Source organism: Rhinolophus hipposideros (genome assembly GCF_964194185.1).
Source record: "Rhinolophus hipposideros genome assembly, chromosome: 20".
NCBI classification, from domain to species: Eukaryota; Metazoa; Chordata; class Mammalia; order Chiroptera; family Rhinolophidae; genus Rhinolophus; species Rhinolophus hipposideros.
This window is the reverse complement of record NC_138066.1, coordinates 8,364,659-9,518,091: the sequence shown is the minus strand read 5'-3', so window position 1 is coordinate 9,518,091 and position 1,153,433 is coordinate 8,364,659. Positions and strand designations below refer to the sequence as shown.

Genomic DNA, 1,153,433 nt, shown 5'->3' with positions numbered 1-1,153,433 from the left:
ATGGCTGCCACCCGTGCTGAGCTTGGAGGTGCCTCAAGAGGCCAAGCCACGAACTGAGGCCGGCTGTTACTAGTGCTGGGCTTAGGACTGCTCAGCCAGAGGTACAGGATATGTTGAAGCAAGATGCTGCTTGTTTGGGTTTTGTGAACCCTTAAGCAATTTTAGGAAATTCTGCAGCATGAGCCAAGGCAGGGCATTTGTACAGGAAAGCCACCAAAAGCAACTTGATTGTGTCCAAAAGATGGGCAGAGTCTCAAGGAATCACCAGGGCAGTGCAAATGAACCAAGTTAGCTAGGATGATGGAGACTCAGATAAGGCAGCTGCCTGTATATACACGCTAGGAGTGGGGAGCGCTCGACAAAGAAACAATGGCTTCCCTCAGCAACTCCGTCAGGGAGAAAGCTGCCCCTTCAGCCCTGACCCTGCAGCCAGACAATTCAGTTCCTCCCCATATGTCCCTGGTACCTTTCGAGCTGCTGCCCCAGCCCTGGACTCAGAGCGAGTGAGTCCATCAGTAAGTCCATGCATGAGCCCTGTAAGAGGAACGCCTGGGACTCTAGCTGCCCTCTCTCACTCAGCTGCAATCTACGCTGCTTTTCACAGCTAGAAGTTATAGAGATTTCTCTCCCAGGCACTAGAACCGTGAGCTGGGAAGCCTAATGTTGGTCTGGGACCCCTTACTCTACTGGAGGGGGTTACACAGCCAACAAATCCCTCCTGATTTTTAATGGTCATGGGTGGGTGTGGGACCAGCCTGTTCTGCATTTCCAACCCTCCTACCAATCTCGAGGTGGCTTCTTCTGTATGTCTTTTGTTGTAGGGCTTCGGTTCAGCTAAACTTCAGGTGATTCTCAGTGATGGATGTTCTGTAGTTTAGTTGTAATTTTGATGTGGCTGTGAGAGAAGGTAAGTACAGCACTTATCTACTCTGCCATGTTGACCAGAATCCCCAGAACTGCAATTTTAGGATGGGTAGCCATGGTAGGCCCCACTGAGGAGAAGACATCTGAGCCATTTGAGCCAAGACCTTAAGGAGGTGAGAGCAAATTCTGCACACAGGGAACAGCAAGTGCAAAGGCCATGAGGTGGGAGTGTGCCTTGAGTATTGGAGAAGGCTGGTGAGGCTGGAGAGGAATGAGCAAGGGAGAGGGTAGGAGATGAAGTCAGAGAGGTGATGGCAAGGGTGGTAGCTGATCATGGAGGACCTCATGGCTTCAGTAAGGACTTCGGCTTTTACTGTAAATGAAGTGGAAAGCAATTGGAATATTTAAGGGACTATTGGAGAAAATTATGAACAATATTTTAGATATTATTCAATCAGTATTCAAATTTATGGGTGTGATAATTCCTAATAAGTTGAAACAAATTCATAGGTGTCATTGTTCTTAGAAGAAACATGCTGAAGTATTTAAGCTGAAGGCATCATCATGGCTGCAACTTATTTTCAAATGATTAGGGAACAAAGGAAAAAAACCTAGCTATTTTTAATAGTTATCTATCACTGCATAGTAAATTACCTCAAACTTAGGTAATTCACACACATTAAATGAGGGATTCTGAGATTATCACTGTTCATTTTTCACTTCTTTATTTTCTTATACAGTATATTATTTCAATCTGTAATATTAATTGAGTTTCAAGCATGTTTAAGCTATAGTGTTCAGAATTGTAGAGACTTAAATATTAACATAGGTATTTCCATTAAAGAATGTATACTTCATTGATTTTATTCACCCAACAAACATTTAATGAGCACCTACAATGTAGCAGTCATTGCTCTGGACAACAAGGACACATCCCTGAATAAGACAGAAACTATTTTGGCTCTCATGGAGCTTAAATTATAATGGAGCTAGTTAACAATGAACAAATAAGAAAATTAGTGATAGGTGCTACCCTGTTTCCCCCAAAATAAGACCTACCTGGACAATCAGCTCTAAAGCGTCTTTTGGAGCAAAAATTAATATAAGACCTGGTCTTATTTTACTGTAATATAAAACTGGATCTTACATAATATAATATATTATATCAGCTCTAATGCATCTGTGGAGCAAAAATTAATGTAAGACCCAGTCTTTTATTAATTTTTGCTCCAAAAGACGCATTAGATCGGATTGTCCAGCTACGTCTTATTTTTGGGAAAACACACTATAAAAAATACAGTGGGCTTACATACTAGAGAGTGATCGGGTGGCTACTTTAGATTAGGTTATCAGCCAAGAAAGGGCTCTCTGAGAAAGTGAGGTGACAAAAAAAAAGAAACCTCACAATATTATCTCACACGATTTCCGAGGACCAGACTCCGTAGGCAGCTTAACTGGGTGATTCTGGCTCCAGATCTATGGTGAAGTGTAGTCAAGGTGTTGACCAAGGCTACTGAGGGCTTATCTAAGGGAGGAGGACCTTCTTCCAAGATGCAGTCACATGGCTCTGGCAGGTGGCCTCAGGTTTTTATCATATGGATTCTCCATAGGGGCTGCTTGAGTGTCCTTATGGCAATGTAGTTGGCATCGTGCAGGTTGAATGAACCCAGAGAGACAGAGAAAGGAGGAAGCCACCATGCTTTTTTATGACCTAGTCTTAGATGTCATATACCTTCCCTTCTGCCACATTCTATTCTTCAGAAGTGGGCACTAAGTCCAGTCCACACTCCAGACAGATGGGAATTAGTTCCACCTCTTTGAAGAGCAAAGTATCAAAGAATACTCTTTGTAAATGCTACACAAGATATGTTATTGTAATAATTATTATTATCAATATATTTAACTCTGCTGGTACCTCCGATGGAAGAGGGGCACTGCATAGACCTTCTTCTAACCAGTCCTCAACTCTCTCTCTCTGTGATTAGGGGCCTGAGGGCATATGCAGGAAAACGTTTGTGGGGTAGGAGAGAAAGCTGGGCAAAAAAACTTTGCGTTCGAACAACCCTTAACCTCTCCCTTCATCACATTTGCTGTGCCTCAGGAAGGAAGAGGACACCAGGAGTTCCTGTCAAATTTTCTGTGATTCCTCCCCGAAGGATGGCTTGTGCAGCAAGGTCAGGTGGGCTTCCGTGGTCTTTGGTATCCCTTCTCTGTTGCCTCGCATGTCACACCTGTGGGGACTGCAGACACTTGATAAATATTTGATGGTAATGATGTTGAAGACTCACACGTTTGCTGTTTGTTTATATGACTGGATCTTCCTACGTGTCTATGTATTCACTCCTGATGCTTGTTGATTAGTAAGAATCACGATTTTGATGAGAGACTGGCATCCTGATCCCAACCACTAGGCATCTCATGAGCAGAGTGGAACAGAATGGCAGCTTATGAATTCATTCAATCACTAGAATCACAGTGATAGAAAATTCTTCTCATGTCCCAGGTTCTGTTCTCAGTGATGTACATATATTTATGGATTTAACCCAGGGTCACAGAGTTCAGAGTCTGATTCCAAGAGTCTGCACTTAAAACTACTGTGCTAGATTGCCTCTTAAAAATGACACAATTTATTTTTTACATTTTAGGATATGTAAATAGAAGCAGCAGGTCGTACTTCCATAGTATATAAATAATTGAGAGTAAGATTTGGGGAACCAAAAGCCCAAGTATCCTAAAATGCTAAGCAAGCAGGAACCTAGGAAACACCTAAGCCAAAAGTTTTCCAACTGGATTCTGAAGAGTCCCAGGCTTTCTGAGTTGTTCCAGGATCTGCTTGTCAGGAGTGAGGGAACTCTGTGGACCCTCACCACCCCAATATAACCACAGCACCTGTCTTGGATCCGTTTCACATACTGTTCTTCTGTATATAAGGCCAGGTCTGCATGGACCACTGCAGCAGCTCCAGATTGTCAGCAAAATTTGTGAAAGGCTTTGAAATAGGCAAAAATAGTACTGTGTTTCCTTTCAGTGGTGGTAGCTCTAGAGGACCCTTCTAGTGTTATCTGATTCTATAGGGGTTTGCACCTTTCTTTTCTTTTTCTTTACCATTTTGCAGCTCTGTAGAGATGGAAGTTCACTTATGGAGGTGATGCAAATGATTTCTGTTCATAGAAATGCAAATGAATGCTGCACAAGGAAGATACAATTGAACTTCTGCCCTGTGGCAGAGATCATTTTTGCATCTATTAGCAAATTAACCTCAGCATTCCTGACTGTCTCTGTATGCACCTGTTCTCTGGGTTCTCCTTTGAACTGGGTTTTATGGCATATCAGTTCTCTCAACTGATGAGTTCAATAAAATCTTTAAGATGTGCCCATTCTATATGTATATGGCAGTCATAATTTTATTTTAAAACATTATCCTTTAGCAAAATGGCCTCCCTGAATCCACTCTGGCCTCCCTTCTTTTGGTACCCCATCCAATCCATTCACACAGGAGCTAGAACCATCTTTTTCAAGAGTAAATCTGACCGTGCTCCTCCCCGGCTTGAACCTGACATGCTGTGTAGACTGCTGACAGCAGTGCAGGTCTGGCTGCTTCTAAGACAACTGTGTGCCATCATCCTGAGTCTGGTACCTCACCTTGCAGGAAACAGCGGGACAACCCTGCAAGGGAGGCTCTTCATGTAGGGGGCAGAAGCCCTGAGCCCACCTGATTAAGCCCAGATTTCACCAGCAGCAGAGACTAGCCTTTTTTTAGCACAGGACAGAGAAGGTTTGTGAATTTTGCTTTGTTTTACTTTTTTCAGATGGAAAGATCTACTCCCTTTTCCCTTCCCTAAACTTCATTCCCCAGATCCTAGATTCTGTGCCAAATAGGGTTTCTAAGCCTGTCACTATAAAACAAAAACCAAATAAACTTCTACTCAGAGTTCAATCTTTAGTCCCTCCTCCTCCTTCTTCCTCTTCTTCTTTTCTCCTGCTTCTCCTTCTCCTCCCCCTCCTTCTCCCCCTTCCTTCTTTCTCCTTCTCCCCCTCCCTCTCCCTCTCCCTTTCCTTCTCCCTTTCCTATCCCCATCTTACACCTCCTCCTTCTTCTTTTTAAATCAAATCCTCTAGTGCTCTTCAGTCCCCTTAGAATAAATAAAACACAAGATCCTTGGAAACGGCTACCCAAAGGCCCCACCTTATCTAGCCCTGCCTAGCTCTGTCCAGTGACACCGGTCTTCTGATCCATCCCTGCCAGACCCTAGGTCTCCCATTTTGTGTTAGGACAGCCTTACACTCCTTCCTCCTTCTCCTCATTCTCCTTCTAATCACTGTCTGGCTAAAAAAATAAAACAACAAAAAAACACCACCCACTCATCCTATAAGTCTCTTCCTAAACATTACATAGCTTTCTCAGAAAGACTTGGTTTGTTCCCCATCTCCGTCGCCTTATCTCATCTCAGTGCCCAGCACTTCTTGACAGCCTTGGCTGAAAACCTTGTATATAAGACATGGGACCCTGGTCTGGAGTCTGGGATAGGGGTTGTGAGGGTAAAATCGTGAGAGGGTGGGGTCTGATTCCAAAGGCCAATAGCTAATCCCAATGAAGCCTCAACACTTTAGCTACTCCAGAGAGACAGATCATTTCAAAAAGCTTTCAATTCTCTATTCTAAGCCTGTCCTCACCAGCAGCTTTAGGACGTCAGTTGCTGTTTGGGGGGCTGTTTGTATGCTGTGGCATATGTGACAAACATGCGGCTGTCAGTCTACTTGGCTGCTTGCAGGCTGAGCTCTTTCACACCTTGAGGCCCTGTTCCTTCTCTTCCTCCCTCCCTCCCTCTCCTCCTTTCTATCAGGAAGAGCAAGCAGGTTTGATGAAGGAATGAGATGCTCTAGCTTTGAAAGTGAGTCCTTGAAAGTCTTGCCTCTCTTTACCCATAAAACACCCAGAGCCCCACTTCCTGCCTTTGCTGATGAGTACCATTCATTTCTGGAACCAATCAGTTATTTCTGCTTTAATAAGCTGGTATCTTTTCTTGCTGGGAAAACTCCAATCGGCCCTTAACTCTTCCTTTTCTTGGAACATGATCTCATACATCTGGGAGCCCAAATCTCTCTTGATTTGCAGCCTTCGGCTTCTTTCTGTGAGTCCAGGGCCCAGGGTGGACACGCTGAGGGACTGGGGAGGAGTGAGGGTCTGTCTGTGACCGCTGTCCACCCCCACTCCTCATGGGAAGCCCTCTTGCTCAGGCTTATGTGAATCCCTGTACCTTCTGGATTTGCTCTGCCCTGTTCTGTGGGCTTGGGAATGAGTGTGGATTTGTGCCTTTCCTTATAATCAAGAAATCTGCCTAGATCCACAGAATTTATTGTGCCCTATTCCTGGGCCCATTTTGAAGCCTAAAAAATGCAGTAGTATCAGAGTAAGTTATGCACATTTGTAAACATGTTGTGGGTTGGGATAAGCTTGTGTGTGATCACAGAAATCCTAAGTGCGACTCTACACAACTCATTTCCATCAAGCAGGAAACCTGACACGCAAGCTGAGGAGCCAAGAGGGAGAAAGGAGGGCAGGGGAGAGGGAAGGTCTCTGGCTCAGGACTGGAAAGGGGGTCGGCTGAGGGGGGCCTGGTCCTCCAAGAAAGTGTGTTCAGTCCTTACAGGTTGGACTTCTCAAACATCACCTTACAGATACAGCAGAAAATGGTGGGGGGGGGGGTTGTATGTTTAGGGGTTTGGGGGAACTGTCTGTCCTACACCCTCTCCTGCCTCCCAGAACACAGTCCAGGAGGCTCAAAGGTGAGGGGAAGCTATTTTAGAGAAACATCCTTCACCCACAAACCTATTTCTGCAAGGCCCTGACATCTCCTTCCAGTGAGAGACTGTACCCATTCCTCTCTGAGCACCACTCGCAGAACTTATCCCTCCTGGGTTTGTGAAATGCTCTCTGCCCTCCAACCCCTTCCAGAGAGAAGTCCCTTTGGCCATGGCCAGCTCCAAACCCCTATTCTTTTCCTCACCTGTGAAACAGAGATAATGACGCTGTAGATAATGACACTGTGGAGGCTTGGGGACATGGCACATTGGCTAAGCTGAACTATATTTCCCAGAACTTGTTTTCCTAGGTGTTTCCAAGGTGGTGGTGGTGGTGTGGGGGAGATGTCACAGAGACTCCTGTGGGAGGTTTGGAGGTGGCAGTGAAGCCGCAGCCACTTGGTAGCTCACACACGGTGTGCGGCTCAGCCCGCTCACCTCATCACCTCATCTCTGTGAGGCAGCAGCCTGGCGGTGCTACTCCACCCTCCCCCATCCTTCTTTAGCTGCACACATGGCCTGGTGTGTGTGCTCAGCTCCAAGATGAAGGGTCCTGTAGGACAGACATACCATCCAGCTAGGAAGCGAGAAGAACTGACTTAGGTTTCTGTCCTCTCCGTGGGCCCAGCTTGTGCATGTGGATTCGGACTCACTCTTGATCTCGCCCACTTTACATCCATAGTTCTTTCCCAACCACCTTCCCCTGTGAGCGTTAAGGTCAAGCATCAGAGGTGAAGACAACAGCTTTGTAGAAACTGCTTAACAACAGTGCCCCACGGCTGCCTAAGGTCAAATCCCTGTAACGAAGCCCTTTATATGCTCGTACATCTCTATCTATCGTCTGAGGTTCTACTTCTCCGACTGATACAGGTTATGACTGACACATATTACCTACCTCACACGGTAGGAGATGAAAGGCGTTCAGGTCCTTGAAAGTGCTTAGTTCACTATGAAGCAGTGGTTCTCAAACGTGAGCAAGCATCAGAAACACCTGGAGGGCTTGTTAAACTCTAGATGGCTGGGCCCCACCCAGAGTGTCTAATTCTCAGGTCTGGGGTGGGGCCTGAGAATTTGCATTTCTAATAAGTTCCCAGGTCCTGGTACTGCTGCTTGTCCAGGGGGCATGCTGAGAACCAGACAGGTGGGGGTACTGCTGCCCACAGCAGGATCCCAGCAGTGGAGGGTGCAGCAGCGCTGTCCCCTGAGGTAATGGGGATCCCGGCAGGCCCTCTGAGATCATGGGGCCAGCGAGGAAACAAAGAGCCTTGTTCGGGCCTGCTCCTCAGCCTGCTTTGGAGGGGAAAGCAGCAGTGCCTGTGCCTTCGGAGAGGGAGCCCCGGCTCAGGTCAGGCAGATCCAGGGGGAATCCTGACCCTGTCATCTGTAGCCAGTGTCCTTGGGTAAGTGGCCTGTTGGTCATGCAGGGACAGTGGTGCCACACAGAGTTTTCACTGGGATGTTGAATGTGAAGTGTTTGCTCAATGAATGCTGCTTCCTTGGTCCAGCCTCCGACCTGACTTTTGCCACTGGTGATTTAAAAACGTACAATTGCCTTTCTGACCCTGTAAGTGTAAGACTTTACATTTACCTCGTCTCCATTTAGTTTTGCTGGTTTTAAACTATCATCCCAGCCTGCTCAGATGCTGTTATTTGACTGCCTGCCTATTATTCCAATGTTAGCGTTGCTGACACCATATTATAGTTGTAGGGTTCACAGAGGGTGGGAGAGCAGGGCTTGCTCCGGTCAGGGAAGAGTTGGAATTCTGACTTGGGAAGCTGCCTTCATAGTTTCTAGTGACCCTCTGCACCCCAATTAGAAACACCAACTTAATTTTTTTTTTTAATGGTAGAGGGAAAAAGGGTCCCATGTACTCACCCTGCTCGTCTGCTGCCCATGTGAATAATGTGTGCAAATCCAAAGCCTGGGAGACACCAGACCTGAGATTTGGTTTTTATACCCCATGCAGCCTAAGTGACCAGCCTCAAGAGGGGGTGGTTTTGGGGGTTCTCCCCTCAGTGAACCCTCTTCTCCGTGAATAAACAACCAAAAAGAGAGAGAATGTAGGAACAAACTTCTTACAGAATTTAATGTTTTCAGGAATGGGGCAGACTCAATGTCGAGGGGAAAAACAGCAGGCTGTCTGGCGGTAGAAAGGCGCAGGGGTCCCAGGGGGCTGGACTTGGCTCACCAGACTGCAAGCTCACCGGGAACTTATTCTCTCTGTCTCTGTCTCAGAACACTGTGGAACCATAGCTGCTCCTTAAAACCGGATCTGCTGTTGGTCTTTTTTCTTCACCTCTGCCCAGAGGTCCGACAGGTCCTGGATAAACTGCTGGATCTAACAAGGCAAGGGGACCAGAGTTAACCCCACCCAGCGACAGACCACCGCATCCCAAAATGGAGCATGTCCAGGCATAAGCTGCAAGGAGTCACCGTTTTCCTGTGACTGACTTCTTAAGGCCACTTTCCCTCATTGGACAACTATTCTAGTTGAGATGGAGGATCAGACTTAGTAGACTAAAAGCAATAAGTAGGAATGGAGTTGGGAACTTAGAGGCAGATACAGGGACAGTAGGAAGAAGTACAGGCTGACCGTCTAACTAAAGGGAGAAGAGAGAGAGGACCCTGAGCAGACTGGGGACGGGAAACATTTAGCAGGCAGGGTCCAGCCAGCATTGGGGCAGACAGCTCGCCACAATTCAATAACCTTCACCTGAAACCCAGAACTGATGCTCCTTATGATAATCTTGATTCATCTAGGGAAGTTTAAATTCTATTCACTAGCTTCTGTTTTAAAGAACATGCAATCAGTATGACAGTGGAAAGAACGCTGCCTCACAAGTCCGAAGACCTGGGCTCCCGATGCAGCTCTGGGGAAATCCCTTCATCTTTCCGGCACTCAGTTTCTTCATCTTTAAAAATGGAAGAGGGAGAAAAGGTTGGCCTAGATGGCCTCTAACATCTCAGTTCTAAAATTTCTCCTTTTTAAGAGGGTTCCTGGAGATGGGACTACATAGCTTGTCCAAAACTCTCAGCAACTCTGTCAATCACTAATACTGTTATTTTTACTGATATAATTCCTATTTTGCAGAAAAGGAAACAAAGAGTCAATATCTTAAAGTAACTTTCCCAAGATTACAGAGAAGACAAGTCCAACATTTTCCAAACTATGTTCTTATAATAAGTAATCGCATACCTCCCCAAAGGGTTCTGTGGTCAAATAAGTTTTGGAAACGTTATCTGCTTCCAGAGTCTCAGAGCAGAATCATAGCAAAGACTCTGCAAAGTATTTGAAAACCATCTAAATTTGTTTAACTTTAGAGTTTTCTGAATTTATTAGTCCATGGAGTCCTTTGATTCCCCCATAGCTTGGGATTCTAGGATTTTCCAAGCACAGTTTGGAAAGTGCTGCTCCAGACAGTTTGGGCTTTATTCAGGGATAATTCGGGGCTTTCCATGGCACAGTATATTGAATTCAAATTGTCTTAGCCTTTTGCAAAACCACTTTTCCTAAGTTGTACTGTGTGTGGTACCATGAGCCCACAGAACCCTCCCCAGAACCCTCCCCAGCCCCCAGGTGATTCTGATCTTGTTAACATTTGAGAACCATGGCTCTATCCAGTTCATTGCTTGACTCGACCAATAGAGAACCATCTTGGCTCCGTAGACGCAGCCTGCCGGGCACCTGGGGCTCTTCTTACCATGTCCAGCTGTTTGTGCGTGTCCTCCAGGGACACATAGGTCATTTCCTTCAGCTGCTTGCTCACTATCTGGAAGAGATTCAGTGTTGCCATCTTAATTGTGCCCAGCAAGAGGGTCTTCTTGGCGGCGGTGTTCTGGATGTGTGCCCAGCGAGATTCCTAGGGAGGGGATGAGGGTCGGGCTTGAGCACACATAGAATGAGTGAGTGTGTGTGTGTGTGTGTGTGTGTGTGAGAGAGAGAGAGAGAGAGAGAGAGAGAGAGAGAGAGAGAGAGAGAGAGAGAGAGAGAGAGAGACCGAGGCCTTCCGTCACCCCCCCAGAAGCGCCCTGCCTGCCCCGGGCCCCTCACCCAGATGATGACATCACTGCGGGCGCGGTCGAAGCGCATCTGCAGGCGCGCCAGCTCGTTGTTGTGCTGCAGGATCTCATCGTCCTTCTCCTCCATGTAGTGTGCCAGCCGCGCCTTGGCACGCTCGATCTTCTCCTGGCCCTCCTGTGCGGACTGCATGAGGTCGTGGTGCATGCTTACCAGGGTCCGGTAGCGCGCCATCACCTCGTGGATCTCTTCGAACTGCATGGGGGGGGGCGGGTTCGGGTCACTGCACTGCCGCCCTGGCGGACCAGAGCAGCTGCCCCTGCCGCCCACCAACTCCTGGCTTCGATGCCTTGGCCTAACACAGAGGCCCTGGGCCAAGGTTAAGGGGCAAGAGGCCGTGAGGATGTTGCAGCTCGGCGGCTCGCTCCTTCTAGGTTGGTATGGGCCATGGGCCATGTGTTGGGGGCACGTGCCACTGGACCTGGGGTTCTCAATCTTGGCTGCATGTTGGAATCACCCGGGGAGCTTTAGAAAGGACACCTGGCAGGCTCCATCCCCAGAGATTTGGATTAATAAACAGGTCTGAGGTGGTCCCTGGCATCTGAATTTTGCAAAAGGCCACTCAGCTGATTCTAGGTTGAGAATTGCTGGTGGGGGTGGGAAAGGCATATGGGGAGGGTGCATTTTGAGATGTCTCCCGAGGCAATAATGATCCTAGTCAACAAGAATATATCAAGAACCACGTGGAAGTCAGGAACTATGCTAAATGCTAGGGACAGAGCAGGAGATAGGAAAGCCAGACTCTGCTCCTGTGAAGCCTATGGCTTGGGGTGGGGTGGAGGGAAAACAGACAAGTAAATAGTCCGTTACAGCACAGAGTGATAAGCCCTATCTATGACTGGGGCATGGGTCTGGATGGAGACTGCAGGGGTAATATCTTTAACATGGTGCTGTCTGGTATTTGTTCAACATTTGTTGAGATCTCTCTCCAGCAGGGGCTGGAGAGGGTACCAGTGGGGCCGGAGGCCTGCCAGGCTCAGCTGCCTCCTCCAACATGGTCCAGCGCCATGCAGCACTGACCCTAACATGCAGAAGAGAAGCCCTGAAACCCTCCCTCTTTAAAAGGCGGTGTGAGCACCAGTTCCACGATGCCAACTACCTCCCCAGGGGTTTATCAAAGTGTGCCTTCCACTCACCCAGGGGATACTCCCTGAGAACTTTGTTCATCTCATGACATTTCCAGTGATAGATTGGTGTTCTGGGAACTGCCCTGCTGGCCTTTCTCCAAAAATATGATACGGGTGTGATAATGGTATTGTGACTATGTTAAAAAAAGAGCTCTTCCCTTTTCGAGTTACATACTGTAATACTTATGGATAAAAAAATATTATTTGCTTCAAAATGGCAGAGGAGATATGGGGGATATGACCATGAGTTGATAATTATTGGAATTAGGTGATGAGTAATGGGCATTCAATAGACTATTTGCTCTACTTTTGTGTATGTTTGAAATTTTCCATAATAAAAAGGTTTTAAAAGATATTGATCAGAAAAAGCAAGTCACAACAGGACATGTACAATACTATTCATAGCTTATGGATATTAACTATATTACCAAAGCAATAAAAACAAGCATGTGAATAAGAAATTAGAATTTAGAAATTAGAAATTAGAATTATTAGAGATCTGGTTACCTCTGAGGAGAGCAGGAGAAGAATGAGGTCTGGAAGGGGGTCCCAGAAGGGGTTTCAATGACCTGTAGTGTTTCATTAAAGAAAAAAAAGTTGAGGGCCCATAGGGGGAAAGACTAAGACCTGACAAAGCCATGGTGAGTGATTGTGTGCTGTTATATATTTCTTTATACTTTTCAGTATGTTTAAAATATTTTGAAAGAAATAGAGAAGGAAAGAGAGAGAGAAAGAAAGAAAGAGAGGGGGATCACGCTGGACATCAAATGCTGGACAGGCTGGTGGCCAGGAATAGTGCAAAGCCCAATTCCAGATGAGGTGCGTTGGTGGTCTGGATGAGGAAGGGGCAGGGGACGGATTCCAGAAATACTTAGGAGTCAGAATAGACCAGAGCTGCTGATTGATGGCTGTGGGGAATGAGGGAGGAGGACGGGTCAAGGATGAGGCTGTTCTGGTGAGGCTGTGGGTGGGTGGGTGTTCCATTCACCAGCACCAGACACACCAGCAGCAGGCTGGTATGAGATGAGTTGTAGACTCAATAAATTAGACGCAGGGGCCTGAAGCTCAGGAGAGAGATATGCACCAGCGAGATACAGGCCCATCTCCTCAACTCTAAGACATACATTTTACCAGCTCTGAATTTGACTCATATCTTATAATTTAATGGCTGCTTTAATATAGCAGTCTTCCCTCACTCCCCCACCAAAAAAAACACAACCCAATTATTAATTGTACACAATTTATCATACAGTAAGTAGTACCTTAGATTGGGAGGAAATAACACAGATTTGGGACTCAGGCATCCATAAATTAGGTTAGTAGTTCTATGTGGAAATTGCTGGGACTTTAAAAAGCTCTGCATCCTTTGTCTCTCCGGGCCCCCCACAGGACATTGATCCACATCCAAGACAGCGTACCTCACTCTGCCCTGGTGAGGAGCCTTACCTGCTGCTGTCATCTGAGGGCATGGGGAAAACAGGGTGGAGAGCCTCTGATACAGGTGGTATCCATAGAAGGCCCAGGGAATCGACCAGAGAGAAAAGTGGAGGGTCTAGGACAAAGACCTGAGGAACGTTTAAGGAATGAGCTAGGAAGAGGAGGCCCCAGAAGAGTCTAAGGAGGAAGGGCCAGAGGTAGGAAGAAAGTAAGAGGGGTGGGGGGAGGAGTCCCAGAGGAAAGGACAAAGGTATGTTTAAAGGAGGAGCATCAACAGTGTCAAATACAGTTGACCTTTGTACAACTTGGGGGTTAGGAGCATTGATCCCCCATGCAGTGGAAAATCCACGTATAACTTTTTTGTTTTGTTTTATTAGTCAGTGAATCCAGAGCCTTTAAGTTTTACTAAGCCACAAAGCCCATGGGAACTTTCCAGGGTCACAATAATTTATTACTGGCTAAAGTCTACATATAACTTTTGACTCCCCCAAAACTTAACTACTAATAGCCTACTGCTGACTGGAAGCCTTACTGATTAACATAAAGTCAATTAACGCATACTTTGTATGTTATATACTGTGTTCTTACAATAAAATAAGCCAGAGAAAAGAAAATGCTATTAAGAAAATCCTAAGGAAAATGCATTTACAGTACTATACTGTAGTTATCAATCCTGTAAGTTTTTGTCTGTTTTAGACCACATGATTCATCTGTGAGTTTTCTCAAATTGTCTATTGAAAAATAATCTATGTATAAGAGGACCTGCACAGTTCAAACCTACGTTGTTCAAGGGTCAACTGTACTGACGGATGCAGGGTAGGAAGAGGGTGGAGAAGTTCTTTTAGCTCTGGCAACTAGGGGACTTTAGGAAGAGCAGTTGTCAGTGGCATTGTGAGGCCCACAGAAGAGTGGTCTGAAGCAAAGGCTCTGCCATTTACAGGCTGTGAGACCCTGAGCAGGTTACCTAACCTCTCTGAGCCTCCACTCCCTCCTCTGTAACAGGCAGATACGATGGATGGCTTTCCTCTGGGTGCTCGTGAGCAGACTGAGCGAAGTTACATATCTAGCCCAAGGCCCAGCACATGCTAAGCTCTCAAGCTCTGCATTAGGTTGAGTGTTTTTCAATTTCTCTCCCTTCCTCTCCTCATTTACTCTCAAGTAAACAAAAACACCAGGGAGGAGGGGAAGCGGGGATCTAAGTAGGGCACATCCTGACACAGACAAAGCTTATCGTTGGTGCTGCGAAAAGAAACCTCATTCCCCCAACAGACACAACACACCATCATACAGAGATTTTATACAGCTCACTCACAGACACCAAAATACACCACCTGGTCCCCAACCCCTACCAGGGGCCCCTTCTAGCTGCCCTCCAGGGCTGGAGGCACATCCTCAACGTAGTGACCATCCCTGCAGAGTGTCCCCAAGCCCCTCATAACGCCAGGACCTGGGGAAGGGGAGATGGGGTTGAGGAAGGCACTCCCGCCCCCACTCACCTCGGAGTTCTCCACCACCTTCTCCAGGTACTTGTTGAAGATGGAGTAGTCCTGCAGCTTGCTGCTCAACCGCTGGTGCTCCAGCCTCAGAACCGCCATCTCGTGCTTGGCCTTGGCCAGCTCATGCATGCGCTGCCTCTTGAGTTCTCGCTCCTTGGTGGCTTTCTTCAGGGCTCGGATTCGTTTCTGGTCATTCTCCTGGAGCCAGGGAAGGGGGTGCCTCTCAAGCACTTGCCCTGCCCTCCCTGGGCCCTGGCTATTTGTTTCCTGAGCTCGGGCCACCCTGTGGATGGGCAGGGATCACTGGGCCACCCATGTGGGCAAGGAGGCCCAAATTTTCTCCCAATTTGGTACTCAGTGCCTCAATTTCTCCAAATATAGAAATGAGAGGCAGTAGCCCCCCTCTTCCTTCCAAAAGCTGGAGCAATGGCGTTCGAGCTATAGGGAGGTGAGATAGGAGATGGGCCTGATCCCGAGGCCTGGCGGGGCAAGGCCTTTCATAGAGCATGTAGCTAGTAGCTCAGACTGGCCTCAGGCTCAGGCAGGCGGAGAAGGTGCAGGCAATTTGATGTCCAGAAAAAGACATGAGGCTCAACAACTGCAGTCTGGCCGACCCCCCTTCTCCTTTCTTCTGCAAATCCCTCTCCTCAAGATTAGGGGAAAAACCCAACCCTCACAATGAACTTGTGTGGCTTCTTTACCTATTCAGGGACTCCTGTGATGCCACTGGATGGGCATGTATGGTGGCAGCATTTGGAGTATACTTGCAAGCACATGGAGAAGGCGCAGGAAGGATTTGCACTGTGCCTGTAAGCCCAGGAAGAGTACGGGACCCTAAACCAGTGGTTTTCAATTTCAGCTGTGCACCACAATCCTCTGGGGAGCTTTTAAAAAATACAGTTGCTTGAGCCTGCTGAAAGCAACAAGAGAGGAGAGTCCCGGGGGACTCTGTAACAAGCTTTCAAAATTCTGACGCTGCTGGTCCTCTGGTAGCCATTTGGAGAACGCTTCACCCCCAAATCTCCTGCTGCCCCAACCACTCCACTGGCGTTTCTCTGGCCAGTAAAGAAGGACTGGCCCTCTGAAGAATATGCCTGGTCCATCAGCTTCTTTTCCCACCTAGTAGTTTAGGCACAGAGCAAGAGCAGGAGTCTCCTATAGCAGAGGCCAGCAATTACTCCCTGGAGCTGGGCCAGGCCTTTCCTCCCTGGAGAAATCTGCATTTTAAAATGGTTAACTCACTCTTCAAAGGACCAATTGAGAGGAGTTATCTCAGAATGGACTCCGGTGCTTGGTTCTTCAACCATCCCCTCCTTGGACCCTCAGTGCCAGGAGGGAGAGGTGGCGTGAGTTGGGGGGACTAAAATCCTGTCTGATTCATCTTTGTATATCCAAATGCCTAGCCCTGACTGCAGCATATTCATTCCTTCATCATCATCCATCCATTAATTCATTCATTAGATAAATTACATATACTGGGTATGGGCAAGGACATGGTCAAAAGCAATCACAGCAATCTGGAAGGGGCAGAGACTGACAGGTGAACAAGAAATTACCAACAGCAATAAGTGGGGACATAAAGGGAGAAGCCCAGGCATTACTGAGCACAGAAGAGACATCTAACCCAGGGTGAAGAGTCAGCAAAAGCAAGAAGGGGGAGGAGGGGAGAGCAGGGACCAGTGCGGGTGCCCCTGGCCTGCTGCAGCAGGCCACACCCCTTCATACCTGGATGAATTGCTCAAACTTCTGAATGTGAGCCTTCAGCTGGGTCTCCTTGATGCCCAGTTCCTCCCAGCGTAGGTTCAGGGTTTCCATTCTGCGCTGAAATGTCTTGGGGTGGGGGGAGCAGAGGTCAGGAGAGCCCCTGACATGGGGACCGAGGAAGGCCCTAGCATCCCCTGCTCCACTGCCTCTGTCACCAGGCCTCCCACTTTCCAGCCCATGCCTGGTTCAGAGAAGAGCATCCCAAGACACTGGTACCCCCAAGCTTGGATCGTTTCTGTCTCTGCAGAGGGAACACAGAACCACCACCCAGGACTCCTGGCTCTAGCCACCGCCACCCACAAAATGAAGGGCTGTCCTCAGACTCTCCCTGAGCCCTGTGGCCCTTCCTGCACTCCACGCCCTAATCCCCTACCTCTTTCTTCTGCAACATAGCATGGTGCATGACCTTGGCCTCCTTTTTCTTCTCTAGTAGCCGGATGGATGAGGACTCTGACTGCTCCTCAATGTTGGGGAACTTCCTGCTCGAGACATGGGCAAGAGGGGCCTGTGGACACCTGGGATAGGCTGGGACTGGGAGTAACCCATGGAGATACCCATGGGGGGCACGAGGATCCTGTCTCCAATCTGAGTGAAAGGAATGGTGTGTTGAGAGGGAGAGAGGGCTGTATTGGTGACTGGGAAGCAAGCTGAAGCAGGGTGAAAAGGGGTGGGGATCTGGGTGATGGGGGTGGGTTTGGTGCCAGGATGATTTGGGGCACTAGGCTATAGGAATCGGAGGGGACAGGTTGGAAGGTGGGGCAAGGGTGGGTGTTGGAGATCCCAAGCACAGAGAGGGTGGCCCAGACCCTCAGACACCCACTGCAGCAGTTGTAGCAGCCGCTCCCCATACTGCATCCGGAAGTACTCAGCCAGATCTTCCTCTTCCATTATGCCCAGGCTCATGGTGGCGGTGACCTAAAGGCTCAGGCAGCTGAATCTTCACAGTGAAACAGTGGGTGGTAGAGCCGCAGGTGGCTCAGGGGTGGTGGTTGGGCTCTCCCTTATCACTTCCTCTTGCTTTTCAGGGTCCACCAAGGGTGTGTCTGAGAGACTCAAGGGAAAATGGCTAGAGGCAAACCATCAGCACCTCAAGATGATGTGTTGGGGAGGTAAGGGTTGGTTACCTAGCAACAGGTCGCCTGGTTCTGTGGACCATGCATGGAACCCAGGCTTTGCCCTCTGATCCCTGTCCCCAATGACCCCACTGACCCCATTCTTGCTGGGGTCCCAATCTCTGCTCCTGCATTTACCCCTCAGGAACTTTGGGAAGAAAGTAGGACTGATTAGATGCTGGTACCCAGGGCTGGGAGGCAGGGTCTAGGTGTCATGGCTGAGAAATGGGGTTTTGGTAGAGGGGTGTCCTTGTGAGGGAGCCCTACCCTGGGTCTTCCCTCCCTCATTCACAGATGAGTGAGGGTGAGGGAGGAGACTGGACCTGGGACAGATGGGTAAGGAGAAAAAGACATAAGGAAGAGATATGCTTAGCTGAGGCAGGGTGGGGGTGGACAGAGAAGCCTGTAGCCTGTGGGAGGATGGAAGGAGGCCTGAAGTTGAGAACCCAGCTATGGGTGAAGAATGTGTAGGGATATGTGTGGGGGACAGGCAACAAGCCTGGGGACCAAAGAAGCTGCTCCCCATCCCTGGGAATATGAAGGAGGGTCCAGGGCAAGGATCCTTGGAAGATAACAGACACAGGGCCAGTGAGATGTTTTACGGTTGGCGGAATATTAAAATTTGAAGAAATGCCAAACCATGGTAACATAAATGTCATATATTTTATGTTTATGATGGCTTCCTTCCTAGATTCCATCAGAGCATTACACATAAGCTCATTTGGCTTGAGGTCTAGCGTCTAAATTGGAGACCCTGCGTGTCCAGCTGGCGCCTTGGTGTCCTGGCCTGGAGGTAACTGCCCTCCGTGACCTTGGGCGCTGCTGCCCTGCCCAGGCTCCCGTGCTCCGCTCTGCATTCTCCGCCTCCCCTCCCCACGTCACGTGCTAACTTGCTTCCCTCTGGGTCTTGTAGGGGGACCCAGGGTGGAGCGGAGGAGTCTCGAGCTGGGATGGCGTCCGGAGCTCAGCAAGCCCAACCCCGCAACATTGTCGGTCCTCTGGCGCCCCCTGCTGTCTACCAGATCCCCCTAAATCCTGGCCCCGGAGGAGGAGGAGGAGACTGGTGCGGGGAGCTGTCCACCCTCTCCCTCCTCCATTCTCACCCCTCAGCCTCCCCCGCTGAGCCGACCGCTTCTACCCGGCCCCGCAGGCTCAGCAGAGGCCGCACAACTGCCCCTGACCCTATCCAGAACACACCCCCTCCCCCACCATGCCCAGCCCACCCTAAGCCCCTTAACCAAAGATGGTTCTCCACCCGAAACACCCAGAAGAAACAGACCCAGCAAGGTGATAACAAGACCCCCCTGACGGTGAGCTCCTCCAGGGGTATGTTTCTCTCTTGTTTATCCTTAGAGCCTAGCATAGGCAATATGGCTGTGTAAATGCCAACCTTTGAGAAGAAGGCTCTTTATTTCTCAAATCACCTGTTTGCCCTGGCATATAGACACATGCTTGGTTGCATCTATGGAATTAGGTGGTCCAGGCCCAGGTTGGTGCATACAGGTAGCTGCTAAGACATCCTCTTCTCCTGCCTGTGTACCCCTCACATCTGGGAGTTTTTTTGTGTTTTTGTTTGTTTTCTGCTCCTTCCTCTGTACCTTGCATGAGAGTCATGAGAATCTTCATCCCTATCACCCACCACCATCCCTCTCTGGGGTGTCACTGTCTCCACAGGGGCTACTGGCTGTAATTCACAGAAGTCTTCTCCTCTGCCCTCCCCAAGTGAGCCCTGCTTTCTCCCCACCTCCTTTTCTATCTTGAGATTTACCTCTGAGGCATCTAGCAAAATCTCCTAATAAATTTAGGCTGTTGGAAACCAATAGCCATAATATTCTGTTTTCTGTCTTGTCCCACCCTCCCTCTGAGACAATTATCTGCTTAAAAGAGGGGAGGGGAAAACATCAGGAAAAAAAAAAAACTAGGTTAATATCTCAAAAAATTATTCTCCTACCATACAGACTAGTATAGTGCTGGGTACACAACAGAGTATTGGGTGTGAGGAAATCACTTTTGTCTGTTATATTCCACTCTATATGTGTCTTATATTTCATGTAAGTAGAGTCACGCAAGATAAATTATATTAAATACAGTCATGTATCACTTAACGACAGGGATTTGTTCCGAGCAATGCAATGTTAGGTGATTCTGTAGTTGTGTGAACATCATAGGGTGCACTTACACAAACCTAGATGGTAGAGCCCACTACCCACCTGGGCTATATGGGATAGCCTATTGCTCCTGGGCTACAAAGGTGCACAGCTTGCTGCTGTACTGAATACTGTAGGCAATTGGAACACAGTGGTATTTGTATTTTTTTACAGTGGTATTTTACATATTTAAACATATGTAAATAGAAAAGGTACAGTAAAAATTCAGTATAAAAGATGAAAAAGTATGCACCTGTATCGGGCACTTACCACGCATGGAGCTTGCAGGAGGCATGTTGCTCTGAGTGAGTGAGTGAGTGGAGAGTGAATGTGAAGGCCTAGGATATATGTGACTGTCCATTACTGCAGACTTTATAAGCATTGTACACTTAGGCTACGACATTTATAAAAACATTTTTCTTTCTTTTATAATAAATTACCTTTCGCTAATTGTAAGTTTTTTACTTGATAAAATTTTTAATATTTTTTCACTTTTAACTCTTTTTTTACTTTTCTACTGTTTTGTAATAACACTTAGCTTGAAACACATATTGTATAGCTGTACAAAAATATTCCCCTTTTTTATGTGCTTATTCTATAAGCTTATTTTTCACTTTAATTTTTTTAATTTTTAAAAAAGCTTTTGTTAAAAATTAAGATATAAACACACACATTAGCTTAGGCCTACAAAGGGTCAGAATCTCCACAACTTGTCCCATTGGAAAATCTTCAGGTGAAAAACTGACATGGAGTAGTTACCTCGGGTGATAACCAAGCTTTCTTCTGGAACAACGGACCTGTCTCAGGCTCTTCCTGAGGAGGTGTCACTCTTTTCAGAAATATGTCCATGGTGGTTTGCTTGACTGGTTTCTTTTTTCCATCATAGATTTGCTTATAAGCAGATAATGCACAATGAACATTCATTCCTTTCTATTAACGAAAACCTCTCAGTATTGGGGTCCATGTTTTCAAACTTTTTAGGGAGCTTGTTGAAGTCTGCAAAAGCTTCTGCTAACCCCTTCACTATATAATCTTAAGGGACCAATTATATTGTATTGTATTATATTGTATTGTATTGTATTGTATTGTATTGTATTGTATTGTATTGTATTGTATTGTATTGTATCCTAATAGTTGCTGTAACAAACAAGTCTCAATAGCTTAACAAGGTCCAATGTGAATTTTCCTAGTGGGGTAGCTCTCCTGGGAGATTTTCTTCCAAGCAGTGAAGGGTTTAAGCCCCTTCCATCGTGCAGCTTTGTGACCTCTATAGTTTCTGTGGAACGGGAGAGAAAGAAAAAAGACCCTTCTGCTCTGACCAAACTAATAATCACTTTTATTCACTGACCTTTGGTGGGAACCAGTCACATAGCTAGTTACGTTGCAAGGGGCTGGTGATGTGGTTTAGCTGTGTTCCCAGAAAGCAGAAACTGATTTGATAAGCATCAAACCAGTTTGTACTGTGCTCCTTTTGAGAATTAAAAGAATGTTTGGAAGTAAGCTGAAAGCAGAGCTTCATAAAGAAACTAATTGACAAAGAAAGAAAAAATAGGTCAATCACAATCTTATGTATGAAAATCTTAATGGTAACATTATCAAATTTAATTTAGTACAATATTAAAAGAAGAATTCAGCAGACCCATGAATACAAAAATGGTTTAATATTGGGAGATCTATTAATAAAATTAATGCTATCAGTATGTCTCAAGAGAAAAGACTTATTATCATTGTGATAGATGGCAACATGGCATTGAAAAAAATTCAACATTTATCTTGATTAAAAAACAAACTATTAGTATACAAAGGTACTTAATTAACGTGGTAAAATATATCTAAACCCTCCAGATAACATTAAAATTTGCATTAGAGATATTCTTGTTAAAGTTAGGGACATAAGCTTTCTTCTGTCACTAGAATCATTTAACACTGTTTTGGATACTCTAGCTATTGCAAAAAGATGATAAAATTGTTTTGTTTTTTTTACATAATGGCAGATGCTGTGATCGTGTACTGTGAAAATCCAAGAGAATGGTTAATTAATTAAAAACTTAGAATTTAATGTAATAGTATATAATTTACAAGAAGAGAGAGTTTGGTTTATATGCATAGACATGGAGAGGTATCTGTGATAAACTGCTTTGTGACAAAAGCAAGATTTAGAAGGAGTCTGTCTAGTGTGACCTAGTCAGGTGTGTGTGTGTGTGTGTGTGTGTGTGTGCATACATGCATGTGTGTATGATTAAGTATAAAAAAAGCTTTAGAAGGATATTACCATACTTCTGGGGAAGGAAATGACATTGGGGGAGGGTGGTTCTTTTACTTTTTCCTCTTTATAGTCCTGTATTGTTTATTTTTTTTATTATTATTATTGTTTACAACGTCTATACATGGCTAGAGTGGGTATCCTTGCCTTGTACTGGATCTTAGAGGAAAAGCTTTGTTTTTCCCCATGGATTATGATGTTAGCTATGGACTTTTCATAAATTGCTTTTATTGTGTTGAGGAAATGTCCTTTTACACCTGCTTTATTGAGAGTGTTTATCACAAATGCATGTTGAGTTTTTCAATTTTTTTCTGCATCTATTGAGATAATTATGTGGTTTTTATCTTTCATTCTGTTAATATGATGTATCTCATTGATTAATTTTTGTATGTTAAACCAACCTTGCATCCCAGGGATAAATCCCATTTGGTTGTGGTGTATAATCTTTTTGAAGAGCTGTTGTTGTACATTTGCTAGTATTTTACTGACGATTTTTGCAACTATGTTGATCAGAGATATTGGTCTGTAGTTTTCTTGTGGTGTCTTTGGCTGGTATCACGGTGATGCTTGCCTCATAAAATGAGTTTGGAAGTGTTCCCTCTTATTCTATTTTTTGGAAAAGTTTGAGAAGGATTGGTATTAATTCTTTGAATGCTTGGTAGAATTTAGCCATGAAGCCATCTGGTCCTGGGCTTTTCTTTGTTGGGAGGTTTTAGATTACAACTTTAATCTCCTTATTTGTTATTGGTCTGCTCAGGCGTTTTATTTCTTCTTGATTTAGTCTTGGTAAATTGTATGTTTCTAGGAATTTACTCATTTCTACCACCTAATCCTGTTTCCTAGAGGTGACCGTGCTTTCAACAAATATTTACGTTGAGTACCTGTGATGTGCCAGCCACTCTTCTAGGCTGGATACAGCAGTGAACAAAATAAGATTTCCACTATTACAGTAGTTGAAGGAGGAAACAGGAAATAAACTCTGGTGACTACATCTGGGGATGTTCTCTTCAGGGCGATGCCTTCACTATCAACATGAGTGACCATGAGTGGGGAAGGGTGGGGAGTTGCAACAAAGGAGCCAGTAGTGCCCACAGACACAGGCACCTCCCATAAAATCTCCCCAACTGGATAGTTTATCCTCTAGGCCTTGTGGGCACAAGGTCAAGGTCTATGAATTTTTCAAGAGCCTTGAAAGCCTGGAAATGATTATTGGCTTTAAAATACAGAAAGGAAACCACAAAATAAAGAATAAATGTTTAATTAAATGCATACAAAGGTAATATTCCAACTTCATGACTTGCTAACTTTAGCATTCATATATCATTTCACAGATTTGAAAGTAATCTGTGGATTTGATTTCCTCATTTCTTAAGAATTCCCAATTATGCACAGGTTTTGGGGGAAAAATCAAAGCAAATTGCAAATTAAATGAGTTACTTATAGACAAATAATTTCAAAAGCAAAATTATAAAAATTGGGGCCGGCCCGGTGGCTCAGGTGGTTGGAGCTCCATGCTCCTAACTCCAAAGGCTGCCGGTTTGATTCCCACATGGGCCAGTGGGCTCTCAACCATAAGGTTGCCGGTTCAACTCGACTCCCTCAAAGGATGGTGGGCTGCGCCCCCTGCAACTAAGATTGAACACGGCACCTGGAGCTGACGGCACCAGATGGCTCCGTTGGTTGGAGTGTGTCCTCTCAACCACAAGGTTGCCGGTTCGACCCCGGCAAGAGATGGTGGGCTACGCCCCCTGCAACTAGCAACTGGACCTGGAGCTGAGCTGCGCCCTCCACAACTAAGACTGAAAGGACAACAACTTGACTTGGAAAAAAGTCCTGGAAGTACACACTGTTCCCCAACAAAGTCCCGTTCCCCTTCCCCAATAAAATCTTTTAAAAAAAAATTACAAAAATCCTCACTTTTCCCCAAATTATATTTAGTGTCAACTAAATTATTATTTCCCCCCAAATTATATTTAGAGTGCATTTTAATTTGTTTGTTAATACAGGTCTAGAGCTCAGTTATTATGTTCTCTTACATGGTCAGGTTTCTAAAAATGGCCCAGGTGGGTTTTCACTGATAGAATTGTTTTCAGTGACAGAATTGTGCCACTTTTCACAGAATGATTCTGTTCCCATTTTGGTATTTTGTGGGGGCTGAGGATGACAGGCCTCTTTGTAAACAGTTTCAAGGGCCTTCTACAGGGAAAGAAAGAGGCAGAACCCTAGTTGTATTCATCTCACTGGTTAGTCATGGGCCAACTCTGATCTTGGAGCCTGGCCCCAAACTTCAGCCTGCTCCATGGCTTGTGCTTGAAATGTTAAATGACTCCTTGCTGTGTTTTGATGCCTGATTTCCCAATGCTGATATTTCCGAGAAGAGAATCCCACTGGTCCAAATGAATAGCTCTGCTAGGCAGTAGCTGAAATCATCCCTTTACTTTGACCTTGATGTTCTAGGAGGGTGGCCCTCTCCCTGCATCATCAGGAGGCCGACACTCTAAGTCCACCTATGAGAGGGAGCTCCTGCCAGTGACCTCACCTCGGGGAGTCCTAAATGGGCAGGAAGAAGCTTCTCATGCTCGGATCCAAGTTATGGTTTGCTATGTTAGAAGTATGCAATAATAAATTGAGAAGAAAGTATTGCATCTCCTCATGGTATTTGTCATTCTCACTTGCTGATTCTTCGTACTTCTTTTTTCCTGTGAACCTCTGCCAACGTCCTCCCTCTTCTCCTCGTTCCTCGAAATGTGATTGACATTCCTCCTTCTAAACTTGGCATCCATTCTTGCTAATAACTCTTTCTTGTTGGGTGTTTCCCATTATGTCTCTTTATCTCCTTGGAAACTGTAGTCTTAAAATATCTCAATGTCTATTACCTGCTGCCTCTTCATTTACCACATGGAATCATCGAATTTTAGAGCTAGAACAACTTGAGATCATTTCTTCCAAACTTCCTTATCTATCTATCTATCTATCTATCTATCTATCTATCTATCTATCTATCTATCTATCTAATATATTTATCATCTATCTCTATCTCTATCTCTATCATCTATATACATCTATATCATCTATACGTCTATCTATCTATCTACATATATATATAAAAGAGACTTGGGGATTTAACTTCATCTTCAGCAACAGGAAAGCTGGGATCCCAAATGAGACTAACTTCAGGTTTCCCACAAGATTCCAAACCAGGAGAGGCTCTTTGCTCCTGTCCCTGGAGATGGTGCAGAGGTGGGAGGGATCCTTGAACTAAACACAGAAACTAAGAGGAAACCCCTAGGGAGGCAGAAAGTGATTAGATGTCTCTCTCTCTCTGTAAATGGCAGTCTGGAGCAGAAGAGGGCCAGATACCAAGAATGAGGGTCAGACTGTGCCATTCCTTTCACATTGCTTTGGGAAGATTGCTGCACATATCCTATTGCCATGTGTGGTAAGAAAACTACATTGATCCAGTGCCAACTTAGTGCTAGCCCAGAGAAGTAGGATGAGAAAGTGGCAGCATTGGAGCAGATCAGGGGCACCCAGGTAAGTGCTCCTTCTTCCATGGAACAGGGAGTTACAAGAGGGAGGTAGCCCCTGGAAAAGGGCAATGTCTGGGGAGGAGATTCCAAAAGATTTAATGAGAAACAGTATTGCCTGTTTGGGAGAGGCCAAAGGGCAGTGGTTGTTCTCACACAGCAACACCAGAGGGTCTCTGACTGCCCAAGTACACATTGCCAGCAAGATAGTTGGTGAGGTCAAGGACATGTAAGTACATGATGAAAAACAACAGGAGATGCCTGAGGAATTCAACCATTATAAAAGTCAACAGACTGAAGAAACTGTACCAAAGGAAGCATCCTGTTTCCCCGAAAATAAGACCTAGCTGGACAATCAGCTCTAATGTGGCTTTTGGAGCAAAAATTAATGTGAGACCTGGCATTATATTATATATATTATATTATACTTGTATATTATATTATACACGGTCTTATAGTAGAATAAGACCAGGTCTTATTTTAATTTTTGTTCCAAAAGATGCATTAGAGATGATTGTCTGGCTAGGTCTTATTTTTGGGGAAACATGGTAATAGATCAAAGGAATAAGAATTTAAAATAAGTATAACAAATATCCTTCTAGAAATGAGAGAATATATTGGAAACATGAAGCCAGAAGCAAACAAAAATGATGAAGAAATTTGATGGACATACTAGATACAAAAACAGTGAAATAACTCCATTGATGCAGGATGGGTACAGAAAAAGGACAATCAGTGATTGGAAGACCGTTTTTAGGAACTCTTCCAGAGGCATCAGGAACAGATAAAGAAAGAATAAAAGCTAACCTACAAAGGATTGAAATAAAGAATAGAAAATCTAAATAATAGTGGAAATTTCATAAGAAGAAAAAAATGGAGAGGAATGGAATATTTGAAGAAAAATGGCCAAAATTTTCCAGAAGAGACCTCAATTTGAAAAAAAAAACTCTTCTCTAAGAAAAAACACTCACATGTAGACATAGTACAGTGAAATTTAAGAATATCAAAGACAAGTAGAAAAGTATTTTTAATTTAATTTTTAAATTTTGAACAGATAAATTATTCTTGTGGTTCAAAAAGTTCAAAAAAGAGGTGTACAGTGAAAAGTCTAACTTCCATCCCATCTTTCATCCACCTAGTTCCCACTCCTTCTCCAAATATTGCCACTTTCATTACTTTTTGTGTATTTTCCAGAGTTTCTTTATGCAAATACAAGCAGATATGAATATTCTTATTTTTCTCCCTTTCTATATAAAAGGTGGCATATAGACATTGTTCTGCCCCTTACTTTGAATTTGTTAATATATGTTAGGTATTTCTCCACATCAATATGTGAAGGGCTGCTTTTAATTGCATAATGTTCCATTATGTGGATATGTCACACTTTATTTAACTGGTGTCTTTGACGGACATTTGTGTTATTTCCATTTTTTTTTGTAATAAATATCATTTCAGTTACAGGCAGGTATATCTGTAGGATAAGTTTTAAGAAGTGGGATTTTTGGGTCAATCCATTTGTATTTCCTTTTCTATGAATTGCCCATCAGTTGATTGGGCTTGTTGGTCTTTTCCTTGCAGATTTGTCGGGAAAAAACCTTTTTGTACCACATCTTCTTTATCCAATCGTTTATTGATGGGCACTTAGGTTACTTATATATCTTGTCTATTGTAAATAGCATTTCAGTGAACATAGGGGTGCATATGTCTTTTTGAATTAGTGTTTTGGATTTCCTCAGATAAAATACCCAGAAGTGGAACTGCTAGATCATATAAGGTAGTTCTATTTTTAATTTCTCGAGGAACCTCCACACTGTTTTCCATAGTGGCTGCACTAATTTGCAATCCCACCCACAGAGCACAAGGGTGCCCTTTTTTCCTCATCCTCGCCAACACTTGTTTGTTGATCTGCTTCTATCATTTCTGATGAGGAGTCAGCTGTTAAAATCTTATTGAAACTCCCTGATACATGATAAATGGTTTTCCTTTTGCTGTCTTCAAGATTTTCTTTCTGTCTTTGACTTTCACCAGTTGGACTATGATGTGTATAGGTGTGGATTTCTTTGAATTATTCTACTTGGAGTTTGTTAAACTTCCTGGATGTGTAATTAATTGTTTTCAACAAATTTGGGAAGTTTTTAGTCACAATTTTTCCAAACAATCTTTATTCTCCCTATGTTTTCTTCTCCTTCTGGGACTTCTATTAGGTATATGTGGTATACTTGAAGGTAGCCTGTAGGTCTCTGAGGCTCTGTTTGTTTGTTTGTTTGTTTTAATTCTTTTCCTTAGACTGTATAATCTTTATTAACCCATCCCCAGTTTGCTGATTCTTTCTTCTGATAGTCCTAATTTGCTTAATGAATTTTTCAACTTCAACTCCAGAATTTCTATTTGATTCCTTTTTTGGTAATTTCTATTTTTGTCATTATTCTCTATTTGGTGAGACATTGTTGTCATACTTTAATTTTTTAGACATGGTACCCTTTAGTTTTTTAAATGTATTTATAATAGCTGATTTAAAGTCCTTGCCTACTAAATTAAACCTCTGTGCCCTCTCAGAGATATTTTTTGTTGACTGTTTATTTTACTGTGTATGTAGCATACTTTTATGTTTCTTTACATATCTTGTAAATTTTCGCCAAAAGTTAAACATTTAATTGGTATATTACAACAACTTGAAATCAGATTCCCTCTTCCTAGGTTTGTAGTTTTGTTGTATTATTATTATTATTACTACTACTGTTATTATTTTCTTGTTGCTGCTTATTTGTTTAGTGGCTTTCCTGAACTAATTCTATAGATTCTATATCCCCTGCAGTGTGCAGCCCTTGAGTCTTTTTTTAAGTTCCTATTTTTGAATCTGGTTTCCAAGGGTTCATTTCTAGTTCACTATAATTTAGTGGTGAGTTAGTGCTTGATCTGAGGATTTCCTTAAATGTCTTGTCTATATGTCTTCTACGCTTTGACAAGGGAAACTCTCTGAAGGCACACCTTCAAACTTCAGACAGTTTGAATGCCTGAACAGCCTTAGCTTTCATTTCCTGAGTGCACAGGGCTTGAAGGTCAGCCAGAGGTGAGTGACTGGGGCCTTCTAACTAAGGTCTTTCCCAAGCATGCATCTGTGTGCAGCCTTCTACATCCCCAAGAATATGTTGGAGCTTTTCAAAGTTCCCTGTGGTTTTTCAGTTCTCCAGGGCTTACTTTTAAACTTTTGTTGTAGTTGGCCATGTTCTTGTTTGCTCCAACCAAAATCACAGACTTAGGCAGCTGAGATATTGCCAGCAGATTGCTATTGTTTTTGGTAATGCCCTAGGGTAGTTACCCCGCCTGCCCCTCCCCAGCTGTGAGTCAAATCACATAGCCACAGCACCTTGGAATGGGTATTTTCCAGGTAGACGCTAATTTGGACAAAATATTGACTGTGCTCTAGGGATGGAGCTTTTAACAGAGCTCCAAAAGAGGTCAGTCTTCTCCTTTAGCTTTGAGACTGCTGACTTTTCATGGCTACTAGGCCACCAAAATGGGGAGGGAAAGAGGATGGGAATAGGCCCAAGTGAAAATTCCACAGACATCACTGTCTTATTGAAGTTCGGTAGTTTCTCTTGGATAGATGGTTTTCAGTTCATTCAGTGGCTTTGGTACATTTCCAGAGTTCTGAAATGGTTGATTTAAGTTGTTTTGCTAGTATTTTTGTTGTTTTTATGGGAGAGTGGTTCACCAAGATCCTCACTTCACCATTCCAGAAGTCGATCTCCCTTGAAAGTATTTTTAAAAGAGAAGAACCTCAGTAAGATGGGAAATGAATCCAGGTTGAAGAAATGAGGCATGTAAAGTAAAGGGGAAACCATATCTTAGAAAAGTGTAATGTTATTTAATAAGCAATGCTTATCCCCCGGGGGGAAAAATATATATATATATATATAAAATTGGGGGTGCCAAAAAATGTATACTCATGACTTGTATTCATCCTTTGTTATTGGTATGTAGTATTACAATTTTAATACAATTTTTTCCTTTCTTAAAATGTATATACATTTTTTTGGCACCCCCTGTGTATGTGTGCATATATTTGTCATATATGATATATATGACCATCCAGAAATAAAGTCATAGATTAGAAGCATGGCTGGGGAAGGAGAATAAGATAGGATACTGGTGGAAGGAGGAAAGACCGGAGGGATATAGAAGTATGCTAGGGTACTTGTCCTTTTTAAGGAAATATATAGATTTGTTAAGCTTAAGAAATTGACAGGGGAAAGAATAAACATAAGTAAGGGTCATAAGTTAGGGTTAACCATGAGGAGAGTATAAATGAAATGTATTATTTTCTACAGAATAATTTGATCTTGTCAGTAGAAAATAGAAAATCCAGACTTTTCATTTGAAGGAAGGAAATTCTGAACTAGTCCAAAGATATAAAAGAGTAGAAAGAAAGTATAACAAATAGAAAACACAAATGAGGTAGCAGAAAGAAGTCCTAAAATAACATTAATAAATATAAATGAGGATGAATTAAGTTCACAAATCAAAATACAGAGACTCTCTGATTGGCTATAAAGACAAGATGCAATAATATATGTTAGCAAGAGATCATTTTAGCAAAATAGCAAAATAAAAGGTTAAAAAGCTCTGGCACATTAAAAAAAGAAAGTACTTCAGGGCAGCAATCATAGCATCAGAAGAAAAAATGAATTTAAGGTAAAAAATGTAACATAAGGAACAAATACAAATGTTATATACTGATAAGGAATTACATACTAATCAAGAAGAAAAAATCATAAATGTGTATGCACCCATCAATGTAGCCTCAAAATATATAAAGCAACAAACAGCTAAAATGGGGGAAATGGATACATCAAAAATTATATTTGGAGATTTTAGCACAACTCTTTTAGAATAGGATACATCAATCAGACCCAAAATAAGTAGGATAGAATATTTGAATAATACAATCTTGAACTAAAATATGTGCACACAAACACCCGCACCTCTTAATACTTAACAAAGGAAATCTCCACAAATTACAAAGAACAATGTTGGTCACAATTTCCAACTATATTGAAATAAAGTTCGAATTTAATTTAAAAAGAACACTTAAAAATCCCCTTTTCCTGGAAAAAAATTACCTTTGGACTAAAGAGGAAATGACAAGGGAAATTATGAAATACTTAGAACTGAATTACAATGCCAAAGTTTGTACTGAATTACAATGTCAAGATTTTCACTAAAGTAATACATAAGGGAAATTAAAATTTTTTACTACATATATGAAAAAATGAGAAATAATGAGAACACATGAGGTAAGTGTGTAACTGAAGAAGTAAAAAAGAACAACAGAGCAAATCCACAAAAATAAGAAGGAAGTGAGTAAGAAAGATGATGACAGAAATGAAAAGAGAAAACAAAAACAATGCATAAAATTAACAAAACTAAAAACAGGCTCTTTGAAATTACTAAACACAAACGTTTGATCAGTGTAATACTCATATACAGTTTTCTTGTACAAAAGAAAACTTGTTCCTACTGACCTCCGGACACAATCAGTTTTACCATTTGTTGAACAGATAACTCTTAACTTATACAAGTTTTGCCATAAAATAGATAATTTAAAAGGTAGGGAAAGTGGCTTTACTTATTTTATGAGGCTAGTATAACTAAAATGACAAAACTGATTAAGAAAGTAAAAGGAAAGAAAACAAAGTGAACATTGATGAAAAAAATAAAAATGAAAAAATTATTGGCCAGCCAAATCCAATAGTATATTTTTAAAAATACAGTTTATCAGGATCAAATAGGGGCTATATAAGAATTCATGTTAGTTAAAAATCAAAAGATATTAATGTAAAATTCTCTACACAAATGGAATAGAGAAGAAAGATCACATGATCTCAATAGATGCAGGACATTTAATAAAGTTTAAGATGAAAATGTTATGAAAACTAGGAAGAAAAGAGAATTTCTTTTGTTTAATAAAACCTTCAGCAAACATCATGTTTAAAACTTTAGATGCATCTTTTTAAGGTTTGGAACAAAATAAAAATGGTTACTTTACCACTACGATTCTATATGGTATTAGATTTTAGAAGTGCTCACTAATACATTAAGATGGCTAACACCAACACCAGTAACAACAAAAGTAGCCAACAGGGTAAAGACAAAACGGTTATTATTTGCAGATGATATGCTCATTTACGTAGTAAACCCAACTGAGTCAAGAGACATAGACTTAAAAAAGAGTTTAGCAAGATAGATGGAGATTGTGCCCAGCACACAAAAAAACAATAGGGTCTTGTTTTTATTTTACAAGGAATTGTCAACAACCAATTAGAACATTTAAGAGAAAGTAAAATAGACTTTGTCAGTAGCATCAAAAACTATCAAGTATTTAGGACCTTATATAATGAAAACCACATAAGATCTTTATGGAGTAAAATTTAAAACTCTATGAAAGGACATAAAGAAGACTTGAATACATGGAAAGTTGTACTATATTCATTAATAAAGTGACTTAACATTGTAAAGATGCTAAATTCCTCCAAAATTCCAGACTTGATTGGGGGGGATGGTGACAAAATTATTCTAAAATTTACAAGAGAAAATAAAGCTTGAAAAATAAGAGCAAAGAACTCACCTTACCAAGCACTGAGACAGCAAAAACCAAGTGCTAAAAACAGTGTCACATCAGTGCAGGAACAAATAGATTAATGAAACTAAATAGAGAACTCCAAAGCAGACCTGGGTATACAGAGATAGTACCATAAAATAAGTGAGGTAGGTTATTTAGTTTATGGTATTTTAAAAAAAGGCTAAATGAGAAAGATAAAGGTGGATGTCTGTCTTAAGCATATGTGGAGGCAACCCCAAATAGATTAAAGACCTAAATGTAAGAGATTAAAACTATGCCTTGTGCGGAATTACAATGTCAAAATTTGCTATGTTCAAGATTATTGAAAAATGTAGAAGATATTTTGTAACTTGGGAGTGGGGCATAGTAAGAAAGATTCTTAAATAAGATCCTCAAAACATATTGGAAGGGGAAAAATGTAAAGGTTTGATTACATCAAAATCAAGGATTCCTGTTCAAAAAAGGATACCAGAGATAAAGTTAGCAGGCGGGGATGACAGACTGGAGAAAGATATTTCCAGCATGAAAATCCACACAGGATTAATATCTGAAATATGTAAGATACTTCTGCAGAACAACAAGAAAAGAAATGAAAAAACAGGAAACCTGACAGAAAACTGAACAAAGGATATTGTGGAAATATGAGCTTTCGGCTTCAAATGTTTTAACTTAACCTTGGTTAATTTAAAATTGTATTTGGAAACAAAGGTCACAAATCACAACTAGAAAATCTTGGGAGAAAAATACTTTTGAAAATGCAAGGCATTATCCTTGCTCACAAATCTAGAGAGACATCTAGCAGGGCTGTGAGTTCCCTGAAATTCCTTCATTTTCCAAACAGTTTAAATACTTTTGGGGTGAAGAAGACCATTCTCCTGGCCCTCCACTTGCTTAGGCCTTGCTAAGTCTTGGCCTAAGACTGAAGAGAGAAGTTAGCTGAAGAGAGAAGGAGTAGCTGTTTTGCTGAATGAAACATGCTCCTTCCCTCCTCCAGTGGAATCTCAACTTTTCTTAGCACTTAAAAGGTCAGGGATAGGAATCCTACTTCCCACTTCAGAACCCTCAGCTCCAAGAGTCAAACTCAGGCAGAGACAGATTCTATTTCTGTTAGGCCTGCCCTTTTTCATTGTAAAAATATTTTGTGGTAAAACACACATAAAATTTATCTTAACACATTTTAAAGTGTACAGTTCAGTAGTGTTAAATACATTCTCATCACTGTGCAACCAAATTTTCAGAATTCTTTTTATCTTGTAAAACTAAAACTCTATACCTAATTAAACAACTTCCCATTTCCCCCACCGCCCCAACCCCTGGCATACACCATTCTACTTTCTGTCTCTGAATTTGACTACTCTAGGGACGTCATGTAATGAAATCATACAGTGTTTGTCTTTTTGTGACTGGCTTATTTCATTTAGCATAGTGTTCTCAAGGTTCATCCATGTTGGAGCATGTGATAGGTTTCCTTCCTTTTTAAGGATTAATAATATTCTTTTCTATGTGTATACCACATTTGTTTATCCATTCATCTGTCAGTGGACACTTGGGTTGTTTCTACCTTTTGCCTATTGTGAATAATGCTGCTATGTACATGGTTATCCAAATATCTCTTCCGGACCCTGCTTCTAATTCTTTTGGGTATACACCAAAAGTAGTATTACTGGGTCACATAGTAGTTCTATTTTCCATTTTTTGAGTTACCTCCATCTGTTTTCCATTTGGCCGCACATCATTTTGCATTCCCTCCAACAGTGCACAAGGGTTACAATTTCTCCATATCTTTGTCAACACTTGTTATTTTCTATTTTTTTGTTTTGTTTTGTTTTAAATAGCCATCCTAATGGGTGTGAATTAATATCTCACTGTGGTTTTGTTTTGCATTTCTCTAATCATTAGCGACGCGGAGCATCTTTTTATGTGTTTGTTGGCCACTTGTATGTCTTCCTTGGAGGCATGTCTATTCAAGTCCTTTGCATTTTAAAACGTGGGATTGTTGGGGTTTTCTTGTTGTTAAGTTGTAGGAGTTCGTTATATATTCTGGATATTAACTCCTTGTCAGATGTATGATTGGCAAATATTTTCTCCCATTCTGTAGGTTGCCTTTTCACTCTGTTGATTGTGTCCTTTGATGCTAGACCTGCCTCTTTGCAGTCTTCGTCCCCCACCAGCGAACCCTATCACTCATTTCCTTTGGTGGAGGCCATGAAGGTGGTGGTGGGCCCAAATTTGAATGTAGTAGTGGCACCTGGTGGCGCTTCTCTCCCGGGTGGTCCCTCCTTAGATTCCTTTGGTTGCAATGAGACAAAGATTTTTAGGCACCAATTAACAAAGAGTTATTTTAAAAATTATTTTGTTTTCTAAATGCTGCTTCAGTCCCTATCTAAGACAATGCTAAGCAAAATTTAGATATTACCCACACTACCTTTGGCCTTCTGTGGAAGGCAGGATTTCTTCAAATGTGTAAACATCCAGATTCTTTGAGTTGGTCCAGCTCACGAATCCCAGGGACAGACACAGCCAGCTGTGTTTGCTGCTCACAGCTGGGCTCTGAGGGAAGGTGAGCAGCTATTGTGAAGGGGAAGACATTCAGATCTTTCTCACAACTTTCCTTCGAAATGGTGGACCCCTGGAGGCATCCATGCACAGCTCTCTGACTTCATTTAAGGCAGCTTCAGTGGCTCTCTCCCCTAATCCATCGTACTGAGGACAAGCTTCTCACTTCTCGCCAACAAAAACCTAGAAGGCCAGCCAATACAACCTCTAAGCAAAAGTACATGTTAGATTCTCTCCTTCCTGGAAGTATAGTTTCTTTTCTGGGAAAAGGGCACACAGATTTTGATTTAACTTGCCAAGAACAATAGAAAGATTGTTGATGCCATCGCTTCTTGAGAAAAGGAACACTTTGTAACATGGTGATATCAGAGGGTCTCAGGATTTTCTTGAAGGTCTCCTGTGACAAATCCTCTCATCTTTTCCCATTGGTAATGGGGGCCCAGTGAATGCATGGTGAGATCAGACTTATCTGTAAACACTCAGAGTCCTTCTCTGCAGGTACCCAGATATAAATTGATGAGACTTGGGCAGTCAAGGTTTAAGGGGATGCGGGCTGAGAAGCAGGAAGTGAGGATCTGTGAAACTGATATTTTTGTGGCTCTGCCCCACGTGGCACCTTATCAGTTCTAGGAAACTCAAGTGGAACATGCAGTCATTTCTCCTGTTTCTTTTACACCCACACCGACTCCCACCCACCCTGACCAAGACTTAAGTGGCATTAGGGTAGCCTGTCTCCTCGGGAAGAAATGCCTAGGGCTGCTCTGGGCTGACACGGCTGTTGGCACCTGTGCTTCTTACTGGCCAAATCCAGTGCAAAACTCTCTCAGCTGTCCCCTTTACCGAGGCCCCTCTCCTGGACAAACCTCTTATCTCTCACGCAAAGCCAGCTCAGCACTGGCACCTGATTCTTGGGTTTTTCTGTAGTTCCAGGCTCCAAGAATTGAAGGGTCTTCAGGGAGCCCACCTCGTCCTGAGCTGAAGTTTTGGGGAAGGGCACAGGACTGGGTTTGCCCAAGGAAGCCACTGGGGAGTTTTCCCAGTGTGTTTGCTGCCCCCTGGTGGAATACTTCTGAACTGCTGGTGGAATCTCTTCCTCCCTCCCACCCTCCTAGTCTTTGTTCTCAGAAGCCCTCTTCAGCTCCAGTTTATGGCGCTTCCACCCCACGTGGAGGTAGAAAATGGCTTCTCGGGCCTGAAGCATGCCCTCACCCCTTGCAAAGGGCAGAGGGGATGTAGGAGTCGCAAGTTGGATGCCACCAGGAATGAGTTCCCCGCACTAAAGATACCTATCCAAGCCTTCCTCTTCCTCCACAGACCCCACGCTGGAGTTTCCACCCACAGGCACGCAATCCCAGTCCCCACAGATTGACCCTCTGGTTCATCCCACCACCCCCTGGGCCCTGGCTTTGAGGGTAGGCGGGGCTAGCGGCTCTCTCTTTCCCCTTCCTCTGGGGCTTGGTGTTCAATATGGCCACACTGCACACTAGACCAGGGACTTAGTGCCAGGTTCAGGGAAGGAAATGAACATTCATTGTCCTCTCATCCCTCCTGTTCCAGGATGCCGTGCTATTCTGCCAGGTGAGACGGGCTGAGGTGGGCAGAGTGACAATGGCAGAATTAGGGTAACCTGTCTCCTCAGGAGGTAATACTCAGGGCTGCTCAAAGGAAAGAATCATGTCATAGTCAAGTGGCACAAACTTGGTAGATCAGGATGGAGGCCAAGGCCCTTGTTTTTCAGATATGGAAACTGAGACTCAGTGGGGTAAGTGATTTGCCCCAAGGGGTCATATCTTAAGCTTTACTCTGTAGCAGAAGACACCTCACCAAATCACGTTCCTTTCACAGACCACCGGCTCCCAGGTTTGAAAAGAACTTCAGTCCAACCTCATATCTCCAAGCTATTTCCAACCAGGCTTGAAAAGAAAGTGAAGTTTCAGAAAGGTGGCTATGAAAAGCTTCTGGATGTTGGGAATGTCTTCTGCTCTTTCCCATATCACCAAATAGTGATGTCCCTCGTCTCAGTGCCAGTTAGCGATTGTAGAAGGAAGCTAGCAGGATTATGAGTAATGTTTTTGCTGTATTGTCTTTAATTTTTATGATCTATGCATTGCTTTTCCGTCATTCTGAATTCTGCCATTTCTACAGACTTTCTCCTTCGTCACATGGGTTCAAAATTGCAAAATCATCCCCGATCCTTGTACCACCTTTTTCCTTAACCCTTCACCTCATTATTCAATCAAAAGCCAAGGGCTATATAATTGATTTCACCTCTGAAACTTCTTTGCACACTGTGTTAGTCTTCTCAGGCCACCATAAGAAAACACCACAGGCTGGGTGGTTTAAACAAGACATTTGTTTTATCACAGTTCTGGAGGCTGGGAGTTCATGATCGAGGTGCTGGTAAATTCAATTTCTGGTGAGGCCTCTCCCTGGCTTATAGACATCTTCCTTTTAATTGGTTCTCACATGGCCTTTCTTCTGTGCACTTACGGGGTGGGGTGGGGGGAGACAGAGAGAGAGAGAGAGAGAGAGAGAGAGAGAGAGAGAGAGAGAGAGAGAGAGAGAGAGAGAGAGAGAGAGAAAAGAGGTGGAGAGGAAGAATGTGCATGAGCACTGTCTGATGTCTCCTCCTCCTCTTATAAAGACACCAATATTATCGGAAGAGGGCCCCACCCTTATGACTTCTTCACCCTAATTACCTCCTAAAGGACCCACTAAATATTGGGGGTTAGAGCTTCAATGAATTTGGAGGGGACACAATTCAGTACATAGCACATACGGGGTCTGACAATTAAGTTCGTGAACTCATCCTAGAAAAAGTGCTACATATTTCATTGCTGAATATCACTGTGGGCACCTTCTAAGTACTCCCCTTGGGAAGCTATGCACCAATGCCAGTACCTAATCTATCCTTCAAAGCAATTTTGGAACTCTTTTTCTGGAATGGCCTTCAGAGCTGTCGTCATATTACCCTTGATGTCCTGAATGTCATCAAAATGTCTTCTTTTCAATATTTCCTTTATCCTCAGGGAAAGAAAGAAGTCATTGGGGGCCAGATCAGGTGAGTAGGGAGGGTGTACCAATGCAGTTAGTTGTTTACTGGCTAAAAACTCCCTCATAGACAGTGCCGTGTGAGCTGGTGCATTGTCGTGATGCGAGAGCCATGAATTGTTGGTGAAAAGTTCAGGTCGTTTTCGTCTAACTTTTGCAGCCTTTTCAGCACTTCCAAATAGTAACCTTGGTAACTATCTGTCCAGCTGGTACAAATTCATAACGAATAATTCTTCTGATATAAAAAGAGGTTAGCAACATGGTTGCAACGAGTTTGTGAACTTAAGTGTCAGTCCTTCATCCTTCGGACATTACCTTGTCATTAGATCCTCACACGCTTTTGAGATGCAGCCCCTTCCTGTCTGGACAGGTGCAATGGTCTGTCCAAAACAGAAGCTCCCCCAACTCAGACACATTATTCACAATGCAACTGGCAAGAGAGAGTAAAAACACTTTCAGTGCCTCTCCACTGGCTGGTAGAATCTTCACTTCCTAGAAGCAGCATGATATTTGGAGAAAGGACATGGGATTTGCAGTGGTCAGATCTGGGTTCAAGCCATGCTCTACCATCTAATGGTCATGACCCTGAACAGCTAAGTCAGTTAACGTCCTGCGCCTCAGTTTCCCCTGCTGTAAAATGAGCACTAGTGTGAGGATTATGAGCATTATCATATGCAGGTGTTAGGCACAGAGAAGGCAGGCATAATTCAACCTGTGTGAGTTCCCTTTCCCCTAGGGTGGCACTGAAGATGTGCAAATCTGATTACAGCCCACGTCTCCAACCTATTTTCCACGACTCCTCATACAAAACTCCACAAGCCACCCTAGTAACTCGTCCCCACCATGCCCCTACCACTGGTCATTACTCGCTACCCTGCTAGGAGTAGCCTCTTCATTTATCAGAATCAGTTTTTACATAGAGGTTGAGAGGATGGGCTCAAACATAACTGGTTTTGAACTTTACCCTTCCTGAACTTTAGTTACTTCACCTGTGAAATGAATTGATACTCTGACTTAATGAGATAAGCTTTGTCAAGTTCTTGGCAGGGATACCCACGCTTCTTGCCAGTTGGGGTGTGGTAGCCCAGATTTGTCAATGATCACCAACTCTGCTGAGTTGACAAGTCACACACAAAACCACCAATGTTGCTGTTTTCCAAGCTGTATTCTAGGGAATACTAGTTCTGCGAGGTAGTGGTCAGTGTAACCTGGAAGAAGGTTGTGATACCGGATGTATAAGAGGAATTACAGGTCCAACAGAGCTGGACGAGTGTTGACTACAGGGCGTTTCTGAGTCTTTAATTGCTAATATATATTGTAAGTTTAAGAGGTGACAATAATTTATATCATTTTCTAGCCACAGAATCTTTTTTTAATGCCCCTACCCCCATCCCACAGGGATTAAGTATTCTACAAAACTTATTTGGGAAATAATGGTTTAAGCAAGACTTAGAATAAAAGTTAATGACTCATTCAATATTTACTTTCCTTTTAGCTGGAACCAGGATATGGTAGAACTCAATATCTCTGATAGCCATAAGGTTGGGAGCTAAGAAATTTATTTACTTTTGAGTTTATGAAGCTTAACTGACCTACTGGCTAGTCAATAGAGTAAAAGTCACAACTCAAAGACCAAGTCTTTATGACCCAATCCTTCCTTCAATATGCAAGCCGACTTCATTATGTCCATTGAGGGTGTCTTCTGAATATCCCAGCCCTCAACCATCATACCTGTCCTAGACTTCGTGAAATACTCACTATTTGAACTTCTCACTTGACATTTAGCTGGTCCTGTCTTGTTCTGTTTGTGTACATGTTTTCTGTTAGAACTTCTGGCTCGTCTTTGCTCCTCCTGCCTGGGAGGTAGCCTCTACATCTTTGGAATTTTTCCGAGTTATAAGAATATCTTTATTCGTGGTGGGCCTCTCAGACCACACCTGTGTTTATGTGAACAAGGTGACTCAGAAAGGGGGCTGGCCATGCCAGAAAGACCAACCATGTGGTTAGAAATTTGGGGCTTTGAGCTATGTGATATCCTGATAGCCTGATTTCTGAGGAAGAGAGAGGGACTAAAGATTGAGTCATGGGCCAATGACTCAATGAATCATGCCTCTGTAATGAAGCCCCTATAAAAACCACAGACACCATAGTGTGTGTGTCTGTTTGTATATATATGTATATATCTATATTTATATCTATATAATATACATACCAATACGTATATATGTATATATGTAAATACAAGTATATATGTATGTATGTTAAAAACGTTTCAAATTTTATAATTGAAATATGCACATTTTCTTATATGTCAATAATATGTCAATAAAGCTGATCATTTTTTTTAAAGCTCAGTGCAGTCCTCACCTGTCATGACCCTGTCCAGAACCTTCCAGGTTTGCCCAAAGCCTACAGAATCAAGGTTTTCCATGATCTGTTCCTAAGCTATTTCTCCAGCCTTACCTTTCAGCATTCTCTCCATGAATCCTTTGCTCCAGCTAAGCTATATTTCTTGCTATTTTCCAAGTAGACCCCATGCTTTCCCACCTCTGTAAATTTGCTCATGCTATTCCCTCTGCCTAAAATGCCCTTCCTCGAGTTACCACCCTCTCTACCTATTAGGTTTACTATCCTTCAAGCTTAGTTTAAATGTAATTCCACAAAAATCTTCCTTGAGTTCTTGAGTCAGAAATGATCTGTCCCTTTTCTAAATTCCTGTAGTGCTTTTTTTTTTCATGGCATTTTTCACAGTGTCCTGTGCTTCCTTGTAAATGTGTGCATATGTGTTAGCTTCTTGAGAGTAGGGGCTATCCATTTTATTCATTCTTGCATTTCCCATGACAAATAACACAATTCTTTACAAATAGAGGCTAGTCAAATATTAAGTAGTCAAATCACAAATTTCTCAGCATCCTTCCCATAAAATCTTTTAGATCCTTAAACTATTATATTACTCATCTTGCCCTCCACCTCTGACTCCTCTTCCACCTCATGCTTCTCTTTCTCTACCCTTTTCTCTTCTTCAGGCTAAACCACACTTACTTTTAACTCTTTCCTTAAGCCAAGTCCTGTTCCTTCATCCTCTTGTTTATGTTTTGGGGACACACGTGTTTGTGTTTTGGTATCGTATGTTCTGTCTATATAGTAAATACTATCTACTATCCAGTAAATTTCAAGTGATGGCTGTCTTAAATCTTAACATGCAATTTCTCCTTTTTTCCTCCAATGCGTTAGCCATAGAGTATAGCAAACCTAAGAAGCCTATCCCCGGTGACACACACATTTGAGAGAAGAATGAAAACCTATTAACCTCCACCCTCTCTCCCCTGGACACATATTACATTTCCCATCATTTTCTCTTATTGGAAACTTAAGTACCTGGGGGTGAGTGTGAGCACCTGTATATCAGTGGGAGGAGACAGAGAAGAGTCTTGGTTTTCATTACAATTCTTACGTGCTCACAGCATGGCTTTACTAGCATCAGGCTTATGCCCTGCAGGACACAGGAATGTAGATGACTCAATCCAAGCCAACCACCCCCTCTGCAACCTGAATCCTGCAGGTCCCCACTGCCTTCCTGGCACTGCCAGTTTGATCTGAGCACTCCAGCCATGGCTGAAATCAGTGGCACCAGGTCAGTCCTAGTAGAGCCCTCGCAAACTTATACACCAAAATACGGAAAACACAAAGGGAACTATTTTTGTTTTTTAGCAAATGTATTTTTCCTCCATTATTTAAAAAAGACTGAACTGCAAAAAGTAAACTCCCCTTTTACTATAAAAGTAAAGTAAATCATACAATGAGATGATCCTGTGGGGTTTCTGCATAGACGTGCTTTCTCTCTCCCAAGGCTCCTTGTAGCCCCAGGAGGGACTCGTGGCTTTTGTCCTCAGCAGGCTGAGTTTTGCCCAATTCTTTGGCTCCTTCCCAGAGCTGCACATCTTGACTTTCTCTCAGCCCTTCCAGTCTGAGTGTTCCTCCCTCATGGCCTTCACAAGCCAGTCCCGTTCAGTCCCCTGCTCAGAGTCGCTTGTGTCACTCGCCTCCAGGGCCAGCAACTTCGAGTAGTTGATTTTCTGTTCCGGGGGCAGTTTCGGCTGGATGGACAGGAACAAGACCAGCCAGAGCAACAGGACCACACAGCTGGCCTGGTAGAGCACAGCCAGGCTGAAGTGCGTCACCACAAACCCCCCCACAAAGCTGCCCAGGCTGGCCCCGCCCCCGTAGAAGTGGCTTCGGAACACGGTACTCAGAGGTCTCTCCGTTCTGGGAGAGGCCAGGTCCTCTATTGAGGCCACCACTGCCCACCACAGAGCCCCATTGCTGATGGCGCTCAAGAGCTGAGCAGGAAGGACAGACCACCAGCTCCAGAGGAAAGAGTAGTACAGCAGCTGCCCCGAGAGGCAGCCCAGCCCCAGCCCCACCGTGCCCGCCCTGGACAGTTTTCTAAGCAACATTGTTTTGAACGGATGAAGTAGAATTTCCCCCAGTAAGCCCAGGGAGACCGAGAAACCCATGACCAGCTCGCTGCTCCCATGGTCTTCCATGTGCCAGAACAGAAAGTTCTGTACTGTGCTAGTAGCAGCTCCTATCAGAAAGACAGTGAAGGCGAGGAGAATGAGGCGGGGGTCGCCCCCTACCAGAGACAGTGCTTTGACCGTTTTGTGGCTGGGCTCCCGCCACCTGCAGGCGGGGATGGGAAATGCAATGCTCACCAGTAAAGCCAGGGTGCTGACCAGCGAGTAGCCATAGAAGTGTAGCACACCTCGGGGGCCACTTGGCATCAGGAAGCAGTCCAGCTGTTCCACCAAGGCTGCAATGCCACACACGCCGGCCGACATGCCCAGAAGCCTCCAGATCCACAGGTTTCTGTAACGGTCAGTGGCATCCACAAAATCCAGGTACTCATAAATGCTGTCATCCGCAACCCGCTCCAGAGGGGCTGCCAACAGCTCCCAGAACGCCATGGTCCCCAACGAGAGAAGGAGGGTCCATCGTAAGCCTTCCAAGGAGAGGTCAAGGGCCCCTGTGTTCCCCGTGGTTGCCGACACGTTGGCTGGACTTCCCAGCACTGTACTCTCAGGAAGCAAAGGGAGGGCAGTACTGACCACCTTAGAAGCACCTTCCCAGGGAGCATCTTTCACCCCTGAAGTGACAGGATGAACTCCGGATGTGGTCCTGGCTCCTCCAGCGGAGCTCACATGGTAGCTGGGTAGGTAACTGAAAGGTTCTCGGACACTTTCCCCAGGTCCTTTCCTGAAGCCAGAGGCGTTCCGGATCCCAGTACTCCTCCGGGCTGGGAGGCTGGGTGCCCCCGCGGGGGGGTTTGAGGCAGGCTCTGGGGCCAAGGTGAAGTCCACCGTTAGTGCGACCCCGGGGGGCCGGACTGTGCCGGTCCCGCTGCGGCTGCCGTTACAGGAGCGGTTCCCCACATCTTTGTCCAGCGGCGGCACCAGGACCATCAACAGGCTGGCGCCCACCGAGCCCAGCAGCGAGCCTATCAGAAGCGCCCTCCTCTTCTGGTAGCTTTTGGCCAGGAAGGCACAGAAGGGAGCCCAGAAGGCTGCGATCAGGTGCTTGGTTCCCATTAGGATGCCCACCCAGGGCGCGGCCAAGCCCAGGTGCCTCAGGTAGAGGGTCAGAAACGGGGTCACGCAGGCATCCCGGACCCCACACACCGAGTGGAAGAGCCTGGCCACTCCCAGCGCCCGGCTTATGTCCCACTGGGGGTTGGCGCTCATGGCTGCCGGGCTCCGTCAGACCCGGTCCGGCGGGGGGCGGAACTGGGCAGCGGGCGGGCGCGGCCGACGAGGGCGAGGCGGCATGTCCCCCCGGAGGGAGGTTCGGGCGGAGGAGCGAGCCAGCCGTGCCTGCAGCCTCGGGCCGCGCCGCAGTCACCGGGTCAACCGCCGCCCCCCGCCCCCACGTCCGGCCTCCGGCCCGGAAGTGGCCCCGCCCCAGGGCCAGTGCACCTGGGGGCGGGGCCGGCGCACCTGGGGGCGGGGCCGGCGCACCTGGGGGCGGGGCCGGCGCACCTGGGGGCGGGGCCCGCGCACCTGCCGGCTGCACCTGCCAAGGTCGGCGGCCGCCTCCGCCTGGGGCGAGGCGGGCGCTCTGCCCGACGTGTGCAGGTGCGCGAGGGTCGCGGCCTGTGGCCTGCAGGGTGCCCTCCAAACTGGGCCCTCGGGACCCGACGCTGCTTCGCGTCGCCCACGGACCTGAGTTAAATCCCTAACCTGCTTCAGGGGAGTAAAACTGTTTGGGGCAAGGGGCGGGAGGGTGGTAGTGAGAATGGAAGTCACGATATGAGCTCCCTCCCTCATCTTCTTCTGGTCTTAAATGCCCTCTCAACAAGGACCCCCGTGTTACTCTCAGGGGCCGTTCCTGTACACCCTTACTGACATACCAAATCCCAGCCCCTCCCCAGACTCGCGCACTCCCCTTCCCTGCTTTATTTTTCTCCATAGCAAGTATTACTCACTGTCCAACACACCACCGGTTTCTATTTCACGTGTTTATTTTATTTATTGTCTGCCTCCATCAGAATCAAAGCTCCAGCAAGGCAGCTATTTTTGTCCCCAGGGCCTAGAGCTGTTTCATTGGATGTGAGCTCCCCCTAGAAGGGGCATGACTTTAGGTGACACAATTTTCTTCAGCTGGCACAATCCCCAGAGAGGGCTGACAGCTGAGGGCTGCCTTGGAGTGTCACTCCAGCACTACATACAGGCCTCCATCCCAGACCCTGAAACAGAATGTATATATTGGGTAGTTTTAACCTACACCTAAATCGTCCAATTTGGGAATACACACTCCAGAGGTGGTTAGCTAACATTTAACAAGAAAGCCACACTGCAGAGGCAGCAAATACTAGCATTTCAATAATCTTAGAACAAAAGTGACTTTGTTAATTAGCATGGTAGATATTGGTAAAATTTCACTGGCAAAATATGTGGTGTCCAAGTCACATGGATTGGTTATAATTTTTTGGAGCATTTCTTCCCTAGGTGAACAGTCTAAATATTCCTGCAGTCCAAATCCTTTGGAATGGTGCCATAAACTTTATTCCAAGATGGTTCAGTGTCTAGCCAGCCACCTGTTCAGTGAACTTGCCATGCCAGGTTTGTTCAGAGCACCTAATTTGGCTGGGGTGAGGACTTGGGGGGGTGTATGTGTAACAGAATTTGGTCTAGGACTTGCTTTCATTGCAAGCTGGTAGAGAGATTATTGGGGGAGGAGGCCCAGAGCCCTCACCTACCTCTAACAACCAGTAAACCCTGTGAATGTTTACTTGAAGAACCTAGGAACTATGAATGCCCAAATTGAAATGAATCAGTTCACATCACCCAATGGCAGCAAAAAGAATCTAGCCACTTCCAGGTAAACTCACTTGTATTCGCTGATATCAGTCACTCTGCTTTAAAACCACCTCAGTTAGATTGAGGGCTGTCTCTAATCCCTCTCCTCCGTGGGTTTTGCAATGTCAGTGGAGGAGCTCACATCCATCTGCTCCTCTGTCTTCACCTGTCCAGGGCTGATCTCCACTGAAGGGGAGGCACTCCGCCATGTTGGTGACCATCATTTGGGATTCTGGTCTGTGGTCCCCACCACCACTCACAGCTGTACCTCTTTCCTTTTACCATCAGACCCTTTAGGCTTGTTTGCTTTCAATTACCAAGAAAAACCTCACCTGCTCTTCATGCCCATGGGGGCACAGGGACTCCCTCTAAGCCTGCCCTTTGGCCCATCCATCTAGACACCCAGGCAGCCCCTCTTACACTGTTCCCCTAGGCATTGAGAATGTGCCCTGGGACTTGCCACCATTCCTGGGCCAATGAGGCCAAAAGTGAAGTGCCCACTTCTTTACCCTGGGATCCCCAAATGCAAAAAGGATCCTTCCACCCCCGCCCCCGCCCCCACCCCCACGATACCTAGGGACTCCGCCCAGGTGATAGGGATGGGCTCATGTTAAGCCTTTATATGTTCTTTTCGTTATTTTCTTCCCCACCCCACCCCTGGTCCTGGGGGTGAAGGAACTGATTCTGTGTCACTGATTTTCCCTGTTTTACACGGGGGTGTAAGTTTTGGAGCTCAAAAGCTAAGAATTTTGATGTCTTTAATCCTGGTTCCTCTGAAAATAGCCTGCATTCCCACCTCTGTTTTGGGACAGTGCTTGTCAGGAATCCCTGAGTCAATGTGAATGAGAAGGGTTGGTAGGTAGACAGAACACACCAGTAAATACTTCACAAAACTCTTACCTGGCCTAAGCAAATTCATTAGGTTAGATTAAGTACCACCCCTAATCTCTATTAAAATACATATATTGCTGGGTATTAGATAAAAGCAGGAACACTTTAGTGTGCATTTATTGAATCTGACACTTTCCTCTCAACAAGGAGAGACACCTGCCTGGGAGTGGGTGAGGTGGGCAGAGGCCTGAGTGAGGGAAGGGAGCAGACTCGGGAGGAGGTGGTGTAATTGGATCTGCCTACTTCCCATATTCCCCCAGGCCACAGGGCCCTGGACAGAACAGCAGCTCTCACTTTGGTTTTAAGGGCTGGATGGGGAGCTTGAGTGGGAGAGGTGGGAACTGAAAATCAACGAAGGGGTGGACATTTGTACAAGGATCTGGGCTTTGTGTGTGCATAGCTTTGCCTGGGCCATCCTTGGGCCTTTGTGTGGGCCCTGCTCCATCACCCCCCACAGCCAGCCTCCTGGACTCTGGGCCCTCGCTGGCTCTTAGTGTATCCTTCCTCTGGGACCAGTGGCTTTCAGACTCAGCACCTCCACTGCCTCTTCAGGCTCACTGGACAATGCCGGAGAATGTGTTGATGGGCATTAGAAGGGGTTTGAGCTCGGCTTTGGTCCTTTCCATCTCCTTCTGCTGCTGTGAATTGAGCCATAGTGCCTTGGACTTTTCGGCCCCGGAACACGGTTCTGGGCAGGGAGCAACCTCGAATCTGTGGGTGGATAAAGGCCAGCTCAGGAGACCGATCTCAGAAAACCTGCTCAGGGATTTTAAAGGTAGCCCCTTTAGTGTAGGATATAGAGGAGGGGGCCCAACAGAGGGAAGAGGAAGGGTCAGGACAGGAAAGCGCACCCTGGGCCTAGAGCGAACACTGGGAGGGGTGGACATGCCTGCTTGGGTCACTGTGTATACCTTCCTTACCCAAATACACCTCCCCAGGGGAGACCCGTAAGGGTCATGTTAACTGGGCACAGCTGCCACATTAGGTCAGCCTGTGTTGGAGGGGCCACTGCCACCACTGGGGGTTGGATCAGGAGGGCTGCAGGCTTAGTATGCATAGAGGAATCTCAGGAAACTTTAAAATATCAGCTGCTGTCCAGGGTCAGCCCTTCATCTGTCCTTCTTCCTGTGTTCAAGTCATAGGGCAGTGGCCTAAGACCCTGCTCACTAGGGACACCTGCCTGGCACAGGATCTGCCTCTGGCCAGACGTCCTGGGCTAGAAGCAGGAGATGGCAGGGCTGGCTGCTGCTTAGGTTTGTCCCATGAAGCATGGAACGCTAGGGATGGCAGGCCCAGCCTCACCTGACCACATCCCTGAAAGTACGCCGATGGTCCTTGTCCAGCAACAGTGTCAGCAGCCGCTGGTCCTGGCTCTGGATCCGGATGCTGGCTGTCCGGAAAGTGTTTGTCACCATCTGCAACAAAGAGATAGCTCACGTGTCACCTTTGCGACAGATGGCCTGGCCAGTTTCTCCCATCCTAAACTGGTGTGTTTCTTCAGTTCAGCACATGGGGTCCCTGGCTCTCTTCCTGCAACTGACTTGGAGCAGTGACAGTCCTGCAGAAACTGCTTCTAGCCTGCTCTCGCCCCTGGGTCTCTCATTGTATCTGCAGTTTCCCCCCCCACCCCCCAATCTGTTGTCCTTAATTTTGAACACAAGCTGTGGCTAATGCTTGCCAGGTTATCAAGTAACCTGAGCACCTCCTAGATGATAGGCATATCATGGGTGGAATTTTGTAAGTCTTGACCCCAGTTCTATGTTGGGTTACATACAAAATTACTTACCTGTGTCAGAATCACGGTCTAGAAAGCAGCCACCTATCTGCATTACTCAGATCATGTCATATTAGTTTGTACCATGGAATTTTCTGGGGGCCAGATACAGGTGGAAGCAGTCCATCCTCTGCACAAGGAACTTGAAGCAAGGCATTCTAGCCTTCCACACCCCAAAACCCTGTGTGGCTTCTCTAGAAAGTACCTAGAGCCAAAGGAAAGCAGCTCCCAGGCAGCTCTCTAACCCCCGACCTGGGGAGCCTGGTCCTGAGGGGCCCTGTCCCACTGTTGGAGAATTGGAGCAGCCTGGGTTCCAGGTCGGGCTTTCAGAGGGCTTTTCCAGATTACTGGCCCAACCCACACGCAGATGGTCGCTTTAGATGACACACCACCGCAGGACACGAGGTGCTGGAACCTTACACTCCATCTCATCCAAATGTTCTCAACCCGGGCTGCTCGTAAGAATCATCTTTCAAAACATAAAACTAGAGGATCATTTAAGTGGTCTGGAGTCCATCCAGATATGGGCCTTTTAAAATTAGCTCCCTATTGTAGGCAGCGCTAAGAACCGCGGTGCTAACCTGCCTTTTCATTGTCACAGAGCAGAGGCACTGGCAGCAGCCTAAACTGGGAGTTAAGCATGTCCTGGCATTTCTGTTGCACTTTGGTGGGGTAGGGTAGGCCAGCCAGAAATCTACGGGCAGAGTGTGCAAGAATCTCCCAGGAGGAGGGTCAAAGCACAGACTCTACTGCCAGACTGCCCAGGTTCTAATCCGGGCTCTGCCACTTATTAGCTGTGGGACCTTGGACATATTTCTTAATCACTCTGTGCTTTTATTTCTCTCCTATTTAGAAAAATATCTGTGGTAATAATAGTAAGTACCTTGCAGGACTATTGTGAAGATTAAAAGACACAGTATACTCGTATGTTAAGTGCCTGGGACATGGTAAGCACTGTATCAGCGTTGGCTGTTTATTATTATTATTAATTATCATTTTCCAAGAAGAAGTTGGGCATGAATAGTGGCCTCAGCTGTCAGAGAAGAAGGGAATCCACTATGGATTCTTTCACTCTTTTAGCCTGTCTCCTAGCCCCAACCCCCTCCTACCATCATTCTATAGATTCATGTGAGTCTGGACTGGTGGGTTGTGAGTAAAGACAGAAAGATTTACCAAAACCTTTCTAAGACAGAGGGTAACATAAAGGGAGAGGGGACTTCTCCTTTCTGTGCAACAGAACCTGTGACAGCTTTGGAGCTCTCTCAGTCACGGTGGGCAGGTATGGCAGGGAGGGGGGCAGTGGAACCGAAAGGAAATGAGCCAGACAGGTAGCTAGGTGATCATGAGCATTCAGATGTCATCCATGACCTTCCAGAAATACCTGGAAAGACAGCAGAGAGGCTGGGGGCTGGGGGCAAGCCAGGGCATTCAGTTTATGGTACGGATGGTATTCCACCTGAAATGACCCAGCTGGTGAGGGAAACTCAAGGTTCCCACAGAGAAGACAGACATCCGGAAGGACTGACTGTCACCCATGGAAGGTGTCACAGTGGTAGGTGTGGGACCCAGCCCCCTGCCTCTCCAGTGTTCTTTACTGCATCAGGCTGCTCTTGGTGTCTCCTGGCAGGACCTGGGCCCTGCCCTTAGATAATCAGAGGCAATCTTGGGGCCTCCTCCCACCTGCCTGCCACGTAGGCAGATGCCTTCATTTCCCTTTTGTGGTATGCACTGCTAGACACAACTGATCTGCCTGGCTTTGGCCTGTGAGGACCGCAGGCGATTTCAGTCGATAAATGCATCCATGGAAGTCAGTGGCAAGGATCAGATGTAGAATTTGCAAAGGGCCCCGGTCTTAGCTCCTGAGGGGATAAGCAAAATGCTGCTGCTTGTTCTCCGCTGGTGGCTTCCTACCTTCCACACCCAAATTCTACCATTCTTCACTACTTTTCTACAGCAAAATTACAGTCCAGCCTACATAATGCTGTTGCTGCCCCTTACACTCACCGAGCCACAATACCCAAGCCCTGCTGTTCTGAGCCCAGAATACCTTCACTCTAGCTCACCATGAACTTCCCGTTGCTCAGTGTTTATCATCTGACCCATGTGGACAGAACATGCACATGCACCTACCTGTGTTCAAAGAGGAAAGCACAGCTACTGGAATTTCCCCCCGCAAGTCAGTGTAGGAGTAAAAGGGAACTCACAGGGGCAATAAGTTTACATTCTCAAAAAGCCCCCAACCAGATTGTTTGAAGAGGTCATTAAAAACTGAAACCATTATAAGGAACTGATTTTGAAAGAGGAACTATGTCAGGGTAGATAGGTCCACCTTGGAGCTTACAGGTTAAATACAGAGCTATCCTGTGGGAAGGCAGATTTCAGCTCAAGGCCGTAGACATCTCAGCTAATCAGAGCTCTCCTACGGTGGACAGGCTGCCTCAGAAAAGTGAGTTTCTGTTCGGGATGAGGTCCTGTGGGGATGGAGGATGGACTAGCCGACCCAGCAAACATCAGGTGCGGGCCAGACACCAGGCTGAGTGCTGGGGAGAATAGGGAGGATTCAGACAAGGGCCTGTGTGATGGGAGTCCATCGACACCAAAGATCACATCATTTATGGTGTTGCACATGGAAGCATTTGTGTCCCCAAGGCTCTATAGGATCACAGAGGTGGGTCACCTAGCTTAACAGGGAGTGGAGGGTGGGGTGGGGTGGAGAGCATGGAAGGAAAGGTGAAGAGCATCAGGACAGGCCTCCAGGGGGAGGTGACACCTGAGTTTCATCTTGAAGGAGAAAGAGGTGTTATGAAAGGAAGATGGGGAAGAGGAAGGGAGGAATGGGGTTTCAGGCTGAGCACAACACATGAGCAAAGGTACAGGGGTGTGACTGCGGGAACACTTCCAAATACCACCATGTAAAGGCCCTGCAGGGGTGGCTGGAGTTGTGGATGGACAGGAGGAGCCAAGCTGTGCAACACTGAAGGATGTTCTTCAAAAATCCAAAATAATGAATGAAAATGATTCCACCATGGCACATGCTGGTGACCCTTCAGAATCCTTTATGAAATGAAGTATCTAAAGCTGAGAGAGAGAGAGAGAGAGAGAGAGAGAGAGAGAGAAAGAGAGAGAGAGAGTCTTATACAAAGACTGAGCTTAAGAAGGCGTCTTATTTCACATCAGCAGGATCGGAAACTAAAAGAAACTTTGGGTTCAAACAGATAGAATTGACAAAATCAAAACCATAGCAGGAATGTTGACAAACCTCTCTCAATTTTGGACGATGAGGTGGACAAAAAACTTTAAAAGTTGTAGATTAGAGTAATAGGATGTGTTTGATTTGATCATTAAACATGACACTTTGCATTCTGTAGATAGAACACAAACATGTACTTTTTAGTTGTCTCAGGATATTAAAAAAATTGATCATGTGCCAGGCACTGAAGAAAATGTCAACAAATACCAAGCTCGAAAGTTGTGTTTGGCTGTCCCAGGGGAGTTTGCTAGTATCAGGAATCAAAGAGCTTGGGTTTCAACAGCCATGGGGGAATAGGAGACAAGGCCATGGACCCCCATGAAGCAGGAGTTTGAAACTGAGGTCCCCATTAAGGACTCTTGAAGGCTGTATAGTCTCAGTGAAAGACTTGATTCGGGAAAAGGCACAAGCAGCGATGGGAGATCACAGGGAAGCTTGTGCTATGAGTGAGGGCGAAAAGTCTCCCCTGGAAAATTCATAGCCACAAACCCGTCCTTGTGTGGATTTGGGGTACACATGTACGTTGTCTGCATGGTCTGGGAATTTATGAGCCAAGAAATTAATTTGAAATTAAAATCCTGGGCTCTTGGCAAGAACAAATACAGAATTTCTCTAGGAGGACAAGTTTTCCACCCAGGTTTCCCACAGACAAAACTCCAATAAATATGAGCTCACTATTGAGGAAACATACAAGAAATTAAGCTACCATGGGGGTCAGTGGACCCAATAAACAGAAGGATTATACTCCCAATAATTACACATGATGTAATTACAGAAATCTGACTATAAAATAAAAATGTTTAAAATGAGTAAAGAAACATGAGAGGGAATAAAAACCATGAGAAATATTTTAACATCCCTGAAATTAGGAAGTATTTTGCAACCAATGTGACAAGAAAGCATTGTTCACAGTGTAGGAAGTATTGTTTCTTTCCTACTGGTATGTAAAATTATGGTATGTCTTTAATTTGATGAAACATGGTGCTTGAAAAAGAATCAGACATATGTAATGTATAATCATACCAGAGGCAGAAATCATCAAAGGAAAACAATCCACAGATTTTGCTACTTCTAAAAAAAAATCATAAACAACATTAAACGACAAACTGAGGAAAGAATTTCTAAAATATATGACAAATAAGGGGTTAGTGTTCTCATATTATAAAATAGGGACACCACAGTATTAATATAGGATGAGACTATAAACAGGAAATACACAAATGAAAGAAATACAAATTGAAAAAAGAAATGAAAATTTTGACAATCCAATTTCCAAAGCTGAAAAAATTAGTTAATGTGTTAAATGTGCAGCGAAATTTGCATTCAAACACCAGAGTGGGATTTGGTATAGACTTACTGGATGGCAATGTGGCAAAAGATACCAAAAATCCTAACATATGGATGCTGTTTGAGAGTAATATTACTCCTAAGCATTTTTTTAAAAAGGCATAACAATGATTTTCAGGACATATTTAGCTCCAAGTATGTTCCTCACAGTATTGCTTATAATAGTGAAAAATGAGAACTTACTGAAATGTGTTATAAGAAATCAATTAAATAATTACACAGGCATATGTAGCCATCATGTAATAAATATTTCATAAAATATACCAGTATTTAATGACATATCTAATGACAGGTATTGCCAAGCCATATTTATAACGCTGTAATATATTTCTGAGTAAAAATGTCAAGTTACAGACCAGTAGATATGTAGCTATCAATTATGTATAAATACATAGAAAAAAAGGTGGGATAGTTATACTTAAAAATATTCATAGTCATCCTCTCTAGGTGATGGGACTACTAGTAGAGTTACTTCTTTGTGCCTTTTTTGTATTTCCCAAAATAAGTAACTAAACTTTTGTTTATAGGTTAAAACATTATTTTTAAAAGGGAGGCTAAAGAAATATATGGACTGAAAAGTGACCTTTGGTCTTGGTGACATGGAGGTGACTTTGCCACCATGGGGTGGGCTGTAAGCAGATGGCAGTGGGTAAGACAGTCATTGATAAGGCATTGGAAACTCCTTTAGAGGTATCTTTCAAGAAGCTTGACTGAGAAGGGAAGGAAGTGGTAGCTAGAGTTAGTTGGGTCATGGTAACGATTTTTCTTTTTAGGATGAAAAAGACTTGAGCATGTTTATAGGCTAAGATGAAAGAGCAGTAGCAAGGGCGAGGTCAAAGCTGAGAAAAGAGAACTGAAAACAGGTAGAAGAGCCTGGAGGAGATGGAAGAGAAAAGGGGTGAGTGATGTCAAAGATCTGGTTGAGGTGGGAGGTCATTAGTTTGCTGAGGCCCTAGTCTACATGGATGTTGGGTTTATTCCGGAAGCATCCAGCCATCTGAGCATACAGACTGGGGAGGCGGCGTGATCTAAAGTGAGGGTCTGCTTGGTAAGTGGTGTGGGGGAGTTGAGGGTATCTGAGAACGCTGTTCAGGTATAATCATGGGATCCAAGGCCCAGCTGAGTAGGGAAGTGAAATCCAAAGAGGCCATCAGACAGGGAAAAAATGGTGAGTCCTATGTGTGTATCAGTAAGGGAATCCATATCTATAAGTATCAATAAGGGCAAAGCAGAGGGCAAAGAGCAATGATGTTGAAAGAGCTGGTTGGATTTGGTCAAAGGTTGGGTGGTGGTGGTTGTTTAAGGAGTCTGGCTGTTGTGTAGTGCAGGGGGAAGCCAGAATGTGGGTGCATTTTGTAGTTATCTGGGTATGTCTTAGGTCTTCAGGCAGCCAGCAGGTGGAGGGAGGGCAAGGCCTCAACTCTTATAATGCCTTATTTATGCCAGCTGATGTTCAGTATTTCTAACCAACTGATTGGAAAACAGATTCTTTCCAATAGGAAGGCCCACTTCAATAGCAAAAGCTCACAAATCCCTTTCTCTGAACTCCATCCCCCGGGGCTCCCAGCCACCTCTCTGTTTGCATATCCTCAGTTCCCATTCTACCCAGTACTTACAGAGAAGGACCTTCCTGCCAAGTTGGATGACTTGACAACCTCCGTCAGGCTGACACGCAGGCACATGTGGTCTGTAAGGGAAGCAACAGTTGTGGGTGGGGCTTGCCACGGGGAAGAATGAAAAGGGGGTAGGAAGCTATGAATGGGCCTTCAGGAAAGTAGGAGAGTTTGAGATTCTAGGTCCTAAGAAGACTTCAATGAGGCCCTCTGGACCCCCTCCATTGTAATCCCGCCCCACACCCAGTTTAGTCCCCACTTCCTGATACCACCTTGGTCCTAGCCAAGTTTCAGTTTCTTCCTGATTATCCATCTCCTTTCCTTGGTGAATCCACAAAGCTTCTGAATCCTCAGGCATAGCAGCCATCACCAACCCAGATCTCTTTCTTCACCTCCTTCTGCACCCTCTTTTTCAACAGAAGAAACTCTGTTGAACTTCCCTGCAGTTACTGGCATGCTAAAAACAGAAAGAACACCTAGCCCAGGATGTTGAGTACGATAAAGGAAGGTTCTTAGATGTTTGTGCCTCTGAGGAGGGTTCTGGCATCAGTTCTAATAGGGTTTTGTGATGGAAAACTTGGAGGAGGCATCAGTTAGAGTGGGGGTGGGCGGGTGGGAGTCTTGTGAATTAAATAGAAGAAATACAATTTTTAGTAATAAGAGTTGACATTATAGTTTACTACGTGCACATAAATTAGTATCTTATCTCCATTTTAAAAGTAACCAAAACAGGTGAAGAAGTCACAAGTAACTTGCCCACGGTCACACAGTGGTAAGTGGGAAAGCTGGGCTTTGCAGCCTGCCCTTAAGTTTCTAAAATCTGCACTCTTGACCCATTCTATGATCATCTCTTCGTTAAGCGCTATTGCCAAAGTCACACATCTCCTTTGTGGTGTTCAAGACCTACAAGTAAAGAATGTCTCGCTGTGATAGAGTTTCATATGTCATCTACATATTTAACCCACCTGGAAGCCGCCATTTTATCAGGAAGTGAACAAATCAGTAATTTTTTCTTGAGTTTTTTCTTTGTGCCAGATGCCAAGAAAATTTAGGAACAATGATACTCATATATGAACACAAATGCTTTATGACAGACAGGTGTCATAGTTGGAATGCTAGCAAAACTGGAGAATTTTAGAGACAGAGTGATTACTCTGGTTGGACGGGAGAAGAGGAAGGATCAGAGATGGCTTCCTTGTAGGCATTCCAGCCTGGCTAATGTGTATTTTCATTCTGTGTTTCTTCTGGAATATTCCAGACTCATTAAAACAAATTTTTGAGTATAAAGTAGCATTTTATTTATTCAGCAAATATATTATCTACTATGTGCCAGAATATGTGGTAGGCACTAGGGGTAAGAGTGGTGAACAAGATACATCTCTACCTGGGTCAAGTTTCTTGTTTGCTCTGAAATGATCTTCTGCAAGCATCTGTGGGTCACATCCATTAAGTCTGATCTGTTGAGATTTGGCAATCACAGAGGAAATGGTAGGGCACACTGGTGAGGAACTTGTGTGAGACATCTGAGACATGACCTTGTGCAAATTATTAGTTTTTTATTTCAATTTCCTCTCCAGTAAAAAGTGGCTAATACTAATAGTACCTCTCTCATAGGGTTAATATGCTTAAAAGAATTAATATGTTTAACATAGAACATTACCTGGCCTATGACCAATATGTGCAATGGTTAGTAATCCACATTACCAACCTTTTCATTATTCCAGGAGACCAGGGAGCTAACAAGAACTCATATTTATAAATTATGCATATAACTATCTGCACATAGATAGGTATCTTTTATTACCTTCATTTGAATTTAGATAATTAGGTAACTATCTTATATATATATAGGTATTTACCGTGTTTCCTTGAAAATAAGACCTAGCTGGACCATCAGCTCTAATGCATCTTTTGGAGCAAAAATTAATATAAGACATAAGACCCAGTCTTATTTTACTATAACATATGACTGGGTATAATATAGTATAATCTAATCTAATCTAATCTAATCTAATCTAATCTATCCGGTCTTATATACTATAAGAGCCAGTCTTATATAATGTAATATATAAGACCGGGTCTTATATTAATTTTTGCTCCAAAAGACACATTAGAGCTGATGGTTCATCTAGGTCTTATTTTCGGGGAAACAGGGTAGATAATTAGCTAGAATTAGATAATTTGAACTTGTGATGCCTTTTTGTGAACTGGAGAGTACCTGCCCCATAGAACAACATTCAAAATAAAAAAATTCCAAACAAAACTCAGCTAGCTCTACAGGCCCAATGCAGAAGCGGGAAGCCAACTGCACCCCCTCCATGTGGCCCCTCCACCTTCCAGCTGGTGTCTCATCAGGCTGCAGAGGTGCAATCCAGCGCTAGAGCATGAGTTACTTAATGGTGAGCATCTGAGGGCAGGGACCGTGCTTCACCCCGGCAGCCTGGCACCCAGTCCTGGGCCCAGTATGAGTAGGAGCTCAGCCACACTCCGTGATCCCAGGGACGGGCTGGGAGGCCTCCTTCCCCCGGCTCACTGCATCTCCTGACCCTCAACCCTTTCTCCTTCTCTCCCCACCCCCAGATTTCCCCTTCTTGTCCTTTTTCTCTCTCTGCTCTGCTTTCCTAGCTCCTCACCTTCAGTGTCACTGGCTGGAAGGGCCTTCAGGACCAGTCCAGTGGCCCGCAGGGAAACAGTGACCTCTCGGGTACGGTGGCTGAGCAGGGCCTGGGGAGGGGGATGCAGGCACAGATGGGGGTCCTCAGGAAAACCTTGTCCCCACGCATCCTCACATCAACAGTCTTGCTTCCTGCCCCTGCCCCAAGAGCCTTTTCTGTGTCACTAATGTCCAATAGGGGTTAGGGCATTAGGGTTTAGAGCACTCTTAGACCCAGGTAGCATGTATAGCCTTCTAGACCAAAGAACTCTGTCTCCAATGCATCTGGTCAGCTAGTGAGAAAGGTATTTTTGAGCAAGGGGACAGCCCCCTTGTTCCTTAAATTACATGACCTTCTTGTCTAATGTAAAGCCAGTTGTAACCCTCCCATCCTGGCAAAACCCTCCGAAGGCTGGGAAATGGGGCAGTGCTGAGAAAAGGGCAGAAAGTTCCTCTGGCTCTGTCTGCTTTCCTCCCACAGGTTCCTAACACCTGCTTCCATTCAGCTGTACCTCCTGACCACCTCCTGACCATGCCCACACCACTGACCTTCTGGTAGCAAAGGGAGAGCTCGGCACCTGGGCCCTCTGCCACACCTCTCTTCCTGGGTGAGGAACAGTCTGAGGGAAGATGAGAACAGGCTGAAGGGGGGAGCCCCATCCCCACCCCAGCTTCCTCACCTCATTGAGGCTAAGCTGCAGAATTTTCTCAGCATCTCTTCCTAAATGGAAAGACAGCACCTCAGGAGTGCCAGGCTGCCCTTCAGTCTGGGTGAGCTTGGAGGGAGCTGAGGGCACTCCAGTGTTCAGGGGAGGTGAGATGGTGGGGGATCATTAAGTGAGAGATGGGAGGACCTTCTAGAAATGGGGCTTGAGGAAACTGAGTCAGGGTGAACTTTGGAAAGGGGGGAGCACATGCTCACCTTTGGGGAATTTGGAGTCTTGGATCTTCACCTTCAACTCAGTGAGGAAAATGTCCTCTGCAGGGTCTTGGCTCAGGTCACTGAAGAAGATCTGGAGAGAGGACGTGTGAGAGGGAGAGAGGGGGCTGGAGATGGCTGACTCTCTACCAGAGGCAGCTCCCACCTCTAACCCCCCAGAGCCCGAGGATATGGACAGTGGGGAGTGTTCAGAGGCAGGGAAGGGATCCTTAGAATATTACAATTAATATTCTAAGTTGCACCCAATGATTACTTGATCTGATCCTGTCTGTATATCTGTTCATATATCTACAGCCATATATTTATAAATAGTGGAGGAAACTATTATTGAAACCCAAACTACCTGTAACCACTACTAATGGGGATAGCAGGAGCAGGGGACAAAATTCACAGAAGGGAAGGTAATAAAACCTCTTGTAGATATGGGTAGGAGAGGATGAAAGGGAGAGGGCCAGAGAGGAGCACTTGGACCATCCTCGTCATGTGCAGGGAAGCTCTGGGCTGCATGAGAGAAGAGCTACTGAGAGCTGATTTGTTCTTGGTGAGACCTGGAGGAAATTTGGCAGGAGGAGTTGTTCCTGAAGGAAGAGGGACAGAGAAGAGAAGAGAGGCAAGGTGTGGATGGAGCAAGAGGGAGGGAGGGAGGACATGGGAACAACAGGAAAGAGTGACCACAGAATTTTTCAGAACAGGGATGGAGAGAGAAAAGTGGCTGCCAGAAGCTGGGAGCTGGCCTCGCACTCACAGCCAGGCCTTGGTGTTCTCCTGTTGACTGTAAGCAATCACATCTGAACAGAGGCAAAAAGGTGAACTCTGTGTAAGCCATATCCTCTATCCTCCCATCCTGGCAAATATAAGTGGCTCCTGCCTCTTAGAGTCAAAGAATGATGGTAAGAACTATGGAGATGCCCGGTCATAGAATCACTCCTGCTTCCTGACAGCATCTGATCCAGAGCAGAGTCCTACTTTTTGGAACTCTCTCCAAAATCACCCAACAGGAGCCCAAATCCTATACGTTCTTTCTAACAGCCTCTTCCTGAGATGCCTTATGGTTCTCCATGGTGTGTGTTCCCCCTCACTGCAGCAGGAAACCCAACTCTGTTCAGCTACATGTGCTCCTGGGGGCCGTTGGCTGAAGGGCAGTGACAGCTACCTAATCTTTAATTTTAAGTCATTTGCATTGCTGAGATGTTTACTCCCTTTACCAGGGAACTTTGAGAGGTTTTTTCCATTTGTTTGTTTTATGTTGTTTGGGTTTACATTTTGGAAATCAAGGAAAGGGCCTAAACCCCTCATTGAGATCAAAATCAGGAAGGTAATAAAGAAAAGATCTACCACAGGGATGCAGAGTGATAAACAAGAATTCAGTAAGACAGGAAGCTAGAAGCAGAGGCAGCCATGAGAAAGTAGTCTGTGGGCACTCACAGACATCCAGAGATTAAGAAGATAAAGTTAACAACCAAGAGTGTCTGGGTGAGTGTATGACTTGCACCCTGGTAACCTGTGTTTCCACGGAGCCAGGGTATTTCGATTGTGGGGTCCTGGGTCCAGGAGGGTGCCATGGTATCCTTGGAGCCCCAGGTGGACAGCTTACCTTGACTGTGTAGATCTGGAAATAGATGGGTTGGGTGCCCATGCGAACATAGTAGGTGATAACATCTAGGATGAAAGGGTCTACAGTCCGGGATGTATCCAAGGAAGGAGGCTATGAGGGAGACAGAGAATGTCTTCAGCCATCTGCCTCTATGCTACTGTGGGAGGTGCCACTTTCTTAACAGAGAAACTCCAAAGCCCCCAACATGCCTTCTGTGACTCATTAACCCAATTTGTCCTTCAGCACAGTTCAAGCCTTTCCCGCTATCCAGTTTCCACTCCTAGTCAAAATATACATGTCCAAAGCCCCATTTCCCCAGGGACTGATTCATTTCAATTGTACAAGGCATATTGGGCACCTCTATGTGTAAGGCACGGTGCTGGGTGCTTGAGGTAGATAAGATGCTTGAGAATATAACTAATGATAAAATAGTCTGGACTGGGTTCTAGGTTTAGATTAGCTACTCACTAGCCAGGTAACCTTGGACATGAGAGGTTGAACCAGAGGAGCTGATATCTCTTTTAGCTCTTGGGGAATCTGAATATATTAATAAACGAATTAATGTTTATTTGTTATTGGGAAAGAACTAATGCCATGTTCTACAGGCCTTCCTCAACCCTGTCTAGTTATAAAGCATAATCCTGGGGTTTTTTGGTAAACGGAACAGAATGTCTACATAGAATCTGATAGTGTCAGAAATGGAAAGAACTCAGAATTTATCTAATCTATCTCGTATCCAATCCTATATCTCTTCTGCTTCTCATATCTTGTTTATTGAAATACTGTTCCCTTAAAAAGGTCACGCTGAGAATCTATGAACTTATACTAATGATGCTGCCATTGCTCACACTGTTTCCTGTCTCTTCATCTGGAAATTTGTTTTTGGAGCAAGTGTAAGGGCCATACAAATGGTTATAAGTGGAAGGAGAACAGGGAAAAAACAAACTCCTACATGTGTCCTGGTAAGGAAAAAAAGCTACCAACAAAGGCACATAAATGAGACCTGCATCAGATGTTCCAAGTTTTGAGGGAAAGGTATTTTAATACCCAGCTAAACAGTCTTCCATGTCTATGCAAAGACACTTTTAGACAAGCCATAATTCAGAAAACATGCCTTTTCTCAACATCTTCATTAGAAGAAAATATATACGAAGGTACTCCAATCAATCAGGCAATATAGCAAAATGGAGAGCTCAGTAAAGTGGCAAGTTTAAAAACAAATATGTAAAAATCAATAGGTTCCTTTTATAGTAGCAGTAACTACTACCCAAGTATAATGGGAGAAAGATACCATCCACAACTGCAAGAAAATACTATCAAACATGAGGAGGAAATTTAGCAAGAAATTGGTAAGGGCTATATGATGAAAAATGTATAACTATCCAGATGAAAAAAAAATGTATATCCAGAGGGATATACAAGAAGACTTTAATAAATGTAGAGTTATTACCATGCTCCCAGAGAGGGTGACTTATTATGCTAAAGATGTTAATTCTCCTCCAAATTTAAATAAAATCCCAAGGGAATTAAAAATAATATGACAATAAAATTCTAAAACTTATTTGGAAGCAAACATAAATAGCATAGTCTGAAAAGTTTTGAAAAAGATGAGCAATGGGGTAGGCTTACCCTGACAGCTATTAAAATATAAAACTGCTAATTTGTACAGAGATGAATAGATCAATGAGAAAGAATAGGTATCCAGAAATAAACTGAAGTATATGTAAGAGTTTAGTAAATGGCAAAAGTGGCATTTCAGATTGATGGGGTAAGATAGTTTATGCAATAAATAGCTTAGAACAACTGGCTAAACACTTGGAAAAAATGAAATTACATATTTCACCCTAAACATTGAAATTAGTTGCTGATAGGTTATTTAAATGTAAAAATTGAGATATTAAAAGTGGTAAAGTTACAGTGAATATTTATTTAATCTTGGATATAATTTAATCAGTATAGAAGACTTTTCAAAGCATAAAAATGGTATGTATGACTATGAAAATATTAAACTTCTGAAGATCAAAAAACACTGCTTACATAATTGACAGGCAAATAACAAAGTGGAATAAAATGTCGGCAACACATATGATCTCAAAAAGGATAAGATTCTCTTAACATATGTGTAAAGGCCTTTTCAAATCAGTAAAAGACTAGCAGGGGTTAGGAAGCAGCACTATGGTTTTGCTCTGGAATCAAGGTGCCTGATTCCAGGTGGAACTCTGCCATTCATTTTCTTATTTTGGACAAGTTACCTAATCTCTTTGTGCCTCAGCTGTTTGATCTGTAAAATGGGGACATGGTGACAATAGCACCTGCCGACAAGAGTATATACTTGGTAGGAATGCTGTGTGTAAGTGCTTAGAACAGAGCCTGCCACATGGAAGTACTCTAGAAGCATAAGCTATTGGAATTAGTGAAATCACCACAGGAAACGCATAAAAGAAGGAATTTAATTGGCCTACACCCTTATGAAAGAATGTTTTACTTTATCTTTTCCACAATGGTCCTGTCCAAAGTACAGTTGTCCCTTGGTATCCCAGCACCCCCAACCCCCAAAATCCTCAGATGCTCAAGTCCCTTATGTAAAATGGTGTAGTATTTGCATATAATGCATGGCCTCCCATAGACTTTAAATTATCTCCGGATTACTTATAATACCTAGTACAATGGAAATGCTATGTAAATAGTTGTTATACTGTATTATTTAGGGAATAATGACTAGAAAAAAGGTCTGCACATGTTCAGTACAGACACAACCATCATAGGCCTAACTACATAGTACATGTCAGCAACAATATAATTTTTTTTTCCTGAATATTTTCCATCCTGGGTTGGTTGAATCCGCAGATGTAGAACCTGTGGATATGGAGGGCTGACTGTAGGTACCTGGTAAGTATTCCAAGTAAATTCCAACCACTACCTGGTTAGGGCTCCCCTCCTGTATTCCTTTCCTGCCTCCTCCCACCTGGGCTGACCCTTGAGGTCAAGGGTCAAGAGTAATATCTGAAATAGCTCCCACCCCCTTCACCTCTTCCTCCCCACCTCCTACCCTCGCTGCTCCTACCATCTCTGCCAGCTTGTGGATAGCCGGGCACAGGGTGTTGATGGTGCTCTCATACCACGGGTCTGCACGGCCCAGGAACGCAGCCAGCTCTCCCAGCTCCAAATGCCTGGATGATGTGGGCTTCTGGGGACAAGGGGTTGAAGCCCACCTGTCAGGCCCTCTCTCTGACACTCCTTTCCTGGCTGGAAGGTCCCCAGGCACCAGTCCTAGGCAAACTAGCTTTGGGAATGTAGTCAAATCATTTAACCTCTTAGAGCCATTTCCGCCCCATGTAAAAGCTGTTCTGTTTTATGCCTCAGATGAAGCTGGAATATCTTTCTCTGAGGCACTTGCCAGGGATGTTGAAAAATGATCATCAGTCTTAAAAGGGGAGAGACAAGTGTTGCTTTGAATTTAATGCTCCCAATAAGCGGCAGAATGGGCAACAGAAATGAAAAACTGCAAGTGGGACTTCATCTCCCCCAGTAGGTCAGTGGCTTCCACTGACTGAAATTCCAAGGAAGCACGTGTGTGCGTGAGCCCCCTGTTTGAAGAGAACCTTGCAATTAATTCCATTCGCAAAGCAAAACAAGAACCAGCAATCGGCAGGCTGCCACATGAGAGAACATCTCTCTGGCTACATTTAGTGCATAGGGCCTGTGTCTGTGGCTTCTGGAACATAAGACCTGAAGTCCCGCCCAGTTCCATATCCCAAGGAAGGGTGATCCCAGTTCCCAGAGTCAGGGGAGGCAAGGCTGCAGTGTGTCACTGCCCAGCCCCTAACCCAGAGCCCTGCTCCTGACACCCCTTCCATCCTCCCCTCCCCCCCCCCCATGTCCCTCTCCCATCCAGCTACCTCAGGTGTCAACACTGGGATGTAGTAGAGCTGCAGGCTGAGTCTAGGAGTGAGGCAGAACATCTGCGTCTCTCGTTTCCTGGCAAAGGGCAGCAGAGCACAGGGGTGAGGGCAGGGGTTTGGGCTTCAAACAGGCTTGGTTCACATCCTGGCTCTGCTCTTGATTATCTCTTGACTTTGGGCAATTTACCTAATCTCTCTGAGCCTCTGTTTTCTCATCTATGGAATGGGTACACTGTGCCTCCTCCTCCCCCATCCTATCCTGGCCTCTGCCTCCTGACCCTCCCTAGCCATTCCTTGACCCTCCACCAGCCCATGCCAGGTCCACCTGTGCCCCCACTCGCCCCCACCCTCAGCCATCTCTCTCAGGGCCCTACCTGAGAATGTGGTAGGCCCGGGCCAGGCGCCCCAGCATCCTGTCATCCCCCAGCACCAGCACCCGGGCCGTGTGCAGCCGGGAGACCCCGGGGAGCAGTTCCCCATCCCCACTTGGCCTGCCTGTCCTCCGGTGCAGCCCTGGGGGCCCATCCCAGCTGCTGGGCATCAAGATGTCCGGTAGCCACACCCGCTTCTTGATGCCCCCTTTGCGCTGCAGCGCAGTGCGCTCCGTTTCAGGGCTGCTGGGTGCAGGCAGCTCGTGAGCCCCTGGAGGAAGGTCTCGTTCGATGCCGCTGTCGGTGGACAGCATGGACACCCGGGCCAGCTCCCTGTCTGGCAGGAAGCCCTGCAAATCCAAGGCGTCCAAGTCAGCACTGAGGTGCAGCTGGGATTGTGGCTTCAGGAAGAACACCAATTCCTTCCCTGGAATGTGGAGAACAACGGGGGAGCGTCAGAGTGGAGGATACATGAGGCTGGCAGGGCCTCATCCTGGCAAGGCCTGAGGTTCCATGTTTCTCAAACACTGTTCAGCTGAACAGAAGCCCCACAAGATGCCCCATAAAAGAACTGAGGTTCTGTGGCCACAGAACTGAGAACCCCACACACGTCTGCCACCTCTTGTTGAATTCCATTAGTAAACATCTTAAAGGCTCTGAGAAGTCCTGCAGTAAAGAAATCTGTGGTCGCACAGCAGCCTAACCATCTGTCCCCTCGTGCCTATCCCTAAAGGAAGAAGAGTCTGTGAGACTGTTCTTTTCAGGGACTTTGCTTCACCTTTTTGCTTACACTTCATGTCTCTCTGTTTGGCCCCCAAAAGATAGTTGGTCAGCCAATGATGGGTAAGATTCCTCACGGGAGGAACAACCCAAGCCAGGCGGAACCATGTGGGGACCACCAGGAGAACTCACAGGGTCGATAGAGGTGGGCACAGCCCCCCCCCTTCCCCCGGCTAAGGAGAGCTTCTATGTGGCTACATTCCTTCCCACAATCTGCTTGGGAAGTGAGCCAATGATGTAATAACATCAGTTCTCCTTCCATTCTTAACAATAAGTTTTAGCATAAAGGATTTGTTCCTGGGGAGGCACATGTCATAATTGTTAAGACATCATGGGACTTTCTATTCCGGCTGTTTGTAGGCAAGGGTGATTGAATCAGTTTTCTGGTATGATGTATGAGACTCGCAGACCATGAAGAAAACAATACTACTTCCTTGTGTGTTCATCAATAAAAGCCAGAAGGCGGCCCGATTCGGGGCTCTCAGTCCTTTGGGGCTGGGAGACCCTTGGACTCCTGTTTCATAACTTTTTGGATTTCTGTTTCTTTCTTAACCCTTTGCCCCCCTTCTCGTTTTCTCACTGTCCTTGTTGCGCTGGACGCGACAGAAATCAGCTTAACCCAGTACCTCCTGACTCTAAGAGCCCTCTTTTTCACATTCACTCTTTAGCATCCTCCCATTCTCTGACTCCCTGTCACTTCCCCCTGTCAGCTTCCCCCGAGACACAGATAACAGACCATCATCTCCTAGAAAGACTTACAGGCTTTTCTAACCTACCTTCATTTTATTTCCCACAAGGAAACTGAGGCCCAGAGGGAAAACTGAGTGTCTAGGGTCAGCATGTGAAAGGAAGTGCCAGGACTTGACCCCACACTTCTACTAAAACCTGTACCTTTGTCTTCCCCTCTCCCTTGGCAAGAGCCAGGGGACAGTGCGGTGGGAACACTAGTGTGGTGGGGAAGTGTCAGGTAAACAGGTCTCTCTGGAAGGCCCCCTCCAGCTCCAGGAACCATTTGGTGACTGCCTTCTTCTTGGGGACACGCATTGTCTGGGGCATCATCATGGGCATGTGGCACTTTCCGGACATGTGAGGCCAGTGGCTAAAGCACTGAGCTATTCTGACATACAGAAAATGCGTCCTTCTTCCAGACGTGCAGAACAACTCAGGGTATAAGGAGCACACACACACAGCCATTCAACAGATGTACACACAGACATACAGACACAGCTACACCTCGGCACAGACATTGACACACACAGCAGATACACACACCGACACAATAGATATGCACAGGCACATATACATACACAGACACACCCAGGCACACGGACATACAAAGACACACAGACACATGTAGACACACACACGCATACACAGAGCACACAGACACACACATGCCAGTGCTTCTAGCTAGCTCCCACGGAGGAGGTCAAAGGCATGGCACTTACACAGCTGCTCCTCATCCGTCCACAGGCGGAAGGTGATGTGAGGGCTGGGCAGAGGGGTGCTTGGTGGCCGATCTGGGACAGGGTCACCTGAAGGAAGGAGCAAGCTGTGGAGACCACGAAGGAGAGGATTGTTGGATTTTCCTCAGCCCTCCCCAACCCACCCCCAGCTCCCGTATGGGGCCTCGAGGGGGTGGCAGAGACCCTGGCGCTCCCATATCTGGTTTTGTTCCATTTCTCTCCCTCTGCCACCATCAGCTCATTTGGGGCCTAACACTGCAGCAGTCTCCTCACTGCTCAGGAATGCTTAGAAGCTCCCTGTTTCCTGCAAACTTCCTAATTGAGCCTTTTGGAGTCTTCACAAAACAGCTCAGTGTCTTTCCCAATCTTTTCTCCTATTGTTGGTCCCTCCCCCAACTCCATGCTGCAGCCATGCTGCCTTTTTCATTGTTCTTAGATGCCCTGCCTACATGCAGAGGAGGTGGGAAAACGCTGCTGTATTTCTCAGGGTCTCATCCAACAGCTTGCATACAATAGACAATTAATGTTTGCTCCTGTGGGTGATGCTGAAGAGATCTCATCAGCCAAGGACTAAGGGCAGCAGGAAACCTGCCGACCAGGGCCTGGTAGAGACCAGGGCCTGCCCCTCCTCCTCTCCTTCTAGAAGCCTTCCTGACCACTCCAGCCCCAGCGGTCATTCCCTTCCCAGCAGACCTTACTGGCTGTACACTGGGCACACCTAAGTTCTACATAGCATGCCTCCCTTCCTAATGAGGCTGCAAGCTTCCTCAGGGGAGAGCAACCAGTGTTCACAGAACACTTACTACTGCCAGGCATTGTTCTCCTCACCTTGTACACACTGCCTTCATCTTACCAGATCCTGGCCAGTGACCCTGGGCCACAAGTAGTATCATTATTCTCACTACGGAGGAGCCGAGGGCATAGAGGGGTTAAGTAACTGGCCCAAGGTCACACAGTAAGTGGCAGAGCCAGAATTTGAGCCCAGGCAGCCCAACTTCGAAGTTGCATGCTCTCACCCAAGACACTGTGCTCATCATCACTGTCCCATGCTGTCCCTGTAGCAGCAGGGGCTCACAGGGGTGCTGGCTGGTCATTAAGATGTGCTGGACAAGTCAAGGTAGGAGACAGGTGCTGAATGTGGCTGGGATGGCGGGGGTGGCCCAGCTCAGACCTCATCCTGTCTATACAGAATTACTGCTGAGTTAGCAAGTGGTACCCAAGGAGAGCAAAGCCAGATTTGCCCCAGAGTATTTCCCAGCTTCAGGAAGAGGGAGGCTTCTTGAGCAGACCTTTCTATGTGGTTGTTAGAGGCACAGAGGTAACCAGCGATATAGAATATTACAGCAAAACAAAACACAGAAGACTGAGAGGATGGAGGAAGCCATTGGGGCGGGGGCATCCTGCCCGCCTCATTGTGACTTCTGCAGCCTCTGTCATCCCTGGGCTGACAGGGGATGACACACTGACCCCTGCCCGCGGTTTCTAGTCCTTAGGCCAGTGCCACGTACCTATGGGGGGGGGCACATTGTGTTCTGGGACACGCAGGCTGATGAATTCCATGGGCGACCATGAAATAGGAAATACATCAGAACCATTCTCTGGAAATACATGTTCCAGGACACTTCTCAGGGCTCTTTAGGGGTTCCCAATCCACACGGGCTTGCTTCCCATCAGTGTACGATATTGTCTTATAAAAATGCGACTAGAAAGGAAGTGTGTGGAACACAAATCGATGATACCAGATGTCAGTGATGTTGACCCGGCCCCTGGACCGTGACATCCTTTGATTAGTACAGTGGTTAAGAACCAGGCATCCTGGATTTGAATCTTACAGTTGTGTCATCTTGGGCAAGATGTATGGCCTCTTTATAACCCAGTTTTCTCCTCTTAAGACGGGGATAATACTTTCCCACCTCTTAAATTTACTATGAGGATGAATTGATTTAATACATGTTATATATTTGAATATATGTAAAGTGCTTAGAACAGCAACTGGGGTACAGTAGGTGCCCCGTGGGTGTCAGCTGTTATCATGACAAATTACCCACCGTCTTAGCCCAGGACCTTCCAAGTTCCTGCCACCCTCAGTTCCCCGGGCTCCTCGTTGGGGCCAAGGGTCCCACCCGGCCTCAGCCACGCAGTCTCTGAGCAGGGACAGCGCCGCGTTCTGGCTCTTCCTTCGGGGCCCCCGACCGCCGCCCACGGCGCCTGGCACCCGCCTCGGGGCCCGCGCCCGCCCGCCGGCCGCTTACCGCTGCAGCGCCCCCTGGAGGCCGCCGCCGGCCCCAGCAACGAGCGGTAAATCTCTTCCAGCCTGCTCAGGTGTCCCTCCCGGCTCGGGCTGGGCTCGCTGGCCACCTGCTCCACGGCTGTCACCACGGCGTGGAAATAGCGCTCCAGGGTGCGGCGGGGACTGGCCTGGCGGGGAGGAGCGTCAGAGCCTCGATCCAGCCCAGTGCCCACCCACCCCAGCTCCAAGGCCAAGTCCACAGGTGCACGGATTGCTCCATCTGGCACCTCCCCTCTGGGCTGGGGGCCGGGCGGAGCTTCCCTGCCCAGGCGTCTGCGCCCCACAGCCGGGGCGCCGCTCCTGATTCTCCACCGCTCTTGCCAGAAGCTGCCTGCACTGCAGGTCCCCTCTACCTGGTGTGGGGAGACAGCTGGTGCCCAGCAATGTCGGGAACCCAGGGGGACAGGAATGGCCTCTGGCGCCCACCACCCTTGGAGCATCACCAAGCACTCGGATCTGTAAACTCCAGGCATATTAGGGGTTTTGTCTGTTTTGTTTACAGCCGCATCCCAAGCACCTAGAACAGCTCCTGGCACGTAGTAGGTGTTCAAGAAATATTTGCTGAATATTTCCTAAACTGTCATTCCTATACTGCCTTGACATAGCACCTATACTGTTATTTACTCATTATTTTTATTTAAAGCATCTCACTGTTTTGGTTCAAAATTATTTTAAAAGGAAATTTTATATTGCCACTCTAAATAAAAAGGCTAGTGTCACCTGTAGTGAATAGAAAATAACTAAGATGATCACAAAGCATCACTAAATTCTAGCCAGGTACCATGGCCTGCCAAGGCTTTCAAGCTTGACGCTTGCTTTCTCTTTTTAAAAAGGGAGATTAGTAAGTGTTAAAGAGGTTACAGGTAAAGCACCAAGTTGAGCCTTTCATCTTAATAGAAACAGGTTTTGAAAGAGTTTCTCACGGTGCCATTCCATGCTCTTTAGTACGTGGCCTCCTGCCTCCAGCAGTACAGCTCTGACACCCTAAGAAGAACTGCCCTCGATCATGTTTTCTGGCTGTATTTCCTCACCCCACCCACCACCAACCAATACCATCTCATAACTGGAGTTGCAGGGTCCAAACAAGTGACATGGGCGGGTACAACAGGACTTGCTAATCTGTTCTGTGCTAGGGATGTGCTGAGCGGGGCCTTACCTTCCCGGGATAAGGGAGAGTGGGTCCTTCTGACTAGCTAGGGCTTTAATATTTATTGAATGAGCAACTGAATGAACAAAGGCAATTAGAGGGATGTGGAATCAGAGTTGGAAAGGGCCACAAGGAGCGTCTCATCTTGTTGCTTCATTTTATAAATTCATTATAAATAAATGAATTAAATATTTATCAAGCACCTATTATGTGCCAGGCACTGTTCTAGGTGCTGGGGTACAGCAGTGAACAAAACAGATAAAAAGTCCTGGCCTCATGGAGCTCATAGTGTGTCTCTGTGGGTGGTGGTAGTGGGGCGGGAGGAGATTGGGGGAGATAATAAACAAGGTAAGTGCAATTTATAGTATTGCAAATAACCATAAGTGCTGAAGAAAAAATAAAGCAAGAAAGGAGGATGTGAAATTTTGGGGCGGGGCTAAATTTTAGTGTGATCAGAGAAGTCTCACTGAAAGGTGACTTTTGAGTAAAGACCTAAAGGAAGTGAGTGAGTCACGTGGATATCTGAGAGAACATTCCCAGCATGGGGAACAGCAAGTGCAAGGACCCTGGGGTATAAGTGTGTCTGGCATGTTTGAGGAACGATAAGGAGGCCTGTGTAGCTGAAGCAGAGACAGAGGGAGAGTGTAGGAGACGGATCAATGATGGAAAGGAGGAAGTGGGGCAGACATTGAGGGTCTTGTAGACCATTGCAATGACTTTGGCTTTGACTCTGAGTCAGATGGTGCAATAAATACCATGGTGGCTCCCCCGATCCCCACTTTCAGGACTGAGGCATTCATTAACCTCGCTGCTGGAAGTGTTGGCAGCTGATAGCTCTCAACTGAGTCCCTCTCCAAAATTGCCCTCAGCTGAAGAAAGCCACCTCTCCAAGGTCATGCCCCTTCCCGAGGACAGTCCACATCTAATAACTAGTAGACACGGAAGTATAAAGGCCTGGTCTCCTCACCCCAATTTGGGACAACTCTGAAAGGCCAGCTAAGCTCCAGAGCCTCCTATAGAATCAGCTGCGGGTGAGCTCTTTCCGAAGCTCAGTAGAACAAAAAAATGAGAAAAATTAGACGTTGAGAATCTGTGGCTGGTTCACAGTCCTGCTGCCAACCCACCGAGAGGTGACTGTCAAAGCTGTGTCCCCAGACTCCTTCCTTGGCCTCATTCCCACGTCCTTCCAGAAATCCCTGGCTTCAAGGCTTTGCAAAGAAGCCTCCCCTGGTTCTTGCTACCCTGACCCCACATGTGGCAGCCCTAGCTGGAGACACCCAGCTGTAGCACCCAGAACACAGTGCAGAGAGTCAGAGAGATGGGTTGTCCCAAGCTGACCTCCCAGTCACAAGGCCTTGTCAGCTGATTCCCTAAACATGTGGGGAGACAGATGTACTTCCCACCTGGGCCTCAGACCAGGCCCTCAGCAGAAATGATGTGGGCTGGTGGTCAGATAAGGCTTACCCACCAGACTGGGACTGGCTGAGCCATCTCTCCCAGGCCCCACTTGTCCTCTAGCCAGCAGGTATGACTGGGAAGGGCATCCCTAAAGCTGCCCCAAGAGCCAGAATTCCAGATAAGGGGGCCGGAGGTCTCAGTAGGATGCGGAGTGGTCAACAGCCCAGGCCAGGCTGATATCTAGGAGCCCCAGCACCCAATAGGGGAGGATAGACGCCAGGGGATTGTTGAGGCCCCCTTAACTCTAAGCTTTTGAGGGTCTCTAACATGAGATCAATGATGCATTCCCTAAGTCTCTCCCTGCTCTTCTTTCTCCCTTTCCCCCAGTTCTCTATACACAACAATGAAGACTCAGAGCATTGGGCTCTGGATAACATGAGGTAGGGGGTAGAGTGCCTAATATCTTGAGTGTGCCTAAATACAGCCTTTACTTTCAGCATTTCTTTTTTCTATTGCAAAATAGTTTATGCAACAGACCTGCTAATTCCAGCCATGAGCCCCACTTTATTCTTGACCTGACATCTCCCAATCCCATCCCATTCCTGACACCCTCAAACCCAGCCTAGCCTCATTCCTAAGTCTACCCCTGAAGCCCTGCTGCACCCAACTGAGTGATGGAATGAGGCTTGGCATCGTCTATTCTCCACATCACTGAGAAACAAAAATTAATGTTCTTACTTGTTTGACTTGGTCCTGTCAAAATGGCACTATCACTATGGCCTGTTTGGTCAGCCAAAATGAGCCTCCAGAGCCACTGGAGGGGTGGTGGGGCTGCTGGGTCAGCAGACAAACTCTGGTCAGGAGGGCTCCTCCCCTCCCTACCTTTCCGAGAGCCATAGCCAATTGCAGGCAGAGGGGACAGTAGCCCACATAGGGGCCATAGAAAATCTGTGTTAGAACCAAAATGAGGTTTAGGTACGAGTTAGTGTGTATATGTGGAAATTCCTCCACAATGTGCTGTGTGTTCTGAACTCCCCAAAGGAGGTGTTGTAGAAGGAGAGATGTCAAAGTTTGGTGGGGTGGGGGGCAGTGAGTCAAGAACCTTCTACAGGCCCAAGCGGGTGGGCAACCACAAAAGAATGGTATTTTCAAGGTGTGAATGGTACTTTTAGAGGAAAGGAATGATATCAATGAAATCAACATGGTTTAAGGAGGGACCCAGCCATACATGAAACACACCCATCAAAGAAAGGACCCAAGATGGAATGCTCAGAGTGGAGATGATTCCAGATGGAAAACGAGAGAAGGAAGAGCAACACCTCCAGTGCGTTTTGATAGGCAAAGCAGGGTCTGAGACATGGATCGGCCAAAGGACTAGTACCCACTTTCTGGGGCAGGACAAGCAGGGGATAGCTGAGTCCTCATGGGCACCTTCCCTACTGGCACCTGCTCCCTCCTGCAGGGGCAGCACCACAGCCCTGAGTCCAAGCAGCTCAGAAACTTAGCCATTATTTAGTCCAGCCTTCCCGAAGGACACGTGCCTTTCCCTGCAAAAAGGTTGTTTCCAACAGTGCCCCGGGCAGCGTCTTCTCCCACCCAAGAAATCCAGCCCCTGGTACAACCCTTGGCCAGAGGATTTCCAACCTTCTGGAGCCTTGGCTGTGGATGGGGTCACAGCTGAGTCAGAGAGAAAGCTAGGGAATAAATGGGTAAGTGTTGGAAACAAACTAAATACCCGCAACAGGAACAGGCGAGTAGTTACACAAATAACAGCACCTTCACGAGAGAGAATATTTGCTTACTTCTAGTAAATATTTTCCAAGGAAAATATTTCCATGTGGCATATTTCCAATGGCATGGGAAAATGAAGATGATAAGTGTGCACATATATATACAGTATGTAACACTGTATGCAGAGTTTGACATCTCAATTTGTCAAAAAAGAGTGACAGGAGAGTGGAGCTAGGAGGCCACTGAACATAGGCTTGACGTCAGACAGATCTGAGTTCGAATCCTGACTCAGTGACCCTGCACATGTGACCACAAGTAGGTTATCCATTTCTCTGGGCCTTAGTTTTGATAAAGCTATCCATTTCACAATGTTGTGGTAAGAATTTTAAAATATGATACATCTGAGATGCTTAACAGTGCCTGGAACACAACAGGCATTCAGGACACAGTAGCTATTACAACTATCATTGTCATTATTATTAAGAAAATATACCAAAATGTTAACTGCTAACATGTCTGGGTAGAGGGGTGTGAGTGATTTTTATTTTCTTCTGTGACGTATCTGCAGTTTTTCCGATGTTGCTTACCGAAGGTGTTTTAATTTTTGATTTTGGGGGGGAGGGGGTTATGGCAACAGAGAAGGAGGAAGATGAGTAGAGTGAGAAACTGGTGTGGACGTGCAGGGCCCTGGGCTGGAACCAACATGGGCAGGGGCGGGGCAATTACCTGCAGCTTCCTTTGCAGAGCACCTGTGTGGCAGGCCTCCCCCAGGGCTGCCTGCAGGGCGTGGGAGACCACATGGCGCATGCAGGCCTCGGGTGTCTGCTGCACCTGGGCTGCCTCGATCTCCAGCAGCAGGGCACTGCACACCGAGGGAGAGATCAGCTCAGGATCCACGAAGAGGAACACTCTGAGGGCAGAAGCGGAGGGAAGGTGGTGCTGACAAGGATGACTATGGGGAGGGGAGCGACAGGAAGGGTACCCTCAGAACCATGCAGCACCCCCACCCCAGTTATTTAGCTCCAAAACCAGGAGCCACAAATTTAAAAATTCTATGGGGGGGGCAATAGGGAGTGGTGGGGACTGTGGCAAATAGGAGAATGAATGACCCTTCTACAGGGGCAGCTAGTCCGTCTCGTCCCTCTAGTTTCACATCTAGGTAACGTCTAACCTAAATCCTGCTCCCTCCCTCAGTGTCCTGGCTCATCGACCATATCCTCCAGGGGCCCTAAACCTTTCCTTCCGAAAATGGAGCTCTGAGCCCTGAGTGAGTCCCATCTTCTCTCATCACCCTTATCACACCAGAAAACCAACCTCACCCACCTTTTCCTCTTCACTCACCTGTGTCCTTCCAACCTCTCCAGTGCTTATTCCTAAGGATCCCTTCACCTCCCTGCACCCTCCCTGAACACAGAGCCTCAGAGGTATGTACCTGCAGAGGAGGAAGCTATGTACGCCCAACACCTTCAGTCCCTGTCCCGAACACAAACAGTGGACATTTCCTCAATCTTACCTAAAGGGTGAGGCACACACACAAAGCCTGCAGATTTCATGCTGTGACTGTGGCCTGAAGCCCTTCCATTATACAGATGTTCTGAGCTGCCTCTGGCTGCCTGGATGGTTGACTGCACCATGGCCAAGGGCAGGATGGAGGTGAAACAACAGAACTCCAGAGAGGCCAGTGGTCCTGCCCAACCTCTGCATGTGAGCAGGATAGCTCTGAATCCCGCCCCAGAAGAAAGACCTATCCTGCTTTCAGTGGTCTCCAGAGAAGCACATGCCCTGTCCACCTTGAAAACAGCCCCCACTGCTGGAAAAGCTCTGCTGGGGCTCCTCTCAATCCAGCCTCCTCTTTTGTCTTCCTGTCAGTGAGCAGTCACTCAGGGGGCGGAAGGCAGCACCTGGTCTGGGGCCACTCACCTCTCCTGGTACGGATACAGTTCACTCCCCAAGTTCTGCTCAGCAATGATCAGCCGTTGGTACAGGGTCCCTGCAAAGCCGACCACGTTAGCCAGCCCGCCCGAGTCTCTGACCCCTACTCCCCACCTTCCCAAAGGAGGTGCCAGGATTTTTTTGAGCTCCCCAGTCCTGGAGACAAACAAAAACCTTGGGCACAGCTGGAGTTGCAGTATGGGAGAGGCAGCTGCGCAGCTCCTACCTGGGACGGCCTTCTCTGTTTTGAGCCTCAGGGCGCAGTCCAGGGCAACCGTGCAGTAGGGGGCGGGCAGGGTCAGTGACCTCATGCAAAAGGCGTAGGTCCTCCGGTAGAGCTCCTCCGTGATGCCGGTGGCCTGGGCGAGAGGCAGGTGGGAGAGGAGGAAGGTAGGGCCTGGCAGCTGGATGTGGGCAGCTGGACCTGGGACACTTCCCAAATCTACACCTTCAGCCTCTTCCCCCAGCATCTGGAAGACATCACCTGTTTGACACCCTACTCAAACTTTCTAAGGGGGAAATTCATCCCATCCTGTTCCTCTAGCAAAGCATATCCTCTCCCAACCCCTTTGCTCGCTCCGGCCACACAGGACTCTACCGCCTCCACAGTTTTATCTTCATCTAAAAGGGAGAGGGCACAGCTAGTGCAGAGAAGCCCATTTGGGGCAGGCCATCCAAGAGTTTTTCTAGGCTCCTGCCTGGCCAAGAGTGGGTGTCCACTGAGGGGAGAGGACAGCATCCAGCCCAGGCACCCGTCGTGGGTCACCACGACCACCCGGACATTCACCCCTGCTCACCTTAGTGAGCACGTACATTAGAGTGTGCAGCAAGGGAATGATGACATGGCGGACGTCCTCCCTTTCTGCCTAGAAAACAGCGGATCAGAGACATTTACTGGGCTGGAGGTTGAGGGAGACTCACTACATCCTAGAAGGATGTAGTTTGGGGGGTAGAGGGGTGGGCAAGAGACAGGATGGAAGGCAGCGTGCCACCATGCCAGGGCCTACAGTCTGCCCTGGGAGAGGAGAAACGGGGTGTGGAGAGTGCACAGGTGTGGGAGTCTGAGTATGAGGGCGTGGGGGGAGGGGGGATGCAGGGAACTCCATGGGGGATGGGCAGCATTGACCCAGGGCAGGAGCTGGCAGCAAAGCAACAAGGAAGTCCCCAGCTTGGAAGCTCCTTTCAGTGCAGCGTTTCCCCAACAGTTGTATTCAGAGCATTGAGCGGTATAGAGGATAACCTTAGGGGGTACAAGGATAATTTTGAACATTTTTAATAGTTATGCATTTATGTTTATAGGTGTTTTCTGTTTCTATCGAGTGATATGGGTTTTCCATTGATGGTCATATTATGGTTTCTTTTTTAAATATGGTAGCTCAAGTTAAACAGTGTGAGTCTATATAAAGAAAACATTGCTTGTAGAAAAGTACAGGAGGGAGACGCATGTGGTAAAAATCATGCACAAAGGACCACAGTTGGAGGGATGCAGTGCTGCCGGGACATTGTCCCCAGTGGATTGGCTTCTCCTTCTCTAATCCCTGTTGGCCTCCCAAAGCCTGAGAACCCACCTTCTCCAGTTCTCTGAGCAGAATTCGGACCAGCGCCGGACTCTTACGAGGATCTCGCTCGACCTTCTTGTGCAGGGACCATCTCCACATACCTGGGCCAGGAGAAAGGGGAGCCCCGCACAACCAGGCGGGCCGGGCAGCTCTCAGAGGAGACGCGTCTGCGCGGGACTCTGAGTCGTGGAGCCCCAGACCACGATTTTGACCACAGGGCTGACGTCTCAGCTGGGTGCTTGGCTCCAGGTGCATATGGGTGGGCTTCTCATGTGTGGGGGAGCTCTGATCTGCTGCCCGTGGTGGACTGTCATTCCCAGGGTGGAAAGGAGGGGAGGTGGGACATTAGTGGGGAGGGGTGTGTGCGTGTGGTTTGTGGATCAGCAATGCTTCCTGATCAGCGCCTCATGCTATGTTCTGGAAGTCATGTGGCCTGGGGGGATCCAGGGGAGTGTTATTTGGAGATGGGGAAGGAGGTTAGGAAAGAGGGCTGTGGATCCCCTAAGTGCTCTGTCACAGTTGCTGGCAGAGTGAGTAGAGGGCAGAGAAGTCTTCTGGGTCCTTTGGGCTCCAAAGATTTCCAGCAGGATGGGGGCTTGGCTGGAAGCCCCTCACTCTGTGAGCTCCAAGCCCGGGCCTTTCCCAAGAATGTGTGGGAAGAGCTGGCTGGTGTGGGTGGGGGAGCAGTAGGGGCAGACAGGTGATGCCTATAGGCCCTTACCTTGGTACTTCTGTAGGGCCGGGGCCTGGGCACTGAGCTCCCGGAGCACGGCATGCACACTCCGCTGGAGGTCCAGCTCCACATCTGGGCAGCAGGGGTGGGGAGAGCTTTAGGCCAGGCGCTTTGGAACTCAGCCTCCCTGGCCTTATCCTCACTCCCACCTCCACTCTCCCTGAAAATGTCTTTAGCTCCTTCTATGAGCCTCAAGAGGTGCCCGGAGGTAATCACCTTAGAGCTGGCAGCCAGCATATGGGCCAGGGCTGGAATAGAGCTTTGCAATCAGCATCTCTGTTCTTTGCAAAATCAACATTTCCCAAAGTGCAGTGTGTATACCACCGGTGGCACACAAGCATTTCGGATGGTACACAAATGATCCTAAAATTTGGATGCAACTTTTTTTGATTTTGAATAATGGTGCACTCAATTTTATTTGTATTAGAAAAATATATATAACTAGTTCCTCAACCTATGAATGAAGATAAACTTAAAGTCAATTTAAAGAAACTTACCAGATAATACCAGGAAGTGACAAAGACTCTCCCTGACCAAACTTGACTCAGGCTCTTTAGAGCCCTCTTCTCCATCGGGCCCTGACCTTGGCCCTAGTCCTGTCTTTGGCTTGCCCAGCCCAGGTTTAGCAAGAATACTTCTGTCAGTTTATACAGAATCCACGACTTGATATTGATCAAGTTCTTCACCCCCCACCTTTGACGTATAAGTCCTTGACATGCCTCTAGCAAGAATCCTGTTAGGTCAGTTGAATAAGAATCCCCCCACCGTTGACATCTCTTCTTAACAATTGTCCATCCACTGGCCCCTGCACTCTGTTTGCTGGCTGTAAATCCCCAGCTATGTTCACCTTATTCAGAGTTGAGCCAATGTCTCTCCTGTATTGAAAAAGTCTGAATAAAGTCTTCCTTAGGGCTTTAACAAGTGTCAGAATAATTTTTTCTTTAACAGTGGTATGTTGACATGGCAAAACTGTGAAGGTGGTACAAAACTAAGTAACTCACATTTGGAAAGTGTGGTAGCTGTGAGAATGCACCCCTCATCTCCCACTACAAGAAGTTTAATGGACCAGGTTTGGGGAGCTTTGTGTTGCTGTGCTGTGAAATCCATCGTGTTGTGCCAGGGCCACACTTCCCAGCCAACACAGAGAGCAGCAGGGATTCTAAAGCAAGCTCATCCTGGGGGAGATGCAAGCCTCCTCTGATGATTGACTTTGGCTCAGGGATTCCCCAGCCACCCTGCTGAGCCTTTCTCTATTACCTGTCAGTCTAAGACATTTCCACCCAACCTTTCCTCCCTTTCTCCTTCATTCAGAGTCCTTTTGCATCACAGTTTGACAGCTTGCTCTCCCGCCTCTCCATTTTCTCTCCCACAGATGTTTCCCCACATACCATGTTTTCCTGAAAATAAGACCTACCCTGAAAATAAGCCCCAGTTAAGATCGTCAGCCATACAGACGCATTTAGTACGTTATGACGATGTTCCAGAAAAAGATGACATGACTGTATTTGAATAAATGTAAATTGTTGTACATGAAAAAATAAGACATCCCCTGAAAATATGCCCTAATGTGTCTCTTGGAGCAAAAATTAATATAAGACCAGGTCTTATTTTCGGGGAAATACGGTATAAGACCCGGTCTTATTTTCAGGGCAACACAGTAAATCTTTGCATATCTAATCTTGTCTTGGTATCTGCCTCTTGGAGGATCCAGCTATCACAGGAAGAACGGTAGACAGTACTCGTACCATAAATTCCCCATTATGATTAAAGCCAACCAAGAGTTTCACTTTATAGACAAGTGTGCATTCTCTGGTTGTCAGACAATACAAACCACATGCCTCAGGGGTTCCCTTTTTGCCTTAGCTGTCACGAAACTTACAGCCAAACTGCAGCCTAGCCTCAAAAATCACCTCATTTCTTCTTTGTTCCTCTTTGGTGTTCCTGCTTTATGTTCAACTTAACATGTGTCTTAATTGCCTCAGATACCTCGGGTGCCTCTGAAGTGGATAGGATAGAAATTACCGATTGAAAAAATCAACAGGTTGCCGTCCAGGAATCAAAATGTGTTTAGGCCAAGGCCCCCCGTGCCCTGGAGCAGACTGGCCCCTCCCTGGCTCTGGCATGGGCTTGTGCAAAGTGTGCCGGGGCCACCTGGCATCTTTGAAACCCACACTTTCCTCCTGCCTCTCACTTGTCCTCCTGGATCACGTCAAGACCTGATGCTAAGTCCCCTCCAGGCTGAGAGCAGGCAGCGAGTGGGCAGGCTGTTACAACTCACGTTTGCCCACCTGGCAACTCTGCTGGGCAGTGCAGCATCTCCCAAAACTGGACAGGAAATCATTTAGCCTGGCATGGAGGCTGGTCGCTAGCTCTCCTTCCATCTGCCCATCTCCACCTTGCACAAAACTTTAATAATGCAGAGTTAGTTATTAAAAAGTAATTGATGTCAAGTATCCCTTCCTTCCTTTCTTCCTTCCTTCCTTCCTTCCTTCCTGCCTTCCTGCCTTCCTGCCTTCCTTCCTTCTTTCTTTTTCTTCTTTCCTTCCTTTCTTCCTTCCTTCTTTCCTCCTCCCTCACCCCTCTATTCCTTCTCTCTCTCTCTCTCTCCCCCATCTCTATTTCTTTCTTTTCCTGTGGACTGCGCACAAAGACTTACAACTATGATGACGGTGATCTCCTCCCTGCCCCCTCACTAGAAGGGCAGACATGTTTTGTCCTCTGAGCTTTAGTTACCCCTGCTTTGCAAAGGGAGTTAAGTTTTTATGTTTCAGAGAAAAATAGAGAAGTTGCCAGTAGCCCTGGGAGACAGTCCCAAATAAACTTTGTTTTCGAAAGTCTGGGCAGCTGGAACAAGCTCTCAGGCTTTCGTCCACATCTGGCTTGCAGACATGTTTCGTTTGAGCTTGTACAGTGTCTTAAAAAATGAATTAGCAGCCAACATTTACAAATCAGGAGACTTTGCATTAAAGTTGGGGTTTTTGGCATCTCTTGAAAGTCTGCTGACACAGGACATGCATTCTTCTCCCATGTGACAATCAACGGGCTGGGAGCAGCTGCCCCTTTGAGATGGGTCACAGGTTCTCTAGTTCTTCTTAGTTCCCATTCTCCTTGTTTTACTCATCTGCATCCTCTCCCCAGGCCCAGGAGTTTGAGACTCCCGGCTATGTGATTGAGATAATTAACCCGGATTGTCTTAAGGGGATGGAGAGGAACTGCTGCCTTTAGTTAAAGAGGAAAGTGGAAACCCAAGAGTGTAAGGTTGGATTCCTCAAAGATTATGGGGTACAAGGGTTATGGGGATCCCGGGAATGAAAAAGACCTGGCTGGGACACAGCTTACTGGTGGTGGCAAATCTCACATGAGGGCAACTAAGCAACAAACTGTGCCCTTGAATGCCACTGCTATGGTCTCCTGGGCCACCTTTGCCAGAGCACAAGTGTGGGAACAGAGCCCCAGAGAGCAGTTCCCAGGCTCTCGGCCTCACATAGAAAGGTGCTGGCTCAGGTAGTAGATGGCCATCAACTGTGATTGGATGGCCATCAGCTATGGCTAGTTGGCTGTCAGCTGTAACCAGTGAGCCATTGGCCACTGATATAACTGCCGCGGCTACAGAGGGAAGCCAAGGAGAGTGGAGAAGAATGTAGAGTCGAGGAGAGTTGGTCGGTTGGCAGCAAAGCAGACAGCAGGTTGCATGTCGTGTAAACCCAGCCTCCAGTGAGACCATAGTGGTATGACTTTCCTACCTATGGCTCCGTGGGTGTTCCTTTTTGGCCTAGCCATATCCTGTGTTCTTGTGTGGGGAGCAGCTGCCTGAGAGCTGGACCCTGCAGGCTACCCGCATGACAAATGGCACAGAGAACAGGGTACGGTGCCGGCCAAAGCTTTCCGAAGGGCGGTGGAACAGTTTGTGCGTATGAACACTCAGTCTCAGGAAGACCAGGAGGAGCAGCTGCCAGAGAGCTGGACCCCCGTGGAGGGGTGGGAAGATGTAGACGGTTTCCCAACCAGCACAGGCCGGAGAAAGCCAAGGTCATTGCGGCCCTGTGAGCTGGGAAGTTCTTGCTGAGGCAGCCCAAATGCAGGATTTGTAGTCCCAGGAGGAAACGCTTGCTGAGTCCTCCGTGGGAGATGAGGGTGAGGTGAAGGTCATTCCTCACCCCCAGGACAGCCCTGGTGAATGACTATGGACTATGGGGAATTGCCTTCCATCCCTGATTTAATAGACTGCTTGACTGTTTGTTTGGGAACATACCACCATGTAGTGGAACTGGCGAATGTTTGCTTTTGTGTCTTGACCGGCCACCATTGAGAATATGTAAGCACCTTGACTGTGAGCCGCTGTTGTTCAAGCACGGTACCCCGAGAGGTCCAGAGAGAGTGGCAGTGCCCTGAGAGGCCCTGGCTGAGTCCAGGAAGTCTGGCTGTGCCCAGAAGAACTGGTGGTACCCTAAGAAGCCCAGTAAGTCTGGCTGTGCCCAGAAGGACTGGTGGTGCCCTGAGAAACCCTGGCTGTGTCTGGGGAGACTGGTGGTACCCTAAGAAGCCCAGGAAGTCTGGCTGTGTCCAGAAGTACTTGGTGGTGCCCTGAGAAACCTTGGCTGTGCCCAGAGAGCCTGGCTGTGTCCAAGATATTGCATTCACCTCCAGACTCCTCGCACAGGGCCACCTGCGGAAGACGCTTGTCGCTTAGATTGTGAGGCAAGGCCCTGTAGGGGTGGAGTGTGGGGACAGAACCCCAGAGAGCAGTTTCCAGGCTCTCAGCCTCACATGGAAAGGTGCTGGCTCAGGTAGTAAATGGACATCAACTGTGATTGGATGGCCATCAGCTGTGGCTAGTTGGCCGTCAGCTATAACCAGTGAGCCATTGGGCACTAATATAACTGCCATGGCTACGCTAGCAGAAAATGGGGGGTTAGCAAGAAGATGGTGGCTGAACCTGAAAGCGGTGCAGTGATTTGAGAATTGTGTAGCTCCTGTTTCCTGTTTCTCCAACCCAGCCACCAGCGAGAGTATAGTGGTATGACTCCCCAACTTATGGCTCCATGGGTGTTCCTTTTTGGCCTCACTGTGTCCTGTGTTTTTGTGTGGGGAGCAGCTGCCTGAGAGCTGGACCTCGCAGTCCGCCTGCACGACAAATGGTGCAGCGAGCAGGGTCTCCTGCATGACGCCCCCGCACAACAAGAATGTCCTCAAAGGAGCCCCCTCTCTCCTTATGGACCATGCAAGCCTGGCCAAGCTGTTCTGGGGGCTGCAGCCACAGTTGACTAAAGACCACAGACTTTTCTCACCATCCAGACTTACAAGTCCTGGGCTTTTCACATGCCTCCAAGTTGGGGGAGTCACCTCAAATAAATGACATTGGAATTCATACTAATTTTGGAAAATGAGAGCTTGAAGTTGGATTTGATTTGATTTAAGTAAAAGAAATGAACAGGATATTTCTTGTGCTTCAAGAGTCTCTGGATTGTTCATATATGATATGCATGTCTCACATCATTCTTGACTCAGAACCGTTGATAAATAAATGGCATTAATTATTATTATCCTCTCCTCCATCCAGGCATATAAAATACTACTATCAGGTATCCACATTGCCTAACATTAATACCTAACATTTAAATAGCACTTGAAAGGCATACACTCAGGGATTCTTACATACTTGTAGGTGTGGCAAGACGATATTATGTGTTCATCAAACCAATTTCATTTTTATCATCGGTAGATGGGAAGACTGCATTTCTGATTCCTCCAGAATCAGATAGGAGCCATATCACTGAATTCTGGCCTATGGAATGTGGTGGAAGTGATATATGCCACTTTCAGCCCTGGTCATAAAATCCTCTGCACTATCCTCCATATTCTCTCCAGCCATTCTGTGGTGACTTTGGAAGACGTGTTGAAGATGATGGCACCATGAGAGGGAAGAAGCCATAGTCACTGAAAGACTGTTTGGAGCTGAGGTTGGATGATGATATGAGAAATGAGCATTTGTTGTGTTAATCCTCTGATGTTGGGGTCCTTTGTTATAGCAGCTAGCTAGCATTCTCTAACTGACTCATGGTTATGTAAAGTGTTTTTTAACTTACGAGGTCTGACAGTTAGGTTTGTGAACTCATCCTAGAAAAAGTGCTACATACCTCATTGCTGAGTATCACTATGGTCACCTTCGAAGTACTCCCCTTGGGAAGCTATGCACCGATGCCAGTGCCTAGTCCACCCTTCAAAGCAATGTTGGAACTCTTTTTCTGGAATGGCCATCAGAGCTGTCATAGTATTACCCTTGATGTTCTGAATGTCATCAAAATGCCTTCCTTTCAATATTTCCTTTATCTTCGAGTAAAGAAAGAAGTCATTGGCGCCAGATCAGGTGAGCAGGGAGGGTGTTCCAATACAGTTATTTGTTTACTGGCTAAAAACTCCCTCGCAGACAGTGCTGTGTGAGCTGGTGCATTGTCGTGATGCAAAAGCCATGAATTGTTGGCGACAAGTTCACGTCGTCTAACTTTTTTATGCAGCCTTTTCAGCACCTCCAAATAGTAAACTTGGTTAACTGTCTGTCCAGTTGGTACAAATCCATAATGAATAATCCCTCTGATATCAAAAAAGGTTAGCAACATTGTTGCAACAAGTTCGTGAACTTAATTGTCAGAGCTTGGGGTTTGAATGCAGAAATAAATGCCCTGCTAAGTTGCCTGAAAAAAAATGTTCTCAGCTCTAAGACCAAGGTGGATGTCATTATAACTAAAGAAACAGCAGGGAAGGAAAGAGAAGAAAGGCCGACAAGGTGCTGACCTGGTAGCTCCCCCATAGTTCACTGTCCACTCCTTAGTTTCAGGTCACTGAAAGCTGTCCTAGGACTTGACAAAGGTGTCCATTGCCTTGTGATCCTAGACAGAGTCAAATCTCTCCCCAGCTCCCTCTTAGGATTGTTTGCATTTCTCCTAGTTGCAACCTTGGCTGCACAGCACCGGCAAAGCTTTAAAAATACCAATGCACAGCCCACCCCAAACCAATTAAATCAGATCTCTGAGGGTGGGGCCTAATAATCAATTTTTAAAAGAACTCCCCAGGAGAATCTAATGTACAGCCAGAAGGAGAATTACTGTCTTAGGTGATAAGCTTGGAATTGTGGATACTTGACCTGTTAGTCAAGGAAGGAGTCAAGTGACAAGATGCTCAGAGTTCACAGAAGACAGTCATCCCCAAATTAAGGATGAAGGTCACAGTGTCAGGACAGCCCCTCCTGGCAATGCTCCTGGCTATCATGGTTGTGGGAGGGATTTTTAAAAATAGAATTGGGGAAAGTTATTATTTATTTATTCATTCATTTATTTATTATTCATTTATTTATGTTGTTGTTCATTAGCTTACTTTGTAAAAGCTTTGTTCAGAAATGTAACCCTTGTAGATACCAGTGCTCTAATGCTCCTTGGGTGCAGCCATGACATTAATAAAATCTATGATTTTTTCCCAGCAGACCAGTTTTTGTCTTTTTGAAGTTATCTCATACCCACATGTGATGGTTAATTTTTATGTGTCAGATTGATTGGGCCACAGGGTGTCCATGAATTTGGTCAGACGTCATTGTGGGTGTGTCTGTGAGGATATTTTAGATGAGTTTAGCATTTAAATCAACAGACTGAGCAAAGCAGATTGCCCTCCCTAATGTTGGTGGGCGTCATCCAATCAATTGAAGGCCTAAATAGAACAAAAGGCTGACCCTCCCCCAAATAAGAGGAAACTCCTTCTGCCTAACTGCCTTCCAGCTGGGACATACTATTTTTTTTCCTGCCTTTGGACTTGAACTGAAATATTGGCTCTTCCTGAGTCTTGAGCCTGCTGGCCTTTGAACTAGATAGAGCGACCTCGTTGGCCTCCAGCTTGCAGATCTTGGGACTTGCCAGCTACCATAATCATGTGAGCTAGTTCCTTGTAATAAATTTCATTCTATATTTGTACATACATCTTGCTGGTTCTTCTCTGTGGAAACACCTTGACTAAAACACCCATAGAGGACTGTGGCATCAGTCCTCTGGGGAAAGCTGGTGGAACAATCAACTTAATCTATCCTCAGCCTTCCCCAGCTGAGGATTAGAGAGTGAGAAGGGTGGCCATCCAGGTGAAAGGATTCCAGGGACCCTCAGGTTATTTGGTATACCCGAAGTGATTGCCAAAGGAATTGAATTTGTAATTCCTAAGGAATATTTCCTTCAAACTAGGGTGTTGAGGAGAATTGTCCTATTCCACTTTCTGGATATCAGCCATCAGAACTAACACCCCCTCCCTGAAGTGGAAATGGAAAAGCCCCAATGAACCCTTTCCTGTCTACTTCTTTAAAAAAATCACTATAAAATCACTAACCCTGGGTCCCATTACCTCATGCCAGGTGAGCCTTAATACAATTGAGAAGATTATGGTTTGTTTATGTAATTCAGAATGGAGTTCCCATGGTAGGTTAGTTCTTTACAGGTAAATGTCATTCGGTACATGTTATATTTATTAGTTTTTATTTCAAAGGGTGACTTCCTGACTTTGACCCTTGAGCTGGTGTCCATCCTCCTGGAGCCCCTGGGTCCCCTTCCGCTGACCACCTGGACCTCACTGACTGCCTTTCCAACCAGGAGTAAGGACGTGTCTGAAAAACCCTTTGTGTGCAGACAGCTCCAGCTCAGCATCTCAGTGTGGGGACAGAGCCCCAGAGAGCAGTTTTTAGGCTCTTGCCCTCATGTGGAAAGGTGCTCACTCGGGTAGTAAATGGCCATCAACTGTGATTGGATGGCCATCAGCTGTGGCCAGTTGGCCATCAGCTGTAACCAATGAGCCATTGGCCACTAATATAACTGCTGTGGCTATGCTAGCAGCAAATGGGGGGCTAGCAAGAAGATGGTGGCTGAGCTAGCAAGTGCAGATTGCAGTTAGCATGGCAGATTGTGGCTAGCAAGTTGACAGAGAAGCGGACAGCAGGTTGCAGGTCATGTGGATCCTGCTTCCTGTGTCTCCAACCAAACTGCCAGCGAGACTATAGAGGTATGACTCCCCTATCTATAGCTCCATTGATGTTCCTTTTTGGCTTCACCATATCCTGTGTTCTTATGTGGGGAGTGGGAGCTGAGACCCCGCATGACACCCTGAATGACACCAGCTCAGCACCCAGATGCTCCAGTGACTAGAGCAACACGGCTCATGCTCCTCCTTCATCCCATGCCTAATCCTCTCTCAGCCCCTTCACTCTCAATGAGGAATAAAGGCTCAGATTGTTGTAAAAATGTTTGCAATCTTGCCCATGTTTGCAGGGATGGCAAAATAACAATACCTTTGGTGCCCTTGAGACACTGTTCTTTTGCATCCCTTAGAATAAATATCTTACGTTTCAGATGCCCCTCTTCTTAACTCTGGGGCTCTAAAAGCTATAGGAAGGTAGGGAAAGTTTTAAACAACAGGAAAACTACCCTTTAGAGCTCCCAAGGCAAACATGCTAATTTGGGGACATTTCTTTCACCTATTGGAATTGGGGGAGGGGGTGTCACTTGTTACATCTTTGGGAGTGGATGTCAGTGGTATCACCTGCCCAGCAGCCTTTCCTACCCACTATAGTCCTGATGAGGCTATGGCCCAGGTGCCCTGCTTTGCACTGGCCTTGGAGTGGGCACAGGACCAGGCCAGCTAGCAACTCTCTTTCCTTCTAGGCGAACCCTATGCTGATAATGGCCAAGAGGGAAGAACACCTGGAAAGCTCTCTGAGGTCGCTGTCTCCCTCTTCCTGTCCTGCTGGCAGATCCGCCCTGTTCCTTGCCCTTTCTGCTATCTAGTGCTTCAGCTGTTCCTTCAATGCTTGGCCACTTTTTAAAAAATTAAATTAGCCATGTGGGTTTTTATTGCCTGTATCTAAAGAACCTTTATGGGTACACCTCTCTTCCTAAAACACGGCATGATGTATGTTTATTGTTATAATTAAAGTGGGTGCAAAGTAAGTTGGCTTTGAAATGTTTGGGAGATTTTTGTAGCGCTGGCCTCATTGCTATGCTCCCAGTGCAAACCCCTGCCTGTTTGAGACAACCTGAGATATTGCAACACCAGGATTCACTGGGCTTGCCTCTGTCAGCTGGATCTTTGGACTGGGCGAAGCTCTCTGATGGTGAGTGGGGTGTGGAAAGGGTGTGTGTCTTAGGAGTGATAACCTGGGAGCTGTGCCTCCTTGGGGTGTCTTCTCTCCTTCCCCAGGACAGCACCCTTCAAGGGCACTAGAGTTGATGCCTGTGACCTGAGGAAAGTAGGCTCTGACTTGTTAGATGACCATTAGTTGATACACGTCTTGGGGGAAGGGTCATCTCCCCTTGTTGTCTTAGGTTGATATAGGGAGAAGAGTCTGGATTTTGGAATCAGCCAGACCTGGATTCCAAACCTGATTCTACCACTTACTAGCTTTGAATACATTACCTAACCTCTCTGAGTCTCCGCTTCCCTTTCAGTAAAATGACGATAATCATACTGATATCCCTCCCTCACAGAATCCTTCTGATGTTTGCATGAGGCAATCCACAGTGAAATCACTAAGAGCATGGATACTGGAGCTCGATGGTTGGGTTCAAATCCTGATTTGACCATACAGTATCTAGGTGACCTTGTGAATAATGCCTGTCTTCTTATACTTTCCCCTTCTCTAAAATGAGAGTAATGATAATATTTATCTTGTGAGGTCTTTATAAAGACTAAATGAGTTAATATTTGTTAAGTGCTTTTATTACTACTTGATATATTGTAAGCTCTATAGAGCTTTATAGAGCTATTTTGTTAAACAAATGCAAGTGTTTAGTAACACATTGGCCATTGTTGTCATTACTCCCAATGTCCAGCTCAGTGACCTGCAAACAGTTGAGGCTCATACAAGTGTGTGGATGTCCATCTCTCAAGATGTTTTCACATTTGGGAGCTGAGTTGGCATCTCACAGCCTGGCTAGGTGGTGGTGGTCCTGCCAACCCTCAGGTCACTCTCACCTGCAAGAGGGGCTTACCCCACAATGCAGCCAGGTGCACTGGACTCCTCTCCCCTGACCATACTGACCTGAGCTCTCCATGGGAGCCTGGGGTATGTGTGAGGAGGATGTGGTTGTCTCAGGCAGCAGAATGGAAAGTAAAATGGTTGTTTTTCTGCACAGAGGTAGTTCTGCAAAAAAAACAAAACAAAAAAAAAAGAGGCAGTCAGTGTAAATGATAGGAAGGCGCAGAAAATATATATGTATTAAATATATTATCATTACTCTCATTTTAGAGAAGGGGAAAGTATAAGAAGACAGGCATTATTCGCAAGGTCACCTAGATACTGTATGGTCAAATCGAGATTTGAACCCAACCATCGAGCTCCAGTATCCATGCTCTTGGGGAATGGAGAGGCTTCCAGGGGACCTAGGCTTTTAGCACACTGGAAGGAAGTCTAGATTTATTTAAGAAACATTTTTATGGTGCTTGCTATATGCCAAGCACTCTTCTAAGCACTTAAAAATGGTTAACTCCTTAATATTAATATTAGCCTTGTGAGGTAGGTGCTGTTTCCTCCCCATCTACAGATCGAGAAATTAAAGCACAGAGAGCTTAAATGACGATTCAAGGTCAAGGAAAGGAATGACCACTTGAACTCAGACCATCTGGCTCTAGAGGCCATGACCTCAATCATGACCCAGGCTGCCCCACTGTGACCCCAGTGGGAGGGGCTCCCAAAGTCTGCTTCCCAGAGCAACAAACTCCACAACTGAAAAGCAGAGGACTGAATGACTCCAAGACCTTGTTCCCTAAAGAAAAATAAATCACATAACACACACACACACACACACACACACACACACACACACACACAAGCTAATCAAAAGAAAAGAGAGAATGAGAACAAAGAGACAATATTAGGAATGAAAAATATCATATATATGATATATGTATCATATATATAAATATATAAATGCGTATATACATACACATATATATATTTATTCATATAAATATATATACAATATAAATATATATATACATATATACAATATAAAAAATATATATATACAACATAAATATATATATATGTATATATATATATATATATATATATGTATAATCTGAACCCTCTATGTCATACATAGTTTTCTAGGAAAATAAAAATGACTCAAAAAGCTCCAGAAGAATTAGAAAAACTGCGTATATTAGTAACCTGTGAGGAAATAGAGAAAGGTGTCAAAGAACTAGCTCTTAAAAAGTGGTGTCTGGCTCAGATGATTCCTGTCATAAGTTTTCTCAAACCTGCAAAGTAAAGAAATTTTCTGTGTTATTTAAACTGTCCCAAAGCATGAAGAAAGAAGGAAAGATTCTCTGAAGAAGCCAGCTTATCCTTGATACCAAAATCTAATAAAGACAGTTAAAAATAATAGATGAAGTATTTCACACCCATCAGAATATCTATTTTAAAAAGAAAACAACAGAAAATAAGTGTTGGCAAGGATGTGGAGACGTTAGAGCACTGGTACATTGTTGGTTATTATTTAAAATGGAGCAGCTGCTGTGGGAAACAGTATGGGAATTCCTCAAAAAGTTAAACATAGATTTCCCATATGACCCAGCAATTCCACTCCTAGGTGAATCAATACCCCCAAATAATTGAAAACAGATTCCAACAGATACTTGCGCACCAATGTTCATAGCAGCACTATTCAAAATAGCCTAAAGATGGAAACACTCCAAATACCCAACAGATGAATGAATAGACAGAATGTGATATATACATACAAAGGAAAATTATTCAGCCTTAAAAAGGAATGAAATTCTCATAACATGCTATAATGTAGATGAACCTTGAAAACTTCACGCTAAGTGAAACAAGTCAGACACAAAAGGACAAATATATGATTCCCCTCTCTGTGAGACACCTAGAATAGGCAAATTCACAGAGACAGAAAGTATAATAGAGATTACTAAGGGTGACGGGGAGGGAGGAATGGGGAGGTATTGTTGAATGAGTACGGAGTCCAGTTTAGGATGATGTTCTGGAAATGGACAGTGGTGATGGTGTACAACATTGTGAATATACTTAACGCCACTGAATTGTACATTTTAAAATAGTTAAAATGGTAAATTTTATGGTATTTTGCTACAATAAAATAAATAGATTAGGCTCACCTATAAATATAGATGTAAAAATTTTAAATATCAACGAATTGAATTCAGTGTATTCAAATTATAATGTACTCTGAAGAATTTTAGCCTATTGCTAATCATAGAAATGAATATTGAAATATGATACACCATTGGAAAAGACTAGAAAAGATAATAACATCAACTGTTGGTGAGGATACTCAGTTAATGAGAATGGAAATTGGTATAGCTTTTCTGGAGGGCAATTGGGCAATAAGTATCAAAATTCAAAATGTGCATACTTTTTGTCCAAGCAATCCCACTTTTAAGAATTTATCCTAAGGAAATAATTGGACTAGTGAATAAGGAGTGTGTACAACAATGTTCATTAAAATGTTGTTTATAATGAAGAAAAACCAGAAGAAACTTATAGAGTATCCATTAAGAAAATTGGAGTAATCTGTGCAATGGAATACTATACATACATAAAAATGATAATGTATATCTATAGTTACTGAATTGAAAAGATTTTTAGAAGTATTCATTTTAAACAATAATAAAACAGTGAACACATTTCTAACACATTAATTTTGAAAAATAGATTTCTAAATTTGCATATATACATTTAAAAAGTCAGGAAAAACTAAACATCAAAATGTGAGGCATTGGAGGTTCTCGACCTGGTTTAAATGGAGAAAGTACACTATACTTACTGTGTGACTCTCCCACTGAATGCAACTAAAAGCTCTCCGGATAACATGCATGAACAGCTATTTAAGTATTCTGGAAAGGAAATGGTAGCAGGCAGAATGGAAAAGGAAACCAGTACCTGAAGTAAGAACAATCTGGCAATGATTTTTTTTGCCCCCTCTCCCATCGTACCCTGAGCTGGACACAAATGCAGCCTGAAACTCAGAAGTGCACACTGATGGCAGAAAGAGCTAGAAGAAAAGCCTTCTTTTTCTGGCCTGAGGAGCAGAAACATGTTCCCTCAGGATTGGAGAGAAGGGGGGAGTTCCCTTTTTCTTTTCCATTTTCTCCCGCTCTAGCTTCCAGGCAGCAGTGGTGGCTGAGGTGGCCACGCAGGTACGTAAAACATGAGGGAGGGGAAGTCTTCCCTTTGACTAGAGCCAACTGTGTTCCCAAAGGCATGGGAAGAATCCTTATTGCTTTTTCCCCCTCTATCAGAGGAACAAAACCCAGAAATAACAAACAAAATGAATAATAAAATGATGTATCTAAATATCAATAATTACATTAAATGTCTAAACACCCATTAAAACACAGATTGTCAGCATAGATTAAAAAACAAAACCTTACCCAACTTTGTAAAGCTGTTTACAATAAATTCACTTTAAAATACCATAGATAAATTAAAAGTAAAAGAACAGAAAAAAATATACTATACAAACACTAATCAAAAGACAGCTGAGTGCTTATGTTAATATGTGAAAAGTAGATTTCAGAGCAAGGAAAATTACCAGGAATAAAGGGAGAGATTACATAATGATGAAAGGACCAATTCATGAAGAAGCTATAATAATCCTAAACAGGTATGCACCTAACAACAGGGATTCAAAATACATGAAGGAATAACTAATAAAACTAAAGGATAAGTAGACAAATCTTCAATTATAGTTGAAGATTTTAACAGTACTCTCTCAGTAATCGATAGAGCAAGCACACGGAAAATCGGCAAGGTTAGAGAAAAACTGAATCATACCTCGAACCAACTGAATTTTACTAGCATTTATAAAACACTACACACAACAATAGCAGAATATAAATTCCTTTCAAGTGTACATGAAACATTCACCCAGATAGGGTCATAAAACAAACTTTAACAAATTTAAAATAATTGAAGTTATACAAAGTAGGTTTGCTGATTATAATGAAATTAAACTTGAAATCAATAACATAAAGAAAACCAGACAACATCCAAATACTTGGATATTAAACAACACATTTCTAAATAATCCATGGACCCAGAAAATAAAAGAGGAGCAAGCACTTCCCAACTCATTTTATTATGAGTTCAGCATTATTCTTATACCAAAGATAGTACAAGAAAACAGACCAATATCCCTTATGAATGTATATGAAAAAATGTTCACCAAAATATTAGTAAACCAAGTCCAGCAAAATAGAAAAAGAACAATGCATAACAACATGATGGGGTTTATCCCAGGGATACAAGACTTATTCAATCTTAAAAAGTCAATCTATGTAAACCACCATATTAAAGACTAAAAAAGAAAAACCATGTGATCCTATCAATTGATGCAGTAAAAGCATTTGACAAAAATATCATTCATGATTAAAAACTTACAGCAAATTAGGAATATAAGAGAGTGTCATTAATCTGATAAAGGGCATCTACAAAGAAAAACAACCCCAACAAACCATAGTTAACATATGTAATAGTCAAAGACTAAATGTTTCCCCTCAGAGATTAGGAAAAGGCCAGACCACTCACTCTCACCATTCCAATTCAACAATTCAACATAATATTGGAAGCCTTAACAGGGTCAAAGAATATAATGTCAACATACATCAGTTGTGTTTCCATATGTTAAAAATGAACAATTGAAAACCAAAATTTAAAACACAATGCCATTGAAAATAGCTCCAAAAGAAAAAAACAGAAATATTTAGGTATAAATCTAACAAAACATGTAGGATCTCTATCATAAAAACTATAAAATGCTAGTGAAAGAAATCAAAGAAGACCTAATTAAAGGGAGACACACTCTGTGTTCATGATTTGGAAGACCCAATAAAGTGATGATGTCAATTCTCCCCAAATTGATTTATACATTTAATGTAATCAATTCTAATAAAAATACCAGCAGTATTTTTTGTAGATACAGATAAGCAAATTTTAAAATTTATAAGGAACTGAAACAGCCAAACAATTTTGAAAAAAAAAACAACCACATTTGAGTGCTCATTTCCTTATTTTAAGAATTACTATAAAGTTATCAGTGAAAACTAGACATAGATCGATGGAAAAGAATAATGTAAGTGGATGGCAAAGAAGCCCGATAAAACAATGTATGTTATTAGCCATTAGGGAAATGCAGATTAAAATCATGAGATACCACTAAATACTTATTAGCGTGACTAAAATTGAAAAGTGGACAATACCAAGTACTGGAGAGGATGTGGAGAAACTGGGACTCTCATCCATTACTGGTAGGAATGCAAAATAGCACAGCCATTCTGGAAAACAGTCTGGCAATTTATCATAAAGTTAAACATCACTTACTATATGATCCTGCAATCTCACTCTTAACTATTTCCTCTAGAGAAATGAAAACATTTCTTTTTGAGGTGGTCACTCAGAAGTGCCAGATAGAATGTCAGACAATTTCATGATAGTTTTGGTCAAGGGCTGGGTATGGAGTTCAGGGACCCAACACTCTGCTAAACAGAGGAATGTGTCTGTCAACATTCATGCTATTTGTTCTCTCTAAAAATGCTCCGTGGCATGTTTTTGTGGTAAGAGTACACATTGATATCTGAATAAACCATGAAAATTCAAATATAAAATTTAACTGTAAATCAAAGACTATGGTTGACCTTGGGGTGCTCCCAGCCTAGGGAGAGGAGCCACTACACAGGGCGGACAGGCAGTGGTGAGAGGGCAGATCTGTGTCCTGACCCTAAATCCAGTGGTGGAGGGAGGCCAAGGGAACCTTCCTAAATGGGACCCAGGAAGCCAGGTTACCAGGTCCCGCATATTTAGCTGTGTAGTTGTGAAGAATAATCTTAGTAACCTCTACTCCAACCCCACTGCCCCCACTGGGTCCAAGCCACCATCATCTCTTACTCAGATTATGGCAGTGTCCCCAGTGGGTCTCCCAGATTCCACTGTTCCCCCACAATTCAGTCCCAGACTAAAGCCCACCAATGGCTTCTATTAGATCTTACAGTGAACTCCACTGTAATCTGGCCCCAGTGTCCCTCTCCAGCCTCCCCTCTCCCTCTGGCTCATCAGGCTCTCACCTCATGGCTCTTTGTGCTGCTCCAACTTGCCAAGCTCAATCCTACCTCAGGGCCTTTGCACGCCTCTGCCTGGAGCACCTTTCTCCCAGCTTCCCCACAGCTGGCTCCTTCTCAATGTTCAGGACTCATTTCAAGTTGTCACCTCCTGTGAGGGGACTTTCCTGACTAATCTATCTAAAATAGCTCTCCCAGCCATGCTCTAGCACCCGCTTTAATTTTATTCATAGCATTTATCAGTGTCGGAAATTTTTGTGTGTAATGATTAATTTTCTTGGCTACTCGTTAGACTGTGAGCTCCACAAACACTGGGTCCTGATGTGTCTTATTTACTGCAGTGTGTCCAGCACCTATTGCAATATTGGCACCCAGTAGACAATAAATATGTATTTTGGAGAAATATGTGATGAATGAATGAAGGTCAAGTATCTTGCCAAAAGTCACATGGCCAATGAATGATAAAAACAGAGCTAGAGCTTAGATCTCAACATGAGGTGTACAATCATGGCCACCTCCCTTACCCTCTGCACCCCTCTTCCCCCCCTCCAAAACTCTGTCCTAGTGAAACAAAAGGAACACACAAGTGAACTTCTGTCTAGGTGGAACCAGCTAATAATGAACATCGAGCAGCCTCAAAGGAAAAGAAATAACAAAAATATAGATTAAAAGAGGAGTGTATGTCCTCTTTTACTGTGTAAAGTTAGGATGTTTCGGACTGATTTTTCATTGAAAGTAAAATTTTAAGAAGCATAGGCAGTCACTGTTAGAAAGCCTCCTTATTCATTTGTCTATTCAGCTGCTCATTCATTCATCAAACATTTATTCAGTGCGCATATATAGTTGTGCAGGTGCTAGGGATGCTTTGTGCCACCACTAACTCGCCCTCAGGGACCTCTGTAATCTATTTCCTGTCTTTGGGGGCTGCTGACCACACCAGTGTTGGGGGAGAGCTGTCAGGAGACAAGTTTACACCGAGACAGGAAATGGAAACAAGCAGAACATAGGTCATTCTCAAAAGGCATTAACATCTCATTTGTCTTCACTTCATGATGACACAAGTTTTTTAGGAAATAATAGTTGCCTGTTAAGCACCTCTGAAGGTTTTCTCACTGTACAGTGAGAATGGGAGCTAACTGCCTGTACCATGCCGTAACACAGTGAAAATCTCAGGAGCTGTTGGTCGGGAAAGGAAATCTCCGTCCTACACTGCATGGCTCCTACTTTCTGACTTCTCACATATGATTTCTGTTTTAGCAATGGGGGCTGCACTTTGCACATAGTGGGTGAATGGGGACTGCCATCCAGTCCACCATTTTATTGGCCTTTTGGTAATTTACCCAGCCAGGGAGGACGAGGTTTTGTAATTCATCCATCCAAAGAGACGCTTGTGGTAATTTGCTCAGAGGGATGCTTCTTTCTAATTTGCACACAGACCCCTCTGTGCTGGCAGTAGCCCTGTCCAAGCTGTCTCCGTTCTCCCACCCAACTGCCAGTTTGTGGAAGGCTGGGAAGCCAGAGGAGCACATGGGCTTGTCTCATACAAAACGAAGCCTGAGACACCGATCTATGCAAAGAGCATGAAATTTCCATCCATGGACCTAGATTTGGGCTGTTCAGAAGCCCTCTGGCTCTTTTCCTAGTTTCTGGCAGTGTTTTGATCAACTGGGGTTGCTGAGTAAATCAAAGAGCATCTGTGGAACACAGTCCATGTGGCAGAAAGTGTGTGGGGCCCGAGAGTTCAGACATAAATGAACAAGACACAGTCCTTGCCCTTAGGAGCTAGGGGCTTTACCAGCCTGTGACTTCTTACTGAATGCAGTGTGGCCCTGCTTGTCATGCTCCCATCCCATGACCAGCGCATCCCATTGGCAGTCTTACAGACCCGATGTTCAAAACATGCTCACAACACACAGATTCATACAGAGGAACTGGAGACGCATTCTGCCTGGTATATTGTTGAAATACACTTTTTACATAAAAACCATGCCTATGCTAAACATCTAAGAGATACCAGTGGCTTATACAGTGAAAAGCAAACCCATTCTCTGGTCCATCAGTTGCCTTCCCCCCAAAAAGCCATAAAGTTAGAAAATCTGAATCTGCAGCCAACATTTACAAATCATATTTCACATAAAAATAAAGATTCTCGTACTATTATGATTAAAACCACTATAAACATTCAAACAAAAAGATTCTCAGCTTTTATTTAAAGGAATAACCGGAAGACCTGGAGACACTGGGCCCACAATTCACACAGCAATGGGCGTTGAGATGCAGCTGCCCCTGGGGAAGGGCTATGTGCTCCCAAGGCCTCAGTACCCACCCTCCCTACTGCACCCATTACTATCACCTTGTCTGTACATCATTCGGGCACCCTGCTGGGCTCTTGGACGCAGACAAGTCTGAAATCTATGAGTTATACTGTGGCTCAAGTCCTAGTTCTCTAAGAGTGAGTTACAGAATGCCTGATGTGAGTTGGGCATTAGGGTTGCCCCATGGTGCCCATGTGAGTCATTTGACAAACATTTACAGGGCACCTCTCTAGTTCTCCACAGCACCTGACATATTGTGTTGTGTTTGTTAATTGCCTGATTGACTCCATTAGACTGCAAGCTCCATGAGGGCAGGACTCTGTTATGTTCACTGCTGTGTCACCATTACCTAACATAGTTTTATCACATCAAAGGCCCTTGATAAATATCACTGAATATTTACATGACTGGCAGGCACTCGTATAAAGACCAGATTGGATCAGTGTCCCCAAGCTGCACTGAGGCTGGGGAGCAGAAACAAGACTGTCGGACATGGCTGGTAGGACAACTGGCACGGGAAATAGATTATGTTGATGCATAGAGTATTGGCAAAGCAGACAGTAATCCCATGGGAAGGGGGGACACAGACACAGTGGTGAGGACATTGTGCTCTTCCACACTCACATGGCGGGCACCTCTGTCACCTCTGCACCGGGGTCTTTCTCATGCCCCATCTTGGACAATCTGGCTGCAATGTCCGACTGCTGCATTTGTGCCATTGACCAAGCAAATGGCACGTCAGAGCTCCGCTCACATATCCTGCCCTCTCCCAGTTCCTCCAGTCACATCACAGCAAGAATGTAACATCACAGGAAAGAAATATACCAGCCTCTGCCACCAGTTAGGACGATTCTGGCCTAGACAGCAGGGAAAGTGGCCAAGGGGCAAATTGCATCAACCTGGAAGAAGACACCTGGTCATCACCCTGTGGCCTCTTACCCTACACTGCCAGCAGCATTCATTCGTTTCATTTGTTCAATAGTTATTGAGCCTTATTATATGCTGGACACTGCCCTGCAGACACAATGGAGGAAAACTAGGTCTGCAATTGAAGACCAAATAAATGAATGGATGGGTTTATTCATCCTTTCAATGAATATTTATTGAGCCCTTTCCATATGTCAGACACTGTTCTAGGTCCTGGGGATATGGCAATAATTTAAAGTAGACAAAGACACCTGCTCTCATAAAGATTGCACTCTAGTGCAGTGTAGTGAGGATGGAGGACACAAACTCACTAATTAAATTGTATATTAGATGATGGTCAGTACTATAAGAATAAAGCTGAGGGAAGGGTCCAATGGTGGAGTAAATAAATGCTATGCTTGCCTCCTCCCATGACCACATTAAAATTATAACTAAATTTTAGAACAATTGACCTGGAGAACCATCTTAAGTCTAGCTGAACAAAAGTCCTATAACTGATGATATCAAGAAGAAGCCACGTCAAGAGTGGCAGAAAAGGCAAAAATGCAGAAGGAGTGTTCCCACACCTGCATGTGGCTGTTGAGAATCAGGAGGGATATCTCAGCCACAGAGTTCCCCCCCAGAGAAGTAAGGGACCCCAAACCCACATCGGGTTCCCTAGCACAAATTACTGGTGCCAGGAAGAGGAGCAGAGCCCCCACAACATCTGGCTGTGAAAAACAGTGGGGATTCCAACCATCTGGGTGAGACAGTGGCTGCAGGAAACCCAGATATCCTCTTAAAGGGCCCATGCACAAAGTCACTAGCTCACAGGCATTCACCCTGGGCTCCCGTGGAGGAATGGTTACTTGGGAGGAGTCAGAGACATATGGGGAGAGACTGAATTGTGTGGCTTCAGGGTGAGGACTGGAGGGACAGTCACCATTCTCCCTGTGTAGAATTCTTCCCCTGTGCAGCTGATAAGTGGGTGCCATCTTTCCTGTGTTGAGCCCTCCCCGACAAGGCCAAATCTGAATCTGCATTGGCCTGATGAACTCTGCTCACTCCACCCTGGTGACTCTTTGGGACCCCATCCCACCCAACTCACGCAATGCCAGAGGCACATTCTTGGCAAGCAGCTAGCCCCACCCATGTTGTACTCTTTCTTGGACAACTCTTGGGATTTCACAGGCGGGTGGCAGCTGGCTTCAGTATGCTCTGAGACTTTTGCTGAGTAGCTCCAGGCTCAGCACTGGCACCAAACCAGAATCTACGTTAATTTGGTGAGCACCACTCACCCCACCCTGGTGACGCCCTGAGATCCCACCTCACCCAACTCACATACCACACAAGACTCTATCAGCGGCTGAGCCTACAGGAGCTGGCAGGCAGCAGCAGGCCTCGAGTTGCCCTGGGCTTTTTGCAGAGCTATCCCAGACCTGGTACTGGTGGCAGTTTTCCCTGTTTCACAGGGTGGCCTCTTCCATGTGCCTCCAGGTCCCGCAGAGGGAGTGACAAACTGTGAATCACTTGTAGCTCCTACCAGGTAGTCACTCCCAGCTGGTCACAGGCAGTGGCTGACCTGGGCCTACACTGGACCCCCTCCCAAGAAGCCCCAGAACCAACCTACCTAGAGTTTAGCTTCAGACAATAGCAGATCAACACCCAATTAGCTCCAGAAGCAGCACACCTGAAAGGTGGTCTCAGCAGACCCACTGGGACAAATCCTGCTCCCTGGCGTAAGCCCCCTGCACAACAGCCTGTAAGCTGTGGACTTGGCCAAACAGAACAGCTGGTCAGCCTGCGGGTCAATCTCACCCACTGACATACCAATAGCAATCAAAGCTCAACTATAATAGAAGGGCACACACAAGGGACACTTCTGGAACACCCAGTACAGGTGACCATGGAGACTGCACCAGTGGGCCCCACAAGGCATCTACTAAATGAGGCCACCAGCCCAGACTGGAAGACAGACCTACCTAATACATAGAAACAAACACAGAGAGGCAGCCAAAATGAGGAAACAAAGAAATATGTCTCAAATGAAGGAACAGGAGAAAACTCCAGAAAAAGAACTAAATAAAATAGAGGCAAGCAAACTATCAGAGACAGAGTTTATAAGGATGCTCAATTAATTTAGAAGAATACATGAACTCAGTGAGAACTTCAACAAAGAGATAGGAAGCACAAAAAGGACATAGAAACCATAAAAAAGAACAAGTCAGAAGTGAAGAATACAATGATTGAAATGAAGAATGCACTGGAAGGAATCACCAGCAGATTAGAGGATTGAATCAGCAATTTGGAAGACAAGATAGCAGGAAACACCAAATCAGAAGAGCAAAGGAAAAAAGAATAAAAAAAAAACCATGAGAATAGTTTAAGGGACCTCAGTGTCTACATCAAGCATGACAACATTCATATCATAAGAGTACCAGAGGAGAAGAGAGAAAGCAAGATATCAAGAACCTATTCGAAGAAATAATGACTGAAAACTTTCCTAATCTGGTCAAGGAATTAGACATACAAGCCCAGGAAGTGCAGAGAGTCCCAAACAAGATGAACCCAAAAAGGCCCACATCAAGACACATTATAATTAAAATGGCAAAGGTTAAAGACAAAGAAAGAATCTTACAAGCAGCAAGAGAAAGGCAACTAGTTACTTAAAAGCAAGCTCCCATAAGATTGTCAACAGATTTCTCAACAGAAACTTTGCAAGCAAGAAGGGATTGGCACAAAATATGAAAAGTGATGGAAAAAAAGGACCTACAACCAAGACTACTCTACTCAGCGAGTCTATCATTTAAAATTGAAGGAGAGATAAAGAGCTTCCCAGACAAGAAAAATTTAAAGGAGTTTATCATCACCAAACCAGTAGTATAAGAAATGGTAAAGAGACTTCTTTAAAAAGAAGAGGAGGGGGAAAGAATATAAATATACATAATGAAATGGCATTAACTATGTATCTATCAATAACCACTTTAAATGTAAATTGATTAAAATCACCAATCAAAAGACATAGGGTAGCTGAATGGATAAGAAAACAAGACCCATCCGTATTCTGTCTATAAGAGACCCACTTCAGATCGAAAGACACACACAAACTAAAAGGATGGAAAAAGATATTTCATGCAAACAGAAAAAAGAAAGATGCTGGGGTAGCAATACCAGACAAAATAGAGTTTAAAACAAAGGCTATAATAAGAGACAAAGAGGAACATTACATAGTGATGAAGGGATCAATCCAACAAGAGTATAATCCTTGTAAACATCTATGTACCCAATATAGAAGCACCTAAACATGTAAGGCAAATGCTCACTGCCATAAAGGGAGAGACTGACAGTAATACAACAATAGTAGGGGACTTTAACACCACATTGACACCAGTGAATAGATCTTCCAGACAGAAAATCAACAAGGAAACAATGGCCTTAAATGACACACTAGACCAGATGGGTTTAATTGATATTTTTAGAGCATTTCACCTCAAAGTAACAGAATATACATTATTTTCAAGTGCACATGGAATATTTTCCAAGATAGACCATATGTTAGGCCTGAAAACAAGTCTCAGTAAATTTAAGAAGATTGAAATCATATCAAACGCCTTCCCTGACCACAATGGCGTGAAATGAGAAATCAATTACAAGAAGGGGGGGAAGGAAAGAAAAGAAAACACACCAGCACATGGAGGCTAAATAACATGCTACTAAATAATAAATGGGTCAATAACAAGATCAAGGAAGAAACCAAAAGATAACTCGAGACAAATAAAAATGAAAACACAAGCACCCCAAATCTATGAGACACAGCAAAAGCAGTCCTAAGAAGGAAATTCATCGCAATACAGACCTACCTCAAGAAAAAAAAAAGTTCAAATGAACAATCTAACTTTACACTTAAAAGAACTAGCGAAAAAACAGCAAAGCCCAAAGTGAGTAGAAGGAAGAAATAATAAAGATCAGAGTGGAACTAAACAAAATAGAGTCTTAAAAAAAAATACAAAAGATTAGTGAAACCAAGAGCTGGTTCTTTGAAAAGATAAACAAAATCAATAAATCTTTAATCAGATTCATCAAGAAAGAAATGAGAGAGGGTATCTCCCTTCAGGACAGTGGGCAGATTTATTTGCCACTCAATGTAGTAAATACAATGTCTCCTTCCAGGGCAAAGGTTGGGCTGGTTTGCTGGCAGCCCATTGTGATAACTGGGTTTCCTAAGCTCAGGGGTTCTGGGTTGTGACACATAGCATACACTTGGCTCCACCTCTGCACTGCTTTCATGGGACTTGAAGTCAAAGGGAACCAAAAAGCCTAACACTCATGTTGCTGGTTGTGCTTTGAGTAATAAAGTCCTTTGTCTCTGATCCTAGAGTCTCATGTTTTCTGCCAGAGTTCCTGAAACTGTGACAGGCTAACTTGTTAGTTACAAGTAGGGTAAAACCTTGGGCCTTTTATAGTTCTTGACAGAGGGACAAGACCGAAGAAAAAGATAATGAGTGAATGAATGAACTGGGATTCAGAGGGCATTCCTCCTAAAATACAGAACATTCACAATAAACATTTCTCAGGGCAGGTGCAAATACACATCTGGTCACTGCCTTGGGGTAAAGTAGGTCTCAGGACTGTCCACAGAACCACAGATGTGGTTCTTCGGCAGGAAAAAGCTGATGGGAATACTTTCACAGCTGCTGCTGCCCATAAGTTTGTGCAAGAAAACATGGTGAAGTCTTCCAGATAGAGGAAGAACTGAAGAACGCAGGATTTAGAGGATGTGAAATGGCCTGGCTCAGAGTCAATGCTTCATACGAAGATCTCAGGTTCTGACAATCCCCCACCCTCCCCAGCACCCCAATCGCCCATTGCTGGCTCCTAGGGCAGGCTGTTCAAACAGAAGAATCACCACCCAGACTTTCCTGTGGCCACCCCTCTCAGATTAAAACCTGGGAAGAAAGACACAGAGTTTCTGAGGACGGCACCTCTGATTCCCTCCTGTCCTCTACCCACCAGTCTGGCACAGAGAGAAGGAAACTTCTGAGCCTGCCACTTCTTGCTCCCCACATCGGTCCGCTTTCCTCTCCTCCCACGTGTGCTGCTTCAGACACTGCTCCCAATGTTTCAGGAGCAGATGCTATTTCCAGTACCTTTTCTCTCCATTGAGACAATCATACCTGCCCGACAACATACCTGGTTTTCCAGTTTAGAGCATGTGATTAGTGGACTCCCAGTGAGGGGGGAAGGGAGTGGAAACGTAGAGCTTGGGGTTCTGAGAAGGCTCCCTCAACCCTTAACCCTCATCCCAAGAGGCCCACTTGGGCTTTCCAGATCCTGAGAGGTCAGGGACATGAGGGCCCTGCTCCCCTGTGGATGGTGCAGGCCTATTTCCTCCTCTATGTCTGCCACTGGCTGGGAAGGAAACACTCGGATGTTGGAGAGCCAGACTGGGGTGGGGTGGGAAGGAGAGCATTGTTCCTGGGGGCAGGGAGCCTGGGAGGAATCTGATGGGGCCTGCATGCAGATCGGGAAGCCTAGGGGACAAGATGGTGATAACCAAAGCCTGGCATTCATGTGTACCACGTCAGCCCAGGAGCACTCTCGCAGAGAACAGAGGTGAGCAGCAGGCCCTGCAGAGAGGCTGTGTGGCAAAGTGGCCTGGGAGGTCGCATTTGGTGCTGGACTGCCTGGGTTCAACCCTCTGTTGCTACGGCAATTGGGCTAGTTGCTTAAAACCTTTATGCCTCAGTTTCCATATCTTTGAAGGAGACGTAATAACAGCACCTACCTCATAGAATTACTGTGAAGACTAGATGAAATGATATTCGAAAACCATTTAGAGCCAAACAAACGGAACAGTCTCATGCCTGTAACTCCTCCATAGACTCTCCACTTTAGCAGCCAAATTGAATCTAGAGCTGTTTTTCCTCTAATCCCAACTTTCACAACCACTTTCCTACTCCACGGGTTTGCACAGGGTTCCCCTCACCTGGATGTCTGTTGCCTCATGTTGGCACACAAACCATCCACCTGCCTCAAGGTTCAGGTGTACCTGTTGCAGAGCCCTCCCTGATCCTGCATCCAAAGGTCTCTCGCAGCCTTCCCACACTGCCTGACCCAGGGCCTTGGTACATTTTACTTTCTGGGTTAGTCATTTGTAGCCATGTCTCAACCCCCACACCAGCTGGTCAGCTTCTCAAGGATGGAGACCTGGCCTCGGTTGGCTTCTGGCACTGGCTGCACAGACAGAAAATGCTCAATCCAGTTATGTGGAAAGAAAGGCCAGTCCGGCACGACTGGCTCCGAATTCCCCAGGAGAGGAATAGAAAAATGATGTCCCAGAAGGGACGCAGAGGGAAACCCAGAAGGTTCATTCTGAGTCCTGAACCCGGATTATTCACGATGCAATCTTTGCAAGTTGCTTTATCTTTCTAAGTCTCAGTTTCCCAACCTATAAAATGGGCGTTAAAATACATATCCAGACTACCTCCAATTGCTCGTGAGAATCCAGTGGGATAATGAGTGCACTCTACAGCACCAGGCATGTGTAATTAGTCTTATTATTATTAGCATTTGCAGGATTCCGAGAAGAAAAGAGAGGACTTCTCACAGCGTCCTGTGTCCTTTCTTCTTGTGAAAATGGGCTGAACGATCTTAACTTGGCAGTGGTCTTTGTAGCCACCAGATCTGGGTAACCCTTCTCAGAAAGGCTGGGCCCTGTGTTTATAAGAGCTAGGGGTGTCTCAACCCTTCACAGGAGCCCCTTCCAGCATCCCTTCTTCAGGCACCCCCATCTGTTCTGCTCAGATCTGCCTCTTCTGGCTCCCTCCCTGGAGACCCCACACTAGCCAGTACCTACCTCGGTTCAGCAGCTGCAGCTCAGCTCCCCAAATCCGTCAGTTGATTAGCTCTCCACAGTCCTGCTTAGGGAGGCGGCCTGCCCCAGAGAATCTGATGTGTTAGAGGAGTCCACACTGGTGTTTTCAGTCTCAACTACAGACACCAGATCTGCAGAGAAAAGCCCAGTGTCGCACAGGCCTGGCTCTGTCCCCTCCTCTTCCTTCCCCTTCCCCAAGGGCCTCAAAGCTCCTCCCTGAACACATCCTGCTGTGAGGTTGCTCTTAGAGAAGCATCTGTGGTCACCCTGGTCACCGGAGGTTCTCCATTCTTATCAGGCAGGAGAGAAACATTTCCATAGTGTTCCCCTCTGATGCTGATGGGCAGTGATGCGGGGAACCCTGACTTCTCTCCGGAGCTCCAGACACACTAACCACCCCCACTTCTGGATATTGTCAGCCAGATGGCCCTCAATCACCTCCAACTCAATGTATATGAACCAACCTCATCATTTCCCCATCTAAACCCACTTTTCGGCACCTCTTCTCAGGATCAGAAGTATCATCCTTAAAACTTCTGTCTCCCTCACCTCTTACGTCTAAAGCACCAAGTCCAGTCACTATCTTGTAAATCGACCCCTTTTTCTCACTCATCACTGCTTCATCAGGCCACCATGGTCCTTCTCCTAAGTTACAGCAACAGCCTGATGTCATCATCTAATGCTGCCTCCACCTTGCAGCCAAAGGTCTCTTTCTAATAGTGAAACACAATCTGATCACTTTATCCCTTCAATGGCTCCCTATTACCTTTAAGAGAACTGCAAAGGTCCTTAGCAGGACTTGCAAGGACCTTCGTGATCTGGTCCTTCCTTAAATCTCCAATCTGAGGCTTTCTCTCCTCACTCTGACCCCACCCAAAAGTCCCAAACCACTGCAGCTCCCAGTGGTCCAGGCCTCCACCTATGCTGTGGGATTCTCTTCCCAACCCTTCTTCTGGCTCATCCCTACTTATCCTTCATTCAGCAGAGAAGAGCGAAAAAAGAGGAAGGAGGAAAAGTGAAATGCTGCACCAGCTGGGGGAGGAGAGAGTGTCAGGGAGATGACAGTCAGGGCTGCCAAAGATTGCAAAGAGAACAAGGTGTGGAGGATGAGAAAGCATCTGCTGACCTGGACAATTAGGAGAGAGCAGTGCTGGGGAGCAGATTCCCGCCAATGTGACATATTTGCTAGTTTGTCATATTCTTTCTTTTTCTCACGTTTTAAAGCCAAGCAATGTTTGGGGGAATCTCTAACACATTTCTAGACCTTTGTAAAGCTCGCAGGACTCTATGCTGTCATTGATTTGGCCTAATAGGTAAATGGAGAGAGACAGATGGCTGACAGTTTTGTTTGAACATCTGGATTCAGCTATGTCTGAAACCCTGATGACTAGATCTACTCTTAAATGGCTCAACCACGTGATCCAATAAATTTACCCCTTTTTAAAATTAAGCTTTGAGTTGGGTTTTTGTCACTTGCAACCAAAGGATAAGTCACTTTTTCTGCAAGGCCTTAAATGCATTCTGTTCTATCCCCTTATTTCCCAGAAGAGGACATTTGGGGGGAACAAAAAAAGGTCCAGAAATTTGAATCATTTACTCTGTGGCTCTGCTTCCCTCCCACGTGTACTTTTCTGTCCCCCTCATGTGACTGGAATCACGTTCTATCTTGCATCTTGGTATTAGAGTTCTTAGGTCACATATCTGCCTTGTCTCTCTGCCCTTGCACAATAAGTTCTCGGAAAGCAGAGAGTGGGGCTTTTTCATTAAGACAAGAGAATGTTAAGAGAATTCATGGCTCATTAAATAAAGCAAATTGATGAATGGGTGAATGGAGGAATGAGGGAAATGAACAAAGACCAAGAACTCAGCCTCCGTAGGATCAAGATTCAGCAATAGCTGGGCAGTATGGCCATCGTGGGCAGCCCCTCTCCTTATCAACTATGGCCTAACTGAATCGGAAATCACAAGCTGATGTTGCCTCTTGTGGCTGCCCTGCTCCTCTTATCAGCTGCTGTGTCCAAGAGGGCATTGGGTGTGGTAACCACGAAGGGGACAGCTCCAGAGCTGTCCCCTGCAAAGAGGAGCTGAGGCTTCTTCTCAGGTTCCTCTATCTCAGCCTGGGCACTGGGAAGTCTATTCAGTAACTCGCCTTGGGCTGTGAAGTTACTGATCTTTTCTGAAGACAATAGACTGTTCTGTTCCATCCTCATCCCTCTTTTCAGGAGAACAACCTCCAGCCCCCAGTCCCTTCTATTCAGAAAAATACTTCTTATCTATTTTCTTATCTATTACAAAGCACCTGAGAGCTTTAACCAAAAACTAAATCCTCTTGCAACTGTGAATAAAGCCATCAGGGCAGGGGGACCAGTGCTGGGATCTGAAGGACCAAGTTATTGGAGTCGGGCAAGAAATATTTGCTTTGGAAACAAGCAACCCAGGGTCACCTGTGTCCTTGCTCCAGCTCCATCTTCTCAGGGAGTCATCTCTGGGATCGTTCAGCAGCAGATGCAGAATGCATCATCTCTGAGTTTTCTAAGGAACCCACTCACAGAAAATAATAATAATAAATGTAGATTTTTATGGAAGATTCCATCAAGGGGATGGAAAAGGAGTGTACAAATCCTTTGTGGCTATTTTCATTGTCCGAACGGCCCCACTCCATGCCAGTGGACTGGTAGGTTGGGATAGGGTAAAGGGTTTTTTTCTTTATATTTTCTCCCCAAGTGACCCCCACCTCAACTCCTGGCTCCTCTCACCCAGATTTTTTCAGACATATCAACATCTTTTGAAGTGCATGCAGAGCACTTCAACTCCATTCTAATCCTTATCTCTGTTTTAATACCCCAAACTCATTAGCAATACCCCAAAACAAATGGCTCTCTGGCTGGAGGACCCATTCTCAGAAAGCTGGGTGAGGTAATAAACCAGAAAATGGCTGTTATCAAAACATATTTTACTTAATTTATGCCATCACCTCATTAGTTAAGGACAAATACGGAGATGGATAAACTGGGCTCACATAACCAGTGGTGGTAGAACTTGAACCAGGGACCGCCCCGTCCAGGGGCTTCCCACAGCATCGCTGGGAGGACCTGTGGGCTGAGCCGCCCTGAAGCATGGCCCACACTGCTCAGCTCTCAGCTCCACTCCAGGAAGACCCAGGCAGTGACATGACTGGTACCCGATGGGCACCTCTGCTTCTAGTGAATTCCTTCCAGCTCTCACATGCATGGCCCAGGGCAGAAGGGGCTGCAGGACAATATCATGCTCTAAACCAGTGGTTCACAAAGTGTGGTTCCCTGGACCAGCAGCATCAGCAATACCTGGGAACTTATTAGTGTAAGGGTGAACCTCAGTGGGCAGATCAATAATGTAATTAAACTTAGCTAGTTTGCAGGTTGATCCATCCTGATATTCAGCTGTTTGCTCTTTGTTTCTCCTCCCACTGATGAACAGAAGAACTCTGTTCCCTTTTGCAAGGCTACCCACACCTTTTAATTAACAAACATCCTAACCTGAAAAGAGCAGCTTCTTTAAGGACGGAGACCCAAGATCACTCACAACCCCCTTGCAGTTTTTCGGCTACAGGACAATGAGATTTAAGATAACATTGAGGCAGACCTGAGGCCTCAAAAGACCCCCAGAGATGACTTCTCTATTAGCCCTGAGGCCTGCTTTCCTTTGTTCTTTTCCACTTACCTGCCTATAAAGCCTCTTAGTCCTTTTTGGCTCCTGGGGAAAATGGTTTTTTAGACCGGAGTCTGCCATCTTCCCTAGCTGTCCGGCATCTAGAATAAAGGACGATTTTCTCCTCACCAACCCTTGTCACTCTAGTTTTTTGGACCATTCGGGCAATAAGCGTACCGAAGCTGAGTTTGGTAACATTAGCAACTAGTATTATTTGCTGTGGGTTTGGGCAGGAAGGGACCATGCACATGCTGGGAATTTTCCATCCTTTACTTCCAGCAGTGTTGTTCTGAGGGGTGTGCAAACATGCAGAATTAAGACTAATTGGGGTGACAGTCATGGGAAGCAGATTTCTGATTTATATCTATCCACTCACGCTTTTAGCCATTCTTCTCTTTTGGGGAGTTTTTATTTTAAACACCATCCACATTGTTCTTTTTAACTTCAGTGTTTAAACAAATTACACAAGTAATTCATAAGTACACTTCCATTGTAAAAACACTCAAACATTATAGCCATATATAGAGTAAAAAAGAGTCTCATCTTTCCCAGTTTTGTCAAAGACTGTTGCCCCCAATTCTAAGCCAACAGAAGTCTCCAATTTGGGGTGCGATAAACAGGGAGACAATTCAGTGAGAACAGCTCAATTGAGAAACAGCTCAGGCATGAAACAGCTTAGGCGAGGTGGCTCAGGGTTAGAACCCAGTTTGCAAACTGGAGAATGCAGCCAAGTGCTAAAAGGGGAGGCTAGCTAATATAAGCCCTTGTCCCTGGCCCTCATTGGTTCATTTTCATGCAGATGAAGAATCCAAATTCACACAGTTCTATTGGTCCAAATAGCACTGTCCTGACTGGTCAGCTCCACAAGTTCTAATTGGTCAGCAAGGATAAAAAAAATGAGGGTATAGTTATGCAGCTCTGATTGGATGGGGCAGGTCTTCAGCCCATTGGTTGAATTTCGATCCTAGGAGCTCTCTTATAAGGGTCAACTCAGCCAGTAGGAACACAGTGGAGGAGGCTGGCAGCTCAGTCTGTGCTGTTCCCCTCATATGCAGTGTACATGAGGGACCACTGTAAATAATGGCTATTAGACTCTGGTTATGAATTTGAGCCCAGTTAACCACAAGGAGTCTTTCTTGAGGGTATATTCTTTCTTGGGGTTGACAGTTTCTTTTCCCTCCTCACCCAATGGTAACTATAGTCAACAGCTGGGGGTGATTTATACAAACTGTTGTTCAACTGGCTTAGTTTCTTTGGACATCATTATGTATCAGTATGTAAGAATCTACCACATTCTTTCTTTAAATTTACGTGTCTGTATTTTCTGGACTAGTAATATATCTATATGGGTCAAGATGGGAAAGATACAGAGAAAACCAGCCCACTCCCTCTTCCTCAAGCCGCCCTTCAAGTTGGTGAAGAAAACCTTGTGACCCCCCCATCCCAGGCTTCTCTTTGCAGGTGCCCCTCCCAAACCCCTCCCAAACTCCTCATACCCTCAGGCCACTTTGGGACAGGGTGATTGGCTGAGAGAACTTGGGAATGCCATGGAGGGCGGAGTCTGATTGCTTACTTCTGTTCTCAGGTCAGCCTGATGAGGGAGGCCATGTGGACCCGCCTTCTTTGCCCCAGCCCCACATCTTTACTTCCCTAAAACCTAGATTCCTCCCAGAGCTGGAGGAGGTGAGCTTGAGAGGAGGTCTGCAAGCTTCCCAGAATTTGAAGGAAGTGCTGGAGCCTCTTGTCTGTGTAAAACATCCATCACAGTCACTGCTTCCTTCTTGTAAATGAATTCCCACTAAGAAAAAGGACTGGCCAGCAGGTCAAGAAGGCTAGGGGTTAGTGAAAAATTCAAAGACCTCCAACCCTTAATTACCTATGTAAATTGCCTAACACAGCCTTGCTCCATTGCACATTTGCGCGCGCGCGCGCGCGCGCGCGCACACACACACACACACACACACACACGACACACTCCAAAAGTGGGGACAAGTACCCTGGCAGGGTTCTCATCCTTGCAGCTTCTAGCTGCACAGGCCCTTTCTTCCTCCTCTCTGGGTCTCAGTTTCCTCATCTGTAACCAGAGGGATTGGAGAGGGTGTCTGCAAAGCCCTCGCCAGCTTTCTCGATCCCCAGACAATCTTGGTTCAGACCTCAGAACCAGGATTAGGTACAGTTTGCGCAGAGAAGGCCTCTGATACTTGTAACAAAAGGCCCCTTTGCTTGGGTATTGAGTAGGGGTTGGGGGTGGGGTAGAGCTGGTCCCCTCCCACTTCCTCATCTCCAGAGGTCCCAGGAGACCTCTTTGGGCCAGCTCTTGGGCTGGAGCAACATTCACCGGGGCTTCCTTCCTGCCTCCCCGCCTCAGCAGTGGACAGCACAGACCTGCCTGGAACACTGCCAATCCATTGCTGGCCCCAGCTTCCTTCTCCTCCTCCAACTCCTCCCCCTCTAAACACCTCCCCATCCCACCACCCCCACCACTCCTGGGGGGGTGGGGTGAAGAGTGTAACTTCCAGCTTAGTCAGAGCTCCTCCAGAATTCCATTAAAATGAAACCATCCTTCTCTGATATCTGTGTGAACTTTACCTTCCTGGGCCTCAGTTTCCCTACCACTCACATGAGGGGGTTGAGGCAGCAGCATAGCTTAAGGACTCTGGGGCCCCGCTGTCTGGGCTTGAATCCTGGCTTCCCCTTTTTGCTGTCTCTGTGAGCTTGGGCAAGCTCCTTACCTTCTCTGTCTCAATTTCCCCATGTAAAAATGGGGGCATAATAGCACCTGCCTCATGGGGCTGTTGGGAGGCATAAGTGATATGACATAAGCATGTAAAGCACTGTTGTGTGGCAGACCCTGCTCGCTGCACCATGTGTCATGCAGGCCGGCCTGTGGGGTCTCAGCTCCCGCTCCCCACATAAGAACGCAGGACATGGTGAGGCCAAAAGGAACACCCACAGAGCCATAGGTAGGGGAGTCATACCACTATATTCTCACTAGCAGCTGGGTTGGAGACACAGGAAACAGGAGCCACACGATCCACAACCCTCACTCTGCCGCTTGCTAGCTCAGCCACCACCTTCTTGCTAGCCCCCATTGTTTTGCTAGCGTAGCCACAGCAGTTATATTAGTGGCCAATGGCTCACTGGTTACAGCTGACGGCCAACTAGCCACAGCTGATGGCCATTTACTACCTGAGCCAGCACCTTTCTATGTGAGGGAGAGAGCCTGGAAACTGCACTCCTGGCTCTGTCCCCACAAGCACAGAGACAGCACGTGGCATGTGTGCAGTAAGTGCTGTAATGTTTGCTAATATCTGTTTGAAATAGCTTGACATTCAGTGGTGATTCCCTGGTCATGCTGCAGTGACATGTGAAGCTCAGCCTTCCAGCTCTAAATGTCTGAGATTCCCCAAATGGGCACTGTCTCTTCCCACTCACCCTGTGCAGAGAGAGGCACACTGTGGGGCCAGAGCCCCAGAGAGCAGTTTCCAGGCACTCGGCCTCATGGGGTGGGGGGGGGGTGTTGACTCGGGTAGTAGATGGCCATCGGTTGTGGCTAGTTGGCCATCAACTGTAACCATTGAGCCATTGGTCACTAATATAACTGTCGCGGCTGCGTTGGGGAGTGGAGTCAAGGGGAGTTGAGTCGGTCGGTTGGCAGCAAAGCGGACAGCAGGTCGCACGTCGTACGAACCCAGCCTCCAGTGAGACCACAGTGGTATGACTCCCCTACCTATGGCTCCATGGGTGTTCCTTGTTGGCCTAGCCACATCCTGTGTTCTTATGTGGGGAGCGGGAGCTGAGACCCCGCAGGCCGCCCCACATGACAAATGACGCAGAGAGCAGGGTGTGGTGCCGGCCGAAACTCACCGAAGGATGGTGGAGCAGTTTATGCGTGTGGAAGCTCAAGCTCCGGGAGACCCGCGAGGAGCGACGCCGGGAACAGGAGGCGCGGTCTGCCTGGGAGACTCGAGCCTCCACATGGCACACCTCCCTCTTGGCCATGGAGGCGTTGTCCTTTTGTTGATCTGCTTTTGCTGTTGGCTCCGAGGATTGTGGACATTATACACCGAGGCCACCACCCACTCAGACACCTGGCACGGTGAGTAGGATTCCTGCCAGGTAGGAATGGAGTCTGACTCTGGGCAGGATGTGTGGCCCCCACACAGTGTGTGGTGTCCGGTGGCCACTGTTCTTAGGAGTTGGACCCCCAAGGAGGGGTGGGAGGACATGGACGGCTCTCCGGCCAGCGTGGAGAGGGCCCTGCAGGCTCTGGCTGAGCGGTTGCCGGAGGAGGAGGAGGAGAAGGCTACAGCCGGCCACGTGGGCTGGATGTTCCTCAGGGCCTTGAGTCTCAACATGGAAAATGTGCTTAATGAAATGGCCCAGGTGCCGGACCAGGTGTCCTGGTTGGAAGCGCTGGAAGCTCGGGTCCGCCTGTTAGAAGAGGGGCCCCAAGGTGGAGACTCTGAGGCAGAGGCGGAGGCAGCGAGTGAAGACAATGTTGCTCCCAACCCCCAAGCCCGGCCAATCTAGAAGCAAAGGGTAAAACGTGAGCAACCTTTGGGCCCCGGGGGCGTTGCTGCCGGCAACCCAGCTGTGACTGAGTTCACGACCTACACCCCTTACACTCCCACTGAGTTTCAGGAGCTGGGGAGGCGGTACAGACAGCGCCCTGGAGAGCCAGTCTCCGCTTGGCTATTACGTTTATGGGATGAGGGAGCAGACAACATTCTCTGCTCCCAGGCGAGATGGAAAAGCTAGCCTTCGTGACAGTGCATTCGTCCCTGCGACAAAGGTTACAGAACTGCCATAGGTTGGCCCATGACCAGGGCAACCATTCTCTAATGGAGTGGCTCACTGCTGCGGTACGCACGGTATGGGGACAGGCTGGCGAGCTGCTAGACGCTGTGAGTCAATGGCAGTCATATACGGAACTTACGCAAATCATCCATGAAATGGGTCTGAGACATGCTATTTTCAACCCTAATATGCAGGGGCCGGATGACGAGCTTTTTACAGCCAGCATGAGAGATCTGGTTTTGGATACTGCACCTGCGAGTGCTTTTGGATCCTTGGTTGCCATTCTTACACCCTATGTGGGGCGACGGATCCATGAAGTTACAACTGCCATGGCCACCCTGGGGGATGTTGAAAGCCGGAGGCGAAGGAAGTTAAGAGAGGAGGTCCATGCAGTTGAGACCTGGAAGCCCAAATCAAAAGTAAAGGGGCGAGGTCGCGGGCCTCAGAGAGTAACATGCGCACAGATGTGGCGTGATCTCATGGCAACAGGGGTCGGTCAGGAGAAAATAGACTGACAACCCAATGCACTCCTGCTGGAACTTTGGAAACAGTTGTGTCCAGAACAGCAATTCTGGAGAAGCCTAAAGGAGAAGTCTGGGAAAGCGCGACCCGTGTCCCTCCAGGACTTCATGTGGCTGCTTGAGGCCGACTCCTTTCAGCTTGATTAAGGGCGGGGCCAAGGTACCCAGTCAGAGGGGACGAGCAGGGACCGGAGGCCCCACGTGGAACTGTCCATACATTGGTCACCTTCTAATGTGAAGAGGGTTTTGGCCCTAGTTGACACTGGCACAGAGTGCAGTCTTGTTTATGGGAACCCATAACTGTTCCCTGGACCAGCAATCTGCATTGATGGCTACAGGGGAAAGACTGTGACTGTAAAAGCCGTTTCCTTACCACTGGGTATAGGAAGGCTTCCCCCTCGTACCTACAAGGTTTATGTCTCCCCCGTTCCGGAGTATATTCTAGGGGTGGACGTGCTACATGGCCTCAGCTTACAGACGTCGGTAGGAGAGTTCCGTCTCAGGATCTGGGTGGTGAAAGTGGTGACACGCGGGCATGCTCACCACCCTCCTCAAGTGTTGCCACAACCCTGGCGTGTGGTTACAGTGCGACAGTACCGCCTGCCAGGAGGGCAGGAGGAGATTGGTGGTACCCTAAGAAGCCCAGGAAGTCTGGCTGTGCCCAGAAGTACTGGTGGTGCCCTGAGAAACCCTGGCTGTGCCCTGAGAGCCCTGGCTGTGTCCAGGATACTGCATTTACCTCCACGCTCCTCGCACAGGGACCCTCGAGGAAGATGCTTGTCGCATAGATTGTGAGGTGAGACCCTGTAGGGGTGGAGTGTGGGGACAGAGCCCCAGAGAGCAGTTTCCAGGCTCTCGGCCTCATGTAGCGGGGGGGTGCTGACTCGGGTAGTCGATGGCCATCGGTTGTGGCTAGTTGGTCATCAGCTGTAGCCAGTTAGACAATTGGTCCCTGATATAGCTGCCGCGGCTGCGCTGGTTGGTGAGTCGAGAGTGAGTCGAGTGGAGTTGATTGGATGGCAGGCAGAAAAGCGGATAGCAGTTCGCATGTCGTGTGACTCCAGCCTCCAGTGAGACTATAGTGGTATGACTCCCCTACCTATGGCTCCGTGGGTGTTCCTTTTTGGCCTAGCCACATCCTGTGTTCTTATGTGGGGAGTGGGAGCAGAGACCCCACAGGCCTCCCCGCACAACACACACTGTGGAGACAGAGCCAGGAGAGCAGTTTCCAGGCTCTCGGCCTCACATGGACAGGTGCTGTTTCAGGTAGTAGATGACTATCAGCTGTGACTAGTTGGCCACGAGCTGTTACCGGTTAGCCATTAGTCACTGATATAACTACTGTGGCTAAGCTAGCAAGCCCAGATTCCAGTAGCGTGGTGGGTTGCAGTTAGTAAGTGAGGTTGGTTGGCAGAGAAGCGGACGGCAGATTGCGGATCGTGTGGCTCCTGCTTCCTGTGTCTCCAGCCCAGCCGCCAGCGAGAATATAGTATGACTCCCCTACCTATGGCTCCGTGGGTGTTCCTTTTTGGCCTCACCATATCCTGTGTTCTTATGTGGGGAGCGGGAGCAGAGACCCCGCATGACGCCCTGTATGACACACACACATGGGCATGTGGCCACAGCCACCTTTCCAGGGACTACACACTCAGAATTGCTGGGTGTTACGGACTAAATATTTGTATTGCTAACCTAAAAATAAAACCAAAATGAGACTCAACAAGCATTTATTTGAGATCAAGAAGAACAGCTATTCTGGAAGCACTGATGTTCCAATCTGGAACAGTGTTCCAATCTGGAGATAAAGGCAAGGGGTGTGTCTGAGAAAGGGAAAGGGAACAATTACATCAATAGAAGGAAGGCATTTCTATTGACGCATGAGGTAACATAGTGACACTAATTCCAAACAATGTTTTTAATTTTCAGTCAGTCTAGTAGTCATAATGTCTGTTTTCTTGTTATCTTTGCAAACACTTGTTTGGGATACAATGCTGCTTTAGGCCCAGTCCCAACGGTTATTTTGCCCTATTTTAATATTCCAAAGATTTGAGGAATACGACTGCAAGGCAGTTCCTCTGGGATGGCAGCTCTAGCTCCATTTTAAAGTGGCTCTGTTTATATATACATATATATATATAAATATATATATATATATATATATATATTTATATATATATATGTTTTTTTTTTCACGTTGTCCTCCCAATATTCATATGTCGAACCACCAATGTGATGCTATTAGGAGGTGGGGCCTCTGGAGGTAATTAAATTTAGATGACATCATGAGGGTAGAGCTCCCATGATGGGATTCGTGTCCTTATAAGAAGAGGGAGAGACCAGAGCTTCCACTGTGTGATGACACAGTGAGAACGTGATTGTCTGCAAACAAGGAACAGAGCTCTCACCAGATACCTAACCTACCAGCACCTTGATCTTGGACCTCCCAGAGTCCAGAACTGTGAGAAATAAATGTCAGTTGTTTAAATCACCCAGTCTATGGTATTTTGTTATGGCAGCCTGAGCTAAGACACTGGGACTGTGGTCCAAGCAGGGACACAGGTGTGCCTGCTGAACGGAACAGAGAGAACCAAAATGGCACAGGTGGAGCAGTCTACCTCCTGTCTGTTGTCGACCTAAATAAAGAGGTAAACTCAGAAAAGCTCAAAATTGTCAAAAAGATGAATTTAGTCAGTGATCGCAGAAGAACTGCAATTCAGGACACGCAAACTGTACTAAGCTACAGGGGAGTTCGTTGAGGGTTTGGGATAGGCTGTATTTATCAGCAGGGGATGTGAAGAAGGGAGAGTTTAGCTATAGTCTGTTAAAATAAAAAACAAAGGGAGACCAGCCTTAAAAATTCCCCAAGCAGACAAAGTGAGTCCAGTCATACAAACAAAGCTCAATTCAGCTTATTTTGTGAGATTATCCCAACTGGGGTCATTTCTCTGGAAATGAAACTGGGTTCATACCTCTGGAAACCATAAGTAAAACTTCCTAAGGTTAATGTGAGAAAATTCCAGTATTATCAGTTTTCTGTAAATTAGGCATTTATGGGAAACCAATCTCTCAGTTCTTAAGTTTTATTTTCCTGACAGCATATGTGTGAGATTTTCCATTTCTTATCCTCTGGTTCCATTTTAGATTGAAATTCTATTACACTTCCTTTACCCCCAGAGGGGTTGGGGAGGGCATTCTTTCCCCAGGAGAACCCGATTTTATGGGTAGGGTTCGGTGAGGAAATAGAGGGATTCAGAAACTTGGGAAAGGAAGGAGCAGCTTCTTCCCCAAGAAAACCAAAAAGCCCTCTTTCGAGGTGACAGCTAACATCCCGATCCTGGAGGGTGTGGTGGGTGTGACAGTAGGGGACAGGATGTCTGAAGCCCTGGGGGAGGCTCTAAGCAGGGGGGAGTCCACACCCACCTCCTGTGTGTGTGAAGCTGCAGGGCCTGGAAACCTCTCTGATGCCCTAGCTTTGAGCAGACTGAGGAGACCTCGGGTGTTCCTTGCCCCAGGGGTTGTGGGAGAGCTGTTCCTTTGGAGAAGACATGACTTGAATGTCAGGGACCTCAGTGACAGGTGTGAGGATGGCAACAGACCACTATATTCTGGGTTCCAGAGGAAGCTCTGAGCTGCCATAAGAGAACAAATTGATAAGTTGGACTTCATTAAAATTAAAACCATCTGCTCTGCAAAAGGCACTGTTCAAAGAATGAAAAGAGAAGCCACAGACTGGGAGAAAATACTTGCAAAACATTTATCTGATAAAGGACTGGTATCCAAAACATATACAAAGAATACTTAAAATTCAACAATACGAAAGCAAACAATCCAATTTAAAAATGGGCAAAAGATCTGAACAGACACCTCACCACAGAAGATATATGCATGGAAAATAAACACATGAAAAGATGCTCAATATCATAATCATTAGGGAATTGCAAATTAAAAGAACAATGAGATTTCACCACGTGCCCATTAGAATGGATAAAACCCAAACGCTTGACAACACCAAATGCTGATGAATATGTGGAGCCACAGGAACTATCATCCCTTTGGTGAGAATGCAAAAGGAAGGCAGTTTAGCATTAAAAACAAAACAGAACAAAAAAACTAAACATAATTAACCCATGGGATTAAGTAATTGTACTTTTTGGTATTTATCCAAATGAATTGGAAACGTGTCCACATAAAAATCAGCACATGAATATTTATAGCAACATTATTCATAATTGCCAAAAATTGGCATCAACCAAGATGTCCTTCAGTAGGTGAATGAATAAACAAACGGGGATACCTCAATACAACGGACAATTATTCAGCAATAAAAACAAATGAGCTATGAAATCATGAAAACCATGGAGGAACCCGAAATGCATATTGCTAAGTGAAAGGAGTCAATCCAAAAAGGCACAGACTGTATGATTCCAACTATATCAAAATCCGGGAAATGTGTAACTATAGAGACAGTAAAAGGATGATTTGTTGCCAGTCTAACTAAGAAAATAATGGTTTTAATTTCTTTAATATATATTAGCCTACTCAGGATATCCATTTCTCCTGTCAATATCCATTTCTTCCGTCAAACTGACAAATTGTATTTTTAAGAAATTACTCCATTTTATCCAAATTGCCAAATTTATTGGTGAATATATAATAACCTTTTATTATCGTTTTAGTGTATGTAGGATCTGTAGAGATGTCTTTTTTTTCATTCATGATATTGATAATTTGTTCTGTCTCATCAGAACATCTCATCTAGGGGCTTATCAATCAGTACGTTGGTTTTTATATTCATTGTTTTCTGTTCTTACACATTATTTCCTTCCTTCTACTTTCGTTAGGATTAATCTACTCTTCTTTCTCCAGCTTTTTGCGACATAAATGTAAATAATTGGTTTTTAGCTTTTGCTCCATTCTAACATATGGTTTTTCATGGCAATAAATTTCCTCCTAAGCATTGTTTTAGCATCCCACGAGTTTCAATATCATATATTCATTATTAACCAGTTCAATATATTTTCTAGCTTCCATTTTTTATTTTATTTTTGACCTGTGAATTATTCAGAGATGTAGTGTTTAATTCCCAAGCAGCTGAGATTTTCTAGTAATCTTTTTGTTATTGATAATCTCATTGTAGTCAGAGAACACACTTTTTTAAAATTTCTATTATTTGAAGTTTGATATTCTACTTGTACTTAAAAATAATGTCCATTGTTGTAGGGCACAGTGTTCTATTTCAATGAGATCACATTTATTGTTTTGTCCAGCTCCTCCATATCACTAATGATTTTTTTGTCTATTTGTTCTATCAGCTATTGAGAGAGGTGCATTAACATCTTTCACTGTGGCTGTGGAGACATTAATTCTGTCACTTTTTGCTTTGTAGTTTAAATTTAAATGTATGCCATTGGGTTCACACAGATTCCTGATTATTTCTTTTTGTTGGTTTCATTCTTTGATCTTTAGAAAGTGTCCCTCTTTATCTTTTGGAATATTCCTGGCCTTAAAATCTTTGTCTGATTTTAGTGTACCACCACCAGCTTTTTGGGTCAGGTTTGCATGGTGTCATCCATTTGCGTTTAGCTTTTCTGTGTTTTTAGGTTTAAAATGTGTCTTGCGAGCAGTGTCTAATTTTTAAAAAAAACTATTGGAGAATTCTAGGTATAGAATTCTAAGTTGATGGAATTTTTTTCCCCCCATCACTTTGAAGGTGTCATTTTGCTGTCTTCTCGTTTCCATTGCTTCTGTTGAGAGGAAAGGTCTCAGTTGGTTGAGGCTTTGAAGAGAAAGTGTATTTTTTCCCCCTCAGTCTGTCTTTAAAATTTTTTCAATACCATCCCCCCATCAGGAGTTTGACAATGAGGTGTGTGTATGTGTTTTAAAACTAAACTCCACACTTCACTGGGATTTCACCGGTTTTTTCCTTTAATATCCTCTTTCTGTTTCAGGAACAAATCCAAGCTACTAAAGTGCATTCAGTTTTCAGGTTTCCTCAGTCTCCTTTGGTCTGAGTTTCTCAGTCCTTCCCTCCTTGTCATGACACTGAACGTCCAGAGTACTAGTCAGATTATCCTGTAAAATGTCCCGTAGTCTGAGTTCATCTGATACATTCCTCATGATCAGATGGGAGTAATGGGACTTTGAAAAGAATATCAGAAGTGAAGTGCTCTTCTCATGTAATTTTGTTTTTATCCTGTGTGATATTTGCTAGTTTACTGTATCTGTGGGGTTGATATACTTCCATCAATTTTAGACAATTGAATGGGAGAGGAGACACTGTACCGGTTTCAGGCCCAGGCCCCAGGAGGCATCATGTGTCTCTACTGACCTGTCTTGTGCTAGCATGCTGGCCCAAAGGGCCCGAGGGACCCACCAAGCAGCCCTGAACCCCACCTGCAGCTTGGAACCACGCCACTCTAAGCCCAACATAGATCAAGGGATCCCTAGATGTCCTATAGATACCTGAGCAAGAATAAATACATAATCATAGTTTTAGTCCACTGCGTGTTAGGTGTGCTTTATTGTTTGCATTAGCTAGCTGAGGTAGAGCTAGAGCGTCTCATGGTTCCTTCTTCCTCCATCCCAAGCAGTTGTGTTGGAGCCTACTTCTCCCAGGTCACAGGTGTCCTCCACCATCCCTTCACTTCCTCTTCTCTCCCTCTCTATGATCCAAGTCTAAAAACTGCTCCAGAGCCAGAGGGCCTTCCCTTCCCCTCAGCAGCATAATGAGGCTTAAATGAAACAGTGTCAGGGAAAATTTCAGCATAAATGTATTTTCTACAGAGAGAAAAATTACAAAAAGATAAATAAAACAATCGCCCAACAATCTGATTCCTGCGATATGTGCAATGATTTATGTGAACTGTCCAACAGGCAGTTGTCATGCAGAAAAATAACTCTAGATCATTAAATACAAGACTAATAAGTTTTATTTGACAATAATATTAAATTCTAGTCATTTATTCCTTGACACCTTTTGGGCACGTAGTAGGACAACCAGCTTATACGACAAAAAATATTGAAGGCATATATGGCTGACCACTCTTTGGAGCCTGGCCAGGACAGAGTAGGAAGGGCAATACTGGGTAGGAACTGGCTTTGTCCACTTCTCTCAAGTTGTGAGCACTCTGGGCTGTGGTTTCATGGGCTCCTTTAAGCCCAGAAACTTTGGAGCAGGATGAAGCAGGAGAAGGAGAGGAAGGAGGGGCTTGTGGGATACAGTTGTCCGCTTCCATGGCTCTCTTCCCCACTTCCACCCGTTCAAATCCTGGCCCCAAGCACTGACCACTACCCTACTGCCCTAGCCACATCTGTGCTTCAAACTTCTCAAATCACTCCAACTGGCAGTTTTACAGTTTTTGCTTTCATGTTCTATTACCCATTTCCCCCCAGTCAGGTTTTAAGCTCCATCCTCTACTCTGGGAAGCCCAAGGAGTGAGATGGAAGGGCAGCGGCGGGGGGCGGGGCAACCTGAGAGAGAGCAACCCTTCTCTCACCTTGACACAGGCAATTCCTCCTCCAGAGGGTAAAACTAATCATACCTTATCCCCTCAGTCTTGGTGAATTGGAAAGGAGTGAATGAAGAGCCTCCCAGAGGTCATGAGACACCCCAGTACCGGACAGGGGGGGTCACTATTTAGAGAGCACGGCCGCTGATCTTTACGTAGCATCAGCTGTGAGCCAGCCTAAGGGCCAGGCACTTTGCAATTCGGGAGGCTTTATTCCCCCGCAACCACACCCACTTTAGTGCTGATGAAAGGGAATTGCGAAGCCAATTCATTTCCTTCTAGTCATTTAGTCACAACTGAATATAAGCCCGACCTGTCTCCCAAGGACCTCAGATCCAGAAAGGGGCTCCAGAGAGAATCTGTACCAAGTCCTGACAGTAGATTGATAAAGTGTTAGTGCTGTTTTTCAGAAGACCCAGGGAACCTGAGAGAAAGAAAGCATGTATGTGTGTGTCCTTGTGTCTGTGAAGGGGGGAGGGGAAAGAAAGAGGGAAAGGAGGAGAGGGAGGAGGGGGAGGAGGAGGGAGAAAAGAAGAGGGGGACGGGGGGAGGGAGGAGAGGGAACGAGGGAGGACGAACAGGGAAGTGGGGTTGGGGGGATAGTACTAAAGGTCGGGAAAGAAGTCTCATCCACTTTCGAGAGTACAGGAGACTGTACTTCAGACACAAAGAGTTCCTCAGGTCTTTGACAAAGAAAAGGGGTAGGCCTGGCCACAGATTGGGAGAAGAGGCCTACACCACACTGCAGAGCACCACAGCCTCAGATCTTTCTGTTAGAAAGGATCCTAGACCAGGCTGGTGGCCAGGGCCTTTGGAGGCCAGTTCTCCTTTCTACCTTGAGGAAACTGAGGGGCTGTGTGGCCAGGCGCCTCTCTCCCTAATGCCTCTTTTTGCCCCAAACAGAGCCCTGAGGCCCTAGAAACCATCAACCCCTTGCCCCCTGCCCAGCACAGGGCCCACAGCAGGACCCTGACCCAGCACAGGACCATTTGTTTCTCCACAAGGAGTGAGGCCCTCACAGCCGACTGTCTGGGAAGGGGCTCAGAAGAAGCTGCTTCCAGGCTTTCTGTCCAAGTTGGTGCAGGGCCTTGCTAGGGCAGAGCTCCACTGAAAGTCATGATGGGCAGGCAGAGGAGGGAGCAGAGGTTGGGTGCAGCCTGGGCCATGGGGTGGGGGTGCCTCTGGGACTGAGGGCAGAGGCTGCTCTTCTCTGACTTGTAGCAAGGTGAGACCTCACACCTGTGGGACAAGGCAGGCATAAGGGCAGGCCTCTAGCAACCCCCGGGCCTCTGGGGGGGGGGGTGCAGAAACCGACCCCTTCTCTGGGATCCAACTTTGCTGAAGCCCCCTAGGAGACCCCCTTTTCTACCTGACCACACTCTGCAGGATCTTCCTCTCGTCCTGGTCCAGGCACACGGCAAAGGGGCAGCTGTTGGAGCCGATAATTTGCACCTTGTCCACTTTGATCTGCGACGTGCTAATCTGGAAGGAAGGCCCAGGTCAGCCTCCAGACCCCTGGCCACAGAGCTCCCAGTCCTTAGGGGTTCCTTCCCCTGGAATTGCCCAACCAGGTCTGCGGGGTGGGGGCGGGAGTTTGGCTGACAGCACTCGAAGGCTAATGGACAACTCCGGGGAGATGTCCTGAGGACCCCAGCAGGCCCTGGCTCCTCTCCAGCCTCTGCCCTTTCCTGAGCCTGGAAGAAGCAAGGGTCCGCAGAGGAATAACTGCACTACCCAGTGCCCTCACCGTGAGAGCCCTGGGGTTCCCTGACACAGCCCGCTGTGCCTCAGACTCAGGGCAGAACCTTTCCACATACACATATCCTCTCACAAGGGTGCCCCTTCCTCCCCGCTACCCCACAGCACCCCACACATGCGCATGCCCCTAAACCACACCCCTCACCCTGCTTCTCCTTTTACCCTCCTGTTCCCCCACAGCCCTTGGACACCCCTCCTCTCTCATACACACATGCATGCACATGTGCACACACAGGCACACACACTCACCCAGAAAGTCTCCTGAGAATGTGGCTGCAAGGAGAGGGAAGCCTTACCTGGTTAAAACCCTTCTTGGATTTCGGGTTTTGCCTTTTCACCACTTCTGTCAGGTTTAGCGTCAGGGCATCCATGCCGGAGTCTGAAGGGCAGGGGCGGCTCAGACCAGGCTCAGAACCCCTCCCCGCCACCACCCCCTGCGCCCTGCCCGCCCCAATCACCTAGCTCCTCCTGCTTCCGGCAGGCTTTGTTGAGGTTGACTGAGGTGCAGACCTTCTCCATGTTACTCCAGCGACTTCGTCCACTGATGGCCCCCTAGAAGTGTGGCAAAGCCAGACCCTCAGCCTGGAGGCCCCGGTGCCTGCTGCCTTCCCTTCAAAGAGGAGGCTCCAGATCACCAGGGGCAGGGAGCTGCCTGCAGGTAGCACCCCCAGGAAGCTCTCTCTCCACTCGAGTCTGCTGACTTCTTCCCCAAGAGCCCCAATCCCCGGATACACCTTGGTGACTCCCGAGAGGAGCATCAGGTCACTGGCTTGGTGCAATGGGTCAGCCTTGTGGCCAGGCCACAGGGCGCCTGAGCTGAGAGCACCTCAAGGGGCGGTCTTCGTGATCTGTTGAGCCCAGAGCAAGGAAGACAAGGGCCCAGAGGCCTGGAGTTCCCCGGCTGGACCAGGTCAGAACATCCTCTTTGGACCCTTGTGTGAATGTCTCTTTCCCCAGGGACCTCCGTGTGGCCACACCCAAGAGTGTTCCTCAATCCTTGATCAGTCTCAAGGTCAGCTTACGTGACCTTACAGGAGAATTTGATTCTGTTCACCCCTCTCCTCTCCTGGACTTCCTTGATGGTGCGTTCCTGGGTTCCCCACCACGTTTCTGGCTGGGACCTCTGCTCTGCGCGAACACCCTCCTCTCCCCGCTGTCACATCACTGTCTCAGGACCTTCTCCTGGGTCCTCTGCTCTCTGCATTCCTTCTTCCTCCAGGAGGGAATCTCACCCGCACCTTTCTTCCCAGATTACCTTTACACCCATCTTCATGTTTCACGTCTGAGTTCAGGCCTATCCATCCAACTGCCTGTTCTGACTTCCTCCTTTTACTTCTCAAGGGCACCTCAGACTCAACATGTCCCACCCACACTCATGATCTTCCCCCACCAGACCTGGGCGACTTCTGAAAAAGTGGTACTATTTGTCGCAGAAGACGGAAATCTGAGAGTCTGGGCCTCTCCTTTTCCAATGCATCCCTAAGCCCCTCTGTTCACATAATCCACATGTAGTTCCCATTTCTTTCCATCTCCACCACCACCAGTCTAATGCCACCCACATTTCTTTCCTGTAAAACCACGAGAGCCTCCTATTGGCCTTCCCACGTCCCCTATGGATCCCGCCGATCCATTCTCCATGGAGATGCCAGAGGGTGCTTCCAACCCTCAAATCTGATCATGCCACACACATTCCCAGCCCCACCCCAAACTTAAGCCCCTTCAAGGGATACCCATTGCTCTAAGGACAGAACAAAATTCCTTTCATTATAATGAAGGCCCTTAGTATTCTGGCCCCACCTATCTCTTAAGCCTCACCTCATCGTCACGTTCCCACACACTCTCAGCTCCTGCCCCTCCGGCCTTCCTTCAGTGCCCTCTGATGGTCATGTGCACTTTGACCTCAGGGCCTTTGCACATGCTGCCCTTCTGCCTGAAGTACACATCCTTCTCTTCTTAGCTTAGTTAATTAACTTCTGGTTTTCTTTCCAATATTGACTCAATCGCCCTTCTCTCAGAAGCCTTGTCTAGCTTTTCTGACTGGGTTGAACAATCCCCTTAGACGTTCTCACAGTAGCGTGTACCTCTCTTCATCTGTCTTTCACAGTAATTATACATCTGTAGGTTCATCGAACCAAGGCCTACCATCCCCTCTCGGCTGTAAGCACTTTGTTCACTCTTGCAAACATGCCTGTGCCTAGAATAATGTCTGGGACATAGTAGATGTTTAACAAACACTTGGCACATAGCTCTCAGGGTCGGTCCCTCCTGCCCACCGCCACGGCCACCACGTGGAGCAGCCCCATCATCACCATCCCATCAGCCTTTTATTGCCTTGTTATCACTCATCACTCTTTGACATTGTCTTGGCCATTTCCTTGTTTCCTTGTTTCTTATCTGTCTCCCTCTAAAAAAGCTAAAGGGAGGGCCTAATCCTCCCTGCTTACTGCATTTCCCCTTGCCCAGCACAGAGCCTGGCAGGAGCAGGTGCTAAATGAGTATCTTTGGAATGGCTGAAGGAAGGAAGAAAGAAAAGAAGGCAGGAAGGCTCCCATTGGCGAGGTTGAGCCTCCTGTGGCCTGTACCCCAGAGTGTGACATTCTCAGAGACTCCTGCCTTCTGGTGTGCTATGGGCGTCCTTTGAACCCCTACCTCACAAATATCCTCACTCCCTTTTCACGCCAATCCCACCTTCCGTGTACCCGACCAAGCACACCAGCCAACAGGTCCTGGCCGCTCCCTCACTCTGCCGCTGGAAGCCCCACCCGTGCCCCACTCTCAGCACCAGCCCTGTGGCAAGGCCCTGACACTTCATGGAAGCTGCTCAGCACTTCCAGGTGGGGGGAGAACACAAGGGTGGGAAGGCATTGCAGGTGGAGGGGGGAAAAGATGTCCACTCCCTCCTCTTCCCTCCTTCTCCCAGGGTCCAGGGGAACCTGGGGAGCCTTCTGCAGCCTTTCAGCTTAAAAACTGGGGCCCAAGAACCTAAGAGTCTGGCTTTGGGTGAGGGAGGATCAGGAACAGATCCCAGAAGGGCATGGGCCCTAGTTTTGATCTTACCTTGCTGTAAATAATCTGTAGTGTTAGAGGGACGGCCTCCCGGTCCCCATCGATGCCCAGCCTCTTGCTGCCAGGACCTGTGCCACACAGAGACATACCCTTCACTGTCTCTCAGTGCCTCTCACAGACCCGGCACTTCACCTACCCTACCCCATCACTGGCCTTGCCTGCTGGTGATCCCTCCTCTTCAGCGTCCCACTTTCCCAGGGCCCTGCCTCTCTCTGGCCCCACCTCACCACTTGTCTCCACAGGGACTCAGGCAGCACACACCTGAAGCCTTGATGGCACGTGTTGCAGCAGAGTGGCCCAGTTCCAGTGAATGGATGAAGATCTCTGTTGTCTTCTCCCCGGTGCTGAAGGTCAGCTGGAGAGGGCAGGACCAGGGCATCAGTGTGGACTTCCTGCAGGGACCCACCAGGCTCCTCTAGTACAGGGTTGGGGGCTGCTGTGGGGTAGGGGCCGGCCTTACAGGCCCAGCAGGGCACAGACTGGGACCTGGCAATGCCGAGGGAGGTCTGCCAGTGAGTGTGGGGGAAGGGGCAGCGTGGAGTGGCAGGTCAGGCCTTACCTCTGTCTGATAGACCTGCAGCAGTACCGGCCGTGCAGCGAAGCGGCAGTAATAGAGCAGCATGTCGGCCAGGATGGGCAGCTGGGAGGGGGAGCCCTCCAGGGGTCGGGAGTCAGCCCTCAGGGACTGCTGTGGGGTGGAGGGAGCCCGAGCCAGAGGGACAGGGGGAGAGAGAGAGAGAGAGAAAAGGAATACGAAAGAAGACAGAGGAACACACCCACACAGGAGGTACAGAGGCAGACAGCCAGGGACGCGCATGGTGAGATGGAAGCAGGAAAGAGAACGGTCAGGGGAGGACCCACAGCCTGGCCTCTCTACCCCCCCTCACCTGGCACATGGGCCTCCAGGAAGGCCCCTGGCCGAGCTGGACAAAGTTGAGAACTGAGGATGGTCCTTTGGATCTTTCTGAGGACTCACTGTCACCGTAGTGACCCAACCCCTGAACCCCCACGACCTCGGTTCAGGATCTGTCCTGCCTCTCACCTACCCTCCCTGCTCATTTCCAAGTGAGCCTTGGTCCTCCATAGAGGCCTCAGGCTGGATCTCCCCACACCAGGGCCTTCTAAGCAAGGCTGGGTGACTGCAGCCAGTGGGCCCTCTCCCCCAACCCCAGGGGCCACTTACCTGGCACAGGACTTCAGGGGGCAGGTGCATGAGGCCCAGTACATTGCGCTCATACCAGGGGTCGAGCATGCCGAGGTAGTGGGAGATGTCATTGGTACTCTCCTCCCATGGGGCTGTGCCTAGCTCCTGGGACAAGGGGCAGGAGTTATTCCCAGCTACACAGGGGCCTGCCATCATAGCTCCAGGGCCCTGAGTGGCACCTGCAGCCCCAATCTGAGTGTCTTCTTGCCATTGGGGAAATCTGACAACTTTCAGTCTGTGTCATATAGCAAAATGCCACACCCAAGTGCGAGGCAGAGATCACCCCTGGGAGGGAAGGCCAGGCAGGAGGAGGTGCCCTGTAAACACAGGTGATTGTTTTTGGTGACTTCCAACCATCCCCCTTCAGGGAACTAAAACATACTCATGTTTACTCTACTTTCCCACCCCATTTGGTCCAAGGCTGGGGACATACTGCAGGACTGGGGTGCCTCGGGGAGTCTGTGGGGACTGGGGGTGTCTGGCTCGGAGGGGCTGGGCAGGCACTGGAGCTGGTCCCCTGGCTTCGCTTCATAGGCACATAGAAGAACTGAAGCTTGAAGAACCGTGTGAGGAGTGGGCGATTGTTCTCCAGCCGCCTGGCAAGAAGAAGATGGTGAGAAGGAAGCTCCTTGGTCCTTCTCGGACCTAAGCCCCAAGCCCCAGATTCCTCCAGCACCACCAGCCTGCTCCCCAGGGCAGAGTGACGCCCCCAATTCCAGCTCTTACCGCAGGTTACTGTACGCCCGAGCCACCTTCCCCGAAATCCGATCAGAGCCGAAGACCACAACGCGTAGTGTAGAAGCCTTGGGTTCCTCATCCCCACTCAGGAAGGGGCGGCGGCGCTGATGGCGTGAGGCTGGGGCCAGGAGCCAGCTGGCCAGCTGGGCGCTGAGCTTGGGCTGGGGCAGAGAGAGGGAGCGCTGGGCGCGGGAAGGGGGCACTGCCTGGCCGTCCAGGGGGCTGCAGAGGCTCCCAGCCCGCCGCAGGGGCAGGGCCGTGTCCGAGTCCCTCCGCAGCATCAGCTGGCTGGTACTCTTGAAGAGTTTATAGATCCTGTGAAACTTTTGCCCGGGCCTGCGGTAGCCCCGGCGTTCCCGGCTGCCAGGCCTCTGGGGCCACTCAGAGGAGCTTTCCTCACTGTCCTCCACGTAGCCACTGTCCATGCCATCCGAGAGGCCCGAGACAAAGGAGGTCAGCAACTGGCGGGAGAGGGTGGCCCCCGCGGCCTGGGATGAGGCAAGGGACAGGGCGGAGTCATGGGAGGCCTCTGAGCTGGTGGAGAGCAGTGAGTCCCTCTTGGCACAATGCCCGTCTGTTTCCAAGTCTTCCTCCTCCTCCTCCTCCTCCTCCTCCTCCTCTTCCTCGTCCCCCAGGATCCCTGGCTGGAGCAGCTCCTGTTCCTTGAGCAGGATTTCCTCCAGGATGTCTGCAGGGAAGCAAGGGGAAGCACCATATGGGTGTCTGGATGCCTGGACTCCTCTTGCTCACCCTTAGGAGGGGGCACAGGCTCAGACGGAATGGGCTTGGAGGGCGTGGAAGGAGGGCCAAGGCCAGCCTAGGACTCAGCGCCCTGGCTGCTCTGCTAAGTGCCTGCTCAGGTGGGAAGGCTGCTGGAGTGTGGGGGCCGCTGCACAGACCGGGACCAGGAAGAGAGCCCAGGCAGTTTGGGAGGTGGGCAGCACAAGGGCCCCAGCCGGCTGCGTACCAAAGCTGTCCTGGTTCCAGTTGTAGGTGTAACATCTGGCGACAGGGATGCGGATAGTGTGCAGCTTACCGGGCGTTGCAGTGTCTGTAAGAACAGGGCAGGCACGGGGTGAGGCCTGGGAAGGGGCCTGCAGATTGGCCAGCCCCATCTTACAGACCAGAGTTGGCAGAGGACCGACACAGGCTATGCAGCAAGGTGAGCCAAGGCTGAGCTGGGATGCCTGGCTTGCAGCCAGAAGGCTTTCTTTCAAGGGCACCGTGTGCACACCATGCCATTGCATAAGCTATGAAACGTGGTCAAGTCACAACCTCTGAGCCTCATTTTACAGAGTCCAAATAGGAAAACAATAGCACCAAGTCACCGGGTGTTGGGAGGAATATTGTGTCTCTCTTGTTCGGTGACAGAGTTGTGGAGAGGAAGTTCCCCAGGTTGCTTGGGGCAAGGGGTGGCCATGTAACTAAAGCGGGCCAAGGGGATATGTGCAGATGTCATGTGTGTAACTTCTGCATTATCTTCAGTGTATAAAGGAAGCCCCTTGCCCTCGATCAACACTCTTGTCTTCTTCCCACAAGTCACCACATGATGGCAGCCCAACCCTGCCCCTGCGTATAGTAACAATGCCCCAAGGGATGGTGGAACAAGACGTTGAGAAATGTGGCTCCCTGAATGACGGTGGAACAGAACTAGCAGGCCAAGCTGGACTGCTCACCCCGAGAGCCAGGGCAGGCGATGGCAAAAGTGGGCCCCCCTCTCCCATGAGCCTCACCTAAGACACCAGCGAAGCAGGCTTTCTCTCCCACCGCCTGCAGCTTGGTCCTGAGCCACTGCCGGGCCTCGGCGGCATCCCCAATGCCAGACGCCAGCTCCTGTGCCTCTGCAGTCTCCGTGAAGATGTCCTCGAGCTCTGCCAGGGTCTTGGACTGAAATCCCAGGAGGAGACAGGCTTGCTCCTGTCCCATGGCCTGGTGGCCCGACTTCTCCATCTCCCAGGTCTCACTGAGGGCAGCAGTGACCAGTCCTCTCCCCAGCCTCATCACCCACCGTTACTCACAGCTGGCCAGGGAGCCAGCCTCCCCCAACCCCCTATTCTCAGGAAACAGTCATGAGAGGAAGGCCCAGAGCCACAGCACTGCAGAGCTGGGAGGGACTTCAGAGCTCACTTGCAGCCCAGAGAGGGGAAGGGGCTGTCCTGGGCCTCCCAACTGACCTGTCACAGAGCTAGAATCAGACCAGGTCTCCAGCTTCAATCTAAATCTTGTTCCTCTAAAGCTCTGTACCCAGCCCCACTGCTCAGGGAGCCACCCATCCTGGTCAGGACCCAGCACAACAGAAACCCCTCTTGACAAGGCCAGCTCTGCAGCCACTGCCCCACCATGTCACGTGGGGTGAGGGAGGCCAGTGTACCCTGGAGACTGCAGCACCGAGATGGAGCAGAGAGGGGACTCTGCTGGCAGGGGGCGGTGCTAAGCCCCAGGGCCCCAGACACATACCTGCAGCCTACAATGCAGACCTGGGAGGTCAAGGCGGGTCCCAAAGGTGGCTTGGAAGGCATGCAGGAGCAGGGTGACGTAGGTGCTGTGCGGGGAGTGCTCGGGCGCACTCAGCTTGTTGGCCACGGCGAGGAATTCGGCCTGCACCTCCACTGGGTTCAGCAGGAGGACGGTGCTGGGGGCACAGAGGAGTGGCTGTGGGCCCTGGTGGCACAACCACACACCTCACACTGGCACTGGGCCCCACGGAGGCCCGGGCCTCCTCACAGCGCAGGCAGGGTCGACGGCCAGCCGAGAGGGTAGGGGCTCAAGGGACCCAGTTCCAAGAGGAAAGTTTATGGTCTACTTTGGAGTGTTTTTTACATGGTGTTTTCAAAGGCCTTTAAAAAATGAAACTTAGTTTTCAAAAATAAATTTTACCTTAATTTTTACACATAAATATTTTTTCCTACAGGACATCTGCATGGGTGCAAGATTACTCAAAAGAGGATTGTATTATCGGTGAGGTGACTTGAAGCCATGGGATCGTTTTGGGGAGACGGCAGCAGGGCAGACACAAGCCCTCGTACACTGTGGCCTAAAATCTCCGCCTGTGCCCTCCTCCTCAAGCCAAGGGTTGTGGCGTGGGGTGGCATCTGCCAGGAGGAAGGGAAGCCAAGTCAGGGCTGCAACTGGGTCCTCCACTCTCAGGGGACACCTTTTCTAACTTGCCAAAGCCATCACAGGCTAGCCTAGGGATGGGGAGGGAGTGTGTGCCCAGCCAACTCCGCCTCTCCTCCCACTGCACCCTGAGCTCCTCCTTGGTGCATGTGTTGAAATTTGTTCCTTATGAAAATCTCAAACATACCCAAAGGTTAAGAGAATCGTGAACCCCGAGAGTGTCAATCACTCCGTTAACAGCAAACAAGACTGTTCTCACTTCGCCCACACCAACCCCTGTCACTGCATTTTCTCAAAATGTGTTTGAGCCATCATGGTACCATACCTGTAAATGCTTTTGTATGAACTGCTTACACTCACTCCTGCTCTCTCACAAATCTGTGCTGTTTAAACCCAGTGCAGAGAAGCACCAGGCAGATGGCCTTCCCTCCAGTCTCTGCGGAGATCTGTCCCAGAGCTGGGCCCTGGGCTCAGGACACAGGGACCAGACCAGGCTCCGTCAGAATCCCCATCATTTGGGGAGAAACTAGTTTTGATTTCTCCATTCATCAGAGAAAGGGGGCAGGCCCACATAAGCAGCCTCTAACTGAGCCCTCTCCTTCACTGAACGCTTGATCATTCCGTCCACCGACATGCGCTGAGCCCCACCGTGTGCAGAACCAGGCCAGCCACGCCGTGCCCTAGCCACCTGCAGGCTTTCTCTGCTGAAGAGCTTACCATTGTTCCCAACTTATAGATAACGAAAGTGTGACCATCTCTCAGCACTAATGTCTTTCTACTAACCTCTCTGCACCTCAGCTCTCTAAACTAAAAAATACCTTTTTCATAGGGCTAATTGGATGAGGTAGCGATGTTTAGGGTGGTGCCGGGATCGCAGTAAATGCCCAAAAGGTGTGGGTAATTATTCACCATCTGCCTGTTTCAGCCCCAGGGCGGTGTCTTATTTACTTACTAAACTAACATTTACTAAACATTTTTATGCCCTCTGTCTCTCTCAAAATCGACCACTGGCGTTTTCTTGTTTGTTTTTATCCAGGAGGGACTCAACAAATGTTCCTTAGTGGTGTCAATGTTCAGTGAACCCCTGGGGCGTGACTATAATTTTTGAGCTGATGGGGGCAGGGGTCTCTGGCTTCCAAATGTCTAGGTGAGACAGCATCCACATGCTTGGAGACCTGCCGAAGGTCTTCAGAATGGAGGCTTCTCTCGTGCCTGTCAAAGGGCAGGCTGGACCCATGAGTGGGTAGGCAAATCACAACCAGAACTGCCTTTTAAATGAAATGGAATAGAATGGGACAGAGCCCATCCTATGGGGTAAGGGTAAGTTTCATTTCCTGAAACTTGTTTCAGGTGTGAGTGAGTGTGTGTATGTGAGTGAGAGTGTGTGTGTGAGTGTGTGCGTGCGTGCATATGCACATGCACACCGGGCTGTCATATAAAATGAATTTGTTATTGTAGACTCGGGTCACAAAAGTTTGGAAAGTGCTGTTTTAGTAACAGTCAGAAAGACACTGTGGAAAGAGCATGTGAGAAAGACACTGTGGAAAGGCTTTTGAGTAAGACTGAGGTTCAAATCCTGGTTCAGATACTTACTAGCTGTGTGACCTTGGGAAAGTTACTTGGCCTCTCTGACTTCCAGTTTCCTCATCCGAAAAGTGGGGAAAAGTGAGATAATGTGTGGCCAGCACCTGGCACAATCAATGCAGATGTTTCTTAACGGTTTTTGTTTGTTTGTTTGTTTTTTAAGTCTCAGACTTGTTTAGGAATCTGATGAAAGACCCTCAGCCCAGAATAAGCAACCTGTGCACAAAACATGACCAGCAATTCCAGGAGGGTCCCGTTGAAGCCTATTTGTTGGTGGCTGGGGTGGTGCAGTGATAAAAGGAATTTCGGGTGCATGGGGGTGGGGTGGTGTAGGAATGGTGAAACAGTGGGGATGGGGGTCCCCCGCCCCCCTGCTTCTCCCTCCCCAAGAGCACTCACACAGTGGAGCTGCGGTGACTCCTAATGGGCAGGCCCTGCTCAGCCCTCACCAGTCGCTGGTAGGAGATTCCTGTGGCCAGAAAGAAGAAACAGAAAAAAGAACAGAGTGCACGGGTTTACCTGTTCCTTTAGAAGTCATGGCCCTGCACCACGAAGCCCGCCCAGCAGTGAACAATTCGGTTGGGAGTTCCTGGATGAAGTTCAGGACACGGGGAAGATTAGACCTGAGGACTCCAGGGCCTGTAACATGAGTCCCAGGCTGCACCATGCAAAGCTTTGCTCTTCAGAGACAGTGGGGCACTCTGGGAGGAGAACCGAGGCCTGATCTCCTGTTGTCCAGTTGTTCCTAGTTCCTGTCACTGTTCCCTACTCTCAGTCTTGGTGTCCTGCAGTGGGTGTACCAGGCACCACTTGGCCTATTCACTCAGTCTCAGCACCTTCCATAGGTCCCGACTTGCCCACGGCATCTCTGCCTGGCTCCCCACCCCTTCTCAGGTGGCCGTCAGGAGACTGTTCATCTCTAAGGTTGAGCCTCTGCACCGTGGGCCCCTCTCAACCTTCCTCTCTAGCCTCATCCACCTCTCCGTCTCCTCTGACTTCAAAAGCATGGAGAAGAAATAAGCCAAAAGTTTTTCCTTTTTTCCTGTAACTTGATTCAGTTCTGCAGCTGGAAAACGACCCTTCACAATATGTATTTACCTTCTGTATCAACCTTGGTGAGGAGATTAAACAATAGTTCCCTCTACTCACCAAAGAGGGAACAGAAGCAGGGTCTGGGGCTCAGCAGGGGAAAGGCAGCCTCCTTGTTAGAGCTTAGAAATTGGCATGGGGGTCCCTGTCTGGGGCAGGGCCACCCTGGACTGGGTGTGAGCTAGGAGCAGGAAAGCAACCCCCTCGGAAAGTGTAAAGCCAAGACTGGGGTTAGAGACAGCTGTACATGGCAGAAAATGACCAATTTATGCTATTCCAATCTAGGACCCGATTGCTTTGATTTGGGGCCTTTTGGTGGATGCTTCTTTTATGTAACTGTCACATGTTTAGAGGTAAAGTTATGTCTATTTTGAAAGGAAAGTCTCCGAAACAGTCGTCATTATTCTGAGGACTTAGAACATCATCTGGTAGCCGCTCGCATGCACAACATAGAAAAATTCCCCTCGTCATCCCCTTTAAGCCCCCAATAAAATACTGTAGTGGGCAGGAACACTCATCCCTCCACAGGCTCCCGGAAGCAGAACACGCAGACAAGCAGTATTCTCTTGACTCTTCTGCACTTTTCTTTTATTAAATAACAGGTAACCCACACCCTGCTGATCTTTCCTTCAATTCTGCCTCTGTTGACACAGGCCACACAGCTGGCCACATTCCTGGTGGTGGTGGTGGTGGGCAGCAGATGGTGAGGTCACTCTCCCTCCACATCAGGTGTCCTCCCAAACACCCACCATCAGTATCCTGTCCCACTGCCCTCCTGAAGTCACAAAGCCCAACGCCTCTACCTTATCACTGTTTTCTTTGAATTGTCTTTTTTTTTTGAATGTTTGATACTGTTGATCACTTTCTACTTCAAGCTTGCCCTTCTGCATTAGTCTCCATGTCAAGGAACATTCTTTCACATCTTATATTTCTGTACCTGTTTATTTGTCTTAGGATACCCTAATAGTCTCATTTGGGGATTGCAGTGCAGTTAGAGCTGGGAGCTGCTTCCTATCAGCTATACTGGCTCCAATGTAACCTTGCCGTTTGCTGCTGGGGGACTTTTAAGGGGACATCTGTGCCCCTAGGCATACCCTCACTCAGAGGGAGTTATTTCCAGAGCCGAATATCCTAGATACCAGCAGTTCCCGAGTGGAGCACAGAGCTTCAGCTGTAACTCCCTCCCTTCCTTCTCCTGCCACAAAGACATTTAAAAAGGTAATCCAGGGTTGTCACAGTGGTCCCATGAACATTCTGGACCAGGCTTCTCCCATCTTTCTGCTCCATCATCCTTAGCAGGAGACATCATCCTCAAGGTCACTTCATGGTCTAAGATGGCTGCTGCAGCTCTGGCCATCATGCCCTCATTCCACTTAACCGAATAAAGGAAGTGAAGGGGGTTGCAAAAAGTTTAAGGCCACTGTCATTTTGGGCACTGTGGTATAAGCAGCCAGCTCAGTTCCAGCTGATCACACCCTGTGATTTCTGAAACAGCTGCCTTCCACTCCTTTCCCTAAATCTTCCCCCGTGATATTGTGACATAATAAGAAATATATATATATGTGTGTATGTGTGTGTGTGTGTATGTATGTATTTATATTTGTATGTATGTATGTATTTATTCATTCATTTATTATTTATTCATTCATCTCCAGTTCCTGGGACAGAGCTCCTAAAATCCTTGTAGTTTTCTGATAGGGATGAGAGAGCATCTTTTGTTATTTATAACAAGCCCCTTTTAACTGGACTTGAGTTTATGCCAATGAGGTGACCCTTGGTGGGCCCCTAGATAGCTTCAGGATGGCGGCTGGTTGCCTTATGGAACCAACCATGTGATTGATTAGAGGGTTGGCACTTTCAGGGAGGGCAGAGAGGCTGGAGATTGAGTAAATCATGACTAGCCAACACTTAGCCAATCACACTTACTTAATAGAACCTCCATAAAACCCCTAGAGAATGGATTCAGAGAGCTTCTAGGTTGGTGAATGCATCCACATGCCAGGAGGGTGGTGCACCCCAAGTCCACAGGGACAGAAGCGCCTGCACTCAGGACCCTTCCAGACCTTGCCCGTTGTATTAGATTGGTACAAAAGTAACTGCAGTGTTTGCAATTGTTTTTAACCTTCGAAACCGCAATTACTTTTGCACCAACCTAATATCTCTTCATCTGGCTGTTCATCTGCATCTTTTACAATATTCTTTATAATAAACCAATAAATGGAAGTAATGTGCTTTCCTGGGCTCTGAGCCATTCTAGCAAATTATTAAATCTGAGGAGGGTATCATGAGAACCCCCGATTTGTAGCTGGTTGGTCGGAAGTAAGGAAGCCTCGACTCGTGATTGGCATCTGAAGTGGGGGGCAGGCTTGTGGGGATGCGCCCATAACCTGTGGGGTCTGTGCTAACTCCAGGTAGTTAGTGTCAGAATTGAAATGACTTGTTGGCTACCCAGCTGGTGTCTGGAGAGTTGGAGAGAACTGGTTGGTGTGAGGTGACAAAACCCTCATACAGCAGGTGTCAGAGTGTGTTCTGTGAGTGAAAATAGCATAGACCCTCACCGACTAGTCAATGTTGGTTGACTTTCCTTCAAGGGGTTTATACCTTTCACGCCATAATCAGAGACAAAAAGTAGAAAATGCAAATGTTTATGATCAGTAAAGTTCCAAGAGGAACTTATTACTACTAAAAAATATTCAGAATTCACCTGCTACCAGTTGATAGGCAAAACTAATCTAATCCAGGTTGGTTCCTGCTTTGACTGGAGGTCAAAGGTGGGAAGGCACTACATGAAAAGAAAAGGGGCAGAAGAATTTGCCCAAGGGGGGAAAGTGCTTGGCAGCCCAGGGACTTTTAGTCATGTGCAGTCACCTGCCCAGGCCTCTTGGTAGAAACACAGCTTTATGCAAACGTGAAAATGTGGTTTCTGGAGTCAAAGAATATGGTTTTTGGAATCAAGCAGACATGGGTTCGAGTGGTAGAGCTCTTGTTAGCTACGTGACCATGGGCAATCTCCTTAATTGTCTAGCTTTCAGTTTCATCATCTGAAAGATGGAAATGATAGTAACTATCCAGGGGTGTGTTCTGAGGACAGATGAGACCGACCTGTCGCAGTGTTTAATGCACCGTGAGCATACAGTTAATGCCATCATCACCACCACCATCATCATCAACAACAATAGTCCTACTTTTGACAAGGAGGCTAAGAGAACTTACATAACCTGTCCCAGGTCATCAGCTAATAAGTGACAAAGCATAGGTCATTGTCATACCAGGGCCCATGTTCCTTCTCTCATACTTGACTTTATAGCTCAGGCCAGAAACATTAAACTTCTCTGAGTCTTGGTTGTCTCATGGACCAAATGGGAATAATATTGCTTGTCCCTCTTATTCCATAGGGCTGTGATCTAGGTGAGATGCAGTCATTGAGGCTTTTGTGCTTTGGAGTGACTCACACATATGATGCCCACTGTCGTCCTTCAGGATTACAGATAAATTCTTTGCAGGCAAGTATTGTGGTCTGCACAGTTGTGCTGGCATAGAGTAAATACTGAACAAACATGAGCTGAACCCAAGAGGGCTGTGGTGGGCAGGACCCAGTAACACTAACGTGAGGTTTCCTGCCACCCCCAGAGAGGTGGCAGCAGGTACCCTATTGGGGGTGGAGTCAGGAAGAAGGGGATTGGCCCACAGGCTTCATAACCTGCCCACTTCCTCTGGCACCCAGCCACATCAAAGTAGAATAAACTGTTTCACTAATCTCCATGGCAACTGGCTCCCTAAGGCTGCTTGGGTGGAGGGCCCAGTTCTGCAGGTCCCTTGTCATCTTCTCCCTGTGACCTTGCCAGAACCTCTCTCTTAAGCTACTACCACCCCAGAACCCTACTGCCCCAGCAATGTGAAATCAATGTAGGTCAGCATTTATCCTCCCAAGCTGCTCTGAAAGGGAGATATTATTACACTCTCATTTTATAGATGAGGAAACTGAGGCTCCTCCAAAGGCCACACAGCTTTCCAGGATTTGGAACCACAGTGATCTAATGCCAAGAACTGGGAACCACTAAGCGGCTCAGCCTCTCCTCGGAGAGCTTATTCCCCAGTCTCCATTCTGGCTCCCTCCCTACTTCCTCCCATTGCCTCCCTCAGCTGGGCTTATTGAGAGGGGGGCACTCAGCAATAAGGCAAAAATATCACCACATGCCTTTACAAAAATCTCACTAAAGCATTTTCTAACAAACCCATTTAAGGCTCATGAAGAAGAAGGTAAGTTGGTCTAACTTAGGATTTGCTGTTGATAAAGGCTCAGGTTCTGTGAAATTAGAGGTTAACTTGTGGATGTGAGATTAGGGATTTTTGTTTGGTACAAAAGATAACCTCAAAGGTTACAGTTTTATTCCCCTAGATGATTTTAATTAACTTTGTTTCTGATTTTGCAATCTTATTCTAGCTTATATGAGGACCTTATTTCACTTTCAATACCCTCCTTTAAACCAGTTCTCCCATCTTGCTGGTGGTTTCCTCAATAATGAGTTGAACACATCTTTGACACAGGCTCACTATCTATTGGTATGAGAGTTAGGTTTTTTTAATTGTTTGAAAACATCTCTCTGACATGACAAAGAGGTAATGGTTTCCTGTTTCGGTTCTGCTTTCCCTGGAAGAGGAGAAGTTCCTAGCATGAGCAGCCTGGCCTGAGCACCCCACTCCAGTCATCTGCCTTCTCCGAAGTCACCAGCCTGTCTGAGGCCTCACACAGTCCCCAGGGCAAGGTCCAGGGGAGGCCCTCAGCAGCGAATGACAAGAGTTCCAAGGGTCTTCCCTGCTCTGAGTCCAAAGGACCCTCATTCCATTTGCGTCTCCAGTTGCTGCTCTGCCTAACTCTTGTCCCCAGGCTTAGACAGCCTTGTCCCAGAGCCTGGGCCTCCCCACAGCCTGCCCCTCTGCTCCACATCTGCTCGCAGGGCTGCTCAGAACAGAGTTCCTGCTCAGTTGCCCACAAAAATATTTCCAGGCATAGCGTGCATGCAGCGGAGGAGAGCCTGAGGGTTCCACTTGAAATTGGGAAGCAGTCTCCCCACAGGCAAGTGACCGCCCTCCCCCAACCCAACATCTGCCTTTCGTATTTTGAAGTAAGACATCTTTGGTGTAGACTAAAGGAGCTGCCAAGGTATTTGCATTTTAAATCTTTTCTGTCTAAATTACAGACAGGAAGAATAGCTTTGTATTCTTATTAAAGGAATTCTGGTCACCAGCAAGACGTGATCTAGGTCTGCTTGGGTTTTGTTTGTTTGTTTGTTTGTTTTGGGGGGGGCAGTGGGGAGGATGGGAATGAAAGAGATTAACCTTAAACTGGTTTGTTCTTTTCGGGTGCCTTGGAAAGTTAGGTTGGCAGTGTGTCGATTCATCATGTGCCCGAGCACCTTTCCTAGTTCAACACCTTCTCCTCAAGGTTTTCCTGGTTTCTTAATTCTTCCACCCAAGTCTCTCCCATGAAGTGAGGTCCATGCAATCGGTATGTGTAGACTCGGGGGATGGCCACCCTTAGCCTGCGCCTGCTCTGCTCCTTTGTAACGACAGATAGCTGATTGGTTGGGGGAAGGCAGATCAGCTGATTGATGGGGCCGACATTTCAGCTTATTGGTTGGGGGCAGACAAATCAGATGATAGGTTGGGGAAGGAATTTAAAGACAAAGCTTCAGTCCTGAGCTTTCTAGGGTTCACGAATTGTTGGGGGATAAGATTTGGTACTTCTGTCCTGTGTGTGTTTCATGTGTACAGTGAGAATTAAACACTATCATTACTAAATAGGACCTGGAACAAATATAGATTGTTTTTTCAAAATCAGGCCCCAAAATACTATACAACATGCATAGTATATATTTTGGGACCTGCCTTTATTTATTTATTTATTTATTTATTTATTTATTTATTTATTTTACTGTTACCTTATTAAGAACACTTCATATATTAATAGTTTCCCTATATTTGAGTGGTTTTGAATATCAGGAATGGACGTTGAATTTTATCAAGTGTTTTAGAGGCATCTATGAAGATGTTTACGTGACTTTATTCCTTTGAGCTACTGACGTGATGAATTATTCTAATATCAGGCCACCTTTCAGTAAATGATACTTGCTTACATTTTCTCTTGCTCTACAATAGTTTTCTTAGACCTCATTTTCATGTCTATTATAGAACCTGCAGTTTGTCAAGAATTCCTCCTTTTCAGACCCCGCATATGAGAGTTCAGACAGTACCAGACCCTTGTCCACACTTGTTATGTTGCCCATCCACCATTGGCCTGTCCATTCCTAACACCTACCACCTTCTCCCATCAGAACTGACTCTGTGTGCACATGCATTGTCTTATTTGCTCCTAAGGCAAAGAAAACAAGGGCCTCTTGACAATATAGTGGGAACTTTTCCTTCTGACCTGGGCAGCCTCAGAGACCCCTTGGATAGCCAGAGCAGAGGCAAAGGTCACATGGTGGGGTCCGCTTGCCCTGAAACCCTGCTCAGTTTCCCCTAAAAATTCCTCCTTGAGTCACCGCCTAGGTTCACTGCTTTCAGCCATCTGATGCTGGTGCACACAGCATTACGAAGAGGAAACTCCAAGGTTGTAAAGTAGGCCCATGGGGAGAGATGAGCTGAAGGATGAGAGGGGAGGAAGATCATAGCAAAAGAATAGTTTCAAAAGAGCTACAAACCTCTTGACTGCATGATCCCTGCTCCACGTGTCAACTGACTCAATATTTACCTGGGGCCTTGAGTTCAGCGTTGATGAAGGTAAGCAGTTCCTGGCAGATGCTGCAGTAAGGAACAGGCCACGTCAGGAATCGGTGGTAAGTTCTCGCTGCTTTCAGAAGGAGATCTGAGTCTGGTGGGAAGTGTGGTGTCTGGAATGGAGAGGGAGTGGTAAGCAGAGAAGTCTGGGTGAGAGAAAGCTCTCCGATATTCCAGAATAGAATCTGCTACTTTTCTGGAAAGTTCCACAAAGGGCACACATTTCTTGGCACCAGTAGGTCCAAGGACAAAGGCAGGAAGAATTGGAAGTAACCAACAGGGAGTGAGTTACAGATGGGCAAGATGGCACCCAGGGATGTCTCTACTGTACGGGACAGTTACAGTTTTTACCAAATGTAACACAGTGTACCCAATACATGAGAACACCTCTCTGAAAAGCTGTCACCTCAGAGATCATCTTAAATGGTACCATTGCTGCCTCTCATTTTGGGGAATGGTCTTCAATGCCTAAACCACATTTATCCTCACTAGAGGCGTATGTTTATTCGTTGAAGTGGATTGATTCAATGTACACGGAATCACTTGATACCACCAGACAAATACAGGGGGTGATTACATTCGGTGGAAGCAACCATTGGCGTTCAAAATGAGGTGGACATAACATCTCTTAACAGAATCTCTTTCATGGTTTGTGAACAGGCTGTGACAGCAGTTCCTCCATGGCTACCCAGACATGCCAGGTATTGTGGCATCCACATGGAGTTCCAGAGACCTCTCAAGATGGCTAATCTGAAGCCATCGGAGGGTTGACACCCATCTCAAGTGTCACTGCTTGACAGTTTCTCCCTCAGTATTTATCCTCAGAATTGTGAGGGCTATGCCCTCGATGGAGATTGTTCTTCCCTCCCCTCCCCCTGCCTCCCCCAGCCTGACCCACCCCAGAACTTACACAGAGGACAGTGGAGTAGAAGAGCAGGGCCAGGGGGGTGAGGAGGTCATAGGTACCCTTCTCTTGCACCTGTGAAAGGACAGGAGAGGAGCGGTGAGGCTCATTCACAAGGTGCAGAACAGAGCAGCACTTTCTTGTTCTAGTCTTTATTTTCTTAAGTGAAAAGCAATATAACCACCAAACAAAAATTTAAAAAGGAGTTAGAAAAAAAAAAAAGCACTCACAATAACCCCCTTCCAAACTCAACCACAGCTAATGGTTCAACATATTTCTCCTTACACCATTTTTCTCTATGTATTTTCCTCTGCAAAGTTGTAATCATAGTGGGTATACTTTTACTCTTAATGTCTATTCAATATAAATTATAAATGAGTTTCTGTTTTGCTACATGGTCTCCAAGACCACCTGTTTTCCCTCTCCTGGTTATGCATTTACCTGTTATTTGTATTGTAAATATTTTTTTTCAGTTTGTTGTTTGTCTTTTAAATTTATGGATTTATTTTATTTTATTTTATTGGGGAAGGGGAACAGGACTTTATTGGGGAACAGTGTGTACTTCCAGGCCTTTTTTTCCAAGTCGAGTTGTTGTCCTTTCAATCTTAGTTGTGGAGGGTGCCGTTCAACTTCAAGTTGTTGTCCTTTCAGTCTTAGTTGTGGAGGGTATAGCGCAGCGCCAGGTCTAGTTGCCAGTTTCTCGTTGCAGGGGGCGCTGCCCACCATCCCTTGTGGGAGTCGAGGAATCGAACTGACAACCTTGTGGTTGAGAGGATGCGCTCCAACCAATTGAGCCATCCAGGAGGCAGCTCAGCTCAAGGTGCCCTGTTCAATCTTAGTTTCAGGGGGCAGAGCCCACCATCCCTTGCGGGACTCGAGGAATTGAACTGACAACCTTGTGGTTGAGAGCGCACTGGCCCATGTGGGAATCAAACCGGCAGTCTTCGGAGTTAGGAGTATGGAGCTCCAACCGCCTGAGCCACCGGGCCGGCCCAAATTTATGGAATTTTTTGATGTACATAAATTACAAATGTTAATTTTTTCCTGTATGGATTTTTGCTCTGATATGCAAGAATCATGTAACTACTCATATATTTTCTTCTTTTCTTTGAAGCTTCATTTTCTTAAATTTAAATCTTCAATATACCTAGAATTCCATCTGCTATACAGTATGAAGTAGGCATCTCACTCTGTATTTTTCCAAATGTTTAATCAATTTCCCCTAAGCCATTTAATAAATATTACTGATACCATTATGTTACATATTAAATTTTGTTTATACACATTGATAATATCCATTATTTTTATTAGCTGCATAATATTCCTTCTGGAAGATATCCATAATTTATTAGTTAACTTGAGATTATTTATTGCTATTTAAATATTTTTGCAATGAAAACCTTTCAGTAAATTTCTTTTTCTGTGATTTGTTTTATGTATCTACAATAGAGTTCAAGAAGTAGAATTAATCAATCAAAGACTATAAATATATTTATGATCTTTGAAATATATTACCCAATTGCTTTCCAAAAGTATCTTGCCATTTATGGTATCTGGTGTGTATGAAAGTACCAGTTTCACCACACCCTTCTCTGTTTCATTTTTTGCTAATTTGCTACGCAAAGATTGTCTCATTATGGTTTTAATTTGCATTTATTTTATTATAGCTGGAGCAACCTCTTTTTCCTATTTGTTTATACATTCTAGTGATTCCTTTGTGCATTGTTTCTTTGCTAGAGGTCACTCACCACACCACATACACACATGATTTACAACTCTTTGGTCTCTCAGCTCATTCTAGAACTCATGGGGTTGAAGATGCAGAGAAAGCCCCACCTTGTTTGTTGTGTCTGGTGACCTCAGCAGGCTCAAATTTAGAATTCTTCTCTCTATCCTGACTAGACCATGTATCTTCTCTACCTACTGTTCGACCCCTTCTAGAAAACCCTCCCTTATCACTGCATAGTAGTTGATCCTTTATATTTGGGTTTGTAAGAGGTGGTTTAGCTCTTCTGAGTTGGTTTACTTGTGATCAGGGTATAAATGCACCATGTAAATGGTGGTGCCAGAGCTGGAACCTTGGGTGTCTTGATAAACCAAGACTTTCTTCTTATACCGTGTTTCCCCGAAAATAAGACCTAGCTGGACAGTCAGCTCTAATGCACCTTTTGGAGCAAAAATGAATAAGACCGGTATCATATCACATCACATCACATCATATTATATCATATCATATCGGACCCGGTCTTATAGTAAAATAAGACCAGGTCTTATATTAATTTTTGCTCCAAAAGACGCATTCGAGCTGATTGTCCGGTTAGGTCTTATTTTCGGGGAAACACGGTAGGTAAAGGGACAGCTAACTGAGAAAGTCAATCCAACTCAGTCATGTATTAAAAACAAACAAACAAAACACAAAACAAAACAACTTTTAAAGAGAATTCTTTTTTTTCTAAGCTCCTTTTTTTAATTAGTTTTTTTTCCAGTTACAGTTGACGTTCAATATTATTTTATATTGGCTTCAGGTGTACAGCATGGTGGTTAGACATTTATAGAGTTTATGCAGTGATCCCCCGATTAGTCTAGTACCCATCTGGCACTATTCATAGTTGTTGCAACATTATTGACTATATTCTCTATACTGTACTTTACATCCTTGTGACTATTTTGTAACTATTGATTTGTGTTTCTTAATACAGAGAACAAACAGATGGTTGCCAGAGGGGAGGGGGTTAGAGAGCTGGGTGAAAAAAGAGAATTCTTTATAAAAAAGAGCCAGAATCCTCTTTAGGGACTCACAGCTATTCTGGAACCCCAACCAAGCTCTGTGTTAAACACATTCTTCCTCTTAGTCATAAAAGCCTAGTTTCTGAACTGTTAGAGGAGGTCACAATTTTCCCCTCCGATCAGTTTTCTCTTTTGTGACTTTGTTTTTATGGATTTGAGTAAAGGAATTAAGTATGGCTTCCTCCCTCCTTTCTAGTCAATGCCTGGACTTACAAGCAATGCCTGTCTAAAGAAACAGCTTAAACCCAGGGCCCTGGCTCACATATCATATGTTCTCATTGAAAGGACCACATCCCTTCCCAGAAACCGTCAATCCACAAGCCATTGAAATGGAGAACTCACAGGTTCCCCATGCCTTTGCCAAGCCCCTTGGTGTTCCCGGCACCTCAGAAGTGACATTCTGTGGAGACCTCTTTCTCGAATGTATGAGGCCAAGCCCAGCTCTGCCCTTCAGTTCCTGGCCAGCCCTTACCTCTCGGGTTTTCTGCAGAATCTGTTCCAGGAGGATAAGGAAATGGCCCGGATCCCTGCTGACCAGCTCCTGTAGACTCCAGCAGTTCAGACACAGCCCAGCTGAAAAGGGACAGAGAGGCCAGTGGTCAGTTTGGGGATGGAGAGAAGTGGGAACGCCAGGAGCTGTACTGGGGATTCCTTTCTCAAGTGGTTCTCAGAAAATTCACACTTAACACTCAACCTTACCATACCCCATTAAACATAATGACAAGTTTTGTATTCCTGGAAGCTCATGAGACACAGAAAGGGGCTGGGATCCCCTTCAGAGGCCGATAAAGCAGTCATGATTCTGTATCCTGTGCCTCTGGAGAGCACCAGTTCCCTCGCCTGTCCCCGCCCTTCATACCCCCCCCCACACACACACACACTGCCCTGCCCTGGTTTCGGACAGTGGGTACTGGAACCTCTGAGATACAAGAAAAAGGCAGAGATTGCTGGAAGAATAAGGAGAGGAGCCCCGGTGACCATCCCCCAACCTTGCCCCGACATAAGGCTGAGTCTATGACAGCCATGGGACTTCCCAGGACTGCCTGGAATGGAGCCCAGGAAGGGGAAGCTACATTCATTTATATTTTGAAAGCAATAATGGGCACTTTGTCACTCTGTAACTTCCCCAGCCTTTTCTATTTTGTCAATCTGTTTCTCTGCAGTCAGCAAGGGTAAACCCCTAAAAATTAAAGGAGTGGTCATGGAGGAATGTGCGTGTGCGTGTGTGTATGTGTACTGAGAGCAGCAGGGGTGGAAGTGGCTTGACCATGAGTTCCCTACGGGCTCCTTTTAAAATGCTGAGGCCCCTAACAGTGTGTTCATATGGTCAGAGGTTTTTGTAAAATTTGCAAAAGTCAGATATTTTTGTATTCTTTTACTGAATGATGGCTCCCTCAATTCTATAAGCTTAAGCTCAAAATCTAGATAGGAGTCAAGAAGGAAAAACAAACAACCATGTATTGACCACCTATTATGTGCTAGGCCTTTGCATTTACTATCTCCATGAGTCTCCCCTCCTCCCTTCAGGAAAGTGGTTCCTGTTGGTATTATTCTCATTTTACAGACAAAACGGGTGAGGTCCTGAGAGGTTAACTGACTTGTACAAGTTTATACAGCCAGTGAGAGACAGTTTTAATCCAGATCTGTTAAACTCCAAAGGCTAAGAAAAGCCTCTCAGAGGTGACATTTGAGCTGAGGCCTGGACGACAAAAAGCCAACTCTGCACAGTTCTGAGGGAACCGTTCCAGGCAGCAAGTGCAAACGTCCTCAGGTAGGAAGGAACCAGGTATGTTCAAGAAGCGGTGGGTATCTATCTTGTGGGGTAATGAGGGAGGCAAGTGAGATACAGGATGTGAAAACCCTTTCCAAGCACAAGGAATTATTACAATTAGGCACCAGGCTGCAGGTACATCTGCCCTAGCCAGCAGATACCTCCATTTCTCAGTCCTGACGAACATGGACTATGGAGGCCTCCTGCTCCCCGAAGCTCTGCTGAGATTGTTCCTTATTCTATCATGAAACGAGGAGGATGGGGATGTGGAAGGAACTAGAAACCAAGTAAATAGAATTTGGGGGAGAGCTGTCTACGAATTCCCAGCTGCTCTTTCGGAATCAGCAGTTGTGGTATTTCTAAGTGGGTTCAATAACCGCTATGCTTCTAAGAAGCACATGCTTGGGAAGCAAGATCCAGGCCTAGGAAGGAGGAAGAAGATAGCACGGGAGAAAGGAGAAACTGCTGCCTACGGAGGGCCCACTCTCCATCAGGCGCTGTGCCCAGAACCTGCCCAGATAAGGTCCAGGGCTTTGCTCAAGTCACACAGAGTTGGAACTAAAACCTAACAGCTTCTGTGCCTGGTCCAGTGCTCACTGCAGCCCCTGAGGCTACTCTGGGCCCTAAGAGCACCTCCCCCGCTCCCTCAGCCCTACCTGACCAGGAGGTGGAGCGGCGGTTGAGGCTGAGCCCATGCAAGCAGCGTTCCAGGGCATGCTGGATGCGGTCCTCTGTGCACGTCGTGGCCCCAGGCTGCATCCTGAGTCATTGCCTGCGTGGGGGACAGACACCGGTCAGCCTCGAGACTCCCGAATTTGAGGAGCACATGACCTAGCAGGGCAGATGGCACAGACAAGGGGCATTCACAGCCCAGTGCCATCAATTTGCTATGGCTGGGGTGCTAGGGAAGCAGCATGCGGGGGCTTACAGGGCTAGAATGGCTGCTGGCGGTGCTGCTCTGTGTTGCATGAAGGAGCCCCCCTGCAGCCCAACAGCACAATGCCACAGGAAGCGAGGGGTCAGGGACAGGAACGGAGAGGTGCCTGCCCCATCCAGCAGTGGTGAGTGTCTCCAAGAGCGTGGGAGGAGCCCAGGAAGTGACCAGATCAGATTTTTAATCAGATCTGATCTGATCTGACCAGATCAGATTTTTAAATCTCAAATCTGATATTTGCTGGGCAGGTGGACTCCAAGGGAAAAGGGAGAATCACTGAGGGGACTTTTTCTGAATTTCCAGGCCTGCATGCCCCATGCCCCCAGGGATGGGTAGGGAGCCTGTTCCTGATGAAAAGACCACAGAGATCTTTAGTGCCCTGGGTGCTCCAATGCTGAGGCTTCGTGGGGGCTGTCTTCACATGTCCCTCCACCCCCACCCCAACCTACCCTCTGCTTGGGTGCCCAGGCCACAGGTGCTTGTTCCTTCTCTGCCCTCACCTCCACTTTTGCCATTTTTCTTTTCTTTCTCTGAGGTTTGGCAGTGTTACTAGTTATCCAAAGACCCTGCTTAGCATCCCTCCTTTGTCCTACTGAGGAGAGACCAGGGGTACTTCACTCAGGCTAGACTGTCTCTGCCGAGAGGATTTAAGAAGTAGATGGGGAACTGTGGAAAGTGCCAAATTCTGAGAGCCTCCAGCAGGATCAGCCCAGCTGCTTCGTTATGTGTGAGGGCCCCTGGGTCCCTGGGGAAGCCAAGACAGGTAATTTAGCACAGTGAATAAGCTTGGCCTCTGGTGTAAACAGACTTGGACTTAAATCTCAAATCTGATATTTGTTGGTCATGAGACTTTGGACAAATTTTTAAACTTTTCTGAGCCTCAGTTTAGTTGTCTATAAAATGGGATGAGGGTACTGATGCCATGAGGCTGCTGGGAAGATTAAATGCCATAGTGGATGTACTGAGTAAGATTTCAAGACATGAAAATGATCATGCCGCAGTCTTTGCCAAAATCACTCTTTCCCTCAGGAATTTCACTGCATTCACCCTTCCAGTCAGACCCTATTGATGGCCCATCAGGCCAGGTCATAGAAGGAAGCTGAGGAAACAGTGGTCCAGCTCTGTGGAACTGGGGATGGCCCGGGAAACCACAAGCAGAAGCAGAGAGCTCAGAGCTGAACCATGCAAACAACATGCAAAGAGCTATGAAATCCTAACTTGGACTCAGCTGCATGACGGGAGCATTTGGCTCACGGAGGGCCCAGTAGGCAAATCTTCCTACTCTCCCAACCTGGGAGGAACCACGTGCCCAGGGAAACACAAGCCCTTTGTGAGCGGTCCAGCATCACGTGACTTCAGTGATGACCCTGGGATGGTACAGAGGTGGGCACACAGGAAGCAGCACGCATGCATTTATTCTTTCATATATGCAGTGACCATTTACTATGTGTCAGGCACTAGTGACACAGCGGTGAATTTGCACTTGCCAGCAGTGAAGCAGGCAAGCTCCTTGTGAAGGACAGAGACATCAAACAACTTAACAGACCAAGAAAGAGGTCACTGCAGAAGGTCATCATGCCATGAAGAAAGAGATGGTGCTGGGAGGAGGCCAAAAGGGGAGCCCACTCAAGGTTGTAGGAGGTCAGGGAAGCGTCTCAGAAGGGACACTGAAGCCAAGTGAGGAAGCCAGGAGTGAAGTTAGGAGGAAGAATATTCCAGAAAGAGGAGACAGCATGTGCAAAGGTCTGGGCACAAGAACGAGCCTGGCAATGACTAAGACCCTGCAGCACAGACCAGACTTCCAGGTCCCACACCTTCCAGCTGCTAAGGTGGCAGATTGAGTTCAGGAAATCCCTCCCTGGTGATGCAGGACCATGGACCTTGGGCATTTCCATTGGTGGCACCTGGATTGCAAAGTTGTCTTTGGGCCCTTCTAGGGGGGGACTTTCACAGTCACCTTTGGGCCTTATGTCTATTGACTCTTCTTCAGGTAGTCCAGGCAGTGAGTCCACTGACCCTGAGCCAGGCTGGGCCGATTTCAGGCTTTTGGGCTTCTCCCTCACCTGGATTGTGCCAGTACTGACGTAGATGTGTGTCCCTGGGAATGAACACTTGTGATAAGGCCTCACCCTTCTGCCTTCAGCTGCAGCCCAAATACACAAGACCCTCTCAAGCCTGGTCCTATTCAGGCTCAGAGTTAACGGCACCTGCTGGAGAAGCTGGAAGACCTGGCACCTTCAAAAGGATGAGTTTGGAACATGAATGGTTGGCCTGGATGTCATCAACAGGCCTTTGTCTCCACAGGCTGATTTCTTCCCTTTAGCCCCAGGCTAGTTCTTGGAGAGAGCTCAGCGGTCAGCCCCCTGCAAGTCCTTCATGTCACAGAAGGGGAAGCTCATACCCAGAGAAGAGGAGGGGCAGCCTGGGGTGAGGCCAAACTGGGACGATCAACAAGGGTATCCACAGAAGGGCATCAAGTAGGACTTCCGTGTTCTCAAACTGCAGCCAACGCCCTCTGAGAGGACAAAAGCTTCCTGATGACCTACAGGCTGAAATTCTGAGGGGCACAGTGAGCTGTAAGGGATGGGGACAAGCAACCATGCCGTGGGTCTTGCTAGCAACCAGCACAGCTGCCCACCTGCCTGCATCAGTACAACAACACTGGGAAGAGAGGAGGGGTCATCGGCCAAGGGTACAGGGGCTTTAAGAGAATCCCTTATTTTGGCTGCCGGGGGGCGGGGACACTCCATTGTTCTCAGTTCACTCTACACAGCCAGCACTCCCCGTGAGCCATGGCAGAGCTGAGAGGAACAGCTGTGGGGCAGCTTGCAGGCCCACTGTTGGGTAAGCCAACAAGGTGGGCTGTGTGTGTGTGTGTGTGTGTGTGTGTGTGTGTGTGTGTGTGTTGAGGGGCGGTGCATACTAGGAACAAAAACTGGATTTAAGCTGTTTTGTTGATACTTCACCTGGAAGGGCCCCCAGCAGGTGAGGGAAGCTTAGCAGTAAGAAGCCACTACAGGTTGGACCATCTTTGGGGGAAGTTGCAGGGGGCTGGATAAAGAGCTGGGAAGTCTGTGGCACAGAGAAGTTAAACAACTGGTCTCCGGTCACACAGCTAGGAGGTGGCAAAGCCAGGGTATGAACCCAGGGAGTCTGGCTCTTGACCACTGTCACATACTGCTCCTCAGCACGGTCAAATGCAGTTACTGGAAGAAAAATAAAATCAATTCATGCTTCCACCCCATAAATGAAGACTCGATTAACTATAGCATGATCTTGTTTTAAGAGACCCACACTCCCAATAGCTGGGGATCTTGGGGCCACCATGTCTGTCTACACAGCTGCCCACACTCCAGAGAGAGGACCAGGGCTCACAGAAGCAGCACTCTTGGTTGACCTGGGCAATGACGATGGTGACTCATGGGGCCCTGGTGTCTCTAGTCTGGAGCAAGGGTTTTACCATGAGAACTGGGTTTAAAGACCCCTCCGCCCAGCTCTGCTGCAATGGACAAGTGTAAGGAGGTAGGAATGAGTCACTCTGCCCTATTGTGTCCCACTGTAACTGACATAAACCCAAGATGCAAATGAACAGTCTCAGCCAAAGCCCCTTCTGCCTCACCCCCATCCTTAGGGGGTCAGAACACAGTATCCTTCACAGAGACTCAAGGCTGCTCTCCACACGCCTCTAACACCTGCTGGACCATGTTTCTTCCCTTCTCCCAGCCCTTGCAACTTTCCCAACTCCTAGTCTCAGTGTCCCTGGCTGTTCACTGGAGGCAATCAAGGCCTTCTCTACAGATGGGCATTGTGCAGAGTTCCTGGTGTGCCAGCCTCCCTGGCATCCTGAGGCCATCTAGAGCTTGCCCCACTCTCCTCTGAGAGGCAGGACTTGCCCAAGGTGCTGGGCCCTGGGAGCCCCGGGGGGTGGGGGCCCAGCTGGGGATCCTCAGCTGAGCTACCCTGGAGGTTAACCCAGCTCACGGCCTGGTCCTTTGGCACGCTCACATCCGTTTGATGAGTCAATCTTCAGCCGTTTCTTGTGACTAGTCAGCATAACCCCAGGGGCTTTGGGGCGGAGATGACGGGGGAAGAAAGTGGCATCCCTCTCTCTCCAGGGATGATGCCTTTTTTCAAAGCCTTGGCAAGCAAGGCCTGGCTTCCCCCTGGCAGCCCACTCCTGGCTTCTGGGAATGGGAATGCCCTCCCCCATCCACGGGGGCTTGCCCCAACATCGGGGCTTGCCCCCATCTCCACGTTCCTCTTCTGACCCAGGAAGGATGAGTCTTTACTGGGGACTCTGAACAGGACAGTTTGGAGAGGCAGACCTCCGCTTGTAGACATGACCCCATGATGCAAAACGGGTCATCTTCGGCAACGTGCAGGACTAGTCAGAGGGTCAGGGTCCCGCTTCTGGAGGCAGCCCCACATGGGGCAGGGAGGAGGGCTTCTTTTCTTGGGGGACTTCTCAAACAGGGCAGAAAGGCAGAAGTGGAGGGCCCACACCTCATAGGAAGGGAAGCAGGGATCTCCAGGCTCTGGCGGGCTCTCCGCACTGCTTCTCTGGTGCTCTGGAACATCCCAAGCCCATGCGTTGAAGCCTTGGTCCCACAGGTGGGAATAATAGAGACACCAAGGCAAGTGGTCCTGCACGGACCTCACCTGCCTCAGTTCTGGGTCACTCTTCCCTTTCCCCCCTCCTATTGTCCCCTGTGGCTTAACCTCCCTTCCTGCCCACACTCTCCTTATGACTGCATAAGGCAGAATTTCTTCTGCGACCTAATTTTTAAAATTCTCATTTCCGATACAGGAAAGATACACCAGAAACTAAGGAGATTGGAGTGAGAAAGGGGTGGAGAGGAGAGGGGCGTGAGGTGGGGGGCAAGGATGAGGAGGAGCCACATTTCCCGGGAATTCCTGTATCATTTTGACTCTTAGAACCATAGCACCATGTTACATAACCCAAATTAAATACACGACTGGAATGAAACAGGATATTGGGGTGAGGGCAAAAATGGAATACAAACAATAAGAAATTAACCTAACTATATGATAAGTGATTAACATGACCACATCGAAAGGGATAGGGAGTGAAAGAACTACTCCGAGGAACTTTGGAAAATAGGATTTTGATTGGATACTATAAGGCTAAAGACAAAAAGAAGTATATACAAATATTGTTTTCTAGTTATTATACCTGTTTCTCACAGGGATGTGGGTTAAAAATCCTGAAACTTCTTTATGTGTATGCTAGGATTGAACAAATAAATAAATACATCATAGAGACAGAGCTAGTTTTTCACTGTTGGAGAAAGAAGTTACAGATAAGGAAAAGTGGGGAGGTCTAGAATGAATCAACCTTATGGTGTTGAACTGGAATTGGCGAAATCAATATGAACTCATGGTTTTTAAGGTATACACAGATATATATGCGTAGATGTAAAAAAAAGATTGTGTACGCATACATATAATTTCAAGCTCTGTCTGCTTTGAGAGCCTAGAAATAACAATGTCCCAGTAACAATGAGCATACCTGCTGCCCAGATCTTGATTTCTAAATACCGCTCTCCAATCGAAACAACCAAGTCTGTAGAGAAATGGCCGATTCTAGAACTGGGGTGGGAAATATACAAGATAAACGTGGAACATCTTGTAATGCCAGAATATGTCAATACTTGTACAAGGTTAGGGAGTGTCAAAAGGATATTAGGAGCTAGCTTGAAGGAGCTTTCAATGGCCAAAGGCAGGATAATTTGAAAAACTATGTAACAAAAGGGTTGGGTTATAATTCATAGGTTGAAGTAAACACCCATGATTCTATCCTACTGTTATAAATAATAAAATAAAATAAAAATAAATGGAGGAGAAGGAACGGTTCTCCTTTACAAAAGAATTTTAATTAATAAATGTGGGGAAAATGAGAGAAATACAAAATCACCGTTAGGTAAACACAATTGTAATAATTTGGCAGGCACGAGCCACCGATGAATGATAAAATCCGTAGGTGAAAATCTGAGAGCAAACAGGATATTTGCACAGTCCCAGAGTATTTTCCCTCAAGAAATTAATCAATTACAAAGGGGAAAATAATAACATTAGAGTGGAGAAACCCTGCACCAGCTTAACCTCAAGATCAAAGTTTAATATCACCAATTGTGAGACATATCACCATCATGTATCCCCTGATATGGTGCACTAAGAGGGACATGACATCACTTCTGTGGGATGCTTCCAAAAATGCATAACTACAATCTCACCATGAGAAAACATCATTCAAAACCCAACTGATACCTGTATCTATGAGTCTGTTTCTGTGTTGTTTGTTCACTTATTTTGTTGTTTATATTCCACATATAAGTGAGATCATATGCTATTTGTCTTTCTCTGTCTGAATTATTTCACTTAGCATAATACCCACTGTGTCCACCCATGTTGTCGCAAATGGTAAGATTTCATTCTTTTTTATGGCTGAGTAATATTCCATTGTATGTATGTACCACTTTTTCTTTATCCATTCGTCTATTGTTGGACACTTAGGTTGCTTGCATATCTGAGCTATTGTAAATAACACTGCAATGAACATAGGGGTGCATGTATCTTATGGAATTAGTGCTTTGGATTTCTTTGAATAAATACCTAAGAGTGGAATTGCTGGGTCATAAAGTAGTTCTATTTTTAATTTTTTGAAGAACCTCCATACTGTTTTCCAAAGTGGCTGCAACAATTTGCAACCCCAACAACAGTGCATGAGGGTTTCCTTTTCTCCACACTCTCGCCAACACTTGTTTGTTGATTTATTGATGATGGCCATTGTGACAGGTGTGAGGTGGTATCTCATTGTGGTTTTAATTTGCATTTCTCTGATGGTTACTAGATGAGAGGGAGGTTGGGAGGCTCAGTGAGAAAGGTGAAGGGATGAAGAAGTAGAAATTGGTAGCTACAAAATAGTCATAGGGATGTAAAGTACACTATGGGGAATATAGTCAATAATGTAAAAACTATGTATAGTGTCAGGTGGGTACTAGACTTATCAGGGGGATTACTCCATAAATTATATAAATGTCTAACTATTACATTGTACACCTGAAACTGATATAAAATACTACTGAATGCCAACTATAATTTAAAAAAAATAGTTGCAGGGATGTAAAGTACAGCATAGGGAATAGTCAATCATATTGTAATAACTATGCACAGTGTCAGATGGGTAATAGACTTATTGGAGTTACCACTTTGTGAGGTATATACATGTCTAATCACTATCCTTTTTTGTATACTGAAACTAATAATAATAATAATAATAATAACCAATTGAGAGAAATTCTTAAAATAAATTTCTTAAAATAATAACCAATTGAGAGAAATTCTTAAAATAAATTTCTTAAAATAATAACCAATTGAGAGAAATTCTTAAAATAAAACAAAATAATAAATGACCTCACAAAGTGTCAAGGTCATAAGAAATAAGGAAAGACTGAGGAACTGTCAGATTGAAGGAGACGGAGAGACACAAAAACTAAGTGCAATATGGGATCATGGACTGGATTCTGAAACTACAAGGGGACATCAGTGGGGAAACGGCTAAAATCCAAATAAAGTCTGTAGTTTAGTTTCTAGTATTATACCAGATGTACCTGGTTTTGATAACTGCACTGTGTTATGTAAGTTGTGAACATTAGGGGAAGCTGAGTGGAGGGCACGTACATAGCTCTCCAACCCTTTACACAGTTATATAATCTAACATAGCCTTTATATATCTTTCTAGGTGGCTATCCAATGCCTTGTCGCCCTTCATGAACTTGCTTAAAGTTGCTATTTCATGTGTAGTCACAGTTCCTAATTACTGGTGGGTGGACCAGTGTAGGGCTGGCTGTCTTAAAATCCCCTAACTCGATGTTTCTAAACTGAAGTTGAGAATCTCTGGGGTTCTTGGAGAGTTTCTGAGGGCTCTCTGTGAGAATGGTTGTGTTTTCATTTTGATGGCAATCTGGAAAGAGTTAGTAGTTAATATAGTCTGGAACATCTTGATGACACCTGTGACCAAATGTTACCATAAGGTGTTGACGTCCAGTTTGCATTTGTATCTATCATTGCTTTGGTGTCATCTAAAAGGACAGACCATGCCAGGTGTGTTTTGGGGGTCTGCAGGAACTGAAGGTGAGCAGAATGAGTTAATGTATGCAATAGTTTAGACTACTGTATGGCACATTATAAACCTTCAATAAATGCTATCTGTTAACTATCAGGGTATTTTCTTAACATACAAAATTCTGCTGTGCAACTCTAGATGCCTTTGAGATTGGGCTAAGAAATAAAGCACTCTCTGAATGCTTCTGATGCAGTCAGGTTTGGAAAGCAATGTTTCCTATTTTAGACACACACATATACAGACACGATATATATAAACCTAGACTATAGGTATACATTATACCTAGACTGTAAGACTAGGAGGACACCTTAGAGATCATTCAGTGCAGTGCTCTCATTCTACAGATAAAAAACGGAGGCTCTGAGCAGTGAGGGGACTTGCTCAGATTAGAAAGTGGCAAATTCATAACTAGAATCGGAGCCTAGAACCCCAGGATAGTCAGTCACAGCTCCTCCTACTTAGATGAGAACCAGCCTCTGTTGCCCACCAGTAAAGCACCTCAGCACTTCTCCTTAAGGTTATTGTTGGAATCCTTTTTCTAATTTCTTCTGGAGTTTTTGGGCTGTTCAGGTATTCAACATCCTCACGTGTCAATTTTGTGAATTTACATTTTTGTCAATATCATTCATTTTAATAAAACTTTAAAATTTTAGGAGCAAAGATTTAGATCTAAACTTCCTACATAATTTTAAAAATTATTTCTGAATGTGTGATTTTAGCCCTTCTTAATGTTGTAACATTATGTTTTCTTTTAAAACACAGGTCCGGATTTGTATTAAAGATTTTTACACAACATCTCAATTCTTTTAACAATTATTTTTGACATTTATAGTAAATGTGTAACTATAATAACAGCAATTGTTTGTTTGTTTTGGACAATGGCTTTAAATTTGATTTATTGCATTGCTCACTGTTCTGTGTGTTTTGTACCATTGCCATCCCTAGTTCTTTATTGTGATTCATTTCTTGATCAGCTGGGGTATTTTGAGTAACTTCAGGATGAGTGTGTGGGTGAGGTACTTTCTAAGACTTTATATGTCATATGTAATTCACAGAGGCTCACTATGAATTATAGCTCTGTGATGTGTAAAATTGGCATAATTCAGTTTTTTCACCCTCAAAATGTTTATAGAAACCCAAACTAATCAACTGAAAAATGGCTATAACAAAAAATAGAATTAGGTAAGGTGGTTGAGTACAAATTAAAATAGAAATTCAATTATATTTTCATTCAATTATACAAATGAAAAACAGAAATTACATTGGAAAAAGACCCCACATATAATAGCAACAACAACAACAAATAATAATAAGAGAAAGTAAACTTTAAAGATGTGCAAGATTTTAATGAAGAGGCAAAGAAACGGAAATGCATTCCCTGTTGTGAGACAGGAAAATTGAATTATCATAAAGAATTACTTCAAAATGGATCAGAGACTAAATGTAAAGAGCTTAAACTATAAAACTCTAAGTAAAAAACATAGAGACATAGAGGAAAAGCTTCATTACCTTAGATTTGTTAATGATTTCTTGGGCATGACACCAAAAGCACAGGCAACAAAAGAAAAAACAGATAAATTGGACTTCATCAAAATTTTAAACTCTGGGCATCAAAGGAAACAACAGAGTGAAATGGCAACCTACAGTAGAAGGGGAAAAATGTGCAAACTATCTGTCAGGTTCGGAGCTAATATCCAGAATATATAAAGAACTCCTATGAACTAAACAATGGCAAAAGCAAAACAATCCAATTTAAAAATGGACAAACGACTTGAATAAACATTTCTCCAAAGAAGATATACAAATGGCCAAGAAGCACATGAAAAGATGGTCAGCAACACTAATCATTAGGGAATGAAAATCAAAATCACAATGAGATACAATCTCACGCCCATTAGGATGGCTAGTATCAAACACAAAACAAAACAAAACAAAGTGTTAGCAAGGCTGTGAAGAAATTGGAACCTTTGGGCACTGTTGGTGGGAATGTAAAATGCTGCAGCCACTATGGAAAACAGTATGGTGATTCCTCAAAAAATTAAAAATAGACATATGATATGATCCACTAATTCTACTTCTGGGTATATGCCCAAAAGAATTGAAATGAGGTACTTGAACAGATACTGTACACTCCTGTTCATAGCAGCATTCTTTACAAGAACCAAAAGATAGAAGCAACCCAAGTGGCCATCGACAGATGAGTGGTTAAACACAATGGGTATATACATACAGTAGAGTATTATTTGGTCTTAAAAAGGAAAGAAATTCGGATACACGCTACAACATAGATGAACCTTGAGGACATTATGCTAAGTGAAATAAGCCAGTCACAAAAAGGAAAATACAGTTTGATTCCACTTATATGGGATACCTAGACAACTTAAATTCATAGAGCCAGAAAGTAGAATGGTGATTGCAGAAGCTGGCGCTGGTGGCGGGGGGCAGAGTGGAGGATGGGGAGTTATTGGTTAAGGCGTACAGAGTTCCAGTTTTCCAAGATGAAAAGTGTTTTGTAGATGGGTTGCACAATGTGAATGGACTTAACACTACTGAACTATACACTTAAAAATGGTTACGATGGTAAATTTTATGTCATGTATCTTACCACAATTTTTAAAAGGAGTTTAAAAAAAAATTAGCATCTTTGTTATGTTACATAGGAATGTCAATTGTCTATAAGTTTCAACCTAGAGAATGGGAAGGAAGGAAGGAAGGAAGGAAGGAAGGAAGGAAGGAAGGAAGGAAGGAAGGAAGGAAGAAAAGAAGGCAGGAAGGATGGGTGCACGCAGGCAGATTGGCTATTACTGAGTGGCTGCTCTACGTCAGGTACCATTCTGGGCACTTTCATTTGACTATCTAGTTTAATGATCATAATCACCCAGGGACATAATCATAGTTTTCCGCAATTCCTGTATTACAGGGAGAGTCAGCCATTTATTTGCCCAAGCTCCTGCAGCCATAGTTCCTATGGCCTGAGCTGGAAGCACATCCAAAGTTGGCTTGACTCCCGTAGCCCACGTTCTTTCCTATGCCGTCTTCACAGGAAATCATTTCTACTGTTTTCCAGACTCTCAAAGGACTAAGTATGCGGTTTCACCTCTGTGCTATAATTTGAAGCTTCCAGGGACAAAGTCTTGCCCCAAAAGTGCCTGAATTCTCATTGTCAGTGATTCATTCCCCATGAATTAGGGTTACTCATTTCCTCTGTTCTGACTTATTTTTCAAGATACAAGATTCCTGGAGGGACATTTAGCTAACAAATGAGTCTATTACGGCAGCGACAGTGGATAATGGGCAGAGGAAGGACTCCAGGGCCAGGAGAGGGAGAAAATATGAAAAGGTAGGTGGAGATGGTGTGTGGGTTGGGGGGTGCAGGGAGCAGGGAGGGAGCAGGATGAAGTGGAAGTGTGCCAAAAGGGAGAACCACTAAGGGAGCATAGATGAGCATTTGTCTACTTCCCAACTTTGCTCACGCTCTTCTTTTACCAAGGAAAGGGCCCAGAAATGCTCAGGAAGACAACGCTGTGGTTAAGACCAAGAAGTGAGATGAGGAATGGAGGAGGGAAGAGGAGACATGCTAACATGTATGCAGCCCTGACTGCCAGATACTGTGCTTAGGGCTTAAAGCACATGACCTCATTGATTCCGAACAACCCCTAAAACTCTGAATGTACAAGGATGAGGAAAGTGCAGCTTCCTGGCAGCTAAATGACTTTCCCAAGGTCACACGAGTAGCAAGTACCCTAGGCAGAATTTGAACCCAGGTCTACCTGACTCCCTTCTACCCAGGTAATCATCTAGAAGAGTACAGCAAGGAAAAGAGGAGGCATGATGCTGCCTTCACATATAATAATTATAATAATGGCAGCTAATGTTAATTGAGGGCTTATTATGTGCTGGGCACTGTTTCAAGTGCTTTCTATAAATTAACTCATCGCATCCACATGCGGTAGATACTCTCTTTTTCCCACAGTAAAGATAAAGACACTGAGGCACAGAATGTTCTCTTAGCTGGTAAGTGATGTATGTCCTTTCTTGGAGTGTCATAGGCAATTTAGCTTCTCTGTAACGGAGCTAGAGATGTGCAAACTGAAATTACTGAGAAGACGAGGAACCAGAGAAAGATTACAAGAATCTACCAAGTGTATAAACTCCAGGCAGCAACGAAATTCTCTGGACCCCTACGCTGAACCATGGGCATCTGGCCCTGGAGACTATTTAATGCTGCCACCTCTCAAATATACAGCCTGTCTGGTTTGCCAACAAGCAATTGCAGAGCAACAAAGCAACGAATGAATGTAAATGTAAAAACTCGGAAAGGGCAATTACACATATGTTGGTAGCTTTCTGGGTTTCCTGGATGTGGAAAAAGATTGTGGTTGTAACAAATTGCATTCATTATAGGCTGCGTGCGTTCTGCAGAGCCATTTCTAGTTTGTAAGACAGGCGTGAATGTTTCATAGTAGTTTGGGGCAAAGAAGATTGTATGGAGCATTGGGACTTCCAGATGCTTTACCAGTGAACAACATTGAGTACAGACTGGTCTAATCCATTCTCTCCTCTCTCCACCAGCTTGCCTTCACTCCCAGGTGAAAATCATTTCCCACCTCCATTATCTCTCTGTTCACACAACAGCACGTAATTGCTCTCAGACACCAGAATATCCATCTTTTTCAGTCTCCTATTCTCTTTAAACTCTTGCCCAATTATATAAGAAAAACAGCTCGCCTTTCCCCTCTCTATCCCATTCACAAATATGGTTTACTAGTGGAAGAGAAACTTCTCTAACAAAAATAGAAACCATCAATGTTTGTGGACAGAACTGAAATCAGACTTGCTTCCTGAGACTTGGCCAGGTGTGATTTTTACAACTTTTTGTGAAACAGACACTGATTTCAAGGGTCCCATTTAAAGCAGTCTAAAACTCTCTAGGACTCTACGGGGCTATTTACTATGACATTAGGACAGCATGCCTTGATATCATCTCTCCCAACTTCTTACTGAATACACTCATGAAGACTAGAAACAAGGAAGACATATGCACATAATCCAAACTGAAAACAAATTCTGACTGGCCAGAGTCGGGGATTGACATTATGTCTAAATCAGAGGGAAATGAGTTAAGGAAATCAAGACTTCGGTTCAGGCCAAAATCTCTACAGAAGATAAGCAGAGCTTGCATCATGGCTGATTAGTTTAACACCCAAATGGATGTGCCAGCTTTTCGGATATTTGATCCCCTCTGTTTAATTATCCACCCATTGAAGAACATCCGGGTTGTTTGCAGTTTGGGGCTATTCAGAATAAAGCTGCTAGAAACCTTCATGCACAGGTTTTTTGTGTGAATATAAATTTTCATTTCTCACAAAAGACATCTAAATGGTCAATAAACACATGAAAATACGCTTATGATTATTAGCCATTAGAAGAACTCAGATCTAAAACCACAATGAGCTTACATTACTAGAATAGCTAAAATTAAAAAGATGAACAATACCAATCTGGTGAGGATATGGAGCAACCACACATTATTGATGGAATCATAAAATGATGCGACCACTTTGAAAATCAGTTTGACAGTTTCATAAAGTTAGTAAATACCTATCATTTTGACCCAATAATTCTACTTCTTTACCCCAAATAAATGAAAACACATGTCGACAAAAAGACTTACGGAAAAATGTTCATGGCAGCTTTATTCACACTAACCTTAATTCTGGAAACAACCCAATCCATCAACAGGAGAATGGATAAACATATTTGGTATACTCATATAATACATTACTACTTAGCAATACAAGGAATGAAAAAAGAACAAACCACTAATGCATGTAACAACATGACTGATACCAAAAACATGCTGCACGAATGAAACTGGACACAAAATGATAGCTAATCTATGGTTCCATTTACAAGAAGTTCTAGACCAGGTAAAACTAATCTATGGTAAAATAAACCAAAATGGTAGTTGTCTCTGGATGGGTCAGGGAGAGTTGACCAGGAATGAGCATGAGGGAACTTCTTGGGATGATGGAAATATTCTGTATCTTGATAGGAGTACAGGTTACATGGGTGTATACAAGGTCGGACAATTAGGTTCGGGAACTCATCCTAGAAAAAGTACTATGTACATGCCTCATTGCTGAATATCACTACAGTCACTTTGGAAGTACTCCCCTTGGGAAGCTATGCACCAACGCCAGCGCCTAGTCCACCCTTCAAAGCAATTTTGGAACTCTTTTTCTGGAATGGCCATCAGAGCTGTCACCGTATTACCCTTGACGGCCTGAATGTCATCAAAATGTCTTCCTTTCAATATTTCCTTTATCTTTGAGTAAAGAAAGAAGTCATTGGGGGCCAGATCAGGTGAGTAGGGAGGGTGTTCCCGTTATTTGTTTACCGGCTAAAAACTCCCTCACAGACAGTGCTGTGTGAGCTGGTGCATTGTCGTGATGCAAGAGCCATGAATTGTTGGTGAAAAGTTCAGGTTGTCTAACTTTTTCATGCAGCCTTTTCAGCACTTCCAAATAGTAAACTTGGTTAACTGTTTGTCCAGTTGGTACAAGTTCATAATGAATAATCCCTATGATATCAAAAGAGGTTAACAACATCAACAAGTTCGTGAATTTCATTGTCAGACCTCATATATTTTCTGTAACTCATCAAACTGTATAGCAAAATTTGTGCATTTCACTGTACGTAAACCATACCTCAATAAAAATGTTTTTAACTTGTCATGCAATACTAAGTGTATAGAATAAGTCTTTAAGGTTTTATTTGCCTGACCATTTACCTGAGCTCCACTTTCCTTTTTCAAACACACACACATTCTCCACCTCAGTTTGGCCTTTTACCCTTCCAGTCCTTTTGAAGCATTTATATGCCCACATACACACCCACACACATGCAGTTTCCTCTTACACACATAAGATCATAGCATAGACATTGTTCTGTGTACAGTTGTCTATGAAAAAGCGCACCTGATTGTCATTTCCTCCCTGCCCCTTAAAGCTTTCTCTTGGTTTTCCAATGCCTTAGGACAAAGTTTGAAACCCTAACACGGTTTACACGACCCCAAGAAGTCTGAGCCCTTTCTCCCTGACCAGTCTAATACCTTCACCTTTTCTCTTCATAATGAACCTCTTCCTGAGTGTGCTCCCTCTGCCTGAAACATTCCCATCATCTTTCTCTGCTTTTGATGAGGCTCCTAATACGCATTTTTTTCTGTCTTCCATTTACAAGGTCACTTTTTCAGGGAAGGCCTCCTGACCCCCAGGCTGGGTTGGGCACCCATGACAACCTCTCTGCTTTCCTTATGCCTATGTTATAATTGTCTCCTCTACTGGACTTTCAGCTTTGATGACAGTGGCCTGTCCACCATGTGAACAACTCTAACTCCAGTGTCTAGCAGAGGACCCAGCCGGATTCTCCCTGGATAGTTACATGTGTGTGCAAACCAAACTCCCCACTCAAATTATGTGGCCATGATGTTATGACCATATAAGCAGTAGGGGAGATTCCTCAGGCCTTAAGGGGAAATCAAGTCTATTGTAACTTCCCAGTGAGTCAGTCCTCGAAGGTGTTGAACGAGTAGTTATTTTTGACCACCCACAGTGTGGGCAGGTTGACTGGGAGAACTGTTTCCTCCTATATTTCCTCTGCAAGAGGACAAAGGAAGTGTTTCAGGTCAGAACTCAAGCTTTCTAGGAGCTGTTCCTCAGGCCACAGAGTACGAATGCAGGACAATGTATAGTGCTATTAATTTCTTTCTTTCTGTATGTTGTTCTCTTCCCTCACTCTGTCCCTGTGCTACTAAGGCAACTACCTTGGGGAAGGTTTGTGGCAGAAAAATAAAAATCTCTGAGCTCGTGGACAGCTCCTGGCAGGGTGCATGGGGCTCAGAGCTGGATTTCAGTTGATGTAAGGAGATAAAGAAATGGTTATTTCTTTTTTACTTTTTATTAATTTTAAGTCTTAGAGCAGTTTTAGGTTTACAGAAAAATTGAACAGAAAGCAAAGACAGTTCTCATATACTCCTTCTGCCCCCACCCCACGCCTGCCCACAGTTTCCCTTACTATTAATATCTTCCATAGTGTGGTATATTTGTTAGAACTGCTGAACCAATATTGATCCAACAGTACTATTTAAAGCCCATGGCTTACGTTAGGGTTCACTCCTTGTGTTGTACAGTTCTGCGGGTTTTGCCAAATATTAAAAAAAAAGTAATGTATCCAACATTGCAGTATCACACAGAATAGTTTCTCTGCCCTAAAATCCCCTATGCTCTATCTGTTCATCCCTTTCCCTCTACACCCTCTGGCAACCCTTGATCTTTTTACTGTCTCTATAGTTTTGCCTTTTCTAGAATGTCAACAGTTGTCATTATACATTATGTACTTTTCAGGTTGGCTTCATTCACTTAGTAATATGCATTTAAGGCCCTTCCATGTCTTTCCATGGCTTCACAGCTCATTTCTTTCTATCACTAAATAATATTCCATTCTATGGATGGACTATGATTTGTTTATCCATTGACCTACTGTAGGACATCTTGGTTGCTTCTAATATTTGGCAACTATGAATAAAGCTGCTATAAACACTCGTATGCAGGTTTTGTGAGGAAATAAGTTTTCAGCTCATTTGGGTAAATACCTAGAAGCATGATTGCTGGATCATATGGCAAGATTTCCTAGCTTTCTAAGAAACTGCCCAACTGTCTTCTAAAGTGGCAGTGCCATTTTGCATTCCTACCAGTAATGAATCAGAGTTTCTATTGCTCCACCTCCTCATCAGCACTTGGTGGTGTCAATGTTTTGGATTTTAGCCATTCTAATAGGTGTGTAGTGGTATCTCATTGTTGTTTTAACTTCCAATCCCTAATGACCTATGATGTTGAGCATCTTTTTATATGCTTATTTGCCATACATGTCTTCTTTAGTGAATGATTCAGATCTTTTGCCTACTTTTTAAAATTGGATCGTTTGTTTTCTTACTGTTGAGTTTTAAGAATTCTTTGTATATTTTGGATACACGTTCTTCATCAGATAAATGTTTTGCAAATACTGTCTCCAAGTCTATGGCTGCTTATCTTTTCATTCTCTTAAACAGTGTCTTTTGAGGAGCAGTTTTTAATTTTAATGAAGTTCAACTCATTAAATTTTTCTTTCATGGATTACGCTTTTGGTGTTATAGCTAAAAACTCATTGTCGAACCCAAGGTCATCTAGGTTTTTCTCCTGTTATCTTCTAGGAATTTTATAGTTTTGCATTTTACCTTTAGCTTTGTGATCCATTTCGGGTTCATTTTTACGAAAGGTGTAAGGTGACTGTGTCAATTCACTGTTTTGCTGTGGATACCCAATTGTTCCAGTGCAGTTTGTTAAAAAAATATAAAATATATCTATGTATATATATATATATATATATATATATATATATATATATATATATATATATATATATATATATATATACACACACATAGATATACCTATAACTATACCTATATCTCCTTTCTCCATTGAATTGCCTTTGTTACTTTCTCAAAATCAGTTGCTTTTATTTGTGTAGGTCTATTTCTTGGCTCTCTATTCTGTTCCATTGATCTGTTTGCCTATTCTCTCACCTATATCACTATTTTGATGACTGTAGCTTTATAGTAAGTCTTGAAGTCAGGTAATAGCCATTCTCTAACTTTGTTCTTTTTCTTCAAGATTGTTTTGGCTATCCTGGGTCTTTTGACTTTCCATATAAACTTTAGAATCAGTTTGTTGATATAGACAAAGGAATTTGTTGGGCTTTGATTGGAATGCCATTGAATTTATAGATCAAGTTTAGAATCAGTTTGTTGATATAGACAAAGTAATTTGCTGGGCTTTGATTGGAATGCCATTGAATTTATAGATCAATTTAGGAAGAACTGGCACATTAACAATATTGAGTCCGCCTATCCATGAACATGGGATATCTTTCCACTTATTTAGATCTTCTTTTCAGTTTGTTAATCAGAGTTTTGAAGTATTCCTCATATAGATCTTGCACATATTTTGTTAGATTTATACCCAAGTATTTCATTTTTTGATGTTAATGTCAAATGATGTTGTATATTTTTTTTTATTTCAAATGCCAATAGCTCATTCTTGGTATATAGGAAGACAATAGATTTCTTTGTATAAATCTTGAATCCTGCAACCTTTCTATAATTGATTATTAGTTCCAGGAGATTTTTTGGTCAATTCTTTGGGATTTTTCAGTACAGACAATCATGTCTCCTGCAAAGATAATTTTATTTCTTTCTTCCCAATTCTTTTATTTCCTTTTCTTGTTTTATTTCATTAGTTATGACTTTTAGTACAATGTTGAATGGGACGAATGAGAGGGGACATCCTTACCTTGTTCCTAACCTTAGGGGAAAAGCCTAGTTTCTCACCATTATGTACGATGTTGGCTGTAGAGTTTTTGTAGATATTCTTTATCTAGTTGAGGAAGTTCCATCTCTATTCTTAGCTTGCTGAGAGATTTTATGATGAATGCATGTTGGATTTTGTCAAATATGTTTTCTGTATTAATTCATGATCATATGTTTTTTCTTCTTTATCCTGTTGATGTAATGGATTACACTAATTGATTTTCAGATGTTGAACCTGCCTGCAAACCTGGAATAAATCCCACTTAGTCATAGTGTGTAATTATTTTTATACTTTGTTGGATTCAGTTTGTTAACATTTTGTTGAGGATTTTTACATCTATGTTCATGAGAGATACTGGTTTTTAGTTTTCCTTTATTATAATATCTTTGGTGATTTTGGCATTAGAATAATGCAAGGCTCATATAATGATTAGGAAGTATTCCTTCTGCTTCTATTTTTTTGGAATACATTGTAGAGAATTGGTACCACTTGTTCCTTAAATATTTGGTAAAATTTACCAGTGAAACCATCTATCTGGTCGTTGTGCTTTCTGTTTTGGAAGCTTACTAATAATTAAAAAAATTTAATAGATACAGATATATGCAGATGATCTATCTTTGTGTGAGATTTGATAGATTGTGTCTTTCAAGAAATTGGTCCATTTCACCTAAGTTTTCAAATTTGTGGGCATAGATTTGCTCATAGTATTCCTTTGTTATGTCCATGGAATTGATAATGGTTTTTAACTTTTTAAAATTCAGATATAACTAATGTAACATGAAATTCACCATTGTAAAGTGCCCACTGCTATGATTTTTAGCGTATTCACTATCTTACACAACCATCACTACGACCTAAATCCAAAACATTTCCATGAACCCAAAAAGAAACCTCATACATATTAGCAGTCACTTTGCATTCTCCCTCCCCTTATCACCTGGCAACCACTGATATACTCTCTGTTTCTATGAATTTCCTTATTCTGGACATTTCATATAAATGGAATCATACAATATGTGGTCTTTGGCCTCTGGCTTTTTTCACTCAGCATGTTTTCTAGGTTCATCCATGCTGTAGCATGCAACAGTACTTTTTATGACTGAATAACGTTCCATTGTATGGATGTACCATAACTATTTCTTAAATAATTCAATTTATGTACCAAGAGTCACATTGGATACCTGAGGGCTACCTGCTCCCACCCCAGAGCCAAAAAAAAAAAAGAAAAAAAAGATGAGAGATTATCCCAGTATGCGTTTTACTGTCTGCGTTAGCGACAGTAAATAATGAACCTAGCCTGGAATTTCCTCTTTAATAAAAAATAATTCTGCTTGAGTCTCGTGGGCCTAAATAAACTGCTGTCACTGCCACAAGCTACTACCTATGATGAAGTTACCATGTCCTGCCAAGCACGGGACCAGACAGACACTTGTATATGGAACAGTCCTTCCAGGTAGACCTTTCACCCCCATTTACACATAAGGAAACTATGGCTCTGAGAGATAAAGCCACTTTCTCAGAGTCTGCAGCAAGGATGTCAGCTTAGGTGTGCCTAACACTAAAGCCCTCCTTAGCTGTCAATACCTAGAAGTCTTTACCTAATTGCTCTAGTAGCAGAAATTCCTAACTTTTTGTGTCCTAGACCCATTTGGCAATCTGGAGAAGTTTACAGACCCCTCTGAACAATATTGTTTTAAATGCATGAAGTAAAATACATAGGACTGCAAAGGAAGTGAATTACACTGAAATATAAACATCAATTTTTTTCAACAATCAGATTTGTGAAATGGTAATATATGTTCTCCTCATTAACCCATTAAATAACAAATTCCAGCAGTGGGTCTAATCACTGTTATCACTTTGAAGTATTAGGTTGGTGCAAAAGTAATAGTAAAAAGCATAAATGATCATTGAGGTACCTGCACAACTGCAAAGTGATATGAACACATCTGGATAAGGAAACATCTAGACCAAGTCACAGGTGTTAGTAATATGACTATGCTTTATTGCCTACATTCATAATAGGAGGAAATACTAAAGATCAGTTAGACGTGAGTACAAAAAAAAGACATCACGTGTTTCCCATCCAAGCCCATAGACCCCTGGGTGAGAGTCTCTGCTCCCCAGAGGAATGGGAAGATAGGCAGGGAAAAGAGGGTGCTCCCACCCCTCCCAGGGCCTGTTGGTGCCTCTGCATATCCACCATATTCAGGAGTCCTGGTGTGAGCAGGGGTCACCTTCCGGCTCACTCTCCCTCCCTAGTCCAGAATTCCTCAAACCCCCTTCTTCCCTGAGAAGCGCCCTAAATGGTGTTTTAATTTCTCATGATGGTCCCCATCTCAGTCTTAGTCTGACATATCCTCTCTGTCTCTCTGGACGGTTCAATGCCTTTTAAAACAGCCCCTCTGTGAGGTTTGGGGAGTTTCTCATCTCTCATATCAGACTTCTTGTATGACTTCAGAAGGGCAGTCCCTAAGGCGGTTCCCCTGGGAGAGGGGAGGCCCCAGCTGAAGGTGTGGTGCAGAGGCACTGAATGAAGACCCAAGGCACAGCCCAGCAACGGGGGGAACTGGGGGCACAGCAGGTCCTTGTGCAGAGAACCACGGGCCTTTACACCTCGTGGGGACCAGCTTGGGGAGAACAACTGGTTAAACCATGTAGCCTCTCTGGACCTCAGTTTCTTCACCCGTAAAATGGGAGATGGGCCTCCCCATAGTGGCACATTATGGGTTGGGAAATGGACAGCAAGAAGCCTTGACTACACCCCCAAAGCAATCATCAGAATGCTCAGAGTTCACCTCTGACAAGATAAGACCCAGGAAAAACTCGCCAAGAGGCATCAGGAAGCAGCAGCGCTTTCTGGCACGTTACTGAAGGCCCAATGCACAAAATAAACACAATCCCCCCCCCATCTCACCCGCAACCCTTGCCTCCAGCATTTCTGAGGCACAGCCAGGGAGGGGGTGATTTGGGGCAGAGCCAGAGCTTGGACTCAGACCTCTTTGCCCCCTTCCCGTTCTTCCTCTTTAATCAAGGCATCCAATAGGGGGCCCTCAGAGAGCCCCCCTCCTCTCTTGGCTTCAGTGTCTCCAAAGATGAAGTCACTTCTGAGGGCCCCTCCAGCTCCAGCTGACCCAGGAGGGATGAAGGATTTCCCTTTCCAGCCACATCACCCCTGTTTGTCAGCACCAGGACAGCTGCCCCAGCTATACCAGGTCCCAGGGTACAGAGACAACTCTGCTTCCGGTCTAACCACCGTGATAAAGGTGTGGGGAGCACAGGGGGAGGGAGCAGGGGGAGAATGACAGGTGTAGGGAAACCTGACCCACAGAAGCACATGCCCCACATTACATATGTCATCAGATTATGACACCTGTTGCCATGGTTCCCTAGATCTGCCCCCTCCCTCCATCAGTGATTGGGGTGGGGGGAGAAGGTGGCAGAGACAAGAGGGAGAGAGAACAGAGGGTGCATTAGAGGGAGTGGAATGATAAGGAGGAGGCTTGAAGGGCAAGGCAGGGCAGAAATACCCTTAAAACGTCCTGAGGCTGAGACAGATGAAAGGGGTTCAAAAACAAAAACAAAAAAATCAAGATGTACACCAGCAGCCCCAGTGTTTCCTGTTTTTCTAACAAATCACCAATGATTTCCAAGAAAAGTAAGCTGTACTGTGCTCAGCCCTGGGCACAGCTGCAGAATTTGCACATCTGGCCTGTGCTTCGAGAGCCTGTGGCAGGATGGGGCACATGATGTGGCAGTCCCCGAAAGTCTTCAGTTCAAGGAGGTGCAGGGGTACAGGCCAGGAGCACCCATGAGTCCAGCTGCTGCCTGCTCCCTCAGTCTCCTCAGGACCCCAGAGAAAGGAGGAAGATCCCTTGGTGCTTAGAGGACCCTTTCAGAGATTCACATGGGTGGGCTTCCCCAGGCCTGTCCGAATTCTCTGAGAATTTTCAGTGAGCAGGGTGTAGGAGTTCCAGGGGGGCCCAGTGGGGCCAGGTGTCCTGAGAGACTGGGAGCAGACAGCCCAAAGAGGACAAGACACCCTGCGCCTCCTCACAAATGGTCCCCTGGCCACCATCCCTCCCCACCCCATCTCAATTTCTCTCCCTCTTACTGCTAGAATCTCACAGGGTCCTTGGCTCTTTCAAAAGCCCCTGGAGGGATTGGCAGGTGCCCAAGCTGGGACTGAAGGTCATCAGTCACCTCAGCTCAGGACCTCCACCCCTTCTCACCTTGGCCACCTGCTCCTCTCACAGCCTCCTCAGGAGCCATACCCTGCCCCTGCCTGCCCAACCCCCTCCGGAAATACACAGCTGCCCCCTGAAAGCCCATCCCTGCCCCACCTCCATGCTTCTTCCCTCCACCATCAGCAACCAGAGCCACCTCAGTAATGCCTCTGCCCACTCCTGCTGCCTCACCGCAGCCTTCCCTGCCAGCTCTTCCAGGCAGGGAGTGAGGGGTTTGTCCGCACAGAAAATTGAGCTACCTTGCCTCGCCCACTCTGGCTGGGGGCAATTCAAGCCTATATAGAACTAGCTTGCTGAAGCCCCATGGAGCCACACCAGTACCACAACCTGGGGGGCAGAACCAGGAGCAAGCTATGGGTGGGAATCATGGATGGAAGCAAGGAAGAGAGAGCCCAGCCTCAATCTGCCTGCAGCCTTAATCCTATTTGGCTGCTACTCCAGCGGGCAGACTGAATCCTCACGTAAATACCCCCCACCCACCCCCTATCCCCCCCCACAGACACATTTTGCTGAACCATTTGAAAATAAGTTGCAGGTTGTGGACATCGTGACAAGTCACCCCTAAGTATTCGACTAAACCATATTAAATGCGAGCAGATATGAGCAAGTTTATGGTTCAGTCTCCTACTTCAGTATGCATCCCTTGAGAACAATGACTTTCTTCACCCTAGCACTATTATCACACTGAGCAAAAGAATAACAATTACACAGTGTCATCTTCTATGCCCCAGAGGTGTATGCACTCGCGCTGAGCGCCTGCTCCGTGCCTTACTACCCACCTTCCCCATGCCTCTGGGACTTCAACCATATGGGGGAAAGCAGTGGGAGGAGGGAGGCCACTGGTCCCAGCAACGATTTCACATTGAAAGTTTAGGATGGACAGGGTACAAAGCAGACACCGAAAAATAGACCCCAGTCCAGTGACAAGACAAAATGAGAATCCCTCGCTAGGGAAATAAAATAGAAGGTACATTATGAGATTGTATTTTCCAAAGGTGGTCACAACGTCTCCAATCCCACAGCTTCTCCTACAATGCAGCTTTGCCATGTCCCCATCGAGAGGTGGAATCCAATTCCTCTCCCCATAAACCTGGGTGGGCTTGTAACCGTTTCCACCAATAGATGACAGTGGAGGTAACACTGTGTGGCTTTCCAAGCTCGGTCATTAAGGCAATGAAGCTATTACCTCATTTATTAGGACACTTGTACTTGGAGCTCTGAGCCGTCCTGTAAGTAATCTGATTATCCATCTGGAGGTTGTCATGAGGTGAGGAAGCCCAAGCCACATGGAGAGGCCACTGCAGGCGCTCTGGTTCCAGTTCCCCAGCTGTTCAAGTCCCCCCAGCTGGGGATCCAAGCATCACTGAACACAGACAAGCCATCCCCATTGTGCCCTGCTCTAATTCCTGGCCCACAGAAACCATGAGCATACTAAAATAATTAGTCTTCTACCAGTACATTTTGGGTAGTTTGTTACACAGCAATAGTATCTGGATCATACATATCCGGTGTAGGCCCCAGACCTTGACAAAAACCAGGCCACATGGCCAGAAGCCACTGAACGTGCGTTCAGAAGAGCACAGATGGAACAGCTAGAGAGGAAGCTACTCAGAGATGGGTACCATCCACCCGGCAGCTAATAATCACAGCAACTCCACAGTGAAAGGACTCTTAGAGGTTGTCCAACCTAAATTCATTGACTCAAATAAAACGTTTCCTCCCTGAGGGAATATGAGCACAAGATACTTTGCTGGACATGTGGTAGATCCACTGCACTTCATTTCAGATTTTGAGCTCTGCTGATGCCAGCAGAGAAGTTGCCACATTTTGAGGACTAGAATGGCCGTAACAACACACCAGGCACTCTCTTGCCTTGGGACCTTTGCACTGGCTATTCCCTCTGCCTGGAGTGCTCTTTTCCCAGATGTCTACTTGGCTCAGTCTCTGACTTCTTTCCAGTCTTTATGTTATATTCTCAACAAGGGCTTCGGGCAAACTCCACCTCTGACACATTCTGCTTTATTTTTCTACTCCTCTTACCATCAATTGACACATAAAACACGTTACTTATTATCGATCATGCTTATTGTCCCTCTCCTCCAGCCCCGTTAGATTACAAACTCCACAAGGTCTTAGAAGAGTGCCTGGCACATATTTGCTGGATGAATGAAAGAATGAGTAAATGATACAGAGCTTTGAAGGAAGATAAAACAAGAGAGAGGCACATGGGATCACGCACACACATATTTAACTGAGATATGGATGCTGCTTTTCTCACGTGAATCATAAAACTCAAGCCAGCACGGCCTAAGGATGGAGCGTTTCATCTGGACAATAGTTAGAAGTCTCATTAGGTTAAAACAAAGTGGTCTGATAAACCCTTGCTCCTCTGATCACCTCATCTCTTGGAAGGTTGGGGAAGCAATGAGGAAAACTATTTAATCTTGTGTCTTTGATTCTGACCAAGAATAGTGGAAGGTTTTTAAAACAGGAATGAGAAGATAGGGAGAAAATGACCACATCAAAGTTTGGACTAATAATGGGAGAAAAGGCAAGGCATAGTCAGACACACATCTTAGACTGTAAGAAAGCAGATTTCTAAGAGTCCAGGAATCAGAGAGGGAAAGAAAACTCTGAAAATTAAATTCTGAAGGCACAGTCACAAAGTCTCATGAGAAGGTAGACGGGCTGGCGTGACTTCCTGGGGCATACACAAAAGATGGAAGCAAAGTTCTCAAATAAGAATGGACACCAAACACACAGAGTGAGCATGAAACGAAAGGAAGTCTTGAGAAAAACACTGAAGACATCAAAAGGGGCCCGTAAAGTTATTTTCAGAGCCTAAACTTGGAGAGATTAGGCAAACCACTCAGGACAGGTGAGGCAGTAGTCACAGATGCCTGAGAGAGAACAGAACTGCTCCACTGCTATTTCCTCCATCTTTTTGCTCAAAGAGGATGGTTACCCTACTGGAAAGCATGGATCAAAGATGGCTTATTTAGTCAAAAGTATGTTATTTGATGGGCTTTACTAGGGAGGTCCAGAAATCTCAAGGAGTTCCATGCCAGAGGGGAAGATGGGCACCTGTGAAGTCACCATACAAAGTGTTAGAAGCTACGACAAATATGAAATAGACAACCTGATAGGAATGGGCAAAAGACTTAAACAGACTCTTTACAAAAGAGGATATCTAAATGGCCAACACACATGAAACGATGCTCAATTGCATTAGTCATTAGGTAAATGCAAATCCAAACCACGATGCCATACCACTAAATACCCACCAGAATGGCTCAAATTACAAAGAGGAAAACATTGTTTATGAGGATGTGAAACACCTTGAACCCTCACAACTGCAGGTGGGAGTGTAAACTGGTACAGCCACTTTCCACATGGCAAACCGTTCAGCAGTACCCACTAAAGCACAAGCTAGGCATGCCCCATGAAACAGCACTTCCACTCCTCGAACGTACTCAAAGGACATGTACCAGAAAGTTCACAGCAGCACTATTCAAAATAACCTTCAAACCAGACACTACCCAATGGGTGAGGTGTCCCAGTGGAGTTTAATATCAGACATGTGCAATAGGAACTTGGAGGAGGGATATGGTCAACTAGCAAAGCTTTCCCAAGAGGGTAGCTCCGAGATAACTCTTCAGGAAGGAGAAGCTGCTTTGAGATTCAGGCATGGTGGTGGGAAAATGGACAGAGGAAAGAGATGTGAACCAGCACGATTCCTTCAGGGAATGGCTAAGTTTTTAGCCGCCACCCCCTGCAGGATAAAGTATGACATGGAGCATGCTGGCAGATAAAGCTGCACAGTCTGAGATGGCAGATTGCACATGGCCTTATACTCCAAGCTAAGTGCTTAAGGGTTGACTCAAGGGCCATGTGGAACCACTGCCAAATTTTCAACTGACTTAGTAGATTACACCAGCAAGGGGGTGGGAGGACCTTGGGGGAGAAGGGTCCGTCCGATACAGAGGGCTCTGAAGTCAAATAGGGAGTTGGTTGCTGAAAATGAGTTGAGGATTGCAGATGAGGATAAATACATCTCAGAGTCATAAAGAAACTTGAGGTTGTGAATGGGAGCTACTACTAATAATAATCTTTGAAGAAATTGAGAAAATGAAAGATGTATAAGAGAGACAGAGAGTGAGACAGAAAAATGGAGACAGGCACTAGAAAAGGCTGTCCCAATTTTGGAGAACATAAAGAAAGTAGAATCTTGGAAACTACTGTGTCTGAGCCCATCAACCCCCTGGTAACATTCTCTACACATAATTAAGCAGTTCATGAACAGTGAGCAGAGGATCTGGGGACCACCGGGGGCTAGAATGGATTCACTAACTAAATAGGTAATATGAGAAAATGCCACAAAAAGAGCATACCTGAATTTTAGGAAGTCCTGCTGTAGTCTCATGAAAATGTAGACAAATGTGAGCTGAATGGTAACACGAATGGTTTCAATACTGGCTTAATAACCTCACCCAAAGCGTGTTAAAGATCTTTATCTTAGGGACATCTCTCCTAAAATGTCAGAGAACTCTTGTTTTTGAATCGTTAGAGCACGCCATTTAAAAAATTGTGGCAAAATATAAATAAGATAAAATTTACCATTTTAATCATTTTCAATGTACAGTTCTATGGCATTAAGTACATTCACATTATTGTACAATTATCACCACCATCATCTCCAGAATTTTTTCATCTTCCTAAACTGAAACTCTATACCCATTAAACACTAATTCCCCATCCCCCCTCCTCCCAGCCCATGGTAACCACCATTCTATTTCTGTCTCTATGAGTTTGACTCATAGGTATCTAATATACGTGGAATCATACAGTATTTGTCCTTTCGTGTCTGGCTTATTACACTTAGCATAATAATGTCTTCAAGTTTCTTCCATATTGTAGCATGTATCAGAATTTCCTTCCTTTTTAAGGCTAAATAGTATTATTCCCTTGTACGTGTCGACCACATTCTGTTCACCCATTCATCCACCAGTGGACTTTTGGGTTGATTCCACCTTTGGGTATAGCATGCCATTTTTTTTATGAATGGTTTTTCAATAGGACTTAGAAGGCATGCTTACTGCACAACAGAAGGAATGAAGAACACTTATATGACAGTGAAGATTCAGAAAGATTTCAAACTAGTAAAGTTCAAATGTGGATGAGACTCATAATTGTCCTTCCGTATCCATTCTCCCTTCTTATATAGTAATATAATTTTTAGACATTTTAGATTATATTTCCCCAATTCTCTTACAGCTAAATTCTGGCCAATGGAATATGAGTAAACATTGATGACTGCAATTTCCAAATGTGTTTAAATGAAAGAGGCATGCCTTCTTTTTCTCTCCATTTCCTGCTAGCTGAAATCCAGATGAAATTGTAATTGCTAGAGCAGCCATCGTGGGTCATGAGATGAAAGCTACATATTGAGGAAGGAGAAGAAACAACATAGAAGAAGATGTCACATAAAGTCTGTATCACTTATTCTCAGACTGTTACATGAAAGAGAAATTAATCTCTATCTCGTTTAAGCCACTACTATTTTGGGTCTCTCTCCTGCAACAGACAAAACGCTATACTAATATCCCAGTCAATACTGAGTTAAATCTATGAAGCAAAATGATGTTTTTGTTTGTCTGTTACTATGTCATTTGGATGCATACAGCTTGTGAGATTTTCCCCAAATTTGTGGAGTGTGTTTTATGGTTTGACCTTAAATAGAGACCACATGGTCTACCCAAAATTCCCTTGTAGGGGAACATTTCCTAAAAGCTGAAGTCATCCTGTAGAGAAGCGACATATGCTTTCTATATGGCATGCCCACCCCTGTGTATCCTACTCTGGGGCAGCAACAGCAGAGATTAAGTTATTTAAAAGTCAGACATTCTTTGGAGCAAACTGGGGTGGCCAACTAGTGAAGCAATTCAAGCTGAGAGAGTACTGTTTTGGTAAAATAATTAGAGATAATCTCTTACTGGTCAATAAAATGGTACCATGAAAGTAAAGTAGGGGCATCACCAAACTTTTCCTCCTTAAACAAGATCAAATAGCTTAGTGAAAATAATGTTCCTACAGCAAAACTATGGAGACAAAAAAAGATCAATGATTGCCAGGGGCAGGGGCGAGAGAGATGTGAATAGGCAGAGCACAGAGAAATTTTAGGGCAGTGAAAATACGCTATGATATTATAATGATGGATACACGTCATTATAAATTTATCGAAACCCTTGGAATATACAACACCAAGAGTGAACCCTAAGGAAAACTATGGACTTTGGGTGGTTATGATGTGTCAATACAGGTTCATCCTTAGTAAAAAAAAATCTGTCATTTTGGTGAGTGATGTGGATAATGGAAGAGGCTATGTCTGCATGGGGACAGGGGATATATGGGAAATCTCTGTACCTTCCTCTCAATTTTATTGTAAACCTAAAACTGCTCTAAAAATTAAGTCTTTTATAAAAAAAATAATAATGATGCTCCCACCTCCATGTACTGAGCAGGTCGTAGGACTAACACAGCCAATAAAGAGTAATCCCTCATCTTTAAAAATGCTGGATGGGTTGAGAGAGGAGGGGGAACAGGACTCTGAGGGAACTGAGCTCTGGTCCCAAGGTGGAATTGAACTGTGGCCCCAACCTTTGATATTCCCTCATAGGAGGAGCCCTGGTGGGAACCCAGCGGAGCTAAGCCATGGCCCAAGAAGGGGTAGTCTCAGCCAGCTACATCCATCTCAGAGAAGAATGTTGATCATAACAGCACCTTGCCTCGGGCCAGTGATGGCAGAATAAGGGGAAGGGTACCTCCTTCTTTATCCATTGCATCCACTATATGGCCCTGTATTGAGGGCTCACTGCTATCAACTCCCACAGTTTCCATCATTGTTTTTCTAGTTGACTCAGGTACCTTCTCGAACAACCTCCCTTCCCGACCCCCAAACAGCTCAGATAACTTGGGCCTGAGCTCCTTAGCCTCACTAGTTCAGAAATGTGTTTTCTTGATGCCACACAAGGCTAGCTCTTGCTCAACCTCTCCTCACCCTCCTCAACCCCACCTCTCAGGCCAACCTCTCTCTCTCTCATATGTAGGAGGTTTTTTACTACCAGTTTCTCAAAAGGGCTGTGCCATTATTGTTTTCTTCCCTTGCACTTTATAGGGAACCTCCCTACCAAACCAACGTTATCACACCATGACCCACAGGGTAACATGTTAATGTCACAGGAGTCCTTTGCACCTCTGCCCTGCACCTGGGCAGTTCTTGTTCCGCATCCTTTCTCTAATGGGCCAGAGAAAGAATTAACCACAGAAAACAACCTCAGGCTATTAGAAGTCTGGTGGTAAGGGTGAGCCCCAACTTTGGAACACCCATTCTTGGATCATCCACTCATTAGAGAGGGAATATGGAATATTCCTGTTCCCAGGGCCAAGAGAGCCTGAGGCACTTTCCAAGATCTTTCTAGGTGCTTGTATAGGGGCCAGAGATACCAAGGGGCCCTGGACACAAGCTTGAGTTCTTGTGGTGCCATGGCAGTGTTTCCAGGCTGGTGGTGGGTGGGTGCCCCAGGGCTGCCATAGCCCTTTGAGGAAACAGAGACGCCAGTCTCAGCCTTCTCAGCTCATTTCTCAAGTGGGTATGGCAAGGGCATCACTCTCCATCTTGGATGAACTCTGAATCAGAATGGGAGGGTTCTCTCCCCTGGGGAGTCCTTTCCACCGCTCTCTCTCTACCCCAGAAAGTTCTCTTTCCTCTTCCCTTCAAACAAAACAAAACACACTGTCCTTGCTGACCCTGATCCATGCAGCCTGCTTGGGAGCCATAGAAGAGAGTGTCTTTTTGCTCTAAACAGTTCCACATTAGACTAGGAAGGCCACGTTGTGAACAACAGTTTGCAAGCTGTAAAGGGCAATATGCAAATTAAGAATAATTATTAGTAATATTTTATTTTCTCCCAATTTAAAAACTTGACTTCTACATCTTCCTTGACCTCCAGGGTCAGCATGGCCAGGCACCCCCTGGGATGTCTAAAGAATCCCCGGAAATCTTCCAAGCATTTCTTTGTCCCACTCCCCCCTGAAAACACAACACTTGATTGCCTCACAGCCTGCTGGGCAGGCGGGACAGGAAGCCCCTCTGCCTTGTAAACACCATGTTGCAAACAGATACTTCCCCAGTCTCCTATAAAGCAGAGGTCACCAGCCTGGGAGTGGCCTGTTTGGGGATAGTTCCCCAGATCTCCCCTCAGTCAGACTTAGAGAAAAACTCATCTTAAATCTGATTAACCTGGAGGGTGGGAAGAGGATTCCCAAGGGGTAGGGACTCAGTGTCTGCAGCTTCCCAGGAGCTCATGGGGTCTGAAGCAGCCTAGAGATGGACATCTGCCTTGTTCCATACTGGAGGGCAAAGACACATGGTTTTGCCCCTTCAGATGCCCACAGAAGTCCAGTGAGGTGCCTGCAGGGTGCAGTCCCTGAGGGGGGATGATGAACCCTACAAAGATCTTAGATTGGGGGTAGCGCAGCTATCTGAGGCTGAGGCCCAGGCCTCCTCTGTGCTGGTTGCTCAACCAAGAAATCTTTTATTCAGTAAACACTGACTGAGCACCCAACACTGGCTGTGCTAAGTGCTGGGGAGTCAGTGCTGAACAAAATGGTAGAGAAGTTTTCCTCATCAGGAAGGGGATGGGAGAGGCGGGTGCACACGTTAGGTCTTGGTACTGCATCAGGCAGTCTGGCAGGAAGCCAGGGTGGGGATTCAGGGAGGGGACTCGAAGAGTGGGACTCGACTTTGAAACTTGAACAACAGACCAAGGACTTTTGCCTTTCCCTCTGAGGTGGGGTAACAATTAAAGGCTTCTGAACATGGTGACGAAGCAGTTTTCATAAGACTCTCCTGGTAAAGTTGGGAAGAGACTGGCCCGGAAGGCCCATGAGCAGGCACATGGTGATGAAAGCTGGATTAGGTGGCAGAGAAAATGATGGGGAAGTGAGAGAAGCAAGAGCGCCGAGGGAAGGAAGCACCATTAACACTGACGGAAGGAGACCAGACTTTGGGTGGTGAGCACACAATGCCATGTACAGATGATGTGTTATAGAATTGTATACCTGAAACTTTATGATGTTATTAACCAATTCCTCCAATAAATTTAATTAAAAAGAAAAACTGGCTGCACAGTGGAGAATAGAAAGATGAAGGGCATTCTCAGAGATGACTCCAAAGTTTCAAGACTGGGAATCTGGTTTCACTAGAGAAAAAATGGGGAAGTCTGCAGAGGAAGGCTGCTTTGTGGATGAAGAGTTGGGCTTGGTGTGTGTGTTGTAAATGAAACAGTGAAAATAACCAGCACGGACTTGGAGACAAGAGTTTGGATGAGGAGACAAGCATACTGGGTATGGCAAAAACAGTAGGTGGTGTAAGTGGTAAGAAAAAAGGCTCCAGGCGAAAGCGTTGGGTATGAAATGCTACAGAAACTTCCAAGAGAGATGCAGGTTGGGAGGAGGCCATTACAAGGAATTTGCCATTAAAAAGCCACCAATGACCTTAGACGAAGCTATCCAATAGAGAAACATGGGCAGAGGAAGGCATGGCCCTACTGTGGTCTAAAGAAGGATTTGTAGTCACTGGGAGTCTTGCCATAAGGTGGGCACCAAGAGGGAAGGGGCAAGCCCCCTTTCTGCTCAGCTCATCAGAGCAGCTTCTATAAATCAACTCTTGAAGAGTAGACTTTGAAAACTCACAGAAAAAAACTAACCATTGTCACCCCAATAAACCTGAATTAAAAAACAAAAAAGATGCCTCGTGTCAGAGAAAAACGATCCAAGAATAAAAGGAAGGGTTGCCTCTGCATGAATGGGGGAAAACAGAAAAAGAAAACTCACAGAATGTTAGAACATTAGAGTCCATTTGATCCAGGAGGGAACCGACTCAGAGAGATGAGGAGGTAAGCAGGAGACAGCTATGACAAGAGATCACATCTCCTATTTCCATCCTGTTGTCTAAACATCACACCACAGCCTCCTGTGTTCTCTTAAGCACAATAACAGGTCAAGGAAAGCTCTGAGCCTTTAGTCTTCTCAAAAAAGCTCTGAACGTTTAGTCTTCTCAAAATGAAACTCCCAAGATGTCAGTACAGAAGTAAAAGCAAAATGCAAAGGCCTATGAAATGTTGGCTTGAAAACCCCATGAACAAGAGGCCATTAACTCCCAGCTCAACATGCAGGTTGGGTAGGTTGGGCCTGAGAACTTATCTAGGTCAGCCACATAGGAAGGTGATTCTGAGGCGGCACTCATCAGGTTTATTTCATCAGGTATCGGGAGGGACCAAGAACAAGAAACCTCAAGAACAGTCCAGCTCCAGCTTAGGATGTGGGCGAGGGTCACCATGTCCCGTGATGGCTCCAGGGTCTCTCACCACAGACGGCTATGATTTACTAACCACCCAACGGCTTGTGTTCTGGGGGAACAGGCTGTGAAGATGGGCTATGGGATTTGTGAGGGAACTTCTCAGCTTTGGGATTTGTTTATTCAAGGCCACTGAACTTCTTACATGCAAATTATGTTCTCAGAACAACCAGTTTTTATACAACCAGTCAGACACAGCCACTGTGATTTGGAGAACTAGAGACTCTTAGAAATGGATGATCTCAGTCTTCATTCTTACAGCTATCATTTCTCCATTTGACTTGTATTTTCCCTGAATATTTCCCTTGACAGAAATTAACTACCACAAGGCCACTTATTCCATTGTTGATCTGCTCTGTATTTCTCCAAGATCTTCCTTGTAGCAAGATGAAGTCTATTTCCTTACAATTTCCCTTCATTACTCCCTTTTTCTTCCTGGAGAAAGACCTCCACAGAGCAGGTCTTCGCCTTTTCCAAAGGATGCCGCCCTTCAAACATCCGAAGGTAGAAATTACTTCTTCCTTGTGTCCTTTTCTCAGATGAAATTTTCTCTACTTCTTTAATCATTTTGTATTATAGTATCACCATCTTGGTTACCTTTCTCTGGGGATAAAGTGTTTCATCAGCATCGACACTAAATGCAGCTCCTGGAGCTGAATTGCACTTCAGATGGCTCTAAGCAGCTCAGTGTGGAAATGGACCAAGAGAAGAAGATGGCTCTTAGGTGCTGGTTCTGGAGCACTGAGCTGACAGGCGTGTACCTGGGAGGACTGAGGAAGAAACAAGGAGAGAGGAATGCTTGGAGCATGGGAAACCAAGACTCTGGCAGCAGAGGACCTAAGGACCAGAGCCGTTCTCCCAACTTTCAAGGAACAGATCGCTCCCCTGCTGTATAAGCTGGCCCAGGGTGCAGGAGAAGATGAAACGTCTCCAACATCACTTTGCAAAGCCAGCACATCAAGACGTGACAACAATGGTAGGACAGAAGGGAAAACATGGGCCAGCCTTACTTATGAGGATAGATGTAAAAATCCTACAGAGAATGAGAGCAAATCAAACCCAGCTGTATTAAAATAATAAAACACTTTGACCAAATGGCGTTCATTCCAGAAGTGCAAGGAGGGTTCAACATCAGGAAATTAATGATACAATGCATCACATAAATCTATCTCTCGGTGAAGGAATACAAGAATTCCTTAGTAGATGCTTAAAGAAGTATTTGACAAACTTAACTTCCATTACTGCTTTTAAAAATCCTTAGAAATAAGGACGTGAAGCAAACTTGCTTCACATGTGGCACCTTCAGGCAGTGGTTCCAAAGAGCTGTGACCACATCAGAGAAACAAAGCCCCAAGCCTGTGCCAGACCCTGGGAACTTGGGAGGCTGGGAATATCTGTGGCAAAGAAACAGCAGTGGTGCCTCTCTGCCTCCCAGATTGTCTCTATTGATGTGAACAGCCACAGACATTCATTTTCTCTGATTCTCATTCTTGGCCTTAAATCTAGTTTTCTCGTTGCGGGTTGGGGGAGCAGAACAGAGGGCTTCTTGTAAGGACACCACTAGTGAAAGTAATGCTCTTTAGTCAACTTGGAAAGGGGCTGTACTCCAGACTTGATGAGAAGTCCAGAAAGCGTACACATGACGGTCGCTCAGTGAGTGGTTGGGGGGCTCAGCCCCCTGCACGCTGCCTGGAGATCTCACCAGTGAGGCACCAGGGCCTCCTCGGCACTTTTCAGCTTTCCTTTACCCATCATCACCCCAGCTTGCCTGTGACAACAGCTTATGCCAAGGTGGAGCTGTGCTTCGAGTCATCCAAAGAAACTGGAATAGACAAAATCCTGTTTTCTACAGCAGGGGGTATTAACCGTGGTGCTTCGGAGGACTGCAGAGGTCTCAGAAGACACTGACGTTTTATGCAAAACGTTGAAAAAGAGAGAGAGAGAAATCGTGTGTGCACATGCACACACATGTGCTTTCTGGGGGAGGGGGAGGAGATGATTTGTCATTTTTATCACTTTTCAAAGAGGCCCATTATCTAGAGAGAGTTCGAAACTCGCCTTGAAGAACTGCAGGTTTAGATGTGACCTAAGGCACCCAGCAAACACAAGAAGGAGGCGGGTCACCTCAGTCAGGCTGCGTGGAGGCAGCTGAGTGAAGATTTGCCTGACAAGAGTCAAAACCACCAAGCCATTCAAGAACAAACGCTCAAACGCAACACCCAGAGATACGTCTGCAGAGACTTCGTGGTTCTGGGGCAACAGCATTGGATGAAGAAGAAGGATGTGGGGGCTGAACAGGTGACTTCTTAGATGGTACAGAAAATCAAGGTTTCTTAACCCTGTAAGAAGAGCAGCTCCAGAGAGGGCGAAGGAGGGCCCACCAAACAACTCGGTGGTTTTCTATGGATTGGGATTCCCTTTGCTGTCGTCGATGGCCAGCAATGAAAACACACATGCAGAGGACTTCTGCATGTAGCCCATAGCACCAGCACTGAAATGTGCTCTTCGGTGATGAGCAGTAAAAGGCAAAGGGAGACACCCTGTAATAGCATGTGTGGCCCTACATGGTTAAGCTGGACCTTGGTGTATGGGGGAGGCAGGGCAGATGCAGGAGAGGAACAGGGGATGAGCCCCTGGTCTATGCCAGACAATGGGCAAGGTACTTGCCAGCAGTTATCTAATTCTCACAGGACAGGAAGTCTACGTACCCCACAGAATTGTTGAAAGGAATACCTCAGAGGGTGCTCCCAAAGAGCTCTTAACACGTGTCTGCTAAATTTTAGGTATTACTATTATTAGCGCTCTATTTTCTTTAGTTTGTGTCTCAAGTCTCAACTTAAATATGACTTCTTTAGGGAAGACTTTCCTGAACTCCCAAACGACATTGAGCTCCCTTGACAGAGTCTCACAGGACCCCATAATTCTCATGATTATAATTAAATGATACATGTGTCTAGTGTCTTGCCCACTAGACTGTAATTTCCACGAGGGCAGAAGCATTATATATCTCATTCAGGATCTGAGTTCAGCACATGCGTGGAATATAGGAGGTGTTCCATGCTAAAGGGCTGAGCCAATCATGGAATGCTGGAGGTTAGGAAGGGGCCACAGAAACATCTGGTGCCATGCTGCCATACAGACGGGGAAACTGACACCCAGAGAGATACATGGACTCACTCAAGGTCACATGGCTAGGAGTGGAGGACTCAGGCAGAAATGAGGCTCCTGGACTCCATGAGAGGCAAAAATCTGGAAGCCACTGTCAGCCCTCACACCCCAGCCCTGCCCCCCACAAGGAAACCACACAGGCTCATTTGTCTAGACCAACAACAGCAGTAAGAAGACTCTGGAAGACACAAAAATGAAAAGCACACTCCTTCCAGACCCCACCCTCCTGCCCTCTGAACCGTCCTGTGTTTGGGCAGCTTTCACTGTTGATGTGCGTGTGCTTCTTGCCTATGAGATCCCAGAGAGTTTCATGGTGACAGCTTAACAGCCACACTGAGCATTAGGAGGTTCTGGTGAGCAAGCCACGAAGTCACTGGTAGGAGTACATAACAGGCATGGTGAGGACAGAGGAGTGGGTGGTCAGTGCTATGGAGTGGGGAGGGGGGTGGGGAAGACTTCAAAAATGATGATGTTTGAGCTGGGCATCCACAGATGAATTCAAGGTCCACCAGGCACATAGAGAAAGTGAAGGGCAATGGGGGAAGAAGGAATAGCATGTGCAAAAGCACAGAGGTTTGCCTGAGCCCCAGAAGATGAAGCAGGTTGGGTGGCGCGAGGCCTTGCTAGTCATGCTAGGGCGCATTAACCTTCTCCGGAGGGCAATGGCAGCTCTGCAGGATTTGCAGTTGAAAAGCGACTTGCTCTGATTTGTTGCCTTACTCATCATGGCAGCAGGAGAGGGGCTGGACTAGGAGTGGGGGGAGGACAAAGGGGGAAGCTGGAGGCAGGAGTTTCTCACCAAGGCCAAACTCTAAAGCCCAAAGCCTGGTGCCCCAATTGGTAGACTTAATAGGCTTAAGAAGGACCCAGTGTCTGCTTTGTGCCACCAAAGTCACCCCCTTCTTCCTAGTCATTCCCCCCACCCTCTATAGGTATATCTGACTTATCCAGAAGTCACTTAACAGATAACCCCAACTATCCAGAACCTAGCTGCTAGTCTGGAAGCAGACAGAAAAGACCTGTGGACAGTCACATTCATGTCCCAAATGTGTTCAACAGGACATGCACTTCACACCCAAGGACACATGCAGGCTGCCACTCAGGCTTAATCATGTCTGGTCAAGAGTAGATGTCAGCCAGAGTTAGCCCAGTTCTGCCACTTTCTAGCCATATGGACGTGGCCCTCAGTTTCCGCATGCATGAAAAGGGGGCAGTCATTGTGGCTAGTTCAGAGTGTGGCTGTGAAGATTAAAGAACATGAAGTAGGGGGGGAAAGGGCTAAAAGATGAAAGAAAAAGGCAGAAAATGTGTCTTGAGCAGACCCAACATACAAAAGAGAATGGCAGGTAGAAGAGCCATGTGATATTTTTTAAGAACTTATTAAATCAGACTCAATGTGCTATTTTTATAAATGCAAGCAACATATTTTACAAAGATGTCCTTTAAAATTAGATAGACTGGAAAAATTAATGTACACAGATTTATGTATAGGAATGACATAATTCTGTGTATACCTGTGTACATCTAAAATGTCCCTCGAAATTTGTAAAACATATATCATGTTTAACAGAATCTAAGATGCCATCAGTTATAAGATGCACCATTATTTTGTGTGCCACTAAGAAATACTGCTATTACAATGGTAAGATGCCACAGATGGTAAGATACACCTTGACTTCAGCGTTGTTAAAATCGGAAGCATGTACATCTTCAAGTCAATGGAAATCCAAATAGGCAATATATGTTTGCTGTGAGAGTGTCTCATCTTCCCCTTGGGCAGAAGATATAGTCTTTCCTTCACCCCTCCTACTCCATTCTATGCCAGAGGCTCAAAAATCAAACTTAACACCTCTCCTTTGACCCTTTGATCACTTTATCCTGCCCTTCCAGTAGCTTCCTGTTTCAAGAAGCCGATGGAGGCTTTCAGCCCATGTAGAACTAATCAAACAAGTCTTCAGGTTCACAGGGGTCCCACAGAGCCACTAGCTCAGTCCCTTGGGGTGAGCCTCTTTGAACCAAGGCCAAGTTTACACAGCTTGAGTGCTCAGTTGAACCCAAACTAGGGCCTCTAGCTCTAGGCTGCCCAGGCAAAAAGGCTACTGGCTCTCCTCTTCTCCCACTTCTTAGCCAGCAGGCCCCGTGGTCAGTCATTAACCTGGGACTGTGGACAGCCTCCAACAGCCAGCCTCCTCCACGGCCTTCACTGCGGAGCCTCATCACCCCTCCAATAACCCCAAACATGCTTTTGCCCAGGTCCCCATATTACCTGGTATTATATTATATTATATTGTGTTTATTATATTATACCCGGTCTTACATTATATTAAAATAAGACCAGGTCTTACATTAATTTTTGCTCCAAAAGATGCATTAGAGCTGATGGTCCGGCTAGGTCTTATTTTTGGGGAAACAGGGTAGTCTTGAAAGAAACAAAAGGGGTGCATGGGAAGGAGGATGGGCAGGCAGAAGTGGCAGCTTCCACTGCAGCTTGGGGACAGAAGATATTAATCACCCCCCACATAAGCTAGAGATAAGGAGGAGGGATTTCTTAAAACCCCAATGAGGCCCAGCACACACAGACCCCGAGCCTTCCTGCCCCCACAGTTCTAGGCAGTTATGCTTCAAAAAGCAAGTGAAGGTATCCTAAAGCAGGAAGAGAGAGCTTGACCGTTCCACGCCATGGTGGCACACTGAGGAAGCAGGTAAACCCTTGACGCCCACTCTCTTCTTCTGCAAACACCCAGAGAGCAGCTCCCATGTGCAGCCACTCTCATCACAGTTTTCTCATTTAATTTTCCCACAGCCACGTAAGGTCACTAGTAGACCCCACATTACAGACAGGGAAACAGGCTGGGAGAGGGGCAGTAAGATGCCCAAGGTCACACAGCTGGGCCTGGCTGGAACTCAGGTCTCCTTTCCACATCCCCAAGCAATGGCTCCATTGTCATCAATGGAGTTCAAGGAGCTTATTCAAATTTTAGAATAATACAATTCCAGACCCCACTTCTGGAAAACTGTGCTGTAGGGGTAGGGCCTGGAGAATGTGTTTTAATAAGCTCTGGGAACTGGTGCCTTACCAGGTGGTCCCAGGCCAGGAGGAAAGAAAGCAAGGATGGCAAGAGCCCATTGGAGGGAGGAAAAGAAGGGCCATCCTGTAGGGGTCTTGGAGGGCAGACCTGGCCTACTTTTAACCTCCATTTTGCCTAAACCCACTCCTCTGCGCGGAGGCTTGTTAACTCACTAGATACCACATCCTGCTGCTGCTTTCATCTCGCCTTCCTTTTCCCTCTGAATAATCTCCTTCCTCCTACTGACCAGAACTTCTTGCTTAGGTATTTACCCGAGGCCGGGGATGGGCCAGCCTTCAGGCGCACGCGCAAACACATGCACACACAGTCAATCAAGGGACTACTAGGGTGTGAAGAGGAGCTTCTGACAGCGCCAAGCGTGCAATTCACTAGAACAGCAGCCGCCGTCTAGGGGCCCACGCTCGCTAGCTGGGGCGGGGCAGGCTAAGGCAGGCACTTCTATGACTCCCAGGTCCTGATGGCAAAGGATCCCGGGGGCTAACGCTCACCAAGAAAGTTTCCAGGCGGAGGGGAACAGACTCCTAGACCCTGCGACGCATGGCGGCCTGGGAAGGAGGCAGAAGCTTCGGCCCCACGCGGACTGCAGAGAGGCAGTCCAGCAGTGGCCGCCTAGATAACTGCTCGGTCTCCGGGATGTCCCTCTGTCTCCGGGATTAGTGAGAACGCGGGTGTGCGGACCCCGTACCCGGGCAGTGGCCCCTATCCACGGAGGGCCGGAAGACAGCAGGATCTGTCCAGTGGGTTCTCAGAGCCCACTGCACCCCGACGGTTCCCAGCCAACTCCCGCTCTGCCTAGAGCCCCGCGCATCCCCGCGGCGCCCCCCACCCACCCCCCCCCGCCTTGGCTGCCCGGTCTCGCACCTGCGGTCCCCGCCGGGCGCCGAGCCCCTCTCCAGCGACGACTCCCTGCGAATCAGGGTACTGCTGGGACCACCGCTCCAGGGCTGGAGTCGTGCGGCAGGTCCCAGCATCTGCCCAGGCTCCGCTTCTACGGTGGGCTGGGGGCGGGGCGGGGCCACGCCGAGGGGCGGGGTTAGCTTGGGGAGGGGCCTGGGGCGGGGCTGGTCGCCCAGCGGGCCTCTCACGCCACCTGGTGGCCGGACAGTGTCTGCGCAGTGCCTCCCTAGCCCAAGTTCCCGCAGAGCCGGGCCGCAGCACGCAGAGCTTCTGAGCAGCAGCCCCCAGCTCTGAGTTCGTCTGCCCTCGGAAGGAACAAGCCCTGGCGGGTGGGCGGCCATGGTCGGAGGGATACCAGCACCGAGCAGCAGCGTTGCCCCAGGAGTAAGGTGCGATTCCGCCAGGGGAACGGAAGGGAAGGTTTGGCCCTGCAGGAGAGGTGGGCGGAGCCAGAGACAGGCTTGGGGTGGGGGCTTCGGGGAAAGAGAAAGGGGAACCTCTGAGGAGCTGCTTCCTTCTCTCATTGCGACCTACACCCCACTTCCTCCTCCTACTTCTATTTTCTTTGGGTGCTCTTAACATTTAAAATGTCTGCATCCCTGCTGTGCAGACTGTGCCTTGACCCTCACCCTTCTGCAGAAGCCTTCCTAGAAATACCAGCCAATCCAGACTTTCAGCACTCCTGCTCCAGCCTCTGGTCTGACTTTCCCACCTTCCGTCACCACTGGCTCTCTTCAACCATTTCTCAAGCCCTGAAGCGGGAGAGGAGTCATCTCCATAGTCAAGGACCTCTTCTTGCCTCCTCTTCTCTCCCCACATATGATGGAGCAGACGTTGTTACATCAAGAGTTAGGTCACAGAATCCTGGAAGTCACTGCACATCCCTGTGCCTCAGTTTCCTCATTTACAAAGTAGGGGTAAGAAGGTTGGCCACTGTGTAGGCAGCCCTTGCAATGAAAGAATAGCACTTTATTTCAGAGTTAACAAAGGGCAGGGTTGAAATTTCCACTTCCACTATGAATGGGGCTCTGTCACAATATCTGTCAGAAGTGTTCAAAATTGGCCACAGCGTCATACGTTATTGTTGGTCAAAAGCCACAGCCCTACCTGAGGCTTTGAGAGATGTGAACACGAATGACTTTTCTTTTTCTGACTCTTAACACCAAGAAAAAGCAACTTCCTTAAAGGCACAGAACAGAAAGTACCCTTGGGTGAACACAGAGGACTAGTTGCAGCCTATAGTAAGAGGTGGAAAGGAGCCCAGAACCATCTAGTACTTCTCATCCACCACTGAAGCCCACAGTACCACCATTTTACAAATAAGGAATCAGAGCCACGAGAGACTATGAGAAGATATGCCTAATATCATAGGACTTGATGAGGGTGGACTCTAGTCTCCCAGCCCCTATTTTTCCACCACATAAAGGAGAAGGAGGGAAGGAGGAGATAGCCCTGAGGTGGCCAGAGTAGGGAGGAAGGGGTAGAACCTCTCTGGAATGAGGAATTGAGTAGCAAGAATGACGCGTTATGTACCAGATTGACATATTAGATTATGAGATCACTTTGAAAGCTAAAGAAAATGCTAGAGAGGTGATGGCATCCTTGATTTCTTCCATGACCTTCGCATTCCTAAAACTGAAGATGGAGGAAAGCTGAAGCAGAGTTGTCCATGAGGGCTCACTACCAGAAAGCTGAGCATCCCATGAAGCCCACTTGGTCTCTTCCTACATCCCCTCGAGGTGGGCATTCTCTTCTCCACCAGCAGGTGTGACCCAGATGTTGAGCTTGCATGTCATCCCAGACCCTCACTCAGCTTCACCTGTGTCTCCATGTCCCTAGGTCAGACCCCCAACCAGGAGATGTGATCAGCACCTGACACCTGTTGGCCAGCGCTTCAAACTTCAGCCACCAAGCCCTTTCCACCTTCTACCCCCACCTCCTCAATGCAGCTGGTAAGACTCAAGATACCTCTCTCACTCATGTGCATCTGATTTTGTCTACTTTGTACAGCTCTGTTGTTACTTTATTTAAAAATATATGTCTATTTGTTATCTCTCTCCTTCCTTTCATGGCCTTATGTTTTCAAAGGGGAGTCTACTCCTGTCTTCACTTCCTTATCTTACATTTACTCTTCAATGCTCTGAAAAAAATCACCAGGAAACCCCAAATGCCAAATCCAATGGCATCATTACCTCACTGCCATATTTGATGCTACCCCTCCTCCACTTCTGATCAATATTCTGTTTTCTTTTTCTGGCTTCATTTTCTTCATCATTTCTTAAATGCGGGGGTTGAGATTTTTATTTGAGGCTGATTCTCTTCTCCCTGGGCTCTCTCATCCATCCCCGTCATACTGATCCTTTCCAAATCTATAGCCCAGACTTCTTTCTTGAGCTCCAGCTCTAGAATTCCAAGTGCTTACTGCACATCTCCACCTGGATAGCCCAAAAGCAACTTAATCACTCCATATCCTGAAATGAATTTCTCATCTTTCCCCAACCTCCTCTTGTTTTCCCTATCTCAGTTAACACCTTGACTATCCACCCAGTTTCAACACTAGAAACCTGACTATACACATATCCAGAATATGTGAAGAACTCCTACAACTCAAAAATAAAAAAGACAAACAATCTAATTTTAAAATGGGCAAAAACTTGGACACATCACAAAAGACATACAAATGGCCAATAAGTGCATGAAAAGATGCTCAACATCATTAGTCAGTGGGGAAATTGAAATTAAAACCACAAGTTACCACTTTACAGCAATTAGAATAGCTACAATTGAGACTGACAACACCAAATGTTGGCAAGGATATGGAACATTTTTTTTCTTTTTTTTTGAAAAAAAATTTTTTTTTAACTGGGGAACAGTGTGTTTCTCCAGGGCCCATCAGCTCCAGGTCATTGTCCTTCAATCTAGTTGTGGAGGGCGCATCTCCAGCTCCAAGTCCAGTCGCTGTTTTCAATCTTAGTTTTAGGGGATGCACTCCACCATCCCATACGGGAATTGAACTGGCAACCTTGTTGTTGGGAGATCACACTCTAACCAACTGAGCTATCCAGCCGCCCCTCTGGCAGCTCAGCAGCATCTCATTGTCTTCAATCTAGTTGTGGAGGGCGTAGCTCACTGGCTCATGTAGGAATCAAACCGGCAACCCCGTTGTTCAGAGCTCGAGCTCTAACCAATTGAGCCATCTGGCCACCCCCACATATGTGCTTGTAGCAGGATAAAATTTCACAGCTACTTTAGAAAAGTGATTGGTAGCATCTAATAAAATTGACTATACATCTCCCTCTGACTCAACAATTCCACTCTTAGATATATACCCAAGATAAATGAATTCACATGTCCACACAGAAACGTATATGTGAATGACTGTACTAGCTTTATTCATAATAGCCCAAAACTGGAACAACCCAAATATCTATTAATAGTAGGATGGATAAAAAGCAGTTGTGGTATATTCATATAATGGAATGCTACTCAGCAATAAAAAAGGAAGAAATTACTGACACATATGTCAATGTGGATGAATTTCAAAAACACTATGTTGAGCAAAAGGATCCAGACCCAAAAGAAAATGTACTGTATGATTTCATTTATATGAAGTTTAAGAACCAGCAAACTAATCTATAATGATAAGCATCAGAATGGTGGTTATCTTGGCGGCAGGGGAGCAATTTCACTGGAAAAGGGACATGAGTGAACTTTCTGGGTTGATATGTGTATTTTCTATCTGTATCTGGGGGGTGGTCACACAGTGTGTACATACGAAAAAGTGATTGAGATGTTCACTTAAAAGTGAAAAGGGTTAACAGTATCCTAAGAGACATAGCAACATTATTTACCTCTTGATTTGATGCACCAAGGACAGCACAACACCATTTCTGTGGTATTCTTGTCAAACATGCCTTACCTCAGTCTAATCATGAGAAAACATTACACTAACCCAAATTGAGGGACATTCTATAAAATCTTCAACAGTGTAGAAGTCAGGAAACCCAAAGAAAGATTGAAGGGCTGTCATAGATTGTCACTCAGCAATTAAATGTGATGAGGGATTCTGAATTGGATCCTGGACCAGAAAGAAGGACATTAGTGGGACAAGTGGCAAAAGTTAAATAGTCTATAGATTCGTTAATAGTATTGTATCAATATTATTTCCTGATTTCAATAAACATACTATGTTTTAGGTACAATGCTAATATTTGGGGAGACTGGGTGAACATTTTATGAGAACCCTGTGCAACTTTTTTTGTCACTCCAAAATTATTTCGAAATATAAACTTAAAAAATTACAATGTAAGTGTTGCAAATCTTACTAACTTTTGAAGAACTTCCCATTTCATTTTCTGTGTTTCTGAAACTTAAAAACTACAGACCACTCTTCTCTATGATACAAATATAAAAATCTGAAATAAAATACGTGCAAATAGTATGCAGCTTTTAATTTAAATAGTGATATGCTATGAAAAAATACGGTTTATTCAAGGAATGCTGACATCCTGGATGAGCCTAAAGGGATTCAGACTTATTCAATCGCTCAGTTGGACTAGTTGCCCACAAGCACTGATGGTTGAAATTCAAGGGCCTGCAAGGAGGGGTTTATGGGTGGGCCCTGGGTTGCCAGATGAGGACTGGTCTCCAGTGGAAGCTCCAGAAGGTCGACATAGGAGGCTTAGATTCTGACTGCTCAGTCACCATTTAAAAATTTAGATTGTATGTTTTGGGAGGAGCTATTGGAGGGGAGCCAACCTTTATTTCCCTTACCCCTCCCAAGCCAGTCCTTTGGGGTTGCTACTGGTAGGGGTGTGGCCACTGTCCCAGGTCAGCCTCCCAGGTTGGCTTCCAAACCTTATGGAGGAAAGAGCTCAGGCAGCAGCAAAAGGAGCTATTTTCATTAGAGTCTTGAAGACCTGGGACACAGCAGCAGAACAACCAGGTTGCGGGGATGGGCAAGGGGAGCACACAATGTAGGAAGCTGGAGGACTGGAGCCGGGGTCAGAAACTCAGCTGTCTCTAAGAACCAAGCCTGTCAAACTCCTGGCCAGAATTGATGAGATGGTATTCACTTACTATATTACGACATTTTGGCAGCATTGTTTATACTCTTTACCTCCTGAAACAACCCCTGTTGTCCTTTTCCCCCCATTTCAATAAGGTTTTCTTTCTCCCCACTTTTCCATATTCTTTCCATATTCTTCTGATTTCAGGAAGCATTCTATGTTGTATTCTTTCAACAGGTACACTTTGTGTATTAAACATATAGGAAGATTCTTCACTTCCACCAATAAACATGCCATTTCTCTTGAAGCATATATCCCTACTGGCCTCTTCTATTTTTCCACATTTGCTAGAGACATGATTACAAGAAATATTTCATTTTCACCTAATTCCAATATAAGAAAAACCATTGCACAAATACAGAAACTGGCAACTGACCTTGACCTTGAACAACAGGGTATGGAGACAATAAGGTTTGGAAAGGATGTGAATGAGACCTCCAAAGGGGGCTCCCCTGGGGGCCTGGCTCCAGCCCACTGTGGAAATGCAGGGCTGGTGTGGTCAGATTTTATAATTTTTAAAGAAAACCAAAACTTGGAATTTTTCATCTGAAATCTGGTTTTTAAATGCTAAAAACTAATTCAAAGCAGTATTTTAAAACTCCTTGCAGGTCAAACCAGATATGACCCACTGACTTTCAGTTTGTGACCTCTGTTCCATATTGTTCAGGTGGGAGCTGCACCAGTGAGATATAAGTTGTTTCTGCTAACATGAGCTAATTTGTTCCCATGGCTCAGGAGACAGTTTATGCAAGGAGGGTCAATGTTAAAAGTTTATTAATGTCATTCATCATATGAATAGGACACAGGAGAAAAACTGCATAATTATCCTAATAAGATGCACCCTGATGAAAACTCTTAGGAACAAGGAATAAAAAGACTTTGTCAAGATGATAAATGTATATATCTCAATCCAACAGACAATATGATACCAAGTGATGACCTGGAATAGAGAGCAAATATAGTCCTTAATAACAAAGGCATTGATATGAAAACAAGGAACAAAACAAGGATGTCATGCTGTGAATGAGTAGTGTCAACAATATTCTGAAATTTAAGGAAAAACAATAAAAGAAGAAAAATAAATATGAGACATAAATTTGGGAAGGAAGAATCAAGCTTATTATTACTTGCAAAAGATATTTGTGTATCTGAGAAATCCTAACTAATCGATTGAGGAATGTTTAGAACTTATGAGAGAGTTCAGTTAAGTAGCTAGACTCAAAAATAAATATATGAAACTCAGTAGTTTTCTGTACAACCGTCAATGACCAAACAGAAAATAGAGCTCACTCACCTCAGCAACAAAACACCTAGGACTAGGAAATTCAAGGGACCCAGAATAGCCAAAACATCTTGCAAAAGAAGAACAAAATTAGAGAACTCAAACTCCGTGATTTCAAAACTTACCACAAAGCTACAGATAGACATACTACAGCCAGTGGAGTAAACTTGAGAGTCCAGAAATAAACGAAATGATTTTTTCAGTAAGGGCACCAAGACAATTCAAAGGGGAAAGAATTGTTTTTTCAAAAACGATGCTAAGATCATTAGATAGCCATATGAAAAAGAATGGATACACAGGTCATCAAAATGGCGGCGTGAGGTGAGCCTCTGTAAATATCCCCCAGAATTCACAACAAATGGAACAACTATAACACCACAAAGGACTCCCTGCACAGCAGACAGGCAAGATGAAGGGACCCACTACTGAATTCACCCCTTGAATTCAAGAGGCCCCTTACTGAATTAAAGGTGGGCAAATTGCGCGAGCAGGGGAGGACGGAAGGGAGAAGTGTGGAGACGGAGCTGCATGGGCGCAGGACACAGACCTAGCTCAGTGCTCCGAGCTCGCTGCATCCCGGAACTACCGCAGCTACAGGACAGGGAAGAACTCGGACTGCTAGGGCTCCGTTTATGGCCCACAGGGCTGAGGGAACAGCATATAACACGGCTGAACCCAATGCTCACGGCAGAGACCTTGGAGCAGAGACTGAGGGAAGAAGGCTGAAAACGGTGGTTTAAGGCCTCACTGCAGAGAAGGAAGCCTTAGGCACTGAGACTAGCCTCCCCCTCCCTACCCTCCCAGAGTTCACCCCGTCCCCACCTGCCCAGTGTTAGAAGCAGAACAATAGCAGTGTCAGGTCAAAGGAACAGAATATTTGCAGTTCTGAGAACTGTGGTCTGGAGACACAGATTCGCAGCCCAACTAGTTCCAGCAAAAGGAAGGAGCTGTGGAAACAGAACTGGCTGTGGTGGTGGTTGCTGCCGTTGCTCCGGGCCACCTTTCACAACTCACCCCGCCCCTGTCCCCACCTATCTGCAGGAGTAAATAGAACTGCTGAAACACGTGGGCTCTGAATCTGGTGCAGGAAGAGCTTTGGAACTTCAAAAGCTCTCCGCATCCCCACACGGACACTGTGCCCTGTGACCCAGGCGAACTGCTAACAGAAGAGAAGCCTGTCTCCCAGGGAATCCCCCCATTGTGTGAGAAGCTGGAATAGTGCAGAGAAAACATAGCACTACAGTGTGAGAGAGAAAAAAAGGCTGCAGTCAGAGAGAAAATAAAACATTCTACCAACAAGTACTGGAAAACAAAAGAAAAACCTCTTCCTATCAACCTGTTGCAGAAGCCACTCCTGTAGATGTCTAGGAAGAGAAATAATAAATCAGTAATTGCCATGAGTAACCAAGGCAACAAGACAGCTCAGACAGAAAGTGAAGAGTCTCCAGAAAATGAACTTAAAGATATGGAAATATGTGACTTAAATGACAGAGAATTCAAGATTGCAGTTCTGAAAAAACTCAATGAGATGCAAGAAAACATGAAAAGGCAGTTTAATGAACTCAGAAACACAATCAAAGAACAATATGAACATTTTACCAAAGAGATTGAAATTTTAAAAAAGAACCAAATAGAATTTCTGGAGATTAAGAACTCAATAGAAGGAATTAAGAATGAAATAGCCAGCTTAGGTAGTAGAGTTGACCAGATGGAAGAAAGAATCAGTGACATCAAAGATAGAAACCTGGAAATTACACAGATGGAAGAAGAAAGAGACTTGAGACTTACAAGAAATGAAAGAACTCTACAAGAACTCTCTGACTCCATCAGAAAGAGCAATATAAGAATAAAGGGCATACCAGAAGGAGAAGAAAGAGAGAAGGGAACAGAGAGTACATTCAAACAAATAGTCGATGAGAACTTCCCAAACTTGTGGAAAGAACTGGATCCTCGAATCCAAGAAGCAAATAGAACACCCAATTACCTCAATCCCAACAGACCTTCTCCAAGCAAGGAACATTGTATTAAAGCTGTCAAAAATCAACGACGAAGAAAGAATTCTCAGGCAGCCAGGGAAAAGAAGACAGTAACCTACAAAGGAAAGCTCATTAGATTATCATCAGATTTTTCTGCAGAAACTCTACAAGCCAGGAGGGAGTGGAAGCAAATATTCAAACTATTGAAAGAGAGAAATTATGAGCCAAGCATAATATAGCCAGCAAAGATATCTTTTAGATATGAAGGAGGAATAAAGACCTTTCCAGACATACAGAAGCTGAGGGAATTTTCTAATATACGACCTGCACTACAAGAAATATTAAAGGTTATTCGACCACCATCAACAGGGACAATTTGTGGCAACCAAAACATAAAAAGGGGGAGAGTAAAGGCCTGAACCGGAATATGGGAATGGAGAAGGTAAGCGTGCTGAAGAAAATGGAATACTCTAAATATGAAACTTTCTTTTACATAAACTTAAGGGTAACTACTAAAAAAAAAATCCAGAACTGAAATATATACTGTAATAAAAGAAGAAATAGAGGAAAACATCATAAAATACCACCACACAGAAATAACAGACAACAACAAAAAGGCAAAGAAACAATGGAGACACAGTCTTACCAGAAAACTAAAGATAGAATGACAGGAAATCCTCACATATCAATAATTACCCTAAATGTAAATGGACCGAAATCACCAATAAAAAGGCACAGTGTAGCAGATTGGATCAAAAAACTAAACCCAACCATATGCTGTCTCCAAGAGACACATCTCAGCTACAAGGACAAGCATAGACTCAAAGTGAAAGGGTGGAAATTGACACTCCAAGCAAATGGTACCCAGAGAAAATCAGGTGTAGCCATAATGATACCAGATGAAACAGACTTCAGGGTGAAAAAGGTAACAAGAGACAAAGATGGACATTTCATAATGGTAAACGGGACTATAAGACAAGAAGACATAACAGTTATCAATATTTACACCCCCAATCAGGGAGCACCGAAATATACCAAGCAACTACTAACAGAACTAAACGGAGAAATTGACCAAAACACAGTTATACTAGGGGACCTAAATACATCATTGACAGCTATGGATAGATCATACAAAGAGAAAATAAATAATGAAATAGCAGCCCTAAATGACACATTAGATGAAATGGACATAATTGACATTTACAGAGCACTTCATCCTAAAACATCAGACTATACGTTTTTTTCTATTGTACATGGAACATTCTCAAGGATAGACCATATATTGGGACATAAAATCAGCCTCAGCAAATTTAAGAAGATTGAAATCATACCAAGCATATTCTCTGATCACAAGGCTTTGAAATTCAATGTCAACTGCAAAAAGAAAGCAGGAAAAAACACAAATACATGGAGATTAAACAATATACTTTTAAAGAACGACTGGGTCAAAGAAGAAATTAGAGGAGAGATCAAAAGATACATAGAAACAAATGAGAATGAAAATACATCCTACCAAAATTTTTGGGATGCAGCGAAAGCAGTTTTAAGAGGGAAATTTATATCACTACAGGCCTATCTCAAGAAACAAGAAAAATCCCAAATAAATTGCCTCACGTTACACCTTGAAGAATTAGAAAAAAGAAGAACAAATGAAACCCAGGTCAGCAGAAGAAAGGAGATAATAAAAATCAGAGCAGAACTAAATGAAATAGAGAACAAAAAGACAACAGAAAAAATTAATCTGACAAAGAGCTGGTTCTTTGAAAAGATTAACAAAATTGACAAACCCTTGGCTAGATTACTAACATAAAAAGAGAGAAGACACTAATTAACAAAATCAGAAATGAAAAAGGGGAAGTTATCACGGACACCACAGAAATACAAAGGATCATCCAAGAATACTATGAAGGACTATATGCCACCAAATTCAATAACCTAGAAGAAATAGAAAAGTTCTTAGAAACATATAGCCTTCCTCGGCTGAACCATGAGTAATTGGAAAATCTAAACAGACCGATCACCAATAACAAAATTGAATCAGTCATCCAAAACCTTCCCAAAAGCAAAAGTCCGGGACCAGATGGCTTCACTAGTGAATTCTACCAAACCTTCAAAGAGAATATGATACGAATCCTACTCAAACTCTCCCAAAAAATTGAAGAAGAGACAGTACTCCCCAACTCATTTTATGAGGCCAACATTACCCTGATACCAAAACCTGGTAAGGACAACATAAAAGAGAAAACTACAGACCAATATCGCTAATGAATACAGATGCAAAAATCCTAAACAAAATTCTAGCAAATCGAATGCAACAATGCATTAAAAAGATTATTCATCACGATCAAGTGGGGTTCCTCCCCGGGGCACAAGGATGGTTCAACATCCGCAAATCCATCAATGTGATACATCACATAAACAAAATAAAAGACAAAAATCACATGATTATATCAATTGATGCAGAAAAAAGCATTTGACAAGATACAACATCCATTTATGATTAGAACACTTAAAAAAATAGGTATAGAAGGAAAATACCTTAATATAATAAAGGCCATATATGACAAACCCTCAGCTAATCTCATAATTAATGGTGAAAAACTGAAGCCCTTTGCTCTATGTTCAGGAACACGACAGGGCTGTCCCCTATCACCTCTGCTTTTCAACATAGGGTTGGAAGTCCTTGCCAGAGCAGTCAGGCAAGAGAAAGAGATAAAAGGTATCCAAATTGGGAATGAAGAAGTTAAATTGTCACTCTTTGCAGATGACATGATGCTATATATAGAAAACCCTAAAGACTCCACCAAAAAGCTATTAGAAACAATCAACGAATACAGTAAAGTTGCCGGCTATAAAATCAACCTACAAAAGTCCATTGCATTCCTATATACTAACAATGAAATCTCAGAAAAAGAAATTAAAAAAAACACACAATTCCTTTGGCAATTGCAGCAAAAAGAATAAAATACCTAGGAATAAACTTAACCAAGGGTGTGAAAGAGCTATATGCTGAAAACTATAAGACATTTTTAAAAGAAATTGAAGAAGACACAAAGAAATGGAAAGACATTCTGTGCTCATGGATTGGAAGAATCAACATAGTTAAAATGCCCATATTACCCAAAGCAATATACAGATTTAATGCAATCCCCATCAAAATCCCAATGGCATTTTTTAAAGAAATAGAACAAAAAATCATCAGATTTGTTTGGAACCACAAAAGACCCTTAATAGCCAAAACAATCTTAAGAAAAAAGAACAACACTGGAGGTATCGCACTCCCTGACTTTAGCTTGTACTACAGGTCTGCAATAATCAAAACAGCATGGTATTGGTAGAAAAACAGACACATAGACCAATGGAATAGGATTGAGAACCCAGAAATAAAACCACATAAATATGGACAGATAATTTTTGACAAAGAAAGAAAAAACATGCAATGGAGGAAAGACAGCCTCTTCAATAAATGGTGCTGGCAGAATTGGAAAGCCACGTAGAAAAGAATGAAATTGGACTGCTATCTCTCACCATGTACCAAAATTATTTCAAAATGGATCAAACACTTAAGCATAAGACCTGAAACAATAAACTGCATAGATGAAAACATAGGTACTAAACTTATGGACCTTGGATTCAAAGAGCATTTTATGAATTTGACTCCAAAGGCAATGGAACTAAAAGCTAAAATAAATGAATGGGACTATATCAAACTTAAAAGCTTCTGCACAGCAAAAGAAACCATTGACAAAATAAAGAGGCAACCAACTGAATGGGAGAAGATTTTTGCAAACAGTGCCTCCAATAAAGGACTAATATCCAAAATATTAAATAATATTAAATAATAATATAATAATAATATAATAATATATAATATTAATATAATATAATTATATTATATAATTAATATATATGATTAATATAATAATAATATATAATATTAAATAATAATATAATAATAATAATAATATTATTTAATATTTTACAAAATATACAAGGAACTCATGAAACTCAACAACAAAAAAACGAACAACCCAATTGAAAAATGGGCAGAGGACCTGAAGAGACATTCTCCAAAGAGGACATACAAATGGCAAATAGACATATGAAAAAATGCTCAACATCACTAATCATCAGAGAAATGCAAATAAAAACCACAATGAGATATCACCTCACCCCTGTTAGAATGGCTATCATCAACAAGACAAATAATAACAAGTGTTGGAGAGGCTGTGGAGAAAAAGGAACCCTCATACACTGTTGGTGGGAATGCAGACTGGTGTAGCAACTATGGAAGGCAGTGTGGAGGTTCCTCAAAAAATTACAAATAGAATTACCGTATGACCCAGTAATCCCTCTCCTGGGTATCTACTCCAAAAATCTGAAAACATTTATACATAAAGACACATGTGCTACAATGTTCATTGCAGCTTTATTTATGGTGGCCAAGACATGGAAACAACCAAACTGTCCTTTGATAGATGAATGGACAAAGAAGTTGTGGTACATATACACAATGGAATACTATTCGGCGGTGAGATGAAATAGGACCATTTGTGACAACATGGATGGATCTTGAGATTATAATGCTAAGCAAAATAAGTCAGAAAAAGCAGAGAACCCTATGGTTTCACTGATATGTGGTATGTAAACCAAAAACAACAAAAGAACAAGAGAAACAAATGAGAAACAAAAACTCATGGACAGAGAGAATAGTTTAGTGGTTACCAGAGGGTAAGGGGGAAGGGGAGTGGGAGATGAGGGAAAGGGGTATCAAATATATGGTGATGGAAGGAGAACTGACTGAGTGGGTTCTCACAATGGGATTTATAGAGGATGTAATACAGAATTGTACACCTGAAATCCATGTAATTTTACTAACAACTGTCACACCCCCCCAAAAAAGAAAAAGAATGAAGTTGTGTCCCTACCTCACATCACATGCAGAAATTAACTCAAAATTGATTAAAGACCTAAATGTAAAAGTTAAAACTATAAAAATCTTAGAAGAAAACACAGGTATAAATCTTTGTGACCTTGAATGAGACAATGGATTTTTACATATGACATCAAAATCACTAGCAACAAAAGAAAAAAACAAAATGCACATTGTCAAAATTAAAAACTTTTGTGCTTCAAGGACACCATCAAGAAACAAAGGACAACCCACAAAATGGGAGAAAATTTTTGCAAATCACATATATAATAGGGGATTTGAATCTAAAATATATAAAGAACTTCTATAACTCAATAGTAAAAAGACAAATAAATCAATTGAGAAATGGGCAAAGATATGAACAGATATTTCTCCAAAGAAGATATACAAATGATCAACAAGCATGTGAAAAAATGCTCAACATCATTACCCATCAGGGAAGTGCAAATCGAAACCATAGTGAAATAACACTTCATATCCCCTATGATAGAAAAGACAGATAATAACAAGTGTGGGCAAGGAATGTGGAGAATTTGGAACCCTCATATATACACTGCTAGTGGGAATATAAATGGTGCAGCTGCTTTGGAAAACAATTTGGCAGTTCCTCAAATGGTTGAACATAGAGTTACCACATGATCCAGCAATTCCACTCCTGGGTATATACCCAAGAGAAGTGAAAACATATGTGCACACAAAAACTTATATACAGATATCCATAGCAGCATTATTAAGAATGCCCCAAAGATGGAAACAAACCAAATGTCCATCAGCTGATGCATGGATAAGTAAAATGTGGTATATTTATACAATGGAATATTGTTTGACCATAAAGAGAAATGAGGTACTGATACATGTTACAACATGGATGAAACTTGAAAACATCTTACTAAGTGAATGAAGCTAATTACAAAGGATCGCATATTGTATGATTCCATTTATATGAAATGTTCAGAATAGGCAAATACATAGACAAAAAGTAGATTGGTGGTTGCCTAGGGCTGGAATGGCTGGAGGAAAGGGTGGAATGCTAATGGGTACGGGATTTCTTTTGGGGGTGGTTAAAATGTTCAAAAATTGACTGTGATGATGATTGCATAATTCTGAATATACTAAAAACATTTAATTGTATACTTTAACTGGGTGAGTTTTATGGTATGTGAATTATATCTCAAGCTGTTATTTAAAAACTATAAACTTTATTATGGGATACAAAAGAAGCCTTGCATAAATGGAAAACATTTAATGTTCTTGGATTGGAAAATGATATTATAAAAGATATTCATTTTTTCCCAATTCAGTATATTAATGTAACAGTTTCACTCAATAGCCAAATAAGGCCTTCTTTTTTTTTCTTTTGGAAGGAAGAAAATTGACAAAATGATTTTACATTTCATCATGAAAAATAACTGTGTGAAAAGAGCCAAGACACTCTTTCAAAGGTTTAGTAATGAGGGAAGAATTGTCATCTGAGATATGCAGATGTTCTGTAAACCCACAGAGCTAAAACACTATTGTACTGACATAGAAAGTATAACAAATCAGTGGGGCCAAATTGATCTGTCAGAAACAATCACAAGTATCTGAATTAATTCAATATTTGATAAAGGGGATAGGATCAATTATCCAATAAATGGGCTAGAACAACTGAATTGAATATGTAAAAGCAAAATAATTTCTGTACATGAAAAGTCACCATAAACATTAAATTAAAAGGCAAATGGCATACTAGGGCAAAACATTTGCAACAAATAACAAAGACACCATCCTTAATATGAAATATATTTTTACATTAATAAAATGGGGTCGCCAGTTAGCTCAGTTGGTCAGAGCGTGGAGCTAATAACACCTAGGTTGCCAATTCGATCCCCGCATGGGCCACTGTGAGCTGTGCACTCCTTAAAAATAAATAAATAAATAAAAATTACATACCCAAAAGAAAAGTGGCCTGAGCAGACAGATGACAATCCACCAAAGATATATAAGTCGTAAGTCTATAAAAGATTTTCAACTTTATAAGAAGAAATGTAAATTAAAACAATGAGCTATAAACTTCCATTTGACAACTAGGCAAAGATAAAATAAATTATGTTACACAGAATTTTTAAGCATTTGGAGACCCCAAATTCTCATGAAGTATTTTTGTTAAGTACAAATTTGGTATTGTGTATAGAAAACATAAAATACCTGTACTCTTTAACCCAGTAATTCTACTTCTAGGAATTTAGCTGAAGAAAAAAATAAATCATTCCTGTGTGTGCAGGAATATTAACCAACAGCTTGCTTATAATTATAAGCAGTGAAAAATTATAAGTAAAATTAATGCTTAAAAATTGGGAATTTGATTTAAAATATGGTTAATACATACAATAGTAAAATATTATGAGCAATTAAAAATATGTACATATTTTATATAAATATTATAGAAGAATACTTAATAACATTGCAAGATTTCCATGAAATATCAAGTTTAAAATGTAGTTTTAAAACAGTATATAACTTTTTGACCTAGAGATTCCATTTCTGGGAATTAATATTACAAATATGAGAGAGAGAGACAGAGAGAGAGAGAGAGAGAGAGAGAGAGAGAGAGAGAGAATACATACAGACAGTACTGATAAAGGAAATATTTTCTCTCTTTTTAATAATAAAGAAACACTGGATAAAATCGAACAGCAAACAATTTAAATACAAAGCCAAACTGAAAACCAATAAAGTGAAATCTCCCTGTCATGCGGGGTGTCAGGCGAGGTCTCAGCTCCCACTCCCCACATAAGAACGCAGGATATGGTGAGGCCAAAAAGGAACACCCACGGAGCCATTGGTAGGGGAGTCATATCACTATATTCTCGCTGGCGGCTGGATTGGAGACACTGGAAGCAGGAGCCACACTATCTGCAACCTGCCGTCCACTTCTCCACAATCCGCAACCCGCACTCCACCGTGGTAACTGCAATCCGCGCTTGCCAGCCACCATCTTCTTGCTAGCCACCATTTGCTGCTAGCGTAGCCACAGCAGTTATATTAGTGGCCAATGGCTCACTGGTTACAGCTGATGGCCAACTAGCCTGCAGTTTCCAGGCTGTCAGCTTCACGTGGAAAGGTGCTGGCTCGGGTAGTAAATGGCCATCAACTGTGATTGGATGGCCATCAGCTGTGGCTAGTTGGCTGTCAGCTGTAACCAGTGAGCCATTGGCCACTAATATAACTGCTGTGGCTATGCTAGCAGAAAAATGGGGGCTAGCAAGAAGATGGTGGCTGAGCTAGCAAGCGGCGGAGTGTGGATTGTGGATTGCAGAGAGGCGGATTGCAGCTAGCAAGTGAGGTTGTTTGGCAGAGAGAAATGGACGGCAGGTTGTGGATCGTGTGGTTCCTTCTTCCTGTGTCTCCAATCCAGCTGCCAGCAAGGCTATAGTGATATGACTTCCCTACCTATGGCTCCTTGGGTGTTCCTTTTTGGCCTCACCATGTCCTGAGTTCTTATGTGGGGAGCAGGAGCTGAGACCCCGCAGGCTACCCAGCACGACAGATAGTCACTGTATAAATTCACCAGCAGATAAAACAAATCTAAACATGTACAAAACTAATTTTAAAAATCTAGAACTATACAGAAAGCAATAATTAACAATACTACATTGAGAAATTGAGAAATCCACCATCATTGTGGAAGCTTTCAACAAGCCTCTCTAAATTATTAATACTTTGAAAGATAAAATATAGTAGTTATAAAAGATTTAATAAAAAATAATTAAACTGAATTGGATGAATATATGTACAACCATATATCCAATAATTGAAAAAATCATATTCTTCGCAAGCGCACACACAATAATGACTGAAATTAATCATATGCAAGACTACAAAGCAAGTCTTAACAAATTTCAAATAACTTTTGTCGTACAAGCTACATTCCCAGACCACAGTGCCATTAAGTTAGATGTCAGTAACAAACAAAAAAAGTTTAAAATTAACATAAAACTTGACCCTTCTGAATAGCCCCGGAGTCAAAGAAAAAATTCACAATGGAAAATTTTTTTAAATATTTAGAACTGAACAATAATGAAAAATATATGTCAAAACTTGGGGGATACAGTAAAAGTGGTAGATAGAAGGAAATTTATAGCCTCTTAAACCTTAATCTGAGAAAAGAAGAAAGGCTGAAAATTAGCTAAATGTCTAATTTAAGAAGTTAGGGGGGCCCGGCCCGGTGGCTCAGGCGGTTGGAACTCCGTGCATGCTCCTAACTCCAAAGGCTGCTGGTTCGAATCCCACATGGGCCAGTGGGCTCTCAACCACAAGGTTGCCGGTTCAACTCATCCAGTCCCACAAGGGATGGTGGGCTGCGCCCCCTGCAGCTAACAACGGCAACTGGACCTGGAGCTGAGCTGCGCCCTCCACAACTAAGACTGAAAGGACAACAACTTGAAGCTGAACAGCACCCTCCACAACTAAGATTGAAAGGACACCAACCTGACTTGAAGAAAAAAAAAAGTCCTGGAAGTACACACTGTTCCCCAATAAAGTACTGTTCCCCTACCCCAATTAAAAAAATTTTTTTAAAAAAGGAAGTTAGGGAAAGGACAGCAAAATAATTCCTCACACCACCACCTAAAAAGGAGATAAGACAAAATCAATGGAAAAAAACCCACAAATATTCAACAGAGAGAACCAAATAAAGCTAAAAGACAGTTCTTTAAAAAGGTAAACGTAAAGCAGCCAGTTAGCTCAGTTGGTTAGAGTGCGGTGCTCTTAACAAGGTTGCTGGTTTGATCCCCACATGTTTTCCTGTGAGTTGCTCCCTCCACAAACAGCTACTTGACTTGGAACTGATGGGTCCTGGAAAAACACACTCAAAATAAATAAAAGTTAAAAAAAAAAAGACAACACATATATGGCAAGATAGATAAGAAATAGAAAGTACAAGTAAATAATATTAGGGATTAAAAAGGAGACCTAAATACAAATAACAGTGAGGATTACGAAAAAATAATAGAATATGGTGAATAACTTTATGCTAATTAATTTTAAATCTTAGATGAAATGGGGATTTTTTTTCCTAAAAAAAAAAAAAAAGACTTAAAACCAATTCAAGAAGAAATAGAATTCCTACAATTCCATAATTTATTAAAACATTGAAGCAATAATTTAAAATCTTTTCACAAAAACAATTCCAGGACCAGGCCATTTTACAGGCAAATTCTAGCAGACTTCCAAGGAACAGATCATTCCAATCATATACTAACCCTTCCAGAGAACTGAAGAAGAAATAGTTCCTAACTCGTTTTTATGAGGGCACCATAACCTTGATATACAAACTCAAGAAAGATACTAAAAGAAGTTGGAGACCAATCTTATTTGTGAATCTAGATGCAGAGATATTAGAAGGCCAGAACAGATTATACATTATGATGACTTGGATTTATCCAAGGATTGCAAAGGTAATTTGATCTTAGAAAATTCTATGTGTCATTCATCATATTAATGGTGTAAAAGGAGAAACATTGTATGTTTAATTATCTGATTAGAAGCGAGAAGCCATTTGGTAAAATTTTCAATTTATGAAAAAAAAATCTCCTAGAAAACTAGGAGTAGGACTTCCTTAACCTGAAATAAGGCGTCTACCAAATACTTACAATAAACAAATAGTTTTAGTGAGGAAATATTGAAAGCAACTTCTTTAAAATCAGTCACAAGCTACGATATAGATGAACCCTGAAAATTTTTTTCCAAGTGAAAAAAGCCAGTTATAAGGGACCACATACTGGATGGTTCCATATATTATGAAATGTCCAGAAAAGGCAAGTCCATAGAGACAGAAAGTAAATTGATGGTTGCTTAGAGATGGGGTGATTCAGGGAGATGGGGAGTGACTGCTGAGGGATATGGGGTTTCTTTGGGCAGCGATGAAAATGTTGATTGTAGTAATGGTTGCACCACTCTAAATATACTGGAAACCATTTAATTGTATACTTTAAATGGGTGAGTTGTCTGATATGTGAATTTTATCTCAATAAAGCTGTTTTTAAAAGAACAGTTAATGAGCTGTGGGATGATGCCAAGAGCAGTGAATTTGGAATAAAAACATCTGGTTTCAAAAAAACAATCAGACACAGGACCAGGATGTGTAATATTACTACTTCTAGTCACCATTGTATCAGAGATCCTAGCCAGAACATGAAGGTAAAACAATACCGTGGGAAGGCACTGTAAAAGAAGAAAAATGGTCATTATTTACAGATTATATAATTGTCGACATAGAAAACTAAGAAAACACAGAGAAATTAATAAAAATGAGAATAGATGTTAACAAGCTACCTAGCTATAGGATCACTGTCCAAAAATGTATTTTGTTGCTATATACCAGCAACTAACAAAAGATGTATCTTTTTAAAAAAAAATTACAATAGCAACATAAGCAATAAGAATAAATATAAAACATGTGCCAGACAATATGCCAAATTTGTTATGTAAAAGTTCTCTGAAGGACACTTAAGAGGACCCAAAGTAGTTGGCAGGATATCCTACTTTCATGGATAAAAATTATTATGAAGGTATCAGTTCTCTCCAAACTAATCTATATTATTTAATGCAATCCAGAAGAAGCAATTCTAAAATAGCAGCGTAAAAACCTCCAAAATTCTGTTTCATAAAAGCAATAAGAACGCCGGGAAAAAGATTAGATAGATAGATAGATAGATAGATAGATAGATAGATAGATAGATAGATAGATAGATAGATAAAATAAAACTGTCAGAATCAACTTTTTCAGAAGTCTGGAAATTAAAGGTTAATTTTCAAATGTTGACAATCTGAGGAGCATTTTATTCAAGAAAAATGTCTGACTCTCAGTAATAACAACAAGCCTTGGGCATGTTGGGCATGTTTTAACTTGCATTTTTCTTATCCCCCTATCCCCAGGCTCTGGGTAGACTTGAAAAATCAGCATCCTTGAAACCATGGTAGCTGTGAAAACTAGCAGTCTTGTAGCCACCACGGGAGGCAGAATGGGTTTGGGACAGCCCTAAATGCCCCACCCTCAGAGAACTGTCACTGTTTGACATTTGAAATTAATTAGGAGGGAATTAAGGAGGATTACATGAACCTGGGAGAAAGCAAGGGTGGGATTGCATTACAGGGTAATTCACAAGATTATGTGCTCTCTTGAGGGTGGTTACCCTTCTGAGGAATCTGAAAAAGAGCCATTCCAAAGGTGTGTTAACTTAGATGCACAGAAACAATGGACAGGGCTTGCTTAAGGCAAAGAAAACCTTTTATTGGAGTGTGACTGCCCACCATGACCTGCCCTTTAAGGACTTTAAGGACTTTCAGTCACTGGACTTGTTAGATTTATTATAGACCAATTTTTGGTCCACATCTGTATATATTTTTCAGTGAAATGTCTGTTCAAATATTTTCTCCCAGCCCATAGCTTTCTATTTTCTTTTAACACATAATGGTTTATTATTGTTATTTTTAACAGTTTTTAAATTAATTTCAGGTGTACAAAACATTAGATATTTATATACCTCACAGAGTGATAACCCCAATAAGCCTATTACACATCTGACATTGTACATAGTTATAACAATATTATTGGCTATATTCCCTATGTTGTATTTTATATCCCCATAACTTTTTGTAGAGTTGACATTCAATATTATATTAGTTTCAGGTGTACAGTGTATTGATTAGACATTTATATAATTTTATGAAGTGGTCCTCCCAATAAGTCTAGTACTCCTTTGACATTATACAGTTTTTACAATATTATTGACTATGTTTCCTGTACTGTAGTTTACATTCCCATGACTATTTAGTAACTACCAATTTGTAGTTCTTAATCCCTTTACCTTTCTCAGCCAGCCCCCCAACACCTCCCATCTTGTAACCATCAGATTGTTCTCTGTATCTATGAGTCTGTTTCTGTATTATTTATTCATTTATTTTGTTCTTTATATTCCACATATAAGTGAGATTATATGGTATTTGTCTTTCTCAGTCTGACTTATTTCACTTAGCATAATACTCTCTAAGTCCATCCATGTTGTCACAAATGGTAAGATTTCATTCTTTTTTTGGCAGAGTAATATTCCATTGTATATACGTACCACCTCTTCTTTATCCAATCATCTATTGATGGGCATTTTGATTGTTTCCGTATCTTGGCTACTGTAAATAGTGCTGCAATGAACATAGGGGTGCATATATTTTTTCAAATTAGTGTTTTGGGTTTCTACGAGTAAATACCTAGGAGTGGAATTGCTGGGTCATAAGCTATTTTTAATTTTTTTGAGGAACCTTCATATTATTTTCTACAGTGGCTGCACCAATTTGCAATACCATCAGCAGTGCACAAGTGTTCCCTTTTCTCCACATCCTCGCCAACACTTGTTGTTTGTTGATTTATTGATGATGGCCATTCTGACATATGTGAGGTGGTATCTCATTGTGGTTTTAATTTACATTTCTCTGATGATTAGTGATGTTGAGCATCTTTTCATATGTCTATTGACCATGTGTGTATCCTCTTTGGAGAAATGTGTATTCAGGTCCTCTGCCCATTTATTAATTGGATTGTTTGTTTTTTTGGTGTTGAGTTGTATGAGGTTTTTATAAATTTTGGATATTAACGTCTTATCAGATGTATCATTGCCGAATATCTTCTCCCATTCAGTAGGGTGTCTTTTCATTTTGTTGATGGTTTTCTTTGTTGTGCAAAAACTTTTTAGTTTGATTTTTTTTATTTGTTTGTTTTCCTTGCTCAATACTCAAGGAAATACATCAGTAAAAACATTACTAAGGATAATGTCTGAGAATTTACTGCCCATGTGTTCTTCTAGGAGTTTTATGGTTTGGGTTCTTACATTTAAGTTTTTAATCTATTTTGAGTTTATTCTTGTATATGGAATAAGAAGGTGGTCCAGTTTCAGTTTTTTGCTTGTATATGTTTAGTTTTCCCAGCACCATTTATTGAATAGACTGTCTCTACCCCAGTGTATATTCTTGCTTCCTTTGTCATAAATTAAATGACCATATAGGTGTGGATTTATTTCTGGGCTCTCTGTTATGTTCCATTGACCTATGTGTCTGTTTTAATGCCAATACTATGATGTTTTGATTACTATGGCCTTGCAGTATAGCTCAATATTAGGTAGTGTGATACATCCAGCTTTGTTCTTTTTCAAGATTGCCATGGCTATTTGGGATCTTTCACGGTTCCATATAAATTTTAGGATTATGTTCTAGTTTGGTGAAAAATGTCATTGGTATTTTGATAGGGATTGTATTGAATCTACAGTTTGCTTTGGGTAGTATGGACATTTTAACTGTATTAATTCTTCCTATCCATGAGCATGGTGTATGCTTTCATTTATTTGTATCTAATTTCTCTCTTCAATGTCTTATAATTTTCTGAGTACAGGTGTTTTACTTCTGTGGTTAAGTTTATTCCTAGGTTTGTTTGTTTTTGATGCAACTGTAAATGGGATTGTTTTCTTAATTTCTATTTCTTCTGGTTAATTATTGGTGTATAAAAATGCAACTGATTTCTGAACTTTAATTTTATATCCTGCTACTTTACTAAATTAATTTATCAGTTCTAATAATTTTCTGGTGGAATCTTTGAGGTTCTCTGTCTATAATATCATGTCATCTGCAAATAATGACAGTTTTACTTCTTCCTTTCCAATTTGTATGCGTTTTATTTCTTTTTCTTGTCTGATTGCTGTGGCTAGAACTTCCAGAACTATGTTGAATAAAAGTGGTGAAGGTGGGTAACCTTGCCTTGTTCCTGATCTTAAGGAGAATGCTTTTAGCTTTCCCAGTTGAATATGATTTTAGCTGTGGGTTTGTCACGTATGGCCTTTATTATGTTGCAGTATTTTCCCTCTATTCCACTTCCCTGACAGTTTTTAGTCATAAATGGATGCTAGGTTTTTTCAAATAATTTTCCTGAAACTTATTGCTATGATCATATGATTTTTATTTTTCATTTTGTTTATATGGTGTATCACAGTCATTGATTTGCAAATATTGAACCAACATTGCATACCAGGAATAAATCTCTCTTGATTGTGGTGTATGATCTTTTTAATGTATTGTATTTGGTTTGATAATATTTTGTTGAGGAATTTTGCATCTATGTTAATCAGGGATCTCAGCCTATTGTTTTCTTTTTTTGTAATGTCTTTGTCTGGTTTTGGAATCAGGGTTGTGGTGGTGGACTCGTAGAATGAGCTTGGGAGCCTTCCCTCCCCTTGAATAGTTTGAGAAGAATTGGTGTTAATTCTTTTTTGAATGTTTGGTAAAATTCACCTGTGAAGCCATCTCTTCCAGGATTTTTGTTTTTGGGAGCTTGTTGATTAATGATTCGATTTTGTTAGTAATAATTGTTTGGTTCAGATTTTCTGTTTCTTCTTCATTCAACCTTAGAAGATTGTGTGCTTCAAGGAATTTATCCATTTCTTCCAGATTGTCCAATTTGTTGTCATATAACTGCTCGTAGTATTTTCTTAAATTTTCTGTGGTGTCTGTTGTCACTTTTTCCCTTTCATTTCTGATTTTATTTATTTGGGTCCTCTCTCTTCTTTTCTTGATGAGTCTAGCTAAAGGCTTATCAATTTTGTTTATCTTTTCAAAGAACCAGCTCTTGGTTTCATTGATCTTTTGTATTGTTTTTTAGGACTCTTTTGTTTAGTTCCACTCTGATCTTTATTATTTCTTTCCTTCTACTCACTTTGGGCTTTGTTTGCTAGTGGTTTTTGTTGTTGTTTTCTTTTGTTTTTTATCTTTTTATTTTTCTAGTTTTTTTAAGTGTAAGGTTAAATTGTTTATTTGAGATTTTTTTTGTTTCTTGAGATTGGCCTGTTTTCTATGAATTTCCCTCATAAGACTGCTTTCACTGCATCTCATAGATTTGGGGTCATTGTGTTTTCATTTTCATTTGTCTCTTTTGATTTCTTCTTTGATCTCATTGTAACCCATTCATTCTTTAATAGCATTTTGTTTAACCTCCATGTGTTTGTGTATTTTTCAGGTTTTTTTCTTCTAGTGTATTCTTCATTTCAGTTACTGTATCTTTATTTCTGAATGGTTCTTTTTTATGGTTTCTACATATTTCTTTATATTTACTATCTCTTTGTTGAAGTTTTGTCCAAGTTCCTTAAGCATTATTATAAGTAGTGTTTTAAACTCTGTCTCTGGTAGGTTGTTTGCCTCCATTTCATTTAGTTCTTTTTCTGGAGTTTTCTCCTGTTATTTTATTTGGGACATGCTTCTTTGTTTCCTCATTCTGGTTGCCTCTCTGTGTTTGTTTCTATGTATCAGGTAGATCTCCTATGTCTCTCAGTCTTTGCCAGGTAGCCTTATGGAGTAGGTGTCCTATGTGGTCCAGTGGTGCAGTCTTATTAATTACCTGTACATGTGTTCCAGGAGTGTCCCTTGTGTATTGTGTGTATTCTCCTCTTGTAGTTGAGCCTTGATTGCTTTTGGCATGTCAGTAGGTGGGACTGACTCTCAGGTTGACTGGCTGTGAGGATAGGCTACACCCACAGTGTATGAGCTGCTGTGTGGATGCTGACCCCTCAGTGGGGGGATTTGCCCCAGCGGGCTCTTCTGCCTGTTGAGATTATCTGGTGTGCCGCTTGTGGAGCTAATCAGGTAGTGCTCTGGTGTGGTCTGAGGCCAGCCTCTTGGTGTGTTGTTTCTGGTGTCTCTTGGGAGAGGCTCCCATGCAGGCCAATTTCAGCATTGCCTGTGACAGGGCTGGAGCTACATGGTAGGAGCTACAAAGCTATGTGCAGTGGGTTAGTACCCAAGCTGAAACTGACGGTGTGTGGGGCTGGAATCACTGGGAACCAAGGCCAGCTGCCACCAGTATCAGGCCTGTGGAAGCTTAGCAAAAGGCCCAGGGCTCCCCTACACCTGTTGCCAGTTGCCGGCTGCCCACAGGGCTCAACTACTGAAAGAGCCTACTTAGGTGCATGGGCTTGGCTGGTTGACCCCATGTTGACAATACCCCCCAGCAATGCCACCAAGTTGGGTGGGGAAGGGTCCTAGGGAGTCACAGAGTGTTACCAGTGGTTTTTACAAAGTTCATGCAGTTTTTGTTCTCACACCAGTGCTAAGCCTGTGGCCACCCCACAAAATGGCCCAAAAGCACCACAGCTAGCTGTTACTCGCCTCAGGCCTGCAGAACCCCAAGAGCTTCCCAAGAAAGGCTGTAGCACAAGCTGGTGCTGACTGCCTGCCACTGAAATTTTCCCAGGCCACTGTGGGCCATCACTGCTGTACAAGCCTCCACCGGCTTGTGGGGTGGGGCTGGCTGCACAGTAGCCAAGAGTGCTCCTGTCAATGCCATGCTAGCTGGGCGGGGTGGAGTCCTAGGGAGTTATGGGGTTTGGCCAGTGTTTTTCACAAAGTTAATGCAGGTTCATTTCTTTGCACCGGTCTTGAGCTTCTGGCCACTCTGCAAAATGCCCTGAGAGCACCAAGCCATCGACCGCTTGCCTTGGGCCCACAGATCCCCAAGAACAACCCAGAAAAGGCTGCAGTGCAAGCTAGAGCTGACAGCCTGCCACCAAAAGCTCCCCAGGCCACTGCGAGCCATCTGCGGCTGTAAAAGTCTTCCAAAGCTTGTGGGGCAGGGCTGGCCGCAGAGGAGCCAAGAGTGCTTCTAGCGATGCTGCACTAGCTGAGCAGGGCAGGGTTCCAGGGAATCATCAAGGTGGTACACGCCTGGATTTTACCAAACCAATGTGGTCTCAGGCTTGGCACTTTGGGAGAGGGTTCAACAGAGGAAATATGGCACCCTCCTGTAGGCTACATGTGAGGTGGGCTCCACAGAGGGATAATGGCAGCTGTCTCTCTAGCCCTCACTCTGAGCCACACAATTCAGTCTTTCCCTGTACATCTCTGGTGCCTCTCGAGGTGCCATCCTTCCAACGGGGCCCGGGTGAGTGTTTGCAAGCAAGTGAGTCTGTGACGGGCCCTTTAAGTGGATGTTCCAGCCACCTCCCTTCTCACCGGGACAGACGATGGGATTTTTGCTGATTTTCACTGCCAGATGTGGGGACTCCTCTTCCTGGCACAGGACCCCTAGACTGGGGAGCCCAGTCTGGGGCTGGGACCCCTCACTTTTCAGGAGGGACCCCCGCTGCCGAGGTGTCCCTCCCGGTGCTCGACCACTAGCGGGGTTTGGGGTCAGCACATTTTGTGTCTCCACCCCTCCTATCAGTCTCAATGTGGCCTCTTTTTTAAATCCTTAATTATAGGGTTTCGGTTCAGCTGATCTTCAGATGATTCTTAAGGTTGGTTATTCTATAATTTAGTTGTAATTTCAATGGGCTCTTGGGAGGCGGCAGGCATAGCATTTACCTAATCTGCCATCTTGGACTTTCTTCCAGTCCGTAGCTTTTCATTCTCTTATTAGTGTCTTTTCAAACACTAATATTGATGAAAGTTTTTAATATTAATGAAATCCAATTTATTAATTTTTTATTTTATAGAATTGTGCTTTTGGTGTCATATCTAAGATATGCATAACCTAAGATCACGAAGATTTTTCTCCTTTCTTCTAGAAGTTTTACAGTTTAGCATTTCAAATTTAGGTCTATGATCCATTTTCACTTATTTTTGTGAGGTATGGATCCAAAGTTCTGTTTTTTGTTAGTTTCGTTGTTGTTTCTACATATGAATATCCAGTTGTTCTAGCACAATTTCCTCTTTGTCAAAAATCAATTGACCATTTATGTGTTTGTCTATTTCTTGAGTCTCTCTTCTGTTTAATTAATCTATTTGTGTATCTTCATGCCAACACCACTCTGTCTTGACTACTGCAGTTTGATAATGTCTTGAATCAGGTATTGTAAATGTTCCCACTTCAAAGTTGTTTTGCTGTTCTATGTCCTTTACATTTCCAGATAAAGTTTAGAATCACTTTGTCAATTTACACCAAAAAGATGCCTACTGGGATTTCAATTGCGATTTTATTGAATCTGTAGCTCAATTTGGACAGAATTGATATCTTAAAGGCACTGAGTCTTTTGATCGTGAACATGATATATTTCTCCATTTGTTTAGGTCTTTTTCAATATCTCACAGTGATGTTTTATAGTTTTCAGTATATAGGTCTTTAATATTTTTATCAGATTTATCACTAGGTATTTCATATTTTCTGATGCTATTATAAAAAGCATTGTTTTTAGTTTCAATTTCCAGTTACTTGTTGGTAGTATGTAGAGATATAATTAATTTTTGCATGTTGCTCTTATATCCTGAAACATTGCTAAACTTATTTATTGGTGCTAGTAATTTTTTGGTACATTCTTTGGGATTTCCATGTAGACAATTATGTTGTCTGTGAATAAAGTCTATTTTACTTCTTATCTTTTTCTCCTCTGTGCTACAGCTGTCTATTTTCTGTTGAGCTGTGTTTGAGTTTACGAATCCTGTCTTCTGCTGTTAAATCCACGTGTTCTTAATTTCCATTATCTTATTTCTTAGTACTAGAATGCCCACTTGATTCTTCTTTAGATGCAATACTCCACTGAAATTTTCCATCTTTTCATCCATTTTGTCTGTCTTTCCCTTGGTTTCCTTTAACATGTAATAGTCATTTTAAAGTCTTTGTCTGCCTACTCCAACATCTGGATCACCTGCAAGTTGGCTGCTGTTGTCTATTTTTTTCTCTTGATTATTGGTCATCTTTTCCTGCCTCCATACTTGTCACATTAATTTTTCTTATAAGCTGGACAATGTTTATAAAAGAACCACAGAGATTAAAGTCAATGTTGTTTCCTTCAAGTGAAGGTTTGTCCTTTCCTCTGTTAGGTTTCCTCATAGAGTGAGGGGTTGACCATCTCAATCCAATCAGGAATCAGCTAGTACTGGAATAGGTCACAGCTCTAGTTCCACTCAGTCCACTTCCGCTTTCAAATGTCTCCTTGGCAAGACCTACCATGTATTTCTTATATGCCACTCTTTCCAGCAGGACTTTGACTTCTAAGCACTACAAGACTGCAGGAGAGTTCATTCTACATTTACAGCCCAGCTCCCCAGCCTCCATGCCACCCCAGCACTCAGCAAATATCCCATGGGGAAAATCAAGGTTCAGTTTGAGGACCCTCTAGATTCCAGACCATCATGCCAGCCCATGCCACCATTAAAAACATTGCTGATTTTTTTCCCCTCTTAGAAGTGCAAATGTCCTTTGGAAGAAAAGTTTGTTGATTTTGGCTCACCTAAAAGGGGTCTTCCTTTACTGAAATTTTAGTTAATCTAATTCTCTTTTGTTTCCACAGCTCTTTAATGTGTTTAAAAATATGATTTTTGTAACTTATCCAGTTGTTTCTAGTTATTGCAACAGGAGCTTACCACTACGTACTACATTCTACTTGGAACTAGAAGTCTTCATATGGATTAAACACTTAAATGTGAAAAACAAAACTTTAAAACTTTGAAAAGAAAATATAGGAGAATATCTTTATGACCATAGATTAAAGAAAGATTTCTTAAACACAATAGAAAGTCTTTATTATAAAATCAGGTTAAAAATATTTAAACCACCTTAAAATTAATATTTCTATTAATTAAAAGACACTATGAAGAAAGTGAAAAGACAGACTTCAAATTTAGAGAATATACTTTCAACACATATAATTGACAGTTAATATCCAAAATAGATAAGACACTATACTTCTATAAATCAATAACTTAAAGAAAACATCTGAGTAGAAAAGGAGCAAAAGACAAGAACTTGCATTTCACAGAAAAAAAAAACATAGCCAATAAACACATTAGAGAATGCACAATCTTATTAGTAGTCAGCACATTAAAATCACAAAAGTGGGGATAGTGGTTACCTCCAGGAAAGAGAGATGGTTATGATCAGAGAGAAGCCCATGGCAGGCTTATAGAGGGAGGGGGTAATATTTTATTCCTTGGTGGTAGTTACACATTTTAAAATTATTTATTAAACTGTGCACATATGCTATATGGCCTTTCCTGAATGTATGTTGCATTTCACAATAAAGAAGTTTTTTAAAGTTCTCTAAAGATAGACATCTTTTTTTCTTTATATCAATATACACAGAAGTGGTGTACTCTTCTTAAACCTGGAGGCCATTTTCTCTTCTTAAGGTAATTCTGCCTAGTTCTATTAGACTTAACTCTGTCTCACCATATTATCTGTTTTACTCAACAGGCAACCTCATTTCCTCCCAGTAGGGCACCTGGGAGGAGCCCTACTTCCACCCTCATGCACTAACACCAACAGGATTTGGAAATTCCAATTTTTGATATCTCAACTCAAACCATTGTGTCAACTGTGTATTGTCTAAGGCAAAACACTGTAGTTGTCACACTCCTCTCCTCCCTTCTCTCCTTGATCATGCCTGTCCTGAATTCCATACCTGCACCATGGGTCAGCACCCCCTAGCTAGATTACAGAAGAGGATATGATTAAATTGTCTCCTTCTAAAGCAGGGGTCCTTAACCATGTTTATGTCTTGGACCCCTTTGGCAACCCACTGAAGCCTATGGACCCTATTTCACAATAATGTTTCAAATTCATAAGATAAAACACTTAGGACTACAAAGGTAAATAATTATATCGAATTATGGCTTTAACATAACTAAAAACAAAGTAGAAATCCAGTAACATGTATTACATAACATGACCCAGTGGCAGATCTAACAGCTGGCATAATTTTGACATAGTGATAAATGTCAATGACATATCGAGTTATTTGCAACAACTAATGTGATATAAAAATACCTGTTAATTTATTGGTGGCAAAGTCACAGGTACTGTTTGTTGACACTACTGCGATTCGCTGCATACATTTATTATTAAAGGAGGTACTAAATTTCAGTTGGAGGTGAGTGAAAGTTAAGATGTATATTTTTCCTTTCCAAGTTCAGCGACTCTAGGTTAGCAATCCTGAAGTGTGAATGGAGACTTATTCCCACTAGGGGGCGCTGGTATTTTAGAAAGAGGACTTAACTTCTCTAGCGGAGGCAGAGTAAACCACCAATGATAGTCTCCAGCCTTTTTTTCTAGCTGGTCTCCGATCTCACGGCCCTAGACCATCTCCTCCTCGCCTCTACCCACCTACCTCACACGCACACCCTGTTGGCCGGAGAGATATGACTCTTGGTGTAATCATCTGTAACTCACACAGAGACATCCTGGTGGCAAATCATCTGCCAACCAGCACTCAGGGCAGTTTGCCAACATGGTGGGCACCACTCTCAAGGCTTCCCAGGTCTAGGCCCTTGACTTCCAGGTGAGTCAGTCCAGCAAGAATTCCAGGTGAGTCAGTCCAGCAAGAACTCACAGGAATATCACAGGCTCTGGTTCCAGGACAACTCCCTGGGCCCTTCCATCCTTCTGTTTGTGGCTGGTGGGGAGCCAGGGCACAAAGGGACAACTTCTGATGAAATCTCAGGAGGGCCACTAGCCTTCTGGAAAGTTCTCTCATATTTGGGGGCCCCTCAGGAGAGAGTAATGAGCTGCATGTTGCCTGCATCTTGAGTTGTGACGCTGTGAGAGAGCTGCCCATTGTTGCAGCTTGCCTAATTCCTCTCCGAATGAGAGTGGAAATAACTTCCTTTGGGGGCAGAGTTTGATTACGTTGCTGCTATCCTCCATATACAAAGCAGAGGAAAGGGTCAGCTCTCCCCACCTCATGCTCCCATTGGTAAGTGAGTTGGCTTTGAAATCACTTCAGAGGCAGTGTGATGGAGTAGTTAAGAAGCAGCCTCCAGACAACCTGAATCGGAAACTCTAGCCCTGCCACCACCTGCTAAACATGTGACTTTAGGTAAATTATTGAATCTCTGTGCCTCCATTTCCTCATCTCCAAAATGGAGATAATAATAGTCCTGACCTGATAAGGTCGTTATGTGGATTATGTGACATGCTACACAGAAAGCCATTAGAAGAGTGCCCAGATTACAGAAAATGTCAAATGAGATTTCGCTATTTTTAATAACAGGCATGAATTTTATAAAATAAATAAATAAAATACTTCAGCTATTTTTTCTCTCCTTAGCTCCACTTACCAAATATCCATTCCAATTTCTTCCTCCCTTCATGACTCTCTTTTTATTTGAGAAATTAGTCTTTTTTCCCCCCACTTTCTGAAGAGTTTATTCCTTTTTTATTCCTTTTTCCAAAACTTACCCCCCACAGGGAAAGCCCTGTGGCCTTTTTCTGGGGAGAGCAGTGGGACAAGCAATGGAGACAGCCCAGAGACCTGCTGCTGGTCCTACTTCTGTGCTTCTCCTTCCTGAGACTCAGCTAAATGTCCAGGGTTCCTTGGGTTAAAAGGTAAGTTTTATTATTATGGAGGTATGGTATGCTGAAAAAATAGTTTGTTATGCCATGCAGGGCCACTTGGGGAAGCACTGGGATAATCACGAGGCAGAAGAACAAAAACAAAATGTGGCAAGAGCCTCTGTTGTGGTTTTCATGGGAAAGGGTGAGCAGGCTCAGGACTGGCGAGTTTGAATCAGTTCAGCAGGCTCTGACGTGAAGGGGATGTCTCTAGTTGTCTGATAGGTGGCCCTGAGGTGATTAGTACTGGAGGGATAGGGGTCTAACCTGTGCAAACTTGGGTTTGGGTTCTGAATTGGTTGGTTTGCATATCAAAGGCATGCTCACAGGAAGTTGTTTGCTATCTCTAGGGATTAGCTAATCCTAGTCAACAAGGCTCCCGATGCCAGAGCATCAAGGATACAGAAAATAAGAAAATATAGTTGATTTACCCTTCTGCTGTGGATGTAGTTTTGTCAGTCTCTTTATATAACATGTCCAACATACATATTGATATTACTACCATGATCTTCACTGGGGACTCTGACATAGAGATTAAGGATACAAACTCTGGGAGTGATATCACCAACAGGGCAAAGTAGAAGACCCCAGCCTCTGTTCCCTGACAAAGACCCATAGTTAGATATCCACAAACAAAAATGGCTCTGGGAGAGTTCAGAAGTCCATTTAAGAAGCATCAGTCCCTTCACCCATCTACCTGCATATCACTAACCTTACTCCTTTCACCAGCCTCTACAGGTGTGTTCATGTCCAAGGTGAGACCCTCCAGTGCACACCTACAGCCAGGGTTCCCAAAACCACTAGCATGCTTGCATTTGACCCTGGCCCTTGCTGCTGGCTTTGGCCCCCACCATTGGGTGTGTCTGTAACTGGCCCCTACCACTACACAATCACCTATAGCTGGCCCCTACAGCCAATTGTATGCACACCACTGGCTCCAGAAACCACTGTTGCCTGTCCTGGTCCTTAACTTCTGGACCTGGAAGCATTGCTGAAGACTCCAACAGCCCTTGCAGCTACTGTGGAGGCCCCACAGCACTCGCCAAGAACCACAAAGTTGTTGATACTGTGGACCCCAGTGGACTGAGCTGACAAGACATCTTGGCCCCCTCAGACCCAGAGCCACCACATGCCCCTGCACTTGGTGCCCTGCACCACTAGACCCAGGGTCACAGCATGCTCCAGCATGTTCCAACCACAGTGAAAGTCTTTCCTGGTTGGAGTCAGTCTCTAAAGTCTGGAAGAGGTGATTGCTTCTTCAAACGTGCAGACATCTATGCAAGAGTACAGGGACCATGAGGAATTGGGAAAACATGACACCACCAAAGGAGCACAGTGTAGTCCCAATAACGGACCCTGGAGACAGGGAGATACGGGATTTGCCCAGCAAAGAGTTAGAAATAATTGTTCTAAAGATGCTGAGAGAGGTACAAGAGAACACAGATAAACTCTTTAATGAAATCAGAAAACAAAACGAGAACAAAATGAGAAGTGCAAAAATGAGATAGAAAACATAAAAAAGAACCAAACAGAAATATAGTGGCTGAAGAATACAATGACTGAACTGAAGAATTCAACAGAGCCCTACAACAGCAGACTGGACCAACCAGACGAAAGAATCAATAAGTTAGAAGACAGATCAATTTAAATTATCCAGTCAGAGGAGCAGAAAAAAAAAAAGAATGGAAAAGAATCTGATAAGGGTTAATATCCAAAATATACAAGGAACTTATACAACTCAATAGCAAACAAAACAAAAATAAAACAAACAAACACAACTCAAACAATCAGATTAAAAAATGAGCAGAGGACTTAAATAGACATTTCTCCAAAACAGACATACAAATGGCCAACAGGTACCTGAAAAGATGCTTAACATCACTAAATCACCAGGGAAATGCAAATCAAAACCACAATGAGATATCACCTCACACCTGTTAGAATGGCTATCATAAAAAAGACAGGAAATAACAAATGTTGAGGATGTGGAGTAAAGGAAACCCTTGTGTACTATTGGTGGTAATGTAAATAGGTGCAGCCACTATGGAAAATATTATGGAGGTTCCAAAAAAGTTAAAAATAGAACTATCATATGATCCAGCAATAGCACTTTTGGATATTTGTCTGAAGGAAATGAAATCACTACCTCAAAAAGATACACTCCCATGTTCATTGTAGCATTATTCACAATAGCCAAGACATGGAAACAACCTAAGTGTCCATTGACAGATGAGTGGATAAAGAAAATGTGAGATATATCTAGATCTAGAGATTTAGGTCTAGATTATCTATCTATCTATCTATCTATCTATCTATCTATCTATCTATCTATCTACCTACCTACCTATCTGTCTATCTATCATCTATCCATCCACCAGATCTGGCACCGTGCGATTTCTGGCTCTTCCCCAGTCAAAGTGACCACGAAAGGTAAACGTTTTGAATCAATTCAGTACATTGAAGCAGCCACGACAGCACAGGTAAAGAGGCTCACGAAAGAGGTCTTCCAGAACTGCTTCAGAAAGTGGCAAGAATTATGGCATAAGTGTGTTTAAAGCGAGAGGGTGTATTTTGAGAGGGATTAATGGAAATGTGTCTTTTACTGTAATAATTTTTTTCATTTAAACATTCACCATATGGTTTGATCACACCATATATATGCATATATGTATATGTAATTGTGAATATATATTACATTTATATATATATATATATATATATATATATATATATATATATTTTGTCCATAAAACAGGAGGAAATCCTGCCATTTGCAACAATATGGATGGACCTTGAGGGCATTATGCTAAGTGAAATGAGTCAGAAAGAGAAAGACAAATACTGTATGATCTCACTTAAATGTGGGATCTAAAGGAGCTTAATTGTTGCCGGGGGGTGGGGGAAATAGGAAGATGATGGTGAAAGGGTAAAGATTTTCAGTTATCAAATGAATAAGTTCTGGAGATGTAATGTACAGCATGGTGACTATAGTTAACAATAGTGTATTGTGTACTTGAAAGTTGCTATGAGAGTAGAGATTTAACGTTCTCACTATAACAAAAACAACAACAAAATGGTAATTATGTGAGGTGAAGCATTTGGTAACTAAACTTATTGGTGTGATCATTTCACAACATATTTTTGTATCAAATCATCACGTTGTATACCTTAAACTTGCACAATGTTACATGTCAATATATCTCAATAAAGCTGGGGAAAATTAATAAAAAAAGATATAGTCTCCAGAGTCAGATGAGCTGGGTGCAAATGCTGGTTCTGTCACTTTGTAGCTGTGGCACTTTGGGACAATTATTTAACCACTCTGTGCCTCCCTTTCTTCATTTGTAAAACGGGGCTGATAGTATCTTATTGCATAGCATTGTGGACATTAGAATAACTAATACTGTAAAGCTCTTAGAACAGGTTGGGCACATAGTGAGTGATCAATAAATGTCCACTATTATGATTTCTTGACCACATCAAACTGCCTTCTGACTTAGAGCCTTCACCTGTGCTGTTCCTGCCACTGGAAAGGCTCTCCCCCAGTCTCTTCACCTGGATAATAATACCTTCTCATCCCTCAGATTTCAACATAAATGTCCCTTCCTCCGTGATGCCAGTGTCCCAGCACCCCTTGCCCACTCCAGCCTTTGTTATAATCCCTCACAGGGCTCCTATATTCCTTGTAACACTCATCTTAGTTGCAATCACAGAGTTGTTTGTGTATTGTTTATTGAATGTCTGTCTTTCCCACTAGGCTGTAAACCCTATGAGAACAGGAACTGTGTCTACCCAGTTTCACTGTACCCATTGTGCCTGGCATACAGGAAGTGGTCAATAAATGTCTGTGCACTAGATAAGTTACACTGGCTTACAGCTGCAGGTGCATGGATGCCTGGGTGAGAAGCCATCTGGACTGTAGTGTAAAGAGCAAAAATACACAGAGTCACAGGCTTCTGACCCTTTTGTTTGATGATGGGAAGGCTTCTGGGTCCTTCAGCTGCCCTTTTTAGACCAGAGAATCTGGGAAGGAATTTCTGAGGTGTCAAAACCTGTGTTGTAGATGACCAGCTGGCCCTGAGACATCAATTGGCAGAAGAAATGGAATGTGTACAGAAACATGCATCTGCCCTGCTCAGGAAAGATCCAGTCTTGCTAAAGCAGCTGAATTCCAGGAATACCAGCGGGGGGGATTGGGTCATGTCATACCTGCCTCTCAGGACAAACAAGCTGAAAGTTGGGGCGGGGTAGGGGGGAGGTGCCATAACTACCAAGAGAAAGGAAGGACCAGATGCAGGGACCGGAAAAAGCCCCATAGCAGGTGGAGGTGGACATAATTAATGGAGCCCAGTGAGCGAGCCTGTACATGCCAACTTGTCAAAACCTTGTCCCAAGGAGTCCTGGTCTCACTAGTCCCCTCCCTGAGAGAGCAGAGCAGGAATAGCTTGAGATTGACATGCCAAGCAAACGGATGGCAGGAAATTCTCACAGGCTAGGGGTTTGCTCAGAGGCCCCGGCCCCTGTGGCTAAAATCAGGATTATGTCTATGCTGATTTACTTCTCAGTTGGGTTTTAGGAAAAGCCTCAAAAAGATCATTAAGTTATGCCTGAGATTGGCAGGTGAGGCCAGCCTCCCTTAGGCCTCCCCTTTCTGGACAAAGAGCTAACATGAAGGGAGACAGTCAGAGAAAAAGACCCCATCCCACAGCCTCCCTCTCTCTGGAACCCCCTTTGAATCCTAGCTCTAGTCCCAGACAAGTATATTTGTACAAACTAGAGTAAAGCAAATGCCCTTTACAACTAGAGCCTTTAGCAGACCCAGTGCCCTTTTGGCTAGAAATACCCATAGCAAATTTTCTCAATGGAGATGCTATTGTTCAGTTGAAAATTTGTGATGAAGGGGTTTGGCTGTCACAGTGATCAGCGAACACTACTACTATTTAACAGTCCGGTACCAGAGGTGCCAGACATCTGCAGTGCACATAAAAGACAGTCATGCACAGCGTGATTTCCCATGCAACTTTTGAAAGTCCCACTGGAGATTCATAAAGATGAAGAAGCATCCGTGCCTAGAATCTAACTTTATTTTGTCTGTGAGCACAAAGTTTTTGTTTCGTTGTGTCTTGACTCACAATTTTAACATGCACTAACATTTCCAGGAAAGCAACTTGACCAAGAACTGTTGGCCACCTAAGGAAATCATGTTGCTTAGTGCAACACCACTCAAGGTGTTTGAATCACCAGAACAGCACACCTCTATCAGACATCATTTGCTACTGTGGTCATCTTGGTAATTCTTCTTATAGATGGAAGCATTCAATTATTTCCTTATGTCATCTAATGTAGTTATGCCCAAGCCTTTACATAGTGAAACATTGATTTACTGTATGTGACTTTTTAAAAATTTCTTCCTTATATTACTGTCTTGGCATTATGTTGATATGGGGAGGAAATTGTTTATGTCAGAAACTATATTGTCTATAAATTTCATTTCAGGATAATCAGGGAGGGTGTTACAAAATATTTGTGATAAAAAGAAGAGGGTGCTGTGGGAAAATTCACACATGTGCTTCACTGCCTTGGTTGGATGGTAGAACATGAGTTGGTATGCACCTAACATTTTATCTAAACCACGCATCGTTTGTAGACATGCACTGGTTTCTCTGGAGTGCAGAAAACTTTTTCCAGTGAATGGCACTGATTAGAGAAATTTGCCGCATTATAGTGATTGTGTAATATATATAATATATACTATATAACATATGTAATCACTGTAATGCAGCAAATTTTTCTAACCAGTGCCATTCACTATATATAATATATTATTATATATTATATTATATGTATTTCATATATATACTGTAGTTGTATAATATATATACATATATAGTGGTATTATATATCTCACAGAAGGAACCACAACCACAGTGCTAGCAAACTATTTGCATGGTTTATGAAAGCCCAGAGTTAAGTGCAAGGGACCCAGGGGCCATTTTCGTTGCTCGAAGTGGTGCGCCTGCGCCACCTAGTGGAACATAGGAAAGTAGTAGGTCTGTGAGATAAGCATTTTAATTTGCAGATAGGTAACAATAATAACTAAATAATATTATCAGGTAACACTTATGGGGTGCCTACCGCAGGCTATCATTATATATATATATATATTAACTTATTTAATCCTCACACAATCATTATGACATAGGCACTGTTATCCCCATTTTGCACACGAGGAAACTGAGTCATAGAGAAGATAAGTGACTTGATAATGTTCAAGGCAGGGTTGGAATTAGAACCCTGGAGGTCTGGCTCCACAGTTGCTGTTCTTAGTCACTGTGCTATGGCCTTGTAAGGCTCCCCTTTTGGAAAACACTACTCTGAGAGTCAAAGACTATACTGAGTCTGTTGGGCTCCCTGCAGCCATTTCTTTCAGGGCAGGAGGATTGCCGAGAGAGAGGAAGAAGAATTAAAAGTTCATAATAAGAAGAATAGAAAGTTTTAGGACATGGGAAGATCCAGAAAATTCTTGTTTTTGTTTAGGCCTTGGAAATCTTTGTGCATAAGTGGAAGGAGTGTGTTTCATTCTTCAGCAGATTGTAGGGCCCTGAAATAAATGCCCAATTATACTATAAGCTTCTTGAGGGCAGAGCCCATGTCCCCTTATCCACTTGTGTATCACAGCACTTGATAAGTATTGAGTGCTTAATAAGTGGGGTTTTTTCCACATAACATCTGTATTGAGATAGAATTCACATACCATATAAAGTGAAAATACAATGGTTTTTCATATATTCACAGAGTTGTGCAACCATCACCACAATCAATTTTTATCACCCCAAAAAGAAAATCCAGTCTCAGTAACATTCATTTCTCATTTTCCCCAACCCCTAGCTCCAGCCCTAGGCAACCACTAATCTGCTTTCTGAATTTGCCTACTATGGGCATTTCATAATAAATGTAACCATACAATATGTGGCCTTTGGTGACTGGCTTTTTATTTTGCAAACTGTTTTCAAACCTCATCCAATGTATAGCATGTAGCAGTACTTTCATTCCTTTTCATGACTGAATTATATTGCATTATATGAATATGCCATATTTTATTTATCCATTCATCAGTTGATGAACATTTGGGTTTGTCTCCCTTTTTGGCTGTTATGAATAATGCTAATGCTACTAAAAAAATTTGGTGAACAGGCTTTTGTGTGTGTCATTTCTCTGGGGTATATACCTAGGAGTAGAGTTTCTGGGTCATATGGTAACTGTATGTTTAACCTTTTGAGGAACTGCCAGACTCCTCCAATGGCTGCACCATGTTTTTCCATACCCACCAGGAATGCATGAGGGTTCCAATATCTCCACATCCTTGCCAACACTTATGATCTGCCTTTTTTATTATCGCCACTCTAGTTGGTGTGAAGTGATATCTCCTTGTGGTGGGGCTGTTGCTTTTTCATCATAGGCTAATAGACTCCCAGATCGTTGGAGCTGGATGAGACAACAGCAATCATGTGGCCCATTTGTTCATTTTACAGGAGAAGCAGTTAAGATGGAGAAGGGACTAACTCAAGGTCACAATTAGTGAAGGAGGCAGTAAAAGAATCTATACATATATATATATATGTATGTATATATATACATTTATTTTCTTTTAAAAGGTAGAGAAAACTAAAGACAGGTGTCTAAAACAGGATCAAAGAGTCTGAATTATATTATTCTTTAAAATGTAGAAGTTTCTGCAACTATAAAAACCAGAAGACAATGAATCGATAACTAATAACTGATAGTCATAAATGGTTACATTCATGGATCCTCTATGTACCTTAGCCATAGAGCAAAGTAAGCACTTTCCATTCACTTCCATGTTTAATGCTGACAACATCTCTACCTTACACTGTAGTAAATGCAAATAGTTTGGGATTCTCCATCCTATAGGATTCTATATCTAACTAGTGTCTGCGAAATGTTCTTGGACATGCAAAGACTCAAAAAGTCCCATTATCTACATGCCCTTCCCCCAAGGGTTACTCAAAGTAGCATTTCAGTTGTGTGAGAAATTAATCAAAATAAGGAACTCGGGAATGAGGAAAATATTTATGTAAAAGAAAAGGCAGTAAACAACCAAGACAGAAAAACTGAGTTAACTATTACTGCAGTTTGAAATCTCAATACAAATGTATATATATATATATATATATATATATATATTTATATATGTATAATATGTACATATATATATATGTATATATATATATATATTTAAAGAGAAGACACATGGTGTAAGATTTTAATAATGGCCCGAATCATGATTTCTGCCGGCAACCCCCTGTAGCAGGTGAGCTGTGGGACGGTCCCAGGGGCCCGCCGTGCCTGTGGACACCCTATCCTGGGCTTGGAGTGGGCGCAAGGGAGACAGGCTTGCTCTAAGCTCTTCCCAGGCCGTCTCCTGCTTCTTGCTTGATGAATGTGCAGTTCCTTCACCCTTCCCTCGGGTCTTCTTAAACTTTTCTGTTTGAGGAATGTGAATGACACATTTCCCTAGTTTTCGGTGGCGACACTTCTCTATTTTATCTCTTCAGTCATTTCGGTGGTGTTGGGGGGGGAGGTGGCGTGTCACTCGCCATCTTGGGTCAAGGGCGAGAGGACCAGTTTAGCACGGACTTGAGGCGCTTCCTGAGGTGATGACAGTGGGGACACAATCGCACGTCCTTGAACAAGACTTCGCAACCCTCTTCTCCCCTTGTCCCCCTCCTCCAGCATCCGGCCAAGAAAATTGATTCCTCCATCTCCAGGCCAACCAAATCTAGCGTGGATAGGATGCCTGGCTTTCTCCTGGGCCTCCGTGTATCCCAAATGATACCCATCCTGTCCTCCTGAGCTTCTGTCTCGACTCCGCTGGAGCGGGCGCGGCAGGGCGAGCAGTGGGCGCGAGGGGCTGGGGTTCTGCCCGGGCCGGGCTGGGAAGCAGGGTGGCCGCGGGGTGAGGAGCCGCGAGGGCCGGGCGGGCCTGACACCACCTGGCGGAGTCCTGGGGAAGAGTCTTAAAGGCGCGCGCTCCTCGGCGCGCTGCGCACTCCGGCTGTAGCCGCGGAGATCTCGCCCCCCTGTTCCGACCGGCGCCCGGGGAGGTAAGTGCTGTCCATCAGCCGGAGTCCGGGTCCGGTGGGGGCGGCCCTGGGGGACCCCGCGCTCGCCAGGCTCCGGCTCGGGCTGTGGTTGGAGGGCGGCGCCCAAGTTTCTGAAGGCCTAGGAGCGCAGCTGGCGCGGTGCAGCGTAGGGGCGGGGATGGAGCGGGTGGCCGCGGACTGGGGCCGTCTGGGGGTGGCCGTGCCCCCGCGGGGCTTCGGCAAGAGGCACCCACGCGTGGCGCACGCCGGAGCCCCGGCCCCGCGCGCAGCGCACTTGGCGCGCTCTGGTCGCGGTCCGGGAGAGCCCCAGCCTGCCGGCGTGACCAGCCTGCCCCGCGCCTTCCTGCCCGCCGGGGTCCCCTTCCAGCCCGCTCGCCCCGCGGTCGCGCCCGGTCACGCCGGCCACGCCTGCCCCGGTCCCGCCGCGCCCGCGCCCGCGCCCGCGGCCACCCCTCCCGGCCTCTCGGCGCTGCGCCCCTCGCCTTCCCCATCTCCAGCCGCTCGCTATTTTCACACCTCCCTGTGCCCCGGCCCCGGCGCCTGATTCAGTGCTTAGTAATTAATTTGGCATTTCAGAATGGTCAGCGGGCTGGATAATGGGCGCATTCATCCCCCGGGCTAATCTGAACAGAGGTGGGAAGAAAGGCTTTCACAGACAGAAAATGCCATTCGCTGAGCGCTCAAAGGGGCTGTCACTCCCAGAATAAATCGCCGCCGCGCCCGCCGGCTTCTCGGGCCATTTCTAGACAGCCCCGGCCGCGCCGCGGACCCGCCGGCCTGGGCCCCGGCTCCCGGGAACCACTCACTCGAGCGCCTTCGACGGGAAAGTCGGGCGACAGAGACCGGGGCAGGGGACGAAAGGAAACGCGGAAGCACGGGGCTCCGGCTAAGGCCGCAGGGGACAAAGAGCTTGATTAGAAAATAAAATGCTAAACTGGAAGGAGGCGCAGCGCATTCAAGGCGCGGACGTTGGAGCTGCGGCCTGGGGAGCGTGCGCCCCAAACCCATCTTTTCGCAAAAAAGAAGGACCCGTGGCCCAGAGCCGTCCATAGTGTGCCTGTGGCCACACAGCAAGTTTCTAGATTTCCCAAATGGTTAAGTGGAATCCAATGCACAAGCGCAGATCGCAGACGCAGGGCCAAAAGGTGCAGTCCCGACCTTCACAGGCGTTTAATTCTGGGTTCTCTGAGATGTCAGCTCTTTCGCCCGCAGGGCTGGGGAGGTGACACCGTGCCCTCCAGCTCGCCACTCCTGCCCGCACCCTAGGGTCTGCCTGGGGCGTCAGCTGAGCTGGTGACGACGGCCGGCTTTATCCTCTGACCTCTTCTCATCCCGGAGTGTTGGGTGCAAATGGACTCAGGACTCTGAAAGCTGGGCCTTTCCCTGGCGGCGCCTCTGGCCCTCTGGCAAAGCCGGATGGTGCACTGCAGCCCTAACCCTGCGGACCAAGTAGCCTTGCGGGTGGGAGGGGGGCAAGGCCGGCGTGGCTCTATCCAGGGTGAAGTTCCAGGCACTTGATTTTCCTGCGGTGGGGGCTCACCATGTTTCCACCTCGCGGGGCCCAGTGGGACCCTCCCATCGGGGGAAGACAAGGAGCTGTGGTTCTAAGTTTGAAGCTCATTTGAGAGGCTGGAATAACAAGGGAAGCAGCTGGCCGGAAGGGGTGTTTCTGGAATGGCCAGATGGGTGTCCCAGGGTGTGTAAAGGATTGAATCCCATGCGATTCACCAGCTTCTGAATGGAAGTCACTCCTCCCTCGAATCTCAGTTTTCTTGCCTGCAAAGCAAGAATGAAATGAGATCACATTTGGCTCCAAAGGCACTGCACCGGCCCTCCGTAGAAGGATCCCACACACCATTCACACCTCCAGCTACCAATCCAGCGGCCCACGCCCCTGGCATCTCTCCAAGTCTTCACCAGTACCTCTCCTTGGAACTTTAGTGACTATCGATTTTTTTCTCACCCACCTTTGCGGCTCGTGTGTTTTGGTGTCCCCCTCTCCTTGAAACCACACATTGTAAGATCTGGGAGGGGCCCTTCAAAGATTCTAGGGCCATTGTACAGATGGTGATACTGAAACCTGAAGTGGCCTGCCAGTGTCACACAGCTAGTTAGTCATCTGGCTTGAACTAGAGTGGATTTCACAGCACAATAGTGAGTATCATACTCTGGGCAACAGCCCCTGGCCCTACCCCCAAAGAGAGCTTTCCTGGGCCTAGGGAGAGATCCCAAAAATTGCATTTTACACAAGCTGCCCAAAGCATTTTGATGTAATTGGTACAGGGACTATATTTAGAGAAATGCAGCCTAAACTGGGCTTTTCCCCCTGCAACTCCTTCCCTCCCAGGACCACAGACCCAGCTTGCTTTCTGTGGCTCATACTTTGATCAGCAGAACAGTCTTGACTGTCTCCTATTTCTATCGGAGGCTTGCAGTGGATGGAGTCTACCTCTAGGAGATACCTCTGGATTTCCTGAATGTGCAGCCTATGAGGGAGCCACTGTAGGTGAGCTGAGCACCCTGGCAGATGAGAAGTGGCCTAAATGGGCTGCAGACTCATTGGACAGTGAGCCCCAAATCTAGGGGCCTCCTCTTACCAAACACTCTTTGGCAGTTGGAGCTAACAGTGCACTGCAGGCCCCACACAAGTAGTACAAATGTGCCCAGAAGCTCCCTTCGCAAGGCAAACCCTGCCCACACCAGGGACAGAGCAGCCCACCATAGCCAATCCGAGCCAGCAATAACCCAGGTGCAGGCTGTGGCCCAGAATACCCAACACCTGTCCCTTTACCTCGCTGGGGCTCACAGGAGAGAAGGTATGCAGGGTGGGGGGTGGGAGGAGTAGGGAGAAGGTCTGGAAGAGTGGAAGAAAATGGGTGTGGGGAGGAAAAGCTGTTAGGAACAGAAAGGGGGCATGGGAGGGGACGAGTTCCTATTTATGTAAGCCATTTGTAGCTGTGGATTGTAAAACTAGGCAGGATTCTCTGGAGTAATTCATAGTGTTTGGACAAGACAAACATTGTTCTGCTTTAAACAAACCTCCAGAAAGGTCAGCCTGGTTCATCCCTTTGCTGCAAGTTGCTGAGACTATCCAGATGATGAGAAAATCAGATCTTAGCTGAGGGGGCCCGGGCAGGAGGCAGTTGTCTCGTGAGCCCTTTGGATCCAGGATGAGGGCACCCAGCCTAGGGAGGGTCCTTAGTTCCTGATGAAAGGGGCTGATTCTCACTCTGGAGCCAGGAGATGTGGTGTGCGTGTGTGCGTGCGTGCGTGCGTGTATCACAGACAATGAGATTTTGATGATGCCAAAGACCATCCAAGTTCTGGAGCAAGACCAACATGATCTGCAATGGGGTGAAGAATTGATGGGAGACAAAGTTTCATGGATTCAGAACCGAATTGGACCCACTAAACCCAAGCCCAGATATGTTCCTGGGCACCAAGAAATCTGTTCCTTACATATGGACACATTGGCTGGGTCCCTCTGTGTTCACTTAGCAAACATTTTTTTAAGTGCCTACTATGTGCTAGGTAGGTATGTGCTAGGTGTTGGACATGTAGTAATAAGCAACGAAGATGTCGCACCCAGTCATGGGACCTATAGTCTGGCTTAGCCTCTCCCTCCCTGTCTTCCCTAAGAAGAGAGACTTCTCATAATTTCACTTCTGGCCTCTCCACCATCACCATTGCCTCCATAAACCCCTTGGCTCAGATGTAAAATGTCAATTCCCAGACTGGGCCCGACAGCCAGGACAGTGTTCTGTAAGTGTGAGCTGCCATTGTGGTTGTGGTTGTGACTATGGTTGTGACTATGGCTGTGATTGTGATCATTGTGATTGTGATGATAATTGTGATTGTGGTTATGATTGTAGACTCTACTCTTGAGGGATCTAGCTGACCTCAAGCTGAAGCGAATACTTTTTATTGATACGTATTATTCATGCTCATTGACTAATTATTAATTAGTAAAGTATTATTAACACAATTCCAGTCTTTCTATACTGCTAGTTGTCACTGTCCTGTACATGATCTCCAATTGCCCAGGGCAGCTTGTCATCCTCTCAAGACAGTGGTGGCCCTGTGGTAACCATGGTGATGGTAGTGGCACTGAATTAGCTGGTTCCACATAACTTTATAAAAATTATATTTGTTTAGGGCTTTGGACACTTCAGAGTCTGTTGAGTATGCTTTTTTACTCAGTATTCCTGATATCCACAGAAGACTTGGATGGACGGGTGGATGGATGGATGGAATGAAGGGAAGGAAGGAAGGAAGAAAGGAAGGAAGGAAAGAAGGAAGGTAGGAAGGGGAGAGGAAGGAAGGAGATAGATAATATTACTATCCACATTTTTGAGAAGAGAAAATTGATGCTCAGAGAGGTAAAATGACTTGCCCACTCTCTTAGCTCAGGCTGCTATAACAGAATACCATAGACTGGGTGGCTTAAGCAACAAACATTTATTTCTCACAGTTCTAGAGGCTGGGAAGTCCAAGACCAAGGTGCCAGCAGATTTGGTTCCTGGTGAAGTCAGTCTTCCTGGTTTGCAGACAGCTGCCTTCTTGCTGTGTTCTCACATGGTGGAAAGAGAGATTATGTCTCTCATCTCTCTTCTTATAAGGGCACTAATCCCATCATTGGGGATTAGGGCTTCAACACATGAATTGGGAGGGGGGCACAATCGTTTAGTTCATAGCACCCAGTCTCAGAATTATAAAGGTCAGGGAGTGTGTGGGATTGGAGCACAATGCAAGCAATCTTTTTGGGCCTGCACTGTCCTGCAGACCACCTAAGGAACTCCCTGCAAACAGAGCTGGGGACCTGGGCTCCATGGGAGACCCCATAAACCAGGTGCCCAGCCAGAGCCTAGGAAGTAGCTTTCTAGGTTAGGTCATATCCATCCAGCCTGTGTGTGGTTTCTGGCATCATTCTGGGGCTAGCATGGTGGCACTCCTTGCCTGCTGTTAGCATCAGTGAAAGAGAGGTCCCCTCCTTCCACCCAAATCCTACTTTCCTTTAATACCTTATCATGGTTGAATAATTCATGTACTTAACCAATCTGTTTGGAATCAATGGTCCATGTCTGTTTTCATCCTTTACTACCTCTTGGAATTAAGCTCCCTAAATTTTTCCCTGTGTGATGTGCAGACCAGTAACGCCTCATTTTACTGACATTTGGGAAAAATGAGCTGTTCCACATAGTTGATTTTTGCAGTTAACAGAAGATTACTCCCTTAAGCCTAGAAATTTTTCATGAAAAGGATTTTTTCCATCAGAATCATAATTTTTCCCCCACCTAAGTCAGTAGGGCCAAATATAGGAGGTGTTCCCTAGGTGTGGTTGAATGTGTGACCACAATCTAGTTCTATAACTCACAGTCATCTTTGGGAACATCAGCTCCTCGGCAATTCGCTCAGCCTCCCTGCGTCAGTTTCCTCATTTGTAAACTGGGGAACACTGGATGGATGCTTTCTAAGGGCTGCTCCTATTCTCTAAGTCCACTGGGCTCTAATGCAGCAATGAATCTGGGTGGGACCTGCCCTGAGTCCCTGGGTGGTGGCTGGGGTAGAATCTACTGTCAGCTGTCACTTCTCAGTGTAACATGTTCAGCAGTCACCATTCCTCCAGGACCCTAATCCATGGTTCTCTATGACTCTGGGAGAACAGAAGATGCCTGGCCTGACGTCAGCTTACAAACGCTTCTAAGTGAAGACTCTCTGACTGAAGTCCCCTGATTCTGTGACTACTCTTCTCTCAAATGCTCAGGAGACTATTGACTTACTTCTGGAATGTGTTCTAAATCATAAAGGGTGCTGCAACTCTGTCCTCCAGAAAATGGGGTTTACAATATCTTCACACAAAGAGCAAGCACTTGGCAAGCTTACGTTGGAGGCACTGAACTCAGCATTGTGGGAGGTAAAGAACAGTGAGACGTGGTCTTCTACTCATGAGAAGAAGAACCAAAGGAAGACTTCACAAACATTTCAAGACCAGAGTGTTAGCATTCCCTCTTTTTTGTTCCTTTCCTTTACCCCAAGCTCATCTTTTAAGATTTGCAAGGGACCCTCTCAATTCTGGCATTTCTGGGATGTTGGTGTATTAGCTTCCCTAGGCCACTGTAACAAATTCCTATAAAGTTGGTGGCTTAAAACAATAAAAATGTATTCTCTCACAGTTCTGGAGGCCAGAAGTGCGAAATCACTATCACTGGATTGAAATCAAATGTTGTCTCCCTCCAGAGGCTCTGGAGGAGAATGAGTTCCTTGTGTCTTTCAGCTTCTGCTGGCTACTGATATTCCTTGGCTTGTGTCTGCACCACTCTAATTCCTGCCTCTGTCTTCACATGGCCTTCTATCTTGTCAGATCTCCCTCTGCTAATCTCTTATAAGGACACTTGTGATGGCATATCATCCATGATGATAGTCCCATCTCAAGATCCTTAATTTAATCACATCTACAAAGACCCTTTTCAGCAGTATAAGGTAACATTCATAGGTTCATTTTTAAGGAACATTTTTAAGCCTTCCATAGCTAGGCACCACCGTCAGTTATCTGTAATTCTGTGGTCTTTGACTAATTTTAATGTATGTTTTGTAGCGCATTCCTATTCTGTGTCAGGCAGTCTGTTAAACACTGGGTATTCAGAGGGAAAAGACACAGTTCCTTCTACAAGAAGCTCACGAACTAGTTAGGGAAACACTATGCTGTTAAGAGCTATGGGAAAAAGCAACTCCAGGGCGTTGGAGGCACCCAGGATGGATCCCTAAGAGTTCAAATTACTTATCAATGTCTGCAGTGCTCTGCATACCCTGGCTTGTGCCTGCCTCTGGGACCACACTTCCTATCACTCCCCATCTTGCTCACCAAGCCTCCATCAAGCTCTTCTTTCCTGTTCCTTATACAAGTCAAGCTCTGCCACAGGACTTTTGCACCTGCTGTGTCCTCTGCCTGGAATACACATTCTCCTACCACCCACCCCACCCACCCCCTTATCCTGCAGCTCCCTTCCTCACTTAACTCTGCTCTACTGGATCCTTCTCAGAGACCACCCTCCTCTTGTATCTTCTCTAAGTATCTTCTCTAAAATCTACCTCTCTTGGCATTCTCTGTCCCCTCTTCCGCTTTGTTTGTGTTTCCCACATTTATCACGATCCAGGTGGTCCTGTCTGGGCCATCTCTACCTCCATAAGTATTTTCAGATATGATGACTAGGATTTCCTAGAAGATCATACATAGATGCATCTTATTTTAATTTCCAGTACTCTTCCTGAGAATGTATTTAGCCTCTTTTGGCCTTATTAGCAAAATGGGCTACATTTCAAGTGGGTCAGGGTGGTGGGGTGGGCTCTTCCCGGGGGAATTTGTAAATATGAGAAGCCAATTTTCAGTTGTCATAATGACTGGTGTGTGTGTGGGGGGGATGGGACCTACTGGTATTTAGTGGACAGGGGTCAGAAATGTTAAATGTCCTCTAGTGGTCAGGACGGGTCTGCCCAGTAAGGATTTTCTGATCCTGAATGCCAATAGTATTTCTGTGGAGAAACAATCTCCACAGAAACAATCTCAAAAACCACAAGGTTGTATTTGAGTCCTAAAATAGTATTTTTCGACATTAACTGATAACCTTGCATCCAATAAGAGTATTTCAAATTATTTCTCACCGAATGCATCGCCTTCTGCCAAGCCGGTCTGTGTTCCACAGTCCATTCAAACACCCTCTTGAGACCCTCCCATTCACTCCGTTCCTCTTGGCATCACTCCGGTGTCACCTCTAAATTTTGAGGTTATACTGAAGGGACTCCCTCCTTCAGATTTTGTCTAAATATTCAGTGAATTGAGCCCCATCTCTGGGCTCAGAGGCCCCCTCCCCCTCACTATTTTCTCCACCTGGAGAACCGTCCTTTATTTGCATCCTTTGTTTCCTGCCTCGAAGGCCAGCCTTCCATCCATGACAAAACTTCCCCCCACAGTGCTCCATTTTCTTTATTTTAATAGCATTCAGGGTGGGACCTTGTCAAAAGCTTTTTGCAAATGAAAATAAATTACATCTGCTGGTTCCCCCTATCCACAGGCATTTCACCTCTTCAAAGAGCTCTGGTAGATTAAAGGATTTGCCAGATTTGGGGTTTGGATGGCTTCTATGCCCAACTCCTGAATCCTCAGCCAAGAAGCCTGCAATAGGGGAGGCCTGAGCTGAAGATGCAGATAAACAGCACTGAAGAAATGGGTACATTTCCGGCAATCCTACGCACTGTCCAGGCCTGCCGTCCCATGCTCTAAAACCTTTTCCAGAACAGTCACAGCTCCTGAAATCCTGTCCAGGGACCTGGGATGGATCCCTTGAGCCATCTCCATGAGGCTGATTAGGTGAGCCAGGCGCTAAAAGCCTTGAGATGAGAAGATGCCCCTAATTCTTCCAGGGTGAGGGATCTGGGAGCCAGATCTGAGGACTATGAGTATCAAACAAAAGCGCCTCTTCACTATCACATATTGCGCATCTACTCTGTTCCAGCTTCTTTCCTTTCAAATACATCTTTGTAAGCACCTAACAAACCTATAAGGTAAGTGTGATGTCCCCAATTTCACCGTGAGAAAACATGCTCAGATGGGTAAAGCAACTTGCTCAAGGTCATACAATCAGTCAATGGTGAATTGGAATCAAGCTTGGTCTAAGTTCTTTCCATTTCTGAAAGAAACAATCAATCTAGGACACATTCACCCCTTTGGAGAGGCCAGATGCTGGGATTACCTCAGCTGCTACAATTTCCAGCCTAAGTTGGGAGTCCTGGAAATCAAATCATTTAATGTCTGTCCTCTTAACTGAACCAGACATGCTCAGAAGCACAGTCGAGCCAGGTCACAGCTCATGCTTCTGGTAGACTTGACTCCCTTCTCCTGTCTGGAGATGGCTGAGACCCATTTGTGTCAGAGAGCTTATGGCAGCCAATCCTGTCTTGCTCCTAGGTGCTAAGAGCTCCAAACACTGGAACCAGGCCATTTTAGTTCAAATCCCTGCTCCTCTATTTACCAGAGATGTGATCTTCAGCAAATTCCTTCTCTGTGTCTCAGTTTCCTTCTCTGTAGAATGGAAATAATAGTACACCTATCTCATAAGATTATTATGAGTTAATGACTGATAAAATGCTTAGCAGAGTGCTTGGCACACAGTAAGCATTATATAAATGCTTGATGTAAAGACTAAAAACTTTAGTCACGCCCACGATGAAAGCCCCTCAGGTCATATCATTTCTCCTAAGCCCTTTCTCTCTTCCTGTCCTCCTTTCTCACAAACCATTAGCCTGTGCCATCTGGTGCCCCCATCCTTGGGCTAAGCCCTCCCCTGCATCCTCACCCTGCTCACTGATAGCTTACCTGCCTTCATGCTTACTCCACAGCCTTAATCCACGCACACTGCAACGCCCTTCAGTGGGGCTGCTCTTCTCCCACACCACACATACCAATGCCCTCGTGGGGGGCACTGTTGTCTTCCTCAGTCCCCAACATGCCTTCCATCTTCATTAAAAAAACAACAGAACCCTGCTCCTTAAAGGCCAGAACCACACAGCTCTTCTACCGTCCACAAGTCATCCTTGGAATCTCCTCTCCATCTAGGTCACTCCCCTTTCTTCGAAGACACCAGCACCGATTCAGTTTTCATCTCTGCCCCAAGCCCTGATGCTGCTCCCAAGTGTCTTTAGTACCCAGGGGGACAGCCTATTGGGTACCTTGACCTCCTGATCTCCAGTCACCTTCAGCTCTGCTTCCCAGCAGAAATCCCCCTCTTGCCCTCAGTGGGCCTTGTCATCACCCAGAGCAGTTCCACTTCTGGACTCCTCAATTCAGACATCTGATTTTGGACCCCAGTCTCCTTAGTTATCCCCCACCACACCTCGTCTTCTATTTTCCTGAATCTGCTAGACCATCTCTGTCTGATAGAACTTTCGATGATGATGGAAATGTTCTTTATTGGTGCCATCCAAATCATGGGCAATTGTGAAAGTGAGCTTTACATTTTATTTAATTTTAATTCATTCAAGTTGAAATTGAAACAGCTACATGTGGCTACTAGCTATTGTAGTGAACAGCAGAGGTCTAGACCTCTGGCTTCTCTATTCCTTCTTCTGGCCATGCCCTTCATTTCCTTCTCTCTTTAGCTTTGTCTTCATGGCCCATCACATCAGCCACCCTCTTCCCCTGTCCTTCTGTCCCACCTCCTGGAACAAACCCTCAACTCTAGATTAATCCAATTGTTCTGCTTTCTCTAGGTCTACACAGGGGGCTGCTGAACACTGCTGGGGGGAGGAGTCCAGTGACTTTGCTGGTTTGCATTCTTTCTCATAGATAATCGCCAACTTCAATAGGACCTTTATCTGCCCAGCAAACATTATCCTCTTTTCTGTAATGATCTCATCAAACCTTCTCCCCTGTCCCAAAGCTTCAATGCTCCCACCTGTTCTCTTACTCTCAGCAGGTGGTGTCACTTCCTATTCCACTGAAACAAGGTAAGCTTTCAGACCACCTGACCACCAATTTTACAAAGCTGGTTTTATCTGTCTTCAACCTTCTCCTTCTGCTCCTTCCTATCAACATTTAGGGCGTGTTTAAATAGCCTTATCTTATAAACAACAATAAAAAAATCCCAATCTTCCCTCAATCCCATGCCACCTTCCTGCTATCACCCTATCTCTTTCCTACCACTTGTTTTCACACTTCTTGGAAGTTGTCTACACTCACTATCTCCACTTTCTCACCTCCCATTCACTCCATAACCTGCGGCAGTCTGGCTTCTGTCCCCACCACTCTTTGACCACTGCCAGTCAAGGTCACCAATGGCTTCCTTGCAGTTTAATCCAAAGGACTCCTTTCAGATCTTATCTTGACCTTGAAGGCATGTGGCAGTGCTCACTGCCCCTCCTTCCTTGAAACTCGCCTGCTGGTTTCTAGGACACCGAGTCTCCTGTTTTCCTCCTCCTATTCTGGCTACTTCTGAGTTTTCTTGAATCTGCCACATTCTCCTCTTCCTCGGGTGATCCTCGGGCTTCAGGTAAGGCTGGGTGCCAAGAATGGCAGCTTCCTCTCCCAACACATTCCTGGAAGAAACACGTGGGCATTTACTTTCTCACCCAAGAGGCACACTGTTGTGTTCTGAACTCCACTTTGCATCATGCATCCCGCTGCTTAGAGCCTGACACGCCTTCGCGGGTGTGTATTTATAACCCCCACTTTGAGATGCTTTCACAACACTTGGACATCTGTTTTTTTCATTTGTCCCCTCAAAAGGCAGTATGTTTTAGGAAGGGACACTGACAAATTAGAGGGCATTGGGAGTCTGCAGAGTAGTGAGAAAACAATGGCTTATAAGAAATTTTTAAAAGAACCAGGAACATTTTGTCTAGCAAATACAAAACTGAGGGATGATAAGGAGCTGATTTCAAAGATTTGGAGAGGCAGAACCTTGGTCTGGGCTGCTGTGTCGGATTGGAATTGGAGCGACTGGGAGGTAGGTGGGTTTGAATGGAGGTAGAAAAGTTCTACTGTGTCCAGAATGTTCCAGACCTCCAAGATACAAGGTGAGACAGTCCTGTCCACCAGGAACTACTAAAGAAGATAAGCTTTGGCCTAAGTGACCACAATAAAAATTAAAAGCCCCTCCGCCGCCAACTCCCCTCAGCTCAGCTGGCAACGTAAAATGGCTGTATCCACGAAGGGCAATTTCAAACTTGCTGCCATGCAAGATCCATCAAAAGGTCTGTGGACAGAAACAGCAGCAGCAGGAGGAAGGCTTGGAAAGCACCCACTGATCCAGTCTTGCATACACCTCAAAATAGACCCAAGAGGGCTGGGTGGTGAGCAGGGTACCCCGATTGGCCTCTTTCAGCCCCCTCCTTGTCAGCGTGTCTTTTCCTGTGTTTTGGTGTGATGCCATCAGCTGGTATCGTGGGCCATCCCAGAAACCACTGCACAGAGCTAGCTCTCTGCTGTGACTGTTAAGGGGATGTTGCCAAGGGTTTTTGCTCGTTACTTCACACTGTGTTCCTTTTATGAGGCCCCCCAGGAGAAATTCCTGTCTGATTTTAGTACCAGAAATAGTTGTAATTCTCTTGAGTAATAGGTCTGTTTTCATCTCGTGGACACTGGGAATTGTGTAACTGACATGGTCTCCTTTTCACTTGGGCTGCGGGAAAGCTCTAGGGACAAATCTGTGACCCACCCACAGGAGGTGAATAGGGCATTCCTGGGTGCCTCTTAGCTTTACTCCCATCTCTATTTGGTCTTCCCTCTTGGTTTTCCTTTCTTCTCTTCGCTTTCCCTCTTATTTTACTATACAAAATTAAGAACACACAAGAAAAAAAAATCACCTCTAATCTCACTATCCAGAGATAACCACAATTAACAATATTGTCTGTATGCATACTTTTTGAAAAAAATAAAAATATCTGTGCATAGCGTTTTTTGGGGGTATAGTGTTTTGTAATTTGCTTTTTTCATTTTATAAGTTGACTAATTAAATGTATTTATGAAATAAATTAAAATTTCTATGAAGATCTAGCACTTTAATACTAAGAACTAACATTTCTGCATCCACTTACTCTGTGCCTGGCTTTATGTATATTTACATATACATATGTGTGAAAGTATACTCATGTAGGTTATGTAACATGCATATTACAAGCTCTAATATTGATATGTGTTAACTCATTTGATGCTCACAAGCCTATGAGGTAGGGATTATTGTACCTCTTTTACAAATGAGGAAAACAAGGCACACAAAGATGCAAAACTTGCCAGCATCACACTCTGGCTCCAAAGCATGTCCTACTAACCGCTGTGCTGCCTTACATATATCATCGGGATTTCACTTTCCACCGTGGTTAAACATTTCATTTATCTCCTTTCACCTCATTTTCTAATTTATTAATATGTTATCTTGCCATGTTTTAAGCACCCTTGTAAGTCACCTGAAATCCTCTCTGCCACAGGTAAGGCATAAATAACCAGTGTAGAGAGTGGTGATGGCACAAGAAGGCAGAGCTAAAAGCACTGCCCCAGGGAGAGGATGGATCCAGGCTGTCCTGCAATGGAATGGATTTATTTCCTTGGGCTGTGGGGAACTCCCTGCCTGGAAGAGCTGGTTTGGGGGGCTGTCTCTCACAGAGGCCAAGAAAGGCGTTCTTGCAAGGAAACTGAGCTGGGCCAGATGAACCTAGGCCCTTTCTCAGAGTCTCAGAGTTAATGAAAATGCCAATAAGACAAAATGAGGCACTTGATGGAGCTAATGCAGCAAGTCAGCCATTGGGCCAGAAACAGGACCGTGGGCTTTCAATCCAGACCTATTCCTAGCAGCAAATAAGTCAACAGAAATTTAGTTCCAAACCTTCAGTCCCATGCATTCTTTCCCCCAAAGCTCTTTGTAAGATGGTCAAAGGATGCTGTCACTGTCCTCAGTCCTTTTGTTAAGGTGGCAGAGAATGAGGCAAGAAGAAGCCTGGGTGGCCCCCAGAATGCTCCATGAGACTATAAGTGGGTGGGAATATCCATTTGACAAATGTGAGGAGAGGAAGGAGCCCAGGTTTCTATTCCTGGATTTGATGTTTGCTAGCTGGGAGATCTTGGGCAAGTTTCTTCACCTCCTGAGACCTCAGGATCATCTGCAAAAAGGAGTCAATAACCTGCTTTGCAAAGTTGTGGGGCTCCCATGAGATAGAATAGGGCATAGCACCCTTTAAAAAGTGAGCCAGGAAGAAGGACCTATAAGCCTGCCCGGGATCTGGGGAGGGCTGGGCTTCCCCCAGCCTAAGGCTCTGCAGACTTGTCTGGGAGGGGCGTTGGCCAGTGCCCAGGTGCTGTCCGGCTTCTTTCTCCTTTAGTCTCCCGTCCACCACAGCTTTCCCGGCATGAAAGGAGCCGCGTTTCCGACAGATAGGCCCAAGCGCGCACTGACAACTGCGGGGGGAAGGGGGACCCAGAGGAGCCGCCCCTTCTCGCCAGACCCGAGGGGCTTCGGGCAGGAGGGGTGAGAAGGCAGAGGTTACATCCTTCTCCCCTTCCTCATGACCCAGGGCTGTTTGCCCACAGGGGCACGGTCCTGTGCACGGTGCCACCGGGGCCATCAGGCTGGGTTAGAGGAAGGCCCGACCTCCGCGCAGCAAAGAAAACAAACACAGATGTGTTTGGTTGGGATCAGGAGGGAGAAAATTGTCCCCTCCCCCCACCCCCCGCGTGCGCGCTCCCCGAGGCGTGGGGCCGGCGGAAACCTGCGGGGCTCTCCGGGCGGCGCGGGGCCGGGGCGAGGCTGACAGTCCCCCGCCGGCCCCTCCTCCCTCCAGGGGGTGCGCGCGGGCCCAGCCCCCTCTCCGGGGTTTCCCCGGGCGCTCTTCTCGCTTTCTCTTTGTCTCTGCTTCTCTATCGGGCTCCCCGGTTCCCACCCGCTTGCGCTCTCGCTCTCTCCGTGTCCCGGGCCGGTTCCCTTTAACTTTCTTCTTTCCCGGGGTGAAAACTTGGCTCGCGAGCGGGCGGCTGCTCGCCGACGTTATTGGCCGGCGCCCCGCCCGGCGGCTCCGCCCCCCCGCCCCCGCGCTCCCCTCCGCCCCCCACTCCCGGAGCGAGCGGCGGCGGCGGCGGCAGAGCCCTCGGGGGCGTGCGTGCGTGTGTGTGAGTGCGCGCCAGCGAGCGTGAGTGTGTGTGCGCCCCGGGCGCGGGCTGGGCGGCTGTGCGACCGCGGCGGGAGCGGCGGGAGCCGGGCGGCCGCGGAGTCACTCGGGCGGGAGAGGCGGCGGCGGCTGCCGGGCCGGGCCGGGGCCGGGGCCGGGGCTGGGGCTGGGGCAGCGGCGGCCGCGCCGGGCATGGAGCTGGCAAGCCGGCGCTGAGGCGGGACGCGCCTGCCAGCAGCGAGCGAGAGGCTCCCGCCGTCCCGCGTGCGGGCTCCCCGGCCGGGGCTGGGCAAACTTTTCTTTCTCTTTTGCCCTTTCCAGAGGTAAAGTCCTGAACGCGGACTCCCCGGCGGGGACGCTCTCGGGGGCAGAGGAGCGGGTCCCCAGGCTGCGGGAGGCGGGGACGCGGGGCGTGTGGGGCTGGAGGACCCGGTGCTTTGCTGCGCCGGCGACTTGGGTGCTAGGCGGGCTGGCTGCGGACGGGCAGGCGGGCGCGGGCGTGCCCCGGGGGCGGCGTGGAGGCGGTGGTGGCTGGGGAGCCGAGCGTTGGTCCGCGGCCCCGGCTGGCCGCTCGCTCGGGGAGAGGCGCGGGCGTGCGGGCTTGGGGGCCCCGTGACTCGCCTGTGCCCGGGACTTGGGGAGCGAGGCGGGCAGTCAGCTGCCGGGTTGGTGTCGGGAACGCGGAGGGTGCGCCCGCGCCCCCGCTCTCCGCGCCGCCGGGGGGTGGAGGGCGCGGGGTGCGCCGGCTGAGCGCAGCTGCCCTCTCTCCGCAGGCGCCTGGTGCGGCGGGCGGACCGACTCCTCGGCGCGGCGGGGCCGGGGCAAGCTGGACGCGGCATGATGCGCGCAGTGTGGGAGGCGCTGGCGGCGCTGGCGGCGGTGGCTTGCCTGGTGGGCGCGGTGCGCGGCGGACCCGGGCTCAGTCTGTTCGCGGGCCAGGCGGCGCAGCCGGACCCCTGCGCGGACGAGAACGGCCACCCGCGCCGCTGCATCCCCGACTTTGTCAACGCGGCCTTCGGCCAGGACGTGCGCGTGTCCAGTACCTGCGGCCGGCCGCCGGCGCGCTACTGCGTGGTGAGCGAGCGCGGCGAGGAGCGGCTGCGCTCCTGCCACCTCTGCAACTCGTCGGACCCCAAGAAGGCGCATCCCCCCGCCTTCCTCACGGATCTCAACAACCCGCACAACCTGACGTGCTGGCAGTCCGAGAACTACCTGCAGTTCCCGCACAACGTCACGCTCACGCTGTCGCTCGGCAAGAAGTTCGAGGTGACCTACGTGAGCCTGCAGTTCTGCTCGCCGCGGCCCGAGTCCATGGCCATCTACAAGTCCATGGACTACGGGCGCACGTGGGTGCCCTTCCAGTTCTACTCCACGCAGTGCCGCAAGATGTACAACCGGCCGCACCGCGCGCCCATCACTAAGCAGAACGAGCAAGAGGCCGTGTGCACCGACTCGCACACCGACATGCGGCCGCTCGCGGGCGGCCTCATCGCCTTCAGCACGCTGGACGGGCGGCCCTCGGCTCACGACTTCGACAACTCCCCGGTGCTTCAGGACTGGGTCACGGCCACCGACATCCGCGTGGCCTTCAGCCGCCTTCACACGTTCGGCGACGAGAACGAGGACGACTCGGAGCTGGCGCGCGACTCCTACTTCTACGCGGTGTCGGACCTGCAGGTGGGCGGCCGCTGCAAGTGCAACGGCCACGCGGCCCGCTGCGTGCGCGACCGCGACGATAGCCTGGTGTGCGACTGCAGGCACAACACGGCGGGTCCCGAGTGCGACCGCTGCAAGCCCTTCCACTACGACCGGCCCTGGCAGCGCGCCACCGCCCGCGAGGCCAACGAGTGCGTGGGTGAGTGGGGCGCCGCGGGCACGCGGGAGGCGGGCGGGCACGCGGTCAGCTTCCCCCCGGCCTCGCAGCTCCGGGTTCTCCGGTGCGCGGGCGGCGGCTGCACCGAGTATCATCCGCTGCGGGAATGGTGGGAGGTGCGTTCCGGGATGTCCTGGACCCGGGAGGGCAGAGAGCAGCTCCACTCGCTTGCGTGGCGCTGGAGGTGGACGCTCGGCTTTGCTCCCAGTGCGCACTGCGAAGCCAAGAAACGGAAAATGCTGCGGGGAGACGGTTTCGCAGAAAATTTGCTGACTTGTCCCCCTAACTCCGGATCCAAATGCAAACACTCATTGCCTTCCCCTCCGTTTGGCGGGACCCTGGGATTCACCCCCCACCCCTTTCCTAGGGCTGCTGCTGGGCGCGCTGTTGGGGACCCCGGTCCGGTTCCCGGGAAGTTCCAGCCCCACTACCACAAATCCCTTGGGAGATGGCAAAAGGATTTGCAGTTTGGGGCCAGTTCAGTACCGGACGAATGTCATTCCTGTGCCCTTCATTTGTCTTTTATGGCTTGAAAAAAAACCTGTTTTTTCTTTTGGATAACGCGTTTGTGTTAGCAAAAGAATGATGTGATTTAAATTAATTACTATCTACAGATTACAAAGGAGAGTTCAGTAAGGATTTGAAACCAGTTCAATCCTGGTCCAAAAAAGAAGTATACCCGATTTTTTTTGTTAGTGTCAGGCTTTGGTGAAATTAAACAGTTTTGAATTAACTAAGGGTCCAGATTCTCGCCTTTTAATGGGGTTTAAGTTCCTGAAAGAGAAATCTGACAAAACCGGCACGGGTGAATATGTTGGCTCAGAAATGAGGCTTCAAAAAGGGATATGTTCTGTTTCTGAATCGTACAACTTTGCTGCGGTAGAAATTCTCAGGCATCAGTTTCGGGGTTGGGGGGGTTGACAGAGAAAAGGAGGGGGAGAGTAGTAAGACAATACTTTTCCAGTATGAGATGTAAATTTCCAGATCCCTCATTGTATTTTAATGAAAAGTATTTAGATCGTAAAGTGCCATTTGGTGTGCACTCTTTTGTGAACCGATAGATTTTTTTTTTCCTTCCCACCCCCAACCCCCCAAATAGCCACTGTGAGTCTCTTCACTAGCTTCACCCTTTGAGGCACATTGCAAAGTTTGCTGGTCCCCACAAACACACGTTTTGAGATCTGGTTCTGATTAATTGTGTCATGTTGTTGTCGAATAGTTTGTGCCTCATGACTGCGGATGCAGCCTTTTGAGCAAGCGAATGGAAAACATGTCTTGGAGAGCAGGGTGGGCACTGAGGCCCAGTCGAGCGTCCTGGTCTGCCTCCTGTTGCATGGCGGGGCCTCCATTTTTCAGTCAATGTGTCCCGCTTTTGCAGACCGAATTGTTCTTCCTCCTCCTTTAAGGGACAGAACTGGTTGCCAGTTTGAAGAGACCTTTCAGGATTGCGCAGTGAGATAGTCGTTACACCCGGGCTTAGTGTTCTTTGAGAATAAAATTCCTTTGATCTGCTGAATTCCTTCAGAAATGGTGGTTTCTCCCATCTCTTCCTTTCCCCCTTTCCTCTTTTTCTTCCTTTTGTGCGTGAAAACCCTGTATTGACATTCCAAGGGCCTCCCAGGGTTTTGCTATCAGTTTTAGTTTGTATGTGCATGTGAAAGATACCTTCAAATTGTCACCAGCAGGGTCTAATTGGATAAATACAAGTGAATAATCCATCGAGGCAAATAAACTGGATGTTGTGGTAACATTTTACTGGTTTGAAGATTTCTCTTAGCGTTAGTATTTTTCAGATACAGCAGCCACCCCTGTCTCTCCCTGACACTTTGGATGTGGAGGCGTAGCCCGCATTTGCTATAACAATGGCCATACACTTGAAATAACCTCTATAGTTTAGGATTTCGTATTTCGACTAAAGCACTAACTATGTGCACAAATTGGATTGACCATTTTTTTTAAAAGCCAAATTGAGCAATCAACATATTAACTAATGTAATTAGTAAGCCTTTTTGCTCAAGAAGTTTAATTAGGCCTAATAAGTACATAATCTACATGACAAATAATCGGCTGTTTTCTGGTTTTTACTGAAGTTATTTTAATTCTCAGTAGTTAAAGTATCGTTAAGTCTTGCCAATTATTCAGTCATCTTATAAAAACAAGCCAATTCAACTATGCTGAAGTTACTTAGTTTCCTTTTTGAATAGATGTTCTGATACCTTGTAGATACAGCCGAGAAAGTCATGTTTAAGTTCCCATAAAGTCTTAATTAAAGTCTTAGTGCTTTTTCCATCATTCTGTGAAAGAGAAAGCCAGCAAGGACAATTTAAAAGTGATTTACAATTAAAGGTCGAGCTTTTTATGAAAAGGTCCTGTAGTGGAGATATGTGAACGAATTAGTATTTGACAGGTGTTCTGAGACACTACAGAGCACTGTGCTAAGAAAAAGCATTAATAAATCCTTCAAACCGTAACTGTTGTACTATCAGCAGCTCAGATTTTTTTTCCCTCCAACGTAATCCCATCTTGTGAATCTCACACTGTTGACATATAAAGTCAAGCTACCCAGATTATTTACAACTACGGCAAAGTAGAGAGGTATATATTTTCTTATTCCAAAAAATCAGTCTTGATAAAAAAAATGAAACATTGTCACTGTGCTGTTCTGGTTTTGCCTTTATAAAACAACGAGACAATTTATAATCGACTAAAATGGCATCTTTCCCCAGGTTAACCACCTCCAACCCTAAAACTTTTAAAGAAAACTTGGATGTTATCCTTTGACTAAACAGTTCTTTTACATAGGGCCAAGGTACTTTCGGATTACTGAGAAATGCATATATCCTATAGGTCTTCTTTGGTCAAGCTTTCTTTTTGGTGTTGTTTCAAGGTTGAGTTCTCTACGGAATAAATGTGAACTTTTGTAAAGCCCAATTTTATTATACATGCAATTTTGGATTTCTTCCGGAAAAAAGAAAAACCCCAAAACCTCTCAAAACAATATGAAAGACAAGACTGTGTATAACGTTACAACCTCGACAGCTCTCAGTGGAATAACTAAATACTTTCTTCCGCTCATATGTATCAGCAGTGTTCACATGCTTTTATACACATGTGCACTTACAATCATGGTGTAAAGAAGCACGTACATGCATAGTGGGGGTGGGGCATGTGTACATTGAAGGGAAAATACACGAACAATTTTAAACCACCTGGGTTGCTAGGCCATTTTTGCCTTCCTTCCTTCCTTCTTTCCTTCCTTCCTTCCTTCCTTCCTTCCTTCCTTCCTTCCTTCCTTCCTTCCGTCCTTCCTTCCTTTTTCCTTTCTTTCAGCATCTGAAGACCATATTGTGTTTCATAAATTATTGACATCAGTTTTAATCAGTGTCCCCCTGACGTCGGAGCTGTGTTAGTATTTAGTGCCTGGCGAAGCATGCTGTTAAATCTTACTGTGGGGATGTATGTCAGCATGAACCCCTGACTGGTTTGTGACAGGGTGAGCTTATGAAAACTCGTTTTGCGACTCACTCTATGGCTTTGCATTGCCCAGCTGAAACCCAAAACCCACACAAAAGACGTCTCTGCAAGATGAGCACCATGCTGGGCTGGCCTCCTATGGTCATGGGTACCTGCAACATAATGCTCGTAATTGTTTAAACATGGCTTTGGGAGGGGGTTCCTCATGCTGTCAATGGCTCTGGTGTTTGGGCCTACCATCATCCCCTGGAAGAGAGGGAGGTTGTATTGATGATGTCGCCATGAGACATCTAATGCCCTGCTAAAGACTAGCAAAATCAGAAGACGAACACTATTTGCTGCCTAGTCCAGAGCCCGGCACATAGCTGTACATCAGTGAAGGTTTTTATAGGCACAGTAATTATTATAATTATTGTCATTATGACGATTAACTCTTGAGGGCTAATTTTTTGCCAAGCACTCACATTAATTTAGTCATTTAATCATGGTGACTATACTAATAATAGGCACTATTATTGTTTCTGTTTTACAGATGAGGAAACCATAACCTAGAGACATTAAATGGTTTACCCAAAGCCTACTAGCTATTCGTACGACATGCCTGTACGGATAATAAGTGGCAGAGCTGGGACTCCAGCCCGATGTTTATGCTTTGTTTTATTGCATCCTCTGTACTGCCTCCCCGTAGGATGGATGGATGGATGGATGGATGAACGGCAGTTACATATCCATGTATAGGAGAAAAGTTGGAACAACCTGTTACTTCTGGTTAGAACTGCACGTGGTTTCCATCTTATGTTATATACTATCTTATATTACATTACATTTATTCTATTCATACTTGCTTAAATATGAAATTATATATAAGAAGTTGTGCTTCATTTTGGCCATCAGGCTTGGTGGGAGCTGGGAGTTAAAAATGGAAGTAAAGAGGGTTCAAACACTTCCTTGTGGGTTCTCAGCATCCACAGGTGTTGTTAACGACCAAGTCTTTCTTGATTCCAGGGACTGTGATCTCTCTCAAAGGTGGTAGACTAGAGCTCGTAATCCAACAATCCTCTTTAAGGAAGCTTTCTGAAAATCTTCCTTAAGAAGGCCTTCTCCTTTCTCCTTCGTACCCAGAATCCCATTGCTTCTCTGGAACACATTGAAAAATTTCTTGGCAGTGTTGTCATTAAAGAGAGGAGTCTAATGGCATATACTCATCACTGACGTGGTGCTAGTAGGGGCAGCTAATGTGTGTCAGCCGCACGGGGCTGTCAGTTATCTCTGTTGGCCCCATGGCAGCGGGGGGGGGGAACGTCTTGCTGCGGTCCTCACTGGCATCTGGCGGGCAGGGAGGCTAGTCTCTATGCTCCCCCGAGAAGAGAGACAGAGTCGTGTCAGGGCAAACCTTGTGGGGCCGGTCTCTGCATTTCCAGGCTCTGCCCAGCTCTCCTTTGGCCCTGCCCAGACTTCTCTCTGACCTCCTCCTCCTCCTCCTACAGAAAAATGAGATCCTCGGAAAAGTATTTGAGACGTTATGTCCAGAGAAAATATTGGAAAGGCAGTGGGTTGAAATTCAAATGTTCCCTGGAAGGAATCCCCTCATTTTCTGCTCACAGCTGGTATCGATATTTCCTTCTTGAGATGAGTTGTGCTTTTCATTAAGTAAATTTTTTGTCTTGGGATTAAACCAACATTGTATTCTTAATAGACTTTTATGTTTACACTTCAAAAGTCCACTGGGTTGGTATTCGCGTTATCTTGATGGCTTGTATAGTGTCTGCTCTGCACACTGGCCTCACCAAAATAAATGGCTCTCCAGGGAACTGGATTATAAAACAACCTTATCTGTCATGCACGAGCACGGATATTTTGTGAACCAGTATTTTCTTCTTCCTTTATGGAGGTGATAATCTCACCTTGGGTTTCTGCAGTGCTTTTCATTAGAGGGAGACTGGAGGTGTAGGAAGACTTTTGAAATGCTCAGGATTTCAGCCTAATACTTGTAAAGAAGCCCTCAGCATTTTGCCTGTCATCTGGAAAGACACATATCAGCCGTTGTGGTCTCCATAGCCTCGAAAGGTGTGGCACTGGTTTGGGTGGCCGGGGAACTGCAGAGTTTAGAATGTCAGTCCAAGGTGGTTGTTAGGTTGCATTCTGAAAACAGACCACAAAACCCTACTAAATGCCAGGCATTGTACTGGGTGCTTTATGTGCGCTTTGCTTCCATTAATCAGATCGCCACAAGGAACCGAAACTTTGCAAAAACAGATGTCCCTGCCACCAAAGGGCAATTTTTACACAAACTGGTCTAAGTGTGGACAGGTCTGCAGGGTACATCTCGGCTTATTCAGTGACGCCACTGCGTACACAGAGAGCAGGGCGTATTAGCAGTGCTTGTTTTGAAGGCTGGTCACATAAAAACCATGTCCTATTACAACCAGCTCCAAGGCACGGTTGTTCTGAAATAAGTGAGCTGCCTGGGACAGTCCTCCAGACACAGGTCTCTTTGCCTCTGTAGTGCCTGCTGTCCTGAGGTTTGACTTGTACAGCACAACATAGTGCGTTCGGTATTGTTGTATTCCCCATTCTTATTCCAAAAATGTATCTCTATTGTAAACTCAGAATTGGATTGTAATCTGCCTTTGAAACATTGCATAATTCATGTGAAACACCCCGCCCCCCACCCCCACACACACATCAGAAGGCAGAGGCCCATTTCAGTTGTCAGTCCTCTGCCTATAGAGATAATGTTCCCTTCCCATCCCCAGCTCCTGGGAGACCTTAGGTAGGTGTGTGTTCAGCCCTGGCTACGTTATTTTGTGCTGGTTCTGCCTTCTGACAGAGAGAAGGGACTGTGGTCCTGTGATGGATGAGATGCAGAATGCCTCTACTCTGAGCTTTTCCCTTCCGACACACTTAAGTTCCTGCCCCCAGCCTCCTTTGCAATGGACATTTCTATCAGAGGCATCCGATGACACTCAGAGAACAAGGGAAGATGTCATCCGAGGGGACAGGTGTGCAGGAGTGCTTCCAAGGAATGGAGCAGTGTGCTCTGCCTCGACCTATGTTAGGGTCATCCCTGGACATCACTGACCCTTCTGCCATCAGGATTAGTATAGTAGCTACAGTTAAGTTGAAATGAATTCATGTTGCAGTACATTTATGTATTGCAGTACATTATGTACTATACATATATATATAAAGACCCAGAAGAAAGATGTCTGTAGGTATGGTGGACTTCCAAGTTTCTTTTTAGAGGTCAAAGAAACTCTGTTGGGTGAGGACCTTGAAAAGCAGAAAGTAACAGCCTGGTTTATTACATCAACTGATAACTAAAGAATCTTTCCAACTCAGCTAGTGCCTGGAAGGAGATGCTGGAAATCTCTCTCTGTGGAGGATTCAGGCCAGCCTAAGTGAAGTCTGAGCCCTCTTTCAGGTGGCTGAGTTTTAGCTGGGGGCCCATCCATGCTCCTTTCTGGCTAGTGCTATTGCTAGATTTTTCAGATTTTCCTCCAGTCCTTTTCTTCCTACAGATGAGAGATTATTGGTTGTTGTCCAATTTTCACACATTCCAGAAGCTCCACACCGAAGTCAGACAACCTGTAGGACTACAGCGACCTTTGAAGGAGCTGGATTTGAATAATTGAGTCCTGTGTAACAAGGAAATGAGATATCTCTTTTAGTTTCCTGGGGGCCTATTTGTTGTGCTATATTCCATGAGGTCCCAAAGTGATGGACACTTCCTGCTGGCCTGATTACCAGTGTCAGTGCTTATTTCATCTGTTCCTGCTTGGAGTGGCTGTGGTGAGTGTCTAGCAACGGTACCACCACTGTCCCATTCTGAACCCAGGGCAGACAGTGCTACTCAATCACAGCACTCTTTTTTCCTAAGTCCAGAAATGGTCGTAGGGTATTGGAATCCTTCTCAATATAATAACCTAGGCAGCCATTACTGCTTAGAATAGCCTAAGAGATGAAAGCCGTATGCTATTTTCAGTCTCAGAAGACCTTTCCCCGCTGCCCCACCCTGCAGACAGAGAAGTACCCTGTGGGGCGGCTGGATGGCTCAGTAGGTTAGAGCGTGAGCTCTGAACAACAGGGTTGCTGGTTCGATTCCCACATGGGTCAGTGTGCTGCGCCCTCCACAGCTAGATTGAAGGACAACGACGTGGAGCTGATGGGCCCTGGAGAAACACACTGTTCCCCAATATTCCAAAATTAAAATAAAGAAGGAAGTATCCTGTAAGTGGACATTTCTGGAGTGTTCAGTGGTCAGGTGGCTCTTGACTGGGATGGAAAGAGGAGTGAGGTGGATGCCCTACCTGCAGGTGAAATCCACTCTCATCGGGGAGGTCGTGCCTGTGGAAAGGTGAATACTTGTACACTTGCACTAATTGTAAACGTGGGAGGGCCCCCAAAGTGAGGAACTTTGCCACATGTCGTGCGCGCTGGGAGGTGCTGAGGGTCTCGAAGCAGGTTTCGGATTGGGCTCCTGTATCATGGAAGGATGAGAGTTTCGTCCAGTTCACTTTTCTTTCCTGCATTTGGTCCATCATGGTGTTTTCTTCCATGTCGAGATTTTTAGAAACTACAGTTCCCTGAAATGAGGGGACTTTCTAGGGGTGTCAGCTCTGAAGTTCTCCAGGCAGGTCCTCTGGACAGGGAGAGCTCCAGCAGAACTGCCTCAGGTTTTGAGGCAAAAGCTCACCACTGCCCCGAAACGTGAAGGAAATTACACTGCAACCTGGGTCAGTGTCCCCCATCCCCGTGGACCCTGCCCAGGTTGGGGTGTAATTCTTCCCACTGGAGAAGTTGGACCCTTGATCCCAAACCACATCTTCGTGGCCCTGAGAAACGAGGGCTCTTCACAGGCTACTTTCCTCAGTGCTTTGCTTACATTTGGGCCGGTGTGCAGAAAATGCCGAACAATAACAGTCCCAACCCCAGCATGAAAAAGGAAACACATTGTGTTTACAGATACAGAATTTGGCATCTGAAACATGAAAGTACCTTTGGGTTGGGCGCCTCAGGGCAGGGCTGTTGGACATTGGCCTCCCTGCTCTGAGTCCTGAAGCCAACTTGTTTCCTCTGCCGAAAGCCAGACCTCAGAGGTGGGCAGGTTCCTCTCAGCCAACTCTTTATTCCCAGACCCAGCCCTGTCTCACTTCATGGCTCAGACCTGGAGAGAATTCACGGTGAGAAAGTGTTCGGCCTTCCCAGCTGCCACAAGGGAGGAAATTGCTCCTCACTCCAACCCACAGAAATCAATCCTTTTTAAACCACATTTTCTGGTAGACTTGCCATCATGATACCCAGAAATGCTAGGGAAGAATGGACTGGGCATTCCCCTGTATTTTTCATCGTAGTTTATTGCTGGAACCAGGGATCGAGAGCTGGGTTTTTTGTTGTTGTTTTTGTTGTTTGTTTTTTAATCAAAGGTTTCTGAAGAAGAACATCCAGTGAAAGTGAAAAGCAAGTTCAGATTTTCCTGATCTGTAGAAAATATTTAGTTCTAAAATCAAGATCAGAGAGCACTGCATTTTATCTAATAATATATGAAATGCCAAGATGCATGTATTAGGGATTATAGTTGAAAGCGTCGCTCTAGTTTCAGAGATTAAGTCCATTCTACCTGCAGTGTGAGCTTGGGCACGTTATTTGGCTCTCTGGACTTTCAGTGTCTTAGTGTCTTGGGGGCTCCGCTCAAGACCATGTTGGTATGTGAGGAAGGATAGGGAGGGAGAAGCTGTCATGATTTGTCATGGAGGGGGTTCAGAGGGGCCATAGGAAGGACCCCCAGAGGCAAAGTGTTCATCTTAGACTTTGGACGTCTCCTTTCCACAAGCACAACACATTTCTGTAGCCCTTACTATTGCCATGCTCTGTTCTAAACACTTTGCAAATATACCTCATTTAGTCCTCATAATGGCCTTATGAGGTGGGTTCTGTTATTAGGTAAACTTCTCTATTGAAGTGTAACATACATGTGGAAAAGCACATGAATTATAAGTAAGCAGCTCAAAGACTTCTCATCATGTGACCATACCTGAATAACCAGCACCCGCATCAAGAACATACCAGCACCTCAGAAGCTGCTCTGTGCCCCCTTCCAGTCACTAGGCCCCCTGCCTGCCATACATTGGTTTTGAACTTTATATAAATGAATTGTATTCTGCACTCAGTAGTACATTTGTGGTATTTATCCATGGGTAGTTGTAGTTTTATTAGTTCTCATTGCTTTATTATTATTATTATTTTTTATTTGGGAATATCGGGGGGCCCATCAGCTCCAAGTCGTTGTCCTTCAGTGTAGTTGTGGAGGGCGCAGCTCACTGGCCCATGTGGGAACTGAACCGGCAACCCTGTTGTTCAGAGCTCGCGCTCTAACCAACTGAGCCGTCCGGCCGCTCTAGTTCTCATTGCTTTTTATAGTGATCTATGATATACATATATACATTTATTTATCTGCTTCATTTATGGTGGGCATTTGGGTTGTTTCCAGATTTTAGCTATTAAAAATAATGCTGCTGCGACTGTCCTTGTTCACGTCCCTTGATGCACATATAGATATACTTCTGTTGGGTGTGTATCTAGAAGTGGAATCACTGGGTCCTTGGGAAGGTATTTGTTCAGCTGTAGTAGATGGCAGTTACACATTGGTTGTACACTTTGTAGAAAGTTCTGTACACCATTTTACAGATGAAGAAATAGGGGCACACAGAGGATGCAGAACTTGCCCAAGGTCGCCTGGCTAGCTAGCAAGTGGTGGAGTTGGAATTAGAATCTAAGTGGTGTGGCTCTGGAGTCTTGCTGTTCAACCACTGTACCTTGTTGCCTCTTGTCTTTACTCTGTACATAACCTGTCAAAGAAAACTGTTAATACTGGGGGTCAGAGGTGACTTTAGGTAAGTCCCTGTACTTCTCTGGGCCTCATTTTTCTCTTCTGTGAAATGAGGGGTTGGGCCACAAAGACCATCTTTAGCTCTCATCTTCTGTGTTCCAGTGGAATGCATTTTCTTCCTGAGGACTTTTCTAATCTATCCATTCCCCTCCAATACCATCTCAACTGGAAGTAGCTCTACAACTTGAGTGATGTATTTCCTACCCTCTCCATTCCATTGGGGTTCTCTCAAAAGGCTGCGCAGGCTCTGATTGGGGGACCTCACTTAGGCTTGCTTTCCAAGACTACCAGGAATTTCCCCACCTCTCAGTCATCAGTGCTGCCATTTGGGGAGGTCCAGACATGGGACCTGTTCCTTCTTTGCCCTCTGGCATGTCAGCTAGCCAGTCTTTTCTCTTCAAATCATGTGTGTTCAGCTGGATGAATGTTCCCGAAGTCCACTCATCTGTGTAACTAGCTCAGTCAACAAGAAATAAAATATTTTCACAAGGCCCTCTTATGTCCTTTTCTCACACCAACTACCATCTTGATACCATAGATTTCGTTTTACCGGCTCTTAAACTACACATAAAGGAAATCATAGTGTATGTTCTTTTCAATACCTGTCTTCTTTTGCCCAGCATTGTTACCTTGTAAAGAATCTTAAACATAACTTATCCTGTAGTTCTTTTTAGTGTGACGGATGATCTTAATTTCTCTGGGGACTGATCCTTCTGCTTGTTTTGTCTGCTGATCTTTGCTCATGGTGAATGATTTCCTTGTGTGCTTTGTGCTATCTGACTATTAGCTTATCATTACTTGGGATTTTGTAGAAATCCCACTGGTCTTAGTTCTGGAAATGTTTCTATCAAGTGATTTTGCCAAACGTCCTAGAGTGATCATTGTCTTGGGACTGATTTTCCATTAATTAATCACCTTGGAAATTCCTGTATCACATTAGGAGAATGCATTTTGCCTCTGATCTCTAGCAAGTCTGAGGTTTAATTTTTCCTATTGAAGACTTTTTTTCCTTTACTCAAGAGTTTTGGGTAGAGACAAACTTTTGCTGTAACCTTAGGTTGATGGACAAAAATTTTTAGTCCCCTTGTCACTTAGGATACATTTGGAAGGTCCAGGCCTTTTGCCACCTGGATTACTGCTAGTTTTCTAATTGGTCTCCCTGCCTATATCCTTGTCCTTCAACCCCACAGTCTGTTCTTCTTGGTAGTTCGGTCTGTCCAGATATTCAGATGGATGCCTTTCTCAGTTCCTTCAAGTCTTTGATCAGTTGTCATTTCTCAGTGTAGCCTAGTTAATATCTTTGAACAGCTTCCTTATATCTATCTATCTATTTATCTATCTGTCTATCTATCTATCTATCTATCTATCTATCTATCTATCTATCTACCTATCATCTATCTATCTATCTATCTATCTATCTATCTATCTATCTATCTCTATCCCTCCCTCTCTCTCTCTCACACACACACACCACATATACACACACGCACACTCCTGATCACCTTTATCTTGCTCTACCAGTATTTTCTCTCCCCCCCCCATAACACTTACCACCTTCTAACATGCTATTTAATTTACTTATGTCTATTAACATCCTCCCATTTGTTCCATTCTAACACTTGTCAGGATGTCAGTTTATGTAAGGGCAGGAATCCTGATCTGTTTTGTTTACAGGAGGCCTGGCATATAGTAGATGCTCATGAAATACCTGATAAAGGAAAGAATGCAGGGTCTCATTTCTCACTCCTGGCACTATCTTATGTCTGTGGGTGGGTACTAAAACCCAAGCCTACAGCCATTAAGGCCTATTTCCACATCTAATAACCAATATTTCTTTCCACTTATCTCCTCCCTCCCTACTCATTCACACTTCATGATCACCATGGCCTCAGTGTTTCTTTTAATATTTTGGCTTTCATATTCTTAGTTCATTTAGTATCTGGGGTCCTTTTATTTCTTGTGTGAGCTGCTACACATTATATATTAATATTTTTAAGTTACATTTATCTAGTATTTATGGATGTTGGCAGTGGTAGAGATTCTGCATTAGCTCTGTCCCCCTTGTTGCCAGACCTCAAAGTCATATATTTTAATCTTTCATCCATCTGGAATTAATTGTGATATATGGTGTGAGGTAAGGATCTTCATTTTTTAATCAAAGATTTAGCCAGTTATTCAATGACAATTATTGAAAAAAATAATTCTTTCTCCCTGATTTGAGATGCCACGTTTATTAAGTGCTTAAGTATTATGTAAACTTGGATCTATTTTCTGGATTTTCCATTTTGTTTCCCTGATCTATTTTCCTGCCATTTCATATCTATTTGGATAGTGCCTTTCAAAAGCTGGTAGGCTCAGTATTTACTCATTTATTCTTTTTCATTGATTCTTTTTCAGTTAATCTCGTTGCTGTTTTTATTTATTTATACATAGGCTATAGATGAATTTGTCAAGTTTCAATACAAATACCATTGGTAATGTAATGGCAATATTGTTAAAATAAACTTGGTGATTATTGATAGTGTTACACTTTTTAGATTGTAACTATCAATACAACTGTTGTACTTAACGATTTGAATATTTAAGTGTTTCTACTAGGGTTGTTAGGATATCAAAAGGATAGGATGTAAGGCTAGATAAAAATCACAAATTGTGTGTTTCTCTTTGGTTCTTCCAGATAAATGTTAAAAACAAGTCTTATTGAATAATTGAAATTCAGTCAATTGCACATATTTAAAGAGTGTTATTTGGTAAGTTTGACGTGTGTATACCTATGACAGCATCATCACAATAAAGATAAAGAAAGTACCATTATCCCAAAATGTTTTCTAATGCTCTTTGACAGTTCCTCCCACATCTGCTCTTTTCCACCGTTGTACTTTCTGTCATGTTATATTAGTTTGCCATTTCCAGATTTTCATATAAATGGAATCATATAGTATATGTTCTTTTTTTGTCTGGTTTCTTTCAGTCTGCATGATTAGTTTGACATCCATTCATGATGTTATGTGCATGGATAGTTCACTCTATTTTATTTCTGGTAGTAGTCCGTTGTATGGCTGTATCACAGTTTATCTATTCATCTGCCAATGGACATTTAGGTTGTTTCCAGTGTTTGGCTATTACAGATAAAGCAGCTATGAACATTCCTAAACATCTTTTTACATGGACATATGCTTTCATCTCTCTTGAGTCAATACTTAGGAGTGGAATGACTGATGATGTGGTTGGTCTAAGTTTAACTTTTTAAGAAACGGCCAAACTGTTTTCCAAAGTGGTTGTACCATTTTACATTCATACCAACAGTGGATAAGAGTTCCAGTTTTCCCAATTCCATTCCTTCACCAGTATTTGATAAGGTCAGTCTTTTTAATTTTAGCCATTTCAATAGATATGCAGTAGGTACCTTTACAATTTTAAGTCTTACAAGCCAGAAGCATTGAACATTTCCATTTATTCATTTATTATATCTTCTTTTATAGAGTATGTAAGTTTGTTTAGGTTAGCCTCACACTTAAAAAAATATTTTTATGTATTTATAATTTTGATTGCTATTCTGAAATTTTGATTACTATTTTTCTTCTCATTTTGTTGCTGACGTGTAGGAAAGCTATTGATTTTTATGTAACTTTTGTAACCAGCAACTGTACTTAACTCTTTTAAAATTAGTTCTCAAAGTGTTTCAGTTAATTCTCCTTTTCTTGGACTTTTTTCATGTTCAGCTATAATTCACAAATCATGAATAGTTTAGCTCTTCTTTTCCAATACTTGTACTTTTATTATTCTTATCTTACTACATTGGATAGAACTTCCATCTAATAATGGGAAGATAAACCCTTGTGTTGATCCTGACTTGAGTGAGAATGTTCTAGAGTCTCATCATTATGTTGTTGGTTACTAGTTTCAGATAGATACTCTTTATTGTGCTCAGTGAAGTGATGTCTATTACTGGTTTAGCTGGCAGTTTTCTCTTTTTGTTGCTGTTGTTGATTTAAATCACGAATATGTGGAATGTTCTGTCAAGATGGTACAGTAGGTGAATACTGTGCTTGCCTCCTCTCATGACCACATCAAAATTACAGCCAAACTGCAGAACAGCCATCATCAAGAATCGCCTGAAGTCTAGATGAACAGAAGACCTATATCTAAGGATATACAGAAGAAGCCACATGGAAACTGGTAGGAGGGGCAGAGACATGGAAGGGGCTGGTCCCCATACCTGTATGTCGTGGTTAAAAATTGGGAGGGATATCTCAGCAGTGGAGGACCCCATGAGCAGTGAGGGGCCTTACACCAGGCTTAGCAGCTCAAAGTTCCAGTGCCAGGGAGAGAAGTCTCCATAACTTCTGGCTGTGAAAACCAGCAGACATTGTGGCCAGTGAGGGTGGCAGAATCCCAGGCAATCCTCTTAAGGGGCCTGCACACATACTTACTCACTGATAGGCTCACTCACTCTGAGCTCCAGCACTGGAGCAGCAGCTGGAAAGCATCAGGGACATAAAGGGAGGAACTGAATTATCTGGCTTCAGGGTGACTGCTGGAAGGGAAGCTTTCTTCCAGACAGAAGTGCTGACAGAAGGCCACTGTTCCTTTGTTGAGTCCTCCCTGCTCCCAGTATGCAGATGCAGGTGACCGCCATATCCGAGTCTCCATCAATCTGGCTAAGACTGTTTGCCCCACCCTGGTGATTCCCTGACACCCACCCCACCCAACTTGCGGGCTCATGCAAGTAGTTTTCAGTGGCTTTTCCACATAAACTAGTGCTGCGGACTTTCCAAAAATTTCTCAAAGGCTCACAAATCCCAATCAAGCATCCTCTGGCCTCAGCATGCCCTGTATCTTGTGCTGAACAGCCCCAAGCCCAGCACTAGCAGCAGCCAGCCTTGATTCTTAGCTTAACCTCTCCCAGGCACCTCCAGCCCAGTGCAGGTAGAAGACATCTGCAGATTGCTTTGGGGATCATACTAAGTGGCCCTGGGCATGGCACGGGTGGAGGCTGAACTTGGCCTCTGATAGGACTCCTCTTAGGAGGCCCTGGGACTCGTGTGCCTGGTGGCTGGCTTTTAATTTTCCAGAGCACCACCCAGCTGCCTCTGGGCAGGAACCAGAGCCCTGCTAAAGTGAGTCCTTCTCTGTAGGGTCAGCTGCTGCACAACAACTCCTCCACAGTAGTCACAACCAGTCCTTAAACCCAATCAGCCGGAGGGTCAATCCCTCCCATTGATGTGCCAAGATCATCCAAGACTCAACTACAATAGGAGAGCACACAGAAACCATATTAGGGACACACCTGAAGCACCCTGTTCAGGTCACCAGAGAGACTGTGCTACTGGGCGCCACAGCACACTTACTACATAAAGCCACTCTACCAAGACTGGGAAACATAGCAGCTCTACCTAATACAGAGAAACCAACACAGGGAGGCAGCCAAAATGAGGAGACAAAGAAACATGTCCTAAATAAGAGAGCAGAACAAAGCTCCAGGAAAAGAACTAAACAAAATGGAGACAAGTATCTACCAGATGCAGAGTTCAGAACACTGGTTATAAGGATGCTCAATGATCTCAGTGAAAACTTCAACACAGAGATAGGAAACACAAAAATGGAGATAGAAAACATAAAAGAGAACAAGTCAGAAATGAAGAATGCAGTAATTGAAATAAAGAATATATTACAAGGAATCAACAGTAGATTAGATGAAGTAGAAAATCGAATCAGCTATTTGGAAAATAAGGTGGCGGAAAACACCCAATCAGAACAGCAAAAAGAAAAAAGAACCTCCCACAAATGAGGATAGTTTAAGATGCCTTGGGAGAATATCAAGCATACCAACATTCGCATTATTGGAATTCCAGAAGGAGAAGAGTGCGAGCAGGAATTGAAAACGTATTTGAAGAAATAATGATAGAAAACTTCCCTAACCTGGCAAAGGAAATAGATATATGTACCCAGGAAGTGCAGACAGTCCCAAACAAGATGAACCCCAAAAGGCCCACACCAAGACACATCATAATTAAAATGCCAGACGTTAAAGACAAAGAGAGAATCTTAAAAGCAGCAAGAGAAAAGCAGTTTGTTACCTACAGGGGCACTCCCATAAGACTATTGACTGATTTCTCAACAGAAACTTTGCAGATCAGAATGGGTTGGCAGGAATAGTCAACATGATGAAAAGCAAGGACCTACAACTAAGATTATTCTACCCAGCAAAGCTATCATTTAGAATTGGAGGGCAGATAAAGGGCTTTCAGACAAGAAAAAAAACTAAAGGAGTTCATCGCCACCAAACAAGTATTACAAGAAATGTTAAAGGGACTTCTTTAAAAAGAAAGAAAAAAAAAGATCAAAATATGAATAATAAAGTAGCAATAACTACACATCTATCAATTACTTTCAATGTAATTGAACTAAATGCTCCAATCAAAAGATAGGGGAGCTGAATGGAAAAGAAAACCAGACCCTTACCTATGCTGCCTGCAAGAGACTCACTTCAGCTTGAAAGGCACACACAGACTGCAAGTAAAAGGATATTTCATGAAGATGGAAACGAACAAACAAAGCTGGGGTAGCAATATTTATACCAGACAAAATGGACTTTTAAACAAAGGCTATAACAAGAGACAAAGAAGAACCCAGTAATACCACCTCTGGGTATTTATCTGAAGAAACCCAAAACACTGCTTCGAAGGGACGTGTGCATCCATATGTTCATTGCAGCACTGTTTACAATGGCCAAGATGTGGAGACAACCTGGGTGCCCATCAACAAGTGAATGGGTAAAGCGGTGATACACACACACACACACACACACACACACAGGAATATAACTCAGCCATAAAAGAGTGAAATCTTGCCCTCTGCAACAACGTGGATAGATCTAAGGGGTATTACGCTGAGTGGAGTAAGTCAGACAGAGAAAGATGAATGCCCTATTATTTTATTTATATGTGGAATCTAAAGAACAAGATAAATGAACAAACAAAACAGAAACAAACTCACAAATACAGAGAACATTTTGATGGTTGCCTAGTGGGAGGGTGGTTGTGGGGGTGAAAAGGGGAAGGGATTAAGAAGTACAAATTGGTATTAACAAAATAGTTATGGGGATGTAAAGTATAGCATAAGGACTATAGTCAGTAATATTGTACTAACTATGTGTGGTGTCAGATGGGTACTAGATTTATCGAGGTGACCACCTCCCAAGTTATATAAATGTCTAATCACTATGTTGTATGCCTGAAACTAATATAATATTATACGTCAAGTGTAATAGAAAAAAATTATTTAAAAATATATGGAACGTTAATCCCTTTGATATTAATCGAAATGATCATACAGTACTTCTGCTTTGACTATTAATGTAATGAATCACTTTAATTGATTCCCTAATTTTTTAAAAAGCTTTATTGAAACATAACTCATATACCATACAATTTACCCATTTAAAGTGTGCAATTCAGTGGTTTCTAATATGTTTAGAATGGTACATCACTAAAATTAATCCTGGAACATTTTTCTCATCTTCAAAAGAAGCCTTGTACGAGAACTCAATAGTAGTCACTTCCCATTCACTCCTTTGTACTACCACCCAAGCTCTAGGCAACCACTAATCTATTTGATCTTTATGGATTTGCCTATTATGAACATTTTATATAAATAGAGTCATATAGTATGTGGCCTTTTGTGACTGACTTCTTTCAGTTAGCTTGATGTTTTAATTTTATTGTAGCACGTGTCAGTATTTCATTCTTTGTATGGCTGAATAATATTCCATTGCATGAATATGCCACATTTTATGTATTTATTCATCAGTTGATGAACATTTTCTACTTTTTGGCTATCATTAATAATGCTCCTGTAAACATTGATGTACAGTTTTTTGTGTGGATATGAGTTTTTATTTTTCTTGGATTTATACCTAGGAGTAGAATTATGGGTCACATGCTAACTCTGTGTTTAACCTTTTGAAGGACTGCCAGACTATTTTACAGCACAGCTGCACCTTTTTGCATTCCCACCAGCAACATACGAGGATTCCAGTTTCTCCATATCTTCATCAATACTTCTTCTCTGTCTTTTTGATTATAATTATTCCAGTGGGTGTGAAGTGGTATCTCATTGTGGTCATGTAAGTCCAAAGTATCCTAACAGTCTTGGAAGAAAGTATTTGGTGATATATTGTTTATTGGTAACATTTATTTTTTTAATTTTTCTATCTGTTTAAAAGTGAGATTTGTCTGAACTTTTTTCTTTTTGTTCATATTGCCTTTTGTATCAGGGCTGTTCTAACCTTATAAAATGAAGTGAGAAGTTTCTATTCTTTTCTGCGGTCTGGAATAATTTAAGTAGCATGAGAAATATCTGTTCCTTGAAGATTTGCTAGAATTAGCCCATCTGGGCCCTGTGCCATTTTTGAAAGTAGTTATTTGATAACCATTTCAATTTCATCCATGCTTGTATGTTTATGCAGGAATTTTTCAACTGATTTTTGAGTCAAATCTGGTAATTTCTCTTCCAAGAAAATAATCATTGACCCAGATTTTCATTTTTTAAGCATAGTTGTATATCGTAATCACTACAAACATGTTTAAAAATTTCCATATGTGGCCCTCTCACCTTTATAATTTTTAATACTGAATATTTATTCTCACTCTCTCTTTGCATAGGTTTGTATTTTTTGACATTTTTGAAAGTGATGATAATGACAGCTGATAATATTTATTGACCACTCACTGTGTGCCAGGCCCTGTGCTAACTAACTACTTTGTATGCACTGTCACATTTTTAAAATCTTTACAAGCCTGTGAGTTGTTTTTTATTCCTATTTTACAGGTGGTTGAGAAGTTTAGAAAATTAACTTGACAGATGTCACACAACTACAAAGCCCAGGGCTATCATTCAAGCTGCATATGTCTGTTCTCAGAGCAGGGGGTCTTATCTACTATTTTAGCCTCCCACTTGTTTTTGAACATTTTTAAATTGTTTTTCATTTTCTAATTTCTATTTTATCTTTATTAATTTCTTATTTAGGCTTTTGTGGTCCTCCTAATATTTTTAGTTGAATTTTCAGTTCAGCTAATACCATTGTTTTCTTACCTTTACTGGTTCGCAGTAACGCCATTTCGGGCAAGTACCTGTCCTTTCTAGAATAGCTTTGACCTCTTCCTATTAGTTTTGATTTGCACGGCTCTCATTGTCACTGTTTTGATAATGACTACAGCATTGTAGTTTTGATAGTCTTGTTTGCTCCTGGTGTTATTTATGAATTGGATTCTTATTTCCAGAAAGAATAGGTCCTCAAAAATATATATTTTGTTCTTATGTTCCAACTTTATTGTATTGCAGATGGTAAGGTTTTTAAAAAAATAATCTCGTGTGTAAGGACACTTTTTTTTTTTTAATGTTCTATGGGAACTGATAGAGAACTCTGTTTTTAGGGTACATACTTCACTATATTTATTACATCAATGTTATTGATTACATTCTTCAGATACTCTATCTCCTTGTTTTTAGTTTTGCGGGCTTGGAGCAAAAACACAGTATTGGTGGGAGTCTCTCGCATCTCACGCTCAGTATTTAAGAAATGGAGTGACTCAGTCATCCAACATTTTCAAATTGTGGGATGTGTAACAGCAAATAAGGCAAATGAATGCCAAGTAAAAGCATGGCTTACAAAATAGTATCTGAAGTGTAGTACTCAGAGAACACATTAGACAGGACAACGCTGGTTGTTTTATACTGATAGCAGCCCAAATTCACTGTGTCATGAACGTGAATGGATACCCCCGGGGCCTCGGGGAAAAGCAGGAATTGGACAGATGATTGCTCAGTCCCTTCCAGCGCTCCCATTCCGTGATGGTGGTTTTGGGGTTTCCTACCACCAGGGCCGGGGGAGGAATTAACTGCGAATCAGTATCAGAAGCAAAGAAAAGGACAGGATGACTCCGAGCTGAAACTGGAGCAGTGTGAGCTGACAGCTGGGGCTGAGTTTATTGCTTTGGCTCATTCCTGCCCTTACATGAGCATCTGCCTCATTGCCTCTTGGCCTGGCAAAGGAGACTTGCTGAAATAGAAGTCAGTCTGCAAGGACAAGATGGTGAGGCCACAAGAACTCACTGACATGGGGTGCCACCTCCTGTAATGAAATCTGACCCTGAATGGCTTCATTTGGCTCTGAAATATGCCAACATCACCCTCCAGGAGCTCTCAGCTCTCCAAAGGAGTGTTTCCATTGGTAGCTTCCTACAGAACAGGCAGGTTACTCAGCTCCATGGCTGCCTCTATTTCTCCTCATTCTCTTGCCAAGGGATGATTAATTCATGGAAGAAAGAGGGTTTGCTGAAGAGAGGCATGTGTTTCACAGGATACCAGAACCATGAGAAAGGCTGAAAATTAATGAGCTAAGTATCTAATTTAAGAAGTTAGAAAAAATGGGACAGAATAAGCCAGAAAAAAGGGGGTGGGGGGATAAAAAATAAGAGCAGAAGTCAATGAACTAGAAAAATATTCAACAGAGTGGATTGACCAAAGCCAAAATTTGGTTGTTTGGAAAGACTAATAAAATAAACAAATATCTGGAAAGATTGGTCAAGGAAAAAAAAGAGAAGGTACAAATAAACAACATTAAGAATGCAAAAGAGACATAACTAGAGATCTGGCAGAGACTTAAAAAAATATGAGGTAATACTATGAACCACTTTATGCTAATAAATTTTAAAAGTGTAACCTCTAGCATCTTGATCAAACCCTTGGAGTATTTCTCATAGAGCTGTCCATAGACGATCTACATCAAAATCTGTGGAACCAAATAAAAAACAGATAAATTGGACTTCATTAAAATTTAAAATGTGTGCTTCAAAGGACACTATCAAGGAAATGAAAACATCCACAGAATGGGAAATAATATTTACACATCATATATCTGATATGGGCTCAGAATATATAAAGAATATAACATATAAAAAATTCTTTCGAGGCAACAACAAAAAGGCAACCCGATTTGAAAACAGGCAAAGGACTTGAATAGACATTTCTCCAAAGAAGGTATACAAATGGCCAATAAGCATATGAACAAATGTCAACATAATTTTAGTCATCAGAGAAATGTAAAGTGATACCATAATGAGATACCACTTTATGCCCACTAAGATAGCTATAATAAAAGACAGGAACAAGTGTTAAAAAGAATGTGGAGAAATTGGAACCTTCATGCATACACTGCTGGTAGGAATGTAAAGTGACATAGTTGCTTTAGAAAATAGTTTCTCATAAGGTGAAACGTTGAGTTTCAGTATGACCCAGCAATTCCACTCCTGGTATGTCCTCAAGAGAAATGAAAATACATATCCACGTAAAAATCTGTACACAAATGTCCATATCAGCATTATTCTTAATAGCCCCAAAGTAGAAAGAACCCAAATATCTACCAAGTAATAAAAAGATAAATGAATTTTGATATATTCACACAGTGGAATATTATTCAGCCATATAAAGGAATGGAGCACTGCTACATGCTTAAACATGCTATGCCTTGAAAACTTTATGATAATTGAAAGCCAGTCACAGAAGACCTTAGACCGTATGATTCTGCTCACATGAAATGTCCAAAATAGGCAGATCCATACCGGAAACAGATTAGTGGTTGCCAGAGAATGAAGGGTGGGGTAAATGGGGAATGAACATTCAATGGGTGGAGGGTGTCTTTTTGAGATATGAAAATATTCTGGAATTTGGTAGTGTTGATGGAGAGCCGTGTGAATATACTGAAAACCATTAAATTGTACACTTTTGTCAACGTAAGAAACATCCAAACCTGTAGAGAATTTTTATGAGTTTATTTGAGCAAAATTGACGACAATTGCCGGGAAGCAAATTGAGAAAATGTTCCAGAGAACGGCAGTTTTGCAGCTTATTTTATACATTAGAATCAAAGGAAGAAAAAAAAAAAGAATCAAAGGAAGAGATATAAGAGGGTTACATGAAATCTGTTGGTGGTAGATTAAGGGGGCGGGAGAAAGCAATGTGGGGAAAATCTCTGGGATTGGATAAAAAGTAAAACGGAGAGACAGACACTACTTTTACATTGGCGGGTACAGGATAGCTAAAAATTAACATTTACAGCACATGGAGATGATATGCGAGAAACAAGATTATGAGGGACTCTGTGGTCTCCTGCTCTGCTGCAGTGGTTGGGCCCTGAGGGGTCTGGAAAAGGAGATGACTCTGACATTTCAAAGGTATGTTATGTGAGATGCAAAAAGACAATAGACAGGCTCACTTCAGGTAAAGACTGACCTTTGTCAAGGAAGCTACAGGCCTAAGATGTGACTACCCGCCATGACTTGCTTTTAGTTAGGAATTTTTCCGTTCAGACCATCCTATGTGGTTAATTTCAGTCTTTGAGTTTGTAGGGCCCACCATGCAGGCCTCCCCTGAGCTTGTCAGTTTCCGCCTGTGATCCTTTTTTGTTCACACTATTGAAGGGTAAATTGTGTGGTATGTGAATTATAACTTTAAAAAAAACCTCATGAGGAGTGGGAAATGCTTATTAAAATGTGTATTTCTGAGCCTTCCCCTGGCTTAATAAAGTCATGTCTCTGGGGGTAGGGCCTGGAAATCTGTACTTTGGTTAATACTTTAGATGAAACCCGTGCACAGAGACATTTAAGAACCACTGTCTACTTTTCCTTTTAGTAGAACTCCAATTAGTTAATGTAAAAAGAATGCTGGAAATAGGAAATCACTGTTTGGAAAAAACAAATCAAATCCCAGTAATAGTTATAGAGAATCACAATGTCTGCTAAAGTTAGTGGGTGAAAGTACAATGAGAAGTAGAAAATTTACGGAGTGTCAAAGTATCTCCCCACAATTTTCAAAAGGAAAAATCGCAGCTTTACAGTGAATGAACCAGGCAGAGATCACCTTAACCAAGTGATCAGAACTAATGTAACCAGTAACGGGATATACTGACATCATGGGTGACCTGATAGGATGCTCTAAGGAGGAAACAATGTCGCTTCTGTAGGCTCTTGCTAAAAATACGTAACCTGAATTTAATCATGAAGAAACATCAGGTAATCCCAAACAACAGATATTCTACAAAATAACTGGCCAGTACTCTTCAAGAGCATCAAGGTCATTAAAGACAGAGAAAAACTGAGCGACTGTCACAGACTGGAGGAGACAAAGGAGACATGAAACTAAATGCAATGTCTGATTCTGGATCAGAGACATCCTGGGCCAGAAAAGGACATTAGTGGGACAGTTGGAAAAATTTGAGGAAGTTTTGTACATTTCAGTTTGCTGGTTTTGATAATTGTTGGGTGGGTATGTAAGATACAAACATTTGTGGAAGCTGGGTGAAGGGTATACATTAATTCCTTGCACCATTTTGCAACTTTTTTTAAAGTCTAAAATTATCTCAAATTGAAAAATTAAAAAGAAATCAGTCACTATCCTAGAGTGTTGTGATTCCCATTTTGAAAACCATTGGTGTCGGAGAAAGAACTGACGTGGCTTTGAAATCAGACAAGCCTCAGGTGGCCACCTAGCTGTATCACCTACCAGCTAGACCTTGAGCCTCTCAGCCTCAGTTTGTCATATGTGGAATGGGATTAATCAAGTCTATGTCCTAGGATTGCTGGGGCTTAAATGAAACGATGTATATAAAACGCAGTGTCTATGTATATCAAGTTGCTCAGGAAATGCTAGTCCTCCCCAGCGGTTCATGCACTCAGTTATTCTCCCCACTCACCAACCTCAAGTCCCTCTCTCACCTCAGAGGGAGAGAATCAGTCCTCTGGGCTGAGCTGTTTTGTCCTGGCCAGGAGCCATCTGAGCCCCCTGGCCTGGCAGCTGAGAAAAGGTGCATCATGGGAGAAGGGGATTTGACCAAAGCTGAGATGGGGAAAGCAGCCTGGCCTGGGAGCTTTCTCAGGCTCTCCTTGGCAGGCTGCTTAAAGTTACACCAACTTTGAACAAAAAGAGTTTTTCAGACACAAAGAAGGGCTCAACCTGGCCAGTGCCAGGCTTGGCTTGGCATTTAAATTCAGAAATCCAAGTCCTCGGTGCTCACAGACAGCCCGACCATCCCGGAAGTTCTCCTGCCCCCACTCCAAGAATGCCAAGAAGCTATGGGGGTGCTCTCCTCCGGGCCTGCTCCAATTGTTGACCCTGGGTCCAAATTAATTAGAGTTAAATAAGAGCCAGTGCCCCCACGACGTTTGTTCTGCTGGTAGCTGAGACTAGGCGACAGGCCCAAAGGTGGTGGTCCTTCCACCTGCCTTCACTCCTAACTCCAACCCCCTTGTGGCATGTGGGTGGGTGTACGTGCTGGGATGGTTTTCTTAACTGATTATTTAATTGATTTATTTTTCCAGTTTTATTGAGAAATAATTGATGTACATCACTGTGTAAAGGTTAAGGTGTACAGCATGTTTGATTTACATGTAGTTTTGTGAAATGATTACCACGGTAGGTTTAGTTAACATCCATTATCTCAATATGGATACAATAAAAAGAAAAGAACATTTTCCTTGTGATGCGAAGTCTTAGAGTCGGCTCTCTTAACAATGTTCCTGTGTACCATGCGGCAGTGTTAACCACAGTCATCATGTTGTACATTAAATCTCTAGCACTTACGTATTTGTCTTATAACTGGAGGTTTGGACCTTTTGACCGCCTTCCTTTTATTTAAAACATAGCAGAGTGTTGGCTTCCCATGGGACCAGGTACTTTAGGTTTTGGATCGCATTTTTACACAGGCCCTTCCGTGTTCTGTCACGTGTCAAAACAAAATCATGCGTCATTCGTCACTGACACGCAGTGCTCTCCTGACCGTCCTCTTCATCTCTGTCCCTGTCACAGCTCCAGTGCATTGTAGGCCCTCACCTCATTCATTGCTTTAGCAATAGCATTGGTTTCAGGAAATTTGTTACTTAACTGAGTTTGCCATTATTATGTGGCTTATTGATTCAGTTCATTAAATTAATGAAGAACCAGGCCCAGAGTTGATTCTTTCTCAGTGCTGAACTGGACCATGTAATTGGCAAACTACAGCCTGTGGGCCACATTCTGCCTGTTGCCTATGTTGTAAGTAAACTCCTATTGGAGCACAGCCATGCCCATTTGTTTATGGATTGTCTGTGGCTGCTTTCCCTACAACAGCAGAGTTGAGCAGTTGCAACAGAGACCCTGTGGCCCGCAAAGCCTAAAATAGTTATTATCTGGCTTTGTACTGAAAGAGCTTGTTGAACCTTGTCCTAAACCCTCCTCCCAGACCAGCCCCATTTCTTCCCGTACATACCTGGGGGATATGGAAAGGAAGTGGCCCTTCCTGCTGCTACTGTATGTTATGACTCAGTGGGGTTTGGAAGAGCTGTCTGTGAAAGTCTAGACCAAAGGTTACTTTGTTATAAATTAATCATTAAGAAAGTAGTGGCATCACCTTGCCCCTCCAGCACACACAGCTCTATACCACTACCCCACTGATTGGAGGTGGCCTGTGGTCGTTAGCTCTAGCACTTCTGAAATGCTTGGGTTCCTAAGCCCCCCATCCTTTCAGCCCCCAGCAGTCTGGATTTCCCCAGAACAGGCCTGTAGGCGTTATCTTTGTGTCCTCAGGGCCTAGCAGAATGCCAGCACATAGAAGGTGCTTACGAAATACACAGTGGGTAAATACATCAGTGAAAAGTATTTTTAAAAAAATCGAGTCACCTTCAGTCTCTTGCCTCTGAGATGGCCTATTCAGAGAGTATCTGCCAGAAATTAAGGAAATTCATTTAGCTAAATGAAATGACCAGCTACACGAATGTGAAGCAAATGGTTCACGGGTTTACTGTTTTCTGGGTGACAAGGGGAATGTTTTGGCTCCCTGCACCAGGGCTGCTGAAGGTGGAAGGTGAGCTAGGTGTGGTGTGGAGCAGGCCCATCTTGCCATGAATACCTTGGCCCCACCAGGCCCCGGAACACACAGATCCATTGTGTTCTTCAAGGCTTCTGAGGTGCTTTTCCCAGGGATGGGGTACCTGGCCACCCTTTCCCTTTGGCAGGCAGGATGCCTGACGTCTGATTTTGAGGCCCCATTTAGGAAATGCGAGGCAGCCACGAGAAGGGAGAATCGGAATGATGGGGACAAAAGGGCAGACTCTCCCTCCCAGAGAACCTAGCAGCTGGGTTAGCACTTCCAGAAGTGTTTTTGTCTGATTCACAAGCTAATTTCAGCAGCAGCAGCAGCAGCAGCGTGATTATCTAGAACAATGTGCCACACAGAGTGACGTCCCTGACAAGCTGAAATGCTCACTTCAGGAGGAATCACTTATTCAGGCCTGGCTAAAGCATGGAAGCAGAAGAACCCTGCCCAAGTTTATCCCACCTGCTTTACGGGAAAATGGCTCCTGCTTTCTCTTTGCACAGGGCTGGAGGGCGAAGTAAGGGGGGTAGCAAGGGAAGGATTAACACCCCTGTTGTTCTGTAAAGGGGATATTCATCTTGCCTTGTGGAGGGGGTCTTTCATTGGAATGAAACGTTCCCTCATACAGTATTAATCAAAAGGTGCCCTCACGAGGTGGAAAGAAAGGGGGCGGGGGGCAGAGAAATTTTTCAGAACAAGAGTCGGAGAACGAGAATCCACACTAAATATCTGAAATGAGAGGGCAAGTTGAGTTTGGCGAGCGAAGAGGGAGATTATGCCAAGTGGCGGGGGTTTCAGAGGCCGCATTTCAGCCCGCGCATCTCGCCAGGCCCACAGCCCCTCCATCAAGAGCAGCCTCCAGCCGCGCAGCACCACAAGAGCTTTGGGATGCTAATGGCCCTTTAGGAATGCTAAATGGAGCATTTCTGTCACCACAAAGGGGCAAAATGAGGGGAGAAAGGAATTTTACTTTGGAGGTTTCCTTAGGGTAGGACCTAAACAATGGTGGTTTAAATGGACAGTGTAAAAGTTTTATCTGTGTTATGAGAAAGAAGAATAAAGTGCACATGCCCTCTTGGCAGCATCTTGGTGGGGTAAATGGGTACCAAAGCACATCAGTAGAACCTGGACTGGAGTTTGCTGGGTTTCAGCCCTCCCTGGGCAAAGGATAACAGATGGAGCTGAGGACCACTGAGTGGGTGCTTGCCTGATCTGAGAGACTATTACCTGCCTTTCTGCGTTCGTTTAAGCACTCACTCATTCGTGTACTCATTCATTCATTCATTCCATTTGTTCACTTATTCCTTGTCTCATTCATTTATTCATTCGTCCACTCATTCTATCAACAATCAGATGCTGGATACCTTCTGTGTCCAAGCAGAGTTCTGAATGCTGCAAATACCACAGTGGACAAGCCAGGTCTCTGCTCTCAGAAAGCCCATGTTTTTGGGGGAGACAGAAGTTAGAGGAGGAAAGGATGGGAGATAAGAGCAGGGAGTGCTTGGAGGGCAGTGTTAAACCAGGCACCAGGGGAGGCCTCTCTGAGGAGTAGTATTTGGGCTGAGACCAGCATGAGAAGGAGGAGCCACCCATGCTAAGGTAGGAGATAAGGCCATTCCATGTTGAGAACAAATGTGGAGGTCCTGATGCGGGAAGGAGCTTGCTGTGTTTGAAGAACAGAGAAAAGGTCAGTGGGAAGGAAGCGGGAAGGTGGGAGAGGCGGTGGAGAGGAAGGCGGGAGGGCTGCCCTCAGTACTGGCTTTGTGGGCTTGGTAAAAGGTTAGATTTTATTCTGAGGGCCATGGGAGGTCTGGGAGGGTTTCAGGTAGACTGGTGACTTGTTTGGCTGCTGGCGGATAACGCAAGGATGGGCTCTGGGCTGGACATCAGAGACACTGGCTACCCAGGGTGTCTGGCCTGCTGGCTCTGAACCACGGGCTGTCCAGCCTGAGGTGGAGAGTGTGAGGTGGTGAGTGATGGGCCGCGGCATTTTGGGGGCAGAGGAAGAGCATTCTGTGTCCATTAGCCCAGTTTATCGGGAACGTGCCTGTGGTCCTGCAGTGTGACACTCTAAAAGGTGAGCACTTAACGCAGCTTGCCCAGGCTCTGCTCAGAGTCCAGAAATAGGATTCCCCCCTCAAGAGATGAGGGGAAGGCAGCAGCAGCAGCAGGAGGCCCAGAGGCCCCAGGGTGAACTTGGTAAGAGCAGTTATCAAGCACTGATGGAAGGAACCCTGTGGCTGAAACCCTGAGGCCAGCCTGCAGCCCTGTCCCTTTTCTCTGGGTGTACTCACACCTCAGCAATTGTTTCTATCAGACATCCCCTGCCCTACAGTGAACCCCCACTGGCCAGTAGGGAGGGGCGAGGAGCATTTCATGGAGCCGCACAATGTAGCTTGGACATATTCTCTTCATTGTCGGGACAGGGAGCACCAGGGAGAAAGAAAACGATCAGCAAGCTGCGATGCGGGAGTACTCGGGAGCACCTCTCCCCTTGGCCCAGACCGTGGTTAATGAGTAAGCCCAGTCGGAGTGCCCTGAGACATTCTCTGAGGCCAGCGAGGACACTTTGAACCTTTGGGACATGGATGACATCAGGAAAGTGTGTCAGGGAGGTGAGCAGTGTGTGGCCACCAGCAGCAGGAAGGCTGTTGCTGGAATTCAGGAGGGAGATGCGGATGAGCCTAGAGTGGTGGCCGAGGGCGTGGGAAAGAAGCGAGTGGTCTTCTGAAGGAAGAACTGATGGTATCTGGGGCTGGTCCAATATCAAGGATGAAGAGAGAAGCCGGAGAAACAGTCAAGAGAACACACGGTACATGTGTGCTTGCTGCATTCTCTGCCCCTCGGCAGCCGAGCGGAGACCCTCTGTGATATGGAGGCCTTGCCTTCTTGCCCCACCTGCTTTTCAAATGCTCCTTATCCTCAAGATTCTTTTTTCATGCAAAATCTTATGTGGAAACTCAGTGGGGAAAACAGGTAAAAGTTGAGCTGCTTTGGCTGAAGGAGTCATTAGTGAACGGGGGTGGCTGGAGTGAGGCCTCTCTATGGGGGCCTCTCTCTATATGCCCCCCTCAGGCCATGTGGTCTCCACCTTCCCCCACCCTCCAAAGAACCAAAGGTCCCCTAGGGCTCCTGGGACACACTTTGTAAAGAGAGGCCTGGAACCAAGTTATACAACCTTTTATTTTTGACCTCATTGAATTTACTATGTAAACAACAAGCAATCGGGTATGTTGGCTGAAATAATTTCAACACTTAATTCTTAATTTGACGTATGACTGGCTGGTTGCACACAGATCCGGGTGACCCTCAGTCTGTTTCCTAGTGATTGCCCAGGGTTATCACTGTCTTGTTTGCTTTTGCTCTTCCAGCTGATCTGCTTTCCAGGGGCAAGAGTCTGACCTGTCCCTTCTTTCTTGGTGACCCCTTCTCCCTGCTGAATGTACCTTCTCTCCCTGTTTTCATTGATTTCTCAGTTATTTTCCATTCCATAATACTTTGGCTGCTGCTTCTTGTTTTTATAATTCATCTGCTGATTGCAGTTTACAAAACATCTCTGTAAAGCCGTCAGGAGGGAAGGTGGGATTGTTGACCCACAGTGCAGGCTCATTGACCGGCCAGCCAGGTTTAAGAGGTCCCACGTAAGAAAATTTTCCAGAAAATGACACACTGCTCCTTTAAGTGCAACACCATTTATATCATCTTAATCATTACGAATAACAATCTTCCTGAAATGCATTTTATACTTCTCTGCCTTTGTAAACAGAGCGCCCCAAACATAATCTAGCTTTCTCTTAATGACTCAGGTCAAATGTGTGAAGGTCATCAGTTACTGCGTAGAGCACAGAAGTGTGTAAGATTCTGTCCAGGCTCTGAATGGCTCCAGATGGCCAAGCAAGTCTTAAGAATTGGCATTGTATATTAAAAGCCTCACTTTTACTGTCCATACAATGGAGGTAATTATACCTATCTTATAGGATTTTGGTGGGGATTAGGACCTACAGAGGATACTTGACTTATGGTAGGCATTCAGAAAAGTAGCTTAAAGAAAAAGATGAAAAATGGCAATAGATGCTCAGGAGGCTAGATGTTTTCCATTGGGAGTTGTTTTACTGTGTTTGATCTCATTTTGTTTTTTGAGCCCCAGGTATCAGGAACCTCCCTTATAGCCTCCACCCCCATGTTTGCCTTTTAGGATTGAGCATGAGAGGCTGATGGTGTAGTGGTTTAAGAGCCCGTGTTTTGGAGTCAGACTGCCTGGGTTCTAATTCTGGCTCTGCCACTTCCTGGCCATGTGAATTTGAGCAAGTTCCTTAATTTCTCTGTGTCTCCATTTACTCATGAGGCTCGTAGCAAAATGCCTGGCACATAGTAAATCCTCTATATTATCACCCATTGAGGCTACTTACTATATGTGCTGGGCTTGGGTATAACATGAGGGTATAACATGAAAGTGTCTGAGGTTCTGTTCCAGTCCACAAATAAGCCTGGGGGGAAAATGGAACAGATATACATTGAGCAATTCATGTAGGCATCTCAAAAAGATAAACATAGAATTACCACATGACCCAGCAACACCACTCCTAGGTATATACCCAAAAGAATTGAAAACAAGGAATCAAACAGAATCTTGTACACCAGTGTTCATAGCATTATTTACAATAGCTGGAAAGGTGGAAACAACCGAAATGTCAGTCAATGGATAAATGAATAAACACAATATGGTATTAATATATTCATATAATGGAATATTGTTTAGCTGTAAAAAGGAATGAAGTACTGATACATGCTACAATGTGGATGAGCCATAAAAACATGCTAAGTGAAAGAAGATAGACACAGAAGGTCACATAGTGTATGTTCTGTTGTAGTGGTAGAACACTGCGGTCCAACCAGTGGAGCCCCACAGCTCATAGGGAGGTGGAGAAGACCTGGTAAGAGAGGTAGGGGAGGGCTCAGTGTGGGTTCCTGGGCTCCCTTTCCTAGGAAATAGAGGACTTGAATGGCAGTAAGAGAATGGGATGAGGAAGGTGGCTTATTCTAGGCAGATGAGTACAATATGTGATGATAGCCCAAAGGGACAGGGTGGAGCTGGCATTTTCGGGGAATGTCCAGTCAGTGAGAGAGTCTAGCTAGAACCTAGGCTTGGAGTGGGAGAGCATTAGGGGATGGCGAAAAGAGGTGGCACGGGCAAGATGGCGGCCAGGTTAATGAATGGGATTTATACAGGCAAGTAGTTGTCATATTTTAACATGCATCAGTCACAAATTGCTGCCCCCCCCCCCCCCCCCCCCCCCCGCCAGAGACTCAGTAAATTAGGGGTGGGGCCCCAGAATTTGCATTTCTAACAAGGTCCCAGGTGCTGCTGGTACTGCTGGTCTGGGGACCACACTTGGAGAACCACGAATAGGCCATGGGGAACCTGGACCAGATTTTAGTAGGGACAAGCCTGATGGAACGGTGCAAATGGTGGCCACTGGATGTGGTTGTGAGAGGAATAACTCGTTCAGTCAGGAGGTTTTGTTCCTCAATCAATTTCATACATCAATAGATCTTTAATCCTGAATGCTCAACCTGCTAACAAAAAATATTTGAGGCCATTGTTGTATTTTGACAATCACAGACATTCTTGGTATGACAGTTCCCCAACTCTAAATTAGGGGCCATAGCCTAACAAAAGATTTTTATGCCCCTTCCTTGGTTAGAGAAGCAATCTAGAAACATGTTGTTTCTGTTTCTAAAGTGTTGAGATATTCAGGATATTTTAATGAGTTATAAAGACATTGAACAGAATATTGAACTCAGATTCTTTCTGGAAATTTCAGGCTATATGATTATTGAGCCAGAATGTCTCTCAAGCTTTTTGACACATTTTTTGAGACCCTGTACCCAATATTCTCCTGCAGAAATATGTGCATTTAATACTTGCTTCTTTGCAGCCAGCCGAGTCGTTAGCTAAAGGAAAAAGCCCTCCTACCCTTGGTTTCAAAGGTTTTGAAATGCTAATTCACAGCCTTGAAGTATTCTGACAGCCTGAAATGTTATTCAGGGCAATCAGGTACCTTGATTGTTACAGAAGTGTGAAAGGTAAATTGCTGCTACCCAAGAAGTCACCCTGCTTTTCAAGAGAAAGCTCAGAAAAATAGTACATTAAATTATGTTCAGGCATTACATTTCATGTGTCATGTGATGAGGATAGCTGATATCCAGTGTATCCGTAGGTGTGACAATGTCAACTCATAGTAGACCTCTAACAGATTCGCCAACAGTGCCTTTATGTTAGGAGAAAAACATAAAGCGTTCCAAGATTTTCAGAATTCGTTACATGCCTATCTAAAATCTGAAAGCACACCATCTTAAACTTTGACTTTTCCATTTTTCACTGAGAAATCCTGCCCAGACATGAGACTATCAATACCCTTTTTTTTTTTTAAGGAAAGAATAATTTTTACCGATCCTGTAACCTTTTCTAGATGTCGTCAATGACTTTGAAGCCTTTGTTGTATTTTTGGCACAGTACTCACGAAGTGCTGTTCCTTCACAGCCCGAGCTCCAAGGCATGATTTACACCATAACCTGAAGGTTCCTTGCTATGAAGGGTGTCAGCACACGTGTTTAGCAGTGAAGCGTCTCTTTTGGCCAATACCACTCGCCTCGAGGAGGGAGCCATAGCCATAGCTTCTGGGACTGAGAGAAATCTATCTGGATCCCATTACCCAGGGTTCTTCAGTGTGATTTACCTACTTTATCAATCGTTAAGTAAGCAATACAGCACATACTAATTACCGGTCCCTTATTTGTTCACAATCTAGATTTAGATCTGTTGCTGTCCTTGGAGGAGTAAGAAAGAGGAGCTATACTGTCTTAGGGGGGTGTAGAAACCTAGTCTGTGGGAGGAAAATGTGTTTGAGTAAGTAGTCCTTATTCCTTTGCTGATTACAGTAACTGGTTCGGGCTGTTTGCATATACATCTGTACATCCATCCATTTCCTGCCCAGCCTCCTCTCCTGGCTGCTCCTTCTCTACCTGACCTTTATATTTAGGAGCTCACAGCAGAATTCTCTCCGCCCCTCCATCTGCACATGCTCTTTGTAGGTAAGCTCGTCGTTTCTCTTGACTTTTATACAAAGCCATGCAAAGCCTCTCAGCTTTACCTCTCTGGTCCTGACCTCTCTTCTGAGGTCCAAACCTCACACTTCCCTATTTCCCACCTCCACTGGGGTATCTAATAGAGACCTCAAACGACTCAGGCCAAATACCTAGGAGAGTTACCTTCCTTTCTCCATCACTGCCCTCCCCCCAAACAGTTCTTCACTGAGTCTGATCAGTACTATCCAAAATATTCCTAGTAAGTATTTCATGTCATTTCTCAAGCTACCACCAAAGCCTCTTCCTTGCCCTCCTGTTTTGATCCATTTCCGCAGCTGCAGGAGAGAAACGCAAACCCTCTGCTTTAAACCGAGTGGCTTCCGTGGTACTCCCTGCTGATCCATGCCAGCCTGCCTCTGAAGTGCATTCCCCCAGTGCAGCCACACTGGCCTCCCTTCTTCAGACTCACTGAGCTCCAGCCTGCTGAGCTCTCCCTCCAACCCCATCCCCCATTTCTCCGGTTTTGGCTCAGATGCCTTACTCAGAGAGACCTGCCCTGGCTAGTAGCGAACCCATACTTTCATAGCATCATATTGTCTTGTTTTCACCATCTGCAATTATCTGGTTTCCATATCTGTTCATTCATTTGATGCGTGTCTCCTGACACTAGACTGCAAGTGTCATTAGGGCAGGCACCGAGTTTGCTTTGACATCTGTGCCCCAGTCCCTGGACCCGTCCTGGGTACAGCCTGTGAGCACAGCAAAAACCTGCACTGAATGGAGCAAGGAAGACGTGATGACCACAAAGGGATGCTGTGCTGGGCTCCTAGCAAAGTGTGGGCTGTGTGCTAGTGTAAGGGAAGTGTGCGGAAATTTAAGCAACTGTACCATTTACCAGCTAGTTCTCAGGAAGGCAGGAAAGCCTAATTGAAACAAATTATTATAATGAACAGAGTTGACCATAAATGCACAAAATCCTCATTTGTCATTTTGCTAATCCTAGTTTGTCTGCAAGAATTATCTATCGTTAGCCTGAGATTCTATACACATGTGTGTGTCTGGACAAAGGTATAAAATATATGTATAATATATACATGTAGAAGAATATAGTAGAATGGACACCCTAATGTAGGTGTATTCATAAGACATTAAAAGATGGATCAAATGCAATAATATACGAGTATATCATTGTCTAATTAAGGAATTCACTAATTGTATTAAGACATCATAGGCTGGCATTGTTTGCCTTCAATGTGGGTCAAACAGGAAATTCAATAGCAGATATTCAGAATGGTTGAATTGAACTGTGTACGTAAATAGTATTGAAAATGGCATCGTTGGTAGGGATGCGACATGGCAGTGACTCTTCAGGATATTGAACACACCCTCAATAGAGTGTGGAAGTGGGCTATAGGGAAGGCATATGTGCTCTGAGATTTAGAGTAAGCCATAGAAAATAATAAATATTTTGAATCTTCGTTTCTTTGAGCTTCCTGCTACCATAGAATAACGGTTTCATGATAATAAATAACATTTGCCAGTGGAATAAGGTACATTTTATTTAACCACACTCTAGATACGTTCATTCACATGCCTGTTGTTCTTTGGCCTACTTGCCACCCAAGCTACTTTCTTCTGTGATTCTGATTCTTCATCCCTGTTGTTTTTAAAAGAATCAAGTCCAAACTCCTTCGCATGGAAGTCGAGGCTTTTCTCAGGCTGTCCCTAACTCCCATCTTTCTGAATTCTTCAGCCACCTCCATGTCCCATTAGGTTTGTGATGCACAAGTACCCTTGGTGCGCCTGGGTCTGGAGATCTTTTAGGCATCTCTGCCTGTCTAGCTCCTCAACAGGTGAGATGGGGGCTCCAGGCTTGGGGAATGAATGCCTCTTCCATCACTCCTCAGCCAGGGTGCTCCCTGCCCAGGTGCATCTTCGGGTGAAATTCAAAGAGCTTAGGTTGTGTTTCCCAGCACAGAGCCTTCGTGTCTCATTGGTGACACTTAATAAAGGTTTATTGTCTGGATAAATGAATAAATGGCCACGCTAAAAAGGGTCTGATGAGCTAATGAAGTACCTGGTTGGTGTGAATGGAGAATCAGATACTGTTCCCTAGTTAAGCCTGCCCCCACCCCGCTTTTTTTATAGGCCTTTTCTCACTTTAGGCCCTTGGGAGGGAACAGTGTGGTGTGTTAACCTCAGGTTTTCTGTGGGGGATAGAAGATGCAGAAGGGGGGTGGTTGGTTTCCAAATGACACGGCAGCAATATAAACTATCCCCTGAAAAAGAGGAACAGCTCTCTTCCTGGCTGATTCCCTGCATTCTGGACACACATGAACCCCTCTGTGAGTATAGGAATAAGCTTGTCTGCTTTTCAAAGTAGGACACTGACTTTTCCTGTCCTTGCACATGGCCGCTGGTTTCCCTGCCTGGCTTCTTCCACCATTTGTGAAGACCAAGCACCAAGAGACCACGCTGATGAATTTCACAATCCTGTGGGGATTGTGGGCTGTTAAGACACTTTTCTCAACTGTTAAATTTGAACCTCTTAGACACCAAGATCTCACTTTCCCTCCCAGGAATTTTCCTATTAAAACATTTTAAAGGTCTATTCAACTGCTTTATAGTTATGGGAATTAAAAAAAAAATGAGTGGAAATTAAGTTTTAGGAACATTTCTTTCTGGCCTTCTTTAAAAATCAGTTTAATTTCCACTTTATTGGCTTATTGTTGTTCCAAAGCAGAAGAATGAACACTTTTTCTTTCATATTGCATAATTAAAAGCCCTCAGCAGACTCTGCATATAAACTATTTTGGTTTGAAGATGGATTAATCACTTTCACTGCGTTAAAAAAAAAAAACACACAAAAAAAAACGGAGCCAAGAAAGTCATTTCATTTTCAAGAAGAGTTTGACTCTTCTGAGCAACATCCTTCCTTAAATGCCCCATGTTCTCCATGTTGGAGGCCTTGCCTCTTCTGGATCTCAGGGACCTAGCTTCTCAGGGATTTGGGGACAGAAGGGCCGACAGGTAGCTTGAAGTAAGAAAGTGAAAAGTCTGAGTGGAAGTGTCGTATGGGGCTTCCCATTGTTCCTACGGAAGAAAGACTGGCCAGGTTGACACCCCAAGTTAAGAAAATGTTTGAAGTTTTGATCCCCTGTTTGTGGCCCTGATATGTTCCATCTTTGCGTCCCTTGGTGAATGTGTCATGCCATAGACTGTTAAACTACCTAGCACCATCCTCCTAGGGAGAGATTGGTGGGTAATCCAGATACAAGCAGGCAGCCTTCCGGGAGAAAAGAGAAAGCTAGTCTAGCTGTGTTGCCAGGGCAGAGCACACTGGGAATCCTACATTTGCCTCTTAGGAGGCTGTGTAGTCTGGGGGCCTGAGAGGGGGGACTTCTGTGTCAGAGTGTCTAGGCTCAAACCCCACTTGTGTCATGTACTAGCTCTGTGCCATTGGACAGGTATCTTGGACACTCTGTGACTCAGGCTCTCTGTCTATCTATTGGGAGTCATAATGTCCCCCCCTGTGACTGCTGTGAGTTAAATGAGTTAATTCTAGTGCTCCGGACAGTATTTGGTTCATAGCAAGTACTAAATAAATGTTAGCTCTGAGCCTTTCTGGTTAGGTTTTACTTAAGCTGCTAGTTAGGAGGACTCAGAAAATTCCATCTGTGGTTCTTTCCCCCGACCCAGGGAGGAAGTTTTGTCTAAACTCACATCACTATTTAGAGAGGTCATAGAGACACAGGGAGTCGACACAGAGCAATCACGGCTCTTGTATGTAGTCTGACCGCCTGAGACTTTGGAACAGTGCAGTGTGAGGAAAAGATGGAATTAGAATCTACATTTCTTACCAGCTTGTTCAGCGCTTTTACCACTAATCTAAGCTGCCACTGATTTGGAGCTCACTGTTCGGAGACATGTGCTTTATGGGGTTAGACCCACAACTGGGGCTTCCCAAGAATTCTGTGATACTCTGTTTCCAAACATCCCTGTCATGCGTGACCGCCATGTTGCTTACTGTTAGAGCCCTTTTCTGGTCCCCAGCTTACCCCACTCCCCACAGACCTCAATTCCTCCAACCTCCTAGAACTTTCCACGTTGAGAGAATAGCCAGGAAGCCAGGAAGACTGTAGGGCTCACGAACCCAGCTCCTTTTTACCTCTGTCAGCTGCCTAAGGAGTCTGCTCTCTTGGGGGACACAGATCAAATTTTGATGTAACACGGATTGACTGAACACTGATGCCCTTGGAAACAGTGATTTCCTTTAGTATTTCTCAAGCTTTAAAGGGCAGTCTCTGGAACTGCCACGTTAAGCTCCTAACATGATCCAAGGCTTGCTCTAAGCCTGTTTTGATCACTTTTCTCATATAATATCTCTTCACATTCAGTAATTAGACTTTGTAATCCCTTTGTTCTACTCTGCTTGACCTTTATCTTAAATTAAATTTTTATATGAAGTTGGGGAAAAATGTGTTTGCAAAGACAAAAATGTATTAAAATGAATTATAGTTTCTACATCCGGCACTGTTGTGCCTCACGGAGGCCAAAGTACTTGGCTTAGCTGGGGGTCTAAGGGTGTGCCCACCTGCCTGCCTGGATGGAGGGAGACCCCGCCACACAAATGCGGTTCAGCCAACAGCCTGGAATGGAGGCCTGGGGACAATGTGGCAGTCACGCAGTGGACGATTTCACTTGAATTTCCCCTGCACCCTAGAAAAGGACTTAAACTGCAAACATATGTCTCCGAAGTCACGTCCAGGGTCTCATTTCCCTCCAGAATTCCTAAGACACTTTAAGTTCCAGCCTAAAGTCTGAATGGATGCTGGGTGAGACAGAGATGGGGGTGTGAGGAATTGCCTTATGTGACATGGTGGTCCCTGTGTGTCACAGCCCCGAGCAGATGCTGTAGTTTCAGCATTCCTGTGGAGGGGCCAGAGAACCCACATGAGCCTTTGAGGGGGTTCTGAGCAGACAGGCAACCCAGAGAGATGGGAAGGAAGCCAGGACCAGAAGCAGAACTGTCTGCCCTTCACAGAGCTGAGCCCTGCCAAGATGTCTCTGGGACCATTGCCCCAAGGGGAGCACCGTCCTGTGTGACCCATCATTTCCTGGGTGTCTACATGAAGTCCCTCACCCCAGCTTTCCAGCTTCCCACCAGTCCTCTTTCTGGTGGCCCTGGAGCCTGGGTTATTTGCTGTTTTTTCAAGCTAGCACCACACCCTTGGACTGTCTGCCAAGAAGGACCATTGTTCATGAAAATTCCTTGCTGGCTCCAGCTAACCCTTAGATGCACTATTCTGGGGTTGTGCCCTGAATTATCCCTTGTCTTTTTTTAAGACCTCCCCCCACCCCCTAACTTATTCTTGCCTTCTCTCAACTTGACCTTCTTATCAAGCTGATTTTTGTGGTCCAAAAGGCTTTGAGAGGTCGACGGGGGTGCAGACGTGAAGCCCTTCAGGGAAATCTCAAGTGGCTGTTTTTGACCTGGTCTCCAGAGCAGCTCTGCATCCTGGTCTCGGCCTCGGAGAGGAGGCTGGGAGGCCCCGGGCACAGGTAGAGAAGATGTCAGGTGACCTCAGCTGGGGGCGGGAGGTACAGAGTGCCATGGGAAACGAGTGGAGGTGGGGATGGGGGTGGGGTGGGAATAAGAGGGAGGCTAAAGAACAAAACCCAGTATCTCTCCCGCACCAGAACTGAGCTGATTAACCTGTAGAAATGGAGGCTCTGCCAAGCCCAACTTCCTTGTTTCCAGAAACCTTGGCACAGAGGCCCCATTTCTGGCAGAGGCCCGTCCTCATCAGGGGAACCAGCGAAGCAGCTGCTGTGATTTTCTTTTTCCTCTCATTTCTGGCAGTCCCGAATGGGACTGTTTACTTTTTTCTTCGCCTTTCCTTCCCCACCCTCTTGTAGCCGGGAGTTGGTTCTGGTTAATGCTGAAGATCATAACATGATTACCCCAAAGTCTCATGAAATTAAATCACTTCTCTTCAAAGAGAAAGGGGTGGGGGGACCGTCTGGCTGGTAGGCTAGCGCGGGACGAGCGGATATTGAAAGCAGCCTGGCAGCCACACTTCAGTGTGCCCGGTGGAGGCCTGGTGAGGAGGAGGCAGCCATGCAGGGCCCCAGCTTTGCAAACGGTGGCAGTGACAGTGGCTTGGAGGAGGCAGGGCTCCCACCTAGGCCCCGGACACCTGCCTCCTGAGTGCAGAGAATGGCAGTGGGAGCCCATGTTGGTGTATGCAGTGTGGTTCAGAGAGCAGAACCTGAAAGGGAGTCATCTGGGAAGAAACCGAACTCTTTAAGCAAGCCCTGTGAGAGTTCTCCATCGCCTTCTGCCCTGGGAGTTCACTAGGGCAGGGCACAATTTTAGGGCAGTTTTCCCACTGGAGTAGCCCGGAATGGAAATCTCAGTTTTCTCAAGGCAGGCGATAACCTCAGTGGTAGACTGGGGGCGTGTGTGCATGTATATCTTTCTTGGCATCAGATTTTCACAGACTCGTTAAATTTTAAGGGTGAGAGGACTCTAGAATTCTCCAGCATCTGACCTCCCACCCAGTGCAGGAATCCTCTTTACGCTTAACCCTGGCAAAGAATGCTCAGCCTCTGCTTCGTCCCCTCCAGTGGCGGCTGTGCAGTCTCTTGCAAGGCCAGTTCTTGGAGAGAGATGCTGGGAATTGCACCCGTTCATTCCAGGTGTGCCTTCCAGTACACAGAGAATAGTGGTCCAGCATGCCTGGTGCCTGGCCCGTAGTAGGTGCTTAGAAAGAGCTTGCTGTGAGCATGGCCCTTGCTGTCTCTTCTGTAGGTCAGCCCGTTGGGTCATCAGTTCTCCTTGGTGCAGCCGGTTCAGTACCCCTTCTCTGGGTGTTTTCCTGAGCTGGTTCCCCACCATTTTTCAATGGTCTCTCAAGGGAAACAGGAAAGAGGGAAGCCATTTGCAAACAGGACCTGGGAGATGCATGATTCTTATTGCCAGTGTCCCAGCACCCTGAGCTCTTTGGTGATAGAACCAACCTGGGAGGTGCAGGAACTGGTGGATATGTTGAATGAAGACTTCACGGAGTTGGTTTGCTGGCACCGAGAGCCAGAGGGCACCACTTAGGCAATGAAGAAAGCATCTGAGGGAAGGCAGTGGTGTCGGCTGCTGGCGGCATTGAAATCGAACCAGTGCAGGAACGAAACTTAGGTTGGTGAGGGTGGCAGCATTGTGAGTTCGGCAATTGCATTTCTCAGAAGGATCAGGGATGGGACGCAGCCAGCTCGCTCCGGTTGGAGCTCCATGCTGTGACTCACTCTCATCAAGGGTCACTGAGCGTCTCTCTGTGCGCGGCCTTGGGCTGAACTCCTCACCTGGCCAGCCTTCTCGAAAATGTGTGTCATTCCTTACAAGGCAGAGCCATGGAGCGGGTGAGCGAGTGTGCAAATCAGTGGAAATTCATCTCCACCATTGGAAAAATAACTCTCAAGTTCATGACTCGTTGCCTTCAGAGGTGTGACTATAAAGGATTGAGCCTACTTTTTTTGTTTTCACTAAACAGACCCCAGTTGACAGGTCCAGATGAGCGTCCCGTCCACTTCAGTAGCCACCCTGGGAGGAGAGACATTTCTTCCACTGGCCTGTAGAGCTGTTTTACCAGCCTCACGGGGGAAAGCCAGTTTCGTTCCTTTATGGTCATGGTTAGTTTTTATCCAATAACAACATAACCCAAGCTTGATCCTGGAGACTGGATTCACCATATGTGACACCCAAGGGTTGGGACTGGAGATAAATGTGCTGTCCAGATCCTGGCGTTGAGGAGCTGCCAACATCTGGGATATTCAGAAACCCCTGAGGGCAGCTCACTGAGACAAGTCCCAGAAATGTTTTGGGCGGTGGTGGCATTGTTGGATTAAATGAGCAGTCCACACCCCATCTTCCCCAATACCCAAGGGTCTTATTCAAAGGAATGTGTGGATGTGGGTGTAGAATATTCTGGATTGCTAAAAGGTCAATCTCACCATATTGTAGTCAGGCCTAGTTGGTTTGTGTACCAAGCATCCTCTTAAGAGACAGCATAGCACAGTGGTTAAGGGCATGGACTCTGGGCTCAGACTACCTGAGTTCAAATCCCAGCCTTATCACTTAGTGATGGTATGACCTTGGGCAAGTTGCCTACTTTCTCGGTGCCTCAGTGTTTCAACCTATAAAACACGGCTCTCTCTGTAAGAGTTTTATCTGATTAGTGTTAGGATGAATTGTCCTTGGTAGGTGACAGGAATGAAAGGGGAGGGCTTTTCATAGTCTAGTTCATTCTCGTTGCTTCCCTTGGCTGCCCTTGAAAGGAGGCTTTGGGATTCTCAGGGACTTCAACCCTGTGGCCTCAGGCTACGGTTGTGTGTGGCCCTGTTTTAGCCTGTAAAAATCCCGAGGTGTGGCCCCGAGACAGTCCCAGTACTGCAGGCGGGAGGCAGGACAGAGTCAGAGGAAAACACACTCCCCCAGCAGGGAAAACACCTTAAAATTGGTCGGTGGTTGGCAAACTCTTTTGGTGGACAAAATCCTGAATGGAACCTGAGTAGACAGAGCAAAAGAAAGCAGAGTGGCTTGGCTTGAAGATAGAGAGGCCCCATGGGCTGGGTCACCTCTTAAACTCAGAGGAGCCCTTGAGGTGATACCACCAATTCTGGGGCTCCTTGAGGTATGTTAGAAACTGCTGGTCAAGTAGATGAAGCGATTGCCCAAGGTCACTCACTTAGCTGGTGTCACTCACGGGAGCTGATTGGAGAGCCTCGCTCCATGGAGAATGCTCAACCCCACTGTGTCCTTTAAAACTCAGGACAACCACCACCTCCACTAACAAAAGGGGCCCCATGTCCAAGTGGAATGGACTTAACCCCAAGTGAGTATCGTGCAGGGTCCCCTGTCCACCCGATCCCCACACAAACTACCACAGTTGGGAATTTCTTCAAGGTATAGCGATGAGAATGCTTGGACACGTCCCCTTTCCTACTAGTTTCCAGTTTCTCACCCTTCAGCATGCCCAACCAATGATTAGAGTCCCAACTGAATACACAGAACTGTACATTTTGTGCTGTTATTGATGATTTAAGTATTTTGACAATTATTTTCACTCCTGTGTGATTCTGTCAACCACCCACCACCACTCAGGGTGGGACATCCCTAAGCTAGGACTCAGGTGTCCTAGCTCCACACTGTCAGAGGTGCTCTCTTGGTAGGGATCTCCCCTGCACTTATTCTAGGAAATCCAGTGTAGACCATCCGTGTATTCCTAAATGATGATGATTTAGAGTAATTTGTCTCTGAGTTTTGTTTCAAGAATATGAATCCGAGCATTTTGCTCACATTGCATAGGAGTCAGAGGGAAGGAAATGCATTTTTGAGGCTGATACCTTGGCCACACTGCTGATTTTCCCTCTCTTTCCTGGAAGTGCACCCTACCCTGTTCTGCAGCAAGTAATGGTCAGACAGTTGGGTGAACATAACTGTGTTGTCGTTTTCTTTCCTGTCTTGGCATCTCAGAATTAACAAAGGAAAAGACAGAAGAAAGAACTGATAACAGCTGGAGAGAAAATGTCTCCAAAATGTGGGCAATGGAAATGGAAATATTTTTTTTTTTTTAAAGAAAAGAAATGGAAGAAATGATGTAGTTTTTGGCCAGGAAGAAGGACAGAGTTTGGGGCTACATGTTGTTTGAGGAGTGGACCCAGGAGAACATAAGTTCAGATGCATTAGAGGTGAGAGGGAGGACATCCAGAGGCAACAGGATATCAGAGGTGGAGCACTGGGCTGGGAGTCAAAAGACTTGGTTTCCGATGCGGGCCATACCAGCAGCTCATTTGAGTGCTCTGAGCAAGTGCACCCTTCGGAGCCTCATTGTCCTTGCTGCAAAATGGAGCTAATAGTCCCCAGCTCCCTCACAAGGTGGCTGTGAAGAGTACATGAGCTGAGACAAAGATGGCATACTTTATTGTTAAGGTGCTATGTGAATAATAATAATTATGATGATGATGATTAATAATATAATGTATCTGGTAGAAATGAAGTGGGGAAAGTTTGGGAAGATGAATTTTAGCTGGATAGTAAAATATCCAGGAAGATTGGAAAGATTGGTGGAGAAGTCACTGAAGGAAATTTAAGGCAGAAGAAATGACGTTTAAAGCACCCATCTGTCTAATCTGAGACAAGGTATCCAAAATCTCAACCACACAGGAGAACTAAGAATCCCTCTGAGTGGGCGTGGCAGGGCTGAAGCTCCATCATTGTCTATTGGTCATCAGTATTTGGGGAGGCTTACGGGGCCCTGGGAATGTGAAGGTCAACCTAAAGAAGATGTTTTCCATAACAGGTTATATTATCAGTACTCGAGTTTTGTGTTCCCTTTCCCAGACAGTGGTTAAGCTCTCCTGTCCACACTGAGTATTGTTTGTTCTTTTGCCCCTCCCTCCCTCCCTCTATCCCTCCCTCTTATTTTACTTTCAGCCCTGTCTTTGGGGTACAGAGAAGCTGATTCAGCAGGCTGGGGCACATCCAGCTGGAAAGAAGTCACACATTCAGGGATGTTCCTGTTGCCTTCCATGGTCCTAATAGCTCCCTAACATTTCCCCCTCACACACATCAGCCTTGGGTCCTGGGGTAGGAGACCCATTGCAGGAAGCAGGGCCTGAAATGCAAAAGCAGCAGAGGCTCATTGGTACACAGCACCCAGAATCCTTTGTGTAGCCCAGAACTGAAGTCCTGATGAAAGCCCCGCCTCTGAAGACCTCCTTCGCCATGCTGTTGGAGTGCAACCCTGCTCCAGGATGGTGGGTGGTCGGTTTTTGGGGCAGCAGGTACCCAGGGGGTGAGCAGTAGTGGCTTGGCTTCATCTCCTCCAGCCTGGTTGCCTCTACAGTGTCTGAAACACTTCTTCCTGCGCTTTGGGCTTGTTGGCAGTCCACTTAAGAAAGTGTCTTGCATAATGAGGTGGGCTGGGAGGTTGACTTCTCCCCCACCCCCCATATTGATGGCTTCAGGGGTTAGCAATGTTTCTTTTTTCTTGAACACCATCCCCTTCCCCTAATACTCCTTCTAGCTGCTTCTGGCCCCTGAAGGAGTGGTCCCCCAGGCAGCCAGAATCCCTGGATCCCCACAGGCTCCCACAGTTTCTTCAGCATACCACTGAAACGTTTTAACTGAAGTAACCAAGGACCTTGGTAGCTAAATCCAGTGACCCTGCTTGACAGCCCTGAAGCACTTGGTCACACGGACCTCTTTCCATTTTGAAACTCTCCTCACCCTTGTCTTCATGAGCATGGGCTCTCCCCACATCTCTGCTCAGGCCTTGTCTCTCTTCTTCCTTGGCCTGCCCTCCTTCTCCAGCTCCTAAAATGTGGGTGTATTTTGAGGTGAGCCTTGCCTTCTATACTTCTTTTCTCAGTAACTCGATTTATCCTGAGAGGTGAGATGTAAATGGTTCCGAATTACCTGCGCTCTAGTCTTTCTTGAAACATCAAATACTGTTATCTCAAACTTAGAACATTTGAAATCTTACCTATAAACCAAAATGTACTTCTTCTGTGGTCTCCTCACTTAGGCCAAGGAGAGCCGCAGGAGCCCCATCTTGGTCTTCTTTGATTTCTCAACCAGTCACCCGGTCTTGTTGATTATCCCTTTGTAATGTCCCATCTGCACCTCTTCCTTTCCACTCTTAATTGCCAACATCCACATTCCCTCCACCTGGAGACTTGACTACCTTCCCAACTAGCCTCCGCACCTGCCCCCCTTCTTGCCCAATCCCACCTTTCCCACTGATCCACACTCCGTCTTAAAGTCCCTCCTTCCATCATGACATGACAACGAGGAAGCAGACCTCCTGGCACAGAGAGAATTCTAAGCTCACGCCTGACTTTCCCAACATTTATACTCCTTTGAGGAAAAGATTGATGACAGGTCGATAAAGTTATGAATGGCAGGAAGCTGGGGTGTGTGTGGGGTGGGATAGCCATAGGGGAAGCCCTTTAATGTCCCACAGTTGAAGGTAACAGTTGGCTGGATAATCAAATAAGTCAGATAAACATTTAAATATTTGATTTTAACTTAAGACATGTCAATGTACATCCATTTGCCAAGCTTTTGATGTAGGGCCAAGACATTTTCTTTGAGTTTGGGTCTGCTGGTTGGGTTCTGTGTTCTTTCTTGCATAAACCTTGCCTGTAATATGTTGTCTCTAGTCTCCAGTTTCATTAAAGTGAAGCAAATCCTCAGAGAAGCTTGTGAAGTTATCTGAGTTCAGAATCTTACATTTTTTTAATAACTTCTTTCCAGTCTTTTTCAGATATCTTCAGTTGACAGCATTTCTTTTGTAAATTTAGCGACTTGCTTTTGTTGAGTATTTCCAGTTTCATTTCTGTAGAAACAACAGCTCTTCTCATGCTGTTTTGAATGGGCGGGGAACCCACACAACTGCCTGGTCAGAGTGGCAGCACTCAAACACAGTGCAGAGAGCCTGGCAGCCATGAGCAGCACTTGCCTTGCCATGGACACTGGTCTGAGGGTTTCATAGAGAGACTAGAAAGTGAAAGTTACGCCGGTGAGTGCAGCGAGTGGTCATGAGAGACTGGCCATGAGAGATTAGGTTTTCTAAGTTTGGATGACAATCAACTGAGCCAACCTAATCAGATGAAAAATTAGGGGGCATAAATCTAAAATCTTTGCCATAGGTCCATTCCAGTGTGATGGATACTTATCAGAGGTAATTAAGGATTTTAGTTGATGGGAAGATTTATGAGTCAGCTATGGAATATGGCTGCCAAAGAAAGCCAATGTAATCTTTGATGACCGATTATTTCTCCAACATTTGTTCTACCCCCCCTTCTCCTCCTCTGCAAACAGCCATTTGGTTTTGGGGGCATTTTCTGTGATTTGTATAATCCAATCAGGATGACTCCATCTTTGCCATACAGCATTTACTTGGCTGCAGAAATTGGTTCAGGAATAGAGGTGTGACTTAATTTGATCTAAAGAGGAATAAGAGGACGTTGGCTGGAAGCTTTTGCAATAAGTTGCCTAACTTTTCTGGAGTAGATTCTGGAAGCCAGCCCTCTCTCTGTTACCTTGGATGGTGTGGTATGTGGATACCACGCCTGGAACTGCTGCATTCATTTGGCCACCATGAGCGAAACCCACCGTATGATAATACTTGTACCCCAGAGGCCTAGAGCACAGATAGAAGAAACCAAGTCCTTGAGGCCATCCTGAATGAAACCAGCGCTATCTCCAGACCTTTCAGTTAACCCACACCAGAAAATTGTCTTGGGCCATTTTGTGTTGAATTTCTGTTACTTGGCACATAGAGAATCTCAGTTGCCACACAGATAAGAGACCTTGTTTCCTCCTGTTCTTGGAACATTGCATTTGCTTCTGGGTCCTGGTCTTTTAGAGGTACAGTGAGGAACTGCAGAGTGGCTGACAAAGAGCTGCTAATCTGGGGAAGGGAAATTGAATCCAGGTTTAAAAACCATATACAATGGGGGTGATGATCCACTTTTATGTATAGATTCATAACAGCACTCCTTTAAATGGAAAGCTCACCACATACATTTTAAAAGGATAAGGTTTTGTAGGAACTTGGATTTGTTAACTCTTCAGGAGCACATGTATTGCATGAGATAAGATGTACTTGTAGCTTCCATGAACATGCCAGGAATACCAAGAGAACATTTTTATAAAGGTACAGGATGACTTGAATAAAAAGAAGCTGTTTTGTCTGGTCACTTTGTGGGAGGAAAACTCAGACCCCAAACTCATCATTCCAGTGTAGAAATAGCTACCAAGAGTATTGTTTTCACAAGAGGCTGTCACAGGATGGCCCTTGAGGGAATGTGTAATGAGTTGTTCAGGAGATTTCCATCTGGGGAGCAATATCCCTTGAGAGTTGGCTCTTCTTTCTGGCCTTACTACAAGTGTGGGTGGAAGGAGACCTGCAGACATGCTGCATCTCACTCCACAGCTTTCCTGTGGGCTTTGTCAGCTCTGGTTCAGTTCTTTGTACCTTTACTATTTCCTTCTGATACTTAGAGCAACAGGAACGAAGCCAGCAGCTTTTCTCCCTTGTATCAGGATGCTACGGAAACAAACAAAAGACATGAGTTGTGTGACTTGGGCAGGGACCTCCTGATTAGCTGTAGGCTGTTTCTATAACACAGAAACCTCAAAACACACTGGCTCAAGCAAAGTGTATGTTTACTTCTCTTTCGCTTAATAGCTCGCACGTAGGGGGTAAGCCAGGGTGAGGAGGTAGCTCTGCTCCATGATGTCATCCAGGACAGGACCCAGCCTCTGTCTTGTTATTCCACCACCTTCTGGGATGTTGTCCTCATCTTCATGAGAGAAGGTGTTTCCTCAGCACCCTCTGTTCATTCTAGCCTGCCAGAAGAGTGAAGAGATTGCAGTTTCCTTAAAAACAAAAACAGTTATGTAGAAGTTGCATGCTTCATTTCCATTCATCTTCTATTGCATCAAACTTTGTCATATGGTTACATATAGCTTCACGTTATACTAAGAAGTATGGTCTTTAGCTTGGTGACCCTGTGCCCCGTAACTAAAAGGAAGGGGCAGAATGGGTACTGGGGCAGTTAGCTTCTCTGCTATAGAGCCTCAGTTCCTGCTTTACAGAACAAGGTCCACAGGATCGTGAACAGCTCCTTCAGCCCTTGCCTCACCCCTCAGCACCTTCATCTGTAAAGTAGACTAGCAAAAGTGCCGACCTCCAGAGGATCCAAGATGGTGGAGTAGATAAACACTGTGCTTGCCTCCTTCTGAGACCAGATTAAAATTACAACTAAATTATAGCACAATTAACCTGGAGGACCATCTGAAGTCTAGCTGAACAGATGTTGTGTAACTAAGGATATAAAGAAGAAGCCACATTGAGACTGGTAGGAGGGGCTGAGATGCAGATTGGGAGGCCCCACACTTGTGTATGGCAGTTGAGAATTGGGAGGGATATATCAGCCACAGAGGTCCCCCCACCCCTGAGGAGCAAGAGACTCCAGTCCCACACTGGGCTCCCCAGCCCTGAGTACCAGGGCCAGGAAGAGGAGCCCGCACAACATCTGGCTGTGAAAAACAGTGAGGATACCTACCATCTGGGTGGGACTGAAGGCTATGGGAAAGCCAGATGTTCTCTTAAAGATCCCGCACACAAACTCACTCATTGCAAGCAATCATCCTGGGTTGTGGCAGAGGGACAGTGACTCTGGAAGTGTGAGAGACATACAGGGAAAGACTGAGTTATGTGGCTTCAGGGTGAAGACTAGAGAGACAGTTACCATTTTCCCTGTGTAGAACCCTCCTTATGTGCAGCCAGCAGGTGGGTGCCATCTGTCCTGTGTTGAGCTGCCCCTCACACAGCCAAATCTGAATCTGCATTGGTCTGGTGATTTCTGCTTTGTACATCCTCTCTCTCCTTGGTGATTTCCTGGGACCCTGCCCCACCCAACTTGCTCAATGCCTGAGGCACTTTCTTGGTGAACAGCAGCCCCACCCGCATTACACTCTTTCTTGGATAGCTCTCTGAGTGCTGCGGGCCCCAGGCAGGCAGCGACTGGCCTTGGTGTGCTCTGAACCTTTTACTGAGTAGCTCCACGCTTAGCACTGGCACCAAACCAGAATTTGCATTAACCTGGTGAACACTCTTCCCACCTTGGTGATTCCCTGAGACCCTGCCTCACCCAAATCACGTTCCACATGAGGTTCTATCAGTGACTGAGCCTTACAGGAGCCAACAGGCAGCAGCAGGCCTTGGGGTGACCTGGGCATTTTGCGGAGCTACCCCAGGCCCGGTTCTGATGGCAGACATCCTTAGTTCACAGTGTGGCCTCTTCTACTTGCCTCTAGTTCTAGCAAAGGCAGCAACCAACCATGGATCATTTTGTAACTCCTACCGGGTATTCCCCAGCCAGTCACAGGCAGTGGGTGACCTGGGCTGGCATTAGAGCCACTCCCAAGAGGCCCCAGAACCAACATACTTGAAGGTTGGCTTCAGACCACAGCAGAGCACCACCCAATTAGACCCAAAAGCAGCACACCCAAAGGGCAGTCTCAGCAGGGTACCAGAGCCCACTGGGGGGAATCCCACTTGTTGGGGTAAGCCCTCCACACAGCAGCCCATTAGCTGTGGACATGACCAAACCCACAGCCAGTCAACCTGAGGGGCAATCTCACCCACTGACATACTAACAGAATCAAGGCTCAGCTATAACAGGAGGACGCACACAATCCACACAAGGCATACTTGTGGAGCACCCAGTACAAGTGACCAAGGAGACTGTCTCACTGGATCCTATAGGGCACCTACTGCATAATGCCACCTGGCAAAGATTGGGAGACATAGCAGATCTACCCAATACATAGAAACAAACATAGAAACACAGCAAAAACGGAGAAACAAAGAACTATGTCCCACATGAAAGAACAGGAAAAAAAAAAAACAGAAAGTGAACTAAACAAAATGAAGGCATGCAACCTACCAGATACGGTGTTCAAGACAATGGTTATAAGGATAATCAACGAATTTAGTGAGAACTTCAGCAAAGAGATAGCAAGCATAAAAAAGTACATAGAAACCATAAAAAAGAAACAGTCAAAAGTGAAGACTACAATAACTAAAATGAAGAATTCAGTAGAAGAAATCACCAGCAGGCTAGATGAAGCACAGGATCGAATCAGTGATTTGGAAGACAAAGTAGCATAAAACACCCAGTTGAAACAGCGAAAAGAATTTTTAAAATATGAGGATAGTTTAAGAGACGTGTTGGACTACATCAAACATAACAACATTTGCATCGTAGGGGTACCAGAAGGAGAAAAGAGAAAGCAAGGGATCGAGAATCTATTTGAAGAACTACTGACTGAAAACTTTCTTAACCTTGTGAAGGAAATAGACATACAAGCCCAGGCAGTGCAGAGTCCCAAACAAGATAAACCCAAAGAGGCCAACACCAATACACATTATAATTAAAATGGTAAAGGTTAAAGGCAACGAAAGAAAGTTGTCTTTCTCCTAGTTATTTACAAGGAAGTTCTTGTGAGATTGTCAGCTGGTTTGTCAACTAAAACTTTGCAAGCTAGAAGGGATTGACACAAAATATTCAAAGTGATGAAAAGTCAGAACCTACAACCAAGACTACACAGCAAGACCATTATTTAAAATTGAAGGAGAGCTAAAGAGCTTCCCAGACCAAAAAACAAAACAAAACAAAAAGCTGAAGGAGTTCATCACCAAACCAGTATCACAAGAAATGTTAAAGGGACTTCTTTAACTGGGGGGGGGGGGGGAGAGATTGTAGGGGGGAAAGGAGGGCAGGAGAAGGACATAAAGATGAATAATAAAATGGAAATAATTATGTATCTATCAATAATCACTTTAAAGGTAAATGAATTAAATGCTCCAATCAAAAGACATAAGGCAGCTGAATGGATAAGAAAACAAGACCCATACATGTGTTGTCTACAAGAGACCCACTTCAGATTAACAGACACACACAGACTGAAAGTAAAGGGATGGAAAATTATATTTCATGTGAATGAAAAAGAAAAAAGTTGGGGCAGTAATACTTACATCACACAAAATAGAATTTAAAACAAATGCTATATGGTGTCCGCATGGCTCAGTTGGTTAGAGCGTGAGATCTGAACAACACAGTTGCCGGTTTGATTCCCACATGGGCCAGTGAGCTGCACCCTCCATAACTAGATTGAAGGCAACGAGCTGCCGCTGAGCTGCCAGAGGGGCGGCCGGATGGCTCAGTTGGTTAGAGTGTGAGCTCTCAATAACAAGGTTGCCTGTTCAATTCCCACATGGGATGGTGGGCTGCGCCCCCTGCAACTAAGATTGAAAATGGTGACTGGACTTGGAGCTGAGCTGCACCCTCCACAACCAGATTGAAGGACAACGACTTGGAGCTGTGGGCCCTGGAGAAACACACTGTTCCCCAATATTCCCCAATTAAATTAAAAAAATAAAATAGAACAAAAGCTATAATAGACAATGAGGGACATTACATGATGATAAACGGATCAATCGAACAAGGAGATACAACCCTTTTAAACATTTATGCACCCAACATACGAGCAGCTAAATATATAAAGCAAATATTGACTGGCATAAAGAGAGAGGTCAGAGGTAATAAAATCATAGTGGGGGATTTTAACACCCCATTGACAACAATGGACAGACCTTCCAGACAGAAAATCAGCAAGGAAACAGCAACCTTAAATAACACACTAGACCAGATGGATTTAATTGATATTTTAAAAGCATTTCATCTCAAGGCAGCAGAGTATGCATTCTTCTCAAGTGTACATGGAACAGTTTCCAAGATAGACCATATGTTAGGCCACAAAACAAGTCTCAATACATTTAAGAAGACTGAAATCATGTCAAGTATCTTCTCTAACCACAATGGTATGAAACTAGAAATCAATTACAAGAAAAAACTGAAAACACACAAACACATGGAGGCTAAATAACTTGCTACTAAAAATAAATGGATGAACAAGAAGATCAAGGAAGAAATTAAAAGATACCTTGAGACAAACAAAAATGAAAACACAGCAACCCCAAATTTATGGGATACAGCAAAAGCAGTCCTAAGAGGGAAATTCATAGCAATACAGGCCTACCTCAAGGAATAAGAAAAATCTCAAATGAACAGTGTAACCTTATACTTGAAGGCACTAGTAAAAGAATAGCAAACAGAGCCCAAAGTCAGTGGAAGGACAAAAATACTAAAGATCCGAGTGGAACTAAACAAAATAGAGTCTTAAGAAAACATACAAAACATCAATGAAACCAAGAGATGGTTCTTTGAAAAGATAAATAAAATTGATAAACCGTTAACCAAACTTGTCAGGAAAAAAGTAGAGACGACCCAAATAAATAAAATCAGAAATGAAAGAGAGAAATGACAACTGACACCACAGAAATACAAAGGATTATAAAAATATATTATGAACAATTATATGCCAACAAATTGGACAATGGATAAATACCCAGAAACATACAACCTTCCAAGGCTTAGTCAAGAAGAAACAGAAAATCTGAATTAACAGAGTACTACTAACAAAATTGAATCAGTAATAATCAGAAAACTCCCAACAAACGTCCTAGACCAGATGACATCACAGGTGAGTTGTACCAAACATTGAAAGAATTAGTACCTTTTTTAAACTATCACAAAAAATTCAAGAGGAAAGAAAGCTTCCAAGCTCATTTTACGAGGCCACCATTACTCTGATTCCAAAATCACAAAAAGACATTACAAAAAAGAAAGTTATAGGCTGATATCCCTGATTAACATAGATGTAAATATCCTCAACAAAAATTAGCAAACCGAATTCAGCAATCCATTAAAAAGATCATACACCATGATCAAGTGGGAATTATTCCTGAATATAATGTTGGTTCAGTATCCACAAATCAATTAACGTCATATAACACATGAAGAAAACAAAAGATAAAAATCATATCAGTAGATGCAAAGAAGGCATTTGACAAAATCCAGCATCAATTTATGATAAAAACTCTTAGCAAAGTGGGAATACAGGGAACATGTCTCAACATAAAGGTCATAATGACAAACCCACAGCTAATGTCATACTCAGTGGGGCAAAGCTAAAAGCATTCTTCCTAAGATCAGGAACAAGACAAGGATGTCCACTTTCACCACTTTTATTCAACCTAGTATTGGAAGTCCTAGCCAAAGCAGTCAGATAAGAAAAAGAAATAAAAGGCATCCAAACTGGTAAGGAAGTACAACTGTCATTATTGACAGATGACGTGATATTATATATAGGGAACCTGGGAGATTCCACCGGAAAACTATTAGAACTGATAAATGAGTTCAGTAAAGTAGCAGGATACAAAATTAATATTCACAAATTGGTTATATTTTTATACACCCATAATAGACTGTTAGAAAAAGAAGTTAAGAAAACAATCTCATTTATAATTGCATAAAAAAACATACCTAGAGATAAATTTAACCAAGGATGTAGAAAACCTGTACTCAGAAAACAATAGGACACTGAAAAAAGAAATTGAAGAAGATACGAGTACAAATAAATGGAATCATATGCCGTGCTCATGGATAGGAAGAATTAACATCGTTAAGTTGTCCATACAACCCAAAGCAATCTGTAGATTCAATGCAATCCCTATGCAAATACCAATAGCATTTTTCACAGAACTAGAACAAATAGTCTTAAAATTTATATGGAACCACAAAATCCCCCAAATAGCCACAGCAATCTTGAGAAAGTAGAACAAAATTGGAGGTATCATGCTACCTGCTATCAAACTATACTATAAGGCAATAGTAATCAAAACATCATGGCTCTGGCATAAAAAAAGACACATAGATCAATGGAACAGTATAGAGGGCCCAGAAGTAAACCCATGACTGTATGGTGATTCAGTCTATGACAAAGGAGGCAGGAACACACAGTGGGGTAAAGACGGTCTTTTCAATAAGTGATATTGGGAAAACTGGAGTGATACATGCAAAACAATGAAACTGGACCACCTTCTTACACCATATATACGAATAAACTCAAAATAGATTAGAGACCTAAATGTAAGACCCCAAACCATAAAACTCCTAGAAGAAAACATAGGCAGTAAACTCTTTGACATTACTCTTAGTGGTATTTTTTCGGATATACATGTATATCCTCGAGCAAGGGAAACAAAAGAAAAAATAAACATCAAACTAAAAAGGTTTTGCACAGCAAAGGAAACCATCAACAAAATGAAAAGATAGCCTAGTGAATAGGAGAAGATGTTCACCAATGATACATCTGATAAGAGGTTAATATCCAAAATTTATTAAAAACATGCAACTCAACACTAAAAAAATCTAAACAATCCAATTAATAAATGGACAGAGGACCCGAATAGACATTTCTCCAAAGAGGACATACACATGGCCAGTAGACAGATGAAAAGATGCTCAGTGTCACTAATCATCAGAGAAATGCAAATAAAAACTAAATAAGATATCACTTCACACGTGTCAGAATGGCCATCATCAATAAATCAACAAACAAATGTTGGCGAGGATTCAGAGAAAAAGGAACCCTTGTACACTGTTGGTGGAATTGCAAATTGGTGTCACCACAATGGAAAATGGTTTGGACGTTCCTCAGAAAATTAAAAGTAGGACTGTTTTATGGCCCACCAATTCCACTCCTAGTTATTAATCCATAGAAATCCAAAAGATTAATTTGAAAAGATATATTCACCCCTGTGTGCATTACAGCATTATTTACAATAGCCAAGATATGGAGATGGGTGTCCATCAACAGATGAATGGATAAAGAAGTGGTACATATATACAATGGAATATTTTTCTGCCATAAAGAATGAAATCTATTCACGACAACATGGATGGACCTAGAGGGTATTATGCTAAGTGAAATAAGTCAGACAGAGAAAGACAAATACCATCTGATCTCACTTATATGTGGAATCTAAAGAACAAAATAAATGAACAAACAAATTAGAAATAGACTCAGTACAGAGAATAAACTGGTTGCCAGAGGAGAGGAGGGTGGGGAACTGGGTGAAAAAGCTGAAGGGATTAGAAATACAAATTGGCAATTACAAAACAGTCATGGGGATGTGACTTACATCATAGAGAATATAGTCAATGTTGCAACAACTATATATAGTGCCAGGTGTACATTAGACTAATTGGGGGGAATCACTGCATAAATTATATAAGTGTATAACCACTATGCTGTACATCTGAAGCTAATATAAAATCATATTGAATGTCAACTGTAACTGAAAAAATAAGTTAAGAATAAAGAATTAAAGTATATATTCATAAAAAATGTGCCAACCTCAATGACACACAGGAAAGGACTTTGCCCAGCACCCACACATAGTTGGGTACTCAAATGGGAGCTGCCATTGTGGCTGTTCAGTCAAGCAACATGTAGGTTTTATGTTCAAGGTGCTGGAGATTCAGCAGTGAACAAACCAGCCTCAGTCCTTGGGGAACTTACATTCTAGTAGGGGACAGCAGTGCACACTTGGGGATAATTGTCAACTCTTCTGACCTTCCTGGCTCTCACTGTTACCAAACATGGGATTTCCAAGTTGGGCTGTTTGCAAGAGTCTTCCCGATGGATTCTTGCAGTTAGCAGTAAAGCCTAAACGAGATGCATTTCTGATGACTATTAAAGCCATTTACTAAAAACCAGGTAACACCCCACTTGTACTCATTTAAATCACTACTTTCCTTGTTTCTTTTATGAGGGTTTTTTTTTTTTAAATGGTAGCAAGTGGAAATAAGTGTAGGGAGATCAGTTGTCATGTTATCATCATAAATAAATCTAACGGACATTAAATCATTCAGCTATTATTTCTCAGGCATCTATCTCATTAGTCTCTGTGCTAAGTGATGGAAATAACAGTGGAGACCGCCATGTGTGTCCTGCCCTCAAGGGACTCGTACTCTGGAGGGATATGCAACACAGTAGAGTGATAAGTGCTGCTTAGGAGGGGTGAGAACAAGCACTGTTGAAGTAGGAAGAGGAAGTACCTGGTCTGTCTTGGGGCTGGATCAGGGAAGGCTCCCTGGGGTAAATCAAAGCATCATTTAACGAATCATTACAACCGCCACCTTCATTATCACCATCATTGTGATCCCCCTCCCCAGCACTGTCATCCTCACCATCCTCACCATCATCACTATCCTCATCACCACCATCACTGTTACCATCACCATCATCACATTCACTGTTACCATCACGTTCACCAGCATCACCACCACCATCAGGACCATCATCACTGTCCTCATCACCACTAGCATTTAATTGAGCACCTTCTTCGTGCCTACACTGGGAAACTCTTTGCATGCATTGTCTCATTTTCACCATGACCATATGAAATCAAATTATTCTCATTTCAGAGGTGAGGAAGATGAGGCTCATAAAGGTTAAGCAGCTTAACGAAGGTCACACAGTGAGTTTGTCTGTGTCAGACTCAGGATTCAAGCCTGGGCTGCCTGCTTCAGAGCCTTATTTTACTAGAAAGACAAATGGGAGTTGGTTGGGTAGGTTGGCGTCAGCAGCATTCCAGGGCGAGGGAGTCACAGGCTCAGGGCCCAGAGATGACAGAGAACTGGGGACAGTTGAGGACCCTAAGAGGCTCTTCGTGGCTGGAGTGCTGCATGTCAGGGGTGGAGAGATGAGGCTGGATGGTGGGCAGGGTCCAATCCACAAGTTCTTGTTGGCCACGTCTAGCATGTGGACTTTGTCTGATGAAAACAGGAGGAAGCTACTGAAGAGTTTTAAATGAGTTGGGGGGCTTGACTGGCTTTGTGCTGTGGAAGGATCACTCTGGTCACAAAGGGGACAGTGAAGCTGAGGAGGGCGAGACTGAGGCAGGGAGACAGCAGTTGGGGGAGAACCTGAAGTTGGCTGCCTTCCACATATGACAGTCCTGGGGCTGAAAGAGGAAGGACACCCCTCTGCATATGCAGTCATCCTTAGAGTTCCCTTGAGGTGCTCTTCCTTCAAACCCCTAGAGGAGAAATGAAGCTGGGGAAGCAGAGTTCACCCCTCTTTTTTTTCTCAGGAGAGCTGCTTCTCCCTTTGGGGCTCTGGGCCTGTGATGATTTGCCCAGTAGCTTTCAAATCAATTTGTGATCTGATAAAGAAAGCAATAACTCTGCCTTTTATATATTTCCTTTTTTGAAGGCTGAACAAAAGGTCCACATTAAGCCAGACTTGTGCTTCCTGAAGGGTTGACCCTTTTAAGGACTGTGACCTTGTAGAACACAGGAGAGGAAGATTTACATCTGGGTACTCCCCTGAGTGTTCCTATGCCATGGCTACTTGACCCTCAAACCTCGTCCTGGGGTCCAGGGAGAGTGTAGTATGTCTGAGCCACTCCTCTTAAGGCTAAGTCTGGCCCAGGAAGGTCAAGGCTTAGGAGTCCCTGAGGTCCCAGGGTAATAAAGATGGCTCCTTGGGTATCCTGCCCCAAGTTGCTTGTAATCTACTCAGAAGCAGATGTAGAAACACCAATTCCACCAGGAGGCTGAATGAAGCCACTTTGTCCTATGCTGCCAGCTGCTGTCCCCTCTTTCCCTGAAGCTGCAGCGTGGCTTTCAGTGACTTTCCTGGAGAATGGGGTTGCCATGTCCAGAGCTGAGGGCTGCACGTCTGGGCTGGGTGAGTGAGTCAGAGCCCCAACTTTACTAAGCTGGTGTTGGTGATGAACAGGTGGCCCTTAGTAGGACGGGCAGGAAGCAGGACGCAAGGGGAAGAGCTGAAGGCCATGCCCAGCTGTGCCCTACCTGGGGGCTCCCACGTAGGCATCCATCTGCAGGTCAGCCTCAAGAGTCCTTTGGCCACGTGTTCTAAGACTTGAAATTTCCCGTTGTCCTGCTTTTGAAAATCTGGAGAGATCCTTAGTGAGTTGGGGTCAGGAGTGGTGGGTCCCAGGCCCAGGTTAATCACCGGCTCACTGGGTAATGTTGGGCCAACCCTTCTTTTCCCTTCTCTAGGCCTCAATCTTGTTTGTAAGAAACAAGTGGTTAGCCTTAGAAATCCTCCATGGTCCCTCCCAGCTGAGAGACTGGATGGTTCTCTGGAGCTCTTAGCACTCTAGCAACCGAAGCTAAGTAGGGGCCCCAGATGGATGGGTGGATGGGCTCTAGGTCGGACTCTACACCTCTCTCGGTGGGTTGCGCTTTTGGGGACTGAGACCTTGGGCTGACCCGGAAGCGTGGAACATGTTCAGATGTCTCAGATGCAGGATATTTCTGCTTCAGTTATCTTCTTTGCAGGGGTTGGGGTTTCAGACAGCATTGGAAGCTTGGCGGAGCCACCGTAACTATTTCTGAGCTGGCTGGAAGCACGTGTGGAGGACCCATCATGGAACCCTCTCTCACACCTGTTCACCCTGCAAAGCATGATGTCTGAACTATTTAGATGGTTGGGTTGACTGATTAATCTCTCTGCAGTCACATGCCTGGACCTTGGGTGGCAGCCATCAGAACGGAGGTGACGGATGTGGAGTTGGATTGCCCAGCCCCAGGGTGGAGAGGGGCTCTTCTCCAGGCGCTGAGGAGCCTGATTTGCACTCTCGTTATTGTTAAATTAACATGTTTTGGTTACTCTCCAATTTTTACTTTTTATGTCTTGATAAACACATTGGAGCAGCGTTCTCGGTAATGATAATTTCTTTTCGAGAACAACCACCCCCATGAAAGTTTTGCCTAAGTCCTTCTGATGCTCTCTCTTCCAGGTCCCTGGTGGGTTTCTCGCTGCTGGTCGAACCTAAGTGTTAATTGCTCCTTCTGAGAACCTCTGCTCTGTCACCTTCCCTGCCCACCCGGACCCCCTGAGCCTTGATCCCTCAGCCACGCTGGGACCTTCTCCCTCTGCTCACCCCAAACACCTCAGCACTGGAGGCTGGGCTTGTGTTCACAGCTGCAGCTGCTTGTCCGTGATCATCTTTTTCCAGCCCAGGGTTTCATCTCCCCTTTAAAACCTGGCTCCCGCCACCAGCCTTCTGCAGTTTCTGGCGAGCACTTATTAGAATGGCCAAACAGATTTTTTTTTTTTAACACTAACAAAGCTATCTAGACGCAGCAGCATAATTACGTAGCAAAATTAACACTGCTCTCTGTACCAAGAAATCCTGAAGCCCATGTGTCCACCCATCCTTCGGAGGCCACTGGACAGGCCATGGGTTGTGAGCAGAGATGGTGTTAACACCTGCTTCCTCCCCACGTTAGGCGTTGTATCGTTTGGTGGGGACCAGGATCCAGTGCCCTAGGCTGCTGTCCATTCCTCTCACTTTCCCAAGCCATTAAGTTCTCCCCCTGTTTTAGTATATGTGCTGCCAAAGCGAGCACAAGTTCTCCCCCTGTGACACTGAGCAAGAAAGTCATTTAATGTCTCTGGCCATTGATGAGCAGAAAGATGGGTATATTGATGCTGGTTTATAAAGCTGAATGATGTGTGAGGCAGCTACTCTTGAGAACTTGCAGGGGCTGGCTTCTTGCTGCCTGCCTTCTCCGGCCATCTCTGCTCGGGTACAGAAACCAGGCCAAGTGCCTGGGGAACATTTCGCTTTTTTGTTGTGAGGAGGGGAGAATTAGAAAGTCAAATGCTACTATGGACTCTGAGCCAAGAGATGGGGGCAGGGAGGCTGGTGGGGCCTGGCAGAGGTTCAGCTACACTGGGGGTGCTATAGGGAGGGAGGGGGTGGCTGGAGGCCGGGAGGAGGCCCTGCTGCCCTAGCTATACTCTCCAATGGGACCCCTCAGTCCCCAGCCCAGCAGGGTGGAGCCGACCAAAAGGAGATGGATTAAAAAAGTGCCAGTTTGAGAAAGGCTCTGCATGCCAGGCGGAGGAGTCAGCAGTGCCAAGTGAAAGGTCTCTGGAGTGTTGGTTATGTCTCACTTTATACAATAACACCTCGTTTATTTGGCATTATCAGAGAATAAGCTGTTCTTCCTAAGTGACTTCTAAAGAACTGAAGTGCTTCCCCCAACCTTTAAAATGGAAGTATTTTGTGTGTCAAGCTTTTTTTTTAAATTGTGGTGAAGTACTCATAACATAAAAAAATTTACGATCTTAATCATTTTTAAGTTCAGTGGTGTTAAGTATATTTACAGTGTTGTGCAACTGTCACCACCATCTATTTCCATAACTTTTTTCAGCTTCCCAAACTGACATTTGTTCCCATTAAACCCTTTCCCCTCCCCTCAGCCCCTGGCACCCACCATTCTACTTTCTGTCTCTATGAATGTGACCCCTCTAGGTGCCTCATATAAGTGGAACCATACAGTGTTGTCCTTTTGTGACTGGCTTATTTCACTTCACATAATGTCCTCATGCTTCATCTACGTGTCAGAATTTCCTTTATTTTTAAGACATATTAATATCCTGTTATATGTATATACCACATTTTGTTTTTCCACTTGGGTTGCTTCCACCTCTTGGGTATTGTGAATAATGCCGCTATGAATATGGGTGTATACTTAAGCTTTCCTTTAGAAATAACCTTTTAAAAGCTGTTTTTTTCTTATGTCAGAAGTATATGCATTTAAAAACGTTTAAAAAATGTAGACAGATCAAAGGGGGGAAAGATCACCCATAATCTCGTTACTCAGGGAAACTGTGTATATATGTTTGCATTTTGATATACAAACTTCTGTTTCACTTATTAATGCATATATACATTCAATTTCTAAAAACAGGATTTTATAGTCAAACATACCCTATTTTGTAATTGGCTCTTTTAAACTTACCGATATCTTAACTCTGTTGATGTAACATAATTTTAATGATTGCTTGGCATTTTGGTACACGAATGTGCCACAAATCCTAACGAGTTTCCTTCCCACTACTTTTCCAGTTTTCTCCTATTACCAGCAGCACGTGAAGCATAGCTTTGGAGCTCAACCTCTGTGCACGTTTAGTTCTTTCTTTGGGTTCAATCAATTTTTTAATCTTTTGAGTCTTTTACACATGTTGGCAAATTGCTTGTCAGATGCATTATCTGTATTTTCATCAGCAGCACCAAAGGGTACTGCTCTCTCCATCCCCTCGTGGACACTGAGTCTTGTCATTTAAAAAAGTCCTTGCCAATTTGAATGGTAAGAAATAGCACCTTGTTTTAAAAAGTATGCATTTCTTTGAACATTTAAAAATATATTTGTTACTTGTCTGTATTCGTTCTTTTGGGCATTGCTTGTTCATTCCCCTTGTGTTTTTTTTCCATGGGGGAATTAATATTCTCTTATTTATTTGTAAGAAATCTTTGTATATCAAGAATGTGAATTGTTTGTTCCATCAGTTGCAGTTTTACCCCAGTTTGGCCTTTTCCTCTCAGTTTTGCTTCTAGTGCTTGTTGATATTAAAAAAAAAAAAAAAAAAAAAAAAGCCTTCATTTTCATGTAGAGACATTTCTGTGTTTTCTTTCTTTTTTTTTTTTTTTTTAAGATTTTTTTTAAAATGTGCTTTTCCAGGACCCATCAGCTCCAAGTCAAGTAGTTGTTTCAATCTAGTTGTGGAGGGAGCAGCTCATACTGCCCCATGTGGGAATCGGACTGACAAACTTGTTAAGAGCACCATGCTCTAACCAACTAAGCTAACCGGCCATCCCTAAGTGTTTTCCGTTTAACTTCTGCTTTCAGTGTCATTCCTAGCAACCATGCTTCTCCAAGACATTATAGACATTCACCTATGTTTTAGTTTATTCTAGTTCTTTCATACTTAAACTTTGAATCCTTTTCACACTTTTATCTTAAATCCATTTCTAAAATTATCTGATGTTTCATGTGAGGTAAAGAATCCAACCTTACGTTTTCCCAACGTCCTCCTACTGGGTCAAAATGCTCCCTTTGTTATGTGTTAATTCTCACATATTCTTGGTTCTGTTTCTGGAGTTCTTTCTGTCCAGTGATACGAATCTATGTTCTTTTGCCAGTTCCACGCTGTTTTAATATTTTAATTATTTTAGGGCATGAATCCCACAATTACAAAATTTCTTGGCTGTTCTTTTGCATTTTATTTCCAAATGAATTTTAGAATGATTTGGTCAACTTGGAAAAAAAATTCCTCTGATTCTGATTGAAATTGCATTAAGTTTATAGCTGAAGGTTGAGGGAATTGGAATCTTTATAATATTGGATCCACTAATCTGGAACCTAAGTATGTCCATCAGATGTCCACATGGTTTTCTCATATAAGGTTCCTGTAAATTTCTTAAGTTTACACTTGGGCATTTTGAATTGTTTGCAGCCAAGATGAATGGTTTCATTTGTAATGGTATATTTTCTAATTGTTCGCTGTTGGTCTGTATAAAATAAATTTATTTTCATGTATTTATTTAGAAGTTGGCTTGCTCACTGAACGAAGGGACTGTCTTCCTGGGTTTTATGGGTAGACCGTCACATTGTAGCATGTTCATAGCATCTTCTGTCTCTTTCCAGCATTTTTGCCGTTGGTTTTCTTTTATTGTCTTGTTGCACTGGCTACAACATCCAGAATAAATTAAAACAGTAAGGATGATAGCAGGCATCTTTGTATTAATTCTGACTTAAGTGGGAATATCTCTAGTGTTTCAAATGTCTCTGCTTAAAGAGCATTAACCTAATCTTATTTTGATGTTGCAGAAGTGTTTTTAGTATATAATTAAAAATCATTCTATAATATAGTAATTTGCCAGGAATCAATGGATCTTACATACCAATTTGACTGTGGGTCCCAAACTTCTATTTTATTCTCACTGTCATTCTTTCTCGCTTGCATTACTCACTTACTGAAACTTTCCTTGTATCTCTTGTCTTGTTCCCAAGCTGTTATCAATTATTTCCGCTGTCACTGCGGACTTCCAAAAGTTACCCTTCTCCCCTTCTTTCTTTTTTTAAACCATTGTTTTAATTGAAGTCATGATCTGTGTGGGTGGAAACATTTCAAGCACTATAAAAGCAAAATTCAAAAGCAAAAAAATTCAAACACTACATTGAAAAGTGTCTCCCTCTCACACCAAATGCTTGTTCACTCCGAGAAAGGCATCATTTTGTATCCTTCCAGATATGTTCCATACATATACAAGGATATATATGAATATATATCTTTGTGGGGTTTTTTACACAAGTAGAAGCACACTATTCACACAATTGCTTTTTTTTCACTTAATATATTGTGACAATCTTTCTAAATCTTGCACATACGGATTTCTTATTATGCCGTTGAAAGTAGGTAACATAATTTATTTGTACAGTCCCCAATGTACTGTTTGCTGTAGTGAAAACAGCTACAGTGAATACCTGTATAAATATAAGTCTTTGCTCTCCTTTTCTAATTTTCTGCTCTTAATCTACTCACTCTTTCCTCCCTCCCTCTTTATCTGTCAATCTATCTAGCTATCTAAAAATCTATAAGGAACATCCTAGATGTATATTTGTGTAAATTCATAATTTTCTTATAGTAAATTCCTAAAGGTGAAATTTCTGGGTCAATGGCTAAGCATATTTTAAATTAAATTTACTCTCCAAAAAGATCAAAGTAATGTTTCTCCCAGAAACATTTGAGAATTTTTCAAACTCTTGCCCACCATAGTTATTATTTTTTTAATTGCCTATTTGTTAGGTAAATTATCACATATCACATTTTAAAAAATTGAATTTTTTTTCACTGAATTTAAAATAATCTACATTAATTAATTAATTTGTGTTTATGAGTTGATTTGAGTTTATTTGAGCCAAGACAGAAGATACCAATGGAAGCAAGATCTCAGTAGACTGAGAAAAACGCTTCCTCTACATTATTTTTTAAAATTAAACAATGTAGAAAAAATAAGAAGAAAGTTTACTGAATAATCCTTTTTCCCCTAGAAATAATCACCACTAACATTTTGATTAAAGTCCTTCAAGACATCTTGCTATGTGTAATTGTGCACACATTTTACTCTGTCGTTTCTGCTCACTATCCTGTGTTTCTGCTCAGCAATGTGTCATAAATATCTGAACTAGTTAAGTAGATCTGTGTCATCATTTTATGGCTTATTATGTGGATTGCTAGAGTTCATGTAAACAACTTCTTTTGTCTACCTTATGATGAAAGTAATTTTTCCCAGAGTAGCATTTGCCTTTTAAATGATATTTGGGGTTTTTTTGTTTTTTTTGTTTTTTAATCCAGAGTTTAATTTTTATGTCATGTCAGTTAGTATCTTTCTTCATGGGTGTTGCCTTTGCCATCCTCCTGCCAAACTGAAACTTTGTATATAACCACCCTCTACTCCTCCAACCTATTTGTTCATGCTGCTGCCCCATCTGGAGGGCCTTCCCTACCAGTTAACAAGTGTTGAGATACTCCATCTGCTTTTCAGTCTCTCTCAAACTTCTCTTCCTCCATAAGCCTCCTTGATTCTCTATAACCAGACATTTTCTCTCCACTAAATTCGTGATGTCCTGCCTGCATTATGTTCATACCTAACTTAAGACATTTATCACATGTTCGTGTAGACTGTATGATTGTTGAGATGTAAGACCATGTTCCACGTCTGTGACCCTAGCCTCATCTAACTCAATGCTTGGCTCATAATAGGGCCTCACTAAATACTTGCTAGATTGAATCAAATTGTCTGGGTATACCAACAGATCAAATCTAGCTCAGGGAGTTGGTTGGCATGACTCTTAAGCAAGACCAGACATGAGTTACTCTCAGTCCTTTACTGATTGCGGAATTCTCCATATTTGTGGCTCGTTGTTCCTAAGAATTGCACTCTTGTATTTGTTGACTTTTCACATCAGCCAGTGCTGACCTAGTGGCATCTGCCACTCTTGGCAAAGGGCCTGGCCCTTGGGACACTGTTATGAGCAAACACTGATTGAGGAGCAGTGCTGCCAGTCGTGTCTAATCTAGCTCAGGGCCCATGACAGTCACCTGGCCAGGTGAGTGGAGGATTTAGCCTTATCTTACGTAACACAACTCAAGCCTGGATTCCATTATGAGCCCTGGCTGGATGGGAGGCTTGGAGACCCAGCCTTGCAAGACATTGAGATCCCTGCTGTGCTTTCTTGTTGGGAGGTTTGTGACCTGTCCCTAAACCATAAGAGTAAATAATAAATATGACGAGGTGCTCAACTTTACTAGTCATCAGAGAAATGCAAATTAAAGCCACAAGGTACTACCACTACATATCCACCAGAATGACTGAAATGAAAAAGAGACCATCAAGTATTGGTGAAATACTCTGCTGGCAGGAGTGTAAAGTGGTAAGCTGTTTGGCTTTATCTACTAAAGCTAATATGTGTATACCTGATGGCCCACCCGTTCTATTGCTAGGTATATGTACCTATCAGAAATGTGAACGTATGCTTACCAAGAGACATGTGTTAGAAAGTTCATAGCAGTACTACCTGTAATAGTCCCAAACTGGACACTAGTCATAAATGCCCATCAACAGTAGAACAGAAAAATAAATTGTGATGTTTCACACAGTGAATGCCGTACAAGAGGGAGTATGAGTAACCCACAACTACGTGCAAAGCGTGGCTGACCCTCACAAACATAATGTTGAATAAAAAAGCCAGACCCGGATTATATGATCCCACGTCTGTAAACTGTAAAAATAGGCAAAGCTAATGTATGCTGTTAGAAGTCAGAATACTGGTTACCTTGGCTGGGTGGAAGGCAGTAACTGTAGGACGGGGGCCCCATGAGGGGCTGTCTGGGGGCGGGTAACATCCTGGGTCTTGATCTGGGTGCTGATTACAAGGACTTGTTTAGGTTGTGAAAATTCCATTATCTGAGCAATTTTCTGACAAGTATTGTATGTCAAAAACAAGTTAGAAAGTAATTGACAGGGTATATACCCTAAAGAATTGAAAGCAGAGACTTAAATAGATATTTGTACCCCCATGTTCAGAGCAGCATTATTTACAATAGCCAAAAGGTGGAAGCAACCCAAGTGTCCATTGAGGGATGAATGGATAAACAAAATGTGGTGTATATATACAATGGGATATTATTCAGCCTTAAAAAGGAAGGAAATTCTGACACATGCTACAACATGGAGGAAACTTAAAGACATTATGCTAAGTAACATAAGCCAGACACAGGAGGGCAAATACTGTGTGATTCCACTTACATGAGGTCCACAGAGCAGTCAGATTCGTAGAGACAGAAAATAGAATGGTGGTTACCAGGGGCTGGGGGAGGGAGGGAATGTGAGGTTCTTGTTTAATGGGCAGGTAGTTTCAGTTTGGGAAGGTGAAAAAGTTCTGGAAGTGATGGTAGTGGTGGCTGCACAGCAGTGTAGATGTTCTCAATGCTACTGAACTGTAAATTAAAAAATGGTTAAGAAAGTAAATTTTATGTTATGTATACTTTACCATAATAAAAAAAAAATAGACGATTGCAAATGATGATTAACAGTACACAGCCTGCTCTGCTGAGGGGCCAGTGAGAAGCTCCGGCAGGAAGTGCTGCTGCTGAGCCCAGGATGGGAGTTCCTGAGGGCAGAGGGGCTCTGGAAAATGTTGCAAGGGGTAGGGAGGGCCCCACGTGACCTTGAGGTACAATAGGATCAGAACCACAGGCAAACAGGCCGACATGTTGAAACTGGCACATTTGAGGATGCGCATGCCAGCCGGAATGAAATTTCTCTCTCGCTGGCACATCTGGGCTGAATGTTTGCCCCCACAACACTCTGTGCTGGCTGTTTTCTGAACTTGATGGAGCATTCCCGTCAGGTCCTGGGAGGCTTGAGAGGAGGCGATTTGGCCTGTGGAAGGGCAGGATTTCCCATGTGGGCTTTATTCTGTGGAGTGAGAGGTTGGAACCACAGTCCTGACATGGCAGCCAGGGCGTGCTGCCCACAGGACATTTCAGAGTCAGGGCCGAATTCCTCCACACTACAGGGCTGTACTGTGCCAGGGCTGTACCAGATCACAGTGAGTGCCTCCAAGTGGGGCAGGGGTGGGATGACCCATCGCCAGGTCTCACTGTGGCAGCAGAGGCCCTGCTGACCATGTGCGCCTGGCAAGAGACCCAGCACCCAGGGTCCTGGGGAAGCACCCTGTACTTGGGACCCGTGGGGGGGCAGAACTCATGCTTTCTGTCTGGGCCAGAACCCTGGGGAGCTGTGTGGTCAGGTGATTTGTTTTGAGTGTCCACTTTGGAATGGGAAGGCCTGATGTTAACTCTCTTACCAGCAGGGCCAGGGTTCCCAGAAAAGCCGCCTCCTGACACCTGGAATTCTGGGGCCAGACCCGGCCAGTCAGCTCAGGCCACTTTGTCTGCCTTGTCCTAGGAAATTCGGCTTTTCCCTCTCCACTGCCCCACCCCGGGCTTGTCTTTTAAGCAGTCAGCTGCCTCTCCGGGCCTTTTCTGGAGGTATCTGGAGACTGGTGTGTGTGTGAATGGTGGCCCGGAAAGGCTTAAGAACATTTTTGGGCTGAGGAAAGAATGTTCCCAGCCGGCAGGTGGATGGATGTAGGAGGCATTAACTCAGAATAATTTTTCCTGCTGAGACAGTTTTGTTATAACTCTGTGGAGATATGGGAGTTCCTCAGTGTTCGTGATATGATCCCTGGCTTCTGCATGGAGAGAGGGGTGGGGGTATGTGCTCCATGCTAAAGAGAAACAGGATTTGCCCCTAAAAGGTTTTGTTTGGTTCCTTGGGATATGGTCTCTCTCTCTCTCTCTCTCTCTCCCCCCCCCCTTCCCCGTCCCCCTCCCTCCCTTCCCCGTCCCCCTCCCTCCCTTCCCCGTCCCCCTCCCTCCCTCCCTCCCTCCCTCCTTCTTTCCCCTTCACACTGTTGATGGAGAACAGCCAACCTACCTCTGGTACTTTAGGAACTGTGGGAACTCTCTTTCCCTTCCTCCCAATCCATGGGTGGGATAGAAAAGGAGGCAGCACAAAGATTGAGGGGAGTGGGTTGAAGAGAAGGAAAAAGAATGAATGAGTGGTGAGCAGACAAGCCCTAGTGTTCTGATCAAAGTATGCTAGTCTGGGGGTGGAGGAACCAAGAGACCTATTAGGCCAGTGGTTCCCAAAGTGAGGTCTCCGGATGCATCAGCTTTCCCTGGGAACTTGTTAGCAATGCAAATTATTGGGCCCCACCTCAGACCCACTGAATCAGAACCTGCATTTTAACAAGATTCTGCAGGTGATTCATATACACTTTGAAGTTTGAAAAGCACTAAATGGGCCACGCTTCCTGGCCCAGAGATGTGAAGTGGCTTGTCTGTGATCCCACAGGTGGTTAATTGCAGAGGTGGGACTTCCTACATGCTCTGTAGGTGAGATGGGGCAGTAATTAGTATCTGAGTCTTGGTACTAAGGCTTTGTGCCTGGGTGAATCCATTTGCATTTTGTATCTTGGGGACAGAAGTTTTGTGTGAGGTATTACCATGGTAAGATGGTAGAACTGTGAAGATGGAGACCTACTTCAGAGTTGACACAAAGAGCTGAATACCCTAAATGCTGTATGCTTGGTTCTGATCACTGATTTGCCATCTGGTCACTGACATTTCAAAACATGCTTTGTTCCACCACCACCACCACCACCACCACCACCACCACCACCACCACCACCACCACCAATCACAGCACTGAACTCTTCATTGAGGCTTTCTGGGATCTATGCCCTGTGCTTAACAAGCACAAGTCATCTCACTTGTCACATCAACCCCGTACTGATCTCATTTAAAGCACAGGAAATTGAGGCTCAGAAAGAGAACTGATGTGCTCACAGTCACTCATCTTGATAATAGAAAGGATGGAATTTCGACTGAGACCCATGTGACGCCACCATGACATTTACATTTGGGAGGTTAGGTAAAACTAATACATTTTGTATTTGTGACATTCTCCAAATTTTGTAATTCTGGGGCAGAAGTTATCCTGTAAGTGCCAATTCTGTTTAGTTATTATTACCATATGTTCAAATATATGAAGATATTTTATAGTATAAACACTAATGTCTGTATCAGTTTAAGTTTCCATATGCATTTTGATTGTATTTTAATTATAAACACTGAAATAGAAATTCTATATATCTCAGCCAGTTGAGAGAAATGAATCCTAAATGCTCAAATAAAGGTGATTTATGGTGTTGCCAAAAACAGAAAAAAAGAAGAAGTGAAGAACATGTGGGTACTATCTCCGTAGTTATGATTGTTTCCAGACTATACATTTGAAAAGTAAGAGAAAGTCAGGAGTGGGGAGGTGACCTGTGTAAACCTGGAGTCTTTGGATTAGATTTATGGCTCGTTCATCTGGGAACGGGACATAGGTGCCCAGGGGATGGCTGACTTCTCCCAAATTCTCCATAGCTTGTGGAGTCACTTTGGTGATTGGTTTATTGTATATTTAGCTTATGGTGGGGTGTGGTTGACAAACTGGTCCATGGGCAAAATCCAGCCAGTCACTTGTGTTTGTAAATAAAGTTTTATTGGAATACAGCCACAGTCACTTGTTTACATACCATCCATGGCTGCTTTCACACTATAATGGTGGAGTTGAGGCGTTGAGATAAAAACCGTATGGCTTGCAAAGCCAACAGTGTTTACTATCTGGTCCTTTACATTAAAAAAGTTTGCCAAACCCTGGCCTAATGTAATCTTTTTGGGGGATTTCCTAAGTTTTTGTTCTGCTGTATCTCATAAATGCTTGAAACTCATTCCTTCTCTGGTTCATTTATTTGTCAAACTTGTTTTTCTTTTTTATCATAATGGTAAAAAATATTAGTTGAGGGGCTGTAGACTCACAAGGAAAAAGATATAATCAAAGATCATAGGCTTGATAAAAACAAACATTCAGTGAACTTCCATTGGTCAGGGTTGTTACCTGCAAATTCCACTAACTGAAGCAGAAAGGGATTCTTTTAAGAGTTTAGATAACTCTCAGAATTGCTGAAGAAAAGACTCTAGGTGGACATATAGGAACAAAGTCCCCTAAACACCCCCAGAATAAGCCCCCAAGGGAGCTGCTGCCTCTGCCACAGTCAGGAAGTTGCAGAAACTGCCAGTGAAGACATTGTTGCCAGCTCTAGAACTAAATCTCCCACACAGCCCCTTCCATAAAGGACGCCCCACCATGCCTCTCTCCTTGCTGATTCACATGAAGGCCTAGTTGGCAAACAAAGCCCAAGTCACACGCAGCGGCTAGCTGCAAGGGAGTCTGACAAGCGTTTCCAGCTCTCCAGCTCCTGGTGTTGATCAGACAGACAATCCATAGCCACACAGCCACCACCATGGTTATTTTGCTTTGAAAGATAAATATAGAGTGTTAAACTCCTTTACTTCTGTATTAAAATTTGAGTATTTAAGACATTATTCAGTAAACATAGCAAATGAGACTGGCCTAGAATACCCAGGAGAGCAGGCATAGGTGGTATGGAAGTCATTCTCAGACCCATCTCCCAACCCTATCTTTCAAGGCTTCAGTGCCACCTCCGTTAGGAAGCCTTCCCAGGGTGGAAGTCTCTCTCCTCTCCATTCCCAGAACACTTTATCTGCCCACTCTCCAAGAACTTATGATACTCTTCTTCATATGATCGTTATGTGCTGACATGATTTTTCTTCCATATCTTTTTTAAACCGCTTCTTTAAAAATAAGAGAACATCGTTTGATACCTTTGAAACATCTTTCATTCTTTTTAGTTCCATTAAACGCCCTTCTTCCCAGTGACAAATAGTATAGTCAATTTATCTTTCCATATTTTTCAACTTTTACTACATATGCGTGTCTATGCACAATACAGTGTGTTGTTAATGAGTTTATCTAAATGCTGTCACACCAGATGTATCATTTTGTAACTTGCCATGTTTTTGAAATGGATCCATGTTGCTTCATCGGGCTTTACTTCATTCATTTTCAGGGTCATATGATATGACATTGTATAAACAAGCTACAATTCATTTATCCATTTCCTATTGATGGCCATTCAGACTGTCCCCCCCGCCCCCGTTTTCTCTTATTATAAACATTGCTGCAACCACCAGCTTTGTCTGTCCTTCCTGGGGCCATGTGTGAAATTTCTCTGGGATAGACACCTAGATCCCGTCAGATTACTGTCCAAGATGATTGCTCCAATTCCCACCAGCTCTGCATGGAAGTTTTCATTTCTCCCTGTTTTAGCTAACACTTGGTATTATCACACTTGTGTATTTTTGCCAATCCAGTGGGTGTATTGTTTAAATTTGCATTTGCATTGTTGTTTTAATTTGCATATGTCTTATTATTAGTGAGGTTGAGCTTCTTTTCATATGTTTATTGGCCATTCAGGTTTCCTTTTCTATAACATGCATATTCTGTGTGTGTGTGTGTTTGTGTGTGTGTGTGTGTGTGTGTGTGTGTGTGTGTCTTCTATTGGGTTGTCTTTTCTTTATTTATTTGTTGGAGTTATTTATATATTCTGGATACAGTCCTTTGTTATGTGTGGTGCCATTCTTTTCTTCCAGTCTGTCATTGTCGTTTTTCCCTTCTGTCCTTTGTATTCTCTGCGCTGGTTTTATTTCATGCAAATGCTTAAATGAAGGCAGGATGATACACCCCATGGCATGCCCCAACTTAGCACGTCAGCATCTATACCAGTGAGAATCCCTTCAGCTGCTACCTCCTGAGGTGGGAAGAGCAGAATTCCTTTCCCTTCTTCCCACCTCCTCCATCTTTCTGTATCTAGGTGTATTAGTTTCCTAGGACTTGTGTAAGAGAGTACCACAAACTGGGTGGCTTTGAACAACATAAATTTGTTTTCCCATAGTTCAGGGGACCAGAAGTCCAAAATCAAGATGTTGGCAGGGTTGGTTCCTTCTGGAAGCTCTAAGGGAGAATTCAGTCGATGCCTCTCTCCTACCTTTTGGTGGCTGCTGGCAACCCTTGGTATTCCTTGACTTGCAGATACATCATTCCTGTCTCTGCCTCTGTCTTCGCATGGCCTTTCCTTCTGTGTGTCTCTGTGTCTTCTCCTTTTCTGTTTTGTAAAAGGAGACCCGGCATTGGATTGAGAGCCCACCCTAAATCCAGGATGATCTCACATCAAGATCCTTAATTACATCTGCAAAGACCCTGTTTTTAAATGAAGTCACAGTCACATGCACTGTGAAGTAGGACATGGACATATCTTTTGCGGGCTATTGAATCCATTACTTTATGCAAACTCCCCAAATCCCAGAGAAGGACTAGGCTAAAAGAAGGGTATCTGTCCATGGCGGGGAAGGAGCGGGTGCAGTGTTGGGAGGGTGTAGAGGAGGAACAGTACATTCTGAGAGAAGCAGTATATTCTGTGAGGTGCCATCACCCCAGAGAGGAGTGTCTATGTGTTGGGCATGTAGTTTATCACATTTCCCATCTACTCAGAGTCCCAGAAAATAGGCAGTGGGAATAAAGGAAGGTTCCCCCTTGGGTGAGCAGGTGTATGCCAGGCAGAACCTTGGAAGTGGTCATCAACCTGTTCCCCACTGTGGAGCTGAACAGGTAACTCTATCCCTGCAAAAGCGGGCTGAAAAGGGACTTTCTAAGATATTAAACTTGTACAAATCCTGTCCTTTTGAAGATAATTATAGGAAAAACAAACAGGATCCATAGAGAAAATAGAGCAGAACCAAGGAAAAAAGAATAGTATTGAAGACCCGTGTTGTTTGTGGGGTCCGTATGTATGAATTTACCCATTCACTAACATTTATTTGTAAGTCCCAAAACAATGCTCGTGGCCCTTTCACGGTGATTATGGCATGAGCTGAGTGGTGAAGAATTTGTGTCACCTAATATGTGCATCTTCAGCTGAGGGAGAACAAGGTGACACTCTGCCTTCTTGTTTCAGCTCATACTGTAAACAAGTGTCTTTTCTGTGGTCTACTTGGTGCCACATTTTTTGAATTTTTGTTCTTTCTCTTGGCAATTTTGCTGTTTAAAATGGCCCCCAAGTAAAGTGCTGAAATGCTGTCTTGTGTCTCTAGGCACGAGACAGTTAAGATGTACCTGAGGGAGAAAGTACGGGTGTTAGACCAGCCTCCTTCAGGCATGAGCTGTAATGCTGTTGGCCATGAGTTCAATGTGAATGACTCAGCAACGTAGATCAAATAAGGTGTCTTTAGACAGGAACGCACATAAAACAAGGTTATTGTATTGATCGAGTTGTGAAAATGTGACCAGAGGCTTGCAGGAACCTAACTCTGTATTTCCCTTAGGAGCAGTCGTTCAGTATTTGCTGATTGAGTGTTCCCAGCAGCTTTATAGACTATAGCTACCATGAATAATGAGAACCAACTGAATCTGAAAGAGGCCACTTCTGAAAATGATTATACTGCAAGTTCCAAGTCCAAATGTCAGGAAATTGACACCCTCAAATTGTAAGAAGACACATTTTCTGTGCAACCGAAGCCAACATTCCTCAGGAGAGATCATGCTGGAATGAAAAGGCAACAGGATAAGATGGAAGTGGAGATGAAATGCAGGGAAAGATTACAAGAAACCCAAAAAGTTAATTGCAGGATCAAAATCCACGTAACACACAGTGAGGAACAAAAAGTGTGTCCAACAATAGATTAGTGAAATGAACGCTAATATAGCTATAAAGTGAAATGCGTATGATTCAGTTATTGAGACATTTGTACTTTTTGTTGAGTTAAAAGAAGTAAGGGGGGAAAAGTAGGATTTAAAATAGTAGGAGCATATAATATGTTTTTTTTTTATTTCTTTTTCTGAAAAATGTATACATGCTTACTTAGAGAAAGGTCTGGACGGCTATAATAAGATGTTTGAGGTGGGATACAGTTACTTTTAGTATTCAACGTGCATATGTTTCTGTGGTGTTTGATTCATTACAAAAAAATGTATTATTTGAGTTAAAAAAAAAAAGTAAAGAGCGAATAAGGAGGAAAAGGGTGTTACCGAAATAAACTATTGGGAAACACTTCCTCCTCTGGTCTTACCTGACTGGTAGCATTTATCACATTAGTGTCTGTGTCCATCTTCCTTTTCAGACTGTGAACCACCTGAGGGTAGTCTTTGTATTTCTAGAACCTGGCACTGTGGCAGATTGTGTGAGATACTCAGGGCATTTTCTTGGGGAGAGAAGTGGTGGGGGTGCAACACCCAGCCTTGGGTTGCGTCAAAAAGCTGTGTGCCCCCAGTCCTCCTATTCCTTGGGTCTGCCTCAATCCCTCTCCCCTCCTCTAGCCCAGGCTTCTTAAGGGTCGGAACTGGGGCACATGGAAGGGTCCGGTGAAAGTGGAAGAATGAAGAACTAACACACTTGAGCTCATTCATTTGGGTGGACCAGAAGGTGTGTTGAGACTGATTCAGGAAGTTCGAGGTTTTTGAGAAAACCTTTTGAGTTTTGGATGGGAGTGTAGGAGACTAAGGTAGTTCTACAGAGTTCTGCAAATATCTACTCTGATGGCGACATCTTAGCACATCGCCCCGGGGTTGGGCTCGGTACGCAGGCATCCTGCTGACCAGTTAAACGGTTTCCTTCTCAGAGCTTAAGTCAAGGAGAGACAGCCATGTTTCTACTGAAACGGTGTCCTTGTCCACAGAAGTTCCTGGAGCTGGACAGATCCCGGCTGAGATTGGAGGAGGATTTGATAAATGCTATAAATGCTCCCATTCGTGTGTGCCAGAGTTAATTTAAAAACCAGCTTTGCAGACACAATCAGGCGGCTTCAGAAGGAAAAAAGGCAGGCCAGAGTGAGGTCTGTGTACTGACTCATCTTTCCCCCAGGGGCGATGACACACGACTCTGACATTTTCTGAGGCCGCAGCCCCCAGAGACAACCCAACTGCGGTGAGGTCCCTGGAGGCGCTGGGGCAGCCTCAGATGCAGCTCACTGCTCTTGGCTGTCCCGTGTGCAGTGGAGGAGAGCCTGCGAAGCAAATAGGAGTGAGGTCCTCGCCGTCTCCTAAGCCTCGGAGGAAGGGACCTCATGTCTCACTTTTTGTGAACAGTCGGAGAATTTTTCCTCTCATAAACAAAACAAACATGAGCGGATGGGGTGGAGGCCCAAGAGACATGCTGGGTGGCCCTTTCTTCAACCTCTCTGCATTTGTTTCTCCAGGGGGCAGATGGTAGAAGCTTCTCAGAAGCTAGGAAAGCCGCCTGTGGGTCTCATCATCTTATTTGGTTAACCGAGCACATCTCCTCTTGGTGCTGGCGAGAGCTCTGTTGTTCTTGGAGAAGAGGCTGTGAGCCGGTTAGACCCTTGTCCACACAGGCGGGGGGCTCAGCAGAACCCAAATCCCAAAACGGTGAGCAGGTGCTCCTTCGTGAGGGCAGGCACATGGTGTGGTGGGCAGAGCCCCCATGGGGTCAGGAAGCAGCCCCCAATTTGGACCCACCCACCCACCAACTAACTGGGTGGCCTTCTGCCATTGGAAGTCCTCACTTTACTGGGCCTTCGCTGCCCCGTCTTTTGTTCCAGAAGGTCAAGCTGGATGGTTTCTAGAGTCTCTACTAGCCATTTGAGTCTGTGAACCATTGAAGGGACCACTGTGATGGTGGGGGCTTCCTGAGGCCCCTCCTCCCCTTCCCCCTTTCTCTTCCACATCTCTCTGACTTCCCCCTATTTTATTTCCAAAGCTGAAATCCCAGGCCTTTCTGTGGAGCTGAGGAAGATGGTGCTTGCCACAGCTTGAAAACTGGGGCCAGAAAACACGCCATCCATCACGTTCTCATTGTCACTTTAGAAGGTCCCAGAAGGTCAACTTCCAAATGCCTCTCAGTACAGAGTCTTGTTTGTATTGCTTGGGGACTGCCCTTTCACAGAACTCATGGAAAAACACCCCTTGTCCTCCCCAGAAGAGGTGATAAGGAATGTATTATTTTGAAGTAGACAAGAAGTAGAAGGTAGGAGAGTATTACGATATATGAAAATACAAGTGTGGGATATAAATATTTTTAAGCATTGAGTACATCCTATTTTATTTATCCTTGATTGAGGATATCTTGTCTACTTTTAAGAAGGATTTGTGGCTGAGGTACAAGAGATGGCTTTTGATATGAAAATGTGTATTGTGATTCCCTGAATGGGGTGTGGGAGAGGGGATGGGTTGGCCCCTGCTTGGCGGAGGAGGGGCCTCGGTGAGGGTCCAGCCCAGCCGGGAGCAACACCCGGGGAAGCCTCGAGGCGTGAAAGGGTGCTTTTAGGAAAGTCTGGATCAGACATGATGTTATAGGAAAAAATGCAGCGTCTAAGGAAATAGCGCATGAATAGAGAGAAAGCCGAGAGACGGGGCAGGGAGGCAGAGAGGACATAAAGCAGATTGTCATCAGGAGCCGGGGAAAGGGGCTGCCTGGCAGCAGGGTCCGTGTGCTGACTGAAGGGAAAATGGCAAAGGACGCTCTGCTTCCCGAGGAAAGGTTGAGCATTGGGGTGGAACAGTTGCAGAATGGCTGCTGATGCCAAGAGTCAGGCCTGTGCATTTCTGAAGCATGAGGACAGAGTCTCAGACAGAGCCACTGGCCCTTGATCTGTGTCCAGCGGGAGAAGCGTTGCCTGTGCAAGGCTTGTGTCCTCCCACCTTGACCCCCAAACCTTTGGGGTGGGGGACAGAGAGTTCACACAGTAGGGGAATGGAAGCCACCTTGTCCAAGACCCTGTTTGGAAAGGACTGAGAGGGGTGGAATCTGCCCCTATTTGCCCCCTCTGTGTTGCAGGTGAAGAGGTACAGGTGCCATATCTTGGGAGGCAAGCAGTTTCCAGCGGTGCTCGAGAGTGTGGACTGTGGGCCCACGCTGCCAGCTTCAAGTCCTGGCTCTGCCATTGTTCAAGAGACCTGGGGCAGGTTACCCTTTGTACCTCAGTTTCCTCACCTGTAAAAGGGGGTGAATGTCAGTGCCTACCTTAAGTGGATGTGAGGATTAGGTTAATTCTTTTTTTAAAAACAGCTTTATTGAGGTAGAATTCACATGCCATATAATGCACCCGTTTAAAATATACAGTTCGGTGTATTTCAGTATATTCAGAGTTGTGCAGTTGTCACCACAATCAATCTTTATCCCCCCCAAAAGAAATGCTGTACTCATTAGCTGTCTCTTCCCATTTTCACCCATCCAGCCACCCCCTTTCCCAGCCCTAGGCAACCACTAATCTACTTTCTGTCTCTAGATTTGCTATCCGAGCACTTCACATAGACAGAATCATATACTGCGTGGTCTTTTGTGACTGGCTCTTTCATTTATCACACTGATTTCCAGATTCATCCATGGAGTAGCATGTATTAGAACTTCATTCCTCTTTATAGGTGACTAATATTCCATTGTATGGCTGTACTGTATTTTATTTATCCAGCCATCAGTTGAAAGACATTTGGGTTGTTTTCACTTTTTTGACAATTATGAATAATGCTGCTGTGAACATTTGTGCATAGGTTTTTGTAAGGGCATGTATTTTCATTTCTCTTGGGTATATACCCAGGAATGGAATTGCTGGGTCATGTGGTAACTCTGTGTTTCACTGTTTTGCAGAACTGCCAGACTGTTTCCCAAAGTGGCCACACCATTTTACATTCCCACTAGGAATGCATGAGGGTTCCACTTTCTCCATATCCTCGCCAGCACTTGTTAGTATCTGCCTTTTCTGATTCTAGCCATCCTCGTAGGTATGCAGTGGTATCTCCTTGTGGTTTTGATTTGCATTTTCCTAATGGTTAGTGATATTAAGCTTTTTCTCATGTGCTTATCGGCCATTTGTGCATCTTCTCTGGAGAAATATCCGTTCCGATCCTTTGTCCATTTTAATTGGTAAGTTAGTTATTGGAAGTGTTTGCAGGAAGGCCTTGTGCCTGGGGAGAGCTGTGTACGTTACTGTTAGGGGGAGTCCCCAGGATTTGACATGCCCGATTTCTTGCCTACCTGTGCTAAGGATTGGTGTGGGGTGTTACGTTTTCTTCAAATATTCCCCCCGTTGGGGAGAGGCTGGAACATTTGCCACCTCACCACAGGCCAAATGCCCACCGGACTCTTTCTGATTGGGTTTTCCCCAAGTCCCTACGCGGGGCACCACCCGGCCCACACCTGGCTACCTTTGGTGATGACTTCAGTGCCGCTTAGGATTTAGATTCTGTTCACCCACAAGCCCCCAAGAGGCTGCTGGTGGGGCTGTTGGCTGGTCCATGCAGTGTTGGTGGGGCCCCATCAAGACGTCCCACGTCCTGCCCTATGCTGCTCCGTCTGTCACAGCGACTTCCTCCTGTGCCGTAGTTCGCTGGCTTACATCAGGGATGTCCAAACTTTTTTCAACGTTTTTCACCAAGGGCCATATGCGGTGAAATACACAAACAGCCGGGCCATTCACTCGAGGTAAAGTACATATTGCCTCACCTGGTTTATTTAAGTAAACTAAATATATTTTTGGAATTTGCTGCAGGCCAATTAACAATGGATTGCGGGCCACAGTTGGCCCGCGGGCCGCAGTTTGGACACCCCTGGCTTCCATCATCCCTGTGTTGTTTCATACCAGCTGATCGCTGCTCAGGTGGCCAGTTCGCTCAGTGTAGGCTTTCCTTTTCCTTTCCTTTTTGCTTAAAAATATCCAGGTTTTTCCATGAGTCGAGCAGTCTTTGGTGATGATTGATCAAAGGTTTGGTTTGATCAAGTACAGCAGGTCCTCAGATAAGGTCATTTTGTTCAGTATCATTATAATGTTGACCCCTGGCCAGGGCCACTGTCTGTGCAGGGTGTGCATGGTCTCCTCAAGTTGGCCTGGTTTTCTCCAGGGACTCCGGTTTCCTCCCACGTCCCAAAGCTGTGTCTGTAAGGTGGATTGGTGTGTCTGCACTGTCCCAGTGAGAATGAGGGTGTGTGTGTGAGTAGCTCTGCAATGGATGAGCCCCTGTGCAGGGTGGGGTTCCGCCTTGTCTGCTGAGCTGCCTGCCCGGATGAGATCTAGGCGATCGCAACCCTGACTTGGAATAAAAGGGTTGGAAAATAATCATCTTACTAGTTTTTATTCCCCTTTCTTAACATTTACTTCAGTGTTTACTACTGGAAGTGTTTTGAGTCTTTAGTAGAAGTTTGTGATGTTTCTGTGACCAGGAATGTACCGCAGAAACTTAACTCTTGTTTATATCAAGTAGCCTGTGGTAAACTTGGTTTTGTTCTATGTTGTTTCTCTTAAACTCGCAGTTTCCAAGCACCTCTTGTCTCTCCCTGTAGACCTGTTGTGAGCCTCGAGAGGAGCCGATCTGGAACCTTGAGGATTAAACCACCAGGCTATACATCCTGTCATGGGGGGTGGGACCAGGACAGAAGTTGGCCCTGTTTCAATACAGCGCCATGTAGGGTGAGGAAATATTAGGATGCAGGTGGTTCAGATGGACACGTTGGGAACATAGCTGGATGTGATAATTAAAACTCTCATGAGGGATGAGCTGGTCGTACAGTGAACCGGATTCCCACAGCCAGCTTGTTAATGACCCCACTGGTCATAAAACTCCTGTCTCCTCCCAAAGGGCAGTTTTCCCCTTCTTTTCCTAGAGGCCATTTATATTCAGGTTCTAGTTTCCTATGGCTTTCACTTTTTCCCCCTTGAGCTAGCATCTCCCTAGCTGCTCCCTCTGCTCCCTGTGCCTGGGGTAATTAATGTTTCCTTCCACAGTATAATATCTGGGGACTGTGCGTCATCCTATATTTGATTTCCTCCTCCCCCCCCCCCCCCCCCCGTCTTCTCTGTTCATCCATGCCTGTTCAAAGCGTGCGTCCTCTGTGATTTTCGTCCTCTCAGTTCAGGCGCTACTTTTTTCTTTGGGACCTCTCAGCATTTCTGTGCATACCTGGGATTATTATTATTCTGGGATAATTTGTGCTTGCTCTCATGTGCTCCGCAGAAGCTCTGCTGTCTCTCCACCCCTTCTGTACCCGGGAGGAATATGGTCAGCCACACCAACGCCCAGCCTAGGGTTGGCACCTCTGGTCAGGAACACATTTTCTCCCGAACACTACAGAACAGCTGATCTTCCACTTCCACAAAATGCCTTCCCCTCCACCACCCCAGGCTTTTCTTCCCCAGGCAATTGCACCTACTTCTTCAAAACAGTCCTCCTGTGACTATTTCCAGACCTCTCAATGTCTCTCAGTCACCTCCCCTGACACTCTCCAATGTGTCAGTGACCCTTTTCTGGATGTGGGAAAGCTGGAATAGGACCTGGTCAGTGGCAAGGCAGTATTGTCTTTCTCCGTCTGTATGCATTTGGGGTTCTATGGAGTTAGTCTCAAAATCACACTTGTTTTTTTTTTAGCAGCAACAACCCCCTCCTAATACTCTGAAGTCCTCTCAAGTTTGGTTCATAACTAGCAAATAGTGACTAGGATGACAGGCTTTGGGGTTGGGACAGTGGCGTTAATATCCCAGTGATGCTCCTGACCAGATGGGGCTGCTGTCAAGTTTGACCTGGAGAAAGCAAGTGAGTGTCAGGGAGTGTCATGCACCCGGGAGTGGGCAGGTTGTCAAGGCAGAACCCCAGCCCCCCAATCGTGTGCTTCTGTTTCTGATTAAACTTTTTCATTTTATTTCTCCTGTTACAAAGGTAATGCCTGTTGTAGAAAAAAAATAGATGATAATAGACTAGGGAAGAAAGGGGAAAATGCCAGTAACAGTTGATCCTACCAGGCGGAGTAACCGTGTTAACACCGGGGATCGATGGCTGGGTAGACCTTTTTCTATCTGTGTATGTTTCTATAACATGCAGTCACAGTACTTTTCACTCAATATGTTTTTGTCGTCCTTCCATGTTATCGACTAGTCTTCTACCCTGTACTTTGTGTGGCTGCGTAGTATTGCATCTGTGGGAGTGTACCATGCCTCAATTCATCAGCATTTAAAATTTGTACATTTGGGCTGTTTTAGGATTTTTTTGCTCTTTAACCTTTGCTGCGTTGAGTATCCTTCTAAGGTAACGTTTGTGCCATTCTCAGTGTTCCCTAAAGATAAATTCCTAGATGTGGGATTGCTAGGTTAAAGAATAAGCACATGTTTTAAGATTTTTGATACATGTTGTATCATTGCTCTCCCCCAAAATGTTTGTGGCTGTTTCATCATGTACTGGGCATTGGTTACTCTAAAAAATATTGGCCAACTTCAAAAACAAAAAGTGGTGTTTGGTTGTTTCAATTTGTATGTTTTTGAAAACTAACAAGGAAGGTTGAACATTTTTGAAAATTTGTATTTTGTGTATTACCTATTGGGGTATTCATACATTTTTCTAGTAAGAGTTCATTTTTTTATTAATGAATTCTTCATATATTAGAGATTATAACCTTTTGTCCACTTTTTGTCTTACAGATATTTCACGATGTTATTGATTTTATTATTATTGAAATTTTAAAATTTGTGGTGCTTTTTGACATGTAAAGTTTAAAATTGTCATATATTCAGATATGTTTGCAGTTTTTGCTTTTGGTGTCATCCTATAGAAAGGCCTTCTCAACCCCAGGATTATATAAATATTTACTTACATTTCCTTCCAGTAGCTTTTGCAGTTTCACTTTTTACATGTAAACTTTTAATCTGTCTGAAATATCTTGGTAGAAGGTATGAAAAAGTAGAGTATAACTACTATACTTCTTGAATGGTAAACCAGTTGCCTTAGCCCAACTTATTACTCAGCTTGTCCTTTTCTTCCCAATTTCCCCCCCATTTTATGAAATAAATAGGTCTCACTTTAGACTTTCTATTTTATTAAATTCTCTCTCTATTCTTATGCCAATTCACACTGTTTTGATTCTTGTGGTTGATGACACATTTTGAGACTTCCGTAAGCTTTGTGAATGGCACAACACCATGCAAAAAGCAAAGGATCATTCACATTGTTGTTCCAAGGCTTTGAATATTCTTACGATCATTGTCCTCCCTGGTGAAAGTAAATCTGTATCTTTTAAAGCTTTTCTTTAGGGATCCTGAGTATAGTGACTTTGTCATTTGAACCAGCAAGTGCGTAAGTCTTATTTGTAATGTCTGGCTTTTCCCCTGCTCCTAAGCCTCACACACTGCTTGGCACCCAGGAAAGATGGGTCTGTGTCAGCCGAGGTCCCTCAGTTCTACTGAATCTCATAATCACATCCATTTTTCTTAAAAATCAGCAGCCCCACTCTGCTGACTCATGTTCTCTGACTCCTCGACACTTTTCTTCCATAATTGGATGTGCCAGGAACAATCCTTGCTTTTTCCTTCCTGAGGTGGGGAGTTCAGGGTGGAAATGTGGTGGAGGACTCAGAGCTCCAGTGAGTTAGGGATGCCCCTTCCTCACTCCCGTTGCTGGGCTGTTGCCATGACGGTTGGACAGACATGTCCTGCCTGTGTTCTCCTCCCTCCAGTTTCTCTCTGATTCCACTTCCTGAACTTAGAGGGAACGTGTGGGTGGGAAGCCTGCTGGGTGGTCTGCCCAGACTTCCAAGGGATCCTTGGCCACACCCAGGGCCTAAGATGGGCCTGGGCCGCCCTCAGACCACACTCAGCTGTGCTTTCTCCTCCAGTGATGCCTACAGTGACGGTGACGGTGAGGAGGAGCCGGTGGTGGCCAGGTGGTGGAAATCCTGCAGAGGCCGCCTATTCACAGATCACAGTTGATTTCCTGAGCAGCTACCTGCTTTGTGCTCTACGTAATAGTAGATGCTGTGGGGAGTTAAAAGAAACCTGTTTTTCAGTGCTGGCCCTCATCCTGTTAGCCACGGCACTAGACAAGTGGTTGAGCTTCCAGCTTCCAGACCTAGGGACCTGACTGCCTCGGTTTGAACCCTGACTCTGCCACTGATTTGACACTTGGACGTATGACTTAACTTTTCTGTGCCTCAGTTTCCTCATCTGTCGAATGGGAATGATGCTTCCCAGGGTTGTTGTGAAGATTAAAGGAGTTAGTACTATATGTGAACATTTCACAGTACCTGGTGCATGCTATATGTTTGCAGTTATTATTATTATTGTTGTTGTTGTACCTGTCTTTCCTGTACTTCCGGTGGACCACAAGCCCCATGAGAGGCTTCTATCCTTTTTTCACCGTCACACAATCTTCCACAGAGTGGATGCTCAGTAAATATTCACTCATGTGAATTACTATTATCCCTTATTGCGCCGGGCTCTTTGTCACCATATCTGATCCAATCTTTACAGAGCCTTTAAATGAGGTGTTACGTCCATTTTACTGACGAGAAACTTGAAGCTCAGGGAAGTCTAAGTAACTTGGCAAAGTTGTCCAGACGGCAAGTAGCAGGGCCCAGAGTCACCCCAAGTCCACCTGATACCACAGTAGAGTCGGGATATGAATGGATGAGTGACAAATGGGGTGGGGACAAGGGAGACATATTTGAAAGAATTAGAGAACAATATAGCATTTAAGGAATTTCATTGGATCTAGTGATGTGGGTAACCTAGAGGTAACGGGCTAATGGGCAGTCGGGAAGGGAGATGAGTGCACGTCGCATCTTTGGGTTTGTGAAAGCAATGAAAAGCAAGGGGGTATGGAAAGCACTGGGCACATGAAGGGGCTTAGACACTCAGTTTGGCCCCCCAGGGGTGCTGTTGCCTGTTTCATTCTGGCTTGCCTGGCTCAGGGTCCTGGAGGTGTAAGGAGGGGTTCTGGGAAGGAGGAGGGCTTGGGGTTCAGCTCCTACAACTAACCGGTAGAAGGTCCCTGGTGCGAGGGTGCGGTGGGAGCCGTAGGAGGCTGGCACACACAGGGGACAGCCAGACACATCAGGAGCCATGGCTTCCAGGGCATCACACTGTGGTAGGCCGCAGACGCCCGCTGAGGGGGCTTGTGTTTAGGCAGTGGGGAGCCAGGATGGGTGTTTATGTGAGGAGCCATGGGCTCATTTTCACCTGGGGGGATGGGGCTGTGCCGCAGGCTGCCCTGTGTCCCATGGACATCCTGAAGAAGGGCCTGGGGAAGGCAGCCACGGGTGGAGCAAGAGGGAGGAAGAAGGCCCTGGGGAGATGGGAGCAGAGAGGTGGGCAGGGACTACATGTGGGAGGCCAGAGAGGGGGTGTGGGTTTTATTCCAAGTGTAAAGGGAAACTGAGGGTATGTGTGTTGAGCTAAGGCATAATATGATCCTATTTACGTTTTCATAAAATCACCCTGGCTGCTCTGTAGGAAGCAGGGGGAGGACCTGGGAGTTTCAGGTCAGAAATAATGGAGGCTTGGGCGTAGCCGTCTCCATTGGCAGAGAGAAGCAGGCACATTTAGGGTCCTTGTGGGAGGTGGTGCCATCAGAACTTGGTGAGCTACTCATGGGAACAAAAGGAAAAAAATGACCTCGAGCCCTTCTCAAGTGATCGTGCGACTCCAAAGCTTGGTGCCACTTGTTGGAGACACGGCTCCTGTGGTGAAGGGAGAGAGCAGTAGCTTCTGTGTCCCGTTTGTGGCCGTGGGGAGCATGGTACAGCTGGAGAGTGGGATGTTCAGAGCGGGTAGCAGATGCAGAGGAGAAGGGACCAGGCTCTATTGCCTGATTTCCCCGATGCACTCAGCCGGCCCTGGGCTTACTTGGCTTTAAAAACTACTGTGGGCTCAGGGGGCCACAGAGGCAATTACCAGGTACTTGTACCCCAGCCGTGGGGAATGGTGGAAAGTCTCCTGAGAAAGTGTGCCACCATCAATGATTTTATTAATGATACCAAAGGCTTAGGATGGAGTTAATCTTCCTGGGAATCAAGAAGAGAAAGTTCAAGTTCATCTAAGGGTATTCTAGGTTGCCCTGGCCTCTGCCGTCTGGGAGCAGGAGCTTCTGATTCAACCCACCCTTTCCCCTCCAGAACCTTCTTGTGGTTCACCAGTGAAATGGGAGGGTATTGAAGGATGGGCCATGAACACGGCGCTTCTGGCAGTCAGCCCTGGACCAAGGGAACCAGCTGGAGGGAGGTAGAGGTGGAAGTAGCTCCCTAAACTGACATCTGTACTTGGCCCATGAATTTCTTCTTGTCCCCACTGCACAGCGGGGATTCATCCTCTCCCCACCACCCCATCCTTGCCTCAGATTCCTGTTTTTAGGCTAATGTTCTTCTTCTAAACCTAAGGCTGCACCTGGATGTTTTCCTTGGATTCAGTTCTTGGGAGGAGGAAGAACCCAGGGTACTTACCATGGCTGTCCCTTTGGTATACTGCCAGGGAATCCTTTTACCCACTTCTCAAGGCCTCTCGAATGTTCCATCCCTGCCCCATTCACAGGGCTCCCTGGATGAAGTTCACCTAAACCGAGTGTAGAGTCTTGACCAAAATCAGAACCTGCCTGGAATTTCCAGGCACTGGGAGGACAGAAAGAAATAGTCCCTAGAGTTTAAAAATATCCCATGTGATGTTTATCAGAGGTGCTATGGAACAGAAGAAAGAGAATTTCAAGATGAAGCAAGGGGCCTGCAGCCCCATTTTGGACGCTGCCCTGAGTGACCCGGCCAGGGCCTCCTTCTTTGCTTGCAAAATCAGGGGGCTGGCTCTCATCTCCAGGCCCCTTTCGGCAGTAACACTATCCTGTGTAGTGCTTGTTTTCATTACCTAGTCCAGCAAAAAAGCGAGGGCTGAGATTAACACCCTCAGTTACGTCTTTGCAGAGCTCAGACCTGAGGAAATTGAAAAACACTCCAGCCAGCGTGGAACTGGGTTTACAGTGCGTCCATTGGAGACGCCAATGGGCCTCATTAAAAGGCACTTTGCCTGGAAGGCCCCAGAAAGCCGGTCTACTCGGAGGGAAGAGCAGTCAGACATGGAGGCAGACCCCCTGCACCTCCTGATGCAGTGGAAAGAATGCCAGACTGTGAGTTTCAGCTAAGTCTTCTGGTCTGACTGCTGCCACTCACTAGTTACGTTTACTCCCCTCATTGCTTTTCTTCTCTGGGAGGAAAGGGTCCCGTCAAGCACCAGCATTCTGAGTGACCTTGTGAATTTCATCACGTCTAAGGTTATTTTGAGCCTAAGGTTTGTGCATATGTTAAAAATGAGAGAAAAAAAAATCAATGAAATTAGGAATGTCCCCAAACCATGTCCCACTCACCATCTGCTTCCGAATCTCCATTGGCTCTGAGTTGTTGTTCATGTGTTTTTTGTACACTGTCCCTCCCACGCTGTAGGTTTAGGTGCTTGTGCAGCCAGTGACTCCTGAGCCTCCCCGGCTGCCTGGCCAACACTGGTTCCAGAGATGGCAAAATGTAGAAAAAGGTGCATCTCAGGATTGATGAAATCTCAGTCCAACAAAAGGAGTTTGAAAGTTGTGATCTCACAGTCTGGAGATTGTGTCTATGCCTCTTCCAGTGACCCAGCTGCTTGGGCATCAGTTCTAGAAAAAGGTGCCTTATTTGGGAACAGGCTCTTGCTATGCTGGTGCTCAGAATTCCTGAGATGTCTTTGGGCCTGAAAGCCATCAAGGGCTTGCTTGGACACCCCTGATAGGCGTCTGGTGACTCCTGGGTCAAGCTGGCCAATGGCTGTCTCTCCTGCTGTCTACCTTAACGTGAGTCAGCCAGCAAGTTTGGATTTCTCACTTCCAGGAGGCAGGTGGTGGGGTGAGAAGGGCAGAGCCTTTGAGGTGGGACATACATGAGTTTCCTCCCAGCTCTGCCATTCCCACAGGTCAGCTTTTCACGTGCTTGTCCCCCCAGCTATATGATGGAGGTGACCCTGAGGACTGAGGGAGGTGGCAGAGAGACCCCCCGCCCCCTTCCCTTTCCTAGATGCTAGGGGAGGTGATCAAAGATTGAGCAGGTGGTTCAATGCCTGCCCTCCAGGAATTTCTGATCTTGTTTTGAGAACTCTCTGTCCCCCAAAGCTGCAGCTGGTTGGCCAGCTGCCCAGGAGGAGACAGCTCCCACTGGCTACCCCTCAAATTCAACCTCCCAGGGCTGAATCTGTCTATTCTCCCAGACCTGCTCCCACTTGGGTTTCCCCTTTGGTCCCTGACATCTCTTAGATCCTGAATACCTCAGGGCATCCCAGATGGCTTCCAATTTTTCACATGCTAGTGTACGATCCTGGGTCTGCCTAACCACCCTTCCAGTGGGTTTCCTCTTCCTTTCCTCCTTACCCCACCCTGTTTCAGGCTCCCAGCCCACACCTGCCTGGCCTCCAAGCTCCACACTTTCCCACCGAAGTTTGCCATGCCTTGTGGCACAATGGTGGTTCTTTCCTTGTGAGCATTGTATCCTGTTTTTCTTAGTGTCTTGGACTCCATTTTCTCACTAATATTGAGGCTAGGCTTACATCCACTGTGGAGCTCTGTCTGTCCTCCTTCTGCCTGGGGCTGGGATAGGTGCCCCCCCCCTCTTCTGTCCCTGTCCTAATTCCCTGTATGTGTTACAGTTATGGTCTCCTGGCTATTTCCCCAAACTGCCAGGCACACTCTTGCCTCAGGACCTTTGCATTGGCTGTTTCTTCTCCTGAAACATTCTTCTCTATATCTACATGGCTCACACCTTAACTTTTTTAAGGCCTTTACTGACATGTCACCTACTCAATGAGGCCTCCGTGACTACCCTATTTAAAATCACAACATTCCTCTGACACACAGCACACCCTGTCCTCCTTTTCTGTCTTATTTTTTGCATAGCACTTATCATCCTCTTACACACCATACAATTTCCTTTGTGCCTTGTGGATTGTCTCTTTTCCATCACTGGTGACAGGGATTTTTGTCTGATTGTTCACTGCTGAATCCTCTGTGCCTGGCACAGTGCCTGGTGTGTAGGCTTTCAATAAATATTTGCTGAATGAATGAATAAAGTGCATTTACCCCATTTTTAAATGGCCCATTTTGGCCTCTTCTCCACTAGATTCTGGCCTCTGGAGGGCAGGGCCTTGTTGCTTGTCTTTGTTTCGGCCATAGTATTTCCTTGCTTCCTTTTTGATGAATGAATGATTGTCCCAGCCTCTGAATTCTCTCAGTAGAGATCTGAGCATGGCACTTTGGTCCTTGAAAGGCTTGCTTTTGGGGTGGTTTCTCTACAGCACCCACTCCATCCTTTATCCTCTAGCCATGTACACACTTTCCTCCTCTCCCCCAGTCCCTGACGCACATACTGTGGGCTCACTATTCTCTTCCTTTGTCCACTAACAAGTGACGTGCTTGTTATACATTATAGGTTCCCACCTCCAAGCCTTTGCCTCTGCTTTTCCACCTGCCTGGAATGCCCTTGGCCTCCTGGAAAACTCCTATGCATCCTTCACTTGCTTGGAACCCCTGTTCCCTGTGCACACGCTGTAGCCCCGCCCCTCTCACGGGGGACCCGCTCCCTAGGTCATGTCTACCTCCTGGGCTAGAATACGAACTTTTCAAGCCAGCTCCCACTTCCTGTGCCCCTTTGTGCCCCTTGGGCCTAGCACGGTGTCTGGCGTGAGGCTGACCTGTTGGTTTAGTGAATCAGCAAGGACACGAATGACAGGTCCACACAGATCATACCAAGCTCCATTTGACTGAGGGTCAGAGTGAGTGCAGTCTGGCCTGACAATGGAGTATTTTACGTGTCATTGGTTAGAGGTTGTGACCAAGCCCCTGCACAGACTGTAAATGCTCACAGTTTAAGATGAGCTCTCCTTCCCCCGTGATTGCTGACCATACGTTCACCGCCCAGAGCCATGCCAACATCTTCCAAGCCCTGGACAACTGTTTAGTTCCCTTCCTGTTTCCTCCAGGAGGCTGCACCTCTCCAGTGGAGAGGTCTGCGACCCCTGAGCGTGTCTGAGGGACTTAGCTAATTGCATCCCCTGGAGGCCTCTGGTAAGGCAGTGTAGGGCAGGCAACTCCAGGTGTCTCTCCACATCCTCTTTGCCCTTCAGAGGTGGTCTGGCTGCAGTCCTCACTCTCTGGACCTGTTGAGCCGTAGCCAGGAGGTCAGGTTCCCGCTTGAGGATGTGCTGCAGGAAGATCTGTGCAGCTCAGCACCAGTGGAGTCATCTCTCCTCCCTGTGCCTTGGCGTTTGGCTGGGTCTGAACCTAGACCTGTGCTGACCATGGGGTGTGTGAGCTGGGGCCCTTGCTTTGTTCTTGTTGGAACTGAAAAGCAAGTGGGCTGGCCGTGGCCTTTCATTCTGGAAAAGGGGCTTCCTAGTGAAAGTTTAAAAGCCCCACCAATCACGGAAATGGAGATCTCCCTAAACTAGGGACCTCTTTGTTACTGGGGCTGATAATAGCTCTCCTCTTGCCCTCGATTGACTGGTTTCTTGCCAGTTTCTTCTTAGTGATAACAGGGTGCACCCCCTGCTCCCCACATTCTTTGTACTTCTGGGGTTGCTACCACGTCTCCCTCAGAACAGTCTCTCTGCATGTCATTTGGAAAACAAAGGTTGGCTCCATGGGTGAGGTGGGGTGGGATCTCACTTCTTGTATATTAAAATTACCTGGGGAGCTTTCAAAACTGCCCACTTCAGAGTCTCACTTGGGCTAATTAATCAGATTAATTAATCCCCATTTGGGTGTAGGGAAACCACACTTGTTTTCTTTTTAAAGCTTTCCAGGTGAGTCTTCCATGTGGTAAGAGTGGAGAACCATCAGAATAACTGTTCAAACCAGTTGTTCCTTTTATGCAGCCCTGTGCTTTCAGACACCCGTTTGGCTGCAGATGCTCATGCTCATTGCCCTGCCTGGACCCGTCCAGGTGGAAGGTGAGCATGCAGATACAGCCCCTGCGTCACAGAGCTCAGAGTTGAAGCCCGAGGCCCGGGGTCTTTTTCATGGTGGCTGCTTGCTAGGTATTTGCAGACCTGAAATGAACCTCGCCAGGACTGCTTGATATTGAGTCCAGAGAGAGGTGAGCAAACTGGTTCCAGGACTTGATGGCCCAGTTCAGGAGGCTTGTCCCTTGGTTCCAGGCCCAGGGGGTGCCGCCTTCTGAATGGGCACCCCACACACATGCCCCCAGCACCTTTAACCCCCTTCCCCAAACCCAAATCCTCGAAGCTCTCTACCTAGAAACTGGCAACTGCATCCGTTCCGGGGGCCCAGTGAGACACAATGTCCCCCAACTTCTGACTCTCCCAGTTCCATCTTCTCTCTGTCTCTACTCCTTCAACTGAGATCTTCCTCTTTGTTCACCTTTTGCCAGGTCTTTGCATCTCCACCCTCGTCACCCCCCTGATCTGGTCTTTCTCTGCCACCAGAGTGTCACTGACCTGTGGATAGTGTGTGAGAACAGCTGCCATCTGGGTCTGAAAATGCCCCCGCTCCCCATACACGTTTGCCTACCTCTGTGAATCTCTCCAGCTGCCACCCTACGCTGTAGCCTTCCTGCTAACCAGACCACACTGATGTCGTTCTCATGCAAGGCTGCTTCTTGCCTCTAGGCCTTTGCACATCCTGCCCCCCTATTCTTAGAAGGCTCAGTTTGTCTCTTGCTCCCAGCAGTGTTAGTTCATTAGCCACACTCTGAGGGGGACTACTTAGTCCTTCATGCCCATCAGACTCTCTCCTGACCCCTGGAGCAGAGGATTGGGTTAAGACCCATGCTCTTGGAGCCCATCGACTTCCTCCCAAATTGTAAAGATCCCTCGTGTTGGTGGGTTCCGATGGTGTTTATGGAGCTCATTCTTTCTGTAGAGACTAGACTCTGACTCCTAGTCTTATTGACAGGTTGAGGTTCTGGAGTATTCTTGGTGGAGCCCTGGTCTTTAGACCACCCTGCACCAATCTGACTTGGCTTCCAGAGTTTACAGGGCATTGGACTGGCTTTGCTTTGGGGAGACCAGAGTTTGAGCCCCAGGCCTACTCATACCAGACTGAGAGTAACTGAATATTGACTGAGCCTGGCCCACACTCAGTGTCATGAACAGCCCCCGCCAAAACGTGTTCTGTGTTATAGCCCCATGCAAACACGCAAACATATGTGCACTCACATATGACACCTGTCCACCTTGCTCTCTGCTGCAAACTCTAGGCCTGTTTCCTCACATCTTTCTGGTGTTCTGAGCCATGCTGCTCTCTCGAGTCTTTCTAGAGTCAGTCCACACCGAGGAGAAGCTGTCATGGGCCGTGAAAGGGACAGCTTTCCCTGAAAGGAGTGGGCGGGAAGTTTTCCATCACCAGGCCAGCGGCCAGGGTCAGCGGACTGAGCTCTCACCTCTGTTCGTCAGTCTTTACCGAACCAAACCAAACTGAAATGTATTTTGTTCAAAATAATTAATAGGATAGTAACACAGTTTTAAAAGGACAGTGCCCACCCCCCAGCTTTATCACGGCAACATTATGCTTTATTTGGCGTCATCAGAAAGTGGGTGGAGTGAGGACAGAGGGAGGCCCTGATCGCTTTGGTATTCAAAAAGGAATGTACATGGATGAGAAAAAAAAAAAATGATTTCTCGTTCAGGCAGATTCTCTGCTTCAGGAGTCATGAGAGAGGCTGATGATCCAAACTCCTGTGGTCTCTATTTTTCCTACACCATTTCTTCTGCCTGGAATGCCTTTCTCCCCTCCCCCATATGCCCAGCTCCTATCTATTCTTCAAGACCTGGCTCAGATGACACCTCCTCTGTGCAGATTTCTCTGTCGAGCCCATCAAAAATGGGCTCTGCATTTTCTGAACCCTCCTTGCACATTATCAGTGCCTGGAATTTGAGTTATGTCTGTGCTTTGTCCTTCCTCCTACCAGACTGTAAATTCCCAGAGGCCAGTGACCGAGTCTCCTGTTCAGTTTTGTACTACCCAGGTCGGTGGGCACTCCATGAAGATGTGTTGAGTAAATGAATGAATGAACAAATGAATGAATACACACAGGGCCTTATTGTTGGGGCAAGCATGTCTCTACTAGTAAGAGTTGGGGAACATTCTGGGTATCCTGGGCAGGACCTGGAGCTTTCCCCGTGTCTGGTTCCAGGAAGGAGCTGGGTGTTTCAGGATGGCCAGGCCAGAAGCTGTGTCCTGCAGTTTGCTCAGGGCGGGCGCCACTGAAGTCCCACAAATCCCATCATGAAAAACCGTGAGCTATAAGACAGGCTGCACGTCCCTTCCCCAGCCAGCCTCCACAGCTCCCCACAATGAGGCCAGCAGCCTCCTAAAGCCACAGGGCCTGCTGGTTTGCAGGAATCCCGGTGTTTTTTTCCCCGGCGAGTGACTTTAAATCGTCTTAAAATGATTGCTCAACTTGAAAACTCCTGCAGGCGGTGTCTGGGGTGGTTTGGATGCTGCTTGGCATTTCATTCCTTTCCCTAAATTGTTCATTATTTCATTTGCATAAATTTTAGTGGTGAGATACTGCCCCAGGCGTAGGAAGCTCAAATAGGCCTCATAATGGGGCAACACAGACGAGGGGTAGGACTCGGGCTGGCTGAGGCGTGTGTGCCTGTGATTTTCTCAGCTCTGTCTTCTGCAAGAGCTCCTGCAAGGGTGGCTGCTGAGGAAGATAAGAATGTGCTGCTTCCAGGAGGCTCAGGACCCCAGCCCTGCCCGTCCCTGACCTCAGCCTGTCCCCTTCTCTCTGCATGTTGTCACCAAAGGCCCTTGCTCGGGTGGGAGACAGTGCCAGACAGACCCTCGCTCCCACCTGGGCTCCGGCATTCCCTTCCCATCCATCAATCCATCCGCACCGCCTTATTGAGCGCCACCGGGGGTACTGACAGCCAGGCGCTGGGTGCTGCCACGGGCAGGTGAAGAAGCGAAAGACACAAGGAAATCAGACTCTTATGCAGAGGCGGGGGTTGGGGGGCAGTGTGGACAAGACAAGGCAGCTGTGTAAGGTACCAGGCCAGGGGGACTGGCAGTCAGAGCTTTGGGGGTGGGATGTGGAGGAGAGAGTTTGGGACCTGAGGGCTGAAGAAGGGGACCTGAAGAGGATCTTGAAGGTTGGCCAGGAACCCCCAGGCGTGCCCCAGGCTGGCCCCTCAGGTGTGACTGAGTGTGCCATTCTTCGATGTGGTGTGTGGTGGAGGAGGTGGGGATGGCTGCTTCGGGTCAGCTCTGTGGATGTCATGCAGGAGGGGGTTTAGTCGGAGGGGTCTTTGAGGGAGAGTGAGCAGGTGGGCAGGGCTGGAGCACAGCTTGCAGTGGAGAGGAGTTGTAGGGGAGACACAAGAGATTGGGGAGATGCGAGGAGACTCAATGCCAAGTTGAGGAATCTAGATGTGTCCTTTAGGCTCTGTGGGGCCAGAGCAAGTTTCTGATCAGACAAGGGGCCTCATAAAAGAGACACTTTAGACCTGTCAATTGGGCAGTGGTTTGGGTACAAGAAGAAGGAGTGGGGCATGAGGCAGGAGCCCAGACCTGATGCCATGTGGGCGGGTAGTGGGCACAATAAGGGCAGAGGCAGCCCCTAGCAGGCAGCCCCAATTTCTCAAACCTGGCACCTGCCACCCACACTTATCAGCTTCCCCTGAGGCAGTACGGAGGAAATCCAATTTTCACCAAACCCTGGCTTCAGGGTCAAAGGTAAGGCTGTTTCAAGGACAGACTTGGCCTTCACCTGGCACGGCCCAGGGGGAGAGCTTGTTGAGGCCTAACAGATTTCATTTCCAAGATAAATGATTCCCTCACTCTCTCCAGAAACTCAGTCAATCCCATGTCTCTCAGTATTTGCCAAGAACCTCCTGTGCGCCCAGCATGCTTCTGTGTCCAGTAAGAGAAGAGGAGAGAAATAAAACATGGCCTTCGTCCTCAAGGACCAACCATAACCACATTCAGTGGAATTTAAATTAAACATTTTTGGACCATGACACACAGTGAAAATATATTTACCATTATGAATCATGACCTAGTACATCTGTCTGTCTATCTGTCTGTCCATCCGTCTGTCCATCTATCCGTCCATCCAAAATAAAAGTTTAACGAATGTGTGATCCACCCTGATATTTTCTGTTTGCTTCCTTTTTTTTTTTAATGCTGTGCCACAACTCACTAAACTGATCTTATGATTTGTTAAAGGGTTATTACCTTCAGTTTGTTAAGCGCTGGCCCCACTGGAGAATTGAAGCCAACATATGTACACCATAGTAGCAGGCAGTCTAGGAGAGCCGCATGCTGCTTACTTAAAGAATTGTCTGATAGTGTAGGCTCTTCATGTGATGGTTCACGGGAAAGGGAGGTCATTGCCATGGACCATAATAAAGAGCTGGAGTTCTGCACTTATGGTGGCATGGCGTCCAGCTGAATGTCTGCAGTCCCACTTCTGGCAGTATGGCAGAATGGATAGCCTGCCTCTGAAGACAATGGAAACAAACGATAGAATTAAATTTGAAAAATGAACAAAACCAGAAACTTAAAAAAAAATAATGATAATAATGCACCACTGTGCTGGCAAGAGAGTAAAGGCGTCTGTTGAAGACCACAAAATGAAAAGGAGAATTATGGAGATGAGCAAGAACGGGACTAGATTTGGATGTAAGGGTACCTGTCAAACACTTGTGACCTGGAGCTTCAGCTCTGTGGGACTCAGGGCCAGAGATAAAGGTAGGAAGTCTAACAGATGTCCACAGAAAGCTTAGACCCTAACGCACTACACTCTCAGTGTAAAGGCCCACGAGAAATAGACCTGTTGAGTAGAGGGGAGAGTGAGGAGACCAGCCTGTTTTGACCTTGTCACTGGATGGAAGGGAAAAGATGGTTTCTGGAGAATTCATAACCATGAGGCAGCTCTTGGATGGGTTTAAAACCCAAATTCATGACCCCTGTGCACGTCAAGGATGATGTGGGCTTGGACTAGAGAAAGATGTAATGGGATATGGGAGAGATTTTGGAATTTAAAAGTAAATAGGACTTGGTGATGGATTAGATAATAGGGTTGAGGAAGTGGGAGGTGACAAATGTGACTAGTACATTTCCAGCATGCACTTGTGGGTAGATGAAAGCATCGTGTCCTGGAAGCCAACTGGATTTGGGAGGGATTGTCATGACTTTGATCTTGCACCATGTTAAGTTTGAAGTGCATTTGAGAGATCTGAGATGTGGGGCAGGCAGTTGGATACACGTGTCAGAAGCTCAAAGAAGATTTCTGGACCAGAGATATCAATCTGGGAGTCATTTCTCCCCAAGAAGATGATAATTGAATTGGGTGATATTATCAAAGGAGAGAGTCAAGTGAGAGGAGAGAAGGCCCAAGTTCTCCTGGAAGAACTCCAGCTTTGATTAAGGGCAGGCATGGAAGGTAGACAGGGCCATGGGAGAAAAACCAGGCGCGTATACTGCTGTGAACATCAAAGGAAGAGAGGACTGCCGAGGAGATGTGGCAAACACTGTCAAAACTGCTGAGGTGTCTAATAGGGGAGATGGAAACGTTGATTGGATTTGCAGTATCGGGGTTGTGGGTGGCCTTAGCATGGGTGTTCTGATGGAATAATGGGACAAAGAAGGCTGGAGGTGAGGCCATGGAGAAGCTGAGCTGGGAGGCCAGGAGAAAGGGTGGCTGGGGGGAGATGTGGGATGGAGGGAGGGCTTTTAGAGAGGGGAGCAATTTGTGCAAAACTGCAAGTAGAATGAGAGGGTGAAGGGGAACAAAAGGGAGAGGCTGGGTACCTGAGGGAGAAGGGATAGGTGATGGTGTATTTTTCCTGAACAGGCAGAGGGGATAAGTCCAAGCCACAGTGGGGGGACTGGCTCTGCACAGCGGGAGGAAGCAGAGTGCTGGGCCTAATGAAGGAGGCTTCAAGGTTGGGAGCGGCTGGTTGTAGGAGCTCTTGGCTTCCATTTCCTCTGAAAAATAGGTGAGGCCAAAAACTGCAATTGTGGAGATGAGGAGGGAGATGGTAGGGGCTGGAGGTTTAAAGAGGGTGGGGAGTATTTGAAATAGGGAATCATTCCAGGGAGTAGGAGAGTTGACAAGTCTTAAGGACCCATTCATTCATACATTCATGTACCTGCTGTGTACCAGGCACTGTGGTGTAGGCTTTGAGGGTATATCAGTAAACAAAACATCCCAGAAAAGTCCTTGCCCTCATGGAGCTTACATTCTAGATGAGAAAAGCCTAGTAAATAAATGAGTATGTAAAGTATTATATGCTATAATATAATAAGCAAAATCAGTATGTAAAGTATGCGTATGCTGTAAGATGACGTGCTACAGAGAAAACTTAAACAGAGGAAAGGGGTGTGGGAGGGCTGTGGTGGGAGTTTATAAGTAGGATGTTCAGAGGAGGCCTCACTGAGAAGGGACAACTGAGCTAAGACCTGAAGGTGATGACGGAGTAAAGTGTGGCTGGAGAGATTCTCTGTGGCCATGGACTCATGGAAGTTTATCTGCCCTGTGGTGTGACTTCTCCAGATGGGCTGGCTGTCTGGATGGGAGCAGAGGAGAGAGGAAAAGGGCATGGTGAGAAAGGGATCACAGACCCAAGGGCCCTGGGCATTGACTTACTTGTTCGAGTGGATGCTGGTTTGCCCCAAGATTATGGTAGGGTGAGGAGTGGAGAGAAATCAGAGGTGTGGCCAGGTGACAGGGGGAGATGGACAGGCCTGACCTTTAGATGGGGGAAGAGATCCCCTGGAGGCTCCGTTTTCTTCCGTAAGGGTCATCTCTGAGACTCTATGGGTTTCACAACTCTGTGCTTAGCAGTTACTTTAGTTCCCCACAGCAGAAGCCCTGCTGAGGTGTTCTGGGGGGCTTCCCCCTCTTTGCTACCCTCACATTTCATGCTGTATTTAGTTCTTACCTTGCCTCTTGTTCTGTTTTCTACCTAAGATCATACTTCAGCTCCCCCTTTTTGCTGTGTTAGAATTCCATGGAAACAGAGTAAGGAGAATGTGGAGATGGCCCCTTCTGGGGATAAATAGCATCAATCTTAGTGGTGAAAACTGTTGACCTCTATTCGGGCTGCTGAGACTTTTTTCCCTTCTGTACTATTCTCGACTCTGTTCTAGATGGTTCAGGTTCTGGAAAGGAAAGATGGTCACCATGAGAATCCCTTAAAACTCTGGGCACAAACCGAGTCAGGTGAATGCTAGAAGAGTCACATCTTAAACCACGAGGGCTGGCCTTGCTTCCCCAGGGATGGAGGACTGTGGGGGTTAAGGGTCTCCCCTAATATTCCCCTGGCCAAGAATCCTGAGTGGATTGCTCTCTGCTTTTGTGTCTGTCTCCCCGTGAGGAAGCTATCCAGGGCACAGACCATCTCATCCTTGCAGCCAGGAGACCTTCTTCAGATGCCTGGAACTGTGTTGTCAGAATGATAATAGTAACTTCAGTTACTGGTCGTCTGTGTCAGCTGCTGTTAATGTTAACAGATGGGCACCATTATTGTCTCATTTCCAGATAAGGAAAGTAAGGCACAGAGAGGTTAACAGACACGCCCAAGGTCAGGTTCACTGAGCTAGTGTGACAGACTAGATTGAACTCCTGCATCCAGCTCCAGGCTTACCCTCTGCACTGTTATACTAGTCTTATCTCATCTGATAAAGGGCTGCTTGTAATTACTCTTTCTTTATAGGCCTAGAGAGGTCAAATGACCTGGCTCAGGTCATACAGGTGGAAGATTTAAACAGATTCTGGAGCCCCCTTTTGATATCTCGTGCTCCTGCCTCAGTGGCGTCTGCTGATAAAACAGACCAACAAATGGATAAAACCAAGTCCACACTTGGCCTAATGAATCCCGTTGTTACAGCTTGTTTGCATTTGTTAATTCATTTTCCAGACAGAACCACAGGCCAGTGTCCTTGCCTCCTTCCCAGTGTGCCTGGCCTCTGGGGGCCCTGACCTCCGCCCTGCGCCATCTTGAGGTCCGAGCTCTGGGCCCAAGGAGGAGAAGGGGCTGGCTGGCCAGGACGAGAGGCCGACCATGTGAACAGTGGTGCCTGGCCCGGCTGCTTGCTCCCTGGGTTGGGCAGGCGCATGAAATTTGAACTCTGGAGGGAAATTTACTGCACAATAAAGGAAGAATGGCCCGCTTTGGGGACAATTAAAGCCACATTATTGTGGAATTACAGAGGACGCCCGGGGAATTAGCCAAATTCAAAGCAGCCAGAAGCACCAGGGCCAAGACTTGTGGGACGTTCACATGTGGGTCCCCCCCCCAACTTGTACAAGGAACCTGTCTGGTTCCCAAAGCCCCTAATTTTAGGGCAAGAAAAGACATTTCCAAGGACTTTACCTGAGGGGAGCTATTGTCATAAAACAACCCCTGCGTGGCCCTGATGGGGAAGTAGTTTGTGCCTTAAATGGTTCTATTCTGGTTTCACAGTCAACCAAGTCACTGGTGGCCGTCCAGGGGGGAGGGCTAACCCCCACCGTTTCCAGGTGAGAAAGGAGGTGCAAGGATTCTGAGCCATCGCCGAGCAGGGAGGGTTCCAGTTCCAGTGACCCTTTGCGAGCTGTGTGAACTCAGCCCGCGGCCTTGCCGTCCTCACCTGTAAAATGGGCTTGGCGTGAGAATGTTGGGTGGATAAAATATATAAAAGTAGGTCCCTAGTGCCTCCATGTTTTAATTTTATGGCTTCCTTTGATGAGAAGAACATAAAACTGTACAGTGTGGGGTATTTAGAAGAACAAATGTGTTTGTACTAGTTTTCCATCTGTGCCTCCCGTGGAGAGGAAGCCGGCTAGGAGATTGTGTTTCTGAAGTCACGGGTTGGGGAGCTTCAGTTGTCGAGGGTTGGGAGCCCCCCTTGGGAGGCCTCCAGGGGCACCCTTTCACACACACCCCTCACTTATCTCCATGGCTTACCTTGAGGGCAATGTTGTGTGCTTCATGATGGGGAAACTGAGGAAGTGATGGGGGAGCAGCTTAGGAAGGTTTAAGGTGGGATGGCAGTGATCCCTGCTTCAGGGGGAGGTTCTGAAGCCGAGTAAATGTAATCGTGGGTGTCTGCTGCTCACCTCGGCGCCTGCACAGTGAAGACTCGAGGCAAGTCACCGGTCACTGTTATGGTGTCAAAGTGGGTCCAGATGGCCAGGTATAAGCTATTCCATCTTTCCGTACTGCCCTCACCTTCCGCCTTCGCCCTCTGTTCCCCACCGCTTGCCCACCTCATCCTTCAGGCCGTCTCCGGACATTTGTTTTCTGTCTTCCCTTTCTTAGAGCCCCCAGAGGTCCCTCAGCATAAAGCTGTACTGGTGCATTTTGGCAAAAGATTCTTCTGCCCTAAAGCCTTTGAAACCTCAGAAGACTGGCTGGTTTTGTAGCTAAGCCATGGCTATTGGAGCTGTCGCAGCACTGACTCTTCCCGGGGAGGAAGTGGTGACTGTCGTCTCTAGGCTGGGTTCCCTAGCTGTAGCTGATAACTTAGAACAAGGCTCCAGAAGGACCATTTGGTTTGTTTTCTGCAAATGAATCCCCCACATTTGCCCACAGGGAAGTTCTTCCTCTGTTTTCTTCCTACATACATAGTTCCTACCCCAAGGACTGAGGATCATTTATAGACTGGAAGACTTTTGAAGACTCCCCTTCCACTAACTCATGTATAAGATAGTAACAAGGCCAGTCCTAGCCTGAAACCTGGAATGGTCTCCCAGCCCAGAGGTAGAAAGCTGTATGAGTTGGAAGGACTTTTATCAGTCTAGTTCCTCAGAGCTGGAATTTCTGTACTGTGTCTCTCTGCTTGAATGCCTCCAGGAATGACAAGATCACTCTCTCAGGGGTGGCCCGTTTTGTTCTTGGTCAGCTACAATCTTCCTTTTCCTGTCACTTTCTTAATTCTGTGGCAGGCTACCCACATTCTTCAGTGATATGATGATGTTTAATTAAAATTTTTAATTGTAAAGTCATACACACTTTACTGGTATCTAAATAAATGTTACCTACTACTTTGATGAAAATAACTGGATTCAGAATTGGGGTTTAAAGTTTGATCAGTTCCACCACGAAGCATGTCCTGATGAAAATGGCTTTTTGGGGGTAAAGATTTTGGGCCATTCTGATCCTAATTACCTTCATCCTCCTGTTTCTCCCTAAACAGCAGCGTGATTCCAAATGGGGATCTTTGCATGTAGAATGGAGGCATTCTAGGTAATAGTGGGGCCCCTTGAGACCCCGGTGGGGGCAGTGAGGAGGCCTGTCTGCTCCTTACTGATGGTGTCAGCAGTCAGGAGAACACTTTTTGGGTCATTGGATGGGCAGGGTCTTTCCCTTCTCTCACGTCTCCACATGCTCTCTTTAGCAGATGGAGAAAGGGAAGTGATTAAGGAAGGATGAGAAGGCACTGACCAAAAAGGAAATGAAGACTTAGATAACCCTCGGGGTTCAGAAGGGCCTGACAGGCCTCTTTCCTGCTGGTCCTCTTGAATTGAGGGGCCTCTTAACCTTTTCTGGGACTCTCGTGTGCTGAGAAGCTCAGTTGCCTTTGATTAAAAACTGTCATGTAAAGTCACACATCTTAGGCAAAGCACACGTCTGGAAGGGGAAGCACACGTCTGGAAAGAGATAGCTACACTTGGACATACTTTTACTAAGAAGTATTTGTTGAAATTCCAATATAAGTGGGCCTCCTATTTTTTTAATTGCTAAGTCTGGCAGCCCTAGTTGGCGAATGAATTAGGAAAATGAGAAGGCACATTAGTGTTGGCCTGGAATAGCCCAGGGGCCCCTGGTTGCAGCTTGTCCCCATTCATGAGCAAGAACCTTGAACTATTGGGCTCACGTGGCCCTGTGTGCGGTGTTGTATTTCTGGAGCAGTCTAGGCTGCAGGTTCGGTTGGTCTCTGAGCTGAAAGCCCAAGTCAGGATTAACTGAAGAATTGAATTAAATAACTGGTCAAGTGCAGAGGGGCACTACCTGTGGGACAGTGGTGAAGGGAGTGGGAAAGGTGTCCTGGGAATTGCATGCTTTCCTGCCCGGTGTCGGGAACAAAATTGACTGCAAGTCATTACACCTCCCGCACCACCAGCCTCTCCCACTACCACTGGAGTCCACCTTGCATCTCCAGCCTGGCATGTGCCAGACTCGGTGATGGACCCATTACATATGGGAAATGACTCCAGGGAGCCAGGGGCCAGGCTTGGCCAGCGCGGCTGGCAAATCAGCCCTCATATGTCCATTTAATAAAGCACAGGGAGTGTGTGCACCACCTCTGGGGAAAAGGGTTGGAAGGAAGCCCTGTGCTGCCAGGCAGGCATCTGGGCAGGGTGGACGAGCCACAAGGCAAAGGAGTTCGTGGCAACCCAAGCTGCGGGGGGCAGCTTTGCTCAGACAACCTCTTCTACTTGGAAAATTCTCAGCCTTCAGAAATGAATTCCAGCAGCCACGGGGGTTTATCAAGCTTCTTTCTGCCTATGGCCGTGCCACCCTCACCGTGCAGGAGGTCTGGAAAGAGCCCCGAGTTAGGAGTACTCCCTAACTAGTTCCAGGTCTTTGGCAAGGTCGATTTGCCTGTTGGGGCCTCATTTTTCTCATCTCTTCCATGACAAGAGGGTAAACTAGGAAACCTTGGAAGCCCGCACCCGCCCCAAGAGCCTGTTTCTGCCCTTGGAGGACAACATGTCCTTCCTGTTTGATACTGGGTGTGGAGGGGAATAGAGTGTGGGTGTTCATACAAGATCCTGTCCTAAGGGGGAAACAAGACCCTTGTGGCTGGACATCTGTTTTTCAAACCAATACCCTTGAGGGCAAGAGAGTTTACACCTAGTAGTCAGTCAGTGGACAGCCACGGAAAGTTCCGGAACAGGGCAGTGACAAGATGAGAGGAGTGTTTGAAGAGGGATTTGAGGCAGAGGGCCAATTGGTGTTGGGAATGCCACACAGTGGGCCATGGCTGAAATCCCTGAGGGAGGTGACAAGGCCAGGCCCACCCTCTGTCTGGCCGTCTGGGGTGGGGCTTTGCGAAGGGAGGATCTGAGGAGCTATGCTGCAGACAAAGAAATGAAGACTGCTCCGGGCTTACCAAAGCCTCCGCGGCATTTCCTCCGCTGAGAGGGGCCTACACGTCAGGCAAAGAGGAGGATGTTTGTGCAGCAGGAGCCCTGAGTTTTTCCTTAGCAGTGAAAGGCCTGGGAGATGTTAGGAGGGGATTGTTTCAAAGTCTTCGGGAGGAGGCGCAGCCACCAAAAAAGGGCAGGGGAAAGAAAAGGCTAAGATGTTTACAGAGAAGAAAAGTCAGTGGAAAATATGATGGTGAGGTCAAGCTGATTTGGGGGATGGCCCTGCACAGTCAACTGGGGAGGGGCTGGTCGCCCCACACAGCGCGAAAGAAAGAAAGCCACCAGCCTGCTCCTGTGGCTGTGCTTTGGGAGATGAGCCTCTCCCCGGTGCCCTCAGCCCTGCCTGTGGCCCCTGATGCCAGCCCCATGAATGCCCTCTCCAGTCTGTTCGCCAGTCAGCCAGTCTCCCAACCCCGTTGGAGTCCACATGTCTGCTTGTAGGAAGCAAGCCTCACAGACCTCAGATTTATCCTCCTGCCCCCAGTCCCTTCTCCAGAAGCCCGAGGTTCTGGCTGGGTTGGGCAATGGCTTCCCACCAGCTCTTTTGTCTGACATCCTGACAAAGGGGCCCTGCTTTTCCCAAGCCCCACAGGTGTGAAGAGCTTGTTACCCTAGTGTTTGTTCAGCCCTATTAGTGGCCTGAAGGACTGTTGACAGAGGGTCTCTTTGTGTGCAGACTCGGCTAAAGCTCTCTAAGCCCTCGACAAACACAGGCCACTTATCTCCCGGGACTTTATCCGAAACCATCTAAAGCCCGCCTTGACCAAGGGAACTCCAGCCTCCTTGACTGACACCCCAGACTGGGTTTCCAAAGCATTTCCCAGTTGTTTTTCCCCCCATTTTTCCTATCACCTTGATCCACCTCATGTCGATTCTGTTTCTGATATCAGAGATAAAGTACAGGTCGGGGGTCAGGGATTTTGTGTTCAAGTTGGAGTTTTTAAAAACAATGTTGTGGCTTTGCAGGCCTCTGTTTCCCAAGAGGAAGTGCTGTCAGAGAGACTTTGAGAGAGGTCGGTGGGCTCCCCACTTTGAGAAGTTAGCTTCAGTGGCTTCCAGGTCCATTGGGGAAGTTCCCGTTTGCTAACTGCCCTCCTGGAAATCCTCTCACCAAGCTCCCCCCATGGGCCCTCCATATGCCCCCAAAGGGGACTACTTTTTTTCTCAGAATGGTTTCCTCTGCCCAGGACCCTGGAGAGTATCCTTGCCACACCCTCTCCTTCTGGAAGACCTAGGTGGTCACCAGTCCTGTCCACCACCCCCCTTCTGAGGCTGTTCCCCTGCTGAAGGCCCCCATCACCTCCACCTTGAGGGTGTGGAAGATTGCAGGATGTCCCCTCAGGGCCCCGGTATCATCATGCCCCATCACTGATCTACCCCAGCTGGGGGTGGTCTTACTGCTGGGCCCACCTGCCTGTGTACTCCCTCCCCTATGGCATGTTCACACCTGGAACTCTCCCCTCCTGAACTCTCAGGTACCGTCTGGAAGTTTCCTCCTGACACGAATCTGCCCCTTACCTCCCAGGAGTTTTGGTGTCCTGCAGCCATAGACTTTTAGAGCCAGAATAGAACTCAGAGATCATTAGACCCAATGTCCTCATTTTTCAGATGAGAACATGGAGGCTCAGGGAGGCCACATGGGCTTTCCAGGGTCACACACGTGGGTGAGGTGCAGGAACAGGACTAACGTCCAGCCCCAGCTCTCCCAAATCAGGCCCGCCTCTCTCTCCTCTCATCTTTGCTGCCTTTTGCTGTTGTATCAGTTGTGTACCGTTTGATTTTACTTAATAGTAACTACATCACGTATGGGTTCTCACTTGTCCTCAGACATCTTTTTTCTCCTCTGCATTGTCAGTGGTTATCATTACCAGTGGTTCTCAAAGTGTGGCCCTCGGACGGGCAATTTCACCTTACTTGGGAATTGTTAGCAGTGCAGATTCTCATGCCCCACTTACAATCTACTGATCAGAGACTTCTGGGGTTAAGGCTCCGCTCTCTGTGACTTGATAGGCAATTCCAGTGATTCCAGGTACCCGACTTTAAGAACCATTAAGTGTTGGGGTCTTGGGAGTTAGTGGCTATTTGAAAAACTGAGAGCAGGAAGATTGGGGACAAAGTTTTGAGTGAGCAAAGTGCAGAGGTGCTTCCTGACTCAGAGTCTGACATGTCGAAGGGCCTCCATTAATGATGAAGAAACAGATGAGCAGTCCTGCAGAAGCATGTCCTGTTGGGGATATCACGGGTGGCCCCATGTCATGTCTTGAGGTGTCACACCTTCCTTCATGTATTCTCTGGGACCTCCCAAGCGTCCCATAGAACATCTTAACCTCACCGGGACTCTGTCACATCCAGTATGGACTATGGACTCTATCCTTTCAGACAAACAAGTTGTCCAGTTCTCCTAGCCATGTCTAGGTGATGCTTTTCAATCGTTTATTTAAAATTAAAATTGATACAGGCACACTGCCAATGATTGCAAACCCTAGAGCCTTGACTGGAACCAAACTACTCCTGTGTGATGCTTCTCGTCTCTTAGCCGTTGCCCAGTCTCTTTGGTTCACTCTGCCTGGTCACCACTACAGTGTGTCTGGCCAGCTGATGTCTCCAGTGACAAGCTTTAAGCCCTGCGTTTGGGGTTGCCGGTGGGGGTGGACCTTGGTTCATGCAGCAGCATGAACCAGACTTTTATCACAGCAAGTATCTCCAAGACTGCAGGGACCACATCTGTCCTGCTCACTATTATGTCCCCAGCATCTTGCCTAGTGCTCAGTAAATATTTGTTGAATGAATAAATACATCCACGAGCTACCAGATTTGCCGTTAGTAAAGTGAAACCTACAGTCTGGGCTTTGATTATTTTGCAGATTTATCCACATGTATGATCGTTTCCCTTATGCCCAACTCACCTGTAGACACGAAAGGGGCTAGGCCCTGGAAGTGCTTGGGCCCGTCCTGCCTCAGCCCCTTTCCCAAAAGGAGCCTTTTGAGAGCCCAGCTCAGAGTGTTCCCCCAGTGCTGGCAGGAGCACATGGGGAGTGGGGAGCAGAGACTTTTCAGTCTGATCATTTTAGGAGAAGCTGAAAATTGGGCTCAGAGAAGACACCACTGGGGGCAGAATACTTAAAATTTATAAATAAGAGTCAAACAATTTCTAAATAAATGGTATAATATACCAAATAGAGTAACAAAGTAATAAATAAAAGGAAATACAAACTACCTCAAACTCTCAAAAATAACTCTCAAATAACTTTATTATTCTGCCACAATCATTTAACGAGACGTTTCTTTTAAAACCAGACCACTGCCCACCGCTCCATCGCACACTCCCCACTATAAACGCTCCCCTTTACCTTCCTGGGGATTCTTTCTGCAGAGAGTACCTTATATTCCGACTGATTTCTTTTCCATTTAGTTCCAGCTCCACCAACCTATACTGGTCTCCCAACCAGCGGCAGTAACATCACCTGGGTGCCTGTTGGAAATGCAGACTTTCAGGCCCCAGGCCAGACCACCTGAATCAGAATCTACATTTGAACCTGATGCCGGGGTGACCCCTAGCACGTTGCAGTTGGAACAGTGCTGATGAGACTATTCTGTGTTTGCTCGGATGCTCTTGTCAAGCCCCGTCCTCTCTACCATGTCCCCAGTAGAGCCCAGAAGAATGGTCTCCGGACTGTCAATCCCAATAGCACTCAGCACAGGTGGAAATTCGGGATCTGTTGTGTGGTACTAGAGTACTATCCACCTGGCCTCTTGAAGCAGAAACTCCCTGAGGGCAGGTCTCTCTCTGTGTTGTTGGCCTGTACTCATACCAGCAACTGGTCCTTTAAAGGCTTCAGTCAACATTTGTTGAAGTTGAGAACATCGTTCACTCTCTGGGCAGCAGTCAAGCTGCAGGGCTTGCACTTAGAGAACAGCATGTTAGACAGCAGTGACGGGTATAAAAATTCACATACTCTGGGGGTGGGGAAGTCACAATCTCTCTAACCCAGGGTTTCTCAAACATGGCACTGTTGACATATTGGGCTTGATGAGTCTGTTGTGGGGGGCTGTTCTGTGCATGGTTAGTGGTGTCCCCATCTCTATCCCCAAGGCCCCGTAGTATCTCCCTCCCCAGTTGTGATAACTGAAAGTATCTCTAGACATTGCCAAATGTCCGCTGGGGAGCAAAATCACCCCCAGTTGAGGACCACTACTCTAATCCCCACCCCACCCCCACCCAGAAGTTGTGAACACTGTGTGTGGTGAGTAGCCTCATGGTCCTTACCCAGCAGCCACAGATAAAATTAGCAACGGAGCTGGTGAGAAAAGCAGCACCCGCCCCCCAACCCCTCATCATGCCCCAACCTGCCCCTGTGGCCTAAACGCATGGGAGTGGGTTGCTAATCATGGCAGGTCTGAGAGTGGGTTGCTAATCACGGTGCACTGGAAGCCCAGGGCTGGGGTCTGGTTTCTTGCATACGAAGCCCTCAGCCTGCAGATATGCATACATGGGCCAGTTATTTTGGACAGTTCAACTACAACTATGTCAGTCCCAAATTCCCTGTTATGCTGCAGGAATAACATGGGGCAACCTTCTCAAAAGAATTGCCCTGGAAGGGAGGGAAGAATGTTTGGCGTGAGCCTGTGTGCTGGAAGGGCAGGGAGGGCCCTGGGCCAAGCACAGAGCCTCTGAGAAGGCCCATCGCCAATGGCCTTCCTGTTCCACTGAGAGACCCTGAGTCACAGGAAGTTTGGGGAAGCCAGGGCAAGACTTCTTGAGCGAAGGACCAGTATATGCCATAACTGTGTCCACTGGATTCTTTCTGGGCTTGGGATGGCCCTGGTGGGATTGGAAGTGAGTTCATCAGGGTCTTCTGGGAGAGGGCCAACACCTGTGTTTGGTAAACTCATCAAATTAATGGATGCAGATTCACTCCCTATTGTGTGCAAGCCCTCCTCCGGGTCTTGGGAGGAATCCAGGGCTAGATGTGGGTTCTTCTCCTTAAAATACTGCAGTTACTTGAACAGACAGAAGCTAAAATCAAGGGGTTAAGTACTTCAAAGCAACAATAAAAGAAATGTCACATATATCACAAGGCCATCCATCCACCCACCCGTTACCCACCCCCCATCCATCTACCCACCCACTTACCCACCCATCCATCCACCTACCCAACCATCTACTCATCCATCCACTCACCCATCCTTCATCCATCCATCCATCCATCCATCCATCCATCCATCCATCCATCCATCTTCTCTCTGACTTGCTCACTTTGCTCTCATTTATACGACAAAAACATATTGAGGTCTGCTCTAGGCTGGCACATATATAAGGGTGTACACTGCTCCTGCTCCTGCCCTCTAGGACCCAACACAATTGAGGAAAGCATGTGTCTCAGTTTATCTAACAGCTTACTGCCGAGAGAGTGCTCATCTGCCCCTCCACCCTGTCAAAAGGGCAGCCCTGGACAGTTCAGAGTATGTTGTCCATCCCTTTCTCCATCACGGCCTGTGGCACAGGGCATGGCATGTAGCTGAATTGCCTAAATGTGTGTTGAATTGAACTGGCCTGGGAGTAGTGAGGCCTTGGAGACTCCAGGTTGGTGGGAGAGGTTAAGAAATGGTGGTAACCAGCATATGTTAAAATAGTACTTAGAAGCATTTTTGATGGGCGAGGAAAACAGAACCCTATCTCTAGGGCCCCATTTCCTGTCAGGTTTGTGGTTGGGCAGTGTGTGTGTGGGGGGTTCGCCTCCTCCCTCCTGCCCCATGTTATGCCCCTGGGTCTGAACTGCAGCCACATGTGGTGTACCCTTCGTGATCCCCATATGACACCTGAGGGGGGCATAGAGCTCTGGGTATAGACCAGACCAGCTCTCTCTGGGAGACTGGGGGACCCCTGGACAGGATGCAGTGTCTCACAGGACAGCCTATGCAGGTTCCTCAGAAGTTACACTGCCCCTGCCCCCACCCTTATTCCCCCAGGCTGACCTGTCTGTTCTCACAAAGCTGCCCTTTCCTCCCGCCTTGAAATCTGATAATGAAACTAATACCCAATATTTTTGCCTCCAAGAGAGGCAGGAGATAAACAGGAAGGCGTGAGGGATTAAGGTGTCTCTCTGAGGCAGGGGCTGGGGACAGACTGGGAGTTGGGTGACATCTCTGTGTGGAGCCAAGGGACCCAGATGTGAGCTGCTTTGCCCAGTGCATTTTTCCATTTGTGCAGAGAAAATAAAACAAAGAGAAAAGAAAACAAGCTGTAAAATACTTTGCAGAAGGTTGAGCACGGGCAATTGCCACTTGATGTCCCCTGACAGCTCCAAAAGCAAGGGGGAGGGAAAGGAGCCCTGTCTTTTGATGTTTGGCCTCTCTCTGAGTTTTCTTTTGTGTGACCAGTTGTTTGGGAAGAAACTTTTGTTGGTGTAAGGTGCATATGGAAGAGAGATACCAACCCAAGTTTCCCCTTGGGCTGTGGGTTGGTGCTGAGCTTCCCGGAGGGGCTCAGAGGCTGGGACAGCCCTGTTGGGGGGCTGGGGATAGCTGGAACTGTCCTTACAGAGGAGGACACAGGATTAGCATCTGCCTCCAAGAAGGACCAAGGTGATCCTGCTACTAAGGCCTTAGCCAGTGAGAGAGTGGCCTGAGGAAGTGAGGCTTGGGTAAGCTTTCTAGATCCCTGTCCCCAGGCAGGTGTGTCAGGCCCTGTGACTTCTGTTAGTAGAAAAGATCCAAATTCCAGGCTGTGGTCTAGGCCCAGCTGTTCCTTCAGTGATGTGTGTCTTTTCCTCTGGGGCCATGGACCAGGAGCCAGAAGACCAGGATTCCAGTCCTGGGCCCCCCATTTACTGGCTCGGTGGTCCTGGACTGGAGGTCAGTTAACCCCTCTGAGCAGCCCCCTACCCACTTGATTGGCTGAATGAGTCCAAAGGGACCATGAACTTTCATATGCATGAGGGTCCCTGTGCTGATGGGCAGCTTCTTTCTTTGTACTTACCGTGTTTCCCCGAAAATAAGACCTAGCTGGACCATCAACTCTAATGCATCTTTTGGAGCAAAAATTAATGGACCTGGGCGTATTTTAATATAATATAAGACCGGGTATAACATAATAAATATAATATAATATAATATAACATAATATAATACCAGGTCTTATATTAATGTGTGCTCCAAAAAATGCATTAGAGCTGATGATCAGGCTAGGTCTTATCTTCCGGGAAACACGGTAGTTGAGCTCAGCCCCAAGAGCTGGAGGTGCTTAGGGATACTTGTAAGGCTCTCAGGAGTCATTCTCTGGCCCGATGTGATGTCCAGCTGCTTCCAGACTTAAGGTGTGAGCTGAGTCTTCTCTTGTCTCCCCACAGTACGTCCTCTAAAGCACTTGTCCATCTCTACTTGTAAATTGAGTGACTAATGGGTGTGTGACTTGGAGGGTTACTCCAGCAAGAACATTTAAAGAAGCTTATAACATCAGAGAGAAAAGTTAAAGAGGCAAATATTTTTTTAAATCACAAAAGTAATATATGAATAAGAAACTGGTAAAAATATTTGCAGCTTGTATGGTAGGAAAAATGAGTGGTATTTAATCCATTGTATGTAAGAGTGCTAGACCTTGTGGAAAAAAAAACAAACCACCTTATTTGAAAACTGGGCAAATGGTATGAACAGGCAATGCACAAAAAAAAAAGATATAAATAGAAAAACAAACACATGAAGAAACAGCCAACCTCACTGGTAATCAGAGACACGCAAATTAAAATCATGTGTGTGTGTGTTTTCCAGACAAATTGGCAAAGATTAAAAAAAAAAGAATGCTGATACCAAATGCATATTGTTATTCTTTTCAAGGGTGTGGCGAAATAGGAGCTCTCATATCCTGCTGATGGGAGTGTAAGCTAGGACAGCCTTTCTTCAGGGCAATTTGGCAATTTGGATCCTGAGTTAAAAACATGTAGACCCAAAATGTAACTACTACCTCTGTCTTGAGTAATTTACTGTACAAGAGCTATCACAGCAGAGCATAAATATGTATGTTCAAAGATGGTTACCACTGTGTTGTTAATAGTGAAAAACTGGAAACCTAACTCTATAACCCAGGGCGACTCTGCTTTTAAATGCACCCACTGCAGAACCAACAAGCCTATTGCATATATCCATACACTGGCAGACTAGACAACCTTTCAGAATTACGAAGAACGTTATCTGACACTAAAAGATATTCACCATGATGAGAAAATAGCCTACAAACATGAGATGTACAAGTGTGATCCATGTCTGTAGGAAAGAATTAAGTAGCTCCACAGTTCAGCAAATGTTAATTAAAGCCTGCAAGGAAGGACCCCTGTGTTAACAGCAGTTGGAGATGTGAGTGCAATTTTTTCCTTACTGCTTTTGTTTTTCAAGTGTCTGGCATTAAACACGTATTTCTTTAGAAATTACATAAAATGCAATTGAAAACAAGCTTAGCACCAAATCGGGACAAAAAGAAGAAAAAAGTTACAGAGTGAGCAAGATTAGGCCTGATCTAAGCTGGAGTTACCCTGGAGTTAGAGACCAAAGAAAGAAGGCAGGTATTCATAATAGGCGTCACAGTGTGATATAAAGAGGCCCATGTGATTTTCTGGGGCGCCTATAGCCCCAGTTCCTAAGCCAGGCTGGTGAGAGGTGAAAATGGGCCTGGAAGTGACATTGAAACCAAGACCTAGAGGATGAGAAGCATGCAGGCAGATGAGGGAGGAGGCATGGAGGAAGAGGGTCCTAGGAGTCAAGGAACAGCATACGCAAAGTCACAGAGGGGGCAGGCAGGGGTCCTCACACAGGGCAGGCCCTAGAGATTGACAAAAGGTTGTACAGCTGAAGCATGAGAGCGACAGAGGGAAGCAGGGTATCCAGAGTCCTGGAGGTTGTGTGAAGTGATTTCGATTTTATCCAGAGGAAAAACCGGGAGCTATTGAAAAGATTTTTAGTAGGCAACGGACATCCTCAGATTGGTGCTTGGAACTCCTGCTCTGGTTACAGTGTGGGGAACAGCCAAGAGGGCTCAGCTCCGGCGACAGAGGGGCCAAGGCCTGGCAGGATGGAGAGGAGTGAATGGATTTGGAGGCGGCACTGCTGGGTCCAAGTGGAGACCCCTAAGTGGAACCTGGAAATGCAGATTTGGGAGTCTGGAGTGCTGAGGTGGTCCTGCCGCTGTGAGGAGTGAACAAGGCCGACCTGGAGAGCATCAGAGCGGAAGGAAAGGGGTGCCGAGTCCTGAGGCGCATGTAGGGAACAGGCAGAGGGGAGCGGGAGGTGGTAAGAGGAACTAGAGAGAAGGACGCTGAGGGCCTTCTCCAGAGGACCCACCAGTCAGCAGTGTGGGCAGGAAGACGGTGCAGCAGGCCCCAGAGCCCTCAGTGGCAGAAGGAGGATAGCACAGGCTGGTGGCCACAGCTCAATGGCGTGGGGAGTGTGTGCAGGTAGAGGTCAGTGTCCTGAAGCATAGCCTGCTTGGGCCGCTGTGACAGAACAGCGCACACCCTCTGGGTTAACCAGCAGTCATTTATTTCTCAGTTCTGGAGGCTCCAAGTCTGAGATCAAGGTGTCGGCAAGGTTGGTTTCTCCTGAAGCCTCTGTCCTTGGCTTGCAGATGGCCACCTTCTTCCCTGTGTGCTCACTGGATCTTTCCTCTATGCGTGTGCACCCCTGGTGTGTCTCTGTGTCCAAATTTCCTCTTCTTATGAGGACACCAGTCAGATTGGATGAGGGCCCATGCTAATGACCTCATTTTAACGTAATTACCCCTTTCAAAGCCCTATCTTCAAATACAGTCACATTCTGAGGTCCTGGGGTTAGGGTTTCAGCATATGAATGGGGGTGTGTGAGGGTGGGGCCGTGGGGGACACAATTCAGTCCATTGCAAGCAGGATTTGGGCACAAGGAGCTTGCCAGCACCACCTCCCAACTCTGAGATGTGTGCCATGGGCCCGGGGTTGAGGGAAATAAACAGTCTCCACCTAAGAGGGAGCTGGAGCCTCAGCCATGGTTCAGGTAATGCCAGGTGCTAAGTGCTGATGGGCGCAAACAGGGAAGCCGAGGAGTTCTGGAGAAAAAAAACACCTCTCTGTCCTGCGGTGGAGAAGGATGGGGGAGTTGGGTGGGGGCACAGAGTCTCTTGGGCCCCCCCCCCTCCCGCCGAAGGTGCCCCTTTCCTGACACCTCTCCTGCCACCCCCACAGCCTGCAACTGCAACCTGCACGCCCGACGCTGCCGCTTCAACATGGAGCTCTACAAGCTTTCTGGACGCAAGAGCGGGGGCGTCTGCCTCAACTGCCGCCACAACACGGCTGGCCGCCACTGCCACTACTGCAAGGAGGGCTACTACCGGGACATGGGCAAGCCCATCACCCACCGGAAGGCCTGCAAAGGTAGGCGGTGGGGGCGGGGCCTTGGGGACACCATCCTCCCTCGCTTTTCTCTGTGTTTGTCCTTTTCCATTTCTTTTTTCTAGCCCCCTTACAAAAAGGCACAGACCGAGATAATCTCTCACACACACGCGCACACGCACGCACGACTTCCCTGGTATTTAGAGGTGTAAGCTGAAACAAAGGGGCGATGGAGGAGTGGCTCCAAGGAGAAGAAAGAAGAAGGTGTGATCTCTGAAGGTGCAGGGCTCCCGGCCCGTCGCCCCCCCCACCCTCACCCCCGCCCCCTCTCGGCTTCTCGTCCCTCTGCACAGGTGTGCCGCATACCACAGGGCGGGGGGTCATGTTCACCAGGCTTACCGTCGGCACAAAGGGCTCTCTTTTACCAAAACCAGGCAGACGGATTTCTTTGGATGTGTGTGCCTCCCGCCCGCCCCCCGGCCCCCCAACACTCACACAGACACAGACACACACAGTCACAGCTTCAGGGGCAGGGTCTCAGAAGGAACATTTAATCCACCTGCAAATAGCTTTACTTCTCAGGACAAAAAATGAAGGGGAGACAGGAGACTCTATTTTCGTTCACTGAAGCAAGCACTAATATTTTAACTTTCTGCTGTTTGTTTTCTCCCACTAACAAAAATGAAGCAATGGTGAGATGACTCAGAGACCCTGACGAGATGCCAGGGAATTTAGTGATGTTGGGCTGGGGGTGAAGAGGGGGAGAAGTGGGGCCCCCCACCCACATTAGCTTTTGGGAATTCCAGGAACCGGGGTTCTTCGGGTCCAAAATTTGGGTTTGGCGCCAGGGCTCTTGGTTCACAGTCCGGCATGGACGGGGTCCTGACACGGAAGAGACCCAGGCCATGGCAGACTCAGGCCCAGACAATGATAAATCCTTCTGTTGGGAAACTATCATCTTCTTAACAGGAAATCCACCAGATGTCAGGCACTTGTGCGCAGGACTGATGACACAATTTGCAGGCCTCAGTGTGAAGTGAAAATATGGGGCTTCTCGTTCAGGACTTACTAAGAATTTCAAAATGGCAACAGCAGAGCTTCGACCAAGCATGTGCCCTTATTGAATGTGGGGCCCATGAAGACAGCCTTGTGTGTATAGAACACTTTTCTCTGGACAAACAGGTTCCCAGGGATTTCCAGGAGAAATCCCTTCCATTCCAAATGAACAGGGTGGCTCCCAAAGACAGAAACAAGCTCTCCTAGATCTGTGGACTTAAGGCTGCCTCTGGTGGTTGTCAAGAGAAATTTAAGCTTTAAGGTAGTTAGGCTATTTCCACATCAGAAAAACAAAAAATCAAAAAAAACAACTGACCCAGGTGAGAATCCCCCAGGGGACTTTGAACAGTGACTGAGAAAGTAGCCTGGACAAAGGAACCCAAGAAGTCCCTACAGTGGCAGGAAAGCATGAGCAGCGACATGCCCAGGGAGCGAGGCCTTTGGGTTTTTAGAGGATGTCATTGGAAGATATCCAACTCCTTCGCCTGTGCCCAAGTCTTCATTGTCTTTCATTTACAGAAGAAATCGAAGCCGTGGTTTTATAAACAACTGGTTGCACATAGCTTTCTTGAGGATTTGGCTAAGAAGTTTTAAACAACAGGGGCCACTCAGGTGGATAGATGGAGAAGTCTGCTGGTAGGTGAGAAGGTCTGGGCTCTGCATGGAAGGGCAGTGGTCACGTACTACTGTGTCAGTTTCTGCTGTCAGAGCAGGAAAAATATGTCCGTTGGAGACAGAAAGGAGCAGAGCCTTGGCCATCTTGTCATTTGCCTCATCTCCCTCTCCTCTGTTGCAATGGGAAGAGACAAGGGCCATGTGTGGCCTCTCACCATTTTGGATATGTCAAGAAGCCATGCAGTTCTGGGAACCTGCAGATCATCTTATGGGGCTCTGCTACTCTGGTTAAATGGTGTGGGGACACCCAGCTTCCTTTGCTGGTTTCCAGGAGGGACAGATACAGGCAGACAAGGGAGTGGACCTGTCTTATTATTTCAAATGCTGTGGCCAGCCTTAGTGGCTGTGTCTTCCCTCCCAGCCCTAGACAGCAGCTGGCCCCGGCCTTGGTGGGAACCCTAGGAGAAGAACCCACAGAAGAGAAGAAATGTATGGATGGATTCTGCTCTGAAGGACATCTGCATATCCTCCTGTGGAAATGAGACAGGAGAGGATGAGACTCTCACTGCATCCTGATTCGTGAGGAAGGACAGTGCTTCCAGGATCCTGCCATCTGACTGATAAGGAAAAGCACTATCTGGCTGGTCCTAATACTGATTGGTGAGGAAAAGTATTGCCCGAAGGGCTCTGCTTCATGATTGGTGAGAAAAGACTGCCTGAAAGACCTGCTCTCTGGTGAGCAAGAAGAATGTGACCTGAAAGGTCCTGCCTTTTCATTGGTGAGGAAAGGCATCTCTTGAAAGTTCCAGATCTTTTCCTTCAGCTCTTTTTTTTTTTGATGTCACCTCCTTAGGGGATGTGGGAACTTTGAACCCTCAGTTCCCCCCAGGACAGTTCCTACCAACGAGAGACCCTAAGATCTTGGTGGGAATCAGCTGTAGGAGTTCAGATGCTGGCTGGGGTTTGTGTGCCTTGAGATCTTAAGACACAGGGATCTCCATCACTCCCGTGGACTCTGCCGTCTTGTCTTCCAGGGCGTGATGGTTTAAGGAAATGTTCCTTTGGCGGTTGCATTTGGCCCCAGTATTTTGATCTCTTGACAGTTTGCTCTCAGAGGCTTCCAAAATCTTGTAGGTGTGGAGCCACCCCCAGGCCCTGGCCTCCTGGGGTTGACCTCAGCAAGCCCCATCATAGCCCTCAGGTGAAGGCTGCATTTCTGCTCTGTTTCAGATGCATTTCACAGGGGAGCTGGGATAACTGGCAGTGGTTCTTGACTCAACTTTGCAGTTGATCTGAGGTTGGGAATGGCATCAGGGGCCTCTTTACCCCCTGACTTCCCAAGGCCTGGGAGGAGCCCTGTGCAGGGGGCCGAGGCCACCCATACACTGCTGGCGATTGGCTGACTCCCACCCTTGTTCAGTTTAGAGTAGGGGTGGGCCTAGACAAGAACAGCTTGGAGCAAGGGCATTAGATTCCAAACGTTATTATGCAGTCCCCCATTTGGGAAGTTTCATAGCAACAAATTTGTTGGGTTCTTTCTCCCCTCCCCTAGTTTAGAACCAACCCGGGGCTGGCAGGACTGGTGCATACAAAGGGCTGTAATAAACATGCCCAGGGAACAGGCGGCTGTACTCTCCTGCTATTCAGCCTAATTTCACAGCACTGGGAAGGCCTCATTATGGCATGGGCTGTTGTCCTATACAAAGTCAGATGAGATGAATTTCTCCCTTTTCTCCCCAGAATGGTTTGTGAATGATACTCATCCTGGAATCTGTCAAAAGATAGGCGGTTTTGTTTACCATTTGTCTTCTTTATGGACTGGGGAGCACTTTCTCTTTGGAGACAGCAAAGAAGACGTTGCCATTTAACATTTAAGCCATGCCTCCATTTAAATGATATTAATTTATCATCTTCCCAAACCATCTGTGATGGATAAAGACATTCCAGGAGTCTCCCGTGAACCGAATTGCGATGAGAATTAAGAAATTAACCAACACATCTAGCATCCCTGCACAAAGGGCTTTCGTTCCATCTCACTGAGCAGCCTGTTCCTTTCACTCATTGCCCTGCCCCCTTCAAGTTCACAGTCAACGTGGCTGAATGCAGGCTGCCAAGAAGGTGCCAAATCCTCAGAAGATGCAGGCGGTAGTGGAGCGGAGGGATGCGATGGTCCACACCATCTTGGCCAGTGCACACGTGCTGGCCCCATCCACCCCATTTCTTTCGGCAGCTCTGCCAGGGGTTGGGGAGTAAGTGAGCACCTCGGCGCACAGCCTCTGGCTCCCTGCCCACTGTGTGCGGCTTTCCGTGTCTTTTCTCGCTCTCGATTCTTCTCCTTCACTTCAGGGCATCGTCAGTACAGGAGGTTCTCGAATAACCTCATTTCATTCAACTCATTTTCTTGTAATGTGGACGAGCTGTCCTAAGAACTTAACTCTTGTTTTTATCAATTTTCCCATGGTAAAATTGGTTTTGTTATGCGTTCTTTTGCTTCACGTTGGGGAAGCTATTGACGATGTATCTGTGTCTTTGTCTGTAAATAGTGCAAAGGTTCTCACCTTTGGCTGCACTTTGGAATCACCTAGAAATTCAAGAATACTAACTCCTGGATCCCACCCCCAGAGATTCTGGTTTAATTCATGGGTCCAGGGAGGTTTAATTGGGAACCAGAAAAGCTCCCCAGATGGGTCAAATGTGTAGCCAAAGCTGAGAACCAGGGCAGTGGGAGACTAAGAAACAGGGACAGTGAGCTGCTCTTTTGTTGAGAAAGGTGGCTTAGGCCCCAGAGTTTATTCTTTGGAGGGGAGGGGCTTATTATCAATGAATTTAAATCTTTATGACTCTCTTGATGAAAATTGTGTGTGTGTGTGTATACGTGTGTGTGTGTGTCTAGATTAGATCATTTAGGGATTTAGTGACAGCATAGCTGAGAACCTAGGACCCTACCCCTTCCTGACTCTAAGGTAGTGTCCATGCAGCCCACAGAAGCCTGAAAGCCTCAGGAGTCCCCTCTCGCTTTGTGGGTCCCCTGTCACATTTGCATTTCCTATCATCATTTTAGAGAGTGCAGGGAAAAGTGTTGGTCACCTTAGGGAGGGTACTTAGTGGCTGGAGCAGCTCCCAGCTTAGAGGGCAGAGTGGACTCTATTCACATGCAATTAAGGCCAGCACCCCCCCCCCCAAACACACACACACAGAGGAAGTCAGAGCAGAGAAAATCCCCATGGAAGCTCAGCTCCAACTGTGGCCTTTGTGGGTGCGCCTTTTTCCTATTCCCTGAGGAACGGGGAAGGGGTGTCGGAAATCCTGATCTCCAGGTTTGGCTCTAGGTCCAAAGCCTGTACAGCAGCAGGCAAGTCACGTGACCTCCCTAGACCTCAGTCTCCTCATCTATGAATCATATTCAGATTTATGGTCTCTGAGTTCTGTTCAGTGTTGACATCCCACGTGTTTTTTTTAAATATTCGAAATTTTGTCAATCCCTGATTAGACCAGGACAATGTCTGGTATCAGTGAAGTGTGTGACTTGGAAACTTGGAAAAGCTGGCAGAAATCAGGCGGAGGTGGGTTTGTTCCAAGGTCTTTACAAATGAAGAGTCCCTTCTCTTGTGACTCGGCCCCCACGGTGCACCCACGGTGCCCTGCTCTGAAACAGGATCTTCAGGCCTGAAGATCTCATTTGTCTCATTCCTCTGGGCATCCCTGGCCACTTTCTTTACCTTCCTGGGTGCCAGTTTTCTGTCTCTGCAGCCTACTCTCTTCCCAATTCCACCTGGCCATTCTTGGAGGATCCTCAGGGGTTCCTGGTCTTGAGCAGAAACGCCTCCTGATTGTGAGCTGCCTGGTTAGTGGAGAGCATTTCACTTGGGAAGTAGCTCTTGTTACCAGCAGAGCAACAGGTGGGCCCCAGCCAACAGCCTTGGGATGAATGGCTTTTAAAAGCATGGATCTTGAGACCAGGGTTCAAGTTCCACCGCTGGGCAAGGTACGTACTCTTTGGTGCCTCAGTTTTCTCATCTGAAAATGGGGTTAATACTAGTTCCTCCTCCCTCCTAGGGTTATGGTGTGTATTAAATGGATGATGTACATGAGGTCCTTGGCACATGGCATCACTCCATACCTGTTAGCTGTTAGGATTGTTTGTACACGTAGAGGGAAATACAGTAACCAGAAGGCCCTGCCATTGCCAGCGAGGGCACAGAGTGGAGACGATCCCTTTGGCTCTCTGGTGGCCTTAGTCCTTTCAGTGGGTGGTGGTACTTGGCAGAACCGGCCCCTCTCACTTGAAAGGCTCAGCCTCGGTGTGGATTTTGAGGCCACTTCCCACAGGACAGGGCAGGGCCCCAGGGATTTGCCCTAATGCCGTTGTACACTCTCGATAAAGGATTTACACGCTTTGGGAGGAAAAATGACAAACGAGTTGAACAGCAGAGATAAGTGTCCGGCAGCTGCTCGTGGAGGCCCTGAGCAGAGACATGGGGACGGGCTGTTGCATAAATGTGGTTCTGGAGGTACCGCTAAGAAAGACCCTGCCGGCCCGCCTGAGCCTGTGCAACCCGTGTCTGTCTCTCTGTCTCTCTCCCTCTCCCCTTCTCTCCCCATTTTTCTCCCCCTCCCTCCCCCATCTCTCTCCCTCCCTCCCTCCCTCTTTCCTTCCTCCCCCCCTCTCTCTTTCCCCCCATCACCCCCCCCCCTCCCCGCCCTTCTGCAGGAGCTGTGCCTTTCTCATCAGCTGTAAATCAGGTACAGGAAGACTATAGTTAACTAGATCATGGAGGGTCAGATAACCCAGTTTGGGATTATGGGGCTCTCCTCCCCTTCTACTTCCTGCTGTCTGCACCTTGATCTGAAAGTTTCTAGGGAAAGGACAGGTCGTGCAACTTGAAACATTTATTCTTTTGTGCCTGGTTAGCAACTGCTGGGAGAAAGAAAAGCATTGCTGCGGAGGAGGTTGACACAGACAGCTGAGATGAAGTTTGTGGATTATCTGTGGATTTAAATGATCCTCGCTCCCTCTTCAGCATGGAGAATTTAGGAGCAGGGAGTGTCTGTAGTCAGGTTGCCACTGATCTAGGACGGGAGGGGATTATCTTCCCTGTTTGCCCCGCCTTCGTTCTTCCAGATTCACAGGGTAAATCAAATGGTCTTTCCCCACGGGGAGGGCTGCCCTGAGTTTGTTCATTGATTCAGCAAGTATTTATTGAGCACCTGCTGTATGCAGGAAGTGGGTCACAGTGGTTACCAAGACACGTTCCCTGAGAGTGTGCTTTCTAGAGGGAGATTGATGATAAGAAAGAAGGAATAAGCATAAGATTGTTATAGATTGTGGTGAGTTATTTGGAGGAAAACACAGGGTGGAAAGAGAGTGTATGTAGGGGGAGCCGCTCTGCAAGGTGGCCAGGGAAGACCTCTCTGAAGACAGGGCATTTGAGATGAGACCCTGGGTGTGAGGAGTAAGCAGCTGTGGGGAGGCTGAGGAAAGAGCAGCCTGGAAGCAGGAAGGGCCTTCTGGGCCCTTGGTCAGAAGGGAGGCGAGGGAGGGCAGGGTCAGCTCATGGGAGGATTTGCCCTAATGCCGTTGCCTGCTCCAACTTTTTTTGTGGATGGTGTCCAGATACACAGACCAGTCTTACTCAAAGCAGAGAACAACGTTTCACCCTAACCCAGTGCCACAGGCAGATACGGACCTTTGGCGTGACCTACAGGCCTTGGGGTCCCAGATGGCCTCAGGATTGGTGCTAGGGAGCAGCCCCATTCATCGATAGCAACATCCCAGAAGTCACGGCAAGGTTTCTCTGCCTGATGCACTCCCCTACACCTTGGAGGCCTTGTGAGTACCAGAACGGGTGTTTCCCCATCCGGCCTTGGCTGGGAAGGGAGCCTCCCCCACACCTGGTGTGCGGACACTTTCTTCTTAAGGACACTAGTTATATTGGATTAGGGCCCATCTGAATGACTCCATCTTAATCACTTCTTTAAAGACCCTATCTTGAAATACAGTCACATTCTGAGGTACCGGAGTTAGGTCTTCAACATTTGAATCCTGGGGTGAGGGTGTTGGGGGTGCATAAGTCAGTCCACAACGTGAGGTCAGGCCCGAAGCTATCCTTCACACCTGGCTGGTGGCCTGGGTGGCAGCTGTAATGACATCTGAAGTGAGGATCGGTGCTGTGGTTGTTGCGTCTCCCCACTCCTGTCAAGAGCTGCTCCAGGGGGGTCTGGGCACCAAGCCAGCTCCCCTCTCTTCCACAAGCATGTGCCCTGGGATCACTGCCATTTGAAGGTCCTGCCTGACCCCAAGGGCCCCTGGAGCCAGGTCCTCAGGAAAAGTAGCCAGTAACCTCAGAAAAGTAACCTTCTGTTAGGAGCCCAGGATGGAGTTCCAAATGCAACAGTGGGAGCTGCATTGAGGGGGGGCCAGCCTCAGTTGTGCATCTCCTCCTGACGAGGGCTGTTGGGCCCTTAGGGATCCAGGACAAAGAACATCAGAGGGAACAGGGAAAGGCAGCTGCTCGAGACCAGGAGCCTGGGATCAGAACTGTTTGCCGTCCAGGTCAGCTCTACCGGGGCTCTCAGAAACCCTGGGTGCACTTCTCTTCACTGACAGAGAAACCGAGTCTTGGCGAAGAGATCCCAATACGATGCAGCAATCAGAGGTGTCGGGCAGGGCGGTCAGTGGGTGTGGACGGAAGGCCTGATGTGTCTGGCAGCATGAGGGAGTGCTTTCCCTGCAGCCTTGGCCAGGACATTGCACTGAACGGCAGCAGTGGGGGTGATGGGCCAAGGGTCAGGCCGCCACCCCAGATCCTTGGAGCCATATAGACACCAAACCTTAGGCTGTTAGGTTGGAAGGGACTTTAGTGCGAGTGTAGACCGATGGCCTTACAGGTGAGCCACCTGAGGCCCAGAGCGAGCGAGGCCTCACACAGTGTTACTGGCAGGACAGGCCCAGACCTGGGTCTCCTACACCCATCTGAAACCATCTGTGTGCCCTGATCATCTGTCCCTGTCTGATGGCCCAGAGCAAGGACAGCCTGGCTTCTCTGCACCTGGAGACCCTCCAGCCTGCCTTGTTCGTGAGAAACCTAATCCTGCCGCCTTCTCAGGGCCCTGGGCTTCCGTCTGGTCTCACTTTCCCCTTGATGGAAAAACCCCAGGGTAGATTGTTTCCTATGACCAGGTGCTGCCTGCTCCGTGTAAATGGGGGTGACCTGCCCTGGAAGGGATTGACCTCCGCTGAAAAAAGTGGCTGACTTCCAGGGAAATGGGAGTCACCCAATGAGCTTCCTGTGGCGGAAGACATTCTGATCCGGACCGAGTTCTCCTTATCAGGGAGATTCTCGTGGTCCCCTCACCAGACCCCTGCTAAGGAGAAGACCTCCACTCAGCTGAATTCCTCGTTCTCCCTAACTCAGCCCCTCTCCTCCACTGGCCTCCCTCCCCACTGGGTGCGTGTGAGTCTGCATGTGTACGTGTGTGTCTCTGTGTGTCTGTGTTGACACCCAGGGTCCCTTTGGACCCTTTGGCTTTCTCTCCCTAAGGGCCAGGGCCTGGGGCTTCCTTTATAACTGGTGGGTGGCTCAGACCCTTTTTCTTTGAGACTGCTTGCCAGGTTCCCTTGTCCCAGACTGTAGAAGAACCCGCTGTAGAGGGCTGTCATCCATCAATTCTCTCCACACCTTGACGTTCACCCTTCTTTGCATAGAGCGATAATTTGGGCTTTCCTTATTCATGGGACTTGGGGGAAAGTCCTTAATTTGAGTGCAATGCAAGTCTGCCTGTGAGGATTGTATTTGGCCGCACATAACAGAAAACCCACCTAGCCTTGGTTTCAACAGGTTTAAGCACGCATTTCTGCTTGTAGAATGAGAAGTACACGGAGGGTGTCAGAAAGGATGTGGGCCTCGGAGATCAGTCCTTTCTATCTCTCACATGGCCTCCCTCTGCCTGCGATTTTTCATGCCAGTCCGTGGTCTCCTCCTCTGTGTAGTCGTGCCAATTTTGCAGGCTGCTGTGTGGAGCAGAGGGGACAACTGTATGAGAAGGTGGACACACTAAGGTGTCCCCAGGCGCCTGGGGGAGGTTTTCCGCGGGAGGAATGCCGTGCCTCTGGTGATGCTCCTGTTACCCTGCAGGTGACCGTACTAGCCTGCTGAGCTACCCCCACCCCCTGGCCCTGTGGGACCCGATGGCTTCCCTTCCTGGTAGCGTGATTTGCGTGGAGGCACAGTCAGCCTGCTGCTTCCATTAGACCAGGCCAAGGGGCCAGATGGTCAGTCTTTGCAGAATCTCGGGAGAAAGATTTGGAAACCAAGCAGTAAAGCACCTCCTTTAATCAAAGGGTGGACCCATAGGAAGTGCCAGCTCTACCAAGCAGGCACAGCTGTCCTGCCATCACCAAGAATGGCCCTTAGCTCCAGCGGCCTTTAGCTGGTGCCGGTGGCTTCTCCTCGGCAGCACGCCAACCCTTGTCAGCTGAGAGGTCTCCAGCTGTGAGGGGCCTTGGGGAAGGGACATGCAATCCTCCCACTGCTCCCCCCATGTCTGCCCCCTGGCCAGCGTCCTCCACTGTAAGGATGACCTGGACCGACAGAGGTGCCTATGGGTGACTTGGCTCTGACCCTCCCGTGACCTTCAGTCACCAAGCAGCCCTTGGTGCCCTTCCTCCACCCAAGTCCAAGGACCCTGAATGCACAGCTGTGTTCGATCAGCATCGAGGGGAGGACATCTTGGCTTGAAGCTTAGCATTACCAGAAAGCCTGTGAAGCAGGCCAAGGGATGTCAGCTGGCAGGATCCTCAGGAGTCCACATCGGACTGGTGCCCACAGCGGGGCTTGGGGTGGTAGGGCCCTGTGCTGTGCCCTCTGCTTTCATGTGGCCAACTTAGAGATGCTGCCCATGCTCGACTGCTCTCCTCATCAAAGCGATGGATGTAAGAGGCCAGAGGGAAAGGTCAGTGGTCTTCTTCAACCTTCCCCTCCTCCCATGATCATCTACAGCGTGTCAGCGTGATCAAGGCTGAGTCTCTTACTGAATAAAAAGAAAGGAAGAAAAAACCAAGGAATGGTCTTGAATTCAGGATAGATTTAAGAAGACAAGTTCCTAACAAAAGGATTTACTGCTGTCTACACGGGCAAGACTGGAACAGTCCATTTTCCTTCCGTGGCTTCTGCAATGAAAGAACCCCGCAGACAGTCTGCCAGGCTGCCTGCCTGCTTGGTGCCCTGGGCCTGTGTCCCTGCCCTCGTGTCAGGGAGCACCCCACAACCAGAACCCCCACTGTGAGAGTTTCCGGAAGTGCTCCCGTGTCCAGACACAACTTCAACAAACAATCTCTCACATTCCTCTCCTTTCTTCTCTCCCCTGCTCCCTCCTTCCCCTTTCTAAGTCTCCTCATTGGCCACTTCTGGGCCGAAGGCTAGCTGGGAGAAGCCATATCTTCATCCTCAGACTCATGCCCTCACGATGAGCAGTGCTGGCTGGAGAAATTCTAATTTAGTTCTTTTAGGAGCTTCTGCTCTCACTTATTTTCTTGGATACTTCTTTCCCATTTGGAGCAGAAATACATAGCGTCTGGCACCAATTGAAATTGCTGCAGGATGCCTTCCTGAAGACACACCACCTCCCACACACTGGGCTTCCCTTGAAGAGAGGGAGGGCGACTGGGGAGGAGAAGAGGCAGAATGTTTGCCTCCTCGTCTTCCCTTCCCCAGCCACACACTCCGAGTCCACTGCCTAGATTCAGGGAGGCAGGAGTCAGCAGGGGATTTAGGTGTCCTGATTCTTGGTGTAGCAGTTCTTGCCCAAGCGTCATGCTGTTGGTGGCTGTCTTGGTCAGCTTGGGCTGCGATAACAAAAAACCCCCACAGACTGGGAGGCTTAGACAACAAATATTTATTTCTCAGTTCTGGAGGCTGGGAAGTCCAGGATTAAGTGCCTGGAGACTCAGTTTCTGGTGACGACCTGCTTCCTGGTTTGCAGACAGCTGACTTCTTGCTATGTGCTTGTGGAGAGATCGCTTTCTCTCTTCCTCCTGCCTTTAGAATCCCATCATGAGCTCATCTAAACCTCATTATCTCCCGTGGGCCCCACCTCCTAATGTCATCACGTTGGGGGGTGAGGACTCCAACACATGAGTTTGGGGGGATACAAACATTCAGTCCACAGCAGTGGGGATGTCCCCACAATGGACTGGCCGTACCATCACTGGGATTTGGGTCTTAGAACACAGGGAGGAAGCTTCAGGATGCAGTGTGACAGAGTAGGCAACCCCAGCTCTCCAGCCCATTGCAAACCAGGAGGGGTGCGGGCCTGCTCTGTGGTGCAGCAGCCACTGACTGGCCTGAGAATGGGGGCCTCACTTCACTGCCCCGCTTGGCCATTCCTTCTGTGAGACCCTGGTGGTGGTGGCAGTGGTGGGGGTGCCTTCACCTCCCGGTCTTTGCACATTTCATCAGGTGTTCCAGTGACCACTGTGACTCTTCCCCGCTGCAGTTTATAGGTTTTGAGTGTCAGAAGCCTGAGCCTTGGACCGCCTGGCTGCAAATGAGGGTTGGTCGGCAGAGCATTTGGGGGACAGCAGCCGGTGGGGAGGGGGTCACACCTCCCTGGTGACTCCCACTGATCTGGCAAACCCCAGGCCTCGGTCAGTGAGGAAGCCTGGGGGCCAGGAGCTGGCAGGGGTGAGGGAGTGAGAATGCACAGACTTACCACTGAGGAAAGGTGCACCTCCAGATTCTGACTCCTCCACTCGTGATCAGACTTTGAATTCCTGAAAACATACTTGAACATGGTCTTCCCCTCAGCCTTTGGAAGGGCTCCCCAGCTTCACTTCCCTGCTGCCAAAACAGTGCTTTCAAGTCGGTCCATTCTGATTTTCATTCCCCATTTCCAGGTAGGCAGGTGGCCAAGTTATCAGCTTCTGGAATGTGTGTGAGCTTGGCTGGGCCTGCTCCCCCATTCCTGCTCTTCCCCTGAGGTGGGGTCCATGGGGTGCCTCTGGGTGGGGAGGGACCCCGGGGGAGGGTGTGCACTGGCCCCTTCCCTCCCTCTGAGTCTCCTGTTGTGTGTTCTCCACAGCCTGTGATTGCCATCCCGTGGGAGCCGCTGGCAAAACCTGCAACCAAACCACCGGCCAGTGTCCCTGCAAGGACGGCGTGACAGGCATCACCTGCAACCGCTGCGCCAAAGGCTACCAGCAGAGCCGCTCTCCCATCGCCCCCTGCATAAGTATGAGCAAGGCACCCTTTTCCTCGAGGCCCTGGCTTGGGTGTGGGGGTTTGCGGGGTCCTTTCCAGATGCTGGTCATTGATATCCAGTGGGTGTAGTGCTCCCAGCTGATCTGTGCTCAGTGGGGCCCCATGTGAGACCCCCCTCGAGCCTGTGGGGTTCTTGCTGAAGCAGCTGGGGACCTGCAGAGCCAACCTGTCTGTGGCTATCTGTCCTGACAAAGAGTGAGTCCCTTGCTCCTGGGCGGAAGCAAGCCTCCTCCTCGACCCAGGTCCGGCTGCCATATGCCACCTTGACCCTGAACCTGAGGGTCTGTACCAGGGGCCACCATTGCTGCTCTGGGAATTCCAACACAGCCTGTCCCTCAGACTCAGAACGGAAAGGATTGACACCACATGGCCTTTGAGGGAAGCTGGGCAGGGCTGCCACAGCGCTTATGAAGGACAGGAGCACCCCTGAGGGCCCTGAAGGCCCTGTCGGGCCAGCCATTAACCCCTTCGTTGCTGGAACTTGGGGAGGAAGTGAGCAAGGCTACAGGGGTCACTCAGGGGGCTTGGCTCAGCTAGGTTTTAATATCTTAAAACTGGTAGGATCACACAGGTGTCACGAGCAGAATTAGCCCTGGGTGGGAATCAAGCCTGGTTGAGAGCTGGCCACAGCCTTGGCCTCCCTGTGGAGGACTGGCCTAAACCCAGAAAGGACGATGGAAAAAGGAGCGGATCCCAGCTCACCGCTCAGGCCCTGGGACAAAGTCTGCTTCTTTAGAGTGGGGTTAGCACACCTGGACGAAGGGGTTGGCCCACTGCCTGGTTTTGTATGTCTCGGTGGCGTTTTGTTTGTTTGTTTGTTTTGTTACCTTTCTAAAATGATTGAAACAAAAATCGAAAGGATACTCTTTCCTGACTTGTGAAAATGATATGAAAGTTCCGTGTCCTTAGGTAAAGTCTTGTGGGAACGCAGCTGTGTCTGCTGTTCACACGCTGCCTATGGCTGCTTTTCAGCTCTGACGGCAGAATTGAGCCGTCACAACCGATACTGTGACCTGCAGAGCCTGAAACATTTACTAGCCGGTCCTTTACCAGAGAAGTCGGCCGACCCTGCTTTAGGGTGTCAGTGGACCCCAGCTCTGGGCGGGCACTGGCTTTTCCGGTCCGTCACGACGGACTTGGACCAACCTTAGACATAAGCAAGAGGCTAGGACCCCTCACCCCAGCAGCCCCTGGGGGTCCTTGGAGCAGTCCCCACTGACCTTGCACATCCATACTAGGTAGGAACCTTACATACACTGCACCTCACCTGCCTAAGCTGGGTGTGGTCTTCACTCTCAGAACACTTAGGGCTGCGTCGGTTCCAGCAGCTCTTCTGACCAGTTTCTAAATCAGGAGACATGTCCTCAGGGGTCCAGTAACAGCAGATAACCCAAATCTCAGTTTTGAGAGATTGAGCTCAGTGTCCATCCAGGGCAGAGCAAGGTGAAATGGTTTTCATGACAACCTGTAGTTGTCAGTCTAACAACTTGCAAAAATCCTTCTTTTCGGTCTGTCCAAAAAGCTGCAAAGTGAACATTTTTAAAGCTCTGGGAGGACATCAGTGCTGCCATCTGGGATTACGAAAACACGGGGGCAGGGGGAATGAGGTCTCCCTTATAAAGGGAGTTAGGCTACTCAGAAATGCCTGGAACCAACCATTTCCAGTCACCCAGGGGAAAGACCATGACATGGAGCTGATGTTTCAGAATCAGTGACAGAGAGCTGGGAAATGGGAGCTCTCGCTTCTCAACATGCTCTCTACCTTCTCCCGTCCTCTCACAAAGGGCAGGTTGAGCTGAGTGCCAGCATTCCCACCAACAACCTGAAGACCTGGGTCTCCATCCTGGGACTTCTGTGAGCTCTTCCTGAAGGCACCCAGCTACAGGTGCCCCGACAGAGGCTGGGGGACTTGTGCCCTGTTTTGTCACAGCTCTGGGAGCCACATGCCATCTGCATATACCCTGGTGCCAGGCCTAAGGCACTGGGGTAGAGAAGCCCGTATGGCTTTGTGGCCGCTGGCCTCAGCCTGATCCGTGGACTTGCAGGATTAGGCTGGACCGTTCGGAGGTTCCCTCTGGAATGTTTCTGCTGGGACCAAGCAGCTTATGAGGGCTAAGAGGAGGCCTAGTACCAGGTCCAGTTTCTTAATGCCTGTGTCACCTGCTGTGACAGAGCGCCTGTTGGTTGTTATTGCTGATAAAATCCCCCGAGAATAAGATTTGTCTCCAAATTGTGGGCTGGGTCCTCTGCCCATTCCTTCCTAGAGAGGCAAAGGCTGGCTTCTGAGGGAGGTTCTTAGGTTTGCTCCGAGGCTGGAGTATTCCATCTGTATCCACCAAGGTTCCAGCTTCAGCTGATCCAGAGTCTGGGGGTCCAAGGGAGGTCTTACCCCAAACAATCAGATGGTGACCAGAGTCTGTGGAGCTTGTGGAGTCCTCTGTGACCCCTGTATATGTGGTCTTCCATAAGGAGCAGCACCTCCCTGCCCCTCAGGGACTTCTGGTCCATGGTTTGGCTTCATTCAGAAGAAGGAAGCCGGAGCTGTGATATCTGGTCTTTCCTAGAGACTGGTTGACCCCTCACCTTTTCAGAGCACCAGGAGTTAGTAGGAACTCATTGCCATTCTAGGTAGAAAAGGAGTAACCCCAGTAAAATGCACGCTTCTACCAGGTCCCTCGATCCACTGTGTTGTCAGTCTGCTGTATCCACCGAGACAAAACCTTAGCCTGTGAGATGTGCCCATTGGGACCTGAGTCCGGGGTGTAGACCCCTCCCTGCCTGTGTAAGACACCTCCCAGCCCCCTCACATACCACACCTGCCATGGTGCCTTCTCCACCAATGGGTCAAGGTCAGAGGTGAGCAGGGCCGAGGCAGCCACAGGGTGATGAGCAGGGGCACCTGGGGAGGCCCCTCTCTACTGCCTCAGGCTGAGCCAAGTTGAAGACACACAGACAGGAGAACTGAAGCACATGCACCTGGCAGGCCCCCATTAGAGTCAAGCCAGCTCTCCGTGCTACCTGTTCTTTTGCCTCTCCCCACTCCGAACCCCTCCTCAACAACCAGGAGCACTGACATCCCTGCCAGGAGGAGGAACAGCTTCCACAGGAGAACAGGCTATGTGCCGGGCCCCCATGCCTGCTGGCTGGCTGGCTTTCTCCTCCTCCCTGGTGGTCCTTTTCTGGAGCTGGGGGGCTGGGGGTCCAGTCAGGAAGCGTGGGAGGGATCTGTGTGTTCTTTTCTAAGGTTCAAAAGTAATATCTTTCCTTGCTTGCTCTTCCTCCCATCCTGAACCTCACAGAAATCCCTGTGGCACCACCGACCACTGCCGCCAGCAGCGTGGAAGAGCCAGAAGGTAGGCTTTCCCCTTCCTGCTCATTTCTTGCTTTTGCTTTGGGGTGGGGTGGGAAGGGGTGGGAAAAGGAGGGTGACCAGAGGGACCAGAAACCTCTGAACCACCAATGGGGTGCTGCTCAATGTGAGGGGTACCTCTGGGGTGGATTGAGGAGGATGGAGCCACAGAGCATTTTTCTGTGATGCCTCCTCCAAGAATAAGAGGGAGGGGGCTTATGAGTGCCTGTGGGCTAGCCTCTGTCCCATGCCTAGGACCCTCAAAGCTGTACTCCTTCTCATCCACCAAGGATAAGAAGCTGCCCCATATCATCTGAGTGGTGGTGGGTGGGTGTAACTCCTTCCTGGGGCTGTGGAGGAGGAAGGAGATGGGTGATGGGGATGACAAAGGCATTCTTGAGCACGGAACGGAACAGGGGTCCACAAACAGCAAGCAGGGTGAAGGGGGCTGTGAACTGGGACAGGAAGAGAATCACATGTCACTATCCCTCCCTCACCTCTTACAGAAATGGAGCATATCCTCTGTCGCAAAGGTGAGCCACACGCCATAGCAGGGTCAGCAGCCCCGGTGACTTGGCCACCGGCAGAAATCACAGCTATTTTCACATCCTGTTAGAGTTGGTGCAGATAACGTGAAATATTGTTTAGGTTCCCGTTGCTTCAAAAGCACGGAAGTCACCAAACCCACAACTAGATCCTGATTTATAGTCATTAATAAAGAAGCACATACGTTACATAACTGGACCATAAATCTCATCTGGGTTTCGGAAAATATTTGGATAAGTATTTCAGTATTATTCGTTTCCTTTGTAGCCGTATGTATTTTATTTTTGGATTTAAAAATACCACATGCAGCTGTGAGAAAGGGTCCACAGGTATCACCAGTTCTTGGCACAAGAAAGGTTGCACAGGGCTCAGAGCCTGGCTGGATGGGGCACCACACGGAGCGCAGGCCAGGCCTGTACCCAGTGCCCTGATCCCGGGGTCACATGGGGCTTTTGTGTACTGGAACTTGGAGTAGGAGTGGGAATGGGGGCCAGAAAGAGTGACAGTGAGGCCCCTCATGGATACCAGTGTCAGCTCTGGGGGCCTCTTTCCTCCTCCCCAGATAGGACTGTTGGGAGGTGGGAGTAAGGCTTGCACAGCCATGCAGTTGCCCGAAAGTTTTAGAATAAAGGCTCTGAATTTGTTTCGTATTGGCAGTACACTAGGAGTTTGAGAGAAAACAGATTTCAAACTTGCATATATATGCACAGTCAACAAACAGCCCTCAAATAGCAAAGGAGAGAAAAACATTTCAGGGTGTGCTGAGGCCACACTGGGGAAAACCAAAGATATTCCGGTCTTGGGTTTTTGGGTAGAGTCTTTTAGTTACCTTTGGTTTAGCTGCAGGGGACACTTGCAGGAGAAATAATGATGCGACGGTCCTGGAGGAAGTAGCATCACGGGGACCTGGGAGGCAGGATGACAGAAGACAACATGGGGGCTGAAGAGGGTCTTTCTGTCAAGACAGAATTCAAAGGAACATCCCCAGGTAGTTAAGCTCTAGGGTAGAGCAGTTTTGAAGTGAATGGAGTCTGGACTCTTGCTTCCTTGCGAGCTCACGTGGACAAGCTCTTTGGGCTGTGCACACAGCTCATCCAAGGCCAAAGCCAACAGGTCTTTATTATCTCTCTCTTGCCTCTCATTTTTCTAGTCCTTGCAGCTTGACTTTAGGTTTCTTGCAGTAGTTTTTGGCTTTTACTCTTCCAAATCAGAAAGGGTCAAATAGGAAAAAAAAAAAAAAAAAAAAAAAGAGGGGAAAAGAAAAATAACTCACGAGATTTCTGTACAGGCCTCAAGAAGCTGGTATAAAGCATGCCACAGTCTCTGTTCAACCAGACAAAAGATTCCTGAGCGAGTACTTACAGAAACTTGCAGCATCCTACTTTGAAAAATCTTCCTTAGCAGTTCTTGATGAGTTAATTAACCTTCCTGACTCCTTTTGGTTTTGTTACTGTATGTTTCCTTTCTTCCTTCTTGAACCTTTAAAATCATGATGTAAATAGAAGCAAATAGTACAGAAACACCTTTACAAAGCGCTGGGTTCACAGAGGGACTAAGTGAGCAGGTGTGATGCCGGTCGCTTTGTCCAGACCCTTTTGGCCCTTCTCCAGTGGTCTGTGGGTGCCCAGGATCTCTGATGCCCACACTGGAGAACTCGGGCCATGCCACCCGAGAGAGGCCAGGCTCGCCTTGTCTCGGCAGGCAGGACGATGTGGGCAGGAGGCCAGGGGGCCCCCTGGGAAGCCAGGCCTGGGAGCTCAGCACTTCCAAGCCTGTTGATTCTTGCAGTGTTTAAATAGGAGAGGCCTCTGTGCCAGGATGCCTGAGAAAAGCTTATTTACTTTTGCCTGCATAACAGAGGAGAATTAATAAACCGAGAATTTGTCTTGAAAGCTGATGGACATAACCTCACCCTGAACCCATCCCCTTGCAAGGCCAGCTCACTCAGGGAATGCTATCCACCTGCTGTCTGAGCTGGCTGGGACCCCGTCATGGGGCAGGGAGGTGAGGAACGCACTGCCCGTGGGAGGTCTGGGGTTGGGGGCCCAGGAGGGAAACGGGCTGGAAGGGAGATAGGGACCACCCACTCCAAACCCACCTACTTCTGGTTGTGGAGACCTCCACCCCCATGGCTAAAAGAGGGCCCCCTGCCTTCCCTTGGCCTCCATCAGCTCCGCGGTAGTTGTATGTTGTTTGGGTTTGTGGAGGCCACTTGGGAGGAGCCCTGGTTTGGAGCCAGGCAATCTGGGGTTGATTCTCCATTGGCTGTGAGGCCTTGGACGTGCAAAGACTTCTCCTTTCTGCTTCCCTTGAAGAATGAAGGGGTGGGACCAGTGGTCCCTGGGGCCCTCCCTGCCTGCTTCTTGTGGTAGGAACGACCTCCTGCTGAGCTTTCTTTCTCTTCAGAAATACCTGCTTGCTCTCCTCTGCCTCTGATGATCAGCTTCTTCCACAGTCCCTTGCAGAGGTCCCCATGGGCAGAGACACTGGTTAGATAGTTAACACCTACCTGGGGCTGGGCCTGATTTCTAGCATTTGCCACTTTCCCAGGTGTAAACACTCCCTTATAGCTGGTTTCAGATCACCCCCACCTGAAGTCACTGAACATAGAGTTGGAAAGAGATACACACAACTGTCTCTCAGAGCCCACGTGAGCCGACTCCACCCGTCACTGCCCGTAGGATTCTCCTGGAAATGGAGGGCTAGAGGCTGTTGGTCTTTCTCTGGCCTTCTTGGTATGAAGGGGAACGGCTATCTTTTGAGTGGAAGCTGGACTCAGGATGGAGGTAGAAGAGCGGGGAGCCAACTCATGGTCTCCCCACCTCCCCATGGGATCTTGGGTCTCCTCTCCCAGCCCTGTCTCCTGATGGCAGTCACTTTGTTTGGGGCCCTACATGGTGCCTTCTGCTATGTGGCCCCAGCCTGCGGGTGGGTATGACGTTAGAGATGTTACACCTGGTGGCTTCTCAGCAGCTCTGTTTTTTTCATGGAAGAAAATTGGGTTTATATAGACCTGCAACCTGGATAAGCTTGGACTATTGTCATTTTAGACTTTCGTTTTCCAAGATAGGGAATAGGCCAGGTAAGTGTGGGAAATGAACTGATGAGACTTGAATGCATATTGGCCAGGTGTTGGGGGCAAGACTGGGGTGAGGAAAGGGCACTGTTTTGGCAGCCTGAGACCCGAGTTCTGTCAGATCTTGTTTTCTCCTCTACGAAACAGTGTAATGATAACCCTGCCTCGTAGGGTTGTTGTGGGGATTAAATGGGATGATCCAGGAAAAGCCTTTGATTCAGTGGTGGGCTTATCATAAGTGCTCAATAAAAAACCAATGGAACAATATGGAAAATACAAATACCACAGTGCACTGAGGGTGGGTTAAAGTCTCTGTCAGCTGCTCCTCATCGGGGAGGTGGGCTTTGCAGTGTGAGGTGTCAGCATGAGGACCAGTGTGGAGAGTCAGTTAGATGGAAAGCTCTTGAGGAGACCTGGGGAGGGAATAGGTGGGGCTGCTCAAGGCCAGGGCAGGTGAGGGAACTACTAGTGGCCTCGTCACAGCCTTCCCAGCAGCTGATATTAGATCCTGAATCCAACAGAGAGTTGAAGACTGGAAATCAATTAAAGGTCAAGTGCTTCCCTTCACGATAGCCCAAAGGTGGAAACAGCCTGAACGTCCATCAGTGGAAGAATGGGTAAACACAGTGTGGTATACCCAATAGAAAGTATTCAGTCATAAAAAGGAATGAAGTACTGACACATGCTACAACTTGGATGAATCTTGAAAACATTATGCTAAGTGAAGGAGGCCGGAAGCAAAAGGCCACACAGCGTATGATTTCCATTTATGTGAAATGCTCAGAATCAGCAAATCCAGAGACAGAAATGAAATCAGTGGTTGCCAGGAACTGGGAGGAGGGAGGAACAGGGAGTGATTGTTTGATGGGTACAGGATTTCCTTTTGGGGCAATGGAAAAATTCTGGCACTAGATAGTGGTGATGGGCTGTACATTATTGCGAATGTATTTAATGTCACTGAAAATGATTAAAATGGTCAACTTCATGATATGAGTATTTGCCACAATTTAAAAAACAGTCAAGTGCTTGAAGTCCAAGTCCGAGGGTGAAGTGAATCTGGCTTGTTGGGTTGGGGATAGTAGAGAGCAGGAAGCCTGGGGTCAGGGTGCTGGGGCCCGGGCAGCAATGGGAACATGCTTGCCTCCCTGTCCCCTTCGTCACTGGGAGACTTTTGAGGGTAGGAGATTTCTCTGAGCACCTTCCCACCCTGTCTCTAAGCAGGAATAGTCCAATCAACACAAGAAATGGGGGACGTTCTCTGTTGCCTTCCAGACATACAGCAAGTGGCCATATGGGCTGTGTTATGTAGAAAAGGTCTGGCCGCACAGCCTTTTGAAGTCATCTGAGCCCCAGGTAAGGGAGCCTTGGGTACTCTTGGCAAAAGAGGAAGGAACCTATGAGTCCATAGGAGGGCTGCTGGCTGGAGCTAGGATCTCTGACCATGCAGACAACCCAGGTCACTTATCAGAAGGAGGTCTGTTAATTGATGGAGGCCCTGGTTTTCAAAGGGTGGTGTGAAACAGGCTATTAGGCTGTCCAGGATCAGCTGTTTAGGAAATGCCCATCAGATAATTATTCTCCTCAGAAGAGATTGGACCAGACCCATGATGAAAGAGAAAGAGAGTTTGGCTAAATGGAGGAGGAAATGACATTGACATAATGCTTACTCTGCGCTAGGCACTCTGCTCAATATTTAACCATTTAATCATCTCTTCCACTCATATGAGGTAGGTACTGTCATTATCCCCATTTTACATAAGAGGAAACTGAGGCACAGAGAGGTTAGTGAGCACTAGTAAGTAGCTGGGATTTCAGTCAAAGACTCCTAGCCTCAGAGTCTGTGTGTGGCGTTGACTCCGTGTCATTCTGCCTCTTAGGCTGGTTGGTCAATTTGGGGTACATTTTTTATATTTCTGACTGTGTAATAACATCCTACCAAGAGAGAAGACAAGCTCACATATCCACAGGGGACCTGAAACCAAGGTAGAGATGGAGGGGCCGCCAATGAAAAGCCCCTGTTTTCTGCAGATGCCAGTTAAAGAGGCTCTTGGGAATGTGATTTGTTGGTGTGTATGGCTGGCATGGCTGAGGCCATAGGATCTGGCCATCGGAGAACCAGTTAGCAGAACTCTGTCCCTTTGGTCCTAAGGTGGCCTGAGTGAGACAGGGCAGATAAATTAGCATGTATCAGAAAATGGGGGAGGGAGGGAGGGCTCAGTGCCTTCCTCACACATAGGACAGTCCTTGCGTTGTAAAAACAGGCCTGCAGAGAATCAGCTGAAAATTGTTAAAACTGGTAAGAGCATTCTGCAGGGAGGCCATTACAAAATTAACACACACATTCAATGACCTTTCTTATATATCAGCAATAACTAGTTACAAAGCATTGTCACAGAGAGTGGAAAGCGCACAATGGGATGTCTGGCCTGTAGTAAGCGCTCAGTGAATGCACATCATTTTTATGATCATGGAAACAAAATCCCAATTAGAATAGCAATAAAAGGACAGAAAGTATATCTATATTTTAAAAAGGATAAAACTTTCCCTAGGGACACTAAAGACCAGAAAGAAATGGAAGGTCTTACTGTGTTCTGGGAAGGCCAGATGCAAATTGTAAAATGTCAATTCTCCATGAAAGAATCTATAAGTTTAGCATAGTTCTAGTTAAAATCTCAATTGGATAGGATATGATTCTTAAGTTCAGCTAGAAAAATAAATGAGTGAGAATAGCCCCTAATTTTTTTTTAAGAAACTAGAGTAATGAAGGGTGACTTGCTCTACCATATTTTTAAAATATTGTAAACAGAATATTTAAATTAGTGTGATACTGACATGGGAATAGAGAAATCATGAAAGCTGAGTAGAAAGTCCAGAAATACTCAAATATAAGCATAAGAGCTTAGTATGTGGCAAATCTGTGAGTATGAATCAGTGAAGAAAAGGATGAATCGATCAGTAAGTAGTGCTGGGAAAATTGGCTATTTTTTTAAAATAATAAAATTAAATTTCTACTTTATGCTGTAAACCTACATAAATCCCAATGGATTAAATATTTATATATATTTTAATGAATCTTTAAAGTTCTAGAATAAAACATATCAGTATCAATGTAATATTGGGGTGAGGGAAGCTTTCTAGACATGGTACAAAAGTCAGAAATCATAAAGCAAAAGATTTTAAGTAGATAAAAATAGAAAACTTGCGTACTTCAAAAAGCTCTGTGAGCAACATAAAAAGCAAGCTAAAAGCTGAGAAAAATATTTGTGACATGGATGACCAAAGGTTAATATCCTCAATAAATAAAGAGCTTTTACAATTCAATAAGAGGTCCTAATACAAAATTGGGCTGAGAAAATGAACTAGAAATTTAGAGAATTTGTATTATACAAATTGCAATAAGCTTCTTAAGTATTACAGTTTCTAGTAATAAAGAAATAACATTAACAAAGGTACCATCTTAAAAAACATTAAATTGATAACATTTAGAAAACAAAAAGTAATCCCTAGTGTTAAAAGCGTTGGGGAAATAGGCACTCATCTCCTCTGGTGATGACTTGGTACCACCTTTATGAAGGGTGGTTTGGCATCATGTATCAAAATGTATCTTTTTTCACTTCTAGGAATTTAAGCTAAGGAAATAGTGATGGGTGTCAAGATTTAGCTACAAGGTTGCATATTGCAGTGGTTGTTTATTATAACAAAAGAGGGAAACAACTAAATGTCTTTCAGTAGAGTTTTAGGTACTCAATTATGGAAGATCCATATAATTATGTCATAGGGATATTAAAATGAGAAATGTAAAGATACAGTAGATTGCCAAAGCAGATTACACAACACATGGAGGGTCAACTTTGGTGAAAAAACTGGTTTTCAGAGCATTTCAAATAAATTATTTCATTGTGCTCATACGAGGTGTGATCAACAAATATGGTGAATGTTTAAATTAAAAAATTATTACAGTAATAGACACATTGCTATTAATCCTCCTCAAAATACTCCCCCTCACTTCGAAGACACTCATCCCATCATTCTTGCCACTTTCCGAAGCAGTTCTGGAAGTCCTCTTTTGTGAGTGTCTTTAGTTGCGCTGTCGTGGCTGCCTCGATGTCCTGAATTGATTCAAAACATTTATCTTTCATGGTCATTTAGACTTTGGGGAAGAGCCAGAAGTCGCCTGGTGCCAGATCCGGTGAATAAGGTGGATGAGGACACAAATGTTTTCATTTGACAGAAGTTGCCATACCAGAAGCGATGTGTGACAAGGAGCATTGCCCATTTCATATTACTTTGTTGTTCATGACCCATGATTTACGGCACACTTTAAAACACACCTTCTCACACCCGACTGACTGCACCGAACAAGCTGAAACTTGTCACTCACTGTTACAAAGGTTCAATGTGCTGCCTCCCTTATTGAAGATCCCTGCCTTTCCGATGGATGGCACTCAGCAGCAGCCTTCACCGTATTGTCTGTTCACACCTCTTATATTTCTGTGGTTCTCAGCCAGTTGTCGCAATTGGGAGAAGGCTGCTACCGGCATCCAGTGAGCAGAGGCCAGAGATGCTGTTAAACATCCTACAATGCACAGGACCACCCAGCCACTACAAAGAATTATCTGGCCCCAAATGCTAATAGTGCTGAGGTTGAGATCCCTGTATGTAGGATAAAATCTATGTGTTTTCTCCAAAAGTATTAAGGAGCGGTGAAGCTGTATTCATAGATAACCAGCTCATTTGTTAGTTACACATCATATTGAAATGGATGTGGCTGAGGGTTTAGAAAGGTAAGTTTTTGGAAGTCAGCAAACATTTTCTGTGTGATCATAGGAAATGCTATGTTCACATAGGAAATATTTGCCTAGTCCTTTTTCTGTGGTAAAATTTAGCCCAACCTAAAATGAAATTTATCCCAAATTCTGAGTTTCACTATAAATTACTATATTTTGAGTTAATTTGATTTATCTAATTGTTAAATCTCTTATCAAAAATCTCAAAGGAGTGAAGAATGGTGGACACTCATGCCTAGACTTCACAATTGACATTTTGCCCCATTTGCTTCAACCGTTGTTTTGCTAAGATATTTTTAAAGAAAAGCTTAGGTATTTCGCCCCTAAACATTTCAGAATGCCATCTCTGAATCATAACATTCTCTTCCATCTTCTTAATAGCATCCTTGCATCCCACAAAATCAACATTTCTTGGATATCATCGGATAACCAGTCCATCTTCAAACTGTCTTGGTCATTCCCCAAATGCCTTTATGGCGGGTTTGCTTGGTGGTTAAATTCGTAAAGCATCAAGCGGTAATGTGCTTTACAAAGCATCATATTGAGAAGTGCTTCTGGGCCCCCAGGCATGGGTTGCTTTTGAGAATTTAATGCACACGGAGTGGCATAACAGATGAAAAGTGCTACTCACATGTTATATGTTGTCATCCTTCATCTCATGTTCTTAAAGAAGAGGCAGGGCCACGTGCCAAGTCCAGCCCGAACTTCAGCCCATCCTATGGCTTTGGTGGTCTGGGATGCAATTTCTGAGCTTCCTTCAGAAAGGGACCTTCCTTAGGAAGGGACACCTCCCCAGCACAAGAGAGGGAGACACCACAGTCAATCCGTGTCATGCTTCTCCATGGTGGGACAGAGGGAGTGGAAGCTGAAAGACTCAGCAGTGATTTAAGGTGCCCATCAAGGGTCTAAGCGGAGTTTCTCAGTTTCAGCCCTGGTAACAGTGGGGCTGCAGAATTCTGAGTTGGGGTGGCGGCCTGTGCTGTGCATTTGGCTTGTTGCACAGCTTCCCTGGCCTCTGCCTTCTGGACCACTGTGAAAATCACATGTCCCCTGGGTGAGAACCACGGAGTTAAACTCGGATTTCCTGACATCAGCCCAGTTCCCCAGAACGAACCAGGAAAGGAAACCAGAGACGGAGCCAAGGGAACGTGGGACATGGGACTAGGATCTGCTCATCCACCCTGGCAGAAGATTGGACTGATCCCATATGTATTAGGTTGGACTGAGTGGAATTGCCATTTCATTTGACCAGTTGTGACCCACAAAAATGGCAATTTCATTGGTGCAACGTACTGTTGACTTCCCCTAGGCCAGGAAACCCTGCTCCATGTTGCCGGCATGCAGCAGTTTCCCTTTCCTTCTATCTCACCCTCTGTCTCTTTCTCTGACTCTCCTTTTCTCTGTCTCTCTCTATGTCCTTCTCTCCCTCTGTCTTTCCTCTTCACTTGTCTCCACCACCTTCCTATTCCCTCACTTTCCCGGGCTCCTCTCTCCTCCCACTTTGGCTTTCCCCTTTTTGGGGCCTGCACAAAGGGCCCAGGGCAGAGGTCAGGATGGGGGTGGACAGGGCTGGGAGAGCTCTGATGCTCCCACCCCCTGTCAGGGGCCTCGGTCACCCTGGGGAGCACAAAGGAAGCCGTTTGCATTGTGGGTTTCAGGCCCCCCATTGTTTCCCTGTGTGTGGGGGGAGTAAGGGGAGGGGGCTTTGCAGGTGGAGCTGCCACCAGCCTCCAGGAGGATAAAGGGGAAGAGCTGGGAGGCCAGAGGAGCATGCTGGGGCAGAATATTTAGCCCTTTTTGGGAGCTCTTCCCAAGGGGGATAGCTGATGGGAATGGGATGAGTGACAGGTGTCAGTGAGAGAGAGGATCGGAATCCCCGGGCCCTGCTCCTGTGTCACACAAATGTCACAGGGTCGTTGTTGGCAGAGGCAGCAGTGTGAGGGAGGGGATAGGGTTCGCAGGCTGCAGAGCTAGACTGAGGCAGGGTGGATGCAGAGACATGCCCCCCCACCCCCCGCCTTAGGAGGGGATGGGCAGTAACCGGGCTGTGCCAGGCACGCTGGCCTGAGGCCCTCAGCACACAGTCCTCTTTCCCATCCGGATTGTTGTCAGGCTGTGCTGGGGAGAATCTCAACAGCCACTGGACTGGAGTAAAGAAAGTTCCCCTCAACCCTCAACCCCAGGGGTGGGGGTGGGGCAGCACCCACAGTGGTTGATTTCTTAAATACTCTGCCAGACTTAAAATGCAGTAGTCTGCTTGGGCTCCCAGAACAAAACACCGTAGACTATGTGGCTTAAACAACAGAAATTCATTTTCTCTCAGGTCTGGAGACTGGAAGTCTAAGATCAGGGTGCCAGAAGGGTTGAGTTCTGGGAGGACCCTCGTGCTGGTTTAAAGGCTGCTGACTTCTCTGTCCTCACATGGTGGGGAGAAAGCACTCTGGGTCTCCTCTTGCAGGGGCCCTAATTCCATCCTCATGGCCCCACCCCATGACCTCATCTAACCCTAATCACCTCCCAAAGGCCCCACCTCCAAATACCATCATACTGGGGTTAGGGCTTCAACATAGACATTTTGGTGGGACTGATTCAGTCCATAGCAAGTGGTTATAACAACAACCTTAAACACAATCATTTACTTAAGAGCATGACTTTTGAGTATTTCTTAATTCTCTCCCCACCCTAATTAAAGTGTCCTGCAGGCTGCTTGATAGCTTCAGGCTCAGTCTTAAGGAAATGAGGGAGTTGGGCTAAGTGATCGATTTGGCCCCCTCCCACGTCAGAATACCCCAGTTCCCAGCTGGTTAAGAGGATGATTGTGGTCGCAGGGCTGGTGGCCACAGAGTCCTTGCCATAGGACTCTGTGTTGAGGGAACTGTAGGGCTGTGTTGAGGGAACTGTAGGGGATTTGGACCAAGAAGTGTGCCCAGAACCAGGGGAGGGAAGGAGAAGAGGAGAATGGACTGGGGGCATCATCTGCCCATTTGCTGGGTGTCCTACCTGCTGTGGACAGGGACCTTCAGGATTGGAAGGACCAAGGACCAACATGGCCTTGCGGCTTGGGCGGCTACCAGCTATCTGGGATGGTGCTCAGCCTGTCCCCAATCTCACCCCCTACCTACTGTTGAACAGGACTCTGCTCTCTGTTGTGTTGTCCTTCTGCTCCTGAAGCTTTGGGTATGACCAGGTTAGACAAATCCCTGCTCTGTCCCGGGTGTGACCACACAGATCATGGTGCTTGTGTCTGTCTGCCCCGCAGGGTTTTCATTCAGTGAGAGCAGTGGCTCTGCGTCTCAGGAGGAGCAGTGGGGCATTGACCCCTTCCTGTTCCTTCCCCTGGATAGGCCAGCTTCTCCCGAGGGAAGAGTGTGGCAAATATCATTTTCACTTTTTTGTGGTCTCTGTATTGCAGAATTGAGGAAAGCAGAAAGCCTTTTTGTTTGCAGAGATTAGAAATGAATGAACCAGGGTCTGAAATTAATTTATTTTGTGCAGTGAGGTATCTGAAAATTAGTGGTGGGCTGGAGCTGGCAAGCACCTGGCTCCTGCGAGCTGACTGTGGGCATCTCTTCCCAGCTCTGCATTCAGGGCATCACGCTGGTGGTTTGACATTGGCCACGACAGGAATATTTACACCTTGAAAATTGGCACATGCTGTGGATCAAGGCTTTTGCTTCCCAGAAAGCTAGTTGTTAAATATTTCTCAGCATTTCTCCCAAAATGTATCCTGGGAGTGGGACTTTGGATCTTATTACCAGTAGGAAACTGAGAGGTGGATCATCCAATCTAGCTTCCACATGGGCGTCTTGACAGATAGGGAGACTGAGGCCCCGAAGAGGACAGGGATTGCCTTCGGGTTGATGGCAGAATCAAGGTGAGGACCCAAGTCTCCCAACTTTCCACTAACTGTAGCACCTCGAGCAAGCGTCCTTTCAGGGGGTAAGTTGTGGAGACACATCAGACCTGGCACTTGGGAAAGTCTCCTGATGAAGAGAGGTTGGAAAATCATGAGTGTTTGGGGCAACAGCTTTAGTGAAGCTGCTTTAAAATTTTCTTCAAGCCAAACTGGGTTAGGCTTCCGCCCACCGCCATCCTTCCTCCCTGCCCTGATTCCAAGCAGGTTAGGACACTTCCTTAGTTTCATGGCCAAGCATTCCTTCCGTCCCACGAGGCCACCTCCTTCAGCCCCAGGGTTGGGAAGTTGTACTTTAGCATCCAAAATCTCCGTGTGGGCCATGTCATCTTCACAGTAGTTTCCATCTTCATCAGATGGGGAGAACTCGGAGAAGGTGGTGATCTATTTTGGCCTGATAGTCTGGCATTGTCCTGGGTCTCGACTTCACCCCTCCTTCCTCTTTGTGGCAAATGTACTGCTGTGGATGGGACAAAAGGTGGAATTCTAGCCATTCATTAGGGTTACCAGGGGCCTCAAGTCAGGAATTCTTGTGCAGATGATTTGTTGAGGGGGTGTTCTCAGGAGAAACCAGCAAGGGAGTGATGGAAGCTGGACAGGGCAGGGGAAGAAGCTAGGAAAACGTGTCTTGTCTTGACATGATCCCATGGAGAGCTCTGGAGAGTGAATCCCATTGCAGAAGTCCTGCGTAAAAGCAAGAGGGCTGGGCAGTTACACCTGCCCATGTAGATGGCCACTGGCTATGGACTGCCTCCTGGGTAGTGATGCATGTAACCTCCCAAGTATTTCCAAGCAGAGCAGTTTTCATCGGCCAAGGGCAAGCCTTCAGAGAAAGTGCAAGTGTGAGCCATTAGCTGCCAGCACCTGCCACAGCTGGAGGTGGGTGTACTGGCCCAGTAAAGGGGCTCTGGGCAGGGCACCAGCCACATCTGTTCTACTTGGTAAGTTATTTGTGGGGAAGGAACATTTTATTGGGATTTGGGGACTATCTGGATTTCTGTTTTGTCCACTGTCCAACAGCCCTACACTGCAGAAAGACCTTGTGGTGGTTCTCTGGGGCCCTATGTCCTCCCTCTGATATCCAACCAGTCACTCAGTAATGACAGTCTTATGATATCTCTCGTATCTCTCTTCTCTACCATGCAAATCATTACTGCTGTCACTCCTAATTCAAACTCTCTTTTCTTCTCACCACCTCTGTATTGGTCAGGGCAGGCTACGTGCTGTAACAAGCAGCCCAACAGTCTGTCACAGATATTCCTAGATGGGCAGCTCCCTTCCGAGTAGTGAGTCAGATGCCAAGACTCCTCCCATCATGTTACTGTGCCATCCCTAGGGCCTTGGAGTCATTGCTGGCTTGTAAAGAGAGAGCATAGTGGAGCACATGGGACACTCTTCTGTACTAGGCCTGAAAGTGTCACTCATCACTTCTACCCATGTCCCACTGGCCAGAACTCTATCACATGACCACACCTAACTGCAAGTGGTACTGGGTAATGTAGTCTATAAGCCCCGGAGGAAAATGAAATGGTGTTTGGTAAGCACGTATAGTCTTCGCCATAGACCTTTTTGTTCACTCTGCTGATGTCACAGGCATCTGTGGCTGCCTCTCGTTATGGCGTCATACTTATTGTCATCAGAAAGTGGTGGTGAACTTTAGGGGCCTTTGCTCTGGGTAGGAAGCAGTTGGGCCTAGTCCTGGCCGAGGGATATGCACCCTGCGTGACAGCTGCCTAGGTTTGGGGTGTAGGCAACCAAGGGCAAAGGCCACACCAGCTTCCAAGGAATGACCTCATTGCCACTGGCTTAAGCAGCTGGACTAACCAGCCAACGAACCAGCTGGGAGGACACTACAGGGCTACGAGCATCCTTCTCTTTCATGACCTTCCCAGGGAGCCCCAGCTCAGCTTCCCCCTCCTCTGATCCGCTAAATCACCTTTTAGCGTTGACAGCAATTCTAGGCTGTGTCCACCGTTGGCTCTCACTGGAGAAGCGTATCGAGAGCCAACTGGATCCCCATTGGGACAGCTTTGTTTGCCCTGCTGAACACAAAATCCCCTGTTCGCTTGGAGAGCCGACAAGGAGACCCCGTGGGGCTGGCCCTGTGGGAGCAGATACCAGTGAATACAGCGTCCGAATGGCTTCAGCTTATTAAAGGCGAATACACAGGATAATGCTGCCCTCCGAGTGGGAGACAGAATGGAGGGCACAGAACTGTTACAGCGGATTAGCAGTCACAGACTGATGGAGGCAGGTGCAGCCTTTTCTGCAATTTGGAAGGGTTTATGAAATACGGATCCTGTGCTCTATAAATCCTTCCCTTGGCCTCTTCTGGGCTACAGGCTGAAAATGGGGATTTCTTGTTCAGCCAGGCTTGGTAGTGGTTTTGAGTAACCTCCACCCCCACCTCCCAGCATTCCGTGGGAATGCTGATCCGAGGATTTGTGCACTTGTCTGTTTGTTCATTTCCTCTTCATTCATTCATCGATTGCACGTTTACTGAGGGCCTGTGTTAGGTGCTGGGGTTACAGAAAAGCTAAAACATGGAGCCCTGAGTTCAAGGAAGCCTGGTTTACTATGCAAGAAAGATGCATAAATAGATTATGGTAATTCAGCCTGTTGCCTATGAGAGTGGACCCAGGTGTACACATATCAGCAGGTGCCCCAAGTGTACAGGTGGCCTCCTATGGGCCTGCCAGTGTCAGGCTTGGCTAAGAGCCTGCGGTGTCTGTTCTGCCCTCATCTAAAGTCTCAAGTCCAAGGTGGCTTGTCACTCCTCCAGATGGCACTGATAGTAGGCAAAGAGAACCAGTGGCATAGCTAGAAATAATTTGGGGTCCTCAAGCAAAACCTCTACAAAGTCCATCTTATGTGACAGAATTTTGCATCGTGAAAAAAGCATAGGGGGCTGTATTCCTCTGGCTCTGATGTAGATTTGGTCAGTATGTCTTTCTCTCATATAGCTGAGGACACCCCCATCTGCCTCAATCAGATACCCTTCATCCAGTTAGGCAGCACATCTTCAGCAAGCAGATGTCTGTACACCTTCTACCAGGGTTTACAGGGTGCCCAGGTAGCTGTTTCTCAGTTTCTAGTAGGAGCTGGTGCTTTTGGGTGCTGGGAATAGAGCTAAATGGTGTCTCCCCCGCATACGAGGGCCTCCTTTGTGGGTGAAAGCTGGTTAGTCCTTTGTCCACAAGAATTGCCCTGGAACTTCTCAGCGGCAGGTCAGGTACAGCACTTGGGGGAATGTGTGGGACCCACAGCCTTGCCTGAGCTCCTGAGACACATCCTTCTCTCATTCCAGTTTCCTTTGATCTGTGGGTGGTTGGTGGGAGTCAGGGAAACACAACTCTGAAGCTGTCCTCTAAGGCGGAGACAAATGAGGAGCACCAGTTGGAAATCCTGTGTCTGGGGAGTTCCTGGAGACAAAAGAGATGGTTAAGAAACGGAAGACTGGTATAAAAGATGAACTTAGCAATCTTGTTAAAGCTTAGATGTGTCCAGGTGAGGAGGGCAGGGCAGGGATGAAATCCTGGGTATCCACTGGCCTCTTGGTGACCGTTAGCCACTCTGCCGTGCAGTGGCTCTTGGGAAGGATAGCCAGGACTGCCTGAAATGTGAAGACTCCTCAAACCTTCTGCAGGGGTCACTTGGGTTTGTGGTTACCTGGAGTATATAGAGAATTCTTTACTTCCCAAAGCATAGTACCTTCGTTCTCCACATGAGAAGGTAGTGGAGTCTGGTCTTGACACGGAGGATTTCAATCTCTGCCACGGTTTTTGCATTATTACAGAATGAGTAGCCCCCATAAATATGGTTTTCAGACACCTGAGGTATAATTCATTGAAATGCCACGTACCTTGTTTTATTTTAACCATTTTGGATGAAAATCTTTCCCATATGTATCAGTAACTTTTCTACTTTATTAAGCCATGCACATGGGACATGATTTTACCTTTCAGGGTGATACAGCATTTCAAAAAAAGATGGTATTAATATAGTCGTAATCTCCAAGCATTTTCAGCTGTTTTAGGACTCTTTGCCTCTGTTCAAAATGGCCCTTAGGTATTGTATGTCTGCTTTTCATAGTTTCACAGTTTTCTGCCTCTTCTCTTGCCCTCTGTTTGCTAGCTGTTCTTTTTTCCTGCCAGTGGATCAATCTCTAATTTAAATATGTAGATCATAAGTACTCTGTTTTAGGATTGGTGATAACATTTATTATCAATGTTTGTAAGTAAAGGATAATTAAGCTATGAATGAAGACATGAAGGGAGTTCCTTTGTGATAGCAATTTGTCTGCTCAGACCTCTTCCTTCTTGGTTCTCACCTGTGTTCCAGAGACTGAGATACGCAGGTAAGTGACCTCCAGTTAAGTAGGATTTTATGCATACTCAACATAAATGTCCATAAAGTAAAGAGGAGACAGGATTAATCTCTTCAGTTCTCCACATCAGAGACCTGAGGAACAGAGAGGTTAAGAAGAGGGACCAGCATGAAAGAGGTTCTGAAAGACATGTTTTTAGAGTCTGAGGAACCAGGAAGGCTTGGGAGGGAGGGACACTTTCTCTAGAAGCCTTGAGGGCTGATCTATTGGTTAAGCAGGTGATGATAGGCTTGTGTGGGGCTGTTCCAGAAGGTGGAGCTAAGGCCATCTGGGAGGAGTTACAGAAACGGATGGGGCTGTCGGATGTCCTGTCCAACCCTGGGATCGCTGGTGAGGCAGATTCAGGCAGCAAAATGACAGGAGGAGGTGCAGGGCGGACTGACCTTCAAACACCCTTTCAGCTGGCAAATGACAGAAACCAGGGATGGTGAGAATGTGTCAGCTTTCCCACTGAGCAACTAGGAGCACCTTATTGAGTTCTGGGCTCCCTTGGGTGCTGACGTTGATTAGTAGTGTCTTCCATGAGCTTGGATGGGAAATCTGGTGACTAACTTTCTGTCTATTTGCTTTTTGGGCTTCCACACTTGCCCCCAGTCAGGGTCTTCCTGAAAACCCTCATTTTTTTTTTCTTCTGGAGATACTAAGTAGTTTATCATCACACCATTCAAACTAGGAAGCCCAAGTTTCATACCTGCTCCTTCCTTTCTCTGGAAGCCTGTGATCATAGCTGCATTTCCTAAGGGCTTGATGGTGGGAGGAGGGGCAGGGGCAACATGGTGGAAGCTGTTTCTTTGGGAAGAGGTGTGGCAGGATGGATGGATGGTGGGGGAACAGTTACACAGAGGTTCTTCCTGAGGACTGGAAGCTGAAGGAGGTCCCTTAAGAGGGGGAGCCCCTGCATCAGTGTCGGGGGAGGTTAAGGGTCATTGCTTAAAGGTCACCAGGTTACCCACAGCTCTGGGGACAAAGACCCCTCTGGATGGCCCTGACCTGGAGTATAGGGCAAAAGTGCCCCCACCGGCCGTTGACCTTGGACACTGATCATTCTGGGCTTCACTTTTCTCATGTGTGTAATGGAAATGGCAGTTCTAGTACTACTTCCGGACCACCTTATAGGTCCTTGTGCCGCCCAGATGGGGTTGTGTGTGGAAAGCTCTTTGGTGAAGGCTGCCCAGGTGTGGACTCATCACCATCCCAGGTGTTCATACTAGAGATGGGCTGAGCTCGAGCTGGGCCACGTGGATTGGACATGGTCTCCCCCTAAGGAGGCAGCGGGATCTGTAGGCAGGGAACAGGACGACCCCAACACCTATGGGGCTGGTGGCAGAACAGGGTCTGGGGCCATCTTCATGGTGGAATTCATCCCCCCAGCCTAGTTCACACCCGCTGGGGAGGACTGGGGAAGGAGGGCGGCCAAGGGTCAAGAGAAAATTCTGAATGTCCAGGAGCTGGTTCAGCCCACCAAGGTCTCCTGCCTCCAGTCAGGAGGGCTTTTTGCAACCCCAAAAGCTCTGGGCAAGAGGCTTTAATCTAATTACATGCTTTATTTGAGCCAATTTGTTTTCCAATCCATCTTGTTCAGCAAGAAGAAAGAGCGTGCTGGGGACTCACGGCACCCTCTTGTTCCAAATGGAGAAGAGGGGCTGCTCTCCCGCCTCCCATGGCCAGGGCAGCCCAGACCTCTCTCAGCCCTGGCACCCCACCCCCAAACCAGGCTGCAGGCTGCCCTGCCCCACAGGGAGGGGGGCTGGGAACGGTCAACCACTTGCATCAGCTATGGGAGAAAAAGCTTAGTTTGCTGGTCTCCCCTCCCTAAAACCCAGCCAAGTCTGCCTGTTCCTTTCTCTTCAAGGGTCCCAGTGTACCAGGCAGGACTGAAACAGCATGGGCTTCTAAGGCAGGGGACCTGGCAGGGGGTTGCTCATCCGCCCCCCACCCCCAGGTCGTCCCTGCTCAGAGCCTTCTTGGCTCTTCCTGTAAGAGCTGCCCTCCGCATCCTAGGCTCAGTATTTTAAGTCTGTAAATCTATTTTCATAATAATACTGCAGATTCAGAATCTGTGTTATTAAAGTCCAAACAAAACACCAAAGCTCTTCATATCTCCCTGGAGAGGGAAGATGTATCAGCTCCTGCTGAACTCCCCAGGCAAGGAACACACTCCCCAAGTGTCAGCTTATTGTTTGCAGCATTTTCCAAAACTGTCTTTTTCTGCCCTCTCTTCAGAATCCTGTTTAGGGACTCTGCTTTCCTGCGTTTACACAGACTTGCCCCTCTGTGCAGGTTGCCTTGCAGGACCCGGTGTCTTCTGCCCTTGGACTAGGGGAGTGAGGGAATTGTTGGGACCACAGGTCACTTTGTCAGACACAGGTGATGGCAGCTGAGCCCCCTTTTATTTACTCATTCAACAAATATTTATTGAGAGCTTGTATGTGTCCTGGGCCCTGGAGAGAGGCCCCTGTCTTCAGGGAGAGAGGCAAAAACTAAATCAAATTGGAAAATGTACGACGGTCTGGCAATCAAGTTCTCAAACTTGCTGCAACGATGTTGCTAACCTTTTTTGATATCAGAGGGATTATTCATTATGAATTTGTACCAACTGGACAAACAGCTAACCAAGTTTACTATTTGGAAGTGCTAAAAAGGCTGTGTGAAAAAGTTAACTGACCTGAACTTTTCACCAACAATTCATGGCTCTTGCATCACGACAATGCACCAGCTCCCCGGCACTGTCTGTGAGGGAGTTTTTAGCCAGTAAACAAATAACTGTATTGGAACACATTTCCTACTCATCTGATCTGGCCCCCAATGACTTCTTTCTTTACCCGAAGATAAAGGAAATATTGAAAGACAGTTTGATGGCATTCAGGACATCAAGGGTAATACGACAACAGCTCTGATGGCCATCCCAGAAAAAGAGTTCCAAAATTGCTTTGAAGGGTGGACTAGGCATTGGCGTTGGTGCATAGTTTCCTAAGGGGAGTACTTAGAAGGTGCCCGTAGTGATATTCAGCAATGAGGTATGCAGCACTTTTCCTAGGATGAGTTCGCGAACTTAATTGTCCGACCTTGTCTAATTGCGCTGTGTGACAGGTGCTGGGAAGGAACCAGATCCCCAAAGATGGCTTTGCTTTTCAGGACAGCCAAAGGTCAGTCAGTACACACTTGAGTGAGAAACTGAAAAAAATTTTTTTGAGTGTGCCAGGAATATGAGATTGATTTTCTTTTCATGACTCCTAAATTATAGTAAAAATAATGATAGCTAACATTTGTAGAGCTTATGTCAGGCTTCCTCTCACTAGAACTTCAGAGGATTACACACTCTTACCCCCATTTAATAAATGAGGAATAAGTTCAGAGAGGTACAATAATGCGCCAAAGGACACACAGCTTGAAAGTCACAGAGCCAGCCTTTTGAGTTCCTCCAAAGCCTATCTGCTAACTGCTGCCTGGTATCCTGCAGCCCTGAAGTTTATCACTATTCTAGTGAAGTTCATCACTAGACGACAGACCGTTCCCACCAGTGCAGTGGATTGTATCCTGCGTCCAGGTAGAGGCGATCTGTCCAGCAGACACTCCACACCCCGGAGCCAGCCAGCTCCGGCCTGCAGAAAAACCCTGAGATTCAGGACTCAGGGATGCCGCTTTTCCGATATCAGCTGTGCCTCCCAACATACGTGGCAGGGCCTCCTGATTTCTCGTGATTCTCCAGCCCTCTTCAGACCGAATCATGCCCTCTTTGCTGTCAGAGAACTTAGCAGGTTTAAATGATGGCTAAGCCCTTCACCTAGGCTTCCTCACAGGTGTCACCAGGATAATTACAAAGGGAGCTGACTGTCTAGTTCAGGGAGCCTGTATTCATGGGTTTGTTGGTCCAAACGGTCTTGGTATCTTACAGGAGCAACTGCATTCTGCTTATTTTGCACTGTCATGTTCATGGGCACACGGGGGGCAGAGTTCATGTTCCAGTGACCCACACTGTGCCAGACGCTGAGGCCAAGGTCCTAGTCACTGGGAGAGGAGGCAGACAGACAGTTCCAGACCCTAAGAGGGGCACTAAGAACGCAGAGGCGCCCAGCTGTGCGTGGGAGCAGAGAGAAAGGCCACACAGGGAAATGACACGGGAACGGGTTGCAAGGAAGGTTGCCAAGGGGAAAGGCATCGAGGGCCAAGGTGTGGTGGCTGAACATGTGAATGGCCCGCTGCGGAGTCTCTCTCGGCTTCTCCAATATCCTTGGGCTGTGATCCTGTTCTTTTCAGATATTCTGCAGATAATAGGATGCAGCCACCGTTCACTAGAATGGAGGAGACACGTGAACGGACTAAATGTCCCAAGGCCATAACCCTGGGCACAGACGAGGTCCTCATTGTGGCTCTGACGTCTTCTTCATCTGGGCACCTTCTCCGTCTGGCCTGCTGCCCAGCTCTGGGTCCACAGTTTAGCCCAGAAAAGAACCTGAAGGCGGATGTGCTCCTGTTGGGAGCTGCATTGCCTAGACGCCACCACACCAGCCGGCTTCATGCTTTGAGTCCGTTTTATAGTTTCTGCTGAGGACCTGGACCAGCTCACTCCGAGATCTGAGCTCCCCTCCTTGCCTCATGAGGCCCCCCGGTGGGGCCCCACCTTTCCTGCTGCTCCACCATCATTCACCTCTGTTTACCGCATTCAGCTGAGGTTGGCTTGAGCCCATCACACCCAGTTGGCAGCACCTTCTCACCGTCCAGGTCTCAGCTGAAAGGTCATGTCCAGAGACCATCTCTGACATGCGTATCCCCCTCACCGCACCATAGCTCTTTCCTCCTAAATCCTCTGAATGTTCAGGACACTTATTCTCATCATTACTACCTCATTTCACTGATGGGGAAACGGAGGCTCAGATGGTTAAGGGCCCCAGGTCGTAGGGTTGTACAAGAAACAACTGCTTTCTCTGGAGACCCTCTCAGGAAACTTCGACTTAACACCTTCAGGGCCAGACGTGGGGACCTGGACGTGGTGAGCTGCAAGGGTGTCTTTGAAGAAGAGTATTTGAAGTTGGAAATAGTGGGGTTTGCTATTTGGGAAGAAAGGAGTATGGATATTGGGGAGGCTGTGGCAGATCTGTCAGACTCAGGCCTGGTGACTGAGGCTGTCACAGTGGGTGGCTCTCCAGGGGAAACTAATGGAGAAAGGGGTCCTGGGTGTGCCTTGCACAGCGCACGCGCCCTGCGGGAGCCTCTCTCCTCCCTTGCAGGAGCAGTAAGGGGGACCTTCTGAGAAGCCCTGGGTGCAAGTGGCCATGCTTGAGAAAGAGCTAATAGAAAGGGCAGGGCTTCCCTGGGCAGCACTGGGCGGGGCTGGAGCAGCCCCTACTGCTCTAACCGGCTGAGCCCCCAGGCCCACAGTGGTGGGTGGGAAGAGGATCCAGTGCTTAATTCACCAGCATAAAGCACTCATACCCATATGTCTCCACCAGAATATATATGTGCAGTCTTTGAGAAAGAAGGAGAATCATGCAACAGAATTACAATTTAGGTTTCTAAGGCTCTTTGTAACTACAGTACAGAGTAGAGGTCATGTTTTGGTAACCTCAGGTCTGAGGTGGGCCTGGGCAGCCCAGGGACCCATCTCTGACAGCGAAAGGGTAAAAGCCTCCCTCAGCCCATGCAGCCAAAGACCCTGCACCCGGCAGCCCCAAGTGACCCAGGCCTGGCTAAAATCTTCTGGTGGCTTTGCATTCCATTTAAAATAGAATCCAAACTAGATGCAGCCCCCCACGGCCCTTCAGGCTGTGTGCCTCACTTCCCTGCTCGTCTCCTCTTTCACTCTGCAAGGCTCCCCAGCCTTCATTTAGTCGCTGGACCGTGCCAGGCTTGGTCCTGCCTCGGGGCCTTTGCACAGGCTGTTCTTCCTGCCTGTAACACTCTTGTCTCAGATCTTCTTGGCCCTGCGTCCTTCACACTGTTTGGGTCTCAGGCCTGTAGTACCTCCTCAGGGAGCTTTCCCCCACCACCCTAGCTAGGTGGTGGGAAAGGATGAAACTACACACACACACACACACACACACACACACACGTATGTAAGCACTTCTCAGCAGCAGAAGCCCCAAGTGTCACCTTGTTGAATATAGCTATCGTGTCGTTATAGGATTCACCCCACCATCCATTAGTAGTACATGGTCCCCGTCGTCACCGAAGAAGAGACTCGCCTCAGAATTTTTAACACAACATTGTATCCTCACTGCAGTAAAATGAAAACATAGGTAAGACAAAGTACAGTATAAAAACCATGGTCCCACCACTCAACATTTCATCCAAACACCTGCCGTGGTTGGCCACCCCCCAGGGACCCCCTGCAAACCATGCAGTCTCATCTCTGGCTCAGCCCCCCTCACCCGCTCCAGGCTTCCCTTCTTTTGGTTTCTCACACCTGCCCTGGGTGCTTCACAGGGCTGACTCTCTGTCATCTTTAATGTCACCTCAGATTGGCCTTTGTGTCTGAGGAATTCTCCACCACTCTTCCCCCCCCGTCCCCATTCTCTACCGGCTCATTGCCTTCATTTTAGCAGTGTCACTCTTTTCGATGCCAGTTGCACTCAGGAAAGTTTGTATTAATTTGTAACCCAACCACTTTGTATGTGTGTGTGTTTGCCTTTGCCAGACGGAAGTCCTATGTTCCTGTTGATTTAAGGTGCATTTCTCTGATTATTTGAGATTGAACATTTTTACTTCCCCTTATCCCCTTCTTTTCTCTTTTGTGAATTGCCTGCTCTCCTTTGAATTTTAGGTTGTCTTTTTTATTGATTCAGAAGAGCTCTTTATATATGAAAGACACTAATCCTTTGCCATCTATGTTGCAAACACTGGCCTTTTTCCCAGCCATTTGCCCCCATATGTTGCAAGGCACCTCACCCCCAGCTTCTCTGCCAGTATATTGCTAGAGGCTGCCTTATTTGGGGAGTCCTTGTCCACTGTTAAATGGGCACTATGCTGTCAAGGCAAGTAGGGCTTGGAGGTGATAGAATGGGTGGGCAGAACCAGCATGGGCTTGGAGCGACGTGTGGGCGCTCACAGCTGCTTGGACCCTGGCTCTCCCAGAGAGGGGGCTGTACCCTGGGCAAAGTGCTTGTGGGTGTGGGTACTGAAAAGGTGTACCTGCTAGGGGGAGAGTTGTTTAGTCACTTGTGTCCTAGGACCAAGAGGTGAGAGTTGGCTTCATAGGGAGTGCCTCCTCTGACCTCACCCTCCAATGGCTATTATGAAACCTGTGCACACCTGCAGTATCTTGAAAATTGGACTCCCTGGCCTGAGGAGTTCCAAGCAGCTCTGGCTTCAGGTCCGGTGGAGCCAAATCACACTCTCTCTGGGCAGACTGGCCTAACTTGTCTTTTGTCACCTACTGATGGGCAGAGTGGCCCAGCTAACATGGATGGAGCCAGCTGGGCACCCCTCCTAGCCCCAGCCCCTTGAACTGTTTCACCCCGGGCCAGGAGAGTGCCTCCCCTGCACCCAGCCAGAGGAGTCTGAAACTCACCCGGCTCTCCATGTCTCTGCCCTGGGATGGACTGCGGTGTCTGGGTGCTCCTCACTCATTACCCTTAGCCCCACCTTCACGAGCCCAACAGCCCAAAAGCAGAGAGTCAGGGGTGCTGCTGAGAGCGAGACCTTGGCCAGCTCCCCGCCCTGCTCCAAGGGAGGCACCAGATGCAGCGCCCCTGGCTCCAACCAGGGAACACTGGACCCGCCTGCCATATGCTCAGAGATGAGCTTCGATCTGCTGAGCAGGCCTGCCCAGCAGGGTTTTTGGCACCTGGGTACAGGAGGCAGACCAGAGGGGACAGCTACCCAAGGTGGAGGAAGAGGAGGGAGGGGCTCGGCCACTGGGATTGGGCCTGCAAGGCCCCCTCTTGGCTCTTGGCTGAGGGTTGGTTAGGGGAGCAGGTGGGGGGAATCAAAGGGAGGGTTGGCTGCTCCCAGGAGGAGTCAGGACGCCAGCCAGCCAGGATGGGCCTGCTGTGAGCTGCAGATGGCGGCCTCCAGGTCTCAGCAGCTCTCCCTGGGACAGAGCCGTCCTAGTAGGGAGCCAGGCGGTCCCTGTGTCTGTCCCTGGCAGCTCCCATCTTGTTGGGGAGGAGAGTGGGAGTGGAGGGTGACCCGGATGCAGGGGCCCTTGCAGACTTTCCAATATTTACCTGCATCCTTGAGTGGAGCCCCAGAAGGTTCCCTAAGAGAATGGGGGCAGGGAGCTTCCCGCTCACCTTTTCTCATTGCTTCCTAATGTTGTGTCTGTTTTCTCTCTTTTATTCATAATTAGACATGACAGTGTTTTGTCTTTTTTTTTTAATTTGTTGGTTTTGGGGCTTTACTGAGAATCAGTTCTTGGATGTATTTACTATAACTTTTGAGTTTTTCAGTATTCTACTTTATTAATTTCTACAGTTGAATACACTTCATTTATTTTTATTCTTTTTTGTTTAATAATGTGGTCAGGAAATGTGGCCTGTACAATTTTAGCTCCTTAGAATTAGTGTGGCATTCTTTTACTACTTATGTGTTTCTTTCTGTTCCTTTTTGTATTTTTCAGTTTTTGTTTAATATATTTCAATAACATATTTTTCCACACAAAACATTCTTTTTCTATTACTAGGTGAAATTCTTTGTTACCTTGTGACAAATGCACAACTTCTTTAAAGAAGCTTACAGCTTCTTTAAAAATCATACATTTAAAAAAAATTGCTTTATTTAGTTATGCTCTTCTGAAACAGTTGTTTAATATTTTGGATCAGTTTTTCAATAGAGTTGAATTCATTTATAGTCATTATTTTGTTTTTAGATAGTTGCTCTTTTATGATCTTAATTTATCACAATTGCTTTTTATGTATTCCATTTTTCTTTTCTTTTGGCATATTACCTATAATGTATTTTCTATCTTCTCTGGTGCTTGTGGTTATTGTGGGGTTTTTCAAAAGCACTATTTAATTTAATAGCTCTTATTTGTCAGAATAAAGCATGAAATAGCATCTTTTGTATTCTACCTACTAAGACAAAGAGTTGTATTCTCCACCTCATGCTACTTCTTAGTTTTTGTTAATGTGATGTAAAGTTTCAGACTAAATTTTTATAGTTATTTACACATCCATATACACAGTCTGATATTCCCTTTGAAACATTTTAGAATGATTTTGATATTTGCCTGCAGTTTTAGAACCAAATTTGAAATCTCTATGCTCACTGGTTTCAGTGTTCACTACCAATGTGCTCATACCATAACTCTTCCTCTTAAACTCATTTTTTATTCATTTCATAGTTGATTGGAAAACATTCTCAAGTATTTCTCTCATGAAGAATACATGGTTGGAATATTTTCAGAGCCCTTGCACCCTTGAGAATGCCTTTTATTTTTTTGTGGTCTGGGTATATATAAGACAGTCTAGCTAGGTATAAAATTCTTGGGTCACACACTTTTCCTCCTTTAAGACCTGTAGGCCTTGCTCCATGGTCGTCTGGACAGCTGCTTCTTGTTGATTTTCAATCTGTATGCATTTTTTCCTTATCCTGGTATTTCATTTGTTTTGCAAAGATGTGTCTGTTGGCTTCTTTTCCTTGATTTTCCCCCAAAACTCAGTGAGGCCTTTCCTTGTGCACATGTAGGTCTATCTTTAGCTCAGGAATCCTGTCTTTGATTCTTGTTTCTATTCCGTTTGGCCTCTGCTGCAATTCTCTCCCAATTATATGTCTCCTCTCCACTTTTTCTCTTGTCTGTATCATGTTCTCTTTCATAGTTTCCATGTCTCTATCCTTTTCCTCTAAATTTTGGGAGAGTTTCTGCAATTTATTCTTCATATTTCTGAACCAGTTTTCTACAGTATCGTTTCTTTTTACTGCTTCCAAAGTGGATTTTAATTGTGCTACTGAGTTTTTAGGTTTTGGTTTTGATTTTTGCTTTTCTAGCTCTTCTTTCTCTCATACATCACCCTTTTTTATGTCATCATATGACCTTTTCAGCTCAGCCTTGTCGTCCCTTATGGCTTTCTTCTATGTCGTAGAGGCTGTGTCTTTTTAGAATTTTTCTAGTCTGCCATGCCCAGTAAGTTACATATTGTCTATGGCTGTTTTCCAGCTATGGCAACAGAGTTTGGAGAGTTGTGATAGAGACTGTATGGCCTTCAAAGCTTAAAATATGTATTGTTTGGCATTTTGCAAAAAAAAAAAATAACCAAGAAAAAAAACCCACCACAACAAATCCCTGTACTAGTATGACAGCTGGATTCCCATCTCAGTTCCAAGCTGGATGGCAGGGGAAGGTATGCAACTCTATCTCCAATTCCTAGTTCTTACCAGCCTTTTCTCTTGATTCACTTTGCTCTGTGGAGGTGGTTTCCTTCTATTTCTACTGCCTGGTTTTCTCATTCTCTGCATCAATGATTTAGCTAAAAATGCAACTTTAAATATCCTCTGCAAACACTGTCCTTCCAGTCCCTACCCTTCTTTAAGATTCCCCTCCCTGGAGGAGGGCACTGCTACCGGTGCCCCCGCCCACTTCCTGCCCATTTGTTTTCTGGTTGTTCTCTCCCTGTCATTTTCTTTTTTTCAGGATCTTTCCATTTATCAGACAAAGAGCTGTGTCCGGAGGTAAAACCTGGACAGGTTTAGCTTGTTCCACCACCATCTGCCTTTAATTAATAGAGATTGCTCCCAGATTCCTACATTGGGTCATCTATCAGTTTAGTTTTTGGCATTAGTGTGAATTTTCTTTTTTTTTTTCTTCATTGTCTTTATAGCTATTTTGGAACAAAACAAGGAGAGGCTGCATGGGTGGCTGCCAAGTAGATGCCATTTTGAAGAAGTCCAAGCTGCATTTTAAAGCTGTGGTTTGTCCATCTTGAAGTAGTCTCTGTAGCTTTGTGTGTATTTGATAAAAGAAGAAAATACATGAACATTTTCCTTATCCAGGGACCACTTGTCCAATGACCTCAGCTCTCTGGAATACAACCAAAACAAAGAGTCCACAGGCAGCCAGAGAGCTGCCACAGTGTCCATGTTCTGGAGGTTATTCACTTTACCCAAAGGAGAGCATTTCAGTCTCTCATGCCAAGCCTGTTTACCCATGTTTTACATACAATCCTAGCTTGGTCTTCCTGTTCTCCTAGCTGACAACTAAATTGTAAGCAGCAAATCTGAAAGGAGTAGGGGACATTTTACAACAAGCACACTGATCTGACAAGAATTTCTGGCTGACAGAAAGGAAAGACATAGGACCCACCCACTCTCACACACACACAAAAATACAACTACAAATGTTCAGAGGCCGACACTGGTTTCTGTGGAGGCAACCAGCTTGAGTTTCTCTCTGTGAGCATTCACCTGTCTGGGCCTTTCCTCTGCCGAGCTGGGTGCTCTGTGCAAGTCATGGGTGCAGAGACCCTGTTCCCACCTCCCACAGCTAAAGTTGGTTCAGACAGTGATTTCTAACCCTGGCTGCATATTAGAATCACCTGGAGAACTTCAAAAATCTAGACTCTTAGGCTGCTCCCTTAACCAATGATATCAGAATGTCTTGGGGGGTGGGAATCAGGCATCAGTATTTTTTAAAAGCTTCCAGGTAATTCCACTGTATAGCCCAGGTTGGGAACCAGGGGGGTAAGAGTAGCGACTCTGTGGCCAGACTGCCTCATCCGTAAAATGGGGCTGATTGGCACAGTAGAGAGCGGTGCTGCATGCCTTGTTAGTACCATGTGAGTGGCCACGATTATTGAATTACAGACTCTTGATATTCATGGGGATGGCTGTAATTTGTTAAACAGGGTCTGGAGCTCAAGCTAATTAGGCAGTGATGGATGCCACACATTCTAGGATGATTTCTGTCCTAGGTGGATACTTGGCTCTGAAAAGAAGAGCTGTCGATATTACTGGGAGGGACAGTGATGGAAAGGGAAGGGAGGAAGCGAAAGACAAAGGTATAGGGGCAGGTTGTCACAGGACTTGGCCACCTTCCTTTCTGCTCTGCAGTGCAGAGTCCCCGGGAACCTCAGTCGTCTCTAGTTTCTTTGTCTTGAAGATGGAATTCGCAGTCCCTACCTTACGGGGTTGCTGTGAGGCTCTGAAGAGCAGACGTGCTACAAGACTAACTCTTGACCAGGGCTGTCAACCGTAGTGCTGCGTCGGAGGGATGTGTTTTGACCTACGCAGAAGAGGCAGGGCATAGGTTTCCCAACCAGAATGCAAGTACTAACATGGGCCGATGACTTTCATTAAACATAACAAAAAAGTGATGAGAGTGGATTCAAAGCTGTCCCTGTAATAACATCATCCAGCACCACTTGCATTCCAGTTCACTTCCCTAAGTGGAGAGAGCAGGGTGGGATTCCAGCCAGCTCACTCAGGACCACAAGGACTTATGCCCAACCTGGGGTTGGCCATAGCAGTGGCTTTGCTGTGAGTGTCATCTTCCTGAACTGGCAGACACGTGGCTGAGAGTGGCTGTTCCCAACAGTGAAGTGCAGTGCGATGATGATGGGGCCAATGCCATTGATCTGTGTGTTTGGGCCGCCATCACCTCGGAGCTCGACCGCTCGGGCTTGGCCACAGTAGAATGCAGGCCACTCTGGACGGCCCAGTCCCTGCATTTCAAGAGGTCCTTCCTCCAGTAACCAACCAGCCGTGTGGCTGCTAGGAGGGACTGATGCTATGGCCTCTGGTGTCCCTGGGCAGGGCGACCTGGCGTGGGGGCGTCCAAGGTCTGGGATCACAGGAGAGGAGGAAGGGGGAACTGTTTTATTCCCATTTCCTGAGACTGGTTCCTAACTGGGTGCCCCGGGAAGCTGGCTCGGGAGGCAGTAGGGCGCTGCCAGGCTGTGGCTGCCAGGGCAACGGGATGGAGCTGTTTTGACTTTAATTTAGGCACCAGTCAGTGCATCTTGGGAGCTTGAAGGAGGCAGCCACCTCCCATGGAGCCAGAGGCTGAGTCTGGGGTGATTTCTAAATATTCCCTGCAGATCTAAGCCATTGGTTGAGGGGGCAGGTGGCATTGGGAAGCCGACTTCATGCTCTGGCTTTGTTCTGTGCTCCCACAGAAATCACCCCTTAGCCCTAACTTGGCCTTGGTTTTCGCCTCTTCACAATGAGGAGTTAGCACCTGCTCCTGGGGCAGGAACTCTAGTGTCTGTGTGTGTGTGTGTGTCCCTGTCACTTGGCTAGTTCCCCTTCCCCACCCCTCACCAGGACACAAACCCAGCCCTTCCCATGCCATGCTGTCATCGCTCCTAGAACAGGCTGGGTCCTCCACAGCCCAGGCCAGCCTGGATGGTCTTCCCCACCAGCAGTCTGAGAGTTGCTGGAGGATGGGGTACTCATCATCCCCATTCTGAACTTAGCACCCCACTCACACTGAGGGGGAATCCATTAATGTTTACAGAGACACAGCATGGTATAACTAAGAGTGCAGTGATTTTAGCATCTCAGACCTGTGTTCAAGGCCTAGCCTAGCTAGCTGTCTGGGATGCATTGGGCAGGTGGCCTTAGTTTTCTTATCTGTAGAATGGGAGTAACTCCCACACATCAAAGAATGGGTGTAAGCATCGAACGAAATCCAGTATGTTGAGTAGTGGTCCAGGGCAGGCTGGAGTGATTAATTGGGCCTCTGTGCTGGGCCTGCCGTCGTGCTAAGAGTGTCACACACAGACCTGGTGAAGGAATTGTAGCATCTTGTCCAAAGAGCAGAAATAACTGGCAGGGAAAGGGGGCAATGGGCTGGGGTTGGAGGTGTGCATTTGGTGTGCTGCCACAGGCCACCCCCAGGAGAAGCAGGCCCAGTTGCTGGCCACAGGGCCCCCTACATCCTGGCCAGCTCACACTCGGGCTGTGGGAAGCCCCTGAAGTGATACCCAGTGGACTCAGGCTGGGCAGTCCTGCCTCTCAGCAGTAGGGCCCATTAGAACTGAACTCTTCTTCGGGGGGCATTTTATTTGCACACTCCAGTAGAGTGGACACCAAAGGGGTTTTCTAATGCTTCATGGGCTGCTAATTTCCTCCGTGACCTCTTTTGTTGGGGCCTGACCCCAGCCAGAGGCTCCGCGCCATGAAAGCCAGCGCCTGACACAGACCCAGGGCGCGGGGTGACAATGAGGCCTCCCTCAGCTTTAATCAGGCTTCACTTGCGTCTTAAGAACAGGGGAATTTGTGTGGCGCTCAGAAGCCCTGGGTGGCACAATACGGGAGCTCCCAGAGTTCCTCACAGAGGCCAAGGGGACTGCAGGCAGCGGCTAAAGGATTCGTCAGGCCGAGGGGGCGTGGGTCAGGCAAGAGCCTTTTGTCCCAAGTGCCTCTTTAGAAGCTGGGCCTGCCCTGAATGGCGGACTGCTTGGCCTGGCCCATGGCTATCACAGGCCTCTGGGTATTTAGGGAGGCGGTCTCCCGCTCACTGCCAGCCTATTCAGCACCATCCTAATTAGGTTTTGTCTGTGCTCTCCCCTCCCCTGCAGACTGTGATTCCTACTGCAAGGCCTCCAAAGGGAAGCTGAAGATTAACATGAAAAAGTACTGCAAGAAGGACTATGGTGAGTGAGAGACCCGTGAGAGTCCCCTTGTCTGGGGAGGTGAAAAGGGGGCCATGTGACCAGCGAGGAGCTGGGGTTAGGTACAAGTGGCCCTGAGTGGGTGTTGGTGAAGTCCCTGTGACTGGACAGGAGCCAAATTGGACAGATCCCACGCCCAGGAATTTCTCATCTCTTCCACTTTGGCCCTCAGAGGCAAGGGGCATGAGGGGCCATGGGGTTTACCGGGTTTACCCCTAGCTCTGCAGGGAGGCACCCAAGCCAGTGGGGCTGCGGGGACTCCCAGGCTAGCTTCTGTCTTCACTCTGAGCCCCGAGATGCTGTGTGTCCGCAGACCCGTCACTTTACCTCTCTGGTCTTCAGTGCCCTTATCAGTTCTGTGGACATTCAACCTGAGTCTCTGTTGCTCAAAGTGAGGTCCTCCAGGCATCAGGAAAGGGGGTGAGATCTCCATGGTTTGTTTAAAATGCAGATCACTAAAGTTTCTTCCTTCCAAGGGTTGATTCCATGAGGCTGAGGTAGATCAGGGAAATCTGCATTTTAAACTGCTTGCTGGTAATTCTGATGCACCTGAAGTTTGAATACCACCAAAGAGGGATCTCTGCAGACGTTTTCCATCCCTGGAAGCCTCCTCCAGAGATTCCCTGTCACCTGAGCCCTTGGTTCCCTAAACTGAGAAGAGGATGTCCTATTCCCCTACTCTCATTACACCCTGTTCTCCCCGATCCTGCAGACAGTGGACCCCTTCTCTGTCGAGCTCCCCTTTCCTGCCTCAGTGCTAAGAATCTCCGTGCACCAACCCTGTCCTGTGGGAGATGAGGAACTGGCCTTGTGGTTTCTGGTCCCTGAGAGTGTTTTTACTGGCCATATACCATGTGACACAGGGTCAAGGCCTGACTGTGGTCATGGTGTGTGGGAGGCCATTAGGGAGCCTGCAGGAGGAGAGGAAGCCATGTCTGCCCATGGGCAGGTGTGTGCAAATCACTGACAGGGCACTTCAGAGTGAGAGACGCAGACAGAAGTCCCGAGAGAATCATCCAGCCATCCACTGGTAGACGGAAGGCCCCTGTGTAGAGACTGGGACATCCACATGGGTGGCCGAGGCTGTGGTCACCCAGCCAGGAAGTAGCAACAGCCTGGACACAGGCCCAGGGGCTCTGAACCCAGGCCTGGAGCTTTCCACCGTGGGGCCCTCCTCCTGACCCAGTGAGCCTGGCTGATTCGGGCTAGGGCTGGTCCTCCTCTTCCCAGCCCCCAACATTCACTCTACCCACCTCCCCATTCTAGCTCCATGTTACCTGGTCTCACCTGGCCCTTCCCCAGCTGGCCCCCAGAGGCAGATTTCCCACCCAAGGCCTCAGTGGCCCTGCCGACCCCAGCCTCACTCTGGCTTCAGCTGGGAAAGTGGGCTGGCCTTTTTTTTCTCCCCAGTTTTCCAGGTCTGCCCTGATCATACTTCTCCTGTGGGACCTGGGGCGAGTCCAGTTGCTTATTTGAGCCTCAGTTTCCTTGTGTGTAACATGGAGGTAATGCACTTACCGTGCATGTTTGGAAGCACCCCGCAGAAGGCCCGATGTGTAAATGGCTCCCAGTATGGAATGGCCTTTACTAGTCCGCAGGAAGCTGAGTGGGAAGGGAGGAAGGAAGAAGCGGAGATGGAAGAAGTGGGGTGAGAAGGAAGGGCCCCCAGATGAAGCAGACTCATCATCCAGATCCATCCATCATGTGCTCCGTCCTCCTCACCCAAGGGGGTCTGGCAGTCTGGTCTTGGAAGCCTGGCCCTGTGGGGGTGCTAACTAGGCAGCTGTTTGAACCAAACAGAAGGATTTTTTTTTCTTTAATGAGGACAGTTGTTAGGACCTTTTAGCAGAATGAAATGAATGATGAGGCCCAAAGGAACCCAAAGGAATTTTAAGAACTTCTAAAACTTGCTCATTTTACTGTGTGTGTGTGCTCATACGCGTGTGCACATGCACACACCCCTCCCGACTCGCAGTGACGCAGCTACACTCCGCACCGGCAGTCTGACCTCCCGCAGGATGAAGCCAGAGCTACTGGCAGGTTTTGCGTGTCAATTCAGAAGTGGCCAGGCCTTGTACACCCCTGTTCAGACCCCTCTGAGGCCAACAGTAAGTTCCCAAACGCCCCTTTAAAGTGTTTGCGTCCCACCGTGGTGCAGAAACGTCTGGCTCCCACTGGAAAGCAAACAATTGATTTTGAAAACAAACTTAGGTGGTTTCAAGATAAAGGATGAGCTATGCCTGATCCAGGGTGACAGCCACAGGAAAGGCCCTAGTTGTTTTGGATGAAGCTTGTGTGACCCTAGCCTGCACTACATCCTCCCAGCTCTGGGCGTCTGTGTCTGCGAGAACAGTGAGGTGCCCTCCTGTGGAATGAGAACTTGGGCGTGAGGGCCTCAGGAGTCGCCCACATTCCCAGGCTGGGGGCCTAGAGGCCGAGCCCAGGATGTCCTCTCAGGACCAGAGAGCCCGGGGTCACACAGACTAGCCCTGTGCCTCTCGCCCTGCCTCCCCTCCTCCCTGTACCCTGCCCAGAACAGAGAGTGGAGGGAAAAGGATTACATGGGGAAGGGTTGTTTTCATTTCAGTCTTGAAGTATCCTTAAGTAGGCGCTGTGGAGAGCAGCTAGGAGAAGGGCAGAGCTGAGCAATCTTTCTGTAGGTGTTAACCTGAGCCTTCGTTCTGTTCTTCAAGTGAGAAAAAGGGGAAATTGGACTCATTTAAAAATTACCCAAACGGATCCCATTTGCCGCCCCGTTCTATTTGACTCACCATGTCTATTTGAGTTTCCCTCCCCTGATACTCCCGGGGATACTTTGGCCTCTCAGAGCTCTCCTGGCCTTCTCACTCACCAGCTGGCAGGTCCCCTTTTCTCTGCCGAAGGAGGCCTGATGCCCTCTTTTCATAGACCCAGAGCGGCCCCCAGGCTCTTCCCGAGCCCTCCCCCTGCTGGGTGCCCCCCTGGCAACGGGCTTCTCTGTGGACGGGGATTGGTGGGGTACAGCCTCTGGGTTCCATTTGACCTCTGCTCCCTGACTCAGCCCTTGCCTTCTCCCCATACCTGACTCCCTCATGGATTACCAGACTGAAGCAGGCGTCAGTGGTGGTGGACTTTAGTTCGTTCCTTCTTGTCACAGGTGGGACCCTGACCCAGCCGGCGAGGTGACTTGCCCAGCGGAGGCCCAGCCTCCTGCTCCTTCCACAGGTCCTTCCCTGGGTACCTCCCCCCAACATCCCATTTAGCCCCAGGGCCCTACCTGTCCAAGGACAAGAGGAACGAGGAACAGCCCACATGGCCACCTCTCCAGACTTCATCGAAACTACCTCTGCTCCTGCCCCCACACCCACTGCCAGGCACTGCCCAGTCGTCCACATTTCTGCTGCTGGGCAAGGCTTAAAGAGCAGCACATGCAGGAGAGAAAGTGGGGTGCCCCCTCAGGGAGCTGACAAAGTCTGAAGCTATTGTGCCATCAGCTTTAATATCCTCCTAACCATGCCCCACCCAGGCCTATTGCCTCAAGGCTAGACTGACACTGCCCCTTCCATTCCCCCAAAACATTAGGGGGTTTCTGGTCCCCGGGACTATCCCTGATACTCTTGGGGTTACCTAAAAGTTGGAGAACGTCCCTACCCAACTCAACATCTAGGCCTGTGTATTCAGGCAGGAGGCAGGACAAAGAAGTGTCAGGAAGGGGATTGCAGGGGCTCCTGGGGACGGCTTAAAGGAGCCCAGTACCTTGGGGTGCGGGGGTGGGGAGGCAGGGCCTCGGGGAGAGGCTTGTTAAGGAAGGAGTGAGTGGTACCCACAGGTTCTGGGCTGGGCCCATGGGCACAGCAGGAGGCCAGCCCAGCAGCAGCGGTAGACCTGGCTCTGAGGCTGGGGGGCCAGGTTTTGGCTATAGGACCTCGTGGAAAATATTCCCTATATCCTGTTGGGACCCTGGACCCCTGGCTGAAGTGTGAGTAGGGGTGTCCCTCCCACACCAGGGGCAGACCTGGGCCAGCCAGGGGGAAATGAGCAGGAAGAGGGCTAGGACGGCTCTGGCCTGGGGATGGGTGAGTAGGTGGGCTGGCCAGAGCAGGCCACTGCCAAGGAGGGCTTGGGCGGGGGAGGGGTGCTGCATAATCTCAGCTCTCTGACTGACACCCCAGCAGGGAGCCAATTAGGAAACACATTTCCTTCCCTTACAGCCAGGGCACTCTGATATTCCAGAAGCTGCTAATTAGAACCTCGGCTTTGCTGTCCCTGCTGGGTGATGAGCAGGCCCCTCCTGCCAGGCCAACTCATGAGGGTCTTAATGTCATGCTGTTGCAGAGCACAGATTTGGGTCTCCACTGACCTGGCCAGGGGACACAAGGCAGCGGGAAGCGGGGGCATGAGGAAGGCCCAGGGGCTGCTTCATTGTGCGGGTCCTGACCTGTGTTCTCTTGGGCTTATTGACCAACGAGAGAGGGCCCAGCCTGGGTAGGGTTGGAGTGGGCATCGAGCAGGACAAGAGGGAACTGGCGTCGGGGAGGGCCTTAGGGTCAAGTCCCACCGTGCTTCTCGTATCTGTCCAGAGAAACCCCAGGACACAGAGCAGTGGCCTGTTCCATTTCCTTCTGCAGCGAAAGGGGCACTGGCCCCAGAATCTGAGACATGGATTCCTAATTTGCTCTGTGACTTTAGACAGGGAGCCTCGAAGAGCCTGGACCTCAGTGTCCTTATCTTGGAATGGAGACGTGCTCAAGGGCGCGTGACCGCCATCTAGATAAGATGCATCACAGCCCCACCACGCCAGGCACCGTCTCCAAGGGCAGGGGTCCACAGCCAGGCCGTCACTGCCGTCCCACCTCTCCTGGGGCCACCTCAGTCCTCTGTTGCCCTCTAGGGGAATCCAGCTCACCTTGCAAATGCTTGAAAAAGCGTCGGTGAGAAAGCTAAATGTGGGACAGTCGTTCATGGAAGACAGTTTGATTATTTTCAAGTGTTTTAACAATTCCTGACAACTTTTCAGGCAACCCAGCCTTGGAGGGACCCGTCCTTTGTGTAAATGCTCCGAGTGAGTGTGCTTCTATGACAGTGTGTGTGCGTGCGCGCGAGTGTGTGCCTGTTCCCCACAAAGCCTGTATCCACCCACTCCGATACAGGCAGAGAACACGTCTGCTGGAGTCGCCTGCTCTGCGGCACGTGTACTGGGGGCCCAGACTCCAGATCCTCAGCCAGGCAAGGCGATGAGGATGGCAGAGTGACATTTGTTCTCAGGCCTCTATTAAATGGGGGGATGTTAGGCCCGGCCTGACCAGGGGCTGGCACCTGGGCTGCGGTGGGACACGCTCCCTTGTGGCCTCCCCACTCACCTGGTGTGTGAGGGGGCAGAAGGAGGCCTGACTTTCCCGCTCCCATGACCTTCCACAGTGATGCCCTCACCTCATCCAGACGGGGCCTTCCAGCCCACCCCGCCCCACAACGCCCCCCTCCACTCCTCCCCAGCCTGGGCCCTGCCCCTCAGCCTCCTGACTTTTCCTTTTCCCTTTATATCTGCCTTCCTCTTTACTCCATCTTGTCCCTGTGCTCCTTTGGAGGTGCCACTGTCCGATTTTCACTGTGTCCTGTTTGCACTGACTGCCCTCATCTCACAGCCGCTGTGCACAGGCACCCCCTCCCCAACACACACATACACACACATATAAGCACAGCAGTGCACAGCCCAAGAAGTCCTGCTTGCTCACACACCCATCCCCGCCCTCAGCCATTCCCTCCTTGCACATTCATTGAGTGTCCCATCCTGTTTTGGGTGCTAAGCTTACAGATGTGGAGGAGACACAGGCTTAGCCTCCAAGGAGCTTACAGTCTAGGAGGGCAACAGACACAGATAAGAACATCGAAGGCGGATGTGTGGCCAGGGTCCAGCCTCAGGTGGGCATAAGCAGGGCATAACCTGTCCTCCAGAGGGTGGGGAGGAGGGCTTCCTGGAGGAGGGAGCCCCAATAGCTAGTGTTCACTGGATAAAGCAGGGAGCCCAGGCAGAGGGAAAAAGGCTTCTAAGCACAGAAGTAGAAATAGGCTGGGGAAATGGGAGGAGAGCAAGTGTGGGATGCTGGGTCAGGGGCAGGGGCCAAGCAGAGGCTAGGTGGGCCTCAGCTGCCATGACCATGCCCAGGTCCAGAAACCACTCTGATCCCACTGAGAGCCAGTCTAGCTCATGGTACCTCCCAGGGCTCCTGCCCTCTCCCTGAGCCGTAGCCTCAGGTGGCCTGGGTGCTTCCCCCTGCCTCTTCCTTCTCCCTGAGTTTCAGAAACAGTGCGAAGACAGACAGCTCACATTCTGAAAGGTGAGATCATCTCACTTTTGCCAGTTCTTGGAAAAAGTATTCGTTCCCAGAAATGTTTATTAGTCACCCCTTTTGTTGAAAGACATTTTGGCACCACCAGATGGAAAAATCAAAATGCTTTTCACAAGATGATCTGTCTCAAGTATTCCTCCTAAGATCCCACAAGGATTGTTTCTGAGGATAGAACTCTAAGGGGAAGTTGTGTTGGCACCTGTGGGGAGAAGCTGGGTTTTTAAGCTATACGTGTACGTGTGTGCTTTCTTGGGGGCTCTGTGACAGACGTGGGCCTGGGGACCTAGGTGGAATTCCAATTTATAGCATAATATCCCTTTGTGCCCTTGGGGCAGTGGCAACCCAAGAGAAGAGCCTTGCTGGGCTGGTGACTCTTCCCTCCCCTGCAGGCCCTGGACCGGGCACCTCACAGGTTTCATTCTCATCCTTACTGAATCCTCAAAAGCAGCTGTGAGGTAGGAATTTGTTTCTGTCCATGGGATGTCAAGACTCAACAAGATGAATAACATGCTCAAGATCAGAGACCCCTAAGGTCAAAGTCTTTCTCCTCCCCTGTGCCAAGGCCCTGAGCCTCACAGTACCCTTGGCTGTCAGTTCTGGATAAGCCTCAGAGGAGAGGCCACATGGGGTTGGGGTGACTGGATGGTGGGGGGGCTGTTGGAGATGATGGAGCCGAGGTGATGGGCATTGTGGCAGGGATGTCAGTGATGGTGGCAGAGGTAGGGCTGGCACAACCGTTCTGGTGAGGGGCATGGCCGTGGGCGGAGAAAGGCCATGGGCAGATTCACGATGGAGGGTGGGGACACCAAGCCAGCAGTGGTGGTGGATGTGGTGGTGACCGTGGAGCTGACACGGGCTGGAGGGTGTGGTGCTGGTGGAGATGGCAGCGGATGCCTGGGTCTTGCCCGGCTCTTGTGATGGGGACAGTCGCACATTCAGACCTCTCTCTTCCCGAGGGCCAGGGACATGGGGCCTCTCAGCAAATGCTGGTTTCTCTCCCTCGTTACACCTCCTCCCCTTCCTTTTCTTGACCTTGGGGTCAATAGCTATTTCTGATCAGGATCAATCCCTTCAAGGGCAGAGAACCGGGTGATTATTGACTCAGTTTTAGGGACGCAGTTTCTGTGTCTACAGCATGCTGTGACTTTGGGGCTTGGGTGTAAGTCACATGTTAGAGGAGCGCTCTGTGGGGTGTCCCCCAAAGGGAGGGCCGCCTGGGGAGCCAGGCAGGTGGCAGGGCCCTGGCTGAGGCTGGGAGGCAGTTGGTGGTGGTGGCTGGGAGAGGCTAGCCCCCCACCCTCCAGCATCGCCCCGCGCTCCAGGGAGCAGGACACAGACCAGCAGTGCGTGGCGTAGTGTTGCAGAGGCTCACTGACCCTTCCCTGGGGGTCACTGGCCCCCTGGGGATCCTCCAATTTCCCAGCCAGATGTGCCCTCCCCTCCACCCCGGGGAGGGCCAGCCCCATATGGAGGCCAGATGTGGAGTTGGGTCCTCATGAGTCAGCCTAGGGTCGCGGAATGCAAGTGACCACCAGGTTGGGCAGGGAGGGCTGGTGGGCGAGGACAGTTTGACATAAAAGCCCCTGATCCCACAGGGTGCTGCACCGATGGGGCCCTCCTGCCATAGGTGGGTGGGGTGCACTACAGCCCTTCCCAGAATAGCGACTCCCCTTCCCACAGACAGGGGAGCCCAGAACTGGGCCTCCCAGCATTCCCTCTCCCAGCCAGCTACAGGGTGGTGGGCTCTAGAGAGGCCTGCCCTGGGGGTCTGGCAGCTCCGGGCCCTCATCTGTCCCCCTCCCTGGAGCTTTTGCCTATTCCTCATGCCATTTTCCCTCCTCTGAACATCTTATTTTTTAGGAAAGGTGGGGTAGGGAAGGCTTTAAGGGCCATAAAAAACATCTAATGAAAGGCATCTCCTCCCATTTCACAGATTGGGACACTGAGGTGCAGAGTGGGGCTGGGGGAGGTGGCGATCTGTCCTAAGGGCCTGGAGACATGCTGTAGTCGGGGCTGGGGAACGGGCCATGCTTCCCCGACAGACAGACAGACTTATCCGCTCCCCACTCCCCAGGGACCTGTCTCTGGAATCACAGCACTTCTCCCACCCATGCTGGGCTCACATGGGCATTTTTCCCAGTGGGGTGGATCTCGTGGGTCCCGATGACCCCCTGCCCCTGGGACTAGTGTTTTGGCACCGAGGACCCCAGCATTGCAGTTGCTGTCCCTGAGGCTTCCTCCACAAGACCTACCTGTAGTCTTCATACACCTGCCACCTGCCAGCTCCACCTGTGTGTGTGGGGCTCAGGCCTGAGATGCGACATGCGGGGTGGGCCCAGCCACCTCACCCGAGCAGCCTGCTGGAGCTGCAGAAGGCTGGCGTAAGATCAGGAACACCTTTTCAAGTACTAGGCACCTAAACTGATCCCCCCCAAGTGAGTGGTGAATGTGTCGGGCGGTGGCCTTCCCCAGCAGGGCTCGGTGACTGGTCTGAATCCTGCTTTGGTCCCTGTTTCTGGGCCTGAGGCCCTTTCTTTGGGTCTCCTTGGAGAGGCAGTTCCATCCTTTGGGGGTGATTTGACTCTTTTAAGCTTTTATTGGGGAAGGGGAACAGGACTTTATTGGGGAACAGTGTGTACTTCCAGGATTTTTTTCCAAGTCAAGTTGTTGTCCTTTCAGTCTTAGTTGTGAAGGCCGCAGCTCAGCTCCAGGTCCAGTTGCCATTGTTAGTTGCAGGGGTTGCTGCCCACCATCCCTTGAGGGACTCGAGGAGTTGAACCGGCAACCTTGTGGTTGAGAGCCCACTGGCCCATGTGGGAATCGAACCGGCAGCCTTCGGTGTTAGGAGCACGGAGCTCCAACCTCCTGAGCCACCAGGCCGGCCCTGGTTTGACTCTTAAAGCAAGAGCTGAGGGAGGTATTCAGAGGGCAAACAAGTAGCCCAGCCCTCCTTGGACAGGGTTCCACGCATGGTGTCCTGGGAGCAGGCTGGAAGTGCCAGCCCAGCTGGGGAGGAGCGGCTGCTCTTCATTCCTGCAAAGGGGCTCGCTGGAGGCCTCAGCCTTGCTGGGGAAATGGGTTGTGGACAGGACTGTTGGGGGTGCTCTCGGATGGACCACATTCCCCCTGTGGAGTGGGTATAACTTTGCAGCCACAGTGCCCTCTGCACCAGACTTTGTGTGAGTTCAGGAGCCCAAGGGTCCCTGAGGGATCTGGGGATGATGTGCGTGGACCTAGGCCACCCTGGGGAAGCTGGGCCCCTCACCTTCTCCTCCAGAGTCTATGACTCCACTGATGCCGAAGGAGGGGGGGGCACTCATTGCTTGGCCTTCCCAGCTGGGTGGTCCCCAGGGGCACAGCAGCTGGCCCTGCCCTCACTGTTGCCCTCTGTGTGTGTGCTGTGGGGTCTGGGCTGGGAGGCAGGTTACACTACTCCAGCCAGCCTGGGGAGGCAGGTGTGAGTAGCGGTACCTCCGAGAACCAGTACACTGTTGGCACAGGCTGTTCTTGCTGACTCTGGCCTCCGTGGACCTGGCCCTACGTTCCCTTCTCGCCTCTTGGAGTCACAGCCATCCCACAGTCATGAGGCCGTGTTAAGCTGTCCAGAAAGGGGAGCCTCAGCCATCCTCCAGGATGACACTCTGGCAGCTCTGGCCGTGCCCGTGGTGGGTGGGGGACAAGAACTGAATCAGGAGTCGCCAGGCTGTTTCAGTTCCTCCTGACTAGGAGAGGGAGGCAGCCTGAGGTGTCTTTCCTGGGTGGCGGGCGTTCCCTCCATTGGGCTGCTTTGTGGGAGGGACCAGCCCCAGGGATGAGGGCTCCCAGCTGGGGCAGTACAGGGCCCAGGTCCACTCTCCGACTGAGCCTCTTGCAAGGCAGGGTGGCCAGTCCCCCGATTTCTTCTCGCTTTCAAGCTGAGAGTGTAGGTGGCCAGACCATGACCATCTCCCAGGGAACAGGGCTGATGTCTTCCCGAGTTTGGCTCTCCCAGTCCCAGATCTCCTGATGTCCCTTACTCTGGGGATCCCCATGCAATCTCATGGTCTCTGGCACCTAGCCCCTCTCCCTTCCCAAGGACAGAGACTAAGCACCAAGACCTGGCATGGGAAACTGAGGCGGCCTCCCCAGTGCTATTGGTTCCCCGAGAGGGAGGCATACCATTCCTGCTTTGAGGATGAAAGCGGGGAAACCTTTAGCCAGCCCTAAGTTGTGTGTCCCCGCCTTATTCAAGTTCTGAGGTGGGGCTTTCGGGGTGTGGCAGGGGTTGGCAACCCTGGGATTCCTGGCGGGGTGGGGACAGCGGGGTCGGGGTGGCGAGAGCAGAGGGGAGAGGTAGGCTGTGGCTGGTGGCCTGGCCTGGCCTCAGCGAACCTCCAGCCCTTCACCTCATGTGATAAAAGCTGGGCAGGGGCTGCCATGACACTCTGTCTTGGATGTGTTGGCCCTGCCCTGTCACCCTGCACCCCAGCTCGGCACTCTCACTGCATGTGCTTGCCCAGCCATGAGGCAGGTTGGCTTCCCTGAGAACAGGACCTGGCCCTGCACAGCGGTTTCTACCTTCACAGGGGACTGGGAAACATGTGGTCAGAGCTGCATTTTATGAAAGCAGCTGCAACTCATGACACGCTTTCTGTGCTGGGAGATTTATGGGGCTGCATGGTTTTAATGGTTTCTGTGGGGTTAGTGTCCTCCCCCATTCATCCTGGCTGCTGTCTCTGAGGCAGATGGGTGACAAACCTTTCCTAGCTGGACTGGCCCAACAGGAAGGTATGGCTGGGCGGGGGGAGGCCAGGGGCTGACCACCCAAGCCTCCTTGGGAGGGGCAGCTGCTGGGAAGCCCCTGGGGGCCCACCCTGAGCAGCCCGTAAATCTAGGAGACCTCCAGGAGGCAGGGAGCCTCCCTGCAGAGGTGTCCCAGCGCTCAGGGCTTGTGGGGGTAGGATGACAGCTGGCACCCCCATCCTCCACCCCCTCGCCCTGCCTATGCCAGGGCCACTCCCCCTAGCCCAGCCCAGCAGGTTGGGCTTTGATTGCAGCTGGGACCTGCCTCCTGCCACTAACTGTCCAAGGTGGAGGCAATGCTGAGTCCTCAGAGGACCCAGAGATGACGGAGTCCAGGTCTCCTGGGCCAGGGCGGGCACTGGGGAGGAAGGATGACAGGCTTTGAATGAACGGGGCTGTGGACAGAGGTCAGAGCTGTCCCCCTTTGGAGGAACCCGAGTGTAGGATGGGACCTGGCGCTTCCCACTTCTCAGGTTGCCTTTCATGGCCTGATAATTTCCCAATGTTGGGACTCTGTTAGAGGTGGAGACACCCTGGGAAGGATGGCCAGAGGTCCGGTCCTATGGAAAGACCCCTGTCAGAGATGAGTGAACGGCAGCTAGGACCCCCAGTCTGTCCAGGACCTGCTGTTGAGCCCCCTGCCCCTCGGCCAGAACCAGTCCAAGGTTGGCACAGGCTGTTCTTGCTCACTCTGGCCTCCATGGACCTGGCCCTCAGTCCCCTCTCGATTCTTTGGAGTCACAGCCATCCCTCTAGAGCCAGGCGCAGGCTTCTGCCAAGGGACAGAGAGGCACTTGCCCCTGCCTGCCAGAGCAGCAGGCTTGAGTTAGAGCAGCGAAGTCCGTACTCAGAGCCCGGCTGGGGGCTGAGAAGGCTTCCTTGCATGAAAAGCCTTCCTGTGAACCCAGGAATTGCTGCGGGGGGCCGGCTGCTGTCTTGGCCTGCCTGCAGTCTTCCTAACAGCTCGCTTCAGGAAAGAAGCGTTTGCTGCGCAGATAACGGCAGCCCAGGGACTCCAAGGCCAGGAGACAAAGTGCAGCCTGGCTCCTGGGCCTGGAGACCTTGCTCTCTGGAACCTCTCCTTGCTTTTCTGTGTGTGTCTGCTCCATCCTGCAGACACACTTCCTCCACAGCTTGCTGGGGGGCAGCCCTGGTTGCCACAGCTCCATTGGGCTTTCTGGAGCCAGTGTCACCCCTCCCACCTCGTGGGCTCCAGTTCCCTCCCCCGATGCCTGCTTTTGTCTGCACCGAGAGCAGAGCACTGTGGAACAAGCACAGCAGCTCCCGTGCAGCAGCCACCCAGCCTGATCCTCACTAGCAGGCTGGGGGCCAGGGGCACCTTCCTGGCCAGCATCTGTCTCCCTTGTCTCCACTTCAGAGACGTCGACCCTGACTTTGCACTGGGACCCTCTTCCTGCAGACCAGTCTCTAATTTAAGGAGCCTCAGCGCGCCTCTTATCACGCTGGTCCGATCTCACGATTGGCCTTCCTGACGGTCCTCTCATCTCCCTCATTTCTGAATACAGGGTGTAGGATCCTTACCAGAGCCCCACGTTCTGGCCTCATTGAGGTCTATGTCGGACGACATCAGTGTGAGGACAGTGGGGGCTTAGGCGACCAGAGGTCCGAGACTAATTGGCCTGGAGTGAGTGTTGTGTGAGTGGAAGGGGCCCGCCCTGGGGGGCCGTGGTCCTGGGATGGGTGGAACTGCCCGCAGCCACTGTGCGCAGCCCCGGTTGGGTGATGCATGGCTCCCAGGAGACCGTGGTCACTCCTGGCTCCCAGCAGCGGGCCGTCAGAGGTGGCGGCAGTCCCGGCGCGGTACATGCTGAGCGCGCCTGGAGCGTGCTGAGCAGCTCTGCCTGAGGTCACTGTTTCAATGTGTATTTTGAATATTTTCAGCTGTATGTGCACTGCGGGGACTTGGCCCGTGCACTGCGTGTGCAGCTCATACTTGGTGGGCTGTGTAATGTGCAGAGGCGTTGCCAAGGGCAGCGGAAATGTGGATTTTTTTCCAGCGTAATCACACGAATCCTACCACCACCCTCCCGTCCCCCTGCCCCCGGGGGCCTGTGCTGTCTCATCTCATGGCCACGGAGCTGCTGGGAGCTGCTGGAGTGGTAGGAGGACAAAGCCAGGGCTTTGTCCCAACTGACTAATGTCCCCTGCTTTGACCCTTGGATTCTCTAGAACAGCAAGGTGTCAGGGGCGGGTACCCCTCTGGGCTGTGTCCTCAGTGTTAAGCGGGTCCCCTTCAGGGCATGCTTGGGGAAGTGGTGTGGGGGCCGCTTTGGATGCCAATCCTGGTGTTCCAGGACATTCCTTGAGGGAAGGGGGTTGCTCCAGACCAGGGAAGGTGAGGCAGGGGTTGAGTCCTCCTGCTGTGAAGGGTCATGTTCTTGAAAGTCCAGGGGGTGAGAAGGGCCCCTGAGGGCCTGGAGGGCCAGCCCAAAGCCTGACCTTGTCCAGCCAGCTCGTCTCAGCACGGCGGGGGGCCCTCCCCCGGTTTGCCTCCCACCTGGCCCTGAGCCGGGGGCCTAACATCCCGAGTAACTGATTCCAACTGTATTAGTTTTCTAGGGCTGCCGAAACCAAGCACCACAGACTGGGGTGCTTAAACAACAGACACTTATTTTTTCACAGTTCTGGAGGTTGGAATTACTAGATCAAGGTGAAGGCAGGGTTGGTTTCTTCTGAGGTTTCTCTTTGGCTTGCCTGTGCTGTCACATGTCACATTCTCACTGTGTCTTCACGTAATTGTTCCTCTGTGTGTGTCTGTGTCCTGATCTCTTCTCCATATGAGGATACCAGTCATATTGGATTAAAGGCCACCCTAATAACTTCATCTTAATTTAATTACCGCTTTAAAGGCTCTACCTCCAGCTACTGTCACATTCTCAAGTACTGGGAATTAGGACTTCAACATACGCATTTTGGGGGTCTCAATTCAGCCTATAACATCAATGGATGCTCAGTGCCTAGGATCAAAGCTGCATTCTCCAGCGGCCCCAGCCAGAGGCATCTTCTGCAGTATCCTCGGGCCACCCCTGCCCACTCCAGCTGGGGGACACTGTGGCTGGGCCAGGGTCTGAGGTCCCATGCAGGGAAACAGCCATGTCCTGAGGGAGGCTCATTCTGTATTCAGCTCAGTCCTGAGGAGAGGAAACAGGGGCTCTCAGGGAAGCCGGAGGTGGCTCCCCCTTTCTTAGCTAAGGGGCGCTCAGTTGCCACGGTGACCTCCGTCTGCTCAGTCAAACATACATGGCCCAGCCACTTCTCTGGGCTGGAGGGCTCCCCACCCCCCATCAGAGTTCACACTGAGTGTTGAGTCCCTTGGTGACAAAAACATGGAAACGGTTGCCATGGCAGCCATTCTTTGGAGCCCTCAGACTGGAGTGCAAAGTTCAGGATGCCCAGGAACAGCTGAAATGAAAATATGGGAAAATCTGCCACTTCCCTCAGCCCAGACGGATGAGTTGGATGGCGTTTGATGCTCCCCTGGGCCCAGTCTCCCCTGCCCCTCCCCATCACCCTGGGCACAGAAGGGGAGCAGGGAGGGCCTGGTGCTATAAGTGGGTAGGTGGTGACCAGTACGTATTCCCTGGGGACATGTCCTCGTGGCTGCTGGAGCCCCTGAGCCTGCCTGTGACTCATTTTCTTCACCTGTAATCTGGAGCGACCAACTACTGCTCCTTTCTCAGGAGAGCTCGAGTCTACTCAGCTGCCAGGGTGATCTTCAGTCCAGTCCAAGAGGGAAGGGTACAGGGCGTGCTGGGTGGGCTCAGCAAGGGGAAGGAGTCCTGTTCTGACCAAGGGGATGGGGATGGCCCTGGGCAGATGGACGTGGCCCAGTGTGCTGGGGGTGTGGTCCGTTCTTATAGACTTCCTCCAGCCCTTCTGGACCCTGGTAGACTAGGATCTGAGGCCTTGCATGGAGGTCATTGTGGCAGAGGCCTCTCAATTTATCCCCCGGACTGGGGGGAATGAATATGTGTTCCCCTACTAGAAGTTTCCCAAGTAGGCCCCATGAGGCTCCGGTGACCTAAAATGCACCAAAGAAAAGGCTCTGCAGTCAGGGTTGTTTGGGAAACCAACACGCATATGTGCACCTGCACACACACACATTTCATAGATTAAAGGCTCTGAAAAGTCCTGCAGTAAAGAAATCTCCTGACTTTGTTTAATCCAGTATTTCACAAAGGTATTTGAGCAAGGTCTCCCACTTTTTAAAAAAATCATTTCCGGGGGGAGGGGGGTTCACAGTATGAGGGATATAAATGATGAACGTCTAAGTATTACCTTGTTTTGTACACCTGAAACTAATAAATAATTAATAAAAAAAAAAAAAAAAAAAAATCATTTCCTCCAATTTTTAAAGTACTTCTTAATATCCTGCAGAAATAACATTTGGTAACATTTACTAGAGGGCACTGATTCTCCAAGTGTTCCCTGGATCAGCAGCCTCAGCAGCATTTGGGAATATGTGAAGTGCATATTCTGGGGCCCCATCCTAGATCTATTAGTCTGATGCATGCTCCAGTGTGAGAACCCCTATACTAGATGAAATGATAGCAGAGAATTGGGAAGAAGGGGAATGGCCTGGGAGTTTGAGAGGGGAGGAAGGGTGGGAGTCAGCCTGGCAGGGATGGGAGGTGGCCAGTACAAGGATCCTGAAGGGCAGGTTCAGGGTGCAGGGTACCCGGGCACTGAGATCCCATTACGGTTTTCTGAGATGGGGTCAAGAGCAAAGGTGGTGTTTCTGGAGGTGTCATGAGGTTTGGTTTTAAGTGACTGGGGCCTTTGGAAACGCCTGGGGTTCCACCTGAGGAATCCCCTCCGACCCCCAGCCCTGTGAGGAGTAGCCTGTACTGCTATGAGGCCATCTGCCCTGGGCACATGGACTCTACCCAGAGTGTTGGTGGAGGGGGGCGTGGGAGGGCCGTTCCTATAGGTTTCTTCTGGCCTTCTTGGATACTAAGAGGGAGCTTGTCTCCAAAGGTGCTGGTGTCATCTTCAAAATAGGCATGAGGTAAGGCTTGGTGAAGCCGTGGCCCTGTCCCTTTTTTCAGCAGGTGAGGTCCCAGGTTCTGCTTTGCCACTATCCATCCACTCCCCAGTGGGGTACCCTGTGCAGTCACTTCCCAGCTCCGAGTCTCCTTTCCTTCTCCATCAAATAGGCTGCCCCATCCTCAGCCTCGGAGAGGGTGGGGGCAGGCAGGGCTGACCTGGCCACAGGAGCTGGGGACGCAGGCGTCACTCCCCGCCTTGTGGCCCACTGCCTGTCTGTGCTTCCTTGCAGCTGTCCAGATCCACATCTTGAAGGCCGACAAGGCCGGGGACTGGTGGAAGTTCACGGTGAACATCATCTCCGTGTACAAGCAGGGCACGAGCCGCATCCGGCGCGGCGATCAGAGCCTGTGGATACGCTCGCGGGACATCGCCTGCAAATGCCCCAGAATCAAGCCCCTCAAAAAGTACCTGCTGCTGGGCAACGCGGAGGACTCGCCGGACCAGAGCGGCATCGTGGCGGACAAGAGCAGCCTGGTGATCCAGTGGCGGGACACGTGGGCGCGGCGACTGCGCAAGTTCCAGCAGCGCGAGAAGAAGGGCAAGTGCAAGAAGGCCTAGCGCGGAGGCAGCGGCGCGCCGGGCGCCGGCGGGCGGGCGGGGCGCGGGCCAGGCGAGCTAGAGCGGGGGGCGCGCCACCGCCGCGGCGTGGACTTGGCCCGTGAGGGCTTTCCCAGGTGGGGGGAGGGTGGGGGTGGGGTCGCAGCCGGCGCGGGGGCGGGGCCCTCGGCGGCCCCTCCCCTGGAGGCCCCACCCCCGACCCCACTCTGCGCGCCCCCGGGCGGGAGCCGCGCGCGGGGAGGGGTACGCAGCAGGCCAGGCCCTGAAGAAATGAGGACGAGACTTAGCTACCTCACGGGCTCCTTCCAGAGCAGGGACGGGCTTCCCTAGGGCCCGGCGGGGTCGCCGTGGCGGGGGCAGGGCAGCTCGACCTGGGCCCGAAGGACTGGCGCAGAGCCGCGCAATTGGGGCCGCACCTGCAGCGGCCAGTGGATGGTTATAGAGAGAAGGGGACGTGAGGAGAACTGTGACTTCTCAGGCCCGCAGTTGGGCAGGGGGCCAAGCGAGCCCGGCCAAACCACCACCCCAAACAGAAGACCGAAAATCCCCTCCCTTTTCCCCTGGCTCTTCTTTGTCACAGGACCCCTAGCTGGGACAACTTGGGCCCCATCTGAAGGGGCTGGGCAGGCCTTTAGGGACGGCAGAAGCAGCCTGTGCAACCAGCATTCCCCATGCAGGCTGTGAGCTCCATTGCCACCTGCCGAATTGGTGGTGGGGTGAGGGATTTACAATCTGTGGAGCCAGAGAAGCGGAAGCCCCTGCCCCTGCCCAGCTGGGGATTCTGTGCAGGCCAAGGATTCTGGCCCATGCAGAGGGCAGTGGACCCAAGGACACCCCTGAGAAGCCCAAGCCGGGTGGTCACTGCCTCAGACTGGAGCTGCCTGTTGGAGGAGGCTCTGCGAAGGCAAAACCTCCCAGAGAGTTTCCTTTTTGGAAACTTGGAACCGGCCTCTTTATGACATTTTCCAGGGGAGGGGAAAGGGGCACTAGCTGGGTTTATGGCAGTGACACTATTTGTGTAATGACATCAGCTCCCACAAGGCCCCTCAGCAGTGTCAACAGCTGGGAACGGCCTGGATGGGCATGGAATGCAAGCTGCAAAGGTGCTTAGGCCTGGCTGGGGGAAGGGGCTTGCTGGAGTCAGGACTCGGTTTGCTGGCCTAGTAAGGAGCCAGAGTGCCGACGCCATGGGCAGGCAGGGACAGGAATGACCAGGTTCCTGGATACCAAGGAAGCCATGACCACTTCCTGTTGCTGCCCTAATTCCTGGCTCCCCAAGGGAAGGGACAGAGGCTGCTAGGCCAAGAAAGCCTGCTGCAGCTGTCCCCACCCTGGGGCTGACCCCTGCAGATGTCTTGATTTAGCCTGGGCAGCATCTCACCCACACGGTTCTAGCTGCCCCGTTTGTGGAGGCCACCGATGCCGTAGGGTATGGCCAGACCCCCTTTCCAAAGCTTCCTAGAGAGACTGTTCCCAAGCAGGCAGCCCCAGACTGCTTTGGGTCTGATTGCGTAACACAGGGTCCATTCCTGTGCCCAGGGGCCTTCTGCCTCCCTGCCTCCTGAGCTCTCTGCGCTGCCCAGAGGCCTCTGGCCCATGTCCTCACACCCGGCACACTGACGTAGAGACCCGGCTCCCATCTCAGTCAGGAAGTTGGTTTCATTTCCCACCAGAGTCTGGCTGCTCAGAAGAGTCACACCAACTATGAAGTGTGGGCAAGTGCACGAAGTGGCCTGGCTCCCCTCTGCCGTCTCTGATTCGGCCCGCATCATGGCTGTCAGTTAGTGAGCACCTACTCTGTGCCTCGCACTTGCCCCACGTGATCTCCTGTGATCCTCATGACAACCCTGGGAGGCAGGGATTCTCACCCCCCACTCTCACCAGCGAGGAAAGTGAAGCACGTGTGCCCATGGGCACCAGGCAAATAAGTGGCAGAACTGGATTCACGCTCCAAAGCCAGGCTTCCTGACCGCAGGCCGTGCTGCTCCTCGCTCATTGCATGCTAGCTCTGTAGCCTACCCACTCAGCTCCTGTAGCAGGCTGTGAGGGCTGCTCGTAGGGGTGTGGCCACTGAGACACTGGCTCCGGTTACCGCCGTTGGCCTGAAGGAATAGACGTGTGTGTGTTGGGGGGGGCGGGGGGTACAATAACATCATTAGAGGTGGAGCAAGAGTGGTTGGGTGAGGCCTGTTGTGAACTCACCATGGGGCAGCCCCGGGAAGCCCCAGGTACCGGAAGGCAGGCCTTGGCTGATCTAAGATGTAATAGAAAGGGTGTTTGGCTGGCCGGGGGTGTTTGGAGGGATTCCAGAAGAGAAAGGCAGAGAGATGGGCAGGGAGAGGACAGAATGGCCCTGGGAAGAGGTTATTTGTCTTCCCCGAATCTAGGCCCGAGGCTGGGAGCGTACGGACCTGTCTCCTAGCAGTCGTCAGCCCTCCTGACTCCCCGTGTGGTTTGCTGAGCACCAGCAGCACCTCGGAGGCCTTGGCCTTTTCCTTCCAGCCCTTGGAAGGCACTCACTGCTCAGGCACATGTCCTGTTTCCATTGACATGAGTCTGACTTCCCTGCGCTGCCCAGAAGGGCCATCGTGGCCCATCACCTCTTACCCTGGGTGTGAGTCTCACCCCAGGTCCACGGAGGGGCCGGCACTGGTGATCTCCGAGGCCACCCAGCTCTGGAGGCAGCAGCTTGCCAAGCAGTAATGTCGCTTGCTTTAAATTCAACCAGCCTCCAGCCTCTCATCCTCTTGCTCAGCACCCCAAGGTCAAAGGCCATCCAGTCTACTCCGAGGGCTGGCTCCTGGTGAATGTGTCAGGGTGGGCACATCGGCCAGTTACTTCAGTCATCGCAGGTTGCCTTCCCCATCTCACCGACCCAGCCAGGACCCAGCCCTCTGCTCCTTTGAACCCAGCCACCAACTTCAGCAGTGAGGACCCCTCCTTGGGAAAGCACCCTCTTACACCCCCAGTCCCCGGGGAGGAGATGGAAATAGGAATTGAGGTGTGCCATTTTGTACAGTTAGGAAGGGATGTAAAATGGAACTAGATTTTGATTTTGAAGAGTGTATTAACCAGAATTGTGATATGTAGGTGTTTGATGAAAAACATACCAGATTAGTCTTTTAAAAAAAACAAAACCAAGGTTCCCCAGTTGTCCTTTTTCTTCCCTGCTGGGTGGTCTGGAGCCTGGCAGTGGAGTGCTTGCTTTACTGACACACAGTAAAGCTACAGCTTGGGGTGGAGGGAAGGGGAAAAGATTTGGGGCTGCCCCCGGATTGCCTGCCGGCTGTGGCTTCTGTCCTGAGAAAGCAGGGCAGGAGGGAGCATCTTCAGGTTCCAGGAAGTGGAGGGAGGGTCACCTTTGGTCCAAGCCAAGGAGGCTGTGAGTTGCCCCCAAAGCCTCTAGCAACCTCCTGAAATTCTGCCTCCATAGTGGCATGCAGAAAATGGGTCAAGATTTCCTTGGGTTTGCCCTAGGTTGGAGTGAGACTGAAATCAAGGACCTCCTGAGGGACTGGGAAATGGTCCCTCTAGGAAAATGACAAATGTTAGGGTCTCAACGCTTAAAGGAAGCCCCCCTCCCCATCCCATCCCACGAGAGAGACTGAGAGTGGACAAACTAGACTCATTGATGGAGTTACTGGGCCATGGTTCGTGGCTGTAGCCATGCCATGCCCTAGGGGTATCAAAATGTGTACTTGCGGGGCCTCGCCCCTGCCAAAACCAAGCAAGCCCCGCTCCTGGTGTCCTTGGACATCTCTTCCCATCCCTGCTCCCAGATGCACTTCCCATCCTCCCTCAACCCCCTCTTGCGTTTTGGAGTTCTGTTCACTCAGAATTGTAAATGTTTAGTTGTGACCATGACATATTGTTTGGGTCAGTGTTCCTTTCCAATGCATACTAATATATTATGGTTATTATATATGAATATATTTAATGACATGGGAAAAGTTGTGGATTTTCTTTTTTTTTAAAGGTTTTTCTTTCCTTTCTTTTTTTGGAGGGGGGGGTTAGAGTTGTAATGGACCCGGATGGAACTTGTAACGTGGGCCCCACATGATAGAACTAAATTCAGATATCAATTAAATAAACTCTTGTACACTGTTCTTTGTCTCCCAGTCTTTACCGGTGGTCTGAGTTATGGGTGGCGGGCATGTGGGGAGAGAGAAGGATGGAGGGTCTTCAGGCCACTTGACAGTATGGATTCTGGTCTAAGAACTCCCCAGCAAGACAGAGCCCTAGGTTTTTTCACGAAACCTAAGACAGAACTCCAACTACAAAAAAAAAAAAAAAAATCAAGAAAAGGGAAGTCCCAGGGGCTTGGAGTCCTAGGGCTTTGCTGGCTCTGAACTCGATTTTAAACTAAAAGGCTCTCAAATGCGGTAAGCTGTATTTCAGGCCCCAAGAACCATCCTTGGGATCCATCCTTGCCACCTCTTGGGGCTCCAGGTAGGGGGACTGCAGGGGACAGAGCTAAGAGGTGTCTTCCCACGTGCCCCATATTCAGCAGCAGGGCAGGACGCATCTTTGAACATCCCCCTCTGATTCAGAACCTTGTTTAGGTAGAGTTGTTGCCTTTTCATAGAACCAGGTACTACTAGTCAAAGCCAAGAGGAGACGCACAAGGAAAGACAACAGGGTTTTTTCCGAGCCATCGCTGACGGCTTTGTGCGGTGCAGGGACTGGGCCGTTGCCAGAGCCACGCAGCCATCAGGAGCTGAGCTCACTGGGTTTCTGAGAGGCTATATTTAAACCTCCAAATGGTTGTGATTTCTTTATTAAATAAACAATCCAGTCATTAGGAACATGTTGTGTTGCCATGCAGAGTGGAGCCGATTGTCACCAGGAAGCTATAATTTCTGCACCCAGCTGTTTCAAAGACACGTCTCAGCAATGGACTTGGTTTGGCCCCTCAGCGATGCTGATCCAACTGGCCCCTGGGAGGCAAGGAAGGCCCTTCCTCTGCAGCGTGAGGAGTTGGCTGAGGTGCTTTTAGCGTCTCCTCAGGAAGAAACAGGGCCAGCCCGGCCTCCTCAAGGAGTCCGGCTCTGAGGAACAGGAGCTGTGTTCTCAGAACCAGGGGTCAAAGCCAGGGCAGGGAGATCCAGGGGTGACCTCTGGTGTCCCAGTCAGTCTCAGGTGTAAGTCCCTGCTGGAATGGACCGGCGATGCCTGACCCTGGGTGGTCAGGGACAAAAGGCAGGTCTCAGGCCGCTGGACGGGCCAAGGAGAAAGAAAACGCTTTTTGCAGTCTCAGGCTCTCGCCAAGGTCAGTTCAGACCCAGCTGGATCATTTGCAGGATTTAAGGCCTGCTGAGAAATGGGGGCTAAGAGGTTTGTGCTGCCCTGGGAAATCTGTCAGCTTTGGTCATTCTTTTCAAGGGTCCAGTTCTCAAGGACTTTCATGATGTGGCTTTTTTCTGTCCTTCATGAAAAAGTGATCTGTGCCACCATCTCCTTTGGGACTCCACCGCTGCCTGGCCCTGTGCAGGCAGCTGCAGCCCCAGGCCCAAGAGACACATTAGAATGTGGATTGTAAGCAGCCTGCTGCCTCCCAGGGCCTCACTCTCTGGCCGGAGAGAGAAGGCATTGACAGCTACCAAACTCAATGCAGGAAATAATCTGGGTCTCTGCTAAGTACTGGCCCAAGGTGGTTGGAAAAGTTCATTTTAGAGATTGGAATGCTAAGGCACAAGGAAGCTGAGTTATCCCCATCAGGGACTCAGGTTCAGTGTAGTCCAGTTAAAAACCCGGATCGTGCGGGGTGAGAGGGCTTTCCAGGGTCTGCTGACTTCCAGGGAGGCACACTCATTGGTAAAATGCCCGCTCCACCCGTCGCCCTTCCCATAGACAGTGCCTTGCAATGGTGATTGCCTACGCATGGCAGAAACACCTCCAGATTTCAGATTTTGTTGCACAGACATCTCTTTCTATGCTCTTTTAAGACTAAATAAAGACATAGAATTATGCCAAGAAAAACTGGGAGTGAAAGGACGAACAGAGCCAGTGAGAAATACAGTATACGGATGGATTGACTCATGGTGTTATCAAACTGGAGACTCAAGAGGACAACAAGTCATTTATGGAAAGAGGTACATGCTTTTCGGTATGGGCACGGAGTCGGAAGTCTGAAGTTATACAAGACAGAGGAAAGATGAATCTTGGCCCCCTTTTTAAAATAAAGAGGGAAAAAAGCCCACTTAACTTCAGGGGGGCTAGGTTAGAAAACCCAACTAGATAAAAGATGATCTTTGGTCTATGCAAAGAGCTCTCCGTGTATCCCTGAAGCTGAAGAAGCAGGGAGTAAGGGTTCTAAGGAAGCCGAGGCCCGCTTTGCCAACTGGGAAGAAAAAGGCAGCTACAGGCTGGCCGGCAGTTCTCTGAGTGGAGTCAGGAGAGAACCTGCCAGTGTTTGGAGCAGAGGGACAGTTGGGAATCCTGCAGCAGCCTCGTGGAAGGAGGGTCCAGGGCCCTGTGGGTCTTGAAAGGAGCAGATCATCCTGGGGCTAATGAAAACTAAAGTCTAGTTACAGTTATTAATAATAATGAAGTTACAACAAAACAAAAGTACCAGTTGTAACCGGGTATCTGGATTTCTTTATATGGTATCCAGACTTAAAATGCTTACAATTAATAATCAGTTAAGTTAAACAATGCTTATACTGTTATTTTAATATTGTATTTTCGCTGAAAAAGCATCCCAGGCGATGGGTGCTAAAGCCCTGTCTTGCCTCTTTTCTTTATGCTCAGGGTAAGGTCTTACTCGCTCATCCGGCTGCTTCTGAGTACTGTGGGCCACCCCGGGCTGCAGCCCTGACACCTTTGAAGGGGAAAGGCAGGCCTTACCAAACCCAGGCAGAAAAAAAGGCCAGCTTCACGTTAGCCATGTTGCTCTAGGGTAGGTCTAGATGCAGCAGATCCCCAAAAGTGGTTCGGGTATGCCTTGCCACTTCCGGTCTGCCCTTCATTCAGAGTGGGGTGGGTGTGTCATTTGAGAAGCCTACCCCGAGGAGGCTAAGGAAAGGGGGAGCCTTCCTGTCTAGCACTGCCCCACCCTCTGGGCCCAGCAGTCCCCAAGGTTGGGATGGCAGGTCCTCGATGTCTAACCTGGTTAGCTCTTTAACCCCCCTCCCCTGCCTGCAGGTCCAGAGAAGTGAAGTCACTTGTCCAGGTCACCCAGCTAGCAGTGCCGGGCTGGGCCTTGAGCCCACTCGTCAAAAGAACAGAAGCTGCTGTGTGCAGACATCAGCTCAGTGTTTGGCTGGAAAAGGCCTTTCCGTGTGGCTGAGCCAGGACGCTGTGGCTCTGGTTCAAAGACGCCCCACGAGTTGCCGGGGCTCCGTGCTGAGCAAGTCAAGAGGAGGTGAGAAAGTCAAACAGACCTTCAATGCCACCTCCCAGGAGCCCCAAAGTGGGGGTGGGGTGGCTCCAAGGAGAAACTATTTATACAGATTGGGGGTTTTGCAGGACGACACCGAAAGACGTGGCTCTCCACCCAGATTCTTGATCTTCATTGGGTGATCCTTTAGCAACCACCCTGCTCCCACCCCACAAAGAAATCACATCCCAGGATGCCTTACCGTTCAAAAGCCCTTGGCCCCGTCCAGCATGGCTCCTCTCCTTTGGGAACACACCCATCTTGAAACACGCCTGTTTCCCTTTTCTCTCTTTCACTTTGCAATCCAGTTTCCTGACAGCATGGTTCATGCTCAGCTGACTCCGCTCCCTGCCCTCCATCCCTTTGCTACCTCCCAACTAAACACAGCTCGGCCATTCTGCTAAATCTGCGGCCAGGGCCTCACCATCCCAAGGCCTAGCCCGGGTCGCAGCCCTTGGAGGTCAGTGGGCAGTAGGGTCCAAACAGGAGAGCTTCACTCTGCCCTTGCTCACTCGCACATCCTCAAAACTGTGTGCTCTGTTGCCCTAGGTCGAAAGTGTGTGATAGAAACCGTGTGATAGAAAGCGTCTCCCTGAGTGTGGAGACCCTCTGGTCCAATGGGTTTAGACTTGCGTTAGAGGAAGAATCCTTTTTCAGTTGAGCCAAGCAGTGTGCTGCGTGCTTACCCGTACTAACTTACCGAATCCTCACAGCAACCCTCTGAGGCAAGAAATATTCTTTTCTCCACTTCCTAACGGAGGAAACGGAGACCCGTGCTCACATTGCTGGTCAGTGGTGTGGTTGTCAGTTGGGCCGTTCACCACCTAGTTCAGGCTCTGCCTTCTGGTCCCCTCATGGTTGAGCAGGGTCAGGTGACTGGTCCTGGCCAGTGAACTGTGAGCAGAGGTGATGGGTTCACTTCTGGGCAGAAAATCCCACTGTCAGTGTGAGGGTTTCGAGTCCCCTTTCCTCTGCCAGAGCCCACAGTGGCTATTCCATCAGCCCGGGTTCTGGGGAGAGGAGACGTCGTCAGAGCGCCCAGTTGATCTGCAATGGGCTCACAGTAGGAACAAGACACAGATGTCTGGGCAGATCCGGCCACTTTGATCTGGTGGTGAATGCAGCACCGTCCTGGCTGACACAGCAAAGTCCCGGTGTAAAACCACGCAGGGGAGAAAAGCATGTGTCACTGCCACAGGCACACACCAAACGGAAGCAGCACTGCTCAGGGGGAACAGGGCCAGGCGGGGTCTCGAGGTGACCCAACCCCTCTAGGGAAGAGCTTGCAGGAATAATGTCACCTACACTTTGCAGCAATTTACAACTTCCCAGGCATGGAAAGTCATGGTTCCCCTCTGACTACAGGCCCGGTGTCTGGACCCAGGTCTCTCCAGGTCTCAGGGTCCCAGGAAATACTATTGCACCAGGCTGCACCCCGCTTTTCCTCCTGTGTCCATCTCTGTCCACAGAAGGGTCAGGTCCCACCCTCTTGAGAAAAGTCACCGGTGGTATCTAGAAAATCCACAGGAACCTCCCACCCCCACCCCAGAACCCCCAACCACAGGCCCATTCTCTCCTTTTCCTCAGTGAAATTTTATGCTTCGGAAACCGCCCTGTCACCAACCTGAATTTTTCCCCCTTTGCCATGGACGGCAAAGCCAGGCCAGCCTGCTTTCTATACAGATAGGAGAGAGGGCACAAAGCTGCGCCTTCTGCACTCTAGCTAATCAGGAACTCACCGGCACTCCCAGGAGCCCGGGGTGCTCTGCAGGCCTGCCCTCCCTGTCTGCCCTTTTCCATGCGTGCATGCACACATGTATGGGGTACACTCACACGCTGGGTTGTCAGAGTCAGTTGTGGAGCCAAATAAAGGCACTGTCCTTCTGACTTAATAATCACACCTTTCTGACTCCTAAACAGTACTTTCCAGCCTGATCACCTCCCACCCCACCCACCTTATTCAACAGACTTGATTCTGGCTGCTTATAAAGACGTTTCAGCCTTGAAAAATGGGATTACTATCACCAAGGGAATGACAAAGAACATGCTTCCACGTCTGAGGGCAGTTCCCAAAAACAGCTCTCAGCAATGGCAGCGCCACTAGAAGGAGTGGTGAGCCTTGCACGGTGACTTGGGCAGGGTGGTGGTCATAGGCTCAGACACGTGCCGATGTCACAGCCCTCATGCCACTCCTTCTTCTCCGCCTGGACACCAGAGCCTTGAGTGTTCCCTTAGTTCCTACATGGACACGTGACTTGCCAAAGCAGACCAGGCATTCAAAGTAACAAACTGCCTGTTAATTCGCTATCATCCCCCAAGGTGCTCAGGACACTGCAGAGTAGTTGAAATTCACTGGCAGCCCTGGGGCAGGGACCACTTCAGGAACCTTGGGCTAGCCCCAAAAGGACCAAGGAAGGAACCAGGAGGGCCACACTGGGCCTGATCCTCCAGAGCTGCCATGCAATTTGCTTTTATTGAAGCAACGCAAATCAAGAGTGCAGAGCTTTTGGGGAATTTATTGAGAGCAGCTTTTGTGTATCAAAAGAGCACTGAGCTTTTCTCCATCATTGGCAGGTGTCACAGCTGGTGGTCCCTCTATTGCTACTACTTGGTAGGCCAGACTGCAACGACCACAATAGCCACGAGCAGCAATAAAATCACCATTATCATCCCTGAAAAACAAAAGCATAAAAAGACCCATGTGAATGATTCACACCAGAAGAGCACCACCCATCCCATTAAGAATCTTCCCCCAGAAGGCTCAGCTGGTTAGAGCGCAGTGCTTTTAACAACAAGGTTGCCGATTCGACCCCCACATGGGCCGAGCTGATGGGTCCTGGAAAAACACACTTAAATAAATAAAAGTTAAAAAAAAATCTTCAGAGAGCGGATGCAGTTCTCCGGTTCATCCTCCCTCAGAGACTTCAGTCTGTGACCCAGTGTGTATGGGGGGCTGTCAGCAGCCCCAAGAAACTGCCACTGCTCAACTCTGGCTTTGCAGGCTGGTGGGTGCAGAAAGGAGGGGATGGAGGGGCACTGGAGAGTTTTCACGCCACTGTCTCCAGAGCTGTGCCAGCAAAATTATATTAATTTTTGCTCCAAGAGACGCATGAGAGCTGATTGTCCGGCTAGGTCTTACTTTCAGGAAAACATGGTAGTAGCCACGCCCTGTCTCTGGTATATGCCAGGGCCATGCTGGCCTCAGGCGCCCGGCCGAGGTCAGCGCTCGTTACATACGGGATGAGTGTGGGCAATGGCGAGCTTACTGAGTGAAGGGGCTGTGTCCTCTTGGCTGCTTCATCAGCGTTGCAGAAATGGGCAATCCTAAGTCCAGGTGCATGAGTGAGGGAGGCGGGCGTGGCTGGCAGGCAGAGCTGGGCATGGGGAGCAGACTGGCTGGGGGTGGGGGTGGGCTGATGTTCTCCTTGGTCTTCCCCAGCCCCAAAATTTAGGAAATAAAACCAAAAAATACCAAATACGAAAAATTTATATATGAAGAAAAAGTCCCTCCATTAGATATTTTTGCAGATGGATGACATAAGTATCTTGTCTCAAGAAGAAAAGGCAAAGCCTGTGGATAGCGGAGAAAATGGGTTCTAGAATGAACTTTTTTGTAAGCTCTACAGCCCTTTGCTGTATTGATATCTCATCAATGCGAACAGAAAACAAGGCCAGGCTGCACACAGAAGGGGGCTGAGCGTGCACACCCCTCCTCGCCGAGTGCTACATGGGGAGGCCCTGCCCAGGTCCCCCAAGTCTTGCTGTCAGCACTCAATAAACGTTTGCTTACTGAAGGATCCCTGAGCTACTGAGGCCTCAGGAGGGGAGTGAGGAGTAGATGAGACAAAGTACCTGAAAATGCTCTGTAAAGCAACAGGTGAGTGAAACCCCAGGATCACGTGGTTGTTGGCCACCAGGCTGCCCACCTCAGACTGAGGAACTGTTTCTGGAAAGGTCAGGGGTCTTATTCTCTACTGGGAAGCCATTAACACATTACTGATCTTATTAGTTAGATAACTACTGGCCACATCTGGCTATTTAAATTTCAATTAATTAAAAAGAAATAAAGTTAAAAATTCGGTGTCTCAGTTGCACTCACCATATTTCAAGTAGTTAAGGGCCACTTGTGGCCAATGGCTACCATATTGGACAGAGACAATACAGAACATTTCCATCATCACAGAAAGTTCTTTTGGACAGGACTGACAGAATATAGAGTTCTGACTATTTCATTTACTGCTGCTCCCCCACCTCTATGACAGTGCCTGGTGTGGAGACTCAATGTGTATTTGTTGAATAAATGAATGAATGGCTGCTCCATGTCTTTTCAACACTCACTCTGCACTTGGATAGCGTCCCACATCGGGAATTCTGCTTTCCCTTCTTCTTGAGTCACTTTTGTTCAATTATATTTTTCTGGGAGATTGCCCATTTTTTCTGAGTATTCAGAAGTATTGGCATAAAACTGTTGATGATATTCTCTTATAATTTAAACACTACGAGTATGTTGTATCTACATTCTTCTTTTCATTTCGAATACCACTTACTGTATTCTTTTTTCTTGACTAGCCCTGCCATTAAGTGTGCCTTTTTATTAATCTTTTCCAAGAAGTTTTGACTGCTCTCTTATTTATTTTCTGTTTTATTAATTTCCTTCTGCACTTGTTTTTTTTATTAATCTTATTCACAGATCTTCTTTGGATTTACTTTGTTCTTTATCTAACTTCTTGAATTGAACTCACTTGTTTTCCATCTTGTTTTCTAAATATTACCCCTCGAAACCTACACATTTTGATATGAAATAACTGTTGTTAGTTTCTATAGTCTAAAAACTTAAATTTCAACAATTTCTTCTTTGGCTCAATAATTATTTACAAGTGTCTTTTAAAATTTTCAATTATACTGAAATATATATATATATATATATATACGTGTATATATATGCATATATATACATAACATACACATTTATATATTTTTAATTCTGAGATAATAATACATGTACTATATTTTGATGTGAAAATATCTGCGATTTTTATTGGTGACAAAGTCAGAAGTACTATTACTACTACTGTGGTGTGCTGACTACATTCTTAATTGAAGAAAATGCTAAATTTCAATTAGAGGTTAGTGAAAATAAGAATGCAATTAATTGGCTTTCTCCTTCAAGTTCACAGACTCCTTGAATTCTATTCATAGGTTCCTCAGGGTTCAATATAGTTTAGGTATAGTGTAAATTTAAAATCCAACCATGTAAGCACAGCATGTCCACAGTTGTAAATACTGAGGGATGACTTAAAAACATATGGCAAGCTTCCCTGTCACCTCCTGTGATCCAGTCTTTTGAGAGTACTCCCTTTTGGGGACCTGAGATTTTTTTCTCCTGTCTTCATGTGGACAGAAACCCACGCCTCTACATCACGAGTCACCAAACTGTGGCCCATCGGCCAAATCTGGCCTGTGGTCTGTTTTTGTACAACCTATAAGCTAAGAATGGTTTATGTATATTTAAAGGGTTGTCAAAAAGGGAAAAGATGACGATGTCACACTGTCTACAGTCGCAGAGCCTCACCTATTTATAATACTATCTGGCTTTCACAGAATTGTGCTGGCCCTGCTCTATATCACCATAGCTGATAATGACACAGCTGTAGCATCGGTTCATTCATTTAGGTTCTGGTTTCCATTGTCTCTCCATTTATTTTATCTGGAAATTGCCTTTCTTCCTTGTAAATTCAACTATGCATTAACATTTTCGGGGGTGTTGTAACATTTTATCTAGAATTTCAAGATGGGTGTAGTAAGGTGTGTGTGTGTACGTGTGTATGTGAATATTACCTCAGTCCACCTTCTTGCCAGAACCAGAACAAATCTCCTTTTCATTCATTTCTGTCTCCAGAAACATCTTTAGGTTGACCCTTAAAACTCCATCTGCGTAAGAATCCCACTACTTCTTGACTGAGGTGAAAGGTTTATATTGCACAATATGAAGAAAAAAATAATGGAAATGGGGGAAGCGGACAGACTGAGGTGGAGGTACCGGGGCAACTGCTGGCCCTCCAGAGCCCAGGCTTACCCTAAGACAAAGGGTGGGGGCTGAGTTTTTGAGGAAAGAAGAGAGATAAGAGTGGTGTCTCAGGAAGAAGTACTGTCTCTGATGCTCAGGCCGAATCAGAGCTGGGAGAGCCCTTGAGGCTGAGAAGTTCCGTGTGTAGCAAGGGTTCGGGACTGAGGCTGCAATGGCCCAAGGGCGAGGCCGAAAGAAGTGACCTTGAATTTTCGAATCAGGGTGATTATGAGAACAGCGGAACAAGTGATGAGAACAAAGAAATCAAGAAAAATAATGGGCCGGGAAGAAGAAACCATACATCCAAGTTTAGTTCATACACACAAAGCTTGCAGTCCAAGGGAAGAGGCCTCAAAGCATTATTAACTACCACCATCTCCTACTTGGGCCACTGCAGTGAACTTACCTGGTGCTCCTTCCACCCAATCCATTTTCCACAATTAGGCTGGAATTGGATCAGGTTACTTTCTGGCTGAAAACTCTCCAGATGCTTAAACTGAAATCCAAACTCTTCATGGTGGTCTAGGAGGCCCTGCTTCCCCTGAAGCCACACTCTGTTCCTCTGCTCCAACCATCTTGGCTGTGGGTTCCCAGCATGCCATGCTCCTTCCCGCCTCGCCTCCAAGCCTTACTCTCGCCATCCTTTCTGCCTGGAGGGCACTGCCTCTTCCTGGCCTACTTAATCCCTACTCATCCTCCAACACTCAGCATCAGCGTCCCTTCCTCAAGGATCTCCTTCTAGACCTCCAACTGACCGTGCTCTTGTTGTCCCGCTTTATCTCTGCAGTGACCCTTCTGAAATCATGATTCAGGTCCACAGTTACTATCTGTCTCCACCAGTGTCCCGTGAGCATCTGCGGCAAGGACTGTCCAGTCCACCACCAGCAACAGAGCCTGGCTCACAAAAGAGGCACAGCACATTCTTTCTTATATAACTGAATAAATACTTTGAATATCAGGAAGGGACCAGAAGAGCCATTAAGAAAGACACAGGAGGAATAGTCAATGGCAAGAGAGAAGTTGAGAAAATACGTCAAGGAGATCAAGAAAAGAGACAATTCAAAAAGTGGTCAATACCAAGTTACAAAGACTGCAGAAACACCGGGAAGACAGAGAAACAAGGTCTGGGTTTCCGAGCCCTTTAATAGTAGTTAGCAGAAGGGTGGGTGGGTCTATGGGAACTACTAGTAATACAGTGGTTCCTCTTTAAGCTACTAGTTATTCTGTTACAGAAACTGTGAATTACACAAATTGTGGCACTCAAGGTGTGACAGGGTACACAATGCCTGTGAAAAATGAAAATGCACTTCAGCTATTGACGCCAGAGATAGTGTCACTTGATAATATGTGATAAACTGGGTTCTTGCCCCAAGATGAAAAGGGGGCCTTTGAGAGCAACGGTAAATAAGACTTACATTTGAAACCCTTTCAGAACAAACAGGGGTCCTTTGGGGTAGGAAATTTTCAACAGGTTTAAGTAAACTGGTGTGCACTGAGGGTCAACTGAGGAAGTCATTTTTAGATGGCAAGTGACAGTGATAAGCAAAAGCCAACTGTAGCTTTTTGGATTCTTTTGGACAAAGAATAGGTGTTTACACACCTTATCACTGCAATCCTTTCTCTTTAAGAAGGGTGGTTTTCTTGGAATGTGATTACAGCTCTGCACCTTTCTTGAATGGAGGCTCTCTCCTTTGATGGATGTTTCAGAAAGAGTCACCAAGGATCTTCTGAAAGTCGGGAGAGCTAAGCTGAGTGTACATGGAATATTCACGCGCGCCCAGTTCTGCAGTGACTGACATGGGTGAATCGCCTCGCTGAATTCTCAGCAATAGATGACTCTCATCTCTGTTTTATATGTGAGGGAGCTGAGGTTCGGGGAGGCTCAGTCTCTCTTACCTAAGGCCCTACAGCTGGTAGAGGAAGAGCTAGAATTGGAACCCAGGTAGGACTGAACCTTCGGCCATGCTCTTAGCCTTTCTCTGCACCAGCGGGATCCTGTCCAGGGGATCCTGATTCCCAACAGTGTGGGGTTTATCCGGGAGAGACGCCCAGACTTCTTTGGGCTGCAACACTGGGATAAAGAGTTTCTTTTCTCTTTCCCCCCCCCCTCCTTTTCTTTCTCCTTCCTTCCTCCCTCCCTTCCTTCCTTCCTATAAACTTTTATGGTGGATAAATGTAAACAAATACAAAAGTGAATAGAAGAGTATAACTGTGATGAAGTCATCACTCAGATCAATTCATGGCCAGTCAGGTTTTATCTACACCCTCACCTGCTTCCTGATCCCAATGTATTATTTTGAGGCAAATCCCTGATATATTTCACCTACAAATACTTCAGTAAGTGTCATTAAAAGATAAGGCATCCTTAAAAAAACACACACAAACACCCCACCACCATCACACATTAAGTACAGACACCTCAGATATAGCAGAGCGGTTCCAGCTAGCAGATGCAGGAGACCATCCTGCCGAATGGCCATGAGAAGGACTTGACTAGCATTCAGTCACGTGTGAGAGAGAGAACTTCTTTCTTCTGCCTCAGAGCAGAGTTTAAACCTCAGGGGGTCTAGTCATCCATCCCCTGCTAAGGAAATGTTTGACATTTCTGAACGAGGAAAGACAGTTGAACTTCTGGGAACCTGCCAACTTCTCAAACAATGAATGCTCTTTGCCCCCAACCCTAGCACAAAAACACCTGGCGAGGCTCCTGACAACGGGATCGTTTTCTCTGCGCTTCACTCAGCTCCGTGCACTGGTAAGACTGGCACCTGGCAGGGCAGGTTTTCCTTGCCAATACCCAAGTGCCCCTTACAGGGGCAGGCATCGGATGCCAGAGTTACAGGAGTGGAAAAAAATGTCCATTTCCTTTGGTCAGTTTACCAGATGAGTATTACTCAGCCACTTAAACAATATTTATAAGTCCAGCTCATAGCAATTAAAAAAAGATGTAAGAAAACAAACTCCTTTTCAAACTGGGAAAGGATATGAAACACAGTCTCTCAGGAATAGTGTTGTGTTTTCTGAAGATTGTTCATCTGGATTAATGGTCTGTATTTTTTTTCCAGTGAAACACTGGAAACCTGCAAATTATGGAGGCTGTGCTGCCAGCACCTCTGCCACAGCTGAGAATAGGCAACCGCTCTTGGTCCTCACTCCTGAGGAGAAGCGGAGGAGGAAAGCACGGACCCTGGCTTTTCTTGAGACAGTGAGAGCGGACCTCTGTGTTGGCCACTTCTCCCCTTTAGCTGGAGGGAAATATGGGCTATAAGGATGGTGGGAGAGGAGGGGGTATGGAGGGAAGTAGGGGAATATGAAGGGCAATTTTATCTGGAAGACTTTTTACCTGGTTTTGTTTATCTCAAGGAAAGCCATACTGATTACCTGAGGTTGGCTCTTGTGAACCAAAATATGGATTCTCTGTCTGGCTGGTTCTTCACACTGCAAGAGTCAGAGGCAACAAACAACTCTCACAGAGCCAATAACTTCTAAAGAGCCACAGAGGACATTTATGAAAAGCTCCTGTAGTTGTTTTTCCTTCCAGTTGTGCCCCTCGATAGGTGACATTTGCTTATGTATTAACCAGGGGGTTCTCACTGATCAAACAGAGTTTTTGCAGCAGACTCCTGAGTGGAGGTGGGGAATGAGCAGGGAGAAGACAAAACTGGAAGATTTGTTTTTTCAAAAGTTCATGTAAATGTTCCCTTTAATCCCATTACTGGGCAAATAAGCCAAGAAAAGAGTAGACGCTGTGCAGAGAAGGTGAACGTATTTACATTTTGATTTTCAGATTGAATGGCTGGAGAATTGCAGTTACCCTTGAGATCACCCCTCGGCTAAGACCGGCTCACTCTGGAGCTGTGTTTGCTTTGCTGGTTGGCCGCAAGGTGTGGGCACTAAGCAACTCCCTCCAACCACCTAGAAGCTCAGCTGGGCTGGGGAAAGCTCTGTGGGCGCTTGGGTTTGCCCAGATGCGGGTGGTGGGGTGACATGCATCTAGTGTCCCTGTCAAATCTACTTCACACCGCAGTTCCATGTTTTAATTCCTCCAGTAGTGCTTTCAGCACAACACTGTGCACAAGTCTTCTCTGCTTTGCTGAGTTTGGTTTTGTTTTGACCTGGCATTCAGTCCATCCCTCCACGCTTTCCTTTCTCTGTTCGTGGGTAAACCTTTCTCTGCAGCTACACTGGGCTCCCCCCATGTCCTCAGCCAAGCGCACGTCCTCTCACCTCCTGTGTATACACCCTCATCCCTGTCTCACTTTTCCCCAGAGCCAAGGCCCTGAACATTCCGCTCAGATCCCACTTCCCCCAGGAAGACTGCTCGGCTTTCACTGAAGCACAGCTCCCTGGAGTCAGAGAAGCTTTTACAGCGAGGTTACTACTCTTAAACGACTGTCCTCTCTCTTTAAATCCTTACATTATTTATTAAGATTTCTTTCCCTAGGTCACAGGATCTCAAAGGACAGGGATCATACAATATGATACGGTGGAAGGGGCATTAATTTGGGGACTCAGGGAGACCTGACGTCAAACCTGCCACTTTCTAGCTTTGAGACGCTGGGGAGGTTCCTTGACACTGAATTCGGTTCCACCACCTGGAAAACAAGCCTAAAAATACTGACTTCGTAGGCTCCTGGTGAGGGTTCAGTAAGATGAAGTACATGAAACTTCTAGAACATAACTGGCACTCCATAAATAGTAGCGATGATGACAGTGACGACCACTGCTTGTGTTGCCCAAGAAGGGCACCTTGTGCAGGGCCGATGCTCCATCAACGGCCTCCGACAGAGCTGGTCTCTCACTTTCACAACAGGAATAAAATGTCATTCATTCCAAAAGAGAAGGAAGAAGAGCAAAAACAGAGGAACACCTGGGTGGCATTTGGTTTAGAAACACAGAGCCCAATTCTCACCGAGGCCTAGCGGTGATGACGGGCGTCCAGCAAAGGTTGGAAGTTCACAGTGGAATATCTGGCAGCATCCGCTTCAGTTATTAGCCACAGGAAGGGCAGCTGTATGAGGCGAGATGCTGGCTGAAGTCAAAAGGCAAGCAGGGCACAGCCAAGTGGACACCAGGTGAGGGAAGCTGTGAAAAACCGAAATGTGAAAGGCCTTTGAGGAAGGGAAGGTCAGGGCAAGGGCACAGGTTGAGGACGAGGTCATAGGCGAGAGAAGAGGGTTAAAGTGAACCCAAGGGGAACCTGGAAGGTCTGCAGGAAGTCGGTGAGTGCTCTGAGGTTGTGCCCAGCAGCACGATCTGCTCAGCTACATGGGAGGATGGGCAGAGAGGGACTCGGGCTGGGGACCTGGGCACTTCAGTGACAATGACAATGACAATAATAATAGCAGTGAAACAAGAACAAAAGTAAAAAGAATAAGAGCTACTGTTATGCCGTGAGATACATGTGATCAGAACATTTTACAGTGCTTACATTCTATACTATATTATATTACTCTCACCATAAGGCACATGGCTGCTGACTAAACACTGGCCCTGTTCTGAAAAGTACACGCTTACTGAAGAACCATGGTCTTCTCTAAAGTGACTCCTTGGAGTGGCAAGCCAGGTACCCCAAGTGTATCTGGGCTGGATTTGTGCTGAGAAGACACGGGGAGGAGAGAGGCACCTTTCTTACACTGGCAACCCGGCCCTGTCCTCTGAAGGCCCAGGCCCAACCTGGGGAAAATTCATCTCCTCCGTCCCTGGGCTGATAATCCGATTCAATGCAGAAAAGAGATCATACTCTGCACAAATCGAAAAACTTGAAAAGTATCAACTCTAAAGAGAAGGTAGCCAACTGTGGGAGAAGAGAGTGGTGTAGAGAGAGACATCTGGGGGCCAGAGAGAGGGAGAGCATTCCCAGCAGGAAGCAGGAATCAGGAAAGGTGACCTGAGAGGAGTGGGGGTTGGGATGAGGAAAAAAAAGGACTTGCCTAGAAACAGGAAATTAAAAGGAATTAAGACTGCAAGAGACGAGGCAGAGGAGCTGGATGGAGGCCTAGTGAAAGGCAGGTTCCCGGGACCCAGACATCAGGTGGCTCTGTCACAGCCACAGGGCGGCGAGGCCAATACTCAGTCAATGGAGACCCACCTCTGAGGTGAGAACTCATCTCACTAGCCCAGGGCATCTCAGGTTGTAATGAAGAGGTCAAGCTATCCCACTGGGCAGTTGACCGAGGCACTGTGCTGGGTAAAACTGGCCCGAGAGACTTTGATTTATCCATACTGGGACTGAACACAATGCGTGTTTACGGAGTGCCTACTGTGGGTCAGGGCCAAAGGTGCAAGGATACACCCTGGCTCTTTAAGGGCCTCCCAGTCTCAAGAGAGGGGCAGAAAATCAACCCATCCTGCCTCTGCAAAACATAACAAAAAAGTTCTGCAGATGATATCTTCCTTAGAGGCGGGCATGTAAAAACTCAGCCATTATTGCCGCTTCCTGCACAGAAAGTGCTGACTAGTCTCTAGGCCCTGTCCGTGTTCTTAAAGTGTTATTCATTTCCCTTCCCTGAAATAAGTTCAGCCCAGCGATCACCACAATTCAACAGCAGAATTCAATTGTAAATAGTTAATCCTTCATATCAGCAATCAAAAGCAGCTTATGATGAGTTGTCAAGCCAATAATTTAATGCCAATTCTCTGGCACATCAATATTTGCTAAGAAATATCCCTTCGTTGTGCTGCGTGTTACCCCTGGGAATGTGAATCTGTCTGGAGTCTGGCAGAAATTCAAGTGTCTTTGAAAAGACGGTCAGGAACTCTGTTATGGATATCTTGTTTTGACAATTCCCTCTTGACTAAGTGTCAAAGGATTTCTGGAAGGCTCCAGTCAGACTATGGATTCACCATTACAAACCCCTTCATTTGTGCTGTACGGGCTGGGAAACTTCACCTGGCATCAATTAGGGATGCTGGGCCAGGAGGCAGGAGGGCGCTGTTGCCCAAGTTCTAGCTCAGGTACAAAAAGGCAGGGCAGAGAGGTGCAGCCATTAGGAGAACGCTTTGTCAATATATCAAATGCTTATCCCTCTGATTTTTTTTTTTTTTTTTGCTAAAGCAAATCATTTAACCAAGATGCAAAGTATTAGGTTGGTGCAAAACTAATTGCGGTTTTTGCAATTATTTTTAACCTTTTAAACTGTAATTACTTTTGCACCAACCTAATAGATCTGAAATGAGTCTGAGTCCCAAACCTCAAAAAAACAAAACAAAACAAAACAAAAACCATATTATTGGGGCGAGGGGGAGGGGAGAGCAGTAGCCATGGCTGTTCAACTTGACCCTGCCTCCATATACATAGCTGAGGAGTCCGACGTGGATTCCAAGCAAGGCCGACCAGTCTCTCTTCTCCGGGGACTTTGGCTTTTGAACTAAACAGCATTGGGGCTCAGCCACAGTAACTGACATTCTAGAGGGGTGGTCCACAAACTCGGGCCGGAAGGTCCCAGGACTTGCTTTTGTTCCGACTCTTCTTGAGACGTGGCTGGCCTAATTATCCCTTAGATTCTTGCAAGTAACCCCACATCATTCAAATAAATTACATGTTCTTTAACCTAAATGAGCCAGAGTCATTTCCTCTTACTTGTAACCAAGATCTTTCAGTAAAGACACCATCAGCAAAAGTAAGTATTTGCCTCTAATTATTGGGAAAAATATAACAGTAACATGAGAACAATTTCGTTTTACCGGTTTAGTGTTGAAAGTGCAGTTCCAAAGGAGCTGTGCCCCTGAGTATAGTTTTGTGCTGCGTCCAGTACCTAACTGTGAACGGGCCGAAGTCCCAATTGAAATAGCTGTCACCAGTAAGAGGCCTTCTCAGATAAGAAACTCTTCTCTTCCCCGGTCACATATCCTACTATTTTACAAGTATTCTTTGATTAATGCAGTAGAGGTCCTGAAGCGTCAAAGTGAACAGGAAATGTACTGAAGTTCTGGCGCAAGTAGTATTTGGCACAAAGATCAGGGCAGGATGGTTCCCCTCTGTAAAGAGAGCTAACAAGCACGCTTTGGATGGGGTAAACTATTGCTTAGACCGTCCCGCTGGGGGATCCCTCCTCCCTCAGGGCACAGCACGTAGGGGCCTGTCAGGTGTCTGGGTTAAGCAGGTCCCAGGTGAACGCACATTGTTCCTGCCACCACAGTGCTTTTCATAAGATCCCTATCTGCCACCATTACTGGTGCCTGGCCCTTTATGTACGTCATACACCGAGCTGCTCAATAAATGTTTACTTAACAAATGAAACAGAAGGTCCTCACTCCTGAGGTGGTTAGGAAAGCAAAAACAATATGGATAACCTCTGGATTCTCCTCTATTGGCTTTTGATTCATTTAACAAATATTGCTTGAACATGTGCAGGGTCCCAGGCACTGTTCTAGACACTGGGGATTTAGCACTGAACAAAACTGACAAGAATCCCTCCCCTCAACCTCACTGAGTTGCTATTCATGTGTATGCGCATGTGCGCACGCGTGTGTGTGTGTGTGTGTGTGTGTGTGTGTGTGTGTGTGTTGAGGGGTGCAGTGGGTGACGACAAAAACCAAAATAAGAAAATTGTGCAGTGCCCTAGAAGGTCATCAGTGCCAAAAAGAAAAATACAGCGTTATCTCTTCCTGTTGTGAATGGCAGGTGGTACCTCAGAGGTACGCATCCCCTTTCCTTCGGGTTCTAGGAGCATAAAGGGGGAAGGAATGCTAATACTTTCCAGAAACTAGCATCTCACAGTGGGATTTGGAAACATATTGCGGGTAAGATTAGGGTGCCTTCCTACATCGCATCAGGAAACTGCCATCCCTGAATGTTAATAACATGTAAGCTTAGAAATAACACATTACGAAAGTCTGTTGGAATGAAGGGTGATGTAATGACAACTGGAAACAGAAAGGGGACTTATTATGGAGTGTAGAAAAGGGGAGTTGGAGAGGAAGAACTTGTCAATGGGTTTCCAGCACTTTCCAGGGCAGGGATGCCCTGGCCAGCAAACTCTATACCTGCTTGGTCCGTGAGGACATGGGACATGAAGAAGCAGCACACAGCAGCTATTCCTGTTTTGACAGTTCTATTCTCAAATGAAAAGTGTGCCTCTTAAACTGATGGCTGTTGCCTGTCTTGGGGGCTGTTTCACTTTATAATAACTTTGGCTGAGAGTCACCAAGGGCTGGCCACCAGCTGGTTGCGGAAATCGAACGGAAGCCAGGTTGTGGTGGTAGAAGCAGGATGAAATAGGAGACGCAAGATGTCACCAAAAGTTTGCAAGAATCCTGGTAAATGCATTTCAATTAAAGTGGGGATTGCTAGCACCATTTCTGGTACTTTGGGTGGAGAGCCACGCGTCATCTTGGAGGCCACATCTGCCCCCACCTAATCTCAGCATTCCTTTGGCCTCCAAGGTGACACGGACCATATATAACCAAGAACCACAGTGGGGAGGGCTGAAGAAAGATGGCTGTTAAGAGCTATGGGAGAAAAGAAAAATAAGGGCTGGAGAGAGCAGCCAGATGTGGTCCTTTCACTTTAAGAGCAGAGTCTTTTCCCAAATAACCAGAACATATGTCATGATCACTCAGTTTGGCTGTGAAGCCTATCCTCATCGTTGAAGCAGAAAAATTAGCTCTACTATGTTCAAAAGGTCACCCCTGCTTTCAAGTGGTCACCATTGAGCGATCATTAAGCTCTCTGTCCCGCTAACTTCCAGCACCATGCGTGTCACTTCGCAACTGTGTGGCAAAATGACGGAGGACAAGAACGTACGCAGGTATGCACGAATACAAGCTTTCCCTCTTTGGGAGACTGTCTAGTCTCCTAGTTTGATAACAACTAGGGTTGCATCACGAGCTGAGAAGCCAGATGGTTTGCATTCAAGTCACAGTGCTGTCATTTGGGTGAGGCACCCAATCCTCTGAGCCTAAAATCAGGGGAATACTACTAACCCTTAACTTCCACAGTTGTCATGGAGAAGAAACGAGGTCAAATGCTTAGTGGCGAGTATACTACCTGGCACACGCTACGATTCCCTGCTACAATTACTTACTAGAAAGTGTTCTTGCTACAAAAGTGACAATGACAATCATCAATCTTTGGATAGAAGACGTATAGATCTGCCCCCTCTCTGTGATCACCTTAAGTCTTCAACACCGCCCGTATCCTCCCCACTGCACAACACCAACAGTGCAAGAGAAAGGGACCTCTGAGGAGAACCCAGCCAGCCTCCCGCCCGTAGGCACAACTGCTCTCAGTGCAACCAATATGGCCACCATGCTTTTCTTGAAAACCTTCTCTACCTCACTCTTCAAAGACTGCGTCATGAAAACAGATTTTGAAATTTATGCTCATGCAAAATTCTCCCAACAGCCTGCATGCCTAAAGGTATAAAAACACCTAAATTAAGAGCACTTCCAAAAAATGCAATTCCTATTTGTTCTATCAGAAGGGAAGTGTATCTTGTACTCAAGAGTGTGCCAAAGGTCTCCTCTTTAGGCCTTGGGACACGAACTTAGTGACACTGTGGCCGTGTCGTGCTCTGTGGCAGGGATGGAGCGAAAAGTACCTGGCGCCCTGGCCAACTGCTAGTGTGTCGTTAGCAGCAGGAAGAGAGCCATCGGAGCTGCGAGCCCCGCGGGCGGCACCAAGATGGGTAGAGTGAGAACAAAAAAGAGACTTGGAAGCCGCTCTACCCTGGATCGTGGAAAAAGGGCCTCCTACCAGAAGCAGCACCAGGCTTGCAGTTTGATCTAGGAAATACACACGCGCAACAGGGAAAGCAGGCTGCAGAGCCCCGACACCAAGTACGTGGTGTCATTACAGGCGCGGTCACGCTGTAGAGCGAAGGAGTCCCTCCCTTCATTCGGGGAATGCTGCAACGATGTCACCTCCATGCGGTACTGGTCTCAAACACTTTTCACCGCCCCAAAAGACATCCTTCTATGAACAGCATATTATGGGAGGAGCCATGAAACTTGACCGTGGCAGAGGGAGGCTGCCACTTTTACTAGAGGTAGCTCTCAGGGTAGCAGCAAATGGTGGATGTTCCTAAGTGAAGACTTAGAGTGGAAACTGGGTGCCCTCCAGCCTCATCTGACATTGCGTCCAGATTCAACGACATCACCCATGAACCCACGGCAAACAAATGGACAAGATCCCTGGCTCTACATTTCAGAATATGACCGGCCTAAAAACTGTTGAGGAAGGAGGATCCTACTGGCAAGAAGGATGCCTAGAAGGATGTGAGGCCCAAGGATTCACTGCAGCAGAGCTGAAATGGCTGCACCTGAGGGAACCAGCCTGGAGGGCTGTCAGAAGAAATGTGGCTTGCATCACTTTCAAGGATAAGGCAACCCAGGTAGACGTTCTTCTCCTCTCCCTTCCTCTGAAGGCGGTCAGTGGGTAAGGGGCTTAAGCAGACCATAAACATACACCACAACTGAGGGTCATGGGTCACACATTAGCCTGTTCCAGCCAATGCCAGCTATTTGCCTATCACAGACCAGGCACAAAACCATACAATGTCTGCCTTTCCAAAGTGTGTTGTTAGTGCAAACAATAAAGGTGTTGGAGGATAATATGAAAATGATGTCATCAACTTCTTATCCACTCTTCTGGAAAACACAAGGAGGACAGACAATTCAAACTGTCAGATTTGGCTTTGAAATATTTGTTGGCTTACGTGGTCTGTCAGATATTTCAGAAATCATCTCAAAGGAAAATTAAAAGGTTGAATTATGACACATTCCCAATGAAACGATCCAGTTTCCCCGCCTTGGCCCCTCACTCCCACATGCCGTGCTCCCTCACACCTCTTCTCCTTGGCAAGGACTGTTCACACTTCTCCAGAGCACTGCCAGCTTCTACACCTCCAGCCTCCGCTCAGAAACGCTCCCTCCCCAGGGACACAGGTCTCTCAAGCCCAAGGCAGACAGCTTTGCCTTGGCTTCTTCTGCATACTGAACACAGACATGACAGAAGTGGACTTCTTACTTGGGAAAATTAACAATTGACTGGGTTCATGGTCTCCTTTCCCTGATAGTCTGTAAATTCTTTGAGAGGACAGACCATGCATTTCCACATCTGTGTCCCAGCGGGTTATTCCCAGGGGACCGGCACAGATGTCATTTCATAGACACTCAACATACATTTGTGATTTGGTTGATGGGACAGCAGCTCATCGTTTAGACTGGTATAATTTCATCATCAAACACTGCTTGGATATTAAGAGTCAGTAACATGGATTCCAAATGACATTTTTACTTGATGGTACTTAATGTGGAGACAGTCTATCAGCCAGAACAGTACTTGGCACATAGTAAGTGTTCAATAAATGTGTTCAAGAGTGAATGAACGAATGAGTGAACGAACGAAAGAGTATAAACTACTAATAAACAGGGTATTAAGGAGCAATGGTTCTATAAAAGGATGCTATAAAAGAACTATGAAAGGGGGTGGCTGGATGGCTCAGTGGTTAGAGCGAGGTGCTCATTACACCAAGGTCACCGGTTCGTTTCCCACATGGGCCAGTGAGCTACGCCCTTTCAATTTAGATTGAAAACAACAACTTGACTTGGAGTTGATGGGTTCTGGAAAAACACACTGTTCCCCAATAAAAAATTTTTAAAAAAATTCTAGGAGAATATATTCTATACGTATCTTTCAAATAAATGAACAGTTACATTTTAGTGAAATGGTGGGATTTTACCAGACACTCAAGGATTTCTTGTTAACACCGACAATTTATTCCGAATGAATGCTCTGCCAAGTGGACCCTTTTTTGTAACAAATCCCACAGCTCCAGTTCATGTTTCATTCATTCCCTGCAACTTTTTATCACCCTCTTTTCACAGATACTCCTGCGGTTATTACGAAAAAATACTCAGAAATGCCATGTTTATGTTTAGGGCAGTGCTACTCACAGTGTGACCTCAGGTACATCAGCATTACCGGAGAGCCGGTCAGAAATGCAACTTCAAGGGCCCCACCTCACACCTACTGAGTCTGAGGCTCTGGGGGTGGGGCCCAGGAAGCTGGGTGTTTGTTAACAAGCCCTCCATTTGATTCTTCTGGCATTAAAGTTTGAGAACCATTGGTTTAGAGGTTAGGATCAAAAGTTCTCTGCACCATAAAATCAAATATCATCTGTTAATGTGATAGGAAGAGCTGTGGCTTTCTCTGGGCACTGCATGAATAATGGGTCGGGGTTCCCAGCTGGGAGGAAGCACACTGTCTTGGGGGCAAAACAGGCACCCAGTAACTGCTCTTGCTGGAAACACACAGCCATGTGAGGAAGAGGAGCAGCCTGGGAAGTGTCTGACACACAAACTCGTTTGCTGTCACAATTCACCCCCAGTCCCACACCAATATTACCTCGGCCTCATTTCCTCTTGACAGAGAGAGTTCTGTTCTGAGGAGGTCTGCAGGATCACTGCAGCAGCTGGAAGGGCCAAAAGACTGCTCTCACTTAGAATAAAGAGAGACTCCATGAATCATCTCCACCAGATTGCCAGACTTTTCTATTTAGCATCAGCTTCAGCCAGATGGCCTTCGCTGCTAAGGACCTTTGACCTTCTTCTTCGTCACTGAAACCTAAGGAAGGGCCCAAGACAGGAAGAAGAACCTACGATGAGAACTACATGGCGGGAAGAAGCTGGTATGATTTCAGCTTCAAATGCGATTGCTGGATGCGAACGGGCCAGTGTGACATTTCTTTCCCCGCACCAGGGGTCCTGGCCTTGGCTACAATTTGTATTTGTAGCACACCTGAAGGACGACGATTAGGGATGCTAAAGCACTGAGTGCCAAATCAGTCCAAAGAAGGTGCTTTGTCCCTCACACACAACTAGCCACAGCTGCCTGCCATCCCAGAGGGTCCTCCAAAGCTAGCATACTGGAGACCTAGCTTTAAAACATGGGCAGACTCTCTGTTAACAGCCTCCTTTGAGCACTGTGGGTGAGGAAATGAGAGAGGGAATGTCTAATGATTAGTTCCTTATGGTCCTGACATTCTTCAAGCATACTCTTTACACCCGCTGGAACACTTCTGCATTCTTGATAGCAGGACTGCAATAGAAGTTCTTTCCTTTCAGAGCACTGTCTTTTATTGACACACTAAAATATCCTAGGAGCAAGCCTTGCCTCCCTTCCCTCCTCATGCCCCTCCTTCACCATGGCCACGCTCTCCACGCCATTTCTTGTTCTCTTTCTAAGAATGCAATAAACGTTTCAGCACAATCTTTTCAATCCACGTTATTTATAATATTCTGAACATCCATCCAGCCTGGCTAGCATGCTAAGTAATAAATCAAACTTAACAACAACAAAAAAGGAAGGGGGGAAAAATCACCCTTTGGCTAGGCTAAAGCCTGAGACATTTCATTCCCCAAAGGGTTTAGTTATGTTAGGAAAAGTGAGATGGAGATGAGACTCAAGGTTTAGAATGACATAGAGTCAGGAACTCAAATCTATAGGCATAATCATAACTTTGCAGAAATCTCAAACAAACTTACCTCTCAGGGGTGTCAGGAGGATAAATGAGATACGTGGGAAGCACTCTGAGTGCCTCAAATAAAAGCAACTGGAGCGCAGTGCTCCTTTCTGGGTCCAAAAGGTCATCGTGGAATGGAGAGAAAGAGCCCTCCTCCTCTCCTGGAGCTCCAGTCTTTGCTAATTAATTAACATCCCCTCTACAGGCCCAAATGTGGTGGGGGTGAGCCTTGAAGTGGGGCCCCGGGCAGGGCCCGGGCAGGCAGCGTGATTATGACAGCCTGGCCACGAGGTCCCTGCTCCGGTGGCCACCCTCGGTGGTGACCCTTCCCCACCCGCCAGTGAGGACCACGCCAGGCCACACACAGACAGAGGTCTCTCTACAGAATGATTCTGCTCCCGCCCGGGGGTGGGAAGTGGAACTTGCCCCACACCCATACTGTGTGGCGCTATGCAGGTTTATATAGTCTGACTTTCTCCTCACAAAGAGGGAATCTGGCTCAAGAGCTCACTGATGATTTCAAAATTTATCTAAACAAATGTGGGGGCCAGCATAGGCTATTGGCTAATTGCATAATTGGCCTGAGGCCTTCCTGCTTTGGCGACTTCCCCACTCATTCCGAATCTTATCCTGGAAATCCAAGCTGCTCAGCTTTGCCACGGAGCAGGCGTGTGTTTACGTGGCTAGACCTCAACTTAGCGGCTCCACTGGTGTATAGTCTGACATGCTCGGCAATCTGCTCTTAAGTGGTCCTTTTTGACAGTTTCCTGGATATGAGGTGCTGTTGCTTTTTCCATTCTTGCTGAATGGTATTGAATATAAGATTAGAGTAACTAAATCACAACCCATCATTTTATCATTACAGTCTCGCATCGGTTCTGGGGAAATGACCATAACTGGTTGGGTCATGAGACTTTTCTATAAGAAAGTCAGGCAAGAAAGTAACTTTTCTTGTTAAAAGGATGCCAACTAACCTAGCTTCACTACTCTACTATTCTGCATTTTAACCTAATTGGACAGATATGCCTTCCTTTTCAGATATGTCACCTGCTCGCTGGATTGGGTGGCAGTTAGGTCCCCACCGACATTCTAAAAGGGATTTGATACCAGCTCTGTCTTGTTCATCACTTCCACCAATAAGTGTCCAAAAAACAAATTTATGGATGATATCCACGTTTGTTTAAACAAAGTCTTCTAAAATACAACAATTTCTTTATAACGTCCCGAGGTCACAGGAACCACAAAAATCTTCATTGCTTGACTAGTACAGTTAATGGCCTGTTTACAACTTCCACTTCTCTTGCTTCTGATGACACACGCATCCTCTTTACTCCAGCCTATCACGACTGAGTGGTTTACCGAGACCTCTTGGGTTTCGTCCTCAGTATATTTCCACTCTCACTCCAAGCATCCACGGGGACTTCCTTAGCTCTTACCTCCCAAGCTGAACTCTACTCCCCTCGGAGCTTCCCCCATCACTCCTAAATAGAGGGCTGGCCCACCTGACACTGGGAGACCACCACTGCTCTCTGCCTCTTCCTTTAGTTCCCTTTTCCCTGGTCATTCTACCTTCCCCGCCTTGACCTACTTACATACACTATCTTCCTGTCTTTATTCGTACAGTGTCAGTGACTTGTAAGGAATGGTTACGCCCATAACTTTAGAGACAGACTGCTTTGGTTCTAATCCTGGCTACCCCACTTCCCATCTCTGTGATTACCGGCAAGCTACTTAACCTGTCTGGGCCTTACTGGTAAAATGGGGTAACAGTAGTATATATACAATGTACTGGGAATAGTATCTGTAACACAGTAAGTGCTCAATAAACATTCACTTTTCTTATTACTAAGGCTTTACCAGACATGTCTCATGGGGTGCCTATAGTCCCTTCAAATGGGATCTGTTTTGACCAGGGCTTTGGTTGAGGGGTGAGCCAAGGCAGCTGTGGTTTACACCCCATGATCCCAAGCATCAAGCCACGGTGACTTGGGTGACAGGGAGGTCAGCCAATCCACAGGCTGGCCAGAGCCTCTGACACATTTTAGCCCAGCTCATGCAACTGAGTTTGGTAAACAGGTTCTTTTCTCTGGAGTTGAACTAGGAAATGAGGAGCAATGCAGGCGTGCCACGTCTGCCTTGTTTCCTAACAGTGGTAACATGGGTCCTCATAATAAACCCACCTTTATTATGATAATGTGAGTGGTTCTGTTTTTTTCTGCCCAACCAAAAAATCTCCCAAAGAACAAACGTTTAATGAATATATTATCTCATGCTACAAATATATGAACTTTAAACAAAGGACAGAGGTCAACTAAAGGAATAAATTTCTAGTTGCAAAATTTTGGGTCATTAGCAAGATGGTTGGAAGGCTTTCTGTCACTTTTGAGATAGATTTTTTTAGTCAACGGGATGTCGAAGACATGAACAAAACAGGTTTTAGTCAGAGTCACCTTTTAACATCCACTCCCATTTCAAATCCAGATTTTACAGTGTCTGCAGGTATAATCAGGATGAAAGTCTTCACAACTTATGGTGAGTAAAGAGGAAACTCTTTTCTGGTTAACTTCCTTGTCACTCTGGAGAATGTCCTCACCACTACATCTCAAATGAGAAGTACTGAAGCTTTCTGAAGCACAGGGTATGGGTGGAGCTACAAGAGAAAGAACAGCTGGAAACGATAGCTGGGGAAGGTTAGAGAGGGCAGGACTTAAATGGCTCACGATGGGGTCTAGGCTGAGTAGAGAGATGAGAAGCCAGTCATTCTCCACCTATTCTGTGCTGGGTACCATGCGAGACACTGGGAATAGAATGGTGGCCAAGATGGAAATGACACCTGGCCCCAAGGGTGACAGACACCCAAATAATCACACAATGAAATAATTACAGATCACAGATTAAGTGCAAAGGAAACAAGCAAAGTGCTATGAAATGAGCTATGTGAATGGAGTGGTCAGATATGGCCTTCTGAGGAGGTGATAAGTTGGGACCTAAAAGTTAAGGACTCAGTCACAAGAAAACCTGGGCAAAGACCATTCCAGCTGGAGGGAGTAGTAAGCACGGAGTACTTGGGGATTTCATGGAATGGAAGGACAGCCATGGTGGCTAGAATTGGCCAATGAGAAAGGTGACAGAGCCAGGAACTAATTTCTGGAGGCCATGGTGAGGTGATGGACTTTATTCAAGTACAAGGGAAGCTACGGATGGGCTTGAGAAGGGAACAGCAGCATCTCATTTGTTATCCAGACATTTGTGCCACTGGATAACAGTGGAGACTAAACTGGACGGTACAGTCTCCAGGGACTAGTAAAATCAACAAGACCTCGAGAACTATCACAGCATCCAGGCAAGAGGGTGGGATGGGATGGGGTGGTGGCTGTGGAGATGAAGGGGCTCAAAATATGTCTTAGAATAGAATTACCAGGCCTTCCTTCTGGATGAGAAAGGGGGCTGTGGCGATAGGAGAGGGAACAAGATTTCTACCTTGAAAAATTGGGTCAATGGTGACGTTTACTGAAACAGAGAAAACTAGGGGGTTCTGGCTACGCGGCCGAGGGATTCAAGCTGAGATATCAAATAGGCAGTTGAATGAGCTGCAGAACGCTGACGCTCAGCAGAGAGGCCTGGCTTGGCATGGCAGTGATGGTTACAGACCAAAAGGCCAAAGAGCTGAGAGATGAACGATCATGGGAGGCGCAGAGAAGTCAGGACGGGAGAGGAGCAGCAGCAAAGAGGAGGTTGGGATGGGGTGGGCGGAGGGAGGGAACTCCGAGTTTAGGGACTTCCAAGATGAGGACCAAGCGTTGGTGAAGGGAGACTGAAACGCTAGTCTGGCTCTGCCGCCATCTGATGAGGATAGCAGTAGCAGGTACAGCTGGCACTTCCTGAGGGTGCCAAGCACGGTGCTTTCCGTCTCACACACATCATCTCTGATCCCCGTAAAAATCCTGCAAACTGACATTATTGTCTGACAATGATAGGATGAGGATGAGGATGAAACCCTAAGCTCAAAGCTCTTCAATGTTAGGCCTGCGATATGAGCCCAAGTCTGACCAACTCAAACAGTCATAGTCAAACATTTGCAATGGCGTTAAGAATATATATATAATTTATATATATAATAAATTTATGTATATATATTTTATAAATTTTATAATATAAAATGTATATATATATTCCAAAACACAGCTTCCAAATCATCTTCTCTGCTTCCACAGCCAGTGCCCTTTTCTAGAGTAAACTACGATGGACTCTGTCTTCCTCACCACAGAACAACCCAGTGTCAACAGCTCTCCCTTTTGCCGCCCAAGTCAACCCCCTCCTTCAATGTGAATTCAAAGCCTAGCCACATCTATTCCTTGGCTTCCCTTCAAGAACTAAAGGAGAGAGAATTGTTACTTGCAGATAATGAGAATGCCTAACCTGCAAATAACAAAATAGACAACAGAAAACCTATTTGAACTAAAGAGGCCAGTTAACAAATACATTGATAAATTCCAACCCCTTTCCTGTGGATCAGTCATAATCACTTACAAAATACAATTTTAAAAGTTCATTAATAACTAAACTAATGAACAGAGAACAAAGGAAATAATAAAAATGGATAGTGCTGGTATTTTGAAAACCCCGTAACTTTATTGAGGGACATAAAGGGAAATTTGAATCAAGAGCGAGACATACCATGTTTCTGGATGGGAAGATCCTATACCGTGTGCATGGTCAGTTCTCTCCAAATTAATATAAACATTTAATTTGGTTATAATAAAAATAGTAACAGGATGCTTTAGGAACCTGACAAATTACTGTGAGGCATAGGATTATTTCCATTTTGCTGATAGGGAAACCAGGGCTCAGAAAGGTAAAGGCACAATTACCTTGTCTTGTACACCTGAAACTAATAAAAAAAAAAAGAAAAGAAAGGTAAAGGCACAAAACAGTAATTCCATGACATTTGCTGCAGAGTTGTGTGTGGGCAGGAGATAAGAAGAAGAGTGGGCCCTGAGAGTTGTCACAAGGAGTTTGGGCAATGGGGAGTCTCTGAAAGCTTTTGTTTAGAGGGGAGAAGTGGTGGTAGAGGGGAAGGGTTCCTAAGAAGCCAATCCATGTTTTCCAAAGCTCCCCCGGCTTCAGTGTAGAGAATGGATCAGGAAGGAGCAGAACTGGAGACGGGGAGATGAGTTAGGAAACAATGGTAATCCAGCAATCTGAAGGAAAGGACAGAAATGTATGATTCCCACAGACACTAAGGAGGAAGAATCTACAATAGGCATGAGAGTGGATGTGGGGCCGAGTGAGAGGTAAGTGCCAGGAACGAGTCCTGAGCATTTGGCTTGAGACACTGAGTGGTTGGTGGTCTTGCTCATCAAAATAGAAAATAGACAAAGAAGAGCAGTGCTGGAGAAGATCATGAGTCCACTTTTGGACATCTTGGGTATTATTTCAAGCAAGTTTTGACAGCACAATATTTGCTTTTCTTCCGGTGGGATTATATAGAACTTGTCTGTTCGGCTAGCAAGCCACTGAGGAAAATCTCCTATTCTGGTGAGGGGGGGGTTGGGGACAGATCCACATCTACTTTAAGTATCCTAAATGTGAAGCAGATACAGTCCTTGGAGCAGTTATAAAAGTGGTAAAAGGCTCAGGTATGGGTACAGCATCTAGCGGGGAGAGGCCACCCTGGCAAGGCCTGCTTTGGGGTCTTCCTCCCACACTCCCATCAGAGGCTAAGTGTGATGCCAACTCTATTTTCTCCCCTCTACCCCAAGACTCCCCGACACTTGTTTTATGGTTTTGAACATTTTATAATGCCTTGGTTGGTACTTGATGATATTTTCTTACTATAATCCCTCCTCTTTGACATCCTAGAGTGGACTCCTTCATTCATTATACTCCTTCAAACATTATATTGTTTTAAAGGATGGTAGGAAAGTTTTCAAGAGAAAGGCATGTAATTGGAAGCCATGCTTTTTATTAATGAAGGATTAGTGCCTCTAGGGATCTGTTTTCTTAACTTATAATGATCTGCATCGCTCTGATCCTTAGACTTCTTTATCATAGTTTGAGAAGAGGTCAGCCAAAGGAAAGCTAGCCGTTTGCTCTATTCGAGACTCTGCTGGAAACCAAGAACAGAACTGAGATTCTTTGCTCACCTGTGGCAGCATACTCAACTAAAATAAAGATGCTGAGAGGAAATATCCAGGCAAGAGCTAAAGCTGCAAATCTGCATACATGAAATGAGCAAGTAGCTCTCTGGGGATGCATTTTTTTTTCTTTACCCAAAATGAAGAACTGCATGTGCCTGTCCTCTAGCAAGTGGGTATCTAAGACCTCAGCACAGGTTGAAGCAAGAAAGTTTGTGTGCCTTTTGTGGAACCTAGGTAGGGGGACCAGGGGGTAAGAGAGTGCTGGACATTGGACAAGTATCTTCACTAGGAAAAATGGGGGTTCACAATGATAGACCCCCAAACTGAATGTGACCCCGGGTGATCAGCATTTGAAAGAATGTATTTTATGAAGCTCATGAAACTGCCCAGAGTAACTTCTGAACCCTTTGTCATCAAATAATATCTTTTACTCTGACAAATGGTTGTGGAGAATTAGAAATTACTTTTCTTAAATGAAGGAGGTTTTTTCCTTTCTATAAATATTCAACCTTCTGTGTTTGAAATAGAATTCTGAGAGTGTTCATTTCATGGAGTTAAAGTATAAACTCAATAAAGGACTCACCGTGCCAACTTTGAATAGAGAGCTTTTGCAGTAGGTAGAATGACACTTTTTTCATTTCATAAGCTTAAACTGTATGCATCTTTTTAAATTAAGAACAATTTCCTTAAGCAACTAAATGTTTCCAACAATTTCTTTCTATAGCAATTAAATTACAGTTCCTTTTATTTTCTGGAATTATTTTATTAATCAACACAAAATTATTATCATCTATTCTGAAAAGCCTGATGAAAACTGTAACCTGAATAATACTTAAGGATTTTCTTTTGAAGCTGAACGCTGGCAATTACTGTACTGGAAAAGGCTATTTTACTATAGTGCATTTCCTCAGGAGAGGAAATGATTTTTGAGAATACTGAAGCCTTTTTTTATTCTAAAGCAGGCTAGTAACACCTGTACACAATCTTTCTAGACAACAATAAGACTTTTCTGAGGTTTCATGTCATGACCATTTAATTTAATAGCGCTGAGAGTTTAAACAGGACACTAATACCTCAGTTAACTGGCACGATTGGTGAACTGGGGATTCCAGTTAACTTAATTTTTCCATCCACTAATAGTAACCCATTTATGCAATGAAATTTCCTCGGCAGGATATAGGAGATCTGGACATCTCTTTTCAGGTATGTAAAACTGTATGTTTTTTGTCTTAGTTTTACATTTCTTAAAAGAAAAATCAGCATTTTGCCCTCCATAAATCTTTAAATTAGAAATTAGTAAACCAACAATCAACCACATATAAGAGGCCTCGCAAAAAAAAAAAAAAAAAAAAAAGGTTTACGTTTAATTCTGATAGTCTTAGCTAAAGAAAATAAACCTAGTAAGGAAAATAAAATATATTCCTCTCATCCATGTAGCATTCGTTTAACATACTAAGCGTCGATCTGCACCCAGGGGATACAGAGATAAACAATCCATATTTTCTTGACCTTAGAAGCTCACAGTTTACATACAGATATAGTCGAAAACTTCAGAAGATATGAGAAATGACAGGTGTTTAAAATTTTTTCTTAAAAAGCTATTGTTTTTGAAAAGTCAAGGCATGTGAAATGTACTTTTTGAAATAGTGAAAAGAAAATAAATTTAAAGTTGCCTCTAATCTTTTAACCAGCAGAATAAGGAATGTTTTTATATCTTGACCCCAGCTTAGCAGAATTAGAAGACTTCAAATGTTCTCAGAAAAGCAACAGGTAAATGGGTAAAAGTAACCTAAAAAAAATTTCTGATTTGACTCGCCTAGGGGGCCCAAACACCGAAGGCCTCCCCAGTCTTTCCCTAGTTTTAAGTTTTAATTAACAGATGCAAAGTCTTTCAAAGTCAAGGGTAGGGCTTGGTGTCTTTCCTCTGAAGGTTTCCAGCAGGCAACCTTGTCCTTAGGATCTTAAGTTTCCTGGAATACTAGGTTCCGTTCTCCTTGCTTCCTGGGCCCCACCCTTCTGGAGATCCTGATTCAGTAGCTTTGAGATGAGGCACAGGCATTTGTATTTTCAGTAAGAAAAGCATGTGATCCTTATCATCAAGGAAATTTGGAAAACATGACCCTGGATAACATGATTTGCCTAAGAATGGGAGGGAGTTGTGGTGGTGGTGGTGGTGGTGCTGGGAGGGACATGCAGAGTCCCAGGCCCCAGGATCCAGAGAGTCAAGTTCAGTAAGACTGGGATTGGGCTCAGGAATCTACATTTTTAATGAACACGTCAGGTAACATCTGGTGGACAAAATCATTGCCCTTGTTGCTGTTGAGCTGCCAAACTCTATAGTGCAAGTGTTGGACATAAAACAACCCAAATCAGGAGAAAGCGATGTAGAGATCCAACGTAGTGACACAAAGGAGGGGCATATGGCACATGTTGGTCTACCTGAGCCCCAGACTGCTTCCTGCAGTTCCTGATCTAACCTAGATGGGCCATTTCTAGAAGGCCTGCCTCCAGAAGCCAGGGTAAGTCCAAAGCATTATGAACAACGAGGTGCTCATCTGTCCCTAGATGGAGCAGATCTAGGACACCCATGGGTGCAACTCTGGTAGTCTCAAACAGTGATCACTTTAGCGAAAGAAAAAGAAACACTACGTGGCAAAATATCTTTTGGAATGGTCATGGCCTGGTTATATCATGCCTGAAAATCGCAAATGAAACTATTACATATACCATCTCCTGGTCACAAATGAACATATTGTTTACCACAAATCCTGCTGAAATAAACCTGTCTTCACATACAGTTGCTAAGGTATTTGTACTTAAAAAAACAAATACTTTAAATACAAACAATACCTTCACATTTTCCCTTCAAAAGTGACTAATTTACTCAATACTTCTGAAAAGTTGTAATGAACTTCTTCTGGAATGCCTGTATTACCACATTTCACACTTGCCAATAACTATACGGACCTCACTGGGAACACCACGGGAAATAACAGACTTGGTGAAGCTAAAAGAAAATAGGGCACAATCATAAATGGGATGAAAAACTCCACTTGAATACTTCCCCATGAAGTCAGTCCACGCTCCTTCCAAATGTTTGAACCCCAAAAGTACCTCAGCAGTTCAGCTGTCTTGATTTCAAACCTCTGCCCACATGGCTCAAATTTGCAACTTAAATATTCAGTATGAAAACAAAGTTATTTAACTGTTAGCACAGGCTTCTTCTCCAAAGGGAGACAGAAAGGCACGTGTTTCGGCCCACACACACACACACTGATCTTTGACTTCTAAATATCGATGTACAACACACAATTATTTTGCCCTTGGAAGACTATACTGTCTACTATGTCAGGGTGGGCAGTTACAAAAAAAAAAAAAAAAAAAAAAAAAAAAAAAAAAGCTTGTCTTGAACACCGCCAGAGCTGAAGATTTTTATGCATGTATAGTACAAATGGTTCTTTTTCATTTTGGAAAGAAAAAGCACTTTAAAAAAAAGGTTTGGTGGGGAGGCTTTGCAGAGGTATTTCACCTCAATACATCTTTCAAGTTTTGATAGCTTGTAAGCTCACGGCTTTGGTTCTCGTCTTCAACCTTCAGACAACTCTAAGCTGTCCGCAGCAGCTGCAGAGGCCGAGTCTTTAAATGAAATAAAGAAATAATTGCTTTAGGGAACAAAGAGAAGAAAAAAAGCCCTGTTAGCTGAACTACATGGCCCCTTGGGATTGTGTGTGGTATGTATTGCTGATTAATACTGTTCAGTGTGGTTAGAAGGAATCCCTGAGCAATCCCAGAGAACCAGAAAAAGTGTGATGTGGTCATAAGGGTGTGAGCTTCAGAGGCATACCTGGGTTCAAATTGCAGCTCTGCCCCTGATTAGTTACATGACCTTGACAAAGGGCCTTCACCTCTCGGGGTCTTCATTCCTTATCTTCAGTATGGGACTATCACTACCTACACCTCATGGGGGTGTAATGAAGACTGCAAGGGATGATGTATGTAATGTGCTGATTCTGTTACACACAGCAAATTAAACAGCCATGGTTATCTCTGCCCCCTCCCCAACTCCACCTCAAGGGGGGAAAATGATATAAATCCATAAACCAAAAGAATAGGGGTGAAAATGCTATCCAATCAGATACATCAATAAAATGTTGAAAATAAATGGACAAGTGATAATGATTTAAGAGTAGAAGATGAAACACCTGATTGAGGGTGGTGGGTGGGAAGCCAAAGTGGGATGTTGGCTGGTGAGCTGGATATCTGGAGAGACTCAGGGATGGGAGGCATCAGGTATTTAGGAAGGCAGAGCGAAAAACAGGGGGACTGCTTAAAGACTACATGGGGACCAGTTATATTCCAGACCCCCCCTACCACCCAGACAACTAGGCAAACTATCTCTTCACTCTCCTCTCCGGAAAGAGGTTCAATGGAGAATTTGAACCAGGGTTCTAAACGCGGGGGCAACAGGCTCAGAGGAAGGAAGGGATAAGGAGAGAGGTTGAAAATAGAGGTATTAAATGCCAGTTTTCACAGGAAATGGTGAAGTTGCTGTCCCCTCCTCCTACTAGGCACCCACACACTAAGAGCTAAGCTTCTATTCACAGGCAGAAGACGACAGGGCTCCTCACAGCAGAAATGGACTCAGCAAAGAGAAAAGACCTAATAGATATTAACATTTGGGGGCCCCAGTAAAATGACTAGGTCCTTTCCTGTCTGATAATCCTCTTATGAAACCTACAACTTAACACACTTCACATATCTATCATACAGAACTTTGGGATGTCTGTTTCACGCTTCATTCTTAAACATTCATGGGTAGACAAGTATCACTAGAAATTTGATGAAAAAAAAGACAAAATCCCAACTTATCCCACTTCCCTCACCACCACCACCACCACCACCACCACCACCAAAAAACAGAAAAAAGAATTCAGTGAAAAGATACAATGCAAAGAACCGAAGAAAACTTCAGAGAAATACTAACATCCTCAGATATAAAACATTTTATATCTATGAAAGTAGAATAGAATATTTAAAAATCAGAAAACTTAAGAGCTATAAAAAATAAGACCGCAGTAATAATCATTCAAAAGAAGAGCATGCTTCACAGCTGTGGTGAGCAAATTCTGGGAAGGAATGAGGATTCCGTCAAGTCAATTCGAAAAGTAGTTGCAACTCAAACAAATGTTGCTATTAACTAAACTGAGAGTTTCTGTGTGTTCTATAAAATCACTGACAAATGACACGCTTTAATTACTGCGATAAATATTCAGTACCAGGAAAAATCTTGCTTTTCTTGAAAAAGTATGTTGTGTTTTTTTTTTTCTATTAGATATTATTGTGTAACACATCCCACTTCCCTTTTTTTGTGATGGTTTTTCAGAATTCTATTCTTGGTACTAAATTTGACACTCAAACAGGATATTAGTTTGGCAACTGGGTATATTCTATTTATGTTCTCGTATACAGTAAATTTTAACATCTTCTGTTTTTTTAGCAGCTTTGAGATCACACACAGACAGACAGACACACACACACATACACACACACACACACTTTATTGTAAGCTACCCCACATAACTCTTTGGAATACAGAGGTTACAACTTAGAAATAAAATCTACTCCTGGATAGAATTGGGGCTATCTTTGTTCAAGTTTGTTCTACCAGATTCTTAGATTCCAAGGTGGGGGGAGAAACGAGGCTTTGAATACTCTGTAAGCCTTGCTAGCGAGTCTTCATTGCTTGCTATTTTATCCTTAAGTCTCGGTCTGCAGGCCAAACTCCATGAACTTATTCATTTATTTATCCTGTTGTGTATATTTTGCTGTTGTTTCTAAGGAAAAGTTCTTTTTGAAATCCTCCAGCCTAGCCTTAGTTGAACTAAGGGGAAGCGGGATTGTTTTTCTCACATGTCTGTGTGTTCCGGAGTGTTGGATACCGCCAGCTAACCAGACCAGAACCAGCATTCGGGAACAAGCCCTGAGAATTGGGGACAGATGCACTGTGAATCCAGGAGGTACAGGACCAGGCCAGGGGTGGATGGATGCGGTGCCTCCCACCGGGCAATTCCTTTACACGGTCAAAGAAAAACTTCAGACAAATAAATGGATACCAAACGGATGAAAGGGTAAGAGCAAAGACATCTTGAAAGTCTCAATCTTGGTGCCAGTCGTGGGAGCTTCGGTGCAGCTGGCTTTTGAGACCTACCTCTGCAGTTTAGGTGTGTCACCACCGTGTGGTGGCAGAGAGAGTAACAGGCACACAGGACCAAGAGGGTTGGTTCCTGGTTCCTGGTTCAGGGATTTGGAATGCTTTTCCAAGCCATAGCTCGGAACAAGAATAGAACCTGTTTATTAACCTGTCTCCTTCATAACACAACACAGAACTTCAGAAAGGTACCCATAGAGCAGACAAAGGAAAGAGAAAGCACTCATATATTTCTCTAGCTACCTATTAAAGGCTGATCTCTGCTATGCTTTACTCTGAGGCCGACGGGAAGAAGTTTCCTCCTGTCACCTCTAACTAAGAAGAACCAACCCCCTTCTGAACTTTGACGTTAACCCCCTTTGCAGCACAGCTCTTGCTTCTGGCTTCAGCTGAGCAGGGCTTGCAAAATCATCTCACTTAATTACCCCAAACTGGTCCGGAAAAGGCAGAGCCAATAAGTCTTCCCCTCTCTGGCCGTCCTCTGGCTCTTTTCCAGAATTTTCTCCTCAGTTCCTCAGATACCACTAGCTATTCAAATGTCATGCCTTCAGCCCTTCTCCCCAAACATATGGCCTTACACCTGGCCAGCAAGTGGACTCTTTGTAGACTATTTTCAATAGAGATTGAAGGAATCTGACAGAAAATAGAACAAAACATGAATGTTTGATAGCTTTCATGACGGGTATGGGTTGGTTAAGCAAATTTAAATTCAATTCACCAATGTTACTGAATTGAGTCGAGTCTCTACAGAACCGCCAGGAGGCTGTAGCCATATACCTGCTTGTCTATTGGACAGACAATGAAAAATAACAACAAATACCGAGGACTTACTATGTGCCAAACATGTTACAACTCCTTTAATCCTCCCAAATCTACTAGAGAGATTTCTCTACCTCTTGTTTCTTGTGTTATGCCACCCTTCTCACTAAAACTACTTCTTTGCTGGCCCTGAGGTCACATGAGCAAGATGTAGTGACCAATAGCACGGCAACAGGTGTTAAAAAACCCAAACCCTCAGTTTCCAGGTAAAGAAGCAGAGCAAAGGGGTGCTCCAGGTCACACGGCTGGTAAGTAATGGAACTAGATTCAAATCTAGAAAGTCAGACTGCAGAACTCTTGCTCGGAAGCACTGCATTACGCGGCCTCCTAGTGAAGTTACTCACTACTCTCGAATCAGTTTAGGAAGGCTTCACAGGAGGTCTGGAATTTTAGAGACTATTTAAAAAAACGAGAGTATTATAATTTGGGCATGGGGAAGGATGGTTTGTGTTTCCGAGGCAGCTTTGGAGAATTCTCCAATATTAGATTAAGGTCATTTTGAGTATGCAACTACACTGACATAGGAAATATGAAAAAGCCTAGTGACCCACCTGGACAACGTTATTATGGGAAAGGACTCTTTAAAAAGCATGGACAGAAGAAATGTGGGGTACCTCAGTGATGGGCATCAGGAGGAACTGGGGGGCCATGTAGGGTCCTAATCCAATAGGACCTGTGTCCTTATAAGAAGAGGAAGAGATGCCAGAGAGCTCTCTCTCTCTCTCTCTCTCTCTCTCTCTCTCTGGTTCCCCTTCTCTCTCTCTCTCTCTCTCTCTCTCTCTCTCTCTCTCTCTCTCTCTCTCTCTCAGTGACCACTGAAGAAAGGCCAAGCAAGAAGGTCGCCATCCGCAACTCAAGTAGAGAGGCCTCATCAGAAATCAACTTTGCTGGCACCTTGATCTCGGACTTCCCATTTCCAGAACTGTGAGACAATAAATGCCTGTTGTCTAAGCCACATGGTTGTGGTGTTTTGTCATGACAGCCCAAGCAGACTAATACAGTGAGCCTTGGCCTTGCCACGCCCTGGCCCTCGGCCAGCACTTACTCATCTTTCAAAACTCAGAGTTATCTCTTCTACGCAGTCTTTCTCATCTACCCTAGCCACTTTCTCCTTGATGCTCTCACTACATCAAGAGATTTTATCTTAGAACCCATAACACGTTATTGACTTAATTTAAAAAAAGTCTGTCTTCCCCTACTAAGACTCTGAGCCCCTTTGGGAGAAGAAACTATCTTATTCAACTGCATATTCCTAGTCCCTGGCATGTAGCAGGCATTTAATAACTGTTTATGGACTAAATGAAGACAGGAGTGAATCTAGGACGTCGTCTTAAACATATGCACTCGTGTAAATGTTATGACATAATGTATTCACTCACTCATTTATTCAACAATCAAGAAGTAAATGGTTGAGGGGAAAAGAAGTAAATTGTTAAAAGAGAAGACTAAAGAATAGGGACATTTTTAGATAACAAAGAAATGACAAAAATAAAGAGTTAGCTGTGTAAGAGAATATAAATACCTGTTATTTGTAGGAACTATTTACCATGTGGCTTGATTATAATTTATAATTAAATGTGAAGGACGACAGGACAGAGTAGGGGCTAAGCAGGCTCCAAAGTGAGGCATGTGGTGTTTGAATCCTGCTTCTGCTAATACCAGTTAGGTGGCCTTGGGCAGGTTACTTAACTTCTCTGGGTTTCAGTGGCCTCATTTAAAAAAAAAAAACAAATTTTACACACATACAGAAAAGTACACTAGCTACTAAGGGAAGAGCTGAATGCATTTTCTAGTTACTAGATAATGGTATCCGTCATGTAGGGTGGGTATGAGGGTTAAATGACATGATGCTGGCCAGTACTAAGCATGGTGCCCAAAACACAGGGAGACTCCAGAAATGTTACCTGTCCTTCATTCATGTCTGCCCAATTTAATTGCAATTCTAAACTTGATTCCTAGATGTTTAAACTTTGTATCATTTTTCACGAAGTCTGGTGGTATATACCCAGACTTTGAAAGAATAAAAGTGAATACTGCTCCCAATATACTTGTGGATACAGAAATTCACCATCAGAACTGAATATAAGAATCTCATTATTGCCCCTTTTCCTGCCACTCAAGTTTACCTATTTAAAAGGCCAAGTAAGCTTCGAGTCATAAATAGGGCGAAGGAGGCAACTGACTAGATTTGGAAATGCTTCCTTGGTTGGTACATGAGAGACAGAGAGAGGCACAGAAAAACGTTTACAGCATATGTGACTTCTCAAACATGCTGAGAAGGGTTCCAGTGCTAGGCTACCACAGGTACTCAGAAATGTTCATTATAGCCAAGAACAAGTCAGAGCCGCTTTCTGAAAGGACAATTTCGTACCCCATTGTATATTCAGCAGCTTTCCTACAAACAAGCTACCTCCATGCACCTAACAGGCCAGACCAAGTGGTCACTTAGTCACCTGATGAGTAAAAGGAAGTCTTTTCTGCTCCCAAATGTCTTCCCAGCACAGGCTCAGGGTGCCTGAAATCCCACCGCCAGACCCAGTTTATGTCTCGGTCATTCTCTGACTCTGCTCCCATCTGACATGGCAGGATAACTGGTGGGGACAATGCTTTCTGTTCCCAGTATCTGAGCATGAGTGCACTCAGGGGAGTCGTCTGTTCCTGCGCAGAAGAGAGCAGACAGCTCAGGCACACATGACCGAAGGAAGAGTGTGTGTGAAACACGGGGGAGACAGGCTGGGTACAGAAGACGCCCTTCCTGACCTCTGTCCTTTTGCCCAGGGCCAGCCCTGGGACCTCCAGGCACAGGAGAGCACCTGGCAATGGAAAGGCTGATGAGGCAACTAGTCCAGAGTTTCCTAAGTGACTTTCCAACATCTTCCTCTATTCCTGTCCTATTCCTGCCGTGTTTTCTTCCTCTTCCCAGTAATTCTCTGTAAGCAGACATAGTTCTATTTTCAACTTAAAACACAAAACAAAACCACCCCAAACCTGAGTGGCCTCCATTCTTGCAAACATTCCTCTGCAACTTCTCAGAAGATCCGGGTCCTTCTAAGTAGCAAGGGCAGATGTGGCTTAAAAGAAAGATGCTTGAGGGGAATTTACAGTCTGTGACCAATTAACCAGATGGGCTAACCTTACCACCTGGTTTTTCTCTTGTCGGTGTTTTGTGAGCTCTCTCTCTCTCTCTCCCTTTCATTCACTCTCCATTAGTTGAAGAAGGTGATTTCCCTTTGGCCTAGGGGGTTCACTGTCTGAGGGCCATCTTGGGTTCAGATGCTCTTGGACTTCAGATGGCACTGGGGACCAGGATAAGCTTTCTCCAACATGCGTTTTAGCACAGCCACCGTGACCTTTTCTCCTAGATTCATATCTCACCATAGTTTTCCACACGTTTGTGAGCTCCAACGTCAGCTGGTGCAAATGTGCTTACATGATTAATTCCAAACATATGCTACACAGAACGCTGAACCTTACCATATCTGCATATCATTTACAAAGCCAAGTGGGGAACTGAATTTTAGCTATAAAAAAAGCCAATAATGTGGGAGGAGGGGGAAGGGCTGCCTGTTTTGGTATTCATTCCTACGGTATTTAACATTGATTACACTACTTCTTGCTTCCAGTCAGTGGAGCAGGGTTACTTCTCTTTTCAGAAACGATCCTTTCAAGTTCTTCCTTATTCTGAATGTAATGCAGACTCCTTTACTTTCAGCTTGGGTTTGCCTCAATCAACGAACTTTTCCAACACGTGGAGATGAAGAGAACTTTCAATGGTTATCTAGTCGAAATCTTTGAAAATAGGCCTGGTATGAACGTAAATCACAGAAGATAAACATTTATCTCGCCTATTTTACAAATTTCCAGGGTTGAAAATTCGCCAGTTGTTTCAAAAGCCAAAGAAATTAGACATGACACATATTTATAGACACATTATCATGCATTACACGTTCACTTTCCTTTTCAGACATGGGCTTACTTTCCCAAGAAGAGTGCCATTTGCAACCACAAAACAAATCACAAATGTCAGTTTTTCTGACCAGCATTTATTTCCCATGCAAACACTTTTAACTGACATTTCCTCTCCATCATTTGATTCTTCCTTCAGCTCGGGTATTCAGTACGTGCTCTCTTGCTTGTCATCTCCGGCATCATCAAAAAATTTTGCACAATGTCAGGTTCTTACTACTATTTCATAATATCCTTACATTTAAACCCATGCCGTGGACCACCACTCTCAACAATTCTTCACCAACCAAGCCCAAAATTCTTTTGTGTACTTGTAATTTCAGATCAAATCTTTGTATCTTCTTTCTGCTCTTTTCATTCTGGTAAACATTCCCTGAATCGTGTGTAAGAATTGTGTAATGACAAACTTATAATGTCTGATACCCAGCTTTGGTTGGAAAAGCCTAATATAATATGTAATGGGTAATGTGGATGAAAAGGGGGGCCCCATACGACACCTGACAAGCTGAGGGGAGGCCTGCATGGCAGGCCCTACAAATTCAGAGACCGAAAGTAACCGTAGAGGATGGTCTGAACATAAAAATTTCTAACTAAAAGTGGGTCATGGCCATAGTCCCGTCCTAGGCCTACAGCTTCCTTGACAACGGTCAGTCTTTACCTTAAGTGAGCCTGTCTATTGTCTTTCTGCATCTAAGATAACATGCCCTGGGAATGTCAGAGTAATCCCTTTTTCCAGACCTGTCAGGGCCCAACTACTGCACCAGAGCTTGAGACCACAGAACCCCTCATTGTTATCTTATTCCCTGCATACCATCTCTATGTGCTATAAATGTTAAATATTAGCTATCCTGTAACCGTCAATGTAAAAGCAGTATGTGTCTCTCCGTTTTACTTTTCAATCCAGTCCCAGGGATTTCCTTGCTTTGCTTACTCTTGCCCCCCTTAATTACACTTTTTCTTGCTTCCAGTCAGTGGAGCAGGGTTACTTCTCTTTTTAGAAACATCTCCTTACATCTCTTCTTTTGATTCTAATGTATAAAATAAGCCGCAAAACTGCCGTTCTCTAGAGCATTTTCTCAATTCATTGAAATTTTGTTTCCCGGCAACTGTTGTCAGTTTGGCTCAAATAAACTGATAAAAATTCTCTACAGTTCTGAACATTTCTCACGTTGACAGTACGAAGGGGGTATGCCTTTGATGTCTAATGAAACCCCACAGTATCTAGTACTAGGGGCATGCAAAATAATTTGAGTGATGGAAGATTGTCAGATATTAGGTCTCTGAATAACTACTTCAGAATTTCCTGGGTTATATAAAAATTGTACAGGGAGAAAAGCTTTAAAAATTAAGTGTCAACATTGGATCATGTTTTAAGACTAGGATAGATGATAAAATAATACTGAGATGAAGATACATAAATTAAGGTGGTTCCGTTAGATTGGGCAGAATTTTCCTAGCTAGTCTCACTACATATGTCTGTCATTACAGATGAACTTTAGAATCATGATGTCAAGTTGCCCCAAAACTCCCTTTGGAATTCCGAATCAGATGGCATGAAATTTATATATTAACTTAGGGAAAATCTACCTCTTTACAATGTAAGCCAGCCTATCTCGGAATGTGGCATATCCCTACATTTATTCAGATCTTCTCTGTCTGTGGCTATAATTTTTCCTGCCTATCAACTGTCACCCAACCAACCTATCCACCCTTCTGATAAAATAGCCTGCCTGCATCGTTGACCAGAGGCTAAGTCAAACACAATAACCCATGTTTCAGGGACAGATAGAAGACCTCAGCCAGCCGGAAATGAAACCTTCCCCATGACTTTCCTAAGTGTTGTAATGAAGGACCCCTTCCACAGAGTTAAGGACTTAAATGTGGGCTGCGAGTTGCCCACCATGTTCTCCACCATGAGGAGAAAGCCAGTCTGTAGCAGGAAAGAATGAAGTCAAAGCAAAGATAAAAGAGGAACGGAATGCAGCCCCACCAGTAACCCAAACAGCACATTTGTGGGAATTGGAAACAAGCACTCCTTCCTCATGTGCCATAAAACTATTGTCCTAGATACAGAAATCTATGGTGACTATGCTTATGAATGGCAAGCCTTTATGTTTAGAGTTGTTCAGTGCACGCTCTGAGCAACTGAACCCTGCAGTCCTAATGCAAAGTCTTGAGAGCTTTGAGAATCATGTTCTACTTCCTAAGGCCTCGGAGCTGCCCTGATTCCTATAGTTCTTCCTTTGAGTTGTGATAGCCTCAACTACAATTATGATAACTGCCCCTCCCTTTTATTTTGCCTCAGCTGGTTAGAGTTCGGTTTTGAATCTTAGTAATGTTTCACAGTTTTCTTCACAGGTCCTACTTCTTGTTGAGTTTTTATAGCTCTTGTTAATGTGATCTTTTCTCTGAGCTCTGTGACATTTTCTAACTGGTTATGGGTGCTACATGAGAAAACAATTTTGTACATTTATTTTGTAATCGGCAAAGGACTTGGCTTTCTTTTCAGTTTTTCAGTTAATTCTCCTGAATTTTCCAGGTAGAAGAGTGTAAATATTTACAGACCTTATTAATTAATTTGCATACTGCAGAAGCTAGGTCTTCCAAGTTAGTGATACATATCAGTTGTGACAGGGGACATTCGGATTTTGTCCCTGATTTGATCTTATTTTTGACCATGAAGCAAAATGGTAGCATTTAGTTTGTGACAGCTATTATGTAGCATAATAATGAAGTACCCTTTAATGCCTAGTTGAGGAGTTGCTTTCTTTTTAAAAATACTAAGAACAGACACTGAGTTTTATTAAATATCTTTCTAGTGTCTATACGGTGACCACGTGGCTTTTCTCCATTTATTAATGTGAAGAATTATGTTAATATATTTCCTAATACTAACCTCTTTGCATTCTTGAGATTGATTTGATGTGGGCACAGTGCTTTATTCTTTTAAAAGAGAACTGAATTGCTAGTGTTTTATTTAGGATTTTTCTTTTGAGGATAATTATATTCATAAGTGAGACTGGACTACTGATTTGTGTATATATATATTACCTTCGTTGGGTTTTGATATCAGAGTTATTCTAACTTCATAATGTGAAGTGGGAAGCTTTCCTTTTTTTTCTGAATTCTGAAAATGGTTTACATAACATGAAATCATTTTTCCTGGAAAGTTTGAAAAAATTTGCCTATAAAACTGTTTAGCACCAGAGCATTTTGGGGGAGATATGTGCTTTTGTTTTTCCTTTTTTGCCATTACACTTGACATACATTTACCTATTTGATTGGCCTTTTCAAATAGACCACTTTGATATTTATTAGTAAATCTACCATCTATATGCATGCAAATGAACTGAATGGTCATCCTCTTCTAAAAACTATCAATAGCCTTCTCTGACTAAGGATTATTACATTTGTATTCTCCATGTTGTAGTATTTCATCTGCCCTATTCTAATAATAATCTCTAAATAAAAAGACTTGGTAAATACCAGATCCTCTCTGCCCTCGCCCAATTGTATAGTGCATTTATACTGCCCTGTCAATACCCTCTATCCTTCTGCCCTATCAACAGCATTGCCAGTGCTGCTTTTTGTGCTATTAATGACATTTCTTTACATGCTCAATTTTATAGGACCGCTTTTTAAGGAATTTATTCAGTCACAAAACTTAATCCTGAAAATTAGGTGGTAGGAGATTGCTTAACAGTTTTCCATTAAAATAACTATAATAATATAATTAAATATATTTAGAGATAATACACATGCAGTAGTTAAAGAAATAAATGCTTCTACATAATTTGTTAACTTTAAGCAAGCCATTACAAGAAAGAGATGAGCTCATGCAAGAACTGGCCAGTTTACGAGAAGAGGTGGAAGGAAAAAGCCTAGAAAACTGGGGCCTCCCAGAGTTGGAAAAGCCAACTCTGTACCTCAAACAGTAGGAGACGAAGCTGTGGGTGTTCAGAGCCTTTCTTAATGGGCTCCCATGAAGCCAAAGAAATACGTTCAGCCCCGTGGTAGACATCAGGTTTACTGCCATCCCCCTAAATCTATCATTTGTAACTCCAAAATAGCTGCTTTTAAAATGGGGAAGACAGTACGAGTTTAGCTGGAAGTGAGAAAATCAGCCAGAACTACGTACAGAAATGGAACTTGGATATGGTGCCTGGCACAGTGAATGGAAGTCCCATAAGTTTTGAAAGAAATCATAATCCAAGGGAGGAGATGGGAAGGAGAGATACAAATAGCTTGTGTTTTAGTTTTGAGGTCACTAGACCATGGGGAGCCACTTCAGAACCTGTTGGAGAAGACTTTCCATCACTCAGAAATCCTGGCCTTTGAGTTGGATGTAGTAACTGGATGGGGTTTGGGGTTGTCTCCCTTGTGACGAGGGTGTGTTCTCTGTGTGGACAAAAGAAGGTTGTGAATATGTGGGTGGCTAGGCTGCAAGGGTGATTTCAAGTTGGTCCATCAGAATTCGCTTTCTCTTGCTTCGACAGTAATAGAGCACATTTCCCAGCGAGGTGAGCGTGTAGCTAAATTCTCACTAATGGAAAGTGAGCAGATGTGATGTGTCCCACTTCCACATCTGAAAACGTTTTGCATGTTAATCCTTTTTCCTCTTCCTGAAGGGTAGCATGACAGTCCTATGCCTGGGTTTGACCATGGGGACGAGGAGGCACACAGCGTAGGGGAGAGACAAGACAGAATGAGAGTGGGCCAAGAATGACCCATGGAAAGGCAAAAACATTAGGGACAGAATTCAGACCAGTGACTGTCAGGCCTGGGGGTTGGCGGGGGGGTAGGGAGAGAAGAAAGGAATGAAGTGACCACTAGGGAGTATGAGGAAACTATCTGAAGTGGTGGGAATCTTCAATATTTTGACTGCGATGGTGGTTACAGAACTACATTTGTCAAAACTCATAGAACTGGTCACATTAAAATGTTGAATTTTACTGTATATAAATTAAACCTCCATATACTTGACTTAAAAAAAAAAAAAGGAATGACCCACTAGAGAAGAGACCTAAAGTTTCTTAAAAGTTTCTAATTTTTACGTAATTGTAATTATCAATCTTGTCTTTTATGACACTAAGACTTTGAGTCATGGTAAGGTCATCTTCACTTCAAGTATATAAAGGAATTCTTCTACGGATTTTTTCCCCCTAGAATTTTAATGGTTTTGTTTGTTGCATGTAAAATTTTGATCTGTTAAGAGTTTATACTGGTATGAGATATAGATCCAATTTTTTCTTTTCCCAGATGGCTACTCAGTTGTTCCAACACCATTTATTTAATAGGTCCATCCTCATTCCAACTTATTATGGATATAATCATGATCATATATTAATTTGGGAGATTAATTTTAAGTCCTAGCAATTTATTTTAACTTTATAGCTAGAAATATATATGGTATATGACATTCCTTAAAATATCTTCTTTTTGATGGAAATATATGCTTGAAAAAATTAGTATATTTACTGAATAAAATACAATGAATAAAACTTGAAAAATTAAATAACCCTAATTCTGCTATTTATCAATGTTAATATTTTATGAGTATATGATATACATGTGCAAACCCGCGCGCGCGCGTGCACACACACACACACACACACACACACTCTTGGTAAAGAATAAGTTACTATAATAACCATATTGAAACAATATACAATTGACCCTTGAACAACATGAGTTTGAACTGCATAGATCCACTTACATAGAGATTATATGCAAAAAATCATCATAAGCAAAGTCAAAAGACAAATAAATAATAAAAAAATATTTGAAACTCATTATCACAAAAGATTCTTCTCCCCAATGTATAGGTTTCCATAAAATTGATAAGAAAAAAACAGCAATAGAAAAATGCACCACCAAGAACATCAACAGACTGTTCAGAACAAAAAGAAATATAAACATTCTTTAAAATGTATTAAAAAGTATTCTGTTTCACTCATTAAAAAAACACACAACATAAAGCTATTAGGTTGAACCATATGAAATTACCAATGAGCTAACATTTCTAACCTACATAAATTGCAATTTCATGTGGTTCAACCTAATACAACGAAATAATATTTTTCATCTATCAGATTGGCAAAATTCCAAAAGTTGAGCAACATACTCTTTTGGTAAGGCTATGGGGAAATGCTCTCATACAATACTGCTGGAAGTAATAAACTGTACAGTCCCTGCAGAGGGCAATCTGGCAAAATTTATCAAAATTTCCACATCTGGGAATTTATCCTATAGATATATCTATACATATATATAATAATGTATGTGCGAGGTGCACAAGAGTATATATTTATATAATATGGTACTTTTCATATGGGGGGAATAGTGTTATGACATACGCACATACATACACATACACACATATTTTTTCATATTTGCTTGTATCTGCAAAAAGGAAACACTAGGAGGAGACATGAGAAACTGATCAAAGTGGTTACCTACATGGAAAAGGGAAAGAGTCAAGAAGACAGGAGAGGAGTAAAATTTCCAGGATATACTTTGTTCATTGTAGTGGTGGTTAAAATATATGTTTGAAATAAAAAGTAAATAGAAAAGTTAAAAAGTAAAATTGCAGGCATTTGGAAAAATTGACTATTAAAACATTTTATTTGCCACAATCTTAAATAACCGTCACTCAGATATATAACTTACGTACTTAAAAAGATTTTTATCACTACCAACAAAATAAACAAAAAAACACGAATCTAAATACCCTCACTGGGCTGATTATTTTCCATTTGCCTCTCTGGATCCTTTCTCTGCTCTTTTTTTCACTCTGGTTTTGGGGGGCGGGGCGTGGGACTAACCCCCACATATTGCATCGCCTGGGCTCTCCTGCCTTCTGGCTTTCTGTTGGATTTGGCAAATAGAGGTACTGACTGGAGGTCAGAGGTCAGAGGTCAGGAGAGAGAATGGCTGAGTATTTGTCCTCTCCTTGCTTCGGCACTGTGGTTCTGGTGATGGCTGCACCTCTTCCCCCTACCTCTACAACCCCCTTATCACCACACTTGCTGTCTGCTCTCCTCTTCTATGGCTCTAGCACTTACTAAGATTCAGGAATATTGTGCTCGCTTCGGCAGCACATATACTAAGATTCAGGAATCCTGTTTTCTCCCCTTGCTCCTTTTGGATGGGGGAGGGGTATGAGTAATAGTTTCCTGCTATTGCTGGGCACTGTGTGCCCAATATCTGTTGGTTCCCTCATCCCTATCTACACCTCTGTAAGTTACCCAGCTGAGTATGCCATCTATTTTATGCTGGACACCTGGCTGATATATTCAGTCATCTGCTTCTCAGAAAAAAACACTCAAAATTCATTCTTTTCTCATTTTTATATCCCAAGGCCAGTTTATTTATGGAATAGTTCACACACTCACATATTTGCTACCATGTATCTTTACATTTTCTAGATTCATGTTTCTATTCTTCTTCTGCCTTCCTTTTAACAAAACTCCTAAATTCTTTCTGCATAGCCGTCAGTTAACCCATGAACTCACCCCTATAGCCTTTGCCAGAAATAGTTTTAACAATCGTGCCCTCATCCATGAAGCCATTCATTCAGCAAATGTTTTTTAGAACTTAGATACTGAGATTATGATGGCATGTAAAAAACAGGCAAGATGCTTACATATTCATGGGAGGTTAAACTTTTGTAGGGAGAAAGTGATAATAACTTAACTATACACACACAGACACAAAACCTGCAATTACAACGGTGCAAATGCTATGAAGGCAAGATGTAAGAATGCACAAGACTCCCTAGTAGGGGTATTAGAAAGGGCTTCCTTGAGGAAATAATGCTTGAGCTCAGATGTGAAGGATGGGAGGGCACTGACCAAGCAGAGAAGGTGAAGAGAGAGAGAAGAGAGCAGGTGTTCCTGGTTCTTCCTTTTACCACAGCCTCCTTTTCAACAGGAACTTGCTCTCCTCCTTCTAAACTTTCTGAGCTTTACCTAGTAGTTACGTAATGTGGCAAACACAGTACCTTTGTTCCAACCCAATTCTGATTCAATCCCCTCATGCTTCCACACCTTCAACTCTGTGTAAGATCTCATGCAACTCTCTCTGCCTCTAATGACACAGTTAAGAATATCCTGTCCCATCCTTTCCAAGTAAACTGTATTCTAATGACTTTTTCCTGAATAGAAAATCCATTTTTTACTTGCCCGTTGATGTGTTGTAGTACTACAACCTTCAAGGATAAATATGAAATGAACCCAAAAAAAGACCATCAGAAAATTTAGGGAAGCATATTTTATTTCTTCCTAAGTGATTTTCTACTTGTTTGGCAATGAGCAGCTTATTCTTCAATTCTGACTTAACTAAAAAAAGGGGGTGAGGGACAAATTAGTGTGATCCATTGGAAAAACAAAAACAAAAACCTCCCCAAAAATCATCCAAGGAGTCAGCATCCAGAGCTATTTACAAAACTGCTAGTCCTATCTCTGGAAGGACATTTTTTCTCACCCATTTATATTGCAAGGGAAAATATCTTCCATGAAGCAAACATTTTTAAGATTTCAGCTTTTCAAATGTGTGGTACTTGTGATAAAGGGCGTTTTCAAGCCCCCTTCCTCACTTAACCTGCCAACTAACATGGGAAACCATTAGCTCAGGCTGCTACAATTAACTCAGGGCTGCTTCTTGAAAGGCTCACACAATTCCCAGCTACTTATCATGCAAACAACCTGGGAGACTCATTTTCCTTGCAATGCAGTAGGAGGGGTAAATTACTGAGATAAGTAGATTATTGGGGAAAAAGTCACACTCAGAGGCCTTATGAAATGATTAAACCCTGGGAAATTCATCTCCTGAAATCCCTGGCCCCTGATAGTACACATTCATTACTGGCTCCTGGATAATTTACAATGAAGAACTTTCTTTGGAAGCAATAAATACTCCCACTCCGCTGAATTTTCATTTAACTTTTCAAATCGGCGAGTTCTTTGGTTTTGATGGGTGAGATTCATCATGAAGCAAATCAAAGGAAAGCAGGGAGGGTATCAGACTTGTAAGATTTATAATATTTTCTAAAATAGAAGTATAAACACTAAAGCCAACAAAATGATTACTCTAGAAAAATATGGTCTTACTGACTTCCTTGCATGAACTTCACAAACTCCGTATCAATAGAAACCATTTCATTCATACTCGATTAATGGGCATGTTCAAGTCTACCATGACAAAATATTTATTTTCTGTAAGAAGCACTACCTTACAGCACATATTGGTCAATAATCCAATTGACTGTTATTAATCATGTTGATGAACAGCCTGAAATGATGTTTCAGAAAAATATGTCCAGAAAAGTAACGTAAATACATGTAACCAGGAGCTGGAGACAGAAAGGGAACTCTTATTTTCTGGCACGAGGGAAAAACCAACCAACCAACCAACCAACCAACCAACCAACCAACCAACCAACCAACCAGGAGTTCTGATCCCCAAAATCTCAATAAGAGAACTTCATGGAAGAGGCTGTTAGCATCAATGTTGACTTTATGCTTTCAGCATCTGAACTGTGACCAGATGGTATGAAGAAGTATGACATTTCCCTGTGAGGAGCAAAACGGCCACCGGAGACTTTCCAGAATAGGGCAGTGCACTCACTCCTCATTACCCTTAGAAATACTCACAGAATTACCCACTCTCTAAGTCAAGCTTAGACTGAAATACTTCATGGAGTGAAATGTTTCTGCTTCTCTTCTTATAAATAGAATACTCACTGACTCCCAGGAATGCAGGCTTCCTCCCACCTGGCTGATAAAGCACAAGAACTGGAGAAATTTTGCCTGATGTGGGCCAGGAGGGTAAGGACGAAGGAGAGTGAAAGGGGCTTCTGGGGAAAGAGCAGTGGGTGACAAAGCAGTGACTCTTTTTTGAAAGGGAAAATTGGCTTTGTGGGATACAATGTAACCTGTTCCTCTGTCTCAATATGAAACCTTCAGTAAACTCTATAATTCATCAAAATTCTTGCAGCTGTTTTGTGTATGTACAGTGGGTATGTGCTTGTGTGTGGACGATAGTGTGATATGAGGTACTGGGATTAACTTTTTGGGGTGGGCATGATTTGGGAGGTAGGGGTAGTGGTGGTCCATGGTGACCTCTCCATTCACGTTTAGTTTGCAATGTGTCTACCCCCTTTTTATAGATGAAATACCTGAAGCTTAAGAGGTTAAGTGACTCGCCCAGCTCAATGATTGAGCTGGGATTCACATCTACGCTGTCTGATTTGGGAACTCAAAGTCTAATACTACTACACTAGATTTATCCTGGAAGACAGAAGAGGGAAAAAGTACCAGTTTATTGCTATGCTTCATTTATGAGAGTATGCATTACTGGATGTAACAGAATCAATATTTGTAGGGTAATACAGAAAATCCATCACCCTAGCTATTCAATAGCTCCTGAACACATTTATTTGCAATAGTGTGACACTATATTTCACCAACAAAATTGACATTCAAATCAGAGTGCACAGCAAGGAAATAATATGGGAGATAAAAATGAAAATTTTTCATTTAAAATGACATATATTAATGGAATACTGCTTTTCAAAACCACATTATGCGATAGTAACAGTGAGATATTAATCATATTTATGGTTAAATAGAAAAAATGTTTTTAATATCCATAAGATGCACAGATATCTTGGAATCTTTTAAAACAGAAAAAGGCACCACAAAGAGAGTGCGGTTATTAAGAACACGGACAGTTTGAATTCCAGCTCAACCATTTAATAGGCTGTGTGACCTTGGGAAAATCACTTAACGTTTCTGTGCTTCAGTTTCCTCATCTGTAAAATGTAGACATTGAATGTCCCCATCTCATTGGATTGTTGTGAGGATTCAATGAGGTAATATATTAAAGTGCTTGGAACAGTGCCCGGTACGTGGTAAGCACTTTATAAGCATTAGCTAATATTATATTTGTATTATTACATATGCGGGGGCGGGGAGGGGCTATACCAGCAGTGCACATTTTAAGGGTTATCATGAGAGACAGGAAATGCACAGGTAAGTCCAAAGGGTGAGGAAATTGCATGCTGGTGGGAGTGTAGTTGAAAGGAATACGCACTGGGTTGGAGCTTACAGGGGAAAAAAGCTGGACTGATGTGTTAGGAGAACAGAGAAGGATTATGGGACAGAAGGTCACTTTGAGGTTAAACAGCAAGTCTGAGTGGAGCGAGAAAGTGGAATGATATATGGTTGGGGTCAAAGAGGAACTTTTAGACATGATACAGTTCTAGATATACGAACTCCAGGCTGTAGCCATGGAGATGGAGAAATGATGAAACCAAAGTGTTGGAGAGATCATCAAGGCAGAATCTTTCATCCCCTAGCACTACGGCTGGAAGATGGGTGGAAGAGATAACTGTGAACAGGGTGTCAAAATCCTCAAGGAACACAGATGAGTGACTGGAATGTCAAAACATATTATATCAATGGGGGTTTTTGTTGTTTATGACAACATTCACTCTAGTTTAGGCAAAGGAGGATTTTTTTTTTTTTTAAGTGTGTAGAGAGCTTAACAAACTCTTCAGGACAACTGGAAGACCAGATTTGGAGGAGACATACCCAGGACCATCCAAGGCAGTTCAGCACCATGGCTGCAGCTGCCCGCCATATGCCACAGGAATTAGGGGCTAGAATGTTTGCTGAGCTCCCTACAAGAACAGAATACTCCCAACCACCACGCCTGCCCAAAGATCTGACCTCCCTGTGCACTGCTAACACCTCACACTGGTCACTTCTCTCTCCAAGTCTCCTAAGGTAGAAGCCAGGCCACGTGTAGGTTCCTTGTGGCAAGGAGTCTGAGAAATGTACCTTTTAAATTCCCAACCTCTGCAATTCAGGGGGGAAAGTAGGAAGGGGCTGAAGTGGGTGGTGAAGAAACCAACCAAACCTCTCTGACAGCACTGGCAACGAGGATAGAAAGGAGGTATTGATACATGGCATTGATTTCCCTTTATGGGAATAGGACAGCAGGGTGCTGACAGGGAAGGGAAATAGGGAGCTGTACTTCTAGGTTCTGAGATATTAGAGTCATGGAAGAATAAAGACACTCAAGTGAACAAGGTGCTGTCAGAGGAGACCTATGCTTCAATTAAGCAGTGCTACGTTTCCCCAAAAATAAGACCGGGTCTCATACCGTATTTCCCCGAAAATAAAACCGGGTCTTATATTAATTTTTGCTCCAAAAGACGCATTAGGGCATATTTTCAGGGGATGTCTTATTTTTTCATGTATAACAATCTACATTTATTCAAATACAGTCATGTCATCTTCTGGAACATTGTCATAACGTACTAAATGCGTCCATCTGGCTGACCATCTTAATTGGGGCTTATTTTCGGGGTAGGTCTTATTTTCGGGGAAACATGGTAGAAGCAACGTTGTAGGAAAAGGGAATTACTTCATGATGACATATTATGAGCATCTTTGAAATTCTGGCTCCAATTGAGATGAATTTCTCCTTTCACCCTTGACTTACCCAAGTTCTACTCTCTCCTTACAACCTCCGCTTGTCCAAATCCTCTCTTTCAATGAGCCATTTTTCAATGAGCCTGTTTTAATTTCCCTTACTCCGCACACACTGGCAGGAAGTAATTTCTCCCTTTACTTCAAACTCTCATAACACTTTAATCTATATTCCTCTTAGACCATTTATCTCATTTTGTCTTGTATCTAAGAGTTATTTTTCTTGGTTAATACGACAGATACACTAAAAATAAATAAATGAATATTCCATAGCTGAGCACTGAGGGTGGGGGCAGAGAAAATTACGAAAGTGGAATTTATTTCCTAAAAATGTGACAGTTTCCTAAGTCATTTAAAAATGTTTGGACATTCCACATAGCAGTTTTTAAAAAGTATAAGAGTTCTGTGATCTAATAAAGCTTTTCCTCCATGCAAAAACAAACAAAAAAAAGAGTTATTTAGACACATCTCTCCTTCTTGAGGCAAGGTATGTATCTGATCGGCTTCTGTGTTCTTCTCGACATCGAGTACAGTGCCTTGTATTCTAGGAATCTTTAATGAATGAGTTGTCATATGCCCTTCATTGCATCACTTGCCGATTTCCAATTTCTGTGAGGAAAAGGATTGCCAGGTAGCCCGCCAACCTGAGGTTCATTCTAACCCAAATGCGAAACCTCTAAAAATGCCCATAATTCTGGGCCTTGCTTCCCACTAGATTATGAGATTGGAAATATATCTTTTACGTCTTCATATATCCTATAATGCCTACACATTCAAAGAATACTCGTTAACTTGTCTAAGTCCCAGACGTGAACAAGTGTTGCACTTTGTCTTACTCAGGATGTCTACTGACAGTTCCACATGGTCCATCTGGACAGATGAAGAGCAATAACAGCTATTAATCGATATATTCCAGAAAAGATATGGCTTAAGAGGAGATAAAGAGGATGAGAGGTGTGAGAGAGGTAGAGCTCCGCAACAATAAAGAGAACTGGAGAGGAACATTCAGTGAAAGGGAGATCTCCCCAAATTTCTGGAAGACAGAGGCAAATGGAATAGGGCTGACTATTACTCAAACCAAGGAGGAAGCTATGGCTTAGAAAACACACGAGGAGGAGCCATAACGGATAACGGAAAAGGATGCCAGTTCCCAGCACAACTCTCGAGAGGCTCCAGACTGAGAGACAGCAAGTAAGAGAGTGAGAAATGGAAATAAAAACAGGATGCATTTAAGATCTGTATACGAATCTTTCCACTTACCAGGTGAAAAAAACCACAGCCAAGTGTTTACACCTACATAAGAAGGTGGAGCGTTTCCCCTGAAGAAACCATGCAAACTATCTCTGGGACAGTGGAGCTGCTAGTGTGGGTGCTGCTGTCCTAGTGTCACACGACCTTGGGCAGAAGGAGCAGGGGGTTGGTGGCATCAACCTTTCTACCTCTGATTCATACATATGAACCCGAGATTCATCACGCATTTAAAGCAAAGCCCATAGCATGACATAGAAAGCACAGATAAACAAACAGAAAAACTGACCCTAAAGGATACAGAGATAATTCTGATAACAGAAGAGAATTTAAAAACAAAACACAATATAACCAAAATCTCTAGTTAATATTCTTGAAGAGACTTGGGAAAAATACTATACCCATGAAAAAAGGACAGAATCCAATAAAAAAGAAACAATGAAGCATAAGAAAAGGCTTTCACGAATTAAAAGACCCATATCCAAACATGTTTTTTTGACATTTGAAAACAGCCACAATAAAATAAAGCCCCTAATAACTTCTAGAGTAAAAAACAAATAATATGACAATGACAAGATAAATAAAAACAGGTCACAAACAAAGGAACAACAATCAGACTGGCACAGACTTCTCCCCAGCCACACTGGATATTATTAGACATTAAAGCAAATCCCGAATAATTTACAATTTTGAATTCTACATCCAGTCAAGCTACCAATTGAGCATGAGGACTGAATAAAGCATTTTTACATGTGAAAATTTGTAAGACATACATACCACTCTTATCCCCCACCTGTCCCCCCTTTTTTTTAGAAAGTTGAGGATATTGTTCAGCAAAACAAGGGTTAAAATTTTGAGAAAAAGGAAGACATGAGATCAGAGAAACAGAATAAGTACACAGGATAACAACAAATACAAATACCAGGATGACAAAATGTGCAAAAAGCCCAGAAAAAACAAAAACAATTTAGTTTAGATCAGAGCGGAAAGAAGGTCTAGAAGGGAAAACCTCCAGGAAAACCCACAAACCAACAAATAAAAAGTAAACAACGAACAAACCAAAAGGTAAATAAATAAAACCTTGAGAGATTATCTGATAAATTTTCTCATGTGGAAATTAGTATTGTGAGGCATTTTAAAGAGATGTTGACATATTGGGGAAAATTACTCACAAGGGCATTGAAAACTAAACAAAAGAAAAAAGGAATTATCAATATTTGGCAAACAAAAAAGTTATATAAAATAGAAAATAGTGTCATACCACTTGATTCAGCAGTAAGTAATATTTACAGAGTCATAATCCCATCCAGATTGGAACAGGAAGCCTGAGGGCTTCAGGATTTAGGTTTCCAGAAAAAAAAGGGGAAGTCGGCTTAGAAAAACTTCAAGACAAAATAAAAGCAAGGAATGCAAGAAGAAATGGAAGGCAATGGGAAAGTCCAAGAAATATTAAAGGCAGTATAATTTTTTTCTAGTATAAGTAAGAAGCAATTTAGAACAGGCAAATTACAACAGAAAGTTGGTGGGCTTCTAGAAGAATGAAATGGCTTCAAAAGAATAAAGTGAGTTAGGAGCTGGAGGACAGGAGGGGTATGGTGAAAAAGATATGTGCTTCTTCTCCCAACAAGAAAAAAGAAAAAAGAATCCGAAGAATTACAAAAACAACAATAAAATCTGAAAATAATTTTAGCAAACTAAAATGTGCCATGGTTTTAAACCAATGACAGAATGTAATAAAAGAGAATAGATATGAACCATAGCACATTTCTTGTTTTTTTCAGTGTACAATATTCATATAGATATAATAATATAAAAGCTATTTATTGGCTTTCAATTTGGAATCAGCCTAAAACCACAGTATAGAAATCCTAATTGTGGCCAAAATGGAATGGAAATTATCAACAGATGATAGAAGTGATGGGTAGAGAGATGAGAAAAGGCGAAGGTGAGGCAAGCATGTCTATAATCAATGGAACGGAAGTAGAGGGTTAAGTACATTACTGAAAGTTACGCTAGTAATAGAGGAATAAAAACAATGATACTGGAAAGAGGAAAGGTATGTATAGAGCTTGAGTGAAACTCTATATATCAGATCAGGAAATCAACAGGTAATGTCTAAACTTGAGGAAAATAATGGTGTGCATAAATACATCATTTAGTAAAATCCAAGTAATCATCAGAAGGAAAAGCAAAAATGCTTCCAAGGGACTGCCTCTGGAGATCAGGACAAGAGATAAAAAGGAACGAGGCAGGGGACTGGTTGATTAAAAACAAAAAAACAAAAACAACTGTGTACATGCATTATTTAATTCTTTTCAAAGTAAATATTTACTCTGGAACCTGGATATTTTGGCTCACGGCTGCTAAGAAATTAACCTTTGACATGTACTGTTGGATACACTTATTTCTACTAGCATATTTTCCCTCTGGTTATCCAGACATTGGCCAGCAGTACACAAGTCCTCAGGGGAACAGTACCCAGATGGCACCCCACAGGGCATGATGTAAGGGACACAGGAAGTATAAACTGTGGGTGACTGGTCATGGTAGGGAATTTTTACTACAAGTCATGATGAGGAGGAAGATCTCCCCCAGGCTTACCGCTGGCATAACCCTGGGTCTTACCAGACTTCCACGCTCCTGCTGGACAGAATAAGTAAAATGTCTTATATTTTCCTTTTGAAAGCACTAGGAACAGCTCAAGGATTTGCAAGGCAGAATGAAAAGAGGAGCTGTCACTTAGTTCCTTAGGACTCACAGCTTGAAAGGAATGAGGAGGCCCACAGGGGGCCTGTGGCCCATGCCCAGCGGGGGAGACTGAGCACTTCCACAGCCCAGGGGGTGGGACTATAGCTCTTAAAGCCACAGATCTCCTCTGTAGGCACAGAGACCCTCACAGCAGGAATCCATTCACACCAGTCACCCTTGGAGACTGCTATTTATGCGAAAGAAATTTATCCCACTCCATTGTATGTTTCTTGTCCAGAGTTCTCTTGGATCCCTCGTTTATGGCCTTAGTCCTATATTGTGAGCAGTGGAATGGACAGGCCATTTAAGAGGGCAGAGATGGCTAATGATGGGTCTGTTAGCTTTGCAGTCAGTCTTTCCTTTGTGAACCAAACCCAATTTGGGTGCATTTGCTTAAAAAAAAAAGAAAGAAAGAAAGAAAGAAAGAAAGAAAGAAAGAAAGAAAGAAAGAAAGAAAGAAAGAAAGAAAGAAAGAAAGAAAGAAAGAAAGAAAAGAAAAAAGCAAACCCCCGTTTGAGTTTAAAGAAATGTTAGCTGTGTTCCATTCCTTTTACTAGGAAAACAACAACTCTGAAAGATACTTTATAATATTTATAACCCATTCTTTTAGTTGACATACATATCCAATTATTTCAGGTGTAGGTGTAAATACTGCAGCTGTAGCTCCTTAAGATTGAGAGGATCTTAAAAAATAGATGGCCTTTTCATCACTAGAGAGATGCTAATTTTTATCTTGCAAAAAGTAAGGGGAAGCCCCTTCTGAAATGTTTTCTTTTGAGGCAGAATTTAAACGTATACTACTGTTTTCATGAATTCTGTGAGCCAAATCCTTATAAATCCTTTGAGTTGACAGATCAATTATTCCTTCTAACAGCTAATGAACTAATAACCCTTGGAAATTTCTCCTTCTTTGGGTTGAAAATAGGAAAAAAAAAACTTAAGGGGAAAAACATTCAAAGGCTACATAATTATAAAAACAATTAAATTCATTATAGCTTTTTAAATAGAGCTATATTTTTTGAGTTATGATTTTAAATTAAGAACAATCAAAAACCTTGTATTTTATAAATATCATTAATATTCCTAAACTATGCCTTAAATTCATATTGTGTCCTGTCAAAGGAAGGGAATTGAGAAGGAGTAGAAAAAAAGAACAGGAAAAAAGACAGACACTGGACAAGACAGTGGTGAGAATGGTGGGATTAGTAAGCTCCTGCTCTGTAGAAGGCTTTGTGGTAGGCTCTCAGGAACCAGAGAGACAAGGAAGGACACACACGGACAGCACTAGATTAAAAGGGAGAGAATGGGGAAAAGAGGAAGAAACTGTGTTACTCCAGGATGCAATAGAAGACAGGAAGCCTGTACTAAACATATTGCTGATGGAGAGGGTTTGAGGGTGGTGGTGGTAAGGCAGGCAGAGAGTAACAGGTTGGGCATTTAAGAGGTTAGACACAAGGGGGGCACTGAGGGCTAGAGCAGGTGGCAGAAAGGTAGCTGGAAGAATGGGAATGCATGTGGGCACTGGAGTGAGATGTGATCCCAAGAATGAGCCTGTGCCTGCTGGATGTGGAGCTCAGCACCACTGCAGGGCAGAGAGGCATAAATCCTATATTGTGAAAGATGGTCAGGATTTTAATAGTTGAAAAAACTGAAGCACTGGGAAGTTGAATAAGTGAGTTGCTCAAAGTCATGTGGCATAACACACACACAGTTGTACTTGTATGCAAAAGAAAGCCTGTTTTGGCTTGTTTGTTTTTAATTAAGGAACTAGAGCATGGTGATGGTCCAGCTAATGAGCATTAGTTCCCTTCTTTCATGCAATGCAGTTCTTAGAAGTGAAAACCAAACTCCTATTTTCAGTTGAGTGAGCAGAGAAGAGATCCAAGATGGCGGAGTAGATAAACACTGCCTGCTTCCTTCCATGAACACATTAAAATTACAACTACAGTATGAAACAATCAATCTGGAGGATCACCTGAAGTCTAGCTGAATGGAAGTTTTATAACAAATGATATATTAAAAAAAGCTACATATAGACTGGTAGGAGGGGTAGAGATGCCAAACGGGCTGACCCCAAATGTCTGTGTGGCAGTTGAGAATCAGGAGGGACATCTCAGCCATGGAGGTTCACCCTGCAGGAGCAAAGGACCACAGCCCCACACGAGGTTACCCAGCCCAGAGTATTGGTGCTGAGAACAGGAGCCCCCACAACATCTGGCTGTTGCTTTGTAGATCCTACCAGGTAGCTCCTGGCCGGTCATAGGCAGTGGGTGACCTGGGCCTGCACCAGAGCCCCTCCCAAGAGGTCCCAGAACCAACATACTTGTAGGTTGACTTCAGAACACCCACTTAGCCCCACAAGAGGCATACACAAAGGGCAGTCTCAACAGGCACCAGAGCCTGCTGGGGTGAATCCCACTCAGTGGGGTAAGCCCCCCACACAACAGCCCAGAAGCTGTGGATGTGGCCAAACCCCACAGCCAATCAGCCTGAGGGTAAACCCCACCCACTGATGTGCCAGTAGCAATCGAGGCTCAATTACAACAGAAAGGCACGAACAACCCACACAGATTACCTCCTGGAGAACCTGGAGCAGGAACACTGTGCCAGGAGCCCACAGGGCACCTACTACATAAGGCCACCTGGCCAAGCCTGGCAGACATAGCAGATCTACCTAATACATAGAAACAAATGGTGAGAGGCAGCCAAAATGAGGAAACAAAGAAATGCATCCTAAATGAAAGGGCAGGCAAAAACTCCAGAAACAGAATAAACGAAGTGGAGGCAAGCAACCCACCAGATACAGGGTTCAAAACAATGGTTATACACATGTTAAAAGAACTTAGTGAGAACATAGCAAGCATAAAAACAGACATGAAAATTATAAAAAAGAACCAGTCAGAAATGAAGAATACAATAACTGAAATGAAGAATGCAAAAGAAGGAATCAATAGAAGACTAGATGAAGCAGAGGATCGAATCAGCAACTTGGAAGACAAGGTAGCAGAAAATACCCAATTGGAACAGCAAAAAGAAAAAAGAATCCAAAAAAAATGAGAATAGTTTACGAGACCTCTGGGACAACATCAAGTGTTACAACATTCGCGTCATAGGGGTACCAGACGGAGAAGACAGACAGCAAGGTATCAAGAACCTATTTGAAGAAGTAATGATGGAAAACTTTCCTAACCTGTAAAGGAAATATTAACAGACATACAAATCCACAAAGTGCAGAGTCCCAAACAAGACAAACCAAAAAAGGCCCACACCAACACACATTATAATTAAAATAGCAAAGGTTAAAGACAAAGAGAGAATCCTAAACGCAGCAAGAGAAAGGCAACTAGTAACTTACGGGGAGCTCCCATAAGCCTGTCAGCTCATTTTTCAACAGAAACTTTGCAGGCCAGAAGGGATTAGCATGAAATATTCAATGTGATAAAAAGAAAGAACCTACAACCAAAGGTACTCTATCCAGCAAGGCTATCATTTAAAATCAAAGGACAGATAAAGAGCTTTCCAGCCAAGAAAAAGCTGAAGAAGTTCATCAACACCAAACCTGTATTACAAGGAATCTTAGAGGAACTTCTATAAGACCAAAAAATAAAAAATAAAAATTATGAATAATAAAATGGCAACAGGTACATATCTATCAACAATTCCTTTCCATGTAAATGGATTAAATACTCCAAACAAAAGACACAGGAGGGATGAATGGATAAGAAAACAAAACCCTTACATATGCTGCCTACAAGAAACTCACTTCAGACTGAAAGACACACACAGATGGGAAGTAAAGAGATGGAAAAAGATATTTCACGAAAACGGAAATAAAACATACAAGGTGGGTTTATACCAGACTAAATAGACTTTAAAACAAAGGCTATAACAGGAGACAAAGAAGGACCCAGTAATCCCACTTCTGGGTATTTATCCAAAGAAACCCAAATGCTACTTCTAGGGGATGTGTGCTTCCATACGTTCATTGCAGCATTGTTTACAATGGCCAAGATGTGGAGGCAGCCTGGGTGTCTGTTAATGGAAGAATGGATTAAGAGGAGGTGGTACATGTATACAATGGAGTATTGCTCAGTCAGGAAAGGGAATGGATTCTTGCCATCTTCAGCAGCATGGAAGGACCTGGAGGGTATTGTCCTGAGTGCAGTATGTCAGACAGAGAAAGACAAATGCAACGTGACTTCATTTATATGTGGAATCTAAAGAACAAAATAAACAAACAAAACAGAAACAAACTCGTATAGATACAGAAAACATTCTGACAGTTGCCAGATGGGAGGGAGGTTGGTGGGGAGTGGGTGAAAAAAGGGGAAGGCATTAAGAAGCACAGATTGGTTGTGACAAAGTAGTCATGGGGATACAGGGTATAACATAAGGAATACAGTCAATAATATAAAAACCAGGTATGGTGTCAGATAGGTACTAGATTTTGGGGGGGTGATAGATGGGAGGGGGTTGGGGACAGGGTGGTAAAGGGGAAGGGACTAAGAAGTACAAATTGGTAGTTACAATATAGCCATGGGGATGTAAAGTAAAGCACAGGGAACATAGTCAATAATATAGTAATAACTATGTGTAGGCCAGGTGAGTCCTAGATTAGTCAGGGGGATCACTTCTTAAATTATTAGGTTGGTGCAAAAGTAATTGTGGTGTTTGCCATTATTATTATTATTTTTTAAGATTTTATTGGGGAAGGGGAACAGGACTTCATTGGGGAATAGTGTGTACTTCCAGGACTTTTTTTCAAAGTCAAGTTGTTGTCTATTCAATCTTAGCTGTGGAGGGCGCCATTCAGCTTCAAGTAACTGTTGTCCTTTCCATCTTGGTTGTGGAGGGCGCAGCTCAGCTCCATGTCTAATTGCCGTTGCTAGTTGCAGGGGGCATAGCCCACCATTCCTTGTGGGAGTCGAACTGGCAACCATGTGGTTGAGAGGACACGCTCCAACCAACTGAACCATCCGGGAGCTCAGCTCAAGGTGCTGTGTTCAATCTTAGTTGGAGGGGGCACAGCCCACCATCCCTTGTGGGATTCGGAGGAGTTGAACCAGCAACCCTGTGGTTGAGAGCCCACTGGCCCATGTGGGAATCGAACTGGCAGCCTTTGGAGTTAGGAGCACGCAGCTCCAACTGCCTGAGCCACCGGGCCGGCCCTGCCATTATTTTTAACCTTTTAAACTTCAATTACTTTTGCACCAACCTAATACTATATAAATGTCTCACCACCATGCTGTACACCTGAAATTAATATAACACTGAATGTCAACTGTAACGGAAATTTTTTTTTTAAAAAGTGTGGGGGAGAGGGGCAGTCAGTTGGCTCAGTTGGTTAGAGCACAGTGCTCATAACACCAAGGTCGCCAGTTCGATTACCACATGGTCCAGGGAGCTGCGCGCTCTACAACTAGATTGAAAACAATGACTTGACTTGGAGCTGATGGGTCCTGGAAAACCACAATGTTCCCCAATATTCCTCCACCCCAAAAAAAATTTTTTAAAAGAGGAGGAAAGAAGGTGATGGGGAATAAGAGGTTCAAACCTCCAAGTATAAAACAAATAAGTCATGGGGATGTAATGTACAGCATAGGGAATATAGTCAATAATATAGTGATAGCGTGGTACAGTGTCAGATGGTTGCTGGACTTATCATGGTGATCCCTTCTTTACATATATAAATACTGAATAACTATGGTGTACACCTGAAACTAATATAATATTGTATGCTAGCTATATTTTTAATAAATCTTTTTTAAAAAAAATTGAGTGAGTAGTCTTTTTCCTACAACATGAACAACTCTGGAAGATGATGTCCCGAGAGTGTTGTGTACGTTCCAGGGAATGCGCCCCAGCTCTCCACTCTGTAAGCTCCCATTCACTGTGGCCATGATGTATAGAAAAAGGAACTTAAGAGTCAGAAGACCTGGGCAGGAATCACAGCTCCATTGTTATCTAGTCTCATTTGCTGTAACTGTAAAATAGGGATAACTAAAATTACACCTCAAGCTGTGAGTAGGAAATAAAGTGAAATAACACTGATAAACCAGAATCCATTTGTACAGTCTTTAAAGGACCCAAGACCCAACTGTGGACCTGTGGCCCTGGTAAGGTAAAGCCAGGGCCGGCTTCACTGGTGTGCGACCTGAGTGAAGTGGAATTTCCCTGAACTTCCTCCTTGACAATTTGATGACAGTCAGAAATATCCTCACGAGCCCTAAGATGACCATTGACCTGGAGAGGTATAGCTGGGAGCCGGCAGCCTTAAAGTTTGTCACCCGGTGATAAAGGCTTTCTGCTTAGCATACCCTCTAGTTATCAGGAACAGCTTCGTTTGAATCTTAGTTAGACCCTGAATTATTCTGGAAGGATTCCTTTTTGCAGGAGTGTGGACCTGCAAAGTGTGGACCAGGTGACCACCAAGGGCTCTGCCACGGGGGCACGAACTGTCACTCGTGTTGTCACCAGGGGCCCATGGCCCCATAAATTCTGCCTCGGGACACAAGCCTCATTTGCTGTCTGTCGGGTGAGGGATGGTCAGAGTACTAACTTCCTAACAGAGTCCAACTTTGTATCAGAAAAAGCTCTTAGCTATCAACAACAGAAACCATCTCTGATTACTTAAATACAGAAGGAATTTATTAAAAGGAAATTGAGTGGTTTGAAAAATAAATCATTGAGAAGACTGAAGAATCAGGCTAGAACATGGGGAGGAAGGAACAAAAGGCAGCTAGAACCAGAACCACATCCCCACGACAGAACCATCTAATGGAGGGTCTCATTGCCACAAATGTTGGGTGCCCCCCTCGACCCCTAATTAGGTAACACTGCCAGTGTGACACCAGAAGCTATAGCTAGAGGGGTTGCCAGCAATGTCCCTAGAACATTGGTGTTGCTGCCACTACCACCAAAATGCATTCCCCATGCTCCAAAGTATAGCACCTAGCTGGCTATGTGCTAGCTGGTGGGGAGGCAGGGGATACCAACATTTGGCCCTTTTGCCCCTGACTCCTACCAAGGCTTACATAGCCAAGAATTCCTCCAATGTAAAAATTGGGTTCAGATGCTAAGAAGCTGAAAACTAACATGTATTCACCGCAAACTTCCGACTTCACTTGGAGTTATTTGCCAAAGATCTTCTTCCAGAACTCTTCTCACTGAACCGTGTAGCTTTACCCAAGATAGGCTACATAATTTGTGGGGCCCAGTGAAAAATGAAAATGAGGGTCCCTTGTTCAGAAGTTACTAAAATACCAAGATGGCGACAGCAGAGCATTAAACCAAGCAGGAGGCCCTTCTAAGCATGGGACGCTTGTGTCCCGAGGCAGAACTTATGGGGCCATGGGCCCCTGGTGACAACACGAGTGACGGTTCGTGCCCCCGTTGCAGGGCCCTTGGTGGTCACCTGGTCCACATTTTGCAGGTCCACACTCCTGCAAAAAGGAATCCTTCCAGAATAATTCAGGGTCTAACTAAGATTCAAACGAAGCTGTTCCTGATAACTAGAGGGTATGCTAAGCAGAAAGCCTTTATCACGGGTGACAAACTTTAAGGCTGCCGGCTCCCAGCTATACCTCTCCAGGTCAATGGTCATCTTAGGGCTCGTGAGGATATTTCTGACTGTCATCAAATTGTCAAGGAGGAAGTTCAGGGAAATTCCACATCACTCATGGCCAGCAGATGGAATGTCATTCCTTCAGAGTATGTAATTAAGACGACAGCTGAGTTCCTAATGGATTTCCAGAGCATGATGGGGCTAAAAAGTGCTCTGGGATCCTGAAAACCAGGGACCACCGAAGAACGATCCCACACAAATATTACTGACATAGAAACACTCAGAAGTGTCGAACAGGGTGGTGCAGCTTCTGGAAGCTGGGTCAAGGATGCTCCAGGAAACTATTCCCTGTTACAAGCGAGCTCTATTGATGGCAACAATAACTCTACATTTTGCCGAGGGCTGGGAGAGGAGGCAAAAAGAAAGTTCTGACAAGTTCACTTTGCAACACTTGAACTGAACTGGCTGAAACAAAATCACTCTACTTCTACAGTGCTACTTGGCCGGCTGGGTGATTGTCCAGTCACTGGGGGAGTGACACTGGTTCCAGGACAGGGCCATCAGCCTGTAACAGCAGAAAGACCCAATTATGAGGAGACTCCCTGGGAAGCGCACGACGCAGCCCTCCCAACTCTGTCTGAAGAGCAGAAAAGTGAGCAGGGGCAGAACAGCTATAGTGACAGAGATGTGGCGAAGCTGCAGAGCCACTTCGAGTCCTATCAGACCACTCAGGCAGTTGCAAAGTGGGTCTTGGGGCAGGATACTTAATGCTAAAATAGCAGGTAGGGTCCCTCCTCTCACAGCCAAGTAAATGGCAACTGGACAGAGTTGGTCAAGGGCTGCCAGATCTCACAGATCAGGAGAGGGAGAGATGAAAGAATAAGGCAGTTATCATTTATTTGGGATCTGAGATTGGATCTTAAAAAGTCAGTGAGGTACAGGGGAGCAAGGGATCTCAGAGAGTCCAGGCAAAAAGGACCAGGGCTGGGGTTACTGGGAACAGCAGAGTCTGAAGGGTACCCGCTCCTGTGCAGAGGGCGCAGCTGGTCACAGCCAGGACAGTGAAGGTCTGCCGGGCCCTGCCCCGAGAGAGGAGGGCAGAGGTGCCCTGGGAGGTCCCCACAGCTTCAAAGGAGAAGGGACAACAGTGGGCAGGGACAGAGAAGCAGAAAGGAGAGCGCTCAGTGGTTTTTCCAGTGCCAGTGTGAGTAAAGTACTCATACCCAGGGCTTTATTTGAATTTATCACCTCTTATTAGTGCCTTTTGAAATGCGAATTAGCTGATTAACCATTGCTCACAGCCTTCCAACTGGTCTTTATTCTCCAGCATTCAGCAACTTTGTTCTAAATAGGGTAGGCCACTGTAGCCCACCAGGGGGAAATTATTCTCAAGGTTACAAGAACAGTGACCAGGCAAACTTACTCCGGGGCTGGGTGAAAGGAGGCTGGGGGTGAGACTCGGCCGGAAGCCGGGCTCTAACCACCCCTGGCTGACATGCAAAGCACTCGAGGACACTATTTACCTCTCGGGTTAGCCCTCTGGCCCATCATGGCGATTTGTGAACAGGACTCTGGAGAACAGACGGGCTCTCTTCTACCCCCCACCACTTTTTTGTTTACTATATTCATTATATAAAAGGTTCATTAGTTCTAGATCTCTAAGGAATGTCCCTCCACTTGCTTTAGCTTTCTGTTTGGGCCGTGGGCTCACATTTATGAACAACAAGGGATGACCTCTGGCAAAGCCTCGTCTGCACTTGCTCCTGCCTCCAGTTTGGCAACACGACACAAAAGCGGTATGGCATGTATACACTTTCCAGGCTGAGCCCCTATTCAGAGGGGGCTGCAGCTTGCGCGTAATGGGCCCCCTACAGACAAAGCCAGCAAGTTTCTTAATTAAGTCTAAGTGAAAGACAGATCCCGCTTACATCTTCAGAGAACCTTCCCTCAGAACTTCAAAAACACCCTCGACTGCCTATCAAATCCAGGCACGAATAACTAGCGAGCAATTTTTTCTCTTTTTTAAATATAGAAAGCCAGGCCTCTGGCGCCAACTCTTCAGCCCCCTCTCACTTTCCCTGCAATTTTAGACATGCCTCTGGTTTATAAAACAGGAAACAAAGGGACTTCTTGTGTGTCAGAGAAGCCCTCAGAGGGTCTGCATTTCATTCTGGCCTTCCCCAAAGCACTGCGCTGTGTAAAGAGCTCTTTAACTGGTTTTGTCTCATTAACATTTCCATGAGGTATCAAAGGGTGTGCTAAAAAAAAACCAACGTATGTACATATATCACATGAAGACAAATCCTAGTACGGAATGATATTAAAAATTAATTATTAGCTAATTGCCTTTTCAAAAACGTGGTTTTTCGCACCCCCACCCCCTGCCCCGCTTTCTATCCTAGCCCCAGTAACCCCTCTCTCAGACAGACCTTTCTGTTTTCTGGGCTTTGCTGTGATAATGTTCTTTGCAAACAGAAACCAATTATTCTGCAGCAGTAAGTCACCAGGAGTATGAATTGCTTTAATTTTCCCCCCCTTTTACCAGCTGCCCAGGGTGGGTTGTGAGGTGGCTGCAATAATGAAGCTGGAATGAATACTAAAGCAGCAGCAAGGCCCGATGTCCTGCAGGGAAAATGATGTTCAAAAATAAAGTGCGTTTTTGTTGCGAGAAGCTAACCAATGAGCCAGACATTTCCAGAAATGTACTTTCCACTCTGGATTTGCATCTCCAGTGCTGCTTTTCCCAATGACTCCTGTGCACCTGACTAGCTTGTAAAAATGTCACCTTACTGTTAAAGTGCTAAACACGCCCTGTTTCTCCTCACGGTTCTCTTCTCCCTACCCCCCTTGGCCTTTTTGCCTTCTGCAATTCTTTGCTGTCTCATTAGAAATGCCCAGCAACGTCTGGCAGACAAAGACACTACAAACAAAGTGTATGGAAAGGGGGGAAAAATTAAAAAGGAAAAAAGTGCAGAGGAATTCTTCATTCACTGATCCCTAGAATACATTAATATCTGAAACTGTTGGCACAGCCTAAAATACTTGGGCAGCTAACAATACAAGCAATGATTCGAAGTCTGGGATCTTCAAATAAACCCAGCGCTGTCATGACCACCAGGAAGGAGAATAATGGCGATATTAGCTGACCTTCATTTTGTTGTTTCTTCAGACCTGACTGCTGGACCTCTGTTTGCTTGTTACTAGGATTTCTTGGCTAAAAAATTTTAGCATTTCCCAGGCAATACAAGAGCCAGTTTATTAGGTAAATAAACCAGGCCTTAAGCAGTCTTTTCTGCTTCATAATGGGAACTGGGAAAATTGGAATGAGGATTGAGTTGGCGTCAGGGAGAATGACTAAGAACAGAGAGTGCATCATTTTTCCTTCATCTAAAGCACCAATGGACAATGAGGACAGAGTTTACAAACCATCAAATTCCTGTGCTGCCTTTGGTTAACTTAACCAACAACATCGACGGCTTAAGGAAGATAAGGCTCACGAGAGGAAAGAACAAAAACAGCAGCTTTCTTCCTCTAGATCTTCAATGACATTTCACTTATTCCAAGTTTACGAGTAACTGGAGACGATGGTATAAGACATTCAAGTGGAACTAATGGTATCGCATTTCATTCATCTGTCATAATTACCTGAACGCGCTTATGTTATCCAAACCACTCTCTAGTGACAATCATGATGTTAATAAAGTAAGTAATGCAGAACTGGATCCTTTTCCAGAGCCTTTAGATCCAGAGGGCCCTCTGGCTGGCTGTCTAGACTATCACAATTGGTACTTAGCACATTTATGTGTCTGTTTATTGTCTCTCCCCAGCCCCCTGCAATAGAAGCCTGGTGAGGGCAAGGACCATGGTTGTGTCCTGTCTCACCCAGCACAGCGCCTAGCACCCAAGATACGTTTGCCAAAGAGGGTGATATTATTTTTTGCCTGTCTTTGGGAAAATACACCTTATCTTTAAAAGCTTTCAGCTGCTACACCCAAAAGGTATGAGATGCAATACTTCTTAAAGCGTGGTATTTCTCCACTAAAGATGAACATAGGAGTTCAAGTTTCCTGTGGTTCCACACTTCCAAATTGAAACATATCTGGGAATAAATGCTAGAAATGTTTACTCTTACCTAAAGCAGGAGGTCATTTAAAAAGATACAATACACTTTTCCAGAAAGTTATACGGTCATTAGAGTTGGAGACTATGTAAAGACATAGAAAATTTTCAGACTCCAGGAAGTGAGAAAAGCAAGTCACCTGGCAAGTAAGATATGATCCCAAAATGGTCTGGAAAAGGCAATACATGTAGACATGTTATACGTATGCACACAAAAAGACTGGAAACATATACCCCAAAATATTAATAGTGACTATAGGTGGTGGATTTTTGTTGTTTACTGTTCTCTATTTTACCATGTTTCAACAGTAAATTATTGTGTTCAAAATCAGAAAAGAAAACTCCAATAAGCCTTTTCTAAAAAGAAAATATATTAATGAATCAGCTAGCGCTCCGCCTCAAGAGTTTTGAAAAACAAATTATAGTTAAATTACTACAACAGGCACCCAAGTAGTGTCTTATACACACGCATGCACACACATGTGTGTGTGCTCTCTGGGTATACATGCCTAAAACTATACAGGAACACTGCGGGGGGCAGGGGAAGAGGAAATTCTGTAGCTACTTATTTATTGATTGATTTTTTAGTTTACTGAGACAAAATTGCTGTAGGAGTCAGGAGGAAATTTTCTCTCTCAGCTCGAAGCAACCAGGTTTCACATTTCTGGTTTTAAAGGAGATTATATTCAGGGATGCTCAATTACTTTGAATAGGTGTGACATTCCAGGCTGATGGGTATTCATACCTGTCAACAGCTGTGAATTAGCATTTCAAACCCTTTCTACAAACGTTTTCAGTACGAGGATTCAGCACCTTGCAGAAAAGCGAAGGTTGAGTGCAAACCAGGGTGAAAATCCTTTCTGTTAGGGAGTGGTCGCCAAAAGGAATGTTAGAGACCTCGCTGCCAAACACAACTTCATAGATCTATAGGTCCACAATGATCACGTCAGAAATTAGGAATAAGAACACTGCTTTAAGTTTTTAATTGGGTGCTTAGAGGGATAGTAATTCTGCCTGGGGAAAAGAGTATTAGGGTGATGTGGGGTATCTGATAATATTTACCCATCAACGTTTTCTCCCATTAGCATCACTCTCTGTTCATTTCTGCTCTTATTCCTACAAGGCCACAGCTAGAAACGGGCGGGGGGGAAATGAAGTTCAGAACAATTAATACCTATTGAAACTCAAAAGGTCTCCTTGAAAATGTAAGATGGAATTAGGTAGTCCTAACTGTTCAGGGAACAAAAGGGAACTGAGAACTTCCCACATTGGAAAGACTCCCAGACAACGCCTCAGAGGACTGGAAATACATTTCTAAACTATGTCATCCCTTCACACACACGGAAAATATCTCCCAAGAATTCCACGGGAAAAATACACATCCATTTAAAAAAGGAAACTTTGAAATATAAAAATCAAAGAGAAAAGGCTAGTTTTTCAGAGTACAAAACATTGTTTAAGTTGTGGACGAAAAGGAGCTCATCAGTATTTCAAAGGCGATAACTTATTCTAATTTCCACAGCCACTGGACAGCAGGATGGCCAAACGTGGTCCCCCAAACCCCACTCACCTGCTCCCATCTTCTCTTCACGTCTCTTTCTGTGTGACTGCCTTCTTTTTCTACTGGGCATCTCCTTCTTCTACAGGCTTCTATGTCCTTTTACTATTTGTTTCCTTTGTTAGTAGGTTTTTCAAGCTCACTGCTTCTAATTTTGCAAGTACAGGATAATAATTCAAGTATAGTAACCTCTCCCTGAATATGAGGGTTAAAAGTTCTAAAACTCCCCACGACTGGAGAGAATGCAGTTAAGGCACTTAAAATGTTATAGGGGAAATGGGCTTAGGTGGTGAGTGAATCTCAGAAATTCCTTATAGAAGAGAACATAAAAGATAGAACTCTGAATCCGGAGATTATCAAGGGCACTTGACATACTGGAGACAGGTAATACCTGGCACCAAACAGTGACTTTCCATTTACCAAACCTGCTCACAAGGCTTTTCAGAATCTCCCTTCCCTGCAGTTCCCAGTCGACTCATTCTGCTTATGTATAGATATGATGCTACGCACCCTTTTTCCTTCCTGTGGTTGCCCTCCTTCCAAATGCTTAATCGTCCAATTGTATGATCTAGGGTTGGCTGACACCTGCCTCCTAGCTTCCAGCTACATGCAGAGACACAGGGTACCTTGAGTGTTCAAAGTGCTCTGGTGACAAGCTCTTCTTTAAACTCCTCCTGCCATCTTTCTTTACATTCTTCCTTCTCCTCATTCCTCCTTCACTCATTCAATAAACTTACTAAGGACGCACCATGCCTGGGGCCGTGTTAAATGATGGTTTTCCTTCTATACTGGACATTCTATGAACTCAAGGACCAGTTCTGTTTCGTATCTTTCGTACCTTGCGCAGTGTATAGCATAGAACAGATGCCCCATAAACCCTTCCTGAATGAATGAGTGAATGAATGAATGAGTGAATGAATGAGTGAATGAATGAGTGAATGAATGAGAGAATGAATGAGTGAATGAATGAGAGAATGAATGAGTGAATAAATGAGTGAACAAGACATAGCCTCTGCTCTTGGTAGCTAAGAGTCTAGTGAGGGCCACCGGCAAATAGTCAGTACCTGACTGAGGATGACACCCTGTAGGCATCCATCACAACCCAGACCTGAGGAGCCAGGGGAGCCCGCCTAGTGCAGCAGGGCTCAATTTGAGCATTAGAATCCCCTGGAAGACTTTAAAATCCCAATGTTCTACACTCCAGAGCGATTAAGTCAGAATGTACAGGGAAGAGCAGTCCCGGCATTGGTAGCGTTTAAGTGATTCTGATGTGGAGCCTGGGTAGGGGGTTGCTGTTCTAGATCCTTCCCGCTCACTGTGTGGTCCCTGAAACAGCATCCTGTCTCCTGGGAGCTTGTAAGATGTGCAGAACTCAGGCCTTATTCCACCCAGATCTACTGAATCCGAACCCGCATTTTAGAGGAGCCCCAGGTGCCAGGTATAAGTTTCTCTAGAGGCTGTGCCATCTGTACTGAGTCCCAAAGGACTGAAAAGTTAGCAAAGGGAAAAGAAGGGCAGACAGGAGCAGGTGTTCTGGGTAGAGGGAGCAATATGTGTAAACCCACCGAAATAAAGGAAGGCCTGAAGGGGATGGCAACTGGCTCAGAAGAGCTACCACGTTGCCTCGAAAATAAGACCGGCTCTTATACTAAGGTTTGCTCCAAAAGACACATTAGGGCTTAAGTTCAGGGGATGTCATCCTGAAAAATCATGCTAGGGTTTATTTTCCGGTTAGGTCTTATTTTCGGGGAAACACGGTAGATCACAGTGCATGGGGAGAGAGAGGAGAGACAAGAGGAGGTGGGAGGAAAGGAGGGAGGAAAAGGGGGAAGAAAGGAGGGACGGAGAAGAAAGGAGAGGGAAGGGGGGGAGGGAAAGGAGGGAGAATGGTGTGTGTGTGTGTGTGTGTGTGTGTGTTGGGGGCAGTGTGGTTGGGGTTAGATCCTGCCAGGCTATAGAAACCTTGCTATGGAGTCTGGACTTTATCCTGAAGGCCTGGGGTGCCAGTGAAGGGGTTTTAAGCTGGGAGAGACTTCATCAGATCGCCCCGCAGACTTCTCTCCCCGGCTTCAGTGAACATTCCTCATCAGGGGATGAACATTCCTGGCTTCAGTGCTCCATCCATTCCACTCTCTCAGCCTGAAGTTCCTTACTCATTTCAAACCATCAAAATCCCACCCATCTTTTCTGCACCAACTCAAATGCCTTCCAGTCACAGAGGCTGGAAATGAGCTCTCTCTTGACTCTAAACTTCTACAGTAATGTGGAGGGACTACTCATAAATGGCCCCATCACAGTCTGTAGTTATATCTGATCTACGTCTTACCTCCCCTACTACTAGGCCAAAGTTTTTCAAAGAATACCGTAGTTCCCAAGGATCACCTACCCGAGATCATCTGAGGGTGCTTAACAGACAAGGAGGCCCAAGACCCCCTGCACCGGTTTCTCTGCATGTGGGGCTCAGATGTTTGCATTTTAAAAAGCACTTCAGGTGATCTCATGAATACCAAAGCTAGAGAATCAAGGTGCAGAGATCACAGCCTCCTTGAGATCAGGCCCATCTCATAAATCCTAGGATCTGACACTGTACCTCCGTCTACAACCCTGGCACACCATTCTTCAGGTCGATAATAAATGAAGTGTTTTAACTTCCTCTCTCTACTCAACCATGATTAAATAACAAATCAAGGTGCTTCCGAAAATGAACCAAGAACACATACAACAACTGACTTACGCACAGTGGAAAAGTACTCCCTCCTCCTGGACTTGTACTCAGTCTACTGGTCTATGTTCAGAAAGGGCTTTTTCTGTAAGAGCCGGGAATGTGTCTGGTTTCTCTCATCATGGACATAAGACAAGACTGGAATCAAGCTTTCCCACAGAGGTGATACAAGGACCTAAAGAGACATGTATCTTTGAAAGCACCCTGGGTGCTTCTCCCTCTTATTACTATTAACTTTTAGAATCCATCATTTAGGCGCTAAGAAACACAAATCACATTCTCTCTCGTATCACTGTGGTTGTGATGTTTCTTTCTCACACTAGACTTTAAGCAACTTGCAGGCGGGACTATGGCCGAAGCACCTTGGGGTCCTCCCTACAGTTCGGCGTCACTGAAGGGACTCAATAACATGTGATGAGTGGATGAAAGATGACTATGTCACAGAAGCCAAAATGTAATAAATAATAGTTCATTTGGAATCTGCACCTGTGGGGAAATTCTCTGAACACCTGCTGAGGCCAGTACTCCTGTTTTCTCAGCCTATCAAAGAGGGCAGCTGTTTCATTCCCTCCCGTGACCTTCTCTCATTCATCGAACCTGGAAAGGGCTGTGATTTTCCCCAACATACAGACTCTCCCCACATTTAATAGCCCCACTAAACAAACTGCCCGTTAATGTCAATCTGGTAAAATTCCATTTAAAAATTTGTTCCATTGAACATTTTCATAAAATGAAAATAACAAGGAGCTATTAAAGGCAGCTGGTTACATTCACTTACGGAGATGTTATATTACTGATTTCATCTGTCACAGGAAAGAGGGACAAACACTGCCATATTGTTCTCCTCTTGTTTAAACCCCAAATTCATAGGATGAACACTCAATTCACGATTTTCCAGAAACTCTTTTACAAATCCCAAACCCGCCTGAAAAGCAGAATGGTTACTCTATTTTATGTTTGTACACTGGATGCATTACTATTTCATATCCATGTTGCATATGAAGTAGTCTTTAAATTGTCATTTTAAGGAGCTACATTCCTCTGGTAGGTACCACCTTTAAAGTAGGATGTGGGAAAAGTGTGATTATTAAGCAACTTCATATGGAAATTGAGACTCTGGATTTCCTCGGAAAGTCGAAGGAGCGCACGTGGCTACCTTGCAGCAATCACTGGGGGCTGACCCCTTCTGAGAGAAGGAGCCTCTGACTCGCTGCCTCTCCTCCCAGGCTCACTTGTTTCTGCACCAGCCTGACTCTGCTGCTCCGTGATGACCACAGAGAAGGCATGGCTCCTTTCTCAAAAAGATTTATATTCTTGTATTGTTCATAAATTGGAAGAGTAATAATACATGCTTGGCATAGAGCATTAGCCACAATAAAAGCCAACTCTTAAGTGGAGTTGAAGGAAGACTGGAAGTAGAACAGCAACTGAGGGAGGCCAATGCTCAGAAGCAAATATGGACAAGCTAGGTTTGGAGAAGTGGAGATAACTGATTTGGTTGGAGTGGAAGGTTTCCATAGGGATATAGGAAGAAGGTGGCAGATGACACAAAGGGGAGAGAGACTGCAGAGGGCCTCAGACCCAGAGCCAAGGACTCTGGGCTGTGTTCTGGGGGCAAGCTGGAGCTCTGCGAGGTTGACTACCAATGGCCTGGCACAATGCGAGAGGTGTTTCAGAACGATCAGGTGGGGGGCCATAGCGAGTATGCACAGGAGGAAAGTGAGACGGGAGACAGCGTCACTGGGGAGCCCACTCAGGGAGGTACAGCAACAGCAACACAGCCTGCATGAGAAGGATGACAGGGAGAATGCAGGAGGAGGAGACCGAGTGCGTAAGAAATACTACGGCCTGGAGAGCAGAAGGGCGCTGGAGGAAGAGGAAGAAAAAGGACCCCAATATGAAAAAAACACAAAAGTTGTCCAGCTTGAGCTGCTGAAGAATCGTGATGCCAAACACATATATTGAGAGAGGCTGGCTGTTTGCTTTGGTTTCATGTGCGTATAACTATGCATGTTTAAGGCAGTGGGGTGGGAGCTGTACGTGATGAATTTGGTCTGAGACATGTTGAGTGTCAGGAAATGACAGGGCGGTCAAAAGACAGATGTGCAGACGAGGGGTGCACATGAGGGGGACACTAAGTGGGGAGGACGACTGGCATCAAGGGATGGAGAAGATTTCTGAGGAAGAAGAGCAGCGGGCTGATGACCATCTGTGCCGCCAAACCAGAAACATTTCTCCTCTGTTTCAAGAAACAGTGGAGACTTAATTCTTCCATATGTAGCCTGAGAAACCAAACTGTTGTCCCGGATACCCAACCACTCCAAGATTTTACTGAGGCTTTGGCATGATGGATAGGGCTCAGTTTACCCAGAGACAGTACAATCAGATGAAAGGGGCTAATGAGAGCTGTCCTCTCTATTGCTAGGTGCAGACGGCCACAATGAAGCCATGATAAAGCTACGTCTATTTCAACAGCCAAACTGAGCATTGAAATGGTTTTGTCTCTTAAAAAAAAATAAAAAACAAACCCACGCTCTTTAAGCTATATTCCTGTTTTCCAAAGCCTCTCATATCAAAAACCCAAATGTGAAAGATGCACAAACAATCCTGGACCTTAAAGTGGCTTTGATTTATCATTTCACAACTCGTTCCCAAGCATCCCCCCCTTCCATGTCCTCTCCACTTTTTCAGAACTATAAATTCTGCCACCAGCTCAGGGGAGGCAGGCAGGGTGGTGATGGATATCGGACCAGGGGTGGCGAAGGTGAAGTCAGATCCTGGCTGGGAACAGATAAGCATGCACAGTGGCAGGCGTGGACGTCTGCTTGCAGATTTCTCACAGACTGCTCCAGCTACGACTCAACCAGCAACCCTCCCCATCTGCTACTAACGTCTAGCTATGCTTACTTCTGCACTGGCGAAACATGCTTCTGCTCCTGTTTCCTTTTGGTTTGGATTCTTTTTTGAAAAAAGTCAGGTTAATTAATCCTGCCTAATGAAAAAAAATCAAATTAATTTTCATCCGGGGTTCCTTAACTTTTTAAAATTTCCATTTTTTAATTTCTTTTTTTTTTTAAAGAGCAGGTAATGCAACAAGCAGGTCCAAGCACAGGAACTGACTATGGTACAATGAAATGAGTTACAACATATAAAAATAACATGTGAAGCAAAGTTAATCTACCTTGTTCATGTCCCAGGTTTTTTGCTGCTCAGGTCTAGGGTTCCGCCTTGCATTTGCTCATAGGTTTCACCTGGAAGCAAAGGGGGTACTTCCCGCTCAATATGGGGATGGGGGAATGGGACAAGTAGGGACTGGATGATGACAGAGGAAAATATGGAAGCAAAATATGGAAGTCAGACAGTCTGCCTTTGACACAAACTTCTTTCTTTCTTTCTTTCTGTGCCCCCCTCCAATGATCTGGTCTTCTGCTCAGTGCCCAGGCACCCTAAGATCTCACACTGCTGTCCTTAGCCTGCCAAGATGGCCCTGTCCCATGGCAGGGCTGTCCCTGGCCCACAGTGACACTTCATCCAGGCCAGACAGTATCTCCCCCACCCCCACCCCCGCCTCCATGGTATAAAATTATTTCCCCATCCAAGTTCCCATTTCCCTAATATGAATGATTTCCTGGTGATATTTTTTTAAAAATCAAATTAAGTTACTCTAAAAAGTGAATAACAAACTCTTTGACCTCCCCTGACCTCACACACATCATATCCAGCCTCTGCCTCTGTATTAGTAATTTGTTGACTTAAATCACTGGTCATGACTTGGCAGCCGGGAGCCAGGTCCGGTTTGCAGTGATGTTATGGCCTGGGCAGATGTTTCAAAAATTGGCAAGTTTCACAAACAATCATATTTTTCCCTTTCTATTCTTTCCTTCCTTCCTTCCTTCCTTCCTTCTTTCCTTTCTTCCTTGCTTCCTTCCTTCCTTCCTTCCTTCCTTCCTTCCTTCCTTCCTTCCTTCCTTCCTTCCTTCCTTCTTTCCTTCCTTCCTTCCTCTCTCCCTCCCTCCCTCCCCCCCCCCTTTTTTTTTTAAAGGAGGCAGCAGCTGATCTGTCAGCCCAGGGCCCACAGTTCCAGAGACCAAAAAGCAAGCCCCCTGTCCGGAGGGACACACACGCTTCAGTTCACAGGAGCACTCGCCGTTCCCAACTGCCATGTACCGGGTCTGTGGGTCTCATTTTCTTTACCTCACTGGCATTTGAATTTTTTTTTTATTTTATTTTATTAGTTTCAGGTGTACAAGACAAGGTAATACTTAGACGTTCATCATTTATATCCCTCACACTGTGAACCCCCCTCCCCCCTGGCCTAGATGACTCTCTCAATGGTACAATTAAAAAATTTCAAAGACGTGGGGAGTAGAAATATTTTGAGATATGGGCCTTTCCTCATTTCCTGCTATAGAACTGGACATCAGAAGTGCAGTTCTATCCATATTTTTCATATTTTATAATTCATTCAGGAAATCTAGAAACAAGTCACTGCAGGTTCCTTCACTATTGAGACCCACAAAGGAATCATGGTATAGGAAGCTGATTTCATAGGGGAACACTGGAGGCATTCTCAACAGAGGATCTTTCTTTGCCTGTCAGTACTACTCTTCTCCCCTTCTCATCCTACCTCGTCTCTGAAATTTCTTTCACTTCTCCTTCTACCCGGCTCTCCCCGTCTCTCCTTGACTCAACCACGTGTTACTATAGGAGCACATGTCTTTCAGCAGTTTGCCTGTCCATCCCACTTAACCTCAATCTTCAACACTCTGGTGTGTCAGGGAAAATTAAGAGCTTTTGAGAAGCACCACGGAAAGAAAAAGTTTAGTGAGCGATGACCACAAACCACTAACACTGGCCACATCTGGTCACTGTTCTTAACCAAACACTTTATCAAAAAGTTTATCAAACACTCAGTGGGGGGCTTTCTTGCCTATGTAGGTCTAAGGGTTGATTTCACATGGATCCAAAGCAAGTATTTTAGGAAAAAGAAAACAAACCCAGAAACTAGGAGGCCAGGATGTGAACAGGCTCCCTAGAACTTCTAACTTGCTGGCTGGCATAGTGACACCATAGGAAGAGCCACACTGGGTCAGAGCCAGTGTTCTATCCTTGCCAGTTTTAGGCCAGTGACAAGGAGTGACTTGGAAAGCATTGCCTCTCCTCCTTAGCAGCTTCAAAAGTTGGCTGAGCCCCTGATGTATCCTACTCTACTTTAATAACCTATTGTCTTTATTTTAATAACCTATAAAACTGTTTTTAACACCAGCCCTCCCAAATTGCCAGTACTGCTTGGAATCATAGGATCCTAGAGGAATTACTTTTTATAAGAATTAGTCCTTGCTTTTAATGGCTTTTTTAATTATAGGAAAAAACGTATAACATAAAATTTACCATTTTAATATATAAATTAATTGGCCTTAATTACATTCACAATGTTGTACAACCATCACTACTATTTTTATCCAAGACTTTCCATCACCCCAAAAGGAAGCCTCATATTCAGTAAGCAAACTCTCCCTATTCTTTCCAACCCCCTCCCCCCGACTCCCACCCGGCCCCTGGCAATCAGTAATCTGCTGTCTCTCTCTACTCTACAGATTTGCCTATTCTAGACATTTTGTATAAATAGAATCATTCATATGTGGCCTTTTGGGTCTGGCTTCTTTCAGTTAACATTTTTCAAAGTTCATCAATATTGAAGCATGTATCAGTACTTTATTATATTTTCTAGTCAGATGATATTCCATTGTGGGGTGTGTCTGTGTGTGTGTGTGTGTGTGTGTGTATGTGTGTGAGCTTTTGCAAAATGAATTATTGACAACTGGGTAGTATGTGGCTCCAAGCTACTAAACTTAAGGGATTTACCTATGTGCCAGGTGGTATTTCTTTTCAGTGGTCCTGGACATTTGAGTATTGCAGACTATGAGAACAACATCCAAGTGTCCCTGACCTATACCACTCATAATCTAATAACTTCCTATCTGTATTCGAATTCCATTTTTCCAGACTGACGAGTTGCTAGGTTGTCATACTGCTGGTGATTACCAGCCTTGATTGCTTTGTTTAAATATCTTTCCTCCTTTGTAGTTAATAATCTGTGGGGCGATAACTTGAGAATGTGAATATCCTATTCCACAATCTTTTACCCAATAGTTTAGCATTTTTTGATGATTCTTAAATAATTATACTGGTGGTTGCAAAATGGTGAACTTATAATTTTATCACTCGTCTACGTTTACTAGCTTGTAAGAAGACCCTCTCCTATGCTTACCTCCTTCTTTCTTGACTATCACTGGGGACTCACTGACTCATTTTTAAAATTCAGTGTTTACGATCATCATTACCATCATGTTCCTTTTTATGGCTCCAATTGCCCTAAATTTGACCAATGGGAGTTCCTGTAAGCCAGTTCTGGCGTTCTTTTGATAGGACCTCATCATTGTACGTCTATTTCCTTGATTTCTGACAAAAGATGTTGTAAGCTTGACTTACATTTCTATACCCCAGACCCGGAATTAGCTGTTTCTGCAAGGAGCCTTGGTTCCTATTTGTGTGAACAGTATTTAGAAACCAAAATCCGGGTGCTAATTGTGCTCACTGCTACTGAAGTATCATTGCTTCTCAAGCTCTTAAAAGTAGGAAACTAAAACAAACAAACAAATAAATAAAAGTAGGACATTTATTATTTTTAAATCATGAGTCTAAAATGATACTTCTAATTCAAGTTTAACATTATAAAGTTTGATCTTATTTTTCCCTTTCACTGTCTGGATCTCCTTGGTTCCAAAAAACATCAACATATTTACTCACTGTCTCCTACAAACACACAAAGTAGATTCAGAATTACTCTACTAAACAAACCTACTTAGTAGAGTTCAAGATTTCTGCAGTTCATCATCCTGTAAATATATCCAACGAAGGATACACAAAGAAATCTATTTAAAAATTATTTGAATTCCTTTTTTACAAAATAAACTCTCCACCGTTTTAATTAATAGATTCTTCTTTGCTATTTAGAAGCTGATCCCTCAGGACAAACAGAACCGAGGAAGCTAAAAACCACACCAATAAAGAACATTATTTTATCAAAATGATTCATGCACAAATTTAAAAAGTCAAGTATATAGATGATGTATTATAGAATTGCACACTTGAAACCTATACAATTTTGTTAACCATTGTCACCCCAATAAATTTTATTAAAAAAAGAAAAATGTTTTCAAAACAAACCAAAAAAATTAAAAAAATAAAAAGGCAAGTAATTCGAAAACGGTTTATAATAAAAAACAGCAATGTCTATCTCCCCTTCTAAGTACTCCATCATTAACCTCCATATTTTAAAATAATATGCTCCAAAGCACCATAATTTCTAAATTTTATCAGTTGTGGAAGTTACATAGTCATTTCCTCTTTCATCACAGGATTTAGATTTAGCTCTCTTACACTCCATCTCTTCCCCCTTCCTATAGATAAATTAGACGTTTTGGTTATATTAACAACTAATGTCTACATTATTATGGCTATGTACATATTCACTCTTAAGCACCACATTATAATTATGTTTCCTCTTTTTGTATCAGTTTTTGTTTTCCTGGAGTTAATAATTGACTTTCTTTTTCAATCATCTAGATTCCCTCCTGCCACATCTCACACTCTCCGGCAGCCATTCTAGTTTCTCTCCTGACTTCCAGCTCTATTCTGGAATGGCGGTTCTCTTGTCCTGTTGAACAGAAGATATCCTGGGTCTTCTCACTGCTATTATGCAGGGGGTTCTCTTTACTTCTCTCTCTCTCTCGTTTCTGGCATCACAGATCTCCTTTCTAGAGTGACTTTTTCATTTCGGGAAAGTACCTCTGCCAGAAGCTTCCTGTAATGCTCCACTGCTGAGATACTGGATACCATTCTGATTTCAGACACTTTGAATGCCATCTCCTCCTTTACTACCCCATGTCCCCTTGGTCCCTTTGGGAAGCTTATAGGAACTGCTCATTATGCTTATAGGAAGCTTATAGGAACTTTCATTATGCTGTGCCTTGACATGGGTCTTTTCTTCAAGCTGGGTACCTAGCAGACTCTTTCAGCATGGTTACTCCTTTCCCTCAGTTCTAGGGAAACGTCTTGCATTATTTCCTTTGAAAATTTCCTACTCCTGTTTTCTCATTGTGATATCGCTATTATTTGGATCTTGGACTGATCTTTCTAATTTTTATCCCCTCTCTTGTCTTTTGGTTCTAATTTCTGGAAGATTTCTTCAATTTTACCTTCTACTCCTTAAAACAGAGGGTGGCCAACGGGCCTTTCTGTTCGTCACTTTTTAAAGATAACTTCTCATAGTACCTTCCTTCACAAAAAGATAGAAAGGAAATGATTAAAGGATGTAAGCTGACCTAACTGGAAGACATTAAGTCCAACTATTGTGCATTTGTTCGTGTCTACAATTGTTTAATACGCAGGTGGTAGGTCCATTTGCCAAGCAGTAGAAATGACATCATTCCTTTCAGTAGCTCCATGTGACAACAGCACTTTCTTCTGTTAATGACAATCTATATATTTAGGGGTGTTCTGAAATTCATATTGCCTGGCCTGGCTATGAGATGGCTCTAATGGAACAGTCCTTTAGAATACACAGAAACCTTTTCCAGTTCAACGGGTCCCTGAAGAACTTACTAATTCTGAAATAAACATCAAAGGCTGGGAAGACACTGCAGATAATTTTCAGTGAAATATATACAGAATATATCAATGGTCCCAATGAGAAGAGCCTACGTGCCAGGTATTACCTCCTGTCTCCCAGGGGCATACCTGCCCTTCTCTACTCTGCTCTGTCATGCTGGGGCTTGGAGTCTGCAAGCTAGTTTTCTTCCTAGGCTCCCTTGCCAGCCAACTTCCTGTTATGTTCTGCTTCTGTAAGGTACCGGTAAGAGTTCAGAAAGCAAGAAGAGGGATGAAGCTCTTCTCTCTTTCCTCACCTACTTCTAGCAGTAGCCCTGTAAGTGTCTTTATTGCCTGGGTGATCCCAGCTGCAGCCACAGTTACCTCTCTTTAGCAGTCCTAGAACCAGCAAGGCAGGCCCTCCTCTGGTCGGGTGGCATCTCCTCATGGTCCCAGCACCACCCCAAAAACCCCTCCCAGGCAGTTCGAGCCCTGGATGAGGAATAATTCTAGGAGTGCAGCAGCGAGTGTACTCCTGGGTTCCGAAACACCACTTCTGCACCCTTCTCCTCCCAGGATCCGGGTGGTGGCTGCTTCACAGAGTTCCTAATCTTCGGATTACTTCATTCTCCCCTTTTATTCTCTCGGTCATTCCAATAATATTGTAACAAGTTCTGTGTATTAAGACTCCTCAATAGAATACCCACTACGTCACTCTTTTTCCTGATGGACACCTGATGAATAGAGCCTCCCTGAGGATAAAAAAAAAAAAAAATTGTTTTAAAAACCTGTAGAAGTCCTCATTACCAGAAAGAGCTAAGGGCAGAGTGCCTCATCCATGGTTATGATTGCAAAAGTATAATCTAACTTTGTTTTATCTTAAAGTCGTATATCTTTAGAAGATTGTAAATATACCCTAATGTGAAGTCCTACATAAAAGAGGATATTCTACTAATTTCCAAGCAGGGTAAGTAGCTAAATGCATGACAGACCCTCCTCTGTAAAGTGTGAGTGATGCAAAAATGGTTTGCATACTGCAAAGATGACAAACAACAAAAATACCTTTCAGTGAGGAGATGAAACCGAGTTAGGAGATGGCTGCTTCAGTCTTCAGTTTTGCAAAATGCAACCATGCTACACCACTCAGGTGCTAATTCACTTCCTTCAACACAGTGGAAATGGCAAGAAAGCAGATACAAAGGATATTTTTAAAAAGCAAGTTGGAGGGGCCGGCACAATGGCTCAGGCAGTCAGAGCTCCATGTTCCTAACTCCGAAGGCTACCGGTTCGATTCCCACATGAGCCAGTGGGCTCTCAACCACAAGGTTGCCAGTTCAATTCCTTGAGTCCCACAAGGGATGGTGGGCTGCGCCCCCTGCAACTAAGATTGAACACGGCACCTTGAGCTGAGCTGCCGCTGAGCTCCTGCATGGCTTAGTTGGTTGGAGTGTGTCCTCTCAACCACAAGGTTGCCGGTTCGACATCTCTGTAAGGGATGGTGGGCTGTGCTCCCTGCAACTAGAAAATGGCAACTGGACCTGGAGCTGAGCTGCGCCCTCCACAACTAAGATCGAAAGGACAACAACTTGACTTGGAGAAAAAAGTCCTGGAAGTACACACTGTTCCCCAATAAAGTCCTGTCCCCCTTCCCCAATCAAATCTTTAAAAAAAAAAAAAAAACAAGTTGGAGAGTATATCATAAACATACTATTCAATAACATTTTTTTCAATGTGATTCTTGAACTCTCCCTATATTCTGCTATGTTCTGTAACACACTTCCTGATGGATCCACGTTCTGTGACACATCAAGGGGAGAAAATGACTGGCTGGGACAGACAAAACAAACCAGGTTTCACAGATGGCAAGGTTTCACAGATGCTGACTGAGAAGGTGGGAATGAAGCTGAGGAAAGAGGCCTTTGAAAGGTATATTCTCACCTTCGAGATGATGAATAGAGAGGAGCTGTGGAGAGAGAAAGACTGGAACTAAGAGAAAACAGGAAAGAAGAATGAAGGAACAAAACCAAGAAGACTAGAAAAGAGAAGAGAGAAAAAAGGCAAGAGGGGCCGCCCAGCACCCCGGAGCCAGACATGCAATGTCAAGATGTCTGTGTAAAGGCTCCAAGTGATTGGCTGATGTCAGAGCGCACAGCCCACGAAAGTGAGACCTTTGGGGCTGCGAGTGCTACAGGCCTGTTTGCTCAGAGAGCCCCACTTAGGGTTACTGACAGCACCCTCTCACTGGAGCGAAGAAGCGTGAGCCTGACTTTCAACGATAACATGGAGGGAAAGAGATAGTTCTGTCAGTGGGAGTTACTACCCTCAAAATAAACATATCAGCCCCGAGAGGAAAGGTTGCACAGAGAGCCTCATGTCCCTAACCAGAAATTCCCCAAAGGGCTCCTTATTACCTTTCGTTACCTACAATCTGAACAGCTTTCCAGGCATTCCACAATGCCAGAGACACTTGATTGGGCTTATTTGAAATAGTGGTGTAGACAAACACAGTTTGTATGTCACCTTGGACAGAAAAATTTAGATAATAAAACTGGGTTCATTCTGAGGGTTACTATTGTTATAATCTGTAGTACTCTTATTTCTCTTTTCCCAGAGAACCCATCTATGCCCTTAAATAGCTATATCTTCTGATTTGCCAAAAACAAGTTATGTTACGTTCAGCTTGGTAAGGGTAAAAGAAGCAGTCATAGGACAACAAGAAACTCCTTCCAGTGGGTTCTCCTTTTTTCCCTCCCTTTACATATAAAATTAGGTCTCAATCATAGTCTCCATTCACGCTGCAAAGTAGTTAGAAACATGTTTATTTAGTGTTTACATACTAAAGGGCTTTTTTCCTCCCTGAAAAATTTGCCCAATGTTTAGAATTTATTTATGCAATTGGAAATAAAGGTGTGTGTGTGTGTGTGTGTGTGTGTGTGTGTGTGTGTATGGAGGAATATTTAACCTTAATCACATTATGACTATTAAATTGATTGGAACCATCACACACCACCAAAAATATATCATGCACCTTAAGAAACACTTATGTAAGGAGAAAACCCACGGAAAGCAGGTCCAAAATATACTTTTAAAAAGAGAAAGAGAAGCAGAGTTGAAAAAAACAAAAGAGATGCAAATTTGAGTCATAAAAAATAGCTATTGTTTTGAAGGACTGGAAATTTAACCTTTCTAAGCAACAAAGTATAAAACAAATTCAGTGGCAAATAAGATTTGCCTGTTGCCTGAGTAAAATGAAAAGGCATGTCTTCTAACTCTTTGAGACTACATTATCTAGGAACAAACGGAAGTCAGAGCAGCAAAATGGACTAGAAGGCATCTCTTATTATTAAGGATATAACGAATATGCTAAAAAGAGTAGATGTTTCTGAAATTGTATCAAAAGTATAATCTCAGAGGACTGATAATAGGAATAGTGAAATCTCTCTCTACAAATCACACATTTCAGGCACAAAACTTTCTTTCTAGGTTTCAAAAATAAATTCCCAATATTTTGAATGTATGAATATATCAGTGATCCGTTAACTATGCTTTACTAATAAAATAGGAATGGCGAGAATAAGAGAGAGCAACAGTAATGCTTAATTCACTTATATTTATTTTTGAGATATTCTCTAGTGTTTAAAGCCATTTTTGTTCCTATTTCTATTTTGTTTGGAAAATCTGTGTATGTAGATATTATTAAGATTCTGTTACCGTATCACATAAAAAATGGTTGTGTGGAACAGTGTGGCCCAAGGAATTTTAGAAATTGTATTGTTCTAACTTTGCTGTAATTTCAAGGAATGGGGAGCCCTGAGTATTCAATCATTTTTTAATTAGAAAAAATGTATTGTGGCAAAATACACATAACATAACCATTAACCATTTTTGAGTGTAGAGTTCAGCAGCATTAAGCACATTTACATTTTGTGCTACCACCACGACCACACAAGGTCTGACAATTAAGTTTGTGAACTTGTTGCAACAATGATGTTAAACTTTTTGATATCAGAGGGATTGTTCATTATGCATTCCAACCAACTGGACAAACAGTTAACCAAGTTTACTATTTGGAAGTGCTGAAAAAGCTGCATGAAAAAGTTGGACGACCTGAACTTTTCACCAACAATTCATGGCTCTTGCATCACAACAATGCACCAGCTCACACGGCACTGTCTATGAGGGAGTTTATAGCTGGTAAACAAATAACTGTATTGGAACACCCTCCCTACTCACCTGATCTGGCCCCCAATGACTTCTTTCTTTACCAGAAGATAAAGGAAATATTGAAAGGAAGACATTTTGATGACATTCAGGACATCAAGAGTAATATGACGACAGCTCTGATGGCCATTCCAGAGAGAATTCCAAAATAGCTTTGAAGGATGGACTAGGTGCTGGTGTCAGTGCACAGCTTCCCAAGGGGAGTACTTCGAAGGTGACCATAGTGATATTCAGCAATGAGGTATGTAAGATGAGTTCACAAACTTAATTGTTCAATTTTGTATTTATTCATTTTTAAAAGTGACCATATTCAGTTTTATTTCCATAGCTCTGTGAGCTTATAGGTAAGAGGTTATACCAGACAAATGCCAACACAATGAGGAAAACCTTAGATCCACTGCTGTAAGACGTGTTATAAAAATAAGACTTGTTAGAAATCCAAGTCATTTTGAAAGGAATCACTGCTCTAAGGGCTAAAAAAGGGAGAAGGGCTCCTATAAGCACCAGTCAAGTGTGGAAGACACCTATTCTCCCAAGGCTACTGACGTACACGGCCAACATGTGGCCAGCTCTGAGTGGTGACACGTGAGATACAAGGACAGAACCGAGGGGCTGCCATGGCAGGAGGCCTGTGTCACAGACCACTGCTACCCAGTCCAATACACAGACCGTTCTGCTGCTAATCTGGAGCAATCGATCTCAGCGTTCACACTCATGGACAGAGAAAACACAACAGTGATATAAAATGAGCCCCAAACCCATTATTCTAAGGAATTTAACGCTGGTTCAATGACTGAAAATTGCCATTATTGCCTGGCTCTGAAACAGACAGGAATGGTGAACCAAAATATAGATACTGAGCCACCAGTGATGTTCTGTTATAGCCAATTAATGGATCCCTAGAGCTGACAAAAACTTTCATTAATGCAATAACTCCGACAGTTTAGTTCTTTAAAAGTTAATACCAGGACTCATAATACTGCGTCCAAGGGGTTTGGTAAAGGAGAATGAATGATCTTTTCTCCGAATACCACAAATTCCCATAAACTACCCAACCCCTTCTACCTCACTCAAACGTGCAGTTCGATGTGGGCATCTGTGTCATGAGGACCAACAGGCAGTTACAAGGGCAGATTCTCTGGACTGTCAGCACCGCTTTGCAATTGAGCCACTTTTTCCATGGGCGCCGCTACAAAGCATGCTGCATGGGGAACGGTGGTAGAGTAAGATTTACATGCACAGAACAACAACAGTGGCCTCCAGAGAAGCTTTGTATCTGTAGTTAGAAACTACACAGCCAGGTATTAATTACCATAATTTCTCAAAATGTTACAACTCCTTCTTTCATTGTGCCTGTTTCTATTTGACTCTATTTACCAGTGGTTATTATTTCTTGTAGGCGATGTTGGATATCACAGCTAACAGTGAAAAAACAAAATCATTCTCTGAATGCACACAAACAGGCTGGGGCTGGAGGGTCTCTTAAACACTAAAAAGGAGGCAATGTGACATTAAACTTTTCATTGTGATAATACACAAGGAGATAATCCACTTGTGAATAGTTGTGACTTTAATCACCCTAAAACCAGCCACATGTCCATTTTATAGTGACAATTTTTAAGGAGGGAGAAACATGAAAGTCTCTACAGAAACTTAAGTTTTAGGACATTTTCTCAAAAAATAAAAAATACCTACTTGTTCACTTTTTAAAAAATGTAACTAAAAATAGCTCCAGAACTATAATGCCAACTTGAGAGAAAAGCATGAGGAATCTCTCTATCTACCAACTACTTTTGAACACAGAATTCAAGAGTTATTCTCAATAACCCCATTCCTTTATTTTCCTATCCAAATACATACTATAACCCACCAAATCTTCTCCATATCTTCCATTAAAACATTTCCCTCTCTATCTTTCTTGTTTTGTTATGATGAGAAAAATTACATATGTCTGTTAAAATTTTTTTTCAACCAACACGGCAATCTTTAACACTAAAGGTAAAAGTCTCTGGTTAGGTATCATTTACCTCAGTAAGTATCTCACTTGGTGCTGGCCGCCCTTGTTAAAGAAGATTGAGAAAGACCTGGCCTAGACCCCTGGCTCAGATCTGATTTATGGCTGCGTGTGTGTAGGGTGGAGGGAAGTGGCTAATTGTCTTCAAGGGGTATACAAAGAGGATGAGAGAATTGGATGGAGTCTCAAAGACCATCCCGCCTAAGGTATTTATTTTACATGTAAAAAGACACCAAGTGACTTCCCTCCCAGGCTTACCTAGCTTGCATAATTTCAGTCACAACTAGAATCCAATTCTTCATTTCATTTCAATTTACAAATATAAAATAAAATCAATATATGAATGAGAAGCACTTGAGTGTAATAATGGTGGGCTCCTGAAGGATTACGTTGGAGCAAAAGTAATTGTGGTTTAAAAGGTTAAAAATAATTGCAAAAACCGCAATTACTTTTGCACCAACCTAATATCTTGTGCGGTAGTGGGGTGCTCTTTCCCCATAAGTAATAGGCAAGTATCAGAAGTAAAGTATGGTTGGAGCATGCAAAACACACTCTGCTCCAGGTCAGCTGATGGCCCTTCTAAATGCAGCCAATACTTGCTGGTCCCACAAGACCGAGTAAACGCAGATGAATTTATTGGTGAACAAACATTACCAGAAAACACGCACAAACACATACATCAGCAGTAACATCAACCGAGGCCCACACAGTGTAATTATTATTCCATAACAACAGAAGCTGCTCTTGGAAATCACATCTTATCTTTCCAAACCACACCAAGCAAAACAATAATCACAAAATGATTCTACTTTGTGATCATTTCTGACCCCTTGATGATAGCAAAAGTCACTGCCTCGTAACAGATTACAGAAGCGTGGAGGCCTCTGAGGTGGTCATGGTGATAGCTCCGAGGCTGTCAGCCCCTATCAATCACCTTCCATTAAATAAAGGTTTTCCAATTTTGTGCTTCTCTCAAAAGCTTCGTTTTGCCTGGATTAAGCTGAAGCATCAACATTTGAACTTACCACTCCTATTCCTGCTCCCTAAATAAATGCCGTTAGCAGAAAAATGGGCTTTTTCCACAGTAAGAACTCAAAATCAAAGCAGACCTAAGTGATGTGGTCACTTATAAAAGATATCTGACCACAAACACTTCTCATATGTTTGCTCATTGTTATACAAACTTCATGAGCAACCTCAGGACCCAGGAGTGGGGGAGCATTTCAGGGTGCCAAGGGAAGGAGAGGTCTGCGAGCTGTACACTTTAGCTCCTGAAATTAATAGTGAGCAATTCCAATATTCATCAGAGTGCAACAGCATTCTCTTGGATTTCAGAAGCAGGTCTCCTAAGAATTTTAAACTGTATAGCTTCACAACTTGGTACCTATTGACTTCACGATGGAGAAAAATCATTTTTCTAAAATACAGCGGATATGTCTAGGAGGGGAAATAGTTTAAAATCAATTGAAAAGGGCATGTTTAAAAACTAAGAGCACCTTAAGGAGAGGGACTCATTTTATTTATTTTTTGTAATCCTGATAGCTCAGTAGATATTTGCTACATTCAGACACCAAATCTGTAAGATGGGGACACAGTTTATATAAATATGATCAAGATTACAATCATGCACATTTTTCTGTAACAATATACGGACTTCCTCATTATGATTTTTAATGGCTACGTAAATGCGACAAGACCCAGAAATAAAGTGGTAGGAACAGAAAGTGATGAAGAGGGAAGAGAGAGATTTCAGAGTTATTCTCAGACAGGCCTAGGGGCTGACTAGATAGATATGAAAGAGAGGTCCAGATGTAGTACGTTGTGACATGTGTTATTTGGCCCACACAGAATTTTTTTAAATGTTAATTTATTGTCAATGCTGAAAACATTGGGAGATTTCATTTAAAGATCCAGATTTCAGGCTTCTCTTAAAAAAATAAACAAACAGATGATCTGGCAATTCTAGGTTGCGTTTCTCACTGGCAGAAATCTGCTGTTTATTCTCTAGTTTGCCACTGGAGACAATCACAGCGGCTCATTTCGTTCATGAAGGTTTCCTGTCCGGCCTCTGAAAGCACTCGAAGGGATGAAGCAAGGGTTCAGCCTGAAAAAATAGGAAGCAAGGAAGAGGAAGCATTTTTGGGGATAAAGATAAGGGGCCTACAAAGAACGTGTACAGATTGAGAGGGTGCTGGGGACCGTCAAGAGAAAGTAATTGGCAGCAGATGAAGACACAGACCTTGAGATTCAGGTGAAGTTCAGGTCTGAGATGCAGAGCTTGTAGTTGCCCATGAAGCCGTTCAGGAGAGTTAATGAAGTAGCTTAAAGGAAAAGTACCAAGAAAAAAAGAACAGAGGATGGAGCCCTAAGTATTATCCTCAATAGAAGAGGGAAGAAAAAATAATGAAAGAGACAACGGGAGACTGATTTAGCACCCAAGGCTCTGCACTGACTTGATCCAGCCTGCCCGGCTAGCTTCATTTTCTACGCCTCTCCACAGGCACCTTGATCCCAGCCAGCCAGTCCTATTGTGTGAGAAACCGAGCATTGCTACCTGCCTTAGTGCCTCCTTCCAACCTGTGTTTCCTACTGCCTGAAATGCTAGTTTCTCCCACCTGCCATGGTTACACTTCTATTGAGCTTTCGACAATGAGCTCTAGTTGCTTCCACAGTGCCCTGTCCACATCGGGGAGAGCCTTCCCCCTGTGTTTGCTGCTTTCCTGTTACGCTCGTGCCCCGTGAAGCCAGGCGTTAGGTCTTCTCCGACACTTATCCTCAGTGCCTGACATACAGCGGCATTCAACAAATAACAGAACAAAGGAGGGCAAGGAGTCAGCAACAGGAGTGGCAGGATAAATCTCGGGGTGATACGATGTCACAGAAATGAAGAAACAAGAGCCATCTCTGACATAAAGAACCATCTTGAATACCAGAAGCTTTTCAAGGAGAGGAAGAGTGAGGGAGGCAGTGCATTTTAGCCAGAACCGGTCACGACTGAGTCCCGATGGGGGATGGTCTCTGATACATTACTGGAGAGTAATTTGGTAATATATATCAAAAGGCTTTACCCTGCTCATCCTCTGGGTCTAAATAAATCTACTCGGGAAATACATCTGTTTTGTTTTTTTTTTTTCCCTGGCTGTTCAGAGGTAGCTAACACTCCTTTTCATTTTGACAGAACTCCCACCGCATGAAGTGATGGCAGGACGCAGTGTGTTGCTTCCCACTTGGGCCACCAATGCAGTCGGATTCCTCCTCTGCCCACCCTTGGTAGTGAAGCCTGGCCAGTTCAGCCTCCTCCTCTGACCAGGACAGGCAGAGATGTATGGTCAGAGGCAGTGGCCTCTCTCAGCACCTCTGGCTTCAGCCTCCCGACCTCACTCTCCCTGCCCAGGCACGGCTGCTCTGACCCTTGGCCCTCCAGCTTCCTGTCACTTCTCTGGACCTCAAACAACCTTCCAATCACGGCCCCATCAGTATAAGACACCCAGAGCCAGTCTGATTCTGGCCCCGGAAGCGTCCTCACTCATACCCTACCTGAGAGAAAAAAATCCTAAATATGGAAGCAAGCTTTATGCATACAATACAGCATTATTTCCACAATTATTTCCAGTAAATTGTTTCCAGAAAACTGTGGAAATCTAACAGCCCCAAACAGCAGTACTGAAGTAAATGACGGTACAGCCATTTGACAGAAAGACACCAATGGCACTAAAAGGAAAGTGGGTTGATAATAAAATGTTTTTTAAAAAAATAGAAGAGTTTAAAAATATGGTATTATCATACTGCAGTATAATTGTAGGGAAAGAAATGACTGGAAGTACCAAAATATTGAGTAGAAGCATTTTTTTCTTAACATTGTAATTAATTTTTAAATTACAACAGTAAAACAGGCTTACTGTAAACATTTCTAAAGCTATCTGAAGAAAACATTGATAATCTCCCGTCACCCAGCTCCAAACCTGGCCTCCTCACAGTACTCTGAAGTAATCAATGTCAATGACATCTGCTTCTCGTGCTCTGACAAACACTTCTATACGGCAGTTATTGGATCCTTGTATTGTCCCTCCTTTCTCTCTATCCTTCCTTTCTTCTCTCCCTGCCTCTCTTCAATGGGATCATAGCATACACTTCCTGCTTATTTGGGTTTTGCGCTTTATCAGAAACTTCTCCTGATTTCTTCGGACCACCGCTCTAGTGTCGTGTCCTCTTGAAACCTCTGACCCCCCTCAGCTGACTTGGATCCTTTTCCTCCTGTGCCACCTGCAGTCATTAGTGATTTGTGCCATGCGACCCTCTCCTAGGCTCTAAGTTCCCCAAGGGCAGGGGCTGTGCCTTATGTAGCTTTCAGCTCCAATACCTGGCACACAGATGGTGCCCAATAATTATGCTGGCATGCAAGAAGAAAGGAATTAATGAATGGTCAAGGCAGCGCTAAGCTGAGGATGAAATGGCTTTGAAGGCAGACATGCACTAGCAGAAGACTGGGCATTTCTCCACAGAGACTGAATTAAAGATGACACGACAATATAGAGATAGACATATACGTATGTAAAGAAAAAGGGAGCTGAGGAATTGAACTAGATTATCTCAACAAAGGAAGGTAAGGGAAAAGAAGAAAAGTAAGGAAACAATAGCCAGGAAGAATATTCTTGATAGACAGAAGATAAATAAAAGATCCCGCATGGTTATTCTTTTGCTCCAGGTTAATTGTTTGTGTTTGTGGTAGGGTTTTAAAAACAATTTCTTAGAGACAATTAAACTGTCTCTAAGGTCAGTTAAGTAAACCAGACAACTCAGAACTCAGCTTCTTACCTAGGTTGTATTAGGTTCAAAAGAGCAAATGTAAGTGCTATGCCAAGGAAGGCAACACCACCACCATCCACGCGTGCACTAGATGAGGCACTCACTAATTTCACTACAGGTGGCAAGCTTTAGCTGCCAATTCTAAATTTCGATTAATTTTTTTTGAAATTCAGCTCCAGTTCTCATCAATGAAGGTGCTAACTTCCTAGCTCCAGAATATCCCTGCACGACTTACTCAGGTCACCCCCATTCTCCTTAAAGGCTTTTCAAGTCTGGCTTCAAACACAGCTAAGAGCCTCTGAGTCTTATCTATTGAGGCGGCTCTCAGCAACCAATTTAAATGCACATTTTAACATAGCTGCCTTTTATTGGGGATCCTCTAGAACCAGTCACTGTGCCACCCAACTTGTTCTCATTCGTTTGCAGAATAACCACGGGTACTAGTAATTGTTACCCTCATTGTATAGAGAATGGAGCTGAGACTTAGAGAGGGCAGGTGGCTCAACCCAGGTTGTAGAGGCAGAGCTCCAACTGTGACCCAGGTCTGTCTGACTCCACGCCGATGCTGTCCTGTACTCTTAACCACCGAACTGCTCCTTCTCCCTCAGACGACCACTTTCCGATGAGCTGAAGGCAAATCCAGTGGTTTCAGGTTGAGAAAGTGTTAATGCAATGTCACTTGGGCTGATTTCTAACCACATCACTGAAACCTTGCTAAAAATCACAATAAATGTACTTAGGCCACATTATGGAATAGTCAATATGCTGAGAAGCAACACTGTCCCTCAACCCAAGTCATTCAGAATTCTTAGTCTGGCCTTTCACAATTGGCTCCGTCCCTCAGACCCAGACGAGGCTCTATTTTGAATTCTAATGAGAACTAGGCGCACTGAATATTTAAACTGCAATTACAAAGATCCTGCTCTCATGTGATGTCCTTAATACAAGTAACATATCTGAAAATACATATAGGCATCGACAGAAACTATCTATCTAATTTGCATTTAGCAACTGGAAGAAAACAAGATTGTTTTCTATGCGATGCTATTACTGAGGTGGGGGTGGGCGGAGAAAAGGGAGGAAAACCATGCGAAGATCTCAGTAAAAATTGTAAAGCCTGGGCTCCCGAGTGAAAGGTTCACAAAGAGGTGCTTGAATCCTTTGTTAACAACTGAACAAACAAATTCATCACCAGGCCCTTCTGTGTGGCCCCCTTGCAGTTCGGCCTGTACTTATAACTAGAAATTTCCCCACTGCGAAAGCATCTATGACTGATAGACCAGATCAACAAGGAAGATACGCTGAGCACAGGGAAACAAAAGCCCATTTCACGGTTCACAACCTATTTTTGCGCTCCCCTAAGTAAAATGATGAGGTGCTGGCCACAATCCTCAGATTACTCAAGGGCTCTTACTTAAACGGTAATAGAGTGCCATGTGAACAGCCACCGAGTTACACTGGAGAAAGCTGCTGAATTCCCATCCCCCAAATAGTTAACACATACCTTGCTTGCAGTTTCATGTATGTATATGTATGTGTTTACATATAAAATGATCAACCTGGCCTTGCATTTGGGAAAGCAGGTGATTAACTCTTTGCTACTGTGTTTTCCCAAAAATAAGACCTAGATGGACAATCAGCTCTAATGCATCTTTTGAAGCAAAAATTAATATAAGACTCGGTCTTACTTTACTATAAGACAGGATCTTATATAATGTAATGTAATGTAATATAATATAAAATATATATATATATACCGGTTCTTGCATTAATTTTTGCTCCAAAAGATGCATTAGAGCTGATTGCCCTGCTAGGTCTTATTTTTGGGGAAACATGATACTTCTTGAGGTTCTTAGACCGAGCCCCTGCCCCTCAAATGCCTTTCTTATTGAGATCACAGTTTAAACTCCATGGCATTTGGATATCCTCTTGTGAATGCTAGCATTTATGGAAAGGGAATATGGTATGTTTTGTTTTTTTTTTTCCTGATCTGTCTCTCTAGTTGATTCTCTTTTGCTGGTATCAAATATGTCTACTGAGTTTTGAATTTCTGTTATTTTTTTATTTCTAGAAGTTCTACTTGATTCCTTTCCAAATTTTCTATGTTACTCTTTATAGTCTCCTATTCTCTGAAGATACTTTCAAGCTTGTCATTTCTTTCTTTAAATATAACGAGCATAATTGATTTCACAGTCCATGGCTGATAATTCTAATACTGCAAGTCTCTGCAGATTGGTTTCTGTGGTCTGTTGCTGGTCCTGGTTCATGTTGTGCTGTTTCCACGTATCCTAGATTATCTTTGACTGTGTGCTGGTCATTGTCCTGAAAGATTTATTATGGGTTGATTCCTAGAGACCTAGGATAAATAGGCCCTTTTCCAGAGAGGCATTTCATTGTTTTTGCCAGGCACCTGGAGCTATCACAGGTAAGTATACTTCAAACCTAATTCAGGTATGAGGTTTCCTGGTCCATCCTGAGTATGGATACTCAGGTTGCAAATCCACACAAGGGCCCCTTCTGTGACCACAACTTGTCAGGAACCGGAATTTTTTTTCTTTGGTTTTTCTTCCACTATTCTGTTCGGTGCCAAGGCTGTCTTCTCCATAATTGTCAAAGGCAAGCTTACTTCTGGGCCATTTTTATCCTAAGGGTATAGCTTTGGGACCCCAAATTAATAATAATAATAATAATAATAATAATAATAATAATAATAATAATAAATAGGAGGGGTCTTCTATTACATTTCCCAATTGTAGTGGGCCCAGAGCCTTAACTTTCTCCCTGCTTGCCTGCCCCACTCAGGCTGTGGAAATCCCTGATTCTTGCCAGCAAAAGGGCTCTATCAGATAAAAAAAGAAACTACTAGAAAGTACCCAAGAGTTTAAAGGCTGGAAGCAAAACAAAAGGTCAGGTTAGTAGGGTGGTTCCTCAAAAAAAATGAAATGCCATTTCATACAGCAACCCCACTTCTGGGTATATACACAGAAACGCAGGGACTTGAAACAATACTTGTATACTCATGTTCATAGCAACATTATTCACAATAGTCAAAGGATGGAAACAACCTAAGAGTCCACTGTCAGAAATGGACAAACCAAATATGGTGTATACATACAATGGAATATTACTCAGCCTTAAAAAAGGAAGGTAATTCTGACGCTCCAACACAGAGGCATACTGAAGACATTATGCTAAGTGAAATAAGCCAAATACAAAAGGATGAATACTGTACAATTCCACGTATATGAGGTTCCTAGAGCAGTCAAATTTATAGAGACAGAAAGTACAATGGTGATTGAAAGGGGCTGGGGGAGGAGGATGGGGAATTAGTGTTTAATGGGAACAGTTTTAGTTTGGGATTAATGAAAATGTTCTGAAGACGGATGGTGGTGATGGTGGCACCACAATGTAAATGTGCTCAGTGCCACTGAGTTGAGCACTTAAAAATAATTACAATGGGACATTTTATGGTGTGTACATTTTACCACAATAAAGCAATTTTTTAAATAAAAGGTCTGACTAATTTTGCCAAGGGCTGCCAGACCTACTCAGTAAATCCCACAATATGCCTTGTGTTCAAAGGCTTAATAGTGATGAACGAACATCTTAGAAGTTAATTGCTGGGTGTCATAAACACAATTCTGACTTCCCTAGAGCTTTGGAGGCCACAGGCTCAACCTTCATCAATAAGGGAAAACTAGCACTGCTTGTCAACAAACATACATGATCACAAATTTCCCTTTCAAAATACAAATGCAATACATTTTCCTTTAAAGGTATCCGGCATCAGAAATGGTGTAAGCATAGTTATTTGGGTGTTGATCTACGATAGTGATAGAACTGCTAAGTAAATATTAGGAAAAAACTGAAGGGATCAGAGAAACAAATCTCTCTAAACTATTTGCATTGAAAGAATAAAGAAATTTCTTCTTTCAGTATCTAACACTGTTAAACTGTTGCACTTCTCCCTTCTGAGTCACTCTATGTAATTCTGTTATAGATTATATATATATATATATATATATATATATATATATATATATATATGTATATATATATATGTGTATATATATATAAAAATAATATATACACTTATAACTAATATATAACTAAATATAAGTAAGGCATGAGATAAGTTGACAGTTAACAATTTAAGATACCAAGGTTTAAAAACATGCATTTCAGTAATCTGAGAGCTTCTAAATTTCTTCCATTTTAAAACAATAAAACACTTAAGAATTCAGTTCAGAAGGTTTTATGGAACTTTCTGGGTATAAATACCAACACTAAGTAATGCCATAAAGTAAAAAACTGGCAACATTCTCCATTATGACTTCATGAATGACGTGCTGAGGGCCACTACGTTGCAAATACAAAAACTGACCAACATGTCTACGTATATGTTCATGCCAAATTAATAGCACCATGATCCCTTAGCACATGAGCACAGGAAGGTTGTCACTGAATTGGGAAGACTCTTCCTACTTTGGACATGTAGTGATAATAACTAACACTTGCCCACTGCTTACTATGTGCCAAACACTCTTCTAAATGCTATGTATCTAATCTGTATATCTGCATCTATATTACCTATATCAACATCATCTATAACTGTATCTTTATCTATATTAATTTATTTATTCCTTACAGCAACCCTCTTGTTGCCATTTCAAAGATGAGAAAACTGAGGCAAAGGGGAATTTGGGCTTTGCCAAGGTCACACAGCTGGTGAGTGGTGAAGATGGGATACCAGTCTAGAGACCACTATCCATTACGCTCTAGGGCCTCCCCACATAAATATGGAAATTCAGGAAAGATGGCCAGCATGAGACACTGTCCATGCTTTCTACAATTTAATTTTGATAACTAGGTTGTCCACTTTTTTACAGCTGAGGAAACTAAGGTTCAGCAAGGGTAAGTTTATATTGAAATCAAAGATAATAAGAAAGTGAACCCAGATCTCTCTGTTTCCCGAGTTTTAGGACCTGGTGCAAAGAACGACCCTGTGGACAGAAGTGATGTGAGAAGGTTGGGAAAGCAAAATCAACAAGTCTCTGCTTCCGGCGGGCAGAAGGAAGCTCACGCCTGCAGGAGCAGACAGCACAGAGCGGGTTGGTATCTGATGGGTGAAATCTGGGACAGCAGAATGGGTGATAAAAGGGAAGCGGTAGGCCCTTCAGAGCTCCACTTCCTCCAGGGTTGTGGGGTCCCTATCTGTCCGGTTTTCTCTCCCTGTGTTGTCCTAGACTTCTATTCAAACACAGGTGGGCAGGGAGGTGACGCTTCTCAAGCTGTACATCTCAGGTGACCCTCGCACAGAGGTCCTTGTTCTAAAACTATACAGATCAGAGGGAATCCATTATACGAGTAGTTTTCATACTGAAAGGGGTACAAGTTAGGCAAAGCATGGACTCCAATTGCTAGTGTGTATGTGTGTGTGTGTGTTTGTGTGTCTGTGTGCGCACTGTTGTTGTTATTGCATTTCCATTTGTAACAAAAGTATTAGCTCTATAAACGTGGGCAGCTTTGTGAGATGAACCACCATAACAGCCGCCATGATTGTTACTACTATCCCCACCATTTACCATCACTTACCTTGGAAAGGCACTGTGCACAGGCAATATGTAATTTAAACCTCACAAAAATCTGCATCAGAGCTTCTGCAGAATAGCAAGTACCTACACCAGAACTGTTCGGTGTACTTGTTAAACAAGGAACACTCTTGAACTCCAACCCAGTCCTACTCAATCAGAACCTCTGGGAACCAGCATTTTAAGAATCACTCCAGGTGATTCTTGGCATGTGAATCCACATTTTATGTACCCGGTATCATTGAGTAAAGTGACTGCCAAAAGTAACATCACCAAATGTAGGATTTGAACTCCCTCAGAATTCAGAACCTGGACTCCTAATTGCTCTGGAGTTTAAGCTCCAACAACTAAGCTTGTCATTAAAAGATGGAACAGTAAACGAAGTAGTTTTACAACCCAGATGTACCACCACCAATCTGCATAAGGTTATGTCATTTCCCAAACTGTTATTCTCTATAAGCATACAAAAAGGTTTCTTGTTTTAAATTAAATAATAATAATAATACATTATACTTCCCCTGAAAGCATAACAATTCATTTCAAGACATAGGTATCTTTTAGCAATTTCAATGCTTCATCAAATGGGTCTGCCTGTTTTTAGAAGAGCAACCAATCCCTGCAGTAATGAGACAAACGGGAAACTCAAAGCAGAGTGAACCGCAGGCGATGAGGCAGGCAGAATCTTGACTGTAGGTCTCGCTTACCACAAGATGTTGACTTTCTGTCCACCATAGTCACACGCCGGGTTTCAGTGCGAAGTTTCTCATCTGTGTTCTCCACCAGGTTGGCAAGATCATCAATTATCTCTAGAAAGGAAAACAAAGGTGCATGGTTAATACCCCCACATACTCTGCTTCACATGAAAGTATCAGAGCTGTGGTGGTCCTTGCCAGTAATAGTTCTCCCAAGCACGGTGAGTGAAGAGGTAAAGACCTCTTGTGCGTTCTTTCCAAACTGCCATTCTGATTCAAAAAGGGGGTGGGGGGGGGTGAGAGGAATAGTAGTAGTAAAGAAAAAAAACTGGTTTGACACAATTCCAGGAGACAGAAGAGAAATGTCAAATTTCAAGGGAAAGAAAGCATGGCTCAACAAGTTTATGGCCAGCCAAGCTGTCACTCAAGTTCATAAAGGTGACAGACAGTATAGACTTCAGGGACTACCAGGGTCCTTCTTAGGAAAACTACTTGATGAAATCTAGCCAACCAAGAGGTGAATACAAATACAGAAGTCTAGAATGGAGAAGCCAGAGACCATGGCATAAGAGATGATGATGAGAACTGAATCCATTTAAATACTGAGAAGAGAATAGACAGATACATGGATTAGATCACAGAAAGGTAGATAAATGTTATAAACAGTGAAGATGTAATTACAACTGAAAACCAGGAAGCAGTTGGAGTGGGGGGTTGAGGGGAGGAAGGTAAAAAGACATTGAAAGAGCTAATTTCTTCATCACTTAGAGCAGAGCCATATTAAGCTGTGAAAAAGTAAAACACAGAAACTTATAGCTTTATAAAATCACCAAAGCATCAGTGTTTTACACAATTTTTTTTGTTAACTTTAGATAGATCTTCGAGTAATTACTATCTCTTATAAAGAATCCTTTATGTAAGGTTTATCTTTTTTTATACTAATCTTTTAAAAGTGAAATTAAGCACTTACCATTTAAAATAGCATATGTAGTATGATCCTAATTATATGAAATTATCTGTCTATCTTTTTATATGTATAAACCTATAAAGGTATTTCAGGATGATGATAACATAATGTTAATAATGATTATTTCTAGGTCGTGGGATCCTGGGTAATCTTCCTTGTGTTTTCTGTATTGTTTGAATTTCTTATAGTTGAGTATATATTATTTTTTTCAACTTTGATTCTCCTTTCCTCCTTCTTTCCCTCTCTTCCTCTTTTTTCAGTGATTGGTTTCGAGATACATTGTCCAATACCTGTCACCATTTTCCTTAAGAATTAAATAAAACAGAAAGAAAGTTCCTGGAATGATGTTTGAGCTGAGTTTTGAAGCTGTCTGGGTAAAGAAGCAGGAAAAGGCGATCCACGCAAAAAGAATAGCCTATAAAGGCATAGAAGAGCTGGGTGCTCTTTCTAACTTCCTGCAGCACCTCCTACAACCTCGTTTTACTTACGGAACCTTATATTTTTGTATTCTAATTATTTGTTTGCATGTCTTTCTCTTACAGAAAGAGTACAACAGAAAATAACTTTTATTCATCTCGTATCTCCCACACCTAGGAGAGTGCCTGGTACACAGCAAGATAAAAGAAATACTAAGAGATAAAGGCAACAGAATGAATGGAGTTTAAAAGATAAAAGCATTGACTAATTTCAAAGCACTTTGCTTGCTCCTTGAAAAAGTAGATCTAAGTCGAGTTCATCAAATATTATTTATGTAACACCTGTCTAGAAAATCTTTCACTGTTATTTAACAATTCATTCATAACTCTCTATTCCCTTGTATTTAATGACATACTCGCTCCTAGTTTTCCTTCCATCTATCTATAAGCTCTATATAGGTTCTCCTCCTCCTCTGAAATGCTGGAGATCCCAGGAGTCCTGTATATTTTTACTCTATGATACTACCATGGTGATTTTATATACCTTTGAGTTCATCAATATTTAAATTAAAAACCTGAAAATTCTCTGCTCTACATAGCTCTTCAACATTCTTGACACATAGAGCCAACTGCCTACTGCTTATCTCTCTACCTGGAATTTCCTACAAACATCTGACTCTCAAGGTCTCTAAAACTCAACTCTTTCACTTTCCTCAAATAATGGCACCACCCTTCACTTGCTTGCCCAAGATCGAAATCTTAAGAGTCACTTGACCTCCCTTCCCCTTCTCCTTCATTGGACATTCCATTTGTTAGCCACTCTAGTTGATTTTTCCTCTCCAATCTCTCTCAATCCCACCATTTCTCTTAAACTCTGTTAGAAAGATCTCACAAAATTTTTCCAGTGTTTCTAAGACAATGTCCTAATTTACCTTCCCATTTCTACTCCTGAATCCTTTCAATTCATTTTCCATACTATGGCCAGGGACACATTTTTTTCACATTTCAATTAATTAAAATTTAAATAGCCACACATGGCTAGTGACTATTATATTGAACAACAAAGCTCTAAGCCATGACTTTTTTTTAGAAAAGGAAAGAAAACCAAAACTTACACCCACACTCACCACCACTGAGTATTTAAAAAAAAAAAAAAATCAATAGAGGAAATAAAACTAAATAGTAAAAATGCATGATTCACTCAAAAGAAGGCAGAAAGGAGGTACAGCAAAACAAAAAACTGACAGGACAAAAAGAACGTAAATATCTACATAGCAGACTTAAACCCAACTATATTAGTAGGCAATTAAATATAAATGGACAGACTGCTCTGGAAAAGACACAGAATGTCAGGAAAGGTTTTAAAAAAAAAGACAACACAACTATGTGCTTTCACAAGAAACTCACTTTAAACATAAATCATAGAAAGCATTTGCATGGGAAAGCTGGCATGGTTTTATTAACATCAGATCAGATAGACTTCAAGCCAAGGAGTATGATCAGAGATAAAAAGGAACTTTTCATCATGAGGAAAGAACACATGTGGCAAAAACAGAAAAATCCCTAATATTTCAATATCAAGGAAGCCACCTCTAAGTAACCCACGGAACAAAAACCAAATCATGAGAGAAAACAGAAAAAGGTTCAAACTGAGTGATAATGACAATCCAAAATAAAAGTTTGTAGAACGCAACTAAAGCAGTGCTTAGAGGAAAGTTTATTGCTTTAAACACATATTAGAAAAGAAGAACAATGTAAAAACCAATGATCAGACTAAAGGAGATAATCAACGATCATTTTAATAAATGCATAAAAAGGGTCTGACAAAATTCAGTGTTCATTCACGATACAAATTCTCAATAAACTAGGGATGAAAGGAAGCTTCTTCAATCTGATGAAGGACAGCTATGAAAAACTTAGGGCTGACATCGTACTTAATGGGAAACGTTGAACGCTTTTTCTCTAAGATCGGGAACTAGGCAAAACTAACTGCTCTGATGACTTCTGTTGAACATTTTAGTAGAAGTACCACACTGTTTAACAAGAAAAAAGAAGGCAAAAAAGATTTTAAAGGAAAATATTAATACGTATATTTGTAAATATGAATCTGACATGATTGTGTACATAGAATACTCTATGGGATTTATTTTAAAACTACTAGAATAAGTGAATTTAACAAATCTGAAGATACAAAGTCAATTATAAAGAGCAATGAATTTCCATATACTTGTGACAAGCAACTGAAAATGAAAGTAAAAACAATATTATTTAAAATAGCATAAAAAACTATATCAAATACTTAGAAACAAATCTGACAAAAGATGTGCAAGACCCCTATCATAAAAACTATAAAGCATTGTGGGAGAAATTAAAGATGACCTAAATAAATGGAGAGCTGTACCATGTTCATAGATTGAAAGACTCAATATTTTAAAGTTATATGTTCATTCTCTTCAATTATCTATAGATTTCATGCAATCCCAATCAAACTCCTAGCAGGCTTTTAAAATGAAATTGGCAAGCCAATTCTAAAATATACATGGAATGCAAATGTTTAGAATTACCAAAATAATTCTGACAAAGAAAAAACTAAAGGTGGAGGTATTATATTACCAAAATTCAAGATTTATTATAAATATATACTAACCAAAATACTGTGATACTGGAATAAGGATTGATAAATTGATCAATGCATCAAAACAGAGCCCAGAGAGACTGCACACTCAGTTAATTCTCAACAAACTTGTCCATAATAACAAAATCAGTCAAATAGGAAAAGAATGGCCTTTTCAATAAATAATGCTGGGAAAACTGGATGTCTGTATGGAGAAATAAAAAGAATCTCTACCCTTTCCTCCCCCCATACACAACAAATTAACTTGAGATGGTGCATAGATCTAACTGTAAAACGTGGAATTGTAAAGCTTCTAGAAGAAAAAAACAGAAAATCTTCATGACTTTGGATGAGCAAAAATTCTTGGACAGAACATAAAACGTCTGTCCACGAAAGACAAGAAAGTGGTCAACTGGACTGCATAAAAATAAAAATTTTCTGCTCAAAGATACCTCTACCAAACTTAATAAGCAAACCACAGACTGTTAAATATTTACCGCTCACAGATCTAACGATTTGTATCTAGAATATGTAAAGAACTCCTATATATTAACAATAAAAAGGCAATATAATTTTAAAATAGGCAAAAGATCTGAACAGATGTTTTATAAAAGGAGATACACAAATGGCCGAGAAAGCACATGAAAAGGAACTCAACATCAATAGTCATTAGGGAAATGCAAATTTAAACCACAATAGGTACCATTTCACACCTACTAGAAGGCTAAAATTAAAGACTGACAATACTAATTATTGGGGAAGATTTGGTACAAAGGTAATTGTACAAGTGTTTGTCAGTTTAATCAAGTTAACCATATATCTATATCTACTATGACCCAGAAATTTTACTCCTAGATATTTACTAAACAAAAATAAGAACATATTACTCAAAATAAAATTATATATATATATATATATATATATAAACACACACACACATACACACACACACAAACACATACACACACACAGCAGCCTTATTCATTAGAACCCAAATATCCACCAATAGGAGAATGAATAAGCAAATTCCATTCCAGACAATGGAATACTATTCAACAATAAAAACAACTGTATAAATCTCAGAAGCATTTTGTGGACTAAAATTAAAAACTAAAATCAATATACACTTCTTGATTCCAATTATATGCAGTATAAAGATAAACTTAATCTACTGCATAGAAACCAGAAAGTAGTTACCTCCTGGGGGTGGGGGCGGAGGGGTGGAAGGATTGACTAGAAAGGGACGTGAGAGAATTTTCTGGATAGAAATGTTCTAAATAGTCACACAAATGTATACAGTTGTCAAAACACACAGAACTGAACACCAAAGATTTGTGCATTTTGTTGTATGCAAATTATACCTCAATTAAAAATGTAAATCTGAAAAAAATTTAAAAGTTTGCAATATTATAATTCTCCTAAGATTTTCCAGGGAGGAAGGAAAGAAGGCAGGTAGGCCTACATGCACACATGCTAGAAAGACAAAGCAAATGACCTAGAAGAACAAAATTTTAGAGCGGCAAGAAGTCATGGGATCATCCTGGGTTTCCCTTCCTTCCACAATACCCCTGGTAATGGGATGGTTAACCTTTTGTTGAACACTCCCAGCAGCTAGTAACGTGGGAACTCATGAGAAAATCAGTTCCACAGCTGCGCTGGAGGGTGACTAATTAGTCCACGGTTCTGTATATTGAGCTGAAAATCTGCCTGCTTTCAACTTAGTTATTTCTAGAACAACACAATTCCACTATTCTTTCTTCCACAAGGCAATTCTCTGCACATACCTCCTTAGCCTCCTCTTCTAGACTAAGGACACTTAGCTCCAGCCGTTAGCAGATCCTCAAAGAAAGCAATTTCTAGATCTTATGACACCTTGGAGCTTTGGGCACAGTATTCATCCTACAATGGGATGTAAGGATCCGGATACGTTGTTTTGCTTCTGTCACTATAAGAAAGGCAAGTGCAAAAACCTCCTTGTCTGACACTATGTCAGCTGTTACATAGTAACTGGGTTTCCAGACAGATTTCTTTCTAAATTTGTAAATATTCACAACTTAGAGGTAAATAAAAATTTTGTAGCAAATTAGCTCAGCAAAAAATCAGTAGTCAACACTGAAGGGGTTAATGTTTTAATATTAGACCAAATGCAAAGTTTTTCATTTGGGTTGGTAAACCTTTTCTGATTACTAGTTTTTTGTGTGTTTTTTTTCAACAACTCTATTTTTAAATTATGAAAGTTATTTAATTGCAGTTTATAAATGAGGGGGGGGGAAAGTAACACATTATCCAAACACCCCAATAATCACTTCTGTGTTCCTTTCTAAGACTTGACATAAACATATATATTTTTATATAATTGCAATATATAAGCCATTCGCCCCATCAACATGATATCATTTGTACTCTTTCATGTTGTTAAAGTCTTCACAATTATAATTTCTAATGGTTACAAAATTTTCATTCTCTTAAACAAACATTCATTAAAACTAACCCATTGTGAAACACTTAGAATGCTTCTCTATTTCTACACAATGAGTCAATGCATTCTTTCCTCCATTATCATTTTCCTTCTTTTGTATCATTTCCTTAAGTTAACGAAGTGTGATTATGACTGCTGCATGGAATTAGAAACATATTGCCAAATCAGTTTTTAAAGGTTTATACTGCCACTCTTGGTTAGTTTGATAGAATTACTCCACTTGTCAGTCATTGACCTGAAAAGAAGTTTTCCCAGGGCAGGGAGGCTGGGGGAATCCCCACCCTGCAGCCCACTAGCTTCTAAGGTGGGAATTCCCCTAACCACAGTCTATTATGAGCAAATTAAACACAGGTTTCAGAGCACAGGTTGAGAAACAACCAGCTGACTCTTTCAGATTCCTGACAGTCCAGCCTCCAAAGAGAAATTGATATTTAGCTTCCTGGTAAGTATTTGCATTCGGTTTCCAGGAGAAGCTTATATTTTTATCACGTGTTAATTTGAGACACTAAGTGCCACTCCAACACAGAATGGGAAAAATGGACAATGGAAAGCATGATGCAAACATAACAGAAATCAAAAGCAGCAACAAATACTATATGGTATCAAACTATGACTCCAATTATATATATTTTTTTCTACTCCCAATTACAGTCTCAATAAATTCCACATAAAGGCAGAAAGTGTGCTGTATATTTTCAGGTAAGTTTGGTGCTTTTTTGTATTCATAATGGATGCTGGCAGTTGTAAAATCATTATGTTATGCCTTTCGCTTATATTGCTAATAACATTTGAAGACAAATGTTAAAAAAAAAAAAGCAAACAGTGAATAGAGAGCTTTTCTTCAGGGTATTAGTTTACCTCCCTCTATCCCCTGTAATGGAAACTAAAAATGAGGTGGGGGGGGTGACCTTTAGGAAAAAGGGTCAAATATATTATAGAAGACCAATCTGTGACTCAGCAAAGGAAAAGCAATAACTCATGTAGGGTACAGCCGTTGGTGGGAAACTCCACACCCCAAGCAGAGCCTCTGGGAAGCACTCAGGCTTTGAAGGCCTAGGAGAAATCCCCTTGGCCACACCTGCTCGCATCTTCAGCAGGGGCAGGTGGGCCAGGCGAGGCAGGAAGCACAGGCTTCTTTCCTTCTTCCCTGCTATGGACCCAGGCCTTTTGTTCTTCCTTTATCGGGGCCTGACCTACGCAGATACATCGTTTTGCTTCTGTCACTGTAAGAAAGTCAAGTGCAAAAAATTCCTTGTCTGACACTAAATATGTCAGCTGTTATATATGAACTGGGTTTCTAGATAGATTTCTTTCTAAATTTTTATAAACATTCATAACTTAGAGGTAAATAAGACAGCACCCTTCCCAACTCCTAACAAGAGACGGACACTGATCTCTGTGTATGAAGACGGACACACAAACAGGTGTAAATAAAGAGCTCAGAATGAGGGAGCATCTGAGGAGTGTTTGAGGAAACGTCCTCTCCCCTTCCCTTGCCCCTTCTGCCCTAGAAAATACAATTCCTTCCAGAATCTGAGAAACTGGTTTCTTCTTTAAAACAAACAAACAAACAAACAAACAAACAAACAAACAAGATTTAAGAGGCCACTAAATCAGTGCAACCAGAACAGGGAGCCACATTGAGAGAACAACTTAAACACTGTATCCAGATAGACACACGTTGTCAAATTAAAAACCACAAGGAAGGCAGTTAAACAGATTGTGATCTAAATAAGAGATTTAGATAACAAGCTTGAATTATCTCCCAGAAGTCACAGAAAAAGGTTACAGAGGACAAAATATGGTAGATGAAAAAAACAAGAGACAGGGAGCAAAGATCCAGGAAAACAGAAACAATAACTGTGGGGACAGAACCCCAGAAAGCAGTTTCCAGGCTCTCAGCCTCATATAGAAAGGTGCTGGCTCAGGTAGTAAGTGGCCATCAACTGTGATCAGATGGCCATCAGCTGTGGCTAGTTGGCTGTCAGCTGTAACCCGTGAGCTATTGGCCACTAATATAACTGCTGTGGCTACACTAGCAGAAAAAATGGGGGCTAGCAAGAGCGGATTGCAGAGAGGCGGATGCCGCCGGTGAGAATATAGTGATATGATTCCCCTAGCTATGGCTCCGTGGGTGTTCCTTTTTGGCCTCACCATGTCCTGCGTTCTTATGTGGGGGGCGGGAGCTGAGACCCCGCTGGACACCCCGCATGACAATAACCAAATAAAAAAATTTTCTTTGAGTTGAAAAAACACTTGAGTCTTAATATGAAAAAACTCAATGAGTTCTGAATAACATTAATGAAAAAGTTCTAGAAATACCTCATGAAATTTCTGAATTTCAGAATAAAGAGAAAAAAATGCTGAAGCATTCAAATAGTAGGCAAAGAAGAGACTTCAAGGCTTCTGAAATTAAGAATATGAAAGAATTAAAGAAAACTCCAAAAAATTCAATGGGCATCAGACTGTACCTGTGAAACACTAAATATCAGAAGACACTGGAGTAAAAAAGGTGAGGGACAAAGGCTGTGACCTAAGGATTCAAAAATCTAGCCACGCTATGGTGGGTGCTCATCGATAAAAGGAAGGCATGGCTGTGCAAGGAGTCAGAAAGCACTCACCCAGCTGGTTAACACACGGAACGATGTCATGGAAATAGAAGCACTAACGGAAACAAAACTGTACAAGGTAAGACAGTCAAGTTCTTAGAGCATCATGCAAAGGTAACCACTCACTTCTGTTTGGGGCTCCTGAAGCCAGCACATGGTTTTGGCCAGAGCCTCATCGAGCTATCACTCAGTCATTTTTAAATTTTTACTTACTCTTGCTGTGTTGCAGTGAAGTTTGTGATGCCCTTCACAGCGCCAGAGGATTTCCCCAAATCCCTAACTGCCTGCCCATCTTTAACCTTGGTGTTTGCAAAACCACCTGGAGCTGCCACAAAACATGTTTTAAAATCCAGCGAGGTCATCTTCATACATGCCTTCATGAAAAAACAGAGCAACATCACTTGGACCCTTTTGTCAGCCATTATAACTCCAAACTGCCTGGACACAAAATGAGCGGCAGAAAGACAGACCAATGCAGTAACTAACATAACACATTCAATTTAGGAGGGCTAAATGGCTGAGAGCTTTGCCCATGCTGCTCTAATACTCACTGCCCGAGGGTATAACCTGCTGGACTAGCTTCCATTTGCGGAAAGCATGCAGCAGTAGTCAGAGCTAGAGAAAAATATAAATGATCAGGATGTTGAAATGAACTGTTATATATGCATTATGTATGTGTATGTGTATCAAGATATGTTTATATATTTATATGTACATGTATATATACATAAACAGATGTGTATATATATGCATATTAGAAAATATAATATTTTATATTATGCATTATTTTTCTGAGAGATACATGTATCTTAGACAAACATTTCAGAGACAAATATCATTATAACACCCCCCAAAGTATGTGTGTATACCACTCGGGTACCAATCCTGGGGAAAAAAAGTTACTTAAAGAAATATTTTCAGATGATGAAGAAATGAATGGAAAAAAGAGAAATCAAGATTGGTTGTCATGATATAATAATATAAAATGTAAAATAAATCATGGTAAATAATGAATCAATGAAACACAAATTTAAATATTGTTGTGAAACTGTTAAAATTAACTTTTTTGTTGTGAAATATAATTCATATACAGAAAAGTACCTGTACAGAAAATATATGTACAGTTCAATGAATTATTACAGAGTGAATACCCATTTAATTATCACCTAGGTCAAGGAAAAGGTAGCTGTAAGAACCTCAACACCCTTCTTCTCCCTCCCCTTTCACTTCTCCCTGAGCTCGCAACTAATCACTACCTTCTCCCTCTTCCCCTACAGCAACTACCATTGTGATTTTTATATAATCACTTCTCTGCCTTTCTGTATAGTTTTATTACCCATAGGAGTCAAAGATTCACAACATTTGGCAACCACCTGTCATAATTGATTCTGGGAAGATCATCAATTGATGTTAAAGCAACTGGGTGAAGGGTTGTTAGGAACCAGCATGTTCATTGTCTCAAAGTATCTCCCCATGGATTCCTTCTTAGTTAAGGGGTGGGGGAATTTTTACAATGAAAAAATATGGCAGATATCCCCTTAACCAACTGAGTAAATGTATCAGCAATAATGGGACAGAGTGTCATTTTAGATCTCCTTATGTAATGAATGGAATGAAAAGTATACAACTAATACTTATGTGGTCTTTTCACCAAAAATGTTTTACTTAAATCTAATCATAAGGAAATACTCAGACAAATCCACACTGTGGGAAATCCTATAACACAACTGGTATGAACTCTTTAAAAATGTCAATGGCATAAAAAGGCAGCGGGAGATGTAAATTAAAGGACATTAAAAAGACATGACAAATAAATGCAATCTTTAATCTTTGACTGAATGCTGGAGTGACCCTCAAAAAATAAAGTAATTAAAGGACATCATTGGGGCAATTAGAGAAATTTAAATATGGACTCCATTGTAAACAATATTACCATATCAAAATTAAGTTTCTTGGATATGCTACTGATATTGTAGTTACATAGGACGACATGACAGTTTAGAAGACATGTCAAAGTATTTTGGAGACACCCTCACCTTACTTTTAAATGGTTTGCTGAAAAAAAAGTATACATATACAAAGAAAGCGAAAACAAAGGGCATACCTTCAACTTTTCTATAGATTTTTTTAAAAAAGAAAAACTTTAAATAAAAAGCCAAAAGAAAAAATATGTCACAGATTCAGGTTGGGTTAAAGAAAAAGAAAAGAAACTAGTATATATAGGTGGGAAGTGCACAGCAGAAAGGGACAACTAAAGCCCCAAATTTCAGGCTGAAGGAACAAAAAGGGAGACCTAAGAGACCAAAAAGCACTAAGATCATGGAGAGGGAGGAGCTTAGGAAAGAAACCCATTAACGTTGCTTATAAACCCCTGGACTCCTCTGAACTGTGCATCCACGGAGATGAACTGCAGGACAGAAAACCATCCGGTCCCAGATTGGCCACTGACTGGCATACTTATGGGACAGAGCCAAACAGCACTGCAAAAGCTTTGAAAATTTAATTGACACTAGAACCACAACCCACAGAAAGCTAGTTGGAACGTGTGGCCTCAACCCAATCAAATCAAATGCCTGCTAAAACATAAAAGTATCAACATCCCTGTAGGATTTAAAAAGAGCCAGAGTCTTATAACGTAATAATCAAAATGTTCAAGATATAATCCAAAATTACTCAGCATCTGAAGAACCAGAAAATCTCAAGATGCATGAGAAAAGACAATCCAGAGATGCCATGACACAGTTGTCAGAATTATCTGACAAAGACTTTAAAGCAGCTATGACAAAAATGTCCCAACATTCAAGGGGAACACTCCTGAAACACAGAAGTGTTTGAAAAGACAAAAAGACAACATGAAAAGACAAAAACTTTCAGCAAGAAAAACAAAAAATATAGTGGAGAACCAAATGCAAATTTTGAAAATGAAAAATACAATAATCAACTTAGAAAACCTCACTGGAAGGGCTGAACAGCAGTATGAAGATAACAGAGGAAAGATGCAGTGAACTGGAAAATAGGTCAATAAAAATTATACAGTCTGAACAATAAGGAGAAAAGAGAGTGAGGGGAGGGATTATCATAGCCCAGGACTTGTGGGAAAATGAAAAAAGGTCAAACATGTCATCAGAGTCTGAGATGGAGAGGAAAAGAGTGTGGGGCAACAAAAATATTTGAGGAAACAATGGCTGGAATTCTCAATTTTGCAGAAATCATAAACCTACACATTCAAGAATCTCAGCAAACCACAAACAAGATAAACTCAAAGAAATCCATGCCCAGACACATTATACCCAAACTGCTGAACACTAAAGACAAAGAAAAAAATCTTGAAAACAACCAAAGAAAAATTTAACACATTACTTAAAGGTAAAGACACATTACTTACAGGTGAACAAAGAGTTGAAAGAAAAAGGAAGGGTAACATATTTAAAGTACTGAAAGAAAAGAACTGTCAACACAGAATTCTATATCCAGTGGAAATATCCTTCAGAAATGAAGGTGGAAGCAAGACAGTGTCAGATGAAGTAACAAGAGAATCTGTTGTCAGCAGACCAAAACAGAAAACTGCTAAGGAAAGTTTTTCAGACAGAAGGGAAATCATACCACTACGAAATCTGGAACATAAGAAATGAAGGAAGAGCAACAGAAATGGTAAATACCTGGGTAAATATAATAGGCTGACAAAACAGCATCACTGAAAGGTGTGGAAAGAAAAGGTGGCCTAGGTTATTTTGGAAATGAGTGGAGTTTGTAAGACTAAAGGCAAAAGGAACTGCACATATAAGCACTGTATTCTAGTTGATAAAGCTGTTTTCCACGGGGGTATGACTTAATTCAGATACTGCTTATATGCATATTGAAACTGAATAATTAAGGAAATAGGTGATGGATGGTGGGTGCCAACTTCTCACTGTTGCAGTGGGAATTTAAAGGTAATCAAGGGGATGAGGCTAGAATGAGCCACGTGGTAATTAGAGATTAGACATCAGGGATTAGAGTTAGACATCAGTATAAACTCGTTTAGTTTAACATATAGATATGTGTATACATTCAGATTAATAAACATGTATGTATTTCAGTGCTTTGTCAACTGAGAAAAAAATGTAAAAACAACACCCCCATAGCAATGAGCACACTTAGCACCCAGATCTTAGTTTCTAATACCATTCTCCAATAAAAAGAAATGGCTAATTCTAGGACTGGGGCAGGAAACAGACAAGATGAGCCTGAAGTATCTGGTAATACCAGAAACAAAAGAAGTGCTTTAAAAAACAAACAAAAAACACCACCATCGGTGGGGGTATGTCAAAGGAGCCAACCAGAAGAGCTCTCAATGGCCAAAGCTGGAAGAATTTGAGGAACAAAATAGTTTGGAGTTATAGCCAAAAGTATAAAATAAATTCATGAGTCTATACTGATATAAACATATGATTGAATAAATTCATAAACGGGAAAGCAGAGACAAATCTCCCATGCAGAATTCCAAACAGTTTATGTGGATACTCGTCTTCAAAGAGAGGGGCGTATTATTCCTCAGTCCTTAGGTGTGGGTTGCAGGTAGTGACTTCCTTTCAAGGAACAGCGTTTGGAAATGAGGAGTGGGGAAGCAGAAACTTTGCAGTGGAGACGCCTGACAAGCACTACCTCTACAAGCACTACAAGCCAGGTGATCAAAGTTAATGCTCACAGTCACAAAGCATGTTGACAGTGTGTACCCTTGACATGGTATGGTGAAAATGGCACTTTACCTCTGTGGTCTTTCTCCTAATAACTCATAAGTCCAATCTTATGAGAAAAACATCAGACAAAGTCTAGCTGTGTAGCATCCTACAAAATACCTGACCAGTATCTGCAGAACGATCAACATCATCAAAAACGGAGAGTCCGAGAAACTGCCACAGCCAAGAGGAGCCTAGAGACGTGGCAATAAAATGTAATGTGATGTCCTGGATGAGGTCCTAAGAAAAAGGACATTAGGTAAAAACTAAAGAAATCTGAATAAACTATGGACTTTAGTTAATAATTACATATCAACATTGTTTCATTAAATGTAAAACATATGCCATGCTAATGTAAGAGGTTAGTAACAGAGGAAATTAGGTGTGGAGTATATGGAAACCCTCTTGTATTATCTTCTCAATCGTTCTGTAAATCTACAACTGTTCTAAAGAATAAAGCCTATTATAAATTTTTTAGAACCCACAGCTAACATATTTAAAGAGGACACATTAAACATTTTCCCCAAGATCAGGAACAAGGTAAAGGTGTCTATTAGTCTCACCACCTCCAATCAATGTTTTGGGAAAAAAATTAAACAAACCCAAAGTTGGAAAGGTTATACCACCTGATTTCAAAGCTTCCTAAAGCCATGGCAATCAAGACAGTATGGTATGGACAGAAGATCAATGAATAGAAAAGAGTCCAGAAATATAATAGATTCACACATATGGCCAATTGAGTTTCCACTAAGGATATCCATACGACCCTCAGGTTCCATAAGAAATGTCAGCAGGCCTATTTCTCCAGTTTTCTTAGGATCCCTATTTATATGAAAGAGTGAGAACACATTCATGCATTCCCTTGCAGTAAGGGAATGTATGAATTCTCAAGAGGCTCCTGAGAGCAATATACTATTTCTGTTAATCCTTAGGAGAACCTTGTGAGGCAAGTGTTACTAGAGACGAAGCTCAAAGAGGTCAAGTGATTTGCAGTTACACAGCTGGTAAGTGGCAAAGTTGGTCTAAATTGCAATCTGTCTGATTCCAGAGGCTTTTTTAAAAAATCACATTCAGAAAGGAAAAAGAAGATATCTGATCAAACATTCCAAGACTGCCTTGTTTGTTCTGTGCTGTTTTGTTTGAAAGATGAGATCATGCAAGTTTCCCCTATAAAATATTTTCTAAACTATTAAGCAAATGTTTATTATTTACTACAATGAACATATTAGTTTAATAAGCCAAATTTATGATCTAGTTGAGTGTTTCTGTATGCTGTGTATACACTTTGTAGTAACTTAGGGCTTTTTTGCATAGTCAGTGGAATTATGTAAATGCTAAAAAACTAAAACAATCTTATTTATAATTGTTCTAAAAATGTATGGTTGTTACTTGTTATGCTATATCTTGTTGGTCATTATCATGATAATCTAATGTCATGACTGTGGTCAAGAATACAACTTCCAACTGAGCCAAGATCATCTGCTAAATTTCCCCCCCTCTCACAATTGACTATAGAAAACCCTGGACAATTTTTATACCTTCCTTTCGTCACTTAAGCTTCTCAATAGCCTCTCATAAAATATCTAGACCCAAACTATTAGATCTCAGCTCCCTTTGAAAAACAGCCTACATCTCAGATCTCACAGAATCTGTCTCTCTGAGTAATTTCCTTTCATCTGGGACTCAAGAATGCTAAGAGGAGGTCACAGCCTTGCATTTCCATATCTGGTCTGGCTACTGAATATTTAGAGCATATTCTTAGAATAAAATATATAAATCCAAAAAAGAGAACATGATGAATGGAGAAAGTCTTGAACATTATTTCTGGGTTCTTCCTTTTCGAGCTCAACAAAACAGACAAGCTTTTTATGAAACTCATAAAACGGCGTTATTTCTGAGGGCATACTCTCCCTCTTTCAATTGGATTTCATATAGATGAAGAATTTTTGAAATAGTTATGATGACGGTAATGCAATTTTAATGCACAGTAATCATTTACTGTCTTACCTGATACTCCTGACAATCTTGAAAAGTAGATAGGGAAACTGTTGTAGTAGTTTATAGATGTCAAAACAAGCCCACACAGGTTATGTGTCGTCTAAGTGACCCCTCCCCAGCGCTCCCACCCCCAAGTAAGCAGTCACACACAAGAAGATTTCAATTCAAAAGCTTTACTCAGTAGCTCATGCCTCTTATGTCTCAAATTTCAGATCTATGTCTAACTCCAGACTAAACATAGTCTGCATTTTTCCCATACCATAGGAACATCACCTTGGTTTCTCCATATTTCCCTTTCTTATAGAAGACCTCCGATAAAGCCCAGATGGTTGCTTAAGACTTAGGTTCTGAGAGATTCAGTACCATGACATTTATCAGTCAGAAAGCTGACACTAATCACGTACTCTTGTGGTGGTTTTTTTTTTAAACAGTCACCTGAAGAAGAAACATTTTTTACTCAGGAGAACATTTCTCCTTTACAGACAAGTTACCGACCCCTTTCCAACTAGTTTTCCTATTCTGGACACATTTTAGGTGTGTTTCTCCATTCTGAAAAGGTGTAAAGGAAAGAAATCTATGCCAACATTTTTCTGAGGCAGATATAGTTCAGGCAGGTCTCTTAGAGCCACAGTCCACCCATGTGTCTTTGACTTTCTGATTATACATACATCTTAAATAATCCTGTGTCTTATTTTACATGTATTTTTAAGCTCTCCGAGCACAGAAAAAAGAATCCAAATGCAAAGTACTACATGAAGCATAGTATAACTAAAAATGGTGGTGGTAGGGGATCCCATTAAAGAACAGCTGACTTAAAAATGTCCCAATTTTATAAAATGTATCAACAGACTGATACTTTGCATTATATTTTATTCCTCTCTGCCAGTTATCAATGTATTGCCTCTGAGGCCCAAATTCACCCTTCAGTACTGACTCTGGACTAATGGGCTGAACTGCAAGCTTCTCTCCTTTGCAGGGAGCGCTCAGTCGGGGGCGCTGGAGAGACAATGCAAGAGGAAAAGGGCCACTTCATGACCAGGTGTGCCAGTGTTTTTTCTTCTTCCGGCTGCTGTGCCTGTCCTAGTGACCATGGGTATGCAAACATCGAGTGGTGCTGGGTTCCAGCAGTGAGCCCAGGGCAGTAAACCCCTTTAGGGAACACAAAAACACTTAGTTTGGCGACCACTTTGCCACAGCCCTCCAGACGTGGACACCCTGCTGGTCCTGCCAGGGGACCAGCTCCCAGGGCCAGGGCTCCCGCGGTGTGCCCGCCTACCAGCCTCTGCCTGTCTTTAGCCCTGGGGGTGTTTCCTGCTCACCAGTCGTGGTTGTGGTTCCTCGTCGGTTGGCCTCAGTTCACCTTCACCCCAAGAGCAGTGTTTTCTATGGACCACTAGATCTGGCCCGGGAAACCCAGCGAACTTCTCTGCCATTCACTGGGCTGTGGAAAATTCCACACCTTCTCCAATGAGGTCTGAATCCCCGTTGGGGAGCTCTGTGTCTGGGGCATTGGGCACCGCTGAGGAACTGGGAATGATGTACTAAAAAGAGCAGTACTAAGTAAAAGTACTCGTAACTCGTAACTACAATATACGAGCCCCAGCTCACTCCTCCTTCTCCCTGAATGTCTTTCTCCAATCAGCATCCAGAACTCTAGGTAAGACACCCCCTAGGAGGAGACTGCAGGGTTATTTCCAGAAACAGACGAGCCCCAAAGGAAAGATGTATACCATAGAATACGCGGATGTTTGAAACTCCTATAATGGCCTGTTGGGTCTCCCCTCCACTGCTCTAAAGTGAGGCCCACAAGTTAAACTTCAGCAACACAAAGTCCTTCCAATCAACTTTTGGTGCCTAGCTTTTAAATATGAGCATTTAGAATCAACAGACATTTGAAAAAAGGTTCCAAAACAAGCTTTTTTTTGTTTGTTTTTTGGAGACACACCTACATGCACATTGGGAGAGCAGTAAGAGAAGACAATGCATCCACAAAATTATAACAAGGGTAAAAAGGAACTTTCAGAGAATAAGAAAGAGTTCTTAGAAATTAGGATAGCAATAATAGTTCTGATTCTGGATTGTGAAAATGGTTACATGAATCTACATATTCGTGATAAAAGGATATAGAACTACACACATACCGATTTCAAATCCCTGGTTTGATATTATACTATAATAATATAAAATGTAACCATTGAGAGAAACAGGGTGACGGTATATGAGACCACTGTACCACCTTTACAACTTCCTGTGAAATTATTTCCGAATGAAAAGAAAAAACAATTTTTTTAAAGATAAGATAGTGAGTGGGAGGGGGAAGGAAAGAATCAGAAGGAAGACAGAGTTGAGGACATCATTTAAGAAATAAAGCAATAAGACAAAGCAATGAAAAATGAGAAAAAATTTTAATTAAAAGGAGGATTAATTCTTGAGGTCCAATAATGACAACTATACGGAGCTATAACGAGAGAGAAAGGAGAAAAATCATGTGGAAATTAACAATAAAATAATACAAGAAAGTTTCCCCAAATTTAAGGACATGAGTTCCCTGATGAAAAGTGAGTATGAAGTGTTCAGAGCAATGAATGAAAAAAAGTCACACCCATACCATTGTGAAATTTCAGAATACCAGAGATGGAAGGATTTCAGAAGTTTACAGAGAAAAATGGAATTAAATATAGCTCATATACAATGGAAATCAGAATGGCAGTCCTTTCAAAAACAACCCTGAAAGCTGGAAGCTAATGGAAGAGAGCCTTCAAAATTCTGAGAATCAACTCCAACCTAGAATGCAGTCATTCTTTCAATCAAACATGGAGGGAAAACAAAGTGATTTTTAGATGTGGAAAGTCTTAAAGTTTTTTTTACCTCCCATTCACCCTTTTTTTGGAAGTTCCTGGAGAATGTATTTCACCAAAAAGGGGAGAGGGAAGAAAAAGAAAAACTTGAGATCCAGAAAACGGGATACACATCAAAGAGAGACAAAGGGCACTGAATTCCCAGTACAATGGTGCAGGGAGGGACATCCCTGAGCAGTAAGGCAGTGGCCTGAATACAGTCAGTCCAAATTAGACCAGGGAGATAAAAGACTCCAATCACAAAATAAAACTGACAGACCACTGTTCTGGCCTGAATTGTGGTATCCACCGCTGTTGAAATCCTAACCCCCAAGGTGATAGTATTAGGAGGCAGGGCCCTTGGGAGGGGCTTAAGCCATGAGGGTGGAGCCCTCATGAATGGGATTAATGCCTTATAAAGGAGACCCCATAGAGCTCCCTAACCCCTTCTGCCACATGAGGACACAAGGAAAAATCTGCGGACTGGAGGAGGGCCCTCACCTGACCACCTGGCACCTGGTTCAGATTTCCAGACTCCAAAACTGAGAAATAAATGTCTGTTGTTTATAAGCCTTCCAGTCTGCGCTATTCTGTTATAGCAGCTGGAATGGGCAAGGACAGCTACCAAGAGTGTTTATCTATATTGAAAGGAATTTCACAATTCTATCAGAGGGGTTTTTTTTGGGGGGGGGAGTAAAAGGAGGGAGGGATGAAAAAGTATCAATAAAAATAACTAAGCAAATTAAAAAATAAGAAACAGGCAATTACTGACTTTAAAGGGAAAAGGGTATAATGAAAAAAACATCTAATTCTAGTACAAACTGTGGCTCAGCCATGAATAACATTTACATAGTCATAATTCCGTAAACACTGATTTAACTAAAACGTGTGAGCAATGGGGGGACAGGGGAACTGTGTATGTACAGGATTGCTGTAGGTTAAATTAACATCTTCCTTAGGAGGAAGTCAACAGAGTCTAAAATTGAAAACATTAAAAAATAGCAGCACATTATTTTGAAATATAAATATTGTACTATAAATATGGACATATAAACCACTGAAAGAATTAGAAGCACTATTTCTCAGGGGAAGGACTTTGAGGTGGGGAGGGTCCAATGGGGAGAATGCCTGCTTCTCCTAAGCCTAAATCTCTCTGATTTTTCAAATTATGGAAATGTTTTCTTTTGATAAAAATTAGTATTTAATTTTTAAAAATTAAGTCCAAAGAAGAACTTTAAATGAATAGCACTGCAGGTGAATATGACAAAAAAAATCACGAATATCTTGGAAACACTGCGTAGGCAATGAAGAACCACTGAAGGGTTTTAGCAAGCAAGGGACATGATCAGAACTGTATTTTACAAATAAAATTATTGAGCTAGAAAAAACAAAGGATGGACTGAAAGAGGGAGAGTTTGAAGGCTTAAAAAATTTTCTAATGGACACCATACTGATCTGAGGAACGAGCACTCTGGACTCATTTATGGCAGGAATGGCAGATGGGTGTAAGTGGTGGCCTCTACAAAGATGTCTCAATCTTTATCTAGTAGTTCTCTGACAATAAATTAGTCTTTCACAGACAATAATTTAGTGGTTACCAGAGGGTAAAGGGGTGGGGGGTGGGCGATGAGGGTAAAGGGGATCAAATATATGGTGATGGAAGGAGAACTGACTCTGGGTGGTGAACACACAATGGGATTTATAGACGAACTAATACAGAATTGTACACCTGAAATCTATGTAAATTTACTAACAATTGTCACCCCAATAAATTTAATTAAAAAAAATAAAAAAATAAAATAAAATAAATTAGTCTTTGATACAAGGACGGGGAGAGCCAGTCATAAATACTGCAGTCATTCCTGTAGGACATCCTCTCATATCCAGATAAAGAACCACTGTGAGTTGTGAATCAGTATTTCAAGAGATTTCACCCTGTATGGATTATAATAGTGTCCCGAGTAGACCACCCTTGAAAAAGCTGACCAGGACCACGTCCTGGACCTCAGAGCCGAGAGGCCAAACCTTGAAAGTAATGATGCTTGGTTAAAACCCGCAAGGCCACACTGACTCACACGTCCTTTCACTCACCAGGGGTCTGGCCTACACATTTAAGAACAGGGACTAAAGAACATCAGGTTAACTTTTTTTCCCCTTCTTTATAAGAAGACTACAAAAGGATGTATCAGAGAAAAGGAGATAGGTAATGCATCTGCATTGCAGGAAGACATATGACAAAAGAACTGAAGCTTTTATCTCCTGCAATTAATGAATTAGAATGTGTCTATTTTGCATAACAGCCTGGCCGGGGTGGTGCCCTATGAAGTTCCATGAGAATTGGGAATTCTGAGAAATAAATAAGGATATACAAGGAAAAAAAAATAACTAAGAGTCATAGCTACCCGAATGTACTCAGGGCCAAGCCACAAATTGGAATAAGTCCAGGTACCTGCCCCCCAAACACCCCCACTACTGCTTAGCACCTCACTACTCCAGTGTGGTCCCCTGGCCAGCAGCAGGGGTACCCCCAGGGGGCTGGTTAGACATGCAGAATCTCAGGGCTCACTTCAGAATTAATGAATCAAAACCTGCGTTTTAACAAGATCCCCTCCATGATACTTATGTGCATTGAAGTTTGAGAAGTGACTGGTGACTTAGAAGACAGCGAGAGGAGTCCTTCCAGTTTTCTCTTCGCTATAGTTGTCGGGATGGTGCTGGAAGGGGTAGCAACTGGACAACCTTGGTGCCTACAACTGCCGAGGCAGCAACAGAGACATGTGTACAGTATGAATGAGGAAAGGAGGATCTGGCAACCGTGTCTCTTCTAGAAAATGCCGTGATTCCAGGACACACAATTGTTTCTTAGGAGCTTGACTTTAGACTAAAATAAGAGCATGAGCATGGACCACAGATTTTCCTTTTAGCTGCCTATTTTATTTAAACAAAAAAATGCTAAACATTAATTTTAGTTGTACTTAATTGAATAATTTCTCGGGGGAATAGTTCAGGGAGAGTTTAAAACTGTCTGTTTCCAAAAGCCATTACAAATTGGCATATACTATAATGTCACTGTGCCAACCCAAACAGCGTGCTGCAATGTCCCTGGGGCGGCCCTCACTCCAGATGTGTTCAGAACTCCTAGTAATAGAATGCAGGCAAAAACCATATTTACACGAAGTAGTATTTTGAATATCCTTTTCCAATTATCTGGAATGAGATAATAGATCCCTAATTGGAAGCATTGGGGTGGGAGGAAGATCAGGTCTGTGGTTTCTCCCTTGTGAATGCTTTTTATTAGTAAAAACTAAGAGAGTCGGTACAAGAGTGAGAGAAATCTCCTTTGCCACATTTAATCATCTGACCATCTATCTGTAAAGTTAGAAACTGTCCCGTGGCCACCTCTAATTAACTAGCTAATTTTTAAAAGATTGATCTTTTCCTATGAATTGTAAATAGGAAAGGATTGGGCTTTGGGGGAGGAGGAGAAATGAAACTCGAGTGAAAGAAATCCAAAAAACACTTTGGCTAGAGAACAGACCAAAGTGGTTGGTGTGCAGGTGTTGCTCCCCCTGCTCCCATCTCACCCCAATACCGTCAATTCTGTTCCACGTTTGCATGAAAGGCAAGATGCTGAGCTTCTCTTTTATTTCTGACTCATAGTGGTTATAACAACTCTGCCAGTAAGCCATCCTCGTTTATGACTGATTTGTTAACTCGCATCCCAAGTTAAATCTGCTGATAAGGAATCATCTTTTTATTCCCTAATTTAAGCATGTACAGACAAAAATTAAGTAATGGATTTTACACTTTTTGCTAAATTGAAGTTTCCATCCTTCCCATTTATCTAGTAATTGTCAAGTTAAAATTCAGATATAAAGTAAAATAAGTATTTTTGTACAAATCAGCACACTGTTCAGTTACAGTGGAGACTGGCCCCCATACATCATAAAATGCCGTAACATACCATGCAATCATGGCATGCTTAGTTACTGAAGTTGTCTATTTTCACAGATGTCACAGAGAAGCCATCTGAAAAACTGCACAAATGCAGCTGTTCTTGGCTGTTAGCAAGATACATTTGGAAACCTCGTTCCCTAAAATGTTCAAAACTGGAAAGGGTTCTCTAAATATAAATTAATTACCGAATTCCATGTGTTGACAAGCAAACACTTTAATGTTTATGCTTCAGCTTGACAAAGGAAATTTAAGCATATTACCCAGAAACCTCTAAAGAAAACAAAGTCCATGTATGGTATTTACTTCATTCCATTTCTTTCCCCTAAAATGTTTAAAAACATTTTTATCATGAAATATAACATGCAAAGAGGAAAAAAGACTTATGTGTACAGTTTAACAAATGGGAGGAAAGCAGAAACTGTATAATTGTTACATGCTTCCCAACTTGGTATTGCAATACTATACCAATCTACCTGGTAAAAACCTAAACACATTCACTCACCAAGCGACCAACAAACTTTACACCAGACACTGTTATGTGCAAATTTAAACACTAGCATGTTATTACTTGCTAGCATGTTTGCTCAAGTATCTATTAATACCATGAGTCCTGAATTGTTACCTACCTGAGTTTCAAAGAAAATAAATATATAACTTTATCATACGGACAGGGAGCATTTTCCCCCAGTAAATCTACACTAGAGGTTTGTGCTCTTGGGATACTTAACAATATATCACTTCTGAAAGGACCTCGAGAAAGGGCCTGGTGGTCAGTAACGCCCAGATGTGAACTTTTCTCTCTGACCTATAGCAGCAGTGAATGATGTTGCCAGTGTCCCTCTGATTAACCCCTGAAGGCGGGCCTCTTCCTTCAGAACAAAGGCCTCCCCACTTGGGAGCTACTTAGAACTTTCCCAAGCACCTTCCAAACTGTCTTATTTTTTAGACTGTGTCTAGATCTGAAAAAAGCATTTGATCCAGTATAAAGACACGAAAATCCCTGGTTATAAGACGGATGTTCCCTTAACTGTAAGAAAAGCTTAATCCGTTGCTTTGTTTTAAGAGCAATCATTTTACCTTATTCATCACAAAGTTTTCGAGTAACCTCAGTTTGTGAGATTCCCAGAACCACTTCAGCTGTTTCCAAATTGCACACTGGAAAATTCCTGTGTTACTTACTCCAGGATAATCAATGTTAAAACAATATACATAACAGCATCATTTCCTTACTAGGTTCCATTTCTGTTGGGAAAAAGAGGGAGAAATTTAAACCAAGATGGTCGTTTAAGCCAATAATCTACAAACTGGGGTATGCAAGATGATTCATTGGAATGTAGAAGAAAAAACCCGAAAACTTCAATGAATATGCTGTATTTATTTTTAAATCTTCAACATTTCTAATTTCTAATTTTAGGAGACACATAATATAAGGAAGAGTAGTACATATAATTTTATAAATGTAATTATAAAATAATATTCTAGAAGGTGGTTCATAATTTTTACTAATGAGATGCATTATCTAAAAATGTCGAAGGCCACTGTGTTGAGTGGTATAGATTATCCATAAAAGAATACAAGACGATGTAACCCAAGAGTCTAAAAGTTAAATGTCTTTGTCATTATCCAAGATAACATTAAATAAGTCCTAATAGTAATGACTAATCGTTCAGTCAACTTGAATTGGGAGAGGGTTAAAAACCACACAAATACACCGTCCAAGGAATATACAGTAAAATGTTCACATTAGGGAAAGTAGATACAAGGGAACTCTATTTTCTTTTCTTTAAGTTTTTTTTGTTTTGCTTTGTTTGTGTTTTGTTTTTTATCGGGGAACAGTGTGTTTTTCCAGGGCCCATCAGCTCCAACTCATTGTCCTTCAATCTAGTTGTGGAGGGCGCAGCTCAGCTCCAAGTCCAGTCACCGTTTTCAATATTTAGTTGCAGGGGGTGCCGCCCACCATCCCATGTGAGAATTGAACCAGCAACCTTGTTGTTGAGAGCTCAAGGTTGCTCATTGTCTTCAATCTAGTTGTGGAGGGCACAGCTCACTGGCCCATGTGGGAATCGAACGGGTAACCCTGTTGTTCAGAGCTGGCTCTCTAACCAACTGAGCCATCGGCTGCCCCGGGAACTCTATTTAATTTTTGCAAATTTTCTCTAAAATTAGTTCAAAATAAAACACTTAAAATAAAAGTGGTTTGTAACTAATCACAGCACCGAAATTTACAAATTATTTTACATAAAGCAGAGTGGTGGTTACCCCTAAAATGGCACATTTACTCGCACTACCTAGCATCCAGTCTCTCCTGTGCCATGGAGCATAACTGATAACCTGCTAAAAGGTGTTAGCTCACAACTCCAATTTCCTGCAGCATTATGAGAGCTTTTGTCAAAATATGTTTGTTCATAGAGTGTTCTTCACATATAAACATGATTTATCTTTGGAGTTCTGATAGAAGATGATAAAAATAGGCTGAAAATTGCTGAGCCATATAGACGAAGGAGTGCAGAGGAAGTACAGAAGGGGCATCATCAAAGGGAAAGATACTGAGGAGTTTCAGGACATGATTAGATGTTTGCTTTAGGGGGAAAAATGGCGACAGGACAAAGCATGCCAAACAGTAAAAAGGTGCTGGACGCCAACCAAGTGTCACACACTGGGCTGAGTACTGGGGAATACCAGAGAGCCTAGAGCAGACACAACCCCTGCCCTCGGGAAGCTTACAGTCTATACCAGAGGAAAACAGATCAGTGAGGCAACTGTGCCATAGACAGTATAAGAAGTAATGGGAGCTCAACGCCAGCGGTGTAAGATTAGAAAGGCAGGCCAGGGCAAGGGACAATGGGGAACAAATGTCACTCAACCTGAGACAATGAGAAGTTCTTTGCTCACAGGCAAGCTGATTAGGGCTAAGTGGATCTTTTCTCTTGAGACACAGAATGGCAGGGCGAACCCATACTGTTACTACACATAAATCAGTGTAGCAGCTCTTCCAAAGATGAGGTGTGGACTGACAGGCCGAAGGTGATGGGACGAGGGGCTGTGATGTAGGAGGACAGCCAAGACTGTCGTAAGGGAGACCTGCTTCCAGAGATCTGGAAGTTACTCGTATCCGAGTACCCAGGAAGAGGTGTCCTGAACATCAAAGGGTAATTCCACAAGCCTGAGTTGAGGGTTTTGAAGGGTAGCCTTTATCTCTGTATTGTTTTCTTTTATGTTCTTATTTACCTCAGCCAGGGGATCCTTTCCTCCCTTTCTCCCTCCCTCCCTTTCTTCGTTCTACCCATCCACCTATCCATCCATCCATCCATCCATCCATCCACCCACCCACCCATCCATGAAAGCAAATGCCAACATCCAAGAAGTGGTGAAAATCCAGCACAGAGTCCTGAAATAAGTGATAGCTACAGAGCTTCCATAAGAGGGGCATAAGAGCATCAGTCAGAATGGAGGGGAGGGGCTGGGACACTCCTGCTCAGACTCCCTGGGGTGTAGGGTGTTTTTTTTTAATTTCCAGTTTGTCACAGGCCAATGCTTTTGCAAAGTACAATAAAAATGAATTACTAGGAAAATGAAATTTTAAATAATCCACAAAATTCAAGCCCACTAATAGTACATTTGGATGTTACAGCAATGCCAAAAGGCTATACTAAGTCTGAATTCTTACTCTCGATTTTTGTACTTGCTAATTATGCACTGCTACCGAACAGTTCAAGGACAGGCTCCAGTTCAAGGACAGGCTCTGGTATGGGAACCACAGTTTGGGCTCGGGTACTTGCCTGAATCTGAGTTTGCAGAGCAAACACACAATTTGTACTTTCAACGTGCTCAACTGGAACTAAAGCTGATGCCCAGGGTGTCACGGGGCCACACAGGTCAACCGTGAGAATCAGTTACGCAAAAACCTGTTCATGTCTTTTTAGATCTTCTCCAGTCACAAAACACAGCTTTTGATGCTTGTTTTGATTTGATACCTGATGCCTGAATTCTGCATTCCACCCCTTCTCACAGAGCGAGGAAGGACAAGAGGCCTCCGTCCAGACTTGTGGCAAGGCTGGCGGACAGCCTCTGTTTCTCCAGCTTCAGTCTTCTTTTCCTTTCTCCTCCTGCCTTTGTACACTCACTTTGGTCTGGGTTCGTCCCTTTGTGTCTTAACCTTATTATAAAACAAAACCCTAAGATCCTTCCCTTGACCTTGACGCTCTCACAAGTTCTCTCCTGTCCTGGTTTGCACGTTCCTTTCACTAACAGGTTCCTGGCACCAGGGTCTGTTCCTGTGGCATCTGTGGCCTCTTCAGAAAAGGTCCTAGAACCTGGCTTCCACCCCCGAATACACTTCAGTGAAAATAGTCCCCCATCAATCACCTCGACATACAACTGTTAACAAAAGCAATGGTTTTCTTCCTGATCACCTTACACAACCTCTCCATGGCTTTTCAAACAGGTTGTCCACCTCACCTTTGAAAACTCTCCTCTAGGAATCCCATGAAAACATCCTAATTTGTTTCTGCTGTTTTCCACCTCTAACTTCTATGCTGGCCTCTTTTTCCTTTGGGGTTTCCCCAAGTCTTTGTCCTGGGTTCCTCTTGTTTGTAATGGTAACAACTCTCCTAGATTTATTACAACTTGACAATAACCCCTCAAGTGAACAACATCAGGACGACATTTCCCTTGAGCTCTAGCTCCCAATCCCCAAGTGTCTCTGTGAAGGTTCCACCATTACCTTAAACGTGCTTCCCCAAACAGGTGCACATCGCATGGACGTGATACCATCCCCGGGCCTCACAGTCAGAGATTCTGACGTACCTGGAATGGAAGTAGGGCTTGGGCTTTTTTCCTTTAATACTAAGCATTTAAAATGATTGCATGAGGGGCCAGCCCGGTGGCTCAGGCGGTTAGAGCTCCATGCTCCTAACTCCGAAGGCTGCCGGTTCGATTCCCACATGGGCCAGTGGGCTCTCAACCACAAGGTTGCCGGTTCAACTCCTCCAGTCCCGCAAGGGATGGTGGGCTCTGCCCCCTGCAACTAAGATTGAACATGGCACCTTGAGCTGAGCTGCCGCTGAGCTCCCGGATGGCTCAGTTGGTTGGAGCACTCCTCTCAACCACAAGGTTGCCGGTTAGACTCCTGCAAGGGGTGGTGGGCTGTGCCCCCTGCAGCTAGCAACGGGCAACTGGACCTGGAGCTGAGCTGCGCCCTCCACAACTAACACTGAAAGGACAACAACTTGAAGCTGAACGGCATCCTCCACAACTAAGATTGAAAGGACAACAACTTGACTTGGAAAAAAGGCCTGGAAGTACAAACTGTTCCCCAATAAAGTCCTGTTCCCCTTCCCCAATAAAATCTTTAAAAATAATAATAATAAAATAAAATGATTGCATGAGAACAATGTTTTTCAAACTTGGATGCACACACGGAATCTTCTAGGGGAGCTTTAAAAATACAGACCCGGGTTCCTACTCCCACAAATTCTGATTGAATTAGTGGTAGTATAATAATAATAATAATGATAATAATAATAAAAATAATAATAAAAATACATTTGGTCTATGTCCATGGTTTCTAACAGAGTTCCTACAACCTTTGCATATCCTTAGTGATAGGAGTGCCTTTTGTTATCCATACCAGAGTTTATGCTAAGGAGGTGACTCCAGGTGGGCCCCTGGATAGGGGGCTGGTTGAAAGAAGGAACCATGTGATTAGAGGATTGGAACTGTCAGTCCCATCCGTCAGAGAAAAGGGGCTGGAAATTGAGCTCAGACACCAATGGTCAATCATTTAATCAATCGTGCCTTCGTGATGGAACTCCATAAAAACCCCTCAACAATGGGATTCAGAGAGCTTCTGGATTGGTGACAGCATCTCCCTTTCATTGGCACTGGGTGCAGCCTGGACATTGGAATTTTAAAAACTCCCCAGGTGATTCCAATATACAGCAAAAGCTGAGAACCACCGGTTGAGATAACGTGTACATCTAGACTCCCTTTCACTCCAAATAAGATCTTCCTTCTTACCCTCAATACTATCTTAACTCCCCGGCCACAGTGTACTTGTTTTTTAAATTAACATACCCATGCAACATAGTGCTTAATCATACAGTCCTGTATTATTTATTCACTGATTGTTTTATGTGTATTCATCTTCCCTCCCTGACTGAAATGCAAGCTTTTTGAAGACTCAGACCGTATTTGATAATTCTCTCCTAATACACACATTGTCAACTACTCTGCTGGGCTAATAGCAGGTGTTTGGCACATTGCTGATTAAAAATTACTTTTCAGGTAGTAGCCCTGACTGTAACCTCAAATCCCTTTCTACATTAAGGTTTTTTGAAGGAAATATACTTATATTAAGGTTTTTTGAATCGTATACTTCTTTTTATCTTCCGTGACAGCTATCGTAGTTCTTCTCATTTTTTACACTAAATCAAGATTTATTAAAACGTATGGCCACAGAATCCAAAACAGCCATCTTAATGGAGATACTCTTTTTTTCCCCCATGAAGTAGCGAAAACTTTTCCAGAGAGTTCGAAGAATTGAGTCAATACTACAAACATTATTCTAAAGAAAAATGAGGCACTAAAAGAAAGTATAGGGTAAATCACCATTAGGAGATGGTTCTAGAGCCAAACCTGAAAAGACAAATTCAAAAAGATTTATTCAAGACATAAAATACAGTGGACTATTTTCTCCTCAGAGCTTGCCTGTTTACCATGCTCTTCCCAGTTTTCTGAAAAATGGGAAAATGTTTTAACTGAGAATTGGCTTGAATATTAACAGCCTTTAACTTACTTTACAAAAGCCTGTTATTAATCAACCATCTTTGTAAAGAAGGGGCGGGGGATACATTATAGGTTCCAGAAAATATGTGCCATTAGCTGGGCTCATTCATAGGAGAAATGTGGAAGGAGGAAGCTGAATTTCAGCAGCAAAAAGATCAACACATAGTGGGTAGATATTCAGTATCTGGTGATCACTTCATAATGCAAATAAATACCAAATTGCTATGATGAAACCCTTAAACCAGGGGTGTCCAAACTTTTTTCAATGTTTTTCACCAAGGGCCACATGCGGTAAAATACACAAATAGCCAGGTCACTTACTCGAGGTGAAGTACATATTGCCTCACCTGGTTTATTTAAGTAAACTAAATACATTTTTGGAATTTGCTGCGGGCCAATTAACAATGGATTGGGGATTGCAGTTGGCCCGAGGGCCGCAGTTTGGACACCCCTGCCTTAAACTAACAGGATCTTTTATGCCAATTATACTTCAATTAAAAAACAAAAAAAGAATGCTCTATCCAAGAATGCTGAAGCCTGCTCCCATTGAGTACTGAAAACCTTTGTTATCAGAGTTGGTCACTGGTCATAAACAGACAATGGCCTCAGGACGTACCCCAAACCTCAAAGGCCACTTACACGGCCACTGAGGACTGTGGTTTCTGAGCTCACAGTCCTCCATCTTGCTCTTACAGAATCTCATTTTGCTAAAACAAATAAAATAGAGAGGAGGGAGAGACACATGTCCAGTCTAGATATTCAATCTCAGAGGATTCACAAAAACTCTGCAGGCATTAGGAATGATCTGTGTGTGAATTAGGAATTGTCTTTTATTTTAGTACAGGTTAACTTTTCAACTATTGTGTCAAGGTTGCCTTGCTGTCAACTGACCAACCTCTCATAGCACTGTGCAGTGGAATTAAACTATAGTGAATCAACTTGCTGGACCCACTGCCGTAATTACCCTTCTGGAATAAGAGTGTTGGGCTGTACGGATGAAGAATCTGTAGTAACACTTCCCATACTTTCTCTCACAACATGCTTGTTGAAAATTAGGAAAGCATGATCTCATCAAGTATTCTTAGATGGGTAACCCCATGGCACACAGAACATATTCAGTAAACGTTTACTGACTGACTGAATCCGAGGAACTCATCCACTGTACCTGAACATCAGCTGCTAGGGATGCTGAGAAATTGCTGCCCCAAACCTCTCCATTCTCTTAAGCCCTTGAGTCCCCACCCACCTCCTTTCTCATTCTCAGCAGGTGCTCTCATCAATTACTTCACGGAGAAAAAGAGGTCCTTGAGGGAAAAACACTGCCAGTTCTCTCCTCTCCACCTCTAAACTCACCTGTAGGCCCCCATCAGTTCTGTCTGTATGTCCTCTGTCCTCCTCGAAGGAGGATCTGCCCCTGTCTGCTGGATCCCAATACGTCCCCTCTTCTTTGGACTTTGCTCCACCTACAGCTCTCTCTTGCATCTTCAAGATGAAGGTGGTTCCTTGCTCAGCCTGCAAACATGCTCAAATCCTATTCAAAACAAGGCCGTGAAGCTCATGCTTTTAAAGCTTCCTCCTTTCCTGTAACACCAACCCTCCTGAGAAGTTAGTCTACAATTCTGCCTCCACCATGTGTACCCTTACTCACTCTCACTGCATTACAACTGGGCTTGGGGTACCATTATTCTAGGGACGCTGTTCCCGCTGAGGTCAATCAATGAACTGACCGTGATTTCTAATGGCTTGTTTTCAGTCTTCATCCCACTGACTTTTCTACAGAACTTGAAACTTCTCAGAACCCTGGACTTCCTACTTCCTTACTGCCATTCTCTGGGGAGTCTGAACTCTCATCTTCTCCACCCAGAACAGGGTCTCTCAACATGGGATTGTGAACAGGCATTTTTATAGGCAAAATGTATGTGTTTGCTCAAAAATAAATTTTTGGGGGGTGAAGGGCCCATAGTTTCACCAGCTTCTCAGAGAGGTCTATGAGCTCCCCCAAAGTGAAGAAATGCTATTGGACTATTGCAATAGCTTCCTAACTAACTTCCCTGCCTCAAGTCTTTACATCTATCTAATCCTTACACCTACCAAACTCCTATGTAATCCAACTTTCACATTACTATCAAAATTATTTTTCAGATTAGACGAGACAGCGGCAAATCTGGCCTGCCTTCTCTTATGGTAAATAAAGTTTACAATACAATGTATTGGAATAGTGCTATGCTCATTCACTTACATACTAACTATGGCTACGTTCTTCCCCCTGGAGTGTGAATTGCTTTTTCTTTTATTGAGGTGAAATTCACATCACACAAAATTCACGATTTTGAAGTGAAAAATTCAGTGGCACTGAGTACACTCACAATATTCAGCAACCACCACCTCTATCTAGTTCCAAGCATTTTGGATCACCCCAAAAGAAAACCAGGCACCCATTAAGCAGTTGCTTCCCAATGCTCCCTCTCCCCAGCCTCTGACAACCATCAATCTGAGTTCTGTCTCTATGGATTTGCCTTCTAGGCATTTCACAGAAATGAGATCACACAATATGTGACCTTTTGTGCCTGCCTTCTTTCACTTAGCACACTGCTTTTGAGGTTCATCCACATTATAGCACATGTCAGTACTTCATTCCCTTTTATGGCCGAATAATATTCCACTGTACACACCACAGTCTCTTTATCCAACTATAGCTGCCTTTGCCCTCCAACTGCAGAGGTCAGAGGTAAACAGCTGCAACAGAGACTGTATGGCCTGCTGCCAAGCTGAAAATATTTATTATCTGGCTCTTTCCTGAAAAAATTTGCTGACCCCTGGATTATACATGTCCTGACCTTCAGAAATAGTGGTTTTGAGAATTGGCATGTTAATAGTTACTACGGCACTGTTTGGAACAGAAAAAAACACTGAAAACAAAATGTCTATCATTAGAGAACTGGTTAAATTATGGTAAATCCATACTATACAATACTATGCGTCTCCTCAGGAGAATCAAGTAAATGCGTACATGCTGATAAAGAGCTTTCTGGGTTTGATGAGGTTTCTAAAAAGCAAAGGATTACCATATGTATAGTATATATTCCCTTTTTCTTAAAAAAATGATAGCCTACAACCCATAAATACGTACATATGTACATCTCTGCATAAAACTTCCCAGAGAATCACAAGAAACTTTCACTTACCATATCTTACCATTCTGCACTGTCTGAAATTTCTAACCTTACAGTGCATTTATTAGCACAGTCAAAACATGTTAACGAAATGAGGAAATCATGGTCCATTTATTTTTATTCTTTATAAATCTCTGTATTTACATGTAATAATGAAAAAGCAATCTAACAAACGTTATGTTTTTAAAGAGAAAATTTTTTTAAAAACTTCAAAACAAGATGTCATGTTAAAGCCTGATATGAGTTATGGTTTGTTTTGTCTTTTTATGAGCTTTCACTTCTATTCCCCCTCATCCCTCTGCAGATCTGTGATCCACCAAAGAAATAAGAAAAATTCCTACCACAGGTTAGATTTGTCTGCCAGAAAGCTAAACACTGCACCAGACGACCTTTTCAGATGCCGTCCATGTCAGTCAAAGGCTAGGTTTCAATCCCAGTTTGGGGCTGATTATTATTGAAAAGCATGCCACATCAGTCAGACACAGGACACTGCAAATCTGCCGCAGAGCTCGGCGCGGCGGGGACTTGGGCTTCAGCACACAAGTCAGCCGTGACAGGTTAGTCTGCAGGGTTTATCTACATATGCTGATGGTCCCTAAACATTTTCCAGATGTGTTGCCCTCATCCAATGCCACCAACCACAGGCTGTGAAAGACCTGCTCCAAGACTGCATTTTCGCCATCGCTCAACTACTGCAATCTGCTGGGTTCCTTGGCTGGGTAGCCCCCTAGGTTTGGAAGCTAGGTTGGATGCCAGACTTGAGCCTTGACAACAGCAAGGTAGCAGAGCAGCTCAGCAGCAGGGTAGTTTTACATGTGCCAAGCCCTACCTGTGTGTGCCCAGGGCAGGGAGCCTGCCCATTTCTTGTTCCTTGGGATTTAAGCTCCTGCTTTGCTCTGGGTTCCTGCTAGATTGGGGCCCTTCCTTACTTTCCCACCCAGTCTATCCTTGAACCCTGCTCCCTTTGGTCGGGTCCCCATAACTTGCTGCTGAAGTTCCCTGTCAACTATCATCACTACAGACACCTAGACAGACTGACACGGTTCACTGTGTGCCTGGGGCCTCCTGTTTGACCTGCCTCAAGTAGTAGAGTGGCGGGCCTTCCTCCTTCGGCCTACTGCCAGGAGCTCCTTCCCCTAGATCCTTTCTTTTCCCACCGTGAAACTCTGGTTGCCAGATCCTTACTCCTCCTCTGAATCAAGCCTGGCCTATTATTGGTCAAGCCCTAATGACAGTATCAGCTTTCTCATAGAAGCGTTCTGGACAAGTCACTGGGGCATGACGGATATCTGCTGTGTACTTTCTTCAAAGTTACAAATGAAATTAATGGAGGAACCAACCTCAGATTGAAAATGATGTCTTTCTCGGTGTTGCCTATGTACCAGGCACTTTGTATATCTTCCAGGCATGCAAAGACATGGCAGTTCTTTTCCCTTAAGGAGTTTAAAATTCAGTAGAGAAAAAGCAAATTCAGAAATAACTATAAATAATTCAGCACGAAGGATACTCCACAACACGAGAGGTACAAAGTGCTATGGAGTGTAAAGGGTGAAGAGATCATTTCCGACTGGGAAAGCACAGGAAAAGATTCATGAATGGGGCAGCATTTGCGGTTTATACCAAAGAATGATCAGGATTTCTACGAGGTGGGATGCAGGCCACAGTTACTGACTAGGAAAGTCTCTTTTTCAAATCTTATGTATAAATAATGAGCCAATCTGGCCTCTTATCAATATGTTCTTTGTAATCAGCAGGCTTTTTGTCTGAAACACTACATTGTATCACCCAAAGTTATGCAGAGAAAAATTTCTTTTAGCGAGTATCATACAACTCTTTACCAAATCTCAAAAATTAATTTGATCACACACTCCACCATCCAGGTTTTTTCTTTTCAATAGCCTAATTATACGTTCATAGTATTTTTTAAATTATGTGTACTATTAATATCCATATGACAAATGCTATGATTCCTCTGACTGTCATTAAAACAAAAATGTGGACCTGAAATAAGGGGCGCACTCACTTAATAACTAACTGCCCCTAATAATGATAACAGCAACCAGTTATTGAGCACTGCATGGACTCAAACATTACTGCCTAAAGGTTTTCACAGTGAAAAGTAAACCAGTTTTTAAAATGTCATTCTAATTTATTATGATCAACATTTATTAAGATGTTACCTTTGGTTAACATCTTAATAATTGCAGTCCAGGGCTTAGTTCTTCCTTCCAGTTAAGTGACAGGTAAACTGTATAGATTCACAAGCTCTGCTGAGCACGGAAGACTCCCTGAGTAGTCCGCTAACAGTTGTCCTATTCAGCTCAGATCCCAGGTTGTAGGGCGCTATGGACGTTAGCCCAAAACAGGCTCAATACGTACATAGAAAGGCCTGCACCTCCACAGACAACGAATCAGTCCCAGTCTCTGCCCTTCTCTTACACACACACACACACACACACACACACACACACACACACACCACAATATAGCTGAAACATGGCTTCAAGGTCACCCTTTATCCTATAATACATGTCCCCTCTCTTCTCCAGTAGGATCAGCCAACCACTAAAAGGCACCCTGCTAATGAGAACCCAGACAATCTGTCTTTTAATTTGGTAAGTGCCAAAGTAGCCCCCAAATCCTGAATTTTGACATATGGAAGGATTTTTCCTGTTCATAAAGAACTGGGGTGGAAAAATCTAGTCTCTGAAAATTTTCTGAGGAAACAAAACAAGTTAACGTAAGTTATGTCTAGATATATTGCTTAGTAACGAGGTGAAAAGTAGTCTGATGTTTTACCACTACTTTTTTTTTGAGATTTACATCTAAATTTTATTTAGGATATGAAGCATCTCCTTTAAAATGCTTCTCTATGAGTATTATAACAATGGGATATTTAGTATTCCAATTTATCTTTTTATTAGAAATTTCTGCACATTAGTCAGCTAATGAATTGATAAAAATTTACTTGCATTGATTTTTTTTTGACATTCAATATTACTTTATGTTAATTTCAGGTGTACAGCATAGAGGTGAGACATTTATATAAGAAGTGGTACCCCTGACTAGTCTAGTACCCACCGGGCACTATACATAGTTATTACCATATTACTGACTATATTCCCTATGTTTTACTTTACATGACTATTTTGTAACTACCAATTTGTACTTCTTAATCCCTTCACCTTTATCATCTACCCCATCAACCCCCTCCCATCTGGCAACCATTAAAAGGTTCTCTGTATCTATGAGTTTCTTTCTCTTTGTTTATTTTGTTCTTTAGATTCCACATATAAGTGAAATCACAGTGCATCTGTCTCTGTCTGACACACTCCACTCAGCACAATTCCCTCCAGGTCCGTCCATGCCCCCACAGATGGTAAAATCTATTCCCTTCCATGGCCAAGCAATATTCCAATGCTTATGAGGTGTGATCAGAAAATATAGCGAATGTTTAAATTTTTAAAAAATTATATTACAGTAAGACACATCCCTATTAATTCCCCTCAAAATACTCCCCCTCGCTTCAAACACACTTATCTCATAATTCTTGCCACTTTCTGAAGCAATTCTGGAAGTCCTCTTTAATAAGTGTCTTTACTTCATCCTCCATCATGACAACATTCTGTGTCACACATCACTTCTGGCACAGCAATTTCTGTCAAATATAAACATTAGAGTGTGTCCTCATCCACCTTATTCACCATGCGACTTCTGGCTCTTCCCCAAAGTCAAAACGATCAGGAAAGGAAAACATTTTGAATCAATTCAGAACAGTGAGGCAGCCACAACAGTGCAACTAAAGACACTCACGAAAGAGGACTTCCAGAACTGCTTCAGAATGTGGCAAGAATGATGGGATGAGTATGTTCAAAGCGAGGGGGAGCATTCTGAGAGGAATTAATTAAAGACAATGTGTCTTTTACTATAATAATTTTTTTATTTAAACATTCACCGTATTTTTTTTCATCATCCTTGTATATGTACCTCCTACTGTTTGTTCATTCTTCCATCTATAGACACGCAGGCTGCCTCCACATCTTGGCCACTGTAAACAATCTGCAATGAACATATAGATGCACACGTGCCCTCAAAGTTGTGTTTTGAGTTTCTTCTGACAAATAACCAGAAATGGGATTACTGAGTCCTTCTTTATCTGTCATAGCCTTTATTTCAATGTCTGTTTTGTGTGGTATAAGTATTGCTACTCCAGATTTTTTTGGTATTTCCATTTTCATGAAATATCTTCCCTTTACTTTCTGTCTGTGTGTCTTTCAATCTGAAATGAGTCTCTTGAAGGCAGCATATGTAAGGGTCTTGTTTCCTTATCCATTCAGCACTCTATCTTTTGATTGGAGCATTTATCCTTGTACATTTTTAAAGATATTATTCATAAATATGTAGTTATTGCCATTTTATTTTTTATCTTTTGCTGTTTTTGTTGTCTTAAAGAAGTCCTAACATTCTTTGTAATATGAGTTTGGTGGTGAAGAAACTCCTTTAGCTTTTACTTGTCTGGGAAGCTCTTTATTTGTCCTTTGATTCTAAATTATAGCTTTGCTGGGTAAAGTAATCTTGGTTGTAGGTCCTTGCTTTTCATCACTTTGAATATTCAATGCCAATCCCTTCTGGCCTGCAAAGTTTCTGTTGAGAAATCAGCTGACAGTCTTATGGGAGCTCCCTTGTAGGTAACTAACTGCTTTTCTCTTTCTGCTTTTAAGATTCCTTCTTTGTCTTTAACCTGTGGCATTCTAATTATGATGTGTCTTAGAGTGGGCCTCTTTAGGTTCACCATGTTTGGGAATCTGTGCTTCCTGGGCTTGTATGTCTATTTCCTTCACCAGGTTCGGGAAGTTCTGTCATTATTTCTTGTTCAAGTAGGTTTTTAATTCTTTGCTCTCTCTCTTCTCCTTCTGGTACCCCTGTGATGCACATGTTGGTACCCTTGATGTTGTCCCAGAGGCCCCTTAAACTAGCCTCATTTTTTTGGATTCTTTTTCCTGTTTGCTGTTCTGATTGGGTGGTTCTGCTACCCTAGTTTCTAAATCACTGATTCGATCTTCTGCTTTATTTAATCTACTGTTGATTCCCTCTAATGTATTCTTCATTTCAGTTATTGTATTCTTTATTTCTGACTGGTTCTTTTTTATGTTTCCTACATCCAATTTATATGTTTCATGTTTCCTATCTCTTTGTTGAAGTTCTCCCTGAGATCACTGAGCATCCTTATAACCAGTGTTTGGAACTCTGTGTTTGTCTCCATTTTGTTTAGTTCTTTTTCTGGAGCTTTGTTCTGTTCTTTCATTTGAGACATGTTTCTTTGTCTCCCCATTTTGGCTGCCTTCCTGTGTTGGTTTCTATGTATTAGGTAGGGCTGCTATGTCTTCTGGTCTAGTAGTGTGGCCTTATGTAGTAGGTGTCCTGGGAGGCCCAGTGGCACATTGTCCCTGGTCATGTTAGCCGGGTGCTTCAGATGTGTCCATTGTATGGGTTAAGTGTGACCTCCTGTTGTAATTGAGCCTTGGTTGCTATTTGCATATCAGTAGGAGGGACTGACTCTCAGGCTAATTGGTTATGAGGACTGGCCATGACTGCAGTGGAGGAGCTGTTGTGCAGGGGCTGACCCTATGGAGCAGGGTTTCTTTTCACAGGGCTCTGGTGCCAGACCAGTGTGCCCTTTGGGTGTGTCATCCTTGCAGGCAGCCAGGTGATGCTCTGGCTCAGTCTGAAGCTGGCCACCAGGCTTGCCAGCCCCAAGCCTCCTGGGAGGGGCCCCGCAACAAGCCAAGTTCAACAAAGGTCTGTGCCCTTCCTGGGGCCACCTCGCCACAAAGCAATTTGCAGATGGCTGCCACCCGCACTAGGGTTAGAGGTGCTTCAAGAGGCCAAGTTGCAAACCCAGGCCAGCTGTCACTAATGCCAGGCTGCGGACTGTTCAGCAAAAGGTACAGGACATGCTGAAGCCAGATGCTGCTTGTTTGCATTTTGTGAACCTATGAGAGATTTTAGAAAAGTCTGCAGCATGAGTGAAGGCAGGCCATTTGTATGAAAAAGTCACTAGAAGCAGCTTGGGTGTGCCTGAAAGTTGGGTGGGGCAGGGCCTCAGGGAATCACCAGAGCCAGGCAAACTAATGCTGTTAGCTGGGTTCGTGGAGACTCAAATATGGCAGCTGGCTGCATCTGCCCAAAGGTAGAGGGGAGAGCTCAAAAAAGAAACAGTGATTCTGCCAGCACTTCTGTCTGGGAGAAAGCTGCCCCTCCAGCCCTTGTCCTAAATCAGACAACACAGTTCCTCCCCATATATCCCTGGCACCATTCAAGCTGCTGCCCCAGCACTGGAGTTCAGAGCCAATGAGTCTGTCAGTTAAGAGGACACCTGGGACTCAGTTAAGAGTCAGTGAGTTAAGAGGACACCTGGGACTCCAGCTGCCCTCTGTCTCACTCAGCCACAATCCCACTGGTTTTCACAGCCAGGAGTTATGGAGACTTCTCTCTCTGGCACTGGAACCTAGGGCTGGGAATCCTGGCATGGGGCTGGGAACTCTCACTCTTCTGGAGGGGCACCTCCGCAGCCAAGATATCCCTTCCGATTTTTAAAGGTCACACATGGGTGTGGGACTAGCTTATTCTGGGTCTCTTCCCCTCCTACCAGTCTCGAGGTGGCTTATTCTATATGTCATTAGTTGTAGGACTTCAGTTCAGCTAGACTTCAGGCAATTCTGTGATGGTTGTTCTGTAGTTTAGTTGTAATTTTTATGTGGTTGTGAGAGGCGGCAAGCACAGCATTTACCTACTCCGCCCTTTGACCAGAACCTCACTGGAAAAGCCACATGTAGGTGCTCTGCTTAATAGCTCCAGCTGAACATCAATTTCCAACGACGTGACTGAGCCATCCCGGATGTCCAGCCCAGTCAATCTTTCAGATGACTTCAATCCAATTCAAACTCTGGCTGGAACTGTGTGGAGGGTTGAAGGAAGAACTTGCTCAGCTAAGTACATCAACCCACAGGAAACTAAGAAGCTCAGCCTGTACAACTGCAGGGCACAGACTGCATCCTCGCCTGATCTCAGAGCACAGCCTGAGTCCCCATTAAACTGCCACTAATTACCTTCTAATTTCTTGATTTTCACAACTACCTTCCACTTCCTAAAGTTCACATTTCCCATTTTTGCCTTATTAAGTGGTGGTGGAGGTGAGAGATGTTTTCTAGAGGCTTACAAGCATTTGCCAATTTGCAAAGAGAATAAATTCCAAAAGTTTATTAGTGAATTGGTTGTTTAAAACTCAAGAATGCCAGAACACATTTCCTCATAGAAATAAAATGTTGTATCCATAGTAGAGTGGTTCCTAGGCAGCACACAAAACTTATATACACCACATCTTAAGAGTAATAGTATTAATCCAGCCATACCTGATCACAGTATACTACAGTCTCAACTTGAGTCTTCTGTGAAATGCCAGGAACACGCCTTCCCAGGGTGGCAGTGGCTGTCACCTTGGCATTTTGAGATCTGTCTACTGAAGGAGCAGGACAAAGTTCACATGGGAATTCTTGCTATAATGCGATATATGCATTCCTGAAAAACCTTACATCCTGCAAAATCACACTAAAAATAACAGGGTTTATGGTGGAAAACATCATTAGGAACAGACCACTTGAAACCTATGTAACTCTGTAACCAGAGAACTAACCAAAAGAATAATTAATACCTAGGGAGATGACTTGGACAGCTCAGGCAGGCAGCTCAGCTGTAGCTGTGGCTGCCTCAGGGGATATTAAATATGCACATGACAACAGAGTGGCAGGGTTGGCTTGCAGACACATTGAGGTTCTGAGCCAGAGGGTTACTGTTAAGGTGGACACGGAGGGTGCCCCAGAATCCTACAAGGCTGGGGGTGCCTTCACTAGGGATGGGGCCCTGGGTGCAGGAGATCATTTTTAATTTTCTTAAAATAGAGTTGAAAGGGCGTCTGCTGCCTGTGAGGGTCCTTTCCTTTTTTGTCCAAGGCTGTCATTCTACTCCTTCTATTCCTGCTCCTCTGCCAAAGGAACACTGCCTCTGAACCACTCCAACCTCCAGGATCTACTGGTATCATTTCTCTACTTTTCAGTTGAGCTAGCTTGTGTCCTGGAACGACATGCTCTCATTCAACTGTGCTCTTAGGGCCAGTGACTTATTGACTCCTCAGAGCTCTCCCCCTCATTAGAGAAAGACCTTTCCTAGGTCTCCCATTTCCCAAAACTCTGAATTAGAGAAGAAGGGGCAGCCATCCTTTGGGAGGGAACTTCTCTCGAAATGCATGCCAATTCCGGGAATTATTTTGTATTCTACTTAGTCATCAGAAGTGATTCTTAATCTTTCTCAAATTATGTGAATCCAGGGTAGATCAGTCTGATTGTTGGACCAACCCTGTCCAATGGAAAATGTAATGTGAGCCACAAAAGAAATAAAAATATTTTTAATTACCCATATTAAAAAGTAAAAAAACAGAAATAGATCTAATAGTATATTTTTATATACTCTATCCAAAATATTATCATTTCAACATGTTCTCAATATAAAAATTATGAACAAGTTTTTTGCCGTCTTTTTTTTATACCAAATCTTCAGTATTATTTTGCACATACAGTATATCTCGATTTGGATGAACCACATTTCAAGCACTGTATAGCCACATGTGGCCAGTGGCTACTGAATCAGACAGCACAGCTCTATTCAGATGCTCTGTAGATAACAAAGTGTGATACACGTATATAAGTTAAAAACTATACAACCCAATGAAGCACAAAAAAATATTTGTCAAGTTCATATTCTTATTGCTACAAAGGATACCTTTCATGTGTTAGTTTCAATGCAAATGTATTAGTCCTTCATTACCTAGAAGGTTCACTTAACCAGAACATCCCACCCCCTAACTACACTTAGTGTTTGATTTTTTAAACAGCTTTATTGAGATGTAATTCACATACCATAAATTCGCCCATTTAAAGTGTATAATTCAATGGTTTTTGGTATATTACATTATTAATTTTTAAAAACTGTGGTAGAGTATATATATTTTTAACCATTTTTAAGCGTACAATTCAGTAGCAATTAAGTTCAGTGTTATATAGCCCTCACGGCTGTCTCTTTCCAAAAGTTTTTTATCACCTCAAGTAGAAACTCTAACTATCTATATTCTAGAAGGTAGGTCTCCTCTCAATTTGATTGAAAAAAGGGATATGGTAAAGATGACTTGTTTAAGATTAACACACTAACAGCAGTAATAACTCCAAACATCTCGGCATTAATATGCTGTCAGGAGCAAGACTGCTGTACTGTATTCGCAGAAATTTCCCAGAAAATCAAACATTTTTAAAACAGCATTACTGCAATGAGTGAAAAACATACAATTTGACGATATATGAACAAATAAAATTCTAATTCTAATGTTTTACTTTAACATTTGTTCCAAGCAAGATAACAATGCAGTATGGATTCTTTTTTCCCACCCAGTTTTTGTGTTTGTTTTTAAGCTCTCAAGGAAAAATGAAGACGTTCTCATCGATTTTATGTTTTATTCTGGTAAAACAAGATGTGGAGAAAACACTTCAGAGTGCCAAACAGAGTGCCAAACAGAGTTAATTAATTCCAGTATAACCTCCTCACACAGGACTAGGCTTGCAAGCAGATGTGCTGGCTAAATATTTCAGGTCAATCTTAGCACATTATTGAAAGTAACCCTCCCATTCCTCAGAAGAGTCTGGCATACAGCTTGTAATCTACAGCAAACACTTGGACACATGGAAAAGTGGAATTTAACATCTCTTGATTTGCACTCTCCATCTATTTCTAAACGTTTGCATCTACATAAAAATAAAAATAAAAATGCCCCAATAGTCACCTATATACCATACTAAGTATTGGCCACTAAAATAAAAGATGAGGAAGCAATTTTAAACACAGTTACCACAAATGTGTTTTGGGAACTTTCACCTTGTTTCTCATAAACTAGAAAAGTGTACTTCATGTTTCTTTTGATTTCTAATGACCAACGCACTTAAACTATTAACATTTCATTTCCAACACGTGTCTGTTTCAGAACTAGCAGCTGGACTATTTATTTTGCTAGCTGGTGATAGAATTAAATACAGAGCCTTTGAAAACATTGAGCAGCTTTCCCTCTAACCTTCTGTGTACTTTTCCAAATTAGGCTACTTTGATTTTTATTAGCTAAAGGTTTACATACTGCAATACTAACACTGTTACCTTCAGAATAAATTGTTTATAGCTCAGGTGTGGTTTAAAACATTTTACTCCACGGAATACTCTTGAGATGGAGGAGAAGAAAAGTTGAACTGGTTCACTCTAGATCAACAATCTTCCTTTGTGAGTCAAACAATATTTAGGACACACAGATATAGATGCAGTCAGGGAAACCAGTTGTGAAAATAGTTTTAGTTCTCTACAAAACCACAGGCTTCCTTTGCGAGTTCCCAAGTGCTTTATAATGACGGAATCACTATCCTCATGGAAGTCTTTGTCATGCATTCTTAAGATTTATTCTTTGACACTCACATTTTAACATGATAGACAAAGCCATGAGTTTGGACCCCAGACCAATCTGAATTAAAATCATGACTCTGGCTTATTTGCTACATAGTCTTAACCAAATATTTGAACCCGGGTCTTAGTTTCTAACTCTGCAAAATGGAAATGATCATTCCTGCCTCATAAGGATTGTTGCGCACTTGCAGGAAACAGATGCTCAATTCAGTGGTTCTTCTTTTCTTTTTAAAAGTTATTCATTATTATTATTTTTTTTTTCAGTTCCAGTTGTAATGTAATGGTTTTGGATGGGCTCAAAGATCCTCCATCACAAAGCCTCTCCCAATGTCTTCAGCCCACAACACTGCTCATTACACATTCATTCATTCACTGATTCAAAATCTGTTGGCTCTATTGGAGATGAAAACACAAATCAAATGCGGTCTCTTCTCTTGAGGTACACACCAAGTATTTCTGGGGCATCACAGATATTAAAATGGGGGGAATTCTAAAATAGTGAATACGTCAGTCACTTCAAGAAGTATTGCAGGGGCCCCAATGATAGGGGCCAACTCTTCCTAGGAAAGTGGGGAAAAGTTTTATGGAGATGACATTTGAACTATGACTGTCTTTTAGATAAGAAAGGTGGGGAAAGCATGATAAGTAGAGGGAACAACATGTGAGAAGGTGGTGTAGAATGGATTGTTGTATTTAGTGTGACTACAGAAAAATGAGGTTGCCGAAGGCCACAGATAGGCTTTCGTAAGCCAGCCTCTGTAAGTTGCTATTTTATCCTCAATGCGACAAGGAGCCACTAGAGAGGTTTGACCAAGAAAAGAACACAGATTTTTTTTAAGAAGCTAATTCTGTCAGCAGAGGGAAAGACAGACTGAAGCAGTGAAAGACTGGTGGTAGGAAACTCTGCTGGGCCACAGCAATAGTTCCCAAAGTGAGACGATGGGGTCTTAGATGAAAGCAGAGGCAGCGGAAAAAGTACTTTTGGGGCATTGCAGATATTAAACTGGGAGAAAAGATGTGCAAGAGTTTCAGGGGGGAAACCAACTGAATTTAGTGACCGGCAGCAGATGTCGAACCTGGAAGATAAGCTGGATGGTGACACCCATGACCAGGAAAGTGTTGTAAGGAGTGCAAGAGGTTTGTGGGGGAAGATAGTGAATTGAATTTTAGACATATTGCATTGGAAGTATCCTCTCCAGGGGAAGATGCTGAATATAAAGTTGGAAATACGGACCCAAGATTGTGGGGAAAAATAGATTGAAATATGATCAGCATTACACAATGTTGAAGCCAAAGGAATGGAGTAGGTTGTGGATTAGCCATTAGGAATTGAAAGGGACCCCAATAACAGCACGCAGAGCAAGAGAAGAGCAAGGATGGGGCCCTGAAGAGCCCAGGATTTAAGTGATGCCGACTTGTGACTCAGTATGTACTTATTTATATGTTGCCTCTTATCGTTATTTATCTGTATGGTGAGAACACACCATCTCCCCAAATAAATTAAAAGCATAGTGCTTTATACCAACTTCTTAAAGAGCACCCAGAACAGTAAACAGGTATATAAAAAACACATATGGAATTGAAATTGAAGAAAGTTACACAGAGTAGAAGAAAACTAGGGCTGCATTTTAAAAGGGCCTTAAGGAATGGCCTAAGGAATTATGTAGGATGGAAGAGATTCTGCAGCAAAGAAACCCATTAGGAATGAACTGTGGGAATTGAGCCACTGGCCCTGGGGGACTGCTAGAGCCAAAATAGGATAGGTATAATCCATCCTATTAACTGAATGGAACAACATGCATGGGTCCTATTTTTTTTTTTTTTAATAATGAACCCCATCTCTGACTTACCAAAAGAGAAAGAACCATAATAAACCCAAGGATTGTGTGAAAGGTGAATCAGAAGTGGGCAGGTAGAATGGGAAAAGTAGGCAAGGATATCTGTTTGGTTGCAAAAGTGGTAAGAGACCTGGTATGCATGAGATAACAGGAAGAGGGGACGGATATCTAAAATGATTATGATTTTGAAAAATATCATTACAGTAGTCCCCCCTTCATATCCACGGTTTTGGTTTCTGCCACTTCAGTTACCTGTGGTCAATCATGGCCCAAACGTATTAAATAGAAAGTTCTGGAAATAAACAATGCATAAGTTTTAAATTATCATAGGTATGTATGGATAGGAAAAAACACAGCCTAGATTGGGTTTGGTATATCTGTGGTTTCAGGTATCCACTGGGGGTCTTGGATCGTATCCCCATGGATAGAGTGGGGGACTACTGTACACACACAAAATCTGTTGAGGGTAAAATCACCAACATGCTTAGGGCAGAATCTAGACTCTTCATGCTACTCAGGTTTTAATAAACAGGATAACAATTATGATGGCGATGAACACAAAATAATAGATGACGAAGAACTGCCTGAAAAGTCTAAAAGAGCTGAAAGATGTTTGGCCTGTATCAGCATAGCTGAGCTCTGGGCTGTGGGGATATAAGCAGATTTACAAAAGAAAAAGCAGCATTGTGTGTAAGCTGCCTCCCACCATCTGTTCTTCCCCCAGGTTAGCAGAATGAAACAAACTCTCTGGGCAAGATACTGATTCACATTTTTCAAGTGCTGACTCCTGGTTTGGATGTGGAGCTGAGGTCAGAATTCTTGTGTCCTTTTCCAAACCGATTTTAGGACAGGCAAGCAATCACAGAATGCTCTTCCGTGCAATAAATATGAAAATACTTAACCTCCCTGGGGTATTAGGAAGCATAAATCATGTCTTTAAAGGCCCCGTGACAAGCCGAAATGAAAAGCGTTCAAAGTAGAAAAACACAATGAGACCACTACTACAGCTACTCACTGAATCTGGGACAGATAGTTGTACTATTAACTTGTACTATTAACGTAATGAGTTTTACGGTTTTTAAAGTATTCATCGATAGCTAAATATTAGGCTAAAATACTTCATGACTCACTCATCTGTCTAGATATGCTACAGTCTCCAACATTTATCAGCTTGTTCGAAATGGCTAGTGTCTCTCTCTCTCTCTCTCTCTCTCTCTCTCTCTCTCTCTCTCTCTCTCTCTCTCTCTCTCTTCTCTCCCCCCTGCCTCCCCCCCACCCCCCCCTTTATCCCTCCCTTTCTCCCTCCCTTCCCTTCCCCTACCCCCACCCCCAGTACTTCTTAAAGAAGCCATTAACAAGAGGATTCATTCTCAGGACAGAAAATGACTTGCAGCTGGGAGATCCATTTTAAGGCTGATATTAACAGATCTCAGGGAGGGGACGTGGGAGAAATGAACCCAAGTGGAGAGTAAGAAGGGTGGGGATTACTTTTTAACTACTTCATAAGTGAATAAATAAAATCTATGTGCCTGTGACAACTGCAGTCTTTTCAGTGCACACAAGGGCTGATCCTAGTAGTAGTTAAGTACAAATTAAATTATAAAAAGCACAGTTAAACAGTCATTTTGTGAATTTATTAAACATTAGGCCTCGATAATGTACTCCTCTTACAAAAATAAACTAGTTGTTGGGCCATTTAAGATAGATTAATCCAATTAATACCTACCTGTTGGACTAGGCCTTGTATCTATGAGCAACTCAGTCTGTCTTCCCACTTTTGTATTCTCTCCACTTTTTCATCGACATCCAAAGAAACTAAGTTGACAGAGATCGCAATCACCATTTTCCACTTTGGGAAAACCAACCACTTGCCCAGTTCAGGAATCTTCTCTCTAGTGCTCCCTGCTTCACTTTTACATGCAGCCACTGCAATGATTCTATGATTATCTTTAATCATTAGAAAGTGCTTCCAAAGGTAAAAACCAGAGCTGGCACCCACTGATCCTAGTTCTGGCCTTTGGAAGCCTATTTCTACTTAAAAAATTTGATAATCTCTCCTTTGTAACACACCTCTTTTCCCTCTCTTTATATACCTAGGCCTTTGCAAATCAAAGTATGATTAAAGGACCAGTAGTTTTGGCATTGTCTGGAAGCCTGTTAGAAATGCAGAGTCTCAGGCCCACCCCAGACCACCTGACTCAAAATCTCGACTTTAACAAGATTCCCAGGTAATTCATCTGCACATGAAAGTTTGGGAAAGACTGCAGTAGACCAGGGTTTGGTAAACATTTTCTGCACTGGGCCAGATGGTAAATATTTTAGGCTTTGCAGGCCATATGTCTCTGTCACAGCCACTCAGCTCTGCTGCTATAATGCAAAAGAAACCATAGATAATATGTAATCAAACAAGCATAGCTGTATTAAAAAACAAAAACAAAAAACTTTAGGGACACTGTAGTTTGAATTTCATATAATTTTCACATGTCATCAAATAGTATTGTGCTTTTGGGTTTTTTTCAACCATTTAAAAATATAAAAACCTACAAAATTAAAAATAAAAATATAAAACCTAAATTCTTACCTCGTGTATTGTACAAAAATAGGCAGTGGGCTGGAGTTTGCTGAGCCCCACTCTATACACTGCTACCTCAATGTGAACACGACAATATTTGCTAACTCCACTGGACCTGGTCCCTACCTCTAGATAACATATTCCAGTTCCTGAAGGTGGCATGTGTAACGGAATCAAATTTTACTACATTGCGTGATTTTTTTTCAACAATATAAAATACAGCAAGACCATTACCTTTTTATTTTAACACAGTATTCCTTTTACTGTAGACCAATGCTTAACACCATACTTATTTTAACACAGCAGTACATAACACAGCTGGATGGTGTCATATTTGTAAACAATTAAAAGGTGCTTTTCCCTTTGCAAAACAAACTTTTATTTTCAATAGTCATTATCTTCTCATACTAAAATAACTGATGGTTACTAACACTACTATACTTTCCTCAATAAAGTTTTGTCATTTTTATCAGGAAAATACCACCCATACTCCTTCCTGATGGGTGAGGGGGAGGTTTGGAGCTGGAACATAGTGCCACACGCTACCATTTTTAAAATTCTCACCAAAATGTCCCCCAACGTACATGAAAAAATACCTTTGGCAAAGGGTATTTTGTTACTAAGTTCATCTCCACATGTGAGTTTTCAAACTTGGTCAGGATGGATAAAGGGAAAGCTGGAGGTTAAGTATGGTGGTGGCATAAACCAGCCCATTTCCAGAACCCTGGAATATCTCCCTAGGAAAGGGACAGAAAGAAGAAAACTCTGAAAGACAGGGTTAAGAATTACTTTTGCAGTATAATGGCTTCCAAACTAAGCCATCCCATTAGATCCTATACGGAGAAACACTGAATTAAATGAGTAAAGGAATTTTCTAATTTCTAAAATGTGGAGATTTGTCATTGGTACCATTACTTATTTAGTCTTATAGGCTCAAAGGCTGGGCGTCATCTCTCATTCATCCCTTGCTCTTAGACCTCCCTTCAGATCCATCACCCAAGCTTGCAGATTCCTCCCTTTTTCTCTTTCAAATGTATTCCTCTTTCCATTCTTATTGTCACCATCCTAGTTAATGCTTCACCCCAAATTTACTGCAGTTGTCTCCAATTGGCCACTGACACCCACAATATTCACATCAGTGCCTGATTACATCCATAATGAATCATTATTTTTTTTTTACACTGTCACTGTCATTCTAAACAATCTTCAGTAGTTTCCCAATACTGAAAACATTAGCCCCACATCCTAGTGCCCTTTGATCTTCCCAAAGCTACCGTGTTTCCCCGAAAATAAGACCTAGTCGTAAAATCAGCTCTAATGTGTCTTTTGGAGCAAAAATTAATATAAGACCTAGTATATAAGACCGGGTCTTATATTAATTTTTGTTCCATAAGACGCATTAGAGCTGACGATCCAGCTAGGTCTTACTTTCAGGGAAACATGGTACCACCTACTCCTTCATGTCACTATGACAGGTCTCCTCTCAGTCTCTAGCACCCAGAGGCTCATTTCACTCCTGTGCCTCAACCCTTCTCATTTGCTTCCCTCACCTCCTGGCATGGCTCAACATTTCCACCTCGGGCCAAATGGGAGGCGTAAAGGTATATTCAAATAATTAACAATCCTAACTATGGAAAGGCAAAGGCTCAGATGGGTACCAATAGAACAGATTAAAATGAGAAGGGACCTTAGAAATTTAGTCAAAATATCACTTGACCTTGTTCTCCTGTTTTTCCTCAAACCAATTTGGTTGCTGCTACACTAATAATAAATAGTATTATTTATTTTTAAATAATTCCAACTAATAATAATAGTAATTATTCCAACTAATAATAAATAGTATTCCTCAGAACTCTGCCCTAGGCCCTCAGCTCTTTCTTCTCTGTGCTCAGAAGCATGGCTTTGGTCACCATCTACACAGACTCTGAGATCTTAGTTTCAAGGTTATACATAGTTCTCCCTTGAACTCTAAACTCAAAGGCAGACTCTTTCTGACACTGACCTAAGTTGGAAGTATTTCAGGCACCTTTGAACGCAATGTCATCTCTCTCTATCCCCACATAACGTCCTCTTCCTGTGTGCTCCATATCAGGAAATGGTATTAGCATCTACGCAGCTGCACAAGCCAGAAGTCAATCAATCATGAAGTCCTATTAATTGTATCTTATTTCAAATCTGTCCACTTCTCTCCATATTTTCCCCCAACCCCAAGCATTCCAGCCTAGCCCAATATCATTTCATGACTGAACTATTTTGAACCACCTCTCAACTGTTTTTCCTGCCTTTAATCCTGATTCCCTCTTGCCCATTATCCATACCACCCGAAAGTCATCATTCTTTTATGCAAATTCAATCAGTGAACGTGGAGCAACAGAGATAACAGGAAGTCATGGTGGTGGGAGGCAAGCATGGTCTCCGAGTGGTAAAGCTAAATGGCAGTGCTGGTATACTAACTAGCAGCTCAGATTCCTGAGGACATGTGAGATAGCCTCTTGGGTGGGACTCACCAACATATTTAAAGGAGGGAGTCAGTGGAATTCAAAATTAATGTTAATATAGCCTCGGTGGGTATTAATGTTATGTAAATTCATTTATACTCACAAGCTGGTGAATTTGGGAGGTGTTCTGGGTATAGATTGCTAACTATTTAGATAATTTCATAGATGGAAGAGCCACGGGAGCTATAGAGAGCTGCGTAGATGTTTGAGAAGATACTAATAATTATAGCAGTTAGTATCTATGAAGACAATCATACCTTTTCTTCCTTATTTATTTATCTTTAAAAAATTATTTATTTGAATCATGCCCTTCTATAACATGCCCTCCTTGTACGTTACCTTCAAAGGCAGGCTTGGGGCCTAGAAGAACCAACCCAAGAGCAACACCACTATTCTTATGAGTTTGAAATATTCATGTTTGGGGCTGAAGAGTTAAATCAACTATTGAAAGGAGCTGTGGACTCTTCAATTATTTTCTCTTTGCCAAAACAGAACTAAGGATTGAGTCGCTGATTTATCAAGCATCTACCATGTGCCCACTATGCATAAGTGGAGAGCACAAAGATGGGTCACACACAGCCTCTATCTTAAAAGAACTTGAAATCCAGCAACGTGGTACAGTCTGCTACAATTTCACGTGGAATATGACACTGGAGGGCACAATTACGCTCATCTAACTGCTGATTAAACCAGAACTTTCTTCTTTGGCTCAAGGAGAATGGCTCAGCTGAGCAGCAACTTGATTGCTGAGGTCTAAGGGATTTACGTTCTCTCTCTCCGAGCACCCTTCTTTCTATCTCATCTACCTTCTTTTTACCAGCTCCTCCAGGGGTGTGAAGATCCCTACTCTCTGTGGAGAAATGAGGTACTCCACCTACCCTGACCAAGGTGAAATCATCCCACTGCTCCTTTGTACTTGTGTCCTAAATGACAACAGAATCTGTTTATCCAGAGGGTTAACATCACAGACAAGAAAGAACAATAATGTATGTCACTAAATCCCTACCAAATGACATGCAATGCTTTTCTCTGACCCTTCTTCAAAGTTTTCCACTTTGCCTTCATCTATCCATGAATAATTTCCTCATCCCTTTTACCATTTATTCATTCATTCATACCTACCCAAAATAAACCACTGCAGTGTATCATAGCTAGTCCAACACTGGAAGATCTTCCTTCCACTTCCGCTTCCCATTCACAGGTCCTCATTCTGTTTCTCATTCACATAACCTTTCCTACATTCTTCTCTTGGTTACTTTTTCATCTCTACCAACTCAGAGTCCTTCCGCAATGTCATGGTTTCTGGACTAATCAGGCACCTCTCTGCCCGAGTGAAAGAAACAGCTCTTAAAGTTCACAGCTAGTAAGACACATTGTGTGTTCCAATTAGCACTGATTCAGTGGAATTATTTCCAGCCCAAGCCTGGTCATTCTACCCTAATTAATAGTAATAAACTGCAATTCAAGTTTTATGGCATATTTCAGTATCGCACTGTTGGCTTCACCTTGAGTTTGGAGAAATCAACTAAAATCCTAAACCTTAGGATCTTTTTATCTGGACGGGAGAAATCTCCAGAGATGGTCCAAATAGCATCATGACCACACAATCTTTACAAAAGAAAAACAAAACATATTTATTGTGTGTGTGCGAATACATACGTCCATGTATTCTTCCTCTCTCTCTTTTTTTTAGTAAACTTCCTCACCTCTCAAAACAAATTGCTTAGGACACTGGCTGTGGATAGATATTTGCATGGATTTTTCAATAGCTGGTTGTGTAAAGGGAGACAGGACTTTTTGTCTTTCCCCTCAAAAAGAATTGAAACAGACTCTTTCTTTCAAAAGTTGGCAGAGATGTGTGGCAGAGGGGTCCAGCTCATTTGTACAGGCAAACATGTTGCCGTTTTCCACACATTGATCACCAGCTGGGAAGCAACTCATTCCGCTGTAGGTTCACAATGACCTTGGCTGTCGGCTGCTCTGCTCACCGCCCGCGACAGATCGATGTGCAGTTTTCTGAGCGAAGGAGCTGGCTACAGACAACTTGGGGAAGCTAAGTAGGTTGCAAGTGTATTATTCATGCACTCCCTGCCTAGAAAAATAAAAGTTTCCCACCTTTCTGACCTGAGTTTGGAGAACTATTAGGGACTCACTTCACTTTGTGACTGGGAAGGCTGCGTACAACTTTCCAGAGCAAGAGAAAAAATGAATACCTATTGGCCCTTTCCAATGAAATGCCAAAATCCACAAAGAGAAATGACCAAAGCGCATTTTTTTTCCTTTTCCCACTGCGAGTGAGAAAGAAGAGATATGATAGTTCATGTCACTGCCAAAGAGTCTGTTTTGTAAAAACGAATGAAGAACTACAGCTTGTTACACCATTCGTAGCAAGATAGTCCAGAGTCGCAGAAAAAGAACGGCATTTTTACTGGGTTTCTCTTAGGACGAGGGGGAGAATAAAACTCCCAACATGAAGAGCTATAAAACACCATATAAGAATGCAAGACACATATACTGTTTAAGGAAATTGGCACCTAAATAACAAATTTGAAAAGCAGATCAACCTGCTGATGTGTTTTACTTTGTATAAGTTCGCTTTATTGACTTATCCCAAATTTTGCACTTTTTAAAAAGTATAACGTGCTTCCAACCTATTACTTACTTTTTAAACCATGATGATCCTTTAAGTACATTAATATTTCAATAGTTGTTTTCTGTACTTGTTTTTCATTATCTTCTAATAATAAACATTTTAACCAAAGACAGCACAAGAACATGGAGTAATTACACGGGGGTCAGGGACTGTCTTATTCACCACGGTATCACTAAAATCTAAAAGAACGTCTGGCACATAGTAGGTCCTCACTAAATATTTGCTGACTGCCTATTTTCTGGAAGCCAACTTAGCAACGCCGTTACTCATTTGCCTAGCCTAACAGAAGGTTTACTGACAAAATTTCATAAGCAATTTTCCCACAAATTTCAAAAAACACCTTAACAAAGAAACACAATCACGATTATACCATTTCTGCTATTACCACTCGGTTAGCTATTACCACAGGTAACACTATTAAACTAACGCTGAATATAAAGAAGATTTCTAGCCCATGGGATTAATTTCTGCAAAGCTACTCAGGGGGAGGAAGCGAACTACTGTTTTCCTTTTCATGGGAGAGTTGCATGGGTTCCTCTCCACAAAGATAGAAAGGAATAAGTATGTAGTCCTTAATGACGGAGAGAAGCAACAGTTTTTTGGCAGTAGTACAAAGCCAGGAAATTTAGCAGTTTCCAGAGAGTTGCATATGCTTTTCAGTGAAAAGGTTTGTGATAGCACTTCCTAATGAAATGCCAAAATCCACACCGAGAATGACGGAGTAGCAGTTTTTGCCGTTTTCCCACTGAGAGTGAGATAGAAGATACATGATGTTTCATGTCACCGCCAAAACAGTTTGTTTTGTAACAATATATGGAGACAGACAGCTTATTACACCACCTGTACTACACTATTTGTTAGCATTTTAATAGGTAATTAATCTTGATTTGATAGGATTTAAGATTTTTATTTTTTGGCACATATGCTCAAGCTATTATGTTATAAATCTCAAACATTTCAGCAAATGTCATCCTGATTGTTCCCTACTGCATAGAACACTACCAGTGAAATATTCAAGGTCAAGAACTTGGATTCTTTACCCACTGTATTCAGGAAAACCAATTTATTGTTCTGTCTCAGTAAACAGGGGTGATTTCTTTGGGGCCTATATCATATTGGCAGTCAATCTAGAAAACTTATAATTACTTTTAGGCAATAGAGGTTTGGTAAGTACATTAATCTGTCTCTGTGAATTTAAACACATACCCTATAGCTATTATCATGATACAATTCGGAGTTCAACATTTTATATTACTTTTTAAGAATTAAGTGTGTGCTTAATGTGTTTGAATGGTGCACAAGCTCTCCTAACATAAATCAAGAGTATGTTTTTGCAATGGGGTAAAATCTTAGGAAAGTTTTGAGGTGTTTTTAAAGCAACATTGCTATTGAATGGTACTGGTTCGACAAGTTAATTTTCTCACTAATTTACTGGAATAGACATATTTAATTACGTTTGGCATGAAACTAAATTACTACAAATCATTATTAAAACTGAACAAAATGTAAGCACTTTCTATAAAAATATAGGTGAATTTGCCTACTCCCTAATATTTATTTGTAACCCCCAAAACAATACTTGGCGCACTTTTGCAGTTATTCCTGAACATGCGCAAAGTGGTGAAAATTTTGAGTGATGAAAATTTTGAGTCACCTGACATGCATGTTCCCCGCTGAGGTGGAACTAGACGTTATTCCGCCTTTTTGTTTCAGGTCTCATATCGTATACAAAGGTCTGTTTCCTGGTCTAGTTAGTGCCATTATTTTTCACATTTTTGTGTTTTTGGTGATTTTGCTTGTTTAAAATGGCCCACAAATATTGGCCGTGATGTGCCGTTTGGGAAAAAGGCATACGTCAGGTAAGCGTTGTTTGGGTTGTTGACCGTGAGTTCAATGTTAATGAATCAACAAAATTAATTAAATAATGTGTCTTTAAACAGAAACATATTTAAAGCAAGGCTACAGATTGATGAGTTGTGAAAGTGTTGGGACCAAAGGCTTGTGGGAACCGAATCCTGTATTTTCCCTAGGAGTAGTGGTTCAGTATCCGCCAATTCAGTGACTTTATAGAACGTATGTATGGCAAATAATGAGAATCAACTCCATTTTTTTAATGCAAAATTTTCACCATTCTGAGAAAAAGATTTTGCTTTTGAAGGGTAAGGGTAAGTGTTCTACATTATAAAAAGTATTAATGGAACCAATTTTTACAGATATTAAAATTGGCTAAAATTTTTAAGATTGACAATACCAAGTGTTGGCAAGAATGAGGTGCAACTGAAATTCTCATACGAGCAAGTGACTAATAGGAATGCAAATTGTACAGACACTTTGGAAAACAGTTTGTCACTTTCTTAGAAAACTAAACAGATGCTTACCATATAAACCAGCAATCCTACTCCTAGGTATTTACCCAAGAGAAATAAAAACATTTGTTCACACAAAAACCTAAACATAAATGTTTGCTGCAGCTTCATTCAATATTGTGAAAAGCTGGAAACTTCAACTGGTAAATGAATAAACACATTGCTGTACAGAAGTACGATGGAATATTCTCAGCAATAAAAAGGAACAGAATACTGATACACACAACAATATGAATGAACCTCAAATGCATTTCTTCTTAGTGAAAGTAGCCAGATACAAAAACTACGTACTTCATGATTTCATTTTATTCCATTTTGGAAAAGGCAACTGTAGAGACAGACAAAAATCAGTGATGCCCAGCGGCTGGGGATGGAAAGAGGAGGTGAGTATGAGAGGCATGAGAGAATTTTTTGGGGGTAATGATTGTCTACGTTTATTAAAACTCAGAACTGTTAATAAAAAAGGACAAAATGTACTATATGTAAATTATAACTCAGTAAACCTAATACACAAAAAGGTAACAAAGAACAATAAGGCTTTAATGACAGACATTCCTTCAAATTCTCCTCTGATTTTTACTGATGTTCACAGGCATACTTTTATTTCGCTAATCACATAAATTGATGATTTATTTTGCTTTTCAAAAACTGAATTCACTTTGCCACTCCAGCAAAGACCAGCATGATGATTTGGCAAGGTAAGACCCATTATCAGCTTCCAATCAGCATCTTTTTTGCGCTCGTGCATCAGCACTTCTCATGAACTGGTTTTATTTCTTGGCAGTCTTCTCAGTACTTTGTGCACATATCTATCTGCTCTTAACTACCAATGGAAGAAGTCCAACTGACATTCTGAAACAAGGCCTCTTTTGTGGCCTTCCTCCGTAAAAGGTGCTACCTTCTCCCATCTTCCAACAACAGAACAAACATTTGCGGAGCACACACTCTGTAGCAGGCCCCATGCTCCGCGGGAATACCAAAACAGATCAGACAGCCTGCCTTATATTACTCCTTCCCTCTTAAGTGACGGTGTCTACACAAACTTTTTCCCTCAAACCTTCTGGCACAAGTTGGATTTTAAAATTCTCTCTTTTGTTTATACTGTCTCTCCCTTTCAGCATTTATCTTCTGAATTACTCGCTTTTCCTAAATCTAATCCTTACCATAATCCCATTGACTTCCTAAAAGTTTGACTCCAAGAATAGTCATGCTGATTCTGCTTAAATAGATCTCCTTGTGGAGAAAAAAACAGGGTCCCACAAAAATCTCATCTTTTCATCTCACACTCTGTTACTAGGTGTGCTATCTATGGAGACAGACAGTCCCAGGTTGAGAACTTACACAAGGCACCATTACAATGTTTTATGTAATCTTCCAAAGTAAGCACTAATTCCCTTTGGATACAATAGTTTTCACAATTTTTCTAAATAAAATGGTGCCTCTGACATAGAATGGCCCCAGCTAGAGTTCATGGCTTCTAATGAACTTAAAATATTATATACTTTGTGTCAGGTAAAAGTAACTAGAATTCCTATTCCAAGAGTTATAATTTAGCTCCCACAATATATGTGTCCAATTATTTGTATAATTTTATAAATAAATCCATCTCTAAGTTTTCCTTTCAAAGAAAAACAACTATTTAAAGAAGAATGAAAAAATACCCAAGGTATTCTTTTTCCCCCTAAATCATAAAAAAAAAATGTGCAACTTAAATATATACATATATACCCTCGAACACACATACCATATACACACATGTGCACAGTCCCTGAATTCTTAGAAAACGGAAGAAAGTTTCACTGCTTAGAAAATTTAAGTTTGACAGTTTGCTTCTTTTTTCTTATATGGTTTAATTCAAGCTATATCTGCTGTATGCTTTTCTCTTAATCCAATTATCTTGAGGATTTACAGTTAAAATGTAGAACTTACTGTAATCTTTCTTAATATAAGGTGCATGAATTGTTCTATTGGGATCAAATAATAATGAGTAACTATAAGCTAGGTCCCAACAGCAATTTCATCATCATTATGACTGGGCTCGTATGAGACTCAAATTCTAGTTATTCAGCAGTAACTATAATGTAATCTGGTATCTTTGATGTTTTACTCTAAGTTTCTTAATTTATTTTCACCCTAGACATTCCCAGTACCTGAGAGCTTCTTGGTGGAGCCTTTTTTTGGCCTATAAATACCTGAAACGATTAGCTCTGTTTTTCCTTATTTCAAACACAAGAGTGCTTGTGGAGAAGAAAACTGATGCTGGAGAGAGGTGGGATAAGAAGGAAAGAAAATTCTTTTCAATCTTTAATGGAATTTGGCTACCAAATACAGAAGAAAAAAATCTTTGCTCAACTAGAAGATAGATATAAATGCGTTCCTATTTCTAAACTCTAGTTCTTAGTTACTGAATTATAATGCTTCGTAGAAGAGGGAATTAGTCCTTTAAAACACACTGTAGCTCTGAAAGGTTAAGATAGGAGGTAAAAGGTGCCCAACTTTGGGGACTGATGCTCAGCCTGATGAACTGCAAGCAAAGAAATAAGCCCACGGGCAGACGGCTTTCCCATATGACAGGGACTTCTGGCTCTCAGGATGACAGCAGCAAAACAACTAGGGGCTCTTGCATATACGGGAGTACCTGAAAGATTGGCATTGCAAGGTCAAGTTACACAAAAAGCGTTCTCAATGAATGAACTTCCACACCCCTTCAGCTGTCAGTGCCTTCAAGGGTAAAATCTATTTGGAACTCTCAGATAGCCAAGTGTCTCAGTAGGATGGGCTGGACCTCAGACTTCTTTTACACCCTTCTCATTTCTACAGCTCAACTTGGCTAGAAATTGGTATGGGGATCCAAAAGGTTAATTTCCTAGATCCTGAAAGTCACGGGTACAGGTTCATAGCGTAGGTCCGTCCAAGCTATTGTAAAACTCCAGGAAAACCAAGGATAACTATAAATCAGCTTAGTTGCCATGGCTGTAGTCAAAACATGTTTATCCCGCGGAGAAAATACTATTGTTATTAACACTAGGCTCCAATGGCCGATGGTGAAGGATATACCTGTTCAGATCTGAATTAGACAGGAAGACAGGAATTCCATAGAGCCTCTAAACAGCACTTTGTAACTCCAATTCCTCATCTCTCTTGTAAAATACTGTAGTTCTCTGTTCACAATGCTATGCTAGCCACTAGAGTGTAAACTCCTTGGAGAGGGGAAGAAGGCTAGGAGGACATATTCTAATTTCCCGTTGTACTTAGCACAGTACAACTAGTGGATGCTGAATAACTGTCTGGGGAATTAAGAAATAAAATGTGCCACGAGTCATTTGCTCTCCTGGGAGGACTTACTGTTAAGATACTCTGAACCCTACCTACATCCCTGCCCAGGAGGACAATAGAGAGTCACTGGAGGAGAGGGAATGGTAGGCTGTGGGATGTGACTCCGTCTAACATGGCTTTCAGTGACAAAAACACTGATGTCAATGATGCCAAGCAGGAGTTTGAATAAAATTATTTCATCAGATTAAAGTGGAGAAGGCTAAACTTTCTCAATATGTTTTCCTCGTAATTTCAAATATATATAATTAAATAATTAACTGAATAACATTAGACCAGTGATTATTTCAGCTGTAAAGTATATGTATTCCAAGTTGGGCAAGGAATTTGGTAGGGGGGTTTTCTCTTTGGAAAAATCAGGAATTATATTCTCGAATGAATTCTCACACGAGTACATAAATAACAGTGAAGTCTTTGGGGGATCCAGGAGAGGCAGAGCAAGGAAAATATTCTGGTATGCTGGTGTTAAAAAAAAAAAAAGCACAAATGAAAATATTACAATGTGGTAATTAAAACAGCAGTTGAGTAAAAAAATAGCAAGATTTTGACTATGGTGTCACGAAGGGAAGGATAGGGAAAGAGGAACCCAAAATACAGACAAGAATACAGAAACTCTCGCAATATAGTTGATGTGCTTTGCAGATGGCATGTTACATTATTCACAGAGGGGGCTAACTATACACACACGACGTTCCATCCAGACTCTGTCAAATTTATTTATAAAACTTTATAACTTACTACTGTAAGGGGGATCTCTGCAACCAATAAGTCTAATTAAGGTTCAGACCATTTCTCATCTGAAAAACTATACTGATGAACTCCTCTGTGGTGTACCACAGCCCCTCCCCTATCTGGGATTTAGGGGTACAGTTTACTCTCCCCAGCACACCCTCTCCACTACCCTAACAATACAGCTGCGGTTCACACAGCAGCCAGCTCCTGGGAGGGACCACCATGACCAAGGGCATTAAGTATATAAAATATGCAACCAGTAAAGGTGGCCCCCACTAGATGGGCAGCAACTGGATGCCATGATAAGCGAAGTCCTGCTTTCCCATGGACGTGATCTTCATTTACTTTAGAAACCGGGATTGCTGGCGAAGAGGAGGACGAGAAGGCAGTAAGACTGAGCAGGTATACTTAGGGCATGAAGCAAATGCAGTCGGTGGCTCTGGGTGTCAGCATGGTCTTTGGAGAAGAAATTACAAAACCTAATCTGAAACCCAGACGTGGTAGAGAAAAGGCTTAGAAACCAATGGAAATAGCATTTGATCTTTGGCCTCTCGGCTCTGACACGGGACTGAGCTTCCAGCTGAGTTCACCGAGGCCACTGAACAGCTGTCCGATGAGAACTGCTTTCATAGTTGTCAGCATTTGCTTGAAGCCAGTACTGGGCTGTTCCCACTCTGCGGAGATGGAAAAAGTCTATGTTTCCCTTCATTCCTACCTCTGCTTGAGCTATCCTAAATTAGGAAATCATCTGGATTTGTAAAAATAATCACTTCTTGGCATGTTCACAGAGTCTGCTGAAATGTTGTTTGGGAAAGGAGAATTTGAATGCCTGGAGGTCACAATAGGAAATGAATCTGGCAATTTGAAAATGCACCTGCTGTAGTGCAGGCCATCTCAGTATTCAAATAATTTATCCATCCTTCCAAACATCTTTTGTGTCTTTTATTAAAAAAAAAAAAAAAAAAAAGCAACAACCAAAAAACTCAAGTTCTAAGTTATTATTCTTAGTATGAATCAGAAAACAGCCCTGCTTCTTTAGATGTGGATTCTAGGGTTTTTCTCTAACATTTTTCACAATTCAATAAATACTCATTTGGAGTCTACCTTATATTCATACTCTGCTGGGACACTTTATGCTACAAGCAGCAGAAAATCAGTCTCAAACTGGAGTAACTAATAGAGAAATTGTCTCATGTGCTGAGAAATTCAGGCGTAGCTCCGGGGTCAGCTGATTCAGAAGTTCAGCAAAATTTTAAGTACCCGGGTCCCTTTCATCTCTGCATCAGTTTTCTACTGATGCTGTTACCAAATTACCACAGACTTAGTGGCTTAAAACAACACAAACATTATCTTGCAGTTCTGGAGGTCAGAAGGACTCACTGGGTTAAAATCTGTGTGTCAGCAGGGCTGGTTCCTCTTTGGACGCCCCAGGGAAGAAGCTGGTACCCGGCCTTTGATGGGTTCTGGAAGCTGCCTGCACTCCTTGGCCCGTAGCCTCCAGCTTTAGTCAGCAATGGCTGGTTGAGTTTTTTTCACACTGCATCCCTCTGACTCTGACTCTCCTGCCTCCCTCTCCCACTTTTAAGGACCCTTATGATCACACTGGGCCCATTGGAAAATCCAAAATTATCTCCTCACGTCAAAGCCTATACCCTTAATCACATCTGAAAAGTCCCTTTTACCATGTAAAGTGACAGTCACAGGCTCCAGGACTAGGAAAGGGAATCTTTGGGGTTTTTATTCGACTACCACAATCTCTGCCCCTCCAGACTCAGTGGGGGCTTTGCTCTCAGGCTGCTTCCTCTCACAGTCATTAAATGGCAATTAGAGTCCTTCCCAAGGTCATCCAGACACATCTTTCAGAGGAAGAAAACAAAGAACCATTCCTTTCTTAGAAGGGAGAGAAAGCCTTTACCAGAGGCCCTAGAACAGATTCTCCTTTGTGTTTAATTGGCTGGGATTGGTCACCTTCCCATTATCAATCCAGTTTTGACAAGAACACAGGTTCACTGTGACTGGCATAAACTAATAATGTAGTATGGCTGTCCGAGAGTTAGCCATCATATTCACTATAAAGTAGCAAACGCCTAGAAGGGGAGAGAATTACTATTTATAAAATACTTATAACTAAAGGTCCAGAACTGTGCTACATGTTTCACATGTCATCCTGCTTAATCTCACATCAACCCTGTGAAATAACCAATTTTACCAAGAAAACTGAGGCTCAGTTTCAATTTTACTCTTTATTCTAGTTATAGATACTTCTGTATACGCTATTTTATAGTTGGACATAGAGATAAACACGATAGAAAGAGAGAGATGCTGGTTATTAGGACAAGAGAGTTGAGTTGAAATCCGCTGTTTTCTACCAAGAAAAGAACTTCGGATAACTATGAGAGTGTTGTCAAATGTAATCATGATGGAGCAGCCTACCCTATGGCTTGTTAGAAAACAGACTGGATGTCCTAACTTTGAGTGTGTGGTCATGCTCTTGCTCCTGAAAGGTTGTCAGAAATCCAGACTCCCAGTGCAGTCTGAGCACACCTTAGGAGCTGCTCAGATGACCGCTCTTCCGGATGAAGACAACACACGTCAAATGACGTGAAATCTATCAGCCAGGGTCCAATCAGGAGACAGAAATCGAACCAGTTATTTTAACAGAGAGACTTTAACATACAGCATTGTGAACAAGGTACAACGTTATTAGCTAAGTAACTGAAAGGGTGAGACCACAACTCTCAGCTCTCACGGAAGCAGTCCAGGTAGCAAAAAGGAAGAAGTTAAATTTATTACAATTTGTAGCTCTATGGAAATGATAGTCCAACTTCTGAGGAGGAGGTAGTGCCTGTGAGAGGGTGCCAGTTTCTGGAGGTCACCTGAAGAGGCTGATTCTACCAGTGCTGAAGAACTACAAATGGAATGTGGTTGCAGCTTCAGGAAGGGAACACTGCTGCCACCGCTGGTGTGACACAAGCAGGCAGCGAGCTGACTGGAAGGCATACAGCACTCTGTCCTCCATCCTCCTAGCACTCCCCAGGGACCGAGCCTAACAGGAAGCCAGCTGGCAAGGCACAAATGTGGCATTTGGAGCGTCAGCTCCAGCATCAGGAAGGAGCGTGCGTAGGGGTGAGTCTGGAGTTGAGAGACAATGGCTTAATAAAAAGGACAATGAGCAACTGTCCTGCAAGGCCAGTGGCAAAGCCTTGTCACCTGGTGGTTGAGGCCTACGTCTTTGGAAATGGTCGAGGAGATGCATGGGCTTCCGGGCAGAAACAGCGGTAAAAAAAAAAAAAAAGCTTTCACATTTTGGAATTGCTTATTTAGCTTTCTGGACTGCACTGTTTCCTCCCTCTAGAAAAATATCACAACATTCACTACCTCTCACTCCCATTCCTTTTTGGGAAGCAGGGGGTGGATAAGAATACAGTCATATTCCTTTTACAAATATCTTTTAAAAAGAGTGACTAAATGTACAAGTTATTTTTATAAATTAATATGCATAATGGTAAAGAACATACTTTGTCATCAAACAGATCTGGGTTCAAACCCTAGATTTGACACTTACCGCGTTTCCCCGAAAATAAGACTGGGTCTTATACTAGTAGCTGTATGACATTAGATAACTTACTTACCTCAGCCTCACTTACCCCAGCTGTTATGTGGGGATAGTAATAGTATTTACCGCATAAGGTTGTTGTGAAGATTAAATTAATAACTTATCACCATAAAACTTATTAAGTTGGCTGTCAACTGGGTTTTCTTCCTCCGCTGAGTCTACAGCCTAGGAAAGAAAAACGTTGCCCATCCCTGATTTTGAGAAAACTGCTTTGTAGCCTCTCCACAGCATTCCTATCTCTAGAACAGCTCTGATCTTAACGTATTACAACTATTTTTAAATAAATAATTATCTTTCCAACTAAAATGAGAGTTCCTTAAAAGCATAACTGCATATTTTTCACCACGTACAGAGCTCCTGAAAAAAAAAAAAGTTATCTTACCTGACAGATGCAAAAATGGGTCAATGTAAAATGTGAGCTGCTCCACAGAATGCCACATGGGGAGGGGACAGAGCAATGCAGGTCAGTGTGGAGAGGGGTGATTTTCAGAGGCAGCAGGATGATGAGGGGTCGTGTATCAGAATCACCTGGAACTTTTTCCAGAGACACACACTCTCCACCTACCACCATCTGAGGTTCTGGCACATCCCCCACTAGGAAATTACTAACACAGGGTTCCTCAGACACAGAAGCCAATATAAAGTAAAGAAGAGACAGTCTTGCCTTCCTGGTAAGAGTGTATTTGCAGTAAGCCCAAAGGACAGCCAGATATTCAGATGCAAGGAGAGTGTGACTGTGTAGAACCAGTGCCTGTGGAAGGTGGATGACGGAATCTGAAGGAACCCCACCACAGTGGCTGGGCCTACCAGAGGAGGGTGCAAGTCGCTTAGTCACACAAAGAGCGAGCCCAGAGCATTAGGCCTTCACATGAAGAAACTTGAAGTCGACAGAGAGCAGCAGATTTAATGAAGACAACTAACCTAGTAGCTTAATCACAGTTTTAAGCAAACCAAAGCAACATCATTTGTGACTTAACTGAAAACAAAACCTCCCTTAACCCCGAGTTCTTTTCCCCTTTCAAGGATTTGTATCAGAAAAAAACATTGTAAAGCGATTAAAACATACACTGAAACCCTAAATACCAATCATCTGGGAGTAATGTTCCCTTTAATAAAGTGAGTCTGTACAGAGAGGACTGTTTGGGGCACCTTCTTGATGCCTCTACCCTGGGGTACTATCAGCTGAGGGAGAGTCAGGGAACCAGCTAGAGAAACATATCAGCTGAGGAGCCAGCCATATTTCCTGGGCACCGGAACATGGAGACCCGATATCTAGGGCACAGCCCTATAAAGTCCAAGGGAGAAATATCCATTCAATCTGGGCCCTAAAGGTAGTGAAGCAAGATCTCCCTGGTCTTCTATGAAGAGGGGAAGAGTCTCACTGAGGAGTCATGTAAAAGAATCCCCATTCCAGAACATATCCCTATGCCTAACTCGCCGAATGGTATACAGCCTGAGAGAGCTCTGCCATTTTATTGAAGCTGCTCAGATGACCGCTCTATTCTCTGAGTGTCAGTTTTCTCATCTGTAAGATGGGAACAGCACTGCCACTCACAGGGTTGCTGTGACAATTAAATACAATTCCTCGTGCAAGCCAGAAAGAACAGTTCTTGGCACAGAGCAGGCACCCAACACACAGTAATAATTTTATATTTTTCCCTACTACAGAATTATTTTTTTTTTCAAAAAAAAGGTATTGCTGGGTTTATTTCATTAAGAAACATTTTTCAGTATTTTCTTTCCTCCAAATCAAAATAATGTTAACTCTAATTTAAAATCAAATATTTTATTTATCACAGGACTGACATATTCTGCTTTGAGACAGTTCCCATGCATGCTCTAAACCTTTCTTAAATCTGATTCTTAAAAATCAGTAGCTGCAAGAGGCAATTATCAAAAAGAATAGTTGCTTTAGAAGAGGTATTCCTATAAATAGAAAGGTATGCTGAGGGATTTAAATTATGATCTGCAATTACGATCTTTCCATTATGACATGCAATTATTTTAGGAATACAGCTACGACACAGGCAAATGTTTATACCGATATTATAAGTCTACTGCTAGGTATAATCCTTAAATCAAATGTCAAACTTAGCTACATGCCTTACACAGAGTAGGCTGAGTAAGTGACTGCTCAACAACTTTTCCTTTAGACTTACAAAACTGCACAAGAAGGAAAGAAAGGTATTTAAATATGAAATCAAAGTATGATTCTGGTTTCCACTACTTACTAAATACAATACTGAGAGATTCCTGGAGGGCTCTAAGTGCTGAAATATCTCAAGTGTGTGTCTTAAGTGAAGAGTGTCAGAAGTGGGCATAAAATAAATGTTCCAGATAAGTGCGGTAGCCAGACAGAGGAACCAGCTAGGGAACTTAAGTGCCCTCGGATGCCAATATCAGCCTCTTAAATACACACTTTTGGTCATGCCTTTGAACTTGTTAGGTTTTAATGTATTCTCAACCACGAAGCTAGTTAGAATTATTCTTCTCCCCGAAGTCATGCAATTTTCTCTCCTTTCTCACCAAAACACTTCCTCGGTAATAGGCAGAAGATTATTACTTCAGGTTTTTGGGGCTTTTTTTTAACCGGAGAAATGTCAGGCATGTTATTTTCAGAGTGATTTAAACAGCTCTAGTGTTATAACTAAACAGAAAGAACAAAGATGCTAAAAAATTAATCATCCTGCCCAGTTGTCCACCGGGAGTAGCTGAAAATGGCAACAGACTGTTGTCTTCTGGCTTCGTGTCTACATTACTGCCTGTGCAGCTCACAAACACTCCCTTTCCTGAACATATGGAGCAATCTCAGGAAAGAATTTGCCTCAGTGAACCCTGACTAGCCAATCAAAACCAGAAGGTTCCAAGTTCAGTGACTAAGATCAGAAATGAATTGTGCGTGGTGAAAAGGAAATTTTGTGCAGTGGAGAAATTTATACCCTGAGATCAGCCATATCACAGGTGTGCAGGATCACCTGGAGAAACTGAACTTTCAAAAAGGCGAGTTCAAACATTTCTTCAAGCAGCATGCCTGTCATCACAGAGTATGACGAACTGAACAGCGCGCCACGGTATCTGAGCATTGTAACAACAAGAGTTGCCCTGCACGGACGGCTGCCAGGGCTTCGCTCCGGGCGGTCACTGGGCTAAGTACTGCCTACGCATGATCCTATTCAGTGTAATTCTCACAACCCATAAGGTAGGCGTTACCATCCCTGGTCTATGGGGAACGGAGCTTGGAAAGATTAAGTAAATTGCTCTTGGTCACACAGCTAGAGTAACGGGGTGGAGGGGGGCAGTATTTCCGATTCCAAAGCTTTTTTGTTCTTAACCACCATACTATTCAATCTTCTTTCCCCCTTTCTGATGCCTTGAAGTTCATAGAAAAGGGTTAAAAAATAAATAAAACTGGGAAAATTAGATGGAAGGACTATTAAAACAGGAATAGGTACAGGTTGAATAGGATAAGATGGTCTTGGAAAACATGGGGGGGGGGAACACGTATTTCCCGAGTGGACTAAATTCATTAATCACCTTGGAAGATAAATTAAATACTACTTACAAGATGAAAAGACATTTTGGCTGCTGAGAGGAACTAATACTTTGACATTTAAACACAGAGCGTGGAAATAAGCACTGGAGAGACATATGCCAGCTCTTCTACAAAAACAGTAAAGAGTCAAAAAGGGTGTTATAGATTCCTAGCCAGTTTCATCCTAAAAGATATAATGATAATAAATCCCCACACTCGTTTCCAACAACAAAGTCACATAGACCACAGGGCATCGTAGTGACATTCACAATGAACAGCTGCTGAGTGCTTATTATAAAGGGGTCTGACAATTAAGTTCGCAAACTTGTTGCAATGATCTTGCTAACCTTTTTTGATATCAGAAGGATTATTCATTATGAATTTGTACCAACTGGACAAACAGCTAACCAAGTTTACCATTTGAAAGTGCTGAAAAGGCTGCGTGAAAAAGTTAGACGACCTGAACTTTTCTCCAACAATTCATGGCTCTTGCATCACGACAATGCACCAGCTCACACGGCACTGTCTGTGAGGGAGGTTTTAGCCAGTAAACAAATAACTGTTGGAACACCCTCCTTACTCACCTGATCTGGCCCCCAATGACTTCTTTCTTTATCCAAAGATAAAGGAAATATTGAAAGGAAGACATTTTGATGCCATTCCCAACATCAAAGGTAATATGACGACAGCTCTGACGGCCATTCCAAAAAAAGAGTTCCAAAATTGCTTTGTAGGGTGGACTAGGCATTGGCGTCAGTGCATAGCTTCCCAAGGGGAGTACTTCAAAGGCGACCGTAGTGATATCAGCAACAAGGTATGTAGCATTTTTCTAGGATGAGTTCGCAAACTTAACTGTCTGACCTCGGATGCGAGGCAGTGTCCCCTTTCTATGTTTTATTTCATTTAATCCTCACAAAAACCCTGTGAGGTGAGTGCCATTATTTTCCAACTTAAAAATGAGATACCTGGGGCACAGAGAAGAGTTAAGTAATTTGCCTGAGTCTCATGCTGAATCAGTAAGGCTGTGTTGCAGGCTCTGTGGGATGAAACACAGCAGCTACTGTCCAGATTTTACAATAACGTAAAGATGCAGAGGTTCTCCTTCCTCCAGGTTTAAGGATCAGAGTGAATACCCAACCACTCCCTCCCTCCCTGACACCACCACCACAACTGGATAAAATCAGCAAGGAAGACCTTTCCCTTCTCCTCGAGGAGTGTGAAGTGCACTCAGTTAACTGTGGAAAGAGCAGAGCTTCCTGGAGAAGGGCTCACTTTGGAAAAGGAAAAGGGGGAAGAAAAGGAAAACAGCACGGAGGCGTGGAGGTGTCCTGCACGGCGACTTCCACACGCTCCTGCTCCCCTGAAATGTCGGATACCCTCTCCCACCCCTAAAAACCGGTCAAGCTCAGAATGAGTACTATTCTAAACTCAGAGGCACGAATCCTACATGACTCAGGACTGAATCCAGAAACAGAAGTGAGGGTCGCTTCTGTATCAAGAGCCTCAAATGATTCTACCTAAATGATCCCAAGGGGTACAGACACACCCGGGGGTCTCCTTAAGCTCACTTAGTTGTGGGTATCCAACACTTACCACTGAAATAAACTCAAAGGCTCGTTATAAACTTACTCTAACTGTTAATTCTTTAATACACAATACAATTTTTTAAAGCTGTGTTTATGGATTTCAAACTAACCAAACTGACGGACAGAACACTTTTACCTTTGATGTCAATCCAGTTCCTAAAGTAGATTGGTTTAAGACCATTAAAACAAGTGTATTAAAAATAAAAATAAAATAAAAGGTCTTTATCACTACATTCAAAATGTTTTCTCGAAGACTTCTCTCTGCTGGCAGGACTGTCCAGATGGAAAGAGATCATCGTGTCCCTACCCAAAATAAACTGTCAAGACCACATTACCTTTCTGCTCCAGCTCCTTTAAGGATTCTAAATCAATTGAAACTACTGCTCAGCAACTTCAGTTCCTTTCCGACGCTGTCTCTCTCGGCCGAAGCACTTGGTTCTAATCAGACCACTTCCTTCCTGCTGCTTTGGTTTTTATTACCAAAGTTCTTCAATCCTTTTCACCACCCCATATGCTAAACTTCCACTTTTAAAAGCACGTTCTCTGAGACTCCTAAAAAGAAGCCAAGCTCAGCTAAATGTTTTCAGTTACGGAACTGGCCTGCAAATATTCTAGATGAAACTTGGGCAGAGCTAAAATTTGTCTTCAGTGGCTTTTACCTTTTCTCTAAAGTTTTCTATAGTTACAGTTTTCTAAAGTTTGTCTTCAGTGGCTTTTCCCTTTTTCCTTTTACTTCTGAAGAGCACACTCCTACTTTTCTCAGGAATCAAGCATTCTCATTCTTTCACAAAGCCTCCAGTCATAGGGAATGTAATAACACGATAAAGAAACTATAGATGGTGTAGGCCTCTGTGCAGAAAAGAATGAACACAGAAGGCCTAACTGCTGTTCTCAAAAAGGCCTACTTACAAACTGGGCCCTTGGCTGGCGGTTGTGAACTTGGATTTGGGGAAGGTTCCCACCATTAACTGATAAGAGTATGAAAAAAACTGTTCCTAAACTGTATAAAAATACGGTTTATGCTGAACACCTGCTTTCCTTCGGGAATTTGGGAACGTGCCAGGCAAAGGGTGCCTTCCTGACCAATACCCTCAAGAAACCCGGGGCCCTGAGTCTCTAATGAGCTTCCCTGGTTGGCAACATTTCACAGGTGCTGTCACAACTTGTTGTTGGGGAATTAAGCGCATCCTGCGTGACTCCACTGGAAGCTTGCACCTGGCTTTCCGTGGACTCCACCCCATGTACCTTTTCTCTTTGCTGATTTTGCTCTGCATTCTTTTACTGTAGTAAATCATAATCATGAGTATAACCAGTTATTCGCAGTAGTTACGTTCTATAAAGTCACCACGAACACTGAATTAGCAAATACTGAACCCCTGTTCCTAAAGGAAACACCGGGGGTGCCAAAAAAACGTGCACATTTTAAGAGATGTTATCTATATATTACTTTTCGAAGTTGCACGTGTAACATGACATTCACTCAAAAGACGGTGTTAAACAAATGAATTCTAGCGTCATTCATTGTACTACAATTTTAGTAGTTTTTTTCCTTTCTTAAAATGTGTATACATTTTTTTGGCATCCTCTGCATGTATGTATTGATATGTGTATATACGTTATATATATCCCACATAGACTATATCTTAAATTCTAAAACAACTCAACATGGTAGATTCTATTTTCTTTATTTTCCAAAAGAGAAAACAAAGTTCAGAAGTGTTACGTGACTTGCCTGAGGCCTCCCCACTAACAGGAGCCAGAGTTGGGATTCAAACCCCAGTCAGCTGGCCCCAGAGCAGAGGTCTCCATCCTTCGGTCATCTCTGTATCAGAGCAAAAATAAAAACACAGAGCCTTGCCTTGTTTGACCTTGGCTGGGAATGTACAAAATGGATCACTCAAATTTTTCACCTCTACACATATCCATGAATAATTGCAAAAGCACTGCAAGTACTGATTTGGGGAATTATAAATAAAATTTAGTGAGTCGACAAGTATATGCTGAGTTTTATGAATCCTTCTAGCAAATCACCAAACCTGGGGGTGGACTTGGGGACCCCAACATAGCCTCCAAGAAGAGCTCCAGGTTTCCCCTTCCTGCAAAGGCACCAACGAGGAGGAACGATATTATCATTGGGCCAAAGCAGTGGGAGGTTGAGCTTCTAGTATGATCTGCTTCTTGCAGCTGTGATTGCTTTGGCTTTTCCTTTGAGATTCTCTTTGGTCTCTCATTTTGGCTTGCTTTTTTGTCGTCCATTCTCCAGTTCAGCTGCTACAGTTGGCCTGCTATCCTCCCTCTTGGAAGTCAAACAGGAACTGTGGTGAAGCCCAGGGGAAAGGAAGCCCGATGAATCACCCAGGCCAGCTGTCGTGGGGTCTGCCGATAAATGCCCTTTTCCTTGACAACTATTTCCACAACTTTTCCTTTGGAAAATCCTTGCCTCTCTCTCATTGGATGGCCTCTCAGACTGGCAAGGGTGAAGACCAAGATAAGGACCTAGAAGAAAGGGTTATAAAGGAGGCACTCAAACAGAAGGGCAAAATAAGTCCTTGTGACCCAAAGGGCCCGACTCAGTCCATCATCAGAGTGAAAGCTAGCAGCAAAGCCAGACGATAAACACTATGCATGTGTTCAAATATCGTTTTTGCAGAGTTAGCAAATTCAAAGAGCCTGGGTTGGGTTCCCCATGTGCCCAAAGGTTTAATCAATCGTGCCTATGTAATGAAGCCTCAGAAACACTCCTGAACAATGAGGTTTGGGGAGTTTCTAGGTTGGAGAACACACTGAGGTGCTAGGAGGGTGACACGCCTGGAGAGGGCGTGGAAGCTCTATGGGCACCCCCACCCCAAGACCTTGCCCTATGTACCTCGTCCATTTGGCTTTTCTGAGTTGTATCCTTTATAACAAAACTGTATCATAAGGATAACATTTTCCTGAGTTCTCAGTCATTCTAGCAAATTATTAAATCCTGAAGGGGGACCATGGGAACCCTGTATTTGTAAACAGTGGGGCAGAAGTGCTCAGGGATAGCCAGGACTTGCAGTTGGCATCTGAAGAGTAGGCAGTCTTTTGGGACTGAGCCCTTAAACCTGTGGAATCTGACATTAACTCCAGGTAAATAGTGACAAAATCGAATTAAATGACTGGACACCCAGCTAGTGTCAGACAATTGTTGGAACAACACAATTGCTCTTGCTAGCTCAGTCTCTTTCTCTCTCCCAGTAGCCTCCTTACCATAAACTAGCTCCTTCCTAAAGATGAAATGAATTTTCTGATAAAGAACTGATTTTACATTCACCAAGTACTTAATACCGTTAAGTACATGGAAAATAATCACCTTCCGTATCTCCAATTGTCTTATCCTTAGGCAAATTCATCTATGAACACATCAGATGATAACTTGGAGATATCACTCCAATCACAAGAGCCCTAGAAAACAAGACTATATTAAAAATCTGTTTCACAGAAGCTTCCAGAACACTAGCTGTTTCAGCAAACAATTTCTATAGATACCGTGACCACGTAACAAATACAAAAGAGAGACTTTGAGCTCAAGACAGTAAACATACACAACTGCCCTCTTCTTCCCCAAGACACAATGAAATGCCAGTAAAGTTATTTTTGAAAGAATAAATCCACGGTGGCACTGAAAACATCAAGGAGTGCTATCAGTGAACAAGTCAATTTCAAGACTTTATTTAGTTGGGACTATATTAACAAATAAACCAAAACTGGAAAGAAAGAAAAAAACCAACTTGAAATACATGATCAGAGCTACAGACAAGGGCTCTTTCTTCCTGACAGAACCCTGGAGAGGCTCCAAGATTGGAGTCAATAGCTATTGGGAGACCAAAAAATGGCCTACGAAGAAGTGGCTGTCAGGCAGCAATCAGGGCATGTGAGTAGAGAGTTGTCTACAGAACACTTGAGCCAGTTGGCCCTTCCTCCTGTCCTGTGTAGATTGTAGGCTGCAGTACTGGCTCCCAGCTGAAGCCACCAGAACAACTCTCTAGAGAAGGTTTGCCTGGTGAGTGCGCATGGTGTTGGTGTCCAGGCTAGGCAATGAGTCAAAGAAGAACCTCTAGGACAGACTACAGAAAAGAAAAGAAATACAATATGTAAAAGATGTCATCCCAAGGTTAAGATTCTCCTTACCTTTGAAATTTGGGGGCAAGGGTTACAGCCAAGGGTCCTGAATCTGCTTGTGTTCTCTTCTACCTAACCACATACATTAAAGGGAAACCTGCCAACTGGTCTACCCTGTCCATTTATACTGAGCATATAACTCAGTATATATTCGAGAAAGAAGGTTTCTCTTATTCGAGAAAGAAGGTTTTGGGGTAAATAAACCCACTTACATATAAAGAAAGCCTATCTCAGCTGCCTATACTCATCTACGTGGTCCTTAATTCATAAATATGAAGTCAATGAAGAATTAGCACATATGTAAGAAAAAGCCCATAGCACGTATATTAGTTTGCTAGGGCTGCCATAGCAATGTACCAAGACAGGGTGGCTTAAACAGCAGAAATTTATTTTCTCACAATTCTAGAGGCTAGATGTATGAGACCAAGATGTCAGCTTGAGGTTTCTTTTGAGGCCCCCGTCTTTAGCTTGCAGACAAACATCTTCTCCCTGTGTCTTCCCATGGTCTTCGGTCTATATATGTCTGTATCCTAATTTCCTCCTTTTAAGGACATCAATCATATTGGATTAGGACCCACCCTAATGACCTCATGTTAACTTAATTACCTCTTTAAAGACACTATTTCCAAATATAGTCACATTCTGAAGTTTTACAAGTTAGGACTTCAACATATAAATTTTGAGGAGACATAATTCAGCCCATAAAAGCATGACACAGAAAGACTGAGATGAACAAACCAAAACTTTGTCAAGAGGAAACAGAAATAACGCAGGGAGCAGAAGGAAATTTCTAAAGTTTTAACAAGTACCATTCAAAGGTTTAAAAGATTTTATAACCTTAAAAACATACTTTTGTGGAAAAAAGCAATTGTGAGCATTAAAGTTTATTGGCGTTTAAAAGTATAGTTCTCAAAATTGAAAAAAAAAAGTCAATTAGAAATGCTGAGTAGAACGAATACAACATTATAATGGAAATCAGTAAAACATGTTGGTAAATCCAAATAAAATACTGACTAAAAAAAGGGAGGCTTCAGTTTAAAACAACATGAAAGATGAGTGTGAAGGAAAGTTTAAGAATTGTAAACTTGATTTATTCAGTTATATTTATTTGCTTTAGACTTTGTCAGAAAAATGTAAACTTAGGTATGCATGCTAAAAATATAAGGGTGGCTGTGGCCCAAGGTGGGTGGCCTGCACATCTCATTCTTAGATGGGGTGGGGGAAATAGGTTTTTTCATGAAATTGCCATTTCCCAGTTTCTGGCTTTCTATGCACAGTCCACGGTCAGCCCCTCACAATGCATATGGACCACAACCTCAATCCCCATCTCTGCATGGGTATCAGAACATTAGGCTCTGAGGTACATGTCTGGTTCAGTTTTTTCTGACGGTCATGAGGCTTCTGTTCCACTCTGCTACAGGTCATGCTTTCATCTCTGACACAAGGAGAACCCCATTCTGGCTTCCAAACTCAGCAAAGAATTGGAAACCAATTTTTTAAAAATTTCATTTAACATTTCTATGTATTTGAAAAAGGGAATGGGGGGACTACCCCATCAGCTCAGTCTACCATTTTGACGAAAAGTCTGTACTGTGAATAAATAGAGTTAATAATAATAATAATAATAATAATAATACTTCTAGAGTGCTTACAATGTGTGAGGCACTATCCTAAGAGCTTCACACATATCAACTTGTTTCATCTTCATAACAACACTATAAAATAGGCACTAAAATCCCTGTTATAGATAAGAAAGTTAGGAGAAAGATGAAGAAACTTGCTCAAAGTCACATAGCTAGTACGTATCAGAGGCAGTCTGGCCCTTAACTGGTAAATACTACCCTTGCAATATTCATTTGTGCTATCCAACCAATATTTCAGGGCCCCCTGTCCCCTCAACAGGATATATTGGTATGATTATACCTCCTAGTGGTTGGGTGGGGGCACCTGATGACCTCTGACCAGTAAGTTGTGAATGAAATGGACATGTCACTTCTGGGCCAGAGCATATCATTGCAGGAAGAAGACCTTCTAGAGCTTTCTTACTCACTGGCACAGTGACCAGCAATGTTTGAATTGGTGGCTATTCTATCAGCCAGGGATCTTAAGGAATTATATCCTCCATTGACCCAGTGTGAGTTGGTTTTCTATTGTTGCTGTAACAAATTACTACAAACTTAGTGGCTTAGGACAACACAAATGTATTATCTTACAGTTCTAGAGTCAGAAGTCTGACATGAGTCTTACTGGGCTAGAAGTACATGTTGGCAGGGCTGACTTCCTTTCTAGAGGCGCTAGGGGAGAAATTAATTTCCTTGCCTTTTCCAGCTTCTAGAGGCCACCTGCATTCCGTGGCTTGTGGCCACCTCCTCCATCTTCAAAGCCAGCAACAATAGATTGAGTCCTTCTCACATTGCTCTGACCTCTAACTTCTGCCTCCCTCTTCCACTTTTAAGGACCTCTGGGATTACATTGGGCCCACCCCAGATAATCTAGAATGATTTTCGTATTTAAGGCCAGCTGATTTAGCAACCTTAATTCCATCTGCAACCTGATACCCCTGGGCCATGTAATCTAACATATTCATAGGTTCCAGTATGTACCGTGTTTCCCCGAAAATAAAACCTACCCCTAAAATAAGCTCCAGTTAAAATCGTCAGCCAGACGAACGCATTTAGCACGTTATGACAATGTTCCAGAAGAAGATGACATGGCTGTATTTGAATAAATGTAGATTGTTGTACATGAAAAAATAAGACAGCCCCTGAAAATATGCCCTAATGCGTCTTTTGGAGCAAAAATTAATATAAGACCTGATCTTATTTTCAGGAAATACAGTGTAAGACTCGGTCTTATTTTCGGGTAGGCATCTTGGGGCAGAGGAGGCACTTTCCTGCCTACCACAGTACTTTATCCCAATCAAATTAGAATCTCTAAGGGTGAGGCCCAAGCATCAGTATTGTTTAAAGCTCCCAGATGATTTCAATGTGCTATTAAGTAGTTGAGAACCAGTGCCCTTGTTGAACGTGCTGAGAGAACGTATTTAGTATTATACTTTCATATTGCTTCTCATATGCTCACCAACGCCACACGTGCACAGAGGAACAGTCACACAGTTACATGTGTATATGCACATCTGCCATCCCAGTCACAGGCAGAGAGTCTTCTAATCACACATTTGAGCCCCATCCTTTCATTTTTTCCTCCACACCTCCCCAGTCCTCATCTTCATTCTAGACCCGGATACATACATGGGTACATAGGCAATCATGAGGTATTTTTCCATCGGTTGCCAAAATAAGCTGGGTTTTCTCTGTGGTGGCCTCCCAGAGAGATTGCAGTCATGCTGGCGGTTTTCTGATGTGCACATTTGCTCCTCAGAAATAGGGCAGAGTCAGCCATTTCCTTTCATAGGAACTGAGAGATTCTCTGAGGATAAAAATTATATCCCTTCTAGGACTATAATCAGCCTTTATTCCTTCTGTCAAAATCAAAAAGGCCATTATATCTATAGGTGTTGAGAACAGGGTTGCAGCCCCATCTGGACTTTTACTGTGACGCGAGTGTATAATGAGGACTCTGAGACTCTGGAGAAGGATACCACTCTTGTTGTAAATATCTCTATTTGATTTACCAACCTACTGAATTATTCTCTTGGTTTTCATTAAATGAGACAAACGATAGGCTCGGATAAAGTCCAGCCAGGCCATTTTGGAATCAAGTATCCAAACCTTACTAACAAACTACATTGTACTTAGAACCACAAAGCTGAAGGGTTGAATTATCATCAATTTAGGAATTCAGTTTCCAATCTTCTCATAGAGAGTTACAAAGGGCCTGAGCAACACCCGTAATTATCCTGTTCATATGCCAGTGGCCAAGCCTAATGAGGGAAAGGATTAGCAGTAAGTGACGGTGCCAGTAGATGGAAGCCTAAATGTCTGCTGGCTGTGGGGGCTGGGAGCTGGCAAAGGAGCGGGTCGGCAGGACAGAGGAGTGAAGAGCTGAACCAAGAGCACCTCATGGAACCACAGAGTTTAGTGCCCTTTAGTCCCAGGCTGGCTGGGTACAAAAGGGCTCCCGTCAAGACTACACAGATGCTGTTCCAGAACTAAGAGCTGTGGTACTGTTTTCCTGAAAAATTTCTTCAAGTTCATGCTCAAGAGGACAGGGCCTTTTGAAAAGAACATAAAATAAGAAAATGAACAGGACTGACTTAACCAAAATAGATGGTTCTGAGACCTAATTCTGGCCTTGGTCCAACCTTAAAGTCAGCACCAAGAAGAACCACAGAGATGGTTCTGATGGATAAAATAGCTGTGTCACAAATCTCTGCTAGTGTGTGCCAGTTCTCATCATTCTTTTTGATGTTCAAATGATGTTCAAATAATAACCTAAATTTGACCAATCCTTGTGATAGCTCTCTGTCAATCTTTGAGCCTTTCCTTGTTTTCTGAAAGAAATCAAGGTGACAAGGAAGACTAAGTGTCCCAACAGCGTCAATACTGGCATTGGGGAGATTATAGAAAACGTAGTTTAGAGATTCCGCCCTCCTCATCATTCCCGTAACGGCTGCTTCCTGGAAGGTGCTCTCAGGTTGGAACCTCTTAGCTTCAGCATTCGGAGCTCCAGGAAGGGAATATTTCAAGTCAGATAGAATTATATACATATTATTTCTTTGAAACCTTCAGCACTCATGATCCAGCCATCTCAAGGTCCCAACATCGTGACCTCAGTTTTCAACACAACTGTTCTTAGTCCTCATTGCCACTGCTTTTGGTGCTACCTGTTGTTGAAGCAATAGAGCTGGAAATGCAATCGCTCTCTTGTTAGGTGTGGTTCGCAGCATTACAGGCATTTGGGTTTGTCTGGGGGTATATGCACGAAAGAGAAATGGACAGACATGACTTTGAAGGGCCTCTTGAATCAAACCTTTTTCCCCTTTTTTCAGGGGAAAACATCTGTGCCATTTAGGTTAAAAACTGAGATTTGGTGTCTGAAAGGTCCAAAGAAACAGTAAATAGGGTAATTTTACATTCTTAGTTGTTTCCCTATAAATGGGAATAAACTGATATATGTATGTTAAATGGAATGAAAATGCTTTCTTCACAGCAAATAATGCACTGAAAAATGCTGTCTATAATTTGTATTTGCTAGTTAGAAAGAGGGTCAAAGAAGTAAGATGGCTGAAATTTGCATAAGTAATATTTCATGGTCTCAGAATTCTCAAAGCAAATGACACTGGAAGAAGGAAATTCTTGCCCAGGATCCTAGGAAGTCATCACTGTTCAGTTGTAATCACTGCCTCCTGTGTCAGTGAGGAGTCTTTTCTCCACATTTTTATTAGATTTTGGTTTTGTTAGCTCCCAAGTTGATACTGTACTTAGATATCAAATACAGTCAGTCATAACTTAAAACTTTTATTTCTTTGGGGTAAAAAACGTTAGATAAATGTATTCAATGCATCTAACATTGAAAAGGAGAAAAGATTTAATGTAACAAAATACTTTATATTGACATTAAAATGGAGAAGAGATTTAATGTTTTTTAAAAAGCCTTTATATTGGCACCTGGGCCGCTGCACCTGGCCGCGCGAACGTCCTGGTGAGGGAGCCGGAAGGAAGGCCCGTAGAACTGTAAAGCTGTCTGCAGAGATTTGAAAAATGGAAACAAACAAAAGTGTCAACATCTTTAGTTCAGCATTCCTGGCTGTGGAGTATGTAGATTCGCTTTTACCTGAGAATCCTCTGCAAGAACCATTTAAAAATGCTTGGATCTATATGTTAGATAATTATACAAAGTTCCAGATTGCAACATGGGGATCCCTCATAGTTCATGAAGCCCTTTATTTCTTGTTCTGTTTACCTGGATTTTTGTTTCAATTCATACCTTACATGAAAAAGTACAAAATTCAGAAGGATAAACCAGAAACATGGGAAAACCAGTGGAAATGCTTTAAAGTACTTCTCTTTAATCATTTTTGTATCCAGCTTCCTTTGATTTGTGGAACTTATTACTTTACAGAGTATTTCAATATTCCTTACGATTGGGAAAGAATGCCAAGATGGTATATGCTTTTGGCAAGATGCTTTGGTTGTGCAGTGATTGAAGATACCTGGCACTATTTCCTGCATAGGCTCTTACACCACAAAAAAATATATAAATATATTCATAAAATTCATCATGAGTTTCAGGCTCCATTTGGAATGGAAGCTGAATATGCACATCCCCTGGAAACCCTAATTCTTGGAACTGGATTTTTTATTGGAATCGTACTTTTATGTGATCATGTAGTTCTTCTTTGGGCATGGGTGACCATTCGTTTGCTAGAAACTATCGATGTCCACAGTGGTTATGATATTCCTCTCAACCCTTTAAATCTCATCCCTTTCTATGCTGGTTCTCGGCATCATGATTTTCACCACATGAACTTCATTGGAAACTATGCTTCAACATTTACGTGGTGGGATAGACTTTTTGGAACAGACTCTCAATTTATTGCCTACACTGAAAGGATGAAGAAGGTTGAGAAAAACGACTGAGTAAATATCTATGTAAACCTTCCTGAAGACATACGTACATTTTCCTGAATTAAAACTAGTAGTAACGTTGCTTTTGGGGAGCGGAAATAAACGTGTCTTGGCTGCTAAGTGATAAAAAAAAAGATTAACCTTTATCTTTCTCGTGAGAACTTTCTCCATTCAAGTTCTGTATGTATAGAAGTAAGTAAGGAAGTTTTAAAGGCCATGTTGCTTTTACGTAATGGAAGAACTATTAATCTATGTCTTTTCCTTGGGTAACACAGTAGGCCTGAAGTTGAATTGGTCTTTGAATCTACTAAATACTTCCGGCACTTCAGAAACTCTTGGTAGGGGATGTTGGCCTCATACTGAACTTGAAACATGTTTTTAGATTTGCCTAACGATCAAAATGTCATGGGTTAAATGATGCCAGTTGATACAGTGTGAGTAAGGCGGCAAAATGAGGAATAGCCAGCACCAAGAATTTATACTCTTGTTTGGAGCTGACTGATTTGGGGTGATGCTCTCTTTGTGAAGGCCTTTTGGATTCCAATGTACTACTGATGTCTCTTAAAGGCATTTTTGGATTGACGTAAGTGGAATATTTTAGTCTAAAGATTTTCAAGTTTCTTGAACTTTTTAAAAAATGAAGCTTTATTTCTGTTTACTCGTTAATATTTGAAAATCAGGTTTTTATTATACTGAAAGCTGTATCTTGAAACTGTGTGAACTGACTTGGTGTATTTGCACATTGAGCTATTGAAATAAATGTGATTTTGTTTCTGTCAGATTATCTGGTTTCCAGTTTTGAACACCAGCTGTCACCTTTTATTCTTATAAGAAAAAGTACAGAAATCGTGAAGTTATTAAGTTTTATAATAAAAGGAGTAATTTAAAAAAAAAATAATAAAAAGCCTTTATATTAACTAATGCCCCCATGGTTAGCAATACTATATTAAATATAAACCCATATGTTGTAAAAAAACAAAAAAAAAAACAAAAACTGGCATTGAAGAGAGCAGTGTGTCCTTTGAAAGAGCTAGAAAATAACCACTTTGCTCCTTGAACGGCACAAACAGAGCAAAGATTTCATATACACATCAGTGAACTACCATTGCGAAGTTCTGCTAGAGCCCTTCAGCTGAATTTTCACATTTAAAGTTAAGGAAAGTAATGTGTAGGCTGAATAACATATACCCATATCCTGATCCGTGGAATCTGTGAATGTTCCCTTATATGGCAAAAGGGATTTCGCAGGTGTTGATAAATTAAGGATAAAAAAGGGGAAGGGATTCAAATGTACAAACTGCCAGCTATAAAAACAGTCACAAGAATGTAAAGTACAGCATAGGGAATACAGTCAATAATACTGTAATAACTGTGTATGGTGTCAGATGGGTACTAGACTTACCAGGGTGATCATTTTGGAAGTTATATAAATATCTAATCACTCTGTTGTACACCTGAAACTAACAGAGCGGTGTATGTCAACTGTAATGGAAAAAAATTTAAATCATAAATTAACTAGTAAGGATATGAGATGGAGCGATTACCCCAGAATATGTGGTTGGGGCCTAAATGTAATCAAAAGTGTGCTTATAAAAGAGAGGCAGAGAGAGATTTGACCCAGAAGGCAGCATGATGACTAGTGCTGGCTTCAAAGATGGAGAAAGGGGTCACGAGCCAACGTATTCAAGGAATTCAGTTCTAGAAGCTAGAAAAGGCCAAAAAATGAGTTCTCCCCTAGAGCCTCTGGAGGGGCACCTTGATTTCAGTCCAGTGACACTGATTTCAGACTTCTGATCTTCAGAACTGCAAGGGAATAAATGTGTGTTATTTTAAGCCACTAAGTCTGATAATTTGTTAGAACAGCAACAGGAAACTAACTCAGGTTTGACCTGGGCTTTGGGAGGTTTAAAAGCTCCTCAGATGTTTCTAATATGCAGCAAAGTATGATAACCATTGAACTAGAGAAAAGGCAAGGACATGTTGGTGTGATTGCTTATGTAGGAAAAATATATGGTGATTTCATGTGGGAAGTCAGCATGTCACCTCACTAAAGTGTGTACCACTGACCCATAGATCACTGCCCAGTGGCTTACCTAAGCACATCATAGGATGGGCACGCTTCACCCTTATGGTGGCTGGCGTCCTCTTTAGTCGGGCTCATTGAACAGACTAAATTTCCTTGGAATAAAGAACACTTGTACATATGATAGACAGATTTTCTACAGAGCTAAGTTTCTTACCAATACTCTCAAGGCAGAAACTGGCCAATAACTGAATTATATGCAAACACACGAATTAGCATATTCACATTACCACCATCAGGAAAAGGACTAAACTGTCCACCTCTCTGTGCTTAAACTACTAAAAACCACTATTAGGATTGTAAAGAGAGAGTTTCTCCATTTGCTTTAGTAATCTATGTATTTATGATAGATGATAGAAGATGGGATTTACTTATTTATTTATGATGGATAAATGGAACAGTACTGCGGGAACAAATGAACTCATTCTTCGTAGAGACCAAGAAAAGGACTACTTGTACAATTTCGACAGGGGCAGCCCTCCCTCCAGAGCAAGCATTTGCTTACTCCCAGGGCTTCCATGCTCACTCATACGTGGTAACTTTACTTGAAAATCACTCTATCATGAGCCTTACAATCCCTTACTTTTTAGCTTTTCTCTCCCTACTTTGTCTTCCTCAGAGAGGAAGCTAACATAATAGAAAAGGCAGTCACATTAGAATCAGAAGCCCTGCGTTGGAATTTCAGTTCTGTCATGCCTAAGTAATGTCACATTAGGAGGTCCCTCAGCTGCTCTGAGCTTCATCTCTAACAAAAACAGGTAACACTGCCATCATGATGCTGTGTTCTGATGAAATGAAATGACACAGATGAAAGTGCTTAGCACATAGTAGGGGCTTCACTGAAACTAAACTTTCACACATCACCTCTATGCCGAAGCTTCTCACATCTCTTCTCATTGGTCCTGGCCTCTCACTGAGCTCTGGTACCATATCTGCCACTGTCTACTCAATACTTCAACTCAGATCTCACTAGCATCTCTGATTGGACACGTCCAAACTGGACTTATGATCACCAAACCAGTGACCCTCCCAATTCCCCTGACTGTGTCTATCACAGTTAAAGAGCCATCAGTCCCCTGCCTCCATCCACTCTTCTCCATTCCTAATGCTACAACTCTCATTCCGGCTCCTGTCCCCTCAGACCGCACACCTCGCGCACAGGAGCCTTTTGGGTAGGCTCTCAAGTTAAAGCTGTTTTCCCCAAAGCCATCATGCTTGTGGTTTGCAAATTAATCTATCTCCAACCAGATGTGTCACATCAAGCCCTAAATAAAGATCTTTGAGCACTTTTTTGCCCAGCAGCCTGGCACTTACGATGGAAGAGGAGCCAGATACACCAGGCATGAGATGACACGGAGTCCCCGCAGTTTTGCTGTGCCTTGAGGCAGCATACAATACGCAAACCAATTTCACTGCATTACACATAAAGGAAAGCTCTTGAAATAAATGGATCCTAAAACAAAGCATTTTCAAAAGCAGCTACAGAGAACGGTAAATTTGTCATCAAATTTCTTTACATAGTATTTAGTTACTACAATCTAAATCTGCCAAACCATCCTCAATTGAATTAAATATAATAATCCATGGATATTTAACTACTTACATGGTTTGTAACATTAAAATCATTTAACAAATATTCAAGCCTTCAATATTTATACTGATGGCAAATTTAGTCCATCTTAGACTTGTTCTTACCATTTTGTTCATCCAGCTCATTCCCAATTTCTTGCCCCATTTGTTTTTGACGACTTATGATAGAGGAAAGGGCATCAAGGCCTGCGTCCTGTTCTGAAAGAAAAAGTACAAGTAACTAAAAATCAAAGTAAAATAATTGAAGGTCCAGAAATATACCCAAGCCTATAACACAATTCAATAAATGATAAATGGAACATTTTTAATCGATTGGAAAAAGAGAAAACAATTAACATTATTGGAACAAAATAAAGAAAAAATTAAATACCCAACTCATGCCTTAACCTAAAATGATTTCCAGGTGAATTAAATTTTTAAATATTCAAAATGAAGTAATGCAAGATTTGACTACATAAACTATTTTTTTAACTTTTATTTACTTAAGTGTGTTTGTGTTTTTTCCAGGACTCATCAACTCCAAGTCAAGTAGTTGTTTCAATCTAGTTGTGGAGGGCGCAGCTCACAATGGCCCATGTGGGGATCGACCCGGCAACCTTGTTGTTAAGAGCATGGCGCTCTAACCAATTGAGCTAAGCGGTCGCCCCTGACTCACAAGCATTTTAACTTTCCAGTACTTAATACATAAAGAGCATGTACAAATCAATAAGAGAGACTGAATCTTCCAATTTTTTTAAATAAGTAAAGGATATAGACAGGAAATAAAAATGAAAAAGAATGCTAATACCCAGGGTTAACTAAAGTGTGAAGAACTAGAAGCTCCTAAGTAGCAAGGCCACAGGAGGATGGGTAATATACCACACCTTTCTAGAGAGCAAATTGTGCCTACCTTTTTTTAAATTAATAATTAATTAATTAATTAAATTTATTGGGGTGACAATTGTTAATGAAATTACATAGATTTCAGGTGTACAATTCTGTATTACATCATCTATAAATCCCATTGTGTGTTCACCAGCCAGAGTCAGTTCTCCTTCCATCACCATGTATTTGATCCCCCTTACCCTCATCTCCCTGTGCCTACCTTTTTAATCTATCAATTCTATGTCTAGGAATGTATGTAAGAAAACATTCAGATAGTCTGCAATGATGTATGTACAAGGATGTTGAAACACTGCTCGCTGTGCTGGTTATCAATTTATTGCCTTTTAGCTCCAAGTTCACCCTTTTTGACGGCTCTGTGAAATGGATCAGGGTGGATCCTCTCAATATTTTTTCCTTTACCAGCTTTGTCAGTGGAGGGGAATGCAGAGACATTACAGGAGGAAAGGGTTCTGCATCCTGCCTCCAGCCTGCTCTCTTGACAGGCCCCTGCAGTGCTTATGGCTTCTTCAGTGTCCAGCTCCTTCAGGGGACAGTGGCCAGCTGCACCCCGAGGCCAGCAACTTCTCCCGATACACCGCCTCCTTGGGCAGCTTTATAACAGAGTGCCTCCAGTTAGACACTTCCCCATGAACGGTATTCCCCGGCACCCCAGAAGGCAGATTCTAGCAACTTCCCTGAAATCCAGTGACCCCCAGCTGTGCCCCCCTCCACAAGGTCTGCATCTCAACCCAGGGGACACGGGGCATTTCCTTGTGCTATCGATCTCAGCCTGAGGGTTAGTGACCGCACCTTACCTGCTATTTCTTTCTGTTCTCTTCTTGCCAGCAAATCCTTCATTACTCTAATTCCCTGTCATAGTTAATAAGTTTGTATATTAAACTTTCCCTGTTCAACTTTCTCTCTCCCGATTGGACTCACACTGATACATTTACAATTGTGAAAAATTAGAAAGTAGCTAAATGCCCAAACAGTGATTTGTTTAAAAACATATAGTATATCCACATAGGAAAACACTATATAGCCATTAAAAGTGATATTGCCCATGTATATTTTGATGTTGAAAGAAGTCCATGATATGTTATTAGGTAAAAAAAACCAGGAAATAAAATAATAGATAGTAAAACAGCATTTTTTTAAAAAAATGTATTACTTTCCTAGATTTTGAAAATTTAAAGAGAATTCAAGTTACTCAAAATCCTTTCTTTAAAATTTGATATTGGTTTGTGTTTTTTTTAACTAGGCAGTCTCAGTGATCTCTGTGAGAACTTTTTCCTTTGCTTTCAGGTACAGTTGGAAGAAAATTCTGAGGCTGACTCTAAGGACTCTTTCTACCCAAGCAACATGCCAGATGAGGGTAACATGCCAATTGCAGCTTCATTTGTTGATGGGGATTTTTAAATGACTGCTTCACAAAAAGGCATATCTACAAAAGCAGAAATCACAAAGGTCTTCTTATCCAAGATCACGTTAACATTTACTTTTATTTTTTTCCTAGTCTTTTTATGGAATTAAGCCATTACACTTAACTCGTTAATTCATCTGGAATTTATTTAAACTAATGGTGTGAGGTAAGGACCCCTTAGTGACATTTTTTGACACTTCGTACTTTTTAAACTATACAAATGACCTGCTGTCTCCAGGGATCGTTCTAAGGGACCATTTTATAGCAAAATCACATTATAATGAGGTCCTTTTGGTCTTTAGCAACAACCTCTTGGATGGCCTCCAAGATAAATCTATCATCAACCAGTGCTGCTATAGGATGACCAATATTATAGAATGCTAAATGCAAACCAAAAATAATCTATATATAGGAGTGAGGGTCAAGTGTCAACGTGAATTAAAAGGTAAAACAATTCAAAAAGAGGAAAGGAGATTCCTCTCCAGCTGTCATTAGGAAAAGAATCACTAAAGTTATAAAGTTGCTTTATCTAATAGAGACATAGATTATGAATGGAAAAAACCTACACTTGCACTCTTTCCTCTCAACTTTGACTCTCTGTCTGCCTTACCTACCTAGAGGTTATCTCTCTAATGCAAAACAGAAAGAGGGCTAAAAATTCTACTCCACTCAAATCATTTTTATAAGAACTTAGCTCCTCCTCACTACGTATAAGTGCTACCGTAAATTTTCATTCCACAGTCCAAAGACACAGAAGGACCAGGTAACGGAGATGCTGTGTGGCTAATAATCGTAGTGACAACCTGAGCTTCTCCAAGTCCTAAAGCAGCTTTTCTAAGGGGAGGTGGTATGGCCCCCTTAGAGACAATGAACAAAATAAAATGCTGCTATTTGCAAAAATGTAAACAATCAAGAATCATGCAGACAGCCATGCAGAACCATGCAAAACTCCTATGATGTCATAATGATAGCTCGTTACTGTAATCTGCACTATCGTATCACATATCCCAAGTCATACCATAATAGACCCTTTGCAATATACCATACTCTATTAACCATTCTTCAATTTTATAATGGCATTAATTTCTAAAAACTGGATGCCCACCATGCCACATAGAATAATGCCCCCCTAAAGAGATCCACGCCCTAATCCCCAGAACATGTGCATATATGACTTTACATGGCAAAAGGAACTTCACAGTTCTGATTAACGTTAAGGAATCTGACAAGGGAGATTATTCTGGATTATCCAGGTGAACCCAGTGTAATCATAGGAGCCCTTCAAACAGAGAACCTTTCCCGGCTGCGGTCTAGGGAGACATGAAGAAGGGTCAGAGAGGACACAACTTGCTGGCTTTGAAGATTCAAGAAGGGGATCACGACCCTAGGGACGATGATCCCCTAGAAGCAGGAAAAGGCAAGGGGATGAATTCTCCGCTGCAGCCTCCAGAAAGGAACCCAGCCCTGCCAATACCTTGATCTTAGCCCAGTGAGACCCACACTGAATTTCTGACCTATAGAACTGTGAGGTAATAAATTTACATTTTAAGTCACTAAGTTTGTACTAATTTATTATGATAGCAATAGAAAACTAATACAATCTTTTTTTTTTTTTTTTGAAAATCACTTTGGAATAATTAGGTGTTTGGAGACTTCCTATCTTTACATATTCAGAAAAACCATCTTCTAACTGAATATTATGTAATTGTGAAAGGAATATCTGGTGGCTGTAGATTAAAACTAAAGAGACAGTCATTATGCTGCATTCTTGCCAAAAATAACACACTTGATTCTGATCAAGCCTCTAAATCTAACTACCAATTTACAGAAAATGTGGAACAGAGGAGCATTTTAATATGTGGGGATACAGATAGCAAGATCTAGATGGTAGGAAACTACTGAGCAAATGACTTTGTTTCTTCAACCAAGAAATTTTTGCAATACCTCCTGCAGGAAAAAAAAAACCAGAAAGAGAGAGCGCGCGCTGGTAAAGGTACCTATTAGTAAAGAAAATTTACCTATTTAGTAAAGAAACTATTTAGTAAAGAAACTTAAGGGACATATCGACTAGTTGCAATGTGCAGACGACATACAGATCCTGAAGTGAACAACCTAAAAAAAAAAAAAAATCATAGGACAATCATAGAAACCTGAACACTGGCTGATATTTAATTATATTAAGGAATTGTTAACTTGTTAGGGGTGAAGATGGTATTCTACTTTTTTTTAAAGCCCTAATCTTTTAAAAACATACTTTACAGATATATTCTGGAATATTCACCAATGAAATAATGCCTGAGAATTGCTTCAAAAATAATCCAGGGGATGGGTAGGTGGGTAGACATATAGATGAAACAAGGTGGATTATGAGTTAATAACTGCTGAAGCAATTGATGGGTACAATGAAATCACTCTTGCTCTACTTTTACACGTTTGACATTTTCCACGGCAAAATGTTACCAACATTTTAACAAGTCAATAAAACAGAGGGACCTTCCTCAGACCCCTGAGTGAGCACTTGACAAGGGTTGAGACTGTGTCTTCCTTTTCTTTCTTTGTCCCAGTTCTGAGCCCCACGGGCGGCACAGAGCAAGTACATTATAAATGAAGTTTTAAAGCAAGGAATGACCAGAGGGCCTTCTAGGTTTGTAGAAAAAAGAAATGATATCTGTGCTAGACATATGAAAGGATTTCTGGTCAATATCAGAGAGCCGGGTTTAGGTGATAGAAAAGAAGTTAATGCTGTGTTGTCTGGTACCTAGAGAGAAGCAATGGAAACACGTTGAACATATAGAAGGAACTCTCCCTGAATAAAGAGAAGTAAGGAACGACTGAGGCAAAGATTAAATCACACTAAAAGATTAGGGTAAAATTAATCACTACGTTGGAAAGACTCAGAGCAAGATCTAAGAAGAGACGTTTTTCTTTTTGTTTTTATTTTCAGATTTTAGTAAAGCAATCCTGGTCTAGGTGACAGATATAAGAAAGAGTATCTTTAAAGAAAGTTGTCTGTGAAGTTGTGATTGCAAGGGTTCAAAGATTAGCTACTAAGATTTGCCGGTATAAAATGGAATCTGACTAGCCACCTTCCCCACCACTATTTCACATGAAAATATTTAGAGGCCTAAGAACACAGAAATCCAGAATTAATGTGCAACTTTCTACTAGAAACTAGAAAGAACACCTGTAGAGTAACGGTAAGAATAGACGGAGCTAATTAGGAAACTCTATTAAAAGAAACCTCCTGAGTCAAGATAGAACGATACCTCGTAACTTCTCCCAGGTCTGCCATCGACTGACAGACAAGGGTCTATATACTAATCAAAAAGCTACCTTCCTTTATTCGATCTCAGGGATTTTTGAGGTGATCTAGCGCTTGTCATCATCTCATCCATCTTCTGCCTGATGTCCATTTGTGCCTAAATTGCAGCTTACGTCGTACAGAAGCCTTGACTGACTGACTGACTGTCATGAGGCCTAGCCTCTAGGTTAGGAAAGGAAGGCATTCGTTGCCTTGAGTCTAAGTTCTACCAATAAATTGTTATTTTAGGGTGATTTTCAAAATGTTTCTAAGGGTCCACTGAAGTACAGAAAGGCTAACAGGTTACCACGGCAAAAGGAAGTTAAAAATGACCCTTCGTGGTTCTTTCTTTATACCTAGTACAGGACCTGGCAGTGAAGCAAAACCGTAGCAACCTCAGCACATCACCAAGCTTCCGGAGGCAGAGAAAAGGCCAGTAAGGGTTTTATGGAAAGATGACTTCCATTTCTGTGTTTATTCTTCAAAATCAGCTTACTAGGAAAGCAAACGGGGATACAGTATTTCAAAACACAAAGGTAAAAGGAGAAAAGCAAACGGACCTGCGATATGTGCTGCTACTCCCCTCAATTCCTTCACCTCCCCACCCCTCCAACAAACCCCAAAGGCCAGGAGGCTCTCAAAGGGTGCACATCTCAGTAAGGATGCTCTCTGTCTTGGAGACTCAATGACAAAACCTTGCCGGTGGCATCGTCTCACACCCAACCTACAGCAATCACTAAATGTAGCACCTTCTCAGTGACAGGGAGGCTTTTCCTCACTGAAAACAACTTTCCCTGCCAAAAAGCAACGATACCAGAAAATTCATTAGTATTATCTAGCAAGACATGCTTTTGAGGAACCATGAATCCTGAAGAATAAAAGCACTGCAGATGTATGGTTGTGCTATGTATACAGCTGCATTGCTCTTAATTTTTTCACTTTGCTTCAAACATGACCATGGGTGAAGTATGAAGAAATAGACACAAGAGAGGCACAGTGTCCCATTTACTGGATAATTTCACTATGAAAAAGGAGTTCAAAAGAGAATTAGGCTTCTATTTCTGGCCAAGTTGGACTGACTGACAGAGACCAGATTTACTTCTAGCCTGAAATAACTAGAAAAGAAAACACAAAACCACAGGCAAAATATACAAAACAGCAGTTTCAGGACATGGACGACATGAATTGAAGGACCTTGATCCCTGAGAGATGGGAAACAAATGAGATGAGTTCTATGACTGCCCCAGATTACGGCTTTGAGACAGTTCTCAGGCCGTGGTGTGGGGATGGAGCTGGGCAGTCTCCATGAGTTGAGAAGAATCCAAATAGGTCAAGGTGACAAGGTATGTAGGGCACAGAACCAGGGAGGAGAGAGGTGCACAGAGAGAAAATTCTGGAGATTTACACAGGATTCATTTTGAGGCTTCCGTTGAGTGTTATCAGGGCATTTATGTGAGGAAACTAACCAAGCCTAGGGAAAAAAAGCCACCTGAAAGGGACAGAGAGAATGATCCTCTGAGCTCAAACAGTGTTGGATACAGTTCATATGCAGACTGACCAGGTCACCTCCTAATTCATAGGGCATCAGCGAGAATATTCATAATGGTTTTAGCTCAGTAGTGGTGTAAATTATCTCTAGACTAGAGTAAGCAAATACTTTTGTAAAGGGCCAGATAGCAAATATTTCAGGCTTTGTGGTTCATATGGTGTCTAGTGCAACTACTTAACTCTGCCATTGTAGCAGGAAAGCATCCATAGATAATACATAAAATGAATGAGCATGGCTGTGTTCCCATAAAATTTTATTTATGGATTTGAACTTTGAATTTTATATAATGTTTACTGTCACAGAATATTCTTCTTTTGACTATTTGGAACTGCTTGAAATGGAAAAACCATTTTTAGCTTGCAAACCATACAAAAACAGCTGGCAGGCCAGATGTGGCCCACAGGTCACAGTCTGCTGATCCCCTCTCTAAAATAAACTTTACTCTTGTCAGACTTACAAAGCAAGACCCAAATAACTGAATCCCAGAAAAAAAATTTCAAGGATATTTCTAGAGATATAAAATATGCAGTACTATACAAATAAAAATTCCCAATGCCTGGCTTCCTAATGAATGCTTCTTTCCTAAGACTAGAAACAAGGCAAGGATGTCTACTCTTATCACTTCTATTCAACTCAACTATATTAGAAGTTGTAGCAAGTGTAATAAGGCAAGAAAAAGATATAAACGGCATCTACAATGAAATAAAGAAGTAAAACTATACCAATTAAAAGACAGAGACTGTCAGATTGGATGGAAAAAAAGGAGCCAACTAAATGTCTACAAGAACACCACTTTAAACATAAAGACACATATAAATTAAAAGTAAATGGATGGAGAAAGATACACCATGCCAACACTTGTCAAAAGAAAGCAGGAGTAGTTATATTAATTTCAGAGTAGCCTTCAAAACAAATAAAGTTATCAGGCATAAAGAGGGGCATTACATAATGATAAAGGGGCCAATTCTCCAAAAAGACATAACAATCCTTAATGTATATGTATCTAATAACAAAGCATCAAACTACACAAGACAAAAAGTAATAAAACTGCAAGGAGAAATAGATGAATTCACTATCATAGTAGGAGACTCAACACCCCTCTATCAGAAATGGACAGATCAAGCAGGCAGAAAATCAGTAAAACTACTTAAATTCAACAACACCATCAATCAACTAGACATAATGGATATCTATAGACTACTTTATTAAATGACAGCAGAATAAACATTCTTTTCAAGCTTACAGGGGATAATCCTCAAGACAGACCACAGTCTGATCCATAAAACACACCTTAACAAGTTTAAAAGAATAGAAACCATACAATGTTTGCTCTCAGACTACAAAGAATTAAACTAGAAAATAATATCAGAAAGATAACTTAAAAATCGCCAAATATGTGGAGATTAAACAGTACACTTCTAAGTGGAAACATTACTACAGATCTTATGGACATTCAAAAGGATAATAAAGAAATATTATGAACTCTATGCCCACAAATTTGATAACCTAGAAAGACACAAGCTGCCAAAACTCACACAACAGACAATCGGAATAGTCCCATACTTATTAAAGAAATTGAATTAACAATTAATAGCCTCTCAAAAGAGAAAGCACCAGGCTAGATGGGTTCACTGTTGAATTCCACCAACATTTATAGAAGAAATTACGATTCTCTACAATCTCTTTCAGAGGATAGAAGCAGAGGGAATACTTCCTAAGTCATTCAATGAGGCCAACATTATATTAATACCAAAACTAGACAAACACATTACAAGAAAACCACAGACCAATATCAATCATGAATATATATGTAAAAATCCTCAAAAAATAGTAGCAAATCAAATCCAACAATGCAGAAAAAAATATATATACACCACAATCAAGTGGGACATATCCCAGGTATGCAAGGCTAGTTCGATATTCAAAAATTAATTAATGTAATCCATCAAACCCACAGGCAAACAACAACAACAAAAAAAATCACTTGATCATATCACTAGATGCAGAAAAGGTATGTGACAAAATCCAATACCCTTTAATGATAAAATTCTCGGTAAACTAGGAACATATGGGAATGTCCTCAACTTGATAAAGAACACCAACAAAAGCCCCACAGCTAACATCTTAGTTAACGGTGAGAAACTCAAAGCTTTCCCACTAAGATCAGATACAAGGCGAGGATGTTCCACTCACTACTCCTTTTCAACACTGTACTGGAAATTCTAGCTAATGCAATTCAACAACAACAACAAAAATGAAGAGTATACAGATTTGAAATAAATAAAACTTTCTTTGGTTGCAGATGACATGATGGTCTATAAAAAAAATCTAAAACAATCAACAAAAAATCCCCTGAAACTAATAAGCGATTACAGCAAGGTTGTAGGATACAAGGCTAATACACAAATGTCAATCACTTTCCCATATGCCAGCAATGAGTGAGTGGAATTTGAAATTAAAAATACACTACGGTTTCCATTAGCACCCCAAAGACAAAATACTTAGGTATAAATCTAACAAAAGATGTACAAGATCTGTATGAGAAAAACTACAAAACACCAATAAATGAAACCAAAAAAGAACTAAATAAATGAATAAATATTCTATGTTCACGGACAGAAAAACTCAGTATTGCCAGTATGTCAGTTCTTCCCAATTTGATCTACAGATTCAATGCAATTTCAATCAAAATCCCAGGAAGCTATTTTGTGGCTATCAACAAACTGATTCTAAAGTTTATCTGGAGAAGCAAAAAACCCAGAATAGCCTACACAATATTGAAGGAAAGAAAACAAAGTTGGAGGGCTGACATTACCTGACTTCAAGATTTACTACAAACATAGTAATCAAGACTGTGGGATACTGGTGAAAAAATAGACAAATAGATCAATGGAACACAATAGAGAACCCAGAAATACACCCACATAAATATAGTCAACTGATCTTTGACAAAGGAGCAAAGGTAATAAAATGGAGCAAAGACAGTCTTTTCAACAAATTGTTCTGAAACAACTGAACATTCACATGCAAAAAAAAAAAAAAAAGAATCTAGACACAGACCTTAAATCCTTCGCAAAAATTAACTCAAAATGGATCACAGATCTAGACGTAAAACACAAAACTATAAAGCTCTTAGAAGATAAAACAGGAAAAAACCTGGATGATCTTGGGTATGGCAATGACTTTTTTTTTTTTAAAGAATTCACTTATTCCTTCTTTGATATTCCTCCTTTCTTTATGTAGACCCAAGTTTTTGATCTATATTATTTTGCCTCTCTCTGAAGAACTTTAAAAACATTTCTTGTAACGCAGGTCTGCTGGTAACAAATTCCTTCAATTTTTGTTTGCCTAAGAAAGGCTTTATTTCTCCTTCAGTTCTGAAGGATAATTTCAGAGTACAGAATTCTAGGTTGGTGGGGTTTTTTTCTTGGGACATTTTAAATAGTTTACCTCTATTGTCTTCTTGCTTGCATGGTTTCTGAGAAGTTGAATGTAATTTTTATCTTTGTTCCTCTATAGGTGAGGTATTTTTTTCTTCTGGATTCTTTCAGAACTTTATCTTTGATTTTCTAGTTTCAAACTTATATGCCTTGGTGTGGGTTTTTCTTGTTTTGTTTTTTTGTTTTGTATTTATCCTGCCTGGTGTTTTCTGACCTTCCTGGGTCTGTGGTTTGGTGTCTGAAATTAATTTGGGGGAAATTCCCCATCACTGTTTCAAATATTTCTTATGTTCCTTTCTCTCTTTCTTTTCCATCTGGCATTCACATTACACGTTACAACTTCTTCTTTTTAATTTTTATTGGGAAATATTGGGGAACAGTGTGTTTCCCCAGGGTCCATCAGCTCCAAGTCGTTGTCCTTCAATCTAGTTGTGGAGGGAACAGCTCATGGCCTACATGGGAATAGAATCGGCAACCCTGTTGTTGTTCAGAGCTCGCGCTCTAACCAACTGAGCCATCTGGCTGCCCCAAGCATTACAATCCTTGGATATACTGTTCTGTTTTTTAATCAGTCTTTGTTTTCTTTGCTTTTCACTTTTTGAGGTATCATTTTCTATTGAGATATCTCAAGCTCAGAGATTCTTTCCTCAGCTGTGTCCAGTCTACTAATACGCCCATCAAACACATTCTTCACTTCTGCTACAGTGTTTTGATCTCTACATTGCTTTCTGGTTCTTTCTTAGGATTTCCATCTCTCTGCTTACATTGTCCATCTGTTTTTCAATGCTGTCTACTTTATCCATTAGTCCTTAGCATATTAATCATAGTTGTTTTAAACTCCTGGTCTGATATTCCAACATCCCCACCATGTCTGGTTCTGATACCTGCTGACTCTTCAAATTATGTTTTTGGCCTTTTGGTATGCTACCTTTTCTTATCAGCCAGACATGATATACAGGTGAAAGGAACCGCTATCAACAGGTCTTCACTAAAATGTGAAGGTGCAGAGAAAGGGAGAGTGTTCTACAGTCGTATGACTAGGTCTCAGTCTTTTAGTGAGCCTATGTCTCTGGACTGTGAACATCCCATGTGTTTCAAAGGTTTTTTTCTCCCCCTTTACATAGGACTGATGGCTAGTGGGCTGGAGTTGGGCATTTCCTTTCCCCCAGGTCAACTAGGCTCCAATAAAACCCCGGCAGGTTAAATCCTGGTTAACTAGTTTCCTAAGGGCAGACCTTGGTAAGAATGTGTGCTCTGGCATATTCCAAAACAGTTCCTTTCTCCCTCCCTCTGCGGGAAGCATGAGGGGATTTTCTCTGATATTTGCTGTGAGAACTTGGTCAATCCCCTGGACATAAATCTCACTAAATTGTGGGGGCCCCTCTATGACTGGGTCCCCCTACAGTTTTTCATTGTAGATTTGTCCACACTGACCCTCCAGCAATTCATTGATTACAGTTCAGGTTTTTCTACTCAGCACTGGTTCCTGTGCTGGTTTCTTCTTGGGAGTCTCTGATCCAGTCAGCCATGACTCCCTGTATTCACATGTCTGTCTCTCCAATCTTGCAGGAAACAATCTGCCCTGTATCCTCCCCTCTCTAATGGACCCAAGAAGAGTTCTTAATTTTCAGTCTGTTCAGCTTATTACCGGTTGGTAGGATGCAGTAGCTTCCCTTACATGTGGAACAGGAAACTGGAAGTCTGGCAAAGACCCTTTGGATACAATGCCAAAGGCATGATCCATGCAAGAAAAAACGGATAAGCTGGACTTCATTAAAATCTAACATTTCTACTCTGTGAAAAGCACTGTCAAGAAGATAAAAAGACAAGCCATAGACTTGTCTTTGGAGAAAATATTTGCAAAAGACATATCTGATTAAGAACTGTTATCCAAAATACACGAAGAACTCTTAATGGGCCAAAGACTTTAATAGACCCTCACCCAAGAAGATATACAGATGGCAAATAAGGACACAAAAAGATGCTCCACATCATATGTCACCACAAAAATGCAAATTAATACAGCAATGAGATACCTCTACACACATGCGTATTAGAAAGGCCAATATCCAGAAACTGAAAACACTAAATTCAGGCGAGGATATGGAGCAACAGGAACTCTCATTTGTTGCTGGTGGGAATGCAAAATGGTGTAGCTACTTTGGAAGACAGTTTAGCAATTTCTCATAAAACTAAGCATACTCTTACCTATGATCCAGAAATCACACTCCTTGGTATTTACCTAAAGAGTTGGAAACTTATGTATACACAAAAAACTTCATGCAGATGTTTATGGCAACTATATTCATAATTGCCAAAACTTGTAAGCAACCAACATGTCCTTTAGTAGGTGAAATGATAAATTTGGTACATCCAAACAGTGGAATGGAATATTATTCAATGCTAAGAAAGACATGGGCAATCAGACCATGAAAAGACATGGAGGAAACTTAAATGCATATTACTAAGTGAAAGAAGTCAATCTGAAAAGGCTACATACTGTATACTTACAACTATATGACATTCTGGAAAATGCAAAACTGAAGACAGTAAGAAGATTAAAGGCTGCCAAGCACTGCAGGGGGAGGAAGGGATAAATAGACAGGGCAGTGAGGATTTTAGAACAGCGGAAATACTCTTTATAATACTCTAATGATGGATGCACATCATTATATATTTATAAAAACCCACATATGTACAACATCAAGAGTGAACCCAAGATAAACTGTGGACTTTGGATAATTATAACTTGTCAGTGTAGTTTCACTAATTGTAACAAATGTGCCACTCTAGTGAGGGAGTGTTGATAATGGGGGGAGACTATCTATGCATGTGTGTGTGGGGTTTGGGGGGCGGTATATGGGAACTCTATACCCTCCTCTAAATTTTGTTGTGTACCTAAAACTTCTCTAAAAAAATAGTCTTTAATGAAAAGTAAAACTATCTTTATTCACAGATGACATGATCATTTGTATAGAAAACCCTAAAGATTCTACAAAAGAAAAACTAGTAGAACAAATCAGTGACTTTAGCAAGGCTGTATGACCCAAGATCAATATATAAAAATCAATTTTATTTTTATTATCAGCAACAATGAGAAATAGAAAATGTTACATGCCTTTAATGAGAGAATCAAAATATGAAATACTTAAGAGATAAATTGGATTTAAAAAAATGTATAATACATGCACAGTGAAAACTGCAAAGCACTGCTGAGAAAAATTAAAGAACTAAATAGAGGGATATATCATATTCATGTTAAGATGTCAATAATCCCCAATTAATCTAAAAAATTCAATGTAATCACAATCAAAATTCCAAGAGGCTTTTTTTGTAGGAAATGAAAGCGGATTCTAAAATTCACATGGAAATGTAACAGACCTAGAGTATCCAATAAAATTTTGAAAAAGAACGACATTGGAGGACTTGTACTACCTAACCTAAAGCCTTATAAATATACCATAATATATATGGTATATATATATAATTGAGACAGTGTGGCATTGATGTAAACATATGTGGCATTGATGTAAACATAAATAAACAGACCCATGAAATGCAGAGTCCAGAAATATACCCACATGTATACAGTAATTGATTTTTGACAAAGGTAGAATAACTCAGTAGAAAGAGATAGTCTTTTTTTAAGTGGTGCTAGAACAAGTAGCTATCCAAATGCAAAAAAAAAAAAAAAAGAAATGAACTTCTATTTATACTTCATTATATAAAAAATTAAATCCAGGTAGATCACAGACCTAATTTCAAACTTAAAACTATAAAATTTCTAGGAAAAAAACAAAGCAGCAAATATTTGTGCCTTCGGGTAGTCAAAGATTTCTAACTGGACTTCATCAAAATTAAGAACTGCTGCTCTATAAAAGATATTGTTAAGAGAAGGAAAAATATAAGCCATAGATGGGGAGAAAATATTCGTAGAACTGTATCGGACAAATGACATATAAAAGAGTATACAAAAAATTCTTACAACTCAATAATAAAAGAGTAACGACCCAAATAAAAATAGGTAAACAATTAGAACAGAGACCTCACAAAGAAGAAGTCTCTGATGGCAGAGACCTGATGGCATACTGATGGCAGAGAAGCACATGCAAAGATTCATTAGTCACTAGGGAGATACATATTAAAACCAGAATGAAATGCAGCACACACCTATGAGAATGTCTAAAATTGAAAAAGATTGACAATGCCACGTTTTCATAAAGATCTGAAACAATCAGAAGACATAAATTCTGTTGGCAATGTAAAATAGTACAGCCACTTTTGAAACTGACGTGGTAATTTCTTTAAAAGTTAAACATATACCTACTATGACTCAGTCATTCCACTGGTAGGTATTGACCTAGTAAAAATGAAAATGTATGTCTATACAAAGACATGTATATGAATGTCCACAGCACTTTTATTTGTAATAGTGAAATATTCATCAACAGGTAAATGGATACACAGATTGTGGTTAATTCACACCATGGAATACTATTCTGCAATATAAGAGAATGAAATACTGATCCATACAACAATGTGGATGGATCTTAAAATAATTATGCTTAAAGAAGCCAGATGCCCTTCTCCCAAAAGTACATACTGTATGATTCCATTTATACAGAATTATAGAAAATAGAAAATAATTTATAGTGACAGAAAGCAGATCAGCAGCTGGCTGGGAACTGGGAGAGGGACAATAGTAAGAATTACAAAGATATAAAGAAAACTTTTGAGAATAATGATTATGCTCATTATTTTGATTATAGTGATGGTTTCACAGGTGTACACAATATATCCAAGTTTAGTGAATCATATACTTTATGCGCTATTTATGATAATAACCACTATTCCCTAATAAATCTGTTTTTAAAAAGTGGAATTAGAAAGAATAACATATCTTAATACTGGCATGAAAGGATGTCCATGACACATATTAAGTTAAAAATTTAAAAGCTGTGGAATTATATGTCATGATCCCATTTATGCAAATTCTATGGGTGCTTATACTGAATATATAGAGGGTGCCAAAAGCACGTATGCAGATTTTAAGAAAGGAAAAAACTGTATTAAAATTGTAATACTCAATATATACCAATGACAAAAGATGAATACAAGTCATGTTTGACTTCTGCAATTACAAAAAGTGCTCAAAGTGGTTACCATCAGCATAATTTTAATACAGTTTATTCCTTTCTTAAAATGTGTATACATTTTTTGGCACCCTTTGTATATATAGAGAAAAAAAGCCCGAGGAAATATATACTGTTTACAGTTTGAGAGCTTTTCATTTTATATACCTCTGTATTGTTTGACTTTGTGTAACAATCATGCATTATTTCTAAAATAGAAGTACAAAAAAAATTAGCAGGTTTAAAAGCCACTGGGCAAGATGAACTTGAAGGTAAAAACCAAACTGACTTATTTTATATAAGAAAAAGATGGAGTCTTGTGTTTAGAGGATAATTCCCAATTGCGGAGAAAAGGAAGGGACACAAGTCTCAGATTCACCTGGGCTTATCAAATTCAGAGCCGCCGCATGTGTTCTCCCAGTAGAGAAGCACCGCTTCCGGGAGTTACCTTGATGGATGACATCATTTATCGCTTCCTCAGGTACCTGAGGCACAAAACTGCAAAGGCTTTAAAAGATCAATAGTTCTCACTCTAATCTTCAGTGGGTATAAAGAACATTCAAGGCCATCGTAATAAAAATCTGACAAGGTTTCTGAGCCCAAACTCCTCGAGTATTTTCAGTACCTTGGATGATTTTCTGCTGCTGTTGCCGGATTTCATCAAAACCCAAACCTCTGGTCTCCTCTGGCTCCTCCAAAAGCCAAGGGTTGGGTACGCCTCGTTTAGCCCCTCCCGTCATCAGGCTGGATCTAAGAACAAGATTAAAGGTGTTACATAACTCAAAAAATAGAGCTCTGCTGCAAATTACTCCCCAAAGTGCAGAAGTAGCCAGCCTCGCATGCTTTGAAAATTTACTTCAACCACAATTTATTGCATCCTTAGTTTATGCCAGCAACTGTGTTCGGTGCAGGAAGAGATATGAGGATGAATAAGGCACAAGCCTGGTCCGCCGGAGAATTACAGCCTCTTCAGGAGACTGTGGCAGCACGTAACACTCTTACTAATCTTCCAAGATACCTGTGAGTCAGTAATCATAAACGAGGGTCTTAAATTTCAAAAACACAAGGCCAAATGGAAGTAGTCTTTTTATCAGGACAAAGTTTGTCTCACAGGCTACGTGACAACAAAGACACAAACATTATATCTCAGGAGGATACAACGTTGTGAGTACAGATTGTAACATTTAAAAAATGACCATATAATTTCCTATTAAAGTGTATTTGGTGGCTTACAGATAGAAACACATGCAGGGTTTCAAATCCAATTTTATGGACATAATGAAGCATTCATAAGATGATAAACAAATTCTGAATTATCAATCTTAATCTTTACTCCCTCTAGTAACCCACATGCCCCTTCTGCACCAGAGAACACATGTTTTCGGCCTCAGTCCCCATGTTTATAGGATTTTCTCATCTCACTCATCTCCTCTCCCATCCCCACAGGCCCACATTCTGTCCAAGCCACAAGGACCATCTTGTTCACGAAACCATCTCTGACAACTTCAACCTAGAAGTGAACAGTCTCTCACTTTAGAGTATGGGTCATAGGACTCATAAAAAATGCTGACAATGACAATGGTGACGGAACAGTAGAAGCAGTGACGATTACAGTTTGCACAGGTTAAGCATTTGCTACGTGCTGGTATAGCTCCAGGACCTTTATGTGTATTCACTCACATCTCCATTATTTGGTAATTCTTCTAGCCCTTTCTTTTCACATCTCTCGTACTGTCTACAAATAACTGCTACCCTATTGTTTAACCTTTTACATAAATGAGCCCTATGTCTATTAGCTATAAGGCAGGAGCTAAAAATCACCTTGGACTGGACTGCACCTTAATACTGGCATGAAAAGATGTCCATGACGCATATTAAGTTAAAAATTTTAAAAGCCGTGGAATTATATGTTGGAGAGCACAGTGCTCTCCAACACAGAGTGAATAGCTGTCAGCATAAGCTCAAATCTTGGCTTCACCACCTACCATCAATATATGGATGGGAATACCTGCCTCAGAGAGCTGCTAGGGAATAAATAATTCATTTATTCCAAAAACATTTACTTAGTACTTATTATGTGGTAGGTATTGTTCTCATCAATGGGGGAGAGAAAAAAACAGAATATAGACAAAACAGACCAAAATCCCTGCCCTTACAAAGTATAAATTCTTGTTGTAGACAATGCTTTCATTCTGGTCTGGGGCGGGGGTGGGGAGTGGGGTGGGGAATGTGTAAAATGTGTGCGAAGTGCTTAACGCAGTGCTGGGAACACAATAACCAGTCAATACAAAACGTTCATTATTATTATTTTACCAAGTATTGTACTGTAGTCACAGGACGCACTGAAATATTATTTTTCAATAAATGAGTATCCCCAAAAGACTAAATTAATTTCATTTTTAGTTTAACATTATAAAACCTATAGACGAATATGACATGGATCAAGAAACAAACCCATGCAAAAATCGAAGGACATTTTCTGATTCCTTAAACTAAGATTTTAAGCACAGAGCTGGTCTCTACTCAAGAGTTCTAACACGCCAATACAAGCATAACTGTCTTCTACATTATCAAAAAGGCAGATGTGCTTCGTTAAAGGCTGACTTTACTTAGTTGGTCCCAAGTACCTAAAATGTCAATATTTCAGGTTTATTCTCTATGACAATCATTCGATTTCACCTAGCTTTGAAGACAGGGGAAGAAAGGAACAACAACAAAAAAGCAAGTTTACAATGAAAATACACACCCCTAACTCACACCATCTTGCAAGTGACAGCTCTTGATGAAAACAGGAGTTGTGGGATATTGTGCATGGTCCACTGCAAAAGCAACTGATAACAACCAGTACAATGGGTCAGAGGTATATAAAGTAACCTCCAAAGTGCATCTGTCACCAGCACTGAGCATCCATTCAAATTAGTATATTGCACCTGAGTTGACAGTAAACATTGTTCCTCTAAAGCTAATGTTGGAATGTCCCACTGGTAGTTCTTGACACACCTGGAGCATATGAGTTTTAATTATTAAAGGGGAAAAAAGAACACGTATGAAAATTGTTTCAGCAATCTCAAAAGACAGCAAATTAGAAAAACAGCCTTTAATTACACATATATATTTAAAAATAAATGACATATTTTTAAAAAACAGCTATTAGAGAGTGAAAGTATAACATGGGCACAACTTAATATTTGTATCAAACACACATCACAGGGAAAAAAAATCCCATCAACCAACCATGCAGGAGAGACTTCCCAGGGCTGAATTCAGACCTATAAAAGTTCTAAGCATTGAAAACATTATCTTGGTCTCACTCTCACATAGTTCACTATAAAAGCAATAGTAAACTGCAATGCAGTTTGCCAAACAAAAAATGGTTCCCTACTGCCTTCTTTCTGGGTTATCTGATTCCACATTTTTTGGTATGTTCTTCAAGGCTGGACTCTCCTTCCCTTCCCCTCCCCTTTCTTCTTTTCTTTTGGTGTCCGTATTTGCTGATGTTCAAGCCTACTGGGAAATCCAACAATGGGCAAGCCTTCACAATAAAGCAGGTAAAATCATAGGTGTCACTGTACGCAGAAGACTTGATTTTCTTTCATTAGGTTTTACGCTCCACTGAATGTTTGGAGGGATGCCTATTATTACTCAGTATTCTCCTAGGTAAAAAGGAAAACATGAAAGAATTTAAGACATAATTCTTGCTTTCAAGGAGTTTACAATCAAACTGAAAAGAAAAGCTAACCACACACGAAACAATTACTGACTGAAATCAGAGAACAGCTCGCGTTGTATCCCCGGGCAATTCCAATAACCTCTTCAGCTCTGGTTTTTCACCCATAAAACAAGCAAACTAAGTAGGTCAATGATTTTCAGTCCAGCCTCGTTCTAGTCCAGCCCCTGAGGAACACGACACCCTCATCACTAGTGGGGTGGGAAGGTGCGTAGGGAAGACGGACCTCGGTGGCGGATCCAGTTATTCTTTTTATTCCTGCGGAAGATGATTCCCTATCATTGGAAATCACTGAATAAGATGATTTCTAATATCCTTACCGCCTTAATTAAACATTTTCTCATTAAGTACCAAACTGCATAAATAAGAACAGAGAAAAAATAACAATTTCACACTCTCATGTGTTTGTTTGCATGAGTCTGGAGGGTCCCCACCCCCACTCCTTTATCCATCTGGCAAAATTCTATTCATCCCCTAAGGCTCAACTCAAATGTCACTTCTGCTGTTTAGTCTTTCCTGATCCCTATTCCCTCCCCACTTTCCCTTGAATCAATCACTCCCTGGTGCTGCCACTCTCTGTTCACATTCTCCTACCACAGTTTTTCTGAAATGAAAGAGACAGTTCAGTTTAAGACCACCACTGACCCACTGGCTCAAACAAAAAAAAACTGGAATCATCTCTGACTCTTTCTCTCATACCCCACAGCATCCAAGTCCATCAAATCCTTCAAAACATATCTAAAATCTGACCATCTCTACTCTATTGCTTCTGCCCTAAGGACTCCTGCCACCAGCTTCCACGCCTACCCTCTACAATCTCCTCCTCACACAGCTGTCAGAATGATCATAGTAAAAACAAATCTGCTTCCTCTGCTCAAGACCTTCTCATGTCTTCCCATCACCCTTAGCAAAAAATGCAACATCTTCACTATAACCTACAAGCATACTAGCCTCCCTGCTGTTTCTAGAACACACTGAGCACATTCCCATCTCAGGGCCTTTGCACCTGCTGTCCCCTCCTATCCACCACAGCTAAGGCACTCTTCCCCTCGATGGTCCCATGGCCTTGCTCCCTTATTCATTCCACTCTACTCAGATGTCATCTCCTTGGAGAGGTTTCCCTGATTATTTAAAATAGTACCCTTCGGGGCGGCCGGATGGCGCAGTTGATTAGAGCACGAGCTCTTAACAACAGGGTTGCTTGTTCAGTTCCCATGTGGGCCAGTGAGCTGCACCCTCCACAACTAGATTGAAGACAACGAGCCGCTGCTGAGCTGCCGGAAGGGCGGCCGGATGGTTCAGTTAGTAAGAGTGTGAGCTCTTAACAACAAGGTTGCTGGTTCAATTCCCACATAGGATGGCGGGCTGCGTCCCTGCAACTAGAGATTGGAAAACAGCAACTGAACTGGGAGCTGAGCTGCGCCCTCCACAACTAGGTTGAAGGACAACAACTTGGAGCTGATGGGCCCTGGAGAAACACACTGTTCCCCAATATTCCCAAATAAATAAATAAATTAAATAGTACCCTTCCCTGTAACTCCTTAGCTCCCCCCAACCCTGCTTTATTTTTCTGTATAGTACTTAAAGTACCAGCTATCATACGCTGCATATGTGTTGATTTTCTGTCTCCTACACTAGACTTTGTGTAAGCCCCACAAAGGTAGGGACTGTCTTGTTTGTCACTAAAGCCCTAGTGCCTATCATAATGGGCACTGAAAAAAAAAACACAAAAGATTTGGAATGAATTAGCTTATTCAGAAAAAAACACAACTGAATGAATAAAATAAATAAGAGTAGTCAGGAAATTATAATATCACATACTGGTACTGTGTTTTGTAATTTCAAAGGCATTTCGTAAACATTATCACATTTGAATCGTAAACAAGCCTGTGTGTCAGTCAGAGCTGGTATTACCGATAAGAAAACTAAGGTAGAGACATCAAAGTGACTTTCTCAAGGTCACACTTAGTGGCAGAACTACAGGTTCAACCCACAGCTTCTGACTCTGAACCCAAGGCACTTCCTTTCTACCATCTCAGGGAAGCCTTCATAAAAGGAGATTCAAGACAGCCTTGAAGAATGGGTAAGGTTTAGTAATGTGAGAGAGAGATGGCCCAGCATTCCAAGAAAGGGTAAGACATGAATGACGTCTCCAAAGCAGGGAATGTGAGCCATAAACGTGCATGAGATAACGGTGGAGAGTGGGTGAAATTTGGGTGAAATTATTCTAGTAGAATAAATTCCCAGGTAGGCAGCTATCTGTTCTCCTAGTCCGTTTCATCCGCACACTCTTTCAGAATCTTGTAATTTTAGCCACTTGTTGTTCCCTATCCAATAAATCCTCAAGCAATGACTTTCTTTCCTAGTCACAACCAAACTTCCTTAAAGAACGAACTTTGCTCATCAGCTCTACTTCCTGACCCTCCCAGTTCTTCAACCCACTCAACTAAAACTCCATCACTGGCCACATCACTCTCTTACAAGTCTTCTCCCCCATAACCTCTTTACCGCCAAATCTCTTCCCAGTTTTCACTTTGCCCCTCTCCTAGGCCTCAGGTGTCACTGCTGACCTTATCCCCTATCCATGAACCTGTCCTCCCTCAGTTGCCTCCATGCCACTCTGACTGACAGGTCCTTCTCTGTAATTTGCAGGAAACTCTTCCTCCATCACCCCCTTCAATATTGGTGTTCCTTGGGAATTCTATTTAGTTCTTTTTTCACTATATTGTTTTTCTCTGGGGAATTTTATCTGTTACAGTGATTTCAGGCTATAAGAACAGGAGCTAACAGTGCTTAAACATTTTTTATGCCCCAACACAAATGAAATAGGACACTTTCTCTGGAGTCATTATGGTGGTAAATTCTTAACTACGGGTAGGAGAGAGGCATGCTCCCTTCTCTAGCAGGGCAATATCAGAATCTGGGGGTGGAGGAAGGAATGGCACATAGTTAAAAAGAAACCCCCACATACAAAATTCAGGTGAGGCATGTCTTCTCACCCTGCTCATTTCCTGACTGAAAATTACTGTGCCAAAGACTTTCAATTTGTCTCCATCCATGATACCTTCCTACAGGCTCTATATCTGCATTTATTGCTTTTCGTTTAGAAATCTCCAACGGGATGTTCTACTCCAGATCCAATATATCCAAAATCACATTTATTACTTTCACCCTGGAAGCTGTTTCGTCTCCTACGCTCGCTATGCTGGTAGGCAGCATCACTGTATTCCCAAATCATTCACACCTTTTTCTTTCCTTCTCCTCCCCCTCCCGCCCCCACCCCATCAGACCAATTACCAAGGCTTCCTTCAGAGGTGGTTCTCAAGTCTGTGCCCTCATTTCCATCCCCACTGGCACTGCCTTGGCTCAGACTCTCATCAACTCTCATGTAGAAGATGGCCATAGCCTTCTGACTGGTCTCCTTGTTCTCACCCACCCTCATTCCAATGATCTGCTGCCAGAACTATCTTTCTAAAGCAGAGGTCTTGCCATAACGTTTCCCTATTTTCAAATTTTCACAACTCTCTAGAAGGTACAGATCAAGTTTATCTTTACAGTATGGCCCCAGTGATCTCTACAAGGTCATGTGCCAATAACCCCCACCCCCACCTCCATGCCCTACTCTTCCTTCAGCCCTACAGACTACTCACCACTTCTCAGACAAAGGCACAAACTTTCACACTCTCATGTTTTTGTATGAGTCTGGAGAGTCCCCACCCCCACCCCTTTGTCCATCTGGCAAAATTCTATTCATCCCCTAAGGCTCAACTCAAATGTCACTTCTGCTGTTTAGTCTTTCCTGATCCTATCCCCTCCCCCCTTCCCTTGAATCAATCACTCCCTGGTGCTCCCATGGCACTCTGTTCAAAACCTCTAACGTGGCATTTATCAAGCAGGATTGTAGTTAGTTATTTACTCATCTGTCTCCCTTCCTAAGTTATGAGCTCTGTAAGGAAAGAGGCCACATGACAGTCATGTTTACACCGCTAGTGCCAAAAAAACAGTGTCTCAGAGTATGCTGGAGAATAAGGCTTCAGGAAACATTTACGAAACAAAACTAGGAAAACCTCTGAAATTTTTAAGCAAGAGAGACAAAACAAAAGGAGATATTTAACATTTTTATCTTGAGAGGTTTAAAAAAAAAAAAGCAAAACAAAATGTAATCGACTGCTACCTGCCTTCAAGACTTTAGCAGCAAAGGTTGATACTATTCCAACAGATGGAGAGAATATTCCTTGAAAGGGAATTCTGTCACTAAAACACCTTGTAGCTCAACCCCACTTTTGGAAGGAGTATTTCCCCTTTGAAAAGTAAGCTAAGGAAAAGAAATGCTTAAATGCTACACTTCCGAGGTTAGGGCAGACTTGAAATGTTCTTGAAAATAAATAAATTTTATCCATATTCTTTCAAAATGAAACATCTCGAAAGTAGAACTTATCAAATAAATGACACATTAATAAAAAGGTTAGAGATCTGTCTTATAAAGATTTTACCAAAAAGTTTTATAGTTGTTTCTAAGAGATACAAAAATATTGCATTTTCATCCCCAAAAGCAAATGGTGTACATTATTAAATTATAATAATATCTGAAGGGGGGGGGCACAGATAATCTATGTTTTGCTGCTGACAGATGGAGCTGAAGCGTATGAGAGTTCACAGGGAGGGCGTTCTTATCAAATGAATACAGAATAGAAAAAGCAGTGAATTCCAAGAACTAGCTTTCTTTAGCATTTCAAAAAGATGTCAAAATGACTACATAAAATGTTTGTTTTGTCTGAAAAAAAAGTATCGGTATTTGAGTATTCACAGACTACAGGGAGGTTTGCAGTTATTAGGACTAAAGAGATTTCTAGGGTGTCAGTGAACTGTGAAAATGCTACTATGGTATGAAAGGGTATTTCCTTTCTCGAAACGTTTTTTTTTTTTTTTTTTTTGGTAGTTTCTTTCTGTGATTATAAAGATGCACGGGAGCTCGAATTTCAATCAGATATAGATTCTTTGACATAAATTCTTTGGAGGCAAAATCTGGCAACAATATGCAGACTGAATTACACTGAGGAGAGGCTGCAGTCGGGGCCAGACAGCGAGTGTAATGTAGGCAGAAGAGGGTGGGGGTCTGGAGAAGGGAAAGGACAAGATGGAACAGCGAGAAAGGGACAATGCACACAGCAATTCAAAGGAAAACTCCACAAGTGTTGGTGAATAGACCTGATATAGTGGATCAAGCTCGCCAAATTGGGTGAACTGACATGACACAAGGAAAGGGAAATTCTTCATTTCCTTTCAGAATTTTCTCAAGCTTCAACATATCGCCCGATAACAACTACAAAGTAAAATTCTCCTTAAAAATCATGATCTATGAATCTATGGGTACTTGTACCCATACGTACTAGACGGCTACCTTCTTTAAGTCCAGTACTCCATTCTGTTCTTTTTTTATATCCCATCCACCTACCCCTCCATTCACCCTTCCTTCCTACAAATGCTTACTGAGGACCTTCTACATGCCAGGCACTAATCTAGGTGCTTGGAAGTGGACAACAGGACACATACCTGACCTCAGGGAGCGGATACTCCAGGGACAAGAATCACCTAAACTGTGCCCTTCGCACAGTAAACACTCAAAATAATTTGTTTTGTTAAATTGAATAAACAATCTTCAGTGTATAATTAGTCCAGAACAATCAAAACTCAAACAAGGAACATATCTTACATATCACCCAAGGAAATTCTCCATAGCATCTTTAAAATCTATCGCAATCAAATCTTTTTCTAATTTTGAACAAATATCATTTTTTTCTTCCTATCCACTGCTGGCCAAATTTACTAATAAAAAGTTTTAACAGAACAGTTCACAGAAAAATCAGGGTGGAAAAGATCATCAAGAAGTCATTATTTTGGCCTCCAACCGGAATTTGGGAAATCCCAGTGTGCTTCTTCTGAGAGTCACCGAGGCAATCTAAAATCAAGCAAATAAAACCAAAAAGAACAATTCTTTATTTTAAGTGTGACTGTTATGGTACCTGAAGAGGGGCAAGAAGGAGTGATAATACAAAAATGTAAGAATTCTAAAGTCACAGATGAATTAGTTGCTCTGCCAAATTTATGGTGACTGAGAGCCATCTGCTGGTTGGCAATTAAAGTTCTACTGCAAAATAAATGTTAAGCAATCCAATAGTTACCATTTATTATAAGCAGCTCCTTTACACAATACACACTTGAAAACATGTTTTCGAAACAGAATGAGCGAAACTCAACAACATGCTGACATATTCTGAGTGAGTTTCTGTGGTGACAGCTGCACCTTGTTGGATACTATTTTAAATGACAAATGCCCTACATCTTCTTTCACTTTGTTCTTCACAACCACACTCAAAAGACAAATCCAGTGAGTCCGCAGCTGAGGTAAACAATTTGCGTGTAGACATTTGGCACGCCCAACGACTCCATCTTTGTCTCAACGGTTTTGCCCCTTTATTTGGCACATTTGATAAAATAGAGACACAATGCACTACAATATTCAATTAATTGTGTAAGTTAACACTAAGGATAAAGAATAAGGATAAAGTTTCAGCGATAAAGATGTAAATGTAGTGAAACAAAATTATTGGCTGGCAGGAAGTAGAATTAAACACTCTCCAGGGTTTAAACTCTACAATGTTAGAATTTTTTTATAGTAGAATTTTCCAGCTGATATACAAAAATCCAAATTTGGCATTAAAAGACTGTTGTTTAAGGGTATCTACGGATAATGCAAATATACTCGAGACGCACAAAAGCCAATGACGGTCTATCCAGTCATCATGTCCACCTCAATAACCTGCTTTTATTGTATCAATTAATCTGATTATATCTAAAAACTCAACGAGATGGGCACTCGCCCTTTTAACTATGGAATCCTTTTCTTCTGGAGGCAGGGCTCGGGAATCTGCAAGGTCCCACAGATGATTTTTAGGCACCTGTATGAAGTTTGGTATGGAAATTATTGGACTAGAAAGAGTAGGATTAGAAATAGTACACCAAGAAGCAAATCTACTCACTCTACAAGAGCTACCTGAAGTCTCATTTCTTCCACGGTCTTCTCAACTTCCTCCCCAATGTGGATCTCTCCCTTTTTCTCATCTCCTTGAGCACTTAAGGTCCATACCACACAATTCAGCACTTAATTATGAACTATCATGCATTGTTCTTTGGATTTTCTTCTGCTAAGATCCGGGACACCAAGCGTTCACTAATGTTTATAAAGCACTTTACAAAGGCATAATAATATGCCTTCGTGTGTACGAGGTCAGACAATTAAGTTCGTAAACTCATCCTAGAAAAAAATGCTACATACCTCACTGCTGAATATCACTACGGCCACCTTTGAAGTCGTCCCCCTGGGACGCTATGCACCAACGCCAGTACCTAGTCCACCCTTCAAAGCAATTTTGAAACTCTTTTTCTGGAATAGCCATCAAAGCTGTCGTCGTATTACACTTGAGGTCCTGAATGTCATCAAAATGTCTGCCTTTCAATATTTCCTTTATCTTCAGGTAAAAAAAGAAGTCATTGGGAGCCAGGTCAGGTAGGTAAGGAGGGTGTTCCATTACAGTTATTTGTTTACTGGCTAAAAACTCCTTCGCAGACAGTGCCGTGTGAGCTGGTGCATTGTCGTGATACAAGAGCCATGAATTGTTGGCGAAAAGTTCAGGTCGTCTTTTTCACGCAGCCTTTTCAGCACTTCCAAATAGTAAACTTGGTTAACTGTTTGTCCAGCTGGTACAAATTCGTAATTAATAATCCCTTGATATCAAAAAAGATTAGGAACATCATTGCAACAAGTTCATGAAATTGTCAGACTTCATATTTATCTCTTTTGAATATCACAATATTTTGAGGAGTCGCCATTGTCTATTAGGTTGGTGCAAACGTAACTGCGGTTTTTGCAATTACTTTTACCTTTTAAACCACAATTACGTTTGCACCAACCTAATACATTTGACAAAAAAATGAAATGAAGTCAAAATTGAAATCCAGGGTTTTGGATACTAAACCTGCTGTTCCTTCCACAGAATACACGTTAAGTTAGGAATATGCTGCTGGAATGTATTGAAGTAGATAATACGTCTACTAGGCATAATGAACAGGAAGAAGGAAAAGAAGTATTCAAAGCCAGTATGAACAAATGAGGGCCCCTACAGGGAACCATGCATGGTAGGATACCAAAATTAAGAAAGAAAAGGCCTGAGAGACAAGCCCATAACAAAGGATGAGAACACTTGAGTTCTAGTTCTCTCTCTGCCATTTATTCACCATGGGCACCGTGATTTCTCTACGAATCAGTTTCCTCATTGGTAAACCAAAAATGTAAGCCGTTCTCTGCTTATCTCTGAAGATTATTACGAGGGTCAGATAAAATAATATACGAAAGTGCTCGGTAAATAGAGAAGAGATGGAGGGAAACATAGAAAACACTTTTGTTTTTAATGAACAAGAAAAATACTTTTTGCAGTTCCTTAAAAATTTCACTTATTAAAAAGTACAAGTTGGAAAGTTAAATAGGCTCTTTGAAAAATCAGCATAACTGACTTACAATACAGTGTGTATAGGTAACTCCTCTTTCTTCTTCCTGCTTATTCAGACAGGAATTTCCCTTTTTCAATTCCCAGATGATTTTTATAATTAAAAGTTAATGCATACAAGGGTAAGAAGTCTTTTTATTCTCCCTATCAAAAGTCACAACTATACCAGTGGTTAAGGACTGCAGTTCAAAATAAGATACCATATTCCCAACAAACCCTATAACCCCCACTGTCAGCTACGGTGTAGGGAAATGGGCTCTCACATATAATGCTGGAGGGAACTTAAAGCACTACAACTTCCAAGAAACAGATGTGCAGTACCTTTTAAATTGTGAACATCCATACCTTTTGTCCCAGGAACCCCATTTTGGAGGCTCAGAAATAGAAGCCACCTTCTCCATGGATATTTACTGCAGCATTGTTTGTCATGGCAAAAAAACTAAACTAAACAGCCCAATATCCATCAAATGGGGAGTGGTTAGAAAAATGATGGCATATTCATATTGTGGAACAATGTAGCTATTGAAAAGAATTTCCTTAGCGCTATTGATTTGGAGGAATGCCCAAACTTAAACGAAAAAGTAAATTACAGAGTACTATGTATAGAACAATTGTTTTCATTGAAAAAAAAGAGGAACGCATAAATGTATATTTACATTTATGTAAATATATTTGTAAATATTTGTATAAGCACAGATAAAGGTGGGGAGGAAGCCCTCCAAACAGTTCACACTGGTTACCTCAGGAGAATGGCAATGAAGGGAAAAGAAGGGACAGAGACTATTAAGCTTAGGGTTATACCTCAGTCTGGTTTGACTTGTTATAATGAGCATATATCATGTCAGTAATTTTGTTTTAAATCCAATAAAGATGAGTCATTTCCCCATACGGCAGGAGAACAGGGGAAGGAAAAATACTAAAGGTAGAAAGACCCAAAAAAGTAAAAGACAACTTAAGTGTAGATTACTAGAAAGAGGTCTTGAAAGCAAATCCTCTTTTCAAAATTAAAAATGGGAAAAAACTAAAACCAAGAAACACCAATACCAAACATCTTTTTCCAGGTGGAAAGAGCAATGGAAGAGAAAGATAGGAAAGGAAAAGGCAAGGAAAGAAGATGAAAGACAGAGAAGCAAAACTGAACAAACTGGAGATGGGGCAAACGTCTACAGAGTCACCGAGGAGAGGAAGTTTAGAAACGACAAATAGGTTTCCAGTTACACAGAAGAAGAGGGAGAAGATTAAGGGGAGAGCTGAAAGGTGAGGCAGGTCCTTTTCCAAGTTAGGCAGTACAAGCAATCTTAGCATTCTCTCCTCACTCTCAAGGGAGAAAAATGCTAACTTTTCAAAATCTAGAAACTGGAACAGTCTGAGTAACTTTCCCCTTCTACTGACTTACATCTCCATCTTGTGGTCTGTTCAGAGTATAGCTCTTAACGTGTGTGTGTGTGTGTGTGTGTGTGTGTGTGTACACACATGCATATATACATATGTATGCGCATGTGTGTAAGTGTAGATATATGTATACTGATACATAATATATGGTGATATATACATATATAATTGTGAATATACTTACATACATAAGCATGTATTATATACTTATGTCTAAGTATATATACATATTTATATACATATATGTGTAATGTGTATTATATAAAAATGCATGTATATAAATATATGTACTTACATATTTTTAAATTCAAGTAGACTACATAAACAGACAAACCGTAAGTGTATAGCCCAAAGATCATTCACAAAGTAAACGACCCCAGTTAATCACTACCCAGGGCAAGAAACAGCACTAGCAGAAACCGAGGGCCTCTCCTGTCCCCTTCTAGTCAAGACTTCCCCAAAAAGAATCACTTTCGTGATTTTATAAAGGCAGAAATAAGTTCTGCCTTTATAGGAATGGAATCATATAGGTGCACTCTTCTGTCTGGCTTACTTCGCTCAACAGGATGTTGGCGAGACTCAGCCAGAGTGAGGGGGTAGTTGTGGATCATTCCTTCTCATTTGCTCTGCAGTACCATTGTCTACTCGTAAACGTGCCCTAATGTATTTATCCACCACAGTGCACATGTTCTTTGGGTTGTTTTCCAGTGGGACTGTTAAGAATAACACTACCAGGAACAATCTTGTACATGTCTTTTGCACACTGCAGTTTTAGGAAGCACAAAAATTTTCCGAAGTGGTTGGTTGTACACCTGACAGTCCCATGAGGCATCTATGAGAATTCCAGTCACTCCACATCCTCGCCACAATCGACATGCCTGTCATTTTAATGGTAGCCCCTCTGGTAGGTGTAATGGAGCGGCATCACGGTTTTAGGTTGCAATTTCCTGATGACTAGTGAAGTCGAGCAACTCTTCATACGTTCATCAGCCACTGGATAGTCTCTTTGGTGCAGTCCAACTTCAAGTGTTCTTCCTATTTTTTCTAAGAGGTTGTCTTTTTTTTTCTTGGTATAGGGGTCCTTTATATACTCAAGAAACAACTCCTGAGTCAGATATAGGTACTGCAAATATAGATTCCCATTCTGTGGCTTGTCTTTCACTTTCTCTATGGTATCTTTTAATGAACAGAATTTCTTATTTTAATGAAATCCCACTGATCACGTGTCTCCTTCACATTTAGTGATTTTTCTGTCCTGTTTAAGAAATCTTTACCTATCCCAAGGTCATCAAGATATTCTCCTGTGTTTTCTTCTGAAAGCTTTCGTCTAACCTTTCACATTTAGACCTACAATGCTTTTGGAATTGATTTTTATGGAGAATGACAGCAGAGCCTAAGATTCATTTTTTTTCCATATTGCTATCCAGTTGACCTAACACTATTTATTGAAGAAACCACCTTTTCTCCACTGCACCGCAGTGTCACCTTTGTCATAAATCAAGCGACAATATGTGTGTGGGACTATTTCGGGACTCTATTTTGTTCCAGTGGTTTATTGGCCTATCCTTGTGCCAACACCCCAGTGCAGCTTAATGGTAAGTTTTAATAACTGATAATGTGAGTCCTTAAGCCTTTTGTTCTCCCAAATTGCCTTGACTCTCTTCTTGGCTCTGGGAATTGCCATATAAACCTCAGAATCAGCTTAAGTGACAAACAAAAACAAAACAAAAAACTGGCTGGGGACTCTAAATGGGTTTGCTCAGATCAATTTTGAGAGAACTGACATCTTTATGGTATTGAGTCTTCTAATCTCTAATTATGGCATATTCCTCTATTATGCGTTCCTTAATTTCTCTAAATAAGGTTTTATAGTTTCGAGTGCTGAGGTTAATGAATCTTGCATTTGACTTGTTCCTACATGGTTTATATTTTTTAATGCTATTATAAATAGTATCTTTAAATTTTTTTACTTGATATTTCTTTTTTGTCCAGCTTTCAAAACCTTGTGAGAGAAACTACCAGGTTGCTGCCCCTAACCCGTCTGTGCATAGACTACGCTTTAGTAACAATTCACATGGTAATAACTGGGTATCTTTGTTGACTTGGGCAGTGATGTGGGATTGCTATAACTAATATTTATTTAGATCTCAAGGTCTCTAGTTTCACTTGTTGGATCAATCACCCAAATGGATCTTTCTTTACAATTAGTATATTTGAAAGTCAGGCTGCTAACAGAGCTTCCTTTCCTATCCCATGGAGAGAAAGAGTCTGGACTAAATGACTACAGAGATCCCTTCCAGTGATAATCAGTCTTGTGAGTGTATACATAGCCAAAAAACTTCAAATAACTACTTTGTCAAGTTCGAAGACAGTTTCAAGATATTTAAGAGTACTAGTTTAAACATTCAACTTAATACTCTCTAAAATACACACTGTTAAGCAAAAAAAAGAGAAAGCACAGTAAAGAGGGCAAATTATACTATAATTCATGTTAAAAATAAAAAGTGGGAGAGGGACACTGGGATGTGAGTGCGCGTGTGTGTGTACCCTTGTATATGTCTAGAATCTCTCTGGAAGCACACATTACAAACTATTCAAAGTGGGTGCCTCTGGGAGGAAATGGGAAACTGCATGTCAGAAGTAGGAGAAAGCTCCAATTTTCATTCATCACTCTCTTGTACAATTTGAGTGTTCACGATGTGATATACTACTTCAAATTTACATTTAAAATTTTTTCAAAAACAAATATTCTATTCTATTAATTCCCATACACCACTGGACTATCCCAAAGTGTCAACAATTTAGCCTAACACTATCAACCAAACTGTCTCTTCCATAAAAGAAGTCACAAAAAAACTTTGTCATATGACATATTCAGTTTTCCATCCAGGAAAACACGGTTATGTACACGTTGCACAGCTAGTGTCAGACCAGTAGTCAACACAGAAAAAAGAAAATGTGCTAAGGCAACATATATTCCAGATCTTTCAGGTCAGCCCCCATTCCAAATACTCCTTGTTGTCATACTAAGTATCAGTCCATGCATCAGATTAACCTATTACATTTCTCCAGAACTGGAGACAAAGTCAGAAGCTATTACCCCCTAAAATGGAATTGAACATAATTACCGTGTTTCCCCCAAAATAACACCTAACCGGAAAATAAGCCGTAGCGTGATTTTTCAGGATGCTTGTAATATAAAATAAGCCCTTGTACATCTTTTGAAGCAAAAATTAATGTAAGATCCAGTCTTATTTTGGGGGAAATTCGGTAGGGCTTATTTTATATTACGAGCATCCTAAAAAATCATGCTAGGGCTAATTTTCCGGTGAGGTCTTATTTTCGGAAAAACACAGTAACATAAAATGCAAGAGATTATCTGTCTGAGAAGAAATCACCTCTATGAAACTGTATAAATGTGTCACTGTTAAAACTGTGTTGTACTTCAAAAGCACTCCTCCTAAGCCTCTTCAGGAAGACAGGTGGTGGGTGTAAATACCCCAGCTTCTTTAAAAAGTGAATTAGAGACTTAAAACAATTATCTAAGTTCCATTTGAAGCTAAATAAAATAACCCAGAAGGCCAGTGAGCTACCACTCCTCTGGGATTTCAGGAACAGAAGTAACAGGAGATGCAGGTGGGAAGAACCTTGAGTCTCTGATGTTAGAAGAAACTTCAAGATGATGAGAGCTGCCACTGCTAAGGGAATTACAGAAAAGAGCTGACACAGTTGCTAGAGATTGCCTACCCCAATCTTTATGTCTTTTCTCCCTTGTTTATCAGAATCTCAATTCTATTCAAGACTCCACTGCTCAGGGAACATGATCCCATCCTGGGTTTCAGTTCAGGGATATATGTAACCTGAATAAACCATGCCAATCATGGCAAGTCCATTCTTCCATGATTTTTGGTATAACATGGATGTGATGCAATCCTAGCCTATTTCTATTTTGAGCCAAAGTCTATCGGGAAGCTTGCAGGAGGTATTTCCTTTCTCTTAGAAAACAAATAACTAGAAATACTAATTCAAAATGATATAGATGGATACCTGCGTTTATTGTGGCATTATTTACAACAGTCAAGATATGGAAACAACCTACGTGTCCATCAATGGATGAATGAATAAAGAAGATGTGGTACATATATATAATGGAATACTACTCAGCCATAAAAAGAAAGAAATCTTGCCATTTGTGACATGTTGGACCTTGAGGGAATTATGCTCAGACAGAAAAAGACAAACACTATATGATTTCACTTATATGTGGAATCTAAAAAACAAAATCCAGAGATACAGAAAACAGAACTGTAGTTGCTAGAAGGCGGGGGGCAAAACAGGTGAGGGGGGGTCAAGATATATAAACTTCCCATTATAAAATAAATAAGTCATGGACATGTAACGTACAGCATAATGAGTATAGTCAGTAACACTGTAGTGTATACTTGAAAGTTGCCAAGAGAGTAAATCCTGAACGTTTTTATCACAAGAGAAATAAAATTATAACTTTGTATAATGATGGATGGTAACTAGACTTGTGGTGATCATTTCACAGTATATACAATTATGAAATCATTATGTTGTACACCAGAAACCAATATAATGTTATATATCAATTATACCTCAATTAAAAAGAAGAAAACAAGTAACTGGAAAAAATCAGCAGAAAAACTATTAATAACAATCAGAGAATTAAGAAAATGTTTATAACATTAAGAGCAGACATCAGATATCAACAGCTTCCATATAAATAATAATCAAAAAGCATGGTGGAATGAAAAACTAAATTTAAAACAACCAAAAACACAAACCACCCCTAAAAAATTAAACCAGAAATATATACAACTTATTTGAAGAATGAAAGGCCTGAAAGATGGCTTGAACAAAAGGAAAACATTTCATGTTCTTGGATAGGAAAATGCACCACTGTAAAGAAATTTCAAGATTTAAAATAATTCCAATTCAAAAACAACAGTTGTTTCTCCCTGGAAATAGATTAGCTGATTCTAGAGTTCACTAAATAAATAAATAAACTCTTAAAAAAGAAGTACGATAGAAAACTAAACCTATCATGTAATAAAACTATAACAAAGCCTCAAAAGTAATGGTACTAGCACAAGAAGACAGAGACCAATGGAACACATTACAAAGTCCAGAAATAGACTCAAACATATATGGAAATATACAAATAAATCTCACCATCTCAAAATTTGTGAAGAAAAGATGGACAACTCAGTGGGGTAAAAAAAAGTGTAGTCAGTCACAAAAATATGGTAGCCAAGTAGGAAAAAAGTTAGATTCATACTCTTCACCAAATTAACTTCCAAATGGATCAAATACTTAACAGTTAAAAAATAAAATCATAAAAAAAAAAAAAAAAAAAAAAAAATGAAATCATGAAAGCAAAAAAAACACAGGATAATTTCTTTATAACCTTGGTTCATGGTAATTATATATAACTACATAAAACTCTACTAAGAAATAACTAAGACTATCTTCATATATTGGAATGGGATACAAAATACATATTGAAATATATATTGGAATAGGATACAGATTGAAACAGGATACAAAAATTTAATAACACTGTCTTTAGGGAAGACGATATGGAAACAAGGCATTCACATAAATTGCTAAAACAAGTTTAAACCGGTTCTGTGAAATGTATAAGTGCATATACCCTTTGACCCAGCCATCCTACTTCTAAGAACAAATCTAGAGATAGACTTTCATACATATGGAATCCTTTATGTATAAGGGTATTCACATTTTTGTAATAGAAAAAATATATGTATTAAATATTTATATGTGTGTAATGTAATAGACTGGAAACAACATGCATAACTCTTAATGGGAGACTAGTTAAATAAATGATGGTATGTACATACAGTGAAATATTATAGTAAGGCTATAAAAACTAATGACAAAACCCTATGTGCTGGTTTGGGAAGATCTCCAAGATATCTTTAGATGACAAAAGAATACTATAGAATATTATGTATAATATGCTATCATTTGTATAAAAGATGGAGGGAAATAAGAAAATATATTCATACCTGCTAATACATACTTAAGAGAACCTTGGAAGGGTAGGCCAAAAATTAAGTGATATTTATGCCAAGGTATGAGGGACATAATAGGAGGGAGGCTTTTCCCTGAATATCGTTACATGCTTTTAAGATTTCTTAGCTATCTGAACATATTACTCGTGCAAAATATACCGTCCTTCCTCTCCTGCTGTTATTTGGAGTGTGTCTGAGAGGAGTCAGTGTGAAGAGAAAGATAACACTCTGAGAAAGGCAAAATGCACAGACAGTGAGAACCTGCATCCATAATGACATCACTGGGCTGTAGAATTAACCATCCTTCGCAATTCCCTAACTTGAAACTTTATATATGAAGCTATCTTTACTTATTTAAGCCATTTGGAGTAGGGTTATCTGTTACGTGCAGGTAAGGGCATCCTAACTGCTACACTAGTGTAATAGTGAAACCAGGCACCTACTTCGTTGGGTAGTGTGAGTAAGAACAATAAGCACCTCTTTTCCAGACCCTGTACGTGCTTTACTTAGTCCTCCTACTCTCACTGCTGCAGACACAATCTCCCCTTCTAATCTTCACTATACATACCCTTTTACATTTAATTTCTCGTGTTGGGTGGGGGTGGGGGGTTGTTTTTTGCTTATGTTCCCCCTACCTGACTAAACTCTTTCAGAATGTGCATTATGAAAGATGAACAAATATCACCAAGGTCACCTCTCGGTTCACCTCATATGCCTCTATTAATTCTTGATTCTAATCTTTGCTGACTAAGAGGGTGGCCAGACTGTACCAAAGTTACTTAAAATAATCAGTGAGGCGGAGACAAAACTATGTTTCACTAAGTCCCATTTTGTTCCCCTCTTCGTGAACACAGACTACATTTCCCAGCCTCCCTTGCAGTTAGGTTAAAGCCATGTGACTGGTTATGGCCAATGGGCTGTATGTATGGAAATTCCAGGCCACAGCATGTAAAAGAGGTGTGTGTTCTCCACACCCTCTCACTTCTCCTGTTATTGCGTGTTTTCCCGAAAATAAGACCTAGCCGGACAATCAGCTCTAATGCGTCTTTTGGAGCAAAAGCTTAATATAAGGCCCAGTCTTATATTATATTACACATGACCGGGTCTTATACTAAAATAAGACCGGGTCTTAAATTAATTTTTGCTCCAAAAGACGCATTAGAGGTGATTGTCCGGCTAGGTCTTATTTTCGGGAAAACACGGTACTAGTGAACATGTACACCTTGTATCAAAACAGCACAGCCATAGATGGAAACAATCTAAATCTATGAGTCACCTTTTGAAGGTTGCTATCCTAGAGCACCACCAGACATATGTGAGGCAGGCAAAAAAAAACAACAAAAAACTTTCATGGGATAAACTCCTGAGAGTCCCAGTTTTGTTCCATTACCAAGAGCCCAGCCTATCACATCTTGACTCGGTCAACCCTTCAATCAACAAAACTTACTGAGTGCCTACTACATACCCAAGTCTATGCTACATGTAATGAAAGATACAGAAAACAATGTAAAGATTTTTATTTACTGAGCAAATATCTATCAAGCACTGTGCTAGGCTTTGGCCCCTAGCTGATCAGCTCCCCACTGATACTGTCTAAGCACAATATGTAGCACTTTTCTGCTGAATTTACTAATTTGTTTGACTTTTTAATTCATGTCTGCCTCTCTCACTGAACTCAAATTCATAGCTCAAAGGCACAAACTATGTGTTTCTTGTTTTTGTGTGTGTGTTTCTGCTACCATCTTCCCAGTACTAGTGCTTGGTACATAATACCTAGGCACTCAATAAATATCTACTTAATGAAAGAAGGTTTCCATTTACCACAATATTTTTGCCTCCTGAACTATTTTTTATTAAGCTAGCAGGAAATCTTAATATTTTTGACTGTACTTAATATCATCACCTTGATTCACTAACCTTGGGCTCACCGAAATAGAGAGAAAAGCCAAGCTTTACTGATTTCAGCACATCCTTTACATGTCAGAAACCCCAGGAAGTTAGTGTATTTCTAGGACGTAAGTACGAGGGATAAATAACTCTGGCTTACCCATTGTCTCACATGAGCAGGCCAGTGATGCACGTGTATATTCCTTAGCAACTTCCTACTTCTAGAGGAGTGGGTTGGTCATGTGCTAATAACTTGAAGCAACATAAAGTATAAATCAATGATTCTTTAGGAAATCTCATTACCATCAGATAGAAATCATGCTTTTTAAAAACCAAACTTTAAATTGCAATAAAACATTGAATGATTTAAAATGGGGAAAGGGGAGTACTTTTGATACAATAATTAATGTAAATTTTTTTTTGCCCACCTTAGCTTCTAATACGGTGATATGAAATACAAATTAGAAGTATCACTCTTTTTTTAGCAGCTCAAAGACAAAATAAATATCTGAAATTAAATTTGAATGAAATGTTTACATTTCATTATCGTCTATTCTTTCAATTTTAGTAATTGGTCTGCTTGTTAATACACCATTCCTGACACATACCCACCATCTTAACCTCTAAATAACTTCCCATTTCCTATAATCCTCAGTATAGTTGGTTGTGTAAAGATTAAAGATTAGCCAATTAGCCACCCACTAGCACCTGCTTAATCACATCTTTGAAATGGTCACAGAGCAGTGGAGTATGCAGTGATTTTTTTTTTCTCTTTACAGACAAAGATTTAACAAATTGTGAGACTTAGCAATGCTCTCAAATATAGAGCCACAGGGTTTTCAATCAGAAGCTGTGTCATTGCTTTATAAGTCACGGCTTATGTTCTTCTAAGAGACATTGTTACACAGAGACTTCTTTAACAAGTTTCCAAATGCCCTAAATTAGTCAACCATTGCTTATTTAGACCAAAGTCTCACATCAAGGCTTTCTGCTTTAGAATAATGATCAGTAATCCGTAAGGTAAAACTAAGATTCCATCACATGACAGCTACACATTCAATGAATGTGATTGCCACATTAATGTCTGTCTAAAGGAAATGCTAATCCAAACTGAAGTCTGACAATACTCTTCTCTCCTTAATAAGGCCACATATGAGGAGGAAGAGAAAAGAGGAGCAAAGGGAGGGGCAGAAGCACTCCTGGGAATGAGGGATGGGGAAAAGACAGAGAGGAGACCACAGGTTTGGGTGGAAGTGAGAGAGGAGAAGGAGTACACAAAGGAAAACAGGAAAGAAAGAGGTAAGGGCTCCAGGTGGACAACGAATCAGCAGGTTCCATGTGAGTCCTGGTCAGATAAACTGATCTGTGGGATTGCTGCCAACTGTCACGGGGCTTTGACCCCAGCTCTCCAACAGTAAATGTGTTGTGACAATCTAGCATTAACAACAAATGTGCCATAGAGAGCACATCTACAGCAATGCTCTTTTTAAGAGCTAATAAGGCTTTTGGCCAATGGGTTTCTGTAAGTCATGACTTTACAGATGCCACCACCCCACTGTCCTCAAGTGACAAGGCAACCCATGTGGATATCAAGAATTACAAAAGCAACAAAAATGTTAAAGGGATCCAGAGATTCGAGAAAACGAAAATGTTGGAGAAGCCCAGAACTAGGAACTGACTAAGCAAGACGGAGGACATCTTTGAGTCACTGGAGATACCAGACTAACCGAGCGGCAGAGAAGGAAATGGGCTTTCTCCAAAAATTGAGCTGAAAGATCCCTGAGAGTTGGCATTAGAAATGACTAGGCAATCTGATAATCCGGAAGCAAGAGGGCAATGTTAAACTGAGCCAAACTGATCACTGTGTACAACTGAATTCAGATCTTCAGAAGGCCAAGTCCAAGCAGAAAAATTATTAGGTTATGAAAAGTTAGGAATGGAAGGGGAGGCCTCAAATTGTGGTGATTAGGTGTTTAAAAAAGGCAAAAATAACACTGACATAGGCAGGTGAGTAAAATCAAAGACCAGAAACTCTGATGCCAAATCTAACCTACTTCTAGCAACCTACTTTGACTTGAATTCATTCATTCACTCATCTATGAACTTAAACTGCATGCCTCCAGTAAGTCTACAATGGAGGACCCAGCTATCCTCCCTGATGAGCTGAGTCAACACTCTCTGGGAGACCATTTCACAGCCCTTGAACAGATTTCCCAGGGATTTCTCCACAGTATGAGAATGGTTCTATCCAGTATGCACTTTCTTATTGATCAGATTCTGCTGGAATGACTACAGGATCTGCATTTTTTGGACACTGATGGACCAACGTGTGTCCCCACAGAAATTCACATGTTGAAGTCCTAACTCCAATACCTCAAAACGTAACAATACTTGGAGATAGGTTCTTTAAAGAGGCAATTAAATGAAAATGAGGTTATTAGAATGGGCCCTAATCCATGACTAGCATCTTTATAAGAAGAGGGAATTTGCACCCAGACATATCCAGAGAAGTGACCATGTGAAGACACAGAAAGAAGACGGCCATCTATAAGCCACAGAAAGAGGGCGAGAGTAGATCTTTCCATCACAGCCCTCAGAAAGAACCAACCGTTCTGATGGCACCTTGATCTTGGCTTTCTGGCCTCCACAACTGTGAGAAAACACATTTCTATTGTTTAAGTACCTGCAGTCTGTGGTACTTTGTTACAGCAGCCCTAGCAAACTATTACAGGCAGGTATATGTAGATACATTCCCGTTAGGGTGGGTACAGTGGGTCTAAAGAAATCCTAGACCAAGAATTCACCTTCCAGGCCACCTCCCATTCTTTTTCCTCTTTTCACCTGCAATAATTTACTTTCTTCATGGTGATTAGTGACTAGTTTCTCACTCTTGGCCAGACTCCACACAACCTGGACTAGATCATCACTGTCTATGTTTTACCTTCTTCATCGCTCCGCAGGAGTCACTTCTACTCTACGATGCTTATATACTTTTAAACAGAATTCTTCTGGAAGCTTACTAGGAACTAGTCTAGACTTCTGTTCCTGAACAGAAGAGACACAATATATATGCTTCCCTCAGTGTCATCTTGAGAGCATGTGAATAAGCCTGGATGGTTTCCCGCGTTACTTCACACCCTCGGGACTTTAGTTACCCTTCCTTCAGTTTCTCCTCAGTCTGGTCTCTCTGTACCCACGCTACCCCAGCTGTTCACCTTTAGGCCCACCATGTGCACCAGCCTTAAACACAGGAGTACTCCAGGAGACAGTCCAATTGGTAGGACTGCAGAGGCCTCGGTGGGCCTCCACCCCAAACACCTCTGCCACCAACCTGCCTCCTTCTCTATCATTCTCCCAACAATTAATTTACTTGGGGCTCAAGGAGGCTTCTGCTAAAATCCCTCCAGAAGATAAGTCATTGCCAGTCGTGGATTTCATGGCAAGAATGAATGTGTGACTATTTACTAATAAGACAACAAGTGGCAAGCCAGGCACGGAGGAAGGGGGACACCGGACAAGATGTGGAAGGGGAGAAAGAGAGGGCAGAGGTCCAGGTGCAAAACGTGGAACCAGAGGCCAGGACGCTCTCGAGCACTCAGGGGATGGGACAGGAAGTTATAGGAGGTCTCCTGGAAACAAAGAAGGCAGCATGAACTCCCTCGACCCTGACAGTGGCACAATGCTCCAGGAATAACAGCTTATGTTTATAAAGGTTTTAGAGCTTACAAAGCCCTTCACATAAGTCACCTCATCTGGTCCAAACAACAACAAAAGAATTTTGAAGCCCAGATGACCGAGCGACTGGTAAGCAACAGAACTGAGTCTATATAACTCCTGGTCCAGCTTTGTACGGTGCAATGGTTCAGAGGTCACATCTGAAGACACACAGACCTAGAGGAAATCCAAACTCCGAGATGAATTAGTTCTAGAATCTGTGCTTGACAGATTACTTGACGATTCAAGTAATGGTCAAGTTACTTGACCATTCTGAGCCTCAGTTTCTCTTCTGTAAAATGGGATGTTATAAAGATCTCCTGAGCAAAGGCCCATGAAGAGCTTAGCATAGTGCCTGGCACATAGAAAACACACAGCACACGGAAGCCATTAGCTCTCATTGCTGGTACACTGTAACAGGGAGCAGTGGTTCTAACCTGCCACCTGTTCGAATCACCTGAGGAGTGTCCCCCAGCGTTGCTCCTACCCAGGCCTCTCACCAGACTAATTCAGACTCTGCAAGTATACAGTCGGACACTTGTATTTCTTTTCTCTCTTCTCTCTTTCTTCTTCTTTTTTTTATTTTTCATAAGCCTCGTGTCATTCTGATACAAAGTGCTGCAATTAAGAACAAATGATATAAAGCAGTATTTCTCAAACTTCAAGGTACATTTAAATCACCTGAGGATCTTGTTAAAATGCAGATTTGGATTCTGTAAGGCTGGGTGGGGTCTGAGATTCCGCATGCCTAACATGCTTTGGGATGATCCAGACACTGGCCGCACTTTAAATAGTGAGGATACCACAGGAGAAAAGAGGGGTGACAAACGAGAGGGGGCGAAAACAACCCCCACACCCCAAAGATCTAATGAATACATTGGCCCCTTCTGCGTCACTGAAGAGCAATAAGCAGGGCCTGACACGTAGTAGACTGAACGGTAACTATCATGATTGTCATAACGACCACCTCCACCACCACAAGGTACAAGTATTTAGATGTTTTCTCCCCCTCTGACCATCACCTCTCTACCTGCCCGCTACTCCCCCAAGAAACTTGCTCCCAGACCGGCTGACTCTGCCTTTCTTTAATTTCTGGACTAAAAAACCTCTTCCTTCAGTACAAAGGCCCTTCTTGACAGATGGTACTCTCTTTTCCCCCTGGATCCCCTTGTTCCTGTTTGACTTCACCAGCCCTGAATTCACCGCCTTCATCCACTCGCTCCACTCCCGTATCCATGGGACCGCTGACACCAAAAAACTGCCAGGCACGACACTGAATCCACGGCCCACTGCAGGCCTCAGCAGTGTTTACACATCCTGCCCAGGACACAGCTCCTCCCTCACTGACGCCTTGGTTTTATTTCCCCACAGAAACAACAGTAAGATTTCATCTAGCTTCCCATAATCTCTTTCTGAAAACCTTAGGTCACATGCTCCTGAGAAGACTGGGACCAACAGGAAACTGTTTCACCCTCTTCAGCTTGCCCTAGGGCAGTGGTCTACAATCCTGGCTGCAGAATCACCTGGGACCACCGCTCCCCATTGAATTATCTGAGGCAGGGCCTGATAATGTGTGGCCAGGGATCAAAACCATTACCCCTGGGAAGCCCTATTACAGCTCATTAGGATCTAGGCAAGAGCAAATTGCCTCTCCGCGATGACAGCATCATCCCCGGTGAGGAAGACTGGGGAAAGGGAGTTTTTATCCTAAACTCATTTCCTGCTGTGATGGTTCCCACAATGACGTTGAGGGAGTTCTGGCAGCAGGGGGCGGCCAGCTCTAAAGATGTAACAATTTATGGTTTATTAACCTCAACCTGGGAAAGGTGGACCACTTCTCTGGGTCTTCCAGCAGAGCTGGGTACAGAGCAGCTGTCACCTCCTAAGAGCGTGAATCACTCACTGGCCAAAAACGGGGAGAAGGATCCAACTGCCACATTCCTCTGCCTCCCTGAGCCATAAACTACAATCTACTGGGCACATTTTCTCAACGTGCCAACTAAAAAACAACATTTTCCCAGATTAAGTACATAATTTCAGGTGTTTAAAAGGCAGCTAACATAGCTGAAGGCTCAACTGAAGAACGCAGAAGAAATTTTCTGACTTCGTCTGTAGTCTACCTAAATATCCTTCTGCTCAGATGCGATTCAGCTGAACATACCAAGTGTACAAAACCTAGAAAATTAATGAAAACGAAATTGAATGGAAAATGATAGGCAAACACTAGAAATGAACACAATGTATTTTAGTAGTTAAACAAATGAAGCCATTCAGAGTACAGCTGTACTCTGCAGATAAATCTTCAGTCACCACGTAATCCCTGTAAATGAAAACATCGTACCTGATGAGATCTGGTTCTGCACCCTCGTTCTTAAAGGATGCCAGAAGTAGTCTCTCTCGAGTTACAAGATCATCCAATAGGTTCTGTCTTCGGTCTCCTTCGAGCTGCGTTCTGCAGACATCTTGTTAAGGTCCAACAGTGGGAGAATTGCCTCATTTTACCTATCACATTATTAAGTGAGTTCTCCAACTCAGCCGTCACTATTACAGAGTCAAACCAATCTCATCCAGAAGAGACCTGAACTACCCTTCTGCTCTGACCTTCGACTTCACTGATCCTCAAGGACCTTAACAGAACCACCGCAGGGGGTCTTATAAAACACTGACATAGATCAGAACACAAATTCCTCCCAGTCAGCAAGACTGAAATATCATTCCTGTCCAACAGGACAATCTGACTCAGTGATTCCTTAGGTTTTGAGTTATAAGTGTCAGTGGTCAAGGCTGTTTTCCTAGACTTAATACCCTAAGATACTCTGTTAAAAAGGGATGGTGGGGTAAAGGTTACTATATTGCCCTTTCTTGATGTTAACACCTATTAAGATCTGGAATATATTTTGTAAAGTGCTGCTTCATGCAACAGATTCACTCTGAAAGTTGTAACCGTCAGTTCATTATTTAATACATGGCATGATCTGTAATTCTGAAGAAAAGTACACAGAAATAATCATATTTTAATGTGTTAATCTACTAAGCATGAGAGAGTAGGTGTCCAAAGCCTATTAGTCCTATGTTGACCACTATGTATGACCTTGAACCAGTTATTACACTTTTTTGGATCTCTGTTTCTTTATACATAACATCAGACAAACTCTAACACCTTTTCCTTACACCTTATAACAATTTATAAGTTGCAGTTAAAAAAAATCAGGACTAAATCCAAAGTTTTATAGACTAGCTTTCTTGAAGCAAACTACCCAAGTACTTCTAGGTTGTGCGTGGGGGGGGGGGGTTGTGTATGTGTGTGTGTGTGGTGTGTGTTTTAAAAAACAAAATAAAAGAATTGCTGATGGAGAAAACTTCTGCCATAAGGAGAACAAGTGGAAAAAGCCAATGAACATTTTTGAAAGGATATATCTGTCACAGACATAAAAAGTAAACACAAAACTAAGCCACCTCAACATGTTGAGTTTTATCTGGCTTTTACTTTTTATTAAATGGCCCTTGTTTTATTGGAGCTGAAATGCTGGTGATTCCAAGCAGCCCTGACCACTATTGCCTAGTTATAGTAAGACATTACTGAGACTGCTACTTTGAATTTATAGACATTTTTCTTTTTAAAAGAGGGATACCAAACACTGTATTTAGGCCCCCCAAAATTCTAAGAAACTGGCAGCATCAAGTAATTGCATCATCATTCCCTGGGTGGGAAAACTGCGGCCTAGTGAATCTATAACTTTTATTGCTAATTTTGAATAGAAAGAGCTGGCTAGCTGGTAAAATAGTAAATAACCCCATAAAAACATATCCCCAGTAACAGATAGTAGTTAGAAAAATCATAAATCTCCCAAACCAATGTAACCAAGCAGCGTTAGTGGCTTTAAATATTAAAAAAAATAATAAATGAATTCTGTCAACATTCCAGAATGCTACGGTAGTAAAATTACTACCACTATTTTTCCATTTCCTTCTTGACTACAGTGACTAAGTACCCCATCTTGGAAACCATTAAGTAGTAACTGTAACTAAGAAACAGTGGGCTTAAGTATTTCCTCTGTATTAATAAAAGAGCCAAATATCAGCCTTTTGATCAATGCAACATCAAGAATAAATATTGATGTGTTTCAAATTTGTGGGAAATTGTCAATAAAGCAGAAGGTTTTTCTTCCATCTAAAAGAAGTTCCTCAGAAAACAAAAACAAAAATGACAGAAGCTGTAACATAAATTACATACAACAAAATGGGAATTTTAAATTACGGAAACAATTATATCACAATACTAACTAGCCTTCCTATATTCAACCTACTCTGGCAACCTATGGTTTTTTTCAGTATCCAACCACCGAAACAAATGTAAGCTGAACTATAATCCAATAATACAATTAAGCACAGATTTAACTGGCTCAAGGATTTAAACATAGAAAGTAAAATTACAAAAGTATCATTAGACAAAGACGTAGGAGAACTTTTCAACAATCTTGGAGTAGGAAAAATCTTTCTAATCAAGACTGAAAACGCAGAGGCCATGAAGGAAAAGATAAATCTAGCTATACAAAAATTTTAAATACCTGCAAAATAAAAATTAAAACTGGCAAACTGATAGTGGCAAATAAAAAAAGGCAAAAGACGTAACAGAGCACAGAAAAAAGAAATAATAACTCTAATCAAACAAGAAACACTCAGATTTACATTAGCAAAAGAAATGCAAATTGAAATATGATAGCACTCGCACCTACCAGGTAGGAAACTGGGAGGCAGTTCTGGAAAGAGCCTAGCAATCACGCACTCTCAGACATTGTTGGCGGGAACCTTCAACAGTTTCAACCAACTGCAGATTGCCTTTGAAACATCTACCAAAATTTAAAAGATACATTCTTTCAACAGGAATTCCTCCTGCAGATATACGCGTATTCACACACCTATACAAGGTATGATCAAAAACTACGGTGAACGCTTAAATTTAAAAAAAAATTATTACAGTAAAAAACACATTGCCATTAATCCCCCTCAAAATACTCCCCCTCGCTTTGAACACACTCATCCCATCGTTCTTGCCACTTTCTGAAGCAGTTCTGGAAGTCCTCTTTTGTGAGTGTCTTTAGTTGCGCTGTCGTGGCTGCCTCTATGTCCTGAATCGATTCGAAACGTTTTCCTTTCATGGTCATTTTGACTTTGGGGAGGAGCCAGAAGTCGCCTGGTGCCAGATCCGGTGAATAAGGTGGATGAGGACACTCGATAGTGTTTTCATTTGACAGAAGTTGCGGTACCAGCAGTGATGCGTGGCCCGGAGCCTTTCGATTGTGATCACGAATACAGTGAATGCTGCTGCGAGTGCCATCCCACGGAAAGGCAGGGTCTTCAATGTGGGAAGCGGCACGTTGAACCTTAGTAACACTGCGTGACAAGTTTCAAGTTGTTCAGTGCAATCAGTCGAATGTGAGCGACGGCTGAGAGAAGGTGTGTTTTAAAGTGTGTCATAAATCCTCCTCCATCATGACAATGCTCCACGTCACACATCGCTTCTGGTACATGGCAATTTCTGTCAAATTAAAACATTACCATGTGTCCTCATCCACCTATTCACCAGATCTGGAACTGTGCGACTTCTGGCTCTTCCCCAAAGTCAAACTGATTCAGGACATCGAGGCAGCCATGACAGTGCAACTAAAGACACTCAGGAAAGAGGACCTCCAGAACTGCTTCAAAAAGTGGCAAGAAAGATGGGATAAGTGTGTTCAAAGCGAGGGGGAGTCTTTTGAGGGGGATTAATGGCAATGTGTCTTTTACTGTAATAAATGTTTTTAAATTTAAACATTCACCACGTTGTTTGATCACACCTCGTACAAAGACTTAGGAACAAAGATGTTCACGAGAGCATTACTTATAACAGCCAAGTATTGTAAACATCCTAAAGTTCATTAATGAGGAACTAGAGCATTTATACAATGGAATGTTTTGCAGCCTAAAAGAGAACAGGGAAGCTCTTTATGTACCAATGATTTCTGAGCACTTACTAAATGCTGATATGAATTATTTGATATAGAACAATTTCTAAAATGCAGTGTTAAACCAAAAAAATAATTTTAAAAAGCAGTAGCAGCTAAACAGGGAATAGTAGTATGCTCCAACTGCATTTTAAAAAAAAAAATCCAGATGGCCATGGATGTTGGTCTGTATGCAGAAAACTTCTGGGAGGGCATGCAAACAACTGCCTCTAAAGGGAGGGGGCTGGGGATTCAGGGTGTGAAGGAAACTTACTTTTCATTGAAAATTGTTTCGTACTGTTTGACTCTTATCATATGCCAACTAACAAAAACACAAGTTTCAAAACCATATGTGTAGTACGATCCCTTTATAGTCAAAAGATTTTTATCTTTTCATATATATATGTATATATACATATATATACATATACAAATATATGTATATATACAGATATATATATAAAAAAAAGTCTGGGATGACAGGTACCAACCATCAATACTGCTAACAATGAAGAATGAGATGGAGCCAGATAGGATGGGGATAAAGAAGAGACAGCAGCATCACTGGTAAAAACTAACAATAAGAAGTGTATGGGAAGAAAACACTTTTAATAATAAAAACAATAAAAAAGTTTCAAAATTTAGCAGACACTAGTTAGTTACAGATTGAAACAAGTTAAGAATGGACTAATTCAATTAAAGGACATCATTTTCAAGAGCAGTATAACTTGGTGGTTACGTTTTCTAGATTAGCAACTGAAGAACATAATCACAGACTGTTAATGCTAGAAGAGGCCTAAGAGATCCAACTCTCCTGTTCTCCTGACCAGAAACTGGGCCCAGTGTGGCCGAGTAACTCAGGTGGTTAGGGCAGCGCTGGGCTAGAGTCATGCTCTTTCTGCTCTAAATCATGGCTTCTCCACCACATCGTGCTGGGCTTCACCACCAAGTGTTCCAGGGCTTCTCCACCCTGAAGTTCCCAGGACTGCTCACCTAACCTTGCCACCTCTTGGCTTCTCTTAAAAACAGTAACATTACTGGTAATACTAATTCAGAAGATTCCAAGAGACTCCTTGTAAATGTAGGAAAACTAACCAACAGTCCACTAGGAACACTCCACTTCTTCGTTTTATTTTCAGTCTATTGAGAGAACAGAGCATAAGGAGATTGGGAGGGTAGAAGGACCAGGAATAGATTAATGGCCCTTCTGCACAGCACACGGACTATATAGTGGTTATTGCTAACAGGTCAGAGAATCATCTCATACTTCGTGTATGTGGACTCATGGTAGCTAGGGGCCGTGGGGACAGGGTCAGGAAGGACAAGTAGGAAATAAGGCACACAGTCAGTGGCCAGTGCTGGGATCTCCTCTTTCACCAACGTGGTGAATAACCAAGAAAGAAGGTCAGAGAACAGACAAATGAGGAAAAGGAAGCTCTAACTACCTTAGTACTTTGTCATTAGCTAGAATGATCTTACATGTAATTATAGCCAATTCATGGAGTTGTAAGGCTGTAAATGAAATCAGATCTTGATTTCATTTTACTACTACCAATGTTCTTAAGCCCAGCTTCTTTGTTATAACCTGGTAAGCACTTTCAACCTAAAATGGTGCTGGACCCACCCCACACCAGTTCCTGGATTTTCTCTTTATTTGGTAGAAAGCGTAAGAATTTAGGCAAGTCTTACCTGTAAATTAATTGCTTTGGAGAAGGAAGAAGTTTGTGGATAATTACTTCCTGGTGCCGTAACAAAACTACAGAAGACAGTTTAGACCCCTAGCAGCATTTTTCTGGCTCACATAGCATTTCATTTTTTTTTTTTTTTTTTTTTAACAAACTCTACTGAATCTGTTTTGTACAGGCCAGGTCCTGACCTTTCTCAAAGCACTGATTATATTTGACAAGGACTATTTTCATACTATCATTATCTGTGTGTTATGATATAATCTCCGTACATGACTATAAACTCTGTAAGGAAGGACTACCTATAAATGCTCAATGGTACCAGCAACTTTAACAATAATGACATAATAGGTAGCAGCTAATCCTCAAGGAGGGCTTAATATATGCAAAGCACCTTCTATGCATATAATTTAATCCTCACACCAATCCTGTAAATCAGGTGTACTTTTGTTACCCCTTTTTTTCCACAGATGAGAAAAATGAAGCTCAAAGAGGTTAAGTACCTTGTCCAAGGTTACACAGTAAATGGTGATAACTACCTTTTATTCAACACCCACCATTGTGGGGATCCAATCCTGTGAGGTGCTTTAAATATGTTTTCTTCAACTTTCACAATAACCTCGCACAGTATTCCTGCTCTACAGAAAATGAAACTAAGGTCGGGGAAGGCTAAACTGCTCCCTGGCCTTGAGGAAGTAGCAGAGCTGGTCTTCAGTCTTCGTTCTGATTTTGTAGCCCAGGTTGTTCCCACTGTACCAACAGTGTTCAGGCTTTTGAATTTCATGGAGCAGAAATATTCCCAAACCAACTGGGGGAGGAGGGAGACTTAGATAAAGTTACCAGTTATACATTTTGCTTACGCATATTCATATGGCTATTCAAAAACACCACAACCGACTAAGCCATCATCTACTTTTACTACCATAGTGAGAAAATAAGATGTTAACACCAAAAACTAGAAAGAACCACGTAACAGAATATTTTTACTGACATAAACACTATCGTGTCCTTACTTTTGCACATCACCAGGTACCAGTGAAAACTGTCTCGGACCGTTTGAGATTCCCTTCACCTCCACTGGACCCACGAAGAGCTATCACTAAAATCCATTCAGTTAGCCTCTCCTCACCGACATTTATTCGGGTTTGTTATAAGGTAATTACTGCATCTATCTATCCACCTACCTCTCTATCTACCTATCTTTTCCCCCAAAATAAAGTGGAGAAAAGTTACAGATTTTTAAAAACTATTTTTACAGAACTTCTCCCAAGACAACAAAATACCTTTTGATACTGAATCCCTCTGTAAAGAGATATTTTTTAAAATTCTCTTTAAAATAGCAAAGCTGATGCCTTTGAAAACCCAAGCTTCACGAAAAGCCAATCCTACGAACAATTTCCGTACTACCTGAAATTTCACACACAGCCTTCAGCAACACACACCTTTTCTTACCTGGTGAGGCAATTATAATTCCCATCTCAAAGAAGCACTGTGAATAGAAGTTAATGTTTTTCAGCAATTTCAAACTCTCTGGCTGCAAGATTTTGGTTTATGAATTGCAAACTAACCGATTCAATAGCACAGAACCTTCATTTTAATTTCACATGTATTCTTGCCAGGAGAGAAATACTTTTTCAGGAAAGAGCAATAACATCTTATGCCTGAACTCCACGAATTTAATTGTTTGGAAGGCATTTTCATAGGACTTATCTTTCTGGCAACTCCTAGTGTTCTTTGGAAAGCTTCACGAATACAGAAAGGCATAAATTTACTCAGTAAAGTACCATAAACTCTCAACTACCCGACACAGTAAGGAAATGTGGTATTCAAATACTCACATTAAAAAAGGCACCTCACATTAATTATGCCTCAAAAAAAAGGATTAAAAAGTCACTCTATCGACGATTTATGGACAAAAATTTTTCTAAGAATTACAACATCATAAAGTATACCTAATAAACCACAGTGAACACTGTTTAATCTTTCTGATGATTAAGAAGGGTTTTGAGGATTTGCACGATAAACAGGATTTGTCTTGGCAATACAGCAGCTTGCCAATTAATGGGGAATTCTAGTTGAAGACACGCCAGGTGACAGCTGACTGTATTATTTCTACTAAACTAGAATTCAGCTTTCAACCAACTGGCTGTGGGGCCAGACAGCCCTGTATTTGAATCCTAGCTTTTCCGTTTCCCAGCTGTGGGGTCTGGGACAAGTCCGTTAAGCGCTCAAAGATTCCTCTCCTCAGTGGAAAAACCTCCTCTGTTGGAATGCTAGATGCCCCTTCCGACTCCATCCGTGACTTGGGGTGCAAAGTTCCACCTGGCCTCCATACTTTTTTTGTAAGGAAGGGAGGGAACCACCAAAACAAAATAACAATATGAGGTTATTAGGACTGACAGCTTACTATCTGATCTATCTTTAAATCCAGAGGTTAACGGCCATAGAATTATTTAAAATATTTGGGAAGAGGAGTGTCAGGGGAAGGGAAGTTGTGGGGAATAGCAAGAGAATTAAAAAGAGGGCTTCATAACCTAGAAACTACCTCCTTTCCTTTCTATCAAAAGAAATGGTCTCCCTGAAAATACATAGGTTTGGAGTGCCCCCGTGAGGTGGATTATCTGAATTTCATCCTTAGCAGTGGTTGCAGTACCAGTAGAAATAGACCCCATTGTTTGAAAAAATAAATCGGATTTTTAAGAAAGTTGTTATATTCCAGTTGAGTTTTTTATTTCTCCTAGGAAATTCTAAATTATCCTCATTAAGGTACTTAAATATTTTCATAATATATTTAATAACTGTTTGGTATTTTTAAACGTTTAGTGCTTAATGCAGCAAATTCTGAGATCACCACAAAACCAGTGTGAGATTTCACAGATGGTCAAACTGCAACCATGTATAAGCAGAAAGTCAATAATTACTGTGGCATGCTTACTACTCTCTATGATTAATAACTACCAAAAATTATTAATAGAAGTAAAAGTTCTTAATTTATATCTTTCTTGACCTATAGGTTTGGCACATAAATATTATGAGACGAATAATAATCAGCTTCTTTAATGGAAGTTGGCAGATACACAGTTGTTAATATTGCATCATGTGATGATATTTAGTTACCTTTTTAATACATGTGCTTTAGGTAACAAAAGCAGTCTGCACCCAATAACCTCACGTGCAGGCTTTCTAATACTTAGTACTGAAAGTGGAGAAAATAACCCCGCTAATCTAAAACTACGCTAAGTCTATATATTGACTTGTTGATTCTGATAAAATAAAAACTCTTTATATAATACACCAACTGTGCAGTAATGAATGATATCATATGGAGGGTAAAGTTACAAACTAAATGCATCAGAATATTCTAATTATGTTAAAAATAAGGTCCTGGTTGCTTATGGAAATTAAACTTTTATTTGAAACCTTACTGGGTTAATAACTCACTATTTGGAAAATCATACAACTAATCTAAATGAACCTCCCTGGTGACACAAAGGGGTTACACTTGGCGAAAAATACTTTTTAAAACATTTTCTATTGTTTTATCTAAAAAACTATATTCCTACATTTTCCCATACTTAAAGGGAGGCAGTAACAACTATTTCCTGAGATACTAAAATTTGGGCTTTTGGTATGAACTACTGACAATTTAAAGAAATGATTCAACAACACAGATGGACCTAGAGGGTATTGCGCTAAGTGAAATAAGTCAGAAGGAGAAAGACAAACACCATATGACCTCACTTATATATGGAATTTAAAGAATAGAACAAATGAGCAAACAAAATAGAAATGAGAACAAAAAGAAATGAGAGAGGTCCAGTTTGAGGTCAGTGTCCAACTAATACATAGTCAGGTTTCAAGGATTCGTTCAGATAACAGACCACACGTATTTTGCTAAATTGATCAGATTATGAACTTTTAAAAACATGTTGTAATACTTGACAGTGTCGGTGGAAACTTGAGATAATGGCAAAACGTGCTTCAAGCAAGTGGTTCCAGCACCCCCCACAAAACTCCCAAACCAGAGGCAGTGTCTGTACTTTACAGAAGACTAATAAAGCAAACAAGTCCCATCTCAATAATGTACATAAACAAGGGGGAAAAAAAGACGTATGGTTTCTACGAGTATTGGCGTCTTGAAAAAGAAAACGAATCATTCACAAGTCTGGAAACTCCAGAAGCAGAAGCACAGCTCAGGATTACCATGGAAGCTTCCCTGGGGGAGCCGGGGCTGAGCATGTTCAAGGCAGTCTAACCAGGCAGCAGTGCAGGGCTCTATGTAAACACAGCACTGACAGAAAGCATTAACTTCCTGCACTTGTAAAGGTTACACCCAAATAAGCTAATTCCTTCAGTATGTCTTGCTTCGCCAGCATATTCACTGTAAAACATGGAACAGACACTTAAAATAGAAAGCGAGATTACAGGCAATATTTTGGAAACCAGGTCTTCCTCAAGCTGTGGAAAAATCTGGGTGGCCCAGATTCCTTCCTTTCTTAAAATAAGACTATTTTTCCTCCCACTCTAGAAAAGCGGTGGAAATGTTTGCATGGATACATCTGATGTGTTGCCACGGCTCTTAGCAATAAGTCCTTCAAAAGGGCGATCTTTTCCTTCAGATTCTGCAACAAAGCGCGGACTGTCACCGTCAGCTGGAAAGAAAAGAACACATCCTAAGTATGCTAGTCCACAGGTACAGAATATACGAAAAATATCATGTAAACACTGCTTTACATACTATGACTTGATCAAGGAAGGACTGGAAGAGGTGCTTAGCTTCCCAACAACCACCTCAGGGTTGAAGGAATCTTTCTTTTTTAATTAAAGTTTATTGAAGTGACAATCGTTAGTAAAGTTACATAGAATTTCAGGTGTACAATCCTGTATTACATCCTCTATAAACCCCATTGTGTGTTCACCACCCAGAGTCAGTTCTCCTTCCATCACCATATATTTGATCCCCCTTACCCTCATCTCCCTCCCCCCACCCCCCTTGCCCTCTGGTAACCACTAAGCTATTGTCTGTGTCTATGAGTTCTTGTTTCTCATTTGTTTGTCTTGTGCTTTTGTTGTTTTGGTTTATATACCCCATATCAGTGAAATCATAGGATTCTCTGCTTTTTCTGCCTGACTTATTTCGCTTAGCATTATACTCTCAAGATCCATCCATGTTGTCACAAATGGTATAATCTCATCTTTTCTTATGGCACAATACTATTCCGTTGTGTACATATACTACAACTTCTTTATCCAATCATCTATCAAAGGACACTTTGAAGGGCTCTTAAAGGTGGCCTGGTCCAGCCACGTACATGCTTGCACCCACTCGACCACCTGATCAGGTGGTAAGCCAGTCCATACCTGAACACTGACCTGTCACTTTGCTCTCACAATCTGTTGAATTCTGTCCTCTGAGCAACTACACTCTGACCCTATTTGTCTCCCTTACAGCCATGCAGGAAATTGTGTTTCCCAGTCTTCATTCACCAGCGAAAACCCAACGATACACTGAACTCTTCTTCAAATGAATGACAAGATGTCAAGTCCCATCGCCATCCCAGCCAGTCTTCTCTAAACACACTGCTATATTTATAACTCACTTAAAACCTTTATAGCAAAGTAGCTTTTTTTATACAAAAGGAATGTTAACCATACATAATTCTTTTTCCAGGATTGTGTGAATTTTTTCCAATCATTCTACAAACCCAGAGGAAATTTTTGTTTGTGACTCTAAGTGCTACCTTAAAGGATGGAAGAGGGGTGGGGAGAGAGAGAGCCTCTCAGAAATACGAAAAATAAAATTGCCCATTAAATTAAACATAGTCAACCATGGATGAAATCAGAGATGTGTTTAAAAAGATAGACTATCACAGGTTTCATTTGTTATCTTGTTAAAAGTAGCAATTATACAACTACACTAAAGAAAAAAAACAGCAGAACACCAGAGGATGGCCAAGGGCTACACACATCAAGTAACCCTCAAAGGTATCAACAGCCAAGAAAAGTCTAATGTCAACTATTCTAATACCCTTGGGAACCACAGAAAAACCACCCACAATGTTTATGGGGAAACACTAAGGAGGGTGGATTTCTCCTCATTCAAGAAATAAAGAGCTAAACAAACAAAAAGAGCTCAACACACACACACACACACACACACACACACACACACACACACACACACCAGGCCTAAGAAGGCTCTACAAAAATAAAGACCAAAAGCATTCAAAAGATGAAAGAGTATGTAGCCCTTAAAAAAGTATGACTGAAATCTAAATTTGTTAACATAGAAAGATATCCATCATAATTTATTAAAAGAAAAAAAATCAAATCATAAAATGAAATGTCACCCACACGGAGGGAAAAACAATCCAGGAATGAAATACATCAAAATGCCCAGGGTGGTTATCTCTAAGTAGTGGAATTTCTTAATGATTATAAGAAAATGACTGCTTTTATAATCAGGAGAAAATTTCTGTTATTATAACAGAAACTTTCCACAGCATAGGAAAAACAGGAATGCCTAATTTATATTTTAAGCTAATACATCCTGGTAACAAACACTGACAGAGATAATGGAAAAAAGGAAATCACAGGCCAATCTCCCCTAAAGATTATACATGTAAAAGTCTTTTTAAAATATTAGCAAAGCAAATTCAGAATTACATAAAAAAATGACAATCTACCATCACCAAGTAGAATTTATCCTAATAATTTAAGAATAGTTTGATGTTAGAAAATCTAATAATAAAGCTAACAATTTTAATGATTAAAAATAGAATAAACATATGATTAATACAGCATGAGGGAAATTAAAAACAAAACAGAGAGAAAACTGAATGGAACACTACTGCCTTAACTGCAATGTTATTTAACTTTGTTCTAGAAGTTCTAACCCATGCAATAAAACAAGTTAAAGAAATACATAAGGGCTAGAAAGGAAATGAAGTTATTGTTATTTACAGATTAATAATTATCTATTTGGGAAAGTTAAGAGAAGCATCTGAAAGATTGCTAGAAACAGGAAAAGAATTCAGTATACTGATCAATCATAAAATGAAAAAAATCAAGGGCTTTGTAAATTCTGTAATATCTAGGGAGAATTTTTTTAATTATTAATTTTCAAACATCATTAATAATATCAACAAAATCAAAAAAAAAATCTAGCACAGTACCTGGAACATAGAAACTACAGGAAATACTGCTGAACGAGTAAAAAGTAATAAACATTCTCCAACTTAATCTATATGCTCTCCAATTTAATCTATAAATATACTTAAGACACATCCATTCAAAATTCCTTTTGGAGTTCTTTCAGTGTAGAGTAGGTGGTAATTGAAGAACAGCAAAAATTCTTTTTTTATGAAGCTATGAAAAACCTCTTGAAAAGAATAATAAATGAAGGACAATATAGAAAAATCATGAACAGGTGTAATAAAGGGGGCCTTAAACAATCAGATATTAAATCTTTATTTAAAAAAACTACAAGAATTTGATGCCAGCGGTTACTAACAGCTTCATTAGTGCAACAGAGGGTCCAGAAACAGTGCAGTAGGGTAAAAACTCAGTGAACAAAATATGAAATATCTCATACCTTGGGGGGAAGGGAATTAATAATTAAGCAAATGGGAAAAAAATAAAATTAGCTGCCTACAATACACCAAAATAAACTTCAAATATAATAAATATTTATGTCTTTAAAAAAATAAAAAAGAGAAGAAAAGCTTAAAGAAAATTTAGATAATTAGGTAAAATATTTATATAATCTCTGGCTGTAAATGTTCTTTCTAAGGATTACCTCCCCTCTTCCTATAAGACCACAAATGGAAATACTGATCATTTCAAATAAAATTCAAAAACAAGTACATGTTTTTAAAAAGTCATGTATTAAATAAAAAACCAAATTAATAGAAAAGTATTTGTATCAAATATACCAGATCAAGATTTAATATAGTTAAAATATACATAAAGAACACTTTGAAATTACTAAATAAGTTAGGTTAAGGATTTATACATATACAGTCAATTCATAAAGGAAGAAATACATATATCCAATAAATGTATAAAAGATGTTCAACAGTATTAAAACAATGCATAGTAAACTATAGCATATTTTCGTCTAACAGAGTGAGATTTTTAAAAGATAATCAGAAATGGTGAAGAAACATAATTCTGTAATATATACATATACGAGTATATACTCATATATGTTCAAAGACTTAAAATTTTATACAACCTAAATCCAGAAAGCCTACCTTGAGGAATTCAATCTGGGCAATAATCTAGGCACACTGAAAACTCATTTATAATTAGAAATAATCTAACTGCCCACGAAGATGATACTGGTTAAATGAATCAGAGATCTAATCGTAAAAAAAATGAAACTATACATTTACTAAAAGAAAACAGGAATAAACTCCTTTATAACTTTCAAATACAAACGCTCTGAGTGAAAACAGAGAAGCAATTAAAAACTGATAGTCAACTTCATTTGAAAAAACAAACCTTTCACGTGACAGTAGATACCATAAGCAAAGTCAAACAACAAATTATAAAAGAGAGGAAATAAGTACACTATATCACAAAAAGCTAATTTCCCTAATACATAAGGATCTCTTAAAGACTAAAACAACCAAGAATCCAATAGAAAAGTGGACAAAAGACAAATAGTTCACAGAAAAATCTATTTAAATAGTGTTTAAACATGAGAAAACATACTTCACTTGATTCATAATACAAAAACTGCAAATTTAAAACTATGAAATATTCTCTCTCTCGTATCAGATTGGCAAAAATTCAGAAGATGGACAATACGCTGTTGGCCCGCCTGTGAAGAAACATAAACTCACGCAGTCCTGGTAGGGGGTGCCAAAGGTGACTACCCCTCTGGAGGGGAACTTGGTAACAAGTAAAAAAAAAAACATATGCCCTGGTTCTGAGAAGTCACCCTTAAAATAGACACTTCCACAAATACAAAGAAAAAAAGCACAAAGCTATTTATTGCAGCATTATTCATAACAGCAAGAGACTGGAAACAATCTAAATGCCCATCCTTAGGAGACAGATCAAATGAACTAAGGTACATCTACACACTAGAATATTGTAGAGCCCTAAAGAGGAACGAAGATCTCAACGGATTATTAATATGGAGAGATTACTATGATATATTATTAAATAAAAAAGAGCAAGATACAAAAGAGCATTTTTTGTTTAAAAGGAAGAGAAATAAAAATGCACACACACACACACACAGAGGCTTATTTCTGCAGAAAGTAATACAGGAAGAATAAACCAGAAATTAATGAAAATGGTTTAGCTATAACGAGTAGGTGAAGAAGGGGTGCAATAGACTGGGATGGGAATAAGACTTTGAGTGTACTTTTGCATATAATTTTGACTTTTTAACAATGTAAATGGTTTACATATTTTAAGTTAAATCAACAAGGTGAGGGGGAAAAGTAAACCCTAAAAATGAATATAAACAGAAACAAAGGATAACATAAGACACAGAAAAAAACAATCAATTTTTACATTTTTAAATGTAACATGTAAAAGAGGCTATTATTCTTTTGGTGAAAACAGATACTCAAAGAAGTGAGGACATTGCCTCTGGTCCTACAAAGCCTGAAAGATTTAGGTCTGGGGGGAAAGTGTACCAACTCTAGAACTAGACTAAAATTGGTAGAAATTTTTAAGGTAAAACAGAAGAAATTAAAGAGATGTCATGCTTCATTTAGTCTCAGTCGCCAAGTAACTATTCACTGTTTGGTTGTAATGTCAACGCAATATATATAAGCATATAGGCCATTACCCCCACACGCCTCAGAAACAGGAGGGTTTTCAGACCTCCAAGCTCAAACAAATCATTTTAAGTACTAATTTCTCCTGGTCCTACCTTGGTTGTACTTTCACCATTTCTTTCATACTGATTTCGTTGTTGAATTTTCTCAGCAATTTCTTGTGCAATTTGGCAAGTAGAATCGTACGTGGAGAACCTGTATCAAAGTCATAAAGAGAGGAAAATGTTTAAGGTTCTAAAAGAAATTATATACATTCATGTATATGAAAAAACAGCAGGTGATACAAGACATCACATAATTAAGAAAATAGAAGGGAGGCTCATAAGAAAAATTGGATCCTGTCCCAGCTCTGCCACATCTCCTCTTTTTCTCCTCCACACTGTCATCTATAAAAAGAGGAGCTTAGGTCTGGCTCTGTGGTTTCAAACCACACACATAAAAATCAATAAGGTATATAATACACCTCCCACCAAATGAGAGGTGTAAATGCTAAGCATTTCTGGAGTTCCGAAGTGAGAGAAACTACTGTTGGGCAGGCACACAGCCTGTGACAGGGCTGAGGCACCAGGTTAAAGCAGGCCTCTCATTCTGACAGGAGGGAGGAGCACATTCTAGATGTGGCAAAAGGCACCAAGAGTAAGCAAAGATGAAAGGAGCAGAGTGTGCCTAGCAGATCAGGCTGAGTGGTGGCCCTGGGTCGGAGGGTAAAGGGTAAAATAGTAGAGAGGAGTGGAAGCGAGTTTCTGAGAAGCCTTGAACACCAGCCTATTCAGATTAGAACTGTAAGAGAATTTCAGAGCTGTAGGGACTACTTTTACACAGAAAGTGAGGCCTTGAAGACGTCTTGCCCCCAATCCTCAGGCTCTCACTTTAGCCATAAAGAGCAATGGTTCTGAAACTTTGCTACATGTTGAAATAACTGGGGAATCTTAAAAAAAACAAAAACAAAAAACAAAAAACCAACAATTCCTGGCTCCCATCCCCAAGCTTTCTGATTATTGGTATGGGGTTTGACCTGGACATGAGGAGTTGCAAAAGCTCTCCAGGTGGTTCCAATTTGCAGCAAAGTTTGGGAACCACTGGCCCAGCGGTAATAAGCAACCTTATCATGGTGTCAGCATACAAATGCCTCAAGCACTAGTTTAGGAAAATTAACCTGAACTCCATTTGCATAAATAATTGGTAAGGAGAGAAGAGTGGCAGGAGAGAAGAGTAGAAGACATCTCCAGCTATTCAGTTACATAACCAGTCCTACAAGGCATAAGGCTATAAAGGATTGGACTATGGTAGAAATAGACATCATAAAACAGATTTAAAATGAAAAAAAAAAAAACGATTAGTGAATAATCTGACAGGAGGAGTGAAGAAAAAGTGGATAATTAGAGTTTTCAGGCCTAAGTGAAGCTAGGACAGAGACTGAAGAAATGGAAAGGAAAGAATACAAGAACTTTCCAGACTATGAGTTGGGCCTTGTTCTAGCACGAAAATACTGACTGTATAGTTAAATTGATATATGTGCAAGATTTATATTAAAATACACTGGAAAAAAAGTTATGGAGAACAGAGATGAAACATGAATGGCAAAATATTGATAATTCAAGAAATCAGGGGATGAGTATAAAGGAGCGCATCATACTATTCCATTTTGTGTATTCGTTACCTTTCATAAAATTTTTAAAAAATAGACCAAAATAATCCAGTGTTCACTAATTGTTTTGTATTAACAAAGGTTGCAAAAAATTAAACAAAAAAATAAGTAAGTTCAACCAGAATATACAACCATTAGGGTTTAACTGTATGTTTTCCAGAAATGGTATATCATCAACAAATAAGCTGCCTAGCAAGTAAAGCTACTGTGTCTCCCCCAAAAATAAGATCTAGCCAGACCATCAGTTCTAATGCATCTTCTGGAGCAAAAATTAATATAAGACCCAGTTTTATATATTACTATATGATATTACATAAGATCTGATCTTATATAATAGTAAAATAAGACCAGGTCTTATGTTAATTTTTACACCAAAAGACTCATTAGAGCTGATGGTCCGGCCAGGTCTTATTTTCAGGGAAACATGGTAGTTAACTTTCTCAAAGAACCAGCTCAGAGACAATAATCACTCACAACTTCTACTATACAGTGAGTTTACCACTTGTTTTGGTATGCCATTAAAATATTAACTGCTATATTCTATTTCTAAACACTAGAACACTACTCAGGAGTGAAGCATCACTGACCTATGGCTTTCAATAGCACGAAGGCAAAGCAGTGGTAGAGTCTGTTTTTATAGGTTTTTCAAAGTCCCAGTCCATACTACTCTCTACCCTCCAGATCAGCAACCCACTTGGCAAGGTAACAGCAGAGTTCCCCCATTGTTTCACCTTCAACAGTCAAATGAGAAAGCCACTGAGTCAAGCTACTTGAAAGTAACAGGAAAAATTAAAAATGTTTTTTCAACATTAACTATGGAAGAGGCTTGGAGTCCAGGGATAGCTTCCACCAATCTAAATGGATAACCTGAGGCCTCTCCCTTGTGTAAGCTTTATATCTTACCTTATGTGTAAAGTGAGGGAGTTAGCTTCCAGGAGGTAGAGGGCAATTTAGCAATATGTACCACAGGCCTTAAAAATGTTCTTCCCCTTGACCCAAGAGTTTGACTTCTCAGAAGTGAGCCAAGGAAATAAGAGATGGAACGAAGGGGCAGTCTTTGCAATAGTTAAAAACATAACATAACAAAACAAGCTCTAATGTTACAAAGGAGTACAAAGAAGAGAATAAAGTGTGGCTATTCATATGATGCACTCTTAATGCACCATTAAAAAAACATTTTCAGTAGATATTTCATAACATGGAGAAATGTTCCCTGTTTTTTAAACCTATACACACATATATTACGTAAAGTAATAAATTCATTTTAAAAATCAATAATTGCTATTGTTCCAAATGATAAAGATGTTAATTTTTTTTTCTCAGCAAATATTCAGCATTTTCTAAATTTTCTACCAGGGAATATACGTTGTTAAGATTCGGTGGAAGAAAATTAGTGTTAATCAACGAAGCCCTTGGCCCAGATAACCTAGATCTCAGGTTATAATAGTAAACCTTGATGTTGCAATCCCTTCTCCTAATAACCAGACTGTCTGCAACTTAAGCAATTATAAACTATATTAGAAATATCAACATAAGACGTATACTCCAACAAGAACTTTATAGAACTATATGCTTTAAATTATTAAACAAAGGGCTCAAGTCCGATATGCTATAGCAATATGTTCCTGGGGATCAGAACGTTTGTCTTTCATCATTCAATTCTCGGGACTTAATTACTGAATGACCCTTCTCAGCTGTTGTTTCACTGCAGCGGTTGCTACCATAGAGTCTTCACGACACTGACTCGGGGTAAAATGCCTTATAAACAAATGCGTAATTTCCCTCCCAGATTCCTACAAGTTTTGTGAAGGGCCCTGAAGATCTAGGTCCTCGCGCCAACTGGCTGGTGACGATGGATTCTGAACCTCGGTTTCCCCACCTGTGAAATAAAGGGGTTCACCAGACGCACAGGCATCCTGCAAAGAGGTTATTACTTCTACTTCACTTTCACAGGAATCCTCGGAAACCCGCACCAAACGGCTCCCCGACCAGGATGGGCGGGAAATCCCGGCAGCGGGCTGCAGCCGAGAAGGGCCCGCGGAGTGTTCGAATTCAGCACTAGGACGTGGTTCCCCACCGGTCGGGTCCCCTGCGCCGACCACCCCAGCAAACACTGACGGGGGCGGGACGCGGCAGAGTCCCCTTGGCAGGGGCTGGGATCCTCGCTGGCCCTCCCCGCATCCCGAAAGGCCTTCTGCCCTCAATGCCCGGCGATGGCACGCTCCCGCGAAGCCTGGCCCAGCCCTAAGGACACTGCACGCGCGGCCGCCCACCCCCCGGGCTCACCAGGGGTCCGGAGCCATCGTGCAGTCTCCCCGGCTCCTCGGACACTTCCTGCTTGCAGCGGCGGCCTACGGCGGCCCGCGCGGCTCAGAACAAGACCGCAACCCGGAGTTCGCCAAGTGAATACACGTACCCGAGGGCCTCCGAACCGTGGTGAAGAAGGGAAATCGCTCCCCCGACCATCAGTGGGTTGGCACAACCTGCTCCCACTGAGAGACACGAACAGCTGGGGTGCAAGGAAAATGAAATCGTTGTTGAACAAAATCGAAGCATTTTCCCAAGAAGGAGGGAGCGCCCCAAAACCTCCAGCGGTGAACGGAAGATTTTATTCTGCTTAAAACAAAAACGCAAACGATTGTGGTGATAACTGCACCACTGTATAAATGTACTTAAACTCACTTTAGGTGAATTTTAAGATATGTAGATTATAATCTCAAAAAAGCTTTTAAAAATGTATCCAACGTCAAATTTTATAGCAGTCCTCTGTGATTAACCTTTAAATGCCATTGGTGCTTGATTATACAGTTACCAAAAAGATCACAGACTACATAGGGGGAAAAGGAATTCGTTCTAAGCATTTGGTGCCTCCTAAATTTCCAGAGAAATAGAAAAAAATAAGCAATCTCTCCATTTGCAAGAGAGGATGCAAACAAACTAGAACCACGTTGGCTGCGTTTAGCTAGGGTTTGGGTCCGGTGCGCATGCGCAGCCCGTTACCATAACGACCAGGAGACGCTGTATGGCTGGAGGGCTGAAAGGGAAGTGAGCGGAGTCTCCTGGTGATGGAGAACCAAATTTCGACCAACGCTGAGGAGGCTGAGCTGGAGCTTGAGGCTGTGATCGGCTTCAACGGTGAGGCCTCGAGCTTATCTCGGCTGGGTGGTTTGGGATTCCTGGGACTTGTAGTTCCAACAGGAACAGTGAGACACCGGGTGGCACTTGGAAGGCAGTGTGGGACCCTGGCATGAGCCTTGCCCAGGGCCAAGCACCGGGTGCCAACAGCCTGTCCTGCCCAGTGGCCTCAGAGAATCACTTGCTCCTTCCAAGCCTCAGGGAGTGGGGCGGTTTTTGCCAGCACCTAAAAAGGACCAAATGCCTTTTCACCGGTCCGGACGTACGCGTAAGGGTGGTTGTAGCCCTTCTCCCACTAGGTTAGCTCTCGCTGGCTCTAAGCCCACGCAGCCCGCAAAGAGCCCTCCCCTCAGTAACCATCGGATTACCGAGTCCGTGTTGGCCTCTGCAACCAACTAACTTCCCATAGTCCAGCTGATGTATTAATGAGAAAGGACTGGGAAGAGATCATGTGTTTGAGCAACCGCTGTAAGTTATGATGTTGTCCTCTAACCCCAAAGGATTCTAGTAATGAGGACTTCAGACCACGGTGGAAGGGGAAGAGACGCCAGGGGGAGCAAGAGGGGAGAGACGCTTTGGTCAGAGGAGACCTGGTGGTTTTGCTCAAATCCTATTTATTACTGCCTATTATTTTGAACATTAAAGTGGAAAATGCTGTTTGTTTTTTCCTGAAGGATGAAAATAGGCAATGGATTCCATTTTAGGAAAGCAAACTTTTTCAAGTGCATTGTGATGCCTGATAGCTTTAAAATTGTAAAAATAGATGCAAAACAATCAAAGTCCAAGGTTTTAAGCACGTTCTACAGTTTCGCTCTTGACTCTTCGTTTTACTTGAACCGTTTCTAATAGAAAGTAGCCACTTAGTACATCTGAGATATCAGCCATTTTTAGAGCTGGTTACAAAACCATTTAAGAAATGTTTTAAAATTAGAAAAATACAGTGAAACTGAAAGAAAGATCAGCTGTCATTACATTTCCCAAAATATCACTGTTAACTTTGGTGTGATTTTTTTCAAATATACACTTACACCACTTACATATAAATATGTTTTTTGTGTGTAAAAATGGACTCAGGCTGTATATATTCTTATAACCAGATTTCTTTTTCACTTAACAGTATGCCATGTAAATCTTTCCTTACCAGTAAGTATACTCTATGTCATAATTTTAATATAATACTTTAATATAATATTCTGTTGCATAGATACACCACAATTTATATAAACTATTCTTGAGAATTTAGTATAATTTTTATTTCTTTACGTTTATTTTTAAATGCTACCGAGAACATCTGCATAGCTAAAAGTTTTGACTCTAACTTTTTCCTTAGGATAATTCTGTGTACATCTTAAAGACTTTTGATGTATCCTCCCAATGTTATACCAGATATGCAACAGAAATGTGCACCCCCAAAATATAGGACTATTTATAGTAGCATTCTTTCAAATAGCTGAAAATTAAAAACAGCCAAATGTCCATCAAAAGTAAAAGGACAAATAAATGGTGGTATGGTCATACAATAGACTACTGTGCAACAAAGGAAAAGAATGAACTACTGCTACACACAACATGGATAGATCTCACAAACATAATGTTCAATGAAAAAAGCCAGATGCAAAAAAGAGTACATACTGTATAATTTCACTCATATAAAGTTCTAAAACAAGGAAAATTAATTTACAAGACTAGAAGTCAAAATAGCAATTAGCTTTGGGGTGATGTAAACTGAGAGAAGGCTCATGGAATATGTGTGAGGTGTGGTAATAATCTACTTCTTGATCTGGACTACAGTTAAATGGTTGTGTTTACTTGGTGCAATGTTATTGAGTTTTCTGTATTTTTTGTCTCCGATGAAAAATGTTTACTTAAAAAGTCTATACTGCCTCTTATAAAAGAGAATAAGTAAAGCTTTATGAAAGTTTGGGAGAAAGATTCTATTCTAGGTTTGAGTGAGGTAAAGGAAGGATTAACTCAAGTAGTCTTTAAAGGTGGATAGCAGTCAGTGGGTAAAGACTGAGGAGCAGAATATTCCAGGTAGCAGGAAAAAGGTGAGCAAAGGAGGAAGGCGAAGAGCGTGGGGCCTCGGTAGGGAATAGCAAAGAGCTTGGTGTGGCTTCAATGTCAGGGACTGGCAGGATAACATAGGAAAGAGAGCCTGGGGTTAGATTGTAGAGGCCTTAAATACCAGGTAATTAGTTTAGCCTTCACATGGAAGACAAATTAGAAGCAAAGGCAAAGCCCCATTTATCATTATGACACTAGAACACATTGTAGTGTAACATTATAGTTTATGAGTTTTAACTTAAGGGTGTAAAATATGTAACTGCACTTGACTCTTTTAGGTATTGTATTTTGACAGGAATTTATTATTTAAGCAAACCAAATATAGTTGTGTTGCTTATGGAAGCATTTTATAAAGCTATAGTTACTAAGAGTCTGGTATTGACACAAGAATAGTCACATTCATCAATTTACAGGAGTAGGTAAGCCCATGATTTTCCTATTATGCAAAGAGTTCTTAAACAACAAAACAACAATAATAATAAGATAGATCGGGATTCTGCAAATGATAGTCTGGGGGCCAAATCTGGCCCTCTATCTGGTTTTTTAAATAAAGTTTTATTGGAACCCAGCCTTGTGCATATATTTATGTATTATCTATCACTGCTTTTAAACTACAGTAGTGGACTTGAGTAGTACTTGTGGTCCATAAAGCCTAAAATATTTACTGTTTGGCCCTTTTTATAGAAAATATTTGCCAAACTCTGAAATAGATAATGGCTAAAGAAATATATCTAAATATATATATATATATATGTATATATATATATATACATATATATATATGTATGTATATATATAGCTGCTAACTCAAAATTCTAAAAAAAATTTGCCATTAAAACAATGACATTATTTTTTTTACTTCTCTGATTGGCAAGATTAGAAATATGGATAATGGTAAGGTGATAATAAGAAACGATTACTATTGCTGGGAGAATAAATTTTATAAGCTTTGTGAAAGATGGTTTTGTAGTATCTATTATAATTTTTAATGAGGATAATCTTTGAGTTTTTAAGAACGTGAATCACTTGTTTACGTTCTTTAAAATTATGTGTGAGATTCATTGTGGTACTGTGTATAATAGCTCAAATATTGGAGGAAACAACCCAAATGCCCAGTGGTAAAAAAATTATTTTAAAAAATGAATCCAGAAATGTTTTGGAACTAGATAGAGGTGGTGGTTGCACAACATTGTGAATGTGCTAAATGCCACTGGATTATTCACGTTACAATGGTTAATTTTATGTTATGTGAATTTCCCCCAAATAAATAAATAAATAAATACTCAACAAAATATTAGCAAACCAAATTCAACAATACATTGAAAAGATCATACACCACGATCAAGTGGGATTTATTCCAGGGATGTAAGGATGGTTCAACATTTCTAAATCACTCGATATACTACCACATTAACAACATAAAGGATAAAAATCATATGATCATCTTAATAGATGCAGAAAAAAAGCATTTGACAAGATTCAACATCCATTTGTGAGAAAAACTCTCAACAAAGCAGGATTACAGGGAATGGCCTTCAACATAATAAAGCTCACCCATGCCAAGCCCACAGCTAACATCATATTCAACAGTGAAAAGCTGAAAGATTTTCCTCCAAGATCAGGAACAGGACAACGATGTTCACTCTCACCACTGTTATTCCACATAGTACTAGAAGTCCTAGCCAGAGCAATTAGGCAAGAAAAAGAAATAAAAGGCATCAAAATTGAAGAGGAAGAATTAAAACTATAACTATTTGCAGATGACATATTATATAGAGGAAACCCTAAAGACTCCGTCAAAAACTGTTAGAACGAATGAATTAATTCAGTAATGTTACAGGATACAAAATCAATAATCAAAAATCTGTTGTATTTCTATACACTAATAACAAACTATCAGAAATAGAAATGAAGAAAACAATCTTATTTACAATTGCATTAGAAGAATAAAATACCTAAGAATAAATTTAACCAAAGAGGTGCAAGACCTGTATATAAGACATTAATGATATTGTTTAAAATTCCATACTATTCAAAGCCATCTGCACAGTCAATGCAATCCCTATCAAAGTTCCAATGGCATTTTCACAGAAATAGAAAAAAACAATACTAAAATTTGTATGGAACCACAAAAGACCCCAAATAGCCAAAGCAAGCTCAAGAAAGAACAAAGCTGGAAGCATCATGCTCCCTGATTTCAAACTCTATTTCAAAGCTATAGTCATTAAGACAGTGTGGTATTAGCATAAAAACAGACACATAGATCAATGAAACAGAATAGAGAGCCCAAATATAAACTCATGCATCTATGGTCAATTAATTTATGACAAAAAAAGCTAAGAAAATACAATGGGGAAAGACAGGACTCAAAAGGATAAAACTTGACCACAATCCTACACCACACACAAAAACCAACTCAAAATGGATTAAAGACCTTAACCTAAAACCTGAAATCATAAATATCCTAGAAGAAAACATAGGCAGTTGAGATCCTTGACATCAGTCTTGGCAATGATTTTCTGAATCTGACACCAACGGTTAAAAGCAACAATAGCAAAAATAAACAAGTGTGACTATATCAAACTAAAAAGCTTCTGTACAGCAAAGGAAGCCATCAACAAAATAAAAAGGCAACCTATTGGCCTGGAGAAAATATTTGCAAATCATATGTTTGATAAGGAGTTAATATCTAAAATAAATAAAGAACTCATACAACTCCATAGCGGAAAAAAAAATCTGATTTAAAAATGGGCAAAAGATCTGTATAGACGTTTTTTTTTTCCAAAGAAGACATACAGATGGCCAACAGGTACATGAAAAGATGCTCGATATCATTAATCATCAGGGAAATGCAAATCAAAAGCACAATGAGATATAACCTCCCACCTGTTAGAATAGCTATCATGAAAAAGGCAAAAATAACAAGTGTTGGTGAGGATGTGGGGAAAAGGGAACTCTGTGTACTGTTCGTGGGAATGTAAATCGGTGCAGTCACTATGGAAAACTGTGAAGGTTCCTCAAAAAATTAAAAATGGAACTATCATATGGTCCAGCAATTACACTTCTGGGTATTTATCTGAAAATGAGAACACTAACTCAGATATCTATCTGTACCCCATGTTCATTGCAGCGTTATTTACAATAGTCAAAGTATGGAAACAACTAAATGTCCATTGATGGATAAATGGATACAGAAATGATGGTACATATACACAATGGAAAATTAGTTTGCCATAAAAAAGAATGAAATCTTGCCATTTGCAACACCCTGGATGGACCTCAAGGACATTATGCTAAGTGAAATAAGTCAGATAGAGAAAGATAGATACTGTATAATCTCTCTCTTACATGTGAAATCTAAAAACAAAAAACCAGGCTCATAGATACAAGAGAACAGAGTGGTGGTTACCAGAGCCAGGTGGGGGTGCGTGGGAGAAAGGGGTGCAGTAGGTCTAAAGGTAAAACATAAAATAAAATTCCTCTGGGGCCTGAAATTTTTGCATTTCTCACAAAAAGATAATTTTATGTTATGTGAATTTTACCACAATAAATTATTTTTAAATTATAGTCCTTTCTTACAACAAAATACTATCTAATCCTTAAGAAAAAGAGATCTACATAGAATAGCAAGGAAAGATGTCAAAGCTATCATAAGTATTTATGATTCTTTTGGTAAGGAAGGAAATAGCAAAAGAAAAAGAAAGATTTTAAAATACTCAGGAATAAGTATAATAAGAAATGTGTGAGATCTTTAAGAAGAAAAATAGGAAATGCTACTGGAGGACATAAAAGTAGATTTCATGGAAAAACATACCCTAGATTTATTTATTTATTTATTTATTTATATTTATTTTTGTATTACAATTTTTTAAAATTAAAGTTTATTAGGGTTACATACCCTATTTTTCGAAAGGAAACATAATATATCACAATAAAAATTATCTTTCCCTAAATCAATCTACACATTTAATACATTCCACTAAAATTGATTTTTTATGTAGTCAAGCTGACTTTAAAGTTTATATTGTAAAATAAATATGAAGAATAACTGAAAAACTTCTGACCAAAGGAAAACAAAATTTTATCTTCACCAAACTTGTGCCTATTCACGTCCCCCCCCATGCCTATGCACTCATCCTGACTAGCTGCTCGCGCTTCAGGCTGCATGTACTTCAGGCTCTCGTATGTCTTAGAATTACAAGAATGGGCCCCACAGCCTTACTGTCCAAAGAGAGGTTCTTGGACCAGCATCACCATCAGCAGCACTTAAAAAGCTTGTCAAAAACGCAGAATCTCAGTCCTACCCCAGACCCAAATTCAGAACCTGCATTTTAACAGGACACCCTGGGAATTTTATGCACATTAAAGTTTTAGAAGTTTCATGTACTAGACTGACCTTCTTGTCAGTGGAATAAAATTAATCATTACCCCCCCCACACACACATACACTTATTTTTGATGAACTAAGGTTTAATTTCAAAAGCATTCCTTTTTGTACTCAAAAAAAAAAAAAAAGCCAGCCACTCCTGCACCTTATTCCTTTTCATCTTTTTTAGGACATGTGCCCACTGGTCTGCAATGCCATCCTGACCAGGAGCATCTGATTTACCCTCTGGGTTGCACCATCCTCATTCAGTCAATAAATACTAACGAACAGAATTTCCTACACGGTCATGGCAACAATGTCTCCTGTGTGACCACCTCCAAGAGCGGAGTTTACGTTGCCTCGGGACAAGTCACGTTCATGGGCTTCAAGGTGAATAAACTGAAAGTAACTCACCGTGAATTGATTTCGAGGTGCCTCCCTAGAAACAGTGCCCCTCTTCAGGTAGCTCTATCATGACCCGTGGTTTTACCCTTCCTCTTCTTCCTCTTGACTTCTCCTTCTATCAGGCTGAGAGCGAAGGAATCTGGTGTTTTCACACCAGATGTCGCAGCTGGTGACTGATAATGCTCAGGAACAAAAGTCCCTGTTTAAAACCATTTCCATTTTGTTGCTGTCGTGTTTGTAAGTCACGACCTAATTTCCAGCAAAGTGATGTTACTGATTATTTTTCACTGAGCGAGGTAGCTATCTCCTCAAGGGTAGCTATCTCCCATCTGACAGTATATTCTTGCCCCCAGGCAGACATCATTTTGTGGGATTATAAGAAGAGGGAGCTGATTGCTCGGCTGTCACTTCACAAGGGCAAAATTGAAGATCTGGCCTTTTCACCAAATGATTTGTACTTGGTATCACTAGGAGGCCCAGATGATGGAAGGTAATGCACTAAACATCCTTACTTATTTTCCTGCAGGCATATTTCTAGACATGTACAAGTACCATCTCCCCGCTAACATTCTCTGTTGGTCCTTCTATATCTGAGTGTGTGTTGTGTGAAAAGCCTACGAGGAAACTACCATAGGACAGTGGTTCTCAACGCTGGCCGAGCACTGAAATCCACTGGGGAGCTTGAGACAATTACTGATGGCTCGCCCCACCTTCAGAGAGTCTGATTTGATTAGCCTGGGCTTTAAGAGTTATAAAAGCTTCCCACATAACTCTAAAGTGAAGCTAAATTAGAGAACCATTGCTGTAAAAAAAAAACAGGCAGACATCATCATTATTATCAGCAGCAGCAGAAGCCTGAAAGACCACAGCACTTTTTCTGAGCACTTACTATGTGACAGGTGTGTGTGGAGCATTTTCACTGCATTATCTCACTTAAGCCTCCCAACAACTCCATGAGGTGGGAGCTGTTAGGGTCACATGACAGTCAAGGAACTAAAGTTACCGGCTGGTGAGTAGCAGAGCTGGGAGACACACCCTGGCAGTGTGGCGTTTTTCACTTGTCTCGCCAAGACATAATCTTTGCCCTCAAGGAACTCACAGTCAAGTTTAGTAGGCAGAGAATACATACTAATGAAACTAGGGGGGAAAAAAGTATTTAAAATCGTTAAGTTATATAAGGAAGAATAATCAATGAAGTCCATACTTCTATGTAAATGCTACAGGAACATAGTCTGTAAAAGAAAAATCACATCTGAGGTTTGTGTAGGATTCAATACTTTGGTGCACTTGTGTGGATACAAGTGTTTTGAGCTTCACGTGTTTATTACAAAGGAAATTTGCATTTATGTGTAATTATATATTGATAATTCTCTTTATTTTAAAGATTTTTATCAAAATATAGCTAACATACAGTATTAATTTCAGGTGTACACTATAGTTATTCAACATGTATACACCTAAAGAAGTGATCACTGTGATAAGTCCAGCAACCATCTGACATCGTAACATTTTATCATAATATTATTGAGTACATTCCCCATGCTGTACATCACATCCCCATGACTTACTTGTTTTTTACCTGGAAATTTAAACCTCTTATTCCCCCTCATCTCCCCCTGCCCTTTTTCAATTTTTCAACTACAGTTGACATTCAGTAGTATTTCATATTAATTTCAGGTGTACAACATAGTGATTAGACATTTATGTAATTTCTGAGGTGATCCCCCTGACTAGTCTAATACCCACCTGGCATTATATATGTTTGTTACCATATCATTAACTGTATTCCCTATGCTTTACTTTACATCCCTATGACTAATTGGTAACTATCAGTTTGTACTTCTTACTCCCTTCACTTTTTACTTCCTGCCCCACCAACCCCCGCCCCGAGCATCTATCACCCCAATAAATCTAGTACCCATCTGACACCATACATAGTTATTACAATATTATTGACTGTATTCCTTATGCTATATCTTACATCCCGTGACTACTTTGTAACAACCAATATGTATTCCTTAATTCCTTCCCCTTTTCTATCCACCCCCCTCGCCCCTCTCCCATCGGGCAAAATGTTCTCTGTATCTATGAGTTTGTTTCTGTTTTGTTTGTTTAATTTGTTCTTTAGATTCCACATATAAGTGAAGTCACATTGCATCTGTCTTTCTCTGTCTGACACACTCCACTCAGCACAACACCCTCCAAGTCCATCCATGCTGCCACAGATGGCAATAATCCATTCCCTTCCATGGCCGTTGCATATAGGTACCACCACTTATCCATTCTTCCTTTGACGGACACCCAGGCTGCCTCCACATGTTGGCCATTGTAAATAATGCTGCAATGGACATATGGACATACACGTCCCCTCAAAGTAACATTTTGGGTTTCTTTGGTAAATATCCAGAACTGGTATTACTGGGTCCTTCTTTCTCGCGTATTTCTCTTTCTCTCCTTTGTTTTAAAGTCTGTTTTGTCTGTTATAAGTATTGCTACCCCAGGTTTTTTTGTTGTTTGTTTCTATTTTTATGAAATGTCTTTTTCACATCCCTTTACCTTCTGTCTGTGTGTGTCTTTCAGTCTGAAGTGAGTCTCTTATAGCAGCATATGTAAGGGTTTTGCTTTATATTCATTCAACCACCCTATCTTTTGATTGGATCATTGAATTGCATTTAAAGTAATTGTTGATAGATATGTGGTGATTGTAATTTTATTATTCATACTTTTGATCTTTTTATCTTAAAAAAGTCCCTCTGGGGGGGGGGAGGCGGAAGAAACGGGGGTGGGGGGGGGTGCAAAAAAAGTCCCTCTAAGATTCTTTGTAATATTGATTTGGTGATAATGAATTCCTTTAGCTTTTTTTCTGTTTGTTTTGTCTGAGAAGCTCTTTATTTGTCCTTTGATCCTAAATAATAGCTTTGCTGGGTAGAGTAATCTAGGTCCTTGCTTTTCATCACCTTGAATATTTCATGCCAATCCCTTCTGGCCTGCAAAGTTTCTGCTCAGAAATCAGCTGACAGTCTTATGAGAGCTCCCTTGTAGTTAACTAACAGCTTTTCTCTTGTTGCTGTTAAGATTCTCTCTTTGTCTTTAAACTTTGGCATTTAAATTATGATGTGTCTTGGTATGGACCTGTTTGGGCTCATCTTGTTTGGGACTCTGCACTTCCTGGGCTTGTATGTCTATTTCTTTCACCAGGTTAGGGAAGTGTTCCATCATCATTTTTTCAAATAGGGTTTCAATTCCTTGCTTCTCTCCTCTCTTTCTGGTACCACTGTGGTGTGAGTGTTGGTACACTTAATGTTGTCCCAGAGGCTCCTTAAACTGTCCCCATTTTGGGGGATTCTTTTTCCTTTTTCTGTTCTGACTGGGTGTTTTCTGCTACCTTATCTTATAAATTGCAGATTCAGTCCTCTGCTTCATCTAATCTATTGTTGATTCCCTCTCATGTATTCTTCATTTCAGTTATTGCATTATTTATTTCTGACTGGTTCTTTTTTATGTTTTCCATCTCCATTTTTATGTTTCCTGCCTCTTTGCTGAAGTTTTCCCTGAGATCACTGAGCATCCTTACAACCAGTGTTTTGACCTCTGTGTCTGGTAGACTGCTTGTTTTCATTTTGTTTAGTTCTTTTTCTGGAGCTTTGTTCTTTTCTTTTATTTAGGACATGTTTCTTTTTCTCTGCATTTTGGCTGCTTCCCTATGTTTTTTTCTATGTATTAGGTAGGGCTGCTTTGTCTCCTGGTCTTAGAATATGGTCTTACATAGTAGGTGTCTTGTGGGGCCCAGTGGCACAGTCTCCCTGGTCACCAAAGCTGGGCACTCCAGGTGTGTTCCTTGTGTGTATTGTGTGTGCCCTCCTGTTGTATTTGAGCCTTTGTTGTTATTTGCATGTCAGTGGGAGGGATTAACGCTCGGGCTGATTGGTTGTGAGAACTGGCTGTGACTACAGTGGAAGAGCTATTGTGCTCCTCCAGGGGCTGACCCTAAAGGGCAGTATTCACTTTGGCAGGGCTCTGGTACCTTCCCAGTTTGCCCTTTGGGTATGTCATTCTTGGAGGTGATGCTCTGGCACAGGTCCAAAGCTGGCCACTGGGCATGCCAGCCCCAGGGCCTCCTGGGAGGGACCCTACTGTAGGGCAAGTTCAGCCACAGCCTGTGTCCTGCCCAGGGCCATCTGGCATAAGCCACAAAGTAATCCACAGATGGCTGCCACCTGTGCTGGACTTGGAGGTGCCTTGAAATGCCAAGCTACAAACTGAGGCTGGCTGCTGCTAGTGCCAGGCTTGGTGCTGCTCAGCAACAGGTATGGGGCACACCAAAGCCAGATACTGCTTATTTGGATTTTGTGAAACTTTGAGAGATTTTAGGAAAGTCTGCAGCATCAGCCAAGACAGGCCTTGGGTGAGACCACAAGTTGAGTGGAGCAGGGTCTCAGGGAATCAACATGGCAAGTCAAATGGTGTTAGCCAGGTTGATGGCAACTCAGATATGCTAGCTGCCTGGGTCTGCATGCTGGGAGTGGGGGAAGGCTCAATAAAGAAACAATGGATTCTACCAGCACTTCTGTTTGAGAAAAAGCTGCCCCTCCAGCCCTTGCCCTGAAGCTAGACAACTCAGTTCCTCCCGTATGTCCTTGGTACCTTTTGAGCAGCTGCTGCAGCACTGGAGCTTAGAGTAAATGAGTCCATCAGCAAGTAAGTCTGTGCATGGGCCCTGTAAGAAGAATACTGGGACTCCAGCCACCCTCCATCTCACTCAGCCACAGTCTCCACTGATTTTCACAGCCAGAAGTTATAGGGACTTCTGTCCTGGCATTGGAGCCCTGGGCTGGGGAGCCTGGTGTGGGATTGGGACCCCTCACTCCTACTGGGGGGGGGGGTACCTCAACAGCCAAGATATCTGTCCTGATTTTTCACGGTCACACCCACATGTGGGACCAGCATATTCTGTGTCTCTGCTCCTCCTTCCAGTCTTAAGTTGGCTTCTTCTGTATGTCCTTAGAGGTAGGACTTCTGTTCAGCTAGACTTCAGGCCATTCTCAGTGGTGGTTATTTTGTAGTTTAATTGTAACTTCAATGTGGTCATGAGAGGCAAGCATAGCATTTACCTACTCTGACATCTCGACTGGAAGTGTTGATAATTCTTCTCTTTATATACAGCAAGTCCATAAAATTTGTATGAGATTTCCTCCTTTGATAGTTATACCTTCCCATGTTGAGTAGTCATACCTTCCCTAGGCCATCCCCATTTCACTGTTTTTGGAAAGAAATGTATCCCATAATCATCCATTAACATTCTTAGCTCAACCTAAAGCAAGCGTTCTCATCCTTGGTTGCATATTGAAATCATCTGAAGAAAACTTAAAACTACTGATGCCTGGTTCCCGCCCCCAGAGAGTTTTGAAGCTTGGCAATCTGGTCAACCCCACTTCTAGCTCCTGTCAGAGAGATGCCAAGGCTAGGCCTTGGGGGAGAAAAAAAGTGGCCCTTTAATCAAGGTTAATCTGTGAAAATGTTCATCTTCTTTCTAATTTTAAGCTTGATTTTAGGCTATCTAAAATTTTCTTGCAGAAAATTGAGGGATATTGAGACAGACATTCTAAAGAAAGTTTCTTTTCTAAAAAAAGAAATTAGAAAACAAACATACAAACAAACAAAAACACCCTTGCTGGACAAGAAAATGCAATATACCTATCCCTGAACAGGCCACAGTGGTGAGGAAGATGGGGTTCTGCCGATTGATTTTGGACAATCAGGAGTCAACCCTGAACCTGTGGAAGCATTCATTCTACCCAAACCACCTTGCTTCTGCACACAGGGGGAGGAACAAAAGGGATGCTGGGAACTGTAGTAGACATTCAATGTTTGCATGTACATGCATTTTAAATATTTTGTAACCTATTTATGAATTATTTTGCTTAATTTTATCACACTCTCAGGGTTGTAATGCAACATGCTTTTTTATTAACTGTATACTGAGGCCATCTCCTACATGTGTATGTATAGACGTATATCTCATTCTTTGCAATGACTACATGATATTCCATTGTACGAATGTGCTGGAATTTACTTGGCCAACTCTTTATCCATGTCAGTGCCTTATACTTGTATTTATTTTTAAATCTTAAACTTGATTTTGAAAAAAATCTATACCTGTCTATGCTTTATGCTCATAAAGTGTGTTCTACTACACAGAAGGATTCAAAATTCATACCACTCCACCATGAAGAGTTCTGCTCTCCAAAGGCACTTGATTCCTTTTTTTTACAGCTTTATTGAGATATATTTCACATACCATAAAATTCACCCACTTTACATGTACAGTTGAGTGTTTTGTATAATATTAGTGGTTAGTTGAGTGAAGTGGTTTTGCCGGAATACTTCCCCAAGAAATTTTTTACATGTTATGTTGTGTAACCATCACCACAGTCAATTTTAGAACATTTTCAGCACCCCAGAAAGAAACCCATGTCCATTAACATTTACTCCCCATTCCAGCTTCACCACTGCCCTCTAAGCCCCAGGTAACCACCAAACAACTTTCTGTCTATACATTTGCCTGCTCTGGACATTTTGCATACATGGAGTCATACTATATGTGGCCTTTTGTGGTTGATTTCTTTCATTAAGCATAATGTTTTCAGGCTCATCCCTATTGTGGCATGTATTAGTACTTCATTCTTCTCATATTGTCAAATAATATTCTATTGTATGTATATACCACATTTTCTTTGTTCATTCATCAGTTGATGGATTTTTCTGTCTTTTCCACTTTTAGGCTATTATTAACGCTGCTTTGAATATTCATGTATAAGATTTTGTATGGATATATGTTTTCATTTCTCTTGGATATGAGGTTCTTGGTTTTAAAAGTCTTTTTTTGTTTGTTTGTTTATCCAGTTAACAGTATAACTTTGTAAGTGATGTATCTCTCATTTTTTCCACTTTAGATGGTATCTGTCAATTTCCTACTAAGAAAAAAGACAAAATTATGGCTCTTACACTACCTCATTCATACCTCCCCATTCCTGGAACTCTTGGTTGTACCTTGATTTTAGACTACTAGTGACAATACATTCTATATGTAAAAAATTTGGGAAATATAAATAGGCATGTTTTAACATTAGCAAGGTTTGTAATATTTGCATTCTTTTTCTTTAATACTCTGTTTACCCTCTCCCCAGCATTTCTAATATTATCCAAATTTAGGACCAAGTTGTATGATTGCACCCAGAAAGAAGAAAATGGAACCCAAAGCAATGCAGTCCCCAGACCAGCAGCAGCAGCATCACCTGGGAATTTTTAGAAAAGCAAATTCTTCTGCCCCACCCCAGACCTAATACATCAGAAACCCTGAGGGTGGGTCCTAGCAGTCTGTTTTAGCAAGCCCTGCAAGTGATTCTGATGCATGTTCAAGTCTGAGAACACTGCTTTATGTCATCCTCTTTATTGTCTTGTTTTTCTTTATTGTTTTTCTTTCTTTCTTTCCTTCTTTCTTTCTTTTTTTTTTCTGGGATACTTCCCCAAAGAATTTTTTTACGTGAGATAAATGAGTGGTCAACTTTTATGCCTTGAATGTCTGAAAATGTCTGTTTTAGTGTCAGACTTGATTGATGCACTCACTGGTTTCTAGCCTCATAATCATTTCCATCAAAACTTTTTAAGTGTCGCCAATTTGTCTTCTCATATCTAGGGTGACTGAGCAGATGTCTGGAGGTCAGTGCAATTCTTTTGTTCCTTTGGAAGTAACCTGTTTTTTATTTTCTTTCTCGAACTACTACAAGAACTGTTTCTTATTTTGAAAGTCTGTCTTCCCCTGACTTGTTTCGTCCTCTCATTTTGGCAGTGTAGTGGTGTGGAGCGTAGCCAAGAGAGAAGCCATCTGTGGCAGTCCAGCGGCAGGCCTCAATGTCGGGAATGCCACCACAGTGATCTTCTTGGGGAGCAATGATGAGATGTTCATTACTGCTGGAAAGTATGTGTCTGCAGTTGGGGTTTTCAGAACTCATAAACCACTTTATTTGCTTGTACAGAAAGCATGGTCATTCCAATTTGGGGGAACATGTTTTCAGTCCTGGAAAAACACCTTACGTCATAATTTTCATGATTTTGTAGTCATTAAAAATTCTTTTAATCGAAAGTCTTTCAAATATGGTTATTTAAAAATTCTGTGCTTCCTACTGAAAATATTCTCCTTACCTGCTAAATTCATTGCAGGTTCTGGTTTGTTTGTTATTGATAACATGTGAGGTCTGACAATTAAGTTCGCAAACTTCTTTGCAACTATGTTGCTAACCTTTTTTGTTATCAGAGAGATTATTCATTGTGAATTTGTACCAACTGGACAAACAGTTAACCAAGTTTACTATTTGGAAGTGCTAAAATGCTTGCATGAAAAAGTTAGAACACCTGAACATTTCGCCAACAATTCATGGCTCTTGCATCACGACAATGCACCAGCTCACACGGCACTGTCTGTGAGGGAGTTTTTAGTCAGTAAACAGGTAACTGTTTTGGAACACCCTCCCTACTCACCTGATCTAGCCCCCAATGACTTCTTTCTTTACTCAAAGATAAAGGAAATATTGAAAGGCAGACATTTTGATGACATTCAGGGCATCAAGGGTAATACAATGACAGCTCTGATGGCCATTCCAGAAAAAGAGTTCCAGAATTACTTTGAAGGATGGACTAGGTGCTGGCATTGGTGCACAGCTTCCCAAGGGGAGTACTTAGAAGGTGACCATAGTGATATTCAGCAATGAGTTATGTAGCACTTTTTCTAGGATGAGTTTGGGAACTTAATTGCCAGACCTCGTATTACCTATAATCCATGCTTACAGAGTAAGAGTAATTTGCACAATTGCATAGATTCACTCACTAGTTGATGTTTTTTACGACGTGCTCTTTAGATTTCATGAAATGATAGTTTGCAAATGCCAGGAAGTTTCAAATGTTTGACTATTAGTCATATGATATCATTTTTGGTAGGGTCAGCTTTTAACCAAGCTGGAGGTCTGAAGAGAGGCCAGCATCTGTCTAACAGAAGACATTAATTTACAGATTCGCCAACCAGAGCCCTGTTTGGAGTTTAAAGTGAAGGTTAAACCTGTACAAAAGCACCTACTTTCATGTCATATATGAGTTCAAAGGTCAAAAATCTGTGAATATAGAGTTGAAGTATATGTTGGATGGGACTATCCTTTTCAGCCCATCTGTGGTTGCCCATCTGTGAGAGGCACATATTGTTGGTTGCTTTTCCAGCCAGAGTAAAGCATTTGTGCTTCTCTACATCTGTACTATTTCCTGTCTTCACCTTGTGACATGCAGCATGCATTTTGTTCCATAGCTAATGATGAGGAAGGATTTATTCAGAGGCCATGAAACTACCTGGTGGCATGAAAGCCAACCCCTAAGGAGCAAACCTTATTAGGACAGTGCTCTCATCCTAAAGCAGCTAACTACGTCCTATCCTGTCTTCAGAAGCCTGGTAACCAGGAAGCTCTTAAACTCCTTTCAGGTTTGCAGAGTGGTTTGACTAAGCTTTCATTTTATGAGGGTCTCTCTGCTCCTCAGCAGCTGCTTAAGCAATAGGGTGACCTATTGACATTCATGGACAATGTTTCTATAAGATTGAAACTTGAATTTAAGCAAAAATAAATGTTTTTTTTTAGGACAATCTGTAATTTAGGTCTGCCTTAATGTCATGTACACTGATAATTGAGAAAAATCACTCTTAAGTTAGTAAGATTTCTGATATAGCACACACACACTGTGGTGGTTCTCCATGATGGTCTCAATTTCAGGTTGTTCCATTGTATTGCCCCCCGTGAGATATCCTGCAAATTCCAATATTATAGCATCCAAATGTCAGCTACCAGGAAGGCCAAGGAAAAGCTGATTTTTTTTTTAGTTTACAAATTACATTTAAATAAACAAAATAAAACAAAACAAAAGAGAAAGTAAAAATAAAACAAACAAAAAAAGAAAGTACATTCAAAATATTCAGCACTTACAATGTACATAAGTCTGGAGGCTTAAAAAAAAGAAAAACTGTACTTGATTAATATGTTTTTAATCTTTTCTGCCTTAGGATATTAGTTGAAGTCTTTGTCATGTTGATCATATTTTCATAAAATTATTAATTCATATTAACTCAACATACAATGATTAAACATCAGGTATATGCCAAGTCTTATGTTAGACGCTGACTTGACTTTTCATTGCTTAGTCTCATTTCTCCTTCCTTGAAGACAGAACTCTCCATAATGAAGTCCTTCCTTTTAAAAAATTTCCTCACAACTCAATACCTTGAAAGAAACATACCTAATAAACTCCGGTTTTCTCTTCATTTGTTTCCTTGTTTATTTGTGTTTCTCTATATTCACACAAAGGGGGAGAGCTGGGTGGGAACCCCTGCTCTGCTGTATGTAGGCTCTGTGTTTTCTCATTTGGCAAGTGGGGGATCATAAAACCTACCCCCAGGGTGATTGTGAGAATCAAATGGAAGATCTTAAGTAGAGCAGTAGGCTATAACAAACCTTCAAAAATACCTAGTTCTCTTCAGCTTTTTCTTTAAGAGAATACATAAAACAGAGAAGATAAGAAGTGGTTGTTAAACGGATATCCATTTGATTGTGAATTTCTTTTCTATAGTGGGACAATCCGAGTATGGGAACTGGATCTCCCAAATAGAAAAATCTGGCCAACTGAGTGCCAAACAGGACAGATGAAAAGAATAGTCCTTAGTATTACAGTAAGTATTACTTTAAGTGTATCTTAAGTAACTGTTAGTACAAGTTCCTATTAACAGTACTGACTAAGGGGAGAGTGTGTGGGTGTGTGGGTGTGTCTACATGTGCCTTGGGTGGGGAGGTGAGGTCTGGAAATATGGGATATTGATTGGGGAGGCACAGGTGAGGGAGAATCTCACTTCTGGAGCTCACTTCAGAAGTTGGAGAGGAGCTGCCTAGACATAGCTCTGGATTGGTCTTATTTTACTTGGACCTGGGCTGCCCTCAGACATCAGAAACATGCCTCACCAGGAGGGAAGCAGGTTAGCCAGAAGGCACTCAGAGCCCACAACACATCCCTATGCCACTTATGCTCTTTCTGCTACTAGAAATAAAGTTTCTAACAACGAAACTCCTTGTTGAAATGCAGTCCCTTCCATAAAGAGGAATTAGTCATATGTTTTTAATGTGCATTCATGCATTCATACATATAACTTCACTCTCCATTGACTTGTTCTTCTTGTCTAATGAAGTCATTTTATGAATAGAGACTTTGGAAAATATGAGATAAAGCAAATACATATTCTCTTTGGAGGAGTACGCCTTCATCCTAGCAGCTTTTTGGAGGATTCTCAGGAGTTGGAGCCAGCAGGGTAGGCAGACTAACATCAGACACAAATAGACTTCAAGTGAAAAATGTATAGGCTACATGGAATCTAATATTTCCTCCAGTTCTGACTTTGGCCTTCAGCTGTTCTTACTCACCCTTGCGTCTGAGGAAAGAGAGGCAGCCATGCATAACTTTGTAGGTCTTCATCGGGTTTCAGAGAAAGCTCATGTCATTCCCTGACCAGGGGTTTATGGGCATCACTGAGGAAACCCAAGTCTTCAGGTTTCTTTTTCTCTCTGCCCCCCAGATGGCCACTGATGATTGCTTTTTCTACCTTGGCACCACAACTGGAGATATTCTAAAACTGAACCCTAAGACTAAACTACTGGTAGACACTGGGCCTGCAAAGGACAAATTCAGTCTGGTGAGTAGAGACCATCAGTCTGCTGTGCTGTTTTCTAGCGATTTCTTCCCTCCACTGCCAACACAGAACTTTCATTAAGAAAGAGTTTGTGGAAAAAAGAAAAAGTCTGTGATATAGCTAAGACCACACCTAAATTTTCAAGGTGCATTGACTTGTTCTCTGAACCCTCATGTCTGGTTTATATTCAGGGCAAATGTGTTCCTAGGTGTCCTCAATGAGGGAATCAGAACCACACCTTGTTTTACATCTTCAAAGCACAGGGCCTGTGGTTTAGTGATTGTAATCACATTCACCCCAGCTTTTGGGCAGCCCTGCTGCCATGTGTAAAAGAAGCATGCTCTTTGATCTACGAGACTGTATATATATATATATATTTTTTTTTTCTAATCTAATTACTAGACCTTAGATTTCAGCCTTGGATGGTGTTATAAGTCATGAGAAGACCTAGAAATTGTTGATTGTTTATATTTGCAGAATTCCTAACAATTCTGGTTAAAAGTCCAGTCAGAGACTTTGATGTTTAACCAAAATAAAAGCCTACAGTCAAAGGATAATTTTACAGAGTAAATGCTGCTATTTCCAGTACCCCCAGAAAGTTACAAGGACTGTTTCTACTCAACTTCGAATGTGAAAGCTTATGTACCTGCCTATGTCATGCCTGACACCAGAACAGATGGTTCTAACTAAACGTAGATACCTTCCATTTAGCAAATATTCCCCAAAAGCTTTGAAATATTGCACCGTGTTCCTGGGAACATGTCAGGAGCAAGTCTAGGGAGCATGTTCCTGGGAGCATGTGTGATTAAACAATCACATAACTGTTTAATAATCATAAGAATGGAAGAAAGAGTTTAGAAATAATCCCACAGGAGATCAAGATGTAGGCTAGACCTATGTTTTTTCAAATTATTTTTAGGAGAGGGATTCCAATATATTACACAGATGAAAACAAAGCAGATGAGCCTTGCCAGTTCCGATTCCTGAGACACACCTAAAGGGCTCCATAAAACACTACGTGAAAACGACTGATCTGGGTTTTTTTGTCTCCCAGCACTTGGAATCTAAGTACCTTCCCAAAAAAGATGCTGTTTGTCTTACTGTTCCTCAAACCTTTAGCACTTAAGTGCTAAAAACCTTTAGTGTTTTTACAAGGAGAATGTCTGGTGAAGCATGTTTGCTCCTTGCAGGACGTGTGGCAACATTGACATGTCCTTGGTCATGACCTTTGTGTCCGGTCATGCACTGATTCTCAATGATGAAACCAACTGGCCTTTTTCTTAATGCTTTTTCTCCCCCATAGGGAGTGTCAGCTATCAAGTGCCTGAAGATGGAGGAGTTGTTAGTGGGTTCTGGAGCTGGACTGCTGATCTTGTGTAAAAGCCCCAGCTACAAACCCCTCAAGTAAGTTCCAGGCCACACAGAGTTGGGGTGGGGAGACACCCAGCAGAGGGAAATGCGCTTAAATCTAGCAACTACCGTGTTTTCCTGAAAATAAGACCTAGCCGGACAATCAGCTCTAATGTGTCTTTTGGAACAAAAATTAACATAAGACCCAGTCTTTTATGTTATGTTATGTTATGTTATGTTATGTTATGTTATGTTATGTAATATTATATTGACTCGGTCTTATAGTAAAATAAGACCAAGTCTCATATTAATTTTTGCTCCAAAAGACACATTACACCTCAGTGTCCGGCTAGGTCTTATTTTCAGGGAAACACAGTAAGTGAGATTGGCAAAGTGAGAAGTGGGAATCATAATACATGGTGATTTCTTTGCCAATGAAAAGACAATGGCTTACGTTGAATCAAACCAAAGTAGTCCACTATTACCCAGGGGAATACTGCCCTTCTAATAATTACATATGTTTGTATTTAGCTAATACATTGAGCTATGACAGAGGAAATATGCTGTTATAAACTTACCCAACAAATAACCTCAAATATCAAACTTTCAAAATTGGTTTATTCAATGAAATCTATTATGCAATGGGTACCTATTATGTTCCAGGCACTATGCTAGTAGTTAATGCATTTGAATACAAATCTTAATACAAATAGCAAATATTACCAGATAGTTCTGTGTACCAGACACTACACTATGTACTTTTCATGGCTTATCTAATTAAAATAAAATAAAACTTTATACATCATCATTAAACGTACTTATTGAGCACCTCCTCCATCCAAACCGATGTGCTAGATGCTAGCTATTAAAAATAAAATAAGATATGGTTTTTGCTTTCTCAGAACTTACAGTCTGCTTTGGGGATAAGGTATATATGCATATATATATATATATATATACACATATATGTACATATATGAAAAAGTCATTATAACATAAGATAATATATAAGCACCTCATGGTCCAGATAAAGTAAAATATATCATGGATTTTGTAAAGAAGATCAGAGAAGGGAGTGATCTTGTTGGGATGGCAAGGTCAGGAGTGACACTTCACAGAGAGCTGAGGCAGAACTTGAACTTAGCTTCAATAAAAGCCAGATCCCCCTGGATATGTCCCATATGGCCTCTGGTAGCTCTAAGGGAGCCGGGGTAGTTGCATATGCATTGGAGGAATGAGCATCAGTTTTCTTCATTCAAACAAATCTGTACTGAGAATATGTACCAGGCACTATTCTAGGCTCTTGGGACACATTGATAAACAAAGGAAACAAAAAAGAAGAAAAAGATTCCTGCCCTCATGGAGCTTACATTCTAGCAGGAGGGAAAAGACAATAAACATGTAAAGTACACAGTGTTAAAGGGTCATGAGAACAATGGAGATAAATGGAGTAGGATGTAGAGTAGGTGTTAGGGTTTAAAGTGGGGTGGGGAAAGGTTGCAATTTTCAATTCAGTGCTCAGGATAGGTCTTATTGAGAATATATTTGGACCAGTTATGTGTTTTTATGAAGAGGAATAGGGAGCAAGCAATATAAGAACATATTGAATAGATTCTGGATACATAAAGTGATAACAGAAAATTAACCCCCTAATTTTGAACCCTTTGTTTTTAATGCACAAATGTTCCCATTTGAATGAAGATAACTAGACTCAAAACAATTACTACAAGGTTTCTGCTATAAATGTCTCCCAAATAACTCTGTGTGACTGCATAGGCTCAAACTGGATACAGTGATTTCTGCCTCCTTGGCTTTGAGAAAGCGACTCACGTGAGAAACCATGGAGACTAGAAGGGGAAGTAGTGTGTTAAAACAAACCGCTGGAGTTCAGGGGTCCCTGGCTTTGTCCCTGTATCCCTGGGATTCACCTTGTCTTCTAGGGAGCTCAGATGACAATATTTAGCCAATATTTCTTGGTTGACCCCTATGGACTCCTGTACGTTATCTCCATTATCTCTAATCTTCACTACAACCCTCTAAAGGAGGAATCATTCTGTAGCTGAGTAAAATGAGGCTCAGAGATTTCTGGCAACTTGTCCAGAGTCACAGAGCTCTAGTTAGTACAAGGGCTGGGATATGACTTAGGGTCCATCCTTTCTACATATACTGTTCTATGTCCCACCAACACATGAATCTTCATAAAATACTGCATTTCCCAAGCTGGTTCCTTGCACAAGGACACCCATTGAATTCTTATTGTCAAAACTAAATTAATTGTAGAGAAGACTGGGTTTCTAGGGCTTCGTTCTTTTATATTTTTTCTTTAAAAAGTTCATATTAAACATTTGGGGAGCAGGCGGATTTGGAAAGTGGAAAAAGATAAAATAATCCCTGAAAGTTCTGATGAAGATAGCCACGATTAACATTTTGTTTCTTCTTATCTGCGTTATTCATATAATTTTTAAAATAATTGTACTTATTTTGTATATAAAATTTTGTATTCTGATTTTTTACTTAATGCAAACATCATAAACATTTTTGATATTACAATAAAATCTTTTTAAAGTTATTATGGTAAAATACATATACATATACTCCCATAATCTTTTAAACATGATTTTAATGGCAAGGCAAATATTCTTTAAAGTTGCTGTCCCATAGAACATTTAACCATTCCATTATAAGTGAATATTTAGGATGCTTCCAACTTGCCACTCTTTTAAATAAGGTTATAATAACATCCTTTGACATAAAGGTTTTTTATCCCCCTAATTTTAGTATTATTTCACAGAAATGTAATTAATCAAGTGTTTAACTGCCATGGTCAATTGTGTTCATATGGCTGCCTGGAACATCCCCTCTATCCAAATCCTACCATGATGCACAACCTATTTCAGACTGTATTTCACTGATGAAGATTTCCCAACTATTGTAACCTATGCTTGCTTCTCCTTTTGCTGACCATGAGTACCCAGTATTGTAACTCCTGCCTTTCCAATGGTGTCCCCTCCTTAAAGGCATGTCCCAGGTCATATGCCTGATTTGTATCCTCTATAATGCTTCAATGGTTAATAAATAATTGTTGATTAAAACAATCTACTTCACCTTTTTGCTTCTCCTTAAAGGAAACTCCAGTTGCAAGGTGGCATCACTTCTATCACGCTTCGAGGAGAAGGACACCAGTTTTTTGTAGGAACAGAAGAATCACACATTTATTGTGTCAACCTCACAGATTTCAAAGAGACTCTCATTGCAACTTGTCACTTTGAAGCTGTCCAGGACATTGTCTTTCCATTGTAAGTAGAAGAGGAAAGTATTCTCACCCTTAAGAACAATAAGAACATGGAGATTTGATGCAGTGTGCAGAAAATTTAATTTTATTGATACATTTTCAATGTCTAATAGCATAATAGATCATAATAAATCATAATAGGTTATGATTTTTTTCTCCTTAAATTTTTCTAGTAGTGAATTATTTTAGTAGACTTTCTATTGCCTTCACCATACAGCTACATTAGTTTCTATAATTCAAATTTGGGCTTCTTTAGAATGTTAGTTTTTCCATTAAATCCATCATAGAAAGGATAAATAGATTGGCAACACTTTTCTACATTTTGCCAATGCTGTCTGGAAAAAGCTTAGTAGTGCCTTTTTTCAAACTTCTTTCAAGTCATTTGTTTTATACCTCTTGGATCTTCCAAATTTGGCAGACTTAATGGTGGTAGGCATAAGAGGTCTTCTGGATCTAGTTGCTGTATTTCTTGGTAAAACCCACACAAAACAAGTGAAACAACCATCAGAAGTTTGATATCAAAAAGAGCTTCAGTCATTGTTTGCCATTATTTGATTTTGAAACACATTTTGTCTTCAATGAGATTCATTCCTTGAAGTTGGTCAGACAGTTTTTGTTCTGAATTTCCTCACTATTTAGCTTGAATTTTCAAGACTCACAATCATTGTTCTACAGGTAGCAAGACTCAGTTTGAAAATCAATTCTTAAGATCATAAAATGTAGTTTTGGTTCCTGGAGTCAACATGATTAGGTTTTCCCAAATGTTTGTAATAGTGAAAATGGCTGCTGCTTCCTGTCAGGTGAATCTTTTTTGAAAATTTATTGGTCATTTCCTGTCTCACTGTTTTCTTCTTTTTCTAAGGAGATTTCTGTATAATTATTTGGTCTCAGTGCCTTTTGTAAGAGTAGATCTTTCACTATCTTTTGAAATTATTATATAGTTGTTGACCTATTCAGATTTTGTAACTTCTTTTTCCTTCCTCAGACTTGGGTGATATTGTGTTTCCCCGAAAATAAGACCTACCCTGAAAATAAGCCCCACTTAAGATCTCAGCCAGACGGATATATTTACTACATGATGACGATGTTCCAGAAGACGATGACATGAATGTAATTGGATAAATGTAGATTGTTGTACATGAAAAAATAAGACATCCCCTGAAAATAAGCCCTAATGGAGCAAAAATTAATATAAAGCCAGGTCTCATTTTCGGGAAGACACCGTAGTTTGGCTAGGTATTAAAGGAATTTTAATGATCTTTGTATTGAAGTATAACATACATACATAAGACACATAAATCATAAGTAATTCCTTCAGTGAAATACCATACCTACATGACTACCACCCTAGTCAAACAATAGAATGTTTCCATTACCCAAAAATACCCCTCCCAATTATTACCCTCACCCTCTTCCTTAAAGATAATCACTACCTATACTTCTAGCCCCATAGATTAATTTTATCTGCTTTTGAAATTTATAGAAATGGAATAATTCATTATGTACTTTGTAGGTTTTTTATTTCTCTATGGACGCATTTTTTATGTGTCCATATGTTGTTAACATCATACAGATCTTCTTATCCTTAGTAATTTTTTATCTACTTGTTTCAGTTACTGAGAGAAGGGTGTCAAAGTTTCAAGCAATGAATATAAATGTCTCCCTTAATTTTTGTCAGTCTGTTTCATATATGTTTGAAGCTCTGTTTTATATATATTGGCCAAAAAAATGTATACACATAACTTGTATTCATCTTTTGTTATTGGTATATATTGAGTATTACAATTTTAATACAGGTTTTTCCTTTCTTACAATGTATGTACCTTTTTTGGCACCCTCTGTGTGCATGTGTGTGTGTGTGTGTGTGGTCATATCTTCTGATTTATTGACATTTTTATAATTAAGTGTCTCTCTTTGTCTCTAATAATTCTCTTTGATTTGAAATCTCTTTGTACATTAATATACTCATTCCAACTTTCTTACTCTTTGTAAGATATATCTTTTTAAAAAATCTTTTTATTTTCAATATTTTTTTCAATATATTGTATCTTTATATTTAAAGTGGATCTCTTGAAACAACATACAATTTCCTTGCTTTTTTAGGCAATCTAATAACCTCTATTTTTTATTTGAAATATTTAGTCCATTTATAGTTAATGTAATTTTTGATATAGTTATAGTAAATCTTTTTTTTTACATTTTGTATGTGTACTTATTACATAAAGGGAGCCAATACAGAACTTGTCTAATAAAAAAAAAATCACTTCAGGATCAAAACATAGCTTAACCAGCAGTGCTTAGAATATAGAATTTATAATTAATTCCTTATAAATGTCTCTCTAAATAAAACAGATTATAAGCACTTATTTCCTGGCTACAAAACCAAAAACTAAACTATTGTAATGGCCAAGAAATGCCTATGAAAGTAAAAGTAAATAGGCCAATTATGATTTATGGCTCAAGCTAATAGCAAATTCTTATATTTTTAACATGATCATTGCCTCACCACATAATATTTACTATAAACCATCTATCTCACATATACATAGAAATACATACATACAAGTACACGTACTGTGTTACATTCATGCACGCCACATGCTTCTCTAGGAGCCCAGACACTGATGCACAAAGATCCTATAAGTCCACTTGCAGGGTGCAAAGAGTGAGATGCAAGTTAAGGAGTTCTGAGTGTGCTCAAAAGCCCAGGGTGCCTGTCCTCCCACCCGGAAGCCAGTTTCCATGTCCCCTGGGAGTCCTCAGCTGGAGGGGAGAGTGCGAGGTGGGGAGTGGGGGCAGAGCACATGGGCTAGCCACCATCTCACTGGATCTGGTGGCGACTCAAGCAGCAGGACATAAGTCACCAGGTGTTTCACTGCCTTTGTTCAGAAACACCCTCGCGTCTTCACGCTGACGCCAAAGCACTGAAGGATGTCTGCTCCGTGTGAGCTGCTGAGCCCGGGTGCCCGTGAAGTCTGGAGAGTCCCTCAGCCCAGACTACAGAAGAAACTTCACGCAAGTCACGTGCTGGCACACGCAGGCCAGGTGCAGGGCTGAGTAGACACAAGTCACACGAACTTAGTGCACGACCGCCAAAGAGACACTGACATGGCGAGCAGGCTGCTCCTAACAAAAATACGGATTCTCCAATTATATGTGTGTGTTTTTTAAGTTTGGGGTTTAAAAAAAAAAAAAAGTATTATTTTTAAGTGTGTTTTTCCAGGACCCATCAGCTCCAAATCAAATAGTTGTTTCAATCTGGTTGTGGAGGGCGCGCCTCACAGTGGCCCACGTGGGAATGAAACCTTGTTAAGAGCATTGCGCTCTAACCAACTGAGCTAACCGGCCGCTCCAGTTGTATTAAATCTTTGATTTTGTTATTGTTTTCTCTTATCTCATCTGTTGTTCTATTAGTTCTTTCCTGCCATCTTTTGCTTTAATCAAATGTTGTTAGCATTATATGTTAACTGCTCTATTGGCTTTCTAGCTATGTATCTTTGCATGAATTTTTTGGTGGTTGCTCTAAGGAAAACAGTATGAATATTTAACATATGAGTCTGCTTAGAGTTAATATTGAATTACTTTAAGTAAAATACAGTATAGGATTTTTGCAACAGTATATTTCCCTTAAACACACTCTTATCCTTAGTGCAATTGTTTTCATGTATACCTATTTGTTATAAACCAATCAGTTTTATATTATAACTTTTGCTTTAAGCAGTCATAAATCTTTTCAAAGAATTTAAGAGAAGAAAAGAAAAAGATAAACCTTTGTGCTTACCCACATAGTTGAGCATTTCTGATGCTCTTCATTCTTTCTTAAATATCTAAGTTGCCATCTGGTGTAATTTCCTTTCAGCCTATAGAACTTTGTTTAGCTTTTTTCTTCTTCTTTTTCTTCTTCTTTTCCTTTCTTTTTTTTTTTTTTTTTTTTGAAATATAGGTCTCTGATGAAGAATTCCCTTAGTTTTGTTTCTCTACAGATTTTATCTGGCTGATCACTGTTTATCATCAATGTTTCTGGCCTATTTAATGATAATCTTTTCTCTTTCCTGTATTGTTCAGAAAAACTGTATCTCTAAATACCTACATCCATCTCTGTTTTTATCACCTCTATCTCTAGATCACTTGCATGGGATTTTAGATGGGAGGGAGGAAGCATATGGGCATAGTGCACCATCTTGATCCAATCTGTTTTTTTCTGGAACTTAATCTTTCAGATTCTAAATTAAAGACAATCTACTACTAGAATGGCTCATTGTGGACTAGACTTGACTCTTGAGTAAGTGGACTGTCTGACAAGGGTAGGGAGAGTTTGGAAAGTTCTCTGGGTGTATTCATTCTATGATATTTGATTTTCATGAGGGCTCTATATATCTCTTTAAGAGCTCACTTTCCCCCAAGGGAGGAGCTTAGTCACTGAAGGTAGTATCCAAGTAAAATTTCTCTTATGTTAAATAAATATTACTATTTTAAGATTGGCTTGATTTGATCTCTGTTAATCAGAACTTTCTGTCAAGGAGCTCCATCTCATCTGCTGTCCTGTTTAGCACTTACTCTTTCTAAGTAACTAGTTCAGCATTATAATTTTACTCTGAGTCCCAAAGCTAAATATGTGGAAAATATCCACTTATTTTTTTATTAATTCAAAAGTGAGTAGATCTTAAAAGTAAGAGAAATGATATGTAGAAAGTTTTTGAGAGGTATTTAAATATAAATCTTAGCTTGGTCTCCACACAGACTGTAGCTAGAAATTCATACTGATGAAGCAGGTGTTTTTTAAAGATTTTTTTTTATTGGGGAAGGGGTACAGGACTTTATTGGGGAACAGTGTGTACTTCCAGGACTTTTTTCCAAGTCAAGTTGTTATCCTTTCAATCTTAGTTGTGGAGGGCGCAGTTCAGCTCCAGGTCCAGTTGCCCATTGCTAGTTGCAGGGGGCGCAGCCCACCATCCCTTGTGGGAGTCGATCCGGCAACCTTATGGTTGAGAGGATGCGCTCCAACCAACTGAGCCATCCGAGAGCTCAGCAGCAGCTCAGCTCAAGGTGCCGTGTTCAATCTTAGTTGCAGGGGACACTGCCCACCATCCCTTGTGGGACTCGAGGAATTGAACCGGCACCCTTGTGATTGAGAGCCCACTGGCCCATGTGGGAATCGAACCGGCTGCCTTCGGAGTTAGGAGCATGGAGCTCTAACCGCCTGAGCCACCAGGCTGGCCCCAAGCATGTGGTTTTTATTGTACCCTAGTATTACTCCTTTTCATATCCAAATTGGAAAAATCTGTAATTTTTTGACAACTTGGTACTTTTCATCCTATTTACAAGTTATTCTTTAAAAAAAAAAAAAAAAAAGACCCTGACAGGCCAATTAGTCTGGGATGCTCTCTTGTCCACAATCTCATATTTTTTCATAACTAAGCAAAGAAGCATTTGGGTATTGGCAAACATGAATTCTAGCAGCCTTGTCATTTTCTTCTTTGAAATTTTAATGATTGTCTACTTTACAGGAAAAGTTTTATTTAGCCTGTTTTAACATAAATATTTCACAGATGTACTTTATTTCAGGAAATGTTGCTGGGTATTCTCCAGTCTACCACGATATTGAAAGACTTTTACATTGACATTTTCTTTTTTGAGCAACTTTGCCCCAACCCTTCCTCAAAGGAAAGGACTGTAAAAGATTGTTCACAGATGATTTGTGGGCATTCAATGCCATTTACACAAGCCATCTATAAGACCATCAAAGCCTTGAGACGATTGGTGCCTAAAAGACATCCTTCCCTATATCCTTATGAAACACATTTTAGTGTCAAACAGGCATCTAAGAAATACTGCACCTTTTATGGTTGCATCTCTTATTCTTGTGGGGGCTTCTTTTCAGTGGCACTGCTGAACTATTTGCCACCTGTGCCAAGGAGGACATTAGAGTGTGGCACACGCTGTCCAACAGGGAGCTGCTGCGGATCACTGTACACAACATGACCTGCCACAGCATTGATTTCATGAGAGACGGCAAGAGCATCATTTCAGGTAACGCTGACGTCCCAAGATTCGGCTTCCGGCTCTGGCTGTGGCTGCGGGTCTTGTCATTCTCATTAAACGCTAGTCTCTCCATGTAGATAATCTGGAGCAGCCTCCCACTGTGCCCTGCCTCCTTGCTTCTAATCGAGCCTCTCTTTGGAGTTCCTTTCCAGCTGGGAGACTTTCTGAGCTAGGAAGAACCAAATACTAGTAATTTCTCTTCTCCAAATTGCCACATATAGTATGTAGCTTTCTCTCGCCCCAGGAAATGTAGTAATTCAATTACAAAATGGATTTGAGTCCTTAGTAAATATAGGGCACTGGTGTTAGCACTCCTTTTGTTGTTCAAGGGATAAACACCTGATTTGAAGTTGTACCTCAAAGGGAATTTTTTTTTAAATAAACTTTTTTTTTTTTTTAAAGATTTTATTGGGGAAGGGAAACAGGACTTTATTGGGGAAACAGTGTGTACTTCCAGGACTTTTTTCCAAGTCAAGTTGTTGTCCTTTCAATCTTAGTTATGGAGGGCGCAGCTCAGCTCCAGGTCCAGTTGCCGTTGCTAGTTGCAAGGGGCACAGCCCACCATCCCTTGCGGGAGTCAAACCGGCAACCTTGTGGTTGAGAGGATATGCTCCAATCAACTGAGCCATCCGGGAGCTCAGCAGCAGCTCAGCTCAAGGTGCCGTGTTCAATCTTAGTTGCAGGGGGCAGAGCCCACCATCCCTTGCGGGACTCGAGGAATTGAACTGACAACCTTGTGGTTGAGAGCCCAATGGCCCATGTGGGAATAGAACTGGCAGCCTTCGGAGTTAGGAGCATGGAGCTCCAACCGCCTGAGCCACTGGGCCGGCCCCAAGGGAATTTATTTTTAATTCAATTGATTATTTTATGCCAAAACATTTTAACATCAATTATAGACGTGCTGATATTCTACCTCTAAATTCTTTAGTATGCATCTCTAAAATTAATATTTTCCTATAAAACAATGGTTTCTTAATATCTTCTTAAGTTCAAGCTTAATATCTTCTTAAGTTCAAGCTACGTACAAATTTCCCCAGTGGTCACAAAGTAAATTCACTTGTTTACATCAATGAAAAGTCAAGTGGATCTTTAGATGTTTAGATCTTTAAAATGGTGATATCTGGAACCCATCTCACCCCTCTTTTCTTGGCTTTGTTTCCTACATGTTGGCTTCTCTCTTGGGCATGTTTTTTTCTCCACATAGTGGCCACCAGGAGTTCTTAGCTTACACACACATAAAGCTAACAAACACTGAGTCCTTATTACCTCCTCTTTTATAGCCTACATCCATTTGTCCCTAATGGTCCCCTCTTCAGAGTACATCCAAGTTTCCATCACTTCTCATCATCTTTGTTCCTTGTCTTAGCCACCATCATCTCTCTCCTAGATTATCCTAGTAGCTTCTTACCATGTCTCCCTGGTTCTACCCCTGCCTACTATCCATCTCCCTCAGTCTATTCTTAACACAGAAGCCAGAAATCTCTTTTTAAAGTAAAAGTCAGATCATGCCATTCCTAGGGTGCAAAGATCTTTTACTCTTAGAGAATAAAGGACAAACCCCTGCAATTGCCTACAAGGCCCTACGTGACCACACCTCTCCCTTTTCCCCCTCCTTACCTCTGACTTTGTCTCTTCCCAATTGCCCCTGCTAGCCATAACTGCTCCTTTGCTATTCCTCACACACACTGCATGCAGGGTCTTTACTCTAGCTCTTTGGTCTGCCTGGAATGTTCTTTTCCCAGCTAGCTCCACGACTTATCCCTCACCCTCTCACTTCCTCAAGTCTTTGCTGAAATGGGATCTGCCTTGAGCATCCTACTTAGAATTGCTAAAGTCAAGAGGTGACATCAAAGATGGTGTCGGCCATGTGAAGACACAGGGGAAGAACATTCCAGGCAGAGGGAACAGCAAATATAAAGGCCTTGATGAAATCAGTTGGTGTATTTGAGGACTAGAAAGAAGACCAGTGTATCTGGAGCTTAAAGGGTTAGGCTGAGATCAGAGAGTGGTCGTAGAACAGGTGTGGCTTTGGAAGTTCTTGATCAAGGAGCTAACATGGTTCTCAGATATTCACCCGGAATTCTGCACAGATCATTGATTATAGGGGAGCAAGAGTCTAAGTCCAGAGAAGAAGATGTTATAATAATTCAGGAGAGAGATGCTAGTGGCTTGGGTGAGGCTCACCCCAGTGGAGGGGTTAGGAAGTATTCAGACTTGGGATAATTTTTAACTGTAGAGCTGATGGGACTTGCTGACATATTGGATGTTGGGTTAGTCGGGTGGATGGAATAAAGAGGAATCAAGAATAACTCTGAAGTTCTTGGCTTGAGCAACTGGATAGATGGGCAAATTTTATTGAGATGAGGAAAATAGTGGGAATGGGGGAAAGAGCATCTGGTTTAAAGGTGGGGGAGGGCCAACATTTATTTGGGGATGTTAAATTATACACCCCAGGTGTGATGTCCACTAGCTAGCTGAATGTTAAAGTTTTGCAGTTCCTGGGAGAGGTGGAAGCTGGCCTCCCTCCTTCCTCCCCACCCCAACTTCTCTCTCCTGGAGTGGGGTGCTCCTGGAGGCAGCTTCACCTAAGGCAAGCCACTCATTTCCCTCAGCCAGGTATGATCAGTTTGGGGAATCAGGAGAAAGGGGGATATGATTCTTGGCAGTTGGTAGGGGACTGGCCTCTTTCTTCCATGACCACCACTGCTCCCCAATCCTGACTCTCATTAATGCTTTAGGAGAGCAACAGGCTGCAGAGAGAATATGATATACTGATTCTGCCTGCCCTTTGTTTTCCTTTCATGCCAGCGTGGGACGACGGTAAAATCCGAGCCTTCACCCCAGAGACAGGCCGGCTGCTGTATGTCATTAACAATGCCCACAGGATCGGAGTGACAGCCATCGCTACCACCAGTGACTGTAAAAGGGTCATCAGCGGCGGCGGGGAAGGGGAGGTATTGTTCTTGAAGGCAGAATCTTTGAAAAATAACCCTCAATTTAGGACAACTGCTTCATTGGAGGTCAATTACTTGATTTTTTTTTTTTTTACCTGTGCTAGGAGTCAGGAAGGACCAAATTAACATTTTGATGAAACCCTAAAATACATCGTAAAATTCTAATAATAAAAATCCACATGTAAGTCCATTTGTTCACAGAAAGGACATTTAAGATGCAGAAAGTGTTCTGTATGGAATCAAGCTGTATGAATCCAAATTGGTGTTTTGCCAGTTTTGGAATACATACTTGTTCTTTGCCTTGAAATACCATAGTTATATAAATTGTTTTTATCTTATCTTTCAAAGGAGACACTATTTTTAGAATCAATCCTTTAAACTACCCAGACATTTCGACCATTATTTTAAAATTATTACTCTCAACCTTTTTCTTCCATCATTTCGAGGCGCTTACAACATCTTTCACGCACACATTCGTCTTTGTGTCTCCTCTCCCTTACTCCCCAGCTGTTTTTCTATCCCACGGCCTTCGGCCTTCGCTTTAGCTGAGTTTGGGCCAAGCAGATTAGTGCCTGAGTGTTTGGGTTTTGCAGTCACACCGCCTTGGGCTCAGATTTCACTTCCACCACTTCCCAGCTGTGCGACCTGGGGCGTGTTCTTTTAACCTCTCTGTACTTTAGTTTCCTGTGTGTAAAGTGAAGACAACAATACTCCTATTAATGAGGTATTTTACATTGTTTTGTACTAAGTCTTCAAAACCTGGTGTGCATTTTCCCAGAGATGGAGAGTATCTCTGGATCAGCCACATTTCAGGCGCTCTATAGACAGGTCTAGCCGGAGACCATGACCTTCTCTGCCTACCACCACCTGCATGGCTTTACTCCCTTCCCTCACCCCTTCAGCCATGTTGTTGCTGACACCTCAGCATGGTTTTTGCTCCCTCAGCTTTCTGCGGCTGCTGCCTTGCTGATGCCCAAACTTGCCTTGAACCAGACCACCTTCATTCTAGGTGCCTGAACCCTGGCTGATGAGAGATTCCAAAGGAAATCACACATTATAACTTCACAGTCCTTGGCCCTGCTCAGCAATCTTTTCACAGTGTCAGCCATTCCTGCCATTCCCCACAGCTATTACAGACCTTTCCTTCCAAAACACAGTCTTCAAGGTCTTTGTAAATACTACAGATCAGGGCTGCTGGTCCGTGGGTGTGCACTGCTATGAATATAGTAGTTGCTAAAATACTCAGATACTTCCATTTTCATTGGCCAATGGCCGTTGCCTGAGTTGGGAGGACTCCAGTCCCACCCGTTTATTCCCTTCCCCCCAAGCATACCCAAACCTGGCTGAAATCCCACAACTAAAGGGCTAATAATGCCCAGTGCCTCCACAGTTCCAGTCCTGGGACTGTTTGTCTGGTACACACACCACACTACTTAGAAAAAGACCGACTGTATGTCTCCACATGTAGTGGGATTTCAAGATCGGAGATTTGTTTTCTTTGGCAATAGTCTTTATTCCATCCTGTGTCATAATGTAGGGAATTACTTGGACACCATAGAAGTGAATATAGCCCAGTTCATTTGGGATAACCTCATGCTTCCTCATCTTCTTTACTAAGAAAATCTTTTAGAATGTTTTTCTTACTGAATTTAAAGTTATTTTCCTCTTACCAGGTACAAATAAATTACTTATCCTCACACTAGTTTTTAGTCTAGTGTTCACCCAGACTATTGTGATTTCATTGTCTCATATTACTTATACAAAATAATTTCTGCTTTTCTTATTTTAATAAGTCCAACATAGTCATTATAAGAAGGTATATGCATATGACTACATTATTATGTTTTCTAGGATAGTGGTGACAGAGCATTTATCCATTACAGGACATACTAAATTGCTTTCTTTTTGCTTACCATTTTTATTACAGTTAGAGCATCATTTTGATAGTTTTGAGGTTTTGTGCGTAGGTAGTTGTATTACCTATAAATTTCATTTCAGGATAGCAAAAGTGTATTAGAAAATATTTTTATGGAAAGTGGGGGTTGAGACCCATTGATTTTTTAAATTATTAAAATTAAGCAGCTGATGTGAAAGTTTAAATACGGCTCTGAGCACCTAAGAGATTTCCTGATGGCACTGGAAATTTGAGAGCAATGCTCAGCAGAAGTGAGTGGACATGTTTCACTTGGGTTAGCAGCAGCCCTTGCATTTTTGGTTTTAGTAGCAGGCCTCTGACACATTTCTCAGCCCTGAAAGTAGAAGCAGGTGCACGATGTTTGGGATCATTTCCCTGGCTCCATGGAAGAATATTCCTGGTCTACAACTTAGCATTCCCACCCCCACTGAACTGAGAGGAGAACAGGGGAAATTAAAACAAACAAACAAAAAAGTCCAACAGAGCAGAGGTGAAAAAGATTTTGGAATTTTTTTTTATCTCGTTGAAAGTCCCAGCCTGTAGTGAGAGCCTGTGCTCTGTGGCTTTCAGGTGAGAGTGTGGCAGATAGGCTGCCAGACCCAGAAGCTAGAGGAGGCCCTGAAGGAGCATAAGTCTTCTGTGTCCTGCATTCGGGTGAAGAAGAACAATGAGGAGTGTGTCACAGCCAGCACAGATGGCACTTGCATCATTTGGGACCTTGTGTAGGTACCTGTGATGGGGAGGAGGTGGCACAAACCCAACAATGCTAGCATTTTATTGCACTTGAGAGAAGATTCAAATGAAAGGTGGAACTCTTATTTAAGGCAACAGTAAGGGATGTTCATCAGAAGCTATTCATCTCCATGACTGCTTGGGGTTTACAGACACTGGTAGAAAGGGTATTAGTTTCCAGGAAGAGCTGGATGTTAGAAGTTTCTGGACAGACAGGGAAGTCACTTTCTGGATACACAAGGTGAAGCATGACTTAACGTATACTAATTCAATTCTAAGTATTCTCCCAAACTGGAGAAAGGAAATAAATAATGCAGGCGGTTCCCCTGGTCGTTCCACGGAGTCTAGTCAAGCCCAGAGTGAGCTTGCTATGGGGGTGGCATTGGCGTAAGTTGCCCTTTCCCTCAGTTGGCCATATTCTCAGGACTCGTGTGCTGTAAGCATATTGCTATCCTCACAGAGTAACTGACTCCAACCACTGCAACCAAAGCATGTAAACTTTATTGTTGGAGTAATTCAAGGACTTTCAAGGATGATTTTTTTTTTCTTTTTTACTATAAGCATTTTTGCTGTGTGTTTTTATTTAGAATTAGGCCCTATTCCCCCAACCCTTCTCCCTGCCCAGCACCCCGCGACCCACTACCACTCCTAAGATGTCTGGCTTCTGTGAATAAATACATTAGACTTGATTAAGTACAGAGGTGAGAGGGAAAACATATAGATATAGATGACATAGATATAGATGATATAGATATAGATATAGATATAGATATAGATATAGATATAGATATAGATATAGATATAGATAGATAAATATGAAACGTTCTTGATCGGAGAAGAGAATAGGAACTAAAGACTGAGATAGAACACTTATTTAATACATTAAAAAACAAAACCCAGAGCAAGCTTCTGTCTTCTGGCTCTGTGTGTTTCTAACTTTGATGTGCGTACAAATCACCAGGGGATCCTGTCCTAATCTAGGTTTCGATTCAGTAGAGTGGTATCTGGGATGCTGCATTTGTAATGCCCCTGGGGCTGCTAGTCCCAGGACCACACTTATGGAGGTGTTAGCTTACACTTGGACTTCCCATTGGGAAAACATATAACTAGAAGGGCATGTCTATGCTTGTTTCCATGAGTGGTTTGTGACCACCTCAGTATTTTAAAGCCTCCTTGTTCTGTAGCAGGATTATTGGGTTAATTTGTGCCAAAATCTTTAAAAATGGTCAGTTCAGATACCATGTTTGAAAATTTCCATAATGAGAAGAAACTGTGCAGAAGGAGCATTATTTTAGCCAGCAGAGTCTGGCCTGGGAAATGGCAGCTCAACCACATCGTCTCTGGAAGCAGAAGCTAATTTCTACCTTTTTTGATACTTACCCTAAAGCAGTGGTTCTCAAACTATGTGCACATTAGAATCAACTAAGATGCCGATTCAAAATGCAGATATGTGGGCTTCCTCCCAAGCTACTGAATCCAAATCCCTAGAGGTTAGGCTCGATACTATCAATTTTTATAAAGCCCTTCCCCGCGCTTTGCTGCTCAGCTTGTAGAGACCTTCACTTTAAAATGGCAGCCTCAGGAACACAGTACTTTGTGTAGAAGACAACAGGTTGACTCTGTGTTCAGCCTCTCTTCCTTCCTTTTCCCTGGAACCTGAGGCTTCTTATTGAGTCCTATGCGTAGTCTTGTAGAAAGGCCCCACCCAGTATCTTCTGACTGCCCCATAGGTGCCCTGTGAGAATGCAAGTGGAGTGGGCAGAGTAAGAGGAAGTCTGCCTGGGATAAATAAATCAACCCCAATTCAAGTATGCAAATCCAGTTTGCATACTAAATAAGTTTTCTAGGGAACGGAAAGTCAGGTTTCAAGCTTTGGAATCTGTTTTTCAGACATCTTAGAAGGAGTCAGATGATCCTGGCGAACACCTTATTCCAGTGTGTTTGTTATCATCCTGAAGAGTTCCAGATCATCACCTGTGGGACAGACAGAAAGGTGAGTACTGTCGGCAAGAGTCAAGATCATTTAAAAACAATTTTTTTTTTTCAAGATCTTTTTGGTACAAGAGAAAAGCAGTGAAGTGATGTGGCCGAGGGTGCAGGCTCTGGAGTCATGCCAGTTCAGATGACGGTTTTGATATTGATCAGTGTGACTTTGGAAATGCCATGTAACTCTTTGGTGCCATCACTTCCTCATCTGTAAAATGGAATGATGATACCACTGACCTCACAGAGTTGTTGTGAAGATTAAAGGCATGCTCGTATATAATGCTAATAGCAGGGTGCCTGCACGTAGTAGGTACTCAATACACATTTGTTTTTATTTTTAGGAAATTTCTGAGGCTGGAAAGGAGTTGGCTGTGCCCAAACCAGCTGTCACTTTGACTAAATTGAAACCGATTGTCAATAGAGCTCCTCATCTCTTATCACTCTACTTCATCAATGTGTTAAAAGTCTCTTAAGGTGGAGAGTTCATGTCCATGGGTGAAGATTGGTCCAAGGGGAATGTTTCCCCTTGGAGCAAACAAGAGGCTTTAGTAGAGAGGCCATGGCGGGGCCAGGACACTAAGGTATCGTCCCCCCTGCCAGTCATATCAAATCAGCCCAATTACCTGCACATCCAGTTAATGGATTTGCTCTAATTCAGACTAGCTACAGAAAAAGTTGATGAGTTAAAAGTATACAAATAGTGTAGGAAACATACTAAACGTGCCCCTCCAAGCCCCCCCCCCCCCCCCGCCACCTCCCACCACCTCAAATAAGAATCTAGGAATGGAGCTTTTTCCTGTTTAAGCTTCCCAGGTGATTGAGAACCCGGGTAATTGAAAAGTGCCCAAAGACACTTTTGCATAAAAAGCCAAGAAATACTACCTCATCCAACTAGGATTTGCCTGACACAGACAGAATGTTGTGGGGTCTGCCTCAATTCTAGTCTCTGCACATTGGCCTTGTTAGTTTCTTTGTGCTTCATTGGCCCAAACTAGCTTAGACCTGTGTATCTCCCAACCCCGTGTTTGACCTATGGTCTAAGTGGGCTTCTTCTTAGAATAGATATTAGGGAGTTAACCACATCACTATAAATGCTTTGATATATGGTTCACAGAGTTTCTTTTTTTTTTTTAATTAATTTTATTGGGGTGACAATTGTTAGTAAATTTACATAGATTTCAGGTGTACAATTCTGTATTACATCGTCTATAAATCCCATTGTGTGTTCACCACCCAGAGTCAGTTCTCCTTCCATCACCATATATTTGATCCCCTTTACCCTCATGACCCACCCCCCACCCCCTTACCCACAGAGTTTCTACATTAGTGTGACAGCTGCCGTATTGCAGGTTTCAGTTTATGAGACTTGAAACAGTCTATTTCGCTCTTATTAGAATTTTTATCAGAATGTTTAAACCGTAAACCATAAATCTGTAACACTCTTCTAAGTGTTGGGGACATGGCAATGTCCCTGCTGTCATGGAGCTTACTCATTTTATGTATTTATTTTGGGTGGGAGGGGATGGAATTGGACAGTACACCTGTAAAGAAATATATGAATGAACAATGAGTAATAAGTGACCAAAATGAAATGAGGTGGTGAAAGTGCTGAAAAGAAAATAGAACAGGTTATATAATACTGGCTTGGGGGAAGAAAGCTAGGATGGTCAGTGAAGGCCTCCTTAAGGAGGTAACGTTTGAACTGAGACCTGAGTGACAAAAGGACCTCACCATGCTGACATCTCTGGGAAGACGATCCCAAGCAGAGGATATTCAGGAAAGTCTGAGGCTTGATAAGTCTGCCCAGGAGAGGGTCACTTTGACTTCTTAGGCCAACAAAGCATGTAGTCAAGCACAAACTACTTTTATGGGTGTACTTACTGAGAAATAAAGACGTTGCTGTGCTTTTATAGTCCTCTACATTTTCACTATGAAAACAGAACTTTATATTAAAGCAATCAAGCATCAATAGAAATTATACACACACACACACACACACACACACACAGAGGGTGCAAAAATGTATACACATTTTAAGAAAGGAAAAAGCTGTATTAAAATTCTAATAATATATACGGATAACAAAAGATGAATACAAGTCACCTTTGACTTCTGCAATTACAAAAGGTGCTCAAAGTGGTTACCATCAGTGTAATTTTAATACAGGTTTTTCCTTTCTTAAAAATGTGTATAAATTTTTTGGCACCCTCTGTATATATTTAATAGTATACACAATTTCTAGCTACATTCAGAGGAATACAGATTCCTGGCATAATGACTGGAACACAGCAAGTTTCCATTAACATGAAACCAAGAGAAAAGGGCGAAATGTATGCCCAAGTTCATATTTCTGATTGCTGGTCAAGTACTCTTGGTTTAGAAAGAAATTGTATGTTTGAATAGGCTGTATACTTTTAAGTTTCAAAGTTCAAAAAGCATAAAAGTCGTATATTCAGAGAAAATCTCCCTTCTTGAGCTCCCGTCTTCCCCCACTCCACCCCTAACCTAGTTTCCCTCCTCAGGAGAGGACCGATCTTATCAATTTGCCTGCAAACTCCACCCTGTAGAATGTTTTATTGCTTTGAGGCAGAAGAGAAGGTTGGGAATAAGGGTGGGGTGAGGGACAGGAAGGGCTGGCCCGAGACTTTGTAAGGCCCAGTCTCCAGAACTTTCCGGACTGCTCTTTCCCCAAGCTGAAGGAAGGAAATGCTTCAACCTCCCACAGGGCCTGAAGCTCCACTGGCCTGCTCCAAGGATGGAAGTGGAGAAAGCGGATGCCTTGTGGCTGTTTCCTTTTTCTTTTACAGCTTGCTTCAGACTCAATCTGCTTTGTCTCATCAAAAGCACTTTCTGTCACAGTTTGGGTTTACCAGCATATCAACAGCTCTTTAAATAGAATGCAAATTGAAAAGCCAATACTAAAAATAGTAAAATGGTTTCTCCACCCCGTTTTAGCCTATTTATAATTTCAGCCCATGTGTCACCCCACAATGCATTTTTACTACCTTCTATGTGAAGTTGAACCATCTTCTGTAAGCATGTGTGTGGATGATTCCACTGAGCTAGATTCTGCCTAATGCTTCTCTCCTGAATTCCAGATTGCTTACTGGGAAGTGTTTGATGGGTCAGTAATCAGAGAGTTGGAAGGTTCCTTGTCTGGGTCAATCAATGGTATGGATATCACACTGGAAGGAGTGTACTTTGTTACAGGTTAGTCCTGGGATGAGAACAGAAAGCCAAGCCCGACTTATTTAGATAGGAACATGGAACTCCCAGGCGGGAGGCAACTGGAAGGGACCACAGAATAGTCTAAAGGGCAATATGTTTTGATTCAGGCCTGAGCACTGCAGTCAGTGTGACTGGGAAAGTAAAATCCAGAAGTCATATTTCAGTGAGAGGAAACATTTGCCCAGGAGCCTTTGGGGCACAAAGAAAAGCTAAGCCTTACATTGCTGGCTTTTTTGTGGTAGGCCTCAACAATATAAATGGGCCTTAAATGGCCTGGGCTGTCCAGCATGTCTTGCTCTGTTATTTCCAGTTGAAGTCTAAAATGCCAGGCTTTTATTTTTTTATTTTTTATTTTTTTAAGGAGGGCGCAGCTTACAGTGGCCCACGTGGGGGATCGAACTGGCGACCTTTGTGTTATTATCACCACGCTCTAACCAGCTGAGCTAACCGGCCACCCTAAAATACCAGGCTTTTAAATCAGCATTTCCAGGGGGCATTTACCACACAACATGCCTCTTGGAACAACACCAATATCACTTCCTGCCAGTCTCTTTGATTCTTCAGGTTATTAACAAATAAATGCCCCCAATGAATTAAAGTCTTGCAACTACTTTTACTGAAAACAAGGTATAAAACCAGACATGGTGTGACCACAATCACGTACACAGATATATATGTATACCTGTACACTTATGAAAAAAAGACTGGCAGGAACTAAACCAAGATGTTACTAGTGGTTCTTTTTGGGTGATGGGATCAGGGGTGATGTCACCTCTTTTATTTCCCCCCCGAATTTTCTATAACAGATCTAGACTTTTATAATCAAGGAAAAGTGTTATTATGCAAACATATTTTCTTCCTTTAAGTTAGCACATGGGAGATGGGTTGAAATGATCCAGTTATTTGAAATCAGAGCTGTTTATTCTGTTACAGCAATGCCATATAAATGTCTTTTTCAGGTGGAGATGACCATCTGGTCAAAGTTTGGGATTATAACGAGGGTCAAGTGACTCACGTTGGGATTGGGCACAGTGGCAACATCACCCGTATCCGGATAAGTCCGGGAAATCAGTACATCATTAGTGTAAGTACAGATGGAGCCATTTTAAGGTGGAAGTACCCATTTGCCTCATGAAGCAACAGAGAACTCCTGGTTCGCGGCATTGCACAGTCCTGCAGAAGGCTGAGCTCAGATAACTCCAAGGCTGGTTTTGATTTCTTACATCTGTGTTTTTGTTCTTTAGTCAAAATATTTTATTTGTAAGTTTCTCCTTTCCTTGATAGAATGCATTCTACATTCTTCCATTATATATTAAAATTGAAATATGTTCAAGAATAATTTGTCCACGCCTGTTAATTAAAAGTTTATTACGAATAAACTCCCTGTGTTAATTTCCTGTCATAATTCCTTTCTGTAACTCTGAAAAACTCATAGTCCTTCCTCATGATGTGCGCGCAGATAGCTTTGCTGACGTCCTTTAAGAATAAGGAGGGCCAATTTACCTTTTTAACCAGCATTTCATTGGTCAAGCTGCATGGGCAAGACTTAGGTTTGAATCCAGATAATGGGTAGATGTTTTTTTTTTTTTAAACTCTCGGAGCCACTATGTTCCCTTTTGTAAAGCAAGAATAAAATTTTTGTAAAAGCAAGAATTTCCTTTTAAACCGTGCTCAAAAGCTTACTGTGAGAATTAAGTGAAATAACGTAGTCAAGTTCCTGCAGAATTCCTGACAGAGTAGAGAGTTAAACATGAATTATGGGGCTTTCTCCAAGTAAATGTATTGAGGATCTTGGGGTGATTATCAAGGATGAAATTTTATAGGTGCTTGTTTGGAGTTGGCCACAAAATCTTCTTCCTGTGCTCACCACCAGAAGGGCAAGGGAATGGACCTTGTGTACTAATAATCCAACCAGGTGCTCTTTTCCGGAGAGGGTCAATAATGACATTTTTCAGAAACACCAAGTCCCCAACGCATAGTTTAGTCTTTTGTTCTAAGCCTATTAATCCTTAACTAATGCTCCTTTTCTTTTTTTTTTTTTTTGTATCTGGTGACTTGCTGCTGGCCCTATTTGACATATCAAGGTAGATATTTAATAAATGATCACTTATTTATCAAATAATAAGTAACATTTCCGGACATTGGTGTAATAATGAATACTGATCTCTTTTTGAGCTAGAAATTGCTGAGAAATTCATTTTGTAACTTTGCCTGATTTAACATAAATCTGTTACGGGATAAAGCGAGCGGAGGTCGGCAGAGTTACACAGGGAATCAAGGGCCACGCAAGGCAAAGCCAATTCTGATTGGGCAACAATTCAGCAAGGATTTTGCGTTACGGAGAGCAGGTAACGGAGTGGGGGTACCTTTTGAGATCCAGAAAAGTTCCTGATAAGCCAATCCTGTACTGTACCGAGGTTGGAAAGAGCCACGCTGTGGGGTCGGCAGTCCACAGACCCAGGTGAGTTCCGGTTTCTTTGCTTACAGGTCTTGTGGCCTCGGTATATTGCGTTAACCCCTCCGAGCCCGTTTCTCCACCAATTAAAGAGAGGATGGTCAAGTCTCGCAAGTTTTTGGAAAATAACTCCAACCTAGCCTGTAGTTGAAAAAAGCGAACCATAACCCTCTCGGTTATTTCACGCGGGATAACACGCGGCTTCCAGTTCCAGTCCCAGGATGGCCGGTCCGGGCAAAGGCTCTGTCTCCCCTAAGGCGCAGACAGGCTGGAAGGAGTGGCGCCACCGGTCCGCACCCACCTGAGCCCGCGGAGCACCCAGCTGCGCACAAAAGCGCACCCCGCCCCATCACAGCTCCCAGTGCACTCCGCTCACCCTGCCAGAGGTTGCCCTTTGGAGAGTCTGCCTTTCCCTTTTCTTCACATTCACCTGGACGTCATTACAAGAATTTTAGAAATAGCCGGGACTTTGCAATCTACTAGGCGCTTTCAAATTGATCATTCCTCTATGATTTCCACCGCTTGAAGGCCGGGGTGGGGGGGGGGGCGCGAAAGGCGCAGATAGATTCAGACCCGTCCGTTTACGAGGTGTGGGAGGGACGGGAACGGGAACTCGGTGACTCCCAGGGTTTTATTTCCAGTCCGCACCGCGGGGCGGGGTGGGCGGCCCAGCGCTGCCCCGAGGCGGAACCTGCGACTGGATTCCCGCGCGGGGCGGGGCGGGGCGGCCCCGCCCTCGGCCCCGCCCTCGGCCCCGCCTCCGCCGGGTCCGGACACACCTGGCCCGCAGGTAGCCTGCGCCCGGGAGCCTGTCCGGAGCTGGAAGGGCCTGTTGGCCGCTGGTCTGCTCGCGGCTCCGGGGCTCCGCTCCGGGGGGCGCGCCGACGGGACCCATGGAGCCGGGCCCGGGGGCCCCCGCCGGAGAGGACCCGCCCGCGCCACGGCCCCGCCGCCGCCGCTCCCTGCGCCGCCTGCTCAGCCGTTTCCTGCTGGCGCTGGGCAGCCGCTCCCGCCCGGAGGACCCGCCACCTTGGGCCAAGCCGGGACACGGCGATGGCGACGGTGAGGGGGGCTTTGCCTGCTCCCGGGCCCCGGCGCCCACCGCCCCCGGGAGCCCCGGGGAGGAGCGCCCGGCCGGATCCCAGCCCCAGCTTCCCGCGGGCGACGGGGCGCGGCCCCCCGGCGCGCAGGGCTTGAAGAACCACGGCAACACCTGCTTCATGAACGCCGTGGTGCAGTGTCTCAGCAACACCGACCTGCTGGCCGAGTTCCTGGCGCTCGGGCGCTACCGGGCGGCGCCCGGCCACGCGGAGGTCACCGAGCAGCTGGCGGCGCTCGTGCGCGCGCTCTGGACCCGCGAATACACGCCCCAACTTTCCGCCGAGTTCAAGGTAGGCAGCGCCGGCCGCCTCCCGCCCTGGCCGCGGCGCTCACGTCGTTCCCGCCCTTCTGCTTGCGCTGCTTGGAAAGTGCGTGCTCCATCGGGAAGGGGGCTTCCGGGGGCCTTCTGGAGGTGACATCGACCAGGTCCTCCTCGGGTGACCGCGCTTGTTTTGGGTTGATGGGGTGTGCTGTGTCGGAGATGGCATCCTTTTGTTAGGCGTACAGTAAATCCCCTGGGATGTGTTAGCATGGGTGTGGATCCGTTTTCCCCAGCATCACGGTCTGCTTATTCGGGATGCGGCAGGGTGCTGAGACTTTGGAAGTTACACGTATCACTTCACCCGGAGTTAAAGCCGGGCGTTTGTTTGGGGCGTTTGTTTGGGGTTCAAGAGTTCCTGATCATCGATGCGCATGGCTGGCTTCCTGCTTAGAAACCACAGCTCTGGGCAGAGCTGAAGCTTTCCAGAGACTAGTGATTGTTGTTCTTGGGGGAGGGGGAACCTGTCAGTGTTCATTCCACAAGCATCACTGACCGCTCTGAGTTCCAGCCTGAGAAAGCTATCCTTGCCATGTGAGCCACGAGGATGCCAAGCCCCACCTTCCTCTCTCCTGCTTCCACTAGTGAAGTGCTGTGCTGCAAGCATTCGTGGGTGAAATGGGCGTCGTTAATACATCTTTTTGGCAACATTTGCTTTTAAAATATGAGAGACAGTATGGGATAGTGGTTAAGAGCAAGGTCAATGGAGCTTTGTGACCTTGAGCGAGTTTCCAAAACTCGCTGTGCCTCAATTTTCCTCATCTGTAAAATGGGACGATAATGGTACCTTACCTTTTATAGGATAGCCTTGTTGTGAAGATTAAATGAGTTATATGTACAGCATTTGAAACAGTGCCTGGCCCCAAGGAACTTTCCATTATTCTATCATTACACTTCCTTACCTGGAGAGACCTAGAGGGAGGGAGGTAAATCTTTGTACTTTTCTCATGCTGGATGCTGTCTCATCCAGTTACTGCAGGGACAGGAGAGGTGAGAGTAGCTTGAAAAAAAAAACCCACCAACTTCCAAATTACTAACCACCCTCTCTGACTCACCAGGATTTCCTATCTCTGCCTGCTCTGGATCCCCTAGGGTCTGGAAGCTCCCAGTGAGCCTGGGGGAATGGAAGGATAATCGAGTTGTTAATATGTTAATGAGGATGATGTGACCTGGGGTTTCCTGGGACTTTCTGGGTAGCGAGCTTTGAGGGCAGTCAGGGGTTTTAAACCTTGCTGATTGAAATCTGGGTGAGTTCCTTCAATTTTACAGATGAAGAAATAAATATTCATTCATCCAACAACTATTTCTTGAGTGTCCAGACACTATGACAGGCACATGAAATGCATGAATGATCAGTATAAAACCTGATTCTGGAGCTGCTCTCCAGGATCTTACAGTCCAGTGGGAGAGATGGAGGGTAATGAAATAATCACAGGCACATGATTAGAGTTTGTGACAAGTGCTAGAAAATAAAAATACAAGGCGCTGTGGTAATTCTGCCCAGAGGATGTGATTTGATTGAAGGAGGTACGGTGGAGAGGGGCAGGAAGGTTACCCTGGAGAGGTAATCATTGAGTTGAGTTTTGGAGCAGAAAGGGTCAACTAAGGACATGGGAACATGGGAAGGTGCATTCCAGGCCTTGGGACTGAAGGTGCCAATCACTGAGGTGGGTGGGGCTGAGGAGCTAGGCAGAATAAATGAACGGTTGAAAGAATTAATAAGAGTCTATGGTGTGACCTGGGGCGGGGAGGAGATACTGGAGAATTGGTTGAGGACAAGCCATGTAAGGTTTTGGAAAGGAGTTTGATCCTCAGGAGGGATTTTTAGATTCAGGCAGAGGGAGTTAAATTGAGAAGGTGCCAGCACGCTAGAGTGAGTTAGGCAACCCCAGACCTGCACTCAGGGATGGGGGTGCAGTGCTCCCCCTTCCTGAACCCTGAGTCACCGAGCTTCCCACAGACAGTAGGCTACTCTTTGTTTTAACAACAAATGAATACATACATTTAAAATATCCTGTTCATGATATTATCTATAATATTTTGCTTTTCTAATGATGTAATTAAATATGTGTATACTATAAAAAAATTGGAAAGTGCGAAAATGTAAAAAAAGATCTGGAACTCCACTAGAGATAACCATCTCTGGAGATAATCATCATACACATCGATGTGTTTCACAGCACATACAAACATTTGAAAATTCCAATTTCATATCCTGCTTTTTTTAAAAAAAAAACTATTATCATAAGACTTTCTCCTGGTCATTCAAATAGTCTATAGAATTTAATTTGTAATGATTGCATAATATTTTACTAAATGTACCAATCCCTATGGAGACATTTATGCACTGTACAATTTTCCAGTTTTCACATTGTATTGAAAATTCTTGTATTTAAATCATTGTCTTCAGCTCTGCTTATTTCCATAACCTTCATTCCTTGAAGTGAAATTACATGGGCAAAGCAAAGATTAATATTTTGCTATTTTTATGGTTTTTGGATTTTAAATCAACTTTATTGTAAGTTATGTTCAGTGAAATACACCCATTTTTAAAAATTGAGTTATATTTGACAATAAAACATTGCGTAAGTTTAAGGTGTATAGTAGTTCTCTCCTTATCCACGGGGGTACATTCCAAGACCCCCAGTGGATACCTGAAACTGGAGGTAGCGCTGAACCCTGTAAATACTGTTTTTTCCTATATATATGCATACCTATGATAAACTTTAGTTTACAAATTAGGCACAGTTAAGACATTAAGAACAGCGAATAATAAAAGAGAATCACCTTAACAATATACTGTAACAAAAGTTATGTGAAGTGGTCACTCTCAAAATATCTTACTGTACTGTACTCACCCTTCTCGTGATGATAAGATGATAAGATGCCTCTGTGATGAGGTGAAGTGAGGTGAGTGACATAGGCATTGTGACAGAACCTGAGGCTACCATAAGGGTGACTTGAACACCAGAACTGAGCCAGTCGCTCTGATAACTGAGACGGCTCCTAAGTGACTAATGGGCAGGGAGCATATGCAGCGTGGAGACACTGGACAAAGGGATGATTCACATCCTGGGCAGGATGGAGTGGGACAGTGTGAGATTTCATCATGCTACTCAGAACGGAGCATAAGTTGAAACTTATGAAGTGTTCATTTCTGGAATTTTCCATTTAATGTTTTCGGACCTTGGTTGACTTCGTGTAACTGAAAGTGTGCAAAGCAAAACCGAGGATAAGGGGGGATTACTGTACATCACACAATGTACATACTGTGCATTGATACATTTATATTGCCATAGGATGGCCATAGGCGTGTTAGGTACCATCTCTATCCTGTCACATAATTAATCATTTTTTTCTAGTGTTAGGAGCAATTAAAGTCTAGTCTCTTAGGAAGTTTAATGTTTATAATACAGTTTTGTACTGTGTGTTAGGTCTCCAAGTCTTATTTATTTACGAGTTGCAGGTTTGTTTTCTTAAACACCTTTCCCATTCCCCCACCCCTCAGGCCCTGAAAAACACCATTTTACTTTGTTTTTATGATTTCTGTTATTTTTTTTGATTAGGAGGTATATGATTTTTCCACACTTCTTGCTAGTTGTAAGACTGCTCTTGGAATCATCTATTTATGTCGTTTGTCTATCCAATCTGCCTTTGTCTTAATGTTATTTTTACTTGTTTCTATAAGTTCTTCAATCCTTGTATTTCCTGCAAATGTTTTCTCCAAACTCTCTTCTCTCCCTATCCCAATACTGGAAGTTTTAGATTTATTTGTATTACACCGTTGATAAATATTCTATTTTATGTGTTTCTAGTTTTTCTATGGTTACATTAAGGATTTCAGCTGTCTAGGATTTACCTTAGCTTATGTGCTTAAAGCTTATGTGCTTATGTGCTTATATGTCCATTTTAGACCTATGATTTTAGACACAGAGTATGCCTCAAGTGACGTACTAGAGGAATTGCTTTTTAAAACACAGGATGCTTTCATCACACTTATGTTTTGGAAGTTCTTGACGAAACAGTAAGACATAAAATGGAAATGGAGTCAAAAATATTGAACAGAAAGAAAATTACCAAATGGCCCTAGAAATCCATATTTTATAATTACCACTATCACTAATGAGGTCAGATACAAGATAAAAAGAAAAAGTAATAACCAGTTAGAACACTATAAAAATTAGATTTCATTCGTGAAAACAACCAGAAGTATGAAATAACTAGGAATAATTTTAATAAGAAATATGTTAAAAATTATAAATATTTGAGAGAAGACACACATGGATGGAGTGATGCTACGTTGTAGGCTAGAAATACCAAATATTTCCGCATTTGCCTCTCAAGTTAGAATTTAGCTTTAATGCATTTTTAGTCACATTTCAATAGACTTTCTATGGGAATGTCCTCTGTAGGAACTGATAGGTTACATTATAAAAAATCTTCTGGAAAACACCTGCCAGATACTATTACAATTGGAAAAAGACCAATAAAGAACAATATTCACTACAAAAAAAAATTTTTTTTTTTGCAATGTTCAAATGAGAATGAAAAAAACCACCCATGGTCCTATCCTATGATAGCCATTTATTAATATTTTGCCATATATTTTCTGGTCTTTGCCTATCTACAAATATATATAAAACAATCTCAGAAAAATATGTTTGCATTTTTTTTAATGACAGGATCACTTCTTTTCTCATTAGTATTTCCTCAAGCATAATTTTTAAGGCCATCTAATATGAATGTGCCACAAGTTTTTCCCTGATAATTTTGATACTTAGAGATAGCTTTGCTTGTATCTCTCATTCCTTAATCTAAATCCCCCAATTATAGTTAACTCTTGAACAATGCTGGGGTTAGGGGCACTGACACTCCCCCCCAACCCTGTGCAGTCAGAAATTGAGTATAACTTTTGACGCCCCAAAATCTTAACTATTAATAGCCTCCTGCGGACCAGAAACCACCACAACAGTAACACAAACTGTTAATTAACACATATTTTGTATGTTATATGTATTATATACTGTATTCTTACAATCCAGTAAGCCAGAGAAAAGAAAATCATGAGAGAAAATACACTAACAGCATTTATTTTTAAAAATTTGTGTATAAGTGGACCGATGCAATTCCAACCTGTGTTGTTCAAGGGTCAACTGTACTGTTTATTTCCAGGGACATTTTTAAGGCCCTGTTTTGCCTATCAGCTTGAAGTTGTCAAATTCTTTCTGGAAAGGTTTTGTAGCCAGGCTACCATGAAAAGCGTGTCAGTCTTTAAGGATTTAGCATGATTGACAGGAGAGGAATGGTCACTCGGAAGGAAGAAACAATAAAGGTATAGATTTTTGAAGTGGGGAAGTATGTTTGGGGCCACCTGAGTGGCTGGAGCTTTGAAACACATGAGAAAAGTGGTGAGGTACCTGGATGGTGCCAGACCAGAGAAGGGGTTTGGACTATTAGGGAGTGAGTTAGAGAGCCAGGAAGAGTTTGGAGTAGGGACGTGGCGTTATCCACTGGGGCTGTAGGAAAATGGGTCTGTCTTGCCGTGCAGGCAGTGGGTTGGCAGGGGGAGATTGTCGGGGCTGGGCTCCTTTATAGGTGGGTATTGTCAGGTGGGTAGCAGTACTTAGGACTCAGCAGTGGGAATGGAACTCTCCTGAAGGGGCGGGGCAGAATCCAGAATGCTTGGCCACTGACTGAAGTGTGTGTGAGAGAGAATTCTGAAGGGGTAAACTGACCTTAAGAGGAAGAGCTGATTTTAGAGATTTCAATTTGGTGGGGCTGGCTGCTCTGCCAGGAACGAATATTGGTACTAAGGATATAGGTTTTAGGGTACCTGGGGAGTAGGGTGGTCAGGTAATATACGTGATGCCCAGTTAAATTTGACTTTCAGATAAACAACAACTTTCTAGTATAAATGTATCCCAGATATTGCATGGGACAAACTTATACTATGAACGTTATTCATTGTTTATTGCTTATTCATTTTGTTCACTAAATCTGGCCGTCCTACTACATGCAGAGAAGCCTGGGAGAACTAGACCCTCCAGTGAACCAGACAAGTGTGATTGAGACATATACCATGTTTCCCCCAAAATAAGACCCAACCAGAAAATAAGCCCTCGCATGGTTTCAGGATGACATTCCCTAATGCGTTTTTTGGAGCAAAAATTAATATAAGATCTTGTCTTATTTTCAGGGAAACATGGTAGACTCAGAACTAGCATTTCAATTAATTAAATCCTGGATTTTGCTTCATCTCATCCTGAAGTTTCCTTTAAATTCCAAGAGAAGAGTAAAAGAAAGAAAAAGAATAACGCTCAGGCCATCGGGTTTGATGGGCAGTGGTGAGGCCCGCGTGGGTCCGCCTCCTTACTCAGACTGTTCCCTTTGGCGGGCATGAGCGGAACATAGGCCTGGGTGCCACGAGGCCTGATGCCTGGCTCTGCAGTCTCGGGGTGGGATAACCAACCATATGTACTGTGTGCACACACACAGACAAGGGGATTCACTTACACGCAGATGCTCATGCTTGCACATGAATTAAAAAAAAGTCCCTGGAAAGATGCTTAAGAAACTGACAGTTGACCTGTCTCTGGGGAGGGGTCTACAGGGATAGGGGCCAAGTACAAGGAAGGCTCTTCATTCCTGCCTTTTTTTATATTTTGAATTCCTTTTCAAAAGTATGTGTATATATATATTGCCTTTTGACATAAACTTTTAAAAAGCTGCAATATGCATTTATACAGAAAATGACAAAAGTTGTTACACAATTGAACAGGACTGTGTGGGAGGCGCAGGGAATATAAGTGTCTGGAGGGCAGGGGGTCCTGTTTGTTTTGTTCACTGTTGTGTCCCCAATCTGGAGAATGGTGCCTGTCATGTGGTAGGCACTCAGTGAATATTTATTAAAAGAATGTAGGTTGAAAATGATCAAACATTTTGTGGTCTAACCACAGAAAGCGAAGTTTACACTTGGATTTCACACACAGTAGAAGAGTCTGTGAAGGAGCTTCATGCCCGGTGTTTAAGGAAGTCCGCTTCACCACGCCGGGTGGTCATTTGCAAAGAGAGAGAGTTGATGCTGTGGGAGTGAATGAAATCACTGAGGGGGAGGGTAAGGCAAGAAGCTGTCCCCCCTGCGGGATGAACAGAGGCAAATGGTGTGGAAATAGATGGAAGGAAGGGGGCCAGGGAGCATGTGCCGGAGCAATCAAGGGACAAGAGCTTCAGGGAGGATGGATGGTCAACAGAATCAAAATATTCAACAGAGACAACCCTGTGGGTTTTCAAAGGCCAGAACATACATCAGTAGTCTGGAAAAAAAGGTACCTTCACCTATACAGAAAACCCTTGTGGCATCTGGGACACTGCCCCAAAAGGGAGGCTTTAGTAGGAAAGACCATTTCTCACTCCATATTGTTTCCGTGTTGTCATCCCAGGTCTGGGCTGAAGAGTGACCACTGGTAGACCTGGAGCTTATAGGCCCTTATTTGGTTATTGGAAGGGCCAAATTGACCCTCTGGTTTTCTTTTCAGAATGCTGTTTCCAAGTACGGCTCTCAGTTCCAAGGCAATTCCCAGCACGATGCCCTGGAGTTCCTGCTCTGGTTGCTGGATCGTGTGCATGAGGACTTGGAGGGCTTATACCGAGGGCCAGGGTCCGAGAAGGTCGGTCACTCTCAAAACTACACACTGTATTTGATTTTCTTTTCTTCCCGCCCAACTCCTCAAAACTGAATCTTCAAATTCAGATTCTTAGATTCTGTGTATTCTGTACACACAGCGCTGTTTCCTGTTCTTGTCTCTTCTTTCTCTTAGCTCTGTTTGTTGCAGACAATACGTTTCCTCCCGCTGCGTTTCCTTCTTCTCTAATCTCAGTGATATAGTGAATAGGGTTTCCTTTTGGCTTAAAATTGGAAACATCTCATTTTTGTCAACATTCTGTGCATTTGTGTGCTATCTGAGGCCATGACGACCATTGCTTATGATGGTGGCATTTTAACTCTACCATGGCTTTCTCAGTGACCTATCCTACAGGGTAGCAATCCCCATTTTTCCCCCTAAAGACACAGGATGGATGTGTGCATTTTTACATGTGTGTACTCACTTAGCATTCCCAGATTTTGATGAAACTTCAAACCTTTGGGAGTAAGAAAGCACTACAATCATTTGTAGTAGCCACATTTAATTGATACGTCAGCTCTGTTCTCTATGGGCTTTGCTAAATAAAGATCGCTGATGGGTTCTGCTCTAATGCTATCTTTTTATCTCTCATTAAGAAAGTGAAGGCAAGGGAAGTTATCATACCGTGAGTGAGCGAAGCTATTAGAACAGCATCCGTGAATAAGCTGCTGTAATTTAAAAAATGTACCGTAAGCTTTGGAAATCAATCAGTCATGCATTCCTCTTGATGTGTCTCTAAACTGATCCAGATGCAGCTACAAGAACTGCTTTCCCAGTTTTTTGTTTGTTTGTTTTAAATCTGGACACTTTATTACCATCCCACTCATGCGTCAATTAAAAAGCCCTTTGGAAGTCTTTCAGTCTGTCAACTGTCATCTTCCCCTCCTTTCATTATTTACTTGAAGGCCATCATTCTAGAGGAATAAAGGATGATGGCAGTGGCAGTCATGTAGGATGAGTTAAGTCTACAGAGCCAATGTACAGCATAAGGACTAGTTAATAATAGTGGAAATTTTCTAAGAGTAGATTTCAGGTGTTCTCACTACACACACAAAAGGTAAACTACGTGAAGAGATGGCTATATTAGTTGAATGGTGGTAATCATTTCACTATGTATGTGTATATCAGATTATCATACTATATACCTTAAATGTATACAATTTTTATTAAAAAAGAAAAAGAATGAATGGCTTAGGAAGCTGAGTCATTATTTTTAACTTGTCCACATAGCCAGCTCTTATCTGTGTTTCTTTCTCTTTTAAAATGACAAGTTGCGACTTTAAGAAAAGGCGAACAGAACTATATGTGTCTCAATAAGAATAGACCCATTTTAAACAACAAAATAATGTAATTAAAAGCTAAGAGTTTGACGGAGCTGCAAAAACAAGTCCTCTTGCCCAATATAGCAAGTTGCCAGATACATGGAACAAAGGAAGTAATGGTTGTACAGAGTACTCTTTGGATCACATCTCAGAGTGTTATACACAGTATGAGTAACAAGTATCATTTATGGAGTGGTGCTAGGGTTATTTTCTCTGTTTTATATATGTGTAAACCAAGAATCAGAGAGGTTGGGTAACCTTCCCAAAGCAACACAGCTAGAGAAGGGACAGAGTCAGTATTCAAGTCCAAGAGGGTCTGGCTTGAAAGTCTAGTTTCTTATTTTAAGAAGAACCACCCCAGTCATCCACAAAACACACAAATGCAACAAAGCAAAAACCTCACCATAGCGGAACCTGGGAGGACCACCCATTCAAAGGTTAGGGTGGTTTCTCTGGCTTGTGAGATTATGGGTGATTTTTCTTTTATGTATAGTGATTTTCTGTGTATTTTATTCAGGCCCTTTTAATTGCAAGTGACATCAATTTAACTTGACTCAACTTAAGGGAAAGGCATTTATTGGCTTTTATACTGTGCAGGTCCCAGGGTTATACCAGCGTCAGGTAAGCCTGCATCCAAGGACTCAGAGGATGGTACCAGCTCTTTGGCTCTCTATCTCTTGTCTCTGGCTTCATCCTCAGACTAGCTCTGCTCACATGGGGGCAACAAGGGCCCCTGCAATGCTCACATGGTCTTTAATACCTGGGATTCCAGGAAAATGCCCAGGGAAGAGTGTGATTATCCCAGAGTGGTTCACATGCCCATTGCTGGGTCGGTGGCCAGCAGAATGCCATATTCTGATTGGGCACACCTGGGTCACATGAACGTGTGTGTGTGTGTGTGTGTGTGTGTGTGTGTGTGTGTGTGTTGGGGGGAAGGGTGAACTCCATCCAATCACAAGGCCAAGGAGAACTTTTTTAGGTGCTAGCTGGGTTGCTTCCCCAAAGAAAGGAATGCTGAGCCAATAAACATGTCCACTATACTGTGTATGCCATAATCTTAGAGAGAACACATTTTGAAATCAGAACGATATATTTAAAAAAAGAAAAAAGAAAAAAAGATACTGTTTATCGAGTATTTATGTGCGATGCATCTAACTTGACGTTTTTCATGATTTATTTTACTCCTGATAACACAGGAGACACTCAATAAACTCTTGAATGGTTGAATCAATTCAGTAGTTATCATGTTTTAATATTTGTAAGGATAGCTCATATTTTATAGTTAATGGGAATTTATTAGGTTGGTGCAAAAGTAATTGCGGCTTAAAAGGGTGAAAATAATTGCAAAAACCTCAATTACTTTTGGACCTACCTAAAAGGTTAAGTAAGTTGCCCAAGGTCACTCAATTTCTACTTGGGGGAAATAGAATTGAACCTGAGTCTGTCCATTTCAAAGCCAGCAGGCTGGATCCCTTTTCTTATCATGAGTGTCTCGTGCCTTCTCAGTTCCCCACCAGGGGTGAGAGGAAACCTGTGCCGCCTCTTTCTGCTGGTTTCATAGGAAGAGACTTCTGTTTTCCCCTCTTGCTCCCTGCCTGTGCCAGGCAGCTCTTCCTACCTGGAAAGTGGAAGGACCATCAGCCTTCTAAATTGCCTTTCAATCTTCCTCTTCGTCCCTTAGTAGCAGGAAAAGGCACAGGGCTCACAGAGCGGTTAAGTCACTTGCCCCGAGTCATATAGCAAGTAAGTGGGAGAGCCAGGATCCATCTAGGAAATGCAACTCTAGAATAGGGTTTCTTAACCTTAGCACTTTTGACATTTGTGGCCCGGCAATTCTTTGTTGTGGGAGCATTGTAGCATTTGTAGCACCCCAGTAGATGCCAGTGGCACGCCCAGTTGTGATTAATAACCAAAAAATGTCTCCAAATATTGCCAAATGTCCCCTGGAGGGCAAAAGCACTCCCCCTTTCCGGTGAGAGCGGTTGCTCCCAACTATGGTGCACCACTCCCAAACCTTTCTTTAAGATGACATTGAGTTTATTTAAGCCAAGAGGCTCTGCCAATAATTGTTCATAACAACTTCAAGAGCCATAATTGGTCTTCCAATTTCCAGTATGCCCCACTACTAAATGCTGTCCACACTGTAGCCAGAGCAATCTTTTCACAAAGGAAATAAGCTGATGTCACTCTCCTGCTTAAATCCCTCCAGTGGCTCCCTGTGGCACTTAGAACAAACTCCAGACTCCTATATGGCTGACAGGGCCCTACCTGCGGGGGCCTGTCAACCACGCAGTCTGACTACAGGCTCCTCTGCCCCTCACTCAGCGTTCTTGGCCATGCTGGCTACTTTCTGTTTCTTTAATGGGCCAAGCGTGTTCAAGAACAGAAGTGGTTGTTGGCCAGAGAGAAGCTTGCCTGGCTTTTAATTTGACCTGATTGAAACCAGAAAAGATCTTTTTCTCTGTCTGGGCTCAAAGGCTCTTCTGAAATTTGCTCTCAGATAATTGGGCCACCTGTGGAGGCCTGGCTGCCAACACTTGAAGGGCAGGAGCAGGGCTGTGGGGATTATTTGGCACGAAACTTCATTTTCCCTTTCCAAGAAGGAAAGGGACTATCCCTTTGCGTAAGTGAACAATTTTTCTTTTTTGAGGTTATTTCTGTTTCAAAACATATGAAAGCCATCTAGCTAGATTTATTGAAACTGGAATAGAAAACATAAGGACTACTTTCTTCGCTGTAACTGTAATGATTCTCAAATGTTTTCATCTCACAAAAAGGGCATATTTTTACTATCCTATAGAGAGTACCACAGAAGCAATCTTTTTTGGCAGTTTATCTCACAGAAAGCGGCACTCTTGCAGAATGAAGAAAGGGATGAGACTGGGGAGAGGACCAGGAAGCTGGCATTTATTAAGCACCTACTATGTGCCAGGCAGGATACACACATCATTTTTTATTTTAACGATGGCCCCATAGGGTGGTTGTGATAGTCCTGTTCCTTTTAGATGTGGAACGAGGCTCAGAGAGATGTCCAGGGTCACTTGGCTAGCAGAGTAGAGCAGCCTGGTCTGACCTGACAGTCCCTGCTTTGTGAATGACCCTCTGGGGCTTCTCACCCCAGCCTTGTTCAGGATTTCCTCTTTCCATACCCCATTCCTGGGTGATCCCATCCACTGCCGCTCCCAGTGTGCTACAGAAGCAGCCTCTATCATTGTGAGGTCTTCAGCTGACTCAAAGAAGGGAACTTATGAGAAGGCCAAGGGACAGCATGCATGATCAAAGGGAAGGCTGAAGAACCAGTCTTGGAACCTTCGAGAACCAGACAGCTCTAGGGTGGAGCTGTCTCAATGGCAGGAACTGCTCTGGCCTGGATGCTGCTGTTAGAATCACTGTTCTTAGCCTTTGGGTCAGTCTGTTCAGGATTCCCATTCCCATGTAAGGCAGGAACATCTCATTGGCGTAGCCTGGGTCATGTGCCTGTCCATTGGTAAGGGACAGCAGGACTCCTGATTGAAGAGCCTTCCCCATCTCCCCTGGGCTGGATTCAATGTTGCCAAAGGGGCTCTCTACCAAAGAAGAGGAGTGAATCCTGGGCAGCCAGAAATACCCCTGACTGTCCTACATCCAAGTTCTCTTTCCTCTGAGCCCTTCGTCTATTTACTGTTGGATGTGGATAACCTTCAAACTCGGCATACCCTTCCCTGACCCACTTCTTTTGACTCTTCCGTCAGTGGAACAGGCATTCATCCTCCAGGCACCAGACTGGAAGCTTGGAGTTGGTCCTGTTTATCTCCTCCCTTTTTCTCCTCCTGCTCCCCTGGTGCTCAGTTATGAGCCACATACACACATGGATGTCTGAGTATTTCCCTCTTCATTTTCCCAGCACCTACTCTAGTTTACCCTGTTGTGACCTGGGCCTTGAGCCTCCTAATCTGTGTCCTAACTCCAGATTTACCTTCCTTCATCCTATGCATGTCTGTCAAGTGAAAGCATCTCTCTGTGAATGTAACTACCACTAGTTTCAAAACCCATCAGATACTCCCCATTGTGCAACAACACCGACGAACACTTAGAACTGTGGCTGGCACAGTAAGTACTGTTTAAGTGTTTTATATATACGAACTCTTTGAATCTCAAAAGATCCCTATCAGATAGGTATTATCCTTCAGTATCCCTTTATTATGGTTGGGAAACCTTGGAGCAAAGAGATTAGGTGAGTTACTTAGCTGGATCAGAGGTTGAGTAACCCCACCAGCTAAGTGCCAGTGCAGGGATTTGAACCCAGACAGTCTGACTCCAGAGTCTAACTTTTAACCCTGGTGCTATGCTGTTTACTGAACCAGGTGGTCTTTAAGATACTGAAGGCCTCACCCAATGTGGCTCCAGACTTTCTCTCCAGCCCTGTTTTCCACTTCCCTTTGCACAGCCTGTATTCTGGTCAAATTTGGGCTTAATATAATATTAATAGTAGGACAAATAAGAGTGACCATTCTGAATATTTGTCCCACTATTTTATTATGGAAGGTTTCAAACATATGGAAAAGTTGAGCTAGTTATACAATGAACACCACATACCTACCACCTAGATTCTATAATTTGTATTTTACTAAAATGGCTTTAATCACATATTTATTCACCTATTCACCTCTGTCCACTCATCGTTCTATCCTTTTTGTCCCTCATCTTATTTTTTTGATGCATCTTAAATTAAAATTCAGACATCAATACCCTTCAGCTCAAACACTTCACATATGTTCCTTTTTCCTGGATCTTTGAAGATACTGGCCTTGAAGACTGCAGTCATGTGGCCACAAACCATGGATTCCCGTCGCCACCAGAAGTTAGAAGAGGCAAGGAGTGTCCAGAGGGAGTGCGGCCTTGCCAATACCTTGCTTTTGGGCTAGTGATACTGATTTTGGATGCCTAGTGTCAAGAACTGTGAGAGAATAAATATCTGTTGTTTGAAGCCTCCAGCTTGTGGTAATTTGCTACAATAGCAACAGGAAACTAATACATAGGGGAAAGCAGAGAAGGCTACAATAGGATTGCTGTGTGGAGTGAAAGAGGCTTATGTGTTACTCTAAGGTGGTTTGTCTGAGAAAGATGGTGGTCGTGTGAAGACTGGCCCACTGGCGAATGTGGACAGAAACAGTTCAGTAGGTAGGAGTTGGGAAGATTTGGTGTGGAGTTGTTTGAAGTCACGGCAGCGCACCCAAGTATAATGTCCAGGAGCCATGTAGACAAGAGGCCCAGCTGGATGGAGATAAAGAACAGCGTAGTCAATCCAGAGGCAGTCTTTGAGGCTGGGGGAGTACATGTGAGTGTTCGCGCTTCAGTTCTGCTCTTTCAACACATTCTCTCCTTCGTAGAGAATTTGGGAAGTCAAGAGATTGAAGGAATTATGGTACAGGCAACATTGAAGGTCCAGGTTCTGCAGAGTTCAGGCCCAGAAATGGGTGATGTGGACCCAGGAGGAAGCCAAAGCTTCTTGGTCTGGAAGCAGTGGACTGATGGGAGGTGTGTCTAATTTGCTTCCTTTCCTCATTATTTTGCAGCTTCAGCCTGAAGCCAGTAAAACCTCTGAGAACCTCCTGTCACCATCGGCTCAGCTTTCTCTAGGTCAAAGCTTTGTGCAAAGCCACTTTCAAGCACAATATAGGTAAGAATGAGTTCAGCGAACGTATATGCTGGTAACCAGCCTCCTATGGCCAGGTTTACCCTGAGATTACAATACAGCAAAAACAACAAACACCATCTCTCTCCCACTAGAAATCCCATTTAACCACTCACTCCTATGGTCTCCGACCTTTAGTATTCTTTTCCTTCTTACTGGTTTCTGGGCATTCCATCTCTCCCAGAGAGGGGTGGTACGATTGTGGAGGTGGAGCTGCCCAGCAGGCAGTCTTTGGAAAGCTGGTGAGACCCTTCCTCTTTATTCTTTATAGCTAGAAAGCCCAGTTTAACAAGTTATTATGAGTGCAAGATTTTCCAGCAGTCTGGAGAATATAAAAAATATACACTTGCACAGCCTTCGACTTCGGAAAAGTTCTCTTTAGGCTTTTATATCTGACAGTTCAGAGATTCATGTAAGACAGAATATTTTGAAATATTGCAGTGTTTTAATGAAAGCACTAATTGCAGTGAGAAGTCAGAAAGGGGAGAAATCCAAGACTTCTGGGAGGAGGTGTGCCTTTTGATGAGCTCTGAGGGATAAATAGGATTGAATGGGTGGGAACATCTTCAACAAGAATGAAATTCTCGCTTAGAAGTGGAATAAGCAAAAAAAAAAAAGAAAAGAAAAACAAAAATAAAACAAAACAAAACAAAAAAAAGAAGTGGCATAAGCACAACGATCAGGATTTAGAGGGAGCTTTTGTTACAGAGAACCCCCTCTAAGTGACATGCTGTGCCCAAAATGGAATCCTTTCAAGAGCACCAGGAGATGAGTAACAAGCTGGGAGGGTGGGCTTTTCATGAGGACACATAGTAATTTGTGGAACCAGGGTTTGACCTTTGATCTCAGAAGCGTAAGTCCGGCTTTTGTTTTCTTTGTGATTCTTTTTCTTTGGTCGCTTTTCCCTCTTACCTTGTTCTTTTCTTGTGATATTCTGCTGCCACTTCAGTTGTGCAGAAGCTCTGCCCTTTTGTTTTCTATTATGGATATCAAACTGTTTTTAAAATTGTGTTTTTCTTCCGCATGTTGCATTAAATCATTTTCAAAGGTGTGCTTTTCTCCGAGTCTTCTGGATCACTCTTCCCTTTCCTTTGCTCTGCTGTATTTTTCATGGGTCTCCTCTTTTGTATCTTTTTCTCTTATTCATTTCAAATAAATTAACAGTTAATTTTTGGGCATTTGCATTCTTTGTTTGGGAAGGAGGAGATCACTTAAAATTGCCCAGAAACTGTCCTGATTTAGGATTTATGTTATATTCAGTAATCGCCAATAAAATAAATTGGACATGATCCCTGTCTTTGAGGCGATTTTTTTTTTTTTTAGGAAGACCAACTAGTCTCTGAAGCACTTTGCAAAGATGCCAAAGCTATTTTCCATTGGAGTGGAAAATCCATAGCACTTGAGAAAGTTCTCCCCCTCCCTACCCCACTGGGGAGGGAGGCAAGGGGAAGACCCTGCAGAGACAGCCAGAAAGACCGGGGGGCACTCCACTCCTGCTCTTGGTTGCTTAGTGTATTGGGTAATTAAAATCTCTTCTAAACGATCCCATGCTTCATTGTTGTACATGAAGAGAGACCCACTTACTTCCTGAGAGGTGTGGTGATGTGCTGTAAGGTATGCATAGAGGAAACTTAGATTTCGTGGCTACTGACCTTTTTAGCCATGAAAGCTACTTAGAGAGCACCTGTCTATCTTCAGATGCCCAAAGCACAACTGTTTGAAACAAAAACGAGACAGGAAAAGAATCAAGGAGAAAGAAGAACACATAGAAGGAGGGAAAAGAGAGTACAAGGTGAGGGCATGTTAGAGAGCAGGGAAGGGTCACCAGTGATTGCCACGAGGTACCACTCATTGGTGTCCTTGTACAATAAATTCACTTATTTCTCCACTCATTCCATTCTCTCCACCCTCTTCCTCTCTTGTCCACACATACTCTGTTCTTACTCTTCTTTCAAATATCTGAGCATCTGATATTGTGCTTAGTCCCCTGGTTATAATGAAGAACATAATCATTCCTTGCCCATGAGAGAGAAACACTAATTAAATATATCCATTTATTTTCTAGATAGTTCATTCATGCCTACTATGTGCCAGCTTCTCTTCTAGGTGATGGGAATTGAGCTGCGAACGAGACCCAGCGCCTGTTCTCATGGAGCTCACATTCTATTGGGGAGGTGTTAGATAATAAAACACACGTCAACAAACGACTTACCACAGTGTTAGGTGAAATGATAAGGTGTAACCTGGGAGGTGGAGGAGGCAGCCAACCTGAGATAAGGTGGGCAGGGAAGGCTTCTTTTCAGAGGGGACATTTGAGCTGAGAACTGAGTGACAAGGAGTCAGCCATTCAAATACTTGGGGACAGGGTATTCCAGGCAGAAGAAATAGCAAAGACAAAGGGCCTGAGGTGGGAATGATCTCGGCAAGTTCAAGGAACAGAGAATTGCCAAGTAGTGAGGGGTGGGGGGTGGGGAGTTAGGCTGGAGAGGTGGATGGGGAGTTGTACTACAGGCGTCCAGTCCAAGTGTGGGGTTTAGTCTAAAGGGCACAGGAAGCCACTGCAAAATTTAAAGCAGGGTGTGGTCTCGTTACCAATTTAAGAGGTGATGCTAATTGTTATGGGCAATGAAGGGAGGCAAGACTGGAAGCCGAAGCAGCAGCTGATGTCTTGCATTCGTCCCAGCGGTGAATGATGGTGGCTGGGCCCCTGGAGGTAGTGGTGGAGACGGAGAGTGGGGAACATGTTTTGGGTGCAGTCAACAGAACTTGCTAATGAGTTTAAGGGTGTGGGGTGGGGAGACTGTGGGAGAGATGAGAAGACAGGGTGACTCTGGGGTTTTTATATAGTTATGTCTGGTGAGTGCTTTGAAGGCAAAATTGAGGGTGCTTTGAAGTGCACGTTACAGGTACGAAAGAGGAAAAAAACTCTTGTTTTCTTACACTGCTCTTTATTACTACCACACTTATAGTACTTCTGACACCAGAAGTGTGGGTGTTTTTCCTATACCAAGCAATTCTGCAATTCTCTGCAGACACCGAGTGTCCTACAATTCAACTCGGACACACTCTACCTGGAGATAGCATCAGACCCCACAGGTTAAGGACTCAGTCCCACAAGACTGTTTCCCCACCAGACACCAATTTACAAGTCCCTGGTTGTCACATGGGCTTCTGACCTACTGGCTGTCAATTGCAGGTTCCCATGACCCCTTCCTCAGGTTCCATAGTTTGCTAGAGCAGCTCAGAACTCAGGAAAACAGTTTACTTAGCTGTTTACTGGTTAATTACAAAAGAATACAACTCAGGTACAGTCAGATGGAAGAGAAGCACAGGGCAAGGTGTGTGGGAAGGGGAGCAGAGCTTCGTGTCCTCTCAGGGCAAGTTCCCTCCCAGCACTTCTGTGTCCATCAACTTGGGAGCGCTCTAAACCCCTTCGGCTAGGGTTTTTAATGGAGGCATCATTACATAGGTGTGATTGATTAAATAATTGGCCATTAGTGATAAACTCAACCTCTAGCTCCCTTCCCTTTCTCAGGAGGTGTGGGGGAGGGGAGCTGAAAGTTCCAACCATCTAATGACATGGTTCTTTACCCTGGCAACCAGCCCTGTCCTATGGTTATCTACCAACTTTCCAAAAATCACCTCAATAACATCACTCAGGTGTGGTAGTAAGGGGCTTGTTACAAATAATAAAAGATGTTCCTTTCACCTTTATTTTTGCTCTTATGACTTGGGAAATGTCAAGGGTTTTGGGAGCTCTGTGCCAGGAGCAGGTGCGGAGAGCAAATATATATTTCTTATTAAAATCACAATATCACCAAGTGCCTGACGGGTACAGGGTGAGCCAGGAGAGGATTCCTGAGGAATTGACATTTGAGCCAATCAGATATTAAGGACTGCCAGTGCCCTTTGGGTAGATTACCATACGAAGATGAGTAAGAAGCAAGGTGTTCATGCTAAAACAAAAAAAAGTACTGATGACAGCTAAAAATATCTGCTTTGTGCCTAATAATCTATAGTAAAGAAAACATAATTTCTAGGGATGCCCATCAGGCTAGGACTTTTGAGGTCTGAGAAGTGATTTTCTGTGGCAGTCAGTGACAGCCAGCTCCACGCTGGTACCTCTGAGTGGTGCTGCTGGCCCGGCCCACCTCAGCCTTTTCTCCACTTGGGAGGGTGTGGGGACAGAACCCCGGAAAGCAGTTTCCAGGCTGTCGGTCTCACATAGAAAGGTGCTGGCTCAGGTAGTAAATGGCCATTAACTGTGATTGGATGGCCATCAGTTGTGGCTAGTTGGCCATCAGCTGTAACCAGTGAGCCATTGGCCACTAATATAACTGCCATGGCTATGCTAGTAGAGAGAATGGGGGCTAGCAAGAAGATGGTGGCTGAGCTAGCAAGAGCGGATTGCATCTAGCTTGGTGGAGTGCGGGTCACAGATTGCAGAGAAGTGGACAGCAGGTTGCAGATAGTGTGGCTCCTGCTTCCTGTTCCTCCAGCCCAGCCGCCAGCGAGAATATATTGGTTTGACTCCCCTATCTATGGCTCCGTGGGTGTTCCTTTTTGGCCTCACCATATCCTGCGTTCTTATGTGGGGAGCGGGAGCTTAGACCCTGCAGGCCGTCCTGCACGACAGAGGGCTTGCCTGGAATGCAAAGTTGCCCTGGTATCAGCCTTCTTTATAAAATTGAAAGCCGGAAGAGGTATTATGAGTTAACTGAGAGGACCCTGTTCACTTTCTCCCACCTCCATCTTCCTTCCCCCCCCTTTTAGGGGGCTGTGTGTTTGACTTTGGCTGGAACAGGGAAAGAGCGATAGTATTAGGGTGCTGGAGATATGGACTAGAGGAAAAATAATTAGCTATTCTATATGATTATGACCACAACCTAAAACACCTGCAAGTTTAATAACCAAGATTGTTGCTCTATTGGAGTTTTGCCTAGAGGAGGGAGTGCGTGTACGCATGGGCGTGCATGTATTTGTTTATTTCTGCGTGTTATTAATAGCTTTATTCACAGAAAGTCTAATCTGGTCCCCATCACAGGCAGCATTCCCTTTTAGGCAGAGTATGCTTTAGAAGGCTTTCTCAGAACAGACCTTGGAGAGGCGACATCTTGCTTCTGGTGGCGTAGATGTCAGTTTCACTGTCCAATAAGCAGGTGAAGCTGGCCAGGTTTGAGGTGTGAAATGTGTATTTGGCAGCAGTGAGAGATCAGAGTGATGACATGTGCAGTGTCAAAGCCTGGGTCTTATTTCTGGGTGTTTGTAACTGGTGGAAAGCAAAGAGAAGTGCTGAGGTTCAGTAGCTGCTGATTAGGTTGGCTTTGTAACAGAAGCCAGGAAACAAGGAGAATGACCACCTTAGGGAGATGGGTGATTAAAGGGCAGTGGGGTGATTTTCTGTCCCTTTGCTCTGTGAGTGTTTGGGGGAAAATAGGACAGAACTGCGAATGCTCTGGAAGGGATGGCAAGGACTAAAGCAACTCTCAGGCTACATGTGAGATAGCTGGAGCCTAGTAACTTCCAGAGGTTTCTGTAAAAGTGATGCTGCCCCTCTCTCTTCCTGATTTGTTGGTCCCACTCACTCTGTCCTCATTTCTCATCCTTTCAGAAACAGGTGTACTTCACTTCCTTTCTGTAGTGTATTGTGAAAACCGTGTTTTCTTCATTCTTTAAATATAAAATTAGACCCTTGTATGTTTTTTTCCAAACTACACATCTCTTGCTCCCTGACAGAGATTCGTGGTTCAATATAAAGGCCTCTCCCTGAGCCCTGTTCCAGTTTAATATGATGTAACTCTGTAAGAAAAATGCAGCCTAACTTAGTTTTAGTAGGTTTAAAGAAAAAAAAAAATCAGTCAAAGAAAAATATTCCTTTTCATTTGTTTGCTGAAATGTGAAACAGGGATTTGGAAATTTCCTAAGGACAAAAATACATCCTTCAAGCCTCTGTTATGTTTAGGTACTCAATAGGTGAAAATGGGAGGATTGGAAGAGAAACAGGGTGGCAGAGGAGACCCCCACAGTGTTGGGTCCCCCTGCTGGCTGGCTCTTGATGTCTGAACGCCATTTTTTTACGAAAACATTACCATGGTTTTCCCACAGGGAAATTTATCAGCGGCAGTGAGAGGGGTTGAACATTAAATACTCAGGTCTGTTTTCTAAAATCGTGGTTGCTGTTCTCTTAACTTGCATCCAAGCAAACTGACTTTCTGTGAGCAGGTCCCTTAGGGTCGCTTTGGGCAGCACCCGGAAAACCTCAGGGTATCTTGCTTGTCCCTGTTTACTTTATTTTTTTCTGGTTTGTCTGTTCAACAGTCAAGCAAAGTCAGAAAACCTGGTTCTGATAGCAGCTCCGGTTTCCTCGCTGACTGACCCTCGGTCTATTTTGTGGTGCAAGCACAGACTGCTTGTGGGGTACGGTTCCACATTCCCAAGGAAGTTAATGTAGATTTTAGGATAAAGGATTTCTTATCCAGGAGTCCCTTATATTTTGGAATATATTCTGGGTAATATATTTCCTGTCAATGAAATTATAAAACATGTGGCCTTTTGTGTGTGACTTCCTTCACACAGCATAATGTTTTTGAGTTTCAGCCATGTTGTAGCGTGTGTGAGGACGTCACGGCTGAATAATAATCCACTGTGTGTATACACTACATTTTGTCTACCCATTCATCCATTGGTGACCATTTGGGTGGTTTCCACCCTTTGGCTATCGTGAATGATGCTGCTGTGAGCATGTATTTGTGTACAGGTATTTGTTGGAATACCTGCTTTCAATTTCTGGAGTATATACGTAGGAGTGGAATTACAATGGTAATTCTATATTAAACTTTTTAGTAGCAACTGCCAAACTGTTTAAATGTGATTAAACTTAAATTTCTATTCTTTATCCTCACAGATCTTCCTTGACTTGTCCCCACTGCCGGAAACAGAGCAACACCTTTGATCCTTTTCTGTGTGTGTCACTACCTATCCCTTTGCGCCAGACGAGGTATGTGAGCGTCATGCCAGTGAACTTGACTTCTATCCCTACTTTTTTTTTTTTTTTAAGATTTTTATAAGGGGAAAGGGAACAGGACTTTATTGGGGAACAGTGTGTACTTCCAGGACTTTTTTCCAAGTCAAGTTGTTGTCCTTTCAATCTTAGTTGTGGAGGGCGCAGCTCAGCTTCAAGTTGTTGTCCTTTCAGTCTTAGTTGTGGAGGGCGCAGCTCAGCTCCAGGTCCAGTTGCCGTTGCTAGTTGCAGGGGGCGCAGCCCACCATCCCTTGTGGGAGTCAAACTGGCAACCATGTGGTTGAGAGGACACGCTCCAACCAACTGAGCCATGTGGGAGCTCAGTGGCAGCTCAGCTCAAGGTGCCATGTTCAATCTTAGTTGCAGGGGGCACTGCCCACCATCCCTTGCGGGACAGGAGGAATTGAACTGGCAACCTTGTGGTTGAGAGCCCATGCTCCAAACACCTGAGCCATCTGGGAGGCAGCTCAGCTCAAGGTGCCGTGTTCAATCTTAGTTTCAGGGGGTGCAGCCCACCATCCCTCGTGGGACTCGAGGAATTGAACTGGCAACCTTGTGGTTGAGAGCCCACTGGCCCATGTGGGAATCGAACCGGCAGCCTTTGGAGTTAGGAGCATGGAGCTCTAACCGCCTGAGACACTGGGCCGGACCCCTATCCCTACTTTTTATTGGGAACCTTCTGGCCTTGCAGCTGCAATTTTCTCTCCTTTGTTTCTCAGCCAATAGTTCTGTAGAAACCAGCCTTATAGCTGGGTGACCTTCAGTTACGGAATGTGACGAAGTGAAATGTTACAGTGTCCCATCTTTAACTGAAGAAGTAATTACAAATAATGCTTTTGTTTATCAGCACCAGGCTTATGTCTTTGGCCCATTTAGAAGCTGGCATGGGCCAATCAGTACCACTCGGTCAGATGGGCAAATGGGAAAAAAATCTGTCACCATCTACTTATCCCTGCTGTATTTCCAAATCCTTTTTCCTGTTTATGAAGGTGTAGGAAAATGTTTATCCAAGGAGCAAAGGAAAAGGGAAAGGATTGTTGGAGCAGATGAGAAAAAAAGAAAAGAGGAGATAGGATGGGGTAACAATCATGGTGAGGCCCAGCTTTAGAAAAAACAGTAAGAAGTACATGGTGCCAGCCTTCCAGAAGCCCAGGGCTTGGAGGTGACTGTAAGGCAACTGGCCAATGTCTCCATCATGGAAGGTTAGTGAGCTCCTAGATGGTGTCCTTCACTGTCATTGGGAGGGTGGCATTTCTTCCTTGTGTTCCTCACTTCCACAAATACCATCTCTCTTGTCCTCTGTTGACATCCTGCATCTTGAGGATGCAGCGGAAGACCATGACAGCCTCATAAAGCCTTTCCTGACAACTTAATCTCCCTTTTGCTCTGAATTCCTGTGTTACTGATCGTCTATGCCACACATGTTACACTGGCTTATCCTATCACCAGTGATACCATCAGAGGATGTCTACCGGTAGGTGTGAGTTAAGAGTCCTGGCTTGACGCAGCATTGCATATTGGTTAGGACGACTAACTCTGGGGCCAGACTACCTGTGTTCAAATCTCAGCTCTGTTAATTAGCTGTGTGAATAATCACTGCACTGTAGAACAGCAGACACAGGAGTGGGAGGAATGAGGCCTGGTACACGGGTGGGGAGCGTAGGAGGTGGGATTAGAGGCGTCCGGTATGTCCCATTACCTAGGGAGAATTGTAGTAAGGAAAGGAAGGCATCATCAATTGTGTTGAATCCTACTGAAAAAGAAGCTTGACTGCTTTGCTTCTCAAACTTGAAGTTTGTTTTTCGTTAAGATTACCTATTTAATAAACAGAACCTTGAGACGCAGAATTTATTTTGATTCTTAATCAAATACCTTTTCTTTTTAACTCACCAAAGACCCTCAGAGAATTGGCTCTCCACTGCTACCTTGTGACAGTGTACCTAACATGCAGTGACCGGACCTGGAAGCAGAGATTAGCCTAAGTGCTGAATGTGACCCACTGTCAATGGTGTTGGCCACAGTCCATGTCCGTCCTTTAATGTCGTGGACTCCTTCCTATTTTTCAGGTTCTTGAGTGTCACCTTGGTTTTCCCCTCTAAGAGCCAGCGGTTCCTGCGGGTTGGCCTTGCCGTGCCGATTCTCAGCACAGTGGCAGCCCTGAGGAAAATGGTGGCAGACGAAGGCCAAGTCCCTGCAGATGAGGTATGATGGAATTGCATGCGGCCTTGTCACTGGATGACAAAATGCTAAATCGGCTAATTTCTGGTTCTCTAGTTTAGGCTAAATTCTGGTTCCCAGGTTCCTCTAGTGTAACTCATGAGTTTCTGTTTGATTAGTAGTCTCTGGTGTTCGTGATAACTGAGCTTTGACCTCTCCTGGCGTTTGCACAGAATGATCAGAGAAAGACATCACCTTTGTCCTCCAAGAACGTGATGATTGCCATCATAGTAATTCCAACCATTGCCATCCCTCAGTAGTGCTTAGAAAGTGCTGGGCACTATTCTATGCACGGCATATGCATAGCTGAAGGAATCCTTATAACCATTTTGTGAAGTAGATATTATAGGTATCCTCATTTTACCAGAATGTAAAGAGGAGGCATTGAGAGGTTGAGTGACTTGCCTAGGGTCACACAGCTGTTAAGTGGCTGAACCAGGATGTGAATACAGATGACTTGATTTCAGAGCCTGAGCCACTATTCAGTGTTTTCACTCATGAGCATATAGACTGGGATACTGAAGGGACAATGAATGAAATATGAGGAACCACTGAGGGAACTGAGGATATGTAACATGAGAGGGGAGAGCTGGGGGAAAATGGGATGGCTATGCTCTAGTGTTTTTTTAAAGGAGTCTTGGTAAAAAAAATTGGATTTGCTGTGACTTTGGAGGACAGAACTTGTAAGATGGGCCCCATAAAAGTGCAGGATAGAGATGACGGTGAGAAAAAGCAATGTGGCATGGTGGGAAGGGCTCAGAATGAATGGGGTTCTAATTGTGAGTCAGTCACTTTCTAGTTTTTTGAGCTTTAGCAAAATAATTGGTCCTCTGTTTCTTTAACTACAAAATTGAAATTTTATACTTCCCTGATGACCTCATGGGATTTTGTTCAAGTTAAATATTTTTAACTTTTTTGTTAAGGGATAATACACATACAATAAAGTGTACATGTCCTGAGGTTAAAATTTGTTGAATTTTTTTACATGCATACACATCCATGTAAGCCACCATGATTACTTGAATCTTTCTATCATTCCAGTGGGCTTCACCTGCCCCCACCCAATCAGTCCCTCTGACCTGTACCACCATTTTTATGAGGGTCTCGAGTGGAGGAAAATGTGTATATCTTGCTTTGTAAACTCAAAGTGTCCTATAGGGATCTATTGAGCGTAAGAGAGAGAGTAGGACAGTAGGTGAAAATCTTGGGGGGAACAATGGCAGTAATAAAAGATCAAAATGGCGACGTCTGAAAGAGGTAGAGTTTGAATAATTAAGAGAGTAAAAGGACTGTCAGGACCTTGAGAGGTGTGATGTGTTTGTTCAGCGAGATATGTATCACTTGGGATTCCTAAAGAAAATAGGACCCTTTGATTGGAACCTAGTCTATTTTGAGTTTTGTTTAAACAGGCAATCTTATCCAATTTATATTATCTATGATCATAGACATATTTGGACTTATTTATATCATCTTATTTTATGCTTTCTATTCACTCTGCTTTTCCTTTGTTTCTTTTCCCCTTCCTTTACTGCTTTTTGTTTATTTATTTTGTTTTTTTACTGCTTCTTTTGGATTGAGCAATTTTTCTTTATTCTATTTCTTCAGGTTTGGGTCATATAATTATATTTCTATGCTGTTACTGTTTATCACAAACTGTCAACATGCATAAGTAACAAAGTCTTATGTTAATTTTTCCAAAAAACACAAGGATCTTGGCATGTTTTAATTTCCTTTATATCTTTTTCATTTAGATAATATTATAGATGGATATTGTTGTCCAGTATTTTAATCCCTCCTCCTCTTTCTCCCTGGTTGTAATAGTAGTATAGTTTGTTATTATAGGTTTATATAGGTTTATATAATATGCATATATTTACCATTTATCAATGTTTACTATTTTCTTTGGTTTATTATTTCTTCTCACATTTCAAGTTTTCCTTTTTGATTCAATTTGTTTGTTTTTAACCCTGAAATGTATCTTTTACAAGAGAATTTCTCAGACAGTGAGCCTTCAATGGTTTATGTGTGCTGAGATGTTGATTCCTTCAGCCCTTGAGGTGACAAAGTTGAGTCTGGGACAGCCAGAACCTTCAAGGCAGTCACCCCTATTTTCCACTATGAAACCAGCTTCTTCTGCTTACCTCAGTGTTCCATAAAAATATTTTTCATATATGACACAATGTGAAAAAAGTTGGTAATTCTATTAGAAGTTCTTTCAGTGGAGATCAGTAAACACGGTCACTTTTTGTTTATCTGAAGAAGACAGATAATTTTATGTTCATCTTATGTGATGGTTTAGCTGGGTATTAAACTTTAGATTTTCAACTTGCCTTCTATAAGGCAGTTTGATATTCTGTTGTTGCAGTTGAGATGTCTGTAGCCAATCTAATTGTTATACCTACTGTATATCAGTACTAAAATAAATACTATTCTCACTAGTTAGAAGGAAGGCAAGGGTAAAAGAGGTTTAAGCCTATCAGTCACTTTTACTTTATTTTATTAGTTTTTAAAATTAAAAAAAAAATTAATTACTGTTGACATTCAATATTACATTAGTTTCATGAAGATAGCATACTGTTTAAACATTTATTTAACTTATGAGGTGATCCTTCCATAGGTCTAGTCCCGTCTGACGCCATATATAACTATTACAATATTGACTATATTCCCCAATGCTGTGCTTTACATCCCCATGACTATTTTGTAACTGCCAATGTGTATTCTTAATCCTTTCACCCTTAGACTTTTTATTTGTTAAGTTCTCTTTGAGAAATCAAGAGGGAAAATGATCCTTCTCATTCCAGGTGATCTTGGTTGAAGTGTATCCCAGTGGACTCCAGCGGTCTTTCTTTGATGAAGAAGATCTGAACAGTATTGCAGAGGGAGATAATGTGTATGCCTTCCAAGCCCCTCCACCAGCTGGCCAGGAGATACTCTCAGGTACAATAGTGCTCGCATACTTTTACTTAAATATTCTGAGTTACAGATTGGAAAGGGTACTCATTGGGTGCTAAGGCATAAGACATTTGATTTTAGTACTTGGAACTATCAAGCTTATTTTCTCTGATATTTGTGTACAGATGGTTGATTATTAAAAAAAAAACATTCAATTGACACAGTGGTTTTCAAAACCTTAGTGAATATCAGAGTCACTTGGAGGACTTGTGTAAGCAGATTTCTGAGTCCTATCCACAAAGTTTCTGATTCAATAGGTCAGGGGAAGGGCCTGAGAATTTGCAAGTATAAAGAGTTGCCCAGGTGATACCGGTGCTACTGGTCCTGAGACCATACTTTGACACTCACTAATCAGAATAGATGCTGGGGTAGTCTTTGTTTTCAGATGCCTGTGGTTCAAGGTCTGTGCTTAAAGTAAAATTTTTACAGATGGGATCAATAGATGGGCAAAGAGGTTATTAAATGACTTTTTGTTACCAGTCCCACTTCCCGATGCTTGCTTTTACCAAACTTTAGATTGGCTAAGACGGTCAGTTTCTAACAGTCTTTCATTGCAGGTCAGTATAGATTTTGGCCCAATTAGCCAGGCAAGAAGGCCCATATTTAGGTGCTAGTGTTACCATATACCCCAAGTGAATCCTGGGCACAGGTCTCATATCCTCAGCCAGCCTAGGTGGCAGGCTGTGGGAACCAGATGTCTGCAGTTGCTCTGGGTCAACAGAGAGACTCTTGGCAAGGAATCTGGAACAGGACATTGACTGGTCCTGATTATGTTGTAAATCCATGAAGCAAACCACCGTTTCAAATTCAATCACAGGTGACACATCTGTGCCTTAAAAGTCAAATTTTCAGAAATGATTAGAAATTGAAAAAAGTCCAATTCCTCTACTTCCTCAACGGTAAAGATTGTTACCTTCTCTGTGTGCTTTTTATGTTGGCTTTCTACGAGAGTGGAGGCCCCATGGCTCTCTGATTTTGGTTGCATATAAAAAAACAAAAATCATTTTGGAGTATTTTTCAGATTGGCTTTGAAGAGTGTTAATTAAAATCCCTGCCCTTATTTTAAAATTATTGGCTGAACACAACACACATTCACTATTTATATGATCTTCATGTGCCAGATGCCGGATGGCATTAGTGCCATGAACCTTATATCTCTTCCCCTAAAGTGTTCTAGTGTCTCCAAAGGGTGTTTAAGAGATGCTCAAAGTGGAAGAAGACCTAGAGAAGCCAGGATCCTGACCTGGTGAAGCAGCTCCTTTAAGAATAACAAACGTAATTCTCTCTCTTCAGCTCGTCCACCTGGTCTGTCGGTCTCCCCACGCTTGGCAGCCTGCGAGGGTCAGCGGTATTCCCTGCCCGTCCATAGCGAGAACAAGGTGCTAATCCTCTTCTGTAACTTGGTGGGGTCAGGGCAGCAAGCTAGCAGGTATGTTTAACTTCATCCTTTTTACATAATGTCTGAGATGTGTAGACATGTACTTGGAATTCTGTCTAAATAATTCTAATGTGGTAAAATGAAACATCCATTAATCAACTAAGAGAAGGAATAGGGTACTTTCGGATCAAAAATCAGAAATAGCTGCCTTAAGCAGATGGTAAACATCATCCTTAACAATTAAATATTGGAAGCTTTCCTGTTAATTTCAGGAACAATTTTTATTGCTCTCACCAGTAGTATTTTATACGGTGTTGTGAGGCCTCGGCGGTAAGACAAGGAAAAAGAAACTGGTCATAGGAGGAGATAAAATTATCACTATATGCAGGTTATATCAATGTCCAGAGAACCAAGAACATGAAAGTGATTAGAACTAATGAAAAAATTCAGGAAAGTGATTGGTTACATAACAAATATACAAAAGTGTAGTTTTCTTACATAAACCAAATAAATTTTTTAAAAGATACAACTCCAAACATTTTTTGATTGATAAAACGTTTGTAAAATTTATCTGGAATAATAAACTTGTAAGAATAGCCAGAAAATATTGGGGGAGGGAAGAAGGAAGAAGAAGAATTGCTCTATTAAAACAGAACAGCTTTAATTATTAAAATATTGTGATAAAGGCAGAAAAATAGACACTTAAATCAATGAAACAAAATGGGCCAAAATGTATTTAAATATTTATTATATGATAAAATGACACATTTTATATTACTAGAGAGAATGAATTATTCACATCAAAAAGTCTGGGCTGATTGAGTTCTTTCTTAATATAATCAAATTTGTAGTCCCACCATAAATTCACTTGTATAAATTCTGGATTGATTAGAGAGGTAATTGTAGGAAAGGAAACCATAAAATAACTTGAATATAATGTAGGGGCATATTTATGTCTTTGGGTGGGGTGCTATTTTAACACCTAAGGCAGGGCCTATGGAGGAAAAGGCGAGTGTTTTAAATATATTTGTAAATAAGGCAAAGCACAAATGAGGAAAAATATTTATATCGTGTGACAGATAAAGGATGAGTATCCATTCACATAAAACTTAGCTCTCAAATTATTGAGAGAAATTCTCATTTAGTAAAACAAGCCACAGAGATTAATATTAGTTCACAGAAGAAATACAAGCTTAGGTTAAAATATTCAACTTCATATAGTAGTTGAAGAAATTTTGATTGTAATAGCAACGTGCTGTTCTTAACCTCTCAGATTGTTAAAGAACTTTTGAAAACTGATAATACTCATTCTGGGCAAGTGTCAAGGGAACAGTACATGTGCCTGACTGACAGACAAATCGGTGTGGCTTTTCTGGAGGGCGGCTGGGAAATAAATAGCTTCCGTCTTATGTTTCCACTTCTGGAATTTTATCCCAAAGAAACAATTAGCCATACCCAAAGGTGTACATATAAGAATATATGTAGCTCCTATTATAAGCAAGCATTGTTTAAATAAAAAATTGGAAGCAACGCGAATGCCTCACAGGAGAAGATAAGGTAAATAAATGCATCTGTCCACACAACATAGTACCCTTGCCCATCCAGACACACCACCTCAGATGTGTGCCATTGTAGCAAAGTTTATTCAACAGTTTCACATTCTTATCCCACGGGATCTTCATGTAACCTTGCATAGTGTGGCTGTGGAACACTCAGTGGTCAGTGATTTGTCCACTAGGTCCCATGGCTTAGCTGGGACTGACGGCCATAGCCACCTTGGGGGTTCTCAGTGCTACAGGCTCACTCCTGTGTGTTCATCAGATGGGGATATGAAAAAGTCCCCAGTTATGAGGTTACTTCTGATGCACACAAAAAGTGTCAGCTTGAGTTCCCTCTGGGTTTATCTCTGCCTTGCTTTCCTCTGGCTCCAATGTTCTCTTACTCCACTCTACTGTGGGGAAGAGCGTTTCCCTGCCGGCTGATCATTCGGAGCCATTTTTTTACATTGGAAGGAGGTCTCTCTTTGGCTTTGCATCTGTGGTCCTCTGTTTACACCCCAGTGTCTGCATTTCCAACAAGGTTCTCTGACAGACAATTTTGTATTGTGCTTGGTACTTAGGTCTTATCCAGTGGAAAGGAGTGTATGAGTAGAGCAAATGCTCCTGACTGTTGGGTATTGTTGGTTTTTCCTTTACTGAAATAACCTGGTGGCCTTGGATTTTCAGGTTTGGGCCACCGTTTCTGATAAAGGAAGATAGAACCATTTCCTGGGTCCAGCTCCAGCAGTGCATTCTCAGTAAGGTCCGATATCTCATGAAGAGTGAGGCCCCCGTGCAGGTCAGTGTGTGTGTGTGTGTGTGTGTGTGTGTGTGTGTGTGGTGGGGCTGGAGATGAGGGTGGGAAACTAGGAATAGCTCAGGAGAGACAAGAATTTGCTGTTAATGAGTGTTCCTGTTATTTGCTAAAACAACTTTGATTTATGTTCAAGGAAATAAAACAGTTTGTGGTCTGTAGCGTTTCACTCTTGGTGGCATTACAAAACACCTTTTATGGACAGAGATTTTTTTTTTCTCTTTCACTCTTACAAAACACCATTGGAATAGAGTGGGATTTACATTATTCTCAATTTTGTATATTTATGGCTTACCATAGTTCTTCCTAGAGAATAGCATATTGTGATAAATTGTAACTTCTATATTTAAATCAAAAAATTCAAGAGACTTGAGATATAATTTCTGTAGAATATTAAAATTGATGTTTATGTCCAAATATGAACACCTAGATATTAAAATGATTTTGTTCAGTTTTTCAAAAACTAAGATGGGAAACTCAAGGGAAAACACCGTTTTGCCTTGCTCATTTATTTATTCTCAGATTGCTAGTTTTCAAATAAAAACAACCTATTCTAAAACCCTTCCTTTTAGCCCCCGTAGTATCAGAAACTATTCTGATGGCTGCCTGGCACAGAAGATGTTGACATTTTTAGGCACAGGTCAGTAGCATTGGAATGCTGTTTTCCCCAGCTGTTCTCTTAGAGTTTTTCATTTGGGGGATGTACCAACCTTATCGCAGAGGTAATTCTTCATACTTCATGTTCCTTCATGCTCAGGGAAAACCATACATTTGATTCAGGATTTACACCACATATCACTCGTTTGAATACTTTCCCTTCATTCCTCCCAGTCTTTTATTTCTAAGGGATTTTGCTGTCTCTTCTGCCTAGCCCATCTGCCACCTTGATCAAATTAGAAACACAAACTTCTCTCTATGTAGGTCAGAATCTCTAGGAATAGCTTTAGCCTTCCCCCAAACCCTGTGCTCCTGATTCTTGAAAGTGAATGAAGCCACTTTCATGTGAACATTGAACTCAGCTGTCTTTATTCTCTACCTGGTCACATGTGCACTTTGGCCTCTGCACCTCTGTAGTTATTTTGACTTTAGAAACCAATCAAGCAATTAATGGAGCCAGCAAAATTCTAATACAGGCAACCTCCAACTCAGCTATGGATGCTTTCCCACAGAACCATTGGTATATATGTGGTGGGCATGATTTTCTGTAGGAATAATGATGGTGTAGGAATAATGATTCTGAATGATTGTGAGGTTCCCAGGCTAGCCTATCCATTTAACCCATAATGCTTTCGGCACTATATTCACTCCTGGCACAACAGAGTAATCATTTGAAAAGAATACATTCAGAATTCACTACATTGAACTTGAGATTGAAAGTGGTGGACATATATTGGAGGTTCTAAAATGAATTTCCCTAGCCCAGAATAGAGGACAGGACTGTATCACTTACAAAAATGACCAATTTTCCGGACAGGCTCAATTTGAATGAATTATTAAAAAAAGAGATTTATCATTGCCAAGGCATTTTTACGGTCACTTTCTAAACTTTGTGTGCAGGCAGGGTGAGCTGCCTCCATGCAGTGTAGGCCCTTGATTATGTTAGGTTACCATCCAAACAGCAAAGCTCCATTACGGGTGCCAGGAAAAAGAGTTTTACTCCCAGATTTAACTAACTTCTCCTTGAAAAATACAGCAGGTCCTTGAATAACATTGCTTCATTCAATGTTGTTTCATTGGTGAGAAAAAAAAATTGATTTCAGGCTAGGGCCAATATCAGTGTGGAGTCTGCACTTTCTCCCCATGTCTGTGTGGGTTTTCTCCCATGTCACAGAGATGTGCACATGAGGTGAATTGGATGTCTAAATTGCCCCGTTCCAAGTGAATGTGGGTGTGGGTGTGAGTGCACCCTGTGATGGAAGGGCATCTTGTCCAGGGTAGGTGCCCACCTTGCACCCTGAGCTGCTGGAATAGGCTCCAGCCACCCATGACTCTGAACTGGAAAATCAGTCTCTTGTTTTTATTTGTCTTTCTTAAATGTGTGTATGGCTTGCCTTTATTTCAACATTTAATATTCGAAGTGTTTTGGGTCTTTTTCCCCCCCAGAAGTTTGGTGATGTTTTTGTGACCAGAAATATGTTGTAGGAAGTTAACTCTTGTTTTTTCCATTAGCCTGTGGTAAAATTGGTTTTGTCATACATCATTTCACTAGAAGTTGCAGTTTGCAAGAACCTATTGAGGACCTTAAGTAAGGATTTACTGTATACCTTTCCATGGCCAGCCCTAATCAGAGCCTCTGAAATCAGCTTGCTTCCAGACATTGGTTTTGTCTTTGTTGAAGCAAGCTGTTGGTCAGCTCAGTCCAGCTAACCATACACACTTCCTAAACTTCACACATGAGGCCCTCTACAACCAAGTTCGTAGTCACATTACCTTCTGTCCCATTGTTCCCTCTGCATGTCAGTTGCCACAGCCAAAGGAGTCGACTCGCTACTTTCTGAGTATGTTTTGGGTCACACTGTCTCCCCATGCTCTGTTCCTCTTTTCTGGAATTATAAGGTGTTCCTCCTGTTCCCCTGTCTGAATTAAACCTATATTTCATCAGTGTTCTTTAAGTAGTGATGTCTGCCTTTTACCTTTGTCAGAGCTTGGAAAAAAATGTTTTTTTTTTCTAATTGTAGCCAAGTTCATCAGTGACAATTTTAAGAACTGTATTTCCTTTATTTAGAGCATCTATTGATTTTTTTTAACTGTGGTAAAATATATATAACATTTATTTGTTTTAACAATTCATAAGTATGCATTAATTATAGTCAGTGTTGCATAACCATCACACTATACCCCCAAATTTTTCATCATCCCCACAAAAATTATACTCAGTAAACAATTCCCCATCCCCCCACCCACAGCGTTTGGTAAATCTGCACTCTACATTCTGTGTATGAATTTGCCTACTCTAGGTATATCTCATATAAGTGGAATCATACACTTTGCTCTCTTCTGTGTCTGGTTTATTTCACAAAATATTTTCAAGGTCCATTTATGTTATAGCATGTGCCAAAGTTTTCTTCCTTTTTAAGGCTGATTAATATTCCATAGTGTATATTTTTCATATTTTGTTTATCCATTCATCTGTTGATTTTTTACTTGGGTTGCTTCTACTTTTTGACTATCGTCAATAATGCTATTTAAGACTCACTTCAATTTTAGAAAAGTTAGAGTATGAAAAAACATACATCTTAGAATAAAAACATAGTTGGTATTCCTTTATGTGGCTTATTTTGAAGTATTTACTTAGTATTTGGTATATAAAATATACACTAAGTTGCTTTTAGATTAGTGGCTCATTTTTGGCAATTTGGTGACGATAATTATCTTAAAATAAGTTAAATTACCTATTAATGACTCATTAACGTAATTGACTTATTTTTACATCCACCATGTCAGCATCTGCTCCAATTACACATGAGTTATTTAAAAACATGTTTATCCTTTTGGAAAATTTAATGTGTTAAACAGTGTTATTAGATCACTGTATTAAAAGACACAGTGTGTATCGTCCAAAAAAAATGAAGGCTTTACATCTCTAGGTTTTAAATACTAATTATTAAAGGAATATTCAAAATAGACTATTAACGAAAAGGATTCCATTTTTTGATTAATTTATTTTCACGTAAGAGTCTAATTTAAATCAACATGCATGATGACCCGCCTCCTCGGTTGTCTTGGCAGAACCCAGGGTCGCTGTTCTCCATCCGGGTTGTGGGACAATCCCCGACTTGCAGCTACTTATCCCCACGGGACAGTCGACCCCTCTGTCACTGGGCAGTTGACAGGTAAGAGGATGTTCCAGATTTGGTAAGAGAATGAATATATTCTCATTTGAGGCTACGCATCCATAAAATTGATTATAATCTTCTTTACTCTCAGTCACTTACCTCTCTGGTACCAGCCGCCATGTTAGGTCCTTATTCACATTCTGTGCTTGCAGCGCTAATGTCTAGAGAGGTACTGTCATGGCTCCTTTAAAGACGAGGAGACGTTGAAGTTCCCGGAGGTTAGTTAACTTGCTCATACTCGTACAGCTGGTTAATGGCCAACGGGCTGGAGGTTGAATCTATCACCACTGGCCCATGATGTAATCATTTATGCCTACGTAATGAAGCCTTCATAAAACCCCAAAGGACATTGGTTGGGGAGCTCCCAGGCTGATGAACACGTGGAGGTGCTGGGAGGATGGTACTTGGAGAAAGCACGGAAGCTCTGCTCCCCTGCCCACGTGCCTTGCCCTGTGTATCTCTCCCACCTGTCTGTTCCTGAGTTATATTGTTTTATGATACACTATTACGTTGCTGCAAAAGTAATTGCGATTTTTGCAATTGTTTTTAACCTTTTAAACCACAATAGCTTTTGCACCAGCCTAAGAGTAATCTAGTTAGTAAACTGTTCTTTCGCTGAGTCCTGTGCGTCACTCAAGCAAATTAACTGAATCCAAGGAGGGGATCCTTGGACCCTCCAATCTAAAGCTGGTCGGTCAGAGCACAGGTGATAACCTAGATTTGCTATTGGTGTCTGAAGTGGGTGGGGCAGTCTTGTAGGTGTGAGCCCTTAACCTGTGGGATCTGATGCTGTCTCTAGGTAGATATTGTCAGAATTAATTGCTTAGTGGTGTGGGAAAAAAACACATCTGAATTCATGTCAGAATCTGAATTGCTATCAGAATTGTAGTAGAGAAGGGCCCTCCATTTATAAAGAGACCAGGAACCAGGGTAGGCAATCCAGAAGGTTCTGTGCCCTACTCCCCATTTGCATTCTCTTTGGCTAGCTGCTACTTTACGGAATTAGGGAGGCAGAGGAAATGTCAGCCAGGTTCTGTGTGGGTCTGATAGAAGAGGGAGCCCAGCAGTGGGGTGGGGGACTCCGAGAAGGGCCCCCTCACAGCACTCTGTCTTGGAGAAGAGAACCTTCCTTCTCAAAATGTGCCCTACAGACTGGTGTCCGTCTACCTGTTGATTGTCACCAGTCCATAATAGGAACTTGAGAGGAAGCATTTAGAAGTATTAAAGCAATATGACAGCACAATTTAAAATACGATGAATATAATAGTTTTTTTTTTAAAACTGAACTTGTGTTTTTTATGTCTTCCCTTCCCCTCTCCCTCGTTACTTTATGATGATATTTTACACAAGTGTTAGTCGGTAGGGGTTTGGAAACAAATCAAGAAACGAGTCTGTCACCATAGGTAGTTTAAGAAGCGCTGGAAAAGTCTAGTTGCACAGCAAGTTGACCATACTAAAGGAAACCTTCCCTTGAGGCCATAACCCTTCTGGTCACATCTTCTGTCCATCCAACATGTCACTGCAGTGGGGCCTCCACCCCACCCCCACCCCCACCAAACTCAGATAGCTCCTCCCAGCATCTAATGTGGTCCATCTCTTGCCTCCTTCACAGAGCCCTCTACTCTTGGCTTTCCTATCCCAGCATTTTCTTGTTCTCCTAGAAATTTCTTTCTTTTTTTTTCTAATTGTGGCAAAATACATATAACATAAAATTTACCATCTTAACTATTTTTCAGTGCACAGTTCCATCGTGTTAAGTGCATTCACATTATTGTGCAACCATCACCGCCATCCATCTCCAGAACTTTCTCATCTTCCCAAACTGAAATTCTACCCATTAAACACTAACTCCTTATTCCCCTTCTCCAGTCCCTAGCAACCACCATTCTACTTTCTGTCTCTGTTAATTTGACTACTCTAGGTTCCTTATAGAAGTGAAATCATACTGTATTTGTTTTTTTGTGACTGCCTCCTTCACTGAGGGTAATGTCCTCGAGATTCATCCGTATTGTAGCGTGTGTCAGAATTTCCTTCCCTTTAAAGGCTGAATAATAATATCCTATTGTATGTATACACCACATTTTATTTGTCTCCTGGAAGTTTCTTTGTTTCCTTGAAGTGTTCCTGTCCCTCTCTGGGGTCCTCAGCATCCTACCCCGGCCCACTGCATGCTTCCTCCATGTTCCATCCCTGGGTGATCTTGCCTTAACACTACCTCCTGCTTTAGGTCCAGATCGCTCTGATCTATCTCTCCAGCCCAGATTTTTCTCTGAGACACAGAGCTGCTCAGCCTACTTAAATGTCACATAGACATGAAAACTAAATGTTTGCCAATCTGAGCTCTTCTTGCGTAAGCCTTCCCTCTTCCTGTCTTCTGTGTCCGAATGGTGACCACCAGCTATCGACTCAGTAACCCAAGCTGGTGACCTGGAATCATCCTTCAATCCTCCTTCTTGCTGTTTCCTACAATCAATCCATCATCAAGTCTTATTCAGAATGCTGATGTTTCCTCAGACCTGTTCCTTCCTCTCCATGTTTACCACCATTGCCTGAGTTCAGGCCCTTATCAGCTCTTAGCGGGATGCCCTGGGAGCCTCTGCTCTGACATACTGGCCTCCAGACGAGCACCCCTCTCATTCATCTGCTTCATACCTGTCTGTTTAAAACCCTTCAGGTGGCCCAGGGGACAAGTCCACATATCCAAGCCCTCCCTCCTTGGTCTGGCCCCTCTCTTTCACGGTGTGGCCTGACCCTCATTGAGCCTCTGCTTGTCATTCTAGCACACACCCTACCCTTTGCTCCTGCTGAGCCCTCGGCCTGTACAACCCTTTGACACTCTCCCCTCACCACTCACCATTCACCTGGCCAACTCCTGCTCATCCTAGGCAGGATATCTTCTCTGGTCCCCAGAACAGCCTGGGCGCTCTTTCTCTGACACCCCATCAACCCTTTGACACATTACAGTGATCTCTTTGAGTGTCTCTCCCATTATACTATTAACTCCCTCAGGGAGTTATGTCCATAATGTTGGACATAACTTGGAGTCTCATGCTTGGAGTCTCATCCTGCCATAAATTCAAACAATGTCCTCTTTCCTGTTTGAGTCAAGGCCATGATCAGGAGGAAAGATGGTGCTGTCTCCTGAATGATTGTTTCCATGTAAGGAGTGAACTTCAGGTTGCGCTCATGCCTCTCTCTTTTTTTGTAGCCTAAGGGGTTTTGTGTAACAGTCTTAAAGCCTAAAGATACCAATTCTCCTTTTCCACCCCCAACTGGAGACTCCAGCGGAAAAGTAGACTGAGGATTGAGGCAGAAAGAGATCAAAATATTAGGTTTATTAGATGATTCTTTACTGATTAAAGGATGCGGCTCAGATATGAGTCCAATATGAGCTTTTGAATAGGTTCCCCAGAACTAAATGCCCCTGCCCCCTAGTAAGGCAAATCTCCTTAATTGCAGGCCTTCTGCATTGGGGAAACGGAGAATTTGAGGGTCCAAAAGAAAGAGGCTTAGATCTAAGGCTACAAATGTGCGTCTTCTCTAAATGGAATATATGTCCCAGTCTTCCACCTGCAGAGATGGAGCTGTTTCCAGGAACCTCGAGGTATAGATAAGAGAGAATGCCAGCCTGCTAGTCTGTAGGCCATAGAAAGGAGTAACAAAGAGGGGCTGAATTGATCACCTCCCCCCTAGTCCCACCAACCAGATAAGGTGCTTCTCTTTTTTGGGGGAGTGAGGAGGTGAAGAGGAAGACAGTACATGCCCATAGTTTCATTCCCCTCACTTTAAAGAAAGGTGAGGAAGGCTGGTCATTATTTGTCCGGAATCAACAGGGCTTGCTAAGCTAAGTGGGCATCCTCCAGACACACCTTTTTCCTTGCTCCTTCCTGGCTCTTGTTCCTCAGGATGGTGCCACGACTCCACTCCAGACCTGTCAGTGATTAGCCACCAGATTCTGTACCTTCCATGAGCTCAAATCCTGTTCTTGAATCATCCTGGCGACAGGGACTCATGCCATCTCTACTGTTTTTCTCACAACACATTCTAAGCACTCTTAGGTGCAGATTTTCCCATCACTTGTGTATGTGTCCTGTTGATTTGGGGACAAAACCTCATGTCCTCCACTCTCTTCTGTATTAATAATCACCAACCAACCTTTTCTGAAATGGGCTCAGCCCTACTAGCTGGGAAGAGCTGTAGGCTGACTCACATTTGAGAGTTTCTGGGTATTTGAGGGTCTGAAAGGGAAGACCTTTTAGGTTGTGGAGGTGGACTAGGGAGTGTTCCTTTCACACTGTGGTGGAGGAAAGTTAGCAGCTCATTTTAGGCATTGTCAGAATTGGGGATTTGTGTAGGACGTTCAAGTGGAGCTGCCTTCTAGACATTGCAAAGGTGCTGAGACCGCAGTGGGAGAGTTGACCTGTGTCTTTGCAATAACCAATATCCTTGGAGAACACAAGCTCCCAAGGGAGTGAGTGGAGAGTGTTCAGAGGCAGATTAGGATGAAGCTTCAGCAACAGCAGCTCCCCAGATAACTGACGTCAGTTGACACTTAGTTTTGGGCATTTCTGTTTGGAATATCAGTGCTAGGGTTGGACCCTGCAGAGATGTGGGAAGGAGGCTCCATGCTTTCTGATGGGTTCCTTATTCTCTCCTCAGGGCTTTGCACCTCAGGAGGCCAGGAGGCCCCCCACATGTCAAACTGGCCATAGAGTGGGATAGCTGTGTCAAGGAGCGGTGAGTTCAGCAGATTTTGGCTCCGGGAGGGGAGAGACAGGGCCTGCCTGTGCAAAGAAATCTTCCTGTGCTGTTTTCCCCATATGACTCCAAGACAGGATGTATACTTCCTGATGCCGTGTGCTCCATGCCTCTGAGAAACCGGAATGACAATTGTCTGTGTGTAAACAACAATGATAGTACAGGCATATGTCGGAGACATTGCAGATTTGGTTCCAGACCACCACAAAGTGACTTGTGATCTTTTTGCTGGTGGAGGGTCTTGCCTTCAATTTGAAAAAAACATAACATCTATGGAAAGCAATACATTAAGCAAAGCGCAATAAAGCGAGATATGCCTGTAACAGTAATAATGATGGTGATGGGTAGTGTTAGTACTGGTCCAATAGTCATAGTAATACACTGTTATGTGACACCCACTCCCCCTCTGCCAGTCACTGCACTGAGCACTTCATGGATTTGCAATTTGTATAATCTTCATCACATTCTATGGAGTCGGTACCACTATAATTCACTTTTTCAGATGTGGAAACTGAGGCCCAGAGAGGTGGAATAATTGCTCAGTGTCACACAGCTCATGCATGGCAGAGCCAGGATTTGAACCCAGGCTGACTGGCTCGAGTCCATGCTCTTAATCACTAAACTCGGCTGTTTCTGTGACACAGAGTGCATCAGCCCTTCTTTGAAAAAGGACACCGTTCAGTCCAGCAATTATTTATTAATCTCCTGTTAGATGCTGGGCCCCCGCACTAGGACGAGAAAACAAAGACAGATAAGCCAAGGACATGATCCCTCAGGCAGCTGGTGGGGGAGCCGAGAATTCCAGTAAAATGGAGCGAGTGCTGAGGTGCCCAGTGGTTTTCCTTCGTCTCACCTGGCAGATGCCGTCCACCTTGTGGGCTGTGAGCAGAGACTTAGGAGAAACCCCGCTTGAAGGTGAGACACGCTGAGTGCCATGCATTTCTTCTCTGCAGCTTATTTGGGAGCCTCCCAGAGGAGCGGGTCCAGGATGCGGAGAGCGTGTGGCAGCAGCAGCAGGCCCACCAGCAGCACAGCTGTACCTTGGATGAATGTTTTCAGTTCTACACAAAGGAGGAGCAGGTCCCGCCGTGGGGGTCTACTCCCCGGACTGGAAGGGGGCTGGTTGCCTTTTGGTGGGTTGGCCGGTGGCCGTGGGCCTCACAGTCCTGGTGGCTTTCTTTTTAGCTGGCCCAGGATGATGCATGGAAGTGCCCCCACTGCAAAGTCCTCCAGCAGGGCACGGTGAAGCTGAGTCTCTGGACCCTGCCTGATATACTCATCATCCACCTCAAAAGGTTCTGTCAAGTGGGCGAGAGAAGAAACAAGCTCTCCACGCTGGTGAAGTTTCCACTCTGCGGTCTTAACATGGCTCCCCATGTGGCCCAGAGAAGCGCTGGTCCCAAGCCCGGGCCAGACCCCTGGCCTTCCTGGAAGCAGCCGGCCTGCCTGCCCACCAGCTACCCGCTGGACTTCCTGTACGACTTGTATGCTGTCTGCAACCACCACGGCAGTCTGCAAGGTGGGCATTACACAGGTGAGCTTTGCCTCTGTGCCAGTGGCTGCCATGGCCATGTGTTGTGGCTGTGGCCTGGGCTTCAGGATGCCCGGTGCTCCTGGAACGAACACTGAGCTCACTTGGGCACTCGGTATGAGCTGACCCCTCACCCTCTGCACAACGGGCACCTGCTAGAGAGTGGGGGTGCCTGGTCTAACCTGTAGACTTGAACCAGGTTGGTGGTTGGAATATAAAGTTAGTTACAGACTGAATATGTCCTCATTTATCCTCATCTGTGATTCAACACAAAGACTCTTATATCAGATCTGGACTCGTACTTACCACATTTTTTAATTCTCTGGGGTACATTTAATTGTTATCCCTTAGAGGATCTTGAGAGAAATAGATAACTGGAAGGACAGAAACAAATAGCTGGGGACTTGTTCAGTTAGTCATATTCATATACCTTGGTCTGTTCTATTCTAGAATAACATAAATTATTTCATGTAAAAAATGCTTTAAAATATTTCATTTTTTTTGAGAAGTGCAGTGTTTCTAGTGCACGAATGTACCCACAATTTGGAAGGCACTGGAGTGTATAGAAATCCACAGTCATCACTCATTCATTCATTGGACAAATGTTTGTTAAGTACTCATTCTGTGCCAGACTCTGTGCTAGGTGCTGGAGCTTCAGTGATAAACAAGACAGCTAGGAGCCCTGCCCTCATGGGACTTCAGTCTAATTTCAGACACAATGAAAAGATGCTGTCACTTTACCACTTTCATGACCTGGCGTTATGAAAAGGTGATTAATTGTGTCTGTGATAGAGATAAGGCCTGTCTGAGAATGTTACCTTTAGGTCAAGAGCTGAAAGATGAGGTGGAACGGGCTGTGTGAATAAAGGGAAGAGCCGCTAGCATGGACAAAGGCCCGGAGGCAGAATATTGGTGTGTTTGAAGTGTAGTGATTCAGGGGTAAGTTGCAGCTGGATCGGAAGGCACTGTAAGCCATGGACAAGAGTTTGTAGTTTTTCCAGAGGGTGGTGGGAAGCCATTGAAAGGTTTTAGGTGGAGGAGTAAAGACATAATGTAGTTTACAAATTGAGGTAGTAGCTCTGCTCTATGAAAAATGGGTAGAAGAGAACAAGAGTGGAAGTTGTAGTTTCAGTTAGGAGGAGGTTTCCGGGGCTCAGGTGACGACAATCAAGGTATTCAAGAGACATTTTTGGAAGTAGAATCAGTAGGCCTCGCTTTTGGACTGGGCGTGGGGTGGGAGGGAAAGGGCAGAGCAGAGATGAACTCCTCGGTGCCTGGCTTTCATTGGTGCAGGAGTCAGAACCTGTGGTTTGTGGGCCAAATCCAGTCCAGTCCCTGTTTCTGTACAGTCCATGAGTAAAAAAGTGGTTTCTACATTTTAAAACGTGCTGAAAACGAAGAACAAGAATATATAGCAGAGACGGTATGTGCCATTTGTGACCTGCAAAGCCTAAAATAGTTTCTGTCTCATCCGTTACAGAAAAAGTTGGTTGACTCCAGATTAGTGGGTTATGATACCATTCCAAGAGATGTGTTTTAATTGTTTGGAAGGTGGGGAGAATCTTATTTATGAGCATTTTCTTAAATGTGTGACTTCAATTTTTAGGTAGGAAAGAAGTGTACTATAATCCAACTGCATCCAATTTCATTACGTACGGAAGTAGAGGTGTGCATTGTGAAACTTCTTAGAAGAAATGGGGTGAATGTGGACATCATCATCTGGCTAAATAACTTGGGGCTCCCTTTTATTGGAGATGTTTTGCCTGAGTAAGGGCTACACCATAAGGAGTCAGCTTAAAGTAGCAGCACACTTTATCAGGGAGTGTAAGTGATTGATCCTTTCTGCACGAAATTAATTTCTGGCCAAAAATTCTGTTACAAACATGTCCATTTATGAGCTATGCCAGTGGGGTATGCCTTCCTGACTTTTGGGGGTTCCAATAATGGGACTTGGGGTTTTGACCTTTGCAGCCTACTGCCGGAACTCTCTGGATGGCCAGTGGTACAGTTACGACGACAGCACGGTGGAATCGCTCCTAGAAGATGAGGTCATTACCCGAGGGGCTTACATCCTATTTTATCAGAAACGGAACAGCATCCCGTCCTGGTCAGCCAGCAGCTCCATGAGAGGTAGGTCATGACAGGTCAGTACAGGACACGGGGGAATTGGGAAGTCACTTTAAGAACTACGAAGATGCTTAGTCAAACATCAGGGACCAGAAGGAGTAGGCAAGGAACTAAAAGAGGAAGCCGTGGCTGCTGCTAGAGTTTTGAATACTCTGTGCTAGAATCCTGTTTGTAAGGGTTTGGAGTGGTCATGTTGAAATTCAAGAAAGGGGGAAGGAATATTTTGTATCTGTGGCAGGTGACTCTTGGTGGTGTGGAAATTCCATAATCCCAGTCTCACTCACGTCAAGCCAGATTTTAATTAAGCTTGTGTAATATAAACCTGCATTAGTCCTGCTGGAAAGGGAGGGTCAGTTATGAGGGTTGCAGGGCCTTCATAGGAAAGGTAACCGTTTCACCACGTCCCAGTGATATGTTTATTAGATAATCTCAAACTTGCTTGGAAGTCTGGAGGAAAATATGGATAAAGTTGACCTTTTTAAGTGACTTACTTTGCTTTGTATACTAGCCATCTTGTTCTTTGGGAAGAAAGAGCATTTCTTTTTAAATTACTCAGATTTGCTCTCCAACAATTGTTGGAAAATGGCCAAATAAAACCCAAAGGCCAGGAAGTCTAAATCAACTGAACACTAATGCAAAGATTGCCTCCTTTTACAGAAGATAGATGTAGAAAGAATGAAAAACATACCAAATTTAGAAAACCGTACTTGGTGACAAGCAATTTCATGGAAAGCATTTCAATACGCATCAGTGTATTTTCCTTTCTGTGCCCAAATGCCTTTCCCTAAATTTTTCAGCTTGGTGAATCAATTGCAGGTTTCTCCTCTGGTCCTTAATTTCCGTATATATAATTCCATTCTGGTCCTGTAGTTCCAGGGCTCGGGGATGGCAGTCTAACCACGCGAAGCTCCTGGGGGATCCCAAAAGGATGGAATTGGGTCCAGCTGTGCCTCTCTCTGCTTCCTCCGCAGGTTCCACTAGCTCCTCCTTATCTGATCACTGGCTCATGAGGCTCGGGAGCAATAATGGCAGCATGAGGGGAAGCCTAGTGTCTTGGAGCTCTGCCCCTGGCGCCTCCCGGCCCCAGGTGCCCGACCCTCCCATTTTCACAAACAGCCTCTCCAGGCAGGAAAAGGGTATGTTTTATCACGTTGGTTAAATTTGCTGATTTTATTTTCATTTTCTATAATGACTGTTGCTCCTCATATTTATGAAAGTGCAGACATTTCACGGTAAAGTGGTTTATGAGAGGTTTATTCATCTCTCACATCGGGTCTTCATGATCTGGTCCTCGCCTGCCTGTCCTCCCCTGTCCACTCCAGTGTCGGGTACATTCTTTCTCTGCTCCCTGGAGCTTACTGTCTAATGGGGAAGACCAAATGTAAACAAGTGAACAAGGATATGGATATAAAGCAGGGATAAGGGCAAAAAGGTAAAATCATAGAAGATATCTAGGCCAGGGTGGGGGAGAAAGGATGCAGGGGGCCCTCGTTAGATAGGGTGGATGGGAAGGCCTTTGTGGGGGGAGAGAGAGAGAGAGAGAGAGAGAGAGAGAGAGACAGAGACAGTTTGCTCTCTTGACTGCTGACTATTGTCAATTAAAAAGAGCAAAATCAGGGATTTAGAAAAGAAAGCATGAGAGGTGGGACATGGAGAACCACCTCTTTTTTCCTGTGGGTTCATAGATTGGCTTGAATCAATAGCAGGCTGGCCTAGTTGGGCCTGGAGGAGTTTTCCTTCAGCATCAGGGAAGCACCTTGGGTTGTTATAGATTCATGGTTTCTTGTGTTATTTGTGGATTCTCCAAAAATGCATGCTAGTTTTGCTGTGAAGCATACATGATGGGTTGGCTCTTAAACGTCTGCGTTTAATGCACTATGTTCTGACTCGCCCTTCCGTGTCATCTCCACCTGAGTGGCTGCACCACTTCCCTCATCAGTCTCCCAGGTTATGAGAGTAGATTACATTTTGTTTGTTTATTCCATTGTGGTCAGATATTGGGGTTGTTTCTGGTTTGTGCTATTACCAGTCGTATGCTGTGAACATTTTTGTTCATGTCTTTTCTTTGTACACATGTCTATGTTTCTGTTGGGTATATACCTGGGAGTGGAATTGCTGGGGCACAGTGTATGTCTTTTTAAGCAGTTGTTTATTTCTTTCTACTTTGTTACTATTGTATAAAAGTAGCCGATCCAGTAATCTGGTGTGTACCAGGCTCTGGTTCCTTATTCATGAATGAATAAATGTGACAGAATCTGAAAGCTGCCAATAGTTTTAGATTATCATGGGATCCAACTTTCTGGTGGATAATGGTTTATGTATCACAGTTTGGTTAATTGTTCTTCAATGTTTGGAATTTTGGCTGCCAATATTTCACTATTAGATAAATGTTGATTGGAGCACCTCTATGTGCATATTGCATATGTCTGATTTCCTTAAAAAGGTTTCTGTGTAGGCAGCCTATTTAATGCAGTATTTCTTTTCCCTTCACATTTTCGTGACTGAACATTCAGAGGAGTTTATAGAATAAAAGGCATTCTTTCCCATCCTTCTTCATCCCCATCAGCGTGAGCCTCTGACGAACTCATAAATTCATGCCAGTTCCATCCAGTGGCATAAGACCCCGGGCCATTGTTCAGGCCATTTCCCAGGGAGAAATATGTTTGACACCCCCAAAAGGAGGCAACTTCAAATGATGGCCAAACTTTTCAACATGTTACTTGGACAGGGGAAGGCATAGCTCCAGAAAACTCCCCAGACAGACAGAGAGAGGGCTGGGGTGGGATGAGAAATAATATTTAAGAATAACTGGCCTCCAGAACCTTGCAGGCATTTTATTTATCTCATCCAGTCATCAAAATCTCTGGGAGAGGTGAAATCAGTAGCCCTTTTACAGGGAGAAAGCTGAGTCTTGGAAGTAACCAGTCACAAGCGCACCCCCTGGAAACCAGCAAGGCTGCAGCTAGACCCCACGCCCTCTGGCTTCCAGAGTCCTGGATCTGGCCTTTAGACATAAATTCCAAACTTGTTTATTCTGTGTGGACGCTACAGCACCTTGCTTTCAAAAGGAACTTTCCCTCTTGGGGTTTGAATAAAATGGCGATAGATTTTGAAACCTGTTTGAGAAGCTCTGAGATGGTTGAAAACCCAGCCTTATCATCTTGTTAGTACTAAACTGGGGCAAGATCAAAATCTAGCCTGTAGGTCTTCAGTAGTGGTTGGTATGACCTCCTCTCCCCGTGGGTATGTGGGTGAACATTTTTACTGTCAGAAGGAGTAGAGGGGACCACTGGCATTTAGTCCCCAAGGGGGCAGGGATGCTCAATGTCCTGCCATTCTCAGGGATGGTGCCATTGAGTATAGAAGTGTCCCTCCCAAGTGCCAGCTGTGCTCTGTAGAGATACTACACTGATAGCTTGGGAACTTCATCCTTCCGGTAGCTTTGGTTATGGGACATTATAATAATAAAGGCATTTTAAACGAGAACGAATAGATTGAAGTTGTGTCAGGACTGTACCTTATATAGTTAAGGACAGGTGTCAGGAGAGGTTATACAAAGAAAAGATATAAAAACACCTTACTTTTGCAACTTTTATAAAAACATGATCATGTGGAAAAATTGCTGGGGTTTTTCTCAGAAGCCCCCTGGAGTAAGGGCCCTGGGACTTAAGCTTCCTTAGGTTTTCAGTCATATGAGTGCTCCGATGTTATATTTCTTCTGTGGTTTTTACTGGGCCTCAGAGGTTTTGTTTTTCTCTTTTTCAGTGATTTCCAGATAGTATGTTATTTCAGTTCTGATTTCTTCTTTCATCTAAAGGTTATCTGGGAGTTTCAAGTATGTAAGACTTTTTTGCTCACCTTTATTGCTAATTTTGTGGATTGGGAGCCAAGAATGTGGTTTTCAAACATTCTCTTTTTGTGATTGAATAAGTACACGAGTATTATTTTATAAATGTTCTGTGTACATATAAAATCATGTATATTGTCTATTTGGGGGATGTGAACTTTACATTATTACTATAAATTAGGTGAGTTGATTGTTATATTCAATCCCCCTCTGTCTTTAAATTGACCTTATCTAGGACTGCCTGGCTAGGAAGGAGGTGCACAGACACCTTCCTGGATAGCTGTATTTTAATCAAGTACTCCAGGAACTTTAATCATTTTTGTTTTACGTTGTTAGCTGCTTTGTTAATAGGTGTCTGTAAGCTGATGACTATTAGATATAATTTATAAATTGTGTCTTTTCTCATTATAATGTTTCTCTTTATCTTGCTTAATGCTTTTAATTTTAAAATCTACTTTTTTCAGGGTTAATAATTTTAACCCCTTCCTCCTTTCGTTTTGTTTGCATTTGCCTGATATTATTTTGCTCTTCTCTTTTGCTTTTTGAGTCTTTCTTGTAGAGTTAAAAGTTTTAAGTGGTTTCTGGTAAATAGTATGTTGCTTTTTTTTTTAATGTCAAAAATTCAGAGCCTATCTTATAATGGGAGAGTTCAGTCTATTCATATTTAATGTAACAACTACAGAATTTGATTTTATTTCATTTAAATTTTTTTCTATTTTTCTTTTTTGTTCCTTATTTTTATTGATTTGATCATGTTGCTGTTTGTTCCCTTTTTGTTACCCTTGTTCACTTTTAAAGTTCTGCTGTTCTTTTCCATCTTGCTAATTGTTTTATCTTTCCGAATATTTATACTGAAATTGATTTCCCTGTTATTATGTGGATATGAGAAGCTGACTCTTTCCTGTAAGTCATTCTATTTCCTCACTGCCTTCTCTCCCTCCAATAAGATGAAACCTACATAATGCTTCCATGTCATTCCCCTCCAGATAAGAGCTTTGAAATGCTTTTATGTGTTCCCTCTGGTCTGTTTTAGGAACTCTTCGCCCTCTCAATCCCCAACTCTTGGATTTTTCTGAGCTAGTTTAATACTTTTCCAGACCAATTCTAACTCTTCTTGCAGCACTTTTCCTGTCCCAAGCACACTTACTTACCGTTGTGTTACACATTCTAAGACCATTTGTCCCCCACATGGGTGGATGATACATGGATTGCAGGGTCCACTGAGCACTGCTGTCTGTCTTCTTTCCGTCACCCTCTATTCTGAGGTCTCAGTTCTGATTCATTAGGGTTTGGTCAGAGTTCCTTTCTGGTATGTGTGTTATGCTCTCTAACTCTTTGCATAGCCACAAATATTTTCTTTCACTGGGAGTGAATGGCAGCTTGGCTGGTTGGAGAACTCTTGGGTTGCAATCCTTTTCTCTCAGGATTCTCTCAGATGTTTTCCCACAGTCTACCAGGCCTCGGGGTGCAGATGAGAAGCCCATTCTTTTTCACATGAGAATCACTTGTTCTTTCTGTCTGGAAGCTTTTGAGATTCTGTCTTTGACACTGGAGTTTAGAAATTCTACCAGAATATGCGTTGGTATGTGTTTTGTTCATCAGCCCTACGTAAATCTCGAGGAGGCCTTTCCTTCTACAGATGCAGGCTTTTCTTTAGGGAAATGTTGGTTCTTTGTTTAATTATTGTCTCACCTACTTTTAAAATTCCTATTATTTGCCTAGTGGGTCTCCTGGATTTGTCCTTTATGTCTCCTAGCTTTTTCCTGTGATTTCTGTCTCTTTGTCATTTTGCTCTATGGTCGGAGACGTTGCTTTCACGATTATGGAATTTTCATAAATTTCAAGCCACTAAGTGGAGTCTCAACAGCGACCTTGGATGCCTTCAAGTCATTTACTGAGTTTAAAAACCTGAAATTTATATTTTCCAGTTCCCTGTTGTTCTCTATTTGAATCTCCTTCAGAACTTTAATTTTAAGTTGTTTGTTTTCCTTCAGTTGCTCTATTTCATTACAAGGCTGTTCTGATGGTTGCATAGTCTTATCCTTTGATTGCTGGACCCTCTTATGTGTGTTGTTAGTTTTCTGTTTCTGCCCAGTGGGGCTCCCTTCCACCTTCTTTTGAGTCATCATGATTCTTAGAGAGGTGGAAGGGGCAGTGGCCTTGAGTTCTGAGGCAGCCTTTTTCCTCACCAGCCTCATCCTGCTGGCTTACTCTCAGAGGTGGAGAGGCTCTGCTCATCTATGTAGTTTCTCCTTACCGTCTTGGGGACCAGAGAAATGTTTGGGGGTCAGGCTTGCCCAGGTTGCACTCTGCAAAAAGACGCAGAGATTTCTCTAAATACAGGTTGGGGTTAGAAGATGAAGATCCCTAGTGGGGACCCTTTTCTTCCTTGGCTTCAACCATGGTGGTCTCTTTCCTGCTTCCGTGACCCACCAAGCTTCCCTGTGCCTCAGGCCTTTGCACTTGCTTCTCCCTCTTGCTGGATGGAGCCTGTTTTCCCCAGATCTTCATGTGGCTTCCTCCCTCTCTCACTCAGGTCTCTCCTCACTCATCACTTGCTGACGACCCTGTATTTCCCCTCCCTTCTCATTCTTCCTCATAACTCTTATAATTCCATTCCATGATATTATATATTTTTGTTTTTTGTCAAACCCCGTTAACAGACAAGCACTTTGTATTTTTTACACAGTTGTATCCCCAGCACTGAAAACTGTCCTTGGTACACAGTAGGCTCCTATTAAATATTTATTGAATGCCTAGGATACAACCCTTGGAGAGACTGAAGGTGCTGGACTAGTCTTGTCCTGCTGCAGGTGGGCTAAGGATGGTGAGGAGAAGCCCCTGCCTGCCCCCTGCTCATGGCACACGTTGTGAGGTCGGATGGATGCCCCATCTCATAGGCTGAGGATAAAAAGTCACATAGGAACAGATGTGGCATTTCTCAAGACAGCATTTGCTGGCTCCAGAGCCACTTTGTGGGACGGGTGGTGGGTGGGGGCCGTGCCCCCCAGTGGTACGGGTACCACCAGTGTGACGAGGCTTCTTGTGACCTTGGAGGGCTCTGGAGCTCATAGGACCTTCAGGAAGAACTTAACTGTTCACATCCTCAAGGTGGCTTAAGATGCCAGGCCCTTTCTGGTTCTCAAGCCAGACTGGGCATGAGCAAGGCCAGAGATTCCACAGGAGAGAAACACAGAGGTGTTCGGGTTGGGGGCTCTCTGAACACCTCTGTCTCTGGCCCCCAGCATCTCCGCGGGAGGAGCACTGGGATTTATCCCCCCTACCCCAGAAGCAAGATATTTGATAGTAAGCAGTGCATTTCCTGTTCCCTCTGTCCTTATGCCGTTTATTTCTCCGTTGATCTAAAGCTTTGGCTGTCTCTCAGATCCTGTTAGAGTCCAGTAAATAGAATGAAATAGAATAAAGATAGCAAAGGTGCTTTCCCACTGCCGTCTTCAGAAAGAGGAGAAAGGGGTTGCGTGGACATCTGTGGTTGCCATGAAATGGAGCCGCAGGGTGATGTTGTCCTGGCCTCAGGCCCTTTCATACCAGGAAGAATGGAAGGTTGGTGTGTTAGGGCCCCTGCCAACCCATCTCACCACCTGCCAGGGCTACGGGCTGTGTTATTTTGAAAGACCAAAAGTCACAGCTTTGTCCTCTTAATACAAAGCTTCTCTTTCTGCCCTTGTCAAGGCTGTGGAAGAGGAAAAAAACTTCACACACCTCTCAGACCCCAGAATTTTTAAATTTTTTCCCCCTGAGGTTTGGGAATTTAATGGTGGAGCAACGGTGTCAAATCAAAACTGAAATCACAAAGTATTTTGGGTAAAATTGTGTCTATTGCTGGCTAATCTGCAGAAGTGCTTCAAAGAAAAAAATACCCAAATATTATCTGTGAAAAATCTAAAAGGTAAAATTCTCAAGGAACCTCTGAGATGCGGTCAAACTCCTCCTGTCATCAATGGGCATTTCACTCCTTCGCCTTCCCGTCATTTCTTCCTGGGAAGCCCGGCTGAGATGTGTTGCACTTTCCCTCCTGGCTACACTGTGACCTCTTGACCTCTGACCTCCCTAAGCCCTCTCTCACCTGTGGCCCTGAGAGTTCCTGGTCCCTCTTCATATAGCATGTGCGAGTGGGCTGTGCTACTCTTTATGGGGGCTTCTGGTGGCCATGGTTTTTACTCAGTTTTGGAGTTCTCATGCTCCATGATGAGAGTGGACAGCTGTGGGTGACACGCTTGCATAATTGACCTAGGATCTTTCTATAAATGTGTGTGACTGTCCTTGTACCATGTTGTATGTTTCAGTGGAAGGTTTCTTTCTCAGTGATTACAAGCATCTTGTAAGTCAAGGCATCTTAAAATGGTGCAATGACTCATGACCGAGTGTTCTTTTTTCACTTTTTTTATTGTGGTAAAATACACACAACAGAGTTTATAATCTTAACCATTTTTAAATGTACAGTCCGGTGACATTAAATACAGGCACATTGTTGTGCAGCCATCACCACCATCCATGCCCATAACTATGCGTGTTGTGAATCTGAAACTCTCTACCAATGAAACACTAACTCCATATTCCCCTCTCCCCCCAGCCCCTGGTTATCACCTTTATACTTTCTGTCTCTCTGATTTTGACTCTTTTAGGTACTTCATAAAGTGGAATCATACAGTATTTGTCTTTTTGTGACTGGCCATTCAGGGTCCCTTGAGATTCCATATGAATTTGGGGATGAATTTTTCTATTTCTGCAGAAAAGTTCATTGGCATTTTGACAGGGATTGCATTGACTCTACAGATCACCTTGGGTACTATTGACATTTTAACAATATTAAGTCCTCCAATCCATGAACATGGGATGTGTTTCCATTTATGTAGGTCGTCTTTAATTCCTTTCAGCAATGTTTTGTAGTTTTCAGTATACAAGTCTTTCACTTCCTTGGTAATTCCTAAGTATTTTCTTCTTTTTGATGCTATTGTAAATGAAATTGTTTTTATAACTGAATGAGTGTTTCTTAAGAAAAACTACACAGCCCTGGTTTTATGGATGTTTCCTTTGGGAACGTTGAGATACATAAAAGAATTGACAGGGAAATCAGTCTTAGACAGCACCTCCATTGCCCCCTCTGCACCTTGTCATTTTAGTATTAGTTTCTCCATATACTTGTTTGTGTGTTTTGACCTGAATGCATCATACGTGCATACACACATCAACACATATAGATGCGCATATATATATATATATATATATATATATATATATATTTTGTTTTTGCAAGTTGGCTCATGCTAAGTTTTTCTAGACTCTATTCCTCGTTTAACAGTATGCATCAAAACCATCTTTCCATCTCTATGCAGATGTTGCAGAACTCCCAATGGAGGCGTATGTGGCAGCTCTGATAAAATCAGACACACAATTCAGTTTTTTGTAGCCCAGGGTAGGATGTTGAGATTCTTGTGTTTGAAAGGTACATGCATCTAATTAGACCTGGAAAAGCAGGTCCAATAAGTCGAATTTTGCTGAGCATTCTGGTTCATGGGACTATTTAAAGATGAATGAAAATGATGTTAAATCCTAGGTCTAGACTGGGCTTAATCGGGAGTCTGCCTATAATGTAGCGACCTTCTTTGGAACTGGTTTGCCCCGTGGTTTCAGAATTGTAAATGGATTCAGTGGACTAGTGGATGAAAACATGACGCTCCCAAGGGAAGGAGCCATAGTGTCTTAGTCCCCACTGTGTCCCGAAAGGCCAGCACAGTGCCAGCTTCATCAGAGGGGCTCAATCGATGCCTGTGAAATAAATGACTGACCCTGCAGCTGGAGGCGTATTTGGGCACTGATGCTCTTGGTGTCTCTTTCAGGAGGGCTGGAGTCCAGGCCTTTGGTACGAGGTATGAAAGGCAGAAGCATCAGCATGAAGGCGCCCACCTCTTCCCGAGCCAAGCAGGGGACCTTCAAGACCATGCCCCTCCGGTGGTCTTTCGGACACAGGGAGAAACCCGTTGTTGCTTCTGTCGAGTTGGTGGAGTACTTGGAGTCCAGACGGAGACCTCGATCCACGAGCCAGTCCATCGTGCCGCTGTTGACAGGCGCTGCTGGCGGGGATGAGAAGTCAGTGGTGACAAGCTCAAATGCCACCCTCTCTGCTAAGAGTGAAGATAGTGGCCGAGCCAGTGAGAGAGTACTGGCCCAAATGCCCTGCCCTTCGGGCCACCCCAGCCATGGTGCAGGCCCTGGGATCTCAGACGGTCTAAACACAGCAAGGAAATTGAAGGAAAACACAAGACAGGATATCAGGCTACCCAAGCAGTTCGAGCTGCCCCTCACGGTGATGCCCTCAATGGACAATGAGAAACGAGCCCAGCCAGAGGGTCAGAAGACCACCAACTGGAAGGGAAGTGGCCAGGTGGGGAGCAGTAGCAGAGCACCCTCCCCCAAGGAGGCTTCACGAGCTGCAGCATTATCTAGAAACAGTGTAGACAGTCGCCGAAATCCCTTAGCCAAGTTCAGGGCTAAGGCAGAAGAAAGAGACTCTGAGATAGACAGATTCTCTCAGGGGACCCTTACCCTTTTGAGGTCTATGTTTTGGAAGAAAGAGAACAAGAAGTATGACAGGGCTGCGGTGGGCCCCCAGGTGTCCCCAGCCTCCCTGGGGAGCGGCAGGCTGAGCCCAGCTGTGAATGAGCAGGATCAAGGCTCGTCCCCTTCCCTGAGGATTCAGGACAGCCTGGCCAGGGGCCCGACCAGCCACCTGGACGGGGCTGTTCAGTCCGCGCCCAGCTCTCTCCACCTCCCTCGAAAGGCCGGCAGGCCCACGAGGGCCAGTGCCCTGAGCATGTCACAAAGGAGTGTTCCTGGGGAACAGACCTCTTTCAGCACCTTGCAAAAAGTGAAATACCACACTCTTTCCTTAGGTCGGACGAAAACATTACCAGAGTCCAGCTTTTGATGGTGGATTCCAGTATTGTGTGAAACTGGAATTTTCTCAACTCAACACGGAACAGCTATAGGTCGCCTGTGTTGAGAGTGGGATTTTGGGAAGCCAGTTGTCTTGTGACCCCTGAAAAATGAAAATTTTTTGGTCTCGTCATCTATAATAGATTTCTAACACCTCATATCCACATACCTGCCTGTATTGTTGGCTGCTTTTATACTTACAGGACACCAGAGGGTGCTGTTGGGTCAGCATTACTATTTCTGGGCAAGAACTGTTTTGTTTGAATTCCAGGACCTGAGTACCTGCATTGAAGAGCGATTGGATGTGGGCAGACCTTACAGCATAACTCTGTAGGGAAGCCTCGTTAATACAAATCTTAAGTATCAAATCAAATATTGTCATTGACTTCTCCTAATGTCACAAAATGTTTAATTTAAATACCATGTTTCCCCGAAAATAAGACCTAGCTGGACCATCAGCTCTAAAGCATATTTTGGAGCAAAAATTAATATAAGACTCGGTCTAATATAATATAATATAGCACCCTGTATAATATAATATAATATAATACCGGGTCTTCTATTACATTAATTTTTGCTCCAGAAGATGCATTAGAACTGATGGTCCAGCTAGGTCTTATTTTCAGGGAAACATGGTAGTTGACTTTACAGGAAAATCTTCTTTTCCTTTTAATGCTTCTCTGGGATAAAACACTAAAGATGTCCAAAAAAAGTGGTAGTGACAGTAATACAAGATTCTAGAAGAGAGAGGATTAAGATTTTAGGAGAATATTTAATATATAAAATAATTGTGTTAAAGATTTTCAAGGTATTTAAAAATGGTAACTATTTTGATACTAGGAAAAAAGTTCTTTTTTTAAAAAAAATTTTCTAAGTATGGGATCTATGTACAATTTTAATAAAAGCCCATCAGTGAAACACGCAAATGGCTATCTGAATTATTCAAGTTTGATAAATGATCTTGTTTTGTTCCTGCTGCGTCAGCTTGGCTCATTGCTATTGATATCAGACAGTTGTTATTTGTTTCTGAAATTTTAAAATGCTTTTAATTAAAATGACTTGCTGTTTTTTTTTTCTTTCTTTTTTTTAATAAACTTTATTGGGGAATATTGGGGAACAGTGTGTTTCTCCAGGGCCCATCAGCTCCAAGTCATTGTCCTTCAGTCTAGTTGTGGAGGGCGCAGTCCAGTCGCCACTTTCAATCTTTAGTTGCGGGATAGAGGACAGCCCACCATCCCATGTGAGAATTGAACCGACAACCTTGTTGTTGAGAGCCCGTGCTCTAACCAACTGAGCCATCCGGCCACCCCTCCGGGAGCTCAGTGGCAGCTCATCGTCTTCAATCTAGTTGCAGAGGGCACAGCTCACTGGCCCATGTGGGAATCAAATGGCAACCCTGTTCAGAGCTCGCGCTTTAACCAAGTGAGCTATCCGGCCGCCCCCTTGCTGTTTTATAAGAAGTAGAAACTCCTCGGGTCTCTCTAGAGGTCTCTTTCGTACTTGTGAGGATGTAAGAGGCTGAGCCTATCTGACTGTCTCGTTTCCTAGAACTTTGCACGCTCTTCAGTAGCTGTTCTAACAAATATCTTGTCACTACTTCCTGGGAAACTGCTAAGCCTGACCCCAGGCCCAGTTCTTGACAGTTGAGGTTACTGGTGGATCTGTACTTAAATAGTCCGTGTTCTAGAAGTAGTTCCTTTCTGATGGGAACCACTTGTTGAAGACACTCGATTCCAAAAATTCAGTTTTCCCTCATACATGCTCCGTGACTCATTGGTATGTCTCCACTATTTTTTTCCCTCGCTGAGAAAGACTGCTTACTTTTTTCTTTTTTTAAGATTTTATTGGGGAAGGGGAACAGGACTTTATTGGGGAACAGTGTGTACTTCCAGGACGTTTTTCCAAGTCAAGTTGTTGTCCTTTCAATCTTAGTTGCAGAGGGTGCCGTTCAGCTTCAAGTTGTTGTCCTTTCAGTCTTAGTTGTGGAGGGCGCAGCTCAGCTCCAGGCCCACTTGCCGTGGTTAGTTGCAGGGGGCACAGCCCACCATCCCTTGCGGGAGTCAAACCAGCAACCTTGTGGTTGAGAGAGGACTTGCTCCAACCAACTGAGCCACCCGGGAGCTCAGTGGCAGCTCAGCTCAAGGTGCCATGTTCAATCTTAGTTGCAGGGGGCACTGCCCACCATCCGTTGCAGGACAGGAGGAATTGAACTGGCAACCTTGTGGTTGAGAGCCCACTGGCCCATTTGGGAATCGAACCGGCAGCCTTTGGAGTTAGAAGCGTGGAGCTCTAAACACCTGAGCCTCCGGGCTGGCGGGCCGGCCCATGACTGCTTACTTTTGAGCAAGAGTTCTAAGATAGCAAGAACTAAGATAACAGAAAGCAGGAGGACCCAGGCACCTGACTCATCCAGAGGGCGTAGGTATGCCAGTAGATGGACCTGTGGGTTTGCATTTCAAAAGAAGCCCAGGTTCTCTTCCAGTCTTGGTTGATGTGCTCTCAGGCAGTGTGGAAGATATGATTGTCCATGCCCTCCATGCCCTCTTGGGTGATGGGAGTCTAGGAGTCTTCCTGCTCTATCTGGGTCTTTCTCTTCAATTGACTCTCATTTGTCATATTTAGCTCCCATGCTCTTCCGAAGGGTGGCTCACTGTCTTTGTCCTCTAAGGGCTTGGGGTGTGACTCAGACATGCACCCCCAAGCTTCTCCCCTATAAGGCCTCAACTTTTAGAATGCCCTTGGATATCATGAGCGGGTCCCTAGTATTAGCAATGTTTTCTCTTTTTAAAATTTTTTTATTATTAGGGACTATTGCGGAACAGTGTTTTTTTCCAGGTGTGAAGTCGTTTTTTGAATCTAGTTGTGGGGAGCGCAGCTCAGCTCCAAGTCAAGTGGTTGTTTTCAATCTAGAGGTGGAGGGTGCAGCTCACTGACCCATGTGGGACTCGAACCAGCGACCTTGGTGTTAGGAGCACCGCACTCTAACCACTGAGCAAACCAGCCGTTCACCAGCAGCTAAGCTCCAAACTCAAGCTGTTGCTTCTCACTGGACCATGTGGGAATCGAACTGGTGACCTTGGTGTTATGAGCACCATGCTCTGATCACTGAGCCAACCGGTTGCCCACCAGCAGCTCAGTTCCAAACTCAAGTCATTGTTTTCAATCTCAATCTAGTTGTGGAAGTTCACTGGCCCATGTGAGAATCGAACTGGCAACTTTGTTGTTAAGAGCTCATGCTCTAACCAAATGAGCCATCCGTCCACCCTTGTATTTTCCATAATGCACCACTAATTGGAGTATTTGCACTAACTAGGCTCTGAACTTGGTGGTTTGTAAAGAGTCAGTTATACGTGAACACTGGTGGGTATATCTACCCTTTGGGGTCTTCAATGAGGATGCTTGAGGCCCCCCTGGTATCTCCTTCCCTGCGGCTGTTTCCCCCTGTAGAGTGACCTGGCAAGGAAGGCTGTGAGAACAGAACAGGGGAAAGGATTGGGTCAGATTTCTGCCAGGACTGGTGCCTGTTTGGCAATGCATCTGAGTGAAGGCTGCAGGCACCTGGTCATATGATGCTTATGGAGGAAGCTTGGCGGAAATACTTGGATGCTTTTTTCCAATCATAAAGATGCCCCTGGAAATTTGTGAATTGGAGTTTGTGGAAGGTTAAAAACCATTGAGGCTGACAGAAGCAGAGCCAGTGATTGGGCTAGCTCAGTTGGGCAGAACGTGCCTCCCATTTCTCTGCAAGTCAAAGTACTCTTCCCGAACCTCGCCCTGCTTCTGAGGCATGGTCACTGGTCTGATTATAAGAGCTCACTCCTGACTCCTAAAGCGTCCTGCAGGTCTGGGGCCCCTTTCCTTTATTCTCTATTCCCGCTCTATTCCTCTAGTAGAAGGAAATGTTTGCAAGTCCACAATCTTAGGCTGGGAGGTCCTACTGATGGTGTCAGAAGCTCCAAGGGCCCACAGGGTTGGAGGAGAAAGGTAGGAAGACTAGAGGAGAGGAGTTCATAATCTACAGGAGTTAAATAATCACAGTTCTGGGAACAAATGGAGAGGTATATGCTAGCTACATCCTGCTTTCCAGATCACATCAGCAGGATGTCACCTCTAGGGAACCAGCACCAGCATGATGTCCTGAGGGCTGGTGAGTTAATCAAGCCACTGCTGACCTGATTACGTATTGGAGCGGCAAAGGTGAACCCTTATTGGTTACAGCGAGCTAACATTTTTATAGCACTTACTGCGTGCAAGATGCTCTTCTAAACAGTTTACAGTATCAACTCATTTAGTTCATAATTTTTTTCAGGTAGGTACTTTTCTCTCCGTTTTATCGATGCGGAAACTGAGGCACAGAGAGGTGAAGTAATTTGCCTAAAGTCACACAGGTGGTAAGTAGCAGAGCCAGGATTTGAACCTAGCTCTGGGTTTCATGCTCTGATTGACTAGAAATAGTAAGTCCACCCCTCTGAAGGTATACGACAAACCCTGTCAGTTGAAACCAAATGGCTTCTGGTATTCTCTGTTCCTCAAAACAGAAGGATGCATTTGCCAGATCACTAGCTTTTTCCCGAGTGCCAGGAGCTGTGTTTGTTTATTCCAGCAAGGAGACTACATCTGAAAAGCCTCTGTAATTGCACTTACTACTTGATTAAGTTTTTGATAGATGCAGTTCTTCGCCAAGTTCCAGGAACCTTTTGCACCAAACTGGGGAGCTGGTGGAGGGGTGATAGGACACAGCAGGCTTTAAGTCCTTGTGGTCTAATTTCTGATTATTCCAGGGATACAGTTTTGCTTTTGATTGACTCTGTTTATGGGGAGGGACTGCTCCAGTGACAGACTGATTTACCATAATTTACCCTATGAACATTTGAGGGTATACTATAAAATAACCACTATCCAGGCTCTGGGAATGTAACAGTGTATAAGGTAGGCATGGTTCCAGCTTTCAAGCCACTTCTAGTTGGAAGAGACAAATAACTAGTAAACATAACTAAGGTAGTGTAGGGTAGTGGAAGGATTATGAAATAAACAAACAGGGTCACATGAGACTTGGCCAGAGGAACCGAAGGGCATTCTGCGACTTGCTGTGGCCAAACAGTCCATTAAACACTCAGAATGTTGAAATATCCCCAGAAAGGGCCCCGTTGCCAATGGGCCTGCCAATATGCAAAATTGGGCTAGAACTCCACTAATCACCAGGTCATTATACACCACTATGCAGAATGACAAAGGCTGGTGGTGGGCTGCGTTCCTGGGGGGTAGTGTCAGTCCAGGCAGATGGCGGCCGTTCCTTTTGGGAATGGCTGGGAGAGAGGCTTATGGGCCACAGTGGGACCCAATCATCCTCTCATTTAAGGGGGTCTGGATTTGTGAACTGACTCAAGTCAGACAATTGGATAAAAAGTTAAGACTCTTTAATACAAGTCAGGGCGTTAGTTTCCCACAGCTGGAGAATTTTTGTATATTCCAAGTAATTAAGACCTGGGTGGCCTACCTGTTCATTTGTTTACTGGCAAGCCCACACCAACAGTTAGCATCTTCTGCATGTCACACCATCCCTGGAGAGCTGATGACATGACTATCTGCTTTACCTTTGATGGCTGATTGCTATTACCTGGGCTTGGCCAGTTGGGGCTTCTATTGCCCCCCAAATCAAGGTCCTTATTTGAACAGCAGCCCTATCCAGTAGCATTCCTATTTAAGTCGCACACAGCCATTAATGACCTTGTTGCTTACATCACTGATCTGTCACTCATGGCAAGGTCTGGGCTCTGCTTGGGGACATGCTAAGCGGTGGGTGGGCAGGAACACATAGGAAATAGCCACAGCACTCGTCCTGTCTCCTGAAGTCTGGATTCTTGCCCTTTTATCAGTGTCTTCGAATTGCTTTCAACTTTTTTGTGTGTGTGTGAGGTTTCACATCAGCCTTTAATACTGTCATGCTGCACCAAAGACCAGTCACACACTTTGCTCTTGTGTTGGCAGTGGCAACTTACAATGAGTCTAAAAGTCTGAGCACCAGACTGGCCTGCAGGGAACAGTTACTCGTTCCAACCCCTACCTCCCCCCATTCCCAAAGTCCGAATTTCATTTCTTTATGACCTCCGTTGAATCTGGGTTGTGTTAGCCAGGTCAGCAACCTGCCCTTCGAAGACTAGTTTTCCCCACGTGGCAAGGGAAGCATTACCAGCATCTCCATGGTCATCCCATGAGCTCTAGCCATGGCTTCGAGCCAGATGTAATTTTAAACTTGATCTTCCCAGGGTGAATCTCAATGGAATGTTTCTGCTTTTAGGGATATTTCTCTCTGTTCCTCAAACTTTGTTTTCTTACTTTCTGGCAAGTATGGAAAGTTTCAGAGGGAAATAGAGTGGTAGCACCCTCTTTTGGAAGTGACAATCAAGGTAAACTGGACAAATTTTGAGGCATTTACTATTTATTGATGGGTTCCTGCAAGCTTTCTCAGTTCTTTAAACATATTCCCCTCCCCCTCAACATTCTACCTGAATGCATATATTAAAAAGGAAACAAAAACAAAAACAAAATAAAAGAAAGTGTCTCTAATGAGAACCCTACTCTGAGTAAGAAGCTATGTGTAAACACTGCATTAATGGGAGGAACGGTTTATACTCACTTCCAAATCCTGGTCTCTGTGTTGTGCAGAAGAGGCTTTCTTTAGATTGACACCAGCCTATGGCAAATTAACCCCACCAAAGAAACACCAGAGTGGTCAGAGAAATGCTAGGTGTGACTTGCTCTAATTCTTCCCTGCCAGCTTTAAAATTGGGCAAGAGAGATAGTCTCCAGCAATGATCCATTTTTGTTCTTCTATTGCTCAATTCTATAATGTCCTCCCTACCTGCGATATATTTTATTGTGCCATAGATTAATTTTCCATCTACATAGCCCTTGTAGTCCCCTAATACCCTGAAAGGCCAGACTTGGTGTGACATCATGGTGACACCACAATAGAGTCTGGGGCAGAGGGTTGGGCAGAGACAGACAGGGTGTGGTCAAGGGTAAAGATCGAGGCTCTATGACTCCAGAGGATGGAGGATGGAAATCAAGGGTAATTATCCCTTGGATCAGGGCACTTCTGGTGGAATTCTTGTGTAGAGAACACACGATTTTGGGAGGGTTGAAGGACTAGATCTGAGAAATAATTCTGTATATGTAGTGAATGTGGTCTGAACACCCTCAGAAGACCTAGGTGGAACCCCATGGAATCAAGTTTCTCTGGGCTTGCTGAGGTGCCTAATCTGGGATTGTGTGGCACAGACCCTCAGCTCCTTCTGTCTAACCTTTGGATCTGAAGAAAAGGATTTGTGAGGTCCTGGTTGGCCTGGCCTTTGGGTAGCCTCACACCTGACTTAATGACGTCACTCTGACTCATCTTGCCATAGGAAGGCAAGAACCTGGGTAGAGACTGTCATTATGTAGCTGAATGACTAGTGAAGTCACTTCGTCTGTCTGGTCTTTCCTCATCTGTAGGTTGATATTGGACCGTGTCCTCTCTCAACTCCTCTCCAGCCCTGAGTCTTTAGTTATCGCGTCATATGGTCATTAAGGGACCAGACTCTGGAGCCAGACTGCCTGGTTCTAAGCCTTCTCTGCCACTGCCTAGCGCTTTGAGTTGGGGCAAGTTACTTAAGCTCCTCTGTGCCTTGCTTTCCTCATCTGTGAAGTGGAAATAATAGTAGGACCTGATTCATAGGGTTATTGAGAGTATTAAGTGAACTCATTAGCAAACATTAGTTATAACTATTCCCAAGACTCTGAACTGTCAGTAGAAGATTCAAGTTAGTCATGCTCTGAGAACTGAAAGCCCTTCCAGTTCTTGGAACAAGTTGGTGCGGGGCTTGTGGATTTAGTGTATCACAGGCTGATGTAAGGTAGATCCTTAGAGGACCAGTGAGATGCATTCACAGGAAGCTGGAAAAACACCTTTGCTGACATATAATTGATGAGGGAGGTTTTAAAAAACACCATCCATTTCACAACCTTCTGGGAAATGCACCTAAGTTTACCCACCCCATTTTTAGAGAGTCTTGAACTTCATCTGTCGTTCAGCCCGTGGAGGGGATGTATTTATTCTTGTCTATGGCTGAACCCTACCATCTCCTACCCAGGGCATGGTCGGACCTTACATTTTGACACGTCAACAGGCAATTCTGTAAAAAAATATTAAGAGCAGTGCTCATGAAATCATTTTGACATTAACCTAAATCCTAGTTTCTTTCAGATAGGTTCCACCCTGAGTGAACGGTTGGCAGGTCCTCTGGGTCACACCCAGGGAGCACTATTCATATTACAGTGGACATAAACTATTTGAACACAGTGTGAATCTATATGCTTGCCTAAGTAGCTTTGGCCTTATTTGACAACTAATGGAGAGTCCCTTGTTCAAATATTTTCTATAAATTTCTACCCCTCCAGAATTATCAGGCAGGAGGGAAAGACAAATGATAAAGATGGAGCATGCAAAGAATGGAACCAAGGCAAAAAGCTGACTAATGGGGGCCAGGAGAAAAATAATTCAATAGAAAGAGTGGACAAGAAGCAGGAACTGGGGGCTGTTGGAGAACGGAGGACGAGACGACTGTGGTTCCGGAGGGTGATGCCCAGGAGTGGGTGTCCACTGAATGCCCCTCATCAAAGGAGACTGTGCCTGCCAGCAGGCATCAGTATGGAAACAGTGACTGTCACCCACAGTGAGTTTGCCATTTTTCCACCCTTGCTGTCCTTTATCTGATTTATTTATAGACTCATTTTTTCCCTCCAGTCTCCCTGTTTCCCTTACAGATTTAGACGGAATTATTTATGGTTTTCATCCTAAGGTGGTTTTCTTTTCCAGCCCAACCACTTGCCTTTCATCCTCTCATCAAATTTATCTCAGCATGTCATTTTTTTTTTTCTTTTTGGACCTGGAGTTGCTCATCTATAAAATAGTACTGCCTTGTCTCTACAGTTCCTTTCAGTCTAATATTCTCTATATCCTGCAAAACTCCATCCACCTCTCCCACCCCCTAACAATATGTTCCATGTCCTACACAAGTCCCCTTCTGGTCACTTCCCCTTGTCTTGTGAAAGCCCACGTATTTTTATACCTTGAGGTTTATATGTATATCTGGTAAACCCAGCTACATGCAATTAGAACGTATTGGGATATTTTCCTAACTTGTTTTAACCTTAGCTTATTTGTTCCTCATCAATATGGGCTAAATTCTCACACTGCCATGAAAAACATGTTAGTTTGATTTTGATGGGTAGACAATGGGAGGGGAGACTTAGAGATCAGGGCACCTGGGTGAGACACTTTCTAGTTATGAGACATTTCACCTCTTTAGGTGGGGTTAATATTTGCCTTGTGTCCCTCACAGGAATGCTATGAGAATCGAATAAGACAATATCAACATACAAGGTCTGACAATTAAGTTTGTGCACTTGTTTCGATGATGTTGCTAACCTTTTTTGATATCAGAGGGATTATTCATTATGAATTTGTATCAACTGGACAAACAGTTCACCAAGTTTACTATTTGGAAGTGCTGAAAAGGCTGCATGAAAAAGTTAGATGACCTGAACTTTTTGCCAACAATTCATGGCTCTTGTGTCATGACAATGCACCAGCTCACACGGCACTGTCTGTGAGGGAGTTTTTAGCCAGTAAACAAATAACTGTATTGGAACACACTCCCTACTCACCTGATCTGGCCCCCAATGGCTTCCTTCTTTACCCAAAGATAAAGGAAATACTGAAAGGAAGACATTTTTATGACATTCAGGACATCAAGGGTAATACAATGAGAGCTCTGATGGTCATTCCAGAAAAAGAGTTCCAAAATTGCTTCGAAGGGTGGACTAGGCGCTGGGATGGGTGCATAGCTTCCCAAGCGGAATACTTCGAAGGTGACCATAGTGATACTCAGCAATAGGTATGCAGCAGTTTTTCTAGGATGAGTTCGCGAACTTAATTGTCCGACCTTTGTACCTTTTCAAATGGGAAGTTCTGTATACGTGTGAGGCACTGTAATGAGCTTAAGAGATTCATAATAAGCACTATGTTCGAGTGCCAGTTGCAATTGGGGAGCAAAGTGTAGTGAGAGTGCATAGAATTCCTTTAAGAGATGCGCTGAGCATCTAAGATCTGACCACTTCTCTCCATCTTTAGGACAATCGCTCTGGTCTGCACACCGCCAACTATCACCTGGACAACTGTAACAGCCTCGTAACTTACTTCGTCTCTCTCTCTCTCTCTCTCTCTCTCTCTCTCTCTCTCTCTCTCTCTCTCTCTCTCTCCTCCTCTGTCTACTCTTGCCCTCTTACGATCACTTTACAAAGCATCTAGAATGAGCTTTCAAACATGCAAACTGGCTCACCACTCTCCTGCATTACACCTTCCACTGGGAGGGCCCCACACAGACAGCCCCCATCTTTCACATCTCTACTCTAGGCTTCAGCTACTCTGGCCTTTGCTCCTCTGCCTGGAGACTCTTTCCCTTCACATCACTGGCTTTTTCTCATCATTGAGGAAGGTCTCAAATGTCACCTCCTCCAAGAAGTCCTCTCTAAGCACCTTTTCTACAGTAGGAGCTTGGAAAATAGCCCTGAGTGGAGGCCCAGAAAATACTTGTTGAATGAATGAATGAATGAACGAATGAATGAATGAACGAATGAACACAGCATTCGCAGGTTTTTCCATTTGGCTATAGTGGCTCTAGCTTTTACAGTTGGGCATTTTTCAAACAATTCAAAAGACTCCAGCTGGTCTTACATGCGCAGATTTCATCCCCCATTGAAATAACAATGCTATTTCTTAAATGTTGTCTTAAATATGTCTTAAATATCACATTTCTATTTTTTTGATTGAAGCTTACCATAGTAGTAAGTGAAAATGAGTATTCAGCAAATATTTAGTGCACAGCTATTATGAGAAGTCCAAAGCTCAAAAGTATCTTTGTGATTTAAATTCAGATAAGCCAAATATAAACATATCATTAAAAATGAAGGATTTCAGGTGAAGGGTGAGCTTACCTGTTCGTTTTTCTCCAAAATAGCTGTTGCTGAGTCAGAGGCAATGGATTTCGTGAATCCTGGTTCATAAAGATTCCTAATAGGTTTATATCTACTCTTCCTTTTCCATCAAGAAATCATGCTGCTTCTCACGCTATTCCAAATATTGTTTGTGAGCGCCTATGAAATTCCCTAAATTCAAAACACACTTGCAGTATCTGGGAAGGATTCCATTTCTTTAGTAGTTGTACAGAGGAATCACATCTTATTGGGAATTATATTCGACAATCAGAAACAAAATTGGAGTTACTTTATGTCACACACAAAAGGCAGGGTACAAAATTTGGTGTTACCATAAAATCCTAGATGCTTTTATTAGTTCCTCTAAGTCTTTTTTAGTCAGATCTTCTCAACAGTCTAACGTAATTTCATTTCTCCTTGAAGGATGTCTTCATAGTCATCATTACCTACGTGGCCACCTAAACAATGCCTTCTAGTTCTTTCTCGGTGTTGGAAAAACCCTTAAAATAATCCACAATGTATTCCTACAGTCATTATCAGCATGCATTGGCCGTTTCATCCTTGTATTGGTATTATTTTTGCCGATCCACCATAATTGATTTCTCATAAATTACATGCATATAAATTAAATGCATGGGTGATGTAGCTCCATTGTATTAGAAGGAAAAATGACTTGTTAGTGTAATTCAGATTTCCTAAGCACTCCCTGATGGAGATGCAAATGCAGCATCAATGAAAACCATCCCAACTCCAAAGGCTCTCACAGTACTGCCAATTTCTATCATGTGGTTTTCAAATATTTCTGGGAGTGTGTAGAGTAGCACTCGTGATAGGTGCTCACGAGCAAGTCTGCTGCCACCGTGCACTTCCTGCAGCCTGGAAGCTCCTTATCTTTTAGCAAATTACTTCAGATGGGTTCCTCCTACCAGTTCTCCAGAAAAGGCATGTAGCTGGCATCATCACTACATTGGTAACAGTAACTATTGGAAATAGTGATCTTGCTTATATATATCGCCTTATGGTTTACCAACCCTTTTCAAACTTGAATATGTCAGGTGGTGGTGAAGAATAATTAATCAGAGTAGAGAGAATGGTAAAGTAAAGCTAATGATCATCTCATCAGACCGTCATCTAGGAAAAGTATAATCAATACATGATTTCTCCTGTATTTCCAGACTTTCTGCACACTCTGTAGTATATTAACAATTGTACTCATTACTTGAAATTTAGAGGTACTTCACCTGAACATGTCTAGAGCTTGAAGAAAAAATAGATTGCATTTTATTTCAAAGAGGCAACATGCCATTTAAACATAAGTTTACATTAAGTTTCCCAATGTTTTGAACATGCCTCCAAACACTCAAGTTCCAGGAGTATTTCCCTCAGGTGGGCATTCATTTTTACACTCCTCTGGGCTCATAGTCTTTCTTTCGGAAGGGACATGGGGGTGAATTTGTTTGTTTCTTTCTTTTTTTTATTCTTCCAGTGGAGAGGCGGTACAGGTTTGACTCCGGGGACAGGAGTGGACTCACCATTACTTGGAGGTAAGGGGTCCCCTGATGAGGGTGGTGTTACTGGTTTGACCAAGTGTAATTCAGATTGGGAACCACTGGGAAAGGCTCAGTTTTCTTTCAGAGACAGATCTGTTTCCTCTCCCAACACACCTGCTTTCTGGAATCTCTCCCTGTTCCAGAGCCTGCTCTCCCAGCACCATACCTTGCAGGAGCTCTTGCCCACTAGTTCGGGGGTGGGGGAAGGGTGTGTGTTGACTGAGGGAGAGATGGGGGGGACGGGCGGCGGGGGAGACAGGTCTTGCCCTCAGGACCCTGAAAGAAAAGGAGTCCCCAGAGCTGACAAGAGTTACCATCCCCAGAGCTGTCTTGCTTCCTTAGAAAACAAGTTCTTTTGGGTCTTTTCTTTTCCTCATTCAGACTGGAGATACTTCCACGACCCATGGGGAAGGTAAGTGGAAACACTGAATCCAGCAACCATTTTAGCATCCAGGACTCATTAGCCAACAAACAGGTGCTTTTTACTCAAAGATATGCGATCGGAGGATGAGAGAGGAGCTGGTTTTCTTCCCTCCCTCCCTCTCTCCCTTCCCTCCCTTCCCTCTCTCTCTGTCCTTCTTGCCCTCCCTCTTTCCTATGTAATCTATCATCCACCCATCAATCCAAGCATCCACTGGGGGTGGGTGGGTGGGAGGAAGATAGAAATAGCAGAGTGTTTTGTTGAAACACAAATGTACAAAATTCTTTAGGGTAAGAGTAACTCCTGGAGTTACTGTTAACTTCCAGACCTGAGCCCATATTGTGGTGTTGTAATTTTTAAGTTCTTGAGCTGCCAGGCTAGTTCTAAAGAAGCTTTATATTTTCTCACTAGGTTTTTGCCTTCCCTAAGATACTTACAATAAGACCACAGTGGGTCTCATATAATATCTGCACAGCCCTTTGAATGAGATTTCTGCAGGCACCCATATTGAAACACACACACACACACACACACACACACACACACACACACACAATTACTTTAACAAAGATAAATGAATTCAATACCTTTCATAAAAACAACAACAAAACAAACAAAAAACACACCAAGTAAAACAAGGGTTGAATGGTTACTGAGCTTCTTAACTTATCTTAGTGTTTGAGCTGGATGGTCCCTTCTCAGGGTTCTCCAAACCCAGGACGAACATGTTGTATCCAACGTCCAGGACTGCCATAGCAAAATACCACAGACTGAGTGGCGGAAACATCAGAAATGTATTTTCTCATAGTTCTGGAAGCTAGAAGTCCCAAATCAAGGTGTTGGCAGGGTTGGTTTCTCCTGAGACTTCTCCTGGCTTGCATTCTCTCCACATCCTTACACAGCCTTTCCTCTGTGTGTGTCCTTGGTGTCTCTTCCTTTTCTTCAAAGGACACCAGTCACATTGGATCAGGGCCTACCCTAATGGCTTTATTTTAACTTAATCACCTCTTTCAAGGCCCTAGCTCTAAATGCAGTCACATTCTGAGGTCCTGAGGGTTAGGGCTTCACATATGAATTTTTGGGGGACACAGTTCAATCCATACACCTCTCAGATGCTCTGCTGACAGCTTATCTGGACTCAAACGGCCCTCCCTGTGTTACCTGCCTTTAAACACACCTTGCTCTGCCGAGTCCAGGGTACGTACTCACCAAGAAACATAAAGCATTTTTCAGTGGGTTGAGTAAACCTTTTCTCAGGATGTAAGAACTCGTGTGAACTAGTAAGTTAAGCAAGCTTCACATGATTTGAGAATAATTTATCGTCATCCACCCATTCATCCATCGCCTTTATTTATAATGACCTCCAAATGTGAGTTACAGAAAATCCAGTGAAAGGTGGGCACACACACTCTCTCTACAACGAAATGAGATATTTTGTTTAACCATTCGTGTTCTCATTCCTTGTGAAAATAGGCTTTCCTTTCAGACACCTTTTAAACTAGACTGGACCTGTCTCCACAACACCCGAGTGAATACATACAGTCTGAAAGTGGAAGATGCAGTAATTAAGCGGTTCCTTATTTTACAAGAACCGAGTAATATTTGGTGCCCTGCGAAGTACATTTGCTCATTCTTCAAGGCTTCATCCCCAACTTCCCCACTGCCATGTTGTGCTCCCTAGACCCTGACAGAGACTCAAGCCGTCCACTTACTTGGGGAGCCATACTCCCATTAGAGCAGTTGTCGCATGGGGTGGCTTGGGTTTTCATGTCTGTGCTCTCAGCAGGCGTAACCTGCAGACCAAGTGGCAATAATGGTAGCTGCTGGCAAAGTGAACAAAGAATACACAGAGGGGAGCAATGTAACACAGATGGGGAGACTGAGGCTTACATGGTGAAAGGACCAAGTCAGGGAGCTAGTTGGTGGCGTGACTAGGACTGAGAAATAGCTCAATAACCCCAAGTTCAGGTTTGGGCTATCCAGTTAAGTAGTCTTTCCACAAACGTGTGTGAAAATCTTTCCAAGAGCAAATGATCCGACATAAAAAAGACAAGAAAAGTAGAAGCCATGGGAAGTTGGATTCAGAAAGATTGTTTTCATGGCTGAGCTTGAACCCTTCCCTCCGTATGGTCATTTGGGAGACTCTGTGGTCTCTGATTTTCTAAGGGGGATCAGAGAGGAAGAAGCCAGGAGGGGCAGTGTAAATGAACCAGCAGGGTATGTCCTTTCATTTAACCGGGTCACACTTGGAAGCAGTGAGCGTTAGTGACGCAGCCTCTCATTCCGGAACCAGAAGGCTGATTACATCAACAGGCCTCCGTGGGAACCTCCTCGGTCCACTAGCTCCAATCACTCTTCACGCACCTTTGGAGGGTACCCAAGGCCATTTTGGGTCTACCTGTTGTGATGGCCTGTAAGAGGAAGGTAAGAAGCCTCAGCACAGGGAAGGGGGAGGCAAAATTTTCTTGTCCAGTACAGAGCATATTAGAAGAAAGGGTTAAGTATTACAGTAATCCTTATTGATTCCACATTCTGCTTCTTCTAATGTCTTTCTTTTATATATATATACATACATATATATGAAATCTCTTTTAATCCTTAGTCAGTAGCCTCCTTGTCAGTCAACAATCTTGAATTACAGATAGGCTTTTGTTCTCATATGAATTGCTCTTCAAAGGAGCTTCAGCTAGGTGGTAAGACTACTTGGGCAAATAATTACTAGATAATATTTTAATATGATTTTTTTCTAATTCATCTTCCAAAACATGCTGAGATAGATTGGATAAAAATAACAAGTTATATATCAAAATAACTGTTTCTAAAAATTGAAGTGATAAGAGAACTAGAAGAACGTATAGTGACTCGTAACAGAGGAAGTCTAGCAGGAAAAGCAAAGAAAAAAACAAATATTTGATTGCATACAAATTTTTAAATTTCTCTATATCAGAAGCAAGCTAAGAAAAATATTTGGGCGATATCTACATCTGTGTAGAGGTAGAGATAGAAATCGCTAATAAACACTATTTGAAGTGCAGTTTTATAAATAAGCTGCAAATAATAAAATAGGTAAGGGTAAGAACAGAAAATGCATAAAATACATTTGACCAAAACACACAAAAATGTTTGAAACAAGTGATACATTTCAGACTGGAAAAAGATGAAAGGCAACTAAATGACCTTGGGAAAAGTTAGGAAAGGGCAGATGAAGACCAGAATTTTCATATACTTACTCGTGGGAGTGAAGATGGAAAATTTTTATTAAAAAGGGACTGTTGAAAAGCTTTCAAAGAAAGACAAGAAAAGCAGAAGCGGAGCCAATAAATTAACCACTAGATCCGAGTTCCCCCTAATGTTGCAATGTTGCAGAACAGGTTCTGAGGGAGATGGAGGGCCGGTGATGGAAGCTGGTAACCACAATGGAGTTCATCCTTTGCATATTTAATTTGTAGAAAATCAACTCTGCATCCCCAGGAAAGAAAACAAAACCAACACATAAAAACTGAACTAAAATGCATTTTTCATACGGCATGGCTTCTGCAAACAAGCCCAGTAGCTTCTATGTTTCCCAGCTGAAATATTGCCATTTTGTCTAATGGCAGGGAAAGCTGGCTGCTTTGGGTGTTTGGGGCTTACTGAAAGAAGGCATAATATACTTAAATGATCAACATTCTTTTTTTTATGGGTGACTTGCAGGATTTTTCAAGGGGAAATTTGACAATTCTCCATGGTTGGAATTTGGACTGGCTTTAGAACATAACCTCCATCGGAGATGGTGATTCAATGATTATCTAGTGATCAAGGCGAAAGGAGGGGAATTTTGAATTTGAGATTTTAGAGTCATTTCCAGTAAAGAATAAGATGAAGTCTGTGTTTATACATCTCCAATGGTAGAGATTTCATATTTGGAGTGTCCACTGTGTACTGGTCATTATGTTACTTGCTAGGATTTCAGAGATGAATGAGACATTGTATCTTTCAGGAGCCCATAAACAAGGAGTTTATAGATGAGGAGAGGAAGCATTCCTGATTGGGGGGAGGGGTGTATGGTTACAGTGTAAACCATTGTATGAAACCAGGAATGTTTCAGGAACAGGCTCCCTTAGTCGGAGCAGCAGGTTTGTGTAAGAAGTTAATTAAAGACAAGTCTGAAAGAGAGGTTTGCGGATGCCAGGATGAGGATTAAGGAGCCATTGAATACTTTGGATCAAGGAAGCAACATAATAAAAGCTATATTTCAGGAATATTTCTATTTTGTAATCTATTATTCTTTTTCTATTTTAGAAAACCAGGATATGTGAATCACACCCAAAACTGAAGGAAAGATCTGAACCAGGTAGGGAGTATTCTTACTGGAAGCATTTGCTGAAAGGACAGAGAGTCTTAAGTTATAAAGCCCTGGGGAAAGAGTTGGACTGGAGGCAGGACGGTGGTCACAGACACAATGAAATATTTTGACTTTGAATTCTAAGCTGCTCTTGCAAAACTGTAGCCATTTCCTTTCTGAACAGGCTCATAGGAGCCCTGGGATGACCTTAGGATGTTCTCAAACATTATATGAGGTGTGACAATTAAGTTCGCCAACTCATCCTAGAAAAAGTGCTACATTGCTGAATACCACTATGGTCACCTTCTAAGTGCTCCTCTTGGGAAACTATGCACTGACGCCAGCACCTAGTCTACCCTTCAAAGCAATTTTGGAACTCTTTTTCTGGAATGGCCTTCAGAGCTGTCGTCGTATTACCCTTGATGTCCTGAATGTCATCAAAATGTCTGCCTTTCAATATTTCCTTTATCTTCGGGTAAAGAAAGAAGTCATTGGGGGCCAGATCAGGTGAGTAGGGAGGGTGTTCTAATACAGTTATTTGTTTCCTGGCTAAAGACTCCCTCACAGAGAGTGCCGTGTGAGCTGGTGCATTGTCGTGATGCAAGAGCCATGAATTGTTGGCAAAAAGCTCAGGTCGTCTAACATTTTCACACAGCCTTTTCAGCACTTCCAGATAGTAAACTTGGTTAACTGTTTGTCCAGTTGGTACAAATTCACAATGAATAATCCCTCTGATATCAAAAAGTTTAGCAACATCATTATACCAAGTTCACGAACTTAATTGTTAGACCTCATATAGCCAGCACAGTGACCTGACAAGAATTGGTCTATTTAAGGAACTTGGTGGGTTATTTCACCTCTGAAGGAACCCATAGGTCATTTGTGAGGGAACCAGAATGCTTTGTTGGAACTTCTCTTGGTGCCCATGCTTAGCAGTTTCAGGTTAGAATTGTATTGCTTTGAAATGGAAGCTACATGAAACTTGTGTAAAGAACATATAAAATGTAGTTTCCATTAAGATATTAGGATGAGCAGACAAGGACTTTAAAACAACTCTAATTAATTCAAGAAAATTGAAAGAGTGGAGAATTTCACCACAAAACTAAAATCTTTAAAAAAAAATAGTTAAGTGGGAATTCTAAAAATGAAACAAAAATGTAGTATCAGAAATGAAGAACTCAGTGGATGGATTTAACAGCAGAATAGATGCAGTAGATGACGAGTTGAGGAACTGCAAATACAGGCCAACAGAAAATATCCCTAGAGTGAATAAATAAATTGTGAAACATTCATTTAATGGAGTACCTTGCAACAAAACCCAAACCAAAAACCAACCAACCAAACAAACAAAAAAACACACGAAACTACAGATATGTGCAACAAATGGAATGACTCATGAAGTAATTGTATGATCAAGAGAAGCAAAACACAAAAATGTGTATGTTGTATGATTCCATTTATGTGAAATTCAAGAACAAGTAAAAATTATGGGTGGTAGACGTCAAAATGGTGATTACTTCTGGGAAATAGGTATTGACTAGGTATGAGGAAATATTCTGGGGTGATGGAAATGTTCTGTAACTTGACCTGTGTCATAGTTACATGTATACACTTGTAAAACGTCATTAAGCTTAAGGTTTGTATGCTTTACTGTGTATAAGAAATGGCTCACTTTAAAAAATGCCAGAGAAGATATTTTTCCCATGTGATTCCTGTTGCTTACTCCTTCTCACCTTTTCCATGCTAGAAGGCAGGTCCCTTGGTGTCCTCAGTTACTTCTACAGATGCTGGAAGGTCTGTCAGGGAGGAAGGAGGCTGACTGCTTTCAGGAAGCTGCAGAGTGCATACCATGAGTCACTGCCCTAGGAGGTGAGAAAAGCCAAATCTCCTTTGGAGAACATCTGCCCTAACGTCCAGAGGAAGACAGTCAAGACCTTGGCTTCTTAATAAGTAAACAAACTTCTTCAGAAATACTCAGATGACCAAAGGGGGCACTTTGGGGACCCTGGAAAACTTTAGCAAAAAGTAGTCTAAAAATATTTAAGTCATTAAAATATATATATATATATATATATATATACATATATATATATATATATATATATATATACACACACACACCAAAATATGTATACAAGTGGCCACTTTGGTCAATGTTGCTCAAGCAATTGTGTGCCATAATGAGAAGTGTCTGGACGCTGATGGTAACCACTTTGAGCACCCTTGTAATTGCAGAAGTCAAATGTGACTTGTATTCATCTTTTGTTATCGGTATATATTCAATATTACAATTTAAATACAGTTTTTTTCTTTCTTAAAATGTGTATACATTTTTTTTTTTTGGCACCCTCTGTGGAATATATACAATGTCATTGTCTGTTGGGTCCTATTATATGCAGTGGAAGAATTGAAAAGGAATACTTGTGGCCTAATAGGAAAATAATTCTTATATTGTCATGAAAGGCGTCAGGAAGAGTTTAGCACCTAACTGAAGAGCAGGAGGAGGAGTTATGGTTGAGCAGGAAGACTTCAGCTCCTCTGCTGATTCCATATTACTTTGCCAAGTTCCACTGTTTACTCCTTCCAAGTCTTTCCGTGCCTTCAGCATTTTCCTCTAAGGACAGATCAAACCACCATCACGGTCCATACTCAGTTAGGACGAGATGCATTGGGGGCTAGGTTTTGCCTTATTGACTTTCAGTTTGGATTTGCAGGAACACATGGAGTCTCTGAGTGGGAAGTACAGCTAATCAGGAAGAACTTGGTAGAACTGAGGTGTGAAGAACAGGCTTGAAAGGAAGGAGGAGAAAGCCTTTGTGGCTGAGCTGAAAGGAAGTTATAGGGCCCCTGGGGAGCCATGGCCCATTTAATTACTAGAGACCAGTCCAAATTTTTAGCCAGATCAATTTTTTGAATAGCTTTTAAAAAAAGAATTGGAAGCCTTCTCATTTTTACAAGAATACTTAGCTGGCCTGGTATTTTCAAAGAATTTACATTGTGGACAGAGCACAGGTGGAGGATATTTATGTACACCTCAGGTTATCCATTATGTAAACCCTTGAAATGCATCAATGTCTAAAAGAGCATGTCCTTATTAAATATATATGGATGAAATGGACCTGGACCCCTTTCCGTTGGAAAGAACCACTAGGAATGGCCATAGTTATTTCACTTACTGACAGCAAGGCAGTGCCAAGCCAGACATGGAAAACAGAATCTCTGAGGTATTCCCTACCCTCCAAGGTCCCCATCTCATTGCCTACAGAATCAATGATGAGGGACTAAAGTCTTCTCATCAAGAAACCTCAGTTTTAAGTAATTCGTTAGAGCAGAGAAGGTAGCTTCTCATTCTGAATTGCTTATGACTGATCTATTTTCTTGTTTCCTAGTGAGAAGTCATGTGGAACAGAAGATAAAAAAGTGAGTCTACATATTTTCCTTGTTTAAACATTGAAAACTCAGTTCAATTAGGATGGAATCAGATTATAATGGGAGACTGGGTGGGTCTTTACTTGGGTAGGGTTACACAATTAGGCCAAGAGATAGAGACAGATAGGCTCATCTCCACCCGTCCATCCATTCATCCATCCATCCATCCACCATCCACCTACCCAATTAACATTTGTTGACTATATACCATGTATCAGACACTATTCTAGGTTTTGAGGGTATTCTGTTGATCAGAGAGACAAAGTCTTTGCTCTCATGAAGCTTACATTTTAGTCAGGAAGACAGACAAAAACCCCAAATAAACACTTCCTTAGTGTGAGCTGTGCTTGCAAGTAAATAAAGCAGTGATATCCAAAACAGCTGGGAAATGATGCGATCACTGTAGGTTCCATTTCAAACCCCTTGTAGATTCTTCACTCACAGTTAAACTTTTCCATATTGTTCTGCAGGAAATCTTGAGTTTCTCTTTCTGAGAATTTTGTCTGGTGGGATAAGTTGCAGTGGTGGGACAGGATTTATTTTGCTTATTTGAATGACAAATATGTGTGTGAAATCTGCCTGGAGGAGCATACAGGAAGGAACCCATTGAGATAGAGAGAGGCTTGTGGAATTCTGGAACAAGAGACAAGAAATAGAGTTTACTTTAAGTCTCCAGGGGTCATACATAAATCACTGATGATGTATTAAGCTCCTCTCAACCTCAGTAGGGGGGAGCCAGTCTCTGTGAGTCACTGGCATGTTGCTGCTCCATACAGATGGCTCATTGCTGGAAGAAGAAGAGTCATGTGCTCACACACAGCATCGTGAGGTTCGGATCCAGGACCCGAGCGCATGCTAGGAGGGCAAGGTGAGTAGATTGGAAGTTAAGACAAGGTTTGACTCATCCTGCCCTCCACTTCACTGCTTTGGTCATCCTCCCCCTTCCCTCATCTTCCTTTCATCCTTCAAACCACTGCAATCTGTTATCCATGCCCAAGGCTGTGAAAATGCTCTCATTAAATCATCAGTGACGTCCTCAATGGCTTATCTGATGGCTTCCTGTAAATGCCAAACATAATGCTTTCCTTTCCATCCCAAACCTATTCTACTTCTTTATACCACTTAACACTGTGTGTCATTATTTCTTTCTGGAAAGTTCTTTCTTTGGACTTTTGTGACACCATTCTTTCTTAGTTCCCTTCAAATTTGGGGGGGTGGGGCTAGATTGGCAATGGAGAAGACTTAGCTCGGGAAAGCTTCAGGCAGCAGGCAACCATCCAGCTGGGCTTAGAGGGATGAGGGGATGAGTCCATGATGCAGGAAAGAAGGCAAGACCAGCCCTTCCCCTCAGCCCCTAGTTCATTCCTAAAAGATGGAAATAACTGAGAATATCATGTTGTTCTCTTTTTCTGGAGAGAGCTAATGTCACGAGGGCAAGTGAGGTAGATGTCTTTGAGGTAGCCAAGTTCTACTAACTTTCTCGTACGGCAGTCATTCTCAACCTGCATGGGGTGAGAGTGTGATCTTGCTCCCCTGGGGACATTCGGCAGTATTTGGGGACATTTTTGGTTGTTAACTTGGAGGTGGGCATCTGGTGCCTCTGGCATCTCGTGAGTAGAGGCCAAGGATGTTGCTAATCATTCTACAATGGATAGGACTGCCCTCCACAGCAAAGAATTATCTCGTCTCCAAAGCCAGCAGTGCCAAGGTTGAGAAACCCTGATGTACACTCTCCTTAATCTTATGTGTTTTTCTTAAAGTCGTCAGAATTAGTACTCTCATTATCGAAAGCCCTATTTTACAGTGGATGACTAATGCACTTTTATAAAGGGTTGTGAACAACTTATTTTTTTTAAAAGGAGCATATTCTCAATAGGCATAAGGTCACTTATAAACAGCATCACAAATTTGGTTATTACACCTCATAGGTGATGCTGGGTATTCTGTATTGTGTCTGTCACAAGATACATAATATCTGGTTGACCTGCCTAATAACTTGCAGACGTTGATCACTCAGTGAAGGCGAAGACTGATGACTCCAAAGTACATTCCATTTCCTCCATTGCAGCTAGGAAGTCGTCTATGGATTATTATTTTGGAACTATGAATTCCCAAGTTCTTATCAAGCATTTACCTAAAGATTTTACAAATTTTCATTTATAGACAGCTTTATTGAACTTTAATTATCATATAATAAACTTCACATGTATAATTTGATATGTTTTGACATCTATCTATGGATATGAAATTATCATCACCATCAGGATAATAAACACGTTAGCAGCCCCAAAAGTTTCCTCATGTCCCTTTGTAATTTCTTCTTCCCCCGACCCTGTACCCCAGCTCTCTCCCTCCATCCGAAGCAATCACCAATCTTCTTTCTCTCACTAGGTCACTATTGATCAGTTTGCGTTTTCTAGAATTTTATATAAATGGAATCATACACTTCTTTGTCTCCTACCAGGCTGCCTCTTTGAGCTTCATCCATAATGTAGTTTAACTTTTTCTCACTCTAACTTGGGTTATTGAGATGTAAAATATTCAGTCAAACTAGTCATTTATCATTGTGGAGACCCAAAGATGCATTACTAAATCCTCCCTACCTTCCCGAAACTCTCTTAAACTGTTTTACTGATTGGATTCAAGCTGGTATTCCAAATAAATAAGCAGATTTATTAAATCAGTTCTCTTCAGTACTTTAGTATGCCTGTAGTAATTCACTTTAAAGGATATCTTGTGATTATTCTCAGAAGGCCAAAAAGAAGAAAAGAAACAAAACTCTTGACCCACAACCTGCTCAGATTCGGCTCGAGGACCCTCATGGGAGCCAAGAGAGCAGCGGAGATTTCTGACCAGTGAGTAGATTTGGTGCTGGAGAAATTTGGGAGGGTGGGAAGGAGAGCTTGTCAAACAGATTCTGAAACCTAAGATACCACAGATCGAAAGGACTGTAAAATTAGAAAGGACGTGGGAGTGCATCTCGTCCGATTCAACCCAGCTCACAGCTAGGAAAATGGCATGGTTATCTGCCTTGGCCATAGTCCTCAGTAACACGAAATGTGATTCAGCTGAGAGATGACTATCACAGGACAATATGGGGGACTAGGAGAATAGAATGGAGGGTCAATAATTCTGGGGCAGAATGGAACAAGGAAGAAAATATTGACAGCTTTAGAAAAGAAGAATTGATTGTCTTGGTCATAGTCCCAATAACTACAGGCATCAAGTAAGGACAAATCAAGTATAGGGCTCAAACCATTTTACTTTCTTTTTTTTCCGGTTATTTATTTTTTCAGTATTATTTTATGTTAATTTCAGGTGTACAGCATAGTGTTTAGACATTTATATAAGTTAAGAAGTGATTCCTCTGACTAGCGTAGTGCCCCCCCCCGGCAATGTACATAGTTATTAACATATTACTATGTTCCCTATGCTTTACTTTACATCCCCACGACTATTTTGTAACTACCAATGTGTACTTCTTCATACCTTCACCTTTTTCCACCCTGCCCCCCAAATGCCTCCCATCTATCACCCCAACAAATCTAGTATCCCTCTGACACCATACATACCAGGTCTGACAATTAAGTTCACGAACTTGTTGCAGCAATGTTACTGATCTTTTCTGATGTCAGAGGGATTATTCATTATGAATTTGTACCAACTGGACAAACAGTTCACTAAGTTTACTATTTGGAAGTGCTGAAAAGGTTGCGTGAAAAAGTCCGATGACCTGAACCTTTGGCCAACAATTCATAGCTCTTGTATCGCAATAATGCCCCAGCTCACACAGCACTGTCTGTGAGGGAGTTTTTAGCCAAATAACTGTATTGGAACACCCTCCCTACTCACCTGATCTGGCCCCCAGTGACTTCTTTCTTTACCCGAAGATAAAGGAAATATTGAAAGCAAGACATTTTGATAGCATTCAAGGGTAATACGATGGCAGCTCTGATGGCCATTCCAGAAAAAGAGTTCCAAAATTGCTTTGAAAGGTGAACTAGGCTCTGGTGTTGGTGCATAGCTTCCCAAGGGGAGTACTTCGAACGTGACTGTAGTGATATTCAGCAATGGGGTATGTAGCACTTTTTCTAGGATGAGTTCGCAAACTTAATTTACCAGCCTCGTAGTTATTACAATATTAGTGACTATACTCTTTATGCAATACCCTTCATCCCCATAATTACTTTGTAACAGTGAATTTGTACTTCTTAATCCCTTCCCCTTTTTACACCCACATCTCCAACCCCCCTCCCCTCTGGCAACCGTGAAAACGTTCTCTGTATGTATAAGTTTGTTTCTGTTTTGTTTGTTTATTTGTTCTTTAGATTCCACATATAAGCGAAATCACATGGCATCTGTCTTTGTCTGACACTCCACTCAGCACAATTCCCTCCAGGTCCATCCATGCTGCCGCAGATGGCAAGAACCCATTCCCTTCCCTGGTTGAGCAATGTTCCATTGGATATATGTACCACCTCCTCTTTATCCATTCATCCATTGACAGACACCCAGGCTGCCACCACATCTTGGCCATTGTAAACAATGCTGCAAGGAACATATGGATGTACACGTCCTCTTAAAGTAATGTTTTGGGTTTCTTTGGATATATGCCCTCAAATGGGATTACTGGTCCTTCTTTTTCTCTTGTCATAGCCTTTGTTTTCAAGTCTGTTTTGTTGATATAAGTATTGCTACCACATCTTTTTTTCCCTGTTTCAATTTTCATGTGGTGTCTTTTTCTATCTCTTTACTTTCCATCTGTGTATGTCTTTCAATCTGAAGTGTGTCTCTTGTAGGCAGCATATGTAAGGGTTTTGTTTTCTTACCCATTCAGCCCTCCTATGTCTTTTATTGGAACATTTAATCCATCTCCATTTCCATTGAAAGTAATTGTTGATAGATATGTACCTATTGCCATTTTATTATTCATAATTTTGATCTTTTTTCTTTTTCTTCCATCTTAAAGAAATCCCTCTAACATTCCTTGTAATACTGGTTTGGTGGTGATGAACTCCTTTAGCTTTTTCTTGTCTGGGAAACTCTTTATCTGTCCTTCTATTTTAAATGATAGCCTTGCTGGGCAGAGTAATCTTAATTGCAGGTTCTTGCTTTTCATCACGTTGAATGTTTTGTGCATATCCCTTCTGGCCTGCAAAGTTTCCATTGAGAAATCAGCTGACAATCTTATGGGAGCTCCCCTATAAGGTACTAATTGCCTTTCTCTTGCTGCTTTTATGATTCCCTCTTTGTCTTGAACCTTTGGCATTTTAATTATGATGTGTCTTGGTGTGGGCCTGTTTGGGTTCATCTTGTTTGGGGCTCTGTGCTTCCTGGGCTTGTTATGTCTATTTCCTTCTCCAGGTTGGAAAATTTTCCAGTCATTATTTCTTGTTTTTCTTTTTTCTTTTTTTTAGTTTCAGGTGTACTATATCCCATCTCTCTCTCTCTCTCTCTCTCTCTCTCTCTCTCTCTCTCTCTCTCTATATATATATATATATATATATATATATATATATATATATATATATATATATATATATTTATGTTAAATTATAGTAGACATACAATACATACAATATTATTTAGCTTCAGGTGTACAGCACAGTGGTCAGGCATCTATACTGTCAGTCATTATTTCTTTAAATAGGTTCTCAATCCCTTGCTTTCTCTCTTCTCCTTCTGGTACCCCTATGATAAAAATTTTGTTACGCTTGATGTTTTCCCAGACATCTCTTAAACTATCCTCATTTTTATTTTATTTTTTGGGATTCTTTTTTCTTTTTGCTGTTCTGGTTGGGTGTTTTCTGCTACCTTTTCTTCCAAATCACTGATTCGATCCTCTGCTTCATCTAATCTGCTGGTGATTCCTTCTGCATTCTTCATTTCAGTTATTATATTTTTCACTTCTGATCGGTTCTTTTTTGTGGTTTCTGTGTCCTTTTTTATGCTTGCTATCTCTTTGTTGAAGTTCTCACTAAGTTCCTTGAGCATCCTTATAACCACTGTTTTGAACTCTGTATATGGTAGGTTGCTTGTCTTGATTTCATTTAGTTCTTTTCCTGGAGTTTTCTCCTGTTGTTTCATTTGGAATGTATTTCTTTGTTTCCTCATTTTGGCTGCCTCTCTGTGTTTGATTTTATGTATTAGTTAGATTTGCTATGTCTCCTATTCTTGGTTGGGTGGCTTATGTAGTAGGTGACCTGCAGGGCCCTGGCACAGTCTCCCTGGTCAACTACTCCAGGTGTTCCAGGAGTGTCCGTTGTGTGGGTCGTGTGTGCTCTTCTGTTATAATTGAGCTTTGATTTCTATTGGCACATCATTGGAGGGGATTGATCCACAGGCTGATTGGCTGTGGGGTTTGGCCACAACCACAGTTTACAGGTTGCTGTGCAGAGGGCTTACCCCACTAAGTAAGATTTTCCCTAGTGAGCCCTGGTGCCTGTTGAGACCATCTTTTGTGTGTGCTGCTTTGGGGATAATTGTGAGGTGCTCTGCTGTGGTCTGCAGTTGGTTCTGGGGTCTCTTGGGAGGGGCGCCAGTACAGCCTAGGTCACTCACTGCCTGTGACTGGTTGGGGGCTACCTGGTGGGAGCTGAAAAATGATCTGCAGTTGTTTGTTGCCTGTGGTAAACCTGGAGGTGTGTGGGAACCGAGGTCATCTGCCACCAGTATCAGGCCTGGGGTAGCTCAGCAAAAAGCCAGGACACCCAGGGCTGGCTGGCAACTGCTGGCTCCCTTAAGGTTCAGCCACTGATAAAACCTTATGCTGTACGCAAGTTGGGTGAGGCAGGAATCAGGGAATCACTGGAGTAGAACAAGTTGTGGTCACCAGGTTGATGAAAATTCTGGTTTGGTGCCAGTGCTGAGCCTGGAGCTACTCAGCAAAAGTCTCAGAGCATACTGAGGCCAGTTGCTACCTGTCTGGGTCCTGTGGACTCTGATAGTTTTTTTTTTTAAAGAGTGCAATGCTGGCAGACCTGGCTGCTCACAGAGAAAGTGCCGCCAGTGTTGGGGGAGTTGGGTGGAGCAGAGTCTCAGTGAGTCAGTAGAGTGGAGCAGTGGAGCTCACCAGGCCAATCAGATTCAGATTTGGCCATAAACATAGGGGACGGGCTCAACACAGGGTGGGCTCAACACCGTCCAGCTACATGGGAGAAAGGCCCCACACAAGGAAAATGGCAACTGTCCTCCAACCCTTGCACTGAAGCCACGCACTTCAGTCTGTCCCCTGTATGCCTCCAAAGCTCCCCAAGTCACCATCCTTACAGTGGAGCCCAAAGTGAGTGCCTGCAAGTGAATGAGTCTGTTCATGGCTGTTTAAGAGAATGCCTGGGTTTCTTGCAGCCTATCGTCTCACTCAGACTGTTGGAATCCCCACGTTTTTTTCAAAGCCAAATGTTGGGGGACCCCTCTTCTTGGCACCAGTACTCTGGGATGGGGAGGTCAGTGTGGGGATAGGGTCCCTAGCTCCTCCAGAGGGAACCTCCACAGCTGAGATATCCCTCCTGATTTTCATCCACCACACACAGGTGTGGGGTCCGTTCCGTGTCTCTGCCCCTACTGCCAGACTCAGTGTGACCTCTTCTTTATATCCTTAATTATAAACCTTCTGTTCAGCTAAATTTCAGGTGGTTCTCTGGGTTGATTGTTCTATAATTTAGTTGTAATTTTAACATGTTCATGGAAAGAAGCAAGCACAGTGTTTATCTATTCTGCCATCTTGGATCTCCTCAAACCAATTTACTTTTCATTTCTGGCTTACTTTTACGCATAGCTTGATGGTGGCATAGATGGTCTGCTTACTAATTTTTGCAGCTATTTTTTCTCTTTAACAACTACAAGTTGAAATAATCTCAAAGGTGAAATGTGATGTGGATAAATGTATTTAGTCTTAGTTTTAGGTTTAAAAAATCAATTATATAAACACAACTTTGTATAGGCAAAAGCATCCTTGTATATTCCGGGCTAGTGAAACTACATTTGAAATGAGTTTGGAACTCTTGGAGCCTTGTTTTAAGAGGAACATTAGCAAATTTCTACCATATCCAAAAGATGGGTGGCGAGGTGGCTGGAAACCATGAAACCATGTTGTCCTGTGGGAAAGGGTTGAAAAAGTTGGGGATTATAAAGAAAGCCTGGTGAGGAGATTCAGAAATTGGGAGGGTAGTCTTCAAATGTTGAACGAATGCCATACTGAAGAGGGATTCTGTTTCTTCTGAGTTGCCTCTGAACTGAAGACAGATCCTGGCTTCTTGAAAGGACGTACTTTCTATTAGTTTTCACTGCTCAGCGTCAAATGGGCTGCCTCACTGAGGAGTGGCCCCAGGCTGTCATATGCATTGCTCCACATTCGTAAGAAGTTAGGCTTTGCAGACCTTGAACAGCTCTCACTTATGCTAAGATTTAATATGTAGACCTTGTCTCTTCTTTTTTACCTTTTTATCTTTTACTGGTGCTTTATGTCACACAGATCTTACTTTCTCTTTTGGGGCACGCTTTGGGAAAATATTGCTATATATTGACTAAAGGGATAATGTGAAAAAGAACCTATCTTTGGCTTACGGATGCTTTTCTGCTGTATTAGTCAGCATTCTCCAGAGAAACAGAACCAATTGGATATGCATATACAGAGGGTGCCAAAAAACTGTGTACACATTTTAAGAAAGGAAAACACTATTAAAATTGTAATATTCCATATATACCGATAACAAAAAGATGAATACAAGTCACGTTTGACTTCTACAATTACAAGAGGTGCTCAAAGTGGTTACCATCAGCATCCAGACACTTCTAATTACAGCAAACTACTGCTTGAGCAACGTTGACCAAAGTGTTCACTTGTATACATTTTTTTTTGGCACTCCCAGTATATAGGAAGAGATTGATTTTAAGCTCACACAGTTGTGGAGCTTAGCAAGTCTATAGGCAGTCTGGGGTGAACCACAAAGAGCTGATGATGCAGATGAAGTCTGAAGGCCATCTCTGGAGAATTCCCTTTTGCTTGTTCTATTTAGGCCTTCCACTGATTGGATGAGGCCACATTATGGAGGATGATCTGCTTTATTCAAAGTCCACCAATTTAAATGTAAATCTCATCCCAAAACACCTTCCACCGAAACACCCAGAATAATAGTTGACCAAATATTTGGGCACGCTGTGGTCCAGCCAAGATTAATCATCATACCCACCTAGATCCTTCTGGAACACTTTTTGGCAAGCGTTTTGTAGAAGCAAACACCTTCTTTCACTCTTATCATAATAGTTTCATTTGTTGTACTTTATAGTCATCAATCTTTAATCCCTGCCTTAGTACCCAAACAACAAATACTATCATTTTCTTATGGGAAGTATCTCAAATAGTCAAATTCATAGAATCAAAAAGTGGAATGGTGGTTTCCAGAGGCAGGAGTGGTGGGGGGAGAGGAAACACAGGGAGTCGCTAATCAATGGGCATAAAGTTTCAACAAGATGAATAACCTTTAGAGATCTACTGTCCAGCATTGTGCCTGTAATCAACAATTCTGTATAGTACACTTACAAATTTGTTAACAAATTGAAGTGTTCTTAACAAATTAAGTGTTCTGTTCTTACCGCAATTAAAAAAAAAAAAGATGAGAAGATGGACGTTGGTTTAGAGAGGCCAGATAACTTGCCCAAGATGACACAAGAATAAGAGGCCAAGCCAGGTTCAGGTCTTGGCTGTCTCTGAAGCAGATGGTCTTAGCCACTAGGCCACCCAGGCTCCTGACCGGCTCGAGAGAACGACAGGCTTAGAATGGAGCTCAGTCCTCCACTTGCCTTCACATCATCAAACCAGAGTTTTAATAGTCTTCCCTGTTCTTTCTTTAGGGAGGAGTCAGCTGGAGTTACATATCGGAGAAGGGTGAGTGACAGTCCTAAATATATGACCTGCTAACCTTCCAACTGCTATTCTCTGTCTGGCTGAAAGAGGGAAAAGAGGCATATTCAACAAGAGTATAACTTTGTTTGAGATGGCTTTATTTATCATGAACAGTAGAAGGAGAGGGCTGTAGTCATAGAGGGAAATCCTAAGTACCATGTTTCTCCATAGATGACTTGGAGCAATAGTCTTCCTTAAAGGAAATAATGTATTTCATTGATTCTAGGCATGCATGTTTTCACAATTTTGCATCTCTGAAATTGGGGTGTCTCACAATTGGTGGCATATTAGCATTGTGTTTGACACAATGCTATGTTTTTTCCTTGAGAGAATATTTGGAAAATCAATGGCACTTCAGATTTAATGAAATACAGTAGTAAAATCACGTAAATTGGGTCATATTGACTGTTGCTTACAATAGTTATTCATTAGCTTGAACTTTGGCATCACTTTTTAAAATTTAAGAATTATCATGCAGTAAAATTAAGTTTTATAGGTATGTTTCTATGCATTTTAACCATCTATAGATTTATGTAATCACCAGCACAATTAAGATACAGAACAATTCCAGCACCCCAAAAATCTTCCTTGTGTTAGCCCTTCATAAAGGGATAATGTAAAAAAGAATCCATCTTTGGCTTAAGGATGTTTTCCCGCTGTATCCTTTCTTCCCTCCCCCCAAATGCTCCCCAACTCCTGGCAATCACTGATTTCTTTTCTATAGTTTTATCTTTTTGAGAATATCCTATACCTGGATTCATACAACATGTAATCTCTTGAGACTAGCTTTTTAAACTCATTATAACGCCTTTGTGATTCATTCAATCTACTACGTGTGCCAATAGTTAGCTCTTTTTTATTGCTGAATAGTGTTTCACTATATAGAAAAGCTACAGTTTGTTTAATCATTCACCTGTTGAAGAAATTTGGATTGTTTCCAGGCTTGGGTGATTATAAATAGAGCTGCTATAAACATTCATGTACTGATTCTGGTGTGAGCATAAGTTTTTATTTCTCTAGGGCAAATAGCCAGGTTTGGGGGTATTGGGTTATATTGCGTGTGTATCATTTAGTTTTGTCTGAAACTACCACGATGTTTTGCAGAGTGGCTGTACCATTTTGCATTCCCACCTGCAATATATGAAAGGTCCAGTTGCTCTAAACCCTTGGTATTGTCAGTATTTTTAATTTTAGTCATTCTACTAGGTATGTATTGATATTTCACTGCCGTTTTACTTTGCATTTCTATGATGATGAACAGTTTTTCATGTATTTATTTGCTATCCATATCTCACACACACACACACACACACACACACACACACACACACACACATTCTTTGATTCAGTATCTGTTCAAGTCTTTTGTCCATTGTTTAGTTGTTTCCTTAATGTTGAGTTTTGAGGGTTCTTTACATATTCTGGATACAAATCCTTTGTGGGATATGTGATTTGCAACTATTTTTGTCCAGCCTGTAGAGCTTGTCTTTTCATTTTCTTAAAAGCATCATTTACAGAGTAAATGTTTTTAATTTTGATGAAGCCCAATTTATCATTTTTTCTCTTATGCCTCTTACTTTTTGTCACGTCTAAAAACTTTTTGCCTAATTCTTAGTCCCCCCGTATTTCTCCTATGGTTTCTTATAATGAAAAGTTTCATAGTTTTACATATGTAGATCTATGATTCATTTTGAGTTAATTTTGTATAGAGTATGATATTTAGATTGAAGCTCATTTGTTTGCAAATGGAGTTCAAATCTTCCAGTACCATTTGTTGAAAAGACTATCCTTTTTCTCCATCGGATTGCGTTTGCACGTTTGTTCAAAACTAATTGGCCATATTGTGTGGTTCTATTTCTGGATTCTCCATTCTGTTTTTTCCTTTCTTACAACACTGTCTTAATTACGGTAATCAAGTTCACTTTGAATTTTAAATAGATGTCGTTCTGCTTATGGGATTTGGCATATCTCACGTGACATGAAATGATGATTTAGGCGGGGTTTACACAGTTGTAAAAATCAAAATACTAAGGAATCTTCAAAGAGGTGAGAGTGGGTGCTTCTGAGACATGGAAATCAGGACAAGGGAAGGGATGGGGCAGGGTCTGCAGCTTTCAATTATACTTAAAGTTAGTCACAGCCTGACTTTGTATAGTCTGTATCTGTTTTACTTAAAAATGTTTAATATCAATTTTATTACTTAAAAATAAATGGAAAAAAACCAGGTAAAATGTTAATGGGCATTTTGGGTGTACTGGTAATGTTCCATTTTTTTCTGTTTCTTTGTTTTTGTCTGGGTAGTGATTACCAAGTGTCTTCCTTTGTGAAAACCCATGGACCTTTCCCACTTAAGATCTGGGCACTTTCCCCTATATGTATCTTACACTTTAATCAAATAGTTTACAAAAAATTGTAGATACCTCTCGGGCTGGGATTGTGAGTTGAGAGATTAGATTAAGAATTATACTTTTCATGTTATAACCTTCTGTGGTGTTATTTTCCCCCCATTTTTGGATGAATTACCTTTATACATTGATATTTAAAGGGATTTTCAGCCTGTCAAGTCTAACAAGAGAAAGAAGTGGATCTCTGTGTATACACATGGTGAAGATATCCAAGATAAACTCCTAAGAGGAAAAACGATCATAGAACAATGTGGTATAGTACAATGATTAAAAAAAAACTGGAAATCCATATACCAATCAACTTGGCAGTATTTTTTTCCACCTTAATTATACACCTGAGGGCCAGAATTCTAGTAGGGGGTTGGGGTTTCATTTTAAATATTATAGTTTTCTGTACAGGACTTTAACATAATAAATACATATTAATTTAATTAGCTAATTATAAAAAGCAATGAAAGGAATAGGAAATTTGGTTGTCAAATAATAAAATTAATGGGCACCCTCATGTAGGCAGTTGGGATATTTTTGAGACCGTAGCTTGAGCCTTACTTATCTTTGCCACATCTGGAGCATCTGGCACATGGTAGGTTCTCACTCAGTGCTGTTTAAAATAAAAGGAATAAAGAATACAAGTTATTCTTAGGACATGTGCCATCAGTGTCATTGTTTTGTTTTTGCTCATTTCTTGCTACTTTTCTTTGAGTCTTTTCACTAACTCACTGTCATCTATTTCCCCAGAAGAAGATTAAAACAAGACTTCCACTCCCAGAGCTCGGGAGTGGAAATCAGTGGGGGTGTTAAAGGCTCTCTGTCCCCATTGCTGGTGCACTTGCTTCGGCGCTCTCTTTCTCATTTTTACTTACATGACCCTTACATTTGACTTGTATGGTTCAGGGCTGGCTTCCCACGTGGAGGATGCTAAAAGAACAGCACTTCGATGCTGAAGAGGTGGTGGTTGAACACTTGTCATCCGAATGTCCTTTTTCCTTCCGTTATTCAGGCACTTCATTTATCCCCCAAATGATGCTGCAAAATAAGCACTAGCTTTGCCCCCATTTAACCAATGATACGCATGCTTGTAAAAGCCACATGATGGGTCCCACATCACACAGACAGGAAGTTGTGGAGGTGGAACTTTTGCGGCTCTGTCTGACCATCATCCTGCAAACTTTCATAATTTAAAGAAGAATGAGAGGCTTCGGATTTGAACTCTCTCTCAACTCCTTTTAGATTCTAACTGATCAAACGTTCTAAGTTCTTCCCAGTGGTTCTCTTTGTCCAGGAAGGTGTAGCTGCCATACTCTTATGAGAGTGAACACAACAGCTATTTATGTATATGCGATAAACAAGGCCATTGTCTTTTTTTAACTTGTAAAAATTATATCTCATAAATATGAAAATATAGATCACATATGCAGTTTAAAGAAGAGTAATAAAACAATCACTTGTGTACCTACCACCCAGCTTAAGAAATACCAACTTTACGAGTATATCATAAGCCCCAATGCCTCTTGGTCACATTCGCACTCTTACCCATTTGCAGAGGTCACTATTTTTCTGATTTCTCCTAATTATACTCTTGTTTTCTTTAGAATTTCATCACATATGTATTATGTCTAAATAGTAGGTGGATTAATTTTGCTTATTTTTGAACTTCAAGTCCTTTAAATTTTTTCTGCTCTGTATTTTTAATTTTGTTTTCATTTAAAGCCATTTATTTGAAGAGAGAAAGAGAGAGAGAGAGAGAGAGAGAGAGAGAGAGAGAGAGAGAGAAAGAGAGAGAGAGAGAGAGAGAGAGAGAGAGAGAGAGAGAGAGAGAACCATATAGAATGTGCCTCAGATTTGCCCCTCCAAAAAATGAGAGGTTGGGTCATTGCCTGCCAATTCCTGTCCTCTGCTGGTTGAGGGTTGCCCATGGGGTTAATAGGAACTCTTCTGTGCTCTGGACTGCACCTGTGAGGGCCAAAGGAACATTCATGCTTTAGAGAAAGCCCTGAGACAGAAAAGTGGAGAGTTGAGGTGACATGCATGTGAGACTGCCACCATAACTGCAGCTGAAATTGGGAACAAGAAGGGGATATGTCACGAGGCCCCAAAAGTATCTGCTAAATTTTCCAGATTCCTTTGTTGTTTACATATCTAGACATTCCCCTTTGGACCAACAGGGCGCTACCTAGTCCAGACCAAACTTCCCTACTATAGCTCAGCCTTCGTAATGGAATCTCCTTGACTTACTTTGCAATTTAGAGTTCCTCCAGTACCACTATTGATGGGGGGAGGAGGGGAGAAGGACTGATCTGCATTTGGAAAACTCACCCAGTTCTAACACGGAAAGGACTGACGCATGATTGTCTTAATCTGTGAGTGCTCCAGCCATCGCCACCCACAAATCCCAGCTCTGTCATTGACCAGTTACATGATTTGTGCTTAATTATACCTCCCCAGTTTTCTGAACTCCATTTTCCTCACCAGTAGAAATGGAACTATTAATATTGATCTTGGAAGCTTTCTGGGAGCATAAGGTAAAGTTTGAAAGTATCTATTAAGGTAGCAGGTAGGTTACAAATGTTGAGTGTATGTGTTACTTTACTTGTCTTTTCCAGACATAAGCATTTAAAAAGAAAGTCTGTTTTGCCTGCCGTATGTGTTCTCCCTTTCTTCTTGTGAGAGGATCTTAGTTTTCTTCTGAGAAACCATCCTTTCCCCACTCTGTTCTTGTTGATCAGACAGAGCTGCCCCACCTCTCCTGCTCTAGAATGGGCACATGGCTCAGGCCTGGGCAATCAGAGACATGGTGGTTATTTCAAGATGGGCACCTGGCCCAGTGGGTGTCAGTACTTTAGTTGGAACTATGGGGGAAAAGGAATCTTTTGACTTGGCTTCTAAGCAGATAGGATATGAGCCTGGGGCTCTTGGTGTCCATCCTGTCATGATGATGGGAGAGCTTGTTAAGAGTGAAGCCCACCCAATGGAACATGTTGCTGAGAGATTCGGGGGAAAAAAAATGCTGAATCCTGGTGACACCATTTGAATCCCTGAATCAAACTATGCCTGAAATAGGGATTTCCAGTTACTTGGGTGAACAAATGTTTAAGTTGGGTTTCTTCCACTTATAGCCCCCAAAGTCATAACTGACATAGCATCTGACGTCTTAAGGATTCAAATGATCAGCCATGGGAGAAGATAGGTGGTAAGTGCAAGAGGCCTAAGACAACCAGGGTGGCCCATGGTACACTTTGATTGGCTCATGGTGTGTCTCCACTAACCTACCAATTCACTCTGGTGAGGCATCCCATCTGCTTTCAGGAAGGGGAAGGGTGACAGGCTCACAGCTGGTGGGGTCTTTCTTGGCTGAGCAGACCACATCTTTATGATTGGGAGTGCTGGGCCACTGACCTAGGTTTGGAGGGAGGGAGCAGGTCATTACACCTGGCCTACCATGCTGATGGGACCCTCCTCCTTCAGGGTACCAGGCTCTTGGTGTTTCTGACCCTCTATCCACAGCAAAACTTTCCTCCTGTGAGCCCTGCCCTTACAGCCAAATGCTCTGCTGATCTGTAGTCAGACACATGTCACAGAGCAGATTTGCTTGGAATATTCTGGAGATAATAGTTCAACCCTAGAGTTGTTTATTTTGGTGTCTGAAATTACCACTAGCAATTTTGGAACATGTAGGGCTCTTTGAAACAGAGCTGCTTAATTCTCTAATGACATACAAAGCTGGCCGGCTATTAGTGTGGGCTCAGTAAATGCGCCTAGAAGGATGCTTGTGTCTCATGGGCAGATTGGCTCCATTTCCTCTGATCCTTGACTTTTCCCAAAGGAGTTTCACAGTTCTTGGGTACTGGCTATGTCAGTCAAGACCCAGGCTGGAAACAGATATGCAGTCAAATGGGTGTGTTAGTTTCCTAGGGCTGCTGTAACAAATTGCCACAAACTGGATGACTTAAAACAACAGAAGTGTATTGTCTCACAGTTCTGGAGGCTAGAAGTCTGAAATGAAGGGATTTGCAGGGCCTTGCCCTCTAGTTTTTGGTGATTTGCTAGCAATCCTTAGCATTTCTTGGCTTGCAGTTGCATAACTCCAATCTCTCTGCCTTGGTTATTACATGGATTCTCCTTGTGTGTCTCTGTCTTCACATGGCTCTCTTTTTATAAGGACACCAGTCACATTGAATTGAGGTTCCATCCTATTCCAGTATGACCTCATGTTAACTACATCTGGAATGATCCTATTTCCAAATAAGGTCATATTTCTTAGGTACTGGAGGATAAGACTTCAACATATTTCTTTGTGAAGGATACGATTCAACCCATACAGGGGTATCCAGAAGAGTTTAAGGAAGGGACTAGTTATGGAGGTGTGGTCAAGATTAAGGGAAACCAACAAGACGATGAAGCACCCAGAACTAACAGCCAGGAGCCATGAACACCCTGACATCTGAAGGGGCAAAGGAAAGGAGCAGTTCCAGAGTGTAACCTAAGGGCACAGCTGCCTGACAGGAGCTGAGGCTTTCAGTGGTGGATTGCAATCAAGCTACAGGAAACTGGCGGGGAGACAAGCTAGGGGACTAAGTACTCAGGCCTCATTCTCTTCCTTCCAGCCAACTGCCAAAGGCTGAACCCAATCAGTTGTCGAGATGAGAGCGCCCACTGCCATAGTCCACCAAGGCCAGCCTCCTGGGGCACTCAGATGGAGAGGTAACAGAGTCTCGAGGGACATACAGAGACTGTCCCGGACACTGGCATTGGCTGTGCCCAGCAGTGTGTGTCTACTTGAGCTGTCTTCCCACAGCCATACTTTGGGTGGCCCCCAAAGCTCCAAGCAGGTGTGCTCTCAACTCTAAGGATTCTGTGCTCTTCAGAAAAGTGCCTACGTGTTAGCAGTACTTGCCAGGGTATGTGATTGCTTTTCTCTCTGCTGCCTTATGCTTTCCCACTTTTTCCGATTTAAAAAATTGTGTAGATAATTGGGAGGTGGGGGACCAGAAAACCACCTCCATCTCTTCCACATGGAGTAGTGTCACCCTGTGGTCTTGGACAGTCACTGGCCTATGGAGTCCAGTTCTGTGTTGCAGGTGTTCACGATCCTCGGGTTGCCCTAGGTCTGACTAGAATGTCACAGAGCACCATCACCCTCGGTTTTCTCATCTGTAAAATGGATTTGTCAGCCCTTGCAGTGAATCAAAATTGATGTGAAGACCAGATGAGATCTTGGAAGAGAATGCTCATGAGAGATGATGAATTGCATATAATTTTGTGGGATTATTACTACTAAACTCTACGGTGCCTCAGTGGAGAAAAAGTAACTATAAACTACGCAAAAGTAATTGCGGTTTAAAAGGTTAAAGATCATTGTAAAAACCGCAATTACTTTTGCACCAACCTAACAGGTGTGGAGGGAGGGAGCAAAGTCCTGAAGTCCCCACAGGCAGAGCTGATAGAGGCAGCCCTCTGGGCGCAGCATGGAGGCCGTAGCGTCCGCTGCAGCGGTTGTGGTTGCACGTGAGAAGGTGGCAGTGCAGACACCGGGGCGGGTGGAGCCATGGCAGGAGGCCGGGTCTGCTGGGGTGCGCCCCCTCGGAGTGCTGCGCCACCCGGGGCCAGCCCCAACTGGGTTCTGTGGCAGGGGCTCAGCCGGAGGCCGGAGACTGGCCAGCCAAGGCGCTTGTTACGCAAGAGCAAGCGGAGCAGCGGGCCCTCTGCTGCTGTCACCCGACTCCCAGACAGACGAGGATGAAGAGGAGGGGCTGAAGAGCAGCAGCAGTTCCTCAACACCCCTGGAAGGAAAAAATTAAAGAGTACCTCCAAATGTATTTATCAAACATTATTTTTGAATGGAGAAAATAGTCACATTAAGATCTGTGCTCTAAGAAAAGAGTGGAGCTTATATAAAATATATGTCAGTCTGGCTACTTTTCTCCTATGTTTAGTGGTTCTTGGAAAGAATCCAGCACGTATATTATTGAACTGGAGAGTCCTGACCAAAATATTGACCAAACTGCAGGTTGCGTTTGGGTCACTGTATGGTTACTGCCATTTTGGCAGCAGCTTGTATGCTACGATGGATGGTTTAACACAGCAGAGTGGTGAGTCAATGAAGGAAACAATGTGAAAACTGTATGTGGCTATTCCACATCAGCAGGGACCTATGGCTCAGATTCTGTAAAGAACAAAGGCCTTGAATGGCTTCTAAACAATTTGGTAACTCACCAGAATGTTGAACTTTTTAAAGAACTAGGTATAAATGTCATGAAAGAGCTCATTGGTTCATTGGATTTATTTGTGATACAAGTGGAGATGGATGTATGCACAGCTCCAAAAATGGGGGTGTTCCTTCAACTTGTGCCTTCTTGGAGTGGATCTTTGAACAGCTTTTGATTGAAACATTGATGTCTGGTTTTCTAAAAGGAGAAAAGATTCTGAAAGTATGACCTTCCTTGAAACTGAGCAAGGAAAACCATTTGTGTCAGTATTCAGACATTTAAGATTACAGTATATTATCAGTCATTTAGCTTCTGCAAGAATTAGATTCTCTAGTACCTTGAGAACGGCTGTCTTCTGCGTATAAATAGCAGTGGGTTGCTATGCTCAGGGTAGAACAGAACAGTGAGGTGGGGCCTCAGGAAATCACTAAGAAGAATTAGAGGGAAGTAGCGTGTGTTAGAAAGCTTGCCAAAGATAGTGAATACTGCTGGTGGTGGACAGTTTTAACTTCGGCTTTGTCCTGCTTGTAACTTACACCAATCCAAATGTCATTTTCAAATGCAGTACACTGAATCAGCCATATAGTGGATCTGTCAGTTTATAACGTCAAAGAAGCGTAGCATTTAGAGTATGTTTGGCCTCTTTTGATAGTAGTGGAAAACTAATATGTAGTAAATAAAACAAAAGACCAGGAACAAGTAGTGATGAACTTGGGCAGCAGGCTTCTTCTGATCTTCCCTTTATATGTCTGCTGTAATTTGCTGTCTGACAATTAAATTCACAAACTTGTTGCAAGGATGTTGCTAACCTTATGTATCAGAGGGTTATTCATTATGAATTTGTACCAACTGGGCATACAATTGACCAAGTTTACTATTTGGAAGTGCTGAAAAGGTTGCGTGAAAAAGTTAGGTGACCTGAACTTTTCGCCAACAATTCATGGCTCTTGCATCACAACAATGTACCAGCTCACACGGCACTGTCTGTGAGGGAGTTTTTAGCCAGTGAACAAATAACTGTATTGGAACATCCTCCCTACTTACCTGATCTGGCCCCCAGTGATTTCTTTCTTTACCCAAATATAAAGGAAATATTGAAAGGAAGACATTTTGATGGCATTCAGGACATCAAGGGTACTACAACGACAGCTCTGATGGCCATTCCAGAAAAAGAGTTCCAAAATCGCTTTGTAGGGTGGTCTAGGAGCTGGCATGGGTGCATAGCTTCCCAAGGGGAGTACAGTGGTACCTCGGTTTTCGAATGTAATCCACGAGCTCTGAAACATTTGAAAACAGCTGACAGCTAGGCCTCAGGATCTTGCACTCAGGGGAAGCCGTGTGACATGTTCAACTTCTGAGTCGTGTTCGAAAACCGAAGCATTTACTTCCAGTTTAGGGCATTCATAAACCCAAATGTTTGTCAACAGAGATGTTAGAAAACCGAGGTACTACTGTACTTCGAAGGTGACTGTAGTGATATTCAGCAGTGAGGTATGTAGCACTTTTCTAGGATGTGTTTGTGAACTTAATTGTCTGACTTCATATATCACTAGAAAAAAGAACTGAAAATAATTGTCATCCTGAAAATCCAGAAAACTGAGGACCTCATCAGTTGGACACATTAGCACTTTGAAAATGTTTTTTTTTTTCTTTTTTTTTTTTTTCTGTCAGCCAGTTTGTGCCTCATTGATGCCGTGATGCTCAGGCCTCCACTGCATACTGCATCCTTCCGCAGTGGGTACAGCGGCTCCTTCCGCTGCTGCTTCTTGGTCTTCAGGTTCTCTTCCTGCTTGTTTAGCCAGCAGCGCATGGCAGGCATTTTCTTGGGCCGAAGATCCAAGGGCCCTTGTAGAATTTCCTGAGGTTCTCTTTCTGAGTCTGGTTAATGACGGTGAGAACACGGGTGATGGATTTACAAACAACTCGGGTCTTGAAGAGCTTGGAAGCTGCGCCACCAGTCACTTTGGCGACGCGTAGCTGGGACAGGTCCACCTGCAGGCGTCCAGCTGTTTCAGCAGCTCCTCCTTCTTGCCCCGAAGGTCTCCAGCCTTAATCTTGGCCAGGGCTGCACAAACCACCAGAGCCACCTCTCGCTCGCGGAGAAAGAAGAAACTGAAAACGTTTTTTGGCCAGCTTTAATGACCCTATGATATTCACATCTAAGGTGACTAGCTATGAATGACGAGGGCCTTAAACACTGTGTAGATAATACAGAAGACTGTTCTTATCCTCATTACATTTCTATACATATATGAAAAGACATTTTAAAGCCAAGAAATATCTGTCAAACCATTTTTGTTATAAAGATATCAACTCAATGCTTTTAATTTAACATCGGTAGAAAACCGCTATAGGTAAATCTCACATTTCTCTGCAACCAAATACATATAGATTTAACTTTTAGGTTAAACTTTAGTCCTACCTAATGCTAATGAACCTCAGTTATCCATCTGTATATTTGCTTAGAAGAATGCTAAGGGAATAATTTGAAAGGCCAATAATAAATCCTCTTTCAATTGGTGTGTTTTAAGGATGTCCTTTAATTTTTTCAGCTGCGCCTCATGATTCTTCCTCCTAATATCCTTCCAATATGTCGTTGTCTTTTTAATCGTTAATTATGTTTTTCATGGCCTTGGCGACTAAGCTGAGGAAACATTTTATTTAACTTAAGCATTTTCATGCTTTTCTATTTTGCTTTTTATTTAGTTATCCTAGGATTTTAACATGAAAAATCAGCTTCAGACTTTTAAATGAACCTGAACGGGGAGGGGGGGGCGGGGGGGGCGGGGGGGGGGAGAAAATCAGTTTGATTCTGAGTGTATTCCTTTGCTTTATATGGTCTTTTCTTTGATATTCTCTACAACTTTATTATTAGGTCATAAAATTACTTATGTAACATATATTATCCTTTAAACATTTTCATATTCTCTGATCTTTAGAATCATTTATATTCAAATTTCAGTTGGGGATCATATTTCCTACTTACGCTAAGGACTTGACAACCTCTGAATTGAATGCCTTTTGTTACATGTGCTAATAGAAATTTCATAGTAAATGTAAACAAGGTTGGAGGATGTCATATACAAGCTGGTAATAAAGCATTAATGTAAGAATAGAACTTATTTTTGTCAAAAGTGAGATATTCACTTGTCATGATTTACGTATGTTGGCTTCTTGTGTTTCCTGCTATTTTGAAAATAACCATGCTCGTTGTCTTTCCAGAGTGAATACTTTTGGTGGTTAATGTATATTGTTAGTATGGTTTTTAAAATGGCAATCACTTTTTTGTATCTGTACAAACAGTAAATACGCATTTGGTATCTACCCATAAAATCTGAAAACATTCACCCACAAAGATATACATACCCCTATGTTCACTGCAGCGTTATTCAAGATGGCCAGTCCTTTGATAGGTGATTGGATAAAGAAGATATGGTACATATATACAATGGAATATTACTCGGCCAAAACAAAAGAGGAAATACTGCCATTTGTGACAACATGGATGGAGCTTGAGATTATCATGCTAAGCGAAATAAGACAGGAAAAGTCAAGAACCATATTTCATTCATATGTGGGATAAAAACTGAAAGCAACAAACGATCAAGAGAAACAAACAAAAACTCTCTGATACAGACAACAGTTTAGTGGTTACCAGAGGGTAAGAGGGAAGGAGGGTAGTAGAAAAGGGAAAAGGGGTCAAATATGTGTTGATGGAAGGAGATTTGACTTTGGGTGGTGAACATACAAGGCAATATATAAGTGATGTATTATAGAACTGCACACTTGAAACTATACAATTTTACTAACTAATGTTATCCCAATACATTTAATAAAAATTAAAAAATAAACACCCAGTTGGATAAATAAATAAATTTGGAGCCACAGTGACACCTCGTGGCCATTCCTCATATGGCATGACACTTTCCCTTCTCAACTTAAAAACATTTTCCCCTCTATTCGGAGCCCAGGGTTGTGGATTTTTGTTTACTAGTGAGGGCATCAGAGCCCTCATCTGAGAGGGCAACCCCATCCTGAGAGGGCAACAGAGCCTGAGTGCACAGGGGAACTTCTGAAAGGTGATCAAGGGCATCCAGTCAAGAAGGAGACTGAAGGGCATGGACAGGAAATTCAACTTCAGGGCATTTGGTATGTGGGGCAGTCAGTCCTGCTGAGGCTGGGTCCACCCACAGCTGCAGGGCACCCAACCGGCAGGAGAACAGTGGAGCAGATCCACTGAGGGGAGGTTCTTCTTCTTGCTCTGTTGCTCCACATGGCTTCTTTCAGGGAATCCCTGGAGGTCTGAGGTCTTCCCTTACGGTTGGAGTTCTCGTTCTTCCAGAATGTGGCTCAGTGCCAGTGTGAATGCTTCCATGATGCAGTCTCTCCCTGCCCAGCCACCCTGGACCCCACCAAAGGATCATCCCCTTGGACTCATTCCAGTGAGTTCACCTGAGAGGAGGCAGGGCCCTAGAGGGACTAGGTCAGGACCCCGTGGCCTGGGTCACGGTCATGGCCAAGCTTGGCCTGGAGCCCAGCCCTGGTGCCTCCTCAGGACTGGCTGCCTGTGGCTCTGGCTCCAGCCCTCCTTGTCCTGAGGCTGCCATCTCTGTCTCTGGCCATCAATCAAGTTTCAGCCATATTTTTGTTGCTGTTGTTCCCTCTCATTCACCCCAAAACCCCCACCTGCCCTCCAATGATTCTGGCCTGAACATCCCCATAGCACCCTGTTCCTCCAACAACAGTAACAAAACCTCTCAAAAGACCGAAGCTTATCTTGCTGCTTCTAGACCTTCTCTCCTGCTGCTTAGCTGACCCCCTAAATTCTGGTGCCACATTCTGACTATCAGCCTTACCCTGGGGTAGGCCAGGTTCCAAGGTAATCACGTGATCTCGGGCATTTTGCTTTAAATCAAAGTTTATGTATGAGCGTCTGTGTACCACATATATGTTAATTTTGTGAAACAGTGCTGGTTCACGGAAGATTTTGTGTCCTCTTTCACCTATAAGTATTAGAAAAGTTTGAATCAGCAGTTACAATATTAGTGCAAAAAGTGTACCTCTACACTTTCCAAGATCCCAAGATTCATTAACTGTTTTATATAAGAAAAATGAAGAGAAACAGGCACCAATAACAGGGATGGCAGTTTTAAATGAGTTTTGCTTTTGAGAATGTAAGCAAAGGCTCGAATGAGGTATATACTCTGGCACAGAAGTTCTGAAGATTTGTTGCATCTTAGAACCAACTGAGAAACCTTTTAAAAGCAGCTCTGCCTAGGCTTCTCTTTGACGGATTAAATCTCGGGAAGGGGCTCATTCTGATGTGCTAACAGGACTGAAAATTGTTCTGCAGCCAATCTGGGAGCCGCTAGCCACATGTGACTATTAACATTCAAATTACTTACAATTAAACAAAATCAAAAATTCGGTTTCTGAGTTGCACAGGCCACATTTCAAGTGATCAGCAGCCACATGTGGCTATTGGCTGCCATGTTGGACAATACAGACGATGGAATATTTCCATCATTGCAGAAAGTTCTATTTGGCAGCATTGCCGGTTGGGTTGCCAAGTCCTGCTTCTGTTGTTGGAGGCTGATGTGGGCAGGTCACCCTTATGTAAACTGGAGGTGGTTTTATGAGTGAGTTGCTGAGCAAGCTAAGAGCCTGTGTGTGTGTGTGTGTGTGTGTGTGTGTGTGTGTGTGTGTGAGTCGTGGGGAGGGGCAGAGGGAGGGGTTGGTAGGTAGGAGGGTGCGGGTGGGGGTGGATCCATTCTAGTTCTTGCTTTTCTACTTAGTTGTCAATCTAGAGTCAAGAAGCTTCTGGAAGTATGTCCTGAGTATGTCAAGTGGAGACACCCAGAGACCCTGTAGTGACTGGGCTTGCCTCTGGGCCATCCTCGTCAGGATGGTAAACATCTCCCCCTGAGGAGCCCAGGTCAGCGGGTGGCTTGTGTGGACCCCCAGCGCTGAGAGGACAGAAGAACCAGCACCTGCCAGAAAAGCTTTTATTCCCATCAGGGTGACCCACTCGCCCTCCTGCACTTAATTAACCCTCCTCTGGCACGTTGAGCTTGTCCTTCACCCCACAGGCCACCACGGCAAAGAAGAACTCTGGGAAGAAGGTGCGGATGTACACGGCGGCCTTGGGAATGGGGTTGGCCATGAAGACCTCTTGCTTCTTCCGTCTTACGGTGCGCATGACCTCCTCCGCCAGGTCCACTGGATGTACCCCGTACATCAGCTTCCTGAAAAAAACTAAAGAGCCCCCAGGAGGGGCAGGGATGAGAGCCTCAGCAAGAGCAAGCTCGTCACAGCCCTCTGCGTGCCCAGAGGCCCCACTACCCCTCTCCCCCGTGCCCCATTTCATGCTTCAGGAACAGCCCCCTGGAAACAGCCCAATGAAACCAGGCTGTCCCAGAGGCCACCCCAGGAGCCCTCCCCAGCCCCTATACCCCTGGCTTCCCTCTGAAAGCTCACATTTCCAAATGGAGGCCTCCCAGTTTCCTTGGCCTGGGTGAATGCAATACGACCGGATGAAAGTTGGGCTCACAGTGCTGACAACAACGTCATATTCCTCCACTTCTGCCCGGAGGCAGTCAAAGAAGCCAAGCGCGGCATGCTTGGAGGCAGCATCTGGAAGAGAATCCAGCCAGAGGTGGGTGCTTCCCGGTAGGAGCATTGGAGACCAGAGGCCTACACACACCTTCCTACAAACGCGGCCGGAACAGGTCTCAGAAGTTGCCGAGCCCCCGCCCCTCACTGGTAGGTGTGGACAGACAACCCTCGTGAAGGGGTGGACTGGGGCAGAGCTGGGATTGAATCCAGTTTACCACTTGCCCATGATGTGGCCTTGGGCAAATCACTTTACCTTTCTGAGGTTCAGTTTTCTTATTTTTAAAATGGGGATAATATCACCCTTGTTGTGAAGATCAAATGAGAACGTGTATAAAATGCCTGGCACAAGAATGAGTTCTCATTCCATTCTAGGAAGTCTATAAAATAGGGAAGCTGCTCTGGAAAGCAGTCTGGCAGTTCCTCAAACATTGAAACATGGAGTCGCCACACGACGCAGCAATTCCACTCTTGTGTTTGTACCCAAGAGAAAGGAAAACATACGTCCACACAAAAACTTGTACATGAATGTCCATAGCAGCATTATTCATAATGGCCCCAAAGTGGAAACAACCCAAAGGTCCATCAACTGATGAATGGATACATGAAATGTGGTCTATCCATACAATTGAATATTAGCCATAAGAAGGAATGAGTTTCTGACACGTGTTACAATACGAATTAACCTTTTAATATTATGCTAAGTGAAAGTAACCAGCCACGAAGGACCACATATTGTATGAGTCTATCTATATGAAATACCCAGAACAGGCAAATCTATAGAGACAGAAAGCAGATTAATGGTTGCTTAAGGTTGGGGGGAATTGGGGTGGGGATCAGAGGGTGATGGCTAAGGGGTATGGGGGTTTCTTTGGGGGTAGTGAAAATGTTCTATAATTGTTCTGATGGATGCACAGTTCTGTGAATTTACTAAAAGCCATTGAACTGTACACTTTAAATGGGTGAATTGTGTGATATGTAAATAATATGTTAATATAGGTTAACCCCTTACCCTCCAAAAAATGTCTTAATCAGCTTGTTGTTCATTCATTCACCAACTTGTTGATTCCTTCAATCACTCAACAGCAAAACCCATGCTCTAGGCGAGGCCCTGGGGGACGAGCTGGAGACAGGTGGATTGAGGGAGCCCTGCCCTTGTGGACCCACGGAGCAGCAGCAGTGATTTCCATGGGGTGTGGTTAGTGCAGGAGACAGGTGTGTACTGAGACAGGATGTGCTCACCTCCAAGCCTGTGTGTCTGGCCTGAGCCTCAGAGCCCCCAGTCTCCCCATTTGGATGGTGCTATGGCAGCCAGGGACGCTTCATGTCTTTGGGATGTGGAAGGAGACCCACCCATGAAGTCATATGACCCCAGTCACTCACAGGCCAGCCCCTAGGTCAGAAGTCAGACCCGAAGGAAGGAGAGAACCTGGGTGGCCTCTCTGCAGTTCTGACATTTACATGGGAAACCTGCACCCTTAATTCCTCAGTTGCAGAGAAGCCAGACCATGCACAGCTGGCAGGATAGATAGAGCCTTGTTAGAATTCTCCACCCTCAAGGTTGTGTTTTGGAAATGCTCCAAGGAAACCAGTCCATTGATTTTATGATGGTTGTTGACCGAAGAGCCCATTGCAATGGCATGCTACAGCATTAGTGGTGGAGGAAGAGAGGGAAATGAGAGACATAGCAAAGACTTCTTCTGTGTGTGGGCCAAGTCCCATTCTTCTCTCTCTACAGGGCTCACAGGTAGACTGTGTCCCCCAGCATCCCTTGCAGCTAGGTGTAAGCATGTGACTGGTTCTCACCAACAGGGTGTGAACAGGTGGTGTGTGCTAACCCCTGGCCTGGGGCTTTAGACATTGAGTAAGCTTCCTGATACTCTCTGCCCTCTTCTTGCCAACCAGAACCCAGATGGGGTGGGAGCCAACTTTGACCACATGGAAAATGATGCCAAAGCAATGGCTTGGCATGACCCTGGGTTTCTGAGTGACTTTGAAGAGCAGTGGTGCCCACTGACCTGGACCCTCCCATTGAGACTGTTACATTGAGGAGTAATAAAAGGTTTCATTTTACATCACAGTCTTACAGCACTTTAGGCTTAATCTAACTAATGCAAATGAGAAAAGGACAGTAAAACACTATTAAGGGATATTATGGTCTGAATTGTGCCCTCTGTCCCACCCCTCACCCCAAAATTCCTATGATGAAGTCTTAATCCCAGTATCTCAGAATATGACTGTGTTTGAAGATAAGGACCTTTGAAGAAGTGGTTAATTTAAAATGAGGTCATTAGGGTGGGCTCTAATCCACTCTGACTGGTGCCCTTGTAAGAGGAGGAAATTTGGACACACAGAAAGGCACCAGGGGTACACATGCATGGAGGAAAGACCATGTGAAGACACAGAAGCCAAGGAAAGAGGCTTCAGGAGAAACCAACCCTGCTGATAACTTGATCTTGGACTTTCAGCCTCGAGAACTATCAAAAAATAGTAGTGTTGTTTAAGCCATCGGGTCCATGGTATTTTGTTATGGCAGCCCAACCAAACTAATATAGAGACCCACCCATTTGTCCTCCCTTTCTTCCTACTTCCCTCCCACCCTTCTCCCCACCAGACATTTACCAAGCTCCTATTTTGTTCATGGTACAGTGAGCCATAAAGAAATATATAAGGCATGCCCCCTGTCCTTCCAGATCCTACCATGAGAGATGGACATCTCTATAGAATTTTCCCAACTGGATCTCATGAATATACACTGAGAAGTCCCTCTTCTCCTCAGACTTTTCAAAGGACTCTCACCTTTGGAATTCTCTCTCTCACCTCTCCTGGAATTCTGCCCCTTTTCTTTTCTCCTTCTTCCTGCCTCAGAACCTCTCCATCGCGTTCCCATTTTGTGATGTGCACCCACCTTGTCTTTCCTAGTTGTACTCTTTCCTGTCCTTCAAGGGTGTCTTTCTGAAGGAAGGGGCAATGGAGCTGGGACACCCATGTCAGGAATGTGATCTTCATCTGGCATTGATCATATTCAGCCAGAGCATGTCCTGACCATGTGTGAGACATGACTTTCCAGGGGCAAGGGACCTTATCTTTCTCATCTCAGTGTCTCCCATGGTCACCTGCATGCCATAGGTGCTCAAATATAGAAACTGAAGGGATGACAAGAAAACCAACAGACCGTTTCATCTCTGGCTCTCCTCCTCCCCCTCCCCTGCCCCCTTCCACGTAACCATATGCCTAGCCCTGAACAAAACAAGTCTTATAAGACATGTAACATAATACAAAACAATTTCGTCTTGGCTACTTACAAGCTGTACGGAAGGGGATTCCAAGCTTCCCTTGGATGTTATTTATTAATACAATTTGGCCTGTCCTCCGGGAGATCATGTTGGGAAGCAGGGCTGGAAAGCACAAGACAAAAATCTGAGACCAAGTCAGGCAGCATCAGGCAGATCCCTCCCCCGGGTCCCTTTTCTCACACAGGGATGTTCTACCTCCTCGGTAATGGGTTGAGTATGAAACGGATCCCACCCATCATTTATCCAGTTTTCCTAAGAGTGGCTGGCCTCAACTGGTGAGTTGCTGGATGATTTTAAATGACCCACCCACATGTATGAAGAGACACAGATTTCAACAGACAGAAACGCAATCGCTTTTCAATTCTATCACTTCTAGTAGGAAATCTCATGTTGGTTCTAATATATCTTTAACATCTCTCTTACACGTGCTAATCTTTTAATAAAGAGAGAAAAGACCTTAGCCCCCTGTCTTGGGAGAACTACTTTGTTTTGACTTCAGGTTTTCTTCTATTGAGAGAGATGGGTGTGGGATTGGGGGTTAATTTATGGTGGTATTAAAGATTTCCTCCTAAAATAAATTAATTTAAAAATGAGAACATTCAGATATGAAGTAAATAATAGTACAAGTGGAATAAGGATGTGGCCAAACATCAAAAATTTCAGAATGGTTAATTAAATCCAGCTCCTGCATGTAGGAGATGAACTGAAACCCAGAACTAATGAGTAGACTCAAGCCTCTGGGCAAGTTAGAGGCCCAGCCAGGAAGATAAACCAGTCCTGACCTTTTCCAGTCCACTTTTTACATTTCCCACTTTGATGTCAGTGAACCCTGAACTCTCAGAAGTTGGTTGAACGACACAACTTGGCTGGCATACTCAGTGTGTCTGCAGGGACCGGGCGCAGGTATCTCCGGGGCATAAATTTACAAGCTCTTGGAAATCATCTTTCTGCCTAAAATATTTTTTTCCTTTATCTGTCATGGTACCCATTGTCATGGAGATTCTGGCTGTAGAGAAGGAGGCTCTAAAACCACGCTTTCTCAGCCTCTCAGGGCATCCCATTTCCTAAATGTAGAAATTCCCCATGCTTATATTCTCTCCTCCTCTTGTGGTTCTGCTTTGATAAAATTTTTTTGTGGGGGGGAGGGGCTTCAACTCTTGGCTCCATTACAAGTCCTCTCCAGCCCCAATGCCCTGGGCTTTAGACTTACATTTGAACTTGGTCGTGAAAAATCTCTAAAGAGGAACCACCATTTTACCTTTAAAAGAGATCCCTGCCTTCCTTGTTTCTTGCAAAGGGATGGATAGTATTCTGGATCTCTAGTACTTTGGGGACAAATTGTTTTCTTCTTCATTACTGAGGAGAGAATCTCTACCTTTGGCCAAATGTCATGGTTAGGACCATATAACCACAAGGCTGATATATCAAAATATATGCAAAGCATGAAGACATAGTCGAGAGATGAGGAATGGTATTGGAAAGGAGTCATGGATATAAGTAAGAAGAGGGGAGTCAAGGGAAGGGCTTGGGGAGTGGGTCTCACAGAGAAGGAGGTTAGAATATACCAGTAAGATACTGTCAAAATCCCTTTTCTTTAATCAACATTTATAGTCAGAATGTTGAAAGCTTTCACCAAATAAGTAGAGATTTTTCGGAGGGAGTCTGGAGACTTCATCCATAATTGGATCCCTGTCTGGCTACAGGAAAGAGCCCTCTCTGCAGCTGGTAGCCCGGAAATCCACGGGAAGTCAAACTCACGAGACCTTTGGTCAACGTGATGGGTCCAAAGTAATTGGCATCCATGATCTTTTTGTCCAGTTCCAGAGAAATCTTCTGGGCAGGCGCCTTGATCTTCACGCTGGCATTGTTGAGGAGGATGTCCACACAGCCGTAGCAATCCAGGACCTCTTTGGCCACATCCTGGACACAGCTGATGTCTGACAGGTCTAAGAGGACCAGTTTTGGAGTGAATGTCTGCTGAACCAATAAGATAGTCAGGGCACGTGTGGGAATACCTCCCTCTTTCAGCCCTTGGTGCCCCTCCATCTAAGAGCCACCTCTTTTGAAATTCAGAGCTCATGGAATGATTACCAAAAACATGAGGAGGAAGAAGCAGAAATGACTCTGGGTGGAAGGAAATTGATGGAGCATCCACTCTTGGGGACCAAAGCAGCAGCAATAACAAAAATCCAAACACGCAAATATGCAGTTGTAAGTCTGAATTTTGGCCATGGGGCCATACCTAATAAATCCAAGTGAACGTTGCCCTTCACAGTGGAGGCCGTGTACTGATTCCAGTGGTGATGTCATTATTTAAAACATATCTGAGAGTTTTGGAAATCGCTTTCCAAACCAGCTTACAAGCCATGTGTAGCTTTGTAATCACATTTTGTTTTTGACCAAAATCATACACTGAACACAAGATCAGAGCACCATCTATGTGACAAGCCTTGTGTTCAGCCCTAGACACTTGCTGTTATCAAGACTCTGCTGTGGGTTAGAGGGAGGAGGGGAGGGATGGTAAAATTAATGATACCATGTGGTAAACGCAACCTCAGTGTTTGACAAACACGAGTCCTGAGATATGCCCTTGAAAAGAGAGTTCTCTGGTCAAATTTACTTGAGAAAGACAGACTAGTACATGTTCTTGGAGATAGAAAATGCACATTAGCATATCAAAGACTGAAAAGTCCTGCGGTAAAGGAACGAACCAGAGATGCTTGGCTTAATTCAGTATTTCCCACACAATTGACCTCAATTTCATATTTACTCAGTACCTAATAACATCCCAAGAAACATACTTTAGAAAGAGCTGCGTTGTCCTGTTTGCTCCATCTTCTCAAATACCACACTTAGTTCTAAGTTATTTTTGGCTATTCCCAAACCCAAATTCAATATCAGGGCAAAAATTTTTTTACTATTTTTTTTGAAAAGAGCTCTGTAGACAATTTCCTAGACAACGCTCCAGAAATGCTTTGGAAACTTCAGTGACATTGGAATAAGAGTTCACCTCCCAGGTGACTGCTTAGAAGGGGACTTCATTTCCCTGGTTTATTTGAAAGAAATATCTTTTGAGGTATTATACCTGTGATCCACCCTATCTTCTTGATCCTCTTTGGGTCTGACTTAAATACAATAGGGGGTGGGGAGGTCAGCGGCTAGAGAACAAATCTTTGGCATGGTGAGTGATCAAAATGAGTCGACCCCTTATGACGATGGAAAGACATGCCCGTGTCAAGCTTAGTGAGATCATTGCTTACATTCCCCCAAAGCAATCACCACATTTCACCCACTTGACCAAAGAGCTGCTCTTTAACAATCAATGAAGGCTATGGCTGCCCAAGCTGACTGTTGGAAGGCCTTACCTTGCTGGGGTCAGCCACGCTGATCAAGGCATCATACAGATTCTCTAGCCTCTCCCAGTTCTTTCCGCACAGCACTAGCCTTGCCCCGCCTGTATGGAACACCCGGGCACACTCTGTGGGAAGAGGAAAAGAGGGCAGGGCGCACCATGTAGATGGAACCACCAGTGGTGAGCCCTTCTGTCTTACAAATTCAAGAATTCAAAGAATCCAAAAGTATTAAGGCCATGAGATCTTTTAGAGGTCATTTCATTCAATCTCTTCCCTGGGCTGGATTTTTTTTTTTTTTTTCATTTCTAGCCTCAGCATGGTTGCCTTCAGTGAAGGGGAACTTGTAGTGGGGTGCAATAGCCCTTCCTTCATTGGATAGTTCTTATTATTAGAACATGCTTCCTTACACAGGACAGGAAGATGACCCTGCCCACCTAGCCCTCTAGGACCACAGCCCCAAATATATCTCAAGCTCAAGATATCAAAAACAGTCAGTGTATTTCAGACCAAATAGCATCAGTTTCTTTTACATTTTCTCTATAGATAGATATGCTAGCCAGGGTTATTTTTTTAAAAAAAGTAAACCTGCCTACTGTGTAGTTAATTTCACTCTGAACTAATCCCCAACTCACCCAATACAGAATTTCTCAACTGGGTAATGGCTGATAGAAACACAGCATTCTTTTGTAGCAATAACAGATATTTAAGAACAATAAAAGCTAACATATTTTGACAGTTTACTTGTTCTAGGGAATATTGAAAGACATTTAAAAACATTAGCTCATTTAATTCTCACAATAACCCTATGTGGTAGTATCTGAGATTGGGTTCCCTAGAAGCAGAATCAGAGACAGGGATTCAGGTGGTCAGAATTTAGTGAGGAAGTGCTCTTCAAAGAAAATCTATCAAAGAATAAGGGCAAGGACTAGGTGCTAGGCAAGGATGTGGTCTCAGGTAAAGTCTAGCCTTGGCTGGATCCAAGGAAGCCTCTGGAGTATAAACCCAACTGTAGAGCTATCCTATCTGCAGGCAAGAGGACCAGCCGTTTGTACACCTGTGTCAACTGACTGTGTGCTCCCTCCCTCTGGTTGCGGGTGCAAAGGGTGTGTAAATCCTGGGCAAGTCAATGTCCACTGGCAGAGGGCAAATCTGTGAGCTGTGGCAGCCAACACTCACAGCACCTGGGGAATGAATGAAATGGCCAGGTACAGGGACCTGGGAAGGGCACCACCACCAGCTACTATGGGAAGGTGGGGATAGGGCAGGAAAGGTACTTGTTACTCTCCCATTTTACACCAAGCAGTTGTAGCTGGACTGACCCAGGAGCTGAAGGACAGTTGGGCAGCACTGGGTGCCCACTGGAGGCTGGATATTCTGAGTGCAATGGCTTAAAGTGATTAGGGTTGTGTGATTTTCTCCTGCAAGGCTCAGCAGCCTGGTGCAGGTAGACAAAAGGGGGGCAGCTAGATACAACCGTTGTCTGGGGTTCGATCAGTGGGCATTGTGGGCAGGGAAATTGTGGTACTGGCAAGAGAGCAATTAAAGTGCTGAACCATGCAGTTTGAGTCAGATAGGAGTAGGAGTGAAAGTAAGAGGAGCCAACAGAGAAGAAAAGTAGAGGGTTCCAAAGACAGGAGGTCTCAGCGCGGTCTAGAAACAGGTGTAGTGAATGTGACTGAGAGACCCGGGAGGAGGGAAGCTGTGGTCAGTTTTGCTGATTGAGGGAAAGCGGAATCAAGAAATAACTGTGTTAACAACATCACCTTGAATTGAGGACCACAGAGAGTGGAAGATTTCTCTAAATCTAGGTGTTTTATTGAGAAAGAAGCATAAGGATTCCGGATGGCAAAATTCAATAAAGATGTCAATCCATCTCCCAGTGAATTTGATGCAGTGACAGAAAAATCTTAAACTTCATTTGGAATAATTTACAAACTTTATTTGGAATAATAAATATGCTAGAAAAGCAGAGAACATTTCAATGGAATAACTCTACCAGTTATTAAAACACATTATAAAGCCACAGAAATTAAAGCAGACAGTGGTTCAAGTGTAGATAGAAATATTGATTAAAAACAGAGCCAAGTATTCATAAGAATTCAGTATATGATAAAGTTAATACTGAATCCATGTGAAAAGAACATATTTAGAAAGTGGTATTTGGACTACTGGGTAACTATTTGGGAGGGGAAAATTCTAGATGCGATATACCAAAATGTATTAAATAATTAAATGTAAAAACAGAGCCATAAAAGAACTAGAAGAAAGGAGAGATGAAAATATAACCCCGCTTTGGGGAAAGATCTTTTAAGCATTACTCTGAAGGAAGAAATCGTAACAGAAATGATTTATAGATTTTTATCTTTAAAAGAAGCTTCCTTACAGCAGAAAACATAAATAAAAATTAAGAGCAAGATAAACTGAGGAAACCTAGTTATAATACATATTCAGAAGAGGGTTAATTTATTTGATCTACAAAGAACTCTTACAAATCAATAAGAAAAAAAGACAAAAACCTAATAAAGAACTTGGCTAGTGAGATGAGTAGCAATTCATAAAAGCACAAAGAGCTAGAATACAGAAAATGAAAGCTCAATGTCAATAATACAGAAATACAGATTCTAACATGTCACTAATTTTAGTCTATCAGACAATCAAAACCAAAATTGGTAATAGTCACAAGTTCACTGCTTGTGGTAGTGTCAGTTGCTAAAATCTTTTGGAAGAAAAATTTGACAGAATTCTTTAAAGTAAGTATGGACTTTGACCCAGTTATTTCATTTATGGGTATTTATCCTAAGAAAATAATGTAGAATTACTGCATGGACATAGGTATAATATTCTTTCTCTTGGTACCATAATAATATCTTGGTACCAGTAAAGAGTTGGAGTTGATTACAAATGTCCAACATTATACGAGATTGGTTAAATAAATCATAGTAAATCTGTATGTCGAATATTTTGAAGGCTTTAGAACTGTTGTTGCAGAAATGAGTCTACTGAAATGGAAAGATGTTTACGATATAATAATTTATAAAAAACAAGTTAAAAACAGTGTCTAATACAATTCCATAACACTTGACTCTGTGTGTGTGTATAAGTGCATGTTAACTTGTACATACCTTGTTTCCCTGAAAATAAGACCTAGCTGGACAATCAGCTCTAATGTGTCCTTAGGAGCAAAAATTAATATAAGACCTAGTATATTATGTTATATTATATTATATTAATTATATTATATTTATTATATATCATATCATATCATATCATATCATATCATATCATATCATATCATATCATAGACCCGGTCTTGTATTACAGTAAAATAAGACCAGGTCTTATATTAATTTTTGCTCCAAAAGATGCATTAGAACTGATTGTCCTGCTAGGCTTTTTTTCTGGGAAACATGGTATGTATATTTAACAGGATTTTAAATTAGAAGTTTGACTGAGTCATAAGATTGAATAGATATAAAATTCCAAAGTTAGTTGCCAGTCCAAGATACAGATTTTGGAATTAACTGAAAGGACTTAACTAAAACCCTGTTTTATGGATCTCTTTACCCCAAAATAGGGTACAAAGGGATTAAGGAATAAGAGAGAAAGGGGAGAATTTAGCAGAAGGATTTTTTAGGAGAGAACTGGTATGTGAGTATTGCCCATTATCTCCATCTTAGAGAGAAGGGTGCCAGCGGGACCATTTGAACAGCATGCTATGAGTTCCTTGCAGCTTTGAGTCCAACCGGATGTCTGAGTCACACTTGAGAAATCTAATGGGAGAGACTGTGGGCCAACTCTCCCCAGAGCAGAGGAGAGGAGAGCTGCAGCTGCCCCCTGGGGATGGGTCTACATTGTTGAAGACCCTACTGCACAACCAGAGTGGACCAGAGGTAGGGCATGAGTTGGTTGGGAGCTCTTTTGAACTCTGCCCAAGAGGATCTCTCTGAAGGGCAGTAGACTCTGAAAGAGAGGACCTATGTGGAGTAGACCCCCAATACTGGGGCCGAGCCACGACTGAGCAAGCAGAACATACCCCCTTCACAGAAAGTGGGCCCATGCCCACTTCTGAGAAAGGAGCACATTGGGGGTATATTGTCATCTGCCAATACTCTCTCTCCCTCACATGATCATGGGCACATATTTTCAAGCTAGGCACTGGGTTACGTGAAGGGCCCGTGGCCAAGAGCCAGACCAAAGCTCTGGTGTTGACCTTCTTTGGAGAGGCAGCCAGGAGTGTTCTTACCATGACCCCATGTCCCCTCTCCTCTGCTAACACCTTGTCTTTCCCCGGGGCCCAGGGAAGGCAGAAGCCCAGTGGTGCAATCACTGCTTTTGTCCGGCAGGAATGGAGGCACACTCCCAAATACATTAGTCGTTTTCACTAATACCCGGCATTAGGTATACCCTGGTGTTCTTATTTTTATTGTTTATTAGCTCAACTCAGCACAGCATTTATCTTGTGCCAAGCATGTGGGCACTAGGCCTTTTCTTTTTCATGCAGCAAACATAAATTGAGCCCTGATTTCCATATTTCCTCAAATCTAAAATGCCATCTACCATAAGATGCTCTCTGATTTCAGAGATGTTAAAATGCAAAAGGATGGCCTGTGAATACTGTAAGATTGAAAGACATACTGTTGATTGAAAGAAAATCAGCTCAATTTCAGAAATGTTTAAAGGTGAATAACTGCACCCTAGAGGTGATGAGACACAGGCAGTGTTGTGTTCTCTGAAGTACAGTGGTTAAGAATTTTGAGAGTTACTCTTGCTGCAGAGACAGTGGATACAAGGTGACCCAACTTCCAACTTGGCTGAATCTATGAGTTTGGGGTAAAGGTCAGATGTCTTGATCTTTGGCCATTTGATTTCCCTAGTAAACAGCTTGACACTCGCTCCTTGCTGCTACCCACTGGGCTTGGTCAGGTTCCATGGGACCAGGGGTGTGCTGTGGGCAATGCATAGCCCGTGTCATCTGCACAATGCCCCTCTCATTTTTCTTGCCTTGAACCTGAGAAATGGAGTAGCTTGAACCTGGAATCACTGTGGAGAGCAGCGTGTTCTGGTTAGGCGTTTACGTAAGGTCACATATACCCAGCTTCTCAAGTTACTTCTAAATACTTGGGCTTTATTTTTTCTACTTTGCATTTCTTCCCAGGGTGCGTCCATAAGATACAATAAAAAACAAAAACAAAAACACTGATGGTATGCACGAGAGAGCCTAGACCACTGTCGTCTGAAAATGCCATTTGGCTCCTGAGATGTATTTCCTGAGTAACTGATTTGTACAAAGTATGACTACAACCAAATGAAATTTAAAAAAATAAATAAGACTACTAAAATGAATACACATCTCTCAGCAACATACAGACCAGTAGTACTACTTAGTAAGACAGAAAATCAGGAAGAATATAAAACCAAACAGCCTCTTCAACCAACAGGATCTAATCAACCTTTATAGAACACTCCACCTGAAACCAGAAGAACGCAGATTCTTTTCAAGCACCCATGGATCGTTCACCAAGATCATTCCTATGCTGGGCCATAAAACACACCTCAACAAATTTAAAAGAGTTGAAATCATACAGAGCGTGTTCTCTGATCATACCGGAATCTAGTTAGAAATCAATACACAACATCAAATACACAACATACTTATCCAGATGAGTGCCTTCCCTCGTCAGATGGTCACTTTTAGAAGCTAGTCATTAAATAAACAGTTTTTGAGTATTTACTGTATGCCAAGCTTTGAGCTAGGTGGCGGGGACAACACAGGGTGAACAAAACATAAGCTCCACCATACGGGAGCTTTTATCTAGCAAACCAACTGAGAAACACAGAGATATAGCGCAGCACGAGAAGTGCACCAGTGGTGTGTTTCTGTGGGGAGCCATGGGAGCCCAGAGGCCAGTTCCTCAGGGGCCATCAAGGCGGTCAGGAAAGACTTCATGTTGAGACGGTCCCATGTTGGCAGCTGGCCTGATGCTAGCTGGGAATGTTCCACTTGAAGAACAAGGTTTCCCCAAATACTTTGACTCTGCATGTTTCTAGGTGGGTGTCTCTGCTCCAATTCCCCAGGGCAACCACTACACTCTCTGTTGTCTTGTGCCTGGTCTGGTTGACAAATGTGAGTCCCTGCCTTGTCTCTGTAGAAGATGGAGTTTGTGCTCCCTTCCCTTGTAAGTACTGAGTGTAACGATGCAGGATATCCTCTTTGGGAATTGCTTCTGGGACCCACATAGAGGCCACACAGAGAACCTAGTTTATCTGCCTTATACTGTCTTTTTATCTTACATGGTGAACCCAAGTTGATCACCCACTTAAATGGAATGCACTCTCAAAGAATGCAGACTGGATGTCATTAAGATGCCCAAGAGAATGAGGCTCTGAGAGAATTACCAGACAGAAGTTTATAAGTGTCTTCATGATGGTAGCACAAAAGCCCCCCAGAGGACTTTTTGGAAGGGGCAGTTCTCCTCTCAATACTCAGGACATATGCTCGTAGTGAACTCAATATACACTTGTTAAGTGACGTAATGGATGTTTGGCTGTGTGTGTTTTATGTTTGATTAAGGGGGCTGCACTATCATGGTTTGTAGTCGCACAATAGCCTAGCCAAATGTCCCTCCATGTCTTTCCTTAAGGAAAGAAGAGTCTGTGAGATTGTGCCTTTCTGGGACTCTGTTCGATCCTTGTGTTTACACCTTACGTCTCTCTGTCTGGTCCCCAAAAGATGGTTTGCAGCCAAAGACGGGTAAGATATCTCACGGGATACACAACCTAAGCCAGGCGGAACCGAGTGGGGACCCCCAATGAGCTGCCTTGGACGGGTATGGGAAGGGGCCTTGCCTCCCCTTCCCCCTGCTTGGGAAAGTCTATCTATTGCCAGCTCTGGCTTTCCCCTTGCACCTGTTTCCACTTCTCTCAACAGAGTTGTTACAATGTGAGAGACTTGATCCTGAAAAGGTACATACTTTAGGTACAAAACATCCTGGGACCTTGTGCTTCGGCTGTTTACAGACAAAGGGTGATTGGAATAAACATTTTTCTGTTATGAAGTCTGAGCCTCACAGACCATGTAAGAAACAATATTACTTTTTTGTATATCTATCAATAAAATCTCTAGCCGGCTTTATTCTGGGCTCCAGTCCTCTGAGACTGAGACCCCTGGCCTTCGGAGAGATTTAACTGCATTAAGTCTCTGTTTGTTTCTTGCTTAAAAACTTAACCCAAACCGCCCCTTCTCGCACCCTCACTGCCCTTGCTGCATGAGAGGGGACAATGGTTAGGAATGATAGAATCAGAATCTTACAAACCTAAGGATATTTACTACCCTTCATGTCACAGATAAAACCAGCAGAAGGGCCCTCTGTGACCATCTAATTCAGGGGCTGCCAACGTAAAGGCCATCAAGGCCAGGGGGTGATATGGTTGAGAGAATTAGGTCAAGTGTGATACAATAGGGCCCAGTGGGGTGTGTGGCACACTGGAGTATGCATGTTCTGCCTAAATGTGCTCATCATTGTTACCATTGCTCACACTTGAGGAGTGCCCACTATAGCTCCAGGCACTGTTCTAAGAGCTTTCCATCTGTTAGTTCATTTATTCCTCACAACAACATTGTAAGGCAGAGATTACTAGTACCCTCACTTTACAGATGAGAAATCCAAGGCAGAGAAGTGAAGCCACCAGCTAGTAAGTAGCGGAGTCAGAAACAGAACCCAGCTCCCAAAGTCTGGTCTTGTAACTGGTACAGTTATGTCTCATGCCCCAACCAGGGGCTTTGCATTTCAAAATTTCTGGAGATCCTATGAAGGCAAAACAAATCACACCTGCAGACCACGTAGGCTGTGAGTTTTCTGCCCCAGATATTTTCCGCCCCAGATATTCCAGTGCCTTCATTTCTCAGGTGAGGAAGCTGCAGCCTCCAAAAGAGGAGATACTTGCTGATTATTGAGACACTCGGAAAGAATGCAGCCTTAACTGCCTCCCACCTAGCAGGCTTGGCCACATGCCACCCTGCCACTGCTCATCCCTCAGGGCAGGAGTGGGCACAAGAGGGGGTGAAGCCAGCTTACCCTTGCCTAGTCCTGAGATGGCATCAGTGATCACCACCACTTTGTTCTGCACAGCTGACTTAGACCACAGCCTGGACACCTCTTGGTAGATGAAGAGAAGGCCGCTGATTCCCAAAAGCAGCAAGGGCAGGATGAGCACAGCTGTGACTCCCATCTTGTTCTGGGAAAAATGGTAAAAAGGAATTGGCTTTGCAAAGAGACCCCGATCAAGACACCAGGGCAGGGGGAGGCCCCAAGGCTGCAGGGCACAGTCACTCATGCACCAAGCAATGCGTGTCCTCTGCAGGGAGCTGGGCTCTGTGCAAGCCCTGCGGGCTGCTTTCAAGCTGAACACCCTGTTAATCCCCAAATGTCCAATGAATAGGAAATTACTCACGGTGTCTCCGAAAGCAAACTGAATCCAGGGTCCCACCCTTCCAAAGGTTAATTACAAATTTAATTAAAATGGATCTGCATTTTTGGAAGGAAATCCGTGTGTTAAGGCCACTTGCTTGGGCCCTAATGACTATTTTTAGCTCTCAGTGCACTAAAGGGCTTTTCAGGGTAAATATAGTGCCTATTCTGATATTCAGGAACACATGCTGGCCGGGTCTGATTTCAGAGTTCTTGCCAGGACTGTTAAAGCTCTCTGGCTTGCCTGAGTATTAGAGGTTTCCTCTGCAGTTTGAGGCTGGGCATTAGGGATCAGGACCTGGGACTTCAGCACAGACATCTTTGCCCTCACTTCCTGTAACCCTTGTCTCAGGTAGCATTCAGGTAGCTCAGGCGAGGGCAGTCAGTCAGCACAGGTAGGTATCGTGGAGTGTGAACGCAATGTACTACGTAGGGCCTTCTCTACCTGCTTAGGTCCAAGGTCAGATCTCCCTAACTTAGGTGACCCTAACTAAATGGTCTGAAAGCTGGTTATTCACTGACTGCACTCCCAGCACCTCGGGTAATAAGTCCCTTGGGTGTAACAAGTCCTGTGATGGGTGGAGCATCACAGGAGAGGAGAGGAGGTAAACTGAGAATAAGTCACTCTTATTTTATGTAGGGTGATGAGGAAAATCTTGGTCAAAGATGGCACTTAAAAAGATGCCTGAAGGAAGTGACGAGGTTATAGGGGGGACAGAAGTTCTAGACAAAGGGACCAGCAAGTGCAAAGGCCCTGAGGCAGAGTGTGCTTGGTATTCTCAAGGATTAGCAAAGAGGGAAGTGCATGGGAGCAGAGTGACTGGGGTCGGGTGAGGAATAGATGAGGTTAGAGATACCGTGGAGGGCCCACTTATATTGTAGAACATAGTTAGAACTTTGACTTTTACTTTAAACAAGATGGTAATCCTTGAAAGTTTCGGAGGAGAGAAAAGACATGAGCTGACTTTCATTTACTCCTATTGTACTGGGAATAGATTGTAAGGATGGAAGTAGGGAGACGAGTTGGAAACTTTTGCAATAGTAATTCAGGTAAGCAGTGATGATGGCTTTGATTTGGCTTGACTGAGGATCGATCAAGGTGATGAGAAGTGCTGGCTTCAGACGTATTGTGGGGACAAAGCCCCCCAAAACAGTTTCCAGGCTCTCGGCCTCACATAGAAAGGTGCTGGCTCGGGTAGTAAATGGCCATCAACTGTGATCAGATGGCCAGCAGCTGTGGCTAGTTGGCCGTCAGCTGTAATCCGTAAGCCATTGGCCACTAATATAACGGTTGTGGCTACGCTAGCAAAAGAAGAATGGGGGCTAGCAAGAAGATGGTGGCTGGCAAGCTTGGACTGCTGTTAGGACGGTGGGTTGCAGATTATGTAGATCTTGCTTCCTGTGTCTCCAGCCCAGCCGCCAGTGAGAATATATTGGTTTGACTCCCCTATCTATGGCTCCGTGGGTGTTCCTTTTTGGCCTTACCGTGTCCTGCGTTCTTATGTGGGGAGCGGGAGCTGAGACCCCGCACGACAAATGGCGCAGCGAGCAGGGTCCCCTGCACTACACGTATTTTGAAGGTATGGCAGACAGGATTTGCTTATGGGTTGGATAGAAGGGAATGAAGGAAAGAGAGAAGTAAGATTTCTTTACTCCAAGATTTTGACCCGAGGAAAGAATAGGATAGAGTTCTATTTTTTATTTGTTTATTTTTTGAGATGGGGAAGACTGCAGTAAGCACAGATTGGGGTGGATGGGTGCATTAGGAGTATTAATTTTGTCTATATTAATTTTGAAAACCCTGTTGAATATAAGTGAAGGCGTTAGCTAGAAAGTTGCGTGTACCTGTCTGGAGATATGTCCAGGGGAGAAGTTTAGCCTCAGGATACACATTTGGGAGCTATCACAGGTAGGTGGCATTTCCAGACATGCAATAAGATGAGGTCGTCTAAGAGATGAGTGTGGACAGGGGAATATTTGAGGACTGATCTTCGGTACTCCAACATTTAGACGTTGGGGACTTGAAGAGGAATCAGCAAAGGAGACTGAAAAGGTGTGACAGTCTGGTGGGGAGTACTCAAGAGAGTAGTGTCCAGGGATCAAATGAAGGCAGTGTTTGAAGGGGGGAGGTGATAATTTGTGTCCAATGATGCCGATTGGTCAAGTAAGGTAAAATCTGAAAAGTGACCTCAGCTTAAGTAATGTGGAGTCATTGGTGTCATCAACAGGAATGTCTGTGTGGTGATTATCATGGGGTTTTGTTCTCCTCAGACTTATTGTCAGTAGTAATGAGCCAGGCCTGCAAAGTGCTTCCTGATTCACCCAAGCTGCCTACACCTTGTGCTTTGAAAACACAGTCTTCCGCATACCTTGATATTTGGACGATGGCCTCACCAGGTCTGAAAAATGCTCAGAGCCACCATCCAACAAGTTCCTCATTGCTGGTTGAATTCCACTAGACACCCTCACCTTTGCCCGATGGCCCTAATGGTGGGGAAGAGGCAAGACAGGGCAGTGCGTCCTCTGGTGTGGAATTAGGTTTGGACTCAAAGTTGTCAGAGGAGCTTTAGTTGTACCAGTGAAAGCTCAGCTCTACTAAAGGTGGTGGGGGTTTCTTTTTCTTTCAACTTAATTGCCACAGACAAGGAATATTCCAACCTAAAACACATTCCTCGGTCTACAGAGATTCTTCCTCCAAATCTCTGTCTACTTTACTGCACTACTTAGGAAAGAAGCATGAAGATTTAGCTAACCCTGAAATAATAATATTTTCTAGTCTAAGAATTGAGAAGTTAAACTGACAGCATGAACGCATATATAGGGTTGGGGACAATCCTGGAAAACCTAGGACAGCCACAGTGTAAACCAGCAAGTCCCACCTTGCCTTCTCGTCTGGAACCTCTTCAATCTCTTTGGTTCCAAGCAGAAGCCATGCTTCAAGCTGAGTGTAACTTCAAATTGTCCTAATCCCTCTCTGAACCAGAGAAATGTGTTCCCTCAGCAGCTTCCTCCCAGCATTTAAAACCATTTTGCTTCTCCCATAAAGTGCCCCAGGACCCTGCCCTTTGAGAGCCTTAGGGAGGGAGGAGGAGAGAAGGGGATTTGTCTCCACTCCGCCCCCAGAAAGGCAGCATGGTGTGTGTTTGGATTTGTTCAGCTCTGAGTCGGAATCTTGGTTCTGCTCCTGACTGCTGTGCGGCCTCAGGCACACATTTAGACCTTCTGAATCTCACAGCCATCATCCAGAAATGGCAATGAAAATACGATTACCTTCCTTACTGTGCCATTGTGGAGAATTGAATTATAAGAAGTGATGTGTCTACAATACCCAAAATGGGTCTGACCCATCTCCAAGACTGATGGTTTCAGTGTCTCTCTTCTCCCTGGCAATTTTTCCCTAGTCTGTGTTGCTTCTCCTCGTTGCCTCTGCTCAGAGCCTGTCAGAACCCATTCCTGAGGACCCTGAACAGGGTTCAGAGATGAAGGACGCCAGGGCTAAGTCAGGTAATGTGTGTGCATGTACTTTTATAAATAGTAAACTGTTGGGTCAATATCATCTCCTCGCTCTCCTCCCCTTCCCCAATGCAAATCCTCTGGGCTGAAATGGTCCTGTTAGCTTGGGTCTTCTCTCTAACCAGGACCAGCACTTGTTTTGCTGCATGAAGCTTCTTCCATGCCTGATATCCCTTTGGAAGGGTGGGTGTTCCTGATCCACAGAGGCACTCACGCAAAGGGGGCAGGCCTTTTGTAGTAGAGGAGGCAAGGATGGAGCAGGATGGTGGGTTGTTAGGACTAGCCTGACATCTAAATAAATTGTCTGGAATATTTAGCCTTAAAAATGGAGGACATTCTGACATATGCTACGACATGGATGAACCTTGAGGACATTATGCTAAGTGAAATAGGGCAGTCACAAAACGACAAACACTGTATAATTCCACTTATATGAGGTACCTTGAGTAGTCAGATTCATAGAGACGGAAAGTAGAAGATAGTTGCCAGGGGCTGTGGGAGGAGGGAATGGGGAGTTATTTTTTAGGAACTATGGGAGTTATTTTTTAGGAACTAGTTTTGCAAGATGTTATGTGCATTTTGCCACAATAAAAAATTTGACCTCCGTGGAAAAGACAGTCCCAATATAAGATGACGCCATTTATATAAAATGTAAAGCTGTAACGCGACACTTTCATATCTAGTTTGTGGATATATCTACGTATAGTAAATGTGCACAGCTGTACAAAGGAATAACTCCCAGATGGTGGTTACTTCTTGGGAGAGAGTAAGCAGGGAGACATGGGGAGGGGGGTGTGAGGTATTAACTGTATCTCTTACATTTTGTTTCTTGTCTTTTCTAAGAGAGATCTGTGGCAAGCATGACAAAGCATTTACTTCTGTTAAATCTGACTGATGGGTACATGCATGTCTGTTGCATTATTTTGTATATATTGAAAACTTTCTTAATTGAAAAGAAAAAAGAAACAGAGAAAGAGAGAAGCAGATGGATTTTGTCTGACATCCTTATGATCTCATCTGGCCTCCCAAATTCTCCTATTTTCAAATTGTTGTCTTTGTTTCTTCTATGTTTTCATTGTGCGAAAGATGTCTCTCTCCTGCTTCATGTGATAACTTTTTAAAAATCCTCAAAACCTGGTTTTTCATGCCTCACCTTGCTATTCTGTCTTTCAGATGCAGCATTGTTGATTTAACAAGGGTGAATAATATTATCTGTCAACTATCTAAGTGTGGGGACAGAGTCCCAGAGAGCACTTTCCAGGCTGTTGGCGCCACGCGGAAAGGTGCTGGCTTGGGTGGTAGATGGCTATCAGCTGTGACTAGTTGGCCATCAGCTGTAACCAGTTAGCTATTAGCCACTAATATAACTGCCGTGGCTACACTGGGGTTTGGTTGGTTGGTTGGCAGAGAAGCGCATGGCAGATTGCGTATCGTGTGGCTCCTGCTTCCTGTATCTCCAACACAGCCACCAGCAAGAATATAGTGGTATGACTCCCCTATCCATGGCTCTGTGGGTGTTCCTTTTTGGCCTCACCATGTCCTGTGTTCTTGTGCGGGCAGCGGGAGCTGAGACCCTGAATGACGCTAAGTGATAGAAATTACCTTTGACCTTGGCTGTTTTCTAATATCCCCCAACCTCCCTCTTGCTACACAGCAATAAATTGTTTCTTTTTAAAAAGATTTTTATTAAAAATAGAGTTAATATGCAATATTCTATTAGTTTCAGGTATATATAATCATTATTCAACATTTATATACCTAAAGAAATGATCACCATGATAAGTCCAGCAACCATCTGACACTGTACCATGCTATCACAATATTATTGACAATTTTCTCTATGCTGTACATTGCATCCCCATGACTTATTTGTTTTATATCTGAAAATTTGGACTACTTACTTCCTTTCACCTTCCCCCCCTTTTTAATTTTTCAGTGACAGTTGACTTTTCATATTATTTCATATTAATTTCAGGTGTACAGCATATGGTTAGACATTTACATAATTTAAGAAGTGATCCCCTTCAAATATATGGTGATGGAAGGAGAACTGACTCTGAGTGGTGAACACACAATGGGATTTATAGATGATGTAATACAGAATTGTACACCTGAAATTATGTAATTTCATTAACAATTGTCACCCCAATAAATTAAAAAAAAAAAGAAGTGATCCCCTGACTAGTCTAGTACCCACCTGGCACTAAACATAGTTATTACCATATAATTGACTACATTCCCTATGGTTTACTTTATAGTCCCATGACTATTTTGTAACTACCAATTTATACTTCTTAATCCCTTCACCTTTTTCACCCTGTCCCCCAACCCCCCTCGCATCTATCACCCTGATAAATCTAGTGCCCATCTGACACCATATGTTGTTATCACAATATTGTTGACTATAATCCTTATGCTACACCCTACATTCCCATGACTACTTTGTAACAACCAATTTGTGCTTCTTAATCGTTTCCCCTTTTCCACCCACTCTCCCAACTCCTTTCCCATCTGGCAACCATCAAAATGTGCTCTGTATCTATAAGTTTGTTTCTGCTCTGTTTATTTTGTTCTGTAGATTCCACATATAAGTGAAGTCACATTGCATCTGTCTTTCTCTGTCTCACATACTCCACTCAACACAATATCCTCCAGGTCCAATGGCAAGAACACATTCTCTTTCATGGCCGAGCAATATTCCATTGCATATATGTACCACCTCCTCTTTATCCATTCTTCCATTGACAGACACCCCGGCAGCCTCCTCATCTTGGCCATTGTAAACAATGTTGCAATGAACATATGGATGCACACGTCCTCTCGAAGTAGCGTTTTGGATTTCTTCAGATAAATACCCTGAAGTGGGATCACTGGGTCTTTCTTTGTCTTTTGTTATAGCATTTGTTTTAAAGTCTATTTTTGTTTGGTATAGGTATTGCTAACTAACTCAGCTTTTTTTTGTTGTTTTTTTCATTTCCATCTTCATGAAATAACTTGTTCCGTCCCTTTACTTTCTGTCTCTGTGTATCTTTCCATCTGAAGTGAGTCTCATGTAGGCAACATAAGTAAAGGTTTTGTTTCCTTATCCATTCAGCCCTCCTATGTCTTTTGATTGGAGCATTTAATCCATTTACATTGAAAGTAATTGTTGATAGACATATACCGATTGCCATTTTATTATTTATAACTTTGATCTTTTCTTTTCTTCTGTCTTAGAGAAGTCCCTCTAGCATTCCTTGTAATACTGGTTTGGTTTGGTGGTGATGAATTCCTTTAGCTTTTTCTTCTCTGGGAAGCTTTTCATCTGTCTTTTGATTCTAAATGATAACCTTGCTGGGTAGAATACACTTCTTTGTAGGTCCTTGTTTTTCATCACGTTGAATATTTCCTGCCAGTCCCTTCTGGCCTGCAAAATTTCTGTTGAGAAATCAGCTAGAAGTCTTTTTGGAGCTTCCTTGTAGGTAACTAACTGCTTTTCTCTTGCTGCTTTTAGGATTCTCTCTTTGTCTTTAACCTTTGCCATTTTAATTATAATGTGTCTTGGTGTGGGCCTGCTTGGGTTCATCTTTTTTGGGACTCTCTGCACTTCCTGGGCTTGTATGTCTATTTTCTTGGCCAGGTTAAGGAAGTTTTCCAACATTATTTCTCCAAATAGGTTTTTAATTCCTTGCTCTCTCTTCTCTTCCTGGTGTCCCTATAATGAAAATGTTGTTGTGCTTGATGTTGTCACAGAGGCCCCTTAAACTGCCCTCATTTTTAAATTCTCTTTTCCTTTTGCTGTTCCAATTGGGTGTTTTCTGCTACTTTGTCTTCCAAATCGCTTCATCTAGTCTGTTGGTGATTACTTCTAGTGCATTCTTCATTTCAGTTACTGTATTCTTCACTTCTGACTGGTTCTTTTTTTATGATTTCTATGTCCTTTTTATGCTTACCATCTCTTTGTTGAAGTTCTCACTAAGTTCCTTGAGCATCCTTATAACCATTGTTTTGAACTCTTTGTCTCTGGTAGGTTGTTTACCTCCATTCCATTTAGTTCTTTTTCTAAACTTTTTCTTGTTTCATTTGGGACGTATTTCTTTGTTTCCTCATTTTGGCTGCTTCTCTGTTTGTTTCTATGTATTAAGTAGGGCTGCTATGTCTCCCAGTCTTGCCAGGTGGCCTTATGTAGTAGGTGTCCTGTGGAGCTCAGTAGCACAATCTCCCTGGTCACCTGAGCTGGGTGCTCCAGAAGTGTCCCTTGCATGGGTTGTGTGTGTCCTTCTCTTACATTTGAGCCTGATTGCTGTTGGCATGTTAGTGGATGGTATTGATTTTCAGGCTGACTGGTGGTGGGGTTTGGCCACATCCACAGCTTATGGGCTGTGGTGCAGGGGGCTTAGCCGACTGAGTGGGATTTGCCCCAGTGGGCTCTGGTGCCTGTTGAGACTGCCTTTTGGACATGCCACTTGTGGAGCTAATTGGATGGTGCTCTGCTGTGGTCTGAAGCCAACCTCCAAATATGTTGGTTCTGGGCCCTCTTGGGAGGGGTTCTGGGGCAGGCTCATGTCACCCACTGCCTGTGAGTGGCCAGGGACTACCTGGTAGGAGCTACAAAAAGATCCATGCTTGGTCACTGCCTGTGCTGGACCTGGAGGCATGTGGGAGAGGCCATGCTGCTGACCGAGGATGGCTGCCATCAGTACGAGGTCTGGGGAAGCACCGCAAAACCTAGGACACTCCCAGGCCTGCTTCCACCTGCTGGCTCCTGTAAGGTTCAGCCGCTGATAAAGCCTCCTGCAGTAAGGAAGTTGGGTGAAGCAGGGCCCCAGTGAGTCAGCAAGGTGGAGCAGTGGAGTCACCAGGCCAATCAGATTCAGATTTGGCCTGTGAAGGTGGGCTCAACACAGGAAAGATGGTGCCCGCATGCCAGCTGCGTGGACGAGGGCCACACACAGGGAAAATGGGGACTGTCCTTCCAGTCCTCACCCTGAAGTTACACAACTGTCTTTCCCCATATGGCTCCAATGCCCCCAATGCCCCCAGAGTCACCGTCCCTCTGCTGGAGCTCAGGGTGAGTGCCTGTGTGGTGAGTCCCTGTAAGAGGATGGCTGTGTTTCCCTGCAGCGTTCCATCCCACCTGGATGGTGGGAACCACCACTGTTTCTCACAGCCAGAAGTTGAGGGGGCTCCTCTTCCCAGCACCAGTACTCTGTACTGGAGAGACTGCTGTGGAGGGCTGGGGTCCCTTGCTCCTTTGTGGGGAACCTCTGTGGCTGACATATCTCTCCCAATTTCCATCACCACATGTGGGTGTGCAACCAGCCCATTTTGTGTCTCTACCCCCTTATCAGTCTCATCGTGGCTTCTTCTTTATATCCTTTGTCACCAAACTTCTGTTCAGCAGGACTTCATATGGTTCTCAGATTCTATAACTTAGTTGTAATTTTGATGTGTTCATGGGCTGAGGCAAGCACAGTGTTTATCTACTCCACCATCTTGCATCTCCCTATATTGTTTTTATAGTTGGCCCCTTGAGGGCAGGTGTACTTTTTTAGTCATGCTTGTATCTCCATGACACCCACACAGTGCTTTACATACACAGATGTTGAATGAATGAAAAACATTTACATGAGCAAATATGACTAGTCTCACTAGGTAGGCCTACTAACCTTATTTTGGTCTTCAAAGAAATCCCTTTCTGCCCAGACTACTCAGCTATGGTTTCCCAAGGAGGTTTGTGTGATAACAGAAATGCAGCCAAGTCATCAGTTCCAAGAAAGCAATCAGTGAAAAAGACTCTGAGCCAATTGAGCCAATTTAGAGCTAAATTCACTAATTCTGGAAAAATAGTTGGCTTACTGGTACCAGACTGCCACTTTCTCAGTTCTTCATCTGTAAACTCTTTGTTCTTGCCCAACCACCTCGAGTCAGCTGCCACCTGTTTTTGTCACCCTTGTGTCAGTGGAGACATGCACCCCTTGCCTCCTGAGTTCCCTGAGGCTGGTCAGGGAAGATCATGGAGCTCCAGAGCTGGTTCTTCCTGATGATGGATTTGTTATTCAGAACAACTGACTCTCTGGAAACTACCTTGTCTGTCAGTACAATAAGTAGACAGTAGACATGGACCATTTTGTTAACTGACCCCAAACAGGCATTTTGCTGATACCAGCAAAGGAAGAAGGTTGACTCCTTACTTCTAGGAGAAATGGTGTTTTGCCTGGAACATTGTAAATACTTGATAAAATTTACTGAATGATTAGTTAAGGATGGATGGTTTCCAAGCTAAATGGTTGGTGGATTTGCATTCATTTGACCCTGGCTTTCTCTTACACAGTCACTAAGAGTTCACTATTGTTCCCTCATTGGGAAGGGCTTAGACTCTTTCTTGTTTCCTTATATACTTATAGGACCTAATGCAGTGCTTTGCACATGGCAGATATTAGCAATTAATTCTTCCGTTGTTGCAGGCATTGTTCTAAGATCTTCTTATATACTAATATACTCAGCCCTCACAACCCTTAAAATAGATAGGATTATTCTCTCATTTTATAGATGAGAAAACTGAGGTGTAGAGAGACAAGTGACTTGCCCAAGGTCTAGGTGAGGAGCTAGGATTTACATTCAGGCAGCCTGGCTCTGGAGTCCATGCCCTTAATCACAAGCTATATTACTTTCCACAAAATGCTTTAAAAAAATGTCTATTTGATAGAGTGCATATGTACTCATTTGCTAGTTAGAATCTCTATATACCGGGGGTGCAAAAAAAAATGTATACACATGACTTGTATTTATCTTTTGTTATCGGTATATATTATTACAACTTTAATACAGTTTTCTCTTTTCTTAAAATGTGTATACATTTTTGGGGTACCCTCTGTATATACACATATATACACTTCCAGATATATCTGTGTGTGTGGGGGGGCGGACGATTCCATTTGCCAATCATTGTTCTAGATGAGGGGTGTACAGAGAATAGTTCTTGCCATAGAGAAATAATTTATAATCTATACGAGGGGAACAGCTATATAAAGAAATTATTTCAATATACAAGGAATTAAAATACACCTGGGTCTCTCCTATAGCCAAGATAGATGAAAATGAGATGCCTTGGTTCTGTTTCTTGATCTGGGAACTTGCACAGCTATTCTCCCTAAGCTGTACACTCAGGGTTTGTGTACTTTTCTCTACATATGTTAAACTTTCACAAAATCGATATTTCAAAATTGTTAAAGTGCCTTAGGAGCTCAGAGGATGTTGCAAATATCAGTTTTGACGGGAGCCTCTGCCCTGCCCCGGTGTCTAATTGATCACTGGCTCCTTTCTCCAGGTGCCACCTGTGCCATTTGATGAGGTCAATTTCTGTCACGTGGCTCCAGAAAATTCTTTTCTTCCTTGTCACCTTCAGCCACATTCTATTCTCTACAGATATGCTTTTGTCTTTTCTTTTCTTCTCTTTTTTTTTTTGGAGCGAGAACTAAGCAAGCGTCTCTTTGGAAACATTTCCAGGGCATTTCCTTCTCTCTAGGGTCAGACTGTGACCTGATTTTGTGACTACAGGATCTACCTGCACAGATACACAGGGGGCGTGAATCATATAAAAGAATATGAACCCTGTGTAGGGCAGAGGCTGCTGGGTACAAACCCTTCTGCTCTAGGTGAGGAAATGGCCCAGGGAACCACAGCCTTCTCTGTATTGAGCTAATTCCGGAAAATTCCATTTTATATATCTCTTCAAATACACTTCATTCAACAAAATACAGAATTCCATGAGACCTACCTGGTTAAGCAGGTACTTGACTAGTGCCCCAAACATGAAGAAGTCAGCTGAATTTTCCCTTATTCTACTCGTATGACAGTATAATATTACAGTTCACCATAAGCAAATTGAGTGATTTTATTTGAAACATTAGGGTTTTTTTTTTTCTCCCAGAAATGATGTGTTCACTAAACATGTAAGTACATTTTTAAAATGAATCTGAGCAAGAATATATTTGAGTTTGTTAGAATTTGCCAGTACATTTTATTTTCAAAAACTTAACTTATGTGTCTAACCTGTGGCTTCTATAACCTGGTTAATTTAAAATATAAGATAAATTTATACAATATTGTAACTGAACACATTAGGGAACACTGCTGAAAACGAGATTGGCATGTTTAGCAGTGTTTATTTTTAGAAGCAAGCGTGCCTCGTAATTTAAGCACAATTTAAACATTTGTTCCACTTAACTGTGATAAGATGTCATTCCATTTGACTGTTCTCATTTTGTTTTATCATTTGATTATCCTTCCAAACTAATTTTACTATAGATAGAAATTACAAAATTTCAAAGAAAAAGTATTCTTAAAATGACAAAAAATTTATTTTGAAATTTGTCTTCTTGATTAAAATTAAAAAGAAAGTATGGGATAGTCATACATACTATCAATTTGTGTGTGTCAGTTAAGGAAAAAAATCTGGACTCTTCTGTTAACAAAGCTGTATGAGCAACACATTTTACATTCTTTGCACTTAAAGTTTTTCTTTCCCCTTTCTTCAGCTTCTCTTAGTGCTCACATGCTCCCTTTTTCTTTGTTATCCTTATTAAACTCACTGTCAGGAAAGTCTGAGATGTTAATTTATACTAGAGTGTCAATGGCCGATATATTCTGTAAGTGATATCTCAATTGAAGATGCTGGCATTTTAACAGGAATCAGAGGCTGAAGCTAAAGCTCTTTAGTGAAGGATGAGATGGTGGGTAGAAGGTTTACCTGGACCACAGCATTCTGAAGCCTACCCCAGAGATGTTTATTGGTAGACTTAAGTGCCTGGCTAGTCTGCCTGTGCAGATCCAGCAGCCAAGAACACTGGCTAGCACATGGACACCTTGACGGGGGCACCTGGTGGCAGGTACTCAGATAAACTCATGAGGGCATGCCCCTCAGGGCTGGGGGCAGCTTCTCTTTCCCGAGCTCTCTCCGAAGGTTTGGGTTCCGGGAAGTTGTGTTGAGAGTGTTGACTGCCCTTCTGTATCCTCTGCTTCTCTGTGAATTCCAGGCGGGCTGCCGTGTATCTGCTCATGGCCATGACCGACACCGCCATGCAGAGGGCGAAAGAACCCCAGGCGAGACTGTCAATAAAAGGCACAGTTAGAAAAAAGCAGAGGGGCTATGTTCCAGGGCTTCCTGCTGGGGGTCAGTCTGGTGACAAACCAGCTTCCAGTTCTACCCAATTTGGGCCTCGATCTTGGATCACAAGTTTCAGAGACCAGCCGATGTGTTGTAGCCTGATGGTTAAGAAAGCGAATTCTGGAGTCATTGTGCTGAATTTGCCCCTGGGGTTTGCACCCATCTCTTATTAACTGTGCAACTTTGAGCTGGTGACTTCACTTCTCTGTGTCAGTTTCCTCATTTGCAAAACTGGAATAACAGTAACACTGCCCACAGGGTGGTTGTAAGGAATTCAATGAGTTACTGCTTGAGAAGTACTCAGCACAGCATCCACTACATGTAGGTGTTACGTTTTGGTATTATTATTGTTGGTTCTAGCCAGGACACTGGCAATGGAGATTGGCATTTTTATATCCCTACCCTCTGGAAGCTTATTTGCCTTCTGAGATAATGGTCTACATGTGTCATCTTTCAACAGAACCCAGCAAAGCGGTGGTTGAGAAAGAACCTTTACACAATGACATTTGTGTATGTTTTCGTGGGGTGGAATTCCCAGGTAAAATAGATGGCTCCATGTCCAATCAATTACAAAAAAAAAAGTCTATGAGTAACTAAGTTCCAACCGCTCTCCAGAGCTTCCAATCATTCTTAAATATGGCTTGACAATCAAGAAGCTTATGGATAACAGTAACACAGACATGTTCACCAAACCCTGGAATAGTAGCATGAGGGAGCAAGCGTTGACAGTGTTATTTATTTCACAAAGAGGAAGCTAACACAGGTTGTTACACAGGATAAAAATGTAAGCAAATGTAGATACATTTTTAAGACGCACCTGTGGTTTGGAGGTCCACATCAAAGAGAACCCCCGTGGTCTTGTATGACATGGCTGAGTCTTTCTGTTAGAGACAGAACTGCCACGTCATTGTCTTGTCTTTTCATTAGAAACAGAGGCTGGGTCTCCCCCATTGAAGTATTTATTAGGAATTATAGCTCAGCATATTTTTGCCTAAGCTGTGTTTAAGCATGTAATAACAACAATGTCTCAATTTCTTGAGGACTTTTCTCTGTGCCAAACATTTTAGAAACATAACCTCTTTAAATGCCTATGAAAACATCTGAGACAGGTATCATCACTATACAGGTAAGGAAGTTGGGCTACAGAGAGTTTAAGAAAGTAATCCGCAGTCACAAACGTAGCAGGTGCCACAGCTATGACCAAAATCAGTGGTCCTACAAAACCTGCGTATATCCTCACTGGTCCATCAGAGCTTGAGCTCCCCGGGCAATAACTCACCAGTATGACCAGCCATAGCCCCACGTCTGAGGCCTCCAGTCTTCTGGCCCAAGGTTCACGGTGATTTGAAAAATGGTTGTGTACATCATGTGTGCCACCATACCTAGGAGCCCTGCACAAGGAAAGCTTTGTGAGCTTTGAGTTAAGAATGCAATTTCTCCACCTGGCATGAATTGGATATAAGGACCCCACCAGCATCCTTCTTGAGCCCTTCCAAGAAGTCTTCATGTTTCATATATACACTAATTTCTTATTATACGCACGAATCTACACAGTGGTGAGTGTCCCTTTGCCATGTCATTCCTCCCATGGACAGTGGCCAACTGTGGATCGGCTTTAGTGGTCCAAATAGAAATTAGTTTTAATTGGTAGGAGCTTTTATTTATATATTAATGGGTATGTCTCAAATCCGTATAATGCACCTACACTTATAAATCTTTAAACATTCCACTTGATGTTTCATTCACACAGTTGAAACTAAAGAGACATCCAGAAGGAGGCCTACTCATGACCTTAAGGGACTTTGAGGTACGCCAGGACGTGGCGAGGAGCCTCCAAGAGCCTCCAAAGAGGCCTGGCTCGTTGCTATGAAATTCCAGAGATTGGATTTGTCATCCTATTCACTGATGATAAGGCTTGGAAAAGATGCATTATACTTATCAAGCACAGAAATGATGTATCAACTGGACTGCGGCCTGTCAACAGAGCCTTGTGTATCCAGCCAGAGAAATGAAGGTCATTGTTCAGGGTTCTTTTCTTGGCAAAAGGCCCACACAGGAGACCAAATTAAGTTGCTCTAAATGTTGCTTGGAGAATATAGAAGTAAGACCAAAAAAAGGAGCTCTTTATTCTTCTGGGATATGTACACCAAACTTGGATAATAATTTTTAACAAGCTGCCATTTATTGAGTTCTTACTATATACTAGATGCATTCTTATTTAGTCATCACCATAGATTTTTGAGATATCTAGCTTAGAGGAGTTAGGTAACTTGCCCAGGGTCACACAACCATTAAGTAACAGAGGTCTGAACCCAGGCAGTATTTCTGCCTGGACTCATGCCTAATCATTGTACTAAATTAGGCACCTTCTATTCTCAGAGACAGTGTACTTCCTTCCTAGGATTGTGATAAAGACACATTGATGCATTTGTTTTCACCATCTATGCCTATTCCTTTTCTTTTCATCATGCACCCAAAGCATCATTGCTTCTCCCAATGGGATTAACTCAGTGAGTTCTCCAGTGGAGCAGCTATCTTGCTGAACTGGCCATTGACAGGAAAGAGCCAGCCTGAAGCTCTGCCAATTTTCTCTGGGGCAAGCTGTGTGGAATGTAGCTTTTCTAATGATGCTAATGAAGGAGTACCTGCAAGCACCATGAGGATGGCTACAGAGGCATCCACCTTGAACCAGTGGACCCCAGCACTGCGATAACTCATTCTGGAGCCCAGGAGGATGGCACTTGTCAACATCAGAAGGATATTTAGGACCTCAGCTCCAACAGACAGCCACAGCACACCTGCAAGAAGTAGGGATGACAGACGCTGGGCATTTAGAAATCAGAAGTATTAGGATATTCAATCTTTTGATTTAGTTCACTTCTTTTTTTTTTTTTTTTTTTTTTACTTTTTTTTTTTTTTTTTTGGTTGTTGAGAGCCCACTGGCCCATGTGGGAATCGAACCGGCAGCCTTCGGAGTTAGGAGCACGGAGCTCCAACCGCCTGAGCCACCGGGCCGGCCCGATTTAGTTCACTTCTAAAACAAAAACAGATCAAAATGGTGGCGTGAGGTGAGCCTCTGTAAAGCTCCCCTGGAATTTACAACTAATCGGACAACAATAACTCCACAAAGGACTCCCTGCAGAGCAGACAGGCAAGATGAAGAGGCCCACTACTGAATTCACCTAAAGGTGGGTGAATCGCACAAGCAGGGGAGGAGGGAAGGGAGAAGTGCGGAGACAGAGCCATGAGGGCGGAGGATGCAGACCTAGCTCAGTGCTCTGAGCTCGCTGCATCCTGGAACTACTGCAGCTGCGGGCGAGGGAAGAACTCGGACTGCTAGGGCTCCGCTTATGGCCCACAGGGCTGAGGGGGCAGCATAGAACACGGCTGAAACCAACGCTTACAGCAGAGACCTTGGAGAAAAGACTGAGGGAAGAAGGCTGAAAATGGTGGTTTAAGCCCTCACTGCCGAGCAGAGAACCAAAGCCTTAGGCACTGAAACTAGCCGCCTCCTCCCTATCCTCCCAGAGCTCGCCCCACCCCCACCTGCCCGGTGCTAGAAGCGGAACAGTAGCAGTGTCAGATCAAAAGAACAGAATATTTGCTGCTCTGAGAACTGTGGACTGCAGACACAGATTTGCAGCCCACCTAGTTCTGGCAAAGGGGAGGGAGCTGTGAAAGCAGGACAGGCTGTGGTGGTGGTCCCCCCATTGTTCTGGGCCACTTCTCACAACTCACCCCGCCCCTGGCCTCACCTATCTGGGCAGATCCCTGCAGGAGTAAACAGAACTGCTGAAACACAGGGGCTCTGAATCTGGTGCAGGAAGAGCTTTGGAACTTCAAAAGCTCTTCGCATACCCACATGGACATTGTGTCCTGTGACTCAGGTGAACTATTAACAAAGGAGAAGCCCGTCTCCCAGGGAATCCCCCCCATTGTGTGAGAAGCTGGAATAGTGCAGAGAAAACATAGCACTACCGTGTGAGAGAGAAAAAAAAGCCTGCAGTCGGAGAGAAAATAAAACATTTTACCAACAAGTACTGGAAAACAAAAGAAAGACCTCTTCCTATCAACCTATTGCAGAAGCCACTCCTGTAGATGTCTAGAAAGAGAAATAATAAATCAGTAATTGCCACGAGTAACCAAGGCAACAAGACAGCTCAGAAAGAAAGTGAAAAGTCTCCAGAAAAGGAACTTAAAGATATGGAAATATGTGACTTAAATGACGGAGAATTCAAGATTGCAGTTCTGACTCAATGAGATGCAAAATTCAATGAGATGCAAGACAACACAGAAACGCAGTTTAATGAACTCAGAAACGCAATCAAAGAACAACATGAGCATTTTATGAAAGAGATTGAAATTTTAAAAAAGAACCAAATGGAATTTCTGGAGATTATAGAACTCAATAGAAGAAATTAAGAATGAAATAACCAGCTTAGGTAGTAGAGTTGACCAGATGGAGGAAAGAATCAGTGACATCGAAGATAGAAACCTGGAAATTACACAGATAGAAGAAGAAAGAGACTTGAGACTTAAAAGAAATGAAAGAACTCTACGAGAGCTTTCTGACTCCATCAGAAAGAGCAATATAAGAATAATGGGCATACTATGAGAAGAAAGAGAGAAGGGAACAGAGAATATATTCAAACAAATTGTTGATGAGAACTTCCCAAACTTGTGGACAGAACTGGATCCTTGAATCCAATAAGCAAATAGAACACCTAATTACCTCAATCCCAACAGGCCTTCTCCAAGGCACATTGTATTGAAGCTGTCTAAAATCAATGACAAAGAAAGAATCCTTAAGGCAGCCAGGGAAAAGAAGACGGTAACCTACAAAGGAAAGCCCATTAGATTATCATCAGATTTTTCAGCAGTAACTCTACAAGCCAGGAGGGAGTGGAACCAAATATTCAAACTTTTGAAAGAGAGAAATTATGAGCCAAGAATAATATAGCCAGCTAAGATATCCTTTAGATGTGAAGGAGGAATAAAGACCTTTCCAGACATACAGAAGCTGAGGGAATTTTCTAATACATGACCTGCAGTACAAGAAATACTAAAGGAGGCTATTCGACCACCATCAACAGGGACAATTTGTGGCAACCAAAACATAAAAAGGGGGAGAGTAAAGGCTTGAACTAGAATATGGGCATGGAGAAAGTAAGCGTGCTGAAGAAAATGGAATACTCTAAATATCACACTTTCTTTTACATAAACTTAAGGGTACCAACTCAAAAAAAAATCTAGAACTGAAATATATACTGTAATAAAAGAAGAAACAGAGGGAAACATCATAGAACACCACCACACAGAAATAATAGACAATAACAAAAAGGCAAAGAAACAATGGAGACACAGCCTTACCAGAAAACTAAAGATAGAATGACAGGAAATCTTCACATATCAATAATCACCCTAAATGTAAATGGATTGAACTCACCAATAAAAAGGCACAGAGTAGCAGATTGGATCAAAAAACTAAACCCAACCATATGCTGTCTCTAAGAGACACATCTCAGCTACAAGGACAAGCATAGACTCAAAGTGAAAGGGAGGAAATTGACACTCCAAGCAAATGGTACCCAGAGAAAATCAGGTATTGCCATAATGATATCAGATGAAATAGACTTCAGGGTGAAAAAGATAAAAAGAGACAAAGATGGACATTTCATAATGGTAAAGGGGACTACACAATAAGAAGACATAACAGTCATCAATATTTATGCCCCCAATCAGGAAGCACCAAAATATACCAAGCAACTACTAATAGAACTAAAGGGAGAAATTGACCAAAACACAATTATACTAGGGTACTTAAATACATCATTGACAGCTATGGATAGATCACCCAAACAGAAAATAAATAACGAAATAGCAGCCCTAAATGACACCTTAGATGAAATGGACATAATTGACATATATAGAGCACTTCATCCTAAAACATCAGACTATACATTCTTTTCTAGTGTACATGGAACATTCTCAAGGATAGACCATATATTGGGACATAAAATCAGCCTCAGCAAATTTAAGAAGATTGAAATCATACCAAGCATATTCTCTGATCACAAGGCTTTGAAATTGGATATCAACTGCAAAAAGAAAGCAGGAAAAAACACAACTACATGGAGATTAAACAACATACTTTTAAAGAGCGACTGGGTCAAAGAAGAAATTAGAGGAGAGATCAAAAGATACATAGAAACAAATGACAATGAAAATACATCCTACCAAAATTTAGGGATGCAACAAAAGCAGTTTTAAGAGGGAAATTTATATCATTACAGGCCTATCTCAAGAAACAAGAAAAATCCCAAATAAATAATCTCATGTTACATCTTAAAGAACTAGAAAAAAAATAACAAGTGAAACCCAAGGTCAGCAGAAGAAAGGAAATAACAAAAATCAGAGCAGAACTAAATGAAATAGAGAACAAAAAGACAATAGAAAAAATTAATGTGACAAAGAGCTGGTTCTTTGAAAAGATTAACAAAATTGACAAACCCTTGGCTAGACTCACTAAGATAAAAAGAGAGAAGACACTAATTAACAGAATCAGAAATGAAAAAGTGGAAGTTATCACGAACACCACAGAAATACAAAGGATGATCCAAGAATACTATGAAGGACTATATGCCACCAAATTCAATAACCTAGAAGAAATGGACAAGTTCTTAGAAACATATAGCCTTACAAAGCTGAACCATGAAGAACTGGAAAATATAAACAGACCGATCACCATAACGAAATTGAATCAGTCATCCAAAACCTTCCCAAAAGCAAAAGTCCTGGACCAGATGGCTTCACCAGTGAATTCTACCAAACCTTCAAAGAGGACCTAATACCAATCCTGCTCAAACTCTTCCAAAAAATTGAAGAAGAGACAGTACTCCCTAACTCATTTTATGAGGCCAACATTACCCTGATACCAAAACCTGGTAAGGACAACACAAAAAAAGAAAACTACAGACCAATATCTCTGATGAATACAGACGCAAAAATCCTAAATAAAATTCTAGCAAATCGAATACAACAATGCATTAAAAATATTATTCATCACGGCCAAGTGGGGTTCATCCCTGGGGCACAAGAATAGTTCAACATCCGCAAATCCATCAATGTAATACATCACATAAACAAAATAAAGGACAAAAATCATATGATTATATCAACTGATGCAGAAAAAGCACTTGACAAGATACAACATCCATTTATGATTAAAACACTTAATAAAATAGATATAGAAGGAAAATAACTTAACCTAATAAAGGCCATATATGACAAGCCCTCAGCTAATCTCATAATTAATGGTGAAAAACTGAAGCCCTTTGCTCTATGTTCAGGAACACGACAGGGCTGTCCCCTATCACCTCTGCTTTTCAACATAGTGTTGGAAGTCCTTGCCAGAGCCATCAGGCAAGAGAAAGAAATAAAAGGCATCCAAATTGGGAATGAAGAAGTTAAATTATCACTCTTTGCCAATGACATGATGCTATATATAGAAAACCCTAAAGACTCCACCAAAAAGCTATTAGAAACAATCAATGAATACAGTAAAGTTGCTGGCTACAAAATCAACGTACAAAAGTCCATTGCATTCCTATATACTAACAATGAAATCTCAGAAAAAGAAATACAAAAAACAATTCCTTTTGCAATTGCAGCAAAAAGTATAAAATACCTAGGAATAAACTTAACCAAGGATGTGAAGGACCTATATGCTGAAAACTATAAGACATTTTTGAAAGAAATTGAAGAAGACACAAAGAAATGGAAAGACATTCTGTGCTCATGGATTGGAAGAATCAACATAGTTAAAATGGCCATATTACCCAAAGCAATATACAGATTTAATGCAATCCCCATCAAAATCCCAATGGCATTTTTTAAAGAAATAGAACAAAAAATCATCAGATTTGTTTGGAACCACAAAAGACCTCGAATAGCCAAAGCAATATTAAGAAAAAAGAACAATACTGGAGGTATCACACTCCCTGACTTTAGCTTGTACTACAGGGCTACAATAATCAAAACAGCATAGTATTGGCAGAAAAACAGACACATAGACCAATGGAATAGAATTGAGAACCCAGAAATAAAACCACGTAAATATGGACAGATAATTTTTGACAAAGAAGCTAAAAACATACAGTGGAGGAAAGACAGCCTCTTCGGTAAATTGTGCTGGGAGAATTGGATAGCCATGTGCAAAAGAATGAAACTGGACTGCTATCAGTCACCATGTACCAAAATTAATTCAAAATGGATCAAAGACTTAAGCATAAGACCTGACACAATAAACTGCATGGAAGAAAACATAGGTACTAAACTTATGGACCTTGGGTTCAAAGAGCATTTTATGAATTTGACTCCAAAGGCAATGGCAGTAAAAGCTAAAATAAATGAATGGGACTATATGAAACTTAAAAGCTTCTGCACTGCAAAAGAAACCATCAAGAAAATAAAGAGGCAACCAACTGAATGGGAGAAGATTTTTGCAAACAGTGCCTCTGATAAGGGGCTAATATCCAAAATATACAAGGAACTCACGAAGCTCAACAACAAAAAAACAAACAACCCAATTGAAAAATGGGCAGAGGACCTGAGAGACATTTCTCCAAAGAGGACATACAAAAGGCAAATAGACATGAAAAATGCTCAACATCACTAATCATCAGAGAAATGCAAATAAAAACCACAATGAGATATCACCTCACCCCAGTCAGAATGGCTATCATCAACAAGACAAATAGTAACAAGTGTTGGAGAGGCTGTGGAGAAAAAGGAACCCTCATACACTGTTGGTGGGAATGCAGACTGGTGCAGCCGTTACGGAAGGCAGTGTGGAGGTTCCTCAAAAAATTACCAATAGAAGTGCCATATGACCCAGCAATCCCTCTCCTGGGTACATACCCAAAAAATCTGAAAACATTTATACATAAAGACACATGTGCTCCAATGTTCATTGCAGCTTTGTTTACAGTGGCCAAGACATGGAAACAACCAAAATGTCCTTCGATAGATGAATGGATAAAGAAGTTGTGGTATATATACACAATGGAATACTATTCGGCGGTAAGAAAAGATGATATAGGAACATTTGTGACAACGTGGATGGATCTTGAGAGTATAATGCTAAGCGAAATAAGTCAGACAGAAAAAGCAGAGAACCCTATGATTTCACTGATATGTGGTATATAAACCAGAAACAAGAAAAGAACAAGACAAACAAATGAGAAACAAAAGCTCATAGACACAGACAATAGTTCAGTGGTTACCAGAGGGTAACGGGGTTGGGGGGTGGGAGATAAGGGTAAAGGGGATCAAATATATGGTGAGGGAAGGAGAACTGACTCTGGGTGGTGAACACACAATGGATTTATAGATGGTGTAATACAGAATTGTACACATGAAATCTATGTAATTTCACTAACAGTTGTCATCCCAATAAATTAAAAAAAAATAAAAATAAAAATGAAACAAAAACAAAAAAGAACAAACACCACAGGGTGAAAAACAACAGATACCTCTGCTGAATTTTGGAAAGCTGGCAGTGAAAGGGGGCTCCTGGGGCTTGAAGGATGAGTTCATAAAGACTGTCTTTAGCAGGGAACAAAACAAAAAAAAGAACTAAAGCTAATCTCTGACGTGATTACATGAGAGACACTAGGGTCTCCATTCCCCAGTTCAAAAATTAACTTGTTGTTTTGATTCCACCACAAGACATTTGTCTTTTTAAAGAAGAAGCTAGACAAACCTACACAAGGAAGCATCTGAGAGTATTAAGAGCCCTGGTTAGAGATGTCAAAACCTCACTTGTTCCCGTGTGAACCAGTTACTTACCTTCTGGATGGAATCCCACCTCCAGCTTCAAGGAACTGTGTTGGATGTGGAGGTGAACAGATAAAAGGCACAGGAAGGGAAGCTAATATTTGTAAAAGGCCTCCTGTGAGGCTAATTAGGTACTGGAGACGCAGCAATGAATGAAACAGAAGTGATCCAGGCCTTTACAAAACCTCTATTCTCGCTGGGAAAACATATACTAAGAAAGTAAGTACAAGTTGCATGAGTGTCTTAGAGAAGAAAAAGTGCTATCAGCAGTAGTGTGCCAGAGCTCATCTCTTCCCAACTCTGCATTCACCTCAGATTGATAGCTTGAAATTAGCCACGGTGGGAGTATTTACACCATGGAAATTGACAAACACTACCAATCAAGGCTTCCCCTCCCTCAAGGCAAACAAGCAAACCTGTTTGTTTAACATTTCCCAACACCACCAGGTCACATGAAGAGAGCCAGTGGTTTTAGCTTTTGGACTCAAGTTCATGGAAAAACCATAAGTAACTCTCTCATCATTTCCCTCACCCCAACAAAAACAATAGCAATTTTCTGGATTGCGAGGAGAGCTGTAAGACGGAACATGAGTAAGGTTCTCACCTTGTTGTTCAGCTGGTATTATACTCTGGAAACTCCTACACTCTTCACCTAGAAGATAAGGAGAACGTGTACGTTAAGTAGTGTTAACCTTTGTGATTAGGGGCCAACTGTGTCCCTAGCCCCTTCAGTGTATCGCCGGTCATTTTGAACAAGGTGTGGGGTATGTGGCAGACTGTTGTATTGTTCACAGACATGTGGTGCCTTTCCCTGTGAGAGCTTAATACAATCACATCCTAGTGAATCCAGGCTTGCCTATATGACTTTTCTATGGCCAATGAATTGGGAGTGGAAGTGAGGTGGGTCGCTGCTGGTCATGAGCTTTCAGAGCCAGGGCATTGTCCATCTGATTCTCATTCTTCTGCCTCTGTGGTCACAGAACCACATATCCAGATGGAGTCTCTATCAGCCTAGGTCTCCGATTGGCTGCAGTGAGGAGACACTCCTTGCCAACCTGAAAAGTACATATAGAATGAGTTAGAAATAAATTTGTTGGTTTAAACAACTAGGATTTAAGGGTTGTGTGTTACTGCAGCAGAACTAACCCATCTGGTCTGACACTGCTAGGCTTAGACCAGTGGTTCTCAGCTTCCCAAACACCATCCATGATGATATGAGTCTCCAATAATTTGTTTCTGGTTAAAGGGAAAACAACAAAGTGTGTAATGATTTTTGTAAATGAATTAGAGCAGATTCAGAACTATCTCTATCACTTAAGTGCTCTAGCTGCTTGCATTCCATCAAACTCTCTGGAGCATGAAAGGAAAGGGAAAAGTTATTGTGTGTGCACCTGGTACTGGGCAGAAGCCACCACCAGACTTATTTTGCATTCCTGGGCAAGGGTGTTTATATGTGTGGTGTGCTTTGCCTGGATCATCTTTCATGTTGCACACACTGGCTGGAAAAGCTTGTGTTGCTGCCTTAGATGTGCAGTTCCTTTGAAAAAGCTAAGTCCATAAGTAGCTACTTGTGTATGGATGTAACTAAATTCTGGATTGGGGGGGTGAGTGACAGACGGAGGATTGAGGCCATAGCATTTACCCTCTGAGGTCCTGTCCCAGGTGGGTCCCCACTCTCTCTCCATTAATAAATACTTCAGCCCCAAATTGGATCATAGACTATAGAGTGGGAGGAGCCTGGGAAATCGCCTGGTTCTTCCCTGCGTGGTTTCGAGGAGTGGGCCCAGGGACATCTGAGGAAAATGGATGGTACAAGACAGCACAGATAGAGACAGTTTCAGCATTAGAACTCAGGCCCGTAGAGGCCAAGCCCAATTCTATCCTGCCACATCACTGATTTAATGCAATCCAGCAAGCCTTAGGGTAAGTGCCAGGGGACACAAAGATGGCCGAGACAAAGGGAGCTGCTCTCAGTTTGGGCTGGTAGCAGCTAAAACAGAGCAAGATCCAAAGCAAGAGAGCATAGGTCATCAACTCTTCAATGCAATGGCTTTCCTACCTCTAAATAAAACTGGTTCCATAGTCCCCACATTAACCTTGCTTTGAAAATCAAACGAGATAATAGACAAGAAAGCTTCTCTCACAGTTAATATGCATTTAAACCTTATTAGAATAAAATGATCTCATTGCGTTATTTTTGCACACGGTTAGCATGAATCATTATTTATTTCTAGACTATAAGTACCCTGAGATCACCTATCTTTTCTGGAAGTTTTCAGGGACAGAAATAACTTTGGGGAAAATCTTTAGACTTCAGAAAATACTTTTCTTTTACAAGAGAGAAAATTCCATGTAACTTTTCCATTCAGAAACATACAGTGGCTCCCTATTTCCTCCAGCCTCAAGTCTGAATTCCTCTTCTTCTTAGGTCCTTCCTCCATCCACCTGACCCCCCACCACAGAGCCCACCTTTTGGCTTCTTTAGCACCGGCCTTCTGATGAGGCAGTCACCTTCTACCTCATCAGGCTCTCACGGGAAGGACCATATGTGTGAACAGGTACGCACTTCATGTGGTACGTGCCTAAAGGTCATGAACCTTAAGATTTGCCAGCTCATCTTCCTGACACTCCAAGTGTCCTGGTGTTTTCACTCCTACACGGCCCTTCTGCTGGGCTGTGGGAAGAAGAGGAACCACATCTGGGTTTATGATGCAGCTGTTTGGTTGGGTGGCTCTGCTGGGATACTTTCTGACTTGCTTGTGCCTCAGGAACTCGTGTGTCACATAACTGTCCACCACCAGTGGTCTGAAGGAGGTAAATGTACCACCTGGGGCTGAGGGCCACAGAGTCAGGGACCGGGCTGCTAATCCAGCCGCAGGGGCCTCGCAGCTTTTTATTTACGTCAGGTTGGAATTGATGCAATTGGACGTTTTCCCTGGATGATTCACTGGTTTGGGCAGCAGCAATGGTATTATGGTCACAGCGACAAAAATTTATCCTGGTACCCCCGTTCTACCAGGGAGGTCTCCATAGCATTGGGGAAATCTCAGCGCTCACACTTGCTCTCTTTCACAAAGCTCTGTGAGGCAGAGGAGGCCCTTTTTCCGTGTCATGTCATCCGATCCTCACTATATCCCCTGTGTCAGGCCAGCAGTGAGAGCAACAGATGGACGTCAGGGACAGAACTTGGCATTCAAATCCAGGCCTGGCTCTGGTGCCTGGTTCTGCCACAATCGGTAATCATAGGAAGCTTCCTGAACTCTCTGAGCTTCGCTTTCTTCATCTGCGAAGTGCTTAGAATAAAAGTCCTCCGACGTGAAAGAATTTTGTGAACTGCCTCACACTTGTCTGTGTGTCTAATTATTGATAGAGGCAAATACAAACACCCCTATTTTGCATATTTGGAGGCCAGGCTGAAACAGGTTGATAGAGTCAGGACGTGAACCTGGGATCCAGCACCTTTTTCTGCCTCCCCACCTGCTGTTTTTCTACGTAGTATATGGATGGTTAAGGGTCTGTCTCGTCTGCTGAAGAGGCTGCCTTTTCTCTCAGGGATAAAGCGAAGGCCAGGTCCAGAGCCAAAGGCAGGACAAAGAAATGGTGCTGGCTAACCAAGGAGATGAAGAGAATTCACAATGGCTTAGAAGGGTGAGTTTAGCCTGGGCAAAAAAGTCAGACCGTGGTGATCTCTTGATTAATCTCAATCCTCAGAAGTGGTGTTCCTTTTGAATGAGGCCAGCAGGATTAAAAGGAAAAATCTTTATAAATCCTGTGAAGCCAGAGCGGCGGGTGCCACATTGCTCGACGGTGCTTGGCCAGCCAAGCGGTGCAGCCAGCCAGCAAGGAAATGGTGTCCAAGTCCCCAATGATTTCCTCTGGCATCCGTTCTCTGTTTGTTTCCCCCACCCCTGATGGGGCTCCCCCCCCTCTTTGAACTTTCTGAGTTTAGCAGAACAGCAGAGAATCAGAATCAGAAATTGTTGACTAAGTCATTTGGCTAAGGAAAGGGACATTTTGTCTAAGCGCTGCCTGAACCAGGAATTTTCATTTCAAATCTCATTTCAGAGGGTGGAATCCAAAGGTGCTGCCTCCCCTGAAAGACACGTTAGGTATTAGGAAGGAAGTGCAGAGCTATTCAAGGTGACTTGTGCAGAGGCTGTCCTAAAACCTCACTCCAGGTAAAGGATCCCGGGAGGGTCAACTTTTAGGTGTTGGTGATGGAGCTGATTCAGAGGGAAAACATCCAGTGAGGCCTCAGGGGCCAGCGGCAGTCAGATACCACGAGGACCCTCTCCTGTGAGCCCAGGGGTATCCTCCCCAGTCTGGAGTCCTTACTTCCAGTTCTCCTTAGCTCCCCTCACCCATTCTGACCTCCTCTCCAAAGCACTGTTTGGGAGCCTTCCCATTTACCTCCAAATCTCGCAGGCATTTGAGATAAACTAGGCAAAATAGCAGATGTTTGTGTGGAATAATCTGCAGCCGGGGGGCCCAGGCTACATTCTACTGCAGACAGGCTTTCTTGAGCCTATGCAATGTTTTCAAGATACTGGAAGATTTCATGTGGAAATCCCAATATATTACTTCCCTTGAAAAATCAGAGGATTTGACAACATTGAGTTCATGGCCCACGTGACCATAACGCTGATCTGAGCAAGAAAGAGGCTGCCCCCTTTAGATGAGGAGATTTCAAGCTCATTGGCACTGCAGACTAGCCCTGCTTCATTCACTTTGTTACACCTCCTGTAGGCATTTATTTGCAATCTCTGATGTATGCCTTTTATTTTATTCCCTTATATGTTTGCTATTATTTTAATTATTATTTAGTAAAAATTTAATTTTAAACTTTTTACTGTAGGGGTATCTTACAGCACATGAAGTTGATGGTATTTCTCTGGGGAGAAGAAACTTGCTCTGGAGATGTCCTTTCCTCTTTCTTAAAAGAGATGACACTATTTAGAGACCTTGATTTATTTGGATGACCTTATTACGTTAGGAAATATTTAAAAGTGTGAGCCGAGGTTTTTTTTTTAGATTGATGGACACAATAATAAGACAATTGTCCTTCAGTTAAGTTTTGGATATTGTGGGGTAATGGGAAGTCTGGGCTAAGAGTTTAGAAGTTTGAGTCCCATGTCTAGCTCTGCCAATATCGAGCTGCACAGTCTTCAGTGGGGACATTTGTACCTCCAGAACTCAGTTTTGCCATCTGTAAAATGAGTCTGTTGTTCTAGATCAGCCGTTTCCAAAGAGTGTTCCACTGAACACTAATCTCACAGAATAGTCATCCTTATTCCACAGAAACACTTTTTTTCTATGGTCAACTAATTTTGGGAAACACTGGGATATGTAACATTAAACAAGTTTCTTTATTGTGGGACTTGTCAGAGATTTTAATGTGCTAGTATGAATTTCCAAGAAGAAAATGTAATAGGTGGCATTTTCCAAAGTTGTTTGAGTATGAAAACTCCTTTTATTTAATTTTACAAGGCATAGCTCAACAGGCTTCTCTGTGGAGTAATCTTTGAGAAAACCCAGCAAGGCACTCATTACAATCTCTTTCTGGCTTGACATCAAGTATGTAAGATGCACATAAATCAGAAAGCGGTCAAAAATTACATCCTTTATTTTTCCTTGACTTTATCCAGGAATACTGAGAACATCAACACTTTTTAAATTTCAGCGTGTGCTCTTGACAATATATGAACCTTTCAGTGGTGTGATCCATGAAAAGCCAGTGTGTGTGTGGTAAACACTCCATAGGTTGACAAAAGCACCAAGGGGACGCCTGTCTCTAGAGGAAGAAGCCTGAAAGATCTTTACACAGCCCCTTAACGGTGCTTTCGGCCCTGTTTCAGGTTGAGAAAGCCCCCACTCCTCCCACACGCATAACAATATTTTATCAGGAAGTCCAGGACAATGTATCATCTGTCTGCATACTGTTTGTGTAAATATACGAGGCACACACCACATACAGATGGATAGTTTGCAGCTGCTTCTGATCCTCCCTGAATTTCGTGCCTTTACTGGTGCTTAAGCGATGCGGTTTCCAGTCCCACTCTTTCCTCAAGCCCAGGCCATGTGCAGTCCCTTCTGCCAGTCCCCTTGTCACTGGGGAATGGGGAAGCAGTTCCCATCCACCTAATATTCTACCTCTTGTCCTCAAGTTCAGGTTCTACTCTGGCCTCGCCTCCCTGACATTACAAATAGTATCGATTTTATTTTCTCCAATTAGGCTTCTAATTTTTCTCCAAGTAGGCTTTTTCATTCTAGGGAATGTTGTCCCATTCGGTTCCTTGTCCTGGAGTGACTATGACCTTACGTTGCAGGGGAGGAGAAGCTGCTTCAGGTGAAGAGCCACGTGAGTTAAGTTCTTCTGTAATGAGTCTTCCTCGTCTCCCCTGCTTTGTACTCTGATGCAAACACCTGGGCTGTCCTGCCTCAGACCTTTGCTCACTCTGTTCCGTCTGCCTGGAATATCCTCACACCCAGTGTCTATCTATCAAAATCACAGTTCTGCTTTGAGGCCTGCACAGTGACCACCTTGTTTTAGTTTTGTCCTTTACGGAGCCTTCCCCAGGCCCAGGGCTGTAAATAACCTCTGCCTCTTTTCCATCCCCATATCACGTATGAGTCTTTGTTACAACCATTGTCATATTTTTCCTTGTTTGAGTTTTATCTCAGCTCTCACCACTGTGTCTCACTTGCCTTTGTATCCCTTCATTCTCCCAGTCCTGTGGCTGACGTGGAAATTGTTTGTAGTGAATTCATTCCACACTGTTCTGAGTCCCCTCTTTCCAGGAGGCTTTGCTGTACCCTGGGACATGGGGGAGCTCATCATAAATACAGATAACACCAGTTAGAAAAGAGAGCTGAGGGGAATGAAAAACAATGCTATGAGGATGGGGAAAGAAAATGCAATTAGAAATTCCAGGAAAAACAAGCAGCTGTACAAGAGATTTAAGGCAATGATAACACCTCCTCGATTCTGTAATAACCAATATTTACATAGTCTAAATAAATTGTTGGTTTATTGATTTAAATAAAACAGCAATATAACTATGTTAAGAGGATGGCACAGCAGACGTGGGATGTGGTGGTGTGAGAGATTTATCCTTATCTATTATAACAGGATGTCAATAGATGACGTCTAACAGGAAGACAGCAATGTCGCACATTTTTTGGAAACATAGAAGCAAATACCAGAAGAAACAACTAAGCTAAAAGTGGTTTCCCATGAAGGGTGGGACTAGGTTATAGGACAGGAAGGAGCAAGAGACTGTTAGTTTTTCTTATAAGCCTTTCAAAAATAATTCAATGTCTTATCTATGTTGCAAATATTATCATGGCTAAAAGTTTTTTTTTAAAGGAATGGGGTTTTTTAGACCCCATCCCAGACCTGTTGAATCAGAATCTCCAGGGCTGGGCATCCGGAATTTTAAAAAATCCCTGGGTGATTGCCATGCACACCAACATTTGGCAACTGATGTGACACTTATATGCAGCTGTGGAAATAAAAGCAGGCATTCTTCAGGCGGGGCTTGCAAGGGGAGTGGAAGTTCCACAGCAATTTGCCTATGGGTATGGTGACCATATTTTCCAAACCAAAAATCTGAGACTGTCTTGGGGACCCTCCGGGGATGCATGAGGCTCCTGTGTCTGTCCATGAGGATAGAGAGAGTGGACTTACAGGAAGAACGTGTACTCTGCACAGGAGAAGAGTGTGGAACATCCCTCCAGTAGCCTTAGTTCCAGGTAACTCTGCAGTGTCTGCACCACACGTAAAGCCAAGGTCATGGACACTGAGATGGGCATATGGGAGTATAAGGCTTGGCACCGCCCCTCCGCAATGACCATTGGCGTAGAGATGGGGAGGGGTACACAGCACCTCAGAAGGTTCCTTCTTGTTGCCTTTTCCTTACACCTCAGGAAGAAACAACTAATGTTATGAGTATGAGAAAACAAAAGGCAATTAGGGACTCCAGGAACATTTAAAAGCTGTACAAAAACTTAATGTAATAAGCCTGAGGTCAAGAAAAAGATGGGGATGGAGAGGGTTCCCCTCCTTTCCACCTTCAGGGGTTTTTTTTACCAGCAGCAAAGGAAGAACATTCTGGCCCCGAGAATAGCCTGGGGTTTGCAGCCAGGCTGCCTAACAGTGAGGAGTCCAATTCTTCTCTCTTCAGTTCTTTATGAGAACTGTTCTTTTCTGAAAGATGAGCTCCAAATATTCACCCCTCCCTTCTCTCTTCTCTCTCCTCTTCCTTCACCATTTCCCTCATCACCAACCTATCAAAGCCACAGAAGTTCAAAAGACGTTGATGAATTGGCACTGAGTAATATAATGGGGAAGAAATGGACTTGTGGGCTACGTGACTCGAAACTCTCTGAGACTCCGTTTCCTCATTTGCGAGCTGAGGATATAATATTTACTTTTCTGGGTTATTTCAAGGATTGCTTGAGACAAAGGTCAAACTTGTTGAGGGGTTTACTTCTGAGAGTTGTTCCATAAAGGGGTTCCCTCCCCATCGATGATGTTCAAAGCCTGTTATCTAAGAGAACCTTCCATTCTAAGACCCCTTAAAAGTGCAGGGATGCAGTTTTGAGAACTGCAATTGTTCCTATTTTATAGATGAGAAAACAGAGACTCAGAGAGGTGAAGGGACTTACTCAAGGGTACATATAGGCAGACAGTGGCAGAGCTGGGATTCAAACCCAGGCAGCCTGGCTACAGAGCTGCTGCTCATGGCCACCTGCCCCTGTCACCCCGAGAACTACAGGCCGCACTCACCTGTGCTGCTGAGGCTCTCCTCGCAGGACTGCCAGAGCCCCACGTGGAACCTGTGCTGGATGAACTTGTCGTCCCCCGTCTCCCAGATGTACTGGACAGCCTGGCTCCCGTTGTCCCTCCGGCTGTCCCTGGTGAAGTGAATGCAGGGCAGTTCTCCCGGGTGGTCCCGGCACAGTGGCTTTGCCACCTTCCGGGTCCCCTCATACCAGTGGCTGCTGCCCAGGGCGGTGAGGGAGAAGGCGAGGGCGAGGCAGATGGGGAGGAGGGTCGTCCCCCACTGCCGCCAGGCCCTGTCCATGGCTGCAGGAGGTGTGCAGTGTCAGGATGAGCAGGGGACCCCTCCTCCCCTTCCTCCTCACGGCACCCACCCTCCCCAGCCCTGCCATCTGGCATCCTTACAGTCTTCTGTCTCCCCTCCCCCTGGGGAATCGGTGCACTCCAGCCTGTGACGTCCATGTGAACGTCTGAGGTCTGAGGAGGCCACATGAGAAAGCACAGAGCTGGAACATGCTCCCATCACAGTCCTCCCAGGATGGAGATGTTGAGGAGGGCATTGGCTTTCTTTCTCTTTTTTTGAAATTGTGGTAAAATAGGCATAACAAAAAATTTACTCTCTTAACCATTTCTAAGTGCACAGTTAAGTGCATTTACATTGTGCAACCAATCTCCAGAATTCTTCATCTTGCAAAACTGAGACTCTGTCCCCATTCAACACTAACTTCCCAGCCTCCCTCCCCCAGCCTCTGGAAACCACCGTTCTGTTCTCGGTCTCTATGAATTTGAGCCCTGTAGGTATAAGTGGAATTTACTTCTTTGTGACTGGCTTATTTCACTTAGCATAATGTCCTCAAGCTTCATTTGCGTGTACATGTGTCAGAATTTCTTTCCTTTTTGAAGGCTGAATACTACCCCACCATGTGGATAGACTACGTTTTGTGTATCCATTCACCGGATGGTCATTTGGCTTGTTTCCATCTTTTAGCTACTGTGGAGGGTTTTGGTTTCTGATGGAAGAGCAGGGGTAATTTGGGTGGATGTCTGGGTAAAGTCTCCCCACCCTCGCCTTTTGCCTTGAGCAGGGTTTTCAGTGTTGGATTTGGGGAATCTCAAGGCCTGCACAGCCTGTTCCCTGCCCAGCCCTACAGAGAAGGACTGCCAAGGACAACTTCCTGTTCCGGGGGCTCCGGGAGACTCGAGGTACAGGCAGCCTGCTGCAGGGCCCACGAGCGCTGCAGAACAGGGGAGGTGTTTGCACCCCATGTAAGGCCAGAATTCGACACTATCCCGGGGCCTCCGAAGCTGGCAGGTAGAGCCCCTGACACATCACTCATGCCTTTGTCAAGGGGGCACAGCAGGAATGGTGATGCCAAGGAGACTTAGGTGCTTCTTGGTCAGAAGACATTTATGAAGCAGTGAGGGCAGGAGAGTAGCAGAAAAGTCCACCTGGCAGCTGAAACACACACGTTCTTGATTACATGTGAGACACCTTTTGAAGACTCCCAGATATAACTGAGAATCTACCAGCCTGGGCAGATAGGAGGAAAGGGCAGTGTCATTTGGGTTAATGCCACTCTGTCTGTCCTTTGCTGCTGACGAAGGCTGAGACACTGTGTTAAGTGCTGTTAGTAGCCCATGAGCTGGGACCATTTGCTTGGAGCCCTGTGCCATCTTGTGGGAAGAGGAGTTACCATGTTTTATCGCTAGATGGCACCCATCCAACAGAGGGCAAAGTCCTGTGCGGCCCCAACTCCTGTCCCTTCAGAAAAAGGATGCTTCTTGAGAAAAGTTGAAAGAGATTAGACAGAATATTGTTACCAAGCAGGCGTTTTCTTTGCCAGCATGCAACTTAGAAGATAGCTTCAATGTGCTTTTACAGAATAGCTTTACAGCCATATCAAAAGAATTGGAGCCCGTCACTTGGGTGTTATTCTCTCTCTATGTCACTTTATCTTGCTCTCTGCTGTCCCAAAGAGATGACCATCTTGACTGCAGAGGTCACACCATTACAAGATTCAATTTTGGGAGGTCTTTGTTCATTATGAACATTTACTGCTAAAGGTTTAAAATTTTGCCACATGGGATTTTTAAGACTTCCAAGGATTTCTATTAAGTGGTGCTCACCTGTTTTTCCCCAACTGTTCAGAATTCACTCAGTTAGATAAGTTAACCAAGATGAGCTCCTATGGTTCAACTTGAATGGAAAGCAAAAACAAAAACAAAAAACCCAAGAACGTTTCCTTTTATCTCTTGCTGACCTGCATTTCATCAGGATACTTTCCACCTGGCCTCCAGTTCAGGAGGCTGGAAGACTTGGAAAGGGATGCTGGGAGCTGGATAGAAAGAGGTGGGGTAAGAAGGGCCTTTGACAGGCACAGTGATGAAACTACTAGAAGAAAAGGAACTCTTCTGGAGATTTAGGGCAAGATATGGCACCTTACCAAGTAGCTCTGGTCAGGTGACTCTGGTCAGAAGACCCAGCATAGTATCTTGGCTCTGTCACTAACTTGCTGTGTGCCCTTGGGCAAGCAATCTAACCTCTCTGAGTCTCAGTTTCTCAACTATCAAGTGGAGAAATAATCACACCGCCACAGGGTTATTGTGAGGATGAATGAAATAGGACCCAGGGTGAAAAGGTTTTGTAAATGTGAATTGTGGTGCGAAAGTACAAATGTGGTAGTTATTAATAGTAAGTGATGGATCATGAATTCCATAAAAGGATCTGCCAGGTGGGCTGAATGACACGTTCAGAATAAGTGGGCAATGAAGAAGAGTGCATATTTGGCTTCTCAGCATGTTGTTTTGCTATTATGAAGACAGAATTCAAGTCACTGACTGGGTTTTTGCTTCAGACCCTGGGTTAGGAGCTGCTCTCTCCTGAGCTGGGCAACTGTTTCTCTTGAAGTCTTAGCATAAACAGAGTCCAGCGGAGGCCTGGACAACCTTGGCGGATGGGCTCAGGCCAGCCTGGACAATCTTAATGCCATAGTAAGAAATGTACCCCTCATGAAGACACCCACCTCAGAACTGGCTCAAAGCCCATCCTCTCGGGACAGCTGATCCTCAGCGCTGGAAACCGAGCGTGTCACACCCTGGTCTTGTGTCTTGAGCTGGGACTCAGGGGTGGAACCTACTGATTGTCTTGCTTTTTCTCCTTGGCCTCTGCTGAGGACGTCCCAGAAAACACAGCTGACTTGAGGAAGGTCTGGGAAAAATCTCCCTGCCTTTGTGGGGGCCGGGGTGGGGCTGAGCTACTGTTGATGAGAAACTTTGGAGATTCAGTAGATTGGTCTAGACCGGTTCAGACGCTCTTGGCGCGGTGTGGAGAGGATTTGTGCAAACATTTCCTCGCTGTACAAAGAGGAATGCAAAAGGAGGCTGCCTGTGGTACATCTTGGACTGTTAGACAAATGTGTCCGCACTTGTGAAAGTCCAGCGAGGAAGATGAGGCGGGAACCCAGCAGGGCAGGGCCTGGGAGAAGGAGCGTGGGGCCTTGGCCTGGGGTCCGTGTGCTGCCCACCGGGATCCCCGCTGCCAGGGGCGCCAGTCCTCTCCTCTCCCGCAGGAAGTGCTCTCTCCAGTCCCCTGCGAGGCCCCTCCTTGCTCTGCTGCTTCTGGTTTCCATCAAGCAAGTAAGAACAGTTTTTGTTATTATTATTGTTATTATTATCAGTTATACATATTTTCTGATTATAGAAGCAATTTAGGCCTCTCGTAGGCAATTTGGAAAATATAGAACAGTATTAAGACAATAGCGATCAACCATAATCCTAGCGTTCAGAGGTATTCACAGAGGTATTTAATATTTTGGCATATTTTCCTCAAATCCATTTTCTCTGCATTTTTTTACATAGCTAAAATGATGATGCATAAAACATTTTGTATCCTGGTTTCCCCTTTACATCATATTCTAAGCATTTCCCCATGTCAGCGTAAACTCTGTAAATAGCATTTAAAGTTGTATATATCCTTCTGTCTGCTTCTATCATTCTCGCATGTTTGATATTTAAGTTGATTGGATAGTTCCTTTTTTTCCTTTCCTTCTTCCTTCTCTTCTTCCTTCCTTCCTTTCCTCCTTTCCTTCCTTTCTTCCTTTCTTCTTTTTTCTTTCTGCTTATTATAAAAATACAGGATGTTAATTGTTTTAAAAAGTAAACTTATAAAATCCAAAGAAGTATAAATACAAACTACAACTCACTGCACTACCACCACGCAATAATCACCCTCGTTCACATTCTGTGGCTTATACTTCCAGACATTTTTTTTTTGCCATTTATTTACATATAGTTTTTTTAAAAAACAAACATAGGCTTTTTTTAATTAAATTTATTGGGGTGACAATTGTTAGTAAATTTACATACATTTCAGGTGTACAATTCTGTATTACATCGTCTATAAATCCCATTGTGTGTTCACCACCCAGAATCAGTTCTCCTTCCATCACCATATATTTGATCCCCCTTACCCTCATCACCCACCCCCCACCCCCTTACCCTCTGGTACATAGGCTTTTATTATAAATATTATCTTGCAATCTGCTCTTTCTTAACAAATATATTAATAACACAGGCTAACATTTTTATCGAACACTTATTAGGCACAAGGTCTTGTGTGATCTCATTTCATGCTCTCAGCAACCCCGTGAGGGGAGTTCTCCTATTAATCCCATTTTACAGATGACAAAACTGAGTCTGGGGAGGTTGAACATTTTTCTATATCAGTAAATGTAGCTCCGTGGCATAAGGTTTAAGGTCTTTGAGGACATATTCTAATGTATGTAACCATTCTCTTTAGTTGGGCCTTCTGGTAGCTTGTCTTATTCTTATCTAAGGACATGGGTCCTTTGCTCCATCGTTTTCAAGTTTCCATTTTTATAATGGGCTGTGATGTGAAGGGACCCCATCTCCATTCATCTGACTAGAGAAAATTCCTTGAAGAATGTTCTTTTCTTCCTTTGGTCCATGGGCAGAGTTGGTCTCTGGTTGTAGCCTCAGAATTCTAAATCACCCCTGACCCCACAGAGGGAGACTGAGATGCCAGATATCTTAAGTATTCACCCTATTGGGCTTTCTTTGATGCTAGCCCAGAACCAAATAGGCAGAAAACCCCCACTGAATTTTCTGCATCCAAATTCTCTCAGAGACTGCCTTCAAGTCCTTACTGCAGATTGTAGAGATGAACCCCATCAACGGTTCCATGAAATTCTTGCCATGGTGGCAGCCTCTTGGTGAGTGACCAGAACATTTCTGAGGGGCAGGTGACCCTAGCCTGCCTCCTACCCCAGGGCTTAATCGGTTAGTGGCAGGGCCAGAGCTGGAAAAGTTGACACAGATCTCTCACCCTTGCTTCCATTCTCTAGCTTATATGAAAACTGAATATATTCAGCTAATTGTCTAGTATTGTTCACCTTCTATCCACAATCACGTATTGATAGGCTATTGGGTGCCAACGACTGCTGCAGAGCTTAGCGTTGTGTCATAAATCACCTTGCTTAAAACCCACAAGCCTCTGAGAAAAGAATTATTACTGAACCCATTTTACAGATGGGGAACTTAAGATTTACAGGGGTTAAATGATCCCAGCGATCATGTAAGCAGTGGAGCCACTGCATCTCCTCAGGGTACTTGAGGAACTGTTCTTTCTTCCCTAGCATTCCTTGGAAGGTGTTGACCTACGAATATTTATATGTTAAAACAGCAGAATCTGCAGTGGCTCAGGCTGGCTTATGACACTGACAAAGCCATGGCTTGGCCCTTTCACTCTGGTATTTTAATAATCAATAATGTGCCTGTTAGGATGTTCCCTCCCCACTCTGCCGCCCAGTTAGTTTGTTTTCAGAAACTCTTCACTCTGTCTGTCCTGCAGTGTGTGTCTATAGTTCTGATGACCCTCCTGTTGGTTCTCTGTCTTAAACCCTGTATCTTTCTCCAAATGTTTATATTACAAGGCTTTGTGTAGACTTTTATGATGAATTTTGCTCATAGACACTTTCCCCACATGGATTATAAAGGACCGTGGTGTGTTTTTGGCAGGAAGTCTTCATAAAATTCATTTAATGAGAAATTCTCAGGGATAGTTTCATTTCTAATTCAAGCAGGGAAATAACGCTGTGGCCTCATTCTTCCTCCTCCCTTCCCACAACTCATTTAAGTTAATTAGCAGTTGCTTTGGCATAAAAAAATACTCTGTAAGGCTGTTTCAGAGGTGAATTTGTGGTTCATTCATACATTGCTGATGAGAGTGTAAAAAGGTACATATTTTTAAATTAAAAAAATTTTTTTGGCAAGGATAGATAGTTAGGTGGCACATTAATAACCCCTTTAAAAATGTATAGTCTATGACCCAGAAATTCCAATTCAAAAAATTTCTCCCAGTAAAGATGTGCTCAAATGTTTAACTATGAATATTTTTATTACAGCATCACTTTTATGATCAAACATCTAAAACAACGTAGATGCCCTCAGCTAGAGATTAAAAGAATAAATTATATTACATTCATCCATGGAAAATTATGTAGCTATTAAAATGGTGTTTTACACAATGGGGTTTATAGATGATGTAATACAGAATTGTACACCTGAAATCTATGTAAATTTACTAACAATTGTCACCCCAATAAATGTAATAAAAAAATGGTGTTTTATAAGAATCATTCTTGAAATGGAAATATATTCACAATATATTTTCTAGTGAAATAGAGGCTACAGAACAATATGATTTCCTTTTGGCTTAAAGAAAAGAAAAAAAACAAATTCATGTGTGAAGAGAGAAGAGTCTGGAAGGAGATGATAATTTCTGATTAATAAGGTTGTGATTTCATCTTCTCTTCTTTTTACTTATCTGTAATTTTAATTTTATTTAAAATTAAGTAAGTGCAGTGTATTCTTTCTATAAAAATGATATTAGAAGATTTATTTAAAACAAATCAGAAGGCTTTTTTCCACTTTTCTTTAATCTCTTCTCAGCCAAGTTAGTCATTAATGCGGGTTGACTGAGCAAGAGAAAGAAGAATCAGGATCAAGGTGGACTTTTCCAGTTAGAAAACATCCATTCATGTATCTCTTTCCTCACTACTGTGTTTGGATCTGGCTGTGACTGAACTTGGATTTGCCTCTTGAGTTTTTGGTGCCTTTAAGACAATTACCTGGGAAGAGAGTCTGAATTTGTCTGGCTCTCCTAAACTGACCAAATTTAGTGTTTAGTAGGGGTTTTTGTTTTGTTTTGTTTTTTTCTGCTTTTGACCATGCCATTAGTCATGCCACACAGCAGGGAAATAGGAAAATGTTAGTCCAGGGACAGCTCATGTATATGACAAATTTTACTGTTTCTTCCTCAGCCAGGAGGGCGCCCAACTGAGAACACATACAACATTTTATTCAAGAAAGGGTCTTACTTTTGTGACTTGGGAGATTCTGGCAGCTTATGATTTATCAACTTATCTGCTGAATTTGTAAAAAATAATACAGAGTCAGTTATGGTCCCATCAGGATGTTTATTTCTTTAAACATCCTAATGTGTTAATAAACTTTCATCTTGCCTCTTGGGCCATAACTCAGAGAGATATTAATGGAGATTTCAGACTCATTGGAAACTGAAACCAAGGGATCAATGCTAATTATTTCATCATCATTATTATTTACTGGCTGATTCCATGGTTCCCAACTGTTGTGCTAAGTTGCCCCAGGGCACTGCTGGGAACTCACAGGGGTTCTGTAAGATATTTTCATTTCTTGAGGGAAGCAGTGATCCGTGACATCTGCCAGACACTGTGCGAATTAGTAGCTCAAGGTAGTTCATGGTTTCAACATTACATCAAGCTTCATTCCTCTTGGTAATATCATATCTTTGCAAAGCTGCTGTGATACAGCTGCTTTGCACAGTTGCTGTGATAAAAAGCAAGGAATGCACAAAAATCGATGTGGAACAAAGATGGCGGTGTCCAATCTGAGTCTTAGGTTTGAGAAGTTGTGTGACCCCAGTAGGCACTAAGTTGTTTGGATGTAAATACTTGTTAAGTTGTTTAGACCTGCCTACTTAATAAGTGGGACTTTAGATACTTCTTTTGGCCTAGGCGTGCTGTGGAATAATTATTGAGACACTAAAGACACCGCACCATGAATTGAGAAAGTTTGGGACCTTCTAGTCTAATGATGACCATACTACTTTTTCTTCAAAAAGTTGGCTGTGTGATTCTCTGAAAAGATATGCAAAGGAACTACTCACAGACCCCATTATGAATGTCATAGTATTGGGGGGAGAGGGAGCATGCTGGGCCGAGGAGGGGGAGGGTAGATTGCACCAATTACTCGAGGTGAAAACTAGCTACCTGGTAAGCCCATAAAAAATTTTGTTTTGTTGTTTTGTTTTGGCTGAGTGTGTACGTGCATATGTGTGTGTGTGTATTTGAATGGCTTTCTGTGTAACATCTCCCCAATTTACAATAGACTCCTCCACTCCCTCTTATTATACTTGTCTTACCTCATTCTTTCAGGTTTTCTACTTGGCCCAAGAAAGCATTTGAATTTGTTAGCCCTGTGAGAGGAGATAAAGCCTCAAATCCAACTAATTAACTGGGCAATCTTAGCCCAGATTACATATTTAACACCTCTCGTGTTCATGTTCCCCTTCCCCCACTCCACCCACAATTGTGCCTGTGTTTCTTTAGCTGGAAAATGAGAGAGAATGAGGACAATAACTCCAGCCCTGTGCTAATGGTTTGTGTTCAGAGATGAAAGGCATATCTCAACCACCGATGACAGTATGTGATGTGCCATAGGAATCAGTAGTGTGTGGGGTCACAGGGCACTGAGGAGCGGGGTTACTAGCTCAAGACTTCAGTGAGAGAAGTGGTCAAGTATGACAGGGGTCAGTAGGTTTGAGCTGCATCTTGACAAATGAATAGAGACTGAGACAGGTGAAAACGAGGGTGGAAGGGAAGTACCAGTGGAAAGTGCAAAAATGTACTGTCATGAAGGAGTATGACTAGAGTTGAGAGACTTGGGACTGGGTGGCTGAGATGTTAAATCTCAAGTTAACGAGGCCACAAGAAGCCTTCAGGCAAGAAAGCCCTGTGCTCAGTCTGCTGTTGGATTTATTATCACTCTGAAACAGTATGGAGTGGGGATTGTGGCACCAAGACAGAGATGGAGGAAATGGGAGGCAGGGTTGGACAAGAGAGAAATTTAAGAGAACAGAATCTGGTGCCTAGATGGATGTGGGGGTGAAGGAGAGGGAGGAGTCAAGGACAAGTGCTGGTTTCTGGTTTGTGACTATGAGGACAGTGGTGCCCATACTGAGCCACTGGGGGAAGCGCCTGTTTGGAAACAGAGGATGACAGGGTCAGAATGCCCCTTAACCTTGTATGCCAGCTAATTATACACAGCTGACCCTTGAGCAACATGGGTTTGAACTGCGTGGGTCCACTTATGTGTGAATTGTTTTCAATAAATACCTGTACTGTTTCGATCCATGGTTGAGAGTCCACAGATGTCAAGGGCCAACTGTATGCATTGATCTACGAGATTTTATATAGGGGACTTGAGCATCCAGAGTTTGGTATCTGCAAGGGGTCCTGGAACCAGTCCCCTGTGTATACTGGGGACAACTAAGTTTTTGGAGAGTCAACATTTGTACATGGATTTTTGACTATGGGGGGTGTCAACAACACTAACCCCCCCCCACCGGGTTGTTCAAGGATAAACTGTAATCACCTTATCTTTAGGAGATTCTAAGTCCTTTAGGGAAGAGAATGTGTCTTGTTCATTTTTGTGTCCCCTTTGATTCCTCCCTAGTGCAAAGCCTGGCACACAATAGGTGCTCAATAATGATGAGTAAACTGAAGGGAAAAGAGCCTTTTTAAAGCCAAAAGAAGTGGTACAAATACACAATTAGAAGTTGTTAGACAACTCAATTGTCTAGAAAGCCCAAAAAGCACACCTGTGTGTCCAAGGTTTTATGGGATGGAATAGATAAATTAGAAAGAAAAAAGTCCCAAAGCTTAGTACAGTAGCAGAGTATCTGTTTGCTCAGTGTCGTTGGCTCTGACCCACAAGCACCTGGGCAGGACGGGGCAGGTCCCTGCAATTCCTCTGGTCCTTCTTTGATACATGATTGAGCCCTCTTAATGTGCTCGCCTCTCTTAGAGATCCACATGGTCTTAAAAGCATGCAACTATTCATCTGGTAGGGTGTGAAACATCAAGCATAGCATATTGTATCCTCTTAAAATGTCAACCTCACTTGAAGATTTTGTAAAAACTCTTTCATATTTGCATTAAAATCAATATGATGAGATTATAGAGTGGTGTATTTCTTGTGTGGGTTGTGTGTGCCCCTCTGTTGTAGTTGAGCCTCGGTTGCTGTCTGCATGTCAATGGAGGGCTTGATCCTCAGGCTGATGGGTTGTGAGGACTGGCCGTAACTACAGCAGAGGAGCTATTGTGCAGGGCTCTGGTGCCTTCCCAGCCTGTTCTTTGAGTGTGTCATCTGCAGAGGCAGCCGGATGGTGCTCCAGCTCAGTCTGAAGATGGCCACCAGGTGTGCCAGCCCTGGGGCCTCCTGGGAGGGGCTTCACCAAAGGCCAAGTTCAGCTGAAATTTGTGCCTGCCAAGGGCCACCTGGAATGAGCCACAAAGCAATTTCTCAGGTGACTGCCACTCACACTGGGCTTGGAGGTGCTTGAGAGAGGCTAAGCTGTGAACTGAGGCTGGCTGCTACTAGTGCCAGGCTTGGGGCTGCATAGAAAGAAGTATGGGCATGCAGAGGCTAGATGTTGCTTGTTTGGGGTTTATGGACCTTTGAGAAATTTTGGGAATATCTACAGCATGAGCCAAGAGAGCCTCTTTGCATGGAAAAGCCACCAGAAGTGTGTTGTGTGGGCTTGAAGATTGGGTGGGAGAGGGTGTCAGAGAATCACCAGGGCAGGGCAAATGGTGTTAGCCAGGTTAATGGAGACTCAAATATGGTGGCTGCCTGTGTCTGCAAGCCTGTAGTGGGGAAGGCTCAACAAAGGAACTATGGCTTCTGCTTGCACTTCTGTCTGGGAGAAAGCTGACCCTCCAGCCCTCTTCCTGAAGCCAGACAATTCAGTTCCTCCCCATATGTCCCTAGTACCTTTCAAGCTGCTGTCCCAGTGCTGGAGCTCAGAACTTGTGATTCCATCAGTAAGTAAGTCCATGTGTAGGCACTTTAAGAGGAACACCTGGAACTCTAGCCACTAGCTATCCTCCATCTCACCCAGCCACAATCTCCTCTGGTTTTCACAGACAGAAGTTATGGGGACTTCTCTCCCCGGCAATGGAACACTAGTCTGGGAAGCCTGGTGTGGGGCTGGGACCTCTTGCTCCTCTCGGGGAACCTCCACAACCAAGATATCCCTCCCGGTTTTTAACTGACACATGCAGATGTGCAACCGGCCAAGTTTGAGTCTCTGCCCCTCCTACCAGCCTCGAGGTGGCTTCTTCTGTATGACCTTAGTTGTAGGACTTCTGTTCAGCTAGACTTCAGGTGATTCTCAATGATGGTTGTTCTGTAGTTTAGTTGTAATTTTGATGTGGTCATGAACGGAGGCAAGCACAGTGTTTACCTACTCTGCCATCTTGACCAAAAATCCTATATGTACCTTTTGAATAGAACATAAGATGCAAAAGAAATTCTGTTTCTTGGAGCAGGCCATTACAGACACTTCAGTTGAAAGGTCTGAGAATTATGGTGTGAGATGAGAACAAGGCCACCCCTGTGCCTACAGCTAACTGGGCCTCTCAAACACAGCTTTTTTCTGCTCAGGTTACAGGATCTCTCCTTGAGGAGACAACTCGGAAGTGGGCTCAGTACAAAGAGAAGTGCCTGAGAGACTTACTCAAGGAACCTTCTGGTAAGCACATATATTAGTTATCTATGGTTGTGTAACAAATAGCCCCAAAGCTTAGTAGCTTAAAACAAAAATAATCATTTATTATCTCTCACAGTTTCTGTGGGTCAGGAATTCAGACAGAGCAGGGGATGGCTTGTTTCCGCTCTACAATGTCTGCAGTTTAGTAGAAAGACTCAGAGGCTGGGGGCTGAAATCATCTGCAGGGTTGTTCACACCCATGTCTGCTGGTTGATGCTCACTCTCAGCTGAGAGTTGAGCTGGGACTGTTGCCCAGAAAGTGTCCACATGGCCTCTCCATATGGCCTGGGCTTCCTCACAGCACACTGGCTGGGTTCCAAGGGCTCGCATTGAGCAGAGGCCAGGTTGCCTTTTATGACCTAGCCTCAGAAGCCACTTCTGCCGTGCTCAGTTGGGTCAGACAGTTCTAACGGCCTACCCAGATTCGAGGGCAGGGACGATAGACCACCACCTCTCCTCGTAAAAGAACACATGAGATGTGATACATAAGCGTGTGGCCATCCTTGATAAAAGCCATCTGTCACAGCACATTCACCACCCAATCACATGACATGAGCAACCTAGTGTGTGATAAACGGAGTGGTGGGGGTTGGTAGGTGAGGGGGGTGAGTGGTCCTGAGTCTCTCATAGTGTTAACTGAAACTGAGTCATAACGTTTTTCTTATCCAGGTCTGTACTAAGTTTAGAGCATTCTAGCAAATTTTTTAATAGTTTGATCAGTCCATGGCCTCCTTTACCCACATGCTGCCTCTTTAGGGACATCCAGATTCCTCCTTTGAAAAATAGCAATGGCAATAAAAAAGAAAAAATAATCAGGAGCATTGGCTCACTGTCTCTGTGCACTGGGGACTGTGGATGAAAGCTGCCCCCTCTTCGTTCCGCCAGCTTCTTTCAGATCATTTCATTCAGGGGCCCGAAGGTTGACAGGGCACTATAAACCCTCTTTCTTTTCCTGACTCAAAAGCAGTGACAGCATTCGAGCCATACCAGTCTCCCTGTAAGTATTCCTTCAGCCCAGGCAGCCAGCAGTCACCATTTGATCTGTTACAAGAACATCTCTCACTTGGGGGAATGCTGTTCTCTAAGATCAAAGTGGCCAGGTGTTCTACCTGGAGCCATGCTTCAAGCAGCTCAGCCAGATGAGCCTCACCCAGACTGGGTGCTGACACCTGGCAGCTAGGTCCGAAAGGTGCCCCAAACTAGTGTATTACCTAGCAGATCTGTATTTAGAGGGCCTTGACGCAAGTAACCTGGCTGTTCACCCTGAGTTCTAGCCTAGTAGGGAGCAGATGGTTGGGAATGATGCTTGGTTTCCAGCAGTGAGGGGCCTGCAATATGGACATTTGGGATTCAGCCTGAAACCCTTCGTTTGAGTCTGGGAAGCCTTTAAGGCTGCAGCTTATGTCAGTAGCTTCTCATTGCCAAGCACTGGGGTGTAAATCACTCCCTAAGCTTGAGATGGCTCCAATATTTCATCATGATCATTAGATTAGTCTTCAAAGAGAGAAACGTGACCAGATAGTGCTTGTGCCAAGTACACATGACAAAGAACTTTAATTCTGCAGGTACCCTTATATCCACGGGTTGTTTTGCACATTTCCTGGTAAGGGTGCTCCAGGATCTAATTGATAAAGGTTTGACAATTATCTAGTTAATTACGGAACATAAAGTGCTGGCTAAACCTCCAAGTGTCTGTGAGTTTCTGTGAGAGTTCAGTTCATGTAAAGTAAACCCAAATCAGCATGATGTGCACATTGAAATACCTGACCAGAGGTCAAGTTGGGTAGACAAAGCGACAGTGCTTGGGGATGGATTAAGCATTCCTGTTCTCCCCACATTGTTCCTCATTCTTGACCCATCTGGGACACCCATGCTGGTTCCTGCACAGGTTTCTCCAGCTTCCAATGCTAGGAAGGAGGGCTCTGGGCTCCTGGGGCCTGTGACTCTATCAGTAGACCCAGTGCTTCAATAGTACTGTTCATTTGTCCCTGCTTCTCTCCACAGGTATATTTTGTAATGGGACCTTTGATCAGTATGTGTGCTGGCCTCATTCCTCTCCGGGAAACGTCTCTGTTCCCTGCCCTTCCTACTTACCTTGGTGGCGTGAAGGTAATATGTCTTATTTGATCAATTTCTGGCAGTTTTCTTGAAGGCTGGTCCCTCCTAGGTGACCAGCCAAGGAGCGGTTAGAGAGAGGGTCCTGCCAAGTGCTTTTCTCAAGACTTCTTCCACAAAAGTTCTCCTTCTAAGCTGTCATTAGTACATGTTTCTTCTTCTCTCGGCTTCTCCTCTTGTCTTCCTGCTTCTTCTGTGCTGGGATGTTCCATGAATATGAATCTTCTTTTCTATGATGATGATAGAGTCTAGGTCTGGCTTCCAAAGAATTTGCTGCAATGAGGGTAAGAATTATCACCACCATGGAAAGGAGAAAAGGATGGGGGAGAAAGATTGGGACATTCACCTTTATGCAACTTTGGCTTGTCAGATAAAGAGGAAAGACTTCAAAACTCCCCTTGTAATGGCATTGGAAGGAGATATTATTGAACTGGTGTTTTTAACCCCATGGGACTTGGATCAAGAATTAACCACTCAAGTTTCTCTGATCTTGCTTAAAGGAAGTGACTATTGTTCAGGACTTCAGAATGATATCCCACCCCGACCTTCCCCAGCAACTCAGCCTCTTATTGTTTTACTGGAAAAAGAGAGAAACAGTTACTGGTTAGAACTCTTCTGACTTTGACTAAAGACCGTGGACAAATCTAAGACCAGGTGAACTATTCTCAAGAAACATAAGCAGTTACAAAGTTCCAGGCAAAACAAAGTGAAAATGGGTTTCTAAGGAGGCAACATGGTGGCATTTTATATTTAACTTCAGCCCAAGAAATGTTCACGTCAGGTAAAATTTGGTTTCAATTTTTTGAGGCCTCTAGTGCAAAGAGAGAGTTTTGAAGGAAGATGCATTTCTGGATGGGAGAGCTACTGACATATTTTATGAAACTGTCTTCTGGTGAGATCCAGTGGAATTAGGAGACGGGAAGATGTGAGATTCAAGGGAAGGGGAAAAGGAAGATACCAGACAGCTTGCTGGACCTGCAGGGTCAGATCAGGGAGGAAGAAAGAGCACTGAATGTGGAATCAGGAGCCTAGAGGTTAGACCCCATCCCGCTATTCTATACTCAGACTTTTGGCCAATTGCCAGGGCCCTCCACAGTGGTTTTCTTGTAAAATTGAAGTGAATAATAGCTAACTCTTAAGGTTGTCTTGAGGAATAAATGAGAAGGCATGCACAGAGTCAGCCACACAGTAGGTGCTTTGTAAATGGGAGCTGAGGCTGAGGCTGAGTTCGAGCCCTTTGGACTCTTTCAGGTCTCTGAGGCCCCAAATGTTTGTGGACTCCTTAATGGCATGTGGAATAGATCACCCCTGCCCAGCCCCACCGTACCTCTCTTCCTTCCCAAGAGCTGAAAATAGAGGTCCTTTTCACTGCAAGAGAAAACATGATCAAAAACCCAAACTTACAAAGAAGTAGAGTTAAGCCTTTTTTAAAAACAGAATGGGTTCTGGGCTTTTCAAATATACGAAGGGGAGTGAGTTTCACAAAAGACAGGAAGTTGCTTTTCCACTCAACCTTTCGTACATTAAATCTTTAGAATCAAAATGGGTCCCTGAAGTGAAAGAAGAATGTGGAGCCAGTAGACAAGAAGGGATGGAGAAGCATTCTTGTGAGATAAGATTAGAGAGAGGAGCAATATAATATGAGAAGGGAGCTTGTGTACTGTTGGAAATCAGCTATAGTGACATATAAGGCTGAGTATGAGGTTGGGGCCTGATTGCTTAGGAAGTTATATATTACACTAAGGGTTTTAAACTTTCCTCTGTAGAGAAAGATTCTGTGGAGCTGCCGAAGGCATTAGGGCATGAGAAGGACGTGACGAGATTTGTGGTGTCGGGAGATGACATTGGTAGCCTGTGACAGGCTGAGACAGGGAGGGGCATCAGGGATGCAAGTTTGGAAGCTAACTGCAGTGGTCCATAAAAAGAGATTATGCGAATGTAGATTCAGGCAGAGGGAAGAGGTTGGAGAGAAGAGGAAAAAGTTAAAAAAATATTGGAGATAGAACAGTCAGGACTTATCATCAGGTGAAGTGAGAATTGAGGGACAGAGAGGAGTGGGAAATGGAGGAGAAAAGCATTCTCAAATTCCACCTGACCCCACTGATACTCAGCCCTCCTCTGGTTGGTAGCCAAGTCTCCTGGTCCGTCTTCCCCTCCATTTCCCCAGCTGCTCATCATCACTCTCAGCCATGGCTCCTCAGCTCCTCACTGGTCCAGCCACCTTCACAAAGCTTTCTAAAATGCACATTGGATTATGTTGGCCCATCTCAATGGTGCTCAAGACCTTCCATCACCTGGCCCTGCTGACCTCTCTAGCATTTTCTCTCACCTCCACTTCAGCCAAATAAATAACTCCCAGGCTCCTACACCTGCCTAGCTATTCCTGTCCAGTGCCTTTGTCCACACTTTTCTGTCTACATAGGCTGCAATAACATATAAACCCAACTTTAACCCTCAGCTTGAAACTTCATTCTTCTAGAAAATTTCTCTTACTACTCCCCCAAGGGCAATGGCCCCCTGCATTTCTGAGGCCTCTTACGTACTTGTGCAGTCTTAGCATCTTAGCATTTACAACACCTTATGACACCTTTATTTGCACGTTGCCTCCCCCCACTAGACTTGGAGTTGTGCCTTCTTCACCTTTGCATGCCCAGCACAGGGCTGGCATGAAGAACACAAGTGTCAGGTGATATTATTGTCATTCATTCATTCAACAAACATTTATTGAACACCTACTGTGTACTGAGCATTATTTTAAGTGCTTGATATTTTAATGACCAAACAGAATAAAATTGCTCTCCTTGGGGGGGACTCACATTCCAGCAGCAGAGACAGACAATAATCAAAAAACATCATAAATAAGTAACGTATAGAGTGTTTGAATGTGATGTATTTTAAACAAGATGGGGAGGGGTGGGAGGGTTGGAGTAAGGGTAGTGAGTTGCTGTTATACATTGGGAGATGAGGCTTTGAGACAAGGTGATGTGTTAATGAAAACTTAAAGGAGGTAAGGGATTTAGCCAATAGGGGAAGAGAAGGAGTCAGTGAGTGCAAATTGTGCACTATTTGGGCGTTATGTCTGGTGTACGCCATAAAAAGCAAGCAGGCCAATGTTGCTGGAGTGAAGGGGGAAGAGAAGCAATAGAAGGTTACAGCAGAGAGCCCTGGGGCCAGACCTTAGAGGGCTTTGTGGGAGACCCTCACTTGTTTTCAGAGAGCGCTTTGATGATTTGGGGTGAGGCTTGACGTAATGTGGCTGACATTTTATTCAGCTCACTCTGACTGCTGGGTTAACTGTAGAGAAGGGGCACAAGTATTGAAGGTATTCACAATAATCCAGGTGAAAGATATGGGTGGTTCCAGTTAGGGTGGTAATAGGAACTGAAAAACAGTGCTCAGATTCTGGATGTATCTGACGGTAGAGATGACGAGATTAGCTGATGAAGGGTATGAGAGACAGAAAAAAAAACAAGGATGGCTCCAAGGTTTGGGGCCAGAAAACTGGTACGATGGGTTTGCCATCCACTGAGGCAGGAAAATATGTGGATGGAGCAGGCTTGAGGAGAAGATGAAGAGTTTGATTGGGGGGGGGGTGTTGTTTGAGACATTAATTAGACACCCTAACAAAGCTGTCAGGTGGGTACGTGGAAGTACGATGTGGGGATCCATTCATTAAATTCAGCAAATAGTTATTTTTGTCCCACTACATGCAGGATTAGGAGTAAGAAGTTCCAACAAATTTTCATTTTTCATTTGCAAGTCCAGTCCCTTGTCATCCAGGTAAAAGGAATAGATGTGACTGGGTCACCAATGGCCATTACCATGGAAAGAATACTTTGACCATCATATGCACAAACACACTTTCATTTAGTCCTCTCCCGAACTGTGGAGGGTCAGTATCATTATTATCCCCTGCTTTGATAAAGAAACTGGAAGGCCCAAAGAGTGGGAGAGCCAGGCCCAAGGCCACAAAGCTTGTACACGGCAGAGCAGGCTTCGTCCACCACTCTCTCTTCTTCAGGGCACCACCTCTGAGCATCAGGAAGAGATGCCCCGCCAGCAAGTGCCAGCAGCCCCACCCAGTAGCCATCTCCCAGCTGGCCTGCCCCTTGGAGGGCTGTTACATCTCTAAGTCACCAGGGGCTGTTCTAGCTTCAGAGATTTTGATAAACACGGAAGCCATTAGTGGATCATGATTTGTTATGAAATGTAGAGGCTTTCGTGTTTTTCTTTCTGTCCCAAATAAACAGTAGGGATGTTAATGAGCCCCCAAAAGGGGAAGTGAAAATCCCTTTTCCCTGGGATTTTCCACAGCTTTGCAGTAAGGACTAGGGCCTTACCACGTGCTCAGGGAGCGGGCTGTGTGTTCTGACCTTTCCCCCAGAGCTGTGTTTACTTTCAGAGAACACAGGAAGGGCCTACAGACACTGCTTGGCTCAGGGCACTTGGCAGCTGCTGAAGAACTCCACAGATATTTGGCAGGATGACTCAGAATGCGCTGAGAACCACAGCTTCAAAGAAAACGTGAGTCTGCCTGGCTCGGTGATAATGCGCCCCAGGGCCCAAAATACTCTCTGTCAGAGCCCCCACATGGCAGGCTGGCTTTTGGGGCCACACAGAAAGCTTTCCCCCAGCTTGTCTGCCCTAGACTCACTAAGGGCAAGTCCTCAGTCACACAAAACAGCACCCCTTCTGGCAGCCACTGAATTTCTTCTAATTCTAGGGTGAAATGTGAATCCCTGAGGGAAGTCAACCTTTTAGCTTTGGTCCTAGTCTTTTCACTTGCTGTTCCCTCTGCTTGGAACACCTCTCTCCAGCTCTTCTGCAGCTTCTCCTTCTTGTCATTCAGGTTTCAGTTCAATGTCTCCTTCAAAGCGAAGTCTTCTGTAGCCAGCCCATCAAGAATGGCTGTCACAGTCACTTTCTACCACTCTCCCCACCACCCCGATATAGTCCCTTTGCAGCTCCTGTCACTCTCCGACATGCTCCTGTGTTTGCTTATTTGTTATCTAGTCCCCTCGTTAGAATGTGGACTGAATGGTAGCAGGAGATGTGAGCGTCTAAGAGAACACACGCTAAACACAGGGGTTCCAAGGTGAAGGTCAAAGGCCAGACAGCCCGACTTCCTTCCAGACTCTTTGCTTCCTAGCTCTTCATACCTACACCCTTCACCTCTACATGACCCTGCTTCTTCATCCATTCCATGGGGGTCATATTTATTGTGTGTGATCTCTGCGAGGATACAAAGAATTAACAGACACACAATTCTTCTGAGAGACCCTGACCCATAGTCAGCATGCCATATGTAGAACTGACTGTTCTGTCACCAGGACCCAGCACAGTAACTGGGCGATAAATCATCATAGCTACTCAGCCAATGTTGGCTGGGTGAACAAACAAATCTATACTTCAGACCTCTCTGCACACATTTTCTTTCCAGGATCCTATTTTGCAGTCCCTTCAGGTACGGCTCTCCTCCCCCAAAGATCTCCTGTTTGTACAAACCCGGCCCACCTTCCTTCAAAGTGAAGTGCAAAAGGCAGCATGGACGAAGAAAAAGGACTTTGGGAATCAGACAGATATCTAGGGCTGCATCTTGGTTTCTTTTATTCAGACACACAGGTAGTGTGGTAGATTTTTGCACTAGCCACTGGGGAAAAACAGTGAAGAAGGTATAGACATTGCCTTCAACAAGCTCTGAGTCTCACGGGGCATAGGGACACGGTGGAGATCATGAGAGATATCACCTTAAAGAGTTCGGACTTTGCACCAACAAGTAGGCGAGGGACATACCTCTGATTATGCTTCGAAATAACCGCTCTGGCAAGTTGGAGAGAGGTCAGGAGTGGGGCCAGACTTGAGGCAGAGGCAGGAGAACAAGGAGAAGCCATTGCAGTAATTCAGCCCAGAAGTGGAGAGAACGCCAGTAGGGGTGGAGAGAGGAGGGGGGAGGCTAGATTTATAGGTTACAGAGCAAGGAAACAATATGATCAGAGGCTGGGAGTGGGGTGAGAGGGTAGAGTCAAAGGCTATAAAAATCTCAGGTTGGCTTGGGCCCATGAGAAGCTTTGAAGTTCCCTACACTGACACAGGGAAGAGTCCTTGCCCTTTCATCTTTCCTGGGTTCTAGATATTTCACTACTGAATTATTTGCCCTTACTTGAGACTACAAACCACATCCCATCTCCTGCCCCTATGCTGTGGCTCACTCCTTTCATAATTTAGCTCGATTTTGAAATTCTTTAGCTTTCTTAAGTCCTTTTAACATTTTTCCATCAGATGGTAAAGATATTTTAATAAAGGTTGGGGATGGGGAGAGGTAAGGAGTTCAGTTCTAGAAATAATAATCGTGTGACTTAAGCCTACAACTTCTCTCCAAACCTCCCTGAAGTGGGGTTGACAGTGCCAACCTTGTACAGGCTGGTGTGAGGTTTGGTGGGGCAATAGATGCAGAGTGAACCCCCCAGGTCCTGGCACCCACTGGCCACTCGATAATTATGATCACTGCATTTTATCTCCTCAGGATGTTTTTCCTGGTCCCAACAAACAGTGATCACAGTCCACTTGTCAATGTGGTTTTTGTGTCTGAAGGTGGCTTTTCTAAAGTGGCTTCTTTGGGTTTATTTTTTAAATATATAATATTTTCTTTGACTTACAAAAATAAAAATGTTAATTTTTCTGTTAAAATATTTTATATATATGTATATACACATACACACATATATAATATATATATACACATATATATATAAATTTTAATACTATTAAGTAGGTCTTTGAATAATTTTTGGTGCCACTTACAAACTAGTTATTTCAGTGCAGTGTGAAAGGTGAAATGATTTCATATGTCACACTGCATTAATACATTTAAGATATTAGATGCTTTAAATATATTAAATAGTTGCTAGAACAAGCAAATGTTTAATTCTTAAATTATTCTAGTTCATGGAATGTGTCAAACTTATCTGGTGAGTCTTAATTTTTTTGAATAAGTTAATACTATTTTCATCAAGTCTTCAATTTAAACTTAAAATCAAATACTTATTGACATATTTCATGTTGAAGTCACAATACTAATTCTAATCCTCTAATATGCTATACTCTCAAAGTAGTTATACCAATTACATACATGTTGTGCAAACAATTTAAAAAGTCTCTATATGAGGGACCAATAAAAGGATGGATATGGGATGACACCAAGTCACGTGTTGACAGTAGAATGGAGGTGGTGGCTCTGCAGGCGCTCTTTGTAAAATTCCTTTAACTTTGCTGTGTGTTTGACCCACCCCCGTGTGGCTCAGTTCCTTCAGAGCCCAGTGGGAGCTGGCATGCCCTTGGCTTTCCTAAGTCTGTCCTATCTTCCCATCAGGAATGAAGAGCCTCCCATTGCTTCCTCTACATCTGCAGGGCATTTGTTCTAAACCTCTTTTTCACTTTATTACTTGATTTGAGTTGACAGAATTCTGTGTTCCTTATCCAGCTTTACCACGTGACAGGTCACACCTCTTAAAGGTACTAAAATGATTCCTGTGTCTGGATTGGATTCAGCTAATCTCAAGAATTTGACTTTCATCCGGGACACCAGACTCATACTAATTACACAGCTTGAATTAGGCAAACGGAATGTATTTCTCATCTTCCCTCCTGGACTAAGTTGCTTGAGAACAATAACAAAATCATAGTTATATCTGAATATGCACCTCCCCCTGGCCAGATCTGGGATGTACAAAAGCCTTTGCATACAGTGGGCACTTAATAAATACTGAATGAGTAGATTTCACAAATTCTGAGTGAGTGGGTCTGTCGTGGGGCCTAGGCATCCATACTGGTGCTAAAGTTCCCCGAATGATTCTAGTGTGCCTCTGAGGCTGGGAACTAAGCCTTTAAGGAGGAATTCACCAGCAGGTGTGTGGTCTCTGGTGCTGTTTCCGAGCTTCGGTCTGCAGTGGCCCAAGTCGGCAGACAAGGACGGCAGAACAAGATTTGAAAACTGCACTTTCCAAGACAGGGAATAAAGAACTCTCTTTAGAAAAGTCAAAACAAGGGCATTGCCTCATCCCCTCTGCAAGTGGCTGTATTTCCAAGAATTCAAATACTTAAAAAAAAACCCAACAACTTCTAGCCATGTTTACCTGTGTTTCTAGTAGAGGGTTGAACTTTTGCCCAAAAAAGGCCAGTATTAGTAAATCTTTGCCCTTCGGAGTTCTGGCAAACAAAATATGTTATGTTCTTCCAACTGACAAAACACTGAGGGTCTTTATGCATTTTAAATGGTACTTTTTAAGGAGATTGTGTACGTGTATGCATATGTGTATGTATATGTAAGTGTATGTGTGTATATGTGTGTGTGTATGTATATGTGTGCACATGAATAACCGTTAACAAGTATGTTTAGATTTGTTGGTACAGAATTGTGTTTAGTAGAGTTCAAATAAATTATCTTGCTTTACTTCAAGTTGTTTTCTTTGCCTTTAAAAAAGTGCTTTCTATTCTCAAATACAGAATTTCATTGATATATAATTGAATATGTATAATTTTAATGGTAAATTTTAATTTTATATATAACATAATATATATCAATTGATATATATCTGGTTTTTCCTAATATTTTATTTTGAACTATCCAAACATAGAAAAGTTAAAAGAATAATAAAATAAACACTCATAGATCTGCTCTCTAGATACAAAATGTATGAGCATTTTGCCATATTTGCTTTCTTTTTTTCTTAATTTAAATTTATTTATTGGGGTGACAATTGTTAATGAAATTACATAATTTCAGGTGTACAATTCTGTATTACATCAACTATAAATCCCATTGTGTGTTCACCACCCAGAGTCAGTTCTCCTTCCATCACCATATATTTGATCCCCCTTACCCTCATCTCCCTCCCCCCACGCCTCTTACCCTCTGGTAACCACTAAACTATTGTCTGTGTCTATGAGTTTTTGTTTCTCATTTGTTTGTCTTGTTTTTGGTTTATATACCACATATCAGTGAAATCATAGGGTTCTCTGCTTTTTCTGTCTGACTTATTTCGCTTAGCATTATATTCTCAAGATCCATCCATGTTTTCACAAATGTTCCTATATCATCTTTCCTTAACGCCGAATAGTATTCCATTGTGTATATATACCACAACTTCTTTATTCATTCGTCTATCGAAGGACATTTTGGTTGTTTCCATGTCTTGGCCACCGTAAACAAAGCTGCAATGAACATTGGAGTACACGTGTCTCTATAGAGAAATGCTGTCAAATTTTTTGAGTAGATACCCAGGAGAGCGATTGCTGGGTCGTATGGTAATTCTATTCGTAATTTCTTGAGGAACCTCCACACTGCCTTCCATAGCGGCTGCACCAGTCTGCATTCCCACCAACAGTGTATGAGAGTTCCTTTTTCTCCACAGCCTCTCCAACACTTGTTGCTATTTGTCTTGTTGACGATAGCCATTCTGACTGGGGTGAGGTGATATCTCATTGTGGTTTTTATTTGCATTTCTCTGATGATTAGTGATGTTGAGCATTTTTTCATATGTCTATTTGCCATTTGTAAGTCCTCTTTGGAGAAATGTCTCTTCAGGTCCTCTGCCCATTTTTCAATTGGGTTGTTTGTTTTTTTGTTGTTGAGTTTCATGAGTTCCTTGTATATTTTGGATATTAGACCCCTATCGGAGGAACTGTTTGCAAAAATCTTCTCCCATTCGGTCGGTTGCCTCTTTATTTTGTTGATGGTTTCTTTTGCTGTGCAGAAACTTTTAAGTTTCATATAGTCCCATTTGTTTATTTTAGCTTTTACTTCCATTGCCTTTGGAGTCAAATTCATAAAATGCTCTTTGAACCCAAGGTCCATAAGTTTAGTACCTATGTTTTCTTCTATGCAGTTTATTGTGTCAGGTCATATTTGCTTTCTGTCTCTCTCTTTCTGAAATATTTGAAAATAATTTGCAGACATCGTGAAATTTCACCCCTAAATATTCATCCGGTATTTCCAAAGATTAAGGACACTATTCCACATTATTATAATATCCTTGTTTCAACTAAATAAAGTTAGCAGTAATTTCATCCTATCAGTGAATTTTTCATCCATATTCAAATTTCTCCAATTGTTCCCCCCAATTTTTATAGCTTTTCTTCCCTGGGCCAGGATCTCATCCAGGTTCACATATTACATTTAGTTTGAGATCACTTTAGTATCTTTTAATCTAGAACCGTCCTTCCATGCCACGCCCCCCCGACCCTGCCACCCCTCAACATTGGATTTCTACTTTGGAAGAGACCAGAAGAACTTTATTGTAGAATGTCACACTACCTGTATTTGTTTGACTGTTTCCTCGGATTGTCATCAATGTGCTCCCCCATCTTCTGTATTTCCTGTAAGCTGAAAGTTAGGCTTAAAGGCTTGACAAGATTCAAGGTAATCCTCGCAGGTGCTGTGTATGTTGTATAGCATTGTACCAGGAGATCAAAACGTCAGGTGTCACACTATAATGATGTTATGTTTGATCACTTGGTCAAGGTAGCCACAGCCAGATCTCTCCGTGGTAAATGTACAGTTATCCTCTTGTATTTGGCCAGTAATTGGTGGCGTGATACTTTAGTACCATGTGTTTATCTTGTACCCTCACAAACTTTCATCAGTGTTTTCATCTTCATTAATGATGCTTGCTTGAATTGATTCAAGCTCTATCATTCCTTCTACATTTCGTAGCTGGCAGTCTTCTGAAAGACCGCCTCCTTCTACCCTCCTTTTTTGAATATCAGTATGGACTTACAGATTGCTTTGTTCATTTATACTTATTATTCTTTTTGATGCTCAACGTTTTGTAGATTTAGTTAGTGAAATCCCTTCAAACTGACTTTGGTGTACTTTGGTATAATCCCATTTGTCTTGTAGCAGTTCCTTATTTTCTGACACAAGAAACTAGTCCAAGCTCATCTTGTATTTTACCTGTTCCAAGCCCAGATCAGCTATATCTTCAAAGAGTCCTGGCTTCTTCAAATGGGGGAATGGTAGTAGAAATCAAGATCTAAGCGCTAGGTGTTCTCATTCCCACAACTAGATCCTAGGACCTTTCAGTGTACAGACTTAGGAATAAAATATTCTCTACAATCAAGATTTCACTTCATACTGATAATTCTGATTTAAAGTTCACATTTAGGACTTTTCCTTGTCTCCTTTTATTTTGTATTATGTATCTTTCCTCTTTCAGTGAAAATTGCTTCCTAATAACATTTTCATATTTACTTACCTTTTCCTACAGTACACGCAAAATAATTTCAACCTTAAGATATTAAAATATAAATCTACTTTATAAAATTTCAGATTTCTTTGCAGCTCTTTATCCTTAGGTTATATCCCATGCTCAGAGTACTGTGTTCATAATTATTTGAAATAATTATAAAATGGTCATTACAAATAAACAATTTTATTTATTTGTTTTTATTAGTGCTAAGAGCTTGCCTTTTTCATTCTTTTAATTCTATTTTTTATTGAATAAAATATTGACAAGGTTTTAAAGCCAAAACTATACAAAAAAGTATCCTCAATGAAATATTTCTATCACTGTCTCTACCCTATTTCTACCTGCTCCTTATAGATAATCATTTTTATCATTTTTGGTTTATTTTTTCTCTCTTTTCTTTATCTTTACTTTTTATCAAATTATAATATACATCTTACGTTTATTTTTGCAAAACTAAGCAAGTATATAAATAGGTTATTTCCCGATTTTTCTTACACAAAAGGCAGGATACCAGATGCCCTATTCTACATCTTACTTTTTCACTTAACAACATGTCCAGGAAATTGCTCTATATCAGTTCCTAGGAACATTTCTCTCTCTCTCTCTCTCTCTCTCTCTCTCTCTCTCTCTCTCTCTCTCTCTCTCCCTCTCTTTCTCTCTCTCTTTCTTCCCCTTACAGCTGTATAGTTCTCCACCTTGTATATATATCTACTATACTTTATTCAGTCACTCTCCTATGCCCATTTGGATTATTTCTAACATTTATTACTAATGACATTGCTTTGAATAACCTTGTATATGTATGTTGGTTCATATTTGTAGTGATAGATCTTTTGGAAGATTCCTAGAAATGGGATTGCTGGATTAAAGGTAGATACATACATAATTTTGTCAGATATTGGCAAATTCCCTTCCATAGGGGTTGTACTATTTTGCCATCCCTTAGCAGTGTTTGAGAATGCCCATTTCCTTGGTGGGTGCATATTACACACTGATAATGAAGCATTTCATAAAGATGTTTAAGTGATTTCAGATTTACCTGTTGGTCCTGAGAGTGAGCTGGAGACTATCTGGGTGTTCTGGGGCCTCTAGGAAAGCAGTCAGGTTTTGGTAGAGTCCTGAATATATAGACGGTCTAAGAAACTTTTCTAAAGGAGTACAATGAAACCAACTGTCCCAGGTGCTATTGGTGCCCAACCATTTCCCCTTGCCCTAACCAATTCAGTACACATCTATCTAGCTTCTTACCACTAGTATGTGCATTTTTTTGTTGGTTCTCTGGTTCTTGAGCCCAATTTGTCTGCTAAAAGGTAGGCCAGATGTGCCAGTGAATTAATGCCCCACAGGAGTAGCATTCAGAAGGAATGCTGGCCAGCCAACACTTTTGTTACAGCCCAGTAAGACTGATTGTGGACTTTTGATCCAGAACTTGACAACAATAAATCATCTTGTGTTTAAGCCACCAAATTTGTGGTAATTTATTACAGCAGTCAGAATAAATTCATATAAAAAGGCATCTTTTAAAAATTGGTGAAAGAGTTTTAGGGGAATGCTTTCCCCTAAAATCTTTAACAAGATAATAGTTCACTCTTTTTATTTCTGTTCAAAATTGTACTGGAGGTCCTAGCCAGAGCAATAATGCAAGAAAATAAATAAAAAATATAGAGTTTGGAAAAGAACAAGTAAAAATGTCATTCACAGACATGATCGTCTATAGGAAGTCTAAAGGAATCTACACAAAATACTACTGATACTAATAAGTGAACTTAGCAAGATTTCAAAATACAGATCAATATATAAAACTCAATTTACTCCTATATACTAACAATGAGCAATTGAAAACTGAAATTAAGAAAACAATACTATTTATAGCAGCATTAAAAATATGAAACACACAGGGATAAATCTGACAAAAGATAAGCAGGACCTATATACTAAAAACTACAAAGCATTGTGGAAATAAATGAAAGAAAACCTAACTAAATGGAGGGATATACTATGTTCATGGGCTCTAAATTGATTTATAGTTTCAACGCAATCCCCATCAAAATCCCAGTAGAATTATTGTAGAAATTGACAAGCTGATTCCAAAATTTATATGGAAACACAAAAATATAGAATAGCCAAAACAGTCTTGAAAAAACAAAACAAAACAAAAGTGGAAGACTAACATTAACTGATTTCAAGAATTACTATAAAGCTGTAGTAATCAAGACATTGCAGTATTGGCATAAAGATAAATATAGAGTACAACAGAACAGAATAGAGAATCCAGAAACAGACCCACACGTATAAAGGCTATTGATTTTTGACAAAAGTGCCAAGGCGATACAATGGGGAAAGAATAATCTTACCAACAAAGGGTGCCAGAACAATCGGATGCAAAAAAAACTGAACTTTAATCCTTGTCTCACACCATGATAAAAATTAACTAGAAATGGATCATAGACCTAAATGTAAAAGCCCAATCTAATAAACTTCTAGGAAAAACATAGCTGAAAATCTTAAGGCCCTTGGGTTAAGAAAATATTTTAAAATAGGACACAAAAAGCATAAAGTGTAAAAGAAAAATTTGATAAATTGGACTTTATCAAAATAAAAAGAAACCTCTGCTCTTCTAAAAACTCTTATTAAAAGCTCTTATTAAAGTCCAATAAGAGCTAAAAGCTCTTATTAAAAATATAAAGAGGCAAGCCACAGAATGGGAGAAAGTGTTTGTTGCAAAACACACACTTGCCAAGAGATTTATATCTAGAATATATAAAGAACATTTACAATTTAAAATTAAGACAAACAATCCAATTTAAAAGGTACCCAAATATTTGAACAGATACTTTACCAAATAAGAAATACAGATGGGAAATAAGTACATGGAATGATTCTCAACATCATTATTCATTATAGAAATGCAAATTGAAAAATAAGATACTAATACACACCAATTAGAATGACTAAAATTTAAAAGACTGACTGTATGAAGTGTTAGTAGACTCTAGAGCAGCTGGAACTCTCATATACTGCTGGTGGAAATGTAAATTGATATAACTTATTTAGAAAATAGTTTGGCAGTTTCTTAAGAAGTTAAAACGTATACCATACTACCCCACCATTTTATTTCTAGATATTTATCCCACCATTTTATTTCTGGATATTTATCTCAGAAAAATGAAAAGCTATGTCCACATAAAAACTTGAACAGAAATTTTCATAGCAGCTTTATTTGTGAATGCCAAACTTTGAAAACAATCCACATGTCCATGAACAGGTGAATGGATAAAGAAATTGTAGTATATTCACAATAGAATACTACTCAGCAATAAAAGGAGAATGAACTATTGATACATTCTATGACATGCATGAATCTCAAAATAATTATTCTGAGGAAAATAAGCCTGACAAAACAAGAGTACATATCAAAACATTCCATTTATAGGGACGCCTCGGTGGCCCAGGCGGTTGGAGCTCCATGCTCCTAACTCTGAAGGCTGCCGGTTCTATTCCAACATGGGCCAGTGGGCTCTCAACCACAAGGTTGTCAGTTCAACTCCTCCAGTCCCGCAAGGGATGGTGGGCTCCACCCCCTGCAACTAAGTTTGAACATGGCACCTTGAGCTGAGCTGTCTCCTGGATGGCTCAGTTGGTTGGATTGCGGGCTCTCAAACACAAGGTTGCCAATTCAATTCTTTGAGTCCCACAAGGGATGGTTGGCTGTGCCCCCTGCAACTAGCAATGGGCAACTGGACCTGGAGCTGAACTGCGCCCTCCACAACTAAGACTGAAAGGACAACAACTTGACTTGGAAAAAAAAGTCCTGGAAGTACACACTGTTCCCCAATAAAGTCCTGTTCTCCTTCCCCAATAAAATCTTAAAAAACAAACAAAAAAACCCCAACATTCCATTTATACAAAATGCAAACTAATCTCTAATGACAGAAAGCAGAGCAGTATTTGCCTCAGCATAGCCTGGCAGGGGGTAGTGAGAAGAAATGTATCACGAAGTATCATAAGGAAACTTTTGGGAGGTAATGGAAATGTTCATTATTTTGAATATGGAAATGAAATCACAGATATATTCATGTTCAAATTCATCAAGGTTTATACTTTAAATATGTGCAGTTTACTGTATACCAGTTTTACTTCAATAGAGTTGATAAAACTTATGCAGAGAAGTTTAAGACATAATTTAGTAGGTAATTTTTTTACTGTGGTTTCTTCTACAAAAATTTACTTAGAAACATAATCTTGATGGTGATACACAGTGTGATAAAAAAACTATGATGAATGTTTAAATAAAAAAATTATTACAGTAAAAGACACATTACCATTAATCTCCCTCAAAATATTCCCTCTTAGTTTGAACACTTTTATCCTATCATTCTTGCCATTTTCTGAAGCAGTTCTGGAAGTCCTCTTTCATGAGTGTCTTTAGTTGTGCTGTCCTGGCTGCCTCGATGTCCTGAATCGAGTCAAAAAGTTTACCTTTCATGGACATTTTGACTTTGGGGAAGAGACAGAAGTGGCTTGGTTCCAGACCTGGTGACTAAGGTGGATGAGGACACACTAATGTTTTTATTTGACAGAAATTGCTGTATCAGAAGCGATGTGTAACATGGAGCATTGTCATGATGGAGGATGATTTATGGCACACTGTAAAACACATCTTCTCTCAACCATAGCCCACACCCTACTAACTGCACTAAACAAGTTGAAACTGGTCACACACTCTTACTAAGGTTCCACACACCACTTCCCATATTGAAGATCCCTGCCTTTCCATTGGATGGCACTCAGCAGCAGCATTTACCATATTTTGTGATCACAATGGAAAGGCTCCGTGTCACACATCGCTTCTGGTAGGCAATTTCTGTCAAATAAAAACATTACGGTGTGTCCTTATCCACCTTATTCACCTTATCTGGCACCGTGTGACTTCTGGCTCTTTCCCAAAGTCAAAATGTCCATGAAAGGTAAACGTTTTTAATCGATTCAGGACATCGAGGCAGCCATGACAGCACAACTAAACACACTCACAAAAGAGGACTTCCAGAACTGCTTCAGAAAGTGACAAGAACAATGAGATAAATGTGTTTGAAGTGAGGGGGATTAATGACAATGTGTGTTTTACAGTAATAAACTTTTTTATTTAAATACTCAATGTATTATTTGATCACATCTTGAATGGAGGAGGAATTAAATGAGAAAGTGAGATTTCATTGGAGAACCACACTTAATGAAACACAATTTTCAGTAAATTATTCTCTCTTCATAATCAGGCTATCCTGGGACTCTGAGAAAATATTCCAGTGTTTCTTTAGGTCTTTGTCTAAGAGGTCATCTATGAAAAGTTATTTTAGGAGGAGACATCCAGTCGGAAACCTGGCCCCATCTTCCAGAGAGAAGGACCCCTACACTCTAGTGACAGCATGCCCAGGGGCAAAGAACCTGTGCTTGTTTCCAAGACACGCTCTTGTCCTGGGCACACTTTTTCTATATTATTGTGAATCTAGGTGACCAATGCTAGGCTGGGGGTGCTTGCCTAGAGCCTTGGTGGTCATGGGCATGGAGCTGGGAGACCATAGGTGCCTGGCTTGGTGGTCATGTCTCTTCCTCTGTGTTCAGGTGGAACACCATGCCTTGCTGTCGACCTTGCAGATGTTGTACACCGTGGGATACTCCCTCTCAATTGTCTCCCTCCTCCTGGCTCTCACCCTACTCTTGTTTCTTCGGTGAGTGGAACTTCTGCTGGCATGTGTTCAGGCATGTACCCTGGAATTTGCTCATTGGCTACCTCTTGAAGGCAGTAGAAGACTGGGCTGGATGATGTCACAGCTCATCAGAGCTGGAAGAGTCCCCAGTCCATCTATCCTATTTGGCAGGTGAAGGGAAAAGGGATATCAGAGTCCTGTGAGAGGCACTGAGTCACCCCAGGTCACAAAGCACAGTGAGAATTGGAATCTGGGAGTCCTATGTCTGCTTTTGCTTCTTCTGGATTAGATAAGCTCCCGTGTGCCAGGCCCTGCTCTAAATTTCTAATCACACCCATTACTACCACAACCCATTCTCACCATAACTCTATCAGAGACATTAATTTTACAGAAGAGATTAAGAAACTTCCCTCAAAGCAAATTAGTGAGTGGTAGAGCTGGGATTTCAACCTAGGGCCCTCTGATTCCAATTAGCTGTCAATCATTTGAGAGCTTCCTGAGAGCCAGGCACTGTTCTAAGCACGTTACGTGCATTCAGTAATTAAGTCTCATCCTAATCAGAATAAAGATTAATTTCCATCCTAGGAGATTAGCGTTATTATTACCCCCATTCTATAAGTGAGTTCACTAAAATATGGAGAGATCAAGCAACTTGCCCAAGATCACACAGCTGGTGAGTGAAGGAGCCAGGGTGACAATCAGGAAGCACAGAGCCTGAGCGTTTCCTCTCTCTAACACTCTCAGAGTCCAAAGCCTGGGAACATTTTACTAAATCACTTTTTTAGAAATCACCCAAATGAGATATTTACAGACCCACTAGGGAGCCCTTCCAGGCTGTCTCTCAGTCAGGAACATAACTGAGTATATAATGTGGCAGAATGAGCACTCAGCAAGGAAGCAGGAGACCTGGATGGGGCCATGGAGACCTGGGTGCCAGTTCCAGAGCAGCTCCCCACCTGGGCTCTTTTAGCCCCACGTCTGGCCCTAACCTGCCCCTCAATCCCAGGACGATCTATGGCTCCTACAGCGTCATGATCATCTACCCCAAGGGGAGAGAAATTCCTGAACAATGGGAGAATTGCACAGCCTGTTTCCACTGCTTTTGGCGACCTCCTCCGCTCACCTTCTCAAAGTCTCATAAACAAGCCAGGAGAAAATAACTGCCCAACCCTGCAGGAAGTAACTAGCAGAGCCTCGGTCAATCAAGTGTCCATTTTGCCTCAGGCACTGGGAAGAGAAACACCCAGTCCCTGCCCTTGAGTAATCCCAGTTTAGTAAGGGAGGATATCATAAATCATAAAAACACAAGGACCTGCTTCAAATATTTATTCAGAATTTAAAATATAATAGCTCTAAAGCAAGGCAGGACTAGAAATGTGCTGCACAGGGGCCCAGGCAGGGTAAGAGCAGAGTGATGGAAGAAGGTCCTCTCAGCTACAGACACAGCACAGTTTTACATCCGCTGGTACAAAAAGGAGCCTGCAGGAAGCTCCAGGTGGGTGAGGGAGAGGTAATGGGAGCTGACATTTTCTGGGCACTTATTATGTGCCAGGTACTGTGTGAGCACTTTTCACCCATTAACTAATTAAGTTCTCACCGCAACCCTTTGAAGTAAGTGCTCCTGTTCTCACAGTGAGTAGAGCCACAGAGAGTCATATTTGGGCTTCAGAATTTCTGGGTCCCAACCTGCCATTTACTGCTCTGGGACTTTGGACAGGCCACTTCACCTTTCTGCCTCAATTACCCCATTTGTAAAAGCAGGATAATAGTATCTACTCCTTTAGTGGTTGTAAGGAGTAACGATACCCATAAGTACCTCTCTACCTGTGAATGGTTTGAAATATAGCCCGGCATGTTGAATATGTTATATAGATTTTAGCTATTATTACCCCAGGAGGAAAATGAAGCACAGAAGAGTAAGATCACATCACCCAGCCATCCAGCTCTGCAGCCTTCATGACAAACCTCTGCCCTTCAGTGGTAGATACACAGGCGTTTCAGACCCACACTTGTTAGTTTGAGCCATTCTTTCCTGAGGGAGGTCACTCAGTTTTCTCCTCGCACAGGAAACTTCACTGCACACGCAACTACATCCACATGAACTTGTTTGCTTCGTTCATCCTGAGAGCTGTGGCTGTGCTGGTGAAGGACATCATCTTCTACAACTCTTACTCCAAGAGGCCTGACAATGAGAAAGAGTGGATATCCTACGTGTCAGAGGTACGCCCTTCCTTCCTATTGGCTTCCCACCGGGTGGGTCAGAACAGGTCATTAGAGCAGGAAGGTGGGGCTGGGGAGGGGAAGAGAGGTATAAAGGGGTAGTTCAAGATGCATCAGCCAACTTTAAAAACAAAACAAAAAACCCTCACAAGAATAGGGCAGGTAAAGGAAATCAGCATCAGAAGAGTTCACTGTGGGGTTGCTCAGCGGTCCTTGGTTGGGAAATTTCTTCATCTGTAAAGAAAAGATTGAGCCAGATCAACCTTTTATATTATTGCTATTTTTTAAAAGCATCCAAGCGTTTCCACACTAAAATCTGCATCTGTTGAGATGATGTTTCTTTTATCTTGTTCATAATGAATGTAGTAACCTGTTAAATTAAACGTACATTCCTGGAATAAATCCAAGTAGGTTCTGATATATTATTCTTCCTCCTCTATTGCTGGATTCTATTTGTTAATACTGTGTTTTATTTAGCATTTTCTCATCTACATTCATGAATAATTTTCTTTTCTTGCAATGCCTTTGTTCAGTTTTTGGATAAAGTTTATGCTAATCTCTTGAAGCAAATATGACTTGTTCCCTCTTTCTCTATTCTCTGGAAGAATTTATTGAAGATGGGTATTACTTCTTCCTTAAATGTTTGATAGATTTTACCAATGAAATCATTTGGGCCCAGAGTTTTCTTTATTGGGAGACTTTTAATTATGGATTAATTATGACTCTTATATTCAGATTTTCTGTTTCTTCTCATGTCACTAGGTAACTTGTGTTTTTCTAGGAATTTGTCTATTTCATATAACATTTGAAATTTATTGGCATAATATTGTTCATAGTCTCTTAAGATCTTTTTAAGATCTGTTTCATCTATGGTGGTGTTCCTTTTTTGATTCTTGATACTGAGTATTTGTACCTTCACTCTCTTTTTCCTCCCTTAATCATCCTTGCCAGGAGTTTCTCAGTTTTGTTGGATTTTTCAAAGAACAAACTTTTGGCATTATTTATTCTCTTTATTTTATATTCTCGATTTCATTAATTTCTGGTTTCATCTCTATTATTTTTTCCATGTACTTTTTTTGGGTTTAATTTATGTTTTATTTTCTGACATGATATTTAAGATAATTGATTTTCGGCCTTTCTCTTTTTAAATTAATGCATTTAAGGCTATAAGTTTCATTCTAAGGGTGTTATTAACTGTATAGCACAAATTTTGATATGCAGAATGTTCCTTTCATTCAATTCAGAAATAAGTTCTAATTTCTATTATCATTTCTCCTTTGATTCATGGGTTATTAAGCAGTTCATTTCCTCATCTTTAGTCCAAATGAAGATTTTTTGGTTATTAACTTCTAGCTTACTTGAACTAAGATCAAAGAGCATACTGTTTAGTGTTTCCTTAAGGGAAGTTGCTGATGATAAATTCTCTCTGTTTTTGTTGGTCTAAAAATATTTATAATGTCAAGGAAGAGGATGGGCTTTGAAACCTACATGAAGCCCTCTGTCACATTTTGATATTGTTGCCAACCTCTCTGAGATGATCAGCAAGGATTTGGGAGAGAGGAAAGTAAACAGGGAGGTATTGTACATAGAGAGGCCCTTCTCCACCCTCTTGGGGTCCAGATCGGAGGAACGCAGAAACTCACCTTCAAGTGCTCTGTCCTGTGCAGATGTCCGCCTCCTGCCGCTCAGCCCAGGTTCTCCTGCACTACTTCGTGGCTGCTAATTACTCATGGCTTCTGGTGGAAGGCCTTTACCTCCACACACTGCTGGAGCCCATAGTGCATTCTGAGAGGCGTCTCTGGCCCAGATACCTGCTGGTGGGGTGGGGTGAGTGACCTGAACCCCCGGCCTTTTTCCCTGGGGACCCTTCATAATGTGGAAGCCCAATAGAGCCTTTGGTCAGAGTTAGAGACCCAACTGGAGGGAGGCTTCTAGGACAGAATTCTTCAATGACAAGTGACTCTGAAGAGAGGTGTGTGTGTCTGTGTATGTGTGTTCACGACACAGACATGTATGCACACACAAATGCCATAGACCCAAAGCACACATTCCAAAATTGAGAAGGTTTTTGTTAACATCAGATGACATTCGTCCTACTCTGTCCCCAACTATATTGGTCTGCTGTGGCTGTCATAACAAAGGACCATAGACTGCATGACTTATACAACAGACATTTACTTCCCCCAGTTACGTAGGCTGGAAAGTCTGAGATCAGGATGCCAGCATGGTTGAGTTTCTGGTGAGAGCCCACTTCCTGACTTTCAGACAGCTGTGTTCTTGCTGTGACCTCACATGGTAGAGGGAGAGAAAGAGAGCAAGAGAGAGAAAGCAGCTCTATGGTCTCTTTTCATAAGGGCGTTAATCCCATCGTGATGGCACCCCCACCCCACCCCGACCTCTTCCAAACCCAGTTACCTCCAAAGGGCTCATCTCCAAATATCATCATGTTGGGGGTTAGGACTTCAACATATTAATCTGGGGGCTACACAAACCATAATACCAACTCAGTCTTTAAGATGATGTCTGGAATCCCTGTTGTCACAACCGTTTGGATAATTTGAGACTATAGGATACAGAGGAAATAAGCTTGGTCTACAATTCAGAAGGTTTTGGTTAATATCTTTGGATTTATTCTAAGCTGTTTATGACATGTGGCAAGTCCGTTCTCCTCTCCACTCCCTGGTTTGTCTGACAGTAAAACAATGGGTGGGCTCTGTGCCACGCTAGGTCTCCAGTTTTCAGTCTGCAATTCTACGATGTTTGGGCTTTTATAAGTTTTAATCAGCTGTGCTTGGCCCATTAGGCTGGGGTGGGAGGCAGGCAGGTTTGGCCAACCAGCTCCTAACTACCTTTCCTTCTTCTCTCCTCAGCTTTCCCATTGCTGTTTGTTGTACCATGGAGTATTGCCCGTGCACAGTTGGAGAACACAGGGTAGGTACTAATTTACCTGTTTTCTCACTTCCATGAGCCGGTAATTCACACGTATGCTTAAATACTAGGACATGTATATACCATTTCCTGAAGAGACTATCCACTCCCTTCGATGGTCTCTATGGTCTCTTTGGCCATCTAGAATATACTTAGGAATGTAGATAAAATAATCAAAACTTATGCTTATAGTAATTAATTTACTAATTTACTTACATATGCCAATTAGCACAAAATTAGCATAAAAATTTGGTGCGTACATATGTAAGAATATAGGTACAAGAATGGTTATTGCATTGTCATTCACAGTGAGGGGGAGAAAAAGCAAAACAAAATGGGTGAAAGTGATGAAAAGGTACAAACTTACAGTTATAAATAAATAAGTCCTGGGGAAGTAATGTACAGCATGGTGACCGTAGTTAATAATACTATACTGTATATTTGAAAGTTGCCAAGAGGGTGAGTCTTAAAATTTCTCATCACAAGAAAAACAATTTATGACTATGTGTGGTGATGGATGTTAACTAAACTTATTGTGATGATCATTTCACAACATATTTGTATATTGAGTCATTATGTTGTACCTGTATAAATATAATGATGTATGTCAATTATATCTCAGTTTATAAAATAAAACCAAAACACCTCTAGCCAAACAAAAAACCCTGAACATCCATCAATAGGCAAACAATGAACAAATTGCAGCATACCTGTATTGTGGAATATTATGAGACTACTGAGAAAATGGATTAGTTCTATAGCTTTTGGTTTCTAGGACTGAATCTCAACAGCATGTTGTTAAGCCTGTTGCTGAATAATGAATATTATGTGATCCCATTTTTGTCCTCCAAATAATCACCAGCAAAATGTCCCCTATATAATTAACAATTTATAGTTGTATGAACATGAAGAAAAGTGTGTAAGGATACACATCAAGCTGTTAGCATTGAAGAGCACTTTAATTGTAAGAAAAGTCAGGAGTACCATACAAATAGGAAGGGATTTGAGTTCTCCCCCTTCTCTCCCACTTCTCAGGAGAACGACGGGTGGAAAGTAAATCTTGAGTGTGAGTATCCTTCTTCCAGATGGCATGATGCCTTTACATTTGACCTTACCTCAATTCTAAGTCTTCTTCTACTGCCTGCTTTTTGTTGTAGGTGCTGGGGAACCAACAGGAATAAGAAAATCTGGTGGATCATCCGAGGACCCATGCTGCTTTGTGTGGCAGTAAGGACCATCCCACCCACCCTTTTCCCCCTCTGAGCTCAGCAGCTGTGGAGGACTCCACCCCTGCCCTCACCCCCAACCCCCTACTGCCCCCACCTAATCCTCTGGCTCAGAATGAGCCTGAGCCAGATCCCTTGAGAAGGAGATGCTGAGCTGTAAGATCTGCTGAATGAGAAGAACAAGTTAGGAACTTCTCTTGTTCCGGTTCAAGACTAAATTCAGGGTTATACTAAAAGCCTCCTTCTCTATGGGTCTTGCAACTATGTATAAAAACCTATAGTCAGCTCAGTGACCCTGTACTGAATGGCTGTGATGGGTACAAGGCCCTGGGGACACAGGCACCTTCAGTCCTGGATCAGCCCAGGGATAGCAAAGCTATTGACTTGGATTTTAACACCATTAGCGGCTTTGGTGGGGGGATGCGGGGGGAGGAGAGACTGAGGAAGATTCTTTTAGAGGAGCAAAACATATCATCAATATAACCCAAAGCTGTGATGGGGGTTAGGTTCAGGAGATAACGTTACTCTGAGGTCCTGAGAAGGAAGGGCCTTTATTCCACGCGCCCCAGAATTTGGGGGCTGGGAAGGGACTGCTTGACCCAGAGTCTTAAAACTCCTTTAGATAATAGTGTGTGAGAATGAAATCTGCCCAATAAGCTGGGGGAAGGGACAGGGAGTTAGCACACCGTTGGAAGAATTAACAAGATCCTGAAGGAAGGAAGTCTTTCCATCTAGACATAGGGTCAGCCCTTCTGGAGGTGCACCAGCCAGGCACTGCCATCCGTGCTCTGTCCACTCTCTTTTCCGAGGGATTGTCAGGCATTCAATTTTTGCCATTTTATGTAAATAATATGTTTGTGGTTTTATGAAAGAAAAAGCTTGTTTTTATAGAATGTCAATATTTTTCCATGATAGAAGACAACTCTGCCCAGACCGGGTGTGACTGGGAGGGCAAAACATTTGGAAAAATGGCAGGAAAACCGAGTGCAGAGATGCTCTTGATGAGTGTGAGGCCTGCCTCACCCTGAGTGGGGGCCCACGTGCTCCTGGTTATCTACCCCCTGGTCCTTCCAGGCATAACTGAGAGTGAGTGCTCAAAGTGAAACCCGACCACGTACATCCCAAGTGCCTCACCCCCACCCTGCCTCACCCCCACCCTGTCTCTCTCTTGTCCACAATCTTCTCCTCTCCATCCACACTGCCCAGCTGTGATCCCAGCACCCACCTCCTGGCCAGGCACCTCCATGACTGTCCAGTACCATTTAGTGAGTGACTCCTACCTCCCAGCACCATTCTAAATACTTTGTGTGTGTATACTCATTTAATCTTCCCAACAAACCCCAGAGGTAGGTGCCAATTTTGTTTCTTTTATTGGTGAGGACACTGAGAAGATAAGAAGCTACTTGGCTAAAGTCACAGAGCCAGTAAGTGGGGTTACCAGATCTCAGCCCAAAGGGTCTGACTGGATGGCATTGAGACTTTTAACCACAACACTGTGCTGCTGCCCCAAAATATTTATAGCCTCCAGCCCAGGTGCCTGGAGTACTGACTGCTGCAGGCTTTTCCTGCGTTAGTACTTTGCTTCAGATACTCCTTGGGTTTGAACTCCTTCTCTCTGTCACCTTGTCCGCCTGGCCACTGTACCTGAACACTCACCTCACACAAGTAGAAATGGTCGCACTCTTTCATGCCCTTCCAGAATCCTGTACAGACTTTTGCTACAGCCCCTGAAATGTTTTATTGTAAGCAGTTGTCTAAAACCTGTCTCTGTGACTGTAAGCCTCATGTTCTATTCATCCAAGCTTTCAGCCCAGCCATAACGCAAGCTCTCCATAAACTTATTCAGTGAACGCTTGTGACACACACTGGACACTGGAAGGTTCTCACTAACCAGACAGAGTAAAGAAGGATGGAGACCATCAGGCTCTCCCTAGGATGGAATTCAGGCTCACTCCAGCTGGACCCCTAATTTATCCTGCAGTCTTCTAGAAGCTTCATCAATGGTTCTCAATCTTGGTTGCTCTTGGAATCACTTGGGTGTTTTTTGCTTGGGTTTCACCCACAGAGATTTGAATTTCATTGATCTCAGATGTAGCCTCAGGATCCTAATATGCAGCAAGAATTGAGAACACTTTTTTACACTCTTACTGCTGAAAGTGTAGTCACCTGAGTGCTTGTTATAAATCCAGGTTCTCAGGCCCCACTCCAGACCTGCTGAATCAGAATCTGCATTGTGTCAAGATTCCCAGGCTTCAGGTCCAGTAACATTTATTGAGTGACTCCTACCTCCCAGCACCATTCTAAATACTTAGTGTATATATACTCATTTAATCTTCCCAACAAACCCCAGAGGTAGGTGCCAATTTGAAGCTCTTTTCCACACACCAACGGGTCTCAAAGCTGGCTGTGTATTAGAAACTTCACAGTGGCTCATACCCATGTTCAAGGATTACTTCAGAAATTCTGCATGTAGGACCTAGGCAGTTGCAGTTTTAAAAGCTTCTAAGGGATTCAAATGGATGGCCAAGGCTGGAACCACTGCTCTGGATCTTGTTGCTTGGCCATCCATGGCTGAATGATCTCTGTGCTAGTTTCTTCTGGTGTTTTTCAGTTCCTGGAGCCACATTCTGTCCTACCAGGACAAGGGAAACATGCTTTATCTTCTCATCTTGCACAAAATAACCTTCACATGCTGTAGCTTCTACAACTCCAGTCATGGCCAGCTCCACAGAAATGGACACAGTCACTTTAGCTCACTCATCCTCCCATCCATACTTTCTCCTCCTCTTCTTGCCCCTCAGTGAATGACACCACCATTCATCTAGCAGCCATCCAAGCCAGAAACTTTCTTCTTCCCTGCAATATCCACTCAGACTTCAATTCTTATCAATTCTTCCTCTAAAGATCTCTCCAAGATGTCTCCTTTTCCTTAATCCCACTCTTCTGCAGCCTCTTGGGATTTCTTGTGCAGACTTCTTCAAAAACCTCCTGTTTGGTCTCCTTTTTTTCATTCTTGCTCCTGGAAATCCATCCTCTGTATTGCAACGAGTGTGGTCTTCCCTGAGCAAAATTTGACTATGTTTCTGTTCTGTCTGTGACTTTTTAATGGCTCCTTATGGACCTCAGGCTTGTTCTAAACTCCTTAGTGTGATAAGAATTGTCATTCCCTGCCTAGCAATCTCACCACATTGCTAGGTTTATATGGAAAAGCACCCATGCTGTGTTTATATGGAAAAATTCACAGTTTCCTAAATCCATCCTGGTGTTTCACTCCTCTCATATTTTACGCACCTTGTCCCTCTGCCTGAAATGCTCCTCTGATGGTTTTGAATCTTGCTTTTAAATCTTTATTCCATTTTGAATTTATTCTTGTATGTGGAGTAAGAAGGTGGTCCAGTTTCCTGTTTTACATATATCTGTTCAGTTTCCCCAGCACTATTTATTGAATAGACTGTTTTTACCCCATTGTATATTCTTGCTTCTTTTGTCATAGATTAAATGACCATATAGGTAGGCATGGGTTTATTTTTGGGCTCGTTATTCTGTTCCATTGATCTATATGTCTGTTTTTATGTCAATATCATGCTTTTTGGAATACTACGGCCTTGTAGTATAGTTTGATATCAGGTAGCATGATACCTCCAGCTTTGTTCTTCTTTCTTTTTTCCCCCCTTTCTTCCACCTCCCCCCTTCCCCACTCTTGTTCAAGCCATTGTTTTTCAGCCCAGTTGTGTAGGACACAGCTCCCTGACCCATGCTGGTATTATGAGCCTTGCCCCATTGAGTATGATGTTAGCTGTGGGTTTATCATATATGGCCTTTATTATGTTGAGATATGTTCCCTCTATTCTCACTTTATTGAGAGTTTTTATCTTAAGTGGGTGCTGGATTTTGTCAAATGCTTTTTCTGCATCTGTGGATATGATCAAATGGTTTTTATCTTTCATTTTGTTTATGCAGTGTATCACATTAATTGATTTGTGGATATTGAACCAACCTTGTATACCAGGAATAAATCCCACTTGATTGTGGTGCATGATCTTTTTAATATATTGCTGAATTCAGTTTGCTAATATTTTGTTGAAATTTTTTGCATCTATGTTCATCAGGGATATTGGTCTATAGTTTTCTTTTTTTGGTAATGTCTTTGTCTGGTTTTGGAATCAAGGTAATGGTGGCCTCATAAAATGTGTTTGGGAGCCTTCCCTCCTCTTGGATTTTTTGGAATAGTTTGAGGAGAATGGGTGTTAATTCTTTTTTGAATGTTTGGTAAAATTCACCTGTGAAGCCATCTGGTCCACAATTTTTGTTTGTTGGGAGCTTGTTGATTACTGATTCAATTTCATTAGTAGTAATTGTTTGGTTCAGATTTTCTGTTTCTTCTTGATTCAGTCTTGGAAGATTGTATGTTTCTAAGATTTTATCTATTTCTTCCAGATTGTTCAATTTGTTGGCATATAAATGTTCATAACATTTTCCCATAATCCTTTGCATTTCTGTGCTGTCAGTTGTCACATCTCCTCTTCTATGTCTAATTTTATTTATTTGGGTCCATTCTCTTTTTTTCTTGATGAGTCTCATTAAAGGTTTATCAATTTTGTTTATCTTTTCAAAGAACCACCTCTTAGTTTCACTGATCTTTTGCATTTTTTTAATCCTCTATTCTGTTTATTTCCACTCTGATCTTTATTATTTCCTTTCTTCTACTCACTTTCGGCTTTTTTTGTTGATGTTTTCTGTTTTTGTTTTTTTCAGTTCCCGTAGGTGTAAAATTAGACTGTTTATTTGAGGATTTTCTTGATTCTTGAGGTAGGCCTGCATGCTATGAATTTCCATCTTAGGACTGCTTTCTCTGTATCCCATAGATTTGGGGCCATTCTCTTTTTCATTTTCATTTGTCTCAAGGTATCTTCTGAGTTCTTCCTTGATCTCATTGTTAATCAATTCATTGTTTAGTAGCATGTTATTTAGCCTCCATGTGTTTTTTTAGGTTGTTTTTTTTGTAATTGATTTCTAGTTTCATACCATTGTGGTCAGAGAGGATGATTGATATGATTCAATCTTCCTGAACTTATTGAGACTTGTTTTGTGGCCTAATATGTAATCTATTATGAAAAATGTTTCATGTGCAATTAAAAAGAATGTATATTGTGCTACTTTGTGGTAGAATGCCCTAAAAATATCAATTAAATCCATCTGGTCTAGTGTGTCATTTAAGGCCACTGTTTCCTTGCTGATTTTCTGTCTGAAAGATCTGTCCATTGGTGTCAATGGGGTGTTAAAGTTCCTTAATATGATTGTCGATCCCTCTCTTTATGTTGGTCAATATTTGTCTTATGTATTTAGGTGCTCCTATGTTGGGTGCATAGATGTTTACTAGGGTTATGTCTTGTTGGATTGATCCCTTTATCATTATGTAATGTCCTTCTTTGTCTCTTATTATAGTCTTAATTTTAAATTCTATATTGTCTGATATAAGTATTGCTACCTCAGCTTTTTAAAAATTTCCATTTGCATAAAATATCTTTTTTCACCCCTTTACTTTCAGTCTAGGTGTATCTTTCAACCTGAGATGGGTCTCTTGTAGACAGTATATGTATGGGTCTTGTTTTCTTATCCATTCTGTTACCCTGTCTTTTGATTGGAGCATTTAATCCATTTACATTTAAAATGATTATTTACAGGTACATAGTTACTGACATTTTATTATTCATGTTTTTTATCTTGTTTTATTTGTTTGTTTTTCCTCTTCTTCTTTTATTTATTTATTTTTTTATTGAGGAATATTGGGGAACAGTGTGTTTCTCCAGGGCCCATTAGCTCCAAGTCATTGTCTCTCAATCTAGTTGTGAAGGGCACAGCTCATCTCCAAGTCTAGTCAGCGTTTTCAAACTTAGTTGTAGGGGGCACAGTCCACCATCCCATGTGGGAATTGAACCAGCAATCTTATTGTTAAGAGCTCGCACTCTTAACAATACTGACCAACTGAGCTATCCGCCTGCCCCTCCGGAAGCTCAGCGGCAGCTTGTTGTCTTCAATCTAGTTGTGGAGGGTGCAGCTCACTGGCCCATGTGGGAATCAAACCGACAACTCTGTTGTTCAGAACTCTCGCTCTAACCAACTGAGCCATTTGGCTGCCTTTCCCCCTTCTTCTTAAAGAAGTCTCTTTAACATTTCTTATAATACTGGCTTGTTGGTAATGAATACCTTTAGCTTTGTCTTGTCTGCAAAGCACTTTATCTATCCTTCAATATTAAGTGAAAGTCTTGCTGGGTAGATTAGTCTTGGTTGTAGACTCTAGCTTTTCATCACTTTGAATATTTCTTGCCACTCCATTCTGGCCTGCAAAGTTTCTGTTGAGAAATCAGCTGACAGTCTATGGAAGCTCCCTTGTAAGTAACTAATTGTCTTTCTCTTGCTGATTTTGAGATTCTCCCTTTGTCTTTAACCTTTGCCATTTTAATTGTGATTGGTGTGGGCCTGTTTGTGTTCATCTTATTTGAGAGTCTCTGTACTTTCAGGCTTTGTAAGTCTATTTCCTTTGCCAAGTTAGGTAAATTTTCAGTCATTATTTTTTCAGATAGGTTCTTGATCCTTTGCTCCCTTTTTTTTTCCTGGTACTCCTACAATGTGAATGTTTTTATGCCTGATATTGTCCCAGAGGTCTCTTAAACTATCTTTTTTTAAAATTCTTTTTTGTTACTGTTGTTGTTCAGATTGGGTGTTTTCTGCTACTTTGTCTTCTACATTGCTGATTCGATCCTCTTCTTCATCTAATCTGCTGCTGATTCCTTCTACTGTATTCTTCACTTCAGTTATTGTATTCTTTGTTTTTGACTTTTTTATGGTTTCTGTATCCTACTTTGTGCTTACTTTCTCTTTGCTGAAGTTCTCGCTAAGTTCCTTAAGCATTCTTGTAACCAGTGTTTTCAACTCTGTCTCTGGTAGGTTGGCTGCCTCCATTCCACTTAGTACTTTTTCTCGAGTTTTCTCCTTCTGTTTTTATTTGGGTCATGTTTCTTTCTTTCCTCATTTTGGCTGCTTCTCTGTGTTTGCTTCTATGTGTTAGGTAAATCTCCTGTGTCTCTCAGTCTTTGCAGGATTGCCTTATGTAGTAAGTGTCCTATGTGGTCCAATGTTGCAGTTGCTCTGATCACCTGTGCTGTGAGTTCTAGGAGTGTCCCTTGTGTGTGCTGTGTGTATTCTCCTGTTGTAGTTGAGTCTTGACTACTTTTGGCATGTGAGTGGGTGGATTGACTCTCAGGCTGACTGGTCATGAGGACTGGCTATGTCCACAGTATATGAGCTGCTGTGTGGGGCTCACTCCTCAGAGAGGGATTTGCCCTAGTGGGCTCTTGTGCTTGTTGAGACCACCCTTTCGGTGTGCCACTAGTAGGGCTATTCAGGCAGTACTCTGATGTGGTCTAAAGGTGGCCTCTGGGTGAGTTATTTCTGGTGCCTCTTGGAAGGGACTTCATGCAGGCTAATTTCAGCCTTGCTATAACTGGCCTGGGACTACCTAGTAGGAACTACAAAACTATATGTGGCTGGTTGTGCCTGTGCTGAACCTGGAGGTGTGTGGGAGTGGCCTGTGAACCGAGGCTGGCTGCCACCAGTATCAGGCCTGGGCAGCTTAGCAAAAGAACCCTAGGCCTGTTGCCACCTGCTGGCTGCTCTTAAGGCTCAGCTGCTGAAAGAGCCTCCTTAGGTGCACAGGCCAAGCTGGTTAACCTGGTGCTGACAGTGCCCCCAGCAATGTTGCCTGAGTTGGGTGGGATGGGGGAGTCAGTAGGGGTGAGACTGGGGGTTTTCACAAAGTTAGCACAGGCTCAGTTCTTGTGCCACTGCTGAGCCTGTGGCCACTTTGCAAAACACTCAGAGAACACAGTGGGCAGCCACCACTCACCTGGGGCCTGCAGATCCCCAAGAGCCATCCAAGAAAGGCCGCAGTGCAAGTAGTGGCTGATAGAAAGTTTCCCAGTATGCTGAGGCTTCCATAGTTTGCAGGGCCGGGCTGGTGGCCCACGGGCTGAGAGTACCCCAGTGATTCCAAACTAGCTGGGCGGGGCGGGGTCCCAGGGAGTTCACCCAGCCAATGCCGTCTCAGATTTGGCCTTGCGGGGGTAGGGCTCAACACAGGAAAGATCACATCCACCTGTAGGCTACATGTGAGGTAGGCTCCACATGTAGCCCTTGCCCTGAAGCCACAAACTCAGTCTTTCTCTGTGTGTCTCTGGCACCTCTTGAGTTGCTGCCCCTCTGCCAGAGCCCAGGGTAAGTGCTTGCACAATCTTTGTGCAGGCCCTTTAAGCGGATGTCTGGCTTTCCAGCCACCTTCTGTCTTACTGGGACTGACGGAATCCTTGCTGATTTTCACAGCCAGATGTTGTGAGTACTCCTCTTCCTGGCACAAGACTCCTGGGTTGGGGAATCTGGTGTGGGGCTGGGACCCCTCACTCTTCAGGGGTCACCTCCACCACCAAGGTGTCCCTCCCAGTGCTCAACCACTACCTGTGGGTTTGGGGTCAGCACATTTCGTGTCTCTGCCCCTCCCACCAGTCTCAATGTAGCCTTTTGTTTATATCCTTAGTTATAGGGATACTGTTCTGCTAGTCTTCAGATGATTCTAGAGGTTGATTGTTCTATAATTCAGTTGTGATTTTAATGTGGTCATAAGAGGTGGCAGGCATAGCGTTTATTTATTCCACCATCTTGACTTCTCCTCACCTTCATTAACCCTTATTGAATCTTCTCTGACAACCCCAGAACCTGACAAAGTTGAGAAATTAGTAAAATTAGTCTTCACTGGTTTTGTACCTTTGTAGGTCCTCTTCCTCACCAGGAACTCAGTGCATTTCTATTGCTTGGGTTTCCCAAGACATCTCCTCACTACATACCCACCTCCTCTGAAGAGTTACATTGGAAATTTCCCCATACCCTGGATTTTCCCACCTCATCAAAACTTATCTTTGCTGCATCTCATCGTCTGCTTTCCATGGTGAAAGTAAGTCAGATTATAGGTATTTATTGAATTCTTCATTTTAGTAAAAAAATGAATGAATGAGAGATAGAGAAAGAGCTCCTTCCCTTCTTTCCTAATCACTCCTTACCCTTCCAGCAGTGCTCTTGGGATAGAGTATTTTAACCCAGTGGAGTAGTTCTAAAGGTAGGTATTTTAGTCCACACAGCAGGTCAGAGGAGTTTGGGGATAGATGAACCCCCACCATACTGGCAATCACCTCTGCCAACCTGTAGGCACAGATCTGATCACAGGAGCTGGGGTACCAAAGAAGTGTCACCAAGAATATGACATCTGATAATGCCTTCTATACCATCTAGGGTGTAAAGGGAGCCATATATGTTTGGGGTTCTAAGCAACGCCCTCTGGTCTCAGAATCCAAGAGAAGTTGACTAGGTACTTGAAAAATTTCCTTATTCAACCCCTTTCCTGCTTGTGCACAAATGATGAATAGCACCATCGAAATATGATTGCTGACTTTTGTCTTCTGGGAAGCCTAAACAGGGCTCCGTGGTAAACCAGGCTGATGTTTCACTCCATGACAGTCAAGAAATGTTTCCTCCTAATGGCCCATTTGTTGACGCCTAGTTTCTACTGTTTGGTGTCTGGAAGACACAAAGAACAGCGAATCAACATGCTGTTTATTAGAACCCTTCATTTCTTAGGAGACAGCTCTGACTGAAATTAGTTGGTTGAAATATGTGCCTTTCTTCCTGTGAAGATTACTACGTAAGAAAAATACCCAAGTTCAACAAATCACTAAGCCAAGGACATAAGGTTTTCTCTTTGTGATGAAAAACAGATATCCCATTAAAAGGGATAAATTACTTGGTTACACTTGGTGTTTAAGTGTTCTGTTACTAAATATTCTTTGGCTGGGAATCTCTATCATTCCTGTTGGCTTGTGGATTGGATAAAAAGCCTCTTGCCTAAAACCCTAGCCTTTAATTTACGCATTGATTCTCCTGAGGCCACCAAGGCAAGTCATAACAGGTATATGTGTATTCTGCAGCTTGTGTTTCAATATGTAAAGGGTTTTGTTTCTGGACAGAAACATTAGCACTGTGTTGGCTTAATGTCTGTAGAGACTACTCCATTGTCATCTGATTGCTGCCTCTATCAGCTCTTTCTCCATTGCATAGAGGCATGCTTAAGTCTTTTTCATTTTAAAAACAATGGTGAAACCCTTTTCCATCCCGACAAATAAAAATGGGGAGACATTATTTCTATTCTGCATCCCTTGTCATCTACTGTTATGTCATTCTGCTTCATTTCTCAGCCAAGCCTCTTACACGTGGTCTGCACTGGCTGTCTCCCGTCTTTGGTGTTTCATTTATAAAACAAAGTACTGCAGTCTGGCTTGTGCTTCCTCCTGAATTGCAGCTTTTCTTGGTAGCTCCTTATTGCTAAATGCTGTCTTATTTTCTTAAATTTTGTGTAGCATTTAAACCTTCTTAAAATTCTTCCTGTCATGAACTACCAGGATACCATTTCCTTGTATTCACTCCAACTGCACTAACTACCCTTCCTCGATCTCCTGTGTTGTCTCTACTTCCTCCACCTTTCCCTTTGTTACAAGGTGGTTCTCTTAACCCTCTTTTTCTCCCTGTCTACACATTGTCCCTAGACAATCTTGCGTACTCCATTGGCCCCATGCTCTAACTAGGACTTCTCAGCTCAGGTGCAGAAATAAATAACTCTCTGCTTTGGGACATCTTTTGCGTCCAAAGTTGCTGGACTCCTCCCTTTTCTCTCTCCCATGCTCTTCCTCCTCCATGTGGTCACTCTCTTGATGAATGGCACTAACACACATTTGAGATCTACCGATAAACTTTGGGGTCATCTTTGAACCCCACATCCAACAAGTAACAAAAGTCATATGACTCAAATTCCTTAATGATTTTGAATCCATTTCCATCACTGACGTACGAGGGCTGTTGCTTTACTTCACTTCTTCATCATCCAACCCCAGGAACTCTGAAACTTGTCTCCCCTCCTCCAGTCTTGCCTTTATCCAAACCATCCTCCACACTCCTACTAAAATGACCTTTCTGAAATGCAGAGATACATATCTGATCAGGTCAATTGCCTGCTTAAAATCCATCACTGGTTCTCCATTGCGTTCAGAAGGTAACCCAAGCTCCTTAGTATGACCAGGAAAGGCACTGCAGGAAGTGGTCCTTCCTCAGTATCACTTCTCACAAGCCTTGTTCTCATTCTCCAACCCCTACCACACTTAACCACTCTCTCTTCTATCTCTCATGTTGGCTCATGAGGTAGCTGTCAAGATGTTGGCCAGGGCTGCAGCCATCTGAAGACTTGACTAGGGCTAGAAGATCAGTTTCCAAGGTGGCTCAGACACATGGCTGGCAAGTGGTGCTGGTTATTGGCAGAAGGATTCAATTCCCCGATGTGGATCTCTCGATAGGTTGCTTGAGTGTTCTCACAACATGGCAGTTGCCTTTCCCCAGAGTGAGCAATGGGAGAAAGTGGAAGAGGGGAGAGAGAGAGGGAGAAAGAAACAGATGGAAGCCATCTTTTTGAGGATCGATACTTAGAAGCCACATAGTATTACTTTCACCATATTTTTTTTTCATTAGAAGCAAATAATGAAATCTAGCTCACATTCTAGAGGGAAGGGGGAAATTAGCCTCTGCCTTTTGAAGGGAGAGATGTCAAAGACTTTGAAGACACATTTTAAAATTTCTACCAATGCTGACAATGAAGAGTTGAATTTTCCCAGTCCATGACCATTGTGGAAAGTAGTCTAGGAAGTGGAGAACATGTGCTTTCCAGTGAATTCCGTGGCGGCAACAGGACCTCAAGTTAGACACTAATAGGTTGGTGTTCTTTACTGAAGGGAGGTAGTGTGGCATTCTGTTTAAATGAAGGGAAGGTTGTAATCAGATAAATTTGGATTTAATTACCAGCTCAGTCACTAGCTGTGTAACCTTGAGAATTGTACTTGTCTCCTCTGCGCCTCTGTTTTCTCATTGTATTGTGGCATAAAAATGGTGTGGTTTCTTCAGAGGGTTGTCGTGAGGATTAAATAAAATAATGTACGGAAAGCTAGCCCAATGCCTGGTATGGTAAGTACCCAATGAAAGTTAGTAATAATAATGTAAAAGTCCATCTGCCTTTCCCAGATGACAGTAGTGATGAACATTTCTGAGGCAGGAGAATAAACTAAAGGACATTTCCGGATCCTTTCCAGGCTTTCAGTTGAAATGGCCTTAGGGAGAGTGGGGGTCACTACAAGCACTTACTACCTGACTGGCTGACTGCCAAATCACCCCTGGTTTACATGGACAAGGATCTGATGGTGAGGCCCAGGGTGACCTCGATATTCATTGCCATATGGACTCTATCACTTACCCATATCTGCTCTTTTTCAAGGTCAATTTCTTCATCTTCCTGAAAATTCTCAAGCTTCTCATTTCTAAGCTCAAAGCCCATCAAATGTGCTTCAGAGATTATAAATACAGGTGAGTGGTCTGAGGTCAGTACCCAATAGTTAAAGATTGTTTTGACCCTTTCTAGTTGTTCTGGCTAATGTCCTGGGAAGGGGAGAATAAGTTGCATTAGTATGTTTATTTCTTAAGACAAGGGTATCAGGGAGAGTCCCTCTGAAGGAGGGTCATAGGATCAAGTAGAGCTTTTGCCAATGGTGAGGACCTTCTGGCCCCACGAAGATAAAGTAAGTGGTGAGTAATCAAGGGCACACACATTCCCCCAGGAGGAAACTAAAATGCTCCTAAGAATGAGTGGTTTACAGGGAAAGGAAAGAGCCATGTGCAAGAAGTGAGATAGTTGCCTTCCTTTGGGAGGAATTTGAGAAACAAAAAATAAAAGACATATTCATAACTCAGAAGAGAATATTTGGTATTTTTGACACCTTGAAAGATGAGACCACAAACTTTTGGAGTCCAAGGAAATACATTCTTCTCACTGTCATCCTTTCTTTGTGACTTGCCTTCGCTGTGTCCATCTTGCTTTCCAGTGACAATAACCCCAGTTCACACCATCAGATTATAAGTCTTTATGGAGATGTGCAATTCTGTAAATACAAATGAACTAATGAATGAACAGATGAATCAATGAATGACATAAATGGATCCCTCTTTCCTTTTTCAGTTAGTCTTTGTAATCTGTGGGATTCTTCTTGTAATCTGTGTTTTCTTCAGCAGGCTCTTGGTAAAGGAGTGTTTTAACCCAAAAGAGTAGCTCTAAGGGTAGACCTTTGAGTCCACATGGCAGGACAGAGGCAGGGGTGTGAGTGAGAATAGTTTTAGCTCTGTTTCTCACTCTCTCTAAGGCCAGACCCAGGGGCCTGACCCAGGCGTGCTGGGAAGGTAGTTTTTCCATTATCTGACTAACGTTTAATGAATACCTACAATATGCCCGACATTGTGCTTGGAACAAAAGGTAAATGTGATGTGGGCCCTGTCTGCAAGAGCCACACATTCTAACTCGCCAGGGACTGGGATGCTGGTGTGGAAGGCAAGTTAGGAAGGCTGATGCTGGCCATGACCCCAGGCTCACCGACTGACCCTGGGCAAGTTGATTGGCCTTTCTGGGCCTGTTTTCTGATGTGTCAAGTAGGAGTGCCCCACCAGACTCACCTCCTGCTTGTTATGAGGATAAAAGGAGGTCACCGATACAGGTGTCCCAATCTAATCAGATGTGGTGAGTGATATTTGCCCAGGTTCCAGACCCCAAATTTTATCTACTTAAAACCCTCGCTCCCTCCAGGAAGTCAGACGGATGAAATGCACGGTTCATGACTGGGTAAAAATATACTGTAGTTGGCCCAAATATTTTGCAAATATCCCTAGCCATGGGCCGTGTGGGCTGGCCTAGATCACAAGGAGCCTCGCTGTCTTCCATGTGGCCTGTGATCGAGCCCCCAAGTGGCTGACAGTTTCTTAGGCCCTGTTTCCAAGGCTTCGCCTCTCTTACCACTTTCTGAGGGTAGAGGTCCACGGCCAAGAATAGAGCTGCTGTAGTCTACCCTGTGTGAGTCTGTTCTGGAAGTGCTGTCCTCTCACTAACCAGATGTGGGGGAAACCCAGGTACCCTGGAAACCCAGCAGAGAACAGCACACTCAGAAGACAGAAACAGGAGGCAGACAAATGACAAGGCACCACTATCCATGCAGACTGAGAGCTTAAACCCTTTTACTTTGGGCCCCCAAAGCCCACCATGTACCACTTGGTCTCCCAATGCTCCAGACCCACAGCAGCTCTTATAATAGCTTTCCATCCTGGCCACTCCTAAGCATCTCCTGACAGCCAGGCAAAAGCACAAACTGGTGAGCCCTCCACTGGGTATCCTGACTCAGGGTAAGGGATGGAGCCCTACCACGTGAACTACTTACAAGTCAAAATCTCCAGGAGATTCTGATACACAGCCAGAGTAGGAGACCACTAGAATAGATGCTCTAGAGAATAAGGTATGGAATTTTCTGGTGAGGCCATGGAAAATGTGTTTCTAAACAGCCTTTAATCCATTTTCCAAGGGATAACTTTTGATTTATCCAAGATAGTAATCGCTTCTCGGCCTTTTGGCTAAGATCAAGTGATTTATCCAAGATAGTGGTTTCCAAACTTTTCTGGTCATACATTTCTATCAATAAAGAAATTTTGAGACGGACGCTCATCATATGTACACATGGTCTGTTGAACAAATATATACATTATAACATACACCAAAAAACAGAAAATTATACAGTACAGATACAAATAATATATGTAGAACTTCTACCTTTTTATAATATTTTCTTCCAATACAAATGGATCACCGTGCATAGCCCCGGAGCGTGTGTGCACACCCCAGTGATCTGGGGAAGAGTAAATCAAGATACTGGGGAAACCCTCATGGCCGAGCAATGGTTTAAGATGGCTATTTAGGGGAGAAAAAGAGTAACCTGCCTGACATACACAATGTGTCTGAAAACTTCTTTTTCCTTTCCCCCATATTTGTATGAGGAATAGCTTGAAAAGAGAAACCTGGGCACATGCTTACCTGGCTGCCTCCCAGGCTGAGACCCCTCATCTTGGCGAGTTCGCCACCACCTGGGGACTGTATTGGGGAACGCTGAGTGTTCCAAAGTGGCTGAGACTTTGAAGGTCTGACTGATGCCAGCTTACCTCACAAGAGACTAATGTATAAACCAGACTAGACAAGTATTCATTCTTAGAGACTGGAAGGTGTGGGTGGGGCGGGGGCTCCTTCTAGTAACTTCAGTCCTCATAAGGTTGACGCCAGATGATCCAGAAATACAAAGTGGTCACCAGAATGTTGTTGGGGATCACGTTGTCAAGTAGAGTGACTGGTGATGAAGGATCCTTGACAGTGGCCTAAGAAACCACCACTGTCCTGTGGTGCCACCTGCCTGGTGAGTGAGGGAGGTTCATTTTCCAGAGTCTCCACAGGTAGGGCTGGATAAGTACTGAGAACTTCCTGCTCCTTTGTGGTACTTACTGCCATTTTAGTTGGCCATCTGCTTTCCATTTACTGACTGTGGGGACAGAGTCCCAGAGAGCAGTTTCCAGGCTCTGGGGCCTCAGGTGGGGAGGTGCTGGCTTGGGTAGTAAATGACCATCAACTGTGATTGGCTGGCCAGTTAGCCAATTGGCTGCTGATTTAACTGCGGGGCTGTGTTGATTGGTTGGTTGGTTGGTAGGCAGAGACGTGAATAGCAGATTGCAGATCTGAGGCTACTCCTGCGTGTGTCTCCCCACGCCACCAGAGAGAATACAGTGGTATGACTCCCCTATCTATGGCTCCGTGGGTGTTCCTTTCTGACCTAGCCATGTCCTGTGTTCTTATGTGGGGAGCAGGACCAGAGGCCCCGCAGGCCACCCCGCACGACACTGACTCTTTCTCCATGCAGAGTACAACACAATTGATTTGCTAGTGCTTATTAATTAGCAAAACATCAGGGCCTTGTTTCTCAGAACACACCCAGGCCACCTTATTTTACTCCTTGGTGAGTCCTACAGCAGCGATGAGTGCACTTGCCCATTTTTCTCTCCAAGCAGTGCAACCTCCCTTATTTCCAAGTTCTGGAGGGCTGCTTCCCGTCACCTCCATGGGTCATCAGCACCCCCAGCTCACACTGTGCCCTTCCACATTGGGAGGGTCTCCTCTTCCACACACCCCTCCATGTTTGTTTTCCATTAGAACCCTCTGCTAGGGTAAGGAGGAGGGGACAATGGATCTAGTGCCTTTTTGTCCAAACTCTGGTAAGAACAGGCATGTCTCCAACTTTCCCAGATTTTGAGAACTTTCAGAACATAGCTCTCAAGATTTGGTCCCCTTCCAAGAGTCTATTTTAGGAAAGTTTAAATTAAGCATATTTAGGCCTTGCCAAAAAGGCAAGTAGCTAGGAACTGGAGAACCTTTTGTAGTCCTAGCCCTCGCCCCTGGGCTTCCACCACTGAAGAGGAACAAACTGTCACCGGACCATCTGTCTGGCCTGGAGAGGGACAGCTGGCCAAGCTTGAGGGAGAGCAATGGCCCTGGAATGCGATTGACACCGCAGACCCTCAGCGTGGATGGAGCTCTGTGTTCTTTGTGGTTCTAGCACCAAGGCGGCTCACTTGCTCTAGATAAAAGGTCTTAACTGTCCATGCAATGTGTGGAGCAGAGCTCTTAATGAATTTATAAAGGCAAATCATTTCTTAACATGCTAAACCCAGAGCTCTTTCCGAAAGGACTTTCTGATTCTGGGCAAACAAAGATGAAAATGTCACAATTGAGAGAAAAATTGATCAAAATCATTGAGATTGTAAACAATTTGAGGGCAGGGATGGCTTCTTTAAAAATAGGAATAGCTAAATTTTAGTGATCATTTATCATGTATCAGATATCATTTATTCTGTGAGTTTGCCACATGTTATTTCATTCTTACAATGACACTGCCAGGTATTATTATCAATAACACTTTATTATTTCAATATTTTATATTATATTATTAGTAGTATAATCCTCATTTTTACATATAAAGATGTTAAATAGTTTGCCCAAGGTCACATTGCTAGCAATTGGCAGTGCTGGAATTTAAATCTAGGCCCCAGATACTGTCCCTGCTGGGATTTGTGTTGAGACCCCAGGTACTCTACTTCCTTTGACCCCAGCTCCTTCTCTCCCACTGTACTTCCTCATGTGGCCAGAACAGGTGCTCAATAAATATTTGTTGAATAGCTAAACGACTGCAATAAACTCAGCCATTTAAATAAACAAATGATTATAAATGAAAAATACGTGTAAACACAGTTCATAAGAGTAAACTGATATAGATATTTATGGATATTAATCTGAACAGGGACACAAATAGTACTTTGTCCAAGGAGAAGGTAGAATGAGGTGAAGAGTTGGCAGTCCCTTCTGACATCCATACTAAGAGTTGATAGTTACTAAAATGGCCCCAAACTTCATTAAAAAGGTGGTCATTCTTTAAAAAATCATCCCATGCTAAATGTGGGCTCTTGGGTTGGATCCTGGAATGTGAAAAGTACTATAGTGGAAGAACTGGTAAAATTTGAATAAAGTCTGGAGTATAATCACGTACAATATCGGTTTTTCAGTTTTGACGTATGTACCCTTGTTATGTAAGAGTTTAACACTAGGGGAAATGGAGCAAAGGATGTCTGGGAACTCTGTACTATCTTGGTCCTTTTGTACAGATCTAAAATTATTCTGAAGTAAACAGTTGATTTCAAAAACATAATGCCAATTAATTCAGACTCAACTCTTATATTTAAGACAAATTTTGCAAGAGCTGGGCAGAAGCAACACTGTAATAACTTGACAAGATTTTATTTTTGTTTCTTTTTTGCAGGGAGAAAGAGTCACCCGAGAAAATAATTTTTAGGGACTCTGGGAACTTAACGATAAACATTACATGTAATAGGAATAGCTTAATCCTTTATATATTTATTAAAATGGTTTGGAATTTTTTAAAAAAAATGGTTTGGAATTAGTCAACTTACCATCACCCCTGGCCACGCTTTCCTTGCCTGTTTTGTTGCTATGTGCATTTGAAAGTAATATCTGCATTCCTTTTAAGATGTTCTGCAAGTCATACTGGTCAGTTACACAGACTAATCTTCCTTTTTCTCAAGTTCAGTGAAATCTCACGGAATAGTAATAATAGTAACAGCTAACAACATCTGCACAGGACCTTGTGGTTTGCAAAGAACATTCACATATTCTTGTTTGAGTTTTGCATAGTGAATCTGTTGTGAAATGTCTCTTGACATTAATGCTTAAAAGTGTTAGAAAGTTTTTTAATCCCTAGCCATTGACATGCTGTAGTCTTGAATAGAGCTTTGGCTAGGGACAGACTTTGGATGCACTAAGTTGAAAACCGTGTGTAACTGTCAAAATGGGGGGCTTGAGTTCTTTAGCCACTGATTCAGATTTGCTTTTGTTAAATGATAGTTTTTTTAACCATTATCTGGATGGATTTTGTATTCATTATATTCTAGCTTGTAATTTGTATAAATTTACCATCCGTTGTCACTAAAAAAGAGTTTGTGATACCAATAATAATAATAATAATAAAAATAATAGTAATAATGCCATAGCAAGGCCCCAAGAATAAGTTGATGGTAAGACACGGGTCACATGTAAGAATGTAAGTATGTTTCCTTAAAATCCAGATAACTCAGAGCAAGCGTCACAATCTCAAATACTTGCAAGGGCCCAGCCAGCTGGTTGGGAGTTGGAGAACGCATGTTCCCTCTAGAGGGACCTCCACCATCAGGCTGTAGCCGACTATTGCCAAGCAAGAATTTGGACCCAGTGTTGCCAGATCTCCCCATTGTTTAAAAGAAGCTGGAAATCTGGACATCTTTACTCAAAATTGCCTAATCGTTTAAAAATGGCTCCAATAACAAAAATCACTTCCTAGCATAAGCAGAACATGTTTGCGGGTCAAATACAACTCAGGTCGCCACTTTGCAACCTCTGAGCTAGAGGATTTCAAAACACTTCTGGAAATTAAAACAACAATACAAAAACCCTCTTGAAATAGCCTCTCCTTGGCCTCTCTTTGACGGTCAAGGCCTTGGGACACACCGCAACCCACATGCCCAGGTGGAGTCCCTCCTTCGTGGTAACTCCTGCTCAGCTTTTACTGGCTTTGGGTTCTGTTAGGACACAAAGGTGAGGAGTTTTGTTTCCTTGGTAACATTGCATTAGAATGGCTCTCACAGACATAGGATTCATAGTAAGCGTTGCTTTTTCTTGGATAGTGTTAAACCGTCCTGAAGACACTAGTGATGACCCTGCATGTTTCTGCATCTCTCATTCCGTGGCGTTTTGGAGAAACCTCTTAGTCTGTCTCTTTAAGAAAGTGACTTGGGCTAAAAAAATCATTACAATTAAGCTCTTTTTTCCCCAATGTGTATAAAACAGTAGCTTTGTTTGTGCCCTGAATATGAATCAGCATTGCTAATATAGGTATTAGGTTGGTGCAAAAGTAGCTGTGTTTTTTGCAATTATTTTTAACCTTTTAAACCACACTTTTGCACTAGATTAGGTTAAAACTAATAGTTTTAAATCAAGAAGCAGCTCAATGGTAAAGAGCAGTTGTTCCCAAATATGGCTACTTATCAGAATCTCAGGAGGAATTCCTTAAAAATTCACTTTCCTGGGACCCAGGCTTCAGAGGTTTTAATTCAGAGGGTCATCACTGGGCCTCAGGAGGGTGTGTGTGTGTGTGTGTGTGTGTGTGTATGTATGTATGTATGAAAGTATGTATATAAAGCTCTGTAAGGAACTCTAATAGTCAAATAGTCAGCCATGTTTGGGAACCACCAGATGTGATATGGGATTTTGGGCCCCAGCTGTGTGCTTTCACGTGGGTCGTGTAAAGGAATGTCTGTCTTTTTTGTGTATAGTGTGTACAACCGGGAGCTTCCACGCAATATTTTTTATGAGGAGCATCAGTTTCTGATTTCCTGCAGCCCTCGCCATCACCAGGGTTGAGGGATAGCACAGGGCTGATAGTGAAACCTTGCATGGAGTGTGCAGGGCCTGTGTGGAAGTCAGAAGCCTCACTTACAGGCAGGAATTTGCCACTTTGTGGCTGTGTCACCCTGGGCAAGCTATTTTTTCCCCCTTCTCAGACTCAGTAAAGCACTGACATTGGAAGTCCTGAATAAAGAAAGACATAGAGGCACCTGCTAACTAGATAATAGGACATTTGTCAAATGTGGTAAAGGTGTAGTGTCCCAGGGTGACAGCACTGTGCATGGAAATCTATCCATCAAGCAAAATGTTAAAATCTGGTGGGTATATCATAATCTATATGGGGAAATTCATTCATTCACTCACTCATTCATGTTTTCTGAGCATCTGTCACAAGCCAGGTATTGGGATCCATCGAGAACAAGACCATACTGACCCATAAGGCATTCATGTGTAGCCAAAGAAGCAAACTGGAAAATCAACTATTTATTAAGGTAGTAAGACCTACAATAAAGACATGCATAGAAGAGGAGGAAATGTTGCCTATTCTCAAAGTGGCCCTCCTGACAGTTATTTGGTTGTCATTTTCAGATTGGCAAAATCTACGCTGGTTCTCATCCCTTTATTGGGTGTTCACGAGATTCTCTTCTCTTTCATCACTGATGATCAAGTTCAAGGACTTTCAAAACTTATTCGACTCTTCATTCAGTTGACTCTGAGCTCCTTCCATGTAAGTAAGCATCTGAACCGTGATGCTTTGGCTTTTGAAGAAAATACAATGCCTTTGATCCAAAGAGGATCAAAATTGAGAAAGCCCACAGATGGAAATAGAATTTGTAGGCTTTATCAGTGAGGCTCTTTGGCATTAGAACATTATGTAGACAGAAGTGTTGTCTTGATCCTGCCAGCATGACATAGTGACTAAGAAGGGGAAAGTGGTCTGTAGGCTGGGCTATAATAGTTGGTGTGACTCATGATCATATTAACTGAATGGCAACATAAAGCCTTTTATTAAGTGTCTATTTTTGCTGGGTTCTCTGCAGAGCATTGTGCAAAATGAAGGCTATGTGTGCCTCAGGTGACATGTTTAGAACACAATGCAACTTGAGTAGGGACTAATGAGTCAAGACCAGGAGGCTCTTGAACCTTGACAGATGTGTGGGGGCTGAAACAAGAAACAGGAGGCCAGCTGTGGTTAATTCACCTAGGTATTCTGATTATCCATTGCTTGAATTGTTATTTATTATTCAGTAGCTCAAAATGACAACAATTTTTATTATTTCTCATGATTCTGGGGATCAGAAATCCAGATAGGACATAGCAAGAATGGCTCAGCTCTGCTACATGTGATGCTTGCTGGGCTCCAACTTTCAAGATGACTTCTCCACCCATATGGTTGGTGCCTAAGCTGGAAAGGCTCAAATGGCGGGGGCTGGCTGGAGTGGATTTATTTGGGTCAAATGTCTGGGGCTTCATTTCTCACTGTCAACTACATTCCTCAGTTCCATAGAGGCTTAAGGCATCTCACTCACTGCACGTTCTCTTCCCATGGCCTCTTTAGCATGAACTTCTTACATGGCAGTTCAGGGCTCCCAAGAGCACAAAAGCAGGAGCTTCCAGGCCTTCTAAATGCCCAGGCCTGGAACTCGCACAAGGATACTACTACCTCTGCATTCTATTATTTAAAGTAAGTCACAGACCCAGCCTGGATTAAAGGGGAGGAGAGTGCACGAGGGCATGAAAACTGGGAGGCATGACTCATTAGCAAAGACCATTAATGCAAAAGACTACCACAAACAGTGTGGATGCAGCAAAGATTCCACAGAGTCATAATCTTGGAATTAATAATCTTAAAATGCTACTATTGGAACAGGATTTCCAGAATGAAGAGAGGAGCTTGGCAAAACCTCTCTGCAAAAAGCAACGATAACATTTGACAAAATTGTCAATACCATCTATTTCAGGACCCTGGAAATCAACCAAAGGCCTGCAAAAGTGAGAAGAGTTTATTCATGAAAAATTACTGAACCTCAGTAAGAATAGTGGGAGTTTGTATTGTATGTTTTTCCCGAGACTGTTCTTGTCCTCCAACGCCTTTTCCATCAGTGAAAACCTTCTAGTGAAAACTAGCAGCTTCACTGCAGAAAGGGACTGAGTTGATATAAGATCAGAAAGCAGAAAAAGCCCAGACCCCGGGCATTGTCAGGTACAGTAGGCATCTTAGTGGCAAAGGAACACGGAAAGACAATGTCACAGCCAGAAGTTGTGATCCTAATTGGGGCAGAGAGGCCCAATATCAGACCGAGGGGGCAGAATGAATATGGAAACAGGTCATTGAGATTATCCAGTCTGAGAAACAGAATAAAAACAAAGAATGAAGAAAAATAACAGGGATTCAGAGATTTGTGGAATGCCATCAAGGAAATCAACATACACATATGACAGTTTCAGAAGGAGAAGGGAGATAGGAAGGGGTTAAAAAAAATCATTTGGAGAAATAGTGGTTGCAGACTCCCCAAATTTGATGAAAAACATTAATTTACACATCCAGGAACCTCAATGAGCTCCAAATAGGAAAAAACAGAGATTCACATCTAGAAACATTAAACTGTTGGGAGGCAAACACAAAGAGAAAAATCCTAAAAGCAGCAAGAGAAAAATGACTCATTACATATGGGAACCGAGAACACAATTAACATCTGATATGATCAGAAACAATGGAGGACAGAAAACGGTAGGACATAATCAAAAAGTGGTATGACATAATCAAAATTGGTATGACGTAATCAAACTGCTGAAAAAATTCAATCAAGGATTCTATAGTCAGCAAGATTATGTTTCAAGATTAAGGCGAAATAAAGACATACATAAACAAGGTCTAAGAAAATTCATTGCTAGCAAACTTCCGTAAGAGAAGTATCGAAGGAAACCCATCAGGATGGAAGACAATGACAGCAGTCAATAACTCAAATCCACATGAAGAAATAAAAAACACTAGAAAAGGTAAACATATAGGTAAATATGAAAGGTATAAATGTATATATTTTCTCTTTCCTTCAACTGATTTTAAAGACATAAAATATCATGAACTGTATGGTTATTATTATTATTATTATTATTATTATAAGCTGTATTATATAAAGATCTAATATATTATGACAATAATAGCATAAAAGAGCAAGGAAAAAATAGACCTGTATTAAAGGAAAGTTTCCATATTTTACCAGAATTGTTATACAAATATGAACTAGATTGTGGTAAATTAAGATGCATGTTATAATCTCTGGAACAAACACTAAGAAAATAACTCAAAAAAATATAGTAAGAATACCAGCAGAGGAATTAAAATGGTACGCTACAAAAATATCTGTTTACTCCCAAACACTTTTAGTCTCGTTGAATCCTCATATTATCACTCTGAGGGAGAAGTTATTACACCATTTTAAAGATGAAGAAACTGAGAGAAGAGAACTTGCGTAACTAATAAGTGCCAGAGGTGAGATTTGTATGCAAAGGTTAAGCCCTTGCTTGTAACCACTATGTCATCGTGCCCCTCAAGTGCCCTGTGAAGGTCAGAACTGGGAGTCACCAAGTTCCCAAGTTCCTTAAAGCCACTGCCACCAGACAGGTTCAGGTGCTGCAATTCTGTGGACAGAGTAGGGACAGTGAGCCTGTCCACTGCACAGTCACCAAAGGTCAAGGCAATAGAGCCGGAGGTGTGGTCTGGGCAGTTGGACAATGGCTCTCTTTTGCTCTTGTTAGAGCTGAATTGTGTGTGGCTTTGAACTGAGACAGAGAACCAATCAGTAACTTATTTTTTCATTATAAAACCATGTTAAATTTACGTCAATCTTTTGGAGGATTTCAAAAGCTAAGGTTTAGTAATTTGGGTTTCCTATGTTATTTGGTCTTAATCTTTAAAAGATAATCCCACATTAGAAAACAACAACAAAAAGTTGCAGCTGCTATGTCAGTAGTATTTGGTGGCCTTTTTTTCCCTGAGGACCTAACTCGTTACGTGAGCCCTTAATCAGCTGATGTCATACACCCAAAGTCAGCCAAGGATCAGACACTCATGTGGAGCTATTTGGGACCGATTTCTGAGAAGGAATTCTAGCCTATCATACTCCTCTGATGTTTTGGTCATCTATTCCCTTGTAGCAAATTACCCCAAAACTTTATGGCTTAAAGCAGTAACCATGTCATTATGTTTAATGGTTCTGTGAGCTGTGCTATCTGGACTCAGTGGGGCGGTCCTTTTGATACATGTAATTTTTGGCTGGGGCTGCAAACATCTGAAGGCACGATTGGGCTGGACCATCCAAGATGGCTCATTCACATGGCTATTGACTGAGCTCAGCTGTGGCTATCAGTTAGAGAGCCTCGGTTCTCATCCATGTGGCTTCTCCATTTATTTTTGAGCATTTTCCAGCACAGCAGCTGGACTCTTGGAGCATCCCAAGTACAAATGTTCTAAGAGGGAGAAATAGAAACTTCCAACCTCCTTGAGGCGTAGGCTCAGAAGTCCCAGAATGTTACTTCTACCATATTGTATTGATAGAAGGAGTCACAAGGTCATCCCAGATTCAAGGGGAAAATACGGCCCACCTCTTGATGTGAGGAGTAACATATGCCTACAGGGAGGGAAGGAGTCATTGGGGCCATCTCTGGAGACTAGCTAGCACGCTGACTCATTTAGTCCTACAGCCAGACAGCTCTGCTCACCACCATGCAACGCTGAGAAATGTGAGCAATCGGAGAGTCTGCAGACTGAGCCAGAAAACATGCTTAGAGGGACATACTTGTGCATGGCCAGCGGCCTCCCACCTTTTGAATACCCCTGCACGGTTCCCCTCCATCCCACCAGGCAGAGGTGAGAGCGTGAATGGGCAGATGTGTAGGTGCACATTTGGTGGGTCATATTTTAGTGAATCAGCAGGGATCAACATTAGATCTAGCAACTTTCTTTTCTTGCTGATTGGGGGGGGCAGTCCTTCACTCTTCTCAGAGCTTATTGCTTAGTGATTTCCTCCAGCTCCCTGCAATCAAGGGATTTCTGGAGAGACTGCCAAGTGGTGCCGGTATGTGTTCTGTAGGACCTCTCCCTTCACACATGCTTTATCTAGAATGAGAGTTAACCAGACTCCAGGATATTCCTTAAACAGTGAACCAAGAACCTGAGGCAGTGAAAGATTTATTTGTGATGTGGAATCCTATTTTTGCTAACTCATTTATGAGAATTCTGGCAAGCTCTAAGCCACCCTTCTAATATTATGTGCTCAGAGGCAAATAGTACTGGCCCTGCCAACTCTACAACACACCTGTGAACCCCCAATGAGACTGCATGTGTGAAAATAATCAACAGGTACCACCATGCCTCTGTTAGGAGCTATAGCGTTGGAATAGCTAGTTGCATGAGAGAAGGAAAATTCCGTATTGGTGAAGAGAATCCAAGCATTTGATTTATGTGGTAATAGCCAGCCTGGAGACCTCCGGCTTCTATAAGGAAGAGTATAAAAGTCTTCCTCCAGGGCACCATTTTAGAATTCATTTTCAATGTCATCATTTTTCCCAGTACTGAACCTCCCTTACCAGCAATAGGGGTGAGAGAAATATTATTAAGAGAAATGAGAGCGTCAGCTTGCGCTGTGACCTTCACCCTTTAGTTGGAACGTGTTTTTTTCCTTGTGAGTTCTGGCATTTTATGAGATTCTTCCCATAAACACTCGCGTACTTGAGTCCTGTTCACATATCCAGCTTCACTGTATTACATACACACCCTAAGTCCCACAGACCCTCATATCACAGGGAAAGCCATGGCACGCAGGTTATCACGTGTGACTGTTTAACAAATCAGGAAGTGTGGGAGTCTGGCAAAACAGTGGAAACAAACATTAACTGAAGCATATGTGGTTCCAGACCTCTGCCAGTTAAGCAGTAAATCCAGAAAACATTTCCAACATCAAGAGATGATCCCTTTATTGACACTTTCCCAACACTGATACTTTGTAATTGAAAATGCCATTTAAAGGTGGCCTATAGTTTTCATTGCAACCCTTGTATCCACAATTCTAAATAACTAGGACAAGAACAGAAAGAAACTGTCCTGTCATATTTTAGAAGTGATCTGACATTGTTTAAGGCAAGACTCTTTTAGTTGTAAGTGACAGAAACCCAACTCATTCATTCATTCACTCACTCATTTATTCATTCAACAAATATTGTTGAGCTCCTATAATGTGCCAGGCATTTGTTTAAGGTGCTGGGGATATGGCAGTGAAAGACTAAATAAAAATGCTAGTCTTGTTTGAGGGTGGGAGGAGAGGGATAGATAAGAACCAAGTTGACAAATAAATAATATAATTCTGGTGTTGTGAAAAATACAGAGTACTGTGATAGTGATTGGAATAGCCACCCAAAATTGAGTAGTTAGGAAAGACCTTTCTTTCAGGTGATATTTGAACTAAGACTTGAATTTTGAGGAGCAGAGATTTGAAGGAAGAATTGTTCAGAAAACAAAAAGTGTGAAGGGACTAAAGGAAGAAATCAGCTGTTTCCAATATGGCTCCCAATGATCTTGGTCTCCCAGTATACAAGGCTGTGTGGAGTCCCCTCTCACACTGAATAAGGTTGACCTGTGTTACCATTAAAGAATTGTGAACATGAAGGGATGTCACTTTTGAGGGCCTTGCTCCCTTGGATACCCCCGCTCTGGGGGAAGCCAGCAGCCATGTCATGAGGCTACTCAAGCAACTCTATGGCGGCCTCCTACCAACAACCAGCACCAACTTGCCAGCCCTATGAGCCATGATTGTGGAAGCAAGTCAAGCCTTCAGGTGACTGAAGTTCCAACCAACATCCGGACAGCAACCTGAAAAATGACCCTAAGCCACAATACCCATCTAAGCCACTGCCAGTCTTGGGCCATAGGAAGTCTGTGAGATGATAAATGTTTATTGCATTGGTCCTCTAGGTTATACAGCAACAGATAACTCATACATGAGGTTGAGATGCCGGAGGAAGCCACGAATATATAGAATCGTGGTACAAGATGAAGTCAGCGACGCAGACACAGAGCCCAGATCCCCTGAGTGCCTCCTGTGGTTAAATTTTATTTTAATCTAAGTATGATGACAAATGACTGGTGTGAAATTATCTACCTTTTCAAAAGAAATAGTTTGATAAGTGGTGTTTATTATCTCACATAAACGAAAATTTTAGGATCATGCACACTTAGCTGAATGCAGGTACTCAAACAATATCAGAATTCTGTCTCTCACCATCTCCAGCCTCAGCTTTTCTCTCTTTTAGATTCATCCTCAGACAGGCTCTCTCCATGGAACTGGGGAGATGCCCAGAAGTATCTCCAGACTTACTTTAACTCTAAACCTGGCAAATGCAAGAAAGAAAGTGTGACCTCTCTTCTTTCCTAGTGAAAAGAATTCAGATTGGCCCTACTTGGGCCACATGACCATTTGGATTGATTATTGGGGTTATGGCCATCCTAGATCATGGGGACCACTGCCAGGAGCCTAGAGAGTAAGAGAGGGTCAGTTTCCAAAAGGAAAGAATGCAAGCGAGGAAAAAATACATTAGCCAATGCCCACTATGGACAAGTAGAAATAGGACAGTGGCCTTGCACAGTTTTTGTATAGCTGATTGAATGATATAGGGTCTTTGGGATTTAATCATCATTGACCTATGAGCACCTAAGCAAACACCTAGGCTGATAAGCATGGTGGGTGTCAAAATTAGAAGAGACCTCATGGAAATCCAAGTGAACCAGTATTGCTAACTCTAGTTAGTGCAAGCAGTGTGGTTGCCTGCCTTTCCTGGGAGCTACTAGGATCAGGGCAGGACTTTGGACTTTGCAAGTCACTCTCAGACACATTTTATACTGAGTCAAACTTCATGCCAACTCTTCCTTTCGTTGCAGGGACTACTTGTGGCCTTGCAGTATTGCTTTGCCAATGGAGAGGTACGTTTGCTGCCATTCTAGCTATTTGTGGGGCTGGGCTGGTGTCCTACTGCCCCCAGAAGTTTCTGTGTATGTGGGGGAGTGTGCAGTGACTGGCATGCATTGGGACAAATCTGGACTGTGAACTTCCAGTGGACAGAGCAGGAGGCAGCTTAGACGAATGGGAAAAGGAGGGGGATGAGTGTAAGAAAGCTCAGAACCCAACCCTGGCCCCGCTGGAGACATGCTGAGAGTGTTAGCGTGATGGAACAAGCTTGAAGTTTGGAGTCCAAACATTAGGATTCAAGCTGTGACTCACCCACTAAGGAGCTCTGAGTTAGTGAGGTCTCTATGACTCAGTTTCTTCATCTGTAAAATGGGAATAATAACCTTACCTACCTTCTACTGTTGCTCTGGGCATGCTGAGCTCATGGTAAAGTCCTAATATGTGGTAACTATGATTATTTTTACTGTTAATATTATAGCATAGCCCCAATCAGCTCTCTGCTCCTCTGGAAAGAGGCTTGAAATGGGCAGGGGCAGAGGCCAAAACAGTTTTCCTCTGACCTTAGGAGCTAGTGAAATGACCTCACAGTGTCACTACCATTTCCTATGCTCACATGTATTTGCTTCTCTTTATCTATCCAGTTACAAAGTAAGTTTCCCAGAGGTGGCACAGAGAAGCCACTCAATAAATTTGCTGAGCGGACCCATACCCAAATGAATCTGAGACAGTAACCTGCCCTCTTCTCACCTGGCAGGTGAAGGCCGAGCTGCGGAAGCACTGGGTCCGTTTCCTGCTAGCCCACCACTTGGGCTGCAGAGCCTGGGTCCTTGAAAAGAACATCCGATTCCTGGGGAAATGTCCCAAGAAGCTTTCCAAAGGAAACAGCACCAGGACACTGCAGAAGCCGCGACGTGCACCTAGCAGTGGGCAGATCCTGCAGCTGTCCATGCAGAGCCTTGGGGCGCTGGGCACCCGACCCCACCAGGGCCATACAGCCTGGCCCTGGGGCAGCAGCCTGTCTGAGAGCAGCGAGGGAGACTTCACACTGGCCCACACCATGGAGGAGATTCTCGAGGAGAGTGAAATCTAGGCAAGACGCTCTCGCTCTGGCTCTGCTCCTTGGGGACTCCTGAGACGAGTGTGGGAGAAGGAGGCCAAGCCAGATGGATGTTATAGGGTCAAGTCATTACTCTCCCCGTGCACCAGGCCCACTCTGACGTGAAGTCTATCTTGAGGTTCTTCATGCTGTGTATGAAAGAGGCTGCGTAAACACTCACCACTTCTGCCTGCCATTGTCATCCTAATAACCCCCACCGGTGTGTTTTCAAGAATGACCACCAGCCTTTAGGGTTGGCCCCAAATTCAAGTGAATGGAGCCCCAAGATACAGGAAGATGTCTGCTATGAAACAGAGGCCAGTATCTCTTCCTTTACCCTACACAGCATAAGGTTTCCATCCGAAGCTGGGTTAAGGGTGTAAAAGGACCACCTGGGAAGGGTTTTAAATGCAGAATTCAACTCATGGTGGAGATTCTAAGAGATTTCGTCTGGGACAATGACCAGTGCTGGGAGTTGTGTAACAAGCATCCCAGGTAATTCTGATGCAAGGGCAGGTGTGCTGGAGCTAGAAGTCCCCCTGAGCTGGCCAATGGTGGGGTGAGGGTGATGGTGTTCTGCAGTCAGCCATCCAGCTGTGACAGGCCTGCCCTCCTCCGACAGTGTGGAACCCCACACTGCCCACCAGAACCCCACGCCTTTCATTCTTCTCTCTTCTTCTCTTGTCCAGTCTTTCCTCCCTCTTTCCATCTCAATTCTTCATCCATGGTCAGCAGAAGTTCTCTTTGATCTGTAACAGTCCCATCCTTCCTCTGAGGTTTGGCCCCAGCTCCCAGGGCTCCTCTGAAAGTCACCATTGGTCCTTTCCTCTCCTTTCTGGCTCCGCCTGCTTTTCTGAGCTTGGCTTCTTTAAGCCTTGCTCGCCCTCGCATTCTCTGCCATTTTTGGTTGGCCATTGACACATGGGTGGCTGCACCTCCTGCTCTGGGAGGTTTGTCCACTACCCTCCCTGACCCTAGTACCCCCTGTAAGAATTCTACTCCCCTGTGGAAATGCATGCTGAACGCTGGAAGGGCCTAGGTAAAGTGATAGGATGTGGCTAATTCTGGACATGCTGAGGGACATACTAAGATGGCCAGGCCTGTGGGACCCATTTTGCCGATGGGGAATCTGAGCTGTGCTCCAGCCCCTGAGTGGAGGGTGCTTCTGGAGGCTGAAGGGGACCCAGGCAATCAGGGTCAGGCTCAGTGGCTAAACTATAAGGCAAGAGGCTGAAAGAAGATCAAGGGAGGAACATCCTATGGAAAGAGGGTGTTAATGCCCAGGAGTGTCGCTTGTTTCGTGTGTAAAACGTATGTGTATGTGTATGTGGATGTGGATGGGGTATGTTGCCATAGAACAAAATACTGCCTTATATTGGGGGGGGATGATATGATACTTCACAAGTAGCTTTGCCAGATTTAGCAAACAAAAATACCTGATGCTGAATTCTATTTGAATTCCAGATAAACAAATAACCTTGTTGTATAAGTCTAGCCCATGGGACAGTACTTTATGTATAATTCAGTTTTAATTGTACATCCTGGATTTTACCTGGCAACCTTATTTTCAAGGATACTTTGCAGTAGGACTGGGACTAGAAGCAAGTAAAGGAGCAAAATTTAAGAGAGTACTAAAAAAACCCCTCAATTGTCAAGATCAGTAATATTTTAATGTAATATTTTTAAAAATGAAATCTGTAATCTACGGCCCACGGGCCATTTATACAAATAATGTTTTATTTGGAACTGGGGCTGGGATGAGGGTGAGGCAAGTGAGGCCAGCTCACGCGAGTGCTTGGTCTGATCATGGCTTTATGTAACATTTTCGTACTTTGCTCATTATGAACTTTTTAATATTAATTTTTATTCTTAAACTATTGCACTAAAATATTATTTATTTTGATTACAGAGGTTTTTCCATGCCCCCTACCTTTTACATTTTGCCTCTGAGGCAAGTGCCCTTTTGGTTCTCGCTGTAGGCCTGCCTCTGCTTTACAAAAGGAGAGACTGAAGCAAAGGAATTAGGCAAGTGCAGAATGAAGCAAAGGCGTATTTGTTGGTGTCCAGATTCTCCATAATTCAATCATTAAATCATACGTCCTTCTAATGTTGCCTTTCTGCAAATGTCCCTGATTTTTCTCATCAGCCTATCAGCATCTAGAAAGCTGAGGCTACGTCATATTCCCAACTGGTACCCAGCACAGCTGGTTCAGAGTAGGTGCTCAGTACATAGGCATGGAATGAGACAAGACAGAAATGTCTCAGCAGCATTAGATGCTGTCATGGGACAGTTATCCAGGACCCTGTCATTAACAGGAGAAGGAAGCTTTTTTATTTTCACAGCATTTGTAAATATGTACTTCTGCCCTCACTCCACAAACAGAGTGGCACGCGCACACGGCTGGCTCTTGTCCTGCCAATGATTAAAATAAAAATTTATTTAATTTGATTTGTATGTTGTTGATTTCACATTTGTTTCTCACTGGAGCTGAAGGTTTCTCATGCCCAGCAGAATTTGGTGCGTTGTTTCTGGCACTAAGGGACCTATTGGTGAATCTGTAGGGGCCACCTCCTGGGGATGCTAAGAAATATTTAAGGGACATTTTACAAGATGCTGGGGTCTCGCGAGAGCAGTTGGCAATAGGGGCTAAGGCAGTTTGGCTTATTGTTCTTGATGAGATCTGTTTATACTCTTGAGTTGACATGTACATGAGGAAGCAGAATTCAGAGGTGAAGTGACTTCCCAAAGTCTCCATAGTAGACATCTGTTTTTTTTAATTCACCCTTCTTATAGTAGTAGCACCCAAATTTTCCCCTTGGAAACCACACATCTCCTACTCTCAGTCCATAAAGTCTGAGTTGTCCCAACTCTGTCCTCAGCCCCAAGGATGGACATGAAAATTTGTTTGGCCAATCAGAGTATGACACTCTCCTGGCGCCAAATATTGGGTCAGGGATGGGCATGTAACCAATCAGAGCCAATTAGAGTCAATCCTGGGACTTTGGCTAGGACTCACAACAGGAAGGTGTTTCTCTTTTCTGCCGAAATTAGAACCACGAAGTCAGCATGGATCTGCTGGTGGCCATCTTGCCAGCGTGGGGAAAAGCCTGCCTGAGAATGGAGCCAGCACAGCAGAAAGCAGACCCGGGAGATGGAGAAAGAGCCCTGAGACACCATTGGGGTCCATGGACTGAGCCAGACCTCAAACTAGTGCTACTCCTGGAATTTGCATGAGTCAATACATTTTTATTTGTGCAGTAACAATTCATATTGGGTCTTCTAGCCCTTGCGTCTGGAAAGGTCTTCATGACATAGCTCATCACCACCTCTACCTCTTTCTCTTCTCTTCAGTTAAGTTGGACTTTACACTGCTCCTGGGTTCTCTAAGCATCTGCCCCACAGAGTGGCCTAGAGCTGTATGGAGCCCCAGCCCAGGAAGCCTTGTCACCCCAAGCTAACCTAAGATGTGCTCATTAGATTACCACTCTTCTGCCCAGTAGAAGATCCTGTGACCCCAGTATGTCTCTCATTGAAACACAGACCCACAAGGTTATTATGCAGCATTTATCCTTTTTATCCAATGACAGGGATGCTCTGACCTCAGAGTGCAGTGAAAAGCCCCCAACTTCACATCCTAACCAACCAGATTCACTCGTGGAGGGTGGTGGGTGGGGTGGAGAAGGTTCTATCCTGAGACCACCCTGGGCTGGACCCAGGGTCCTTCTTCTCCTCCTGAGTTGGCTCCTCGGTGGCCAGATCCTCAGCTCTGGCTGAGTTGATACCAGATACCAGAGCGGTGCCTTGGGCAGGTGATTCTAATAACAACTCTCCTCCCAGAACCACTGGACCAGATGCTGTATAGGCCCCTCTCCCTTCCAGCTCCAGCATTGTGGGATCCCAGAATTCTGTATCCTGTTATGTCCAGGTCAAAATTGTGAGGCAGCCTGGTGCAAGCAAAGGGACTCTGGTTTAAGTACCAAATCCTATTCTCTCTTTGTGGTCTCAGTGTCTCCATCTATACTATGGGGATAATAGAACCTCTGTCAATGAAATAATGCCGAGCATCTAGCAGGATGTCTGACTTATAGGAAATGCTCCATATCTAAGTGTTAGAATTACTTTCAAGTTCACATAAAGAGCAGTACTTTATGGTGGTGTTGATTGTGCCATCGATTTGGCGAAAGCTTGTAGGGGGATTACCCCCAATACCAGCAAGAGGAGACACTCCTGCTTCAAGGGATTGCACATAGGTTGGTTAAGTGTCCAGGACATCTACATTTTTTTTTTTGACCTTATCTTGGAACTTTAGGCTGGAGAATAAATGGGCCTTCAAAACAATGACTCCGATGATTTTGTGAACCCACAGGTGGAGTGATTTCTGAGGTGCTGCGGGACCTGGAGCTCTGAAAAGGCAGTGTGGGCCAGTGGGCAGTCCTGGCCTGGCTCTGCTCATTAGCTGGCTGCTCCTAGGCCAGCTTCTTGCATCTCTGGACCTCCTTTTCCTGTCTCTAAAATGAGGGGCCTCCAGCACATTTGTCTTCGCCTCTCACAATATCAATACTGAACTTATCCCCTGAAACCAGCAACTCTCCTTGTTTCCCATCTCAGCAGATGGCATCACTATTCACCCAGCACCTAAGCCACTTACTTGGCTGCCATCCTTGTTTCTCCCTCCTCTGCCTACAACCAGAAAGGTAGATTCTGCCTCCCAAATATCTCCAGAGAGGTCCCATTCTATCCCCTGGCCCAGGCAGACTGGGTGACTATAAAAGTATCACCTCCAGCCACCCTGCCCCCCATTGTGCCCCTCTGATTTATTTCTACCCCTCCATAGGGTTCTCTAAACAGAGATCCCTCTTACTCCAAACCCCACAATGGTATTCACTACCCCCACTGTAACACCCAAGACTTCCCATGGACTGCAGGGAAGGTCTGGCGTGGTCTGGCCCCTGCCTACCATTCAGGCTTAACTCACAATTGGGTCTCCTTCCTCCTTCTGCTCCCTGGCTACAGTGGCCTTCTCACAGGAAATGCTCATTCCCGCCTTAGGGTCTCTGCTGAGACAAAATGCTTCCCTACTCTTTCCCCCACCACAGTCCACTGTGTCTTAATTCAAATGTCTCTTCATCAAGAACAGCTTCCCTGATCTTCTGGACAAGGCAGCCCCTCCGTGACATCTTCCCACAGTGCTTTGCAAGTCTCCATGGTAACCTCCCCACTTGTGATGGCTTTTTCAAGGTCGGCAGTCCCCTCTGCACCCCGTGCCCTGCAAGGGCGGGGCCGAGTCCATCTCCTTCACCACCAGAAGCCAGCACCCTGGCTTGTGGCTGCAGTGGCAACACATTCCTGTCTTTGAGGCTGAGCCAACAGAAATCATTCCCTTTTCCAGTTCAAGAACGGCCAGTCAGCCAGCTGTGTGCTGAGCTCCTCTTGCATTTATTCGAACCTGCTTACCCAGCAATCCACAAAGGAGCTTAGATGGGGTGATATTTAGGACTCCTGTGACCTAATCCTGGGATTATCATGGGAGGCATGGGCTGGAGAGGAGGCAGGGAGGTATCATGGGAGGGACTCTAAAGACATACTGTGTTTCCCCAAAAAGAAGACCTACCCTGGAAATAAGCCCCAGTTAAGATCGTCAGCCAGACGGACGCGGTTAGTATGTTATGACAATTTTCCAGAAGAAGATGACATGGCTGTATCTGAATAAATGTAGATTGCTGTACATGAAAAAATAAGACAGCCCCTGAAAATACGCCCTAATATGTCTTTTGGAGCAAAAATTAATATAAGACCCTGTCTTATTTTCGGGGAAACATGGTAGGGAAGAAGGAATCGGTGGATTGCCAAAGACACTTCCGTTTGGCAGGGAACTGTGCTGTGTGTTTAATGTGCTGTGGGTTGGAAGCCTCTCTCTTGGACCCTGGGGTGTGTTTGTGTGTGCACATGTGTGTGTGAGTGTGTTTGAGCAGTGAGGGGCAGCAGGAGAACTAAGCAGTTGGCATCAAGGGTTCTTTTCCTTTTCGTTTAACCTTTCCTTCACTTTTTGAGGCTCAAGTTGGATCAGTCGCAGAATTTCGTTATTAGCCAGGGTCCTCTCGATGAACTCTTCCTCTGTAAGTTTATCTGTACATGGGGAAACAATACTACAGTCAGGATTGACTGTTCCAAGCTTCGACAAAGCTGGTATCTGCCAGCTTGCCCCATACAGATGTATCTATTATGAAAACGCTGAGTCTCTGTCCCAAGGGTACCCCCCACCCCTGCCCTAGATACCCAAATCTTCCTCCTGGCCCCTGGACCTCCCCATGAACTAGCAACGAGAGGGTTAATGACAAGAAAGGCAAGGGGTCCAGGATGCTATGTGTCTCTTCTGACTGGCCAACGCCTCTGGCTGGCTGGTTATTAAATATTTTGAATGTTACCCCCGGTCTCAAGCCTCAAGTTCTGGGGGGATTTCTAGGGGACTGAGCAAAGCAAATAGAGCCTCAGCAGAGAAGCAGGGAACGGCATCCACCAGGGAGAAGGGAGTTAAAAGTGAAGGGTCCGATGTGGTGCCAGGCAGAGCCTGGCTTATGGAGAGATCTCTCTGCCCGCCCTAACACCTGGGCAGCCCTACAATTCCCGCTGACAAGTCCGCCATGATTCTTTCCTCTGCATATCTGCATCCTCCATCTGCCTCCCCATCGGAGACTCTGAGTGTCTTGCCCCCACCCACTATTCAGTTCTGTGCATTTAGATGCCTCACTGAGCCCTTCTTCTGTGCCAGGGCCACTGTGCTTGGGGCTGGGGTCACTGCAGGAGGCAGAGGGCAAGGTGTGGTACAGAAGGGAATGAGATAAAGTCCCTGGCCTCAGGAAACTCCTTGTCTGGCGGGGAAGACAGTCACCTGTAGAAATAAGTCTGAAAGGAGACGGGTGCTCTTTCAGCTCATGATTATTCTCCTAGTTGCCTGCACGTAGCTTGGTGCTCAACAAAGCTGGGCTGAACTGAATTGTACTTCCACTGGCTTATGTTCTAAGCCTTAGGAACATCCTTAATCCCTCCTGGATTGGGGTCCATGCTGGTTCCCTGTGTAGGTCTGAGTGGTGAAACTTGGGTTGTAAAGTCCCAGCTGCCCTGTCAGCCTTACAGAGGGCTAAAACTGCCATCAGAGCCCAATTCTGGAGTGAGGTACTGTCTTCAGGTGGGCTGCGTGAAAACACACACTTCACCTGGCAAGAGTAACACGCCAGCCGCCTACCACCACCACCTCCTATGATGCTCACCTGGGTCAGTTTTCAAGTTCACAAGTGGCAGAACAAGTGACTCAGCACATGGCAGATCCACGGAGATGTTAAGAAGGGGGTTAAAGAGCAAATGGGGTGAGGTGCCACAGGGAGTCATCTTAAACGGCTAGGATCTGTGCGAATGAGGAGGAGAAAAAGGTGCCTAAAAGGGAGGTGACATCACGGCTAGGACTAGGGTGAAGCAAGGGAGCAGCCTACCCTGCAAAATTTAAGGAGGCGCTCCCTTTCAGGATCGTGCGGCCCAGGCGTGTATGTAAGTATGAGCGCCTCCTTAAATGTTGTGCAGGCACCTCACTTGCCTCGCCCTACTTCTGGCCCTAGCTGTCAATGACCTTCTCGTTTAGTAGGGCAACCGTGCATTTCTCTCACTTTCATCATCCTGGCCCCTGTGGCCACGTGACATCAGCTCCTCTACCGTACCCTTCCCAAGATGGCCATAAGCGTCAGGCTCTAGCAGCTCCAATTCTGGAATCCATCACCTCTTTCAATGTAAGAGCACACTCCTCGGGCTGCTCCCAGCCTAAGACTGGACAGGACAGGATACCAAGACAGGTCAGCTCCTTGAGAAGGGGGCTGAAGGACACCCCATCCACTTTGCCAACACTTTCTTAGAACGGCACTGCCGTCTGAGACCTTTCTGACCCAACGTTCCTCTCTGCCCACACGCACCCCATTCACTTTGCAGTCGGAGGCTTCCCAGCCTCTTCTAGATCCTTCTCCATTTCCTCTCAGAGGCTTTTTCCTCAACAAACCTCTTGCAATCTAATTTAAATCTAATCCCATCTGGCGGTGCTTCTGGGGAGACCTAAAGTAACTTCCGAAGTAAAACCATATAAATGGAGATCCCACTCACATGGGAATCGATGCTAATTCAGATGTAGACTGAGCTGAAGTTTGCTCTGTCCTAACTGTCCAGAAAGCGTTTTTAAAAACAATACACTGAAATGTCTACACACTGGCACTTCGCTTAAACAGAAAGTGGTTTGCAATTCCTCTACACTCTCCGTCTGCACACAAACCGCTAACAAACTGTTGCCTTTACTTTTTATTATTCCTTCAATATGGGCTAACTCTGTTATAGCCGAAGATGTTGCTCTTCAAAAGGACTCCATTTCTAGCTTTCCTTCTCCCCCACAGACTCTCAGGCCAAGACGGAGTTGTATACGCGATAGAGTGTGGCACCATTCCCATCAGCAGTGTCAGCTCCAGACAGGCCCCAGAACTGGGCTTGCTTTCCCCCCAGAGGCCCTTCAACCAGCCCCAGACACAGGTGCATGATGGGATAAGGTGTCCCCTGTCCTGCCTGGGCACTGGCACTCAGAAGGATAAATCTTGTTGGGTCTCGGTAGTGAGGGAGGAGGCATTCACCATCATCTTTCTTTCCAAAGAAGCCCCAGATCTTCTCAGCTCGCTTCTCAGGGGTATTTTCGTCATCTGGAAGGCGCTTCACATCCTCAGGGCTGATCATTTTGAAAATCGCCTGCAGCAAATCAAGAGTAACAACACATGTGGGGAGCAGTAGGGGCTGGCGGCGCTGGGGAGGCCCACGTCGCTGACCAGGCATCCTCCATGGCAGAGGTGAAAATGCAGATACCCAGGCTTCATCCTGCCCTACGCAATCAAAACTCTTGGCAGGCAGCCGGGCATCTGCATTTTTGAGATCTTCAGATGGGACAGGGAATGTGGGGGAGAGGTGGAGAAGGCTTTCGCTTCTTATTTTGTTCCTTTCTGAACTGGTTGAATTTCCTAACTATGTAAACATATTACTTTCACCTTATTTAAAAAAAAAAAGAAAACAAAGAATGAAAAGCTCCTGATGTTGCAGTTTGGGAACCACTACCTTGAACTCTACCTCCCAGAAGTTTTAGAATATCTAACGGCTTTCCGAGTCCACGTGATACCCAGGTTTCCTAGCCAGGTTGGCTTATGGTAATAATGGCTAAACATTTGTTGAGCACTTAACATGTGCCATTTTTCTAAGCATTTTCACATGTAACCTTCATAAAAACTTTATGAGGTAGGTATACCAGGCCTTATTTTACAGATGAAGAAACTGATACAATTAACTTGTTAAAAGTCAGCCAGCCAGAAGCAGGAGATTCTAACCCAGGCAGTTGATTCTAGAACCTTCATACTTACATTACCTCACCCGCCTCCTGTTCTTATGCCTTGGAGAATATTCCAGTGGCTGGGGAAGGGCTTGTAATGGAAGGTGTCAACAAGAACTTCCCAAAGGTCTCCCTAGCGCACAAGAAGCCCCCATTTACCCTTCTGCTCAGGGAAGGATCCAGAGAAACGCTTAGCATTAGACTCAAGGATCCTTCTCACTTCCCTCTGCTCTTACTAACCAAGGACCCGCATTTGCGATATGCGGCAAAGGAGGAAGTACCTCTGGACCTGCGATCAGGGAAAGGGACAAGGTGATCTCCATGTACCCTTCCAGCTCCAGGTTACTTCCAGCTCAGTGACTCCAGGGCTGGCCAGGCCCAGAGAGGACACTCAAGGTCATGGCCCCCGAGCCTGTTCCACCCTGCACCCTCACCTCTTGAGACAGGCCCGGGGTGCAGGCAGTGTGTTGGGTGGGAGCTGAGAGAGCACCTTGGAGATACCTGGGAGCATGGCCAGGCAGGGACAGTAATGCCTGTGAAATTAGCCTGGAGGGAAGGTCAATAGCTTTTAGAAGTACCCTTTTAGCCCCCGTCCCGCCCTGGGCTATAACAAAAGGAGCAAGGAAATCAAACCGTGGGGCAGCAGCTTTGGCTGGCAAGTGCCCAGCAACTGAAGGGTAGGTGGCTCCCTTAACTCTTCTCTTCGTCCTGAGCCATGGGAACGATGTGCAGGCCTGATGGCTAAACACTGGGAGTGGCTGGCTGCCTGCCCCACTCTGCTTCTAACACCAAGGACAGGGTCTTGTGAAAGAACTGAGAAAGAACCATCAAATGCTCACCCTGGGCCCTGGGAGGTTATATGGTTTTTCCAAGGCCATGCAGCTAGTTGGTGGCATAGCTGGGACGAGGACCTGTGACTCTTAACTCCCAGGTCAGTGACTTTGTGATCTGGTGAATAACAGAGCCTTGGCACCACCTTGCACAGCCTCAGCCATGCTCCCCCCCTCTCTTCCCTTCACCTCCCTTCCCCACCTCACCCTTCCCTTTCTTTCTTCCTTCTTTCCCTTCTGCCCCTCCTCCACTTCCTCCTCCTTTTCCTCAAGGAGCACCAACTTGTAGGCCTCTGCTGAGCCTGGCGGCCTTTAGGTGGTTCTGAGGACGTGTCTCCGTCCCAGGCTCCCCGCCAATCCAGGGGAGATTGATCTGAAGGCCCTGTCCAGATGCCAGTGAGGTTTCCACACATGCCTGCCCTTAATGGGAGATCCAAGCAGAGTCCATAAGATGCATGTTTGGCAATTTTATTCATGGTTTCTCCTAATAAGGGTGGAAGAATTGCTCAAGTGAAAGCAGAATTACAAACGCATAAAAAATTATATAAAATATGATAAACGTTCTCCCTCTTAACAAGAATGGAATTAGAGAAAAAAAGCACGTGGCCTGGAGTAGAGGGATAAAAAAGATCAAAGGGAATTACAAATGATATATAATAGGGAAAAATGGAAACATCCTAATTGCCCCAACATATGAGAATCATTAAATAAAAATATGGAAAACATTAATAACAAAACAGTAATTGAAAAGACGATAAAATCATATATGAATATATTATATTTCTAAAATTATTTCAAATATACAGATAAAAGACTGGAAAGGTATCTCTGGATGATGTAAGTAAAGGCAATTTCAATTTTCTTTTGCATCTGTTTCTAAATTTCACGAATTATTTACGTATTAAATAAAATTATTTTCAAGACACCTAAAATCTTCACAACAAATGATCTGATACTGGGCCAATATGGACAGAGAGGAGAATGCATGTTGGGAAGCACCGGCCTACAAGGAGCCTGAGGATCCCGTGGTTCGGTCTAGAACACAGGACAGATGAGAAAGCTGAGGCTGGCGGGGTGAAGTGACCTTCCACGTTACGGAAACAATCAGAACTAGCAGATTTCCACTCTGGCCTTTTTCTACTGTATTTGAAACATGTTGAGACCTGCCTCGGCCCCGCCCCGGCCCCGCCCTCGTCCCGCCCCAGACCCACCCCGAACCCGCCCCAGACCCGCCCTGAAAACGCCCCGGCCCCGCCCCAGACCCACCCCCGCCCCGGCCCGGCCCCGCCCCACTCCCGCCCCGGCCCCGCCCCCAGTGCCCCGGCATCAGCAGCAGGGAGGCCCTGACCCTGGGTGACCCACGCAGTCCTAACGGGGGACGTGGAGACTGACCATGACAATCTCGAGCACTTCGCTCTTGCTGATGGCCCCATTGCCGTCCACGTCGTACAGGGAGAAGGCCCACTCCAGCTTCTGGCTGGGCTTGCCCGCGGTGGTCATGTGGAGGGCAATGACGTACTCCTTGAAGTCCAGGGTGCCGTCGCTGTTGGCGTCGAAGCTGCGGAACACGTGCTCAGCGTAGGCCTTGGGGTCCGAGTCGGGGAAGAACTTGGCGTAGATGCTCTGAAACTGCTGCCTGGTGACGCGGCCGTTGGGGCACTCCTTCCGGAAGGACTGGTACCAGGCACGCAGCTCCTCCTCCGTGAACTTGGTGTTCAGCTGCAGCTCCTCCAGGATGTCCTTGGACAGGGACCCGCTTTTGCTGTTCCCCATGCCCGGCAGTCGCCGCTGGACGGGTGGGAGCGACGTGGTCTCCGCGTGCCCGGCTCGCTGCTGCTGGAGATGGATGGATGTTGAGCTGTTGCTGGATTAGGAGGATTTGCAGCAGGTTCACCCCAGTACTTGGAGGGAGGAGGGGCTGGGAGCTCATGGGGTGTGGGGGGGAGCTCCCAGAACCCTTCTGGGATTAAAATACAGAGCTGACAGCAAGTGGTCAATCCATCTTGGCCTTCTGGGAGGACAGGACAGGCGGTCAGAAATTCGAGAGCCCACGCCTTGGGCCCAAACCTTCCCTTACCCTATCCCAAACTCTAGCTCTCTAAGAGCCACGATGTTCACGCCATGTCCTCCCGCCTACCTCTGAGGTCTGGTGGGTGGATCTTTCATTGAGCTCTACAATGCAGGGGTTAGGAGCCAGGCTCTGGAGCCAGTCTAGGGTTCAAATCCCAGCTTTGCAATTTACTGGCTGTGTGACCCCAGGCATGTTTTTTCACCCCTCTCTGCCTAGAATGCTCTTCTCCCAATCTTTCACCTTCTTCGTGGCTTTCCCTAAATGTCACCTTCTCAGCAAGGCATGTACTGTCCATTCTATTTACAATAGCACATCCCACTCCCGACAATCAGCACACCCCAGACTGTTTACCCTGCTTTGTTTTTCTCCATACACCTTCTGACTTACTATTTTTTTATTCCATGTGCTGTCTGTACCCTCATCAGAATGAAAGCTCCATGGAAGCGAGGATCTGTCTCTTGTTCCCAGCTGCATCTCCATTGCCAGAATGGTGCCTGGCAGGTTTGGGCCCTCAGTGAATATTCCTTGAGTGGACGAGCATAATAATAGCATCTACCTCATTGTTATTGTGAGGCTAGAGATAATATGTGCGACACACTAAGACTAGAGCCTGGCACATAGTAAGTGCTAAATACATGTTAGTTTTTGTTATTATTCACCTCTGACCGGGATCAAAAATTAAGCTGCCTACAGGGGCTGGCAAGCGAGGGAGGGAAGCAGCTGGACTAGGGAGTAATAGGGAGAGGTGAGGCCTGTGTCACACATGAAAGAGGCTGCCAATGTTCGATCCATTTCCGTGTGGTCGTATGGGATTATGGCCCCGTGTTACTAAATTTTTCAATTATCCATAAAGCATCCATAAATCAGATTTTTAGACAAAATGTCTAAACTTTTAAGCTTTGGTTGTTAATTCATAAATTTCAAAAACACGGTGTAGGCCAAATACAACCTATATGTGGCTCAGTGTCAGCCCACACGTTGTCAGTTTGCTACCCAGCCTGGTGTCCAGAGCTTGCAGACAGTAACCCAGGCTTGTTGAATGAGTGAAGGGGTAAATGGGAGACAGAGAGCTCTGCAGGGGAAGCCTTCACAGCCCTGCCGTCAGCTCAGGTGCATGCACAAGACACAAGAAAGAACGCTGGTGAATATATTTGGTAACTGAATTCTCATCACCCAAAGGAAAGGTCCGTGGTGCCCTGGTTTGGCAGAGCATGCTAGAGGGGACATGCCTGGAACCCTCAAATTACCAAATTGGATGGGGAACTGCCTCCTCTTTGCCCAGGGGTGGTAACCACAAAGAACAAACCCCACAATGTCTAAGCAGGTGAGTTGGGGTTTGCACCCTATTTCATAACAGGTTAATACTAGCAGGAGACAGCAGGTCCCCATGCCTGGGAGAATGCCACTTGCCAGGCCCGCCCTGATGTTGCTTGGGGTGGACCGAGAAGTTCAGGCGCTGACCTCACCCACTGTGGTTCCAGAGCATTTCTCAGGAGGCCTTAATGTTAGTTAGGGTGTGTGTGTGTGTGTGTGTGTGTGTGTGTGTGTGTGTACTTGCTATTTTTCCCTTCAGTTTGTGAGAGCATATTATTTCTTAATAGGTGCCCTTTCTCTTCTTCTAGACTTTCACTATTCTGTAGCAAGCCATTTGTTCTCAACAGCAGTTAGAAATAGGGCAGTCACCCAACTCAAAAACCAGCAAACAAACAAAACCCAGGTCATGAAAATGGGGCCAGAGGCTTCACCTGTTGCCTCCGAACCAGGTGTGGGAGGCCATTAGAAGTGCCCCTGGGTGCCAGGCCTGTCCACAGCAAGCCTGCAGGTGAGCCGAGGCCAGTGTTATAGGAAAGAAACGGGGCTCCAAAAGGCATGCTTCCTGCTAGGATCACATGGCTGCTGATGGCAAAGCCGGGAGGAAAGCCCAGCTCTGCTCGGCTCCCGGTTCATGGCTCTTTTCATTACATTACAACTCCTTTCTCAAGGAGGCCTGAGTCCAGGGGCCAAAAAACTCCATTTCTGTGGATGAGAAGCTGGGGTTGCCATAAAAATGGAAGAGGCTGTGGGCAAGGAAACAGGGCCCCAGGTTAACACAGAAAGCAGCCAGAAACCCCCCAACCTGCCTTGCCCTTTCCAAGGGCAAGGAGGAAGGAGCTGGAACCAGGTTGGAAACAGCCTGGTGCTATCCATAGTCTTCAGGTTGCCATGCCAGGCATGGGGAGGGGGGCCCAACTGTGGGATGGAACCACAGGCAGCTGTGTTGATGCTTCTGAGACAAAAGTCATGACCTGGAGGTTTGTTTGAAAACCTGCATAAACATCTTCTGTCAAAGGGACAGTTTATGCTCCTTAGCCAAACAAGTTGTTGGAGATGATGTATTGTGAGTGGATTTGTTAAGTCTGAGCTGGGGCCCATAAACTCTCCCCGAACCCCAAAGACCATTGGGGAGAAGGCCTCGTCTTCGGTCGGAGTCTCAGTTTGTGTCTTCACTCCTGGTCCTGCCTTGACTGAAAGAAGCAGGCTCTTCCCAGAGGCTGGCTTGGCCATACCCCAAGCCAGGAGTTCTGTCTTGGCTGTTAGTCGGGGCCCAGCCCCGCAGCCCTCACCCCCATTCCTCTGCCTTCCCCTGCCATGAGCTGAAAGACAAGATGACCCTTATTCTTCTGACCTGGAACTGGAGCCTGCACACAAGTCTGCACCAAGAGGGCAAAGGGGGCCTGGAGAGGGTGAGTGGGGGGCAGAGAATAGGAAAGAATGCTCCTCCCACAGCAGTCCCATTGCACTGAATGGCAACCCATCCTTTTGGGTGCTTAGACTGAAATCCTCAGCACCTTTCTTTCTGTCACACCCACACTCCAGTCTGTCAGAAATTGTGTTGGCTCCACCTTCGGAGTACATTCAGAACCTGACCATTCTCCCCACCTTCACCTCTCCACCCCCTCAACCTGTCCTGCCCTTTCCAAGGGCAAGGAGGAAGGAGCTGGAACCAGGTGGGAAGCGGCCTGCTGCTGTCCACATTCTTCACATATTTTCTTGCATTCCTGCATCTCTAGCTTCCTGCTTCTGCCCTTGTCTCTTATAGGTCTGCAGCAGAGCCCTGTAGCAATGAAGCCAGGCCGTTTGCTCCTAGGCTCAGACCCCAACTCAACCAAAGGCAAAGGCCTTCCATCACTGGCAAAGCCCTGCAGAAGCTGCCCCTCCCGACCACCCCTCTGCTCTAGCCACAAGCAGCCCTCCCCACCCCACCCCACCTCCACCCTGGGCCTTTAACCAGGCCACATTATCTGTCTTTGATTTAATGCCACATTCTCAATGAGGCCACTCTGACTTTCCTATTTAACATAGCAACTCAACCCACCCTCACGCTCTGCCCTTTTTCTTTCTCTGTAACACTTAATACCTTCCACACCCACAATGTGTAATTTTTTTATGTGTATTGTTTTTGTCTGTTATCATAAGCTCATCTGTTTCATTCACTGTGTTCCCAGTACCAGAGCAGTGTCTGACATATAGTAGGTACTCAATAATTATTATAGGCAAGCAGGCAGGAAGGGATGGATGACTGAGAAAAAAAGCAATAGCCAGGAGCCCCTTCTGTCCACAGGGACAGAAGTCACCAGGGCAGGGGACTGAGGGCTGGGTCAGGTGTGTGGGTCTGGCAGCATGGCACCCACCTGGGGATCAATGCCCAGGTGCCCTTTGTCCCTCTGCTAAGTCATCAGGAGTACAATTATCACCAATCCTGGGAGCCTGGGAGGAACGCTGAGACCAGTGGGACCCAGTGTCTCTGGACAGTTTATTTCACAGGGGATGAATCTAAGAATCTCAAGTGTACACACAGCCGAAGGAAAAAAATAGGAGAGCATTTAACTTCCTGAAAACGTTTTATAATAATGCAGAACAATTATATATAGCAAACGCCTTCAAAATTTAAACCCTTTAAACATTTAATTCTTCAGCATTAATACACACAAATGCTATTACAGGGAGTGGGGAGGGGTTGGCAAGGGCGGATTATAGCCTCCATAGGGATCAGAGTTTCAACAGTGTTACTTACAAATTATATTACATCAATTTTATTTACTGATCTAGGCAGCCAGAGGGTGGAAGGATATACAATGTGGCGTAAACACATTCATACCGGGATGAGGAATGCTGGCAGGAGACACAGCTTTTTAACATTAAAAATGTATAAAGTATTTAGCAAAAGTTACAGAAAACAGACCAAACAAGCAAGTTTATTTTGTTAGAAAATTCCACTTTCATAGGATTTGCTGATGTGCTCGTGTCTGTGAAGGACTGCCCCCAGCTCCCATCCCATGTTCTCTTTCCCAAGGGAAGGGCAGAGATGTAAATTTGGGGCTGGTCACCAAGGGTGGCTGGTGTCCCTTTGGGTGTCTCTCCCTGGGTCCACATGGCTGCCTGGAGGCCACAGCTCCTGAAAACCGGTCTGCTGCATGTGATACGGGAAGAGGAGAGTCTCCACTTGACAGATGAGTCCACAGAGGTCCTGGGAGGGGACGTGACTTCAGGTTATGAGACAAATGAGACAGCAGAGTGGGGTCAGTCCAGTGCTCTTGCCCTGGTACATATGTTTTCCCTCTCCGTCTCTGTGTCATACCCACCCCATTAGAGCACCCACGTGCCAGACCCTTTGCATTCCACCACTGCAATCCCGTTAGAAATGTCCCTGAAACACAAAGGGTCAATGTCTCCTGAATAGCACAGAGAGATCGAGGGTGGTCACAACCCCTCTCCCTCAGAGGCACCTCCCACTAAAGGCTCCTGAAAGAGCCTCACCCTCCCATCTAGAGGGAAAATGGAACATTGCTTTTTTTGTCACAGGTCTTATTCTTAGTCAAACCTGCTAAAACAGTAATTGGGTCCCTCACCTTTGGAAAAGACCTAACAGGAATAAAACTCCTGGGGAGGGGAGAACGATGAGAGTTCTCCCTGACAAAATTCAGCCCAGAATCATCCCAGCAGCATAGATCCTTGGCTCCCCGCCACGGGACCCTGTGGGCCTGGGCTCCCCATTTCCTGACCTTCACCGGGCCAGGACTCAGGTTTTGCTTGGAGAAGTGCCTGGTTGCCTTCCAGAGCTCAACCTGTCACTGAACAGGACATGGTCAAGACACGGCTTGGAGGAGTCGTCACCATGGGGGGTCCTAAGAGGAGCTGCCTCATTCTTAATAGCTCTTAATTTTACCTTCATTTGTGTCTCCATGGAGACACGCCAGGGTATCCCTCTCATGAGGATTTCAGGCAACACCACGCACAACTATGCTGATGGGACCCAGAGTCAGTATGACCACGTGCATAGGGTATAAAATTGGAAATGAGAAGGGGAGGAGACAATGCAGTAACTGGAGAAGGCCTAAGTGACCTTCTAGAACAAATACCTTCGGTTTGCAGATGAACCAAGACACCCAGGAAAGGGTCGTGATAAGCCCAAGGCCCCCTCCTGCCTTCTCATCCATGAAATATCCGTGTGCCTTCCACATCCCAAATGCTCAGTGAATGCCAATGTATGTGAGCTGACATGAGGGTTCCCAGGAGGAAGGGGATCTGCTAGCCGAGACACAAACTTCAGGGCACAGCAGCAGTGGAAGGCAACTGAGCCCTGCTCACCCTCTTCCCCAAATCCTTGCGGCTTTCTGCATTGTCAAATCCTAACATGAAAAAAAAGGCAAGTGTGAGCCCCAAGAACTGCCCGTGGGCACAGAGGGCGTTTGGAGACTTGGGAGCCGTAGGAAGCAGGCTAGAAGCAGCCATGCAAACAAGCTGAAGACCCCAGAACAGGAACTTCTGGGGCAGACAACTCACTTTAGCAGCAAGGAAGCAGTGTGGTACACCCATGCAACGGAACACTGCGCGGCAACGCAAGGGAAGAGATGATGGACACACAACTACATGGGTGACCCAACCACACTCAGCTGGGTAGAAAAGCCAGACTCAAAAGCTACGTAGTGTGACTCCATTTATAGGATGTTCAAGAAAAGACAAAAACTATAGGGTCAGAAAATCAATCAGTGGTTACCAGGGGCCGGGGGTGGGAGGAATAGATTGACTACAGAGGGGTCTGGGAGAATTTTTGCAGTGATGGAAATACTATGTTGATTTGGGTGGTTGTTAGAGGTTTTATACATTTGTCAAATTCACAGAACTGAATACTTCAAAAGGGTGAATTTTACTGTATGTCTATAAACCCCTACACTGGATGTTAAATACCTCAATAAACCTTGAAAAAGAAAAGGCAGTGTGTCTTGTAGGGCTGGGCTGGGTTATGGGAATAAAATGGTGTGCTGGCTAAGTAAGCATGCGACTGACCTGTACCCCCCTTAACGTTTGCAAAGTGCTTTCCCTACCTACATAGTAACCAGCGGGACAGCAGAATCCTGTGTAAACTGGCCTTGTCGAGGCCGCTCACAGCTGGAAGTAAAATCCTTTAAACAAGCCGAGGTCTTTGACGTCCTTTGAATTTTATGGCTTGTATTTCCAAGAAGGGACTTTGGCTCAGGCAAGATTTGTATGCACCCACCCACTAAATCTAGTAATTGATTTCACAAAGGGAATAGAAACAAACCCCTGGTTTACGAGTGTGCACACTTTCTGTTTGCTTCAGCCACTGGCCAGCCCCAACGAGCAAAGCGCCTCGTACTGCAGAAGTCCTTCTTGCCCAACATGCACTGGGTGGAGGTGGAAAGAAGGCCCAAGGTGATTCCGCTGACAGAACCTCAGGACAGCCATCCCTGTGGTTCAGCTGGCCAGTGCTTTGCAATACTGATCCAAAGCATTAGAAAAACTAGAGAGGAACAGTGGCTTTTCTTGGAGGTTGTGTGGCAACCAGCTCACTGGGAACACCATGTGTCTTAGAGATATATTTTTTTTTAAATCAGGTTTTCACAGACAAAACTAAGTGCATCTGTGTCTCCCAGGTGGAGGCAAGTAGAAAGGGCTCACCTGATTTCAAACATGGAACAATGGACATGCTCAAGAATAACCCAGACTCACCCACTCTGAACAAACCCAGCCAAATCCTCTTATAACCTAAACACTGAAACATAAACAAAAACAGAACAACACAACAACCTACCCAGAGCACACTTTTAGATACTCTAGACTTCATCCTGAACTTGACCCAGTGGGGGCCCCTGTTTACAGGGACAGAGGGCCTGGACTCTGGGCTCCAGCCCTGCTCCTCATTCCCTGTGTTCATCTCACAGCACTTACTGGCCACGCTTGGGCTTCATTCTTCCTCTTTGTAAAGTAAGGAGAGTTATTTAAAACAAAACAAAAATCTTGGAAATTCGAGTTGGATATGGGCTGAGAGTCTCGTGACCAGGTGATTGAATCCTTGATGCTGTCTACCTTTGACCCAGTGTGTAAATGCTGCGTGGTGGTCGCTTATATTGTAATTATAGGCTCACAGTGGGTTAAATGTGGAAGGGATGCCATGTTCTCCTTCTCCAGAAAGATCTAAATAGTCCCATCTACCTGGAAAATAGAGGGGACGGGGGAGCGTGCCTGTCTTGTGTGTCAAGTAGCTGCTGAGTAAAAGAATGAATGAATAAATGCAGATCTATCAGCACAACATAAGAGCATCTCTGAAAACCTCAATTCTGCACGGAGTACTTGTATGTAAGACCCCCGGAGAAAAGATAAGTCTATACAAAATAAGAGATTGTGGACTTCCCTGCTCAAAGGGCCACATCTTGCCCTCAGATCTTAGCAAAATGCTTGGCCTTAGCTAAACACTTGACGGATGAATAAAGGAGTAAAGAAAAACAGAAAAGGAGTATGTGAGGAAGCTATCGAGACTGAAGTGAGGGACTGAGAGGGAAAGAACAACTTTAGAAAAGAGACTGGCCCACCATGGTCCAACTCGGGCTACCCTGCAAAAGGCAAGAGCTCCGTCTGTCCCAGGGAATCCTCAGATGGGAGTGAGAAGACGAAAATCAACGAGCCACATCCACTCAAAATATCTGTGTTAATAACAAGGCTACTGGCTTTGAATATTTCCAAATCATCCACAAATTAGTTTACTAAGCAATTACTACTAGCACCCATTTTCAGTAAAGAAACCAAGACATCATATCTTGAAATTGGTAGCTGGTACCATGGCCAAACTCCAAATCTAGAAAGAGTGGTTCTCCACGCCATGGACAGATCCATTCTAATGACTTTCAAGTTGGTGAAGGCCTTCCCTCACATTGACCTTTTTGACTGGAATGCTTCAAGTAAGAAAAGAAAACTGACAAAATTTAATTTGCTTTAGTATATATTTGACATCTTTCTACCATAAACTAACAGACAGTAATTCTGACAATGAAAGAAGTGCAAAAGATTCAAGATTAATAAGTCATCAGTTACCGACATGGAAGATTGTGAGAAACACCAGTGAGCTGTGCTTAGAATTCTGCCCTCCTGTGAAGTACGTGGGTCCTGTAAATTTGAAGCAATCGATGGGAAAGATTAACTAAGAAAGATGGGTTCTTAGGGCGTGGGTTCCAGGCTAGAATTGGCCCCTTGCCTAGCTGTGTGACCTCCTTCATGTCCCTTTTATTCTTCTGGCCCCTTCAAACTGATTCTCAAGACTTAACATGATGGAGAACATGGTTTGGAAAGGGAGACAGTGATAAGCAAGGGCCCGATGGCAGCCCTGCAAGCTGTCTAAGTCACACTCAGACCAGGCTTTTCCAGGAATCAGGAGATGGAGAAAGGGGACGATGGAACCAGCACCAAGCCAGGGCTCAGTGGCAGGCTCTGGAATGTGCAAAAGGAGCTAGGAAGCCAAGGTGGAAGGACACTGCCTAGTAGGGGACAACTTATTGTGGCCACATGAGTCTTCAGTGCCTGCACAGGGACCACCAGGGAGAGAAAACCATACAAGGGACAGCAGTTCCAATCCAGCCACGCAGAAGCAGGTGGAGCATCTGGGGGATGACAAAGACTTGCCCCAACCCATGTCCCACACAGGACTGACCCAGCCCCATTAAGGGCATGGGAGGGGGTGGGGTAGGAAGAGGGAGTGTATGAAGGTTGGGTGCATTGGGATTTCCAGAGAGAAGACTTTACAGAAGATGCCTGCTCTAATAGGAAACACAATTCAACGCTCTGACACACGGCTAATTTGCTGAATGAGGTAGTTCCATCCTGACCTCTCCAGGCAGGGTCAGTCTGGGAAAACAGGAACCAAGCCTTCTTCCCAAGACCCTTGATGATGAAACGTGACAGATAAGAGCAGGATGTGGGCTCCCAGAATGCAATGGGAAAAATAGAGGACTGCAGAGGATGCTGAGCGTGGGCTGTTCAGATGAATGGTGACTTCCATCCACAATTCTGATCCTGACACATTGGCTTGGAGATAGAGACGTCCCTCCCCTGACACTTCAAAGCCCTGGAGACAAGGAGGCCAGCTGGAGGAAGGGCTTTCGGGCTTCCAGGGGCACACACATGTGACATAGCTGGCTCTGGGTGGGGAGGTGACCCCTGTGTTGCTCAGTAGGGATCATAAAGTTCCAGCTTCAGTTTGTTCTCGGAGCGGCAAGCACGGCACGGCAGTTGGGGGGGCTTCGGCCTCAGAGACAAGAGCAGGGCAGTGAATCCATCTTCCTGGCCTGGGAACACTGGGGAGCTCCCAGCAGGGCCATCCAGGCTGTCCTGGAAAAACCAGCTACTTGGGGAATCAGCACACCCTCCCCTCTCCTCAGTGGACCAGGAGAGTGGGTGGGAGGGCAGCTCCACTGGGCAGCAGGCCCCATGATGGGAACCACCACCTCCTCTCCATTGGTCCCTCAGCCCCTCTCCTTGGCAGGACCCCCGGGGCCCACGCGCCCTTCTAGATCTCCATGTCCACAGGGCGGATGTTGCCTGTCTTGTGCTCTCTAACCCACAGCTCCCTGTCTTTGGCTGGGTCCACTTTTCGAAGCAGTTGATCCACAGGCTCGACTGTCTGCAAGGGACGGAGAAGAGGAGACACCGTCAGAGGTGGCAGCCAAGCCAGGGACACTAGCTCTGAGCCATTCTGCTCAGGCCTTTGTGCCTGTCACAACAGCGTCTACAGAGGGATGTAGGGCCTCCGGGGAAGCCCGTGGGAGGGACAGACGTGCACAGGGCTGTGCCAGCAGGGAGCCCGGACCTCTCCTTCCCACCTTGCTTCTCACTCGGTGCACTCTACCCTGCAGACCTCAGGGCTGGATGAAAGGGCAGAAATGTCTCCAGGTCTGTGACCAGCTCCTCCATTTGTTCTCCCATTTACCACCACAGATTAGGACAAATAGAATTTTAGCTTTAGACATTCTGAATATTTCTAGTTCTTTAGGGGGTGGTGGTGGTAAGAAATTCCCTGGGGTAGGCAATCATGTTTTTAGGTATTTTAACTATGATGAGCTAATGTCTCCTCATGGTAACAGCTCATGTGTGTTGCGTCTATTTCATGCATGTCAGATGGGATCACACGGGCGTCCAGGACAATCTACAATCCACCCCAAGAGGTCGCCTGCAGGCCCGAGAACCTGCCCACTGCCCATCTTCACGACAGATTTACTTGTAGTGACCACTTAACCTGCCATGGCACAGTGGCAGTTGGCTCTCTTTGGCCGGGGGTACCCCAGGGGTCCTGCTGGCCTCGGCCTGGGGAAGGGGAACTCACGCTTTGGTTGAACATGTCCGTTTCATGCCGCAGCTGTGTGTACTGGCACAGATGCTGCCGGATCATCTCCACTCTCTCCACCTCCAGCCGCTCCAGCTCCTGCACAGGAGGAAAAGACCAGAGACCTCAGAGCATGTCCCCTCAACTTGGGGACCTTCTCACCAGACAGGTCTCAGACCACCCTAGACACACCACACAAGCGGCCACCTGCTTAGACCCGATCCCATCTGAGCCTCTGGGATATGACAGAGAACTCACTCTGCATCCAGAGGTGCAGGTGAAGATAATGATAACACAGCAGCTATTATGTCCTAAATCCTGTCCTGCAGGCATGGTGGGTGCTAAGAGCTTTACACGTATTACTTAACTGTCCTTACAATAATTTTAAGACATAGGTTCTGTTCTTATCCGCTTTCCAAACAAGGGAATAAACCCAAAAAGGTAACGTCATTTCCCCAAAGCGCCACGGAATTATGGGAAGAGTGGGATTTGAACCAGGGTCTGTTGTGGTCTTAATCACGATTCTGCACCAGTGCAGCCCCAGCTCCAGTTCCCCAATGGGGTGGAGAAATGGGACACATGAGGGAGTGTCTGTGCCCCAAACTCCTGGGGCTTTGTCCCTGGGCCTCTGCTGGGCAACCTCTCTCCTCTGTCCACCCCTAGTGCTGAGGGACAGGCCAGGCCAGGGGAGACGGGGGCGGTGGGAGTGGGGTGGCCGCTGTCAGAGGGAAGAGTGGAAAGTGTTTGTCCTTTGGTTTCTAGGTGGTGCTGCATCTTTGGAATTTAGGGGATCACAGCTGTTATTCTGTGAGCAACTAGGTCACTGCCCAGGTGATTAACCAGAGAGGGGGTCAAGCAAGGGGCTTAATTAGGAGATTAACCAGGAGGAAAACCAGGTCACCGTTCTGTGCTGCATGGATGGGGGTGGTTTCGGGCAGTGGGATGATGCAATAAGCACCTAGCATGATGTCTCCTTTCTCATCTGGCCCAACAGCACCAAGTACCAACTACATTTCACTGCAACAGGTACTGACTGAGGAGGAGACGCTGCCCCATTCACAAGAGAAACTCAGAAAGGCAAAAAGAGGGTCTTGTCTATTCCTCACACCCCTTGGTCATGGGCCTCCCCCGCCCCAATTCTTCCTACACAGCTCCCCAATCTCACCATTTCTGCACCTTGCAAGGATCTCTTTTCTAGGACCTGTGACTCATCTGGGGGTAGGAGGGTCACACTTCCTACAACTTGGCTATTTGTCCAAAAGAGGCCACTGTCCACTTGATTGAGGGCATCCTCAGTTGAACCTGATTCCTCAGGGGACAGCCAAGGAGGATATAGCAAGACTCACCCCCTGCCTTTGTTCATTCACACAGATAGAAAGTGCCAGAGCAAGGACTTGAATCAATAGAGACTAGCCCAGAGTCAAGGTCTTGACCCCAACACTAGAGCAGATCTAATGACCGTCTCTATAGTCACCTCCACTCTAGGACCTATATGCCTGCCTGCATTGATCCAGGGTGTCCTGAGAGCCAGTCCCTAGACTGACATACATACACATTTCTGGGCACTCACCAATGTGGTTGTCACCATCTCTTCAAACCACTTGGACTGGGCCTGGTTGTAGAGGTCCACACAGCGCATGAGGTCATCTCCTGGAAAAGACCAATACCACAATCACGTTCTGTCCTGTCCTTGCCATAGCTGCCCTCTCCCACGTGCACCCCACAGCCATGCCCTCTCCACTTCTTGGGGTCATGGAGGCCATTGGAAAGTGGGTGGGAGGGGAAAAGACAACAAAGAGAGGGGACAATGCAGCACCGCAACAGACCAGCTTCAGAGTGCCCATCTGTACTTGACCCCAAACCCCAAGAATTCAGGATGGGGGTTTCTAAGTGTGTGTGTGTGTGTGGGGGGGTGGTCAGTGGTGGGTTACTCCTAGGACCTACAACCCTATCATGAGTCCAAGAAATGCTTCCTCTCTAAAGATGGCAGTTTCATTTCACATTGGAGAGTCTTTCTTGGTTAAAACATGTCACAAGCAACTTGGTACTAGTTAAGAGTAAAAGAAGAAAAATTTTCAAATTATGTCTGTGTGTGTGTATTTATACACATGTGGCACGATGCCATTCTGAAACGCAAAATAATGTGTCTGATGGTTTATGGCTCATCCATGTGTGGTAACGGTATGAAAACATGAACTAGAGCGTTACACACCAGTATCAGGATAGCGCTTATGTTAGGAAACAGAGAAAGGATGGTTAGGAGGAAATGAGCTCTTTTTATAGCATTTTATTTCATAAGAAAGAGATCTGAAACAAACATTAACTATTCCATCTTGATAACTAGTACATTGTTTTCTGTAATCATATGTACGTTTGAAACATTTTGTAATTAGAAAGAAAACGAACTCTAAAGTAACTGCAAACATTACTAAGGTACCAGCACCCCAGAATCCTGCTGCACAGTACACAGTTCCTAGAAAAGCACCGTCAGTATGCTCTGGGAGCTTGCTAGAAATGCAGAGCTCAAGATGTGCCTGTTACCTGGTTAATCAGAAACTGCATTTGTACAAGATCCTCAGGTGATATGCGGGCACATTACAGAGAAGCACCTCTGGAACGTACCTCTTGGTCTAAATGTAGGTTAGATCATCACACGGTTCCAGAGAGCATCATGGTCTTTGCTCTTGACGGAAAAAACTCATGAGCCAACCAAAGCTAACTGATTTACTCTGTAAATCTAGTAACTGGAGCAGATTCAAAGTTATTCCTATAACATCACCTTGTTGATATGTATTCTCATATGAAAGAGAAAGAAAACATGACCCAAGGCCTAAATAGTAGCCCCCTTCCCCCTGAACCACACCACTGGCTAGGAGACGACCCTTGAGTAACAGAACCCAAATCAAGGCCTTCATTCATTTTGATCTTGGTTCAAGGCCAAGGACTGGGCCCTTGATCCCAACTGACTGGAACTGGAGGGAAGAAAGTTGATACTTCACTACTAATGCATGCCCACCAAGACTCCGTGCCTAACCCAGGATGGACTTAGCATGTTGTCCTATAAAGACACAACCAACATAAAACTCCCAAAGCCCTATTTGTCAATCCTGATTTTGAGAACATGCTTTGGTAAGTTCCACAACATCAGGAAATAGGGTAGGTGAAGGAAGGTGTGTCTTCTCTCTGCAGCGCAAGGGTTTGAAATGGAACCCTTCTGAACAGTACACGGATTCTGGAACCAGAATACCCGGGCTGTCACACCAGCTCCACTGTTTACTAGCCATGCAATCTTGAACAAGTCAATGAACCTGTCTGCACTTCAGTTTCCTCATCTGTACGATGGGGATAATAATGGTACCTTCAGAGTCATGGTGAAGATTAAATACATCAAAATATGTAAAGTGCCTGGAACGGACACTGATCCAGAATCAGCAAACTGAAACACGAGCTACAGTGATGAGGATGATGAGACAAAATAAAGTCAAGCCGTGTGAGGATCCAGCTGCCCTCCCTTCCAGTAGTCTTGAAAAAGATAATGGAGGGGGAGGAAAGGGAGCAGAAGGAAAGAAAAGATGGCATTTTTTTGGGTAATAGGCTGTCCAGCAAAATAGTGTCAAGTAAAGTCTTTGGAATAAAAGAGGAAAGAATTCTGGGCCACACACTCCATAACTTAGGCCTTGCGGATATTTCTCATCCTGTTTGCAATCAGTTTCCTCACCTGTAAAAGGCTATTAAAAAAAATATACCTCCTGGGCGGCCAGTTGGCTCGGTTGGTTAGAGCGCAATGCTCATAACACCAATACCGCTGGTTCGATTCCAACATGGGCCAGTGAGCTGCACGCTCCACAACTAGAGTGAAAACAATGGCTTGACTTGAAGCTGAGCTGCACCCTCCACAACTAGATTGAAAACAACGACTTGACTTAGAGCTGATGGGTCCTAGAAAATCACACTGTTCCCAGCAAAACAAAACAAAACAAACAAACAAACAAACAAAACAAAACAAAACAAAACAAAACAACCTCCCTACAGGAAGACTTGTATAAGGATATAAGTATAAGGGAAAGGATATGTATAAGGGACAGAATGCTCTAAGGCACGTATGTAGCCTGGTGCCTGGCACACAGAAAAGTGGTATTTTTTAGAGTTGGGTCTAAGGACTAGTCATTTTCATCACAAATAATTCCAAGCTATAGAAATAAGAAACTATATTATCTGATGACTGCAATAAAGCAAGAAACAAATAGCAAGATTAGAAAACAACAGTACAAAATCTGAACTCATGAAAAGATTTTATTTTAAATTTGGCTCAAAGATGAAATCAAATCACAAATAATAAAATATCTACAATATGAGAATGAAAACCCTGCAAATCAGAATTTAGGAAATATGGTTAAGGCAGGGGTGTGAGGAAAAATAAGTGTCTTGTGGCCTACATATTTAACTTTTTTTTTTTAACCTGAGGCCAAAAAAAAAAGGAAAGAAAAATGTGATTTAAAAGGGGGGAAGGTCTTTCTAAGTCTGTCAGTCACAAAACCTAGATTCATAAGGGAAAAAAATCACTACACAAAAAAATAACAAGAAACAAGCCCCAAAAAGCCCCACCAAAAGGCAAAAGAACCAAAATAAAAGATAAACAACAATCTAGGAAAAATATCTGCAACTCAAAGACAAAACAACATTTTTTCTAACACATAAATAATCCCTATTAATCAATCAATAAAACGACCAGCCACTAGAAAATGGGGAAAGGATATGCATTATTCAGTTCACAGAAAAAAGTCACAGATGACTTGTAAGTCTATTTTTAAAATGCTCAAGTTCAATGAAAAAAAAGTAAATTAAATTAACAACAAGATAATTATTTTTCACCAGAGAGCTATAATGTCACAAGTTGATAACACACACAGCGTTGACAAGAGTTTAGAGAACAGGCATTTATCACTGTTACTGGTGGGCACAGCTCTCTGAAAACAGTTTGGAAATATCAATCAAAATGTAGATTTAGTCTCGCACACAGACACATTTACAAAGACATAGCATTGTTGGCATTGCCAAATACTCCGAAACAATCTGAAAGTCCTACAAAAATCAATTAGGAAAACGATGAAATAAATTTGGATAACAACCATATACTTGGAAACTCTTCAGCCATTAAAAAAGTCTGATAGACACGAATAGATGGATGATTAAATGTATTGGTAATGGAATGTAGCTATCTCTGTGAGTTATCAATTAAAATATAAGTTCAGAACAGAGAGTACAACATGATCTAATGTGTATGCATTTAAATATAAATATTTAAAAGCTTTAAAAAAAATTAAAACACTAGGAAGTATTGACAGTGATTATATCAGGCAAATTAAGATTTTATGTGCTTATGTGCTGATTAAAAGTTTTTCCCAAGCAAAGATATTGATTTTGCAATATAATTTTATTTAATAATTTAATAAATTAAATAAATTTAAATATGCCACTCCTCAACCTGTTTCCCTTCCCACTTCCAATAAGTATTTTATGCCTTCTGTTTCTGGATCCAGTCATTTATCACTGTGTGTTATAAGATCTTTATATCAAACATTATGTTTATATTCTATTATTTTGTTACCGATTTATATTTATACCATGTTATTTCAAAATGTCTGTATGGTGGCTGCTTCATTCTATAATGAATTGATTGTACCAGGTTCATCAGAAGTTGAGGTGAAAGGGACCTACAGACCATCTTAATCCTACAGCACACATTTCAATCCCAGAATGCAATATGTATTGTCCTTGCGTGCAGTGAAACTGGTTTTTTTTTTTTAGACATATTTGGTAAGTTTTTTACTATTAGGTTGGTGCAAAAATAATTGTGGTTTGTGCCGCTGTTTTTAACCTTTTAAATCGCAATTACTTTTGCACCAACCTAATAGTTCTGACTGGCTTTCTCCCCCTTTTTTGGGCATTAGCTAATTTTTACCACTAGGTGGAAGCAGAAACCAACTCACTGGAGGCATCTTTTAGGGAGAATCTGACATAATGGTTATTTCATGGAACAAAATGTCAGCCCCTGGCTGGGGCAGGAACCCATCAACAAAGGTGAATCTCTGGAGTATCACCCCCTGGGTGGGTGGGGTTTGTACTTCTCTGAGGGCTCTACACAGGGCCAGGACCCCTGAATTCCGGGTGCATGGAGGAGTTAGCACCTGCCGGTCAGAGAGCCAGGGCCTGGGCAGGAAGGAGCCCTCGCTGGGGAGAATGGGAGAAGCCCAGTCGCCACCACGGCCTGCAGCTTAGCCTGCTCTCTGCTCCACAGCCCCCGCCCCAGCCCGCCAGCCTTACCATGGGCGATGCACCTTCCTGGTACCTCACCCCCAGCCCTCTCCTTGCTGTGTTCCCCTCCCCAGGTGAGGACAGGTGGGCAGTGGTTCCCAGCACTCACCGGCCTGCGTGGACTTCCTCCTCGCCTTTTTGATGTCCTCCTCTGTCTTGTTGCTCAATTTGATCTCCAGCTGCTGCGTCTTCATCTCCAGGTCTCTCTGCCGTTCCGTGAGAGCTTTCCGGGCCTGGGGGCCAAGGACATGGAGAAGCTGTTCACAGGGCTCAGCGCGACGAGGGCCCCACGGGTCGTGTGGCCCAGCCTTCCCTTTTCTCGGCAAGTCCTGTCATTTCTGCTTTTGTGTACGATGCCATTGCGGCTCCGAGAGGAGCAGCAGCTAGACTAGCATTCCTCCACAGAGGCTGCAGCACGTCTTCTCATCCTCACCTCTCTCAGCTGCATCCTGACCTGGCCTAGAGCAAGCCTCTCAGACCACATTGTCATTGGGACACGTGCACGTACTGAGGGCCAGGCAGTGCTAAAATCACAGTCTTTCCAGGATGCAAGGAACCACAGGTCATCTGTGTCACCTGGCACCAATGCTTAGCAGATGGCAGCACCAGTCACACTCCATTCTGGGGCAGGACAGGCCCTTTGGTGGCAGTTTGGTGGTGGCCGCTGGCAGGTACCTGCAGCTGTACGTGCCCCCTTCTCCTAAACCCTTCCTGCGGCACTGGAGTCAGCCCCTGGGGAGAACTCTCTTCCCTCCAGGGCTGGCCATCAGCTCCCACCGAGCTCAGACCTCTCAGGCCTCTGGCAGGGGAGTGATTCGGTCAGGAAGGAATCTGCCAGGCAAGGCCCACACAGAGGGGCCTTCTGTGGTCAGACAGCACATCCAGGCTCCGTGTCCCACAAAAACATGGGTGTACCTCGTGTCATGTGACTGATGGAGCCCACTACATCTCCCACGGCAGGTGTACCCTATAAGCCTGATGTCCTGGGTCCTTTGGCCTCTACCTGTCCCAGAAGTACCAAGCAGTGGTCCAAGCTCCATGGGGAAGTAGCTCCTATCTGCCCTTTGGCTGTGGAGACAGGCAGGTCGCTCAGGTGTGGGCTGGAGTCCCTCCACCCACCCATCCCACCCTGGCACACACAGCCCCTGCTAGTTCATAGCCCACCCTCTTCCAGCGGCCCCCACCTCCCGCTCACCCAGCATTCTGGGCCCCCCCACCTTCTCCACTGCGGCGTAGCGGCTGGCGAGTTGCTTGCGGAGGTCAGCGATGTGGTGGTCACACTTTTTCATGTCTTTCTTGAAGTTCTCACGGAAGTTCATCAGGGGCTTCTCTACCTCACTGTGAAGCTGTCAAGGAGAGTTGGGAGGGGGATACATTGAGGACCCCAGGGCATCAGCTGCAAGCAAGTGGAGGAGAGAGGGGGGCATTCTCCCACCTCTTCATGTAAGGATGCGGCCTGAGACGGTGGCCTGGCCCCTCTCACAGGAAGGGTAGAAACGAGTGGCTGCTTGTCAGGTTGTGGTTTAGGAAATCACGCCAGGCCCCAGCGTTCACACTGATGGTTGGACCGGTTAGAGTCTGGAGCTTTCCAAGTCCTTTGTCAGCTACCTCCTTCCTCCTCTAAGTTCCCACAGCTTCTTGGAGGGTTCTGCTTGGGTGTCTATCTCCCTTACTTTCCAAACTGGGAGCTTTCTGGGGGCAGAAACCAAGCCACCATTTCTGTCTGTAAGCCCTTGGCACACAGATGCCGTGTGGATGCTAATTAGGTGATCTCAGATCGATTCTATTTATTGAATATCTGCTTTGTGCTGGGTGCAGAGATTACGAAGGTGATCTGGACATGGTCCAAAGCTCCAGGAATCTGTGGTGGGAACCATCTGAAGTGTGGTGGGAACTTACAGGGTCCCTCTGCTGGGCTGTGCTCAGGGGGTTTTCACCTCACTGGTCTGCAGAGACTGGTACACTTCCCATCCCACCACAGGGAACCAGCCTCATAACATGTGCACTAGAGAAAGAGTTTTGCTCTGAGAGGAGCTGGGTGACCTTGTGTTTCCAAGCTTTTTTTCCTTTTCTTCTATTCCTTCCCTCTTTCCCATTCCACTCCGTTTTGAAGAACTTTTACTTAAAACTGTTTTTGGTTTGGTGTGAACATGAGATGTATGTGATAAGAAAACAGATCAATGTGGACCTGTTGTGGTCAAAGCCAGTGAGCAGCCTAGAGCCTCCCTGACTCAGCCTCTCAGAGTCCCTACCCAACTCAGCCTCCTATGCCCTCCTGACTTGGCCTTCTGGGACCCCACCAACATGGCTTTCCTGGGTCCTTTGGCCTCTACCTGTCCCAGAAGTACCTCTGGGAAGGAAGCACAGCTGAAGTTCCCTGGACAGATGACCCCACACCCACCCACTTGGGGATTCTGGGACTTCTCTCGTCTTCCTCCTCACCAGGCTCTCGTGACCTGATCTTTTCTCTGGAGACCTGGAGGACTTAGGTGTTCCTAGTTCTACACAATCAACTACACAGGCCTGTGAGTTCCAAGAGGGCAGGAGACGTGCTGGCCTGGCCACCAAGAAGTCCGTAGCACCTGGCTGGAGCGAGTGCGGACCGAGTGCCCTTTCCCTACTGGGGAGAATGACAAAGTCTTCAATGCCTGATGCGCTGGGTGACAAAACAAGTTTTGTTGTTGGATGACCTTTAAGGCTTAACCAGGAGTGGGCCATCCAAATGCCCCTCTCCTCCTTATGTTAGTTGTAAATGTCTGTTATTTTTCTGAGCCCTTGAAAGTCTCCTTGTATAGGTAAATACCCCCATCTGGTGGCAGTTTGTAAGATGCTACAAACTTGAGAGCTAGGGAGGGCAGGCAAACCCTTTTCCCCCTTTCCCATACAGATGAGGTGTTTGCTGGGGAGACGGAGCTGCATAACTTAGCTGCCTGGGCATGTATGAGGGTTAACTCACTCTGCCTGTTGACTCAGTAACTCTGGGGTCTCTTTCTGAGGACCTGGAAAGTGAGTTGATCTCTAGACTTTAAGGTGCCCAGGAGGGGCTTTTCAACATTCCAGGGACCCAGCCCCAGGCCCTGTAAGCCTGCCAACACACCAAAATGCTTTCCCCAAATTCCCAATGGCATTCTGGAAACACAGTGCTACTCACTGTCAGGCGTGATTCAATCCCATGGATTCTCCCTCTGTATGTTAAGTACTTTTAAAACACATAATTTCTTTTCTTTAAAAAAGAAGTTAACTGGGTATCTTTTTATACTAATTGTTAACTTTTAAGTATTTTTGTTTAACGGGAAGTCAGAAGTCCTTCCAGAAGCTTATCCTCATGAACTCTTGAGCTGGCCTGTCTTGGGTGGGACAGGCTGTGGGAGCCATTTGGTTTGCCTTGTTGGAACTGCTGCACACTTAGCCTCTTCCTCCTTTCACCTCACACATCAGAAGAGAATTAAGAGTCATCTGAAGGGGAAATTTCAGGGACTACCTGGTCCAGTGCTTTTCAAAGAGTGGGTTGCTAAGAGCTGTGAAATCAGTTTAGGACCAAAAAGCTTGTTCAGGAGGACCAGCTTTTTGATGGGAATAGACCAGACAGGAGGAAAATATCAGAGTGCGTTTTAGGCAGAAAGGTTAAGTACTGTTTCATGAAATGTGTGTGTTGGCTATGGATGTGCACGGGTATCTATGTGTGGATATTGGGTGTGGATACCTGTGTGTCCTGGGTAGCCACATAAAATGCACTACTGCACGTTGCAGTCAATAAATTTCAAATGGAAGCTCAGAGGTGCTAGTGACTTGCCTAAGGTCAGAAAGCTTGTTACTGATAACACGGGAGTAAAACTCATGTCTCCTGACTCCCACGCTCTCCCCAAAAATCTTCTGACTGGGGGAATGCATGGCCTCTAACTGCATGATTAGATTTTTCTCCCATCAGAAAGAATTTTTCTATTCTCCCTTCTTCAGCTAGAGCCAGGTGTAACTTCCTTTGTACGAGTACATAGCAATCTTACTTCTTTTTAGCAGCCTGTTGCTATTAACAATGGCTTCAGCGAGTAGACGGCCATAACAAAATTGCATTTCTTAAAGAGCCCTGACACAGAAGAGTAGAATTTCAATGAGCCTTTTAGAGTAGAGGTTAAAATGGGTTTCATGCATATGGAACCGTATTATCCACAGGGAATAAATCCTTGGAGCCCCTTTCTTTTCAAAGAATAGCCTTACAACCACTAGGCTGCTACTGCGATCGCCTGAGGCCACCAAAACTGACAACAGGCTGGAAGCAGCAGAGGTTCTAATAAAACAAAACAAAACAAAAAAAACAACCAACCTGTTTTACATGACATTCCTATGCCTTCCATAAGCTGAATGGTGAAGTCAGCCCTGACTTAAAACGTCATGTCCATTTGGAGGGCCAGCAGCACCACCCCGGACAGCCTCTTAGAGAGGGCAGAGTGCTCCTCAAAACAGGGTGTTATGGTTTAAATGCCACCAATCTGCCTGGGGAAAAGGTCTGGGGGTCAAGTCTCCACTTCACTCAGTCCTCTCCATTGCTTCCTCTGTAGCTGAGCCCTCTAGGCCATGAGTCCGTAGGCTATGATTTAACCCCTCTGCCCCTTCCCATTTGTCACATGGAGATGCTATCTTGTAGCGTGGTTGATAAAATCAAGTGAGATGACTTCTATCCTGCACTCCACCAGCTAGAACATTTGCATGACTGTGATATAATAACAAATAAATACTTTGGGTTTTGTCCGTGGCTCCTGGCTAGAGCTCCTAAAACCTTTGTAATTTCCTAAGCGATAAATGTGCTAGAAGCATCTTTTGTTTTAACATTTGGTTGTTGACCCCAGTTCCTGTCACAGAGCTCCTACATCCCTGGGAATTTCCTGGGTGACTGGAGTGCCTTTTCTTTGAATGAGGTGACTCTTGGTGGGCTCCTGAATAGCTTCAGGATGGGGGCAGGTCCCCGCAAAGACCAAACCATGATTTGAAGCTTGGAACTTTCAGCCCCACTCCTCCACCTCTGGGGAGGATGGAGGACCTGGAGATTGAGTAAATAATGGATCATGTGTACGTGATGAAGCCTCCATAAAAACTGTAAACTACAGCGTTCAGAGAGCTTCCAGGTTGGTGAACACATCCATGTGCCAGGAAGGTGATGCACTCCAGCTCCACAGGGACAGAGCTCTGGGGCTCAGGACCCTTCCAGACCTTACCCTGTGTACCCCTTCATCTGTATCATCCATCGTATCCTTTAATAGATAACAAACCAGCAAACGTAAGTGTTTCCTGAGTTCTGTGAGTCATTCTTACAAATTATCAAACCTGAGAAAGGGGGCTGTGAGAACCCCCAATGTGTAGCTAAGTCAACAGAAAGGTAGGTAACCTGGGGCCCCACTACTCGCCACTGGCATCTGAAGTGGGGGGCAGTCTTGTGGGGCTGAGCCCTTAACCTGTGGGGTCTGTGCTAACTCCAGGCCATTAGTGTCACAATTGAATTATATTGCAGGACACCCAGCTGGTGTCAGAATTGATCAGTGTGGGGAAAACTGTTTGGCGGCCAGAAGTGTTGGTGCAGGAGTAATAGTGAAAGGAAATAGTAGAGGAAAAGAGAGCACTGGAGCGTGTTCTGTCACCTGGGTACTCTATAAACTATCTAGAACCAAGGGTGCTACAGATGGAAGCTAAATGCCACCAGGATTCCTGGGGATCCAGCAGGAGCCCTTTCGGGGACTCGTGCAGATTGGGCTCCCAGCCCCACCCATCACAATGGCAGCCTTCCCATTCATCTCACCAGTCATGGAGGTTTCTACCTTGCAGAGGACAGAGCTGCTGAGGGCTAGGATGGGAGGGAAACCCCAAACGTACTCTACCCATGATCTGCAGCTTAAAAATAACTTGCTGCTCTGTATGCGAGGCAGAAAAGAGCCTAACTCAGAGCTTTTCTACCAGAGCTTGAGTGGCAATTTCCTTGGGAAGTGCTTGGTGTAAGTGGTTAGGGCGCTATTTGTGAGCCAGGAATTCTCACGCACACCTCTCTGGGTATCAACTCACTCTTTGGGCACTAACATCCTTGAGAAGTGGGGAGACGGTAATAGCACTGTTCCTTCCTTCCATCCCAGCTCCTTATAAAGCTCCTTCACGTGTCTCAGCCATTGAAGTCATTCATTCTGCCTTCTGTGTACAGGGAATCATAATGAGGAGGTGTGGGGAGGCCTGGTACAAAGCCAGACTCCTGTCCTCCAACAGAGCACATCCCATGGCGACCCCAAAGCCCAGCTTTGCAAATGCCACGGGGAAAGTACTAGAAAAGAGACAGGACCTGTGAGCATTGCGTATGGAAGCCCCAGGAAGGAGCAGCCATCTTTGGGGTTCAAATGGAAGCTCAGAGGTGCTAGTGACTTGCCTAAGGTCAGAAAGCTTGTTACTGATACTACCTGCAAACAGTAAAGGAGGTAGTGTGCCCCCTAATTTAAAAATGGGGGCTTGGAGAGGTTAAGCACTTTGTCCGAGTGCCCGCTCAGGCTGTCGTGTCTGATTGGTGATGGCGGGAGGGTGGAGGGAAAAGTGTGGGCACCCGGAAGCAAAGGTCACTGGGAATGGAGCGGCTCTCAGGGGTGTCTCTTCCTTAAAAGGTAAGCATGCTAGTGGGTAGCCCCACATCCTGCACACTTTAGTGTGAATTATTTCACTTAGATACCTGGTTTATTTTTCCCTTGAAAAGTAGCTAAGAGCCCGAGGGAATTTGGAGATATGAGCCAGGGAGTAGGGAAGGGTCATTTGGAAACATGGAGAAATCTTGAGAGAAAATAGGCCTGAAAAGAGTAGGGGGCCAAGAGGAGATAGTCAGAGGGTCCCAGTCATGCATTACTTCGGAAAATATTTACTGATCATCTACGGTGTACCAGGCACCATCCTGAGTGCTGAGGGCAGAGTGAACAGGACACAAACATCACTGTCCTCAAAGCCAATGTGCTAGAGTCTTGAGAACCAAATGAAAGAAGGGTCAGTTACCTAGTCTGAAATCTTGTAACAGAGCAAAACAAATCTCTCTTGGGCATGGTCTAGTCTCTCCTGATACCAAGAAGCAGCAGAACGTGAAGTACATTCTTTCAAAAGCCCAGCAACATGATGGCAGGTTTTCATCACACAAAAGCCCACGTGAGGAGCTGCGGAGAATCCACCCTCACGTCACAGAGGTATGCTGGGGCAGCTTGTACTGACTCACCAGAGCCCAGTGTTAAATTTGTAGGAATTTTGTGAGCTGGTTGCTAAAGACACAGCCAATATTAAAAATTAACTGATCTACATTTTCAATTAATACATTATGTGAAAAACAAGCGTACTAAATACTCACATGCATCACTTCCTAACTACATTTTGCTAACATCCATGCTCTTGGTGGATATTTCTGGTTATTGATACTATTGTATTGGTGTGGCTGGAAACATTGTCCAATAGTGTACTTCTGTGCATAGATTCCTGACTCTTGAAATTTACACCACCGCAATTGGCCAACACTATACATTGAGGAGACAGCTGTTCCACATTTAACAGCACACCTTGTTTAAGACCAACCCAGACAGGCCGTGGGGAGGGGTTACCTTGGCGGAGAACTTGAGATGAACTTCTGCCTCATCTGCAAGGCTCTTCTTCACCTGTGCCCATGCTTCTCCCAGAGAGCTGCAACACGAAGGAGAATGTCAGACTCGGGGACAGCCACAGCGACATTATGTCTGACACCACAGCCCTTCCTGAGGTGGGACAGTGGCTCTCGACTCTGTGTCTTGGGGACGCACACAATACCCGATGCCGTGGGTTTGGATGAGGCAGAGGCCAGGCACAAAGCAAACTTGAGCATTGCATTTCAACCCATGGGCCAGAGGAGCCATCCCAAACCGAGCTGAGTGAACAGACGGTAGCAGACAGCCGAGGAGCTGGGGAAATACCCAGAAATGCAGGACTGGGGAGATGCATGGAAGGCGGGGTGCAACTGCAGCGAGGGCAGCTGGCCAACCGCTCTCCCCATGTCTTCCCATCGCCCCTCCCTGGTTTGTTGACAAGGGGCACAAACGCCTGCTGGTAAATCATGGAGAGGGGACAGGTGCCTTCTTGGGGAACAACCTTCTCAAATGGAAAGTACCACACAGCCCTGTTTGCAGGCAAACCTCCAACAGCCTGACATTGGGGGGGGAGGGGGCAAAGGAGGACCATTTGGGTCTAGGGGCCTCCTAGGGATGCCCACACAGCAGAGAAGGCTCTCCATCCTCATCAGCAGGATTGTGGCCCTCCACTGGCACTGATTCTGGATTGTGAGCCCTAGTGTTGCACACAGCTTACTAGAAAATGGCAGTCCTCTACGCTCAATCACTTTCACTGCAAGATGCTTCAAGCAGAAACTATCTCCTGAAGTCCCCAGGACTTTGGAATGTAGGCCCCCAAGGCCATACTGTTGTTATTTACAACTCTTTAACTTTGCCAACATCCCAAATGATCCCCCTGAGACCTGGTTCCAGACCACTCCACCCCGAATGTTCAGTTGACTTCATTTCATCAAAAAGCCACTTCCTCCGGAGAATTCATTAAACTCCAGTGGCAAAAGCTGATTAAAAGATAGCATGCTGTGAGGCTTCTGAGTCTCAAGCAGAGAAGCCAGCAGTTGAGAATTACCCAACAGAACATAACGGATCCCTTTGATCACAGGCCAGGCCTGTCTGGTTGTGGTGCTGGCTCCGGCTGAGGTGGGTGTTTATGGGAAATGACTGACGGATTTTATCTAGAAGTCTGGAAGCAAAGAAAGTTCCCCTCAGGTGATCCCGGCTGGGGAGCCCACCAGAGAAGAGATGGAGTGATAAACGGGGCAACCCAAGCTGCTGGCATTTGTCTCAGCCTCGAGGGTCTGAGTTCCGGGGAACTGTGCTGTGGCAGCTCTGGGTGGCCTGGCTCATCACCTGTTTTGGCAGGTGGGTAGGATGTCCAGGATGGGAAGGAGAGGGTAGAAGCAGACCTGGTCATCATATGGATATGGGAACACGTCCAGAAACAGACTCACAGGAGCGGGTGATTGATGTGCAACAAAGATGCCAAATGATCTCAATGTAGGATGGACAGTCTTTTAACAAATGGTGCCGACACACCTGTGTATCCATAGAGAACACAAGGAGTCTTCACCTCGACCTCATGCCATACACAAATTATCTCAAGATGGGCCACAGACCTGCAGTGAAAGTCAACGCTATACACAGCATACAGACACAGTCTTAGGAGGAGTGGGAACTTGATAAAAGGGTGATGGAGAGGGGTTCATCCCTGCAGCTGAGCTACATATGAGCCTGCAAAGATGAAATAAAAGCCCACAAGCTAAAAGGCCCCGGGTAGGACCGAGAATTTGCAAGTCCACCATCAGCAGAGCATGTGGTCATTAAGTGGCCCAGTGACTATTGTAGTGACCTGGGAGTGTCATCTGAGGGCTATTGGGAAGACAGAAGGAAGCAGTTACACACTTAGGACAATGTCCTCGGCCCCACCTCTAGGCTGGGCATTCACAGATGTGAGGAGGACATCAATCAACTAGCCTGTCGGAGCTAATACATCCTCCATGCAAACCCTCCCGGCCCCGGCCTCCAATATCCCAGTCCCCTTGGAGCAACATGACAATTGAGAAAGAAGGCAATTTAGAAATTCTTTCATTCGAAGAGAGATTTTTTTCATTTGGTAAGTTAATGAAAATAAATGAAATCTGAGATATACTTCTATTCCAATCTATAGTCTGAGGCATGCCAAATCAAAATACATGTCACCGTCACAATTACCAACCAGAAAAGACCAAAATTCCATTTCGTTTCCACACAGGAGGGAAAAATTGAAGGCAAAATAAATAACCTGATTCTGTTTATTTACCAATGTGCACATATCCTATGGAATCTAATTTGGACACAGCACTCAAGTTGCAAAAGCAGCTCAAGCCTCCCCATCAGCACCTTCCTAGGCTGCCCCAAATTTCTAGGCTCCAGCGCTGTGCTTAGTTTCAAGGTGGACCGGGCTAATGTTGAAAGCTGTGTATCAAACGCAAAACGGCATTGCAGCACATTGTGAATAGGGGACCCATGTATTCACCCCCGCCCCCACATCCCAACAGTGACTGCTAGAAGGAAGAGTGTGCGTGGGGTTAGTGTGTGCGTGCGATGGCAACGGGGCATGTGTTTGTGCCCGTGGTGGAGGTGAGTAGTGTTACGCATGGATGTGAGTGTGTTGAGTTGCCCCGTGTTTGCAGGTATATGTGTGTACAGCTCAGTGGTACAGGCTCGACTCGTTCTGCTGGGAGCATATGCTATGCATGTTGGCAGGACAGAGTGTCCTTGGCAGCAGGCTGGGCCGAGGAGTGGGAAGCAGGAAGACGCTGGGGCAGCACTGCAGTCACAAGGCATGGCGATACCGAGAAAAGCGCCCGGCCCAGGTGGGAGGGGTGACTCCTCCACGAGCCCCCTTCCTGCCCTGTCTCAGGCCCAGTGCATGGAGAAGGGGGCCGGAGGTAACCTCATTTATGTCCGTGGAAGAAGACACTGGCCCTGCAGGGCCACCCTGTGGCCTGTGGCCAGCGGGTTGGTGAAAACCATTCAGAGGAGGCCTGTTGGCTGCACAGCAAGCCCATGCAGAGGCCTTAATCAAAGCCTCATTTGGTTGGCAAAGCCCTGTCCCCTGAGAGATGTCAAGCCATGCAGGCAGATCTGGACTTGTTTAACATCACAGCCCTCTGACAACCACAGCCATCCCATAACAGAATGTCTTCCTTCCTCTGGGGCTCACTTCTCCTCACAAGAGGGGTTCAGACACTGCACTGGAGGAGGGTCAGACTAGACAGAGGACCTCGGGGACCTCCCAGCTCTAACTTCTGGAGCCTTTGCTTTTATTATAAAGGTGAAATTCACATAACATAAAACCAATCGTTTGAATGAGAACAATCGAGTGGCATTTAGTACATTCACCATGTTGTGCAACCACCACTTCTATCTAGTTCTGAACTATTTTTATCACCCTGTTATGGACTGAATGTTTGTATCCTGCCCAAATTCCTACGTTGAAGCCCTAACCCCCCAATGTGACTGTTATTTGGAGATGGGCCCTCTATAACAGTAATTAAGGTTAAATGAGGTCCTAAGGGTAGGGCCCTGATCCGAAAGGATTCGTTTCTTATAAGGAGACTCTGGAGACCTTGCTCTCTCTGTTTACCAAGGAAAGGAAAGGCCCTGGTGAGAAGGAGGCTTCCTGCAACACAAGAGGAGAGCTCTCACCAGACACCTACCCTTGCTGGCACCTTGATCTTGGACTCCCAGCCTCTAGAAATGTGAGAAATTAAACTTCTGTTGTTTCAGCCACCCATGTACTGTTATAGCAGCCCAAGTAGATGAACACATACCCCCACCAAAAGAAACCCCATGCCCATTACGCAGTTACCCCCCCACCACCACCCAAATCCCTCTTTTCCTCCAACCCCAGGCTGCCACAAATCTTCATTCCGTCTCTACAGATTTACCTATTCTGGACATTTCACATAAATGGAATCATACAATATGCAACCTTTGGGTCTTGCTTCTTTCACTTCATCCACGTAGTAGCATGGATCGGTACTTCATTCCTTTTCATGGATGAATAATATTCCGTCACACATCCTCATATCCAGTGTGGACAGAGCACAATTTCTGTATCCAGTCATCCCTTGATGGACATTTGGGTTGTTTCTACGTTTTGGCTACTGTGAATCGGGCTGCTCGGAACACTGGTGTACATTTATTTGTTTGAGTATCTGTTTTCAATTCTTTTGGGTATAAACCTATGTGTGGAATTGCTGGGTCATACAGTAATTCTATGTTGAGTTTTTTGAGGCATTGCCACACTGCTTTCTACAGTAGCTGCACCATTTTACATTTACACCAGCAGGCTGAAACTCTTTGTTAACAAGACAGAACAGAGATGGCTGCAGTCTTCCCTCCATTAGGGATCCTTCTGTGGCTGGCGGGCTGGGGCTCTCCCAGCCCAGGGCCCACCCAAGGTCTGGAATGTCACAACTAGGGGAGTAGGGGAGCCTGGGCCTCCGGCCCATAGCAGGGAATTCTACAGGGGCAGGTGCAGAATCCTCTCACACCGTTTCCTACCAGCCAGCCCTCAGAGAAAGGCGAGTTGGAGTGGCTGCCTGAGGGCTGGTGCCCAGCTACCAGGGGATAGGGCATAGGGGTCCTGACATAGTCCAGCATATGGCCTGAGGCCCTCGGCCATGAGAGAGACGACCGTGTGGACGTGCCTACCCTGAGCATACATGGCCACACCCAGAGTCATGGCCGCCCACCTCGGGCCAGGCCTGTGGAGACTTCCCCGCCATGGGGCCATGGCAGTAATCAGTGCTGGGTGAAAAGGAATCCCCCCTGCTGAGTGTCCCTTCTTCCTCCCCACTCACCCTTCTTCCTGTGCGGCCAAGGAGTTCTGAGAGAGCTTAGCTAAGTTCTTGGCGTAGTCTTCCTCAATCTTTATCCTGCAAAGGGAGAAAAGCCACCATGTCAGCTCTCCAGTGCTAGACTGTGGGTCCGACCTGCAGCCCTGCCACTTATTAACCGTGTAAAGGCACGCATTGGACCATAAGCGCTGAGAGTGTGTGGTTCTTGCCTGTCTGTCTGACACACAGTGAGTACTTAATAAATATTTGTTGAATGAATGAATGAATGAATGAATGAATGAACGAATGAAATTGTCTGAACCTTCCTCTCCTCAACTGCAAATGGGATAGTCCCACCGCTCTCTCTAGGCAATGAAGATGAGCTGTCATAGCTCCTAACACAGAGCTGGACACATGGCAGACCCTTAAATTAATGAATGTAACTTGTGATGGACCACAGGGACACAGGGACACGCAGGGCTGTCTTCCACTGCCTTCCAGCCCCAGGGCTCTGGGTTTAGACCCTCCAAGGTGGTGCCGGCCCCTCAGAAGCAGAAATAGAACCTTACCCTAGGTCTCCCAGCTCCGCGATGCCTCTAAGTGTCAAGCCTGCAGGGCACAAATATTTCCATGGAAACCAATCTCCCCAGAGAGGGAAGTTGCCTTGGATTTTGCTTCCAGCAGGCAGGCCCTTGACACACTTTCAAGGCAACTCTTGGGGAGTGTTCCGTATTATCTGGCACATCTGTATTCAATGTGTTGTCAGGGGTATTGTCCACTGCCTCAGGGGCCTTGTGGGAGACGGAGGAGCTATCCTTGTGACATCAGAGCCGGCCTCAGAAAGCCCCTGGTCCATCACTCCGCAAATAGTAAATATGCAAAGTCTCTCCCAGAGCTCCAGCATCTGCTTCCCGGCCGCTCAGAAGCTGCTGCCCAAAGGGTGTGATGATGCAGAGATGGCAGCCTGACCAAGCCCCATGGCAGCATTTTGAGTAATAATTATTTCATGATTTGGCCCGCAAGTAGTTGCTTCACTGAAAGACCCGCAACCTTGTTCCTTCTCTCACTGCTTTGCTTTCAATGTCATCTCTGGCTGGTCTCTAGGTCCTCCCGCGTCTATCTCCTTCCTCCATTGCTTCTTCTCCATTCACTCTGCCTTGAGCCCCCAACTTCCTCAGGATGACAGGGACAGCCAGCCTGTGGCCAAGAGATCTCTCTGGAAAGCGGATCTAACCAAGTCACACTCTGAACTTCAAACCTCCAAGGGCTCCACAGTGCCCACCACACATATCAGGCATGGTCTGCTCCCGGGGCGTCCCCTCCAGAGCCAGGGCCTGCATCACCGCCCCCTCTGTCTGGCTTCCTTATGCTGAGGCCACAGAAACCACCAGATACCTGCCCCCGGGCCTGGCACGCTCCCCACTCTGAACCTCAGCTCTCGCCTCTCCCGGCTCTGAAAGGCTCTCCGTCTGAGATCCCAAGTGGACTGAGGAAACTGCAGGAGCCTGCACTTCTTACGGAAGACAAGAGTTCCGTTTATTTGCAAACATGACATTTTTATGAAAGCATAAACCATACATGTGTTCAAACTTCGGCTTTCATAAACAACCATTTTCCTAGTTGCCTGTCTGATACTATGGTTTTCTTGCACCTGAGCTATTTAACCTCTCAATTCCCTACCTGTTTAACGGGTCATAAAGATTTCATTCCATAAATAGAAAATGGGCCTCTTAAGGAAAAGAGATACTTTAAGGCCAAAGAATTATAACTTGATTATTGTTGTTACAACGAAAAAAGAAATATTTTTAAATACATTGTAAATATATTGCTATAAATATTTCCAGTGTGCTCTGGAACTCCAAGTGGAAAGTTGTGTGTACGCATGAGTGCACACTTTTGGGGGGGCAGGGTATGTGCATATGGGGGTGGTGGAGATGCAGGTGTGTGGGTATGTCAGTGTGTGCTTAATGGGTTCTCCGAACTTGGAGAGGACATAGAAAAGGAACTTCTTCTCTTGTAGCTTTTCCTACTTCGATCAGGCTGAACTTATCTCCTCGTCTATGTTCAGATAAAGCACTATTAGAATCCCTGCACTTATCATAATCACCTTACCTAACTCTCCCATTAGACTGAGCACCTTGAGGCAGGGATGGGATTGGCAGGGCAGGGGTTCTGCATGCCTAAGCCTGGGACACAGTTTTGGTTCAATGATGAACTGAAAGGTAACATTCTCCTTTTTTGTTATAAGGGACAGTGCTTCCAGTGAGGGCCAGGGAGGTAAGTATAGGAGCCAAGCGTTCTGTGTGGGGAGACAGTAGGGAGTGGTGGGGCCTGTGGCCATCTGGGAACACACGCTCCCTCTCCAGGGGCCCTTGCTCCTCAGCTCCAGCCAATTGTTTCATGAAGGATGCAGAGCCACTGTTCCCAGACTTATTGCTTTCTCCAGAGATGCTAACATATCCAGATTTTAATGTGAAAAACTACCAATTAAAAATAAAATGTTGGTTCAAATCTTTAAAAACACTACATCGGCCAAAGCAACACATTTGCTGGCCAGATGTGTCCCGAGGGCCCTGAGTCTGTGACTCCAGTCTCACGCTCCCCGTGGTGCTACCCAAACCCAGTCCTGGGTGAGCAGTGCTCATTCCTGATGCTGACTGCCCCCCAGGGGGAAGGGGCCAGCGTGGGTGTGCCACCCGTCCCGGTGCTGGGAGGGCCCAGGCCTCACCTCTCCCGGATGAATTCTGACATCTCCTTCTGCATCTGTTTGCCCTTCAGTTGTTTCTGAAGCAGCAGTTCAAACCCAGCCACTGTACCGTTGCCTTGGGGGTCCTTCTTATCAGCCTAGAAAGGAAACAGAAGCATGAAAGAGTAGGTGATGGCTGGAGCCATGGAGAATGGAGGATAGGGAAGACAGACCCCAGAAGGGACACCGATGAGCCTGGCAACTCCGACCTCAGCCTGAGAGGGAGGATGGGTGTCCAATCTTGGCTCAAAGAGGAGGAAGGGCAAGTGGCCAAGACCACAGGTCCTATTATTTTCTGATCCCCAATGTCCTATTACTTTCAAACAGGCAGCTGCTGAGGCCAGCTGGACCCTCTGGGGAGTCTTGGCATCCTGACCGTAAGCTGGGACAGTCTGTGACCTTGGGGGCACGTGCCCCTAACCCTGTGCCATCCCATTTCCTGTTAACTTCTTGCACCGGCCAGGCAGTGACATCCTCCAATGCACATTCATAAAAGATCTCAGTGGCTTCTGGGGAGAAACTGGATGGAAGGGAAGCCAGAGTGGAAAAAGGAAGGCTGCCAGGGTTGACATCCCAGCTCGGGGACCTCAGGCAAGTTCTTCAGTCACTCCAAGACTGAGTTGCTGCATATGTGAAACTGGAGAAATGATGGCACCTACTGCATATGGTCATTTTGGGATAAATGACATGTGAAAACAGCTTAGCACAGTGCTCAGCATATATTCAGTACTCAATAAATAGTACCTACTCTTAGGTATTTTTCAATAAAAATCAGGACTCAGAGAAGATGGCCAAGTCAACAAAACAGAAACTTAGTATCCAATTCATTTTGCAAGCAAAGACTCTTAAATTTTCAAAATTAAGTGCTTTGGCTTTGTTTTGGCTGTACTTCCTCAAGGATGTCTGCATACCTCTTTCCTGCTCTCCCCCTGCCCCACCTCCTGCCTGGCACCCCCAGCATGACATTTATTTGGCATCTGCCCTCACAGCCGTGGCTGCTGGAGAACAAGTCTCAGAGCCTCCCCAGGCCCTGGCTGGCACCTCTTCCATCACAGCCATTCCCCACCAGGAATCCAGGGTCAAAAGCTTTGATACTGAATGGAAGGAGTCAAAAAAATGTCCTTTGACATCCCAGGGGAATGTAGGTTGTCAGTGAGAATCCTGACCCAGGGTCAGCTCAGCCACTGGGTGACAAGGTCAGGTCCTTCCAATCCTAGGCTGCGTCCTCCCACCCCCAACCCCACCCTTGAGATAGGAGTGAGTTGTATACTCAAGATCCCTTTCAGAACAGACATTTTAGGAAGGGAATGGTAAGGGGTTGCTGACGCCTAGAGAGAACCCCACTTACCATTGTCAAGCAGATGAAGGTTTTATGGACCCCTCCCAGTTCCTTCCCAATGAGGGATCCTTTCCTCAGCTGCCCTGACCCAAGGCCTCTGAGCCACACTGTAATACCTCTCGTGACAGGGAAATCACCACCATATGGGGTACACCATGTCACAATGGGGCTGCTCTGGCCATTTAAGTTTCTCCAAGTACATTTAGGATTTGTGCTACGAATGAATGCTACATCTTGATTAAAAAACAAAAGAAAAATTATCCAAAATACTGAGGCCCATCTGTCCCCACAGAGGATGGATATGCTAAGCAAGTCATCCACCCTGGGAAAAGGCAGCCTGAAGCAATGGGCTCCAATGGCTGTGTCAGCAGAGCAGGGCCCGTGAAGTCTTGCACAGTCTAACCCCTGCTCACCCTCACTTCTGAGCTCACCCCTCACCAGGTCTGTCTGATGCCCAAGCCAGAGCCCTATTTATAATATCTGCTGCCTCTGCACAGATCTCAGAGGCTCTGGAAGAAACACAGCTGGGCCAAAGACACACAGCTGGGCCGATAGGAACTGGCCCTGCCAGGAAACAACAGGAATCACTGAATGTCTTCTAAAGCACAAGTGATTTGGTAGAAAGAAAGAAGCACTTTTATCTCGTGTAGTACTTGGTTAGCAAATTTTAAAAAGTGTAGATGATCCATTCTGCAGAGTGGTGAAAAAACATTTTTATTTTATTTATTTATGTTCTTCAGGGTCTTTGCAAAAGTTTTTTTTTTTTCTTTAAGTGTACAGTTCAGTGGTTTTCAATGTACTGACAAGGTTGTGCGACCGTCACCACTACCTGATTCCAGAATGGGCAAGTCATGCTGACTTTAAAATGCAAATGCCCAGGACTATTCCTAGAGTTTCTGAGGAGGTGAATTATGCATTTGTCAAAGATATTTATTGAATTGTGGAAAAATACTCATAACAAAATGTACCATCTGAACCATTTTTAAGTGTGCGCTTCAGTGGAATTAAGTACGTTCGCATGGCCAGCACAACCATCACCACCACACCTCCAGAACTCTTTTTATCTTGCAAAACAGCAGCTCTGTACCCATTACACAACATGCAAAAGTTCTGAGTTGTTAAAGCAGGAGCTCTCCTTGTGCCCAACCTCCTTGATTTTGATGGAAACAGGGGGGCCCAGTAGGTGAAGCCCTTGTCCCAGGTCACGTACAAGAGTGACAGAGCAGGTCTGGAGCTCAGATTCCTTTACTGAAGCTGATTCTAGTCTCCTGTCTTTACTGAGCAGCACAAAAAGTGACCCTCCAGCTTACCTGCTTTCTGGCTGGGGTTTCTGTATTGCCACGAATGAAAACCCTAGAAATTCTCTCAGATTTATGGAATGATCTGGACTCCAAGAGGGTTTTAAGTTCCTACCTCAGATGCTAAATCTACTGCCAGCCCTTTAGGGGCCAAGAGAGGCCCCTCTTTCTTTGAGCTTGTGGCCCTTCGTGCCCCTCCTGAGTATTGACTTCTGGGCCTTGGGGCCACAGTGTGGGGGAAACCGAGGCACCACTTACCCAGAAATAGTCACAATAGCTCCACTCAGTTGGTTTCAGCAGCTGCTGCTCTGGCATTGTGTCTGGGTGAGGGAATGTCACACAGTTTATCTGTAGGGCACAGAACAGGAAAGAAAATGACTTGGCTGGAGGGTTGGGAGAAGCTGGGAAGGTTTTGCTCCCGGATGTAGCACTACCGGGCCTCCTTCAGGATCTGCTTGACAGAACATGCACTGGGATCCTGAGATGCCCAGCAGCCAACATTTCAAATGAGGGGCAACCGGCACTCACACCCGCCCCGCAGGGGCTGGCTTTGGTACAAATCCTCTGGAGGGAGGAATAACAGGATCCATCAAAATCGCAAACACCCACAACCTCTGACCCAACGCTTCTACTCTCAACAGTCTATCCTACAGATATATTTGCACATGTGTGCAGTGACATATGGACACAGTTTTTCACCACACAGCGCTGTTTGTAGTAGCATAAGGCTGGACATAACTCCATTGTCCATCAGCCGGGGAACGGTTAAACAAAGAACGAGACAGATAGGCACCTATGGAAATTGTATCCATGGTGATAGACACAGCAACAAAGTTCTTATTGATTGATAAGAAAGGTGTGTCAGGATAGACTAAGGGGGAAGGGTGGGAGCAAGGGGTACAACACCTTGTATGCCGCCGTTTGCGTAAAAAAGGAGGGGGGATACATACACATTTGGTTATTTACATACAGAATACTTCTGGAAGCTGACAATATCATTTACTTCCAAGGAAAGGAATTACGTGGCTCAGGGTCAGGGTGAGAGGGTTACCTTGTGCATTTTATTTCATAATGTATTCTATGAACAAAGAGTGGTTAAAATGATAATCCATGTGCACTTCGGGGGCTGGCCCTAGCCCAGAATTGTGCAGTAGAGAAATCTGTAGGATCTGTCTCAGACTGTTTTTCCTGAGCATGTTCCTGGTACCCCTGGTTTTCACCGCTTGGTGGACGTGGCTTTGCCACTGCTCCTGCGCATGTCACTTCAAGCCCTGGTCCCCTCCTATGGAGCTGGATAATTTGGTTCTTTGTGGAAGCCGCAGAGCCTCAGGGAGGCAAGGCCTGAGCCCTGTCCGTCTTTAACCTTCATTGCAGTCTCAGCATCTCCTAAAGTAGGAGCCATCATATGGTCAAGGTAAGAACAGTGCAGAAAAGTTTTTGATAGAGGCCACAAACTCCAATGCCAGGCAGTTCACGCAACAAGTGAGGTGCTTGCGTATCGCAGAAACTGCAGCTCGAGCGTGGGGAGGGTGACCAGCTTCCGCTTCGGGAAGGGGTGGGGGTGTATGGAGAGCCATGTAAGGGGCACATTCCTCTCAGCTCCCACCACCAAATGCGGAGTCTGATGTTGTCAGGTTAGGTGATAACTCACCAGAAGCGAAGATTGCCATTTTTACTGGATGTCTCAATTTTGATCTGTTGGCAAATTAATTCAAAGTTCAGAATTGTAATGACCACGTCAACAATAAGGCTGTCTGTGCAAGCCAAACCAACTCCTCTGACAGCTGATTCAGGCCCATGGCCCTCAGCCATGACCTCTGGTTCAGGGGCCTGAGGGCAGCTGGAGGTAAATCGAGGCCTCCCGGCTGCCCCGGGTACAGTCCTGGGAGGAGAACACTGGAGAAGTCTAGCCAAGGAAAGGAGCCCCCTCCTCTCAAATACTGACATCTGGCTGAAGTCAGGGGGAATACTCCCCCTCCGGAGGAAAGCATGAAACGGTAAGAAGGATCAGGGGCATGAATAACCGAGAGATACCTGGAGATTGGCAGGACCAAATTCCACCAAAGTCAAGGTAGAGGCCCAAGGAAGTCCCCTGGGGTGGGGTGTTCTCTCCCAGTGCTGCACCCACAGCCACCGAAGGCGTTACTGGCCTGCAGGAGCCTACTGGAGGGGAGGGCCAGCCTCTCAGTGCCCAGCATCAGGCAATGGTCTCCCAACCCCGCTCTTCGGGCTGACACCCCAAAGTGTGTCCAGAGGTGAGTCTCCTTCGGGGCTCTGATGACCCACTGTGGCATGGGGCTCGTTTGCAGCAATCATGGAAATAAGGGATGGATTCCAAAGTTTCACACAGTCCTCATTTCATGTTCCAGCTAGTCTTGTTTCAATAAATGGTGATCACAGTCCATCTTTATTTGGCTTAATAATGTCGTCGATGAAAATTGCAACCAAACTTAATGATAAATTAACTATGACATTAAGAATCATGGAACTAGGAGGTCGAAGGCACTCAGAGTGGTATAAGTGCCCTGTCAGGGGTCTCCAAAGCAAGGGGTCCTGCAAATGGCTCAGTACAAACCACTGAAGGAGACCTAGTTGGGTTGGGGGAGAGGGGATGGGAGAAGATAATGTCTCATCCCCCTTGTGGCTTCTGCCACTTTGTGAGAATACTGTCCCTTGGATGGCCTAACCAGGGGCCCCAGGGTGGCCTCTATGGACGATGGTTGGGGGATTTCTCACTCCCAGGTCTCCCACAGGGACTTCCCAGAATCCTCACAAAGCCCGGCAACCCCTCGTGGGCACCTGGAGAACTACACCTTGCTGCCCTCCAGGAGGTGGTTGTAGTGACGGGTGGAATTCCTAGGGAGCCCTTACTTGGGCACCCTGCCAAGAGTTTTGCATGTCTTCTCACTTCATCTTCCCAGCAACCCCATGAGCTGGGTAACACTGGCCTCATTTTATATGAGGAAAATGGAGGGTCACAGACGCTACATACGAATCCAGAAGGGCGGACAGCAGAGCTCAACGATACCATGCTATCCAGTGAATACCTGCTCGTCCACTTTCCATGCAAACATTCATTGAATGGCTACTTGGTGCCGTGTACTACGCTAGATTTTCCTAGCACTTTGCACACGCACATGTGTAATTACACTTCTCGTGACTGTTTATTTAGCATCTCTCTTCCTTGCCAGACTGCTCCACCAGGGGAGGAAGACCATTGGATCCTGTTGTTTCCCCAGTACCTGGCACAGCGGGTACAGTAAATGTTTCTTGGTGCAATGACTGGAGGCTAGAGGCTTGGTGCAATGACTGCCTTAAATGGTTTTACAGCCTCATGAGGAAGGCAAACAACAAATAAGCAATTGCAATACTTCGGGATAAATCAACCAGTGGGGTACCATGGGGTGCTGGGGCTATAGGAAGGGAGGAAGCTGGGAGAGAATATTTAGGTGAGGCAGTCGGGAGGGTACGGGGTGGGAGGTGAAGAGTGTTGCAGGGGGGAAAAGGGCCTGGGGGACCGAGGATGAACCACGGCAGTCAGGGAGGGCACTGCTGTGTGGCTGGGGCCGAGTCGGAGAGCAGACAACACTGAGGCAGGAGGGGGTCTTGCAGGAGTGGGAGCCACAGAAGCACCTGGCATGGGAGTGATGTGACCGGGTTGCTCTGAGGCGAGCACTCCCGCTGGTGTGGAGGACGAACGCAGCCGACTCAAGCCACCCGGGGAGGCTCTGCAGCGACCAGGAGGTGTCAAGGTGGCTCAGAGCAGTGCAGTAAAGTGGACAAGCAGAAAAATGTGGGGTCGACATCGCAGACAGACTGCATAGTACCATGAAGTGAACTCAATGACTGTCTATCAGAGGTGACTTTGTCTCCCCCACCCCAGGGACATTTGTCAATCTGGAGACATTTTTAGTTGTCACAACTGGGTGGGCGGTGGATTTGCTACTGGAAGCGGGCGGTAAACATCCCACACTGCACAGGACAGACCCCCCACTAAGGACAGTTATCCAACCCCAAATGTCAGTAGTGCTGAGGCTCAGAACGCCTGCGTTGACCGGCCTAGGTAGACAGGAGTGCTTCAATTCACTGGGACAGGAAACACGGTGGTGGGTGGAGGGCTCAATTCGGGGAGAGGGAGGCTGTGGCAGCAGAGCGGGTTGGTGACAGCTGTGGGGTGTGCTGATGTCCTGAGCATTTAGAGCTGAAATGTCCACTTGCAAAGGCCTAGTGCAAGCTCATGCACGGACGAGGAAACTGAGGCACTGAGAGGTTAAGTCCCTTGCCCACTATCATGCAGCTAAACAGTGGCACAGCAGGGTCTAGAGTCAGTTTCCTGGGCCACCAGTCTTACCATTGCCCTGTACTTCTATGACCTCAGGCCTCAAAGTCAAGGCTCATACATCTCTGGATTAGAAGGGCGGGCAACGGAGAGGCAACCCCGGGCTCCATCCAGCAAGGCTCCAAACTCCAAAGAGGGAAGAGAAGGTGGGAGAGGCCTTACCCCATGGAAACCTCCACGTATGGATTCCCGTCCCCTCCTGAGTGACACTGTCCAGGTGATTAACACCACCTCTGCACTTCTGGGACACAGCTTATCCTCCTCCTAGGGCCTCCTGGGCACAGCAAGAGCCTCGATTCCTATCCTCCACCCGACAATCACAGGGGACATGGTAAGGAATCACCTTCTGCTCTGACAAGAGCTAATAACGTGCCAGCCTCTGTTCTAAATGCTTCACAGGTATTACCTCATTTAATCCTCACAGCTTACTGTTATCCCCATTTTACAGATGAGGAAACTAGGGCACAGAGAGGTTAAGTAACTCACACAAGATCACACAGCTTGTGTGTAGCGGTGGAGTTAGGGTCTGCAGCCAGGCAATCTGGCACTTAACCCATGTCACACTGCCTTTCCAACATGCTGAGACGTCCACCCCAAGAACACGTCATGCCTCCACCCAAGGCAGGGACTCAAGTTAGAAGGGATCCTTGACAGGGAGCAGGAGAGGGAGGCTAGGCACTGTTTAGGGAAAGTTCCAGCAGCCAATCCCACCCTCAGGCCCTGAGATCACCATCCGCAAACAGCAGCATCTTCACTCTGACACCAGCTCTGTTTTCTCTAACCCTCAGATAAACGGAGTAAATGCACCCCCTTCCCAACGAGATGGCATGTGCTCACTGTGTAGCTAAGGTTCTTCCAGGGCCATCCTGCAGAGGGGCAGCCAGAATCACAGGTCTGCCCCCCAGAATTTGGGGAATTCTGCAGGGGTTGTAGCCACCACTAAGAAACCTGGCCATGGCACGAGAGCCACTGAACAGAAGTGTGACCCACCCAAGGGGCCTGACCTGAGCACAGCCCCGTCCCCTCCGACCCAGGTCCTGGCCCCAGACCAGCACAGAGACTGTGCTGGAGGGCAGAGGCCACGGCTCCTTGTGCACCTATCTGGCTGCCTGTTCAAAGAGAAGATGGTTTCACAAGCAAGCAGGCCCTGAATTTTCTCCTGGAGGGAGGCTGATCTAGAGAGCACAGGAGAGGAAAATGTCACAGCTGGGTCTGTAGAATGAAGCAGGAAAGAAATGACTCCAAGGACACCCTTCCAGCCCATGAACTCCCACACAGCGTTCCAGGGCCCCCAACAAGCCACAGCAGTCCCTGAACTCCTCTTTCCAGGACCGGAGTATGGCTGCATGGCTTCGTTGTCATTTTTCAGGAATCCTCTAGATTCTGACACATCATGTTTATGCCAAGGGCTGTGAATTGCCATTAGCGTCCACCATTCTGACCAAGCAGCCCCCTCCATCGCCGGCCAGGCCCACAGCGCCACTGCACTTGTCTGTCCTTTCAAACCTCGCTCCAGGCCACTGGGGGGGTGAAGAAGCTGGAGTGTCAGAGTCAAGCTCAGGCCTCACTCTTTGACCCACCAAGACCCAGGCTGGCAACTGGGTGCACCACCCTTTCCTTCCTAGGCCTGCAAATTCTATGGGATCAGACAGCGTGGGAAGTGCTCACCCAACGCCACACGCTGGAGTGGTCAGCTGGGCCCCAGCCTCCTGGGAGCCTGGACTCCTTGCTTCCCGCCCCCAAGTGGCCCTGAAGCATCACATTGTAGAGCACGCGCTCTGTAGGATCAGAACCCAGAAGAAGGGGCTGGGCGCAGTGAGCACGAGTATTATGTGGAAACGAAAGGGCAGCAGAGAAAGGTTTTAGCCCATCTCCAGCCTGGAGACGTGGGGCAACTGGGTGGGCAGCTAGCAGCCCTAGGTCAAGTCTGGGGCTCTGCCCCTCACTCGTTCTGCCATTGGCCAGTCCCTCCCATGCTCAGTTTCCACAGCAAATACTTCCCAGGGCTGGAGTGCTTACTTAAAACCCTGGGGGACCGGTTACAGTACAAGCCCGGCCCCAGAGAGATGGACTGTAAGTCTAAGAGTCCATGGAAGAATCCTGCATTTGAAACAAGTATCGTAGAGGCTTCAGATACTGACTACACTTTGCAGGCTAGCTAGTGCGAAGCACTGATTTAGGTCAACGGTAAGGAAGACGGGAAGATACCCAGAGATGGACAAAGTGTGCTGTCCAAGAAGATCCTGGGCCATACCCGGCCCACTCTGACTGAGCCCGAAGCTCTGGTTCAAAGACGAGGCACAGCAAGTATATCGGGCCCCACCTGGTGGTCTGGGCCGTCACCAAAGGCCTTTCAGGTAATTTTGGGAGGCCTCACTCTCTGCGTTTCACTTTTCATTTCTCTTTCACTTATCTCCTATAATTCTACATACCAGCCCCCTACCTTATGTTCTTCTCCCTCTTTCCTCTCTTTCAGGGTACTCTGGGGAGCTCCTGCTTTGGTCCAGCGCGCTGGGGCATTTTGTGGCAATTTGAAGATGAGGATTGTGCCCTCGGGAAGTCTACCCATGGCCTGCCCGGCCCATCAGCTCCAGTAATAAGGAAGCAGCTGCTGATCCTGTCCCCTCGGGCTGAGCCACCCTGGTCTGCCCTCAGGAGGCAACTTCCACTGGATGTACTGCTGAGGGGTGGGGGGAAGGAGCACAGGCCTGGAATCCTGATGGTTCCCAGCTGTGTGGCCTTGGGTGGGGTGTGGCTCTGTGCCTGTTTCCTCATCTGCAAACAGGGTGACGAGAAAATGAGCATGCATGGAGCATTTCCTACGTGCCACCTCTGTTCTAAGTGCTTTCTGTGTAGACTTAGTCCTTCCACTGTCCCTACGGCACAGATACCTCATTATACAGATGTGGACACTGAGACACAAAAAGGCAGAGAAACTTGCCCCAGGTTGTTAACGGCTGACAGGTGCTGTAACTGACACTTGGGCTTCAAAGCCCAGGTTCATAATCACCATATGTCATCGGTTCTATCACCTACACTACACACAGTGAAAAGAGAGCTAAATGAGCCACTTGGAACACCACTTGTGCATACTAAATGCACACAAAAGTGGCAGCAATTGTTGTCATTATCATCGTTTGCTTAACCCTCTTTTTCTTCCATAGCAGGATTTTCAGGCTGCAAGAGCCAGGGAAGTGCACCCACTCTTGGATTCATCTCCGTGGGGGTGGTCAGAAATGCTCAGAACTGTGTGTGACGGAGCCTGAAAGAGCAACTCCCTTTTCCCAGCTCTGCTGTGCTTGTGGCAAAATGGCAAGCCTAGGACCACACTTCTCACATGTCCAAGTCCTTGGCTGTTTGAGCAGCTGGACAGCTCATCCGCCCACTTAGAGAGGACACTGACATCCAGTGCCCACTTTCCCCAGGGACAGAGCTGATGGATGTGTGTGGGGGGGGGGGGAGTCTTTCTCAGCCCGCACCTGGGGACTTGGTGGCCTTCTGGAAGAGCCCTGGGAGGCAGTGTGGCCACTCTAGGCAGGAGCTGCCTGCTTCCTCTGGGGAACTTCCAGAACTCTATTCTTAGGGTGCTTTCTCTTGCCTTTAACTTTGACATCTTCCAGAAGTTACCTTGTACAAAAGCAACACTGCTGTGGCTATAATTTACACGTCACGTCACTTGCACAGAGCACAGTCCACCCCCTTCAACCCACTCCTGCCCACCCTGCAAAAATGGCTTCTGCCATCCTTCCACTCATTCCAATCACCATCCTTCCACTCATTCCTCCAGAGAGAAAAGTGAGATATGAGATCAACAGAAGAGGGGGCCCAGGAGGTAACTTCGGCTACATTCAAGCTTTGGGACTTCCCAGATTCCATGCTGGGCATCTCCACTTGGTCCGCGTTGTCATGGCAACAGCCGTGGCCGAAAGCCCCAGCTTGCCGCCCAACCTGTGAGCGCTCTGTGGGAGCCACTTACCGTGATGGTGTTTTCCTTGCTGTGCTTTTTGCCTGGTGATGAGGATCCCAGGTTCTGGGGAGAGAGACAAGAAGCATCATCAAAGCTGTTCTCCATATTGGACACTCTTTTTTCATTCGGGTTCCCTGAAGGTGGTGGGATTGGTTACACGCCGCGTGCTGAGGAAGTTCGGGATGTTTAGCCTGCCGTTAACTCCTAAGTCACCATATTCTGGGAGAGGGCAGGCAGGAGTACCCCTGACTGCACGCTGCTCCTGTGCTGAGCTTGAAGGCGAAGTAGGGGAAGCCTCCAGCACCGGCTCTGAGGGAACTGCTCCAAACCAGGCCAGCCTCCTCTTTCCCCAATCTGTGATATGGGAGTTAACCCCTCAGCTGCCCTCTGCTGGTAAGTGATTCTGCTTGCTGCTTGCTTCCTAAACCTGCAGAACCCACTGGGGAGCAGAGAGTTAAGGCAGATTGCAGGCCACCACCTCCTGGCACTGAGGATTCAGAACATGACATCTTAATCTGAACCCTCGGGTCAGACACATCAAACCCTATCTGTGTGTCATGCGCACTGGGGCACTCAGCCACCTCTGTGCCTCCTGCTCGCCAACCCCTAAGCAGGGAGGGATTCCTCAGCCGAGAGCCGCAGTTCAGCTTTCATTTAGACTTTGGATTGCCTTTCTATGTCTTCCAGTCGCTGGCAAGAAAACCACTGTCCCAAGGACCTTGGAGCCCACAGGTCCTCAGCAGCTTGCCCCAGTCCTAGGATGGTTCTGGCACAGCAAATTAAGGCTGGCCAGCTGTAAAGGCCACATTGGTCATAAGAGACTATGAACTCAAAGGGGAGGGTCAATTCTGGTCTTCATTGTCCCACTATTAGCAGTTACATGAGGGATTCAATAGGGTGCTTAGGCAGCACAGGTGATGTCCACTCCTGTCCTGAGCCACACAACGGCCTGGGAAGCAGGTTCGCCTGTGAGAACTGTGTGTGGCTGCTGTGAGTCCTTCTTCCTCTAGTGGAATGCAAGGAAGTGGCTGTCAAGACTTTCCAGATAAAAGCCCAGGAAAAGCATGGAGGGACTTCTCCAGCAAACCTCAGGGACCTAGCACACACCTCCCTGACCCCGCCACACACACACCACACACACACCACACACACACACACACACACACACACACACACAATCCCCAGGCTAGCACAGCCCCGCTCCACAGGGCAGGAAAAATGTCTGGAGATGGGAACAGCCCCATGTGCTAATTAGGCAACACAGGGAGCTTGACTGAGTCCCTGCTGGGGTCTCCTCATTCCCTTATTCCCACTTAGACCGACTTTGCCTGGTAAGTAGAGTCAACAAATGAAAACCAATGTTCTAAGAGCTCTAGGTAAAAAGGACCTCATAGATCATCCAAGGCACAGACAAGAAAATGAACTCACTAGCCTCCACACTGTGCCAATTAATACGACTTCTTTCAGCCTTGTTTTCACTAACTTTTACCAGTGGTCCTCGAGTTTTGGAGTGCACCAGAATTAACCGGGAAATTTGCCCTAAATCGAGTCCGAGTTGCACCTCCCAGAGCTTTTGATTCAGCAAGACTCAGGGGAGCGAGCACCTCTGATAAAAAGTCTGGGGACCTCCCTTGGACACACACTGATCTATGTTCTGTCATTTCATTGAGGCCCCCTACATCCAGCAGCTCCTCTAGCAGCCCTACCAGGATCTGGGGCAACGTCATGTTTGTGACCAATTACAGCAACATGACCAATTACAGCGTCTGTAGATGTTTTTAACTCATCACCTAATCCAGCTTACCTACACCGGACCCTCCCAAGTTATCAGTTCTGCCCCAGGGCACTTGCCAAAGTCAGGGCACTTGCCAAATCCTGGAGGAAGGCAGACAGAGGCTGCATGGCATGAACCCAGGTCCCACTCTCCAAGGAGAAGGGACAGGTGCAGAGCTCTCTCAAAGGTTCATTCACTGGCCAAGCAAATACAGCTGACCCTTAAACAACATGGGCTTCACCTGTACTGGGTCCACTTATACATGGATTTTTTTCAATAAGCATACAGTCGGCCCTTTGTATCCTAGGTTTCACATCAAAAGATTCAACCATCAGCGGATTAAAAACAGTATATTCGATTCGTGGCTGGGAATCCAGGGATGCAGAGAATGGGCTGTATGCATTGATCTACGCCATTGTACATAAGGGGCTTGCATATCTATGGATTTTGGTACCCACAAGGGGTCCTGGAACCAGTCCCCCATGGATACCGAGGGAGTATAGTTAAATGTGGGGGAGTCAAAAGTCATCCGTAGATTTAACTGCACAGGGGGTCAGCACCCCTAATCCCCGCATTGTTCAAGGGTCAACTGTACAAGCCCGGGAGAGCGAAGGGGGAAGAGAGGAGGCTCTGGGATGGATTCTGCGGTTTACAGGAGTCTCCCTGTCACTGACACACAGCACCACCACCACCACCATGCTCCCACTCCGGCACACCGGGAAGGGCAACCAGTGCTCCAGCACCTCTGGTGAGAGCCCAAGAGTCCATGCCGATGCTGTCAGTGATGATAAGGAGGATGAGGAGGGGAACTACCGGAGGGAGGAAGTTCTGCGAGAGCTCCTGGTGCTTCTGCTTCTGCAGCGGACACCAGGGGAGGCATGTGACCTCATCTCACTTAATCCTCACAAGCCCAGCAAGGTCAGTGGCGTCATCTCCGTTTTACACCTGGTGAAACTGAAGCTGGCAGAAACCAACTTATTTGTCCAGGGTCACAAGGCAATTAAAAAAAGGAAACTGGAACCCAAGCCTGAAGAACTCTTCTCTCTCTCTGCCATCTCTCCACCTTGAGACCCGGGACAATCTCTTGTTTTCCAGGTGTCTCTGCAGGGGTCAAAAAAGATCGCCATCATCCACAAACACTTATGTTGGAATCACTGTGTCCAAGGCTCTGTGGAATGAGGCTGGACCCAGGGGTCAGGATAGGCTGGCAGGTAATGGCGTTGCAGGTGGAATGGTAAGTGTGGGTGTCAGTCCTTCCTGTCTCTGCCCTACTAGCCGTGCAGTCGCAGCCAGTGCCAAGCAGGGAGATCACAGGCTCTCTGAGGTGGTCTCAGGCTCTGCGTTTGCTACTGATGACCTGTGCCTATTGTTCCAAAGTCGTACACGTAAACATATAAACATGTCATAAACATGCATCATACACATATATATGCAACACACACACACACACACACACACACACCTGTAGCACTCCATTGAAAGGGCCCAGCTGGAATGACTCCTCAGTCACAGTAAGAACACCTACTAGTACTAGTAGGTTTTTAAATACTGTCTCCTATTAAAAGGAACTCAGGCTCCTTGGAGAAATGGCTAATGCCACATGTCTGGTGAACCCAGAACATTACTATGCTGGGAGGTAAGAAAGTATTCAAAAAATGATGTGATATTAAAAAGGACACAGAAGCCAGCTTAAAGGGGCTCCCACAAGCCAAATTTGGGACAATTTGAGCATGAATATGAAAAATGACTACAAATGATTAACTCCAAAAGTGGTGGTAGGGTGGGGAGGGCAACATTTCTTTACAGAAAAAAATACCAAATAAAAATGTATATGGAATTAGAATATCACCATTTGCAAACCAAAACGTCAAAATGGATTCAGGCCAGGATCATCAATGATGCTCAAAGCGCTGAGTGCAAAGCCCATTACGGAACAGGGCATGCGCGTGGTCTTACCCTATCAGCCTACAGATCACGGAGAAGTGACAAAGGGAAAAGGCACCGTGGTAAAGGAGAAATCTGGTCATCACCACATTAATCGAGAGCTCAGACTCAGATCAGCCAGTAGGGTGGTAACCGGGAGTGTGGGTCTCCAGACATACATAACGGGAAGTACTCTACAGGCCCCAGGAGCTATTCTAGGCAAAACTGCGTAATCTGCATAAGAAAACAATTAGACCAAGAATGTAGGTCCTTCTACAAGACAACTGACCTAGACTCTTCCCCAAAAAAGTCAATGTGAGGAAAGACAAAAGAACAAATGGGTAGAAAATATAGTCTCAATTAAGAGACTAAAGGTATAATTTAGATGAAACAGTAAATCCATGCAATGGAATATTATTTGGCTATTTAAAAAAAAGGGAATGAAGGACTGATACATGCTACAAATTAAATGGACCTCGAAACAGTATGCTACGTGAAAGAAGCCAAACACAAAAGACCATATATGGTATGATTCCATTTATATGAAATATCCAGAAAAGGCAAACGTACAGAGACAAAAAGGAAATTAGTGTTGCCTAAGGCTTAGGGGGATTCTTTGCGGACTGATGAAAAAGTTCCAGAATTGATTGTGATGGTGGCACAACTTTGTGACCACACTAAAAACCACTGCACTGTACAATTAAAATAGGTGAATTATATGCTATGTGAATCATCCCTCAACAAAGATGTTTCAAAAGGAGAGAGAGAAAAACTAAAGAGGTACAGCAACCAACGTATCCATGTGTGAAACTTGAACGGATCCTGGACTGGGGAGAAAAGCAGCTATAAAACACATTCTGAGGACAATTGGGGAGTTTGAACATGGATTATATATATATATATATATTAAATGATATTACTGAATTAATGGCTTCTTAAGTGTGCTAACGGTATTGTGGTTATGTCTTCCCCTTTAGAAATACATACATTAGGAACTGTTTACAGTTAAAACAATATGTCAGGAATTTGCTTTAAAATAATCTAGTGGGAGTCGGGGGAAGGAATGGATATATAAATGAAACAAGACTGGAGGAATTGTTGCTGAAGTTAAATGATTGGTCCATGGTCCTTTATTATAGCATTTCTTCTACGGTTATAAATGTTTGCAAATGTCCATAATAAAAGTTTCTTTCTTTTTAACTTCCTTTGCCAATGATTTTAAAGTGTTTCTCCTTCCCTTTTTTAAGTGACACCCCAGCCTGGTTTCCTAACCTTGCCTGGGCCTCCTAGGCCACTGTGCTGCCACTGTGAGCTGAGGACAGATTGACGGAGCCTGGTGTTGATATATGAGGCAATCCTTGGTAGACTGCAGCGGGGTGAAAGGGGTGGGGTGGGGTGTCGGGGGTGGTCATTCACAACTGCTTTAGCAAGCACCCTCCCGCTCTGCATGTGTTCTTTAGCCTGTCTCCCTGCCCTGTGAATAGTCTGGGTACTACTTCCTCAGCAGGTTGGATCCAGTATGAAACCGCTCAACGGCTTGCCAGTACTATTAGGACAAAATCCAAGCTCCTTACAATAGGCCTGTGCAGACACCTCCAACTTCATCTTTCCTCATCCACTCTACACTTGCTAATTTCGCAAACTACAGCCCTACTCGGCTTCTAAGGGGTTCTTTGAAATCACTGCTCTCCTTGCCTCTAAGCATACACGTGTTCTGTTCCCTCCACCTGGAACTGTTCCCCCATCTGTTTGCCAAGTCAAACCCTTGCTGATCTTTCCAGTCTTAGCTTCTGTACCTTCTCTTAAGGAGTCTGTCCCTGACATTTCCACGACTGCTCACCACCACCCAGCTAGGTCCTTGCAGCACACACTTCCTCCAGCTCTTATCACTGCTAAAATGAAATAATTATTTTCTCATGTCTTTCTCCAGCACTGGCTCTCAACCTCCATCAAGGCAGGGACGAGCTCGGTCTGTGACTAAGTGCAAAGAAGATGTTCAGCAGAACATGTATTGTTGAATTGGGGTGGGGGGCATTAAGTAAATGAGCTCAGCATTTCACCTTTCTCTACCTCAAACTCCATTCTCCAGTGGGTCCCTTAGGTTTCCCACCCTCAGTCCCATTCCCTTTCCCCTCTCCTGTGTCTTCCTGGGGGGAAGTTCAAGGGAAGCCAGAACAATTGAAAGGTGGGGCACAAAAGGACCTGGGCATTGGTGGGCAGGTCCCTTGCCCTCCTTATTCCTGTTCAGGGTTCAGAGAGGGACCCCACCACCACAGCACCAGACAGGCAGGCAGGCAGGCAGGGGACAGGCTAGGATGTGCTTCTACAAAGGCCAGCAGACGAACAGCCTTTGATTCCCCTGTCCCCCCCAAACAGGTGGGCCCCATTTATGCGGTACCCAGAAAGCTGGAACAGGGCTGCAGACTGAAAAACCGCCACTGGGTGGCACCAGATCACCATCACCTGGGCCCACACGTGCCGGTCTCCCAGGGCTGTCAGGAGAGGCAAGCACTCCAGGGGCTGCTGGACACCCAGCCATCACAGGGCACAGTGGGGACACACGCCTGGTTTCCATGAAGATCAGGTATGCTCCCACCCCCACCACCTCCAACATCCCTGATTTCTAATTTTCCTGATTCATTTCTTCAAGGAGGGGCAGCTACCAAGTAGCAGAAAAAGAACACAGCAGGGGTCTGAACGAGCCACTTACAGATCCTGACCCTGCATCTCAAATGGCCCTATGTTCATGTGCTCATTCATTCTTTCTTCCAAGATTAAGTCATAACTGTTATTAATTCTACCTGACAGCCCGGAGTAGCGTGAGTAAACACCATGCAGACCCCAGAGAACTGTGTATACTTGGGGTATCATCTGCTGGGAGCTCTCTGTAAATATCAACCTTCGTATCCTATTTCCACGATTGGCCTCTAGCACCTTTGTGGACAGCAGCTCCGTAGGCTCACAAACCCTCTCACAGCCTCAGAGAACAACATTCTACCTTCCAGTTCTGGAAAGCCGTGAACAAATGCGTATTTGCTCTCTCTACATACTGCATTATTTATTTTTGGTACTTTGATGACATCTCAACTCTCAATGTTACCATCCAAAAAGAATATACTCATAAACTCCACCTGCCCTGAAGCAGTCGTTGCTTGCCCAGGCCTGGCTCTCCAGAGCTGACCTTCTCTGCTGGTCATCCCCAATACCAGTACCTCGCTTCTGAATTCTTTTTTAAGATAATGCTCATTGTATCCTTCTATAAAAGAAAAATGTGTCCATTTTAAGAAATTTGAAAAATATTGAAAAGTATTAAAAAAAAATTACCTTAGACTAAGGTCGCTCAACCTCAGCAGAGTTCATCTTTCCGAGTTGGATAATTATTTGGTGACGAGGGCTGTTCTGCGCATTGTGGGATGGTTAGTAATATCCCTGGATCTTAGTCAATAGAAGCCAGCAGTACCCCCTCCCCAGCTGTGATAATCCAAATATCCCCCAAACATGGCCAAATGTCCCGACTGAGAATCAGTCTCGGACGCAGACTGAACCACCATCAATGTCCTGGTTTATTTTCCTCTCAGTGATTTGTCTTCACATATGTGTAGAACTCCTCCTCCCAAATAAGACTACCTATAAGTGCAATCTGTGTTCTGCCTTTCCCACTCAATATTATGTTCCCAGTATTTTCCTAAATCATTAAATTTTCTTCAGATGAATACTATTTATTGGCTGCATGGTATCACTGGCTGGCGGGATGTTCAGTGCCATAATCCGATTTACCCATCCCCTGTTGCTGGACAGTTAGGTTGGGTCCAATGTTGCAGTGCTGTAAATACTGCTTGAGTGAGCAGCTTCACACATAAATCCGAATCCCTGAGTATATGCCAAGGACAGATGCTGGAAGGGAGATTCCTGGGGCAAAGGACTATGGCACACACTGTCAAATGACTTCTGAAAAGGTTCTATCAGTATATAATTTGAGTAACAACTTCATAGTATTTTGCGAGTGGGGAGAGCCATGTTCTATTAGGAAAGGAAGGGAAATGATGGTAGGGAGGGGCTGTTTCCAATATTCTCCCTGATGATGCCCAGGGCAGCACCAGCTTTTTCAGTTGTTGACAAACCACAGCAGAACTTAGGCTGATGTCTTCAGAAAACATTCTGCGTTCAGGTGGTAAACAAGCTTCACTTCAAACAGACTGACGGGGCTGTGTTTGGAAGGCTATCTGGGGGCTCAGAGGGAAACACACAAGGCCAGGGCTGTGACGTGTGCCACAAGCAGGGGAGCGAGGCACACACACACACACACAGTGCGCCCCATCCACTGGGCTTACAGCCTCACTGCCCAAGACACATCCCCCAATCAGCAGCATCACCTGGGTGCTGGTGGGAAACACAGAACCTCGGGCTCTTTCCTAGACCTCCTGAATCAGAATCGACCCTCTAACAGGAGACCCAGTGATTCCTAAGTCCATCCAAATGTAGGAAGCCACGGCCCACACAGATGTCCAAATTCTTTCCCTGAATATTAACTGAACTGAACCTGAGCCTAGCACTCAGCTTCCTAAGACAATAATTATGTTTCTGAAAATTGGCGTTCTTGCCTGCATTAAAGCTGAGTGTCACATTTTAGCCGACTATAGTAACAGATCCCAAGGTCTTTCTTCCAGTGCCTTGCACGTATTATCCACTGTTGTTGATAACAAGCAGCTGTTGTTAGCAGCAGCAGCACTGTGGGGCCTGGCATTTTAATTCCTGGAAAGGGATGGTGGCATTTGGAGGCTTCACTGAGAACATCTTCTTGACCATTTACGGACAGATTAAATGAGACTAGTCCTCAGTTGCTCCGTTGCAGCTTAATGCAACCGAGAACCATGGGGCTTGGCATCAGGTCCAGTTTGAGAATCAGCAATCATGTTAACCTACAAGAGTCACTCAACAGGTCTGGGCCTCAGTGACCCCATCTGTAACCCAGGAATGGTACTGACACCTACCTCATGCATTTGCACAATGGTCAACTGAGAAGACGAATACAATAGCAGTTTGGGAATCTTAAAACACACTCCCATCTCTTTCCATCCCATCACTGTCTCTATGCTAGATTATTAAATGTGATCAAACATTTTACGAAATTCCATCCTGGGTGAAGTCTGGGGGTGCGAAGAGGGGGTGTGTAAAAAAGGAAAATGGACTGGCCCTCCATATTCTTAAAGTCATGGGAAACCCAGACTCTAAGCATCGGGAATCCAGACAGCAGGATGGAACCCTCCACCGTAACAATAGTCATCATCCCATCACCATCTCCCCACTCCAAACCTATCTCAACTTCTAGAGAAAACCAAACAAACCACATCACCCATTCACCCCCTATCAAGGTACACTGAAATGACCCAGATAGACCAACCACTTTCTACTCGGGGCAGAAGTGGGCTGTCGCCATCTGGGCCCCCATAATGCACCCATCTTAATGATACTTCACTAGACCTGTGCAAATGCCTCCCCCTACCTCCCATAACAGGACCCCTTACCTGGGGATCACCGGCGGATTTTCGGACACTCATGTGGGCAGTCTCAGGAGGGTGCGCTGGGGTCCCTGAGGCGTGGTATCCATTCACTGTGGGTACAGAAACATTGCTCAGATGCCGTACTGGCCACAGAGGGGCTTCTCTGACTTTCTGCAATTGCTGCCCCCTCTCCCACCTCAGTGCCTGGTTCTGAGAGGTCTTGTGCGGCTAGGACCGTCTCTCAGAATCTTACCATGATTTGCGGAGCTGGAAATGGGTTGAGAGCATCTCTCTAATCCCCAGCACCCAATTACTGAACTCTTGGGGGAACGCGTTTCTTTTTGAACCAGAGAAGTAAAGGAGTGTGCTTATAGAAGGTCAGGTCATGGCAGTCCAATGGCCATCACTGAAAATGCCACATCAGTGATGGTCATGGGTTCTGATCAAGGGTCCAATCTCTCTTGCTTTGGAGTCAGGAAGCCCTGCCAGCACCTTCCTGCAAACTCCTGCTGATAAACTTCGCTCTGAGGACCTTTCTACCTTCACCCTTACAGCAGTGTGCTGTGGGTGTAACGGAAAGAGGACTGTGTTTCCTGGTTTGCATGACATTTGGCTTTGCCAATTAATAGCCAGGTGATCATATACCATCCTTCTTGAGTTGGTTTCCCCCCAAAAAAGTCAAGCCTCTAAAATTGTACCCCTATGACAGTCACTCATGCTCCCAATGTGACTAATGTGAGCTGGTGGTAGACCTGTTCTCCAAGGGAGGTTGGGAGTAGGGAGCCCTGGTTTGTAGCATTTGCCAATTTCTGTGACATAAATATTCCCATCATAGATGATTTAAAGCCCCCAACACCACTGCATGCTCCTGACATCACAAATGCACACTGCAGCCCATGCAATCCTAGTTCCCAGAGGTGCTGCTGCCTGCTCTCTCACGGGTACAGTAACGTGAGCTTAAGGAGTGGTTCCCTCTCCATAAGGCTCAGCTTCTGTATCTGTAAAACGGGGATAATTCTACCCAGTCTCCAAACCTACTCTGTTAGTATGAAAATCAAATGAGACAATCCTTGCAAAAGGGACCTTAAGTTATCAAGGACTTAATGAAAAAAGAGGGGAGGGATGGAGAGAGGGAGGGTCACTGTTTTTGTCCCTTCAATCTAGACGCCTTGCACCCCAAGCCTGCATGATCTCTGGACACCAGGAAAGCATGCCTTCCTCATGCTCAGGCTTGGAGGAATCGCCACAACATGTATACTGTGCAGATGGAGCTGGAAAGAGATGCACACACTGATGTCCAACTCACGGTTCTTGTTGCGAGAGCTCTGCAGTGAGGCAGGAAGCAAAGGGGAGAATGACTGAAAGTCAGTAACACCTACTCATGTGGCGTGGCAAGGGCTGGTGGCAAGCAATGAGTGATGAAGGCCACCCATGGAGAGCCTTTCTCATGCTGTGGGGTGCCCCCCATCTTCCATTGCTTGCAGTGAAAAGTCCAGGGCCACCTGCAAGCAGAGACACTCAGCAGATTCCTGCAGGCAGCTGGGCTGCTCCCTGATCTGCAGGCCTAGCCTGGTGCTCTGGAAGAAGGCTGAGCCCAGACACAACAGACAAGAGAAAACTGGGCGCAGAGCTGGCCCCCAGTGCAGTGCCTTGGGAAGCAACAAGAAATAACAAATTAACCCCATGTGGCCAGCCATGGTCCCGATCTACACTTCCGTGCTTCAGGCAGCTGGCCAAATGCTGGTATTATCCACGAGCCCCGCCCCAGGTAAAGAGAGGGGGCCAGAATTCCAAGGGCTTCAGAGAATGCCATGTCGGGGCGGGGGCAAAGGCAATCTACTTGTATCAGCATCAGCTATGCCAGCAAGGGCATTAGACTTATGTCAAATATCACCCACAATGAAGGCATAACATTCGAGAAATTTTACGTATCAAGCAGCAGAGCACTGAAATAGAAAAAAAACACAAATGCCGGGGAATCTAAAGAGAACAGGAGGAAACCTTAATACACTGCTTTCCGTCTACGACTGATGAGTGGACCAACGTGCGGATGTGGAGAACCTTGGTAATTTAATTTAAAAGGCTGATTGAACTAGATGTATGAAACATGATACCCTAACAAACAAAGATAATAATAATGTATTTTACCAAGAAGCCATGGAACATTAAAAAAATTAAAAAATTAAAGTTGGGCCTATTTAAGCCACAAACAAAGTATCAATAAATTGCAAAGGGCCTAAATAACACAAGCCACGTTCTTTGACCAGAAAGCCATAAAAGCAGATATTAATAATAAAAGAACAAATATACAAGATCCCCACCCCACCCCCCAACTCCCAAATGCTTAGAAATTTAAGAAAATGCTTTCTTAAATAATCTCAGGTCAAAGAGGAATTTTAAACAATAATTACACAATATTTAGAAGATAACAAGGAAGGGCATATCAAAAACAAGTGGGACAAGGTCTGAATTATATTTGGAGAAAAATCTATAGCCTTAATTATTTCATTGCCAAAGCCAAGGAAAAATAAAAATGGGTTAAACATTTGATTTAATAATTTAGAAAAAAAATTCAAAAGCCAATACAATAAACCCAAGGAAAACATGAGAAAGAGATATAAATATGGCAGTAGAAATTAATGACTTAGGAGACAAGATAACATAGCAACCCTGGCTGTTCCTCTTTGTATGGGGTGGTGCGGGGGTGGGAATCACAACAATTCAAAAAGCACATCAGTCTGCATAATTTGAGAATGAAAGAGAACACAAATGCTCAGAATTAGGAATTAGAAAGAAAGATAAACACAACCAATATAGTATAGATTTTTTTTAATGCTATAGCGTATGATATATAACTCTATCTGAATAAATACAAAACAGGCTCAAATTATCAAATTGGTTTCAAAGGATAACCTTTACAAAATGACCTCTCTCCAAAAGGCACTGGACCCAGATGGTTGTATGGGCAAATTTGTTTAAACTCTCAACAAAGACATACCTAGGCATAAACTGCACCTTAGCATAGAAACATGCGGTTAGTTTCCCAGTATAACAAAGCCAACAATTACCCTAATCCTAAAATCTACCAACAACAACAGAAAACAGAACCACAGTTCAGTTTGACTATGAAAACAAAGTATGTAATTTCTTACCTGAGCAGGTCTTAGTTTGGAATCAGTCACTACCTTTGAGGGTGTTGGGTCCCTGTAAACAAAGGTGGTCCCCAACTCCTTGACGGCAGAGGCTGCCCTTCTGACCCTTTACTTACTCCCTTCACAGCACCTCAAACGTGCACTCTGAATATATTGCTCTCTTTCTTCTGCTTCCAGCATGCCCCAGGCTCACGGCCCGCCACGCTAACGGCAGCCAGGAACTGTCTAATGCAGGGGCATTTTGCCCCTAATCCATTCTCTTGATGTCAGTTCAGTTCTGTTTGGTGGTTGGCTAATTACTGCTCATGTCAAAACAATTACTGGGAAAGAAAAAATTATTTTCCATTCAATCATTTTTCCCCACACAGAAGCTTTCCTCTGACACCCTGTCTTGCTGCATTTCACCCTCACAGTGGCAGGAGCATTCAGAGAAGGATCAGGGGAGATCTGAACAGTTACAGCTCACCCACAAGCATTCTTAATTGGCATTCCCAGTCCTCTGGGCTCCTAGCCTACCAAGGGTTAGATACAAAATGAATGAGGCCAGAAGTGGGTGCTTTTGAGGCCGTCGGCTTCCAGGGGCAAAAAAATAAAATAAAATTGATCAAGGATTACTCGTAACTATAAGGAACATAATTCAGTTTGAGGCAATAAGAAAAAAACATAAAATGCCAAATCAAGCTGTTTTTAAGATATGAAAAGGGAACAAAAAGTTTCATCTAGTAACTCTAGTAACTTCAGATACAAATATAAACATACACATGCACACATTTCATTCCTCTTGATGGGAAGTTACACAGAGAGACAGGGAGAGGGCCCAGGAGATGTAAGAGAGGAGGGGACAGAATTTGGGTAGAAAGGAGAAGGTCTTGAGAGGTTTGGGGGAGACGGAAGTAGATAAAAATGGGAAAGCACAGGAAGAACTGTTGAGAGAGGTGAAGCAACAAAGAAGAGCCAGCAACTCTGCTGCCCCGAATTTACCCTCCCGGTAGCTCTGCTCCCACTTCCCAGCTCCCATCTCCCCCTAGAAAGTTCCATCCCCCAAGTTCCGTTGTCCAGGTTCCTACTCCCTAAAGAACCCCAAAGAGTAGACATACTCTTTCAAACAAGAAAAGCAGCTCTGGACACACCCCTCCTGCATCCTTTAGGTCTGGCTCAATCTCCCGTGTCTCTGGAATAAACACAGGAACTTCTTTCCTGGGTGCCCAGAAGCCTTGTTCCTTTTACCCTCGCTGCCTAGCTGACTCCTTCCCTGCCCCCACCCCCAAAGCCCTGGAAGTTGCTCTTCCAGCATCACACTCACGTTCTCAGGAGTAAGCAGTGTCTACTCTGGTTTGTTTAGAGGAGCAGTTTTACGTTTAAAGCCTTCTGATCTGGAAATACCTATCTGGCCACCTCATCCTCACTGTGTCCCTTGGTTGTCTAAGATGTAAATTGTATTCCCCTAAATAGAACTCACAATACACCCTCCATGAGAGGGTGAATGGTTGAAAACCTGTGGCTTTTCTCCTCGCCATCAAAGGTTAAAGAGGACTTTGTAAGGCCCCCCCGGGACCACTGTTTCTAAAGGAATATGCAAGCCCCTTCCAACTGGGGGTGCCATGGCCTCCCCTGAAATCAGTGGTAAGGTCAGGCTGAGGGCTGCAGAAGCTGCTCTGGGCCTGGCAACTTGCTAATTCTGCAATGACTGAAGGTCCCGCTTTGCTCCTGGCCTGGGAGCGGAGAGCTGTTCAGAGCTTCATAGTCTGGAGAAGAAGGTGTGATGTGGCTGAGACCCTGGGCTCTGGAGCCCCTTGCCGAGGGGCCTCTCTCAGGAGAAGCACACAGTCTGTCTGCACATACTCCTGGCTGGCTCCACAGGCTCAAAGGCAGGCTCTCCCAGCCCTGCACTGGAACTCTCTCACTTCCCTCCAATCTGGCTTCCCTGAAGCTGCTGGAGTCCTGAGGATGAACCCTCAGTGGGCGCCAACTCCAAGACTGGGCAAAGCCAGAATCTGAACCCAGGCTTCCTGACAAAACAAGCTCTAACTCCCAGGGACAACAATGACAGATTTCCTCCATCCCTAAGAAAAACAAGTGTGGGCTCAATGCATGTCCCAGGCCCAGAAGCTCAGGAAGGCATTCACTCTCCACATCTGCCGAGTCTGGTGAGGTAACCGCTAGGCAGAGGTGGCTACTTAAATTCTGAAAGATTAAACTTAAATGAAATCTAAATGCAATGTGTCATCCATGATTGGATTCTAGGACAGAAGAAAACATACTGGGAAAAATGGTGAAATCAAAGAAAATCTAGTTTCATTCACAGTAACGGACAAAATTCATTGCTCAGTTTTGACAAATGTGCCATAGTTATGGTAGGGTGTTAACATTAGGGGAAACTGAGTAAAAGGTATACAAGAACTTTCTGTACTGTCTTTACAATGTTTCTGTAAATGCAAAATTATTTCCCAAAAAGTTACTGAATTAAGTCGAATGAAATTAAATTCAGTTCCTCAGGAACACTGGTCACATTTCCAGTACCCATTTAAGCACTTGAGGCCAGTGGCTACCATATTGGACAGTGTAGACATAGAACATGTCCATTCTCATGGAAAGTTCTACTGGACAGCACTGCTCTAGTCCGTCCTTCATTCAACCCACTGACTCATACGTGAAACGCCCAGAACTTCATTTTCACGCACATTTTCTTTTCCACTGCCTGTTAGTATTTCTTTCTCTACAAATCATTACTTCCACAGCGCATATTAAACCAGCTCAAAGATGATTTTTAACATTTGCGGCAGTTACTGAATAATGCCTTAGGTATTCTGTTTGGGTTTAAACGTTACTCGCCCAGGAGGCCTGGCATGAAATGTCTCCAGAAAAGCTACCAAATAAACACAACTCTGGCAATGAAGGAAGCCAGTAGGGAACATCCGAGCCCAGCACGGACCTTACTAGCACCCAATATTCAAAAAGTGATATCCAATGTGTGGGGGGCACTGGGCAATCTCCCAGATCTCTCCCCAGTGGGTAACCTGGCTGGCTGTGCTTCCAGCATCCAACAAACCTGCACTAAGAAGAAAAATCCAGCCCTATCCGTGGGTGGCCTTTCAAACCCTCTCCAGAAGCTCACGAAGGTACAACTCAAAAGTAAAACCAAACCCCAATGACTTTTTCACTCCCCCCCTCCCACAGTCCGCCTCCAAGAAGGGGAGGCTGCCTCAGCTGGGCTTGGCTGGGTTACTTTGTGGTTCTCTCTGACATTCTTCTTGACCTGATTTTCCATGTTCTCCTTCAGGAGTAACCATATGGGATGTGTGTGGTCGATAAACGTGGTTGAGTTTCCACACTGCCCTGAACCCCCACCCACTTTGCAGGTAACCACCCCAACGCCCATCACGGCCAATCAGGAGCCGTCTTGACAGAGCCATCAGCTCCCTCGCTGCTTCAAGGCAACGTCTTCTCATGAAGACAAGACATCTCTGCCGAGTTTTGCTTTCACCCCTATACTGATCACATTCAGAATGAAATCCCATTCATTAGGGCACCCAGCAGGCTCTGCCAACCCTCACTCCTCCCCCTCATCACCTACCACTCACCCTCTTGTCCCCCACCTTCTGGCCACACTGTCCTGCTTTCTGTTCTCAAACATGCCAAAGTCACTCCTGTCCCAGTGCCTTTGCACTAGCTCTTCCCTGGCCTAGAATATTTCACCACCACCCCTCACCTATACCCATCTTCTCATTGCCTTGAAAGGTTGACCTGAACTGTCACTTCCTCACTGAGCTCTTCCCTCCCAGTCTAGTCTGTCCCTCTGCGCTATTTTAATTCCTTGCACTGGAACATACAAGGAAAATCTGACACATTTCATGTGTGCCTGAATGTAGAAAATCTGACATATTTCCTGTGTGCAATTAGAATGTAGGTTCGTGGGAGCAGGGACTACACGTGGGAACAGGTCTGGCTTGTCTGTGGCCATATCCCCAGTACTGAGAACAGCATCTGGCATATTTGTGGAATGAAAAGGTTTAGAACTCCATCACTGTTGCTTTGCAAACGCATGAGCCAAACAAAAGGGGCTGAGAGCCAGCGCTGAGTGGTCTCCAGAACAGGAGTCAACCGCCCCAGGAGCGTGAGGATGGGGACGATCACGTTTTGAAGCAACCGCAAGTCCTCATTGAGTCTACTTCTCTCCCCACAGTACAATTCTATCTCCTGAAAGCTGCTTGTAAAACTGACGATGAAAATAGATGGTAAAAATCCTAGTGCTCCCCTGTGTAGAGAAACACCAAAGCAGCGATTATTTTATTCTTCAGTGATGGAATTCAGGTTCAAAAATGAGGAAAGATGTCAAAGTATCCCAGATCCTGCTCTAGCATCACTGGTGGGTTCTCTTCCCTTGTATCCCAGAGGATGGATGGACAGATGACACGTGTTCATGCCCCAGAGGACAGAGCAGCACGAATCACAAACTGTGGAGGACTAGACAGACCCTCAATTTATGAATGGACAAAGTGAGGCCTGGCATGGGGAAGCGAGGGACCCGAGGCTCCAGTCTAACACAAGTTGTAATCTCACAAATCTAAGATATCGTTGCCTGTTCGAGACACCCTTATTTTAAGTACCACTAAGAAAGAAAAAAAAGATGCTGCCAATTAAACTGGGGTACCCCAATGACAGGATGCCTCTGATTTCCAAGATATTAAAATGTGGGTAAAAAAATGAAAGGTGGGTCTTAGAAGCAAAGAACTAGAGTTTTGCAAGTTTTACTGCTGCTTCTCCTGTCGATGGGCCATGGTCTGCTACCCAGGGACCCTTGGGCAGTGCTGAACTGATTATCACCCTATAACAGAGCTGCTCAATCGTGGCGCTCCTGACATTTGGGGCTGGATAATGCTTTGTGGTAGGGGCTATGCATTGTAGGACATTAGCAATATCCCTGGCCTCTACCAACTGCATGCCGGTAGCAGCTCCCCTCCATGCTGACTGTCAAAAATGACAGACATTGCCAAATGGCCCCTTATAGGCAAAATCAATCACCCCAGAGTTGAGAACCACTGCACTAGAGCCAGAGAAACTTAACAAGCATGCACAGTGGTTCCCTCCCGTCCTTATCCACAGGCTCACTTTCCATGGTTTTAGTTACCTGTGGTGAACTGCGGTGCAAAAATATTAAATAGAAAACTCCAGAAATAAACAATTCATAAGTTTTACATTGCACACCGTTCTGAGCAGCGTGATGAAACCTCACGCCGTCCCATGCCGGCCCGCTCCGTCCTACCCACGATGTCAATCATCCCCTTTGACCAAGCTGGACAGGCTCCCGCCTGTTAGCCACTTAGTCGTCAGATGGGCTGTCTCGGTAACGCAATGCTTGTGTTCAAGTCACCCGTTATACTCAGTAATGCCACAGTCACATAACATTTATTACAGTAGATTATTATACTTGTTCTATTTTATTATTAGGTTTGTTGTTAATCTGTTACTGTGCCTAGTTTATAAATTAAACTTTATCATAGGTATGTACATATGTATAGGAAAAAGCAGCATTTATAGGGTTCGCGGTTTCAGGCATCCACTGGGGGTCCTGGAGCATAGCCCCCGTGTATGTGGGGGTCCTGTTGTATGTATACTGCAGACAAACAAAAGGGCAGAAGCACCAAATTAGACAGGTGTCTTCATTTCAGGCCTTCTCTGAGCCTTCAGAATGCTCATGTGCACATTGACTCTCCAAAGGGGAGGAGAGTGGACAGGGTTTCCAACTGTGTTTAACTACAAAGTCCTTTTTGGCAGAGAACCTGACAGGCCTAGGCTCCCACAGACTTGGGAAACAGGTTCTCTAGGCCCCTGACATGGGTTAGCAGAGAGAAAGTCAGCGTCCACGCATTCGAACGCCTTGGCCACCTTGCCAGTTCTCATCCATGGATGTGACCCTCCCTACCATCTCCCCACCTTCCTTGCCCCCCTTGAGGCCCTAGCACCTAGTTCAGTGCTGGGCAGAGCGAGCTCTTCCTGTGCTTGTCGGGTGAAGGCAGGAATCTGTTATGCCTAGGCATGAGGCCTGGGGCTCTGATCCAGCTCCTCCCAACCCTCCTTCTGGGGAAGTCAAGAGTAAATGCCCCAATTCCCTCCTCATCAAGGGAGTTCCTTTAATTTAAGTAAAAATTTAAGTAAAAAATTCAAAATATAAATTCAAAAAAGTCAAAAGCCTAGAAGAACTTTCAGTAGGAAACACCCACTCATCCCCTCTCCCATGCCTCAGTGGATCCTCCAGAGGTTAGTTTTCCACCAATTCGGTTTTGAGATCTTCATATTCCTAAAGCTGTCCTTTGATCATGCTTTGATTTCTTAATGAATTGGTGGTAGAAAGACTAAAGACTCCTGCTAATGAAAGCTGGGGCCTGGCCCACTCTTCCAGTGTCCACCCTCCTTTTCCCTGATCCAGGATTTAAGCGTCTAGTTATTTTTTATTATTATTATTTTATTATTTTAGCTCTTCCTTTGTTCACCTGGGATGTGTTAAGTGAACTGTTAAACCTTTGATGACTTTCTGTTCCATGACGGTTAAGGAAGCTCTCGGCTCTCCTCCCCTACAGATAAGCTGCTTCTGCCCTCCCCTCCTAAGTGCCTCCCCTCTTCTGTCCAGATACAAGCATTGGCACATTTTCAAAGCTATTTACATTTAAATTCCAAGCTGTAACCACAACCATTCAGGTTGACAACTAAAGTCGAAAACCAGCGAATGGGGTTTACACACCATATGACTGCGGAGACATTCATGAATTCACTCACCCGTGAGGCCAAGCTCTGTTTAGGGACTGAAGAATCAACAAGAGAAAAACAGAGACCAAGTCCCTATCCTCAGGAAGCGTGCAGTTGAACATGAAGAACGACAGCCAACAGGGAGAAGTTCTCCAAGGGCAATGAAACAGCACACTGCTGGAACGCAGAGTCATGGGCAAGGGCTCTAAATTGAGTGGTCAGGGAAGGTTTCTCGGAGGTGGCATTTCAAACAGGGCTAAACCACAAGAAGTCATAAGTTGTTCTCCCACTGGTGTGACTCACAACTCACCGTCCTGAGATCTCAGAACCCGATATCTCCTAAGACCTCCCACCTATTACAGCAATAGCTACCTTGACCACCTTCCCTTGATTACCTTTGCAGATGGAGAATACATATCCTCACAAGGAATCCTATTTTCTTTCCAGAATGTTCTGTTTGAATGTTGCCCTAGAAAAATCTGCCTCCCTTCCACTTCTCCACCTTGATGCCTTTGGGAATCGTGTGGAGGAGTTCTGCCCCTGATTTGGGTCCCTGCAGACAGGTAAGAACTCTGATGCCTCACCTCACCCAGACGACTCCTTTCTCTAAGCACCAGGGCGGGAGTGAGCGGGAGCCATCAGATTGCTGCAGGCGCTGCCAGGGAGATACCATCCTGCAGGGTAATGGGGCCTCCTACCCCTCCCGAACCCTCCCCGGGTTTCGTCCATAAGATCACCAGCCGGGTGTCAGAACCCAGGATCCAGAGTCTTGGCCTTTGAGACGTGGCCCTTCCCAGTTGCCCCAATGTAGTGAGTGGACAGTACCTGTTGGAGGCAGAGAGCTCCTGAGAAGGCCTGGGCTGGCTGGAATCCCAGGAGAACTGCTGGGACGCTCCCAGGTGGTCTCTGGTCAGAGAAAGAAACAAAATCGTTTTCAGAATTCCATAGGGTAGAACCAAAGAAAGTCATAGAACTAGATGGTCAGAGCTTAAAACAATAGTCATGGCCGATCACCTTGCTCCCTAACCCCAGGACTCAGGAGCCTGTGCTCTGCTCCCACACCCTTCCCACCTCCCATGATGACAGGTCTTCTTTTTGCCAGGGACCCTTCTCTACACAGCTGTAGCCTTCTGGTTGGGATCCTCTGAACCATTCCCCTAGTGCCCCTCCCTCTCTTATGCCCCAAGGCTGCCAGTACCTGGAACGCTTCTGTCTCTAGTCCTGGAACCCTAGCTGACAACTGGGCATTTCTCCCCAAATACCACTATCCCTGAAAGCACAGAGGACGGGGCCGTGGCCTGGGGGTCGTACAGACGTAGTCCCTCCAAAGGACCTCCAAAGGACTTCCCAGTTCTACAGTTCTGTGTCTTGGTTGAATTATAACTGCTGCGTCGGACTGGCCATCTCTTCTGATGCCCAGCCACGCAGTCCAGCGAGAAATAAACCTAGTACTACAGCTATGTCATTGTCTCCTAAACACGACTTTACCTATTTCACCACTGTGAGCAGAGACTACTCATAAAATTATCTAGTGATGAAAAGAATGATACTTTCTCACTATAAACAACTGGATAACACAGAAAAGCACAAAGAAGAAAAAACTGTCACCCATAATCCCACAACTTGGCACTACCAACACTTTGGTATCTACCTACATGTTGATTTGTTTTCTAGTCATATATACATCTTTAAAACAAAACAAAATCATACTGTACGTTCTTTTCACATTATCGACTTTTGTGAGCAGCTTTCTAAAATCATGAAAGGGACTGGAGAGTACAGAGGTTAGAGTCTATTAACAACGATGAGTCTAGAAGCAGACTACCTGGGTTTGAATCCCAGCTCTGCCTCTTACCACCCGTGTAAAGTGTAACCCTGGCCACGCCTCATCGTCCTCAGTTTCCTCCACTGTAAATGAGATCAATAATGGCATCCACCCAAGGCAGTCGCTGTAGTCAGGCCAAATGCACACATACAAGCTCTTAGCATAAAGTTATTTTTAAAGTTAGCTGAATATATGAGTGCAATTATATTACGGAAAATTCAATTGTTTCAAATATTAAAAATAAAAACAAGCAAAACCTTTCAATGGCTTCTCTCAATTAGAATACAAGAGAACTGGGTTTTTGCTTCACCTCTGACTCTAAGTTGCTGGGCAGCCCAGGGCAAGTCACTCTACCTCTCTGGTCCTTCAAATCTTCATCCACAAGGAAGGGGTTGGGCTAACTGGTTTTTAAGGCCCTACTACTCCTGCCCTCCAGCTTTGATTGACGGTCTTAAAATCTTAATACCCATTGTTACGGTTTAAGGTGCTTCTGGCTCTAGAAGTTGGGTAGTAATATGATCCCTTCGTGTCTTAAGGGAGAAAAAACAGAACGGAGGGCAAGTGAGGGAAGCGGCAGGGAGGAGTTGACCAGGAACGAGAGCAGTGGGGTCTTTCATAAGGACTGGGCAGAAGAGCAGGCTCAGTGGCCTCCCTGAGGGAGGAGGGACGTGGCTGGCTGGCACTCAGACACCAAGACTTCGAGAACCTACCAGGAAGACCACTCCTACTCGGAGGCCAAGTGCAGTGGAAAGCATTCCAGGCCTGCTGCACAGAAGCTGACCTTTGGAAGTAGCTGACCCTGTATTTTGGCTTTCTTTTAACTCTCAAATGAGGATAAAAATGGTACCTAAAGAAAGTTATGATAGCCTGAAATGGGTTAACCTGTGTAAAGTGTTTAGGATGACATCAGTACACAGTAAGTGCCTTTATCGGCGATAAATAAAACAAACAGATAAGCCAAGCTGGATGAGTCAATTTACTGGAACTTAGATGAGAAAACAGCCTTCATAAGAAGTGAGATAGGCTCCCCCAGGAAGCAGACCCGCCACACAGCCTTAGACGATTTCCAGAGGCCTCTGCCTGCTGGATCGTCTCTACTCAGAGGCCACCCTGTCACCCCCTCTTGCACAGGGTCCAGCTCAGCTTCTCCTCTCTAACCTGGCCCCCTGGCGCTCCTAGGACACAACCTCCACAGCTTCACCAGCTCCTCCCCACGTCCCACCACCCACATCCAATCAGTTCCTGGGGCCTGGAGACACCCCTCCATCACATCCCTCACCTCCTCACCTCTTCTCCATCTCACTCCGAAGTGGTCTCCCTGCCTCCTGTCTCTCCCACTTAAAATCAGTCCACACACAGCTAGCAGACTGCTCCCCTGGAGCCCCACTCTCGCTGCAGGCCACGCACCAGCAAAAAACCCTCGCTAGCTTATTTCCAACATGGCGCACAGAAGAAAGTCCAAACTTTGTAGCCCCCACCCCACCTCCGAGCAAGGCACCCCTGTCTGTCCAGATTGACTTCCTATTGATATCTAGTTAACCCCACTTGTTGGTCTTGGAACATGCCTTTGCTTGGATGTCAGAATTTTGTTCATCAAATCTCAACTAAAACACCTCTTCCACCATGCAGCCTTCCTAGATTGCTTTTTTCCCTTGCTGTCAAACCCCCAAACTCTCTAGAGGGGACACTCTACTACGTCATCCAGATGCCCCCAGCTGGAGAGGCTCATCGCGGACTCCTTGGAGCACTGCCCTTGGCCAAAGGGAGCTGCCTTGCCAAAGGTTATGCCGGGGGTAGGGAAGTAGGAGGTGCTGCACATCCAAATGGCTGGTCAAGACGGGAATAGGGAGGAAGAAGGGAGATAAAGACCCACCAATCCCCTTGCCTCAAGGTAAACAATTTCAAAGGGCCATCCAGCTGAGAGTTGCCCACTGGGCTGGCTAAGGCCTTTCTAGTAACTGTACTGCAATGTTGCTTCCTTCCCTTCACTGGGGGGCTGCTCCCAAGACCACAACCCCTACTGAACCTCCTGCACATAAATCTGTCTCAGATTTGTCTGACAGCCTGACCTAAGAATCCTCTTCCCGGTCCCACAACATACACATTACACCCAGCTCCTTCCAGGGAATCAGCACTTTGTCCCACCTCTCAGCACAGATTTTAATCTTGACCTCTATCTTATCTTGAGGACAGAATCTGTGGTTGGCTCCCCCTTTCAAACATAGCACCTCGCCTGAGGACAGACAGGCAAACAGAAGGATGGACACTCTGATGGCACAATGTAGATCCCCATCTGACGTGCCCGTCTACCCTCTAGGGATAAACAGACAGTTCCATTCTCCTAGAAGTAGTCAAGTTCCCCCAGAGAACCATCTCCTTTGTGGTGTTGCTTCCACGTCTTTGGTGGCTAATACCACTGACCTTATTTCAAAAGAAGAACCAGCAGCTCTTTCTGCTGCCTTCTAAAACTGCCCTACACTAGCTGGCCTGTGTCACTCATAGGCCTCCCAGAAGCTGGAGTCCCTTTTCCCCATAAGTATTGTGTCTCTCTATACAAGGCTCCAGCAGGGACAATGCAGCTTCCTGAAGGATTCATCCCTCCTATCTCTCAGTCTTGGCCAGCTCTGACCAATCCAAAATACAAAGCCCCGAGAGCCTGGAGCAGGAATGGAGCCAGGGCAGGCCAGGCGGACATCTGGAGAGAGCCACCAGGGCTCTGGCTGACTAACCTCACTAGCAGCAGGAAAAATCAACCCAGATGACCATACCACCCAGAGGGAGGAAGAAGACATTTCCAGGCAGGTCTTTTCCAATAAAAGCCTTGCTAATCTATTTATAGCACACCAGGTTCCTTGACCAAGCCAAAGCAAATCTGGAGTGACAGCTTGGGAGTCATGTTACTCTGGATTGAGGTCCTTTTGCATTCTCTGGGGTTCCGTTCCTAGGGTTCTAAATCATTCCAGGTGACCATGCAGATTCCTAACAGAGTCGCTGCCATGCAGGTTCCAAAGTCTCTGGGGGCGCAGTGAGGTCAGAGTGGACGAAGTGACCACTCTGTGCTCCCAGAGAGCCTCTGCCCATCCAACCCAATTCATGAGAAACACATTTTTTTCCTAAAGGCAATTCCAACTTAATTCGGACTTCTGCTGAAACCAGGGAAGCCAAACACACACACATGAAGTGATCATGGATCAAACTGACGGTACAAGTCAGAAATTTTTATTTCCCCATCAGTGGATTACAGTGGCTGCCCCACGTAAACTATATCTTTTAAAGAGAGAGTACACTTTAAGGGTAGAAAGTAATGTAAATCTGGGTTTCAGACCACAGATATGCCAACTTAATATTAGGTTGGTGCAAAAGTAATTGTGGTTTTTGCAATTATTTTTAACCTTTTAAATTGCAATTACTTTGGCACCAATTTAGTAATAACAACAACAATGGTAATACTAATAATAAAACAGTAAATGAGGCAGGAGTTACTAATTTTAAAGTCACTTCTAGACTTCATTTCCCCCTTGTTAAGACCTAACCCTGCGTGTACTAGAGGCATTGGCTTCCAGTGCGAAAACCACAAGGAGCCCCTGGATGTCGGCCACTGGTCATGGTGCTTTGCCCACCAGTAAGTCTCGGCCCCACCCCATATTCCCCTAATCTCCCTGGCCCCACCCACCAGTGGACAGCTGCTCTTGATTGGTCCATTTCCTTGGCTGTGTGGTTGCTCTCTGCTGCCCCAGTGGGTATGAGGTGAAATAACCACAGGTACCAGCCTAGAGGGAATTGGGCTTTCCTATCCTGGCTAGAATCTGAGATTCCTGAAGTGTCCTCTTCTTTGCCTCTCTCTATACACCCCCTGCTGTACTTCGCACTCTCTCTGCTCCACCCACCTCTTGTTTCTTCCTTTCCCTTGTCTGGTGGTGGCCCCAAATGTGGCTTCTCTCTTGGCAGCTATTTTCCTCACCAATAGGGTTGGCTACTCTGCGCAGGTTTCCCTAAGCAGACAGACGGCAGACAACCCTGCTGCGCCTTCTTCAGCCATTGTCTTCCTCACCTGGAAGCTGGATTGCCACCAGGCTGCCCTGTTCTGCTTGGCCATGTCCTTTACCCTTACCAGGAAGGGAAGTCCCAGGAGAATCACAGCAGCCCCCATGCCCCGGTCCAGGAGCAGGGCCGGCCCCGTCAGAATGCAAGCTGCAGCGAGCCATGGGAGCCCATCGGCATCTGGGGATTCTGCTCAGCTCTCCCTTGGGACACTGAGCAGAAGAGGCTCTGGTCCCCTCCTACATACCAGTGTTTCCTCAGCCCCTGGCTTTGCAGTCACCTTCCAGTTAGGGGTCTCTGGCTGGAGGACATCCCTAACCCCTTCTCAAAATTAAATGAAACTGGGCCTCTAACCATGGACTCTCAGCAGAATAGGAACTACTCCTCTCTGAACATCCATTTGTGCCTGGCCCACCCCAAGCCCCCCAACATTGGGTGTCACCTTCAGTGGCCACAAAATATCTATGAAATGGGTGCTATCGTTTCTAATTTTTGATGGAAGAAACCGAACCATCAGTGAGAAACAGTAGAGCTGAAGCTCAGTCTGATAGCAAAGACCAGCTCTGAGCTCTGTGCTGGGGCTCTGCAGCCAAACTGTGCTGTTTTAATCTATATGCCACTCTCGATTTGAGGACCACTTTCAAAATTAACATTACTATATTAATTTAACAATACTTATTTTAATACTAGAAATATAATGTAAATAAACTATGATAGATATTTAATAAATTAAATTATTAATTATAGTATTAATATATTATTTTATATATTGGTATTTATTAATTATGATTATTTGTGAAGGCCTTGTCTGTGTCTGGCACTGTCCCGGGCACTGAGGATACCGCACGGACTTTGACAGGTTAAACTCCCTCTGCCTCCTTCAGCTTACATTCCAGTAGCAGTAGTCACCATGCTATTCTATTTTTGAAAATCAATATAGAAAACTTTTGATGAATGAAAATTTAAAGTTTTTCTAATGGGATTGGTGGGAGGAAATCATGGCAGGAGACACATAATAAATAAGTCAAACATATCAGGTTAGATAGTGGTATGTACAAAAGAGAATAAAGCAGGGAAGGGGGATAAAAAGCATTGTTAGAAAGGGGTGTCATTTTGGTCAGGCGGCTAAGGAGGGCCTCACTGAGAAGGGCACGTTTATTATTAAGTACCTATTGCTGCCATCACAAATGACTCCAAACTTAGCCGCTTACATCAATAAGCATTTCCGATCACATGGACTGAGTGAGTCAGCATCCAGGAGCGGCTGAGCTGGGGGTTGTGGCTCAGGCACCCTATGAGGCCGCAGTCAGTATACCATCTATTGCATCACCTGAGGGTTTGACTGGCTGGAGAAGCCACTTCCACAATGGCATACCCACATGGATGCTGGCAGGAGCCAAAGTTCCTTGTCACAGGGCCGCTCACATCATGGCAGCTAACTTCCCCCAGAAGGAACGAGATGAGAGGGCAGACGCCATGACGTCTTTTCTTATATAACCTAGCATCCGAAGGGACGCTCCACCACGACTGCCAGATTCTGCTGGTCACACAGCCCAGCCCTGGCAGAAAGTGGGACTCCTAAGAGCGTGTGTGACAGCAGGTGGGGGGCCGGCTTGGAAGTTGGCTACCTACCGTACAAGTGAAGGAGCAAGCCATGCATATATCTGAGGGAAGAGAATTCCAAGCACAAAGGCAGTGAGGTGGGCACGTGTCTTTCATCTTCAAACAGAAGCAAGGAGGGCGGCATGGCTGAAGAGGATATAGGCAGAAGCAGAAAAGGTCAGAGGTACCAGAGACCAGATGGAATTATCCAGGGCAGCGGTTCCCAAAGTGGAATCCCCAGGCCGGCAGCATCACCATCACATGGAGACTTGTTAGAAATACACGTTCCCGGCCCCACCCAATTCCTGAATCAGAAGCTCTACGGGTGGACGCCGGGATCTGTAACAACCAGCCCTGCTGATGTTCTGGTGCACACCCAAGTTTGAGAATCAATGCTCAGAGTCTTAACGAGAGTCTTAATGATCATGGTAAGGACTCTGGCTTTTATTTTGAGTGCAGGGACAGCCACTGCAGAGTTCTAAGCCGAGAATTGACATGACCCAATGGCTGCTATTGTGCCAGGACCTGCCTCTGAGCAGGCTTCCTGAACTAAGCTACCACATGCCCTCAGCACATCTGGTGCCAGATGTGTCACTTGTGAATATTGCCTCTTCCCGTCCGGCCTGTCACTCCTCCAGAGGTCAGATAATGTTGCTCTTCCCTAAGTCCCTCCAGAAGGAGCAGCAGGAGCTACTGAGGGTGCCATGAGTGGCACAGGGACCATCCAGGTGTCTCTGCAGTTGGTGTTGGAAACACGACCTCCACCAAGAGCTGAGACGCTGTGGGATCTGGGGGTGTCTCACGCTAGTAGGGTCGGGGACAGGGGTACACAGGCAACCACCTCCCACCCCCAGTTCTGGAGCCGTATTCCTCCATGCTGGTTTCAGATACTGTGGGCATGGATATAATTCCTGAATGATCTAGGACATTCCTGAATGACACAGGAAGAACAGCTCAGCTGAAGACATTCTTGCTTGTGAGGCTTCACCCAGATTCCCCTACTGTGATTCCACAACTGCTCTAAACCCAGCCCCGATCCCTCTGGAAGGGAGATCTAAACAGGTGAACTCTAGACAAATGGAAAGACACAAGGGCTCCTCACAAACACCAGCCGCGGGCCCCTCCAGCGAAGAACTATGCTATGCAGGATCACCCATATCCGGTCACCAGTGGGGAGGGTTGCTGAGAGACCTCCAGTCTCGGGCAGCCAGGAAAGACTTCCCCTAGGCACTGGGCCCCGAGCTTTAGCAAACACAGACCCCAAGCCTTGGAGACCCACAGTCTCCAGCAAGAAATGCATGGCAGGCGTCAAGCCTGGGAAGGGGTAAGGGATGGGGAGTTGGTAGCTAACACCCCTAATTCCCAGCGTACTGTGGTTACAGCCCTGCCAGTCCCGGGGACACTCTCCTGAGAATGAGACTCCGTATGCTCTGGGGAAGAGCAGAGTTTGGGATACCAGGACTCTGCTGTTACAAGAGGAAAGAAATGGAATGGAGACCTGGTCCTGGTGTTTCAAACACCCCTCAAATATGAGGCAGCCTAGAGTTCCTACTAGGAGCTCAGGTGCTGGCATCACACAGACAGATGTATGAATCCCTGATCCACCCCTTATAACTGATGGCCGTGGTACTCAGCCTCAGTTTCCTCACTGTAAAGTGGGGATAACACTGTAGTAGCCTCGTGGTGCTGTGATGAAAAGTCACTGAGGCACGGACAGCTTTCCGCAGTCTACAACACACATTAAACAACAACAATGCTAATAAAACAAAACCCTCTCCATTCCTTCCTTCTCTCTGCTTCCTAACTTCCATCCATCCCCCGTGCCCTCTCCCTGCCCCTGTCCTCCTTTTCATGCCTTCACAGAGCACATCTCCCAACGGGAGAGGAAGGGAAGCGCTCCTCTATGGCGCTATAGGGAAGAAGGTGCCAGAATGCCTTCCCAGCATTTCTGACCTGTAAGGGTGTCCCTTCGTTAAGTAAAGACACATCACTCTCGTGGTCCACAACTTGCTACTTCACAGCAACTCAGAGGACCCTTATGCAAGCCTGTGACCCAGGTAGGGCAGGGGCCCGTAGGCCAGTTTCACAGACGATACGGAGGCTGGTGGTGATACCCTGCCCCTTTGGCACTGGTCTGAACCAAGCTCTGGACTGGCTCCAGCCCTCACAAAGGGCTTGGGAAGAGCAGAGCCAGGAGCAGGGGAGGGATTCTAGCAAGGGCAACAGCGGTCTGCCTGGCACTCTCTGAGCCTGTTCTTCAGTCCCCTCAGGATTCCTGATGTACCAATTTCCCTGGAGAGTGAAGACCTGGGCAAACACACTGGGAATCCCTGAACTTGGGTGGAGGGGTAACGAGGGCTGACTGAAATGTAGGGAAAGGGTGTCTTGTCATTGAGCCAATAGATGTTGGCAGCCAACGACCAGTTCACAGGTATTATGACCCCCATCTTAGGGTTAAGAAAATTGTAGGTTGATGCTGAGAAGGAAACGCTATCGACGCCAAAGGCTGGATGCTCAGGATCCTGAACGTGAGCACAGGCACCTTGCAGAGCTCCAGTCTCGTCTCCAGTCTCGTTCTATTTATTCCTCAGGATTACTGGAGTCAATTGTTAAAAATACAGATTCCCAGACCTCATACCTGAGGATTCTGGTTTAGTAGGTCTTGGGTGGAACCCAGAAGCCAGCATTTTAACAAGCAGTCTCAGTGACTAACCAGATGCGGGAAACCAGTAGAGTCCGCAGTACTATGGTCATGGGAACCAGCCACAAACCGAGAGGTACCCAGACGAGACAGAACCCCAGGGCACGGGTCAGGCAAGGTGAGAAGCAAGATGTGTAGTAGCAATGCAGGGTAACTCCCTCCCATCATCTCCCCCCCAACCTTCTATAAATATCAGGTTCACAATATCTGCCGCCAGAGAGCTCCAGCTTTGACATTAGGCTTGGTACCTGTTTTAGTTCCCAGGGGAGGCTTACAAATTAGATTGTCACATACACTTTAGCATGACTGAGTCCTTAGAGTCTTCCCTAGAATAGGGGAGGATGAGGAAAGATGAAAAAGCACTGTAGTGAAGGAAGCTGAGAGCGAAAAGGCACCAGGAGAAGGTTCTAGGGAGTGGGCACAAGGAGGACGGCAGGCTGACCGGGAGGTCATGTCAGCAGGGCCCACCTCCTTCCCTAAACCTCATCTTAAGCCTCTGAGGGCAAAGTCCTAAGTTAGGACAAGAAGGATGAGTTTTGTGCAGTTCTGTTCCCAGGTGCTTGGCTTGGACAGAGCTCACAGATCAGGGCCAACAGGATATTCCCACCCTGGCTGGGGCACGGGGACAGTCCAGGTGACCTCAGGGTACTGGGTGCTCCTGTCAACATCATTCAGACTTTCTGAGCACTAACTACGATGAACAGGCACAGGCCTAGGGAGGGCCTCTGGGAGCTCAGGCATCAAGCCTGCCCTCAGGGAGCCGACACACTGCCTGGGGGAAGCACAGATGATCTCTTCCTACCTCAGCTCTAGCGCCTGCTTTCAAATCCATCGCTCCTACCAGATGTACTCTGACAGGCAGGGACCATGTCAAATAAATGTATGCCATCTCCCGGGCACCAAATACAGTAGGCACTTAGTAAGTAAGTAATGAATGAAGACTCGGCATGAAGCAACTGTGAGAACTCTGTTTGATTGCACGGCCAATGGCTGATTTAAAAAATGAGTGCATGAATGTGTCTGGGTGTAGATAAAAAGACATACACGGATGGAAAGACAGAGAAGGGCCAGGGAGAGCAGACAGAGACCTGGTACCCTTCACGTCGCATGAATTACAAGTGTCCTTCCCATAGCATGAATTACAAATCAAGCAAGCAACCCAATCTAAAAAGAGCGAAGAACACACATGGGTGGTTCATAAGAAAAATGATTACAAATGACCTATAAATAAAAGGTGCTCAGTCTCACTCAAAATTGGAGAAGTACAAACTAAGACAACACCAAGACACTTTTCTTTTAATTTATTGGGGTGACAATTGTTAGTAAAATGACATAGATTTCAGGTGTACAATTCTGTATTACATCATCTATAAATCCCATTGTGTGTTCACCACCCAGAGTCAGTTCTCCTTCCGTCACCACATATTTGATCCCCTTTACCCTCATCTCCCACCCCCCACCCCGCTTACCCTCTGGTAACCACTAAACTATTGTCTGAAGACACTGGTTTTTTACCCATTGGATATATAACATCTTTCAAGACTGATAATGCCTAGTTTGCAAAGCTGAAAAGCAGTCTGGGAACGTCTCTGAAAGGCAGTGTGAAGATAGCTATTAACATCCCCAATGCACATTCCCCTTGACCGAACGACAGTACTAGGTGTACAATGACGTAAGCATAAAGACATGTTTCGGAGCATTTTTTGTTAGAGGGAAAAAAATACTCTGGAGAAACACCATGAATGCCCACCAATGAGGGACTGATTATGCTGTGTTAGCAGGATAGCATTCTGTGCAGCTGTTGCAGTGAATGAGGTATATCTGGGAGTGTCGTGCACAGCATCCCCAAACACACTGCCACGTGACCAGTGTACAAAAGCTCTCAGGTGCATCTAAAGACCACACAAGCATGTGATGCTGGTTAATTCTTAAAAATAAAACCAAAGCAGAAAGACTCTATTTTTACAGCGCATCCCATTTCAATGGTTTACCAAGAACATGAGAACTTCCCATGAAAGAGAGACAAAACTGTACAGTGTTGGTGCAGGAATAAAGAGGAAAATCGACAGAAAAAGAACCAAGAAACAAACCCCGGCAGACTAGTTTAGTATAAAGAGGCACTTTTCAGGGTGATGGTGAAAGGCTGATCAGTCAGTAAGTGCTGTAAGAAAGGTAAATTTATTTCTCACATATTTTCCGAAATTAAATGCTATCTGAATTAAAATTAAGGGATGGGGAAGAAAAAAAAAACCGGTCCATGAGTGTTAGAAGAAATATTACCTTCTTTTGTTAGCAAAGGCCTTTTTAAAGTGTAACCTCAAAAGGCAGAAATCGGGGCCGGCCCGGTGGCTCAGGCGGTTGGAGCTCCATGCTCCTAACTCCGAAGGCTGCCGTTTCGATTCCCACATGGGCCAGTGGGCTCTCAACCACAAGGTTGCCAGTTCAATTCGTCGAGTCCCACAAGGGATGGTGGGCAGCACCCCCGGCAACTAAGACTGAACACGGCACCTTGAGCTGAGCTGCCACTGAGCTCCCGGATGGCTCAGTTGGTTGGAGCGCATCCTCTCAACCACAAGGTTGATGGTTCGACTCCCGCAAGGGATGGTGGGCTGTGCCCCCTGCAACTAACAATGGCAATGGGGCCTGGAGCTGAGCTGCGCCCTCCACAACTAAGACTGAAAGGACAACAACTTGACTTGGGAAAAAAAAAAAAGTCCTGGAAGTACACACTGTTCCCCAATAAAGAAAGTCCTGATCCCCTTCCCCAACAAAAAACAAACAAACAAAACAAAAAAGGCAGAAATCATAGAATGTAAAGACTGGCTAAACTCTCTAGAAAAATAGATTTTAGAAACATCACACTCAGAATTATAAAACATCATTAAACAAGCACAGCCACCTGCTATACATGATAAAGACTCTTCTCTAAGAACTGTCCAAACCCCAGAGCACTTCCTCTGCAGACCCCCCTCGCAGGGGAGTGCCTGCTGGGCCACTGAGAGTATCATACACAACAGGACTTGGGGAGTCGGGGGGGGGGGGGGGGGGGCAGGGTATCTCCCACTGTCAGTGACCATTTTCTGCTAAATGGCTGCTACAGAAAAAGGACAGGTCTGCAGAGAAAACAAATATATGACGTAAACCCAGAGAAAGAAGGGAGGCATTAGACATCACAAGGTCCCAGAGACAGGACGATCAACTCAGCACTTGATTTTCTAGTCCGAAGCGGGGGCTGCTATGAGATGCCCCATACCATCTAAAATGTCCTTTTTCATAAGCTAGTTGGAATGGGCCTCTAGTCCCATAACAAGACAACCCCTGCCCACAGTCACCCACCAAACTACCTTGCCCTATAAATGGCCATCGCCAGCCCTGAGCCCATTAGATCCACATCTGGTATACACGTCTGTGAACATGCTAACTGTGGCTTCTTCATTGGCCCCAAGTAGCTTGTCCATCATCTCTGCATGGAAAAGTCATACCACTCAACTGTTCAGAAGCTTCTCTTCCCAGGAAGTGGTATTTCCCACTCATTCATCACCTTTCGATTTGTTTCCTGAGAAACTAGGCATTTGCGGACTTCGATCGCTCTGCATGGCTAATTCATAGTTAGAAGACTTTCCAGTAAAAGGTGTGACTTTACATTTAGAAATAATGCTCGAAATCACTGAGTGTTGCTTTTCACAAGACGGAGGAAACTGTCAGAAAGAGCTATGGTTATTTTGGGAAGTAGAAATAAGTAATCATCTCTCTGAGGTGCAGCCACAAAACCACGTCCAAGCTGCTGGATTCCTGAGGAAGGCCACGCAGCACCCGCCACAAAGGGCCCCAGCAGCTCCTTCAGGCATGTAGGAGAATCCTTATCGTGAACCAACACTGCAAAAATGCACAGAAATTCTGGGTGAAATAAGCTATTTTCAAACATCGAGAAAGGGCATTCAAGATAGAGGAGACCACACAATATCGGGAAGAAAATAGGTAGCATTTCAGAATTGGATGAAGGTTCCTTGGGAAAGGGCATGAGTAAGTTGAAATAACCTCTCTGCAAGGAAGCCTGAAAGTCTCATCCACTTAGGGAAATGCTGGAATGCTGCAAGCAGGGACAGCCTTCAAGATGGGCTTAAATTGAGTCATGCTACCCTAACTTCAGAGCACATCAGCACCACCTGGAGGGCTGATGAAAGAAGATCACAGGGCCCCCATCCCAGAGTTTCTGATTCAGGACGTCTAGGGAGGGCCTAAGAAATTGCATTTCTAACAAGTTTCCAGGTGGTGGTGATAATGCTGCCTGGGAACTCCACTTTGAGAACCATAGGTCTAGAGGAAGCCGAGGAAGGGCAAAAGTCTCTGCAACAGTCCAGGTGTTGGAGGTAGGGCCATTAAATTTTGTATGTTTTTTAAGGCACAACAATTAAAACAACTCACAAATTCCACCTGACTTGAAAGCACTCACTGCTTATGCCATTTCCTCCTGAAAATTGCAGCGACTATTTAAGTTGGCCCGAGAGATCCAGAAAAAGAAAACTGAACCTAACAGGACAGATGTTCTAAGAGCAAAGAAGAGATCTACCAGGATCACAAATAGTTAGGTTGTCATGGAATCCTCTTGAGGGTTTCCTCTCCTGCTCTAAAGCCCTCGAGCTAAGAAGATTTTGCATTTGCATACCCGGTAATAAGAATTTACTCTCGGTGTGCAAGGGTTGAGCCAGCTGGGCGGGTGGGGATGTCGTGTCCAAAAGCACTGTGTGCTCCCCGGCCCTTTCTGCTCTGTTCCCCAAGACTGTGCCCTTCTCTGTAGTGTCCTTCATGTTTATATATCAGCAGCAGAAAGCAAGTGAAGACTTTATCTGCGGCAAAGAGGCGAGGGGCGGGGGTCTCCTTAACTCCCAAGCTGGCACACTCCTCCTTCCACAGCAGAGATCACATAGCCCGCCATTTGTGGACGCTCTTCACACCATATAAAACTGACCAGGGCCCTTTCAGGCTCCCGTTTGTGCATCTCAGCCCTGGAAGAAACCTCAGAACACAAGGACACGTCCTTAGAAGGGCAGAGGAGGATGGGATGTTATGCTGGGGAAAGGGAAACAAGAGAAGGCATTAGAGCTCAGCTCCAGTCCTCTCCTCTATTTCAGAGAAATTATTTTTATTCTACGTATAAAAGTTAATACAGATCCAGGGAGAAAACACTGGAAAACACCAAAGAGAAAAAGAGAAAATAAAAGTCCTCCCTAATCCCATGCTCAGAAAGAACCACTGTGAACAAAAACCTCCCCCCACACCTGAATGGGAGTGGAGGGCACCCCAGACAGCAGGAATGAGGGACAGAGAAGTGGCAGCAGGGAGCTGGGCCCTGTCTGCATGGCCACTAGGCCTGTTCCTTGAGGAAAATAAAGAGCTTGAAAGGGCTTTCAAAACCAGCCCAATCCTCTCTTTTAGAGATGGGGGAATCGAGACTTCCAGATGGTGGGATGCAGGGAGGAACTGACTAACCCAGAAGCGAGCAGAGCTATGGGCATGATCTCCAGCCAAGTCCTCTCTGGGATACTCAAGAGAAGTCAAGAGAAGGATCAGAAGTATCTGGAAGTCTATTGCTTTATGTGTCTCTTTTTGGCACCTTGTCTAAAAGCTTTTTTACACTTACTTCCGGAACCACCAGAATTCTGGGACCCAGGCAGCTATTTTAAGCAGGAGCCTTTGCCCACATTCACTGACAGGCTGACAGTGCAACAGGAACGCAGGCCACCTTTCCTGCTGTTAGTGCTACCTGAGCCTTACACTGGAGATGTAGGTGACAGATTGTGCTTCTCCAGGGCATCATGGAGGACATAATACCACTAGCTTGGCTTAGCAGTGTCCAAAGAGACCACTAGTAGCATGTTATGCTGGGGCATGGGAAGTATGGTTTCCTGGCGCTGCCCCCAAATACCACAAGCTAGATAGCTTAAACAATAGAACCGCATTATGGCACAGTTCTGGAAGCTACAAGCCTGAGGTCAAGGTTCCTTCTGGACAATGTGCGGGAGAATGTGTTCCAGGCCTCTCTCCGAGTTTCTGGTACCCTTAGCCATTCCGTGGCTGATGGATGGTGTTCTCCCTGTCTTCACATCTTCACCCCTCTGTGTCTGTCTCTCTGTCCAAAATTCCCCTTTATGTAAGGACCCCACATGTTGGATCAGCGCACACCATGCTCTCGTATGACCTCATCTTAACTTGATCATCTGCAAAGACCCTACATCCAAGGTCGCATTCACAAGTACTCTGGGGGTTAGGACTTCAACATGTTTGGTGGCAGAGGGGTTTCAGCTCAACCCCTACCAGGAAGCGTATGGGGACACTGGGAGGCTGGGGTGGGGGTTGAGTTAACACAGGGAGTAGATCTGGGGGCAAGAATGTCTAGACAAATAAATGACAGAGGCATCGGAGATTCAGCGGCAGAGGGTCTGGTTTGCGGCAGGGCCCAGAAGGGCAGCAAGGAGACTGACCATCAGGGACCAGAGGACAGCTAAGCCCCAGCTCTACTGCAGGTCCCAGCTGGCATCCAGGCAGAGCACAGGAAAACACTCCGACGGCTTGTGAAAATGATGAAAATTGTCTGTGCCAGTTGTAACACTGCTTTGCTCCAACCTCCTACCCCAAGATCCCTGTCACCAGCACCGCTGACTAGGACCCCGAAATGGCCACTAAAGGGTAAATGCCTGGGGTGGGGGGCAGGACCCCCTCTGGCATATTTTTCCCACCGTCCATCCCTGTGCCAAACCACCTGATAACTTCCCCCACTCTCACCCGTTACGGGAGCTATTTCCTCTTGGGCTGAGGCTATCTCTGCGCACGCAGTCAGGCAGTTCCCACAGCTGGCAAGAGGGCAGGAGGAGCTTCATTCAACAGCGATGTCCGGGAGGCCCGCTGGGTACAGGCCCATCTTACGATCTGTCCAAGGACCCCAGGACCCTTCAGAGTAGGGTCTCCGTGGCCCTGCACACAGACCAGCACACGGCAACCAGGGAGTGACATACAGTAAACACAGGCGTCTCGCATGACTAACATTTCACCCTGTTCTCCTCCCACGCCTCTTGGCACTGCCTACTTTGGAATCCAACATGGACTGAAATAACAAAAATGCTGTTACCCTACTCCAAGATCTTCCTCCAATAATAAAGATCTGATCATCGGGCAATCACGCCAGCTTTACATATGAAGGCACACTGCCAAACAATGAGGGGTGATGAGCATGTTGGTGCTACGAATTCCTGGTTTCATAGAATTATAGAGCCCGGAGAGGCCGGCAGAGGTCTGTTCAGGCAGGAAAGAAAAGTGACTCCAACCACAAGGAAAGTCCCATTGGACAATCTCCTTTCCACTTCAGGAAGCATTCAGCCTTTGCAAACATGCGGCCATTTGCATTGTGTTCGCCCACTCCACCCCTGCATGAATCCATCCATGTGGATAATTAGAGTTGGGCACAGAGAAAGCATTTAGCAAACACTTGTTGCTTGATAATCAATGCACATGGTCGTTGCCCACTCACTCATCAGAATATAACCTACAGATAATTTCCATGTTGCATGGTTGTACTGACTCCACAGAACCTAACCCTTTAAACAGATACACTGGTCTATCCGTCCAGACTGCCCTTCCCTGTGGACCCCAACTTCCGGCTGTACCTACATGCTCCCCTTGTCCACTCCCCAACACACACATAGGCTCCAAGAGGCAATGCTTCCTGCCCATCCATGCTCTAGGAATAAGGCAAAGTGTGGGGAGAATTTAAAGGTCCTTCTCTTGAAATTGATGCTTCATAACTGTTGACCAGTCGTTTCTCCCTAGATCCTTCATTCTCGTGCCTACTCCCGTTTCATAATCTCCAATTTCCAAGTGCATTTATATCTTCCCGACTGTGTGTCTAATGCCAATTCTCCCCTGCAATGCTTGGTGCAAATCCACCAGGCTCTGTTTGAACACAGGGCAAACTCAATACCCACAACAACTGGATACATAAAATGTATGCACAAAGCCGACTGAATATAAGAAAAGATGGGGATAATGGCAACCTTCTCCCCTCCACCCAGCTGTGTTCAGGCAGGAAGGTGGGTCCAGTCTGGCCACACCCTGTGTCTTTTCAAAAGAAGTGGGTGTTTATGGAAAACATTGCAATTTTTCAATGTTGGCAGCTAATTGAACATTTTCAAGCATAGTGTACAAGGAATTAAATACCTCTGTTGACAGCCTCTGGCCTCAAGAAAATCTAGTGTGTGACATTTACCGTACTCTGCCTGCGTCTTTGCAGGACAGCTCACCAGGACCTAGAGGTCCTGACTCCGTCTTGACTAGCACACCTCCAGCCATCACACACAGAGGTGATGTAATGCCACTTCCCTAGAAATTTAGTCATCATAGACCATCACTGTTTTTAAAGAGCTCAAACCAAGCAAATGTCATTCCTTGGGGGTACACAACTCATAGTCATCTTGTACTATTTTTTGGCTTTTAATTAATGAATAGTGGTTGATCTAATGACTACCCTTTGATACGAATTGGCTGTTGAATACATTCAGATGCCACAGGAATCGGGTAGGCCACTGGCCTGTGCAGTATGATGAATGAATGGTGAGAGGACAGCAACTATCCACTGGCACACACTTCCTAATGAAAGCAAAAGTAAAAATTTCTGGAGAAGAGAAACCTGAAAGAAGAAACTTGACAACTCCTCATTTCTAAAGCCTGAACTGTTTCACTACATTATGAGTTTCTTGAAGGTAAGGATGGTGTTCATTTTGTCCAGATGTCAGTGTCGTGCAAAATAGGAAAATGAAAACAGTATAAGCCCCAAATTCTCTGACTTAGACTTACCAAGAAACAAAGTTGAAACTAGATTCCACAGGTGTTTTTTAAATTGCATGAAATGCTGATTTAAAAAACAAACAAAAAACTGGGCTATTGACTCAAAAACTTTGAAAGCATGAGACCTACTGTTACCTCCTATTATACATATAAGAATAAAGACCAGAAACCATAGTTGGTAGGTATCCACAGGTTCTGAATCGGTGGATTCAATCAACTGTTGGTTAAAGATATATTTTTAAAGTTACATTGTTGCTGACGTGTACTGTGTAGTTAGGTCTATGATGGGTGCTTCTGTACTAAACATGTACAGACTTTTTTTTCTTGTCATTATTCCCTAAACAATACAGTACAACAACTATTTACAAAGCATTTACATCACATTAAGTGTTATAAGTAATCTAGAGATTGTTAGGTAGGAAAAGGGTCTCAAGGTCTGGATGGTTCTTACTAAATGCAATTCTTGCTAAGTGTTAAAATGTAGCCCAGTATTTCGCAAGCACAGCTCTAACCAGGTAAGTTTGATGCAACTCAACCTGGTAAATAGCCAACTGCAAAGAAGAAATCAACATGTAGTTAATATCAGAATAAGTGTAGCCAACTGCCAAAAAGAAATCAACATGTAATTAACCAAGTAGAGTATAGAAGCAAAGTCTAACTAAGCCTCCCTTCCTGAAGACAGAGCTTTGGATGCGAATCCCCCTCCTATATTTGCTGTAAGTAAATAAAAATACCTAAGATAGCCACGTCTCGCTCTTGACTAGAACACCCCAAGTGGCAAACCCCTTGAGTTCAGGTAACAAGGTGATTTAAAGTGTAGGGGAGAATGTGCATAGATTATATGCAAATACTATTTATATAAGGGACTTGAGCATCTGAGGATTTGGGTATCAGCAGGGGTTCTGGGACCAATCCCCCATTGATACAGATGGATGACTATATGCGCATGTCAGCTATCCTGACAACACTTAAAAATATAAACATGAGCCATACAAAAACATAAACATACAAATATAAACATTGGCAATCTTATACGCTTTCTCTATCTTGCCACCGTAAAATCGAGTTGTTTGTCTTCCATGAGATTCTACTTTACCATAATAGCTTATGGTTATATAACCTTTAACGATGGGACTATAATGCACGTTTACTTGTTTGAAGAAAATTGTGTTTTCTCATTGTATTTCCATAAGAGAAAGTTAGATTTAAATCGACTCAACTTCCTAATATTAGATCCACTGACTACGCCTTCATCAATCTTGTTGTTGCTACGGTAAGTCTCCTTGCCAAGTTATAAATAGGTAGTGACTATTAGAAAACATTTAAAAATACAAAGCAGAAATGTTCACTCTTTTTAAATAGCAGATTCCGACTCAGTAGGTCAGTGGTGGGACCCGTGTATTTGTATTTTTTAACAAACTCCCTAGATGCTTCTGATACCCACCAAAGTTTGGGAACCAGGCAGAAGGAATCCCCAACCGAGGCATCTACAGAACTGTTTCTGAATCACACCAAGAAAGTAACCAACTTGCGAAAGTCCCCAACATGCTTGTTTTTATTAACTATTTTTTAATTGTGATATAATTCATACAACATAAATTCTCTAAAAGCATACAATACAATGGTTTTTAGTACATTCCACACTCATGCAACTGTCACCACTAATTTTAGAGCATTTTTTTACCTCAAAAAGAAACCCCCTACCTATTAGCAGTCACTCCCATTCACCCCTTCCCCAGTCCCTGCAAACCACTTATCTACCTTCTATGTCTATGGATTTGCCCATTCTAGGCATTTCCTATCAATGGAATCCTACAATACGTGGCTTTTTGCCTGGCTTCTTGCACTCAGTATGATGTTTTCAAAGTTCATCCATGTTGTAAAACGTGTCCATTAGTACTTCCTTCCTTTTTCCGGCTGAATAATCCCATTGTATGGATAGACCACATTTCCTTTGTCCATTCATCAGTTGATGGACATTTAGGTTGTCTCTGGCCATTATGAATAATTATGAATAATGCTGAGATAAATATTCGTATACAGGGTTTTTGGTGGACATATTTTCAGTTCTCTTGGGTATATACCAAGGAGTAGAATTGCTGGGTCACATTCCACATTCTTTTTGTTTCACTTCCATATCTGAACCATTTGCTGCTAATCAGTGCCTCTGTCCAACAGCCAATGAAGAAAGTTTTTACATTGTTTACCAAAAGCAGTCTTTTTCAAAGTAACTCAACTTCCTAGAATACAGCAAACAAAATCCTTTTTGTCTCCTTTGTCTTTTGATTTTTATGAGTCTTCAATTTACTGGCAGTGTGAATGACTCTCTAACCCACTTGGCATCTGCGAAAATTCCAAGAGATTACCGGTCTTAAAAACTGCTGAGAAATGGGGGATGTGTTGTGCACTTAAGTACTAACTTAACACTACAAATTAAAGTGGATTCTCTGGGGAGGGGTGGGAGGGGGAGTGGAGCGGGGAGGAACCCACACAGAAACACAGAAGCAGATTATATAGTAAGCTTTAAGGTCTAATAGCCTTCCACTAAAAATCCGTTAAAGAAAAAAATAAAGCCAAAATGCACACACACACACACACACACACACATTCAATCAACCAAATGTGCCGAATGAAAGCATCTTTTCAGTCTCACATATTTGTTCAACACAGACAGACAGGAGAAAACAAATCTATGTTTTGGGGTATAGAAGTTTCTCAGAGCAACTTTAATTAACAGGGAATTATCAAGGCTGTTCTATCCCAAGAGTTAGGCAAGTATACAATTATTTGTAACAAAGAAAAGCTCAAAGAATGCTTTTAAAAGTGTCCTGCTGGAAAACTTATCCAGAAACTCACATTAGCTCCTGGTGTAATAAAGTTAAATGGGAATCTACTCATTTAAAGAAAAATTAAAACACGAAATCAAGAAAACAACCAACTATTTGGCAAATAAATCCAAAAGCTCAAATCCTGGTTTTGTACTCCAAGATTCACTCACAAACATAATAAAACATTTACACATATGGATTGTTTGTCAAAAGAGCTTAAAAACAATTCCCAGCTTTCCTGGGTTTCAGCAGATGCGCTAACAAAATCGTTATGTTTCCCTTAAAAATAAATGTTATTTCAGATTTTTTTTCTACTAATCCACCAACTAGGCTATCCTTACTGCCAATTAAGTTACCACGCCCCCCCCAATCCGACCCGACCCCCATGCTCACCGTCCTGAATACTGAGGCAAAAAATTAAAGATTAAAAGAAGGGACCCACAAGTATCCTGGCATATGAATGGCCAGGTGACTTTGAGTAGGTCTCTTTATCACATGGGGGACTCTGTTTCCTCTTGTGTAAAAGGAATGGTTGTATTGGTCCAGGGATCATCAAATTTTGCCTTTCAAGAGCCAGATAGTAAATATTTTTGGCTTTATGAGCCACATGGTCTCTACGCAACTCTGCCATTATCACGCAAAAGCAACATTAGACCCTATGTAAAGAAAAGAACAGAGTGTGTTCCAAAGGAAAAAAAAAATTTATTTGCAAAAATAGGCTACAAGTTGAATTTGGCCCATGGGCTGTATGTGCTCTGCCAACTCCTGTGTTAGATGATGTGGAAGGTTCCCCCCTCGGATGAGTAAACGTCACTGGCCACTGAAACCCTATGAACAATCAAGTCATCAAGGTCTGACTTTGGAGAGAGATGTACACACCACAGGACACATATTCTACAGGAATCTGCACTGGGACACAGGCACTGCGCTCTCCCTCACATTCCCATCAACAGCTTCCTCCTATTTCGGTTGCTCCCTCACTCATGCCCCAGTGACCATCACCATGGCCTTGGATGAAGCATCACTATGTGGGGGTGGAGTCAACCTTCCTGAAAGGATGCTGAGGGTCAGATGACACAACCCAAAAGTGTGGGGGAAATAGCTCTCCAAGGGGAGAAGCTTGACCAATGGGAAATAGGAGAGGAGAGGGGGGTGAGCAGATCAAACACCTCTGCTTTCTCATGGACTACTCAAACATACAGCTCCTCTTTGCAAGCCTTTCAGAGAAGTGAACACACCTGCTTAGTGACCCGCTCACTGGGTTTCTGCAGTTCACTCTCAACAGCAGGCAGCACAAGTGGCATCTTCCTTTGTCTCCCTTCCCTCTCTCACCCACTCACTGCACTGAGCTTATACCTCCTAAATAAGGTGTTAATACTTAATCCTTGCCTCAGGCTTGGCTTTCTAGAGAAAGAGAGCTATGGCATTACCCCCCTTCCTGCCCCTCCCCTGCAAATGATCTTCTTTTTTTAGAAATCAAAGACATAGATAAAATAAACACAACTATTGGATTTAAAGTGTACCAAGACTAATACATAACAGGTAAAATAGTGATTCATATATTAAACAGAATGAATCTTGGCCTTCATTACTGGCTTGAAATACCCTTTCAATGTCCAAATGGTAAAATATATCCTAAAAATGCCTAAAAAGTCAGCATCTCTCAAAAAAGAAGACCTGCATACATATAACCATATCACTGTTAAGTGATTAAATGTGCTTACTGGCCTTCCAATTATAAATGGAATAAATGACATTGTGCTATATCTCTTGAAATGGAATTACCTGTTGTGCAAATAAGAGGTCCCCGCTTAATACCAGTGTAGGTCCCTGGGCAGGACAGGCTATTGATAACAGTTCACTATCCAAGAACTAAATACAACCCCAATTTTTGGCTCGATGAGTCAACTTTTGGTGGGAATGAAGGATTTTCTGAAATAGTAGAGGACAAGAAATTTCCTGATAACAGAACCCCTAGGGTTCCTGGGGCCAGAGCTCAGGGTCACCCTGCATCTCGAAATCCTCGGGAGAGCCATAAACATGGGAGATAAGGGGAGATGGGGACTTCCCAACGCCTCATAAAGCATGTTTGATGGCCTTACTGAGTGTATGTGAACAACATTATTACATTAACTTACCCACTGAAACTTCCTATTAGCCATCTGGCCCAACACTATTTATTAAATAATCTATGTTTTCCCCAATGATTTAACCTATCACCCCTAACATAAATCTGATCTATATTTCAGTATGTCTCTGACTGCCCCTCCCTGACAATCTTTTCTCCCTTGCCTTTTATTACATTACCTCCTCCTAGGTTCCTCATATCTCTGACAATTCTTTCAAAGTCTCCTTCGCCCCTCCTTAAAAGGTTGTTCTGCAGCGCTCTCTCCTGGAGGCTTGCCCTGGGCGATCCCCTGCATCCTCATGACTTCATTTCTCTGATGATAAAATGCAAATTCTGGGTCACCACCCGTGGTTGTGCAGGTTGGTCACTGCACAACAGTCCGGGCCAAGGGGGCATGTAGGGGTGAGATCCATTCTGCCTCTGCTTGCGAAGCCACACACCCACAGCGCCTCAGATTCCCATCTCTAGCCCAGGTATCCCGAGTCACAGACCCATCCATCCAAACATATGCTAGCCATCTCTCCCTGAACGTCCCCCAAGGAACCATATACTGGATTCATCTTCTTTCTTCCAAACCCGTGCCTCCCTCGTGCACCTGTTCTCACTGCATGGCTCTGGCACACAAGGCAGAAAACTCAGAGGAATCTAAGCGGTCTTCTTTCCCTGACCTGCCACATCCTGTGTGACAGATTTACCTCTTCTCCAGTCACAGCTATAGATGTGGAGTTGACCTCATTACTTCTCTTCTCATTTAGAGTGCCAGGCTCCATGCTTACTGTCTTTAAACCTTTCACTCTGCTGTATAAGTAATCTTGCCACAATATTCTGATCATGTCATGCCACAGCTCAGCATCCTACCAGAGCTTGCCACTGCCCACAGGGCAAAGTCCCAACTCCTCAAAGTGCCTCAGGGGGTCTTTAATGGATCAGACCCCCTCACCCCCCTCTCACGTCTCTGTTCCTTCCGAAATACATCAGCTTTTCCGAGCTGCCTCGCCTTTGCTCATGCAGACATCTCAGCATGGAATCCCTGAGTCAAGGGCTGCCTCTTCAAAGACTTGTTTGATACCTGCATAAGGTTGATGCCTCCCTTCCTTGAGCCCCCCCAGAATTCAACGCAAACACCCGCAATGCTTATTAGTCTCTCTGTTTCTCTGACTCCATTAGATCTGAGGTCTTTGAAGGCGGAGATGGCCTTTCATTGGATTTTGTATCCCCAGCCTCGCTGAGCAATGGGACAATCCCTGTCCATAAAATCCTAAATGGATTTGAAAATAAGCAGATTAGCCAGAGCAACGGAATACAAATGTAAATTGGTCTGTAAACTAGTTGTATTTGTATGTGGTGTAAAAAAAATGAGGAGGGAACACCTCTTGTGACCGAGCGCACTCCGTAAAAGAAGTGATTAGGCATTAAGGAGATTAGAAGTATGTATTTGAGAAAAAGGTGGACAGAAGACAGGACTGGCTCGTGGCGGCTTCGAGCAGGGCACTGGTGGCATCAGCTTCCTAGGCAACAGTGCACGGCTCTAGCCGGAGTCACAGGCAAGAGAGCCCTAAGAGTTGGGGAGAAAGGTGGACACAGTGGGCCCCGCTGTTAGGAGACAAACTCAGACGGCTCCGGGATTCAGGAGGTCAGATAAATGCAGGTGTGAGAAGAGCCAGCGGCTATTCTGATGGGTCCTTCCCTGAAGAGAGGCGGTCAGATTAAAAAATTTAAAAAGCAGCCCAGTAGCCAAACAAAACCTGTCTAAGAAAAGATTCCAGAGAGGACAGCCAGGCTTCCAATTTCCTTAGACTAAGGAGGAAAATCCTTAACATGATGGCCATGGGCTGCATGATCCTTACAAACATGATTAACTCCTTGCTATCAAGAAAGCATTTCCCATGGGCAACTCCTTCATCCTTCCCCTGTGAGCTGAAAGGTACCTCCTCCAGGAAGCTTCCCCTGACTTCCCAGTGTCTCACTTCAACATGCTCCCAAAATACCCTGGGCTTCTCCTTCACAGCACTGGTCAGGATTGTAATCAAACACATACTCACTCAGAATTGGTTTCCACTATAAGATGAAGCATTTTGAGGGCAGGGACTGCTTCTCTATTATTATATTATAGCCCCAGCATTCAACACTCTGCCTAGAATATACTTGAGGCCCCCTAAGTGTTTGTTGAATCAATGATTCAGTCAAACAGATAAAGAAGGAATTAAACAGTGAATGAATAAAATTGGCATGTGTTCTACAATGCAAGACCAAGGAATCAGGATTATCAGCAGTGTATCAGAGAAGGAGTGGACGGGTAAATAGGGCCAATCATATTGCAGATGACAGAGCGACTGGAGCAGGGGTCAGCGGCCAACATGGCCTGCAAGCCAACCCCAGCCCAGCCTGCTATCATATAGCACGTGAACTCCTGAACTAAGAACATTATTTACATTTTTAAATAGTTGAAAAAGAAGACCATTTCGGGGTGGCTGGTTAGCTCAGTTGGTTAGAGCACGGTGCTCTTAACAGGGTTGATGATTCAATCCCCACATGGGCCACTGTGGGCTGCGCCCTCCACAACTAGATTGAAACAACTACTTGACTTGGAGCTGATGGGTCCTGGAAAAACACCCTTAAAAATAAATAAAAGTTTGAAAAAGAAAAAAAAAGAAGACTATTTCCTAACATGCGGAAGTTATTTGAAAATCACATTTCAGTGTCCATACATAAAGTTTAATTGGAACACAGCTACACACATTGGTTTATGTATTGTCTACGGCTGCTTTCAAACGACAGTGGTAGAGTTGAAGAGCTGTGACAGAGACCATATGCATCTCAAAGACTACATGGTTTACTACCTGGCCCTTTACATAAAAAGTTTGCAGAATCCTGGCCTAGAGTCTCTTGGGATCGCTATATCCCAGGACCACAAAAAGTCCTGACCCAGTAGCATACGCTAAAGCCAGGACCTCAAAAAAAAAGAAAAAGAAAGAAAAAGCTGCCAGCCACTGTCTGTTAATGTAAAATGGGACTCACATATCCCCTTAATAAAGAGGGGCTAGTTAAACTAATGATAGCATACACTAGCAATGGACTATTACACGGCGATTTTTTAAAAATGAGTTAGGCTGAAACGTACAAATATAGAAAGATGATCATCATAGACTGTCAAGAGCAATTTATAGAACAATATGGATAGTATTTTCCAATTGATTAGCAAGAACAACCATGCATATGTTTAGAAGGTGAGAGAATATGAATAGCTAGAAGAATATGTGTGATAAACAGCTCCAGGGAATGGAACCAGGTATTTTTGTTTTAAACACTTTTCCCACTTACTAAATTTTTTTTTACTGAGAATATACTGTTTTCTAATTTAAAACACACACACACACACACACACACCACAAAATGCTGATTTTAGAAAGCCACTTTTACCCCCGCCCTGGCATGGATCCAAATTCTTGATGATCTCAGGATCATATGGTCCAATTTCTGCATTTTGCAGTTGGGGAGTTGCACATAAAACATTTTCCTCTGAAACTTCAAAGTCTGATAACAGTAAAGCTACCCATGTGTTTGTTTTGAGGAAGCTGAAGATTAGAATGGTCAGAAATAGTCCTACTTCCCTTTTCCTAGAAACCCCACTTGCCTATTCAACTGGAACACCCACTTCGAGCCCGTGGAAGGCCAGGTTGCCAGGGCATATGAACAAACCAACCGCCCGAGTGGCAGCTGTCAGCTGCTTTCTCTGTTGCTCCTGCTAAACAGCAGCTGGCTCTTCTGTCACCAGGACACCTTGAAGTGCAGGCTCCTAATCATCAACCATATTAAGGATCCCATCAGGTAGGACGAGGTGGCAGTAAGTCAGGTAGACACAGATGAGGGAAGTGAGAACCACGACTGAGCCAACAGGTGGATTTGGGTAGGATTTCAGCTTCTGAGTTGGCACAAACATCTGTGATTTCTACCAAATCTAACTTTCTGTATTTCTATCCTTTGTTCTCTCACAGCGATTTCCTTGGGGAATCCTGGAGGTCAAGAGACAGAGCTGTTTGCTAGTTTTGCTCTGCCCTGCCCATGACCAGTCAGCAGCACGACTCTGCTCACTTGTTATAGGAACCCATCAAAACTCCTTTTATCTGTTTGTTTGTTTGTTTATAGTGTGTTTTTCCAGGACCCATCAGCTCCTAGTCAAGTAGTTGTTTCAATCTAGTTGTGGAGGGCGCAGCTCATAGCGGCCCATGCAGGGATCGAACCAGCAACCTTGTTGTTAAGAGCACCTGCTCTCTAACCAACTGAGCTAACCGGCCGCCCCCACAAGGTCCTTTTATAAACTTTCTCCCGCCTTCTTGCCAGTTACCCTCCCATCTACAACCTGGGATCCTGGAGTCATCGTGAAGGTTCAGGAAGTCCCTAGTAATTGGGGGCATGGAGATGCAGTCCTAACACAGAAACACATATGGATTTAATCTGTTAGAATAAATAATCCCTAAGTAGCCCCAGCATTCCCCAAAGAACATACCAAGAAATGCCAGCCAGAGAGACAATTCAGGGAAGAGAAAGAAATGCTGTGAAGGTCGGAAAACCACACTTGCAATGCCTGTTTGGGAGATCCTACATCATTTAATACATTCAAAATGCCCAGAAATCATGCAGTAGCTAAACCTGTTCCACTTGATTTAAACCAGCTGTTGACCACAGAACTGTTCGAGATCCCAATTCGGAAAACACAGTTCCACACCGTGAGGTTGGGTTCAACGAACATGTTCAGGTTGTGAGGGTCTGAAAATGACCCCAACCTTGAAGGGCAGCCTTCCCAATCCAGCTTCAGATCCCTCCCATGAAGCTCTGGGCAAAAAGCAGACTCTGAGGTAGATTTCTGAAGAAAAAGTCTGAAAACCAGGAGGTGGAGGGGGGAGGAGAAAACCTGCCCCTCCAGAGAGACAGAAACCGGGGGGCTGGTGAGAATGCTTCCCAGGCTGGGACTCACCATTGGTGGTCGTGTTGACATAGTAACGCCGCCCCTGAGGAGACAGGTAGCTTTGCCAGCCAGGTGGAAGAACAATAGTCTGGCTTTCTTCTCCTGGCGGAGGGGGGACCATTCCAGGCTTCTGTTGAGGAGAAAAGAAAAGGTCACACACGTCTGGCATTTCTGCAGTAACTGTTTTTCAACCAGGAAGTCAGAGGCAGATGAAGTCACCCTGGAATAGCTCCATGTTGGGGGCTGGGGGGATTGCCCACAGGACTCCCCAAGGGAGGTCACAGGCCACACGTGTGTGATTTCGGCAGTTGCCTGAGTGTGAGGTGTGAGGAGTGCTTGCCTTTTCAGAGCCACCGCAGCAGGGACAGCTTCCCCTAGAGGACAGAGGGAAGTGCCAGTCAGTTAACAGAGCTGGACTTTCTCGTCGTAGCCCTTAGAAAACTCTCACTGGGGGTCTCACTTCCTGGGGGTCCATCACTCTACGAACTCCCGCTGTGGAATCTGAAGCCTGAAATCCTGGGACCACCGAGCAGAGCAGCAGATAAGCCCCAGGGCCTGCTGTGAGAACCTACCAGAAGTAATTAATACAAGTCTCAGCAGAGCAAGATGTAAAACCCTCTATAATAATGCCCAGAATCGATAAAGAGCGAGGTGGGGTTTTCTCAAGGGTCCGAATCACTTGAAGAGAACTGGAAATCTGAGACAAAACGGAGACTGTCCTTTCATCATACGCACTTATGTGCAGTTTAATTCTTTTAACCATACACAGTAGTACTTTCCTTTAAAAAAAAAAAAAGGAGGAAAATATATATAGAACACAGAGAAGCTAGGTATAGACACAGACGCTAAAACAGAATTGATTTCCAGTGGTGGAATTATAGGAACTTTTTATTCCCTTCTTTGTATTTATCTCTTCCATCTAAATTCTCTTCAATAAACATAAAAATAAAAGTTGTTGGCTAAAGAACATTTGAGTGTAAGGAAAGAAGGTTCAAATTAGCTCACATAATTTCTGTGCCTTGTGAAGAAAGTAAATTGACCAAAGTCAGGATTCTAGCCACAGGAGGAGAGGAGCCATGAATTTCTCAGCAAAGCTGGACCCTGTTCAGAAATATTAAAACGAATCAGCTCTAGATGTCCTCAGCAACCCCCAGCCATGCCCACAAGGTAGTTTTTGGTCACTGATGACCACAGCTTAGGAAAACAAGATAACAGATTGAAAGTGAGCAGTAGAGAGCTCCCCGACTGCTCTCCGCTTTCTGCAGACTGCAAAGCCACGTGCTTCTGCTTCCTGAGATGCCCTGCGTGCCCTCTGCAGGATGGGATCGATCCTAGGTGCTCCTGGGACTTCAAGTAAACTCGGCCTCCCCGTGGCCTTCTGTGTAGCTGCGGTGTATGTTTCATTATGAAGTTTTACTATTTAATTTAACCTTCCCCTATGCCCTGAATGCTTCTGTCTCCCACACCTGTTAACCTGCAGCAGTCTATGATTCAGTGTGAAAGCCTGGCTTTGAAACTGCCAGGTGCCAGGGAGATGGACAGCAGGCGGGGAGCCTTCTCACCAGCAGGCACATGAGCATGTTTACCTGGGCCTCCAGACACTGCTCTGGCCTCTCCCAGATTGTCAGGTGGTCAAAATACATGCAAGACCAATATAGCTTTCTGTTGAGTAGTGCGTGCGTCAGCTGTGTCTATTTCCACATCTGTAAAATGGAGGAGGATGTTATCCCAGTTGTGGAAGACACTGCGGAGATTAATAATAACAAATTCGGCATCTGGGAAAGTGCCGGTCACTAAGAATGCTCACTAAATGGGGGTTTCCAGTGTAAGGGGGGCCATCTAGGTGCCGAGTAAGAAGAGCAGGCTTCACGTAGCCTCCATTGTGGTGTGAAGTTCACCCCAACCTCACCCTCATTGCGTCTGAACTGTCACTATTAACAATCGCATCTCCCAGGTTTCTGTTTCCAAGACGACCTGACTTAAAAGACAAACACAGGCCTGCTGGGGAGAGTAACACACTAAGACACTGACGACTACATTGTGGTGAGAAGGCTGAGCGATGAAGAGAACTCTCCCTAGCTGGGCCGGCTGATTGAGTGGACTGAACCTTTGACTCTCTGTGCCCTACCTGTAAGTAGCGACGACGACACCTGCTGCATGGTGCTTTTCTCTTTAGAATGACTCTAGTTAATTTATCTAAATAACGCTGTGGGGTCAGAAAAGGCGCTGGTTTACATTTGAGGACCCTGATGACCAAGGAGATACTATTACTGCTCTGAGGTCTCCCCAGCTAGAAAATGCAGGACCCGCCATCTTGAACACTAAAAAATGCCTGCAGGGGAGGCACCCATGATGCTGAGCCAAGAGGGGCCAAGAAGTGCCAAAAGAAGGGAGGAGGGCACCTAGGCCAATTTCCTGACTTGGCCAGCGTGGCAAAAGTGGTGTCCGCATCCCCCTCCAGCACAGCCATCAGTCCCCGCTCTGCTTGCCATCTGACTGTGCTTTTCCTCCATTCCCCCAAGGCGGCCTCCTTGCCTTTCCCGTCTCACAGAAAGAAGTTACTCCTGTTGGCTAGACTGAAACAAGTCAGGAGTCAAAAGATGTGGGGACAACTGTGTACATACCCAAGGGAATTGAAAATACGTTCAAACACTTATACACCCTGTTCTAGCATTATCCACAATAGCCAAAAGATAGAAACAACCCAAGTGTCCATTAACTGAGGAATGCACAAACACAATGCAGTGTATCCATACAAAAAAAACAGCCATCAAAAGGCATGAAGTACTAATACAAGCTACAACATGGATGATCCTTGAAATCATGCCAAGTGAAATAAACTAGACGCAAAAGGCCACGTACTGTATGATTCCACTTACGTGAAATGTCCAGAATAGGAAAATCCATATATACAGAAAGCCAGTTACTAGTGGTTGCCAGGGGCTGGGGAGGGTGGGTGGGTAAGCACAGGGTTTTATTTTGGGGGTGATAAAAATGTTTGGAACTAGACAGTGGTGGTAGTTACACAAAACCGTGAATGTATAAAACTCATGGAAGATCAATTATATGTTAGGTGTATTTTACCACAATAAAAAGACTTATAGAAAGACATAAACAAGGCAGAAGTTGGCCTCTCGACCTGCAGGCTCTCATTTACAACCTCCAAACCACCATGACCTCACCCCTTGTGGCCGTGGAGGTGCAGGCGTCCTGGGAGAACTGCTCCACAGCCTTCAAGAGGATACAGCGTGAGTAACTACCCAATAATTAAGGTCTCTACCAACTTATTCTTCTAATTAGCTTCCTGCCAAGTTAAATCCTTCCCTTCCCTTCCTTAGTCCTGTGGCTTCTCCCCTTCCATTCTGTCAGCTCTTTCCCATGGGAATAGGATCTAAAAGCAGGGCTGACACAGGTCCTACCTACAAGGAACAAGGTCAGAGGGAATGGACAGCGATGAAGATGGTTTTCTCAACTCAGAAATTCTTAACCTAATGCACAATATGACTTTGTGGGAGTTATAAAACCCTGTCCCTTCTTCCCCTGGATGGACCATCCACCCAGAGTGCAAGGCTGGGTGTCCGTCTCCCTGGGCCCCGTCATCCGGGTCCCCTTATTCAGTAAACAACTTGCACAACTACATATGGAAACGCATCCTCTGAGAATTTGAGGAAAATTAGATCTTTTGCCCCCGAAATGGATGCATGTGTGCGCACAGTCTCACTCTATTTTGTCAAGAGGTTTCCACACCACTTCAGAACCCTAGCCTAATAGGTACTCAAGATATGCCTGCACTCGCATTCTATTTCTGCCCATCGATAATGACATTGACCACTCACTAAATGTCTGCAAGTACACCAAGGACTGGGTCAGGCGCTTACCTCATCATCTCTAATCCTTGCAACAAGCCTGCCACATAGATGCCATTCTCCCCCCATTTTAAAATGAGGAATCTGGGACTGAGAAAGTGTAACAACTTTCCCCACATTGCACAGCTAATTGAATGATAAAACCGAACTTTAAAATATCAGCTTTGTTCTAGACACTTCCATCCAGTTACCTACATCCAGACTACCCTCGGTCCATCTTTCCCCAGCTCTCCATAACAACCTCCATTTCTTCACCTGCACCACCTGACATCCCAGCTCCCACCCAAGGAGGATGACAACTCAGGCCTGATTCTCCTGCCTGTAGCAGTCTCCAGCCAAGTGTGCACATGCTTTCCCAGGAGATGTACAGAAATATCACCACCCACATCCAAGCAGTCACATTCCCCAGCTGTACTTCATTGTCTCCTTATTTAAAATAACACAACCAAAAAAATTGTCCTGTTAATGATGGCTACCGATTCCCCTTAGGGGGAAGAAATGAGCAAGCAAGCAAAGGGAAGTTACCCAGAGATGAAAACAAATCCCCCTACAGCAATGTTTCTCAAAGTGAGGTCCCTGTGCCACCCTGTCAGTCACCTGACATGGGGGTTACAGTGCAGATTCCAGGGCCCTGATCCCACCATCAAATCAACCTGGAGCCTGGGGGCCACCTTTTAACATGTATCCCAGGTGAGTCTTACACTCATTGAATTCAGAAGAAACTGGTTTGCAGTTTTAGAGGGAGCAACCAAGAGAAGATATCCCTTCTGAAATCAAAACTGGAAACATAAAATTTTAATAAGCACAATTTATAAAAAGACAGTGTCTAGCTGCACAGCTCCTTATTAATGAAAAGGATCCTAGCCCCTAGCCCAAACTCTTCAAATAAACTATTTTAAGAGAGATTCTATCTTGTCTCTGTGGCCTCCAGTCAGTACGAACCCCCACTCTTAGCTCCCCACAGCCATCACCACTCTTCAAGTTCAACCTGGGACTCCTTCCCCCTCTGGGGGCTTCTGGGAACACCTGATGCTTACCTTCTGCAGATGTGAGCAAATGTTATTTGCCGATGTTAACTGGTGGTCGTCAGGTACCTGATTTAGCAGCCAGATCAGACAGTTTTAAGGTCCCCCGTTCCCTGTCTTCTCACACCCCGAGCCCAGAAGCAATAGGAGCGCTAAAGAAAGGCATATCCGCAGGGCCCCACACCCCCACTCTCTGCACACCCAGATCTATATATAACATGTCTGAAGTTGTCAGCCTAACAAGCCACTTTCTGGCAGACCCGTTGCCATGGCAATGACTGCTAATGAGCCCAGTGCCGTGATTGGCACTACTTGAAGGCTCTTCCATAAAGAATTCTCCAGCAAGTTCGGCTTTCCCAACTGCATAGCCAGCTGGACTCCCAGAAGCAGTCAGGGCATGGTGGGGTGGGCCTGGAAGGCCTCAGTCCCTGGGAACCAGGTCCTTACTAGTAGTGCGCCCTGAGCAGTCCCAGACCCAGCAGCCAGGAGGGGCCTCCACTGTCACTCACAGGGAGTCAACCAATTAGTGACAGGGGCTGCAAGGGAGCCATCAAGAAGACCAAGACCCAGCTGGGCCAGAGACTGGAGAGTCCGTTCCACACCTTTCTGCTGGATACCTATTTAGAGTGGAAAGACTCCTACACAAAGCTGGAAACAGCTACCCAAGGATAGATAATGTCCTCTGGCAACAGGTAAAGACACAAAGCATGAAGCAGGGCACCACGTCCTACAGTGATGCCACCAGCCTCAGGATCTGTGTCTACAAGAATAATGGGCACCTCTCCTCTGCCTCACAGGTGGATGTACTATTCTCTCCAGCTCTGGCAACCTTTCTCTATCCATTCAGGGAGAGCAACTCACAGAAAATACCTGGGGAGGAAGCTGGGGCCTATGGCAATGGCACGGTGCATTGTAATCCCTACAAGCTTTATAGTCTGGTAAGGAAAAGATGGCCCCAAGTAGCATCATCATGTTCTTTCAATGGTGAGAGATTTGAAGACCCGGCCAGAGGGAGGAGGAGAGGCCACACACCAGAGAAACAGACTGTAAGATTCAGGAAGGCAGGGCCATGTTCACCTCATTCCTAGCTTTAGTCTCAGTATAGTACCCGGAACAGTGGACGGACGGACGGATGGATGGATAGATGGATGGATGGATGGATAATGGGAATTGTCGTAGAAACTGGGCTTTAAACAGATTTGAGGAAGCTTTTTCGCCAACCAAGTAGACAGAGAATGGCAGTCCAAGCAACATGTGTGCCCCATTTGTGAACAAATCCCAGCTCTAAATGGATCTGAGGGAATGGACTGTTCAACAATGAAGCACTGGGAGGTGGGGGAGACAAGATAACAGTGTTTCTTTAACTGCAGAAAATGAGGAAGGGTATCCAGACGCCTCAGGAGAAGCACAAACTTTTAATCATGACCTCATACGATACATACAGAAGAAAACTTCCAGGAAACCATTGAGCAACCTTAATAGAGGGCAGAAAGATATAGCATCTATATATCTTTCAGATATAGTAGCAGAATAAAACAATCATAAGGAGAGAACAAACTAATTCAAAAAGCAAATTGGTTTGACAAAGAAAATAAAATGATACAAAAAAGGGACAGGAAATGATCAAATTGTAGGGGAATTTAAAAGGTCGTAACAGAAGAAACATCCGTATTGGCTGCAATAATAACGTATAGAATTAGTATAGCAAAAAAATTAGTTATGGACAAAACAAATTTAAGAATGTTTTCCCAGAATGCAAAAGAAATGAGAAAAAAAATGAAAACAGAGGTACAGAAAAGCAAGCCAAGATATATATGGATGCTAGGAGTTCCCTAAGAGACTAGAACAAAAGCTCTAACAGAAAAGAAACTACCAGGAAAGATAGATAGGGTGGGGAAAAAACTCTCAGCTAAAAGAAAACATATTTGTGCAAGGCCCAACACTGCCCAAGGCAAAGCGGATTTTTAAAGCCCAACAAGCTGACACACCCTAACAATATATTTACACAGCGAAGATGAGGATAAGGTCTTATCACTGTTTAGGTGGGAGGAGGGTGTCTCCCATGAAGGAGCACAAATAAAGCAGGTGTTAGACTTCTCTGTAATCATATTTCAAAAGACACCTCTGGATTGTTATGTGGAAAATGTGAGACCTTCCTCTGTGGCCGAGCTGTCTTTCCACAAGTGAAGGTGATCAAAATATATCTCTCTACAGATAAAGGCTCACTCGTGTGCCCTCCTTTGAAAAAGTGCTTAAAAGATATATTCCAAATGCCTGGAAAGTTAAGACAATTAAAGGTGAAGAATGAAGCAGTCAAGGTAAAATGAAAATTAGGACTGAACATGAAATCAGCTTTAAAAATGTGTAAATAAGTATTATAAATCTAGTTACAGCACATATGTACGTATGTATCCCTACTCTCAATATATAGAGTAAAAAAAAAAATGAAATAATAACCTGGATCACAAATTCCACGTGATAATAGAAAAGACAAAGAGGTAGGAAGAAAAAAGTGCGGACACCTAGAGAACCAAAACCAGAACCCCATTCTTCCTTTCCATCCCAATAAAGAAACATCTCCTTCCTCTCCCTCCTGCCAAGCCTACCAGGAACCTGCCCAATGTGCTCCTATCTTCTGGCATCTAATATCTGCTCTTGTCTCTTTCCTGGAGAAAGACGGGTTTCCAGCCAGAGAGAACATAACAGAACGGAAGGGTCCTTGGAGACCACAGACTCTTTACTGGACCCAGGTGTTGTTGAGTCTGACCTCCAGCCACCATTGGTCACATGAGTAATCAGCTTCCACAGGGAGTCCTGAGCCCCGAATCCATTAAGGTGGACAGGATGGGACCAAAGGACTTTGCCTGCAGAGGGAAAACTCAGTAGGAAGCCCAGGGCTTCCTGAAGACCTCATTCCTACCAAGCTTTGCCTTAGGATGTCCTCAGAGCATTCCAAAAGCCAAAACTTCTCTCAGCACTTAGACGACTGTCCAGCTACTTCCCATGCTGAGTCTGAGCGTTTCTGCTTCCCCTTGAGCCACTCTGGTTGGAACCCCTGTCTGAAAAGGGGGTTAAGCACATGAAGCTCATCTCCAGCTTTTTACCAATAAGATGCCGTTCTTCCCTCCATGTCTCTATTTGCAGAATGTCTCAGTAAATGTGACTCGCTCCTCAGAGGTGTTACTAGAAACTTCCAGGTGTGTACTCAAACCCCTTATTAGAAATCACCTGGTTAGCAGGGATGTTTCTTTGAGTCCATTAAAGGAACTTTCCAGACCAGGCTTTAAACCCTTAACTGCAAATGTCCCCAGGACTCTTCCAAACCCTGGTCCAATCCAAGTGTCCTCAGGACTCACTGCCCAGGGTGAATGGATGGATGGATGGGGACACATTCCCAGCAGTAATCTCACTGGCTTGAATCCCCTGCTTGCTCATGCCAGACCTCCACCCCTGTGAGAAGCCTCCCTAGATGATATCTACAGGTGCCCACAAGGTGACTCACTGGGCTCCCCAGCTCGTTCCCAGGGAGCATCTGCCGTGCTCTTCCTTGCCTGCATTAGCTACCTTCACCGTCCTCCGTCCACAAAGCTATTAGAGGCACCCTTGCACTGTGGCTATCACGGGTGCCCATGAGGAGTGGGGGACTTTAGTGCCATAGGAATTTTCTCCCAGAATCCACAGAGCTGCCAGCCTGGAGGCTAAACCACTTCAAGAACGGCAGATGTGTCTAGCTACTTCAAGACTCAGCGAAGGTCCCAGGCCACCCTGAATATCCATCTGCAAACCCCCCAGAGCCCCCTTGATGGCCAATCAACTCACTGGGCCTGTTTGTCAGGACTGGGCAGGGAGAGGACACAGAACAATAAACTCCATTTTCTGACCCTAAAATGGAATGGAGTGATCTGGTTGCCCAGGAATTTTGATTAACACAATTACAAAGTAGTCCATGCAAGGATGCAGGAAGTCAACCCTCCCAGGAAAAACCACTAAACTGGAAAACATGGGGTCTTCAGTGAGACAAGCATTGATGAAAAGATTTGCAAATGATACTGGGAATTGCAAGGATGAGTTGTGTGGCTCTTCCTGGTTCAGAAGCCATTTCACGGCCTTGAAGTGTCTGTGGGTCATGCAGCAGAGGGTAGGAAGAAATAGATCATGGAGAAGTGGCTTCGTGAGGGCCTTACACACATTCCTGCATGAGCCTTCACTTCACCGACACAGGAAGAAAAATTTTTATTACCGCTGCGCCTGCCATACAGATAGAGATAGAAGGGCCAATTAATAGGGTTCTGAAGGAGACAGGAACTCTGGATGTCAGCAAACTTTTTGTATCTGAGATGGCTGGTGCTGTGCTGACGGCTTCTGCCCAGGGGCACCAAAAAGCATGACAGGGATCTGACAGACACCCATCTCTTGGGAGAATCTTGGCATTGGCCAACCAGCACAATTGTGCCACCAAATATCACAGTCACTCCTGCCATTTACAGAGGAGGTGCCCCAAGTCTTCGTGGCTGTGTTTAAGGCCCCTCAGAGAAGGGGGTTCCCACAGGTGCTCCTGAAATACGGAGAACAGCTCCAGGAATCAGATGGGAAGCTGCGGCTGCTTCCTGACCTTGGAGTCTAGTGGGGAATCCCAGAGGAAGCCCCTAAGTGTTGTCCCCTTTCTAAGGCCTCCCTGATCCTGGTGCTTCACGGCAATAAAGGGCAAAGCAGTGCTCCCATCAGCCTGTTCCGGCTTCTGGCCTCCTGAGCAGAAAAACCTGAGGGATTCTGTTCACAGGCTTGGGATTAACATTTTATTCACACACTCAACTTCCCAGCGGGCTGTTAAGGAAGGCTGACCCCTTTCCCCCTACCGCTTCCTTGGCAGGTGAAAATCACATGCCCCAAATATCCTGTCTCCACCTCAGAGCTACAGAAGCATTAGTAGAAGTCACATAGGCCTAGGCATAAAGAAGCTGTGTCCCCAGACAAGCTGTAATTTACAGTCCCTTTTGCTTCTCTGGGCCTCTGTTTCCTCATCTGTAAAACCAGGGACCGCCAGACTTCAAAAAAACTGGGATTCTAGCACCGGAGGAACGTCTTTCGTAACAGAGACCAAAACCACCACAAGGGAAATTTCAAGGCATTTAAATGACCAGCACAAGCAAAAGGAACAACCACATAAACAGAAGACAGGACAAAGACCTCCTGACAGGAACACAAATGTTCATAAAACATTACTTGTGTGTGTGTGAGAGAGAGAGAGACAGAGAGAGAGACAGACAGACAGACAGACAGACAGACAGACAGACAGAGGGGTCTGCCCCAACTCTTTTGTGATCTTTGGGTCTAGAGATATGGTGTCATTTACTCACCCAAATCCAATACAACTGGAGGGAAAGGAATGTTGTCTGAGACATCCTTAAAGTGAAGCGATTTAACAAAATTTGGAAATCATTCAATACATGCCCCAAACAGGATATTAAATTGTGGGCATTATGCCTCAGACCTGTATGAAGAGGCCGAACAGTTAATTCTCCCCCTCTTTGCCACAAGCCACTGTTCTAGCCTCTTTAGGGCTGAAATGTCCCTATGCGTCAGAGGAAGGAGCTAGGCTCGACATTAGCACTTCCCATAGTCCTAAAGGATCTCAAAATACATGCTTGATTTTCCCTACTAATTTATATCCATAATAATGAATCAATCATCCTGCCCTAGAAGATATTTTTGAAGGACATTTTGAAGATCTGTCACCCACAATAGGTCACCTCCCTAGGGATCTCTTTATAGGGTGAGGGCTCCTCTAGATGATTCCTGGGCAAATTCCCTTTGCAGAGGGAAAAGCCTGGGAACAAGCGAGTTTTGCCAACACTTGGTATTAGGAACGGGCAAACAGAAAAAAATACTAGTGAAGCCTCCTCCTCAGCCTTCCTTTAATATTAAGGTACAAAACCCCCAAATGCCCTATTGTCTGTTTCTGGCACATTCTAAAGTTGTTACACCTCTGAAGAAAACCCCATAACCGAATTTACCAAGCACTTTGTTTCATTCAAAGGGGAGCGAAGAAGTGAAGGAGGGAGTTGGAAGTTGCTTGTTCAGGCACTCATGGATGGGCTCGGTGCCTCATGCAAAGCAGCCTGCCAGGAACATCAAGGGCAAGTGAACAGCTGCTGCCCACAGATACCCTGGGGGCAAAAGCAGGCTTCCTCGGGGAGTTGGTGCTCTTTTAGAGAAAGGAAGCCAGAGCTCATTAGGGCACAAAGGTGGGTGCCTCTGACGGCCTGCCGGGGCTGAGATCCAGCTGGTCCAGCTTTGTGGTTGGCAGTTGCAGGACAAAGGGCACCAAAAGAACACCAGGGCAGCGAGTCTCACCATACAGACTCCTTCCAGTTCCTCTGCGGTGCTAATGCCTGTGCTCCAAGTGGTTCCAATCAAAAATGTCTGACTCGGAGACCTGGTTTCCTGTGAGCCCTAATTGGTTCTGAACCATGAGTACCAGAAGGAGAGAGGCTAACAGGAGCTGGAATCGTTTCCTTGAGTCCGTTAGGGGTACAATTCCTACCAACCCCATTCAGCTGACACTTCTGGAGCCTCTATTACTGGTGCATATAAAACTAGACAAATGGTGAGAGCCCAGGGCCTTACTACTATCAAGGTTTGGGACCTCCAACCTCTTTGTGGCCCCATGCAAGGAACACGGGATAGGAACTGGCAGGCCCTGAGTGCCAGGCTTAAGCTGCTGCTGTCTTGCTGTTAGATCTTGAGCAACCTACTTCATTTCTGCTGGTTGGCCTCAATTGCCTCATCTTGAAAATACAGAAGTTGGACCAGATGGTCTCCAAGCAAAGTCACATTCAAATGTAGACACGGGATTCACAGGCATCAGGCTACCCCCGGAACGCTGCCCGCCTCAGAGCCCTGGGATTCTGCCTCCCCACCGTAGAGTTCTGTGCTCCCACCTCTCATCCTGGTACACTGCGGTCAGTTCGGTCCTGAGAGCCCTGCGTCTGCCTGCCCCTTCCCTGTCAGTCCCAGGACCACACTCAGTTGAGCTCTATTTGCCCAGCAATCAGACTTCTGCCCTGGCATCCTGGGCTTCCCTGCAGTCAACGTTCGAATTCACCCCACACCAAAGGCAGGCACCAGTGGAAATGTTCTGGGCCTGCTAAAAGTTAGCACTTCTGTTCACCACTCACATGGCACCCCAAACACAAAGTCTACTTAAGTTTGGGCACACCCCGCCGACGGCTTGCACCCCACATGCCCCAGTTGCTGCCTTACTCTGCCAGTAAGAGCTTCGCCTGGGCCCTTCCCCGCTCCCTGAATGTCCCTAGTGTCCATCTTCTCTGTGAATCTCTTCTTCCGCATAAACCTGCCAGACCAGCCACAGTCCTCAGCACTTTGCAGTCAGGTCCGGCAGCTTAAGTCTGTCAGAACCAGATTGATTGGCCTGGGGTCTTCACAGCAGTCATTCTCCATGTGTGGTCCCTGCACTGGCGCGATGGGCATCCTCTGGGAGCTGATTTAAAATGCCGAGTCCCGGGCCCCACCCTAGAGGCACACATTGCATTTTAAAGGTCCCTGGATAATTCAGATGCACCCTAACCTTTGAGAAGCCCTGCTGTGAATTTTCCTAGGAGGTCAGCCGGCCCATTAGATGGTGCTCCTAGGTAATAAGCACTCTCTGTCTTCGGGCACAGGTTCAGGCCCCTATCAGAAGTCAGGCCAAAATCAAAGATGGTATCTCACCCAGCCAGTGGGAGACAGCATCCTGGAGGAAGGTACGCACCGACACAGGCTAACGTTTCCATAGAAACTGGACCTCCCTCGGACTTGAGAGAGTGGTCACTAAACTCTAGACTGATGAGAGGGCCCTCTTTCCAAAGAAGGGGGTGTTGGCGAAATAAGGCTAGTCTACCCCTAAGTCTCAGGAGAGTGTCCATTAGTTTTATTGTGGCCATTACCGCCACCACCAAACTAGACAGAAGCATCCTGCCCAGCCAGGAACCACCATGCAGATACTGGGTGTACTGGGCAGATACTCAACTACCTTCTGGGGAGCTGTGTCCCCTAATGAGCTTTCCCTCCACCATGTCCTAGCCAGAACTAGGCCATGGGGTGGTAGATGGGTAGGTAGGTAGAAGCCAAGCTTCAAATTTTGGAAAAGTTAAATGAGGCAGGCAACACGTGGACTCCAATCCCCACAACAGAAATCCATGTCACCACTCTGCTTCTCAGGTAACCAGGATAGCCAAGACTCCCCTTCCCACCACAAACATTCCTTTTAAATTCTTTTTCCTCCCCCTCCCTTCCTCTCCTCCTGATTTCTCGCACAACGGCCCAGTATTCTCATCTCCCTGCTTATGCCTTCAGCCAGTGAAATGTGCTCCCCAGCATTCAGGGCCCCAAGACTTTCTAAACTCAGCAGTTAGAGCCCACATCGCAGAAGGCTGTCAGAATTGCCTCTGTAACATGTCAAAGTCATTGTAGAAACATGCAGAAGAAAAGCAAGCTGAGCACATACATCTGCCAGCAAGCAGAATTGATTCTTACCATCAGAGGACAGCTAATCTTCTTTGGGGGTTGCTAACTCAGGGGTGAGTCTCTGAAGTCCCTAGATCAGGCCCAGGTCCCCGCCAGCTTCCTTTCCACGGCACCCTCTGCGGGAAATGAGGCTGAGGCAAGCAGCTACCCCAGGGTCAGTGCTCTGGGCACCCTGAGGGATGTTCCTGTGGCTTTTCTCATTGCTATTCTTTCACAAAGAACCCACGACATTGCACAGTTCCTTCCAAATCTGCTCCAGCTCTTGTGGGGGAAATCAACAACGCATGCTGGACTTTCCAGATGCAAAGTTTCTTGAGGCTTTCTTTCTTTCCTTTTTTCCCCCCTTTTTTTACACTTTCTCTCTTTTTCTCCTCTCTCGGCTAAAAAAAGTTGGCTGAGGTCACAACATACAATAGCCAAGCTTGTGTCACTGACCAGATGCCTCCCACCCCCAGGCCAGTGGACAAGAGCGCCTTTGTCCACTGTATTTTAGGCGGGACTCCCTGGGTCTGCCCAAGCCCTGCTGGGGAATGTTCCGCCAACTTCTTCCCAACCCTAAGTCACGGCTCTGGCCCCGGCCCCGGCCCCAGCTGTGTGAACCCAAGGCCAGCTAAAACCCAACATAAAAGGAACAGAGAATGCTCCCCCAAAGAACCGTTGTGTTTGACCTTCCCAGGGCTAGAAAGCTAGTGCCCCTAGAGGGACAAGACAAGGGTCCCCTGCCTTCAGCCTGCCCTCAGCCTCTCCAAATCTTGATGAACAGCAGGCGAAAGGGAGCAATGCTCTGTATCTCAGATGAAAAGGGCCTGACGATCACAAAGCTGTTAGTTGCAAGTGAAGAAAGGATTGGACCCTGAGAACAATACTGCATCCACCAACGAAATGACTTTAAGCAGGAACTTGGATCCTTGGTGAATATATCATATTACTCTCTTTAGAAAGCTTCTGGGAACAACTGAGGGTTTCACACTTAAAATGCCATACATTTCTGTGTTTGCTTCCTAGGCAAACCTTTGGGATTTTAGGAAGTGATTCTCTATCTGAAGGTAAATGTGATTTTCTGGAGGGACCAAGTTCCCAAGGCCTGGGTGGTTTCCTATAAAATATCACTTCTTTCCTCAAACGCTGGTATGGCTGAACTGTTTCCTCATGAAGACATTGGATGACGCTAGGAGCTCTGTATTAACATCTAGAGACCAAGTCAGACCCAGGTCACGCCCTTATTGCTTCACCAGCTGTGCTACGTGGCGCAAGGCCTCTAAACTGTGGATTCTTCGAGGGTAAAATGGAGATGACCACAATATCTTTCTCAAAAGGTTGTTATGAGAATTAAAGGGGGTAAAATCCTTGTAAACACTTAGCATAGTTGAAGAGGATGTACATGCTCAATAAAAGCTAGTTGTTCTTCTTGTTACTATCGACAATGGCTGAAGAAGAATAGCAGCTGCAGTGTCCAGGACACAAAAAATGTTTAGACTCAACAAGAAAACATATAACCCAATTTAAAAAAGGCAGAGGACAATTCTCCAGAGAAAATATACAAATGGCCAAAGCCCACAGTAAGATGTTCCACATCACTAATCGTTAGGGGAGTGCAAGCCACAAGAGGTATCTCCTCACATACACTGGGATGGCTCCCCTCAAAACACCAGAAAAAGCAAGTGTTGACGAGGATACGGAAAAATTGGAACCCTGTGCACTGCTGGTGGGAATGTAAAGTGGTACAGCTGCTATGGAAACTGTGTGGCAATTCCTCAAAAAGTTAAACATAGAATTCCCAGGTGACCCAATTCCATTTCTGGGTAAATACCCAAGAGAACTGAAAGCAGGGACTCTAACAGGTATTTGTACACCCTTGTGTATAGTAGCATTGGGCACAACAGCCAAAACAGGAGAAACATCCCAAGTGTCCACTGATGGATGAACATATAAACAAAACGTGGTATATACATACAACGGGATATTGTTCAGCCTGAAAAAGGAAGGAAATTCTGACACATGTTACGACATGAATGAACCTTGAGGACATTATGCCAAGTGAAATAGGGCAGTCACAAAAGGGCAAACACTGTATGATTCCACTTATATGAGGTTCCTAGAGTAGTCAGATTCTTAGAAATACAAAGTAGAATGGTGGTCGGCAGGGACTGGGGTAGGGGGAAACAGGAAGCTATTGTTTCACCAGTACAGAGTTTCAGTTTTACAAGATGAAAACGTTTTGAAGATGGAAGGTGGAGACTGATGACTGCACAACAGTGTAAATGTACTTAATGCTACTAAAAATGGTACATTTTATGTTATGTATATTTCACCAAACACACACACAAAAGATACTTTAGATCAAGGAACCCTGGCCAGTGTGACACATGAGCCACATTATGAGATACACAGGGGCAGAATCTCCAGGGAAGGTGAAACGGGTACCTACCCCAGCCTCTTGTGGAACGCAGTGAGAAAGCTGACTAGGAAATGAGGCTGGGGCATCTACAGCAGGGCTCTCTGTGACCTGTTTTGTGTCCAATCTCAGGGACACTGGGGCCGCACGACCAGCATCTTAATGTCAGTCACAGGGTTCTCCTCTTAGGAGTAGAGTATGGCATTCTCAGGGGCCCTGTGGGGTTGAATGGCTATCTGGGCACATCAACTCCCTGCCTTCCGCATCTACGTTCCACCTTTCTGGTCTTGCCCTTCCACCCCGGAGGGCAGGGCTCAACTCATCCCTCTCGAAGCCACTAGCGTGGCTGTCTGGGGGACGCCACTTCCCCTCTCTGATTGTTAGGCTCCAATCAGCTGCAGGAATGACGACCACAATCCCTTACGGAGCACTCGCTCTGGGCCAGGCACACCAAGTACTTCACATCTTATGTCACTTAACCCATTTCACAAACCAACAAAGGAATTTCTATTATTGTCCCATTTAATAGAGGAGAAAACAAAGGTTCTTGGGATAGATCAGGAAGTGTGGGCAGGATGAACAACTTTAGGGGTTGATACTCCATGTGTGGCCAGCATGAGGAAAGGCCCAGGAAAGCAGTGTGCGAAGGTATGGGGAAAGGTGGATGGACCACTTCCATCAGAGTTTAAGAAGCATGGAAGGAAGGGATCAAATATATGGTGATGGGAAGAGAACTGACTCTGGGGGGTGAACACACGATGTGATATATAGAGAGGATGTAATACAGAATTGTACACCTGAAACCTATGTAACTTCACTAACAATTGTCAGCCCGATAAACTTTAGTTAAAAAAAAAAAAAAAGAGGCATGGAAGGTAAAAAAGTAGTAGCTAAGGAAGGAGTCAGATCATGAATGGCCATGAGAACACCAAGGCTAAGAAATTCAGGCTCTCTTCTATAAGCAAGAAGAAACCCTGGATGGGTTTTAAGCCAGGGAGAAAACACCACCAGCACTGCACTCTTGATATCAGGACACCAGGGGATAAAATGATCAAATGTCGAGAAAAGACTAGAAGCAGGGAGCTGTTTAGGGAATCCACCCCTCTTCCCCTTTCTTTTTCTCTCCCGTCATAAAAACAACAAAAATGCAATGCTTACATCGACATTTGTAAAACAGTCCCAACCCAGCCACAAGAGAAGAAAGTGAGCCTGTTATCCAGAGGTGAGGGGTCGGCCAGCAGCTGAGTTATTTGCATCTTCTCTCTGTGGTGTGAGAAGAGGGGCCAGATGGCAAATCCACACCCTGACCTTTGAGGTCAGCAATGCGGCTGGAATCCACAGATAGGTGCAAGGTGTGTCTCTGCTCCTGGAAACAGGCTCCCACCCATGAGGAGATAAAAGCCCAAGACCTTCACCTCCAGTCCTTCGGATTTTGTGGAATTCAAGTGGCCACAGAAGCTTTCCCAACCCATAAAGTCTTGGTTTTACAGCAGCCAAGAGGGGACAGTGTTAAGGCCATTCAGCCTGGACACCACGCTGACATTGCATCATTACACAGCTGAACAGATGCAATCCCACCTGATAATGCACCAGGACAGACAACACACAGAAATCCTAGTCATGGCAGATCCCGGTGTGGCCGCCAGCCAATGGCAAGGGACCTTTCTGGGCCATTAGAAACCAGGAGGCTAATCTGCTCTGACCTGAGCTAAGCAGAACCAATCCTGCAGACATTCTTTAGGCCTCACCAGTTAATATGTCAGGGTGTGGACGACTTGCAAATGCATTCTAATGGGTTTACTGTTTGGGGTTCCTCTGGCTTCTGAAAACAGAAGTCACTTTAGTTTTGCTTGCTTGATAGTCCTGTATCATTAAAGTTGCTATGAAAAGCACGAATTGTTCTGCCCTTTTGGGTCTCTGCAAATAGGTAGGTTTCTACATATGGGGCCATGTGGGCAGAAGAGAAACAGTAAGAAACCCATGATCCAAAAGCAAAAAGATTGACAATCATTTCCGCCGAGCAGCATGTTCCTGAGTTTAATGGAGTCAGATGTGACCAACCCTCTTGTTATTATTCTTTGTTTCAGTTGAGTTGAAAACTGTCAACCAAAATAGGCCACATTCGCTGTAAGCCCTTGTCTGCTATAGGACAAATGGTGTTGTCTCATAATGATCATTAATAAGAAAGAACATCTGGGTATGGCGATGACTCACGTTTTCTAAGTGCTTTACAGTCGTGAAGGGAAAAATTGTTCAGCAGCCCATGCAGTCTCCAGGCTGCAGGATCTCAGAGACACCCCCACCCGATACGTAACCCATGGCCACGTGATCGATGATTCACCTAATAGTTACTAACTACCCTTTCCTGAATGCTGTGGACAATGCAGGCAAGTATAATACAAAGGACTGGACTTCTCAAATTTGGAAGACAAGGCACAAACACAAGTGGGGAAAAAAGGAATAATTAGACAAGGCAGTCTATAATAAGTGCCAAATGATACGTTGACAGACAATAAGAGCTTTCAGAATTCAAAGGCAAGATCACTTTCAGCTGGGGTGGTCAAGGAAGGCTTCTCAGAAGATACAGCATTTGCTTGACAGCAGGAATGAAAAGAAAGGGCTTGACCAGAGCGGGGGGACAGAAGTCAGAAGCAGAATAAGCCTGGGTGACTGATGAGACATGAGGGAAACGGGAGAGAAGTAGAAGCTGATTCTGAAGGGAAAAAGAGCACTAGAACAGTAACCCAGAGAGATCCAGCTGTGGTGGGAGCCAGTTTAGGGGGATATGGTACAATTTACTGGCTACATACCCAAGTTCAAAGTGACCAGTGGGCCAACTAGGGCAAGTATGGCCTTTGGCACATGGAGCCGAGCATCTGAATGGAGGTAGCAATGAAATCCGATGGGTCATTTAGAGTTCATAAAGAAAGGATGGCGAGCTGGACCTTGGGGTGAGTTCTTCCTTATGTGGTGGGAGAATGAATTCTCCCTGATACTCTTTCGGCCCCATCCCTCCCTCCCTCCCCGATGCCCTCCATCAATGCATGCAGACCCTGGGGCCCCTCTCCAGGATTCTCAAAGACAAGAACCCTCCAATCCAGTCCATGCCGCACACTCAGGGGCACCATGTCCGGGAAGGAATGGATTTGCGTTTTCAGCATCAGAGTCACAGAAAGCACATGAGGAAGGGATCATAAGAAGAAATCTGAAGTTAACAAAGTCCAAGTGAGATACCAAAGAAAATGTTCAAGGACTGCAGAAAGGATGTTTCCCCTGCTAATCCCAGAAAGAGGAATATGCAAGAGAGGTGGTCTTGGTAGAAATCTGATCTTCACACACACAAGAGGCCATGAGCATAAGGACACACCTTCACGGGGGGGTGGGGGTGGGGTAAGATATTAAGGTAGATGCCATTATAGAAGAAAGCAAGAAAAAGGATGGGCCTGAGGGTAGTGCCTGGCCCCAGACCCACCAGGCCAATGGCTCCCATGAGGTGACGAGCAGCCAGTTTCCTGCACTCAGCATGGTTGGGTTCAAGGCCCCTCATCAATTTGGAATATCAGAGAGCCAGGCAGTAAAACAGCAGTGCACCAGGTGAGAGCCATTTTGAAAATAGCAACTGGGTTGGGAGATGGGTGCTCACTGAGCCTACTGGCAAGTAACTGTGAAGGGTAGTCAACCTTCCCCCAAATGCACAGTGCCGAGGCCAGCAGCAAACTATATATATGTATATTTTCTTCCTGCTGATACAGGCAGGTCTACGTAGATCCTGTCTTGTTCAAGAATGAGTAAAGAAAGAAGGGGTTGGGGGAAACATGGAATAAGGGTGAAGAAAGACCACCTTGAAGGCTCAAAGGAAGAGCACATCTCAGAAAATAATTCAGAAGAAAATGCCAGAAAACTGCTAGAACGCAAAAAGTTGTGACCTCTTTGAAAGAGGAACAGAAATTCATAATGGAAAAAACAGCCCAAGTAGAAAGAATGACACAAAGAAGAAAACAGATGAGGTAAGGATTACCAAAAATTGCTCATTTAAATCCACATTAGTAGTTGTGAGACGATAAAAATATAAAAAGTGAATTCAATAAAGCGCAGGGCATACTTAAAAGGAACTCCCTAAATTGCAAACTAAAAAAAAAGCAAGGAAATAAAGAAGCAGTGTGTGTTTAAGAAGTATTCCATTAGAAAAGACCAGAACTACGGATTAAAATCAATAATTAGTTGCAAAATAATAAAACAAAACTCATGCATGCAAACAGGCAAAGAGAAAAGTTTCCTAGGAAATCAGTTTTTCCTCAGACTTTTCCTCTACTCCTACTAAAGGCTAGAGAATACTTCCTGCTAGAATAAAAGCCCCAGGAGGCAGAGCCCGTTTTGCTCACTACTCCCAAGGCCTGCCAGCATCCTTCCGAAAGTACTACAAATGCTAGAAGAGAAACCCCACTAAAGTCAGTTTCATGGGAAAGGTTCATTGTTTCGTTCATTACTAATGGTGTTCCATAAATATTTGTTGAATGGTGGGACAAACTGAGCTGCACACGTGAGTTTCGAGATCCAAGACGTCCATATCCAACAAAGTTGTATCAGTATTTCATGTGCAAGAAACAGGAAGGAAGTTTCTCTTAGATATGCAAGGGGAGATGCCACCCACTTTCCGGGCACTGAGAGATAAAAATTATTTCGATGACAATGGGAAGTAACCATATGAACGCATCTGTGAGTCATTTCTTACTCAGTGCAGACCCTCCAACTCAGAAATCCAGCAAACTGTGTGCCATCTGGTGGGTTTTCCAGCTCAGAGGTGAAGCTAGGTACCCTAGCATTTTCTCTGCTGCTTCCCTCCCATCCTGGAACCAGGATACATGTTTCTCCTACAACATCCTTCAAGGCCAGTACAGATGAAGCCTCCAGCCATGTGTGAGGAGCACTTGTAATTCAGGCGGCCTTTTCTGGGCACGCACATGCCGACAATGGGGGAACTAGTGAGGCTTTGGGGACACTGCTGGGAGAATCACCAAACAAAAACTCTTTGTTTCCTCCCTCCACCCAAGCAACGTTGCACTGTGTAAAGCACCAAAGTGGACACTTTGGTTGCCAGGGAATGTTGATTTTCTGCATATTTAAAACTCATATTGAATGAACCCCCTTAAAACAGTGAAGACCTAATAAACCACCGAGTACCCAATGTTTTCTGTCATCAAAACCCTCTCTTATGTCACATTCTAAGAGTTGTTCCTGCTTTAGAAGTCAGAATATGCAGCAGGATCTCAACTATGGAAAATAATGCTCTCCCCACCCCAAACTAAGCAAAAGGAAATACACAAAAATATTAACAAAGGTTATCTTTGTATTGTGGGATTCCTCTAGCTGTTTTAACTGTACTATTAATTTTATTGTTTTACATTTTTATTTATTTTTAAATGTTTATAAAATCACTTTACAATCAGAAAAACACTGCCCTCCCCCAGAAATTAGCATATATAATTCCAAATATACCATAGGATCCCAATTATGTACACAAATATAGACGGCACAAAAAGGAAAAGAATGCTAAATTTTTATTATTTCTGCGTTTCTGTATTTTCCAAGTTTTCTATAATAAATATATTAATTTAATGCATTTAAAAAATCTTTATTCCATTGTATGGATACAGCCTTACTTAAAACACTTAAATAATTTTTGCTAATATGATCCCCTTTGACATAGCCCCTAAAGTGAATACTGTTTATCAGATTAGGATTCATGATACTATCTTGCAAACGATAGGGGCTCTACTTTTAAGAAAACGAACTGAATTAAAACAACATGAGCAACAGTAAAAAAAAACATTCTCAACATTATAGACAGAAGGCACCTTAGAGACCATGTAGTCATTTTACAGATTGGGAAACAGAGGTCCAGAGACAGATAGGGATTAGGCACCAAGGCTCCCCAGTCCAACGCAAAGGTCCCTCCTTCTCCCTCTTTGGCTGCCCTAAACCTTGGTGCTGATGTTGCCATCATGGCTAGATTACTAGCTCTGATCAGATGGCATAGCAGAAGCCAGAGCCCCATCTAGTATGGATCCTTCGCCGGCCCCAACAGTGCTCTGTGCAAGGCATTGGGTCTGGCTCTGCTCACTCACCCAGAGCCACTTCCCATGCTTGTGGGGCCAGTGAGCCCCGTGAAGGGAGGGGGCCCAGAGAGGAAACATCTGTGCACACAAGAGGAGCAAAGGCACAAACGCAGTTGATTTTCCCTTTGGCAAATCCTCTTCTGCCTGTTTTTTTCCATTCATTGACATGCAAAGCTCCATTCCAACAAAGGGGCATGGAAGATTCCAGAAACTTCTAGAAACCACAACCTTCACCCTGTGACAGGAATTCCTAAAACAAGGTATGCATGGATGCACTGGAGTATGGACATGTATAAGAAACAGAAAATACTGCCCCATAAAGCACTCAATTGCCCACAGATATCCATTTGCTTGTCCCCAAACCCAGCTTCTAGAATTCTTGTAAAGATCTGAGGCCCAAGATGACAGTAGATATTCGGTAATGTTAGCTTTGCCCCATACTTCCCATTCCGTTAAATCACTGAGCAGCCTTTGAGGAAATTCATCAGCTGAGGTCACCAACGCATGTCACTCATGTTGCACTGCCTGTGTTTTCCCAACATTGGAGGCTAACATCTCCAGCATGACACATTCTAACTTTTCTCACAACTGACCGAGCCCATAGAAGGAACAAGAGAAAGGACATGTGGAATTACTACGCTCAGTGGACAAGACTGGAATTTAGAGGACGATCAGAAGGAGCCAGTAATACTGTGGATATCTGATCATGGCATTGTACACCAGAAGCTAAACATTAATGAATGCCAACTATAATTTTATATATATAATGTGATGGTTCAGTGTGAGGTCGGAGGGATAGTGGATGGGGGGAGGGGGGTTCACAGTGTGAGGGATATAAATGATGAACGTCTAAGTATTACCTTGTCTTGTACACCTGAAACTAATAAATAAATAAAAAAAAAAAAAAGAAGAAGGAGCCAGTAAAACCCAAGCAGCCAAGAACACCAACGTCCACAGGAGCTGCTGGAAAGAGAGACCAACACAGCCCTGACCAAGAGCTGCAAACCAACCCAGGCAAGGCCCTGACCGCCTTCCTGGAGTGACCAGCGTGCACCTTCATTTGATCTCTGTTGCCATCACCGAGGATAGTCCAGACAACAAACCCCACACACACTTCAAGCTCCTAAAAATGAGACTGGTTGGGTAATAGACAGGACAAAAGGTCAGCTTTCGTTTTCCCTCCACTGCACATCTACAAGGTTGACCACACTGCCTGTACTTCACCACTAGATATCATTTTTTGTTATTCTACACTGTTTCCCCAAAAATAAGACCTAGCCGGACCATTAGCTCTAACGTGTCTTTTGGAGCAAAAATTAATGTAAGACCCAGTATATTATACTATACTATACTATACTATACTATACTATACTATACTATATTTATACTATACTATATTATGAGACCCGGTCTTCTATTAAAATAAGACCGAGTCTTATGTTAATTTTTTCTCCAAAAGACACATTAGAGCTGATTGTCCGGCTAGGTCTTATTTTCGGGAAAACACGGTAGTTGCTGAAGCACTGTCTATTGCAGGCCAGTACCTGGTACATATTGTAATTTATTTAACCCTTACAAGACCATCAGGAGAAAGTATTCTTATTTTCATTTTACAATCGAATAAACCAAGGTGTTACAACTAACAAGACAGAGAACCCATTTGAACCCAGTGTTCTACGTCCAAGGCTAGCTAGCACAACTCCTCCTCATGTCACTCCCCCATTGTACCCGGGGCTTCTCTGCAGTGTGTCCCGGAATCCTCTGTCCAAACGTAAATACTCCAGGCAGAAAGTACAATTGAAGCCGTGATCAGCCAGGCCCCTACTTATCAATTTCACAGGGTAGAAGGTAATAGCTGACTGTTAGTAGGGAGCCTTATTAACTGGAGACAGGTGCCAGGGGAGAGAACAAAAGTGCCAAGATAGGCATTCTACAGCAAAAACCCCGGACCAGCACCCACAGGTAAAATGACACCTGAGAAGAATATCAAGCTGAGTAACTGAGCAATTTTGTGTTTAAGTTGCCAAAACCCAGAGCTCCATCCAGCAGGCAGCCCCCGCCCATCCACATGAAGCAATAAGTCGAGACCGCATGTAGGCTCAGCTCCCATCTAGGCTGAAATTTGGAAGCCTGGGTTCAATGCTCCAGCAGGGACAGGGACCCACCTTGCTCTGTCCAGCGGGCCAGGCTCCTCACTGCTTGCTGTCTCCTGGGAGATGCAGCCCCCGCCCCAGCTTGCCTCCCTCCCACATGGGCTGGTCCACTGTTCACCTCCACAGCTGCAATTGTTTATGTGGCCTATGATAAGCAGTCCTCACCCCGGTGGTCTGAGCTCCCCAAGAACAAGAACACTGTTCTACTCAAATCTGTCACCAGACATAGAAAATATACCCAAGAAATATGTGCTGAATAGATGGAGTCCCCCAGTCTCTGCATAGGATTTGACAGTCCACTTAGAAAGGTGTTTCTTACTTGCCCGAGATCACCTGGGCACCAAGGTGAGGGTAGAGGAAGTGAGGGAGACAGGAAAGTAGAGGGAGAAGCACTGCCCATTTGTTTATTTTACTCTAGGAGGGGTTCTTACATACTGAACTGCCTTCAGCGGCCCCCACATCACAAAAAAACAGAACGAGCCAGAGGAAAAAGGCTACCAATGGCTTGGTCAGTGTCTGAAACAATCCTCTCACAGGGCTAGGGCACTCCCAGTAAACACATTTGGAAAAAAGTGTACTCCCCTGGCTCGCTTAGACTGTCCACTAAACAGTTAAAGCCATTACCCAGAGAGAAAGCGGACAGAAGCCAAGTGATCACCTATGACAACAGCAGTCTGAGTTACCTGTGCTACACTTGAAATGTTCCTATGTGATTGGCTTTTACCCATATGTTTTTAAAGAACTGTACTATATCTTCACCTAAGAACTACCAGCCCATGAACGCCTGGTCATCTCTGATAAGCTTGAGCAGCCAACCTGATGTCTCCTGATGTGATTCAATTCCTTAGTCTTGTCTGGCTAGGCTCACATATTGCTTCTCCCATGGAAAGCCGGCCTGGTGACCCTCTGTGTCTCCAGGACAGTTGAAGGCCCCCTACAAGGTTGTTCACCGGGGCTGCACTAATGGCACCCACAGATGGAAGTGCTGACTAGCCAATGGCTGGACAAAAAGGAACTGGGATTTGCTGAGATCCCGTAGCTGGCAGGACTCCTCTGGTACTTGAAGCACACACAGAACTCTGCCCTCTGCCCAAAGGGTGTGGGTGGAACCCTTAACTCCTTTTCATCGGCTAGGGATCCCCACATTCCCTCCCCTTAAAAGGATAGAAAGTGGCAATCGCAGGTGCTGGCAATCCCGTCTATGCTCTGAGCCTCAGAGCAGTGGTTCTCGGCCCTCAGCTCTTTCTGCTGTTATCAGAACACGGACTGCTGAGTCCGCCCTCCAAGTCTCATTCAGTAGGTCTGGGTGGCACCCAACGATCCGCATTTGTAACAAGTTCCCCAAAGATGCTGCTGCTGGTTCAGGCATCACACTTTGAGAACCACTGATTTCAAGGGGAAATCAATGAGTTGGTTCTACCTCTGTTCCTAGAAGCCTAATTTTGGGGAGACTGATAAATTTACTTTCAGAAAGAGACTCTTCAACATCTTCTGGGAAAACCTGGCCCTCTTATGTTCCCTCTTTTCATAGACATAGATGACGGCTATCGCTCACATTTCCCTAACCGTAAGAAAAACATCACAAATCTAATGCACAATGGCAACTGTTCCACTATAAGGGTCTCAGGGCTGAAGAACAGCAGAGATGGGTGGGGACTGAGGCAAACTAGAAAACCCACCACTCACCATCAGCATATTGTTGCCACGCAGGAACAGACTCAGTGTTGCCACAGCTACCAATTTTTGCAAAAGAAGCTGGAAATCTGAATTTTTAATGTGAATCTGCTGATTTTCTAGATGTTGGCAACCAACTCAAAAATGTCTAAATGAAACATTTCATTCACGGGCAAAAAAATGAAAAAAACAACAACAAACGAAAAAACCCCCAAGTTTCGCTATTGATTTTGCCCATTAGCCACCAGTGTGCAACTGCATAAGCAGTCATTTGAAGAGAGAGCTCCCTAGTTTTAAAGAACTGAATACCGCCATCCTAGACTGAAAATATGAATTAGCACTTCTACCTCCTACATCCTTTTGCTAAGACCTTTAACTACCAACATCTCCTGGTGGGTACAGCTGGATGCCAGCTTCTGGGGTATCTATGAACACTTTCCAAGGGCTGCCAACGTGTGGCCAACTCCCTCTTCTCACCCCAGGGCTAGGTGCCCCAGCCCAGTAATCTTTCTTGAAAGAGAAGCACAGGACAAGGTTTCTGGGGCAGAAAGGACGCTGGAAAACCTGTCCTACTCTGTCTATGGAAAAGTGGTACCCCAGCAGCTGACGAGAAGGTTCAGAAGGGGAGGAGATGTGTGAGGAAGCTGAATGAAACAGCTTAAGCAGTGAGGCATACACCACCAGCTGGGGCCAGAGGCAAAGAAGGGGGTCTAGAGGCAGAGCCGTACACCAAGCAGCCTGAGAGATGAGGAGGGATTCTGGGGCTGAGGAGAAAGTGAGCCAGACACAGCAGCCTCGGGCAGGACAGCCGCACATCTGTGGGGTCTAAAGGTGAAATGACACCGTTGCCACAGTGAGCAGACTACCATGAGATGGCAAGACTAAGCAGCTGGAAGCCAGCCCCTTGGAACGTGCCAGGTGGGAAGGAAGGTTGGATTACCTCTCCTGAAGGAGTGCAGAATCCAAACCTGCAGAGCTCTGGGGCATGGGAAAGTGTGTTCTGAGGCTACTGGGAAAAGTGCAGGGTGAGCAGGGCAATGAGTGCAAGAATCACAGGCGTCCTTCTCAATCGACCCACAGGGAGCAATCCTCCTGACCTCAGGCCCTGGGAGAAGGGCTGCCACCTCCAGTCCCCAGACCTCACGCTTCCCAGCTGGCCTGTTTGTCCCTGTCCGTGCTGTAAGGGGTACCACATCAGCTTCTCAAAATGAGGCTTGCAGGGGGCTCTCCCCCACTGAGAACCCTTCTCCTCCTAGGCTTTCCTGGAAAGGAAATCCACAGCCACCTGCAGGAAAGACTTCCAGTTCATTTGGTCACTGCTCAAGGCCAGCAGTTTTCATACTTTTTTTTTTTTTTGAAAGTGTGACCCACAGTAAAAAGCATATTTTACTTCACAACGCAATATACACACAAAGCAAAATTTTCACATCACAATAATCACCTTACCACATGCAATGCATGCTGGTATCTCCCGTTTTGTATTTATGCTGGTTAACATAGATTACATACATACATGGTGTGGCTCGTGACTCAACGTTCAAAAGCACTGCTTTACCGGGTCCGCATCTCCTTCAATAGAATCCCCTCCTTTACCTCCCTTTGTAAGAAACAAATTCCTATAAGGGAATCCTTCGCTCTACTTTTCTTGACCTACCCAGGAAGAGATGAATCTCCAAGGCCCTGCAGACTATATACCACTCACAAGCACTGAGATAATCAATCAATTTTCTTTTGTCAAGAACAGGGTCCAAGCCTTTGGATACAATGCACCTAAAATATTTGTCGAATGATGCGAAAGGAGAGGAAGCCTGAATGAAACTTTCAATGACAGTAAACTTGCACTGTGTGTCATAACACACTAAGAAACCCAATCTTCAGAGAATCCTCTGTTGCTGGCGGTACCCTCTCGCTGCCACGGGGAACGGAGCTGTGTGGATGCCTTATGGTTTCCAAATGGCCCTGCCCTCAGACGCCATTGCTCCCAGTCGGGCCCGACAGGTTCACACAGGCCATGACTTGACTCTCCACAACATGTCAGGGGGAAAGATTCTCACACCCAGTACTTACGTGGGGAAATGGAGCCTCAGAAAAGTTGACACAATTGTCACACAGGAAGTGGCTGAATCCACACGAATCCCAGCTTTCTAGACTCCAATTTCCATGCTCTTTCCAAAAGCCTAGATGGCTTTTAAGCCTGTTATATAAGCCTGTTCATTGCCCCCAACTTGCGACACAAGAAAGGAACACCCTGAATGTGCCGCCTTCTTTGCAGCCCCTGTAACTCTGTTGTGTACACCCACAAGCTGCCCTGACCCAACGACAGAACGTGCACACACATGGCACACGTGCGTGAGCCAGGAGATCCCTTGTGGACCTAGTTCCTGTCCCTCTTTCTGCCGGATTTGCTGTGTGACATCTGGCAGAGCAGGGTACCTCTCTGGGCTTCTCCCTTATCTAGAGCCCAAGGGAGCTGAACTTGCTGATACCCAAGGTTTCTTCCAGGCTTCTCCTGGGAATTCTACCCACACCATCTGGAGGCATTTGGCCCGACAGGGACTGTCATACTCAGGAATGAAGAATGAAGAAAACACAAAACAGGAGATTAATATCCAGACCAGGGAACTGAGATAAGTCCAAAGAAACAAGAAAAACTTCGCACTGGGCTTACCTCAGGTACCACTCCTGCCTGAGTGGCTTGCTCTTCTTTCTAGAGCCTCGGGACCCCATGCAGCCCAGACTCACTGAAGGAATGAGGAGGGGGATGTGTGGGGAAACAGAAGTCCCCCTAAAGCAGATCCAAGCCCCTGACCAACAGGAGGCTACCCAAGGAAGGGTTCCCTCCTGCAGGAGCGGCCGGCCTTCACTCCAATGAGCTCCGAATACCTGCCCTGAAGAAGACAGCACGGCCCTTGGTTCCAACTCACCTCAGCTACGCAGTCCCTCCTCTTGCAAATCTGACACGCTGGTCATTTTCTGCCACCGTCTCCACATCCCCTGCTTCCCCGTGGCATCAGCTAATTCACTGTGCAAAGCAGCATTTATATATAGAAACTTGCAGCCACGCAGGTTAGCATTAAAATAGAGACTTGACGTTGCCATGACAACAAAACAAATTATATTCAAAATGAAAGAGAAGTATGCTGCAATCGGGAAAGCATGTCCACAGTCTTCCAGGGCAGCTGCGCCCCGTCCCCCTAGGGTGGGTGGGACAGCCTCCAGAGAAGGAACCTTCCCTTCCATGAACCTCCTCCCCATTAAGTCACCGCTCTGGTTTCAGCTGTGGCCATGGCCCCCTACACAAGTTCCTTCCTAAAGCCAACTCTTGCCTGGAGCAGACCTGAGGCTAAGACACTGAGGAAGTGTGACGATCTGGACCAGGTATGTCAATTTGCAAAAGCTCTATTCCGCCAGCCCCGAGGGGAAGCAGCCTGTGGCCCTGCTGCTATTACCAAGGGTACTTCTGGAAACAAAGGTGGCTTCTGTCACTGCCCACAATAGGCAAAGAGTCAAGAAGGCACCGGTAAGCTGGGTGACATTCTGCAGGCTGCTTGCTTCAACTCTCTGAGCCTCAACCTAAAAATAAGGGGAGAACAGGAGGGATGGAAAAGTAGCTTAGCGCTTTCCACCTCTGTAATTCTGGCATGTGCAACTTTTCTCCTTTGCCACCTCCTTTTCCTACTTTCCTCTTGTTTCTCTCACCCCTGGGCATAAGTCTTAGCCCTGCCGCACGTGCCATGATGTTGCTGGAGCCCCCAAGCCCACACAGCAGCTACTGCCCAGAATGTTTACAGCCTTCAGGTCAAAAGATCTGGATTCCAGTATTCAAGGAGCCACCAAGAGGCTGGAGGCCTTGGACAGCTCTCTGAGCCTTTCTGAGACTCATTTACATGTCTTAGCATCAAGCATGATCTAGAACGACTAAAATTAAAAAGACTGACAACACCAAGTGCTGACAAGGATGCAGAGCAATGGGAACTCTACCCAAGGCTGCTGGGAATGCAAAATGGTGCAGCCACTCTGGGGAGCAGTTTGGCAGTTTCCTATAAAGTTAAACATACTCTTAACATGACCCGGCGATCCCACTGCTCTGTATTTACCCAAGAAAAATGAAAGCACATGTCCACAGGGCCTTATACACGAATGTTCAAAGAAGCTTTATTCCTCAAAACCCCAAACTGGAAACCACCCAAAAGATCATCAACAGGAACGAATGAACAAACAATGATACATTCATACTATGGAATACGCCTTACCAAATAGAAAGGAATGAACAATTAATACATGTAACAACCTCCATCCAACATATATTACGTTAAGAAGCCCGTCTGAAAAGGTTATACAATATGATTCCACGTATACAACATTCTCAAAAAGACAAAACTGTACGCATGGATGTCACATGAGGGGTTGGGTGGGGCAGGTGTGAATACAGAGGGGAAGCATGAGACAGGATCTTGGAACTGTTCTATAGATTGGTTGAGGTGATAATTACATAAATCTCTAATATGTGTTAAAATTCAAAGAACTGTACACCCCTAAAAGTCAATTTTACTGGATGACAATCTGAAAAATAAAATAAATGCTACTTTCACCTTGGGGGGGGGATCACAGATGATGACAGAGTCTCCCCATTGGATTATTCAATCAAAAGGGGGACCTCACACATAGACTGCAAGCCCTGAGAACTATTAGCTATTAGTAGTACAAAAATGTTCTTTTTGTTCAAGACCAATGGTTCTCAACCTTGGACGAGACGTATCAGCATTACTGGGAGTTTGTTTGAAAGTACAAACTCTCAGGCCTCACCCCAGCCCTTCTGAATCAGATACTCTGCAACAGGTTTGAACAAACCCTCCAGAGGAGTGATTCTAATACATGTTGTAATTGGGGACCACTGGCCTCCATATACCAGTTAGGTCTGGAGAGGCCAGCCCATCACGGAAGGATCTGGCCCTTTAATATCAAAAACCGTGGATACAGGCAATGTCTGTCTCTATATCCTCCTTGTTCACTGACTTCCTTTTTCCTTCTTCTCTCCTGACCTCTGCCTTTAGTCTGCCCCCAAACATGGCCAGCTATTGCCCTGCAGGGACAAGCGAAGGCCAAGATTCCTTGTGACCACCCTGTGGCGGCCGCTGACATGGAAACCACCTGTTGTTTCAGCCAGGACATCTGGAACAAAAAGTCTTTGTGACCTAGGCTGGAGACTAGTAAGGGGCCCTTGGCTATGCAAATCCATTCAGCCCTCTGACCCAGCCTGGCTCCTGGGTCAACACCAGAACCAACTGTGCCAGTCCACTTCCCCCTCTCAACTCCTGGAGTGCTTCTCAAATCCAATGGGAACCCCAGAGTTGTTGCGATGAACCCTAGAATAGCTCAACTTCCTACTTGCCCCAGAACAACAACTTCAAAGCTGCTTTGCATGGTTTCTGGCTCTGAAGCCACACAGAGATGATGGATCACAAGGAAGAAATCAGAACCATATGGATTTCATATTCAGCAAAATAAACAGTATTACAGCATCGGGGTTGGGTCCAGAAACCAGGGGGCTGTGCGTTTGGCCCAGAGCCCAGGCTTGGTGGCCCCCAGTGTGGGCTGGGCTCCCAGTCTCTCCTCCCCACCCATGACTCCTACAAACAGTGCCAGCAGCGCTGGCGTGTTGACCCTCCTTGCTGAGGTCTCTGCCTACAATGCTGCTTCGGCTAACATTTGTGTTTTATTGAGTTTTTATATTCTCTTTTATGGTGCAGTTGAAAATAGTTCAGCTTCTTTTCTAGTTTCATTCAAATATGCACAAGCACCGACAGGAATCCTGTGTCCTTAATGACAGTGTGACAGCCGCAGGAGCCTCTGGGAGGGGAGTGGGGAGTAGCAGCTGTGGCACCCACCCCCTTTTCCACCCCTGGTTCCTTCTTCATAGAGCCAGCCACACAGGGTGTGCCCACTCCCACCCTGATTCTCATCACAGAACAGAGAACCTATTTCCTTTCCCAGTTTGTAGGCAAACAGTACGGCCTTGCACACAGCCAGTGTTCTGAACCAGGGGCGACTCTGACCTACAGAGGACAAATGGAAATGTCTGGAGACATGTCCTGGTTGTCACAATGGGTATGGGAGAGGTGAGCAGGTAAATCAGCTCCCTACCGCTGCTGTAACAAATTACCACACACTCAGTGGCTTCAGACAACACAAAGTTATCACCTGAGAGTGCTCCAGTTCATAAGTAGGTCCCACTGGGCTAAAATCGAGGTGTCAGCAGGGCTGTGTTCCCTGTGGAGGCTCTAGAAGAGAATCTGTTTTATTGTCTTCTTCAGCATCCTAGAGGCTGCCTACATTCCTTGGCTTGTGGACCCTTCCTCCATCCTCAAAGCCAGCAGTGATGGGTCGAGTCCCCTTCACACTGCCATCTCTCTGGTTCTCTCTTCCATCTTCCTCTTCCACTTATGGGACGCTTGTGATTCCATCGGGCCCACAGGATAATCCAGGAGAATCTTCCCCTCTCTAAGGCATCTGATGTACAACTTTAATTCCATATGCAACCTCAATTCCCCCTTGACATGTAACCCAACTCACAGGTTTCAGGGGCGAGGACATGAATTCTTTTGGGGGTAGGGGTAGCCATTACTGTGTCTACCCTAGGAAACTACTGGCATCTAGTGAATAGAGGTTAGGGGTACTACTAAACATCCTATAACGCATAGGACCACCCGCCCACAACAAAGAATTATCCAGCCCCAAATGTCAATAGCGCCAAGGTTGAGAAACCCTGGTACAGACTAACACTGACAAGGTCTTTGGTGGTTCCTGGTGACGCTGACTCTTGGTCCATTTCCACAGAGACAACAACTATAAGACTTTTGGAGATCACCAAAAAGAAGCTTTGATCCACAACTAAGGAGAATTTTTTTTTTAATTTTTTTTTTTACCATTCTGTGAAATATTTTAAAGTAGATTCTATCCCTGTTCTGGAATCATCCTCAAATGATTCTTTTTCAATACTCAAAAAATATACACAGATGCTAAAAACATATAAAATGCATTTTATGTATAGAAGGCACATGAACACAATGAGCATAGATCACTTAAATGTCTTTATATGAATAAATTCAAATAACAGGCTAATTCTGCTTTGCTGCTGGGTTGCTTTCTGGTCTCAGGAATCCCTGAATTAGCCAGCCATAGCTGCTTACCTCCCCATTCCCTGTCTCCTCCCTCAGGAATGTTGAGTGACCTCCAGCAGGTGAACTTTCCTAACGACCTGCAGCTCTCAGTCCTCACACCAAATGCCCTCTTGCCCCTCAGCTCCTGTGGGTACCCAAGAGAACCCTGAACTCTGTGGGTGAGGTGTGCAGCAGCTGGGGCTGCCTGGGAGAGGAGATGGCTGCTCAGAAGGCCCTGTCCAGCCCTACTGATAGCAGGGGGCTATCCTATAAAAGATGGTCCCCAGGGAAAGGTCCCTCCGCCCTGCCCTGTGGTCCCATTTGCTGCCTGAGTTCCTCAGAGTGAGTCGAGAGGGCAGCAGAGGGTGACCCTGTGGTTTCACTGGGACTCCCCTGTAGTGACAAGCAGGCAAGGCCTGCTAACACCACTTTTTGTTATTCTGATAAAAGGAGTCCCAGCTCCCTCCCCACTCCATTAAAATGATGAGCAGAGCTGCAGAGGCACTTAGTGCCCCCACGCAAGTGTGTACATACGCACGCATGTGTCCCTGTGCCCTCAGCCCCAGGCAAGCCCCTGCTGTTCCACAATCAATGCTGGGTACAGCGAGGAGCTTTTCTAACTTCTCTGTTGCAATTATCCAGCATGTTCTGCCAAGGCCACATCTCTACTCCAAAGCATAGAAGCCATGGCTCTAGCGAAGCCCCGACACGATGTCTGAGATGCTTTAGGGTTTTGGGACCACCTGTGTCTCGACGGTGCCTGCAGAGCACACTGCCTTTGTTCACACGTCCGTCTGGCCGTGCCTCTACGGTGTGCTCAACACCCTCCTGGAACCAGAAACTGCAGCAGCCAGCAAGACAGAAAGGCCCTGCCCACAGGGAGCTCACATCCAATGAGGGGAAAATGGTAACGCCCCGCTCCAAACACTTACGTGCATCATCTCATTTAATATTCACACCCGTGTTGGAGGCAGGGAACCTTAAATGGTCTCCATTTTCAGAAAATTACAACCGCAGCAGTAAACACATACGTCACATTATGCTCATCAGTTTTCGTACATTCACCCGGTCAATTTTCACCAGCCCTCTGTGAGGTAGGTTCTGTGATTATTCGCATGACATGGGAAGAAACTAAGGTTCACATAGTTAGTAGCTGGCCCCAGGTGTGTGCGTGCATTTACAGCCAGTCAGTGGCAGCACTGGGACTGGACCCCAAATGGTACTGAGGACTCGTCAGGGGGCCAAGCCCAAGGTCATGCCCTGAACAGTGACACAGAAGGAGGGCAGTTTGCACAGCTGTCTCGGGCCTCCTACTGCATCACCTCTCCTTTAACCTGCTCCCCGTGACAGCTTCCTGACCAACGCCCAGCACAGCTCAACAGCTGGTCACTAGCGTTGGCCAACTGCGCCTTCAGGACACCTGGGCCCAGGGCTCCCATTTACAAGGGGCAGAGGAAGGGCTTTTCTTCATGCAGCCACAGCAGTTCTTTTGTTGCTCTAGGCCCTCAGTGAGTCACCTCCCTCTAAAGACAGACGCCAAAGAGAGCCCCAGCGCTGGAGGGCTCATCTCACTTCCCTTTTCCATTTCCCAAACACAGCGCTCACCAGAAAGATGCTTTGATAATGGGATATTCAAACACAAGGGCCCAGCAGGGGCACTCTCACTAATCCCTACCTCTGGGACTTCCTGAGTCAGCTTCTTCATGCTGTGTGGGGCTGCAGGTCTGGTTTTCACACTGGGGATTCTTGTGGCAGAGCAAAGGCCACAATCATCAATGGCATCATCTGGCATTTCCAAGCACATCATGGGTGATATGGTGGCTTGTAAACCACGCTGGGCTCCAAAGGTGTTTTACCGGCCTCAGGAACCACTAGACTGGCAGTGAATATTACCTAATTGGGGAATGGGTGGGAGAGGATCTTTGCAGACATAATTAAACTAAAGATTTTGACATGGGGAGATTATCCTGGATTATCCAGCTGGGTCCTAAATGTAGTCCCAAGGGTCCTGATAAAAGGGAGGCAGAGGGAGAATTTACTACACACAGATAGGGAGTATGACCAGGGAGGCAGAGACTGGAGTCATGTAGCCACAAGCCAAGGAATGCTGGCAGCCCCCAGGAGCTGGAAGATGCTTGTGGCCGCTGTCTGCTGTGTGTGCCTGCCCCACAGCCATAGGCACCCCTGCTTCTGGTGAGAGTGAGTGCCCGATTTTCCTTCAGGGAAGCGTCTTTACCCCCACTCTCAGTCATCATGGTTTGTGGGGCAGATGGCCCCCACCTTTCCAATGAGCATAGTCCATCCTCCTAGCCATAGTGACCAGGTAAGGGATGAGCAGGTGACCCAAATCAGTCATCTGAGGCGCAATCCTTGAACTCTGGTTGGAATTATTGGGGAAAGGAAGTTGTATTATGCAAGCCTGAAGCTGCTGACACCTTACAGGGCAAACCTCCCTAAGAATGGCGCCAATGCAGAAGAAAGGGGGCTGGTGAGGAACAGAGAGAGGAAGGCAAAGAGACACATCACACTATGATGACACTGTGAAGCCCCTGGATCAAACTATGTCTGACGCTGACACCTGAGAATGTTTCAGTTACACCAACCTATCCATTCCTTTTTTGTTTGAGTGGGATTTCTGTAACATGCATTAGAAAGAGTCCTGGTGGTCCCTTCCTAAAGGCCTGGGTATAATATCAATGGCAAAAAAAGCCTAAAGGACATAAAGTAGAGGCTGGAGAGTCAGCCCCTTTCTTCAGCCTGCAGGTAAGCTCCTCTCCCAAAGATATCTGCATTTCCAAACACCCCCTGTATTAGTTACCTATGGCCATTGAAAAAAGTTACCACAAACTTGGTGGCATAAAACAACAGAAACATCTTCTCTTACAGTTCTGGAAGCCAGAAATCCAAGATCTGTATCACTGAACCGAAATCAAGGTGTTGGCAAGGCCACATTTCCTCTGGAGGGTGTAGGGGAGAATAGGGTCCTTGCCTCGTCCAGCTCCTGGGGGCAGCCAGCACGCCTTACGTGTGGCTGCGTGACTCCAGTCTCTGCCTCCCTGATCATCCCCCTTCTCTTCTGTGTGTAGTAAAATCTCCCTCTGCCTCCCTTTTATAAGGACGCTTGGAATGAATTGAGGACCCAGGTGGAAAATCCAGGATAATCTCATCCCCAAATCCATAATTTAATCATATCTGCAAAGACCCTTTTTCCAAAGAAGATAATATTCTGGCCAAGTCAGACCATTACGTGGATGTGGATGAGACATGTCACTGTTTCTTCCTCCAATTGTTAGGCAAAATGGTTTCTGGTGCGTGGCATGACGTACGCCATCTTAAAAGGCAAGTTGTTCTCAGTGACAGCCAGTTCACCCTGGGAGGGCTGGGTCCCTACACCTGAAAGGAATGTTCTTCTGTGTATAAGTAGGCTGATTAAGTTGTTTACTGCTTTGGAATATATAGCTTTTAACAAGCACACGCCACCAGCTACAAGCCACCTGTATTCCTGGAGGCTATATATACCAAGCCCCCATTCCTCTTTCTGTTCAAAGATCTACCATCTTGCTGCCACCCAAGACTCTGCTTCTGTCCATAACTTCCCTTAACAAATTCCGTTTAATTTTGGAGTTGTCAGTTTCTTTCTTAGGCCTTTCAGCCCCATCCTCTTTCAGAGGTCGGGTCCAGTATACCTCAGGCAAGTTTTCTAATACCAGTGCCCTGCACAGTCTGATTGGCTGGGGCTCCACAGAATCACAGGGACCAACCAGGCAATTTGCATGGCATGGGAGAAGAAATAACAGGAGTGTCGGAAAAATGGGCTCAAAGTAGGAGATACACAAGAGAGCAGCGTGCCAAGCACAGCTGAGCAAGGCTGGCAGCCCCAGCAGGAGGTCTGCTCAGGGATATTTGTGGAGCTGGAGTCAGGGGCCTGTCTGCTTGTGGGGGGTAAAATGCAACTTGACCTCAGAGTAAGATGAGAATAATTAGAATACCTCCCCACATGTACCCCAAGTGACCAGGAGAGGAGAGGCACCCTCTGTACTGGAAGGAAAAGGGACGGGGACAGGGGATTGAGGGGGAGCATGAGAGGATGACAGGAAGCCAGGTCCAGCTGAGACTTTCTTACAATGCAACTGATTCTGACCTGCAGCAACTGTAAAGGGGGCTCGGGGGTGGTCCATGCCAGAGGCATGGGAGAGAAAGAAGGTGAAGGGCCACCAGCTGGAGATAACTAGAACCTGCCGATGCAGGTACTCACCTGTGCAGGGGCACAGGAGGTATTCCCCGACCCCCACCATGGGGAGAACAGCGGCTGGCCATGCCTACAAGGGTGTCAAGGTAGACCTGGATGTAAGTTGGGTGACTGCAGCTGCCACCCCCACAGAGGACACATGCAGCTAGAAGGAAGTCCCTCCTCTCTGACCACATCCCCAAGCCCACGTCTGCTACGGGGAAGTGCTGTGTCAGCACGTGCACAAATAGCTCTAGGGAAACATCGTGATCAAAACCGGGCTTCTAAGCTTCCGCTGTGGTCTGCAGACCTGGACCATGAAGCAATGCAGTACACTGGGGCTTCCCAAAGCACAGAGGTTCTCACAACACGAGCAGCACCAAATGATCCCAGAGGTGGTATGCGCGAAAGTCCTAAGAGCCTCATTTAAAAACAGTTACGTATTTATTTTAAGGTCTATTAGGAAAGACCATATGACTGGTATATAAAGCCTGTAATGTCATGTTCATTCTGCAAGGTGGCCCTGACCTGCTTTGACTGGCTGCTCGGGGGTCACTGAATATTGGAGTCAGAAGGGACCATTTCGAGGTCATCAAGTCTTGCTGTGTAGTGGTGAAGAGGAAGGAAGGACCAGGGAGCTAGGCTGCCTGGGTTCAAATCCAGCTCTGCCTGGGCAGAGCTCTCCAAACTCTCCGGACACATTGGGGATTCCTATGACCATGGAAATAATAATAAATAATAACGCCTCTTACAAGGATTAAATGAGTTAATATACAAAAAGTATTTAAAATTGGCCTGCCCTTGCACACACTGCTGGCGAAGTGACGGCTTCTTCTCCCACAGCAGAGCTGGCCATCCTTTCTAAAATGTGATGAAATCTAGGGGGTTCCAAGCCTCTGGCCCATGTCAGTGGAGTCTCCTCTGCCGCCTCGTTCATCTCAACTCCCTTCACTCCTCCACACAGGTAAGTGCCCCACCTCTCTCAGCTTACCTCTGTCCTACCTCCCTTCACCCCCACGGGCCTGGGGGCAGCAGACAAAAAGGTCAATAGGAGGCTAACTAGCTCCCTGGAGACCCACACTGAACCCAGGCCACTGTCTGCCGATACGCCCCTCGAACCATGATGGTTCTCTGAGACATGCTGCATGCCCGGTCCTACCCTAGTTCCAGGTGGCTGTGATCAGAAATAAGAAACCATCTCCTGATGTCTGAAAAGAGATCCAAAGTAGTAGACACTGACTCCATAACTGAGCTGGATTCCCTCGGAGGGAAGTTGACACCAACATTCCTTAATCTTGACACTAACCCCTGGGGGGTGGTCTCATCACACTTTGTAAAGAGCCTGGGGGGAGGGGGGGTTCTGACACTCTTGATGCCAAACCAACGGACATCACCTTGATCACTTCTCCAAGACCCAGTTAGGGGCTGTAATGTAGAGATTTAGCACGAGTCACAGCTGAGGTGGAGGCTGCACACAAAACACCCACTTGTACTTCCTAAGCTCTTCATCTATTTCGTGAGACGCTCAGTGAGATCACACCACAGCCCTTAAGAGGGGGCCACTCCCCATCTGTCCTTGACAGGCTGGCTCTTCCCAGAAGCAGCAGCAGCCCTCGAACACTCCTTCCCTCAGTCTGACACTAGGAGACCTTTCGCTCCAAGGGCGGCCGGAGCCCTGGCTCTCCCCTGAGCTGAAGGCAGAGGGAGACCTGGCTGCTATTCTCAGGATCACCCCTGCGTTTGGTGATTCAGTAGGAAAAGTCCCAGGGCTCAGCATGGAGTCCTGCTGAAGGCCAGGATTTATTACAGCAAAAGGAAACAAAGCAAAATCAATCATGGGAAGGGTGCCTGGGCGAGGTTCTGAAGAAACCGGGTATAAGCTTCCAGCAGTCCTCTCCCAGTGCAGTCACACAGGACCAGCTTGATTCCTCCAGCAATGAGCTGTGACATAGTTAAGAAGCGTTGTCTACCAGGGAAGCTCAGGGACTCAGTGCCAGGGCTTTCACTGGGCGCTGGTCCTGTAGGCACCCTCTGCCTACATGTACCCAAACTGCAGACCCCAAAAGGAAAGCCAGTGTTCACTATACACCTTATTATTTGTATGAACAGTTCAACCTTATTATTTAGGGAATGGTGGGAACCCTCCCTAAATTCAAGTTCCCAGACGCCAGCCAAAGGCCAATACTGCAAGCAAGGCTTTGTAAGGGGAGCGCTCTCAGGCCTTCTGTGGTCACTGGTTCTGCGCACGGGCTGTAGAACGCGCATTAGACGGGACCTCCCTGCTGTTTGGCCCATTCGGCAGCAGATTCTTCCCACCAAATCCTAGACAGGTGGCAAGGCTCTAGAACACTTGTGCTGACAGGGAGCTCACTCCCTGACGAAGCATGCTAGTCTACTGCTGGTCTGTGCTCACTGTCAGCACTTTTTCCCCAGGAAGAACAGCTTCCGAGTGTAGAATTTCAAGTTGAAATACTTCATATAATAACAACCACCAGTTACTATTACTCTGTGTCAGACATTGGGCCAAGCACATGACATACATTTAATATTAAATGAATATTAATATTGATGCTCATTTAATATTATTCACGACTTACAGTGGAGTCAACTATGGCTTCGAGGTGTGAAATGACTTGCCCATGGTCCCCCTGTTCATGAGTTTGAACTCTGGTCTATTTGACCTTTAACCTCTATATCCACCTTTTCCTGGGAGCCTGCCTTTCACTGATCATCATTATCATTTTCAACGTAATATCATACTACTTGTTCTCTTGTTTACTTAGTATTTTTTGTTGACTCACTTTTTCACTTAAAAAAACCAACACCCTTATTTCTCAGAAAATGTTACAGTATTCTCTGAATGGAAAACTAGTACCATTTGCCAGAAATATACAGTGAGCACAAAAATAACCACAATGAAAACCAAACAACTTTATTCAATCCTAGCTGGATACCATAACCCACTGAGGCCCGTTCTCACCCAGCACTACCAAGCACCACCGGAAACTTTCTGTTTAGCAGAACCAGAAGCATGAGAGAAAACTGCAAAAGGAAAACCTTTCTCCCTTTTGTGACTCCGTGGTACTGAAAACCTTGTCCATACACCATCTAAACCTATCTTTGCATTGTCTCTCGGGAACTGCTACACTATACCAACTGCACAACACAGACCTGCCCCATTTGGCTCACTAATCAGGCAGCAGGGAAGCAGGGGCTCCCATTTCCTATGTACTCCATGCCCCATCCCGTATCCTGAGGCATGCTCCGGCTCCTTCCTCCCCTCTTCGCTCTCATTTGTTCTCCAGACTCGGCAGCCACCAGCCTTCATGAGCTGCCTCTACAGCCCCCAGCTTGTACTTCATTCCCACTCTCTGCTTCCATAGGTTCCACTCAGCTGGCCAGGCTACTGGCCTGACCTTCAAGAGAAAAAAACACCAACAAAGACGTCATCCCTTCAGCCCAGTTCCAAAACCAAGAGGAGGCTAGGGAGAGAGGGCCAAAAGCTCTCTCATGGGCATGTCATAATCTAGAAAGTGGGGGTGGGTATGGGGGGGCTGAGGGCATACAGAAGTCAGAATGTGCCAGTTCTTTAAAACTGGGGACTACATTCCAAATTCCCATTTCCCCATCCTAGCCAACATCACAGACCCCCCCAGTCCGGCCCAACCACAGGCTCTGAGAAGTCACCCAATCAGAGTCAGAGGGTTGTACTCAAAGGCCATTTGGTGGGGTGTTCTGAGCAACAGGCCAGAAGGTCACCAAGAAATCTAAGTAGAGAAAGGCAGGGGGGTAGCTAAGGGCTTGGGTTCATGAGGCAAACAGACCCAGGTTCGAGTCGTGACTCTACCATCCCCTTGGCCAAGTGACTTTTCACTTGAAAAACGGGACCCAAAATAGGGTTGTTACGGGATAATACAAGTCACCAAGGGTCTGTGCTCAGTAACCTATTGTTATAGAGCTGGGCTATAAGTCTGGGACCAAGAACAAGAATAGGAAAGGGGCGTAAGGCAGGGTATGTGAAGGCCAGCCCATGCACCCTTGTGTGCAGAAAACTGCCAGACAGGTGGAACCAGCCCAACTGGAGTTCGTGTCAGAGAGCAAGGGCCTACCCAATATGTAGACCAGTGGCCACAAACTGGACCGTGGGCTGAATCCAGCCCCCTTGCTTTGCTTGGCCCACAGACATTTGAAAAATGTTTGACTTAATTTGCTAGATATAAAATCTAAGAAATTTCCCATGGAAAAAAAGATTTCTATTGTTTCTCATAAAATCAAGAAGGTTACATACTGAAGTTCCTACTGAGGGGATGAGAAAAAACGCTGCCACGTTCCCCACCATTCTCTAATACAGTGGTTTTCAATGCTGGCTGCCCCTGACAATCACCAGGGAACTTTAAAATCAGCCTACTGCCCAGGAATCCCCCAACCCATTAAACAGGATCTCTAAGGAGGGACCTGGAGCTCAGTGGCCTTTTGAACTTACGAGGTAATTCTAATGTGCAGCCAGCAGGGCTGAACTGATGTCTGCATTGCCCTAAGGAAAACACCTCCATCTGCCTCACAAGTACTGTTACCTGCCTGGACCACAAACTATCTGGTCCAACAGCTTGTTCGGCCAAAGTTAGAAATAAGGAAAGGCTGGAGCCACAGGACACGAAACCAGCACAGATCCCTGCCAGCAGCCCCTGCTTTAAACAGAGTCCATTCCAGAGTGTTTCCAGAGACGATGCAGAGCTGGTAAGCGCTCCCCACCCCCCACCCCGGGGCCTTCTCTCGGGGCTGCATCACCTCTATCTACTCTTCCTAGGAAAAGGAAAAGGACAAAGCTTACTGCGGTCCAGGAGTGTGCTGGAGAAGCACTTAGGCAGGCTTCCCCGGCCCGAGGTCTCGGAACAGCCCTGAAAGGCATGCAAGTTTCAGGTTTTCCTGCTGTGTAAGAGGTTCCTCTGGCTTAAAATACATTTTCTGTAAAACCCTGGAGCCAGACCACGCCCAGAGCAACCCCAGGTTCCATCACTTATTGATAACATGATCCTTCTGTTTACAAGCCTACCCTCCATAGCAATCAAGATGAACATAAGGAAAAGAATAGAATGGACCACTTGCCAGCACTGTTTCAAGACATGACGTGGGAGCCGGGCAAAGAGGCGTGGGGATGAGCCGGCGCCTGTGGCCTCTCCGGCCTCAAGACTGGTGCCTTGGTGATTTATCTGCACTTTGGAACATCGCCCACTGGTTTTGTGCCATTTGTCTAAAAATGGGCTCTAAAAATTAAGAAAAAAGTGGGTGTCAGGATGTCATCGCTCTCCAGCCTGTGTCACAATTCCAGGCGTGCAGAGTGAGGCTGCTTCTATCTTGCCCAGGGCAGGCAACACAACGGAGACCGAAGAGGATGCGTCCCCTCCAGGGGACCAGAGTGACAGCAAGGTGAAGGCTTGCAGGAGCAAGGCAAGGAAATGAGATTTTGATTGCATAGACAGAGTGTGGCGGGGCCGGAGAACAGTGACAAGCAACATGTGAATCACAAAGACAAGGGTTTCCCAGTATACATGCAACATGTTCAAACAGGCCGCATGGCTCAGCCTGAGAAACAGGAAAAATGAGGAAAAGTGTGATCACTGTGTGCAGGTAGCTCGGCGAACTCATGCCACCCCAGAGGCCCTGTGCCTCGAGATGGGAACTGTTTGTGTCACGCAGTTTGAGGCCAAGGGGTACCACTCCCCGGCCAGCATGGGCTTGGGTCTTTCACATTCACTGGTAACGATCCTGGAAATGAGAACAGTTTCCATTTGAGCCTATTCTCCAAGTACAGGGCCACTTTTTTATTGTCCCCAAAGCATCTGGGGAGAGCCTCAGTGTAAGTGACAGCCTGAAGCCGGATTACATAAAGCATGGTCCATGGGCGAGCAGTACTGAGCTTGTTAGAAACATAGCATCCAGGCCCCTCCCCAGACCTCCTGCCTCAGAATCTCCGTGCTAATAAGCGCCCCGGTGAATTGTGCCAAGTGTTAAGTGTTTGAGAAGCACTCAACTTGCAGCATAAAGGCTATTTTACCTGCTCAAGGTAAATCTCAGGGCACTACCGTGTACTCATCAGCTCTTAGCAGTTACAAAGGCAGTTTGGGAATTTATAGGCAGTTTCAGTTTAGGCAGTTCCTCTTTTCTCCAGTCGAATCCAAGGCTGCAGGTACTTCCTCAGTTCCCTAACTCAAGGATCATCAACCAAGGCCATCACAGATTAAAATGTCTCCCCAAAGCCACTGAAACTGATAAGAGTAACGTTTCAGGATTTATTGGCCCATCTGTTCATTTATTTATTTATTTGTTCGTTATGCATTGAAACATTTTTGGGGTACCTGCTATATGTCAGGCAGAGAAATGACCCAAGCTCAGTCCCGGGAAGAATTTGCCTCCTGTAAGAAAGATAGTAGACAGGCAGTCACAATGCAGAGTGAAGGACATGTGTATTGCTAAGGGAAAAAAACAGGGGGTTCCATTCAGGAAGCCCTCTTTGGAAGAGGTGCTGCCTAAAAAGCACCATCATGACATGCTTTCTTTTTATCAGGCTTTTCTCTTTGTTTTTTTCTGCTCCCTCCTGTCTTGCTTTCTATTGGATTGATTGTATTTTCTTTATTCTCCCTCCCACCCCCACAAACTTAGCCTTTATAGGGTCTACGTCTACTACTTAGTTGGCTACACTGACATTTTTAACATGTACACTTGAGTTCAAGCATAAAGTTAATCAATAGCTCTTTTCTCCTTCTGAATAATACAAAATGCTGGAAAGCTCTAACTTCGATCTCCTCCCTCCTACCTTCGAGGTGTTGGTATAGCATGAATCAGCTGAAGGTGCTATTTTTCCACAAGTCTTGGAAACACCTGGTTATTTGCTATCTCCTGTCACTGATCATTTTCCCAAAAAATAAAATATTCCAAATTGACTCAAGAAGAAATAGAAAACCTGAATAGATCTATAACCTTCAAAAAAATTGATCCAATAGCCTAAAATCAATCTGAAAAAACTGTAATGGGTCTTTGAGGTTTAATTGACAAGTTTTCTCAAACCTTGAAGGAAAGGATAACACTTATACAATCTATTCCAGAAACAGAGAGAAAAACACTCAGTTCTTTTTGAAATACCCTAATACTGGCCTTCAAAGAAAACCAATATAAGAAAAATGTTAAAGGCTACCTCCTAACCTCACAGGGCATAGGTGTAAAAATTCTAAATGCACATTAGCAAATCCAGATATTAAACCATCAGAAAACTCATTCATTAAACCCCCACATTAAAAGATTATAAGAGAGGGCGGCCGGATGGCTCAGTTGGTTAGAGCATGAGCTCTTAACAACAAAGTTGCCGGTTCAATTCCCATATGGGATGGTGGGCTGCGCCCTTGCAACTAAGATTGAAAACAGTCACTGGACATGGAGCTGAGCGGCGCCCTCCACAACTAGATTGAAGGACTATGACTTGGAGCTGATGGGCTCTGGGAAACACACTGTTCTCCAATATGCCCCAATTTAAAAATTTTTTAATTATAAAAAAATGATTGTAAGGAAAAAAATAGGATAATCTAGATGCAGAAACAGCATCTGACAAAAACCAGCATCAATTTGTGACTAAAACTTGAAAACTAGGACTAGTAAGTAATTTTCTTAGTCTGATAAATAGTAACTATCAAAAATTAGAATAAACTTCATACTGAATGGAAAACACTGAAGTTTTTCCTTTAAAGTCAGAAATAAAACAAGGTTATTCATGACCACTGCTTCTTTTCAACATTGTCCTAAAGATCCCACACCGCAGTAAAGACATAAAACTATAAGGATTGCAAAGAAAGAAACTGCTGACATCTTCATATATCTACCCAAAAAATCCAAGCAATTCTATAAACTATCAGAATAAATAAGACAGTTCAAGATCTATTTATAAAAATGAGCAGTATTCCTAAATATCAGCAACAATACCAAAATATACTCATGGTTAAAATGGATGACTAAAAACAGGTTGTTTATCTCCATGCTTTCCTGAAATCCTATTCAAAATGACTGGAAAGTAAAACATAGGTACGAAGCCACAAAGAGGTAAAAAAAAAAAAAAAGAAGGAAAGAAAAGAAAAGAAAAAAGGGGGAAAAAAGAAAAAAAAGAAGAACTGACAATAAATGAGACATAGCCACAAAATTTTGGAAAATGGAAAACAAATGGATAAATGGTAATGACTTAGCATAGAGAAAAGGACTGTGTCTTTATACCTTTGGAGGGATATATCAATAAAAAACCAGCCCATTTATAAGACAGTACTAAGGAGCGGCCCAGGAAGACTCACAGGCACAGGATATCTACGAAATGGACATTTAAAAAGGAGGCAAGGGATTGCTTCTTAGATCATTCTTTACCCTTGGCCTCTAAGTGATTCCCCCTACCCCTCGAGGCAGGAAGTGTCAGACCAACTCTCTAGGAAAACAAGTTCAGAGCTCCTGGACTCAGAGACACCTAGAGGACAGAGTGACAAGTCTTCATGAAAATGGTGCAATTAGGCAAAGGATTACATACTGCAAGTTTAAGATCAGACCCACTTCCTTCCCAGCAAGTTAATGAAGGATGTGCTCCAACAAAACAAGGGAGAAAACCAAGAAAGAGGAAAATGTGAGAGATCCAAGACATGGCCAAAAGCAGAAGAGAAGCAAAGGAAAGTAATGGGATGATGGTAAAGGAAGATCCCAAGATGACAACTGACGATCAACTGGAAGAGAAACAGACCAAACCAGAGCAAATATATTCTTCTATTGCCAGTGAAAAAAAAAAAAAAAACAGCCCTGATAGATTACTTCATGTGTTGACAGTATTCAGGGGAACTTTACAGGTCTGGTGAAGAGTCTGGGGGAAGAACTGGTGCCAGAGACAACACCAGCAAATTAAAAACAACTGTTTTTGTTTTTATTTATTTCCACTTTTTTTAATTAACTAGGGAAAATAAAAAATTGCCTTACCAAAGAAGAAGAAACCAATAAATAGCTCAGCTGTAATTAATTTACACAGGCATACTAATGTAAACCCCAGACTCTGATATAACCTCATGGTGTCACTATTTTGGGAGGTGAGGAAAGGGGGGATGGAGGGGTAGAATGATGGTAGGTCATCCAGGTCTAATTTTCTATAATAAGAAGTTCAATAGGCAATATGTGATACTGGGAGGTGGGTGGGGGGTAGGAAATAAACAGTATAAACATATTATTTACAAAAATGAAGATAGAGCCCTAGAGTTAAAAGTGGTGACGCTTGAGGAGAAGGATTTTGGGATGAAGTAAGGTAGGGGAATGCACTACTTTTTAAAATTCTATTACTTTGATAAAAATAACATCTAATTTAAAAAGAAAAAATTAAAGGTGCCATTCACAAGAGCGACAAAACTGTAAGTTTGCTATGAGTAAATGTAACTGAAGAGTACAAGACTTGTATGAAGAAAAAAGTATGAAACTGTACTGAGATAGACTAAAGAAGACCTAAATAAATGGGCAGATATAATTTGTTTCCAGATGAGAGGCTCTACATCACTAAAGAGCCTTTTCTCTCCAAATTAATCTCAAAATGCAGTGCCATTCCAATAAAATCCTGATAAAGTTGTTCACAGAATTCAAAGAGCTGATCAAGAAGTCACACAAAATAGTAAAGGGCCATGAACACCCAAAGCAAGTTTGAGAAAGAATGAGGACTTTTCTCGTCAAAGAGTAGGACTTCTAATAAAGTCATAATAATTAAAATAGCAGATGAATAGACCAATGAAATATAAGAGCCCAGAAAGAAACCACACAAGTATGAAAACATTTGATGACAAAGATGCCCATCAAATCAGTGATGAGAGGATAGATTTTTAAAAAAATAAACAGTAATGGGATGATGGGTGACTCACAAAAAAAAGTAGAATTGGGCCCCGACCTTAGAGCAAGCAATAGAAGGAAATTACAGGTAGAACAAAGATCTGAACGTCAAACAAAAAACTTTAAAACATTTAGAAAGTAGTTTAAACCACCTTATGACCACCGTATAAGAAAAGTTTTCTGAAATAAGACATAAAAAATACAAAGCATAAAGTAACAGAATAAATTTGATTAAGTTAGTTTAAAACTTCTATATGCTAAAATACACCATAAAAGAAAAAAGAGAGAAGAGGGGCAGTCGGATGGCTCAGTTGGTTAGAGTGCGAGCTCTGAACAACAGGGTTGCCAGTTCAATTCCCACACGGGCCAGTGAGCTGCGCCCTCCACAACTAGATTGAAGACAACGAGTGCCTCTGAGCTGCCGGAGGGGCAGGAGGATGGCTCAGTTGGTTAGAGCGTTGTTGCTGTTGTTGCTGTTGTTGCTCTCAACAACAAGGTTGCCAGTTGGATTCCCACATGGTATGGTGGGCTGCGACCCCTGCAACTAAAGACTGGATTTAGAGCTGAGCTGCACCCTCCACAACTGGATGGAAGGACAACGACTTGGAGCTGATGGGCCCTGGAGAAACACACTGTTCCCCAATAAAATTTTCTTTAAAAGAAAAGACAAATCAATAATTAAAACACAACACAGTAGAAAAGTGAGCAGAGTATGAATAGGAAATGCACAGGAGAAAAAATTCAAACCACAAACACACAACCTCAACTAGCAATGAAGGAAGTGCAGAGTTAAATCCAAGGTGCACTATCTCACACCCTCAGATGGCAAAGACAAGTCTGACATGCTGGCAAGGGGAAGGAAAATTCTACTGCTCTGTGGGTAGCAATATATATGTACTATACCAGGTATAGCATAGACATATACACGTATACAAAAAAATGTATAGAAGTGGACACTTTGGTCAACGTTGCTCAAGCAGCAGTTTGCCGTAATCAGAAGTGTCTGGATGCTGATGGGAACCACTCTGAGCACCTCTTGTAATTGCAGACGTCAAACGTGACTTGTATTCATCTTTTGTTATTGGCATGTATTAAGTATTACAATTTTAATTCAGTTTTCCTTTCTTAGAATGTGTATACGTTTTCTTGGCACCCTCTGCATATATATGATACTATATATACATAAGGATAAACACTGCAGCATGTTTATAGTAACCTAAAATGTCCACCAATAGGAATAAACGAAATATGGACATGCTCGAAAACTACACAGCAGGTAAAACCATTTCTACATGTATCAACGCAGATAAACCTCAAAAACATAATGAGTGAAAAAAGAAAATTGCAAAATGACAAATACAGTACAACACGTTTAGTGTGGGTTTAAAAGCACAGAAATGTAACAAAAAAATTAGTGACTATTATTTTTGATTCATACATGCTAATACAGTTTTTAAACATGATTGTGAAAAAGATACACCATTCACGGAACAGTGGTGACCTCCAGGAAGAGAAGGAGAAAGGAAATAGAATTAAAGGGGCACACAAGAATTTTTAATGCCAAGTAATGTGTTATTTCTGACTGACATTTGGCAAATGCTAGTAATACTTGTCGAATCCAGAGATGGTGATAAGCACATGAAAAATGTTCAACATCTTTAATCCTCAGGAAAATGCCAGTTAAAAGCACAGTGAGAAACTGCGTCATACTCACTAGAATGGCTTTAAAAAAGAAAAAGTTGGCAAGGAGCTAAACAATCGTAAACTTATACATTGCTTTGAGTGATGAGTAAAGTGTAGTAACCACTTCAGAAAATACTTTTGCCATTTCTTATGAAGTTAAACATACACTTATCCTATGATCCAGCAATTTCACTCCTAGGTATTTATACAAGAGAAATGAGAGCATGTTTGAAAGACTCGTATACAAATGTTCCCAGCAGGATTATTCATAACAGCTAAAAACTGGAAACGACTCAAGTGTCTATCAACTGACAAATGGATAAGCAAATTAGAGTATATTCAACTAATGGAATTCTACTTAGCAATAGAAAGAAATGAACCACTGATACAACAATATCTGAACAAATCTCAGACATTATCCTATACAAAAGAAGCCAAGAGTATATATCACATGATCCATTTCTATGAAATGGATCCTACAATAGGCAAAACCAGTCTATAGGACAGAAATGAGAAGTGACCCGAGGAGATGAGTGGGAGGAGAGGAGAGAAACTAACTGCAAACGGGAAAGGGAGAACTTACCGGAAAGATGTCCTATACTTTGATTAGAGTGGTAGTTAAGTTAGATAGGTGTATACATTTGTCGAGTCATTGGCCTGTACACTTAAAATGGGTGAATTTTATTTTATGGTAAATTACAGCTCAGTAAAGGTGATGTGAAGAATATGAATGGTAGATACATTTGCTATCATTTCTATAGACAAACTTTATTAAAAAGTAAGTGGATTTTAGAAAACATTGGTTATTAATTATGTATATTGGGGAGCGAGAGGTTTCAGGGGGAGAATGAAAGATTCAGAAGACCAATAATGCTAATTCATATTTCTTTCCAGTGGAAGAGCTGTTTCTTTAATCATTAGAGTAGTCCTATTAGAAACCAAAGAGTTCTTTGAGATCATCTGGTTTCAAGTCTCTCATTTTCAGAAAAGAAGCCGAAAGTGAGATTTATCCAAGAGCATTGCGGCAGACATTGTTGTTAAGCTGCCTAGTGTCCTATACCCATCCCAATAGTACGCCACGATTTTTAGGGAATTGTCTCTCTCCCACTTGGCACTTCCGCTGTGAGGCTATTAATCCAGGTGCCAGCCCTCCCACTACAAATCCAAAGGGATCCCAGGGGGCTCCTTTTTCACAGGGCACAGGTGTGTGGCACGTGCTTGCCTCCAGATGCTCTCGGCTGACACTTGCAGAGATGGGTGGAGTTCATCCAACATAACCAAGCACAACCATCACAGCACACTGCTTGTGCTCTAAGACTGTGCCCATGATCCCTACCTCCTGGCCTCACTCAGCTCACACCTTGGTTTCTATCTGTTTTCAGCCTCCTACCCAGTCTGTGACCTTCCAATACCTTCGCATTGAATTCCACTTTGCTGACCTCAGCCAGAATCAGTTTCTGATGTTTGCAACCACATCAGCCAACTGGCACAAAGTACACCAGGCCCACAGCCCACACTTCTGAATTCTAGACAGCTGTCCCTGGCCGTGTCAGCTACCTGGCTAACTTCTCAGGACCCTCAACGCCAATACCTCAGTGGCTGCTGGGAGACAGAATGAAAGAGAATGATCATTTATTGAGTGATACACCAAGGACTTGGACATGCTTTAACTTGACATCCTTCCCACAGTCTGGTCAAGTAGGGATTACCCAAATTTACCTATGAGGACACTGACGAGGAAGAAAAATATTTTTTCAAGGTTACAGAGCTCATAGGTGACAGAGAGGGAACTTGAGTCAAAACTGTCCAACTTTAGAGCCCATTGCTGGTTACATCAGACTGCCTCCCCTCAAGAAAATATTGAGCTTTCTGCTTCCCCTACTTCACAATTAGGTCACTGAAACTTCAAATGAGGCATCAGACGCATGAATGGATGTTGGCTGCACTTACAAAGTAGTGAGGGGGGCAATATGTACTCTGGACCAGGGCACGCACCCAGAAGAGAGTGACGATGAATGGGGGTGGGGGGCAGATAGGGGTGAGAAGCACACTACAGCCTTAGGGAGAACAGAGGTGCCCAGGGAATGGTGTGGAAACATCCACATACCAGAGGAGTAAGTGAATTCTTTCTGCTTGAAGATGAATACATGTTCACGTTCCCATGGCAACGGAACATGCTCACTGTCATCCATACCTGTAACTGAATGACTCACATTTTTGGCATTGCACTAGCCCAATCCAAAGTCATTAGCTAAACAGCCTAGAATGTGTGGACTCTCACACTGATTGTACCTGGGAGGATAAACAGGACCTGTACGTGTCCCTCTGAGGCTCTGCGAGCAGGGATCACATCTTTGCTTCTGCACAGCATTTGCATGCAATACCTGCCACAGTCCCTGCCATCAACCCATGTTCAGGGACCTGGGTTTGTTCTGGGATCTCTAAACGTACAGAAGGGATGGTAACAGAGTTTGAGTTAAAGCCAAGGGGAGGGAACTAAACATGACACAAAAAGGGAATAAACTTGGATTGCACAAGCTGTTGAAAGCAGTAAGAACTGACGGTAGGTAAGGAATTCTGATTTCATTTTATTATTATTTTTTTTTAAGTTGTGTTTTTCCGGACCCATTGCTCCAAGTCAACCTAGTTGGGGAGGGCGCAGCTCACAGTGGCCCCGCGCTCTAACCAACTAAGCCAACCGGCTGCCCCAGGAATTCTGGTTGTAGACCAAAGTTAGTTAAGAAATCTTGAAGGGTAGAATGTGAAAGAAAGCATCTTAAGAGAGCCTGCTATGGGTCAGGTATGATCTCAGATTGACTTGGATTCAGTTGCGCACATTTCCAGAGGGGAAGAAAAGGAGTCTTAGAAGAGACACTACACAGCCACTAGCTCATAGGAACGTATTACACGAAGGATTACTTTGTCTTGTGCACCTGAAACTAATGAAAAAAATAAATTAAAAAAAGAATACAAAAAAAAAAAAAAAAAGAATGTGTCACAGCTACGTAAAGACCCCTAAGAGAGACGAGGTGGGGGCTGCAGCACAGACACGGGAGAGATCCCAGTGCCTGTAAGAAGAGAAGGCCTAGAAGCTACAAGGATACCTCCAGACCAACCTGGAAAACCCTGAGTGGCTTCCAAGTTACTAAATAAGGTTGTCAGTTAACAAAGGACCTCCACGGAGCACTAGCAGACACTGCTCAGGAGCTGTGAAACCCAGCGTTTACATGAAAGGGGTTTCTTGCCCTCTAAACAGAGGGAAAACCTGTGGTTCCTACTTAAGTTTCTTGAGAGTCATCAAGAGATTTGGGTGTGCACGGGGGAAACCCAAAGGGGATACCTAAGGGGGAAACCATCATAGAAGGAGAGTCAAGAGTAAGGAGACACCTCACCTGCCCAGATTTCAGCGTGAGTTCGACCTGGCCTCCCAAGAGGGCAGTACACAAGAGCAACACATGGTTCACTACTCCGATTTCTGCTAAGCCCCAAAGAAGAACCGAAACGTATCACAGCTCACAGGAATGCATCACAGCTATTAATGAAGAACTGGACCGGGATGTCTGAAGGGCACTCCTCATCAACACCACCTCAACAGCACTTGTCATAAAAGGTTTCTGCTAAAGCACGGCATGTGCTTTACTCCATCTGGGCAAGGAGTGTGGAAGCCCCTGGGATGCAGGGGCCAAGTGTCTACACTGGTGTCTACACGGCATCCGGCACCCAACACGCACGCTTCACTCACTGTCGACGTTCAATAAAGGTGCACTGAATCACGCTGAATGAATGAAGGGGGCTTTCTGCACAATTTCCTCAAACAGTGTGGAAGCCTTCGTCATTACAAAGAGGCCTGACTCAGCATGCCTCACGGTCTCAGAATGTAGCCAGCCAGCCAGCGCTGAGCTCTGAAATGAAGGGCACAGCGGGGTCCAGGGGGCAGATCAGACACTGCGGTCGGTCCTCTGTACTGTAGAGAAATCGAAGCAGTGCTGAAATCGGAGGCCCTTCTCAGTCCTGAAATCCATGGGTCCCTTAGAATCCTCTATTTAGAAAGGAACTGAAAATAACAAAAGGCATCAGCCTATTAGGGGGTGTATTCAGGAAGAAGGGAGAAAGGGAGGGAGGGAGGGCATAAAACCTGAGGAGCTGACACCAAGCAGGAGGAGACAATCCTCTCTGTAAGAGGGCTGTTGGAGCTTCGACCAGGTTGTGACCGTACAACTGCACCAGGGGCAATTTCAGTATGGCGTGGGGGGGGGGAGGGGAGCAGCTTGTGCTGCTTTAAAAAACAAAAAAAGATTAGTGAGCCCGCAAAACTGTGGCTCTGTGAAGGCTCTTGAGGAAATGGGTCACCGTCCCAAGGAGCAGAGAAGGGGTGGGTACAAGACCCCAGGCAGCCTGGCTGCTAGTAATCATCCTTTTTGGCATTAACATTCCAATATTCTAAGCCCCTAAGCTGAGGGGTGGAGAGGTTCAGAAAAAGGGGACCCAAGTGTCCCAACAAGAAGTTCTACTCATTAAAGCTGTGCAGGCCCGGACTGGAGGACGACTCTGCACGGCACTAATTATCAAACATCTTTTTACAAGTTCAGCCCAGTCTCGGGACAGATTCAAGGTAAACCCTCACATGGCCTAGTGTCTCTAACAGAGAAATAAATCATCTTTAATTATACAGGGCAAATTGCCACGTCATCCTATTTCTGGAGTGGCTGCTTGGGGAGGGGAAAGTGCAGTGTGGGCACAAAACACAGAGAAGGGACATCACATTCAGCAGGTCCTATTTCAGAAGCTGGAAAGTGAAGTGCCAGTCTCTGTGGTAATCAGGAGTAACGAAGAGGATTAGGGAAAGTCCCCATGCTACGTCTTCCCTGATCCAGATACCTAAGGTGCAACATTAAATGAAGAGGAAATAGCAGAAAAAATAAGATGAAGTCTGAGTGAGGTCAGGAACCTCTTTCATGCAATCTTCCAGCACAAGAGGTGGGCCCCAAATTTGGCACAGAGCTTTGCAGCCAGTACATGGAGGCAAAAATGTTTAGCTAAATGTTCTTCGGTGTCTTTAAGATAAAATAAGCCACCTGCTCAGAGGAAGCACAACCATTCCCGCCCTAAGACCAGAAGACATTCCTCCCAAGCGTTCATAGAAAGAGAAGACTACACAGTAAAAAAAAAAAAAAAAAAAAAAAAAGTCTTTAAGGACCATGAGTTTCATAACACTGTTAATTTTAACACTTGGTTTGGACCAAGTCCTTAAAAAGCAATCGCTGGATATCAGTTTCCAGCTGCAATTCCTACCACCCAGGTGTTAGAGATGGCCGGGCTAATAGGAGAAATAAAAATAAGAAGCAAACTCTCACATTTGGGAAGAAATGTAAGGAGGGGAGGCAGGGAATAGTGTAAACGATTCCTCATTTTACAAAACATGGCAACAATAGATAATGTTAAAATTAGTAAATCTTGAAATATCTAAGCATTTTATTTTAAAATTTTGGAAATAACCGCCAGGAGAACTAAAAATAGAATGTGGCTGGAAAGGGAGGAGTGGGGAGTATGTTGCTTTGCATTCTAAACCCTTCAGTACAATTGGATTTTGCTTTTAGCCACCTGCCTTTTATCACTTTTGCTTAAAACAAAAAGAGAGAATCTTACATTACAGCACAGAAAGAGTAAAAAGAACACACACCAGAGTGCATCACAAACAAGAGAGTGTGTCGTTACAGGGATAACCTTGAGTTTGGTCTGATTTCTACACAAACGTAAATCTCTCACAAACTTCATAATTATTAAGAAACGATCTCTACAATAGCAATACACCTCACAACCCATAGAGACACAAGTACATTACACCCCCACAATGGGGGTGTCCCTTAAAATCCGCATGAGGCCAATGAGGCAGGTTTCCTGCACTTGACTCTTTCAAGTCTGCTAACTTTCATGGGAACTCAATTGGTCTATATGAACTTGGGTCCCCTTTCCAACTCGATTGTGGCAGCCCTGGTCACAGCCTGCTCTTGGCTTTCATCGCCTAGTGGGGGTGTGGAGAAATCCAGGGAGGCGGACACAAAGACACCCAATTTCCCTAAGATGCGGCAGCATTTGCACAAATGATGGCGATTTATCCTTAGGCACAAAAATCACTGAATTGTGGGATCTTGAAGCGGGTTAACAGCCTCAGTTTCTGTATGAGGATTTGGAGTGCCCAGATGTGACGTGAGACTGGCCTGAAGTCTTAAAACTCAAAAGTGGATTCTTAGGAGTTCAATCCAGCACTCTTTCCCCTATGTGGTATCTTCTGGAACACTTCAGCATGTTGAATAGCTACTTGAAAAAAGTGGTTCCGCTGTCAAAGGTAACGTGGAAACCAAGTCTTTCAGAGGCCTTACATGGTGATAGCACACATCCTGAATCCAAACCCTACTCACCATCTTCTACTCCCTCTACCTTTAGCCACGGCATGGGCCAACCATCTCTCTCACCTGGAGCAGCAAGAACCCAACTGCTCTCTTGGTTTTTACTAAGGTTACCACCTCCCATTCATTCTCTACCCAGCAGCCGGAGTGAATTTTCTAAAACACCTGTCAAAAATCATGCCACGACAGACAATACACAGAGATCAAAAGCAGACTGGTGATTGCCAGAGAGGGGCTTGGGGCGGGGACGGGCAGTGACTGTTTCATGGGTACAAGGTCTCCTTTGGGGGTGATGAAAATGTTTGGGAACTAGACAGTGGTGGCGGTCACATAATATTATAGCTGTAATAAATTGCCAGTGAATTGTACACTTTAAAATTGTTCATTTTACGTTAGGTAAATTTTATCACAATTTAAAAAAAAAAATCGTATCATGCTTCAAATCAAACCTCTCCAGTGGATCCCCACCTTCCTCTGAGGAAAAGCCCGTGTCCACAGTGACCTGAACGTCCTCCCCTTTCTCCTCCTCCCTCCTCCATTCCAGACGCAGTGGAGTGGCCAAGTGCATGTCCACCGCTTGGCCCAGGTACATTCACTCTTCCCTCCCTGCAGACCACTCTTACCTCAGATACCCACAGGCTTCCTCCCTATTTTATTAGGGTCTCTGTTCAAATGTTAGTGACCAAAGACACTTCTTACCAACCTCATCTAAAACAGCACCTCTGCTGAGAGAGGAAAGCAGTACTAACTGTGCTAGCCTCACTCCCCTGATACCACATCAAAGTTTTTTATTGTCTGCTTTCAAGAGTGGAATCTAAGCCGTGAGGGCAGGGCTACAAGCTGCTCATCTCTAACCTAAGGCAATGACCCCTAGGGCAGCCTCTTGCAGTCCTTCATATGTGTCCTTGTGGGTCACTCCCCAGTTCCCACTCAGGCCCAACTCATGTGATAAACCATGTTCTTCCGCAGATACACAGGCCACTAACAAACACTTCAAATTCAACACCTCCAAAACCAAATTCCATTCATTCCCAAACCACTCCCTGCCATACATATTTTTTAATATTTATATTTATGTTCCTAGCCCCCAGAAGCCCAAACCCCAAATCCAACATCTTTGATTTTTCCATTTATCAAATTCCCCATACTCAATCCCTTCCAAAGTGGTCTTTAAAGACCATGAGTTTTATAAGGCTGTTTATCTTAAATGTAAGTTTGAACTAAGTCCTTAGGAGGCATTCCCTGGGTATTCGTTTCCAGCTGCAGTTCCTACTCTCCAGATGTCAGTGATGGCCCAGCTCATAGAATTAGTAAAAGAAGAAGAAAAGTATCACATTTGGGAGAAAGGTAAGGAGGGGATCTCCCAAATCCTATCTATTCAACCACCAAAGTATCTCCAAGTTTTCTTGCCCCTCCCCCATCCCTCTTCTGTTTGCCATGACAGTATTCACCTGTTCAAAACGACTTCTGACGGGTCCTGCACAACATGCAAAATAAAATCGATAAATCCTTCAACGTTTTGGTGAACCAGTGGTGAACATCTGTTGATTCTGCCTGCCTACTCCCTGTCCCTTCTTATAGCATTACTGCCTCATTTTTCCAGTGGGGAGCCACATCTCTGCATTCTCAGGTGTGGGCACACTACCCACCCCCCAGACCCAGGGCCAGGACCCATTCGCCAGCCAATGAGCACATTCCATCCCCATCACCACAGTGCTGGTTCTGAAAGGCCACCTGATTCCATGAAGCTTCATCTTGGTACTTGGTAAAACAAGCAGCTCCCTTGCTAATGCCTCAAAGCAGTGTGGATGCCAGTGTGAAGCTGCCAGTCTCCAACCTGGGGCAAAACTAGTGGGAGGCCAAGGCAGCTGAAGTGAGAAAGACCCTTCCTGACATCTTTGGAACCTATGGGAGAGTCCAAACATTCCCTTCTTTGCTTAAGCAACATTGAGCTGGTTTTTCACATTTGCATTAGAAAGGTCCCTCGGAGGTGACGACTTCCCTCCTTCCCTCAGAATCTCAACCCTTCACCCCACCCCTCAGCCATGCCAGATCACACATTTCCTAAATCAAAATAAAATAAACACTATTCAAGCAAGTTTCCTTATTTAATTCCCAAGTACCCCTTTGGTCCTCTGTGCTTTGGCTCATGCTGATCCCTGTTGCCCTTCCTTCTCTAGCCTCTGGGAATCCTCTCCTTTTAGAGTAGACGCCTTCTCCTCTGTGAAGTCCTCTTCTAAGCCCCTGTGACATTCTCAATAGGTTTACTACAGTTACCTGTTTACAACTGGCCTCCCCTACAAGACTACAAACTTAAATGGCAGTGGTTCTTCACTAGCCTCTCTTCATCTTACCCAAGAGGTCCTCATAAATACTTTCTCAAAGGAATGGGAGGAAGAGAGCAGAGCAGAAGAGAGACTCTCCCACCTCAGGTGCTCAGACACTAGAGGACGGACCAGGTGGAGACCTTACAGGACATCCAGTAAGCTGGGCATGTAAACCAGGTGTTCCCAGGACATCCAGAACAAGCTGGGCATGTAAACCAGGTGAAGGAGGGGCATGAGTGCGAGTGACAAGCCCAGTCTCAGCAAGCTTGTGGGCTCCCTTCCAGGCTGCTTTCTTTTTCAAGTTTTCACAATCGCATGACCTCAGCACTGTATAAAACCACTTGGACTCCCAGCCTTTGGCCGACTCTGCAGGTGCACACAGCAGGTACACATATGGCAACTTTGGCCCTCATTCCAGGGGAAAATGTGCATTGGGACCCGCCTCCTTTTGCCCAACAGGTCCTGGGGCACCCCGAACTATCCCCTCTTTCTCCTCCCCTGGGCAGCCAGAGCACCTGAGTGACCAGAGCAGGAATCTGGGGAGGTGGAAGGAGGAAATGCACCAGGACCTGCCCCCAGGGCTAGCCTGGCCAGGAAAGCAGAAGGCGCTTCCTCCGCTGCTGCAAAAACTCTTCTAACCGCAACTCCCCATCCACCCCAGGTAGATGGGGCTGTCCTTTGCCCTTTCCCCTCTTTCATTTTGCCCTTTAGTGACTTTTTCTCAGCTATTTACTCTGTATTCCACTATACAGAATGAACCTAATGGGAAGACAGGGTGATTGAGTCACCACGTAGGGAGGAAGCCTTTGTTTCCCTAAGCTGGGGCAGGCCTTCTTGTTCCAGTGACCAAGATGGCAGAGGAAGAGTCAAAGGTAGGATTGGAGAAGGTATGAGGGTCAGCTCAGGGCTGTGGGAGCCACACATGCCACCCCCCTTTCCCACCTCCCCCCCATACCAAGCACTCACCTCCTCCTAAATATAAACTATCAAAAAAGGTTAACTGAGGGGCAGAGTTGTGGTTGTAGATGTAAAGACAAGAGATGGATACCCAGTGTCCACTGACTGCTCCCAAGGCCCTTCTGTAAGCCCTGCTTCCTTGTGCTTGTGAAACAAGCCTGCTGGATTTCATGATCTATCTCTGAGGCCCCTTCCAGCATCACAGTCTGAGTCACTGGAAAAAGCAGAAGGAGCTAGGGACACACCCGTCCAACCTTCCCTCTGCCACGCCCCTGTTTACCAAACAGCACTTGCGCCACCAGCCTATTGCCAAGTCAGGATGCATTCCTCTGGAGCTCCTGGGAACAGGTTCCACAGGGCCTGGCCATGCAGAAAGCCGTGATAGCTTTCCACCATCAACACTGAAGCCTGAGCAGACTTTGTAAACCTTTCTGGTCAGTGAAATACCGTCACAGTGTCAAGTGATTTGAGAGAGGAATCTTCCTACTGCCCTGGGGTGGATCTGGCAGATGTCTCCTTCCCATCCTGCCACTGGGGCCTCTCCACACAGTTGCTGAAAGTGAAGAACGAACTGCGTTTCTTAATTCCTCCTCCCATGTGTTTCCCCCCCAGTATTCTTACTTCAGCAGCCAAGTTGCATGGTCAAGCATGAGCTGATTCCTCTACTGTCAGTGAGGTGGAGACACACACTGCGGTAAGGAAGAGAGCCATCATCCCAGGCAGGGCAGACAGTGCAAACATGCCCACATACACAGCACTTGATTTTGCAAAGAAAACTGCACCTCTGAGACTTTTGTAGTGTCAGCTGTTCTGGGCGGATCACCTAAGTGTGCCCGTCCATATAGTGCCCTCTGCCCAGTCTTTCTCCCCAGAGCTATACTCTCACAAACCTCACACACCCCAGATGTGACAGCATGATAAGCTAACTTCCTCCCAACTCACTGGAAACTGTCAGCCTCCATTTCATAGCAAAAGGTATACGACAGGGACAGTGAAGGGCCAGCACTCTTCTCTCCTGCTGAGCCTGAGGAATATCCTTAGCGTGTTACCCCAACTCCTTAGCACCTACATAGGAGACAAGGAAAGGGAAGAGAGAAGAGGAGGTTGGGATCTGCTTATTCCCTTCCTTTTTAGTTCTAAAGGCTAAAGGAGGAAACCAACTTTTGGTTAAAAGAAGGCTTGGTGGAATTACTCAGGTTCACCGGATATTGCCATGAGAGATTTATATAGGGTTGTTTGCAGCCTTGCCTTTTGTGATTAATTTCATTGTATTTCTAGCCCAACCTGCAACCTTGTCTCCTATTAGCGCAGATGATCAAAATCCTGCCATAAGACTACTCAAAAGAATGGTCTCTATTTGCCTGCCTTGGGGTACTCACCGTCATGTTTCCTTCTTAATGTATGCATGGATACGGGCACATACTCTCTCTCACAGTTAAAATAGGGAACACTGCTTCCCACAGGCCTTTCTCAGCCCTCATTCCCTCTGCTTCTTGCAGCTTTGCCTTCATACCTTGAGACAGTTCCATTGACTTCTGTGACACTAACCATTTAGCTTCCCTCTTTGCCTGAGAGCTGGACGAGTTCTCTCAAATCCCATCCAGGCTAACACCAAGGATTCCATCACTTCCCTATCTCATCAGTGACCATTTGGGGTAGATTCCCGTTCTCCTCCCTCTAGAATCAACTGACCTTGATTTTCCTTTGGGTACCATTCTTGCTCCTTTCTCAGTCCATATGGTTAAGATGGGGTTGACCCCACCTCCCAACCATGTCACCCCAGGCTCCACTTGAAAATGGATGTGCAAATGAACCACCTGGGGATTTGTTAAAATGCAGATTCTGCGTTTCTAGCAAGCAGGTGATGCTTGAAAATGAAAACTGTTCACTGATTTCTTTTTTTTCTTTCTTTTTGGAATTACCGAGACTCTTTCTGAGGAGGTTGCTAAGGTAGAAAATGAAGCCAACACAGAGGAAACAAAAGCCAAAAAAAAGGCGGGGACTTCTGATGATGTCTCCTCTATTAGTTATATATTGTTGCATAACGAGTTAGTGCAAAACTTAGTGGCTCCCCACAACCGATACCTAGCATCTCAGTTTCTATGGGCTAGGAACCTGAGTACAGCTTATCCAGACCTCGAGCCTTATCCGGGGTTTCTCACCAGGGCTGTAGTCATCTCAAGGCTCAATTGCAGAAGAATCTACTTCCAAGTTCATTCATGGGGCTGTTCACAGACCTCAGGTCCCCCAGCTGGCTGCAGAGGCATTAGTTCCTTGCCACATGAAGAGACGCTTTAGTCCCTCACTTCCATCATGATTCCTGTCGTGAGTTTTGGCAACTGGATGAGAGGGTACATCTTATAAGTTGGGCTCTCAGTTTTTCAACCTTTTTGTTCCTTCTCCCTTGTCCATGACCAGGTTTCAGGGCTCAAGGGACCCCACCGTTTGAGTGCCTTTTTTGAAAGTTTCTAAGGGGCCTGGGACCAGCAGGGATTGGCAGAACCATCTGAACAACCTCCTCCCCATGCCCAAATGGGTCCCCCACCCATGAACCCCAAACATAAGATAAACCAGATGCCCCAAGGAGCTCTGAACTGTATATGGATAGGTCATTTCAGAACAATGTGAAGATTCCAGAAGGGCAACCTGGTGAGGAGATTGCTCCAGCTGGCTGACACGGTTTTCTTTGATGGGACTATGTAAGACTGGGCACCTAGAATAGCCTTGGCATGCTGACTTGGGGTGATTCAAATCGTTTAGATAGACAGAAGCCCACATATCCTAAGGGCCGTCCTGCCTCCACCCCAATTTGGCCACCTACACCCACGGTCATCCCCTTGACCTGGTATTTTAAACCAGAGCTTCTCAAGCCTGGATTAGAATCACCAGTGGAGCTTTTAAGAAGGAGAGTACCTGGGATATACCCTACACCAATTAATTCAGAATTTCAATCAAAATCAAAGTCCCCAGACCTTTTTTTTTTAAGTCCCCAAGATAATTCTAACGTTGAGAAGACCTGCTTTAAATGGATGGCCACAAATCTCACATAGGCACTCAATTCTTGCTCCTCTGCTCTAAATGTAAGTGCAATGGACAAATACTTTAGGCATCTCCTGGACATGTTAGGAAATTGTGTGTCTTCCTAAGCTTCCCATTGCAGAAGTTCTGTGGAGTCTTAATTCTCAAAGTGGGATCCAAGGAGGGCAGCAGCAGCCTCACCTGGGAGCTTGCTAGAAATGCAGAATCTGCATTTTAACAAATCCCCAGGTGATTCATTTGCACATTCAAGTTTGAGAAGCACAGTTTAAGCCGTCTAATAACCCTGCTATAGTTACACCTTAGATTTGTTTTCCACCTTCAAAACAACTATTTCAGACTCTTTCTCAGATAATGGCCTTGCCTCACACTTCACTGAAGTCATGAGAATCTGACAGTAACTGTTCATCAACCCACTGCCCCAATGCCATCCTACCCATATCAGTGCCCACATTCTCAGCCTTCCTTCCCGTTACAGTGGCCTGCCTGCTTTCTACCTATCAGCACATAACACCTAGTTGAGAGAGAGAGAAATGCCCTTTGCCATAGTCCTCCAGGCCCTGCCTATGCCTTTGCCTCTCATCACAGCAGGTATTTTTACCAAGAGTTGCTTATAGTCGCGACCTCTACTTTCTTACCTCTAATGCTCTCCTACCCACTCCACTGAGCCTGCTCTCCCAATGTCACCAGCGACCTCCATGCTGTTACTAAATCCAAGGACACCTTGGACTCTCCCTAGAGTCTGTGGCCAGTCACCAACATTCAACATTCACTCCTGGAAACTATGACTTCTCCTGGCTTCCATGGCATCTCACGTGTTTTCTCAAGCAGTCTCTTTTCTGGATCGTCCTCCTATGTCCACTCTTAAATGTTGCAGCAATCTCCTACCTCGACCCCACTTTTCTATCTACTCGCTCTCTTTAGTGGCCTGACCCTGTCTCATGGCTTTATACACCTTCTACTTCCTGATGACCCTAAGTTCATATCTCTAGTCCTGACCTTTCCCCATGTCCCCCTGGCTGCTCTACATGGGTGCTCAGCAGGAATCTCTAACAAATCCAAAAAATGAATCCTTCTTCCTCACTTCCAAAAACAAGTCAAATAAAACCTGCTCTCCACACCTCACTTTAGCAAATGGCACCACAATCCATCCTAACCTAGGCTGATCAAGCTCTCCTGCCTTCCCCATCCGGTCCGTCTCCACTACAGTCAGTTCTACCATCAAAGCTCGTCCAGAATCCACCCACGTTTCTCTATGTCCACTACTGCCACCAGTTCCCAAGGCACCACCAACACTCCTCTATATTATTACAGTGATCTAACTGGTCACCTTCTTCCACTTTTCATCCTTTACAATTCATTCTCCACATGGCAACCAGAGTGAACTTATAAAACATTCATCAGATTATGTCAACCTTTAAGTAAAATCATCCAAAGACCGTGCGTTCCTCTTAGAAAAAAGAAACCAAACTATTTAGCCTCATTTACAGAGCACTAAAGTCTGCCTTCTAGCGACCTCATCTGTCATTTTATACCACCCTCTCTCCAGCCCCATCGACCTTCTAGCTCTGTGCTGTTCAATAGCAGTAGATACTAGCTATGTATGACTATTTGAAGTTAAATTTCAGTCAGATAAAACTAAAGTAAAATGTAGAATTCAGTTCCTAAGTCTTACTAGCCACAATTCAAGTGCTCAGTTGTCACATGTGGCTGGGGGCCACATGCCTGCTTCAGCTATAGAACACTTCCATCAGAGCAGAAAGCTCTGGACGGTGCTATTCTGGCTATTCCTTAGATGGGGCAAGTTTTGTCCTTCCTTATGGCCTTTGCACTTGCGGTCTCCTATGCCTTTCCCCCACCTCTTCCCATGGCTGGATCTAGACATCAGCTTAAACGTCACCTCCTCGGACAGCCCTTCCCTGAACACCCAATCTAAAGAAGCCACCAGTTGGTTATTCCCAATCACAGGAACTGATTTAACTCTCCACAGCGAATGCTTTCCTTGTTTATTTGTGTTTGTCGGCTTATTGCCTAACTCCACCACGCCACCTCACCCCAAATATACTTATGTGATCAGGGACCTTGTCCGTCTTGCTCGCCACCACATTCCAGCTCCGCCTCCTGTGCCCGTGGAGTAGAATTCCCAACATACTCTGCTCAATTAATATTAATTGACTGTTAGACCCATGTCGTGTTCCTATTTCCTCTTACATCTATCACAACCAGCATCATTTCTCTATTTTCCCAGTCACCACCCAGATCGGGCCTTCATCCACTCCACCCTAAACAGAATCCTGCCTCTGCCCTCCAGTCAACCCTGGAAACACAAGCATGTTAACCTTGCTAACAATATTACTCTTGTCAAATCAATCCCATACCCCTGCCCCTTCTGTCGCCAAATGGCCTCCATGTCCCCAAATGTGGCACACTTGTTCCTACCTCAGGGCTGCTAGTAAAGTCTTTCCCTCTGCTCGTAGCACTCTCTGCTTCTTGGTGGAGCCACACCTTCTCTTGCCTTCAGGTGTGGCACAGGTGGCAGTTCCTCTGCAGACATTGGCCCCTCCTCTGGTCTTCTCCAGCACTTCCTGTCTGCAGCCCTGCTTTGGCACTTACTCACAGAAGACAAGAAGTTCCACCTCCCACATGAACACAAACAGATAATCTGTGTGATTTTCCTAAGAGCAATGGTTCTCAAATTTTGTTGAGATCAGAATCATCTGGAAAGCTAATAAGGAACACATAGGTCCAGGCTCACTGAGGTAGGCTAGGGTCCGGGCCTCTGTTCTTTTTCTTCATTTTCTAGGCGAAGGGGAAACCCACCAAATTTGAGATCGACTGCTTTAGAACATCAGACCTACAACATGAGCTGCTCAAGTTCTGCCATTTCCACCAATTCAGAACACCTGGGAAGTGACCAACTTGGTTAACAACCTTCTGTCACACAAACTTGCTTTTCGTCAAGTATTGAAAGTTACTCCCCATGATAGGCTGAAAATGGCCCCCAAACATATCCACATCCTCATTCTGGGAACCTGCAAATGTTAACTTATATGACAAAAGGGATTCTGCAGGCATCATAAAGTTAAGAATTTGAGATGGGGAGGTTATGTTGGATTATCAGGGTGGGGCCTAAATACACTCACTAGGGTCCTTACAAGAGGGAGAAAAAAGAGCAAAGAGGGAATGAGCCTATGTGGGGACAGAAATGGCGGGGAGAACAGGCAATATAATGTGCAGCCATGAACCAAGGAAGGAGTCTTTAGAAGATAGCAAAGAAAAAGAACAGATTTCCACCCCCACACACAGAGCCTCCAGCAGGAGCCAGCCCTGCGACACCTTGGGTTTAGCCTCATAACACTCATTTCAGACTGAGAACCTTTAGGACTATGAGAGAAGAAATGTGTAGCTTTAAGCTACTAAATTTGTGTCAATTCATTACAACAGCAATAGGAAATGAATACACCTCCTCTTCTTTTTTTTTTTAATTGGGAAATAGTGGGGAACTGTGTTTTTCAAAGGCCCATCAGCTCCAAGTCATTGTCCTTCAATCTAGTTGTGGAGGGCGCAGCTCAGCTCCAAGTCTAGTTGCAGTCCACCATTCCATGTGGGAATCGAACCAGCAACCTTGTTGAGAGCTCATGCTCTAACCAACTGAGCCACTGGGCCACCCCCACCTCCTCTTCTTAACACTGTAAGGTATAAAGTTATTTTTTTTAATTTAATTTTCAGTGACAGGAGACATACAATATTAGTTTCAGGTGTACAATATAGTGATTAGACATTTATATACCTTACGAATTGATCACCCCAATAAGTCTTGCACCCATCTGACACCATACATTTAACTATTACAATATTATTGACTACATTTCCTATGGTCTACTTTACATCCCTGTGACTATTTTTGTAACTCACAATTTATATTTCTTAATCCATTTCAACAAGGTAAAGTTCTAAGTGTACAAGAATCACAATTTCCCAAACTCATGTGTTGTATTTAACTGCTGTATTGAAACACAGCATAAGATGCTTCCCTTGGACAGGGCTGGCTTGCTTTGTACAATTCTGTGCCCACAATGCTTAACTCAGTGAGTGCTGTGGGTGTCAAAATTCTTCAAGGAAGGCCAATATTCCGAGTTAAAATTTGGGGTCCTCCCTAATGGGCCTGGTAGCCTAACCCCGACTGTGTTTCCAATACACATGAGCTCCAAAAAACACAAGCTCCAAAAACAGACACGTCAGCCAGCTTGGACAGCTTGGGGAAGAAGTGCTGCTGTATTTTGACTTGAGGAAACACAGGCCAAATGTACCCTGCTTCTTAGACTTTTAGTCTCACCCTGAAAAGTTCACAGCTTAGAGCTGTGCTGTCTCCAATATGGTAACCACTAGGCACATGTAACTATTTAAATATAAATTAATGAAAGATAAAATTGAAGACCCAATTCCTCAGTCACACTAGCCATATCTCAAGTGCCACATGTTAGTGGCTGCTGTATTGACTGGGTGGCACAAATATAGAATATTTCCATCATCACAGAACATTCTACCGGATTGTGCTGGCTTATCGCATCTTTCCAAGCATTCTGGCTCCAACTCCACCTCCAGCCCTCTGACGAGAAAAACTCAGAGGGAGAGAAACACACCCCATTCTACCTTGGAATTCCTTCTTGAGCATGTGTATTAAGACACACAGCTAGGAATGGTGTCCAGAGAGATTTGCCGAAGTCTGACTTTTCACTGAAAAGACACTCTCTTTGGAAAGTAAAAAGCAGAAGTAGCAGTGACGAAACTGAGATAGGACTTATGCTGGGAGTGTAATGGGGGAAGGTGGAGGTTAGAGAGAGGAAGAAGTAGGAAAAGATAAGGGAGCAGCACGCATGAAATGGATTCTAGTGATGTTATCATGAGCAGAAAATTCATATGTCAAAAAGGAGGTCTCCCTTGAGAGCTGAAGGGATATAAAACAATCTGCCAGCCCACAGAGGGGCCAGACCACTGCTCTGGGAAGGGTCTGCAGGACAGACCCTGGGGCTCTCGGGAGCTTGGAGAGACCCCCCCGCCAATCACTGCCCCCATGGGAGTTAGCAATTGTGGGGGAGAGCTGGGGAGAGAAAATCAACTGAAAGCAAAGACACAAATCTTTTCCATACATAAAATTTAAATATTTCAAAGTACACGGTCCTGGTGAGGCTATGAGGAAACGGGCACTCCTAGACGTTGTTGGTGGACAGGTAAGCTAATCTGTGGTTGGAGGCTATCTGGCACTTTCTATCAAGATGACAAACACTTATACTCTTTGCTCCAGCCTTTCAACTTCAGGAATTGATCTTTCAAAGATACTTGCCCGTGGGTGGAATGAACATATAAGGATATCCTCAACAGGTAAAGATAACAAGAAAAGATTCGAAGCAACCTGTATGCCTTCCAGTGCAATGAGTTCAGAAGGCATTAAAAAGAACGAGGAAGCACTTACTATTGACTAAACTCCACAATATCTTTATATGTTTAAAAGAAAAAAAAACAGCAGCAGCAAGGTGCAAAAGAAAGGGGAATACCACCTGTGTGAAGGAAAATAAAGGCGCGCATATATTTGTAAATGCCTGCATTATTTCTGGAAGTCTCCACAGGAAACTGGTAACCTGTTTGCCTCTGGGGAAGGGAATTGACGGGTAGAAGACAGAAGGGAAGGGAGGCCAACTTTTCACACGATATTCCTTGGTACCTTTCAAATATCAGGTATTAAATATTTATATATTACCTATTGACTAAGGGTGAAATTAGCAAAGAGAAGACACACTTCTGGGTATGCATAGTCAACGAGATTAAAACATACCCCATACGCCCTCTTCTGCACTGATGCTATGATCTCAATGGGAAGACAGCACCTGCCAGGGGAGTGAGCCCGGGATACTGGCTGAATAGCAGCGGTGAGCTCCCGGGGGTGCCATGGCTGCCTCTGTTCCCTCTCCCTGCTGCAGGTGTCCCTTCCTTATGGTCCGGAGCCTCCGAGGAGGAGTTCCGAAACCCCTGAACCTCAGCAAATCTAGGCTGTCAATCAGCCTTGGAAATGACTGGGGATTGTCCTCCCCCTGCCTAACTCCTGATTTCGGGGTCCTGTTTCCGACCAAAGTGCCACCACATCCCTGTGGCCCTTTGAAGGCAGGGTGCCCTGCAGCCACAAGCAAATGATCCCCTACCAGCCTCTCACTCTAGGGAAGAAATGAAAGCAAGTCCCACGGCTGCCATCTTATAATCACTATGGACACCGGACACCAGCCTGGATCAGGTCTGGGTCCAATTAGCCACCCCCACCACAGTGCCATAGCAACAAAGGTAATATTATTGTTCTAAAAAGAAGAAGAAGAAAAAAAAAACCACACACACTGTGTTGTGTGGTGGCTTTTCACGCCACAGAGATAACGTTTTTCCACACCCTACAACTGGTGCCTCTCACTTCCCCAGGACAAGGCTTCTTCAGTGGGAAGTCACAGGCTTGGGGCAATCACCTCTTCAAACTACTCCAAGATGTGTGCCCTTCACAGGAAACAAGCACGAGGACAGTCCCAGGCAAGGCAGGAGTGGGGCCTGTGTCCACCCCTCAGCCTCCCTCGTGGAGGCAGGGAGGCCGGCCCCGCCAGCTGGAGACAGGACAGCCTCCAGGTGTAACTCCAAATGGCCCTCTGTCCCTCGCTCCCTGAAGAGCTGTCTGCAAGCCTTGTCCGTGCCAGACCCCAGCTGGGCACTGGGGTGTTGGTGGTTGCAGCAATGAGCCAGCCACACACTCATCTACAGACCTAAATGTGGAAAGCATTAACCCAAATAAAAAGACATAAATCAGGAGAGGAGCTTATGGCACGGAGGAAAACAGCTATTCTCAGAGAGTGAGAGCCTGGGCTGTTGCACAAGAGCTGAGTGAGTCACCGGCCAGCAGCAGGAGGAGCAGGGAGGGAGGGGAGCCCCTAGCCGGACTGGCGGGTGCACAGGCAGGGGGAGTGGTGCAGAAAACACAGCTGTAGGTTCATCACTAGCCACACTTCATCAGTAGTCTGCAGGGACGGGGGCAAAATGTCACCTCCCCTCTCCAACTCAGGAAGTGTTTCAAAATGTGTCCTCCCCAGGGAAGACAGCAGGAAGGAGTCTTCCTAACAGCCCACTGGTCACCCTTACAGCCTGCAGCTGCATCCTGGGGAAGCAAACCTCTGGCCCTCTAGGAAGAAGGCCTCCCTTATCCTTCTCTGCTCCTCCCTGGTCACGTGCCTACCTTTCTAGGGTCCCCAAGCCTGAGGTACCCATTGTAGGCACCCATCCTCACTACTGTTTCTTTTCTTCCTTTCCTTCTTCCAAACACCACATGCTCCACACAAGCTGTTGACGACACGAAGAACCCCTTATTTTCCCCTAGTCCCTGGGGAGAACCTCCTACCTTCCTTTAAGACCTTGCCTCACCCACCCACTGCTCTGCCAAGAATGATTCCCAACTTCCAAGTTCTACGTACCTGCTATGAGCGACGCCCTGCTGTCCCTGGGTGTGGCAGTGGGGAGAAGGAGCCCCCAAACAGATAATTCAGCTGGGAGTGGAAGCACCAGGAGGTGTGAGCCCTGGGGGCTCTAGAAATGACCATGATAAATACTAACTTTGAGCAAGACCCTCCCTCGCAAGGTCACCTTCATCTTGCTCTGATGAAATAAGAGGCTGGGTTTACAGATCAACTGGGTCCCTTAGTGTCTGACAACGCTCTGTAAGAAACACACGAAACAAAACTAATCTCCCTAGAGTACCTGGCTGCTGTGGGACTTACTCCCGAGAACTCATGGAGAGTGGGGGTGCGCTGGGCAGAGTGGGGCTCCGCAAGTAGCTGGCTTGCTCGCAATCACTGGGTGCACAATAAGAGCGATCAACAGGAAGTACCATTGCGCCCCGAGAGGGAAGCTGCTTACAGGAGAGACCTTACAAAGGGACTGAAATGGACTTAGAGAACACAAGCACAAAGGACGGCGTAGGAAGAGAGGGCAATTCTGGGCCAAGGAACCATTTGTTCATTCACTCATTCATTCAACAAATATTGAGTGCTTGGTGTATAAGAGCGCCTGTTATACACCAGACACAGTTTTAGGTGCTGGGGTGCTCCAGGGGTGCCCCAAGTCAATGAAACAAAGATCTGTGCTCCAGTGGAACTTAACATTCTTGTGAGCGCAGACACACAACCCACAACTGGCCCGATAGGTGAATGAGCCAGTTTTGTTAAAAGGTGATAAGTGCTGGAGAAAATAGACAAAGCAGCACAAGATAAAGAGATGAGATGGCAGAATGAGCAACAGACTGAAAGGAGATGAAGGAATGGATTAGCTTCTGTTGGCTGCTATACCGAATTACCACAAACTAAGCAGCTTAAAATTACAACACAGATATATTCCCTTACAGCTCTGGGGTTCAGAAGGCGGAAATGGGTATAACTGGGCTCAAGTCAATGTGTTGGCAGGGCTGGTTCCTTCTAGAGGCCCTAGGAGAAAATCAGCTTCCTTGCCTCTTGCAGCTTCTACAGGCTACCTGCTTTCCTTAGCTCATGACCCCTTCCTAGCATCTCTCAACCTCTTGTTTCTGTTGTCAAATCTCCTACCCCTGGCCCTCCTGCCTCCCTCTTATAAGGACACTTGTCATTACACTGGGCCCATCTGAATAACCCAGGAGCATCTCTTTATCTCAACATCACACCTGCAAAGTCCCATTTGCCATGTAAAGTAACACAGTCACAGGCTCTGAGGATTAGGACAGGGACATCTTTGGGGGACCATTACTCAGCTCACTTCAGGGAGTTAGCTATGTGGGCTGCAAAGGCCCTAACAAGGAAGTGTGCCCAGGGCATCTGAAGGGACACTCCGAAAGTCAGTTTGCAGGAGAGGAATGAGTGAGATGAGGGGGAGGTGTGACCTCTGGTCGGGGCTGTAATGGGGCCTGACCAGGTAGCTCCTTGTCAGCTACTTTGAGGCTTCTTCGCAGGAACCCATTGGAATGATCTGAGGAGAAGCAGAACACAATCAGCCTTACTATGTAAAAACGACAGACTGGAGTCTAGCCAGTCAGGAGGCGACTGCAATAGTCCAAGGGTACAATGATGGCGGTTGTGGCTCGGACCAAGATGATGGCAGTGGAGGGTGGTGAGAAGTGGTTGGGTTTTTCAAAATTCTATTTGGAAGGAGGTGTCAACATACTCCCCTGACAAACTGAAGAGAGAGAGAGAAGGCGGAGTTAAGGATTTTGACCCAAGCAGCTGGAAAGACAGACTGGCCATTTACTGAGTAGGAAAAGCTGTGGGTGGTCCAGACCTGGGAGGAAAGACCAGGTGTGACATTTTGGATAGGATGAATGGAGATGTCAAGTAAGCAACTGAATCTATGAGTCAGGAGGTCAAAAGCAAAACTGTGAGCGAGGATTAGAAATGGACTCACTGATCCACAGCTGAAGGCTCTCACAGGGGAGGCTGTCAGAGGTCTGGGCTGTTGCCCAAGCATGGAGCTGAGAATTTGGGTCCGGACTGTACCCTGAGAGTAATGGAAGTGCACAAGGTGTGGAGATGGCCGTGACTTCCCTGGATTAAGTCTGTGAATCGGACACTAGTTGCAAAACAAGAAGATAGAAGCTGAGTAAACAGGGATTTCGCCTTAGCCCTCAATTGCTCAACTAGGCATTTTTCCACCTCTCACAGCCCATAGGGTAGGAACTGATTGTGGGGAAAGGAAGGGGAGCAGGGCGGGATTCAGGAATGCAGTCCTACCAGAGGCTCCAAAATCCTTAGCTGCAAACAGCTCCACTCCTAGCTGGTGGGCTCTCCAGCTTGCCCTGGGGCCCTCACTGCCCTGCCATGGAATCTGGAAAATCCTTCTATGTCTGAGAGCTGTGCAGTTTCAGCATGGTCCTACTTCCGGTGCCCAGTAAATCCTGAGGACAAAGCAGGATCAAGGGCAGGCGGCCAGGCTGTGTGGGCACCTCTCGGGGGATGCAGGTCTCCCCCACCCACGGGATACTAGCACAACAGGCAACCTGTTCAAATGCCGTGTCTGTTGCCAGCAGTTTCCCAGGGACAGATGGCACAAGGTGAGTGCTTCCTGGGCACTTTCATCCATTCATTCATTTGACAAATATGTAATGAGCACCTACCAACTGCTAGGCACGGCTTCTAAACCTTTGGAGTACGTCAGTGAATGAAACAGAAGGGAAAAAAACCTGCACCATTCATTTTACAATGGCAGCGGGGGGGGGGGGCAATCGGGAGGGGGGAGCAGACAATAAAAATAGTAAGTAAGTAAACCATAACGAATATTAAAAGGTGACGGAGGGAAACACAAAAAGTAAAGTAAAGGGAATCAGGAGTTTAGGGTAGACAGGGGGTGTGGCAATTTTAAATAGCTCAAGATATTACAATTGTTTCTAAGTCACAGTTGAAGACCTTTCTAGCTTGTTTGCTCACTTCCTTCTGCTGTTCATTCAGTCAACTTCATCAAATAGTTACTGAATATTCATTCACCATAGGCCTGCCCAGGTGCTGCCTACTCTCATAAAGCTTACATCTTATTCAGGGAGACAGGAGTTAAGACAACTAGTTCTAGAAGGGTTATGAATGAGCAGAAACTCACTGTCTCGGAGGACTCCTGCCAGAGTGCCCATCAAAATGAAACACAAAACACGCTGGAACCAAGTGCTGCAAGCAGTTCCCTCTGGAGAGGGTCTGATTCTTGATCAAGGGCCCCGCCCACGTTGTTCTTCCTACTTCGTGTCTTCTCCCCCAACCACCATCACCACTACGACCTGGGTCAGTTAACAATGCTCTCTTCTCAGAAACCACAACTCAGTGTTTTCCGTGGAAGCTGCCCACAGAATGCCCTTAACACCTTGCCGGGTTGCTATCCCAAAGCACCTACTGGTGGTAGGGCCTTATCAACTACCACATCTGTTCCATCCTTCAGACCCAACATCTTCTCAAGAAGCGCCAACCACAATATTGAGTGGGCCAGGCAGGCTGCCATCTCCTCCGATGTGAGCATCTATGTTGGGCAGGCTTTGCTTTCTTCTGCCTGGCTGTGCTCACTCCTGGGGCCACAACAGCCTAGGGGTAGAAGACGAGCAAAGGAGGATGTCACACCTAGGAGACCAAACTCACACCTCTGAGTACAACTGGGAACTCTCTTAGCAACACTAACCACCAGAGGACTACAAGTGAGCCAAGCACAAAGGCTCTTCCTATTTGGAGGAAAGTCAAGGCCCACCTTTGGTGCACACCCCTGACAGTCTCTTGGCCTCTGGACCCTCCATTTCTTCCCACCCCACATCCAGCTGTGAGCCAATTGGACCAATGCTGGCCTCAAGCCCCAAGGGACAACACAGCCACCAATGAAAAGAGCAGCTACCAGGAACTGGTCCAGCTGCCATCCACCTCCCTAGGCCCTACCATAAACTCTTTCAATCTCATCTCCCCGTAGAGTTGTGGGGACGTGAGAAGAGGGGGCACTACTGCTTTTCCTTCCCTTCTCAATACTGTGTCTCCCCCAGTGGTTCAGTTAGACCAGAACTGAATCCCAGACCAGGAGTGGAAGGTCTTCAAAGCACAGGATGATTCTCAGCAAGGCTGTTCTGAGCCCTTCACACCTCAACAGCTTCACAGGCGGGCTGCTGGGAGTGGAGGAAGGAGGCATGGAGAGACAGAGGGCTACAGATGCCTCTTCCCGACTATTCCTCCCACTCTCATCCTTTCCTCCCGTTCACAATGGCCACATGAAAGCAAAGGCCTGCTGGGACCCTAAAGTGCAGAACCACCTAGTTATTCAAACTGGGTGTGCAGATACATCTAGGATGACAGCAGTGACAGAACCGCAGGGGCTGAAGGGGTCCTTCCCTCCCCTCTATGGGACGGGGATACAGAAGGAAGGAATATGTAGTGGTTTAGATCAGGGGCTCTGGAGAGAAATGGCCTGGGTCCAAACGCTGGTAGTGGCTGGACGACACTGAAGAAATGATTTAACTTCTCTGTGACTCAGTTTTCCCCTGTGTAAAATGGGCCTGGCAATATTCACAGGCTTGCTATGAGGATTAAATGAGTGTTTAGAACGGTGCCTGAAAAATAGCAAATGCTGTCTATTATTATTAAATTTTTTTGAATAGATAAATCTGAGTTAAAATGTTCTATCCACCTGCGAGGCAACAGGCCCATTTATTGGTTAAGAAAGTATGATAAATACAGGTACAGAGGTATTGAAGATCTAACCTTATTCCACTGGATTGCTTACATATTCCTCATCAACTTCTCTCATCTGCTCCTCCAAACCCATTCCTCCCGACTAAGTGTCAGAAGCCGAGACGAATCCCAGGTGCCATGGGCACCCCAGCAAAGACCTCCCACAAGCACAGCACAGTCATCTCAGAAACCACTGCGGCGAGTCGTCATGGGGGGAGGTGGTAGGTCCATGGCTGCCTGGAGCTCTGTAGCACCTGACGCAAAGCCTCCAAAAGCATGTGGTGACAGCCTTCCTTACCTCTCACCCACGGCCGTGGCACTGAGATATGACCGAGAAGCCAGCCATGCAAATTCCACACTCATACAGCACTAGTCAAAGCCCTACTTTCGTAATGGTGTCAGCACCCTAGCCCTCAGAGGTGGCAAGGAGAGAGAAGAACGTCCAGGGACACAACTGATGTATTGCTGCAGGACCCGAATCCCCCGGGGCCTCTCATCATCTGTAAACAGGTACCACTCGCCCAGACACACCCAGAGGACGGTGCTTCGGAAACTCCTAAAGCCTCAAAAACAGTCAGCCACTGTGTTTTCATTCACTCTGTCTGCTCACTGAAGACTTGCACATAAATGGTGCTTTCTCCAGCATCTTTTATCCACCTACGTCTTCTCCTCCCTCGTAGGCACACACACGTTGAGATGGGGACCCAGATGTCCATCACTCAAGGCACAGTCCCAAACATTTAGGTTTATGTGTGTGGCCCTGTTTAAAAAACACGCTCCTTTTCTCAGACCAGGCAAGGAGCCACCTGGGGCCTGGCTCACCAGGAGCCCCCCCACCAGAAGGGGCAGCCCCACCCCCTACCTTAGGGCTGATGTTTGACGGTTTAACACAAAAGGGAGGGTGGAAAACCCCCAGCTCCCAATCACATCTCCACTGCACCAACAAGTTATTTACCACAAGCCTTCTTTTTTTCACCCATATACCCAAAATGCTACCTCACATGGTTATAGAACTAACTGAAATAGGTGAACATGTGCAGGTTGAAGATTTATTTTTTTTTTAAGGCTAAATAGGAGTCTCCATGTTCACACAAACAAATACTTTTATATCTCTTGATTCGAGTGCCTTTAGACGGGGCACATGCCCTCCAGGTCTCCGGTGGCCCTCAACACTCATCTGAGTTACCTGACAGACTTTGGAAAGCATTGAAAGCTGTTTCTCAAAGACCATACTTAGAGAAGTGGTCCTGGAAGCTTTGGAATGCGGTAGAATTCTCTGGAAGAGCGCTCGTTAAAAACAGATGGAGGGGAGGGGGTACTCAGTTTCTGATGGAGCAGGTCTGAGTGTGGGAAGCATCTCTAACAAGTTGCCAGACGATGCTGGTGCAGAGGCTGCTGGTCCAGGGACCACACTTTGAGAAGCCTCACCTTAGAATCTGAAAACTAGAAAGTACACTAGGGATCACCCACAACGATCCTAAGGAGAGCCGGGAACACACTGCTCCCACGGGCTGGTTAATACTAGTGCCTGATCCGTCCTGCTCTTAAATTGGCGCATGCCTGGTCCAGCTCCCTCCTCAGACACAGGTGGAGCGAAGGGTGGAAACCCCAGGACCCAGTAGTCACTCACAAAATCTGTGGCCCCTGCTGGTTCCTGTTTCTTATCCCTTGCGGTTGCAGAAACAGGCCACTGGGGTCCCCAGCTGCTGCCTTCAATACCCAGCCTCTGGCCCTCTCCTCGAGCTGGCTACCCACTCCAAGCAAAAGCTCTATTCCCCTATTCCTAGAATAGACAGGTGTGGCTGCTCATGGGAGGTCTCAAAGTTGGAGGGTGGAGTCTGAGGCCCCAGGGAAGGGAAGGGGCACCGCAGAGCCCTGGGACAGCGGATTCCAGGCCAAGCCCCTCCATCCTGAGCAGAGCTTGGAGACAGTGGGGGAGGGGGAACAGGGTCCACCCATGTACACTGTACCCAGTGTCCCAGCCACACAATGCACAAGTGGCCGGCGGGGCATGCAGCCAGGGCCCACTCATGCCAGTACCATCTGGGAGCCCTTGCCAGGCCTCGGAGGGCCAGTTGAAGAAGCTGGACTCTGTCCTGGGGCACAGTCAGGCTCTATTCTTATCTCAAGGGGGAATGCGTGACTCTCCTTGCAGTGAATGGACGCCGCTGGTGAGATGGAGGAGGAAACAGAGCGGTCACTGTGTCCAAGAGGGCTCCCCGCACGGCTCCGGACTCCAACCGGCCCTTCATGGTGGGGCCCTGTACAAGCCTCCGACAAGGAAAGGCCAGTCCAAAGGTGAACAAGGAAATGGACGGTCCAGTGCAGACAGGCCCTCACTCACACTGTAGGGCTCGGGCCACACATACAGGTCCTGAATGAGACCCACAGAACAAAGCCCTAGAGGAAACACAACCTCCATGACAGGTCCTTAACAAATCCCAAAGGAGGGAGGCCAGATACCCTATGTACCCCACAAACAGGCATGAGCCCCCACTGGCAGAGACAGCACTATTTGCAGGTAGCAACAAATCTCATTAAGAACTCCCTTTAGGTCTACAAATCCCAGTCTTGGCCAGGAATGGGACATCAGGCATTCCCAAGGGCTGTAAAATTGGCACCACACCCTTCTTTCCAGGAAAGTAATCGCAGTGCAAAAAGATGCCATCACAGGGAACATCAGCTTCAGTGATTCTGATAATAGGAAAAAAGAAAAGGAAGGAAGCAACCTCAGTGTCCATCGATAGGGGATTTAAATAATAAATAGTTCATCCACGCAATGAACTAATAGCAAACACTAAAAATAATGCTTTAGATACACTTACTGACTCAGGAAGATATGCAATAAACATTTAGTTTAAAGAAAAAAACAAATTGCACAACTGTACCTTGATTAAAAACAAGGAAGCAAGGAGGTTGTTCTTTCTTTCCCGATAGGATGAAAGAGGGGAGTAAATGGTGACAGGACAAACTGGGGGTGGGTGGGGTCAGGGTGGTGCTGGGAATGAGGCGAAGAGTGTGAGGGGTCTGCTGAGGGTGGGAACCGCTGGAGCAGTTAGATGGAGTTCTGTTTAGCCTTCCCTCTGGATCAGTCTTAAAGAACTATGAAAACATCCGGAAAATATTTAGCTAGTAAATCTTTTAGAAGCCCTCCACCCTGTTTTATTTATTAGCACTTCCCTCCTATTGCCCCCACCCTCAGACACCCAACCCTCCCATTCCCAATCCCTACCACAGAGCCAGAGGAAACTGGACCTGGTGGACTCTGTGAGCTCACAGGGTCTGACCACTGTGGGTGCTGCCAGTCTGTGGCCTGGACTCATGTGTCACCTGGTTCACCATCTCGGAGTGGGCCCCTGATCTGCGAGGCAGGCACAGTAGGGGCTGAGCCTAGCAGCACTATTTGAGTTCACTGGACACCAACTCACCAGCAGAGATTGACCCAGTGACTCAAGGGAGGGCACGGGTTAAATGGGCCTTTCCTGCAGAGAGCAAGCCGATTCTTAGACAGGGAGAAGTATTTGTTCCAGCTCTCTTCCTTCTGGGGAATTCCTTGGCGTTCTCAGAGAGGAAACCCATGAATAATGAATGAGTATAAGAAGAGGGAGGGAGAATTCACATGCACACGTGAGCACACACGAGCACATATGAGCACACGTGAACACACACCCTCAAGATCTCCTCCTGTTCCTTAAAGTCCACAGAAGACTGGAAAAGCTGCTTGCTGGTCTAGCAACAGCCCTATTTTAAGGGTCAGGAGCCAATCCCAGCGATGGGAAGTGAATATGCTACGGAGCCCGGATTCTCGTCCCAGTAACAGCAGAGCAGATAGAGGCAGTCGGTTCTGGGTTCAAATCCCAGCTCTGCCCTTTACTAAGCTGAGTGATCTTTAAGCTCATTGAGTCTCCATTTTCTCAACTAGAGAGTTATGAATGACATGGTTGACCCGACACAGCACCAAAGTTAGGAGTCTAGAAACTGGGGTGTGAGTGCAGGCTGCTTACTGGATTGGCGTATCTGTGCAGGGAGATGGACGCAACCTAAAGGCTAGATCCAGGCCCCGCTGCCTTTTGGCCAGCACACTGCGTTGTTTGCTGTTATTTTTGATTTGAGTCAATTACCAACACTACAAGATGGGAATATTTCACATTTCCAGCGAGGCTTATGGTACCCATGATTGGCTGATGCTGCCTGTTTCCAGCTCCACATTAATTCCTTGGATATTAGTGACCTACCTGGCCCCCGGCATCTGCCTTGGTAACCACCCACTGGAGATGATACAACATTCTGTGATTGTGGGTATCGGCTCTGCTCTGAATGTTGGGGTTAATTACTAAGCAGTGCCTCGGGGATACCCAGGAAGAAGGCAGCAGTGCCTCCATGAGTCCCTCCTGGACCCAGCTCTGGCTTGCATCAGGGGAACTCCTGGCTTCCAGGGACCACCAAGTAGCCCTCCCACTTTTGCACAGCCTGCAGTGTGAAGTTGGGCCAGCTGGGGGCTGACAGAGCAGGGGCTGGGGCTTTGCTAACTGGCTTTATGGTCTGTCTGGAGGAGACCTGGGCTGGAGGGACTGCATGGAATGTTCGCTTTTTCTTTGCTCCAGAACTCTCATCAACAGCTCCACCCAACTCCCTGAAAGCATTTCAACTGTGCACTCACAGAGAGAAAGACTCAAGGTCGGAGGACACAATGCTTACTTTGATTTTAAGAACTTGATTTTTAAAGACAAAATCAGGGAACCAGGGAAATGCTGAACCTAGGCAAAGAATGGCCCCTCATCCAGAGCTCTGACTGCATTCCGCTCCAAGACACAAGCCCCCATCTCCAAACCGCTAAATCCCTGAAATGGGGCAAGTTCCAACAACCAGGCTGGGTGGACCAGGGCAAAAAGCTCTGAGTAAATCTTGGAACCCCAGTCCTCTCCCTGGAAAAGCTGATTAAACACCAGAATCATGCAAAGATCTGAGCCAATTCCAGGACCACCTCTGGGGCCACATAAGCTCTCGACAGAGCACAAGCAAACCCAGAGTCAGGGCTCTAAACATCTGGGGCTTAGCTAATCCTCTGCTCTCCAGCATTCAGCTTGGGCGGACTCCCAGGAGCAGCAGGGCCAGCGGGGGCTCCGGGTTCAGTTTCCAGGAAGCCCAGCACACAGCCCTGCCCGGGCTGGGGCCCCCAGTCACACACAAGGCCATGCATGCACCCTCCTGGCCCACATCGAGGTTCCGGGGCGGCTCCACCGCCTAACCCACACGTGGGAGGCAGAGGCTGCAGCGCTCCAGGATTCCATTCTGCGGTGGAGGCTTCTAGAGGAAACAATTCCCTAATCCCCTTCCTAAATCAAGGCCAAGAAACAACGTGTGGCGTGTCCCACAGATGACTGCTCCTTCTGCCCGCTGTCCCTACACTGACCTCTTGCTGCTGAGGAGTCATCAGGGGAGAGTGGGGGCTGGGGGAGAACATGAGGATCCTGTGCTCACAGACTCACAGTCCGGGTTCCCCCACTTGGTGCGTTCAGCTGATTCTCAATCCACAGACCATTGAATTCCAGAGCAAACTGAGGCCAAGTGCCTCCCCCGCTCAGCTGTAACTGGGCCAGAATATAGAACTCAGTATTTCATTACTTCTATTTACTCAACAGCATTGTTCGTTGCCTATTTTCATTTTCAGCAAAAGTTTTCATTGAAATCTTGTTTAAAATCCCAAATGAAAGCATCTCTTAATGTAAATGATCCTTGATTGATTTGATTTCTCCCTGTGGGTCAGTAGACACATGACAAAGATGTTTCCCCACCGATTTTACTTAAGTAAATAACACAGTTAAAAGTTTTGATGACAAAAGTGCCAAGACTCCATAACATGGGGAAAGAACAGTCTTTTTAACAAATAGTGCCGGGACAACAGATATTCACAAAAGAATAAAGCTGGCCCCCTTTCTCACACCATTTACAAAACTTAACTCAAAACAGCTCAAGTTGTAAATGTAAGAGCTAAAACTATACAACTTTTGGAAGAAAATGTAGGCGTAAATCTTCATGACCTGGGATTCGGCAATAATCCCAGGTACAAGTCGGATAAAAGTACAAGTGGCAAAAGAAAAAAAATATAAAAGACACCAAAATTAAAAAAAAATGTGCTTCAAAGGAAACCATCAAGAAAGTGAAAAAGAGAACCCAAAGAATGGAAGAAAATTTTTGCAAATCATATATCTAATAAGGGACATTTATCTGGAATATCTGTAATACATAAAGAACACTTACACTAAATAAGAAAACAACATTTATGATTTAACCCAAATTTTTGAAAAATGGGCAAAGACTCTGAAAAGATCTTTCTCCAAAGAAGATACAAGAACAGCCAATGAGCGCATGAAAGACGCTCAACATTATTAGCAAGAAAGGGAAATGCAAATCAAAACTACAGTGAGATGGGTGTTCACACCCACTGGCATGGCTGGAATCAAGAGGGACAATAAAGTATTGGTGAAGATGTAGAGAAATTAGACCCTCATACAGGTGGAATGTAAAACTGCAGAACAACTTTAGAAAATAGTCTGGCAGTTCCTCTAATATGGTTAGGTATGTAGTTAGTTACCACGTAACCCAGCAATTCTGAATCCCTGCTCTACAACCCCATACCACCCTGCACACACGTCTACATGTAAAAACACATGCGTACACACACAGGCGATTGTCACGCATTGTCTATGTCTTTGTCTCCACCGTGGTGGCTAAGTCTCCACATGGCATCATGTTTGGAGAAACATCACTCAGGTAAACCAAACTTACTTCAAAAGCAATTTGATTTTTAACAAAAGTCTCTTAAAAGGTGGTGTGGGGGGTGGGGAGAAGCTTCATTCATAACACAGAGCAGAACTGAAAACCTTATCCTCCCTTTCAATCTGACTCACAAGCCGCAATGGCTGCCCAAATCTCTTTCCTCCCTTTCTCCAAAGGACTTGAAATTCCTCCGGCGCCCCGGCCACCCAGCCCCCATGGCTTGGGCATTTCTCTCCTGTAGGCATCCTTCCACAGAAGACAGACAGAAGACAGACACACACACACACACACACACACACACACACACACACACACAATCTTCAAGATTAGTCCATTCTCTCTTCCTCCTGAAAAGAGCCTTCCAGATCTCATTTTGTCCCTCTGCCCATTGCTCAGACTGGTTCCTACAATGAAGGCCAGGGACTGAGCCAGCCAGAGGGAGTTCTCCTAAACTAATAAGGGTGGGGGAGCAGCTACAAATGCCCCAAAACGCTCGCTCTGCTGATTTACGTTTGTTTATGTTTCCGATTTTACCTTTTCATATTATTTTTAACATGTGCTTTCCTCTCTCCACATAGAGAGAAATCAGCCGGCAGTGTGGGCACAATGCCTTCTTTATCTTTCCTCTCCATCCACAGCTCTGGAACCTCCTTCTGAGCTCGGTGCCCAGTGAGCCCTCAAAATGCAGTGCGGACATCCCCAGGCCTGAGAACTGGGGGCGTGATGATGGGGCGCCTGCTGGCCAAAGGAGGGGGGCTGCACTGCTCAGAGCTGGATAGCTAAGCTCTGGGAAGGAAATTAATTTTCCGCAGATCAAAGGAAGGAACATGAGCAGAAAACAGTGGGGAAGACTTAAAGCTGTAATCGTTAGGGAAAGATGAGACTTTTTCCTGTTCAGAGTTGGGGGGAGCATTTAAAGAGCAAGGACATAAATTAGCAACTTGGCCCCACTGGAGCACGGGGGTGGGTTCAGATGCAACAGCACAAAGGGTTGTCTGAAGGAGGACTAGACGTCCCAAATTAAAACAAATGCTTCCCAAATGTTGTCTGTCTTTTATTAATTAATCACGATGTCACCCGTGGCAAAGTGTCCCATGACTAACGTCGATTGGAACAGGGTGGGGTTGAGCCAACTTGCTCATCTTCCTTTCCGAGCAAATGGCCGATGACCCACGGGGAGGCCGGGATGTGTGGGTAGCTCCTTCTTCTGTGGAGCCGATCAACCCAAAAGTGGGTTTCTGGGCTTGGCCACAGAACAGCATTTCTCCCGGGGACATCCAAACCCCTTAGTTATTTTCATCTCTCCATCCAGCCAGAGGTTTGGAGAGTTGCTGGGGGTCTTTAGAGTTTCTCCCAACTCAGAGGCAACTTCAGACTGTCCTTGAGGAGTTTCAGCTCAATGGTGCTGTGGAAAATGCAGGCCAGCTTGCCCCAGACCGTAGAAGGGGAGCTGAAATTTTCTTCTCACAGGAAAAGTCAAGTAGCTGTCTCTAAGATGAGACTTGCAATCCATCAGCAAATCCTGTCAGCACCTCCTTCCAACTAGACCTCAAATCTGGTACTCCTCACCCCTTCTGCTGCCATCATCCCAGACAGAGCCACCTATCCCTTCAGGTCTATCTGACTTGACTCATAACCCACTTCAATCTATTCTCCACAGGCAGCTAGTGATCAATTTACGATGGGAAACTCAATTGTGTCACTCACAGTTCACAATCCCCCAATGGCTTCCCTTCACACTTTAAAAAAAAAAAAAAAAAGAGTTGCTGGGATGGCCCACATGGTACTTACTGCATTATCTGACCCTCCTCAACCTCTCAGACTTCAAATCCCTTCCCTTTCCCCCTACCTGTTCACCCAACTCAAGCTACATGGCGTCACTGCTGTTCCTTAGGGACTTGGCACTTACTGTTCTTCTGCTGAGGGCATTCCTCCCCCAGGTCTCCATCCAGCTCATTCCCTCTCTTCAGTTAGTTCTCTGCTCAAATGTCACCCCAGAGAGGTCTTCCCTGACCACCCCACTTAAAGTAAGCTTCCCCTCAAACGGCCTCACTCGCCACGCTCTCCCCCTGCTTTATACACTTTCATAGTATGCGTCACTTAGCTGACATGTGAAAGTGTGTGTGCGTGAGAGAGAGAGAGAGAGAGGGAGAGAGAAAGGGAGAGAGAGAGAGAGAGAGAGAGAGAGAGAGAGAGAGAGAGAGAGAGAGAGAGAGAGAGAGATTATTGGAATGTAACTGTGCTGCTGTATTCCCAGTGTCGGGAACAATTCCTAGCACATTGCAGTTGCTCAATAAATACTTGTTGGATGAACGAGTGAATGAATACATGGATTTTTGGTTGATGATGGTACAATGAGCAGGATCATGATACCCCTTCATCTGACATTCTTTTCATGGCGCTTTCATAGATGGAAAGCCATTTAAGTTCATGTAGAAGGCACTATTGACTCGTCGCTGTCCTTCCAACTCATTAGTAAGATGGGACGGAAAGAGTAGCTATGCCTATTTCACAGATAAGGAAACCAGGATGTGGCATGTTATTCAAGGAATAATGAAACATGCTGGCTCATCCAAGGTCAAATCTTTAATCAAGAACCAAACCAGAACTAAACCAATCCAGGTTTCTAGATACTCTGTCCTATGCTCTTTCTATTGATTGCGTTTGATTTCAACATTCTGTCCCGCTAGAAAAATCTATTAATATCGTTAATCACATTAATATTTCAAAAACAAAAAAATATGATTATCTTGAGAGATGCTGACAAGGCATCACTGAAAAAAATTCCACATCTATTTGTGGCTTCAAAAGTACCTCTTCTCGGTATTAGGGCCAGCCTAATCTTATACTCTCCATGAGGACACAGAAAAACACACATAAATGGGATATTAAAATGCTAAATAGAAAATATACCTAACCATCTGAAACCAACAGCCAGTATCAGTTATGAGGAAACCCCAGAAAAATTCCCATTAAAGACAGAACATGACTATTTATTAACATCCTTATGGAACCATATATCATAATACACACACACACACACACACACACACACACAAATATATATAATCAATTTTTAAACATAAATAACCAATTTAAAAACATAATCAAATTTCACTCACTATAACAAGAAGAAATTTCAATTTCCCAGGAATGAATTTAATGCAGGGGATACATATACCCTATGTGAAGAAGCCATTTATTGAAGGGATAGAGTAAAACTAAAATTAGGTGGCAATATTATGTTCCAGGATAAAGTCAAAAACTGTGCAAGGTCTGAGATTTCTTACCTCAGGTCCAGGAGCAGAGTGATACACCTGACATCTTTAATTCCATTTAATCCGGCCTATTAATGACCCTCTATAAAGAGGAGATATGTGCTATTAATCCCCTTTCGTGCAAGAGGCACCAATCAGGAAATTTCCCTAAATTTACATCGTTCTGACTCCTAAATCTGCTGTCTTCCCACCAGCTCACCCAACCTTCTGGGGGTGTGATGGATTTCTAACGTGTCAACTTGGCGACACTGAACTAACTACAGCTCCCAGAATTCATTTTCTTGTATGTTCTGGTTAGAGTGGACCATAGGAAGATTCTTGGGAGGCAGCAGCCATGCACACACTTGCTGATGTGCTGACCCCCCCACAGGCATGAAGCAGTGGCTGGGCCACAGCTGCCCCACCCTCCCTCAGATCCCCCTCAGCTTCTTCAACTCCTGGGCCAGGTGTGTGTGGTTCACTTCGTGACAAAGGGCTTGGCTTCTGCAGGACCCCTACGCCACCAAGGTCAGACGCAACTTCAGACTGTCCTTGAGGAGTTTCAGCTCATGATCTTCCCTTCCCGACTCAGCCTGCTCTGTGGCTTTCAAGCTCCAGCATCGGATACGGAGACGACAGCCTAACAGAGACTGTTGAACCAGCCCACAGTGACATAAGACCAAGGCCCTAGAAAGCCTCTTTAGAAATGTACACATTTATGCGTGTATGTGTCTGTGTCTGTGTGTGCCTGTATACGTGTCTGTACATTGCATGTCTGTCTATGAACGTGTCTGTCTATACGTGACTATGTCTATATGCGCACGTGTGCCTATGTCTGCCCACGTGTATGTCTATGTGTAAGTACATACATAGACATCTATGTGTGCATCTCCTCCTGTCCCCTGGGGAGTGCCTGGCTGATACTACTGCTAAGGCACTCCCCAGAGGACAGGGTAATGGACTGCGAGTGTCACCAGACAAGTTGGAGATGGGCATTGAAGCCTGGGGTAGTGAAGAGCCGTGAGGATGAGTCCGCCACTCTGCCCCTCTATGCCACCACACTGAAGTAAAACGAAATTTCCGAGTCCGTTCAATGTCCACGGTACTACAGACACAAGTGCTGAAGATGAAGGGCCCCGGGATGGTCACTACCCTGCTGTGTCTCAATAGGCCCCCCAAACAGGGGTGGACACACACAGAGGGCTCTCCATCAGTACTGCTGGCTGCTGAGCTGACCACACCCCAGCCTGGGCCCAGATAGGCCCATCTGAGAGCCAAGGAAAGGCTGCTTCTGGAGGCCAGGGAGACGCCCCAGGGCCCTGGCCCTGACTCACCTCTGGAATTTCCGGCCTCAGGAGGCTGCTCACAGACCACATGAAGGGGACTTTAGAGCCACTGTTTGAATGAGAGCCAGGGCAGCCCTAAACAAACCCAGCCCTAAACAAACCTTGCTGATACCCCCAGGGCAGGTCCAAGCACCTAATATGTACAGCACTGAATTCTCCCCTCTGGAGAACCCAGCTTCAAAGAAATAAAAAGGAGGGAGTGGGAGCAGGGCTGCCGCTTACCCCAAACGCGCAGGCCTAACAGGACAGGGTTAGGGGCAGAGCTTCAGAATCAGACTCCAGGTCAAATTCCAGTGCTAATCCAAGTGGCCCTGGGCAAGTTTTCTCTGAATTCTTCACCTTTAAAAAGTGTACCATGATACCTTACAGTGCATGGTTGTGAAGAGGGTTAAAAAATTTTTTTAATAAAGTATAATAAATGTTAATTATGTCTGTTAAGACTTTCACTCATCAGAATAATTAGGTCATAGCTCATAGTGGTGAGTCAGTAAATTTTTTAAAAAAGGGGATAGAGTATATTTTGAAGTTGTATAGTTGTTATGAAGGTAACTACTAAAACTAAAAGCAGATTGTAAATCTTTCAAATTATCTGAAGAAACACACATAGAATAAAGTCTATAAAACAGACTACGTAGTGAATATGTAGTAAGTAACTACATATTTTTAAAGGTTTAAAAAGAGAAAACATAACATGAGAGCACTAAAATCAATCATAATCTTATAGAAAAAGATTCTCAGATGTCCCCAATATATTCCAAACTTACATGAATTTTATTATTTTTTTCGAATTCATGCAATCTTGATCAAGCCACACAGCTCTGTACGCAGGCACAGGCTGAATTCACGGGGGTTCAGACAAGAATAGCACAGTGTGTTATACAAGTTGAATCGCGTTGCCCCCAAAATTCATATGTTGAAGTCCTAACCCCCAGTATCTAAGGATATGACTTCATTTGGAGACGGTCTTTTAAGAGGTCATTAAGGTAAAATAAAGTCACTGGGGCGGGCCCTAATCCAATATGACTAGTGTCCATATAAAAAGAGGAGATTAGCATACAGAGACACAAAGAGGAAAGACCATGTGCAGATACACCGAGAAGACACCATCTACAAGCCAAGGAGAGAGGCCTCAGATAAAAACCAACTCTGCTGACACTTTGATCTTGAACATCCAGCCTCTAGCACTGTGAGAAAATAAATGGCTGTTGTTTAAGGCCCCTAGTCTGTGGTGTTCTGTTCTGGCAGCCCAAGCTGACAAATACAGAGTGTTGGCTGGACTTCACAGGCAAAGGGGGGTGCCGTTGGAGCTGGTGAGCATGGAAGAAAAAGGAGGCAACAAAGAGGGGTCTCAGGTAGACCCAGCCCCCATCGTTATCCTGACCTGACCCAGGGCTGATAACAGTCAGGGCTCCAGCCAGCTTGAAGAAAGTAGATCAGGGGCGTAAACAGTGGTAGACCAGCAGCCTGCTCAAGATGTGATCACAGGAGATTCTCATAGCTCCATAGACTCCAAGGGGCAAGAGGAGGCTGGTGATTGGTTCCATTTGGGGGTCCTGTTTGGAGCTGAGGAATCTGTTACTGTGCCCACCTGCACTCCTACTGTCCCTAAAATAGAGTCAGAAGGGTGTCCTGACCACAGGTGGTAAAATGCTCGCCAAAAAGTGCTCAGGAAGACAAATGAACCCCTACTTCTTATGGGCACTGCCAGGCCCAGGGACATCATCCCCAAGTGAATGACTCAGATCAGAGCATGAAACCTCAAGCTGTACTATTGGGTGTCTGGGTCTATCAGGCCAGAGTGAATTCCATTCAAAGTTGTGACATCAGCTCGAAATGGTCCATCTCTGCAGAACCTCTAATATCAGACAAGAAAAGGTCTCAGAAAGGAATATCTATGGACAATCAAAGAGTGACAACTGGGTGAAGAAGAGAGGAAGCACATGACAGGAGCCACTTTGTACCAAAGATCACAAATGTTTTCTGGAAAGACATAGCCAGTTCCTGAAAAGGAGTTGCAAACTATGGCTGGGCCCTGTGAGATAGTCTGAGAAAGGCTGGTTCCCCAGACAAAGGTGGAAGACCAACAGAAACCCCCCAGGCCACCGCTGGTAGAGAGCCAGGCTCAGTTCCAGGCTGCAAACTCCCTGGTGTCTGGGGACAGTCCTGGTAAAGAGTGCTCAAATGCACACCCAAAGGAACGAAAACAATCTCTATATATCAGAGAAGCCCAGGGAAAGTGCATGCAGAAAGAAGAGAACTGCCTGAATCCTCTGGAGCAAGTCATACCCAGGTTAATCTAAATGAATGGTGCCCGGGGAAGCTCGGGCAGAGTGTAAGACTGAGAGGGCCCCTCAATACCATCATTAGAAAAGTTAGTTAAGGGAGGAGGCAACAGAGGCTTGGAAGAAACCTTCAAGGCCATAGACCCAGAGGTGGAAGCCCCGCCCAGCCCCTGGTGGTCTGTCAGATACAGCACTAGGTTAAGTAGCACGCATGGCCCTCAGGGCCAGGTCCCCAGGCCCTCCAGGTGATTGCGAGGCCCCCTCAGCTTAGCTGCACCATGGCCGGGAACTGACCACCTCAGTATAACAAGCTACATCACAGTCAAGGCGGAACAGTTTAAAGAGTACTCGTTGTCTGTAGTTAGACAATACAAATGCCTTCTTTTAGGACTCACTATTTTAGAATCTGTGTTCCTTTGGGCATGCTCAGTTGAGAGCTACCTATTTAATCAAGAATTTTTATAAGCCAGTAGGAAGCCAAAAAGTCCTCTTCAAATGCTTAGTCACCTGTTTTATTTATTTTTTTTTTTAGCATTAAATAGCAAAACATTTATCTGAACCTACCCAGTTAGCTTTAAACCATTTTGAAGTATTTTGTTCATCACACTTGCACAAGATCCACTATGTGCCTGGTTTTCAGCTAATGAATAAATAGGTGTTTTCACACTTCCGGGCAAAGCCCCAGCAGTGGGGTTTGGGGTTTTGAGGGGAAAAGGAATGTATGTGTCCATTTGTTTAACCACAATGAAGTGTAAATACACAGCTGCTTCTCCGAAATTTGCAAACACCCTCAGACAAACCTCAATTAAGTTGATTTTTAAAACACTCAGACAAAAGGAAACATCCCAAATGTTCCTATAAACCGTTTTCGATCCCTCAGCTGAGCCTATCTACCAGTTTGGAATTTACTACTAGCTATTTAAAGCAACAGGAACATCTTTCTATTTCCTCTTAACAGCTCAAAGTGAAACTCTAGGACCAGCCAAAGATTCAACCATGATTTGATTGAAGTTTCTCGAAGCCAAGCTCAAACTCTCTTACTAACATGATAGTTAAAAAAAAAAAAAAAAAAAAAAAAAAAAAAAAAAAAATCAGAGTACCTTTATCTAGATTTTTAAATGAGTGTGAACACTGACTGCCAAGAGCTCATAATAAATGAGTACAAAACTCCAAGTCAAGAGGTCTGAATGCTGCATCTGTCCTTTACTAACGGTGCTTCCTAACTTGGAGCAAATCACAAATTCCAAGGCTCCCGTGTCCTCGGGTGTAAAATTGGGATCATGGGAGAAATAACTGCTTGCCCAAGCTCACAGAGCTGCTGCGAGAATCCATCCTGTATTACACATGAGAACATCTGATAAAACGGAAAGCTCATCCATGCCTTAATTATTGCCTATACAGGCATTTCTCACTGAAGAGCTTGGGAAAAGGGCGAATCGGGATCATCTGTGTTTTGCTTTTTAATTTCTTGGTTGCATTTTGGTGTTGGGGTCACTTTTGTGGGGTGAGGAATTGCTCTGTTGGTTTGGATTAACATAGACCATTCTCCACCCCTATCCCTCAAATGACCCTTTACTGCTGGTCAAGACTCACTATAGGGGTGGGGGGGTCCTCCCTCAGGAGGCTGCATCCCCAGGAGGTGGCATGGACGGAAGGTTGGTCTGTATGAACCCACAAGCCCACTTTCTGCTCCAGAAGGTTGTTTCATGGTATGTCACCTTTAACAGAAGAGGGTCCATTTTTTTTGTTTTTTAAAGGTCATACCATATCCCATCTCATAGAATTTTAGGATACTGCAGCCAAAGAACGTAGACACCAAGTTATATTTGTGCAACCGCCCCTAAATAACATTTAAGGATTAGAGGTGAGAGGGCTAGAAATAGTTTGGCAGTTCCTCAAAGAGTTAAGTATATAGTCACCATGTTACAACACCTAGGTATATATCCAAGAGAAATGAAATCGCGTCCACACAAAAAACTTATAGCAGTGTTATTCACAATAGCCCAAAAGTAAAAACAACCCAACTGGCCAGCAACAGATGAATGGATAAATAAAGTATGTTCTATCTATACAACGGAATATTACTCAGCCATAAAATGGAATGAGGTACTGACACATGCTACAACATAGACGCACCTTGAAAACATTAGGCTAAGCGAAAGAAGCCAAACACTAAAAGCCACGTGTTGTATGATTTCATTTATATGAAATGCCTAGAACAGGCAAATCCACAGAGACAGAGAGTAGATTAATGGTTGACAGGGGTGGGGGCGGTGGGAGGGGAGTGACTGTTAATGGGTCCAGGGTTTCTTTTTGGAGTGGTAGGAATGTTCTAGAATTAAATAGTGACTACACTGAGTTATACAATTAAAGTGTACAACTCAGTGTATAGTCACTATTTAATTCTATGTCACGTGAATTATATCTCAATTTTAAAATCATTATAAAAACAAAGAGCTATGACTACTGGTTAACCAAGTAAGATTTAAGAGGGCAACCGAGTAAGAGTTATTCACTAATTCCTGAGAAAATTAGGTGTGACATTACAGCTGATTCCATCTTCCCCTCAACCTCATAACCCCATGCACTCTTCTGCATACAAATTTTTCCTTTCCCTCTCCCATTCCCTCTTTCTTCTCTGTGTTTCTTCTCTTCTATTTCTTTCTTTCCCTTAACTGGTTAAGTCCTCAAGGGGAAAAAAAAATGAGTAACTGAAGGCAATTTAGTTAGGTAATGTGACTTTTAAAAATAAAATAATTTATCTTTTCAGATAACAGTTGTTCAATAAATGGCTGTGAATGGCAGCATATTGGAGTTATTCAGAGTTCAGAGAGACGACGCTGGGTTTAAACCCAGGCGCCACAGTGTGACTATGGAGAAGTCACTTTACTTCTGTGCCTCAGTTTCCTCACCTATAAAATGGGAATAATAACAGAACCTACCTCATGAAGTTGCTGTTAGGATGAAAAGAATTAGGACATGCCTGGCACATAGCAGGTACACTACAAGTGTTTGATAAATAAAGAAATGAAATTCAAGATGGTTCTGAGTTTCCCCAGACCTGACTTACAAGCACTCTTCCTGATGTAAAACTTATTTTAAAGATTGTTTTCTAATTGCAAAACGAACACATTTTCATTGTTCCTTGGAGATATTTTGCCTTCTTAAGTATCATTTAATGGTAACACATTAAATATGCTACCATTATAGCTACACTATAGATTACAGGACGATACTGTAGATACGTTTTAAATAAAATCTCCCAGTTTCGACTTTTTACTTGTAACACCCCTTCTCTTTCTCTTTTGCTAATGGGACAAGAGAGATCACCGCTGCCTTCCAGGATGGAAGGAAAAGAGAGTCAGGATTTTCACTTGTAAGAGGCAGAAATCCAATCCACAAGTTTAAGCCAAAAGAAGGGGGGAGGTGATTTAGGAGTTCCCATAACTGGTTCAGGGATGACTGGTTCCAGGCACCCACCTAATATTAACAGCACGCCATCTCTCACTTCTGACTGGCCATTCTGTGCAGGTGGACTCTCCCCAATTAGGGGACAATTCATTAGTGACTTCCTCCCAGCTTGGCAACCTATCTTGGTTGACAAAGCCCCACCAGAACCATCACATAGAATTTTAGGATCCTGGGGTGTGGGGTAGGGAGAGTTCCCCCGAAAGATGAGAGATAGGATATCATGATAGGCAGATGCTATAGCAATTTACTTTGGAAAGCCATCAACTCCCCCAAGAGGATTTTAATGAGAAACTATTATGTGCTCATCACTAGCTAAGGCATTCTAGTGGCACACAGGAGGATTAATGACAGTACCCTGAGTTCCTATAATACCACTTCCCAGGGAAGAATCGATTTCACATACATTGCTCTCTTAACCCTTACAGCTCCCAGTATTATTGGGTTCATTTTACACATGACAAAAGAAGGCGCACCTAGATCAAGTGACTCATTCAAGGTCACAGAGCCGAGAGAGAAACCCAAGTACATACAGTCCCCAAATCTTGCTGCTTCACACATCACTGCACAGGGGACAAGAGACCATATTAAAAATCACAGAAGAAATAGATATGGTCCCTGCCTTCAATGCTCTCTCTACCTTACCGTGTATGTTTTAAAACTGCCAATTCAGGGCGGTACATGACAGGTACCTCACAGGTGCTACCTCCCAAGGAAGGAGACGCTCTGAGAGCTGGCTGATCAGGTAAGACTTCTTGGAGGAGGGCTTTGCAGAACGCAGAGAGATGGCAGGAGGGCCAGACAGGCCAAGCCAGGGTGCACGAGCGGTCATTTGTTAGACTTCTTCAGAAGGTTCCCATAAGAAATCAGTAGGAAAAAAATAAAAATTTAAAAAGAAAATCTATGAACCACTGTTCTAAATTATTTACATATATTAACTCCTTTACTTCATTCTTCCGCCAGTGCTATGAAATGAGTCCCATTATTATGCCCATTTTACTGATGAGAAAACTGCTGCATTAAGAGGTTTGTGTGGCTTGTCACAGGCCAGAAGGACCAAGCTGGGATCCAGGTTCCCTGTGCTCTTACTAACCGTATTGTGCTGCCCACTGGTGAAGCTCCAAGCCATTTAGAAAACATCTGCATTACAGTTGACACGAGATGTTCGTGGCATTGTGTTCTAGGGAAACCTACCCTGGAGAAACGTTTCATGAAAGTGAAGCCACTATCAACCCCAACCCTGGCCCCACCACACACAAACACAACACCTATAGAGAACCCATCTCCACAATGCTTCACGGAAACCTCCACCCCTCAATCCTACTGGCCAGTAATTCTTCAAGATGAGAAACAAAACATTTAAACAAAAAGTTTTCTTCTTCCTCTACCTCCCTTCCCCTAACACTCTGCCTTCTGATAACTCATGTCCTCATGCTCTCCTCCAACATTGCCCTATTCAGTACCCGAAGGTCCTCATACTTATTCATGCTAATGTGTAAATGACTGGTGAGCTTCAACTAGCTGCTTCTGGAACAAATGCCAGCCTCCAAACAGAAGCTAACTCAAGCCCATTTCCTTGGCTAATTTCCTACTGCTAACTCAAGGATCAATTTGGATCATGCCTTTCCTCCCATTTTCTCTTCCCTGGTAGTACCACTCTTTTCATCCTCCCACCTTGACCCCAAAACTACTCTACTTAGTCCTTTCCAGAAAACCTGCAGGTTAAACCGTGAAGCAGTGGTTCTCAAGTACATACTAGGAACACACAGGAAGCTTTAAAAATCTGCTTATGCCTAGGCCCAACCTCCAGAGGATGGAAACTGGCTTAATTCCTAGGGCCCAAGCAATAGGTATTTTTAAAACAACAATCATATTAACAGATAACATTGATTGCCTGGTTACTCTGTGCTGGGCATTATTTTTAAAATTTGTGTCTATGTACTCATTTGAACCTCAGTACAACCCTATGCAATAGATATTATAACACTCCCATTTCCAGATGAGAAATCTGAGACACAAAGAAGTTAGGTAATCTGCCCACAGCTTTACAGCTAAGAAAGTGGTAGAAGAACCAGGACTCTGGCTCCAGAGTCCACACTCTGAACCACTCTCCTACACAAGCACAGATGTGTACGTCACCAGGAATCAAGTTCCAAGGGAATACCCTCTCCTCCCACCAGCAACTGGCTTAAGCTCAACCCATTCCACAGCCTTCTCTGCCCTTGGCCATTGTACTTCCCTTCTTGTTCCATGAGCCGGCTTAGAGACTGAGTTTTCTAAGCTCTCACCTGGCTTCTTCTCCAACTCCAAGGCGCCTTTTCCTTCTTGTTTGGCACCTCCTGTGCTCTGCCACAATCCACCCCTTTCCGTCTCTGTTTGGTACTTCATAATAGTTCCCTAGTAAGCAGACTTCTCAGGTGTCCTCCCCGCCGCCCCATCCCCGCACTAGAGAACTCGTTCTGGCTCCCCCAACCTCCTCAACCCACAGCTCCTCCCAGGTGCCTCTGTCCCTCCCTGCCCCTTGGGGCCATGGCCCATGAGCGCCCCTCTCCCACTGTTTCCTGACTGAAAGCCCAGCAGAGAAAGGATCTCCACGTTCAAGCGCCATACTCCACATTTCTGCATTTGATGTCCTATCAGTTCCTAGGCCAAAGCTCCCTTCCAAATTCACCAAGAGGGTTTTTAATATATCCCTCCAGAGCAAATATTTTTGCACTAAACATGGCACAAAGGTCTGGAAACGCCTCCAGGCTGGTTACTCTCCGCATGCCCGGCTAGATCTGCATTTAGCCCTTCTCCTGCTTGCTCTGTGCACCAGGAGGCTGCCTGGATGGACTGCATCTAAGGACTGCCTTGTCCACTGGCTTCCAGGTGGGTTCAGGCCATGAGAAAGACAGGTAGGAGATGAGAATTCAGGAAGAGTAAGGTCGTGGATTTTTAACAGCCCCCTCTCTGTGGGCTGGCTGTGACTTCTTTCCACCAGTGCACCCCTCCAGCTCCAAATCTCTCTCTCTCTAGTTTTCTGTCGTTGCTCCCTCCCCTTGTCTCCCCTGGACATGCTTCACCATCCCCCTGACCCCACCCACACCTCTGTAAACAGTCTCTTCTTTGAAGTCCCCACTACCTCCACAATTCTGTTTCTTCTCTCTCCGGACCTTTATGGAGGTACACCCTGATGGTGCAACTCGGACACAATTGCCAGAGAGGACAATAAGCAATTTGGGACATTTTGGTAACCACCTTCCCTTACCAGTATCTCCTTCACAAAATAACATCTGATAAAAATCAGAAGCCCACTCTTCATGGCAAGGCTACATGTGCCCAGTGGCAGAATTAGAGAGACAGGACCCAGGAAGAAGGAGAAAACACCCGTAGCTTACAAACACACAGCAAACCCTGAGTCCGTGGCCTACGACACGGCTGGGGACAGGGCCTGAAATCCTCCTGCAACGTAAGACTTGCCAACCTTGTAGCCAAACAGGGAAATAATTTTTTAAAAGATCCATTTCTGTTACCTGCCCTGAAAACACCTGTCCTTGCACCAACCAGCACCTTCTCCTTTCACTATAAGGACAAGTGTGATATGCAGATGGGAGCTCAGAGTCACACTTCCTCTGGCAGCTGCTGGTCAAATCTCTTTATCAACCTGCTAATGATTTTGAGATCTCCAGCTAGACTAACAAGCATTGGAAACAGAGTTATAGAACTGGAAATGATTAGAAGATAAGACTTCAAGTGACATGCTTAAAAATGTCACTGTTCTACCCGATTTTCAGATGAGTTTTTAACAAATCAGCATTTCCTTGTTGGGAAGTCTTACAGAATGTGAGAGTTCACCTTCAATTAATGGCAGACACTTTGGAATAATATTGTCACAGGAATATACTCTTGGTCCCCACCACCACCACCACCACCACCACCAATCAACTGGATTCTCCTTCATCCACCCCCCAAAATTTTTTAAATGATCTTCAAATGTGTTATGAGACGAAACCCAAAAGGCCAATAAGCATATTAAAAGGTACGTAGCATCATTAGTCATAAGGAAGATGCAAATTAAGACCACAGCATAATTCTAGAGTAGGAGAAAAAAAATTAGAGCAATGGTTGCTTCTGGTGGAGTGGGAGCAGGGATTAACACGGAAGGGACCTGTGGTGATGGTCATGTTCCATGACTTGATAGGGTTTGGGCTGCACAAGTGTAGACATTTGTCAAAACTCAACATCTGACACTTAAGAAATGTGCACTCAAATGAATATAAATTAAAGCTCAAAAGAATAAAATAACTGTGAACATTATACTGTGGTTAATGTATGTATGCTGAAGTGTTTAAGGTGAAGTGTACTGATATTCTCAGCTTACTTTGAAGTGCTTCAAAAAAATAAGATTGATGGACAGATAGAGGGTGGATATGGGATAAGGCAAGCATAATAAAATACTAATGGCAGAATCTAGATGATGGCACAGGAGAGTGCACTATAAAATTCTTGTAACTTTTCTGCAGGTTTACAATTCTGCCTAATAAAATGTTGATTTTTTTTAATTAAAAAGGTAAAACTAAAACACATACACACACACACAATGTGAGACCCCTACACACTCACCCAACGGACTAAAATTAATAAGACCAACTATGGCAAGCTCAGACAAGGATGGAGAATTACGGGAACGTGGGCATTGCTGGCAGTAATGAAAAAATTAATTCACAGTATTTAAGAAAGTTGACCATGTGTATATTCTATGACTCAGCAATCCTACTGCAGGGTATATACCCAACACAAACGAGGGCTTTGTCCACCAAAAACATGTACAAGAATGTTTGTAGTAGCATTATTCACATTAGTGTGAAACAACCGAAGTATCTAAGAGAAGGATAAATAATTGGTGGCATATTCATAGTGACATACTATGTAGCAATGAGAATGAACCACTGTTACCAAAAGTGTGGGTGAATCTCACAAATATGAAAGAAGCCAGACACCCTCCCCCCAATAAAAAATAAATACCTTACTCTATGCTTCCATTTAAGTAAAATTCAAAAATGGGCAAAACTAATACATTATATAAAGCCAAGATCGTGGTCACCTTTGAAGGAGGGTCTGACTTGAAGAAAAGAGGATTTCTGGGGTGAGGTTCCATGTCCTGGTCTGATGGTCGTTACATGAGTGTTCTCAGTTTGTGAAAATTAATCGAACTATACATTTAATGATTTGAGCAATTCTTGGTATGTAAGTCGTTCTTCAATTTAAAAGTTCATGATGAAAAAAAGGATGGATCTTCAAGAAATTTACAGTGATCTAGAGTTTGGGGGTATTTTTATTTGTTTGCTTTGGGGTTTTATACCTATTCCAACTATCCATTTACACCATGAATATTAAGTAAAACTGTTACAGGATCATATACAGTTGAAAGAGACTTCAAAGAACAACTAGTTTAATGCCCCATTTTTTAGGTGTTGGGAGCCACAGCTCAGAAAGGTTAAGAGACTTGCCCAAGTTATCCAACCTGTGAGCCCCAAGGCACCCTAGAACCTGTGACCCCCAGCTCCTCATTTAGCAGTCTCTCCACTGCATATCAAGCGTCAGCAATCTCTCTAAGATTTCATAGGTCTATCCTTACCACCAGGCAAATCACATCAGTGTTCACAATCTGGTGCTTCCCTCTATGATATGGGAAGTTCATGATGTAGACGTTTTAGACAGGACACAATAGGTTGCAAGCCACAGAAGCTAAACCAAATTGTGTTAGATACTCACACAACCATACATGCACACAAACACACAAAATGGAGAGGTAGCAGTATTTATCGGCTTATATAACTTAGAAGTTCAGGAATGTACTGCCTTCAGGTACTGATGGAGCCAGGTGCTCACACAATGTTATCTGAGCTCTGTTTTCTTTCAGGCTAGTAGCTTCATTCTCAGATGTTCCCTAAGTATTAACAAAGATAGTCATGGCAGCTCCAAGTTTATAATCCCACTAGCTTAACAATAGCATCTCTTTCCCAAACTGTACAGCAAAAGGCCCTAGAGAGGGAAGAATCTTACAGAACCAGTTTGGGTCACATGCTCATTCCTGGATGGCTATCCAGGGAGAGTCAGGTCAAGCCTGGGTCATTGCAACTACCCTTAGAGTTCAGGGGTAGCACCAACTCAAGCCAAACCATTTGCTTTCTATGAATCCACTGCACCTTTGGTTCTCCAAAGAAAAAATGAGGTGCTATTACCAGAACAAGAAAAATTAGAAAACAACTAACAGATAATCTACCACAGTAAGTGTCATCCTTGCCCCCTAACTCAAGCATTATCACAGAATGCTACCATGTCCCTGGGAAGGAAGGTCACAGACTTTGAACTTGAGCTTCCTGCAGGCGCACATTCCCACACATTTCAGCTGACCGCTCAGCAGTTAATCTCAACAGATCTCAGTCCTTCCACTCGCTGATGAAGTATTAACTGTAAGTCAAACATACCCTCCGGCCCTAGCCCAAAACATCCAATGACAGATGAGGGAGCCAAAGACAAAATGTCGATCTGCCAATCCACCTCACAACACGTCTTCCCAGTATGCCCGCAGAATCCTTCCACGGGCTCTCTCTCTGCCAGCACTAACATCCTCAGGCACATGCTAGGCCCCTCTGGAGATGCAACTGAGAGCGGTGACTTGGCTCAGGACCATCCCTGCTCTGGCAGCTGGGCCTGGGGAAGCAGGAGCTGCCCAGTGTTAGAATCACACACTCTGTGTTCAGAGGGCTTGGCAGACTTGGGGGGGGGAGAGGGGAGGCAGGAACCACATGAATCCTCTCTCCCTCTAGGAGAGAGCTGCATTTTTTATGAATGGTGTGAATTGCTCCTGGCTGTCATTTCCTAAATTTACTTGAAGTACTGAATTTATCCATCAAGTTTTCCGGATCCCCCTCCCACTCACTCTTGACAAGCACTCTAGGGGAGCTCACATCTTCTGATTTTTTAAATAAGAAGAAGAAGAAAAGGAATTGCAAAGGTCCCAGTTTGGGCTGTGGGTCATTTTTTAAAAGTTTAATCTTTTCATGTCACTGACCATTTGTCACATTGCTTTCCTAGATAGGTATAAAGTGAGACAAGACCATCACAAAAGGACAAATACTGCATGACTGCACTTATATGAGGTACCTAGAGGAGTCAAATTCATAGAGATCGAAAGTAGAATGGTGGTTGCCAGGGGCTGCGGGGAGGCGGGAAAGGGCAGCTGTTCTATAATAGGCACCAAGTTTCAGTTTTGCAAGATGAAAACGTTCTGGAGCTAGATGGTGGTTTGGTGGTGACGGTAACACAACAATGTGAATGTACTTACTGTCACTGAACTGTACATTTTAAAAAGATGAAGATGGTCATTTTTATGTTATGTACATTTTACCCTAATTTTTAAAAATAATAAAAAAATGAACATGGAAAATAATGTTTTAGATAGAAAAACATGAGGACAAGGTTTAAGGAAATAAAAATGTCTAGCTATGAGAAATGCTTTAAAAGGAATACACAGATTAGAACAAAGTTGAAAGAAATAAAAATACCTCTCTAACAATAATTCTAGTGAACTAATATACAGCGAACTAATTTTTTGAAAGAAAATTTTTGCCTATTCTGCTTAGTCAGTGAAGGCACAGGATGATAAAAACAACTTTGAGCACTCTCATTCTTTGAAAAATAAGGAACCCTTCACTGAATTTTAAAAAGACTAGCATGTTGATAAAGCCAGGGCCCAGCCTACCATGAGCTCTGTCCTGGGTAACCCCCCCAGACACAGCCAGTCAAAGGACCCAAAGGACCCCCAAAGGACCCCCAGGGTCACTCTCACTTGCCATCTCACACGTTATGGACAGAGACCCAGTTCTAGGTCTACACTCTTCTACTACCTGCCATGTGACCTTAGACAAGTTATTTCACTTCTCTGAACTTCAGTATTCTCATAGCTAGAGTAGGACATGAAAAATCAAATCTGTCTTCAGGAGTTGTCATAAAGATTAAGGAGACGACGTGCCCCAAGGCCTGTGACAGAGTCTGAAGTAAGTTGAGTGTGCAGCAAACATTACATGCCTTCCCCTTCTCCACCTCCCATTCCTAAGATTTCAGCCTGTTTAGAGGACAGTTGACCTTGTCACCCAGGAAATCCTCTTCTTCTGCTATCCCCAAGAAAGAGTATTAAACACTGGCACATGTGAAAAATAAACACTGCAGTGATACTTTTGATAGCGAAAACAAACAAAAAACCTTAGAAAACTCTAAAAAGGAAAAAAGAAAAACTAGACACACCAGATACCTATCAATACAAAATATAAAATAAACCATGCTACATCCATACCCAGAATACCATACAGAATGGTATTGATGGTCATTTATGAATACATATTTTAAATTATAAAATTTAAATTAAAAAATTATAAATATATAAATTTATAAATACAGAATTTATAAATGACCATTGATGTATATGCACTAACAAGAAAATATCTTCAAGATATATTATTGAGTGGAAAAAAAAGACATTAAAAAATAATACATTCTGGTTATGTATGTGAAACAAGAACTAAACCCACAAATCAGGATATATTTCCACAGAGGGCTGGAAAGGACGTCAAAGGGGGCTTTTTAATCTAATTCGGGTTTCTTAACATTTTTGTCATGATCTTTCCTAATCACTTCCCACCACCATGAAATTTTAATCGCACAGCTCTTCTGTGGGTCTGTTTGTGTACCATGACCTTTGCAGGGCTACAAGCCATTGTAAGACCCAGGATGTTATTCCATCCAAGAACCAATTACGTCCTCCCCATTGCATATGTATGGTCTAATTCATACACTGTGGGATTAAAAATTAATTATTAAAAATTCTTTCCTCAATCTCCTTCCCAAAACTATTTGTGGCTAGGACTGCTAGTGAGGCCTGGGTGGTAGTGAAGGAAATGCAAACACAAATTTTAGCAGTGCTAATACCAGGTCTGACAATTCAGTTTGCGAACTCATCCTAGAAAAGGTGCTACATACCTCATTGCTGAATATCACCATGGTCACCTTCGAAGTACTCCCCTTGGGAAGCTATGCACCGATGCCAGCACCTCATCCACCCTTCAAAGCAATTTTGGAACTTTTTCTGGAATGGCCATCAGAACAGTCATATCATCCTTAATGTCCTAAATGTCATCAAAATGTCTTCCTTTCAATATTTCCTTTATCTTCGGGTAAAGAAAGAAGTCACTGGGGGCCAGATCAGGTAAGTAGGGAGGGTGTTCCAATACAGTTATTTGTTTACGGGCTAAAAACTCCCTCACAGACAGTGCTGTGTGAGCTGGTGCATTGTTGTGATGCGAGAGCCATGAATTGTTGGTGAAAAGTTCAGGTCGTCTAACTTTTTCAGGCAGCCTTTTCAGCCCTTCCAAATAGTAAACTTGGCTAATTGCTTGTCAGTTGGTACAAATTCATAATGAATAATCCCTCTGATATCAAAAAAAGGTTAGCGACATCACTGCAACAAGTTCACGAACTTAATTGCCAGATCTACACACATAATGCCACCACAGGTCCCTGAACTCAAAGGCTAGTGAGCACTTCGTGTGGCTGAGTCAACAGACACCACTGGTATCAGATGCTTTCTAAGCTCAGCAATCTGTTGAGGTTCCAGCCAAGGGCAAGAGCCGCTCCTAACTGCCAGATATCCATTTTTCTCTCCATAGTTTCATCTAAGCCTCAAAGAATCTAGGATCCATCAAGCTCTGACCTCCATTCATGGAAAACTCTAAAACTTCCTTCATCCCTTATTCAGACTCTTTTCTTCTTCTGATTTGGAAGAGACCCAGAGGTGTTAAAAACAAACATCTTGACCGAATTTCCTCCAGGCAAGCTTTCCTTGGGCTTACTCACTCCAACACACCCGTCCCTCCTGCCAGACCCAGTAGGAGCCAGAATTTTCAGTAACTTGCTCCAACACAGAACATCAGCAGTGAACCCGGAACCTGATTCCAAGCTGCACTGTTGTGAGCTGGCTCTGCTCCTGTCACCAACAATGACAATAGTTCCTTAAATGAGACCCTCTGGTAGCAAATGAGGAACACACCAATTTAGCAGGAGATCGGCTTTCCTTGAAGCTTCTCTGAAGTTTGTAGAGAAAAAAGGCATCTATAATGATTGAGTAACAGGAAAAGCCACCTGCAACTTCTATAGAATTTCTATAGAAAATTCTAAGATGTTAAAAAAAAAAATCTCTGAAATGAACAAGGTCCAACTGCACAAGATTCATTTCCCATCTTCCTAAATCAGTGCCACCACATGGTTCCTATCTGCTGCAAAGTCTCTGTGAGGGAGGGGGAAGCAGTGGAAAGCACTGGTTCCAAGTAAGGAGGCCCGCTGCACCTCTGTGTCCTGGCTGTGTGTCCTGAGCAAGTTTTGTAACCTCTCTGAGCCTTAAGTTTCTTTATTTGAGAAATGGAATCCACCTTGCAAGGCTAAGAAGATAAATGAAAAGTCCTCTGTGAAAGCCACCTGTAACCATTATAGGCCTAAACAAACTAAGTTATCACACACATTCAAAACCATTTATGTTCAGAACTCTCTGAGGGGCACCATGAGCAAGCACGATGGGGAGAAATAAATCACTGTCATTGCCCTTGCCTTCAAGAAGCTTAAACTTCAGCTGGGAAAACACACACAGGACTGCAGAAGATTTAGCACTTGCAAAGCAACATGCCAAGAAAAGCATACACCTCCATCTGCTGCTTTCCTCCCCCTGTCCCTTGGGTCTGCTTGTTTGGATTCTAATATCTGCCTAAGTATCCATCATTCTGGCTACTTCCTCAAAGCTGTCAGTAAACTATGTCTTCAAAGCCAAAGCAGATGGAACGGCAGGGCCATCGCAGGCCTCGTACTCTCCCCTCAGATTCAGCCATGGCTGACTTCCTTCACCCCATCACCTAAGCCAATGCTGCCAACCACCTCCCTTGTCAACTTGTCCGGCCTTTCTGAAGGATGCCCCACACAACATCCCCACACTGTATAGAAAACTACCTACTATGTCCCCAGGGCAGCTGAAGAAAGAGGAAAGGAGAAGAAAGGAAAAGGGGATTCAAAGGCAGCTATTAGCAAAAGGAAAAGAGGAAGCAGAGGAAAAAACAGAAAGCAAGAAAAAAAAATCAAAGGGAAATGAGGAACATAAATATCATTTGACATCTGACTTTCAGTTTAGGAAGGACTTCAACTCACATCCTATGATCTGTGCCAACATGCTGCAGGGCTGAGTAAGGCAGGCAGAGAATTTTATACCTATCTCAGAAACGAGCAAACTGAGGCCTGACAAAATCTCACAGGTGGAGTGAGAGCTAGGACAGTGAACCTGCCTCCGGATTTCACAGCCAGTGCTGTTTCCACTGCCAGTAAACCATGCAGCCTCAACTAAGACTGAAGAGCACTAAGAGGCAGAACCAGAGACAGCAAAAGCAGAGAATACTATTTCCAACAGTCAAAACATGGAAAAGGCCTGGAAACAGTTCAAATGTCCACCAACCGAGGAATGGATAAGCAGATGTGTATCCCCAATGGAAAGTTATTTAGCCATAAAAAGGAATAAAGTCCTAACACACGCTACAACATTGATGCACCATGAAAACATCATGCTAAGTCAAAGAAACCAGACACAAAAGGTCACATCATGTTCGATTCCATTTATATGAAATATCCAGAATAGGCAAATCCATAGAAACAGAAAACAGATTAGTGGTTGGCAAGGGCTGGGGAGAGGGAAATGGGGAGTAACTGCTTAAGGGATATGGAGTTTCTTTTTGGGGTGATGAAAAAGTTCTGGAACTGGATAGCGGTGAGGGTTGCACAACATTGTAAATGTATTAAATATCACTGAATTCTAGTTTAAAATGGTTAAAACTGTGAATTTTATGTTATGTGAGTTTTACCACAATTTTAAAAGTGCGCGAGGGGGACGGGAGGGGGGAGATGGAGAGAAAAATGAGGAGAAAATTGGACACAAAGTGGGAGGAATGGGAAGTAGCCAGAGATTCTTAGGCAAGTTATGAGTTTCCCCAAATTAGACCAGGAGAGCTCTGCCATTCCTCTTAAACAAAAGAGGTAATAGTAGGCCTTAATAGGGGGCTGTGGACCAAGGACCACCAGCAGCCTGGAACAGAAAACAGAGCAGCAAGAAGAGAAAAGAACTTTGAGGCATGGGGCTGGCATCCGTACAGAAAGACCAGCTGATCCCACCAGGAAATGCTCAGCATTTACTTAGCTGTGCTGTATATTGACAGACTCATTCACTCACCAAATACAAACCCAACTCTGGGTCAGCTGCTGTCATTGATATTAGGGACACCGCAGTGATCAAATGCCTGGCCTCATTGAGTTAACCCTCCAGAGAGGAACAATGTTCAAAGTCACTGGCTGGTATGACCTATTTTAACATAACCTGGAGCTCAGTCCACCAAGTATAAACAACAACTAATAAATGCACCTTTCTTCTCTGATTTTTAGCACATTTTAATCACATATGGTGGCTGGGTAGAGATTAGAGAACTGCTGTACGGGACACAGTCTGTGGAAACAATAGCAAGTCCAACAGTAAGTCACCTTGCAGGGTGAGCTCTAAGCAGAGAACCGAATGCGAAAAGCCAGCTATTTTAATTAAAAATTCTGGATTTCCACCTGGAGTAAGGAATTTGACTTCAGGCCATTGTTTCAAACAGAATTCATCCAACAGACATGTTCCAATCCTTTAGAGGGCCTTTAGCTGTGCTCAGTCCTGCAGACCCTACAGGAAACAAACCAGACACATAGCTCTGCCCTCATGGGGCTCACGTTCTAATGAGGGAGACACACAATAATGGAACATACTGCGTGTTCGCTAGGGACACGTGTTAAGGAGAAAAACAGGGACAAGCACAGAATTCCTGTTTTCTTCCAAGGTTTCGATCCCCCACAGAGCTACACAAGTAAGTCTGCTACCCAAATCTGGGTTAAAGGCTTTGGATCAGTCTGCTCAGGCTGCCAGAACAAAGTACCACGGGCGGAGGGGCCTAAACAACAGTAATCTATTTTTCTTAAGTTCTGGAAGCTAGAAGTCTGAGATAAGGTGTCAGCAGAGTTGGTTTCTTCTGAGGCCCCTCTCCCTGGCTTGCAAATGACTGCCTTCTCCTTGTGTTTTTATGTGGTCTTCCATCTGTGTGTGTCTGTGTCCTCACCTCCTCTCCTTATAAGGATTTCCATATAACCTCGTGGGTTATATGAGGTTATATAACGTGGGGGGGCACAATTCAGCCCATCACAGGTCCCCAGTGCTCCCATCACCCTGGACTGCATCCGAGGGCCACTTGGCTGGGCATACCCCCCTGGCCACTCACTTGGTTCCCCATGGATGCTGAGCCTTCTTACCACAAGGATCCAGGAGTCTTGTTCATTCTCTCTCAATCTCAGCTGCATCCCGGGGGCCTATAACACATGTGGTGCCTCAGGGGGGCTCAACTAAAGGCCAGTGGGAGGGACAAAAAGGTGATTAGGCTGACTGAGTTCTTACTCTACATGGTTAAAGCTTGTGTGGGACAAGAATTTCAACAGCTTTTTTAATCACCCAAGTGGGGGGCGAGGAGGAGGCCTCAGGAGCAAGTTCAAAGGGTCTAGTGGGGAAAGGACCACAACATAGGGTTAAGCGGTTGGGACAAGGCCGCCGGAGAGAGTCAGACGGTAAGGTTCATGAGGCCAGCTACCCCCTACTTCCTGCACAGCCTCTCACAACAGGCCTTATACTCGTCACCAGCTCACTCCTGAATTTTAAAGTGTGCTCACATCCACTGTCACCTTGAAAATCCTTCTAGTCAATGTATGAAGCAGCAGAAGAATGGTCGTCACCTCTCTTTTGGACAGATGAAGAAACTGAAGATCAGAGATTTTAAATGAACTTTACAAGGTCAAAGTACCAAGATGTGTGTAAGGTAGGAGGTCCTGCAATGAGAACCCAGGGCTCCTGACGGCTGTCCAGAGTCTTCAGCTACACCCATGTTCCTGTAGCAGCCCCACTGAGAAGCAGGATGGGGAGACAGGACCAGTCCATGTGACACTTGCTCATCTTCCACCTTGAGTGTCCTGTCCTGTGGCCCAAAGAGCCTTGCTCTCCAGGATCCAGCGGCTTTCCTTTGATGTTTGGCTTTCTGAGCTGACTTGGAAACACCTCTTCCAACCTTGGTCTTCCATGATCCCAAGCTTCACCTCAGGACGAGGCCATTCACGCCATTTCGGAGAAAGGCTGGTTAAGCCTTGAGCCAAAATCAGAGCAAGATGTGCCTAATTCTCTAAGGCAAGCTCTCTCTTTATCCTCTTTAATTCAACCATTCATCCAGCCAGCCATCAAATACTTATTGAGCCAGACTTCAGAGATGCCAAGCATTGCGCCAGGATAGGGTACTTACAATGATTTACGAAGCAGGTTTCCTGCCCTGGAGGAGCTAGGAGCACAGTGCGGGGAAGCAGTCATATAAACAAGTCATTGTGGTCCAGTGTGGTATGTGCCTTCACAGTGGGGGGCCCTACAGAAACCAGAGGAAGAATGGGGAGAGATCAAAGGCCATACTTGGCCTGGGTCTGGATGAGGGTTATCATTCCTTAGACAGGCATGTGGGAGAAGGGACTCAGACAGAAGCAGCAGCTGTGTAAAGGCACAAAGGCGTAAAGGTGTGTGCCAGGACAAGTGAGGAGGCCAGGCGCAGTTTGTGGAGGCCCGTTAGCCCTGACAAGGAGCGCCGTGACATCTGGGGCAAAGGGGAGTAGATGACTCTAGGGGACCCAGGTTTTAGGAGGATACCATGAATGGCTGTGTGAGTCTAGGGCGAGAGTGGAAACACCAGCCCTAAACCTGGGGTCCCTGGCTCAGAGGAAATACAAGAAATATTTACCAAGGATGAGGTTAACGGAAAACTTGTCCATTCCCAGGGGGATGTCCAGCACCTTCAAACTACCTCCCTCCAGCCCTCTCACTAGGAGTACAGCCTCCCAAGAACAGCTATTACTCTTCCTTCCCCCATAAACCATATACAGGTGACTCTGTAATTATTAATCATGCCAGCTGCATGTCTGCATTGTAACCCTTTCCAACTTGCCCATATCTCACATCGGTCCTCATTTGCAAGAGACTTGTAGTTCTAACTGAATATATATAGTCTTGCTGATTTTCAGTGAAGCATAATTTACACCTTCTACTGCTTCTCAGAGAAATCATTTCCCCAAGACTAATAATAAAGCAGACCAGCCAGCCAGAGGAACAAAGCACCCCAACCACCCCCTGGCAAGTGATTCACAAACAAACCAGAAGGGAACTCACGTGTGGCACCCCCACGAGCAATGCTGATGGACAGAGAGGACGTGAGCCTCCAGCTTCACACAATACTGGGCTTTTCAAACTGTCCCACAGAGCCCTAGGGCTTCCAGGAGGAGTCCCCTGGAGTCACTCTGAAAAGGATCCAGAGTGATCAAGGACCCACACCACAGTCCACGGGAGTTGTGTGCAGCCAGAAGAGAACCTGAAGGCAGCATCAGTGGACAATAGGTCTGGGAGATACCGAGCCTCCAGGCGAGCTCGGACACCCCTGATTCCCATTCACGCTCCAGCATGAACGGGCTGAGGGGCCTAATCAGGAGCAAAGGCTCAGGCCAGAGCTAGCTCTGCTGTCCCCTGGAGTGCCTGGTACTGCCTTCACCAACCGCCATTCCCAACATCTCCCCTGATGGCCGGGCTCCCCACCCGCCAAATATGCTGGGATAACTTGGCACAGAGGAGGAAGAAACCTAGCTAGTACATTTTCATTCTGGCTGTTTTCTCCTGGGTGACACAAAGGAAGTCCATCTGAAATTCTGAAGTTTAGTGGGATCTCTGTGGCCACACCCACACAGGACTCCTTAACGACACACACAGATCAGGCCTTCTACGCCTCCTCTCCCTAAGAACACCCACAAACCCCAGCTCACTGTCTCTCTGATCCCAAGGCCAGGGTCCTTCGGAAAATCCGCAGCACCACAGGATCAGATTATAGGGCCAGCGCAGATGGGAACTGGGGCACAGCAGAATTTCCCACTACTGGATCGTGGTACCCTCCTACCCCCAAAGAACCTACAATGGTGCTCAAACATTCAGCAGCTGGCTGGCTGGCTGAAAGAATCAATGTCCCCTGTGCCATGTCACAAAAACACGTCAACTTGAAAATATCCGCAGGTCCTAGGATCCTAAATGAGAAGTGAGCATTCTGAGCAGTAACTGATGCAATCTTCCACAGAAAAAAATCTGTGTTTGCAGGCTGGTTTATCTGCCACGTGCACTAAGATAAGATTCCCCTTAATTACTACCTGTAGTTAAGATTCTCATCTTGGTTACACCTAGGAACCATCCGGATGGGAGGAGATTCAGACAACAGTGATGTTTCCACAGAGGAATTTCTGGTTTAAGTTTGTGGTCTAAATACACTATGACAAAGCTGAAGACTCATCCACAGAAGGACCATGACTTCCTTGGGCAAACACATCTTCAATGATGATGCTAAACTTGAGAGAAAGAGACTTGGAAGACCCAAGATGGAAACTGAGTGGAAGGGACAAGAGCCAGAAAGACAAGGTCACAACCAGAAATGGTACCGACCAAGAGGTTTGGAGTGCCTCTCAGAGAAGCCGATTTCTTTCACTACGGAAAAGCCAATAATGTCCAGCACCCTTGAGTGACATGTGGGAAATAAGGAATATGTAACTGTGAAGGCCACCGACACATACTGAGCACTGACACCAGGCTCTCTGTGGAGCATTTACTTTAAAAGACACAATTCTAACTTTCACAGTGATCCTCTGATGTGGGCCTTACTATCCCCGTTTTAAAGATATGGAAACTGAGGTCCAAGGTCAGGTAAGCAATGTGTCAAAAATCTCATATGGTCAGCACCCAAATCCAGGTCTGATCAGCTCTATATACCATTATTACCAGACTGCCCTCAAACTGAGAACACTCCCACTCTAGGATTCCAGGAGTGACCCAGTAATCAAACAGTTCCAAGGCAGGTCGATTTCCTCATCAGCTGTTTTTCTCTCCAGCAGGAAATAATAATGGTTGATTGCCCTTTATCTACATGGTGACAATCCTACTTCATGGAATCCTAGTTATTTGCTCCTATGGCAAGAAGGTTCTGCTCTGAGTAGTACACACCTTCTTCCCCAACCCGTCTTGTTAACCTGTTACATAGTCTGTATGTGACGATGCCTGGTTGGGGATCAGAGATTCTGTAAGAATGTCACTCTGCAAACTCTTTTATTATTGTTTTCCCATATGAAGCCAAATAACTATCATGGGTGGCAAACCCAGAACCTTACACTCATCAGCACCGTGATTGAAATCACTGAAGTATGGTCCTCCATTTTTTTTATCAAGTGACTATGCCTGCTTGTGCACTAAGGGCTGAGTCTATAAAGGTCAGCAACCCAATCCTTGACCTCGAAAAATCGACAATGTAGTTAGAGCAGTAAACAATCCCGATACAATGGGGTGAGCGCTAAGAGGTCTAGAAGGATGCAGGAGAGGTTGTGTCTGCAGAACCTTCCCAGGAGATTAACACCAAAGCCAAGAAATGAGAACAAGTTAATCTAGCTAAAAAGGAAAAGAAAAAGAGACCAAGGCAAAACATGAGTAACCCAATTAAAAATGTGCGAAGAATCTGAATAGATAGTTCTCCAAAGAAAATGTACAACCCACTGATAAGCACACGAAAAAGATACTCAGCATGATTAATCATCGAGACGTGCATACCAAAACCACAGTGAGATACCCCTTCACATCCACTAGGACGGCTGAAATCAAAAAGACGTAACTTGTATAATAACAAGTGTTGGTGAAGATGTGGAGAAATTGGAACTCTCATACATAGCTGATGGGATTGCAAAATGGTGCAGCCACTTTGGAAAATAATCTGGCAGTTTCCCAAATTGTTAAACACAGAGTTACCATATGATCCAGCAATTCCACGCCTAAGTACCATGTTTCCCTGAAAATAAGACCTAGCCGGACAATCAGCTCTAATGCGTCTTTTGGAGCAGAAATTAATATAAGACTCGGTATTATATTTATTATATTATTTTACTATAAGACCGGGTCTTATATTAATTTTTGCTCCAAAAGATGCATTAGAGCTGACTGTCCGGCTAGGTCTTATTTTCAGGGAAACACGGTATATTCCCAAGAGAAATGAAAACATATATCCACACAAAAACTTGTACACAAATGTTCATAGGAGCAATACTTTTAATGGCCAAAAAAAGAGAAACAACCCAGATGTTCATCAATGGATGAATGGATAAATAAAATGTGGCGTATCCATACAATGGAGTATTAACTCAGCCATAAAAAACAATGAGGTACTGATAACATACTAGTACATGGAAGAACCTTGCAACCATGCTAAATGAAAGAAGCCAGTTACAAAAGGCTCCAAATTATATGATTCCATTTACATGAAATGTCTAGCATAGGCAAATATAGAGACAGAAAGTAAATTAGTGGGTGCCTAAGGCTGGAGTGGTTGGGGGGAAATGCGGAGTGACTTCTAACGGGAAGGGGCCAATGAAAGTGCTCTAAAACTGATCATGGTATTATTAGCTGCACGACTTCATGAACATACCAAAAAAATCACTGAATCGCACACTTTCAATGGTATGTGCATTCTACCTCAATACAAACAAAAGGAAGTGAGATTAAAAGAGAAGGGGGAGGAAGGTTACTTCAGAGGGAAGAAACAGCATGTGCTAGGACACAGCAAGAGAAAGCAGAGTTGCACCCCAGAATCAGGTAGTTCCATGTGATTTTGATAGCATTTCACATGTGAAGAAATGGCTAAAAACACAGCTGGGGAGGTAAGCAGAGGCCAGGTCAGAAATGGCTTCGTAAGCAAAACTAAGGCATAATACACTATAAATGCAATGAAAACTCTATGTAAGGTCTTCAACAGGCGCTCTGAGATCAAACTGGCTAGAAAAATCACCACGGTGATGCTATGGAGAAAGGACATCATCACCCAAGGGATAAAAGAGATGGCCACGGCCGTTAGGGGCCAGGACAGTACCAGGCAGGAGAAGCGAGAGGTCAGTCGCAGAGCAGTGCAGGCCTGAGGGTTCCACCAAAGGGCTGCGGGAGATGCCTGCTTACACCACCTCCATTTCCAGCCCCAGAACATTAGCTTCTGAACCCTACAGCAACACTTTATAAAAAGAGAATTTTCCAAATATATGGTGATGGAAGGAGAACTGACTCTGGGTGGTGAACACACAATGGGATTTATAGATGATGTAATACAGAATTGTACACCTGAAATCCATGGAATTTTACTAACAATTGTCACCCCAATAAATTATAAATAAATAAATAAATAAATAAATAAATAAATAAATAAATAAATTTTAAAAAGAGAATTTCCTTATAACTGAAGGTCTGCACCTCTTGTTTCCCCTTCACCGTTTTTTACCCAACCCCACTTCCCTCCCCTCTCCCCTCTGGCAACCATCAGTTTGTTCTCTGTATCTATGAGTCTGTTTCTGTTTCATTTGTCCATTTGTTTTGTTTTGCTTTTTAGACTCCACATACAAGTGGGGAAAACATGTCACAGGGATGTAATGTATACAGCATAGGGAAAAAAGTCAATATTATCGAAATAACTTGGTAGGGTGACAGATGGTTACTAGACCTATTGTGGTGATCACATCGTAAGGCATATAAATGCCAAATCACTATGTTGTCCATACACCTGAAACTAATATAATATTGTATGTCAACTATACCTTAATAAAAGTAAGTAAATAAATAAATAAAGTAAGTCAAAGGAGAATTTACACCCAGCCCCTTGAAATAAACCTTTCCTTTGCTCCAGGATCAGGCAAAGACGAAAAGACTTGCTTAAGCCCTTTAGCCGCCTCCTGCATTTCACCTCTCCCAACAAACAGCCTTTTCCTCCTGACAAGGAGCATCAAACAGCCGGAGGCCCATCAGACCCAGGTTGAAAAAACAACACAAAACATTGCAGTGAAGACTAATTAGCCCAGTCTGAGCAGCAGCAACCATCATTCAGCAGTTCCAAATAAACTACAACTGACCAGCTTTACTTGCTTTAACCAGTAGTACCTGCCTGAAAACCTCTACAAGATTTGCTCTACAAGATTGTAGAGATTGCTCTACAAGATTTGCTCTACAATCTTGCTGCTCAAAGTATGGGCCCAAGACCAGCAGCAGCAGCATCTCCTGGGAGCTTGTTAGAAATTCAGATTCTCAGCCCCCCCCCTCAGACCTTCTGAATCTGAATCTGCATTTAATAAGACCCCCAGGTGATCCGTGCCCACAGGTCAGAAGGCCTTGACCACAATGCTGCAACCAGTTAGCACTGTGACCCCAGATGGGCCCATGGAAAAAGGTTTCTCCCACCGCAGCAGCCCCTCAACAGAAGCCCCAGGTAACTGGCAGCTCTCAGCATTCAGCTTGGCATGATCCCCAGAACATGTGGGACGCAAACTCCATGAACAGAGTGTGTACAAGGCACCAGCTACCCTCCCTGGAGCCCTACGAAACTGAGAAACGCTCTGCAACTTGCCTTGAACATGGTGTAAGCCATCCACATCAGGGTTAGCTGCAAGGCTCATGTTCCAGCCCACAAACCAAACCACACAAGGCATCCAGCATCCCTTAGAACCGATCAAGTGTCTCGAGATGTGGAGGCCACGTCCCCGCTGCACGCCTTTCCTCACACTGCTGGTGTCTGGCAAGTCCGTGCCCAGCTCCCGCTCTGCCATCTTGTTCACACTGAAGTGAAGACCCTGAGCCTGCCATGTTCGTGTCACCCATCACTCTGCCTTTCTTCCTCCATCGCCAGCTCCTGGTCCTGGCCCCAGTAGGGCACATAAGAACACCAGCCGCCACTCTCCCCATCTTGCATTTTTACCACCTCCATATATCTCTGTCCTCAGATTAAACAGACTCAAAGAGATGTCTAATTCCAAAACCTGTGTTCTTTCCATGACCGTGTATAGCCTCATATCATCCACTTTAAAAAAACTAAACTGAATCCAATCTAATTCCAGGATTTAATTATGACTTGCAAACTTATAAACTCCTCAGGGTACTCAAATGCTTTGCTACTCAAATTGTGGCCCACAAACCAATAGTCTCAGCATCACATGGGAGACAGTAAGATAATGCAGTCTTGGGCCTCACCCCAAACCTATTGAATCAGAATCTGCATTTTAACAAGAGCCCCACGTAATCTGCATGCACAGTAATGTCTGAGAAGCGCCACGTCTAACGCCCTTCAGGAATGTTGTAATGTTGTTCCGGAAGGTTCTATGTGCCCACACCAGAAGACAGGCCCAGGTATTCAAAACCTTTAATAATATGAAAATATTAGGCTGAGTACCAGATTAGAGTTTGTATCGAATATGTCCTTGATTATCAAAAACTCAACAAAGTTTTCTTTTTCCCTGAAGCACAACAAAGCCTTGTAGCTATCTGGCAATAAAACATTTGCTAAATGAGAACAGTAGATGCAAAGTTCCTATTTCTGTTTCAAAATTATATTACGTATCGAAAACAAATGCCTCAATGACAGTCTTCCACGAGCCACTGCTAAAATAAGGGGATCCTCTGTCATGATTAAATCAGGACATGGGCTCAGTTTCTGTAGAATTTTGGAAGTATCATCTCTAAAGAGTTTTTACAATTTAACTAACTTTGTTGACTAATCTGGAGTTCTCCGAGTATTTGACAAGCAAATAAGAAGGGAGGCGAAATTCAGGCATCTGATGAGAAAGAACAATGGATGCTAAATGTCTGGAAGGACTTTCATTCTAACAGAACAAGTGTGAAACTGAAGTCTTTTAGGAAGGTCACCTGCCAGTCACCCTGGAGAGGACAGTGTATCCCCAAGGGCTTCCGAAGCAGAGCTGCTAATTTCAGCTCCATGTCTTGGCTGTATCCTCTGAGCCTTAGGGAAAGCAGGGCACATAGTAGGTGCTCAAATATAAATATTTGTTTTTTGTGGAACCAGAGGTTATAGTAGATGTATTTACCGCAAAGAAAAAGTCCTAGGACGTCTGGGCCAACTATCTACTAGTATGCCCAGTAGTGTAGATTCAAAGATGGCTTGGGAGAGGGGAGAGCTGATGTGAGAGAAGGGTAAGAGTTCATCCTGGCTCTCAGGAGCTAAGGGCACCTGCTGAGGCCTGCACTGTGGCTTTAAGTCCTTGCAGCAATAGAAGCTTGCCAGACATGCAGGATCTCAGACCTCATCCCAGACCTACTGAGTCAGAATCTGCATCCAACGAGATCTAAGGAATTCGCTTTAAGAAGCCTTGCTCTAGAAGCACTGAAATCAGTCTAAGCAGTACTTCTCTAGGTATGGCCATAAAATACTAAGACTGGAATAAACCAGACATGTGGGCATTCTCCAAGTGAGTGCACAGGTGGTGGTCAACCGAGCTGCCCACATATATTCAGCTTGCTCCTTTTCTCCTTCCTGGCACATAGTAGGACTGCATTTTCCCCACTGACTTAAAGTGAGGTGTGGCTATGCTTTAGTCAATGAAATAGGAGCACAATGTCATATGCCATTCCGGGAAGGAACTTTTAAGAACCAAGTGCTGTTTAACAGAGTCACCAGTAAGATTCCAGATGGTGGTTGCTTAATCATCCTGGGTCCAGGAGGGTGGGAGGGTCTTACAGCCCCAAACCAACTTGCAACAGACTTGCAGCACAAGGAAGAAGTGAAACTATGTTGTTTTAACCATTGCAATTTGAAGGTTGTTATGGCAGCATATCCTGACCCATGCTGACTCATACAGCACATATGCTCATAATGCCGCCATTTCTAGAACATTTCTGTTACTTCCCATTGAGAACTGCTCAAACACATTATTACTTGACGGTAGGATCTCTTGTTAAACCCTGAACATCATTACTTAATTGCCATTTTCTCTCCTCACTTCACCCCAGCAGTCATCTTATTTTCTTCTTTCCCTACATTTCCTCACATATTTATGCTTTTATCTTATTGTGCCATATGATTTTTGGTAAGCTGCTTTAATTCTTTTTGCAACAAGGTGATAGACAGCCACACATACAGACACACCAGACTTGGCTCCAAATGAATTTTGGCTGTTTCCCAAAAAATCAAATCCACCCCTCAAAAGACAAAGATTTGCTGTTACTGAGGATATTTAAAAGAACGTGGCCCTGGGCCAACAACTATTTCTTCAACCTGTTCTTTCTACAAAAGGATACTTGCAGAATGCATGGTACACACAGTCCCTGCTCTTAAGAAGCAATTCACTCCTGAGCACACCATCTTTTGTCTCATCACAGGTGAAATCTGAACTATGCTAACTTCATGAAAACACTTAGCACCACTGACCAAAAGTTTTTATTTTTACAATTCAACTTCATTATAGTGATTGAGCCCCTTCTGCATGTCTGCCCTTGTGTTAAGAACAGGTTAACTTTATTTTAACTCGTTCTTCCTGGTGGGCAGTTAGGCTGTGGCCCATTTGCATTCTATTAGAAACAGTGCTGCCACAGGCTTTCTGATACTTACAGCTCATCTATCAGAGATGCTTCCGAGTCCAAATTTTTAGAAGTGGAATTGCTGGATCAGAGGGCATGATCACTGTTAAGGCTTTTACGGTATATAGCCAAATTACCCTCCAGGGAGCATACGACAATTTTTCCAAACCCTTCCCAATACTCATTCTTCTTTTCTTTTCTTTTCTTTTCTTTTTTTTTTTTTTGAGTTTTCATTAAAGCTATCTTTTAAAAAAAAACCTGCAATTCTTTGATCACTAGCAAGACTGAATATGCTGATGACTTTGTATATCTTTTATTATAAAGCATCTATCCAAGTTCTTTGCCCATCTTATACTGATGTGTTCATTTGTTTTTTTTAAATGCATAAAAGCACTTCAGCATTAAAGATATTGACAGTTCCCCAATTTTTATTTGCTTTTTACGTCATTTTTTAAGGAAGATGTCTCTGGTAGCAGAACGAATGATTCACAGATGAGGAAAATCCAGTAGGGAAAAGTGCATCACAACTGATCTGCAGGAGGTGAGACCCCTTGTTCCCCACTCCCCCACCACCACCACCACAGCCCATACATCAGCAAGCCCTTTTGGCTCCATCGGAAAATACATTTCAAATCCATCCACTTCTCACCATCTCACTTCCACCACCCTGCTCCCTGCTTCCTGACTGGTCTCCTAGCTTTCCTTCCAGCCCTCTTCAAATCCAATCTCCACACTTCAATCAAACCAAAGGCTTTCTGTTGCACTTAGAAAACTATCTACCAACCACTTAAAAGAAAGGATAATGATGTAATGTGGTAGAGGTGCTAAATAGCACTACAATGGCAATCATATTATGTATCAAATCAACACACTGTACATCTTAACTTTACCAATGATATATTCAATGAAAACCAAATCACTAGTAGCTTGAAATCAGCCATAGTGAAGTATTTATACCTCAAAAACTGGCAAAAGCTACAAATCAGGACTTCCCTCTCTTGATCTTCCACCCTACACCCCACAGAGCTGGTTATTAAACATTTACCAGCACACGAGCCTTAGACAATGTCAGAGAATGATATGTCCTCCCCAAAATTGCTGAGGAGAGGAGAGAGCTCCAGATGGAGGGAACCTTCAGACAGGAGACTGTCTCTGGCAATTGCATGGATAGACAAGGGAGACCCACTCCGGGGGAGGACAACTCAGCAGATGCCCAAATGACATCGAGGAGCAGCTGGACCCTTGGAATGATGTTTTTATTAAGTTCCCCAGAACATAAATGCAAATCTGGGCAAGAGAGCCCAAATTATGTGACAGTACATTTCTTCCAACATGCAGAGTAGGGGCTCGAAATATAAATTAAATTTTTACAGAAAAATAAAGTTACACATATTGGAGGGTGATACAGGTAGCTCTATTTAACTAACCTGCCTCCCTCTCTGTCCCACCCCAACATCTCCTGCCCTTGTTCATCACTCTCTAACCATTCTGGAATATTCTGGTTCTCTCAAATACATCAAACATACACCCCTCTTCAGGGTTATTTGCATTTGTAGTGTCTTCTGCCTCAAATCATTTCTCCCCAGATACTCACATGGCTGGCTCCTGCACATCATTCAGGTCTCTGCTCAAATACCATCTCCTTAGAGAAGGCTTCCCTGAGTCTTATCGAACCCCCTTCCTGCAGCACGCCCTCTCCATGACAGTACCTTGTTTTACTGGCCCCACACTACTTTGTAATTATTTTTTATTTTTTGCTAGCTTACCATGTCCCCACAAGGTAAGCTCCTTTCCTGCTTCTTTCACTGCTTCACCACCAGCACCTACAATAGTGCTTGCAGCCCACTGAAGGCACTCAATTAGGGATTGCTGAATCAATGAATGAATGAATGACCAACTTTTGAACAGGGACTGGCAAACTACATAAAGCCCATAAGCTAAGAATGGCTTTAACATCTTTAAGTGGTTGAAAACAAAACAAAAGACGAGTAATACTTCAGGGCACACAAAAATTAGAATAAATTAAAATTTCAGTGTCCATAAATAAAGTTTTATTGGAACACAACCACGCCCATTCATTTGAGGATCAGCTGTGGCTGCTTTCGTGCTCCAAGGACAGAGCTGAGTAGCTGTGACAGAGACCATATGCCCGCTCTCACGGCTTCTCACTGCCTCTGGCGCACTGCAAATCACAGTGACACAGCTATAACTCGATTTGGCCTCTTGGTCTACAACGCCTGAAATGTTTCCTAGACCTTTACGGAAAAAGTTTGCCGACACAAGTTAAGAAAGAGAAGGCTCTGAGAAATGTTTCTGAGGGAGAACAGACAACGCTTGCTATCCTAACGAATGGGAAAGGAAGGGAAGAGGGGGCAGTGTCGGGTGAGGTGGTGGACAAATAGATGGTGGTGACATTCACGCCAGCATGGAGGGTGGGGGTAGAAGGCAGTGAAGAGAGGAGAAAGGTTGAGTTTAGTTTGGACATGTGAAATTTGAGTATCTGGGGATCAAGTCTAGATTCCAGCTCAAGAAGTGAGGCAAATACAGTGAACCAGGAAGTTAACCTGAAAAAACAAATCTTTATCAGATGGTAGACAGGGAAGACACTAAGTGTGAAAGGAGGAGGTGGGTGAGTCCTCTTGTGTGTCCACAGAAACCTCACACAATTCATACACCTGGTACAACTAAACCTCCACAATGTCACCCCATGCTCAGGCTTACCAAACAAGCCAGACCCACCCGCTGGCCAGCATTTCTACTTCTCTCCATAGGTACAAACACCACGCCAGAAAACTTGCCACTGCAGGGAGAGAGGCATATAATAATTTTGCAATTAAGTATAAGGGGATCAGTCCTGACATTCTGTTAGAAAGCTTGTCATGTGTCGCCTTGCTGCTGTGAGTAATAAGGGAGCAAGCTGGGCGAACAATGTGCCCTGGAGTGGCCTGATAAAAAAACCCTAATACTCTACATGTATACAAGGCTTCCTGGTTTACCCAAAATTTCCTTTCATCAGCAAAGTGGGGACCAGCATCCATGCTCACAGATGAAGTATACCAGACTAGGAGATAAAAGCTGGGCTTTTTCAGGCTAAGAGTACAAGAAGGTCAGCATCTCATTCATGTTTCTAAGCAGTAATGGACGGCAGGGGTTCACGCGGTGGTTAACAGATGTCAGGGATTTCTGCCGACTTGTTGCTAAGGGAACGTTTGTGAAGATGCCCCAATCCATAGAATCTATAAGCCCTGCATACTGCTTTAAAGTCCTGTGATGAAGTCACCTGACCAGACCAGCAGTGAAGGGGTCTCGGGAAGGCTCCTCCAGAGCAGAGGTGGGGGTGAGGGGCAAAAGGCAGATTTGCAAACAGCAGGAGCTACAAATGTAGCCCAAGTCAAAGGGCAAGATGACTTAGTGAAGTTGCTGAACGCAGCACCTTAGTCTTTTCCATCACAATTACATACTCCGCGAACCACCAGCCCTAATTACACCTTTTGTGAACAGAGCTGATGACCACCTTAAAAATTACTGGCATAAGGAACAACACCACACCCATTTTAGGAAATTTTCACGTTACAGAAATGCCATGTATTAAAATCAATTTGTGTAACATATTAAGCATCTACTAGATGTCTGACAGCTCAGAGAACACTGCCTATTAATAACCAGCACGAAAAGCTCTGACCTCAAACGGCTGGACTGGTATGTCAATGGCAGTGGACAGACCCAGGATTTAGGGACAGGAAAATCCGGTTTCAAATTCAGCTGCATCATTTATCGTGTGACCTTTTTAAAGAAATCCCTGGCATCTTGAAAAATATATATATCCTCCAAAGATAGCAATGGAGAATTTCCTAGAAGAACTGCCAAGTCTCCTGCATTTCACCTCCCGCTACGGGCTCTCTCTTCAGTCTGGCCTGGCGCTGCTTCCCCGGTTAATGGATCATCTGTCCCAGGTATATTCTCCCTACCCTTCTGAGGTAGCTAGTCTGCAAGATGGCCCTGGTCTCCCTATTATCCACACCTGTGTGCACTTCCCTCCCACACTGAATCGGGACTGGTCCTGTGACTCACTTTACCGATAGAATGTGCCAGAAGTAATATGCTAGTTCTGAGCCTAAGCCTTAAGAAGGCCTGACAATGTGCACTTTTGCATTCTTGGAAGCCAGCTACCGTATAAAAACTTCCATTGCCCTGCCGAAGAGAAAGGCCATAGGCTAAGGCCCTGAAAGACAAAACACCAGTTGGAGAGGAAGGTCACGTGGGAGAATATTAAGGCGCCAGACATGTTGAGTGAAGACGCTGTTTTGAAGGTTCCCAGGTGAGCTTCCAGAACTCCAGTCCCCGTCACCATCTGCCTACAAATGCATGGGACATGCCAAGGCAGACCAGCAGAACAATCTAACGGAGCCCTGTCAACTCAGAAACCTGTGACATAATAAATGGTTGTTTTGAGACACTAAGTTTTGGGGTGGCTTGTTACATAGCAATAGATAAGACATCATTCCTTAATTATCCATAGCACAGCAGCTCTACGTCTCTCTCCCACAGCCACACCTTATAAACTCCTGCGGCAATCACATGAACCCAAAATGGGAGAACAGAAGGTAGAGAGGAGGAGATCAAGCTCAAGGGTGACCCTCTGCAACTGTCTAGTGCCACTGACAAACAACATCACATTGTTAGCATCTCTGACGTCCACACGTTCCAGCCAGATCACGGACTCTAAGAACAGTACAGAGGTCAAGGAAAACTCTGTCGTATTCGCATTCCAATCTTGTTAACCCCCGGAATTATTTTCCAAAAGCTCTGGTAGTTTTTCCAGATGCCTCACAGTATCTTCCAGGTCCCTGATTCCTGCTCTCCATTCCAGGTAAGAACAGGCCACAAGAAATTCCTGGGCCAGGGTTAGGCCATCCAGCTACTGGACCTGTCCAACCATTGGACCGTGTCTGACTCTCCAGCTCCTCCCTGGGGATGGAGATCTGGGCTCCTTTCTCCATCTACCTTTTCCAGAAGCTGTTTCTCAGCCTCCAGGTATCCCCTAGAAATCTGGTGGAAATCTCCCCTGTAGGGCCCCCAAGTCTACGGAGGTGATCTCAGGCCTCAGAATGTGCTTCTGCAGACACATGTGCTGGGCAGACTCCAACCCATCTCAGGTCTCCTTTATCACAGCTCCTCCTCAGTCATGTCTCTCAAATATTATATGCGTTTTCAACTCTTCTTCTTCATGGCTAAAGAGACCCTCAGGAAAGTTTCTACCAGTTGCTTTTATCTAAGGGCCTTTATATCTCCTAGGCAGCAGCTGTGGGTCTTCTCTATTAAGCCTCATCCTTTCCTAGGAGAAGCTGGTTCCCTCCCGCTGGCAGGCTTCCCCATCCCTTGAAGAGCCAGGATCCTTGGGGCCAATCCTTGATCCCATCAGGGCCCTCCACGCTTCTCTGCTTGGGCTGAGGTTTTCATAGAGGCTGTCCCGGAAGTCTTGACCAGAGATTTCCCCAGTAACCAGCATCAAAATCCACCAAACTGGCCTCTCCCCCAAAGACTGGCTAGCCACCAGGGCAGATCGGTCAGCCCTCTCAGAGTTAGCTCCCAACTCCCCTCCATGGGATATGCTTCCTACAAAGTCGGGGCTCTCAGAGCCCCTTTTTTCACATGAACAAGGAAAAAAATCCTTGGGGAGTGTCCATTTTGCACATACTGCTCTCCACCCCTAACACCATCTTCCATCAAGATGGTGTTTCCTGGTATCACTCTTTCCACCCAAAAGCAAAAGGTACACTGGCGTGGGGGTTCCAGTGGAGGTGCCATTCCCAGCTCTGCAGCCACCATCCCACTCCTCTCCCAGGAGGCTGGTGTGCCCAGCAGCTCCCCAGGCCTTCTGAACTCCATGCTCCCAGAAAGCTCAGTGCCAGGCACCACATGAGGTTTACCACCTCCAGGATCAGGGGCCCGTTCTCTAGCCTCCTGGTCTCTGCCCTCTCAGCCTGATGAACACCCGGCTTGTAGTCCCCAGACTCATGTTTCTAGACGCTGGCGAGTCTACCACCAGCGACTCCCATGGGAGCGCTGCATTCACCACTAAGTGATTCTGGATTTGAGGACTCAATCCTTCCCAAGGGACTCTACTTGCATAGCCTCTATCCCTGCCCAGCCCTCAGCCTTAAAGTCCAGCCTGCTCATGGATGAGGTTTACAGACACAAAGGGCCTGACCTATGATCCTCTCTGCGGAAACTGCATCAGCTTTGGCCCTGAAAAGAGTCCCAGGGCTCAGGACACAGCAGCCCCACCCTGCCTCCACCTGTGGAAAAAACAGCTGTCTCCGAGTGAAATCAAACTTCAGGGTTAGCAGGAGAGATGCTCCAAGTGGGAAGGAGCAGCCGCCCTCATTTTAGCGCCAGCATTTCAGCCTCCCGTTAGGGATGCTGTCACCACCACGCTGACCCCATCGGGGGCTGCACTTACCTTTTCCCACATGGATCTACTGGCCTTTTAGCACAGGTAAGCCCAGGCTGTCATGTTCAAAAAAGACATGGGCACAGGAGTAACACTGAACCATCTGAGCTGCTAACCAAAGATACAAGCATTACTCCTTGGGCAATTTCCTTCACCTCTCATGTTCGGTTTGCCTGACTGTAAAATCGGGATGGTACCTTTTCCTACACAGAGTTGTCAGGGGAATTGATGACAATGTATGTCCCATGCCTGGCACCTAGTAGGCACTCAACAAAAGGAAGGTCCTCTCAGCATAGCTGCTCACACAGATGACACTTGTGTCACAGGTCACCAGGTGGGAGATGTCTGAATGCCCCTTAGGCACCAGAGATTTCCTAAGTATGTCTATGGCATGGAATGTGACTGACACACCCAAGATTGTCCCAGCTAATCATCCAGCTTGTCCCTGGGTCTGGTCCACACTCCCTTTCCCTCACTAAGAAATGAAAAGCCACTCCATTCTTGCCAACACAGCCTACAAACCCACCAGCTTCACCCCCACCCAACATACAGCTGGCTGATTCCAGCCAGGGACGCTCCTCACCAGACAGACATCCCACAGCCCAATTTCCACATTGGTATTTCCTCGAAAAGTGTGGCCACCAGAGGAACTCTAAAACAGGAGTCTCCCTCAGGGCTTCTGAGCTAGAAAAAAAGGAGGTGCCAGGTCTTCATAAGAAAAAATACACTTGCTTTCTTTCACATCCAAATCTCAGGAAAGGAACTGGGAAAGCTGCGGAACACACGTGAGCCTCTCCCAAACTCACAGGTTCTAAAAATACAGAACCAAGAAGGTTAGGGAACGTACTCTGCTGCCAGCCCATGAAAGCTCCTTCCAGCCTAAACTTTGCTCAAATGCTACTACATAATTCATTTAGGAAGGATTTTGTTGTTTTCTTCTGGACCTGAAAGAAACAATGTACTTCTACGAGGCCAGGCTCTATTTTTGATCGTATTTCCACAGGATACTTCTCAGGCAAACTCACCCCATAATCATTTTCCTTCCTTCCTTCCTTCCTTCCTTCTTTCCTTCCTTCCTTCCTTCGTTCCTTCCTTCTTTCCTTCCTCCCTTCCTTCCTTCCTCCCTCTTTTTCTTTCCTTCCCCTTCCTCCTTTCCTTCCTTCCTGCCTTTCTTTTGAATTACAGGGAGCATTTCGGTCAAAATTTGCAATTATTTTGTTCTTTGTGAAGTTGGTCAACGGGTTAAATTATAAATAAGTTCAGTCTCCATGATTTGGGCAGCGTTTTATCAGAACGGTTCTGTATACCTGCAGGTAACCGCTCATTTAATCTTTACAGTCCTGGGTCAGGCAGCCTTTTACTAAAGGAGAGAAGATGTCCTGTAAGGTCGCTCCCCTACCCCCACCCCCACATCCCCCACCTCCCACACACACACAGGACTTTAGAAACTTCAGATCCCACTTAGGCTCTGATCATGAGCTCAACGATTAGAGGGCAGAGAGGCCTCCCAACTGTCACCCAGACAATAAACAGCCAGCCGACTTGGCTCATCAGGTCCCCTGTAGCCCTGGGTCCAGGCCAGAAGCCCAGAAACGAGCCACTTTCAGGTTCTGGAGGGGCGGGGGGCGCTGGCTGGGGGCTGTGGCATCCCTGGGTCAAGCCTGCTGACGGGGCTCAGGCTGGTGACCAGCCAGGCTCAGCTGACCAGCAAGTGGGCGGCCCCAAAGCGGCCAAGCAGCCTAACCCGGGACAGAGAGACGGTCCACCGGCCGGCAGGTTCCGGACTCAGGGGTGGTGACACGGGGCTGCGCGGCCAAATGGGTGCCACTTTTCCGATCACTGATGCGTCTCCCATAGACCGCCGGACTTCGCAGCCCTTCGCCGGCCCCTGACACTGTCGGGAAGGAGCCCGCCAGCTCCAGAACTCACACAGGCAACAAGTTCTCGCTTCCTCAGGGCTCCACGATGTGCTCTGGAGGCCCGGCACGGGGGGGCTCGGGGGGCGATCCCGGCGCTGCCCATGCCCTGAGGGGCGCCCGCTGCCTTCGCCGCCCCAGGAGCGCGGAACTACGGGTTCGACTAGCAGCGGCTGCCCCCGGGGCGCCCCTCGGAGAGCGATGGCTCGGGCATCCCCGATGCGGGCAACAGGTCTGCAAGAGCGCCAAGGACCGGAGCCACGGGTCTCCCGGTTCCCGGCCCTCGCCCCTTACCTCCAACAACTGCACATAGCTCGCTGGGAACCAGCCGCGGAGCCCATCCTCCTTCTCGCCTTCCCACCAACCGCCGTCCGGGACCTGCAGCAGCGTGATCAGCTCGCCCGCGGCGAAGCGCAGCCCCTGGCCGTGCCGCTCCCCGGAGAAGGGGTACAGGGTCCGGCAGCGGGCGCCGGACATGGCCTTGGCGCCAGGGCTCACAGCGCAGCCTGCATCCCTGCCGAGCCCCGCGGGTTGGGCAGCGGCTCCGCGATGTCCAAGGCGCCCGGCGCCCCGGGCTCCCGCGCTCTGGGCACGCGCCGTCTCGGGGGTGGACAGGGGTCCCCGGCCAGGCGGGGGACGTGCGCTCCACACAGGGAAGCGGAGACTCGCTGGCTTCTGAGAGCAAACGGCGACGCCCCCGGACCGGGCAGCTCTCAGATCCCAGCTCTGGGCGGGGGGGGCGGGGCTCGGGGGGAGGAGACCCAGGCGCCGCAGGCTCGGGAGACAACTTCCCGGGTACGAGGAACGCGGGCTGCCGCCTAGAGGGCCGGCCGGGGCGGCCCTGGCGTGCGGAAATGCGCAGCTCCCCGGGGAGGTGGGATCTGGAGCATCACCCTCGGCCGGGCTCCGCGGCGAGGGAGTGGCCCGGCGTACGTGGAGAGGAGGTTGGCTGCCGGGTGGCCGAGCGGAGACTCCCTCCGCGGCGAGGGGGCGGGGCAGGGGCCGGACCAGAGCGGCCACGCCCGCTGAGGGCTGGGCTCCCTCTCGCCTAGGGGGCAGGTCACTCGGGAGGGGTCTCCCATTCACACTCCCACCAAGGGGGCCATTGGAATAGAAACGCCCCTCTATTGTAGGTCTGTTTTGTAGGTCTGGTGGCCGATGGCTGTGAGCGCCCCCTCCGATGTACCCGTAAGGGAATGTGTTTGTGGCCGTCACTGTAGGAGTTGAACCTGGGGTTGAACTTGACTCACCGGAAACCGAACAATGGATGAAAGACAAGTTTGAAGCTTGGCGCCTGAGCCGGGAAGCCCGGTGGCAGCGTGTTACACAGGAGGGACCGACCGGGGAGGCGACGAAGTTGGAGTTGGTAGAATTGGAAGCAGGCCCCGTGAGGATAAATGAAGGAAAGGGGAAAGGTGAGAGGAACAGCCCCTCTCGTCCTCCCCCCCCCCCCCCCCCCCCCCGCCGCCTTGCCTGCAAGGGGAGGCTGGCCCAGGGTACCAGTTCTCTCCTGAAATTGAGATTGGCCAGGCTGAAGCGTCTACACTCAGTCAACAAACATTCGTAGGAGGCTGCCACGTTCCACGCAATGTGCCCAGTACCTATAAATATCATTTGGACAAGTCCCTGCTCTCCAGGGACCAGTGGACCTGGGTGCTGAGGGTATAGATGTAAAAGAAAGCTAGGTTTCTTTATTAGCCTACTCCATAGGAAAAGTTAAAGCCCATCTCCTAAACCATAACTAGCTGGACACTTGAATCTCTCTGTATACTTCTAACTGCCTACCCTTACATCCTGCTGAATAATCTTCCTTGGCTCCCTATTGCCTATTAAATTAAGTAGAGATTTCTCAGCCTGGGCATTGCAGGCCCTCCACAATACCTCCCGGGAGCTCATCTCTCACTGTTTGCCTAGATGTCCTTTATAAAACTAGTCAGGCTGGGCTACAAGAGCCTTAAGATCTTATATGTCTTCCTATGCTTTGAGTCAGTGGTTCTCAATCCTAGCTGCACATTAGAATCACCTGAGCAACTTTAAAATATGCTTGTGCCCAGGCCCACCCTAGCTTGGAGAATCACTGTTGAGCCATATTCGGCATGTAAGCCATCTCAC

The 1,153,433-nt window shown here is 44.4% G+C and overlaps 14 protein-coding genes and 2 pseudogenes across 31 annotated transcripts; 6 read left to right on the top strand and 10 right to left on the bottom strand.

The window, feature by feature from the left end:
• Window positions 1-8,729: 8,729 nt before the first annotated feature.
• CCDC42 (coiled-coil domain containing 42) lies at window positions 8,730-17,155 on the bottom strand. Its single transcript, XM_081028493.1, has 5 exons — window positions 16,531-17,155; window positions 14,806-15,003; window positions 10,719-10,940; window positions 10,369-10,527; window positions 8,730-9,005 (listed from the first exon to the last, which is right to left on the bottom strand). The coding sequence occupies exons 1-5, from the start codon at window positions 16,618-16,620 to the stop codon at window positions 8,928-8,930; spliced, it is 747 nt and encodes a 248-aa protein (XP_080884619.1). The 5' UTR covers window positions 16,621-17,155; the 3' UTR covers window positions 8,730-8,927.
• Window positions 17,156-41,562: 24,407 nt separating this feature from the next.
• MFSD6L (major facilitator superfamily domain containing 6 like) lies at window positions 41,563-43,765 on the bottom strand. Its single transcript, XM_081028492.1, has one exon. The coding sequence runs from the start codon at window positions 43,586-43,588 to the stop codon at window positions 41,801-41,803; it is 1,788 nt and encodes a 595-aa protein (XP_080884618.1). The 5' UTR covers window positions 43,589-43,765; the 3' UTR covers window positions 41,563-41,800.
• Window positions 43,766-44,355: 590 nt separating this feature from the next.
• On the bottom strand, window positions 44,356-103,967 carry PIK3R6 (phosphoinositide-3-kinase regulatory subunit 6). The gene is made up of 20 exons (XM_081027990.1): window positions 103,763-103,967; window positions 87,636-87,737; window positions 76,562-76,645; window positions 75,850-75,941; window positions 75,079-75,147; window positions 74,508-74,640; window positions 74,270-74,339; window positions 73,076-73,259; window positions 68,036-68,201; window positions 65,766-65,852; window positions 63,541-63,964; window positions 63,164-63,242; window positions 62,329-62,451; window positions 59,265-59,375; window positions 57,653-57,743; window positions 57,280-57,350; window positions 56,711-56,801; window positions 54,081-54,151; window positions 47,396-47,508; window positions 44,356-46,804 (listed from the first exon to the last, which is right to left on the bottom strand). Exons 2-20 carry the CDS (start codon window positions 87,646-87,648, stop codon window positions 46,648-46,650), a joined length of 2,229 nt encoding a protein of 742 aa, XP_080884116.1. The 5' UTR covers window positions 87,649-87,737; window positions 103,763-103,967; the 3' UTR covers window positions 44,356-46,647.
• A 15,729-nt stretch (window positions 103,968-119,696) lies between these two features.
• On the bottom strand, window positions 119,697-186,491 carry PIK3R5 (phosphoinositide-3-kinase regulatory subunit 5). The gene is made up of 19 exons (XM_081027777.1): window positions 186,366-186,491; window positions 145,751-145,866; window positions 143,796-143,896; window positions 140,543-140,611; window positions 139,607-139,745; window positions 132,163-132,232; window positions 129,520-129,694; window positions 128,796-128,949; window positions 128,030-128,113; window positions 127,051-127,750; window positions 126,758-126,920; window positions 126,304-126,429; window positions 125,680-125,808; window positions 125,382-125,475; window positions 125,112-125,188; window positions 122,513-122,606; window positions 122,351-122,433; window positions 121,666-121,778; window positions 119,697-121,535 (listed from the first exon to the last, which is right to left on the bottom strand). The coding sequence occupies exons 2-19, from the start codon at window positions 145,851-145,853 to the stop codon at window positions 121,388-121,390; spliced, it is 2,622 nt and encodes an 873-aa protein (XP_080883903.1). The 5' UTR covers window positions 145,854-145,866; window positions 186,366-186,491; the 3' UTR covers window positions 119,697-121,387.
• A 55,235-nt stretch (window positions 186,492-241,726) lies between these two features.
• On the top strand, window positions 241,727-419,978 carry NTN1 (netrin 1). Of its 2 annotated transcripts, none has more exons than XM_081028274.1 (7): window positions 241,727-241,793; window positions 242,546-243,627; window positions 355,484-355,672; window positions 368,381-368,530; window positions 371,859-371,912; window positions 403,071-403,145; window positions 419,571-419,978. In XM_081028274.1, the coding sequence occupies exons 2-7, from the start codon at window positions 242,610-242,612 to the stop codon at window positions 419,897-419,899; spliced, it is 1,815 nt and encodes a 604-aa protein (XP_080884400.1). In that variant the 5' UTR covers window positions 241,727-241,793; window positions 242,546-242,609; the 3' UTR covers window positions 419,900-419,978. The 2 variants fall into 2 exon arrangements, with proteins under 2 accessions (XP_080884400.1, XP_080884401.1); XM_081028275.1 differs by lacking the exon at window positions 241,727-241,793 and adding an exon at window positions 241,958-242,095.
• A 9,795-nt stretch (window positions 419,979-429,773) lies between these two features.
• On the bottom strand, window positions 429,774-668,121 carry STX8 (syntaxin 8). 3 transcript variants are annotated; one of them, XM_081029146.1, is made up of 8 exons: window positions 668,010-668,121; window positions 664,171-664,270; window positions 658,833-658,927; window positions 648,948-649,058; window positions 621,889-622,013; window positions 605,660-605,752; window positions 523,390-523,491; window positions 429,774-429,949 (listed from the first exon to the last, which is right to left on the bottom strand). In XM_081029146.1, exons 1-8 carry the CDS (start codon window positions 668,024-668,026, stop codon window positions 429,882-429,884), a joined length of 711 nt encoding a protein of 236 aa, XP_080885272.1. In that variant the 5' UTR covers window positions 668,027-668,121; the 3' UTR covers window positions 429,774-429,881. The 3 variants fall into 3 exon arrangements, with proteins under 3 accessions (XP_080885272.1, XP_080885273.1, XP_080885271.1); XM_081029147.1 differs by lacking the exon at window positions 668,010-668,121 and adding an exon at window positions 667,603-667,740; XM_081029145.1 differs by lacking the exons at window positions 429,774-429,949; window positions 523,390-523,491 and adding an exon at window positions 592,903-595,296.
• Window positions 600,923-602,035, top strand: LOC308488881 (methylsterol monooxygenase 1). The gene has a single exon (XM_081029144.1). The coding sequence runs from the start codon at window positions 601,015-601,017 to the stop codon at window positions 601,891-601,893; it is 879 nt and encodes a 292-aa protein (XP_080885270.1). The 5' UTR covers window positions 600,923-601,014; the 3' UTR covers window positions 601,894-602,035.
• Window positions 668,122-668,724: 603 nt separating the features above from the next.
• CFAP52 (cilia and flagella associated protein 52) lies at window positions 668,725-710,349 on the top strand. Of its 2 annotated transcripts, XM_081028744.1 has the most exons (15): window positions 668,738-668,858; window positions 669,976-670,001; window positions 675,479-675,678; window positions 676,047-676,183; window positions 683,543-683,671; window positions 686,353-686,452; window positions 687,347-687,463; window positions 688,764-688,864; window positions 691,936-692,106; window positions 697,984-698,132; window positions 700,953-701,098; window positions 703,584-703,735; window positions 705,636-705,738; window positions 708,830-708,941; window positions 709,919-710,349. In XM_081028744.1, the coding sequence occupies exons 2-15, from the start codon at window positions 669,977-669,979 to the stop codon at window positions 710,092-710,094; spliced, it is 1,818 nt and encodes a 605-aa protein (XP_080884870.1). In that variant the 5' UTR covers window positions 668,738-668,858; window position 669,976; the 3' UTR covers window positions 710,095-710,349. The 2 variants fall into 2 exon arrangements, with proteins under 2 accessions (XP_080884869.1, XP_080884870.1); XM_081028743.1 differs by lacking the exon at window positions 669,976-670,001 and having other exon boundaries at window positions 668,725-668,858.
• Window positions 710,350-712,307: 1,958 nt separating this feature from the next.
• USP43 (ubiquitin specific peptidase 43) lies at window positions 712,308-766,932 on the top strand (the record flags this gene model as incomplete). 2 transcript variants are annotated; one of them, XM_081028273.1, is made up of 15 exons in its annotated part: window positions 712,308-712,805; window positions 720,370-720,501; window positions 727,394-727,497; window positions 734,417-734,509; window positions 736,600-736,735; window positions 739,555-739,690; window positions 740,999-741,134; window positions 743,309-743,420; window positions 747,165-747,268; window positions 751,931-752,008; window positions 752,983-753,109; window positions 753,215-753,548; window positions 755,532-755,690; window positions 756,659-756,823; window positions 765,396-766,932. In XM_081028273.1, 15 exons carry the CDS (start codon window positions 712,308-712,310, stop codon window positions 766,481-766,483), a joined length of 3,402 nt encoding a protein of 1,133 aa, XP_080884399.1. In that variant the 3' UTR covers window positions 766,484-766,932. The 2 variants fall into 2 exon arrangements, with proteins under 2 accessions (XP_080884399.1, XP_080884398.1); XM_081028272.1 differs by having other exon boundaries at window positions 753,215-753,563.
• A 38,094-nt stretch (window positions 766,933-805,026) lies between these two features.
• Window positions 805,027-807,367, top strand: LOC308489284 (germ cell-less protein-like 2; annotated as a pseudogene). The gene is made up of 2 exons: window positions 805,027-806,531; window positions 807,307-807,367. The product of its transcript is annotated as a germ cell-less protein-like 2 (transcript).
• A 21-nt stretch (window positions 807,368-807,388) lies between these two features.
• LOC308489283 (large ribosomal subunit protein uL29-like) lies at window positions 807,389-810,142 on the bottom strand (annotated as a pseudogene). Its single transcript has 2 exons — window positions 810,087-810,142; window positions 807,389-807,879 (listed from the first exon to the last, which is right to left on the bottom strand). The product of its transcript is annotated as a large ribosomal subunit protein uL29-like (transcript).
• Window positions 810,143-810,671: 529 nt separating this feature from the next.
• Window positions 810,672-827,666, bottom strand: DHRS7C (dehydrogenase/reductase 7C). 2 transcript variants are annotated; one of them, XM_081028173.1, is made up of 7 exons: window positions 827,480-827,666; window positions 827,104-827,263; window positions 819,041-819,153; window positions 817,439-817,649; window positions 815,685-815,777; window positions 812,245-812,400; window positions 810,672-812,022 (listed from the first exon to the last, which is right to left on the bottom strand). In XM_081028173.1, the coding sequence occupies exons 2-7, from the start codon at window positions 827,255-827,257 to the stop codon at window positions 811,814-811,816; spliced, it is 936 nt and encodes a 311-aa protein (XP_080884299.1). In that variant the 5' UTR covers window positions 827,258-827,263; window positions 827,480-827,666; the 3' UTR covers window positions 810,672-811,813. The 2 variants fall into 2 exon arrangements, with proteins under 2 accessions (XP_080884299.1, XP_080884300.1); XM_081028174.1 differs by having other exon boundaries at window positions 810,673-812,022; window positions 827,104-827,257; window positions 827,480-827,623.
• Window positions 827,667-839,840: 12,174 nt separating this feature from the next.
• On the bottom strand, window positions 839,841-859,080 carry GSG1L2 (GSG1 like 2; the record flags this gene model as incomplete). Its single annotated transcript, XM_081030164.1, has 5 exons — window positions 839,841-840,099; window positions 841,437-841,548; window positions 842,803-842,955; window positions 850,599-850,646; window positions 858,783-859,080. The coding sequence occupies 5 exons, from the start codon at window positions 859,078-859,080 to the stop codon at window positions 839,841-839,843; spliced, it is 870 nt and encodes a 289-aa protein (XP_080886290.1).
• Window positions 859,081-862,039: 2,959 nt separating this feature from the next.
• Window positions 862,040-927,622, top strand: GLP2R (glucagon like peptide 2 receptor; the record flags this gene model as incomplete). The annotated part of the gene is given in 14 exon segments (XM_081027803.1): window positions 862,040-862,096; window positions 862,098-862,412; window positions 870,564-870,651; window positions 872,674-872,778; window positions 877,187-877,308; window positions 889,650-889,756; window positions 891,802-891,955; window positions 893,623-893,782; window positions 894,826-894,886; window positions 896,041-896,110; window positions 908,525-908,613; window positions 916,700-916,838; window positions 924,045-924,086; window positions 924,827-927,622. Coding segments are annotated over 14 exon segments (1,845 nt in total). The 3' UTR covers window positions 925,163-927,622.
• Window positions 927,623-931,173: 3,551 nt separating this feature from the next.
• Window positions 931,174-937,169, bottom strand: RCVRN (recoverin; the record flags this gene model as incomplete). The annotated part of the gene is made up of 3 exons (XM_081028555.1): window positions 931,174-931,295; window positions 933,827-933,938; window positions 936,789-937,169. The coding sequence occupies 3 exons, from the start codon at window positions 937,167-937,169 to the stop codon at window positions 931,174-931,176; spliced, it is 615 nt and encodes a 204-aa protein (XP_080884681.1).
• A 4,217-nt stretch (window positions 937,170-941,386) lies between these two features.
• GAS7 (growth arrest specific 7) lies at window positions 941,387-1,152,291 on the bottom strand. Of its 10 annotated transcripts, none has more exons than XM_081028081.1 (15): window positions 1,151,616-1,151,770; window positions 1,028,576-1,028,696; window positions 1,000,463-1,000,543; window positions 991,048-991,066; window positions 989,766-989,851; window positions 980,553-980,606; window positions 972,496-972,585; window positions 969,583-969,698; window positions 966,879-966,953; window positions 962,032-962,110; window positions 955,651-955,779; window positions 954,543-954,666; window positions 949,689-949,768; window positions 948,119-948,217; window positions 941,387-947,419 (listed from the first exon to the last, which is right to left on the bottom strand). In XM_081028081.1, the coding sequence occupies exons 1-15, from the start codon at window positions 1,151,660-1,151,662 to the stop codon at window positions 947,306-947,308; spliced, it is 1,314 nt and encodes a 437-aa protein (XP_080884207.1). In that variant the 5' UTR covers window positions 1,151,663-1,151,770; the 3' UTR covers window positions 941,387-947,305. The 10 variants fall into 10 exon arrangements, with proteins under 10 accessions (XP_080884207.1, XP_080884212.1, XP_080884206.1 ...); XM_081028086.1 differs by lacking the exon at window positions 1,151,616-1,151,770 and adding an exon at window positions 1,057,246-1,057,375; XM_081028080.1 differs by lacking the exon at window positions 1,151,616-1,151,770 and adding an exon at window positions 1,056,990-1,057,104.
• Between the last annotated feature and the right edge of the window lie 1,142 nt (window positions 1,152,292-1,153,433).

What these genes read in the sequence shown, in the direction of transcription:
- CFAP52 (XM_081028743.1), top strand. Translation starts at nt 668,789, where the DNA reads ATGGAGAACCAAATTTCGACCAACGCTGAGGAGGCTGAGCTGGAGCTT. An exon ending in CAAAGGACAAATTCAGTCTG is followed by an intron (nt 687,464 to 688,763) that starts GTGAGTAGAGAC and finishes TCTCCCCCATAG; the next exon opens with GGAGTGTCAGCTATCAAGTG. An exon ending in CGGCAAGAGCATCATTTCAG is followed by an intron (nt 698,133 to 700,952) that starts GTAACGCTGACG and finishes CTTTCATGCCAG; the next exon opens with CGTGGGACGACGGTAAAATC.
- NTN1 (XM_081028274.1), top strand. Translation starts at nt 242,610, where the DNA reads ATGATGCGCGCAGTGTGGGAGGCGCTGGCGGCGCTGGCGGCGGTGGCT. An exon ending in CCACCGGAAGGCCTGCAAAG is followed by an intron (nt 355,673 to 368,380) that starts GTAGGCGGTGGG and finishes TGTTCTCCACAG; the next exon opens with CCTGTGATTGCCATCCCGTG. An exon ending in GTACTGCAAGAAGGACTATG is followed by an intron (nt 403,146 to 419,570) that starts GTGAGTGAGAGA and finishes GCTTCCTTGCAG; the next exon opens with CTGTCCAGATCCACATCTTG.
- GAS7 (XM_081028078.1), bottom strand. Translation starts at nt 1,151,798, where the DNA reads ATGTCCGGCGCCCGCTGCCGGACCCTGTACCCCTTCTCCGGGGAGCGG. An exon ending in GCTATGTGCAGTTGTTGGAG is followed by an intron (nt 1,028,697 to 1,151,615) that starts GTAAGGGGCGAG and finishes TCTCCTCAACAG; the next exon opens with AAGCCTGGAATGGTCCCCCC. An exon ending in ATCTCAAGTTCTCCGCCAAG is followed by an intron (nt 955,780 to 962,031) that starts GTAACCCCTCCC and finishes TCTCCTTGACAG; the next exon opens with CTTCACAGTGAGGTAGAGAA.
- MFSD6L (XM_081028492.1), bottom strand. Translation starts at nt 43,588, where the DNA reads ATGAGCGCCAACCCCCAGTGGGACATAAGCCGGGCGCTGGGAGTGGCC.
- CCDC42 (XM_081028493.1), bottom strand. Translation starts at nt 16,620, where the DNA reads ATGGAAACCCTGAACCTACGCTGGGAGGAACTGGGCATCAAGGAGACC. An exon ending in AGGTGGTGGAGAACTCCGAG is followed by an intron (nt 10,941 to 14,805) that starts GTGAGTGGGGGC and finishes CCCCCCATGCAG; the next exon opens with TTCGAAGAGATCCACGAGGT. An exon ending in CGCACAAACAGCTGGACATG is followed by an intron (nt 9,006 to 10,368) that starts GTAAGAAGAGCC and finishes TTGCCTTGTTAG; the next exon opens with ATCCAGCAGTTTATCCAGGA.
- PIK3R6 (XM_081027990.1), bottom strand. An exon ending in CTCCAGGGGGCGCTGCAGCG is followed by an intron (nt 65,853 to 68,035) that starts GTAAGCGGCCGG and finishes TCCTTCCTTCAG; the next exon opens with GTGACCCTGTCCCAGATCGG. An exon ending in TCCACAAGCTGGCAGAGATG is followed by an intron (nt 59,376 to 62,328) that starts GTAGGAGCAGCG and finishes TCTCCCTCATAG; the next exon opens with CCTCCTTCCTTGGATACATC.
- LOC308488881 (XM_081029144.1), top strand. Translation starts at nt 601,015, where the DNA reads ATGGAAACAAACAAAAGTGTCAACATCTTTAGTTCAGCATTCCTGGCT.
- DHRS7C (XM_081028173.1), bottom strand. Translation starts at nt 827,257, where the DNA reads ATGGGAGTCACAGCTGTGCTCATCCTGCCCTTGCTGCTTTTGGGAATC. An exon ending in GCGTGGCTGACCCCAGCAAG is followed by an intron (nt 817,650 to 819,040) that starts GTAAGGCCTTCC and finishes TTGGTTCAGCAG; the next exon opens with ACATTCACTCCAAAACTGGT. An exon ending in ACCCATCACGTTGACCAAAG is followed by an intron (nt 815,778 to 817,438) that starts GTCTCGTGAGTT and finishes TGTGCTTTCCAG; the next exon opens with CCCTGCTTCCCAACATGATC.
- PIK3R5 (XM_081027777.1), bottom strand. Translation starts at nt 145,853, where the DNA reads ATGCAGCCTGGGGCCACGACGTGCACAGAGGACCGCATCCAGCATGCC. An exon ending in TACAGATTATTTACAGCAAG is followed by an intron (nt 122,607 to 125,111) that starts GTAAGATCAAAA and finishes CCACACTTCTAG; the next exon opens with GGGGCCATCAGTGGACGAAG. An exon ending in ATCCTGCAGAGTGTGGTCAG is followed by an intron (nt 121,536 to 121,665) that starts GTAGAAAAGGGG and finishes CTTGTCCCACAG; the next exon opens with GTGTGAGGTCTCACCTTGCT.
- STX8 (XM_081029145.1), bottom strand. An exon ending in GCCGTGGCAACACATCAGAT is followed by an intron (nt 649,059 to 658,832) that starts GTATCCATGCAA and finishes AGATGTCTGCAG; the next exon opens with AACGCAGCTCGAAGGAGACC. An exon ending in TGAGCTGGATGAACAAAATG is followed by an intron (nt 595,297 to 605,659) that starts GTAAGAACAAGT and finishes TCTTTTCTGTAG; the next exon opens with TCTGTCCTAGAGGTTCTTCT.